The sequence below is a fragment of the Muntiacus reevesi genome, chromosome 22 (genome assembly GCF_963930625.1).
Source record: "Muntiacus reevesi chromosome 22, mMunRee1.1, whole genome shotgun sequence".
In the NCBI taxonomy this organism is placed as follows: domain Eukaryota; kingdom Metazoa; phylum Chordata; class Mammalia; order Artiodactyla; family Cervidae; genus Muntiacus; species Muntiacus reevesi.
The window spans coordinates 42,145,199-43,237,625 of NC_089270.1; the positions used below are offsets into that span (position 1 = coordinate 42,145,199).

At 40.8% G+C, this 1,092,427-nt stretch overlaps 14 protein-coding genes, 1 long non-coding RNA gene, 3 other non-coding genes and 5 pseudogenes across 36 annotated transcripts; 9 read left to right on the forward strand and 14 right to left on the reverse strand.

The window, feature by feature from the left end:
- Window positions 1-71,338: 71,338 nt before the first annotated feature.
- On the reverse strand, window positions 71,339-85,149 carry LOC136153036 (uncharacterized). The gene is made up of 4 exons (XR_010660321.1): window positions 79,768-85,149; window positions 78,065-78,177; window positions 75,214-75,325; window positions 71,339-71,387 (listed from the first exon to the last, which is right to left on the reverse strand). It is a non-coding gene; the product is annotated as an uncharacterized lncRNA (long non-coding RNA).
- Window positions 85,150-86,083: 934 nt separating this feature from the next.
- NOA1 (nitric oxide associated 1) lies at window positions 86,084-88,901 on the forward strand. Its single transcript, XM_065914676.1, is given in 6 exon segments — window positions 86,084-86,178; window positions 86,180-86,315; window positions 86,317-86,450; window positions 86,452-86,531; window positions 86,534-86,750; window positions 86,752-88,901. Coding segments are annotated over 6 exon segments (963 nt in total). The 3' UTR covers window positions 87,053-88,901.
- Window positions 88,902-102,353: 13,452 nt separating this feature from the next.
- On the reverse strand, window positions 102,354-127,001 carry REST (RE1 silencing transcription factor). Of its 2 annotated transcripts, none has more exons than XM_065913918.1 (4): window positions 126,662-127,001; window positions 119,967-120,870; window positions 114,821-114,904; window positions 102,354-108,061 (listed from the first exon to the last, which is right to left on the reverse strand). In XM_065913918.1, exons 2-4 carry the CDS (start codon window positions 120,859-120,861, stop codon window positions 105,936-105,938), a joined length of 3,105 nt encoding a protein of 1,034 aa, XP_065769990.1. In that variant the 5' UTR covers window positions 120,862-120,870; window positions 126,662-127,001; the 3' UTR covers window positions 102,354-105,935. The 2 variants fall into 2 exon arrangements, with proteins under 2 accessions (XP_065769990.1, XP_065769991.1); XM_065913919.1 differs by lacking the exon at window positions 126,662-127,001 and adding an exon at window positions 125,658-126,151.
- A 72,241-nt stretch (window positions 127,002-199,242) lies between these two features.
- SPINK2 (serine peptidase inhibitor Kazal type 2) lies at window positions 199,243-205,852 on the forward strand. The gene is made up of 4 exons (XM_065913877.1): window positions 199,243-199,297; window positions 200,098-200,141; window positions 204,245-204,354; window positions 205,720-205,852. The coding sequence occupies exons 1-4, from the start codon at window positions 199,243-199,245 to the stop codon at window positions 205,763-205,765; spliced, it is 255 nt and encodes an 84-aa protein (XP_065769949.1). The 3' UTR covers window positions 205,766-205,852.
- Window positions 205,853-222,192: 16,340 nt separating this feature from the next.
- Window positions 222,193-222,319, reverse strand: LOC136153091 (U6atac minor spliceosomal RNA). The gene has a single exon (XR_010660332.1). It is a non-coding gene; the product is annotated as a U6atac minor spliceosomal RNA (small nuclear RNA).
- A 54,991-nt stretch (window positions 222,320-277,310) lies between these two features.
- On the reverse strand, window positions 277,311-278,266 carry LOC136152845 (small ribosomal subunit protein uS5 pseudogene; annotated as a pseudogene).
- Window positions 278,267-294,756: 16,490 nt separating this feature from the next.
- On the forward strand, window positions 294,757-325,554 carry HOPX (HOP homeobox). Of its 3 annotated transcripts, none has more exons than XM_065914255.1 (3): window positions 294,757-294,880; window positions 316,776-316,935; window positions 324,747-325,554. In XM_065914255.1, exons 2-3 carry the CDS (start codon window positions 316,792-316,794, stop codon window positions 324,822-324,824), a joined length of 222 nt encoding a protein of 73 aa, XP_065770327.1. In that variant the 5' UTR covers window positions 294,757-294,880; window positions 316,776-316,791; the 3' UTR covers window positions 324,825-325,554. The 3 variants fall into 3 exon arrangements, with proteins under 3 accessions (XP_065770327.1, XP_065770328.1, XP_065770329.1); XM_065914256.1 differs by lacking the exon at window positions 294,757-294,880 and adding an exon at window positions 316,296-316,372; XM_065914257.1 differs by lacking the exon at window positions 294,757-294,880 and having other exon boundaries at window positions 316,383-316,935.
- Window positions 325,555-333,957: 8,403 nt separating this feature from the next.
- LOC136152977 (small ribosomal subunit protein uS17-like) lies at window positions 333,958-334,429 on the forward strand (annotated as a pseudogene).
- A 27,775-nt stretch (window positions 334,430-362,204) lies between these two features.
- Window positions 362,205-400,430, reverse strand: SPMAP2L (sperm microtubule associated protein 2 like). The gene is made up of 10 exons (XM_065914136.1): window positions 399,977-400,430; window positions 391,642-391,644; window positions 388,961-388,991; window positions 384,694-384,759; window positions 381,806-381,934; window positions 380,451-380,588; window positions 372,646-372,760; window positions 366,201-366,332; window positions 363,836-364,011; window positions 362,205-362,319 (listed from the first exon to the last, which is right to left on the reverse strand). Exons 1-10 carry the CDS (start codon window positions 400,428-400,430, stop codon window positions 362,205-362,207), a joined length of 1,359 nt encoding a protein of 452 aa, XP_065770208.1.
- LOC136153109 (U6 spliceosomal RNA) lies at window positions 392,716-392,822 on the forward strand. The gene has a single exon (XR_010660349.1). It is a non-coding gene; the product is annotated as a U6 spliceosomal RNA (small nuclear RNA).
- LOC136152951 (small ribosomal subunit protein uS17-like) lies at window positions 393,650-394,114 on the forward strand (annotated as a pseudogene).
- A 4,869-nt stretch (window positions 400,431-405,299) lies between the features above and the next one.
- ARL9 (ADP ribosylation factor like GTPase 9) lies at window positions 405,300-419,901 on the reverse strand. 2 transcript variants are annotated; one of them, XM_065914232.1, is made up of 4 exons: window positions 419,500-419,901; window positions 415,695-415,857; window positions 412,455-412,630; window positions 405,300-405,742 (listed from the first exon to the last, which is right to left on the reverse strand). In XM_065914232.1, the coding sequence occupies exons 1-4, from the start codon at window positions 419,899-419,901 to the stop codon at window positions 405,467-405,469; spliced, it is 1,017 nt and encodes a 338-aa protein (XP_065770304.1). In that variant the 3' UTR covers window positions 405,300-405,466. The 2 variants fall into 2 exon arrangements, with proteins under 2 accessions (XP_065770304.1, XP_065770305.1); XM_065914233.1 differs by lacking the exon at window positions 415,695-415,857 and having other exon boundaries at window positions 419,500-419,633.
- A 770-nt stretch (window positions 419,902-420,671) lies between these two features.
- Window positions 420,672-447,855, reverse strand: SRP72 (signal recognition particle 72). The gene is made up of 19 exons (XM_065914209.1): window positions 447,703-447,855; window positions 445,756-445,876; window positions 443,630-443,753; window positions 442,174-442,317; window positions 441,983-442,094; window positions 440,418-440,449; window positions 438,998-439,122; window positions 438,846-438,903; window positions 434,839-434,970; window positions 433,850-433,978; window positions 432,857-432,929; window positions 431,262-431,326; window positions 429,890-429,985; window positions 428,913-429,016; window positions 428,697-428,774; window positions 427,763-427,900; window positions 425,516-425,553; window positions 423,965-424,124; window positions 420,672-423,254 (listed from the first exon to the last, which is right to left on the reverse strand). The coding sequence occupies exons 1-19, from the start codon at window positions 447,809-447,811 to the stop codon at window positions 423,077-423,079; spliced, it is 2,016 nt and encodes a 671-aa protein (XP_065770281.1). The 5' UTR covers window positions 447,812-447,855; the 3' UTR covers window positions 420,672-423,076.
- Window positions 447,856-452,959: 5,104 nt separating this feature from the next.
- PAICS (phosphoribosylaminoimidazole carboxylase and phosphoribosylaminoimidazolesuccinocarboxamide synthase) lies at window positions 452,960-490,830 on the reverse strand. 2 transcript variants are annotated; one of them, XM_065914731.1, is made up of 16 exons: window positions 490,449-490,830; window positions 486,456-486,542; window positions 484,535-484,966; window positions 483,116-483,205; window positions 479,421-479,489; window positions 478,168-478,233; window positions 475,450-475,586; window positions 471,154-471,220; window positions 466,476-466,673; window positions 460,017-460,195; window positions 458,728-458,907; window positions 458,516-458,629; window positions 457,026-457,109; window positions 456,004-456,184; window positions 454,672-454,830; window positions 452,960-453,270 (listed from the first exon to the last, which is right to left on the reverse strand). In XM_065914731.1, the coding sequence occupies exons 1-16, from the start codon at window positions 490,828-490,830 to the stop codon at window positions 453,104-453,106; spliced, it is 2,592 nt and encodes an 863-aa protein (XP_065770803.1). In that variant the 3' UTR covers window positions 452,960-453,103. The 2 variants fall into 2 exon arrangements, with proteins under 2 accessions (XP_065770803.1, XP_065770804.1); XM_065914732.1 differs by lacking the exon at window positions 483,116-483,205.
- On the forward strand, window positions 471,880-507,295 carry PPAT (phosphoribosyl pyrophosphate amidotransferase). 2 transcript variants are annotated; one of them, XM_065914733.1, is made up of 11 exons: window positions 471,880-472,173; window positions 492,446-492,512; window positions 496,001-496,207; window positions 497,206-497,318; window positions 497,422-497,567; window positions 499,462-499,534; window positions 500,283-500,434; window positions 501,118-501,245; window positions 502,084-502,305; window positions 503,603-503,723; window positions 504,925-507,295. In XM_065914733.1, exons 1-11 carry the CDS (start codon window positions 472,046-472,048, stop codon window positions 505,188-505,190), a joined length of 1,623 nt encoding a protein of 540 aa, XP_065770805.1. In that variant the 5' UTR covers window positions 471,880-472,045; the 3' UTR covers window positions 505,191-507,295. The 2 variants fall into 2 exon arrangements, with proteins under 2 accessions (XP_065770805.1, XP_065770806.1); XM_065914734.1 differs by lacking the exon at window positions 471,880-472,173 and adding an exon at window positions 491,076-491,173.
- Window positions 507,296-515,323: 8,028 nt separating this feature from the next.
- Window positions 515,324-544,327, forward strand: AASDH (aminoadipate-semialdehyde dehydrogenase). Of its 7 annotated transcripts, none has more exons than XM_065914075.1 (15): window positions 515,324-515,727; window positions 518,219-518,493; window positions 518,586-518,706; window positions 523,240-523,559; window positions 526,386-526,578; window positions 531,469-531,710; window positions 532,034-532,140; window positions 532,680-532,852; window positions 533,278-533,470; window positions 534,079-534,194; window positions 535,190-535,985; window positions 539,914-540,077; window positions 541,280-541,402; window positions 541,936-542,067; window positions 543,842-544,327. In XM_065914075.1, exons 2-15 carry the CDS (start codon window positions 518,264-518,266, stop codon window positions 544,253-544,255), a joined length of 3,324 nt encoding a protein of 1,107 aa, XP_065770147.1. In that variant the 5' UTR covers window positions 515,324-515,727; window positions 518,219-518,263; the 3' UTR covers window positions 544,256-544,327. The 7 variants fall into 7 exon arrangements, with proteins under 7 accessions (XP_065770147.1, XP_065770146.1, XP_065770145.1 ...); XM_065914074.1 differs by lacking the exon at window positions 515,324-515,727 and adding an exon at window positions 515,871-516,008; XM_065914073.1 differs by lacking the exon at window positions 515,324-515,727 and adding an exon at window positions 515,986-516,272.
- Window positions 544,328-555,706: 11,379 nt separating this feature from the next.
- CRACD (capping protein inhibiting regulator of actin dynamics) lies at window positions 555,707-837,957 on the reverse strand. 4 transcript variants are annotated; one of them, XM_065914362.1, is made up of 11 exons: window positions 837,818-837,957; window positions 686,272-686,417; window positions 606,839-607,010; window positions 585,034-585,169; window positions 577,471-577,635; window positions 574,581-574,649; window positions 572,153-572,335; window positions 568,725-571,551; window positions 559,621-559,811; window positions 558,777-558,939; window positions 555,707-556,603 (listed from the first exon to the last, which is right to left on the reverse strand). In XM_065914362.1, the coding sequence occupies exons 4-11, from the start codon at window positions 585,151-585,153 to the stop codon at window positions 556,443-556,445; spliced, it is 3,879 nt and encodes a 1,292-aa protein (XP_065770434.1). In that variant the 5' UTR covers window positions 585,154-585,169; window positions 606,839-607,010; window positions 686,272-686,417; window positions 837,818-837,957; the 3' UTR covers window positions 555,707-556,442. The 4 variants fall into 4 exon arrangements, with proteins under 4 accessions (XP_065770434.1, XP_065770437.1, XP_065770436.1 ...); XM_065914365.1 differs by lacking the exon at window positions 585,034-585,169; XM_065914364.1 differs by lacking the exon at window positions 606,839-607,010 and having other exon boundaries at window positions 837,818-837,951.
- LOC136153097 (U4 spliceosomal RNA) lies at window positions 590,301-590,382 on the reverse strand (annotated as a pseudogene).
- Window positions 666,031-666,657, forward strand: LOC136153008 (large ribosomal subunit protein mL48 pseudogene; annotated as a pseudogene).
- Window positions 837,958-860,071: 22,114 nt separating the features above from the next.
- CEP135 (centrosomal protein 135) lies at window positions 860,072-937,758 on the reverse strand. 3 transcript variants are annotated; one of them, XM_065914583.1, is made up of 26 exons: window positions 937,545-937,758; window positions 933,543-933,699; window positions 931,848-932,038; window positions 930,736-930,903; window positions 928,250-928,391; window positions 926,165-926,249; window positions 922,502-922,630; window positions 920,053-920,268; window positions 917,187-917,252; window positions 913,293-913,431; window positions 909,392-909,615; window positions 900,401-900,553; window positions 899,290-899,442; window positions 894,051-894,128; window positions 886,423-886,574; window positions 883,036-883,151; window positions 882,808-882,962; window positions 882,281-882,336; window positions 880,053-880,221; window positions 879,095-879,205; window positions 878,628-878,813; window positions 870,132-870,341; window positions 869,094-869,296; window positions 867,737-867,841; window positions 865,759-865,869; window positions 860,072-861,742 (listed from the first exon to the last, which is right to left on the reverse strand). In XM_065914583.1, exons 2-25 carry the CDS (start codon window positions 933,653-933,655, stop codon window positions 865,770-865,772), a joined length of 3,420 nt encoding a protein of 1,139 aa, XP_065770655.1. In that variant the 5' UTR covers window positions 933,656-933,699; window positions 937,545-937,758; the 3' UTR covers window positions 860,072-861,742; window positions 865,759-865,769. The 3 variants fall into 3 exon arrangements, with proteins under 3 accessions (XP_065770655.1, XP_065770656.1, XP_065770657.1); XM_065914584.1 differs by lacking the exon at window positions 894,051-894,128; XM_065914585.1 differs by lacking the exon at window positions 937,545-937,758 and having other exon boundaries at window positions 931,848-932,030; window positions 933,543-933,659.
- Window positions 937,759-969,364: 31,606 nt separating this feature from the next.
- Window positions 969,365-1,022,578, reverse strand: EXOC1 (exocyst complex component 1). Of its 2 annotated transcripts, XM_065914683.1 has the most exons (19): window positions 1,022,415-1,022,578; window positions 1,017,762-1,017,895; window positions 1,014,182-1,014,312; window positions 1,010,245-1,010,404; window positions 1,005,415-1,005,602; window positions 1,003,386-1,003,613; window positions 1,003,043-1,003,175; window positions 1,002,353-1,002,462; window positions 997,461-997,610; window positions 990,864-990,969; window positions 986,724-986,768; window positions 985,238-985,401; window positions 984,567-984,674; window positions 983,117-983,193; window positions 982,371-982,599; window positions 978,673-978,856; window positions 976,276-976,475; window positions 973,914-974,108; window positions 969,365-971,468 (listed from the first exon to the last, which is right to left on the reverse strand). In XM_065914683.1, the coding sequence occupies exons 2-19, from the start codon at window positions 1,017,883-1,017,885 to the stop codon at window positions 971,316-971,318; spliced, it is 2,685 nt and encodes an 894-aa protein (XP_065770755.1). In that variant the 5' UTR covers window positions 1,017,886-1,017,895; window positions 1,022,415-1,022,578; the 3' UTR covers window positions 969,365-971,315. The 2 variants fall into 2 exon arrangements, with proteins under 2 accessions (XP_065770755.1, XP_065770756.1); XM_065914684.1 differs by lacking the exon at window positions 986,724-986,768.
- On the reverse strand, window positions 978,417-978,489 carry TRNAG-CCC (transfer RNA glycine (anticodon CCC)). Its single transcript has one exon. It is a non-coding gene; the product is annotated as a tRNA-Gly (tRNA).
- A 23,506-nt stretch (window positions 1,022,579-1,046,084) lies between the features above and the next one.
- EXOC1L (exocyst complex component 1 like) lies at window positions 1,046,085-1,062,624 on the reverse strand. The gene is made up of 3 exons (XM_065914259.1): window positions 1,062,504-1,062,624; window positions 1,052,089-1,052,219; window positions 1,046,085-1,046,351 (listed from the first exon to the last, which is right to left on the reverse strand). The coding sequence occupies exons 1-3, from the start codon at window positions 1,062,622-1,062,624 to the stop codon at window positions 1,046,085-1,046,087; spliced, it is 519 nt and encodes a 172-aa protein (XP_065770331.1).
- Between the last annotated feature and the right edge of the window lie 29,803 nt (window positions 1,062,625-1,092,427).

Below are 1,092,427 nucleotides of genomic sequence, written 5' to 3' on the forward strand. Positions count from 1 at the left end.
GGGAAGATTTCAACAGGTGGAAAATAGGGGAAGGACCATTATACACAGTGAAAACAGCAAGCTCAAAAAACACCTGAGGCTTCCCTACCTCCTTCTCAGTTTAGCCAGTTCCTTCCCTTCCTTTAGGTTTTTCTTTTACGAGAGAGCTGCCACACTCTATGTTCCTGGTCTACTCCTTAGGAGCCCTGTCTCTCTAATTGTCGACAGTACATTATTAAATAACGCACAGGGTCAAATGGATCGGATTTGTTGTTCAGTCGCTCAGTGGTGTCCACATCTTTGCGACCCCATGAACTACAGAATGCCAGGCTCCCCTCCCTGTCTTCCATTGTCTCCAAGTTTGCTCATACTCCAGTCCATTGGATCGATGATGCTCCAACCATCTCATTCTCTGTCATTCCCTCCTCTTGCCTTTAATCTTTCCCAGCTTGAGGGTCTTTTCTAATGAGTTGACTCTTCGAATCAGATGGACACAGTATTGGCACTTCAGCTACAACATCAGTCCTTCCAATGAATATTCAGGGTTGATTTCCTTTCGGATTGACTGGTTTGATCTCCTTGCTGTTCAAATGCAAAATCCCCCCACGAATCAAACTTAAGACACATTCATTTTCATTGATCCCAAAAGAGAAAGAAATGCAGGAGGGAAGGATGAAAAAGAAGAGAGAGTTGGGGTAGGGAGAAAAAAATTAAAGGAAGGAAAGGAAGGGAAAAAAAAACCTTTGTAGGCCTGGGGCAAACTTTTTCTTTCTTTCCTTCTTCCTTTGGCCGCTCTATGCGGTTTCCCCGGGTAGCTCTAACGGTAAAGAAGCTGTGATTTGGGAGACCTGGATTTGATCCCTGGGTCGGGAAGATCCCGTAGAGGAGGGCATGGCAACCCACTCCAGTATTCTTGCCTGGAGAATCCCATGGACAGAGGAGCCTGGCGAACACCAGTCTGTGGGGTCACAGAGAGTCGGACACAAGTGAGGCACTACCACTTTCACTTTCACACGGCCTGTAGACCTAGGAATCGAACCAGGCCCCTGGCTATGAAAGTGCCAGGTTCGAACCACTGGACGGTCAGGGAATTCCCTAAAGTTTTCTACCTTTATTCACTTAAAAAAAAATTTTTTTTTCACTAAAATCTAATTTGAGGTTATATGGATTTTGTATTCATTTTCTATTTTTATTTTTTATTTTATTTTTTTCCATTTATTTTTATTAGTTGGAGGCTAATTGCTTTACAATATTGTAGTGATTTTTGCCATACATTGACATGAATCAGCCATGGATTTACATATGTTCCCCATCCCGATCCCCCCTCCCGCCTCCCTCCCCATGCCATCCCTCTGGGTCTTCCCAGTGCACCAGCCCCGAGCACTTGTCTCATCATCCAACCTGGGCTGGTGATCTGTTTCACTATAGATAATATACGTGTTTCGATGCTGTTCTCTCAAAATATCCCACCCTCGCCTTCTCCCACAGAGTCCAAAAGTCTGTTCTGTACATCTGTGACTCTTTTTCTGTTTTGCATATAGGGTTATCATTACCATCTTTCTAAATTCCATATATATGCGTTAGTATACTGTATTGGTCTTTATCCTTCTGGCTTACTTCACTCCGTATAATGGGCTCCAGTTTCATCCATCTCATTAGAACTGATTCAAATGAATTCTTTTTAATGGCTGAGTAATATTCCATGGTGTATATGTTACCACAGCTTCCTTATCCATTCATCTGTTGATGGGCATCTAGGTTGCTTCCATGTCCTGGCTATTATAAACAGTACTGCGATGAACATTGGGGCACGTGTCTCTTTTTATATGGATTTTTTAGATGCTGTAGCCCTGGGAACAAATCTGGCCTGTTACAGCCCACAAAAATATAAACGTTTTCCCCTTTTTCATGTCCAAAAAAGACAAAAATGAAATATTTCTTTTTAAACTTACTAGATAAATGTCCTTCATTTCCTCAGTCTGACTGCTTACTGGAAATGTTTTATTAATTGGGAATTTATTCCAACATATTGTGATGCAAATAAATGAATGACAAATAGGCAGCTGCATTCATTTAAAATTAGCAGAGGTCCTTGTTTCAGAGATGTCATATTCAGAGTGACCCAAATCATCATGACGTGAAGGCCACAGGTCAAATTTAAGGCCAAATTTATAAATCAATAGGAACTCTCCTTGGGGGAAGCTGGTTCTGTAAACAAATTATTAATTGCTTTTCAAGAGGCTGTATTTTACTTTGCTGTATCCAAAATTTAAGATCTTTTGAAAAAAAAATAAAGACTTTGAACTGTGACTGAGTTATGTTTGTTTTGTTTTGTTTTTTTTATTTTTTTTGGCTGCGATTCACAGTATGTAGGATCTTAACTCCCTGATCAGGAATTGAACCAGCACAGAGTTCTAACCACTGGACCACCAGACAAATCCCTAAAATGCTTTTTATTCTGTTAAATTTTGAATCTAGTGCAGGTATTTCCTAAAACAATCATATATGTATTTTTTTCAGTTCAATATACCTGGCAGCCCTTGTTTCTTCTCTGCAGCTTCTTTTGCACTCTGTGGGGAAACCCACCAGTGTAGGCCTTGAGCCACACTGGCTTCAGGACTGTTGGTGTCTGGGGACTTCCCTGGTAGTTCAGTGGCTAAGACTCCACAGGCGATGCAGGCTCGACACCTGGTCAGGGAACTAAGATGTTACTTGCCGTGTGGCACAGCCAGAACCAAAAAAAAAAAAAAGAAAAGACTAATTAATGATGTTTGAAGACAGATTTAAGGCCAGGTCTGGCACTGTTGACAGCAACTTCATCTACCCTTGCTGCCAGTTGAGCACCAAACATTTGTTCTGGTTCTGGTAATCAGAATAGAGCCTTATCCATGACAGTATCTAAAAATGCTGAGAGAAGGGTAGGAGGTGAGCCGGGAGCTCTGGAAGAAGCTGGGCTCCTCCTGCTTCTCAGGGAGCCCAGATCACATTCTGTACCACTCTCCCCTTGTTCTTCTTCCCCTCAACTCCCTGGCCTCCTTGAACCCTGGCTGCTAGAACTTGCTGTTCTTTATCTAAAGACTATCCAGCACCTCTCTGTCCATGCAAGCTCATTCCCTCCCCTCCCTCCCTCCCCTCCAGATGGCCGCATTTTCTCAGCAGCCACATTCTTCAGAATTACAGCTCCTCCCTTTGTATCCAGTCCTACTGTCCTTCCCTGCTATTAGCACTTATTGCTAACATACATGCCATGGATTTTACTTATTTACCATTTATTGTTTATCTTTCCTTACTAAAACTGTTGCAGCAAAAACAAAAAAGAGTAGAGAGCCTTTGGCACATACCAGCCAAACATGTCTGCAAGAGTTAAATAATCTTGGCTATTCTTTAGGTGTTACTACTGACAAACACTTGTAGCTGGATTTGTCCTTCACAAAGCTAATACTATCTGATTCCACATAAATTATACTCTGCAGCTGACATTTTTCTCCCCCTACACTCTCTAGTAGGATTCTGCATCTCTTTTTTTGTTTTTCCATTTATTTTTATTAGTTGGAGGCCAATTATTTTACCATATTGTAGTGGTTTTTGCCATACATTGACATGAATCAGCCATGGATTTAGGATTCTGCATCTCAAAAGGAAGAAGTTCTTGGCCTATAACTTCAAGGATATCAGATCAGGTTACTGAGCCGCCTGACTCCAGTTTTTAGCTGTACACTTGTAGAAAAAAAAAAAAAAAAAAAAATATATATATATATATATATATACACACACACACACAAGACCTTCATGAGGATATAAAACCTCTCTGTATTCCCCAGGGGAGAGGGGCTCAGTTCTTGAGGTGCTAGCCTGCTGTGTATTCCTCTGTGCCAGGCAAAGATAGAGTCATTTTCCTATTTCCTCTGAATTCTGTCTCCATATTCTTTATTCAACACGGGTGTACAGGGGGTCAAGATTTTGGGAACAGAACTGAACGTCCAAAATAACAAAGAAATTAGTCCTTATCTCCAGTGCCTATAATGTGGTAGTTGTTCAACATGTGTTTCTTAAATTTACAGGATCCCAGCTTAGCGTCACAATCTCTCACAGTGGGGCCCCTCATACCCCCAGTTCAGCACCCATCACAGACTTCCCTCATGCTGAATGCTGACCCAGCTCTTTGTCCCTTAAAATATTTCCTTTCAATAGCTATTTGTTGAATGGGCAAAAAAATGCTCTTAGGTCACTGGTTCCTCTGCACTGCCTTCCTGTTGAAAGTCTCCATTCTTGCTTTTTTGCATATGGTACTCCTAGCTCACTCCTAGTTCCACACACCAGTTTTTCCTTGGATTTTCCTAGATGGAATTTAAGAGTCTGTTTGGGCCTCAAGGGTCCCTCTATTTGCCCCTGTTTTTGTTGTTGTTTGTTTGTTTGTGTTTTTGTTTTGTTGTTGTTGTTGTTTTGTTTTGTTTTGTTTCTCTTAGCTTTGTCACCATGCAGCTTGCAGGATCATAGTTTCCGGACCAGGGACTGAACCCAGGCTCTCAGCAGTGAAAGCATGGAGTCCTAACCACTAGACCACCAGGGAATTCCCTGCCCCTTTTTACATGTAAGCCACACCTCTCTCCCTGCACAGCCCTGCCCCTCCCCTGCATTCTATCTCTTTGCTCTGGCTTTCCCTATTGTCCTTCTTCCCAGAATTCTCCATGTCATGTGCAGGCCACAAAATGTCACAACTGAAAGAGATCTTAGGGATCCAAGCTCTGTTTTACAGAAGAAAACACTGGCCTGCAAGCATTTGACTTGTCGATGTTTGCTCACCTACTTAGGTCACAGCCAGAACTTGGACCCAGGGACACAGATTTCCACCTGGCCCAGTGCTCTTCCAATGTGCCTTAAACTCTAATCGCTGCCAGCAGCTCACCCTCACCTAAAACATCTTTTACAGCTTTTGGACCTGGTGGGCTACTATGTTCAGTGGATGTACAAACAATATATATCTGTGGTTAAAATACTCTTCAGATCCACGTTTCCTTAACTCTTGACCCTATTTTAAGGTTAAGATTGATTATCTCCTGGCAAGCGAAACCCTTCTTTTCCTCCATTGCTTTTAAAATACTCCAGCTACAGCGCTGACATTTTAACCTATAGAGCTGATTGTCAACTTAGGGGAAATGGGACTTGATTCAAAATACAACTTGTGGCAGTCTTCTCCTTCCTTCCAGAAAGAGGCAAAAGCCTCCAGAGTACCATGAGAGGTATACTGTTTTTTTGTTTGTTTGTTTGTTTGTTTTGTTTTGTTTTTTGAGAGGTATACTGTTGAACATAGTTTCATTCCTGTTTCTGACCTGACTAGGAGGACCTGAAGAGATAGGGAATTGTGTTCTTATTTCTGACACAGTCAGTAAAATTAAACTTGCAACAAAGTATATATCAACCCAGTCAAAGCTAACACACAGTGCTGCTTTTATAAATAAATATTTCTTCAAAGGACATTTCCTTATTTGTCTTCAAATAATCACTTTATCCACCAAAATGACTGAAAGTAAAACAGCTAACCATATAAGGTGCTAATGAGGACACTGAGAAACTAGAACTCTCATCTACTGATAATGAAAATGAAAACTGGTACAACTGATAGGATAGGGGATCCTCAGAGAAAGAGAACCAGGCATGGTTTTCTTGACATAAGAGAAACCAATTTGGCCTAAGTTTTTTGCATCTAAGTTGGCCCCATGCTTGCCTCAATAATCAGTGATCTTAAGGGAAGTTAGGGGAAGCAGGAACAAAGGGAAAGCAGTCAAGAAACAGTAGTTCAGAGATAAAACAGAGTTTTAGCTCCTGCCCCTTGGGGCTCCTTGTTGGCTGAGTGGTAAAGAATCCACCTGTCAATGTAGGAGCTGTGGGTTCAATACCAGGGTCAGGAAGATTCCCCTGGAGAAGGAAATGGCAACCCACTCCAGTCTTCTTGCCTGGAAAATCCCATAGACAGAGGAGCCTGGTGGGCTACAGTCCATGGGGTCACAAAGAATCAGACATGACTTAGAAACTAAACAATGAGGAATATATATAACACTCTGTTATGTATCTTTGAGTTCTGCAGGAACCAATTCCCCTACGCAGGTGGAGGATGAAATGATGGTTTTGACCTTTTCCAAATTCTATCAGCTAAAGCTTGGGCTCTGTCTGGCTTTGCCCCAATTCTATATGTAATTTCCTGCTCTAACCCCTTCAAGAATATGCATGTACACTTAGCTTAAAAGTTTCCCATTTTGCTGTTTGTGGAGACACTGCTTTGGAAAAGACCCCAGGTATTCTCCTTACTTACTGCAAGTAATAAATCCTTACTTCTCCCAAGCTTTGGTTTGTGTTTTTTGGTGCAACATCTCCCAAAACAACCATTTTGGAAAACAGTCTTGAAGTTTCTTATAGAGACATATAGAATATAATATAGGTATCCAATTCTAGATACTAACTGAGGAGAATTGAAAACTTATGCCATGCAAAAAAACCCTAGAGATTAGTGTCCAAAAAATGAAACAACCCTAAAACCCAACTGATGAAGGGATAAACAAATTTTAATACGTTCATACAGTAAAGTGTCCAGGAGTTAAAACGTTGCCTGTATAACCACCCTACACTGTTGGTGGGAATGTTAGTTGATGCAGCCACTGTGGAAAACAGTATGGAAACTCCTCAGAAAACTAAGAATAGAATTACTATATGATCCAGCAATCCCACTCTTGCACATACATCCAGACAAAACTCGAGTTCAAAAAGATGCAGGTACCCCTATGTTCATAGCAGCAATAGCCAAGACATGGAAGCGATCTAAAGGGTCCATCGACAGAGGGATGGATAAAGAAGATGTGGTACATGCATACAATGGAATACCACTCAGCCCTAAAAGAGAATAAAATAATGCCATTTACAGCAACACGAATGGATCTAGAGATTATCATACTAAATGAAGTCAGAAAGAGAAATTTAAAAGTGCCATAAGATATCCTTCGTACATGACATGAATGAACCTATCTGCAAACCAGAAACAGGCTCACAGACATAGAGAACAGACCTGCAGCTGCTAAGGGGGAGGAGACTGGGGAAGGGATGGAGTGGGAGACTGGGTTTAGCAGATGTAAGCTGTTATATATAGAATTGATAAACAGCAAGGTCATTCCTACTCTACAGCACAGGGAACTTTATTTAATATCCTATGATAAACCATAATGGGAAAAATATTTAAACATATATATATATCTACATGCATAACTGAATCACTTTCCTGTACAGCAAAAATTAACACAACATTGTAAATCAACTTCAATTTAAAAAACCACCACAACAAAAACTTTTCCTGTACTTTCTTGATTGAGGTCTTTTGAATTCAACTGACAAAAGACATATTAACAAAAGATAACATTCAATCATCATATTTTCATTAAGGTATATAGAGAGTGCACGGAAAAATTTGACATGAGGGGGAGTTAGAATTTCTATATGGAGGGCTTACACAACATCTTGATAGGGGAAGAAGAGGAACAGAAAGACACTAATGGGAAAATAAATGAGTTCTCAATTAGGAAAGGGGAGGAAGAAGGGAGCTTATCCAAAAACAAATGACATTTTGGAAAGATACATGTGCCTCAGGAGAATGGGTGGGAGATAGGATCGATTTGTGACAGTTTCTGTTTACTTGTGGTGTAAAGACTTGTCTTTGCTCGTGATAAGAGTCAGTCATCCCTGGTGGATTCCAGGGATGGCCTCTAGTGGAGGGGATTTATGACAATTGATTCTTAGTTCTGCTTTTAGGACTGTAGGAGATTTAACAAACTCAAATGTCTTTTGATAAAAATAATTTTTTATGTCACAGTGAGTGGGTGTTACTGACCCTTTCAATAATGAAACCAGAAACCAGGCAGGACCTGGTGGTACTCTTGGTACTGGAAACCTTTCTGTGTCCCCTGTTTCTTGTTTATAGGGAATAGGCTTCAGTTTCCATGAACTTCCCTGAATTCCAAAGGGCAGGTTCAAACAGTTGCTAATCAGGAAATGGAGTGGATGCAGAGACAAAGGAGGAGAAGTCTAGAAACAGTCGTGCAGCCTTGGGGCAGGGTCCTGGTTCCACTTCAAGGAATACACACAACAGTATCTTTAAACTCTTTATAGAATAAAACCCAACAAATGGATTATGTCAGAGAAGATCACCTGAGGCCAGATTAAAGAAACCAGAAAGGCTCATCAAGAAGATTACCTGAGACCAGATTAGAGGAGTGTAGGGCCTGCACACACCTTGATCTTGGCACAACTCCACCCTTGAACTACTGCTATAAAACTCCTTATTAAATCCTCCCAAGTTGGAACACAAGAGTTTTCAGAAGCAGAAGCCTGCTATGTTCCCCTTCGCCTGGCAATTCAAGAAAACTATTCTTTCCTACTTCATCCAAAACTCTGCCTCTGAGATTCAAGTCAGCACTGGGTACACAGAGACCAAGTCTTCAACAGCAACACCATGAAACCTTAACTGAATCAAGTGTATTGATCTGGACAAAAGCGAAATCTAAATTCCCATATTGTGCTCAGAAGACAGATTGTGTCCAGAAGAAGCTAGTTTGCAAGTAATCTAGAAAAGAGAAAAGTGAAGGGGGAAAAATTGGCTCTGTTTACTTAACACTGTGCAGAGTGTTGAGATACAATCTGACAGAGGTGCATAATCTAGGCTTAGGACAAGCGCAGTTGACTTAAGATTATCTACACATACACTTCTCGGCATGTGGGACCTTAGTTCCCCAACCAGATTGCACCTGGGCCCTCTGTGTTGGAAGCATGGAGTCTGAACCACTGGGTCATCAGGGAAGTCCCTAGACATAAAAATTATTTCTTCTGACATTAACCCCATGCTCACAAAGTGACTTAGTAGCTAATAACATACCACACTTTTTATACCATACTTTCTTTCTTTCTTTTTTTTTTTTGGCTGCATCAGGATATTTAGTTGCAGCATGGGAATTCCTACTTGAAGCATGTGGGATCTAGTTTCCTGACCAGGGATCGAATCTGGTCCCCTTGCATTGAGAGTGCAGATTCCTCCCACTGGACCACCAGGGAATTCCCAAATATTTTGTATTTTTAAAAACTTATAGACTACATTTTCTCACTTCTCAAGAAATCCTGCTGAGTATGCAGAATGATTATTGGGAAATCATGGCTGATAGGTTAAATAGGTTACTTAAAATCCAAATATTTTTAAGAGAAAAATATTAAATTATTTCCATTTTGTGTGTGTATATATATATATATGTTATATATATATATATAGTATTTGATGTGGGGGCATTTGAAGTTGATTGGTAGGATATAAGGAAGAGCCTTGAAAAACAAAAGTGCCTGAGGCCCCAGAAGCCTAGGCAGTTCTCCCAGAATTTCTTAGTAGTGACACAGGTTGTTTACATATGCTAGGGGAGAAAGAAGAAGCAAACTAAAATTGATTTTGAAAGGTTTCTATATTGAAACCATATTATCATCTCATTCTAAAATAACCCTAAAAATTGGATGGAGGGTGGGAAATACCAGGATTTTTTACTTTGCATGCTCCCAAGTTGTTCTAATTTGTCTCAAAAGGATGTGTACTTTTATAATACAGAAAACAAGAATTTTTTTAACAGATAGATAATTTCGTTGGCCTCTCTCTCTTTGCTTTTTGGCTGCTCTGGGTCTTCGCTGCTGTGCGCAGGCTTTCTCCCTTGCAGCAGCAAGGGCTGCTCTTCGCTGCGGTGCCCGGGCTTCTCCTTGCGGAGGCTTCTCTTGTGCACAGGCGCCAGGCACACAAGCCTCAGGAGCTGCAGCATGCCAGCCCAGTAGTCGTGGCTCGTGGCCTCTAGGCTAGTTGTGGTGCATGGGCTTAGTTGCTCCACAGCGTGTGGAATCTTTCCGCACCAGGGATCAAATCCATGTCCTCTGCATTGGCAGTCAGCTTCTTAACCACTGCACCACCAGGGAAGTTGGGAAAAGAAGCATTTTAAAAGTAAAATAAAACAACCTTGGAACTTCTTACAACAGAATGTTTGAGGGAGTGAAAATTTCCACAACTCTTTTGGAGAATAAGTTGGCACTGCCAAAATAAACACACATGTACACGTAAGCTCACAAGGCTTCTGACCCAACAAAACCTCCTACAGCGTACACTGATATACAAGAAGATTCAATCCAGTTTTTTTAGTAAAACTAGTGGTCAAAATGTTAACCAAGATTATTTTGTGGAATAGGCTTATGGCAGGGTACTTTCACTTTCTACAATATACATGCCTTTATTATGCAGCTTATAATGCTATATTTAAATTAGAGGACTCAAATTTGCTTATGAATTATTTCATCCATTTGACAATTATTCATTATTTATGATGTGTCTTTTGAATCTTCCCTCACCAATGCAAATAAGGAGATGACTAACTGAATACTTTCTTGTACCAGGGAATCTACATGATGCAGAGAGTCTAGGTAGAAGATTAAATGTTGTTGTTTAGTCATGTCTGACTGAACATGTCTATATCATGTCTAACTCTTTTCTGACCCCACAGACTGCAGCCCACCTGTCTCCTCTGTCCATGAGATTTCTCAGGCAAGAATACTGCCATTTCCTTCTCCAGGGGATCTTCCTGACTCAGGGATGAAACCTGCATCCCCTGAACTGGCAGGTAGATTCTTTACCACTGAGCCAGGGAAGCCCAGAAGATAAAATAGAGGATGCTATTTGAGGAGCTCCTTGATCACAATCATAAGAAACGCCTGCCACAGCAGTCGCTTCAGAAAAGAAACTAGTAGCTAGAGCTATTGCCTTTAACTGTCAACCATCACCCTCCAAGATCTAGAGACCTCAAACTGAGAATCATTAGAATTACCTCACCACTCACCCACCTTCCACAATGCAGAGTCCTAACCAGTATATGATCACAGCCTACCTTCCATATGATTATTTCAGTGAATATAAACTATCATCTTTGCTTTCTATATTTAGAAGCTATTAAATGAGTAACAGTCCCCAGCTTAAATAACCAACCCAGGACTTCTTCAAGCTTATTTTCACACGTAATATAAATCATAAATAGGTCACTACATCGTCACTTGGTAGTTTATGTAGACAGCTGTGGTGACATTGATAACTCAATGTCAAGTAAGAGTTGAGAAAAAAAAGAAACTATCAGTGATCAGGGATGTGGGACCAATACAGACTCACTTTGTTCTCACAACATCTCCTGTATAAAAAGCATTGATAAATATAATTCATATATGGGGACCCAGAAAATGGAGGCCACTGCAGCAGCTGGCCCCAGGTCACAAATCTAAACCTAAGCCAGGCTGCACTTCCAGAAAATGCCCCACTGTCGAGGAAACCTAACCTACGCCCATTACAATCCCCTAGCTCAGCTTTAGCTAGCTCACCTCACCCTGGAAAATAGGACCTGCTAAGTTTATAAGCTGAAGCTGCGGTACTGTGGCCGCCTGATGCCAAGAGCCAACTCGTTGGAAAAGACCCTGATGCTGGGAAAGACTGAGGGCAGGAGGAGTAGGGGACGGCAGAGGCCAAGATGGTTGGATGGCATCCCTGACTCAATGGACATGAGTTTGAGCAAACTCTAGGAGATGGTGAAGGATAGGGAAACCTGGCTTGCTGCAGTCCACAGGATCACAAAAGAGTCGGACATGACTTAACAACTGAACAACAAAAACAAGCTTATAAGGAAATGACTGACTTCCTAGGTCATCTTGCCCTCTTTTCTGTTTCCTCTTTGACGCTCTATAAACTCACTCTTGCCCAGACTCCCGCAGGAAGAGTGCTCTATTGTCTATGAGACAGTCCTCAATCCGTGGATGGCTTTCCCATGGGACATCAGGCTCATGACTAAATTGTATTATTTTTGTCATTTGATAGTATGGACTCCCAATTTACAACAGATTCAAAGGGAGTTTCCGTGTCTTGAGCCTGGTGAGTGCCATGGAGTTCAGAAATCTGACATTATCTATGACTGCGGCAATCAGCCCAGATGCCATCCCCCTGAGTCTACCAGGTCGGGGCCCAGAGGGTGTGGTGTGAGTATGAGAGCCCCAGGAAGCCCTGGACAGGTTTCCATCGCTAACCTCATTTCAAAGGCCTGGAATTCGTACCTGTATGCCGACAATTTTAAAGCACTGTTTATATAGAACTGTTTATTATAAAATTTTCAAACACCTCAAAGTAGAGAGACCATATCTGTAATTTAGTATGGCACAGCTTTTTTAAATTTGAAAACTCACTGAGTCATATGAGGAGGTTCATGACAAAAGGTAGCAAGAGAAAAATATACAGTTGGTGTGTAGTCCTAGCTCTGCTATAAATAAGCTCAGTTCAATTCAGTCACTCATTCATGTCTGACTCTTTCTGACCCCATGGACTGCAGCACACCAGGCCTCCCTGTCCATCACCAACTCCCAGAGCTTACTCAAACTCATGTCCATTGAGTCGGTGATGCCATCTAACCATCTCATCCTCTGTTGTCCCCGTCTCCTCCCACCCTCAATCTTTCCCAGCATCAGGGTCTTCTCCAATGAGTCAGTTCTTCACATCAGGTGGTCAAAGGATTGGAGCTTCAGCTTCAGTGTCAGTCCTTCCAATGAATATTCAGGACTGAGTTCCTTTAGGATGGACTGGTTTGAGCTCCTTGCTGTCCAAGGGACTCTCAAGAGTCTTCTCCGACACCACAGTTCAAAAGCATCAATTCTTCAGCACTCAACTTTCTTTATAGTCCAACTTTCACATTCATACATGGCTACTGGAAAAACTTCAGCTTTGACTAGATGAACCTTTGTTGGCAAAGTAATTTCTTTGCTTTTTAATATGCTGTCTGGGTTGGTCATAGCTTTTCTTCCAAGGATCAGCGTCTTTTAATTTCATGGCCACAGTCACCATCTGCAGTGATTTTGGAGCCCCCCAAAATGAAGTCTCTCACTGTTTCCATTGTTTCCCCTTCTATTCTATTTGCCATGAAGTGATGGGGCCAGATGCCATGATCTTAGTTTTTTGAATGTTGAGCTTTAGGCCAACTTTTTCACTCTCCTCTTTCACTTTCATCAAGAGACTCTTTAGTTCTTCTTCACTTTCTGCCATAAGGGTGGTGCCATCTGCATATCTGAGGTTATTGACATTTCTCCCTGCAATCTTGATTCCAGTTTGGGCTTCATCCAGCCTGGCATTTCTCATGATGTACTCTGCATATAAGTTAAATAAGCAGGGTGAAGATATACAGCCTTGACATACTCCTTTCCCAATTTGGAACCAGTCTGTTGTTCCATGTCCAGTTCTAACTGTTGCTTCTTGACCTGCATACAGATTTCTCAGGAGGCAGGCAATGTGGTCTGGTATTCCCATCTCTTTAAAAATTTTCCACAGTTTATTTTGATCCACATAGTCAAAGGCTTTGGCATAGTCAATAAAGCAGAAAATGTTTTTTTGAATCTCTCTTGCTTTTTCAATGATCCAGAGGATGTTGGCAATTTGAACTCTGGTTCCTCTGCCTTTTCTAAATCCAGTTGGAACATCTGGAAGTTCACGGTTCACATACTGTTGAAGTCTGGTTTGGAGGATTTTGAGAAAGCTAGTATTGAATGAGCAAGCTAGGATGAATAAGTTAATATTGAAAAAATCATGGTGACTTGTTCACCGAGACATAAAACCTGGAACCTGAAAGGTATGTGTGGGGACTTTCCAGACCTTGTAACCTATACTTTGATTAGAAAGTTCTGTCATTCACTCTATATACAAGCATTGGTGTGGTGTTAATTGCTCAGTTGTGTCCAACTCTTTGCAACTCCATGGACTCTAGCCCACCAGGCTCCTCTGTCCATGGAATTCTCCAGGCATGTATACTGGAGTGGGTTGCCTTTTTCTTCTCTAGGGGATCTCCCTAACCCAGGGGTTGAACCCAGGTCTCCTGCATTGCAGGCTGATTCTTTTTCTATCTGAGCCACCTGGGAAGCCAAGCCACTGCTATCTCTTTGCCTTAATATCCCTTGCCCATTCCTGCTCCTCTGCATTCCATTCTTCACCTAGAAGACTTATAAGGTCAACTTTAAAAAATCCAAATCAGTTCATCTGATCACATCATTCCTGTGCTAAAATCCCCTCCGAGCCTTCTCATTTCTTTTAGGGCAATGTTTGAGCTGCTTAACAAGTTCAGTAAGGAGCTGCCTGGCCTAGACTGCTACCTCTCCTGCCACCAGCTCCTTCACACTGGCCATTTCCAGTCTTAAACCATCTCCACATGCTGTTCCAACAACCTGGACGGTGCTTCTGGGCACCTATCCCCACTCCAACATGGACCCACTTGACTTGGGTGACTTGTTCTCATTTCAGGAATTTGCTTAGATGTCATGTCTTCCAGAAAAACTTCACCTGAACTACATCAAGTCCTACTATGCCTCTATGAGCTCTGTTAGCACCTGGTACTTGGATGTCATGGTCGTAAGCACCATTATTTAATTATGCATGGCAGCCAATGACATCCATTAATAATATGCCTAACCTAGCCTGGACAGGCTAACTGAAGGAGACAGTGACTCTGTAAACAGATAAGGGAGGGGATCCCCAAAGAGAACCAGGCATGGTTTTCTTGACATAAGAGAAATCATTTTTGGTATAAGCCATTTTGTGATCTAAGCCTGGCCACAATAACTGCCCTTGAACGGGTCTCAGTAATTCATGGTCTTAAGGGAAGTGAGTGAATGAAGGAACAAAGGAAACGCAGTCAGGAAACAACAGTTCTGCAATAAAACAGAACTCTAGTTCCTCCTCAGGGAGTGTACAAAGTAATCTGATACATACCTTTTGAGTTCTACAGGAACTAAGGACCCCACCCAGGTGGAGGATCAATTGATGATGTCAACCTTTTCCAACCTCGTTCCACTAAAGTTTGGACTCTCTCAGTTTTGCACCAATTCTAGACTGAAATCTCTCTTACTCAATTCTCCCTTCATGAATATACACATACCGCCCAAGCCCTTTCATGAGTATGCATGTACCCTTTGTTTAAAACTTCCACATTTTGCTGTTTGGGGAGACACTGCTTTGGGAAAGCTCTCTGGTGTTCTCCTTACTTGCTACAAGTAATGAATCTGTTGATGGAAAATTAATCAGTTGATCTAAGAAAGACACGGAAAATGTTATCTGAGCCAGATTGGAGGATTACAAGCTGGGAAGAGCATCTCAGCTCCAAGAACTATTGCATCCTTTAGAAGTAAAGGCACAGTTATATAAGCTTTTCTGAGACAGAGGGCTGGACGTCGAATGAGTCACTGTGGTAGGTCATATGACCCCTTACAACATCAGGAAAGAATGTTATCTTTTAAGGAGTCCTCTTCTTGATGCTAGAAGTTGCTCTTTAAGGTTGAGCAGGTACCCCTCCCCCTTTACAGGGGCAGGGAGGAGAGGAGGTTTGGTAATGCATAATGCAGATACACAATGCATGGTGCAGGGAGAGAGGACTCCAAAGGGCTGAGAAGATTTCTTGTTTAAACTTCTCCTGTTTTACCACAAAAATATGACTTTTATTTCACAAATCATTACTTCTTCCAATCTTTGGCTTGGTTACATCTTTTGGCTTGACACCCACCAAAAGGCAAACCCAGTTTTTGGGTAACAACTTTGTGGAGGAAATCCATCCAACAAGCCTCACATAGTTTTATATATGGGAAGGGGTTCCCTGAGGGAGGGGAACTGTCTCAATGACCTTTCAGGAATATTCAGATACTGACATTGATAGCCTGCCAGACTAACTTACCCTGTGGTCAGGTACCATCCATTTTTCTCACTCATAGAATGAGTGGTAAGCAGAGCGACTATTGGTCAGCACCAGGTTAGGCTGAGTTAACAAATGAGTAGGAACTAGGTAAACTTTTTTTTTGTTTTGACCGAATCATGCAGCACGTGGAATCTTAATTCCTTGACCAGGAATCAAACCTGTCCCCCCTGCATTGGAATCATGGAGTCTTAACCACTAAACCATCAGGGAAATCCTAGCATGATCACAGAAAGATCCCTGGGCAAAGACTGCCCCAAATTGGCCTTGGATACCAGAATAAGAATTTTTAAATTTATCCTGAAACCAAAGAACCATGTACTTAATGACCGGTATGATCATCATGCCTGTATGAAGTTCTGCTAAACACTTAGTTTTGAATGCAAGTTAAAATGCCCATAAAACAAGCCAGTGGAGAAGTCAAAGTAAAAGTTCTTTGTTTAGAGTTCAGGGAAGGGTCCTGGGCTGACAATGTAATTTTGGGAGTCATTTGCATCATTAAGAAGACATTTAAAGTCAGGAGGATAAACAGGAAGGGATGAAGGAAGGGAAAAGATGAGAGAAGAAATAGACCAACAGAGATTAATTGACCTGTTGTTGTTCATTGCCTAAGTCATGTCCAACTCTTTGTGACCCCATCGGACTGCAGCACGCCAGGCTTCCCTGTCCTTCACTGTACCCGGAGTTTGCTCAAACTCATGTCCATTGAATCAGTGACGCCATCCAACCATCTCATCTTCTGTTGCCTCCTTCTTCTGCTCTCAATCTTCCCCAGCATCAGGGTCTTTTTCAATGAGTTGGCTCTTCGCATCAGGTGGCCAGAGTACTGGAACTTCAGCATCAGTCCTTCCAATGAATATTTAGGGTTGATTTCCTTTAGGATTGACTGGTTTGATCTCCTTGCAGTCCAAGGGACTCTCAAGAGTCTTCTCTAGTACCTCAGTGTGAAAACAACAATTCTTCAGCCCTCAGCCTTCTTTATGGTCCAGCTCTCACATCTGGACATGCTGCTGCTAAGTCGCTTCAGTCGTGTCCGACTCTGTGTGATCCCGTAGACGGCAGCCTACCAGGATCCTCCATCCCTGGGATTCTCCAAGCAAGAACACTGGAGTGGGTTGTCTTTTCCTTCTCCAATGCACAAAAGTGAAAGTGAAGTCGCTCAGTCATGTCTGATTCTTAGCGACTCCATGGACTGCAGCCTACCGGGCTCCTCCGTCCATGGGATTTTCCAGGCAAGAGTACTGGGGTGGGTTGCTATTGCCTTATCCACATCCGGACATGACTACAGGCAAAACCATCACTTTGACATATGGACCTTTGTCTGCAAAGCAATGTCTCTGCTTTTTTATTACTTTGTCTGGGCTTGTCATAACTTTTCTTTCAAGGAGCAAGTGTCTTTTAACTTCATGGCTGCAGTCCCTGTCCACAGTGATTTTGGAGCCCAGGAAAATAAAGTCTGTCACTGTTTCAGCTTTTTCCCCATCTATTTGCCATGAAGTGATGGGACTAGGTGCCATGATCTTAGTTTCTTGAATGTTGAGTTTTAAGCCAGCTTTTTCACTCTCCTCTTTTATCCTCATCAAGAAGCTCTTTGGTTCCTCTTCACTTTCTGCTATTAGAGTGGTATCATTTGCATATCTGAGGCTATTGATATTTCTCCCAGCAATCTTGATTCCAGCTTGTGATTCATTCAGCCTGGCATTTCATATAATGTACTCTGCACAGAAGTTAAATAAGCAGGGTGACAATATACAATCTTGATGTACTCCTTTCCCAATTTTGAACCAGTTCATTGTTTCATGTCTGGTTCTGTTGCTTCTTGACCTGCATACAGGTTTCTTGGGAGACAGGTAAGGTAGTCTGGTATTCCTAGCGCTTTAAGAATTTTCCACAGTTTGTTGTGATACAATATCAAGCTGGAATGGAGGATGAAGAGGTAGCAAAAGGAGACTGGAGAGGGAACAGAGAACAAATGGAACAGTGTCAGAGAAACCAGAGGGCTGGACCAAATGCTGTTGAGAGGCTGTGTCAGATTAGGAGTAGAATGCATATACTAGATTTGGCCAGGGCTTTACAAAGGTCACTCAGGGGACTTCCTTGGTGATCCAATGGTTAGGAATCGGCGCTTCCACTGCAGGGAACATGGGTTGGATCCCTGGTCCAGGAACTAAGATTCTGCATGCTGCATGTTGCAGTCAAAAAAAAAAAAAAAATCACTTCATGTGAGTGATGAAGTCAGATGCCTGATTGAATCTGAATGGGTTGAAGGGTAAATGAAAGTTAAAGATGTGGAGATGTTAAAAGTAGAAAATTTATCATGCAGATGTACCTGAGACTTCTGGAAGAGATTTAGACTCCACAAACATTAACTACATTCCTAGAGGAATCCTGATGATTTCACCTACAAGTTTGGATGCCTAGTACACACACTACGGCGCTACAGTGTTGAAATACTGAGAGCAATACTTGAGGAAGTTTCCAATGTGGATTCTAGACCCTGACCACCTGGACTCCAATTCCAGTTATTTCACTAACTAGCTCAAAGACATTCCGCAATTGCCACAACTCTGAGTCTTATTCTCCTCATCTGTAAAAAAGGGTAGTTAGTAGACTCTGGTTCATGACTCCATTGTAGAGATAATATCTTGAATAAAGACCATGTCTGTCATCCTGTGCTTGAAATCTCTCAACTTGCACATAACTACCACAAGGAACAGAGGGAGGTCGAGATAAGATAAAGACTTGACTAGGGCTTTGTGCCATTATCTAGCTAGTTTCCCCAGTAGTGGCTTGTGTGTCGTCTATCTCCTGCTAATAGATCACTACTTAGGAAGAAAGGAGTGATATTTAATAATAAGTCAATCTGATCAAGTTCCTTCTTGTTTTAAATCTACCAGTATCTCTCCATAGTAAAGCGTGTCTGGTTTAAGATAGTTTCTATTCATATTCTTTTTTCAAATTTAATTTAATTTAATTTTTGGCTATGCTGGGTCTTCATTGCTGCTTGTGGGCTTTCTCCAGTTGCAGTGAACTCGGGGCTACTCTCATTGTGATATCTTCTCTTGTTGAGGAGTACAGGCTCTAGGCAGGCAGGCTTAGTAGTTTCGGCACATGGGCTTAGTTGCCCTGTGGCATGTGGAATCTTCCTGGACCAGGGATTGAACCCGTGTCCCTTACACTGGCAGGTGGATTCTTAACCACTGGGCCACAAGGGCAGTCCTATTCATATTCTTTTCACTCTTAAGTGTCCCCTGAGAAAAAGTCTTCCTCTGTTAATCCATTTGGGCTTCCCTGGTGACTCTGTGGTAAAGAACCCACCAGCCAATGCAGGAGACTTGGGTTTGATCCCTGGGTCCAGAATATCCGAAGCAGCAAACCACTCCAGTATTCTTGCCTGGGAAATCCCATGGACAGAGGAGCCTGGTGGGCTACAGTCCATGCGGTCGCAAAAGAGTAAGACATGACTTAGTGACTAAACAACAATAAATCCATTTAGTTCCTGCCTTTGAGATATCATTCCACTGAGTTTTAAGAATTCTCTGATCTAAAGTCTTGGTTCACAGAGTGTAGCCCATCAATCAGAAACACTGTCATCACCTGAGAGCTTAGTAAAAATGCAGAATCTGAAGCCCAACCCAGATCTAGTGAATCAGAATTGCATTTTGACAAGCTGTCTGTGCACATTAAAGTTTAAGAGGCACTGTTACAAAGGAGGTAAAAGGAACTTAGGAAGACTTCCAGGATCCAAGAATTTTTGCACTGAAGTAGGACAAATTAAAACTAAACGTACCATGTAAATGTTTTCCAAAATCAGGTGTACAAGTTCAAAATAAAACTTGTGACATTCTGTCTACTCATTCCAGTGACTTGCCACAGCTGAATGCTTAAACTCCTTTTTAAGTTTTCAACTTTTTTTGAGAGTTGGCCTTTCTTACTGATAAGCAGTACTTAAATAATGACAATGGAAAGGACACATTATTTTAGACTTGGCCCTGGGACAAAGTCATCTCTAAGAACATAAGTCAAATGGGAGAAGTCAAATGGCTTTCCTTGCCATAGCTTCTTTTTTATTTTCCCCTTCCAGAGTCAATGGTAGCCACTTTAAAAAATCTTCTTTTCCTATTTTCCTATTTCCTAAACGACTCAATTTTTACTGCTTGTGGACAACTCAGTGTTCTCTATGACAATTTGTTTCTTGTATTATTACACATAAGAATTTGATAATTTTAAAATGTCTTTTCTGTGAACTTCTTAGTTTCAAAGATTTTTTGTAAAGACATCTACTTGCAACTTTAGTCACCATGTTTGCAAGTATAGGTTGTCAATTTTAAATAATGTTAGGAGTGAGCTCAAAAAGACATTAAGAATTTTATGATGAGTGTAGCTTATATTACTTGGGCATATTTGAAACGTAATGAATTATGGAAGGCAGTGGGAACCCAAAGTACAACTTTATCCAGTATGACAGGCATCTAGTGTTTATCTTACTGGGAAATGGCCAACAACAGAAACCTGGAGAGTTAGGATCTGAAAAAGGAGCCTCTGGTCCTTGATTAGTTGTTGCGATATGATGGGCTTGATGCGATACGATCAGGACTTATTAAACTTTAAAAAATTTATAATCAGGTACTTTAAATAGTCTTAAATTTTCAGTTATTTCCCCCAAATCAGGATGAATTAAAGGTGAGCATTTTGTTCCATTATATCTAAAGTAATATATTGGAGGAGACTATTTTATGCCCATTCCTGTGAATGCCACTGTCCTGGTGTATTTACTGAGATGCTGTCCCAAACAAGCCAGTAATATTGACTCCCACTCTCATTCCCCTTTCTCCCTGTATGAGAAAGAACGTGATTTCAGGGTCTAGGGATCTGAGCTTAGATCCCAAGGTAGCTTAATGTTTCCTCATCTGTAAATTGGGCCTGATAATGTTCTAGGACTAAGAAGGATCTGTACAACCTTTGACCTATAATCATGAACCAATAAATGTTAGTTCCTTTCTCTGGCACTGCCTAAAACGTCTTAATCTTTCAAGAAAGATTGCTGGATATAGAAGGTAGAAATAGTTTATGGAAGCCCTTAGGGCACTAAGGTACTGTTATTGGCCTAGAAAGCATCCCTTCTCTCTCCACCTGCCCTCGGAATTCCCCAGTTACAGTCTTGCAATGTCAAGAATCACTTTGCCCACAGCAGAGGCAGTAAATCCACTGAAAATCTGAGATGAAACTGCTGCCGCAAACGGCATGTTTCACCCATGTGATGATGGGCATACATTTTAGAAACGAAAATAATATATATCAGTAAAAATGAACTTTAGAAGTTCCCTTCGCTCTCAGTATAGCTTTCAGCAGAGCCTGTGACCTCTGGCACTGTGGACACTACCGTTACTGAGGCCGTAGTCTCCACTGTTGTGGGCAGCCTCCCAGAGTAATTGACAGTGGCAGGGGTTAGGAGAGGAAGGAAGACTCCAAAACAGACATCAAAGGCAATTATCGCAAAACCCAGCTTGTAGTGAATGGAAGCAGTCACTCAGAATGTCATTTGGAAATAAATTCCCTGGGCAGATTAAATGTTTTGATAGTCACCAGAGTAAAAATATTACCCTGGAGTTTTGACCACATCTGCTTCCTGGGGTTGAATATTTCCTGATTTGCAAATGCATGCCTCCCTATACCTCAAGAGCTGTTTGATTAGATTTCCAAGGTAGTGACATCTGTTTTCCATTCCACAGTGAGTCCTTATACTCCTCTCTTGCTTGCAGCAGATACCAAGTACGTGCAAGGCATTGCTTCAGGTAAAAGACAATTTGACCACAGAGGTGGGCAGGCGGGCACATTAATTCAAACCAGAGATCTTAACACAAATTATCACCCTGTCTATTATTTTTGCCAATAAAGGCTCCAGGCCACCAGGAAAACTTCCTCTCCAGGTGGCTATAAAATCTGATAGATCTAATGTTTTGAAAACCCCCCAGAAAATTCAGCTCCCCTTATTTTCCTTATTTTAATATTGAGGAATAAATTCCAAATTTTTTTAGTATTTAATATGCTTATATTTTCATGTATATACTCTCAACTTCCTTTTTTTTTTTTTTTTTTCGGTAGTACTCCTACATATGCCTAAAATTGAGATCCCTGTCCCTTATTATAGGGCTTCCCTGGTGGCTCAGTGGTAAAGAATCTGCCTGCAGGAGATGTGGGTTCTCTGAAAACCAGACAAAACTGATAAAGCTTTTAGCAATGTTCATTAAGCAAAAAAAAGTGGGCCCAAATAAATAAAATCATAAATGAACGAAGTTATAGTCAACATTCAGCTCAGTTCAGTTGCTCAGTCGTGTCCAACTCTTTGCGACCGCATGAATCGCAGCACGCCAGGCCTCTCTGTCCATCACCAACTCCGGGAGTTTACTCAAACTCATGTCCATCGAGTCGGTGATGCCATCCAGCTATCTCATCCTCTGTCGTCCCCTTCTCCTCCTGCCCCCAATCCCTCCCAGCATCAGGGTCTTTTCCAATGAGTCAACTCTTCGCATGAGGTGGCCAATGTATTGGAGTTTCAGCTTCAGCATCAGTTCTTCCAATGAACACCCAGGACTGATCTCCTTTAGGATGGACTGGTTGGATCTCCTTGCAGTCCAAGGGACTCTCAAGAGTCTTCTCCAACACCACAGTTCAAAAGCATCAATTCTTCGGCGCTCAGCTTTCTTCACAGTCCAACTCTCACATCCATACATGACCACTGGAAAAACCATAGCCTTGACTAGATGGACCTTTGTTGGCAAAGGGATGTCTCTGCTTTTCAATATGCTGTCTAGGTTGGTCATAACTTTCCTTCCAAGGTGTAAGCTCCTTGGAAGTAAGATGAGTAAGATGCTCCAAGGAGTAGGCGTCTTTTAATTTCATGGCTGCAATCACCATCTGCAGTGATTTTGGAGATACATAAGTGGTTACTATGAACAATTAGAATCAATCAAATGGATAACCTAGAAGAAATGAATAAATTCCTAGAAATGTACAATTGTCTAAGATTCAGTCAGAAATTCAAAATGTGAATAGACTCATTACCTGTAATGAAACTGAATCAGTACTTTTTTTTTGAATCAGTAATTTTAAAAACTCCCAACAAGCAAAAGTCCAGTGCCAGACAGCTTCATAGGTGTATTCTATCAAACATCTAAAGAATAGTTAACATCCATCCTTCTCAAACTATTCCAAAAAATGAAGGGGAAGAAAGAAACCCAGAAAACCTCTTGAAATCATCCTGCAAGGCCAGCATGACCCTGATACCAAAACCAGACAAAGACAACACACAAAAAGAAAATAACAGGCTAATATCACTGATGAATGTAAGTGTAAAAATCCTCAGCAAAATATTAGTTAACCAAATTCAACAATACATGAAAAGAACTGTACACCTTCAAAAACATTCAAGTTATAGTTGGTTCACAATGTTGTATAGTTTCTGGTGTACAGCAACATGATTCAGTTATATATATATACATATATATTCTTTTTAATATTTTTCCATCACTGATTATTACAGGACATCGAATATAGTTCCCTGTGCTATGCAGTAGGACCCTGTTGCTTATCTATTTTATATATAGCAGTTCCCAAATTCTAATTTATCTCTCCCCCACCCCCTTTTCCTTTTGGTAACCGAAGTTTGTTTTCTACGTCTCTGAGTCTGTTTCTGTTTCATAAATAAGTTCATTTGTGTCATATTTTAGATTTCACACATAAGTGATATCATATGGTACTTGTATCTCTGACTTACTTCACTTAGTATTGATAATCTCTAAATCTATCCATGTTGTTGCAAATGGCATTATTTCATTCTTTTTAGGGCTGAGTAGTATTCCATTATATACATGTACCAAACCTTTTTTTTTCAGCTGTACCAGCAAGTTCTGGGGAACAGCATGGTGACAATAATGCTGTATTATGTATTTTTAAATTGCTGAAAGAGTAGATTTTAAATGTTTTCATCATACACATACGCAATTTATGATTACGTGAGGTGATGAATATGTTAACTAGCCTTATTGTGGTAATCATTTTACATACATTTTATGTATCAAATCATCATGTAGTACACTTAAACTTTAACAATGTTATATGTCAGCAATACCTCAATAAACCTGGAGAACAAAATAAGAAATGAGAAAAAATTCACTTCATAGACTTTATTTTTTTTCATAGGCTTTAAAGACATAAATTTTATTTAAATTTTTTAAAATATTAAAACAAAACCCAAAATTCTCCCAAGTCCCAATTCTGGCTATGCTTTCCTTAGTTAATGACCTTGGATAACTCTTAACTGCTCTGGGCCTTGATTTCTTCATTTATGAAACAGGAATAATAATTATACTTAACTCACAGCAGTTGTGAGAATTAAATTATATAATACCTGTAAAGGACTTAGGAAAATGCCTGGCACATAATCATAATAGTTTGTGATAATGAGGATGATGGTGAGGGAGGAGGAAGAGGAGGGTGAGAAGAAGGAGTAGAAAGTTTGTGTCAATGATGACTGCCTCTCCTGGGTTTAAATTCTTCTGTTTTTAAAAAAATATTTATTCATTTGGCTGTGCTGGGTCTTTAGCTGTGGCATGTGGGATCTAGTTTCCTCACCTGGGATCAAACCCAGGCCCTGGGGCTTCATTTGCCAGACCCACCATTAGAAAGTGAGGATGAAGATGAGGAGGGAGCTACAGCACTGAACAGCCACAGCTCTATTCCCATGGGCCCAGAACACACAGAGCTGGTGAAAAGGACGATGGCTGGCTTACGCCTGCCTGCACCAGCGGTTCCAGCCTGGGCTCCAGTCTGATATCAGATGCCCAGTGGGAAGATGTGGTGCAGAATGCCCTCCAAGCCCGGCAGGCTGCCCCCGTCTAGAAGTGACCACCCTAAAGGTTGCCTTATCTCCCTGCATTCCAGGCAAGGACGGAACAGCGCAGGACTGAACACACCCTGGTGGTCACATCCATCGTCATCCTCCCTGGCTCCCCTCCACATTGAGGCACATCAGACTTTTCAGATACTCACTTTATTCCGTTCTGAACATAGGGGAACATCGGCCCAAACCCAACCCACCTTAGCACGTATCACTCTGAGGAGAAGAAAGCACCCCATGTACACAGCCAAAAAAAAAGTCTGGCTTCCCTGGTGGCTCAGTCAGTAAAGAATCCATCTGCAATGTGGGGGACCTGGGTTCAATCCCTGGGTTGGGAAGATCCCCTAGAGAAGGGGACAGCTATCCACTCCAGCATTCTTGCCTGGAGAATCCCCATGGACAGAGGAGCCTGGCGGGCGCAGTCCATGGGGTGGCAAAGAGTGGGACATGACTGAGCGCAGCACAGCATAGTTAAAATGTCCATTCATTTCCACTAGATGGCAGCTGCTTATTAAAAGTCACTCAGTCGTGTCTGACTCTGCAACCCGGAGGCCAGAATACTGGAGTGGGTAGCCAGGGGATCTTCCCAACCCAGGAATCGAACCGGGGTTTCCTGCATTGCAGGCGGATTCTTTACCAGCTGAGCTACCAGGGAAACCCTAGATAGCAGTACACACCATCAAATACAGCTGAGCTCAACTAAACAAAGGACTGAGGGAGCTGTGAATTCCTTGTGGTCCGGTAGTCAGGCTTCCCTTGTGGCTCAGCTGGTAAAGAATCCACCTGCAATGCGGGAGACCAGGGTTCCATCCTAGTCCATGGGGTCGCAAAGAGTCGGACACGACTGAGTGACTGAGTGATTTTCACTTCATGTCACTGCCACAGGCTGGGCTCAACTCTTGATCAGGAGTAGGATAGGAGTCCACAAGTTGAGCGGCCAAAACAAAAAGCAAAAAAAAAAAAAAAAAAAAAAACCAGGACAGTTTTCATGCAGTTACTCAGTAGGCCTTGTCCCGCTTCTGTAATTATACTGAAATGGGACGGGAGCACATATATTATTTCAGAAGAGTGGACTTCCTACTTGGCCCGAGGAATCTTTTGTTTGATGTAGATTGTAAAAAAAAAAAAAAAAAGAAAAGAAGATTATTTTTTATCAGAGCGCCTATTCTAGACCCACATTCCTCCTCAGTTCCCATCTTCAGCTCTGGAGATTCTCCCATACTCCTATGCTCGGGCCTAGCCCCTTGTTACTGAAAGGATGGTTACTGCATCAGCAGCAAGAGCTTTAGCTGGAAGCCTGTAGAAACGCAGACTCTTAGGCCTTAGCTTGGACTTATTGTATCTAAGTGATCTGCATGCATATCAAAGTCTGAGAAGCACAGTTCTAGCCACACTGAACTTCTTAAAATTCTCTAAAGGAGTCATGAAGCCTTTGCACATGCTGGTCTTCTCAATGGGAAAGATCCTCTTCCCCATGTGCTAGGAAAATTGGCTTCTTATTTAGTCTTCTTATTTAATTAGTTAGTGAGGGAATGAGTAAGATGGTAAGTCCAGTTCAAGGAGGATAGAGGAGACTGGTAAACACATAGTCTATGGAAAAAAGATTACTGTATTAAGACTGAAAATTAAATACAACACTGCTTTTTATTGACACATTGTGCTTAGTCACTTAGTTGTGTCCAGCTCTTTGTGACCTCACGGACTGTAGCCCACCAGGCTCCTCTGTCCATGGGGATTCTCCAGGCAAGAATACTGGCACGGGTTGTCATGCCCTCCTCCAGGGGATCTTCCCAATCCAGGGATCAAACACAGGTCGTCTGCATTGCAGACAGATTCTTTACCATCTGAGCCACCAGGGAAGCCCAAGAATACTGGAGTGGGTAGTCTATCCCTTCTCCAGGGGATCTTCCTGACCAAGGAGTCGAACCAGGGTCTCCTGCATTACAGACAGATTCTTTACCAGCTGAGCTACCAGGGAAGCCCTATTGACACTACTATTACTACTACTATTGACACATTAGGCAAACAGTAACATTTAGCATAATCTTTTCTACCTGATAAAGTCATTTATAACAGATCCTCTACAAGCTAAGATTTAATTTTACAGACTCTAGGCTCTCAGTCAGTCAGTCAGTTCACTCGCTCAGTCATGTCTGACTCTTTGCGACCCCATGAACCGCAGCACACCAGGCCTCCCTGTCCATCACCAACTCCCGGAGTCCACCCAAACCCAAGTCTATCGAGTCGGTGATGCCATCCAACCATCTCATCCTCTGTCATCCCCTTCTCCTCCTGCCCTCAATCTTTCCCAGCATCAGGGTCTTTTTCAATGAGTCAGCTTTTCTCATCAGGTGGCCAAAATATTGGAGTTTCAGCTTCAACATCAGTCCTTCCAATGAACACCCAGGACTGATCTCCTTTAGGATGGACTGGCTGGATCTCCTTGCAGTCCAAGGGACTCTCAAGAGTCTTCTCCAACACCACAGTTCAAAAGCATCAATTCCGTGGTGCTCAGCTTTCTTTATAGTCCAGCTCTCACATCCATACATGACCACTGGAAAAACCATAGCCTTGACCAGACGAACCTTTGTTGGCAAAGTAATGTGTCTGCTTTTCAATATGCTGTCTAGGTTGGTCATAACTTTCCTTCCAAGGAGTAAGCGTCTTTTAATTTCATGGCTGCAATCACCATCTGCAGTGATTTTGGAGCCCAGAAAAATAGTCAGCCACTGTTTCCACTGTTTCCCCATCTATTTGCCATGAAGTGATGGGACCAGATGCCATGATCTTAGTTTTCTGAATGTTGAGCTTTAAGCCAACTTTTTCACTCTCCTCTTTCACTTTCATCAAGAGGCTTTTTAGTTCCTCTTCACTTTCTGCCATAAGGGTGGTGTCATCTGCATATCTGAGGTTATTGATATTTCTTTTGGCAATCTTGATTCCAGCTTGTGCTTCCTCCAGAGCCCAGCGTTTCTCATGATGTACTCTGCATATAAGTTAAACAAGCAGGGTGACAATATACAGCCTTGACATACTCCCTTTCCTAGTGATCAATGCAAAGAAATAGAGGAAAACAATAGAATGGGAAAAACTAGATATTTCTTCAAGAAAATTAGAGATACCAAGAGAACATTTTATGCAAAGATGGGCTCAATAAAGGACAGACATGGTAGGGACCTAACAGAAGCAGAAGATATTAAGAAGAGGTGGCAAGAATACACAGAACTGTACCAAAAAGATCTTCATGACCCAGATAATCACGATGGTGTGATCACTCACCTAGAGCCAGACATCCTGGAACGTGAAGTCAAGTGGGCCTTAGGAAGCATCACTACAAACAAAGCTAGTGGAGGTGATGGAATTCCAGTGGAGCTATTTCAAATCTTGAAAGATGATGCTGTGAAAGTGCTGCACTCAATATGCCAGCAAATTTGGAAAACTCAGCAGTGGCCGCAGGACTGGAAAAGGTCAGTTTTCATTCCAATCCCAAAGAATGCTCAGACTACCACACAATTGCACTCATCTCACACACTAGTAAAGTAATGCTCAAAATTCTCCAAGCCAGGTTTCAGCAATACATGAACTGTGAACTTGCAGATGTTCAGGCTGGTTTTAGAAAAGCAGAGAACCAGAGATCAAATTGCCAACATCCACTGGCTCATCGAAAAAGCAAGAGAGTTCCAGAAAAACATCTATTTCTGCTTTATTGACTATGCCAAAGCGTTTGACTGTGTGGATCACAATAAACTGTGGAAAATTCTTAAAGAGATGGGAATACCAGACCAGCTGACCTGCCTCTTGAGAAATCTGTATGCAGGTCAGGAAGCAACAGTTAGAACTGGACATGGAAGAACAGACTGGTTCCAAATAGGAAAAGGAGTATGTCAAGTCTATATATTGTCACTCTAGGCTCCACTGGGTACAGCCCCTAGAATTTGATGACCCTCTTCAGACTTCTTAGAGAATGCTCTAGTATGACTTTACAAAAGCACATAGTAATATTTTGCTTTATTTCCAAATTTGGGATAATTTTTCTTAAAAGTTTAAATTTGATGTTGCTGGAGAAAATTCTTAAGTTCCTTGGATGCAAGGAGATCAAACTAATCAGTCCTAAAGGAAATCAACAGTGAATATTCATTGGAAGGACTGATGCTGAAGCTGAAGCTCCAATACTTTGGCCACTTGATGTGAAGAGGCAACTTATTAAAAAAGACCCTGATGCTGGGAAAGATTGAGGGCAGGAGAAGGGGGTGACTGAAGATGAAATGGTTGAATGGCATCACCAACTCAATGGACATGAGTTTGAGCAAACTCTAGGAAATAGTAAAGGACAGGGAAGCCTGGCGTGCTGCAATCCACAGGGTCCCAAAGAGTCAGACATGACTTAGTGACTTAAAAACAACAGAGGCAATAGGAATACACATGCTAGGTTGCCAAAGTTCACTTAATACAGTAGAATTCTACTTATGTTAGTTTCAGAGTATGAAATGAATATCTATTACTTTCTAGAGCTGAATAGAAAGGAAGACAAGATCAAATTAGCCTTGTCCTTTACATCTTCCTGACCATTTTGGCCCTACTTACACGAAATATAAATTGGGAATACCATTTATTTCATTTGGCAATTGATCTTCAAAATATGGTCTTGGAGTCCAAATTATTTTTAACATTTTAAAAAATTACTGAAGATCCTAAAGAGTGTTTCCTGTTTTGTCTATCAGTATTTAATGTTATTAGAATTAAACTAAGAAATTTAGAAAATATTTATTAACTCACTTAAAATAATAATATTCATTACTTAAATAAACAATTTTTGTGAAAAGGAACTACATATTCCAAAACCCCACAAAGGTTTGGATTTGATTCAGGGGGAGCCAGTTAAAGTTTTCCACAGAGCCTCTGGTGCTTCTGCAACTTCTGATTAGATGAGATTTGATAACACGGTGGCCCAAGATGGGCCTAGGAGTGATCATATACATTTTGGCATTTATATAGCCTGATTTACTACACTGATTCAATTTTTATTTTTACTTTATTTTTAAAAAAAATATTTATTTATTTGGCTGTGCCAGCTCTTATCAGTAGCCTACATGATCTTCAGTTGTAGCAAGTGGGATCTAGTTATCTGACAAGGGCTTTAACCTGGGCCCCCTGAATTGGTAGTGCAGAATCTTAGGCGCTAGACCACCAGAGAAGTCCCTCATTAAATTAAAAAAAAATTTTTTTTAATTCTCTTGGGGACTTCCCTTGTAGTCCCATGATTAAGGCTCCACCTTCCAATTCAGAGGGTGCAGGTTCAATCCCTGGTCAGGGAACTAGGATCCCACATGCCACAGGAAATGTCCAAAAAGTTAAAAAAATAAAAAAGAAAGAGTTCTCTGATCCATAGGTCTTGTGTAATCAACTAAGAGTAGGTATACATTGATTGTGAACATTATTTGAACAGTTTCTTGCTGTTTTAACTGGGCTTTTTGTCACACTAAAATCACTATAATGTAAGCTCCTTGAGGGTGGGGGTTTTGATTCTGAAGTATGTTTTAGTCACTGCTAAATCTCATTCCTAGGACAGTTCACATGCAAATATTTTGTAAATATTTGTGGAATGAATGAATGAACGAAATGAATGTGATATTTCTAGGACTGTACTTCCTTCTGGATAGTATGGATGGTTTCATTCAAAAGTAATTATTTATCTTAAATTTTTCTTTTTTGTAATTTCCAAATGTGATATGCAGAGTATCTACTTTTAAAAAGGTTGGGGGAGGGACTCTAAATACACCTTTGTGGTAAGTCATAAGTGCTTGAGAATTCTTTTCAAAGATGTACAATTTACATTTACTGATAGTTTTAAAAAATTCTGAGAACCATGCATGTAATAAGCTAGCAAAAATGTTTTCAATAAATTCTCAGTTTTGACCCCTATCTCTCTGTTTTCCAGCTAACTAGAAGCATCTGTGATTTTTGAGATCTCTTTACATATTCTAGATACAAGTCCTTTGTTGGATATGTGGTTTGTAAATATTTTTGGCCAATCTGTAGTTTGTTTTTTCATTCTCTTTACAAGGTTTTTTGCAGAGCAAAATTTTTTACCTTTGATGAAGTCCAATTTATGTTTGTCTTTTCATGAACTATACCTTTGTGTCAAGTCTATGAACTCCTTGCTTAAGTTCTGAAGATTTTCTACGTATCTCTAAAATTTTAAAGTTTCACTTTTACATTTAAATTCACATTCCATTTTGAGTTAATTTTAGTGTAACAAGACTTCCTTTTTCTAAGCTTATGGATGCCTTTTAAAAGCCTCGTATCAATAATTAAATATAGACTGGATAATTTCCTGTGATAGGGTTTGTATATAAGATCTCTTGTTTGGTTGTAGCATGAGAAACAGTAAAAGTACCTTCATATTGCATAATTTCAGAAGATTCACCAGTACCTGTAATCAACAGAATACTAAATTTAAAAGCCCGACTTCCTAGAGGCATAGTCAACCAGGTGATTCAGGAGAAAAGGAAAATGTATTTAAATGAAGTGACCATATAATAGGACTAGAAAAAATTTTTATTTTGCCAAAATTGCCTAGACACTTTATCAAATGTTCAATCATTTGGAGCTGTGGAGATCTAGGTAGTAGGGAGTAACTAGAGGAGGACGAAAAACAAAGCCACAAGGATTAACCTCAGAACACATCTCCTATCTTGCTCTTGGTGTTACTGACACGCCAATGGCTACACTGACCATTTTTATTTGGCATGTTTGTCCAGGGGTCAGTAAACTACAGCCCACAGTCTAAACATGGCTTGCTGCCTGTTTTTATAAAGTTTTGCTGGAACACAGCCACGTCCCTTTGCTGACTCACCCTTAATCTGCCTGCTTTTGCACTACAATGGGAGAGGTGATCAGTTGTGACAGACTGCACGACCCACAGCCTAAAGTACTTATTCTCAGGCCCTTTACAGAAAAATTTTTGTTATTCTTATTCTCGGCTGACAAATGCTGATAGTTATGTGAAAAGCACCCTGGTATGAAATATTTCTAAGGTGTGATATTAACTGTTTGGAACAAAATAAGAAAGAGGCAGCAGCATGAATTTATAAGGAATCTACCCTGAGGGGTAAACGGTTTTCTGTTTGAAGCTGAAATTCCTCCTAACACAACTCTAAGCACTGTTCCTGAGTCTGTGCTCAGATATCAGTTTGTGTTCCTGAACGTCAAGGATGAAGATGTTTATAAGCAAGTGTCTATGTTATTAATATCTGGTAATAGAAATCCCACAAAGTTGAGAAAATATTTTGGTATGAAAGCAAAAAAAAAAAAAATATTTATGATCAAAATAAGTCATTTTAAGACCCTTGTCCAAAGAATTTACATTATATATCTCAGAAAAGTATAAACACATTTCAAATTTATGCTCTGGCCTCAACAGGACACCAGCCAGAGCTTTAGCCGAGCACCGTGCCTGGCACGCACTGTCTTCTTGTCCCGGTCTCTGAGGTTGCTGACATCACGGGGTGGGCATGTGATGGCACCAACCATTAGGCTGTGGTATGTCATCTGTAGAAGGACTGATGCTGAAGCTGAAGCTCCAGTACTTTGGCCACCTGATTCGAAGAACTCACTCATCAGAAAGACCCTGATGCTGGGAAAGATTGAAGGAGGGGAAGGGGACGACAGAGGATGACATCACTGATTCAATGGACAGGAGTCTGAGCAAGCTCCAGGAGATGGTGAAGGACAGAAAAGCCTGGCGTGCTGCAGTTCATGGGGTTGCAAAGAGTCAGACACGACTGAGCAACTGAGCAGCAACCACAAGCTCTACACCCAGCCTTTCAGACTCTGATGACAGAATTCTGCAGACCCCGCATCTGCTTTGCTAGCTGGCTTCTTGTGCCAATAGGATGTGTACGGGGGACACCCCAAGTCAGGGTGACAGAGGAGGGGCTCACTGTTTCTTCCAGTTCTGACCCAGCTTCCGCCCTTCACTGGCAGTGGCAGCTGGTTCCAGTCTCCAGCTTAATTTTAGAAATTACTGTATGCATTTGTGGAGTTCCCTGTGTGACCCCGTCCCCAACACCTACTCTAGAAAGCTTCTAGAGAGCCCTGACCTCCTTTGTAAAGTTCAGCCCCCAAACAGTTTCTGGGACACAGAAGATGCTGAAGAACCTGGGGGTGACTGTCACTCACAAGGTTATCCAGGGCTCTGACACCCTTCTTGTTTGCTGCAGGGACGGGGCCGCCTTAGTCGCTTTCTCCTACAGAAGCGGGTCGGCGGTGGGGAAGTGGGAAGCTACTAACCTCCCTCCTCCCTCCTCCCTCCTCCCTCCTCCCTCCTGCCCTTCCTTCTCAGCCCTCTGTCACGTGTCCAGCCCGAGGCCGCAGCCGCGCCGGGCGCAGGCGCTGGGTGCACCGGACCCAACCGCGGGCCAGCGGAGGGGATGGCGCGCGGGGGGATGGATGGCGCGTGCGGGGGGGGGGCGGGGATGGCGCGCGTGGGGGGGATGGATAGCGCGCTGGGGGGGGTGGCGCGCGTGGGGGGGGATGGCGCGCGTGGGGGGAATGGATGGCGCGCGTGGGGGGATGGCACGCGGGGGGATGGCGCGCGTGGGGGGATGGATGGCGCGCGTGGGGATGAATGGCGCGCGTGGGGGGATGGATGGCGCGCTGGGGGGGGGTGGCGCGCGGGGGGGGGATGGCGTGCTCTGGGGGATGGCGCGCGGGGGGATGGATGGCGTGCGCTGGGGGATGGCGCGCGGGGGGATGGATGGCGCGCGGGGGGATGGCGCGCGTGGGGCTGTGCTTGCTGCTGTTGTTCTTGGTCGGGGACTCGGCAGGTAATGGTCACCAGTGGGCTTGGCAGCCAAGGGAAGCGGAAGAGTTACCTGGGGGTGGGGGGTGGAGAGGGGGCCTCGTCGCTTCTCGGCCTTTTGACTGGGATCAAATGTAGAGGGGGGTCTCGCCAACGACTGCCCCTCCACGCACCCGTTACTGGCGGTTCCAGGCCCGCCCCGCGATTGTCTAAGGACACGAACTCGGGGGTGTGCGCGGGTGACATGTAGGAGCCACAGTGTTGTTGCTTGGGCTTTTCTACTGACCCTGCTGCCTGCGCTTTCTCCCTTAAAGCCGATTTTCTGGAGTCCAGGATCAGGGGTCGGGTTTTTATGTACCCGGGGCCCTACAGAACCTTGACAGGAGATGTACAGGAGTCAGGAATTGTGAATGCCAAGTGTGCCAGGCACTCTGGGGCTCATGAGAAAAGGGCCTCGAGCCAGCCAGACTTGACACCCACTTTAAAATGAAGTTAAAATGGTAACATCTAGTGGTAAACTTTGTATTTATTATTCTGAGCAACAAAGGAAAAAAATATCATGAATCTTTGAGTTATTTCTCTGACTTTTGGGTTCTTTTAGCCAGGAAAATTGATTTTTTATTTCTTAAATACTGTGAACGATGAGAGGGGAAATGGTCCCCTGATGATGGAGGGCCATGGAGCAAAGAGCAGGGATCCTGAGGCATTAGGGAAGCCCTGGGGGCAGTGGTCAGCGTCCTTCCTGCAGCCACTTTTGTGAATTAGCCGGTGCTCACATCTCTTGGCTGGCATACCTCTGAGGTAGGTGTCAGTCAGTACGGGCTGTGGGTTCATCTTCCTCTGGCTCTGAATGTCCTGCCGGATACAGGGATCCATTCTGCGGGGACTAAAGCTGCACTGAGTTCTGTCGCAGCTGAAGCTCCATCCTGTTCCTCTCGGAAGCCCCCCTCAAGGAACAGTAGGTGGGCCGCCGGACATGGCCTCTTCTGCTGTTGCTCCAAGGGTTGGGTAAGCATTCTCCCACTGAGGCTCAGGGGAGGTTTTCTCTGATCTCTAAGCTTCCACTGGCTCCTCAGGAAGCAGCTGGTGGGGGTGAGGGGAGAGGATCACCAACCCTGTGCATATATATATCTGAGGAAGGCGTGAGGGCCTCTTCTCTGACTTTTGTTATGTAGCTCCAAAGTCCTCTCTCAAGCAGACCTATTAGAGTGGTCAGTTATAGAACTGTACCAAACGTTTTCTGTGTGCCTGCTAAGAGAGGTGCCAGAATACAGCTGAATATACCTTCTAGTTCTTCAAAAGCTGGACATGGGAGAGAAAGGGAGAAGGTGCAGTTGTAGAAATTACAAGCTGGATTTAAAAAACCCCTTATGATGAAGAATTGACCTTAATAATATCCTTTTAAATGTCTGTTTTCTTCTTGTAGCCTCTTTGAATGCTCAATTTAGTCAACATTCAGAATATAGAACAGTAAGTAAGAAACCACTTCTACTTCTACTGACTAATACAATGAAGCCCACAAAGGTTGGGGTTGGAGACTGGTTTTCAGGTCTGACCTGCCTCTTTGGAAACAGTTGACTGAACCTTTAGAAACCAGATTATCAGGCAGGCTTTTTGATAACACTGTAAATTTTGGTTGAAAAAGGCTCAGTCCTTGGGACCTCCCTGGTGGTCCAGTAGCTAAGACTTAGAGTTCCCAATGCAGGGGGCCAGGGTTTGATTCCTGATCAGGGAAATGCATGCCGTAACTAAGAGGTTGCATGCCACAAACTAAAGATCCTACAAGATGCAACCTGGCACAACCAAATAAATAATTTTTTTTTTTCACTGTTCAAGCTTTATTTAGTTGGTGTAACACTTAGTTGGCTGCATTATTTATGTAATTTTTCCCTTTTACATTACAAGGCAGTGTACACTATCCTGATTCATACGTACATAAGATTCTTTAGAACAGTTATGCACGTGGCATGCAATACTGGATTTATACATTGGATCCCAGGATGTGATTCACTGGAGGGAAAAAGTTGGACTAGGCACCTTGGCTAAAGGAACCAGAGGTTATATAACACAGTAAATACACATCTGGTTTGAAGGGCAACTGCAGCATCTGCAACATGGGCAGTGGTACCTCTTGAGGAAGTTGAATTATTTGACAAACCAATTTAGGACCACACAAGGTAAGTGCCAGCCAGCATCAGGATACAGCTGCAAGGTTTTATGAACCATTCCTATTTCTAACATTAGGAAGTTGATTTTTGTTGCTGGTGTCTCCCTGAAGAATTTACAAATAAATAATTTTTAAAAAGAAAGGAAACAGCTCAGACCTTGGGAGCCTCAGCGCTTTGTTTCCTTTGATGATTCAGAAGGTTCTGGGCCTAATAATTATACGTTGTATTAGACATTTTATGTATATTAACAAATTAGATTGTGTGAAAGTAAAGGAAGACCAACTGAATAAGAACAAGAAAAAGGAATTATTCAACATGCACCCCAGTGTTCATTGCAGCACTATTTACAATAGCTAAGAATGGAAGCAATCTAAATGTCCATTGACAGATGAATGAAAAAATAAGATTACACACACACACACAGAGGAATATTGCTCAGCCATAAAAAAGAATAAAATAATGCCATTTGCAGCAATATGGATAGACATACAGATTATCATATTAAGTGAAGTAAGTCAGAGAAAGACAAATATCATGTGATATCATTTAAATGTGAATCCAAACTATGACACAAATTAACCTATCTATGAAACAGAAACAGACTCAGATATGGAGAACAGATTTGTGGTTGCCAAGTGGGTGGGGGAGGGAAAGATAAATTAGGAGTTTGGGGTTAACATATACACACTACTATATATGTAACAGATAAACAGAAGGACCTGCTATATAGCATGGGGAACTGTATTCAGTGTCTACTAGTGAGCTATAGTGGAAAAGAATCTAGAGAATTACTTTGCTGTACACTGAAACTAACATAACATTGTAAATAACTATACGTCAGTTATCTTAAGTTAATCAAAAAAAGAGCTAGTTATTCAGAGCTTGATGTAGCAAGTGAGTCAGTCATGTCACTTGTGTTTTAGCTGAGAGTCAAAGGCAGAGGAGTGGGAAGGCTTTATAATGGGAAAGAGGGAAGGTACTAGGTGTGCCCTGATTGAGGCTGTTGGCATGGGGAGGCTGGAGGTGGGACACTAAAGGCAGGCATAGTATGTGAATGGTTCAGAGGGCATATTTGGCTTTCTCTAATTGGGCCTAAGTTGGAAGCAGAGGTAGAATTTGGGGAAAATATCAGTGGTTAATCAAGTCTTGGCCGTTTGGGGCCAGCTGTTACATAGTGCACTGCTTGACTACTTGGGTGTCACAAGACATAGCTGTCTGATTTCTTACTAGTCTGATTCACAGCAGGTCGGCTCCCTGGACTGGCTATTCTCAACAATGGGCTGGTTTCCTGGCTAGCTTGCTAAGGTTTGGGGCCATAGTTCTGTTTTAATATCTGGTCTGACACTGTCCATTTTTCCATACGATCTCTGTTCTCACAATGACCTTGTAAAATAAATAGAGATGATTATTTTACATACGTGGATATTGACCTCAGTGGGTAAGGTAACTTTGAGTATTCATGTCAGTGCAGACCTTTTCCAGGAAACTTCCCACCCTGTTTTCTTCCTCCAAAGTAGACACAAATGCATTTTCTTTTTGTTTCCATTCACACTATACTGCATCATCATCATTACCATACTGGTGTAGGGGAGGAAAAAAATCTTCCCTCTACCCTTTTAAGTTCTCAGCTGGGGTCTATACAACAAAGGAGAGATTAACCAGAGAAAAATAAACAAATGTTTATTAACAAATGTATTGTGCATACACTTGGGAGTACTCAGAAATGAGTAACTCAAAGAGGTGGCTTAGAAATTTGCCTTATCTTGCATATTTAACAGGAAGCAATAAATTTGTGAAAGATACACCCAACTGAATGCAGAGTTTTAGCGAATAACCAGGAGAGATAAGAGGGCCTTCTTAAAATGAGCAATCCAAAGAAATAAAGGGAAACGAAAGAACAGGTAAGACTAGAGATTTCTTCAAGAAAATTAGAGCTATCAAGGAAATATTTCATGCAAGGATGGGGATGATAAAGGACAGAAATGGTAAGGACCTAACAAGCAGAGGAGATTAAGAAGAGGTAGCAAGAATACACAGAAGAACTATACCAAAAAAAATCTTAATGAACCAGATAACCACAATGGTGTGGTCACTCACCTAGAGCCAGACTGGAGTATGAGTGAGGTCAAGTGGGCCTTAGGAATCACTACTATGAACAAAGCTAGTGGAGGTGATGGAATTCCAGCTGTCCTAAACTATGATGCTATTAAAGTGCTGCACTCAATAGGTCAGCAAACTTGGAATACCCAGTCTTGGCCACAGTGTTTCCACAGGACTGGAAAAGGTCAGTTTTCATTCCAATCCCAAAGAAAGGCAATACCAAAGAATATTCCAACTACTGTACAATTGTCCTCATTTCAGATACTAACTAATAAGGTAATGCTCAAAATCCTTCAAGATTGGCTTCAGCAGTATATGAACCAATAACTTCCAGATGTACAAGTTGGGTTTAGAAAAGGTAGAGGATGCACCCTTTGATAGCTCAGCTGGTAGAGCGGAGGACTGTAGATGCGAAGCATAGAAAAGGTAGAGGAACCAGAGTTCAAATTGCCAACATTCGTTGGCTCATGGAGAAAGCAAGGGGGTTCCAGAAAACTTCTGCTTCATTGACTACACTAAAGCCTTTGACTGTGTGGATCACAACAAACCAAGGAAAATTCTTAAAGAGATGGTAGTTCCAGACCACCTTACCTGTCTCCTGAGAAACCTGTATATGGGTCAAGAAGCAACAGTTAGAACTGGAAATGGAACAACTGACTGGTTCCAAATTGGGAAAGGAGTACGTAAAGGCTATATATTGTTACCCTGCTTATTTAACTTATATGCAGAGTATATCATGTGGAATGGCGGGCTGGATGACTCACAAACTGTAATCAAGATTGCTGGGAAAATATCAGCAACTTCAGATATGAGATGATACCACTCCAATGTGAAGAGGAACTAAAGAGCCTTTTGATGAGGGTGAAGGAGGAATGTAAAAAAGCTAGCTTAAAACTCAACATTCAAAAAAAGTAAGATCATGGCATCTGGTCCCAGCTCTTCATGACAAATAGAAGGGGGGAAAGTGGAAGCAGTGACAGATTTTATTTCTTTATTAAAATCACTGTAGCTGGGGACTGCAGCCATGAAATGAAAAGATGCTTGTTCCTCTGAAGGAAGGCTATAACAAATCTAGCTAGCGTGTTAAAAGCAGAGGCATCACTTTGCCGACAAAGATCCATATAGTCAAACCTGTGGTTTTTCCAGTAGTCATGTACAGATGTGAGAGTCGGATCATAAAGAAAGCTGAGTGCCAAAGAATTGATGCTTTTAAATTGTGGTGCTGGAGAAGACTCTTGAGAGTCCCTTGAACAGCAAGGAGATCAAACCAGTAAATCCTAAAGGAAATCAGTTCTGAATATTCATTGGAAGGACTGTTGATGAACCTGAAGTTCCAATATTTTGGCTACCTGATGCAAAGAGCTAACTCATTGCAAAAGACCTTGATGCTGGGAAAGATTGAAGGCAAAAGGAGAATGAAGCAGCAGAGGATGAGATGGTTAGATAGCATCTTCGACTCAGTGGACATGAATTTAAGCAAGCTCTGGGAGACAGTGAAGGACAGAGGAGACCAGCATATAGTCCATGAGGTTGCAAAGAGTCAGACATAACTTAGGGACTGAATAACAACAACGTTTGTAGATAAATGACAGGACAAAGGAAAATGGTTTTAGGCTTTCAAGGGTGGCAAACAGTAGGAAGATAAATAATGGGAGGAAACTAATGGAATAAAATTTGTTTGCAGGTTCCTTAGGTGCCATTTCTGGGCTGATAAGAAACCAGAATCATTTCCAGTAAATGAGAATTTATATTCTGCCTTTAGGCAGAAAAGGGGAAGTCAAAACTGCATGTTGACTGCCTTTAGCTCCAAGTGATGTTTATGTCAAGGAGCCATGTTTTGGGGTGACATAGCCTGGGTTTCTTTAACAGTAAAGGATACCAATCAGTGTTCTAAATTCTTTATATAGAATCACTCACTTAATCTTTTACAGCACTAACAGTGGGTACCCTTATTATCTCTCTGGCCAAGGTCACATGGAAATGGTGCAACTGTAGTTCCAACCTAGGCATCTGACTCCAGATTCAGTGCTTTTAATTATCCCATCATAGCAATGAATTGTAATTGTCTGTCTCCCCCCAGTAAACTATATATTTTGTGATGTCTTATTGTTTGGTGCCCAATTTTCAGCACTTAATGGATACCCAATAATATTTTTGCTCAGGTGACTCAGTTTTTCTTGGGTTTGAATATCTTTCAGAAAATGGGGATAATAACAGTGAAAATTCACTCTGCCATCCTCCATTTAAGCAACTTACAAATGCCCCTCTCCTTTCTCTCTGAATAATTTCCACAGGAGACCAGTCACTGACTGGTTGTAGATTACTATCTTGTATGACTCCTCTCTTATAAAGCGGACTATTTCCCATCAGTGGAGTTATATTTTCACCAAGACTCAAGTGGCTGTGTTCACAAGCCTATTATGAGAGTTTCCAGTCTTATTTTAATTAAAAATGTAAAGACAGTATAAACATGATTATAAAGAAATAAAGCCATTTATATGAGAAGTGTGTCAAATACTTTTGAGACTTGCTAAAAGACAAATTCTAAAACAAAATAATTGCTCTTGAATTAGGTGTAGGTAAAACAATAGTGAGTAATCGGGGAATTGTTTTTTAATTGTACACTGCCTTGTTGTAACCATGTCTCTACATTCTTGCCATATTTAAAAGTGGGTTGTCTTACCCCCGGGAAACATGTAGACAGTCATTTTGATTGTCGTCACCAGGGAGTTGTTGCTGGCATTCAGTAGATAAAGAACAAAGACAATACTAAACATCTCACAACGCACACGACAACCTATCAGCAGAGAATTATCTGGCCCCAAATATGAGTGCAGTTGAGAAATCCCTTCTAAAAAAACCAAAACAAGAAATCATAGGTGATTTATTATGGGTATGATTTTTGCAGTGATAGCACATAGAACTCAATTCCTTGAAACATTAATAGGAAAAGTCTTATGTCTGGTGTCAGGTAGGATTAGATTCAGCTGCAAGTAACATGAATTCAAAATAATAGCTCACGGAGCTGCCATCAGGATGTGGCCTTTGTTGTCCCAGTCTGCAAAGGGGAGGGTTTCATGCACCCAGGAACAGGAGAGAGGAATGGACAAACGAGACTAAAAATTAGGGGAACCAGAGGACAGGCTCAATTTTCCTTTAAAGGAGGCCCTCAGAAGCTACTACACAATACTCCCATTTGTATCCAGTCAGCCTAATCTCGATCATGTAGGCATACCTAGCTGCAAGGGAAGTTCTCTTAGTGTAAATATTATTATCCCTAGCCATGTGCCTTGTCATTGTTTTACATCAAAAAGATTGGTGATCCTATTTTCTTTTATGTTTTAAGAGAAAATGCTTAGGGTATGTATTTTTTGTTATTGTTTCCCTGCTTTAATTGACTTTTTCAATAAAATGACCAATTACCAGTTGTCCCAATCTCATTGGAAAGAGACTGTGTAGTCTCCTGTGGAAGCTGTCCTGGAAGCCATCATCTTAGTGAGCCTTGAGCAGGAAGAACACATCAGGCTCCTAGAAGGAGATAGAAGGCTGAACAGAGGGTGGAAAGGGTCCAAAGTTTCTCTTTAGTTCAGAGTTTGGCCAATGCCCTATTCTGCTTAGGTCTCTATGAATCCACATAATATGAAGGAAATGGTATATTTCATTTATTCAGAGTACTAAACACTTATTCTGAAGTGAGCAAAGATGATCACTATTACTAAAACAAAACAAATACAGCAGATCATATATTCCACCTGCTATTAGAGTGAGCCTCTGCACGCTTTGGTGTGACCACTGCGACCAGTTCTAGTCCTGGTCCTGCTGGAGACTAGAGGTTATGAGCAAGACCTATTACCTCTCTGGCCTCAATTCCATTGAATCTGAGGGTTGAGTTCCACGACCCAACATCAGTTTGTTAGGGCTGCTGTAATAAAGCCACAAGCTGAGTGACTTGAACACCAGAGATGGGTTGTCTCACAGCTCTCAAGGCTGGATGTCCAAACTCAAGGTGTCGGCAGGGTTTGTTCCTTCTAAGGGCTGTGAAGGAGAATCTGTTCCACTCCTCTCTCCTAGTATCTGGTAGTCTCAGGCATTCCTTGGCTTGTAAATGGCATTCTCTTGGTGTCTTCACATGATTTTCCCTCTGTGTGTGACTCTGTTTCCAAACTTTCCCTTTTATAAGAACACCAGTCATATTAGATTAGGACCCACTCTCCTAAACTTATTTTAACATAATTTCCTATATAAAGGCCCTAATTCCACATAAGGTCACATTCTGAGGTTCTAGGGGTTAGGACTTTAACACATCTCTCTGGGTGAACACAGTTAAACCCATAACAACCCTGAACGTCTAATCCTGAACCTACTACTTACTTTCTTTAATGATGTTGTTCAAATGCCAGTATATTAAAAGTCCAGAGAGAAAGATTAGATTCCTGAGCATGTCTGGGTGTTATGCCAAGGGTTTAGGGGAATGGAACAGGCCGTTCTCATGTAGGTGGTAGTGAAGAGCAAATTATGAAGCTGGAGGATAGACAGTTAAGTACGTTTGGTGGCATGCCTTGGACTTTCATTTTAAAAATCAGCCATATTGAACCTTCCTTTGAGGTTCTTTTTCTTACATAGCAGATATTGATCCACTGCTTCAACACTGCATCTGATTTTTGTATTAGAAAAAAACATATTTTTGTATGGAAAAAGAAATCTTTTTGTAGGATATTTCCAGGAAATCTAGGAAAACTTAGGGCTTTGTCCTCCTCTAAACTGCTGTATGATGAGAATATCTCAAGTTATTCTCCAAGTTATTCTGTCTTCCTTTCTCTTTTCTAGCCAAACTGTGATCAGTATAAATTACCAGGATGTCCCAGGGACTTTAGCCCTGTGTGTGGAAGCGACATGTCCACTTATCCCACTGAGTGTGTTCTGTGCATGAAAATCAGGTAACAATTTTATAATATAAACTAGGCCCATTTTCTTTAGTTCTTCTCTTGCATTTTGATTACTTAGCAGGTTGTGACTCTTCTTGGACATAAGAATCAAATGTGACATAAGTAGCTCTGATTTAAGACTGACATTTAAAAAGACCCAGAATCTTTCAGTGTATTTTCTAGGTCAAGGTTAGAAAAAGGAGTGTGTGATTAATCAATTATAGATGAGATAATTAAGGAATGTACTATCCAGGGATGGGTAGTTTCCCAAAATTTATTTAGGCTTGTAGCAGTGGTGCTATTTGCAGCCCCATCACTCAAGTCTGTGCTGAGCACCAAGAAAGAAGACCTGGGTCTGTCATGCAGCGTCTATGGACAGTTCCAGGGTTATGATTCAGTGTGTTTTCAGAGGAATGAAAGAAGACAAGGAAGGAATGATAGCCATTTCTGGGTTTCGAGGCAGATAATGGAACTGAGGCGCTGCTATGTAAAAAACCCTAGCCCATTATCAATCCCACCCATCATGGCATAGCAGGAAGGGGAGCAGGGATGTCCCAGACCATCAAGAATGCTTTGTCCCTTAGGAGACAGGAGGGCAAAGTGGTGGGACTTAAGCGCACGTCCTCTCATGAAAACACCAAAATTACAACTAACTGCTGAACAACCACCGACAGAAAAAAGCTGGAGCCTACCAAAAAAGATATTCTACCTTCAAAGATAAAGAAGAAGTCACAACAAGATAGTAGTAGGTGTGCTTTCATGATATAATCAAATCTCATACCCTCCAAATGGGTGACCCACAAACTGGAAAATAGTTATATTGCAGAGGTTCTCCCGCAGGAGTAAGAGTATGAGCCTCATGTCAGGCTCTGCAGCCTGGGAAGTCCAGCATCGAGACGAGGAGATTCAAGAGCATTTGGCTTTGCAGGTCAGCAAGGCTTGCATGGAGGAGCTCCACAGGCCTGGAGGAACAGAAACTCCGCTCTTGGAGGGAACACACAAGGTTTCACATATACTGAGTCTTAGGGCAAAGCAGTGACTCCATAGGACCTGAACCCGACATACCTGTGGGTCTGGGATGGTTTCCTGGGGAGGCAGGGATCAGCTGTGGCTCACTGGCGGACAAGGACACTGGTGGCAGAGACTTTGTGAAGCATTCATTGGCATGAGCTCTCCTAGAAGTCTCCATTTTGGCAAAGATTCCTGGCCCCACCCAACAGCTGGCAGCCCCACCCATCAGCAGACAAGGTGCTTAAAGTTGTCCTGCACCAACATCTGCCTCTAAATACACCCCTTGACACAGCCTGTCTACCAGAGGGACAAGACCCAACTCCACCCACCAGTGGGTAGGGACCAGTTCTTCCCACTAGAAAGCCTGCACAAGCCCCTGAATCAACCTCATCTACCAGGGGACAGACATCAGAAGCAAGAAGAACTCCAGTTCTGCAACCTGAGGAACAGAGACCACAACACGGGTAGTTAGACAGAGTCACACAGGAGAGGAGTAGGTTTCAGATGCAGAAACCAGATGAAACCCCAGAGAAACAGCTAAGTGAGAGGTGGAGAGAGGCGATCTGCCTGAAAAAGGGTCAGGATAACGACAGTAAAGGTGACCCAGAATAACGACAGTAAAGGGGACCCAAGGTCTCAGAAAAAGAACGGAAGCACAGCTCAGAAGACATAAGAAATGCTTAACAGAGAGCTGGAAGATTTAAAGAACAAACAGAGATGAACGATACAATATGTGAAATGAAAAATACACTAGAAGGAATCAATAGCAGAATAAATGAGGCAGAAGAACAAATAAATGAGCTGGAAGACATACTGGTAGAAAACACTGCTGCAGAACAGAGTAAAGAAGAATGAAAAGAAATGAGACCGTCTAAGAGACCTCTGTGACAATATTAAATGCACCAATATTTTGCATTATAGGGGTCCTAGAAGGAGAAGAGAGAGAGAAAGGGCCTGAGAAAATACTTGAAGACATAATAACCAGAAATTTCCCTAACATGGGAAAGGAAACACTCATTTAAGTCCAGGAAGTGCAGAGAGCCCCATACTGGATAAACACAAGGGGGAATATGCCAAGACACATATAAATCAAACTAATAAAAATTAAAGACAGAGGAAATAAAGGAATAAAGAGAATAAACAAAAGGAGAAAAGCAACAAGTGACATACAAGGGTATCCCCATAAGATTATCAGTTGATTTTTTTTCAGCAAAAACTATGCAGGCCAGAAGGGAGTGTGTATTTAAAGTGATGAAAGGGGAAAACCTAGGACCAAGAATGTTCTACCCAGCAAGGCTCTTATTCAGATCTGACAGAGACACCAAAAGCTTTATAGATAAGCAAAAGCTAAGATAATTCAGTGCCACCAAACCAGTTTTACAACAAATACTAAAGGAACTTCTCTAGATGAGAAAGAAAAGGCCATGACCAGAAACAAGAAAATTACCAATGCAAAGCTCACCGGTAAAGGCAAAGACACAGTAAAGGTAGGAAATCATCTACACACAAACGTGAAGTTAAACAGCAACTGTGAGAGGAGAGTACAGAGGCAGGATACTGGAAATGCATTTGAAATTAAGAGACCAGCACCTTAAAACAATCTTGTATATATCTCTATTTATCTATGTATATAGACTGATATATAAAACCTCATATAAGCACAAACAAAAAATCTACAATAGATATACACACAGAAAAAAAAAAAATCCAAATACAACTCTAAAGAGAACAAAAGAGGGAGGGAAGAAAAAAGGCCAAAAAAAAAAAAAAAAACAAAACCAAAAGCAATTAACAAAATGGCAGTAAAACCATATATATAGATAACTGGCCACCTGATGCAAAGAACTGACTCATTGGAAAAGACCCTGATGCTCAGAAAGATTGAAAGTGGGAGGAGAAGGGAACAACAGAGGATGAGATGGTTGGATGGTATCACCACTTGATGGACATGAGTTTGAGTAAGCTCTGGGAGTTGATGATGGACAGGGAGGCCTAGCGTGCTGCAGTCCATGAGGTTGCAAAGAGTCAGACATGACTGAGTGACTGAACTGAACTGATAGATAATTAGCTTAAATGTAAATGGATTAAATGCTCCAACCATAAGACATAGACTGGTTGAATGGATTAAAAAAAAAGTGCCATATACATGCTGTCTACTAGAGACTCACTTCAGATACAAGAACACGTGCAGACTGTAAGGGAGGGTCTGGAAAAAGGTATTTCATACAAATGGAAAGCAAAGGAAAGCTAGAGTAGCAGCACTTATGTAAGACAAAATAGACTGTAAAATAAAGACTGTTAAAAGAGACAAAGAAGGACACTACATAATGATCAAGGGATCAATCCAAGAAGAAATTACAACTGTAAATATATATGTCTCCAACATACGAGCACCTCAATATATATGCTTACAGCCAGAAAAGGAGAAAAGGGAGTTGGAGAAAAGTTCCACCTACATTGTTGGTGGAAATGTAAATTGGTACAGCCACTATGGACTGTCCTCAAAAAACTAGAAATAGAACTACCATATGATCCAGTAATCCCATTCCTGGGCATATACCTGGAGAAAGCCATAATTTGAAAAGATACATTTAACCCTATGTTCACAGCAGCAACAGTCAAGACATGGAAGCAACCTAAATAGCCCATCAACAGAGGAATGGATAAAGAAGATGTGGTATATATTCAATACTACTCAGCCATAAAAAAAGAATGAAATAATGCCATTTGCAGCAAGTGGATGGACCGAGAGACACAGGAAAACAAATACAATGATATCACTTATATGTATAATCTTAAAAATGATACAAATGAACTTAGCTACAAAACAGAAACAGACTCACGGGCTTCAAAAACAAACTTATGGTTATCAAAAGGGATAGGTTGGGGGAGGGATAAATTAGGAGTGGGGGGTTAACATGCACACCACTATATATAAAATAGATAATTAACAAGACCTACTGCACAGCACAGGGAACTTCACTCAATATTCTGTAATAACCTCTATGGGAGAAATAATCTGAAAAAGAATGGATATATGCATATGTATTATTTTGTAATAACCTAAAAGGAAAAAGAACCACTTTGCTGTATACCTGAGACTAAAGCAACACCGTAAATTAGTTATACTCCAATATAAAATAAAAATTAAATAAAACAAGAATATATTTAATAGTTAAACTCTGTGGCAGAATATTGTGTTTTTTTAAAGTCAGAATGTATGTACAGGCAACCTACACACCCTGCACTATTAGCTGGAAAATAGGTCTTAATAACTCTATCTGGTAGAATGCTTAGTAATAAATATATTGCATCGATTCCCTTATTGTAAAACACCCGACCAGCTCATGTGACCATGCCTTCTCCTCCAGATATGCTGGTTTGTATTTCAGGGGTCCATTCTCTGACCTCAGTCTTAAGTGAGTTACCTAGGTCTTCTCAAGAGTGATTCCTTGGAAATGTTAACAGTTCCCTGTGCCCTAGGGTTAGGAGAAAAATAGCAGAGTTGGGCTTTCGCCCTTACTGTTTCCTAGATTTAGCTTTAAAAATGATTGTCACCCTGGAGAGAATATAATGTATAATGACATGGGTCTTTTTAATACAAATAGTGGGGCAGTTTCAATATGACAGATGATGTTTCAATATGGTGGCCCAGGGCAGGCTACCCCAAAGTGTGCCACAGTAGCATATTAAATATTTTTTTTTATTTGTGTATTAAAGTTCCTTAAGAAAAAGCCAATGCATGAGGGATGCTTTGACCCTTCTGTCTATCTCCCTGAAAGCAGGAAATTAATGTCATGTGAAAGATGCACTTCCTGCCTCTGAAGGTACACTCTTATATCAGAGATTGGGAATTTAAAGCTAAAAAGCCTGTATAAACAAACTTTGTTACTTTTTAAATTTACTACCCCAAGCCAAAACTCTGTACAGATTCTTCACTTATTAAGTACCCAAAGCCTAAGTTTCTTTGTCTTATCAATTCCTCACAAATGTATTGCTTTTTTTTGTCTAAAAAGAATAAAAGTTGCCTGTTTTGGTCACTTATTAGGTCCCATTTCCATCAGACCTCTGTGCACCCTGAATAAAAAATTTTCTTTTTCTCCTGTTAATCTGTCTTGTGTCCATTTTATTATTAGTCCAGCCACAAGAACTCAAGAGGGTAGAGGGGGAAATTTCTTTTACCCTGACAGTTGGTGAGCCAGGAGGATCCTGGCTGGAAGCCACTTCCCAACCTGAGGCTCCTGCAGCTGAGAGATCCTGGGCCCCCTGATAAAGACCAGCAGAAGGTAAGATTTCTTACCGCCTCAGCTTCCTGGATCTCTCCCTGCAAAGCCTGGTGGAAGGGGAAGTTGGCGAGAGTTCCTTATTTCCTCTCTAAATTTAGATTAGCAGGAGAAAATATTTGTCGAGTTAGCTCCTTGTATTTAGTAACTCTTGGAAGTTCCTTTCTTCTCAGAGATGGTCACTGCTTTTTGTCTCTGTCTGTTGTGTTGTCTGCCATAAGAAGGAAGAACCACAGGGCAGCCGGCAGCCACAGGCCCTGTGAGGCTGTTGTTTGAGCCGGTCTCACAGACTGGTGAGTTAATGGTTCTCACCAGACCTGCATCTACTTAAACAGACTTTCCTTTGAGTCTTCCATATAAAACCACATGAGATATGTTCTTCCATCTTGTTTTATGTTCTGAGAGCTCTGCCATTTGAAAGGTGTGTCTGGTGGCCAGTTGACTAGACTTGAGTTCTGAGACACAAAGTCAGCACTCTCTTTGTCTGGCCATACCAGCTCTCAGGGGAGTTGGTCATGGGGTCCCTATCCATAATGGGCTGTTGTTGTCTCATCTTTCATTGCCTTATTTTCTTAGACTATCCATGGGAGTAAACTTTTTAATCATGTGAGAGCTCTATCCTTGGAAACACGTTTTTATCTTTTGTTAAGCCATAAAAAAGGCTTACTGGTTTGAGTCTGTATTTGAAATTAATATAAAGTCCTACTCATCAACGGACAAAGGATCTTTTTAAAAAAAAAAACAACTTTATTTTTAATTGGAGGATAATTGCTTTACAGTATTGTGTTGGTCTCTGCCATACATTAATCAGCCATAGGTCAAAAGATCCTTTAAGCAGGCTGTATTTAAGAGGAAAAAAATTTGAAAGTTCTCATAGTAAATAACTGTTACATTGGTACTTATGGGAGGAAATTGAAAAGAAAAATAAACTATAATGGTGAGCCTTAGAGAGTCCCTTATTAAGATGAAAAAACAGAAATTAGACTTAAAAGTAAGATCCAACATAAATTCTAAAATGTCCACCTCCTCTACAATTCCTCAGGCCCTCCTAGGAATAACCAGGAAGTAGATTAGCTGGAAGCTTAATACAAACAATTATCAAGGGCTAATAGAAATAGGTGTTTTTTTTTGTCTTGCAAAACTACAAAATCAGAAATGCAACTGTAGAAACAAATCAAAACCCACTTGTTAAAAAAAAACAAACAAAAAAAACCCACTTGTTTTTACCATTCCCAAAAGCTTACCTGTTCCTCTTAAAATCCCTTTAGATATTATAGAAGATCACAATATTAGAGCAAAACTGTCCTGTACTTTAAAAATTATTTTAAAATAATAATTACCCTAAGACTTATAATAATAGATAAATATAATCCAAAACTCCTACAGGAAAACTGACCTTAAAAGGCCTTTCTTTGGCCTTAAAGGTTATAAATATTGTCATATCTTTGATATGTAAACACAGCCCACCTTGCCTGAGACAAAGCTTCGATTGGCTCAATTGGTGGAACCTGAAACCGAAAAAGAAGGAAAGATGCCTTTTAAAACACAAACTGCTGAAAGGATCTCTTGCCCAAATTCGAGTTAATCACACCCCTCTACAGCTGCTTGTCAAGGGCAAATACAGAGTTTAAGTCTTTCCCACAAATAATAAAAGATGTTAGCAGTCTCAGTGAGTGAATTTAATTTTCTAAATTCTTCGGTAATTTAATTTACACCCTTAGAGTTTGTTAAGTTAAATGATGGGAGGTCACTGGATATCTGTATCATTTCCAAAACAGAGATGTTGCAGCGTGTGGGATCTTCGTTGCACCATGCGATCTTTCGTTGCAGTGTACAGACTCTCCAGTTGCGGCACACGGGGCTCCCTAGTTGTGGTGTTTGGACTCCAGAGCATGCAGGCTCAGCAGCTGTGGGCTTGGTTACTCTGTGGCCTGTGGGATCTTAGTTCCCCTACCAGGGATTGAACCCATGTTCCCTGCATTGCAAGGAGGATTCTTAATCACTGGACCACCAGGGAGGTCCCTCTTGGGCTTTATTGACAAATTCATTTATTTCTAGAAATTATGAAATGTATTTATAAGTTTGCCAAGTCACAAAATACGGTTCACAGTTGTTTACTTCTTTATTCCCTCCAAAAATTTAGATTTCAAAGGATTAATAATTCTAATTAATATATGCAGTTAAAGGTCCCAGAAATGAAAAAAAAGTATTAAGTGTTTTGGGCTAAGAAAAGGTAAACAGGTGCCTTTGTTAAGGAAAAGGAAAGAGGTTTTGTCCTAAAGCTGGCTATTTCTAAATGGGAAAGAAAACAAGGGACAAATAAAATGAACATAGAAAATTGCAAAAGGTTTATGAAAAAATAATCTTAAGGAATTTTATGTGTGATCAGGACTAAGACTGGAGTGAGTTTAATTAAGTAAAGGAATATAAAAAGTAAACTGGTACAAAATTAAAACTTGGTGTTTATCTCTTTAAAATTTTCTTGTTCAAAAGTACAAAGTTCTCTTAGATTATTGGTCTAGTCTTAATAAGAAATTGTAAAAGAAAAAAAAAATTTCTTTACCTTTAATAGAAATCCAGATTCTATATTTTGTCTTTATCAGGTTTTTGATCACTTAGAAGACACCCACAAAAAAACTCCTAAGTCTTTTCAATATTAAAAGAACTAAAGTTTTTTTACAACTATTTAGCTTTCTTTATTTGCCAGGGACATGTTTATCACTGATTATATGGGTAGCTAAATATTGTTTCACAGTGACCAATGGTCCTATTTGACCATGTGTTTCAAAAACGTTTGATATTTTTGACAAATTCTGCAAATTCCAAATCAACTCTTATTGAACTGGAAATGACTTTGGGGTTTTCCACAGGGCACCTGGATACCTCAAAAATTTATTTTCTGTCCTTATAAAAGAGCTATTAAACTAATTAGGCTTCTTTTTTATGTTAAATTACATAGGAAACATTTATCAAGTAAATGATAAACCTTCTTAAGTTGTATGGATAAATGTTAACATAAATGTTCTAGAAAATAAATGAAATCCCTAAACTTTGGATATGTCATTATATGTAAGCCATAATTCTAGTTACTACCTTAAAATGATATGTCTTAGAGATAACCAAATCTTCTTATTCCATTATAATGAATCATATCTTCAATAGTGGACATTTTAAACTCATTTATCATTTACACACAGTTACTCTTTTACTTGGGGGCAGGAGGAGAAGGGGACGACAGAGGATGATATGGCTGGATGGCATCACCGACTCGATGGACATGAGTTTGAATAAACTCTGGGAGGTGGTGATGGACAGGGAGACCTGGCGTGCTGCAATTCATGGGGTCGCAAAGAGTCGGACACGACTGAGCAACTGAACTGAACTCTTTTACTCAGATGCTTCTACAAAGGCTTTCTGCAAATGTGTTTTATTTTTAGGGAAATTCATGGAAAGAAATCTAACAAATATTCTAGAATATAGGTGTCTGATGACTTTAAAATCATACCTGGATAAGAATTTACAGAACCCTAATGGAGAAATTGATGGCTTCAAAAATTTTTTAACAGAAGATCAAGTGGAACAAGAATTCACTACAAGATTAAATAAACTGAGGAAGATAATTATAATTTTTTAATATTTATTAAAATCTGAAACATTGCTGAGTTTTAAAAATGTTTTCTTCAGATTTAAGGAAAGTTTTTTGTCTTTTCTCTTAAGCTAACTATGACTTAGAGCAATTTGGTCCACTATACATTTGTAAGCAGCACTGAAACATTTCTTTTTCTCTACTGGATCCCTTCAGAAGTCAGAAACTCTCAGTGAGCATTCTTATTTTCTTGGCAATATAGTTATTTGCATAAGTTCAGTAAGAATCTGCTTTTTTTTAGAACACAATTGGAAACATTGATTGTAGTATCAAAGCTTTGACTGGAATGTCATATTGGAGAGAGACCTGCATAGACTCAGATATGATCAGAGCTTTGAGGAACTAAGGTTGACTTTATGGAGCCAATAAAGCCCTTTGGAAAAACAGCCTAGAATCTTACTTTCAGGTTTCCCAGCAGCTTTACCAGGTAAGGAAGGAAGGTCATTTCCTGGGACCTTTAGGAAACAGTGTACTTTGGAGACTTGTGTGAAGAGAGGAATTCACCCAAATCTATATCTATTGCAGACAAAGTCGGTTGGTGAATGCTTGGCTTGGCTTCTTATCCTTGAGAGCCTGTTAAAGATTCAATCTGAAGTTCCTCATAAAAAGTTCCTGCAAAGCAGATTTAAGAGAGTCTATGTGGTCAATCACTATTCTTGCTGTACTTATGTAAACAACCAGGCCAAGTTTATTGAATCTAGACCTATTTTATGAAAAAATTAGTCTGATTTGGCTATCTTTGGTAATAATTGTAGAAAGAAAATTATCTTTCAGCAGGAAACTATAATACACACTATAAAACAGACTTTAGTCCTACTCATGGTCTTTGAGGTTTTTGTTATTTACTACCGTAAGCAGAAACTGTTTATAGATTCTTTACTAGTTTTAAGCAGCCAAAGCCTAAGTTTCTTTGTCCTCTTTAATTCCTCACAAATGTATTGTTTGTCTAAAAAGTATAAAAACTCTCTGCTTTGGTCACTTATTAAGTCTCATTTCTATGAGACCTCCGTGCACAAGGATTAAAATTGTTTTTCTTCCTGGGAATCTGTCTTGGGTTCATTTAATTTTTAGTCTAGCCACAAGAACTCAGGACAGTTGGGGGGGGATTTAATAATAAATGTGTTTTTATGGTTGTTCAATTTGCAGGGATGATGGTCATGATATTAAAATAATCCGAAGTGGACCATGCTGATGGAGCAGTTCACAGAAGAGGAATTGGAGAAACCACCTTCCACTGCACACTAAATGAACTTCATTTCCTGCTTTTCTCTTTTCCTGTATTTCTTTGCATGAGATTTTCTGAGATGTGTTGTGTAAGAGGGCAGTGAGTGATAAAACAACTACAAAATCCTCATTTTTGGCTTTTATCCTTTTAGTTAAGCTTATTGCCCATATGACCTATGCATTGCTTTATTGAATTGGAATAAAATCAGCACTGTATTTAATCACCACTGTTTGCTATCGACTGTCCATTCTCACTCAGCAGCCTCATATGGACCTTTTCCTCTCAAGCAAGGGTGAATTTCACTAAGGGAGAAGTGGTCATTTTTGAGAAGGCAAGGTTTATTCTTCCACATTCTTCTAAATCTTGAAAGTACAATGTAGGTGTAGCTGGTACAGCATTCTGCACAGAGCAAATAATATGTATACTGGAGCTGACTTTAGCCAGAGTTGGTAAAGTCAAAAAGAACCACAAAGGTAAAAATACAAGATACAAAATACAAAAACATAATCTCCTTTCAGTACAATTTTCCTTCAGGGTTAATGCAGGAAATTGCTTTTCCCTTTCTTTGAGAGCGGTGATTCTGAGCCCTGGGTGAATTTTCCCCAGAGGACCTTTGGAACTATACAGGCATTTTGGGCGTCACAACTTGAATGGTAGATAATCCTGACATCTAGTGGGCAGAAGCCAGGGATGCTGCCAAACACATCCAGCTCCCACAACAAAGAAATTTTCAGTCCAAAATGTCAGTTGTTCAGTCGCTAACTTATGGCCGACTCTTTGCAACCCCATGGACTGCAGCACACCAGGCTTCCCTGTCCTTAGCTCCCAGAGTTTGCTCAAACTCATGCCCATTGAGTCGGTGATGCCATCCAATCATCTCATCCTTTGTCGTCCCCTTCTCTGGCCTTTGATCTTTCCCAGCATCAGGGCCTTTCCAATGAGTCACCTCTTCATGTCAGGTTACCAACCTATTGGAGCTTCAGCTTCAGCATTAGTCCTTCCAATGAGTATTCATGGTTGATTTCTTTTAGGATTGACTGGTTTGATCTTGTTGTCCAAGGGACTCTAAAGAGTCTTCTCCAGTACCGCAATTCGAAAGCATCAATTCTTTGGCACTCAGCTTTCTTTATGGTCCAGTTCTCACATCCATACATGACTACTGGAAAAACCATAGCTTTGACTAGAGGGACCTTTGTCAGTAAAATAATATCTCTGCTTTTCAATATGTTGTCTAGGTTTGTCATAGCTTTTCTTCCAAGGAGCAACTGTCTTTTAATTTCATGGCTGCAGTCACCATCTGCAGTGATTTTGGAGCCCAAGAAGATAAAGTCTGTCTGTTTCCATTGTTTCCCTATCTATTTGCCATGAAGTGATGGGACCAGATGCCATCATCTTAGTTTTATGAATGCTGAGATTTAAGCTAGCTTTTTCACTCTCCTCTTTCACCTTCATCAAGAGGCTCTTTAGTTCCTCTCCGCTTTCTGCCATAAGGGTGGTGTCATCTGCATATCTGAAGTTGTTGGTATTTCTCCCTGTGATCTTGATTCCAGCTCGTGTTTCATCCAGTGCAGTATTTTGCATGATGTACTTTGCATGTAAGTTAAATAAGCCGGGTGACAATATGCAGCCTGACATAGTTCTTTTCCAATTTGGAACCACTCAGTTGTTCCATGTCCAGTTCTGTTGCTTCTTGACCTGCATACAGATTTCTCAGGAGCCAGGTAAGATGGTCCCATAGTCCCATCTCTTGAAGAATTTTCCACAGTTTGTTGTGATCCACACAAAGGCTTTAGTGTAGTCAATGAGCAGAAGTAGATGTTTTTCTGAAATTCTCTTGCTTATTCCATGATCCAGTGGGTGTTGGCGATTTGATCTCAGGTTCCTCTGCCTTTTCTGAATCCAGCTTGAACATCTGGAAATTCTCAGTTCACATACTGTTGAAGCCTAGCTTGAAGGATTTTGAGCATGATCTTGTTAGCATGTGAAATGAGTGCAATTGTGCAGTAGTTTGAACATTCTTTGGCATTGCCCTTTTTTGGGATTGACCTTTTCCAGTCCTGTGGTGACTGCTGAATTTTCCAAATTTTCTGGCATATTGAGTGCAGCAGTTTCACAGCATCATCTTTCAGGATTTGAAATAGTTCAACTGGAATTCCATCACCTCCACTAGCTTTGTTCATAATGATGCTTCCTAAGGCCCACTTGATTTCAACACTCCAGGATGTCTGGCTGTAGGCGAGTGATCACACTATCATGGTTATCCATGTCATTAACACCTTTTTTTTTGTACAGTTCTGTATATTCTTGCTACCTCTTCTTAATCTCTTCTGCTTCTGTTAGGTCCTTGCCATTTCTGTCCTTTATTGAGCCCATCTTTGCATAACATGTCCCCTTGGTATCTCCGATTTTCTTGAAGAAATCTCTAGTCTTTCCCATTCTATTGTTTTCCTCTGTTTCTTTGTGTTTTTCACTTAAGAAGGCTTTCTTCTCTCCCTTGCTGCTCTCTGGAACTCTGCATTGAGTTGGGTATATCTTTCCCTTTCTTCTTTGTCTTTCCCTCCTCTTCTCTTCTCGGCTATTAGTAAGGCCTCCTCAGACAGTCACTTTGCCCTCTTGCATTTCTTTTTGTTTGGGATGGTTCTGGTCACTGGCTCCTGTACAATAGTGCTGAGGTAGAGACATCCTGTCTTCAAGTATGATGCAACATACATACAGATGCAGCAATAATAAAAGTGACCAAAAGTTAATTTAGAAAGATAGTGTTGTCCAGGTAGAGGATTTTGAGTCGAGTCTTGTGTTTAACTGAATTCTGAGGCCAGAAAATTGAGACATGAGGCATGAGGTGGCTGGGAGAGTATGTAGTAAAAAGAACATGGCTTTGGGGAGTGGGCTTAACTTGAATTTGAATTCCGATTCCAATATTTACTTGGGCTTCTGTTTCTTATCTGGAAAAGAAGGATAATGCTCAACTCATGGAGCTGCTGTGAGGAAACTGCTTAGCACAGCACTTGGTCCATGGACACTACTCAAATAGTAGCTACTGTTACTTCAAGTACCCCTCTTAGGAAGGACGAAACTGAGGCCCACAGAGGCAAGCCAACTTGCCAAAGGTTATAGAATACATACAAAACACGTATTTTTTGTGGCCTAGAAGCCTGGTCTCCAAATACCCAGACCTCTGTTTTTAATAGAATAGAGGCAATAAAGTAGGACGTTGTATAACATAAATGTGCCACAACTACATTATGTCTGTAGTTATTTTTGGCTTAAAAGTTTTATAAAAGTATAATAGAAAAAAAGTATAAAATTTTAGGAAAGCTAAAAATACACAGAAGTATATTTAAAGATGAAAGTCTTGCCCATAGCAGCCTCCAGAGGTGACCAATAACCTTTTGGAACACAGTCTCCCTACATATGTGGGTACATATAAAATCACACACATACAGAAATTCACCCTGTCTGTAAACTTACTTTTCTCCTTATATTTGGGTTTTTAACATCAATATATGTAGTTCTTTTAAAAGTTGCATAGAATTTTATTGTTGTGCCATAAGTTAGCCCTCTCTATTGATCTGTATTTATACTATTAGGAGTCTTGTGGCTGAAATTGGAGGAATCCCAACTCAAGCTAGCCTTACGTAAAGAAGAAATTGTCCCATTTAGTCATATTTGCAGAAGAGCTGGAGGGTAGAGGTGGCATTAGCCTCAGAGGGTGCCTAGTACCAGGGACTCTAATGCATTAAGACTCCTTGTCTCTTCATGTTCATCTTTGCTTATTTCAGCATAAACAACTTCATTCATAGACTAGCTTTACCCCCCTGAGTTGGAGGCAAAATTGGCAGCTCTAGATCCTATCCTAGCAACTTCCTAACCTGACAGGAAATGAGTCTTTTGTAACAACTCCAGGTGAAAAAAGCTGCTGGAGTCACAGCCCCATAGCCTTATTACTTAAAAAAAAAAAAAAAAAAAAAAAAGGCCTTTTCTGGGCCAAGACCCTGATTGGTTCATGTTGATCACACACCCACCATTTAGGCCCAATTGTGGTCACAGGAAATAAGGTGATATATGATTGGTTCAGCTGAGATGAGAGATTGGGTGCAACGTTCCCAGAGGAAAAATAGGGGAAAATTCAAGAAGAAAAAAATCAGTAGATGTTAACTATAATTGCTTATCTGTACTATTACAATTTCTAATGATAATAAATGTTTCAGAAAATATCCTTCTTAACATATTCTTGGCACTTAAATAGACATACACACGACGAAAATAGCTTTAAAAAATGTTTAGCGGCCATTTATGCTCATGTAGCATACAGTAATCATTTGGCTTGCCCAGCATTTCTCCCTTCTTCTGCTCCAAAAAGGCATTTTTTTCTAGCTCCAGCTGTCCTTCTTCAGTCCACTCCCAACTTCTGGTTGAATGGAACAACTACCTTCTTAGTCGATCCCATATCCTGTCCCTGGTGATAGGTTGAAGGGTGAGCACGTAGTTCAAATCAAACCAATAATGACCAGTAGTAATTTCCACTACCCTGGTCACAGAGGTTGGTCTGCAGTCTGTTTTTGACCATTCAGAGTCCTCCTCGGAGAACAGCCTTTTCCTTTTAGGTGGGGGGATGGACAGTCTGTCACTGGAAGCTGCTGGAAGCAGCGGTCCCTCACTACAAAGAAAGAGTGTGGTGGGAGAGCACGAGGCCAACATGCCATGGGGGGCAGAGACCAAAGGCCCACAGTCTCAGTGGGGCTCAGCTTTCTGGTTTGAGGCCTTCAGGTCCCTGGGGCACCTCGGTTGTCCACTTTGCCGTGGCTTATACTTGGTTGGTCAGCTTTTCCTTTGATTCTGTGAGCTGGCCTGCTGTCCATTCAATATTGCCTCCAACACCTTTTTTTTTTTTTGCTTATAGCAGTTTGAGTTGGGTTGTCATCATATAAACTCGGCTAATAAATTCAAACAATTCAGAAGTATGTGAAGTGAAAGAGTTTCCCTGTTTTAGTCCCATTCTCCTCTCCTGAGTAAACTAAACAATTATTTCCCACAACAACGATCATGGAAGACTTTTATATTCAGGAAAAAAAACTGATAATAATGGTATTTCAAAAAGAAACTCATATGTATAAACAGGTACTATAAGGGTTTTTGTGAAAGTATTGTTTTTATGACACTGAACTATCACTACTTCCGTGCTTTTCTGTACAAACTTCTATTGTTATAAAACACACGTATTCTATGAAGTTGCTTTTCTCCTTTTTCATGTCAATATATGCAGTTCCTTCTTTTTAAGAGCTGCATAGTATTCCATTATATTGTTGTCTCATAATTTATCTCTATGTTGATCTCTATTTGGATTGTTTCTGAGAATTCTCTTGATTCAAAGTTGAAAATTCCAACTGAAACTATTCTAAGCTAAAGACAGAATTATGTAATTGGTTCCTTAATATAGCAGAGGGACTTAGCACATGAGCGCAAAGTCAGGTATCTGTGTTCATTAGGCAAGTTACAAATTTAAGTCCATTTCCTCATCTGTACCGTGAGAATAGTAACGGTACTTACTTCACAGGGCTGCTATGAAGAGTAAATAAGATCATACACATAAGGCACTCAGAACACTTGAAAACACAAAACTATACCTTTAAGGGGAGAAGGCAATGGCACCCCCACTCCAGTACTCTTGCCTGGAAAATCCCATGGATGGAGGAGCCCAGTAGGCTGCAGTCCATGGGGTCGCTAAGAGTCGGACACGACTGAGCGACTTCACTTTCACACATTGGAGAAGGAAATGGCAACCCACTCCAGTGTTCTTGCCTGGAGAATCCCAGGGATGGGGGAGCCTGGTGGGCTGCCGTCTATGGGGTCACACAGAGTTGGACACGACTGAAGTGACTTAGCAGCATACATTTAAGGAAAGAGTAAAATCAGTAACCTGATTTTTGGCCCTATACCTGATCCTGTAACAATATATCATGGATGTTTTCCCAAGTCAGTACATTTAGATCTACTTCATTTTACTAAAAAGAACAGTATTATATTCTATTACATGGACATACAATGACCTATTTATGCAATTCTCGAGTGATGAACATTTCAATTACTTTTCATTTTCTACCATCACAGATAATGGTGCACACATATATGTCCTTTTTTATTTATGCAAGCACTCTGTAGGATAAATTAAAAAAAACGGAATCACTTGGTTAGAAAATAAAGATTTAAAATGTTGAAAGGGACTGAAAAGGTGTGCTTACCTACATATTCTCTGTGGTAAATTAGTGCCTGGTCTTCTTTTCATTTTGTGCAATGGAAGCAGTGCTGCCAAAATATGCTCAGTTGTACTGAAAACTCAGATTTGTATCCATCCTGTTAAAGAAGACTCTTTTTATACCTTCTTAAAAATGTTCTCATTATAAAAGTGATATGTAGTGATTATAATCACCCAAAGTAAGTGTAGAAAAAAACAGCCCACCAATCCATGGAAAGTTCTGAAATAGAAGCTGCTGGGGTACTTGCCAGTCTTACTAATCGTGTTATCTTTTGCGCTTGGGCAGTGCCTGGCACGGTGTGTGTTTATTTATGTCCATAGTTCTGGCTGTGCTGGGTCTTCCCTGCTGTGCAGCCTTTCTCTGGCTGTGGCGAGCGGGGGCTAGTATCTCATTGCGGGGCTCGGGCTTCTCACTGCAATGGCTTCCCTTGCTGCGGACACGGGCTCCAGTGTGTGCGGGCTTCAGTAGTTGTGGCATGTGGACTCAGTAGCTGCAGCCCCCGGGCTCGTGAGCACAGGCTCAACAGGTGTGGCTCCTGGCCCCAGCTGCTTCATGGCGTGTGGGATCTTCCCAGACCAGGGATTGAACCTGCATCTCCTGCACTGGCAGGCAGTTTCTTTACCAGCTGAGCCACCAGGGAAGCCCACAGTCCATATTTATTGATTAAAGGAAGAAAGAAAACAGCCCAGAAGGCCTCAAAAAATAATGACAACAGAATCACTAACCTCCCTGAATTCCTTCCTTCCACGCAAACAGGCAAAACACACAACCCACAGCTACAAAGGAAACAAAGTTTTGACTCTTGGCCAACAATGAATTTCCATTTTTTTCCTTCATTACTCTGAAAAGGGGAATGAGACCGAATGTCCAGATGATCTTGAACAATTCTTAGAGCATACCTCAAACCTGATTTAGTTTTTTTGTTAAGTATCCAGTTTACATCTGATCATTCTCTCAATTATGCCATTCATATTTGTAGATATCTATTACATGTGTTGAGCACAGAGGATACAGTGATGAATGAAGTACTGCCCTGTTCATGCAGAGCCTACAGGATCATACTCTTAAGTTTCTCTGAAAAGTAAACAACGCTCACTTCTGGAAACTGAAAGCCTGGTATCTGCTATAGACTGTGAATTCCATGAGGCTAGTACCCTTACTTGTCATGTTCTTTACTGTATTCCTAACTTGGCACACAGTAAGTGTTGGGTACATACTTGTGGGCTGGCTACTTTACATCAGTTCCATTCTGTTGCCTTCTCTATTCTATGGCCAGATTTAGGAAAGTAAGAGTATCTTGAACAGCAGGAGAATCTGAAATTCAGGCAGTAAAGCAGGTCAGACACAAATCACTCCCATTCAACCTTCAGGGACGGCCACTTCCTCACCAGGTGCTGGAGGTAACTCTCCTGGCCATGAGCCTTGATGTAGGCATCCTAGTTTACCAGAATAGTTGATCAACAGTATTTACTTTTAATTAATTAATTGGCTTCTAGTGATCTTAGATGTGGCATACATTGCACAGATTCTCTCTAGTTGGGGCATGCAGGTTCTCTAGTTATGGGGTGAGGGCTCTGAAGCAGAGGCTTCAGTAATTGCAGCAAGTGTGCTTAGTAGCTCCACAGCATGTGGGATCTTAGTTCCCAGACCAGGGACCAACTCGAGTACCCTGCATTGCAAGGCAGATTCTTAACCACTGGACAATCATGGAAATCCCAACAATACTAAGGAAGTACTTTGTTTTATTCATCATTTTTTTTAAGGTATACAGTTATTTTGACACACTTTTCTTCTTCTTCCTCTTGACTAAACCAAGCACTTTGTCTGTGAAGTCCAAATATAAAATACATACCCCTGGGACTTCCTGGTGGTCCCAGTGGTTAAGACTCTGTTCTTCCACTGCCAGGGGAACAGGTTTGATTCCTGGTCAGGGAAGTAAGATCTCGCATGCCGAGTGTGACAAAAAAAACTTGAAAAAAAAATGCTATCCTTTACATTTTAAATTTTGTAAGAAAAAAAAAAAGGCAACTCTTAATACTTTGGCATATTCAAAAGTTGATTTTCTTATTGTGGATAAGAGATCATATTTATATAACACTTAGGATAAAATTAGATTCAGTGGTTCTGTGGCTTTTTTTTTTCCTGCCTCCAAGTAAAATTAGGCTTTTTTACATGAAGGAAAAAAAATACAGAAGAAATACATCAAAATTTAGCAAAAAATTTTTACACAAATTTTTGAGGAGAATATTTATAATTATAATGTGCTATGCTAAGTCACTTCAGTCGTGTCCAACTCTTTATGACCCCATGGACTAGCCCACCGAACTCCTCTGTCCATGGGATTTTCCAGACAAGAATACTAGAGTGGGTTGCTATTTCCTTCTCCAAGGGATCTTTCTGACCCAAGGATTGAACCTGCACCTCTTATGTCTCCTGCATTTGGCAGGCAGGTTCTTTACCACTAACACCACCTGGGCAGTCCTTAATTATAATAAATATGCCTTTTAAATTTTTGCTGCTTTAAAAGAAGGATGATTACAATTTAAAAAGCCATAAGATGACAGGAAATCTTAATTGAAGCAACAAATTAAGAGCCAGAAATAGCCCACCAATGATCTTTTACAGACGTTTGCCAAATGTTCTCCCTTGTCATGGAACAATTCCTGGCCAGCGCTGAGACACAAGGGGGCAGTGGCTCCCTGGGAACCGCCAATTCCAGCAAATCCTGCCGCTCAGCCTGAAGCCAGCTGAGTGATGTCTCTCTAGAGCACTGCCACTGGCCTGGGAGAGTCACACTTGGCTTGCAAACTGCTCTTAAAGACTCAAGCTTTCATTTATTTATTTATTTTTAATTGGAGGATAATTGCTTTACAATAATGCTTTGATTCTTGGAAGATACTATTTCTGTGACTAACACTGAATGAATGGTCCAGTTGGAGCTAATTGGGGTCAAGGATCTAGGTGAATTAAAAACATGACAAATAAAAACAATTTTACCATCTGGAGAAGGAGTTAAGCACAGGCTTTCAGATCGCGGCTGGAAAAGCTGGAATTTGCAAAACTGCCAGAGGAGAAGGCTACATACAAGTTTGTCTGACTTGAGCAGAAAGCTCTGACCTGACAGGCCTAAGAGGCGACTGCTTTTCTATGGTGAGCAGGGTTATAAAAAAGCCACCAAGTTTTCCTTTCTAGGTTTTCTACCTCCCTGTCCCCCTCTGGTTCAATGATTTTCATCATAACTAAAATTCTGCCCGGGTGAACATATTCATTAATTCAGAAAATCCATAATATCAAATATTAACCTGTCCATTTACAGTTTCCAAACTCTTTCATACTTTATGCTTTCTTAAAATATTTATTTTTATCTTTTGGCTGCAAGGCAGATAGGATCTCAGTTTTCCAACTGAGGATTCACAGGGGATTCAACCTGTGTCCCCTTCACTGGAAGGCAAAGCCTTAACTACTGGACCACCAGGGAAATCTCTGTATAGCACTTTCACGTATGTTTTCACTTGCCATTTGAAACACTTTCACTTTTGACTCTTTTTCTTTCTTTTTTTTATTGGAAATAGATTCCATCATACTGACCAAAGCTAATATAAAAAATCAGTGAAGGACTTTCCTGGTAGTCCAGTGGCTAAGACTGTGTTCTCAATGCAGGGGGCCCAGGCTGGTTGGGGAACTGGAATCCACATGCTGCAACCAAGTTTGAAGATTCCTTGGCTGCGACTAAGATCCATCACAGTCAAATAAATAAATTGATACTAAGAAGAAGAACCAATGAGAGGTTGGGGATCCAGTGCGAAGGACACTGCATTGGTTTGGCAACACAGACTAAGCTGCAGGATAAAGGGTGTGACGTGGGCAGAATGGAAGTGTCAGAATCTGGATTATGGCATTCAGGGACAAATTTCTTTCTGAAGAGAAAGGGAAGGGTAGGGCAGCTCTGCAGAAGCATTTGCCATTCAAAGACTTTCAGGGGCACCCATGCATACGAAATTGTCAATGAATATTTGTGAGACAGATGACCCTAACTTGCAATGTGGTGTGTTAGTCTTTGCAGGAGTGAAGAAATCCTTTGTTTGCCATAGGGTTGATTTATTAGGAAAATTTGTCTCCTAAACTATGTCTTTTGATAAAGAGCAACAAGTCTAAGCCTAAGTGAGTAGGCAAAGGGTCTGCTTCTCCCAACACTCAGGGCCATCCCAGTCATCCCTCATCTCTTCTCTCCTTTCAATCACTGATGGGCCAGAGTCTGTCCTCCTTCCTGCTTCCTTTTTACAGATACACACAGTGCTCACTACCCCAGCAGCAATGCAGCTCAGCACTAGGCAGTGAAAACAAGTACCTCCTATCTTGCTCCCTGCAGGCTTATTCCTGGACACATTTTGTCTTGCTGGATGTGTCAGATTGGCTTTTGGTCTGATGTTTCTTAGTCCTACCCAGACAGGCCAAAAAGGGCTGATCCAGGTTTCAGTTCAGATCACTCCCGTTCTTCTCATTGAGTTCCCGGCCCAAGCTCAGCCAGCAATGAAGGCATACCAACTACTCCTGGGAGTAAAGCATCAATGAACCTTACATGCTAAATGGGGAGGGACTCGCTTAGGTGTGGCTAAGTGGTCAAGAGCAGCTGGTCTGCAGCTGAGGGGACTGAGGAACATAGGAGTGGACTGGAACTTGAGAGGATGCTTGGCCCAGTGCCAGGGCACAGTAGGGGCTCAATACATGTGGACTGAGGTGATGACTGAGGTTGGAAAGACAAAAGAAACACACAGTGAATACTGTTTCTCACCATGTAAGATGTCATCAAATACCACAATGAGACACAGTCACATTTATTAGGAGATTGTACTAGTTAGGATAAAGACTCTGCAACTGCAACAAGGACTTCCACAAACCTGGCTGAAAGAGGATAGAAGTTTATTTCTCTCTGATAAAACAACCATTTAGTCTACACTACCAAGACAGCACTAGTCTGAGAGGTCATTCAGAATCAATCCTTCTTCCACCACTGCTTAGGACTGTGGTTCCCAAGTTGTCCAAAAGAGCCTCAGTGAGCTCAGAGGATGCATCAACATTTTGAGGAAAACATGGTGACCCTCAGCATGTAATGTACACCACACAGACCACTAGCTCGAGATTCACAATCTCAACATCAGAGAGCACTGCCTCCTCTTGATAACATGAGATATCTCTGAATCTAGGTTTTCGGTGGCTGCCACGATAAAAAGCTGGAACTCTGAGAAAATCAGTATGCAACAGGGAATGGGGTAGTGCTGTCCAATCTGATGTGAAGGTTTGAGAGTTGTGGAGTGCCCTGTGGGTATACATATTCTATCACCAAGTGACTGCAGTTGTTAAAGTAAAATATTTACCTTTCAATGTATGCATATCACTTGTTACAAATAACAACTGAATGTTGGGAGACAATTCTCCATGAATCTCATGGTTTTGCATATATTGTAAACAAAGGCAGTGACTGGCTTTGATCCAGACTATCTTTTCAAAGATGCTTGTATAGGCAGCCCTTGAAAACACGGGGTTTAGGGGCGCCAACACCAATGGAGTCAAAAATTCACACGTAATTTTTGACTCCTCCAAAACTTAACAACCAGCAGGCTACTGCAGACCAGAAGCCATACAGATAACATACACAGTCGACTAAGAGATAATTTTATGTGTATTATATACTACATATATACTATTAATATTATACAATAGTATAATACTATTATAATAATAGTATTATTACACAAAATACATGTAAACTATATATACACTATATTATTGTACTCTTGAAATTAGATCAATACATTCTTTGCAGCCAAAGATGGAGAAGCTCTATACCATCAGTAAAAACAAGACCAGGAGCTGACTGTGGCTCAGACCATGAATTCTTTTTTTTAAAAATTTATTTATTTATTTTAATTGGAGGCTAATTACTTTACAATATTGTAGTGGTTTTTGCCAAACATCGACATGAATCAGCCATGGGTGCACATGTGTTCCCCAACCTGAACCCCCCTCACACCTCCCTCCCCATCACATCCCGCAGGGTCATCCCAGTGCACCAGCCCTGAGCACCCTGTCTCATGCATTGAAACTGGCCCGGCAGTCTGCTTCACACATGATAACATACACATTTCAATGCTACCCTCTCAAATCATCCCATCCTCGCCTTCTCCAACAGAGTCCAAAAGACTGTGGTTTACATCTGTGTCTCTCTTGCTGTCTTGCATACAGGGTTATCGTTACCATCTTTTTAAATTCCATATATATGTGTTAGTACATTGTACTAGTGTTTTTCTTTCTGACTTACTTCACTCTGTATAATAGGCTCCAGTTTCATCCATCTCATTAGAACTGATTCAAATGCATTCTTTTTAATGGCTGAGTAATATTCCATTGTGTATATGTACCACAGCTTTCTTATCCACTCATCTGCTGATGGGCATCTAGGTTGCTTCCATGTCCTGGCTATTATAAACAGTGCTGTGATGAACATTGGGGTGCACGTGTCTCTTTCAGATCTGGTTTCCTCGGTGTGTATGCCCAGAAGTGGGATTGCTGGGTCATATGGCAGTTCTATTTCCAGGTTTTTAAGGAATCTCCACACTGTTCTCCATAGTGGCTGTACAAGTTTGCATTCCCACCAACAGTGTAAGAGAGTTCCTTTTCCCCCACACCCTCTCCAGCATTTATTGCTTGCAGACTTTTTGATAGCAGTCATTCTGACTGGCCTGAGATGGTACCTCATTGTAGTTTTGATTTGCATTTCTCTGATAATGAGTGGTGTTGAGCATTTTTTCATGTGTTTGTTAGCCATCTGTATGTCTTCTTTGGAGAAATGTCTGTTTAGTTCTTAGACCCATTTTCTTTATTAGATTGTGTATTTTTCTGGAATTGAGCTGCAGGAGCTGCTTGTATATTTTTGAGATTAATTCTTTGTCAGTTGCTTCGTTTGCTATTATTTTCTCCCATTCTGAAGGCTGTCTTTTCACCTTGCTTATAGTTTCCTTTGTTGTGCAAAAGCTTTTAAGTTTAATTAGGTCCCATTTGTTTATTTTTGCTTTTATTTCCATTACTATGGGAGGTGGGCAATTGAGGATCCCGCTGTGATTTATGTCAGAGAGTGTTTGGCTTATATTTTTCTCTAGGAATTTTATAGTTTCTGGTCAGACCATGAATTCCTTATTGCAAAATTTGGACTTAAATTGAAGAAAGTAAGGAAAACCACTAGACCATTCAGGTACGATCTAAATCAAATCCCTTACGATAATACAGTGGAATTGACAAATAGATTCAAAGGATTAGATCTGGTAGAGTGCCTAAAGAACTATCAACGGAGGTTTGTAACATTGTATAGGAGGCAATGATCAAAACCATCCCCAAGAAGAAGAAATGCAAAAAGGCAAAATGGCTGTCTGAGGAGGTCTTACAAATATTTGAGAAAACAAGAGAAGTGAAAGGCAAAGGAAAAAAAGTAAAGATATATCAATCTGAATACAGAGTTCCAAAGAAAAGCAAGGAGAGACAAGAAAGATTTCCTAAGTGATCGATGCAAAGAAATAGAGAAAAACAATAGCATGGGAAAGACTAGAGATCTCTTCAAGAAAATCAGAGATACCAAGGGAACATTTCATGCAAAGATGGGCACAATAAAAGACAGAAATGGTATGAACCTAACAGAAGCAGAAGATATTAAGAGGTGGCAAGAATACACAGAAAAACTATATAAAAACATCTTAATGACCCAGATAACCACAGTGGTGTGATCACTCACCTAGAGCCAGGCATCTCAGAGTGCGAAGTCAGGTGGGCCTTAGGAAGAATCACTACAAACGAAGCTAGTAGAGGTTATGGAATTCCAGTTGAGCTATTTCAAATCCCAAAAGATGATGCTGTGAAACTGCTGCACTCAATATGCCAGCAAATTTGGAAAATTCAGCAGTGGCTAAAGGATTGGAAAAGGTCAGTTTTCATTCCAAACCCAAAGAAAGGCAATGCCAAAGAATGTTCAAATTACCACACAATTGCACTCATCTCACACGCTAGCAAAGTAACGCTCAAAATTCTCTAAGCTAGGCTTCAACAGTACGTGAACCAAGAACTTCCAGATGTTCAAGCTGGATTTAGAAAAGGCAGAGGAATCAGCAATATAATTGCCAATATGCATTGGATCCTAGAAAAAGCAAGAGAATTCCAGAAATACATCTACTTCTGTTTCATTGACTACACTAAAGTCTTTGACTGTGTGGCTCACAACAAACTGGAAAATTTTTCAAGAGATGGGAATACCAGACCACCTTTTCTACCTCCTGAGAAATCTGTATGCAGGTCAAGAAACAACAATTAGAACCAGACATGGAACAATTGAGTGGTCCCAAACTGGGAAAGGAGTACGTCAAGGTTGTATATTGTCACCCTGCTTATTTAACTTATATGCAAAGTACATCATGCAAAATACTGGACTGGATGACGAATAGCTGGAATCAAGATTGCTGGAGGAAATATCAATAACCTCAGATATGCAGATGACACCACCCTTATGGCAGAAAGCAAAGAGGAACTAAAGAGCCTCGAGATGAAACTGAAAGAGGAGAGTGAAAAAGCTGGCTTAAAACTCAACATGCAAAAACTGAGATCATGGTATCCAATCCCATTACTTCATGGCAAATAGATGGGGAAACAATGGAAAACATTGACAGACTTTATTTTCTTGGACTCAAAATCACTGCAGATGGTGACTGCAGCCATGAAATTAAAAGATGCTTGCTCCTTGGGAGAAAAGCTATGACCAACCTAGACAGTATATTAAAAAGCAGAGACATTACTTTAAAGAAAGGTCCATATAGTCAAAGCTATGGGTTTTTCCAGTGGTCATGTATGGATGTGAGAGTTGGACCATAAAGAAAGCTGAGCGCCGAAGAATTGATGCTTTTGAACTGTGGTGCTGGAGAAGACTCTTCAGAGTCCTGTGGACTGCAAGAAGATCTAACTGGTCAATCCTAAAAGAAATCGGTACAGAATATTCATTGGAAGGATTAATGCTGAAGCTGAAGCTCCAATACTTTGGCCACGTGATGCAAAGAACTGACTCATTGGAAAAGACTCTGATGCTGGGAAAGATTTAAGGCAGGAGGAGAAGGGAACAACAGAAGATGAGATGGTTGGATAGCATCACCGACTCAATGGACATGAGTTTGAGCAAACTCTGGAAGTTGGTGATGGACAGGGAAGCCTGGCATGCTGCAGTCCATGGGGTCGCAGGGTCGGACATGACTGAGCGACTGAACTGACTGACTGTACTCTTTTAATAAACTAGAGACTATTGATACTGATACCACAAGTTAATATCATCTGTTTACAAGATTAATTATCTATCAGCACCTATATCCATACTATATATATGAGATAAAACATTGTAGATACAATATGAATTACTAATTCTAGACATAACAAATGAAAAGATAACATGAAAAACAAATTCACATTTATATATTATATATTCACAGATCTAAAGACTCATGCACCGATAATGAAGCAGCAGCAATATGATTACTTTATGGTTAAGCTTAGTGTAACTGATATAATTGTTTCACAGTGGCCTAGCTTAGATACAGTGAATGAATCCTTATAGAACTTTTATGGCATACAATATTACAGTCATATTCATAATACAGTGTTGGAAACACTGTTACATTAAAAAAATCCACCTACCTATGACAACAGGCTGATACACAGATTCTCCAATTGGAAGGGAGAGAAACGCATACTGTATGATAATGCAATTCTTTGCAAGCAAATTTATAAAGCAGTAGGGAAACTAACACATTATTAATATTAAATGCCACTTATCTTATTTCTATATAAGGTAGGCTTTCCACTTCAACACAAGTCTTGCACATGACGTTCTATATGGTGAATCCTTAGGTGGTAATGATGGTGACACAACATCTCATACAGTTCTTGTAGTAGTTACTAGACTTTAATACAAGAACTCACACACATACATAACAGATAGGTTGATTAACTGCAGGACATGATGATTATCAACTATTCATTAAGTGGAAGTGGATCCTCACAAAGGTGTTTATCCTAGGTGTCTGATTCATATTGACTAGGCTGAGGAGGAGGAGGAGGAAGAGGGATTGGCTTTGCTGTCCCAGGCATGGGAGGGGAGGCAAGAGAGGCATGCACACTGGGTGTAACTTGATGGAAATACACCCTAATTTCTGACTTTTTTGCTTTTTTATTTTTCTATGACTGTTTCCATAAAGTATGAATCCGTCCTCCACTGTGTGCTTTAGTTCCAGCACCAGTAGCATAGAAAGGTCCACGTTGTAAAAGAAGTCAAAAGCAGTTTTTAATGATCAGAACTCTCGCCCTAGATAGTCTAATGTCAGTCTGTTTCCTGGCACTGCTTCTTCCTTCTTCCATGTCTTTTCCTCATTGTGTGGCACTGGTTCGGAAGCACTCTGTCGGAGTCATCTCTTGCTAATTCCTCTTGTATCGTGCGTGCCTATTAGCTCTTAAATTTCTCTAAGATCCCTATCTTGAAACCCTTCACCCCCACCTTTTTTGCCATTATCCAAAATGTCCTTCATGATTTCCTTGATTGGTTCTGTGTATATCCTGTGAAGTCATACACAACATATGGGCACAGTTTTCTCCAGCAAGAATTTATTGCTTTGGGCTTGACGGTCTTCACAGCTTTTCCTATGATGATGGCAACTTCAATCGTGTAGTCCTTCCAGACTTCCAGGACCTTTCCATGGAGTTCTCTCCCATAGCACTGCTAATCCTTTACATAGAGTACTACGTGTAATGAGCCATAATGGTCCCTATGACTCCCTGATCTAGAGGATGAATTAGAGATGTTGTATTTGGAGGCAGCAAGACCACTTCAACACCTTCAGTGTTGAATCCTTGGGGTTCCAGGTGGCCAGGGGTACTGTCCAATTAAAAGAAAGCTTTAAAAGGCAGTTCTTTACTTGCAATATAATTACTGACTTCAAGGACAAAGCATCAGTGGAACCAATCTAAGAAAAGGGTTCTCATTATCCAGGCATCCTTGTTGCAGTACAACGAAAACATTGGCAGCTGGTGTTTTATCTTTTCCCTTCAAGGCTTGTGGGTCAGCAGCTTTATAGATAAAGTGAAGTCACTCAGTCGTGTCCGACTCTTTGAAACCCCATAGACTGTAGCCTACCACGCTCCTCCGTCCATGGGATTTTCCAGGCAAGACTACTGGAGTGGGTTGCCATTTCCTTCTCCAGAGGATCTTCCCAACCCAGGGATCTTATAGATAAGGGCAGTCCTTATCCTAAACCCCACTGCATTTGTGCATAACAGGAGAGTTAGCCTATCCCTTCCTGAATTAAAAGTAGTACTCGCTTTCCTTCCTTACTAGTAAATGACCTTTGTGGCACTTCCCCCTCCCCCCGCCCCCCTCCACCAAGAATGGGGCTCTTTTTGTCTACATTAAAAACCTGTTTAGCCTGTTATTGTTCCTCCTCAGTGATTTTCTTAATGGTGCCTGGGAACTGATCTGCTGCTTCTTGGTCAGCAGAAGCTGCTGCTCCTGTTATCTTGACATGTTTTAAGTCAAACCCCTTTCTAAAATGATCAAATCAACCCTTGCTGGCATTAAGATCCTTCACTTTCCATTTAAGTCATCATATAATAATGACTGCTTTTTCTCAAATCATATTAGAAGGTATGCTTTTCTTATAGTAATTCTACACCCACATAAAAACTGCATTTTTGATATAAGATAAAAAGTTATTTCACAAAAGGTAAATTTTCATGCATGCTGGCATAGGTGTAATGATGTTTTCACACATTTGCTTTCATTTTTTTCTTTTTACAATGGTTTTTATGCTGGATTCATTTATCTTGAAATGGCTGGCAACTGCAGCTGCAGACCTCAATCTACAGTATACATCAAGCAATTCAGCTCTTCCTTGAAATGTCATGACTTTTCTCTGCTTCATGGGAGCATTTCTAGAATCACTAGTGGCACTTCATATTGGTCTCATGGTGTTATTCAAGGTCTACAGTATTGCATTAAACACAAAGAAGAATATACAAGAACTGCAAGAGATCACTTTTTACTGTGATATACAGTTTACTGGAAAGATGAAGTGCTCACCTGGAAATCATTAGTGTCTCATGGCATTTTAAGTGGATATCCCCAGAGGAAGAAATAGCAACCCACTCCAGTACTCTTGCCTGAAGAACAGTCCATGGGTTGCAAAAGAGTTGATCATGACTTAGGAACTAAACAGCAACAAACAATAAAACACACTTGAGCTTACCACAATATTAAGAGATCAATTATAATAGTACATGACATTTAATTGTATGCAGTTATGATTCAAAATTGCAGCTTTACATGTTTGTATGTAAATGGATCATGTACTGGATCAAGTACTGTCTATAAGTCATTGCACCAATTTTGGTAAATTTTAACTTCTTATAATAGATTACTATATATTTTATGGTAGAAAATGATCAAATAAACTAGTATCTAAATATATTTTATACATTCATGACATATCTTTCTTATTTTCAATATTTCTAGGTTACATGGCTAGTCTGTGATGTTTTCCAAATTGTTCCAAATCTCCAAATAATTTTCTAATGTGTTTATTGAAAATAATCCACATACGGGACTTCCCTGGCAGTCCAGTGATTAAGACTCCATGATGCCCACTGCAAGGGGCACAGGTTCAATCCCTGGTCAGAACTCATATGCCACGTGGTGTGGCAAAAAAAAAAAAAAAAATCCACATATAAGTGAAACCATGTAATTTAAACCTATGTCGCTTAAGGGTCAACTGTATATGACAATTTCTTATTTTGCTTCTTTGATAATTATACATACTTCACTCTGTAATCTTTCAATATCCAGCCCTATATCACTCTGCCTTGATCACGCTTTCCCAGTTATAAGCCTGACTTCTCACAATTGCCTATCAGACAAATGGTCTACAGTCAAGCTGTCTAACAGAGCAGTCACTAGCCACAGGTCATCACTGGGCACCTGAAATATGGCAATTCTGAAATGAATTATGTTGTTGGTATAAACTACACACTGGACTTCAAAGACATATCACATACACACAAAATATATAAAATCTCATTAATAATTTTTACATTGATTATATGTTGAAATTAAAATATTTTGGATTATCATGTCAAATAAAAATATTATTAAAATTATTTTCCTCTATCTTTTTTAGTTTAATATGGCTAATTAGAAAATTTTTAATTGCTTATGTAATTTACATTTTATTTCTACTGAGAAGCACTAGAAAATATACTCCATGAAAATATGCAATAGAGGACATAATAATTATTAAGAGCATTTCAGATTTTGAAGTATCTGTATATAAAGATGGGCTTCCCAGGCAGCACTAGTGGTAAAGAACCTGACTGCCAATGCAGGAGACTTAAGAGATAACAGTTCAATCCCTGGATCGGGAAGATCCCCTGGAGGAGAGCATGGCAATCCACTCCAGTATTCCTGCCAGAAGGGTTCCACGGATAGAGGAGCCTGGAGGGCTAAAAGTCCATAGGGTCACAAAGAGTCAGACACGACTGAAGCGACTTAGCATGAATGCATGCATATATAAAGATATAAGTCAAAAAGTAAACAAAGAAGAATTTCCAGTGAATTATTTATATCTAATATATAATTTTGGAAGTCAACTAAGAAATGAACAGCTGGTTAGTTGGAAAATGGAAAAACAGCATTTTTCCACAATAGTACTTTAAAAAAGTAAAATCACATCTGGATACTTTTATTTAAAAAAAGATCAGGTTTATTAGGAAAAGACTTGGATTAGTAAGTTTAAAAACAATAGTAAATCATAAAAGCTTGGTCAAAAACATCAAGTTCTCCCAGAGAGTCCAAAGTCAAGAAACAGAAAATGTGCTACATTCTGAGCCCACTTCCAGTCCATAGAAAACAACCCAAGATGAAACACTGGGAGCCAAAACAGTATGAGTGGCATTCTCAAATGCCTGCTTTGAATCCTTAGAGAACTCAGAATAGAACATAGAATATTATATTACAATAGAGCTAATAGAATATAACTGTTGTCTTAACAGGAAGAAATAAAGTGAGCTGTGTTCTCCTTGAAGACTAAACAGTATCATGTGCTCCAAAGGAAATATATGAGTTTCAGTAGATCTAGAAAGGACTATTGACAGGAAAGTCTATTAGAAACCAGCAAAATGAGGACCTCTGGTTATCAGAAAATATGAAGGAAGAGAAAAGTACTAGACTTATGAAAAATAAACACAATATTCCTACTTAGAGGCTCCTAACGCTCTTCAACAGGAGATTAAAGAGCCCAGTGCAAGGACACAGGGTCCATTTATAGGTTCAACAAACACTCACTGTCAGACACTACGTGTCAGGCACCATGCTCAGAGCTGAAAATACAAAGTCCTATTAAGACACATTCCCTGCCTCCGAGAAGTGAATAGTATAGTGAGTGATGTAGGCAAATATACCAATAATTACCATCTGGTGTACACATTCTGTCAGAATTTATTTAAGGAAAATATGCCATATAGTCACAGAGATAGGTCTAAATCAGGGGCTCAGAGAATAGCCTGCAGGCCAAATCTGCCTTCATCTGCCACCCACTTTTGTAAATAAAGTTTAATTGGTTTATGTACTGTCTATGGCTGCTTTTCACTACAATGGCAGGGTTGAATACACAACAGACACTGTAAGGTAAACAAAGACTAAAATATTTAATATCTGACCCTTCACAGAAAATGTTTGCCAATCTCTGATCTAAATCAAATTGGGGAGTCAGGTAAAGTATACTGAAGAAGACAAGATTCAATACTAAAGTTTTGCATAATAAGTGAGATTTACCTGAAAAAAGTAATAAGCACCCCTCTTCCTATTACCCATTTTTGAGGAGGCATGGGAAATAGGTTGCACAAGTTTCTTCACAGTGGCAGCTATTAGGTTCTTCCACTGTAAAATAAAGTTATTACTGTTGTGCAAAGTTTTATTCAGTTTGCCCATGGAAAGGTAAAGAGGCCTAAAATAACATGAAGAACTTAATTTTACCCTAGAGAACACAGAAAAGCTGAAGGCAGTTCTCTTCAGAAATACATGCATTAACAGTAAGTTCTCAGTCATAGAAACACAGCCAACGTTGGTTATCCGGTTTTCTCTTATCCCCGCAAGTGAAGCATGCTGCTCCTGAACTTCAAGCTATGAAAACACTCAGGTCAAAACTTAGGGTCTATCACCCACTGGAGCAAGACCTGGAGCAGCCAGATCTCAACTCTCTGCTTGGCTACATAGACAGAAGACCAGCTCTGGCTAAAGTGTGTTACAGTTTCTCTCCAAACCCATTTTCACCAAAACAGACTCCAAGATGCGTATTTGAGAGAATCAAAAGTCTGAGCTCTATCCCTCAATACAGTACACTAAAAGCAAAAGCCCTATTTTGGGGAGGAACTGAACTCATACTCTATTTTAATGATTAAAAAAAATTCACCCTAATCGCAGGGTACTTTAACAGCTATCTAAACATGAGAAAATCTAGATGTGTATCACATTTCATGAATGAATTTCTAGAATAAGACAAAAGGGAAATCATAGAATGCTCATCTATTTTTCTCTGTTTCTCTCTCTTTTTTAAAAAAGTTTTTGGCTAAGCTGTGCTGCATGCAGGATCTTATTTCCTTGACCAGGGTTTGAACCTGTGCCCTCTGAGGATTCTTAACCACTGGATCACCAGGGAAGTTCCTCATTCATTTTTTAAAAAATATTGTTGCCAGCCTTACAAAAAGATTCTCAAAAGAATTTTTTACTTTAAAATGTAATTTGAGTTCTAAACTATAATTTAATAACAAATTACATGTCAAAATTTTAGATGCATATATCACAAGCAAAAAGCCAGCAATATTTTATAATTAAATTTAGCTCAAAGTATCACTTAAACTTTTGACTAAAATTTACAATTCAAAGGAAAGCAGTTCAAGAAAGATACAAATACAAAGATAACTTTCACTAGTCTTATGCCTTGTTTGGAAATCCCATAGATCTTAGTTAATTAAAGACTCTTACTTGGGACACAATGATGTCCATCTGACACCACAATTTCCACAGAGTGTTCATATGCTGTTCAATATATTTATGTATTCCAATTCAGCAGCCATTAACAAAAATCTTGATTGCACTAAAATGTAAAATCAAAAGCATTGTGTACTTAGTAACCCTATAATAAGCTATAATTAAAGATTAACAATAAATTTCTTTTTGCATCTATACACACTCAGCCACAGTGAGAAGTTTCTTCACAGTGGCAGCTATTAGGTTCTTCCACTGTAAAATAAAGTTATTACTGTTGTGCAAAGTTTTATTCAGTTCAGTTCAGTTCAGTTGCTCAGTTGTGTCCCCATGGACTGCAACACGCCAGGCCTCCCTGTCCATCACCAACTCCTGGAGTTTACCCAAATTCATGTCCATTGAGTCTCCATGAGGCATCCAACCATCTCATCCTCTGTCATCCCCTTCTCCTCCTGCCCTCAATCTTTCCCAGCATCAGGGTCTTTTCAAATGAGTCAGTTCTTCCCATCGGGTGGCCAAAGTATTGGAGTTTCAGCTTCAGCATCAGTCCTTCCAATGAACACCCAGGACTGATCTCCTTTAGGATGGACCGGTTGGATCTCCTTGCAGTCCAAGGGACTCTCAAGAGTCTTCTCCAACACCACAGTTCAAAAGCATCGATTCTTTGGTGCTCAGCTTTCCTTATGGTCCAACTCTCACATCCATACATGACTACTGGAAAAACCACAGCTCTGACTATATGGACCTTTCCTTAAAGTAATGTCTCTGCTTTTTAATATGCTGTCTAGGTTGGTCATAGCTTTTCTTCCAAGGAGCAAGTGTCTTTTAATTTCATGGCTGCAGTCACCATCTGCAGTGATTTTGGAGTCCAAGAAAATAAAGTCCGTCACTGTTTCCATCATTTCCCCATCTAGTTGCATGAAGTGATGGGGACCAGATGCCATGATCTTAGTTTTCTGAATGTTGAGCTTTAAGCCAACTTTTTTACTCTCCTCTTTCACTTTCATCAAGAGGCTCTTTAGTCCTCCTTCACTTTCTGCCGTAAGGGTGGTATCATCTGAATATCTGAGGTTATTGATATTTCTCCCAGCAATCTTGATTCCAGCTTATGCTTTATTCAGCCCAGCTTTGAGTCTAGATACATATGCATTTTCTTATCAATCTTTTCCATTGATGAATATCAATTATGCCTTAGACAAAGATCATCAATGGAAAAGACTGATAAGGAAATGCATATGTGTCTAGACTCAATAAAACTTTCCACAAAAATAGTAACTTTACAGTGGAAGAACCTAACAGCTGCCACTTTGAAGTTAACATTACCAATGATGGGACATAATGACAACATGTGACTCCTGATATGATGTCCTGGGAAGCACACAATATGACCTCTAGATTTGTCCTGCCAAGAAATGGCATAAATTGAATATAATCATGAGGAAATTTTAGAAAAATCCAAATTGAAGGATAGTCTACCAAAAAAAAAGTCTATCCTTTCCAAAAATTTCAGTGTTTCAAGACATTCAAGATAAAAACAAGAGAAGGTTTTTTTTTGCATTTATGTGTGTTGCTCGGTCATGTCTCAGGACTATTTGGAACCCCACGTAGCCCACCAGGCTCCTCTGTCCATGGAATTTCCAAGGCAAGAATACTGCAGTGGGTTGCCATTTTCTACTCCAGGGGATCTTCCTGACCCAGAGATCCAATCCTGTCTCCTGCATTGGCAGGCAGATTCTACTGTGCCACCTGGGAAGTCCTTTTGCATTTATAATATTCTCTTAAGAGTTATAAACTAGTGTCACAGGCCACAAGGAAGTAAAAAGACTATGCCTTACAGAAAAAAGGCAAGGAGTTGAGGAGGATCAAGATGAGTGCAAGGCCTTGGTGGGAGCATTCATGGGTAGGTGGGCCTCTAAGGGAAACCAGACAATCCAGTAAGACTCCTCCAACAGCTTAACGAACAAACAGGTATGGTAATGTGATCCCAGGGAATCAGGCCCTGCGGAATCAGTATCTCTGCAGAGATACTTCACATCTCCAGACATGATCCACACTCTCCTGTGTACATATATTTAGAATCCTTTTTGGCAAACACATAGACTGTGCTGCCATTTTCTCTTGAGCAATCACAACCTACATGGACAATAAAAGTTATATCCATAAAAATCCACAAGGTCCTTGAAGTAGAAAGAACAGTGAAAGCTTAATTTAATCTTAATTTAATCTTAATTTAATCTTAACATAGACTCACTGAACATCAATTCTTGAATTTTATAAACTCCATTTGCAAAACTGCTCCATAGAAACCTACAACTAACCAAATTTCTAGTGCATAGTATATGCAGCTGAATAAAATCTTGGTATGTAAATTCAGCTGTCACCCTCCTAAATAATTCAAATGCCACTTTCAGATTATTCTGTATAAAGGCTTACATTTTAATTTCAACTTTCATAATATAAATCTAATGCTAACTGTGTAATTTTTTTTTTTTTTTTTTTTTACTACATAAGGCTACTATACTTCTCTGATCCATTAAGAATGAAAGAGCCATCAGGATCCAAGGGGCATCCATTTAATTCACAAAGATCATGATCTGTTAAGCCACTGAATAGGCAGTATATTGACTGCAACATAACTGGAGTTTCACCATGAAAGTTTTCTGATACTGCACTTGAAGTTGTTCTTTACCTTCCTTTATGACTATTTCCATAATATCAACATAAAGAGGACCAGAAAATAAAAGTAGATCACAAACTAATAGTAAGGTAATTGCTAAAACTCTCAATTGATTAAAATTACATTTTCTATTTTATTTCAGTATCAGCTGCTGAAATAACTCTTTCTTACATGAGATTTCTTAACCTGGCTTCATGAGGCATCACTGGTGAAGTAGCACCATCTCTTTCCCAATGGGTAGGTTTGGAGAGGTAAATTTATTCAAACTTCAGCAAATATCTTGGCTAAAATGAAACCAAAGAACATAAAAAAGGCAAATAATATTTTTCCATAAAAGTTTTGATGATTCCATTTAAACCAAAATTGACATTTTAAGTAGAAGATGGCATATCAATTGGCTAAATTAATCCACTTTACAAATATGGATACTCTTCAGAGTCAATAGCCATATTCCATAGACATTAAGTTTTATACTTCATCACTTTCTTAAAACAGAGGCAAAAATAGAACTCATATATCACAAGTAAATAAAAACTATACATATGCCAGGACTTTGCTGATGGTCCAGTGTTTAAGAATCCATCTGCAATCCAAGGGATGTGGGTTCAAACCCTGGTTGGGGAACTAGGACCCCACATGCTACAGAGCAACTAAACCCACACACTGCAACTACTGAGCACGTATGCTGCAACTAGAGAGTCCATGCACCACAGCAAAAGATACTGCATGATGAAACAAAGATCCCAAGGGCTGCAGCTAGGATCTGACGCAGCCAAATAAATAAACAAATAGTTTTTAAAATAAATAAAACAAAGACTGTTAGGCAATGATGGATACTACATAATAATCAAGGGATCAATCCAAAGAGACACTATAATTTTTCTATACATCTGTGTCTCTTTTTCTTTCTTGCGTAATTGCGTAATGGACACCACGGACTGTAGCCTGCAAGGCTCCTTTGTCCATGGGATTTCCCAGGCAAGAATATTGAAGTGTGTTGCCATTTCCTTCTCCAGGGGATCTTCCCAATCCAGGGATCGAACCCAGGTCTCCTGCATGGAAGGAGGATTCTTTACTGACTAAGCCACCAGGTCTTAGCTTTCTAAATTCATATGCACCCAACATAAAAGCTTTCTAAATTCATATGCACCCAACATAAAAGCACCTCAATATAGAAAGCAAATCCTAACAGTCACGAAATCAATAGTAATACAATAATAGTGGGGGACTTTTAACAATCCCCTTACATCAATGGACAGAAAATCAATAAGGAAACAAAGATCTTAATAGACATATTACACCATTGGGCTTAGTTGATATTTATAGTACATTACATCTGAAAGCAGCAGAATACACATTCTTCTCAAGTGCACATGGAACATTCTCCAGGATAGATCACAAGCTGGGCCACTTGGCCAGCCTAAGTAAATTTAAGAAAACTGAAATAATATCAAGCATCTTCTCTGACCACAATGCTATGAGATTAAAAATCAACTACAAGAAAAAAACTGTAAAAACACAAACTTATGGAGACCAAACCATATGTTACTAAACAATCAATGTATCACTGAACAAATCAAAGAAGTAAAATAAAAATGAATGAAAATGAAAACACAAGGATCCAAAACCCATGGGATACAGCAAAGACAGTTCTAAAAGGGAAGTGTATAGTAACACAATCTTGTTGTTGTCATACACAATTTTGTTGTTGTCGTTCAGTCACTCAGTTGAGTCCGACTCTTTGCAACCCCATGGACTGCAGCATGCCAGGCTTCGCTGTCCATCATCATCTCCCAGAGCTTGCTCAAACCCATATTCATTGAGTCAGTGATGCCATCCAATTATGATCCTCTGTCATCCCGTTCCCCACCTACCTTCAAACTTTCCCAGCATCAGTGTCTTTTCCAATGAGTCAGTTCTTCACATCAGGTGGCCAAAGTATTGGAGCTTCAGCTCCGGCATCAGTCCTTCCAATGAATATTCAGGAATTGATTTCTTTTAGGATGGACTGGGTGGATCTCCTTGCAGTCTGAGGGACTCTCAAGAGTCTTCTCCAACACCACAGCTCAAAAGCATCAGTTCTTCGGTACTCAGCCTTCTTTATGGTCCAACTCTCACATCCCATTAATGACTACTGGAAAAACCATAGCTTTGACTATATGGACCTTTGTCAGCAAAGTAATGTCTCTGCTTTTAATACAATCTTAACTTCAGGATATAGGGAAAATTTCAAATAAGGAACCTAACTTTACACCTAAAGTCACCAGAGAAAGAAGAACAAACAAAACCCAAACTTAGTAGAAGGAAAGAAATCACAAAGATCAGAGCAGAAACTCAATGTTATGTCACAGCCTGGATGGGAATGGAGTTTGGGGAAAATGCATACATGTATATGTATGGCTGAGTCCCTTCAATGTTCACCTGAATCTATCATAACATTGTTAATATGCTATACTCTAATACAAAATAAAAAGTTTATTTTTAAAAGATCAAGCAGAAATAAATGAAATAAAGACAGAAAAAAAAAAAGCAAAAATCAATGAAACTAAAACCCAGTTTTTTGAAAAGACAAAGGAAACTGATAAAGTTATTGCCATATTCAACAAGAAAAAAGGAAGAGGACTCAAATCAATAAAATTAGAAATGAAAAAGGAGACGTTACAAGGGACACCACAGAAATATAAAGGATCATAAGAGATTACTACAAGCAAGCCAATAAAATGGGCAATTTTATGAGCAATTTCTTAGAAAGGTACAATCTTCTGAGACTGAACCAGGAAGAAATAAAAAATATGAATACATCAATCACAAGTATAGAAATTGAAACTGTAATTTAAAAACTTCCAACAGACAAAAGTCCAGGAACATATGGCGTCATAGGTGAATTCTACCAAACATTTAGAGAATAGTTAACACCTATCCTTCCAAAACTATTCCAAAATATTTCAGAGGAAGGAACACTCCAAACTCATTCTATGAGACCACCATCTACTTGATACCAAAATCAGAGAAAGATACCACAAAAAAAAGAAAGAAAATTATAAGCCAATGTAACTGATGACCATTAGAAAATCCTAAACAAAATACTAGTAAACCAAATCCAACAATCTATTAAAAGGATCATACACCATGATTAAGTGGGATTTATCCCAGGGATGTAAGGATTTTTCAATATCCACAAATCAATTAGTGTGATTCACCACATTATAAGTTGAAAAAGATTAACAACCACCAAACGATCATCTCAATAGATGCAGAAAAAGCTTTTGACAAAATTCAACACCCATTTATGGTAATATACCCCCAGAAGTGGGCTTAGAGGGAACCTATCTCAACATAACAAAATCTGTAAATGACAAACCTATAGCTACCATCATACTGAACAGTGAAAAACTGAAAGCATTTCTTCTATGATCAGAAACAAGACAAGGATATCCACTCTTGCCACTTTTATTGAACACAGTTTTAGAAGTCCCAGCCACAGCAATCAGAGTATAGAAAGAAATAAAAGGAATCCAAATTGGGAAAGAAAAACTGTCACTGTTCGCAGATGGTTCTATACATAGAAAATCCTACAGATGCTACCAGAAAACTACTAGAGCTCATCAATGAATCTGGTAACGTTGTAGGATACAAAATTCATACACAGAAATCTCTTGCTTTTCTGTACACTAACAACAAAAGATCAGAAAGAGAAATTCAAGAAACAATCCCATTTATCATCACATCAAAAAGAGTAAACACACACAAGGAATAAATGTATCTAAGAAGGCAAAAGATTTATATCCCCAAAACTATAAAACATGGCAAAAGAAATGGAAGATGACACAAACATTTCCAATCCAAGAAAATCCTTGTTCTTGGATTGGAAGAATCAATTTGTCAAAATGACTATACTTCCCAAGGATATTTACAGATTCAACGAAATCTCTATCACATTACCGATGGCATTTTTCAGAAAATTAGAAAAAAAAATTTAAATTTGTCTGGAAACACACACACACACACACACACACACACACACACACCCAGATGAGTCAAAGCAATCATGAGAAAGAAAAAATGGAGCTGGAGGAGTCTGGCTCCTTGACTTCAGACTATACTACAAAGCTACAGTAGTCAAAACAGTATGGTACTGGCACAAAAAAACACAGAACAGGAGAGAAAGTCTGCTGGGCATATAAAAGCTATGTTTACACTACACCATAGTCTACTAAGCATTATTTCTAGAAAAAAAAATGTAGGAGCTTCCCTGGTGGCTCATTGGTAGAAAATCTGCCTGCCAAAACAGGAGATATGGGTTCAACTCCTAATCTGGGAAGATCCCACATGACATGAAGCAACTAAACCTGTGTACCACAACTACAGAGCCTGTGTTCTAGAGCCCAGGAGCTGTAACTCACACACCCTAAAGCCCATGCTCTGTACCAACAGAAGCCACTGCAATGAGATGTCCACATACCACTAGAGAGTAGTCCTTGTTCTACGCAACTAGAGAAAAGTCTGTAAAGCACTGAGGCCCAGCACAGCCAAAAATAAATAAAATAAATAAAATTTTAAAAATAAAAAAAACAATGCACTCACCTTAATTTAAAAATACATTTTTTTGTGAAGAAATGCTAACCATCATTACTGTGAGCTCACCATACTGTGAGCCTTCAACCACTCACAGTAGTAAAATCAAAGATCACTGATCAGAGATCACCATAAAAATCATAATGAAAAAGCCTGAAATATTGCAAGAATTGCCAAAATGTGACACAGAGACATGAAGTGAACAAATACAGTTTAAAAAATGGCATCAATAGAATTGCTCAATTCAGGGTTGTCATAAAGCTAAATCTATAAAGAATGTAATATTGTGAAGCATATAAAGAGGAGCAAAATTTTAAAAAGCATGCCTATAAATACTTGTCAGCCCAAGGTAAATTCAAATTTTCCTTTCTGGAACTTTCTTCCCAAATATTTTCCACCCAAAGTTAGTTAAATCCCCAGATGCTGAACCTACCCATATGGAGGGCCAACTGTACTTAGGAGTCATCCACTCATACATGGTAACTGAAGCTACGGAGAATGAATGAAATCATCCAGGAATAACGTGAACAGCAGAAGAGAATGAGAAAAAAAGTCACACAGGTGAGAATTAAATGAGAGAGATGTAGCAGATGGAAGAAAGGAGTTTTCACGGCAAAGTCATCAACAGTGTTGACTACCAAAGGGTTTACATAAGGTTTTAAAAATGTCCATTTTATTTATCAATTGAGATGTCACTCATTTTCTTAAAATACTGAAGAAAAAAGGAAATATTCAACATGTTTTCCCAAGAACAAGAGAGAGCTAATATTTCACATAAAAAGAAGCCAGCTGAAAAACAAGTGTCTAAAACCTGATAAGAGCACATCTAATAGTGATATCAAAGGACACAAGCAGGAATTTAATGAAGACTCAATGCTAGAGCAAATGTGATCACCAATCTAACGTTAACTCTTTTCCCACAGGATTATTATACATAGCTAATGAGAATATTAATTAACACAATCAACTACAGTGGTCGCTTGGAAGCATTTAGCAAAATGTTAATAATCTGTGTAACAAGTGTCCATTTTCTAACCTGAAATTCTATACCTAAAACTTTATCCTGCAGAATATACTTGTATTGAACAAAATGATATGTACAAGACTATTCATTACAGCACGTCTGAAGCGGAAAAAGACTGGAAATAACCCAACTATACATCAAGACATAACTTTAGTTATAGAATACAATCTACATGTCTGTGAAAAAAATTAGGATGCTCTCTACGTACTGATATGAAAATCTTTTGGAAATAGATATATAAAGCAAAAAATAAAAGTACAGAACAGTGTAAAGTTAATTTTGCTCTGTAAAAGCAGGAAAAATAGAATACTATTTGTATTTCCTTGAATATAAATGAAGCATCTGGAGAGCTAAGAATCGAAAATAGTGATTACCTACAGAGGAGCAGATGGTGGACAGGAAAGGAAGGTGGAAAAGAATAAGATCTCACAGTTAACATTTTCATGGTTTATGAACCACAAGAATATATGACCTCGAAAACTGAGCTAAAAAACGGTTTCAATTTTGAATGTAATGATTTCTAGACTCAAGGTGACAGAAATAAATAGTAAGAGTTTAAGCTTCTTCATCTATTTTTCTTCATGAAGCAACTGAGAGAATAAGGAGAAATGAAAGGGTTGAAAAAGGTAGAAGGAGCTAGAAGAAAACGACGTTTGAAACAGAAGCTGTAGAGAATGGAAGTGGGAGCTTTCAAAATACACTAGACATGACTAAGAATTCTACATATTAAAAGAAAAAAAAAGATACGTTGACCGTGTTCAGTAAAATATGTGCCTAGAACTGTGTCATCTGTGGAAAGAGTATATGTAAAAGTCATCTTTTAGGATAATTTACATAGGCACATGACATCATGAAGAAATGCCAAACCAGATCAGTCCCTGCTCCCCACCGCCCACTCCATTCTTTGTCCCCCGGTGTATTTCCAGAGCCAAGCACAGTGCCTGGCACAGGCTGAGGCTCAAAAATTCACCAGCTCAATAAATCCATTAACTTTGGCCTTAAGGGAAATCAAGAAAGCAGCCCTTTGCATCAAAGTCAGAACAGAGGAATCTGTCCTGTTTCTGTACGCTATTTTCAATACGCTAAGGGAGTGTCAGATTTACCGAGAAGCAGACAACCGAAAGAAGAGTCCCTCCAACCGAGATCATAAAGGCTACGTTTCCCGAACCCTCCACCTCTCAAAATCCCGGACTCCTTCCCAGCCTGGAGAATGTGGGTAAACGACTGGGGACGTGGTCCGACCGGCCCGGTAAAGTGAAAGAATGTTGGTCGCTCAGTCGCCTCCGACCGCAATGACTGTAGCCTGCCAGGCTCCTCTGTCCACGGAATTCTCCAGGCAATTCTCCGGAATACTGGAGCGGGTAGCCATGCCCTCCTCCAGAGGATATCCCTCACTCGGGAATCCAACCCGAGTCTCCTCCATTGAAGGTAGATTCTTTATCGCCTAAGCCACCAGGGAAGCCCAAAAGGTACCCTGGATCGGGAAGGAGGCCACAAATCCTTCATTCGTCCAGCTCCCCACGTTTCCCGCCTTAGATGGCTCGTCGCGGAGTGTTCTTAATGTTCACGTACCCTTGTGTGCGTCACACATACTGATTAACGGTTCACGACAAACTCTTAAAATCACAGACAGAATGGCTGAGCAACCACACACACAGGCAACGTCAGACCAGAGCACCTCAGCCTCAGGCATTCCCAGAATGCTCTTCGTCTTACGTTGGGGGCGGGAGCGGGGGGGCGGGAATATAAATTCTGCGCCTGCGCAAAGCGTAGTTACGGTTTCCTAACTGCTAGAAATTCTGCACATGCGCAAATTGTAGGCGGACGCTTCAAGCGGTTTACAGACAGGGATGATCGCTCCTGCACGCTCGGCCTCGGATATAGGCAATGAAAAGTTTTTGCTTTTTAGTCCTGTTACATAATGACACAAGGGATCCTTGGTGGCTCAGCCATACAGAATCCGCCTGCCATGCAGGAGACGCTGGTTTGATCCCTGGGTCGGGAAGATCCCATGGAGAAGGAAATGACTACCCACTCCAGTATTCTTGCCTGGAGAATCCCATGGACAGTGAAGCCTGGGGTCGCAAAGAGTCGGACACGACTGAAGCGACTGAGCGCGCACGCATAATGACCCATGGGGGGAGGGGAGCCAAGAAGATGTATTAATAAAAAGTTTGTGTTGTGGCTATAAGTCTGCGGCATTCGATTTTCAACCTTTATTTTTTTCTGTCTCTTAGTTCCAAAGACGAAAAACACGAAGATTTTAAAAATAAGATTTTTTACTAGCGGGTAGTGCCAGCGGCGGCGCGCTAAAGAAGCCTGAAAATGAACAAACCCTCACACTCGCAAGCCTATTTCACCAACACACTCTAGTCTTAAGTCCCGGATGTCTTTATCTCCGTTTCAGACGGGTTCTTGGGCCATAGAGCCTTCACCGAGAGAACTCGCGCGATTGGACGCGGGAGAAGTAGCTTCAGGGCGACGCTGACGAATGACAATCCTCAGGTCCTCCGGGCCGGTCCCCGTGGCTTCCCCAGCCTCAGTGCTCCTGCCCCAGGCGGCCCCGCCCCTTTGCCCTCTCCAGCATAGTGATGCTGCCCGCGCGCCTCGCGTGCGGACCGCTCTGCGGCTTCCTGCGGGGACCCACTCCCACTGGAGCGCGCCACGGCGTCCGGGAGACGCTCCTCCAGGAGAGCCGCGGCCGACTCCTCCTCCCGGCCCCCAGCGGGCCTGGGACGTGGCCTTCCTCGTGGCGCGACGGCGACTGGGGGTATCCCAAGAGGGGCTGACCTGGAGGAGAGTTTTCTGTTCCCCGAATGCGTCCAGGGATTCGGAGCCGTAACTGAACCTCCGAGACCAGCTGCGGGAGCTGCAGCGGCGGCGGGAGGAGGAGGCGCGACGGCGGCAGCGGCGAGGGGAGGAGAGGCGGCTGCAGAAGTTACGGGCCGGCCAGCAGGCGCTCCCGGACCGTGTGCCAGCACTGCCGAGTGCCGGTGCATCACCGGCGCGCCCTGCGCCTTCAGGTGAGCCAGGAACAGTTCCGGGGGTGGTGAGCGCCGCGCTGTGGCGGCCCGAGCCCGCCCTGGTGCTGTACAAGGTGGACCTGCTGGATCTGCCCGACGCCCTGCTGCTCCACCTGCCCGCCCTGGTGGGCCCCAAGCTGCTGATGGTGCTGGGAAGCATGGTGGCCCTTATGCCCCAGGACACTCCCGACTACCAGCAGCGACTCCAGGAGCGACTGTGGAATGACTATCGGCGCCGGGCTCCTGTCGCCCCGCGGCTACCGAATACCACAACATCTCAGCGGGGACCGGCCATGGGACGGGGAGGACAATGCGAATCTTCCGTCCAAGATCCGCAAGGTGCTCAGAGACGTGAGGCTCATCAGCGCCAAGATCGCGCTCCAGCGCTCCTGACGCTGCCGCGGCGACGTCTACCTGGTTGGTGCCACCAACGCTATCAAGTCCACTGTTTTCAATACGCTTCTGGAGTCCGATTACTGCATCGCCAAGGGCGCTGAGGCTATCGACAGGGCCACCACCTCCCCTTGGCCTGGTTAGCCGTGGGGCGCCCATCTCCTTCGTTTTCAGAAAAGTTGTAAGTCTGATCATGGTTCAGGCACCTCGTTCTGTATTCTTCAATGTCCATGCTTCCCTTTAAAAACATGCTCTCCCTACTTTGGTCACATTTCTCTTTCATATCAGCTTAGTGCTTGTAAATTCAGTATATGTTGTAGTAACTTTTCAGTAGAACTAATTAGAGTACTCTGATGTTCAAGCCACTGTTCTAAACACTGAACCAGGGGACATGATTCAGTGAACCAGGGGACAAAGCAGTGTCTGCTCTCCTGGAGGTTTCCCTTGTAGCTTTAGTCCTTTGTTTCTCCAGAACATCCTTCTTTTACTTTCTACTCCTCCTCCACTCCTGCCTTCCTTTTTATATCTTGAGTTTACTCATGAGAATGCTATACAGATTTTTATTATTATTTACTTATTTGGGGTTGTGCTGGGTCTTTGTTGCTGTGTGTGGGCTTTCTCTAGTTGCAGCCAATGGGGACTACTCCTCATTGCAGTGAGGGGGCTTCTCTTGTTGATTACAGGCTCTAGGCTAGGTGGGCTTCATGTTACCCCTCCCAGGCTCTCGAGCACTGGCTCAGTAGTTGTGGCGCACAGGCTTAGTTGCTCCACAGCATGTGAAATCTGCCCCGATGGAGGATGAAATCTATGTTCCCTGAATCGGCAGGTGGATTTTTATCCATTGTACCACCACAGAAGTCCCTACTATACAGATTTAACATTTGAATTCTTCACTAATGCAATATGATTTGTGGCTTTGTTGAGAAGAAACGTCAAATATGTGGCTTTAAGAAACATTTGTAATAATTGCAAAATAGGTGCTTTTAAGACCCTGTTTTTACTTACCAGTTTTATATTGGTTGGTAGATTTTTGTTGTAAAAAATAAGTTCCTTCTTTCTTTTGTAAGGGAAACCAGTCAGCTTGGTTTAGAGTTGTGGCTTCCAACTTTCTTCCTGTTTCGTTGGACAAGGTGGATACTATATATCAGAAGCACGTGGGTCATACGCTACTGAAGGTGAGGCAACACGCTTTGACGGTTGCATAGTTAGGTTATTAACACCCACTGTGGATAGTCCCACAGCCCTGATAAAAAGCCTTTGTTGGACAGAACCATCTATGTCACACCATCAGCTAGTTCTCTCTGACCTTGTTCACCTTGAGGATTTTGGCTATAAAGTGAGATGGGCTCTGATAAGAAAAGGGATGTTGGATTGGACTGATCCCAGGATACTGACAGAGCTGGGTTTTCTCTAGGTGACATTGTGCAATATGGTAGCCTTATGTGGCTAAATAGCCAACATGTGGCTATTTCAATAAGTTAATTAAAATTAAATAAACTTTAAAATTTAGTTCTTTACTTGAACTAGCCACTTTTCAACTGCCCAGTGGTCACATCATTTCAAAAAGTTGCGCTGGATAATGTGAGTGAGACGACATTGGATTTTCTCACAACGGGGTGATGCTACCGGCATGTAATGGTTGGAGGCCAGAGATGATGCTAAGCATAATGCATGCACAGGACAGCCCCTTACAACAGGGAATTATCTGGTCCACACGTGAGTGCTGAGCTTAGTAGCCCTTGTCTGGGTGGAAAAGCTCTCCTCCCAGGTTCTTAATCACAGACACTTAGAGGCTATCGTACATCTTCTCTCCTGCTTACTTGATCCTTCCTTTGACCTGTGAAGCAGTGTGTGAAAATCTCTCTGATCTTTCAGAAACAACAAAACTCTGTCCCGCTCCTTCCTCTTCTTTGCAATCACGCCGACTCCTGCTCCTCACCTCCCATCCTCTGCAGTCCCTGCCGTGGCCTTTCTGTGCCGCTGAAATGGTTCACGTTCACCAGAGGCGGGGCCGGTTTGTGGCTCTTTCAGCAGACCCGCGCATACACCGTCGGCTGGCCTGTAATGCATGACGGTTCAGCTCACTGGAGCTAGGCTGGGTTCACGTCCCGCTCTGCCCCCCACTCAGTGACGCTGGGTGACTTTGGGCAAGTCCTCTACCTCTGTCTGTTGTGACCACACCATGCGGTTGTGGAGAAGATCCAGTGCCCGGGCACCGTTGTCCCTGCCGTGTAAGTGTTCGTGGTGATGAGGAGGGGGCTGGGACAGAGCTCCTGCAAAAACACCAGCTGCATCCAACGCAGATGTGATTTACATTAGTGAATGCTCATACAACTATAAACAAGTCAAAACACACACCTGCCTTTCAACCAGGATAAAACCAACCTGACTGCAGAAACAAATGCTTCTTTCTCTCTGGACTACAAAAGTCAGAGTGAAATTAAGACTCCATTGCAATAACTGGCCTAAAGTTGATGCTCCAGACACATGTAGGATTTGAGGGGAGGGCTCCACCTTCATGCATCTGTGTAGTCTTCAGGGTCGACTCACTGATACTTCTCAAAGTGACACTTGGGTTTCTCTCCCCTCATCATACAGTTTCTTGGGCCGCTCTGTACCTCCGCCTTGCCTTCTGGTTTTCATTCATCTCTCAAGTCAAAGTCAGTCCTGCCTCCTAATCATCACTGAGATCAGGCTCACAGTCCAAACTGTAGCCTGCTTTCTGAGATTATGAGGTATTTCCTAGATTCCAGTTTTATTGTCTTCCTCCCACCCCCACCCCACTACAGCTGTAGTTCTCAACCAGGCTTGACTCTTCCCGCAAGGCAACGTTTGGCAAAGCCTGCAGACAGTTTTGGTTTTCACAGCCTGATGGACACCGAGTAGAAGCTGCTAGAAGTCATGCAGTGCACAGCACAGCCTCCTCTGACAAAAAGTTACTCGACCTCAGAGGTCAGTAGTGCTGAGGTTGACAAAACCTGCACTACACAAACTTTTCCAAAATACTAAGCAGGTCACAGTATTATTTTTTATTCTTTTCTCTTTCCTGCATATAATACCTTGTTAGTTCCACATTACTGAGAGAAATCTCAACTGATAGCCTCATCACTATTACACACACACACACACACACACACACACACCTAACATACTCTGCACAGTTAAACTACAGTTCTCTGAACTCATCATCCTTTTTCCAGATTTTGTGTCCGTACATGATTCTAACCCACAATACCTTTGCACCGAGTAATCTGTTTTTCAAAATTCTGCTCTTCATGTTTCCCTTGACCAAATCACGTTCATTACTCTCTTCACAACCATAGTACTTAATAGATGACTTTCATTGCTTTTCTTACCCTATAAATTATTTACTTCTACTTCTACCTTCTGATTCCCTGGGGGATCAGGGACCATATTGTACCATCTTTGTGTCCTTGGTACTAAACACAGAGAGATCTATTAATGCCTCCAATATATGGAAACACTTGTAAACACAGAGCTGAATCTTACCCATTTACCAGGTACCCTTCAATTCTAATGAGGCGGGTAGTAACTTCTGTCCAGCTAGGCCTGTAAGAACTGAGGTGTTTGGAAGGTTGTTGCCTTAATTGCCCAGTTACTATGTCTAAAACTTTATGGAGGGCTGTCAAAACAGTGTAAGCTAATAAAACAAGATTCTGCTGTCTGGAGGTGACCACCAGATGGATGCGATGGGGCCCTCATCACTGGGATCCATAGGCTTCATCCTGTCACAGAGCTCCTGGGCTTTTCATTTGATCTAGAAGTGATTGAGGGTTTTTTCCAATAGTTTAATGTTTAAAATGGTTTTATTCTTGATAACCTCTACAGTATTATCTTATTAGTGCCTTAATATTAGAGTTATCAGGGGTTTCATTTGAATTTCCAAATAACTTCATCTCCTCCCAATGGAAGGTTCCAATGGGTGAAGAAAGAATGGCAGGATTTCCTCCTTTTGTTGCTTAAGACATCACATTAGATGAAGGAGTTGAGGAATCTGAAGCAGTGGCTGACATCAAGTTCTCCTCTGCAGGTAATTTTATACCAAGCACTTTTCATAAGGGGAGTAATGTAGCCTTCCTGATGTTTTGGGCTTATCTGGTGGCTCAGACGGTAAACAAACTGCCTGCAGTGTGGGAGACCTGGGTCAGGAAGATCCCCTGGAGAAGGAACTGGCAACCCACTCCAGTATTCTTGCCTGGAGAATCCCATGGACAAAGGAGCCTGGTGGGTTACAGTCTATGTGGTTCCAAAGAGTTGGACATGACTGAGCAGCTCAAACACATACACACTGATGTTTAGCATATTTTTATAGTCCTGTATAAAAATATGTATTTTATGCATAAAAATATGCAAGTATATGCATGTATATGTTGCCTTAACCGACATTAACTAAAAATTTTAAGAAATACATGCTAGATTATTCGTAAGATGCAACCTACTCTGAAAATGAATCTGTACATTTTCACAAATGCATTGTATGCTTTAAAAAAAAATGGAGTGAGACAGCAGTAGCTTCCCTTAGGTCTCTATCTGGAGCTGTGTTTGGTGTTTTTAACAGGATGGTTTTAACAGGATGGTTGCCTACACCATCTGTATTCTGTCATGTGCCTACGTAGGTTGGGTAGCAGTAAGGCCAAAGTTTAAGGACTGCACCTCCGATGCTATACACCTCAAGGGACAGTTCTGACATTGTACAATCTGCAGAAAAAGAAAAAAAGCTGTATGAAGCTGACCTGTTCACATTGAACTATATAGAATGTACTGTGTACATCACATTGCATTTTATTAAATATCACTGTAATAAAGCCCCCTCACCCTTTTCAACCTACCAAGGACCATGCCTCTTTTTAATGAATTAAGTTTGTAAAGACATTTTTTTTAAAGTAGGGTATGTACATGTGTGTATCTGTGATTCAAACATACCTAAAAAGGAGTTCTGTTACATTCAGGATTCTCCTGAATGTAACATACATTTCTCCCACTAGTATTTGTTATTGAGACCAGATGGCATTTCTTATTTAGAATCTAAAGAGCAGCTTAGCAGTTGGCATAAGAGAAAATAGCAGAAATTCAGTGTCTCCAAAATACACTGGCTTAAATGAAAGAGAAATGAGTAAGTGGCTGTGCTTCAAGTAGTCAGCCAAGCACCCAACTGGGGAACACTCCATGGCTTCCGTCTCTGGGTCTAAGGTGGTTGCTCAGGTTGTCATCCTTACACAGCAATGAGAAGAGAGTGAAGAGCACTGCTGAAAAGAAGGGAAAAGGTGGAAGTTGCCCACATCAGAGTGCCCAGTGGGCAACAGTTCAATGGCCACCCCCCCCACCCCCCCCCCCCCCGCCATGGGGAAGCTGGAGGATGTAGATGGAAATGCAGAGTCAGATGTTTATTACTTAAGGGAAGAAACAGTGAAAGAAATCTGGAAAACAATAGAAGTTTCCCTTATGTAATCTAAAAGTGCCCAAAGATCTTAGAAAATGATTTATATCTTTTTGGTATCTAAGATCTATTCTGCAAGGATAAGAGCACTTCAGCTATTTTCTCAGCATTTGCCTGTAAACACTGTACATAAAACATTACACCAGTCAGAAGTCTGTGCCTTTATGTATGCTTGGTTGAGCAAGTGGCACTATAGCTGTGGACAATGAATTGGTGAGTCAGGTCCCAGGTCCCAGTGTTGAGATAAATGCTTGTGGAGTAGGCTGGCCTGAAATGCAGATCCATGAACTTCCTGTAGACTCAGGTTTACCATGAACTTAATAGTCCAGGTTCTCTGTCAACAGGTACACTCTAGCCCCCTTGTCACTAGGTCATTGTTGGATAAATGGTATTTTAAAATGAAACTGGTAAAAAATAAACTTCATAGATCTCACTTTCATTGTGTTTCAAAGTGAATACTATTGGCATACTGGGGCAGGTGTGCATCCTTGGGCAGGTGTGCATCCTTGGGGAATGTGCATCCTTCATCCCTAGATGCTAAATGCCATTAGCATGTAGCATAAACGCCCTGCCCCATTACTCACTGTGACACTGGTGAAACCCCCCCTGGCATTTCCAGACCCACCCTCTAGAGGGTGGTAGCTTCCCAAGTTGAGAAAATGATTTGATAGTTGATTTCTAGTTTACTTTGGAGAATGAAATACTGTTAAGTTTACAAGTTAAAATTGTGACCATTACATTTCTATGTACTGTTCATAGTTTGTAGCTTAGTTCCGAATCTAGACAAGAAGATAATATGGTAAATGTGCATTTTAGAAAAATACAGAACCCAAAAACTGATGCTGTTATTTACCTGAAAACTTACAGGCTTTTAGGCATTGACAAAGATTCCATTTTTAAATGTTCAGAGTTTACATCCTCAGGTTTCTCTTGCTTCTAATATTCAATGGTTATGGTTAGATTGAGGCATATCTAAAAATGTTCCAAGGTATCTTGCTAAGTTTCAAACCGTAAAATTTACTAGGTAAATTTGTTTTACTGGTTATATTAGTTAATCTCTTTGGGTCTTCATTTTCTCATCTATAAAATGAGGGAATGACACTAAATATTTCTCAATCCTTTTTATGATTCTCAGCAAAAACAGACAGGAAAGCCAAGAAAGGTTGGTTACAAGACCTCAGATGAAAAAGGCCCTCTGAGCATAGACAGTGGAGACTGATGCTAGGATTTGCTATTAATTTATAACACATTCAGGCAACCTAGTGCAGCCCAGAATGATAGCCCAGTTGCTGTATCCAATTAATCCAGTGGGGATTTGCTTTAAGAAAGTTGTTACTGTGTTGGCTTCTGAGCATCAGCCAGCTTCCTAATACTTCCTAATCCACTGATCTCAGGATGAAGACTGACTTCCTCTCTCTAATCATTTATACTGTGGCAGCACACAGGAATCAGGAGAGCAGATATTAATGGCAAGGTGTCAGGACAGCCCCTCATGTCCACAGAACAGGGTTTGTTCCAAGGGACTAGAAAATGATTAAGCAAATTTTATACGAGTTCGTTTACTTGGTTCTGCAGACTTGTGTTCAGCATGTCACCTCTTTTGTATTCATGACACCTTAGAAGTAAAAAATGTGCCATCAAAGAGCTTTTTGACTTCTCTGATATTAAATGCAGTTTTATCTTTTTAAAGTTCCATATCTTTCCTCCCTTCTGTAAAACAGCAGCATTTTCTTCAGTTTCTGAGACAAAGTGATGTTTTTAACACATTTTATTTTTCATCACCATAACCAGCAAGCCCTACCCATCAGTGGGGCTTTACTGCGTAGCTCCCCAGCGTCTAATTTGTCTCTGTAACTTGCAACACTTCCCGACAGCCGAGAAGCGCAGCACAGACGCATCCTGGGTGCTTGTGCTTGATCACTCACTCTCTGCAGGATGGAGATCACGCTGGTTTCCTGCAGATGACTTGACTTGGAGCTCCAGTGGGGCCAGACGTGGCAGACCTCTCACTGCTTCAGAGCAGGCACCCCGTGCTCCAGCTGAGGCGAGCTGTTTTGTAGACGGCCTCTGTTCATTTACCCTGGCTTCTCTCCCACCTGGCTGTCTTGTAGAGCAACAGCCATTTCCATTCTTTCTCAGACTGCTCCATCTTCTCTTGGCTGCTCTCCTCCGAGGGATTGTTTTCTCTCAAATGTCAGAGTAATGCTTAAACAATAAAAACAAGACTTCGGGCCCATGTGAGCCCAGCAGCACCTCTGCCTGCTCTTAATTATCTTTGTCCTGCTGTCTGTCCCACTGATGCCCTGCAGTAGGTGGGAACGGCTTGAGATTAGTATTTTAATATCATATAGGAATGATGCTTCACTTTGTCCCTTCATGTCAAAGACCACCAATATTTTCTCATTCAGAACAGAAGTTTCATGATCTGAATATTTTTAGGTCTAGACCATCCTTAAAAAACACAGGTCTTGGAGCCGCAGGTTCCTGTTTTTCAGAAGTTTCCTTTTGCTTCTCAAACAATTCTCAGAATTTACCTTCTGGCTGTTTAACCTGGTGGAAGCATTTCGCTGTAGTATTCTCACTGGTAGGTATAAGATGATGTTTAGTCAGATACTGTCAGTACCTCTGGCCAGAAACATTGGTAGAGCTGAGAAAACTGAGGCCAGACAGACAGACAGACACACACACACACACACACACATACACACACACACACACACGTGCTAGAGATGACATCATCAAGTGATTGTGAACATGAGAAATTGCCAAAATCCTTCCTAAGCTTTCAGTAAGTCCCTGGAAAGCAGCCAGCATGAATGAATGAATTAGGAAAAAGAGAGAACTTTTTTGTCTTGGCAGTTGGTTTTGCCTTCCCTAAAAAATAGCAAGACAGCAGAATTAAATTTGTTTAGTAGCACTGTCACTTTTCTTCCTATCCTGCCTAAAGGACAGAACCTCAGGACAGTTGTATTTGAGGCTATTCACAGTTACTACGATCATATGATAACCCATAGAGTGCCTATTTCTTTATAGTCTTTTAACACTACTAATAGATCTTATTTAAACATGTACAACGAGCCTGGCACTTTTAAGCACTTTACATTAACTGAATCCTTACAACCACCCCATCCTGGAGGTATTATTACCTGCATTAGATATTGCAACCTAAGGTTCATGTAATTAGCCCAGAATTAAGGAGTGATGGATTTGTGATTCCAAACAAACCCAAGTAGTTGTGCTCCTGCCCCTTGTGGGTTTAATTATACAGTAAAATTTCACTTTTTCCCCTTTTGATGTACAGTTCTCTGGATTTTAATATATGTATAAGCTCATTAACCAGCATAATCAAAATATGTAACAGTTCTAACAGCACCCAGTGTTATCACCACCACACAACAGTCCCTGTATATACTAGAAGCCATCTCAAATCTAAAGGCGAGAACTTTTCAACCTTAGGAGGGACACATCTCAGAAAAGCAGCCCATTTTGAAGATCTCAAAGGGTAACAATTTCCTTGGAAATTGTTAGTGCCACTTAGTTCTCCCTCTAGCTTCCTTTGAATCCTCCCATATACAATTCCAGCCTAAGAATACTCTAGAGCTAGCATGTGAGTGCGAGATGGGCTGCACCCTTGCTCACTTCGGCAGTGCTGTCCAAACTGTGTCCCACTGTGAATTCTGTGCCGTCTTACCATCTCAGATAGTTTTAAATCGAAAGTGCTTTCGTGACTGGCTGGGAATGTTTACACACTGCTAGTGAGCTTTGCCAAGTACCACGGACAGATCACAGCATGCGTGGAGAACCTGACCCACAATTCTGATTCACAGGAAATTTGCAATGCAAATACACAAAGAAATACACCAGTAAACTATCCTAAAAAAGAAACGGATTTTAAAAAACTAGTGGTTTCTATTTATTCACATGTCATATAGCTTCAAAAACAATTATTTAAAAAATTAATTTGGCCTTAAAATTGTTTAAAAATGGCCTTGCCTTTCTCCTTGAGCACTCATCCTGTTTCCTATTCCTTTTCATATCTTACTGACTTTCATTAAAAGGGGATCTTAGTTGCACACACATCTAGCCGGAAGAGATTTATCATTTTCTATCGTTCACTTTAAGGTTAAATATTCAACACAAGAAAAATTAGAGAAATGCTGACTACTTTCCTTTAAATATCAGATAGTATATTTTACCGAAATACTTGGTAAAGAAAATGTCTTTACTCTGACAGTAGCAGCAAATTACTGCTGTGTGGCATTCTTGGAGTGTGCTGTGAACACGCTTTTTAAGAAATTAAAAATGAAGAGAGCATTTAAAAAAAAAAAAGAAAGAAAATGTCTTTTTCACTGGATGAAAAAACTATTATGTAAATTTATTCCAAGATATAAGCACAAAATTTATAGCATGGGAACTTGGATGAGATTGCTCAACAAAAGAAAACAATGCTTAACAGTCCCATTTACTAACTCACTAACTCAGCATGGGTTCAGAAAGTTCTAGGTACAGTTGCTCATTTGTCAATTGGAAATGCTTCTTTTTAAACTACATTGGGGGCATAATTAGGTTTGTATCCACATTTGTTGCTGAGTAACTAACCACCCCAAAACAATGACTTTAAACAAGCTTTGCTCTGATTGTTGTTCAATCACTAAGTTGTTTCTCTTTGCAACTCCATGAACTGCAGCCTTCCAGACTTCCCTATTCTTCACTATGTCCTGGAGTTTGCTCAAATGACTGTCCATTGAGTCGGTGATGCCATCCAACCATCCCATCCACATCCGTTGCTGAGTGACTAACCACCCCCAAATTTAGTGACTTGAAACAAGCTTTGTTCCGATTCTTTGGACTGGCAGTTTAATCTGGGCTCAGATCAGTGCTTCTTAGGCTCTACGGGACATCCATTTGCAGACCTCACTCCATGTCAGGAACTTCAGCTGGGATGGCTGTTAGCAGCTGGGAAACCTGGGTCTTTTCCCACGGCTCACTCCACCTAGGATCTCATCCTCAGGGAGGCCAGTTCAAGCTCGTTCACAGGTGATGGTGTTCAGAAACAGCACGAGCAGAAGTTACAAGGCCTCTGGAGGCTGAAGCTCACCATCGCATAGCATCACTCTGCTGTGTTCCACTGGTCAGAGCAAGCTGCAGTGGCGGCAGGGACTCAGGCTGATGGGAAGGGCTGCCAAGAATCTGTAGCCATTTTTATCCATCACAAGGTTTCAGTATGTTCACCACCTTGAGGAAAATGCAGTATAACATGCTGACAGTCAATTACTAGGTAGGTTGATAAGAAGTCCAGGGTCCCTGAGGAGGAGAAAGGGGTCTGGGGCTCTCAGGGAGAGGACAAATGGGTTTTTTTCCCCACATTGCTTTGTCTTAGTGAATATAACAATGTGTCTTGCATCTTTTAATTTCATGGCTACAGTCACCATCTGCAGTGATTTTGGACCCCCAGAAATAAAGTCTGCCACTGTTTCCATTGTTCCCCCATCTATTTGCCATGAAGTGATGGGACCAGATGCCATGATCTTTGTTTTCTGAATGTTGAGTTTTAAGGCAACTTTTTCACTCTCCTCTTTCACTTTCATCAAGAGACTCTTTAGTTCCTCTTCACTTTCTGCCATAAGGGTGGTGTCATCTGCGTATCTGAGGTTATTGATATTTCTCCCAGCAATCTTGATTCCAGCTTGTGCTTCATCCAGCCCAGCATTTCTCTTGATGTACTCTGAATATAAGTTAGATAAGCATGCTGACAATATACAGCCTTGATGTACTCCTTTTCCTATTTGGAACCAGTCTGTTGTCCATGTCCATGCTACAGTATCAAAACAGTATGGTACTGGCACAAAAACAGAAACAGAACAGGAGAGAAGGCCTGCTGGGCATATAAAAGTTATGTTTAGCTTCTGGTTAGATATTATGAACTGGTTAGGTATTATGATAGAGGGAAAGCTGCTTAAAGAGTACCCTCTTTATCATGTTAATATAAATAACACATAAGTCGAAAACCTTCAGATTAGGCCAAAATCCTTTTCACCACCACACCTAGTTGCTCCATTTACCACAGCATCCATTTCCCCACATAATATTCTTCACTTAATCAGAAAAGCAGTGTGGCACAGACCTGCCACACTGCGCGACACTAGGCAATTTGCTTGTTTGCAGGAAGCAAAGTGGGAATACCAGCCTACTTCTTGGGGAAGCTGAGAGGACTGAGTTAATGCAACGTGCTCAGAAGAGTGCTTGGTACTCAGAAAAGGATTACTCCTGCATGTTCATGTGAGATCTCCAGTTCCATGCAAAATGTTTCCCAGTTATTTCCGGGTATCCCCAGGGGTGGCTCACACGGATCATGAATGAGGCTAGCCTACTCATATGTGAAGTCGGCCAGTCCCTTCCTCTCCAACAGCAGCTCCCTTTAGTGTGATTTCACACTCCTGCACACAGGCCACAGAGCAGAAACACGCACGCCTCAGCCCTCCACTGCTGCCACGACTGACCTGCAGAAAAATCATGTTCATCACTACCTCTGCCAAAGAGGCCACCTCAGCACCAACACGGCAGTGCAGATTCACGCCCTGGGCTCCCTCCAGTCCCTGGGTAATGCAATCCCTATAGCTGCCTCTGCTCCTGTTAACTGCAAGGCCCCATGCTTGCTACTAGGTAGGTAACCTTGTCTGCCTTACTCTCCATATATGTAAGATGTGCTGTATCACATCAGAAAAACCTCTGTTCTTCCATGCAGATAAAAATCCTGCTGGCATCCCCACACTAGTTCACTAAAAATGGCCAATTCCAGCTACTGTTGCAGCTCATGCTCAAGCAGGGACCTCTGTCTTAATTTGCAGCTGATAGCTCAGTTGGTCAAGAATCTGCCTGCAGTGCAGGAAACCCCGGTTCAACTCCTGGGTTGGGAAGATCAGCTGGAGAAGGGACAGGCTACCCACTCCAGTATTCCTAGGCTTTCCTTGTGGCTCAGCTGGTAAAGAATTCGTCTGCAATATGGGAGAACTGAGTTCCATCCCTGGGTTGGGAAGATCCCCTGGAGAAGGGCAAGGCTACCCAGTATTCTGGCCTGGAGAATTCACTTAGCTTAGAAGGGTATCCCCCACTACTGAATAGGTTAAAGTGAGTAACTCGGCACATGAAACAAGAACCCAGGTCTATGGGGGAAAAAGCTGTTCTTGATAGAGAATACCAGTTACAAGTTATGTAACTGATTTAAGCAAGAATCAGTAGATGCTATATAATCAATGGGTGTGTTGAAGAATAAGATAGTTTCACTATATCATCCCACAGAATTATAAAGGGAAAAAATAACTTTGCAGTGGAGAAATATGATGGACAACACCTTAATCAAATAATAGAAGTTAAAACACCGGTATCAGCAGCATGTGTCTTCTGATGTAACGTGCCAGTACTTACTATTCCTGCCAAGATGCATGACCTGCTCTGAAGCATGAGGAATCAATTACAATACTCCAGACAGCTGGCAGGCACTCCTCAAACTCTTAATGTTGTCAAGGACAAAAGCTGTGGAGTTGTTTCCAATGAAAGAAAACTGACAACCAAAGGTGATGAGGGATTAGGAGTGGGGAGGCTGTTAAAGGTTAGTATTTCATTGGGCACACTTTGAACATAGACTGTGGATTAAAGACTACACTAATCTTTAAAGATGGGATTACCTGGTAGTTCAAATGGTAGCCTGCCTGCAATATGGGAGACCTGGGTTTGATCCCTAGAGAAGGAAACGACAACCCACTCCAGTATTCTTACATGGAAATTCCCATGGACGGAAGAGCCTGGCAGGCTACAGTCCATGGGTCACAAAAAGTCGGACATGACTGAGTGACTTCACAATGTTTAAAGTCCTGAATTTCATCATTATGACGTAACTGTACAACAAGAGAATGCCCTAATCTTTAAGAGATACAAATTGAAGTATTCAGAGATGAAGAGGTATGCTTGCAACTTAATTTCTGGGGTTCCACTACATAATGTGTACATGCTAGAAGTATGACTGGTGGATCCCAAAGGGGTACACAGATTTCAGGGTATACCACTCTTGAAATTTCTTTTTAAGTCTGAACATTTCTCAAGCCACAGCTTCTTAACAAAATCTCTCTCAAGACTTGCTATTTCCTGCTACATTGCCTTTTTAATGCATTCAGAAAAATATCCTACTCTATGAACAGAGACTTCTGCATTATCAAAACCTTAAAATTACAACTACTACTGAATATTAATTAGATGAAATCAAGGAAACGTACACATACACGCCACAAAACACCACCCACACAATTATTCTTGGCCTGGGCAATTAACGACTATTTGCCCTTCTGAGGGCCAGATACAATTTTAGGTGCTTGAGCAAAGCAATGAACAGAAAAGCATTCTTATGAACACTACAACATAGTTCAGTAAAAATGTGGACACAAAAGCCCACATACCACTTTAACATTAAAACTCTACTATTTTACAAGACACATAAGACAAGTAGGTGGATTATACAACTTACTCAAGTCAAATAGAGGAAGGACTTTATATATGTAAGGATATTTACTCTCTTATCTAGTGGAAAAAGTCTTAACACTAAAACTACATGCCAAGCACTAGACTAAGTGCTCAGTAAGTATTCAACACTCAAACCCACTCTATGGATACAAGGTCCATATTACCCCATTTTCAGGATGAAGAAACAGGTTTAATAAAGTTAAAATTTATTTGCCCAATTACAATAATAAGGAAGAGAGGCCTATTGTGAACACAACTCTAACAAGGGCCACAGAGCACTTAATACAGTGAACATTAAAATCCTTTTAAAGATCAGTACATTGTTCTTACTATTATTAATAGCATCTTTGCCAACCTGCCTTTATGGAGCTGAAGATTAAGAGCCGTGAGGTAACATTGGAGGGGAGCTCATAATACTGTACCATTAACTCTACCTACAAATTAGGGTCAAGCTCTTAGTGAGACCACGGGCAGAATCCAAGAATGGCAAGAGGTTAAGGATAAACAAATGATACAAGTAAAAAATTAAAACAGGGTGAACCTCTGAGAAAGGAGTGGCAAAGGAGAGGAGAAACACACTTGTAACCAAATACACTGATAACTTAAAGGTAACAAACTAGGTCACACATCAATAACATTTATATATTCATGATAAATTCCCCATATATCCTTGCACCATGCAGAAAACTTTTGTACTTCTTGTTGATTCAACCATGCCAATAAAATAAATGCTTGAAAATTCATTTTTCTTTTTGCTGATAGAGTCTTACAGGAGGGTAAAGGTGAATTGCTCATCAATTCAACAAGAAAAATCCATTCTTTCCTGATTCACAATCTTATAGGTCACTTGATGCATCAAGACAAAATGCAATCCAGTTCTGATGTTTCTCCAACTTGTTCTCCCTCTTTCTAAAGGCCACAGAAATATCTAAGCCTTCAACATACAGCACAATTGTATATTTCCACTAACAAAGCAAACAGAATCTTACTAGAATATGGCTTATCAGTTTTTCATGGTTTTCGTACTCTTCTCAATTTCCATTGAATACAGGAAAATCCTTAAACTAGTGAACATTCAATGTAACTTCTAATTTTCTCTTCAGTACATCTTTTCCCAATTATGAGTCAAAATTAATATCAGGCTTGTGACCGTGACGGGGTTATTTACATTAAAACTATAAAAGGGATCTGTAGTTGGAAAGAAATTACTGTGGAAAACCTCCTGTAAATCGTCTGCAGGTTTTTTCTCCCTGACCTTCATCTCCACCTCCCAGAAAACAAATTATAGAAAGAAAGGCTTGAAACCACGACCACTAGGACTGTTAGCCCAAAGGACAATGTCTGCCACAATCTTTCCACTTACTGTGAGTTACTGTTACATTGGGTAAAAGATTTTGAAAATTTTTAATACACTTGTAATTTCAGCCAAATAAATTTGACTTACTTGATATACCAATAATAAACAAAGCCATGAAATGTTTTAAAACTTTATTTCAACATAACTATACTTACAGAAATAGGCATATTGGTTAATAGAATGCAATTTAACTTATCCTACACAATTTGAACCAAAAAACTTGATACATGGTTTGCTTTAAAAAAGAAAGAAAAAGGATTTGCAGTCTGTTTATTTTTATCTATTACAAATGTATATAAAAGATCTTCCATCAAATGCTGCTGAAGTAAACAGCATGAACCTTGAGAAATTAAACTTTGGTTTGTCTCTGAAAAATAACATGTATTGCACTGTAAAAATTAATAAAGTTGGTGCAACAAAACACTGTTGTAATGTCTCAATGCCAGTTCATAAAGTTCAATAACTAATGGATGTTGATGAAAATGCAGAGTCTATGTATACATGTGAAAATATAAAAGCCATCCAATCTAGTCTGAATTAAAACTAGCAGTCCAGTTCACCTACTGAGGTCAACAAGGAAACGCTGCACAGTAGCTATTTTTCTGATTTGTGCAAAAAAGAAAATGAAGTTTCTTCCCAAGCTTTTCAGTCTAGAACTGAAACTACAGGAAAGGTATTCTGTCCATTGTCAATATTCATGGGATGATATGCGATAACTCAAGCTTAAATCTGAATTAGCACTTACATGCAAAGTAGTCCCCAAAGTTAAAGACCACTTGACTTCAGAAGTCACTTCTCAAGTTACAGTAAAGTTACAATGGCCCTTCTTGGAAGACTAAAACACCCAGCCATAGTTGTAAGAAATCTTTCAAAAAATGCAGCCCTTTGTGAATGACACCTCAATTTATTTAAAAAAAATAAAATAAAAGAGGGGGGCAGCCCCACAGAAGCAGCTCTGAAAAGAGAAAAAATATATAACTTAATATATCTTAAAAACCAATGTGAATATAGGTTCAGAAGATAGTTAAAAGAGATATTTTTATAAGGCTACCTAGGATTAGGCTTATAACATATTCTAGTCTTTCAACTTTTGCTCTAGGACTAAATATCAATTTACAAATAACATGTTCACCTTTCATTCCTTTTATCAAAAGGGAAAATTCTAGCTTCAATCCTATCCAGTGGAGGGGAAACTGAGAAAACAAAAAGACTCAAAACAGCTCCACGTAAATATCACATTTTTTAAACGGAAGAACTCCCAACTAGACCAGAAGTTCTTATTACTAATACATTTTTCATTGAAACAATTTTTAATAAGTACAAATACATGGCATTAAGTTTCAGAACCTAATATAGGCCTGACAGTCAAGTCCTTGTTTTCTGGAAGAAAGGCCTCAAGTCCACTCAATTTCCAGTAACAATGTTTTCACAGATCACTTTAATCAAGGGTTCTAATTTCCTTCATATGTTCACTTTTGGCATTCTAGCCTTAAAACCTAGATAAGAAAATTAACCAAATTCTCCAGAAGTCAAATTTTTCTTTTTTGAATTATCAAAGACTCCATAGAACCTCTTTCCCAGACTGTGTTGGCAATTTGTAGTTAACATGAATTTTTTCACATGTGCTGTTAAAAGGTGACATACAAAATGTACCCATGAACATTCAAAACAGTTAGGTTTAACTAGCCTTATAATTTAAGTTTTAAAACATAAATATTTGCAGCTTGATCTTCCATTGACAATGATTGTCGGAGCTTAGAATTCAACATCATTCAACAAATCCCCATCATGCACACAAAACGCACACCAGTAACACACAACTTACTCATGTCTTGAGAAAGTCTTCTGCTTCTTTATATCTTTGGCCTCCCAGTCAATTCCAAGTTCAAATGTCTTTTAACAAACTTCAATCTATGATTTTTTATCAAGTTTCCCACCAATACTTCAATAGTTTTCCTAATCTTTCACGTTGCACTGCTGAACTCTGAAACCTTTCTCAGACATTATCAGACAAAAGAAAATAAATGAAATATAAAGTGGTAATTTCAGAATAGAATATGGGAGGGTTGAAATTATTCAAGGCTCCCTATGGGGATCATACTTTACTGAACTACGATGAGTAACTGTTAGCAATGAGAAAAATCCTTTGCTGGATTCTTTCATACTCTTTGGTGACTGGCCAAAGAATCTACCAGCAAAGTTTGGGAGTATATACTCTTCCATACAAAGTACCCTCATAGGAACACCAGAATAGCTGCAACTCATTTGAGGCCTCATCTATAGAAAAAGGCAGTCACAGGAACAGCCAGGACACCCACTAGTTGGTGGAGATCCCTGAGAAAGTGTGATTTTTTAAATCTGGACTGAACTTCAGTTTCACCAGCCTTTTCCACTGTGTTCACAGGAAGTAGCAGCTGGTCTACCAGCACTCATACTACCTTTCTCATCCTAGGTTTTCTGTATAATTGCTATGGCTTTGGAATCTCACAAACTGATATTGTGTGTAACTTGAAGGAGTAATTATCCCTCCTAGTTCCAGATTTGCAGTTTCCAAATAAAAATTACAGCTCTTTATTCAGCAAAGTGGACATAAACAACAACCATCTACGAATGAGGTTTTCCTCTAAGATACGATTTAACACTACACTTTAAGGAAGTAGATGTACTAAGACATGTCAAAAATTTACTTATGGTTGAAATTTGAGATAAATATCCATTCAACATAGACCTAGTGGTTTATTTATTCTAAAGTTCAAACTGAGAGCTATGATTTCACTACATCCATTTAAAATAAATAACATATGAAACGCAGACTCTGGCATATATATGAATTGAACCTGCATATTTCATTTGCTCAGAAATTTGCACACAATAATATTCTGCAAGACAGTTGCAGCAAGGGGAAAAAAAAACACCTGCCCTTTTGCAAACAAGATTAAAAGCATCCCTCCAAAGAGGAAAAAATAAAATGCAAATATATGTAAAAAGTGTTACTGTTCAACACAAATGCTAGTTCTAGGGAAAAAAATGTAACTGCATAGATTTTAAAAGTGCAATATCTTAAGCCATTAAAGCACCGAAACAAAAAAACACACCAAAATCAGTGTTTTTATGACAATTAACATATACACAAATAAGAAATACCTATTGATCAAAGCCCAGGAAGTAAATACCTGAACTGATAGAATATCAAATGCTGGCAGAATTTCTCTTCAAATTCAATGTATTTTCTCATCTTTAACACAATTTTAAAGTGCTAACTTTATATGAAGCAGGCAAATTCTTCAAGTAATTTGCTATTTAAGTAAGCCAATTTTTATAGGGCTAAACAAGGAATGAAGAATAAACTAAAGTGAAACAGGAAGACAGGAAAAAACTGACAAGTTATAACTGAACAAATTGATAGAATGCTCTAATACCACCTTGGCATCCTTGGTTCAGTTAAAGGCAAAAGATAAAAATATTTTTAAAAAGGTAACATGTTTAGATGACTGCTGGTTTAGTATACTAACTCCCTTGGATTTACTAAAATGTGTACATGAGTAGGTACACGGAGTCCTAAGAAAAAAAGGGTGCCACTTAAAAATCAAGATTGGGCAGTAATTAATTTTAAAAACAAAGGCTGTCTACTACTGCAAATGCATATAAAATGTCAGAGACCTCATCCACTAAGAACTGAAGCCTGGACCACAGTGTTATTACTCCTGCCCTTGAGCTGCCTTTTCAAGGAAGTACACATTGACCAGATGGCGATTGAGGTGTTTGCTGTAATCTTTTTCCTTTCGAAAAGAACGATCACAGAAGATACAAACGAAATCTCCCTCGGCCACTCTGGCAGCCAAGGCCTCCTTTCCATCTTTCCCACTGGTCTCCTGTGGGACTGGCCGAGCCCCGTTCAATCCAGAATCGTCACTGTCCTCTGACGTGTTGTCACTCAGGTCGCTTCCATCGTGACTGTGGATGCCTTCGTCTTCATCCATTTCCTGAGACTCACTTACTGCCACGGTGAGAGGAGGGGACGCCACAGCCGCTGTGGACACGGCTTGTTTTTCTAGCGGCAGAGCAGGAAGTGGTGGTGAAACTGGTTCTTCAACTGCCGCGTCTCTGCTGGGGAAATTCTCTGCTTTCTTCCCGTCAGTGTCCACCTCCATTTCACAGAGCATAGCTTCGGCCTGATGTTTATCCTCTGAAGTTTCACCCTCTGGCATATTCAAGTTTTGTTCAGAGGATGAAGTGTTGGCAGATGCCTTGATAACAGCAGCAAGACCAGCTAGACTCTTATCTGCCTCTTCTGCTCCCGCTTTTTGAAGAGGGGCTTCTTTCTTTCCTTTGCCTGCAGGGAACAAATTTTGGTCTTTTGATTCCTCCCCGTTTAAGTTTTCCTTTGGCAGGGGTGGTGATGGTGGGGAGAGATCCTGAGCACAGGCACTTTCTTTTAGACGCTGCGTGCCTTTAACAGGCACTAAGCCGACCTCAATGAGGACCTGCTCCTTAAGCGCCCTTTCACTCAGCATGCTGGACTTCTCCTTTCTATGATCTTTGCGAGGAGACCTTCTGGGGATTGGCTCCGTGGGAGGAGGAGGCTCTGTCTGAACAGGCCCCGTCTGAACCACCACCATCTCAGCATCCCCCACAGGGGGAGAGGGAGGGGCAGGAGGAGGCTCTGTCTGAACAGACCCCACCTGAGCAGGCTCTGGGGGAGGAGGACGAAGGGGAGGAGGAGGAAGGGGAGGAGGAGGCTCCATCTGAACAGGGGTCACCTGAACAGGCTCCATGGGAGGAGGAGGCTCCATCTGAACAGGGGTCACCTGAACAGGCTCCATGGGAGGAGGAGGCTCCATCTGAACAGGGGTCGCCTGAACAGGCTCCAGGGGAGGAGATGGCTCCATCTGAACAGGCCCCTTCTGGACAACCTCGACCTCAACACCCCGCACAGGAGGGGGAGGGGAAGGGGGAGGAGGAAGGGGCGGCTCCGTCTGAACACACCCCACCTGAGCAGACTCCATCTGAGTGGGCCTCCTCTGAGCAGGCTGGCTGCTCTTCTTACATGGTTTACTTCTCACAGTTTTCCTCTTGTTTTTCAAGCAAATGTTTTGCTTCTTATTCTCCTCTACTTTGCTGTCACCCTTTGGCACTTCCTGACTATTTTTGGATTTGCTTTCTGCCTTCTTTTTCTTTTTTGTCACAGGTTCCTCATCATTAACAGGCTCTTGTAAGGATTGGGCTTCAGCTTCCACCTTCCTTTTGCTTTTCTTGCTTCTGCAGCTCTTTTCTGAATTGTTTCCCGGGGACACATCCACTTCTTTAGCTTCCATGGCCGATTTGCGAGTTCTGGTGGTCACCTGGCTTGAGGCATTACTACAAGGCCGTTTCTCTTTTGAAACGTTCTCTTTCTTCTCCACTTTTACAGACCTCTCGTTTTTCTTCCCAGTCACATCCCCCTTTACTTTTGCCTGCTCTGTTTCTGGTTTCTCACTGGTGATTTTGTTATCAGGCAAGTCAGCCTCTCGCTTCTTGGTTTTCTTTAGTTTCACCTTTGAGACATCCATGGTTTTATTAGGACAAGTAGGATGCTTAGATTTGAAATGGTACTGCAGATTACACTTCTTGGAAGCTGCATAGTCACACACGGGGCAGTTGAACTGCCGTGGATTCACATGCAGCTCCACGTGTTTTTTGAAGTTACTTCTGTCTGCTGTTTTGTAGTCACAGTGCGGGCAGTTTAGAGGTTTGGGCCCGTTGTGAACCTGTCTTGCATGGCGGGTTACTTCATGCTGATTAGAGGCCACGTAGCTGCACTGGTCACACTTAAACGGCTTCTCACCTGAAGGCAGACGAGACATGTTACAGAAGGCACACGTTAGGAAGTGAATTCAAGATTATTCAAATATGCTCATCAAGAAGTGGAGAGAGATACAGATATATACATATAAATAAAACAAAACCACCGAAACTATTTCATGAAGACTTTATCATGCAACTTATATTTACCATATTTATTTGTATATCTTAACTCTGTCCTTTGACTGATTCTCATACCAAATGGAATAATTATCTCAATTAATCATCTTTTAAAAATTCATTAAGCTAATGCACTCAATCACTAGTAAAGAACATAGATTCATCAAGAAGTACACAATTACTGGCAAACTGATCTGGGCTTTTTTTTGGCTACCCCTTGGGGCTTGGGTTCTTTAATGTTAATTCGAGGACAAGAGCACTCAAAGAGATAAGGTAATTTTAAAGTTTTTATCTTTAGTTAAACATATAATGGAATAGAACACAAAATTCCCATACATTCATTTAAGATAAACCTTGGAATTTCAAGTATTTTACACTCTGCCACACTCCCAGACCTTCCCCGTGAAAGTTTTAAAACAATGCCTTGGTCTCAGGGAGCAAAAGGTGTTTTCTTTCTATTTAACCCTTTGTCCTTTATGGCAAGAGCTGAGTCAAACTTTTCCAGTGCTAGAGTTGCTATTCTACAGGAAAAGTGTAACAAGCTAAACATTTTTTCTTGATTTTCTCCCACCTTCTTCTAGACTGGGCAAAGGAACTAGGTAAATGAAAAGAGGCATACAAATAGATATGGCATATAAAATAAGAACAAGAAGTCATAACCACAGGCACATACAAGACCAGAAGCCTCCCGCCCACCCCCAAATTAAAGACATGAGATTTAACTCATTCTACCTGAATACATACCCATCTAGATCACAGTCTAGCAAATATTACCAAACGGTATCCAAACCCCACTGGTCCAATGGAATGCAGAGCAGAAAAACGGAAATTGACATTTATGAAAATTCATCTCTCAACATTCTCAAATTCACACCAAATCTTTTTTCATAAAGCAAAAGTATATGCAGACATTAATAAAACCACATAGATGGTAAGCTTTACCTGATGAAAAGGATGTCTGACGACAGGTCACAAAAACTTACTCAGGCATGGCAAACTGCAAACGCAGTTTATGACTATGTTCCCCTTGTCAGTGACCACATATTAGTCTACCGACAGACTTCTAACAACACGATGCCTTACTCTCTACTTGGTCCTATCTTGTCCTTTCCATTAAATGACTTAAATGGAGACAAACATCGACTTAACATATATAGACACAGAATGGGGAAAAGAAACGTGACATAACTGTTAAGAACTTGTTCTACAATAAGAAGACGTGGGGGGATCAAATATGGGGCTCTGTAACTTACCGTGAGTTCTTCAGCAAAGTACTGAAAACTCTCTAAGGCTCAACTTCCTCATTTGTAAAGTACTCTTAAGTGTTATAAGCTATAAATAATCCAATCCATTTCAAGCACTTAGTATAGGACAGATGGCCAAACAGTCAATACACATTACCTGTAATTCATGACTTTTGGAATGAACTGGTCTAAGTTATAGAATGGCTAAACAAAAGGGAAGATTTCATGTGCTTATCTTGCCTTACTATATAAACCCGGCCTTTGAGAATACAAACAGTTGATGAATGGAGTCAATCCCTTTAGGAAAATATTTGAGCTCATGAAAGAATTATAATGAAAATGTCATTTTATGGATTTCCGTGGTGGCTCCGTGGTAAAGAATCTGCCTGCCAACGCAGGAGACACGGGTTTGATCCCTGACCCAGGAAGATTCCACATGCTGAGAAGCAGCTAAGCCTGCGTGCCACAACTCCTGAAGCGTGTGCACCTGAGAACCCGTGCTCCCCAACAGGAGACACCATGACAGTGAGCAGCCCAAGAGAAGCCCCGGCTCACAACTGGAGGAAAGCCTGCACAGCAATGAAGACCCAGCACAGCCATAAATAAGTAAGTGTCATTTTATAAGCCGTAATGAATGAGGGTATTTACACAGCCTGCATCAAGGTGTAAGCCTTCATGTGTGACAGAGTCTGGGAATGGGAGTGCCTAGGATTCTGTTTAAAACTATGATGACATCATTTAACTGCTTCCTTCACTCCACCCCCATTTTTGCTTTACTGTCATTAAATCTTTATTGTATTGAAAAATCAATTCATCAAGTTCAGTTTATTAGTATCTAGCTGAATGAACATTCTTTTGCCCTGTACCAAGTTTTAACTTAATTCCCTTTTCCAGTTCTAGGAATATTTACTCATTCTTAATTTTACTTTTATGAATGTGTCATATATCTACTTTATTCTTCCTAAATAAATTACAGATGTAAGGCACATTCTTATCAAAAAGAGCCCAGAAAGAGTATAAAGGCAATTTCTAATTAAACAGTAATAGGGACATACTACTCAGCAATAAACAAAAAGTTCTGATAATGCAGCATGGAATGAATCTTAAAAACATTATACAAAAGTAAAAAAATATTAACAGAAATCAGTTATCAGTTGAGGGGAAACAGGGGAGTACTGACTGGAAACAGTAAAGAGGGAACTTTTCTAAGGGTAGTAGAAACATTTGGTGTCTTCACTTAGATGGCAGTCAAATAAGAAAACATATAAAGTCACTGACCTAAGATGTGTGCATTTTCATGTGTGTAAATTAGACTTAATAAAATGTTGTTTAAAAAATTTCAAAATGAACAGACCACCTGCCCAGGTGCTCGGGCCAGGTGCACTGGGAGGACCCAGGGGAATCGGGTGGGGGGGGGGGGGGGAGGTGGGAGGGGGGATCGGGATGGGGAATACATGTAACTCCATGGCTGATTCATGTCAATGTATGACAAAACCCACTGCAATGTTGTGAAGTAATTAGCCTCCAACTAATAAAAATAATTGAAAAAAAAATTTTAAAAAATAAAAATTTTCAAAATGAACTTCTATGTTAGGAGAATGGGGGAACTATGCAGGGTGATACATACAAAAATATAATGGCAAACATAAACTGAATGTATCACGATCTCTAAACTATTTAAGTGAGGATGCTTCAAAACCAGTCCTTACAAACACATATGAAACACAGAATAACAGCTGATTAGGTTAGTGTGTCTATGTATTTCACCACACCATTACTCTGATCCCTTCTTACTTTGGCCTCAGAAAACCTACCCGAATGGAAGTGCCACCCAAGGAAATAATCAATGTGGTTTTGTTTCATTAACTAATTTGTCATTTTAGCTAAAATGTACCAACTCAATGGACCCTAATCTCTTCCAGAAAAGAATCTAAGCACACACTTCTCTTCCCTAAAAGATGAACAGGGAAGTGAACGCCCAAGCTGACCTGTAAAGATCAGACTCCAGATCACAAAGAAAGCACCCAAGATGTTCACTCTATGCAACCCAGTTAGGAAGGCTACCTTCCCAGTTTGACCACATTTAGCCTCAATGATTCGCAATATAGGATCCACTGGAAATAATTCAGCACTAACTAGCCATGTTTGCTTCCTGTTCGTGACTCACAATTATTGGAGTCCAACGAAAGACGGCGGCTCTGCTCTCTGCCTACTCCGTGTTCCAATGCCATTACTCTGTAGCTTCCTGAGCTACTTTCTGAGCCACATTTCTGAGTATTCTGTAAACACTGCTGATGACTAAAAATGAGCGTGGGAAAATCTGAAGCCAAACCCTAGCTCTTCTAAATTGGAAGAATGACAAGTTAACCTTAAATAAAACATTTATCGTCTCAAAACCAGTGTCCTAATTTATAAACTGGGATATAAGTATTCTAGAGGTACTAAGATTTAAGATAACAAATTTCAATTTTTCAGTACCCAGCATGCATACAATAAATAGTAACTGCTACTCATTATTAACACTTTAAAAATATTTGCATTCGTGAAGCGTTCCATATTTTTTTTGAACTCTGTGGGAGAAGGTGAGGGTGGGATGTTTCGAAAGAACAGCATGTATATTATCTGTGGTGAAACAGACCACCAGCCCAGGTGGGAGGCATGAGTCAAGTGCTCGGGCCTGGTGGGCTGGGAAAACCCAGAGGAATCGGGTGGAGAGGGAGGTGGGATGGGGGACCGGGATGGGGAATACGTGTAACTCTATGGCTGATTCATATCAATGTATGACAAAACCCACTGAAAAATAAAAAAAAATTTAAAAAAAGAAAGAAAATACTCTATATGAGCTGTGTATATGGGTAACAGATAGAAATAAAATTCAAATTTACAAAAAAAAAATATTTGCTATATTACAATGGCAAGTAGTAAAAATCAACTTTTTATTTTTTTAAAAATACAGCAAAAGATAACAGTAGACAATGCAAAATCATTCAGGCAATCATTATTGTTTGGTGTAAAACAATAATATGTGTAACAACAATATCTCTGTAAAACAGAGATAAACATTTATACAGTGACTACAGTATTACTGATTCAATGAAAAACACAAGTGCGCTGTCATTCTGATCCAGTGACACTAATATAAGGTCAACCAGATGTTAAAAGCGAGACACTTACAGTCAGGCACTAGACCTAATTACCAGTGTGCATGTTATACACGGCACAGGGGAAGAGGAAAAACTAAAGATACCGTGAGAAAGCTAAGTTAGAACAAATCCAGAGGAGAGGACATTCCACAGAAAAAATGGTTGTATTTCTTTAAGGCTTTAATTTCCCCATTTGTAAAATGGGGACAATAACAGCACTTATTATCACAAGTGGAGAAGGAAATGGCAACCCACTCCAGCACTCTTGCCTGGAGAATTCCATGGATGGAGGAGCCTGGTGGGCTATACAATCCATGGGGTTGCAAAGAGTTGGACACGACTGAGCGACTTCCCTTTCTTTCTTTCTATAGTTCCTTTTGGAGAAGGAAATGGCAACACACTCCAGTGTTCTTGCCTGGAGAATCCCATGGATGGAGGGGCCTGGTGGACTGCAGTCTATGGGGTTGCAAAGAATTAGACCCAACTAAGCAACTAACACACACACACATATTATCACAAGACAGTTATGAAAATGGAAATGATCTAAGTCATAAAAAACTCTTTTATTTAAAGGCTACAGCACAAATATTAGTAGGATACGATGGCCTATCCTCAACAGATACCCACAGAAAGTGAAACCACAAAGCACCCAAAAGAAACAGGTTTCTGGTTAAGTGATTCAACTCAACAGTTAAGAAGACTGAGAAGGAACATTCAAAGTATAAAACTTGACAAGCATGTAAGGTCAAGAAGGGCCAGTAAGCATGCTGTGTGATCCCTCACAGTTGCTCAAATTAGAATTCATACTGTAATCGAGTCTTAATCACTGACTTAAAACAGCAATTCCCAACAGAAATAAAATGCAAGCAACAGAGGTAACTTTAAGTTGTCCAGCAGTCACATTACAAAGGCTAAAAAAAAAAAAAAACCCCAAAAAACAAGTAACAATATTTTTATTTATCACTTAACCCACTATATTTAGCATCATGCCAAAATGTAATCAATATTTTTAAAAGATTATTTTATATAATTTTCTTCATACTGTTTAAATTCAGGTATGCATCTCAATTCAAACCAGCCACATTTCACAAGCTCAGTAACCACATGTGGATAGTGGCTATCCAATTAGACGGCACAAACTATTATCCTAAGGTAAGGGAGTTCAGTCTATATACACTTTGGTACACAGCAAAATTTTGGCAGAATTCCCCCACGGGGCTATATATTCTAAATTTAGGAGAATACGCTGATCAGATGTGCTTGTTCACCAAGGGTCACTGTGACTAACACGAATTATCCACTCAAGACCACTATGCTAATATTGACCTAACCTTGCCATCTATCTATGTATTTTAATAATGGGGACCAATTATGGTTGGTGCTCTTGATAATTTCAGTCACTGGAGGGGATATAAATCTTCAACTTGCTATAGCCCTATATTTTATCTATTTTAAGTTAATAAATTGGGATCCTGGTTATCTACCATTCTTTAAAAGTTTGGCTTTTTATAAATCAGCCCTCAGAAGCCCTATCAACTCCCAAGAGAACAAATCCAAATTTCAGAAACTGTGCAGCTAAGAAGGAACCCCTGGAACCTGGTAACCACACCCTATGAAACTTGGTGTTACGCTCCGCTGGAGGGTAAGGGAGGCAAGTGCAGCTGGGTGGGAGTATGAAAAAGCAGAGGCGGTTCAAAAAGGATTAACCAGCCTTGGTCTATGTTCAACTTTTATTACATCATGGAACTTAAGTTCTGATGATAACTGAGGACCCTATGCCTGGACACAGTACACACATACATCTACATTCAGTTTCAGACATCCCACCTATGGACTCCCTGGTTAGGAATCTCCATTTAACACAGCTCTACCCTAGTAGACCACTAATTTTTAATTCTAATTTCAGAATTATGCTATAAGTAAACATTTAGATCCAGTTCCAAGTCTAGAAGAACTTTCTTATCATGGCAGTTTACTCAAAACGATAGATGGAAGCTTGGGACTGACACATATACATGAATCACTATGTATAAGACGGGTAACTAATGAGAACCTACTGTCACAGCACAGGGCACTCTCCTCAACCATCTGGGGCGACCCAGACGGGAAAGCAGTCTGAGAGTGGATGTGTACACCATGTGACTGAGTCACTCTGCTGCAGAGTGGCCACTAACACAGCCATGCAAAGCAACTATAATAAAACACATTTTTTTCAAGTTCCCACTTCTTACCAACCTGAATGAGTACGCATATGTCTGGTTAAATGAGTCTTCTGAGAACTTGAGTAAGGACAAAGTTCACATTTATACGGACGTTCACCTACAAAAATATAATGATTAGTGTTCAAATGATAAAATAATGCAAATACCATTCTTATCAACCATATACACATCATGCAGTACTGAGCATTTTTTAAACAAGGATTTTTTCCCCCTGTTCCTGGCAAAATGATCAATTTTGGACGGAGGGGCCTTTTATCATGTATTAGAAAGATCATTTAAAATACACATAACTACATTATTTCAGCTTTGCTAACAAGTATCATTGGCTTTCTGAATTCTCATAGCCCTTTTAATTTTCACAGTAATGCTACATGGTATTACATTAAATATTAAGAACTGAAAAACTATCTTGGATCAGGTTATCAGCAACATTTTAAAAATAGAATTATCCTTAAAAAAATTCACAACATTGTAAATCAGCTATATTTCGATGATATTCTTTTAAAAATCTACCCAAATTTTCTGATGCTATGACTTGGGTAAAACTACTATTTGAAATTGTAAGCTTTAAGCAGTAACATTTTTGAGTGAGGAAGCTATTGTTTCAAGCTAAAATTTTCAAGTGGTAGCCAGAACTTTTATAAAACAGTCAGGTCAGTGTTAAAGCGAATTATAATCATTAAGTGACAGGGACTGAGAGTAACTGAAGATGACAGGCCAGTAATTTACTAAATAATTCAAAGACTCAAAGGAAGGAAATACGTATTTTTTCGACACACGTTGTCAACCACAAAACATATTTTTTAAACAAAGCTTGATAGGGACTTCTCTGGCAGTCGAGTGGTTAGGACTCTACACCTCCAATGCAGAGGGCACGGTTTGGATCCCTGGATGAGGAACAAAGATCCTACATGCCACGGGGTGCAGCCAGAAAAATTAAAAAATAAATAAAAATAAAATCAGCTGTCTCTCAGGACGCAATGGAACATTACATTAAAAAAAAAAAAGGCTTGATAATTTGTTTTTATCTGTTCTTTGGCCACAAGATAATAATTATGACTCTGGACAAGCTTCTTTTTCTGTAAAAGTATCTTTACTTCCTAGAACTGTGAGAATTTAAATCAAGAAAATATATGCAGAGCATTTAATGCAGTGCCTGACACACAAAGCCCTCAATAAACATCAGTTATTATTTTGTAAGTTACAGTAATATTTGTCTCTAAAAAAATGGGATAAGGAAAAGAGTACAAAAAAAATAGAAAGCATTGATGAGTGTGAAATGTATCTATAATAACTATTCAGTTGTTATTAGTCAGTAGCTATAGATTAGTTGTAAATACATCATAGCAACAAAATGCATACTTTGACATGGAAGAATTTTAAGACAGCTTAAAAAATGTTGGATATATTTCTGTAAAGAAAACATATAAATGGCCAATAAAAACATGAAAAGATGCACAATATCATTAGCCATAAGAAAAATTCAGATCAAAACCACAGACATGAAGACATCACACCCAAAGAATGGCTACAATCAAAATGACAGATGTTAAGATATATTTGTTAGGAGAATTATTTGTGGAGAATTCAGAACCTCGGTACAGTATGGGTGGAACTGTAAAACAGTGCAGCCACTTTGGAAAACAATCTGTCAGTTACTCAAATGATTAAACATAATTACCATACGGTCTAGAGATTTCATTCCTAGGTGTATACTTACCCAAGAGAAATAAAAATATTACATCTACACAAAAACATATACATATTCATAACAGCATTACTCGTAACAGCCAAAACCTGGAAATAATCCAAATATTCATTAACTGATGAATGGATGAATAAAATATTGCTTATCTATACAACAGAATATTATTTGGCAATAAAAGGAAAACAAGTACTGTACATATGACATGAATAAACCTTGAAAATACACTAAGTGAAAGGTCACATATGAATCCATTTATATGAAATACTCAGAGTAGTTCAATCCACAGTGATTTGTATGGCTTATCAATTGTACATTAGTGAAGCTGTTACCAAAAAAAGTGAATGGAAGAAAAATTTAATACCCTTTCAGATTAACATGAAGGATCAACTAAGGATAATTTACTTTTAAAATTCTTCATAACAAATAGATTGATCCAGGTGTGTAATTCACCAAACCAGGCATAAATACTCTAGAAATGCTAGTAAGTTTTCAGTCATACATAAGGTAAAAATGTCATCTTTTAAAGTAGAATTTGTGTACTTCAATAAAAATTAATTTTTAAAAAAGTAGAAATTGTGAACTAGCTAAACAGCAAACCCACAAAATGAAAAATCTTTTGAGTGAAGAGTCAAATAAAAATCCTCAGCCGCTTACCATGATAATTACCTATAAAAAGAGATTCAGAACTTTGAATCTCAGCTGCATGTGACCCTGGGAACATCACTTCAGGCCTTTGGTAAACAAACACCCTGCTTCCTCAGCAAATTTTTCTGAAGATTAGCAGAGTAAAAGCACCTAACCCTTAGCACTCAGTAAAAGAACTTAAGAGACCCACTAAGGAACCTGAAAAGGTTCCCTAAGTGAGAAGTAAGAAACAAGTGATTCCTGTGGATCATTTCTATATTTCTGCTCATTAGCACTAGATACATTAATTTTTCCATAAATACAATTTTCATGCATGTATTTAAAAGCCAGAGGTACTCAGAATTTACATAATCAAAACAGTATCCTTCTATTTATACATCAACAAATTATTTTGAAATTTTTTTTAAACACCACAAATAATTATAATGAGGGTGATGGGGAAGGAAGCTTTTTAAAAGTATTAAGACACACTAAGTTTAACACTTAAAATGCAAAATGAGATATGTGTACCTATGGAAGTCATAATATTAGTGTGGAAATATCAATCTTACATTAAGGTGAGGAAAAGTTATTCAATAGATGATGAAGTATATAAAATACAGCCATTAAAATTAGTCACCTAATCATTTCATGATATGCAACAATGTTAAATCACTATGTTGTATATACTTCAAACTAATACTGTATGCTAATTATAACTCAATAAAAATAAAATTTCAAAACATTAAATTAGGCACCTAGACTGTAAGTAAATGACAAAAAACCACTGTAACAAAAAACATTTGAACTCCTCTGGTGGTCCAGTGGTTAAAAAGCCACCTGTCAATGCAGGGGACACAGGTCTGATCCCTGGTCTGGAAGATCCCAGATATCACGAGGCCATCAAGCCCCCCCGGAACCACAACCACTGAAGCCCATGAGCCAAGAGCCCGTGCTCTGCCAACAGAGAAGCCACTACAATGAGAAATCTGCAACTAGAGAGTAGCCCCTACTCTGAACTAGAGGAAGTTCCAGCATAGCAAGGAGGACCCAATGCAGCCAAAAATAAATAATTTTTTTTTAAGTTTCAAAAAATTCACATAAAAAATTGGAAATTTATACTAAAAGTAAAATTTTTCCAGATCTCTGCATCTTTCTCGTTTTTTAAATGTTAAGAACATTTAAAAATGTTCTTAAATCAACTTATTTAGATTTATCATTGAAAACAGTTTTAGATTTGGGGGAAATTTTTTAAATTGTTCAGTGTCTCAACAGTTTTTAAAGTATTAAAATATAACTGACACTATTAAAATCAAAATTTAGTACGACAAAGACCCTGGTAATATTCTTTATGATGACGTGTATGGTGGTTACGTAAGTGCTAAATCACTTCAGTTGAGTCTGACTCTAGCCCGCCAGGCTCCTCTGTCCATAGGATTCTCCAGGCAAGACTGTTGGAGTGGGTTACCATGCCCTCCTCCAAGGGATCTTCCTGACTCAGGGATCGAACCTGGGTCTCTTATGTCTCCTGTGCTGGCAGGTGGGTTCTTTACCACTAGCACCACCTGGGAAGCCTGGTTATGAGTATAGATTTGTAAATATTCACCATTATCAATAATACCTTTTTTAAAAAATTCATAGATGTGTACATGTAAAACTCATGCATTTTACCATATGTCAGTTACTACCTGAAAGCTCTACAGATTAAGGCCAATCCTAAATTAGGCCCCAAGGTTTCACAAAACTATTAAAGGAACATGAAGTATTTATGGAGGAAGTATATTTGCTATCTGGAACTTGTTTTATGATACTGTTGGTGAGGTTAGTTTAGTCTGTTTAATTAAAACTGTTAAGTGATTAATGGTGTAGGATTCCCAAGAAATTCTCCTGTCCTATGCCATGTAATTTTGAAATGTTTGTACCTTTTTTTTTTTAACTTTTGAAACAAAACGGTTTCAAAGCCTGGAGACAATTAATTACAGGTTAAAACAAATTCCAAGGAGACTGCAAAGTATTTTACTTGACCAGATTTTAAAGCTTTAAATTACACAGAAGCCATCTGTTGGAGCTTAGAAATCTTGCTGCAAATGTGTTTCTTGTAATGGAGTTTCACCTGCAAGCTTTCTTGTTTATGCCTACCACACTTCATCAATTCCTCTTCTCACTAAGACTCACTTTTAGCAAGGGGTTCAATCCTACAGAGTGAGAACTACTGCAAATAGGATGTGAAACAAACAGCATTCCACAGCTGTTTTCTCTGTTGACGGGAGGAGCAGAGTACTAGGTTATCTTATCTATGTTGTTCAGACAAGTAATCAGTCCTCAAAGGTACTAATTGACACCAAGAAAATGTAATGCAATTGTCAATAGTTACAAACATTGCTTTTACAAACTAAGACCCCTTAATTACAGATTTGAAAGATAATTTAAAAGTGAATAATTAAGGGGTGTTGGGGAGAAATGGCCAGCAACCCCTGAGAAGGGCTTCCTTTGGGGGTGAAGATGTGCTAAAATTGATTGTGGTGTTGGCTGCACAATTCTGTGAACATACTAAAGCCAATGCATTTTAACAGTAAACGGATGAACTGTGTCGAAGTAGAGTACATCTCAATAAAGTTGTTATTTGAGGTAGGAGTTGATATATGAGGTATGATTGCCAAATGTGATAAAATAATAATTTGTAACTGTTGAGTATAGGTGATGGGTACCTGTGGGTGCAGTGAGGCATTCTCTTTACTTCTGAGATGCTTGAAATTTTTCACATTTTTAAGACTGCTCCATTTTGGGGGGGTACAGTACACTTCATAAATGAGAAAGGTCCTCTTACCTGTATGAGTTCGAACATGCTGAACATAATTGTTTTTTCTGTCTGAAAAATAGTTGCATTTCCCACATGTGTAAACCTTCCTTGGAAAGTGGTTTCTCAGGTGCTTCCTCCAGTGATACTCGCTCACTGTGGTGTACGTGCATATGATGCACTTGTAGACGCGCTCATTGTCCCCGGCTCGGGTGTGATGTTTCAGGTGAGCAGTGTAGTGATCATAGCGATTGGTGTTGTAGCCACAGCGGTCACAGCGGATGGGGCCCTTGGAGAAATCGCCCTCTTCCCCAGGAGAAGAGCCGGATTCCCTGGCTTTTGCTTGCTTCTCTGCACTTTCCTCCACAAAAAATTTCTTGGCGCTATGAACTCGGATGTGATGCACAAACTGCTCTTCAGATTCGGCTTCGTACTGGCATGGTTTACAGCGGAAGGGTTTGGTCTTCAAGTTCTTGCACTTGTCCTCTGCTGCGGGTGTCTCCTGAGGAAGGTCTTTGTTGCAGCTGTACGTCTCTGAGGCAGCGGACGCCTCGAACACAGGCCGTGGCTGGACAACGCTGAGTTCCAAACTTTCCAGTTCCATCTTCTCCAGCCCACTGGGTTCGCCTTTCACCTCAGGAGACTCCTCAAGTCCTTCCCCGTCACTATCTGAGAAGTTGCTGTCCCCAACAGGCATCAATTCTGCCATCTGTCTTTCTTCACCAACCACATAATCACAGCAGCCGCCATTTACTTCCCCAGTTAAGGCCACGTTTGCCAACATGATGAGCTGAGGCGCAGCCAGTTCAGCTCGAGAGAGATCGGGCAAGTCGTACATGTCATTTGGCAAGGCCATGCCCATGGGGCCACTGCCCGTGAACAGCCCTCCTCCTCCGGAAGACTGCCCCATCACCTGGGTGGCCATGTCTGTGCTCTGCATTCAAATGAAACAAAACACATGGAAGCACCAGATTAAGCACAACGTGTACCGGTCTAAAACAAAACATCACCTAGTTCTTTGTAACTTAAAAAAATACACTTCCCCATATAATCTTTAAACTCAATCAGCTTCATTAACTATTGAAAATAAGCCTTTAAAATAGCTTTGTAATTCCAAATTCTCTTTATTGCAGTCATCAAAAAAATTTCTATGACTCCTATAGGAAATTCTATCAAGTATTTGACACATGGCATGTCTTCCCTCAAGCACTTTTACTTTCTGGTGGAAAAACTAAGTAACCTTCATTTTTAGAGCTACTTAAAATTATATTTTAAATTCTATACATGAATAGTAAACTGCTGTCCTCTTAACTCCCCCTTCAACAGTTTACCGGTCTAAATCAGAAAGGGGAAAAAATCCAAAAGCCAACTGTGCATAGATTAAAGTATGGTCTGCAAAGTAGAAGCTTGTAATAATTGGTCCGAGAATTAAATCTCATATGAACTCAACTATCTTCAAAGGAATAAACTACCATTGGCCCTTGAACAACAAGGGGCTAGGAGCACTAACTCCCTGGTGTAATCTAAAACCTGAGTGAAACTTCTGACTTCACAAAAACTTAACTACCAATGGCCTAATGTTGACCAGAAGCCTACTGATGACAGTTAACACATACTTGGTATGCTATATATATTACATACTGTATTATTACAATATAGTAAGCTAGAAAAAACAAGACATTAATAAAACCATAAGGAGGGCCAGGCCAGGCGGGGCTGGGCAAGAACAGGAGACCCAACTCTGACACCCATGATCGTGATCTTCCAGGTGATGCTTGAGACTCTCTGCACCTTCATTTATGGAGCACCTTCCAAAGTCAGGCCTTGGGATGCAGCCCCGCAATGATCAGCTCAGTCTCTGCCTTTGAAGGCTGACAGTCTAGTGGTTATACATCACCCTGGTAAGCCCCAACTCACCAAAATTGTGACAAAGGAGCTGGCAAGAACAGGGAGCTAGTCTTGAGGTTCTGGGAGTACTAAATCCTGTTTAATCTATGAAATGCAGTTAACACCTCAGCAGAACCTATTTCCCCAAATATAGGATGACCCTTCTGTTATTTACATATGTAAAAAATGCTAGAGACTTGAGAAAAATGCCCTCGAAGGTGCCACTGATGGCTAGTTAATAAGCCCTACAGTGACTGTCAATCCATTTCAGATACTTGTGGCAGCAAACAAGGCCGTTCACCTCTCCAAAACGGGAAAAATGAAGACAAGAACTTTACCTACTAAAATTATTTTCAATCTTTCCCCAAATAACAGTATTTCACAGGCCTTGAAAAACTTTGGTATCACAGCAAATGACACTTCAATTCCAACTGCTTTTATCGAAGAGGGAGAAAAACATATAAACCAGGAAGATGTAATATCTCAGACAGAAAGTCATCAAGTTTCTCTTAAAAATTTCCTTGAAATAACAAATATTACAGAAATCAAAAAGATACTTTCTTGGGATATTATTGAATGTCACCACTTGTAGAATGTCAACAAAAGATGTTTTGTGAGATGACAAATAGTAAAAATTTTCCAACATCAAAAAAAGGAAAATTGTAAGAAAAAATATATTTACAGTAATGTATTTACTGATACCATAAGTTTCTGGACACGTATGTAAGATACCCATATTGTCTTATACAATTAAAAATGTTGTTAAACATTACTAATGCTAGACATCAAAAATGAAAAGACAGAATGAAAAAGAAATTCGTATTTATTTATGGGTGTGACATTTATGCACTGATAACAAAGCAGCAACAATATGACTGCTTTATGATAGCTTAACGTGATCAATATGACTGCATCCTGATAGTCTAGCATGTGTGCAAATGACTGAATCTTTATAAAAACGTTATAGCAGACAGTACTACAGTCATATTCGTCACACAGCATTGGAAATGTCACATTAAAATAAACTACTTACCTGTGGCAACAGGCTGATACACAGTTTTACCAATTAGGAGAAAGGCATACTATATGGCGGTGTAATTTTTTGAAAGCACGGTTTAAAAAATCAGCAGGAAAACAGATAGTTAATTTTACATTAAATATCAATCACCTTCTATTAATGTAAGGGTAGGCTATCCACTTCAATACGAGTCTTGCACACTATGTTCTACAGAATGAACACTTAGGTGATAAAGATGACGACACAGGAACGTCTCAGGACTCTTGCCATAAAGTTACTAGATTTTTCACAATACAAACACAACTGCTAAGTTTATTAACTGTACAACATGATGATTATTTACTGTTCATTAAGTGGAAGTGGAGGATCACAAAGGCTTTCAACCTGTTCATCTTCATTCACACTGAGCAGTCTGCGAGGAGGAAGGGTTGGTCTTCTAAGGAGTGAAAGAGGTGCAGGGGGAGGTGGAGAAGGCAGGAGAGTCAGACTCATGCAGCTTGATGGAAATGCATCCCAAATTTTGTTTGACTTTTGTCCTTTTTCATTTCTCCCAGAATGTTCCTATATGATATCAATCCTTACACGGGTTTCACTATCTGTATCACAGAATGCTCCATGTTGTAAAAAAGTCATCATCTCCATCAAGTTATCTTCATTCTTCTGATTTGAATTTCTCTAAGACCCCTGTCCTAAAACTCTTCATCCTACCTTTTTTTTTTTTTTTTGGCTGTGAGATCCAGAATCTCATTCATAATTTCCTTGATTGGCTTTGTTGTAAATCCTGTGAAGTCATGCACAACACCTGGACAGAGTTTTCTCCAACAGGAATTTACTGCCTGGTGCTTGATGGTCTTCACAGCTTTTGCTATAAAAACAGCATCTTCAATGGTGTAATCCTTTCAGACTTTCATGACGTTCTATCAGGGTTCTCCTCCCATAGGATTGACATTTCCCATCTTTTTCATGTATCATGTCTAATGAGCTTAAAGATTCCCTGATCTAGAGGCAGAATCAGAGACAATTCTTTCTCAGGGAAAGTAGACCACTTCAGCATAATTACTGTTGAATTTGTGGGGTTCTGGGTGGTCAGGAGCACTGTCCAAAGCAACACTAAAGAACACTTCAGTATTCTTGCCTGGGAAATCTCATGTAGCTGACAGGCTACAGTCCACAGGGTCACAAAAGAGTAGGACACAACTTAGGGACAACAGCCCCTGCTCCCTACAACTAGAGAAAAGCCAGCACAGCAACAAAGACCAGCACAGCCAAAAATAAATAAGTAAACAACTTTTAAGTGAATTTTCAATTTGACATAAAAAGGTATTTCCCAAAACATGCAAGGTTTTCAGGCCTGCTGGTGGAGCTGCAGTAATGATTTCACCAATTTCCTTTTTCTTTAATTAAAAAAAATTATATGGATTCATTTATTTTGAGATGGTGGGCAACCTCAAGTGCAGACATCAATCTACACCAGTACACATCAAGCAATTCAACTTTTTCTTGTAACAACTTTGTTTCTAGGGAGCATTTCCAGTATCACAACTGGTACTATGGGTCCATGACGTTATTCAAGGTTTCTGGTATTGCACTAAACAGGATGAAAAATATGCTAGAACGCCAAGTGGTGACTTTTTACTGAAACACAATTTACTGAACAGAGTGCTGATTAGCCTCACCTAGCATTTTCAGCAGACACTTGCAACACTTGAGCTCAACAAAATTAACAAGAGGTGGCCACAAAATTATTACATTAGTACTGTATGTACTAGAGTTACTTTTACACAACTATGATTTAATAATGAGTCTCAATTTACATTTCTATGAATGGCACTAGTGCAGTAGCTTATGCGGTTGAGTACAAGAGTCTTGATAAATTTCAACCTTCTGTAAGATTTGTCAGTAGTAAATAATAGCAGACTAGTATTTACATATATTTTACATATTCATTTGTGTGATGATATTTTTTGATATTACTAGGCTGCAAGGTTGATTTGTTCATTTTTTCAAAATACTGCAAAGCTCAAAAACTTTACTATCCCTTGGAAAAAAAAAATCCACGTATAAGTGGACCACCACAATTCAAACATGTATTGTTCAAGGATCAACTATATTGTGAAAAGGTACTACTTAGGTCTTTTATTATTTGATCTGTTAAAAAGTAAAAGCAAACAAAAAAAGTAATCATCTTTTCTCCTGTAAGAAGAGTTTTGGTGTATTTACGACTCCACAAATCAAAGTAACTTTAAAATCCCCATATAAAATAAGTCAACTCATCTTCACAACCTGCAACTTTCTTGCACTGTGCTTGACCTGGCCCACTTGTAAAGCGGAGCCATTACAAGATCACCCTGAAACCTTGTTGGGGTTTTTATACACCGTCTTCTCACTTTACTTTCCAATCTAAAAGGTGTTATTCACGAATCAGGTGTTCTCTTACAAATCAGAAAAAGCAAAACAGGTGGCAAAGACTACAAAAAAAAAAAAAAATGCTAAACCCAAAATACAAACAGTAATCAGTTTCACCCAAGTGCATAAACACGAACACGTTGAGTCATAGGTACCAACGAAAGTCGGAATCAAATGCCATCACACAAAGCAAGGCTGTCCAAGGCCTTAACGAAACAGCCCAGGCGACTCGCAAGTCCTAATTCTCCCCCAACCCTAACTACCGTCCCCACACCACCCAGGAAGGCCGTCCGCGCACCGCCCGAAAGCCCAACGCGCCGCTCGGATCCTACGTGCTGCCTTCAGCGCCGGCCTCGGCCGCGGCATTCCTGACTGAAATAGGCATTCGGCCATTTTCTCAAAATACGTACCAAACACAAAGCAGCTCTTCGCAAACTCCGGCGCCCTCGCCTCGGCCCGCTCGCTGCACCACCGACGCTCCAGGTCGTCCTGAAGCGTCTCCTGGGCTCCCCACCACGGAAGACGCCAGGCGGGCAAACTCGGGGCGCCGTTGGGCCAGACCGAGTCTTCCCAGTCCAGGCTGCCCCCTCCCGGCCCGCGCGCCCCAGTCCGGGAAGAGTGAGCGAAGTTGCCGCGTCGTCGTCGTCCGGCTCCTCGCCCGCCCAGGGCTCGCCCTCCGCAGGGGGCCGGGAGCCTCCGCGGGCGCCCTCCCGAGGCGCCGGGCCCCGAGCGCCAGAGGGGGCCCCCTGCGCCCCGGAAGTCTCAGGCTCACTCCCCCACGGCGCCCCGCGGGACGCGCGCCCCGGCCCCGCCGACTGCGGCGGCCAGACGACCCCGCACGCAGGGCCTCGGCGGCCCGGCGGCCCGAGCGCAGAAATCGCTGTCCAGCCCCATTGGAGGAACCGCCCGGGTCCCGGGCTGACTCAACCCGCCCGGCCGCACTCAACGGCGCCTTCCGGCCAAAGGGAGAGGCCGCGGAGGGAGGACGACGCGAGGGCCGCCGGCAGGCGAGGGGCTGCGGCGGGACCCGGAGCAGGAGGAGCACCAGAGGAAGTTTCAGGACTAGGGCCCCAAGCAGCTCCGCTCCTGGCCTCAGGACAAGACATCCCCGCCGCCTGCGCCCGCGCGGACGCGGCGGCCCGGCCTCCACTGGGGAGGGGGCCCCGGCGCCGCGCCGCTCCCCACCGACGCCCCCGGCCCAGCCCCCCGGCGGCGACGATGTAACCCGATCCCGCCCGGCCGCCCGCCCCCGCCCGACGCGGCGCTCGCCGCCGCCCGAGCCACAGTATCTGCAAATCAGCCCTGGACAGCGCCTCGCTCCGCGTCCTTCCGCGCCCTCCCCTTCCCGCGGCCACGGCCGCCCGGCCGGCCCGCCGCCCCCACCCGGCCGTGTCTCAGACCGCGCCGCGCTTACCGGCCTTCCTGGGCGAGGAGGGGCGACGACCCGCGTCGCCGCTCCTTCACGGACTACTTTTCTTTGTTGCAGGAGTTTCGGGGGAGGGGAGGGAGGCGCTGGAAAAGTTGGCCGCTGGGCCCGTCGAGGCCCGCAAAGACCCAGTGGGGCTGCAGAGAGTGTTCAGGCCGCGGGCTCGCCTCCTGCGCTCCGGGCCGCCGCCGCCAGCCACAGCGGGCTCTGGGGCCCCAGGCCTCGGCGGCGCTTGCTCTGCTCCTGCGCCCTGAGCTCGCGGGAGCCGCACATTCCAGCACAGGAGGCTGCGCCGCGCACCCGACCCGCGCCGCCGCCGCCGCCGCCACTCCCGGGACACGCCCCCTCCGCGCCCGCGCGCGCCCGCCGGGCACGCCCCCTCCGCCGGCCTAAAGCGGAGCCGCCTGGCGCGCCCCGCCCCTGGGCGAAGTAGGCTGTCAGCCCCGGCTGCGCTGAGGGCGCGCTCGGGGTTAACCGCGCCCAGTTCTCCCAGTCTCTTACTTGGGCTCTTAGGTAGAAAAAGACGCGAGCCCCTCTTCAGTTGTTGATTTCCTTCATAAACTAACAACAGAAAGTTATTCCCAGCCCTGGAGCGCTGTTAAAAGTCTACAGACTTTGACCCTTCACTTTAGAAGCATTGTCACCCGCCCTTTCATGTCTAAAACGCTCAAAATTACCTTTCAGAATTTCTTGAAGACTCCACCCATAGCCACCCTTAAACAATTAAGCTTCGTATTAAGCTTCTTTGGGCGGGGGGGATTGCATATATATATATACATACAGAAAAGAAAAATCCTCGACATGTTAGTGAAGTGTAAGAAGAAAATGTTTCTGAAAGATCACGGACTTAAATTGTGAGAATGAGGTCAGTGGGACAAATCCCTAGACATGGAAAATAGCGGATCATTGCTGAACCGACAAAGCACCATTTCGGTATAGCAGTACAGAGGGTAGAGAAGGTGGTGAGGATGTGGAGGCTGCTTAGTGAGCAAGTTTTGGAGAGTAACCTGCTTTCACTTTTTTAAACTAGGGTAGCCATGCTTGATACCTGACAGAGCAATATGCTGCAGAGAGAGAATAGTTTCTGCACCCTCTTCTTTTTTGTTTTCACCAGAAATGCCTTATTAGTTTGCCTTGAAATCTAGTGGCCCTCTTTAAGCCCCTTAGTATGGAATTTAAGGCCCTGGTTAACCAGATCTAGATGAGTTGGACTATCACTAGTATTACAGTAAAGAGAGCAGCAAGTGCTGCGAAGCTTCAGAGTCGTTGTTCAGTCGCTAAGTCCTGTGTGATTCTCTGCAACCCCTTGGACTGTAGCACTCCAGGCTCCTCTGTCCTCCACTATCTCCCCGAGTTTGCTCAAATTCCTGTTCACTGAGTAAGTAATGCTATCTAACCATCTTATCCTCTGCCGCCCCCTTCTCTTTTTGCCTTCAGTCTTTCCCAGCATCAGGGTCTTTTCCAATGAGTTGGCTCTTCACATCAGGTGGCCAAAGTATTGGAGCTTCAACTTCAGCAACAGTCCATTTTGAATATTCAGGGTTGATCTCCTTTAGGCTTGACTGGTTTGATCCCCTTGCAGTCTAAGGGACTCTCAAGAGTCTTCTCTAGGACCAGAATTTGAAAGCATCAGTTCTTCAGTGCTCAACCTTCTTTATGGTCCAACTCTCACATCCATACATGACTACTGGAAAAACCATAGTCTAGACTATGTGGACCTTTGTTGGCAAAGTGATGTCTCTGCTTTTTAATATGCTGTCTCTGTGTGTGCTTAGTCACTCAGTCGTGTCCAGTTCTTTGCAAACCCATGAACTGTAGCCCACCAGGCTCCTCTGTCCATCGGATTCTCCAGGCAAGAATACTGGAGTTGGGTTGCCATTCCCTTCTCCAGAGAATCTTCCTGATCCTGATATCGAACCTGGGTCTCCTGAATTGCAAGCAGATTCTTTACTGTATGAGCTACAGGAAAGTTCATGTCTAGGTTTGTCATAACTTTCCTTCTAAGAAGCAAGCAAGCATCTTTTAATTTTATGGCTGCAGTCACCATCCACAGTGATTTGGGAGCCCAAGAAAACAAAGTTGGTGACGACTTCCACTTTTTCCCCCTCTGTTTACCATGAAGTGTGGGACCAGATGCCATGATCTTAGTTTTTTGAATGTTGAGTTTCGAGTCTGCTTTTTCACTCTCCTCTTTCACCCTCATGAAGAGATTCTTTAGTTCCTCTCCACTTTCTGCCATCAGAGTGGCATTATCTGCATATCTGAAGTTATTGATATTTCTCCCGACAATCTTGATTCCATCTTGTGAGTCATTCAGGCCAGCATTTCGCATGATGTACTCTGTATATAAGTTAAATAAGCAGGGTGACAATATACAGCCTTGTTGTACTCCTTTCCCAATTTGGAACCAGTCAGTTGTTCTAGTCCAATTCTAACTGTTGCTTCTTGACTCACATTCAGGTTTCTCAGGAGATAGGTAAGGTGGTCAGGTACTCCCATGTCTTTTAGAATTTTCCACAGTTTGTTGTTATCCACACAGGCAAGAATATCTAGAACTTCTCACGGTAGGTGATTATACAGTTGGGTTTTGGAGAATTAGAATTTCAACAAGTGGAAGATAATGGAAGGAACATTATATACGGTGAAAACAGCAAGCCTCAAAACCTATGTATTGAGGCCTCCCTAAATCTTTCTAGAGCTCCCTCATTTCCTTCTCTTTCAAGTCCCTTCACTTGTCTAGCTTATGAGAAAGCCTCCAGACTCCTTTCTCTCCTGGTCTACTCCTCATAGACCTGTTTCCCTAAATCTGGACAATATGTTATTATTTTTGCAGTGTCAGATGTAAGATGGCATGAAAACTCTAATGTGATTAACAAAGGTTTTGATTTTAGTATTAAATGCAAGCGCTCTCTATAAATCAAACTTAAAAAATATTCATTTTCATTGACTCAAAGAGAAAAAAGAAAGAAATATGGAAAGAATAGAAAAAGAGAAAGAAAAATTAAAGAGAGAGAGGAAGAAATGAAGCAAGGAAGGAGGAAAAGGGAAGAAAAAACTTTTGTAGGCGTGGTATGAAATTTTCAACATTTATTCTTTTTTAAATTTAAACTAAAATCTAACTTGGATTGCATGGCTTTTTTTGATGCTGTAGCCCAGGGAATAAATCTGGCCTTAATCAGCACTTCAAAGACGTAAACTTTTATTTCCTTTTTTCATGTCCAAAAGGGGAAAAGTGAAACATCTCTTTTTAAACTTACTAGATAAATGTCCTTCATTTCCTCAATCTGACTACTTAAGGGAAATGTTTTTTAATTGCAAATTTATTTCCATAAATTGTGGTGCAAATCAATGAATGGCAATGGACAGCTGCATTCATTTAAAATTAGCAGAGGCCCTTGTTCCAGAGATGTCATAATCAGAGTGACCCAAATCATCATGACATGAAGGCCACAGGTCAAATTCAAGGCCAAGTTACAAATCAATAGAACTCTCCCTAGGAGAAACTGTGCTGTGAACTGGAATTCTTTTCCAAGAGGCTGTATTTAACTTTGCTGCATCCAGAATTTAAGATCTTTTGCAAAATAAAGAACTTGGAAGGTGAATGAGTTCTGGTTTTCTCATTTTTAGACTATGGATTCTTTACCATATGTTTAATTCATCATTTAAAAATTTTAATTACCATTGTCTTTTAAAAATTAATTTCAATTAGAGTATAGTTTCTTTACAGTGATTCTATGTTCTGAGTAATATTTTTCTCTAGAGATTTATTTCACAGATTTGATTTAATATTGTTTTTGAGTTTCCATGTGCTTTTTCTTCCTAACCATGTTTTGTTTTTTTCTTTAGAAAAGAGCCTAATTTGACTGAACTTACATTTAATGTTACATTGAATTACAATAATCTGTTTTAAATGTCGCATTTTACTTAAAGTTGTCATTGTTTAAAAATCTGGGTGTAACATCTCCATCCTGATATTACTGGATTTCAAGTCTATTCTTGATGTCACCAGCGAAAGAGACAGCCAAAGAGATGGCTTTGGTTTGTCAGGGGCTTATGTTTGGGGGTCTTTTTCCCATTTTCCCTACATTTCCAATAGTACCTGTCACTGCTAGCACCTCCGGGAATCTCCTCCTGATATAACTGATCCTGTAGGGATCAAACTCTGACACTGAAATTTTTGCTTTCTGAGTCAGCACAATTTCTAGTCCTCATTTAGTTCACAGTGAACTTACAACATAACTTAAAATATTGCTCAAGGGCTTCCCTGGAGGTTCAGTGGTAAATAACATGCCTACCAATGCAGGAGATACGGGTTAGATCCCTGGTTCAGGAAGATTCCACATGCTGGTTGTGTGTGGAAGATTCCAGAAATAATCCCACGAACCACAACTACTGAAGCCTGTGTGCCTAGAACCTATGCTCCGTGACAAGACAAGCCAGTGCAGTGAGAATCCTGCCCACCACAACTGCAGAATAGCCCCGGTCACCGCAATGAGAGACCAGCCTGCACAGCAGCAAAGACCCAGCACAGCCAAAAGGAAATAAATAAAATTATTTTAAAAATATTGTTTTTTGCTCTCTACAACCTTATTCTGAAACTTTGGTGAAGGTTAAAAAAAAAGTTGTGATAGATTAAACACTGCACTGGCCAGATAGGCTAGAGAACTGTTTCTCCTTCCCTCTGTTACTTTGAGAAATCACTTCTCTTAGGATGGATAATCAGTAAAGTCCTACTGCACAGGCAACTATATTCAATATCTGAGATAATATAATGTAAAAGAACATGAAACAGAATACATATATATGTATAAATGAGTCATTGTTGTTCAGTAGAAATTATAAATCAACTATACTTCAATAACATTTTTTAAAAAAAATCATTTCTCTTGAGTTTTGTCTATAAAATGAAGCAGTTGCACTGGTGATATCTAAAATGCTCGCAGTTTAGAAATCTAAGGTGCTTTTTATTTTGTTAAGTTTCAAATCTCCTGTAGGTATTTTCTGGAAAAATTATATGGTTTTTTTTAGTTCAATCTACCCTAGTTTCTTCTCTGTAGCTTCATTTGTCCTCTGTGAGGAGACCCACCATTAGGCCTTCAGAATTGAAGACAGAGATTTAAGTCCTGCTCAAATATTGTTGACAGTACCTTCATGTACCCTTGCTGCCAGTTGGGCCCTAACGTCTTGTTCTGGTTCTGGTAACCAGAACACAGGGTTTCATCCATGACAGTATCTGCAACTTGAGTCACAGAGGTGTTCCCTAAATGCTGAGAGAGGGAAGGGAGTGAGTCGGGGAGCTCCAGAAGGAGCCGAGCTCCTCCGGCTCCTTGGAGCCCAGAACACACATTGCATTACTCTCCCCCATTCCTCTTCCACTCAAATTCCTGGCTTCCTTGAATCCTCACTACTTGAAATTACTGTTCCTTTTCTGAAAGACTGTCCAGTACCTCTCTGTCCATGCAAGCTCATTCCTTCCACTCCTGAGTCAGATGACATTTTCTCAGCGACCACACTCTTTAGAATTACAGCCCCTCCCCTTTGCACCCAAACCTATTGTCCTTCTCTGCTATTAGCGTTTATCACCAACAAACACACCTTGTATGTTATTTTTTAATTTTATTTACCATTTCATTGTTTATCTTTCCTTACTAGAACCAAAGTCCAGAAGAGCAGAGAGTTTGTTTTTTTTTTAAACTCCCTCCCATCTCCCTCCCCATCTCACCCCTCTAGGTTGATACAGATTCCCTGTTTGAGTTTCCTGAGACATACAGCAAATTCCTGTTGGCTCTCTATTTTACATATGGTAATGTAAGTTTCCATGTTACTCCTTCCATACATCTCAACCTCTCCTCCCCTCTCCCCATGTCCATAAGTCTATTCTCTATGTCTGTTTCTCCATTGTTGCCCTGTAAATAAATTCTTCGGTACCATTTTTCTAGATTCCATATATATGTGTTAGAATACGGTATTTATCTTTCTCTTTCTGACTCACTTCACTCTGTATAATAGATTCTAGATTCATCCCCCTCATTAGAACTGACTCAAATGCTTTCCTTTTTATGGCTGAGTAATATTCCATTCTGGAGAAGGCAATGACAACCTACTCCAGTACTCTTCCATGGAAAACCCCATGGATGGAGGACCCTGATAGGCTGCAGTCCATGCGGTCGCGAAGAGTCAGACACAACTGAGCGACTTCACTTTCACTTTTCACTTTCATGCATTGGAGAAGGAAATGGCAACCCACTCCAGTGTTCTTGCCTGGAGAATCCCAAGGACGGTGGAACCTGGTGGGCTGCCGTCTATGGGGTTGCACAGAGTCGGACACGACTGAAGTGACTTAGCAGCAACAGCAGCAGCAGCAATATTTCATTGTGTATATGTACCACAACTTCTTTATCCATTCATCTGTTGATGGACATCTAAGTTGCTTCCATGTTCTAGCTATTGTAAACAGTGCTGCAATGAACAATGGGATACATGTGTCTCTTTCAGTTTTGGTTTCCTCAGGGTATATGCCTAGGAGTGGGATTGCTGGGTCATATGGTGGTTTTATTCCTAATTTTTAAAGGAATCTCCATACCATCTTCCATAGTGGCTGTATCAGGTTACATTCCCACCAACAGTGAAATAGCATTCCCTTTTCTCCACATCCTCTCCAGCATTTATTGTTTGTAGACTTTTTGATGATGGCCATTCTGACAGGTGTGAGGGGATATCTCATTGTAGTTTTGATTTGTATTTCTCTAGTAATAAGCAATGTTGAGCATCTTTTCATGTATTTGTTAGCCATCTGTATGTCTTCTTTGGAGAAATGTCTATTTAGGTCTTTTTCCCACTTTTTGACTGTGTTGTTTGTTTTTTTGGCATTGAGTTGTATGAGCTGCTTGTATATTTTGGAAATTAATCCTTTGTCAGTTGTTTTGTTTGCTATTATTTTCTCCCATTCTGAGGGTTATCTTTTCACCTTGTGTAACATTTCCTTTGCTGTGCAAAAGCTTTTAAGATTAATTAAGTCCCACTTGTCTACTTTTGTTTGTATTTCCGTTACTCTAGGAGGTGGGTCATAGAGGATCTTGCTTTGATTTATGTCATCGAATGGTCTGCCTGTGTTTTCCTCTAAGAGTTTTATAGTTTCTGGTCATACATTTAGGTCTTTCATCCATTTTGAGTTTACCTTTTTGTATGGTGTTAGGAAGTGGTCTCATTCTTTTACATGTACCTGGCCAATTTTCCCAGCACTGTTTATTGAAGAGGCTGTCTTTGCCCCCATTGTATATTCTTGCTTCCTTTGTCAAAAATAAGGTACCCATAGGTGCATGGGTTTATTTCTAGACTTTCTATCTTGTTCTATTGGTCTATATTTCTGTTTTTGTGCCAGTACCATACTGTCTTAAAGACTGTAGCTTTGTAGTATAATCTGAAGTCAGGAAGGTTGATTCCTCCAGCTCCAATCTTATTTCTCAAAACTTCTTTGGCTATTCGGGGTCTTTTGTATTTCCATATGAATCGTGAAATTTTTTCTTCCAGTTTTGTGAAAAATGCCATTGGTAATTTGATAGGGATCACATTAAATCTGTAGCTTGCATTTGGTAGTACAGTCATTTTCACAATATTGATTCTTCCTACCCAGGAACATGGAATATCTAACCATCTGTTTATGTCATCTTTGATTTCTTTCATTAGTGTCTTATAATTTTCTGTGTACAGTTCTTTTGTCTCCTTAAGTAGGTTTATTCCTACATATTTAATTGTTTTTGTTGCAATAGTGAATGGGATTGATTCCTTAATTTCTCTTTCTGATTTTTCATTGTTAGTATATAGAAATGCAAATCATTTCTGTGTATTGATTTTGTATCCTGAAACTGCTAAATTCACTGATTAGCTCTAGTAATTTTCTGATACTATCTTTAGGTTTTTCTGTGTACAGTATCATGTCATCTGCAAACAATGAGAGCTTTATTTCTTCTTTTCTGATCTGGATTCCTTTTATTTCTTTTTCTTCTCTGATTACTATAGCTAGGACTTCCAAAACTATGTTGAATAATAGTGGTGAAAATGGATACCCTTGTCTTGTTCCTGATCTTAGGGGGAATGCTTCCAGTTTTTCACCATTGAGAATAATGTTTGCTGTAGGCTTATTGTATATGGCTTTTACTATGTTGAGGTAGGTTCCTTCTATGCCCATCTTTTGAAGAGTTTTAATCATAAATGGGTGAATTTTGTCAAAAGCTTTTTCTGCATCTATTGAAATTATCATGTGGTTTTTATCTTTCAATTTGTTAATATGGTGTATCACATTGATTGATTTGTGTATATTGAGTCCTTGCATCCCTGGAATAAACCCAACTTGATCATGGTGTATGAGCTTTTTGATGTGTTGCTGAATTCTGTTAGCTAAAAAAAATTTTTTTAATGCCAGGTTTGAGAGAGAGAGGCCTTGTGAAGGGGAAAGGATCAAGACTAGGCCTGTTTAAAAGAGACTTGCTGGCACTGAGGGGCCTGAGGGTGTCCTTTGACCTCTGCGAGGAGTCACATGAAAAATTAATGCAAAACTTCATGATGGAGTATGTCAGTGTTGTAAAGAAGTTCTTGAATGGTGTGTAAAATACATCAAGTACAAACCATTATCAAAACCTAAAAAATGAGATCAAGCCCTGAGCCTTTGGAGTGGGAGCATTGACTCCAAGACCCTAGAGTACCAGAGAATTAACCCTAAGGAGTATCAAATAATGAGAACTCACACAAAGGAAACCACTCAAATACAAGACCCTGCATCACCCAACCACCAGTAGCACCCTGTGCAGGACACCTCATCTAAACAATAAACAAAATAAAAATACAGACCCAATCATCAGCAGACAGGATTTCCACCTCACTCAGCCTTGCCCATCAGAGGAAAAACAAACAAACAAAAATTCAGCACAAATCTTACCCTATAGGAAGCTCACACAAACCACTGGGCCAATTTCAGGAGGGCAGAAACCAAAAGGAAGAAAGAATTCAACCTTCTTCAAGAAACGAATTCAACTTTCCTTGAAGCCTGGGAAAGGAGACCTCAAACACAATAACTTAAAAAAAAAAAATGAAAAGGCAGAGAAATACTGCACAAATGAAGGAACAAACTAGAAACACTGAAGTCCAAATAAATGAAGAGGAAATAGGCAAACTACCTGAAAAAGAATTAAGAATAATGACAGTAAAGATGATAAAAAAGACCTTGAAAAAAACAAAACGGAGAAAATGCAAGAATCAATTAACAAAGACCTAGAAGAATTAAAGGATAAGCATACAGAAACAAACAACACAATTACTGAAATTAAAAATACTCTCAGTTCAGCGCAGTCACTCAGTCGTGTCTGACTCTTTGTGACCCCATGAACCACAGCATGCCAGGCCTCCCTGTCCATCACCAACTCCCGGAGTCCACCCAAACCCATGTCCATTGTCCCGGTGATGCCATCCAACCATTTCATCCTCTGTCATCCCCTTCTCCACCTGCCCTCAATCTTTCCCAGCATCAGGGTCTTCTCAAATGAGTCAGCTCTTCAGATCAGGTGGCCAAAGTATTGGAGTTTCAGCTTCAACATCAGTCCCTCCAATGAACACCCAGAACTAATCTCCTTTAGGATAGACAGGTTGGATCTCCTTGCAGTCCAAGAGGCTCTCAAGAGTCTTCTCCAACACCACAGTTCAAAAACATCAATTCTTCTGTGCTCAGCTTTCTTTGTAGTCCAACTCTCACATCCATACATGACCACTGGAAAAACCATAACCTTGACTAGACGGACCTTTGTTGGTAAAGTAATGTCTCTGCTTTTTAATATGCTGTCTAGGTAGGAATCAATAGCAGAATATCTGAAACAGAAGAATGAATCAGTGACCTGAAAGACAAAATGGTGGAAATAACTTCTGAAGAGCAAAATAAAGTAAAAGAATGAAAAGAGCTGAGGACAGTCTCAGAGATCTCTGGGACCATATCAAATGCACCAACATTCAAATTATAGGGGTCCCAGAAGAAGAAGAGAAAAGGAAAAGGTATGAGAAAATTTTTGAAGAGATTATAGTTGAAAATTTCCCCAACATGGAAAAGGAAATAGTCAATCAAGTCCAAGAGGCACAAAGAGTCCCATACAGGATAAACCCAAGGAGAAACACACCAAGACACATACTAATCAAGCTAACAAAGACTAAACACAAAGAAAGGATATTAAAAGCAGCAAGGGAGAAGCAACAAGTAACATACAGGGAAACCCCAAATGCTTAACAGCTGATCTTTCATCAGAAGCTCTGCAGGCCAGAAGGGAATGGCAGGATATATTTAAAGTACTGAAAGGGAAAAATCTACAGCCAAGATTACTGTACCCAGCAAGGATCTCATTCACAATTGATGGAGAAATAAAAAGCTTTTCAGACGAGCAAAAGTTAAGAGAATTCAGTACCACCAAACCAGCTTTACAACAAATGTTAAAGGGACTTATACAGTCAAGAAATACAACAGAAGAAAAAAGATCTACATAATCAACCCCAATCAATTAAGAAAATGGCAATAAAAATATAAAAAGAAAATGGCAATAGTACCATATATATCAATAATTACTTTAAATGTAAATGGATTAAATGCTCCAACCAAAAGACACAGACTAGCTGAATGGATAAAAAACAAGACCCATATGTATGCTGTCTACAAGAAACCCACTTCAGATCTCATGACACATATAAACTGAAAGTGAGAAGATGGAAAAATACATTCCATGCAAATGGGAAGCAAAAGAAAGCTGGAGTAGCAATCCTTGTATCAGACAAAATAGACCTTAAAATAAAGAAGATTACGAGAGATAAGGAAGGACGCTACATAATGACCAAGGGATCAACCCAAGAGGAAGACATAACAATTGTAAATATCTACGCACCCAACATAGAAAGTGAAGTTGCTCAGTCATGTCCAGTTCTTTGCGACCCCATGAACTGTAGCCTACCAGGCTCCTCCGTCTATGGAATTTTCCAGGCAAGAGTACTGGAGTGGATTGCCATTTCCTTCTCCAGGGGATCTCCCTGACCCAGGGATTGAACCCGAATCTCCCGCATCACAGGCAGACGCTTTACCATCTGAGCCACCAGGAAAGCATGCACCCAACGTAGAAGCACCTTAATACATAAGACAAACACTCACAGACATAATAGGAGAAATTGACAGGAACACAATAATAGTAGGAAACTTTAACACCCCACTCACATCAATGGACAGATCATCATAACAGAAAATTATTAAGGAAACACAAGTCTTAAATGATGCATTAGATGAGATGGATCTCATTGATATCTTCAAGACATTCCATCCAAATGCAGAAGAATACACCTTCTTCTCAAGTGGACATGGAACATTCTCCAGGATAAATCACATCTTGGGTCACAAATCAAACCTCAGTGAATTTAAGAAAATTGAAATTGTATCAAGCATCTTCTCTAACCACAACGCTATGAGACTAGATATCAATTATAAGAAAAAAAGTGTGAGAAACACAAACACATGGACATTAAACAGCATGTTTCTAAAGAACCAACAGGTTACTGAAGAAATAAAAAAATTTATAGAAACAAATGACAATGAAAACACAACAACTCAAAACCAATGGGGTGCAGCAAAAGCAGTTCCTGCTATTTTGCATATTGTATTCCCGGCATACTCCTAGTTCCACACATTGCCTTGGTGGAATTGAAGAGTCTGTTTGAGCCTTAGGAGTGCCTCCATTTGCCTCTGTTTACATACAAGCCACACCTCTCTCCCTGCACAGCCCTGCCCCTCCCCTCATTTCATTTCTTTGCCCAGGCCCTCCCCATTGTCCTTTTTTCAAGAATTCTCCCTCCGGGTGATATACAAACCACAAAATGTCACAACCAAAAGAGATCTCAGGGGTCTAAGCTCTGTTTTATAGATGGAACGGCAGGCCTGCAAGCATTTGGCTTGTCTAGGTTTGCTCGCCTATTTGGAGCACGGCTGGAACTGAGACCCAGGGACAGAGATTTTCAACTGGTCCACTTATCTTTCTGTCTCAAACTCTCCAGTCTTCTTCTGTTTGTTGCTGGCCCCAGGAACATCCTTTTCTGAAAATTCCTCTGGACCTGATGAGCTACTTTGTTCAATGGCCCCACAGACAGGGTGTTTGAGGTAGGAAGTCTCTTCAAGCCACCTTTCCTTAACTCTTAAGGATACTTTTATGTTAAAATTATTTGTCTTTTGGCTAGGAGAAGCCTTTTTGACTTCTATAGCTTTTAAAATACTGAAGACATAGGATTGACATTTTAAAGTACAAAGCTCATCATTAGTTTAGGGGAAAGGGGATTTAACTCAAATATGCCGCTTCTTGAAGCCTTTCTCTTCCTTTGAGAAAGAGGTAGAAAGCTTCTGCTCTGCTCCTGGTGTGCCATAGCAAGTATACTTGGGCACACACTTTTTTTTCACATGTTCCTTTGACCTGACCCTGAGGACTGTGAAATAAGGTACTGTGTCGTATGTTCTTCACATGACCTTACTTGACAGTTAATGAAATCAAACATCTGATAAAATGTTGAACTCAGCTGAAGCTAAAACAAGGCACTGGTTTTATCAATAAGTATTTCTTTGATGAGTAATCTGTATGTTTTCCTTGCTTGTCTTCAAATTAACACTTAACCTTTCAGAATGGCTAGAAGTAAAACAGTGGACAATATAAAGTGCTGATGAAAATGTTGAGCCACTGGAGCTTCATTTATTAATGATGGCGATGCAAACTGGCCATACAACCATTTTGGAAAACAGTCTTGATGTTTCCTATAGAGACTTGAAGTATATAATCTGGATATCCTGTTCCAGAACAGAATTGAAATGTTATGTTATGCAAAGAGCTGGTAGGGAAGTGTCCAAAAACTGGGACTAGCCCAAATGTCCAACTGGTGAATAGATAAACAATTTTAATACACCCATACAATGAAATAAAGTGTCAGGGAATTAAAACTTTTCCTGTATTGCTTTAGAGATCGAAGGTGAAAGTTGCTGTGTCGTGTTGGACCCTTTGCAAGCCCATAGACTATCCAGTCCATGGAATTCTCCAGGCCAGAATATTGGAGTGGGTAACTTTTCCCTTCTCCAGGGGATCTTCCCAACCCAGGGATTGAGCAGGGCTCCCATATTGCAGGCAGATTCTTTACCAGCTGAGACACCAGGGAAGCCCCCTTCAGTGATTGGGATCTTTCAAATTCAACTGACAGAAGACAGGTTAACAAAAAATAACATTTAATCGCCATATTTTTGTTGAGGTATGGGTGCAGAGAAATGTGTGACTCAAGGGGCAATTAGAATTTGGGGCTTTATACCATCTTGATGGGCTTCCCTGTTGGCTCAGTTAGTAAAGAATCTGCCTGCAACGTCAGAGAGTCGGGTTCAGTGCCCGAGTAGGGAAGATCCCCAGGAGAAGGGAAAGGCTACCCACTCCATTATTCCTGCCCGGAGAAGTCCTTGGACAGAGGAGCCTGGTGGGCTACAGTCCATGGGGTCACAAAGAGTAGGACATGACTGAGCAGCTAACCCTTTTTTCATATCACCTTAATAAGGGAAGGGGAGGGAGAAAAAGATACTTAAGGGGAAACAAGTGAGTTCTCAATGAGGGAAGGGGAGGGAAAAAGGGGAAGCAAATTGACCTTTGGAAAGATAGATGGACCTGAGGAGAACAGACTGGAGATAAGATAGTTCTGGGATAATGTATGTGTTTACATGTAGTGTGGAGACTTCTCATTACCCATGATAAGCCTCAGTCATCCTTGGTGGATCCCACAGATGGCCGCTAGGGGAAGGGATTTGTGATCATTGAATTCTTCTTACTTCTGTTTTTAGGAAGATGAATAATTTCAGGAATTCAAATGTCTTCTGCTAAAAATAATTTTCAATAACAATGAAAACGAACTAGCTACTAATACAGGCAACTACATAGACGAATCTTAAAAGCATTATGCTAAGTGAAAGAAGCCAGATACAAAAGGCCTCTTTCTGTATGATTCCATTTATACAGCATTTTGGGAAAGGCTATAGAGCTAACACCCAAAAAAGATGTCCTTTTCATTATAGGGGACTGGAATGCAAAAGTAAGAAGTCAAGAAAGACCTGGAGTAACAGGGAAATTTGACCTTGGAGTACAGAATGAAGCAGGGCAAAGACTAATAGAGCTTTGCCAAGAGAACGCACTGGTCTTAGCAAACACTATCTTCCAACAACACAAAAGAAGACTCTACACATGGACATCAGCAGATGGTCAACACCGAAATCAGATTGATTATAGGTTCTTTGCAACTATAGATGGAGAAGTTCTATACAGTCAGCAAAAACAAGACCAGGAGCTGACTGTGGCTCAGATCATGAACTCCTTATTGCCAAATTCAAACTTAAACTGAAGAGAGTAGGGATAACCACTAGACCATTCAGGTGTGACCTAAATCAAATCTCTTATGAATATACAGTGGAAGTGAGAAATAGATTTAAGGGACTAGATCTGATAGACAGAGAGCCTGATGAACTATGAACGGAGGTTCGCAACATCGTACAGGAGACAGGGATCAAGACCATCCCCATGGAAAAGAAATGCAAAAAGGCAAAATGGTTGTCTGAAGAGGCCTTACAAATAGCTGTGAAATGAAGAGAAGCAAAAAGCAAAGGAGAAAAGGAAATATATTCCCATTTGAATGCAGACTTCCAAAGAATAGCCAGGAGAGATAAGAAAGACTTCCTCAGTGAACAATGCAAAAAAATAGAGAAAAACAACAGAATGGGAAAGACTAATCTCTTCAAGAAAATGAGAGATATCAAGGGAACATTTCATGCAAAGATGGGCACAATATAGGACAGAAATGGTATGGACCTAACAGAAGCAGAAGATATTAAGAAGAGGTGGCAAGAACACACTGAAGAACTATACAAAATAGATCTTCACGACCCAGATAATCACAGTGGTGTGATCACCAACCTAGAGTCAGACATCCTGGAATGCAAAGTCACGTGGGCCTTAGGAAGCATCATCACAAACAAAGCTAAGGGAGGTGATGGAATTCCAGTTGAGCTATTTCAAATCCTGAAAGATGACGCTGTGAAAGTGCTGAACCCAGTATGGAAAACTCAGCAGTGGCCACGGGACTGGAAGAGGTCAGTTTTCATTCCAATTCCAAAGAAAGGCAATGCCAAAGAGTGCTCAAATTAGCGTACAGTGGCACTCATCTCACACGCTAGTAAAGTAATGCTCAAAATTTTCCAAGCCAGGCTTCAACAGTATGTGAACCGTGAACTTCCAGATCTTCAAGCGGGATTTCAAAAAGGCAGAGGAACCAGAGATCAAATTGCCAACATCCATTGGATCATTGAAAAAGCAAGAGAGTTCCAGAAAAACATCTACTTCTGCTTTATTGACTATGCCAAAGTCTTTGACTGTGTGGATCACAACCAACTGTGGAAAATTCTGAAAGAGATGGGAATACCAGACCACCTCACCTGCTTCCTGAGAAATCTGTATGCAGGTCAGAAAGCAACAGTTAGAACTGAACATGGAACCTCAGACTAGTTCCAAATCTGGAAAGGAGTACGGTCAAGGTTGTATATTGTCACCCTGATGATTTAACTTATATGCAGAGTACATAATGAGAAACGTTGGGCTGGATGAAGCACAAGCTGGAATCAAGATTGCTGGGAGAAATATCAATAACCTCAGATATGCAGATGACACCACCCTTATGGCAGAAAGTGAAGAAGAACTAAAGAGCCTCTTGATGAAAGTGAAAGGTGAGAGTGAAAAAGTTGGCTTAAAGCTCAACATTCAGAAAACTAAGATCATGGCATCTGGTCCCATCACTTCATGGCAAATAGATGGGGAGACAGTGGAAACAGTGTCAGACTTTATTTTTCTGGGCTCCAAAATCACTGCAGATGGTGACTGCAGCCATGAAATTAAAAGACACTTGCTCCTTGGAAGAAAAGCTATGACCAACCTAAACAGCATATTAAAAAGCAGACATTACTTTGCCAAGAAAGTCTGTCTAGTCAAAGCCATGGTTTTTCCAGTGGTCATGTATGAATGTGAAAGTTGGACTGAAAAGAAGGCTGAGCTCCAAAGAATTGATGCTTTTGAACAGTGCTATTAGAGAAGACTCTTGATTGAAAAGATCCTGATGCTGGGAAAGATTGAAGGCAGGAAGAGAAGGGGATGACAGAGGATGAGACGGTTGGATGGCATCACTGACTCAATGGACATGAGTCTGAGTAAACTCAGGGAGTTTGCAATGGACAGGGAGGCCTGACATGCTGCAGTCCATGGGGTCGCAAAAAGTTGGACATGACTGAGCGACTGAACTGTAAGTGATAGAGATACAAAGGGGATTAGTGGTTGCCCGGAGCTGGTGGTGAGGGAAATGGGTTCACTATAAAAGGGTATAAGGGAATTTGGGGGATGATATAAGTGATCTTTATCTTGGCTGTGGTAATAGAACATAATTGTAAAAATTATTCAAAATTCATTGACATGAACATTTTCAAAGGGCAAATTTTACTAAATGCAAAGTATACCTCAGTAAACATGACCTGAAAAAATATAAACAATGGAAACTTTTTTTGTTGGGGTGTTTTGATTATTTGCATTATTTTGGTAAGCGTTCCAAATTTTTTCACAAAATGTTGTATCTGTGGATGTTGATTTTCCTCCTGAGAGTCTCTACCAATTTATATATAAATTCAATTCCTATGCTTTAAGCTGTTTTATTCAACAGGTATTTATTAAGCATTGTCTCTGTTTAAGGTAAAACATAGTACGGGGTGGAGGGCAAGTAAAGAAATATAAACTACAGACTTCCCTGGTGGTCCCGTGATTAAGAATCCACCTGCTAGGGGAAATGGGTTTGATCTCTAGTCCTAGAAGATCCCACATTCTGCGGAACAACTAAGCCCACGGAACACAACTACTGAGCTTGTACTCTAGAGAATGTGTTCCGCAACAAGACAAATCCATGCATCTCAGCGAAGAGTAGCCCCTGCTTGCCTCAACTAGAGGAAGCCATCTCACAGCAACAAAGATCCAGTTCATCCAAAAATAAATATATAAATAATTTTTTTAAAAAAGAAGTATAAACAAGGTTTTGACCTTCACCAAACTTATGATCTAGATGGGGAAATAAAACATATCCTGCTTCAGTAAAAGCATGAACAATAAGAGTTTTTAGAGTTTGGAGGAGAAATGACTTTTAGCTAGGCTAAGCTTCAAGGAAGAGAAAGAGTATTTATTTCAGGGAAGTAAGCAAGTCATGGACACAGCTTATAAACAGAAATTCCAGTCTAGAGATCAGTTACCTTAAGGTCATTCCTAATATGTCATCCAAGAAGAGAGAAGACTGGTCCTCTATTGAAAGATGAAGAGGCAGAAGAACGGATGCAGGGAAGTCAAGTAAACCAGAGTGGCAAGCCAGCTGGGGTTGGAGCAAATCAAGACTGAAGATAAAGTGTGTGGCATTAGTCTAGAACAGACACCATTTTAAGCATAAATTTGGCTTATTCCAAGGAAGTCTCAGAGCTTCCCTGGTGGCTCAGACAGCAAAGAAACTGCCCAAAACTCGGGACACCCAGGTTTGATCCCTGGGTCAGAAAGACCCCCTGGAGAAGGGAATGGCAACCCACTCCAGTATTCTTGCCTGAAGAATTCTATGAACAGAGGAATCTGGCGCGCTACAGTTCAGAGGGTCGCAAAGAGTGGAACATAATTGAGCAGCTGACACTGTCACTTTTCACCAGGAAGTCTTAAACAAGCAGTGATGAAGTCTCCCCGAAAGACAGAATCAGACCACTCTAATCCAATCACAGTTGTGAAGGTCACACCATGAAACTTTAACCAAATTCAGTATGCTGACTTGGGCAAAAATGATATCTAAATTCCTGTGTTGTGCTCAGAAAATAGAATATTTCCCTAAGAAGCTAGTCTGCATGTAACCTAGAAAAGAGGAAAACAAAGGGGGAAAATTTGGCACTGTTTACCTTACACTGTGCACAGAGCATTGAGACACAGAACTGGACAGGTAGAGAGGCATCACCTAAGTTTAGAACACGGATGTTCACTTGGATTTTTTGACTCAGAGTAGATGTGAAGATTATCTCTCCTGACATTAAGTCCACGCTCACAAAGTAACTCACAGCTCATTATATGTACTGCTTATACTTTGATTTCAAGTGACGCTGAAGCCGTTTAACAACTAGTAATCTAAGTCTTTCGTCACTTCCTCCTACCTTCCCCTAACATCTCCCACTGTACCTCTTCCTTTTCTTGACCCCACTCACTGGGTTCCAGGCACACATGCCTGGAACAGTGTTATCTGAGGGCCTTTGCAGATGTACTTAACTTAAGGATCTTGAAATGTGGAGATTATTCTGGATTATCTGATTGTGTCCTAAATCCACAGACAGATGCCCTTATAAGAGACACACAGAGGAGGAAACAGAGATAGCAGTATAAAGATGGAGAGAAATTGTAGTGATGTGGCCACAAGACCAGGAAGTGGGAACCACCAGAAACTGGAAGAAATGTGGAATGGATCCTCCCCTAGAAGCCTCCGAATGAGGTAGCATGGCTCTGCTGATACCTTGATTGTAGATTTCTGACCTCTAGAACTGTGAGAGAATAAATTTCTCTCCATTTCTGAGCCAGATCAGCCACCCCTACAAAAGCTTATGCTCCAAGCTTGAAAAATGAATTGCAAGACAAATTAACAATTACTGAATTAAAAGACTATCAATCATTTCAGTCAGTTGGGCATGTCCGACTCTTTGCAACCCCATGGACTGCAGCACGCCGGGCTTCCCTGTCCATCACCAACTCTCAGAGCTTATTCTAACTCATGTCCATAGAGTCAGTGATGCCATCCAACCGTCTCGTCCTTTGTCGTCCCCTTCTCCTCCCGCTTTGAATCTTTCCCGGCATCAGGGTCTTTTCAAATGAGTCAGTTCTTTATATCAGATGGCCAAAGGATTAGAGTTTCAGCTTCAGCATCAGTCCTTCCAATGGATATTCAGGACTGATTTCCTTTAGAATGGGCTGGTTGGATCTCCTCGCAGTCCAAGGGACTCTCCAGAATCTTCTCTAACACCACTGTTCAAAAGCATCAATTCTTTGGTGCTCAGCTTTCTTTATAGTCCAACTTTCACATCCATACATGACTACTGGAAAAGCCATGGCTTTGACTAGACAGACCTTTGTTGGCAAATTAATGTCTCTGCTTTTTAATATGCTGTATAGGTTGGCCATAACTTTTCTTTCAAGGAGCAAGTGTCCTTTAATTTCATGGCTGCAGTCACCATCTGCAGTGATATTGGAATCCAAAAAAAATAAAATAAAATCTGTCACTGTTTCCATTGTTTACTTTTTTACAGTATGAAAAGGCAAAAAGTTACTTATAATCAAGTATTTTTAAGAGAAAAAAATGCTAAATTATTACCTTTTTGTTTAATATGTATTTGATGTAGATGCATTTAAAGATGATTGACAGTAAGGTAGAGCCTTGCTTTTCAAAATACAATCATGTCTGAGGACTCAGAGGCCTAGGCAGGCCTTTCCCAGAATTTCTTAGGAGTGACATATACTGTTTACATGTGCTGGAGGAAAAAGAAGAAAAAAATCTAAAATTGATTTTTGACCACAAAAATCAAATTGACCACATTGTCATCTTGTTGCAAAGTAATTTCAGAAACTGGATCAGTTCAGTCGCTGAGTCGTGTCCGACTCTTTGTGACCCCATGAATTGCAGCACGCCAAGCCTCCCTGTCCATCACCAACTCCCAGAGTTTACTCAAACTCATGCCCATGGAGTTGGTGATGCCATCCAGCCATCTCATCCTCTGTCGTCCCCTTCTCCTCCTGCCCCCAATCCCTCCCAGCATCAGGGTCTTTTCCAATGAGTCAACTCTTCGCATGAAGTGGCCAAAGTATTGGAGTTTCAGCTTCAGCATTAGTCCTTCCAATGAACACCCAGGACTGATCTCCTTCAGGATGGACTGGTTGGATCTCCTTGTAGTCTGAGGGACTCTCAAGAGTCTTCTCCAACACCACAGTTCAGAAGCATCAATTCTTCAGCGCTCAGCTTTCCTCACAGTCCAACTCTCACATCCATACATGACCACTGGAAAAACCATAGCCTTGACCAGACAGACCTGTGTTGGCAAAGTAATGTCTCTGCTTTTTAATATGCACTCTAGGTTGGTCATAACTTTCTTTCCAAGGAGTAAGCGTCTTTTAATTTCATGGCTGCAATCACCATCTGCAGTGATTTTGGAGCCCCCAAAAATAAAGTCTGACACTGTTTCCACGATCTCCCCATCTATTTCCCATGAGGTGATGGGACCAGATGCCATGATCTTAGTTTTCTGAATGTTGAGCTTTAAGCCAACTTTTTCACTCTCCTCTTTCACTTTCATCAAGAGGCTCTTTAATTCTTCTTCACTTTCTGCCATAAGGGTGGTGTCATCTGCATATCTGAGGTTATTGATATTTCTCCCGGCAATCTTAATTCCATCTTGTGCTTCTTCCAGCCCAGCATTTCTCATGATGTAGTCTGCATATAAGTTAAATCATCAGGGTGACAATATACAGCCTTGACCGTACTCCTTTTCCTATTTGGAACCAGTCTGATGTTCCATGTTCAGTTCTAACTGATGCTTCCTGACCTGCATATAAGTTTCACAAGAGGCAGGTCAGCTGGTCTGGTATTCCTATCTCTTGAAGAATTTTCCACAGTTAATTGTGATCCACACAGTCAAAGACTTTGGCATAGTCAATAAAGCAGAAATAGATGTTTTTCTGGAACTCTCTTGCTTTTTCGATGATCCAGCAGATGTTGGCAATTTGATCTCTGTTTCCTCTGCCTTTTCTAAAACCAACTTGAACATCTGGAAGTTCTCAGTTGTCGTATTGCTGAAGCCTGGCTTGGAGAATTTTGAGGATTACTTTACTAGCGTGTGAGATGAGTGCAACTATGCGGTAGTTTGAGCACTCTTTGGGATTGCCTTTCTTAGGGATTGGAATGAAAATGGACCTTTTCCAGTCCTGTGGCCACTGCTGAGTTTTCCAAATTTCCTGGCATATTGAGTGCAGCACTTTCACAGCATCATCTTTCAGGATTTGAAATAGCTCAACTGGAATTCCATCACCTTACTAGATTTGTTCATAGTGATGCTTCCTAAGGCCCACTTGACTTCACATTCCAGGATGTCTGGCTCTAGGTGAGTGATCACACCACCGTGATTATCTGGGTTGTGAAGATCTATTTTGTATAGTTCTTTGGTGTATTCTTGCCACCTCTTCTTAATATCTTCTGCTTCTGTTAGGTCCATACCATTTCTATCCTTTATTGTGACCATCTTTGCATGAAATGTTCCCTTGGTATCTCTAATTTTCTTGAAGAGATCTCTAGTCTTTCCCATTCTGTTGTTTTCCTCTATTTCTTTGCATTGATCACTGAGGAAGGCTTTCTTATCTCTCCTGGCTATTCTTTGGAAGTCTGCATTCAAATGGGAATATATTTCCTTTTCTCCTTTGCTTTTTGCTTCTCTTCATTTCACAGCTATTTGTAAGGCCTCCTCAGACAATCATTTTGCCTTTTTGCATTTCTTTTCCATGGGGATGGTCTTGATCCCTGTCTCCTGTACGATGTTGCGAACCTCCGCCCATAGTTTATCAGGCTCTCTGTCTATCAGATCTAGTCCCTTAAATCTATTTCTCGCTTTCACTGTATAGTCATAAGAGATTTGATTTAGGTCATATCTGAATGGTCTAGTGGTTATCCCTACTCTCTTCAGTTTAAGTTTGAATTTGGCAATAAGGAGTTCATGATCTGAGCCACAGTCAGCTCCTGGTCTTGTTTTGGCTGACTGTATAGAGCTTCTCCATCTTTGGCTGCAAAGATTATAATCAATCTGATTTTGGTGTTGACCATCTGGTGATGTTCATGTGTAGAGTGTTCTCTTGTGTTGTTGGAAGAGGGTGTTTGCTAGGACCAGTGCGTTCTCTTGGCAAAACTCTATTAGCCTTTGCCCTGCTTCATTCCATACTCCAAGGCCAAATTAGGGGATAGGAAATGCCTCAATTTTCTACTTTAAATGTTCCCAAGTTGTTCCAACTCTTCTCAAAAGGATACGTACTTTTATAATTTAGAAAGCAAGAATTTTTATTTATTTATTTATTTTGAAAACAAGAATTTTTAAAGTAAAATAATCATGGACCGTTGTACAACACGATGTTTAGCGGAGTCAAAATTATTACAACTTTTTGGAGAGTAAGTTGACACTACCAAAATACATACACACAGAAACATTTTGACCAAACATAACCTCCTATAGCACATAGAGATATACAAGAACACCCAGTCCAGTGTTTTTAGAAAAACTAGTAGTCAAAGTATTAGCCAGGATTATTTTGTAAAGTGCACATGTAAGAGGAAATTTTCACCTCTAGTATGCATTTCTATATTATGCAGCTTATAATGCTATATTCAAATTATAGGGTTCAAGTTTGCTTCTAAATTGTTTCATTCACTAACAGTTGGTACTTACAGTGTGTTGGGTTTGCTCTTTTGTATCTTCCCTTGTTAATGTAAAACTAGGGTGAAAAAATAATTTTAATAAGGAGAGAAAATAAGGAGATGACTAACTAAATGTTTTCTGGGTACCAAGAAAGTGCAGAAAGACTGGGTAGAAGATAAAATAGAGGATGCTATTTCAAGAGTTCTTTGATCCTAAGCCCAAGGAATGCCTGCCACAACAGTCACTTTAAGAGAAACTAATAGCTAAAGCTAATGCCTTTAACTGTCAACCACTACTCTTCAAGATCCAGAGATTTCAGGCTGAAAGTCAATAGAATTACCTCACCACACATCCACTCTCCACAGTGCAAAGTACTAATCACTATATGATTATACTAACCACTATATGATCACAGCCTACCTTCCATATAGTTGTTTTAGTGAATGTAAACACTTCTCTTTGCTTTCTGTATTCCAAAACTATTAAATGAGTAACAGTCCCTAGCTTAAATAAAACAAATCCAGAACTTCTTCAAATTTATTCTAGCATGTAATTTAAATCATAAATAGGCAATTGTATAGTCACTCTTGGGGGGTTTATGCATGCAGCTGTGGTGACATTGATTACTTAATGTCTAGGAAGAGTTAGAAAAAAGAATGTTAAGTGACCAGGAAATGTGCTGTTGCAGAAAATGGGACCACTTCCAGAGCCCAAGAGTGGACTTTTTTCTGACACTCAAATGAATTGTCTGAGGAGACATGTGCTAATAAAGCCAGAGACTTTTCTGGGAAGGGGTGGCGAGCAGCAGAGTGAGGGAACCCAGGAGAAGTGCTCTGTCACGCGGCTCACCGTCTCAGGTTTATGGTGATGCCGTGAGTTTCCTGGTTATCTCTTGCCAGTTGTTCTGACTCAGGGTCTTTCCTGGTGGCACATGCATCTCTCAGCCAGGTTGCATTCCAGTGAGGATTTTGAGAGGTTGGTAAGATGCATGGACTGGTGTCTCCTCTCTCCTTTTGACCTTTCCTGACTCCTTCCGGTTGGTGGTAGCTTGTTAGTTCCATGTTCCTTACCAGGACCTCCTGTTGTAAGATAACTCCTGCAAGTAGTTGCTATCAGGCCTGGCCAGGGTGGGTGGTTTCGGTCAGTGGTTGCCCTAACACCAGCAGCCCAACGCAAGTCACAAATCTAAACTTAAGCCAGCCTGCACCTCCAGGAAATGCCCCACTGTCAACATACACCCATTACAATCCCCTAGCTCAGCTTCACCTAGCTCACCTTACCCTGGAAAATAGGACCTGCTAAGCTTATAAGGAAATGACTGACCTCCTAGGCTATCTTGCCCTGTTTCCTGTCTCCTCTTTGAAGCTCTATAAACTTGCTGTTGCTCAGATTCCCTCTGGAAGAGTGCTCTATTGTCTGTCTGTAAGACAGTGTACTCCTTGATTCATGGATGGTTTTGCCATGAATAAGGGACATCAAGTTCATGACTATGCTATTATTTTTGTCATTTGACAGTATGGACTCCCACTGTGCAGAAGATTCAAAGCGAGGTTCCATGTCTTGCCCCAGGTAAGTGCCGTGGAGTCCAGAAATCTAGCACCATCTATGACTGTGGCATTCAGTCCAGATACCACCTGTCTGAGGCTACCAGGTGGGGACCCAGAGGGCGCCGTGTGAGTGTGGGAGCCCCAGGAAGCTCTGGACCGGTTTCCATCGGTAAACTGATTTCAAATGCTCTGAATTCATACCTGTGCCCCAAAGGTTTTAAAGTATTGTTTCATAAAACCTCTTATTATCAATATTTTCAAACATCTCAAAGTAGAGAGAATAGGGTAATGAAGTTCATATATCCATCATTTAGTAAGGCACTGCTTTTTTAAAATTAAAGCTTGTTGAGTCACGAGGTCCATGAATAAAGGTAGCAAGAGAAAAATGCACAATTGGCTTGTAGTCCTAGCTCTGCTATGAAAAAGCTAGTATTGCATAATTCACAGTGCCTTGTTCACTGAGACATAAAACCTGGAACCTGAAAGGTATGTGCGGGGACTTTCCAGGCATTGCGTCCTATACTTCGATTCTAAAGTTCCGCTATCTACATCCATTAAGCCACCATTATCTGTTGCCTTAGCTAAAATCCCTTTGCCCATTCCTGCTCTTCTACATTCCATTCTTCATCTGGAGGCCTCAGAAATTCAACTTTTAAAAATGCAAATCAGATCATCTGATCAATGTCATTCCTGTGCTAAAATCCCCTCCCAGCTTTCTCATTTCTTTAGGGCAATGTTTGAACTGCTTAACAAGTTCAATAAGGAGCTGCCTGACCTGGGCTGCTATCTCTCCTGCCACCAACTCCTCCACACTGGCCACTTCCAGTCTCAGACCATTTCCATGTGTTGTTTCAACTACCTGGATGGTTCTTCTGGGCCTCAGTACCTACCCCGACTTCAACACAGACCCAGTCTGCTTGGGCAACTCATTTTCGTTTCAGGAAGTCCCTTAAATGTCACATCTCCCAGGAAGCCTTCACCTGAACTGCATCAAGTCCTATGAAGCCTCTGTGCGCTCTATTACCACCTGTTACTTGGATGTTGTGGCTCTAAACACTATTTTAATTGATTAGTTACTTGTGTATTAATTTAAAAAACTGATTTCCCTCACCAGACTCTAAATTCCATGTCAGTTTTACTGTTTTGGTCACCTTCATAAATCCAGAATCTCACACAGCACCTGGTACAGAATAGGCCTTCAAATAAATATCTGTGGCCAAATAACTAGTCCCTGCTAGGCTTTAGGTCCGGGTTTCATGGCTCAGATGATAAAGATTCAGCCTGTAATGCCGGAGACCCAGGTTCAATCCCTGGGTCACTAAGTTTTAGGGATAAAAGAAGCTCATAGCTTAGTGGGGAGGGAGAATTTCACGGAAAAATGACAATGCATTTCTAGAAGTGTTAAGATGGATGAAGAGGTGCGTGGCAGCAAACCAGGTCTGTTTAAGGAACATCTAACCCAGTTTGGTGGAGAAGGCAATGGCACCCCACTCCAGTCCTCTTGCCTGGAAAATCCCATGGACGGAGGAGCCTGGTGGGCTGCAATCCATGGGGTCGCAAAGAGTCAGACACGACTGAGTGACTTCACTTTCACTTTTCACTTTCATGCATTGGAGAAGGAAATGGCAACCCACTCCAGTGTTCTTGCCTGGAGAATCCCAGGGACAGGGGAACCTGGTGGGTTGCCGTCTATGGGGTCACACAGGGTCGGACACGACTGAAGTGACTTAGCAGCTGCAGCAGCAGCAACCCAGTCTGGGTCAAGATATGTTTACTGAAGGGGACAGTGACATCGTAGGGGAAATCGATTCCACAAGCCTCCTATAGAGTCCTATAAGTGGGGAGGGATGAGTAGGGGGAGGGAACTTTCTCAGTGACCTCTTAGAATATTCAGATGGTGACCTTTCCAGTTGATTCCCTTAGACTAATTTAGCCTGTAGGCAAGTGTCATCTCTCTTTTCCCACTCATAGAATGGATGATGAGCAGAGCAACTATGGATCAGCTCTAAATGGGGTTGGGTTGTAAATGGGTAGGAAGAACTGGGTAAGCCCTTTTTTAAAAATAGGGTAATGGGAATTATAATTAAGATTAGCTCCGTAATTTAAGGTCCAGAATGAAGGTATAACCTTCTTCCTTTTTGAGAATAATCACTGATAATTTGTCAACAAGTATAGGTCATCTTGAAATGGAAGTCCAAATAAAATGTGTGATTCACACCAAGAGAGAAGTTCTAGTATAATCATTGGCTGTCATTTTACGTAGTGTCTAATTTAGTTCTGTTTTATTAGTTCCTATAAATATGAATTTAATTACTAAAGTATTACATACTTCATAAATCATGTGTGTCTGCGTGCATGCTCAGTCATATCTGACTCTTTGTGACCCCATGGACTGTAGCCCACCAGGCTCCTCTGTCCATGGAATTATCCTGGCAAGCATACTGGAGTGGATGGCTGTTTCCTCCTCCATGGGATGTTCCTGACCCAGGGACTGAACCCACATCTCCTGCATCTCTTGCATTGGCAGGCAGATTCTTTACTGCTGAGCCATTGGGAAGCCACTTTATAAATGCTAGATTCTAATTATTTTGTGTTATTTACAACTAACCAGAAACAAATTCGTAGAAAGTGTCAAATATTTCAGTAACATACAATCTGAAAACTAAAATGTTATGTATTGCTGATACTCAAGAATAAGTAGTATCAATAGTCATATCACTTGAGGCTTTCTCCCAACCTCAATATAATATAACCTTTTAATATTATAAATAAAATAATACATATACAATATACATTTATAATATGTATATTAAAGGATAATTTCAGGATAGAAGGAAATAATTTTAGTTATAATACACATATACAATTTTCCCTTTATTTTTATTAGTTGGAGGCTAATTACTTCACAACATTGCAGTGGGTTTTGTCATACATTGACATGAATCAGCCCAAATGTCTGGTTCTTATTAATAACTTCTCAGTATTCCATTTATTAAAATTCTATAGCATTTCCCCCAAAATTAAAATTTGCATGCTGAGCTGAAATTGTCTCCATCATGTTGTAGAAATGAAATGTACTTATTTATCACTTTTATTCAGTTGCATCTCCTAGGAAGTTTCCAGCAAATTTGCTCAGATATACAACCCACCAAATACATTAAAAAATGAAACTGAATTTCTTGGAGAAACTCTCCTCAAAGTAGAGTTCTCGTAGAAAATCTTCCTTGCTGTGTGCAGGCTTTCTCTAGTTGCAGGGAGTGGGGTTACTCTTCCTTGCAGTATACAGGTTTCTCATTGTCGTGGCTTCTCTTGTTGCAGAGCATAGAGGCTAGGTGTGCAGGCTTCAGTGATTGCGGTACACGGCTTCAGCAGTTGTGGCACGTGGGTTTAGTTGCTCCACAGCATGTGGGAATCTTCCCTGACCAGGCATTGAACCCTTGTCCCCTGCATTTGTAGGTAGGACTATTATCCACCGAGCCACCAGGAAAATCCTGAGATGAGGGTTTGCTAGAATAAACTAAAGGACATTTGTTTGCATGTGCAGTTGCTTTCAGAATGGCCTTCAACATTCCTCTGGGACCTGGTTTGATCTGGAGAGGAAATTTTTTCCCCTTTAACCACTATAAATAAAAACTTATTTTTTAAAAAAATCACATTTTCTTTTCAGATTGACATATTTTGCAGAATTGTCTTAAGTGTTTAGGAGTTTCTTTAATGTTTTAGGAGTTTGGATTCTTATGTCTTTGCAAGGAGACAAAAATAGGGCTTTAAAGCAGGAGCAGGAGAATGACTAGGTCTGTTTGCAAAAGATCATTGTGGCTGACACGGGGAGTTGATTTTGGGAAGAGTAGTGGCCTGAGTGAGGTTTCATAGATAATGCACAAGAAGGTCAAATCACTCCTTGACTCAAAAGCCTTCATCTCAGAGTAAAACCAAAGGCCCTTCAGTGCTCAGTCCATTTCCCCATCTTCCTCCCTCCAGCATCTCCCGCCCTGTCCTTGAGGTCTTAACTAGGGCAGGAGTTTTACTGTTTTGTTCATTGCTATGGGGCCAGTGGGCTTCCCAGGGGGCCAAGTGGTAAAGAATCCTCCTGTAATGCAGGAGACACAGGTTCGATCCCTGGGTTGGGAAGATACCCTGGAGAAGGAAATGACAACCCACTCCAGTATTTTTGCCTGGGAAAACCCATGGACAGAGGAACCTGGCAAGCTACGGTCCACAGGGTCACAAAGAGTTCAATATGGCTTAGTGAGTGAACAACAAAAACAGGGCCAAAAGCTTAGCAGAGCTGCAAACAGCCATGTTGATCATACCGGTAATTGAGTAAATGGTTTTTTGGTTTTAATATAAATTGAAAAATTCTTAGCCTGGTCTCCAAGGCCTCTCTGGGGCAGTCACAGCCTCATCTTATCATCTTTGCCCAGGGATCTTGCTGTGACCTCACTGAACTTGCTTTGATTTTCTCAGTCTTAGAATTCCCTGTAATCTCAGCCTAGAAGAGTCTTAATGTCCTCTTTTCTCGGCCAACTCTTTTTCAAATTTCAAGTCTCAGCTGTTACGTGATTTCCCAAGAAGCGTTCCTTGCCACCTTTAGAGACACTAACAAACAACAAGCATCCAGTTTTTTGCCTTCTTATTGTTTATCAGAAATAATTTCTGTTTTATTTACAATGCAAGCATTTAAATTGCTTGAGACTTTACTTTTTTAGAATAGTTTAAGATTTACAGAAAAATTGAATTGATAGTACTGAGTTCCCATATACTTTCATCCCAACAATCTTCCCTGTTATATCTTATATTAAAAGGGCACATTTATTATAGCTAATGAGCCAAGACGCATTTGTTACCTTCAGTACATTAATATTAACTAAATCCTGTAGTTTATTCAGATGTCCTTAGTTTTTACCTCACGTCCTTTTTCTGTTTCAGAATCCCATCCAGGACACCATATTTCATTTACTCATTGTCATGTTTCCTAAGGTGATGACAATTTCTCAGACGTTCTTTATTTTTGATGTTTTCAGGTGTCCTGGTCCCAATATATTGCATTGTTTTTGTTTGCTTGTTTGTTTTACTTTTTGGCCACACTGCTCAGCATGTGGGATCTTAGTTCCCCAACCAGGCATTGAACCCACACACCCTGCACTGGAACCCCAGGGTCTTAACTGCTAGCCCAGCAGAGAAGTCCTTACTTTTAAGTATAATTTCTTAATAGTAATTTAATCCTCTTTGTGAAATTAGTATTAGTCTTCCCCCGTACACTTTAATCAAGTTTATGCCCATGTCTGACTTACAGCTGTGTCCCAGTGGCTAATACATAGTAGGCATTCAGTCTAAATTGCTGAATGAATACAGGATTTGCCTGTGAAACTGAAACCATTCACCTCAGATTGGGAACTGAACTCACATGCTGGGACTCGAACCAGGCCCAAACCCATAGACTTCCCATTGAGATCAGTCACTTGGCTCAGGACCTAAGGAAGCTCGGGTTATTGATGTCTCATCTCAGAAAGAATTCTCTGAGAGCCTAAGTGGAAGGTAAGAAGTGGATTTATTTAGAGAGGAACACACGCTACAGACAGTGTGGGCCATCACAGGGATGAGTGTGGCCTCAGAATGTGGCATGGTTAGCTTTTATGAGCTGGGTAATTTCATAGGGGACTTTCCTGGTGCCTCTGTGGTAAAGAATCCACCTGCCAATGCAGCAGACTCTGGTTCAGTTCCTGGGTTGGGGAGATCCCCTGGAGGAAGAAGTGGCAACCCACTCCAGTGTTCTTGCCTGCGAAGTTCCATGGACAGAGGAACCTGGTGGGCTATAGACCATGAGGTCGCAAAAGTTGAACACAACTTAGTGATTAAACAACAAGAACAAATTTCATAGGCTAATGAGTAGGAGGATTATTCCAACTATTTTGGGGACGGTTGCAGATTTATAGAAACTGGGCCACTTTTTGGTCTTTAATGGTTGGCCTGTGAACTGTCACGGTGCCTCTGGATGTCATTTAGCTTGCTGATGTGCTATAATGAGTATATACTGAGGATAAAACCAGTCAATCCTAAAGGAAATCAACCCTGAATATTCATTGGAAGAAATGATGCCAAAGTTCCATTCTTCTGGCCACCAGATGCAAAGAGCCAACACAATGGAAAAGACCCTGATACTGGGAAACGTTGAAGGCAAAAGGAGAAGGGGGTGACAGAGAATGAGATGATTAGGTGGTATCACCAACTCATTTCAGTTCAGTTCAGTTCAGTCGCTCAGTTGTGTTCAACTCTTTGTGACCCCAGGGATTGCAGCACGCCAGGCTTCTCTGTCCATCCCCAACTCCTGGAGCTTGCTCAAACTCATGTCTACAAGCCAGTGATGTCATCCAACCATCTCATCCTCTGTTGTCCCCTTCTCCTGCCTTTAATCTTTCCCAGCCTCAGGGTCTTTTCCAATGAGTCAGTTCTTCCCATCAGGTGGCCAAAGGATTGGAGTTTCAGCTTTAGCATTAGTCCTTAGAATGAATACTCAGGACTGATTTCCTTTATGATGGACTGGTTGGATCTCCTTGCAGTCCAAGGGACTCTCAAGAGTCTTTTCCAACATCACAGTTCAAAAGCATCAATTCTTCGGTGCTCAGCTTTCTTTATGGTCCAAATCTCACATCCATACATGAACCCTGGAAAAACCGTAGATAACTTTGACTAGATGAACCTGTGTTGGCAAAGTAATGTCTCTGCTTTTTAATATGCTGAATGGGTTTGTCATAGGTTTTCTTCCAAGAGGAAAGTGTCTTTTAATTTCATGGCTGCAGTGATTTTGGAGCCCAAGAAAAGAAAATCTGTCACTGTTTCTATTTTTTCCCCATTTATCTGCCATGAAGTGATGAGACTCAGGGGACATGAATTTGAGCAAACTCCAGGAGATAGTGAAGGACAGAGGAGACTGGCATGCTGCAATCCATGGGGTCACAAAGTGTCAGACAGGACTTAGAGACTGAATAACAGCAAAATTATTTTACTTGACAATATGTCTTTTTTTTCTGTCATGCAGCATGCAGCATGCAGTACTTTAGTTCTCTGACCAGGGATCAAACCCACACCCCCTGCAGTAGAAGCAAGGAATCCTAACCACTGGATCACCAGGGATGTCCCTACAATATGTCTTTTATTTTTCTCAACTTCTTTAGCTTTCATTTTCACCTGTGTATGGCCTCAATGCTGCTAATCCTTACTGAACATTGTAGAGCATATACAAGGAGCTGTAACTACAGTAATGTATTAAGAAAGAAAACCTCCTTTTGAGAGACCTACAATCTCCTCGAGAAGACTAGACATGTACATAAAACTAAACATTAATAAATAAAACATTGCGTAACCTGGAGAATGAATGATATAAATGTGAAGTTTTTACTAGGTCTCTGGGAGCAGAAAAATGAATGGGACTCAAGAGAGCAGGCTTTGAAAAAAAATCCAGATAAGGCTCAACCTTCAGAGTTCTAAGACCATTCTCTTCTGGTAATGGATATTCAGTTGTCCGCCCTAGAGCCTGAAAATCTCTATAGCACCTCTCCTAAATAAAAGCCATGTGTCAGTGATGTATGGTAGAAGAAATACGAGCTTTGGAAGAAAAATCCCAGTTCTGTTAATTTATTATAAACTGTGTGCTCAAGAAAAAAGTTTGTAAAGATTCTCACACTTAATAAAAATTATCTAAAACATGGAAATAAGGCAAAAAGAAGGCTGTGTATCTTTCTCATGTCACACTTCAGGTCTGTCTTACAGGCCTGCCCAAGGATGATTTAATTCTCTAGAGAAATGATCACTTTTGCCAGACTCTGGGAAATTACATGTTAACTTGTAGATTTTTGTCTGATAGACAAATGATTCCTCTCCAGCAAAAAATGGTATCTCCAAATGGCTACAGTCTTATTGCCTGTAGGACACTGACTAGTTGTGTCTTTCACCTTGCAAATTTATTTAGTATGTCTTTCCTGGCTGCGGTTGTTCTTCAGTCACCAAGTCGTGTCTGACTCTTTGCAACCTCACGGATTGCAGCACACCAGGCTTCCTTATCCTTTATCATCTCCCGGAATTTGCCCAAGTTCATGTCCCCCGAACTGATGATGCCATCCAACCATCTTATCCTCTGTCGCTTACTTCTCCTCCTGCCCTCAATATCTCCCAGCATCAGGGTGATTTTTTTCCAGTGAGTCAGCTCTTTGCATCAGGTGGTCAAAGTTCTGGAACTTCAGCATCAGTCATTCCGATGAGTATTCAGGGTTGATTTCCTTTAGGATTGTTTGATCTCCTTGAAGTCCAAAGGACTCTGAAGATTCTTCTCCAGCACCACAGTTCAAAAGCACCAATTCTTCTGCGCTTTGCCTTCTATATGGTTCAGCTCTCACATCTACACATGACTACTTGGAAAGACCATGCCTTCACTTTACGAACATTTGTTGGCAAAGTATGTCTTTGCTTTTTAACACACTGTCTAAGTTTATCATAGCTTTCCTGTCGAGAAACAGATGTCCTTCCTGGGTGACCTTATAAATCTCTGTTCTTCAAATGGTCTTTGGAACAGCTTTACTGTCTGCCAGTTCTCTTTGTATTGTTCAGTCGCTCAGTCATGTCCAGCTGTTTGTGACCCCGTGGACGCAGCACACCAGGCTTCCCTGTTGTTCACCAGTTCCCTTGTTTGTTAGTCATTCAGTCATGTCCAGCGCTCTGTGACTCTATGGACTGCAGCCCGCCAGGCTCCTCTGTCCATGGGATTCTCCAGGCAAGAATACTGGAGTGGGTTGCCATTTCCTTCTCCAGGGATCTTCCTGACCCACCAGTTCCCTTACTGGTAAGTTAAACCAATCTCTCACACACACACATATCTGAGAGCCATATTTTAACTTTGGGCAAGTAGTTAATAAATATTCTCCTTACTCCTTGGTTTCCTCTTTGTAGTCAACGTCATGTGGGAAAAGACATTTTCTTTGATAAAAGATTTGCTCAGTTTCCACAGCTTATGGGGTTTATTTTTTCTGCTTACACCGTACAATAAAGTTTAATATTGAACATATGAGTTTTATTTTATTTACTTACTTATTTGGCTGCACTGGGTCTTAGCTGAGACACATGATGTCTTTGATCTTTGATGTATGCAAGATCTTTAGCTGCAGCATGCGGGATCTAGTTCCCTGACAAGGGATCAGACCCAGGGCCCCTGCATTGGGAGTGTGGAATCCTGGCTACTGGGTCACCAGTGAAGTCCCAAACAAAGAAGTTTTAAAAGCTCATGAAACATGCCAGTAGAGAAGTCAAGAAAGTTCTAAGCTTAGAGTTCAGCAAAGAGGCCTGGGTTGACAATATAAGTTTGGGAATCATTTGCATCATCAAGAAGACATTTAAAGTCATGAGGATAAACAGGGATGAAGGAGTGGGGAAAAGAATGAGAGAAGAAATAAAGACCAGTACAGAATAGTTGATGTGATACAGTATCGAACTGGAACTCCAGTATTTAGAGACCCACAGAGAATGAAGAGGTAGCAAAGGGGACTGGAGAGGGAACAGAGATATCAGAGAACAAAACAGTACAGTGTCAGAGAAACCAGAGGGCTGGGTCAAATGCTGCTGAGAGGCTGTGTCAGATAAGGAGTCAGTTCAGTGGCTCAGTTGTGTCCGACTCCTTGCAACCCCATGGACTGCAGCTTGAAAGGCTTTTGTGTCCATCACCAACTTCCAGAGTTTGCTTGAACTCATGTCCATCAAGTTGGTGATGCCATCCAACCATCTCATCCTCTGTCATCCCCTTCTCTTCCTGTCTTCAATCTTTCCCAGCATCAGGGTCTTTTCCAATGAGTCAGCTCTTTGTATCAGGTGGCCAAAGGATTGGAATTTCAGCTTCAGCATCAGTCCTTCCAATGGACGTTCAGGACTAATTTCCTTTAGGACTGACTAGTTGGATCTCTTTGCAGATAAGGAGTAGAATGCATATATTAGATATGGCAAAATGGAAGACAGTCATGACTTAAAAACATCACAGTGTGGAGAGATGAAGACAGAAGTCTGGCTGGATTTGAATGGGTTGGACAGAAGTTAAAGACATGAGGCAGGGATTTCCTGGCAGTCCAGTGGTTAAGGCTTCATGCTTCCTTTTCAGGGGACACAGGTTTGATTTCTGAACTGGGAGCTAAGATCCTGTATGCTGTGTGGCACAGCCAAAAAAAAAAAAAAAAAAAAAAAAGGAAGACTACTTGAGACTTCTGGAAATGATTTAGACTCTACAAAACTTAATTATATCCCTGGCAAAATCCTGATGATTTCACCAATGTGAAGTCCAACAAAAATGGATGCCTGCTACATACCCCACTGTGCTATGCTATAGAATTAATGAGAGCATTGCTTGAGGAAGCATCAACTCAAGTGGAATGTGGGTTCTAGGCCCTGACGGCCTGGGCTCTAATCCCAGCCCTTTCACTAACTAGCTCAAGGACCCTGGACAATTACCACAACTCTGAGTCTCAGTTTCCTTGTCTATAAATGGGCGTGGAATGTAGCATCTACTTCATTAGGCTGTTGTAATGATAAAACGTATTGAGAATAAGCCTGCACATGGTAAGTACTGAATAAATGTTTGTTGTTGTTCAGTTGCTAAGTTGTGTCTGGCTCTTTTGCAACCCCATGGACTATAGCCCGTCAGGCTCCTCTGTCTATGGATTTCCCAGGCAAGAATACTGGAGGGGGTTGCCACCTTTATTATTATGTTTCCCAATAGCTAAAAAAGATTTATAAATACAAAGTATTAAATGTCATGATCAAAGCAGGCATTGGGGTTATGAGAGCTCAGAGGTTGCTTGGCCTAGTAAGGGCCCAAGAAAGATCCCCACTGCAGTGATTCTTGATCTATATATTCTTGATCTAGACTATATATCTGTATATATATGTATTTTTTTTCTCATAATGATCCTATGAGGATATACTGCAAAGATACCAAGGCTTAAAAAGAATCAGAGAAAAGATATTGCAGTTTGTTATGGAATCCAGAAATCTTTCTTAAATAATTTTTCTTGTATTTTAGAAAACTGTAAAGGCCTGGGAGTTTGTAGCTTTGAGATCACATTAATACATATCTTGAGCAAAGACTGTATCTTTTCTCCAACACTTGATGAAATTTCTTAGTTTGCACTTACCTGCCATGAGGGAGACAGACAGAGATGAAGACTTCGAGACAGACAGAGATGAAGACTTCGATACAGCCTTGTTGCAGTTTTCTGGCTACTTTCCCCAGTGGGTGTTTGTGTGTTGTTGCTATAGATTCCTACTTAACAAGAAAGGAATGATAGTAAACCAATCTAATCAAGTTTCTCCTTGTTTAAAACCTGCCAGTGTTTCTCCATGGTAAAGCCCTCAACAAGTCCTGGCTTAAGATCATTTCTACTAATTTTTTTTACTCTTAAATGTCCCCTTTTAAAAGTCTTCCATTTAGTCTCTTCTTTTGAAACATGGTCCCACTGAGTTTTAAGAATTCTGTGATCTTAAGTCTCACACAGAACATAGTTTATGGGCCAGCAATGCTGTTATCACCTGAAAGCTTGTTAAAAATGCAGAATCTGAAGCCCAACCCAGACCTACTGAATCAGAAATTGCATTTTGACAAGCTGTCTCTGCACATTAAAATTTAAGAGGCGCTGGTACAAAAGAGGTAAAAGGAACTTAAGAGAATTGCAGGAGAATTTTTCTGTGCAAAAATTCCAAGGTATTTTGCACAGAAGCAGGGCAAATTAAAACTAAATCTAACATTGAAATGTTTTCCAAAAGCAGATATTTGTCAAAATCAGATTTGCAAGTTCAAAATAGAATTTGTGGCATTTGATATACTCATACTAGTGACTTGCTACAGAGTTTAAGCTCCTTTTTAAGTATTTAGCTTTTTTCAGAGAGCTGGCCTTTCATATTGATAAGTAGGATTTAATGACAATGGAAGGGAAACATTATTTTAAACTGTCATGGGACAAAGCCATCTACAAGAACATGAGTCAAATAGAAATCAAATGGCTTCTCTTATCATATCTCCTTTTTTCCCCTCCCCAAATCAGTGGTTGCCACTTCAAAACATCTTTTTCTATTTCTAAAGAACTCATTGTTCTCTGCTTGTAGACAACCTAGCATTTTCTATGAGGATTTGTTCTTGTACTGTACTATACAATCAAGAGTTTGATAATTTTCCTTTCACATCTTCAGTTCAGTTCATTTCACTTCAGTTGCTCAGTCATGTCCGACTCTTTGCAGCCCCATGGACTGCAGCATGCCAGGTCTCCCTGTCTATCACCAACTTCCAGAGCTTGCTCAAACTCATATCCATCAAGTTGGTGAAGCCATCCAACCGTCTCATCCTCTGTCATCCCCTTCTCCTCCTGCCTTCAATATTTCCTAGCCCCAGGGTCTTTGCTAATGAGTCAGTTCTTCGCATCGGGTGGCCAAAGTACTGGAGTTTCAGTTTCAGCATCAGTCCTTCCGATGAATATTCAGGACTGATCTCCTTTAGGATGGACTGGTTGGATCTCCTTGCAGTCCAAGGGACTCTCAAGAGTCTTCTCCAACACCACAGTTCAAAAGCATCAATTCTTCAGCACTCAGCCTTCTTTATGGTTCAAGTCTCACTTCCATAAATGACTACTAGAAAAACCACAGCTTTGACTAGAGGGACCTATGGATCTTTGTTGGCAAAGTAATGTCTCTGCTTTTCACAATATTTTGGTTTTAAAGAATTGTTTGTATCCATTGCTACCTGCAACTCTGTCAGATTTGCAAGTACAATTCAGTTTCATTTATAGGAAGCAATATGTCAATTTTAAACAATTTTAGGGGTAGCCTCAGAAAGATGTTGAGAAGTTCATCATGGTGAGTTTAACTTCTGCTACTTGGGCATATTTGGAATGTGATGAACTATGGAAAGTAGTGGGAGCTCAAAGTACAACTCTGTCCATTATAGCTGGCATCTTCCTTTTTCTTACTGGGAAATGACCAACAGTGGAAACCTGGAGAGTTAGGATCTGAAAAAGGAGCCCCCGGTCCTTGATAATTGTAGAGTTGTGATGGACTAGGGATCAGGACACTATTAAGCTGTTAAAAATTTCATAGTGGGGCACTTTCTATTGTCTTAAAATTTCAGTTATTTCCCCCAAATCAGGATGCATTAAAGGTGAGTGTTTTGTTCTGGTATAACTAGATTATTTTACGCTCATCCTTGTGAAGTACCATTCTGGTGTCATTTACTGAGCATGCTATACCAAAGAAGCCAGCAATCTTGACTCCCACTCCCCTCTCTCCTTGTAGTATAAAGAACATGAATTTTAGAATCAAGAAATCTTAGTATAGACCCTAAGGGAGGCTCATTTTTCTCATTTGTGAGGTGGGATGATGTGTGTGTATATGTGTGTGCTCAGTCATGTCTGACTCTCTGTGACCCCATGGATGGTAGCCCGCCAGGCTCCTCTGTCCATAGGCATTCTCCAGGCAAGAATACTAGAGTGGGTTGCCATTTCCTACTCCAGGGTATCTTCGCAACCCAGGGATCAAACCCATGTCTCTTGTGTCTTCTGCATTGGCAGGCAGATTCTTTACCACCTGGAAGGCCCCAGACTGATAATACCTTCTAAATAAGGGAAAATTAAGATTGATCCATATACAGCCAACAGTCCATAATCATTACTCAGGAAATGTTAGTTCCTTTCTCTGGTAGAGCATAAAATATCTTAATCCTTCAAGAAAGATTGCTGGGTGTGGAAAGCTGAAATGGTTTATGAAAAATAGCCCCTAGGGCACTATTATCACTCTAAGGATGATCTCTTTTCTTTATCTGCCCTCTGAATACTCCAGATGCAGCCTTACAATATTAAAAATCACTTTGCCCACAGCTTGGGGAGCCAAAGGAGAGTTGAGATGAAACTGCAACCCAAAATCACGTGACAATGTGATTGTCATGAGCATACATTTTAAAGGAACATGAGCATATGTTTTAGAAAGGAAAATCATATAGTTCAGTGTAAGGACACCCTTGGAAGTTCCCTCTGCTCTCAGTATAGCCTTTAGCAGTGTCTGCAGCCTCCGGCACCATGGATACTGCCTCTACTGAGGCCATAGTCTCCATCGTTACGGGCAGCCTCCCATAGTAATTGATAGCGACAGGGCTGAGGAAAAGGAGAAAAGCCACAGAACAGACATCAAAGTCAATTATTGTAAAACTCAACTCGCTGGGAGTGGAAGTAGTCACTCAGAATGTCATTTTGAAAATAAATTCCCTAGACAGATTAAAAACTTTGAACGTCACCAAAGTAAAAAGGTGACCCAGGGCTTTCTATGAAAAAGATGTTTTGACCAAAAGCGTATTAGCATCTGCTTCTTGAGGTTGAGTATTTCCTGATTTGCAAATATGCTTCTTCCTGGTACCTCAAAAGCGGTTTGATTACATTTCCAAAGTAGTGACATCTGTTTTTCATTCCACAGCGACTTCATACATTCTTTCCTGCCAGCTTGCGGCAAATACTTATGTGGCACCTACTACCCGCAAAGCATTTCAGATAATGTGACAATTTGACCATAGAGGTGGAGCGTATCAATGCAAACAGAGATCTTACATTAATTAACACCGTGACAATTATTTTTGTCAGTAAGGCTCCAGGCCATCAGGAGAAATTCCTCTCTAGGTGGCCATAAAATCTGATAGATATTTTGAAGGTCCCAGAGAACTCAGCAACTTTATTTTCTTTGTGCTTAATATTGGGATATCCCTAATTCAAAAGGTCTCTCTCTCTCTCTCTTTTTTTTAAGCATTTTACATACTTAAATGTTAGTGTATATGCTTTCTTTTTCTGGTTAGGCACCTACGAGATCCCTATAAAGCTGAGATCTCTATATCTTATCATTTTGCAACTCCCATTTTTCATTTAACAATATATAGTTGACCCTTGAACAATGTGCAGATGAGCGGTACCGACCTTCTGGGCTGTCAAAATCCAATATAACTTAAAGATGGCCCTGTATCCAGGGTTCCATATCCATAGATTCAACCAAGCACGAAACATGTAGTACTGTACTACAAGTTTACTGAAAAATCCACATATACATGTTCTTTAAACCTGTGTTGTTCAAGGGTTAACTATACTCTAAAGATCTTTTCAAATCAATATCCAAATTTGTATGGATCGAACTTGGTTATCCTGCATTTCAGGTGGATTCCTTACCATCTGAGCCACCAGGGAAGCCCTACTACATATTACTAGCTAGAATGAAACATTCTATTATGTTACTTATCCAGCCTGCCCTTATTTCTGTTATGTTCTTCCACCATAATGCATGCAGAGAACTTGTTGGCTGGTCCCCAGGACTGAAATACTGCCTGGCACATAGAAGGAACTTCATAGATACTTGTTAAATGAATGACTGAATGAACAACAAAAATTTCACTATAAATGTGAAAACTACTTGAATTAAATTTTTACCATTTTACTTTGCTGAATGTGTGGTTTACTCCATTTTTAAAAAACATAGGAGACTTCCCTAGTGATCCAGTGGTTAGGGATTCTGTGCTGCCACAGTAAGGGGCATGGGTTCAATCCCTGGTTGGGGAACTAAGATCCCACATGCTGCATAGCATGGCCAAAAAATAAAGAAATAAATAAAACATGACATACATAGAAGATACACTCTCAAAAGCATAAAATATTTAAGTAATAAAAATTGGAGAAAAATTATTTTCACACTTGAGGAACATGGTTTAAAGAAATAACCTGAATATAAATTTGGAAAAGTAGAGAATTTGATTTTATATAAGTTGTTCTAAAAAGTTAACCAGAACAACCTGAAATCTAACTTTTTTTTTTCCAGGAAATTATGGTAAATCTTCCTAATGACTGAAATTCAAGGAACATCGAACACTTGAAATGACTAGAAGGATCATTAACTGAATTATAGACAAATGAAAAACATTAAACATCATAGATATAAGCTCCATTACTTATTCACTAACTCCTGCTCACTGATTGCCTGGAAACGTGAACTTCACTATGCCTGACTCACGATCCTTCTCTGAGTATAGGTTTTGTGGAGACATGGAGCTTACAGGCTGCAAGGGGCTGAAGTTCTTGCTTCTTGAGAATGTGTTTATGGATCTCTCTAAATGAGAAACAGAGAACGCATTCTTCTTTGTTCTTTGCCTGGAACAAATGAAGCTCAGAGCAGCATGCAAAAACCAGACAGAAAGTGGGACTCCACTGGGATAATAAGAACTCTGGATTATTCTGTGTTTGTTGATTGTCATCAAAGACATCTATGCATGGCTTCACAAAAAGAAAACAAAAAGGTAAGAGAAAAGTCCTTCAGAGATAAGAAAATTTCCCTTCATATTAACAAACATTTACTGTGGGTATTCTCAAGATGCTGTGAGGAATTCAAAGTCCATCACAAGATTGCTGCCCAGGGCCCCTGTCTTTGTAATCTCAGGGAAGATAAACATGAAAGCCATGCACAGCATAAAAGGAAAATGTGAGGTTCCTTGTTAAAATATGTTTAAGAATTTTAAAGTATAGTTATGAGAATTTCAATATAGTGACAGCAGAGCCTTAAATAAAGTTTGGGCTCTTCTAATCGCACAGGGCCTCATGTGATTACACTGGTCCCACATTTGGGAAGCTGTCTCTGGAGAAAATGACAAATCATTACAACAAAATAGAGCAAAATGAACTCTTGAGAAAGGCACAAGGTGCTGAGGAAATAAGAAAGGAAGAAGCCAGTAGGCACCCATGCTGCAGAAAGGGGTCAAAAGATGATACACAAACATGCCAACACTTCCTCTAAGGGCAGCGTTGGGGCAAAGAGGATAGCGTCGACTGGGGGGAAAAAAAAGCACAACCTAATAAAAGTTGAGAAATATGATTTACTCAGTGAACCTGCTTAGGACTTAAGCCCAGGAGACAGCTTGTCAATAGCTCTGAGGGACTGTTCTGAAGAGGTCAGGGAGAAGCCAGGACATAAAGAAATTTTTGCAAAAAAACAAAAGCCAGACAAACAAACAAAAACCCCAGGTAGTTGGAACATCAAAAGATTATTGGGTTTTTTTTTGTTAGTTAGTTTGTTTTAATCTTAGTTTGGTCATGCCTCATGAGGCATGTGGGATCCTAGTTACCTGACCAGGGATAAAACCCACACCCTGTGCAGTGGAGGTGTGGAACCTTTACCACTGGAAGGCCAGAGAAGTCTTAAGAGATTACTGTTAATTAAAGACAACGATAAGATGGTTAGATAGCATCACCAACGAATATAAATCCAAGCAAACTCCAGGAGATAGTGGAGGATAGAGGAGCCTGGAGTGCTGCAGTTCACGGGGTTGCAGAGTTGGGACATGACTTAGCCACAGAACAACAACAACAAAAGGAAAACCTGACATCTCAACTTAATAAGTTTAGCACTTTTCTATGCATGGAAGATGCAAGAGTATGGGCTCATTGAAATCGTTCCTTTGATATATACCAGGGTCAGCATCCTGCTTTACTTGATCCTGAAGCCCCTAAGGGGGATGGCTACAGTGACTGATGGTTTGACAGCCCCAACATCCTTTGTTTACTGATATAACAGGTGAAATTCTTCATCCACAGTTGGGAGCTGATACAGGAGGCTATTCTTATTTGTTTTCTGTACATCTGTATTATCTGAATCTTTTCACCACGAGTGTATTTATGTATTTGTAATTCAAATAAAAGAATTAACTAAAGAACCTAGGCTACAGCAAGGCTACTGTTTCTTTCTTTCTTCTTTCTTAATTGAAATGTAGTTGATTTATAATGTGCCAACAGCCACCGTTTCTTGTTGTTGTTGTTTTTTTTTTGCCACACCGCACAGCATGTGGTATCTTAGTTTCCTGACCAGGGATTGAAACCTCACCCCTTGCAGTGGAAGCTCGAAGTCTTAACAACTGGACCACCAGGGAAGTCCTAGCTTACTGTTTCTTAACAGTTATCTTAGTGGTCAGTAGGAAAAAAACCTTTGGTGTTAGTTCTCTATTTCTGCTCTAAGTCAAAACTTAAACGACAATAAATGCTAACTAGCTCAGACAATTTCAGGAATTTGGGAGAGATTTACCTGGTGCTTCTGGGTTGAAAGCTCTCACGAAGTTATAGTCAAAGTGTCCACTGGGCTGCATTGTCACCAGAAGTTTTCATAAGGCTAAAGAATTTGCTTAGAAGATGGCCCGCTCGTATGACTGGCCCAACTTGGTGCTGGCTGCTGGCAGAGGCATTGATTTGTTATCTACCCAAATGTCCTCATGACACGGCAATTGACATCCCCCAGAGCAAGTGACTCAAAAGAACAAGTCAAAACTGCAATGTGTTTTATGACCTAGACCAGGAATTGGCAAACTATAAGTGACCGATAAAGCTACTCTGCTACCTTCTTTGCAAATAAAGTTTTATTAGATCACAACTACAGTCATCATTTACTTACTGGTTGCATTCTTGCTACAGTGACAGCGTTGAGTAGTTACAATAGAAACCATATAGCCTGTAAAGTTTAAAATATTTACGATATTTGCTACCTTTTAGAAAAAAAGTCTGAGAACCTTTGACCTAGCCTTAGAAGTCATACACCATTATTTCCCTGGTATTCTATTGGTTACAGAGACAAACCCTGATAAGATGCTGGGGGACTATACAGTATGAACACCAGGAGGCAGAGATCACTGAGGACCGTCCTGAAGGCTAGCTGCCACACTTCCCATCCTGCAGACTCTCTAACATCTCTGTCACTGCACTGGCCACCTCATAGGGTAACTTTCTACTGGTTGGCTTCCCCCACTATGACACCAAAGCTCCTGGAGGCCTGGGCCTTGCACTGTTCCAGCTTTGGGCCTCACTGCTAGCACCATAGCACTTAATTTTTTAATTGGAAGATGATTGCTTCACAATGTTGTGTTGGTTTCTGCCCTACACCAGCGTGAATCGGTCATAAGTATATGTGTATACTTGAGCCCCCTCTTGAGCCCCTCCTCTAGCAACAGCTGCACTTTAAATATAAGAATAGCAAGAGCTCAAAAATGTTTGTGGGCTGCATGCATGGAAACTGGGAGTGTCAGGAAAGTTTGATCAGGCAGGGGGCATTTGAACAAATCTTGGAGGGATTTAATTTGATTCAGCAGAGAAAACAAGATGAAGGAAAGGAAGACAGATAAATAGAAGACATCAAAAAAATTAGATGGAAGCAGCGGGACAGCTATTGATTATTTCTCTGATGATTTATCATAACATGCTCTTCTCAAAAGCCTGTGCACTAGTTAGAATCCTTCTCACTGAAAATGGCAGAAGCCCAAGGGGAGGAGAGCCAGGGGAAGGTAGGGGTTCACCTGGGTCTCGGGCTGCCTTGGAACTGAAGTGCAATGTCACGGGAATCCCTTTCTCCACATTTCCCCTGCTTGTCTGTCTGTATATGGGTTATATGGCCTCTGGTTCAATATTATAGTGGGGTGGCTGGCCCAGGAATGACTCTTTTTCTCTAACGCTGAATAGAAAAATTCTAAGAAGGGATTCTGATTGGCCTGGGTGGAGTCACAGACCCACTCCGATGATGCTTGAGAGTTGGCAGAGGATGGGGATACTTAAGTTGGATCTGCCCACAAAAACCTCTGGCTTGAGTGAGAGTAGTGCTATCTCCCCTGAAGAAGCAGGGTGCTGTCACTAAAGGAAGAGGGGAGCACTGGGTGGGCAAAACAGTAACAACCACTCTAGTGGCTTCCATATCTTTTTGAGCCAGCAAGAAAAGGCATTTTATCATTGGAGAATCCCATGGACAGAAAGATTCTCCATTTTATCACTGGAGAATCCCATGGACAGAGGGTAGCACAGAGTCAGACATGACTGAAGTGACTTTGCACACACATGTATATAATACTTTGGGTTCCCTGGGAAGCAGATTCTGGATGGAGAGTTGATGCAGCTCATTTATTGGGGCTTTCTCTAAGATCAGTACTTTTGAAAGTACAAAGGACACAGGATTGGGCAGAGGAAAAAGTAGAACTTAGTGATGCTCCTGAAATCTAAGTGAAGCTTCAATTGATTATACAAAGAGTTCTGAAGTTGATTTATCAATAGCATCTCAAACTGTGGCAAGAGTGGGTTGACCAACCTTTCCAATTTACCCAGGATTGAGAGGTCTCCAAGGACAAAGGACATTCAATTTTAAAGTTCCAGGCAAGCCAGAATACTTCTAGGAGGATTGGGCCTTTGTACCTACCTCCCAAGTTGACCGGTCACTGGATGCAGGCTTTCCTTGGGGAGGGGCCTTAATCCTGGGTGACTCAGTTCCCTCAGCATCCCTGCTCAGGGGTTCGGTCATGTCCGACTGTTTGAGACTGCATGGACTGCAGCCAGTTAGGCTCCTCTGTCCATGGAATTTTTCTAGACAAGAATGCTGAAATTGCTGAAATGAGTTGCCATTTCCTACTGAAGGGGATCTCCCTGATCCAGGGATTGAACCCATGTCTGCTGCATTGGCAGGAGGATTCTTTACCACTGAGTCACCTATAAACTTGCCAAGGGCAATTTCTGGGGAAGGGTTAGATTTTGAGCAGTTAGTCAGCAGCAGGCAACATTCTTGGGAACTGGGGAGCGTGTGCTTAACCATAAATGGAAGAATCTGAGGAATACATCAGAGCAACTACTACAATATATAAAACTAAATAATGTTTCAGGAAAAATATCTACTCTTGCCATGAATGGTATATTCTGATATTTTCTAATCTAATCCATTACAAAATATACTGGCCCTCTAGTTCAGTCGCTCAGTCATGTCCGACTCTTTGCAACCCCATGGCCTACAGCACACCAGGCCTCCCTGTCCATCACCAACTCTCAGAGATTACTCAAACTCATGTCCATTGAGTCAGTGATGCCATCCAGCCGTCTCATCCTCTGTCGTCCCCTTCTCCTCCTGCCCTCAATCTTTCCCAGCATCAGGTACTTTTCAAATGAGTCAGCTCTTTGCATCAGGTGACCAATGTATTGAAGTTCCAGCTTCAGCATCAGTCTTTCCAATGAATGTTCAGGACTGATCTCCTTTAGGATGGACTGGTTGGGTCTCCTTGCAGTCCAAGGGACTCTCAAGAGTCTTCTCCAAGGGTGTGGAGAAAAGGGAACCCTCTTACACTGTTGGTGGGAATGCAAACTAGTACAGCTGCTATGGAGAACAGTGTGGAGATTCCTTAAAAAACTGGAAATAGAACTGCCATATGACCTAGCAATACCACTTCTGGGCATACACACTGAGGAAACCAGAATCGAAAGAGACACGTGCACCCCAATGTTCATCGCAGCACTGTTTATAATAGCCAGGACATGGAAGCAGCCTAGATGCCCATCAGCAGACGAATGGATAAGAAAGCTGTGGTACATATACACCATGGACTATTACTCAGCCATTAAAAAAATTCATTTGAATCAGTTCTAATGAGATGGATGAAACTGGAGTCCATTATACAGAGTGAAGTAAGCCAGAAAGATAAAGACTAATACAGTATACTAACACATATATATGGAATTTAGAAAGATGGTAATGATAACCCTATATGCAAAACAGAAAAAGAGACACAGATGTACAGAACAGAATTTTGGACTCTGTGGGAGAAGGAGAGGGTGGGATGTTTTCGAGAGAGCAGCATTGAAACATGTATATTATCTATGGTAAAACAGATCACCAGCCCAGGCTGGATGCATGAGACAAGTGCTTGGGCCTGGTGCACTGGGAAGACACAGAGGGATCGGGTGGAGAGGGAGGTGGGAGGGGGGATCCAGATGGGGAATACATGTAAATCCATGGCTGATTCATGTCAATGTATGGCAAAACCCACTACAATATTGTAAAGTAATTAGCCTCCAACTAATAAAAATAAATGGAAAAAAAAAAGAGTCTTCTCCAACACCATAGTTCAAAAGCATTAATTCCTCAGCACTCAGTTTTCTTTATAGTTCAACTCTCATATCCATACATGACCACTGGAAAAACCATAGCCTTGACTAGACGGACCTTTGTTGGCAAAGTAACGTCTCTGCTTTTTAATATGCTGTCTGTGTTGGTCATGACTTTTCTTCCAAGGAGAAAGCGTCTTTTAATTTCATGGCTGCAATCACCATCTGCAGTGATTTTGAAGCCCAAAATATAAAGTCTGCCACTGTTTCCACTGTTTCTCCATCTATTTGTCGTGAATTGTGGACCAGATGCTATGATCTTTGTTTTCTGAATGTTGAGCTTTACGCCAACTTTTTCACTCTCCTCTTTCACTTTCTTCTAGAGGCTCTTTAGTTCTTCTTCACTTTCTTCCACAAAGTCCCTCTGAACTAGCACTTCACAAAAGAAGATATTTAAGTGGCCAATAAACAGATGACAAAGTTCTCAACTTCATTAGTTATCAGAGAAATGCAAATTTAAAACCATAACGCAATAACACCATGTGCGTGCGCATGCGTGCTGCTGTTTCAGTCGTGGCCGACTCTTTGCCACCCTATAGACTGCAGCCCAGCTGGCTCCTCCGTCCATGGGATTCTCCAGGCGAGAATACTGGAATGGACTGCCATGCCCTCCTCCAGGGGATCTTCCCAACCAAGGGACTGAACCCGTGGTTCTTATGTCTCCCGCATTGGCAAGCAGCTTCTTTACCACTAGCACCGCCTGGGAAGCCCGCAGTACCGCTGTATGTCCTGCCAAATGGCTAAACTGAGGAAAACAATGCCAATTGTTAGCAAAGATATGGAGGAACTGTAATTTTCACATATTATGGGAGTATAAATTGGCATAAGGCAGAAACAACTATTTAGCATTATCTACTAAAGTTTAGCAAACATATACACTTCGACTCAGCAACTGAGCTCCAAGGTATAATACATACTGGACAGAAATGTACATATGGTCATGAGAAAATGTCCCAGAATGGCCATAGAGCTGAGGCAATTCATATTTTCCAAAGATGGCTATGAAAAACTTTTCTGTCACATATGCTTCCCTGTAACGTAACCTAGAGACTCTTCACTAGGAGAGGTAGGATTTGTGCCTCTTTTCTTTGAACCTAGGCAGGCTTGTGGCTCATTTGGAATGATAGAATGGTGTAGAGATGATGCTGTGTGACTTCCAAAGTTAAGTCAATGGAGGGCAGAAGAATATGTTCCCCAGTAGTGTGCCACTTGGCATTAGGATTCTTTGAGCTGAAGGCAGTTGAGAAAAAAGCAAACATAAGAAAACTCTCTGCCTTCCTCATACTTTGTACGACATAAATGTATAATGATGCCCTGTCTCTCTGCTCTGACAGGAAGAACAGAAGTTAATCATCAGAGACAATAGCAGACTCATAAGTCCAGCCCTTATCTTCCACTAGTTCCCCCATATATTTACCTCCCCACACTTTGCTGTCCTAGAAACGTAAAATTCTTTTCATTTGTCTTGTCACTTCCCTGAAAAGTTATTGCTTCTTGGTTAAGGCACTATACAAGTCCAAGTTCTCACTGCTCTTTGTGTTACTCATCATGGAGAGTTCCCACGCGTATGCGAAGCATATATGAATACACTTTTGTTTTTCTCTGTTTATCTGCTTTTATTTTTTTGTCAGTCTAATTTATAGAAATGGCAACCCACTCCAGTCTTCTTACCTGGGAAACTCCAGAGGAGCCTGGCGGGCTACAGTCTATGGGGCTGCAGAGAGTCGGACTTGACTGAACGCAAACACATGGAGTGTGGTGCAGGGGTAAAGAATCCACCTGCCAGCGCAGGAAATGCAAAAGATGAGGGTTTGATCCCCGAGTTGGAAAGATTCCCTGGAGTAGGAAATGACAGCTCATTCCAATATTCGTGCCTACAGAATCCCATGGACAGAGGAGCATGACCAGCTACAGTCCCTGCGATTGCAGAGTTGGACACAACTGAGTGCATACACTCAAAACCAATGAACCTAAGATGGGCAGAGGCAGATCAGTTATCCTGTCTTACAGTAGAAAAAGCCGCGGAGCGTCTTCCTTGTTCCTGGGGACACTCATGCTTGGAATGAGTGTTCTCACTCATGTTTTGAGCCTTTGTGTAAGAAGTCCATCTGCCCTGAGGCCACCAAGCTGTGAGGAAGTCAGAGGACCAGCAGAGTTCACACAGAGGTGACCCAAATGGGAGTAGTCAGTCCTAGCGTCCTTTTAGCCCAGGTGCCATATACATGCTGGTGCCCCTGCCAACTCACCCACAACCACTGCTTCTTTTCACCTGAAGGTCCAGACTTCACTGGAGCAGAGATCAGCCATCTCTACAGAACCCTTTACAAATCCCCTAACTCACAGAATCCTTGAGCATGGTAAAATGGCCATTCTTTTACATCATTATCTGTAATGGCCCCAAACCGAAAGCAACGCAGATGTTCATTAACAGTTGAACAGATAAATTGCAGTATATTCATATAGTGAAATAGTCTATGGGAATGAGAACTACTGATACGCACAACTACATGGATGAGTTTCACAAATACAAGGCTGAGCAAAAGAAGCACTGTACAAAAGAACACACACGGTAAGATTTTACTCCAATGAAACTCCAAGAAGACAAAATGTTATGTTTAGTGCTAGAAAGCAGGCTAGCGGTTAGCTTTGGAGACAGGCAGGGCCTGGGAGGGCCTGTGAGGAGGGTTTCTGTTCTTCAAGTCAGGCTGGCCATACTGGTGTGTCCATTCTATAAAAATTTATTGAATTCAACAGTTTTTAAATTTTTATGTTTTGATCACGCAGTGTGGCTTGTGAGATCCTAGTTCCCTGACCAGGGAGTGAACCTGGACCCTGGGCGGTGAGAGTACAGAGTCCTAACCTGGCCCCCCAGGTAGTTCCTGAGTTCGACATTTGTTTTTTTTCTGAAGTTCAACACTTACCAAAAAAAATTTTTTTTGCCACACCATGCTGTATGTGGGATCTTAGTTCCCCAACCAGGGACTGAACCTGGGCCCCCTGCAGCAGAAGCATAGAATCTTAACCACTGGATGGCCAGAGAAGTCCCTGGAATTCAACATTGTTTTGTGTGTTCACTTTTATTTTATACTTCAGTAACATTTTAAAAGATGCCAGCCATGATCCACAGATTGATCTCTCAACAGGCAAATGGATTACAACTCACAGTTGGGATTGTATGGGACAGTGGCTGGAGGTGATTTTTGCCTCAGATAGTCAGATGGGTATCTCAGATCAGCTGTTCGTGAATAAGCATCCTTAACATACAGCTTCCTGCATACCAGAACCAGCTGTAGGCTGCTGCTGCTGACAAAGCCTCCAGGCAAGACTATCCTTTTTCTTTCAGACCAGGATTGAACTGGAATGTGACCCAAAAGAAGGCAGAAATATCTTGGTGTTTTAAAAAGATGGACTCAAATATTTGACAACATGCAGCAGGTTAGGTTAACCTTACTGAAAAGTGTCTTTAGTACTCATTCTGTGCTCGCATTTTATGTGTACAACCTTATCTATCATCAGAACAAACCTATGAAGTAACTTAGTTACTGGGATTCTTTCTATTTTTAAAGGAGCGGGAATTAAGAACTGGAGAAGTTAACCAACCTACTGGAGTTCTCAGTATTTATAAATATCTAAGAATGAAGTCTGCCATATTACTGTATTTTTTGAGTTGCCTAAATACACGGGCAAACTTCACATTGAAGACTGGGAGGGATGGAAGTAGTCAGCCAAAAATAAAAGGAAGAGCTTACTGACACTGCTAAAGAGCCTTGGCCAAGGGCAAAGCTGGGTTCAGAACACATAAATCTGGGGTTTGAGTTTCATCTCTCTGTGACTCATCTTTGACTGAACAGAGTCACTTCAGTTTTTCCTTTTATATTATTGTGTTTGCTTTTCTCCTACAGGTCACTGTTTTTAGAGGAAGAATTGAGCTCTTTGCCCTTTTAGATCTTTGTTTGACTAGTTTGTTTGTATTATTCAGGTCTCTGGTCAAATGCTACCTCCTCAGAAAGCCCTGTCCTAAACACCTTGTCTAAAACACCCTCCTTGTCCCTCTCTTTCTCTTTTTCTTTTTTAAATTCTTTTTAGTTTTCTTCTAAGCAATTTTCAATACTTAAAACCATCATATACACTTATTTATTTCCTGTCTCCTCCACTATAATGTCAGCTTCTCGAGGACAAAGATTTATCTGCTTCGTTCATCCAAACCCGCAGTGCCTAGAACAGTGCCTGGAAGGAATGTAGCAGAAGCTCAGTTATTAATAATACAGGGGGAGGAAGGAAGGAAGAGAGGGAGGCAGGGAGGGACGTGTATAAAGACATTTGAGGACTTTGAAATGGTACTTGGTGACTAACACTGTATTGTACTACTATAGAGATAAACCTCCCAAAATCTCAGTAGCTTGACACAAAAAGCTTATTCCCCACTCACAAAATAGTCTAATGCAGATGTTTCTAGTTGGGATCCAGGCTGCTCCCACATTCCAAAGATGTCTCCCAATGTTGTCCTGGGAGTTACCTCCCCTCCTGTCAGCTGGGAGGGTCCAAGGGCATGGAGGACAATGCAGAGATGTTTAATGGGCCAGTCTTGGAAGTATTACATATTACTTTTGACTGTGTGTGTGTGTGTGTGTGTGTGTGTGTGTGTGTGCGCGCGCGCGCGTGTGTGTGTGTGTGTGTGTGTCTGTGTGCGCGCGTGCGCGCTCAGTTGTGTCCAACCCCATGGATTGTAGCCTGCCAGGCTCCTCTGTCCATGGAATTCTCCAGGCAAAGTGAGTTGTCATTCCTACTCCAGGGGATCTTCCCCACCCAGGGAACCCTAATCTCTTGCATCTCCTGCATTGGTAGGCGGATTCTTTACCATTAGCGCCACCTTCAGTTCAGTTCAGTTCAGTCGCTCAGGCGTGTCCGACTCGTTGCGACCCCATGAATCGCAGCACACCCGGCCTCCCTGTCCATCACCAACTCCCGGAGTTTACTCAAACTCATGCCCACCGAGTTGGTGATGCCATCCAACCATCTCATCCTCTGTCGCCCCCTTCTCCTCCTGCCCCCAATCCCTCCCAGCATCAGGGTCTTTTCCAATGAGTCAACTCTTCGCATGAGGTGGCCAAAGTATTGGAGTTTCAGCTTCAACATAAGTCCTTCCAATGAATATTCAGGATTGATCTCCTTTAGGATGGACTGGCTGAATCTCCTTGCAGTCCAAGGGACTCTCAAGAGTCTTTTCCAACATCACAGTTCAAAAGCATCAATTTTTCGGCGCTCAGTTTTCCTCACAGTCCAACTCTCACATCCATACATGACCACTGGAAAAACCATAGCCTTGACCAGACGGACCTTTGTTGGCAAAGTAATATCTCTGCTTTTTAATATGTTATCTAGGTTGGTCATAACTTTCCTTCCAAGGAGTAAGCGTCTTTTAATTTCATGGCTGCAATCACCATCTGCAGTGATTTTTGAAGCCCAAAAAAATAAAGTCTGACACTGTTTCCACTGTCTCCCCATCTATTTCCCATGAAGTGATGGGACCAGACGCCATGATCTTAGTTTTCTGAATGTTGAGCTTTAAGCCAACTTTTTCACTCTCCTCTTTCACTTTCATCAAGAGGCTTTTTAGTTCATCTCCACTTTCTGCCATAACCTTACTTGGATGCAATCTCAAAAACGACAGAATGATCTCTGTTCGTTTCCAAGGCAAACCATTCAATATCACAGTAATCCAAGTCTATGCCCTGACCAGTAATGCTGAAGAAGCTGAAGTTGAACAGTTCTGTGAAGACCTACAAGACCTTCTAGAACTAACATCCAAAAAAGATGTCCTTTTCATTATAGAGGACTGGAATGCAAAAGTAGGAAGTCAAGAAACACATGGAGTAACAGGCAAATTTGGCCTTGAAGTACAGAATGAAGCAGGGCAAAGGCTAATAGAGTTCTGCCAAGAGAACGCACTCGTCATAGCAAACACCCTCTTCCAACAACACAAGAGAAGACTCTATACCTGGACATCACCAGATGGTTGACACTGAAATCAGATTGATTATATTCTTTGCAGCCAAAGATGGAGTAGCTCTATACAGTCAGCAAAAACAAGACCAGGAGCTGACTGTGGCTCAGATCATGAACTCCTTATTGCTAAATTCAGACTGAAATTGAAGAAAGTGGAGAAAACCACTGGACCATTCAGGTATGACCTAAATCAAACCCTTTATGACTATGTAGCAGAAGTGAGAAATAGATGTAAGGGACTAGATCTGATAGACAGAGTGCCTAATGAACTATGGATGGAGGTTCATGCCATTGTACAGGAGACAGGAACCAAGACCAGTCCCAAGAAAAAGAAATGCAAGAAAGCAAAATGGCTGTCTGAGGAGGCCTTACAAAGAGCTGTGAAAAGAAGAGAAGTGAAAAGCAAAAGAGAAAAGGAAAGATACACCCATTTGAATGCAGAGTTCCAAAGAATAGCCAGGAGAGGTAAGAAAGCCTTCCTCAGTGATCAGTGCAAAGAAATAGAGGAAAACAATAGAATGGGAAAGACTAGAGATCTCTTCAAGAAAATTAGAGTTACCAAGGGAACATTTCATGCAAAGATAGGCTCCATAAAGGACAGAAATGGTAGGGACCTAACAGAAGCAGAAGATATTAAGAAGAGGTGGCAAGAATACACAGAAGAACTGTACAAAACAGATCTTCACAACCCAGATAATCACAAAGTTGTGGTCACTGACCTAGAGTCAGCCATCCTGGAATGTGAAGTCAAGTGGGCCTAGGAAGCATCATTATGAACAAAGTTAGTAAGGTGATGGAATTCCAGTTGAGCTATTTCAAATCCTGAAAGATAATGCTGTGGAAGTGCTGCACTCACCATGCCAACAAATTTGGAAAGCTCAGCAGTGGCCACATGACTGGAAAAGGTCAGTTTTCATTCCAATCCCTAAGAAAGGCAATGCTAAAGAATGCTCAAACTACCGCACAATTGCATTCATCTCACATGCTAGTAAAGTAATGCTCAAAATTCTCCAAGCCAGGCTTTAGCAATATGACAACCGAGAACTTGCAGACGTTCAAGCTGGCTTTAGAAAAGGCAGAGGAACCAGAGATCAAATGCCAACATCTGCTGGATCATCGAAAAAGCAAGAGAGTTCCAGAAAAACACCTATTTCTGCTTTATTGACTATGCCAAAGTCTTTGACTGTGTGGATCACAATAAACTGTGGAAAATTCTGAAAGAGATGGGAATACCAGACCAGCTGACCTGCCTCTTGAGAAATCTGTATGCAGGTCAGGAAGCAACAGTTAGAACTGGACATGGAACAACAGACTGGTTCCAAATAGGAAAAAGAGTACGTCAAGGCTGTATATTGTCACCCTGCTTATTTAACTTATATGCAGAGTACATCATGAGAAACACTGGGCTGGAGGAAGCACAAACTGGAATCAAGATTGCTGGAAGAAATATCAATAACCTCAGATATGCAGATGCCACTACCCTTATGGCAGAAAGTGAAGAACTAAAGAGACTCTTGATGAAAGTGAAAGAGGAGAGTGAAAAAGTTGGCTTAAAGCTCAACATTCAGAAAACTAAGATCATGGCATCTGGTCCCATCACATCATGGCAAATATATGGGGAAACAGTGGAAAGAGTGGCTGACTTTATTTTTCTGGGCTCCAAAATCACTGCAGATGGTGACTGCAGCCATGAAATTAAAAGACACTTACTCCTTGGAAGAAAAGTTATGACCTACATAAACAGCATACTAAAAAGCAGAGACATAACTTTGCCAACAAAGGTCTGACTAGTCAAGGCTATGGTTTTTCCAGTGGTCATGTATGGGTGTGAGAGTTGGATGGCAAAGAAAGCTGAGCACCAAAAAATTGATGCTTTCAAACCATGGTGTTGGAGAAGACTCTTGAGAGTTCCTTGGACTGCAATGAGATTCAACCAGTCCAGCCTAAAGATCAGTCCTGGGTGTTCATTGGAAGGACTGATGTTGAAGCTGAAACTCCAATACTTTGGCCACCTGATGCGGAGAGCTGACTCATTTGAAAAGACCCTGATGCTGGGAAAGAATGAGGGCAGGAGGAGAAGGGAATGACAGAGAATGAGATGGTTGGATGGCATCACCGACTCGATGGACGTGGGTTTGGGTGGATTCCAGGAGCTGGTGATGGACAGGGAGACCTGGCGTGCTGTGGTTCGTGGGGTCGCAAAGAGTTGGACACGACTGAGCAACTGAACTGAACTGATTGTGGTTTGCTCAGTCACTAAGTCATGTTCAGCTTTCCGATCCCCATGGACTGCAGCATGCAAGGCTTACCTATCCTTCACTATTCCCAGGAGCTTGCTCAAACTCATGTCCATCGCGTTGTTGATGCCATCCAGCCATCTCATCCTCTGTTGTCCTCTTCTCCTCCTGCTTTCAGTCTTTCCCAACATGAGGGACTTTTGCAATGAGTTGACTCTTTGCATCAGCTGGCCAAAGTATTCAGCTTCAGCATCAGTCCTTCCAGTGAATATTCAAGGTGGTTTCCAGATTTTATGAACACAAATATATAGTAATGAATGATTTTACTCTGAACTCTTTATTCATAGATATCTAACACAGACTAACTTATTCAACCACAGTGCAGAGATTAGCTAGCTGTTTACCAAACCCGCTTCCTTCTCCACCTACACACACACCTGAACTATATTTCTAAACCTTCCTTGTCCTTAGGTATGCCTAGTGGATGGGGTAAAAGGGGTCTTCCCAGGTGGTGCTGGAGAGGAGAGTGAAAAAGCTGGCTTAAAACTCAACATTTTTAGAGAAATGTTGAGAAACATGAAAACACTTGTACTTTATAAGAATTGAACTAAAATTCCAACCTCAACTACAAAGTATAAGTTTTTGAATCCTAGGAATTATATTTTGCAATATTGAATCTTTTGATTTCCTTTAGGATTAACTAGTTTTATCTCCTTGTTGTCCAAGGGACTCTCAAGAGTCTTCTACAGCACTGAAATTCAAAAGCATCAATTCTTCAGTGCTCAGCCTTCTTTATGGTCTAACCCTCATATCCATACATGACTATTGGAGAAACCATAGCTTTGGCTATAAGGACCTTTGTCAGCAAATTGATGTCTCTGATTTTTAATACAGTGTCTAGATTTGTCATCACTTTTCTTCCAAGGGGCAAGCATCTTTTCATTTCATGGCTGCAGTCACCATCCACAGTGATTTTGGAACCTAAGCAAATAAAGTCTGTCACTGTTTTTATTTTTTCCCCATCTATTTGCCATGAAGTGATGGGACCAGATGCCATGACCTTAGTTTTTCTGAATGTTGAGTTTTAAGCCAGCTTTTTCACTCTCCTCTCCAGCACCACCTGGGAAGACCCCTTTTACCCCATCCACTAGGCATACCTAAGGACAAGGAAGATTTGGAAATATAGTTCAGGTGTGTGTGTAGGTAGAGAAGGAAGTGGGTTTGGTAAACAGTTAGCTAATCTCTGCCACTGTGGTTGAAAGTTACTCTGTGTTAGATATCTATGAATAAAGAGTTCAGAGTAAAATCATTCATTACTGTATATTTGTGTTCATAAAATCTGGAAACCACTTATTTCAGAGAATTCCAAAGTTTCTATGATAAAACCATTCTTTATATTTGAGAACTGCCTTTTATATATTCTCTCGGGAGAGGAAAGAAAGGAGAAACTTGATTTTTGTAAAAATTCCATTTGTATCTGAATTGCTTTACAAGACTGTGAAATATTTACATATAAATTATAGGTTTGACTTGATTACAAAACCTGCCAGAATTCCATTCAAAGGTATGGTTTTTCTAATAGCATGGCTATAAACACTGCAATATGCATTTCTGAGGGTTTGAAATCTTACCTTCTAGAAAGGAATGGATATTTCTAAAATTTCTAAATTCTAAGTTAGGCCCAGGTAAAGCCTGGAGTTTTCATTCAGATTGTCTTACCATATGTTTCTTTTCTAATTTAATACTGCTTAAGACTAGAAGTTCCGGAAGAATGAGTTTCAGTCCATTGGTTAGAAGGGTAGAAAAGTGGTGATAGGAAAAAACCAGCATTTGCTGAGGCTTATTTGTCAGGACTGTGCAAGGCACTGTGCTCACACATTTGACTTCCTTTAATCCTCACATCAACACTGCAAGGAAGGTAGTGATCCCAGCTTTATCCGTGAGGATCCTTTGTCTCTGGGAGGCTAACTAACTCACCTGTGGTCCCCAGCCAGGAAAGGACAAAGCTTGGATGTGAGTTGAGGTCTATCTGGCACCAAAACCCAGATTCTTGAATAGAGCAGACTGGAAAAGAGAATGAAAATGAAGAACTTGGGAGCCAAGCTAGAGACCAACACTAAGGAGCTTTGAAATTTGATTCCTCAGTCTTTTCTTTCCTAAGAAATCCCTGGAGGTGATTTTTTTGACCGCCCCTCAAAGCACGCGGGATCTTAGCTCCCTGTTGCTTAGTTGCTAAGTTATGTCCGACTCTTTACGACCCTATAGATGGTAGACCACCAGTCTCCTCTGTTCATGGGATTTTCCAGGCAAGAATATTGGAGTGTGTTGCCATGTCCTCCTTCAGGGGATCTTCCCAATCCAGGGATCAAGTTGATCTAAATTCCCTGACCAGATCACACCTATGCCCCTGCATAAGAGTACAGACTCTTAACCACTGGACCACCAGGGAAGTCTCCACAGAGGTGCTTAATTCCCTTGTATTTGTTAGCCACTAGCTCTGTAGAAAGACTGAAGTCACATGTAAGGTTAGAGCTTCAGATCTTAGTACCGGTTCTCTGATGTTTCTGGTCACTTATTGAAATCCCTCTGCAGGGTTTTTTTTTTTTCCAAACCAGTTGTCTATGGGAGCAATCAAGTTCCAACCTAGCTCTTGACTGGGAAGGTATGGCCGCCTTGATCGCATCTCCATGGGAAAAATGAAACTGACAGATTAAGGGAGCAATTCCAAGAATAACTTTGGCACTCGACCTAAGACTGGAAAACAATTTTCCTTCTCCTTTGGGCAGTGAAAATGCCTCAAGAACAGTAAAATATGCAGGAGAATCAGGCTGAGGGCCGTTTTTCCTCTTCTCTTCTGCCAGGGTCCATGTCTGTAAAACAGATGAACTGCTTGCTACCTTCCTGAGTTTTTATTCAGCTGTTTATAGCAGACCTGTACATATGCGCATTGTAAAGTTAAAAATAAAGCCAAATAGCTAGACTTCAGAGTGGGAGAGACAAGAAAACACTTGCACTTTATAAGAATTAAACTAAGATTCCAACCTCAACTATATAAGGTAAGTTTTTTGAATCCTAAGAATTATATTTTGCAATATTGAGTGTATCATTTTTTGAAAAAGCCACATCTTTTGAATCTACTTGGGTTAACACTATTTTCAAATTATCTTTCTTACAGTCATTACACAGAATACAAAGAAGATAAAGAAACAACAGTGCTAAAATGTATCCCCTGTAGATGGATACATTCTCTGTGGAATCTTTTTACACAAGTGGAATATGGACTAAAGATTAAAGTGATGTACAAATGGTTATAATTCAAAGTGAAAGTGAAGTGAAGGCGTTAATCGCTCAGTCATGGATTGAACTCATGTCTCCAAAGAGTCACCTGGGAAGCTCAACCAATGGTTATATTCAAATGTATTCTAAAATACATGTAATTGTAGTAAGAGGTAAAGGAGTATGATGTATGTAATTTATAAATAGTTCAGGAAAAATAATTAATATTACGCATAATAAAGCATCCACATATATGTATTTATAGAGATAGTGAATTATGAAGCAAATGTAGGAAAATGATAAAAGTTGATAGATTCATTATAATGTACTGATTGCTACTGACTTGTTCACTTTAAAATAGTTAATTTTATACTATGTGAGTTTCACCTTAATGGGGGGAGAAATGGATCTGAGTGAAGGTATAAAGGGTGTCTAGAATTTTTCTGTGTTATTCTGCATTTCTGTATTATTCTGTATTTTCTGTAAGTATAAAATTATTTTTAAGAAAAAGTTAAAGAAACCTATAGAAACTATAGTAAGTAGCTCAACAGAGAGAATTTACTTTGGAAATTAAATTAGTTATAGCGATGTTGAAGGTCTGAAGAAAGCAAAGGGACGCCGAGGTAAGGGAGGTGAAGCCTGCAGGTAGCATGTTCTAGGAGGGACTGCCGAGAGCTACACGAGTTCAGAGCGCTGGAACAGTCTGAAATCAGCCGCTCCTACTGTCAGGGTAGAGGGGCGTGCGTGCGTGCGTGCTACGACTCTTCAGCCGTGTCCAGTCGTGGGACCCTGTGGACGGCAGCCCGCCAGGCTCCTGGGTCCAAGGATTCTGCAGGTAAAGACAAAGGGGGCGCTATGAGCCGAAGTCCGTCCTCCTCCTCCCGCCGTCAAGTCTCCCTCTCGTGCCCCTGGGCTCCCCCGGTAAAGAACCCACCTGTCAATGCAGGAGATGTGGCTTTGATCCCCAAGTCAAGAAGAGCGCCCGGAGAAGAGAATGGCAACCCACTGCAGTATTCTTGCCTGGAGAACCCCATGCGCAGGGAAGCCTGGCGGGCTCCTGTCCACGGGGTCACAGGGTGGGACGCGGCGGAGCGACTGACACAGCGCCCCCTACTGGAAGAACCTCACCGCGGCGGCTGACAGTGAAAGCTCCGCAGGAGGGTTTCAAAACCACAAACTTACAGGACCCAGGTATTTGGCAAGCAATCCTTCCTGGGTTTGACTTGACAGATATAAGTTTAGTAACAGGCACACTCCACACAGCGGAATTCTGAGACACATAAAAAACCCAGCTCAGAAGAAAATGCTATAAATACAAACACTCGCAGAGCCAATTCACATTAGTTACAGTATATTCTGTTAAGTGGCCACAAACACACCATTAGTGAATACTGAACCATTGTTGTAGAGAAAATGCAGGGTTAGCTTCCTATGAGGCTCTGTCCCAATATTTTTGTCAAACAGTGAATATATAACTTTGTTTTATGGCTGTTTATGTTTAAAAACACAGTGCTTAACACGTTTTTGGTTGATTAGTGTGTTAGTCGCTCAGTCGTGCCCGACTCTTTGCGATCCCATGACTGTAGCCCACCGCGCTCCTGGGTCCATGGGATTTTCCAGGCAAGGATACTGGAGTGGGTTGCCATTTCCTTCTCCAGGGGATCTCCCCAGCCCAGGGATCGAACCCGGGTCTTCTGTACTGCAGGCAGAGTCTTTATCGACTGAGCTACAAAGGAAGAGAGAACACCGAGTTAATGGTCAACAGTACTTTAACGCATGCCCAAGTAAAGCTCATTCGTCACGTGTATTTTCTCCTTAAGAGAAACTTAAGGAGGAATTCTTTCTTTTTAGATATTTATCTGTCTAAGGCCAGCCTGGGTCTGGCCTTGGGTCTTTGTCGCGGCGTGCAGGCTTCCTTCAGCTGTGGCGCTTGGGCTTCTCATTGCAGGGGCTTCTCCTGTTGCCAACTCGGGGCTTCCGTTCCCGGGAAGGAGAAGACGTGCACACACACAGCGGTGGGGAGGTAAACCCGGGGCCGACCGCCTTCTGCTGAACTCGGGCCTTAGTCCCCTCTCACCCGGGTAACCGCGGAGCCTAAGTCGTCTCCTCAAGGAAGAAGCCCTCATGCGGTTCCTCCGTGCATCAGACCCCACGCGCCATTGCTTCACCCTCGCAGCCCCCTCGCCGCATCCAGTGCACTCAGCTCCCCACTGAGCAATTTTCTCAAATGGCGCATCTGCCGCAGAGATCAAGACCAGCCTTCTGAGAGTGACTGAGAAGATTCTCCACGCTTTAGACCCTGGGCTCCGCTCCCGCCTCCTCCCACCTCCCCTTGCGCTCCGGCCTCGCTGACCCAGTGTCTGGGCTTTTGCCTGTCTGCTTACTGCTTGGGATGCTCTTCCCCATTTCTTTTTCCAGAAAGCCTTTTTAGGGTCCCCAAGTCTGAAATGGTTTTTCCTGGTACTTGGGGAATATCCCAGACATAGCACCTACCATAGAGTGGGTGTCCTGCTCCCCCACTGAGCTTCAAGCTCCTCGGGAACAGGGCTGCCCACTCTATGTCCTTTAGTCGCTCAGTCGTGTCCAACTCTTTTGCGACCCCATGGACTGTAGCCCGCCAGGCTCATCTATGCATGGGACTTCCCAGGCAAGAACGCTGAAATGAGTTGCATTGCCTACTCTATACATCTTAGAATTGTTAGTGGAACTTAAAAAACTCCTGGCATGCAGTAAGCCTTTATAAATATTTTCTGAATTAACCAGTGTGAGTGAGGACATTTTGCAAAATAACCACAGGAGTGAAGACAAAGAAGTCATTCATGAGGGCGAGGTGTGCCTTTTGGAGAATGTTGAAATTTCAGACATGCTTCATGCAAGGGGCAAAGCTTGGCTAGGCTTTTACATGCTGGCACTGGAGACTGGTTTTTGGAGATGGGTGTGCTTAGGAGGCTGGGGAGAAGGCTGAAAGGAGGAAGCTTAACCAGGGTGAGAGACAGTGGCTTTAAATAGGGAAGTTTCAAGAAAACAGGAAGTTTTTTTACTTTTTAACCACCTTGGTGAAGTGCATCTCAGTTATTAAGGTGTCAGAAAACTGTTGAAGGTGTGTAAGTGGCTACACTTCTTTGATGTATTGGGCTAGTCATTACAGAAATAGAAGATCATTGTCCAGAGATGTGTTAAACCAGCTGCTTCTAAAGGCACCACCTCTGCCTGTGTAAACACTCACCCTTGAGGGAAAGAACTGGAATGGCTCTCCTTTATTTGAGCCAGACTGCTTTAAAGTGGCTCAGACTGTCTAGCAGAGTAAGAAGGACCCGGAGAGTTGGCAGAGAAGGATTGGCCCAGGGCTAGGAGGCAATTGAACCCCCAGGAAGCCAAGATGCTCGAGGTGAATCTCCAGAGTTCCAGGACTTTATGTTCTTGTTGTTCAGTCGCTTGTCGTGTCTGACTTATTGTGACCCCACGGACTACAGCATGCTAGACTTCCCAGTCCTTCACTATCTCCTGGAGTTTGCTCAAACTCACGCCCATTGAGTCGATGATGCCACCCAACCATCTGTCGCCCCCTTCTCGTCCTGCCCTCTGTCTTTCCCAGCATCAGGGTCTTTTTTGATGGGTCTGCTCTTCGCTTCAGGTGGCCTCTTAAATGAAGAAAGGGAAGGGTGTGATGGCATCTTCATTGTTTGTTTAGAGCTTGTTTACTTCCCCGGGCTGGTTCTTTGATTTCTGAGCTTCAGAATATTTGCATAAGAATGTGATTCCCCAGGTGGGCTGATTTCCAGAATTGAAGGATTGACCTTTAACTCATCTGGGAATCTCAAAGGCCACTGAATGGACAGCAGACCTTAGTCAGAAGATGGGCTGGGTGGGGCCTGATGTGGGTCACTCTTGGAGGCTGAGGTTTTTAGGTTGATGAGATAAGGGAGGGTGAAATTTCTCCTTTGCACCGGCACCCCCTTCTCCCCCCCTGCACACTCCACCTTACTCCACACTCCCCAGGTGCTCTCCCTGAAAGGACAGAACCCTCCCCCCTCACAGTTGTCACCAAATGTAGACTTTTCCGAGGGGTCAGAGGGTTTTGGTTGTTCCTAGTCTGTGACTGTATACTGAAGCCAGATATTTTCCCTGAGTCTGGGGTAACCTTCTCACCAATCCCACGGGGCGTCCCCTCACTCAGCACCTCTTCAAAGAGGTGGTGTTGTCGCCTAGGTCACTGCAGTAGGTGCTGCTAGTGAAGCTGTTGGGGAAATTTTAGCATACAAATAGAAACCTTCATTTTGTTTCGATGAAGAATGTTCGGCTGCAGCCCACAGGCCTACAAGCCCAGTGCTTGCCCAGCTTCTAGACCAAAGGAAGAGCCTGCAGTCAGGGACGGAGATTCAGTGGTTTAATGAATGAGGAGGCTTATGTGGTTGAAGCAAAGTCTCAGAGCAACACCCCACGGTGTCTGGCAGACAGCAGGCAGGGCCTGGTAGGGTCTTGACTCCCAGGAGCAGGGGGAGGTTACCAGTTACCGGGGGAATTACATCAGGTTGACTCATCAGTTACCAGGGAAACCAGAAGAGGGGACTGTCCCTCATTGCCCCTTGGATAAGAACAAGGGGCCTGGGGCAAGTACGTACGAAGGTCAGTCATGTGAGTAGGGTGTTGGTGAAGCAGGCCCTGGTTGAGTCTGGGGGTGGGGTGGGACGGCGGATGTAGAGAGAGCAAGAGAACAGCCATCTTGGATAGCAAAATGCTTAAATGTAACTGTGAGGAAATTGGGGATCATATACATCTTTCCTGAGTTGGGCCTCATGTGAAGATTGCCCATCCATGCCAGTTTGCACTGCCTTCTCAGGTTATACCAAGAGGCATACAGGTTTCTTAGTAAGCAGTCTGGTGCCCCAAGGATGAAAGAACAAGGTGAACAAGAGGGGTCTTGGAATACAGAAACAGAAAAAATCAGACCCTCAACACCCTTCCCCAACATGTTGTAACCCTTGTGGGATTTTTGAGTCTTCCTGAGCAGTATGGCCTATCTCCCTTCTTACCCCACATAAGGAAAAGATGTTTACCTTACTCTTCGCCTGCCCAGTATACACACCTATCCAATCAGCAAATGACTCTCCAGACCCCTACCCTGCTCCTTGTCCCACCCACTATACTGGCAGCCAACACCCTCCCCCAATCTAATAAACTTGATTCTCCTTGCATTCTGCCTCCTGTCTGGAAATTCTTTTCCAACCTGCACACAGACCATGACACTATGACTCTGAGATCCTTGAACCTAGAGGCTGCGTCATATTTACTCCTCGAGCGGCCTGACAGCTGATATTCAATAAGCCTGTTGCTTTACTGGGAGGGAAGGTGCCCATGTTCTCTGGGCCACCTTCCCCCTAACACCTTTCCCTTTCCGCACAAATCATAGACTCACGTCTCCCTCTGCAAAACCAAAGCAAACAAGTGTCCCCATAATCCACTCTGCTCCTCATCCTACTTTTGCTCACTTGCCCCTAACGTCAGCCTTAGCCTCTGTTTTTTCTCTTTCTAGGAAAAAGACAGTGACCCAGTCCACGTCTCCTATTCCCCAACATTGTGAAGTCTGCTTTCAGCCTTCATCACTCATAGAAGCTGTCCTTGCTGCATTCATCAGTAGCCTCTTCACTGAGAAAGCAGCTGGGCCCCGTAGCGTCTCGTCACAGGCGCGGCTGTTGATTATTTCACCTTCACATGCTGCCGCCGTGGCCTCCCCAACAGCACTCGGTCCTGGATTTGCAAGGAGGTTCTCAGACCACTAAACCCCTACCCCTTGTCAGAGCTTCCTTTTAAGTCCCCCAAACATAGGAGTTGCTAACCCTCCCTTCCATCTAGAACCTTGCTCTTCAACGTGGTCTTTCTGGACAAGTAGGACTGGCTTCCTTGAGAGCCTGTCAGAAATGCAGAGTCTTAGGTCTACCCTGGACTTCCTGTATCAGAAGCTGCATTTTAATTCAGATCCCCACGTGACTCATCTGCCCATTAAGATTTAAGAGGTGCTGACCTATGGCAGCACTAAGAGAAATGTAATGCACACCACGTCTGTATTTTGAAATTTCTTGTAGCCACATTTAAAAACATGAAAAGAAACGTGTGAAATTGTCATCATGTAGTGTAATGGAACTCAATACATACAAACTGTTATAATTTCAATGTGTAACCCGTATAAGAATCATTGAAATGCTTTATACTCATTCGTTAAGTGTTTGAAATCCAGTGTGTATTTCACCCTTACGGCCCATCTCACGTCACACCAGTCACATTTCAAGTGTTCAGTAGCCACAGGACCAGTGGCTACAGTTTTAGAAAAGGCAGTTCTAGAGTTTAGTGTGCAGGTGAGATCTTAAAGTTACAGTGAAAAAATCTGTGGGCAAACTGCTTCAGCACTTATTAGTATTGTGATCTTGTGCAAATTATCCCTCTCTGGCTTCCTTTCCTCATCTTGTGAAACAGGAAACTGTGGAGATTGGTATCTGGGCTCTGTCACTTACCAGCTGTGCCTCAGTTTCCTCAATAAAATAGGGCTAAAAATGCTCTCCATCCTATGGGCTATGTTTTAGAGCTTAAAAGAATAAATACATAGAAATTCCTTACACCAATACCTGACCCACTGTAGGCATGACTGTCCACAAGTTATAATGTCAGTAAAGGACCTATTAACAGTAACAGTTATGAAGAGTTGGGTGACATAAAAAATGCCTGTATTAAAATGTTAAATAAAAGAAACAACACAAAATGGTTTTTATAATATGATCACACCTATATTAAAATGGACTTCCCTGGTGGCCCAGACAGTAAAATGTCTGCCTACAATGCGGGAGACCTGGGTTCAATCCCTGGGACAGGAAGATCTCCTGGAGAAGGAAATGGCAACTCACTCCAGTATTCTTGCCCGGAAAACCCATGGACGGAGGAGCCATAGGATCATAAAGAGTCGGACACGACTGAGCGACTTTTTTCACTTTCATATTAAAATCAAAGTAGCTTAAAATTATAGCTAGAAGAGAGAAATATTAATTTTGATTATGTTTGGGAGACAGAATATTTTTGGGGAGACAGTGATTTTTTTCTTTCTACTTTTCTAAATATGTATTGATTTTGTAATGAGAACAAAATTAACTATTTCTCAAACTGCTTACTAGTTGAACTAGTTGAGAGCATGGGGTTTGGAACAATACTCCCTGGGTTCCCCTGAGGGCACTGTGGTGAGTGAAATAAATCAGAGAAAGAGAGGCTACCTGATCTCACTTACATGTGGAATCTTAAAAAAAAAAAACAACTCAAAGAAATAAAGTTTGAAGGTTGCCAGGTGCTGTGTGGGTAAGGGAAATCAGGAGATGTTGGTCAAAGGGTATAAACTTCCAGTTATATTTAAGATGAACAAGTTCTGGGGATCTAATGTACAGCACGGTGACTATAATTAACAATACTGTATTTTGTACTTGAAAGTTGCTAACAGAGTAAATTTTAAATGCTCTCATCACACATATTATTTGTGATTATATGAGGTGATGGATGTGTTAACTAACTTTATTGTGGTAATATTTCACATACTCTATGTGTATCAGATCATTGTATACTTAAAGTTGCATGATGCTCTATGTGAATGTTATCTTAATAAATCTGGAAAACAAAGAGTAAGATATGAGGAAGAGGAGCTTCACTTCACAGATTTCAGAGAAGCAAATTTTATTTAAATCTTTAAAAATACTAGAGCAAACCCACAAATTTTCTGGAGTCTGATTCTGGCTATGCTTTCCCTAGCTTATGATCTTGGGTGACTTTTTAAACTGCTCTGTGCCTAGATTTCCCCATCTAGGAAATGGGAATAGTAATTATACTTAACTGATAAGAGTTGTGAAAAAAAAAAGAGTTGTCATGAGGATTAAATTATATAATAGCTATAAAGGGCTTAGGAAAATGCCTGGCACATAATCACAATGGTTTGATAAGGAAAATGAAGGAGGAGGGGGAGGAGGAGAAGGGAGATTAGGTTTGTGTTAGTGATCATCGCCTCCCTGGGTCTGGACCCTGATTAGCTGTTGGGGTTTGGGCATGTTTCTTAAATTCGCTAAGCCTTAGCTTTCTCATCTGTAAAAGGAATAACAATACAGGCAATATGCACAGATCACACAAAATTGATAAGGGGAGTACATAAGATCATTTGTGTATAGTGCCTGGATCACAATAAGCTCAATAATATTATTTCTAAAAAGTTAACACAAACTGGGGCAGCAATGTCTACTTTATAGGTTGCTGTGAAGATAAAACGGGAGCCCTTTGAAAACTATAAAAATGCAGCAGTAGTTCAATTCGTTTTCACTAGATGGCAGTAGACATCACCAAATTCAGCTGAGCTCACTAAACCAAGAGCTGAGGGAGAAAGGCTACTAGTCACTTTCCTTTGCACACTTACTTGGCCTCCTCCCACTTCTGGATGATGCGGGGATGGGGCTGGGGAGCATAACATATACTATTTCAAATGAGTGAATTCCGCGCTTGGGCTCAAGACTCCTTTTGCTGGATGTAGACTGTGTTTTCAAGACCAGACCCAGACTGAACCGGAGAGTATGTCACAGATCAACAGATATAAGAGGAAGAAAGAAACAGATCTGCCAATGTGCTGACTTTTGCCTCTTTGGCCAAATTATTTCTCTTCTCTAGACCTTTCATCAAGGTTTGCTAAAGTGCCACAAAAATTTGTATGTAGAATCAGTCAATATGTCAAACAAAGTGTCTCAAGGGAATAAAAAATCAGTAAATAAATGGTCCTCATACTAGATGAGGTACTGTTAGATGTCCTTGATGGCTGTGCCTCAGAGTAACCTTTCTTTTATTTGTTAGATTTCTTAAAATTTTCTTTTAATAAAAAAATGACATTTTAAATCTTTTAACACTTGTACATACTGTATTCGTTTGCTGGGGCTGCCCTAATAAAATACCACAGACCAGGCGGCTTAAACAACAGAAACATATTTTTTCAGCTTCCCAGAGGCTAGATGTCCAAGGTCAAGGTCTGTTTTCTTCTGATGCCCCTATCCTTGTCGTTCATATAGCTGTCTTCTGTGTCCTAGCATGGTTATCCTTCTGTGTTGTCTGTGTCCTAGTATCTTTTTATAAGGACACCAGTCATCTTGGGAGTCCACTCAGTGACCCTATTTTAACTTAATTACATCTCAAAATAAGGTCGCATTCTGAGGTACTGATGTTACATACCCAGGTACATAACGTTGGATGGGGAGGACGCAATTCAGCCCATAACTCGGGCACAGTTTGTTAAGAAGACTAGCAGTGGACTACTCCTACTCCATCCCTCCTGCTTCATTTTCCAATTTCTGGAAGAATCCAACTTGCATTTTTTTTTTTAGTATTTGTTTATTTGGCTGCACCAAGATCTTTAGCTGAGGCATGCGGGGATCTAGTTCCCTGACTAGGGTTTGCAACCGGGGCCCCTGCATTGGGATTGCAGAGTCTTAGCCACTGGACCATGAGGGAAGTCCTCCAATTTATACTCTTTTAGCTAATTATCTAAGTAGTTAGCTTCACACCTGTAAATAACATGTAAATAATGCCTCATTGTTTTTTCAGGTTTAGACTTCATCCCTTGATTTTTTTTTAAAAAATTATTTATTTATTTATCTTTGACTGACCTGCGTCTTCACTGCTGCTCCTGCACTTTCCCTAGTTGTGGCGAGCGGAGTCTACTCCTCTTTGTGGGGCTCAGACTTCCCACTGCAGTGGCTTCTCTTGTGGAGCTTGGACGTAAGCAGTTGTGGCCCGTGGGCTTTAGAGTGTGGGCTCAGTAGTTGTGGTCAGGGACTCTGTTGCTCCGAGGCATGTAGGAGCTTCCTGGATCAAGGATGGAACCGAGTCCCCTGCATTAGCAGGCAGATTCTCAACCACTGGACCACCAGGGAAGTCCCGATCCTTTGATTTTTACTATGAAAGATGTACCTCTTTCTCACCTCCCATCACTCCCACCACCCATATAGACTTCCTCTCTCCCCATTCTCCCAAAACAGTGAATCATAATTTTGGTGAGATCAATGATTGATATTTACATTATTGAACAACTTTGTTTTTCCAGAAGCCAATTATTTTTTATTTGTTAAGTTTTCTATGTACTTGTTGTACCTCAATCTCTAAACTTTACCCCTTTGATGTCAATCTCATCTCAATTACGGTAAGACACATATCTTATTCATCTGTGTCATCCTCTGGAATCCGCCTCCAGGGGCCTCTTACTTGTTCCATTCTGGGTTGGCTGAACCCTAGGACTGTCATACCGCTGCCTACTAATTCTCTTTGCTTCTCCTTTGGGCTGGAACTTCTGTTTCCTGGATTCTATGTCATCCTCTTCCTCTTCTTGGTCTACTTTCTTGCTGTAATGTCAGTTTAAAATTTCAAAGATTTACTTATTCAGAAAACTTTTTTTTTTTTTGGCAACACCATTTGGCATGCGGGATCTTAATACCCTGACCAGGGATTGAACCTGTGCCTTCTGCGTTGGGAGCATGGAGTCTTAACCACTGCACTACCGGGAAAGTCAGCAAACATTATTGAGCTTCTGTCAGGCACAGTGCTAGGCACTAGGAATACAGAAGAGAAATAGAAAACGTCACTGCTTATGGGCTGATGATGTCCAGCTCTGTAGCAACACAATGGCCAGTGTGATATGTGTTCAGGGCAGGTACCTGGTTAAGACTCTGCACTTCCACTGCAGGGAGTGCAGGTTCTATCCCTGATCAAGGAATGATGAGTCTTAATCACTGAACTGCCATAGAAGTCCCCATCGTTTTGTTTATGCATACTAGTGGTTTGTTTTATTCTGTGGATCATACTTTTAGGTAAGCTAAGGTCTCGACCCCCTAGAAATTCCTTTATTCATTTAACAAATATTTGTTGAGATGCACTCTTCTAGGAGATGGAAATATAGCATGAATCAAAAACGAATTACTGCCTTAAAGGAACTGACATGCTGCTGCTGCTGCTAAGTCACTTCAGTCGTGTCCGACTCTGTGTGACACCGTGCGACCCCACAGACGGAAGCCCACCAGGCTCCGCCGTCCCTGGGATTCTCCAGACAAGAACACTGGAGTGGGTTGCCATTTCCTTCTCCAATGCATGAAAGTAAAAAGTGAAAGTGAAGTCACTAGTCGTGTCCGACTCTTCGAGACCCCATGGACTGCAGCCCATCAGGCTCCTCCATCCATGGGATTTTCCAGGCAAGAGTACTGGAGTGGGGTGCCATTGCCTTCTCCGGAACTGACATGAGAGTGTCATAAATACTTTTTTTTTTTAAGTCAAGTTGAGATAAATTCTGTGGGAGAAGGAAAACAAGGCAGGCTCAGGAGAAGAGAAAGGAGAGGTACTATGGTTTTATAGGATGGTCAGGGAAGGCATTTCTGATACAGGGAAATTTGAGCTACAACAGAAGAAAGGGACGGAGACATGTAGGCAGAGGGAAAAGGTATTAATGACTCCAATAACCACGATGGTATGATCACTCACGTAGAGCCAGACATCCTGGAGTGTGAAGTCAAGTGGACCTTAGGAAGCATCACTGCAAACAAAGCTAGTGGATGTGATGGAATTCCAACTGAGCTATTTCAAATCCTAAAAGATGATGCTGTGAAAGTGTTGCATTCAATATGCCAGTAAATTTGGAAAATCCAGCAGTCACCACAGGACTGGAAAAGGTCAATCTCAAAGAAGGACAATGCCAAAGAATGTTCAAACTACCACACAATTTTGCACTCATTTCACATGCTAGTGAGATCATGCTCAAAATCCTTCAATCTAGGTTTCAACAGTATGTGAACCAAGAACTTTCAGATGTTCAGATTTAGAAAAGGTAGAGGAACCAGAGATCAAATTGCCAACATTCACTGGATCATAGAAAAAGCAAGAGAATTCCAGAAAAACATCTACTTCTGTTTATTGACTTCACAAGGCTTTGACTGTGTGGATCACAACAAACTGTGGAAAATTCTTAAAGAGATGGGACTATCAGACCACCTTTCCTGTCTCCTGTGAAACCTGTATGCAGGTCAAGAAGCAACAGTTAGACCTGGATATGGAACAATATACTAGTTCAAAATTGGGAAGGAGTACATCAAAGCTGTGTGTTGTCACCCTGCTTATTTAACTTAAATGCAGAGTACATCATGCGAAATGCCGGACTGGATGAATCACAAGCTGGAATCAAGATTGCTGGGAGAAATATCAATAACCTCAGATATGCAATGATACCACCTTTATGGCAGAAAGCAAAGAGTAACTAAAGAGCCTCTTGAATAAGGTGAAAGAGGAGAGTGAAAAAGCTGGCTTAAAATCAACAGTCAAAAAACTTAACATCATGGTATCTGGGCCCATCACTTCATGGCAAAGAGATGGGAAAACAATGGAAATAGTGACAAATTTTATTTTCTAGGGCTCCAAAATCAGCACAGATGGTGACTGCAGCCATGAAATTAAATGACACTTGCTCCTTGGAAGAAAAGCTATGACAAACCTAGACAGTTTATTAAAAAGCAGAGACATTACTTTGCTGACAAAGGTCTGTATAGCCAAAGCCATGGTTTTTCCAGTATTCATGTATGGATGTGAGAGTTGGACTATAAAGAAAGTTGAGCACTGAAGAATTGATGCTTTTGAACTGTGGTGTTGGAGAATATGCTTGAGCGTCCCTTGGACTGCAAGAAGGTCAAACCAGTCAGCTGTAAAGGAAATCAGTCCTGAATATTCATTGGAAGGACTGCTGCTGAAGCTGAAGTTCCAATACTGTGGCCACCTGATATGAAGGGCCAACTCATTGGAAAAGACCCTGATGCTGGGAAAGATTGAAAGCAGGAGGAGAAGGAGATGACAGAAGATGAGATGGTTGGATAGTCTCACCGATTCAATGAACATGAGTTTGAGCAAGCTCCAGGAGATGGTGAAGGACAGGGAAACCTGAGTGCTGCAGTCCATGGGGTCGCAAAGAGTTGGACACGACTGAGCGACTGAACAAGAACAAGGCAGAGGGAAAGGCAAGTGCAAAGTGCTTGGGTGAGCAGGAAGGCCAGTGGGGTCGGGAAGAGGGAGTCAGGGGAGAGCAGTAAGAGACCAGCAGAGGCCTTGGAGGCCACAGCGAGAAATTCTGTTTCTCTTCCTAAGACACTGGAGATGGAAAGATATTGCAGGGTTTTTGACATGATCCCCAGAAGACATGGAGGTTTCATGGGCCATTTATTCCCCAAGTCTGGCTTCACTCTCAGCCAAACTCATGAGCGCTGTCAACATCCTTGTCACCACTTTCTCACCTCATTCCTTCAACCCAGACCATTTGGGCTCTGGATGCCATCACTTCTCTGCAAAAGTTCTCATCAAGGTCACCCGGGACTATATCTCACCAAAGTTTGTGACAATGCTCAGTCCTCCTACTTCCCAACCTCACAGCAGCAACTGGCATGGTTGCAGCACTGCTCCACGATTCAGCAACCCCTGACTCTAGCCTGGTTTTCTTCCTCCTTTGCAGGCTTCTTCTCCATATCTGTCAAAGTTCTGCATACAGTAGTGCCCATGACTTTGACCTCTGACCTCTGCTGTACTCTTCCCCTGGGCTTAGGGTCCATGGTTTTCAATACTGTCGATAGGCTGATGACTTCTGAGTTTATATCTCTAGCTCCAAATTTGTAATTCCAAATGCTTCGTCCACATGTCCACTTGGAGTTCTAACAGGCATCTTCTCCACGTGTTCTTCCTCACAGAAATGGCATCACCACACAGCTACCTGTTCAGGACAAAATCCCAGGAAGCATCCTTGGTTCTTACCTTCATTCCAGTTCGTTCCGCTTCCAAAAGAAAACCCTGAATCTGACCACTTCTCAGCAGGCCCCTGTTACCCACTAACTCCAGTTGCCATCATCCCTTGCCCAGATTGCTGCACAAGTGAAGTTGCTCAGTTGTATCCGACTCTTTGCGACCCCTTGGACTTGTAGCCCACCAGGCTCCTCCGCCCATGGGATTTTCCAGGCAAGAATCCTGGAGTGGGTTGCCATTTCCTTCTCCAGATTACTGCACAAGCTGCCTGATTTCTCTCCCTGCCTCCACTCTTACCTATCCCCTTCATTCTTCATCCATTATCTTAAAAGATAAGTCATGTCAGGGCCACGACCTTGTCTAAAATCCTCCACTGCAATCAGAACAAATCCAAACCCCTTATCAGGAGCCTACAACACCGCGTGTGGTCAAGGCCTTGTGGTTCCAACTCCCTCTACGGCCCCCTCCCTCACCTAGGGTCCAGCTGAGCACAATGAGTTGGCTCCAGTCTCCAGGATTCTGCTCTTACTTTTCCTTGAGCCTGGAATATTTGTTCTCACGGTCTTCACCAGGCTTCTTTCTCACCCTTCAGCTTTCAGCTTAAATGCCACCTCGGTAAGGCCTTTCCTGATCTCCCAAAGTCTTCCCCTACCCCCACCGCTCTCTAGCACTTTCAGAAATTACTGTATTCACCTGTTGTGGAGTTCCCTGGGTAACCCCATCCCCAACACCTACACCAGAAAGCTTCTAGAGTGCGGGCACCTCCTTTGTTTTCAGCCCCACACACTGCCTGGTAGAGAGCGGATGCTGCAGAAACTGAGGTTGACTGACAGTCCGCTAGATCATCCGGGGCTCCAACGAGGTTCTCGTCTGCTGCAGGGAGGGATGGCCTCTTCAATCGCTTGCTCTCATCTAGGCAGCGCGAGGAGGCGGGGACTAGCAACCTCCCTTCTTCTGTCTTCCCCTCCCACGCGCCCCTTCTCGCCCCTCCCGCGCCCCGTCCGGCACCCCCCTTCCTCCCCGCCACCTGCCCTGCCCCTCCTGCATCCCGCCCAGTCGCGCGGGAGCCGCCCTGGTCGCGCGGACGCTGGAGCGCAGGGACCCGACGGCCGGCCGCGGAGGCACGATGGCGCTCAAGGCGCTGCGCTTGGTTTTGTTCCTGGTCTGGTGGGACTCGGCCGGTAACGCTCACCAGTCTCTCTGGTCCCCGGAGGACCAGCCCAGGAGTTACTGAGAGGGGGCCTTGCCCGCTACTGTCCCTCCCCGAGGCCTGGGGGCCTTTGTGCCCCTCCGCGCACCCGTTACTGGCGGTTCCGGCCCGCCCCGCAGTTGCCTAGGGACGCGAACTTGGGGATGTCCGGGGTTGGGGGTGGCGTTGTGGAGCCCAAGCCTTCTTTAGTTCCTGCTTGGGCTTCTTCCCAGGCTGCTCTTTCTCCCTTATGGTGGATTTTCTGAAACCCAAGGTTAGGAGTCAGGTTATGGACCGGGGGCCTTCCTTGCAGAACCTCAGCAGCAGGTGTACCAGGAATCAGGAATTGTGAATGCCAAGTGCGCCAAGCACCGTGGGGCTGGTGAGAAAGCGGCTTCAGTCCAGCCAGACCTGATGTCTATTTGAAGTGGAGTTAAAGTGATAACACCCGATGTCAAAATTTGCGCTTATTATCTCCACCACAGGGGAAAACAACCTCGTGAACGATTGAGTTACTTCTCTAACCTTTATTCGGTAGCTCCAGAGTTTCCCAAGCAATCCTATTAGGGTGGTCAGATACGGAACGGGTACCGAGTGTTTTCCGTGTGCCTGCTAGGAGAGGTGCCAGAACACAACTGAATCCACTTTTTTAGGAAGGGGTCAAAGAAGCTAGACATGTGAGGGAGAGGGAGGCATGTAGCCTGTCTAAATCACAAGCTGAATTTAAAAAACCCTTATGAATGAGCACTAACCTTAATCACATCCTTTAAAATGTCTGTCTCCTTTTTGCAGCCTCTTCCAATGCTCAGTTTGGTCAGCCTTCAGAATACAGCTCAGTAAGTAGGAAACCACTTGGATTGTTTCTCCTAATACAGTGAAGCCCGCAGTGGTTCGGGTGGGGGCTGGTTTTCAGGTCTGCCGCTTTTGAGACAGTTGACTGCTTCTTTAGAAACCAGATTCTCAGGCAGGCTTTTTGATACAGATCACAGTGTAAATTTTGGTTAAAAATTGCTCAGGCCTTGCAGGCTTCAGGGCTTTGTTTCCTTTTACTATCTCCTTTGATGATTTAGAAGGTCCTATGCCCAGTAGTTACATGTTGTACTAGATATTTTATGTATATTCTCAAATTAAGTTCTGTGGAGGCAAACAAAGGCCAACCAGACGAGAGCAAGCAAAAACTAGTTATCCAGAGCTTAATGTAGCAAGTGAGTCAGCCATGTCACTTGTGTTTTAGCTGAGATTCAAAGGCACAGAAGTGGGAAAGCTTTGTAATGGGGAAAAGGGAAGGCATCAGATGTGCCCTTATTGAGGCTGTTGGCATGGGGAGGCTGGAGGTGGGAAACTAAAGGCAGGCATCCTATGTGAATGGTTATGAGGGCATATTTGGATCAGCCATTCTGTATTTAAGTAGCTCACATATGACTCTCTGCTTTCTGTCTAACCATTCCCACAGCAGGTCAATTACTCACTGGTTAGAGACAGACCATCATCTTGTTTAACTACTCTCCTGTAAATCATAAGAGTTTGTTTCCCATGAGTGGAGCTGTATTCTTACCAAGACCCAAGTTATCTGTGTTCTCAAGCCTATTCCGCCAGCCACAGTCTTAATTTATAAAAAATGTAGAGACAGTATGAACATGAGTGTAAAAAAATGAAAATGTTTATATGGAAACTGTCAGATGCTTTTGAAAAACTTGCTAAAAGACAAATTCTAAAAAATTGAATTAGGTGTAGTAAAACAATAGTAAGTAATTGGGGAATTATTTTCTAACTGTATATTACCTTGCTGTGCCAGTGTCTTTAAATTGTCACCGTATTTTAAAAAGGGGACAGGTTTACCTCTCAGGACACAGAGTGTCATTTTGATTGTCATGACTAGGAAGTTGTAACTAGCCTCTAGTGGATAGAGAGCAGTGATGTTACTAAACACCCTACCATGGATGAGACAGCCTCACACAACAAATAATTAACTGGTCCAAAATACGAATGCAGTTGTGAAATCTCATTTAAAACAAAAGAAGAAATCATGGATGATTTATTATGGGTATGATTTTTTCAGTGACAGCACACAGAACTCTAATTAGTTGAAACATTTCGTAGGAAAAGTCTTATGTCTTGTGTCAGGATTAGATTCAGCTGCAGATAACAAGGACTCAAAATAACAGCTCACAGAACTGCCGTCTTAGGATATGGACTTTGTCATCCTGGTCTGTAAAGTGTAGAGTTCCATGCACCCAGGAGCTGGATGGAGGAATAGACAGAATAAAAATTGGGGAAGGCAGAGGACAAGCCCCTTAAAGGAGGTTCCTAGCAGGTGGTAAAGAATCGGTCTGCAATGCAGGAGACCCAGGTTCAATCTCTGGGTTGGGGATTGAAGGGAGACTCCCGGGCCTGGAGAATCTGGAGAATGGAAACCAACTCCAGTATTCTTGCCTGGAGAATTCCATGGACAGAGGAGCCTGGCGAGCTAGAGCCCATGGGGTTGAAAAGAGTCGGAACAACTGAATGACTAACGCAAACACAGAAGCAACTGTGCGCGGTAATTCCACTTGCATCCCATCGGCCTGGCCTTGATCGTGTGGTCGGTCATACCTAGCTGCAAGGAGGTTGTCTTAGTGTAGGTAGCATTACAGCTGGCCATGTGCCTCATTGGCTTTCCATCAAAAGATTGGCAATTTTATTTTCATTTATATGTTTTAAGAGAAAATGTTTAGGGTATGTTATAGTTTTTGTTACCGTTTCCCTACTTTAATCGACTTTTTCAATTAATTGACCAGTTACCAGTTGTCCCAATCTCATTGGAAAGAGACTGTCTAGTCTCCTCTGGAAGCTGTCCTGGAAGCCATCATCTTAGTGAGCCTTGAGCAGGAAGAACACATCAGGCTCCTAGAAGGAGATAGAAGGCTGAACAGAGGGTGGAAAGGGGCAAAAGTTTCTCTTTAGTTCAGAGTTTGGCCAATGCCCTCTTCTACTTAGGTCTCTATGAATCCATAGAATATGAAGGAAATGGTATATTTCATTTATTCAGAGTACTAAACACTTATTCTGAAGTGAGGAAAGACGATCACTATTACTAAAACAAAACAAATACAGCAGGTCATATATTCCACCTGTTCTTAGAGTGAGCCTCTGCACGCTTTGGTGTGACCACTGTGACCAGTTCTAGTCCTGGTCCTGCTGGAGACTAGAGGTTATGAGCAAGACCTATTACCTCTCTGGCCTCAATTCCATTGAATCTGAGGGTTGAGTTCCACGACCCAACATCAGTTTGTTAGGGCTGCTGTAATAAAGCCACAAGCTGAGTGACTTGAACACCGGAGATGGGTTGTCTCACAGCTCTCAAGGCTGGATGTCCAAACTCAAGGTGTCGGCAGGGTTTGTTCCTTCTAAGGGCTGTGAAGGAGAATCTGTTCCACTCCTCTCTCCCAGTATCTCGTAGCCTCAGGCATTCCTTGGCTTGTGAATGGCATTCTCTTGGTGTCTTCACATGATCTTGCCTCTGTGTGTGACTCTGTGTCCAAACTTTCCTTTTGTTTAAAAAAAAAAAATTTATTTATTTTTTGCACAGGCTTTCTCTAGCTGCAGCGAGCAGGGGCTGCTCTTCCTGTTGGTGCTTGGGCTTCTCATGACCGAGCGCAGGCTCTGGGCACGTGGGCTTCAGAGCTGCAGTACTTGGGCTCAGTAGTTGGGGCTCATGGGCTTAGTTGCCCTGCAGCATGTGGAATCCTCTCAGACCAGGGATCAAACCTGTGTCCCTGGATTCTGGATTAGCTGGATTCTAATCTGCTGCACCACCAGAGTGAAAAGAAAAGTTTTAGCTACCTCAGTCATGTCTGACCCTTTGTGATCCCATGGACTGTAGCCCACCAGGCTCCTCTGTCCATGGGATTCTCCAGGCAAGAATACTGGAGTGGGTTGCCATTCCCTTCTCCAGGAGATCTTCCCAAACCAGGGGTCAAACCCAGATCTCCTGTATTGCAGGTGGATTCTTTACCGTCTGAGCCACCAGGGAAGAATTCCTGAATGGGAATTTTACCACCAGGGTAGTCCCCCAATCTTCCCTTTTTATAACCACACCAGTCATATTGGATTAGGGTCTCTTCTCCTTACTTTTTACTTTAAGATAATTTCCCATATGAAGACCCTACTAATCCCATATAAGGTCATATTCTGAAGTGCTATGAGTTAGGACTTTAACATATCTTTCTGGGTGGATGCAGTTAAACCCATAACAAGCCCTGAGGTCTAATTCTGAACCTACTGCTTTCCTTAATGCTGTTGCTTAAATGCCAGTATCTTACAAGTCCAGACAAAAGATTACATTTCCGAGTGTGTCTAGGCATTATGCCACGGAATTAGGTGGAATGTGACAGGACATTCTCATGGAGTTGCTTGTGAAGAACCGATTATGAAGCTGGAGGATAGTAAAGTACGTTGGTGGCATATCTTGGACTTTAATTTAAAAATCAGCCAGTGTAGACCTTCTGCTGAGGTCCTTATTTTACATAGCAGGTATTGACCCATTGCTTCAACACTACATCTGATGCTTAGAAAAACCCGTGTGTGTGTGTGTGTGTGTGTGTGTGTGTGTGTGTAAAATAGAAATTTTTCTGTAGGATATTTCTAGAAAATATAGGGAAACTTGGGACTTTGCCCGAATTCTTCTCTGGTGGCTCAGATGGTGAAGAATCTACCTACAGTACAGGAGACCTGGGTTCAATCCTTGGGTCTGGAAGATCCGCTGGAGAAGGGAATAGCTATCCACTCCATTTTTCTTGCCTGGAGAATTCCATGGACAGAGGAGTCTGGTGGGCTACAGTCCATGGGTTCCCAAAGAGTCGGACATGACTGAGTGACTAATGGTGGAACTTTGCCCTCCTCTTATGATAAAAACGTCTCAAGTTATTCACCAATTTCTGTCTTCCTTTCTCTTTTTTAGCCAAACTGCCATCAGTATTCATTACCAGGATGTCCCCGGGACTTCAACCCTGTGTGTGGAAGTGATTTGTCCACTTATCCCAATGAGTGTACTCTGTGCATGAAAATCAGGTAGCAATTTTTCAATATAAACTAGGCACATATTCTTTAGTGTTTCTCTTGCATTTTGATGACTTAGGAAGTTGTGGCTCTTTTCTTGGACATAAGAATCGAATGTGACATAAGTAGCTCTGTTTTAAGACATATTTAAAAAGACACAGGATCAGGTCAAGGTTAGAAAAAGAGGTGTGTGATTAATCAGTTATAGACCAGATAATTAAGTGATGTTACTCTCCAGGGATGGGTAATTTCCCAAAATGAAAAATATATTTACAACTTCCCTGGTGGACCAGTGGTTAAAAATCCACCTGCCAGGGTGGGGGATAAGAGTTCCATCCCTGGTCCCGGAAGATCCCACTACTGAGGAGCAGCTAAGCTCGTGCACCACCGCCACTCAGCCCACGCTCGGGAGCCCGAGAGTCACAACTCCTGAGGCCTGTGCTGCAACCGCTGAAGCTTGGGTGCTTATACCTGAGCCCCACAATAGGAGACGTCACCCCAGTGAGAAGCCCAAGCACCCAACTCTGGAGCAGTCCCTGCTCTCTGCAACTAGAGAGAGCCTGTGTGCAGCGAAGACCCAGAGCAGCCAAAAAAATTTAGAAAAGAATATATTTAGTAGTTAAACTCTGTGCAATAGTAAATGTTCTGTTGAACTCAGGAGCCACGTACAGGTGACCTACACACCCTGCACTGCTGGTCAGAAAACCGGTCTTAGTAACTCTGCCTGTTAGAATGCTCACTAATAAGTGTGTTGTACTGACGCCCTCTGTGTAACACACCTGGCCAGCTTAGGTGACTGTGACTCCACCTCCAGACACACTGCTTGTATTTCAGGGGTTCAGTCTCTGAACTGAGTCTTCAGTAAATTACCAGGTCTTCTCAGAGTGATTCGTGGGGAATAGTTCCATGTGCCCTAAGGTTTGGGGGAAAATGGCAGAGTTGGGTTTTCACCTTCATTGTTTCCTAGATTTAGCTTTTTTAAAGAAATCATTTAATAATTTTAGGCTGTGCTGGGTCTTCGTTGCTGCTCAGGCTTTCCCTGATTGCAGCGTGCAGGCTTCTCATTGTAGAGGTTTCTCTTGTTGCAGAACCTGGGCTCCAGGGTGCAAGGGCTTCATTAGTTGTGGCTCCTGGGCTTAGAGCACGGACTCAGTTGCTCCGCAGCACGTGGGATCTTTCTGGATCAGTGATAGAACCCACGTCTCCTACACTGGCAGGCAGATTCTTTACCCCTCAGCCACCAGGGAAGGCCCTAGATTTAGCTTTAAAAATGATTGTCAACTGGGAAGGACTATAATGTATAATGACATGGGTCTTTTTAATACAACTTGTGGGACAGTTTCAATAAATGTGTTTTTATGATTGGTCAATTTTCAGGGAAGATGGTCGTGATATTAAAATAATCCGAAGTGGACCCTGCTGATGGAGCAGTTCACAGAAGAGAAATTGGAGAAACATCCCCGCATACTAGATGAATTTTATTTTTCCCATTTCTCTTTTCCTGTGTTTCTTTGTGTGAGATTTGTTAACCCACATTTTCTGAGATGAGATGTGGAAGAGAGCCATGGACAGTGATTGATAATTAAAGCAAACAAAAAAAGTCCTTGTTTCTTGGCATTTGCCCCTTGAGTTAAGCTTATCGCCCAGATTACTTATATGTTGCTTTATTTAGTTGGAATAAAATCAGCATTGTGTTCAGTTACCACTGTTCCCTGTTAAATATCCATTCTCACTCAGCCTCACAGGGCCCTTTTGCTCTCAGACGGAGGTGAATTTCACTAAGGGAGAAGTAGAGTCATTTTTGAGAGGTCAAGGATTAGTCTCCTTCCCCATTTTCCTGAATCTTTGATATAGAGTGTATGGTAATTGGTACAGTGTTGTGCATAGAGCAAATAATGTGAGATGCTGAAACTGACTCTAGCCTGAACAGGTAGAGTAAAAAAAAAAAAAATGCAATAAAAATACAAAATTTTAGAATTCCTTCCGATGCAGTTTTTCTTTCAAGTTAATGCAGGAACTTGCCCTTTTCCTTCTTCTAGAGCTGAGATTTTGAACCCTAGAGATGATGCGGGGGCTATGTCGAGAGGCATTTTTGGGATCACAATTTGTAGGGTGGGTGCTCCTGACTTCTAGCAGGTAGAAGCCAGGGATGCTACCAGACATTCCACAGTGAGCAGGACACCTCCCAACAACCAAGGAATTTTCAGTCCAGAATGTCAGTAGTGCTGAGGTTGAGACGTCCTGTCTTAAGAGTTGATGGATCATAAAAAATAGATGTTGAAATAATAAAAGTGACCAAAGGTTAATTTAGAAAGATATTGTTGTCCAGGCAGAGGATTTTGAGTCAAGTCCTAGGTTTAAGTACATTCTAGGGTCAGGAAACTGAGACAAGAGTCAAGAGGTGATGAGAGTGTGAAGAAAAGAACCTGGCTTTGGCAAGTGGACTAAATGTGAATTTGAATTCTGATTCCAACACTTACTTGGACTTCTGTTTTCTTATCTGGAAAAGAGGGATCATGTTCAAGTCATGGAGCTGCTATGAGAAAACTGCTTAGCCCAGCACTTGGTTCTATGGAAACTACTGAAATAGTAGCTACTGTCAGTTCAAGTATCCCTCTTAGGAGGTAGAAACTGAGGCCCACAAGAGGCAAGCCAACTTAGGTTATGAAGCAGTGTGGACTAAAAGCCTGGCCTCCAAATTCCCAGACCTCTGTTCTTATGTGGAATAGAGGCAATAAAGTGGGAAGTTGTATAATATAAATGTGCCACAATCACATTATGTCTGTAGCTATTTTTGGCTTAAAAGTTTCATAAAAGTAGTATGTGATTTTCAGAAAGTTAAAAATACACCGAAATATATTTTAAAAATGAAAGTCTTGCCCATACTAGCCTCTAGAGGTGACCAACATGAACCTTTTGGAACACCGTCTTCCTAAGTATGTGGGGAAACTTAAATGTCAAGAAGCCAAAGGGTCTTGGGGTGACACGTCATTGTTGACGGCGGACCCGCAGGCGGGACATGGCAGCAGCCTTCACTGCACCAGGGAGAAGGAGGCTACCGCTTACAGGGGAATTGATGGCAGGCTACCAGGGCAACGAGCCGCTGGGGCCACACAGGTAGCTACAGACTGGACCCTGTAATCAAGAGGGTTGGATAGTCCTGTGAGTGAAGCAGGGACTGGTTGAGCAGAGGATTACAGAGAGCAAGAGAACAGCCGTCCTGAGTGGCCTGCTCAAACATGCATCTTGAGAAATGTGGACCTCATCTTTTACTCCGCCCTTGCGTGCTCCCTAGGTAGCTATATTTATTAAAGACTGGTCAGGTAGATCTCCCTGGACCCTTCAGATCATCTCCATAGACTGGTTTAAAGTGCAAATCCCGTGAAAATACATGGGATAGATAGTTTCTACCATCTAGGTCTGAATTTGAGTTTAGTATGTTTCAAAGAATAAAAGTGGATTTAGAAATAAGAGTACCAAAAATAGAGCACAGATTATCTACATGTTAACATGTAGAAATGTGTTGTAACAATGATAAGAAATTTTGAGGTGCTATAATTAATAGCTTGATATTCAATAGACTTTTTGTTAAAATTGTTTTTTATACAGCATTATTTTGTATGTATGCATAATAATAGCCATTGGCAATCGCCAATAAATGGATTCTTTAAATGAACAAATTACATAATTCACATAGGCTGACTTTACAGAAGGAAGTTTTTGTTTGTTTTTAGGAAGTTTTATTTTTGTATGTTGAAAGTGATCATCAATTCATACACAATTTTTAAGTAATATACAAGAAGTAGATGAACTGTGGGGCACTTTTCCTATAGAATTAAAGTGATCTACAGATCAAAAATTTGAGAATTCTTTTTTTTGTGTGTGCTGGCTTCTCTAGGCATGTGGGCTTCAATAGTTGTGGCATGTGGGCCCAGCTGCCCTGTGGCGCATGGAATTTTCCTAGACCAAGAATCAAACCTATGTCCCCTACATTGCCAGGAGGAAGATTCTTAACCTGTGGACCAGCAGGAAAGTCCAAAAAGACTGAGAACTCTTTAGAAAATAAAGGATCAGATAAAGCAGCTAAAGATACAGTCAACTTCCTCCCAACTCATTCTAGATCTTGCCCAAACTGTCTCTGACACTGTCGCCCATGTTTATGTTGTGCGGTATATACATCTCGATGGCACAGACAGCAAACAAGATACAGAAGGAAAGGTGTTTGGAGCCACAGATGACCATTCTCAGCTCTTCCCTTAACGCCTTTGTTTCTTCAGTCTTCATAATTGGGGAGAAGCAGCATCTCTCTATGACATATAAAAATGTGACCAATCCCACGTGAAAACACATCTGAAATCACACCTGATGCATTTGCCGATGACTGGGTCATTTAGACTGCCAAATTACCATAGCTCCCACAGTCCATCTTTAGAGCAAGAAGTTTTATTTTTCTGTCTTGAAAATGAGATAATATTCAATTTAATGGGTCTAATAGTTGCATTCACTACAGAGTTCTTAGGGCTTCCCTGGTGGCTCAGATGGTAAAGAATCTGCCTGCAAGATGGAGACCTGGGTTTGATCCCTGGGTTGGGAAGATCCGCTGGAGAAAGGAATGGCTACCCACTCCAGTATTCTTGCCTGGGAAATCCCATAGACAGTGGAGCTTGGAGGGCTCCAATCCATGGGGTCACATAGAATCAGACTGAACAGCTTTCACTTTTCACTTTCACAGTATTCTTAATCCATAGAATTGAAATTACAGGCAAAATGTATGAGGTTTTATGACCTAAAGTGCTACCTTTTACATCTTAAATTAAAAAAAAAAATTTATTTATTTGACTGCACTGGATCTTAGTTGCAGCATGTGGGATCTAGTTCCCTGACCAGGGATCAAACTTGGGCCCCCTGCATTGAGAGCATGGAATCTTAGCCACTGGACCACCAGGGAAGTCCCTAAGTTTAATTTTTTAATTTTGTAAGAAAAAAAGGGAAATTGTGTGTCTTAGTACTCTAGCATATTCCAAAGTCTCTTTTCTTATTGTGGAGAAGAGATCATGTTTACAAAACATTTATGATAAAATTAGATTCAATGGTTCTGTGGCTTTTTTTTTCCTGTCCCCAAGCAAAATTAGTTTTCCTTAAATGGAGAAGGATTTAAAAAAACAAGGAAGAGATACATCAAAAGGTTAACAAAATTAAACAATTGTACACATTTATCTTCAGGGAATATATACTACTTTGATAACTATGATAAAATATGCCTTTTAAAAATTGATTTTTTAAAAGTAACATTATAGTTTAAGAAACCATGAGCAGAAGGGAAACCTTAGTTGAACCAACAAATTAAGAGCCAGAAATAGCCCACCAATAAATAATCTTTTGCAGACTTTGCCAAGTGTTCTCCCTGCCATGGAACAATTCCTGGCCAGCGCGGAGACACAGGGGGCAGTGGCTCCCTGGGAACCGCCACTTCCGGCAGATCCTGCCGCTCAGCCTGAAGCCAGCTGAGTGACGTCTCTCTAGAGCCTTGCCACTGGCCTGAGAGTCATATTTGACTCGCAAACCGCTTTCAAAGACTCATACTTTTAATTTTTAAAATTTATTTTTGATTGGAGGATAATTGCTTTACAACAATGCTTTGAGTCTTTGACACCATTTCTGTGACTAACGATGAATGGTCCAGTTGGAGCTAATGTGGAGTCAAGGACCTAGGTGAAATGATGACAAATAAAAACAGTTTTACCCTCTGAATAGGAGTTAGGCAAATGCTCTCAGACTGTGTCTGGAAAAGCTGGAATTTGAAAAGCTTCCAGAGGAGGAGGCTGCAAGCTTATCTGACTTGAACAAAAAACTCTGACCCGACAGGCCTCAGAGAAGACTGCTTTCCTGTGGTGGGCAGGTTTATGAAGAAGCCACCAACCTTTCTTCTCTAGGTTTTCTGCCTCCCTGTCCCCATCTGGTTCAATGTCTTTTATCTTGACTAAAATTTCTGCCCTAGCGAGTATATTTATTAAGTCAGAAAAATCCATAATATCCAATAATAGCTTGGCTATCTACAGTTTCCAAAGTCTTTCATACTTTATAAAACACGTTCAAGTATGTTTTTCACACACCGTTTGAAATGATTTGACTTTTCACTCCCCGCTTCAGTGAACTTTATCACTGGAGATATGGACTCCATCATACTGACCAAAGTTATTACCAAGAAAACAAAGAAAGTCTGGGGACCAAATGCCAAGCTCATCACATCGCATTTACCCTAGAGACTGAGCTTCAGGGTAAAGGGTGTGATGTGGGCAGAATGGAAGTGTCAGAATCTGGTTTATGAAGCTCAGGAATGAATTCCTTTCTGAAGAGGAAGGGAAGGGCAGGGCAATTCTGTAGAGGCATTTGCCACTCAAAGACTTTCATGGGCACCCATGCATGTAAAAACTGGCAATGACTATTCGTGAGACAGGTTACCCTAACTTACAATGTGGTGTGTTAGTCTTTCGAGGAGTGAAGAAATCCTTTGTTTGCCATAGGGTTGATTTATTAGGAGAACTTGTCTCCTAAACTATGTATTTTGATAAACTGCAACAAGTCTAAGTCATGTAGAATGTCACAAAATAAGCATTTGCTACATAGTTTTTACAATTGTGTGGTTTATATACTTAATCAATGCACATATGTTTGGAGGTTTTTTCCTATTTTTCTATCAATTTTATAATTTTTGTGACAGGAAATAGCATTGTGATTATAGGAAATCAGGGGTCAATTCATGATGTCTTCTCTTTTGATTGTCAACCAGGAATGATTTGATTGAAACTTAGAGGTTGTTGTGTTTCTATGCTTATGGTTTAGGAGAAAATCTGAAACAGGTTAAATGTCATGGTCAGCTAAAGGGCACAGCACATCTTTTGACTCTAAATTTGGGATTCTTTTTTTTCATCATTGTGCTCTGAAAATAGCTCATTCTGTTAAGAAAATGCTATCACCAGACCAGTTTTGCTTCATATTTCTGCAGTGGATTTGGTGGCTGCTGTTTTCCATTTTTGAACATAAAAAACAAAGGCTCAAAAAGCACTTGATATTTTCAGTGCTGATGAATGAGGAACTTCTTATTTAGACCCTGTTTGGAAAAAAGTTGATCTCTAAATAGGGGCTCTGCTGGTGGCCCAACAGTAAAGAATCCACCTGCTATGCAGGAGACCTGAGTTCTATTCCTGGGTCGGGAAGATCCCTTCGAGAAGGAAATGGCAATCCACTCCAGTATTCTTTTTTTTTTTTTTTTAGTTTGCTCCTTATTTATTTAATTTATTTATTTATTTAATTTTTCAGTGGGTTCCACTCCAGTATTCTTGCCTGGGAAATGCCATGGACAGAGGAGCCTGGTGGGCTACAGTCGATGGGGTTGCAAAAGAGTCGTATACGACTTACAAACTAATCAACAACAACAGAGTAGGTGGCAGCACTTGGGAAGTTTATTATTTGTTGAGCACCAAGGCTGTGCTTGATCCAGTAGGAAAACGACGTATGGTACAGTCTGCCTTCCATAAACCACCTTCTCAGGCTCTTTGGCTCATGTCATAGAGGCTAAAACAAGCAATAGACCAAAGGGTGTAATGTAAATCTTGGAAAGTTTTTGCTGTTAAATAGAAACCATATTAGCAGCAAAACAAATCAAAACACCTTGTATACATTTTTTACACTTAACCAAAATATTAGAGTTAATTATAGGTCTATAAAATGATGGTTTGCAAGGCTAGGATTAGTGACTTCTCTGCACCTTTTCAAACTGACTCTCTTTTGCAACAGAGCTCCCTTTCACTTTCTTCTGCTCTCTTTCTAAGGAGTCCCCAAAATGCATATCCCACTGGCCTTCAACAAAATGCCCGAACATCCACTTATTGTTGGTCATAATAAACTGCTCTCTTTCACATTCTTCTTTTAATGTGCAAATATCCCATTGAAAGGTAATATATTACATTCTTCATGCAGGGATGGCCAATTCTAGGCAAATCTGGCACATTCCCAGTCTATGGCATACGTGCATGCTTTCTTGGGGTGTCTGGACTTAAACCCTCAACACACTGCACCTGGCAGCCTCCCCAGACCCATCGAAGTTGGCACATGAGCTGAAACCTGTTTGGCATCCTTGTTCTAGCAGTGTAAATCGAGTGGGTTGATAATACAATATCTGCTTGGTAGGTTCTAGAAGCAGGAAAACTGTGGTTTATATGAGCGTGAGAGGAGCTATTAAAGTCAAGCTTATTCTGCATCACAACTTCACCCCAGGTTCTTTGTTCAATAGTATTTTAGTAGGAGAAATAAGACATTGGGGTGGCTGATCTACAAAATAAAACTTTGGGAAACATTTACTTTACAACAGTAGGATATTGTCAGACCTCCCTAAATGGGTAACCATCCGTCTCCCAACAGCTCATTCATCAAGCCTTGCACACAGATATTCTTTTGTTCCTAAGCCAAGTGAAGCCCACACATAGTGGGCCTGAAATTGTTAAATGGAAAATGTTGAGCAGTTACTCCCAAGGGGAGTTTGATAGTGTCACCCAGAAAAAAGCAATGAAGTCAATGTCTCCTGCCCACTGGGGAAGACGTTCTAGGTGTTGTGGTGTTGCTTGAACAACTTGAATTTGTTTTCTTCCTACCAAAAGTCAGTCCCTGTGGCCCCTGTCATATAAAAACAGAGCAAAAATCATACAGAGAGAAGTCCTTTCAAGAGCGTAGCAGCTGCAGCTGGCACATCACAGAAAGCACCTTGGAAATGAAGGAAGCTTATAATAAATAACAGCAACAGGAGTGAAGGCTGTGAAGGTCCATTCAGTTCTGTTCTCGGCCTGACATTTGACCTGGGACCAAATGTTCAGTGGCCAGCATAGAAGTCTTGCATTGTTCCTTCCAAAAAAGAATGATGCAGCCACTGAAGAGTACAATCAAAAAGTATAGACTACATTGACAGAAAAGGGGGGGCGTTGGGGGGTTCATAGTGGACCAAGGTAGAATTACGTAGAAGTTTCTGAGAGCTTTTAAACTATTTTGCCACGCTTGGGGATACAGATGAACATGGACATCCAAACACACCCCTCATTTTACATGGGATCCAGAAACGCTGTGAGAAAAAGGTGGAATCCAGTAGAGCTGCAGTTCAGACATGTAGAAATTGGATGTATGGACTGCGAGCCTAGAAGAACAGGCTGAGAAGAGAGACAGTAAGACCTTCTATAGAGCCAGCTGGACTGATGATTGGGCCTTGAGACTGTCCTCAGGAAGCAGTGTTCTAGGGGTGGCTGGGCTTAACCGCCTTGGCTTCCAGCTCCTTCAGGGACAAAATCTGCGCCCGGGAAGCGGGGGCCATGGTATAAAGGAAAGACAAGAAAGAGCCGTACTAGGAGCCACCAGTTCAGTCTTAGGAAACCTTTTCCCCTTGGTGGGATGCTATGAAATAATAGGACCCATTGAGACAGATGGAAGGCTTTTGCTGCAGGTCTGATTAAATGTGAGATGAACACACCTCTCAGCCCTTCGTGGACTTTTTAAACTTGGGTCACACTGTCACATATAACAAGTGTGAATATATATGTTTGTTTACATTTCTAACTCAACAATTTTGTGTTTAGTTCACCGCAAAGACTGGTTCACTCATTCTCAAATCATCTTTGTTTTTTAAAGAATTAAGTTAAAAAGAAACCAAGTTTAGTTACTATAGATCTGTAATTCTTAAACTCTAGCTGGCATCAGAATCACCTGGAGGACTTGTTAAAACAGGTTGCTGCAGCCCACCCCAGAATTTCTGATTCTATAGGTCTAGGGTGGGGTCTAGAATTTGTGTTTCTAGCAAGTTCTTTGGAGGTTCTGCTGGTTAGGGAGCATACTTAAGAATAATTGCTGTAGATAATTTTCTGGACCTGGTAGTCCTTAGCTGAAAATATTCTGGAGGCCAGATTGAAACAAGAGATAGCAGCCCCTTTCTTAACAAAGCGCATTCCTGGCCTGAAAACCCTTCTAAGATTTTCCAAGTGTTTTTACATCTAATAATAACAGATCTAAGAAGATGCCTTCTTATATCTTCTCTCGAATTCTTTGTTTGACCCAAATCCTTACAAAATCATATAGAATGGATATTTTCATTACTATTTCAACTTCAAACTTGATCACAGTAAATATGAACAAAGAACACTTGATATTTTTCCAATATCTGGTATTTGAAACTTGTTATCCAGGGCAACTCATTCCTGGCATCATAATTTTTTGGACTAAGAATATCCATTTGAACTTAGAATAAATGAAATTCATAATATTATGGAAACTGTGCCACAGTTTCTGACCCCTAAATCTAGATACATCGTCTGATGCATGGTCCAAGTACATGTTTTGAAAATATGGCAGAATGTTTAAAATTAGAACTCTCCAATAATATCCTGGACATATGATTGTCTTACATATGGTAGTTGCTCATTTATTCATTCTCTAATACATATTTATTGAGTCTTAGGTCAGGGGCGGGTCTAGGTGCTATGGATACAACAATAAATAACAACTAGACAGGTTTGTGTCACGGTTGAAGCACATTCTGGAGCCAGACTGCCTGGATTCAAATCCCAACTCTGTCACTTACTAGCTTGGCAAATTACTTAACTCCTTTGTGCCTCAGTGTCCTCATCCATAAAATGAGAATAAAAATGGCATCTATCTGATGAGAGATATGAGGGTTAAATGAGTTAACATTTGTAAAAAGCAGAGAACACTATCTGGTATATTATATATATATTTTATAAACATTGTCATAAATACACCTGTCTGTGTCTTAAGAAGCTCTTAGTACTAGGGCATAAAGAGTGACATGTTAAGAAATGAATACAATGTGATGTAATAAATGCTATAATGAAGGTATGAGTGAAGTGCTGGACTTTCTTTGCTGCCAAATGGATAAGAGTAGACTCTCTGGGCTCTGGACTGCATGTGCTTGCCATATCACTTCCCTCTCAACCATGCTGGAGAAAATCCAGCAAGTTTTTAATCTTCCTTTTTATAACTGCTGCTATGAAAACAACCATCATTATGCTAACATATAATTACCACAAGTAGTTTTCAAAAAACCTTCCTATCAAATGTAAATGATAGTGAAACTTGTTTAGGAGACCACTTGCTTGGACTTTATAGTGTGCAGAGGCAGTTTATGTGAAAATAGGATTAGGCACCTGTTTTGCAGTTTCTGCAGTTGAAACTTGGGTGGGGCACCAAGTGAATTAGATACGGCAGCAACTAGTAGAAGGAGGGTAGACAACTCATCCTGGTGTGCAAGAGACCCTGCTAGTTTTAATGGTGAAGGTCCCACTTCCCAGGAACCCCCTCAGTCTCAGGCAAGGGGTTAAAATCATCACAACCATATTTTAAATATAATTTTTATCTTAAAATTTATTTTTGGCTGTGCTGGGTCTCTGTTGCTATGTGGGCTTTTGTTCAGTTGCAGCAAGTGGGGGCTGCTCTTCACCAAGGTACACGGCTTCTCGTTGCAGTGGTTTCTCTTATTGCAGCTCGAGGGTTCCCGAGTACTGACTCAGCAGCTGTGCACATGGGCCTAGTCGCTCTGATGCATGTGGGGTCTGCCTAGGTCAGGGACCAAACCTGCGTCTCCTGCATCAGCAGGTGGATTCTTGAGCCACCAAGGCATCCTCATTACAACCATTTTAATAGGGGCTGGAAACTTTAAAAAGAAAATAGAAAACTATGATAATGTTACAATGGAATATTACTCAGCCATAAAAAAGAATGAAATAATGTCATTTGCAGCAACATTGATAGGCCTAGAAATCATCATACTAAGGGAAGTAAGCCAGACAGAGGAAGACCAATACCATGTGATATCACTTCTACGTGTCATCTAAAATATGTTAGGAATGAACTTAGTTATGAAACAGAGGCAGATTCACAGAGAAAACAAACTTGTGGTTACCAAAGGGGAAAGAGAGCGGAGGAAGGATAAATTAGCAGTTTGGGATTAGCAGATACAAACTATTGGGTTGGCCAAAACATTCAGAGATATTATGGAAAAACCTGAACGAACATTTTGGCCAACTCAATGCTATACGCAAAATAGATAACAAGGTCCTACTGTATAGCATAGAGAACTACATTCAATATCAAAAAATTATGAAAATTATGAAAAAGAATATATATACATATGCATCTACACATATGTATGTCACCCTGCTTATTTAACTTATATGCAGAGTACATCATGAGAAACGCTGGGCTTGAAGAAGCACAAGCTGGAATCAAGATTGCCGGGAGAAATATCAATAACCTCAGATATGCAGATGACACTACCCTTATGGCAGAAAGTGAAGAGGAACTAAAAAGCCTCTTGATGAAAGTGAAGGAGGAGAGTGAAAAAGTTGGCTTAAAGCTCAACATTCAGAAAACTAAGATCATGGCATCTGGTCCCATCACTTCATGGGAAATAGATGGGGACACAGTGGAAACAGTGTCAGACTTTATTTTTTTGGGCTTCAAAATCACTGCAGATGGTGATTGCAGCCATGAAGTTAACAGACACTTACTCCTTGGAAGGAAAGTTATGACCAACCTAGATAGCATATTTAAAAGTAGAGACATTATTTTGCCAACAAACGTTTGTCTAGTCAAGGCTGTGGTTTTTCCAGTGGTCATGTATGGATGTGAGAGTTGGACTGTGAAGAAAGCTGAGCGCCAAAGAATTGATGCTTTTGAACTGTGGTGTTGGAGAAGACTCTTGAGAGTCCCTTGGACTGCAAGGAGATCCAACCAGTCCATCCTAAAGGAGATCAGTCCTGGGTGTTCACTGGAAGGACTGATATTGAAGCTGAATACTTTGGCCACCTGATGCAAAGAGTTGACTCATTGAAAAAGACCCTAATGCTGTGAAGGATTGGGGGCAGGAGGAGAAGGGGACGACAGAGGATGAGATGGTTGGATGGCATCACCGACTCAAAGGACATGGGTTTGGGTGGACTCCAGGTGTTGGTGATGGACAGGGAGGCCTGGTGTGCTAAGACTCATGTGGTCACAAAGAGTCGGACACGACTGAGCGACTGAACTGAACTAATATACATACACATATGTATTTTTAATATATGTACATATGTTTATATACATATATGCAGCTGAATCACTTTGCTGTATACTACAAACTAATACAACATTGTCAATCAACTGTACTTCAATAAAAAATACAATGTTATATGTCAATTATATCTCAATTTCAAAAACAAATTAAAACCAGCATGTTGCAAAAGCACTATTTCAAGTTTCATACCAAAAAGGAAAGAAAGCAAGTAAAAGAAAATGCAACTACTGCATCCCTTGGATTGGGGATAGCTGAAAACCATAGTAGAAATCAACAGATATTTACTGACTTTCTATTGAGGGGAGATGAACATGTTCCTGTCATTGATAAGCTGCAATCTGATTTAAGGAACAAGAAATAAACCAGTATAAAGTTAAATCAAAATATAGTTACATGTCAGTTCAAGATAAGAGAAATGATCTTACAAAATGGTTAACAGCCCGTCCATTTTCTATTTTAGAGTTGCTATGGGAATGGAGTTCAGAGGAAAGGAAGAGCTCTCACTGGGAAACAGTTATAAAGTGGCCCTACTTCATGGTGGTTCACAAGAACTGGTGGGACTTTGAATCACAGCGGTGGTGTTGAAGAAGACTCTTGAGAGTCCCTTGGACTGCAAGGAGATCCAACCAGTCCATCCTAAAGGAAATCAGTCCTGAATATTCATTTGAAGGACTGATGATGAAGCTGAAACTCCAATACTTTGGCCACCTGATGTGAAGAACTGACTCTTTTGAAAAGACCCTGATGCTGGGAAAGATTGAGGGCAGGAGGAGAAGCAGAGGATGAGATCATTGGATGGTGTCACTGACTCAATGGTCATGAGTTTGGGTAAACTCCGGGAGTTGCTGACGGACAGGGAAGCCTGGTGTGCTGCAGTCCATGGGGTCACAAAGAGCTGGACACGACTGAGTGACTGAACTGAACTGAACTGAGCCGAGCTGAGTGATGGGAGGAGCCTATACAGGTGTTGGTACAGCACAGGTGATGCATAGGAGTGGGAGCAGCATTGGGCAAATCCAGGGGACAGGCAGCAGCGTCTTTAGAGGAGGTGAAGGAGAGAAGGGGGCATGCAGTCAGCTTAACACATATTCACACAAAGCTCTGCAGAAGCACACACTCTCTTAAGCTTGGGTTGGAAGACCATTTGTCAAAAGACCACTCTCTTTCCCTCGAGTGAAGAAATACTACCTTTCCTCCTAAATCTTTCCTTTATATTTTCTGTAGAAGGATTTCCAAAGTCTGTGTTTAAACCCTAAATACAGTGGCTGTCTTAGCTCTTTGCTTTGGTTAACTAGTGTTGGGGGACAAAGTTCTCTGAAACCTGCTGTGGGCTGCCTCCCAGCCTGAGGGCCTCAGGGGAATCCGCCTTCCTCCTCAGCAGCGGGCTGCCCCAGAGCACAGACAGCGGAAGCTCCCAGGCCTTCGTAAGTTTCAGGCCCCAAACCTAGCCATTACCATCTCTGCCTCATCCTTTGGGTTAAAACAGGCCACAGAGCCCCTGAGAATCAGCAACAGTGGTCTACATGGACATGAATGCCAGAGGCCTCGCTCCTCTGGGGCTACCAACGTGGCAGCCTGCCGGGCTCCTCCTGAGGCTTCTATTTCAAGGCTCTCCTGTCAAGTCTCTCTTTTACCACGATGCTTTACCTAACATCTAATTGTATGCACCTCTGCCTAGAGGAAGAAGGCAGCCAACCGTCTGTTTTCCGGGAGAACAGAACCTAAACAGGAAGTTAGGTCTGCAGAATCTTAAAAGGGACAGCTGTGTAAAGACTGACCCAGGCCCCGAGGCTGGGTGGGGGCCCAAGCCCAGGACAGAGGATCTGGAAAGGGAGCCCAGGGTTTGGATTTAAGACCTCAGGGCTGGCCAGCAGTCCGTGTGCTTCCGGCAGGAGCGCCGTGGGGTTCTTGTTCACATCTTCAGGGCGAGATACCGCAGGCAGAGAATTCCCCCGGGTCACCCGCAGCGCGCTGGCTGCCCGACTGCCGGACATCTGAGAGCTCCCCGGGTGAAGTCAGACTCCGGCAAGACGGGGGAGATTTGAGCCTAGGAGAGCTGTCCTGAATTCCTGGGTCTGTTGATGCCAAATGAATTTTATCCATGTATCATCCTGCGGTTTCATAGGATTATTGCCAATCACTCTCTGCACTGCTTTCCTTTATCTTTCTCCTCTCCCCTCCCCATCCCACACCCAGGCTCTTTTCTTCGAGACATCAGGTGCAGAGTTGAGGTGAATGAGCACTGATCTCAGAACGCTTTCGCATCGGCAGACTGTACAGAGCTCTCCTCTTTTGTAAAATTTGCTTCCCTCCATTCACACCGGCCACTCAGCCCTGCAGGCATTCCGCTCCTATGTGATGGATAAGTGCTGTTGAATATACATACCTCCTTGTACTAGATGGAGTGTTGTGTGTTTGTGCTTAAAATACTTAAGCAAGAAAGAGGACCCAGTTAAGCTTCTTCCCCCTTATTTATTTATTTATTCATTTGGTTGAACTGGGTCTTAGTTCCAGCATGCGGAATCTTTTTTAGTTGCCGAGTGAGGGATCTAGTCCCCTGACCAGAGATCTAACCTGGGCCCCCTGCGCTGGGAGCACAGATTCTTAGCTATTGGACCACCTGGGAAGTCCCTGTTTCCCCCTTTTGAGGAGCTTTGCAGATATCCTGCTCAATAACTTCTGCTCCCACCTCCTCAGCCAGAACCACCTGCTCCTGAAAACCTGAGAGGCTGGGAAAAGTAATAGACCACCCTTACTGAACTGAACATACTGATGCTTGCAGTAAAACAAATGTTCATCAGTGGGGAAGCAGGGGAAATGGCTGTGGGCAGACATCGGCTACCTCTGTCCCCTGTGGCAGAGATTGCCTGCTCTCTGGGGGCCCCGATGCAGGGACTGAGGCAAGGAAACAGGAAGGCTGGAGAGAGGAAGCTGGCTCAGCTCCATCTGGTCTGCATCTACCTCCTTAGGAGCTGTGATAATACAAGGCAACCACAAGGGAGGTTCTCTATAAATGTGCTGTCGCCCTAGAGGGAATATGGCCACCTCATCTTGGGATCAATGTAAAAAGAAGGGAAGTGTAGGAAATGTGTAGGGATAGACACCTTGTGAATATGAACTACAAGTAAGGGGGAGGCGGGTTTCCTTCACATCCTTTTCTTCCTTGCCATCTCTTGAAAAATATCCCCAGTGTTATTTTTCAATGAAAATGTTTGTCAAGTAAGTCCAAATTTAAAGATAACAAATTTTTGATGAATATTTTGTATTCACCACATAGACCCAAGTGAAGAAGGAAACACTTCAAAGTGCTAAACTAAAAAATAAATAACAAGAAAAACTCTCTCCAAGTTCATCTCAGCTGAGCTTCAGTCCCAGTTATTGAACAAGTGATATACCCCTTGCTGTAGCTTAGAAACAAATGAACAGTCATTGATTATAACTTTGGTGTTTTGGGGACTATCACTAAATTACACCGCTAGCTTTCCTGGGTCTCCAGCTTACAGACAGCAAATCTCAGAATTTTTAGACTTCATAACCACATGAGCCAATTCCTCACAAGAAATCTCCATGAAACTATCTGTACCTCTGCCTCTGTCTCTGGCTCTGACTCTGTCTTTACCTCTGTCTTATTTGTTCTGTCTCTGGAGAACTTTGACTAATACAGTGAGTGATCTTTGGGAACAATTACTGATGTTTCATTATCCTGGTTCTAAGATGCTAATCCCAGCAAGGCAGATTTCTCTTGATTTCTTTTCGATACTTTTTTCTGTCTAGACATTAGTGTGGATTTATTCTTACACACCTATTTATTCTTGTATCTGCAATTATCTCTTGAGCACAGAAAAGGGACATTTCACCCCCCAATTTTTCTCCCCCTGTGAAACCTGCAAGAGACGTCCCTGGGTGTCTACGTACTCATTGTATTTCAAGCTCTAGCACTAAGGCCCTGCTAACGCTATACTGTGCAGAAGGAAATGGCAACCTAAGAATACTCTGGTGTTCTTGCCTGGGAAATCCCATGAACAGAGGAGCCTGGCGGGCCACAGTCCATGGTGTCACAAGAGTCAGGCACAACTGAGCAACTAAACCACCACCAACCCTATACTGAGATGAACTAGTGACTGCCTTGTTTTCTTGATGTAGGGTCAACAAGCATTTCCTTGGCTCTTGGCAAAAACGTACTTTGTTGTTCAGTCTCTAAGTCTTGTCTGACTCTTTTCGACCCCGTGGACTGTAGCACACCAGGCTTCCCTGTCCTTCATCATCTCCCAGAATTTGCTCAAACTCATGTCCATTGAGTCGATGATGCCATCCAACCATCTCATCCTCTGTCATCCCCTTCTCCTGCTGCCCTCAATCTTTCCCAGCATCAGGATCTTTTCCAATGAGTTGGCTCTTGGTATCAGGTGGTCAACGTATTGGAGCTTCAGCTTCAGCATCAATCCTTCCAATGAATATTCAAGACTGATTTCCTTTAGGATTGACTGGTTTGATCTTGCTGTCCAAAGGACTCTAAAGAGTCTTCCCCAGCATCATTTCTTTGGTGTTCAGCCTTCTTTATGGTCCAGCTCTCACATCCATACATGAGTACTGGAAAAACCATAGCTTTGACTACACAGGCCTTTGTTGGCAAAGTGATGTCTTTGCTTTTTAAAAATTTTTTTTATTTTTCAAGTTTAATGTTTATTTTTCACAAGATAAATCATCCTTTAAAATACATTCCCCTACTTTGGAAAGCACACAAAAAAATTTGGTTAAATGCCACAAAGTAGGTAGGCAATACCTTAATCATATGCATGTTGTCAGGCCCAAGAGCCTCTTCCATCCTTGTCAAGAGGAGTGCTAACCTTCTCTCCTTTCATACAACACACGTCTCTGCTTTTTAATACACTGTGTAGGTTTCTCATAGCTTCTCTTCCAAGGAGCAGGTGTCTTTGAATTCCATGACTGCAGTGATTTTGGAGTCCAAGATAATAAAATCTGCCAGTGTTCCCACTTTTTCTCCATCTATTTGCCATGAAGTGATGGGACTGGATGCTATGATCCTAGTTAGGTTGAGAAATTGCCAGAGCCACTGGCAAGAAGGGTGAAGAGCAAAGAGGTGCTAAGTCTCCCAAAACACCAAAGTTACAATCAATGACTGTGGCATAGTTTCTAAGCTATAACAAGGGGTCCATCACTTGTTCACTAACTAGGACAGAAGCACAACTGAGGTGAACTTGGAGAGAAATAGATCTTCTTCACCCCATTTGAGAAGACCTAATGAAATAAGAGACGATGGGCTGCTCTGGCAGCCAATCCTTTTAGGAAATCTTGGGACACACCTTCATAACCTTGCCAGAATCATTACTAGCTCTTTGCTTTGAAAAGTGGGGGCTACTTCCTGTGGTAATTAGATTTAATTCAGCAGTACCTTCTCATCAGAAAACCCAAGCCTCCAAGTTTCTTTGGAAACCACACCATTCACTCAGTTCCAACAAGTCTGTCTCTTCTCATTGCTGTTGGCAATTGGGTGTCTAAGTCTAATTTCTTCAAGCCAACATGTATGTGTATGACAGTCTCATAATTACATAGTCCTCTGCATCACAAGGCCAGAAAGCAGTTTGGTGATTTGGCACATGCCCCAGGGTTTACTTCTATTTTTGTCCAATTCAGCTCTCTTCTTACTTAGAAAAGCACCAAATAATCCAAGACAGAAAACTGCTGCCAAGCAGGCCAGGATAATTCCCGTAATGTCAGTCACTACTGTGAGGAAGTGGGGGGAGGGGAAAACATCTCTATCCTCTTGCCACAGCCTTCCCAGGTCCAGAACTGAATCCGATTCATGCACAAGTACAGTAGGTCTGAGGCAAATCCCACAAAGAATCTGCACCCTAGGCGCCTCTGTTTTTTTTTCTCTATGCATGGAGTCCTTATCCCAATCTCCAGGTACCTTTTCCTCTCTTTTTCTCCACCTTATCACCTCTTAATTGTAGAAGGAAGGATAAAATCTGCCTTGGAGAGTCAGGGAAGCCTTTCACAGAGGAGGGAATGCTTGAACCAGGACATGAAGGGTGTGTGGGCATTGCCAGTTGCACATTGGGATGGGGTGGAGAGAAAAGAACACGCAAAGGCAGGAAGGTCTAGCATATTTGAAGAGTTACAAAGAGTTTGATACTCTCAGAGCATCAAATACAACAAGGAAGGATTTGTGAAAGTATGAAGCTGGTATAAGATACGGAAGTTTAGGTAGAGAAGGACTCTGTTATATTGTCCTAGATGAAGATCCATTGAAAGTTAGCAGAGAATTAACATCTAGAGCTGCTTTGGAGGCACTGTGCTACATGGTGAGGGTGGGCAGGAGCTGGGTCTGAAGTCAGGGAGACCAGTAAAGGAGGATAGTGTTCATCCAGGAGAGAAATGATGAAAATCTAGGGAAAAAGGGGGCAGTAACTATAGGAACAGATAGGGAAAGGTAAGTCTGAGAAAGATTTCAAGAGCTGATGATCAGGACTTGATTGTTTGATGCAGGATCTGTGGGAGAAGGGCTTCCCAGGTGGCGCTCCAGTATTCTTGCTTGGAGAATCCCATGGACAGAGGAGCCCAGCAGGCTGCAGTTCATAAGGTCACTTAGCACACACATGCTGTCAGAAAAAGGGAATCTTGGATGATCCCTAGTTCTCCGGTTTCAATGTCTGAGTAAATGTGTGACATCCATTGCGACTGGGAGAAATGAAGAGCACGTCTTCAGGGGAAGACAAGGATCTCAGCTTTGAATATGCTGAACTCCAGGAAATATTCACTGGACAGTTGGACACATAGGCTTGGAAGTTAGGAGAAGTTGGAATTGGAAATTCAAGCTGAGACCCATCTGCATATGGTTGGTAGTTATATAGGCTTGGAAGTAAGGAGAAGTTGGTATTGGAAATTCAAGCTGAGACCCATCTGCATTGGTTGGTAGTTAAAGACCTGGGAAAGAAAATTTACCCAGGGAGAATGAATAGCATCAAAAAGGAAAAAGGGCCAAGGAAGGAGCAACAACTGCAAGATGTAGGAGGTACATAGTAGAAAAGAAACCTACTAAAGCCTGAAAAGTGACTGGAGAGATAGGAAGAGAATTGAGGTGAGTGAGAGGTGACATGGAAACCAGGGAGATGAAGAAGATACATTCCCACCACGGAGGGGCTCACAATCCACTGGATCAGTTAGACAAAGAGGAAAATGCATCTCTGTGTTCAAGGAGGGTTACTCTGAGCCAAAGAGCTGGACGATCTAGGGGCTTCTTTCTTGTTTTTCCACTTTTGCACAACTCTTCTCCCAAGGCCTCTTTCTATAAAACTGGCAACTATGAAATTAGCTTATTATATATAATAATATAATTACATATAATGTAATTAGCAGGGTTGTTTTCTTAGATGAATGAAGTTATGTCTATAGGATTCTTTGAAGTCGTAAGGAAACAAGAGTATTCTCATTTTTCTTTCTCATTATATTTTCATCATCTGTAAAATTAATAGCTTTCAACATTTGTTACCTTCATTTCGTACTGAAAAACAAAACTAGATCTTAAATTTCTTGACCTCTAGATATAGCCTCTGAGAAACAAGTTTCAAATGACCACTATCATTCAGTCACCCATATCAAATGTGTTCAAATCATTTCTTCATATTAAACCAAACAATAAAATTTTAGCAAATATAATGCTAATGTATACATTTAAAATCTGAGAAATTCACACTATCATTTGAGTAGTTTTGTTTTTTAGCCTTAAGCTTCTCCAGTTCAGTTCAGTTCAGTCTCTCAGTCGTGTCTGACTCTTTGCGACCCCATGAATCGCAGCACGCCAGGCCTCCCTGTCCATCACAAACTCCCGGAGTTTACTCAAACTCATGCCCATCGAGTCAGTGATGCCATCCAGCCATCTCATCCTCTGTCGTCCCCTTTTCCTCCTGCCCCCAATCCCTCCCAGCATCAGGGTCTTTTCCAATGAGTCAACTCTTCGCATGAGGTGGCCAAAGTCCTGGAGTTTTAGCTGCAGCTTCTGTCAGACCTCTCCACCATGACCCGACCGTCTTGGGCGGCCCCACACGGCATGGCTTAGTTTCACTGAGTTAGACAAGGCTGTGGTCCTGTGATCAGATCGGCTAGTTTCTGTGACCTTAAGCTTCTAGGAATCATCTATTTTTAGAAAATGTTGCTACATGTTCAAAATGTTCTTCTTGCTTTTAATAAAGTGTTTAGTATTATCATTTGCTTGAGTTTATTCAATAATGTGTCAGGTCCTTCTAAGGAAATTTGGCCATTGCTCTAACACGTGGAGTTTAAAACCAAACGCCTGCCTTGTAAGGACAAGCCTGAGAAATATTCAGGAACGAGAGAGAGAGAGAGATACTTATAAGTATAGCTTCCCCAAACCCCATTTTCTACCCAAGTTTAATATGATGTAAGTAGGTATTTATAAAGCACTTATTATCATAACTCACTGGTCATTTATTTCTCTATATTTCAGTTTGCGTCATTTATGCTATTCAGAGATGCACTTAGTTTTCAAGTGCACTGTATTATTTATAAATGGTGATTTTACAATGGCATCATCACCTTCATTTGTAACCACTTATCGATAAGAAATTTCTATCAGGCCTTTCTGTGTAGAGCTATCACTATTATTCTTTACGTTTGGGAAAATTCAGGGCCTCAGTAACCCTCATTAAATGGTACTGAAGTTAGGGGGAAAAAAATCCTATGAATCTAGAGATGGGTGGGTGGAATTAGCCTCATTTTGAGAGGTTAAAGTATTTGGTGACAAATTTCACAGAGCAAAAGAAGTAATTTGAAGACACTTTGTGAAACACAAAATGTTCTGTACTTGTTGCAGCAGTGGTAGGCAGCTAGAATTGAGTTTTTACCCTGTTTTGAGTGTTTTGAAGAGTGTCTACCTTGTGTGTGTTCTCAGTTGTGTCTGACTCTTTGCAACTCCATGGATTGTAGCCCACCAGGCTCCTCTGTCCATGAAATTTTCCAGGCAAGAATACTGAAGTGAGTTGCCATTTCCTACTCCAGGATCTCTTCCCAACCCAGGGATCAAACCCGCATTTCTTATGTCTCCTGCATTGGCTGGCAAATTCTTTACCACTGAGCCACTTGGGGAGCCCAAGTACTTACTGAGCATTTATTAAATGAATGGGTGATAGAATGAATAGATACAAACTGTCTTCATATAGGCCTTGTGAATTGTGGGCCAGGAGGAGAAGGCCATTCTGAAGATGAAGATAATGGGCTTGGGAATGATGAGAGGGAGCTAACTGACACCAGACCTTGCACACAGGCTCAGTCACTGAGTCGTCTCTGACTCTTTGGGACCCCATGGACTGTAGCCCACCGAGCTCCTCTGTCCATGGGATTTTCCAGGCAACAGTACTGGAGTGGGTTGCCATTTCCTTCTCTAGGGGATCTTCCCCACCCAGGGATTCAACCCATGTCTCTTGCATCGCCTGCATTGGCAGGCCAGTTCTTTACCACTAGTGCCGCCTGGAAAACCCTTTGTAAAATGCAAAATCACTTGTTAGCAACATATATTATTTTTGGAAAATTGCTGGGTATTGCTTTTGGATAATTAGGAATTGGCCATTGGGTTAATGGAGATTAAATACTACCCTCTTGATCTCTGTTGCAAGGACATATTTTAGGTAAGATGGCCACACAGTGTAACAATTGCCTCAGTAATTCCCCTAGGCATTGGCCAAAATGGACTTGTCTTATACCAAATGCCATGTAAATTTATATTAGAACAAAATTTTAATTTAAATATAAATATGCCTCATTCTAGTACATTTACCTGTCATTCCAGTTCTATAGCTCTAGCTTAATATTTTCAATATATGTATAGGTATGTGTTTTTCTTATCTTTCTTTTTCATACTTGCAGAAGTTTAATGTAATTCCAGTTGGTGGTAGTGGTAAAGAACCCACCTGCCAGTGCATATTTGATCCCTGGACTGGAAGATCCCCTGGATGAGGAAATGGCAACCCACTACAGTATTCTTGCCTGGAAAATCCCATGGACAGAGGAGCCTGGCAGCTCATGGAGTCGCAAAAAGTTGTACACAACTGAAGCAACTTCACAGACACACACACACACACACACATGTGCGCGCGCGCTCTTTCATAAGCAGGTTGTTTAATTGAACTAACTCACTGTAATGGAGAAAGGCCTGACCTTTGGAGTTAAACATGGAAGGAGGAAAGAGAACCTGGACCATAATAACAGGCTTACACTTAGACTGCTAAGGGGATAAGAAGGTGATGTTATTTTGAGCTCAAACCTTAACTATATAAGCTGGTCCTAACATTTGAAATAAATACAATTTTAGAACTTTTTCCCCCTGTGAACTTATTTTTTCCTTTTTTAAAGTTACAGCTCTTTTTTTTTTTTTTTTTAATGTTCATTTATTTATTTAGCTGTGCTGAGTCTTACTTGCAGCATGTAGAATTTTTAGTTGCAGCACGTGAACTTAGTTGTATCATGGGAAATCTAGTTCCCCGGCATGATTCTTTTAAACTAAATTCCCCATGCAACAATATGCCAGCCAAGAGAGATTTTGACACCATCTACTTGTTTCCACCTTAGAGCTCCATGAACTGGTCATGTCTGATGAAAGTTGTAACAAGAGTCCTGAAGCTGAACTGAAATCAATAGCAGACCGTCTGGGATTTCTTTTAGGTGAGCTCATCCAGGCCCAGTCATGCTCTAGTCACAAAAGGAAACTCCCCTGTTTCCACTTGCTATCATCATCCTTTTTGTGCTGTAGCAGAGCTGCATGTAGGAGAGTGGGTGAGCTTTGTCTCTGGGCTTGTGCTGACACCTGAACTCTGCCAGCTCGTTTCATCCCGTCAGTCTCGCTGTTTCCTTCCTGTCTTTGGCACTGCTGGCTTTGTGTTCTGGTTTCATAGGCAATTGCTTCGTTAAGTTTGAAAAATTCGTGATGAAACATGTGATCACAACTATTATCTCTTTCATAGTGACATACAGGGTGTATTCTTTGCCTCCTGTCTGGTTCCCTGCTCTTTCCTACTTTTTTTTTTTTTCCTCTTATAGTATTTTTCTGTAGGTTTCTGTGCTAGTTTTTTTTTTTTCTTTATGTTATTCATCCTTGCAGGATATGAATTTTTCCTTGATGAGCTGTTTGCAGAAGGTTTGTGAAGGAGAAGGGTCAGACTAGCTGGAATTTTTCTTGATTTGGGGTTTTAAGTGAGTTTGTTTAGCTTTTGCTTCTCCTACGCAAAGATGAGCAGCTGTGGAGTTTTAATGACTCAAAGACTCTTCTCTGCTGCCACAGAGAGGGAGCGTCTCGAAAATGTGGCTAGTCTGTTCTTCAGGAAGCTCATCTTTGTCTTTTGATACCAAACAGGGTGCAGCGAAATTCTTGGTACCATCAGACACGTTTGCCCCAAAATTGCAAACAAGAGGGTTAGGTTTTGCTCCTTGATTTGGGGAAGGGCATCCAGCTCTTTCTGAGTTACACAGCCACTCTGTCCCCTTACTATAGGTCTTTTTCTCTTCTTGTTCCCACATGTCCTCTTGGTCTTCAGTGGTTCTGGCAGCCCTTCCAACCAATTTGGGACCTGAGGTTTTATGTATCTTCTACTTTCTAAGATAAAGAATTTAAAAATTAAATTTATTTATTATTTTTAAATGAAACAACAAAGATGAGTTGTTTAATGATAAAAGGTACAATTCACAAAGAAGATAGATCATAAACCATTAGACACCAAACGACAAAGAAACAAAGATACATAAAGCAAAAATCAGAAGAAATAGGGAAGAGAAAAAATACAATCATAGTGAGACATATTAACATTTCTCAGAAAAGGAATTTTGTGTCTTTGTTTCTCTATATCTTTGTTGCTTCTGGCTGATTTCAATGAAGAGAAGAAGAGAGATGCTACCTCTATACCACTATGTATAGCTCAAATCAGAAATTGAAATTTATGGGCTTTCGAGTCAGATAGACCTGCATTTGAATCTTGACTTCACTACTTGCCATGTGACAAGCTGTTTAACCTTCTTGCTCCTCAGTTTTCTCATCTCTAGTAGGACTTTCCGGAGCCATCTCTAAAACAACTATTGAGAGGGTTGAAAGGGGTGATGCCTTTAAAGCTCTCAGGACAAAGTTAGGTGCTCAGCAAAGAGTAGCTGTGACTACCAATTAGTGTCGTGACGGCAAACTGGAGTTCAGCAAGCTCTATGTAGCGGCTAGTCTACTGTTATTTGGGGAAAATATTCTCCTAAATTAATAGAATCAGATGGAAGAGATAAGGGTTTCCAAAAATGTGTTCTGCTGTAAACTATTTAGTTGCTAGGTATGACTCAAAAATCAAGGGAGGGGGTGGATTTCACGGACAAATACGCCTAAGAAATATCATGTACCGCAATCACCCCTTTCAAGATTCACAAGGCACATACCTCTATGATGATGTTGCCGTGGGCCCTGGGGAACGTAATATACATTCTCATGAGGCAAATTTATAGGAAAGAGCCTCTCCCACACACGCAGGTAAATGTCTCAAGTGAAGATGACCGAAGTGGCAACCCTCCTCCCACAGAGAGAAACTGCAGAACCTCAACCATTAAGTCTGAGAGTCCTGGGATAACAGAGGGACCTGCTCTTCAGAAGTACTCTCATTCCTTTGCTATTCTGGCCTAGCACTCACAGCATGCTGGGCACGTACACTCACTCATTGAATCTTCAACTGTTTGAAGAGGTTATTTGTTCCCTTTTACAGATGAGGAAAGAACTCTTGCCCAAAGAATAAGGAAAATGTACCCTCCAAGAAAATGAGAACTTGGGTGAGGAGAATTGTTGAATATGTCCCTTCTAGTATGTGTGCACATTTTATTTGTTTAATTTAATGTATTCATTTGTAAAGAAACCAGTGTGTATGTGGCTCACACTGGTGAATTACTGAAAGCCAATCCTATAAGAAGAACACAGGTCTCACTGACTTGGGAATCTAGAGCCCCAGGTCCCCACCCCTTAATGCGTTTTTAAAAATTATTTAGTTAATTTATTTTGGCTGTGCTGGGTCTTTGTTGCTGGGCAGGCTTTTCGGTAGTCTAAGGGTTACTCTCCAGTGGCGGCGTGCGGGCCCCTCATTTCGGTGACTTCTCTTGTGGAATACGGGCTCCAAGTGCACGGGCTTCAGTAGTTGGGCTATGTAGTTGCAGCTCCCGGCCTCCAGAGCACAGACTCAACATTGTGCTCAATGGACTTAGTTGCTCCAACGCGCGTGGGATCTTCCCGGGCCAGGGATCAAACCCATGTCTTCTGCATTGGCAGGCAGATTCTTTACCACTGAGCCACCGGGGAAGCCCTACCCTTGATGTTTTGCAACAAGGATGAAGAGCATCATATTAAAATGTGTGTGTGTGTGTGTGTGTGTGTGTGTGTGTGTGTGTTTGGGTAGGGCATCACAGTGCTCTTGAAACCATCGTCCTTGAAAGGGAAGAAGAGGAAGCAGGGCTGGACAGAGGGAGAAGCTGAGTTACGCTGCAGACCCAACAAAGGGCTTTAACCAACCCCACAGGTAGGTTCAGGTCCAAAATGGTTCTGCAGAGGAGCTCCAAGTCTGAGTGAGGGGTTGGGATTTTACACCCCTTTGTTGATCAGTTATTGTATGTGGCCTACTTCTGGAAAGAGATTGGCTTAGCAAGGCAGTTTTTACTCTAAGAGGCAGTCCTCAAAGAGGGCTGGCAGCTGAGAGCTGTCTTTTGGTCACATTTCCAGCGCCAGGAGCAAGGCCTTCATTCCAGAAGGAGACTCAGGGGGCGCGTTGCAGCACACACACAGGGAGCATTCTGAGACAGGGATTTTTATATATATATATTTATTTATTTGGTCGTGTCGGGTCTCAGTTATGGCAGTGGAGATCTGCTTTGCTTGGACTCTCCAGTCATGGCGGGCTCAGCAGTTGCTGTGTGTGGGCTTAGCTGCTCTCTGGACCACCAAGGAAGTCCTGAGACAGGAAGTTTTTATACGCAGAAGTAGACAGGCAAACCACCCCAGGAGTGAGCACTCTCCTTGTGGTTAGTCTGAGTGTTTATAGGAATAAATAGGCTTTTGGAGTTTGGGGCAGAGTTTTGAAGGAGAGTTTTGGAGATACGCACATCCTTGTCAACATTTCTTGTGGTCTTCTAGCGGTCATCCTAGACTGTGAAGTGTTGTCTTATGACTTTAATTTGTATTTTCTCACAAGTAATGATGTTGAACATCTTTTCATGAGCTTGTGTATCTTTCACGGCCACTTGTGTATCCTCCTTGGAGAAATGTGTGTTCAAATCTTGTGTTCACTTTTAAATTGAGACATTTATGTTTTGTTGTTGAGTTGAAGAATTCCATGTATATTCTAGATACAAGTTACTTATCAACTATACAATTTGCAAATATTTTCTCCCATTCTGTGTGTCTTCTTTTACTTTATTGGTAGTGTCCTGTGATTCATGAAAGCATTTTATTTTGAAGGAATTCAACTTATCTATTTTTTCATCATTTGTGTTCTTTCATGCCATATATTAAAAAAAGTATTAGAAAACTTTGGGTCGTGAAGATTTGCTCATTTTTTTTTTCTAAGAGCTTTATAGTTTCCGTCCTTACATTTAAGTCTTCCATCAATTTTGAATTAAAATTTGTATACTGAGTGATTTTGGGGTCCAACTTAATTCTTTTGCATGTGGAAATCTATTTGTTTCACCAGCATTTGTTGAAAAAACTATTCTATTCTCACTGAATTATCTGAGCATTCCTGTTGAAAATCAGTTGGTCACAAGTTCAAGGGGTTTTTTATGGACTCCCAATTCAATTCCATTGATCTATAGATCTATCTTTATGTTATTATTGCATTATCTAGATAACTGTAGCTTTGTAATAAATTTTTAGTTGGTTTTTTTTTTTTTTTTTTGGCTGAGCCCCATGACATATGAGATCTTAGTTCTCCAACCAGAAATTGAACCTGTGCACCCAGCATGAGATGTGCAGAGTCTTAACTGCTGGACCACCAGAGAAATCTCCATAATAAAATTTTAAATAAGTGAGCCTTCCCACTTTATTATCTTGCAAGGTTGTTTGGCTAGTTTGGGTTCCTTGAATTTCCATATGAATTTTAGGATAAGTTTGTCAGTTTCTACAAGAGAGTTAATATTCTGATAGGGGAATGCACTGAATCTACAGATCAATTTGGGAAATGTTGCCATATTCACGATATTAAATGCTGAGGTCTATAAATACAGATGTCCTTCCATTTATTTAGTCCTTCTTTATTTTATTTCAACAATGTTTTATAATTTTCAGTATACAGATCTTGTACCTTTTTTGTTAAACTTATTCCTGGATATTTTATCTTTTTTGGTGTTATTGTAAATGGAATTATTTTCCTAATTTCTTTTTTGGATTGGTCTTGCTAGTGTGTAGAAATACTATTGATTTTTGCATATTGATTTTGTATTCTACAACCTTGTTGATCTTGTTTATTGCTAATAGTACTATTTGTGAGTGTATCTGTTGTACTAAATAAAAGTAGTGAAACTAAACATCCTTGTTCCTGATCTTAGAGGGAAAGCTTTCATCATTAAATATGATGTTGGGCTTCCCCGGTGGTCCAGTGGCTAAGGCTTTGCCTGGCCATGCATGGGACACGGGTTCAGCCCCTGGTCTGGGAGGATCCCATATACTGCAGAGCAACTGAGTCCGTGTACAGGTACTGAGCCCAAAAGCCTCAACAAGAGAGGTCACCACAAGGTGAAGCCCATGCACTGCAACTAGAGAAAGGCTGCTTGCAGCAATGAAGACCCAGTGCAGCCAGAAATAATTAAAAGTCAATAAATCAATATGATGTTAGCTGTGAACTTTTTGTAAATATTCTTGAGTTACATAGCTTTTGACTGAAAGAAACAAAACACTCTAACTAAATTGATGAAACCACAAGGGATGTCACTGTGTCACTGTGGCATAAGTCATGAGTAAGGAGGAGTTCCAGTACAGTGTGGATGACATCCTCAAGAATTCAGGCTCTTTCCACTCTTTCAGTCCATTGCCCTTAGTTTCATCCTAAGGTTGATTTTGCTTAGAGTGGTAAGTTACCTGCTCAAGTCATCAGGGCTACAGTGCTTCCTTGTTGAGGAATACCTGGAGAGAGAGGTGGTACAAAAGAGGTTTGGGGGGTGTCCTGGGAGCCGTTAGGTATGAAGCATCAAGTTAAGCATGCAGGAGGGCACAGACCTCAGTGAGCACAGAATAGTCCCCTGATCCTGTGGTATCACTTGTCATCTTCCCAGCTGTGTAGACACTGAGTATCTTGTCTGGGACCTGGAACGTCGACTTTGGAACGCGGCAGAAAACTCACTAGAGACACAGTTGTTGGAGCTGTGTTTGTGTTTGCTGACTAGGGGCTTTCCCTTGTCAGTGGCAGGTTAAGCTCCTCATTCTTGAATAAGTGTTTTAAATTCAAGGATGCAGAGATGATGCTGATGGGGATTCTCTGTTCTTTAATCTTCCAACAGCTCACTCATTCACAGCTACACTTGACTGCGCACAGGATCTAAAACCAGGAAATGCCAGGTAGGGCTGCTTTATTCTCTAAGCGGAAAGGCCACTGCCAGAGCAGGGGGTCCCCAGGCCTGCGCTGTGTCCCACCTTTGCTGGGTGACAGGCACCTATGGCTTGCTTCAGTCACTGTCCTGCCCCCGACAGAGGCCACACCCTAGCCCAGGCTCCCACATACAGTCAAAGTGGATTAAAACCTATTTTATTTTCTGCTTCTGCACCCACCTGGGTCTCTGCACTGCTCATCACACAGTGGTCCTCATGTAGGTTTCATGAAACAATTCTACTCTATGACTGGTGGTTACTAGCGTGTCGCTGATCATCCTCACTCTTGGCCAGCCTATATGTCTAACTGTCCACTGTAGACTTCAGTTGAAAGTCTATCCCAGGGAGGCTTTCAAATTAATCCAGCAATACATGTAGACATACTAAGAACATGTGATAAATGCATAGGCACTGTCATTGAATACATCAACAGTCATTAAGGTATTTGCATTCAGTGGAGACAAAAGAATGGGCTTACTTTTATCAAGGTAGTGAGTGATGAAGGTATCATGGGAGTTGATACCTGAAAATTTTTCTCCATCTTTCAATCAGAGAAGAGGTAACCTTATCTCCATTTGAAGCAGTTGCAGGTGCTTGAAACCTCAGAGAAGAAAGCGTCATGGACACAGTATAATTGCCCTTGATAAGCCCTGGGTTCTGGACTTCATATGAAACCTGAAATTTGTAAGAAATCTTTTTAACTTGCTGGAAAAAAAAAGTCGTAGACAGGAACTGTCTTCATTTAAAATTTTGCCAACTTTGTTCACCATGGATTTTTTGCGTTAATTTTGATTTGTTAGAATATTGCATTAACATGTTATTGATACTGATTGCTGAGCTTTGGGGTGACCTCTTCCTTACTTCACTCTAACCCTGGCCCTGTCAACACCTTGCTTTATGAAGCTTTTTCTTTGGAGAGCTCATCTATTACGTTGTGAATAGAAATCAGTTTAAAAACTTTTCAGGAACATAGTTTATAAAAAAGGTATGACTCTTTTCTATTTTTTTTTCTTGGTCATGCCACATGGGAGCTTAGTTCCTCGACCAGGGATCGAACCTGTGCCCCCTGCATTGGAACCGTGACGTCTTAAGCACTGGACCGCCAGGGAAGTCCCCTCTTGGTGTTTTAAAGCCCACATTTGCAACCAAATGCCTTCAGTTCCATAGGGTGGGTCTTCAACTCCAGGGCTATCACTGCTTCTTCCCCAACTCTGAAACTTTGCCCAAGTCAATGGGCATTCTTTATTCTGAAGAGAAGTTTGTTTAACCCTGAGTGGGAATTAAATTCAAGTTATATGAAAACAAAACACTTTTGACTCCCTATTTGACTTTCATCCTGGCCCCTGGTATTTACTCAAAGTGCTTTTTTAACAAACTGGTCTGACAGAAACTGATACTGCAGGAAGTTGGAGATCAAAACAAACAATCATATTAAAAAAAAAAAAAAAAAAGGCACCTAGGTTTAGCCTTTGAAGAGCTGAACAGGCTCCTAGCAAGTAAACCCCATTTCTTTCCACTAAATCCACCCCCTTCCAAATCTTATCACTGAAAGTCAAGCCCTGGCCCTTAGTACCTGAACCCCCACCTGGGCTTTTTTTTTTTTTTTTTTATCACTGCAACAGTCTTTCATGCTTCAGGACCAAACACAAAGCTCCAGGGATGCGAGATTTCAACCTGCATCCCTCCCCCTTGATGGTCTGACAAGGGGCTTCACACTATCAGGGCGGAACAGAATGGTTGGCTGCCAGGACACTCCTTAGCTACTTGAGTGTTTGGGGCAGATGCATTGAATTCTCTCAAGCAACAGGCCAGCAGGAAAAAAAGACAGTAACATGATTGTACTTGTTCTTTCTTAAAAGCGAAATAAAAATGAAGTTCAGGTTCTGCTCAGAGATCCCCAAACTTCCCAGATACTCGGCTAAGTGTTCAACAGTGTCAAGCCTGACCAGCCCTACCATTTTCCCCTTTCTGCCCATAGCTCTCAGACTGTTTGGTATGCTGGTGCTGCCTGCAGGCCTGGGTACGGAGGACTCCCCGGACTATGTCTTAGTGTATCCCACTGCATGCGCCTCCAAACTGCCAACATTCTCCCTCTGGCTTGGTGTACAGCCTGGGTCTTTGGCCATTTCCATCCTGCATCCCCCAGAGCCCAAGCTGATTTGAGATACTGCAGGGGAGACCTTTGTAACTCACCCCAGGCTGGGTCTGGAACACACCATCCAGACCTCAGGACTGGCCTGAAGGATCAGGCTGCCTGGGGTTAGGCAGTGAAGCCTTGACGAGCACCAAACTGGCTCTTCCCCCAGAGGCAGAGCACGCTGCAGGCCTAGAAGCCAGGAGTTGAGTCCCTTTCAAGAGGTTGACCAGTTGGATCAACAGCTTCAAAGGAGGGAGTACAGGGGGCCTCTTCTGTACCTCCTCCAAGATAGCCCCAGGCTTTAAGTACTGGCTTTGTTACATACAAACCTGTTCAAATAGTAAAGTCATAGGGTTTTCTTGCCTCTCTTGCTAATGCAGGATCTTGGCCCTGTGCAAAGTTCTGCACCCTCCTCATCTTAAATAATTCTGGAGACCCACTGGGAGCGTCTCTTGGGTCCTTAGGATTAAGTCAGCTCAATTACAGTGTATGTCCCTGGGCTTTGACGCCAGGATTCTGCACTGTTCCCTGCACTACTGAAGTGCAGGGCAAGGCAGGGGGAGAGTACCTCGTCTTCCACTTTAAATTTTACTCTGTTTTTAGGGTATTTAAGAGCCATGGAGTAAGCCAATAAGTAGCCCCCCAAAGATATCCACATTAAATCTCTGGAATCTGTGAATGTTTTCTTATTGGGGGTAAAAAAGGTCTTTGCAGATGTGATTAAATTAAGAATTTTGAGAGGAGGTGTTCATCTTAGTGGGCCCTAACTGCAGCCATATGGGGCTTCCTAAGTGGTGCTAGTGGTAAAGAATACACTTGCCAATGCAGGAGACGCAGGAGACCCAGGTTCAGTTCCTGGGTCGGGAAGATCCCCTGGAGAAGGGCATGGCAACCCACTCCAGTATTCTTGCCTGGAGAATCCCATGGACAGTGGAGCCTGGAGGGCTACAGTCCATGGAGTCACAAAAGAGTCAGACACAAGTGACTTAGCACTCATGCACACATCCCTGTAAAATAAACACAACAGAGGAGAAGAGACAGACATAGAGAGGAGAGGGGGCATGGAGACAGATTTGGATTGAATAGGCCACAAGTTCAGAGGTGCCAGGGCAGCCATCCGAAGATGGAAGGGGCAGGAATGGATGGTCCCCTAAGGTCTCGGTGGGGGTGCAGTCCTGCTGACATCTTGATTTCAGACTTCTGGCCTCCAGAACTATGACACAAGAAATTTCTCTTATGTTCATCTACCCAGAAATGGTAATTTTAGCAGCAGTCTCAGGAAGCATTATGACCAATAGTCTTGCTTGTGTTTTTTCACCATCCCATAGAGCTTTTTATTTTCATTCAATTAGGTGAGTGTTCTTTAGCTTAAAGTACTTTCAGCTGTTGCTCCCATGGCTCTCAGACGTAAATATATAGAAATCCTGGGCCGAGACACCAAACTGAGTGGCAGTCACCAAACTCAACTTGACATCATGACTCTCTTCTGCACAAACTTGTTTTGTCTGGTTCCTTGCTCCTTTAGGAGGAGCCCTCTTCGAGGGGTTCCTCAGCCCTCATGCAGGCATGGAGATGTCGGATGGACCACTCCAGCAACTGATACGAATGGTGTGTGAAGAGCCTCATGATGGTCGGAGATTGAACTCAAACTGGAAAAAAACATGGATCCACAGGCTCACATACACACAGTGTAGACAACTTGTCTGCCAGGGTTCCTAACAGATTCAAATGCACGGGGAGAGCAGGGCCAGTTTTTCTTTTTAGAGATCATAAGATGAAATCCCATAATACACTGCCTCCCAATTGCTCTTCAGCTTCTTGAAACAGTCTTCTTTGTCTAAAACATTCTCTTCAACAAGATGTGAAGACTCTGTGAAAATCTGTTTTCTATTGATAATTTGTATTGCAATATATTCTTCACCTGGAAAACCAATTATCTCAGAATGCAGCAATTTTTAAATAATGGTACCTTGAGCCACCATTTATGATGATGTAATTTTGGGCGCTGCAGAAAATTCCAAAATAAAAGACTGTATTTAAAACAACGTGATGGGATCAATGAAACAGAGCAGAGAGCCGAGAAATAAAACCACACACCTACGGTCAATTAATCCTCAACAAAGGAGGCAAGAATATACAATGGAGAAAAGACAGTCTCTTCTGCAAGTGATGTTGGGAAAGCTGGACAGCCACATATAAATCACTGAAGTAAGAACCCTCCCTCACATCATTCACAAAAATAAACTCAAAATGGCTTATAGGGTTAAATGTAAGACATGACACCACACAACTCCTAGAAGAGACCCTCAGCAAAACATTCTCTGACATAAATTGTACCAATGTTTTCTGAAGTCAGTCTCCCAAGGCAAAAGAAATAAAAGCAAAAATAAACAAAAGGGGCCTAATCAAACTTACAAGCTTTTGCACAGCAAAGGAAATCATAAACAAGATGAAAAGACAATCCACAGAGTGGGAAAAAATACTAGCAAGCTATGTGATTGACAAGGGCTTAAGTTTCCAAAATACACAAACAGTTCATACAGCTCAATATAAAAAAAACCAAACAACCCAATCAAAACATGGGCAGAAGACCTAATAGACACTTCTTCAAAGAAGATATTCAGAGGACCAAGAGGTAAATGAAAAGATTGCTAATTATTAGAGAAATGCAAATCAAAACTACAATGATGTATTACCTCACACCAGTCAGAGTGGCCATCATCAAAAAGTCTACAAATAAAAAAATACTAGAGAGTGTGTGGAGAAAAGGCAACCCTCCTATACCGTTGAGGGAATGTAAGTTGGTGCAGCCACTACGGAGAACAGAATGGAGGCTCTTTAAAAAACTAAAAATAGACATTTCTCCAAAGAAGACATACAGATGGCTAACAAACACATGAAAAGATGCTCCACATCACTCATTATCAGAGAAATGCAAATCAAAACCACAATGAGGTACCATTACACGCCAGTCAGGATGGCTGCTATCCAAAAGTCTACAAGCAATAAATGCTGGAGAGGGTGTGGAGAAAAGGGAACCCTCTTACACTGTTGGTGGGAATGCAAACTAGTGCAGCCACTATGGAGAACAGAGTGGAGATTTCTTAAAAAACTGGAAATAGAACTGCCATATGACCCAGCAGTCCCACTTCTGGGCATACACACTGAGGAAACCAGATCTGAGAGACACGTGCACCCCAATGTTCATCGCAGCACTGTTTATAATAGCCAGGACATGGAAGCAACCTAGATGCCCATCAGCAGACGAATGGATAAGGAAGCTGTGGTACATATACACCTTGGAATATTACTCAGCCATTAAAAAGAATTCATTTCAATCAGTTCTAATGAGATGGATGAAACTGGAGCCCATTATACAGAGTGAAGTAAGCCAGAAAGATAAACACCAATACAGTATAATAACGCATATATATGGAATTTTAAAAGATGGTAACGATAACCCTGTATTCAGGACAGAAAAAGAGACACAGATGTATAGAACAGACTTTTGGACTCTGTGGGAGAAGGCGAGGGTGGGATGTTCTGAGAGAATAGCATTGAAACAAGTATACTATCAAGGGTGAAACAGATCACCAGCCCAGGTTGGATGCATGAGACGGGTGCTCAGGGCTGGTGCACTGGGAAGACCCAGAGGGATGGGATGGAGAGGGAGGTGGGAGGGGGGATTGGGATGGGGAACACATGTAAATCCATGGCTGATTCATGTCAATGTATGGCAAAAACCACTACAATATTGTAAAGTAATTAGCCTCCAACTTAAAAAAATAAAAATAAAAATAGAGTTGCCATATGGCCCAGCAATCCCACTCCTGGGCATATACCCAGGAAAAATGAAAGCTCTAACTTTAAAAGATACATGCATCCAATGTTCACATTAGCACTATTTACAGTAGCCAAGATACGGAAACAACTGAGGTCTCCATTGTCCGATGAATGGATAAAGAAAATGTGGGGGACTTCCCTGGTGGCTCAGTGGTTAAGATTTCATGCTTTCACTGCAGCAGGCTCAGGTTCAATCGCTGGTCAGGGAACTAAGATCTCACATGTTATGTGGTCAAAAAAAAAAAAGAATAAAAATGAAAATATAATATATCAACTAAAAAATTATATGGGAAAAGTAACAGATTTTTTAAAAGACATGGTGTATATTGCATATTGTCTACACACACACAAAATAGATTATTCAGCCATCAAAAAGAATGAAATAATGACATCTGCAGCACATGAATGGATCTAGAGATTATCATACTAGGTGAAATAAGTTAGAGAAAGACAAGTATCGTTTGATATTACTTAAAGCTAAAAAAATGATACAAATGAATTTATTTACAAAACAGAAACAGACTCACAGACATAGAAAATAAATTTATGGTTACCAAAATGGAAAGTGGGGTGGTAGAGATAATTTAAGAGTTTGGAATTAACATATACACACAATATATAAAATAGATAAACAGCAAGGTCTTAGTGTATAACCCAGGGAACAATATTCAATTGTAATTACAATAGTAATAGTAGAACAATAATAGAACAATAGTAATAACCTATAATGGAAAAAAATCTGAAAAAGAATATGTATACATATAAAGGATATACACATCCCTGAATCACTAGGCTGCACCCCTGAAACTAGCACATCACTGTAAATCAACTATGCTTCAATAAAAAATTAAAACAACGTAATTTTGTTTCATTTTGTTTTGACTGTGCCATGCCACCTGCTGGATCTTAGTTTTCTTTCTTTTTTTTTTTTTTTTAATTTTTTAAATTTATTTAGCTGCGTTGGGTCTTAGTTGCGGCATGTGGAATCTTTCATTGCCGCATACGGGCTCTTGAGTTTCAGCACTCAGGCTTAATTACCCTTCAGCATGTGGGATCTTAGTTTCCCGACCAGGGATCGAACCCCGGTCCCCTGCACTGCAAGGCGGATTCTTAACCACTGGACTTCCAGGGACGTCCTTGGATCTTAGTTTTCAACCAGGGGTTGAACCTGGGCCCAGCAGTGAAAGCAGTGAAAGTGAGCCCTAACCCCTGGACCACCAGGGAATTCCCAAAGCAATGTGATTGTGTTGAGCACCAAGCTAGTATAAACTTACTCTTAAAAATAATTAAAAAAAAAAAAAAACTGTCAGAAAAGTTGGTTTTGAATAGGTGATAGAGTCAAGTGAAGAAGTATAAGAGTGTAAATGTAGAAATTTCCTCTTGTTTCTGTCCTCTAGTTGCCCAGTCTGTCTCCTTACCATACTGTTTGCTTGTTCATAGGAAACGGAGGGGCAGTTTGTTTCTTATTATACTTCCAGAGATGTTTTCTGCACAAATGGCAGCATTCTACAAACACTTAAAAAACTCTCTAATTGAATGTATTTTATTCCAACTTAATTTATCCTTTGACATAAAGAATTGTGCACACCTCAGTTTTCATACACTGGACACATTTATGTTACCAGAACTGAGCTCAAGAACATGACTATCTGAACCTCACGGCCCCATCAATGTCCTTTCCGGTCACTGCATCCTTCAAGATTCCACTGTTTTGATTTTTAACAGTATACTTTTGCTGTCTTCATACTTTATACAAATAAGGCAACCTTAGCTTTTAACAACATAGGTTACTTTTGCAATCTGTATGCCTTATATAAATCAAATTATTCAATAAGAATAATTGTGCCTAGATTCTTTCAACATTTTGTTTGTGAGATTCTTCCATATTGACAGATATAACTATAACTTAGTCATTCTCACTGGTGTTTAATTGATATTCTAGTGTTACACACAGTGTTTTTTCAACTTGCTTTTGTTTTGTTTACAGTATATCTCTGAGAAATTTTTGTATCCATATAGTGAGTGCCCTTATTCTTTCTTTGTGTATTAGTAACTAACAACTTGCTTTTTACTTGTCCCCTAACATAGACATTAAGCAATAATTCATATTTAAAATTAATACACATGGTTCAATGGTTAAGAATTAGCCTTGCAATACAAGGGACACAATTTTGATCCCTGGTCTGGGAACTAAGATCCTGCATGCATGGAGCAACTAAGCCCTGATATCACAACTACTGAGCCTGCATGCTGTGGAGATCCTGCATAATACAGTGAAGATCCCGTGTGCTGCAAATAAATAAATAAAATAAAAAGAAATAGGATTGAACCAAGAAATTTCTATAAAAAAGTAATACTTGCTTCTAGTAAAACAATGACTAATTTCATAGGACTCTCAGTCTATTAGAGAAACCAGATTTAGCAAATGCCCCGTAGGAGGGGTCCGTGAGGGCAGAGAAGCAGGGTGAATGAATGACCTGCATGATGGGGGGACAAGTGGGTGGAAGGGGTGGTGCAGAGCCTGAAAAACGAGTTGGTCCTCACAATCCCACGACTAAACCATTATCCGGGACCAAATCCAAGGCCATTTGCTCTGCCAGCCAAATCTAATGGTTTTCAAGTTCTGCCATTGAAAAACTAGGAATAGAGAAATTTATTTAAGCTACCTCCAGCTAATGAATAAAAGTCAGAATTCTTCTGTAGTTGGGTCATAAATATTTCAGCAAGAATACGAAGTATAATTGTCCCAGGTAACACTGATAACATATTCTAATCCTTTGATATCTGTGTGGGAAACAACTGGGTAATTTAATAATGAGCTTATGCTTAAAGTGCAAAGAATTATTGTGGAATAAAATATTCATTTCTGAATTAGGTTGTCAGTTGCTCTCAAAGTACTTGCTCTTCAAATTAATTGACAATGAATGTGTTTAGAAAAACTTTTTTAGCACACACATTAACAGCTTGATTAAAATTAACTTTTATACATAAAATAAGCCCTAGTTCAGAGTCTTTCTCTTTCCAATTCATAGAAACATGGTTTGTGGGGCCTCCCTGGTGGTACAGTGGATAAGAATTTGCCTGCCCATCCAGGGGACATGGATTTGATCCCTGGTGCAGGAAGATGCCACATGCTATGAAGCACCTAAGCCCGAGCAGTGAGATTACTGAAGCTTGCACTCCTGGAGCCTGTGCTTTCCAACAGGAGAAGCCCGCATACCACAGGGAAGAGGAGCCCTGCTCGGTTCAGCTAGAGAAAACAGCAACGACGACCCAGTGCAACCAAAAGTAAATAAATAAAATAAATTATAAAAAAAGAAAAATCGTTTGCAATGTAATTCATTTTATCAAATAAAAATGAATTTGGAAAATACACTTTCACTCTCCCTTTGATAGAACATAGAAACATGGAGAGAAAAATCTTCCATCCCTATCTCCTTCCTACTCATAATCCTCACATTTGTTTGGAGCAAGTGATGATGATGTAGCAAAAAGGCTGAGACCCAGGCTTCTGACTCTAAGAGAATTCCTGGGTTTCATCACAGGCAGATTCTTTACCATCTGAGCCATCAGGGAAGCCCAATTCCTGGGTTTCAATAAACCCTTAATTCTACTCTCCAATATGGGAGTCAAATTATCCTGGCCCTGGGAGATTCAGGGCTCCAGTGCCCCTGTTTTGAAAGTTGGGCTGTGATTTCTTTATGCACTTAGGTAAACTCAGTAGATCTCCACGAGTAACTGAAACCCAGTTAGCTGATATGTCAGCTCCATAAAGAGACTATAATAAAATTCTATGTAAAAGCAATATTTGAATTCTTACCATCCTTCAGACTATTTCTAATTCTGAGATTCTGTCTCCTGTTTGTTGTTGCTGCCAACTCTTCCTATGAGTGTTGAAAATCCCATGAATGTGATGTGAGGTTTTGGTTGTAAACTCATCTTCAGGCAAAAATTATTTTTACTATGAATTTCTCATGAGCCCTGGATAATGGAAATGTCTTTACCGAGCAATTTCCTATTTGATTTGGTCAGACCCCAGAGAGTTTCAATGGTCCTAACCAGTTTTTATACTAATTTATTACCCTATATGCCTAGAGTTCCTGCAGCACATAGGAGGTATAAAGCCCAGGTCTTGGACTTTGATTTCTCACAAAAATACATATTTCTAACACCCAAAGTCATAAACAGAAGATAACTTGCCACATCTGCTTTCCCAGACCAGTGGGAAGAATTTTCTGGGTCATGATTTATGGAGAGAGCTGTTCTTTAACATTTCAAAGTTTATTCAGAGGCTAAAATACAGTTCCCCTACTCTACATGGGGAAAAGTCATCACATTTTCTTTTCTTTCTTTTTTTGTCATCACATTTTCTGTCCGCAACCTAGTTTCTAGAGTTTATAACTGAGCCTGAAATCCATCCAAAGTTTGGATAAAAAATAATGAGAAATAGTCAACTCAAAAGGAATATTTAAAAGGGCTTTATTTTGTTTTTAAATGTTAATTTTGAAGTGATATGTGAATTTGGGTTTGTTGGAGAGGCTGTTTCTCACTTTGTCTCCCTATAAATAACAACATGAGGTTATCTGTTACATATCATTTAAACATTCATGTTAAACATACATATTTAACATTCACATAGACAAGACCAGGGCAAATTTAGGGCGATTTGGGGTAAAATCATGATGTTCATAAATTGAGGGGCTCCTGAGCGTTGTTCAGGCAGAGATCAGGAAGCAGGGCACTGTGCTGAAGGAGAAAAAATGCCTTTAGTGCCAGGAAAGTCTAGCTTCCTGTCTCCAGTGCTTACTTGCTGCCTGACTTTGGGAGCATCACTTGACCTTTCTGAGCCTGTAACTTTTCTACAAAATGAGGCTGATGGTGACCACCTTTCTGTGTTAATTGTGTAAAGTATAATGGGCGCTATATTCTGCACACAATTAACTTACGTAAATTCAACAACTCTTGCCTTTTTCTCCTTTGCCCTCTCTTATGTAAACATCCTGAAATACCCTTCTTATCTGTAACTTTCATCATATAAGCAAGGTGTATGTTTCACATTGATACATGCATATTATTGTTAAGAGAGTATATACCTGACTATACGTATGCAGTATTTTCTGAGTGATAAGAAATTTTCAAGATTCACTTTGACCTGATGCAAATTTTACCCAGCATGCTTGCTGGATATGTCAGATTGACTTTCGGTCTGAAGTTTCTTAGTCTTAACCAGGCTGGCCAAAAAGGACTGATCCATGCTTTTCAGTTCAGATCACCCAAGTTTTTTTTGTTTTTTTTTTTACTATTATTACTTATTTTGGTTATGTTGAATCTTTGTTGCAGTACGTGGGCTTCTTTAGTTGCAACACACGGGCTTAGTTGCAGTGTGTGGGATCTTAGTTTCTCAGCCAGGGATCGAACGCAGGCCCCTTGCATTTGGAGCATAAAGGCTTATCCACTGGACCATCAGGGAAGTCCCCAGATCACCTAGGTTCTTATCACTGAGCTCCAGGTCCAAGCCCAGCCAGCAATGAAGGCAAACCAGTTACTCCTAGGAGTAAAGCATCAATGAAACTTCCAGACCTTACTTGCTAAATGGGGAGGGACTCAGTTAGGTGTGTCTAAACGGTCAAGAGCAGCTGGTCTGCAGCTGAGGGGACTGAGGAACACAGGAGTGGACTTGGACTTGAGAGGATGCTTGGCTCAGTGCCAAGGCATAGCATGGGCTCAATACTTGTGGACTGAGGTGATGACTGAGGCTGGAAAGACAAAAGAAACACACAGCGAATACTGTCTCTCACCATGTAAAAAGATGTCATCAAATACCACACTGAGACACAGTCACATTTATTAGGAGATTGTACTAGTTAGGATAAAGACTCTGCCACTGCAACAAGGACTTCCACAAACCTGGCTGAAAGAGGATAGAAGTCTATTTCTCTCTGATAAAACAACCATTTAGTCTACACTACCAAGATAGCACTAGTCTGAGAGGTCATTCAGAATCAATCCTCTTTCCACCACTGCTTAGGACTGTGGTTCCCAAGTTGTCCCAAAGAGCCTCAGTGAGCTCAGAGGATGCATCAACATTTTGAGGAAAACATGGTGACTCTCAGCATGTAACATACACTGCATAGACCACTAGCTCTAGATTCACAATCTCAACATCAGGTAGCACTGATTTCCTTCTGATGACATGAGATACTGCTGAATCTAGGTTTTTGGTGGTTGCTGTAATAAAAAACAGGAACTCCGAGAAAATCAGTGTGGAACAGAAGATGGGGTAGTGGTGTCCAATTTGATTCCAGGGTTTGAGGAGTTGTGCAGTGACCTGTAGGTGTACATATTCTATCACCACGTGATTGCAGTTGCTAAAGTAAAATATTTGTCTTTCAATGTATGCATATTACTTCTCACAAATGTCAGCTAAATGTTGGGAGACAATTCACCATGAATCTCTCATGGTTTTGCATATATTGTAAGCAGAGGCAGTGACTACCTTTGATCCAGACTATCTTTTCAAGGATGCTTGTATAACTAATAGGCTTGTAAGACAGAGAAAGTTACTCTCTCTGGAATGAAGAGTGGGTCTGCTTACTGTCTAGTATAATAGACATAACATCTCCCTTTAGGGCAAAGATCAGGCAGGCTTACTACCCATTATAAAAGATTCAAGTTGCCAAAGCTTGGTAACCTTAGATTCAGATTACCTCTCCTGTAACACAACCTGCTGGCTATGCAGGTGTCTCACTGCCCTCTGCACGTAGCTCCATGGAAACTGGGGCTCGGGAAATCAGAGCCAGTGGTGACATGCTGACTATTGCTGCCACACTCCTTGGTCTCTGACCCAAGCACCTCACATCTTCTGCCAACGTCCATGAAAGTGTGGCTGGCTAACTCATTAGTTTACAAATAGGATAAAATCTCAGACCCTTGACAGCTCTTGAACACTAAAGCGGCCAGCCTGCGTGTACTTATTACTTGTGTTGTTTGGACAAAACGATTTAAAAAAACAGAACTATTAGCTCTTTCTTTTGGCCCAGGGGCACCATAATAAAATTACTGAGACATTAAGAGTGCTATGAACTGGAAAGTCTGGGAACTTCTGGCTGAGGGCATTGTTCTCATCCATATGTGTAACAGTGAGACCTGTCACTTTCCAGCTGGCAGGGAGGGGATAGAAGAAAGTCCAGGGAAGAAATTTCTTTTTAAAAAGCAAACCAGGCCTGAGTTACACACATCTCTCCAGCTCCTGTTCCATTGGTGAACCTAGCCATAACGCCAGCTGCAATGGAGGCTGGGAAGTGGAATCTCTATACAGGTGTTCCTATGGTTGGTCTAAAATCTATGTCTATAGAAAGGGGAGGGGATGGATTTTTGGCAAACAACTAGCATTCTTCACTACAGAGATATTTCCCTATGGTTATGGTTGTTAGAAATAATCATGCAGGATGAGATTGAGATGTGTAAGCAATCTTGTAATATCTTCACTGTGAACTGGCTCTATATGGCTTTTATCTGAGAGGCATTTGCCTTGATAACCTCTGCATATTTCTTCCTTCCTTCCTTCCTTTCAGTTCAGTTCAGTTCACTCGCTCAGTCATGTCCGACTCTTTGTGACCCCATGAACCGCAGCACGCCGGGCCTCCCTGTCCATCACCAACTCCTGGAGTTTACTCAAACTCATGCCCATGGAGTCGGTGATGCCATCCAAACAGCTCATTCTCCGTCGTTCCCTTCTCCTGCTGCCCCCAATCTTTCCCAGCATCAGGGTCTTCTCAAATGAGTCAAATCTCTGCATTAGGTGGCCAAAGTATTGGAGTTTCAGCTTCACCCTCAGTCCCTCCAATGAACACCCAGGACTGATCTCCTTTAGGATGGACTGGTTGGATCTCCTTGCAGTCCAAGGGACTCTCAAGAATCTTCTCCAATACCACAGTTCAAAAGCATCAATCCTTCAGCGCTCAGCTTTCTTCACAGTCCAACTCTGTCATCCATACACGACCACTGGAAAAACCATAGCCTTGACTAGACGGACCTTTGTTGGCAAAGTAATGTCTCTGCTTTTTAATATGCTGTCTAGATTGGTCATAACCTTCCTTCCAAGGAGTAATCGTCTTTTAATTTCATGGCTGCAATCACCATCTGCAGTGATTTTGGAGCCCCCCCAAAATAATGTCTGTCACTGTTTCTACTGATTCCCCATTTATTTGCCATGAAGTGACAGGAGCAGATGCCATGATCTTAGTTTTCTGAATGTTGAGCTTTAAGCCAATTTTTTCACTCTCCTCTTTCACTTTCATCAAGAGGCTCTTTAGTTCTTCTTCACTGTCTGCCATAAGGATGGTGTCATCTGCATATATGAGGTTATTGATATTTCTCCCGGCAATCCTGATTCCAGCTTCTGCTTCCTCCAGCCCAGCGTTTCTTATGATGTTCTCTGCATCCTTCCTTTCAGGAGCTCACTAATGATTATCTTTTCATTGGCAGACTTGGACACTCTGCTTCTTGTCCTAGGTAGAAGGTCCTAGGATTGGCAACAGGTAGTTCCTGGTATACAGAAAATACTCAAAAAATGTGGGGGTTTTGATGAATTACCAGACTTCCCTTTAGCTCAGATGGTAAAGAATCTGGCTACAAGGCAGGAGACCTGGGTTTGATCCCTGGGTTGGGAAGATCCTCTGGAGAAGGAAATGGCAGCCCACTCCAGTATTCTTGCCTGGAGAATCCCAGGGGCAGAGGTGCCTGGCAGGTTACAGTTCATGGGGTTGCAAAGAGTTGGACTTGACTGAACAACTAATACTACCCTACTACTATAGTTGGGCTTGGAGCTCTTGGTGAAGGAGGAGCAGTGAGTGGGGAGGTGACACTGGACTCGCATTTACCTCATGGTGGAGGAGCCACATTTTGCACTGATTAGGCAGGGTAGATGAAAGCTTTGAAGATACACAGTTTGGGGGCCCTCTTTAAAAAAAAGAATATAAAATTAAGTATGTATCAAGAACACAAAATAAATATCTATTTAGAACAAGGAAAGAAATCCAAGAAATGTTCAAATGTAAAGAACCTAGCAAACACTACAAACATCAAATTGAAAAAAGCAAAATATTATTTTTATTCATTAGCCACCCAAAGTGCCCTTATAATGTTTGGGGATCATTTTTATATCTCACTAATTCTAAAAAATACACAAAATTAATCTGAAATTAACATATGCATGTGTGCTCAGTCGCTCAGTCGTGTCCAACTGTTTGCAACCCCATGAACTGTAGCCCACCAGGCTCCACTGTCCAGGACTTTTCCAGGCAAGAATACTGAAGTGGGTTGCCACTTCTTACTCCAGAGGATCTTCCTGACCCAGGGATCAAACCTGCATCTCCTACATTGGCAGGTGGATTCTTCAGCACTGCACCACTTAGGAAGCCCCAGTTAAGATGCAAAGAAGAGCGATTTAAAATTGCTTCTTGTACTGATCTCCATAAATACATAAATACATCTCCATAAATACATAATCAAATTATTTTTATATTATTTACATTGACTTAGTAAGGGACTTTTAATAAAGCAGCGCTTGTTTCTTCAGGACATTTTTCTGTGTCTGTGGTAATGTTCTGTTTGTTTTCATCAACCAAGAGACCTTGTCAGCACGAGAAGCATCAGATAGTCTAAGAGGTGATCAGATCTGATGTAGTAACCATGAGTATTCATACACAGTGGTACTTGCCATTGATAATACTGCTGCAGATATATGCCCTATAAACCTAGGAGTTGTAATCAATTCTGTTTTATGAGATTTCTATCAAGAATAAAAAATATATGATTCATTAATAATTGTGCATGCTGCATCATCAAGTATATTTCTGAAGCAGCAAACTTTTAAGTAGGTTTCAATGAGAACTGAGCCTTCCACTTAAAACTGTACACATCTGATGATTGGAAGACCTTTCTGAACTTTTTGGTCCCCTATTTTCTAAATCATATTTCTCCTCCATTACATCTACTTCTGGTGTGAGGTAACTTGAGGCACATTCATACCACTAGTTTGCCTTTGGCTCTGCATTTTTAAACAAATCTTTTGGCTATGCTACATGAAATGTGGGACCTTATTCCCCCACTAGGGATTGAACCCACACCCTGTTCATTGGAACCTCAAAGTTTTAACCACTGGACCTCCAGGGAAGTCCCTGTCATAGGCCAGATGAGTTGTCATGGTAGGATCAGTAGTATTCCTAGAAGTCATTTCTATACCAGGAGGCTTGGTAAGAACATAACCAAACATGGAAGTGACTACAAATCACAGAAATACATGCAAATCAATTCAAACTTCATGTATCCTCATCAAAACTTCTCTTTAGCCAGATACCAAAAGTGCCTACTGTCGCTCAGCGTTATCCAGTAGGAAAAGATTGATGGTGAGAAAGTCAGAGAGGAAAAACATAGAGGTCTTAAACCCCTGCTGTTAAAACATCCTATTTTCTAAACTTTACAAAGAAATGAGACTGCTGGAATACACTGTTAGGGCTGCTCAGTGGGTTTTGGATGGGCATGCACCAGTGAAGTTAACCTCTATGAGCTTCCCCTGGCTAGAGGTTATGAGTGACCATAAAGTACTCCATCTTAACAAATGCAATATCTTCAAAACCCAACTGTCATTTTGAATCACTTTATTAATATAATTTACAGAACTTTAATATTCATCACTATATTTGATCCTCAGAGCAGCCTTTAGGTTGCCAAAGCCAATATCAAATCTCTGGAAAGTAAAGTGTTTTACTCCAGGCAAGTGAAATCTCTTGGACTCTATACAGAGGTCTTTTAACTTCAGAATTCATGCTTTCTCTGTTGTGCATGCGTGTTCTCAATAGCTCAGTCATGTCCAATTCTTTGTGACCCCATGGACTGTAAGTCTGCCTGGTTCCTCTGTCCATGGGATTTCCCAGGCAAGAATACTGAAGTGAGTTGCCATTTCCTCCTCTAAGGGATCTTCCTGACCCAGGGATCCAATCTGCATCTCCTGCATCTCCTTTTTACTGTATCATTCTAGAAAGAACTCATGCAAGACATTTTTGCATGACATATATTAACTGCTCAATAAATATTCATGGGACAAATGAAAGAAAATAAAGAAGTCAAGCAGGAGCCAGGAATTCTTGGAGCAACCAAAGAAAGACAATCTTTGGTAGGAAGGAAAATGGGCCAGCATCCCACCTTTCCAGCTGGGACCGATAAATTTCCTATATCTCTTCCAGATGTCAATCTGTTTTCCGTGGCCCGCGGTCCGTGGCCAGTGTTACAGGGAACAAAACACAGATGATTCCTCCGTAAAGGGCTCTGGGTCCACATGCTCTCATAAAGCAGTTTCTGTTTTTCTGGGTTACAGGTTGGGGAGAGGGTTGGGTTTTCCTCTGTGGGTGCAGGTAGGTAGGGGTGGGGTAGGGGGAGCAGATGGGTGAACCTTTAATTAGGGTTAATTATAGTTTTAGCAAATAAGGAAAATGTGCCCAGATAGATTTTTGATGAATGTGTCATTCACCAGTCCAATTCCTTATTGCTTAACTTTCGCTGTTAATAGAGAGGCGGCAGGAAAGGAAATCGACACTGAATTTCAGGAGCAGCTGGCTTGATCTCTGTTCCAGATGTAGTGAGCCTGGTGATCCCTGCTCTGTGCTTTGTCAGACCTCAGACAGGAGGAGGCTTTTAGTGCTGAATTCTTACACCTCCAAAGTAGACAAAAGAATGAAAACTTATGGAAGTTGATTTACATCAAATTTGTTGATGATCAACATGGTCCAGACCTTTCTGGACCATGGTCTGGAATCTCATGGGTCTCTGAAATTTCTGAGAGTCCAATTCTTACCCTTTAGCAGGAGGACAGAGACGGGTTAATTTAAAACTGGGACCTAGTAATTTGGAGAGTTGAATCGTCAGGCGAGGGTCTCAGCCAAGGAGGTGAGGTCTGTCCAGAACCATTTCCATCTATGTTTAAACCTTCAAAGGCTTACTTACTCCCACTGAAATAAAAACCAGACTCCTTAATGTAGCCCACAGGACTTACATGTCCTGGCCTCTTATCTTTCTTCTACTCCCCGTCTTCAAGCCACACTGATGTCCCTTCTGGTCCTCACACATGTATTCCTTTTCTGTCTTGTAACTTTTACATATGTTGTTCCTCTGGCTTTTCACAGATTTGGCCTCTTACTATGTTTCCATCTCAGCTTAGAGTCACTTTCTCAGTATGGCCTTTTCAGACCACTTCACCTAAAGTAGGAGCATAAAAAAAAATAAAAATAAAGTAGCAGCATAGCTGCCCCCTCCTGCCACCCCTATACTGTTTTCTCTCCCGGTGCTTCTTAATCTCTTTCACTTTCATCAAGAGGCTTTTTAGTTCCTCTTCACTTTCTGCCATTATCTATAATTTTTTTTTTTCTTGGCCATGTCATGTGGCTTGTGAGGTCCCAGTTCCCTGACCAGAGATTGAACCCGAGGCCCAAGCAGTGAAAGTGCTGAGAAAACCCGGAGTTCCAGCCACTGGACCGCTAGAGAATTCTCTATAATGTTCTTGCTTATTTCGTTGTTTCCTTACTTATCTTCTGCTTCCTCCAGTAGACTGTAAGTTCCATGGAGGCAGGGGACTTACTTCTCTCACTCACCAGCAAATCTCAGCTGCCAACAGAGTGTCCAGGCCATGGGTGGCGCCCAGTATATATTAGTTGGCCAAAGATTGATTGAAAGAATTGTTTCCCTTTAGGGCACTAGTTGTTCTGCTGGTGGAAGGTTCATCTTAGCGCTCAGAGTGGTTTTTGAACTCTCAACACATTTTGTCGCCTTCCTGCCCTGGGCTAAGGCTTTCATCCACCTGAAGACCAAATGGAGTCTTGGCTTGGGTCTCTCTGAGGTCTCTCCCCGGTACACCCAGTGCTCTAAGGGAGCAGATGTTTTCACAGTGGGTGAAACAACCTGTTTCCCAAGGGTGTGCCCTCTCTCAATCGGACGGGAGGTGCCCTTAGAGCTTGCCAGGGCATGCTCCTCCAGCAATGCAGGCACTGTTCAAGCTCAACTGAATTCCATTAGCAAGGACGCTCGGAGCATCCACGGGAGATGACCAGTAAGCTTAGAAGATGCACATGCAAAAGCAAATGTCTTGCCTTGGGAGCCAATCTAGGGCTGGAGAGTCCACTATGAATGAAATCCCAACAGTTAAGGGCCAAGAGAGTGGGGGAAAAAAAAAACAGGAAAACTCCCAGTGACACATACATTTTCCATTGGAGCCGTTCCATTTGTGTTTGCGTCTCAGGGCCTTGCCATGAGGACTTTGCTTGCGTCAACCATCAAGAACATTCAGTTCAGGTAGAAAAGGAAGAGGAGAATGGAATGAAGACAGCAAAGCCATGGGCAAGGGAGAAGCACTGCTATGGAAGCACTTCCTGACTCTGGAGGGTGATGACCTCTGGAGTCTCCCTGGGGTCTCCTTTGGGCCTCTTGTCCTGGGGTTGTTGTTCAGTTGCTCAGCCGTGTCCGCCTCTTTGTGACCCATGGACCGCAGCACACCAGGCTTCCTTGTCCTTCACTACCTCCCAGAGTTTGCTCAAACTCTAGTCCATTGAGTCAGTGATGCCGTCCAACCATCTCATTCTCTGTCATCCCCTTCTCCTCTTGCCCTCAATCTTCCCCAGCATCAGGTGGCCAAAGTATTGGAGCTTCAGCTTCAGCATCAGTCCTTCCAATGAATATTAAGAGTCGATTTCCTTTAGGATTGACTGGTTTGATCTCCTTACTGTCCAAGGAACTCTGAAGAGTCTTCTCTAGCACCAGAGTTTTAAAGCATCAACTCTTTGGCGCTCAGCTTCCTTTATGGTCCAACTTTCACATCCATACATGACTACTGGAAAAACCATAGCTTTGACTATATGGAGCTTTGTCAGCAAAGTGATATCTCTGCTTTTTAATAAGCTGTCTAGGTTTGTCATAGCTTTTTTTCCAAGGAGCAAACGTCTTTTAATTTTGTGGCTGCGGTCACCATCTGCAGTGATTTTGGAGCCCAAGAAAATAAAACCTATCACTGCTTCCACTTCTTCCCCACTCCGGGAGAAGGGACTATATCACAGCAAGGAGGGCTGTGGCCTGATGCCCAGCAGCCCCTCTTCTACTACTCCCAGCTGTGCGCTCTGCTTTTTCTAGTGACCTTGGACAAGTCTCTTCCCCCTGAAACTAAGGTTCTTCTATTAAATGAGAAATTTAACTTTAAAAAATTGAAGTATAGTTGATTTATAATGTTATAAAGTTTTAAGTGATTCAACATAGTGATTCACAATTTTTAAAGACTATACTCCATTTATAGTTGTTATAAAATCTTGGCTGTATTTCCTGTGTTGTATCCTTGTATCTTATTTTATACATTGCAGCTTGATCCTCTTAATTCCATACCTCAATCTTGACCCTTCCTGCTTCCCTCTCCCCACTAGTAACCACTAATTTGTTCTCTATATGTGTGAGTCTGTTTCTTTTTGGTTATATTTGCCAGTTTCTTTCTTTTCTTTTTCTTTTTTAGGCTCCACATGCAAGTGATTACATACAGTATTTATCTTTCTCTGTCTGATCTAAGAGAAATTTAACATTTTTAAAAAGAAAATTTTTTGGCCTCTCTGCGAAGCTCGTGGGATCCTAGTTCCTTGACCAGGTATGGAAGCCACGCCCCCTGCACTGGCAGCATCAAATCTTAACCACTGGACCACTAGGAAAGTCTCAAAAATTGAACTTTAAAAGAAATACGATAAGATATACATTACATGAAATTTACCACTTTAACCATTTTTAAGTGTATATAGTTCAGTAGCATTAAATATAGTCATGTTATTGTGCAAACATCATTGCCATCCATCTCTAGAAAATTTTCATCTTCCCAATTGAAATTCATACAAGTTAGACAGTAGGTCATTCCGCTCTCTCCTTATCCCCTGACACTCACCATTCTACATTCTGTAGAATGTAGAAAGAAAAAATGAAAGTGAAAGTCACTCAGTCGTGTCTGACTCTTTACAACCCATGGACTATACAGTCCATAGAATTCTCCAGGCCAGAATACTGGAGTGGAGAAGATGTAGAAGAAGAAGCTATTCCCTTCTCCAGGGGATCTTCCCCACCCAGGGACCGAACCCAGGTCTCCCACATTGCAGGTGGATTCTTTACCAGTTGAGCCACCAGGGAATTCTGTCTTACTTGCCTATTCTAGGTACTTCTTATAAGTGGAAGCATGCAGTATTTGTTCTTTTGTGACTGACATTTCACTCAGCACAATATCCTCAAGGTTCACATGTTGTAGCATGTGTTAGAATTTTCTCTTAAGTCTAAATAATATTCTGCTGCATGTATAGACCACGTTTTGCTTATTCATTTATCCATTGATTGGGTTGCTTCTGCTTTTTGGATATTTCGAATAATGCTGCTATGAACATGGATGTGCAAGTATTTGTTTGTGTCCTTTCTTTCACTTTTTTTGGCTAAGTACTCAGAAGTGAAATTGCTCAATCATATGATAACTCCATGTTTAATTTTTTGAGGAACCACCAAACTGTTTTTCAAAGTGGTTGCACCATTTTACATTCCCATTAGTGATGCACAAGAGTGCCAGCAAAAAATTGAACTTTTATTAGACAGAGAATCCATTTTTCTGTGGAAATATTCCAGGATGTTCTATATGCAAAAGACATTAGAGTGGCATGCTCCAGAAGCATTGGGAGTGAGGAGCCCAATAACCCTAAAAGCATCTCTGTAGAATGAAATGAAAACTAGGTAAAATGTTCTCTGAGGCTCCTTCACTTGTCAAGTATCAATTAATCTACATTCACATGACATATTGAGCAGCCAATAAGCCTAAGGCCTATTTAATTTTCTTATACATTATCTGTTCCACAGGTAGCTCAATGAATTAAGAATCCACCTGCAATGAAGGAGATGCAGGAGACTATGGGTTTGATCCCTGGATCGGAAAGATCCCCTGGAGGAGGGCATGGAAATTCACTCTAGTGTTCTTGCTTGGGGAATCCCATGGACAGAAGAGCCTGGTAGCCTACAGTTCATGGGGTTCACAGAGAATTGGGCATAACTGAGCACACATGCATGTATCATGTTCCACAAAAGATTTGAGGAGATTTTCAAAAGCCCATACAATAAAGGAATGAAATACATAGCCAAGAGTATCAGGGCAGAGAAAGGTGGGAGTGATACTTTTAGGATATATGTGCAGACACTGCCTCTGCTCACCAGCTGTTTCAGTCTGAGCATTGTAGGTGAAGGAATATCAGAGAAATCCAGAGGGACATTGCTCAATGAACATGGGGAATCTCCAGAGAGGAAGGAAGACAAGATTGTTTATATTACATGTTCCTTCACCCAAAGCCACATTGCAAGACACAAAGAATAAAGAAAGAACCTATTTTGAGCAGAACAAAAGCCTGTGGAGGAAGCAGAGTTAGTGTTTCTAGGAATGAACGTTAAGTCATAAACCCAAGTTTTACATCCTAGCTCCACTACCTGCTAAGCCAGAGCAGAATACTGAACCTCTTTAAGCCTCCATTTTTGGGCTATAAATGAGGATGATGCTAGGGACTGTGGCGAGGATGAAGTGTGACAGTGCAAGTGCAGGCCTGGAAGAGCGGGCTATCAACACATGGTTGCTACTTTTCTGGGAATTATACTTCGGAGGTTCCATACCATGACTTTCTTTTCCTCCTTCTGTCCCCAGCGCTTAGCAGAGTGCTGCTAATAGCAGGTATGAATGGGTGCTTGTAGATTTGACATAGACCCTTCCCTATTTGTCATGCCCTGTGCCACACTCCCTCTGACATTGATGGGTGACAGGGCTGCAAAACATGAGGTCAGGCTAGTTAAAGGCGTTTCCCACGAGGAAACACCCAGAGACTAGATGCTCACGGAGTTTTATGAAATTCAAGCTATGAAACATACATGACCCAGGTCAAGGGCCTCTACTGTGCTTTCCATCATGCCCGCCCTCTTCAAAGGAATGCGTTTTGTTTGTTCCAATGAAAAATGTAAAATAATAAATTGGACCATAAATTAGGACAGGAGAGAGATCAGCCCAGAAAAGTTCATTTCAATTCAGCTACTGTTTATTGAATGTTTAACATTTATGACTCTTTGCTGGTCACTGTTGGATGTTTGAAGGTTAGCAAGAAAACGTCTCTTCTCTCAAAGCACATACTTTCTAATAAAAGGGTAGTGTATACATATGCTAGTATGAGAAACATGCCATAAAGATGATCAAATGAATGATATGGGAAATGAAAGAGGCAGAAATGACATTCAGTTGTAATTATCTGGTTATGCTTCTCAAGGGAGGTAACTTTTCAGATGGTCTTTGTATTTAGTACCATGGGGTAGGGGAGGAAGGTCGATTAGAGACAGGTAATGGGAGAAGCTGAACAGTGTAGATGCTTGGCAATCAGCGAGTCATCTATTTTAGGTGGACTGTAGAGTACACATAGAATATGTCTAGAAAGAGGGATTTAAGGGTCTTGAGGTTCAGATGAAGAAAAAGGAGAACAACTGAGAGATTTTTGAGTAGGGAAGTGGTAATGATCAGACTGGTAAAAGGGGAAAATTAAACTGGAAGTGTTAGGGGAAGCACGCTGATTGAAACCGCCCACCCTGGCCAGGCACCATAGTATGAGTTGCTTTACAACAGAGGTCCTGGTAAGGAACAGGAAACTAATAAGCCTCCACTAACCAGAAGAGTTTGGGAAAGGTCCAAAGGAGACACCACCTGTCTGACCACCTCCCAGAATCCTTCTCTCTGGCATCCATCTTGGCTGAACAAGGCGTGCACCACCAGGAAGGACTCTGAGTCAGATGATTGGCTAAAGACAACCTGGAAACTAATTCCATCACCGTAAAACCGGAAACTGCAAGCCATGTGACAGAGCTGTTCTCCTGGGTTCCCTTACCCTCCTGCTCTCCACCCGGGTGCCCTTTCCCAATAAAATCTCTTGCTTTGTCAGCACATGGTTCTCCTCGGACAATTCATTTCTGAGTGTTAGACAGGAGCCCAGTTTCGGGCCCTGGAAGGGGTCCCCTTTCCTGCAACAGAAGTGTTATGCAAAAGGGATTGAGGTGGAGAAAGACAGGAAGTGGGGGTGACTTAGGGAGCAGTTGAAGTGGGTCTGAGAAGAATTTACAAACGAGATGTTGGCTGCAGGAGTGGACAAGAGGGACCTATTGGAGAGGCTTTGCTGAGAGAGCTGCTACAGGATTTAAGAGTCAGTTTCCTTCTTTTACTTTGAGAGAAAATGAAGTTTGGGTGCTTCATCTTTCCCAATTCAGCTCTCACAAGCTCCCAGAAGCAAAGTGTGGACCTTGGGTCTGTTGGTTGGCAGAGGGGCTTGGAGAGCTGGAAGCATCTCTTATTCTCCCTGGTTCTCCATGTGCTTTACCCCAGCCTTGGAGCAAAGAGCTAGAAGGTCGAGCTATGAGAAGGAAGTTTCTCCATCCACTCTCCCTCTCCCCCCGCCAGGTTCTCAGTTCTGCTGGGACAGACTCACATCACAAGATGAGGCTTGGTAATGTTGCTTGTGGAAGTAAGGATGTGCATCTGTGGGATGTGATTATGACAAGATTATTAGCTTATGTCTTCCTAGCCTACTGTCCTTTCTCCCCTCCACACTCTCCATCAACTAAAGAGAGTTTTCTATTGCTTAGCTTCTCTCTCTTTCCTACTTTCTAAGGAGATTCTGTCTACTGATTCCATTTTTCTTGTGATACAGAAATAGGGAGAGAGAGGGACTTCCCCAGTGGTCCAGTGTTTAAGACCCTGCCCTTTCTATGCAAGGGGCCCAGGTTCAATCTCTGGTTGCAGAACTGAGATTCCACATGCTGCATCACTCGGCCAGAAGATAAAACTTAAGAAAAAGAACTAGGGAGAGAGAAACTAGATTGGACATTGGGGGAAAGGGGGAAAATTCTTGATGACTTGGTCCATTCCGAGGTTACCATTTGCTCTGTAAAATTCATGTCATGGGCTAAATGGACTTGATACTAAAGAATGAAGCCAGAAAATCAAGTCAAGCCATGTTATAAGGACCTAAGAGAGAAGGGAGGAGAGCATGATAACTCACTCCAGTATTCTTGCCTGGAGAATCCCATGAACAAAGGAGCCTGGAGGGCTACAGTCCATGAGATCACAAAGAGTTGGACACAACTGAAGAGACATTGCACACAGCAAGAGAGAAGTGGGGAAAAAAGAAAATAAAAAGTAGTTTGGGTTGGGTTTCAGGAAACATTTGTAGGGGAGACTTGATAAACAAAAGACTCAGAAAATATATTGCTGTATGGTACACATCTCTCTCTCTCTCTCTCTCTCTCTCTCTCTCTCTCTCTCTTTTTTAACCACATAGCAGCAGAATCTTCCCCAACCAGGGGTCACACCCACCACCCCCTGCATTGGGAGCATGGAGTCAACCACTGAACCACCAGGGAAGCTCTGGACTGAACCTCTGTTTATGCTATAATGTTGGAATTTGGGGTTTGGCTGCTCAAATGTGTTTTTAATGTTTTGTTTTCATGTCATACATGAAATACCATGTATGTCATGCATGTCATACCATGCTTAGACTAGTTAACATTGTATTCCAGCTTGTACTCAGGTTATAGAATAGCATGGTTAACAGAAATTCTGAAACCAAACCCTTGGATCTCAAATACTATTTCTGCCACAATAGCTGTGAGACCTTTGACAGGATACTTCATTCTCTGTGACTCAGTTGCTTTATTTGTAAAATGAGTTAACAAGAGGGTCTACTTCAGAGAGCTATTGTGAGCACTAAATAAGTTAATAGTCATAAAGCTCATGTAAAGCCTGGCTTGTAGTCAGTGCTATATAAGCATTAGTTATTATCAGTACAGGAAATTTTGAGGTCATGAGATTTTTCTGCCTTAGTTCAACCAAGATGGTGTAGGTGACTATCGGAGAAGAATTATTCTCAGTAAAACAGATGCTAACTTTGAGGAAAGAGTAAGTTTCTAGGCAGTTGTAACAGGCAGATTTCTAAAAGGAGCCCCAAAGATTCCCACCTCTGGGTTTTCATACCCTTGTGTAATCTAGTCCCCCTGAGTGTGGGCTGGACCTGGGGATGTGTCTGTAACTCACAGACTGTGGCGGGGATGGCAGGCTGTCACTCCTGTGATTAGGTTACAAGGGTTGTGACTTCAGTCTTCCTGGCAGACTCCCTTACTGGCTTGGATGATGCAAGCTGCCTTGGTGGAAAGGCCTTTATGGAAAAAAACTGAGTGAAGACTGTGGGCCAAGCAGCCTGTAAAGAATTAAGACCCTTTTTCCAATATCCCGTGAAGAACTGCCAATAACCACTGAGTCAGCTGGAAATAGATCCTGCCTCCGCTGAAACTTGACTATAGCTTTCGGAGAGACTCAAGCAGAGATCTCCGTTAAGCCATGTTCAGATGCCTAAGCCTAGAAATTGTGAGATAATTAAAGTGTGTTGCTTTAAACCATTACATGCTAGAGTCATCTGCTACACAGCAATAAACAACTAATTTTATCAATGTATCAGGAACTTGGGGACCAAATTAAAAGCAGAGACCCAGCTCTAGGATAGAAGGGGAGGGCTGGGGAGGGCTTGAGGATGAGAGTCATCATGGAAGAAGCACCTGTGGTCACACTGGAGCAATCACAGCCTGGCCTACGTAGGGAGGAAAGCGGCTCAGGCCAGCCCTGCAGGATGAGGTGGCTGAGGCTGTCCCAGGCCTTCCTGTTCAAGGGCCCATCAGCCTGGGAACACTTAGTTCTCATCTTGCATCACTGACCTCTTTGCAGCACTTGAGTGCATGCTCTTCTGGAAATGCCTCCTTATCTTTCTGACACTGCTCCATTCATTTGTTTAATCTTTCAGGCTATGAGCTGTACACTTCTACGCAATCTGGATACATGATGAACAAAGAGAAATGGCCTTCCCATAGTTGAAATTTCCTCTGGCTTTCCCATTTTAACTGCTCCTGTGTCTCCTTGTGTGGGGTGACTTTGGCTCGCTAGCCCTTAAAGTCTAGTGTTCTCCACGGCTCTGTCCTTGTCCCTCTTTTCTTTTCAACTACAGTCCCCCCGAATGACTCCAGGCTGTCTCTATCACCTGATGATCCTAGATGGGCATCTCTAGGTCAGAACTCTGAGGGCCTAACTGTACATCCAGCTTTAAATGCTACTAATAAACCACAGACACCTCAAGCTCAAAACGGCCAAAATGAAACTCATTTCCTCTACCCCTCCTCTCTCTTGTCCTGCCCAAACTTTCCCTTTCTCCAGCATTTCCTCTCCTAAATGACAGCATTGTCATCCACCCAAACAGAATAGAGGAGGCATCCAAATTCTTTTCTCCTAGCCTCTTTATTACTCCTCTAATCTCCCTAAGACTTGGAGATTCTACTTCCTAAATAACCCATTTCCCATTCTTCATCTCATGGGCCCATTTTAAGCTTGTGCCTCTTCTTTTTTCTTTTTTAAACCAGGTCTGATGTAGTAAACCTTACACTAATTTTCCTGTCTCTCTGCTCATCCCTTTGCTTTATCCTCCACACTGGTGCCCATATGATGTTTCTAATTGCTGGATTATAGGGAATTCCTTGGTGGTTCAGTGGTTAGGACTTGGTGCTTTCACTGCCGGGACTCAGGTTTGATCCCTGGCCAGGAATCTGAGATCCTGCAAGCCACAAGGTGTGGCAAAAAAAAAAAAAAAAAAAAAAACATTGCTGGACTCTATAGTTCTGGCTCACAGCCTATAATGGTTGCCCCTCCAGGCTTCCTGCCTGTTCACTTTTGCATGAAAGGCCCTCCCCAAATCTTGTCTACCAGATGCACTCCAAGTCATCCTTTAAGATGCAGTTTCAAACATTTCTTTGACTTCCTCAAGTGAAATTGACGTCCCCTGGCATGCGCGTTTGCATGCTCAGCTGCTCAGTCGTGTCTGACTCTTTGCCACCCCATGGACTGTAGCCCAGCAGACACCTCTGTTCGTGGAATTTCCTAGGCAAGACTCCGGGAGTGGGTTGCCATTCCTTCTCCAGGGATCTTACCGATTCAGGGATCAAACTCTCGTCTCCTGCATTGCCTCCTCTGCATGACCTTTATTATAACTCTTTTCAGATCTTATTCCTGTTCAGTTGCTGTATGTCAGTGTTTCCTGCTTGCCTGTGATCCCCTGTGTTTTCATCTTCAGTTTCAGCACTTGACCTTTACTGGGCATCCAGTGAAAGCCTGCTGAATAAATCAGTGAATGAATATATGAATCAGCTGGTCAGTGCAGGGCTCAGTTTGAATGTGGGGGGACCATCAGGCCCCGGTGTGGGGAGCTCTAGTAGGAGGGCAAGGCAGGTGGAGCTATGCCTTTTCATTCTCAGGGCCTGCAGCCCAGGCTTGAGTGCGTCACTTTGTACAGACACCTGCCACAAGGCTTCTACCTTAATGAAGCCAGTCCACGGGTATAAATCACATTAGTATTAGCCCCCTGAGGACCCTTTAAAATGCTTCTAAAGTGCAGGATATGTGCACAGACCCTTTCTCAACTTGGTTCATCTGGGTTTTTCTCCGGCATAGGAACAGATCCACTTCTTTATCTGAGAACCAAAATGAAGTAGTTGGCTCACACCCAGGGTACTGTTGAAAGACAACTGCTTACCACACTCATCATGGTGAGATGCTCTTTACCATGACAAGGAGGAGAAGGAGGAAACTGAACCAGACCAGCCGACTCTCACCTAATAGATCTCATTCTACTCAGAGATGTGTGTCCTTGGTAAGAATCACCTCGTCGCCTACTGCAGTCACCCATCCCCCAAGCCCACGTCTCGACTTCACCCCCCTGCCTACATCTGACTTCTTCTTACCAAGTCACCAGAGGCCCTGCTCTTCTCCAGAGCCACCCTCTGCTCAGGGGAGGTCAGTTTTCTTCCTGATCGCTGCTCCAAGCTCTGTCTGCTTAAGCCGTGCACTCTGACAGGATGCCTTCCGTGTTCCCCATCCTCCAATGCCACCAACAGGTCAAGGCCCTGCTTATTTCACCCTCTCCAAAGTGCGGGTCTCTCTGTGTCCATGCTGACTTCTTCCATTCCTGAGTTCCTGTCGCCCTTAGGGTCAGGATCAAGTACTTGAGTTCAGCCTTTAACTGTTGGACTATGGAACCTTCCCTGTGCCTGGGAGTTTTAGTCTACTAGTGAATATCTGTATCTCTTTGTAGAAGGGTATTTGACAAATCAAGAAGAGTAGGTAATTAGAAGGACTGAAAAAACTCAGTGTTGGCAAGACTGTGTAGCAACTGAAACTCTTAACACACTGCCAGCAGGAGGGAAAACTGGCAATATCTATTAAAGCTAAATATTTATATCTACTTTGACCCAGCAACTCCATTCCTGGGTACACACCCAAGGGAAACAAGTGCTTATGTCCACCAAAAGACATGTACAAGCATGTTTGTGCCAGCTTTATTCATAGAAACAAAAAACTGGAGACAATTCAAATACCTATCAACAGTACATCAGATAGTATTTTATACAATAGACTGTTACATAGCAATGAAATAAATAAACTTCTGCTATATGTAATGAAATGGGTGAATCTCATAGACATAATATTGAGCGAAAGAAGCCAAACATAAAAGAACATACACTGTATGATTCCACTTATATGATGTAAAGCACAGGCAAGATAATCTATGCTGTCTATACCCCTTTCAAAGAGTTATCTTTGCAGAGTTATGCTTGGGAAGTGACACAAGGGAAAGTTTGAGAGTTCTGAAAATACCTAAATATTGATTGGGGGAGGATTGCCCAAGTGTACATGCAAAGAGTTATCAAGTTATATATTTAACATTGGTATATTTCACTGTCTCCAAGTCATAAATCGATAATTTTATTTGGAAAAAAGAGTAGGTTGTGAATAGCTCTTGCTTTTGCTATCCAGCATTTTAAAAAATCCTTTTATTAAAAAAAATCCTTTTATTAAAGGAATTTAAACCTGACTTACCACTGGCCTTTACCTTCAGGAGATGTAGACAAGGCACATATAAATGTCACATGATCCAGGACTGGTCAATCAGAGTTTTTCACACCTTGGCCACAGTATTTGGTTCAGAGATGGACATGTGACTTAAACCAAAGTAATGAGATTAACTTCCACTGTATAATCATAAAGGATTTGATTTAGGTCATACCTGAATGGTCTATTGGTTTTCCCTACTTTCTTCAATTTAAGTCTGAATTTGGCAATAAGGAGTTCATGATCTGAGCCACAGTTAGCTCCCGGTCTTGTTTTTGCTGTCTGTATACAGTTTCTCCATCTTTGGCTGCAAAGAATCTAATCAATCTGATTTTGGTGTTGACCATCTGGTGATGTCCATGTGTAGAGTCTTCTCTTGTGTTGTTGGAAGATGGTGTTTGCTATGACCAGTGCGTTCTCTTGACAAAACTCTGTGAGCCTTTGCCCTGCTTCATTTTGTACTCCAAGGCCAAATTTGCCTATTACTCCAGGTATCTAACTTCCTACTTTTGTATTCCAGTCCCCTGTGATGAAAAAGATGAATTTTTTGGGTGTCAGTTCTAGAAGGTCTTGTATGTCTTCATAGAACTGTTCAACTTCAGCTTCTTCAGCATTACTGGTTGGGACATAGACTTGGATTACTGTGATATTGAATGGTTTGCCTTGGAAATGGATGGAAATCATTCTGTCATTTTTGAGATTGCACCCAAATACTGCATTTTGGACTCTTGTTGACTATGAGGGCTACTCCATTTCTTCTAAGGGATTCTTGCCCACAATAGTAGATATAATGGTCATCTGAATTAAATTCGCCCGTTCCAGTCCATTTTAGTTCACTGATTCCTAAAATGTCGATGCTCTCACTTGCCATCTCCTGTTTGACCACTTCCAATTTACCTTGATTCATGGACTTAACATTCCAGGTTCCTATGCAATATTGTTCCAGGTTCCTATGCAAGATTGCCAGGAGAAATATCAATAACCTCAGATATGCAGATGACACCACCCTTATGGCAGAAAGTGAAGAACTAAAGAGCCTCTTAATGAAAGTGAAAGAGGAGAGTGGAAAAGTTGGCTTAAAATTCAACATTCAAAAAACTAAGATCATGGCATTTGGTCCCATCACTTCATGGCAAATAGAAGGGGAAACAATGGAAACAGTGACAAGACTTTATTCTTCTGGGCTCCAAAACCACTGCAGATGGTGACTGCAGCCATGAAATTAAAAGATGTTGATCCTTGGAAGAAAAGCTATGACCAATCTAGAGAGCATGTTAAAAAGCAGAGATATTACTTTGCCAGCAAAGGTCCATCTAGACAAAGCTATGGTTTTTCCAGTAGTCATGTATGGATGTGAGAGTTGGACTATAAAGAAAGTTGAGCAATGAAGAATTAATACTTTTGAACTGTGGTGTTGGAGAAGACTCTTGAGAGTCCCTTGGACAGCAAGGAGATAAAACTAGTTCATCCTACAGGAAATCAGTCCTGAATATCCATTGGAAGGACTGATGCTGAAGCTGAAACTCCAATCCTTTGGTCACCTGATAGGAAGAACTGACCCATTTGAAAAGACCCTGACACTTGGAAAGACCGAAGGTGGGAGAAGGGGACAACAGAGGATGAGATGTTTGGATGTCATCACCAACTTGATGGACATGTGTTTGAGCAAGCTCTGGGAGTTGGTGATGGACAGGGGAGCCTGGAGTGCTGCAGTCTATGAGGTGGCAAAGAGTTGGACACGACTGAGTGACTGAACAGAGTGAGATTCAAGCCCGTAACTTGAAAGTTAATCCTAAGCTTATGTGTACATTTATGAGAAAGTGAGAGGTTCTATCGAAATATGTCAACTATCTGTTGTTAGATCTATCTCCTCAGAACAAAAAGAACAACAGCAAAAGAACTCCTAATCCTTCAAGTCCCCTTACTGAAACTGTTGCCTGACTCTGAGAAACAACTCCCTTCTATATCCATCCCTCACTTACCTGGAAGTTGTTGCCTCCCTGGTGAAGCAGAAAGGAGTAGAAAGAGTATGGTTCTGCCTTTGTCAGATATCTTCTGTACAGACTCACGGATCATATGACCACACTTTAGCTGCAAGAGAGTCTGGCACTGTAAGAGTTTGACTTAGTGGCCTTCATCACATCCCATTCCTATAGAAGAAGATGGCAACCCACTCCAGTATACTTGCCTGGGAAATCCTATGGACAGAGGAGCTTGGCTGGCTATAGATCACGGGATCACAAAGAGTGAGACACGCCTTAGCAACTGAACAACAACAACAACAACAACAACAATCACACACCCCTGGCCACCTCTAACCTCAGCTACAGCTACAGTGCACAGCCATCCTGGGAGAGCCCAGATACTATTCTCCTGACACCATCCCTCTTCCTGTATGAAGTCTTGTTCTTCAGTGTTCTTCCCCCTGGGCCTTCTCCAACACCCTGGGACCCTGCTTAGCCTACAGATAATAGTACCCCAAAGTACAGAGGTGTTAATGTCCTTCTTGACAACTTCCAACCACTGAAGGGCAGAAGCTAGTAGATAAATTCTCTCACCATTAGGTGAATGGCTGTAGGAGACCTTCTGTACTGTTCTCCTCTTGATAACACACTTTCCTTCTTGACATCTCACTCCTCAGGGGTCAGGTTTCAGGGGTCCCTCCTCAGTAAAATAGCTAGGCCAAGTCCTGCTGTCAGACTCTGACTTGGGAGGAACTCAAACTAAGACAAGAATTCATGGAACATCTGGGGAGCACCAACTGTTCTCAGACAGCAGTCTGCGGAGCTTTGTCTGTAATCTTAAGGTGAGGAAAAGTTTGGAGATGCAAGAGCCTATTGGAAAATCCCAAGTTAAAGCCTCAGTGGTTTGCAGAACCCTTGGGAGAGGCAGCAGTATCAGACCATCTTTGCCTCATCTTGGACTTTCAGTTCAGTTCAGTCACTCAGTCGTGTCCAACTCTTTGCAACCCCATGAATCACAGCACGCCAGGCCTCCCTGTCCATCACCAACTCCCGGAGTTTACTCAAACTCATGCCCATCGAGTCGGTGATGCCATCCAGCCATCTCATCCTTTGTCATCCCCTTCTCCTCCTGCCCCCAATCTTTCCCAGCATCAGGGTTGAGTCAACTCTTCACATGAGGTGGCCAGAGTATTGGAGTTTCAGCTTCAGCATCGGTCCTCCCAATGAACACCCAGGACTGATCTCCTTTAGGATGGACTGGTTGGATCTCCTTGCAGTCCAAGGGACTCTCAAGAGTGTTCTCCAACACCACAGTTCAAAAGCATCAATTTTTCGGTGCTCAGCTTTCTTTATGGTCCAACTCTCACATTCATACATGACTACTGGAAAAACCATAGCCTTGACTAGAGGGACCTTTGTTGGCAAAGTAATGTCTCTGCTTTTTAATATGCTGTCTAGGTTGGTCCTAACTTGGATTTTACTCCAGGTAATTTCCACTGTTATCTTATCTGGCTTATGTTAAAGCAGGTCATGCTGAGAGGATGGTTCCAGGCTTAAGTCCTTTGTGTAAATGGCAGTGACCTGTCGTAATTCTGCCGCTCTTCTGATGAGACGATGTGATTGTGTGGCTCTGATTTTTAAATAAGATTATGCCCTCTTTTCAGCCCTGATCTGTGACAAATCTGGCTGACATATATAAAGTTGAATAATTATTACTGTAGCCTGGTGGGCTACAGTTTATGGACTCGCAAGAGTTGATACAACTTAGTGATTAAACGACCACCACTGGAAGTTAGGAAGAGGCAAGGTAAGTCCTTCCCTAGAGCTGACACCTTGATTTCAGATGCTAGCCTCAGAACTATGAGACAATGGGTTTTTGTTGTTTTTAAGCCACATTTGTTGTAATTTTTACATCCACCATAGGAAACTAACATAGGGGGTCTAGATGGCTTGGATACACAAGGGCCTTCTCTGTGTGAATTCATCAAACTATATGTGATGTATGCAGTCTTCTATGTATATGGTACACTTCAATTAAAGTTTAAAAAAGAGGGGCTTCCCTGGTGGTCCAGTGGTTAAGAATCGACCTTGCAATGCAGGAGACAAGGGTTTGATCCCTTGTCAGGGAAGATCCCACAGGCTGAGGAGTAAGCCCAAGTGCCACAACTACTGTGCTCAAGAGCTGAAATTACTGAAGCCTGCATGCCCTAGAGCCCGTACTCCACCAAAAGAGAAGTCATTGCAATGAGAAGCCAACTCGCCACAACTAGAGAAAGCCCAGGATCAGCAAGGAAGACCTAGATCAGCCAAAAATAAAAATCAATTTAGAAAAATGTAAATAAAAAAGAAGAAAGGAAAGTAATTAAAGCATCTCACTTCCTTATCTGGGCCCACACCTGTGCTGTTGAGCGCTGCTGGAGAAAACCTGCCCACCTCAGCCAGGGGCGCCTAATCTCCGCAGAGCTCTTGTGCTGCCCGCCAACCCCTTCACACGTCCCTGGGGAAGGGCTTTCTCTTGCTCCCCATGAGGCTGCTTCAAAGTTCTCTTCTTAAAATTCATTCCACAAGAGGATCTCCTCCTCCACTCACATCAAATGACCCTGCTGGTAACTTGTCAATGAAAAAGGACACCTCTTAAAAGGCAACTCCCGAATACCCTGCTATTCCTCCTCCACACCTCACTGTTCCTCTTCTTTCCAGTTAAAAGGGAGGAGCTTTCCCTCCTCCTGCCAAGAATCATTCTGGTCTCCAGATCCCATCTCATCTCGCCTCTGAAAAGCTCATACTGTTTTGCAGTGTTCTCGTATTTGTAAATAAATCTGAAGAAGGAATTCATAGGGCCTGGACTCCATCTCAGGCCTGTCTGTGCTGATCATGCTAGGCCGCCTCTCCAATGGACTCTGAACTCTGTGCTTAGCGCCTGTGGGAATGACAATGGAAGGATAAGACCCCCTCTGGGCAGGGGAATCTTGAAGATCACATCCAGGTTAACAGAAAACAGACACTAATCACCCCTGCCTCCGGACAGTATCTATCTGAATGTAACCACAGGCTTATCGGTTGTTAACTGGTTGGAATATAACCACGGGCTTGTTGATTATTAACTGTTTGAACACATAACACGTGAATGATGGGGTTATTGTGATTGTACTTACCCTTCCTTTGTAAGCCTCAAGGGATTTGGGCTGGTGGGTTTGGACACGTACACATGGGGTATAAAAGATTTTCACAAATGCTGGCCGGGGTCCTTGGCTAAGAGGAGACTCTGCCTTGGACCCGCTGGTGTAATAAACTGCACTCCACTATCTGCATTGTCCTTCTGAGTGAGTTTGTTTCCCGGAAAGCATGGCTATAACAAATCCACACCTCCTTCGGCTAATAGCAAGGTCTCTCTCACCCCTTCTCCCTGCATGTCCTGGAGGTTCTGAAATGTGTTCCCTAGCAAGGTGTGCTTGGGGACGTTTTGAGAATCCCTCCATCTTCTCTCTGTCTTCATCTGTGTCATGTATTGACCTTTTGACCTGGTATTCCCTGTAGACCCCTCCCCTGCCCCACATTCAGGCAGCTAGGCATTTTGTTTTGTCGTCTCAGGGAAGGGGTGACACAGCAGAATGTGGATAACAAAAGAGGCTCATTTTAGGCTTTGGGGTTTCAAAATCGCAGACCTCAGAGCAAACACAATAAATTTAGGAAAAATATAAACAAGCCAAGTGACCTCTGCAGACTAGACAATGAAGAGTGCAGAGAGAGCAGCCAGCCGCACAGAGAGCTCAGAGCCAGCCTGGGGGCGGTGGGGGCTGCTGTGGAGGCTGCCCACACCCCGCTCCAGGACGGAATGACCCTTCCCCCAGCTTCCTGGAGTGCTGACACCGAGGCTCACACCCGAGTCCCTCCCCAGGTGTACAGAAGGCCGCTTTGCCCAGAGCGTGCCCCCTCCCTAGAGGCAACCGGAGATTCTTCTGTGTGGTTGAACAAAGGTCCAGCCCTCTTGCTTCAACTTAGAATAACTTTTCGAGGACATTCCATGTCCAAGCTTCCTGAGGAGCTGGTGGGGGCATCTGCAGCAACTGCACCGCAATTCAATCTCTCCCTCAGCCTGAACTTGGCTGCTGTTCCCCAGAGTTTCCCCATCCCCACGCCTTTCTAACTTCTTGTACTCAAACATGCATTCACCCAAATAAAGGCTCCAATGGGTCCTGCCCCCTCCTGGGAAGACACCTCTGAAAATTGAGGAACAGAATGAGTCTGGAGGAGCTCCTGGAGCCCCCGAGGCCCAGCCTAGTGCAGGAACATAGAGGGGTGACACTCGACCTGTGCTGGCTGAGAAAGCCTGAGTGGGTCTCTCACTTCCCACAGGCCTGGGCTTCTGCCGGAACAGTAAGGGATCGCTGACCTGCTCAGGAGGGTCCCAGATATGGCACCTGAGGAGGTGGGTGCCATGGGCCTGAGGAGGCCTCAGGGCTGGGGTCTGCAAGGATCCACACTGATGACCACATTTGAGTAAGGAGACCTCAGAAGGTGCTGCTATGATGGACAGCGATACGGAGAGCCCAGGATTCTGGCCCTTCACTTCCAAGTGTTGATACTGTATACACACTCCCTCTGAACTTCCTTAAGGAGAGAAAGTCAGCCTGGGGATGGGCAGAAATATAGTTTACATGGGCTATGAAATCATATTTGTCAAACCTTCATATGACCTCCAAGCCAAAAATAAAAAATTAAACATAGATTAGGGGAAATATCCAGCAAACAGGAAGAAAACAAAGGATTATTATTTTTTTATATATTTATTCTTATTTATTTATTTAGCTTCACTGGGTCTTAGTTATGGCAGGCGGGATCTTTAGTTATGACAGGCCAACACTTAGCTGCTTCGGGATCTAGCTCCCTTCCTAGCAATTGAATCCAGTTCCTCTGCACTGGGAACTCAGAGTCTTAGCCACCAAACCACCAGGGAAGTCCCAGGACTACTGTTTTTAATATAAACCATCCATATCGAGTCCACACTGATGGATGAGAAAAATACAAAGACCCCAAATGGGGGGAGGGTCTCTGTTATTTGCATATATTACCTTATTCAGCTATTACTTCAGTTATCTCTTAAGCAGGTGCTATGTTTTCTCTGCTTGAGGAATGTGACGGACAGGAGAGGATGACCATCACCCAGTGGTGGAATCAGGATTCAAACCAGGAGCCTGACTCTGTAGACACGGTCTTGATGCATATGTGGTATATATAAATATGTGTATATACATACATATTTGCAGTTAAAATATTTATGAAGACAATTACAAACATTAAAAATACCAATGAGATAATGTTACCTGAAAGGTGAATGCATGCACACAGTGATTTGTGATTTTCCGTATACATGCATCTCTGAAGAGGCTGTAATCATGATACGCATGATGGTGATCTTTTTTCTTATTTGTAGAAGTCCAAAAAAGTAAGTATCAATCATAAGCATAGGAGTGAAGTCATTTGTACACGGTTCAGGTGTCCACACTGGACCAGCTCCCTCTCCTTCCTACTCTACCACCCTGCTGCATCATGCCGGGCTATCATTGTTGGTGTCGTTGTTTGTCTCCCCAGACAGCACCATTGGTTCAAAAGGGAACTAGGGATCAGAGAGGTAAAGTGTTTTGGCCAAGGCAGCACAGCTGGGAAGAAGTCAAGCATGGACTTAAATCCAGGGTCCTCTAGATTTGACCCTAGTTTTTCTGACTTCTACTAAAGTTTCTATTTCCATTCCACTATTCTACTTCCTTATCTATCTAGGAATTGAAGCCTGTTTTTAAAATACACTTTTTATTTTGGAATAATTTTAGACCTATAGAAGAGTTTCAAAGATAGTATAAAGAATTATGTTTGGTCTTGTCCAGTTTACCCTAAAAGTTAACATCTTTCAAATTTAACTTTGTCAAAATTAAGGAATTGGTATTATTATTAACCAAACTCCAGACTTTATTCAGATTTCACCAGTTTTCTCGCCAATAATCTCTTTCTGTTCTAGGAACCAATCTGCATGTGTGCATGATAAGTCATGTCAGTCATGTCTGACTTTGTGACCTTACAGACAGTAGCCTGCCAGGCTCCTCTGGCCATGGGGATTCTGCAGGCAAGAATACTGCGGTGGGTTGCTCTGCCCTCCTCCAGGGGATCTTCCCAGCCCACAGATCTAAACTGCATGTCTTATGTCTCCTGTGTTGGCAGGCGGGTTCTTTACCGCTAGAACCGCCTGGGAAGCCAGGAACCAATCTAAGATACTGTATTTAGTTGAAATCCATTTTTCTTTCATACATTAAAAGCGTCAAAACCCACTCTTTAATTCCAGTGGAAAGCACTGTACAATTCTGGCTGTGGTTTTCCAAGTCTACTCAAACAGCTTTCAGATTTTTGAACATCTTTGGGGAACCTCTGACCATCATGAGGGCTTTGAGCAATGGAGTAATGATCACTCTCTGCTCTGTTGAAAACAGTTGTGGGAAGGGGTAGGGAGGCCAAGAAAGAAAACAGGGAAACTGGTAAAGAAGCTAAAGCAGTAATTCAGCAGAGAAATGCTGGTGGCCAGGATCAGGGGAGGGGTTGCGGAGGAGGGGGTTGAGGTTGGATAAGTGATGGTAGGTTTTATGTGTCAACTTGACTAGGCTACAGTCCCCAGTTATTCAATCAAACATTGATCTGGGGAACTTCCCTCATGGTCCAGGGGTTAATAATCTGCCTGCCAGTGCAGGGGACACGGGTTCGATCCCCAGTCCAGGAAGATCCCACGTGTCATGGGACAACTAAGCCCGTGTGCCACAGCTACTGAAGCACACGCACTCTCATGCCCGTGCACCACAATGAGAAGCCCGTGCACTGCAACCGGAGAACAGCTCCCACTCCCACAACTGGAGGACGCCCGAGAGCAGTAAACGAAGACCAGCACAGCTGAAATAGATAAATAAATAAATTTAATTTTTAAAAATTGTTAAAAAAAAAACCCCACTGATCTGGGTATAATTGATGTGATTATAACCCACCCACATAATTGATGTGATTAAGTTTCTAACTATTGTTCTGTTGCTAAGCCATGTCTGACTCTTTGTGACCTCATGGACTGTACCAGGCTTCCCTGTCCTTCACCATCTGCCAGAGTTTGCTCAAACTCACGTCCATTGTGTAAGTGATGCCATCCAATCATCTCATCCTCTGTCATCCCCTTCTCCTCCTGCCTTCTATCTTTCCAAGCATCAGGGTGTTTTCCAATGAGTCAGTTCTTCGAATCAGGTGGCCAAAGTATTGGAGCTTCAGCTTCAGCATCAGTCTTTGCAATGACTATTCAGGGTTGATTTCCTTTAGGATTGACTGGTTTGATCTCCTTGTAGTCCAAGGGACTCTCAACAGTCTTCTTTAACGCCACAGTTCAAAAGCATCAGTTCTTTGACACTCAGCCTTCTTTATGGTCCAACTCTCACATCCATACATGACTATTGGAAAAACCATAGCTTTAACTATCTGGACCTTTGTCAGAAAAATGATGTCTCTTCTTTTCGATACACTGTCTAGGTTAGTCATAGCTTTTCTTCCAAGAAGCAAGCTTTTAGTTGACTTTAAATTGGGGAAATCATCCTAGATTCAGGGTGGGCCTGATTCAATCAGCTGGAAAGCCTTCTGGGCGGAACTAAGGTTTCCTTGATGAAGAAGAAGTTCTGCCTGTGGACAGCACCTTTGGCTCATGCCTCGTCTTCTCCTGCCCTTCCTCATGGCCCACACCACAGATTTCAGACTCATCTAACCAGCCCTACAATCATTTAAGCCAGTTCCTGTCAATACATCTCCTACTGGTTCTGCTTCTCTTGTTGAACCATATATATAGATACAGATATTGAATACATTTTGTGATTTAGGTTGTTTTAAATATGAAACAAATTTCTAACGTGGAGCTGACAGGACTGGCTGGTGGACTGGAAGTGAGATGTGAGGAAGAAAGGAGTCAAGGATGATTCCAAAATTTTCACCCTGAGCAGCTAGAATGTGGCTTACTAGTCTCTTTCTAAGGTAGGAATCAATCAACTATGAAAATCATCCAAAGGAGTCCATTCAAATGACATGAAAAAAATGCCCATTTCCTCCCAAGGAAGCCCCTTTTGAGAGAGAGGGCGTCACAGGCAGGAATGGGCAGGAGAGCCTGGCCAGCCTTGAGGTGGGCAGGCTTCAATCCAAGGGGGGAAATAGGGACTAGAGTCCCCTTATGTTTCCTGCCACTCATCCAGAGATAGTATGGTTTTATCCTGATTCTGGAAGAGCAGATCTTTTCACTGTCCCCTGCTGTGAACCCTACCTCCCCCACTGGTGTGCACGGTGTGGAAACAAGTTAGCTAAACCCTGAGCCAAAAACAAGCCGGGAGGGCTGAATAGAGACTTTATGAGTGCATGCTGCTCTTTGCGCTTCTTGTTCCTGTGAAGGAACAGGGTGTGCTTGAGAGCAGAAAGGGACCTGGGTTTTTTATTTTGTTTTTTAAAAAATCTTTCTGGAAGGCAGAAAGGAAAAAGTGAAAAAGGAGAGCACAGCATTTGTTTGTCACTCGTTCTGCTCTGGTGAACACGGCGGTGGGGCCTCTGATCCCAACCTGGCCCTGGACAAAACTGAAGACATGAAAGGGGTGATTCCATAAGTCTGGCTGCTCAGAGAGACCCTGAGGCAGCAGAGCTGTGAGGTACCAGCCCACACACCAAGACCTCCATTTCTTCTGCCTTCCAGAACGCAAACAGCAAACTGGCAGTCCTGTTTCACCAAGCCTCCCCGGCACATCAGTCGTTCACAGAGAATGGGAACCTCCACCCCTGCGGGTCTGCGGTGAAAGCCTCAGTTTCTAGCCCAGTTGTTGCCAGTATAAACGTTTAAGGGGTTCTCCAGTAAATAAATCAATGGATTTCCCATGTGGCACAGTAGTAAAGAACCTGCCTGCCAATGCCGGAGACTCGAAAGACGCAGGTTCGATCCCTGGGTTGGGAAGATCCTCTGGAGAAGGAAATGGCAACCCACTCCAGTATTCTTGCCTGGAGAATTCCAGGGACAGAGGAGCCTGGAGGGTTATAGTCCATGGGGGTCACAAAGAGTCAGAGACGAGTATACACACACACACACACACACACTGATAAATAAATCAATAGAGCATCTTTCATCTGAAGGGGCCAGAGACTGTGCTTCTTCAGTCTCAGATAAACAGCCAATGATTTCATGCCAGGAAGCACTTTGTTAAACCAGCTGGCTTCCAGAACCTTCTTTCTTCCTCTCTCTCCATCTGCACTGGACCTGCAGTGAGAAATCAGGAGCAGATCCTCTGACCCAGAAAAGGATCAAGGTGTTTGCTTTTCCTATAAAAGCCAAGTCTGGAACTTCTCTGGTGGTCTGATGGTTAAGAATCCACCTTCCAATGCAAGGTACGTGGGTTTGATCCGTGGTTGGGGAACTAAGATCCTACATGTCTTGGAGCAACTAAGCCCATATCGCAACTAGAGAGTCCATGGCCATTAACAGAAGATCCTGTGTGCTGCAACTGAGACCCGATGCAGCCAAATAAATATTTTTTAAAAAGCCAAGTACTCAGGTTTCAGGTGCACTTTGAGTGATTTCTGCAGGGTCATTGCTTCCTCTCCATCTGAAAGTCTCATTGCTGACGGAAAATTGGATGAGATCCTAATTGCTCAGGTCTGTGCTGCAAAGAAAGTGAAGTATTTTTGTCCTACCTCCCTCTGCCCTTGATCGCTACAGGAAAGGGGGAAAGCCCCAAGGAGTCTGGTTTGGGGTAAAAACATGCACCGTACAAGATTTTCATGAAAATTAGACAACTTCGGCCAAGGGCTTGACAACTTGGAAGCTGCCAAGGGCTCTACAGATGAGATATACAGAAGTCTTGGCTGAAAACCGACTTAGATTGACAAGCCTAACGCAGACACGAGAAGCTTAAATGGCCTCTGCACTCTCTGGAGGGGCGGGGGGCAGGGGGTTTTAGCCAGACAAAGATGGGAATGGAATCTCCCAAAAGAAGACTAGAAGATTTCTCAGCCCAGCAAAAAGCTGAGGAGAGGGGACTGCGAGTGATGTAAGAGGATCTGTGTGGTTTTCCCGTTTCTAGTCTCCAGGGCTTTATGTGTATGAAGGACACACTCGGTGCCAAGGACGCGGCCCAGGGGCCTGTGGGAAACCAGCCCCGGGAGCCCCCGTCATCTCTGTCACAGTGCGCGGGGTGAAGGACATCCAGAGCGTGGGATCCCGGGAGCAGAGGGAATTTTGGCTTCTATATGGTGTTTCCAGACTAAATATTTCTTCCTTTCTGTTCATGAGGCTTCTTTGCTGATGATTCTGGCAATGCAAGCCAGCATAAGGACTGTGCTGACCATGTCTGTCCAGCTCTTTCCAGCTCTTTCCAGCAGTGCTTGGCAAAGGAAAACGAGGATGCAAAGTGTGAGAGCAAAACGCCTCAGAAACATGTAGAAGGGGCCGCTGCTGGGGAGGATGAGCACAGAGCTAATGTGCACTGACTGATGACCTGCTACGGGCCAGGCATTTTTCTAAGTATTGTTTATCATTAGCTCACTTGATCCTCAGTATAGTCCTATGAGGCAAGATAATTCTTGTCGCCACTTAATGCATGACGAAGCCAAGGCACAAAAAAGTAATTCTCCCAAGGTCACGAGGGTAAAGTCAGGCTTTGAACATAGATCACCTACCTGAATAATCTTCCATTAAATGGATATAACATATTTCCCTAGCTTGTCATCAGAAAATGAGGAAACAGTATGCCAAAAAGGGTAAGACACAGGGTGGACTATAAAGATGTAGCTAAAGAGGTACTAAAGATGTAGCATCACAGCTTAGAATGTAAAATGGTTTTGACTACTGTATCAGTAAGTTACTCTACAAATAACAGAATATCTATGGGGCTTCCCAGGTGGCGCTAGTGGCAAAGAACCCGCTCGCCCCTGCAGGAAACTTAAGAGATTCTGGTTTGATCCCAGGGACGGGAGATCCCCTGGAGTAGGGCATGGCAACCCACTCCTGTATTCTTGCCTGGAGAGTACCACAGACAGAGGAGCCTGGTGGGCTACAGCCCACGGAGTCAAGAAGAGTCAGATATGACTGAAGCGACTTGGCATGCACACACAGAATATCTAACCAAAATTAATTAAGCATAAGGACATTTATTCTTTCACATAGCAATAAACCTAGATTCAGTCCAACTTTATTTATTTTTTTTAAACCGGTTTCATTCACTTTATTATTCTCTTTATAAAATTATGCGGTGGCTACAGCTGGGGCCTGGGTCCTCTGCACGGAGACTCTGGTGTGGGTCTTCACAAGATGGTCAGTAAATTCCTGATATGGAGACTTGGTGAACACCGTCTCTTTCCAGAGGTCAGGGGTGAGATAACTGTAGGTCTTGGAAATGGCATCAAAAGTGGCCTTGGTGAAGTTGCCCAGGGTGGCGGTGCAGCCCCTGGCAGAAGTGTAGCAGTCGTCGAGGCCGGCCATCAGCAACAGCTTCTTGGGCACAGGGGCGGAGACGATGCCAGTGCCTCTGGGGGCAGGGATGAGGTGCCCCAGCATGGAGCCCCAGCGGCCAGTCACCTTGCAAGGAACCGTGTGGGGCTTGCCGATCTTGTTCCCCCAGTAGACTCTTCGCACGGGGACGATGGACAGCTTGGCCAGGATGATGGCCCCGCGGATGGCAGTGGCTACTTCCTTGGAGCACTTGACACCCAGACCGACGTGTCCGTTGCAATCCCCGATGGCAACAAATGCCTTGAACCTGGTCCGCTGGCCAGCACGGGTCTGCTTTTGCATGGGCATAATCTTCAAAACCTCATCCTTGAGGGACGCTCCCAGGAAAAAGTCAATAATCTCAGACTCCTTGATGGGCGAAGAGAAAAGGTAGATCTCCTCCAGGGACTTGATCTTCATATCCTTGACCAGGCGGCCCAGCTTGGTAACGGGGAGCCACTCCTTGTCCTCGACCTTGCCTCTGCGAGCTCTGCGGCCTCTGCCCCGGCCCGACCCCGGCCACGACCCCGGCCCCGACCCCGGCCACGACCCCGGCCCTGGACGCCACTACCGAAGCCTCCGCGGAAGCCACCGCGGCCTCCCATTCCAGGGTCCCCCGGGCCTCCGGGCCCTCCCGCAGCACCGGCATCATCCGCCATTTGGTGTTTTCACGAAGAAGAAGAAGAGAGCTCAGTCCAACTTTAAAGGACTGGATCAAAGATGTCTTCATGGATCTAGATATTTCCCATCTCTTGGCTCTGCCTTCCTGGGTATCTCAACCGTGTCTCCTCCTACTCACAAGATGGCTGCAGCGGTTCCAGGCACCACGTGTCAACCAGAATACATCCAGCAAAGAAGGAGCTTCCCATAAGGCTCTCAGCAGGTGTCCCAGGTCAGTGGTACTAAATTGGATCTCATGCCTGTGCCTTATGCTGCAGGAGAATCTGAGGATGTGAGTAGCTACAATTCACAGCTCTACTGAAGGACACGCACCCCCACCAAGTCAGGATGAGGTGGGGTAAGGGGTGTAGTGCCACTAATTCGACCAGCTACTTATTGTTTTTATATTTCACTCGTCTTTATCTCTAAGGTGTGGATACACGAAGAGCAAATCAAGGTCGTGACAACACTAACTGCTAAATCACGACCCAAAGCCAGCTCTAGTCGTGCTCCTGATCTGAGGCTGGGTTTAGATTTACGTAGCTCGAAACATCCACTTCCGACGCTTCTGTGTGTTTCCCTGAAGAGACGAAGCCAACAGTGTGACCCCGTGTCCCCATGGTGTCGTGGGTGGTGGCAGCCTAGAGTCCCTAATTTTAGTCCTACTTTTACCCACCCATTTAGAAAGAATCTATGTTTCTCTTTTATTCCTCAATCAAATATCTTCCTGCTCACTCCAAAGAGAGAGCTGAACAGTTAAACTGGATCATTTCCTCTTAACAGAATTTTTGTAAAAGTCCTAGAAGTGTCTCATGGCCACCAGAGAGATGTCAGCTGCGTGCAGCACCAGAGTGACAGGAACCCTGACTGTTAGAATTAAGTTCAGCTGCAACAGGGATGTTAAACATGGCCTAAATATGACTGCTGTGTATTTCTGTCTTGTGTAAAAGTCCTGATTTAGCATTTCAGGGCTAGTCAGAGGGTTCCACAGTGGGGCTAGCTAGGGCATGATTCTCTTACTTCATAGGGTAGATGTCCAGATTAAATTAGATCATTTATACAGTGTCTAGTATTGATACATCATAAACCTTCTTTTGTTTGATAATGAAAATAAAGGTAACTAATATTAACAATAAATTATGGAAAATTCTGAAAGAGATGGGAAAACCAGACCACCTGGCCTGCCTCTTGAGAAACTTGTATGCAGGTCAGGAAGCAACAATTAGAACTGGACACAGAACAACAGACTGGTTCCAAATAGAAAAAGGAGTAGGTCAAGGCTATATGTTGTCACCCTGCTTATTTAATTTATATGCAGAGTACATCATGAGAGACACTGGGCTTAAAGAAGCACAAGCTGGAATCAAGATTGCCGGGAGAAATATCAATAATCTCAGATATGCAGATGACACCACCCTTATGGCAGAAAGTGAAGAGGAACTAAAAAGCCTCTTGATGAAAGTGGAAGAGGAGAGTGAAAAAGTTGGCTTAAAGCTCAACACTCAGAAAACTAAGATCATGGCATCTGGTCCCATCACTTCATGGCAAATAGATGGGGAAACAGTGGAAAAAGGGTCACACTTTATTTTCGGGGGCTCCAAAATCACTGCAGATGGTGATGGCAGCCATGAAATTAAAAGATGCTTACTCCTTGGAAGGAAAGTTATGACCAACCTAGATAGCATATTAAAAAGCAGAGACATTACTTGGCTAACAAGTGTCCATCTGGTCAAGGCTATGGTTTTTCCAGTGGTCATATATGGATGTGAGAGTTGGACTGTGAAGAAAACTGAGCACTGAAAAATGGATGCTTTTGAACTGTGGTGTTGGAGAAGATTCTTGAGAGTCCCTTGGACTGCAAGGAGATCCAACCAGTCCATTCTAAAGGAAATCAGTCCTGGGTGTTCATTGGAGGGACTGAGGGTGAAGCTGAAACGCCAATACTTTGGCCACCTCATGCGGAGAGTTGATTCATTGAAAAAGACCCTGATGCTGAGAGGGACTGGGGACAGGAGGAGAAGGGGATGACAGAGGATGAGATGGCTGGATGGCATCATCAACTCGATGGACATGAGTTTGAGTAAACTCCAGGAGCTGGTGATGGACAGGGAGGCCTGGCGTGCTGCAATTCATGGGATCGCAAAGAGTTGGACACAACTGAGTGACTGAACTGAACTGAATATTAACTGAGCTTTATCTATTAATGTGTGTCAGTCCTGGGTAAGAGCTCTTTACATATTCACTCATTTAATCCTCACAACACCACTATGAGGAAAGGATTGTCATTATCGTCATCTTACAGATGAGGACACTGAGAGCTTTCTTGTTGCTCAGTTGCTAAGTCGTGTCTGACTCTGCGACCACATGGACTGCATCATGCCAGTCTCCCCTGTCCTTCACTATCTCCCAGAGTTTGCTCAAACTTATGTCCATTGAGTTTGTCATAGCTTTTCTTCCAAGGAGCAAGTTTCTTTTAATTTCACAGCTTCAGTAACTGTCCGCAGTGATTTTGGATTCCAAGATTAGGTGTCTTAATAAGATTGTGTCTTTAGTTAGTGCAGAGCTGAGAGGCGAACCTAGCTTGTGTGATTTCTGAGCTCGAGAGCATAACCACCCACCTGCACCACTGTACTCCATGTCACAGACCTCCCACCACCCCTCTCCCTCAGTCCTCTGGCTGTAAGACAGTCACAACAGGAAAAGTAAAGCATAAGCTAAGAGCTAATTGGTAACATGCGGCAGTAGGGGCTGAGTGCTGAATGCACGGTGTGATTCGAACAGGGAGAGGCTCCAATCCCTGGAGTGAGCAGGGAAGGCATCACAGGGGAGAGGGGCTGAGCTGGGCTGTGACAGATAGTGGAGGGTGAGCCGGGTGTGGGGGATGGAGTGGGTAAAGGCTTGGATGCCCAGGTGGCTCAGTGGTAAAGAACCTCTTCTGCAATGCAGGAGATTCAAGAGATACAGTTTCAACTCTTTAGTCGGGAAGATCCCCTGGAGAAAGAAATGGCAACCCACTCCAGTATTCTTGCTTGGAAAATTCCATGGACAGAGGAGTCTGGAGGGTTACAGTCTGTGGGGTCACAAAGAGTTGGACACGACAGAGAACGCACCACCACAGGCTTGGAGGTGGGGAAAGAAATAGCATGTTTAAGGAATAACAAGGAATCAGTCCTGGCTAAATCATAGGATTCTTACAGAGGAGTCCTGAGGAAGACATTTAGAAATGAAGATTGGAATTAGATTAAAAAGGAACTTGAATGTTGTTCTAGAAAGCTGAGCTGTGTTCAGTAGACCCTGGGTAGTCATTAGGGGGTTTTGAACAGTGAAATCACATGATGGAAGCAGTTTCTTGAGGAATAATGTGGTGGTGGAAGGGGTGACATGGAGCTTGGGAGACGGGCTAAGAGGCCCTCGAAATGGTCTGGACATGAGGTAATGTGAACTTGAAGTGTTAGCATAAGGTATGGGTGGAATGGAAAGGACATGAGAGGCATCGCTAGAGCAGAAATGAGGTGACTGGTGAGCTGGGAGCCAGGGAACACGAGGGGTTGGGAGTGACTGCAGTTTTTAAGGGTGAGTGATGGGAGCACTGTTATAAACAGAAGCTCTGACTCTGGCAGTCAGAGAGGAACCCCGTGTGCCATCCGTCCTCTGAGAGGTCTCTATCAGGGTACCTGGACCAGCCAGTTGTCTTCTCGTTCTTCTTCGCTGCAAAGTCCCACTTCCTCCAGAGAAGAATCTAGGGTAACAAGGGAGAGCATAGATTTAAGGTCAAAGATAGGAATTTAAATCTTCCCTGACTGTTACCAGCATGGGCACATTTCTTATGGCACATTTCTGTCACCTTGGACACATTTCTTCATTTCTCTGAGATTCAGTTCTTTTAAGTTAAGGATGATAACACATACTTGATAGGGTTTCAGGGGGTTTCAATAACACAAAGCAAGCCAGCTGGGGCAAGTGTAAAGAATCTGCCTGCCAAAGCTGGCAGTTTCAATCCTTGGGTCCAGAAGAGCCTCTGGAGTAGGAAATGGCAACCCACTCCAGTGTTCTTGTCTGGAGAATTCCACGGACAGAGGGGTTTGGTGGGCTACAGTCCACCAAGGGGTTGCAAAGAGTCAAACATGACTGAAGTGACTTAGCACGCACGCAAAACACTGTGAAGATTTTATAACTGAAAACCTAAACTAAGACTATATAATGAAACTGAGCACTAAATTGGGCTCTGAGTTATTCAGCAGCCAATGTGAAATGAGAAATAGGATGAATCTCCTAGTATTGATTATGAAAATAGGTCTAAATGATTATATCCACATGCTTAGGATTTGTGTGCAAGACACAAAGATGGTACCTTGATATGAATATGAGATGCCTCAGTTTATATTCTTGCTCATAAAGAAGTCCACATCATGTGCTATTCCACCTTAGTATCATATAATCAAAGTATCATATAATCAAAGTGAAGCATACTTTACTAAATATACTTCTGTCTAGTAAAAAGTCAGTCACAGTTTTAAAGTAAATGACTAAAGAAAAAAGCAAGGAAAAGGTATGTTTGATACCTCAGGAGAGGAGAATGTAATTTGGTAAATGTAATTTTGCTTCAATGGTCTGCCTAAGAGGAACATGCTGGTCTGAGTGGCATCTTGAATTATCTTAAACAAGATAATGTGCATGCCATTGGTTTCCCTTCACTCGAGTATAAGACCAGCCAATTACATGCAATCTTTCCTCACCAGAGAAATAACTGAGAACTTTGTAAATACTCCAGGGCATTATGTGTCTACCAGTCTTCAGGGAAACGCTGCCACATAAGATGTCTGGCACCCTTTCCTGCAGAAACTTCCTTGAATTAAGAATAAAGGTTGCTATTATTGTTTTTCGCATAGCACAAGACCGAAGTACTGGGGGCGGGTAAGTTTCTAATAGAGTCAGTGATCAAGAAGATGACAGTGTTATAGGACTAGAAGGAATACATTCCATATCTTTAGTAGTAGTATTACCATATGGCCTAAAGTTCCCAGATCTCACTACTCAGTAAGTACCAAAGAAATTGCTCTGGGATGCCCACCTGCTGACTCATATTCCAAAGCCTTTCCTTAAGATTTCCGGGCCTTACAGGGGAAGTCCTACAAACACTAATAACAAACCCACTCTCAGTGGGTATCTGCTAGTCACCCTCCTTGTTTGTTGGGCATGTGCCAAACCCTGCCTTTCCTGCTGCCCCTCTAATGACTGCAGAGCAAGGGGAAAGTGGGCATGTGGCTTCTGGGAAGAGAAGACAAGGATGTGGCCATGCGAATCTGCCCCTGCGCTTGCCCTGGACAAAGCTTTAGTTCCTGGAATGGCAGACCTCTGCGTCTACTCCTGACTTGTTACATCACCTTGCACAGGTCACCTTGGTGCCTTGGCTTCAATGTCCTTTACTAAAAATGGCAAGAATGTTCACATTTTACAAAGATGTAGTGGGTTCTGACTATTAATGATTGGATGGTATTTTGAAAACAACAAGTGCAAGGTAAGTGCTAGGTCAGGAAAGCCAAAGACTTGTGGCTTCCCTAATGAGACAGTGGGATGAGCCTTTTTTTTTTTTTTTTTTTGCTTTTTTGCTTTAGGCATACAAAGAAAATAAAATTTAAAATGTGTGTATAATATTGAGAGAGACCAATATCAAATCCCCGAAGTCAATAGATTATTCTTTCAGTCCGTTCAGTTGCTCAGTCATGTCCGACTCTGTGACCCCAGGGACTGCTGCACGCCAGGCTTCCCTGCCCATCGCCAACTCCTGGCGCTTCTTCAAACTCATGTCCATCGAGTTGATGATGCCATCCAGTTGTTTAAGCCTCCTTAAATAAATTAGGTTGCTGCATATGTGAAACCCAGGTTACAAAGAGGATAAAGTCGTGAAAAATTCTATGCCGTGTGAAGTTACATAATTAGGGGTATTAGGACGATAGAAAATTTGGGAGGGGATGAAATCCCATAGACAACATTTGATCTTTACATTTTAACAAAAAGGACATTAAATCCTAAAATATTCTAATGGCATTAACAGCCTTAATGAAAACCTTTCCTTAAAATTTAGAGGTTTTTAGGAGATGCAAGAATACTGGCGTGGGTTGTCACTCCCTTCTCCAGGGGATCTTCCTGACCCAGGGATCAGCCCTGGGTCTCCTGCACTATAGGCGGATTCTTTGTCCTTTGAGCACCATGCTGCTAATGGGTATGGCTTAATAGGCTACTCTGAAAATCAAATTTCTTGACTTTTAAACTAATTGTTCTAGATTTTAATTGTCTTTAGAAAAGAGTAGGGCACATAGGAGAAAAGATGATCTGATAACCTAGAAACATCTACTTCTCAGATTTCCCCAGAATCTGGGGGGCAGTTTTGTACACCCCCTAAAGTCAGCACTGTTGCTCTCCTTGACATTCTGCCCCTTTGCTAGAGAATGAAATGTGAAGGAGGTACTGTAGGCTGGCTTTGACACCTCTGGTTATACTCCTGTTTGTGTAATTCAGTAAATTCCTCACTGCAGAGTTCTTTTTTCTTTCTACTCCCAAAGGTGTCCTAAGTATGCAAAATTATTCCATCAGTTGCCTTGAACTTCCCTTGTGGCTCAGACAGTAAAGAACCTACCTCCAATGCAGGAGACCCGGGTTCGATCCTCAGGTTGGGAAGACCCCTGGAGAAAGGAATGGCTGCCCACTCCAGTGTTTCCGCCTGGAGAATCCCATGGACAGAGGAGCCTGGCGGGCTACCATCCATGGGGTCACAGAGTTGGACACGACTGAGTGACTAACACTTGCCTTGGACACAAGCTAGTTAGTTATCATTGTGCCAGAGTCTTGCATGCTGAATTTTCCAACTTTTGAAGACTTTATTTTCAGTTAGACCCTAGCACTAATTGTAATGATTCTTATTTCATTTGCAGTGAGGGTGAGAGGGCTGGAGTGGTGATGATGTTTGTACTTTAAATAACCCCCCGACATTGGGATTCTCCTAAAAAGGGTCACCTCCTGTCCTTAGCACTGACAGAATTCTGCTCTATTAATGAAAGACCATTTCCCCCAGTCATTTCTTTCCTTTCAGAGAAAGCCTGGATCCCTTTGACACCTTCATGTTCCAAATACTCCCTATCAGCCTGTGGCTTGTTTTCTACAATAGCGTCTTTGATTAAGGCCTTCTTCTATCAGGGCATTTGAATACACAATCCCCACCCCCCACCCCCACCACCCCGCCTCTCTTCTGTCATCCAAGTTCTTGCTTGATGCTTCTGGTCTCCAAGACAGCCCTCAGCCATCTGCCAGGGATTAAGATGCCTGTGAAATTCACCCTTGTGCTGCAAATGCCGCAAAGGAATCTTTTGAAAACATTGACTTCTGTTCCTTTTTCAGCCCTGAAACAGTAGTTACCAGGAGATATTCGGAACATGGCTACTAGGTAAGACACTCTGCAGACAATAGCTAAGGGGCAGCAAAGAAATTGAAGAAGCTTCATGATCCCTTATTTGTGCCTCCCAAGTGGTAGCTGCTAAAAGTGACTTCTGCAGAGAGGCATCTGCTTCTGCCATTTACACTTAATCAGATAATCATAGAGCTGGGAGAGCTCTTAATCTGCCATTTCACATTAGCCAGGGCCTGCAAGACTTTCTGCAGACTATTCCAGAATCTTCGAGTGCTGTCCTCACGCCTGTATCTGGAAAAGGAAAAACACCTGGGGAGACGAGACATCCACTCCTTCTGGGACCAGAGAATATAGTTTTTCTTACCCAATCCTCTTTTCTTCCTGAACAATCTTTGGGTGGATATCAACCCCAGTCCTCAAATACCATATAAGGTTGTTATCATTATCCTCATTTCACATATGGAGAAACAAATGTTCAAAGAGGTTAAATTACCAGCTTCACCAGTGGCTCAGGCGGTAAAGAATCAGCATGCAATGGGGCAGACCCAGGTTCGATCCCTGGTTTGGGAAGTTCTCCTGAAGAAGGGAATGGCAACCCATCCAGTATTCTTGCCTCCTGTGGACAGAGGAGCCTGGCGGGCTAGAGTCCCTGGGGTCTCAAAGAGTCAGACACAGCTGAGCAGACTAACATTTTGACACTTTAGCTGAAGTAAAAGAACGAGGGTCAAGTGACCATACCAGACTGCATAGGACTAGAGGGTTTTCTGGGACAAGGGATGCTGAGAGCTAAAACTAGCACAATGCTGGGAAAGGCAGGAAGATTGTTTGCCCAAGGTTTGAACCAGGTCTCTAGAGCCTTTCCCCTGAACCCTGAATCATCCTCAGCCTGAGCTCTGACCTTGGAACAGATGGGACACCTTGCAAAATGCAGAGTTCATTTCCCTTTGAGTCAGAGAACAAAGTCAGGGCTGTCAGATTTGGGAGATCAGCTTGGGACACCCAATTGCAGGCTCCTCTCAGAACCACTGGGATGATGAGTCCGGGAGCTCCCTCTGCAGAGAGGTGAAAGCCAGACACAAGAGCACGCACCAGCACTTAAATGCAATTCCTCACATCATGAGACACTTACAGGAGACCTCAAATCACTGCCCACTGCACAGCCAGGGCCTCATTACAGAAACCTCAGAGAAGGCCATGGAGGAGTCAGGTTTTTGCTGAAATGCACAGAGTAGGATTGAGCTGAATTAGTTTACAAAATCAGACCACAGCATATTTTTTTCAGGGATGGTCTACAGTCCCTTCCCTCTTTTCTCCCCCCACCCTCACCCCCAGGCTTTCTCTTTCAAGATGTCTCCATGGATGACAGCAGACTAAACAATGATTGACTAACACGTGGTGGAAGTGTTGCCGCTGGAGCCCAGTCCTGAGTGGGTGGTCCCCCTCACACACACTGTGTCAGGGGTTATCCTCTCATTGCTGGATCCTGGGAGGGTAGGCGGTCCCAGGCTACTGAGGGGGAGGACCAGGGAGTGGATACTTACCAAGGATAAAGGAGTGGCGGGTTTCAATGTTATAACAACTAGTAAAGCTGTGCATGGGTATTGAGTCTCCTCTGAGCCCTAAGTGGGGGAGCCGTACTCCCACTCTAGCTGCTGGGGGTCCCTGCTCTCCACCCACCTGCGCCTGACTCTGTCTCCTTGGGGGACAGAAGATTAAAATAGAAAGGGCCTGGAAGAGATCACCTAGTTGGACTCCCTGCTCACACAGGGCTGAGGCGGAGGAGGAGCCGAGCGCTGGCAACGCGGCCAGCCCGGGCGGCCACTGACGCCTCTGGGGTGGAGAGGAGGAGGCAGGAGGAGGAAGATCTGTAGTTTCTGGTCAAAACTCTCCCCTCCCTTCTGCTGACCCACAATTTTAGCCTGAATTATTTTCAACCCTTTTCCCTCCACTATATAAAACATGCAGATCTCTCTGTTTTGTTTTGTCTTCAAACATCATATTTTTGTTAGCTCTGTCCTCCTTTCTTCCTCCTCTCTGTTCCCAACTCAAATCATTCAGGGAAGTCAAGTGTCTTAAATAGACGGAGCTCAGAGCTGGGGGGGCCAGCGGAGAGGAGGAGGGGCCGCTCTTCCTCTCCTTCTTGGGGCTCTGCAAGTCGCTGTTAGGAGGCTGCAGCTCGGGCTCTGGGGCGCGTGGGCTTCAGTAGTTGCAGCCCATCGGCTCAAGAGCTGTGGCTCACGGGCTCACCGCAACTAGAGAAAAGCCCCAGCAGCAACCAAGACCCAGTGCAACCATCAATAAATAAATAGACGTATTTATTTTTTAAAAAAGAAGTGGCTGTAAAGATCATCCCACACAGTGGTCAGGAACGTGAGCTGTGCCTGGGTTGGACACCCGGTCAAGCAAGTTTTTCCCTAAGGGTTTTGCTTTTCTTTACTCCCCTCCCCACCACCTGCTTTCTAAAAGCACAGGGCCCATCCCTGAAATTTCAGTGGTGTGTGTGGGGACTCTTTCCTCACCCCATGTGTTAGGGGATTACAAGCAGGCTGAGGTGGCCCCAACCTGCAACATCTTCCCATTATTCACGGACCAGGAAGCCTCTCCAGTGAGGCTCCACCCTGAGAAAGTCGCCACGCTGCTTCTCTTGCAGCTCATGTCAGGGATGGTAGGTCCTCATGCTAAAGGAGTCAGGGGTGAAGCAAGGCATCTGGGCTGAAGAGATGCCCCCTCCATCCTCATTCCACAGACAGCGTGATGCTCCTCATTACCAAGGGCCTTCCCCCCTCTGACCATTAGCTGAATGGAACTTCAAAGGAAAACAAGGCCCCTGCCCTCCCCATTCACTAGACTCTGGATGAAACTAAATGGAATGAGAAGAAAAGGCATCACAGGCCACACCAGAGGGAGCAGCCTTACCCAGGCCACTTTGTTAATGGGTGCTCCTTACAGGCGGCAGCTGTCTCGCCCCCAGTCATCCGCTGACTCAGAGTTCCGTATGGACAACAGATGGATTAGGTAAGAGGATGGATTCCACACTGAGGATGGAATACCTATGGTTCACCGAGAGAATGACCTAATCACTACTAGGTATACAACAAACTACAACGAACAGAGTGTGGCTATGTTGTAACCGGCAGCCCCACTTCACCAGGGAAGCTGTGACACCCACTGATGGGAACAGCCGAGGGAGACACCTCCTACCCAGGCCAACTGGCACCCTCTTCTGGACCCAGCTTCTCTGTCGTAGGCAGATCATTTTCTGCCTCCCACGCTGCTCTGTTCTGCATCCTGGACAGGCTGGACCAGGAAGGGCATACAGGAGTCAGAACTTCCACATCACCTGTAGAGAATTCTCAGCCTCTCTGTCTACAAGTTCATACCCTGGGGGCAGAACTTCCAGCAAGTATGCTTTTGTATTCTAGTTACCCCCTCTTCCCCATCTGCTTCTGTATAAGTCAGATTTTGGCCTTGGGGAGGTTTGTATCCTTCACAGTGAATTTTCTTAAATGCTTTTGATAGTTTCCTGACTCCCAAGGAATGACCTCTCTCTGCAGTATTGCTCAGTTGCATGCACTCCCCATTCATAAGGGGATGCACCCAGTGATGTCTAGCTTTGGATCGGAAGAGAATAGCTGTTCAGATATCACTGCCTTCTATGTGTCTCTACCAAACACCTTTGTTTGTTGTAGTACTTGGGGGTTTTAGGCTCAAATACTTTATAGCCACCATGTGTGGGTTCCACAAAGAAGACTAAGGAAAATCTGGGCACCTGTTTTAAGTATTCGCAGTAGCTACTAATTGTTGATCATATACCATGTTCTAGGCACTATGCTACGATAATTTACCTCTATTATATCTGGTCTTTATGGCAAACCTGTGAGATAAGCATCATTATTCCCATTTTACAGCTGAGGAAACTAAGTCTGAGAGAAGTTACACAAATTTCCGTGGGTCACATGGATCGAAAGTGGCAGAGGTGGGGCTTGGATCCAAGTCTGTATGATTCAGAAGCCCATACTCTTTCCTTTCCACCATTTTTCCAGGCCCTTGGCAAAAATTTATTTTTTTTTTTTAACCAATTCCCAGACATCGTTCTTTCCTTGTAGAGCATAACATCTAGCTCACTTCATCCTTTATCCTAATTCTCTCTCTTTTTCTCCTTCTGCTAAGACAGCAAAAGAGATGACTTATTGTACGTTACATTCAGCCACAACTGGGAAGAGAACTAGCCCAGAGTGTCACAGGTCCAGGGCAAAGGACCAAAAGAGACGGCTTTGATGTGAACAAGGTGAGTCTCCCAAAGGTGGTCAAGGGGATCAGAATGGCCATAGATGTTCCAGATCCACTGAGAGAAGTTCTAGATAGTAGGCAATTCAACAATTTGTACCAGCATCCCTGGCCTCTGGCTTCTCTTGTTTCCGCTTTGGTGGCTTCCGCGGTGTACAAGTTTACTTGGACCTCTGCCTCATCTTTCTTTTGCGCTTTAGCCCGCACTTTCACTTTTTTCCTCCACTTCGCTCTGCTGTTTCTCAAAAGATGGCGCTACGGCTGAGAGCCAGCCTAATTCTCTTGATGTTGACAGCAGAGAATTCCTGAAGCTCACCACAGGGAAGAAGTCTAGAATAGCAAAGCAAGGGAAAGTAATTACCCATCTGCAGGTGTTAATTTGAAGTCTGTTAACCACCAGGAGAAAAAAAAACCATGTGAGAATTACTATATCAACCATATATTTCTAATTCACACATCCCAGGCAATAACTGCAGCTCTCAGGCAGAGGTAGGTGCAAACATGTGGGATTATGTTGTTCACCAAAATATAAAAAATATAATAGATAAGAGGAGGAGCAGGAAACTGAACCTTAAACCCCCATATCTTGTTTTGCAATCCTTTTTATAATTAGTTGCATTATTGACTTCTGTTTCTAATTCTATTGATTATTGTTTCTAAGAAGTCAACAGCTTCATCAACCCCATTTAACATAGGAGAAGATGAGAGGCTAATAGATTGTATGCTATTCCTTGGACATGCAGAAAATCAGTGGCCATATAAAGACCTAGGATCTAACTCTATAGAAAAAAACCACTGTGGTCAGCTACTTCCCTTAATTGTGGGTTGATGAAATAATTTTGATTCTGCTGAGAGCCAAAGCAAGATTTTCTCATTTAAAACATGTGCGTACATGCATGCTAAGTTGCTTCAGTTCTGTCTAACTCTTTGCGACCCTATGGACTGTAGCCCCACAGGCTCCTCTGTCCATGGGGATTCTCCAGGCAAGAATACTGGAGTGGGTTGCCATGCCGTCCTCCAGGGGATCTTTCCGACCCAGGGACTGAACCTGCATCTCTTTTTTTTTTTTTTTATCATTTAAAATATTTGTTTATTTTATTTTATTTTTTTTTCTTTCTTTTTTTTTATTTTTTATTTTTCAGTGGGTTTTGTCATACATTGACATGAATCAGCCATAGAGTTACACGAATTCCCCATCCTGGTCCCCCATCCCACCTCCCTCTCCACCCGATTCCTCTGGGTCTTCCCAGCCCACCAGGCCCGAGCACTTGACTCATGCCTCCCACCTGGGCTGGTGGTCTGTTTCACCACAGATAATATACATGCTGTTCTTTCGAAACATCCCACCCTCCCCTTCTCCCACAGAGTTCAAAAGTCTGTTCTGTACTTCTGCGTCTCTTCTTCTGCCCTGCATATAGGGCCATCGTTACCATCTTTCTAAATTCCGTATATATGTGTTAGTATACTGTAATGTTCTTTATCTTCCTGGCTTACTTCACTCTGTATAATGGGCTCCAGTTTCATCCATCTCATTAGAACTGATTCAAATGAATTCTTTTTAGTGGCTGAGTAATATTCCATGGTGTATATGTACCACAGCCTCCTTATCCATTCATCTGCTGATGGGCATCTAGGTTGCTTCCATGTCCTGGCTATTATAAACAGTGCTGCGGTGAACATTGGGGTGCACGTGTCTCTTTCAGATCTGGATTCCTCAGTGTGTATGCCCAGAAGTGGTATTGCTGGGTCATATGGCAGTTCTATTTCCAGTTTTTTAAGAAATCTCCACACTGTTTTCCATAGTGGCTGTACTAGTTTGCATTCCCACCAACAGTGTAAGAGGGTTCCCTTTTCTCCACACCCTCTCCAGCATTTATTGCTTGTAGACTTTTAGATAGCAGCCATTCTGACTGGCATGTAATGGTACCTCATTGTGGTTTTGATTTGCATTTCTCTGATAATGAGTGATGCTGAGCATCTTTTCATGTGTTTGTTAGCCATCTGTATGTCTTCTTTGGAGAAATGTCTGTTTATGAACCTGCATCTCTTATGTCTCCTCATTGGCAGGCGGGTTCTTTACCACTAGCACCACCTGGGAAGCCCCCACTTAAAACACACCTACACAAATTGAAAACCCAATTTTTGAGGCCTGGATGGTGCCTAAGCACTAAAGTCTTGAAGTTATTGTACTTCAAAGGACGTCTTAGATTGACAGAACTGTTGGTAGCACTTCTCTACTACATCTCTATTCACTGAACCCTGGTTTTGTTTAGATAACAGGGAAACTTGTCTGAGGAATATGGAACCTTTCCTCTGGGCTCATCAGATAAACTTTGATCAGTGTGATTCATTTCCTCTCTGCAGATAATGGATTTAGCCAATGTGGTGTTCATTTGATCCACTTCTCGGCAAGGAGACATAACTGGAAATCTGTTGATGGTTTCTGGATAGATCTTCCTCTCTGACAAAGAGAGAGATACTAAGGAGAAAGCCCACATATCCTCCTACCTGTCTTGTTGTTGTTTAGTCGCTAAGTCATGCCGGACTCTTTGCGACCCCATGGATCGCAGCACGCCAGGCTTCCCTGTCCTTTACCGTCTTCCAGAGTTTGCTCAAACTCATGTCCATTGAGTCAGTGATACCATCCAACCAGCTCATCCTCTGTTGCCCCCTTATCCTCCTGCCATCAGTCTTTCCCAGCATTTGGGTCTTTTTCAGTGAGTTGGCTCTTCACATCAGGTGGCTAAAGTACTGGAGCTTCAGCTTCATCTAAGGAAGAAATGTACCAAACTACTGCAGCAACCTTGCCACAAGAGGGGTGCTAACGCTGCCACTTGAAGGCTACAGAATGAAAAATAGAGAAAGTCTGGGTCTTAAGGACCTCATCATGCCACTGGACAAACTGAAACCACATGCCTCCAGAGCTCTTAACTGATGTAAAACTGCTCTATGGCTTCAGCCACTTTCAGTTGCATCTCCATGATACACTGGATAAAGAGAAACAGCTTGAAACCAATGCATTATACAAGAGCGAAAGAGATGTGTCTGGAGCAAGAGAAGACTCTGCTGAGGTCAGACTCTGTCTCTTGGGATGCACAGTCTTCAGAGGAATTTAGAAACTGAACAAGTAGCGCATATTTATTGAGCAAGCGCCTGCTTTGTGCCAAATACTGTACTGGGTGCTGGAGTTACAGGACTGGACAAGTAGGCAAGGTCATTAAGGTCAAGGAAATCACATTCTGGGAGACCCATGGTAAACAAGTAAACAAATAAGAATAGGTGAAAACATTCTTAGGCAACTTTCAAAATATTGCTTCAAATCAATCCTGAGTATCAAGCCAGATGCTGGAACCAGAGGTAGGGATTCAAATTCTACCTCTACCACTTGCTGTAACCTTGGGAAAGTCATTTAATTTTTTCTGAGTATCAGTTCCCTCATCTGTGAAATGATGATATTAAAAAACCTAACTCATAGAATTGTGAGGATTAAATAAGCAAGCAAACTCTCTGTAAACCATTTTGCCCAGATGCTGGCACATAGTCAGTTTCTCTAAATTCTAGATGATGATGATGATCACCTTCATTGTCACAAGAATTTGTGCCAGGCACTGTGGGTGTCAAAAGATGAACAAGACATAGACTGTATTCAAGAAACCTGGGAGGCGAGAATCCAGATTTGGCCACAGAACAGTCAGAAGTTAGGCAATGAATTAGGAGAAACAAAAGAATTCCTCTGGTAACCAGGGATGGGGTGGGCTAGGCTCCCTGTCTCTGCTTTTCTCCCACACATGTTTTATGACCATTAACCCCCTTTTCCGAGAGAGAAAGAAATATTCTGAATGATTGCTGCTCTTCTTTCACCTACAGCTGCAGTTCCCAGGAGAATCAAGTGGGCCTTTTCTTTCTCCAGTGAAGTGAAAAATATAGGTTGTGTTTATCTGGATGGTACTTACCAGTATGGGCTACATACCAGCAAATATACACAGATACTCTCATAAATGATCTCACCAAACCCTGTCTCCCTTCCTTCATCCTCTTAAAATCAAACCCACTTAACGTGTTTAGTGTCATGCAGTTGACTATTAACTCCTGTATCTAGCTGTAAAATCCAGATAAACACTGACTACCTGGGTCCCCACACCCACACACATACCCTCACCCTGATGGCCACACAAATCACAGAACATGTGCCCTGAAAGTGCATCTTCCCACAGCCTTGCTCACACACTGGTTATTTATTTGAGCTCTCATGGGGAATCCTGCAACTCTCAGCTAGGAATTTCATTAACAAAGGGAGAGGAGGGACAACTGGGAGGACAGTCTAGATGCAGAGGGAAAGAAATTAAAATCTCTTTCAAAGGGGACCTCACATTGTATCATCCTAGCCTGATCCTCCCTTATAACTGTTATTTGTACGTTCTGTGCCTGAAGAAAAAAAAACAAAAAAAACTTTTCATTGATTGGGCTGTTGCCCAGGTCTTTAGTTTGTCATCCAGTCCACGGAGCTGCAAATTCAACCTCACCAAGCTTTGAAATGAGGCAACATTTCACTGGAAGTCCATTCAAAATAAGGAGCTCAGGCCAAGGGTCCAGGATCCTGCAATTCTTCTTTTTCTCTCAGTGGCACCTCTCTCATCCAATCTTGGTGAAGAGTTCTCCTTTGCCAAGAAAGAGATCAGGGATAAGAAGGCAGTTCCATGAGACTCTCAGAAGTCACCGCCTGAATACCAAACCTGAATAACCAGGAGAGACGGAACTCTGGAACTCTCGGCTGTCCTCCTCCCGCCCACGCTGCAGGTTTTTCAGGTCCCTGCTTGAGCGTGCACTCACAGGCGTAAATAAACGTGCTATCCACAGCCTGCGTCAGCCAACCCAGCTATTTAAGCAGGCTGGCATCAGCTAACTCAGCATCCAAATCCAGGGCTTGCTTTTGCTGCTTCCACGTAAGTAACTTTCAGAGGTTTGCCTTTCGGGCAGAGGAATGAACTTGTGTAGAGACTGCACTGAAATGCTGTCGTGACCGTGTTTGCTAATCTGATGGGAAAAGTTAGAGGCAAAAGGGAGAATTAAAGAGCTGGCCCCAGACAGGGAGCCAGAGAATGCTGAGGGGTGTGAGGCATCAGACGTTTGCAACCCGGTCTGGGGGTGGAGGGGGATTTGGAGCTGGGGGGAGTCTGTGTTGACCTTTTGGCTAGCAGGTGAGATGTTTTTGTTTTTCTCTCCTATCTCTGAAAGACACAGTAAAAGCAGCGCTTGAAGGACTGTGCTCAATGCATATGAATTTCTATCCTTTAGAAGTCCATACTGCTATTCTACATCTTAGTCTAAAATCAGAAGTAGTATGATTTAAAAATATTTTTTGACCCAAAAGGAGTCAAAATTTCCAAAAGGGGAGGTGTCTCTGGGTTGATTAGAGGTGGCTCTGCTGAGAATCTGCAATGCTGTTTGTTGTTACTTCTGGTTCTCATAACCCTTATCAGTGATAACAGTGAAAACATTGATCTTGTTTAAGATGAAAATAAATATGCTCTGGGGCGTTGCAGAAATGTAACTTTGTGATATTTGAGCACCAGGTATCTAGGCAGATTGTTAAGTAAAGTGGAATAATAATTAAAAGGCACAACATACCACAAAGCTTAGGTGAGAGGATCTTAGATGAGGAATGCAAAAAAATTTCCATGAGGTAGCACTGACAGTCAACAGGGCCCTGGAGTGTGTTTAGTTCAGTAGGGTTAAGAATAACCAGAGTCCAGAAAACGAAACACAGGTACTAGGGATTGGGGAAGGAAAAAGTAGAGGGAGCAGATAGTAGGGGGTTTATAATTAGACATCATATTCATAAATGCATAGGACTAGAATAAGGAATGAAGCATGATGTGAATTCCATGTGTGTGTGTTAGTAGCTCAGTCGTGTCCAACTCTGTGCAACCCTATGGACTGTAGCCCACCAGACTCCTCTGTCCATGGAATTCTCCAGGCACAAATACTGCAGTGGGTTGCCATTCCCTTCTCCAGGGGATCTTTCCGATCCAGGGATCAAACCCGGAATTCCATAGTTCCTCCTTTTGGATCAAGGGTCTGGTGCTTAAAAATCTGGGGAAATCCAAGAGCTTTTTCCATGTAGTTCCCCTACCCTCTGCCCGCAACTCTCATCTGGATGCTCGTTTTCTGGATCCAGCAGTCCATGACCCTAAGTAAAGACTCAAGTACAAGGATATAAGAAGTCAAGCAAAAAATAGTACATACTGCATGGCACAAAATGACAAAATATGCAAGCTATTCTATAGTAACAGCAAGCAGCTCAGTGGTTACCTGAGTGGTTACCTCAAACAGTTACACAGATTAGGAGGGTTTGGGGATGATGGGTTTCACTGTTATGATTAGGCAACCATTTCTCACTTGTGAAAACTGATCAGATCGCACACTTTAAACGTGCAGTGTTAGAAGCCAGTTATACTCAACAAGCAATAATTTAACAATTCACCTTTTTTTAGATAACGAAAAGCATTTCTAAGAATCTGCCTATGCAACATAATGAAAATGAAAACCGAGTATTTTGGTAAAAAATTATCTCAGTAAATAAAGTGAAGGCCCGAACCATCAGGGTTGTGGACGTTTATAGAACTGGAAGGGCCCCAGAGATCATCTAAGGCAGTGGTTGTGCACCTGGAGAAAAGTACCTGGGATTGAGCCCCGCCCCAGCCTATTAAATCAGAACCCAGAAATGTGTGGTTCCAGTACGACTTTTTAAAGCTCTGCAGGTGATTCTCCTGTGCAGCTGGGATGGGAACCAGCGAGACCCAAGCCACTCATGAGATGCGTGGACAGGGCAGGGCCTGCCCTCGGCCACACGGCCCCCCATCACCATGTCCCAGGGGCCAGGGAGGACAGCGATAGGACCTCAGAGGATGGGGATCCCCAGACCACTGCTTCTGGGTCCTCAGCACCACACTTCCAACTTGAGCCAGGGAAGGGTATCCGGCGCGTTTCCCACAAATTCTTGGAACCCAGACATGTTCCCGATGGCAGGCGGGACGAATTAGTCAGAGCCTCAAAGGTGCATTATTTAAGGATTGTGCTAACGTGTGAGAAGGGATGTTTCAAAACTAAAGCTTCCTTTTGTTTCCTACATAATATCTAGTCTAAGCCAGGGGATTATAATTATTGAAGAGAATCAGGGCGGATGCACCAGGCACTCTGCTCTGGGGGACAGCCAAGTCGGTCTTTCAGGAGCTAGCCTGGGTTCTCAGCATTGGGATGAGTCTATTTGGCACCATGGGTCTTTTCATCATGATTCCCAGGTCAGCTCGGGCAGAAACATGAGTGGAGAGGAGTCTGTGGTTTCTGCTCTTCCTGGGGGCCCTCACCTTGGCACCTGTGTCCATGCAGGGGAGGCTGTGGGGCTGCCCTTGGGGCCACAGAGCCTCACCTGCTCTGCCTGGGCCACCTGCCATGTTTCGGGTGGTTTCTTCCATTTCTCCTCCAAGTCCAATAGTTTCTAGGGTCTCATCCCCTTAAGGCTTTGCTTACCCAGCTCTGGAAAACTAATTAAAGTTATAATGTTAATAGACAATGATTGTTTAATGAGTTATGTCCCTCTCTGGCATATTACATAGGTTCCAGCAAGATAACGCATCTGGGAGTTCTTTGAATATAATTACCACTGGGAGTAATCAGCAGAATCAAAGTTTTAGGCAAAATGTGCTGTGCGGGAGACCTGAGTTCGATCCCTGGGTTAGGAAGATCCCCTGGAGAAGGGAATGGCAACCCATTCCAGTATTCTTGCCTGAGAAATCCCATGGACAGAGGAGCCTGCCGGGCTACAGTCCATGGGGTCGCAAAAGAGTTGGACACGACTTGGCGGCTAAACCAACACCATCAACATAATCCCTATTACTCAGGATCCCAGGCAACTTGCTGGGGGAAATTATACCAAGATTGGGAGTTTTCAATAGAAGTCCTGCAGTCCCTTCCCCTATGGACCTTCTGACACATTGTGAGCCCTAAGAGATTTCTTTTTCTGAATGAGTCTATTCTTTGTTAAATGCATTCGTCCTCCTCAGAGACAGCTGCCTTTCATTTATCTTTCTGAGAAATGGAAAGTCACCACCAGGTCACTACAGTAGAGATTAAGAAGTCAATAAATTCTGCTCCCAGGGCTCTATAAATGCTACCTGCTTCCTTCTCAGGGCAGAAGGCTGGCCCTGGCAGAGCAACGTGCCCAGGCTTGGTGATAGGGGGCCTCCTCCCTTGGGGACCCTGTCCTGCAGCCTGGGTCCAGGGGTCCCCTTAGTTCCTGTGACTGACAGACTTTCTTTCATTTGGAAAGCTCGCTGCTGCCGCTCTTGTTGGCAAGTGGCAGCTCTACTAGGTAGGGCCAGCCTCTGAAGAGGGGTGTGGTCGGGGTGTTCTGAACCTCTCTCTGGGGAAGCAGAATCTGCCACATATAGGAGCCACACGGCAGAGTCCCGACTGGTGAGAACAGCCGTGAGTGCGGAGGGGAAAGGTGAGCATCGTCTGGGCCCCTGGGGACCAGGAGACTGCAGACCCAAGCTCTGGGGAAAGGATTAGACCGTTGCCAGCGGGTAGCACCCTCAGATTTGGTTTAATGCTGCTGATGAAGCCAAATGTTTCTTCTTCTTACCATGCAGAGTTTCACAAAAAAAAAAAAAAAAAAATTTTTTTAAATAAGTGACAGTTTTGCACCACTGATGAAATAGGGCTGTAAAACAATGACAAAATTTCTACCTTCTTGGGATGACATGTCTGAATATTTTCCCTTGATCTTTATTTCTAAATTCTCTCAGTGTGGAAAGGCTTACTTTTCTTGGATATACACATATATTTTAAGGCTGTGTCGTGATCTGTCACCCAGATCAGGTTTTGGATTTTGTTTACGGCTTACTCCAACTTGAAAAAGCCAGGTGAACACGGCTATGCCATGGTGAAATTGTTGGAGGGCTGGCCTGTGGCCCGGAGTGGTTTATGAAATGCTAACCTGCTTTTTAAAAATCAACACCTGAGGAGGGCCTCTGTGCTTCCACGAAGGGGGCACAGATTCAACCCCTGGTCAGGAACGAAGACCCTGCATTCCATGTGGTGCTGCACCCCCCAACCCCCAGGAAAACCCAGCAACTGAGGATCCCAAGGCAGCTGGACCACACCCATCCTGTCCACCGGCCTTGGGCATGAACAGGCTGGAGGCTGCGAAGGAAAGGGCCTGTCTCACGCGGGGGTTGCCCGCATCTGCCCTCTTCCTGGCCCAGCTCCCTTAGCCTCCCCTGCCTGCCGGGGACCTTGATGTGGCTTTAGGGTTTCAGTGCTGTTGATTCTGAACACAGGCAGGGTCTGGGGTGTATGAGTGCCTGACCAAGCGGGTGCAGATCAGGCTGTCCTTTTTCATGGCTGGGCAAGTGCCTTGATCTTTAGGTGATACAGTGAACACTCCTCCACAGACCTCCGGGGTAGACAGGTCCTCGCAGTGCAGACAGCCTAGCCTGGGAAGCAGAGCAGGAGTCTGGTGGTCAGGAACCACTTATATTTTCAGCTCTACTTTAGCTATCATGGAATTTTAAAGCGGGAGGGAAAAGCCTGAAACATCCGTTGTTCCAGTGGATTACTACTAGTGCCTCCTTTCATTCTCAAAAACACCTGACCTTGAGCAATATACTATCTGGTCACCTGTGACTACAGTATATGAAGGTACAAGAGAGTAGGGTGAGTTGCCCTGTATCTTGGGTTAGATGGAGGCTGAGCTGACTGTGAACCCAGGCCTCCCCATTCCTCGTTCCAGCCTCTCTGCCAAGTCACTCCCAATGATTCAGGTTGCCTGTGGGAAGCATTGTATCCGTCCTGCCTGGCCAGAGAGCTGGTTTATTTATATCGGCGCACCAAAAAGAAGTTCAAAATGAATGCTAGGGGTTCAAGGAAACTTGTGATCAACAAATCACAGTCAAGTTACTCTGATATTTGCTTTAGGCTCTTCTTAGCGCGTGGCCATGTTTAGGACATGATAGAAGCTCTTTTGAAAGTAGAGAAGTTGAGCTTCTCAGGTGGCACTAGGGGTAAAGAACCCACCTGCCAATGCAGGAGACTTAAGAGATTCAGTTTCGGTCCCTGGGTTGGGAAGATCCCCTGAAGAAGGGCAAGGCAACCCACTGCAGTATTCTTGCCTGGAGAATCCCATGGACAGAGGAGCCTGGAGGGCTACAGTCCACAAGATTGTAAAGAGTTGGACACAACCGAAGAGGCTTGGCACGCACATTACTTTTACCCGTCCTCATATAATTTCTTGTAATTTACTTCTGGTGGTTTTGATGAAAAGTGCTCAAACATAAAAATCCGGTCGGATCATTCATGAATGAACTATTCTATCTTTATATGTTAAAACAAAAACAAAGTCACATACAACGTAAGGCAGACACTGATCCCCTCTAATCTCTTCATGTACACTGGGCAGGAAACTAACGTCGGTCATTCCAGCTATTAGATCTAGATGGATCATGAAGGAAGCTTCCTGTAATTCTTAAAGGGCATGACAGATCTGTTTAGATAGTCTAGTTTTTGTTGATGTACTTTGGTTTCCTTCCTGTGTGCTTGCTCCCTGAGGAAATTTACATCAACGATTTTCCCTAGTGCTTATATTCCCTCTCTCCTTTCCAAATTTCTAGTCTACTGGTCCAGGAGTGAAATCTGTTTTTAAAAAAATCTTTAATTCAAGAATTTATGCCTGGAAGTGTCTATCACTTTATTATGTGTTCTTCACGCTCTTTGTGAATAGTAGAATAGCATCCTTTGGAGCTGACTAGAACTGAGGTTTATGAAGCATGTGTGAAGAAAGAGGGAGGTCTTCTCCTGCCTTCATTAGCCTGGTACCCAGTTCAGGATTCCACAGTTTAAAAGGAAAGAGTCTTACAAACTAGCTCAAAAGAAATAAGTCTATGAGAAGTGGCAAAAGGCCCCATGCTGTTTAACCTGGGTGAGAGGAGGCTAGACGGTCATTTGATGATGTACTGAAGAGCATGGGGTACATGGACATGGAAGTCAATGGCCAGCTACTCACCTTGCACTTCAGGGAGAAAAGTCAGCCCAGGAGGGCTGCGGCATGAAGGGTATGAGGTAAGCTGTGAAATATTCCCTCGCTATGCAGCAAATACATTGGAAAGAATCATACAGGCAAGCTCTGAAAGATGGGGCAGTCCAGCAATATTTTCGTCTTTGAAGTCTTTTTTTTTGTCTTTAAGCTCATGTCGAATTAACATATTCCTTAATTCAGAGTACACACAAGACTCTTCTTAGGTTTTATATCTCATTCTATTTCTTTTGCTCTCCCAGTCTCCCTCTTTCTTGCTCTCTCTTTTAACTCAACACCAACACCACGTTTTTATGGTCTACCTATGTTGCCAATTATATTTCTAATACTTCCAATGCATTATTTCTAACTCCATTTTAATAGTCTGCTACTTAATCCATTGGTTTATCTAATCCTCTAGTTTTAGACACTTCTTCTGCCTACAATTCTCACAAATGTTGCCATAATGAATACTGTCACAGGTATATTCAACCACCGTTTAGATCTGGTTGGTGGAAGACGGGAATGAAGTGGAGTGGGTTAGATGGCCTGTGTTTTCTCTAAGCAATATGGAATATTGAATCGCCCATACGAAATGGAGATACCTGATATTGTAAGTTCTAGTCTAGTATTTCACGGAGAAGGAAATGGCAGCCCACCCCAGTACTCTTGCTTGGAGACTCCTGTGGATGGAGGAGCCTGGTGGGCTGCTGTCCATGGGGTTGCACAGAGTTGGACTCGACTGAAGTGACTTGGCATGCATGCATGAATTGGAGAAGGAAATGGCAACCCACTCCAGTGTTCTTGCCTGGGGAATCCCAGGGATGGAGGAGTCTGGTGGGCTGGCGTCTATGGGGTCGCACAGAGTTGGACACAACTGGAGCGACTTAGCAGCAGCAGTATTCTAGTATTTCAAACATTTAGAAGATTCACTAAGTTTCTTTTATAAGACTTTAAAACCTGATTGAAATAATTTTCTAGAATTTAAAGAGCATGATCTTCAGCAATCACTCCTTCTCAATGTTATTGTTATTTTCTTAAACCTGAGTTGGCAGTTTTAGAAGCATTTCATTTCTTTGTATTGCTGACTGATTACTGGACAAACCAAATGAAATATTTTAAGAAATCTTATTAGGAATAAATCAGAGTGAAGTTTCTATGGTGTTTTGCTACATTAATGATCGCAAAACCTGATGTTGCCCAATGTTGTATCCTGAACCACTGAAAGCTGGATTAGAACCTTAACAATGGTATCTTATATCTATAACATGTTTATAATTTATAGTGATATTCATAAACTTAATCTGTCTCACTGAATCCTACAACAACCCTGTAAGACAGGTGGAGTAGGATTATAGCTTCAATTATAGATGAAGAAATGGAGGTTCAAAACAATTAAGTGAGTTGTCCAAAGTCACTTGGAGACTTAAGTGCTACTGCTGGAAGGAGCATGCATGTCTTCTGATGCTCCATCCAGGCTCTTTCTGCAAAATTATATCTGATGCTCAGAGAAAAGATCTACTGCAGGTTCAGAGCTAGCTTTCTGGTGTATCTGTCCTTTCCAATTATTTTGTGATGCTAATGGTTAGGCTAGAGCTGCACGCCCTCTGTTTATCCCATTAGCTGAACACCTGTTCATAAAAACCACTCAATGGGGGGAAAAATAAGGCCCATATAACTAAGTATCATGGCAACAAGCAGCATGCATGGTTGGACTTTGGCATAATTTGGAGCTCTACAAAGAAACCAGGTGTGTGTCATTTTATCCATTACTTAAAGTACAGTCATAAAATAAGAATGGTAGTTGGACCATAAAAAATAATAATTGATTCAAGTGTATGTGTGCAAAGAGATAATTCCATTCTATCAAAGAACCTTTCCAGCAAATGCACAAACAACCTGAGGAAGTTCCGCCTGCTTGCACTGGGCAGGTTTCAACAGCCTATGAGCCAGCAGCCTGAACATCTACTGATCATGCGTGCGTAGTCCCATGAAGGTGCCCAACCACTGTTCCTTACCAGGTAATTAGGACTCAGGCAGAAATACTATATAACCCAGAATACATTTTGAAAAACAATAAATCATGATGACACGTCACCAGAATTACAAATGAACAGTCCTCTTCAGAGTCAGGCACAGGAGTGAGATTATTTTCAGAAAGAAACTAATTTTTTAACATTCTAAAGTGACAGAATGGCCACAGAGAAATATGACAATTCTACTTTATTCTCAATTATCTATGCATGGTTTAGAGGGACCAAATTTTTAAAATACTAGACTGATTTCCATCATCAGCATTTAAAGTTTATGTTTATTTTTTTATTTGGCTGTGCTAGGTCTTAAGAGGTATCATAGTTGCAGCATGGGGAATCTAGTTCTGTGACCAGGGATGGAACCCAGACCCCTTGCATTGGGAGGGCAGAGTCTTGTCCACTGGACCACCAGGGAAGTCCCAACTTTTAAGTTTTTGGGCATTCTTCCTTTTCTATGCAACAAACACATGCACCTCAATACTGACTTAATATAATTAATGTTCTAAATAAAAGGTAATTAAGAAGCTTAATGGGTGACACAAAAACTAATATTAAAAATATACTCTAAAACATAAAAAGAATGTTAATCTGCCCTTTTGACTTATTTGTGCCATTTTTCTTCTCCACAAACTTCAGAAAATTGATCTTATGTTACTTGATTCTAAGTTTAGTAGTGCAAATTTCTCTTTATGTTTAATGGTTTTCTTTAGAAATACCATAACAGAAGTCTAATTTCTTCGTGTGTTAGAGCATCAGACATTTTTCAAAGAGAAGGTTTGATGATTCAGATTTCTGTACAAGTCTCATGCCTCCTGTGTTATCTGGTTTGAAAAGGCTTGGCTCTGTATCATGGAAATCCCTAGTACAAGCCATTTCATGTTATTTATGTTTGATCATATGACCAATCTCTGTTTGATATGTAACAGGTATTCACACTTACTAAGCTCTAGTACAACTCTGCTAACAATACCCAAAGCAGGCAGAAGCCCAAGCATTATTCACCCTATGAGATAAATTCTATTCTGTGTATTCAAACTGAAATAAAGAGGAAAGTTAGGAAATTTGAAGCTATAGTGTACCCTCTTACCTTTTAACCATAGAGCTGCAACAGTATGCTTTCTTGAAAGCCTAGCAGCCTCCTATTCAATACTTTGGGTAGGTATATGTGGTCTGTCCTCAAGATTCTAATAAGGCCTACACCTTGCTAATACATAATAGTAGCTCAGATTCCTAAATTCAAAGGAGAATTTTTACTATCCCACACCAAAGTGAGAAATTTAACATTTTACATGTAATGAGGGGACTAGATGTCCAGGTTTGCCTGGATATTTTTGATATATGCCTGTTGTTCTGGTGTAATTATTCAAGTATCCTTTTTACACTTAAATGTCACCACTCAAGTGAAGACAAATTATATGACCATGTTAATTTAACAGATAGACTGAATATTAAAAAAGCACCGTGGCTCAAAATGTTTCTTGGATCCCTTGGATGTCCTTTGAAGTAGAAACTAGGTACAAAGTGTTGAGTAGATCATGGACATGGCCTAGAGGGACACTGTACTCCCCTTTCTCAGACCTGTGACATCATTAAACTGCTGAGGAAGAATAACATGAAAATTCAAAACCCAGGCCATTCTCATCACCAGAATTTAAAAAGAGAAACGATCTCAGAGGTCATCTGACCCAATAACTTTACTTTTTCTGGCTGAAGAAATAATCATAACACTCTTGGAATTGTGTATGTTATTTTACAGCTTTCTAAGTTGCTTCATGAGCATGATATTCAGTAATTTCACTGGATCACAACCAGAGTAAGTAGGCAGGAAGGGAAGTTTTTATTCACATTTTACAGAGACGAGAACTAAATTTCAAATAAGTTAAAAGAAAAAATTCCCAAATCAAAAAAACCAAACCTCAGCCAAGGTAATGTAACTATTAAGTAGAGGTGTTAAAGTTGAAATCAGCTCTGACTTCTTGCTCAGTGATCTTTCCATTATTCCATACCAGTTTAGTATTTTCACTCATTCATGAGGATTTAACATGTATCTCCTACATATAATTCATCTGTTAAAGAAACACAAACATTCCCTCTTTAACTAAAGCTACATACTCGAAAGAACTTTATTTCTGCTTCTCTTTCCCTTTCCACCTACAAAGAGCTCTGGCCAGCAACTAAACTGTTCTTGTCTGACAGCACCACTTAGGGACTGGCTAAGGAAATGTGAGGCACAAAATCTTTTCTACCCCCTTCTTCCTTGTATCTTGGGCAAAAGGATGAGGAGGAGAGGACCATGCAACATAACCTCTGTCTTTTTCTTTACCATTCACATCATTAATCATATCCCAGATGACCTACTTTTCACATCAATCCTTCTCAACATTCCCCTCTTCTTTTTCTTCCTCTTTCCCCCTCCTTAGTTCATTTAGGACACACAGACAAAATGTAGCTCTAATTACTATGCCTTCATATCAAGACAAAGAAAAGCCGTAATTTTTGAGTGAAAATAAAGTTGAATCAACATGCGTTTGATCATAAGCCTTCACTGCACACTCAACAAAGTGTCAGGTACTATTCTGCATACTTCACATGCATCAAAGTTGTGCTATAAGCCTTTAATATTCTCAAAACTTTCCCTGCCAAACCCCTTTCATATCTGCACCAAAACCTCATCTCTCTAAGTCAAATTTTAATTAGCACTCCTTTTTTTAAGTGTTGTTTTCAAAATAAAGAAATGATCTCTTATTAAATTTCACTAGGATAATTCATCAGGATTATTTTCTATTCTTTTCTAGTTATGAATTATATAGCATTCCAGTTACACTCTCTTTTGTGGGTTAGCCTGGGATTCTATCTACTATCATTATAATACTATAGTTTATAGTATTATTTCTAGAGAAAAATTTCTGAATTCATAACAATCATAGTGGAAGTAAACCTTTGAAAAGCAACTTGCTTACAAAATGGAGATCTCCGCTAAGAAGATTGTGGAAATGGGATTGCCCTCTTTCATTTGCCAATTTCTTTCCAAGGAGGTACACTGAGTGCTCTACTTATTTCACAAAAGGAGTTTGAGGTTTTATTATTGATTTTCACTGTTTTCCCATGTTTCCACATACAAATCTTTGGATTAGAACATGAGTTGGGCTATCAGTGAAAAGAACTCAGTGTTCAGGCAAAGAATTTTATGTCCAGAGTTAATTAATGATTAATTCACTGCTGGAAGTCATTCACTTCCAACAGTTTTTCATATCTTGCTATTTTCTGTAAATGGCTATAGAAGGTCTGGACTGCTGAAGGATTTGTTCCAACAATAGTCTTAGGAGGTTCCTTAATCAAGTCAACAAAACTGTGTACATGTAGGGGTTAAAAATAGCAGCAATACTCATTAAGATCCAGCTGATCTGGTTGGAGCCAACCCATCTGACCCATTCTGTCAGATGCTGTAACTCTTCCTCGTTTGTATACTGTATTATTCATATAATGTCATCTTTCAATTACATCTGTACCAATTAAAGAAGAGCATATGGTGGGGGGAGCGTGGAAAGCTAGCCTGACTGGTGGTGCTGCTGGTATTAACTGAAATCACAACTAATCCATTTAGCTGGGTCAGAGTCATGTCTGGTCACCAGGGTTGAGAAGCGTGTCACAGGGAGGAAGCTCTGCTCTCAGACCAGCCCCACCCCACGGAAACCGGAGCAGACAGGGGACACAGCTCCACTCCTCCCTGGAGCACCACTCAGCTTGACCGCCCGCTTCTCGCGGGCGTTCCTGTCAAGGCGCTTCTATCTACCTGGCTGCTTGTACACAGAGTAAAGGCAGTGTAGTGGTTAAAAACATGGATGCAGAAATCACACTTTCTGCATTTTAATGCCTATTCTGCCACTCACTTGATTTGTGACTCGGAGAAAGTTATACACATCTCCTTGGGGAAAGTGTATAATTTCCATCAGTTTACACATGTATTAAGTGGAGACAATAAGAGTGTCTATCACATAGTATTACTGTTCTTCTACCAGTTAAATGAGTCAATATGTCTAAGACATTTAGGACTGTGCCTGGCACATAATAATTACTCAATACATATGTTGTTGTGAGGTTTCTGTATCTGATTCGAAAATAGGAATCAGCTCTGTGTTGTTTGGGGCAGTGAGAACCAAAAGGCATTATTAGGAGGCTAGAATGTTAATTTTTCCAGTGTTATGTTTTGGTTTTAAACATGGCAGGTCCTGATTATTGAAAACATAGAGCACTGTCTTCCTAACTTTTATCCTAAATCAAGTCATGCCAGATGACATTGGCTACATTCAGTTCAAAAGACACACAATGAGCACCTATTAAGTGGTAGGCACGCCTAATGAATGCTGGAGAGATGGAAATGTGTAAGAGATGACATAAACACCAAGGAAAGCCTATAATTTGGTGGGGAAGACAAGCCCATGAACAAATTATTTCAAAACGACTTCAATTTGGTCATTATTCTAACAGGCTAAGACAGACTCAAAAACCCTACTCACCAATTCATAGAATAATTGTTCCTGCTTATTAACTTCCTCACTACTCAACTTCTGTCCTAGTAATGCTTTCTCATTAGTAGATGAAAGTATAAGTTAAGGAGTGGTGGTGAGGAATGAGCAAAGAAACTAATATTTATGGAAAATATCAACAGCTAATTTCAAATCAATATACAATGTGTAGAACTGCTAATGAGAAAACCTGCCACCCCCATCTGGTTAGTATTGAGAAGTTCCATCTAGGAATATCTCTTAAGATGGAGCAATATATACAGCATTTGATTTTTTTTTTTTTTTAATTCTGATTTCAACCATTGTGCATTACCATTCCAGAAAGCTAAAAAAGGGACTGAAACTCAGAAAGAGTAAAACTTACGATTCTTATCAGTTTGCTACCCAGAAGATGCCCTACTGAACTATGGTTTTTAAAAAAACAATAGTACAGGGACTGGGGCTTCCTAGGTGGTGCTAGTGGTGAAGAACCCTCCTGCCAATGCGGGAGACACAAGAGACATGGCTTCTATCCTGGGTCAGGGAAGACCCCCTGGAGGAGGGGATGACAACCCACCCCAGTATTCTTTTTTTTTTTTTTAATTTTTAATTTTTCAGTGGTTTTTGTCATACATTGACATGAATCAGCCATAGAGTTACACGAATTCCCCATCCCGATCCCCCATCCCACCCCCCCTCCACCCGACTCCTCTGGGTCCTCCCAGTGCACCAGGCCCAAGCACTTGTCTCATGCATCCCACCTGGGCTGGTGATCTGTTTCACCACAGATAATATACACGCTGTTCTTTCGAAACATCCCACCCTCACCTTCTCCCACAGAGTTCAGAAGTCTGTTCTGTACTTCTGTGTCTCTTTTTCTGTTTTGCATATAGGGTTATCGTTACCATCTTTCTAAATTCCATATATATGTGTTAGTATGCTGTAATGTTCTTTATCTTTCTGGCTTACTTCACTCTGTATAATGGGCTCCAGTTTCATCCATCTCATTAGAACTGATTCAAATGAATTCTTTTTAACGGCTGAGTAATATTCCATGGTGTATATGTACCACAGCTTCCTTATCCATTCATCTGCTGATGGGCATCTAGGTTGCTTCCATTCCTGGCTATTATAAACAGTGCTGCGATGAACATTGGGGTGCACGTGTCTCTTTCAGATCTGGATTCCTCAGTGTGTATGCCCAGAAGTCCCACCCCAGTATTCTTACCTGGGAAATCCCATGGACAGAGGAGCCTGGCGGGCTACAGTCCATGGGGTGGCAAAGAATCGGACACAACTGAAGTGACTTAGCATGAAGACATGCATAAGGATTTCCCTGGTGGTTCAGTGGGTGGGACTCTGCACTCCCAAAGCAGAGGGCCTGGGTTCCATCCCTAGTCAGGGAACTAGATCCCACATGCTGCAACTAAAATCCCACATGCCATAAGGAACATCTGGCACAGCCAAATAAGTTAGTTACTTTAAAAAATAGTATTTTCCATAAGCAAACACTTTACAGTTTAGAAACACTTTCCTTACAACGATATCATATGAACTTTACAACAGAGCTGTGAACTAGACTCAGGTGTGCATTATTCTACCCCTTCTTTCCATGAAAGAAATGCAGGCTCAGCAAAGTGATATTTCAAACAATTAATGCCCAAGATTTCTAGTTATTTGACCATTTGACTACATTAACTCAAGTTTCAGTTTGCTTTTAATTCTGCTGGGTTTCCTGAAATAGAGGAGCTTCTAAGGCAAGAGGAAAGCAAGTCTAAAGAGGAGGATCTGGAAAGTACTAAGCCAAATTAGCAAATATCCAGAACCCAAATAAAAGTGTACATAGGATATACAGAACTTAAAGCAAGGCAGCATTTCATATTTTTAAGTCTTGGCTTAACTCCTAAGAGATATGCAACCCCAGAGCAGGGCTGAAACACTGAAAACTAAATCTGATGATACCTTCGCCTAACAAAACTTTGAGTAACGAGAGGTACTTTGGATGGTAGCATTGCTGGTGACCAGTTGGAATAAATGCATTCAAGCACTCAGCCTTCCTGCCCCATGGAGTCAAGTGCAGCATGTTTTGGGAGAATAAAGCGTGCTTGTCATTGTGAGCTGGCAGATGGTTCCATGTGTGCCCATAGCTGTTACACTGGATCAGAATTTAAGAGTTCAGATCTTCCCAGAAAAACTTGAATGTTTCCCCAAAATGTACTTCAAAGTGTGGAGTCAGAACAAAACTTGAAAGGGGGTGACTTCATTCTCTCTGTTGCCTTGGTGTAGATACTAGGGCTTTCCCAGGAGAGGTGAGGAATTCTGCAAGAGGGTTGGGCTGTGGCCACCAGTAAGGGAATGAGGCTGGAGAGACCTGTCAGTCAGAAATGGCCTGGCTGCCCCAGTTCCAGTTCTTCACTAAAGGGAAAGGCCATGACTATAACTGGAGCTCAAAGAGCCAAGTAGGTAATGTAATCATATCTTAGAATTTTTGTGACATCAAAAGAGTGTAAGAAGACTGCATTTTGGAAGTAGGCATCAATCTTGCTCATCACATCAAGAGCTGACGTTACAGCTATGGCCAGAATAAAAAGGAGAATTCTGAGTCTTCCTCTGACACTGTAGATAAGTTAGTTAACGTTTCTTGACCACAAAGTGAAGTCACTCAGTTGTGTCCGACTCTTTGCGACCCCATGGACAGTAGCCTGCACCAGGCTCCTCCGTCCATGGGATTTTCTAGGCAGGAGTACTGGAGTGGGTTGCCATTTCCTTCTCCATTTTGACCACAAAACAGGACCACTTCCATTCTGATTCTAAGAGAGGATTGTGAGCAAAACTGAAAGAACTAATAGGAACCCACTTTTAAACTGGAAGGCAGTACCCTCATGATCATGGTATTGCAGTTCAAACACTGAGCACATTAGTTGATCTCCCATGTTTATATCCTATTTTAAGCCCACAGCCAAATAATCTCTTTTATTCTTCCTGCCTATCCCTACCTCCTTTCTTCTTCCTTATTCAGTCGTTTTAAGTCCATCTCTGTTGTGTTGATCTGGAGACTTTGATATTTGCTTTAAGGGTGAGGTAACAATAAACTGACACGGCTAACACATTTTTTAAGTGCAGAGTCAAGTCCTGACTCCCAGGAGCTCTGTAGAAGGGAAGATAGAAACATTTTTAGCATTATACAGACAAAAGGTCTGCTGTAATTAGTTTTCCATCTATCTTTCCTATTGTTCTTGGTGACCAGTGGAAATAACGAGCTAGCCTGAAGACAGTCTAAACTCTCCAAAAATACCTCATATCTCCTTCTGGGCTCCAGCAGGAAACGCTCTTTTTATACACTACATACTAAACGTATGGAAACTTAGAGCATCAAGAAGTTAAGCAGGATGGAAACGTAAACAGCTTCAAGAAGGTTTAGATATTGTTCATGGACAAAAAAAAAACTAACCATTTTGGAAAAAAATTAAAAAGTTTGACAATGTAGAGCAAAGGAAATGGTGTCCACTGCTGGTAGCAGCACAGGTTTTCTTTTTTTTTTTTCATTTGCAGTTTTTTAAAACTAATCTTTATTGGAGTATTGTTGCTTTACAATGTTGTTGGTTTCTACCGTACAACAAAAAGAGTCAGCCATATATCCCCCCTTTTGTTTGGATTTTCTTCCCATTTAGGCCACCAGAGAGCACTGAGTCCCCTGTGCTATATGAGCCCCCTGTGTTATATTAGCTATATTAGCCCCCTGTGCTATATTAGCTATATTAGCCCCCTGTGCTATATTAGCTATGTGAGCCCCCTGTGCTATATTAGCCCCTTGTGCTGTATTAGCTATATTAGCTCCCTGTGCTATATGAGCCCCCTGCTCTTGTTAGTTATCTATTTTATACATGATATCAATAGTGTATGTATGAGAGGTATAGTATAGTTTTGTTCAACAATTTTGGAAAAGAAGTTGGTATAATGTTGGAAAGTTACTAGTCACACACCTTATGACCAGTTCCACTCCTAGAGAAATCCTCCTAAAAGTGCTTCAGAGAACATATACAAAAATGTTAAGGGACACCATGTTCATCATAGCAAAATACTGGAGACAACCCAAATATCCACCAACAGGAAAAGACATAAATACACTGTAGTATATTCACTAAATGGAAACAACTGAATATGAATGAACTTCTCTACATGCTAAGATATGAATGAATTTTGGAAACATGTTGATGGACAAAGCAATTCACAGAATTATATATAGTGTGCTATTGTTTTTATAAATCTCAATCTCAGGTTGGATCCCTGGTCTGGGAAGATCGCACAGCCGTGGAGCAGCTAAGCCCGTGGGCCACATCTGCTGGGTCCCAGCTCTAGAGCCTGTGCCCTGGAACAAGCGAAACCACCGCAGGGAGAAGCCCGTGCTCCGCAACAAAGAGGAGCTCGTGTTCACCACAACTAGAGAAAGCCCGTGCAAAGCAAAGAAGACCCAGCCCAGCCAAAAATAAATTTTAAAAAATTCTAGTCTGACACAGGAATCTGTTTTTCTATGAGGAAGGGGATATATGTATAGACTTAGTTGTGAAGCAGAAAGTTAACACAACATTGTAGAGCAATCTTACTCCAATTTTAAAAAAAAAGAAAAAGCTTGAAAGAAAAAAAATTTTTTTTTTAAGATTTATTTTAGTTTTTGGCTGTGGTGGGTTTTTGCTGCGGCATGAAGGCTTTCTCTAGCTGAGGTGAGCGGGGGCTGCTCTTCATCGTCTGCTCTGCCTTCTCATTCCGGCGGCTTGTCTTTTCATCCCGATGGCTTGTCTTGCAGCATGGGCTCAGTAGTTGTGGAACAGGCTTAGATGCTCCTTGGCACATGGGATCTTAGATTCTTAACACTGAATCACCAGGGAAGCCCAAGGATATGTTCTATTTGAAAAAGATTTTTAAAGGGTTTTATATTATTTCTGAATTTTTCAAAGCATAGTGAAATTTCTCGTAATAATTCATATGAAAGGTAAAGTGTATAGTGTAAAGGTAAAGGTATAGTGTAATGTCTAAATTTCTTCTCCAATGTGTATTTTTAGAAGTTATTCCTTTAAAACTACCTCAACCCACTGTCTGCTCAAGTGTTGAGATGATATACAGCAGCAGAGTTAGAAGGTACTTTAAAGCATCTTTACAGCATGAGAAATAAGAAGTCCTAAACGTTTATAGTTGATTTTAACGATTAAGTTGCAAAAGCTTGTGCGAGCCGAAATACTTTTCGTGTTTCTGCCATGCTGGCTTCCTACAGTGTGGTTTTGGTTCAGGAGGTCTGTAGTGGTCCTGGACGTTTCTACAGGTGATTGTAAGTCCCAGCACGCATGAGAACTACTGTTCTAAGCTTAAAGACATTAACCACCAGGTTCATATTTGAAGAACAAATGAAAACAAGAAAAGTCCTTTCCTTTAACACAGGCTTGTGTTAGCCTGAGGAAGCAGATCAATATTCTACCCCTGTGTGTCAATTTCTGAGAGACACTGGCAGCCGGGGCGATCCCCCCGGCGCTCCATCCGGAGTAGCTCAGTAAGTGAAAACTCTGCTTCCAAAGACCCACCACTTTCCTTGGAGAAATGGTGGCATGTTATTGTTTTCACTTAGGAAAATACAGAATGCTTCAGGCGCTCGTTGCTCCCAGAAAGTCCACAGTGAACATGGAGACACAGGCTAAAGTAACTTGGGAGATGACCCTGAAGAATGATCCTTCTGCTTCCTTTGTTTTGTCGGTTCACCATGGGACGGTTTATGAGGAGTATCTGCCACTGATCACTTTCTTTTTAAATGTATTTAATTGACTGTACTGGGTCTTAGTTGTAGCTTATGGGATCTAGTTCCCCAACCAGGAATTGAACCCAGGGCCCCTGCATTAGGAGTGAGGATTCTCAGCCACTGGACCACCAGAAAAGTCCAAGAAGTCCCATGCCACTGACAACCTTTTTCTCTTAGTTTGGTATTTGTGGCATTACAGAGAGGTCAGAATGGCTGGGAAGGGGAGAAGATGGTAAATGTGAGCCCAGAGAGATTTCTGCAGGTTCCAGCTAGTAACACTCTCCATGAGCTGGTCCATATAGGTAGATGCTTTAAAAATAAATAAATAAATAAATAAGTAAATGGCTATAGGATTAGGGGACAAAGGTAAAGCTGTAAGATTGGCACAAATGTCTCTCCAGGCATTGAAATTTATAAAAAAGCCAGCAGTTTTCATTTAACCTCGTGCAAATGTTTATGTATTGTCTTCTTGCAACCACAAAAGAAAACACAACCCCAGGACTCTTTGAATGTTTCATAAGATATTAATAACCACAGTAACGATACAACTTGTGCTGAGTAAAGTTTAAGAAGCTTTAAAATATTTTTAGTTCCTTTCATCTGACATTGTTTAGACTACCTTCAGAGATATTTTTTCGACCGCTTCCTTACTGGAAAGAGTTGAGAAGTTTTATAAGGCCAAGGTTACTCGGGTGATGTGATTTATAAATTTCCTTTGAAAGAAAGAGAGGGAAAGAAGAAATGGAGGAGCATCAGCAAACACATGTTAACCAAAGGGAGTTGACACAACGGAGACTGAGTTTTGTGGAATAAAAGGTAGAGATCTCCATTGTGGTTACATCTTCTATCCTCATTTCTAGAAATCAAGTTTGTTTGGTGTGCCTTAGAGAAGTAGGTACTTTCTAATGGTCCTCCCATAGCAACCAACCAAGTCCAATGCCCTCAGTAAGTAACTCAAGGAGTGCTTTAAAGCCAAGTGCACCTATCCATAAAACCTCATGCGAAGTCCTGTAACAGGGAGCCACAAAAATATAAGAGAAAATGCACCCGATTAATAACGTGTCACCTTTGAATATTATATTGGTTAAGAAACAAAAAGAGGAAAAGAGTACATGAGGAACAGTCCTTGAATCTGAGCTCAGTTTAGAAATCTGTGCGTTTGATGAACACTTCTGAAAGACCAGGGATTCTACAAAGAAGCCGCAAAAATTTTCCTGGAACAGCCACCATAACTGTGTCACTGGAAATAGTTGGATTCTTTCTAGGGCAAGGAATAAACTCAGAGGCAGCAGTTTCCTCTTGCCTCTGTTTTCTTTTCTTTTTTTTTCCAGGCAAAATGAGCAGTGGTGGGTGGTTCCATTGGGCAGCTTTGGCTGGAGCGGTTATCCTATGAGGTCAGTCAATGCCCATTCAAAAGAGCAACAAGCCCCTGCCTGATTTTTTCTGCCAAACTGAAGACAGGATGGCCTGTTGAGAAGGGTCTAGAAGAGCACAGTGCTGAAACAGAAGCCAAGGCTTTCCATTCCAGGATGCTGGGCACCAAGGTTCTTTCCAGCTTGGAAGTTCTGTGTCAAAGAAAGAGGGGGACAGGTACCAACAGGAGAAGAGGCATTTACAGCCTGGCTTAACCTCTTCCTGCCTCAGCACTGTGACAGGCATCACTGGGACAGATTTTAAAGTTGGGGAGCACAGAACTGCCTAAAAACACCGAGATTTCACTGTGACCTAACAACTGGCTTGACCCCAAGATCTCTCACAGTAGAATGATTTCTTGTCTCACCGGAAACCCTCTTCAAGTGACCAAGAGGAGACAGAAAAACATTTAGGGAGCCCAGGATGCAGGTCACAGCAGAAAAGTGTATCACAGCCTCGGGGACGTTATGCAGTCGGGTCAGTGGACTGCGGCTCACCCCCAGGCACTAACTACATCAAAATCCACTCAGGATCGTGCTGGCTGATTTTGCAATTGTTTGTTAAAACAACAAACCAAGGTGTTTCCCACACATGTGCTTGTCTTTTACTGTCAGTGCTGGCAAGTCCTGACCTGTCTGTCCCAAGTCCTCAGCCAAGAACTTGAACACTCTAACTTCCTATATCTCAATACATCTTAAACTGGGGGAAGGGGAGGGGTGCACATCTGCCATTTTTTAGCCCCATTTCAGAGGCTACTTAAGTATGAGACATGTAGCAGGAAGTCATGTTGCCTCAAATCTGCTAGAGCAATCCATACATGCATGCTAAGTTGCTGCCGCCGTGTCCGACTTTGTGACCGCATGGACTGCAGCCTGCCAGGCTCCTCTGTCCATGGGATTCTCCAGGCAAGAATACTTGAGTGGGTTGCCATGCCTTCCTCCAGAGGATCTTCCCTGACCCAGGGATTGAACCTGCATCTCTTATGTCTCCTGCATTGGCAAGTGGTTCTTCACCACTAACATCATCTGAGAAGCCCCTGCTAGAGCAATGTTTGACTCTAAAATAAGGAAATATAGAAGACCTTGAAGCTGGTCACAGACCTGTCCTCTTGACTTTGCAGTTATTTTTAATACAATCACAGGGGATGTCTGATTAAAAGATAGTTGCTGTAGATCCTCCTCAGCTGGGTTTGGACTCTGTCTTGGAAATCCTCATCTAGAGAGGTTCATAGTGAAGTGGACTCTACTGTACCCTGCCAGAACCATGTCCAGGCCACGCTGGGCCATGAACACCCGGTTGACAGGAGACTTCCTACTCACAGCTTTAGTTTGAAAAACCTAGGCTAAAGGGATGGAGGAGGTTGCAGATTGCAGGGTGACTCACACAAGCCCTCAGGTGTAAATATCTCCTGCCCTGAGTCCCTGGCCCTGGGAAGTGCAGGGTGAAGCGCTGCGGACCTATCTCCACTGTAAAAGGGAGAGATTAAAAGCGCCGCCCCCAGTTCTAAAACTTTGAAAAGTAACTTCTGTCCTCTGGGTCATTTCTCTGAAGGAGGTGTGGGGTGCACCGCCCTCCCTGGAGAGGCTGCAAAGTGCTAAACCGCTTTAGAGGCAGCAGGGCTTGCAAGGGTGAGGCGTCCCGCCGTGGACCCGGGCTGCCAGCCCAGCTGTCCGTCAGGACTGTCCCCAAGGCAGCTCCCTCTGCCCGGAGGAAGCGTTTGAAGGCGGTTTTTCAAAAATCACCGCCGCTCTTCCTCCACTCCTTCCTTAAAGCCTCAAGGCGGGGAGGGCGCGGCCGCCTCCTCCTCCCGCTGTCCCAGAGCGGGGGCCCCGGGGAAACCTGTTGTAAAAACTGGGGTCAGGAGGGAGGCCGAAGGACGCGCAGGTCTACCGGGGGACCCCCTGGGCGCGCCCCCCCAAGGGCCCCGCGCAGGCTCCAGGCACAGCCCCGCGGGCTGAGAGCACCCGAATCGCCGTCCCCCCTGCGCCCTGCCCACCGCCTCGCTCATCACCGCCGCTTCTCCCTCTCCAGCAGCCGCGCCGGGACCATGTCGACCGAGACCGCGAGCGGCCCCACTGAGGACCAGGTGGAGATCCTGGAGTACAACTTCAACAAGGTCAACAAGCACCCGGACCCCACCACGCTGTGCCTGATCGCCGCGGAGGCAGGCCTCTCCGAGGAGGAGACCCAGGTGAGCCCCGGCGCGCGCCCCGCGCGCCCGCACTGCCGCCCCTGGGGACAGCCTCGATCTCGGGAAGGTGAGGGCCTCCTCACCCTCGGCTCCCGCCTGGCCTTCTTCCCCCGGATCTGTCAGCGTTTCTGCCGCACCCCGGGAGCCCAGACCTGCATCGCTTCCCGCGCAGCATCCCTGCTTCTCGGCTCCACCCGCGCCGGGTCTGCCCTGCACCCCAGCAGGGTGGCTCCCGCAGGAGCTGCTTAGAAACCCCACGCCCACCCTCCCGTCTGCTTGATTTTCCTCTCTCCCCTACAGCCAGAGAAAGCACGCTCTCCTCCCGCCGGGCTGGGAGCCGCGTCTCTGGGCCCACGTTTGTCTCGTTTTCCCGGGTTTAGTTTCTCCTCTGGGCTCTGAGCGAAACCGTCCGGAGAGGCGCCGTGGGCGCCCACTGAGCCCGGCGTCCACGAATCCATTCCCAGCGGGAGTGTCAGAGCTGGACGGGATCCTAGTGATAAGCTCTAAATTCAGTCTTCGGGGTTGGTAAACGAGGAAGCAGGTTCAGAGGGAGGGAATTGTCATGATGGCCCAGGTCGTTATGCATGCTCTTTCCACCACATCTCGCTGCAGCTTCCGCTCAGCTGCAGACCTAAAATTGCAGGGAGTCAGGGAGATTTGGTTCTGATTTTTAAAAATTCCACGGCTCCAAGGAGATCTAGGATCTTCTTTTTCTGGAGTTTTATGACAAGGTAGACATCTAACATCACAACTGAAGGGAGTGAAGAAAGATGTCACTGTAAGTGCGTTGATTCATTTATTTTAAAATCTTCTGTATTATCCTGAAAATCGTTTAGGACAGAGAATGTAACACTGCCCAGGATTTTAACCACTAGGAGCTGGCTTGAAGGAGTACTGGCTTCTTCAACCGACTGGTTTTTTGTTTGTTTGTTTTTTAACCCTTGCCTAAACTCTGACTTCTGTTTTCCCTTTGGTCATGGAAAGACAATTAGTTATGCTTGATAATACCACTTGGAACTCCTCTAGCATCTCTCCCATGGGAACCCAAAGCACTTCACACCAGTAGTCTCAGGTCTAATGCAGAGACTTTCTTATTCTTGCCATTTTATAGACCAGGGCATCAGATATTTTTTCTCTCCTCACCATGAATCATACTTAGATGGAGCTCAAGAGCTTGTAAATGGGTGCTTCAGTGGATCCTAGAATCAAGACCCCAAGATACATCTTGGATCCCAAGTCCAAAATGATTTTTACTAACTAAGCCTTTGAATGTGGTGGGCTGCAGTCCATGGGGTTGTAAAGAGTTGGACTAACTTGGAGAATTTGCCTGTAGGAGATCCTCCCATTCCTAGGTCAAACAGAAAGTCAAACGTATCTTTTTAGAGAAGGAAACAGCTGTCTGGCTAACCAGAACCAGAACTTAATAGAAGGTGATTTAGTGTAACCCAAGTCTAACAGCTCCAGTTTCTGTGAACCACTCCCTCTTTCCCCAGGAGGCAGCCTGCTGAACTTTTGTCATTTAAAATCCCACGCTATATTTAGAAAAGAGGAGTGATCTCAGAGACAGTAACTCAACTTCTTAAAAAGAAAGCTGTGGATTCACTGTGGGCTCTGTGAAAGTGTTAGTCACTCAGTCATGTCCAAGCTCCTCTGTCTGTGGGATTTTCCAGGCAAGAATACTGGAGTGGGTCACCGTTCCCTTCTCCAGGGGATCTTCCCCACCCAGGGATTGAACCTGGGTCTCCCACATTGCAGGCAGATTCTTTATCATCTGAGTCAGATTCTCCCTTGGCAAGTTACTGTCATTCCCTTACCATAAAACAGAATAATTACGTTGACCTTTAGAAGAGATGATACTTGCCACCTATTGTTCCAGGTATTCTCTAAGTATTAAATCCTTTGTTTTCCACAACAATGCTTTGAAGTAGGTACTTTTTGCCCATGGCACAGATAAGGGAATGAGACACAGAAATAATTTGCTTAAGACCACAACTGGGAGGTGGCAGAGCTGGGATCTGTTCCCTGGCAGTCTGGCCCCCTGGCCTGGATGCTGAAACACCTTTCTGTTTTCTCCCCACAGAAGAGAAATGGAAACAACTGGGTGGGGTGGGAGGAAAGGACTGAAAATCCAATTTATGTTCTCTTTCTTCCTGAAAAAAAAAAAAACTATACCATAAATGACAGTCATCTCAGGCTGCATTCAGTCTTTCCTCAGGATATGCCTTATATGAGAGAACTGAACTGAAATCAGGTTTGAGGCAGGAAGAAAGAGAGGGCACCCTTCTGTAATCAAGGTCAGCCAGTTCAGGCCCCTACACAGCAGTTTCCTCCACCCTCGCAGGCAGCCCTTCTCCCATCTCACCTCTTCTTCCACCCTCAAATGGGCAAATGGTCGACCCAGCTCGGAAGTGAGCCTTGGCGGGGATGAGTCAGCCTCATAGCAGGGCCCTTCGCTTCCTTTTCCTGCCACAAGGCCAACACCTTCTTCCTCCCCGACATTGCCACAGCTCTGCTTTACCCCTCTGTCTTCTAGCACCAACCACAAGGAAGCATCTGAGACCCCAGAGCTCAGAGAGAGGCGAAATTTAGCAATTTCAGAGGAAGAGGCTTCCTAGGTGACCCTCTGTCGTCTCTTATCAGATTGGATCTCATCTTCCACTTCCCATCCTCCCCCCCCACCCACCGCCATCCCTTTAACCTCTTGCCAGCCCTCCCACCCCCATGGGCACTGGTGGGTGGAAGTGGTTTCCCTGAAGGGACCCTTTAAATAACTGATGGAGGCCAGTGTGTGCTGGGCCTGTGTATAGGCAGTGTCTGGTATCAATGCTTTCTCTGTTTCTTTTCTTTATTAATGTTGCCTTTTTCCATAAGAACAGGTCGTCAAAGCCAAGATAATATTTATTTCACATGTTTGCTCCCTTTATGCCTAATACCACCCACTTCCAGAATTGGATTCATATTCTTTTTCCTAGAACAAGGAATACTAGGAAAAGAAAAATAAGCATGCTATGCTACTGTGAGATATTAACAGTTAACTCAAGCTGATTCACACTGCTGATACTTTGGCAAGAGTAACAAGGACTAAAAGGTTAAACTGTCCCCTGACTGGGGACTCTGACACCTTTATGGCTGTCCCACTGTAGGACAATGTTCTCTACTTGGAGGGGACACCAGCAGGAACCCAGCATGACGTGAAGGATGCTCTAATGGGAATAACTTTTTAAGGTGCATTTGCTGGCATCCTTGTTGTTCAGTCATGTCTGACTCATTGGGACCCAAGGGACTGCAGCACACCAGGTTTCCCTGTCCTTCAGTAGGTCCCAAAGTTGGAGCAAGCTCCTGTCCATCGAGACCATGATGCTATCCAACCATCTCATCCTCTGCTGTGCCCTTCTCTTTTTGCCTTCAATCTTTCCCAACATCAGGGTCTTTTCTAATGAGTCAGTTCTTTGCATCAGATGGCCAAAGTACTAGAGCTTCAGCTTCAGTCCCAGAATGGATTTTTTTCTCATGACAGTAATTAGATTTCCCCTATATTTAAATTAGATAAACTTTACAGAATCCCAATCCCTGTGTCTTTTATTATTTTGAACTCAGTGTGAGAAGGGGCTGGGAACGCTCTCATCAGCCCCTTGGGAGGTTAGGATGATCTGCCATTTTCTATTATCACTGATTCAATCCCAGTGTAGTTGGCATTGGTTCTTAGATTGGTTTCCAGAATTTTTATCTCCTCTTAACATCCTGGGATTCTTCCCAGAACCCTGGTTTTAGTTGTTAGATGTTTCATCAGTGAAAAAAAAAAAAACCTTTAAAGGTCTCCTCCTAAAAAGAATGAAATGTTAGTTACTGGAGAAAAGGACAGGAACAATGTTATTTTGCCTTAACCCTTCTACATCACAGGGTCTAATTATCATCTGTTCCCTTGGAGTAAATAAATCTCCATCAGTGGGCGAGGCTAATGAGGGCATCCATTTATAAGCAAGCAAGGGATGAATGTCTTTCCCAGGGGATGACTGACCAAAACAAAGAAGAGGAGAAAAACCAGGTGGAAAATTAGTCTCAACATGAGTGAGATGTGATAAGATTTCACTCTGAAGGTGAAAAAAAGCAAGCAAGGTGTTTAATGCTTTTTGTTGCTGGTTTGCTAAATTATTATACATGTGTGTGATTTAAAATATATATCTTTAGAAAACAGCTGAGCTTTTCTTGAGCCTCCCTGACCTCCCAATGCTAGGGTTCAATTTATTAAGCATTTGGATGCCAACTCACCGATTCACAGATGTGGTCATTGCTGAAGTTATTTTCGGTAACTGTATATTAATATTCTGCTTCATTACTCATGTAAGAATTGGCTCTTCTGAATGAGTCCAGCTCAATCATTTTGTCCTAAATGAATCCTGATAGAAAATGAGCCTTTCTCCCTCCAAATTTTAATTAGTTGGTCTGTAAAACTCTGCCGTTTATTCAGCTCTAGTAACTGGAAATTCTGTTGAATCAGACCTTATAGCCGCAAAACCCCTGCAGAGGCCCCTCATTAATGAGACTGGAACCATACCGCTCTCACACCAGATTCCAGAGTTACTAAATACACGCATGGATCACCGAAGCGAATATGCCCATCTTTAGCAGTAGAACATGAGCTGCAGTGTGAAGTGGTGGTCGCTCATGTGTGTCTCTTTTTGAAGCCCACCAAGCTTCTCTGCCCATGGAGTTTTCCAGGCAAGAGTACTGGAGTATATAGCCATTGCCTTCTCTAGGGGATCTTCCCCACCCAGGGATTGAACCCCAGTCTCTGGCATTGCAGTCAGATTCTTTATCATCTGTGCCACCAGGGAAACCCAGAACATTGGTTAAGGCCACCAAAAATACATGAGTTCTCTATTCTCCTTAAGAAGGGAGACCCCCCAGGAGTGAAATACTGCATGCAGAAAGCAAGCCCTAAGAGAAGGTTTCCCTAAGAGCAATATGCTGCCACACCAACAGTACAAAGGTGTGTAAGACCGCAGATCTCAGTGACTGTGTTAATGACGTCAGTGTGTAGACTCTGTTGAACAGTTAGGGTGACATAGAGGCGTAGGCGTGGTCCCTTGCTCTTCAGCCAGCCGAGCCTTGGTGCAGACCCTCGACCATCCTGTCTTCTCGCTTCCCTCTAGCTCTCAGGCCTTGAGACACAGAAGCACTCCTTCCCCTGTGGTCCTTGCCCTTTCTTCTCATCTTGGGTGTATGCTGAAGTGCCCTTTGACTCCCTAGATCTCTGTAAAGATGAGGTCTCCCCCAGCGTGGCCCTGGAGCCCACCCTGTTTGTTGGGAGGCTGTGCTAAGTCAGAGATGTCTAAGTGTCCCCAGACACTCTCCACACCATCTCCATCAGCACGTCCCAGGTCTGGCGTCTGTCCCACAGCTGTGTTCTTTCTCACTGCTTCCTTTCTGTCCCCTCATCTACTGGCCCCTAGAATAGGTACATTTTAAGTTCATTTTATTTTTTAATAAATTTTTAGATTTATTTTTAATTTAATTTTTAAATTTATTAAATATAAATTTTTAAAATTTATTTTAATTTAATTTTTATTTGGCTGTATTGGGGCTTAGTTGCAATGCACAGACCCTCTAGTTGTGGTGCATGGCCTCAGTTGCTTCCAGGCATGTGGGATCTTAGTTCCCTGACCAGGGATCGAATCTGCATCCCATGCATTGCAAGGTGGATTCTTAACCACCAGACCACCAGGGAAGTCCCAGGAATAGGTAAGTGTTAGAAACCCTAACCAGGACAAAAGAAACTCCCTAAGCTTCCCTCTTCACTTAAAGTTGAGCTGACTGGCACTCTAAATTCCCCAAGTTCTCAGAGCCAGTTGATTAGAATCGAGCTTCCTGTTGGCAGGGCGCAGGACTGCAGAGCCCCCAGCGGTCACCTACTCAAGCCGTGAGGTGGAGAAACAGTGCGTCATGTTGTGTGAAAGGTTGGGAAGCACAGGAGAGTAAAGCCTAGAGGTTCCGTCCCTCCCATAGAGTCTTATCATCTCCCATGTAGATCAACGCTTGCTGCTTCTATGCCTTTACTCTTCCCTCTTCAATGCTGATTTCTTAAAAGTCCAGATCCCTTCTGACCAACCTTGTTCATACCCCAGACTCTTCCCCAGCATGGATCTCCTCATTTCCCCTTTGCAGAATTCCTCACCCCTCAGTGATATAATAATATACAAGCATGTTTTAGCTCAGTCGGTAAAGAATCTGCCTGCAGTACAGGAGACCTGGGTTCAATCCCTGGGTTGGGAAGATCCCCTGGAGAAGGAAATAGCAACCCACTTCAATATCCTTGCCTGGAAAATCTCATGGACAGAAGAGCCTGGTGGGCTGTAGTCCATGAGGTTGTAAAGAGTCGGGCACAACTGAGCGACTAACACTTACTTATGTTCAGTTGTGTCTGACTCTTTGTGACCCCATGGACTATAGCCCCTCCAGGCTCCTCTGTCCATTGAATTTTCCAGGCAAGAATACTGGAGTGAGTTGCCATTTCCTTCTCCAATGGTATAATCTCAATGGTGTAATAAAGGCATCTCTATATGTTGTAATTGATGCTTTTGAACTGTGGTGTTGGAGAAGACTCTTGACAGTCTCTTGGACTGCAAGGAGATCAAACCAGTCAATCCTAAATGAAATCAGTCCTGAATATTCATTGGAAGGACTGATTCTGAAACTGAAACTCTAATACTTTGACCACCTGATGTGAAAAACTGACTCATTGGAAAAGACCTTGATGCTGGGAAAAATTGAAGGTGGGAAGAGAAGGGGACAACAGAGGATGAGTTGGTTGGATAGCATCACTGACTCAATGGACATGAGTTTGAATAAGTTCCAGAAGTTGGTGATGGACAGGGAAACCTGGCATGCTGCAGTCCATGGGGTCAAAAAGAAACAGAAGCAACTAAGCGACTGAACTGAACTGACTGATATGTTGTAAGGCAGTTTTACAACATATGAAGAATGTTTTAGCCTTCACCTGGTACCATGTCTAGAACTATCCCATCTGGGGCTTTTCTAAATCCATGGTTAATTTTGTGAGGTATGAATATTTGGGTCACACAAATTTAGAAGATTTTGAGTAAACGGGAGTTCTACTCTATCTTTCCTCACTGCTCAGCGGCCCTGGAGCAGGAAAGACTGGGCCAGACCCCTCCATAGATTCCCCCAAAAGAAGTGCCCCAAGGTTGGCCAGTGCTTAGTTTTTCATTCATTTTATTCGACAAATGCTAATGAAGCACTGGTGGATGACTGAGGCCCTTGGGATCACCCCACATTGATGAGGTAAAGCAGCTATATAGATTTATCTGGGGCAACAAGGAGATGCTTTGATTTCTTTTATCATTCAACAAACTTTGATTAATCTCCGTTAAGCCCTTATGCGAGGGGCTAATAGTGATAAGCCAGATGCAGACTGCTCTTATCTTTTAGAATGAAATGTAGACTAAAAGCAAGTGAATGCACAAGTTAATGAATTCATTACAGATATTCAAAGTTCTGTGAAGGTAACCAAGTATTAAAATAGAGACTAAGGAGATGGCTAGAGAATCTACTTTAGATAAAATGGTCAGGGAAGGCTTCAGTGAGAAGGTTTTATTTAAGCATAGGAAATAGCATGTGCAAAGGGCCCGAGGCAGAAAGGTAAGGATCACAGTGAGAAGATCCAGACCCATGGGCTCATTCTTACTTTCCTTTTTTACAACTGGGTCACAGAAGCTCCTCTGAGAAAGGGAGAAAGGGAATGGACATTTTTCAATCGGTGACAAGTAATCTTGCACATTTCCCTCCTCCAGAAATGGTTCAAGCAGCGCCTGGCCCAGTGGCGGCGGTCTGAAGGCCTACCCTCTGAGTGCAGATCCGTCACAGACTGAGGAGGTGGTGGACGTTGGCGCTCCCCTTCATGAAGACCATCTGCTATTTCTCTTCTCAGCTTCATCAAGCTATTTTGGTTTTTCAGTAGCATTGTTGTGTCCCACTGTTCGCTGTCCTGCTATTTAACACAATGTTGTATTTTTTTAAATGTACATAACTAGAGAAGATAATAACAATTTTTCAGTGTGCAAGCACATAGGAAGCTATGTGCAGCAGCTTCTGTTTAAAGCAGAGGTGTGGCTGCAAATGGTGTGGCTGGCATTTCCTTTTGAGTCATGATGACAGATGGTGTTAAAAACCACCTAAGTTTCCTTTTGACCATCACCTCCCAGTAACAATTTACTGTTAACATCCATTTCAGAATGGTCAAGGCTTCTGTTGAAAAGACAACATGACCAAGAGAAAGACGTATTTCCTTCTAATTCCACTTCCCTAAGTCATTTTCCTTATGTTTCATTTAATACATTGAGTGAGAATACAGAGGGACTTTGAGTCATGTGGATTTCATAAAGCAGTTCCTTGGATTATAGCTGAATTAACTTGGAAAGCACTCAGGCTGGAAGACAGAAATTCCAACTGGCAAAAATCAAATAACTAAGGGGAAAAATCCACAAAAGTCTTGAATTCCCCTTATTTAAATACATTTGTCGATTTATTTTGCTAAACAACATGAACTGCTTTTTGTCTCTGAAATGATGTTCTAAATAAAACCTTAACATTTTGTGAAAATGCATTGAGTCCTCTGCAGATTTTTACCTGAATCATAAGCATATCAAAGGAGAGCAGAGTAGCTTAGCGTAGGAGCAGCCTGACAAAAGAGCTGTCATTTTCTAATCCTTGCTGTTCAAAGTGTGGCCCAGGACTGGCGTCATTAGCATGAGCTGCAAGCTTGTGAGAAAAGTGCATAATCTCAACTCCAATCCAGACCTACTGAATCAGAATCTGCATTTTCAACAAGCTCTCCAGGTGATGTACATGCACATGAAAGCTTGAGTAGCACTGATCGAAAAACTCTACAGTCAATTTGCATCCATTTTCTATTATACATGGCACATGAAACAGCTTAGCGGGGTCTATCAGTTAAGACTATGTTTGAGTGCATGGAACAGTAACTTAATTACAATGGATTAACCAAATAGGCTTTCTATATGTTTGTTTAATTGACTGTTTTTACGTAAGACATCAGTAGGTAAGGGTGACAAGAAACTGCAGTCATTTTATTTTCCTACTTTCCTATCTTTAGCATGCGACTTTTGTGTTCATGGAGACAAGATGGGTGCATTTTAAATAAAAAAGGAAAAAACAAAGGCAAACGCGAGGTAAGACTCTTCCCTTTAAAAGTTTCTGGAGGCCCCTACCTAGGGACTTGCACCTACATCTCATCGGCCAGAATTGGGTCACATGGTCACTCCCGACTGCAAGGGAGTCTGGGAAGGTGAGCATATGTAATTGGGCATCATGCTGCCTTAAGAAAAATTAGGGTTCTCTTGGTAAGGAGACGAAAGGGGAGGATGGATAGTGGAAAGACCACTAGCAGTATCTGCCAGCCCAGCCTAGAATGAGGCTGGCCTGCACGTCTGAACTCTTACCGACAATGGGGACACAGCCTTTTCAGTTCTTTAAAAAGAGCCCGGAATAAGAAACAATAACAGTCATTTGGAATACAAATGTTTACAAGATCCCATTGAACATCCTTGGCAAACTTCCTCGTCCTTTACCTGAAAGCATTTCTTCTCTAAACAATTCACAGTGAACCAGCGTCTGAGCAGAACAGCCTCGTCTGGCAGACTCCGCTACAGCCCCGTCGGTGGTAATCTGTCAGTACATGGCTCGATGCTGACATCATGTTCTGGAAAGAAAGAACGGAGATGCACAGGAATGTGTGTACTTCATAAACACCTGCATAGGGAGAGCATTCTTTACTGTTCAAAGTGCTTTCATAGTCACGAGCTAACAGGGAAAAAATGCACTGTTAGTATGATAGTAGGTGAAGCACACCCAGACAGGGCATGGAGATGTGCCCATGTCAGGCAATGAGAGAGGTCTCAGCCCCAGCTCAGAAGTCTATCAACACACTAGAGAAATGATTCAAGAACAAGCCATCCAGGATGAGAAGAGTTAACCAGCTGAGCAGAAAGCGCGCCTTTGGCTTGGAGTTGAGAAGCATGTTTATGATAGAGGATCACTTCCTGTGTTTATCTGGCCCAAGAGTCGAATCCTTGAATAGCAGGTGCTGGAAGGGAATGAGATCAGGCATCCTTTAACAAATTAATTACTCAATTAATATATGTATCTAACTAGGGTCAGGGTTTTTGTTTGTTCATTTCTTGCATTTGAAGTACTCCTTGATGATATCGTTGTCATGGTCCTTAACCACTGCACAACTGCAACCAACCACTATGCCAGGTGTTTCTGTTAGTGTTTCAGTGGTCTGCCCACTGCCCGCATTTCTTGTTGTCATCAGCCTTAAGGCTGATTTAGTGTTCGGCAAGTGGAGCAAGCCCGGCCTGTGCTTCTGATGGACAGGCTGTGAATTGGAGGTTTCATCCACCTCGGGGTGGATTGATTTTCCAGAGCAGCTCACAAAACTTGGGAAAAGTTTACTCCCTAGATTACCAGTTTATTATAAAGGCTGTAACTCAGCAAAAGTCAGATGGAAGAGATGCAGAGGGCAAGGCACGAGGGAAGAATGTGGAGTTCCCAGACTGGCTCTGGGCGCCACCCTCCCAGCACCTTCTCCTCTTTACCAAGCCAGGAGCTCTCTGAACCTTGCACTTTAGGGGCTTTTTACGGAGACTTCTGTATATAGGTGTGATTGATTAAATCATTAGCCAATCATGATTAAACTCAATCCCCAGCCCCGATCCCCTCCCTGGAGGTCAGCAGTGGGAGGGTCGGAGGGGGCTGAAATTTCCAGCTAACCACCTGCTTGATTCCCCGGTGACCAGTCCTCATCCTGTGGTTAGCTAAGGGCTTTCCAAAAATCACCTCCATAACACAAACTCAGGTGTGGTTGAAAGTGAAGTGAAACTCACTCAGTCATGTCTGATTCTTTGCAACTCTGTGGACTGTAGCCTGCCAGACTACTCTGTCCATTGGCTTCCCCAAGCAAGAATACTGGAGTGGGTTGCCATTTCCTTCTTCAGCAGATCTTCCTGACCTAGACATTGAACCCGGGTCTCCTGTATTGCAGGCAGATTCTTTACCATCTGAGCCACAAGGGAAGTCCTTGTTATTCATGACAAAGAGGTTCCTTTTGCCTTTCTCACTCTGGAGCTACTTCAGGAACTGGAGCTCTTTGAGGGCAAAAGACTAAATACTATTAAAAAAAAATAAGAAGACGTTCCCATTGCTCTTATCACTTAGGAAATTACAAGGGTTTTGGGAGCTGCGTGCCAGGAGCTAGATGAAGAGCAAACATATATATTACTTATTAACAATCATGAGATCACAATATCCTTAGAAAGATTCTTCCTAAGGGAGAATTTGCTCTTTTGTTTATGAAAACATCTTGATGAGTTGTGGGGGCCATAAAACATAAGCCTAGAAGGGAAGAAAATGAAGAATTCAGTGGCTGTGTACAAGAAAGCAGCAGAAACTTGGGGCTGTGTCCCATGGATGCTCAGGTGGGCGGCTAGCTGGGGCCCTCAGGCGCCGAGGGGAGCGACGGAGGAGCATGATCTGGGACAGAGCACAGCCTCCAGCAACATGCCCGCTGACCCAGCAGGCTGGTGGGGTGGGCTCAGGGACGTTTAAATGCCATTTTATATTAACACTGCACAGCGGCTACCTTTCCACCACTGATCTTTGTTATCCGTCACCTCGAGGACGGGGCTGTTGCACAAACTGGCCTTGCCTTGGCGATGCTTTGGTGGGTGGAGCGGGCAGGAACTGCTTGGGCCATGTCTGTGGCCCACGGTGGGCAGCAGAAGCACTTGTTGCGGTCTGCTGTCTTCCTGTGAAGGGGTAACAACACCCCTTTGCATCTGGGGAGCACCTCCCACTTCATGTGGTAGAGCAGTTAATCATAGCATCCCCATTTCCCTGCCCTACTCAGAGTTAGACACACGACCCAGGCCAGACAATCACAACACCATGTCCCTTCGCACCTGGGGACTGAACCAAGATACGGGCTTTGGGTCTAAGCTGGGCCAATTAACGTCCCTCACCAGAGTTTCCCCAGCTGGAATGGTAGGGGTAGTTCTCTACTGTCCTCGTGCTTAGAAAGTCGTGAGGGTGGAGGCCTGGGGTTGCAGGCAGCCATCGACCCAGCTTGGGAGAGAATGTCATGAGAGAATGAAGCCAGGCAGAGATGGAAATTAGAAAGAGAGAGACACAGAGAGTGAAAGAGCATCCCTGCCATCCTAGGTCTGTGAACTAGTGAATCCCCTTCTTGGTGTGTGTCTGCCATTTGCAACAGAAAGAATCCTAACTAATGGGAGAGTGAAAAAAGGAAGAGAGGAGTGCATAGAAGGAGGAATTCTGGCCACTAGTGTAACTATGAATCCAGAAGAAGCAGGAATTCAGACTAAAAGAAAGCCAGGAATACAGAGGCCAACAAACCCTAAAAATAACCGGACAGAACACCAGACAATTCTCAGTTGATGGGGACTTGAGAAAAAGGTTATTTTTGCATGTTAAAGGAAAAGATGACCACTGACAGGTAGATAATTTATGGACATTAAATACATACTTTTTGTAATTAAGTGCAAATGTTTGATCGATAAGATTTTGTTACCTTCTTGGGGACATTTGGCTACTCTCCCTCAACCCTGGCCATCTCCATGCAGCAGTCTTGTCCCACATATTCCACTTTCCACTAAAGGGTCATTTGAAAACCTCAACAAACTGTTTCAAACGTATCCCTGCCCAAACTCAATGCCAGAGTAACTAGCAATAACAACGGTAATAAGAAAAGTCATTTTAAAAACGCCATATTCTTGGACTTCCCTGGTGGTACAGTGGATAAGAATTTGCCTGATCCAGAAAGATCCCACGTGCCTTGGAGCAACTCAGCCTATGCACCACAACTCCTGGGCCCATGCACTGCAACTACTGAAGCCCGTCTGCCTAGAACCCGTGCTCCACAACGAGAAGCCCCTACAATGGGAAGCGTGTGCACTGCAACTAAAGAAAGACTGCTTGCAGCGACAGGGACCCAGTGCAACCCAAAGATAAATAAACAAATAATTTTTTAAAAACCCTTCATATTCTATTCCCATGATGGAAGTCCTAGGAGGTAGCGGGGTGCACAGAAGTCAGGCAAGGATACGGAACATGAGCCATGCTTTTATTGACAAGGCAGGAGAATAAGATTTCTTGGTCTTATGAAGCCCAGGGCTTTAATGGTGTGGTGTCTGTGAATAATTATAGGCATGAAGAAGTTAAGGTTTCTTCAGCTTCACCATCAGCTGTCATCTTACAAATGTTTGAGCACTGCTCCATTGGGGATGTACTCCTATAAACCTGAGTTTTCATGTGACTTCTTATAAGAGTTTACCACCTAAACTTAGAAAAATATGAGAAACATTGGACTTGAATCTCAATTTATGTAACGCATCCAACTACCGAAATACTCATGACTAACTGACTCACAATTCATGTGACTCATCCTTGGAGTTCCAGATGAGCAATGCAGAAGGATTTTCTTTCTCTTTCTTCTAGATGCAAGCTCCCTCTCCCCCTGCTTTTTATTTAAAAAAAAAAAAACAAAAACCTTGTACCTTGGAATTCGACACTGCCTAGGATCGAAGAAGGCAAGTTTCTGACGATAGTGATGCTGAGGATAAGAATCCTCAAGGCACAGCATAGGAATCATAATCCAGAAGCACAGAATCTTTTCAAGATACAGAATGTGTGTTCATGCACCAGGAGAGGAGTATGCACGTATATTTATGTCCCCTTTCTCCGGGGGAGAGCTGAGGCAGAGAACGCTGGTTGTCCCCTTAGGCCTTCTCTCTCTCTTTTTTTGAGTGCGTGCTGTTGGGTTTTTGTTTAGCTGGTTGTGTGTACACTAGCATGTCTCTCTTTCTTCCTGTAATTTTATCTGAGGAGAATGGCTCTCCAGCTAAAGACTAAATAGTGTCATTTCCCATGTAGTTAGATTTTTTAGCCAGCCTCCATCGAGCTCTGCTTCCTGGTATTCATGTATTTGCATAGGCCCTTCTCATACTGAACCAGGGCTGGTCTGTGTGGCCAGTTTAAAAAAAAGCAGAAATGATGTGTCACTGCTGAGATTAGTTTCTAAAAGATACTGCAGCTATTCTCTCTCTCTCTCTCTCCCTGCTTCTTGGATTAGTTGCTCTGGGGAAAGGCAGCTGCCATGTGGAACTGGGACCCCTGAAAACAGCCAGTTAGGATAGAGGTCTGCCAAGAACCCTATGAGTAGGCTTGAAAGTACATCCTCCAGCCCCTGTCTAGCCTTCAGATAACTGCAACCTCAGAACCGCAATCACCCAGCTACACTGCTCTTGAAATGGTTTGATGGGGTAAAGGTCTGTTGTTTTAATCTGCTAAGCTTTGGGATAATTTGTTATGCAGCAATAGATAACTAAAGCACTGCATGTGACCAACGAAGTGATGTGTGCTACTTCCAGGTAATGCTCCTACGAAGAGTAAGTGTTCTCTCTTGTCACTCTTTCCCACTTCCCATGATCAAGGATGTGAGTATCCCATGATCAAGGATGTGAGTGTCTCAGTAAGTGGAAAGGTGGCCCAGTGGTAAAGAATCTACCTGCCATCGCAGGAGATGCAAAAGATGCGTGTTTCATCCCTGGGTCAGGAAGATCTTCTCGAGTAGGAAACAGCAACCTACCCTAGTATCCTTGCCTGGAGAATCCCATGGACAGGGGAGCCTGGGGAGCTGCAGTCCATGGCGTCGCACAGAGTCGGACACAGCTGAGCACCATCCACACAAGGCATTGAGCTGTCTCAGCTCGTAGATGACAGCAACCCCTTAGGCTCAGGAGGGCAACAGAACAGAAAGAGCCCGGGCCTCAGGATTAGTCAGGAAATGCCAGGTTTAGCTGTGCTAGCAACCTCTGATCTCAGTGGCCTGAGATCTATGCTGTATTTCTCACATCCACAAATCTGAGGCAGTTCTGAGAAACTCTTCGGGATGGCTGTCCTTCATGTCAATAGTTCTCCCACAAATTTCAGGGGAAGGGAAAATAAGCACGAGAGCCTCGCATTGGCATCTAAATGCCTCGGTGACACACCTCACACTCATTCACATTGTTGTTGCTGTTGTTCACGAGCTAAGCTGTGTCCGACTCTTTGTGACCCTCGGGCTGCAGCGCGCTGGGCTTCCCTGTCCTTCTCCATCTCCCAGAGTTTGCTCAAACTCATGTCCGTTGAGCTGATGGTGCCATCCAACCATCTCATTCTCTGTCACATTTCACTGGCCAAAGCAAGCTGCATGACCACAACTAACCCCAAGCAGGCAGAGAAGCACATTCCTTCCTATTCCCAGTGGAAGAAGACTGGAAACACTTTTTCGTAGAACTAGCAACCACCAAAGTACTCAACACCATCAACTCACTACACCGACCCTGGAATTCTATGCAGGATGATAACTGGTAGAGAAATAAACTTACATATTGACTAAGTCACAGTGTTGGGGATCTCTTATTATAGAGCCTAGCTTTTATACTAAGCAATGAAGGCATATAGATTAATGAATGGACCTATATTTTAGTCAAGGCCACAGCTTCTGGCAGGAGGGACTTTCACAGCTATAAGTCTCTTCAGCGTCCAGTAACCTCTTCCTCTCCTTGATCCATTCTAATCCAAGAGGTAATAACTGTTATCATCCCCCATGTTTCACTTCCTTGTTGGTTCTCTTAATACCCCTGACATCCTTGTAGAGTCCTTTCATTCAGTTCAGTTCAGTAGCTCAGTCGTGTCCGACTCTTTGCGACCCCATGGACCGCAGCACGCAAGGCCTCCCTGTCCATCACCAACTCCCAGATCTTGCTCAAACTCACATCCTTCTCCTAATTACTTCTGATATCTATTTCCTGTCAGTACCCAAACCAATACAATACTCCTCCCTGGACTTATAGCTGTTAGTCAAAATAAGTGATGATGTAAGAAATGGGTAGATGTGAAAATCTCAGAAGGATGGTGATGATGTTTTAGATCAACAGTGAAATAAAAGAGCAAACAGAGATTAGCACCCAGATCTCATAGTGCACGGGAAATCTATCCCCTCTATTGGCATCATCAAGATGGTGAGAAGTCAAGTGGCATGTTAAATACTTGCAACTTTACATTAAAACTGTTCCAGCAAAAGCTATTTGACACACTTATTCAAAAATTAAAGCTTATCCCCAAATATCTCCATTATTCATTTCAAACATCACTGGCTTACCAACTTAATTCCTTAGCTGGAGTTCGACTGAGTTCAGCCAGGAAGCTTTGAATTAGAACTTGGAATTTGCCAGGTTTCTGTTTGAACAAGATTCAAGGCGCCTCCAAAAATTTCACAGGTCACAAAGAGTACAGCTCACAGCCTAACTCATCTGGGGTAAAAGAAGGAAAGAGAAAAAACAGTGAATGGAGAGAGTGTGTGTGAGAGAGAGTGATGGAGTGGGGGGCTAGGGGAAGAGAAGGAGGAAGGTTAACGAGAGAGGGAGGGAGTAAGGAATGAAACTGCCTATCAAATTCACAGTAAGAAAGGTGATTCCTCAAATGAGGAGCTGCCTCTTCCACATTAAAAAATCAAAATACCCTCAATTTGGAGTGCTCCGCAAGGCTAAACAACTAGGAGACCCAGCAGAGAATGCAGCTTTGCTGCCAGACACGTCAGCTTCCTGTGGAGGGATCTGCAGGGGCTGAAGGAAGAGACAGATCAAGGAAAATGACTTTCATCCATAAAGATGTCTGGGATATAAATTCCTCTAAGATCAAACAACACAGTGGAGAAGAAAATGAAAAATATGAGTCCTCATCCATTTATTAAAATATTCACTCTTTCTAATACAAAGCAAACAACGCCAACAAAATCATGCACATTTTGTCAGGATGCTTTAGGCTCCAAGTGAGTGAATATCCAACTGAAATTGTCTTATCAGGCTTTCTATTTTCTCATAGAAGAAAGGTAGGCCTTCGTTTTTTCAGGGAACGGGGAAGATGGCAGACATTCAGACTGAGCATGCGTGCCAAAAGCAACCAACCATCTTTAAAATAAGAACAGGGTCCTGCTTAGGGAAACTGGCAAGGAGAAGCTCCTGTGATACCACAAAAACATCGGTCTGGGCTTCAAGACACCCAAGGAGGCCATCGAGGGCAACTAATTGACAAGAAATGCCCTTTCACAGGTAATGTCTCCATCCGAGGGCAGGTTCTGTCTAGTAACCAAAATGAAGATGAAGAGGACCACTCTCTCATCCTCCCAGACTACCTCCACTACATCGGAAAGCATAACCGCTTTGAGAAGGGTCACAGGAACATGTCTGTGCACCTTTCCCCCTGTTTTAGGGGCGTCCAGATCAGGGACACTTTCACAGAGGGCAACTGCTGGCCCCCGAGCAAGACGGCGCCCTTCCACATGCACAAGATCACCAAGGCTGCAGGCACCAAGAAGCAGGTCCAGAAGTTCTGACACTGGACCCCCTGCCCACTTCTCCAAACAGAACAGTTATTTTCCCAGTCCAAAAAAAAAAAAAAAAAGAAAGAAAAAAAAGTAGGTGACTCTAGGTTTGGCTAATTCGACCACCTAACTAGGCCAGAGTGCTGTGTCCTCCTCTCTGAGTTTCTCTTCTCTTTCTCCTCATGGTTGCAAGATTACTGTTTCAGTTCCAAGCATCACCTCTCACATAACACCGTCCAGACACAGGAAAGGAAAGCCTTGGCTTTCTCTTCAAGTAGCACTCATTTTACTCTTCTAGAAAGAAAAAGCCTTCCCCAGAAGCCCCCAGCAGTCTTCCCCTCGCCCCTCATTGTCTGGAATTTGCACCACATGCCCACTCCACGCTTATAACTAGCAAAGATAAATCAACACTTAGAGCAGACTGGGGCCTAGCAGAAGCTCATTTACCATTTGCCAAATAAATGACAGGTGAATTGAACTGCCAAGGTTGCCTTAGACTAATTACAGTCTGTTTCCTAGAATTCATTTTCCTAGAACACGTTGTTAGGTGGCTGAAGAAAATTTGTATTTTCTTATCAAAGAGGAAGGAAGGGGCTCATCTAGTGGCTTAGTGGTAAAGAATCTGCCTGCCAATGAGGGGACATGGGTTCAATCCCTGGTCTGGGAAGATCCCACACGCCTCAGAGCAGCTAAGCCCACTCGCCACAACCACTGAGCCCATATACCGCAACTACTGAGCCTGCACCCCAGAGCCTGTGCTCCGTAAGAAGAGGAGCCTTTGCAATGAGAAACCCATGCACAGCCACTATTCATAGAGTAGGCTCTGCTAGCCGCAACTAGAGAAAAGCCGGTGCAGCAGTGAAGACCCAGCACAGACAAAAATAAATAAATAAAATTATTTTTAAAAGAAATGAGGCAGGAATGGATTTTGAGCAGTCAGCAAACAGCATGTGCCACATTAAGCCATTTATTTTTTTTTAATTAATTATTTCTTGGCTGTGCTGGATCTTCGTCGCTTTGGACGAGCATTCTCTAGTTGCAGCAAGCTGGGTCTGCTCTCCCCTGCTGCGCTCCAGCTTCTCATTGCAGAGATTTCTCCTGTTGTGGAGCACAGGCTCCAGGTGCTCGATCGTCAGTAGCTGCCGCACACAAGCTCAGTAGCTGAGGCTCACAGGCTCTAGAGTACAGGCTCCGTACTTGTGGCACATGGGTCTTATTGCTCTGTGGCATGTGGAATCTTCCTGGACCGGGGATTGAACCCATGTCCCCTGCACTGACATGCAGATTCTTATTCACTGTGCCACCAGAGAAGTCCAAGTCATTTCTTTTCTTTCTTCGTTTTTTTTTTTTTTGGTCAAATCAAGTGGCTTGTGGGATCTTAGTTCCTCTATCAGGGATTGAACTCAGGGCCCTGGCAGTGAAAGTGCCAGGTCCTAACTAGTGGACCACCAGGGAATTCCCACACCATTTCTTTTTTAAGCAGAGAAAAACAGCAACCCAAGAAAGAGGTTATTACTCTCTAATAGTTACTTTAGAAAAAAAACGTTCTTTGGATTTAAACAAATTGTTCATACAAGGGAGTAGTATCTTATTAGGGGAGAGGTTACCATGTTCTAGAGAGAAATGAACTTTTTTCTTCCCCAGCTGAGACATCAGTTCCTTTAGGATATTCTCTGCCCACACCGAAAGGTTGTTGCGGAACAATAAGACGCCGGGATTCTTGGCCTCTGGAGGGGACAAATTCAATCCGGGGCCAGAGATGAGGCTGGATTGCTCAGAGCTTTTGTGTAATAAAGTTTTATTAACGTATAAAGGAGATAGAGAAAGCTTCTAACATAGGCATCAGAAGGGGGCAGAAAGAGTACCCTCCTACTAGTTTTCAGCTGGATGGTATATAGTCACTCGCAGTCTGTTAGTGAAAGAAAGGAATGTCTTAAAACTCAGAATGGCACCAGGCCCCTCATCCATAAATTGCATTTTGCGATAATCCTGGCACCAGACAATTCATCCCAGGCCATAAAATGATTGATTTGAATCTTGTAGAAGGGCAGATTACCAAATAAATAGTTTCATTTACATAGATTAGGGGAACAATATCTGAGTATAACATACTGGTCTGTCAAGTAGGTTCTGAGCCGTTTGGCAGAACTTACAGAGTCTGGGGTAAATGCATAGCACATTAACATAGCTTAAGACAAACATTTCCATAAGAAAAATGTATTGGTTAACTCAAGGTTTTGAGAATAGTTAGCTTCAGGTGAAACCAGGTGTCATGGCAACACAGTATTTTAAGAGAAACCTCCTTTTAAATTTGTACAGAGAACGGAAAAAAATATGGCTAGTTTGTTTCCTCCTGCTGCTTAAGAGAGATAAAAATGTCTGGCACTTGCAGTCTATTTCCTCTGTTTGGAGACCCCTGGCCTTCCTGCCTGTTACCCTCTCAATGCCCAGTCTGGGTTAGGTGTCTTTCCCGTGTATTATCAAAAGCACTCTTTACCTCCCCACAGCATAGCACTTGCCACACCAGGTCGTACGTCACTGTCGTCCCCTGCTGTGGAGACTGTGTGTGTTCACTAAACTCTTTCCTTTGTTTTCCATGCGCTCAGCTATGTTTCCCAACCTCCCCTGCAGTCGGGTGTGGCCATCCGACTCAGTCTGGTCAATGTGGCATGGGTGAAGTGATGTTTGCACTTCCAGGCTTGGCCTTATCATGATAACTACCCATGCAGGCTCCTAAACTCTCTTTCGGATCTGCTGGCTGAATGGAGAGGATTCTGTAGACATAAAAGAATGTGGAAGGAGCCTTGGACCCAGAAAGACCACATGGAGCAGAACACCTGTCTTCATGCTTGAAGAATCCAGTTTTTTTGCATGTGTGCTAAGCCACTGAGAATTAGCTGTTTGTTTGTGTGCTTTTGTTAGTGAAGTCATCCCACCCTGACTAACACAGTTCCATATTAGAATGAAAACCTCTTGAGAATAGAAATTTCCTCTCTCTTTTCCACCAGGTATCCCTTGCTTTGGGTAGACTCTGGCAGTTGGTGATGGACAGGGAGGCCTGGTATGTTGTGGATCATGGGGTCGCAGAGTTGGACACGACTGAGCGACTGAACTGAACTGATTCATTGCTTTAGTATAGTGCCTATGGCACAACAGGCACTTAACGCATTTTTTTTCATTATACTGGGAAATATTTCACTCTTTGTCCTCTTCCTTTGTTCTTTGAAATAACCAACTCTCTGACTCTCCCTGGTTTAATCACGGCCACATAAAGGAATTCCTTCAACAGCAGCTTTTTACCCCAAGGAAGCAGAGATGACAAGTGGCTGACTTTTTTTTTTTTTTTTTTTTTTGCTGTTACTCTGCCCCCAATACCCCATTCTATTTCTGCTCCTCCTTCAAAATCTTAAACATTTTTTTAATGAAATAAATCTAACTGTCTCAACATTTGTCAAGTACCTGAGTGAGTGTTAGTCAATCAGTTGTGTCCAACTCTTTGTGACCCCACCGACTGTAGCCTGCCAGGCTCCTCTGTCCATGTAATTCTCCAGGCAAGAATACTGAAGCGGGTCACCATGCCCTCCTCCAGGGGATCTTCCCAACCCAGGAATCAAACCTAGGTCTTCTGCATTATAGGCAGATTCTTTACCATCTGAGCCACCAGGGAAGCGTCAAATACCTACTATGTTCCAAAATAGCTTTAACTTTGCAGTGATGTATCAGTAATTTTTGATATCTCCTTACAGCTCTACACTGAAACTAACAGTAAATCCTTTTAAAAGAGGACTGGAGTCACCTGTGTTGATTGTCCTCCCTGGCAATGAGGAAGTGAGGAAAGAAGCTGATTCTCATATGTAAACTCTGCATTGCGAAGATGACACCCGGGGGCAAAATGAAAGGCAGAAGCTTTCCCCCAATTTTTATGTGTTTATAAAGAATACTCAACAAAGCATTTAAGAATCAAAAAGATCAGTGTCAACAAGGTGCTCTGATGTACAATGAGTCAGAAATATTCTTGCTATTACCCCCAGCACACATTACATGCAAGTATTGCTGAACCTCTAACCAATGTTTTGGAGTAGTATTTGAAACACCAGTGATATCACCTGGGGTATCTTTTTAGAAAAATATTTGTTTATTTATTTGGCTGCGCTGGGTCTTAGTTGTGGCACACAGGATCTTCAGTCTTCGTTGCAGCATGCAAACTCTTTAGTTGCAGCACATGGGATCTAGTTCCCTGACCAGGGATCGAACCCATGCCCGCTGCATTGGGAGTACCAAGTCTTAACCACTGGACCACCAGGGAAATCCCTGGGGGTAACTCTTTAAAATTGCAGATTATGAATTTTTAATTAGCTTTCCTCCCAGTAAAGTTCGAGGGACATTGCTACTTAGCCTGTTTTAAAAAAAAAAAAATCACCCATTTTCAACACACAAACTGGAAACAACTTTAGCATCTCCCATTCTGTCAAATCCCTTTCCCTTTTATTAATAACTAGCTAATGTCCCTGCTAGGAAACCACCCCAAAATAGCTGCAGGATTTTCTTCCTGCTGCATTGGTTGGGGTGGGATAGTCACAGGTGCCCTCCATGGCCTCTGCGTATTATTCTTCTTTCATCACTCAACTGCAAAGCATGGCCAGTTCATATCCCACAGATCATGGCAAATTTATGCAACCAGGAACTTGGCTCAGGTTAAGGTATTTACTGATTTTCTTTTCATCTCAAAAACACCCACTGGAGTTCTCAATGTTAGTGAATGTGTCAAATGATACGGCCACCTCTGAAAAATTGTTTGATAGTATCCACTAAAGTTAAAACATATCTTCTGTTTAACTAAAGATAGTTAAACCTATTTTCTGAACCATTGGTGGGAAAGTTCTTTACCTCTAGCGCCACCTGGGAAGCCCCATAAATACTGTATCAGTTCAGTTCAGTCGCTCAGTTGTTTCTGACTCTTTGCAACCCCATGAACCACAGCATGCCAGGTCTCCCTGTCCATCACCAACTCCCGGAGTTTACTTAAACTCACGTCCATCGAGTCGGTGATGCCATCCAGCCATCTCATCCTCTGTTGTCCCCTTCTCCTCCTGTACTGTATAGATTGTTGCAAATACAATGTAAATGATATGTAAATAGCTGCTTACAAATGGCAAATTCAAGTTTTGCTTTTTGGAACTCTGGAATTTTTTCTCAAATATCTTTTGATCCATGGTTTGTTGATTCTGTGGATGTGGAACCCTGGGGTTCAGAGTTCTGACTATATTTACCCACTTCACCTACCACCAGGTGGGTTACTAGCTAAAACCTCATTGCCCTTCTGTAGCCAAATGTAGCTGTTGCTGATCCTTTCTTCATGTCTCTTTGAAATCTTCTTTCTTTTTTTTTTTTTTTTGCCCATTTCCATCTTTTTCACAAATTGGCTTCAGCTTCTAGTACCTTGATTGGTGGATTTAAACAGGGTCTATGACCAACCTAGACAGCATATTAAAAAGCAGAAACATTACTTTGTCAACAAAGGTCCATCTGGTCAAGGCTATGGTTTTTCCAGTGGTCATGTATGTATGTGAGAGTTGGACTCTGAAGAAAGCTGAGCTCCAAAGAATTGATGCTTTTGAACTGTGGTGTTGGAGAAGACTCTTGAGTCCCTTGGACTGCAAGGAGATCCAACCAGTCCATCCTAAAGGAGATCAGTCCTGGGTGTTCATTGGAGGGACTGATGCTGAAGCTGAAACTCCAATATTTTGGCCACCTCATGTGAAGAGCTGACTCATTTGAGAAGACCCTGATGCTGGGAAAGATTGAGGGCAGGAGAAGGAGGAGACAACAGAGGATAAGATGGTTGGATGGCATCACTGATTCAATGGACATGGGTTTGGGTGGACTCTGAGAGTTAGTGATGGACAGGGAGGCCTGGAGTGCTGCGGTTCATGGGATCGCGAAGAGCTGGACATGACTGAGTGACTGAACTGAACTGAACTGAACTTGTGGTTTGGGACACAGTCCACATAGGTTTGCCAAACAGAATGAATGTCGTACAAAAGCAGCTTGGTGAACTGCTGGCAATGGTGGGTTTAGGACACTAAAAGCTAAGGTTCTGGGAAGCCAAGATGAAGATGGTTAAATAAACTATTACAGTTAGATAAGAAATACAAAACAGAGCAAATAGGCCCATGAAAGTCCCCACATTTCTAGCTCCTTTCATCTTAGATTTTTGCTCAGAACTTCACAAACTATAAAATTCAGGTTTTTCAGGGCAAAAGCGCCAACCCATTTGGACAGAATTCAACTTTTGCTCCAAAGGGAACAAATGATTCTCTGCCCACAGTTGAGTCATAGCAAACTAATCCAAACTAAGAAAAAACTTCAAAGCATCAAATACCCCTCTTTAAATTACTGAACATTCTGAGTCACCCACGGAAAGGAAAATAATGGTGAATTAGGAGAAACTAAGGGACCTTCTTGACTTGGAGGAGGAGTCTGTCCTTGAGGACAAGCAGCTATCTTTGCTGATTAATGTTAATGGAAAGAAGATAGGGCATGAGAGTGGTCACTTCTTGAAGGAACCCAACTTGCTAAGAAGTCACAATGCTCTGGGCTTCTTACGTGGCTCAGTGGTGAAGAGTCTGCCTTCCAATGCAGGAGACACTGGAGACATGGGTTTGATCCCTGGGTGGGGAAGATCCCCTGGAGGAGGACATGGCAACCTACTCCAGTATTCTTGCCTAGGAGATCCCATGGACAGAGGAGCCTGACTGGCTACAGTCCACGGGGTCACAAAGAGTTGGATATGACTTGACGACAGAACATGCATGCATGTTTGATGCTCTAGGCTGGTGGTTCTCAACCTTGGCTGCATGTTGGATTTCATATGGTGCCCTAAAAACCACTGAGGTCTGGATTCTACCCTAGAGACTCTGATTTAATTGGTCTGGGCTGTGGCCTGAGCATCAAGATTTTTAAAATCTCCCACATGATTTCAATGTGCTGCCAAGGTTGAAAACCACTGACCTAAGTTCCAGAACCCAGCAGGGAACTTAGCAGGCTACCAAACATTCAGTAAATACTTGTTACCATTGGTCATAGTAATTTTAAAAAAGAATTTTTATTGAGATAAAATTCACATAACATAAAATTCACCATTTTTTAAAAATTTTATTTATTTTTAATTGGAGGGTAATGCTTTATAAAATTGAGTTGGTTTCTGCCATATATCAATAGTCACTATTTTAAAGTATTTAATTCATGGGATTTTAGTATACTCACAGAGTTGTGTGACCAGCACTATTATATAATATCAGAACATTTTCATCACTGTAGACTCTATTAACAGACAGCCCCTATTCCGCCTTCCTTAAAACCCCTGGCAACCATTTAATCTGTTTTTTCTCTTTATAAATTTACCTATTCTGGACATTTCACATAAATGGAATCATACAGTACGTGGCCTTGGTGTCCGGCTTTTTCAGTTAGTGTAATGTCGTCAGGGCTCATTCATGTTGTTGTATGTATCAGAGCTTCATTCCTTTCTATGACTTAATAACATTCCATGGGTATACATTCATCAGTTGATGGACATGTACATTATTTCCAATTAATATGGAAATTGCTGCTTCAATCATTCATGTACAAGTTTTTTTTTGTGTGTGTGTGAATGTATATTTTCGTTTCTCATGGGTGAATACGCAGTTAGACACGGCATGACTGAGTCACACGGTAAATCTGTATTTACCTTTTGGAGGAACTGCCAAACTGTGTCCACAGTGGCTGCACCATTTTATACGTCATCATGTGAGGATTCCAGTTTTTCCATATTGTTGGCAACATTTATTGTTCTCCATTTAAAATGACATATAGTGCCTATGAAGTGGTACTCATTGTGATTTTGATTTGCATTTTCCTGGTGACTAACTTGCTGAGCATTTTTCATAAACTTATCGGTCATTTGAATACCTTCTCTAGAGAAATGTCTGTCTAAATCCTTTGCCTATTTTTAAAATGGGTTATTTGTTTTTGTTTTTTAATTGTTGAGCTGTAAGAGCTTTTTATATATTTTGGCTGTTGGATCTTTATTCCATATATGGTTTTAGAAATATTTTCTCCTACTCTAAGGATTGTCTTTTCACTTTCTCAATAGTGTCCTCTGATGCATAAAAGTTTTTAGATGAAGTCCAATTTACCTATTTTTCTTTGATTACTTGTGTATTTGGTATCATATCTAAGTGACACTAATTTTGATAAATATAGCCATTTTTCTCTCTTTAGCTAGGGCAGGCAGCATCTGAGATGGCTCCAAATCCCGATGCTGGAGATTCATGCCCTTGTGGAATCCCCTACCCCTGACTGGGTTAGACCCCACGACAAAAGCGATGGGGTGTCACTTCCAAGATTGGGTGACAGAAAGACTGCTGCTTGCTCTGTTTTGCTCACTCTTACTCTGAGGGATCCTGCTGCCCTGTGGAGAGGCCCACACTCCAAGAACTGAGGGAGGTTTCCAGTCAACAGCCAGCCTGGAGCTAGGCACCCACCTAAGCTGCACCCAGATTCCAGACCCACAGAAACTGAGGTAACAAACGCTTATTATTTGAAGGCACTGAGTTGTAGGGTAGTTTATCACACAACAGTAGATAACTCATATGATGACTTTCCGCAAAGGCAACACAAGGAAAAACGATCAACTAGACTAAGGCCCTGGCAGCCAAGCGCTCTTGCCTCTGAAGTGCTCAGTCGCTTCAGCCACATCCGACTCTTTGTGACCCCATGGACTGAAGCCTGCCAGGCTCGTCTGTCCATGGGATTCTCCAGGCAAAAATACCGGAGTGGGTTGCCATTTCCTACCCCGGGGCATCTTCCCAACCCTGGGATTGGACCCACTTCTGTTGTATCTCCTGCATTGGCAGGAGGGTTCTTTACCACTAGCACAACCTGGCCACTGGAATTCAGGTGCTTAAGCAAATGGTATTCATTGAGCCAGCACAGCACAAGTTGTTTTATTTACTAAAGGGATTTCCAGCCATATATATGTACATATATATATATAATTTATATTTAATATAACATGCTCAGTCGCTCAGTCATGTCTAGCTCTTTGTGACCCCCATGGACTGTAGCCCACCAGGCAAGAATACTTGAGTGGGTTGCCATTTCCTTCTCCAGGGGATCTTCCCAACCCAGGGATCAAGCCTGTGCTTCCCATATTGGCACACGGATTCCTTACCACTGAACCACCTGGGAAGCCCTTAATATAACATACACTATATGTTATATTATATATTAATATATTAAATGTAAAGTAATATATTTATTAATGAATTAAGCATATGTTCATAATATATTAATGCACTGTGTATTAATATAATACATTAAATTTAATACAACATGTAAATAGATGTGCATATTAATATATGCTATGTAATAAAAATAAAATATAAATAACTAATTTTAGATCAGTAGTACCCATATTTCCAAAACACTCATTCAAAGCACCTCAACCAGTTTATCTCTTCCCATCTTCCTCTTACCCACAACTGTTTGCAGTACCTTCAAATTGGTATGAGGTTACAGAATACAAGTAGTCATAATATCTGTCTAAACACAAAAAGGTTAGGCAAATAACTTCATTATCCAAGTAATATGCAATATAAATAAAGGGACCATATAATACATTCCCAAGACAGTCTTGATTTCAAATCTCCTTTTTCATGTTAATCACATTAAGAAAACAGTTTGCCACATATATACCACAAGGTCAAACAGCAACCATTTAAAATCTATGCAAGTTTAAATAATTCAATTGCATCTCAATTAAATTACTCCATTTGCACCAATAATTGGGAGCTACAAGGGTTGAGTTAATGAAACAAGAATAGAGGTTTGGTAATTAATAAATCAGTCATAGACCATCTGCTTTTTTTTAAATTTGGCTTTCCCAGGTCTAAGTTGCAGCATGCAGAATCTTTAGTTGCCGCATGCGGGATCTAGTTCCCTGACCAGGGGTTGAACCCCAGCACCCCACAGTGGGAGCGCAAAGTTTTAACCACTGGACCACCAGGGAAGTCTCAGTCATAGATCATCTTCAAAAGCCCAGAAAGTTTCAAAATAGCAGCAACCTAAGAGTTCCTGTTTATGAACTTAACTGTGTCTAAACAAGGATATTAAGCAGAGAGAAAAGCCACAGCAGGGTCAGGTCTAACTCAGATCCCAGACAGAAGGGTTGTTTTGCTTCCAGGAGCTGAGCAGCTGGCCAGAGGAAAGCGAGAGAGAACCTTTGGTATTCCTGCCCTGGCCAATGCGGTCATTCTTTTCATCTTTTCTCATCAGGAGTCCGCTTTGTTGTCCAGTCCTGGTATAAAATATTTATTCCATAAAAGCACATAACTGTCTTGTCTGAAGATTATAAGGGGTCTTTTCCTTCACTTTCTGCTCCTTTGTCCATTGCACTCCTTGATGCTTGAGGATCATGGAGAACAATTAGAAAAGCAAAGCAAGGAATTAGAACCATCTGAGTCACTCAGTAAAATTAATTTACCTTTTTTAGAATCTGTGACTTATTAGAGGATATTAAAAAGCTTGGTGAGGTACACCCAAATCCCCCAAACACAGACTAAATGCAGCTCATTTCAATACAGTAAACATGGAGGGGATGGCCCCCAGGTGGCAGACACGGGGCTGGGCCCGGGGGTTAGGGATGAATGAGGCCTGGACCACTCTCACTGGACAGGCTGCTCAGCACCCAGCCTCCACATTTCATACAAATAGCCAATCATTATGTTGTACAACTGAAACTAATATAACTCTAGATGTCAGTTACATCTCAATAAAATTTCTTAAATTGATATAGTTGAAAAAAAAGTTAATGGCCTTGACAAGTTTCAGGGTTTTGAGGGGTAGGGGGCATGGAGAATTCCTTCAGCCCTAGGTGGTGGAAGCAGGAGAGGAGAAGAGTTTGGAGCAGAAAAGCACTTATTCCCCTTTGTCTATCATCACGGTACCTCCCAGGGGGAGGCACCCAGGGCCCTGGGACTCCAGCCCACACTGCCAAAACCCTGGGAAGCTAAATACCACTAAATATGCACAGCGGCAGGGGCTTCCGTGGTGACTCAGATGGTAATGAGTCTGCCTGCAGTGCAGGAGACCTGGGTTCGATTCCTGGGTCAGGAAGATACCCTGGCGAAGGGAATGGCAACCCACTCCAGTATTCTTGCCTAGAGAATTACATGGACAGAGGGCTACAGTCCGTGGGATCACAACGAGTCAGACACGACTGAGTGACTTCCACTTTCACACACAGCGGCAGGCTCCCTAAGGAGTTGATCAGAAAATGACTAAAGCTGTCATCAGACAACTCACAAAAAAGAAAGTGGATGTGTTCACACAATGCCCTTTCCGCAGATGCAGGGCCTACCAATGCTGGACAAAGTTACAAACCTTTGGGCTGGTTTCTGAGACCCCTTCCCCTTCCATTTCTCGCCCTAGTCTCCCGTGGTGGCGGGGGGGTGGGGGTGGGTGTTGCTGTGGTCTGTTCCTTCCTCCCTCTCACTTTCTTCCATCAAAAATTATTTGTCTGGTGTCTCATTCCTTCAGGGTTTGCTCTCTGCCAAGTATCAGGCAGACGTCATCTAAGAGCATCACCAAAGAGCACATTTACATTTTAAGACAGGCCTCTGGTGCCTCATCTTAGAGAAGTATTCGATGTGAGGTTGCTGGGGAAGCACTGTGGCGTTTAGGGGCAGGAAACGCAATGTAGTAAGGTTTCCACCCCTTCCCTCCCCCGCCATAGTAATATAGTTGTTACAATCACCATCCTCTTAATGATTTGGACTCAAGCCTTTCCATCTGATGAAAAACAGTTTTAAAAATCCACCTGATCTGGTGGACTGTGTTCAGAGGTATGCAGTGTCTGCAAAGGTGGCCAAAAATGTAATTGCTGGCAATGACTAGGAAGGGAAATCTTAGGGTTTAGTAGCCAGGATGTGACCATCACTGCCCCACAGAAGCAATTCAGAGCTTGCTTCAAAGTTGGGCAAGCTCAAAGGAAAAACAACCAGAGGTCGTCAGGAGCACACCTTCTCACTCCACAGGCGCTGGGGCGGACATAGGAAAACCAGTCACGCTATCAGACAGCCTAAAATACATTAACAGAGATGAGCCTCCATGCAAATAAAATATGTGGCCAAATAATATTTTCAAATATGGATTTCTTCCTTTTCGTCTCTGTAGGGCTCCTTTCCCTTCCTTCCATCACAGCGGGCTCTGGCCTCATTGCCTTGAGGAAGGGTTTCTCAGGGGAGAAAACATATAGTTTGAAAGTATTTTTGCTTCTTGTTCCAAAAACTTAATCGTTTAGAGAATCCTGGGGGTGGAGGACATTGCAGAAAAAATTAAGAAAGAGAATCCATGTCATCTCCAGACTGGAAGGTGTTTTTAACAGGTGGGAGTCAAGAGGAAAAAATGAGAGGTGGTGGATTCCAGGAGCAGAAAAGGTCTGTGCCTGCCTTTGCAGCAGGCTTCCCAGGTGGCGCTAGTGGTAAAGAATCTGCCTGGCCTCCATCCCTGAGTCAGGAAGATCCCCTGGAGGAGAGGCCTGGAGAGTCCCATGGATAGAGGAGCCTGGTGGGCTACAATCTACAGGGTCGCAAAGAGTCGGACACGACTGAAGCGACTTCGCACACAGCACTACTGTGTGTTACAGTCACGACTTTGCGCACAGTCACAACTCAGGCAAACAATCCCAGAGGGAAGACGGCTGTGTCGAGACAGACAGGATCAGAGGCAGCCCTGCCAAAGACTCCCACACGCCAGTCACAAGGGAAACCAGCGGAAAGCGGAAAGCCTTGTAAGGAGCTTGTGGAGAGAGATGACATGTCTAAGCAGTAACCTGCACGGGCCAAGGTCCAAAGGATCCTCCCCACCTCACCCCATCCCCACCACTCAGCGTCTTGGCATTCAGAGGTTCCTGGAACCCCAGAAAGATGGGTGGCTGTTTTTCCACCTTCTCAGCATAGTAAGGCTTGAGGTCAGAAAGCAAGCTGAGTTAGAATAAAGACCTGGGGTTGTGTTTGTTTCATAGACCTGAGTTTATGCCCAGGATTCAAGGCAGAGAAGGTGGTGAGTGGCCAGAGCGGGGAGTGGGTATGTGGTTCCAGGGCTGGAGGAGACTGAGGTCTGATTGTGAGAATGAGTGTGAATTCTCCAGCATTATGGAGTTTCTACTGCAGAGAAAGGGTTACAGAACTGGTTCTCCCCTGAGCAAAAGCTGTGTTCTGATGAAGTGAGATCGCTGATCAACAAGATACTGACAGAAAAGCACTTTGCTAAACACCTTCAAATATGTTTGCTGATACAGTGACTCCTGTAGTGAGAATTGCAAAGATACAGAGTTTTCTTACCAAATCAGTTGAAGAAGATTTGGAACTTATCCTATAAAGGGTAAAATTTGTTCCTCTGAATAGATTGATTCAATGTTCATAACAGTCACCCAAATGAGAAAGCTCCTTTTGGTAATGGGAGCAAGACATTCTATTGCTCTCATTTTGTTCTTAATCCTTATGCCCTTGCAAAATAAACAATGCACCTTTAGGCAAAGTAAACAAAGAACTGGAAGCATGTTTTAGCCTTGAGGATTCAAGATTTCCCTAAGGCTCAGCCATCTCTTTAACTGCCAATTTACCTCTTTTCTTTAATGAACATACTTTATTAACTGGGGGTCAGTTTTGCATTTTCAGATAAATTGATCAAAGTGCAGAGTTCCCATATACTTCCTCACCGCTACTCCCCACCCCCCCAATTTCTCCTGCTAAGTTCAGTCATGTCCAACTCTTTGCAACCCCAAGCACTGTAGCCTGCCAGGCTCCTCTGTCTATGGAATTCTCCAGGCAAGAATACTGGCATGGGTAGCCATTCCCTTCTCCAGGGGATCTCCCTGACCCAGGGATCAAACCCAGGTCTCCTGCATTGCAGGCAGATTGTTTACTGTCTGAGTCACCAGGGAAACCCAATATCTTTTATTAATGTGGTACAATTGTTACAACTGATGAGCCAGTACTGATACACTATTATTAAGTAAAGTCCACTGTTTAAATTAGGGTTCTGTGTTGTGTAGCCTACAGATTTTGACAAATACATAATAATACACATCCACTGTTACAATATCATGCAGAATAGCTTCATTCCCCTAAAAATCCCCTGTGCTCCATCAGTTTGTCCTTCCTCCCTTCCCCTCCCAAAACTGTCTACCACTCCAATTGACTTTTATCATTAACACAACTCTAGAGAAAATAAGGACCTCGTAAATGTCAGCACTATTTACATAGGTTTAAATTAAGTCCCCATCTTTGCCAGTAGGCAAGCTTGTATTTTGTCTATAGTTGAAATAACTGTACTATTTTGAATTCTAATTGTTTTCAGTCAACATTATTTCAGAGATCTATTGCCATGTGCAAGCAGAGTTCACATACTTATCATCTCTAATCTTGTCATAATTTTAAAGATGAATTATTTCATAGTTGCCACGATTTTGCAGGATTAATTGCCCTACAGTTTTTAGATGTTTGTTCAATTTCTAGCTCTTCTACATAAATACTTGCCATTGAATCAGTTTGATTCTTTACTCATGAACTAAATGAGGTCTTAATTTTTGTCCATATTTTACTCAAGGAACAAGCTTTTGTAGTTCTTTCATAGGTCAAGCTCATTTCCCAAAGGAATAGTGTATGAGGAGTTCATTCCTAGAGTACAAAAATCTGTAGCTATTGCAGCACATTTTTACTTTTATGCTCCTTTTAATTTTTAAGCACTATTTAAAATTTTTCCCACAGGGCTATCTCTTAATGTGTGCTAAGTCACTTCAGTCATGTCCAACTCTTTGCAAACCTATGGACTGTAGCCCGCCAAGCTCTCCTGTCCATGGGATTCTCCAGTCAAGGATACTGGAATGGGTTCCCATGCTCTCCTCTAGGGGATCTTTTCAACCCAAGGATCAAACCCACGTCTCATGTCTCCTGCATCGGCAAGAGGGTTCTTTGCCACTAGCGCTGCCTGGGAAGCCTTAATAGCATGGTATTAATTTGGTTGATGGCCTTATAAATACAATTTATCATATATAACTTTCATTCTGTAGTTTTTGACTTATAGCTGTATTTTCCAAGGCTTAGTTTTAGCAATATCCTGACTTGAATAGTATTTGATAGGATTTATAAAGCCTTTCAAATTATAGCAATAGCAAATGTCAGAATAGTCTCAAAGAGTCACACACCGCTGAGCAACTGAACATGCAGGCACGTCAGGATAACAATATAATTCATGCTAAAATGACAAATAGGATTCCAGATGTCTTCAAGTAACCATAGTTCTGCTGACGCTGAGGATGAAGAGGACTACAGCTTGCCAGCTAACAGGACTCTGCCAGGTGCTGGCAGCAAGAGAGAACAGTTCACAAGTCACTTCCTTAGGCAGCAAGGCAGTATTTCTATATCATACCACCATTGTTGGGACCTGGAGTTGATACAAAGATTTTTTTAAACTGAAGATTTAGCAGTTTTAAGATTTAAGTTTGAGATTCAGCAGATGCGGAAAGAAACCTTCTCAGAGCTTCCCTTATCTGACTAAAAACAGTAGCTTCTGGGAAATGAGGCTGCCATAAATCCCCTCTGTGGCTCTGAAGGCAGAAAGAGTACTGCACCTGCATAAACAAACATTATTACAAACGTCTTATCCCATTTGTTCTTCTAAAAATCCACATGTCTTTCCTAAGGAAACCCTTTCTCCTCCCTCCCTTGTTCCTGCTAAGTCTATAAACCTCTAATTTAAACCATTTAAAGAACTGCTTCTTTTGTTGGTTTTCATATGCAAACAAATAAACCCTTTTCTCTTGTTAATCTCTCTTGTGTTAATCTCTCTTTAATTCACAGGCTCACAGATGCTAAACCTCACAGAGTAGAGAAGTTTTTCCTTTCTAACATTTTAGATTCACAAGAATCAAATTTGCTTACCATGCAATTCTGCAGCTGAATGCAGCCATCTGAATTTCATATACGCCTTAAAAACATTAGAAGTCTGTTTTGTTCCTTTCAAGCTGCAACTCATTTTATCTGCTCACCAAAAAAACATTTTTGTGTGTGTGTGGAATGTAATCTTTTTAATGATTTTAAGAAAATTGATGTGTTACTTTTTTATTTTTTAAGAAAATTTACATTATACTAGTTTCAAGTTGTTGTTGTTCATTAAGTTCTGTCCCAGTCTTCCTGACTTCACGGAGTGCAGCACACCAGGCGCCTCTGTCCTCCACTATCTCCTGGAGTTTGCTCGGATTCATGTCCACTGAGTCGGTGATGCCATCCAACCATCTCATCCTCTGTCGTCCCCTTCTACTTTCGCCTTCAGTCTTTCCCAGCATCAGGGTCTTTTCCAAGGAGTCAGCTCTTCGAACCAGGTAGCTGAAATATTGGAGTTTCAGCTTCAGCATCAGTCCTTCCAATGAACACCCAGGACTGATCTCCTTTAGGATGAACTGGTTGGATCTCCTTGCCGCTCAAGGGACTCTCAGGAGTCTTCTCCAACACCACAGTTCAAAAGCATTAATTCTCTGGCACTCAGCCTTCTTTATGGTCCAACTGTTACATCCATACATGACTACCGGAAAAACCATAGCTTTGACTAACCCTATTAGTTGCAAGAGCACATATAATTATTTGATATTTGTATATATTGCAAAATGATCACAATATGTCTATTTAACATCTAAGGATTTTCTTTTTTTCAACATGAAAAACTTCCAAGGAACTAAACAACAGCAACTAATTTAAAGAGGCTTTGTCCTGGCTGTGTAAGAATCAGTCTGATTACTGGGCTATGATTTTCTTTTCCTTGAGAGTTACTTTGCAGAAATAGGAGGCAGGCTGTAGCTGTGGGCTGCCATTTTCCATGCAGTTCTTACAACTTGCTGCTGCAGGAAAAGGCTTTGAAACAGCCATTTTTCAGCTACCTTCTTACATTTGTTTCAGTAATATAGATGCTGAAGAACCCCAGCCTGCCAGCCTTGTCTGCGACTCTGAGGTGCTGCCTAAAACCATCACAATATTGTTAATCAGCTATACCCCAATACAGAGTAAAATGCTGGGAAAAAAAGAACCACTCCATGTGTATCAAACCTATGGAGATGAGTTTTCTTTTTTTTTTTTAACAAGGAAGTTATAGGAGTTTTTAAACATATTTTAGAGATTAATCAGATTAACCCCTTTACAGATATACAATTTACAAATATTTTCTTCCATTCTCTGCTGCTGCTAAGTCACTTCAGTCGTGTCTGACTCTGTGCGACCCCATCCCTGGGATTCTCCAGGCAAGAACACTGAGTGGGTTGCCATTTCCTTCTCCAATGCATGAAAGTGAAAAGTGAGAGTGAAGTCGCTCAGTCGTGTCCGACTCTTCGCCACCCCATGGACTGTAGCCTACCAGGCTCCTCCGTCCACGGGATTTTCCAGGCAAGAGGACTGGAGTGGGGTGCCATTGCCTTCTCCATCCATTCTCTAGATTGCCTTTTTACACAGCTGATTGTTTCTTTTGCTGTGTAGAAGCATTTGAGGCTGAGCTAGTCCCACTTGTTTATTTTTGTTTTATCTTTTTGGAATGAAAATTCATGCCTGGAAGGCTACAGTCCTTGGGGTCACAAAAAGCCGGACATGACTGAGCTATTAACACTTACATCTTACACTGCCTGGTGAACCCATACTATTTCTGTGATCTGTGTAATTTAGAGCCTTGCTACTGAAAGTGGTGGGGTTCTCACACTCAGGAGACAGCATGTGAGGAGATAAACTGTGTCTACCCCCTGCCAAGACCTTAGAATGTGACCATATTTGGAGGTAGGGTCTTTAAAGAGATACATTAAAATGAGGTTATTAGTGTCAGCCCTAATCCTATATGCCAGGTGCCCTTTTAAGGAGTTTGGACACAGACATGCAGAGAGGGCAGACGTGTGAAGGGACAGGGAGAAAGACGGCTGCTGTCTGTAAGGCAAGGAGTGAGGCCTCAGAAGAAACCAACCCTCTGATACCTTGATCTTGGACTTCTAGACTCCAGAACTGTGAGAAGGTAAATTTCTGTTGTCTAAGTCTCCAAGTCTGTGATTCTTTGTTATGGCAGTCCTCAAAAACTAATACGGAGCATTAACATCACCTGGGAGCATCTTAGACGTACTCATTTTCAAGCCCCAAGTCAGACATACCGAATCAGAATCTCTGGGAAGTGAAACCCCAAATCTGTGTTTTAGTAAGTCCTCCGAATGATACCTGTGCAGCCAAAGTTTAAGCAGTACTGATCCGGAGTAGTGTTTCTCAGGTTGTGCACCAGCCATCACCTGGGCGGCTTTGGTAAAAGAGCACTGCCTGGGCCTCACCATGGTGTTCTGGTTCAGCTGGGTGAGGGTCGAATGGGCAGCGGCCGCAAGGGCAGAGCCGGTTTAGATATTTTCTAAAGCTGCCCTGTTGACTCTAAGGGACAGCCTGGGCTGAGCTCTCCAGGTCTAGAGCCTGCTGACGTGGTCTGGAAACCTGCAGAAGAGAGGACTGAGTGTGGGTACTTTGGGTAAACTGAGGCAGCTTACTAACCTCCTAACATAAGAGGCCTCATCAGTAGTGTGTGATCTCAAGAGCAAGACGGATTCCTCCTCTAGAAATCATGACCCATCCCTCTTCTACCTGCAAATCCTCAGTTCCTCTCTATGACTTGGTGTGATGGTTAGTTTAATGTATCAACTTGACTGAGGTGTCCAGACCAAACATTATTTCTAGGTGTGTCTGTGAGGCTGTTTCCAGATGAGATTAACCATTTGAATTGGTGGACTCAGTATATGGCCCTCCTCCAGGTGGCTGAGCTTCATCCCATCCATTGGGGGTCTGAGTAGAACAAAAAAGCAGAAACGGGTGGAATTTGCCCCTTTTTCCCTTGCCTTGTTTCTAGAGCTCAGACATCTCAACTCATCATCTCAAGTCCCCAGACTGAGATTTATATCATCAGCTCCCCTGGGTCTCAGGCCTTCAGACTCCAACTGAATTACGCCACCAACTTGGCTGGGTCTCCAGCTTGCAGATGGAAGACCGTGGGTCTTCTCAGCCTCCATATCTTGTGAGCCAATTTCTCATGATAAACTCCATTTAGATAGATATGAAGAAAGAAGAAGGAAGGAAGGAACAAAGATAGGAAGAAAGAAAGATTTCTTTCTGCTTCTGTTTCTCTAGAAAAACTTGGACAAGCACAAACACCACGGAGTTAACAGCATCTTACTAGATGGGACCAGCCTGATACCAGGATTGAAAGGGGGAAATTCAGGGGTTCTGGACCTGGCGTTATTGCCCTTAGTCTTACATGGACTGGGAATATGCAAGGGTCCTTCAGAACAGCTTAAGGATGTATGTGGCCATTTCTCTGAGGGCTTAGTAAAGCTTATATTCTAAGCTTCCAGGATTCCTGTTTAGGATTTTATAAACTCTGAGGTGTAAATACCTGATTAGATTTGCTGAGCCCTTTCTTCCTGTGTTTGCATTTTAAAAAGGGATAAAGTCTTTAGGTCACGAGAAAACAATTTCTGGAGGTGAAATCATTTTATGTACTACCAAACTGGCAGGAGAAATGGGGGCTGGACTGGAAAATAATGCTACTAATGGTAACTATTACTGAATATTTCTGTCTGCCAATGCAGAAGATGTAAGAGATGTGAGTCCAATCCCTGGGTCAGGAAGATTCCCCGGAGATGGGCATGGCAACTTACTCCAGTGTTCTTGCCTGGAGAATTCCATGGACAGAGGAGCCCGGTGGGCTTTAGTCTGTGGGGTCACAAAGAGCTGGACACGACTGAAACGACTTAGCACTCACATGACTATACGTCGAGCACCTCATCCATCGTCTCATTTAATCCTCACAACAATGCTGGAAGTGAATCGGGAGAACTTGAACCTAAACCATCTGTACCCACACAGTCCACTGTCTGTATTAGCATGACTTTCACCACTGCCTCCAGTAACATGCTTTAGGAAACTCTTGCCCAGGGAGATAAAGCTACACACAATTTTTGCTACTGTCCTAAAAGTACTCTGTGGATCTTATCAGTTCTCAAAAGTTCCTTTAGAAAACTTGCCCTGCTGTGTCTGTTAAGCCCTTGCTCAGTCCTAAACCTATAAATCCCCCTATAAAAGCCCCAAACCTATAAATCCCCCACCACTACCCTCTCTTCACGAGATGCTGCTAAGACTCTTTTGAGGAAGGGATCGCCCTGATCTCAGCGAGCTACAAACTCAGCTTCGCTTTGTCCACCAGTTCCTTCGCGGTGCCCTGTGGAGCAGCATTTGACAGCACCATGCTTATACCCATTTTGCAAATTAGGAAATTGAGGCTTAGTTAATTTATCCAAAGATACAGAGCTAGTAAGTGGTGGGTCCAGGGTTCAAATCCTGCCATTCAGATTCTAGAAAGCACACTCTCAGTCACATCTACACCACCTCTCTTTACATTTGAAATCATGTAATACAGTCACTTATTCTTCCTCTACCAAGGATCAACCAAGAAAAACAAATACAAACTGAAAGAACATGTGCCCTCAGGCTCCTCTCCTCACTGCCTGGGCTGTGTCTCTGCTGACAAAGGTGGTCACAGGCCAGGACTTCCTCAGATAGGTTTCAGAACCCTTTGGAAGAAAGAGGGGAGAGTTAGGTAATGTGGGAAGCTCACTTTGTCAGTGACCAGCGCACTCCTCTGCCTCAATCCACGCAGCTTCACACTAGACAATAGTGTGCATGAGTGCATGCTCAGTCATGTCCGACTCTTTGAGACCCCAAGGACTGAGGCCCACAGGCTCCTCTGTCCACGGGATTTCCCAGGCAGGAGTACTGGAGTAGGTTGCCATTTCCTTCTCCAGAGGATCTTCCTGACCAGGCATCAAACCTACGTCTCCTGCATCTCCTGCATTGGCAGGAGGATTCTTTACCACTGTGCCATCTGGGAAGCCCCAACCTGACAATCATGGGTCACTTAAAAATCACAGAGGAGCCAGAACTTAAAATGTATGGCTCTCTGACCTACGCTATGCTTTAAACTTTGCTGAAGCCAGGACTGTGGTGCTATCCAAGCCCCCGGACACTCCTGCCTGCTGAGATCATTACAGAAAAAGCAGTGTGTTACCTGGGGCCTGTTATTGCTTTCCTTTGATGCCCATCTGCCTCAGCCACCCTTGCCCATTCAGAGAGCACTGCCTGCCCACCACCATCATGTCCCTGGCATCCCAGGGTGAACACACTCCCACTTCACACTGAAGACCAGCAGCTTCTTCCTGCTCCCCACCCCAGAGCCCACTTTCTCTGTCTCCAGCCTGCTGCCAGCCCTGTCTTGCAATGCAAAGTAGGAAGTCCAACGTCCTGGAAATTCCAGCAGACCACGCCTTGGCAAAGGAGACTAGGCAGGCAGATGCCTGCTGCAATGGGCGGGGAAGCTTTCCGACCTGGCGGCACCTCCCAGATGGAGATGAAAACCCAACACAAACTGTGGAAGAACGTGTGCCTTCGGGCTCCATCTCCTTACTGCCTGGGCCGCGTCTCTGCTGTTAAGAGCGGTCACAGGACAGGACCTTAGGAAGCAAGATCCTCTGGGGGAAGTTAGGAAGGTGGGGGGCTCAGCTTTGCCAGTGACCAGTGCACTCGTCTGCCTAAGTTCACGCAGCTTCTTACTGACCCACCAGGAGCCACTTAAGTTCAGGTCTGCTAAGGTTAGATCACATATGTCAACGAAAAGACTTACAACAGCTGGTTGAGGAGAAGTGTGTGCTCACTCACTTAGCAGACCCGAACCAAGGACCTGCTCACAAACTGTGGACATCAGCCCACTGCAATCAGCAACCCCTGTGGCCCTCCGCACCCACCACAGCTTCAGTCTCTTGCTCCACCGGCTTATTACCTGTTTGCTCTCTGTTGCTGAATAACAAATCAACCCCAAACAGGAACTTTAAACAATAACCATTTTCTTTTCTGATAATTCTGTGGATTGGCTGGGCAGTCTTTCTGTTGGTCTTGTGGGCTTGATCACGTGAATGTGTTCAGCAGAGGGCGAGCTGGACGCTGGGATGGGACCTCTCTTTCCAGGAAGTCTCTGAAGGTCTCTCGAGGGTTTCTCTTTACGCTGTTCTGGAGCAGTGATCTAAGAAGGCAAGAGCAGAAGCTATAAGTTTCGCTGGGGCCTTGGAAGTCACTTCTGCCACCTCTTGTCAATCTCAGCAAGTCACAGGGACCCTAGACTCAAGGCGTGGGGGAGTGGACTACACTTCCTGATAGGGGTATTGTGTTTTCACTGGGGGTACAACGAGGAAGTGACTCCATTATCAACAAAGACGCGGGAAGCTTTTTAATATTCACTATTAATAATGACTAAGCAGATAAAGCCTACTTACCATGTACTGGGTACTGGGCTAAGCACTTCACGGGAACCCAGTGATAAACATCTCCCAATGCTCCTGTTTCCATGTGGAGAAGGAGAATTCCCCAGAGAACTCCCTCATTTTGGCCTCACCCACCCCTATTTCCTCCTTCCCATGGGAGCAGTGACTCCTCTGTTGGTGAATCTAGAAGAAGGAGTGCGTTTCTTCTTCCTTGAGATCTCAGAGCCATAAGCAGTGTGCTCTGTCTGCTCTGGGGGCAACTGTGCCTGGAGGAGGGGTATTTAGAAATCCAGTTGGTTCACTAAAATCACTTTCTCCAAACAGCTTAATCGGTGGTAAAGGAGTTATGCTGAACTCCATCTGTCTGGGTTTCTCGACTGTTTCTGAACTACAGCAAGGAAAGGATGGGTGTAATTTATTGGAGATTTTCAAACCTCAACAGCACACACTCTTAGCTCCTTTTCATCGAGAAGTAATTTGTACAAGGTCGCGCAGCTAAGACTCTGTGAAGCCTCATTCCGGAACCAACCACTTTGAACAGAAACAGCACCGCCTTCACCCGCTCTCTCCTAGACTGCAGGGAGCCGTGTAACATTTATGCTCCCATTTTCCTTCCTTCAACCAAGTCCAGGTTAACAAACAAAAGTCAGCTTCTTCTCTGTTTCCACTTGTTCTTCACCTCTTAACAGTCAAGCAGTTGGAACCCAGAGATCAACAGAGGCATCCTGACCTTGGAAAATTCAGTTAGGGTTGACTCAAAACCCTTTCCCACCAGCAGTGTGTTGAAAGTTCTAAGTCTCACCCACTTCCCTGGATTTGGGGTAGGAACACCAGTTTATCTCATTTTACCTTACTTTAGTGGGTATTTCCACCAAATTATGAAATATCTTACCATCTTGTATATGCTATTTCTCCCCTACACCAGCCATGGAATACAGACAAATTACTTGACTTTCCCACTTACTTAGCCCTAAGACCAACCATGTGGGAGGCAAGCAGACCAGGCTGGCGGCGGGCAGTGTTGCGGGAGTTTTGTGCTGCTCAGGCCTCTCAAGCCTCTGTTGAGACCTGTAACTGTCCATCCTTGCTCCCCTTGGACATTCCACTTCATTATGTAAAACTTCAAGCATGTCTAATAGAAGAGAGAATGTTACAGTGAACCCTAAGCTTCCATCACTTAATTTCAACAATCACCGACTCACAACTCATCTATATGTCTCATCCACTCCCATTGGGATTATTGCAAAGCAGACTTTAGCTAGGGCATCCCAAGTGGCACTAGCGGGAAAGAACTCACCTGCCAATGCAGGAGACATAAGAGATGCGGGTTTGATCCTGGTTTGGAAAGCTCCCCTGCAGGAGGGCATGGAAATCCACTCCAGTATTCTTGCCTGGAGAATCCCATGGACAGAGGAGCCTAGTGGGTTGCAAGGAATTGAACATGACTGAATCAACCCAGCACACACACGCAAACTCTAGATACCACTTCATTCACAAATGTCTCAGCTTCCATCTCTAAAAGAACTGCTTTTAAAAGCATGACCAGGACTTCCCTGGTGGCCTCGTGATTAAGAATCTGCCTGCTAATGCAGGGCACACGGGTTCAAGCCCTGGTTTGGGAAAATTCCATCTGCCTCAGAGCAACTAAAGTTTATGCGCCATAACTACTGAAGCCTGTGGGCCCTAGAGTCCGTGCTCCGAAACAAGAGAAGCCAGCACAGGGAGAAGCCTGCATGCCACAGCTAGAGAGGAGCCCCCACTCGCCACAACTAGAGAGGAGCCCCCACTCGCCACAGCTAGAGAGGAGCCCCCACTCGCCACAGCTGGAGAAAGCCCACTCGCAGCAACAAAGACCCAGCACAGCTAAAACATAATATTTTTAAAAAAGCTTTTAGAAGCATAACCACCATATCAATACCCTCCTAAACATAATCAACAGCACTTCTCCAATACCAGCAAGTACCAAAGCAGGATTCCTCGCCTCCTGGTCCTACGTCTCAGCAACACCCAGTCCCAACCACAGCTAGCTGAGATGACTTGCACATGTGTATCTCTGGCAGCTCTCAGGTCTCTACGCTGCCATCCAGACCCAAGGATCACCTACCTGAACGCGGTGGACTGCCTCCCGGGCAGAGCAGGCTCAGTGACTACAGCCCACAGTACTTCTAGGAACTTACAAAGATGGTTTAGTTCTTTTTATATGAGAAGGAAAATATGAATTTTTAGTTTAAAAATAGTCAATATAAAATATAAAAAATATGTTCATCTTTATTTTAATATAGTCATAAAATATAATTTTAATATGGTTTAACTAAGCTTACCTAATGAGAACTTTAATTAAACCTGCATCTTAAAACCAGAGGAGTGAACCACGGAATATTATCAGAGGCAGAATAAAACAGTTTCAACCTTTATCCTGTGTCCTGAAAAATTTCAGGACTTTCTGAACTAGTGGCTTTAAAAAAAAAATCCTTTGATAGTTTTGGTAGACTATGAATAGTCTCATTGATGCCATTTTCCAAAATGGACAATATTAACTTACCCAAATTTCACAAATCTAATAATACTATTCTCCACTTTCTGCTAATAAGGAGCTGAAAATCACTCCAAGGCTTAACAGAGACAGTTAATACAACCATCTGGGAATAAAAGCTGCAGAACGGTGAACATTTGCAGCTGTAACACTTGACAGCTAAAAGGGGTGAGAAGACATTTGAAGCTTCTTAGAGAAATTATTATAACTTTTGGTAGTTAATCACAAGCCTCTGTATAATTCCTCAATAATCTTATTTAATAACTGCTTCTTTAAAGGATTTAGGAAACTTTCAATTTATACACAAACACAAAATAAAGACAGGCACACATATATATGAACATAAACACACACATATCCACTCCAGGGAGCAAATAAAAACAAATTCAGATTAAAGTATTGATACAAGTAACCAAGCAGAAAAGCGGCACAGACCAGCTGTCAATCTCCTGGGGTAGTGGTGGAGGTGATGATGGTAGCAGCTGTTATTTTTTGGTTTCCTGCTATGATTAGGCACGATGCCAGGAATTTTATTTGCTGAGGAGGCTCACCACATTTGAACATTACATTCATTAAGCGCTAAGATTCTTGTGTGCAAGTAAGTCAAAGGAGGAGACAGGTAAAAAGTGAACACAACTTAGGGCTTTAAAGACAGAACTGGAATTTGTGGCAAGACGCAATCTGCCTAAAAGTAGTTTGAATGTCACAGACTCTCACCTTTCTTACTGAATTTTCACAGATATCCTTGAATAGATGTTTCTTTATTTGCTGTTTGTCTTAAGGGTCATTTCCAGAAACTTCAATTTTTGTTTCACTTGGCTGTGCCAGGTCTTAGCTGTGGCATGCAGGATCTTCCATCTTCACTGAGGCACACAAACTCTTTAGTCGAAGCATGTGGGATCTAGTTCCCTGACCAGGGATGGAATCCAGGCCCCCTGCATTGGGAGCATGAAGTCTTGGCCACTGAACCACCAGGGAATTCCCCATATTTCATTTTAACCAATAAACCTAGCTTTTTTCCTTTTCTTTCTATCTAAAAAAACAAAAACAAACAAAAACCCCCCAAAATCAAACCAAAACAAAAAACAGCCAAAATTACTGCATGCTATTACCTCTCCATGACACCAGTTATTAGCTTAACATAAAGGCTTTAGAGATAGAGCTCAATCATCTGTAAAACTGGTTTCCAAACAAGCTTATTTTCATGCAAATCTAGATAGGCCATAAAAGTTAGTTTACTCCATAAAATACTAATCCATGGAGATAATAAAACAAATTAAATTAAAAAAATTCTGGGTGGATGCAGTTTGAAAATGCATTATAGTGCTTACCAAATGCCTAGTTTCTGTCACTCATGATAAATGACTCTGAGCATGAGAGAAGGAAGAGGCTGGTGGAGATGGAATCATTTAATCTATTTCCTGTGGAATCACGAGGCAGCACTGTTTTTGGGGGGGGGGGGGCAGCACTGTCTTCACCATTGGCTGCATGACATTTATGCTTCTGCAAAATGGAGACCAAAACACTCCACCACAGCAACCCCAAGAACCAAAAGACTCCATCACCTTATTCCCCAGAAGAATCAGTCCTCTTTTGAACTACAAAAGCTACCCAAGGCTCCCTTCTGCTTCGAGTTGTGATGATAAATAAATAGTAGTAAAATATAAAGTCTACTGGTTTAATCAAACATCTTGAGAAATGAAAAGCTATCATCCAGAATACTGCTTCATAACCTTTTCCAGGTCGTGAATTAGTTTCAGACTATGATAAGAACATGGATGTGGACTTCTCTGGTGGTCTGGTGATAAAGAACCCAACGACCAGTGCAGATGACATGGTCATTCCCTAGTCTGAGAAGGTTTCACATGCTGCCAGAGAAACTAAGCCCATACGCCACAATTACAGAGCCTGGGTGCTGCAGCTAGAGAAAGACCACAAGCAGCAAGAAGACCCAGCTCAAATAAAGAACCATGGGTGCTATTCCCAGCACACTGACATACGTGCAATTGTACATGAACTCATAGAAGATCTATGGACCCTGCAAAGGCTGTCTTCAGACTCTAGGTTAAAAAATTCTGATCCAGAGTAAGCAGAAATTACCAACTTCATCAATAACTTGATTTTAATATATAACTATATTTTTCTATAAAATGATACTTCAATTTGGAGCTGAAAGTTACAATTTGACTTATAACTCTATGGCAATATAATCTAGGCATATAAACTCTGGATCTCAATGTTCTCGCTTGTAAACTGAAGATGATAATAATTATCTCATAAGGTTACTGAATTTTCTTTTATATGTATCTAGTGCAGTACTTGCCACAAAAATATTGAATAAATGTTCACTTACTCATTCAAAAAAATATAGTAACCTGTTTCCTAAATTTCATCTACAGATTATAGAAAGCATTTTGACTTATCCACAAAGGCTTCACCGTTTTTCAGTGTTACTTCTTGGTAATGAGGGGGCAATGGAAAAATAACACGAAGAATGATTTCAGTCTTCAGGATTTATCTGAGAAGACAGTGAGATGAGACCGGCTACTGGAGAACATAGATCTCACCAGGAAAAGAAGAGCAAAACCAGCAAATATAAGAAGGTTTTGTTTCTTCAGGTCAGTCTGAGCAATGAGACCGCTAAGACATGCACGAGGAAAGAAGTAAGGATAGTAAGGCGGGCTATCATTTTCTCTTTAAAGCATGCTGGAGTCCCCAGACCTGCTAAAGACATGATTACAGATCACAGCAGCGTGTTCCCTGGAGGTCCTGTGTGTATTGAGGGGTGGGGGCTACAAACCAACAGCACCAGACTAGGGAACTGCGGCTTTCTGGTTTTAACGTGTAATAGGTTCTGCCAACTCCTGGATCCTCGGAGAACATTGTGTTTTCAAAGCAGCTGGCTTGACTTTAAAGACTTCTGGATCATAATATACAATATGCATAGGAGTCCTGAAATGGAAAAAAAGATTCGACTTGAAATAGGATGAAAGGGAAAGAGAACTAACACTCCTCAGGCATCCACTATATGTTAGGCACTGTGATATTATCCTGTTTTACACTTGATCTTAGCCAAAAGGCCGAGAAGTGATTTTTATCCCGTTTTGATTTTCATAAGCATCTCATAAAACAGGTATCATTGACCTCCACTATACAGGTAAGGAGATGAAGGCTCAGGCAAGTCGTAAGAATGACCTGTGGTCAAATCTAGATTTGTGTCAGATTCCAAAGCCTTTCCTCTTTCCATAGAAAGCAAATTCTGGAAATTCCTCAATAATTTGGCAATGTTAAAACAAAGCCAGATAGTTCACTAGTGAACTTGAAGAAATCATGTTATTTTGAAGTTTCCATCCTTAACCACCAAATAAGAATTTTGCTACCAGGATAGAATCTTGAGTACCTGATCTTACTCTTCCCTTTCCTTTGTCAATGTACGGAGAATGAGTGCCATTTCATATGATGTTTAACTTTTTTTTTTTAAAAAAAGAAAAAACCTATTGCAAAATTTTAAAATATTTTATTATATAACATTGAATATATTTCCTATTCCCTGAGCTCAAGACTACTACAACTTTTTCAGTTATGCTTTCTTGATGGTGCTAGAAAAAGGGGATCAAGTATTATCCCTTGAAGGTAATGAAATGAATTGAGGTTCAGGCAAGTTGAGAGGTCTTCTGAAAAAGGAACAGGAATTAGAGGCAAGTTTTTCTTTGTTTAATATATTTTCCGATTTATTTGAAATAGTTCATCCATGTACATGATGCAAAAACGTTCAAAAATTACAGAAGTCTATTTAGGGAAAAGTAAGTCTTCCTCCCATTCTAGCTCCCTAGGCCCCCAAAGTAACCACTGTTACCAGCTGATTATGTACTCCTCTGAGATAATATAAAGAATCTGCCTGCAATGAAGGAAACTGTAACAATTATGTTTCTGTCCTATAATTTGTTTTCCTTAACAATATAAGTATAGATGTGTGTGAGTCACTCAGGCCTGTCCCACTCATTGCCACCCCATGGACTGTAGCCCAACAGGCTCCTCTGTCCATGGAATTCTACAGGCAAGAATACTGGAGTGGGTAGCTATTCCCTTCTCCAGGAGATCCTCCTGACCCAGGGATCAACCCCAGGTCTCCTGCACTGCAGGCCCATTCTTTATCACCTGAGCCACCAGGGAAGTCCCAACAATAGAGACAGATTATTCCCCTAATAATATAGATAAACAATCCCATATCCATAATAACAGAGTTGTTTCCTAGGTCTAAAGCTCAATACTAGTCCCCTATTTAATTGAAGTCTTATCAACAATTCATTGTAAGAAGACCATAGATTTACCACAATAAATGTAACAAGTGAGATGATTTAAAAAATCTATTGTTTTCCTACAACTCATTTCACTGACCTTACTAGATCAGCTTTTCCCTCAATATCCCCAGGCTCTCCTGCCCCATCTTAGCCTTTAATTGACGTACCTTGCATTTGGGTTAGCTAGTTCTTGAACTCTGGGAGATATCTTGGAATGGAGAGCAGCATAAGATACTGGCCAGATGGCATCGCGGGGAGGTAAATAATCTTTATGAAGAGGCTTGGCCTTAGCTAGAGCTAGTATTCGAGAGCTAGGGTGGGCCAGCAAGGCAGCGTGGGAGACCTATAGTGGAAACAATGACAGAAAATTTTCACATCTCTCTTTCCAGGTATAGCCTTTATCGAGTCACCAGTATTTCTCTCCTGATTACTCTCCGAACTGGCCTCTCTGCTTCCCTTCTTGCCCCGTACAATCTAGCCTTTACACAGCAGTTACTGAGGGCGAGAAGGTGCATTTTAACAAGCGTATTCCATGAGCCAGAGAGTGTTTTCAGTGATCTGCCTGTATCATTCCCATGCAATCACCATAATAACTTGATGAGGGATGTACTTTCTAAGGCCCAAGTCAAATCATGTCACCCTCAGGGTTTAAACCTTCCAGCAGCTTTCCATTTTGCTAAGAATAACATTTAGGCTCCTTACTGTGGCCAAGAAGGCCCTACATGATCTGCCTGCTATTGTCCATGACCTCACCTTCCTTCCATCTCTCCCTTGATCACTAAGACCCCAGCCACACAGGCCCCTCTGGCCCAGCTCTTTCCATCTCAAGACCTTTGCACTTGCTAGTTATGCTTGAAACTTTCTTTCCCCATTCTTGTCATGCCTCCTCTTCATCATTCAAGTCTCTAGACTCAAACATCACATTCTCAAGAAGCTCTTCCCTGACTATCCAAGATATATCAGCCATTCTAATTACCCTCTTCCACAATACTTAATCTTCTTCCCAGAACTCACCAACACCTGCCTTAGCTCATTTATTTTATTGTTGGTGTGTTTATTGTCTGCTTCTCCCCACCAGAGTATAAGCTGCTTGGGAGATATACCTGTTTGCCCAAAACTAGACTAGATTCTGGTGCATAATTATTGCTGAATAAAGATATGTTGACTGACTGACTCATTGACTCCTTTCCGTCTTACTTTGGAAACCACATCTGCAGGAGGCCTTTCTATTATGTTGCTTTATTGATAAAATAGGAAAGATGACATATAGCTACTATTCTCTCTCTCAAGAATATGATTATCTGCAGTAGTTGCTCAGTCATGTTTGACTCTTTGTGACCCCATGGACTACAGCCCACCAGGCTACTCTGTCCATGGGACTTTCCAGGGAAGAATACTGGAGTGGGTTGCCATTTCCTTCTCCAGGGGATCTTCCTGACCCAGGGATCTAACCCTCATCTCCTGCGTCTCCTGCATTGGCAAGTGGAATCATTTTTTTAAAAGATTTTTTTTAAACTCCCAAACAATTCTAGCAACTAAAGACAGCTATAATCACATACCAAGGAAACTGAGAATCAAGTTTTGATTTGTCCAAAGGTCACAAGTCATTTTAGCAAACTCAAGTCACTCTCTCAAGGATTTTTTTTATTTCCTAGGGGATTTCCTAATAGAATTCCACATCTAATCCTCAGATTCCTATAATGATGAAATTGGTCTGACTTCCTTTGGCAACGTGATCATTAGCTATTTATTGAAAACTCGATTGGGATTAGAAGTCAAGTAGCCACTACAGTGAGTGGAGGGGAGTGTCCAGGAGGAAGAGTGAGGGAAACCACCAAAGGTGTTGGGCTCTGTGCTAAAGATAGCTCGATAAGGCTCTGCCTTATCGATTATCACAAGTCACAACAGACCTGAAACTGGGAACTATTATCTTGACAATCCCCTTGCTCACAATGCCATCACAGCTTTAGGACTTTGGCATGTGCTCTTCCCTTGACGAGAACATTCTCTTCTCTTCTCTTAGCTGACCCCTTCTCATTCAGCTCAAATAGTCCTTCATTCAAGAGGCTTTTCCTGATTACCATACACAAGAAGCATATTCTCTGCCCTCAGCCATAGTCACTCCTTTCTCATTTTCTTCATAGTACTTATCACTACTTGGCATCATCTTATCTGTTTACGTATTTCTTTTTCTCCCTCTTTTGTGTTCACTGGGCATGGTGTCTGGCACGCAGTAGAGATTCAAATCCTTATTAAATGAATAAGGCTCAAGAAGGTTATCACATCACAGAGCTAGCAGTAGTGAGGCAGGAACCTGAACCCAGCTCTTAATGACTCCCAAATCCATGATGCTCTTCATCTGCAACCCTCAACCTCTCTCCATATCTTGCAGCTAGGCCTTCCTTCCTGCCACAGACCACTCTTTCAAGGTTTCCTTATCCAATGACTTTGGTCTATGCCCTACAGAGGCAAAGTAACACCTGGGAATGAGCAGAAAGTGAACTAAAGGATGCCAAGGTAGTGATGGCTTACAGGATGAATGGGCTTTTCACTTCTTTCTCTTTCAAAGCACAGACCCTCTATCTTGATCCGTGGATGGGCAAGCTCCACAATTCTAGGAGCTGCAATAGCAGCCAGGGTAGAGGACAAAATCTTGGTTTCAATCTAGGGGAGAAAAAGAAAACAGTACTTATAAACATCAGACACTAAGTACTATCTAGGTCATAGTTACAAAGTAGCGTCTGATTGCTGGACCAGACTTCTTAGTACATTCAACAGAAGAGATGAGAATATTGTAGTAACCCATGATTATAGCCGAAAGCATCAATTTCCATCCTTCTGAAACTAGGTTGTATAGATTCAAACTCAGCTGTTCTGGAACCTACTGTTAAAGATGGGGAAGAACTGAACAACAACAATCCTAACAGTTACCATTAAAAAAGACGTAGGATGACATTCACAGAGGTAAAGGGACTTCTTACACTGTATCCATCCAAAGTCTCTGGTGGCAAGTAACCTCAGGTACTTGTAACAGTAACTTGACTTCTTTTGTGGGCTGTGTTATTTTTAAACTCTTAGACGATTTAGAATCAACTGTCAAATAGCTAAGAAAATACAACTCATAGAAATAACACTTTAACTTCAGAATAAGTATGCGCAAAAATTGATGAAGTTTGAACAGGGACTGTGGAATAGATATGGTACTACATCAGTGTTAAATTTCCTGATCTTGGTAACAGTACTGTAGTTCTAAAAGATAATATCCTATTGTTAGGAAACACAATAAAGCACTGAGGAAAAGGGGTATACGATGTCTGTAACTAACTTTCAAAAATGATTCAGGGAGGGCGTTCTCTGATGATCTAGTTAGGATTTGGCACCTTCAGTGCCGTGGCCCAGGTATGATCCCTGGTCAGGGAACTGAGATCCCAAAAGCTGTGCAGGGTGGCCGAAAAAGGAAAACATGTGAACTGAAAAGTGATTCCGGGAAAAAAATTAAATACACACACACACACCCTACACAGAGGACAGAGAACGACAAAGCCAATGGACTTTAATTTTTGCAGCTTGTCAGTAAATTTTAAGTTACTAAAAAACAAAAAATAAGCGTATATTAGAATAAAAAGTAGGCACACGTTTTAAGAGAATTTGGCCTGTAAGAATGATAACATTACAACTGCAATTAGCAGTGTATCATGGAGTAACTGACTTAGAAGGATGACATTCCGTTGAAATCTTAACTTTATGTGATTCTGAAACAGGCTGGGACCGGGACCCTTTATTGCAGTGCCTGTACCTCGACAAACGCCTCCTGGAGCAACAGAATACAAAGAAATTATAAGGGGACTAAAAGAACCACTTATGTGCACAGCTGGGGCAAATTATGACTAAGTAGAAGACACAAAAAGGCCAAAACTCAACTGCCACTTTGAGATACCAGGAGCAAAAGCAGGATGCTATGCATGATCCCTGCACGCAGCGCCACCAAGGGCGCTGGCAGACCACCTAAGCCACCCTTCCTGTCACCTACCTCTGTGCTCGGGCACTCAGCTGAGTCCAGCTCTCTGCAGTCCCGTGGTCTGTAGCCCACCAGGCTCCTCTGGCCATGGGATTCTTCAGGCAAGGATACTGGAGTGGGTTGCTGTTTCCTCCTTCAGGGGATCTTCCCAGCCCAGGGATTGAACCTATCTCTCCTGTACTGGCAGGTGGATTCTTTACCACCGAGCCCCTGGGAAACTTTATCCGCCCCTACCCTCACCCTGTTTAAGGGAGCAGCTCACCCCCCTCTCAGGAAGCAAGCAAGGGCACCTGTTACTTGTTTTCCAGATGAAGCCTTGCCTGAATTTTTCATCTGGCCTCTTATCCATTTGTTGATTAAAGAGTCCAAGAACCTGGGCCAGTATTAATGCTTACAACATTAAAAAACTTCAGAAAAACTTCAGGTTCACTGTATTTATAAGTTTAATGTCTTCTATTTTTAAATAACTATTTAATATTTGAGGTTTTATTAATGTAGATGGTTGACATAAAGTAACTTTAAAAGAAATCAAATTTAATATATTTAGGCTTCCCAGGTGGTGCAGTGGTAAAGAATCTGCCTGCCAATGCAGGAGACACAAGAGATGCAAGTTCGATCCCTGGGTTGGGAAGATCCCCTGGAGAAGGAAATGGCAACCCATTCCAGTATTCTTACCTGGAAAATTCCATCGACACAGGAGACTGGTGGGCTGCAGTCCATGGGGTGGCAAAGAGTCAGATACGATGGAGCAAGTAAGCATGTATAAATATATTTTAAACTATTTGAATGAATTTAATTAAGTGTGTATCAAATATTACTTAGGACTCTTAAAAGTTACTGTCAAAAACTTCTAGAATTATAAATAGAAAAATAAAACTACCAAACTAAACTTAAAAGCCTAAGAAATAGATTTTCTAATTTAAAATTAAAAAAATTGGCCATTAATTACTGAAGAGCATAACTTTGCACAATATTTTCTGCATACAAAAATCATGCTCAAGGATACCAAAAGACTCGTATCACTGGGTGTGGAAGTTTTTTTCTTAAGTGCCTATAAATTCTTTGCCACTTCTGTCATGGAGAGGTGAGGTTTGCAGCCCTGCCCCCTTGAATTTGGCCAGACTTGTACCTGTATCAATCAACAGAATATGCCTGCAGGGACATAATATGACTTCCAAGGCTAAATCATAAGAAAAACATGGAGCTTCTACCTGATTCTCCAGGAAGGCTCACCCTTGGAACATTACAATTTAGGATATTCCTTCTCAGAATACAGCTGTCATGCTGAGAGAGGTCTAAGCCACATGGAAAGGCCATACAAAGGTCACCCTGTAGACAGTCCCAGCTGAGTTTAACCTTCAAGGCATTCCAGCTGGGGGCACTACAAATAGTTTGTTGTAACGGACTCAATCAGAGATCAAATTGCGAGCTATCATTTCATGGAGAAAGCAAGGGAGTTCCAGGAAAACATCTGCTTTATTGACTACACTAAAGCCTTTGACTGTGTGGATCACATTAAACTGTGGAAAATTCTTCAAGAGATAGGAATACCAGACCACCTTACCTGTCTCCTGAGAAACCTGTATGTGGGTCAAGAACTGGACATGCAACAACCGATTGGTTCAAAACTGGGAAAGGAATACGCTGCTGCTGCTGCTAAGCCTCTTCAGTCGTGTCTGACTCTGCAACCCCACAGATGGCAGCTCACCAGGCTCCCCCATCCCTGGGATTCTCCAGGCAAGAACACTGGAGTGGGTTGCCATTTCCTTCTCCAGTGCATGAAAGTGAAAAGTGAAAGTGAAGTCTCTCAGTCGTGTCGACTCTTAGCGACCCCATGGACTGCAGCCTACCAGGCTCCTCCATCCATGGGATTTTCCAGGCAAGAGTACTGGAGTGGGGTGCCATTTCCTTCTCCAGTATATTGTTACCTTGCTTATTTAACTTCTATACAGGGTATATTATGTGAAATGCCTGGCTGGATGAATCGCAAGCTGGCATCAAGATTGCTAGGAGAAATATCAACACTCTTAGATATGCAGATGATACCACTCTAATGGGAGAAAGCGAAGGGGAACTAAAGAGCTTCTTGATGAAGGTGAAAGAGGAGAGTGAAAAAAATAGCTTAAAGGCAAACATTTCAAAAATGAAGATCATGGCATCTGGTCCTATCACTTCACGGCAAATAGATGGAGGAAAAGTTGGGCTCCACAATCACTGCAGATGGTGACTGCAGCCATGAAATTAAAAGGCGCTTGCTCCTTGGAAGAAAAGTTATGACAAACCTAGACAGCATATTAAAAAATAGAGATATCACTTGGCCAACAATGGTGCATATAGTCGAAGCTATGGTTTTTCCAGTAGTCATGAATGGCTGTGAGAGCTGGACCGTAAACAAGGTTGAGTGTTGAAGCACTGATGCTTTCAAATTGTGGTGTTGGAGAAGACTCGAGAGTCCCTTGGACTGCAAGGAGATCAAACCAGTCAACCCTAAAGGAAATCAACTCTGAATATTCATTAGAAGGACTGATGCTGAAGTTCTACATGCTTTGGCCACCTCATGCAAAGAGCCGACTCATTGGAAAAGACCCTGATGCTAGGAAAGACTGAAGGCGGGAGGAGAAGGGGACGACAGAGGATGGGATGGTCAGATGACATCACTGACCGTGAATCTGAGCAAACTCCAGGAGGACAGAGGTGCCTGTCGTACGTGGGGTCACAAATAGCTGGACGTGACTTAGCAACTGAATCACAACCATGGACTGAACGTTTATATCCACCCCCTCAACACCCCTCTAACCTCCAGCCAAGTTCATATGTTAAAATCCTAACCCCCAGTGCAATGGCACTAGAGGTGGGCCTTTGATAATTAGGTTCGGATGAGGTCATGAGGGTGGAACCTCCACCAAGAGACTAGTGTGCTTACGAGAAAAGGGAGGGAGATCAGAACTCTCTCTGCTTACATACAAAGCATAGGTCATGGGACACATATCGGGAGGATGGCTGTTACAACCCAGAAGAGGGTCCTCATTAAAAAAAGAATCTAAGGGCACCTTGATCTTGGATTACTCAGCTTCCAGAATTGTGAGAAAGAAACGTCTGTTGTTTAAGTCACCCAGTCTACGGTATTTTGTTCACAGCAGGCCAAGCAAGGCAGGTATGGAGCTTTCAGTGGATTTCAGCTCCCTACCATTTGAGACACCCAAGCCCGTTAGAAATCTCCCAGTTGAGGCTCCAGACATCACGGAGCAGAGACAAGTCACACCTGCTTCCCTGTCAGAGCTGCTGACTCAAAATCCTAGAGCAGAGTGGGCTTCCCTGGTGAGTCAGGGGTAAAGAATCTGTCTGCCAACACAGGACACAACTCGGCAACTAAAAAAAGTCTGAGCAGCAACGAAGACCCAGCACAGCCAAAAATAAATAAATTTTTAAAAATTTATTTTAAATCCTTGAGCATGACAAAATGACTGTTGTTTTAGATCACTATGCTTGGGTGTGGTTTGGTAGAAGGCAACAGAAAACCAGATCAGAACTTAAGGATGAGTGCTCTGTTCGGGCATACTGTGGTTCATTGCACTTTGCAAATACTGTCCTTTTTTTTTTTTAATTAAAGGTTTGCAGCAACTCTGCATCAAGCAAGTTTATAGGCACCATTCCCCCACCAGCATCTACTCACTTTGAATCTATCTATCAGATTTGGTTAATTCTCACATTTCAAACTTTTTCATTACTTCTATATTACGCTGATCTGTGATCAGTGATCTTTGACTTTACTATTGCAAAAAGATTATGACTTACTGAAGGTTCAGATTATGGTTAAGAATTTTTAGCAGTAAAATATTTTTTAATAAAGGTATATACATTGGTTTTTAGACATAATGCTATAGCATACTTAATAGACTACAGTAGTGTAAACATAACTTTTATATGCTCTGGGAAACAAAAATATTCACGTGACTTATCTTATTGCAATATTTGCATTATTGGGGTGGTCTAGAACTGAACCCAAAATATCTCCAAAGTATGCCTGTATTAGTTCTAGACTATCTGGAATTTGTTCTCTGAGCAGATTAGATTTAAAGCTATTAATGATCCTATTGCCAGGGGTCAAAAAAAAAGAAGAAAAAAAGACACCGGCAATCCATGGCATGTACTGATAGAACCGAAGCATGATTTGGGGAGCCAAGCAGGTGCTGACGGAAATCTTTCTAAGGAAATAAAGAAGTGTCTGGGGTGGATTTATCGCCCCTAAGTGCACTGGAGAAATGGAGAAAAGAATTATCAGCTCAGGGCTTTAAATTCCCACTTGAAGGTGTAGTTAAGAGACTGGAAAAGTTTTTGTGACTTACCCAAAATAAATCCTTATCTCCTATGATCACAGGACTGAAAATACTGAAAACCAAATTTGAAATCTACTTCTGTGAATAGTAAAGTTCAGTGCAAATTGAATTCCCAAACTTATACCATCTCCTATGTTAAAGTTAGGGCAATGACTGAGAAGGAATTGGACCTTGAAAATTGGAATTGGAAACATAAGGGCCCGTTCCAGTGAAGCTGGGTACCCGGGAGTATCCTACGCCTTCCTCCCTTGTCTGAAGAGGTGAGATTCCCTAGACGGGAGAACCTAAAATGGCCACTGAAGTATTTTCCAGGGAACTGCTGATTTGCCCCCTACTCTCTCTCATTTCTCCTAGATCTATGACCAGACCCAAGTCCCAGCTGCCATGACAGTCTTCCATAGACTTCTCATCAGCTCCCATAATTTCTTAAGGTTAATTTAACATAATACTCGTTGTGAATCCACTTCTCACATCAATCCTGACAGAAAAGTTCATTTGATGAGAGGGGAAAATAAACAGGAAGAAAAGAGAATATCCACCTAGAAATAAGAGGGGAGCACATCACAGGTACAATCAGGTTACAAAGTCTATAGAAACTGTTCCTTTCACACAGACCACTTACGCTTTTTGGAGGAACATAGTTTGGATTTGTGGCTTTGGCTCTTGAGAGTCGTAATATCCGAGGAGAAGGGTCAGAGAATTGAACAGAATCTCTTATTAAGTAATCACTGAAGGGTCTATAGGCAAATGGAACATGAAATATTATAATCACTGGAAGAACCATAACTCCATTCTTCATTGCTATAATTAACCGCCAATCAATTATATATATATTGCTTCTATCTCAGGAGCATCTTTTCCCAAAATCATTCATGCTATTTCTATTAGATTGGTATTTCTCAAAGTTGTTTCACTATGATCCACAGTACCAAGTACATTTTATATTATGATACAGTATATGTAAATTTGCATATCTGAAACTAAATGATCATGAAATGATGCTTTCCCTAGGCAATATATTCTGATTTTTAAAATTTCATTTGATTTCATTAAAAAAATAATTGGAATTGATTTCATGATCCACTGATGGGTTGAGACTTGCAGTTTAAAAAACACTTCACTGTCTACCAAAACCTCATATTAAAACCCTGAGATAAGAATTCCAGTCACTATCGAGAACCTTCTGTGGTAGACTTCTCTGCAGAGCAGTCTGAGAGTACTGGCCATAACTTCCAGCAACCTGGCCGATTATCACAGTGGTTTCCCTATGTATGCCTTTTCCAGAACAGAGATCTGTCAAGCAACAAACCTACAAACACAGTATGGAAAAAGTTTTTCTCAAATAAATACAATTACCCTCTAGGATTAGTCTGTTAGATTTAAAAGCTGAAATACTGTTAGCATATCATAGAATTTACCCTTTTGAAATGTACAATTCAGTGTTTTCTGGAACATTCACAAAATTGTGCCGTCATCACCACTACCTGAATTCAGGATGTTTTCAATGCTCTAAAGAGAAATCCCACAGCTATTAACAGTCCTTCCCCATGACTCCATTCATCATCCCTAGAACCAGTACTCAATTTTCTGTCTCTATGGATTTGCCTGTTCTAGACATTTCAAATAAATGAAATCACACAAATATGTTGCTTATTGTGTGTGGCTTACTCTACTCGGCATCTTTTCAAAAATCATGTATCAATTGTCGTTTCTTTTATGGCTGAATAATATCACGTTATATGGACTTGTCATATTTTGTTTATTCATGCATCCACTGATGAACATTTGAGTTGCTTCCACTTTCTGGCTATTTTAAAATGCTGCTGTGAATCACCATGTACAAGTTTCTGTGTGAACATGTTTTCAATTCTCTTTGGTGCATGCCTAAGAGTAGCATTGCTGATCATATGATAATTCTATGTTTAACATTTTGAGGACCTGGAAAACTATTTTCCACCCCTTTTACATTCCCACCAGCAATGTATGAGGGTTTCAACTTCTCCAATACAACTTATTTTATGTATATTAATTATTATTGACACTCCAGAGGTGTGAAGTAGAATCTCATGGTTTTTATGTGCATTTCCAAGATGATTAATGATATTTAACATTTCTCATGTGCTTTTTGGTTTATTGTATATTTTCTATGGAGAAATGTCTATTGAAGTCCCTTGCCTATTTTTTAAATTGGGTTGCCTTTTTTGTACAATTTTAAGAATTATTTATATATATATTGAATACTAGTCCCTTATATGATCTGCAAATATTTTCTCCCAAAGTATGAGTTATCTTCTCATTCCCTTGAGAGTGCCCTTTGACGCAAAGAAAGTTTTTGCTTTTGATGAAGTCCAATTTATTATATTTTTTTTGTCACATGTGTTTCTGGTGTCATATCTAAGAAGCCACTGCTTAGTTACAGAGATATATGCCTATGTTTTCTTCTAAGAGTTTTACATTTTTGCTCTTATATTTAGGTTAGGTCTGTGATTCATTTTGAATTAATTTTTATGCTTGGTGTGAAGTAGGGGTCATTTGCAAAAGAATGAAGTTGGACCCCTATTTCACACCAAACATACAAGGAATGAAAAACCCAGTTATCATGGGCTTCCCTGATAGCTCAGTTGGTAAAGAATCCTCCTGCAATGAAAGAGACCCTGGTTCAATTCCTGGGTTGGGAAGATCCCCTGGAGAAGGGAAAGGCTACCCACTCCGATATTCTTGGACTTGCCTTGTGGCTTAGCTAGTAAAGAATTCACCTGCAATGCAGGAGACCTGGGTTCAATCCCTCGGTTGGGAAGGTCCCCTGGAGAAGAGAAAGGTTGCCCACTCCAGTATTCTGGCCTAGAGAATTCCAGACTGTATAGTCCATGGGGTCACTAAGAGTCAGACACGACTGAGTGACTTAAAAAAAAAAACAAACCAGTTATCATAGCACCATTTGCTTAAACGACTATTCTTCTTCAATTAAATTTTCCTGGCATCCTTGTAAAAAATCAATTGATATAAACATAAAGGTTTATTTCTGGACTCTCAATTCTTTTCCATTGATCTGTATGTCTTTTGATCTTTCCATTGATCTATATCTTTATGCCAGTAACACACTGTTTTAATTATTGCAGATTTTTAGCAAGTTTTCAAATCAGAAGCTGTAAGTCTTCCAACTTTGCTTTTCTTTTCAAGACTGTTTATTTGCTACGCTAGGTTTCTTGCATTTATATATGAATTTTAGAATCAGCTTGTCAATTTCTACCCAAAAAAGATAGCTAGAATTTTAATATGTATTGAACTGAATCTATAGATCAATTTGGTGAGACTTGTCATCATAACAAAATCAAGACTTTCAATCTATGAACAAAGAATGTCTTTCCATGTATTTAAATTTTCAGTTTCTTTCAACAATGTTTGTCATTTTCTGTGTACATATATTATAATTCTTTTGTTAAGTTTATTACTAAGTATTTTGTTTCTATTTTTAATTATAGTAAAATACATACAATGTAAAATTTACCATCTTAATCATTTTAAAGTGTGTAATACAGTAGTGTTAAATGCATTCACATTGTTGTGAAACCAACCTCCAAAACAATTTTCATCTTGCAGATCTCTAAGTCCACTAAACGGCTCCTCATTCTTCCCACCACCTCGTCCCTCACAATCACCATCCTACCTTCTGCATATGAATTTGACTGCAGTTGGTACTGTGTATAAGTGGAGTCATATAGCATTTGTGCATGTGATTGGCATATTTCATTTAGTATAACATCCTCAAGGTTCATCCCTATTGTACCATGTGTCAGAATTTCCTTCCTTTTCAAGGCTGAGTAATATTCCATTGCATATATTATTATTATTCCATTGTATGTATGATTTTTGTATATTGATCTTGGATTCTGTGCCTCCTTAAATTCATTTATTCAACCCACTCCAGTATTCTGGCCTGGGAAATCCCATGGACAGAGGAGGTGGGCTACAGTCCATGGGATTGTGCATCAAACACAACTTAGTGACTACACCAATATTTTTACGTGGATTTCCTGAGATTTTCTATATATAAGATCATGTCATGTATGAGCAGAGAGAGTTCTACTTCTTCCTTTCCAACATGAATACCTTTTATTTCTTTTTCTTGCCTCATTGCTCTGACTTCAATCTGTAGTATGATGTTGAATGGCAGCTTCCCTGGTGGCTCAGTGGTAAAGAACCCACCTCCCAATGTAGGAGACATGGGTTCGATCCCTAGACTGGGAAGATACCCTGGAGTAGGAAACGACAACCGACTCCAGTATTCTTGCCTGGGAAATCCCAGGGCCAGATGAGTCCTAGCAGGCTACAGTCCACGGCGCTGCAAAAGGGTCAGACACAACTTGGTGAGTGAGCACACACACATGATGTTGAATAAAAATGGTAAGAGCTGATGTTCTTGTCTTACTCCTGATCTCAGGGTAAAAGCATTCAGTCTTTCACCATTAATTATGATGTTAGCTGTGGGTTTTTGTAGATGTCCTTTATCAAGTTGAAGAAATTCACTTTGATACCTAGTTTGTTGAGTATGATGTGTGTTAAACTTTAAGTTCTTTTTTTGAGTCTATTCAGGTAATCATGCTCAGTTCAGTTCAGTTCAGTCGCTCAGTCATGTCCGACTCTGTGACTCCATGGACTGCAGCATGCCAGGCTCCCTGTACATCACCGGAGCTTGCTGAAACTCATGTGCATCAAGTCGGTGATGCCATCTAACCATCTCATCTTCTGTCGTCCCCTTCTCCTCCTGCCTTTAACCTTTCCCAGCATCAGGATTTTTTCCAATGAGTCAGTTCTTCCCATCAGGTGGCCAAAGTATTGGAGTTTCAGCTTTAGCATCAGTCCTTCCAATGAATATTCAGGACTGATCTCCTTTAGGATGGACTGGTTTGATCTCCATGTAGTCCAAGGGACTCTCAAGGGTCTTCTCCAACATCACAGTTCAAAAGCATCAATTCTTTGGCATTCAGCTTTCTTTATAGTCTAGATCTCACATCCATACATGACCACTGGAAAAACCACAGCTTTGACTAGATGGACCTTTGTTGGGAAAGTAATGTCTCTGCTTTTTGATATACTGTCTAGGTTGGTCATAGCTTTTCTTCCAAGGGCAAGCATCTTTTAATTTCAAGGCTGCAGTCACCATCTGCAGTGATTTTGGAGCCCAAGAAAAGAAAGTGTCAGTTTCCATTGTTCTCCCATCTATTTGCCATGCAGTAATGGGACTAGATGCCATGATCTTAGTTTTTTGAATGTTGAGTTTTAGGCCAGCTTTTTCACTCTCCTCTTTCACTTTCATCAAGAGGCTCTTTAGATCCTCTTCACTTTATGCCATTAGGGTGGTATCATCTGTGTATCTGAAGTTATTGATATTTCTTCCAGCAATCTTGATTCCAGCTTGTGCTTCATCCAGCCCAGCGTTTCTCATGATGTACTCTGCGTATAAGTTAAATAAGCAGGGTGACAATATGCAACCTTGATGTACTCCTTTCCCAGTTTGGAACCAGTCGGTTGTTCCATGTTTGGTTATAACTGTTGCTTCTTGACCTGCATACAGATTTCTTAGGAGGCAGATAAGGTGGTCTGGTATTTCCATCTCTTGAAGGTTTTCTGTTCTATTTGGTTTACTACATTGATTTCAGAATGCTGAACTCAATATATTCTTGTATTCCTGGAATAAATACAACTTTGTCATGGTGTATAATTGTTTTTATATGTTGTTAGATTTATATTCCCAGTATTCTGGTGTGGACTGCTGCATGTATATCTGGACTTGGTTAGGTAGTATTTTGGTATGAACTGTTACATATATACTCATAAGAGATATCATCTGTCATTTTGTTCTCTTTGACCTTTCCTGGTTTTGGTGTCAGGTATAATAGGGATCTCATGACCTAGTTTTTGGAGGAAACTGAAGGACTGGTGTTCGTTCTTCTCTACACGTATCACTAAGTTTATCAATGAAGGCATCTGTTCCTGAGCTGTTCATAGGAAGTTTTTAAAAATTATTAATTAAATCTCTTTACTTATTATGAGTCTTTTGAAATTTTCTATTATTCAGTAAGTTTCAGTAGTTTGTCTTCCGAGGAATTTGTCTGTTTCATTTATGTTATCTAATCTGTTGACCTTATAATTGCTCAGAGTAGTAATCCCTTATAATCCTTTTTTATCTCTATAAGGTCAATAGTAGCAACTCTTCTTTTGCATACGATTCCTTAGAAAGGTCCCTTCTTTCTCTCATGATGGTTTAGTTACTAAGTTGTGTCTGACTCTTTGCAACCCCGTGGACCATAGCCCACCAGGCTCCTCTGTCCTTGGGATTTTCCAGGCAAGAATACTGGAGTGGGTTGCCATTTCCTTCTACAGGAGATCTTCCCCACCCAGGGATTGAACCTGGGTCTCCTGCATTGCAGGTGGATTCTTTGCCAACTGAGCCACCAGGGAAGCTCCTTTCTTTCATGATTTTAGTAATTTGAATCTTTTTGTCTTGATAAGTCTAGCCAAAGTGTTTTTGACATTGCTGTTGATCTTTTCAAAGAGCCAACGTTTGATTTTGTTGATTTTTTTCCATCTCCCTAGTTTCTATTTGTTTCTACTCTGATCTTTATTATTTCCTTCTATCTGCTACTTTTGAATTAGCTTGATTTTCATTTGTAATTTCTTAAGATGGAAGATTAAGTTATGGTATTCAATCTTTTATTTTTTAATGTAATCATTTATAACTAAAATTTCCCGCTAATAGCTATTTTAGCTATAAGTTGTGGTATATTGTGTTTTCATTTTTATTAATATCAAAGTGATTCATTCTTTGACCCATTGTTTTTGTTTAGGAAGGTATTTAATTTCACATATTTAAAATTTCCCTTCTGCTATTGGTTCCCAATTTCATTTCACTGTGGTCAGAGAACTGGTTTTGTATGAATTCAATTCTTCTCAAATTATTGACATTTGTTTTATGACCTAATATATGATCTATCCTAAAGAATATCTCATGTACACTTGAGAAGAATGTGTGTTCTGCTGTTATTGGGTATACTGTCCTATAAATGTCAGTTAGGTATTGTAGGTTAATATGAAACATCAAAAATGTCTCAAAAATTGGTGACAGATAAATATTCTTTTAGTTTATAGATTGAAATCTCTAACTACCAAATTTACATGTATATTTTAACTAAATTAACAGATTTTATTGAATGAATTGATAAATAAGCAAATTTTGTGGAGGAACTGGGCCACTTTTGCTGGATTTTATGATGGAAAAAGACTCAAGTGGTCCAGTTCAACCACTCCCTGAATGCAGGAATCTTTTTTAAAATCCACATAAAGTCATCATTTCTGTTTGTGCTTGAACATTTTCAGGGATTTGGGTGGAGATAGCAGTTGATTTCTCCAGATAAACACTTTCCCTACTGAATAGCTATCAGAAAGATTTCTGTACACTTAGGTGACACTGGCTGCTCTATAAATTCCTTGTTCTACTTTGAGTTCTAGAATCAACATTAAGTAACTTTGATTTTCCCTTCCTCCTTCAGATGCTGACCTTTTAAACACAGCTATCACCTTTTAAACACAGTTATCACTGTTTCCTTGGTGTCTTCTCTAAGTTAAACATATTATTTCTCCTAAGTATTATTCATATAACACTTTCCAGAAGACTCAACATCTTATTCATTCCCATCTGAATAGTCTCAAATTTATTGTCAGCTTCTTAAGGTATAACATCCATGAGTGGACATGTACACCTAATGTGCTCTGACTGAAGTAGTTCACGGCAGTAGTATCACACTCCTGTATGTGAACCTTGTACATATTCCACTAATACAACCTAACATTTCTTCCAATGACCTCATTACAATCATAGTTCTCATGTGGAAGATATCACCTAAGCTGTCTTTTAAAGTGAAAGTCGCTCAGTCGTGACTGACTTTTTGTGACCCCATGGACCGTAGCCTGCCAGGGTCCTCTGTCTATGGGATTCTCCAGGCCAGAATACCAGAGTGGGGAGCTGCTCCCTTCTCCAGGGGATCTTCACAACCCAGAGATCTTTTAAAGCCAAGTAGAAATCCAGCATTTAAAGCAAAAGGAAGAGCGTTTATAGTCACAGGGGCATAAGATAACATAAGAGAACTGCAAAAACCTGTAATGTTTCATTTGAATATTTTTGACGTCGCTGACAATGGTGAGTATGGTGTGAATTTCAGCTTCACTACAATTTGAGTCAAATGTAATTATCGATGATGATCTTCTGATTACCTATATTTGCTGTAAACTTTAGATTTTTCACTCTGATCCTTTGAAAACCAAGTGGACTTCTATTTTGTGAAATTGCGTATACTCAAATAAGAGCAATAATATTGTGACAGTCACCAAATCAGATGAGAATTTACAGAGATTCTCAAGGTACTCTACCTGTCTGTTAGGTACCCTCTCTTGTGTCTGTTGGGCTGTGCCAGCTTCTGGATCCTTTTGGAAGGTTGGTGAAACAGTGCAGGAGAGGGGATCTCCCAGATTACAGACTCTCTACCGCAGCTATAACAATATTGAACCCTGCAAGTTGTAGAAGAGAAAGTGAGTGAAACAGGCATGAATTTGAATGATCAAATCCAACCAGCCTAATAGTGTAATAGGAGCCCACAAAGAAGTAATAAATTCTACACATTTTCCAACCAATTCTATGAAGACAGCATTACCATAAACAAAGACACTACAAAAAGAACGACATTAGAAAAAAACTACAGATCAATATCTTATGAAGACAGACGCAAAGATTCTAAGATTTTGTTGGAACACAGGCACAATTGTTTACATATGTCTATAGGTGCCTTCTCAGAGTTGCAGCAGATAATTTATGGCCAATTTTACATCTGGCCCCTTCCAGCAAAAGTTTGCTGACTTTTAACTAAATTGGATATTGAAGGAGGTAGAGAAATGGCTACCTCAATTATCATATAAACCAAACTTCAAATAATGGTTATCTTCGCTTTTTTCTTTACTTTAACTTCCCTCATGCCTGTACCCATCCTCCCCACACCTTATCATCTTTCCTCAAAGTGCCAACTAGCAGAAAGTGCAGTCATTCAACAAACATCCAAAGAAAACAAATTTGCAAAGGGCATCAAAAGTCTTAACAACACTATTACTTTTAGATGCCCTACTTAACTCATTATAACCACGCCCATAGGTGCTATACAAAATTCATAGTTTCACAAATAAAATAAGTGTTATATATTGGACTATATATAGTATATAGTATATAACACAATATATATAGTATATAACACTATATATATAGTATATAACACAATAGCGTTATACATTGTACATGCATCTGCTCTGTTGCTTTAGTCACGCCCAACTCTTTGCGACTTTATGAACTGTAGCCTGTCAGGCTCCTCTGTCCAAGAGATTCTCCAGACAAGAATACTGGAGTGGGTTGCCATGCCCTTCAGGAGATCTTCTCGACCCAGGGATCGAACCCTCATCTCTTATGTCTCCTGCATTGGCAGCTGGGTTCTTTACCACTAGCACCACCTGGGAAGCCTGGTATATATCCTTGTATAACACCCTCATTTTATTAAAAAATCAAAATCATGATAAGCCAAGAAACTGTAAGATATAATACAAGTCTGCAGTAGCTAAATATTAGATGTTGCTCTGGAAAAGTTTTACTGTAGCATCAGATTGGAAATGGATATAGAATCCGTAATATTTAATAAATTTTGTGTTTCTGAAAACACACAACCTGGAAACACACAAATACTAACCTGTTAGGTACATATCGGTGGGAGACTTCCTTAGGCTGGGCAAGGCTCTCTAATCTTCGGGTCATTTGAGCTTTCAAAGCACTCTGGGAAACAGGGCGAATAGGATCTTGATTCCCCCAAAACAGTTTTCTGTTAAAAATCAGAAAAAAAAATGCTAAGAAAATTCACTGATAATTGACATCTTAGAAATGACTCTTGGTGGCTTCTCTACTGATTTTACTACACTTCAAGAATGGCTCTATTATAAAATTTTACAATTTCCAGGCATCAGGAGCTGATAAACTCGTTATGGAAGTTAACACAAGAACAAGGCTGTTTTATCTAGTGTCTTAAAAGGTGATGACCAAAAATGAATCTATTAGAGGCAGTTCTGTTTCTGCCATCATGTAATGGACACTGCAATTACAGTAAGATCATCATAAAATGGGCACACCACTTATCCACACTGTGGCCCCACTTTGGGTGAAGCACTGTACCAGATCTAATTGACTCCCATAGACCCCACCTCCAAATACCATCACACTGGGGCTTGGGATTTCAACATGTAAATTTTGGGGGGACACAAACATTCAGTCTATATCATCTGATAAAGTACTGGCATTCAAAAATACAAAGAACTATTAAAATTCAACAATAAAAAACAAACAACCCAATTAAAAAGTCAACAAAAGATGTGAACAGACACTTTAAAGAAGATGATACACGGATGGCAAATAATCGTATGTAATATGCTCAACATCAGGTCATTAGGGAATTGCAAATTAAAATAATGAGGCACCTCTGCACATTTATTAAAAGGGCTAAAACACAAAACACAGATAACACCACGCGCTGGTAAAGACGTGAAGCAACAGGAACTTCCATTCGTTGGTGGTAAGAGTGGTACAGATCATTTGAAGACAGTTCTGCAGTTTCTCACAAAGCTAAGGTCATATTCTTACCATATGATCCAGTCATTGTACTCCAAGGTATTTACCCAAATGACCTGAAAACCTTTATCTATACAAAAAGCTGCATATGACTATTTACAGCAGGTTTATTCATAATTGCACCAAGTCAGAGGCAACCAACATGTCCTTCAGTAAGTGAATAAACTTTGGTACATCCAGACTATGGAACATTACTCAATGCTAAAAAGAAATGTACTATTGCGACGAAAGGCCATGGAGGAACACTAAAGGCATTTTGCTAAGTGAAAGAAGCCTGTCTGAAAATTTACATATTGTACAATTCCAACACTACATAACATTCCAGAGAAGGTAAAATTATAGATACCGTTAAAAGATCAGTGGTTGCAAGGGGTTTGAAGAGAAGGGAAAGAGGGAGAGGGATCAACAGGTGGAGCACAGGTAATTTTTAGGGCAGTGAAACTATTCTGTAAAATAATATAGTGTGAATACACAACGTTACACATTTGTCAAGACTCAGAGAACTGTACAACACAGAAAGTAAACCCTAATGTAAACTATAGGCTTTCATTAATAATAATGCTCAATATTTGTTCATTAACTGTAACAAATGTACCACACTAATGCAAGTTAACAGACTTCCCTGGCGGCTCAGACAGTAAAGTGTCTGCCTACAATGTGGGAGACCTGGGTTCGATCCCTGGGTCAGGAAGACCCTCTGGAGAAGGAAATGGCAACCCACTCCAGTATTCTTGCCTGGAAAATCCCGTGGACAGAGGAGCCTGGTAGCCTACAATCCACGGGGTCACAAAGAGTCGGACACGACTGAGCGACTGAACTTTCACTTTTCTTTTTTTTTTTTTTTTTTTTTTTTTTTTTATTTTTTTTTTTTATTTTTTTTATTTTTTTTTTTAATATTATTTTATTAGTTGGAGGCCAATCACTTTACAACATTTCAGTGGGTTTTGTCATACATTGACATGAATCAGCCATATAGTTACATGTATTCCCCATCCCGATCCCCCCTCCCACCTCCCTCCCCACCCGACTCCTCAGGGTCCTCCCAGTGCACCAGGCCCGAGCACCTGACTCATGTATCCCACCTGGGCTGGTGGTCCGTTTCACCATAGATAATATACATGCTGTTCTTTCAAAACATCCCACCCTCACGTTCTCCCCCAGAGTTCAAAAGTCTGTTCTGTATTTCTGTATAACCCTATATGCAAAACAGAAAAAGAGACACAGAAATACTGAACTTTCACTTTTCAATGCAAGCTAATAATGTTAATAATAGGGGAAACTAGGGGAGGGGTGGTAATACAGAAACTTTCTCTGTACTTTAGGTTTTTTGTAAGTCTAAAACTGCTTTAAAAAATAAAATCCATTAATTTAGAAAATAAAACATCAATGGATAAGGGGAAAAAATCAGGCTTTGTTCAGAAACCAAAAAAGAAAAGGGGACATCCTGTGAAGGAGTGGAAAGCCAGTGGGTCCAGCCCGCTGGAGACCCCAGAGAACAGGTGTGCTCTTGGCAGAGGCCTAGAGACACAGGCCCAGATGTCAGAAGCTGCAAGTGTGAACTTGGAGGATGGACACAATTGTGTCCCATGTGTGTAGAATAATGCCCTGGGACAGTGATTCTCAAACCTGCCTGCCTGTTAGGATCACCTGGGGAGTCTTTAACACTCCTGAAGTCTAGACTGTGCCTCAGGCCAAGTGAGTCAAGATCTCTGGGGATGGAACCCAAGAATCAGTCAGCTTTTAAATTTTCCAGATGACTCCAGTGTGCAGATAAATTTGAGAATCATTGACCTAAGGTTCGCTTTCCTTGTGCTGACTCAGCTGAGGTGACAATACTGATTCACTGGTTCCAGTTGAGCACAGAGGTGCTAGGATGCAGAGTAAGTGGACAGGTGAAAATAATACTTCTTGAATGTAAGGAATAATCATCACAAACAAGACTACATAACATTACCTTACCTATCTGGGGCTCGCCATTGTTTCTTAGGCCTAGAAAGATCTTGAATCCTCTTCCTAGAAAAAGAACTAACAAATACCAGCAGATTAATTCAATGAGGATGCTTAACAAATATGTTTACATTAGATGTAATCAAACAAATCTCATCTGAGGGAGAAATAAAAACCAAGGTCCTATTATACGGAATTTGAAGAGTGCTAAAAAAAAAGCTAAAAGTATTCAATAATATTGTGAACCCCAAATTCTCACTTTTAAAATCATTAAAAATATACTATACAATAAAAGACAATAAATACACAATATGACCAAGAAGGTACTATCTCCAGAAGAATCCAAGTTAAATGTACACTTACTGGCAAAAACCCTCAATTTTCATAGTTAAGTAAATTTGTAAATGCTTGATAGCACTGGATGTTGAAGAGACTGTACAGGAAAATTTCCAACAGAATTTGTGGCTTCAGGTAAACTATGAAACAGGCAAAATATACTCTGGGTAGCACTCAACCTCCGCCCTGCCCTATTCTGCTCCTTGGACTTCCCTGACTGTTCTGAATCCACCTACAGCAGAGACAGTTTGTGGTCCCCAAGTATCCATGTATTCCTTTGCATTTTCCAGACTCCTTTGCAGCTATTTGCAGCTATGTGACTAACTATATCTATCCTCAGCAGAAGTTAATGAACAATAACAACAAATCTTTCCAAACATGAGATTGTGATGGTGGTTTGAGATAACCAAAAGATTCTTCAGCGGTTAAATGTTTGAGATCTGATATGTAATTGATGGACTTCCTAGGGGGCTCAGTGGTAAAGAGTCCATCTGCCAAGGCAGGAGATGCTGGAGACACAGGTTCAATCCCTCTGTGGGGAAGATCTCCCTCTGGAGAAGGAAAAGGCAATTCACTCCAGTATTCCTGCCTGAAAAATCCCACAGACAGAGCAGTCTGGTGGGCTACAATCCATGATGTTGCAGAGTTGGACATTACTGAGTGACTGAACACATACATATGTAACTGATGCAATGTACCCTGCCCCAAGTCATGTCTGCTATTGTCTGAAAATAATGAAGATACTGTCCACTGCCAGGGGGGAAAAAAAAACTACACCCTTACTCAATTAAAAAAAAATGATTTTGCCATGCAAGTACTGTTCGAACCCTGCTATGATGGCCCAAACCAACTTTCCAGGGAGGGTGGGTGGCTAGGTGGCGGAAAAAGCAAACTATAGTGCAGACAAAACATCTTCTTATACATGAATCTTTGCAGGCAATTTAGCTCCTGGCTCCATCATCACCTCTAAGCCAGGTTTTCCCTCTCTACCTTTTTTCACCATCTAAATAATTTTATTTTAATGCATCATTTTATATATCAGACTACTGACAGTTTCTCCATTATATTTATACAGATATTGTTACTTTAATTGGAAATTATCTCATTAACACCTGTTAATCCTGTGTGATCATTCACTTATTGTGTGTTGTGTAACCAAAGCTACTTCTTCAAGCTACATCTCTTCACCTTAATGCAGGCTTGCCCTCTCTCTCAAGTATTACATTACCTTACAGCATCTACTCGTGACCCTGTGCAGAAACAAAAGAATGTGGTGGAGGGATCTGAACTCTTGAAGGCAGATTTATTTTTTTAATGAGGATTACTTTGCTGTTACATGTCTTCATTGATAATTAATCTCCTGTAGTTTGCCAATAGCTAACAAAATTTTAGAAATTCTTACCTTAGGAGCAGAGCAATAAATATATGTTTATATAACAACAATTAGGAAACAATTTCATGTCTGAATTGATGGGGTAATTCAAATAATTCTTTCTTTCGGTCAGAATGCTCTTTTACACTTGACTATTTTGCTTATCCTAGGGTAGGAAATGGCAACCCACTCCAGTATTCTTGCCTGGAAAATTCCATGGACAGAGGTGCCTGGCAGGCTACAGTCCATGGGGATGCAAAGAGTTGGACATGACTGAGTGACTGAACACCCACGTATATTTTGCTTATACTAAATATTTCTTTTAAAACCATCAGGTACAGCACATTTGTGTAACAAGATTATTTAGAGAATTGGGACAGGCACAGATAATAGAGAACAAAATTTTCTCACAGAAACAAACCAAATTAACCAATCAAACGAAAGCAAGAAATAATATAACAAAAACAAAAACACTTAAAGAAATACTCTTCATAGTCTTTTTTTAAGTATAAAAACTTTCCAGATGTAAATGATTTCACCATCTATTTAGTAATAGGAGAGTCTGCTCACTTGGCATGCATTTATTTGAAGTAATTTGGTATTTTAAGTGGATATTCAGTAATACTCAGTAAAGGTTAGTTCTACCAGATTTGTTGCCTAGTCATCTTACAACTTTGGGAAAGTGACATGATTACTCTGAATTTCACTTTCTCTCAGAAAATCTAGTTGATTATATCCACCATATCAACTTCTCAGGATTCCTGTGAGAAAATAAAATTTAAACAGTAAAGTAGTACATAAAAATAAGGCAGCAGTGTTTAATGCCTAAAAGAGGTGAGGAAAAAACAACTAGACAATATAGTACTTAGGAAATGCAAACTAAGTCCAACCAATAACAATAAATGTAGATGGTAAACAATAACAATATGAATAATTACAACTCACTTTTTTTTTTTTTTTTAAATTTTTATTTTTCAGTGGGTTTTGTCATACATTGATATGAATCAGCCATAGAGTTACACGAATTCCCCATCCCGGTCCCCCATCCCACCTCCCTCTCCACCCGATTCCTCTGGATCTTCCCAGCCCAACAGGCCCGAGCACTTGACTCATGCCTCCCACCTGGGCTGGTGGTCTGTTTCACCACAGATAATATACATGCTGTTCTTTCGAAACATCCCGCCCTCCCCTTCTCCCACAGAGTTCAAAAGTCTGTTCTGTACTTCTGCGTCTCTTCTTCTGCCCTGCATATAGGGCCATCGTTACCATCTTTCTAAATTCCGTATATATCTGTTAGTATACTGTAATGTTCTTTATCTTTCTGGCTCACCTCACTCTGTATAATGGGCTCCAGTTTCATCCATCTCATTAGAACTGATTCAAATGAATTCTTTTTAACAGCTGAGTAATATTCCATGGTGTATATGTACCACAGCTTCCTTATCCATTCATCTGCTGATGGGCATCTAGGTTGCTTCCATGTCCTGGCTATTATAAACAGTGCTGCGATGAACATTGGGGTGCACGTGTCTCTTTCAGATCTGGATTCCTCAGTGTGTATACCCAGAAGTGGTATTGCTGGGTCATATGGCAGTTCTATTTCCACTTTTTTAAGAAATCTCCACACTGTTCTCCATAATGGCTGTACTAGTTTGCATTCCCACCAACAGTGTAAGAGGGTTCCCTTTTCTCCACACCCTCTCCAGCATTTATTGCTTGTAGACTTTTGGATAGCAGCCATCCTGACTGGCGTGTAATGGTACCTCATTGTGGTTTTGATTTGCATTTCTCTGATAATGAGTGATGTTGAGCATCTTTTCATGTGTTTGTTAGCCATCTGTATGTCTTCTTTGGAGAAATGTCTGTTTAGTTCTTTGGCCCATTTTTTGATTGGGTCATTTATTTTTCTGGAATTGAGGTGCAGGAGTTGCTTGTACTCACTTTTTAAAAGAGTGAAAAAATAAAATCTGGTATTATTTACTTCTCATCTATATAAGCCATTGATATGAACCTTTAGTATTTTCTCTTGAATGATTTTATTCTATTACCTCATCTAAGTATATCTTAACCAAATCAAGAATAAGCATCTGTTTTCAGGAGACATCTAGTTTGTACATTGCATGTACACACACACACATTTCTTTTTTTCCATAGAGGGCACTTTCTTGAAATTTCATTAGCGACTGAATTTTGAGTTAGAGGCAAGAGGAGATTGAGACGTACTAACGAGGAGCTTCACAAGGTCTATGACACGAGATGGTGAGTGCAGGATCCCAGGTGCCTTTAGGGCCCTGGACCTTTAGGTTCAGCCCTGTTAAGTGGCACGCACAGCCTGAGCGACAGGTAGAGCGAATCTAAGGGGAACGCTCCCACGCCTCTGTCCTAACCACTTTATCGCTCTTCTTTCCTCTTCCCAAGGGAGCTGCCCCTAGAAAAGGGCCTCATGACACAGGGAAAGAACACGAATCTCCTCAAAACCCCCAAGAGAGCCTTTCACTTCAAATGCCCCAGATTGAGTGCCCCGTTCAGCTAGTAAAGTCTGGGAAAACAGTGCTATGTCTATTCTCTTACCGTTTCCTTACAAAGTCACAAGGACCAGGATCTGCAAAAGGAAAAGGAAAAGCAAAAATAAGATTCAATAAGAATCAAAGATATTCCCGCACACCACAACTAAAACAGTCCACATGCCACAGCTAAAAAAGACAAGCATGCTGCAAAGATTCAAGATTCCCAAGCCGCAACTAAGACCCATAGCAGCCTAATAAGTAAGTTTTTAAAAAATCAAAGATATGATTAAAAATAGCCATTACAAATCAACAAACAAAGGGACTAGGAAAAATAACTATTTGGGGGAAAGGCCAAAGTGGCTCAGACGGTAAAGAATCCATTTGCAATGCAGGAGACCTGGGTTTGATCCCTGGGTTGGGAAGATCCCTGGAGAAGGAAATGGCAACCACTCCAGTCTTCTTGCCTGGAGAATCCCACAGACAGAGCAGCCTGGCGGGGCCCACGGGGTCGCAAGGGTCAGACACGACTGAGAATTTGAGCGCAACACATCTTGACAAAGTAAACCACAGGTAAATCAAACGGTTACATTTCTTCTTTTTAAAAAATTGACTTACAGTGAAAATAAAAGAATATCTACTTAATGACTGAATTTTAATCTGCTTTAAAGGTGATGAAAGATAGAGATGAAACATACAGTTTAAAATATTTAAAACTTAAAATGTGTGTCAAAAAATAAACCTTAGAAAACAAAAATTGGGAGAAATATGTAGTAACAAAATGATAAACTCTTAATATCTGAAGAGTATAAAAGTACAGATGAATAAGAAAAACACTAAAAAGGTGTCAAAAGTTAAATAGACAAAGGAGTTCAAAGAAGAGGAAGACATATGAAGGGCTAATGAACATAAAAAGTTCAAACTTGCTTGTAAACAAAACAATCCAAATAAAGAATGAGATTAAAAAAAAAAAAAAAACTATCATATTAGCAAAAAGTTGTTACAAAGGATAACAATGCTGGAAGGATCAGATGAATAAGTACTTCCATGCTTCTGGTGGATATTTAAATTAGTTCATTTTGTGAAAGATAATTTGGTGTATGAGTCAGCAATATTTACCTTCCTTAACCTAATTCTACTTCTAAAATAAAAGTACTTTAGAGTACTTTAGAAGTACGTACTCTTTAAAGTACTTTGGAAGCACTTCAGAGTACTTTCTTTAATCCTCTAAAGAAGTAAGTACAAGTGTGGGCAAAGACTTATGTACGAAAATGTTAATGGTGGTATCTTTAGCACCATTATCTAAAAAGCTGGATACACCTGTATTATCCAAAATGGATGAAATGGAAGCAAATTAAAATTCATGTTTAGAAATTCTTTTTTAATGTGGGCAAATATAGGCCTTATCCTAAGGCCTATCCTTTCTAATCATATATGGGGGCTCTGAAATAACATCTTCTACCGTCTGGAGTGCTCAGGGTAGAGGAAAGTGGGTGTGCTCTGACACCAGATAGACATGGCTCAAACCCCAGTTTTGTTACTTACTCAACTGTTCAATCTTGGGCAAATTAAATAATTAATGCTAAAAATTTTTAAATTAGGATTCTGCTTACATTTCTATAAGTAAAGGAAAAGTTTAAGTAACTATTAAGTTTGAGTAATTGTAAAGTTTAAGTAATTTACTGTCAAGGGCTCCAACTATGAAAAGTAATATTAATGCAATGAAAACCTGATTGTGAACATGTATTCACATTGATTTTCACTGATTTCTTTATGCCTTTATACCCTCCCCCTCATTTATAAAAGGATTTGAGATTGCTTACACAAACACATAATAGGATATTCTCTAAGATGAAAAATTCAGGAAAACAGGTAGAAAAAAGGTGGAGGAAGAAGGGAAATAAAAATACAAAACAAAGGAAGAATGTAAAATAAAGTCATGTACCATTATATCTGAACTTTAACCACTGAAAGCAAAAGCCATAAACTTTTCCTAATATGAAATCTGAAAGAAACTCCTCTTGTGAGGTCTCTCAATGGTTTTATGCACACATAAAATAAATTATAAGACTTGATAATGAAAAGATGAAGAAAATCTTATTTTCTTAGATTTTTCCTTCTTCAAATTTTATTTTTGATATATGTATTACATGAAACCAAGATACATTTTAAAAAATAAGAAGTTTTCAGTAAAGTTTCAAAATAACTGAATATAAGGCTAGATTTTGTTCCCAAAAATTATTTCTCAGAAAAGTGGTTACCTTACATGCAAGTCCTTGTAAGAACCCATCTTAGGAAGCACTTCCTCAATTACTTTATTTTCCCAACAAAGAAATGGCAAGCAAAAACACAGCAGCCCGAAATAACTTCAGTTAATGCTAGAATGGAATAATTATAGAGCTCTCCATGCAACTGAAGTTTAAATCTGTATTTTACAAAAGAGGGAAGAGGTAAAGAAATTTAATACAGATTTAATAATATTTTTGTGATATAATATTGTAATCTTAAGCATTGGATGTTGTTTTAAACAAACATCATTTTAAAAAGCAAAAAAGAAAGACAAAACACAAAGAATGAGGTGACTGTATTGTGAAGATAGAAGTACAGCTACAGAATGAAATTTTTAAGAGTTCTGTTACATTACATGAATGGGTTCCTAACAATAACCAGGAACAGCATCAAAGACAGATTCAAAAGGGACCAGTCTTATCCCTAATGCTGTGATGGAATCTAGGCAAAAACTGAAACTGGCTGCTGAAATGTGGATGGGAACTTTATCAAGGAGGGATGAAGCCAACCTCATCTGAACTCACTTGTCAACCTGAGAATCATCGCAAATGGGACAGCCTGACACCATGTGCCCCCACGTACCACCTATGAAAAGTTCTTGCTCAAAACAATGTAGTTTCAATCTAAGCAAGTCTGTCAATCTATATGCTTTGCAAGAAACAGAGGAGCTAGAAGAACAAGTTAAAGACATCTCAAAAAACAAATTAAATTCAGAATATGGGATATTTTAACCAATTTTTCTAACAAGTGTGTTTTAAAAAGGGAGAGAAGATTAGAGTTAGTGTTAAAAAGTAACAGAGAAGAGCCATGTGACCCTTTTTTGAGGCCTATTAGAATGAATCAGCTGTAAAAACAGTTTTGAGACGACTAAAAGTGAAAGTTAGTCGCTCAGTTGTTTGGACTCTTTGTGACCCCATAGACTGTAATCCACCAGGATCCTCTGTCCATGGGACTCTCCAGGCAACTATATTGGAGTGGGTTGCCATTCCCTTCTCCAGAGGATCTTTCCCACCCAGGGATCAAACCTAAGTCTCCTGCATTGCAAGCAGAGACAATTAAGAAAGTTTAAATATTTAACGGGTATTAAATGGTATTAAATAATGATTGTAGATTCAAAGTGCAAATAATGACATGATAGTTATGTTTTTTTAAAAAAGTCCTCAGTAATTAGAAGGGCATACAAGATACTATGGGCTAAATGAGAGGCTGTCTAGCATTTTCTTTAAACCAATTTGTCCTACAGGAGGCCCCAAAATGTGTATGTGTGTGCACATGTGCATGTGTGCACGCGTGTGTGTATAGTAGGAAGGGCTGGCAGGAGAATGCCTAGATGAAATGATTAGCAAAACAATAAATATTAAAACTAGATGGGGGTGTATTATAACATTCTCTATTTTGGGTGCATTTGAATATTTCTATAATAAAACTGTAGAGATAAAAATGATTTTTCTGGAAAAACTGTTAAATTAGTCAAGAGGTAACCATACTGGTATTAAGCATGCAAGTGAAAAAGTTGAATAAAACTGTTTTTCCATGCTCACTTCGGCAGCACATATACTAAAATTGGAACGATGCAGAGAAGATTAGCATGGCCCCTCTGCAAGGATGACATGCAAATTCGTGAAGCCTTCCATATTTTAAAAAAACAGTTTTTCCATGAAATATAACATTAGAAATAACTATTTCTAAATTATATCATTGATTTTAATGTTATTTTAATTTTATAGGTATAGCGAAGTTAACAAATTCTAAATAAACATTTGTCTATTCTGTCTTTCTCCCTAAACAATTATTTATTCAAATTGGCCAGAATTTTTTCAAATTTCCTTATATTCAAGAATCTATAGGAATCTCACTTTGGCAACACCTTGCTGTATCAAATTAAGCAGTTGTATTAACATCCAGACTCAGCATTTACAAGTGTCTGTAAGAGTGCTTAGTTCATGCATCTCATTTCACTAGAAAGGAAACACGCATCTATGACAAGACCAAAAGTAACTTCCAAATCTCTTACCTCCTAGTTTAGTGCTCTTTCCAATAGCATCAAGCTCCCTCTCCTGCTAAGGAAGTGTTCACATTGAAATCCCCAGAACGTGGCTGGAGCCATGATTCGGGCATAGCAGCGTTCAAGTAGCCATATTTTTTGGGGGGCGAGGGCAGGATTGCACGGATTCAATCCATCCTTGGGGCAGACCTTCCTGAGCACGACTCTAGTAACACTCCCCGTCCCTAAAATATTTCCCAGCTCCTTTTTCCTAGTACTTTTTTTCCCCATTCTTCTCTCCCAGGGATCCCCACTCTCACTCCAGTCTAGCCACTGAGATATTCCAGGCTTTGGATCGAACCAACAGGGCTTTGAATGCTGGTCCCACCACCACAGACCCACAGACTACCTAGTCTCAGATTCCTCCTCTGTAAACTGAGGACAAAAATACTTTGCAGAACCTTTTTTCAAGCGACCAGGAAGATGGCAGACATTCAGACTGGGCATGCCTACCAAACACAACCGATCATCTTCCAAAATAAGAAGAGGGTCCTGCTTAGAGAAACTGGCAAGGAGAAGGTCCCACAATACAACAAGAACATTGGTCTGGTCTTCAACACACCAAAGGAGGCCTGGGGGGCACTTATATGGAGAAGAAATGCCCTTTCTTTTCCAATGGTACCATCTCCATCCAAGCGTGGATCCTGTTCAGTGGCTAAGGTGAAGATGCAGAGGACCAGTGGCATCACTGAGATGACCTCCACTACCCAAAAGCACCAGCCGCTTCGCACCATAAGAATATGTCCATGCACCTTTCCTCCTGCTTTAGGGATGTCAAGATCCTCAACATTGTCACAGTGGGTGAATGCCGGCCTCTGAGAAAGACTGTGCTTCAACGTGGAGGTTGCCAAGGCTGCTGGCACCAAGATGCAATTTCAGAAGTTCTAAGACTGGACCCCTGCCTACTACTCCAAACAAAATAAAGTTATTTTCCCATTTAGGAAGAAAAAAAAAGTACTTTGCAGAGAGATACAAGAAAGACTTTCTTGGTGGCCCAGTAGCTAAGACTCCATGCTCTCAATGCAGGGAGCCAGGGTTTGAACCCTGGTCAGGGAACTAGATTCCATATGTGGCAACTAAAAAGCTTGCATGCAGCAATGTTAGCTCAACAGGTTAAGAATCTGCTTGCAATGCAGGAGACACAGGAGATGTGGGTTGGATCTCTGGATTGGGAAGATCCCCTGGAGACAGAAATGGCAACCCACTCCAGTACGCTTGCCTGGAAAACCCCATGAACAGAGGACCCTGGTGGGTTACAGTCCAAAGACTTGCAAAGAGTTGGACACGACTGAGTGACTAACTTTCACTGTCAGATCACGATGGGCCCTGGAGGAACCTCTTACTCTAAGGTCGACAGGAAGAAGCCCCGAAAGGATTCTGAGCAGGATGGTGAAAAGCACTCCCCTTTAAGAGATAATGAGAACGTTATTGCTGTACTCTGCCCTTTAGAGATCTGTATTTTATTCCATAGCACACAAACTACACTGCTCACGTTGCCACAAGCCAGCAAGTGGAACGAGCTGGCTGGTGCTCCAAACCATCTTCTGGGGAAGGCTGCCATCTGCTGGGAGGAGGCATGACCAAGGCTGTTCCCCGATGGGGGCACTCCTTACACCGGATTCCCTCCGTGTGTAGCAGGAAGCGTTTGTAACATGAAATCATAGCTCTTCTCCACCTTCCTCTACCGTCTTCTTAAGGAGACCATGTTTGAGCCGCTCAGCCTTCAGGTATGACCGGAACACCACTGATCTATCAAGGAAAGGCAGGGACCACCTCTCAGAACAGATCTAGGGGGGCAAGAGAGAGGCAAGCGGGAGCTTGAGAGGAAGAGGAAAGGTATCTGTGAGGAACAATTGTCATGGAGACAGGGACTTGGGAAGAGATGTGTCTCAAGAACATTTTAGCCTGCTTTGCTCTGTATGAGATGGTATAATCCCCTGGAAGATACTTCTGTAAAACCTACATTACTTCTCAGAGCTTTCTGAAGTAAAATTTGTGCTTGTTTTAGGTATATGATGGTTTTGAAGACTGGCCTTAAAGTAGTCAAGTTTTATGCTGGGTAAGACCATGTAAACAGACATTGGGATGTTCTTTGACATGACAGGTTAAGCTATATAATCGTTACTACTCTTCATTCTTCCTTGATCTTCTCTCAGGCACCGCTCCCTCGCACGGTGCTCCCCACTGCCTTAGCTCTGGGTCATGTGGGCAAGAGATGGGAGAGTATGGGAAAGGCTTTGGCTTGCCGGTGAGAAGGCAGAGGAGGAGGCCAAGCTCTTCTGTCTGATGCAACAACAACAAATACTGGGACCTCCATGCAAACTAGAGCTCAAAAATATCACCTCCCCAAGCCACCTATGAAGCTGTTTCCTCTTATACCCCTCAGTCTGTACTTTCGTGGTTTTTTTCTCTATTTTCAAATATATGCTTCATTTCACCTGATTTTATCTATGTTAAGACAGCATTAGCAACTGAGTAAGTACTAAAAGTTGGGTTTGTATAATTTAAAAAGACACATGTATTCCAATATTCATTGCAGCACTACTTATAATATTAACAGGACACGGAAGCAATCTAAATGTTCACCGACAGATGAACGGCTGAAGGAGATGTGGTGAATAGATACGATGGGTTATTACTCAGCCATAGAAAGGAATGAAACTGGGTCATTTGTAGTGATTCAAAGAGAGCATTTTTGACAGAGAGATCTGGTACATATTTATAAGGAGGTGACAAATAATTAAGAGAAGAGCAAGCTGACAGAAGAAAAAGCAAGTGAAACGATCGAGCAAGGAGCAAGCAGGCCCATGTGGCTGGAGGGCAGAGACGGTGGGGAGAGTGGTGGGACAGGAGGCTGGAGAGACAGTCAGATCAGGCCTTGTAGGCCTGCTTAGGACTTTCAACTACAAACTCTGTGACACGAGAAGCTCTCTGGAGAGCTGAGAGCAAACAATTTGCGTATAATTTATGTTCTAAGGGATCCCTGTGAATGCTACCTGAAGCATGAACTGGTGGGAATAGAGTGGGGGATGCATGAATGGGGCAAGAGTGGAGGTTACTGCAGCAGGTCAAGCAAGAGATGACAGTGGTTTACAAAGGTGGTGAAGGTTTGGATGTTAAGAATGGATATTGTCATGACATATTTCAAAATCAGGGTTTGCTAATGGCTTGGAGGCAAAGTGTGAAGGAAAATCAGGTGTCAAGAATGACTCCAGGTTTTTGACCTGAGCACCTGGATGAATGAATGGTGGTGTCATTTGCTGAAATGGGGAACAATGGAGGAAGATGAAGTTTGGGGGTAAAAGTAAGAGTTCAGTTATGGATATGTTAAATTTTACATTCCTATTAGATATTCAAGTAAGAATGTTAAAAGACAACTGGTTTTAAAACTCTGGAAAGAAAGAAATTGAGGCTGGAGATAATTTGGGAAGTTATCAGCATACAATTAAAGCTAAAAAGGATGACACTGCCCAGGGAACAAGGAAAGACTAAAGAATCTGAGAGCACCAAGCCATCACCCATTTCAACTGAGAGGCTGGGTAGAGAAAGATGATCTAGCAAACGAAATTGAGTCAGGAACAATCGATGAGGTGGGATAATGATGAAGGCAGTGGTATCCAGCAGTCAAACAAAGACCTCCAAGAAAAAAGGAGTGAAAGTATCAAACAAGTAAGATGAGGATGAAGAATCAGTCATTGAATTTGGCAAGCAGAGGTCATTGTGACCTCTACTAGAGCAACTTCAGCTAAGTAGAGGGGATAAAAGCTTAAGTAGGTTCTCAAGACAATGGGAAGAGAGAACATGGAAATAATAACTTGTAAACAACTATTTTGAGGATTTTTTTAGAGAAAAAGGAGTAGAGAGTAGGAGTGGTACCAGGAAGGATACACAAGGCTAAGGGGAGGTTTGGTTTCTTCAAGCTAGGAGTTATTGCTGCAAGTTCACATGCTGATAGGAATGATCCAGTTGAGAGTGAAATAAAATGATCCGGGAAAGAGAGGAGCCAAGGGCTTAAAGTTAGGTGGGATAGGATCTAACATAAAGGTTGAGAGAATGGCCTCTGGTAAGAACAAAGACGGTTTGTCTATTATTAACAAAAGAAGAGCCAGAGTATATGTGTATAGAACCTGGTAGTTTGGTAGGTTCCATGTTAGATAATGGATTGATTAGGGAAATGTAGTGAGATTGCCAGGCAGCACTGAAAGCACACTTGACGTTTACGGTCATGGATTTAAAGATCGGTCAACATAGTTCTTTGTTCTCTCTCTCTCTCTCTCTCTTTTTTTTCATCTTTTCAAGTGCAGACAAGAACTGGATTTAAATAATCAAGAAAGATACAGGAAGAGTCAACGAAGCCAATACTTGCAAGGAAGTGATTCCACTGGTAGACCATGGACTACAAAGTGAGAAAGGAGAGACAGAAAGACATAAGGTAGCGAGTGATATATAATGAACAGCTGATAGCATCAGTGGATGAGCGGTCCCTTGGAACAGTGGACAGTATTAGTGGATTAGCAGTCCCTTGGAACAGTGGACAGCATCAGTGGATTAGAGGTCCCTTGGAACAGTGGCCAGCATCAGTGGATTAGAGGTCCCTTGGAACAGTGGACAGCGTCAGTGGATTGGAGGTCCCTTGGAACAGTGGACAGCGTCAGCAGATTAGAGGTCCCTTGAAACAGTGGACAGCGTCAGTGGATTGGAGGTCCCTTGGAACAGTGGATAGCATCAGTGGATTAGAGGTCCCTTGGAACAGTGGACAGTGTCAGTGGATTGGAGGTCCCTTGGAATAGTGGACAACATCAGTGGATTAGAGGTCCCTTGGAACAGTGGACAGCATCAGTGGATTAGAGGTCCCTTGGAACAGTGGATAGCATCAGTGGATTAGCAGTTCCTTGGAACAGTGGACAGCATCAGTGGTCCCTTTGAAGCTGAAGAATTGAGAGGGTACAAAGAAGAGTAAGTGAACTGGAAAGATGGGAAGTGATTAGAAATGGGAAGTGCTTGAAATAGATATTTTGGAAATGGTACAGCAATTGACATTATCAAAGGCCAGTACAGTGGATGTCTAAGATGGGGTGAAAGATTCTGTCATTCAAGATGAAGAGGTCAAAGAACTAAGAAGCCAAGTGGATCACCTATATGGATACTGAAATCTCCATGCATGACAACAGGGATGGCAGTGGACAGAAAGGCAGTCAACTAGAGCAGTTTCAGTGGAGTGGATAAGAAAGATGCCTAACTACGCGGGCTGAGGAAAGAATTACAGGCAAGAAAAAGGAGCCAGTGAGTACAGACATCTCTTTTGACAAGCTCTGCAATGACTTGCAGAAAAATGGAGCTGATTGAAGGAGGAAGGTCTGAAGAAGACCTGAGGTTAAGCGTTACTTCAAGACAGAAGATTCTAGAGTGTATGTGTATGCTCATGGGTCTGATTCATTAGAAAGGGAGAAATTGATTCTGTAGGAGAGAGGGGAATAACTGCTGGAACAGAGTTCTTCAGGAGACAAGAGTGGAATCCAAAGCACATGTGGAAGATTTGCTTCTCATAGAAAGAGGTGTGACGCTTCCCTGAAGTTTGAGAAGAGACAGAATCCATGGATGCAGATTCATGTAGGCAATAGATTAGTGATAAGAAAATAAGGGAGTTAATGACATTGCTTCTATTTTCTCAAGTGTGAGGCAAAGTCTTCAGCTGTTTGGAGTCAAAGATGTGAAGGCTTGAGGAGATGTAAAGAAGATATTTAGATATCTTCTCACAGATTAGGGGAACTAATTTGCTAGGTGAATAAAATAGGCTTGCTAGGCAGTGCCAAGTGACCAGTTGAGATCTGTGGTCATGAAACTGAAATAAAAGCAGTCAGTAGGGCTGTGTGATTTTATACAGGAAGAGTCAGCTGCTCAGGCATAGGCAGAGGGTGGTTGATCGGGCTTAACGAGGGTTGAGGTTTTCCCAGGAGAAGTACGGTGAATGGCCAGAGAGCCAGTGTGGTGGTGGAAGATGTTGTGAGTAAGCAACTGAAATGGCAGACCATAGAATCAAGACTGATAAAGACAAGTCAAGGAGAACATGAGATAAAACACGGTCAGCCAAGGGACTGGAAGCCCAGCGTGGTTAAGGAATTGTTCTGGAGTCATCAATGAGAGGCCATACGTGAGGGGATGTTTATACCCCAAAATCCCATCAGCCCTGTTATCTTGTGAACCTGGTGAAGACTGAGCATATAGTAAACACTTAGTAAATGTACTCTTTGAATTTTGCTCAATAAGTGTTTTGTTACTATATCTTTAACAATATCATAGCATTCACTGAGTGCCACCATGTGACAATGACAAAAATGTCTTCCCTCCAAAGATCCCTCCCCTAGTTGAGATAGTGATATAATAAAAAATCTTAAGTGCTATAATAGTGCTATAATAGTTCAACGTGGCAACCCAGAGGACTGCAATGTCTAACTGCACAGAAGTCTTAAGAAGGGCTTCAAAAAGAAGTGGCAGTGATTAGGACAGCTAGCAAGTCACCACGTGGAGAGAGGGCAGAAAGAAGAGATTGTTTCATTAGCAAGGGTCTCAATTTCCTATCAGGGCTTCTTTAGGTCCAAAGACAGGAAACTGAAAAGCAGTAGGTAAATGACGTAAGTATCACCTTCCTTTAAATCAAAATGGGCCCTTGCAGACAAACCTTCCCATTAGCGCCCGCAGGTCTAGATGGGGTCGGGTTGCTCAGTGCCCCGGAGAGACCCCAACACCTACCGCTCAGGAAAGACGGCGGCAGCTGCGGCGGGAGTCTCATCAGCAGAGATGGGGAGAGCATCACGCCGGCTCTAGGAAGCAACTCGATTTCTTGAGGCTTGCGGGGCGCGCGGGGAACAGGGGGCCCCTGGGGCTTTCGGGGCTCGCGGGGCGCATGGGGCTCGTAGGGTGCATGGGGTTTGAGGGGCTTGCGGGACTCATAGGGTTGGTCGAGCTCATAGGGCTTGGGGTGACTGGGGATCTCGTCGGAGTCCGCATGCTCCTCGGACTCGCCTCGCGGGTGTTGCTCGCCGGCCTCGGAAAACCCCGCCTGCTCAGACGCCTCTGGCTGCTCGTTCGCGTCGAATATCCTGACGACAAGGGGCTTCTGGAGGGCTTCGGAGCGAGCCGCTGTTTCTGCCGCGCGGTGCCCAGCGGACGGCCCAGAAGGACCCGAAGACTCTTGGCTCTCCATTGGCGGCCCAGAAGCTCCCGCTGGTTGACTGCCGGACGCCGGTCACCTTCCGGAAGATGGAAGAGGACGCGCGCGGCCCGCGCCCAGCCCCAGCGAGCCCAACCCGCCTGCGGCCACCGCCCGACACGCCCCGGCCCCTGGGCCCCTCTCTGCGCGTTCTCCGGTTGCCGAGGGGACACGCCGAGCTGCTGGGGCCCGCCCGGGCTCCTCCCGGGGGAAATGAGAAGCAGCTGAAAAGGAGAGGAGGGGCGGGCTCCTGATTGGCTGTTCTTATCTCCTTGAAATCTGTTTCTGCGGTGTTAAGTCAGAACTGTGGTGTTAAAAAAGACTCTTGAGAGTCCGTTGGACTACAAGATCAAACCAGTCAATCCTAAAGGAAATCAGTTCTGACTATTCACTGGAAGGACTGATGCTGAAGCTCCAATACTTTGACCACCTGACGCGAAGAACTGACTCATTGGAAAAGACCCTGATGCTGGGAAAGATAGAAGGCAAGAGGAGAAGGGGACGAGAGAGGATAAGATGGTTGGATGGCATCACCGACTGGATGGACATGAGTTTGAGCAAGCTCTGGGAGTTTGTGATGGACAGGAAGCCTGGCGTGCTGCAGTTCATGAGGTCGCAGAATCAGGATAAGACTGAGCAACTGAACTGAACTGAAGTCTGTTTCAAAGCACATACACTTGCGTTTAGGATCATTATACCTGCTTAGAGAGTTAACCTCTTTACCCTTCTCTTAAAAAAACTATATTATTTTTCCAGTTTTATTGAGAAATAATTGATAAACATCCCTGTATAAGTTTAAAGTGTACAGCATGATGGTTTAATTTGCACGTATGGTGAAATGATTACCACAATAGATTTAGTTAACATCCATCATCTCATATTGATACAGTAAATAGAAGAAAATTCTCCTTGTGATGAAAATTCTGTACCAATTTACAATCCCACCAACAGTACCAAAGATCCCCTTTGCTCTATATCCAAGGCAGCATCTGTTGTCTCATCTTTTTGATGATGGCCATTCTACTAGACTTAAGGGGATCTAACTTTTCTGTATATTATTGTTGTTGTTCAGTTGCCAAGTTGTGTCCAACTCTTCGCCACCTGATGGACTGCAGCATGCCAGGCCTCCCTGTCCTCTGCATATCACACAGCAGTGTAAACTATATACTCATCATGTTGTACCTTCTATCCCTGGTACTAACTTATAACTGAAAGTTTGTATCTTTTGTCCACCTTCCTTGACCCACCCTGCCCCCGGCCACACCCCTCCATCCATGTAACCAAAATCTGATTTCTTTTTAGGAGTTTGTGTTTGTTTTGTTTAAATTCCACATATCAGTGAAATCATATAATATTTGCTTTTCTCTGCTTATTTCATTTAGCATAATGCTTCATGGCCCGTCCATGTTGCAAATGATAGAATTTCCTTTTTATGGCTAAATAATACTCCACTGTAACACTACAAATTCTTTTATCCATTTGCCCATCAGCGGACACTTAGGTTGTTTTATGTCTTTGCTACTATAAATAATGCTGCTAGGAACATGGTGGTGCAGATATCTTTTTGAGTTAGTATTTTCATTTCCTTCGGTTATAGTCTCAGAAGTGGAGTTGCTGAATTATATGGTAGTTCTATTTTAATTTTTTGAGAAGCCTCCATACTGTTTTTCACAGTGGCTGTACCAACTTACAATCCCACCAACAATACCAAAGATTCCCTTTGCTCTACATCCAAGGCAGCACTTGTTATCTCATCTTTTTGATGATGGCCATTCTACTAGGCTTGAGGGGATATCTCATTGCTTAACTGATATTTCCCTAATGATGAGTGATGTTGAGTCTATTTTCATGTACTTGTTATTTATAAAAGAACTTCTTTGAGAAAAAAAAGTCTGTTCAGGTCCTTTGTCCTTTATATTTTTCTGTAATGGAGTGTATGAGTTCTTTATATATTTTTAATATTAACCCTTTATCAGATATGTGGTTTACAAATATTTTCTCCAATCCATTGGTTGTTTTCTTATTTTGTTGACGGTTTCTTTTGCTATGTAGAGGCTTTTTAGTTTGATGTTGTTTGTGCTTTACGTATATTGCCCTCTTTATCCCTGGTAACTTTCATTACTCTGAAGTCTTCTCTGCTTTCTTTTGATTAGTGTTATATCTCTCTCCATTCATTTAATTTTAATCCATATGTCTCTATACTTAAAGTGAGTTTCTTGTAGGCAACATATGGCTGGATCTTTTTTTTAAATCCACCCTGACAATTTCTGTCTTTCAATTGGTGCATTTAGACCCTTGACCTACAAAGTGATTATAGATTTAGCTGGATTAATAGATACCATATTTTTATTGTTTTCTATTTGTCCTTGTTAATTGTTTCTCTTTTTGTCTTCCACTCTTTTTCTCCCTTTTGTGGTTTTGAGCATTTTACTTGATTTGATTTTCTCTTTTCTTGGCATATCGGTTATAATTTCCTTTATTTTTTCAGTGGTTGTCTTAGAGTTTGCAATATAAACCTAAGTCTACTTTAAAGAACACTATACCATTTCACAGGTAGTGTGAAAACCTTATGATGACTAAATCCTAATTCCTGACTCTCATTCCTTCTATCACTGCTGTCATAACATTTATACACACATATAAACATACATGGTCAAGTATAATGGTTGCTGTTATTATTTTGAAGAAACTGTAATCTGTTAGATCAATTAAGAATAATAAAAATAAGTTTTAATTTTATCCTCACTTATTGTTTTCCCAGTGTTCTTTTATATAGATCCAAATTTCTGAACTCTATTATTTTTCTTCTCTTTTAATCTTTCTTGCAATGCAGAAGTCCTGGCCATAAATTCCCTCAATTTTTGTCTCAGAAATTCTTTTTTCTTCACTTTTTAAAAAATTAATTAATTTATTTTTGGGTACACTGGCTCTTTGTTGCTGTGTGGGCTTGGCTCCAGTTGCAGCGAGTGGGGTTACACTATGGTTGCATTGCGCAGGCTTCTCATTGTGGTGGCTTCTCTAGCTGCAGGCTCGAGGGCACCCGGGCTTCAGTAGCTGCGGCTCCCGGGCTTTAGGGTACAGGCTCAGTAGTTGCGGCACACGGGTTCAGCTGCTCCATGGCCTGTGGGATCTTCCTGGATCAGGAACAGAACCCATGTCTCCTACACTGGCAGGGGGGTTCTTTACCACTGAGCCACCAGAGAAGCCCTCTCTTCACTTTTGAAGGATTTCACAGGGTACACAATTCTAGGCTGATGGTTCTTTCTCTCAATGCTATATCTATTCCACTCTCCCTGTTTCCATAGTTTCTAAGAAGTTTTATTTCTTATCTTTGATCCTTCATGGTAAGGTGTTTTTCCCTCTGACTACTTTCTGGGTTTTTAAATTTTCTTCATCTTTGATTTTCTGCAGCTTAAAAGCGATATGCCTATGTATAGTTTTGGGGGGGCATTTATCCTCCTTGATGTTCTCTGCACTTCTGAGATCTCTGGTTTGGTGTCTGACATTAATTTGGAGAAATTCTCAGTCATTGTTTCAAATATTTATTGTTCCTTTCTTTCCTCTTTCTGGTTTCCCATTAAACACATATTGCAACTTTTGTGGTTGTCCCACAGTCCTTGCATATTCTGTTCTGTTTTTCTAGTCCTTGCTCTCTTAGATTTTCAGTTTTGGAAGTTTCTACTGAGATATCCTCAAGCTCAGAGATTCTTTCCTTGGCCATGTCTAGTCTTTTCACAAGCCCATCGAACATTCTTCTTTTCTGTACAGTGCATGTTGTGCCTTTTAGTACATCTTGTAGCTTTTCCTGATAGCCAGGCATGATGTATTGGGTAAAAGGAACTTCTATAAACAGGCCTTTAGCAATGTGTTGGTGAGGTGGGGGAAGGGAGAATATTCTATAGTCTTATGATGAGGTCTCAGCCTTTTAGAGACTCCGTGCCTCTGGACTGCAGACTGAAGTCTTAGTTTTCTGCCTTCTTAGGTGGAACAGAATGACTGGAGTGGACTAGAGTTGGGTATCCTTTCCTCCAGGTCAGTCAGCCTCTGGTTACTCTTTGCTAATACCAGAGTGGGATTCCCAAGTGGCTCAGTGGTAAGGAATCTGCCTGCCATGCAGAAGGCTCAGGTTCAATCCCAGGTTGGGAAGATCCCCTGGAGAAGGGAATGGCAACTCACTTTAGTATTCTTGCCTGGAGAATCCCATGGACAGAGGCGCCTGGCGGGCTGCAGCCCATGGGTGGCCAAGAGTTGGACACAACTGAGTGACTAGCAGGCAGGCACTGGTCCCCATGGGGAGTTCCCATTATGATTCTCTGCTCCGGTAAGCCGTCATTCTCTGTATTCCGTTCGTCTCTCCAACGCTGATTTTTCAGTCTGTTCAGCTTTTAACTTGTTAGAATGGCCTCATGGCTTCCAAACTTCTTACATGCTGGACTGGAAACTGGAAGTCTTTAAAAAAAAAAAAAAGAAATTAGGACAAGACACTAAGGTTAAAAGTTGGATTTGTATCATATCTGTAGGTAAGCAGAGTTATCACTATTAAATATTTCTAGGAAAGATAAAGCTTATCTATATAAAAAAATAAAATATCAAGAAGTTGAAACACAAATCCCTACAGTGTTCTGTTAGTGGTAGTTTCTTAGAAAGAAGCCTTTCTTAAATCTTTCTGAATGCTGTTAATTTGTATTTCTATGTGACTTTGATAGTGTTTACTTTTCTTATTGCCCTATCCTGATTTCTTTTCCCACATTGTTAAATGGATCCACTTAAAGGAAAGACACCTGGATTTACTTGAAAAGAGAAAAGTTATTAGAATATTTTAATGTAAATCTCATTTCATTGAGAAACTACAAATGGGATGAATGCTTGCTAATTTTCACTTTAATTTTGTTGATTAAAAATCCAAATCCCTCCAAATACATTGTTTACCGATACTTTTAAAGTTCAAAATCTAAATAGAGATCCTTTTAATCACCTAACAGTCTCTTATGTGTGTATACGTGTCATGCACTGAGAAAGTAGGAGATGGCTTATTTTTTATTTGAGACTGGAAATTTTGGCTCCCAGCCTGCCGTGTCGCGTCCCCTGGTGGCATCCAGACCGCGAGTCTCGCGGGGGCTGTGCCGGTCACTCGTGTCTGCAGCCAGCTGTGCAATCAGGTCTCTGGCATCCTGCATGATGGACGGTATCTCTGAGCCGCTCTCAGTCACCTGGGTTCCGAACAAGAACATCTTCCTGTCATTTCCCACCTCAGATAATGCCAGAGCTTCATGGATATCTGTAATGTGATAGGCTGCTTCAAGATCCTTCACAAGAATGGAAAAAGAATTGAGAAAAAGTTGGTTATTTTGCAACATTTTTGGATAGATACATTTATTACTCTCAATGACCGCACCTCCGTGATAATATTGAGGATGTTGTAATCCCGTTACTAGGATCCTAAAGGCTGTTTGAATATAAAGATTTTCATCGGAATTATATCAGCATTTATGAGTTATTATCAAAAGAGTATTTTCTGCAACAAAGTTAAGTCAATATGATACCTTAATCAATTTCCTAACCAGTGCAATCCGCTTCTAGTTTGTTTTTCCATTTTTGTATGGATTTTCCCAAGATTTATTTTTTTAACTTTTTAAAATAAATTAATAATTTGTTCATTGTTGGCTGTGCTGGGTCTCTGTTGCTGCATGGGTGTCTCTCTAGTTGTGAGCGGGGGCTACTCTCCAGTTGCGGTACTTGGGCTTCTCATCGTGGTGGCTTCTTCTATTGCAGAGCACGGGCTCTAGGACTCGGGCTTCGGGAGTTGCAGCTGCCTGGCTCTAGCGCACCGGCTCAACAGTTGTGGCTTAGCGGCTCTGTGACATGTGGGATCTTGCCAGATCAGGGATCGAACCTGTGTCTCCTGCATTGGCAGGCAGATTCTTTTCCACCGAAGAATCAGGGAAGCCCTCCAAGGTTATTTTTAATTTGTCTTTATAATAGAAGCTTGGTTCATTAATTGGTTTTTGCCTATACAATATTTTATTGATTATAGCATTTGCCAAAGGTGAGTTTTCTTTTGCAAAAATTATTTCTGCTGAACAAAAAGTTTTACATCAAATTTGGGGGGATGGAGGGAGATAGAGAAGGGATCAGGGATGAATAAATTTAGAAAGTGGTGTAGTAGGTGAAGAAGGCTGAGAGGCAAGGGCCGGGTGGAGGGAAAGAGGATGAGATGGAGAATGGGGAAGGCTTAAAGGAGGAAAACCCATCTGAAGAGGCAGAGAGGGGAGAGATTAAAACGAGGAGACAAAAAGCATGTGTTCACGCTGCATGCTAAGATCAAAACATGTTTCTTTGCCTCTCACACATCAAGAATTATTTATGGCAAATAACCTCTGATATTCCCTCTCCTAAATACATATGCAGATTCAGTTACAGTTGTTAAGTCTTCTGCAAAAGTTCCAGCATTTTCACTCTTAACATTGAATTTGTAATTGGCTTTTTGTTTCATGGTGCTCTCCCAAAGCTTTAGGTCATCATCTGAAAAGAGTACAATATTGTCATTTTCTCTTGTACCAATATGAACCTATCAAATTCTTGTGAGTCTGTGAGGTTTTCTTCACGTGGTATCATTACCTTTTCTGCTTCTTCCACTTTATTGCCTATCTGAAACCTGAGTTCACTTAGTCTTAGAGCATGTAGTGAATTTTGCAATTGTGTTAATGAATCTAGTAACATGTGGACAATGTCTCAAGTTAAAGGAAATGCCACCAGTGGAATTGGAGAGGAAGAAAATAGAAGGGTTCTGGAAGGAAGGAGGGGCTCCTTGTAATGATAAAAGAATATCAGGGATAAATACCACGTGTACTCCACACTCACAAAATTGTGCCCTAATAGATGTCATCATTCAAAGAATAACGATAGTAAGATGACTTTTTTTTTTTAAGATGACTCTTAAAAAATGTTTATGTAATCACTTGAAACAACAAGTCATCTAAAAGCTTATGTTACTTTGATCAAGGAGTAATAACCAAGGTGACCTTAAACTAGAATGTGTGTTAGCTGCTCAGTCATGTCCACCTCTTTGTGACCCCAGAGACTGTGTCCCACCAAGCTCCTCTGTCCATGGGATTCTCCAGGCAAGAATACTGGAGTGGGTTGCTATTCCCTTCTCCAGGGGATCTTCCGGATCCAGGGATTGAACCCAGGTTTCCTGCATTGCAGGCAGATTCTTTACTGTCTGAGAATATCCAAACGTTTTATTATTAAATCCCAGTGAAAGTTATAAATTTGACACCAAATGGTCCTGTTTATTCAATTTGATGAAGAGATATAAACCACAAAGGAAAGTATCGATAAATTGGACTATTAAAAATGAAAACCTGTGTATTAAAAAGAGAACCATAACAAAGTAAAATGTTAACAATAGGTTGCTGCTGCTGCTGAGTCGCTTCAGTCGTGTCCGACTCTGTGCGACCCCATAGACGGCAGCCCACCAGGCTCCCCCGTCCCTGGGATTCTCCAGGCAAGAACACTGGAGTGGGTTGTCATTTCCTTCTCCAATGCATGAAAGTGAAAAGTGAAAGTGAAGTCGCTCAGTCGTGTCTGACTCTTAGCGACCCCATGGACCGCAGCCTACCAGCCTCCTCCGTCCATGGCATTTTCCAGGCAAGAGTACTGAAGTGGGGTGCCATTGCCTTCTCCGCAATAGGTTGCTAGAGGAGATATTTGTAATGCATGTAACAGAAATAGGACTATTTTTCCAAAAGATACGAAAGACTCCTACAACTCAAATGAGAAAAGATAAACACCCCAATAGGAATTTGGGGAAAGATATTAAAAGCTAATTCACAAATATGGAAATCTGCTTCAAAGAAATGAAACTAATTTGAAACTAATAACCAGTGAACATCTGAAAAAAATGTTCAGGCTCACTAGTAATTAAGGAAATGCAAATTAGAATAATAAGATAAAATTTCATTCTCATGAGACTGGCAAAAATGAAAGTTTGACAAACCAAGTATTAACAAGGGTGTAGCGCTATAAAAACTGTCATATACTGCTGGTAGGAAGAATAAATTGGTTCAATATCTTTGGAAAGCAACTTGGTAATACCTAGTAAAACTGAATATGTGAAAGAAAAGTGAAAGGTGCTCAGTCACGTCTGACTCTTTGCGACCCCAGGGACTATACAGTCCTTGGAATTCTCTGGGCCAGAATACTGGAGTGGGTAGTCTTTCCCTTCTCCAGGGGATCTTCCCAACCCAGGGATTGAACCCAGGTCTCCTGCATTACAGGCGGATTCTTTACCAGCTGAGCCACAAGGTACAAATCCCCAAACCCAGCAATTCCTCAAGCACTAGAGAACTGTTGGTACACATCTATGAAAAGACACATACACGAAGATTCACTATAGAACTCTTTACAACAATGAAAAATTGGAAATAACCCAAATGCCCAACAAGAAAATGGTAAAGTGGTGGTATATTCATGCAATGCAATACTATACAGCTCACTTACATTTACCATGATCTTCTAAATCTTCATAGTTTGTGTTACTTAAGATACTCACTAAAAAAAACAAAAAAACAAAAACTCCAAGCTTTTTTAAAAAATAATCTGCTGAACTAGCATTTATGCTGGACTTTAATATAGGCTCCTACTTTTAGATCATCATTATAATGATTTATTTTACTTCCATAAACATTCACTCATAGGAGTGGGAGAAAGAGTAGGAACCAAGCTCTCTTATGACTGATAAGCCTGGCAATTGAGAGAGAGGCTACAGCATTACAAGCACACTTCAGAGATACTGCAAATTGGGTTCCAGACGACTGTGATAAAGCGAGTCTGTGATAAATACTGTGATAAAGTGAATACCACAATAAAGTGAGTCACATGAAGTTTTTTTGTCTCTTGGTGCATAGAAAGGTTACTTTAGCACTACTGTAACCTATTAAGTGTGTGATAGCATTATGTCTAAAAATACATACATACCTTAATTAAAAAATACCTTATTGCTGAAAAATGCTAACCATCATCCAAGCCTTCAGCAAGTCATAATCTTTTTACAATAGTAACATCAAAGATCACTGATCAGAGATCATCATACCAAATATAATAATTCTAGAAGTTGGAAATATTGACAGAATTCCCGAAAGGCCACACAGAGACATAAAGTGAGAAAAAGCAGCTGGGAAAGCGGCACCTTTAGACCTGTCCCATGCAGGGTTGCCAGAAACCTTCAATTTGTAAAAATCCCAACATCTACAAAGCACAGCAAAGTGAAGTGCAATAAAATTAGGTGTGCCTGCACAATGCTATAGATGTCTAATGTTTTTTTAAATTTCTTTTTATTGTAGTAAGATACACATAACAAAAATTTCCATATTAGCCATTTTGAAGTGTACAGTTTGGTGTACAGTTAAGTAAATTCACATTATTGTACACCATCTTCAGAACTCTTCAACTTGTAAAACTGACACTCTGCACCCATTAAACTATAGCTTCCCATTTCTCCCTCCCCCAGCCCTTGGCAACTACTATTTTTTGTCTCTCTAATTTTAACTGCTCTGTGCTGAGTCGCTCAGTCGTGTCCGACTCTGTGACCCCATGGACTGTAGCCTGCCAGGCTCCTCTGTCCATGGGGATTCTCTAGGCAAGAATATTGGACTGGGTTGCCATGCCCTCCTCCAGGGGATCTTCCCAATCCAGGGATTGAACCCAGGTCTGCTACATTGCAGGTGGATTCTTTAACCATCTGAGCCACCAGGGAAGCCCTCAATTGCTCTAGGGGACCTCATAAAAGTGTAATCATACAGTATTTGTCCTTTTGTGACTGGCTTATTTCACTTAGCATAATGTCCTTAAAGTTCATCCATGGTGTAGCATGTGTCAGAATTTCCTGACACATTTAAGGCTGAATAATATCCACCGTACATATATACCACATTTTGTTTATCCATTCATGCATGGATGGACACTTGGGTTGCTTCTACCTTTTGGCTATTGGGAATAATTCTGCTATGAGCATTTGTGTGCAAACATCTGTCTGAGTTCCTGCTTTCAATTCTGTTGGTAATATATCCAGAAGTGGAACTCCTGGAGTATATGAAAATTCTATTTTTAATTTCTTAAGGAACTGCCATACTGTTTTTCATAGCGGCTGCACCATTTGACATCCCCACCAACACTGCACAAGGCTTCCATTTCTTCATGAGTGTTTAATACTTGAATGCATGTGTGTGAAATTCAGGTCAGGCTAGCTAATCGAAAACTACTTCTGTATACTGACACATAGTATGTGCGTGTGTGTATGTTAGTCAATTAGTCATGTCTCACTCTTTGCAACCCCATGGACTGTAGCCTGCCATGCTCCTCTATCCATGGGATTCTCCAGACAAGAATACTGGAATGGGTTGCCATTCCCTTCTCCAGGGGATCTTCCTGATCCAGGGATCAAACCCACGTCTCTCAGATTCTTTACCATCTGAACCACCAGGGAAGTCCATGATACATAGTAAGCACACACAGATTTTGTTGAAATCAATTCAACAGTCAGTAAATGTTTATTTAATTAAACTAAACAAATATTAGTTGAATTCGTACTAATTACAAGGGGGTATACTAGGTTTTACATAGGTGAATGCCAGTCTCTGTTCTGAAGGAATTTACAGCTGTGGGCTTTCCTGCTGGCTCAGACAGTAAAGAATCTGCCTACGATGCGGGAGACCTGGGTTCCGTCCCTGGGTTGGGAAGATCCCCTGGAGAACAGAATGGCAATCCACTCCAGTGTTCTTGCCTGGAGAATCCCATGGACATAGGAGCTTGGCAGGCTACAGGCTACAGGGTCGAAAAGTGTTCAGACACGACTGAGCGACTAACACTTTCACTTTTACTTGGTATCTGTGGGGGGATTGGTTGCAGGACCCTAGAAGTCATCAGAATCTGCTCAAGCCCCTTATATAAAATGGTGTCATTTTTGCAAATAACCTATGCACATCCTCCCTATACTTTAATCACCTCTAGACTACTTATAATATCTAATACAAGGCAAATGCTATGAAAATATTTGCCCACATGTGGCAAACAGGAGTTTTACTTTCTGGAACTTTATGGAATTTTTTTTCCCCCTGATCCACGGCTGGTTGAATCACAGATAAGGAGGGCTGACTGTATACTCCAGTAGACCTAATAGTACAAATTGAAATGAAAATACAGCATATTATTGAATATTTAGCTCTTAAAAGGAGACATTTCTTTGGGTCATCTGTAGAGATGTGGATGGACCCAAAGTCTGTCATACAGAGTAAAGTAAGTCAGAAAGAGAAAAACATCGTATATTAACACATACATGTGGAATCTGGAAAAATGGCACAGATGAATCTATTTCCAAGGCAGGAATAGAGACTCAGAGGGAGAAGATGACTTGTGGACATAGAGGGGGAAGGAGAGCAAGGGATGAACTGGGTGATTAGGACTGACGTATATACATCACCAGGCTTCCCAGGTGGCTCATTGGTAAAGAATCTACCTGCCAGTGCAGGAAACGTGGGTTCAGTCCCTGGGTGGGTACGATCCCCTGGAGAAGGACATGGCAACCTGCTCCAGTATTCTTGCCTGGGAAGTCCCATCAGAGGAGTCTGGCAGGCTACAACAGTGCATGGCGTAGCACAAGAGTAGGACATGATTTAGTGACTAAAGAATAACAAACATACACTACTATGTGCAAAATAGATAGCTAATGGGAACCCGCTATAAAGCATCGGAAGCTCAACTCAGCGCTCTGTGATGACCTAGAGGGGTGGGATGGGGGTGGGAGGGAGGCCCAAGAGGGAGGGCGTATCTGCGTATTAGGACTGATTCACTTCTGTTAGCAGAAACTAACACAGCATTGTAAAACAATTATACTCCAATTAAAAAAAAATAAAATTTTAAAAATAAATTAAAAAGATCAAATTCAAAAAGTAAACATTTCTATTTACTGCATTAATAAAAAATATATTGAGTACACTTTATATTTGCACAGATTTTTACCTGTTTGTTTGCAAACACAACCAGAGGAAGGACTGGGTTTGTTCCAATTAGTTGATGAAGGTATTTCTTGGCTTCAGGTAATCTTTTGTGGTCTGCTGAATCCACCACAAATACCAACAGCAAGCCCTTGGACAGGTACATTTCCCAATAGGAACGGAAAGGTTCGCTGCCGCCAACTACAAAGGAAAGCAAAGGAAGAAGACACGCACACACAGATCTCAGAAACATCCATCGAGGCAGCCAGGTAAGGCACATTTTGATAATTTCTGAACACTGGCAGGTCTTCTGATAAAAGACCACTGTGAGACTAGACCCAATTCTGAGAACAACCAGAGTGATGTTTCTGGGGAAATGATTGGTGGGGATATTTACCCTCCACAAGCAGTTCATTAAGTTCTGGAACACAAAGACCGGCATGGTGGTAATTTAGTCATGAAGTCGGGTCTGACTCTTGCGACCCCGCCTGCCAGACTCTTCTATCCATGGGATTTCCCAAGCAAGAATACTTGAGTGGGTTGCCATTTCCTTCTCCAGGGGATCTTTCCAACTCAGGGATCAAACTCAGGTGTCCTACATTGCAAATTTGCACCACAGTGGATGCCTTTCGATCTGTTATATAGAGCAGTCATGACAGCCTGTGCATGTCTATTGAGTATGGATCAGTAAACGGGAGTAGTCCACTGAAAGAATTCAGGGTGCTGGGTTTCTCTAAAATGTCTTAAATGGACTGATTTAAATGTCATTGGCTAGCCTCTCTTGCACAACTTTTTTCCTTTCTCAAAACCCCAAATCTAATTTCCTTTCTTTCATCTTGCACTGAAAGTTAATATGATCCTGTGGGTATTCAAAAATACTTGCCTCAGAAAAAAAATGTCTTTGGGTTATTTCGTTCTGCTGATGCTTCCCAGAAAAAACTTCTTGGAATCGTAATAATACAGACACAGTGAATTCAGTTTGTATTTTTCTCCTGGGACAGATGTTGACAAACGATGGCCCACAGTCTAAACCTGGCTCACTGCCTGTTTTTGTACTGCCCATGAACAAAAAATGGATTTTACATTTTTAAGCATTTGGGGGGAAAAAGAATACCATTTTATAATACATGAACATTATATCACAGTTGGATTTCAGTACAAGCCAAGTTGTGCAAGTTTGTTCACACAGGGTCTTGGCTTGCTTTTGCAGTATTGAGTAGCAGCACAGAGATCATGTGGCCACAGAGTCTATATGATCTACTCTCAAGCCCTTTGCAGAAAAAGTATGCAGACCACTGTTATGGGCACTTAACAAAAACATTTCAAAAACTAATAGGAAAGGGTCTTTATTTGCCTTTCCTTTGTTTTCCTTTGTACAGAGAGCCAGGCTGGTCATTCTTCAAAGTATTCTGTGTTTTAATTTTTTAAAAGAATGTAATCTAAGTAATTCATATAGCTTTAACGTACGAGCTTACACAGGCATGTTGTTTCCCATCTTTTTTGCCAACACCATGACATTTCACCTATAATAAGAATTGTTCTCTTTTAGTTATTAACTTCTTTTTTTAAAAAAAATATTAATTGGGGAGGGCGCAGGACTGGAAAAAAAGGTTATTCGTTTACTTTTTATTGTTGGCTGCATCAGGGCTCAGCTGTGGCGTGGGGATCTCCACTGTGCCGTACAGGCTACGCTCCAGCGGCCGAGCGAGGGCCCCAGAGCCTGGGCTGAGCAGTTGTGGCTCATGGGCCCTGTTGTCCCGCGGCATGGGGCTCTTACTTCCCCGACCGGGGATCAAACCCATATCTCCTGTATTGGAAGGTGGATTCTTAACCACTAGACCACCAGGGAAGTCCCTAGATATTAACTTCTAATTTAATGGTAAAATAGTTAGAGAACACGGTTCATATGATGCCTCTTTGAAAACTCCATTAAGACTTGCTGTATGGCCCAGGAAGTGGTCTGTGTTTGGTTACTGTTCCATGGGTATTTGAGAAGAATGTGGATTTTAACTTTTTGATGAAGCTAAAATTGTCTAATTGGACAATTTTATATTGTTCATTAGATCAAATTGATTGACTGTGTTCAAACATTATAGACTCTCTGAAGTTTTTTTCTGCCTAATTCCATTAATAATTGACAAACATATGTTGAAACTCCTCACTCCGACAGATCTGTCCATTGTCCCCCTTAATTGGAATCTTTTCTTTTTTCTTCCTATCTTCCTTTCTTTCTTTTTATTCTCTTTCCTTTCCTTCCCACCCCCCAACCTCTGCCCTTTTTCACTTTTTATATTCTGAGACTCTTTTCTTAGCCATCTGTTTCATTAAAAATATTATTTCTTCTATAGCTTCTGAGAAATTGAACTCTCTATTCCTAATAATGCTTTTATCAGAAAGATTTGCCTACAGCTTTAACAGTTTCTCTGCCCACCATTTTCTCTTCACAACTGGATGAAAGCAAAAATTCATAGCATTTTCCTTGCATACTGGAGGTAGGGGTACAGAAAATGCCTGGTCCTCTGGTTTGAGCATCCTGATGGGTGAGGAGACATTTCCTATCAGAGGATTATAGGGACAGGAGCAGATATGGAGCTTTATCAAGCATTGCCTTGGACAATGTTAGGTTTGAAAGGCTGATGAGATAGCCAGGTAGAGATGTCAGGTGACATTTGGGTATGTTTGGCTGGATAGATAAATTTGGGAGAGTGTAAAGAGAAGATAAGAGGATCTGATACAACTTTGGGAAACAGCAATGTTCTGAGAGGCAGTGACTCCAGAATTACTACGGAGTAGGGGCTTCTGGGTTGTGATCTGATTACAAGAGCATATATGTTGTGATCTGGTCATAACAGGTTTGTGAATATTTGCATTTTTGAGAAGGAAACACACTATATTTACCTAGATTGGATTTTTATTGGGGGGTAGTAAGGAGGAGGGAGGCTGTTAAAGGAGAGGGTGCTAAAGCCTTCCTCTCAACTCCCTTTTATCACCACCACTGAAAAAAGGAGAAAATAAAAAGAGCAGAAAGTGATTTTACCCATATTGCACCCTAGCATTCATCTACATATGCATTCTAACAGTCTAGGAAAATCTGACCCAGGGTTTCATTTCATAAGGACCTATCATCTGTTTCATATTCACTTTATCATTCATTTCACAAGGACCCATGTGATGTTGACAGTATCGCATCTGGCTTAACGTCTGACAATCATGTGGCTATATAAGCTATAAGCTACCCCCAGAACCACTGAGAAAGAGCGCTTACTCTCCAGGAACTCCATCTGGTGGTCCTGGGTGCTGATGCAAACTGCATTGAAACCTTGGGTGGGGGCCACACTGCGCTGGACTCGGTTTAAAGCAAGAAAGTGGAGAATACTGGTCTTTCCTGCCCCATCCAGGCCCAGCACTAGGATCTGCTTATTTTTCTCCTGTGAAACAAAAGATAAGGCAATAAAGCTATGCTATCAGGGTCTTGTTTTCTTGGCTTTGGGAAGTTCGCTTGCCACTATTTGTGAAATTGTAAACCAGAATAAAACTTTGCAAAAAAATTCAATAGGTCTAGAACAAACTGTACTAGTCAGTTTGTATTTTATATAATCAGTCATTACTTATGTGATATTAACTGCATACCCCCTCTTAATCTTCCAACTCCTGGTCAGTTTATCAGATAAATACTTCATGTATATCAGGACTTACAGGGGGTGCCATATTTTCTGGGCCAATTTTCACACTTCACTCGGCTTCCCCAGTTCACGTCCATTGGAGACTGCACGAGAATTCAACTTGTTATTTGGGGTCTTGGGACCTTCTTGGTTCATGTATTGACTCTGCCACTTGGCATGTAAGCATCTAAGGTCTCATGTTATTAATCTGTCTTGTCTCCCCAAATTGAATCATAGATTAAAAGTTCTTAGGGCAAGGTTACTCTCTTCTGTACTTTTTAATATAAGTATTATTAAAAAAAAAAAAATAATAATAATAATAATTTAAAAAATAAAAAAATATAAGTATTATTAAATAAAAAGGCAAAGACTATAAAAATTGTTAAACTAGTTCCAGTCATATTAAAATCTCATGCTAAAGCCTGATGAACTAGATGTAAACTTTAGGAAGAAGTATTCCACCAGCATACCAGCCTTAGAAATTTTTATGACAAGTGTTTGAGGGACAAGAAGGACAGACTGGTATGAAGAGAGAAACAGAAAGTTCAGAGTGCTTAGAAAGGTGGCTTTTAGTGTACAAACTTCAATGTAAACAGTAATAAATGAGCAACCCAGTCAGACTGTTCATAGGAATTCTATTTCTCAAACAGCTTACCAAAGAGGTTTCTCATATATGGAAGAAAAAAAAAAAACAAACTTGTACACATCTTCAAGAGCATTGGTTTAAAAATAAAAATCTTATACATGTCTGCTTGAACACCAAATGTTGACATTAGACATAGACTGCATGCTAAGTCATGCCAGTCATGTCTGACTCTTTGTGACCCTATGGACTGCAGCCCGCCAGGCTCCTCTGTCCATGGGATTCTCCAGACAAGAATACTGGAGTGGGTTGCCATTTCTTTCTCCAGGGGATCTTCCTGACCCAGGGATCGAACCCGGGTCTCCCACATTGCAGGTAGATTCTTTACCGTCTGAACCACCAGGGAAGCCTTAGACTTAGACTAGATTTCTGTTACAAAAAAGTGATCCTGAACACCACTATACATCTATCCCATGTCCCTCCTCTCTGTAATATAGAAGATCTGTGTAAAAATAAGGTGTTCTAAGGTCTGCTGTCATAGAGACTTATGTACAGGGAATCATCTATGAAACCTGTCTAGTGAGTGACAGAATTTTTAAAAGCGAATGTTTGTTACTGGAGTGAATTCTTGACGGCTCTTGAAGCAAATGCTACTTCCATAGGTGTTTCCTATATCCATCCCCACTTCTCCATTCTCTTCCATCTGCCTCTAAATGTTACAGGGTCATTCTCAGAGTCATGGTAAGGAAAAGGGACTAGATGCTGCTCTAAGGGGATGTCATTGGATGGTTTTAAATGAATGCTTTAAAGCAACGGTGACCAAGAAATGGCTGCAAGATGTAGACTGTGTCGCCCCACTATCTCCACCAATGGCCCCACACTCTGGCTACCCCAACATATTTTATCAGTTCCAAGATTTCTTTTTTCACATTTTAACATCTCTGAAATGAGGGCTTTACAATCTACAGTATGTCATATTTTGGCTGGAAGCATTTTTTTTTCCCCTTTCTCTGTGGTACCTAAAATAATGGCATCTTGGATCTTAAGAATTTTGTGAATAAAACCCCTTTCCTACTCCCTTTCCAATCACATCGCTGCCACTAACCTGACCCTATTTAGAAATCCTGTAGTCACTGATGCTTTACATTTTGCTTACTTTTTAGTCTAAGATACAAGCTTCTTCATGTTTATAATCTCTTAAGAAAAGTTGGGGTTACTGTAAACCAAGAGTTCAGACATGAAATGTGATTCAATACCACTGTTCCTTGTTAAAGGTTATTCCTCTAAGTGAATCTAGTCTGTTTTGTGTGTTCAGTCTCAAAGTTGTGCCCAACTCTTTGCAATCCCATGGACTGTAGCACACCAGACTTCCCTGTCCTTCGCTATCTCTGAGTTCGCTCTAACACGTCCATTGAGTTGGTGATGCTATATAACCATCTCATCCTATGCTGACTTCTTTTGCCTTCAATCTTTCCCAGCATCAGGGTCTTTTCCACTGAGTCGGCTCTTCACATCTGGTGGCTAAAGTAATGGAGCTTCAGCTTCAGCATCAATCCTTCCAACGAATATTCAGGGTTGATTTCCTTTAGGATTGACAGGTTTGATCTCCTTGCAGTCCAAGGGACTCTTAAAAGGCTTCTCCAGCACCACAGTTTGAAAGCATCAATTCTTTGGCTATTTTCACCAGAGATCAAATCTCTGTTAATAATTCATGTTGTTTAGAACCAGAAAGCAGCTCTGAGCCCAGGAACTCCAGGAGTACAGAGCCCACTAAGTTGAGCCAAATAATGCTTATTTTTTTCCTTCTCTCCCAATTTTTAAATTGTGGTAAAGTACACAACAAAAAAGGCTTCTCAGGTGGCGCTAGTAAGAAAGGACCCACCTGCCAATGTAGGAGATATAAGAGATGTGGGTTCCATCCCTGGGTCAGGAAGAGGCCCTGGAGAAGAGCATGGCAATCCACTCCAGTATTCTTGCCTGGAGAATAGAGGAGCCTGGCAGGAGACCATCCACGGATCACAGACAGTCGTACACAACACAAAATTTACCATCTTAACCATTTTTAAACCCAGAGTGATATCGACTTCATTCATAATACCGTGCAACCATTATCGCTACCCATAACTATTCAGCTTGTAAAACAAACTGTACTCATTAAACTCCTCACCCCCCCAGCCCCCAGGCCCCAACATTCTGCTCTTTTACTCTGATTTTGAACACGCTAGGTAAACCATTTAAGTAGAATCATACGTATCTGTCCTTTTATGACTACAAAGGCTGGTTTCTGAGGCCTCTCAGTTAAACCTTTGTGACCCTGTCTTCTGGGTGCTGGTGGTCTGAAAACAATGTAAGTAATAGTAACCTGAGCACCCACAGAAAAGGTCCAGGCAGTCCCCAAACACGTCCTGCACAAATTCAAGAAACCTACACCTTCACACACACACACACACACAAAACAGAAAAGACAGGAACAGAGAGAGCATGTGTGGTGGGGGTCTGGGGGCTAGTGTTCGGTGCTGGCCAGAGATGCGCCTGGAAAAAAGGCTGTTGCCAGCACCGCTGTGAACATCATCAAGGTGTCTTCTTCAACACTAGACCTGGACGCTGGGTCGGGGTTAGGGGTGAGTGGGCGAGCGGCTGGGGAGACGGGGTTTGTGATGGGTCGTTCGAAGCTTGGCACATTCCGATTCCACCTGCGGATACAAAGCCGGCAAACGAGACCGGATTCCTTCCCGCGCGTGCGCACCCGGGGTCTCGCACGTAACAGGGCCGGCGAAACCCTGGACAATGGCCTCGGGTGAGGGTCCGAGGCAGCGGTCTCTTACCAGCGGCGCCAGCGGGATTTTTATCAACGTGCTGTTGTCCTTGTCTTTCTCTTCTTTTTCCTTGAATTGCTGCTTCTCTTTCTCCGTCTCCCGCTCTTGCCTCTTTTCATCCTCATTTCTCTTACTTTTCTCCCCCTTCCTGTTCTCCTTTTCCTTAGTTTTCTCCTCCTTCCCCCCTTTTTTCTCCTTCCCGTTCTCCTTTTCCTTAATTTTCTCCTCCTTCCCCTTTTCTTTTTTCTCCTTCCCGTTCTTTTCCTTAATCTTCTCCTCCTCCCCCTTTTCCTTCTCCTTGACTTTCTCCTTCTCCACCTTCTTTCTGTTTTTCTCCTCCTTTCCTTTTTGCTGAGTTTTCTCTTTCTCTGGTTCCTTCCCCTTCTCCCTCCTCAATTTCCCCCTCTCCATCCCTACCCCCGGGTTTCCTTCCCTCCTCCCGCGCGCCCGCGCGCTGGAGCTGCCGGGCGGGGTCCCCGGCCGGGGGGGTCGCCGCTGTCGGGGCAGCGCCGCGGAGACGTAGGTCCACGTGCGAACAGCGCCCCGCGGTAACTGCCAGCCCCTCCCCACCCCAGGGCCCCGGGCTGCGGCGTGGGCATCTTGCGGTGTGGAGCTAGAGGGGCGAGCCCAGGCCAGGGGAGCCGGGAGACCCGGCCGCGGGAGCTGGGGAAGACCGTTGAAGCAGGAAAAGCGTCCCCAGGCACCGCTTCCTCGGAAGCGCGCGCCACGGCGAGATGCGCTCGGGCTGGGTAGGGTGTCCCGGAAAGGCCTTTCTCGTTCACCCATCTCAGCCTCTCACTTCCCCGGCCTCCTCCCAGCCCGTGTGTCTCCGACCAGAATGCTGGAGAAGGCACCCGAGTCCTGAGAGCCCCAGGCTTTCCCGCCTTCCCCTCATTAATAACAAGTCTGGAGGGTGAAGTTGGATATCTCCCCCCTCCTTACCCGTTCTGTTTAAGTCCACCAGCAACGTCTAAAGTCGCTATCCAGGAGGCTTAAGGAAAAAGGAATGTGACTGGTTCCCTTATTTCGCTTAAAAAAAATCGCTCTGGAGATTAGTCTGCCAGGATCACAGCTACTGGTAAAACCAGGCATTAAAACCACAACTAAAGAAAACTGTGGTTCCCAGTGATGGAATAAGTAGTAAATCAGAAGAGCCACGGGGCTCTACAAAGGGTGTGAGAAGTATAGAGATAGTCCTTTTTATTATTTTGATCAACGGCACTCTTCAGTATGGTCCACAACCTAACAAAACCATCTTAAAGTGGTAAGCCGACTTTCCTTCATCAGATCCAAGTTTCGAACAGGTTTAAAAGAAATCAACGAACAGGTTTCAGAAAGCTTGAGCGATGCAACAGTTCTTAAGTTGTTTTTAAGGTTAGCAGTTTCCGAAGTAGTCTTGGAAGTGCCATCCGCTAAGCCAGCGCCATTTGCGCAGCGGGAAGCCTGCCCAACAAAGCTCCTGAGTGATCCCCTTCTTCAAAGACAATAAAGGCGTCAGCTTTTTTTTCCCTCAAAAGCCAAAACTTAAAAATGTTTACTCTTCAATTTGGTTATGTACAGGTATCCACATGATGAATTTTCAGTGAAAACTTTGTTCTCTCAAGGCCTTAGTTTAACTTTCTGGCTTTGCAAGAAGGGGCAGGCAGAGGTAATTTTAGATGCTCAGTTTAAAAAATTCTTAGATATACTAGCAGGATGCCTCTGCAAAATGCCAATACCCCCAAACATCTTAATCCAATCCATACTCACTGCTACATTCTTTTATTTTAAAATGTGCCACAGTGAATGGATGTATCCATATTGGTTTTTTATAAATGTACACACACACACATATATACACAAAGTATATATGTCATGAGTTAAAGACCTGTCCAAAAGAAGAAATAATTACTAGGAAGTTAACATAGGTGTTTACACTTCATTTGACAATGACAATTTATTTGAACTGAGGTTCCAGTTGCTTAGTACTGATTGATGATAACAACAACTAGCAATTACAATGACTAAACAGAGAACTGAAAATTTCTCTGTTGTGCCTTGGGTCAAAATTTTCATTGATGGATAAATTTCACCAAAATTCTGTAACCTAAGAATTGATTATCCTTCACTACAGAAATTTAACAGAATCCTAAAATCATAAATTTACTAACAATTATTTTTGTAGTGGGCTTTATATTCAGAAGGAATAAATATCTGTCACTCTTACCAAAAGACTATTCTGAGAGCTCAGAAAGTATAATGCCATAATAAATCATTCATAGAAGAGGGTCTCTTGTTTAGATGCCACCAGATTATGTTAAACAGAAAGGCAGCACCACATTTCTTACTCTGGAAAAGGAGGAAAACTTTCAAAAAACCCTGTGAAGTTTTAGCAGGTACGTTTAAACACAGCAGCACTTCATTAACAAGGACAGAGCACTATGATCACAAGAAATACTCGTAAGTCTAAACTGAATGCTATCCTGGGCAGCACAAAATGAACATTAACTTGGGTAGGCATGCCAGTGTGTCTGCCTCACACCTGTTTAATAAGAAAGTGACCTGTAAGCAAGGCAAGAACAAAGTGACACTGATATCACGGGCTGACTTTCATTACTTTGAGAAGGGTGTGAATGGTCATGCCCCGCAACTAGAAAGAGGAGTCATCTGAGATCTATTAACTGGGCCAAACAGTTCTTTTAAGCTTTAATACGCCTATTCCTCAACTCTGGCATTGATTGCCTCTCTATGTTGGAAGTCAATGTTCATGCTCGATAGGGGCCATTTAAATCTTTCTGACTAAGAGGGTTCAAATCCATCTGACCTCAGAATACTGCGTCTAAGTGTCAACTTCTTGCAACATTGATGTATTTCTCTTGATATATTCAATAGTGCTAAATTAGCATAATGTTATAATTTAAAAATGACATGGGGGCATAAAGAAGTCCTACTTTATATCTGTGTACACATACTTTTCATTACCACATATATTTAGTAGCCCATATTCCAATATCACATGACAGAGAGAATTTACAGTCAGAATAATCAAGACATTTAATTTAGTTTTTTTGTGGCCACTCATGTAGTGAAGTGAAAACACCAGTGTATTAATAAGGTCCCTTTTATTACATGCTCTTTCTAAGCAGATATTTGGAATGCTCAGAAGACTCCACTTTCAGTCTCCTAAGGCTTTCTAAGACATAAAATGGGACTTGAAGGAACAAGTATCTTTGGACTCTGGTTGAAACAGAAGTAGTTTCTGTTTATATCCCAGGAAACGTAGGGTAACATGCCTTGTTTCTGAAACTGAAAACAATACCAGATCAGCACACAAAGAGAAAGGATGCAATGGATATCAAGGTGGGTTAAACGCCCAACTGTTCTGCATCCTCATCATCTGTGCGAAGCAAGGTGGTACAAGTAGGCCGTCTGACTAGGCAGAGTTTGAAGGAAGATGCTTTTCTGTTTGATGCACAACAAAACAATTTCATGAAAATGCAGGGATGGGAGAGGGAGCAGCTCTGTGCTTCTTGCTGTGTTACCTTTATTTACGTTCCTTGTGTCACTGAGGCTAGTTTAAAAACGGCCTGCAACAAGAATGTTCTAATCACCAGCCACCTTTCCCACCTTTCTTCTTTTTCTGTTGCTGTTTCTTTTTCGTTGCTGGAGCCCCAGCGGGTTTCTGGTGTCGTGGGGGTATGATGTTACTTGTAGATGTGGACGCTGTGGCCCCACTGCCAGGTCTTGGCGAGGTGGGCGGGCTGCTCACAGTTTTACTGGCATCCCTGAAATCATCAGATCAGGAAAGTGGTGGTCATTCATACACTCAACAAAGGAAACCACCCCTCACCATCTCCCGCATGTATTTTCTTTTTCTTTTGGCTGTGCCACACGGCATGCGAGATCTCGCTTCCCTGCTCAGGGGTCGAGCCCGTGCTCCCTGCAGGGGAAGGGTGGAGCCTTACCCACTGGACCATGGGGGAAGTCCCCACACACGTTTTCTTTTCAGCTGTGTTCCTCAACTCCCTGTCCAGTTTTCCTTGAATACCATTTTTACTGCTTTTTAATTTTAAAATTTAATAGATGGTACATGTCAAATTTTCGAAAGATTAGAAAAAAACTTTTAATGATCTATAATCCTACCATGTAGAAATAAACTCATTTAGTAACATTTTAAATTCTGCCTTCTAGTCAAATTATTTCTGTTTATCTAGATATTTGGTTACTTGAATTACTCGGTGTACTGAGTTTCTTTTTGAAGGTACTATAATCCCAATATTTGCAATACAATCCTACAATCCTAGTATTTACAATACAACCAAACCAGAAGCAACACAGTTTCTTTCCTCTACATAACCATATTATAAAACATTCTTTAAAGGCTATCGGACTATAACTCTCATACTGAAAATATATTTCAAAGATTTCTTACTAATGACCTTGAGTCGATCTCAGGAAGAAGCAACCTAAGCTCAACTGGGGAGCAGTGACTTACAGTTCGGAGGAACCTCCTGCAGTTGCTCCCTGGGTCCCTTTTCCAATCTGATCCTTCTTTTTACCCTTCTTCCTTCCTCGGTAGTAGGAACGTTCACGCATTGGTAACCATCTTTCTGGATCTGGGGTCACTTTTGGGTCATAATTCTTAGGCAGTTTTCCTGTATAACAATTAATTGATAAAAGAAATGAGAGATCTGTGCATAATGTTTTTGAAATAGTTTGTTTAAACACTGTGTCCAAACTTGGGACTAAACATTAAAACTGAAATAATAAACTTTTTATCTGAGAAAAGTTTTATTTATATAATCTAGTAGCAGAAGAGGCCTTATTTCTAAGCATAACACAAAATTCAGAAGCCCTAATAATATCTCATAGGTGTATCTGTATAAAAAGAATTTTTAATTCTCATTTAGTCAAAGATACTTTCAAAAGAAACAAAACAAGAAAACATTTGAATACTATGTAACTGAATTAATATTCTTAATATAGAATTAGTTTTTGATAATCAATAGGTAAATCATATATAGAAAATGGGCATAGCTGTAATTAGAGTAAGCCTGGAGAAATAAAAGTCATTAACCATGTAAAAGATGCTTGACCTCACTGATTAAAAATAAAAAGGACACGGGACTTCCCTGGTGTGGTTAGGATTCTGGGCTTTCACAGCCTCGGCCTGGGTCATGTTCAAGGAACTGAGTGAGATCCCACAGGCTATGCAGTATAGCCAAAAAAAAGAAAAAAATTTCAAGGATAAAATATTCTACGAAGAAGAACACCCAGTGCTGGTGAGACGGGAGACAAACGATACTGGCAGAAGGTGTATACCGGCGCGCACGGGCACAGCCCCTGGGGAAAGCAGTCTACCGGCAGCACCAGGACTGCACGGGGACCCATGCTGCCCCAGCCGAGCTAACGGGGAAGACGCGCCAGATTCAGGGAGGCTCCCTCTGTCCTCTGGAGAGCACGTGTGTGGCCCTGCTTCCAACAAACACCTGATTACTCTAACGCGACTCAGCTTTATGTACAGCACAGGAGAACAGAAAGGTAACGACTACTGGCTAAACCAGCCTCAATGCTAACCTTCCTCTACACCGTCAGTTTGATAAACAGCCAGTTTTCTTACACCAGTTTGATGGAGTTCTATGGTACTTGCAGCCAAAGGCACTCTACTGTATAAGAGCTTATTACTGTGTGTCGGGCACTGTTCTAAGAGCTTTTTGCATGCAGTATCTTATTTAATCCTATGAGGTGTGTACTATCGTATTTCATCTTACAGATGAAAAACTCAGGAAGCTATGTTAAGAACCTGTTCACAGTCACAGCAAAAGAGCAATGTTACTAGAGCAACAATTTGAATTCAGACAAACTTCAGAACTGGATTCTTTAAAGTTAGAAATTTAAATAAATGCAAGCCATAGTCAAGTCAAAACTCAGTTTCAAAGATATGAGAGGACAAGTTTATTTATATCTGAAGATTTCTATGTAAGGCTAACCTTGAGCTTTTATTTTATAGCTTTTTTAATCTAAAGATTAAAAAAAAAAGCCTTACCCTTCTTTTTTTTCTTCTTTTTTTTCAAATCTCCCTGTCTACAAAGAGAAGAAAAATCATTATCACTGTGATAAAATAATTACAGAGCATTAAGCATGAGCAAAAGACTGAGCTAGGTAATTTATCATAGTGTTTAAGATTTGGTGTCACCACACCAAAGCTAATGAAACAATTTGGATATTTATTCAGGTTAAATTTAATCAAGCTTCAAATACTGTAGTTTTTGGAAGGTGGTTTAGAAAATGGGTGACAACTGTTTTCATAGAAGAGATACAATTTACACTGGCACATATTAAATCTATGTAAAAAGAAATTTGTGCAAGCACAAAAATCTACAGTTCTGTGGTAAATCACTTTATATTTGGCAGAACTAGTAAACAGGTAATCTAAAATCTTTGCCAGAAGAATATGCACAAGTACCACACAAGCAAAGAATATTTCTGGGAGGATATGCAAGGTAAGTTAACATCAGTTGTGGCCTTGGGTGGGAAAAGGGCAGACAGGGATTTGTCTCTCTACAAATTATACTCCACAACCATATCTGCAATTTTCCAAAGAGTCTCTGCATTTCTCACTTCTTTGCTATTCCTCACATTTTGCCTATCTCATCCTCATCTTCCTCTAGAGTCAACACAGTCACCTCCTCCATGAAGCCTTCCCTGAATCCCAGTGTCCCCGGAGGGACTATTTCCTCTGGTGTACTCCTCTATGCCTGCATATGACAACACACGCAACCTTTATTTTCAGCTGCTGCTTCTTTCTTTCTTCTAGACTGAAGTTCTTTTGAGGGCAAGGACAATGATTTATTTTCTGTCAGCAACACAATATAACTTTAAAAGAAATTAAACCTTTGTATCGAAAAGTCAACATAAAGTACAAAAAAAAGCATTAATAATGCCTAGTGAAAGTACTATGCTGAAACTGAGTCAATGAACATTTTAGTAACTGCCTAAGGGAAAAGACAAAGAAGATTAAAGGATTATAAAAGAACTGTATGTTCTTACCCAGCCCTGTTTTGAAAAAGAAAAAAACCAAAAAACCTGAAAATATTTAAATAGGCATTGTATGAAAATCCCCCAAGATCTGGTTTGAATACATTATTTTGGAGTTCTTGATAAGGCTTGAAATTAGGACAATGATTAAAAGAAATTTGAAACAATATTATCACTGACACTCCAATTCCTTATTTAACTTTTAAGTTAAAAAGGAACAAGTACAGGGCTCATAATGAGGTCAATCACACACTGTTGCTGATACATATTTTCTTAAGTTATGAAAAATCAGAATTTAAGTCATTCAAAAAAGGAGAAAAGCCTGAAAATTTATGAAAGTCACAAAATCGGGAAAGTGATGTATCTCTTCCATTTTCTATTTATCCTGAGTCAAAAACAGAACCTTAAGGAAACATTTTATTTAGCAGGCCTCTGCTATTTTGAGATGACAATGCATGAGAACAAGGAAAGAACCAGAATTTGACTTCTTATAAATTACTGAAGCTGCCTAATGTTTCCTCCAAATCAGCAAAATGAACCTCATCTGAACTTTGGTTTAGAATTCTAAATGATGTATTAAATGTACATTAATAACCCACAGGTAAATAAACATTAAGTCGGGCACATCTAGTCAATGGAATACTATGCATGTGTTAGTTGCTCAGTCATGTCTGACTCTTTGTGACCCTGTGAACTGTAGCCCACCAGGCTCCTCTGTCCATGGAATTCTCCAGGCAAGAACACTGGAGTGAGCAGCCATCCCCTTCTTCAGGGGATCATCCCAACCCAAGGACTGAAACTGGGTCTCCTGCATTGCAGGCAAATTTTTTACCATCTGAGCCACCAGGGAAGGCCCAGTACTATGCACAAAAGAATAAAATATGTCTACATTGAGAACATGGAAAAATCTCTAAAACTTATTAAAGAAAGTTCAAAAACAGTTAAATACAATATAATCCTGTTTCTATAAAAAAAACAGAAAAGAATCCAATCCAAGAAAAGTATTCCTAGATCAGTTTTATGTGTAAACACAAAGAAAAAGATCTGGATGTATGCACACTAGATTAGTACTAGAGGTAAATTCTGGGTGGGGAAGGGGAACGGGTAACAAGGACAAAAAGCTGGGCACAGCAAAGGAGACAGGAAACAAAAGGGACTTAAACTTTATTCACATGGAATTTTTATAAGAATGCATTTTTTATCCCTCATATAACTTAAAGTTGCCATTAATAAATATTATAATAAAAAACATTACCCTTGCTCCTTTGGTTGATTGTCTCCAGCAACTTTCCCACCCTTCTTCCGAACATACGTAGCACCAGGAGAGTTCTCAAGAGCCTCAACATCTACTTTTAGAGACATGCTATCCGATGAGGGCAAGTGTTTACTAAGACTGTGACAGAACAAGAGTTCGTTCAGGAAGACAATATACATATACATTTATATTTTGCCAATGTATCTATGCCAATAGGAAAACAGTCTTTTTTGGGGGTTCCCTTCATCAAAAACACATTAAGTCTTCTATAGAATAATAAGTCAGCAGATCGTAAGGTCAATTAAAGGTACTATATTGTGAAAGGAGAACTTGGGAAAGGAGTTATAATCATCTACTCCTTAACTTGGTAATGTACTTCAAAGTGGTGGCTTAATAAAAACTCTGTTCCAAAATAGTTATCATGCTTATAAAACAGATCTGCTCACTGCAAAGGTTTAGACTTGTGGCTGCTCAGCACCCACCATCCCACGTTGGTTTTGGGACCACACCCATACTGGAGTAACAGACATGACCCAAACTCAGCCAATCAGGGCACTAAACCCTCTCTTACATCGGTAACTGAGACGGGCAAGTGAGCCAGGAGCATTCATCAGAATGATACCGCAGAATCATGTGCAACCACCCAACAAAATATGCTTTTTCTTCTTTATTTTTTTCCTACTCTACTTGAATCTGGAGAGATATAAGCTGCATCTTGTTGACTGCATTTTTGCTTATGGATCAAACTGTATCCTATTTGAATATCACTATATTTTTAGGTCACAGTGATCGATAAATTCTCATTTTTGCTTTTACTAGTTAGAGGAGGGGTTTTGTTTGTTGAAATTTATAACAAAAAGGCCCTGGTCAAAAGAGGTAAGGGAAGAGATCTGGTGCACTACTTGAGAGAGGTCTGGAATGATCAAAAGGATACGCTTTTGCCTTCTCAGGATCTACAAGTGAGTAAGCAGAAATAAGCTGCGCCAGGGTGTGAATATCTTTCGGATTTTGTCTAAAAGAAGAAATAAGAAAAAGTCGCTGAACAGTCCATAAAACTGGAGAAAGTAATATAAACAAGCAAAGTAACTCCCACATGTCAAATAAGAGCAATAAAACTTGGATTTCTACAATTCCACCCTTCGAAGCTTACTTCCATAGCTGTTCTAGGTCACTAATTGCCTCCTTCTTCCGCCCATATTTGAGTTTGAAGTTTGCAGCTTCCCTTATCAAGGACAAATGAGCAGTAGATTTGGGCTACAGGTTCAATAAAGAAAGAAAAAAAAAATTTAGGCTACATATCTAGCAAGTCAATGAAATTTTATTCACTAGATCTTTAAAATGGACCTATTCATTAAATTTCTCATCTTAAGTTTTATTGAATGCACGAAACAACAAACACATACACACACACACACACACAGTGGGACAGATAAATTAGTGCAAGTGAAGACCGATTTAAGAATTCGGGATACAATCCATCTCCATCTAAATTGTCTTGTTTACAACTGTAAGTATTACAGCATAATCAAATCTTAAAAGTTTTTCATTATAGTTCTCAAACATTAACATAATACTTCCTAGAACACTGATCTCTCTTCACTGCTAACAGTGCTAACAGTATTCATGTCACCTGTGTGTATGTACACCTGTGTGTGTAAGTTAGATACCGCCTATGCAGAGACCCATACTGGAAAAAACAAGGCTGTTCCTATTAGAGATACACAGTCATTGCATGTACTGCTGTTCTATCAGTTACTGCCATCCGTGGGCTCTACTTTAGTGGCTCTACCCTAGAGAGCCACTAAAGATGAGCTCTCACATGCAGTCATGTACAACTACTATTCTTATTTCTTGAGAGTACACACACAAACACACATACATACACTCAGGAAGGAGCTTCAGAAAATGTAACTCTGCTTTCAAAAAGATTTTTTATTTTACAGCCATTTCTTACTTCTAATAACTTTATTTGGACCTGCTATACTTAAAAACCGATAGTCTAATAGCCTTCCACTTTTTAAACACTGAGTTGAAATGTTTCAATTTGCCTTAAGTATGAAATCATTACTGCAACTTTTTATTCTTATGCAAAAATGCACCCTTATAACTGACACCCCATTTACTTACCTGATGGCTTTGATACCACTGGATGGCCTGTGTAAAGACTTCGATGGCACCATCAATATCCTCCTCATGGCTGTACATCGTCACTAATGCAGACACCTGCCCAGCCAAAGGCATAAATGAGTGAACAGAATTCCTCCATCTCTCTCAGAATAAACTTTTTGAAAACTAGTAACATTAAAGAAACAGCAAATAAAGGTTGCTAGGCTCTCTGCTAGTACTCATCCACTGTAAAAATTGCTAGCACATAACTAGAAACATCAAGAACACAGGGCTTTCCAAATACAAAGATGGTTACCTACAAAAAAAAAACACCTCCTCTAAGGCCAGTTGACAAATGGTTTGTTACCAGTCCGCAACAAGGTAAATACAGAAGTTGATAACAAGCACTTAGAAAATTAGTTTATATAGTGTAAGACAAGGCCAGGACATTCAAGACACGATCACGGAGATAAACGCACTAGCATGGCTAAACTCCCATGATAAGCCTTGTGAAACCAGCGAAAGCTAGCCTAGAGTCCTGGAGGGACAGCAAGGAGGCCTGTGAAGCTGGAGCGAAGTGAAAGGGGAAGCAGCAATAGGAGAGGAGGACAAAAAGGAGCACAAACAAAAAGCTGTATCATTGGGAAAAATCAGTAGAATTAATAAGCCTCTGGCTAGACTAATTAGAAAAAAGATAATAGAAACAAAACATCCTGCAGATGTTAAAGATTATTTTCAGCCACATATTATATTTGATTCTAACATAAAGTAATCACAGTCCAGTCTTAAAGTAAGAATCTTTAAGAGAAAACACTATTATAATACTATTATACATTTATTTGTTTACTATAAACAAGCTGTGCTGGAGAAACAGTCCCTATACAATAAATGCACATGCCACCACTACAGAATTAGTCTTTACTTTGAAACAGATGTGTTCACAGCTATACTAGTGATCTAAACCTGTGATGCTTGAATAATCAGAGAACTAACACCTAAATTTGTTGGTCACTATTACCAAACTGTTTTAACTCAAAAGAAATCAAAACTGAAGACATGATAAAATAATAGGCTAAGAAATGCCCTATATATGGTCTTAGATTATGTAAGGCTGGCTTTCAGTGGTAATACAAGGCCTAAATGGTTCCTGACACATTTGACTTAATAATAAATCAATGCTAAAGCAAAGCATAAAATGAAATTAAATTTATACCAGAAAACTATTATTTTAAATAGTACTTCTATATTATGAATATATATATAAAAGGCAGAAATTAAAAAAGAAAAAAGGCAGAAATTAAAGTGAAAACAAAGAAATATCAGATACACCCGTGAACTTAATATTAATTCCATTACTTTTTCAGTCTTTAAAATATTTTAGTTATAAACTCACCATGCCTGGTTTATGCTTTAATTCCTCTATGCTTCTCAATATCAAACATGCTTTGGAAATATTACCTTCAGAGAACAAAAACAAAATCAGCATCAATTGAAGAAAGCATCTCATGGAGAAAAAAAGAAAACAGAAAATTTAAGAGTCATATTTTCGAACATCTCTAAATACTCAAGCTTTGGGACCTTGGAAATAATGTATTCTATCAATATTTACTCAGTTTGCCAACAAAGGAAATTAAATCCTAAAGAAACAACATGCTTTGCTCACGCCCACAAAGTTAATGACAGAACTGCTATCTGAAAAGTCTCCCAACTCTCAGCCTGTTGAATTCTACTTCTCTCTTTTCAGAGGGTAACTTAAAGAGAGGAGTCCTTCCTTAAAGGCCTTGAAGCCGTTACTGTAGGTATGAGTGCAATGGACAGTCGTCCTACAGTGTTGAAGCACTAGTTTTCTATTCATTGCAACCTCAGTAAGTTAAGCTTTCCACAAAACAAAAACCATGACACACTCACTCTCAGTACTTAGTATGATAAATTATCCTCACAAAAATAAACTGAAAACTGGGTGAGAAAAGAAGATTAAAGAGGAAAGCAAGAAAAAGAAAAAAGAGAGGTGGGAAAAGGAAAAAGAAACAAAAGATTAAGATAAGAAATTTGAGAAAAGGGAAGCTGGTTTCAACCTGGTTTTCATTATTATTACCCCACTAAGAAACCTTTTTAGACATTTGCCAACTCCCATCCCCTCTACCCATGAAATTTTCATCCTAGCCATCATAATATCCAAAAGATTTTTTTTAATCCTCTGCTTCCACCAAACCAATCATCACCCCCTTGAGAATACACCTCCTGGTTTATGGCTGACACCAGAGCTGTCTGACAGCAGTCTGCCAGAATTTTCTGTGATGATGGTAACATCCTCCATCTGTGCAGTCCAACCAGCCACATGCTGGGTACAAAACTTATGAAATGTGGTCAACACAACTGAGGAACCTAATTTTAAACTTTGTCTAATTTTAAACTTAAACATGGATAGTGGCTACCAAATAGAGACAACACAGCTCTAGACACTCACTCAACATTGGTTCAAAATCATAAACAAAAAAACTACTAGCTTTAAGATGCAAAAATGTTAAGTTCTCATTAAATTTCCTTGCCTCTTTTCTACCAAAGATATGGGTTATAAAGTATAAAAGAAGAATAAAGGACGAAATAAGAAATTTTGAAAACTAGGATGCAAAGTCACACTTACTTCATGCAAACACTACCACGTGACAGACATAAACATTTCTATGTGAGACATACATATCCGGGAAATTTAAGTATAGAACAGACGAATTCTTTGCTTCTACAGACTTTCAAGGCATAGTTTGAGAAACATTCTAACAATTTAGGAATTAACCCAAGAAAAGGCCTACTAAACTCACTACTACATCTGGAGCTCCTACAATCTAGCTTTGTATTTGGAACATCACTATGCTTCACTATGATGCAAAAATTTTAAAAATCACATAGTCTACAACTACTTCAGAATCATTCCAACCATATATTTCTGTTAACATGATTATGTTGATCATGGTGAAATAATCACGCTACCTTGGGAAATTTTCAGCTGTGCCATGGTCAGCTTAATTTCAGCAGCATTTTCTGGATGCTGATCTGAATAGTCCTAAATAGTTGGGGGGAAAAATCACATTAATTTACACAATTAAGCGTATATATTCTAACCGCTTATTTCAGCCTTATTAAAAATTTAAATCTAGTTTTAAAATATTAAATTTCTGGTTTCAGAAAAAATGTTTAAATCTGAAAAAATTTTATTCGATACCCACTTGGCTTCAAAATTATGCTCTTGGCTTCAGAATTATTAAGTGCAATAACATCAAGTTTCTAAGAAGTCACCAACAGAAAAATAATATTACTATACAGATTTTCTTTTTAAGATACTAAAAAGAAAAAAATTATGACTCCTTACTCCTTATCCCTGGTTCAGCAACATTTCCCCTGAAGATGGTCCTAATTTTACACTGTCCAACTTTCCAATGTGGTCTACTCTCAGGAAATTCAATGTGATTTAACACTTCATTCTAGTTAATTGAAAATCAAGTCAGTATCCCTGTAACTGGTGCTCTGGATCGGGGCTTTAACTAGAGAATATGTTACTGGTATTTTAAACTTAAAACAAACCATTGTCTGTGTGTGTCAGCGGCTCAGTCGTGTCCGATTCTGTGCGACCCCATGGACTGCAGCCCACCGGGCTCCTTTGTCCATGGGATTCTCCAGGCAAGAATACTGGAGTGGGTTGACATTTCCTTCTCCATTAACAAATCATTAACTACTGTTAAGTTGATCTCCAAATAAAAAGTATTCTTCAGAGTTTATGGCAAACATTTACTAATGCAAACTTATATAAAGAAAGCTGCAGCCCCAGAATTAATTAAAGTGACACTCTGGCATGTATCTAGTGGTATATTATCAATACTTAATCATTTGCCCATGAAATGTATAAGGCTTACATTATTCTGACATGATGAAAATGAAACAAGGCTGCAGCCATCTGACAGCTCAGGAAAAGCTCAGTTCTTTTACCTGAAGCAGCTCTATCGCTTTTGTGTGCTGCTTTTCACGGCAGAGCTGGGCAGCTTGGATTAACACAGGAAGGAGACGCTCAGGACTTTGTGACTGTAAACTGGCAGATATTTTGCGACACTGTTCTGCCTGAAAAACAGTATTTCACACCCCACCCCACCATAAGCTGGTTAATTAAATCAAACATTAAGTCAATGACCAAAGGGAAAAGAAGCATAGGGGGGGTGGAAGGAAATCAGTTGAAACAAAATCGTAGGTGAAGAACCACTTAGGGCGAGAGAGGTGGTTTACAGTAGCCTCAATTTCTTCTTATAAAAAAAAGATTTCCATTTACTGAATATAAACTACAGGTTTTTAAAGCATTTAGGAAAAATAAGTCCTAAATATTCCTTTGGATGCTTAAATTCCAGAATTTTGTTTAAATGCACACACATATTAAGTGTCACCCTTGCTTCATTTGCAACAAAATGTACAGGTATTTCCTGCTAAACTATTTAAGAACAATATGACTCAGTTCTAAATAGTGAAAATGTTACTGCCGTCCAGTTCACTGAAACCCTGCTCTAGAAGAGTACAAATTCAGAACTTAACTAGAATTTACACACATGAGAGTTAGAATCGACCTCATTTATAGCTCAGGTGATTATGCACAAACTATAACGAAAGATGGCTCTTAAATTTATACTCATGACCAGCACCTTTGCTTTTTCCCTTTAATTCAGAGAAATCAGAAATAAGGTAATGAGAAAATTATCTCATTTACAGCTGTAAACAGTGTTTTCTTCTTAGAAGCCACCAACTGCACACCTTTACAAAGAATTGGGCAAATTACTTATTTATACAGTTAAAATCTATGATACATGACATTCTGAAGTATGCATGAATTAAAGACAAGAAATGAAAATACAGACTGGACTGATACACCCATTATAGATCATGTACCGTATTTCAAAAGGTTTAGTCAGGGGGACCAGAATTCTGTTACCTACCTGATTTGTGTACATAGCAAGTAAAGCTTTGTTAAATTCTATAGCTTGCAGTTGTTTCTTAGAAAGCTTAAACTCCACTCCTTCTGCATTGGTTAACTTCACCTTCTTCTTGGAGTCAAAGACATTTTGGTCCTGACAAAGAAAAGTTCACTCATCATTAACAGCAATCTTAAACTTCAACTCTTTCAACACTCCAAGGCCTTATTTTATGTTAACACAACAAGAGAGCTTGGAAGATAATATACCTGGTTGGGGTGCCTATGCTACTATGATGCATATAAATTTGGCTTGGGTTCTTGGTTTTATCTTTCCACTATTAACTGACTGTTTTTAGCTTTTTAATGAAAAGTACAGAGGGACTGCACAAATCTTACAGTGAAAATTAGGACTACAAAGATACCTAAATTTGTAATTTCTACAAATTGTCTTAAGAATTTAGATGACTGATGAGTAACCTAACTTACTCCTCTTTGACATACTGTCATACATAAACAAATGAAATGGTGTAAGAATGGAAGGAACTAAGTCACGTTCCACCCTGAGAAGGACAACCAGACATCTGAGTGTCTACTAGCATAGCATCCTAGCTTTGTTAAATATTTATTTGCAAATATGTTATCACTGTGCTTTTAAAACCAGGTTTTCTACTAAAGACTAAAAGGAGGCAAAGAAGAAATCTAAAATAAATTTTACTTTTTGAGTGTGAAGCTTCAATCCAATGTTAAATTATTTTAAACATACAGCAAGAAACATATAAATCCTTAAGAAACCATATTTCTAGTAGGTACTCTTATGTCACTATTTTAATACTTAAGTTCATCATGCATGCCACTGCCAGATTTCTCTTCAACTTTGCCATCATGGCACTTAATAAAATTTTATATTTTCTGAGGACTCCCACACCTTGATCATTAATAAATCTAGCCTTTTTTAAAACTAGCCAGCATGTATGTATCTTTTGCTCTCTCACTGTCCCCTCAAAAGTTATTTGCATATGCTTAGGCATGGGAAATGCTTAGCCTTCAAATCATATCCCTCCTTCAAGGCTCTGCTCAAATTAGCCAACTCAGAGATCTTTTTTCTCACCAAATACCACAGTTACAAAGTATCTGACTAGAAATTTAAATGTGCACAATTTTTTTCAATACTAGAATGAGATTTTTAATACTACACAATGATTAAGACCATGGTTCATATTTATTTTGCATTACCTAATGGATTCAGCAATATACTGAAGAAAAATTCAGAAATGTTGACTGAAGAAAAATTCAGTATATAAATATATTAGGTTGGTGCAAAAGTAATTTTGGTTTTGTATTATTGAACTTTGCTGTTTGATACTGAATAAACTCTTAAATAAATGCAGTTATGTTATACATCATTTTAATGCACATTTCTTGCTTTACAGTTTTTGCTAATGAATTATTACTTGCTGTTTATTTCATATGTACTGTAGACTATAGAAATGATGGTAAACAAAAGGCAAATTTGAGCAATTTTCTTATTCAAGTTCAAAATGAGTCATAGAGCAGCAGAGAGAACTCGCTATACTGACAACACATTCGGCCCAGGAACTGCTAATAAACATCCAGTGCACAGTGGTGGTTCAAGAAGTTTTGCAAGGAAGACGAGAGTCTTGAAGATGAGGAGCACAGTGGCAGGCCATTGGAGGCTGACAACGACCAAATAGAGGATCATTGAAACTGATGCTCTTACAACTGCACAAGAAGTTGCCCAAGAACTCAATGCCAACAATTCTATGGTTATTTGGCATTTAGAGCAAATTGCAAAGGTGGAAAATCTCAATAAGTGGGGGCCTCATGAGCTGACTGAAAATAAAAAAAATTGTCACTTTGAAGTGTTGTTTTCTCTTATTCTACACAACAACAAAGTATTTCTCTGATTGTGATATATAACGAAAAGTGAATTTTATACAACAACCAGCAATGACCAGCTCAGTGGCTGAACCAAGAAGCACCAAGCACTTCCCAAAGTCAAACTTACACCCAAAAAAGGGTCACAGTCACTGTTTGGCAGTCTGCTTCTGGTGTGATCCACTACAGCTCTTTGAATCCAAGTGAAACCATTACATCTGACAAGTATACTGAGCAAATTGATGAGATACATTGAAATCTGCAATGCCTGCGGCCAGCATTGGTCAACAGGAAGGGCTCAATTCTCCTCCATGTTAATGCCTGACCACATATTGTACAACCAATGCTTCCAAAGTTGAACAAATTGGGCTACAAAGTTTTGCCTCATCCATCATATTCATCTGACCCCTTGCCAACTGACTACCACTTCTTCAAAAATCTTGACCGCTTTTTGCAGGAAAACACTTCCACAAGCAGCAAGCAGGATGCAGAAAAAGCTTTCCAAGAATTCATCAAATCCCAAAGCATGAATTTTTATGCTCTAGGAATAAACAAACTTATTTCTCGTTGGCAAAAATGTGTTGACTGTAATGTTTCCTATTAATAAAGATGTGTTTGAGCCTAGTTACAAGGATTTAAAATTCAGGGTCTGAAAACGTAATTACTTTTGCACTAATCTAAACAGATTGAGATATTTAGTACTTCACACACACTCCTCCCCACTATTTATGTATCGGTTAAAAACAATTTGTCCTCACTAGCCTTTCAATTTGTTCATGAACATAAGCAGGTAGATCTTGCTGCTAAGAATCAAATGCCACCATCGATTTCTGGAAACCTACATCATGACAATGGCCTGCAACATCCTGTAAGTATTACCTTTCAATGCCACTATCCCACATCTGTGAACCCTCTGAATCTCTGCCAAATGAGGTGAGAGACACCATTCAAGGCTAGAAGGACAGCACTTTGTGGAGTCAGACTAGAATGTGAATCCAAGTTCTACCTCTTATTGGCTGTGATCTTATACAAGTCATTTAACTCCTTTTAGCCTCAGATTATACTTCTATAAATTGGAGACAAGTGCTATCACCTAAAGAGATAATTGTGAGGATGAAATAAGCTGGCGCTTGGAAAATCACACAGCCTACCAAAAGAAACTGACTGTTACTTTTCTCATTTTCTATTGGCTTGAATTTCAAATCTGAACTTGAAATATCTTCCCATTAAAACAATGTTCCAACAGGTGTTTATTCTGACTCACACAGTACTCATTAGGACTGTTTATATACACGCTTGTAATATTTTACTCAGGGCTTGGATTGAGGAGGGTGCTGGAGAAAGAGAAAACCTGCCCACGGCTCTTCTTCCTCAAAACAAAAGCCACCACAAAGACAAAAACTCTCCACAGAAAACTCGCATTCAGACATACTAGATGAAGGAATCAAAGTCTAAACAACTTACTTCTCTAACAAATATTCTCCATATAATAAGGAAAATATTATAGCTATATTAACATAATAATATAATCATATAGAATATGATAATTCTAATAAATAATGGGAAAAGGTAAAAATTTTAAAGTCCAGTGTATATAGCTACAAAATAGTTCTATTATTTGAACAAACCTTGCAGAATCATTATGAGAGTTAAATAACGCTCTCCATTGTGATTTTTGGGCTTCCCTGATAGTTCAGTTGGTAAAGAATCCACCTGCAATGCAGGAGATCCCGGTTCGATTCCTGGGTCAGGAAGATCCACTGGAGAAGGGACAAGCTACCCACTCCAGTATTCCTGGGCTTTCCTTGTGGCTCAGCTGTTAAAGAATCCACCTGCAATACGGGACACCTGGGTTCAATCCCTGCATTGGGAAGATCCCCTGGAGAAAGGAAAGGCTACCCATGCCAGTATTCTGGCCTGGAGAATTCCACAGACTATACAGTCCACGGGGTCACAAAGAGTAGGACACGACTGAGCGACTTTCACTGACTCACTCACTCACTCACTCACTCACTCACTGTGATTTTGCTGCAATTGGACTTCGTCATGGAAAAACCTATCCTAGAACAAGGCTGGGGTAATATGCTTCTAGTGTTAAGATATAAGTGTGGGGAAACCATGGATAGTCCATACCTTGTTAATTGTAATGATGTTATTTGCAATCACGGCTAGCAATGCCACATCTGTTGGTCTGTGAACAAAAAAGTAACAGTCAAAAAGGAAGATACCTTTAAAAAGAAACCTTATCCCCTATAAAAGACACTTCATTTTTATAATTCACTTACTTTAATTTTATTATCTGGTTGTAAAGTTGCAAAGCCTCCTCTGTACGACCCTGAAGCTGCAGAATATAGGCCATCTGCCCATGAATGATGGCCAGTTCTGCCTGGGGGTCTTCTTCAGTCCCATCCTAAGCAAAAGAAGAAAAAATTTTCCCCCATAAGTTCTCCAAATTGATCCACATATTCAAAAGACTATATAAACCGAAAGAAAATATATAATTTTCAGGAATTTTCCTATAGAGTCAGTTTGTTAACTTTAGGAATTGCCATCAAAACAGGGAAGCTTAAATGAGAATGACAAAAAGAAAGATTCTGGAAGAACATGGTAACAAGTTCAGGAATACTATTTATTGATCATTTCTATTCTTTAAAACCTAAGAATTAAAAAACAGTAAAAACCAGCATGCATGTTTAACCTTTTACAACAATACCCCTGAACTCTATGAACAGTTTTCTCATAGACACATTTTCAGAATGCTTTACTCTTAAATCTAATATAATTCTAATCCAAAGATTACAAAATTTCAACTAGTAATTATCACGTGTAAAGAGCTTCAAGAGCTGAAACTAACTCTGTAATTAAAGTAGCAAGTCTCTTAACTGATACCCGACTAATCTATATTTTCCATTCCTTTGGAGAAGCTGACTGATGCCCATACACAGTGAATCCTCAAGGATAGGAGGCTGCTCTTTTTTTGCCATATTTGGCATTCCTACTCTCACCTGGTAAGAATATGCTTACCAGGAGTGTCAGAAGCATTTGTTTCCAATTACATTATGCCATTGTGTTTGATAAGAAAATAATAAAACTTATGTATTATAGTAAGACACGAACTATGAGTGAGAAAAGAGACTGGCTTCAATGATTAACTATGCTGAATGCTCAGAAATATTTGACAAAGGTAAGTTCCTAAAGAAAATTACTATCTAATTAGGTATGAGCAAGCAAACAGTAAGAGATCAGTGAAAAATCAATTCTGTAATGAAAGTAATTCACGACTATCTTTAAAATACTATTACACTTAAAAAAACCCCTGGAGATCATGAGTGTAGAATTCTGTAAGAAATATGCCTGGAATTCCCACAAATAGACCCTTACTCAAAGACCTGAGCCCTACATCTAAAATAGGAGAACGAATTTATATTCATATGAATTTAAAATGAAATGCAAAATAAATAAATAAAATGAAACGCATAAGGCATATACAATTTTTGTATTATAATTTCTCACCCTAAGAGATTCCATCAAATAAGGGGTTTTGTTGATTTTATTCCATCAAATAAGATCCCAGAGGGTTTCTGTGATTCCTATTTAATGAACCAGCATCATTTCAAAAAGTCAGTAAATACTACAAAGAAGTCTACTACAAATTTATATTAGCCACAGTATAATATCTGGGTTTAACCACAGTGGAATACTTACAGAGTCTTCTGAAAATGAACGGCGGCAGAGATCTATAGGAAAAAATGTTTTTAAAATTAACATTGCTGGGTAACTCTCATTTCTTTCATGTTCCAACAAGCAAAAACAAAATTCTTAGGCAGAAGATTTAAGATAATTTTGATAACAAGCACATTTGAGATTTATCATTAACATCAAACATATTATATAAATATCAATCCTTGATTATTCTTGCTCTCTGGCATTTTCTTTCACTTGTAATCCCTGTGAAAAAATTTTTAAGGGAATTTAAAATCTATAAATGTAACAAATGTTGACTGCAAAAAATCAGTTATAGAAAAGTAGAAAGCCAATACTCCTGCCACCCAAAAGTAACTACTCTTTAGCATTTCAGCTATTGTTTTTAATGTAAATACACAGTTGCATTTTTAAATCAAAGTGGGATATTCTACTAGTTTGAAACCTCCCTTTCCCCATTAATATACTATGGACATCTTTATAACACAGATACATCTACATTTTTATTTTTAACATGAATACTGTTAATGACCACATGGTTATTCTAGTCTATGGTTATCTATTCTATGGTTATAATAAAACTAGCTAGTCCTCTAATAGGACAGAAATGCATGTTTCTTAATTTTTGTTCTTATGAACATTCATACAGAGATATATATATATATATATGAAGGTATCCAGTTTTTCCTTAAATTTCTGGAAATGAAACTCTTAGAGCAAAGGGTATGCAAATTTCAAAATCTGCTACACTGCCTCAAACTGCCCACTACAAAGCCTCTATTACTTTTACATTCAAACCTCAAACTATGTATGAAGGTGTCCTCCATATCACTTCAATCTAGGTATGATCCAGAAATCATAATTCTTACACGTAGTTTTTGCCTCATGGTGCTCTAACCTTGGCCCTTATTTTAACCATCAGTATTAATAAATCAGATGCTGTTTCATCTTTTTTTCCTTCCTATCATTCACTGCAATTCTACATCACTTTCATAGCTTCCAAAGAATATGTATGCAAAAGCAAGTCAAAATATTTCAGGAGTTGAGACCAGTCATAAGTTCTCTAATAAATTAGTTTCTTTTTCTCTTAATTAACAGCTTTCAAGCATATAGGTACTGTATATGGAAACATACTAAGTGGAGTGAAAACGTGCTTAAGTAGTGTTATCAATGAACAAATGTAGTGTATACTGAGGCACACACACAGGCATACCATACTGTTACTATACTTATGTACTTAATACCAATAATAATGATAACATTTACCAAATGTTTATCAACTCTGTTAACTTGCATTTACCATTCACAGCAACTTGCTCAAAAACCTACTACTCAAACTTGAGGTTTGGCGTGGTTGAATATGGACAAGAAGACTGGTTTAAGGATAAGAGACCATGAGAGAGAGACAGTCAGGATCCCAAGAGAAGGGCTAGAAGGAGTCTGAGAAACTTCCACTGCATCAATAATTTCTACTTAAAAACACCCCAGAAATCAAATGTAGGTTTTGGAAATACTTTGCAAAGTTATATGCATGTTATGTTTACACATAATTTTAACAAGTGTCCAACCTTCAGCTTTCTGCAGAATTCTCATTGCCTGGCTCAGCTGGCCTTGTCCTATGAGAGCACACGCAGTATTGTAGCATAGCTCGTGTGTGCCTTCTTGCAGACCCAAGTTCTCCTGCCACAGAGCAAAACACCAGTCACACACCAGACAGGAACAACGTTTCATGGCTGTGTGCGTATACAGAGATACTCACTGGAACCACTTTTTCCCAGTTGCTTTGAGCTGCAACAACGGCTGAAAGATTTGTTTTTCTCTCCTCATCATAATCATCTTGGGAGTTTCGGACAAGATCTCTATATACAGCCAGGCATTCATCATAGCGTTCTAACCGGTATAACTAAGAGATAAATAGCAGATCAAACATCAGAAAAAGACGAGTATTGTGTTGTATCCCTGACCCCGTATAAACCCTTTTTGGAACTGTTATATAAGAAACCTAATTCAATATAATGTGGGAAATTAACTGTTTTTCCTTTACAATTTTTCAATTAGTTCTGTATGCTACTAATACTTCCCCAAAGTTACTTGCAATGAATCTCTACTATACTGCATATTTGTAGGCATGATTCAGTGAGAAAAGCCATTGTATCAACTCCCATCTTGAGGTTAGGTAAGTGTCTAAGTGGGTTGTGAAAGAAAATCATTCTGCAGAAATCAACCTTGCTACCTAAGTCTGACTCAGCAATAAAAAAAAATCTTCCAGAAGATTACTAAGCCATAGTAAACAGGAACAAAATTAGATGTTAACAAAAGGGCTTACTATTTCTAGGGGTTCATTATACTTCATCTTCATTTCCCTTCCCCAGAAACCAACTATTGTATTAGGTAGTATCAAGTATACACAACATAATTCTTGCTTATTCTATTCAAGTTGTTTTCAAGGGCAGTGAGAACTGCCAATCTGGGTCAATTAGTCTACCATGTATGCAAAGATGGATACCCCTTATCAATACCAAAATTCAGGCATTCACCCTAAACTAACCCAGTTTACATGAAAAGTGTTTTATGGACCTATAATCCATAAATGCACCCAAATTTTTCTTTGTTAAACTAACACTACCTTTTAGGGACAATAGATAATTCAATACAACATTATTTGCCCTAAACTGACATTTTAAAAAATTTTAAGAGGGGTTTTTGCTAGTTCTAATATAACATTTCTGTTTTCTTATCATAAGTAACACTATTTTACATTAGGCTTATTTGTATGTCTCAAAACTCTTTGAAAATAAGGTATTTCCAGAGATTTCATGAATCATCTGAATTCATTCAAATTCTTATTCATCATGATTTTCTTCATTTTACACTTAGAATAAAATACCAGTTAAAAACTATAAAGACTACTTCAAAACTATAGTATATAAACTTACTGGCCTTCATCTTTCCAACTACAAAGTTCAAATTTCACAGGATAGTTTTTAATTTCCCAATTACCCTGAGGAAGTCATTTGTTCATAGAACACTATACATGCAGTTGCTCATATGAAGATCAAGAAGAGGAAACATGCTCAAACCTCAAGAACTGGTTTGGTGGCAAGTTTAATGGATCATCAGGATGGGCTGGGGTTCCTCATCCCCGCTCCCTGCTCTAGTCAGAATCTCGTTCACTCAGGATGACTGTCAAACAGGGATTTTAAAGCAGTAATTACCACTTGTCCATAAAGCTCCTTCAGTTTGTCTGTCTGCTGGTTGGCACCTTCTATTGTCTTCAAGGCATTCTCAATTCTGTTCAGCCTGTACTCACAGTATGCCTTCTCAAAGGAAAGAGAGTTACTGAAAAAGGAAAAACCAATATGTGATTATTGGCTAACACGGCAGAGCACCCGCTATAAGCCAGATACTGCTCTAAGCACACTCGATACATATTATTTAATCATTAATAAGATGACAAACGCTAGTGACTTGTCTAAAATCAGACAGCTCAAAAGTGATAGAAAATATTACATTCATTTCCTTAGGCTCTCTTGTTTTCATGGATATTCTTACTTGAATTACTGGCCTTTTGAAACAAATTTATAAGAATGAAATTCTGAATTAGCTAAAAACTTTTAGATATAAAGACAATCTCAACATTGTTTTAAATGGGTTGTTATATAAGTTTCTTAAATCTATTAATGAAATAATAAGCCATAAAATGCTGTTTTAACTTGTTAAAGAAGTAAATAATCAGCAAAGAAAAAGTAACTAGAAATCTTAAAGGAGCATAACACTTGTAACCAAACAACTGGTAAACACACAACTACAAAATCACTCCTTACACACACAGACTTAAGAATTCATCTACGTTAATGTCACAGATGAAACTCATTTGGAAGTTTCAACCATAATCCATGAGGAAGAACCAATATCAAGTAGATGGCAATATCCTTTATTCACTAGACTTAACAAAAAACTATTTGAAAACTTCCCCTCCTCACAAAATCACCCAAAATCAAAACACTGAATTTTAGTGTAAACATGTTAATTAGAGGAAAACAGTATACCTTTTATTGGGGCTCCTTTGATTACCCTTTTATTTTTAGTAAAGTCTAAAAAAATTTTTTTAATCTGTAATACATGCAGTTGGCCCCAGCGAAAAAACAAAAAGGTATTCACTGAAAGGTTTTACTTCCACTGTTATTCAAATCTACTGTGTTCCCCTCACCTCCTACAACTGACTATTTTTATTTACTGCTTCTGCATCAAGTGTTTGTCTTTGCAAACACACAAAAATACACACAGAAATTCTTATATCCTTTTCTCATACAAGACGAAGTATATAATATACTGTTGTGTACCTTATAAACATTAAAGAATAAATATGATACAACCTTCATTTCAATACACATTTCATTTGGGGCTTAGGCATAACTAAAGAAAAATGAAATTACAGTAACAATTCAGAATTTAAGTGCACATTTCATGAAGTGAAAAATGAAATAACAATAAAAGACTGCTGGACTTCCCTGGTGGTGCAGCGCCTAAGAAGCCACCTGCCAGTGCAGGAGGACACAGGCTTCACTGATCCCGCGTCCTGTAACCGAGACCCCACATGCGCTGCAACTACTGAAGCCCGCACACCCTCGAGCCCGCACGCTGCAACTACTGAAGCCTGTGTGCTTACAAACTGTGCTCTGCAAAAAGAGAAGCCAGCACAGGGGAAAGCCCACACACTGCAACAGAGAGTAGTCACTGCTGGCTCCAACTAGAGAAAGCTTGCACAGCAACCAGGATCCAGTGCAACCCTAAAATAATGATAAACAGTAACAAAATTTAAAAACTACTATATATTCTAAAGACTGCTAAAGAACTCTGAAAGATCTTGGCCTAGATCATACTCACCTAAACAGTTCTCAAAGGAGACAGATACAGAGGTCAGGCTAAGGCTGCCAAACCACCCTAGAGGCCTTGACTTACACATTCCTACCCTATGTGTTCTGCCCTCATCTGTCCCCCACCCCTTTTTTCAAATTAAACTTCTGCCGAATTGCTCTCCCTACATCCTTCAAGAACTCTTATGACTCTTGTTTATGGCCCATGCCCCTCCAGAGTTTCCCTTCTTCTTCCCTTCCCTTCAAAGGGAAGACAGGTGTAAAGAAAAGGCTTCTTAAGGCATGACAGAACAGAGGTTACTACTGCTCCTTCCAGTTTCAGAAACACCACTGGGAAGCAAGAGGAAAAAAGAGGAAAGGAAGGAAAAAGGTTAAAAAATCACTGAATAATGGTGGTGGGGGGGAACATGGAAATGGTTATAGCTGTGGTAAACGTGCATAAACAAACTAATTAAATCACTTACTTGGCAAACACTCTGGTGTGTGTGTTGATGACATTCAAGGCTTCCTTGAAACTTCCGTTCTGGATAAGGCAAACCACTTTACAGTGCAGGGCAGTAACGTCATCTTTGTTGATCTGCAGTACTAGAGAGCAATTTTAGGGAAGCAATTTTTAAATCCATTCGCTTTGCACATTTCCACCTAAGGAAGCTACAACACCAATTTTACTGCAGCAGAAATGATTAGTCAAAATATTTTTTAAACGGCTGATCTTTAAGTTAAGAAGTGACAATAAGGAGAGCTAGTTAGCCTTTCCAGTGACATAGCTTCTCAAGATGCATGTAAAAAAATGTACAGTGAAACAAAGAATGAAGCTATTTTCTATTGCTTTTTCATCTTGGGACGCATGCTATACCCTACATATTTCATTACTTCACAGGGAAAGAAAAAAGTTCACATAGAACTTAGCAGCAAATGACAGGTTTGATTATAAGTTTGTCACTAACTGCCTTGAGGTCTTGGGCAAGTCTTTTGACTGCCAAATGTCAACTTTCTGGTTGCAAAATGAGTATGAAAGCATTACCTATTTCACAAGGTTATTAAGAAAATTACATGAGAATACTCTGTATAAATAAATTGTGTTTGTTTGTATACTGTAAAATATACAATTTATTTTGCTGGCACTATTTCCAAACACCATTCAAAATTTCCCTTTTCGGCTAATATAACTAGAAAGAAATACAAGGAAGAATTCAGTTGGCTAAGTGTCAATGCTAAAGCACTGTTCAGTGTCAAAAGGATTAGGATCACTTCTCCTGCTTTTGGGCAACTATAGGAATTCAATTCTCAGTCTAAGAATCAGAGTATTTTCTATCAATTAAGAAAATATACACTGGAGAACAAACTGACAGCTCTTGCTGATTAAAGAATGCCTGCAAAATACTACAGTGATGATTAATATTGGTAGCAGGCCTAGCCAAAGGCCAAAGTTAATTCAAAACAAGTTTAAGAATCAAATAATTCTCATTAGTAGCTATTTTCCTCAATGTGTGAAATCACAAAAAGTGCATTGTGGGCACAATCACTTCTTTTCACATTAACTCAGCAACAGATTATTGAAAATTCATACTTGTATGTTACAGACATACCTTGGTCTGTTATTACTGCTTTCAACAGTCAAACCCTGTCCAGGTAATTACATTTCTAAACCGAACAAATGCAGGCAATATCTTCAGTAAAGAATTGAGAACGACAGAGAGCATTAAAAAGCATGGCTATATTACAGTTAGGTAGTAAATGATAAAAGAATATAATGAATTGAACGTCACATCGAAGACAGTTTACTCGAAAAACGAGAGTTACTGGACAAAAAACAGAATACACCTTTCTTTTTTTGCAACATTATTTCAAATGCTAGTGCTTTCACACACACATTTTCTTGTCTAGGGACGCTGGAGGGATTCTATCTGTGGCAATGACAGGCCTAACATCCAGATCCAACCCTTCCCTCTACCCTGAGTCTGTTCAGCTTCCACTTCGTCAGCACTAGTTTTCAAATTACGTGTGCAGGTTCCTCCCCCGCGCTGGGGCCCAAAACAAAAAGCTCCCTTAGCAATACTGTCTTGATCACTCCACTACAAGGAAAGCGAAAAGCAGGCAACGTGGAGTATTTGCGAAATAAGGCGTGAAAACAACGGAGTAAAATAAAAACAGTTTACAGGAGACGTTGGGAGCTGCGGTCTCTTTAAATCCCTCCCTCGCTTCTCGCGGGGGGAGCTAAGGGAAGTACACGTGGCTCTAAGCCACCCAGGACCCAGAGCTGGCCGGGCTGAACAAATGGACTGCGACCCGCGCCCGCTGGACGTTCCGGCCCTAGCGGCCGGCTGGGGTCTCCCCTTCCCGCATCTGCTCGGAGACGGTCGCAAGGGGGCTGCATCCTCCCACCCGCCCGGCTCTGCCCCGACACTTACTCTTGTTGACGGTTTTGAGAGCGCGAGTGAAGTCACCGTTCTGGCCATAACGGTTCACTTCACTCCAAAGCGCAGGCACCGAAACCCCCCCACTGCCGCCGCTCGCCATCTTGGAGGAGAGGCGAGCCGACCTCTGCCCCGGAAGAGGATCTCGGAGGTGGGAAAGCGGAGAAGGAAGCCGGTGGTTGCTAAGCGTTTCGGAGTTCGAAGCGTCCCTATCCCGGAGTCAGCGTCGAAGACAGCGGTCGTAGTTCTTGTAGCTAGAAATTTGCGGAGATAGAGTTGGTACACCTTATATAAAGCGGGTCTGGAGGAATGAGGCGTCGGACCCCAGGAGGAGGCTGAAAAGGATTCACAGAACAGATTCAGCTAAAAGCAGCGTGCGTTTCCGGGGCGACCGCTGTGGGCGGAGAAGTGTCCAGGTCTCTAAAGGCGGAGCGAGGCAGAAGTCTGTGGAAGATGAAAGGTCTATGGCGTGATAAAATGCCAACTAGAAACTGTAGGGAACCATTTGAAAGAGTAGGAGAGAAGCGGGGAGAGAGAGTGAGAGAGAGACGACTTCTTGCTGCCTGGGCATACTTCATAGAGGTATTGCTATTTGAAGGGGATCTTGAAAGGTGATTAGGAAAACGGGTTAGTTTTGGGTCAAGTTCACGCAGAGAAGCGAGTATGAGGAGACGCACGGAAGAAAAGAATCAAGTGCCAAACAATTTGGTGAAAACCTTTTGTCTATCCTTTGTTTTGCATTTTGAGAGCAGTTAGCAGTAAGACCCGAAGGGTAATGTGTTTTGAGGTGAGAATACCCAGGTTCAGTTCCTGGCTTTGTGACTCGCTAGATGTTTCGCTTGTGAACGTTAATAGTCAAGTCCCAGTTTTCCCGGCTGTAAAAATAGAGATAATAATCATTGTTCCAGGGATAAACGATACTTCATGCCTCCTGGCATCGTAAGCACTCAAGTAGACATGGGGGCGGGGTGGAGTTTTTGTAAGACTTTAAGATGTGTTTGAATGTCAGGACAGAATACTGTCGAATATTTTAATGTTTGTTATTTTTAAATTTTTTTGTTTATTCATATAAGACCTGTGGCAGGTCTTAGTTGTGGCGGGGTGGGGTCGTCCGGTGTTTTCGTGGCGGGTGTATGGGATCTAGTTCCCTGACCAGGATCAAACCCAACCCCCTGCACTGGGAGCTCCGAGTTTTTGCCACTGGATCACCAAGGGAAGACCTTGTTGGGTACTCTTGATGAGAATGACTGAACATTTTATTGAACGCTTAGCCTGCACTCATTTCTTGTCCCGATTCTACCGGTTCCTGCCACTGTCCTGCCCGCTCTTTACCAGCAATCTAGCTCATTCTTTTTCATCCTTCAGTATTTCTGTTATCTTATCCGGTCCTAGGTTAAAAGTTACCTCTTTTGTCTTTGCAAACTATGCAAGGTTCCTCATTACAGGCTCTAATGGAGTTCTCTACTTCTGAGCACTGCTCATTGTTTAAGGCCTCTCTCCAGATGGACTATATTTTTCTTGTTTACTGTAGCATCCCTAGTATCTAGCCCACATCCTGGCATATAGTTGGTACTCAACTTTTTAACTGAATGAGTTTTTGCTTATTTCTCCCCTGATCTGAGTTCCTTGTGAACAGAAACTGTGTCCAGCTCATGGCCACTGCTATCTTTACTGTACCACCTTGCTAGGTTAACAACTCTTCCCCAACTGTTTGAAGTTGTGAGAAGTTAAATGCAAAAAGCTCCACTGAAAGTAAGTTTTCATTGGCTTTCTGAGGACTACTGGGCTGAAGATGGCAGGGAGAAACTGTGAATGTCCCATGGCATGGCATGTTTTATTCAAGTCATATCATGCTTTGTGCTTATTTTCCTATTTTTAGAGATTAAATCAGCTGAAGGGATATCAAATTCAAGGTAATTTTCGTGGAACCAGTTCCACTCATTCTATCCTCTACAGTCAGCCAAATGAAATTTCTACATGATGCATTCATGTGCTAGGATGTACTTTACATACATTGACTCGTTTAATTCACATCATCACTTGAGATAGGTAGTATTAGTCCCACTTTACACATAAGGAAATGGGGGCACAAAAAATTTAAATAACTTGTTGAAGGTCACATCTCAACTGGATAACTGGATACAGTTAACTTTTTTTTTCTTATTTATTTACAGTTAACTTCTTAACCAATCTCCTTTAGTCCACATAACAGTAGAGAATGCTTTGAAACCTGTTGAACACATTATGTCATCTCCTGCTCAAACCTACCAATAGTTTTTCCTGTCACACTTCAGGGTGGCCCATAGACCCTAAGAGATCTAGTTTTCGTTTCCATCTACATTTCCTTCCACTCTTAACCCTTCCCTTGCCCACAGGGCTCCAGCAGTATCAGCATGTTTGCAGGTCCTCAAAAAGGCAAAGCTATTTTACTTTCTGTTCCTTTAGTCTGGGAAGCTACATCCCCGTATCTTTGCATAGCTTGCTCTTTACATCCTGCCCTGCTTGCCTCAAACACATCCCTCATACCCAGTCACCGCCCTCTTACCCTGGGTATTCTTCATGTGCACTTATGCCTCCTCGCACCTATCCGCTTTATCTTTTATGGCTATCCCAAAGAAAATGTAAATTTTGTGAGAGTGAAGGCCTTGTCTTTGTTACTTTCCTAGGGCCTAGGAAAAAATCAGGCAAAACATGTATTTCACACATGGATAAATGAATAAAGCTTCACACAAGAGCTTATCTTTGTCTTTTATTTGGATGCATTGTTTACATTTCAGAAGGCATTAAAGCAACAGTAATTTTAAGTGTGGCTTTATGATATAAACTAGTGAGTTATTTGGACACAATTTTTCTTCCTCTTTTTAACTACAAGCCCACAAAGTCTAAACATCCAAAGATGGCAAGCCAGGTAGGTTTGTATAAGTTACTTTTTAGAACATAGTTAAAATACTTTTAAACAAGTATTTACTCTAGCACTGATGAACTATACTATTGATATATATACTCTATTAAGAAACTAATGGTGAACATTATTATGACCCATTAATAAAGGTCAGTCCTGCACACCAGTCTCAATGTTTGACATTTTTATGTTCTGCACAAGGACAGAGCTTTTGCAAGGTGGGACAGAAGAGCTGAAATAGCGGCCAACAAATATAACAACTATTCAGAGACCTTAAGAATCCCAAGTTCAAAGATGTTCAGATCAAATCTTTTTAATTGCTCTTGTGATCTAATGTGATCTAACTTAAAATAGAAAACTAAGCAGGACATGATTTTTACAATTCCCTCCATTTCTAGCAGATAGCTAGGCATAGCACATCAGAGCATAAGGCAAATAAACTGTAAAACTATATTTTTTCCTCTTTGGGAATTTACAATCCAACAGAGAAAGTACTTGTAGTCATTGTAGCTAGAGGAAGGTTTATTAGGGAAGGTTTAAAGGAGACAGTGAAGATGAAGCCCTAGTAACTCTATTTTAATCACACACGAGGACATTCTAAGTCTGAAAACTATGAGAAAAGCAAGTTCCCTTGATAGGTTACATGAGTGATTCTTAACCTACAGACTATGGACAGATTTCAAGGGAGCCCAGGAACCAGTGGAACACACTGAGAAATTCTGTGCAATTTTCTAGACAGAGGATCAGCAGCATTCTTATTTTCAAAGGAGTCTATGTTGCAAAAGAAACATTTAAAAGTTTGTGTTTTAAGTCCTTGGACAATCTTCAAAAAGGTTAGGTTGAGAATGAAGATCTTCTAGACCAGGCTAATAACAGAATTTGACCCTTGCTTGAGATTTTTGTAGATGATGGGTAAACGGTAAATTCAAGACTTGGTGATGAGTTAAAAATGAAAGGTCAGAGAAAACCATCAAGGATAAAATTAAGCTTCTGATTTGGGACAGTGAGTATAGCCAGCTATAGGCTTGGAAGATGGGTCAAGTTTGGAACATTCAGAGGGAAATGGAAAACTGAAAATACAAGTCTACAGACATTCACTATAAAGATGATTATTCTAGCACTGTTTGTAAACAGTGGACTGAACAGCAGGAAATACCAATAATTAAGTAAAAAGTAATATATGAGGAATGATCAAGACTGAGGTTGGAACAATTTGGTGTCTAGCTCAAGAAAAGGAATAATCAGGTCAGTTATACCGTAAAGAGATCATGTTAAATAAGTGATAAGATGCTACCTTGTTAACAGTTGAGAGGAAAGTGAAAAAGCACAGACAGTGTAGGCCAGTGGCAAAAATTTTCAGGACTTCATCTGTAGTGGAGACTCAGCACTGGGGGCTGGTGGGTGGGTAGGAAGGGAGGGACACAGATTAATTGGTAAAAAACTGCCCTCTTTTCAAAGTGAACATATACATAAATTTTTACGTGCAAGCTTAAGGGCTATGTGGACACTTGGATAAAACTTTTAATGATCTGTAAAATTCCCAAGGCTGCATAATGTAATACTGACTTCCAAATATGGTTTATAGACTCATGATGAACTGTAATACTTTTCAGTAACAACTGCTCCCTTAGAGGTGCATTTTGCTCGGTATACTGCCCAGGCTTAATACTATGAACAAGAAAGAAACTAGTTATGGTTATTAACTGGGAGATTCCAATTTCCAAAAATGATGGTAGGCTGGGAATTGTTAGTCTGCCTATATATATTAGAATGAAAAGAATTTTATGACCTACAGAGCCTTATAAGATTTATTAAATCTTTCATTGGCAATGACAAAGGTAACTACTTTTTTCCCCATTGGAAACTGCCTTAACACTTAATGGAGAAGTTCTCAGAAGTTCTCTATATGGCTTCCTCAGTGCCCCTTCATCTTATTTATGTCTGTCTTAGCCCTAGCATCAATATTGGCTTTGGTCAAAAAAAAGCAACATCAAACCCAGACTTCATCTCTACCTGTAGGTAAATACAACATCATTTTCTGACATAGTGACTGCAAATAAAAAACCATGCCCTTAGAATTTTGTTAAGATCATACTGTGAAAAAGGCCTATATTGTGTTTAACCACCCTTTCTAAGATACAACAGTTTTACATTTCTAAAACTTATGGGCTGAGATGTAGAAAGTCAAGTAATAAGTTTAGAGCTCCGTAATAGGACATTATTAGCATTTAATAATTAATTATACTGTCTACCTAACAATGACCATATGTGGGTAACAGATTAATTTTGAATGTAATTTCACTACTTATAAAGAGACATTAATAAATATGTACACATTTTACTAATCCATGAATCGAGAAAAGCATTTATTCACTTACAAATTTTATTTTTCTCTCAATGATTTAAAATCTTTTCATCTTGGATTTTTTTGGGGGGGCAGCTAAACTAGAAAATTATAGTTTTCCTCCTAGAAAAATGCAGTGACCTTCTTTCTTATAAATTGGCCTCTCTGATTTTCTTGTCAGCCTGCTTCAAGGAAATCCATGTGTTTAATATACTTGCTCGCAGTCGAGCCCAGATCAGATGGTTATTTAATCCAAATATCTGAGCAGCAAACTGAGCTGATCCTTCTGGAGAAAGGATGGTTGGACAGCCAAGACCTATTGGTTCAGAAAAGATGCAACATTGAACTGTAAGTTAATAAAGTGAAAATACCACCTAGCAAACTATTTTATACTCTCAGAAACCCCACCAGCTACAGACAATAAAGCTACTATATTATCCTTTTCTAAAGTAGGATCTGTGGATGGAGTTTCCATCTTTACTATCTGGAGTGATAAAGTGATAAATAATATTCATCAGCTAGGAACAGGTATTTTATATATAACTATCACTCTTCTCATTGAATCTACTTGCAAAGAAATTTACCTTTTGCAAAGTTCTTTTCATATATACTACCCTTTAACTCCTTGGTAAAAGGCCAGCAGAAACAAAATAAGGCATGAGGCTAATTGGGTAGAATTATCTCTTCTTAGACAAACTTGAGGTACGTTGTTTTGGTAATTTTCTAGCTATTCCTTTTGTTTTTGCACTTGACTCATTCTAATAGTTTTAAGAAGCAATAAAAGTCAAATCCACAAAATAATTTTAAGAAATATTAGGTTATAACTTCAATACTAGTTCAGTATATCTGTAAGACAGTAGAGTAAGTAACTTCTTAGGGGGCCACGCGTTGCTCAGGCTGAGTTTTGGTTTTTCAGCTAAAGCCGTGGCGGCCTTGTTCTCATTGGAGGACAGCTGCTTCACAATGGCCCGTGAGTCTCCGCTGTGCCGCAGGGAGTCAGTCACACGGACACACGGTCTGCTTTTTCAGTCTCCCTCCCCCGTAGGTCGCCACAGACCACGGAGCAGCTTCCTGTGCTGCATAGCGGGTTCCCATTAGTCATCTGTCTTACACACAGCAGTGACATGTGTCAGTGCCAACCTCCAGTTCATCCCATACCCCCTTCTCTCCCTGGTAACCAAGTAAGTTCATCAGGCAGTTTCTTGAGGTGGTGCTATTATGTCATTAGAGTCAAGGACTAGATAGGTTACAGATCCAAAAGCTCCCATTTCCCTAAATACTCTGGGAATTTATCAGGCTCTTTGATTCTCATGATCCCCAATAAGAATAAAGTATAAATCACAAGGATATTTATTTTGTATTAATAACTCAAATTTATACAGACCCACTACTTACTATATAACTAATATCAGCCAAATTAATTTAAGAAAAGTCAGTCCCTTCGGGAACATGTCAGAGGACAGATGTGAATGTGGTATTATGGTTATGATTTTAAAATTAGTCTTTATCACTTAGAAAATAAGTATTTAAGTATAAAATGCCATCATGTCTCAGATCTGCTTTACATAATGCAGCAGGAGAGGACTACAGATGCAGCAAGATGTGAATTTCTGAAGCTGGGTAACAGGTATGTGAAATTTCATTACGTTATTCTCTCTACCATTGTGCATATTTGAAGCTTGTGAATTAAAGTTTTTGGAAGATTCAGTTATCTTACCACTGGGTAATCGAAGAGAAGACCACACATCCTGAGCTCCCCAGTCTGGAGTGAGAGGAGGACAGCTGATAACTGGATACGCAGTGTTACCAGACAACACCGGCCCTAAACCATTGCTTCTGCCTGCCACTGCCACAAACACAGTAGGAATGCCATCCCCTAGGTAAACGACAAACTGTAATTACACTAAGCTCTCAAAAGAGATTTCAAGATAGTTTTTAAAAAAAGGGGTCCCTGTGTAGTAACTCCCTGAGTTCCTTTAACAGGAGTCTCTAGATAAAGCACTGTATTAAGACACTATTATTAAATATATATTCAAAATACAAGGTTCATCCTGCCACTTACTGGATGTCAAGCTATGAAGTAGCAAGAATAGTTCTGACCATCTTTGAGATCTGTAGCCTTAAGGAGGTGTTAACACACGGGTTTGAGAGAGGGAATGTTCAAAGGGCCTGCTACCATTGCTGCTTTGGCTCACCGAAACAAAGAATGACGCCACCTGAGCCCGCGGGGTATGGGAGACTAGAGGTTGAGGGACACTTCTTAAGGAACTGAATTCAATAACAGAGTACCCAAATATTGAAGACTCTTCAATAAACTTTTTCTCACATCTCATAAACATCTTATTCTTTCATAAATTCGTAAGTTATTTGTTTCCTACAGCAGTCTACTTGGAATCCAAAATTTTATGTTTGCATTTTTCTGGAGAGAAAGAGATCTGGTTTTTATTAGCTTATTGTAGGGGTCTGACCTCCACCCACCTCCCAAAAAAAGCCCTTAAAAATTCAATAACTGTACTCCTATAGCAACTACCTTTAGAAGGAATATACAACCAATATTTTCTCCAGCTGAGAATCATTCCAGTCTATAGGGCTCCTTATTTTAGATGCTATCCCATCAAGACGTTTCTTTTATATACTAAATTCTGAAATTGTCCCTTCATTTCATGTTTGACTGTCTCCCAGGAAAGACCGACCATTAGAGATACCTGAGAGGACCTACAGCTTCAACCTCAGCCCTTTCTTCTGTAATTGATGTGAGGTCTATTTTCTGTTACAGGGTACTAGAAACAGTGCTTGAGGGTATTAGGTAAGGACTAATTCTAGTCTTCATTTTCCTCCCATGCTTGCATTTTCCATTTTTTCTCTCTGATCCATTTTTTTCTAAGCTCCTAGAGCACCTTAAAAATTCTGGAGGCAAACATCATGAAAGTTTAAAATTTTTTCCCTTGTAAATGCAGGAAATTATTTTTCAGCATTATTAGTCTAAATATAAAATTTTGGGGCAGAATCAGGAGAACTTCCTGAAATGCTCTATTTATTCAACATTTACCTTCATACTCAGCTTTAATCCTCAGAGTTTCATCTGGTCCTTTATGGGCAGAGGTGACCCTAAGTTCACATGGAATGCCAAAATTTCCACAAGCCTTCCTAATTTTTTCACAGTGATTAAGATCAGAGGTTGAGCCCATCAATACTATAACCCTGCACTGACTTTCTGGTTTCAGAAGCAACTGGAAAAGAAAAACATGAATACGCAAAAGAAGGCAAAGATAAGAATGGATAAATATGGGAATGAGTAAAGAACAGTTTACAATAAAATTACAACTTGACACAGTATTTCCGTTCTTAGGAGACCAAATTTAAGACAAGCAGAACAAAATGATAGAGGATTTATTTTTCAAAATAACCTCTCTATATAAAAGAAAGTGGCCTTCCTAATTAAGACCTAATGAGTAAGATTTTTAATCAGATAAATTATGTTTACTATTATAATAAAAAACAATTAATATTCAGGAAGCTGTAAAACAGTTCATCAAAGATTTTTAGTACACTCTTTAACACATTTTAAGCCAAGATAGAAGTCATGTTATATATCTTTGCAAGCTAGCTGTGTGGAATTCAAAATGCACGTTCCCATGGAAATGATGTTCTAAAAAGTAGTTATTACCCTTGGATAACCATAAACCCCATTCAGTTTCCATGGAATTATAGCAATAATAAAAATATAAACTTTAAAGTGACATTTTAATGTCACATGGAGTTCCAATTCTATACTCTTGCTAGGGACTCTGAGTAGCAACAGAAAGGTGAGTAGGAAATGTAAGGTTCCCCTGCAGGGGACAAGAAGGAAAGGATTCCAAGTTTCCCAGTAGTATTTGGGAGGTAGATTGGCCAGTTTCACGGCAGGGGGTTCCAGTGTCCCAGTGAGGACAGCTCAGCTGGGACATTTTTTTAAAGTGCTTCCTTCTTTAAAAGTCATTGGAAAAAAGAAAAGCAATGCACCCTCTCACTTTTTTTCTTTCTGAAGCAAAATTTTCTTGGAGAAAAATACATAAGACATGAAAGGTTTACCTCCACTCTTTCTGCAACCCACTCAAAATTCTTCTTTACCATCTGCAGCCCTTCAGGAGTTACTTCCTTGAGATCACGATATGACTAGAAAATAAGAAAGCTTAGAACATAAATACCAGACATGCATGAGCCCCCCACCCCAAACACCCAGCAACTACATCCGGCAAGCAGAGTGGGTTAATTTGAGCCACCATTATAGAGACTCATGACCTCTCACCCAATTCCCAGACCCAAGTCAGTTCAGAGAGCCAGAGTTTATTGACTGAAAAGGAGATTGGGTAAAGTATTCTACTAGTAATATTCTTCCTATCTGAAATGACTTGGTTTCTGAGTTTAGGGTACAGATTATGAAGTTTGCATAGCAAAAGATGTATCTGAAAAATATATCTGAGCCTACAAACTCATCTCTTGAATTAGACCAGAGAAGTTCAGATAGTGATGAATTCTTACAGTTTCATTCAAAGATAACTGCTTCCTACACGAGCAATTATTAGCTGCCCTGACAGTTCTTACATATTAAGTATAGAGAAGATCTTGCCCTAATTTTGTTTTTTCATAGGAGAGAGCAGAATTGGAGCTTAGTAAGAGCTGTAAGACCTGGGGAAGAGTTCCACGTCTACCACTTGCTCTTTTTTAGAGACTTTTATTTGTATTTGGGGGGGGGGGGGGCAGCAATTATTCCCAGGGCTTAAGTCGTCATTTCTTCAGGGCAACCCCCTCTTCTGGTTTAGGGACAACCTGTTCTTTTTCAGGAAGGATCATCTCAGTGTGGCAGGGAGAGCTCATGTATGGGATGATCTGACCGCTGTGCTCACCTGGATGTGCTCAATGACCAGAGAATCCACATCTAAGCTCTTAAGTTCAGCATTACCCTCTGCATTTTTGAGCATGTGCAGTAAAAATTCAGCACTCTTTCTGGGCCACTGACCCTGCGTCCAGCCCCACTGTTTGGCCCCGGCACACCTACCAACTCTACTATTGTAACGATGGATGGCACATATAGCTTCCATAAAGGGACATCTTTCAGACTGGTGGCTTTTCAGATATGCATACCCTGGGCATTTTCATGAGTGTTCTTAACATGAAGATTTGAACCCCTATATTTGCATGATTTTGTAGAGTTCTCTGGGTCAAGTGAATAGCAAACCATTTTTAGAGGTCACCTCAGGTCAGGCCACTTAGCAGAAAAGCCCTGTCACTTACTCTTGTTAATTGTGAAGATATCTATAACCTTAGAGTCTTAGTTTTCGATTAATCAAAAAAGTGTAATGTTTGCTCTGTGTGAGATAAATGATAAATTGGCTTCATAAATGTAAAGTATTATACCTATCCTTTTCTTCAGGATATATTAAACATAGAAGATATTTATCTTTAAAAATAAATAGCAATCAACAACTCGGGCTCATGTCATCAGAAACAGTTAAGTGCCTTTCTCTTCTATCCCATCCTGATCTTGCAAAGGATTAAAGAAAGCCTGAATCATTACCTACCTGTTTGTCTTTTTGCTGGGTTCGATCTCCTGATGGCCAGAGTCTCCAGGAATCATTATCAATAACATCAGCAAGAACAATTTCTCTGGTGGTTACATCGACACCAAATTCAATCTAGAAACAGCATATCAACAAAGAGTTTTTCAACACTATACAACTAAAGACATTTCTCAGTTATAATCTTTACTTTCAAATCTCCATTTTATTTGTACCTTCATATCAACTAGTGTACAGTTCTGGGGCAACCAGGATTTCTCCAGTATTTCAAAAATAGCCTGTGTAGCATGACTCATGATATCCACTTCAGTTTGTCCTATAACAAGTCCAGCAAAGCAAAAATTTGCAGCGATTAGCTGTTCCTCAGACCACTGTGGATCATTATTGGCATCATCCTGAGAAAAAAGTATAGGACTACAAGTAACTTAAACATAAAATATTTGAAATTTTCAGACAAACTGAGCATGATGCATTCCTCAGAAACATTCACTTTTGCTAAAGATTTAACTTTTGTTTAAATTACCATTTAATTCACAACAATCATTTTAAAATTGTCTATTTTCAATAGCTACTTTAAGATTCAGTATTTTGGAGTAACTTACTAAGTCATAAAGTACTTTTATTTGTTTTCTCTATATAAATAATTTAAATAGAAGTTTATGATTTTTATTTTTTCTTAATCAGTCAACAGAGATGGTAAGAAGACCAAAACACATTCTATTCCAACAAAATCCTTGCAGAATGCAACTTTCACAATCTCTTGACCTTACTTTCAGTAAGAATTTATACAAGACTATAAGTCTTCAAGAACGTTACTCAATAATTCAAGAGACTCATACAATGTAAAGAGATTAGTAAAAAAATAAAATACTTTCATTTTATTCTAAGTAGTGTCCCAACTGTACATGAAGTTTTTCTTTTATGGATTCTTGATTTGTATAATTATAATCATAAGACAAATGCTTTAAACTGTGCAGTTCACTGATGCACAATGACACTGCTTCTGAAATAGAAGAAATATGCTTAAAAGCATGAAAAGAGATGAAAAGAGAGCAGTTTCAGTAAAGAAAACCAATACAAATTCATAACAATTGACTCCTACATCTTTTGTTGTATGATTCTGCTTAAAAGACACATTAACAACAACTTTCTGTATTAGAATATAAAAAGATCCCTCATATTATTCTTCAACAGTAGATTTTAAAATTTACTGAATTATTCCTTTTCTCTTCTTCCTAATAACTGCTAATTTCAATTTACTCTTTTTATTCATCATCTTGTTCCAATGTAAGATAAATAGATTTTCAAAGACATTTTCTCCTAAATTTTTGAATTATCATTACTAACTGAAGTGTACATTCTCCATAAATATTTCTGGAATGATAATTTTAGTATCAAAAACTTAAATAGAAAAAAATAAAGCTTAAATAGTATTTAAATCTTTTGACTCTGTGATAGACTTGTTGCTCAGTTACAGTAAGACAGGGAAGTATAAAATAATTACCTTAAAAAACATCTCCACTTTAGGTGGGTAGAACTTATATCCTTCCTTAACACCAGGATTTCTTTTGAGAAAAGAACCAGTTGCTATTCTTCTACAAACCCATTCAATTGGAATCATTTCACACTTCGGTGCAACGAAAGCTGTCTCCCCACATTTTCTGGTGAAAGCAGTTTTGATACCTACATATTGATAACAAAAAGAAAAAAAAAGCATTAAAATTATATTTAAAAAGTTAGATCTGAGGCATAAAAAAACTCTACCCTTTATAAAAAAATAAAACAAAAACTCTGTGTAGGGAGGTGGGAGGGAGGTTCAAGAGAGAGGGGACATGCCAATACCAATGGCTGATTCATGTCGATATATGCCAGAAACAAACACAATATTGTAAAGCAATTATCCTCCAATTAAAAAAATCCTGCATAGCTAAATGCATTATCCTTAAACGGCACTATCAAAAATAAACATAATTTTTTAAAAACAGGCAGAAGTAGGAAAAAAATTTTAATATGGCTTTCTACTGCCTATCAAAATATTCAGGAATATTTCATTTTATGTTGCAAGGCAAATTATATACTGATTCTAAAAATCTGAGTTCCAGTGTCTCTTCATTCATTCTTTCAAAAAATATTTGAGTGTCTCCTCTACCACTGTGCACCTAACTGCACAAGGCATGTAAGTACCTAAATGGCACTCAATTATCTCTGAATCAGATCTGGTGGCAGGACTGTCACATTCATTGGTCCAGTATTATATGGGCCTTATAAAATACTAATTTATCACAATCAGATACAGCCCTAAATTTTGGACAGCTTTCTTCTCTTAATATTTAAAGCAAATAATCCTTGAAAAAGGCATTCAACAGGTACCAGCAGGAACACAGTGACCAATCTGCCTACGAGCAAAGAAAATATTTGTTCTTCCTCTCTTCTCTCTTTCTCAAACTGTTACTGGAAAACTAAGATAAACAGCTGCCTTGTGATGTTTGGACTGGGGCTAGTTTATGTGGTGGCCTTGGAAAATAACTTCTCTAATAACAGTTAAAATGTATCATAAGCCGTATGTTGCAGCAATTCCACATATACACAAAAAGACTGAAAGCAGGGACTCAAACAGGTATCTGACACCAGTGTTCACTACATTCACAGTGTTTTGGCTATTAACAGTAGCCAGAAGGGAGAAAAGGACCCAAGTGTCCAACAAGAGATGAGTGGAGTGGACAAAGTGTAGTTACACAGTGAATTACTGCTCAGTTGCAAAAAGGAGGACATTCTGATACATGCTACAACATGGATGATTCGTGAAAACATTATGCCAAGTGAAGTGAAGGTTAGAACTGTAATGCTACTTACAGGAGATACCTAAAGTAGGCAAATTCAGAGACAGAAAGTAGGACAGAGGTTACCGGGGGAGATTATTGTCTAATGGATCAGAGTTTCAGTCTGGAATGATGAAAAAGTTCTGGAAATTGACAGTGGCAAAGGGTTGCACAATACCATCAACATACTTAAACGCCAGTGAATTGTACACTTAGAAACAGTTAACTTGGTAAATTTTATGTGTGTATATTTTACCACAATTTGCACAACCCACCTTAGGTCAGGCACTATAAATTCGGTTTCTGTTTGCTTAATCCTCATGACACCTGATAAGGTGTGATGATCTTCCCAAGAAACAGGGGATGCCGGGAGCCAACACACGAGACCCTGCCCCTAACAAGGGCGAATCAGGTTATCAGGGGTTTTTTGAAAAGGCCAGCTCACGAGATCCCACCCATGACAAGGTCATGAGGAGAAAGCCTGATAGGCAAGGCAGATCAGGTTTTCAGGGATTTCGGAAAGCTGCCCCCGGCTCTCACCTTAAAGATGATCTCTGTCTTTCTGATGCCTGCCTCAATGGACTACTCCCTAATTTCTCTGACACAGGCAGGAAGGCCTTCCCCGATCTCTTCCCAAATAAGAATCAATTTAGAATTTTAATCAATAAGTTTCCCAGGTGGTGGTATTTTATGAAATTATTTAGGGTGAAAGGAGTGTTTTAATTTAAACTCCTTTGCTGGTAGTTTGTTAGCCAAATGCCTTTATGCCCTTGGTACTAATATGCATGATTGCTTATAATATCCTAATCATAAAATAGCATAAAGAACCTGATTATATAAAAGCCCTAATAGATATAGAGCCCTTTTAAGGGGTAAAGGAGTCCTATTAGAAAACATAAGAAAATTTATTCTATAGGTGGTTATTGGGTTGTGATTTACTTGCTGTGTTTTGCTTGCTGTATTTTTGCCTTTAATGTGCTAAGGTTGTGTTGTGGAGACCATTGTTAATATAGTTAAAGATCTAGGGAAATAAGAACTTAGCCCTAGTGTGGTAACAATGAGACGGTTGTTAATTGTCAGCCAGGAGTGCTAGGTAGAAGCTGCCTAACTGAAGCCGCAGAGTCTGTATGGGGTAAACTTCTTAGATAAACGCAACTGACAACTTTTGCAGAAAGATTAATTTTTGTATTAACAAGAATATAATTCTACTCTGTACTATTGCCCTATGAGACTACCTTTCAGTTAAGGTCACCATAGAAACAGAAAATAGGTTTACAATCACCTGACCTGCAAAACTGTTGATAGGCCCTAAGGCCAGAAGATAATGTACAGGACCCTCATAAACAAAGAAGTATGCAGAAAACACCCTGGTTTTGTGAAGAACAAGCTGATGTAATGTTAAACTATCTTCCCCTTAGAAATGTACTAATGTAGGGTATAAAAGCCACGGTAAAAAATAAAGCATTGCCAGACTCTTCCAGACTCTCTGCACCCCCGTCTGGTCATTCCCTCTCTCTCTCTCTCTCTCTCTCTCTCTCTCTTTCTCTCTCTCTCCCTCGCAGACTTGGCCCTATCAAGGCTAGTCTCACGTCTCTCTCTCTCTCGCCGACGCCGTTCATCCTGAGGGTACCCCCTGGATCCTGCCGAGGCTGGACCCCGGCAAGGGGACACTGAGGCACAGAACTTATGGAGGCCACAACTAGGCAAGGTAGGGCTTCCAACCCACAGTCTGAACTCTGCAGGCTGCCTTACGCTATGCTCTCCTGGAGGTGTTACTGTATCATCACACTAATGTGAATTAAAATACCTCCTGGAAACCTGCATGGGTTTAACATAACTATGCTCATCTTTAGGCTACAATATTAGCACCTCCAATCCCAATCTAAACCTCTAATAAGATCAAATTTTTATCATCAAAGGACTGAAGATCTTTGATCTTACACATATGTATGTATCCACAGCTGAAGGGAATCTACATTTATGGAAACCTTGCATCATGCTAAGTGTTTTACATGTTATCTCATTTAACCATACATAAAATTTTTGAACTAGCTGCTATCATTCACATTTTACAGTAAAAGAAGTAGAGGCTCACAGAAATAATTTAGTAAGTGAGGTCATGCTGCTAGTAAGTAACAGAGCCTGGACCTAAAATGCACTATCCAGTTCTGAAACCTGTACGATTTTCTTTGTATGCCCTCTGGGTTTGACCAGGAAGATTCAATTAAAATAGGGAAAAGAATAAACTATTCTATACTGTGCAGACAGGAACTCTGGGAAAGAATGTTAAAAGTGTATGTAAAATACTTAGGCCACTTTAATCTTTAACAAATGATTGGGCTCATAGGCAGTCAGGAATTTAAATCAATCCTTGACTTGAGGTGGTAACTACATAACTAGGTCTAAGAGCTCTTTTTACCCAGTAGTCATATTTGCTCATTGTCTACCAAGCTTTACAGACTAGTATCCAAATCTATTGCTTAAATATAAACAATAGTTACTGTAACTAAGAGGAAAGTCCTTCCCTGTATCTAAGGGAATCAAAACTACATAGAATCAACTTATGGTAGTCATACAAAAAAAACCTGCTTCTAAGAAAAAGGGATTCAGTTTAGACGGTATAATGATTGTTTCTAACACATACGCAAAAGAACTTCCCCCATTAATCTCAGTTGTTTACAAAATTCAAAACTCCTATCAAGACTACTAAGAAAATGTAGTAAAAGTGACTAAGTGACTAAGTAAACGTCACTTCACATTATGAATTACAACGTCCAAGTATGACAGCTAATCAGCCCAGCTAATCCTGGCACCATCCTTGTATTAAGGTTCCAAGCTCCCCAACTGTGGTTTAACTGTGAGACTGTTAGTCATATCACTATCACGTCTCAGTGTAACCACAGTGGGTTTCTGTGCAAGAAGGAACTGAAACATAAAAGGTTAACATTTGATTTTTAAGCACAGAGACTAAATCCAGGAACTTCAAAATTCCTGTATAAGTGTTATTTCACTATATAGCATGTACAGTGTTATTTCCTATATCTATACCTATTACTTGTGCAGTCTTTTATAGTTTGTTTATGAGTGACAAAGAGAAAACTAGAATCCTGATTTACTGATTCTCATTTTGGTGCTTTTCTCACTCAAATTTCCAGAAATACCTTAATTTGGAACATATCCATGGTTATAAAGAAAGCAGTTTTAAACAGACCACTGACAGTCAACTAGACATAGCATTTAACAATTAGCAAGTAAAAACTGCATAAATAAGGCTTAAAAGAACTCTTAATCTGTACCCTAAAACTAACAATGTTATGAATTTTTAAAACTTTTAGATTTGCCTTAATTTCACATTTAATTTGCCTCCATTTCAATATAATGGAGAAGGCAATGGCAACCCACTCCAGTACTCTTGCCTGGAAAATCCCACAGACGGGGGAACCTGGTAGGCTACAGTCCATGGGGTCACAGAAGAGTCAGACACGACTGAGCGACTTCACTTTCACTTTTCACTTTCATGCATTGGAGAAGGAAATGGCAGCCCACTCCAGTGTTCTTGCCTGGAGAATCCCAGGGATGGGGGAGCCTGGTGGGCTGCCGTCTACGGGGTCGCACAGAGTCGGACACGACTGAAGCGACCTAGCAGCAGCAGCACAGTGTATAAAACCCAGTATATAGCACCTTTCCACACTTTCTGTGAACCAAGTAACTTTCAGGTATGTTCAGCGTGCTAAACAGATAACTGCTGGAGTACTTCATTTGTGTGACAACTTTCCCAGCTGCATGCAGGCCTTTCAGAGTCACACTGCATCACCCTAATTCACTCTCCTGACGCCCTGGCAAGTACACTGAATAGGTGTCTTATTAAATAAGCAAAAAAAGAACTCGGGCCTGTACATAACTTCCACTGCTTTAATCCCATAGCTACATACTACTATGGGGACACAGAAGCTAGTTATATTGTTAACTTATAGTGTTAAGCAACTATAAAAATTTTTAACATGTTCGGAGAGGAGATAACTTGTGAGGTTAAAAAAGGATCAAAGGATCACTTATCTGTACTGCAAGAGGAACCTAATACTAATTTGATGCTCTCTCTAGAAATCTACTCAGTTACTGGAAAACCCCTACTCAAGGAGACCGTGAAGTAAAAATCCTGGGTTGCATTATTTAAGAACTGAGGGAAGTGCTTTAAAATTATGTAATATTTTTACCTTCAACGTATAGGCGATTTATGATATGGACGACAATTTAGGTTGGCAATTAAACATATTTTTTTGTCACAGTAATTAAAAATGGGAAATAGGGTACTCTGGAAAAGGCAAAAGTGCTCAAGCACATATTCTATACTGATGGAAAGAATTTAACTTAAATTACCTTGTTTCTTTCACTTCAATTGCCCTCCACAGAATGTTCTGATCTGGATTTCATCTTTCAAATAGATTTCACTATTGGAAACAGTCTTTACTCAGTTTTAGAGTAGGAGGTAACCCTGGGGATCTTGATCTAGTCCAAATCCCTCACGTGGGGAATGGCAGGATGAGGTGTGGTTGTAGTCCTCAATTACTTTTCAGGGCTTCCAAGTGGAAGAGGGATTTGAAATTCTGTATTACCTCCAAGGGGCAGAGCAAATTTATGCACACAGACTTTTAGGGATTAAATTCATCAATCAGAGCTGCCAAACACCAGAATATATTTCTTTCACAGGTTAAGTTCCTTAAGTTCCTTCATAGGTAAGCCTTTCCTAAGATGTCCTAGGAGAGGAAAGTTGCAGAGAAGATATACATGCCAGACAAAAACTGTAGCAAACTGTTGAAATTCCTCTTAACTAAATGATACTATTTAGTAATTCCAAACCAAGTTAAGTGTTACAGTAATATTTAAATTTCTGGTTTAATTTAAATAAGTGTAGCATATGAGGCATCCCCAAATATGTTGTTAATCGAAATAACCTCCTTAAAGAGATTGGAGTGGTGTGTGTGAAAGGCGAGTCACTTACCTGCTTCCTAAAACAACTGGAAAAAAAAAATCAACTGGCAATCAACATCTTATTAACCCAAACAATGTCATTTCCCAATAAAAAGAACCAGTAAGTATACGTGAGAGAGACCACAAAGAGGGAGGCTCTTGGGAGAGCCACTCACCTGCTTCCTGTAACAACTGAAAAATACAGCTGGTAATTTTATTTGAGATTGCAGCTTTTCCTTCAAGGTGATTCTTTCTGGCTGCATTTCCTGCTGTAATCTGGTCCTTGGACTGCAGGAGGACGTTTCCTGGACTGTCCAACAATTCATAGACTTCTTTTGTTTTACCCTCATAGAGTTTTTTACCAATCTTCAGTACTGTGGAAATAAAATGGAAACATCAGATCTCAGGAAATTTCGTGCAAAAGATAATTGAGAAGATTAAATTATCTAGAATGATGAATCAGTATGCATACAGAGCAATCAAATAATTTTAATAAAAAAAATTAACTCCTGCCTAGGTCTTTATGCCCTACAAAGTATTTTCAATGCACCATCACATTTCACCTGTACAATTTTGTCAAGAATTACAATTATGCAAATTATCATACAGATTAGGAAACTAAGTACCAAAAAAGATGCCACATAGTTAAGAAATGGCAGAGCCAGAAAAAACCTCGTCTCCTGATATCTAACGGTACGCTGTGCTCTTTCCACCCTCAATTTGTCTCTCACAGTAGAACTGAAGTAGAATCAGTTAAGATACATTAAAATTAATGGGCCAACTAGTAATTTCATATATATACACATAATAGAATTAACTAAAATAGCTTGCAGGAGGAAATGCTGTATTTTCCCCTACTTCTGTTTTCCATGGCAAGCAAATAGGCAAGTTCAGCCAGATGGTCTTCTTGATTTCAAGTCAATGTGCAAGAGGAGGCACCTCCATCCACTGCAGTCAACTGACCCGGAAGCACTTCTATTTTTCTACTCCTGCTTCTCTACCCTTGAACCCCCTTCCTCACTAACAGTTACAGAAAACTGTGAGAAGTGAGGGTAAGAGCATCCAACTGATGCAGGTCATCAGACATCAAGAAAAGTAGACTTTGGTCATTAGAAAGAATGATTTTGATGAAGATCAGGGATAACAGAAGTTTAAGAACTTAAAATTTCCAAGAGGAGAAACAACCACCCCTCATTCTTCCAGAACACTGGGTCATTCTCAGCACCTGCATTTTTCAGGGTCCATGTGCCAGGTACTAAGGATGCACCAGTAAACCACGTTCCTGCTCTCAGGTGGCCAGAGTCTGAGAGAAGCTGAAATTAACCATCATAGTAAGTACCATGTACACAGAGTACGGGATCACAGGTTCAGAGCAGGACCACTTAACCTAACCTCTGTCATCTAGAACAAAGTGAGGGTTAGGCTGAGATCTGAGGCACGGTCAAGGGGTAGGGAGCGGCAGTGAAAGGCCAGGGTGTGAGAGAGTGCATGGCAGAACTTCAGCATGTTTGCACCACTGCGTGTGTGTACACGCCTGCTGGGCAGAGAAGGGGGTGGGGGCAGCAGCTGAGAAGTCGAAGGAAAGGAAGGAGATAAACCTGAAGAAAGGGCAGAGGTCACATCAACAGGGAGTGAAGATAACCATTAAATGAGACAGTTACAACTCAGTTCAATGGCTGCATCTGCAGGGTACATAATTCAGAGGACGAATCCTCATCCTCTTATTGTAATGTCTTAATTCACTGACAAGGTTGAAAAGGTCCTTCCAAGATGTAGCACTAGCTTAGTGCTCCAAATTCAGATTTCTTTATTCCCCTCCTAGAACCCTAACTGCACTCAATATGCCAGCAAATTTGGAAAACTCAGCAGTGGCCACAGGACTGGAAAAGGTCAGTTTTCATTCCAATCCCTAAGAAAGGCAATGCCAAAGAATGCTCAAGTTACCACACAATTACTCATCTCACATGCTAGTAAAGTAATGCTCAAAATTCTCCAAGCCAGGCTTCAACAGTATGTGAACTGTGAAAATTCCAGATGTTCAGCTGGATTTAGAAAAGGCTGAGGAACTAGAGATCAAAGTGCCAACATCCGCTGGATCATTGAAAAAGCAAGAGAATTCCAGAAAAACATCAATTTCTGCTTCAATGACTATGCCAAAGCCTTTGACTGTGTGGATCACAACAAACTGTGGAAAATTCTTAAAGAGATGGGAATACCAGACCACCTGACCTGCCTCCTGAGAAATCTGTATGCAGGTCAGGAAGCAACAGTTAGAACTGGACATGGAACAACAGACTGGTTCCAAATCGGGAAAGGAGTACATCAAGGCTGTATATTGTCACCCTGCTTATTTAACTTATATGCAGAGTACATCATGAGTTCATCATGGGTGAAGTACAACCTGGAATCAAGATTGCTGGGAGAAACATCACTAACCTCAGATATGCAGATGACACCACCCTTATGGCAGAAAGTGAAGAAGAACTAAAGCGTCTCTTGATGAAAGTGAAAGGGGAGAGTGAAAAAGTTGGCTTAAAACTCAACATTCAGAAAACTAAGATCATGGCATCTGGTCCCATGACTTCATGGCAAACAGATGGGGAAGCAATGGAAACAGTGATAGACTTTATTTTGAGGGGCTCCAAAATCACTGCAGATAGTGACTGGAGTCTTGAAATTAAAAGACACTTGCTCCTTGGAAGAAAAGTTATGACCAACCTAGACAGCATATTAAAAGGCAGACGTGTTACTTTGCCAACAAAGGTCCATCTAGTCAAAGCTATGGTTTTTGCCAGTGGTCATGTATGGATGTGAGAGCTGGACTATAAAGAAAGCTGAGCACCAAAGAATTGATGCTTTTGAACTGTGGTGTTGGAGGACTCTTGAGAGTCCCTTGGACTGCAAGGAGATCCAACCAATCCATCCTAAAGGAAATCAATCCTGAATATTCATTGGAAGGACTGATGCTGAAGCTGAAACTCCTGATACTTTGGCCACCTGATGCGAAGAGGTGACTCATCTGAAAAGACCCTGATGCTGGGAAAGACTGAAGGCGGGAGGAGAAGGGGATGACAGAAGATGAGATGGTTGGATGGCATCACCGACTTGATCGACAGGAGTTTGAGTAACCTCCAGACGTTGGTGATGGACAGGGAGCTCTGGCATGCTGCAGTCCTTGGGGTCGCAAAGAGTCGGACACGCCTGAGCAACTGAACTGAACTGAGAACCTAACTTCTCTAAATCCTCCTCTCAGGCTTCCAACATGCTCCTCCGTAGGCCCTGAACACTGTTTCCTCCACTTCCATTCCACTACTCATCTCCTTCAGGTCTCACAGGCCATGCTGGTTGAGTTTAGACTTTATCCTGAGAACAACCACAAAGCTTAATTAACCACATCAGTAAAATGGCAGATGTCTGTTACAAAGACCATTATGACTGCTGTATGGAGAATGAGATGAGGCAGGGGTGGGTGGAAGAAAACTACCGATGGACAGACCAGTTAGGATGCTGTAGCAGCAAGCCAGGTGACAAATAACCTGGGCTAAAGAAAAAAATGTGGGATAAGTAAGACTCAAGCTATTTAAAAGGTAAAAGTTTTAATAACAATTGATTCAATATGGGCAACAGAAGGGAAAGTTGAGGATGGTGCCTAGGTTAGATAAAAGAAGTCTGTACCCAATGCTACTCCCTCTCAATTCAGTTGAATCTGCCTTTATTTATTTATGGCCATACCACTGTGGCTGGTGGAATCCTAGTTTGCCAAACTGCCCCCTGCAATGGAAGCATGGAGTTCTAACCACTGGGCCATTAGGGAATCCCCTGAATCATTATTTATTACCTACTTGCATCTCTATCCATTAATAGAAATAACGTAACATCATAGAAGACAATTGCTACCACTGTCAAAATGCTTGCTATAAATTCATAGATGAATTCAAAAGAGGCTGATGAGGACTGAGAATAATTCATGGAATTGAAATTTAAGAGTACTTTAAAGTACAGAACTTCCACAAAAGGTAAGAACATCTAGGATGGTGCTGTCCAATAAAGGTACCCACTAGCCACAGGTGCCTATGAAACATCTGAAATGTGGCTACTTCAAATCGAGAGGATGTAAATGTAAAATACACAGTGGATTTCAATATTTTTTTAAAAACTAGCAAAAATCACAATTTTTATATTGATTATGTGCTGAAATGGTACTACTTGGGATATAGTTTATCAGTAAAAATAGCACAAACTGTCTTTCCTAAGGATCCTAATCACGCATGGACAAAACAATTATATATAAATATGTAACATGATAAATGCACAGTGAAGCAAGAAATTTTTTGCCTGGTGGTTTTGGAACTCTCATTGGCATAAAATGGCTAAAAACAAACAAAATCTCGACAGGAAATAGAAAACTTTTCAGAAGGTTCAGTTATTAACTTTCTGAAACAGGTTATTATTAACCTAAAGGGAAAAGCAAGACTTTGGTTTCGGGAGTCAACATTAGATGTTCCTGCGTTTGTTTTGCAATACCTATTGATTGCAAACGCGAATTGCAGGTATCTCTCCAACTTCCGGCCATCTCTCGTTCCAATGACCCTTTGCGCCTTTTTCTCATTCCACGAGAAGTTCTGGATGTTACAAAAAGTTCGGAGGCCCGGGAGCGCTTTGTTTCCAACGCACCGCTCTGCAGCATCAGGGACACGTGCCCGCGCGTCCAGTGGCCTAGAGAGGCGCGCGCAGGAAGACGGGGCAGAGTCCCGGGGAAGGATGCCGTGGGGAGCCAGGGAGAGCGCACAGGCCAGCGTGAGAGAGGCGGAAAGACCGCGGAGTCCCAACTCCTGCGGACGCCAGTTAACTCACCTTCGACTGCCGCCATTGTCCGGAGTGGTCGGGGGGCTTCGGCCGCGCTGGGAAGGGACGCAGGACTCTGGAAAAGAAGCGCGATCAGAGAGGCTCACGGGGCGGGGAAGGGAGGCACCGCCCACAGACACGCCCCTGGCAGGGCCGCGTGACCCATAGCGCCCCCTCCGGGTCGCTTCGAACATCGCCGCGGCCACGGAACATCAGGGGTCCCTAACCTACCCAGAGGAACCCATCCCGGAGCAAGGCTTTCCGCTGCGCAGGCGCAGCGACGCGGCCCCCCACCCCCCCCCCCAACCCGCCCCGCGCGGGCGCAGTTCCTGGAAAGAGAAAAATGGCGCGCACTGGCGGCCCCTCCCCACTTTACTGCCGCTCGCTGACCGGGCCCCCTCCTCGCCAGAGAGAGTGGGTCAGAAGTTGGAGCATACCAAGTAGTGACGGCTCGGGGGAAAGCATATGAGGAGGGACAAACAAACTGTATATTCTCTGGGAGAGAAATGACATTAACTCCGTAAGTCCCACCACCTTCGTCTTGGGTGCTAGAAAATGACGGAGAGTTCCACGTGCAGAAAAATTATCCTCCCACAGGCCTCAGGGGGAGGGCTAGCTCCACCCCCACAGGGCCCGTGGCTCCGCCCCTCAGCCGCGGGGCCTCGCCCTCCGCCCTCGCTCATTGGCGGACCCGGAGGGGCGGGGCAGAGTGCCGGGGGGCCGACAAATCCCCTCACTGCGGAGAGAGCACGCGCCGCCGCAGTAGCGAGGGTCGAGCCGCTGCGAAGGGAGCGGCTGTCCCCGGCCCGAGCTAAGGAGGCTTCCAGGCCGAGCAGTCTACTGGTTGGTGCTCAGACCCCTGGCGCCGCGGCGGGTCCCACCACGTGTTTTCGGCGGCGACATGGAGCTGGAGGAGTTGGGGATCCGAGAGGAATGTGGCGTGTTCGGGTGCATCGCCTCAGGAGAGTGGCCCACGCAGCTAGACGTGCCGCATGTGATCACTCTGGGACTCGTGGGGCTGCAGCACCGGTGAGCGACTGGGTGAGGGGTGGGGATGGCGGCTCGTGTTCTCCTCCATCTGCCCGATCCGCTTCCCGCGGCCGGAGTTGGCGATCTCGCGGGCGCCTGAGAGCCAGGGGCCGGACCTCTTCTCTTACCTGGACTGGTACCTTCCTGTGGCATCCACCAGATTGCCAAGGCGTGCGCCGGGGCTCTCTTGTCTCCCTGGACTTCATCCTGTGCCCCGCCACCCTTAACGGTCTTTTAGGGGCTCTCCGCGCTCCCGTGCAGTGCACCCCTCCTGGATCTGACCGGATTGTAAGGTTCCAGTCGGCTGGACATGCCCAGTCGGGGTTCTTCCTCGTCTGCTTGCGCGTTTTGATCTCCCAGAGCGTGAAGCTGCTCTTGTGATAAAACTGTGTGGGGTGTTTGCTAGTCCTGGACCTACAACACTTTGAGGTTTCGCGGGGGAGCCTGCAACCACCACAAGCTTTTGTTTGCAAGAGCAGAGCTATTGGGCAGATGGTGTATTTGAACGAAGTCATAGCTATGGGAACGGAAGGATTCAAACCCGGGGAAGCTGAATCGGTTGATGGTCGAAAGGAACTACCGGTTCTAGATCTCATGAATTCCAACAGATAATAATCCAATCGTGGAGGAATAGTGCATGTGCAAAACATTCTTTGGTAAACATTTTAGATAATGAATGAAAAGATTAGTTGTAAGGAAATGCCAAAATAATTCCCTTCTTTAAAAGAGGGAGAGAATAGTTCCTGTATGACAAGATACACATTGACTTTGAAAAACTGATAGATCCTTTGAGTTAAAAAATAACTTTGCTTCTGTGATCTTTCCATTTCCTACTAACTGAACTGAGTTTTAATATAAACAGTTTTCTTAAGGGTAAAAAATAGAAACCTAAGTTTGACATCACTGAAAGTATTACAAAGTTTCCATAAGAGGATACCTCAACAACAATTTCTAGAACAGTTAAGGAACTTGGTGATAACACTTATCAGCAATACGGGAGAAATATGTATAAATGCATTCCAAATGATTAGCTTTCCCTCCACCAAATTTAAACTAGAAGTAGGCTTTTTGCATTTTTCAGAATCCAGAATAGTTGGGTTTGAGTTTCACATCTTGTATATTCTTGTTTACTAAACGCTGAGAGTAATTTAGAATTCTAGGATGAATCAAATATTTTTAATTTGAATTAATTTTGGATAATTGTGGGTTGACCATAATAGAGATCTTATTTTAAAATACATTTATGTTATTGAGAGGATTATGTATATAAGCCAAGGAAAAACTAAAAGCTACTCATATGGTACTCCATAACAACATGAGTTTATAACACTCTTCAGAGAAGTTATTTTGGATATCCTGTCATGGGAAGAGGTGTACAGACACAAGGGATCTTTAGAGTTGCCTGGTGGTCTGTGAGGAAGGTATGAAACTGACCTTGAGTTTTTTTTTTAACTATTTACTATTTTAGTTAACTCAGAAAGTTCATCCCCAAGATCTCCTGTTTGTGTGTGTAAAGAAAAGGAGGGTGATTTTTTTTTTATGAATAACTTTATTCCTAATTATATGCACTTTTCTACAATTGCTTCTAAGTGAAAGAATTAATGAGATTAGATAATATTGATACAGGCTAAGGGCAATAAAAATGTGATTACTACATGATGATAGAGAAAACTAAATGGATTCTATCAGGCTGCTTATTTGACAGAGCAAGTATTTGCTAAACTGTGGTGTTGACGATTGACCTTGTGATACTTTCAGTAACAGTGGCAAAAAACCCAGTAGCTTCTGAGAAGAAAGGTATTAGTGGAAAATCATTTAAATTTTCCTTATGTAGGCATAGGATCTGGAGAAGGCAATGGCACCCCACTCCAGTACTCTTGCCTGGAAAATCCCATGGATGGAGGAGCCTGGTAGGCTGCAGTCAGTGGGGTCGCTAAGAGTCAGACACGACTGAGCGACTTCACTTTCACTTTCATGCATTGAAGAAGGAAATGGCAACCCACTCCAGTGTTCTTGCCTGGAGAATCCCAGGGACAGAGGAGCCTGGTGGGCTGCCGTCTATGGGGTCACACAGAGTCGGACACGACTGAAGTGACTTAGCAGCAGCAGCAGGTATAGAATCATTAAGATTCTTTGAGAGCTCTGGTTCGTGCCCATAATCCTATCCAATTCACAATTTTAGATTAGCAAAAGTTCTCACACATTGGGGGAACTGATTCTAAGAATATGAAACTTCTTTATGTCTAGAAGATAAAATCTGCTGCTATAGGGGTGAAAGATTAAGAAATAATGTTTTTAAGAGAATGGATAACAACTACATGGTCCTCTTGTATAGCACAGGACACTATATTACATATCTTGTGATACCATAATGGAAAAGAATATGAAAAAGAATGTAATAAATATAGCTGAATCACTTTGCTGAACAGCAGAAATTAATCTAACATTGTAAGTCAACTATACTTCAATAAAATAAACTTTTCAAAAAATGTTTTCATTTGACAGTAGATCAAGGAATGTCAAAATTGGAAGCCTAGATGTGTTGTTATAATTTAATAGAAAGTTATATACAGTGTACATTGGCAGGTGGTGGTCTGTTGCAGAAGGCTCTGGAAACTGAAATGTACATCACTTTTGCATTGTTTTTGGTTCTCTCTCAGGCATAGATATTTAGTGTCAGGGATGACACAACCCCTGAAAGTTGTGGTGTTATGTATTTTATATATAAAAACAAATGGAATATCAATTACTGGACAGTCATGCACTGGATGCTTAATCCAGATGGGTTCATCCAGAAGTCCTTCTTTTTTAGTAGTCTGGCTATTTGCAGGTTTATACCATAGCTCTGTTTTCTGTCAGGGGGAATTTTCAGTGTTAAGCTAATTGGTTGTCCTCATCAGCTATAAAGCTGTGTGTGTTTGCTTGTTCATGCCACATAATTACAATCATCAAGTACTTTTTCAGACCTAAAAACATCAATGAGTTCTGAGGTTTGCAGAGTTGGGACAAACCATACACCCCATTGTAGATTAGAGATCTTTATCTTTAAACCACAGTCACAGTTTACGGAGACTAGAATGACATGGACATATTTGAAGATTCCATAAAAGGAATTACTAAAATTTCATACATTTATCACATGAATCAGCTAGTTAACCTTTCTTTGGTTAGGGGACGAAAATGCCCTTCAGTGAATTATCATTTTCCTGTGTTAGGAATTGAACCTTATAACCGGTAAATATTTTCATACCTTTTCTAAAAATTTATGACATTTACCTGATGAAGTTGGGTCATGTAGGGAGTCTCCTGACTGCAGAAATATTCTGAAGAATCTTTTGGTTCTGTTGTTCTTTGAGGAAACTGATTTGCAGCGGTCTCAGAAGCAGTTTTCTTAAGAGGTACAGATGCCGGTTCTGCAAAAAGTATATAACATATCACTAGAAAGGCACTTGGGAGGTAGAGGGGAGGGATGCACTCAGACAAACCTATGGACTTTGTTCCCAGTTGTCTTCATTTAGTTTGTTGGGAAACCCAGGAGTAGATTATCAGAGAACTTGCTTTGAATTGCCATATTAAGGCTGGGGTTAACTTTTTTTATTTTTATCTCTTAGAAATAATAGCCAAACAAGTTACATTCCGCTAGTGTTTTACATTCCCTTAGTTGGAAAAGTGCCTTATCCCCCAAAGGATCTTAGTAGTACCTTAGGTACTACTGCTTTGTCATTCTGGGTTGGGAACAGCCTCTTTCCCAAGTCTCTGAGTGTTGGGAACAGCCTCTTTCCCAAGCCTGAGTGTTGGGAACAGCCTCTTTAACAGAAGACTTGAAGTCTACCTGGTTTCCTAGTAGTAGTTTGATCTTGGGAAAGTCTCCGACTTTCTGACTGTTTCTCACCTGTTGGGCTATTGTATATTTTAAAGGTCTGGTGCACAAATTCAGTGCATTGGGAATGATACTTTTCGTGTGGTTAATCCTTAGCAGTTTACCTTTTCAGTTGCACATCCATTAAAAGGCATTGAGAGAAGGAAAACATGAGGCAACTCATCTGATTTGTAATTTATGTCAAAAAATGGAGGATAAAATTTTCAGCTTTCGTGAGATATAAGTTTTGTTGGGCAGGGTTGGGGAGAGTGGAGTTCTGCTCTTCTCTAATACTTTATTCGAAAAATACTTGTTGAGCTCTTCCTGTGTGTATGCAAGGCCCCGTGGTGGACACCAGGAATACTGTACTACACAAGGCTGATGTGGTCCCTGCCCCCACGGAGAGGCAGCAGAGCAACTGGTTCAACAGAGCCGACTTGTTCGTGCCTCCATGTCCTCCTCTGTAAATGGGGATAGTGGGATCACTTACCTCATAGAGTGGTGGTCGCGATTAAATGTATTGATAAGTAACGTGCTTAGAACACTACCTGGATATATGCATACCCTGTGGCCCTGCATCCCACTGCTGGGTATGTACTCAACAGAGATGTATACATGTGTTTATTGGAAGGCATGCACAGGAATTTGTAGAGCAACCTTGTTCTGAATAGCCCCAGTCTGGGAACATTGGATAGAGAAGGTAGAGGGATGTATGTTCCTATTATGGAATATTCTATGGCAGTAAAAAAGAACAGACTCCTGCTGCAAGTAAAATCGTGGATGACTCTCAAACAATGCTGTGTGAAAGAAGCTTGACATTACGAAATACATACCAAAGGAAAAGACCATTGTATGATTCTAATAATAAAACTAGTCTATGGTAGTGAACATTGATAACTTTTATGAGGGCTAACAGGCTTCCCAGGTGTGCTAGTGGTAAAGAACCCACCTGCCAACGCAGGAGACATAAGAGATGCAGGTTCGATGCCTGGGTTGGCGAGATCCCCTGGAGGATGGCATGGAAACCCACTCCAATATTCTTTCCTGGAAAATTCCATGGACAGAGGAGCCTGGCAGGCTGCAGTCTATAGGGTCCCATAGAGTCGGACACAACTGAAGCGACTTAGCATGCACGCATGGGGGCTAACAGGAGAATTAATGAAGTGAGGGGGTGCTTAGGGTGCTGGTAGTGTTTTATATCTTGAGTTGAGTGGTTGGTGCACAGGTGTCTTCACTTTGTAAAAACTGAGGTCTTCAACTATTATGTGAACTCAAAACAATTAGATCAATTATAAGTCTATAAAATGCTAAAGTTGTATTATCTTAGAGATCCAGAGAGATGCAGTCATTTGCTCCATGTTGAGTTTTAAGGGTAAAGAGAAACTGGACAAATTAGATTTTCTGTTTCTCAGACCAGTGCCTTTTCTCATTTTCTGTGTTTTTCTTTATGCTATACTACATTAGGTTGGGCTTCCCAGGTGGTGCTAGTGGTAAAGACATTGCCTGCCAATGCAGGAGATGTAAGAGACGTAGGTTTGATCCCTGGGTTAGGAAGATCCCCTGGAGGAGGGCATGGCAGTCCAGTCCAGTATCCTTGCTGGAGAATCCCATGGACAGAGGAGCCTGGCGGGCTACAGTCCGTAGGGTCACACAGAGTCAGACACGACTGAAGCCACTCAGCATGCACACACATTGTGAGTAACCTGTTACTTAGAGTGGGTCGGTTTGTAACGACAGCTTCATAGTTAGCTGGCTTCTCCATTTTTGTAGAATTACTAAAAAGTTATAGCCATTGTTAATTACCTTTGGAGAAAAGCAAAATTCAAAATTTACTAGTTTGTGGGGGGTTTCCTTTTACATCCTCGTATTCTAATGGCAATCACAGAAAAGTCTAAGTTAAAGGCGAACGATAAATAGATAGTTGTGCAGAAATCTGAGGTGGGAAAGTTTATGTTTACTTTGTTACTTTCACTCTTAATAAACTATGAAAGAAATAATTTTTCAGCATTCTTTACTCTCACACAGCTCATAAACAATAGTCTCTATTTGTCAAGGACAAGAATAAACATCTATCAGGAAAAAGCTACAGAAGTTTTAATCAATGTGGGAAAAGTCGGTATATCTCAGACTCTTACCATCTTCAAGTGCTTTTCTCTTGATGCTCAAAGTTCTTGGGTTTTTGGTATGATTTTCAAATAATTCTTAAACAAGAGAACATAGGAAAAGAGTCATTATATGACATCATCTAAAAGTGCATTAGTTTTCAAGCATTCAAGTATACTACAGTTAGAACATTTAAGTGATTGGACAGATGAAAGAGTTCAAGAATTAGGAATATTTTGGTACTAATCTTTCCTAAATCTTTAGGAAAGATTTGAAAAGAAATCCTTCACTTAATAGGTATGTGGTTTATAATAATTTGGGGAACCATTTGAACATAAAATAGTGTTAGGGATTTATTGTTGAAGAATTTTTTGCTAAGTTAAAGGCAAAGAGGAAAGTTTATAGAATTTTCACTTTAAAAAGTCTAATTCCAAGGTTACATGGTAACCTTGTTTCCATTTGACAGTTCTGAGAGATGGTTGTCTTAGGAGGCCATCACCTTCTTCATAAAATCTCATTTTTCTCTGAAGGTTGACATTTTTCTTTTGTAAAACTCTGTATTCTTAATTTAAAATTTTTGTATTTGGTATGACATTGTTTCCAGTCTCTTGTCTATTCCAAACTGCATTAATGTTCTGGCAATTTCCTCAAATATTTCTTTGTTTCTTGTGGCCCGTTCCAGTACTTGCTTAATTTTTTCATAAGGCCATATGTTTATAAGTGCCCTGACCGCCTTGTCACACCAGCGTTCTCCAGCCTGTGTCACTCACTGCTATAATCTGTAAATGACTTTTAGCATCTTCTAAAGGAATATGATTTCCTATGAATCAACATGATTCACAATTATTCAAACTTAGATACATCCTGTATTTCAGTATCATTCATTTAAAGCAAACTGGACTGACGTAAAGCATTGATAATTTCAATGTGAGGATCAAAATTTTTTTCATACATGCATATTCAAATATTTTAAAATAAGACAGACTAATCCCCAATATTAGTGAGAGTAATTTAGTTGCTTTTCATCAACAGGTATCCTTGATTGCATATTTATGAATACAGAGTGTCTCAGTATTTACAGATTTTTTTTTTTTTTTTTAGTAAGAAGTAGGAATAGACACTTCTTTACTCCCCTGCCATATACTCTACCAACTCAGGTATTCAATATAATGAGGCATTTGGGATCATACATAGTAGAGATCTTCCCTATAACTACTTCAAGTGGTATATATTAGACTTTAAAAATCAAAAGAACATTTAAAATTCAACAATTTAGATCCCTTACCTGACCCAGGGACGCCGTGTGCTGTGAGGCCGCCCACCTCATCTGAGGCATTACTTGCAGTGTCTTCCTCTGTCAGAAAACAGAGTAGTAATTTAAATGTTGTTCCCAGAACCCTGATGCTCTTCGGCAGGTGAAGACTGCACTGAAAACGTGGTCAGCCTGGATCAGTCAAAAATGTAACCTCAAAGCCAAGAGCATTTGCCATCTTGAACCAAATTTGAAGGTGGCCTTAGAGGATTCACCGCCAACACCACAGCGTTGGAAAGTAGTCTGCCTTAAAAGTCACAAGGCAGGAAGCTTGGTGTGAAAGGATGAAAGTGCTTTGTGACCTAATTTGTTTAACAACTTTCACTGTTACATTTTAATGCTGCCAAAGAGCTCTTACGGCTCTTTTTTTCATTCAGTCCTCATTGTAACTAAGAATAATCCTTACTGCAATACCTGTAAAGGAATAATAAGACTCTTAAGATTAGGTGGTTTTAGCAGTCTTCATATTGAGGTATTAAGCAGACAGTGATTAACATTTTAAGGAAATTAAATGCTTAGCGTGGTAAATATAACAGGAATTCGTCCTGGTGGACCAGTCTATGTTCAGATGTTTACAACCCCGCTGTTGGTAATTTGGGGAAAGCTGCTCCTCGTATGTGTATGTTGGATCGCTGTGTTGAAGTCTAGCAGTGTTATGGTGGTCTTCTTTTGTCTCAGCTGTATTTCCCTATACACTGGAACATTGTTTAAAAAGAATTCTATGTTATTAAGTATAGGTGTCTATATAGCTACTTGGAATGATTATTCTACAATTAGACAATGGTTTGTATTAGTAAACCTTGAGGCAAAAGTGTAGATGGAGGGCTGTAAGCATATTGCCGCAGTGGGTATGTGAAGATGTACAACAGGGTAAGACCTCATCTTCTTATGAAGGACATGTTTGACAAATAGATTCAAGGGATTAGATCTGATAGCCAGAGTGCCTCAAGAACAATGGGAGGAGGTTTCTAACATTGTACAGGAGGCTGGGATCAAACCTTCCCAAATAAAAAGAAATTTGCAAGAAGGCAAAATGGTAGTCTGAAGAGACCTTACAAATAGCTGAGAAAAGAAGAGAAGAGAAAGGCAGAGGAGAAAAGGAAAGATATGCCCATCTGAATGGACAGTTCCAAAGAATAGCAAGGAAGATAAGAAAGCCTTCACTTTGCAAAGAAACAGAGGAAAACAATGGAATGAGAAAGACTAGAGATCTCTTCAAGAAAATAAGAGATACCAAGATATCATTTCCTTTTACTTATTGTAATAGACAGAGCCTAAGTCTTCTATGATAATTCCCAGTGATTAGCTTCTTCATATTTCATTGGTCATACATTTTTTTAAGTGATAATTTACTCAAAGTAGCTAATTTTCTCCCAACTGGAATCAAATTGAATCTTATGTGTTACTCTTTTCAGCCCTCTGCTGGTCTTATCCTCTAAAAACATGACACCTTGGCTATGCGTGATGATCTTCTCTAAAAATACAGGAGCTTGAATCCACTGTACAACATAACACTAAACCAAAACCTCCAGGGGTTCTAAGTTGGAAACTAGTTATTCAGAATGTGGGGGTCCACAGCTTTAGCTGGATTTTTCCTTGAAATACAAAAAAAAAAAAAAAAAAAAAAGATGCTTAGTACACTTTTAAGATAGTAAAATGTTACTTTTGGGGAGATCAGTTTTATGACCAAGTGTGAATGTTAACAATATGGAGCAATGACAACTCCCATAACAATATTTATTAGTAAAATCTATAAAAACAAAATGGGCTTCCCTGGTGGCTGAGATGGTAAAGAATCTGTCTGCAATGAGAGAGACCTGGGTTCGATCCCTGGGTTGGGAAGATCCCCTGGAGGAGGGTATGACAACCCATTCTAGTATTCTTTCCTAGAGAATCCTCATGGACAGAGGAGCCTGGCAGGCTACAGTCCACGGGGTTGCAAAAAGTCAGACATGACTGAGAGCGACTAAGCACATAAAAACAAAATGAGCCGACCTCTAACTACTGACCTGATTTTTTCCTAAAGATAGATATCCATGTCTTTAAGCTTAACATAACAGTCTTCCAAGTAGTGGACTAGCAACTTGTGCATCACAAAGTATATATAAAAGTGTTTTCTTACATCTTTAGCTGCTGGGATCTATGAGGTTTTATACCTTTACTTTTATATTTATTTGGAAGTTTAAAATACCATTATTTCTAGAATGACTGTAAACATCCTGTTTCATATTTTCTAGATATATTCCATACTAACATGTAAGCATACCATTTTTTAAAACCTGTCAGTTTACATCTGGCTTAATATTTTCCCTTTACATAAAAGAAGTTATACTGAGATGTTGTATTTAAGTGAGTTCTCCAGAGGACTAACAAGTTTTAATCTTCTGAATTTTTTGAAAAATCTTTAAAAAATTTTTAAGATTTAAAAATCATAAAAAATATTCCAAAGTTTTTAAACTTTTTCATGAAACTCTTTCTTCCTTATTAAACACTGTATGTGGTGATCTGATTTTAACTTCAGTGACAAAGGGTCGTTGCAGTTACCCCTTTAGAGTCCTTAGGAGCACAGAGTTTCCTTTACCTTTGTTTCCCCACTAGTCAGCTGCACGTTCCTGTGTGGTTAGTCCCCGTAATTTCTCTCCATCTCCACCTGTCAGTGTTCTAGCCGCTGTCCTTCTCTCCCATTGAACTTTCAGTGTGCAGTTTGCCAAGACTGTGGGCACCTGGTTTCCGGATCAGAATTGGGTTTTAAACTTCTCGATGCTGCATGAAGCTTTGGGCTGAAAGCCCAGCACAAGGTCTATGACGGCTAGGCTTCTGCTTAGGAGCTTGGTCACCCCCCTGCCCTCAATTTTGGTTTGTCTAAAAGGCAAACTACCAGAGAGGAGACACACCCTAAGTGCCCTGCACCACAGGGCAGTGGTTCTCAAACTTCAACATGTGTTGGAATCACCTAGATACATATCGGACTGCTGGAACTCACCCCCAGTTTCTGGTTCTGGAGGGGGCCCAAGAATTTGCATTTTGAATGAGTTCCTAGATGATGCCGATGCTGCTATAAACAGCAACCACAGGGAACCTCACTGTCATTAATAATCTCCACCTTCCATTTCTGCATTTTGGAAATGTGAATATTATTCAACAATACTGTATAATGTTATAACATACTTGTATATGTTCTTATAACAGCATGTTAGATGTTGAGGCTGTTATATAATGTATATAATAGGTGTGTGTGTTCAGTCGTGTCCAACTCTTTGCAACACTATGGACTGGAGCCCACCAGGCTTCTCTGACTGTGAGATTTTTCAGGCAAGAATATTGGAGTCGGTTTCCCTGCCCTCCTCCAGGGAATCTTCTTGACCTAGGGATCAAACCGATGTCTTTTGCCTCTGCTGCACTGGCAGGTGGTTTCTTTAGCACTGAACCGCCTGGGAAGCCCAGTGTATATAAATACATTAAACCATGGTAATGCTGCAGGCCTCACCCTTATGACCTCATCTAAACCTAATTTTCTCCCAAAGACCCCATCTCCAAATGTAATAACAGTGGGGACTGGGGTTTCAACAGATGAGTTTGGGAGTGACACAGCTGAGTCTGTAGCAGCATCTTATAATAACATGCATTTCATTACATACACACACATAAAAACAAGAATGTTGTTTTACCTGTGCAAGGGCTTTGTCTCATATATGTCTCTCTTAGGTCTTCTGACATATTACTGACCAAGTCATCTTCAGCTGCATCTCTAGCAATAACTGTATGAACACAGTGGGATATATGGTGGTATGTTTTTTATTTACTTTTCGAACTGTATTTTAAGCTCTAATATAGTATTTTCCCTTTTAGAGTGAACTTGATACTAAAAACTGTGGTTTATTTTTCTGTAGTTAGATTCCCCATCGTTAAACATATTTTAGTCTTAGGTCTCTGTAAGCATCTGGTGTTACAAGTCTAACTAGGTCTTTACATAAAACTGACAAGATTATATTCACCTGCATCTCCAATAGTTGCTGTATGAACACAATCATGCCATTGCTTTTGGGCTACTTGATCACTAGTTCTTTTACATTTTAATTTCAATGGGGGAGATGTATAGTTCTCCAACAGACCAGTTCTTTCCTTGTCTACTAGTGAAACATTTTAGGACTTCTCACCACCATTTCCCAATCCTAACTCTTTGTCATTTCCCTCTCTTTCCCACTCATACTTTTAGGAATTAGGACTTCATTCATGTTGATGTATGGCAGAAACTATCATAATATTGCAAAGTAATTATCCTCTAATTAAGAATAAAAATTAAAAAAAAGAATTAAGACTGTATCATTTAAGGCTGATATTAAGATCTAGAAACATTGTGGCCACTCGAGGTCTTTAATAACATCTCGTCCATTCCACCATTTTACATAGCAAATCTGACAGAGGTACTCCTGAGTTCAGAGTTCCACAGAGACGGAGGTAGGACTTGTATTTCCCGACTCCTGGCCTAGAACTCATGCAGTTTATTTCATGCAGTCATGTCTTTGTGTATATTGCATCTCAACTCTTTAGGTTAAACTCATTTTGAAGAATTTTATGATGTGTCCTAGGAGAACTCACATTCTCACAGGTTTTATATTTTTCTGAGTTTTTCAATGCACTTTTTCTGTTTACTCACAATTTTACCACAACTGATAGGAAAATTTTTTTGAATTTCTGCCATCAAGAATTTTATTTTTACTTCTGTAAAATTGGTCTTCCTAAACTTCTAGAAATCCAATTTTCTTTTCTTGTTTTGTATAACTCTGTACCATTCTGTGTTCTGATCAAATTTGCATGAAATCTGTTTCATGATAAATTGAGCAGTTAGCTTGTTGAATCTCATTTAGTAAAGCCTATTTACCTTAGACTGCTGCTGCTAAGTCGCTTAAGTAGTGTCTGACTCTGTGCGACCCCATAGATGGCAGCCCACCAGGCTCCTCCGTCCATGGGATTTTCCAGGCAAGAATACTGGAGTGGGTTGCCATTGACCTTAGACTATATTCAGGTTATTGACATTTTTTTATATGGTAGCATGATGTTAAGATTACTTTTCTTTGCTTTCCTACCTGTCTGATCCTCTTCCATCTTTACATGGGCACATCCTATGGCTTGCTCTTCATCTTGGGATTCCTGTTGTGAGTTTTCTGTTTTCTTCTGTCCCAGTATAGCATCCAACTCAGTAAAAAATTTCATGCTTTTAGCCATGCCTAGGTCTCTAGCCATTCTTACAATCTTGTATTCATGTTTTAAGTTTTTGTACTTTGTTCTGCACTGCTTCCAATCTCTCTCTATTCCAAGTTTCTGAAGCTTGGCAGCAATTTGTTCAAATATCCTTTTATTTCTCATTGTTCCCTCTAGTTGTTGCTGTATTCCTTGATCAGACCAGATGCCTATTAGAGCCCTGACTTCTGGCACAGTCCAGTGTTTTCCTCCTTCATTTGCTACAGTTGGAATGACAGTTGGATTATTAGGGGGTTCCATTATTGCTGTAGAGTCACCTGTATTGGGTGGGGAGGGAAAGAGATATATGGGTTACATATATCAGACAAGATAAATAATTGGATGCAACATTACTAAAGACAGTAATTTTCTCTATGGGAGATGAAATAATGCAAATTACAGTGTAGCTTTTGTCTTAAACTACTTGGGAAATCAAAATACAGAACGTGAATCTGTTCCTTATTGTGATGGTGACTGACTTTAATAAAGTTGTTTTTTTAATTAGTTACATCTTGATCATCTTTCTTCTTTAGCATTTCTTTCTCTTCCATTCTGCTCCTTTAGTATGTGGGATTAATGTCAGTGTATAGTGAAAGTTGAATATATAATTTTGTAATATTTACTTCTTTAAAGCAATATAATTATGTATAAAACAGCTTGTTGAAGACAATTTTTCTGTTTAAGTGTGAGCAATTTATCTCCTCCCCATGCCTTTTCTGTATCTAATGATTTCCATTTGCTCCATGTCAGAATCTCCTGGTGAAGCCTTTATAAACCACTGCTCCCATCCTTCATCCCCAGATTGTGATTCTAGTGTGCAATTCAGGATTGAGAGCCAAAACTATTCATGAATGAAGGGCTTAGAGGAAGCACATTAATAATCGGTGCTTCTTAACTCTTTGTGAAAATAAAAGATGTCCCATTGGTTAAAGACCAAATGCCATTTTAAGTGAAGTATTATATCCTTTTAATGAAAAGAAGTGTGCCAGAAATTTCATAATGCATTAGGCAGAATGTCTCTACTTAGTTATAAATCCTTTAATAAATTTGTGTTAGATCTCTGCACAGTTTTGCAACTCATTTTATGATAATGGCATTTCTTGACATTATATTGGTTATTTAACAACCATATTATTTTACTCAGATTTCATGTTTAAGAAAAAGGTGATTTGGACCTCAGCATCTACAAAATTAGTCATTAAAAGAAAATACCGTAGTATTTACCTGGGTATGGAGGTGCTTTTATTTTGTGCTGTATTTAATGTCTTTGTTTTAAGATGTTTTTCATCTTAAATTAAATGTTAATTTAATTTTAAGATGTTCTTATTTAAAAATTTTTTAAAGATGTTTTAAATTTAAGATGTTTTTCATCTTAAATCAAGTGAGCACTTTTCCTCATTTGCATTAACTTTCAGTAAGAATTTATAAGCAAGAATGGGACTTATGTTGACTTTTTGGGTGAATAAAATCATCCTTGACTTCATTATGGATTTTATATTATTTACTTTCAAATGTAAAGTTCTGCTTTTCTTAGCTTCCAGGATAGCTGAAGGCTATATTAAGTACCACACTTACTATGTGTAATTTTGGCCATCAGCTTCCTTACTATATTTAAAGCATAAAGACTGGGGATTTGATGCTAATATTTCCAAAGTATTTCTACCAGGAAAAAAATCACCCATTTTCTCAGATTTGGTATCAGTCTTACTTTCCAATTTGATGTAGATCAGTTTCATTATATTTTTGAGCAGCCTGTACCATACCTACCTAGTTCCATTGGTCTGACTTGAGAAACCAAAAGTAAAGGATTTCCTGAGATGTCTTCCTTGTCTTCTGATGTAACTGACATTTTGCCTGGAAAGAGAGGATTCCTTTTAGAAATAAATGCCAAGAAAAATTAAAATTGGGTTAACAACTGATAACGCTAATAGTTTTAGTTGAATTTGATCATATGCATGAAGGATCATAGATTTATGATAGATTTTCTTTATAATAGTGGTATAATATGGTTTAAATATCTATGTATATAAAGAAAAATCTAATTTCCTACATTCTGTTGACATTTTGAGCATCCCCTAGAATTGAAGTTTCTGAGGATGGTTGCAGTTAATTTCAAGTTAAACTATGTCTTTAAAGTGAGATATTTTTTCATTTTTGTATTTTAGGTACCTCAACATAGTAGGCCCTTTAAGTGATACTAGTAATGTGAAAGAGAAATCCTGCAATGCGATAAAAGAACCCTGCCAACCTTAAAAGATGAAGATGTCCCTCCTTGATTATGTCATTTCCACATGTTTTTCTGCTGCTGCTAAGTCGCTTCAGTCGTGTCCGATTTCAGTCTTAGTGACCCCACGGACTGCAGCCCACCAGGCTCCTCCATCCATGGGATTTTCCAGGCAAGAGTACTAGAGTGGGGTGCCATTTCCTTCTCCAGGGAATTTTCCCAACCCAGGAATCAAATCCAGGTCTCCTGCATTGCAGGTAGATTCTTTACCGACTGAGCTACAAGGGAAGCCCATAATTATTCAAGTAGCATAGTTACATAAATTTAAAAGGGCTTCCCAGTTGGCACTCGTGGTAAAGCACCCACGTACCAGTAGAGGGGACCATAAGAGACATGGGTTCACTGCCTGGGTTGGGAAGATGCCCTGGAGGAGGGCATGGCAACCCACTCCAGTCCTCTTGCCTTGAGAATCCCATTGGACAGGGGAGCCTGGTGGGCTGCAGGCCATGGGGTCACAGAGTCAGGCACGACTGAAGCGGCTTAGCACAAAACGCATGACATAATTTTAAAAATTGTCATTTTAAAATTGAGTTTCACAATTATTTGAGGCTAAGTTGCAGTTAGGGAATGTTTTTGATTTAGTTGGGAATATGGAAAATAAAAATCTTAAATTACATAAGAACTCTCTTTAGAGAGAAGAAGAAAAGATACTGACATCCTCAGGTAATTTATCGACTGAGCTTGATGAGAACAGCAAGGAAAGGTAGGGTTTACTATTCTTTTATCTGCTTTAGGGCCTGCTTCTGTTTATTGAAAAGGTCTTAGAGCTGAACATACAAGTAGGAGCAAAAAAGAAATATCTCTCTCCACCTTCTTCAGGGAATTTTTTTCCCTCAGGTTGATCATTCCTAGCAAGAATCCCAAAATTGTATGCAAAGGACACACAGTGGAGATTTTAAATTGAAACCCTTAAATCATTATTCGTAATGCATTTGTATACAGTAAGAAAAGGGAAAGAGTGGAAATTGGTCACTGAAGGAATGTGATACAGCACCAGTAAGCCAAAGGTATTCTGAGATTGAGGATGATTATAGTTTTTAGAAGATGAAGCCTCTTAAGAGTCCTTTCCCAAGGCTTAGTCAGGCTACCTACTACCTAACAAAAGGGACCAGGTCCTCTGTCCTTGAAAGAGAACCCCTTGCATGACACAGGTTGATCCCAACAGTAGAAAACACACATCCACTTCTTTGCCTTCTTTTTGCCATACACCAATAAAAATTCTGCTGGTTCCACCATAGAAAAATCAGAAGATGTCATAAATGAATCAGAATTGGAGAAAGAAGGGCTGTCTAAGCCTTAGAAGGGCTTCCTTTGTGGCTCAACTGGTAAAAGAATCTGCCTGCAACGTGGGAGACCTGGGTTTGATCCCTGGGTTGGGAAGATTCCCTGGAGAAGGGAAAGGCTACCTACTCCAGTATTCTGGCTTAGAAAATTCCATGGACTGTATAGTCCATGGGGTTGCAAAGAGTTGGACATGACTGAGTGACTTTCATTCACTTTACTTAAAGCCTTAGAAAAGAAACTGTTTGACTATGTTAAAACTTTTGACTTTTGTTGGTTAAATAAAAAATCAGACAAAATTAATAAGGTGAAAGGAGGTCATGCAAATTTTTCTTAGACCTCAACTGACATGAACAGTCAGTTCATAAAATTGAGTAAATATATGTAAAATGTTCCACAGCACTTTTAATTAAACAAATGCAAAGTAAACAGTTATTGATTGCATATACTGTTGTATGTGTTATGTATGTATTTATTAGATTAGCGTAGTAAGTAAGTGTTAGTCACTAAGTTGTGTCCAACTCTTTGTGACCCCATGGACTGTAGCCCCCTAGGCGCCTCTGTCCATGGAATTCTCCAGGCAAGAACACTGGAGTGGGTTGCCATTTTCTTCTCCAGGGGATCTTCCCGATTGGGGATCGAACCCTGGTCTCCTGCATGGCAGGCAGATTCTTTACCACTGAGCTACCAGGGAAGCCCCAGATTAGCATACTCCATTATTTATTAAATCAGCAAAGTCTCTCCCCCGCCCCGGCCCCCTGTTCTATAAAAGGGACATTTCATTGTTAAAGCACAGTTCTTTTGGAAAGAAGTTACTTTAGTAATATGGTCCAAAGTAATCATACCCCACACCTTGACCGGAAATTGAGCTTCTGATAGCCTGTCCTACCGGGATAATTTTAAGTTGGATAAAAGAGAATTGGTTGTCGGAAGGCCCCTGGTGCCCCAGCGGCTAGGCCTTGGCTCTTCCACGGCCGGGGCCTGGGTTCAGTCCCTGCTTCGGGAACTCAGACCCCACCAGCTGTGCCGCAGGGAGGAGGTAGTTGATGATACCGCATGTGAGCGGGAAACGACAGGAGGTACCGCAGATTTTGACACAGCTGAACAACTCAGCACACACAACAGCACAGAGTTTGAACTGAACACCTCTGCCCTTAAAAATAGCAACTCCGGGACTTCCTGGTGGCCCAGTGGCTGGGGGACTGGGTTCTGCCCGTGGTCAGAGAACTAGATCCCGTCTGCCGAAACTAGGAGTTCACATGCTGCAATAAAAGATATTGAATGCAGCAAATAAGACCTGCTGCAGCCAAAATAAATGAATAGATATTTTTTTAAAAAATGAAAACTACTGCAGCTCACTGTCATCTCAAATGATGGTTAGTGTTTTGTAGCAAGGAAGTATTTTTTAATTAATGTATGTACAGTTTTTTAGACTACAGTATAGTGTGATATAAATTTTATATGCATTCAGTTCAGTTCAGTCTCTCAGTCATGTCTGACTCTTTGCACCTCCATGGACTGCAGCACGCCAGGCTTCCCTGTCCAAAAAGTTTGTATGACTTGGCTTTGTTAGGGTATTTGCTTTATTGCAGAGATCTAGAACCCAATGCACAATATCCTCAAGGTATATCAGTATTTAAAGCATTTAATTATAAATAATTGAACCTGCCAAATCTATTTGTTTTACTTTCTGTTAAAATGGAGATGTTCTTCCAAACTAGTAATGACATTTTTATCAGTTACTAGTATTTTAGTGCTTTTGTTTATAAATTTAGGAAAGTGGGAACATTAATACAGAGCAGAAAGTTCTGTCTTATTTTGGAGCTGGGAAAACAACAGTTGAGCAATACATATATATTTTTTTCAGTACTCATAAAATTAAGATTAAAAATACTCTCAGAACCCAATCCATTTTCCAAAAACCATATCAGACATGAGTAAGGAGCAGTTGGCATTAGCAGTTGGTACCATTTTAATGTCTTTGTTTTTTTATTTTACAGATTTTTTTAATGGTGGCATTATTTCAGTTATTTTTTAAAATTAATTTTTACCTTGTGCAAAATACCGTATACATACAGGTCAGTTGTTTTTCTCAACCTTGATATTTCAGGCTATATTTATCATATGGACTCAGAAGTCTGGTTCTCTTACAGTTTGTTAGGTAAAAACAAAAGAATGGTACTTTTTCTTTTTACCTTCGGTGGTCTCTGGGGCTGTACTTGGGCTCAGCGTTGCCAGGCACCTGTCATTTGCATCTTCCTCTGTTAATGGTGTGGCAGGTTCATACTGCAAGATGGCATCCAAATCATGAAAGAACTTCATAGTTTTAGAGCTGTCTCCAGAGTTGTGGGCATATTTAACTGTTCTGTATTCATATTTGAGATTTTTGTACTTTGCCCGGCACTGTTTCCAATCTCTGTATACTCCTAGTGCTCGCAGCCTTTTAGCAATGTAAATAAATATTCCTTTATTTCTCAGTGTTCCATAAAGTTGTTCTCGTATATTTTTTTCTGCCCAGACACTTAGCAAAGCTTTAACCTCTTCCTCAGTCCAGTGCTTTCCTGCTCCACTCTCCATGTTGAAAGTGACCTGGAAATGATTCACTATTTCTAGCCAAGGTTTTGTTTCCTAGGAAACCAGACGGCTGGTTGTCAATAAGCCGTGAAGAGCTGAAAGGATCTAGTTTAACTGGTTCGAGCTGCCCCAGGGGAGTAACTTGAGAAACTGCCAAATAAGCAGGCTTCCTCATTAAAGAAGCCTGGACCTAAAAGATCCCTAAGGTTACTCATTTCAGCTTTAAAGAGACAAAAGGGAAAGAAAACCTTTTTTGTGTTTGTTTATTTCTAATGTACTATATGATTGTTGATTTTTTGCTTGTTTGTTTTGGAAATGGTTGGCAGAGGTTCTTTCTACCGTAAAGGTTTGTGACTAAGGTTATTTTTTTTCCCTCTGATATGAATCACTTAGTTCTTCTGACATTGGTTAACTGAAGACCACATGATTTAACTAAATAAATTAATCTTAAGTCACAAATTATTCAGTTGTATAGGATGTATAGTATTATGCATGTCTGTTTTCAGCATAATAGTTCATAATATTTAATGCATTGGTGATTTAGCAAAATTACTTCACTTAATTTTCTAGATTTTTACTTTGCAGATGCATTTAATGTTGTAGTTTCTCTTGTTGTTAAAACGCCTGTTATAATTTTAGAAAAGATCCTTTCTACAGAATAAATCATATTAGTAATTGTTAATGTATATGTACATATATGGTTGAGATTTAATTTTTATTTCTACCCTGATACATATTCTTTGGAACAAAAATTTGTTAACAAACATCTAGTATTTATAACATTTGTTCAGAACTAATAAAAATTGTTAAGCTAAAATTGTTAAACTAAAAGTGGAGCGTTTAGTTTATCTTTTGAGTTTATACTCCACTGTGGTGCAGACCCTTTAAAGTCTTATCAGTGTGTTACCCTGCTGAGCTGGAAGCCTAGCTCTGGCCTTCTCTGTATCCTCACCTCATAGCACTAAGTCAGGAAATGAGATAGAGTGCCTGATCAGCTCAGGGCTTCTTGAAGCAGCATTTGTTTTCTGATGAAAAAAGAGGTAGTTATTTGTCAGAAGACATTTGGGAAGTGCAAAAAAGCAAAACAAAACAAAAACATTAATTTTTTGATTCCAGTACCCACAGACATTTTACCTGCTATTTTATTTGGGGCTTTACTTTATATCTACATACTCAACCTTATTTAGAGGTCACCTATTACAGAGGTTACAAGCACAAGGTCTGAAATCAGGTTGTCTGTGCCCTAATTTTGGCCATGCCACCATTCTCTGTGTGACACTGGATGAGTTAATTTTGTTTCTTTAGTGTTGTCTTTATCTGTAAAATGTGAACAGTAATCATAGTTACTACTTCGTTGGATTGTTTTGAAAGCCTAATAAATTGGATCATTCATGTACATGCTTAAGACAGTGCCTGGCTTATTAGGCATAACGCAGTCTCATCTGCTGCTCTAATCATTGTCAGCATCATGATGGAAGTGGCACTGCTGCTGGCAGCATTTAACGTGTTGTCAGACTGAGTTCGTGGTTGTTACTGAGAAAAGTATGTTCCATGAGATTCACTAAGAAATTTATCAATGGGGTAAATTTAACAGTTTGACACCTTTTTATATTTACAGGGGTCAGGAGAGTGCTGGTATTGTGACCAGTGATGGAAATTCGATACCAACATTCAAAACACACAAGGTATATTTAAACATTGAAAAGTGTTGATGATAAAGGTAACAATAGTCAGAAGACAGCTAGTATATGGGGGGGGGGGACTTTGAATAAAAATAATTTGTATGTAGAAGCATAGTTGATCCTTTAACAGTATAGGAACATATTTTGTATGTCATATGTATTATATATATTGTTCTACAATAAAGTAAGCTAGAGAAAAGAAAATATTATTAAAATCACAAGGAATAGAAATTATAGTACAGTATTGTCTTTGTTGATACAGTAAGCTTATGTTGACTTTTTATAATATAAGTTGTTGGTATCTATGTTAGTATAGTCTTAAGTTGGTACAGAACACTGTACATGGTATACATATTGCTAACATAGACCTCAAAAATGAAAAGATAATGTGAAAAAATTCCTGTTTAGGGGATAATAATTCATGCATTGATAACAAAGAAATAGCAATATGATTGCTTTTTGGTTGCCTAGCCTATACATAATAAGTGCATTGTTATAAAATATCATTACTTTATGGCAGTGTAAGGATGGGCTATCCACTTTAACACCAGTCTTGCACATAATCTTCTACACATTGACTGCTTAGGTGACGGTAATGGGACTGACACAAAAATGTTCATATGGTTTTTACCGTATAGTTATTGGATTTTCACACAAAGCCTCTCACACATCCAATAAGATAACTTTGTTAACTGTACAATATGATGATTAATGACTGTTCATTAAATTGAAGTGGATCGTCATAAAGTTCTTCATCCTAGTAGTCATTGTTCATAATGAGCAGGCTGAGGAGAGGTTGGTTTTCCCGTCTCGGGTGTGGAAGGAGATAGTGGGGTTGGGGGCGGGCATACTGCGTGTAACTTGACAGATACGTCGTAATTTCTGTCTCACCTACTTGCTTTTTTACTTCTCTAAAAATGTTTCTGTACGATACCAGTCCTTCTACCATTTGCTTTAGTTTAGTGGCCATAGAAAGGTCTATATTGTAAAATAAGTCACAAGCAGTCTTAAATAATCAGAACCCTTCTGCTGGACTGTCTGAAGTCAGTTTGTTTTCTGGCACTGCGTTCTTCCATATTTTCTTCCTTATCATCTGGCACTGGTTCAGGGCACTCATCTCCGTCAGTTATTTTTAATTTTTTGCCACATCCGCAGTCTCCTTTGTGACTTCCTTGATTAGTTCTACCGTGAATCCTGTGAAGTCACGCACAACCTCCGGACACAGTTTTCTCTGGCATGGATTCGTCGTCTCAGGCTTGATGGCTTTTACAGCTTTTTCAGTAACGACAATGGCATCGTCAGTGGTGTAATTCTTTCAGACTTTCATGCCGTTCTTTCTGTTGGGGTTGTCTTCATGGCACCGACAGTCCTTTCCATAGGACTGTAATGGGCCTTGAACGTCCTTATGATCCCCTGACAATCGGGGCTGAATTAGAGATGTCGTGTTTGGGAGCAAGCAGATCGCTTCGACCACTGGGCTTCAACACTGTTGAACTTATGGGGTTCTGAGTAGCCAAGGGCATTGCCCAATACCAAAAGAACTTTAAAAAGCAGTGCTTTACTGGCAGGGTACTTCCTGACTTCAGGAATGGTATCAATCAATCCAGAAAAAGAGTTCATGTTGTGCAGGCTTTATGGTTCAGTCATGAGTTAGAAGACTAGCAGCTGCTGTTTATCGTTTCCCTTCAAGGTTCAGGGGTTCGCAACTTGTAGATAAGGGCAGTCCTAATATAAACACTACTGCATTTGCATAAAACGGGAGAGTTAGTCCATCCTTTCTGGCCTTAAACCTTGATGTTTTTTAAGCCAAACCTCTCCCTAAAAATCTCCAGCCATCCTTCGCTGACATTTAATTCTCCAGCTTTAGATCCTTCACCTTCCTTTTGCATTGTCCTCATTTAAATAACTACACTTTTTCTCAAATCTTATTTAATAGGTATGCCTTTCTTATAGCAATCCTGAACCCACCTAAGAGCTGCGTTTTCAATATGAGATAAAAGAGTGTTTCACAAAAAGTACGAAGTGTTTGTGCCAGCTGGGATAGCTGCAACAATGGCTTCATGTGTTTTCCTTTCTTTCTTTTTTTTTTTTTTTTGCAATGGTCTTTATGCTGGATTCATGTATCTTGAAATGGAGGGCCACCACAGCTGTAGGCCACAGTCTACAGTAGACCTCAGGCGGTTCACCTTTTTCTTGTGAGGTCACGGCGTTGCTTCTTGAGAGCACTGCCAGTGTCACGAGTGTCGCTTTGTGTGAGTCCCAGGGTGTCACTCAGGGTTTCCAGTATCGCACTGAACACGAAGGAAAATACTCAGTAGCTGGGAGAGAGGCTTTTCACTGCAGTAAGCAACTTGATGTAGAGATGAGTGGTTCACCCAGAGGTGATTAACATTAGATGGCATACTTGCATTCAGGTGGATACTTGCAACACTTGAACTCCCCACAATATTAACAGGAGGTGACTCCAAAATAATTTCAGTAGTGCAATATGGACTACAGTTCATTTTATGCAATTACTTAATACTGCACCCTTATGCTTGTTTACATTTCTTGAAAAAGCAAATAGCACCACTTATGGTTTGTATTTTTTGTGTGCATAAGTTTTGATAAATGTTAACATTTTATAATAGATTTCTGTATATTTTTATGGTAGTAAATGATAAAATAGATTAGTATCTACAAATGTTTTATGCATCCATGACATATTCAGTTTCTTAAATTTTTTACTCTAGGCTACATGGCTCACTGTATTTTTTTATCATTGCTAATCTCCAAAATTTTTTTCTGATATATTTATTGGAAAAAAAATCCGTGAATAAGTGGACCTGTGCGGTCCAAGCCTGTATTGTTCATGGGTCAACTGTTTTTATTTGTTCTTCTACGGGCATTTCTCTCCCAGTGATAATTTGCTAGATTGACTCAGACAAGTTATCATTTATTTGAATACATTAACATACTTTGAATTTAAAATTATAATTTAGTTGATTATAGTTGGCAAATGTTAACCACAGTAATCTGTTCTTCAATGTTTTATCAAGAAGTATCTTATGAAACAGGTGACTCAGTAGGTAAAGAATCTGCCTGCAATGCAGGAGACTCGGGTTCAATCCCTGGGTCAGGAAGATCCACTGGAGAATGGGTTGGCTACCCACTCCAGTATTCTTGCCTGGAGAATTCCATGGACAGAAGAGCCTGGAGGGCTACAGTCCATGAGATGGCAAAAGAGTCAGACACGACTTAGTGACTAAACAACAATCTTATAAAACAAGCTTGATTAATTTTGTTATATGAATTCCACCTCAGATATATATTTTAATGCTTCACAGTTCTTACAATTAGGTTAGTCTTTTTTTTTTTTTAAGATTAGAATTCTGAAGCACAGAGAAATTAAGTGAACTGCATTTTCTAATTTGGAATTGTCTGAGCAGAAGCTTATGAAAGTGCTACTAGTGTTTTTTCCCCTAAGATGAGCTTTTATTTTGACTTTGAAGGGAATGGGTCTTGTAAATCACGTATTTACTGAAGACAATTTGAAGAAATTATATACTTCAAATCTTGGAATTGGACACACAAGGTATGCCACTACAGGAAACTGTGAATTAGAAAATTGCCAGCCCTTTGTTGTTGAAACACTTCATGGGAAAATAGCTGTGGCACATAATGGTGAATTAGTTAATGCTGCTCGCTTAAGGAAAAAGGTAAGGGTTTGTTTTTTTTTTTATGTTTTTTTCATGATTGTGATAAATTATTGTAAAGAAGTATGGAGGGTCTTGGTAAAGTGTATTATCTTGTTGTTGCCACCTGTTACCTAACTGCAAAGAACAACTATAACAGAATTACCCAGAGTACTTGTTCTCATTACAAATTCTAAGATATTCCCCCCAGAGTCTGGGGTGGGAATGAGGTCGCCTAATCTGCAGTATAATATGCCCCTCAAGTGGTTCTGATGCATTGCTTTGGAATGGTGATTTGGAAAATTGATTTAATTATTCTCAAAACTGTGTGCTATCCTCTTCTTAGGCTCTGGCATTGTCATTGTAATAATACAGTTTTTTGCTACCAAATGAAAACAAAATTTTTATTCAGTCAAAAATATAAGTATGAAGTAAACTATTTTAAAACTCAGTGTTTAGAGATCACCACCAACAGTTCAATTCCAGACAATACCTTGTTCGTTATTTCTAGACCTCACCCCTTACGCAGGCACTCGGCTCATCTCAGCACTTCTCACTGCATCCGGGCTGACCAGTGAGGCTGGGGCGCCACCATCACCGCGGGGCAAGCCGGTGGAAAGCCCCTACTGCATCATGCCACTCCTGGGGATGTGTCCTGTTTGTCAGGACTGGCCTGAGACAGTCAGAACCGCAGGCCCAAACCCTCCTGCTCTCTCCATCTGCCCCCCACCTACCCGCTGCAGGGTAAAACTTAGTTTTCAAAGGCTTTCCTGTATACCTCCTAAAGCACTTTTTTTTTTCCTGTTTGAAAAGCTTCAGAGACTTCCCATTGCCTCCAGCAGTAGATATACAGTATCTATTAGTATATTATTAGATCTACATCCGTACCATTGGTTAGAATGCAGGATTCTATAACATCATCTGCACAATATCTGAAATCTTTCTGTGATGGCAGGCTGTTGGGTGAAGGGAGAGTTGAAGCTTCCCCTCTAACGGCTGTGACTTTTCTCCTTTCCAAACAGCTTCTGCGTCATGGTATTGGTCTGTCAACAAGTTCTGATAGTGAAATGATCACCCAGCTACTGGCTTATACCCCTCCTCAGGAACAAGATGATACCCCAGACTGGGTAGCAAGGTAATTGTAAAAGTAGACTGACTTTGCAGCTGTGATAATGTGACCTTTGTCTTGCATGTGTTTATAATGAAGGTTATTCATTGAATTATTTAATTGATTCCAGGATTAAAAATTTAATGAAAGAAGCACCCACAGCATACTCTCTGCTTATAATGCACAAAGATGTGATTTATGCAGTCCGAGATCCCTATGGAAATCGTCCTCTATGCATTGGCCGTCTTATTCCTATTTCTGATATAAATGATAAAGGTAATGAACTTCAAAAGAAATATAATAATTTCATAATGTTTTTCCAAGCCATTGTCCTACTATAGCACACCCTGAAATGTTTAGGCATTAGGAACTTACTGAATAAAAAAGCTAGGTAAAAAGGAAAAAGTGGCACCTAGTTCTTCCCTCTTTTTTAGCCACTCCAGGTAGGACGTGGGATCTTAGTTCCCTGATCAGTAATTGGAGTCATACTTCTTGTATTGGAAGCACCGACTTTTTTTTTTTTTACAGTCTTATGAAATGTATTTCTTTTTTTTTTTTTTCTTTTTATTAGTTGGAGGCTAATTACTTCACAACATTTCAGTGGGTTTTGTCATACATTGACATGAATCAGCCATAGAGTTACACGTATTCCCCATCCCGATGCCCCCTTCCCCTTCCCTCTCCACCCGACTCCTCAGGGTCCTCCCAGTGCACCAGGCCCGAGCACTTGACTCATGCATCCAACCTGGGCTGGTGATCTGTTTCACCATAGATAATATACATGCTGTTCTTTCGAAACATCCCACCCTCACCTTCTCCCACAGAGTTCAAAAGTCTGTTCTGTACTTCTGTGTCTCTCTCTCTGTTTTGCATATAGGGTTATCATTACCATCTTTCTAAATTCCATATATATGTGTTAGAATGCTGTAATGTTCTTTATCTTTCTGGCTTACTTCACTCTGTATGATGGGCTCCAGTTTCATCCATCTCATTAGAACTGATTCAAATGAATTCTTTTTAACGGCTGAGTAATCTTCCATGGTATATATGTACCACAGCTTCCTTATCCATTCATCTGCTGATGGGCATCTAGGTTGCTTCCATGTCCTGGCTATTATAAACAGTGCTGCGATGAACATTGGGGTGCACGTGTCTCTTTCAGATCTGGTTTCCTCGGTGTGTATGCCCAGGAGTGGGATTGCTGGGTCATATGGCAGTTCTATTTCCAGTTTTTAAAGAAATCTCCACACTGTTTTCCATAGTGGCTGCTCTAGTTTGCATTCCCACCAACAGTGTAAGAGGGTTCCCTTTTCTCCACACCCTCTCCAGCATTTATTGCTTGCAGACTTTTAGATAGCAGCCATTCTGACTGGCATGTAATGGTACCTCATTGTGGTTTTGATTTGCATTTCTCTGATAATGAGTGATGTTAAGCATCTTTTCATGTGTTTGTTAGCCATCTGTGTGTCTTCTTTGGAGAAATGTCTGTTTAGTTCTTTGGCCCATTTTTTGATTGGGTCATTTATTTTTCTGGAATTGAGCTTCAGGAGTTGCTTGTATATTTTTGAGATTAATCCTTTGTTTCTTCATTTGCTATTATTTTCTCCCAATCTGAGGCTGTCTTTTCACCTTGCTTATAGTTTCCTTTGTAGTGCAAAAGCTTTTAAGTTTCATTAGGTCCCATTTGTTTTAGTTTTGCTTTTATTTCCAATATTCTGGGAGGTGGGTCATAGAGGATCTTGCTGGGAAGCACCGACTTTTAAACCACTGGACTGCCAGGGAAGTCTTGGCACTTAGTTTTTAAAGTACATTTCCTTGAGTATTTCTGAGGATGAGCCACTTTTAATATATTTAATGGGCATTCCTATTTTGTCCTGACTGAACGGCCTATTCATATCCTTTGCCCAGCTTTTTCATTTGCGCAATATGATTTCAGTGATTTTCTTTTTGACTTGTCAGATGTCTTATTCAAGCCAGGAAGTCATTTTGTTTGAAGGAAGCTTGCGATCTTATCTTTGGTGCTAGTCAGACGAGGAGTTCTTAAAGTCATAGTCATGGATAGTGTCTGAGAACTTTTGTTTATAAAATTGGTGTTTAACTGTTCTCCTGCAGTAGGTAGCCTCTTTTAAATTTCTTGAATTCAATAACTGAATTGTCTTGTGATTTACAGAAAAAAAACCATCAGAAACAGAAGGATGGGTGGTGTCTTCAGAATCTTGTAGCTTTTTATCTATCGGTGCAAGGTAAATTTTGTATCATTCAACATAACAACTTTTCCGTATCAATTAAAAAAATTTTTACATGAAAGTTTTGCTTCTGATGTCTGCAAGAACGCATGCTTTTAAATGCAGCTTCTTGTGTACATTGTGCTAAGCAGTTGCACTGACATTCATGTCATGGTTTAGTCACTAAGTCGTGTCTGACTTCTGTGAACCCATGGACTATAGTCCACCAGGCTTCTATGTCCTTGGGGTTTCCCAGGCAAGAATACTGGAGGGGATTGCCATTTCCTTCTCCAGGGCACCTTCCTAACCCAGGGATGGAACCCATGTCACCTGCATTAGCAGGCAGATTCTTTACCCCAGAACCACTAGGGAAACCCTGACGCTCCACTAGTACCTGCTCATCCTGGAACTGGGATCTTGTCTTCAAAATACCGTGAGACTTATTTTAGAAAGGAAGAAGCTCTGCAACAAGGAATAGTTATGAGCAAAAAAGTTTAAGCCTGGATAAAAATGTTCTCTTTAACCTTCATTCCATTACAAATCAACAAAATGCAGGACTTTTATTTTTTTAAATTCTAAATTCAAGTGTAGGGTAGCAGATTTATAGAAATTACTGTTGGAGGAATATTTTTTTTAAAGTCAATAGACTTTGTATTAAACTGAACCCTTTTTCCTTTATAAGGAAAGGGACTCTGTGCACTTTATAATAGATAATTAGCCTTAAGGACTGGTTTGCTTCAAGTCTCCTTTAACATTGTTTCCCAAGATATTACCGTGAAGTCTTGCCTGGAGAAATTGTGGAAATATCCAGACATAAAGTCCAAACTCTTGATATTATACCAAGGTCTGAAGGAAATGCAATGGCTTTCTGCATCTTTGAATATGTTTATTTTGCAAGACCAGATAGTATATTTGAAGGTGAGTAAAATATCTCTAACTATTGATGTAAATCTGTTATCTCACTGAAACAAGAAAGTACTTGGGCCCAAAGGCTTTGAAGGCACAGATAAATGTTGTGAAAAGATGACAGTTCCTCTGACTGTCAGATTTTTTTCCTTTTTGGGGTAAAGATTATGATTTTTAGCTATGTATTAAGGTTAATTTTTTTGATTAACTGATTAGCTTACTTACATGTATCTGGCTGCTTCGGGTCTGGGTTGTGGCACCTCGGGCCTTCATTATGTCACGTGGGACCTTTTGCTGTGGTGCGTGGACTCTCTCAGGGTAGCGCGCCGGCTTCAGTAGTTGCAGCAGCCTGGCTCTCTAGTTGTGGCAGGAAGGTTCCAGAGCACACGGGCTTAGCTGCTCTGCAGCATGTGGGATCTTCGTTCCCTGACCAGGGATTGAACCCTCGTCCCCTGAATTGCAAGTTGAATTCTTAACCACTGGACCACTAGGGAAATCCCAAGGTTAATTTTCTTTTTTTTTTTTAAAGAGTGAATTCCCCCTGATTTATGTGTTTCCACTTTAGTGTTTTTTTGTCTTGCTTTTCTTTTGGTACTCAATTCTATAGCGTTTGAACAAGCTAGTTTCTTACAATAATGATGTGCTGGGCTATATTATACTAAGTAAAAATCTGTTTCCTTTTCCAAATATTCTAGACCAGATGGTTTACACAGTAAGATACCGTTGTGGTCAGCAGCTGGCCATTGAAGCCCCCGTGGATGCAGACTTGGTTAGCACGGTCCCAGAATCCGCTACTCCTGCCGCTCTCGGTTACGCAGCAAAGGTATTTTCTCTTCCTTAACACACAGTGAATTGCTTATTTAGCACTGGGATTAGAAATCCATGTATATAAAGAGAAACTCATCAATTTATGAGTAAGGAAAAAGACAGTGTTTCTTTACAAGAGTTACTTATTTTCCAGCCTTTTCATTTAGTGGCACTGTTTTTTAGCAGATCCACAAAAAATTCACCCAAAGACTAGGAGAATGATCCCCTCATTTTAGAAAGGTATCATCATACTATATATATAGTTTAGTAGTAATATTTACTTATTATAAAGTACCCTCATAAGCCACTGGTTTCCTGCTGAGTATGGGTAATAATAAAGCTATTTTTTAAAATTTTGTATAATGTTCTTAGTACTATGCTTAACTGCGTTTTTCATAACCAAGTAGATTATATAATTATAGTGATTCTGGGGTGTAATACCCAACATTCATTGTGTTGGGAAGTTCAGTTTATAAACTTTCTAAAGAAATAATATGCATACAGTATGTGGATGTTTTTCATAGTGATTTATTTTTTGTCATATGTTCACATTCTTAGCATTTTCTTCCAAGATAGAGAAATAACAACACATAAGAAAGAAGCATTACAAATTCTAGTAAAATGAATTGCTTTTCCCACTAAGTAGAAGACTTTTGATCATTTTTCTCTTTGCCTTGTCTTCCCTACAGTTTAGTTAGTGAAGGAAAATTATAATCTGATGATGGAGAGCTCAGAATTATAACTGCGTTTAAAGTTTTTACACCCATGTTCTAATGGAAGCGTGACCTAGAGAAGACAGGGCCCTCGCTCTCCACGTGTGGCCGCTCACTGTCTGTTTGCTCCTTCTCTGGCAGTGTGGGCTCCCCTATGTGGAGGTGCTCTGTAAAAACCGGTACGTGGGAAGGACATTCATTCAGCCAAACATGAGGCTAAGGCAACTCGGCGTTGCGAAAAAATTTGGAGTACTGTCAGACAACTTTAAAGGAAAAAGAATTGTTCTTATAGACGATTCAATTGTGAGAGGCAATACCATCTCACCCATAATCAAGTTACTCAGAGAATCTGGTGCAAAAGAGGTAAGTAATATTAAAACACCTGTCCTATAAATTACAATATGATAAAGTCGGTAAAATTTTATGTTAAAGTTTTTACAAACCTAATTTAAAACTAACAAATCATAAAATAGAATACTTTTAAATTTGTGGGATATTGATTACTTTTTTATTAAGATGTAGAAGCAGTCCTACTGTAATAATTTGACACATTGGGTTATATTATCACATCGCAAAGCTTATTCTAACTAAATACTTCAATAATTCATATTACTAAATGAGATGTGTCATTTACTAATAGTTGATCAGATTTAGAAATAAAATCCATTGTGGAGAAAATGATATAGAAAGCAGTATGACAGTCTTAAGATAATTATGCTTAAGGTTTCTAGCCTTTTTTAATGACTACTTATGATTATGATAATCTCTTTGGAATTCTGTGAAAATCATGTAATGAAGACAAAGAAGTGTAAAGTTAGTTCAGCACCCATACTATAGTAAAAAAGGAATAAGACACAAATAAATACAAGAACTGGAAATAGCTGATATATCTACCAGCAGGAAATAATTTGGTAAATTGATACATCAGTGTGATGAAATACAATGCAACCATTAAAAACTATAAAGACTGCTAAACATGGGGAAATCTTTGCTCTTATAAGAAAGGGAAAAAGTAAATGTGGACACTGATTATAGCTTTGTAAATTTTCCTGACAAAAGTCAGAAAATAATGATAGATTTAGAAAAGTAGACAAATATAGCTATTTGTAATAGTAAGGTGTTTTTTTTTTTAATTATATCCTGGTAGGTGTTATTTTCTTTATACTAATAAAATGGTAAAATAAGAGGTAGGCAAAAGTTCCTTTCAAGTGTTAGAAGAGAAAAATGAAGGTGGTTCTAGGAATGTAATAAATGAGAAAGGAGAGATCAGAAGAAAGAAATATCCTTGTCAGTAGGTGACAGAAAGAAACAATGGGCAGCTCTGTATAAAGAACCCTTTACAAGTGGATAACATTTCAAAATTCTTGTCCAGGTCACTTTAGGGTCTAGAACAGGGCTGCTCAAGTAGGATTCTTGGTCATTCTTTAAGTTAATTCTAAAAGTAATTCTGACTGAACACATGGAGTTCTGTATATATATCACATGATTTTTTTCTACCTGTTATTTTGAAAGAAATTTTGTAGTATGCTTTACTGCCCATATGTTTTTAAAACATTCTGTAAAACAATTTTATGTTACATTTGCCAGTGACAGAATTTTGCATAATTGTTCTTCCAGTGAATGTCGAACTATTTAATGCATGAAATGATTTCTTTCCAAGGTACATATTCGCGTAGCTTCACCACCAATTAGATATCCATGCTTCATGGGAATAAACATACCAACAAAAGAAGAGCTTATTGCCAATAAACCAGAATTTGAGCATATTTCAGATTATCTAGGTAGGTATCAAAATTTCTATAAACTTTGATCTTTATTCATTTTTTAACAGAAAATCCAAGCTTATCAGTCTTTACACTTTTAATGAAAAATAGTGTTCGATATTTGTTAAACGAAGACGTTATGTATGCTGAGCAGACGAACGATAGTGAGTGCTGTGACAGAGAGCTAGGCCAGGTGAGCTTGGAGGAGAAGGAAGAAGGGCTTTCACAGCAGAGATTGCATATCAGTTCACATCTCCCAAAGCTCAGATCAGAAGAAAAACAAGTACTTTCACCACAGATTTCTAATAAAACTATTTGGATGTGGGTACAAATCAGAAGTGAAAAGCTTGTGTAGACGCATCATTAACAATGAGGTCAGAAGACTTGCAGATGGAGGTCATCCTGGGAAGACATTTACCTTTCAAATTCAGGTGAGGTATAAACTATAAACATCATCTACATGTTCATCCATGTGGTATGCCCACCACATTCACTGCTTTATGGCTGGTGTTTCTCTTAACTGGTCATGCCTGGTTGGGTCTGAACCTTACCAGCTAAGCATTTCCAACATTACCCAACTGATATATTGTGAACACTCACTTTGCCAGGACCGTATCTATATTATTGTAATAATATTACAAAAATGCTATAGTTAGTATTTCCCTTATCTGATAGATGAAAAATATAGACCTGGGAAAAGTAAATGACCTTGAGCTTAAATGTGAACCCAGATCTTCCTGACTTCAAAATCTATTATTCAAGAAAACTGACTCCTGAAGCCTTCTGAATCCATTTTAGACACAAATTCTCCAGTGCTATTTTAAATTATGTTATCCCTCAAATTCCAATTTAAAATTTTAAAAAATAATAAAGACCCTGTGTTTTACTGATGCTCCAGCCACCATCACCCCCCTCCTTTTTTTTCTAAGAGAGGCTAAAGGAGGGAATTCCCTAGCAGTCTAGTGACTAGGACTATGAGCGCTTACTGCTGAGGGCCCAGGTTCAATCCCTAGTCGAGGAACTAAGATCCCAGAAGCCATGCGGCCAATAAATTAGTAAATAATTGAAATTTTTAAAAAATAAATTAAAAAAAAGAGAGCGGCTAAAGGAGAAATTTTCATTCTGGCTTATGTTTTCCTGTTTGTAACTGTTGTCTGTTAGGCAGTTCTTCCGTTCCAAAGGAAGTGTCATGACCTTTTCCCCCTCTTTCCCCTTTTAGGAGCAAGCAGTGTTGTGTATCTGTCAGTAGAAGGACTGGTTTCATCTGTACAAGAAGGAATAACGTTGAAAAAACAGAGAGAGAAAAAGCAAGACATTATGGTTCAAGAAAATGGGAATGGTCTGGAATGTTTTGAAAACAATGGTCATTGTACAAAGGAAGATATTATGATTCAAGAAAATGGGAATGGTGTGGAATGTTTTGAAAAGAGTGATCATTGTACAGCTTGTCTGACTGGAAAATACCCTGTGGAATTGGAATGGTAGCTGCCAGGGGCAGACATGGTGTTTCAGGACACAGAAGTTGGTGAAGGAGTGGTAGTGGTTATACCTCCGTTTACTGTTACTAAGTTGGTACAGTGTGAAAAGCCACATGCTTGTGTTCTAAGTTATGAGATTTTTTTTTTTCTGAAAAGGATGCGGAATTGCTGTGATTTATTCAGTAATCCTGGATAAATACTTTGGTATTATCTAGGAATTTGGATGATCCTTTCAGTTTTATTCAGTACTGTTATCTTTTAGAGTTCAGATCATCAGCAGTAATGCAGCAGATAGGTGAATTTCTGTTTTAGAGAGGATTGCCAGGTATTACTCTCACAGTTCCTTAGGAAATTTTGTGGAATGTTTAAGAGTTATTGAAATTCACTTATGGAATATTTTCATAATTGAACATTGCTAATTGCATTTAATACAACAATATGTGTTTTGTTTTGTTTTTTTCACTCAAGCATTAGCTAGCTTGGTTAGAGAAGACACGTGGTTAAGTGTCATTTGCCAGGTCCATGCTTTAAAGAGTTTGCAAGAGGTTAGACTAAGGTGGTGTGATGCAAACAGGACATGTGAGTTCATTGTTCATTATATATCATACAATTAAATACATCAGATTCAATTAAATTTGAATCCATTATACCCCAGAGTTATCTATCACTAGCATTCTCTTTAAAAAAAAAAAAATACCTTTTGTGCCTCGCTTTCCTCACCTGTGTGATGAGGTGTTTATATTATTAAATTCAATAACTAGCAGTTATTTTGGTGGTTAGAGCCATCATTCCACCTCCCAATTTTAAGACAGTGAATTAGCTTTTGAAATGTTGGCTGTTGGCCTGCAGTCAAGATTTCAAAAGGGAGACATACAGCAGTGATCTGCCACCTGCTTTGAAATGCCCTGATGGTAAAAAGATGTCTGTGCAAAAAAATTTTCCTACATTTGACTAGCAAGTGTTAATATGATCCACACGACTTAGTGACCTTACGGTAGAAGCACAGGAAGTAACCTAGTACATTTGAAGTAGAAGATAAGCTTTTTTAGATTCTAACAAACGTTTTAGCCTTCCTTGGATTATATGCCTTTCAGTGAAGTGCTAGATCACTTGCAAACGTGTTTCCGATGAGACGATCAAGTAGAGACACCGCAGGGGCTGATTTCAAGGAACAAGGAGATGACAGCCTTTTCCAGTCAGTGTGCGCCTCTAATTCCAAGCATTAATTCATTAATTCACCACTTGCTCTACTTTATTAAGATCTAATGGATTAGATTTTTTTAAGTTTTTTTTGTTTGTTAACATCTGAGGTGACTTGCCTTCAGTCCTTGCTTATGTAAGATTTTTAAAACATAAACGTTTTTAGGTGCATACCTTGATGTGGTGTAGTGTCCATATCCACCTAGAATTATAATATTTATTAATAACCACAGTCTTTTTCTCTTCGTTCAGTATTTAGTCTCATATGCTGTGTCAGGGCAGGCCAGGAGAAACTGTTGACCGCTCTTTGAGCCCATATGCGGCAGGCAGCAGCGGTCACATAACCCTGTGGTGGGGACACAGCAAACCAGCATTTGAATATCGCCCTGGGACCACTTGTGCATGTAGCCTCTGGTCTTAAATGTATTCTTTGTGGCACCATAGAGGAGGCGAGACCTTCGGGTCGCTTTTGAACTAGCCTTACTTACATTTTTTACATTTGATTTTTTTAAATAAAACAAGAGACTCAGGGAAAGTACTAAACCAAAATCTCTGATTTGACTTTTGTGTTTTCCATAGTTTTTGGTTTTATTGAGGTGTTTTTAGAAAAAAAAATGGTACTGTGACACTTTAGTAATTTTACAGATTTCTGACTCTTTCTCCACCATGACCTTTTATTTCACAAGTTTCTAAAATGTGAATTACAGTTTTGTATCAGTGTAATCTCAAATGTTGTTTAGCTGCTTTAAATTTATATAGGTATGGTAAGCTGCAGAGAAAATGAGAAATATGTTTTCATGGAATCTATATTGTGAACTAAACTAAGCCTACTTTTTGTGACTTCCTTGTGATGCATTGGTGACAAATACATGTAATAAGTACATTAAAATATGTGCGTGTACTTTTTCTAAATAGAGATTTTTAGGTAATGCCTCATGGTGAGCAGCACATTGACAGTCATACCCAGGATCCGTTCTTGGCATCACCTAGTTATACCTTACTTCTCTGATTCAGGCATTTCAATAATAGGACATCTCTTATGAACAAGGCAAACTGTTGATGGAGCAGGAGGGATGAATAAAGTAATTAGAAATGAAGTGCTAAGTAAGCACTATAATAGTGGCCAAGTTCTGGGAAACACTAGCAAGAATAGGGAAGGTGTCACAGAAGAGGAGGCTTAGATTTTCTAACTGTGTGTGTTGTTGGGATGGAGTACTCTTTAAAATAAAAATAAAGTACATAAATGAACAAACTGTGGTACATCCAGACAATAGAATATTATTTGATCCTAAAAAGAAATGCGCTGTCATGCCATGAAAAGACATGGAGTGAACTTAAATGGCTATGACTAAGTGAAAGATGCCTGTCTGAAAAGAGTACATACTCTATGAGTCCACCTATATGACATTCTGGAGAAGGCAAAACTGTGGAGACAATGAAAAGATCAGTGGTTGCCAGGAGTTGGTGGGGAGAGAGGGAGGAATAGGTGAAGCACAGGGGAAGTTTTTAGGACAGTCAGACTATTTTCTGTATTACTGTGATGGTGAAAAATCGTCACTATATATTTGTCCAAACCTATAGAATATATCGGGTTCTCATATATTACTTTACTTTGCCAATAAAGGTTCATCAAGTCAAAGCTATGGTTTTTCCAGTAGACATGTATGGCTATGAGAGAACTATAAAGAAAGCTGAGCACCGAAGAATTGATGCTTTTGAGCTGTGGTGTTGGAGAAGACTCTTGAGAGTCCCTTGAACTGCAAGGAGATCAAACCAGTCCATCCTAGAGGAAATCAGTCCTGGGTGTTCATTGGAAGGACTGATGCTGAAGCTGAAATTCCAATACTTTGGCCACCTGATACGAAGAGCTGACTCATTTGAAAAGACCCTGATGCTGAGAAAGATTGAAGGCAGGAGGAGAAGGGGACGACAGAGGATGAGATGGTTGGATGGCATTACCGACTCAATGGATATGAGTTTGGGTAAATTCCGGGAGTTAGTGATGGACAGGGAAGCCTGGCATGCTGCAGTCCATGGGGTTGCAAAGAGTCGGACATGACTGAGTGACTGAACTGAACTGAATAGAGTATATGACACCAAGCCTAATGTAGACTAGAAAATTTGGGTGATAATGATGTATCAGTGTAGGTTCATCACCTGTAACAAATGGACCACTCAGGGTGGGGGCGGAAATTGGTAACAGTGAAGTTTATTATATGTGGGGGTAGGGGGCATATGGGGGGCTTCCCTGGTAGCTCAGCTGGTAAAGAATTCACCTGCAATGCAGGAGACCCCTGGGTTTGATCCCTGGGAAGATCCCCTGGAGGAGGGCATGGCAATCCACTCCAGTATTCTTGCATGGAGAATCCCTATAGACAGAGGAGCCTGGCGGGCTACAGCCCGTGGAGTTGCAAAGAGTTGGATACGGCTAAGCACAGCACAGGGGGCATATGGGAACTCTGTGCCTTCTGCTCAGTTTTGCTGTGAACCTAATACTGCTTTAAAAACAGTCTGTGTAAAAATAAAGATACCAGGGGACTTATCAGTCTTCAGTGGTTAAGACTCCGAGCTCCCACTGCAGCAGGCACAGGTTTAATCCCTGGCCAGGAAATATGATCCCACATGCCTTACAGCATGGCCAAAAAAAAAAAAAAAAATCACAAAATAAAAATAAAGACACCAGGGTCCTACCTCTAAAAAACAAAATAAAAATACATGCATATAGTTAAAGTGAAGAAAGCAGAGGCCATCTCCAGTCTTCTGTAGTGCTTCCCCAATTTAAATATTTTTTTCTGTATGTTTTAAATAATTAGCTCATACTACTTCTCACTGTACCAATTTTAGATATTATCTCTACTGCCCTGGAATCTAGCAAAGTGTGCTTTGACAGACTTAATCCACTTAATCATAATATCATTGCCTCTCAGAATCTTGCCCTAGAGCATCGGGTGAGTTTCTCATGCCTTTCTTGGGTTTCAAGTAGGTATAGTCAACTTCTCTAAGGAAAACAGCCCTCATGTTGATCAAAGAGAAAATCCAGACCCCTCAACAGTAGAACTGCACAGACACTTCAGAGTAAGCAGCAACATGCTATGTAAGCTTGTTTTTGTGTGCAGAAATTTTCTTCTCAGGTAGCTCAGTTGTTGGATGGCAGGAATCAATTCTTTTAACTGTTTTGGAATTTCTCACTGCACTTTGTCAAACTGAAAATGATGACACAAAGGAGGCCCAGGTTGGTCCTTGCACTCTTCCTCAATCATTGAAAATTGGCTTCACTGATGGATATGTTAGATGTGATGGTTAATTTTATGTTTCAGTTTGGCTAGGCTCTGGTGCCAAGTTGTTTGTTGAAACACCTGTCTAGGTATTTTTTAGATGTAATAAACATTTAAATCAGTAAACTGAGTAAAGCAGATTGCAGATTTTTAGTGTGGGTGGGCCTCATCCAGTCAGTTGAGGCCTTAAGAACAGACTGCAGTTTCCTGAATTAGAATTCTTGGGCCTGCACCCTAGAAACCCTGCCAGTTTCCAAGCTGTTTCAGGGCTGCAACATCAACTGTTAACCTGAATTTCTGGCCTGCCCTAGGTTTCAAACTTGCCAGCCCCCACAATTCTTTGAGCCTGTTTCTTAAGCTCCATTTACTCCATTGGTTCTGTTTCTCTAGAGAACTCTAGTGGGCTCACTCTTGCAAACAGCCAGACTTCCCTCATCCTTCTAGTTTTTTCAGTCGCCAGGCAAATATGCCGAGCCTGAGTGAACTCAACCACCTGCCAGTCTTTCCTCTGCCTTCGACTGGGCAGCTGCGCTCCCTTAGAGTAAATCACACAACACAGTCCCAACCATGTCATGGGCTATGATGCTACAGGAGCACCTAACAGTGACCTGACCTTGTCTCAGGGTAGGACCAAGGACTTTGGAAGTTTTTTGAAATAATTTTTATTTTCAGAAGAAACAGTGACATTGACAACAGAGATGAGTTGGGAAGTAGGTGAAGAGAAGCAGTGAAATGAGAATGTACCAATACATGTGCAAAGGATCAGCAAAATACTGGGGTATGTATTTGATTATTGGGAATGGGAGCCATGTAGTAGATAGAGAAGAATAGATACTCAGGAAACAGGTGCAAAACACATGAGTCTCTGCTGTCAGGAGGGATTAAATTAGGTCAGACTTGGAAACAATGCAGCTGCTATAGATTCCATGACAAGTGTTAAGTCACAGTTTGGGAACAGTCTAGGCTTGTGCCCCAACTGAGCGACACTTCAATTTCACTTTTCACTTTCATGCATTGGAGAAGGAAATGGCAACCCACTCCAGTGTTCTTGCCTGGAGAATCCCAGGGACGGGGGAGCCTAGTGGGTTGCCGTCTACGGGGTCGCACAGAGTCGGACACGACTGAAGTGACTTAGCAGCAGCAGGCTTGTGCCCTATTTAAAAGCTAAGAAGGTAACCTGTTACTGTTTCATGGCAGTGCACATGAGGTTCCTGGGTCAAAGACTACATTAAAGAATTTCATTACTCGTGGCCACAGCATCCTGTTTGATGGCTCCCCAAGCCTCCAAAGTGCCCCTGGGTGACCGAGGTAGACATAAATGGATGTCTGCACACAAAGTGGGTGGTGTTACAGGAAAGGAGTACTAAGTTGGAGGGGATTCATTCCTTTTACAATAAGTGGAGGCAAGCCTGCTACTTGGGGAAGACATTACCTCAGCTCTGAAGATTGACCACTCTGCAGCCTGTGCCTTGTGGTCTTTGCATACTTGGTAAGAATTTGCAGGGACACTCAGGGTCCATGGCCAATTGCTCCCAGCAGTATGCTAGGTTCATGGGATGGGGGTTGTAGGAGGATAGCTAAATTCTCATACAAAGTTTGACGAAAGGCAATGCTGAAGCTGTTTCCATAAGAGGAGTAACTGTTCATCGAGCCAGTGGGGGAGAAAAGGGGTTTTTAGCCTGTGACCCGGCCGAAGCACAGGTGTGGGAACTGGATAAGGGTTTGGCAGGCTCAGAAGACTTACTAGGGTCTTATTATAGCTGGATCTGACAGTACCAGGTGTGGGGACTGTGGAGCGTGGGATGAAGAAGCAGTGGTCAATTGTGAGAGTTTAGGCTAGAAAGATAATGAACTATCTCACTTGCCTTACTAGAGTCTGAATGCCATGTAGGCAATGAGAGACCACTGAAGCGTCTTAAGAATGCTGTGACTGCTCTGATGTGTGTTTTAGAGTGGTCACTCTAGATTACCAGGTAAAAATGGTATCTTGAACAGAGTCTTCTACATTTGCTTTCTCTTACAACCTCCTGAAAATGACAGTAAAGGGATTTTTTTAGGGTCACAAACTCAAGGATAGATGGTGATAATAAAATTCTGAAGCCAAAAACAAAGGGCTCAGATGATTTGGAAAAGCTCAGATATGCAGATGACACCACCCTTATGGCAGAAAGTAAGAAGAACTAAAGAGCCTCTTGATGAAAGTGAAAGACGAGAGTGAAAAAGTTGGCTTAAAGCTCAACATTCAGAAGACTAAGATCATGGCATCTGGTCCCATCACTTCATGGAAAATACATGGGGAAACAGTGGAAACAGTGTCAGACTTTATTTTTCTGGGCTCCAAAATCACTGCAGATGGTGACTGCAGCCATGAAATTAAAAGATGCTTACTCCTTGGAAGGAAAGTTATGGCCAACCTAGACAGCATATTAAAAAGCAAAGTCATTACTTTGCCAACAAAGGTCCGTCTAGTCAAGGCTATGGTTTTTCCAGTGGTCATGTATGGATGTGAAAGTTGGACTGTGAAGAAAGTTGAGTGCCGAAGAATTGATGCTTTTGAACTGTGGTGTTGGAGAAGACTCTTGAGAGTCCCTTGGGCTGCAAGGAGATCCAACCAGTTGATCCTAAAGGAGATCAGTCCTGGGTGTTCATTGGAAGGACTGATGTTGAAGCTGAAGCTCCAATACTTTGGCCACCTGATACGAAGAGCTGACTCATTTGAAAAGACCCTGATGCTAGGAAAGACTGAGGGCAGGAGGAGAAGGGGACGACAGAGGATGAGATGGTTGGATGGCATCACCAACTCAATGGACGTGAGTTTGGGTAAACTCTGGGAGTTGGTTATGGACAGGGAGGCCTGGCATGCTGCAATTCATGGGGTCGCAAAGAGTTTGACACGACTGAGCGACTGAACTGAACTGAAAGACTAAACCAGCAGGGAGCAAAGCCAGTAAGCAATCCTATTTACATCATTTTGTTTTAGTCTCTAGGTTATGTCCCAACTCTTTTGGGACTCCATGGACTGTAGCCCGCCAGGTTCCTCTGTCCATGGGATTTCCTAGGCAAGAATACTGCAGTGGGTTGCCATTTCCTTCTCTGGGGGATCTTTCTGACCCAGGGATTGAACCCTCCCTGCATTGGCAGGTGGATTTTTTTTTTTTTTAACCTGAGCCATCAGGGCCCCAAAAAGCTGAGAAACTGGCTTCTGCAAGTAAGGATAAAGAGGATAACTAAAAGAAAGGATTGGCAATTCCCTTGAGAGTGAATTATACCCTTATGATACCACCCATCAACCTAAAAGCCTAACTCTGAAAGCCCTTTTTGGGAGAGAGTAAAACAGAGAGTCCTTGTATTAGAGGACATCAGGCACTTGGAATAAAATTAAGAGAAAATTTTTATACTGAATTCTGAGACCTCCTCCCAAGCTCTGCAGCCCTTTTTTCTCACTTGGTTTTCAAAAAACTTATCCCACGGACTCAGAACTTCCAATCAGCTTTTAAATGTCCCACTTTTAAATAATCAAGTATTATCAACAGACACGTGTGGAAGCCTCCAACATGAGAGTCCAAAACCAACAGAAGGAGCAGAGACTGAAAGAGAAGAAAAACTCAAACAAGCTATCATTCGTGTCAGAATTAAATTATCCTGGCAGGTCGCAGTAGGAGAATTAAACTATCCTGCTGTTAGCCACGCAAGATTGGATGGGCTTAAGGGAAAAGCTGAACAAGAGCACTTGAAGTAAGAGAGCAAAAGTTAGCATTTTAAAGATGCAAATGGGCAGGGGAGGATATAGATTGTAGGCCCCTCCCTCTCTAGACGAATTCAGAACCTCTGGGAGTGGAGATTCAAGATTCTGGAATGTGTTATTTTAACATTAGCACAGGCGATTCTGATATGGCCAGCTGGGCAGTGGTCCAGAGACTGGGGACAGGAGGACAGAGGATCTAATTGCATCCAGCAGGGTAAAAAGAAGTTGGGTGGGGGTGGGTATCTAGGCTTCCTCTCCCCCACTCACTGGGTGGATAATGGTGTCAGTCCCAAACACAGAAGCAAAGATACACATCTGACACTGTTCCCCACCCCCCAACGCACACACACACCAGATAAAAGACCGGTGGTCCACGCTCATGGGCAAGTGGAGGCGCCTCTCACTTCGATGCTGCTACAGTTTCTCGCCACCAATGCCAAAGGACACGAGAGCACTGTGTTCTCAAGCCGTTATATCCTCATTTGTTGATGCCAGGCTGCTTCCTAGACAAAGTCCTTCCCCTAGACAAAACAAAACCAAAACCCTGATCATTTTGGAACTGGGCAAGTGCTCCAGAAAGCCAAACTCTTTGACAGCAGATGTTTGCAGCAATGTTAAGGATTTATTTGCAGGGTGCTAAGCAAAGGCATGGGAGACAGGTCTCAGATGCACCCCATCTTGGTCTTTGAGTTAGGCATGTTTTAAAGGGCAAGAACAAAGAAATTGGGATTAATCACCATCTTCTAACTTTTAAACAAATATTCATTTACTGACTCATTTGGCTGCATCTGGTCTTAGTTTCAGCAGGTGGGCTCTCTCACTGTGCACAGACTCTCTAGTTGTGGCGCACAGGCTTAGCTGCTCCGTGGCATGTGGGATCTTACTTCCCTGACCAGGGACAGAGCCCATTGCAAGACAGATTCTCAACCACTAGACACCAGGGAAGCCCCACCATTTCTTAATCTGGTTTTGTGGGTCAGGTTGTCTGCAGTTTACAATTCTTTGGCCAGGTGATACAGGTCTGTGAGCTCATCTTGTCCTAGAGAAACAATCTGAATTTGTATGTTACTGATGATATACCTACCTAACTACATGTATATATGTATGTATGTGTATATATGGATATGTATATATATCTGCAACAGCAATTTTAGTACATTAATGATGTTATCAAAAATAGCAATCTTAGGGCTTCCTTAGTGGATCAGATAGTAAAACGTCTGCCTGCAATGTGGGAAACCTGGGTTCATTCCCTGGTTCAGGAAGATTACCCTGGAGAAGGAAATGGCAACCCACTCCAGTACTCTTGCCTGGAAAATTCCATGGATGGAGGAGCCTGGTAGGCTACAGTCCATGGGATCGCAAAGAGTAGGACACGACTGAGCAACTTCACACACAGTCATCTGACTCTGGTTGATTAGTATTCAGTTAACCCAGGATTGATGTCAGAGGAGACAAGAAAGGGAATACAGTTATGGAGGGAGAGATTGATCATAAACTCAGTGAGGGAACTTGGTTTTAGAACTCGGTTTCCATTTCCTCTCTGCTACCAGCACAGTATCTTTTTTTTTTTTTTTTAAATCACCATTATTGTTCTTGACATTTTTCATAATTAACTTACATGCCTCCAACTCCTCTAAAAAAAGACTGCTATTCAGGAGCACAAGTAGCTTAAGTAACTTTCATGCCTCAGACTGTTTTAAGCCAAAATGTTCTTAGTTATCATTTAAGTGCACTTTTTCCAATTAAAATGCCAGCCTTATGACAAGGAATCCGTTTGCAGGCTTCATTGCTGCATAGTCCCCCACAGGGTAGGGCAAGTTATTATTTTTTAAAAAGTGCAATGGATGAAGTCCAGTCACTCATGTATTTCACAATGTTTTCATCGCTCTTAGCATCAATTCCAAACGATCTCTTTCTAGCCAGTCACATCGTGAACAAGGACCCAGTTGCTTCGAATTAAAGTTTCTCGCTCATAGTTTCCTGGCAAGTATGAAAGGGTTCGACTCCAACGGGGTCAACTCCAAAGTCCTCACAAACTCTGTCCAAAATCCAACGCGACTGGAGTGGAGATTTCAAACGAGAACAACCAGCAAAATGCCAACTCTTCCGGCCCTGGCCTCCGAAGCTCGGAGAGGGGGCGGGGCGGGGCAGAGCGACGCTGTCTGCTCCGGGTCGCCCGTGTGACGTCATCAAGGCGACGCGGAAGATTACGGGCGAAGCCGCGCCATTCAGCTCTCGGAAGGCTAGGCCAGATTTCAACCTTGGGAATTATTGATTTATTCGCTGTTTGTGACGCCTTGGGGTTGGACTGGCGGGAGAAGGTCCGGATGGGCTCAGATTTCCCCGCTATCCTTTCACCTCTAGGCCTTCTGAGTGGGTCTCAATAGGAGGCGGTATCCAGTGGGGACATGTGTGAGGGAGGAGAAGTACGGCGACATCTGGGGCTGCCTGCACACAGGTTTGCTTAGCTTACGGGCTGGCCACCGGTTGGCCTCGGATTTGAGTTAGTGGTGTGTGGCGGGATGGAGTGGTGCAAAGATTAAACCTGACCAGTGTGCTGTCTCCACTCACCCTGCGTTAGACTCTGCACCTTATTTCAAATGTAAGTTAGCTTTTCTTAATAGCATGATTTCGAAAAGCAATTGGAAAAACGTGTTGAAGGGTAAAAAGTAGATATTAATCGTAGTCGCTTCATGAACGTTAAGAAGCCGGTGGATACCGAAAAATAAAGTTTTTAGGTTATTTATTAGTATTTAAAATAACCAGTAATCTAGGAAGAGTCCCTCGGAGAAGGCAATGGCACTCCACTCCAGTACTCTACCAGGCTCCGCCGTCCATGGGGTAGCGAAGAGTCGAACACGACTAAGTGAGTTCACTTTCACTTTTCTGCATTGGAGAAGGAAATGACAACCCACTCCAGTGTTCTTGCCTGGAGAATCCCAGGGATGGGGTCGTACAAAGTCGGACACGACTGAAGTGACTTAGCAGCAGGAAGAGTCCCTAAGACCTCTCATGACTCAATAGCAGCCTCTACAGATTTGAAGTAGCAAGTATGTTAAAACTTAATGATCCCGTTACATATATAATACATTATATATATTACATATATAATTTACCAGATTTTCCACTTTTTTCCCCTTTCTTATGTGGTCCCAGAAATGTTTGGACATCCATTTAGTATTCTCTATTGAAACAAATGTATTTATGATTCAGTTAATGAAAACGAAAATCTTAGACAACAAGAATAGATTTTGCCTTAATTCTCTGACTGGAAAACTGGCAATTGAAAGTTTAAAAAACATACTAATTGTATAGATATGTATAGTGAATGTAATTTGTCATAAAAATGGCTTCTCAAAAAATAATTCGTTTTATCTTGTGCATCACAGAAAGAGCAAGTATTTGTAGAAAAGCTTATTAAAAATACTGCAAATACTAAAGTTATTTTATATTTAAAAGTTTGTATTTAGAAATCAGAGTATTTCCAAACCTTATGGGTGTCAGCTGTTATTCGTTTTGCTCTCTTTGAAGTGGAGAAAAGTCATTCAGTCCTGTCTGACTCTCTGTGACCCCATGGCCTATACAGTCCATGGAATTCTCCAGGCCAGAATAGTGGAATGGATAGCCTTTCCCTTCTCCAGAGGATCTTCCCAACCCAGGGATCGAACGGAGGGCTTCCGCATTGAGGACAGATTCTTTACTAGCTGAGCCACAAAGGAAGTCCCTTGCTCTCTTTAGGAATGTTTTATTTTCTCCAATTGATATTGATTAAATAATGTGGATGAATCAGCAGGGAAATAAGTTCAAATACTGACGGTTGTGAGGTTTTTGTTGCTGTTCAGTCATACCTAAGGTTTTTTTTTGATGAAATGCAGCTTCACGTTTTCTCTTTATGTGACCTGCATTGAGAAGCCCAAAGAACTTTGTATTGATATAATACTTTATTGAGTTGTAATATTATAGAGTCTAAATTTAAGTGAATTTATTGGCAATTTAAAAATCAAATTAGAGGCTATTCCCTGGCTGCCCAGTAGTTGGGGTTCTGTGCTCTCACTTCTGGGGCCCTGGGTTGGATCCTTGGTTGGGGAACTAAGATCCTGCAAAAAAAATACATCTATATGTGTGTGTGTGTGTATAATATATATGTTATAAATGTATATATTTCAAATTAGAGTATGAAGAGCTTAGTTCTTAACATTTCTTGACTTGCTGTGACCTTTGAAAAGTATTATATATTAATAATAATAATAAGCACAGTTTATATAGAGAGGACTAAAATTAGATAAATGTAAGGGTTTTTTTTTTTCCTCTTTTTTCTATCAGAGATTGGTTTTGTTTTCACCTTCGTTCAGTTCCTAAAAGCAGACTTCACTTGAATTAGCTTTCTCAAAGTTACCGTACAGGATTTTAATGATTTTAATCAACCTGTAACAAGAAAAATGAGAAAACTAAGCATATGGTACTTTGAATTTGGTTTTACTGGGTAATAATTTACTTATTTCTTTTCTACTTTGTGGTCTATTTTGAGAGAATTCTGCATTTCTACTAGTTTCATCCTCATCTGTGCATTCCCCTCTCATATTTGCGTCCACTTCTGACAGGGAATTAGGTTGACTGTATCAAAATTTCAACCCTGTTTTTCTCAGCAAAGTTACCATAGACAGTTCATAGTTCAGCAATTCTTTAATTGTGTCTTTGATATAGTCATTTTTATGAGGAGTGATTGTATAGAATTTTTTCTCTAAACAGCCCCCCCCCCCCCACCAACAAACTCCATGAAACTCCTTGTTCCCCTAACATGTCTTGATATAGGTGGAGTTCTCTGCTACCAGTGATGTTCAGATAAGCTTCAGTGAAATGACTCTTCAGGAATTGGTGCATCGGGCTGCCTCCCTTTATTCAGATGAAATAGCTGTGTGTTTTGATGAATGTAACAACCAGCCTCCAGTTTACTATACCTACAAGACTGTGATTAATGCTGCTTCAGCATTATCAAATTTTCTGCAGTTACACTGTGACTTTCAAGGCATCCGGGAAATTGGTCTCTACTGCCATCCTACAATAAACTTACCCTCTTGGATTTTAGGGTAAGATTTTTTTAGAACTGAAAATTTGGTATCTTAAAGTAAGATTATTTTCAACAGATATCCTGTGCTGACTCTGTCCTTTGTTTCTTTAGAATTCTCCAAGTCCCTGCTGCTTATGCGCCTGTTGATCCAGATTCACCGCCAGCATTATCATTTCATTTTATGAAAAAATGTAATCTGAAGTATATCCTTGTTGAAAAAGCGCATATAAGTGTAAGTGTGGCTATTTAAGTTTTTCTTTTAATGTGTTTTATTTACTTTTCAATTGAAGGGAGTCCCATCCCCATCTTGATTTCTAAATTCACTAACTCAGCAAAGCTTCTCAGTCTGAGCACTGTTGACGTTTTGGGTTGGGTAATTGTTTGTTGTGAGTAGAGTCCTTTGCATTATATGATATTTAGTAACCCCATGGTCTCACCTAACAGGTGTCAGTAGCACCCCTCAATTGTAACAACCAGACTTTTCTTTCAACTTTGCCAAATGTCTCCTGGAGGTACCCTCCACCCTCCATGCTCCTTTGAGAACCACTGCTCAATGACATGAACATATCTTCTGCCCTCACAATAATGAATTGTGCATTGCCTTTACTTTCTCTTTCCAAAGTTTCCAAAGGAAACTTTTATAATGCTTGATATGTATATATTTTTTTGGCCATGTGGTATGTGAGATCTTAGTTCCCTGACCAGAGGTTAAACCCTTACCTCCTGCACTGGAAGCATGGAGTCTCACCCCTGTACTGCCAGGGAAGTCCCAACACTTGATTCTTTTATCTTTGTATCTTTATGCCAACTTACAGTAGTCAGCAACGTTAAAGAACTGTATCCAAGCTTAGATTTTGAGAAAGAGATTGGCACTTAGGCCAGACCTTTCTGGAAAACTAAATATATTATTTCTAAAATTTTTAAGTGACTGCCAACCAGAGTCACTTCTAGTCAAGAAACACTGCCTTAGGTGCAAAATTGGTATTATATGTTAAGCAAGGGGCAGCCCATGTTTCATTATTATTTCCTCACTTATTGTTTATAAAATACTGTTTTACCATGGAAAAAAATTACAAAAAATATGTTCAATTTAGCCTATTATTACCATTTCCTATATTAATCATTTTATGTTTGAGAGTAACTTAAATGCCTTTCACCTATTTGTATATATATGCATTGTATCTGTAACATACATCAGTAAGACAATTCAAGAGCTTCAGGTATATGGGGGGCTTCCTATGGAATAATAGGTATTAGAATAGGGCCTTCAGAAAGAGACAATGAGTATTAATTTGGTAAATAAATATTTTCTGAATATGCATGTATGGTTATCTGACCACAGTTTTCTGTTCCTTAAATTGGTTATTTGTTTTAAGCAAAACTAAGGGCTTCCCTTACTGCAGCCATGAAATTAAAAGACATTCCTTGGAAGGAAAGTTATGACCAACCTAGATAGCATATTAAAAAGCAGAGACATTACTTTGCCAACAAAGGTCCGTCTGGTCAAAGCTATGGTTTTTCCAGTAGTCATGTATGGATGTGAGAGTTGGACTGTGAAGAAAGCTGAGCGCTGAAAAATTGATGCTTTTGAACTATGGTGTTGGAGAAGACGTACTCCAAGAAGATCCAACCAGTCCATCCTAAAGGAAATCAGTCCTGGGTGTTCACTGGAAGGACTGATGCTGAAGCTGAAAGTCCAGTACTTTGGCCACCTCATGCGAAGAGTTGACTCGTTGGAAAAGACCCTGATGCTGAGAGGGATTGGGGGCAGGAAGAGAAGGGGACGACAGAGGATGAGATGGCTGGATAGCATCACTGACTGGATGGGCATGAGTTTGAGTAAACTCTGGGAGTTTGTGATGGACAGGGAGGCCAGGCGTGCTGTGATTCATGGGGTCGCAAAGAGTTGGACATGACTGAGCGACTGAACTGAACTGAACTGAAGGGCTTCCCTGGTGGCTCAGCGGGAAAGAATCTACCTGCAGTGCAGGAGACTCAGGTTCGATCCCTGGGTCGGGACAATTCCTCTGGAGAAGGAAATGGCTACCCTCTCCTGTATTCTTGCCTGGAGAATTCTATGGACAGAGGAGCTACAGTCCATAGGGTCGCAAAAAGTCGGACATGACAGAAGGAACTGAGCATGCACGCACACACAAGCGAAACTAAAATGAGAATGTGAGGTTCAGTTTTTTAAACAACCTTGGTGAAAGTTTTTTAGATGAGGTGGTTGGGTGGAAGAATTAATTGTCAATATCAACCTAGTCTTTATAACTGCATATAGGAAGGAGTTGGATACATAGCAAACCCCATAAAAAGTACCTTGCTTCCTTTTCCATAATTTTCATGATGGTGTAAGTGTTCTTCTGTCACTTAACACAAGAGCAGTCAGAAGTATTTATTGAGCATCTACTGTATGCCCAGGATTTCCTAGAGTGGTAGTTCTCAGCTGGCCGTGATTTTACATGCCAAGAAACATTCTGGCATGTCGAGATATTTTTTATGATCATGATGGAAAGGGGATGGTACTAGCATCTAATGGGTAGAGGTCAGGGATTCTGCTCAAAGTCCGACAGTGTACAACCCCAACAAAGGTTCATCTGGTCCATAATGTCAGTAATGTTGAGATTGAGAAAGCCTGCACTAGAACAGGGTGTTTGGGAGGATATTAGTATGGGAAAGTAACTTAAGACAGGATTCTTACCTGGCAGTTGCTTATATAGTTGGAGAGAAAAGATTAGTACTTCCAAGGTCTACATAGTGTAATATCACCCTAAGCGAAGTATACAGAACTTAGTAGAGATAGCACTGTTTTAATAGAGAACAGTGTTTGAACTTGGTCTTAAGAATATGTGGGCCTTAATTTTTTTTTTTTTTTTTACATTATAGAACATTCTACACTCTACCTAATAAACACAAAACAAGTACAAACATAAAACACTGCTGGCTCTTGAGTTGTGACCTTTTACTCTCATTTATATTAATTTCTTTATTGTGAAAACTTGTTATACTTCATTAAGCTGCTATTTATCAACCTAAAAAGATATACTCAAGGGAAACTTCTGTTTTAATCTGTTTCCATCTACCAGATAACTGAGCCAAGAAATTCAGCAATCTTAGGCTCGCTCCCTGTCCAAAAAGTCACCAAGCTCTATTGATTCTTTGTTCATAGGCCCTTTCCATTCATTTCTGCTGCAACAGACTCTTCAGGCTGATATTCAGTTCAGCTCAGTCGCTTAGTTGTGTCCGACTCTTTGTGACCCCATGAACTGCAGCATGCCAGACCTCTCTGTCCATCACTAACTCCCGGAGTTTACCCAAACTCATGTCCGTGGAGTCAGTGATGCCATCCAACCATCTCATCCTCTGTCGTCCCCTTCTCCTTCTGCCCTCAATCTTTCTCAGCATCAGGATCTTTTCAAATGAGTCAGCTCTTCATATCAGGTGGCCAAAGTATTGGAATTTCAGCCTCAGCATCAGTCCTTCCAATGAACACCCAGGACTGATTTCCTCTGTCGTCCCCTTCTCCTTCTGCCCTCAATCTTTCTCAGCATCAGGATCTTTTCAAATGAGTCAGCTCTTCATATCAGGTGGCCAAAGTATTGGAATTTCAGCCTCAGCATCAGTCCTTCCAATGAACACCCAGGACTGATTTCCTCTGGGATGGACTAGTTGGATCTCCTTGCAATTCAAGGGACTCTCAAGAGTCTTCTCTAACACCATAGTTCAAAAGCATCAGTTTTTCGGCGCTCAGCTTTCTTTAGAGTCCAGCTCTCACATCCATACATGACCACTGGAAAAACCATAGCCTTGACTAGACAGACCTTTGTTGGCAAAGTAATGTCTCTGCTTTTTAATATGCTCTCTAGGTTGGTCATAACTTTCCTTCCAAGGAGTAAGCATATCTGAATTGTTATGGAAGGTTCATTAAAGGCACTCACTTATAGAATTGCATATCATTCTCTTCTTGACAAGCAAAGTCTAGTCTATGCTATTGCCACTTTCAGTTGGATCCTATCACAGATTAAGATCTAAACTCCTTGGTTTTGAGGATATTATTAAGGATTAGCAACTCATCTCTGGTCAACAGCACTGCTCATCTTCTCTCTCTCCCCCTTCTGCAGCTTATTGGAATGCTTACTGTTCTAATACCAACATTGTCAGATCAGATACTGTTTGTTGACTGTCTAAATACCCCTTTTCTTTATTTGGAGAATAGCTACTTATAACACAGACATTACATATGAAGAATCAATCTCCGACCTTCCAGGCAAGTTAAGTTTGGCCTTCTCTGTTTTCACTCACATTGGAAGCATATTTCATTAACACATCACATTGCACTGCAGTTGTGTGGTTTTATGTCTCTATGTTAAAGGTGAGTTTTAAAGTAAGGATAGCACTTTACTTTTGGAGATTTCTCATTTTTCTTTTTATTCCTGGATGAAGTGCCAGTGCAATTGACCCTTGAACAAATTGGGGATTAAGGGTACCGAATCCCGTTCAGTGGAAAATCTGCCTATAACTTTACAGCTGTAATTCCACATCCCCAGATTCATCTAACTCAGATGGAGTAGTACGTTATTAATGAAAAAAACTCAGATAAGTGGACCAGTGCAGTTCGAACCCATGTTCAAAGGTCCGTTGTACTTAAAAAAAAGGCCGTGCTAAATCAGTAAATGAATATTCAGTATTCTATAGAATAGTAAACTTAATATTCTTTATAATAGTAAACTATATAATAATAAACTTTGTTCCCCATTTAATACAGAAATTCAAGTCTTCCTATGAAGCATTATTGAACTATGATATGCTTACAGTAGAACATAATGACCTAATACTCTTCAGACTTCACTGGAAAAATGTCGAGGTGAGCCTGGTGCTAAATGATAGAAAAGAGAAATTTGAAAAAGGAAAAATGACAACAAGTATGAGTTCTGAGAGCAGCAGTGAAGAAAAGTCAGAAGAGCATGTGGATGCGAGGCTGAAGCATTGCTTGGCCTATGTCCTCCACACGTCAGGCACGACAGGGGTACCTAAGATTGTCAGAGTCCCTCATGCGTGTATAGTGCCAAACATCCAGCATTTTCGGTAAGTTCTGTTCTTAGAATCCTTCTTCAGAACTTGTAATTTAAAGGGAAAAATGAATTTTGAACCATCTGTTCTTTATAACTCTTGTTCCTATTGACAGTCCTAAGTAACCTGGGTCTCTTGTTTCAGCTATATCTGAACTTCAGTTCTCTGCAGAGTAGGGCTTCACCCATTTGATCCAGACCTGGAGCCAAATAGCAAGTGATATGTTTGGAAAATTTGCTTCTTAATTATTAATAAGAAGAGAGGAAACATTCCTAGCAGAGGTACTGGCAGAGGTATGGGAGAAAGGAGGAGTTTGACTTGCTAGAGTGCTTTGGGTCTGAGCTGAAGAGTAGGAGAGTTATGACCTCAGGGACAGGAGCCTCTGTTGGAGAAGTTTGAACTTAATCCAAAAGGTAATAAGGAACCATTAAAAAGTTTGCATTTCATCAAGTTAACTCCTGTAGCATTGTGGAGTTGATTTTACTGTTACAGCTGGGAGATGAGTAATCTCTATAAAGCTGAGATTCTCAACTTTTGAAGAAAGAAGAAAATAGAGGGGGAAGGGAACCAGACAGAGAGAAGTAGTCTTAGGAAATCGAAGGAGGAAACACACGTAGAACGAGAAACCTCATGAGACACATATGTAATTTTATGTCATTGTGAGTCTTATGTAATTAAAAAGTTTTTAGTAACTGCATTTAAAAAGTAAAAAGTGAAATTTTAAGAATAATGTTCAATATACCCCAAATATTATCATTTTAATATGTAATCAGTATAAAAATTATTAGTGAGGTATTTTACATTGTTTTTTGTACACTAGTTATTTTCAAGCTCTAGAGTGTATTTTATACTTTACACATCTCTGTATGGAGCAGCTACATTATTAGTGCTCAGTAGGCACAGGTGTCTAGTGGCTGCCATATTCTATGCACAGATCTAAAAGGAAGCAATGGTTAAATGCTGCAGAGGTGTCTGCTGTAATTGACATTTCTGGTCTTTAATGACTTTTTGCTTCTAATGCCCAGAGCTGAAGACTCAACAGGCTAGAGATAAGAAAATGAGGGATAAAGATATGGAAACAGCAAAAATAAGGTGTTATTTTCTGGAAACTAGTTTTAATAGAATTGAAAGAGCCATGGGAAGGTGTAGTTTTTTTTTTCCTTTGCTTTTAGATGGGAGAGCTGTAGGCTGGACATAAAGAATTGGTGGCGAGGATTGGTTTGGATAATCAAGTAGATGAAATATGGTAAAGGAGGAAGATACTATGAGATAGGAAGAGATGATATTTAAAGTATTGGGTGGATATACATCTTCTTTAGAAATGGTTAAAATTGGAGCTTATCTACATAACAGTAGGGGAAAGGGAGGGGAAGAAAAGGCTTCTATGGGAAATACAAATAGGTTTCTTTAGGAAAGACAGAAGGAGATAAACTGTGGTAATGTTGACCTCTGCACGTGAGAATAGTTTTCATCATCTTTGGGGCCATAAAAGTCCCTTGTAGAGGGTAGAGGGGGTTTATGGTAGGTTTACTCTTGGTGCACTTTCTGGGAGTAAAAGTCACCCTGAAGATGGAATTTATGGCAGTCTGATTCCCCAGAGGTTTCTGCTGTCAGTCAGGTAAGGAAAGTTCCAAGAAGGCTTCTTTCTGCATCTGTTGAATCCAAAATGTCTTCAGCTTGAAATAATTTTTGTACCAACTCTGGGGCTCCAAGTGGGTCCCCACAATACCATACTTTAAGATATTTTGAAGTTAAGGCAATTCCTAATTCTAGATAGAGTGAGTTTTTTGTTGCTAATTTTTTTTCTTGGCTGTGCCAAGTGACTTACAGGATTTTAGTTCCCCATCCAGGGATTGAGCCCAACCACAGCAGTGGAAGCACTGAGTCCTAACCTCTGGACTGCCAGAGAATTGCCAGTTTTTGTCTTTAAATTCAAGCAGTGTCTTTGTCTCATCACAGACCATCCATGCTCAGTAACAGCTTTACCGCATATATTTTGTTCTGCTCTTTGTTGAGATACTGAGAAAAAGTGCCAAATAATGAGAAAATGGAGTCAGAGGTCTCTATTGATCATCACTGAAGATGCGGTGTAGAGTAAGTCAAGATTCTCCCAGAAAAGCAGAACCAGGAGGATTTGTCAGGGATCTCTTACAAGGAATTTACTTATACCTGTAGAGGCTGGCTGTCAAGACTCAAGTCCGCTGGGGAGACAGTTAGAAAGGGTGATTGTGAATAGGCTGAACCCAGCAGGCACGTGCTTGTCCACAGGCAAGCCAGGAAAGAGAATCCAGGGGAGGGAGAGTAACTGCTGACCCCGCTGCTCTGTGGAGTCTCTTTCAGAGAAGGCCTGAACACACACTCTCTCTCTCTCTCTCTTTTTTTGCCCATGCCTTGTGGCATATGCAGGATCTTAGTTCTCTGACCAGGGATTGAACTCACGCCCTCTGCATTGGGAGCACAAAGTCTTAACTATTGGACTTCTAGCAGAGTCCCCTAAACACTCTCTTAAAGGCCTTCGACTGAGAAAAGCCAACCAATCCAGGATAACCTCCCTTTTGATTAAAGTCAGATGATTAGGAACCTTAATCATATCTACAAAATCCCTTCAAGTGGTGCCTAAGTGCATAAAATATATCATGGTAAAAAGTAGACATGGCTTAAAATGGTTTTTAACCCTTACATTTATAAAGAAGAGTTCTAGAATTAATAACACCATTTTGTTTAAGAGAGAAAAATAAATCTGGCCAGTATCTGGAAACTTAAGGATCATAAAAACTTTTTTAGGATATATGTTTACAAAATGTTAGGCATTTCTTATAATTACATTCTGTCTTTCCTTAGGGTGCTTTTTGAAGTCACTCATGAAGATGTTTTGTTTCTGGCTTCACCTCTGACCTTTGACCCTTCTGTGGTGGAAATATTTGTTGCTTTGTCAAGTGGCGCCTCTTTGCTTATTGTGCCAACTTCTGTCAAAGTGGTCCCATCAAAACTAGCTGCTGTTCTGTTTTCCCATCACAGAGTGACTATTTTACAGGTACATTTTATGAGCAAATAAGATGTTTTGTCTTTCATTGTTCAATATTGTGTGTTAGAATATATTTTGTATCTATAACCCTACGGTGGATTCATGGTAATATAGTTAGATTATCAAGGGCTGTCACCTAATGATGTCACTTTTTGTTTGAGAATGAAAAAAAATCAGTTCTGTTTATTTAATAGAAAATTCTTTTACTGTGCAATTTATACATATTATAATAACTAAAGGAACTCAACTTTTACTCAAACCTATTGAGATACACCTCTCCTTTCTTAAAGTTTTGAATTTATTTTTTTTCCCACTAAAAATTGGTTTAAGTAAGTTAAATTATAATTGACTTAGAAATTTAGATTTTCTGATTTTTACCTCAATATATTTATATTAACCTAAAAAAACAAATATTTTTTAAATTTGGCATTTTAAAAGATTTTAAAACTATATCTGAAAGTATGTGACTGGTACACTAGCCTTAAGATATTTCATTGTTAAGTGGTTAATTAATAGAATTATATGCAGATCATGATAAATCAAAAATTTTAAAAATGAGACTTGAGAGGACATTAAATTTCTTCCCCAGAGACAAAATTTGATGCTGACTTTCTTTTTGGGCAATATGTTTTTCATCCTATTAAAAAAAAATCATATATATAGATATAGATACATAAATGAAATCATTATAGCAATGTGACTTGCTGGGTATCACTGATATAAATTTTCTCATCTGTTGGTGAATTATTCTGTGAACCTGGGCAAGATTTTAATATAGCTTTTATTTTCCTATAAAATTCAAGGAGCATAATTTTTCAGGGAAGATATAATAAGTTCCTTAATAGATTTGAGTGATAGTTACTCAGAGAAAGGAAACTTCCCTTGCACGTCGTCACTATGTTATGCCTCTTAAAGTCTGATCCCCTTGCTTAATGTTTTAGCACAATCTCAGATAAATTTACTTTAGCACTGGTTTTTAACCTTTTTGGGATCATAGATCCTTCTGAGAAACGGATATATACTTACTAACTCTGTTCCCAAAATACAGCAGTTTTCACATATAACGTCCTTGTGATTTGATATAACTCACAGTATATACTTACTAGAAATATTATTAGCAGATCACTTTTGACTTTGTAAGGGCTCCTTGTACAGATTTTATTTACTAATAACCTTGTCCAAATCTAATTGGCTACTAAGCAAGGGTCTTAAAAGCTTTCAAAGAGAATATATGCTATTAAAGTTTTAAAAATTAAAAAAAAATACAATATCTTGAATTATTTTGGGGGAGAAAGGCCCCATAGTGAGATGGACTAAGTGTTTGAGGAAATTAAGAACCTCTTTATTTCAGGAGTAAGGAGTTTTCTCTTATGAAGGCTCAATATTTGGTTTCTCACAAACCTACAGTATATTTGGGCATTTTTTTGCATACTCTGGATAACAGTGTTACATTATTTCAATTTGGTGCCTTTTAAAAGTGAAACATTTTAGTTAGAGCAGAATCTTAGGTTTCTAGCTACCAAATTGTCAATATATGTTTTTCATTTTTACATGAATTTCTACTTAGACAATTTAGAAGAAACTGTAACATTTTCTAATCGCTTTTTCTGTCAATATGTGTTTTTCATTTTTACATGAATTTCTACTTAGACAATTTAGAAGAAACTGTAACATTTTCTAATCGCTTTTTCCCCCCTGTCATTTGCTAAGTCCTGTTTTCCTATGCCTATGACAATTGGTTGCAAAGGATATTGAGTTGCATTGTGCCACTAAATTCACAATTTCAGTTTATATGAATATCTGAAAAGTGTTGCTGCGCTTTACCTTGCTGGACATTGATAGTTGTGCATTCACTTACGGAGTTCAAAGTTGACATTATACTTCACACTAGAAATTAGGCCAGAATATTTCAGATTCACCTTATTGAAAGTGGAGAACAGAACCATTTGGCCATCATTTTTATATTTGGCTGTTCTGAGTCTATATTGCTGCCAGACTTTTCTCTGGTTGTGGCAAGTGGGGGCTACTCTAGTTGCGGTGCGTGGGCTTCTCATTGCAGTGGCTTCTCTCGTTGCAGAGCACGGGCCGTGGGGTGTGTGGGCTCGGCAGTTGCGGCTCCCAGGCTGTAGAACACAGGCCTGAGTTGTGGGCATGGGCCTAGTTGCCTTGCGGCGTGTAGGATATTCCTGGGTCATGAGCCACCAGGAAAGCCCTCAGCCATCCTTTTGACAGGAGGTTTTCCTTATGATAAGACTCTTGGTGGGACAATTAAGAGCTTGACTTAACAATAAGTACATGCTGGGATGTAGGGTCAAGCTACTACTTAAATATTTTGACATGCCATAACCTTAAATAACCTCCCTGAATTAAAATTCACATTGTCCTTTTAGCTTTTATTGAAAGAAGCCATTTAAAAATACTTACATGGAACCTGTGACTATGGCCAAGTGAGGAGACTGGCAAATCTTCTCCCCCAAAAAACAACTATAAAGTTGGACAAAATTGACAAAAATAGCCATTTCCACACTTGGAAATCAACTGTAGACATACAACTATCTGAGAAGTGGTTATGTTTTTAAAAACTGCTTGAGTTTTGCAGTAGAAATGGGAGTCTGTGGCCTGAAGTTTCAGTGGTGAGGAGGGCAAGCACATTGCTGGCTGACACTGAGGCTTCATGCGTGCACGTAAGAGATACAAAAAGGCCCGTGGAAAATACAGGCTGGATTAGACTTAAAAATAACTTAATTTTGAATAAAGAAGGAACAGTGCCAAGGAATTGATGCTTTTGAACTATGATGCTGGAGAAGACTCCTGAGAGTCTTTTGGACAGCAAGGAGATCAAACCAGTCAATCCTAATGGAAATCAACTCTGAATACTCATTGAAAGGACCGATGCTGAAGCTGGAAGCTCCAATACTTTGGCCACCATATGTGAAGAGCCAACTCGTTGGAAAAGACCCTGATGTTGGTACAGATTGAGGGCAAGAGAAGAAGGGGGCGACAGAGGATGAGATGGTTGGATGGTGTAACCAACTCAGTGGACTTGAACTTGGGAAAACTCCTGGAGATGGTGAGGGACAGGGAAGCCTGGCTTTCCGCAGTTCACAAAGAGTTGGACACAGCTTGGTCGGACACAACTTGCCTGAGTAACAACATCAGTCCATTCCCAGGTTCATCTGTATGGACAATCTGTCCAATCATTGGTTGACTTCTGAGCTATATAGACACAAGGTGACCCTAAGGAAGTAAGGCTTGAAAATAAGAATATGTATTTTATTATTTATTTTTTGGCTGTACCTCACAGTTTGTGGAATCTTAGTTCCCCACCCCCAGGGATTGAATCTGGGCCACAGCAATGAAAGCAGAGTCCTAACCACAGGACCTCCAGGGAATTCCTGAATCTGTATTTTAAAAGTCAACTAAGCTGCAACACTAGTGACCACATATCACAAGGGAGACAGAATTCACATTTAGCCTGGCAAGTTACAAACAAATAAGCAAACAAAAAATCCACGACAAAGCATTCCATAACAATAATATATGGTCAGTACATCAAGAAGTACATTGTTATATAAACAAGATGATATTTGCCTAAAATTAGAGGTTCCAAATTCATGAGGCAAAAATGGACAGAACTAAAAGGAAAAACAAATTGACTCAATAGTTTGAAATTTTAATACCCTACTTTCGGTAATTAAATGAAAAACTAGACAGAAATCAGTGCACATATAATAAAGAAGACTTGAGCATTCTCAACCAAATTCCATATGCAGAGCACTATACCAAATTCAGAGTACACATTCTTTTCAAGTAAATTATAAACATTTCCTAGGATAGAGTGTATGCTAGGCCATGAAACAAGTCTCAGGAAATGTAAAATGTGTTGATGGATAATTAGTCAATCTAAGAAAGAAATAGAGAATTTCATTTGAGCCAACTTGAGGATTATAGCCCAGGAGACAGTTTTTCAGAAAGATCTGAGGACTGTTCTGCCTGTTAGAAGTCAAAGCACAGTTACATACATTTTTGAGACAGAAAGTTATACATTGAAGTGACATATTGGTAGTTTGTTTACACAGTCCAGATCTGCATGTGTAGGACAAGTCAGCAGGTCATATCTGTTGTTTATATCCTGCCCAGTCTCCAGTATTTTGTCATAGCACCCTGAGTAGACTGAGACGAAAAAGAATGAACTATTGATACATATATCATGAATCACAAGGCATTTTCACTCAATATAGAATGAAAGGAGCCAGCTTATGATAATATTTGTTGTATGATTCCATTTTATAAAATTCTAAAAAATGTCAACTGACCGACCATAAGTGACAAAAAATAGATCAGCAGTTGACTGGAGGAGAGGTCCAGTTGGAGGGTAGAATTATAATGGTACATAGGTAATTTTAGCGCTGAAAGATATTTTCATTATCTGGATTGTGGTGATTGTTTCACCAACAATATATCTCAAAATTTGTACACTTTAAACATGTATAATTTATATGTCAGTATTATCTTAATAAAGTTCTTTTTTAAGGTCTTTACTCACTGTGCTGCTTAAGCACATTTTAAAAACACTTTATGTACTTTTTCTACATAGAAATAATGAAAGAGGAAATGTAAATTGATTTTATAGATTTTGTTGTTGTTATCTTTAAACCTTTTTGTCTATAAATTGCATAATGAAACAATACTGTGCTTAAGTTTTTTACTAAAGCAAAATTTATATCCACATTAAAAAGGTAATGCTGCTTCAGTAGTTTTCCAAATACAGTTTGCCATTTAGTGAACACAGCCTTAATTTCCATGTGAGCTCCCAATGTTAAACTTTGAACTAATTACTACAATTTTTTTTTTAAGTACTGAAGGGGAAAAAATAGTTTATTTTTGATGTATTTACAGGCAACGCCAACATTGCTTAGAAGATTTGGATCTCATCTCATCAAGTCAACTGTTTTATCCACCAGTACTTCTCTTCGCATATTGGCCCTTGGTGGTGAAGCATTTCCATCATTAACTGTTCTCAAAAGCTGGAGAGGAGTAGGCAATAAAACACAAATATTTAATATTTATGGTATCACAGAGGTATCAAGTTGGGCGACTTTCTACAGGATTCCAGAGAAGATTCTTAACTCTACTTTGAAGTACGGGTTTCAGTTACTACAAAGAGTAGAGAGAGGGTATTTTTCCAATATCTTAACACAAATAGTGTTCTCGATGGGCACTGGGGTCATTATTTTAGCAACACTATTTTATCTAGAATTCTATGTTGGAAATTCAGAAAACTGATACTACAGATTCTGCTAAAGCTTTTTGTAACTAAACAGATAACTTTTTCACCTAACCTTTTCCACTTGGCAGTCACTTTTTTTTTCTTCATTTGGTACAGTGTGACTTAAATGCATTGGTGAATATTCTATTCAAGTGAAAATTTTAAAATTTGGTTTGGGTTGTTGTGTTTTCATAGATGTGAATTGCCTGTACAACTGGGATTTCCACTGCTTGGAACAGTAGTTGAAGTCAGAGATACTAATGGTGTCACAATTCAAGAAGGCAATGGCCAAGTATTTTTAGGTTGTTTTACATTTGTTGATTGGGAATGATTTTTTTTTTTCCCAAGAAAAAAAATCTGTGTTAATTTTATTCTTTCCTCAGTTTTTCTTAAGTCTAATATTCTTTTCAGTGATGGTAATTTTTAATCTCATCCTCACAGTCAATGAAACATTTAATAAGTTACATGATTACTTTAGATAACTGTGTCTAATACTCTAAGGGAAGATAGAAAAGCAATTTAGGAACTGTAACTTGCTTTGTATTTCTTTTATAGCCTGAATTTTATTTAATTAGAATATTTAAATTTTTTAAATTATTTTTAAAATGTTCTTAATCACATATATATTTTTAGGAATAATTTTATCACTTTGCTTATTCTAAGGTTGTTATTGTATGTAATTTTATCCAATAACATTTAAAAGTGAGTCCCCAATTTTATATATATATATATATATAAAAACTTTTAAACTTAGTTAAGTGAGCTTTTGAAAATGTTCTGATTTCATGGTTTTAATTTTCCCTAAATATTTTTATTACATTGGTGTTTATATCTTGTGAAGGTGGCAGAAATAGAGTATGTTTTCTCGATGGCGAAATGACGGTGCCACTTGGCACAATGCGAGCCACAGGAGACCTTGTGACTGTGAAAGATGGAGAGATATTTTTCTTGGGACGAAAGGACAGTCAGATCAAACGTCATGGCAAGCGTCTTAACCTAGAACTTGTACAACAGGTAGAAATGTTTAAATATTAAATATCTATTACATACAGAGGTATTAGAGGCAGCCATAATTAATTTGCTTTGCCAGGGTTCTCTGTCAGTATTATTTAGACTTCAGACTTTTGTATTAATGATGAATTACAATAGAAGACATGGATAATTCATTGTATACTTTACTGTCATGTTGAAGAGAGCTTTCTTTTTAAATAAGTGACAAAATGGATTTTTATAACTGTGAAAGTAAATTTATTTTGCTCTGGGAGCTATTATTTTTGGAAAACATTAAGAACCCTGTGTGCTGGTAATAGTGATAGTAGGAAACAAGTTTTTAAAAATCTCTAGGGAATTCCAGAATTTAATTTGACTTGATTTCAGAGCATTTAGGAAGTTTATTTTTAAATGTCCTCATTGGCAGATTTGGATAATCTCTCTCATAGGTTGCTGAAGGTCTTCAACAAGTGGAGTCTTGTGCAGTTACATGGTATAACCAGGAAAAATTGATTTTGTTCATGGTGACTAAAAATGATTTAGTAAAGGATTACATCTTTGAAGAACTGCAGAAACATCTTCCAAGTCATGCAGTCCCAGATGAGCTTGTGTTAATTAATTCTCTGCCATTTACATCTCATGGTAAAATAATTTGAAGCTGCTTTGTTTCAATGCCAAATGATTGTAATTGTGTTCGTAACTAGTTTAAAGACCACTTAAATCCTTATTGTTGTAAGTAATACTAATATATATTGTGGTAGACCCTCTATTAAATACTTTGTAAAAGTAATTCATTTTATCTCAGAAAATCCTGTGAGTAGGTGGTATTATTCCCATTTTCTGATGTGAAAAATAAGGCTTAAGAGGTTAAGTAGTTTTCCCCCAATCACATTGCTAGTTAGAGCTGAAATTCTATTGAGAACTGTTTGACTTCAAAACATGTACTCTTAATCACCAAATTCTATTACTTTCCCAATTTTATCTTTAATATTTATTTCAAGATGTGGTAATTGCTTAGTAAATAGTACTATTTCTTTAACTCTTTAAATGAGATGAACATTAGCCCCTCCTTTCTTCTTATCTGATACTACATTCTGGGTAGCATGAGGCTGCTTTCTTTATTATTGATTATCTATGACAAACTCTCCTATAGGATTTCTAACCTTAACAATGAAAAATGTGTCTGCTGTGACTAATGAAGATATGAAGGGTTCAAGCTGAAATTTAAAAGTTTTTTTTTTTCTTTTAAGGCAAAGTTGATGTTTCTGAGTTAAATAAGATATATTTAAACTACATAAACTTGAAGTCTGAGTGTAAGCTCAATGGAAAAGAGGAACTTTGGGAAAAATTACACCATTTGTGGAAGGTACAACTTTTAAGATACAAATTTGTTGTTATAAAGAAGTCATTGTATATCTTCGGGGAATGTAGCATCCTAATAAGTCTGATAAAATTTTCTAAGAATGTTAACTGCTGTCCAGATGTTAAGTAGCATAGCTTTGTTTATTCACTTTGTATTAAAATAAAAGTTAGGTTCTGTAATGCAAGATTAGATTAAGCTCCCTGTATAGAGATTTATCGGAAGTTAGGTAGCAGTCATAAAAGGCACAAGTAGACAAAACTTCTCTTGACGTAAGTTTTCCCTGAGAAGGTAGTTGAGTACAGGTATATTTGTCCAAGTAGAGAAAATAGCCCAGTCTTGCTGTGCCACAGCCTGTGGTATAAAGGCTTTAACATCATTATTCCATGAGTTTCAATAATGTGTATGTTTCTGCTTAAGGGAATTTATATTATTCATACACACACACACACACACACATATATAAACAATCAAAAACTTTTTTGAAATATGTATATTTACCTTTGATTTATAGGTCAGTATAATTTTTCTTAAAATATGGAGTTTTTCTAAAAGAAAGATGTATTTGTATAGTCTTATCTGAAAAATAGAGGGTATCTAAATAAAAATATTACTCACTTCATTTTTAGATTCGTGGAAAATAATTCTGATATATATATGTGAAGTTAATGAAAATAACTATCCCTATATTATGGAAATATCAGATATTATTATCTTGTGGGTTTTATAATTAGTAAATCAGATGTTTTTATAATTTGATTTCCTATTGTATGGGTAGAAAAACTGCTCTAAAGGGAAGTATAATTTGCAGTCCTAGGGTAGGCTTGTCACACTGTTGGTAGGATGATGAGGGGCTCCTTTACTATATAGAAAATCATGTTAAAATTTATTTTGTGTGTTTTTTGTTCATCTCATTAATGTAAGCACTGTCACTTATGTTACTGTAAGTGCTGGTTTTAGGCCTTGAACTTCAATGTATTTCTCCCTTCTCCAATCTGTAGTCTGTTCTCAGTCTCTCAGAAGATGCTTTGAAGATTCCTGATGAGTCACTCTTCTTAAATAGTGGTGGAGATTCCTTGAAATCCATACGGCTCCTCGGTGAGATTGAAAACCTTGTTGGCACATCAGTACCTGGGCTTCTGGAAATTATTCTCAGCAGTTCTATTTTAGAGATTTACAATCACATCCTTCAAACAGTGTTTCCAGAGAAAGATCTGACACTTAGCAAGAATCATGCCATGAAAAGAAAATTCAGTGATGTTACTCAAGAGGAAACCAGTGGAAGATCTTTACATCAGGAATCTGTTGTGCCTTTAAATTGTGACAATGAGGTCAATGCTTTCATTGCACTGAGCAGAGGGAGTCAGATTTTGTCTCTGACGACTGATAGGTGTTTAACTAAGTTGGGACCCTGCCCTTCAGCGTATCCTTCTGATTTAATTTCACAGACTGACAGTCAAAATAGAGAGAGCCTAAATACTCCACCTCTTATTGGGAAGTCAGAAGATCCATCCTGCGTTGTAGAAGTTTCTGAAGAGGAGACACCTGTGATTAGGGCTGAGAAAGTGGAGTTTCGTGTGAGGTGGAGGTCAGACACAGGCAAATGTGTGGATGCCTCCCCTCTGGTTGTAATACCAGCTATTGATAAGTCATCTGCAACTGTGTACATTGGCTCCCATTCTCGTATAATGATGGCAGTTGACCTTTACTCTGGAAAATTGAAATGGGAACAGATTTTAGGAGACCGCATTGAATCCTCAGCATGTGTATCTAAGTGTGGAAACTTTATTGTAGTGGGTAAGTTTCTGTATTTGAGGTTTGTAGAGTTAAATGGAATTACCATATGAAAATACCAGTAGGGCCAAGTTAAATTTAAAAAACCTGTGTATAGTGGGTTTGGTTTCTGTCAAAGAATTATAATTACATGCTGATTCCCAGTGTGGGCCTTGGGTCAGAGTTTCTGGGTTTGAACCTAGCTCTAAGGCTATTACCCGCTCTGTGACCGTCAACAAGTTGTGGAACTCCCTAGAACTTCAGTTTTCTCATGAGTGTATGGGCATAATAAATAAAACATGGTGCTGCATCACAGATTATTCCCAAACTTCATGGTTTAGAACAATAAACATTGGTTATTTCACAGTTTGTGTGGATCAGGAAGTTAGAGGAGCTGCTGAAAGTTCTGGCGCAGGCTTTTTCCTGTGGCTGCAGCCCTGTGAAACTTGACGTAAGCTGGTGAAATCCGCTTCCAAGATGGCTTACTCACAGTGCGGCTAACACAAGACCAGTTCTTTGCTGAGTTTTGGCAGGAAGCTTCAGTTTCTTGCCCCATGGGCTTCTCTCTGAGTGACCCAAGAGAGTGAGTGAGGAAAAATGCAGCACTTTTAGTGTCTAAAGTTGTAAATGATCATTCATGCTTTTTTCTGTTATTAGAAGCACATCATTAGGTCTGGCCCACACTCAAAGGGAGGGGACTTGGCTCCACCTCTTGAAAGGATGAGTATCAATGAACTTGTGGATATATTTTAAAACTACCTCAATGATCATAGAGCTTCTGAGAGGATTAAATGTGATAATTGCTTGTGAATCCTTTAGTACATGCCTGGTGGTTCAGACAGTAAAGAATGTGCCTGTAATGCAAGGGACCTGGGTTCAATCCCTGGGTTGGAAAGATCTCCTGGGAAAGGAAATGCTGACCCACTCCAGTATTGCCTGGAAAATTCCATGGACAGAGGAGCCTGGTGGGCTACAGTCCATGGGATTGCAAAAGAACTGAGCGACTAACACTTTCTTTTTCAGGGCCGGACTGAGTGCTCATTGAGTGTTAGCTATGAACTGCTACTCCATTTCCTTAAGGTGCAGGTGACTTTTACTTTACAGAGATATGGGGGTTCAAGTATAATGTCTCCTTGACTATCACTCTCTTTTTACCCCTCCCCCAAACTACATTAAGTTTTACTTTAGTGCTCATGGACTCTATTTACCAAAGCTTTTCAGTCTAAATACTTAGGAATATATCTCCCTACTTAAGTTATCCTGGCTAGGATCTACTTGAATCTAAGTTTGATCCTTTCCTATTGAAAACCTGTATTTTGAGAATTTCGCTACAGGAAACTTTCGGTTATACATATGAATTTGAGTAATCCCTAGTCCATGAAAGTCAGGTCATCGAGGTTATTGTTTGCATCCCAAGTGTCTACCCAAAGCTTGTGGCGCATGGTGGTCACTTAGTCCTTTTTTTTTCTTTTTACAAATTTTCCAGATTTATTGAGATGTGATTGACATACGACGTTTTATTAGTTTAAGGTATACAATATAATGATTTGATGTGTGTATATTGCAAAACAATTACCACAATAAGTCTAGTTAGCCTACATCACCTGGTATAGTTACCGTTTTCTTTTCCTGGGATGGGAACTTTTAAGATTCACTCTCAGCAGTTTTCAAATATACAATTCAGTGTTGGTAACTATCACTTAGTACTTTTTTTCTTTTTTTTACTAATGTATGGATTATATTCAGTAGTATACAGTTCTGTATTTTGACAGATGCACACTATCATGTAACCACTACCACAATTAAGAGTCCATTGCTCCAAAAATTTCTGTTTCACTTTATAGTCATTCCTCCTATCCCTGCCACCAACCAGTGATCTGCTTTTTGTCCCTGCTTGCAGGATCTTAGTTCTCTGACCAGGGATCAAACCCATGCCCCCTGCAGTGGAAGCCCGAAGTCTTAACCACTAGACCATAAGGGAAGTCCCTTAACAGTGTCTTTTGAGGAGAAGTTCTTAATTTCAATGAAGTCTACTTTATAATTTCTTTTATGGATCCTGCTTTTGATGTCATATTCAGGAGATCTCTGCCTAACCCAAGGTCACAAAACATTTTCTTCTGGAGCCGAACTGAAAGAACTTTCTCATTACCCAGCTGTTCCTGGTGTAGTCCACTATATAGGACATTTCTCTTCATCTTCACTAAGCAGGCTGTCCTTTCCCTTCTGAGCAGTAACTGCCAGAAGAAAGCACAGCAGATACTCCGGAAATTGGGCCTCAAGTGGGCAGCAGTGGTTATAATCATAGGTAGAACCACCCAGAGTGTTGGGCCAATGCCTGGATTTCACTTCCCCTGACTTACATGCCCTCCAGAAACTTGAGTGACCTTCACTTTGTAGATTTTGACCACTCCCACTTCCAATTGGAGGGTTTTTTTTGGCCACAGCAAGTCAGAGACTCCTGCTCTGTCTTCTCATCCCAGCAGCAGTTTGGAAAAATCAGTCTACTATAGTTGTCAAGACAATAGGCTCTGGAGCTTGACTTCTTGAATTCAAATCCTTGCTCTGCCACTTACTACCTGAGTAGTTTTGCCCATAACTTGCCTATAACTTAACTCTCAGTGCTTCAGTTTTGTCCTCTATATAATGTGCATATAGTCACACTTCACTGTGAGGATTACATAAGATAATAGGAATAAAATTCTAACAGTAGTATCCTCCATAAGATTAAAGGTTAGTAAACATTTGTTGTTAAGTTCCTGAGTTGTATTCAACTCTTTGTGACCCCCATGGACTGTAGCATGCCAGGCTCCCCTGTCCTTCACTGTCACTTGGAGTTTGCTCAGATTCACGTCCATGAAGTTGGTGATGCCATCTAACCATCTCATCCTCTGCTATCCTTTTCTCCTTTTGCCTTCAATCTTTCCCAGCATCAGGGTCTTTTCCAGTGAGTCGGGTCTTCACATCAGGTGGCTAGAGTATTGGAGCTTCAGCATCAGTCCTTCCAGTGAATATTCATATTGTTAATTTTAGCATTTCTTTTTAAGATTTATTTATTTAAAAAAAAGACTTATTTATTTATTTGGCTGCACTGAGGCTCCCTTGCTGCACGCCAGCTCCCTCTAGTTGCAGTGAGCGGGGCCTGCTCTTGAGTGCGGTGTGCGGGCTGCATTGCGGTGGCTTCTCTTGGGCAGCACTGGCTCTTGGGCGCTGGGTCTTCTCCAGGCGGTTCCCAGGCTCTCGAGGCACCGGCTCAGTACCTGTGGCACATGGGCTTAGCTGCTCTGTGGTATTGAGATCCTCCTCAACCCGGTATGGAACCTGTGTCTCCTGCATTGGCAAGGAGATTCTTAACCTCTAGACCACCAGGGAGGCCCAGCATTTCTTTTTCTTTTGGCTGTGCCATGCGGCATGCAGGATCTCAGTTTCCTGAACCAGGGAGCAAACCTGCCCCCCCTGCGTTGGAAGCGCAGAATCTTAACCACTACTAGACTGCCAGGGAAGCCCCCAATATTAGCATTTATTGAACACTTTTTATGTACTGGGCATTTATCCTAATTATCACAATAACCCTGGATGTACTTGTATCCACATTCAGCAGAAAAATAATCTGAGGCCCAGCAATGCTAGATGATTTGCCCAAAGGATGGCCATGACAAGATCTGAATCCAGGTCTGCCACAGCCTCTTTCTGCTGCAGCATGCTCATGTTCATTGTTTTCTTGGTAGTGAAGCACTTCATAGTACCTTGAAAATGTAAGGTGTACTTACTGAAAAGGCTTTTTTACATAAGTGGTTACTGTTCGTTTTTGTCTTGCTGAAATGTAAATCTGAGCCAAACGTAGAGCCTAAGTACACATGAAGAGCATCGAATATATGTTGTCATGATTTAAGCCAAAGAATTATTTTCCAGTGACATATCTAAATCTCATCTTTAATATTTTGTTTGCCACCAGGCTGTTATAATGGGTTAGTTTATGTTCTGAAAAGTAATAGTGGAGAAAAATACTGGATGTTTACTACTGAGGATGCTGTCAAAAGTTCAGCAACGGTGGACCCAACCACAGGACTTCTTTACATTGGATCTCATGACCAGCATGCATATGCTTTGGATATATATGTAAGAATTCAGTTCGTCAGCTTTACACCCATAAGCATAAATAGAAGAGCTTGAAATTATCAGGTGGTGTTGACTAGGGGAACAGGTATTAACTATTTTCCAAGTTTGTGATCTGGGAAGATTAAGGGGTTAATTAACAGCCTTAATCTCTTAAGATATTTTTAACTTCCTTACCAAATTTTCACAGATTTGCTGCTCAGAGTTTTGAAATATAAAGAAGTTAGAATTTACCATCAACAATAGAAAGAAGAGAATCACAAAAATATCAATAAGATATTTTATATAAGGACCTGATTACATAAAATTTTAAAATTTAAGAATGATAAAATTAAAAAATTAAGGTGGGAAAAAATTTTGAAACAAATATGATGTAGTTAAAACTCATAAATGAAATTAAAAGCAAATATAAATCTATAAGAAAAATATAAAGGTCCAGATAGAAAAATATTCAACAAAGGATATAAATGGACAGGACCCTTAAGAAGAAATGACTAGTAAATGTATATAAGTATTTTGTATGTTTAAGAATCAAAGGAATGAAAATTTAAAACTTTAATGATAGAGAAGCAAATTAGCTTAGAGTGTAACATTAAATGCTGATGAGAATGATGGGAGGTAAGCTTTTGAGGAAGACAGTTTGACAGTTTGAATAGGTAACAATTTCATATCCTTTGACTCATGTAAAATTCTAGGAATCTATTGTGGCAAAATAATCAGAAACATGGACAAATGTAAGCACCAGAATATCTTATTTCCAAGTTGTTTATACTACCAAGAAATTAGTTACAAATAGGGCAGAGAGAGAATGTTTTATGTTCATATGGGATATGATCCATTAATGTAATATTTAACAAGTTTTACAGAATAAGTGAGCTAAATTATATACAAAGTGTATGGTATTCAGAATGATCTCAGGTATATTAAACTGTATGTGTGTGTGTGTGCCAAAAAGATCACAAGGCAAAAATGCTAAAATGTTAGTAGTAGTCTCTGGGTATTGCCTTTGCCTTCTTTTTATACTAACTTGATTCTCCGCAGTATGTATGTGTTACTTTTATACTAAAAATAAAAATTATATTAACTGGGTAGACACACATAACTTTAAAAGGGACAGGATATATTGATTTTGTGAATCACCCTCAGAAACCAATTAATTTGCTTTCTTTTTTGCTCTTTTTTAAATTTTACTTTCTTATTTACAGAAAAAGAAGTGTGTTTGGAAGCTGAAATGTGGAGGAACTGTTTTTTCTTCTCCTTGTTTGAGCCTGATTCCATATCACTTGTATTTTGCTACACTGGGAGGACTTTTACTGGCTGTAAATCCTGTAGGCATACAATAATATTTACTGATTTTATTACCTGTTTTTCTTTAATATTTTTTACTTTTGCTTGGAATTCTGAAAATTCGAAGTAGACCTCAAGTAGATATAATCCACACAGTACTGGATCAGAATTCACTAAAATGATTGACATGAAGTCTTAGAGCCTTGAGAAAAATCTTAAGTTCTGTGTTATGTCTTTTATCAATTTTTTAAATTGGCAGAAAGTTCTCAGTTCTATCAAGAACTTTGTGTCCATTCTAAGGAGAGAGTTTATGTGCTAGTTATTTCTTTCCTGGTTTTATTGCAGGTTTTTATCTCAGTTCTCATAAATAGCACTCATTAATTTTATAGCTGTGTATATGTACAGTAGCTTCATTTGTAATCAAGCTATAATATATAAACTTCACTTATAATAGTCAGCATGCTACTGTAGCCTTTTCTGATGTTACCTCTGGGAGGTTTATGGATTTGTTTTATAAAAGTAATTGATGAGTAGAATGATTTAAATGCTATGAATCACGTTTTGCCCATACCAGGCCACTGGGGACAGAGTTTGGAAACATTCCTGTGGAAAGCCACTCTTTTCTTCTCCACGGTGTTGCCTACAGTATATTTTTATTGGCTGTGTAGATGGAAATTTACTCTGCTTTACTCACTTTGGAGAACAGGTAAAAAATGTCTAGTTCTGTTTTACTTACCTTTCTCAAAGGCATAGTAGTCGATGACGACTAAAGTAAAATTTTATACAACATTTTTTGACCCATCGTGTTGAAAGCTAGTTCTGTTTTAATTGTTAGCCTTTTTAAAATTTTGAATGATGCTGTAATAGATTTAAAAGATTCTATCCAAACATTGTTTTAATGTTGCCATCCTTCTTGTCCGATGTTAAAAATGTTAACCAGTTTTTAGCCAACTTAATTATAACCTCTGTACAGGTTGTGAAAATTGAAATAAACCCCTGCTTTTTCTATGAAAACCAAAATCTGTTACAGAACCCAGTTTACTTTGTATGGAGTTTCCGTCGTCAGCCTCATGATCAGCAGGGTAGGCTCCTGATCTTTCGTTAGGATACTAATCTCTACTTCTTCACCCACAGTGACTGCGGCACAACTTCTGTGCTTTTGATTTGAGGGGTTGTTCTGTGGACTGGAGTGTACCAGCTCCAGCATAAGCTAGCCCACTGATGGCTGTGGTTGCTCCGGGTGCCTTTCATTCTGTTTTCGCCCCTCATACACTGGCAGTTTCTTTTGTTCTGTGTGACAGTTATTTTGTGATGAAATCTTTTTTTTTTTAAGTCTTTTCTTTAACTTTTAAAGTTGTTTTAAATTTTTGCCTGTGTTGGGTCTTCCTTTCTGTGTTCAGGCTTTCCCTCGTGGTGGTGAGCGGGACTGCTCTTTGCTGCAGTGCTGGCGTCTCTTCTCCAGGAGCACAGACTCTAGAGCACTCAGGCTTCCGTAGTTGCAGCCCAGGGGCTCAATAGTTGTGATCTGAGGGCTTTAGAGAACGGCCTCAGTAGTTGTGGTGCATGGACTTTAGTTGCGTGCGACATGTGGAATCTTCCTAGATCGGGGATCCGAGTCCATGTCGCCTGCATTGACAGGCAGAATCTCATCCACTGTACCCCCAGCGAAGTCCTGTGATGAAATCTTTTATTAAGTTCACTTAATATTTTTTATTTAGAAAGTAATTTGAATATATTCTCACCTTTAGATTTCTAAATAGTTAGAAGAGGCAAAGGTTCTTACTCATTTTTTTTTTCCTTCTCTGAATGAGCCAAAGAAAGATTAAAGTAATTTTGTCTAAGTCAGGAAGAAAATTGAGGTTACACACCATGTATCATGAATATACCCACTCTTTTTATTTTGCTGCTACTATGGATTTGTGAACATTACCTTAGACTTATGCCTCTTCTTCCTGTGTTTTTTAAAATATTGGCTGATGGGTAATCTGTAGTAGCTTTGAAATAAGCAAATAGTTGTGTAGACACACAACTCATAGCTCTTTGTTTAAAGCTTTAGTTCAACTTACTGCGCATAAACTTTTCCTCTCCGCTTACTTACCTCCTCCTTCCTACATGGGGAGACTAGAGTAAGATACAGGTTTTAATAAGATACACTGGGAACTCAGTGCAGTTTTATCTTTGAAGTCATTGCCTGAACATATTAGTAATGACTTTGGATGAGGTTTGAAATGAATTCATGTTATGCATAGTGGTGATTTGTGTAATAAGGGTACTGGTGTTTTTTATGTTAGATTTTATCACTGGGACAGAGGTCTAATCTGAGGGTGCTACTTTTCAGAGAAAGCTATTATTTTCTCTATGTATATTTACCATTCAGCAGCCTACATCTCTCACATTTTATTAAGAATTTCATAAAGCTTTAATCTACAGAATTGTTGAAATGAGATGAATGAATTATTTTTGCCTTTATCACCCTTCAGGTTTGGCAATTCTCTACCAATGAACCAATCTTTTCATCTCCATGTACCTCAGCATCAGAGCAAGAAATATTTTTTGGTTCTCATGACTGCTTTATCTACTGTTGTAGTATGAAAGGTCACCTCCAGTGGAAATTTGAAACTACTTCAAGAGTGTATTCAACGCCTTTTGTTTTCCGTAACCACAACCATACCAATGAAATGTTACTGGCAGCAGCATCTACTGATGGGAAACTGTGGATCTTGGAATCTAAGAGTGGACAGTTGCAAAGTGTGTATGAACTTCCTGGAGAAGTTTTCTCTTCTCCTGTGGTCTGGGAATCATTGCTTATTATTGGATGTAGAAATAATTATGTTTATTGTCTGGATTTATCAGGTGACAAAGGAAATGAAGTGCAGTCCTTAGAATATACCTGAGATATTTGAAAATATTTTATATTACTGAGCTTGTGGATAGACTTATATTAAAGATTATATTTTGTTTAAGAAGCTTGTCTATTACACTTTATTGGAAAACAACCATACTTTACTTCCTATAGGAGCAACAGATGCTTTTACAAGGAATTATAGAACAAAACACATCCTAATGCCTGTTATAATTATTAATTAAAGGAATATCGATGTTCTTCTAATTTCTATAGATACCCTACTTTGGTTTTTTTATAAAAGACCTCTGGGAATAAAGATCAAAATATACTTGGTGGGTTAAAAGCTTAGTCTGTGATGTAATTAACATTAACACTATTCACTCCTTTATACTGAGAATCATAACAAAATGTTGTCAAAGATAGGCTGTACTTATCAAATTAGTTTCCTTAATTTAGTATTTTTAAATGAACAAAGTACCAATGTAGAATAATATATATAGATCTGCTCTGTATTCTTTGAAGTTGATATACCTTCTTTTCTCAATTTTTGATATATGAACATTGACTAATATTTTTTACACCTGTATTTTTCAATTTATGAGATTTTACTACTGTAGCAGCTGTTTCTGTTGTCAGTAGTTTGAAGGTAGGGAGCACAGCAAAAGCCAGGAAAGAAGAAAACCTCGTATGCTTTTAAGTGTCGTGATTTCTTGTAACACTTCGGGCTGCTCTTTCCGTCCCGTGGTGCTTCGCTTGTACATACTCCATTTGCCTGGACCTGAGTTGCCTCCAGGTCCAGTACCTTCTCTGGAAGCCATGCCCTCTGTGCTTCCCCCTTCTCTTACGCCTGGGCTAGGCCTGTGATTTGCTTTAACCTAGAGAAGGCAGTGATGGTGATATTATGCCACTTTCTGAGCCTAAATTTTAAGATGTGGTAGCTTCTGCTTCTATAGCCATGGGAGCCGTGAGCAGCCACATCAGTCTGGCTCTCTACTGGAGAAGAAATGTAATGAGGGAGCCATGAGCTAAGACTACACTGAGAACCAAGGAAGCCAGTGAACAGTGACAGTCAATGATATGGCCCCCAGCATTCCAGCCAACTCCAGCTATACACTGTGTTGCTGACCTTTCCCCTAATTCTGCAGACAGCTGTAGAATCATTTCATTTGTTCATTCATTCACCAGTAGAATCTCAAATATCAAACATGCCAAAGTTCTTGGTGGCAAGCAATAGAAGCTAAATTTGGGCTATTTTCAGTAGAAAGTATTTATGTATTTTTATTGACATATAACTGATGTACAGTATTATATAAGTATTATATAGAAATTCACAGTTTTTAAATGCTATATGCCTTTAAAACATGGCTATGTTCCCTGTGTTATACAATATATCCTTGTAGCTTATTTATTCTATACACAATAGTTTGTACCTCTTAATCCCTTACCACTGTTTTGCCCTTCCTCCCTTCCCTCTCCCCACTGGTAACCACTAGTTTGTTCTCTATATTTGTGAGTCTGATTCTTTTATGTTAGATTTACTAGCTTGTTCTATTTTTTTAGATTCCATGTAAAAGTGATATCATACAAAATATTTATCTTTCTCTGACTCATTTCATTCAGCATAATGACCCTCCAAGTCTATCCATGTTTTGCAAATGGCAGAATTTTGTTCTTTTTATGGCTGAGTAGTATTCCATTGTATACATACACCACATCCTCTTAATCTGTTCATCTGTTGATGGACACTTAAATTGCTTCCATATCTTGGCAATTATATAATACTGATATGAACATTGGGATGCATATATTTTTTTGAACTAGTGGTTTTTTGTTTTTGTTTTTGTTTTCAGATATATATATCCAAGAGTGGTGGAATTGCTGAGTCATATGGTAGTTCTATTTTTAGCTTTTTTGAGATACTTCCATACTGTTTTCCACAGTGGCTACACCAATTTATGTTTCCCTCAACAGGGGATTCCCCGTTTCTCCACTTCCTCAATCTCATTGGTTGCTTCTGTTCTTTTTGATGATAACCATCCTGACCTGTGTGTTGTGATATCTCATTGTAGTCTGTATTTGTACTTCCCTGGTGATTAGTGATGTTGAGGATCATGAGCCTGTTGGTCATCTGCATTTCCTTTCTGGGAAAAATATCTGTTCAGGTTTTCTGCCCAGTTTTTAATCAGGTTTTTTTCTTTTGATGTTGAGTTGTATGAGTTATTTATATATGTTGGATATGACCACAAGTTGGTCATATCATTTGGAAATATTTTCTCCCATTCAGTAGGTTGTCATTTTGTTGATGGTTTCTTTTGCTATACGTAAGTTTTTAAGCTTAATTAGTTCCCATTTGTTTATTTTTGCTTTTATTTCCTTTGTTTTAGGAGACAGATTCAAAACAATATTGTTACAATATCTGTCAGAGTGTTCTGCCTATGTTTTCCTCTAGGAGTTTTAATGGTTTCAAGTCTTATATTTATGTCTTTAATCCATCTTGAATTAATTTGTGTATATAGTATTAGAAAATATTCTAATTTCATTTTTTCACATGTAGCTGTCTGGTTTTTGCAGCACCAGTTATTGAAGAGATTTTTTTCCCCTCCATTTAATATTCTTGCTTCCTTTGTCATAGATTAATTGACTGTAAATGTGTGGGTTTATTTCTGGGCTTTCTATTCTGTTCCATTGATGTTTTCTGCCAGTGCCATACTGTTTTGATTATTGTAGCTTTGTAGTATAGTTCGAAGTCAGGGCGCTTGATTTGACTAGATCTGTTCTTCTTTCTCAGGATATTTTAGCTGCTTAGGGTCTTTTGTGTTTCCATATGAATTTTAAAATTATCTGTGAAAAATGCCCTTGGTATTTGATAAAGACTGCATTGAATCTGTAGGTTTCCTTGGTAGTATGATCATTTTAACAGTATTAATTCTTCCGGCCCCTGAATATGGTATATTTTCCCATCTGTTTGTGTTGTCTTCAGTTTCTTTCATCAGTGCCTTATGGTTTTCCAAATACAGGTATATCACCCCAAGGAGGTTTATACCTAGGTATTTTGATCATTTTGATGCAATGGTAAATGGGATTATATACTTAATTCCTCTTTCTGATTATTCATTTTTAGTATATAGAGATGGAACTGATTTCTGTATGTTAATTTGTATCCTACAACTTTCCTAAATTCATTGATGAGCTCTGGTAGTATTCTGATGGTGTCTGGAATATTTTGTGTATAGTGTCATGTCGTCTGCAGTGACGGTCTTACTTCTTCCTTTGCAGATTGTTGCTGTTCAGTTGCTCAGTTGTGTCCAATTCTGTGACCTCATGGACTGCAGCACTCCAGGCTTCCCTGTCCTTCAGTGTCTCCCGGAGTTTGCTCAAATTCATGTCCATTGAATCAGTGATACTATCCAACCATCTTACTTTGCTTGTCCAGTTGCTGTGACTAGGACATCCAATACTGTGTTGATTCAAAGTACCTTGAGTGGGCATCCTTGTCTTGTTCTTGATCTTAGAGGAAATACTTTCAGCTTTTCACCTTTGAGTATGATGTTAGCTGTGTGTTTGTCATATATGGCTTTTATTATGTTGAGGTATGTTCCCTTTATACACACCTGGGGAGTTTTTATCATAAATGGATGTTGAATATTGTCAGAAGCTTTTCTGCATTTATTGAGGTGATCATACGGTTTTTATTCTTCAGTTTGTTAATGTAGTGTTATACTGATTGGTTTGCAAATACCTAAAAGTTCTTGCATCTTTGGGATAAATTCCTCTTAGTCATGTTTTATGACCCATTTAATGTATTGTTGGATTCAGCTTACTAGTATTTTGTTGAGGAATTTCTGCATCTGTCTTTATTAGTGATATTGGCCTATAATTTTCTTCTTCTTTTTTTCTGTATTATCTTTGGTTTTAGTATCACAGTGATGCTACCTTCCTAGAATGAGTTCAGATGCATTCCTTCTTCAATTTTTTGGGAATAGTTTGAGCAAGATAGGTGTTAATTCTTCTCTAAATGTTTTGTTGAATTTACTTGTGAAGCCATCTGATTCTGGACTTCTATTGGGAGTTATTAAATTGTTGATTAAGTTTCATTACTGGTAACTGATCTATTCATATTTTCTATTTCTTCCTGGTTCAGTCTTGGCAGATTGTACATTTCTAGGGATTTGTCCCTTTCTTCTGAGTTGTCCATTTTATTGGCATATAGTTTTCCATAGTAATCTCTTCTGATGTTTCACACTTCTGTGGTGGTATTTGTAACTTCTCCTTTTTCATTTCTGATTTTGTTGATTTGTGCTTTTTTCTTGATGAGTTCAAGTTAAAGGCTTATCAATTTTTAAAATATTTTCAAAGAAGCATTTTTTAGTTTCATTGATGATTTTATTGTTTTTAAAGTTTATTTGTGCTCTAGTCTTTCTGATACGTTTCCTTACACTAACTTTGGGTTTTGTTTGCTCTTTTTCTATTTAGCTGTAGCATTAGGTGCTTTGAGATTGTCCTCATTTCCTGAGGTCTTGTATCACCGTAAACTTCCCCCTTAGAACTGCTTTTGCTGTGTCGCATAGATCTTGGGTCATTGTTTTCATTTTCATTTGTCTCTGGGTATGCTCTTTTAACTCCTCTTTGCCTTCCTCAGTAATCCATTGGCTTTTTCAGTAGCGCGTTGTGTAGCCTCCATCATGTAGTGTCCTTTGTCTCCTCCGGCAATCTATTTTAACATCTGTTTTATCAGGTGTAAGTGTTGCTACTCTTTCTTATTATCTCTATTTGCATTCAATACCTTTTGCATCCCTTCACTTTCAGTATATGTATGCCTTTAAATCTGAGTCTCCTATAGGCAGGATTCTTTTTTTTATTCTGCCTTCAGCCACTTGATGTCTTTTGGAGCATTTAATCCATTTACATGGGAAGTAATTATTGCTATGTATGTTCTTATTGCCATTTTGTTAATTGTTTTGGGGTAGTTTTTGTAGGTTTTTTGTTGTTGTTCCTGTCTTCTTTTCTTATTTGATGACTATCTTTAATGTTTGGATTCCTTTTCTTTTGTGTATCTATTATAGATGTTTGGCTTGTAATTATCATGAGGTATTTATGTAGCAGTCTGTATTTAAGAAGATTGTTTTTAAGTTCTTGACCTCTTAATTTCAAATGCATTTTAAGAATCCTGTGTCTGTACTTTCCTCCCCTCACAGTTACTGTTTTTGATAACTTCTTTTTGTTGTTCAGTTTCTAAGTCCTGTCCAACTGTCTGCAACCCCATGAACTGCAGGACACCAGGCTTCCCTGTTCACCATCTCCCAGCACTTGCTCAAACTCACGTCCATTGAGTCAGTGATGCCATCCAGCCATCTCATCCTCTTATGCCCCCTTCTCCTCGTGCCCTCAATCTGTCCCAGCATCAGGGTCTTTTCTAGTGAGTCAGATCTACGCATGAGGTGGCCAAAGTATCGGAGCTTCAGCTTCAGCACCAGTCCTTCCATTGAACACCCAGGACTGATTTCCTTTAGGATGAGCTGGTTGAATCTCATTGCTGTCCAAGGGACTCTCAAGAGTCTTCTCCAACACCAGTATGAAAGCATCAATTCTTCAGCACTCAGCCTTCTTTATGGTCCAACTCTCACGCCCATACGTCCATATTCTTGCTTTTTTAACCTCCCTACTAGCTTTGTGCATGGGTGATTTCCTACCTTTACTGAATCTTTGCTTTTACCAATGAACTTTTTCATTTTGTAATTTTCATTTTTCTTGTTGTGGCCTTTTTTACTAAGAGAAATTCCTTTAATATTTCTTGTAAACCTGGTTTGGTAGTGCTGAACTCTTTTAGCTCTTGCTTGTCTGAAAAGATTTTGATCTTTCCATAAAATCTGAATGAGAGCCTTGCTGGATAGGGTATTCTTGGTTGTAGGCTTTCTTTTCATCACTTTAAATATGTTGCCCTTCTGGCCTACATAGTTTGTGATGAAAAGTCAACTGATAGCCCTTTATGAGTTCCGTTCTATGTTATTTGTTGTTTTTCCTTTGCTGGTTTTAATATTCTCTAATTTTTAACATTTAATTACAGTATTTTGGTGTGTTCTTCTTTGGGTTAATCCTATGTGGGACTCTGTACTTCTTGGACTTGGATGTCTGTTTCCTTTCCCAGATTAGGGAAGTTTTCAACTATTAATGTCTCAAATGTGTTCTCAGCCCCTTTCTCTCTCTCTTCTCCCCTGTAATGTGAATATTAGTGCATTTGATGTTGACCCAGAGGTCTCTTATATAGTCCTCATTTCTTCTTCTTTTTTTCTCTTCAGCATCAGTGATTTCCACTGCTGTGTCTTCCAGGTAACTGATCATTTATCTGTACCATTTAGTTTATGTTGATTCTTTTTAGTGTATTATTAATTTCAGTTATTCTTCATCTTTGCATATTCTTTATATTTTTAGTGAGTGTGAGTGATAGTTGCTCGGTCGTGTCTGACTATGGCCTCAGGACTGTAGCCCGCCAGGCTCCTCTGTCCATGGAATTCTCCAGGCAAGTATACTGGAGTGGGCTGCCATTTCCTTCTCCATTATATTTTCCAACTCTTTGCTAAAAACCTTTAACTTTCACTCTGTGTTCCCATTTTTTCCCTGGATTCTCTAATCATCTTTATGATCACTACCCTGAACTTTTTTTTCTTAGGTATTTGCCTTTCTCCACGTCACTTAGTTCTTCTTGTGGGGTGTTATCTTGTTCGTTCGTCTAGAACATGTTCCTCTTTTGCCTCATTTTGCCTAAGTTTCTGCTGGTACTTTATGTTTCTGGTAGGTTGGTTGTGTTTTCCAGCCTTAGAGCAGTGGTCTTCTGTAGGAGACATCCTATTGTCCCAGCAGTGCGCGCCCCTCTCATCGCCCAAGCTGTATGCTCTGGTGGCTCCCGCCGTGCGGGTCCTTCTGTTGTGCTGAGCAAGTTATGTGGGCTGTCTGGGAGGCTTGGTTAGCTCCTGGCCAGGTTAGTTGCTAAGCCCTGCCCTGTGCAGAGGGTACTGGCCCCTGGTTGGTAGGACCAGGCCAAGGGTAGCTGACTGTAGAACCCCAGGAGGCCCAGGGCTCGTGCTGGCTCATTGGTGGGTGGTCAGGGTCTAGAGGACTCCCGGGCTGTTGCCCACTCTATGGTGGGTGGTCAGGGTCTAGAAGACTCCCGGGCTGTTGCCCACTCTATGGTGGGTGAAGTCAAGTCCTGAGTTAGTGTTGGTCTACTGACAGGCAGAGGCAGGTCCTGGAGTCCACGTGCGAGGCCGGGGGTCCCAGAACTGTTTTCAGATCACTGCTGGGAAGGAGGGGGAGGGGAGGGGCTGTTCCTGACACAGTTGGGTACAAGGCCTCAGATATCCCAAAGCTTTTATTGGGTTGCTAGTGGGCAGGGGGCAAGGACCCAGGCCCATGTCATCCAGGACATGGCCTGGGCTGCTGGTGGGACTTCAGGCTACAGGATTGTGGCTGTCTTACATCTGGTGTCTGCCCTGGGTGAGGCTGGTCCAGAGGTTGGAGCTGGCTCCCTGAAGACCAGAGCCAGGCAGGGCTACATCTTGGGGCTAAAAACTAAAGGGAAGATTCCACAATGGTCTTGCCAACACCAGTGCGCATGTGGTAGAAGGAACTCCCAAGGATGGCTGCTGCCAGTGTCTGCGTCCCCAGGGTGAGCTGCAGCTGCCTCCTGCCTCCGAAAGACTCCACGATCAGCTGGTAGGTCTGACCTAGGTGTCTGTCAAATTCTCTCTTATGCCCTGAGACCCAGAGCATGTGAGATTTTATGTGTGCCCTTTAAGATGAATTCTCTATTTCCCCTGGCTTTCTGGGAGTCCTGAAAGTAAACCTCACTGACCTTCGAAGCTAAATACTCTGGGGCTTATCTTCCTGGTGCAGGACCCCTGGTCTGGGGACCCCAATGTGAGGCTCAGACCTCGAAGTCCTTTGGGAGAACCTTTCCGATATAATTATTCTCCCATTTGTGGGTCTTCTTTCCAAAGATATAGGACTTGACCATATCTCGAATATTACCATTTATCCATTTTGTTGTGGTTCATTGTGCTTAAGTTGTGTAAGAGCTTTTGGTAGGTTCCAGTGGTTATCATCAAATGTTGCTCTGGAAATATTTGGGATTTTGGTGTGCCTATGAAAGGAGATAAGCTCAGGGTCTTTCAAGATGCCTGACTGCCATGTTGGTCAGTCTCCTCCAGAGTGAATTTTTAAAAGAATATTAAGTCTCTTGCAGAATTATAGAGGGCTAGAGCTATACAGCCAGAAATAAGGAATGCCTAAAATCATCATATCATTTTGGGCAGAAGGCAGCTGCTGTCCTTGAAACTAAATGCTTACTTTATGGCTGACCCCACTAACAGCAGACACTGGCCCCTATCACTTCCAGACTTCCTCACAGTTCCCCTATCTTTTGGTCAGTTGCTCCCAATCCACAGTCCCTTCCAATTTGAGGTGAAACATGTTGTCACGCCCAGCAGAGTAGAGAAAAGCACCTAACAGGCATTCCAACCATAGTAGGAGGCGAGTGCCGCCCTCTGCCAAGACCCACAAGACGGAGACCTCCCCAAATACAGGAAGGGCATTGAGGGCATGGTCAGCCCAAAAGAACAACAAAACTTCTGCCAGGTTTCAGATCCATGCTGCTTCACCTTTGATGTATTCACCACCTGGAGCTGTTGCTAAACGCCTAGTCCAATTGAGAGGGAGGGGCTTGGTTGAGCCACACTGGGACCTAAGGCAAAAGGGAAAATGAGTAATACCCCGTATTTATTTAAAATTTTGACACTTGTTCATCATGGAATTTCCATTAATCTTAAAAAAAATATATTGCATTAAAATGGCACCGTTCTTGATTACCTTTTTGGCACCCAAGGCAAGCGCCTTGCTCACGTCACCCCATTTGCCCTTGTCTGGCCCCGCGAGCCAGTAGGGCTGGTCTGGGGCCCTAAGCTGTTTCTCACATGCTCTCAGCTTGCGCCCATGCTGCTGTTCCACGGCCCATACTTTAAGAGGATGTAAGATCATTTTGTCTGAGACACAGACCAATTCAAATTTAGGATTCAGATAAACATTTTATTTGTCCCCTACTCATTGAAGTGAAAAAGTGGAAGTGTTAGTTGCTCAGTTGTGTCTGACTCTTTGCAACCCCATGGACTGTAGCCCGCCAGGCTCTTCTGTCCATGGAATTCTCCAGGCAAGAATACTGGAGTGGGTAGCCATTCCCATCTCCAGGGGATCTTCCCAACTCAGGGATCAAACCCAGGTCTCCTGCATTGTAGGCAAATTTTTTTAACCATCTGAGTCACCAGGGAAGCCCATTTTATTTGTCCCCTACTCTATTTTTCTCCAAAAATATCTAATTAAAAATTAATAAGGTACCCTATAAAATGCCTTGAAATTTATTTTTCTTAACAAAAGCTATGCAAATATAAGCTCTCTGTAGATGGTCACTGAAATCAGTAAAAACTTCAAAAGGAAATTCCATCAGTGCCAAAGATCTTGTGGGTATTTTTTATTGAAAGGTCTTTTTCCTTCAATAATGGACATTTACATTAAAACTTTATACAACCAAAATCTCAAAATAATATTAAAATCACACTAAGGTATTTTCATTGTTAAGTCTACTTCATTTTATTGTTGATAAAAATATTGCAAGACACTTGTAATTCTAATGTTTCTGCTTTAAAATAAGCAATTAAAACTAAATGTCACAAGAAGAGACAATACATACTACAATTTGCTAATAACTGGCTAAAATGATAATAGTAACATGTATAAGAAACAATTGCACTTGAAAAAAAAGTAAACAAAAAACCTCTAGTTTTGTATATTTAAGTCTTATGAACAGAGGTTAATCATCTATAACCTTGCCAGAAGTGTATGTTTGTTTAAATTAAAAAAGAAAAAAAAAAGCTTGTGTATTTAACTAGCAATCATTCATTTCTTTTAAAAGTCTTGAATTCTCATATGCTTTACAGAATTTCCCCCATAGTTTGTTGATCAGAAAAGACTGCAACGCAACTAAAGAAAAATAACACTTCATTGGTATTTAGTGCAAATTTGGAGTAATTTTTACATGAAGTATTAAACATATAGCCTTTAGAAGCTGTTGGAAGTAAGTGCTATGACTGTCTTCTCCTCAGTATGCTCTTCTTTTAAAGATTTTGATGGAAAATTTTAAACTGAGGTATTTCTCCTCCTTTGCATGGGCTCAGTGGTAAGCCAGTACAGACTTATCTACCATTCTTTGTTAATGACCTGATTTCTTCGCCTGTTCTCTGCCATTACTGTGATTATTATTCAAAGCTGACAGCATGAAAGAAAAGGTCAATGCAGAAGAATTAATGTAGCACTATAATTCTAGGGCTCTAAGTGGAAAGATTCATATTAAAAAAGTGTTATATTTGTGAGGAAATCATCGAAGCTAACAAATGCCTACATATTTGATTTAGAAATGAACAGTGTGGAAAACGTGCAGTGGAATATTAACTGCGTCTCACAGCCATTAAGAAAATTAACGTCCCATTGATTCTTAACAGTTTGAAGGTCCACTATATATGGTAACTCCAACTTGCGAAAGTACAACTATCCACTTCACCACACATGCCAGGTACTACCATGAGGCTGTCATTGTTTCCAGAAAGAAAATGCCTTGTGTATGGTAAATATCTTTGCACTCATCCTTTCTTTAAGGTACATAATAGAATAACAGCACACTGTCAATGCATAAACATAAAGAAAATGATACTAAGACTAATAAAATGTGTTTTTGTAGGGTGTAATTCTTCCCCTGCTGCACTAAGCAAAGGATTTGTATTTAGATTTTGAAATCAGAATCGACGAAAAAGGGAATATGTCAACATCATGAAATGTAATGTACTAGCAATATGTGGGTTTCATGTAAAGCAAATTTAGGGAAATAAAAGTGAATACTTGTGGCTTTTAAATTGCCAAGCTCCCCCCACACCTTTTAAAAAAATCTTGTGTAGAATAACAAGGCCACTTAAAACTCTTGAGATGTTTTAATGCTATTGAACATTTGACTCTAAATATGAATTACTTGGCTATGGTAAAGAAAGAAATTCCCCACAGGAAGTCCTTAGTACAAAAGGCTTCAAATCTTGTCTTCCTGTTAACTTTCCCTAGCAACTTCAAAGATTTTCAGAGACATGTAATGTCAGTAGCCTCTTGTACTCCATAATAAACGGCTGGTTTGGAGGTTGTTTTATTATGTTTCTTGTTTCACTTTTGCTGCTTTGGGTGAAGTGAGCCTCTCCTTCGGAGTTTTCAAAAGGAGGTAGCACTAGAAGCAGTGTATCCTACACTTCTCACCCTTTGTGATATATCAGAAGTTATCTGAAGAATTTTTACCAGAATATACACAATCTGGCCCCATCCTTACAGCATCTGAGTAGGTCTGGGATAGAGTCTGAACTTGTTAAGAACAACTACACTAAATGGGGATTCTCAGAGACAGAGAATTTGTAGTTTAAAAAAAAAAAATCATTTATTATTTAAACATTTAAATAAAAATGTTCCCTAGGAGCCAGCTGGGCCAAATGGTTAACATGTCCCTAAGGAGAGTTCTGGTGTAACAGGGCCTGTAGCTCAACAACACAGTAGAAGAGTGAATGGACTCGCTATGTTACAGTTTCCGGTGGGGGCAAAACCTTGAGAAGCAGAGACGGGCACAGAATTGGAAACCAGACTTTTCACCTGCTGTTCCCGGTGACTGCATTCAGGAGAATGGGCATTCTTGTCCTTTCACTGTGACTTTAGAGAAGGGTAGAAATCCCCAAGCACAAGGTAAATAAATGGTTTAGAGGAAAGAAATTGGAGGAAAGAATCAAGAAAACTATTAATATTACAAAGGTTGGCAAAAGGACATGTTCTGAATGGTGTGTGGGTGTGTGTGTGTGTGTGGAAGGGCCATGGAACGGGTATGGCAGGCTCTTGTGAGGTCTTAGTCGAGAGATTTTACTTCATGTGGTCCCTCGGACGGAATTTTTTCTTCAAAACTAGGAGGAGCTCAAGGCACCAGGACCTAGGGTTGTGCAAATACACTCTTTACAAGGAACACCACCAGTTCAGTTTCTAAACATTATTTTAGAGCCTATAAAACATGCTTCTTTTCCCTAGTTTGGTTTTCTTTACCTCATATAAAAAATAAATAAATAAAAAGGGCAAGAGAAGAGCCAATGACTGCAATAAGAATGGGTAAGAGTCACTCTTTACTTAATAATCTGCGGACAGTCGCTCCAGGCCTTGGCTTTCCTTTTGGCCAAAGCCAGCCAGGCTGGCTCTGTTGACACGGGGGCAGCATCTGGGTTGGAGAACCTCTTTGTGACTTCTTTCACCAGTGGCGCTGGGGGAGCTGAATCAGAGATCTCCACTAGATTTTGAAGGAAAAGGAGAAAGGAACATAAGTCAGAGCCACATTTTTTTGATTTATCACAAGTATGAGATTAAGAAAGCAAACCCACTGAAGCACTGAGCATCCCTGGCAAGAAGAAATTAGGGGAAAAAACCTATGTGATCCTAACGGCTGCATACAGAATTACAGTGATCACAGTGCAGTCAATTTTAATTTCAGAGAATTTCTAGAAGCCCAGTTTTTTCTGTGCACAGAAGCTATGCCTGCACAATAACAGTAATAATAAGTAAGTTCTGTGATCCTAAGTCATGCAACCAGTCACTTTGATGAAGAAAAAGATTAAACCAGTAGTTTGAAGTTTGCACTCGTTAGCTGGTAAGGTTAAAAGCCACTTCCTCTACCCAGCATGCCCTGGGTCCCTCCTCCCTCCAAGACCCATGCATCCTGCCTGCTCTTGTGACTCAGACTTGTCTAACAAATTCCTTTGTCTCCTATCACTATTTATCAGACCTCAGAGGCTTTGTATGGTGAAGGCTCCCATCTTATCTTTGGGTCATATGTAGTGCCTATGGCAGTGGCCTTACAGGTATGCAGAACTCTGGAAATACTGATTAAAAAGACAAAACTTCAGAAGAAGGCTTGCTTTATTAAGCTGGAGCCAACTCTGAACTGCATGTACCCTTTGGCGTCTCCAAGAAATCAGGCAGACAAAGGTTGATCTCGTTGTTGACTTTGGAGCTTTCATCGTTCTGAAAGAATTCTCTCTTGAGCCTTATCAATACGATGTTTAGAATCCTTAATTCCTAGGTATAAGATCAAATGAAGTAAGCCCCTTGGAGGGTTCTTGAGAAAATGTTCCAATGTGGTTTTCAAATATAAAGTGTTTTTCCTCCACACCAAATAGTAAACATAGCTTTCCTCATGAGACCTGTCTACATTTCCAGATCTCAGCTAGCAGGTATTTCTTAAGGCATAAAAAAATCTTGGGTCTAGAGGGCGGGTGTCCTCTGAGGAACAGGGTTGCCTACTGGGGAAAACAGGGACCCTAACAGCCCCCGAGAGGAAGCGCTTTCAAACTCTCCATCCTCCAGGTGACTTGCAATAAGGAAACGGTCATAAACATTATCAGATCATTTTACCTTGTAACAGGATAAAGATTTTTTTTTTAACTTGCCCGTGTCTCTTACATGTCTTGAATTTGTATAAACACTGCTGTTGTTCATTAACATCGGGACTTAGAGCAGAACCGCTGTGCTCTCTTATGTCACAGCGGGGTCAGAACTTAGCTGTCTGAACTCACATCAGTGACAAGGGGCCAGCCCAGTTTTGCCCGGAGCATCTGAGCCACTTGGATCACCCTGATTCAGAGAAGCAGTTTCCATTTTCAGCCAGGGCAGAGCTGCAGGTAGGGGATTTCGCACACAGCTTTCTCACACTGGTCTTAAGCATGTGGAGTCAAAGCAAACAGGCTCCTGAATCCGCTTTTCAGCGCAGGCTTGATGTCAACTACTTGACTTTGAGACTATCAAAAAACACTGGCTCTATTTAAATTCTACCTAAAATTCACCCTTTCCCCACATCCTAATATAATCTTGTCTCTTCTTTTGTTTAGACGGTTCTTGTGGTATGCAGTCTTCCTTGCTACAGGAAGTCAAAAAACCTCATTTTGTTGGACCACAGGCAGTGGAGGTGGAGAAGGCTCATATCACCTTGTTAAAGGCTGAGGAACTTAACAAGCCACTTGATATCACATTGAGCTGAGCTGAAGCTGAAGCTGCTCAGTCGTGTCCGACTCTGCGACCCCATGGACGGTAGCCCCCCAGGCTCCTCGGTCCATGGGATTTTCCGGGCGTGAAAACTGGAGTGGGTTGCCATTTCCATCACATTGGTAGTCTGTAATTAGCCATGGGTGGGAGTATTTACACCACAGAAAAGGACAAATACTACAAATTACAGGTATCTCCAATCCCTGAAGACCTGGCTATTAAATGTGTATCATCACCCCACTGATAGTAGGTATGTTTCTAGTGATATTTATCCATGTCAAAGTTTATGAATGGGGTGGTGAGACAGCTTATGCTCTGAAATGCCTAAAATGCTGTGCTAGTTTTTACACTGGAGGAAACAAAACATGCTTGAAGGGAAAAAACCTTTAAGTACACTTAAGTAGAAATGGACCTGTTCTCTCTACCTGTCACTGATGTAGGAAGAGTGTTGGCCTTTCTGAGCTGTTCTCTGCGCTCAAGCCTGGACACTGGCGTCTCCGGCTTCTTCTCTTCTGGCTGAGCCGCGGGCTTGTGCAGGGAGCCAGGTCTGCTGACGCTGCTGCTTCCAGGCTGCGGGGTGACGCTGACCTGCATGGACAGAAAGTCAGGGGAAGCACGTGTTCATCCGAAAGACAGGGAAGGACGGACCGTGCAGGGCAAAGCCGCCTGGAGGTTTCCATCAGCTGGCCCCATCTTCTGCTCCCAGGGGAGGAGCCAGACTGCAGAGGGAGCGGTGTGTGCTCAACCCTGGGCCCCAGCTCGGCGCACATGTCCCAACGAGGGGCTGCTGCATGCTCTCCTGGAAGAGTCCCATCACACTGTACAGTCAGGGCCACAGAGCAAGGCTCCTCATCCTCTCGACCCACTGCTTAAAATAAAGTTATTTTCACATTTTTCATATAGCTGTTGTGTGTGAGGATTCTGCCAAATCATGTTAACCCAAGAGCATAAGGAAACCAAATCAACTTTCTAACTGAAAATACCTCTTTGGCTTAACAGTGGTCAACTGATTTACTGCTCTACTATCTAAGTATTTTCCACCATTCCTGGCCAGCCTTTTCTCGTTGCTGTTGTTTTAAATCCTGTGAACTAAAAGAAAGCCAAGCTTGGGAGTTCCCCGGCTCTCCAGGGGTTAGGACTTGGCACTTTCACTGCCAGGGCCTGAGTTTAATCCCTGGTCAGGGAACTAAGACCCCGCGAGCCTTGTGATGCTAAAAAATAAAAGAGCGAGCCGAGCTCAGAGTTAAAGCCGAAGACCAGGCTACTTACGTGCTCTCTGGAGAGCTTCTCTGCCTGTTTGGCCTCCCTGGCCTGCTTCCTCTCTTCCCGAGTTGCCTGCTGCTCCCGAAACCCCTTCTGTTTCTGCAGCGCCAGCGTGATCCACAGTGGCTGTGCGGTCTCAACCTTCTCCACAAGTTTGGAGCCATCTAAGGAGTGTCTGCTCTGAAGCATCGGCTTTTCTATGGGGAAAAAAAGACTGACTGTGATATACTGTAAGAAATACATATTTGATCTCTGTCCCTGTTTCTGGCACTGAATTCCTAAAACCCTTGCAATTTCCTAACTGATGAGAGCATAAAGGTCTCTTTTGTTTGGCTAAATGAGGTGATTCCTGGGAAGCATGTAAAGATGGAGTCTGGTTGGCAGTACCCATGTGATCAGAGGGTTAGAACTTTGAGTCCCACCCTCAAGCTCTGGGGAGGGGCAAGGGGCTGGAGGCTGAGTTCAGTCATCAATGGCTGATGACTTAATTGATCACAACTATGTAATGAAGCGTCCATAAAAACCCAAAAGGACTAGTCTGGAGAGCTTCTAAGCTGAGAACACATACAGATGCTGGAGAGTGACTAGCTCGGCAATTATGGAAGCTTTATGCCCATTTCCCATACCTTGCCCTCTTCATCTCTTCCATCTGAGTTATACTCTTTATATAAACTTGTGTGTGTGTGTGTGTGTGTGTGTCTGTGTGTGTGTGTGTGTGTACACAGAGGCTTCCCTGATGGCTCAGCGGGTGAAGAATCTGCCCACCAGTGCAGGAGACACGCAAGATGCAGGTTCGATCCCTGGGTCAGGAAAATCTGGAGATGGAAATGGCAACCCACTCCAGTCTTCTTGCTTGAAAAATCCCATGGACAGCAGAGCCTGGTGGGCTACCATCCAAAGGGTGGCAGAGAATCAGAAATGACTGAGCACATCACACATATAAACTTTAAACTGATAACCTAGTAAGTAAAATGTTTCCCTGAGTTATGTGAGACCCTCTAGCAAACTAAGCGAACAGTGTGGATTTGCAGCTGGCACCTAGTGTGGCGGCAGTCTGGTGGGACTGAGCCCACAACCTGTGGACTCGAATGATGTCTCCAGGAGGGACTCAGAACCGAGCTGAACTGACACCAGCTGGTGTCAGAGAATTGCTTGGCCATGTGGGACCCCACCCCCCACCACCCCACAACAGAAATCAGTCAAGACAAAAAGCAGGTTTGCACCGAAACTAACCGCTCACTCATCTCGGTCCCTCGTCCCCTAAAACTGTGACACATTCATCAGCCCAAGCAGCCGTCAGCTATCCCTTCTGGCGCACAGCGTGCAACGCCTGAGTGACTACCCTGGGTGGGGAAGCAGCATCTTCAACGGAAAAAACTGGAGCATTTCTCTTTCCTCAAAATGGAAGAAAAAACTGTCTCCACTGTCAAAACACACCTGGCCTACAGAGGACCCAGCTAGTTAGTTGACTGTTCTTTTTTTATTGCTTTTTAAAATTCATTTTTTCAGTGGAACCTCCTCCTCCCCCCACCCCAACCCCGCACCGTCCCCTGATGAAACAAGCGGACCCAACGCATGAAAGAGGAAAAGGGGTCTGCGCTGCTTAGAGGGGCTGCCAAGGGCACCAGGGCTCTGAGCAAGGCAGTGAGGAACGGCGGTTTGGGCCCACTGCCCTCACGTGATAGATGTGAGTACGTGGGTCCAAAGCCATCAAGGGCAGTGACCATGGTCACTGAGCGCACAGCTGAAGCCTGAGCCGAGGACTTCTGACTTCCAGTCTGCGCTCTCACCACGGTGGACCGTGCAAATCGGGGCAACAAGCTTCCCAGGTGGAGAGGATCGGAGGTTGAGTAACTGGGCTCTGGAATTGAGCAGACCTGAGTTTGACTTTATGTGACCCCAGAAAATCTACTTAACCTCTCCAAGCTTTCATTTTCTGATCCATAAACTAGAGCCAAGAATGGCACCGGCTTCATCAGGCTGATGTGATGATCAAAAGGGGTCCGGGGTGTGAAAACGTTTAAATCAGTGTTTGGCATACAGTAACTGCTCTACAAAAGTAAGTGTTCTTGGGCACTCTCTGCTGGTCCAGGGGTTGGGGCTCTGCACGTCCATTGCAGAGGGCACGGGTTTGATCCCTGTTCGGGGACCCTCACCCTGGGGAGCTAACAGACTGAGCCACAGACTGGGCATCCCGGTCCGAGTGTCTTTTGTGGAGGAGACAAGGCCCCTTGGCTGCCGGGAGGACCTCTGGGACAGACAGAGGGCTGCAGAAGCAGTGACCTACCCATGAGGACGGTGCATGCACGGGCTTGTCAACCAGCAAAGTGGAGAGAGCTCTGCCCTGGTGCCTGCCAGCCTGTTGAGCTGGGTGAACTCCTCGGCCTCACTCCACACCGCAGTTCGGCGTGTGACCTGGGCCAACAGTCCCCTGGGAAAAAGACTTAGTCCAGCTACTCAGAGACAGACTGGGGGCCCTGGGGTGTGATCTGGGTGGGGTCGTGGCCACTGTCAGCATGTGCTTGGGTGGCCCCCCAGAAGCCTGCCCCAGTTTTGCCTCCCAGCCTAGCAAGAATGCCCCACCCTCTCCTCACCCCAGTTCAGTGCTGGTTCTGGAGGAGACCATCCTGGGAGAAAAGTGCCACAGAGGCAGCCAGACTTCTGGTGGCAGCATATGACCATCTCAATTCCTGTAGCCACAGTCTCTCCACTCCACAGCCATACACTAGATCTGGGATGAACACAACGAGGAAGGGACAGAACCCTGGGCTGAATATGAGCAGAGCTCCTACATAGGTGTGTAGGTCCTCTGTGAATGCACGGGCTTTGTGTGTTTCAGCAATCTCCTCCTTTGGAGCAGGGCATGCACTCAAGGAGAACAGAGCCTGATTCGGCCTGACCCACAAGGCTACTCTAAGACTGGGGAGCAGACCTCCCTGCTGAAAGCGTGGCAAGAGCCACAGAGCAATGGGGAAGTCCCATCTCACACCCCGATTGGGCTCTAGATCACCCAGCACACCCCCTCCTCAAGGTGATGCTGGCCAGCACAACCTCAGGAAAAACGTGGCTGGCATCCGTATCAAGCCAGCCCTCATACCAAAGACACTGGACACACATAATCCATACAGGGATGCACCCATGCAAAAATACTCCAAGACCACAACAGATAATGTTTCTCCTAAACTCATAAAGTAAAATGAAAAGGCAGAGGAACTACTCCCAATTAAAAATGCAAGAGAAATTCCCTGAAATAATGAAACAGAGCTCACCAGTCTACCCAACCCCAGTTCAAAACAGTGGTAGTAAAAATGCTAACTGGATTAATAAAGATTACTAATAGAAATTCAGGCCACTGTAACAAGGAACTGGAAACTGTAAAGACGAACCAATCAAAAATAGATAACTCAATTGCTAGGATTAAAAAAAAAAAAAGCAATCTAAGAGCAATGTGAAGTGAAGTCACTCAGTCGTGTCTGACTCTTTGCAACCCCATGGACTGTAGCCCACCAGGCTCCTCCATCAGCTAAAAGACAAAGAATAAATAACCTGGAAGACAGAATAATGAAAACCACCCAATCAGAACACAAGACAGAAAAACAAATTAAAAAGCAAATGAAAGCAACATACAAGATATATGGTATATATAAAACTTGCAAGCCTGTGTATAATAAGGGTTCTAAAAAGGAGAAAAGAGAAAGAAGATTGAAAACGTATTTGAAAAAACGGTGGCTGAAAACTTCCCAAAGCTAAAGGAGGAAACAGGAATCCAGGTACAAGAAGCTTGGAAGGTCCCAAACAAAATGAATCTAAACAGAACCACAAGACATATCATAATTAAAATGGCAAAAGTTAAAGAGAGAATTCTAAAGGCAACAAGAGAAAAACAGTCATTTACAAGGGAATTCCAGTAAGGCCATGAGCTGATTTCTCTGCAGAAACTTTGGAGGCCAGAAGCGAGTGAAGTGATGTATCTAAAGTCTTGAAAGGTAAAAACTTGGAACTGAGAATACTCTACCCAATAAAATGATCATTTAGAATAGAAGGAGAGAGAAAAAATTTCTCAAACAAGCAAAAACTAAAAAGAATTCAGCAATAATAAACTTACTCTAATAGAAATACTGAAGTTTCTTCTCTAATTAGAAAAGAAGAATTTCTAGGAAAGGGAAAATCATGATAGGAAAGGCAAACCTATAGTAAGAACTGCAGATCACCTAAATAATCCAGTGTGCGCTCAGTTGTGTCCGACTCTTTGTGACCCTATGGAGCCCACCAGGCTCCTCTGTCCATGGGATTTCCCAGGCAAGAATACTGGAGCAGGTTGCCATTTCCTCCCCCAGCGATCTTCCGACCCAGAGATCAAACCCGAGTCTCTTGTATCTCCTTCACTGCAAGTGGATTCTTTACCACTGAGGCATCAGGGAAGCCCCCCAAATAATCCAGTACTTAGATCAACAAACAAACAAGAAAGTGTAAAAGCAATTATAATGATAATAAATAGTAAAAGGATAAGCAGGAAGATGTAAAATAGGACAGCAAAATCACAAAACATGAGGGAGGAGAGTATCAAACTAGATCTTTTAAAATGTATTTGAACTTGAATGACTATCAGTTTAAAGCAAGCAGATCTAGTCATTGGTCCACATACATGAACTCCATCATAATCACAAATCAAAAACATATAATAGATTCACAAAAACCAAAAATAAAGACTGAAGCATGTTACAAAAGAAAATCATCAAACTACAAAAGGAACAAAGAACTATAAAAATTACTGGAAAACAAGGATTAAAATGGTAATAAGTATATACTTATCAATAATTACTTTATGTTAAATGTCAAAGGACTAATGCTTTCATTACAGGGAGCACGGGTTTGATCCCTGGTCAGGGAACTAAGACCCTGTATGACATGCAGCATAGCCAAAAAAAATAGGGAAAAAAAGGACAATCCAATTAAAAAATGGACCTGAGAACTTTCTCGATGGTCCAGTAGTTGAGAATCCACCTGCCAATGCAAAGGACGTGGGTTTGATCCCTGGTCCGGGAAAATCCTCCATGCTGCGCAGCAAGTAAGTCCACGCACCACAACCACTGAGTCCGAGCTCTAGAGCCCCCCGAACCAGAACCGCTGAAGCCCACAACCCACAGCCCAGGCTGCGCGGCAAAAGCAGCCGCCGCAGCGAGAAGCCTGCGAACAGCGATGAGAAGCAGGCCCTGCTCACCACCACTAGAGAAAGCCCACATGCAGCAGCAAAGACCCAGCGCGGCCGCAAGTAAATGTTTCCTGAAAAACCGACCTACATAGATATTTTCCCAAAGAAGATACACAAATTGCTAACAGGCACATGAAAAGATATTCAGCATTGCTAATTATTAGTGAAATGCAAATCAAAACCACAAGGAGACACCACCTCACACAGGTCAGAATGGTTGTCATCAAAAAGTCTATAGATAATAAATCCTGGAGATGATATGGAAAAAGAAGAACCCTCCTACACTGTTGGTGGAAATGTAAATTGGTGTAATCACTGTGGAGAACTTTACAAAGAACACTATGGAGGTTCTTTAAAAAACTAAAAATAGAACTACCACATGATCCAGCAATTCTACTCCTGGGTCTATATGTGGAGAAAATGAAAACTAACTTAAAAAGATACAGGCACCTCAGTGTTCATAGCAGCATTATTTATAATAGTCCAGATGTGGGAGCAACCGAAGTGCCTGTCAACAGATAACTGACTTAGGAAGATGTGGAGTGTGTATATATTGTATGTTTATATATGGGCTCACACAATACACACACATGTATACACAGGTGTCCCAGGTGGTGCTAGTGGTAAAGAACCCACCTGCCAATCAGGAGATGTGAGAGATGCTGGTTCTATGCCTGTGTCACGAAGATTCCCTGGAGGAAGGCATGGCAACCCACTCCAGCATCCTTGCCTGGAGAACCCCTTGGACAGAGAAGCCTGGCGGGCTACGGTCCATAGGGTTGCAAAGAGTCGGACACAACTGAAGCGACTTAGCACGAATATGTACACACACATACATATATATACACACACTACATCTTCTTGGTTTCCTGGACTGGCATGTTGATCAGCAGTGTAAAGACCATATCTCCCTACTGGCTTCTGTTTGTCCTATGGAAGAGCAGCCACAGTGGAATATTACTCAGTCATAAGAACAAATGAAATGTTGCCTTTTGCAGTAACATGGATGGACCTACAGAATATTATGCTTAGCGAAAAAAGTCAGAGAAAGACAAATACTATGTGATATGCATAATCTAAAAAAAAAACAAAAACGCAATGACTATACAAAAAAGAAACAGATTCACAGACACAGAAAACAAATTTATGGTTCCCAAAGGGGAGAGGGAGGAGGGAGGGATAAATCAGATCAGAAGTAAAAAACTAACAGATACAAACTTCTATATAGAAAATATGCAAAAAAAAAAAAAAAAGCAACAAGGATCTACTGAACAGCACAGGGAATTGTACCCAATATCCTGGAATAACCTATAATGGAATAGAATCTGCAAACAAAATACACAAAAAATGAATCACTATGCTATACACCTTAGACTGGCACCATACTGTATACCAAGTACACTTCAATTTTTAAAAAAAATGGAAAATACAGACAGACTCAAGGGAAGCTGGAAGCCCTGTGATGTGATGCAGGGAGAGACCTTCCACTCGAGTCCTCACTCACCCTGATCATTTGTACTGAGGCTCTGCAGTTCAGTGAGCTTATGACATATCATATCTTCTTTGAGCCAAATGATCTCTTATGAAATGGACAGGTGGTGTAATGAAATTCCAGCAAACAAACAGATTAAACATACTACTGATAATGCAAGCATAAGAACACAGCAAAGCTGTCATGTTCTTTGCCCGAGACTCCGTGAAGAAATCAGATCTGACAAGAAGTTGGCCCAATAAAATAAAAATCTGCACCATGATTTGAAATGTGCATTTACATCCACTGTTGTTTCAGTGAATCTCACCCTCAGTACATGTGGTGCTCCATGGGTTTTAGCTAAGGATGGTACTATATATATACAATTAACAAATAAATTGGAGGTCCAGGCTTAACACTTTTATCCTGATAGGTGTTCAGCTAAAGAATTTGGTCAGCCCAGGCCTGGAGTTGTAGTGTAAAACCCCAACAGGCTCAGGTAGAGACCATCATGCGGTCCTTGCTCTCACACTTCTTTTCTACCAAATAAAGAAAAATTCAATTAGCAGAGACTGTCAGCCCAGAATCTCAATACTGAGAAAGAAAACAGGGGCAGCAACAGGTTTTGGTAAAAATTAGAAGAATCTCTCTAAGAGCAGCAGAAAACAGGGCGTTGTTTCTCTGGGAGAAGATAAGAGAATAAGAGAGCGGGTCAGCGGTGAGAGAAGCTCTGATGATACCACACAAGGGAACAACACAAAAGCTAAAGTCAAAACTGAAAACAGTGGTTCTGCTTCAAGACGGTGACGTAGGAAGATCCTGAACTCCACTCCTCCCATAGACAACCATGTTTATAGTCACATACAGAACAAGTCCTTCTGAAAAGAGATCCAGAAACTAGCTGACTGACTCCAGCACATCAGGGGAACAGAAACAAAAACCAATCATAGAACTGGGTCAGAGAGACGGAGACACAATCTCACCATAAACCCCATCCCCGGGTACAGTGCTCCACAACCAGGAGGGAGCTCTCTCTCTCTCTCTCTGAGAAGCAAAGGATTTGGACCCTCACTTCTGGACGTCAACTTTTAAGGCTTCAATCTCAGTGACCGGCCCTCAAAACACCTAGTTCTGAAAACCAGTGGGGCTTATGTCCACAAGATCCACAAGACCATAGGGAATCGAAGGCACAGCTCTTAACAGGCTTGCGGGGACTTACTGCAGCTAACCCTTACAGCCCAGTCCAGAGATAAGACAACAACAACAAAAAATGTGAAAATGGGCTCCACTTCGGCAGGACTAACAGAAACCAATAGGGAGATATGATCTGGTGCTGCTAATCAATGTGCCAGTCCAGGGAGCCAAGGAAAGCTTGGTTAAAAAGGACGATAGGGTCTTCCGTAAGGCAAGTAACCAAACCAATGTCCCTGAGGGAGTTCTTTTCTCTGCAAAACCCACCCCAAATCTAAACAATTACCTAAACCTTCCCTAGAAAAACCTGAGGAGCAAATTTTGGGCTATGACCCACACCTGACCACCTACTCTACAAAACCAAAAAGAAAAATCAGATGAAGTTTCTTGGGGCCCCAAAGTCAAACCAAGGGATCACCACACTGCCCCAAACATCCAGTATGAAGAAACACGAGGGGCAGCCAGGAGTAAGGGTTGCCCTAAAATTTCCTTACCAGAGGGCTTCACAGTAGCAAGCTGGTGGGCTGGGGTGCATATGCAGGGCCTTGTGCATAAACAAAGTCGATTATGCACACTGCACCTCCTTGGGGGGCGAGTGAAAAGTCCCCTAAGGTCCCACCTCCTTAGTTTCTGTCGCTACTGCCCAGAAACAGAGCGCACACACTGGGGCAGGAATCAGTCTTTATCGTCACTCTACAGGCCCCTCATAAAGATTAATGACACCTGCTTCCTAGTGGCTCAGACAGTAAAGAATCTGCCTGTAATGCAGAGACCCAGGTTGGATCCCAAGGTTGGGAAGACCCCCTGGAGAAGCATACGGCTACCAACTCCAGTATTCTTGCCTGGAGAATCCCATAGACAGAGGAGCCTGGTGGGCCACAGTCCATGGGGTCACACAGAGCTGGACAGGACTAAGCGACTAACACTTTCACGGTCAACCTAAAGTGTATCCGTCTGTGCAGCACCTAACTTACTACTTGTCTAAGTAAGGGTCACTAATGGGTGTGAGCTGCAGACACACAGGTCAGTCCACATTTCCAAAACTGTAAAGACAAGTGCAGAGCCCCACTCTGACTCAGGAGTCGGGGCCCTTGGGAAAAGGGGCGCCGGCCTCCATTTGAGGGAAGTGCTCCAACAACAGCTGCAGGGGCTACCTCCGGCCCTGGGCAGTTCTGCCTTTAGCTGCGACTCAGGAGGATGGACAGAGGCAGAGCTTTGCGATCTACAGCTACGCACCTTTCCTCCCCGCCTCGGGCGTTGGGGCAGGCTTCTCTTGCCCAGCGGATGGAGCCGGGGAGGCCGGTTTCCTCTCGGTTTCCACCTCTTCCTCCTTCTCCCGCTTCTGCTCCTTTCTCTCCTCAGGCGGCGGGGGCAAGGGCGGCCAGCCGCTGTCCCGGCCCTCCTTGCACCGCTCGCTGGGCTCCGGCTCGGGCTTCCCCGCCCGGCGAGTCAGCAGCTCCACCAAGTAGGGCCTGCTCACCTTGGAGAGCGGGGAGGATGGTGGGGTCTGGCCCGCGGGCTTGGGGGCCAGGGCTGGCTTCTGGGCCAGGGGCAACCTGCTGGCTGCCTTGTCCTGCTCCGGAGCCGGGGGCTGGCTGCCGGCCAGGGGGGGGCCGGGCTGGGCCGCAGGAGGAGGGAGGCTGGGAGGGCTTTCGGAGGAGTCCTTCCAGGGGGCCTGCGTTGGCTTCCTCTCGGCGGGGAGCAAGGGGCCAGGCCTGGGGGCTGCGGCCTCCGTCTCCGGCTCTCCGTGTGCGCTCCCCGGGGCCGCCGGCGCCCCGTCGGCACCGTCCTCTGCGCTGCTGTGCCTTTTCTTCTTCTTCTGTTCTGCTTGTTGGTCGCAGTGGAAGCGCAGGGAGTAGTTGGTCCTTCTCAGTTTTATTCCGAAAAGGGACGCTTTGTCCTCCCCAGCTGGCATCGCGGGCTCTGGCCTTCCTGCTCCGTCTGCGGTCTGGCCGTCTGAAGTGGTCCCGGGCTCCCCCTGGGCCACTGCTTTCTGTGGCGGGTAAGGGAGGCCCGGGACGAGGAAAGATGGAAGGTCTTTGGCAAACTTGCACCCCTCTGTGGTGGCCGTTGGCTCCTGGTGCGCCCTGGGTTTCTCTGCAGCTTTCAGGGCCTCTTTAGTAGCAGCAGCAGCGGGCTGGGCCACCGGCTCTTCGCCGGAATCCAGCGCGCATCTCTTCCTGACGCTCTCCCCTTCCGCGCTGGGTCTGGAGCCCTCCCCGCCCCCATCGGAGAACTTCTGCCAGGCAGGCTTAATGGAGAACTTGGCATTTACGGGCGGGGTCCTCCGGAGGTTTCCCCGGGAATCACACCGGCCCCTGGGCGTGAGCTCATCCCCGGCCCGAGCCTGCTCTCTCTCGCCCCGCTGGTCACTCTCTGAGCCCTTCAGGATTCGGGAGCGAATGGAAGCCCATTCAGCGAGCGCGGCCGCGCTGCTCGGAGACTCCGGTGGGGGCCTGGTCTTCGCACTGCCTGCCCGGGGTTCCCCCGGGGCTCGGGCTGCGTTCTCCAGGGCCGGGACATCCACCGGCTTCTTTTCTTCCGACAAGCCCAGGAGAGACCTGCACGCAGTGTCCTTGATCTGGCTCAGGTTGACGGCCGGGCCGCAGAGCTGGGCTCCGGTGACCAGGATGGCCGTGTGGGGGATGCTCAGGGTCGAGGGCAGGGCGTGGGAGGCCGGGCTGGCTTTGGGGGCCTTGGGCTCCTGGGGAGCTGAGGTGAGCCCCTCATCTTTCATGGGCTTCACCGGGCTCAGATTGACTTTGGGGAAGAGAATTTGTTTCCCTCCCGAGGACACCTGGAAAGTGTAAGGTCTGGGCATGGTCTGCCGCTCATCCACCTCCTGCCATCTGAGTTCCTCCACCTTTCTGTCTGTCTCTGGAGCGGCAGCTTCCTTCTCTCCTGGCGCCAGCATCTCTTCCCGGGGGGCCTCTGGCTTCTGGGGAGGCTGCATGTTGATTACTTCCCTCATTTCCTGCCGGCCACTACCGCGATCCCCAGGAACGTCCCCCTGCTTTCCGGGCTGCTCCCCCGATGTCTCCATGGCCTCTTGGCTCTGCTTCACCCAGATACTCGGTTTCTCGGAGTTTTCTCTCGGCTTCTCGAGTTTCGGGTGTTCTTGCTCTTCTGCTTTCTCTGCTAAGTCGCTCTGAAACGGGCTCCTCAAGCCGCTTTTGTAGTCCAGCTGCAGCTGATTCTCCTCTTCCACCCTCGGTGCTTCCTGAAGCTTCTTCTCCACTTCCTGCCTCCTCTTGGCCTCCAAGTCTTCTCGCTTCTTCAGTTCTTCCCTCTTCCTCACCTCCTCCTCCTCCCGCCACCTCTGGGCCTCCAGTTCCTCCTGCCTCCTGAGCTCCTCCTGCCTCCTGAGCTCCTCCTGCCTCCTGAGCTCCTCCTGCCTCCTAAGCTCCTCCATCCGTTTTTCCTCCTCCAGCTCCCGCTGCCTTTCTTCCTCTTCCAGCCGCTGCCTCTCAGCTGCCCGCTGCCCCTGCTCCTCCAGTCTTCGGAGTTCCTCCAACTCTCTTTCCTCCTCCTCCTGCCGCAGCTTCTCGGCCTCCTGCTGGCTCCGAGCCTCCTCCTCCTCTTGCACCAAGCATCTCCCCAGGTGCTGCGCCTCTTCCTCCAGGCCCACAGGCTCCTCGGCCTCTGGGAGTCCTCCTTCCTCCTCCTCCCTCTGCTCTGGGTCCTGGGAGCCCGGCTCGTCCAGGCTCCGCGTCTCTTCTTCGAGCTGCCTCTTCTCTGCCTCTAGCTGTATTTCTCTTTCCTCTCCCTCCTCCTCCTCCTCCTCCTCCACCAAGAGTTCCTGCCTTCTGTTCTCCTCCCAAAGCCTCCGCTCCAGAGCCTGGAGCCTCTGCTCTTCCAGGCGTCGCCTCTCCGCAGCTTCGGCCTTTTGCCGTTTGCACTTGGCCTCGAGTTCTAGCCAGTATTCTTCCTGGCGTCGCTTCTCTTCCTCTGAGTCCAGCGGCTCTGGCTCCCTTTCATGCCAGATTGGCTTGTCCTCTCCTGGGTGTCCATTCTGGTCCAGGGACAGCTGATGCGGGAGGCCACCGTGCTCGTTCTGTCGATCCTAACATGGGTAAGGGAGACAGAATTAGCTTTCCCTCTGCACAGGCCACCTTTATTTACAATCCCATGCACCGATGTGGGTGGCCCTCCTAGTCGTGAAAGAGGGACCACGTTCCCACCACAGACACAGGTCACCTCAGGCAGGGAAGAGCTTCAACCGTTGGGTCTCCTCGCTCTATGTCATCCTCAAATTCTTTTTTTTAACACACATGTGTCATCATAGGAAAACCAGTAGCCCAGCATAGGGAGGCGAGGAAAAATAAGATTAGCACTTCATCAATGTCCCCTGAAACTTATGACTCAGAAGTCTAATCAAACTGAAGAACCTTTGACTCAGCCCGTGGCTCAGGACAGTGAACCATCTGTCTGCTGCAAAGCAAAATGTCTGGAGCCCCTCGGAAGGGAGCCTGTCTCTCTGAGGTCCACCAGCCACTGATGCGGAGCAACAGGTCAGGAAGGGTGGTGGAAAGGAAATGGGCCCATTCACCCTTGTGCCGGCAACAGAGCCACATCCCTGACAGGGAGAGACTAAGTCCCTCCCATAGGCCCCTCTTAGCCCACCGCACTAGGCAGCACCAGGATGTCTGCCAGGCCAGACATACCCCGACAAGTCGCCTGTGCTTCCTGGACACCCTCTTGTTTTTTGGCTTAATGGACAGTTTGTGCTTGGCGGCACTGTTATCCAGTCGAGCGATGGCCAGGGGGATGGCATCCAGGTTGACACTTTCGATGGTGCTGGCGGAAGAAAGGTGCCTTTTGGGCCGGGATGGTTTAGCCGGAGCAACCTGCAGTGGAGATTGAAAAGATGAAGTCAGTCCAGCTGAGAGAAGAGCCTGCAGGGAATCCGGCATGGCGGCCCTTGTCAGAGTCTGCTCCTGGCCCAGCCTGGCCCAGGAGATGCTGCCAGGCGCGGGGGTCTCATGGGCACAGTGAAGTGAGCACTGCGTTTAGAACCAAAAGACACTCAGCATGTGTTTCACCAGTGATATCCGTATTAACTGGTAAAGGCCATTTAATCTCTCAGGGACTGATTTTCCTGCTGTGAGTGACATGTGGGTTAGATTAGATCAGGGGTCAGTAAGTCAGAGGCAGGGGTCCCGTCTGGGTAAAGTCTTGCTGGTACACAGCAACACCATCGACCGTGGCTGCTTTTGTACCACAAAGGAAGAGCAGAACAAAGGGGAGTCTGGTAGTGGCAACCTTACGGCCATGAGGCCTAAAATAAGCAGTAGTTTGCTAAGCCCTGGACAAGCTCATCTCTATGCTAAGAACACTGTAACTCTAAGCGCCTTCCATTGCCACAGACGTGTACACACCTCAGCTCTTACTTTAGCCCCTTTGGCACAGGGAACGTATCTTTGTTTTCACCTTTGTATCAATCCTCTTTATGCCCAAGTAGCAAATCTCACTTGTTAAGTGGTCAATAAATATTTATTGAAAGGAGGAACAATAACTTCTCCACCTAGGGCATAAGATTTGTTATCGGCAAAAATGCTTTAGCACAATCGCGCCAGAGTCACAGAGCACCGATGCATTGAAAGCGAAAAAGAGGAGACCCCAGGTGAAGGGCAGTTCTTCAAAGGATGAACTGCAGAATCACTTGCAGCTCTGTAACACGGGTATGGTCACTTAACAACCATAACCTGAGACCAATTGTAAACATTTAAGCAGGTCAGAGAGACCCAGGCTCAGAGGCCAGGCTGAGTCGAAACCAGGCCGGTAACTTCAGAGAATTCACAGGGAGGCAGGGAGGCCAGGGTGCTGGCCATACCAGGCAGGGAGCACGCACAGCCCCACGTTTCTCCTCCGCAGCATCCGTGGAGGCCAGGGTTCACCTGTTTGGCTGTGTGCTGTAAAGTGCAAAGTCGGTGGGTTTAGCCAATGGCTTTGCTTTTTGCAATTACCCTCCATATTTATGCACAAAGATAAAAGACAGCTAGCTCCAAGAGCAAAGTAAATGCTCGGTAAATAATAATTTATGACAAGAAGCATGGAAGGAAGGAAAAATAATTCGTCATTGGTCTCCTAAGACTTTATTTATTTATGGTTATCTTTATGATAGGCGTCAAATTCTAAACCTGTGTTGAAGAGATAGGAATTAAACATTTATTTCCATCCCCTAATGAATGCATGAGTAAAGGGAGTTAGAGCCAAATGTGATAGACGGAAGACACAGATGAAGCATTTGAAGCTGAGATTTAAATGCAGTGTTTTAAGTCTAGTTATTCAGGCTGGGCCTCTGCATCTGGGTGCGGGGACTGTCTTGAGCCACCCCCTGACCTGGGGACAGTCCCCTGTTGATCACGTGATCGCCACAGGGCTCCTCAGGCTCCTGTAGGCAATGTCCCAGGTTTCAGTGGAATGCAGAAAAGTTAAAAACCAGAAATACACATAAGTAAACACATAAGTAAAGAAATGCTATGGTCTTTTCTGGGCATCTCTAAGAAGAAGGAGGGGCTTCCCAGGTGGCTGAATGGTAAAGAATCGCCTGCCACTGCAGGAGACGTGGATTCCATCCCCTGGCCGGGAAGATCCCCTAGAGGAGGAAGTGGCAACCCCCTCCAGCATTCTTCCCTAGGAAATCTCACGGACAGAGGAGCCTGGCAGACTACAGCCCATGGGCTCGCAAAAGAGTTGGACACGACTTAGCGACTAAACAACAACAAATAGAAGGATACTCTTTCCCTTACAGACTCTTCACCTTCAGGTATTCTTGAATGTCTTTTTCAATGGCTTACCAGTGTCTTGAAGCATTAATGCACGATGCTCTTAGGAAAACTACCGACACCCGAGACTCCAAACAGACTTGGCGAGAGTGTGGCGGTTTTTCAGAGTAGGGTTCAGGTCCAGCCATTGCATTGCCATGGAAACAGATGCCAACATCTACCACTGGTTGCATTTTGAAGGGATTTAAAGTAATGGATGAAGGCAGCATTTATGAATGGAAAAATGAGGCAGCAGCTCACCCAACAAAAAGAAAAACAGAAGTTAAAGTAAGGAAGTTACACACACAAGTTCAAATCACATCACCTTCTCTTCCATCTCACTTCTGGCTCCGGGCCGATTCAGAGGACTTGGAGAACTTGGCGTCTCACTGGACTGGAACGGCAGAGAGAGTGCTCAAGTCACACGGGGTCACAGGAAGTCCTGGGCAAACACAACCGGCGTCTGTGCGGAGGGCCACCCCCTCTGAGCAGAGCGCGCTGGCAGGTTCATGGTGTCCAGATTCCACCAGGGCTCCAGAGGCTCAGTACTCACTCCCCTCTCCCTCAAGCTCAACTCATTTCCCATCTGGGTGGGTGGGCTCCAACCTCAGTCCCTGATGTGCTTCCCCACTGCTGAGAGAATCGGGCACTGCCCTGTCGCCAGCGAGGCAGAACTCTGACCCCACAGCTTTCAGCCTGGCTGGCTGCCTTCCACCCCCTTCACCTGCCAGAACTCTTCTCCATGAAAAAAAAAGGGGGTCCTTCCAGGGGCACACACAGGCCTGGGCTGAGGAGGTGGGTGGCCAGAGGAGGCGAGAAAACTTTGGAGGAAGGGCGGGAGGGAGAGAGGAAAAGAGAGAAAGAAGAGGAGGAAAAAGCCTAATGATTCCCGTCTCAGTCGCCTTGCAGGTCCTGGGTACATGCACATCATGTCACGTGTGCCAGCTAAACCTTGCCTCCTATCACCTATGTTTACAAAAGGGTCTCATTGCCCCTTCTGGACCCAGAACATCAGCTTGCCCTACCTCAGTCCATTTTCTGCACCACACTTAGAAGCATCTTTAGAAACATAAATCAGATTGTATCACTGCCCTGCTGAAAATTACTCAGAGCGGAACTTCCCTGGCAGTCCAGTGGTTAAGACTTCACACTTTCAATGTAGGGGCATATGGGTTCAACCCCTGGTCAGGCAACTAAGGTCCTACATGCCTCAAGGCACAGTCAAAAGGTAATATAAGATACTAAGATAAAAATAATAAAAAATAAATTCAAAAATTTCTCAGCAGTTTCCTATCACTTTCCAAACAATTCCCCCCTTCTCTTGGGGTCTAAATGACCCAGCATCTATCCTGTGATCCACAGCCACCCTTCACCCTCAGGCACATGGGCCTGCTTTCTGTGCCTCCTGCAGGACAAACAGTTCCATCTCTGGGTGTCTGTACTTGTTCTTCCCTGTTCCAAGAGCACCCTCCACCCCTACCAGGCCTGATCAGGGCCATCTGACCTCCTTATTTAAAGAAGCAAACCCCTCTCCAACCACATTGCTCACTTTTGTATCACCGTTTTATTTTCTAGGCAGCATTTTTATTAGTCCGAAATTATGCTATCTATTTGTTGAGCTGTTTGTTGTGTGACGCTCCTCTCATGAGAATGTAAATTGCACCAAGGCAGTCCTGTGTTTACACTGTGATCCCCCAGCTGGGGGAGCACCTACTGAACGAACGACCCACCTTGTCCCCCAGACCACTGTGTCCTGAGCTTATCAGGTCTTCAGTGACAGGGAAGATCTGGTCCATAGGAATCCCTCAATCAAGGCTGATGGCTGATGTTGCAGGCCAGCCCTCAAGAGACTGGAGACGAGGATTGTTGGACCAGCAAGAGAGAGGGACCCTGTGCCTGCTTCACCTACCACCCAGAGGTATGGGCGCTGGGAGCCATCGGGGCCGGGCCCAGGCAGAGACAGACAACAAAGGAGATTGTCATCTTTCATCCCTTTCCTTTTGTGCTACAACTTGTAGAGCACTTATCTTTCTTACTATTATTATAATGCATTAGCTGATAACTAGTATGACTTCTTCCAGGGGCATTTTAGTAACCCCCAACCTCATTTCAGGCACTGTGGTAGGCACAGCACAAAGAATGCTTTCTTGTAAGCATGGGAAGACTCGGAGCCTCAGCTAAGAACCATCTATCTCCCTACTGGTAGGACTGTTTCTCCTTTTCCCATAAGAGGCCCGAAGGCACTCCTGCTGCTGCTAAAGAGACTCTTATTTCAGGATCTGCTCAGAGTGTTTCTTTCAAAGTGTCCAAAGAATAGACTTCTCTGGGGGTACAGTGCATAGGAATCTGCCCACCCATACAGGGCACACGGGTTTGATCCCTGCTCTGGGAAGATCCCATATGCTGTGGGCTAACCCGCACACCCCCAAGTCCTCAGCCTGAGCCTCAGAGCCCACGATCCACAGCTCCTGAGCCTGCGTGCTGCAACTACGGAAGGCTTCGTGCCTACAACCCGAGCTACACAACGGGAGAAGCCGCCACACTGCAACCAAGGGTAGCCCACGCTCCCACTGCCAGAGAAAGCCCCGGCACGGCGACAAAGCCCCGGCACAACCATAACTGAATCTAAAAAAATAAGAAGAGGCAAAACTTAGACAGGATAGTGCTGGGTCAGCGTGACTTTCCACACCAAGTAAACTGCAAGCTGGCCTGTTTGATATATTCTACGCCTGCGCAGCACCTACTTCATTCTTTCCTCATTTCAAGTCAGTCCAGTTCCACAAGTAATTATTCAGTGCTCCTAAGGAAGCAGTGATGGTATCCTGGGGAGACAGATGTGTAAGATCCAGCCTGTCCTCAAGGAGCCCAACAGTTTGGAGATGGAGAGAAGACAGTTATAAGGCCACAGATGCGGAGTGCAGACATGGGAGAAACACTCGGGATGCACAGTGACGGCAGGGAGGACAGTGCAGCTCGGGCGGGGGCAGCCCGGGTCTCCGAGAGTAAGTGGAAGACCCTGGGAAGAGGGGTGCAACGGGCACTCTCCCTTGCCTCCCCCTCTTCCAAGCTGGCCCCCCTGCAGCTCAAGGCACTTGTGCCGGAGGGGCTGGGCGACTCCCCACCCTGCAGACCCCGGGGTTGCTGACGCTCCTGCCCACTGCCCAGCCTCCTCCCGGGCTTGTGAGCAATCGAGTCATTCCCCGGAGGAGCTTTACTTTGTTCTCGGTGTCTGAGAGGATGACGTCTTGCTGAGTCACGACTTCCACAGGACTGGTGAGGAACGGGTCCTCTTCGAAGCGAGCCTCGCCACTGTCTGCCTTCTTCATGGGAATGGCGTCGGGTGGCAGCTGCCCAAACCTGATGTTTTTGCCCAACTGTCGCTGGAGAGAAATGAAAGAAAGACGTCCTGAAGCAGCGAAGCGGTCCACAGTAACCCCAGTCAGGTTCCCCAGCACAGCGAGCAGGCGCTGAGGCCCATTCTCTACACGCCTGGTTTCTAGACTAGCCACCAAGCCAGAAGCCCCGGACGCAGTCCTGTAATGCCTCAGTCTCCTTCCCAGGGTTTCTTTTTCTTTCCCACCTTTGAGCCATCAGCCTTTTCATCCAGCCATCTCTTTCATGGAGATGCCAACATTTCCAAGGGGGGTAGAGAGATCATATTTCTGATCAAAAAAGTTGAGTATGACAGAAATTTTTTGATTTTTGTCAAAAAAATCAAAAGTCTTTCAAAGGCACAAAAGTACTTGAAAGGTACAAAAATTATATAGAAAATAGTTTCATGAGCTGCCAGAACCACTGTGGGAAATCAAGACTGCTGTGGTTGCACAAATGGAGGAACCCTCCAGCCCCTTTTGGACATATTCCCCTTGAATATTTATTTCATCTACCTTCCTCACCAGCCCCTAACTTAAACATCCGGTTTGGGTTACAGTGGGTACCATGGCCAAGGGGAAGAAGGCGCCAGGCCAATAAGTCTTTCCATGATTGATGCTAAATACACGGAAAAGATGAAAGCAATCTTGTCCTGCCACTAGGATGTCCTCATTGCCTTGCTGCAGCTACCCACTGTGACCCACAGGCCAGAAGGGACCCAGTGCGTCAGAGGAGGAGGCTGGAGTAAGGGCCAGAGAGAGACCGATCGCTGGTGGGAGGGAGCTGAACGGATGGTGGGAGGAGGGTAAAGGACAAAAATTAGGAAGAAAAATAGTATTTAGAATTAAAGAAAAGCTGGATTAAAACGGGAATTATTTTCCCTGAAGAAAAATATATAAACACAATAGTTTTTAATAAGAGGCAAAATATTTAATGGGCTTGATACATTAGATATAAAATATTTAATATGTACAGAAAATGAGTGACATTGAGGAAGGAAAAGAGGTAAGCTGTGGTCATCTGAGAAGACTGTAATGAATTGAATATATTGTAGAAATTACTTCCTTTATCTGCAGCGGGGTTCTCAAGCTCGGCACGACTGACATTTGAGGCCAGATAATTCTTTGTTGTGGGGAGCTCTCCTGTGCATCACAGGGTGTTTAGCATCACCCCTGCCCTCTTTGGACACCAGACAACAGCAGCAACACCTGTTCATTTCTGCCTGGACAACCAAAAACTGCCTCCAGGTGTTGTCCAATGTCCCCTGGTGGGGAAGATCGCCTCGGGCTGAGAATTACTGCTCTAGACCTAGGTCTTTTATGATTCAAAAGAAAAAAAAAAACAACCAGAATACATTATCTGATCTTTATCTTTAATGTGGCTAATATTTAATCCCACAAAGCTGCAAAAAGTCTTAGCAATCACATTATCTGAACCCCTCGTTTTACAAAAAAAGTCAAGGTCCAGTGACTGGCCCAAGCTCATGGAATGAATGAGTGGTACCAAAGGGACCTGAATCCACGTCTTCTAAAATATATTCAGTGCTGTTTTCATGGTGCTCCACTGGTTCTCATAAATTTACACTGTGCTTCCCTTTTCTTACTGGGACAGAAAGAGAGGATCCGGCATTTTTACCACCTTACTGAAGGTGGCCTCCCTTGAGGAAAATGCCCATTCTCTCTTTGAACTCAAGAGTATCAAGTCCACCTTCACCCAGCTCCCCCTCAGCTTTACGTGGCGGACGGTGAAATTGCAGAGACATGAAAGAGACAAACCCCAGGTCCCCTCCCTGCACCCCGGGAACCCCAGCATGCCAAGTCAGGAGCACAGAGAGACAAGGACTCGGATTTGATCTGCTGTATCTCAGCCTGAACCCGGCGCCCCCTGACACCACGGGGAGGGAACACACATCAAAAGCCCAAGTTCAGCCAGTGAAGTACAGCTTGAACAGCCTAAAGGGGTTTCAGGGAGGAGAAGGCTGCAAAAGGGTGTCTTCTACAATGAGTTTAGCAGGAAGCGGCAGTTAGTGTCTACTCTAAGCAGATCAATAAGCAGGCACAGTTAGAACAGCCGATGGTGTTAGACATGAGGACATGGTGTAACAAAGCCACAGGCCCTGTGGCACTCTTGCTGCCGTGTGGGAGATGGATGGGTGCCTCGGCAGGAGTGGCAGGAAGAGCTCCTGCATCCTAGTCACAGTCTGGGCAGGGCTTCCCTCTGGGACTCCCAGCCCAGCCTTTGGTTGACCAGTTATCTGGTCATCTGGTCACCTGGTTATCTCTTCTTTATGTGTGCTGGTAAAGAGCTAAAAACTTTTTTCCAATCACCCTAGAATGAGACCTCCTGTGTCAGGGTCTGCCATCTACCAATGTTCTTGAATATCTAAGATGAGGGTATTTCTTCTACTCAGAATGGAAAGAATAATTCTTTAATGAGTTCCCAAGGAGAACTAAGCTTAATACATCAACGCTCTTTTGTTAGGATTTTGGCCACCATCACAAAAAGAATGAATGTGCTGATTTTTTTGTTTTTGTTAGAGCCCTTTTTATAACACTGATGTCAAGTTCACATTGCTTATATTTAAATAAACTCCGAAGATGCGATGTTTATCGTGGCTACCAGACAAAAATGAAAGAGAAAACGGGGGAAATACATCAGATGCAATAAGAACAGGTGAAATAAGGTGTGTGGGACAAAGCTGGGGAAATGGAGAGCATGACGTTAACAAAGAAGGTTGAGAGTTAAAGAGGGAAATTGAGAGGAGGGTGGAGGGGGCAGACAGGAGGCCCAGGGAGGAGAAGCTGCAGCCGTGGGCAGGTACAACAGCCAAAGGGGGCGGGATGGGGGAGGCTGGAAAGGAGGGAGAGGGAGAGGCAGGGAGGGAATGAGAATGTGTGTGTATCTGGGGGCTGGTTTATGTCGCGGGCATGTTCATCCTGGCAAAAGAAACACAATGCTGTTGCCTTCGAGAATGACAATGAGCATCTCCGTAAAGCAGCTGATTTAAAATTCCTCTGGAGAAAACAAATTCAGGCTGCTGGTTAGGGAGCTTGGGAGGAGGGCGAGGGAAGGAGGAGGGGAGGACCCAGGTCGTGCAAAAAGTGACGGCCGCCATCCAGGGACAGGAAGGCAGCCTCTCCGTCCAGACAAAGGACTGTCCTCGCAGACGCACCCTGCCGTGGCCACAGGCCAGGTCAGGGCTGCAGGGCCACGGCCATGGTGACTGAGCCTCAGGCTCTCAAGGCCCAGGCTCTTGCACCTGATCTGTGGTTCCTGCTCCAAATGTTCCCCTCAACTGACTCAGAGGGGACGGGGCTGCTGGACACATCATCTGATTTATTGACAACTAAAAGATGACCGCCGAGACCTATCTGCCATCTCAGATGTCGAACGAAGTGAACAGGGATAAACATGGTTTTTTGGTGACTTCTTCCGCCCACTGCTCAGGCACCGTCATGGGAAGACACAAGCAGTCACTCGAAACCAGACCGTTAAGATGAGCTTGCCCGTAAGCTTTCAGGGAAATAAACTATCACCACACCTTCCATCTATACATAGATGTATTTTAATAGATATGTATATTTTTACATACCCATGGATTCTTTATATGCACAGAGATAATAACCAGAGGGGAGAGTGGAACCTCTGTGCCTAAACTGAGTCCATGTTACTTGTGGCAATGAATGGATTCACTGTTAGACTGGAATGTGAGCTAAAGGGGCGATATTTTATTCATTCAAATTTGGCCATTTGGCTGTAAAATGGAATGCTGGGGAATGATATTATAGGAATGCACATCTATATTTATGAGGCTCTATTCCTATGGTGTAGAAATTCCAAGCACATCATATTCTGTAGTTCTCAACACTGCCAATTTAGATTTCCCCAGATTTTTCATAGCCATCCTTCATACTACGGCTATAAGAACAAGGCAAAGAGAAAATAAAATCACTGTCTTCTCAAGCGAACTCCAGATACTCCCATAGTTAAAATGAATTTAAGAGAATAAGCCAAATCAAACGCACACAGATTTAAAGACATCTGCTCTGTGCAGAAGTGGTGAAGAGCAGGTATTTATTCTTTGTGTCCTTGACAGCTGCATGAGGTGCTCAAATCCTCAAAAGTAAGACACTTTGGCATTTTAAAGTGAAATCCAGCCTGGCAGGAGATAGCAGCTACTGAAGACGGACATTCTCCCTCCTGAGCTAAACAGTCTGTGGACTAATAGACTAAGCATTTTCGGACAAAGCTCTGGTATTATTCTAAACATCACCTGTGGGCTTCGACTGTGATATTCCTATCATCAGTAGGTGCATACATACTTCACAGCCTGGTTTGCTCTGAAATAAACAGGCACCTCCCTGATATGTGCTCTGGGAACATCAAGGTCATTCTAGTCCAATGAGTTGCAGTGCAAAGCTTACAAAGCCACTCCATGCTCTAGCAGATGAACAGTGATTTTCTATAAATGGCAGATTTTAAGAACTGGAGGGGCTCTTCAGATCATCCATTACACGCATCCTCTTGTTTTTCAGATGAGGAATATGAGCATCAGAGAGCTTTAATGATTTGCCCTGAGGCCACAAAGCCAGGTGATGGCAGAGGCCTGTTAGGCATTTTTTATTTCACTTACTGGCCATAGAACAACTGACTGGTATGTATAGGGTTCTCAAAAAGGACATCACTGTCATTTCTGTCCCTTATGACTATCCTGTATATTAAAATTTGTTCTATGCACATGCATTATCTTTATACTCAGGGGAAAAAAGGTAATTTTTCTTTTAAAGGTTCAATTGCTTGCTACAGAAATTTTGGCAGGTGGTAGGTTCACATTGTTCAGGAAAGAGTAGGCTTCTTTATGCTGCATTCAGTCATTCTGTACTCAGCAGACGGATACTAACCATCACTGGTACAACCTAGGACAGTTCTGGCTGAGGTCACTATATGTGGACACTAGGGGGCAACCTTTCCAAATTCAGGCGCAGCTCTGGTTTCCATGGGCTGGGAAGTTTCTTGAGCCAGAAAAAAAAAAAACACGTTTTTTGGTGTGTTTTTTTTTTTTTTTTTAATGGCATTCCAGTAGAAATCTCATTTCAAAAGAATGTCTTAATAATGGTGGCAAATTAGCTTGCTAGGACATTTACTGTCAAATAGGTGCTATCCACTACTTCTCTCTCTCTTTCTAAAATAAACATACACACATACACAAAGACAATTCCAGACATAAAAAACATACATGCGTCTGACATAAATAAACACCCTCATTCCATGCTGGAGTCTACGAGGGGGTGGTCTTTTATGCTGCTTACTAAGCATCAATACCAGCATAACGTTTTTATGGGAAAATGCAAAGCATTCATGCAAGTTAATAAGTTAACTACTATTTCTACGACTTACCAGGAACATACTGCTTAGTCGACTGAAAAATAAAGCAGAGTCTTTTGGGGGTGACACAGTGATATATTATGGCACTCCAAAAATCACATTTGCTATGATAAGGGTCCCCATTTCCCTCCTTGAAAAGCAAAAGTCTCTTATTACATTGTTTCAAAACATAGCATTAGAGCTGTAAGGAAGCTTGTGCATATCCATGCAGCAGAAGCAAAATTAAGGCAGACCTCGTGTGAGTAGATGTGGTCCAGAGGAGAGCATTCAATTAGACAGCTATTCTGTTTCCCTCACATTTCTCCTCCAGCATTAACAGAAACTGCTGCTTCAGAGAAGTTGTTTTACACTTATTAACTATGAAATCAGATTCTTTAAAACTTCTGCCTTACATCATTAATACAAACAACAGGCATTCACATATTTCTACTGAGTGTCTATATTTTCAATATTGCAGAATTATCTATTTTTTACAACTCCAAATCCACTTAGTGGAGTGATGCTGATATGTGCTGGTATTACAAAGACGCTACCATTTAAGACAACAGACTATTCCCTAATTTTTAAAGAACTCCTTGAAAGCCCTTGTGAAATACAGTTGGTTTGCAGACTGAGATCTGCAGGTCACTCCCCTCAGAAAGGGGCTATCAGGAGGGTTCATTACTTGTTAGGAATAATATTCCAGGAGCCGGAAACTTCAAGAAGGAAAGGTAAGGGGGGGGGGGGGGTCAAGGTTTTCCTCGGCCATCACTGCCCTTTTTCTTCTCCAGCTGAAGAGAAGTGACTGAGGCTGCCTTTCCTTTCTGAGTCCATAAAACGTGTAGCTGCACGGCCAGCAAGAACCAAGAATGGGAGCTAGTCAAGATGTGCTGGAATCTGAAGGAAGGGCCTAGGTGAGTTCCGAGGGCAGGACTGTGGCCCTGGGCAGCACGGGGGTAGGTATAAACATCTAGGCAAGTCTGGGTGTGGTTCCAGGGTGTTGGCTATTTCCCAGCTGCCATACGCTATATTTAGCTGAGTACCTGTGGAATATGTAACCAAACACAGGTCACAAAATACATAGCTTAATATTCAGTAGAAAGAAGAATATTTCAAGCAAGTAGAAAATTCTGAGTACCATGCTTCATCATGTCAATAGCTACTCAAGCCAGCTGTCTCCTTTATTATTTTTTTGCTTGGTTCATTCATTCATTTGTTCCTTCACTGTTGCAGACATAGAAAGAGATGGAAAGCAGCATACCAGAGTCCCCTGTACAGTCTAGATCGCCTCCAAGCAGCCCAAGCTCAGAGAAGCGCTTGCTTAGGCACTTCTGCCGGGTGACTGAGTACTGAGCACTCAGGCAAACCTAGGTTGTCGGATCCCAGGGGTCTTCGCTCCCCTTGCTTTTCCTGGATTTTCCGTTATTTCAATCTCATTGACTGAAGAATTATTTTATCTTCATTATTAAAGGAGTTACCACCTATCAGTTTTAGGGAGGAAGATTGCCCACCTCTGCAGCGCAAATAGGAGGGAAGCGGAAGAGCTTTGCAGCGTCCCTCTGGGACAGGGCGGCTCGGGGGAGCCAGGGCCAGAAACACAGCAGAATCCGTGAAAGCCCTTCATGGCCAAGCGCAGAGCCTCGGAGAGGGTGCCTGCTGCGCGTGCCTGCAGCCTGACAGCCAGCCCCGTGCTCAGGGGTCACGGCCGACACTCGGGGTAAGGAGTGCTCTCCTCCCGCCCAAGTTCTGCAGCTTCTCTAGGGCACCTGTCCTCATTAAGTCCAGTTAAAAATGAGGGAGCAACTTGAGAGAAAAGGAGAGGGGGTGTTCTGAAGGTGGGTACCACTTGACAATGAACCTCTCATGGGTGCACAGAAGCTTCCAGGGAACTAAGCCAGGTTTCAGAAAGCAAACATTCTCACCGGGAGTGACCCCTGGACTTCCCAATCCATGACTCAAGGCCAAGCCAGGGACATTCCCCACTTCCCTCCGTGGCCGCCCCCCTCCCCCTTCCTATGCCTCTGACCTTCAAGCTGTCTTACCTGAAGAGTTTTGACTTTGCCCAGGATGTTGTCCTGTGACATTGCTTGAACTGTCTGCTCACTTTCTGCTCCCCCATCAGGGATAAAAATACTGTCATGGGAAAATGCTCGGGTTCCCATAGAATAGTTGAAGGACCTGGAATGCAAATCATGTGCTTCATTTTATTAGGATGATAAGACTTCTTTTGGCAATTCCATCTCCTGTTCCTCCTGATTCAGGGGACTCCACCCACATCCCCAGTCTCACTCAGAAAGTGCTTCCAGCCTGCTGTCCTCTTCTGCGAGGGGTCAGCCAAGTAGCCGGGCAGACGGAAGTGTCCCTTGGGAATAAGAGGGCATGTCTCCTACATAGCCTGTTTTAGAGCCGCTCACTGGGAGAACTCAGCGTGCTTGCTACCTGTTTGTGGAGGACCCGGGACAGAAAGCGCTGCAGAAATTTAGCTGCAGGAGCCTTTCTCCTGATGACCTGTCAAGTCTTGTCAAGCAGTCCTTTTTAAGCAACATGAAGATCTCGAAGTGTGAGGCAAGAATTTCTCTCTCTCAGATTGTAATCCATTGGGAAGAAAAATACATACATCTAAAACAAAGACTTGATGAGGACTGGAACTGCTGATGGACACTATCGGAATAAAGAGCCTCTCTGTGGAGACTCCTCAGGAATTCAGAGGGGTGGGGGCACACGTGCTAAGGAGACTCTAAACGGGCGCCATGCATCGGGCAGCGTATCAGTGGTAGGTTCCTAACAATAAGAACGCTTCATGTGGCTGATTCATGTCAATGTATGACAAAACCCACTGAAATGTTGTAAAGTGATTGGCCTCCAACTAATAAAATAATATTAAAAAAAAAAAAAAAAAAAAAAAAAGAACGCTTCAGTTGAAAAGGCTGGACTTCGGAGGAATTCTAGACTTCTACTCTGACTGTGAGGTATAGGTTGGGTGAACTGCAGGAAGAGGGGGCAGCAGACACCAACTGTTCCTCACTTGATACGGGAAATTAAGCTATTTCTGGGAAGGAATACACAGGGACAGAATCACTCTCTGTAAGGCAAGACAGGCACACGTCCGCGACGCCAGGCACACGGGCAGCTATCCCAAGGCTGAGAGCTCGACTTCTCCCTCTCCCCTCCCCACAGAAAGGGGTCCCATCGGGAGGTTTTATCAGTGATCAAGGGCAGAAAAGAAGAGCCAGTACTGGGGTCTCTGGCTGGTACCTCTGAGCTGAATTACAGAAATGCAGCAGGCAGGGTCCCGATCAAGTTTCTTGGGAAGATTGAGTACCAAATTATATCATCAAATTGGCCAAATTACCAGCAGCATGGTAACAAAGCATACGAAGTTTAGAGACAAAGACTTGGACATAAGCCTTCTGGCTGTGTGATAATAAAAACAGTAATAACCACCAATTGTGACTTTGACGAAAATACTGTGCCGAAAGCTTTACTTTAGTGATCTCATCACCAACTTATTGTTGCAAATAAAACTCAAGGGGTAAACAGCCTTAGAGGGTAGCGTTAGCGATAAAGAACCGGCCTGGGAAAGAAAGCAGGAGACACAAAAGACGCAGGTTCTACCCCTGGGTCGGAAGATCCCCTGGAGGAGGAAATGGCAACCCACTCCAGTATTCTTGCCTGGAGAATCCCATGGACGGAGGAGCCTGGAGGGCTACAGTCCATGGGGTCACAAACAGCTGGACATGACTGAAGTAACTTAGTACACAAGTAGGCAGTCACCTAAATAGAAGCTGTAGCATGAGAAACAGCATTCAGAACAGCTGAACACAACCCCAGACCAGGCAGCTGAAGTGTTTCAAAGTGGCAGAAGGGATCTAGTATTCCTTCCCATGAGTGAGATAGAGTCTGGGTGGAGCAGTGGGAGAGGAATACAGGATGCCAATGTCATGGGGGCTGGAATATGGGAAGGCTGGAGACGCTAAACAGCTGGAATAATGGGTGAGTCTTCAGCTACACAGCACAGGACACTGAGGAGGAGCAACCCACTTTATGAAATACGAGGCATTGTTTTAGCATATGAATATCAGAGGGAATTAAATGCGTCATTATGTCCTCGTTCCTCAGAAACTTTGTGACCTGTGCTACCAAATGAACTTCCAAACTCACCCAACAATGCTAGGAATTAAAATTTCATTCAAAGTTATGGAGTCAAACCTTTTAATATCCTGTCTGAACTTTCTCAGATTCCCTGGCTAGGATTCAGATGAAAGAAGAGGTAACGAACTTCACTTTCTACACAATGTTTTTACAAATGGCTTATGTACACACATAGGCTCTCAGATACTCTTACAAACACATATATGCACAAGCCCACTTTAGATGCTTAATAAACGTTTACTAATGTCTCACAGTTGTATGCACATAATAGGCCGACACTGGAAGGCCACGTCCTCTTCCAGTTTCCAAGTCAATCTTCTGGCTGAATCATGACATTTTCTTTAAAGATTTTTTTTTTTTTTTAATGTGGACCATTTTTAAAGTCTTTATTGAATTTGTTGCAATATTGTTTCTGTTTAATGTTTTGGCTTTTCGGCCTTGAGGCAGGTGGGATCTTAGCCTCTGACCAGGGGTGAACACGCACTCCCTACATTGGAAGGCAAGTCAACCACTGGTCAGCCAGGGAAGTCCTTGAATCATGAAGTTTAACTCTCAGCTCAAATTCTTTCTTTTCCAGAAAAACTAAGAACCAACAGTTTCCTGCTTTTCTGTGTGTGTCCCAAATGTTCCTTGCTGCTAGCCAGGATTTAATGTCCCCACATTCTCCACTTCTAGGTTATCTTACTGAAAAATAGAGAAAATGAACAGTACTAGGAGTAGTAGTAATAATTATAAACTAGTGTAATCAAAGTGGTGATATTAACACTGGCTAAATTTTATTGGGCACTTGCTATGTCCCCTCCATATGTGATAACTTCTTTAATATACCATCTCAATCCTTGTGATATACACTATTTAAACCTTAAGTGGTAGGAACTATTATTGAGCCCATTTACAGATGAGGAAACTGAGGCTTGAAGACAGTGAGCGACTCGCCATAAATTAAATGACTGTACATGTGTGAACCTGTTTCTGGCCTGTGTTCTCCTGGTCTATTTGTCTGTTTTTATAGCAACAGTCCCACGCTGTCTTAGTTACTATAGCTTTTTCCTTCCCCCCGAAGTTATTTACTTTTTATTTTTGGTTGCTCTGGGCCTTCACTGCTCTGTGTGGGCTTTCTCTAGTTGTGGCGAGCGGACGCTACTCTTCATCGCAGTGTGCAGGCTTCTCACTTCAGGGGCTTCTCCCAAGGGCTCCCGGGCACGTGGGTTTCAGTAGCTGTGGCACAAAAGGGCTTAGCTGCTCGACAGCATCTGGGATCTTCCCAGACCAGGGGTCGAACGAGTGTCTCCTGCACCAGCATGTGGATGCTTACCCACTGCACCGCCAGGGAAGTCTTACAGCTGTTTTATAAGTCTTGATATCTAGCAGTTTATGTTCTTCAGCTTTGATTTTTTCCCCAGGTGCCTATACTTATCTCTGCATTTCTACATAAACTTACATAAACACACACACACACACACACACACACACACACACACACACACACACACACACCCCCTCTTAACACTCCTAGGATTGCTTCTCTGGTGGCACTGGATCTGTAAATAAACTTTGAGGATAACTAGTATCTTTACAACACTCATTCTTTTCATCCATGAACACTGGCTATCCCTTCATTTATTTAGATCCTCTTTACTTTCTCTCAATAAAGTTTTGTAGTTTTCTGTATAGAGGTCTTTTATATATTTTCATAGATCTAGTCCTACATATTTGATGTTTCTGAATCTACTGTAAATGGTATAGGTTAAAATGTTTATTTTTCTAATCATTTATTGGCAGAGTATTTAAGTATCACTTGGTTATTGATTATTGACATCATAATTAGGCTTAACTAAATTTATTTATTAATCATAATAATGTGATTGTTGGTTCTTTTGGATTTTCTATGTATACAGTCATTTTATCTGTGACAAAAGACAGCTTTATTTGTTCATTTTCTTTCTTTCTCCTTTTTTGGTCGCTTGTTCTCTGACTGGGGATTAAACCTGGGCCCCTTTCTGTGGAAGTAGAGAATCCACCACTGGGAATTACCCAATTCGTTCATTTTTCAATCTCACTCTCCCTTCCTTCCTTCCATACTGCAATAAGCTACGATCTTCATAGAAACTTAAACAGAAGGGGTGATGGTAGACTTTGTCATGTTCCCAAGCTGACCAAAAAAGTGTTCAATATTTTTCCATAAATTATGATGTTAGGTAGGCTTCTCAGAAGACGCCAGTGGTAAACAATCCACCTGCCAGTGCAGGAGACATAAGAGAGGTGGGTTTGATCCCTGGATTGGGAAGACCCCTTGGAGGAGGGCATGGCAACACACTCCAGTGTTCTTGCCTGGAGAATCCCCATGGACAGAGGAGCCGGTGTGCTATGGTCCTTTGGGTAGCAAGGAGTCAGACATGACTGAAGCGATTGTGCTGTAGAATTTCTGTTATATTTCTGTTTCTTTGAAAAGGTAGGCAATGTGTCTCTTACAACTGATTTTAAGATTTTCCTTTGTCTTTGGTTTTCTCAGTTATTGTCTGTTGTGGCTAGTTGTGAATGTCTTCTGATTTATCTAGCTCAGGGTACATAATACTCCTTAAACCCATGGCTTGGCGTCTTTCATCAGTTTGGGAAAATTCTCAGCCATTATTTCTTCGAATATTGCTTCTGCCCCATTTTTCCCTATCCTTTTCTGATTCTGCAATGTTAGACCTTTACAATATAAGTCATGTCTTTCATGTTATTTTCTGTATTCATCATTCTTTTGAATCAATATGATTCAGTCTGGATTTTTCTACTGACCTAACTTTCAGCTCATTAATGTTCCCTTTAGCGGTGTCCAGTCTGCTGTGAAAACTACCTACTGAGTTCTTACTATCAGTAGCATTTTTCAGACCTAGAATTTCCATTTGATTCTTTTAAATAGATTCCAGTTGTCTGATGAAATTATCCATCTTGTCAACTATTTTATTGACTATGGTAATCACAATTATTTGAAAAGCTCTGTCTGAAAAAGCAATATTTTAGTCCCTTTGGGGTTTCTTTTTTTTTTTTTTTTTTTGCTGCACAGTATGCAAGATCTTAGTTCCCAAACCAGGAATCAAACCTGGGCCCTCTGAGGTAGAAGTGGCGTCCTAACCACTAGATCACCAAAACAGTCCCTTTTTTTTTTTTTTTTTTTTTTTTTCTTTTTTATTTAGCAATAATCGCGCCTCGGATAAACCTCATTGGCTACGATACTGCCACTGCGCAAAGCTAAAACAGTCCCTTTTTAAGGAAAAATATTTATTTTTATTTATTTGCCTTGGGTCTATTTCTATTATCTTGTTTTCCTCAGCCTGTTTCTTAAATGCCTGGTAATTTTTATTGAATTCAACACAAATGCATGAAAAATTGTAAAGGCTGGGTTCTCTCCTTCCAAAGACAATTTGCAGGTTCCTCTAGCAAGCAGTCGGAGAAGGTAACGGCAACCCACTCCAGTACTCTTGCCTGGAAAATCCCATGGACAGAGGAGCCTCGTAGGCTGCAGTCCATGGGGTCGCTAAGAGTTGGACATGACTGACTGACTTCACTTTCACTTTTCACTTTCACGCATTGGAGAAGGAAATGGCAACCCCCTCCAGTGTTCTTGCCTGGAGAATCCCAGGGACGGGGGAGCCTGGTGGGCTGCCGTCTATGGGGTCGCACAGAGTCGGACACGACTGAAGCGACTTAGCAGCAGCAGCTAGCAAGCAGTAAAGGATTAGATCACATCAATCCAATCAGGATGATCACAGTGATCAGCAACCTTTGTAAGGCTCAGGCTATGTCTGCTTTGTCCTTGCTTCTAGCATGTAGGCCTCCTGGAGTCTCAAATAAAAACCTGGGTTATTATATGTAAAATAGATGACCAGTGCAAGCTCAATGCATGAAGCAGGGCACTCAAAGCCAGTGCTCTGGGACAACCCAGAGGGATGGGGTGGGGAGGGAGGTGGGAGGGGGGTTCAAGATGGGGGAACACACGTACACCCATGGCTGATTCATGTTGAAGTATGGCAAAAACCACCACAATATTGTAAAGTAATTATCCTTCAATTAAAATAATTAATAAAAAAAACCCACATGGGTTATTTCCTAAAAGTTCTTCTCCTGGGTAGGTTGGTGAGTCTTGAAACTGTGTACAAGCCCCTGTGTCCTTGTCTTCTGAAGTAAAATGCTGATTCAAGAGTTAATGACTGGGGCCTCTCCTGGTGGCACAGTGGACAAGAATCCACCTGTCAAGGCAGGAGACAGAGTTTCGATCCCTGGTCCAGGAAGATTCCACACATCACAGAGCAACTAAGCCCTTGGATCACAACTACTGAGCCCAAACTTTAGAGCCCGCAAGTTGCAACCGCTGAGCCCATGTGCCGCGACTACCGAAGCCCATGCCTAGGGCCTGCAAGAAGAGAAGCCATTGCAATAAGCCCGCGCACTTCAATGAAGAACAGCCCCCACTCACTGCAATTAAAGAAAGGCTCCGCAAATCAACAAAGACCCACCACAATCAAAAATAAAAATAAATCATAAAAATTATTTTAAAAAGAGAAAAAATTGAGTAAAATTATATTTTAAAAGAGTTAATGACTGGGATATGTGAAGATGTAGAAACAAAGAACAACTATTGGACTAGGAAACTGATAACAATTTAGACTAAAATTCTGCCACATAGCAGAATCATCGAACCTACAGTTCCTTGAAAGATACAGATAAAAGGTCTGACACACATTCCTAAGTTGATTTTTACAGGAAGCAGACCCCCTCCAGATGAAAGCTGCTGACCACAAGAACATAGATCCCAGACTGGTTGAAACCAGAAGGCTGGTGAAGCTTGAAACTTCACCTTGATGGCAACCAATCTGAGAACTCCACAAGCTGATCACTCCTGAACACTATAAAACTTCTCACTACCCCCTCTAGGGTGGGTCACACAGTCTTAAGAGCATTAGCCCACTGTGGTCCCCTTTGCCTGGCAAAACAATAAAAGCTACTCTTTTCTACATCACCCAAAACCCTGTCTCCATGTTTCTATGTGGCACCAGCGAACAGAGGCTGAGTTTTGGCAACAATCTCAAACTACAATTTTTGTCTTTCTGGCACCAAAGATTGCCAAAAATTCTGCTGTTTTTCAGCCTTCATTCTTGTGCAGCTTTACCAGCAAATGCCTCAAAAGGAAAACTGTTACTTAGATTTAGATTTCATTCTGGGCTTCTCTTCTCGGGGAATTCAGTCCCTCAAGTCTTGGCTGTCCTGGCAGTCTCAAACTCTAATTTTTGTGCTCCCAGCCCCATGAGTTTGCCTACAGCTCTTCTGCCTCCTCCTCCTCTTGGTGGCCACCCTGAACATTTTTGGTCTCTTGGCCTGTACCCAAGAGTCAACGAATGCCCACTGGAGAGAAGCAATATGCAGAAAGCATGGCTCAACTCAGTGGATCTCCCTTCTCTCCAGGATCTCATTGCTCAAGTCTGGTGCGCCAGCAGCAATCTGACACCTTCAAACAGACGTCCCTGTTAGAATATTTTATTTGTATTTTCAGTTGTTCTCGGTGAGAGCACTGATTTGTTATAAGCTACTTCATCACAGCCAGAAGTGAAACTATTCTTTTAATATTTATTAAGTTTCTACACACGTCAGAATCTATTTTTTGATATGGCCATTGCTGTTATGAGAATTACTTTTTCCTGTTACACAAATTAGTTTATTTTGCCTTTTAGTGTGATACTTCCAAAATTTAACTTGAGGATAAACACAGAAGCAGCTGTGACATAAAAGGAAACCGTCACTTGGCAATGCCCTGAGTACTCCAGGGCCGGTATCCAGCCTCCTAGAACACAGGCAGGAAGACAATACCTACTTCTCAAAGTGATGAAAAACATTCGTACCTTTCTCTTATGTCTGTTTTTGTGCCTTTTTTTAAAGCCCTGAGAAGAATGGCAGAGGAGAACGGTCACTGATTTATTAGTAACACTAAGGAACACTCTCTTCTAGATAATTCACTTTACATAACACAAGTTAACATTACATCCTCGGCAATTTGTGTAACTTTAGATCTTTGGTAATCATGGTTACCAATTTGGTCTCCAAACAACTCTACAATGCAGATTATTTTCTTTTCTCTGAAGAGGAAGCTGACACAAAGAGGGTGGGTAAGAATGTTGCCCGAAGTTCCAGATTTTGAGACAGGGCTGGAATGGAAACTGAATAGCCCACGTGCGGAGAGCTCAGCTTGAAACTATGTTCTAATGAACAAAGAGCTTGGTGGGACCTCTGTCCTTAACCAGCTGGGAACTATGAATTACGTGATTAGGAGGTGGAGGGGCAATTTACCACAAATTGCACCTTAGCCAAGTTCATCTGGACTTCTTTATTCTTGACGTTTACAGATCTTTCACGATTGATTGCAAAGTAGCCCAGTTCTCCCCCTTCTGTTTATTAAGAGTGAGCCAAGAGGTGAGGGGTCTCTGCGCCTCTGTGCTGCAACTTACGCTCGGAGTATCTGTTCAGAGGGAAGAAATGGGACCTGCCGTGTGGCAGACTTCTCTTGTGATGCTTAGAATACCTAGGAGTCTCTTGATCAACTGTGAGATGTATAAAGACCTCTAAAACTCCCCAGATTTTTAACTTCTAACTGAAAGATGATCAATACAGACATTTAACAGTCATTTTAATTTAAGCAAGACCTGAAGTCAAATGTAAAGCACATGTGGGAAAAGCAAACTCTAGAAGGACAGGAAGAGAGGCCCATTTGGGCAATTTAGAACAACACTGGGCCCTGAGGAGTCGTTTTCCTAAGCTTAGAGAAGAACCACTGAGCCGTGACTTACAGATGAACACAAAAATGGTCCCTTTGGACTTAGAGGTCCAAAGAGCAGAGAAGTTCCTGGGGCCTTATGGAAAGAAAGGACTCACAACTCTCATCTCCAGATCTCTGTTCTGGTTTTTGTTGTTGTTGTCATTGATAATATTGCTATTTGCAGAGAGATTGGGATTCCAAACATCTATCAGAAGCTTCTAATCAGCTTATGGAGACCACTGTTCATCTTCTCAACTGCCTTACTGACTCCTTTGGTTATCCTTCCAAAGGCAGAGACAGTAGAATGGTCTGAGGCTACTCTTTGGGCTTTAACAATCAGTTTTTTTAAAAAACTATTCATTTATTTATTTGGCTGTGTCAGGTCAGTTGAATCACGCAGGTTCTTTCCAGCATACGGACTCTCCAGTTGCAGTGCACGAGGATTTCAGTAGTGGCGGAGTGCAGGCTTAGTTGCTCCATGGCATGTGGGATCTTAGCTCTCCGACTGGGCATCAAACTCATGTCCCCTGCATTGCAAGGCAACTTTTTATACACTGCAGTACCAGGGAGGTCCCAACAATCACTTTCAATAACTAACTCCAGTACTGCACTCTCTTCTACCCACCTGTCTCCTGCTACACTAGTGGACCCCAATGTGCTGTTTAGTCGCTAAGTTGTGTCAGGCTCTTCTGCAACCCCATGGACTGCAGCCCGCCAGGCTCCTCTGTCCATGGGATTCTCCAGGCAAGAACACTGGAGTGGGTTGCCATTTCCTTCTCCAAAGCATGAAAGTGAAAAGTGAAAGTGAAGTCGCTCAGTCGTGTCCGACTCTTCACGACCCCATGGAGTGCAGCCTACCAGGCTCCTCTGTCCATGGGATTTCCCAGGCAAGGACACTGGAGTGGGTTGTCATTTCCTTCTCCAGGGGATCTTCTTGATCCACGGATTGAACTGGCGTTTCCTGCACTGGCAGGCGGATTTTTTTTACCACTGAGCCGCCAGGGACGCTTACTACTTGGACTGATACTCCAGTGGATCCTACTACGTGACTAGTCCATTGTCCCCACAGATTTGACACAAACAAAAGCAAACTCATCAGGCGTTTCCCACAAAATTCCAATCTTTCCTATTTCTTTGTTACTAGCATCCCTTAGGTTCTGTGCTATAATATTTTGTAAGTGAAGCCAGATCCAGGTTAGGGGAAAGGTATTATACCAAAGGCCTTAATGAGTAAACATTATCTGCCCTTTCACAGGGAGAAATCCTTCAAAAACAATATCGAAATCAATGAGTAAGACTGCAAATCTGAGCTCCCGGACCCATTTAAACCTGCACTGGAGTCTGCTTGCCACAGGCCTCCTCGGCTGTGCCTGGGGCCCTGGAGAGCTCCCTGCCCCGTCTCCAGCGGGCCCCTCATGGAGACCAGCACCAGGAGAGAGCCGCACACCCAGGGCGGCAGCCGTCCCCGCCAGCCAGCAGCCTCTGCTGCCTCCGTGGTCACCAAGGCCAGGACTTGTCCTTTTGGACAAAGAAGCTGAGGCCCCGAACGTGAAGAGAGAGGCTTTACCAAGACAGAACTGAAGGACTTCCCTGGTGGCCCAGTGGCTAGGCCTCGTGCTCCCCACACAGGGGGTCTGGATTTGACTCTGCTCGGGGAACTAGATCCCACACGCTGCAATGACAAGAACCCAAATGCTGCAAGGAACATCAAAGATCCTTTGTGCCGCAGCTAAGATTCATTGCAGCCAAATACATTTCTTTTTAAAAAGAACTGAAACCAGGAGGAACAGTGACCACAATGCTCACTAGCCCTTAAACTGCCCTTAGCAGATCTCTGCTTATTTCCTGTAAGATGACCGACATCTGTAAATGATCGCCAACTGCAGTCTCCTCCAGTTCCACCTCCTCTCAAACCTGACACTCATCTTTAAGCAGTTAATTTGCCAGCTCAGAAACCTCTAGTGGTTCCTTTTTGCCAAATTCTACCAGATGAAGCTGCAGTGGTTGCCTGGCACTTAAGGCTCTTCACGATGGCATTTAGGTACCCTAAAGCACTCTGGCTTTCTGAAGCAGAGGCCCTGCAATGCAGGGATTTAGTACTCAGACTGAAGCCAATGTGTCTCCTTATGAAACCTGGTTCTCCCACTTACAGCTGTGTGGCCTTGGGCATGTCACTAAACCTCCAGGTCATCGGTTTCCTTATCCGTAAATAAGGATGATAATATGACCTACTTCATGCAGCTTAGGGCTTCCCTGGTGGTTTAGATGGTAAAGAATCCGCCTGCAATGCAGGAGACCTAGGTTCAATCCCTGGGTTGGGAAGATCTCGTGGAGAAGGGAGAGGCTACCCACTCCAGTATTCTGGCCTGGAGAATTCCATGGACAGAGGAGCCTGGTGGGCTGCAGTCCATGAGTTCACAAAGAATCAGACACGACTGAGTGACTAGCGTAGCACATGGAGCTTATTTAGGATTAAATGAGCTACCACAGGTAAAAACCTTAGAGTAACGTGTTTACATAAATATTACCTCTTATTATCAAGTGTTACCCTACTCAAACATCCAGAAACGCAAACCCAACCGTTTAGTCCCCCAGACACCCTCTGCTGGCTCCATCACTGCAGAGGCCCTTCCTCCCCGTGGGCTGACTGCCCACTGCCAATCTCTCCGTGCAGGTCCTACTTATCCTTCAAGGTCCAACAGCATCTTATCAATCCCACACAGGCTCGCCTGTTTTGCTGGAAGAAGGGGACCTTTTCTCCCTCAGAAAGCCCTATGCACGCACTTCTCGTTACATACATGTTTATGTTGTGGTTACTAAAATCATGCCTTAAATGAGAAGGAAAACAAAAGTGCTTTCGCATTGTAAGATGTATCATCATATTTTCACTACAGCACTTGGAGTTGCATGAGGGCAGGGATCATAACTGTTATCTTTGTTTCTCCCGTGAAAGTGTCAAAGTGTTAGTCGCTCAGTCATGTCCAACTCTTTGCGACCCCATGGACTATAAGCCCTGCCAGGATCCTCTGTCCATGGAATTCTCCAGGCAAGAATACTGAAGTGAGTAGCCATTCCCTTCTCCAGCAGATCTTGCTGACCCAGGGATCGAACCTGGGTCTCCTGCATTGTGGGTGGACTTTTCACCATCTGAGCCACCAGAGAAGCCCATGCCAAGGAAGTTCACGATAGGGAAGCCCAGCTTCTCCCACAGCCCTTTACAAAATGAAGGCTGTATGTTTTTTCAGTGGATGCGTAAAGGATCAACAGTATACTGGAGTTCATCAGATGGGTTTTCAATGGGGAGGTCACTGAGGGAGTGAGAGTCCTGAGAAGGCAAAAAGTGGGCACAGTCAGGATGATCAGCATTTTCAAAGGTTCCTTCTAGGCCTCCGTCTCAACTCAAACCAGCAAACTGCTTCTGGCTGTTTCCCATCTCTCTCTCACCAAGTTCTCCAGGTTTAATTCTGTGTCAGGTACAGTTCTTAGCTGCAAGTAAGAGAAACCAACTTTGTCTCACTCAACCAAGAGAAAAGCTGCTAGGCTTTCCCTCGTGGTCCAGGGGTTAAGAACCCACCTGCCAACGCACGGGACGTGGGTTTGATCCCTGGACCGGGAAGATTCTATAGTCCGAGGGGCAGCTAAGCCCGAGTGCCACAACTACCCAAGCCTTAGTGCCTAGATCCTGCGCTCTGCAACGAGAGAAGTCACGGCAATGAGAAGCCCGTGCATCACAATGAAGAGCAGCCCCCGCCTGCCGTAACCAGAGAAAGCCTGTGTGCAGCAGTGAAGGTGCAGCCATAGATACATAAATAATCTAAAAAAGAAATTTCTGAGATGAAAACGGAAATATATATTTTAAGCAACTTCTATTTTCCTATTTTTTCAATTTTAAAAATATTTAAAGAGTCATTTTTAAACTCATTGTCCGAAATTTAGAGTTCTAGAGCCCATGCTCCACAGCAAGAGAAGAGCTTCTGCCCACAGCAACGAAGACCTAGGGTGGCCAGAAATTAAAATAATGATAATAAACAAACTAATTAGGAAAAGAAAAGCTACTAGATGAACAGTGAGGGCTCAAAGGACAACGAAAGTTAGAGTGAGAGCCTGGAGAAAGACAGGGGTGAAGAGAACTCTGGAGGTCAAGGCGTCAGGAACCACAGCCGCTGGAACACAGCGCTCAAAGAGCCCCGTCACAGACTGCTCTCCGGGCTGTGTCTTTACTTCCTGGATCCACCTGCCCAGTCAAAGCCCTAGAGACAAAGGCTCATTGGCCAGGCTGGGTCACATGTTCAGGCCAGGCTTCAGCAGGAGGGCAAGTAGAAGATCCGGGCCTTTTGGCTTCTGTCCTAGGAAGCAGGCACCAACTTCTGCCAGAAGGGCACACAGCAGAACTGATTCCCTGAAAGGAAACCTGGGTGCTTGGAGAAGGAGAACCAGAAGCTAACGGCCGCATGACCCAGACCAGCCACCACTATGCTCTGGGATCCCCTTCTGATGCTCGTCTCCCACTCAGCCCGTCCGCACAGACCAGTCATCTGAACAGCTAGCTCTCTGGTGCTCGGATTCCACTTGTCCTCCAAGAGGCTGTCTTTCTTCTCAGGGGCACAGGCTGTGGCCTGAGAGCAAAGGATGCCACACCCCATGCTCCTGGATGTCCACACCTATCTGCAGTGCCCTATGCCCATGCCTAGCTGCAGAAGAGGCAGAGATCAGATAGAGGGTGTGTGATGGGTCTGTGGCCTGGAGCTTAAGCCCTAGAATGGAACAGTAGAGAGAGAAGGTGAGAAGGAAAATAAAACAAAGTTATCCCTGAGACATACTATTGCATCCCTCACCCACAGGCAGTGAGTGCTAAGGAGCACCGGAGGGCCATCTCCATTTTAAGCTGTGTTGTCTAGAACTACTGCTTCCAGTGGGGTCTGGTGTGAAAGGAACAATGAAAAGGGAGGGAAAGTTTGCTGGTGGAGGTGTTTTGGGGAAAAGTCTCCTCATGAATAAAATGTGACACAAGACAGCGATGATCTCCTTTTTTGTTCCTGGTTTGTGTCATCTGCAGGTGACAGCTGGAACAGAGGCAGCCACATTGGAGCCCTGAGGAAATAAGCCTGGGGATAGCCATGCTCCCTGAAAATGCCAGAGAAGAAAAGGAATCAGACTGGATCTTGATTATGTTGTTAGGTTGCTTCATCAATGGTCCTTGGAACATGGAAAGTCTTCTAGACTATCAGGAATCAGATAATGCATTTCATTACCATTGCAGAAAGATACCTGTAGATGGGTTTTCTGTTAACTCATAATGCCTGATACAGTCTTCTGGCCACTACTCTGAACTCTGGTCACATCTAAGACCCACTGACATCATCTAACCTTGGAGTAAGAGCCTACAGAGGGGAATTCTCCCCACCCAAAAAAGGAGAAGGCTCTCCGCAGCTGCACGGTTAACACATGTCTCAGGCCAGCCCTCCTACTTCTCCTTTGTCATTTTTGGACAAGCATCATGTAATTTGGGACCATAGATATTGGGTAATCACCATGGCAATGATTAGGGATTCACTTCAGGAATAAGGAAACATAATTATAGTCCAATTGCAGCTTGTTTCCATGACAACAGGGGCAATTGTAATTGATCAGCACTTTTCTTCCTAAACAGAGCCGTGAGTCTCATTTAAATGAAATGCCGAAGAGCAATTAACTATCATCATCAAACAAACTGGAGTTGCTGCAAGAGACTGAAGTCAGATTACATTTTGTGTGACATCTTGGAGACTCATCCTGGACTCTGACCTTCTATGAAAATACACAGTTCTCAATAGGCTAAAGGGTACCGAATCAGCTATAATTACAAGAGAAACAGGATATGTCATAAAAAATTCAAGGAAGAGGAAGACAGTTTGGAGTCTTAAAGCAGACACTGAGAACTGGAAGTCGAAGGATCATCTACTCCAGCCTCCAGGCTCAGTCCCTGGTCTATGTCACGTAGGACGATCAGTCATCCAGCCTGCCTCGGACTTTCTGTAGGGACTCCTCAGCCTCCCATGCACCCTGCAGGTGCCCCACCTGGAGTGAGGTCTTTCCATAAACCTCTCTAGCCATCGTGGCAATCGGTTTAGTCTTGGTCTATGCTTTGGAAATAGAAAACTAGTTATCAACATCCTCTTTGTCTCAGTAGTAATATCACCCTGCATTTGGAAAGTACTTCTTTATACCAAATAGTGTCAGGTCCCATGAATTTTTAAAATAATTTTATTTCATTTATTTTTGGCTGTGCTGAGTCTTCATTGCTGCTTGGGCTTTTCTCTAGTTGCAGTGAGCAGGGGCTAGGCTTCGTTGTGGTGCTCAGGCTTCTTCCTGCAGTGGCTTCTCCTCTTGGGGAGCACAGGGTCTAGGCACATGGGCTTCAGCAATTGCAGTGCATGGGCTCAGGAGCTGCAGTTCACAGGCTTAGTTGCTCAGCGGCAAGTGTGATCCTCCCAGACCAGGGATCAAACCCATGTCTCGTGCATTGGCAGACACATTCTTTACCACTGAGCCACCAGGGAAGCCCCCACATGCATTTTTTGTCCTCAGAATTATGCTGGAAGACAGCATATCCATTTAACAGATCAAGAGGCTGGCTTGGTAAAGGTCACACAGCTCTGAAAACACCTGGATTCACAAGAGGATCCTGGCTTCCAATCTTCTGCCCTTCCACATTTTGTATCTCTAATAATTACTCAAACTGATCACCAACCTCCTTTCTCCTAGACTTACTCAGCCCAGGTCTGTTAGTTCTCCTGCTTAGTGCTAATTTTCATACATTTAATGCTTTTGCACCTCTTCTCCACTCTGTTCAATTTTAGCACATCCCAGGTTCTCATGGATAGAGGAGAAATGATAAAGTAAACTAGTCTTTTCTGACTTCATCTTTTGAAAAGCAGCAAGGCCAAGGAACTGACGCACACACGGTAATCAGAGAGCCTGGGCTTCACTGTAATTTCATTGGTGACATGCTGTCTCACTGCACCAACCGTGTAATTTTCCTTTTCCAGCAGGTCAAAGGGACAGAGATCCTCTTCATCACGGTGGGAAGCCGAAGGATGAATTAAGAGAATACTGACTGGTACAGTGAGTGGGAAGAGTCAGTATGGTAAAAAGGGGAGGATTCATGTATTCATTCATTCAATGAATAATTATTGAATGCCTGTTATGTGCTAGGCACAGTGCTGGAGGCTGGAAATAGGATGAAAGGTAAGGTGTGCAGGCCTACGTTTATGGAAAAGTAAAGAAAGCTGTGAGAACAAAGGCAGGGGGTCCTGGTCTAGGCTCAGGGGGCCAGAGAAAGCTTGCTCCCTGGAGGAAGGTGCATTTGTGCAGAAAACTGCAGGATGAAGAGGAATTAGATGAGGAAGGAGGTAGAGGTAGGGGGGTGGGGTTTTCCAGACAAAAGAATTACCATGTGCAAAATCAGCCGAGTCATATGGTAACTCTATGTTTAACAATTTGGAGGAGCTGTCCAAGTGTTTTCCAAAGTGGCTGCATCATTTTACATCATCAGCAATGTAGGAGGGTTCCCATTTCCCACATCCTTACCAAAACTTACTACTGTCTGTCTTTTTTATTACAGTCTTTCTAGTGGGTGTGATCAGGCCAGAACCTGTGCTGGGGAAGAGGACTCAGAAGGAAACGGAGATTATAAGGGCAGAGATCCTGCCTAGGCAGTGAGGGGCTCAAGCCACATACTGGCTACCCCAGTCCTGGGGTCCAATGCAGGGAAGATGAGCCCCCGTGGCCGGGTGGAGGGCCAGTCAGAGGGACTTAACAGGAGGGCTTTGGGAAGCCTGGACTTTTTCTTAGGAGTAGTGGGCACACTGAAATAGAAAACCCTAATCTTTTTTCTTTTCTCCCCCAAATTTAAATTTTTTATTTTGTATTCGGGTTTAGCCAATTAACAATGTTGTGGTACTTCCAGGGGAACAGTGAAGGGACTCAGCCATGCATTATCCATTCTCCCTCAGTACTCCCTCCCGTCCAGGCTGGCACACAGCACCGAGCAGATCTCCACGCGCCATGCATGGGTCTTTGCTGGTTACCCATTTTAAATATAGCAGCGTGTACACGACCTTCCCGGACCACCACCCAACTATCCCCTCCCCCAAGCCCCCTCCAACCCCACCCCCACAACCTTAAATTTGTTTTCTCAGTCTGTGAATCTCTTTCTGTTCTGTAAGTAAGTTCATTTGTATCATTTTTTAGATCCCACATAAAAGGGATGCCATATGATATTTTCCCTTCTCTAACTTACTTCACTTAGTATGACACTCTCTAGGTCCAAACAGAGAGTTGCTGCAAATTGCATTATTTCATTCTTTTCATGGCTGAGTAATGTGCCACCGCATATATGTACCATGTCTTCTGTATCTATTCCTCTGTCGATGGACATTTAGAAAACCTGAATCTTGTATTCCGAAATCTTGCTCAACTCTATTAGTTGAATGGTTTTCTTGTGGATTCCTCGGGATTTTCTATATATAAGAGCATGGCATCTGCAGATAGATGGCTTTATTTCTTCCTTTCCAAAATTAAAGCTTCTATTTCTTGCCTAACTGTCCTAGTTATAACCTACAGTAAGTACAGTGTTAAAAAGTGATTCTTTTCTTTTTCCTGATCTCAAGGGAAACACATTTTTTCACCATTAAGCATAATATTAGCTGTGGATTTTCATCACTGTCCTTTATCAAGTTGAAGAAATTCCTTTCCACTCCCAGTTTTGAGTGTTTTTTTTATCATGTAAGGGTGTTGGATTTTGTCAAATGCTTTCATCTCCATTAGCTGAGATGTCGTGGTTTGTGTCCTTTATTTTGTTAATGTAGTGTATTATATTGATTGATTTTTGCATATAAAACTAACTTTGTATTTCTGGCTTAAATTCCATTAGGTCATGGCATATAATCCTTTCTATTTGTTGTTGGATGCAGTTTGCTAGTATTTTGTTTCAGATTTTTATGTCTTGATTCCTTAGAGATATTGGTCTATAATTTTCTTTTTCTGTGATGTCTTCGCCTGGATTTGGTTTTAAGGTAACAGTGGCCTCACAGAATGAGCTGGAAAGTTTACTCCTATTTGCCACATTCGTCCTCCCGTGGAAGCCTCTGCTTATGCCATTTCTGACTGGAAACATCCGTGCGTGTCTCTCAGCCACTCCAAGTGCTGTCCCTTGCTGGCAGACAGCTCCAGGCCTCCTTATTCCCGAGCCCCTTCCTGTCCTGCTCCAGCCCCGGGGGGCTCCCCCTCCAGGGAGCCCCTTCAGTCCTTAGCATGCTCACAGCGGGCACTCACTGTCAAGAGCCGCAGCTGCCTGTGATACAGTCAACGCCAGGTGCTAAGCAGAAACTGGAGGCAGGACAAGCACTGTCCCCGTAAGTCGAAGAACCCCTGTCAGGCAGCTGAGGACCAAAGGATGTCCGAGCTCAGTGACCCAGGGCCGGCAGGACAACCCGGGCCACGTGACTAGCTCCCTAGTCCAGCGGCAGCAGGACAGAGAGGCCGGGACTGGATGGTTTCGCGTGCACTCGTTGTTTGAGTCCCGCCTCAGAGGCTTACCAGCAAGTCATTCTCTAGCTCTAGCTTTCTCATCTTTGAAATGGGAGGGATAATGTCAATCTTAGAGAGTCATGGGAAATATTACATGAATTCACCTATGTAAAACACATTTGTATTAAGTTTAACACGTGGTAACTTTAATATACACCAATGGATATTCTCTGGGGTGGGGGGGAAGTGTGTGGTTAAAGGAATCTTGGAAATGCTGCAAATGACATCTCTCTTCTTGGAAATTCCCAGGGAACAATGGTATAGTGAAAGCTCTGAAAAGTCCTATGTAAAGAATTCCATTTAATTCGTTTTGGTCCAGGATTTCCCAGACCTTTTTGTCAAAATGACCCTCTCCCCCTTTTGAAATTTAAAATCTATTTAGCACACTTTGGGAAACACGGCATTAGCTGTCTTTAGTTAATAAAGGAAGTCATATTAAATTGTTAAAAACTGATCATGTTTTACTGTTTTGCTTTTCCCATTGGCATGTACAATTTAAAAGTAGCAGCCTAGGAGAAATAAAAGCTTCTAAGCTAGAGAAAGAACAGAATGCTTTAAGACCCAAAGGAAATGAGAAATTTCAGGCAGAAGGAGCAGATCAATAATGAGCTATTTTTGGCCATGGAGACATTTCTAGAATTACAGATTTTTGGAGTTCGACAGCATGTTAAAGTTCAGCTCCTTTAAATTCCTACCCGGTGCAGAAATTGCCCTTCATCAGTCCCAATCCCCCTGGCATACACCCAGCCTCTCCATTTTTAAACAGCTCTAGTAATTATGAAATTCTCCTTCACACTGGGCTGAAGTCTGCCTCCTTGGAGCCTCCACCTGAGATCATGTTCACAGAATTTTGAGTTTTGTATTTTAGTACCAGCCGCCCGTTTTGGAGATTAACAAATAAAATACACTACATATATATATATATACTTTTTGAATCCTACACAACATAAAGGAGCCTATCTGTTAATTGAGCAGTGAACTGAAAATAAGCATCATCAGAAGCAGCATTTTTCATCTTCTCCTACTGTAAATAGGGCAAATAATCAGAAGTTCAGCTATACTGTAGATGATGCATGTAATATTTACTTCATGGGTGGAATTATTTTTCAGTTGGAAATTTCTGGGGCTTCCCTGGTAGTACAGTGGATAAGAATATACCTCCCAACACAGGGGCGAGTTCAATCCCTGGTCTGGGAAGATTCTACATGCCTCGGAGCAACTAAGGCCATGTGCCACACCTCCGGAAGCCCGAGTACCTAGAGCTTGTGGTCTGCAACAAGGGAAGTCTTGCAGGGAGACACTCGTGTGCCCCACAACAGGCCAGCCCTGCTGGCCACCCCCAGAGAAGGCCGGCCTGCAGCAGGGGAGACCCAGAGCCGCAATACGTATGTAAATAATTTAATATTGAAAAAAGGAAATTTCTGAGAAGAAAACAGGAATATATCTATTTTAAGGAACTTCTATTTTCCTGTTCTTTTAATTTTAAAAATATTTAAAGAGCCATTTTAAAGCTCACTGTCCAAAATTTATCCTTCTAACTTCCTGTATCACACAAATGTGTTAAACAATTAAAATACAGCATACGTTTCATAAATATAGGTTTATTAAGAACAACAGGTAACATTACATATATTTACTGGAAATGGAGCTGTCAGATCCAATGTAGATTTCCCCAAGGCTTTGTAAAACTTTAAACCTTAAGGAAAAAACCTAAGGGTAACTGGAATGCCAATTAAGTGGGATGAGAACCAGAGTCTAGGGTCTTCTGAGTCGAATATAGTTCAACAAGAAATCAGAGACTTGACAGAGCTATAAAAAGGATCAGCTCTATTTTCACAGGACAGTCCTTCTAAAGGAGAACTTTCCAGATGCACTCAGATTTTGCATTAATCCGCTACTCGGTCGAATTTCAGTATCTACCTCATTCTGATGTGTAAAGCAGAAAGTTTCAGAGTCTTACTTTGCAAAGGAAGAAACTGAAGTAAAATCAAAACTGATTCACGCTGAACAATACTCAGTTCTCCGTCAGTGCTGACATGCCAACAGTTGGGTCTAGTTTGGTGCTAGCTGTGTTCTCTTTCACTGAGGTCGTTTCCTTTGGTCAGTAATTTCCTTACTACAGACAATGGAAAATAAATACGGGCCTGTGGAGAAAAGGAGTCGGCATTACTTGGAACTAACAAATGCTGTCGTGGGCACTGTAAAGCTTAATGTGGATGGCCTGCTTCAGGATTCTGGAATCTGGGCTCAACTGCAGTTGACAACACTATACTCACAGACAGGCCACTGAGGATGTTTTTGTCTTTGTCCTTGAAACACAATAAGAATATCACAGATTACATCATCTATGCCATCAACACGGACTTAATGCATTGCCAAGCATTCACAGGAAACATTTTGAGAGCCTAAGATGAGGCTGAAGAAAACCCGCTCCCTGACTTCACAGAACTGACAGGTGAGTGAGTGAGACAGACAAGCCCATCAATAATGTCCAGAGAAAGTGACAAGCTCTTTGCTGGAGCCAGGCTCCCGATGCTGCGGGAATGCTGTCAAGGGCAGACAAACCAGAACTGGTAGTGGGAAAGGCCTTCTCAGAGGAGCTGACTGCAGAGCTGTCAGGAGCAGAGCTTAACCATCTCTGACTCTGGCTTCAATTCCCAGCACTCAGGTGAGAAAGTACTGCCTGACCCTGCGTGTCTAAGTTCTTGACACTGTCACAGCCAGATGGAGTGAGGGAGAGAGGAGACAGCAGAGACAGGAGGGGAGAGAAGGAGAGAGAGAAGGAGGGAGTAGAGATGGGGAGAGAGAGAGTGGAGGAGAGAAAAGAGACGGGGAGGGAGAGAGGAGGAGGAGAGGCGGAAGGGGTGGAGGAGAGCCGAGAAGAGGGGAGACAGGTGGAGAGAGAACAAGGAGCAGAAACTCATCGGAGGTGGGTTCTGGAAGCTGCAAGAGATGGCCAGGGGAGGGTGGCGTCTGTGCCCCAGCAGTCTATGTACTCTACGTGGGTGTGAAACCTCCTCCCCGCCAGGCAGCGGGACAGGGGACACAGTCTCCTTCAAGCCAAGGAAGCTTGCTGAGCTGAGGCAGTGAGCCGCCCCTTTCCTCCAGGGCGAGGGCAGCCAGAGGAAGGCTTAGACTCCGGGGCTCTCCCGGCAAGTGAGACCCGTGTGCCAGCTCCCCGAGGTGGCTGCGTAGAGCTAGCGCCCCGTGCACCCCGATCCTCCACCTTCCGGAGGTGGAACCCGGGCCGAGGTCGCCCTGCCTCCCTTGGGACTCCACTCCCCACCCCGAACTCCGTGGAAGGTCTGGGGGCAAAAAGCGTGAGTGATTACCTCAGACTGTCCTCCAGGGTCTCCTCGTCGGAAGAGAAGGTCCCATTGCTGACACTTGGGGGAGAGCGGCACTTGCGCCCCGCAGACGCCTCCTGGGACACCGACGTGCCTTTCTTTCTCCTTTTGCCGAACAACTTCTTAAAAGGCTGGAATTTGCCTCCTTTCTTCTTGTCTGTGGATTACAAGATAAACACGCTGCAGCTGGACAAGGCTGCACCTCTGAGCCTAGAGCGAATTATGACCGGGGCTGCGAGCCGGGGCAAAGGGCGGCCGTCGGAGCCAACAGCCACCTGGCCGGGCGCCAGCATGGTCCTCGGGCAGCGGGACCGCACAGCGGCGGGGGGCCGCGCCCCGGGCAGGGCCTTCTCCCCGCGGGCACCACCAAGGGCTGCCCAGCTTCATGCTGGCCGGCAGGGCATCCCCTGCATGTGCCACACCATGCTGGTGCCTGCTTTCTTTAACAAAGCAGATGGCCAGGGCCTCTTTCCCTGGGAGATGCTGAGAAAAACACCTAAGTTAGACAGGTGGTTAAAAGGTTTGAGATAGATAGATAGATAGATAGAGAGATAGAGATAGAAAGACACACATATAACTTGAGATATATATATATATATATCATCTTCCATGAGAATCCCTCTTTCAGCCTTTATTAGGTAATAGAAGATAACTGCTAACTCTTGGCATAAGCTTTGCCCCCAATTCCCTCCATCCCCATATATTTGCAGTTTATTCCTCTTGTCTCCTTTTAAGACATACTATGAAGAGCCCCAGAGGAGCTGTTATGAACATCTTTCCATACGTTATTAGACCCAGTCAGGACCCAGGCTTACTGCCAGCACTTTCTACAGATATTTTAGGTAATACCTTTCAGTTCTGCGCCTTCATATACAAATTCATCTAAATTACCCCACTCCTACCCCAGAGGAGAAAGTGTAAATCAACCTCAACTAGGAGAAGCTTCCTCTCAGATCTTTCCTTTCAAACGCTTAAAGAGTCATTTATCCAGAGGTCAATCTTTTTTTTTTTAATTATTTAACCCTTGCTATGTATGACTGCTGGCTCAGCAGCATACAATCAGCCTGCAATGCAGGAGACACAGGAGATGCAGGTTCGCTCTCTGGGTCGGGAAGATCCCCTAGAGAAGTGGCAACCACTCAGTATTCTTGCCTGGAGAATCCCATGGACAGAGGAGTCTGGTGCGCTATAGTCCACGGGGTCGCAAAGAGTCGGACACGACTGAATGACTAAGCATGCACATATCTGACACACGTATGACTGCTGTGAGAACTTCACAGATACTACCTCAGTTATCCTCAAAACTACCGAGGAAGTAGATACTGCAAACATCTCTGTTTTCTGGATGAGAAACCTGAGCCCAGAGAGATGAAATTACTTGTCTGTGTCCTGGGAAACTTATCTTGGAAGCTGGAGTCAGGAGCTTTGAGGGGAAAGGAGAGATGAACGCTCATCATATGTATGGAAAAGTACCTGCACAACACACACAGGACTGAGCCCCCATCTGGGTGTCAAGTCCCCAGATCTCTGCTGTCCCGAGATCTGGCTATCAAAACGAGGCTAATGATGTTCAAGATGGTCATCTCGTCTCCTCTCGTGATCTGCAGTTCTGGCCTTACTAAGAGTTCACAGAAAGTCTGATGTGAGGAGGAAGTGGTTTAAACTACTTTGCCCTAAGCAGTGGTGAGAGAAAGTGAGGACGCATAAAGAATAATTACCAATTACAAGAAGATAACAGTCTGGGATCCTTAGTATAGATGCAAACACACCTTCCAACTTCATCGGAAATAACATATTGTATCCCCCTTAAGAGGAAAGGAGATTGATAACACAGCAAATAAGGCACTGCGTTAGGCATGCAGTCCTCAGAAAGAGTTAAATTATCCAAAAGACAAGGAAATGTGCAATATAACTGAGATCACATTATTTAAAAATGGCAAAAACAAACAAAAAAAATTGGAGGGTTTAATTTCAAAATGTTTTCAGTGATTATTTATTCAGGCATACAGGTCAGAGATTTTCACAAAACCTACTTTTGGTTTCCATCAGTAAAGTCTCCAATGGTTAATGTTAAAAATTATAATCAGTAGATTTTGAAGACCATCACAGAACATTAGGTTAAGTGTGAGAAGAATTGACTTCACGTGTTTTCCTCGGTGGTCCAGCGGTTAAGAATCCACCTTCCAATGCAGGGGATTCCAGGGGGATCCCTTGTTAGGGAACTAAGATCCCACATGCTGCTGGTAGGCTAAGCCCACACACTGCAACTGGGGAGAAGCCTGAGACGCAACAAAAGATCCCGTGTGCTACAATTAAGACCCAAGGCAGCCGAGAATAAATATTTTTTAAAAAGATTTGACTCTATATAAAATGAGTCAATTAAAAAATTTAAACAAATAACATCCTGTACGGTGCTGCAAGTATTATTACATTACTACATAACTGGTCTTTGGCACTGCCTGATGAAATAAATGAGTGCAGTACTTTCTCCATGATCATCCAAGGTTCAAAACATGTAACTGACATCACATCTGATTCCTAGGTTGACGGCAGTAGTAAATGGTCAAATAGCAACTTAAGCTACATTTCATTTATTTAGGAGATAAAATTCTCCTTTTATATCAATTGCTTCTCTTCCCACTGTAGAAATACCTAACCCCAAGTTTTCTAATTGGAAATATTCTAAAAGACCATAGTAAAGTTCTAAAAATATCAGTTATGATGACATCATTACCCTCAGCCTGGGTCCACAAATAAAGCTTTTAAGCTAAGTAGAGAATTTTAGACTGTTAGAATTCACTGATAAGAAAAAAGTCATCCCTTGCTCTAAAGTTAAGGTGGATTTGGTGGGGTTCAACTGAGCTGGAACCAAGGGAGTTATCTATAATTAAAGGCAAATTAAATGACAGTTTCTTGAATGGCTATTTAACTGATGGGTGACTCGGTCTACATGGTCAGGCAAGAAGGCTGATAAGGGCCTTTGTAATGCCCCAGTGTCTTGAATGGTGCCAGCCACCATGTAAAATACAGGCTGCACTGATCATATCGATGGGGAGGACAGAAAGTGAACAGTCTGGGAGAGGACACCTGGCTGTGGAAGCCTTCGCTCGGAGAACTTGGCGGGCTTCAGCAGCACACAAAGGCCCCCTCCTGGGGACTTGTTCTGCAGAGCTGGCTGCTTAAGGACTGTAAACCAACCAGCCTGGCACGGTGTGCTGCATGTTATATGGCCAATCCCTTGGCATGAGCCCACACACATCATCGGGCAAGACGTATCAAAGTCCAGATGTCAGACGGCACCCTGCTCGTGAATTACTCCGCAAAGGCTGTTTCATCACTGCCTTACTTACTACCGGGAAGGTAAAAGAACAGGAAAACCTACCTGAACTCTGCAACCAATAACCATTCCTCTTACCACGAAAAAAAAAAAAAAGATTCTAAATCCTAGGAACACCAATCTTTCTTCAGAGGAGGAATCATAACACAGAAGCTTTCATTAGAAGTCTGCTTCAAAGTCTTAGTGTTTACTGACATCTCAATTATTAAACAAAATTTCCCCCGTCCCCATTTTCACAATTAATTAATGTTCTTGTTGGAAATATCTTTACATTTTAAATAAAATTCAAAAGTTTACTTTTATGATTATTTTATTATTGACTGTGGCAGTTAACTAATTTTCCAAGATTAACTTTAGAAAAAAAACTTAGTAATTGCAACTAACATTAGGCCCATCCAGTATTCAGACAGCAAACTGTGACCAAGCAACCTTAATATTATCGTTGTTCAGTCACTCAGTGGTGTCCGACTCTTTGCGACTCCATGAACCGCAGCATGCCAGGCTTCCCTGTCCTTCACCATCTCCCGGAGCGTGCTCAAACTTATGTCCACTGAGTCAGTGATGCCATCCAACCATCTCATCCTCTGTCATCCCCTTCTCCTCCTGCCCTCAATCTTTCCCACCATCAGGGTCTTTTCTAATGAGTTGGCTCTTTGCATCAGGTGGCCAAAGTATTGAAGTTTCATCTTCACCATCAGTCCTTCCAATAAATATTCAGGACTGATTTCCTTTAGGATTGACTGATTTGATCTCCTTGCATGCCGAGGGACTCTCAAGAGTCTTCTCTATCACCACAGTTCAAAAGCATCAATGCTTCAGCACTCAGCCTTCTTTATAGTCCAACCCTTACATTCATACATGAAACTACTAGAAACTACACAGTTTTGACTATATGGACTTTTGTTAGCAAAGTAATGTCTTTGCTTTTTAATATGCTGTCTAGGTGTGAACAGTATGAAAAAGCATTCTGAATAGGGAATACAATTTTATAAATCAGGTAAGGAGTTATACTCTTATTTACTTGACTCCCCAGTTTTATTCTCAATGTTTAGGTCTAAGATCTTCCATATCAAAAAGGCGAGTACCTATATTTTATAAAGAATTTTCAATTCTATGCCACAACAACCATCATGAAAACTTGAGCATATGTCTGTACATATCCTTCAATAAACTATTTTATGATCAATTTATGATTTGGCAGCTGTATCAACAGTCTGTCTCCACAGAATTAACTGGATTAAGTGAGTGGTCATCATTAGCACCTATTTTCTTGACAAATAATGCCAATTGTTATTATAAATATTTTTGTACAGATGGGCCTAAAAAATCAAAGAAATTTTCACAATGTAGCAAAACAGACAACTTCTGCAATGCTAATATGAAGCAGTAGGACATAGCAAAATATTCTTTAACAGAATATTTAGGATGGCATTTTACAACTTTACAACAGAAATTTACTCTTGTTGGGTGGTTAGGGCAGTGGGGAAAGGAGAGTAAGAAGAAGAAATAAGTATTATTTCTACTAAATTTGTTTTCTCTTACTGACTGCGACTCTAGTTAGGGGTTAAGCGTGTGGGCCCCAGAGATGAGAGTGCGTGTAATTGGCCTGAATCCTGATCCCCTGTCTTTCTAGCTATGAAACATCTGCTTACCAGCCTCTGTGGATATTTACCATCTTAAAATGACTGAGTTTATAGGAGAAAAAGCAGCGGGTATCACATTTTCTTAATATTTCAGCATTTTTCTGCCATAATTTTTCACATGAAAGAACCTATATCTGCATACACACTGCTTCAGGGATCACAATAATTTTCATTCTTTAAGTACTGAATTGAATTAATTTACTTTCATCATCTAATAATTACTTCAGGGGATTTTTTTTCATTTAAAAAAGTGCTCACTATCTATTATTTCATGGATATAATTACATACCATTTGATGGCTACATCAGTATAATTGCTAGTTTATATAGAAGACTCCAAAAATTAAAAATCACTGGGCAAGTCAAGCAAATCTGATTCATTTTTCCGTTTGTCATGAGGATGCAACTCTTACATTTTCATTTCTAAACCTAAAATAATAAAAGCATACAATTTCTCTGCATTAGACTGATATAACACCATTCCAAATGAGAAACAGAATTTCCTCTTAGTTCATTTAGAACATCATGTGTTAGTCTGGAGTTTCTCAGATTGTGCTCTGTGGGTCAGTACCAGGTTCTTATTCAAAGACCAGTCCATTTGAGAATCCATGTAAAACAAAGTTAAACTTGTTTCTTCACTATGGGACCTTTCAGAGTTTTTACTATGCTGATACCAAGTACTGTGCTCCACAAGAGCAATGCTGCCCAAACTTGACTTTCTGAACATCCATCATGACTAGTGCTCCTCTGAACACTCGGAAACAACGTCTTCATTATCTCTTTCAAATGTCTTGTAGTTCCTTTAGGTACCATATTCTTATACACTCTAAAATTTCTCCCCTAAATTGAATAAGAACCTGAGCACTGCTCAGTAAACAGGAGTTTACTAGAGTGTAGCTCTAGTGATCTTTTTTTAACTAAACAGCTTCTTCTCAAAAGTATTCTGATGTTCCAGAATTAAGAAAAGCACTGCAGGATTCCTCTTAAATTAGTGAAATTACAGGATTCAGGCAGTTGCTGTATACCGTGTCCTAACACAACGCCTGACACAAAGCAGACACTCGATATACAGATCGACTGTTCCATTAGTCAGATGTGCTCTAGAAATGAGACGTCTTCAGACTGTACAGAGGCATGTCAAAACCCCACGGGTGTGCGTGACAGCACTTCACAATCAAATGCGGTGTTTCTGGAAAACATTTATATTCATCTTAGTGTTAATAAATGAATTTTGCACCAAGCTGATGAAGAACCTTTGGGAGTTTGAAAGTACAGACAGGAGGTGGTGATCTCTTTGGGCAGTACAGTCAGTCTCACAATCACGCTTGTTTTGAAAATGCAAATTTATTCCAATGTGACTGATATCTTATCCGCGACCAGTGGCAGATGAGTGCTTGGGAAATTGCACTCTGTTGAAATGAGGTGTGTAGGAACACACAAAAGCTCCACACACATACACCTCAAACGTCTACCACGTCCCCCAGATTGCCACCTGTGCTTTGAGATAAACCCACGCACGTGTGGTGTTGCAGCTTTCTGTCTCCCTTCCACAGCCTCACAGCAACTCACAAGGGGCAGCCCTCCAATACTCCAATCCCCAAGAAAACTCTAGGTCTTTTTCAAGGTAGAGTACCATATATATTACAGTATTGCTTTATTTCATGACCATTTAACATGTGTAAAACTGTGCTACCATTTTTTTTTATTAGTGCCTACCCTTTTAAATATGTCATGGATAATTTTTTGTGTTCTGCCGCTCTCCCATTTTCCAATGAGTCCCTGGTTTTCCCTTTGTGATTCAGCATAGCTCACTGATTTTTAGCAACACATATGTCACATGATAGTAGAACTCACTCTACATACTAAGGAAAACATACTGAAATAGGTTTGTACTGTACTTTCTAGATCTACACAAGGACCAACCCAAGAAAATGTAACTTCTTGGCTGCTTTCTCGGGTCCTTTGTTTCTCAAAACCAATTTTTAATTTTCCCAGTTTTTCCCATTGGACTCTCAGAACCTCCTTTTACAGATTTCACAATAATTCACAAGAGAAACTAAATAATATTGAGAAATGGTTACAGAGGCAGACATAATTTTTAATGTGAAGTCTCAGTGTTTGGCCACATTTCTCCCACATACTAGAAGACGTGTGGGTGGTGGTTCTTTTCACTGCCAATTTCTGTCATTTGAGTTTCACAGGGTGCTGTGAATCAACGCCCAACTCTGAGAGGGAAATACTGGTTGGGGAGCTGCCTGCTACCTTGCTCTGGAATTTAGTGCAGCAGCAAACCACCTCAACAAAGGATACCTCTACTCAAAGGTTGAAGACCTTAAATTCATTTCAATTCAACACATGCTAACTAAACACCCAACACCTGTAGGATCTGCATGGGGCCTGACTGGCAGCACTAATGAGTGAAGACAGTTTTAGGGACATCTGAGGCTGTATCAGTCAGGGTTTAATCAGAGAAACAGAACCAGCAGGAGGTGTTTTTACACAGGCATGCATGAGCGTGTGCATGCATACGTGTGTGTGTGCATGTAAGATCCATTAAGAGATTATTTGCAAAAAATTGGCTTATGCCAGATGGGGGCTGGCAAAGCAAGTTTGAACCCATGAGGCAAGTCCTTAGGAAGGGCAGGCTCGAATCTGCTGCTGGTTCACAGGTGGAATTTCTTTTCTCAGAGAAGCCTCAGCTCTTTTTAAGGTCTTTCAATGTATAGAATCAGGCCCACCCGAATTATACTGAATAATCTCCCTTGCTTAAAGTCAACTGATTATGGACTTTAATTACATACAAAATATCTTCACAGCAACCAGCACGCTGGCTGCTACGGACCACGCAGAAGCGTGGCTGTGAGGAGCTACCCCTTGCCCAAAGTCAGGGGCAGCGACGGAGAGCGCCAGGCTGTGATGGCGCAGGAGAGGCCGAGAGGAGCTACCCCACGTCCGAGGTCAGGGGCGGCGGCCAAGAGGAGTTACCCCACGTCCGAGGTCAGGGACAGCTGCTAAGACTAGTTACCCCATGTTCAAGGTCAGGGGTGGCAGCTGAGAAGAGCAACCCCACAACCAAGGTAAGGAGCAGCGGCTGCGCTTTGCTGGAGCAGCCGTGAAGAGATACCCCATGTCCAGGGTAAGAGAAACCCAAGTAAGACAGTGGTGTTGCGAGAGGGCATCAGAGGGCAGACACACTGAAACCATAATCACAGAAACTAGCCAATCTGATCACATGGACCACAGCTTTGTCTAACTCAGTGAAACTAAGCCATGCCGTGTGGAGCCACCCAAGATTGACGGGCCATGGTGGAGAGGTCTTACAGAATGTGGCCCACTGGAGAATGGAATGGCAAACCACTTCAGTATTCTTGCCTTGAGAACCCCGTGAACAGTGTGAAAAGGCAAAATGATAGGATACTGAAAGAGGAACTCCCCAGGTTGGTAGGTGCCCAATATGCTACTGGAGATCAATGAAGAAATAATTTCAGAAAGAATGAAGGGATGGAGCCGAAGCAAAAACAATACACAGTTGTGGATCTGACTGGCGATAGAAGCAAGGTCCGATGCTGTAAAGAGCAACATTGCATAGGAACCGGGAAGGTTAGGTCCATGAAGCAAGGCAAATTGGAAGTGGTCAAACAGGAGATGGCAAGAGTGAATGTCAACATTCTAGGAATCAGCAAACTAAAGTGGACTGGAATGGGTGAATTTAGCTCGGATGACCATTATATCTACTACTGTGGGCAGGAATCCCTTAGAAGAAATAGAGTAGCCATCATGGTCAACAAGAGTCTGAAATGCAGTACTTAGATGCAATCTCAAAAAAGACAGAATGATCTCTGTTCGTTTCTGGGGCAAACCATTCAGTATTACAGTAATCCAAGCCTATGCCCCAACCAGTAACACTGAGGAAACTGAAGTTGAACAGTTCTATGAAGACCTACAAGACCTTTTAGAACTAACACCAAAAAAGATGTCCTTTTCATTATAGGGGACTGGAATGCAAAAGTATGAAGTCAAGAAACACCTGGAGTAACAGGCAAATTTGGCCTTGGAGTATGGAATGAAGAAGGGCAAAGATTAATAGAGTTTTGCCAAGAGAACCCACTGGTCATAGCAAATACCCTCTTCCAACAACACAAGAAAAGACTCTACACGTGGACATCACCAGGTGGTCAACACCAAAATCAGACTGATTATATTCTTTGCAGCCAAAGATGAAGAAGCTCTATACAGTCAGCAAAAACAAGACCGGGAACTAACTGTGGTTCAGATCATGAAATCCATACTGCCAAATTCAGACTGAAATTGAAGAAAGTGGGGAAAACCACTAGACTGTTCAGGTATGACCTAAATTAAATCCCTTATGATTATACAGTGGAAGTGAGAAATAGATTTAAGGGGCTAGATCTGATAGACAGAGTGCCTGATGAACTATGGACGGAGGTTTGTAACACTGTACAGGAGACAGGGATCAAGACCATCCCCATGGAAAAGAAATCCAAAAGGGCAAAATGGTTGTCTGAGGAGGCCTTACAAATAGTTGTGAAAGAAAGAGAAGTGAAAAGCAAAGGAGAAAAGGAAAAATATTCCCATTTGAATGCAGAGTTCCAAAGAATAGCAAGGAGAGATAAGAAAGCCTTCCTCAGCAATCAATGCAAAGAAATAAGAGGAAAACAACAGAATGGGAAAGACTAGAGAGCTCTTCAAGGAAATTAGAGATACCAAGGGAACATTTCATGCAAAGATGGGTTCGATAAAGGACAGAAATGATATGGACCTAACAGAAGCAGAAGATATTAAGAAGAGGTGGCAAGAATACACAGAAGAACTGTGCAAAAAAGATCTTCACAACCCAGATAATCATGTTGGTGTGATCACGCACCTAGAGCCAGACATCCTGGAATGTGAAGTTAAGTGGGCCTTAGAAAACATCACTATGAACAAAACTAGTGGAGGTGACGAAATTCCAGTTGAGCTATTTCAAACCCTGAAAGATGATGCTGTGAAAGTGCTGCACTCAATATGCCAGCAAATTTGGAAAACTCAGCAGTGGCCATGGGACTGGAAAAGGTCAGTTTTCATTCCAATCCCAAAGAAAGGCAATGCTAAAGAATGCTCAAAATACCGTACAATTGCACTCATCTCACACACTAATAAAGTAATGCTCAAAATTCTCCAAGCCAGGCTTCAGCAATATGTGAACCATGAACTTCCAGATGTTCAAGCTGGTTTTAGAAAAGGCTGAGGAACCAGAGGTCAAATTGCCAACATCTGCTGGATCATCGAAAAAGCAAAAGAGTTCCAGAAAAACATCTATTTCTGCTTTATTGACTATGCCAAAGCCTTTGACTGTGTGAATCACAATAAACTATGGAAAATTCTGAAAGAGATGGGAATACCAAACCACCTGACCTGCTTCTTGAGAAATCTGTATGAAGTCAGTAAGCAACAGTTAGAACTGGACATGGAACAACAGACTGGTTCCAAATAGGAAAAGGAATATGTCAAGGCTGTATATTGTCACCCTGCTTATTTAACTGATATGCAGAGTACATCATGAGAAACGCTGGGCTGGAAGAAGCACAAGCTGGAATCAAGACTGCCGGGAGAAATATCAATAACCTCAGATATGCAGATGACACAACTCTTATGGCAGAAAGTGAAGAGGAACTACAAAGCCTCTTGATGAAAGTGAAAGAGGAGAGTGAAAAAGTTGGCTTAGAGCTCAACATTCAGAAAACTAAGATCATGGCATCTGGTCCCATCACCTCATGGAAAATAGATGGGGAGACAGTGGAAACAGTGTCAGACTTAATTTTTTTTGGCTCCAAACTCACTGCAGATGGTGGTTGCAGCCATGAAATTAAAAGACGCTTATTCCTTGGAAAGAAAGTTATGACCAACCTAGATAGCATATTAAAAAGCAGAGACATTACTTTGTCAACAAAGGTCCGTCTAGTCAAGGCTATGGTTTTTCCAGTGGTCATATATGGATGTGAGAGTTGGACTGTGAAGAAAACTGAGCACTGAAAAATTGATGCTTTTGAACTGTGGTGTTGGAGAAGACTCTTGAGAGTCCCTTGGACTGCAAGGAGATCCAACCAGTCGATCCTAAAGGAGATCAGTCCTGGGTGTTCATTGGAAGGACTGATGCTGAAGCTGGAACTCCAATACTTTGGCCACCTCATGCGAAGAGTTGACTCATTGGAAAAGACCCTGATGCTGGGATGGATTGGGGGCAGGAGGAGAAGGGGACGACAGAGGATGAGATGACTGGATGACATCACCAACTTGATGGACATGAGTCTGAGTAAAGTCCGGGAGTTGGTGATGGACAGGGAGACCTGGCGTGCTGCGATTCATGGGGTCGCAAAGAGTCAGACACGACTGAGCGACTGAACTGAACTGAACTGAAATATGTTTGATTAAATAACTGGAGAGTACACCCTAGCCAAGTTGACACAGCAACAAAATGATCATCACACTCCACCCTTTGTCAACTTGGCTCTCATGCACACTCACACCACACTTCATTTCCAAATAAAGCCAATAACAAAGTCATACTTTCACCCACATGATACAACTATCCTACATACATCTGAAAACACCCATTCTGCAAAAGAAGATCAAAGTCCTTGGGCAATGCTCACACTTCTCTGTAACTTATATACTGAGATATAAAGTGAAAAGTGAAAGTGTTAGTCACTCAGTTGTGTCTAACTCTTCACAGCCCCATGGACTGCAGCCCACTAAGCTCTTCTGTCTATGGAATTCTCCAGGCAAGAACACTGGGGTGGGTTGCCATTCCCTTCTCCAGGGGATCTTCCTGACCCAGGGATCGAATCTGGGTCTCCTGCATTGCAGGCAGACTCTTTACTGTCTTAGCCAACAGGGAAGCCCCATGGAGATATAAAGTTATTATTAAAACATCTTACCTTCGATGATCAGGAGATAGGAAAACATATTTTGTTACTACACAGAGAAACATATTCATAACAAAATAAGGAAGAAGTACCCATAACTAGTATGGGTTGTTTCTCCAACAGTCATGTGGTGTAGCTGGTCTTCAGAGCTATCTTCTTTTTTTTTTAATATTTATTTTTAATTGATTGATGATTGGTTTACAATATCGGTTTGATCATAGCTATCTTCTTCCACTACCCATTGCTTCTGCCCTCGGCAAGGACCTCAGCTGGTTGTGGTTCTTTGCCTGGTGAGTTGATTCATACCTGAAGAACCTGGTCCATTAGCTGTTCCAAACTGGATTGTTGTAGTTTTTGATTACCCCACAGGATGTGGGAATATAATATACCCTAAGGGATCTCCAGGAGTCCAGACATACTCTTCCTCCCCACCATGATACAGTAGAAGCAATTTTCCCTTGATAATCAGTCAATCACTTCACCCATATAGTAACTCTCTTCCTCGGCCACTGAATGAGAAGCAGGAGGAACCCGCAGGGACCACATGAATCCCAACAATTCACTATGTTGTCTCCTGGAATCACTGCTGTTTCTACTGGTGGAAGTATTCCTCCTACTGTAACTAAGAACTCCAGACAAGCAGAACCTGAGGTCAAGAGGACAGGAAGAAAAATTTTCCTAGTGGATCACAGAAAATGAAGCCACTCCCATTTCCACTCATTGATTCCTGGACCAGCGAAGCCTGGCTATGAGAGAGACATTAGTACATATTGGACACTGACATAGAACATATATCATAACCTAGAAGACACTGTCCCAGCCCCACAAGGTATCACTATGTCACTGGCACCATATAACTGAGTCTTCAAAGGCCACTGCAGTATATCAAGCCAGCAGCCACAGGATGATGGGGAGCAGAGACAAGACCAGTGAATTCCACAAGCCGGGGCCTCTCAAGTTCCTTGATTAAACATGATATTGTGGGTTGTAGCCCGCCAGGCTCTTCTGTCCATGGGGATCCTCCAGGCAAGAATACTGCAGTGGGTTGCCACGCCCTCCTCCAGGGGATCTTCCCAGACCAGGGACTGAACTCAGGTCTTCCACATTGCAGGCGGATTTTTTACCACCTAAGACACCAGAGAAGCCCCAAACTACCATGATAGCAGATAAGACAGTCTGTAAGTGCATGAATGATAGTTTTGACAGAAGCACCACAGGCAAAGAAGGCAGATTTTTTTCCAGAATGTCTGTTCTAGTAAGAATAAAGTGCTGCTCTTTGCGTGATGGTAGTGGGTCCTCTGTGCCTACCTAGGGTAGTGAAAGTGAAAGTCACTCAGTCATGTCTGACTCTTTGTGACCCTATGGATTATACGGTCCATGGAATTCTCCAGGCCAGAACACTGGAGTGGGTAGCCTTTCCTTTCTCCAGGGAATCTTTCCAACCCAGGGATCGAACCCATGTCTCTCACATTGCAGGCAGATTCTTTACCAGCTGAGCCACAAGGGAAGCACCTAGGGGTAAAACTACTCTGATATAATTTCTGAAAACAGAAAAAAATACTGTTTTAAAAGATTTTCAAGTGGAATTACATGGTCTGTGTCAGTACTTCAGGCTGTGTCAGACAGTCCTGTCAGGTGATTCTTCTTTGATCTGAACCCCTTCCTTTGCACCAGGTTTATTTCTTTTGACTCTGTTCTGTTCTCCCTGGAGAGCACTTTGTGGGGATGAGGCGGTCCTCTGAGCATCACTGCCCTCCCGGCAGGTTTCTCATACCTAGGCTAAACCTTGGACCATAGCTCAGACAGGTAATAGATTCACTCTGGCAATGTCCTATTCCAGAGAGAAAAAAAAGACACCACCACTGTGTTTTATAGAAACTTTACATTAGTTCATGCACCAGATACTGGTAGAATAAATGACAACCCAATCCTGAGAGTCCAAGGGAAGGTGATTTAAATTTCCTCCGGTGTCTGAGATGTATTATCTCTTTAATAATCCCTGGGTTCACGTGATGTGGAAGTTGGAGAGAAACCTCAAAGGTGTCCTTTGTCCTGTTATGGTTGGGCATCATTTTGTAAGGTAATCTAGGTCCAGGGGTCACAAGCACCTTAGAAATGCAAATGTTTCCCACATAACTCACTTTCTACAGCCTTCCAGGAGAGTCACAGGAGCTCTACTGTGAACACAAAGGTCATTCCTGAACCAGAAATGTTATGGCTCAGATTTTAATACCTAAACACAGCCCTCTGGGCAAATACTGCTGCTTTTTGGTTTGTTTGTTTTAGCATCACCAAGTCTAACAGTGGCTAAACCTGTGATTTTTTTTGTGTGTGTGTACTATTTCCCAGTGATAAGGAGAGATGCTCTTCATCTCAAGAGTTTATGTAAATGTGGGGAAACAAGCCCCCCAATCTTGAAGATCTGGGTTTATTTGGTCACTGCTGCCATTTTCTAGCTTCTTGGGACCTCAGTTTCCACATCTGCAAAATGAAGTGCCTAAGCTCTATACGAAGGTCCCTCCCTGTTTTAAAATTCTAAGAATCATTTCTTTAAAATGTTAGTGAACTTCAGATTTCAGGGGCTTCCCTGGTGGTCCAGTGGTTAAGACTCTGCCTTTCAATGCAAGGGACACCAGTTCGATCCCTGGTCTGGGAAGATACTACATGCTGCAGAGCAACTAAGCCCATGTGCCATAACTGCTGAGCCCATGCTTCAGAGCCTGCACTCGGCAACAAAAGCTACCACAGTGAGAAGCCCAGGCACCACAACAAAGAGCAGCCCCCACACAAACTAGAGAAAGCCCGCGTGTCGCAGTGAAGACCCAGCACAGCTGAAAATAAAATAAATAAATAAATCTTTTTAAAAAAAATGTTGGTGAAGTTAGAATATATTCTGGCTGATAAAACCTCAAACTCTTTTCATAAGTTATCTGTTAATTATATTCATTATATTTTCTCCATTCCTGGTTTGTCTCCTAATTACACTGGTTTTGTTATCACCATACTTATTTTGCAAAATTAAGGACCTGTAGGGTTTGGAAGAAGCAATAAAATAGTCTGCAAGTCGGCAAAGAGAGCCAAGTCACTCCATTTCTTTGTGTCAGAATCCAGGTTCCCAGTCCTAGGAATGCCATTTCTGATGGAGAAGAAACAGTGTCACAATCCTAGAACCTGAATCCCCAACCCCATAACCCCACTGCCATCCTGGGTCTGACTCAGTGAGGTTTCCTAAGAAAAGTGACTAATGTGAGCCTCAGCTCTGGGCAAAACATGGGGACCTGCCTTCAGACACACTTCTGAGATTTCAGGGATTACATTAGGCACCTAGGGTTCCTGTTAAGTTCTGAAGGACAAAGTCAGGTGGGTCCCAGACAACCTCAGGTTTATGGGCCAATGATACAAATGGAGACAGCTTTAGTTGCTGACCAATTCTACTGCAGTATATTGCAAAAGACCCTGATGCTGGGAAAGAATGAGAGCAGGAAGAGAAGGAGGAGACAGAGGATGAGAAGGTTGGATGGCATCACCAGCTCAATGGACATGAATTTGAGCAAACTCTGGGAGATGGTGAAGGACAGGGAAGCCTGGCATGCTGCAGTCCATGGGGTCACAAAAAGTCAGACACGACTGAGCAACTGAACAACAATATTCAGATTCTGCTAGACTTGCATTTGCCTGTCTGCTTTTCTTAGCTGTATATTAAGGAATGCACACCCTATCAGGATTCTTACTGTACTTAACAATCCTACAACTTTATGTCCTATCTACCAACTCAGCCCATCTATGGAGGAGTAGTGTTATTCTGTCTAGCACAGGCCTTTGCTACCTCTGCAAGAGTCCCTTTTCCATTGTGATGAGTGCAGATCTGGGACACTGATTGATCAACCATATTGACTGCAGTCCTACTGGGTACAGAGCACGAAGCTGGCACTGGCATACCACAGGAATTCTTGAGTTCCTGACACCAGCTAATAGGAACTTAAAATTTAGGAGGAGAATAAGTTGTTTTTTCAAAACTCAAGAAGTTTTCAAGATTCTGGTCTCCTATGAGAAAAAGGTAGAGACTTGCTAGAAGAAAACATCCTGGTAATGGTTTGTAGGGCTCTCTCTACTGGGCTTTCCTGGTGGCTCAGATGGTGAAGAATCTGCCTACAATGCAGGAGACCCAAGTTTGATCCTTGAGTCGGGAAGATCCCCTGGAGAAGAGAATGGCAACCCACTCAAGTATTCTTGCCTGGAAAATTCCATGGATAGAGGAACCTGGTGGGCTTCTGTCCATGGGGTTGCAAAGAGTCAGATATGATTGAGCGACTTAACACTACCCTACTTGATGATCCAAAGGTTTTATTGACAGTGGTGATGGTGGTATGTGTGTACCATGGGTGAGCTGAAAAGAAGACACAAAGTCTTCCCGCAAGGCCTGGTGATGCTAGGGAAGTTTGGACGAAGGGAATCCTAAGGCCAGTGTCCTGTACATAGTGAGTGATAGCCCACTTAATAGTAGACCCCGCATTCTGTTTAGTAGAATTCAGAATCCTTTAAAACTAAGTAGAAAAGAAGAGAAGAAAATGGAATGGAACACAAAACAGGATGAGTACGATTTCAGAAAACTCTTGTTTCTAGTTTATATATGTGTGTTTATGTCTGTGGGTATACACAACTTTATGCACACATATGTTCTGATATAAGATGTGCTTCTTGCTCCAGATCAAGTCAAAAATACTTGAGAAATGCTAATAAAAAAGTTAACACACTTCCCAGTAAGCCAGGCACGCATTTCAATGCAAGAGTCAACAACTGTTTGTCAACACAAGCCATTGCATATGTGGTAGGCACGCTGGCTAAATGAGAGAAAGTAATACATTCAAAAACAAGCTAAGAGCTGCCAAAGCAATAAGCTCCCTGACACTGCCAAAGCCAAAGCTGATGTTCATACTACACTCTACTTTGGCTTTGATCATTCTATAAAATCTTCCACTGCTGAACTAAAAAAGGAAGAAAGCTTCATTAAACTTGCGCCTTTGTGGCTGCTGAGCTGGGTTTTGGAGCATAACTTAAAAACTTCTAATTTGGGAAACAACTTTTAAAAAGGTATTATGCCCCACCTTTTGTACCTTCTCTATCCTCAATATAAAATTTCATGCAGGAAATCCAATCTGCTAGCACAAGATTCATTTCTGCTGAATTACATCACTTTATTTTTCAAATGCCTTTCTCAGGACAATTTCAAGGAGCTGGGAGTGACAATTAAGTCACTACTTGAGAAGTTAGCTGAATAAGGTCAGATGCCAAGTGAGTGAAGACATCAGGTCTCTTGCCTCTGAGCCTGATGTCCAGCCATCTAGCCAGGGAGGCGCTCTGACCAGAAGACAGACCACTGAGGAATATCCTACTCCTCTCCATCACTTTTCCCAGGATTCCCTTCCTAGACTGGTATCCAAAGTACTGATGAAGCACTAGGATATTAGGCAAAAGAATGAAGGGGATCATTCTGGAACTGCTGAACAGAAGTACTGCATTAGACTCCTTCACAAGTCATGTGGGAAATTTCAGAATTTATCACTAACCCCCAGAACCACACAGGTGCAGATATCAATGGATTCAAGGAATCTTTAGATACTCTTAATGCTAAATTCCCAGTGGTTACAGAGGACCCTTAAAAGAATATTTCAAAATATGATTGTAAGGAAATGAAGTTGCTAGCAGAGGGGTAAATTTTTTTTTTTTTACCATAAAGAATAAAACTTGTAAACTTTGGCTATGTGCCAGGCTTGAAGTTTTATATGTAATATCTCACAACCACTCAGTAAGTTATTATTTTTCACATTTATAGGTGAGGTAACTGAGGCTCAGAGAGGTGAAATGATTTTTCCAGTGTTATATGGCTAATAAGTGGCAGTGCTGAGATTCAAACCAAGTCTGTCTAATTCCAAATACCATGATCTCAACCATCTTTGCTGCATTCCAAATGTGCATCTTGGTGATACTTCTTGCTGAACACTCCCTCTACAGGAGGCAGATGAGCTCTGAAGTAAGATCCTGAGTCTGAGTCTCAATTCACTTACTTACTAGAAATAAGACTCTGGGCAAGCTTCCCAGTCTCCTAAGTTTCTGTTCTCTTGTTTATAAACCATGAATAATAATAATACAAAAATTATTGATTTTTAAGAGTTAAATACTGCATATAAATCACTTAGCAGAATGTGAGCATATAGTTAAGTACTCAAAAAAAATCAGGAATTATAGTGATAGTATTAAGAAATTCATTGAACTGATGAATGGATATGTCATGACCTTTAAGTACCATTTCTTAGTTACTACTTAAAAAAGAAAAAAGATGAGGAAGAGAAAGGAGAAGAGTGGGAAATAAGGGTGCAAAATGGGAGAAAGAAGAAAATAAGGAGGAAAAAGGAATGTAATGATATATTTAATGAGAAAAAAATTTAATTTTAGATATTTTTCAGAGTATTTCAGACTTATTCAGAAGATGTAAATGAGGCTTCTTGATCCTATCTCACCCCAATCCCAGAACATATTTAATCTCACTGGCACGTGGTAGGGTTCCAGATAGCGAGAAAGTAATGCTAACCCTCTTTCCAGTTGCCTACAGTTCTAGACAAACATATAAACAAGTAATGTTTGCAATGTATCAGCTACACAGGCAATAAGAGACACATGCACAATTTAGAGTTCAAATAACCATGAGATGAGGCATTCTCTTTTTTTCAAGGAGGGCTAGAGATCAGAGCTGCTGCTGCTGCTGCTGCTAAGTCGCGTCAGTCGTGTCCGACTCTGTGCGACCCCATAGATGGCAGCCCACCAGGCTCCTCTGTCCCTGGGATTCTCCAGGTAAGAACGCTGGAGTGGGCTGCCATGTCCTTCTCCCAGAAACCAACCTACATCCTAATAATTACACTAACTCCAGGTTGCTGCCAGGCTCTGGGGTAAAAGGCGAATAGACACGTTCCAAGAGGAATCCTCCCCCTCCCTCCAACACAATCCAAGAGGACTTTGTGGAAATGGAGGCTTTAGCAGACTCTGAAAGACAACTGTCAAGGTAGGGACCTGGTGTTTTTGGCAAAATTGAGTGTCTCAGTCACTAACTCAGTCAAGGCACTGAGCCTTGACTACATTTTAATTCTAAAAATCCATGCTGCTGTTCCCTCTCCAAACAGACTGCAAGCTCCATGAGCGCAGGGCCCTGTGCTTCCTTGCATCTAATGGTGGTGGAAGAATGAGGTCCTTAATAAATATTTCCTGGCTGAGCTATACTTCTAGCTCCCTGAAACAGAGCAGATTAATTATCCAAAGTTTAAAACACAGTCTTGCATGTATGTATGAACAACACCAGGCCCCTCAAATGTGCATTTTGCCTAGTAAGACATCAGCTCTCAGGACGAATTATTTCAATAAATATCTTTCTAATAACCTGAGTGAAAAACCTCTGTGAAAACAAATTGCACTGGGGTGCCCTCTGCGATGCTTCTGACTTTTGAGTGAGAGACAATCATGCTCCTGGTCTGTCTGCAAGAAGAGGCTGCATGAGGACCAGCAGCTGAGTACCCTCTAATGTGACCCCACAGCCCTGCTGGCACTTGGATGATTAATTCCACATCTGGGGCTACTGGGATGTTTTATTCATTTACTTAGGTATGGTGCCTAAGTACCATTTGCGGGGGGTGCCTACAGAATTATCCTCAGCCTCACAGAATCCACTCCCCCATTTTATTTATCATGAGAAAATACTGTGAGATGCTGTAAGTGTGAGGCATCTGATGCAAAATCCCCTCCCGAATTTCACAACAGAACTCTCTGGTGAGTTCCTCTCCCAGTTAGGAACTGGAAGGCTCCCAACTCCAGAGAGAGAGGAGAGAAGCTGAGATCCATTATGTAACTCTGCTGCTGCTGCTGCTGCTAAGTTGTTTCAGCCATGTTCAACTCTGTGCGACCCCATAGACGGCAGCCCACCAGGCTCCCTCATCCCTGAGATTCTCCAGGCAAGAACACTGGAGTGGGTTGCCATTTCCTTCTCCAATGCATGAAAGTGAAAAGTGAAAGTGAAGTCACTCAGTCATGTCTGCCTCTTAGCGACCCCATGGACTGCAGCCTACCAGGCTCCTCCATCCATGGGATTTTCCAGGCAAGAGTACTGGAGTGGGGTGCCATTGCCTTCTCCATATGTAACTCTGGAAAACCAAAATGGACTTTTCTTTAAATGTCCGAGTTACCATTATCTCCCACTCAACACCTACCAGATCACACACCTGGAAAAGTGGCAGATACATTATTGCTCGCTCGCCAACACAGAATAAAGCCAGGTGAGAAAAGGCCACGAAGACAGTGCTTCATCAGACAGTATGGACCCAGCAAGGGAAACTTGAGAGTGTCAGAAGGTACTGACTCCATCTGGGTCTCGACTCTCAGCTACTGAGACGGAAAGAGAGGACTAGTTTGAAAAATGGTCTCAAGTCACAGTGGTTTTCAGCCTTTCCCACAAGCCCCATGGCAGGCGATGGTCACAGAGCACAAAGCCTGGATTATGAGTAACTACCTGACCTAGCGATAATGCACTGTGTCCTCTCCTATGCAACAAAGTTTATTCAAATGAAGGCAAGTAGGATGATTTGCAGAGAGCTAAGTAGGATGATTTGAGAGGGCTAACTAGGAATGCACTTGAACTCTTTTGAGAACTCAGGTCCCTTATAAAAATCACAGAGTGCTTAGGGGATACACCACTGTAGAAAATTGCTGCCATGGAGGCCATGCTCTGATGCCAGTAAGGGTTGACACTGGTTGCCTATTTTTTCCCATTTCCCAATTTCAGAGGGCAAATCCAGGCCCTTTTCTTCACATTCCACACACTTACCTTCTGGACTAACTAAAGCCAGCAGTTTCCCAATCAAACAAATGAGATTCTCCCAGCCAGCAAGTTATTCCAGTCAGAGACACTGCAATATGAGGGGGATGCATGGTGTGTTAGGACGAGACCTTCCACAGCTCAACTCAGGTTAGGTCCAGGTACCGCTGGGGTGGCTTCTGACATGGTTCTAATTCCAGTAAGGAGAAAACTGCCGATGGAGTGTTCAACTCAGGATTCTGCCCGACAGTTACTCCAGGAAACCCTTGTGTGAAACAGCGGAACTGTCCTCTGCTACTGTGTCCGCTTTAGTTATTTCTACAACTAACTTCACTTAGATTCACTCCCACACATGGCCCCCAAGAAAGGGGTGTGTGTGTATGTGTGTATATATATATATATATATATATATATAAATCTTTTCATTAAAATAAGGGAGTTGAGGACTTCCCTGGCGGTCTAGCAGTAACACTCTGCACTCCCAATGCAGGGGGTGCAGGTTTGACCCTTGGTCAGGGAACAGAGATCTCACATGCTGGGCAGTGTGGCCAAAAATAAATAAAATAAAGTAAGGGAGTTGAGAGGAAAGAGATTAGATATTTTAGTTCCATTCAGCATTTCCTAGTGTTAGAAGACAGGAAAGTAGATATCAAGGAAGTTTCATTTCTCATATGTCTGGCAAAATAAAGATTTTCTGAGCATTGCAGACACGAGATGTGCCTGGACATCACAGCTGTATCTACCCGCAGGTTTCTGCCAATCCTCCTCTCCTAGAGCATCTACCTAGAGCAAATACCAGACATGGCCTCTAAGCAAAACAGACAGATGTGTCATGTGAGAAATACATTCAGAGTCTATCTTTTGCCTGAATCTTATTTAAAAGAAGAGAGAGGGAAAAAAGGAAGTTACATGTATGCTAATATACCAATGACCTTAAGTACAAATTACTTGCTACCTCAACCAAACATTGGAAGTTTGATTTTTACTTTACTTCCACATAGGGCAATAGGAGAGTGAGTGAGTGAGAAAGATTACAGGTAGCGAGGTACCATTAGTTATTCTGCTCTTGTATCTGACTTCAGGAAACACTTCGTCCCAGTCAAAGCAATGACTCATCTGCCGCTGCCAACGTCACAATAGGAGCCTGATTTGTGGCAGCAGAGCAAACAGCAAACACTCCTGAGAAGAAAAGCTCCGCTCCAGCATTTCTGAAAGATTGATTAAAGTCAGTGCAGAAGATGGAAAAACACCATCACCCTTTCACATGAAAGAGGGATGACCACAACACAACGTGATAGTTCAGAAAATCTGCACAAACATTTCTGCATCTGTTTGTGGTTGCTGCTGTTTTGTCTTATTTTGTTTTTTGGCATGTAATGAAATATAATATTATAGAAATCAGGCCCAAGGAGATCTGGGGAGAAGCTGAAATTACACTATATGAATATTCTAAAGAAATGATGAAACTGCTAGCCACTATATACTAGTGATAATTGGTAGAGTTCTTAAATTTAGATTTATATCCTAATCCACCCAACAATTACTATTGCCTATCCACTATGAAAAATTCTCTACAGCAAGGATTAAGGTATCACCTGCATAAGACAGGAAATGATATGCTACATGGGAAGGAACTGGTTATTTCAAGGTGGGAATGATCATTTCTAGATAAGGAAGGCTTTCTGGTAGAAGGGGACAATGAACTGATCTTAAAGGCTGAATAAAAATGTGCAATGTTCAGAAATGAGGGAGAAGTTTTTATGAATAACGAGCACAGAGATGAGGTGAGAAAGTGTAGGGAGTCCAGCAGCAGTGAATAGTAATTCAGGCAGTCAGAGGCAGAGGAGAGGCAAGGAGGAGACCTACCAGACCTGCAGAGCAGATTCGTGGAAGGTCATGACCCAGGCTAAACACATGGACATGTGGGAAATGGGTTCAGCCTTCACAAGCTGTAAGCAGGAGTTAAATAAAAGCTTTCACAATTAGAGCAGACAGGACAGCGACAGGGCTGGGACAGCCCCCTTCTGGGCCCTTTCGCTGCTGCAAAGGACTGAATGGATCGACAGGAGGAGTCAGGACGGCGAGGGTGTGCGGAGAAGCAGGACTGAGGTCAGGTGTGTAAGAGGTTACCATTTACCAACGAGCACAGGGCATTTCATAATCTCGGCAACTAATACAACCGACCAAGGTATGCTAACCGGATTTCAGTTCTAAGGTTAAGTTAACAAATAAAAGAGAGACAAATAAATATATAAATGCATGCCTTAAGCTTCCTTAAGCTTCTACTTTTCAGATCTGTGGACTGGATCTCTACTTGGGCATCCCATAGATACCTCAAACTCAGCAGGTCTAAAACTAACCCCATCGTATTCTTTCCTAAACATGTAACATCTTATGACCACTTAAGGGAATGGTGTCACAAACTCCTCAGGCACTCACGCCATGATCTGGGAATCATTACCAGGCCTAGAAGAGCATTGTTGGCACATGAACCACCTTCCCAGTTTGGGTGAATCATCATTGAGTGAATTTTGATGGGAGCCAGGGCTACTCTCTCTCTCACACTGTGTGTCTGCCTCCAGGACCTTCTAAAATTTCCAGAACAAATCAAACATAAGGTAGTCCTGAATCTCAGGGACTCTTGCATTTTTCCTGTAAGACTATCTTCCTATCCCCTGACTTTCTGATCACCTTCCATAACACTTTAGGGATACAGTTGAAATAGTCAAACATGTTCTTCAAATACATTAGTTTAATTATGCCTATATTAAATTAAGTAATATATTAATCTGGAAATACTCTATTATTCAACTCTGACATTTTATAAATCAATAAATAAAACAATAAATTGTTTTTGATAATTTTTCTTTAAGAATTCTCACTATTTCTCTTCCCACTGTTTCTGAAACTCAGTAATATGTTGGTCTTACTGGAATATTCTCCAGTTTCCTTAATTTTTTTTTCCTCACCATTGGTCATCCTTTTTTTTATCTTTCTGGAAATTTCTGCAGCTTCATCTTCCAAACCTTTTACTGAACGATCTACTTCATAAATGATTAATTTCCAAGAATTCTTTCTTATTCTCTGAATGAATAGGTTCCTACTCTTTTTTTTCCACATAGACTGTGTCTTTCTCTTATATCTTTGAGGATTTAACTGTTTTCTTTGAAGTTTTCTTCTGCTCCCTGCATTGCTCTGATGTCTTTGAGTTCTCTTTTCCTGTTTCTTCACTCTGGTCTCTGTCTTTCATGCTGGATACTTTAATCAAAGGTTGAGTGACTCTTAGCTATCTACTCATATTTAATAATGAAGCATGAAAAAGCTGTTTTGAAGCTGGCATATGAACTGGTAGACTTCACGATAATGTATTTGAGCAAAACGCCAGGTTAATTTTTTTTTACTACATAGAGTATTAGTTAGGTTATAGGCTAAGTTGCCACAACAAAGCGGTCCCCAAATACAGTGGCTCACACACGTTGAGAGTTTACTTCTGTCTCCTTTAACATTTCATAGTCGATGGCCGGTCCGGGCTGCTGCTGCTCTTTCTATTCTGCCGCTCCGCTGTCTCCTGGGGTCTTGTCCTTCCCTTATCGGCACCACAACCACAGCCCACCCTAGAAGGGAAGAAGGGAAAGGGGAGCACGAAGCAGGGGCTCCTCACAGGGCTCAGAAAAGTTTAGTCGGCGGTCACACCTCACTGCAAGGGAGCCTGGGAAATGTAGTTGCAGCCTAGGCAGCCATGTGCCTTGCCAAAACTTGCAGGTATTCTATTAGTAAAAAGGATAGAAGGGAAAAGAGATAGGGGCGGGGGCATTAGAGCCTTCTCCAAATTATGGACTCCCAAATGTCAGGATCTCGCTAGAGGTGGATTGTCCAACCTCCTCCCTTGCAACATCCAGGCTGCTGGCATCCACTCTCAAGTGTTCCTCATGCCACCTCCTCTGTGCCTTATATCTGCGTCTGGCAGTCTTTTGGTTTACTTCTTCCAGAGGATAACCTTCTTGCTTTATGTGAGGAGGGGAAGGAGGGAAGGTCTGGCTTCCTGTCCGAGGGGAATGGGATGGGGATCTGGGGTGCAATGACTCCTTGGACAGACTTTCTTCTAAATCCCCTACTTCTCAGCCTTCTACCCCACCCGTCTCCTGTGGTCGCCAGTGCCTTTATTTTTTCAGGTGTTTTTTGAATGCCTATATTGCAGGAACTTGTTTGACTTTCCTTACCATTCTTACCATCCTTCTGTCACTTTTCAGTCTTTAAAAATTCTAGTTCAAGGTTACATATATCTCTCCTAGTGTCATCAAAGGTGAATCTGAATTTCTGTTTCTTGTTCACTTTATTATTTTGGGGAACTGAAAAAGGGGAAAGATGTGAAAATGGCTTTCCTTCTCCATCTTGAAACTGGAAATAGTTTTTTCATCTGTACATGATATTATCACTGGAAATTTTATCCCAAGCCACAAATATCCATTTGCTATTTTAAAATAAGAAGAGTTTTATTTTTCCATTCATCCTGTGGGTGTATACTCATGATCTCCACAAAGTAACCACTAATTGTATTTCATACTAAAGTGATCTTTAAAAGGCTTATTTGCAATGATATCCAAGACTTGCAGTTGCAAAGTCATTCCATCCCTGCCCCCAAATACTTATTAAATCTATATTGAATTTCTTTGTTTCCTTGGTCAAATGACCTCTATAAGCATACAAACCAGCAGTGACATAGGTAGTTCTGGGCTATTGTGTCTTTCCTAAACAGTTCTTTGTAGCCCAAAATAAAGTAATTGACAGAGTGCTCTACGATGGAAAAGGTTTTAAAGACCTTAATATAAGGTCTTTATATCTTATATCTTTATCCTGAAAGATAATTTCCAGGAACAAAACTTTAAACGAAAACTTTATAATTTGGCATGTCTTTTACTTTCCTATTTTCACTTATGTTAGATTATGTACATGGTACACGCTCTTCAACTTCCTTCTCTGGCTAGCTCGTGCTCATTCTTCGAGGCTCATTCAGGTGTCAGCTCCTACAAGAAGCCCATCCTGACTGCCTCCTGGAACTCTTCCAAAGGCTGATCAAGTGCTGCCCCTGTGTTTCTGTATTACTCAGTGCTTCCCTAAATAGCATTTACTATACTGTAGTCCCTGGTTTATTTGTCATTTTCCTCCACTAAACTGTGAGCTTCTGGAGGACAAGGTCCAGATCTTATTTAATCTTCACATTCCGAGCGCCTATAAACCATGCCTGGAACATAGCACTTGCTGGTTATACATTCACTTATTGAAGGAATAAAAGAAATCCTGCCTTCTAACTGGGATAAAAGTCCCTCGATGAAATGAAGGGCAGAGGAGTCAGGAAGGATCATTCACTTTGGTTATTTCCATTTACTCATTCCCTCAATGGCTCAGTATTATCTGAGACAAGCATAGAAAACATCTTCTATAAGACTCAATTCAATGACATTTCAGGAAGAGAAACTCACCTTGGAGAATAAAGCCACTGGATTGCTGGTCAGATAAAACAATGCATAAATGTAGGCTTTGAGTATCTGTCTTAGTCAAGGCCCTTTGGCTGCAATGGGCTGGTTAAAGTTGGTGGGGGGTGGAATTTACGGACTCAGAAAACACAGAAGCCCTGTAATGTGCAGCCATACTAGAGAGAAGAGCCGTAGAGGACAGGAAAACTTCATGAGCACCTTGGGTTATAGCCTTCCCTTTTCCATATGCCAACCAGGTACCGGGAAGAAAACAGCAGCTGCCCTAGTGTGGATTCTGACTCCCAGGCTGAAGAGCTGACGGCACGGTTTGAGCTTCCCCACTGCCTTCATCCACTGCAGCTGCCATGACAGCGGCCCATCCGTCACGTGGGACGGCTCCCAAGTCACAGGGGATGCAGGCGGACTTACAGATGTACTGATGGGACTCACGGTGGCGGAAGGGCAGTATCAGAGTAAGTTTCTGAGGAAGACAGGAATGGGCTGGAGGAAAGCAGACACAACCTAGGAATCTTCTTTTAAACGGTCAGGCAGAGTATTGGTGGCTTCAGGCGTCTTTGCCTCTTTGCGACTCCATGGACTGCAGCCTGCCAGGTTACTCTGTCCATGGGGTTTCCCAGGCAAGAATACTAGAGTCTGTGGCCACTTCCTTCTCCGGGGAATCTTCCCAGCCCAGGGATCGAAGCTGGGTCTCCCACATTGCAGGCAGACTCTTTACCATCTGAGCTACCAGGGAAGACCAACGATCATGCACCTTAGCTAAATGCAAGAGCACCTCTGTGACTAAGCCTAACCACCGACCCCCTGCTTAAAGTCGTGGTTGATCTCCAAGGACCAAGCAAGCCAGGAGAGAGGCAAACCGGGCAAAATGTAAAGCACATATGCTCAGCAAGACTGTGTTGATTTTTGTGCAGTTTATTGACTCCTTCAGGGACTCTTTCTCCGGGGTCACTCCCCCACTTCAGTCTGTATTAGTTGCTCCCTCCCCAACCACCCTGTGTTTTGGGAGATCTTTGCCATATCTCTCCCAGGATATTTATCATCTGCATCCTTGTCAATCTTCCCCACTTCTTGAGGTTGGGGATGATACCATGTATTTTTTAGTATGAACAAGGGTATACTTTTTTTTTTAATTGGAGGATAATTGCTTTACAATGTTGTGGTGGTCTCTGCCGTACATCAACATGAATCAGTCATAATTAAATATGTATTCCTCCTCCCTTGAGCCTCCCTCCCCCCAAGGGTATACTTTTAATAAATGAATATTATGCCATAAGCTCTGTAATCTTGGAGCCTACTATACACCTGGGTCATGTTAAAACAATGAGCAATTTAAAAAATCAGGAATGAAATTAAAACATCTGGAAATTAATTGCTTTTTAAAAGTTCTATATAGATTTAATACTTTCACCTGATTTCATACATTAGTATCAGCAGGGCAGATATCCATATGTTCATCTTCCAGAAGTCTGTAAGTTCGGAGGTAATTATAAGACAAAACTTTATTATGGTCAGTCTTCAACACATAGGAGACTAGTGCAGAGAGTCTGGCTGGAGTTCATGACAAAGCTGAGGACTAATCGACTCTGATGGTGGCTGATTTTGTTTTCACAATAGTCGATTTAAGCTGACAATAACCACCCTATTTCTAGATTTAGAGACTTTTTTTTCCAGGTGCAGAGATGACCTGAATTTGCTGCAGGTTTAGTTCTGCTTAAATGCATCTAGATGGCATGTAGGCCATTACTCGTCTCAGCTAAACTTGGAGAAAAGGGAGATTCTTTGATGTTGATGTTTTACATAAAGGTTCATTTCCATATCTGTAAATTGAGCACAGGGTCATCCTTCTCCCAAGGCCACAGTGAAGGGATAAATAAGATGATGTCAGTTCACCACAGTGCCTGCCTAGGACATTGCAGGTTCTTGGTCCATGTTTATGGATCTGAATCAATTTAATTAAATAAGAATTCAAGTCCAAAGATGCTTCTTTTTCTTTTTTTTTTTCCCTCACGGAAGGCAACTTTTCTTATAAAGAATTTCTTTCTCAGAGGATTGTCGTAGAGAAAACAAAGTTTTGATGAAACCGTGGGGAATAAAAAGTCTGAAAAACAGAAGATCTGGATGTTGTTCCCTGCTTCCTCTAAGCTGCTCCAGTTGCTCCAGCCCCACTCAATTCTCTTCTGCTGAGAAACCCGAGGTCTTCATCGTGTTATTTCTTCTCTGCTTCAGGAGGTGAGGGGAAGCCAAAGGGGGAGTCAGGAAGCATGTCAGAAGGTGTCTTTTCTTCCCTTGCCTGCTGGAGCATCAAATCAGAAACCCACGGTTCCCTCTGGACAGCTCTGGCACCACGGGGCCACAGCCAAGTCAGTCTGACATGGTAGAGATGGATTCAGAAGAGGCCATGAGCCCTCCGGGGTCCCAGGACACAGAATGAATCAAAGACAGCACTGAAGTGCGAAGCAGAATTCCAGTCACCCCTACCTAAAGTACTTGTCACATTTTGCCTATCCACCATCAGCACCCTTGTCTAAGTCACTCTCATTTTTGCTCGAATCACTGCAAGTCATTTACATGCTCACCGACCCCAGGCCTTTCAAACTTTCATAGTAGTCAGAGGATCTTTTAACAAAGTAGGTCAGAGAGGGGCCAGAATCTGCACTGCTGGCTCACCAGCTCCGGCCTTGCTCGCCTCTCTAGATGCATTTTTGCTCACTCCCCTGGGGCACACTGCTAAAATCCTTCCAGTCGCCTCCTTTCCTTGGGTCTTTGCCTCCTCGGTAAACACTCGTCCCCTAACTTGCCTCAGCGTCTCCTACTCCTCTTTTGGTTTCAGCTGAACTGCCCACTGCCTCAATAGCACTTCAGCAGACCCCCTGCTTGTGTTTCACGCACCCTGCACTGTTCCTTCACAACATTCATGGCAACTTACAATTTTATATTCGTTTCATGATTATTTGTTTCATGTCCACTGTCACCTGCAGAGGAAAAGCTCCTGAGGGCAGACAGTCTGTTTCACGAACCACTGTGTAGGCAGGACCCAACATTCTGCTTGACTCATTGGTAAGTGTGTGTGCTTATTACTCACTCGTGTCCAGCTCTTTGTGACCCCATGGACCATATCCCGCCAGGCTCCTCTGTCCATGGTGATTCTCTGGACAAGAATACTGGAGTGGGTTGCCATGACCTCTTCCAGGGGATCTTCCCAACCTAGGGATCGAATCCAGGTCTCCTGTATTGCAGGTGGATTCATTACCAACTGAGCCACCAGGGAAGCCCAGTTAAGTAAGTTGAAAGCAAAAAGGTGTATGTTAAGCACCCACTCTTTTGTTGGGGATGTCCTTTGGAGTAGTACTGAAACCTTCCCTAAGAGCTATATTATATATATTATCTACAGGAAGAATCTTCATAGACAAGGGTTCCTTTTCACAAAATTTCTACCAAGACATTATTTTCAACCCACCACGGTTCCATATGATGAATTATTTTCAATCACAGCCACATTTAACCAGTGTTTAGTATCAGTTTGAAGTGCTGGATTACCTGACAAAAGCTTTGCACGAGTTCATGGAACTCAATCTGGGGCTCCATGTGACTCAGTTTCCCTATCAGTAAAAGGAGTGGGTTTAAAGAAACTGCCCTCTGAAACTCTAGTTAAAAGTCAGACTTATAAACAAGATATTATGACTATCTTGTTATTTCTGGAAAACATGAGAACAGGCAGCTCACAAGATAAATAAAAATGGCCAAGAGTAACCAAAAAAAAGTTAATTAAAAAAAAATGAAGCACCACCTTTGCTGATCAGATTAGCCAAAGTGAAAAATAATAAGACTCTTGTGTAGCATTTCCTTTTTCAAAAAAATAATTTTCATCACTGTACAGTATTTGAAGTGGCTATCTGGCACTATGTACAAAACGTCTTAAAAACATATGTTGCTGTTCAGTCGCTCAGTCACGTCCAACTCTTTGCAACCCCATGGACTGCAGCACGCCAGGCTTTCCTGTCGTTCACCCTCTCCCAGAGCCCGAGCAAACTCACGTCCATCGAGTTGGTGATGCCATCCAGCCATCTCGTCCTCTGTCGTCCCCTTCTCCTCCTGCCCTCCATCTCTACCAGCATCAGGGTGGCAGATTATAATTTCCAAAGATGGCCACAACAACTAGCGCCTTATCCCCTTATGCTCGTCCCACAATGTGGTCCTGACGCTGCTCTGTTGAGAGGTGGGAGTCTACGTGTCCTCCCCAACCTGCATGGGCCTCTGCAGTGGAAGTGATGCCGCGTGGGTTCCAAGGCCAAGTCAGAAAAGACCACATTGCTTCTACCAGTGCTCTAGGGGCACACAAGCCTTTGGAGCCCGAAGCTGCCATGTGAGAGGCCTAGCTACCCTGAAGAGACAGGCTAGAGATGACACGCAGATGGAGAAGAAACCTGGGGGGTTCCAGCTGTTCCCACCCCAGCGATGAAACTCCTCCCCACCCAGCACCGCACAGCTGAGTAAAAGCCTTCAGAAGAGTCCAGCCTCCCCAGCTAACGTCAAATGGAAGAGAAATAAGCCACCCTAACTGAACCCCGTCCAGACTGCAGATTCATGAGTAAAATTAATGATGCTTCAAGTACTAAGTTTTGGGTAGTTTGTTATATAGCACTAAATAATTAAAACATTATATATATTGCTAGGTTAAAAGATATCTGTATTCATACATATACAATATATAGATAGAGTTCTGGAGTCGTTATATAGTACTAGATAACTAGAATATTATATATTATATATATGCTAATATATTATACTATAATATATATGCTGCATTTAAAGATATCTATATAATTTATACATCTGTATTTACATATCAGTCTATCTATCTATATATAGGTGTATACAGATAGATATCTTTTAACCTAACAATTTCAATTCTAGGAATTTATGTTCAGAACATACTTAGAAAATATGCAAAAATGACTCTGTAGCATTATTCATAAAATGAAATGTTTTGAAACAATCTAAAATGTTCAGCAATAGGCAAATGATTAAATATATATTTCTCCATATTCATATGATCAGTTACTAAGCAGCCAACAAAAAGGTGATGATATGAAGCTGCGGTTGCTGACAAGATAGTGAGTCATGAATCAAAAATTATAATTAATCAAATTCTTTGTGCCTAGGGTCCATTTTTCTTACCAGTTTTTTATAGGAACTTATGTGCAAATAAATGGACCTTGGGTGTGAAAAACTAGATTAATCATATCCATCAGTTGCTCATGCCTTTTTTTTATTCACACAAAGATATTAAAGGATATTTGCGTGTACCCTCACCAGCAACTAACCCTCCCTCCCTCCTTCACTCTCTTTCTCTCTCTCTCGTGGGTAGAAAACAGTCCCATTTTTTATATATCTAGGATATAAACGTCTTGTCATAAGTTGCAAATATTTTTCCTGTCTGTTCTTAAACTGTATTCATGGCATGTTTTGTAGCACAGATGTTATCATATGGTCAGATTTTACATGGTCAAACCTCTCAATCGTTTCCTTTATCGTTGCTTAGACCTTTGTTTTAACAGCTAAAGACACTGTTAATGATTAGCATTAGTGAGTGCCAGAGCCGCTGAGCAGACTCACCTGGACAGGCCTGTCCTTCCTGCCCTGAGCACTGAAGTCTGACCTCCAGTTAATACTTCGCTGCCACTGTTCGGGGAGCCTATACTTCTGTGATCCTGGGATCTAGACAAGTGGTTTGTCTGATACTTTTGTTCAAAAAAGAGCAATTCCATTCCTCAGTGAACTAAGCCTTACTGATGGGGATGTGAGCTGGTATTTAATGTGCCTCTAGCACTACAAAGCATGCTAATATATTTCTTGTTCCTCCAAGGAAACAAAAATAACCTTCAAAATAATCTTTCCATAGGTATTTCATAAGATGCAAGTTTCTAAGTTCTACAGTTTTTCCTAAACAGAATCTCTCAATGGTTTATGCAAACCCAGGCAGCTCCAGCTTCAGATATCTTATCAGCTTTTGATGAAAGCCGTGACTTGACAAATACCCTAAGATTTATTGCTTTACGGCATCTGGCTAGATATGAGTTCATGAGATTTTATAATTCTTCCTCGAGTCCCATTGTATTTTTTAAAGCACATAATCTTGTGTTTTATAGTGAAAATAGTGTTAGGCATTTTAATTCTTTTAAAATCCACAATATGAAGACACCTTAAAATTCACTTTTATTATAAGTCTACAAATGTCAATGAATTGTTGAAAACATGATCTAAAACAAAATAGGGTGTTATCCTCTGAATAAGATAGGAAGGTGGGGCAGAAGGCAGTATGTGCTTAATTCCCTATTAATGCTTGGGGAAAATCAGAGAGCTCCCTTGGCTTTAACTATACCACTATGGTAGTTTCTGAGTCTATATTTTCAGTTGTAATCATCCACCTAAATTCTAATTGTCCACCAAAACTTTTCCACTTGTCATGTCATATACAATGAAGTCAAGTAAAACCACATCAGCCTACCATTTCCCAACTTCTGTCAGTGGTACCACCAATACTTGAAATCCTGCAGTCACCTTAGCCCTTTTGTTTACCCAATCAAATCCTGTTGACTTTTTAACCATTTATTCATTCAATAGACACTGACTATACACCTACTCCCTTCTATTGTAGTAAAATATTATTACTGTTGTTTAGTCTTTGAGTTGTGTCGACTCTTTTGCAGCCCCATGGACTGTAGTCTGCCAGGTTCCTCTGTTCATGGGATTTCCTAGGCAAGAATACTGGAGTGGGTTGCCACGAACCAGGGGATCTTCCTGACTCAGGGATCGAACCTGCATCTCCTGCACTGGTAGACGGGTTCTTTACCACTGAGTCATCAGGGAAAACCCATTTTAAGCCACTACACACCTATTAACATTTGCTAAAATCAAAAGGACTGAATGCATGGATTACTGACAAGGATGTGGAGGAAATGTTATTCATATACTGCTAGTGGGAATGCAACTTCAGAAAAACACTTCGGCAGTTTCTTTCAAAGTTAACCATACATCTATCATACGATCAGCCATTTCACTCCTGGGAATTTCCCCAAGAGAAATACCAAAGAGAATGAAAACATGCAAAGAGTATTCTGTTATACTAAAATACTCATTCATCAAAGCCCCAAGTGGGAAACTACCTAAATGTCCATCAGTAGATGAATGGATAAACAAACTGCGGCAGAGCCATACAATGAAACACTAGCAGGTAATGAAAAGGGATGAACCATTTATACACGTTATACACAGATGAGTCTGAGTTATTCAGAATAATTATGCTGAATTAACAAGTCAGAGAACAAACATGCTGTATGGCTCCATCATATAAAACTCTTAAAAATATAAACTAATACATGACAGAAAGTAGATCAGTGGTTACCTGGGGTGGGGGTAGGCGAACAGGAACAGGCATGGAGGAAGGGGTTATGCCTCTGCTGTTGGAGGTGGGTTGTTTTCATTTTTGTCCATATTTATAAACTTACCCAGACTGCCATAAACATTATCAAAAATTATCAAACTTATCAAAAATGCCAAAACAGTCTTAATTCACCTGTAGTGTTCTTTTATGATGCAAAGTGTATATTCAGTAAATGTTCTTTAGTGAATTAGACTGGAGGATTAACTGTATAGCTGCCTGAATGTAAAGTGTGAAAAACTAAATTGCTGGGCCAAAGAACAGTCAGATTTTAACAATTTTTATACAGTGGCAAATTTTACTCCAAAAAGATGCCAACTGTTAAGTGAGTTTATATTTATTTTTTTGTACCATAATTTATCCATACATAACTACTGCTGATCTGTTGATGAAAATATTCAGTCTTTTTTTTAATATGCAATTATTTTTCTACTGTCCTGTATGCAGGACAAGAAGTAACAGCGAGAACTGGACATGGAACAACAGACTGGTTCAAAGCTAGGAAAAGAGTACGCCAAGGCTGTATATTGTCACCCTGCTCATTTACCTTACATGCAGAGTACATCATGCGAAATGCTGGGTTGGATGAAGCTCAAGCTGGAATCAAGATTTCTAGGAAAAATATCAATAGCCTCAGATATGCAGATGACACCACCCTTATGGCAGGAAGCGAAGAGGAACTAAAGAGCCTCTTGATGGAGGTGAAAGAGGAGAGTGAAAAAGCTGGCCTAAAACTCAACAGTCAAAAAACTAAGATCATAGCATCTGGTCCCATCACTTCATGGCAAATAGATGGAGGAACAATAAAAACAGTGAGAGACTTTATTTTCTTGGGCTCCAAAATCACTGCAGATGGTGACTGCAGCCATGAAATTTAAAGACGCTCCTTGAAAGAAAAGCTATGACAAATCTATACAGTGTATTGAAAAGCAGAGACATCACTTTGCTGACAAAGGTCCGTATAGTCAAAGCTATAGTTTTTCCAGTAGTCATGTATGGATATGAGAGTTGGACCATAAAGAAGGCTGAGTGCCAGAGAACTGATGCTTTCGAACTGTGGTACTGGAGAAGACTCTTCAAGAAGACTCTTCAATACTGGACAGCCAGATCAAACCAGTCAATCCTAAGGGAAATCAACCCTGACTATTCATTGGAAAGACTAGTGCTGAAGTTGAAGCTCCAATACTTTGACCACCTGATGTGAAGAGCCGACTCATTGGAAAAGAGCCTGATGCTGGTAAAGTTTGAGGGCAAAAGGAGAAGGGGACAACAGAGGATGAGATGGCTGGATGGCATCACTGACTCAATAGACATGAGTTGAGCAAACTCTGGGAGTTGGTGATGGACAGGGAGGCCTGGCCTGCTGTAGTCCATGGGGTCACAAAGAGTCGGACACGACTTAGTAACTGAACAATAACAATAATCTATCAATGAATTTGACTTTTTTATTGTTTATTTGCTTATTAGCCATTGTCACTCCTTCTTCTAGCTCTTTTTGTACCAAATTTGTATAGCACACAATTAACACTCTAATATATTTTTATTTGTATTGAATCATTTGGCATTTTATCACCTTACCATACAATGTGGGTATACATGTTGATGTTGTCTTTGTGTAGCTTGTGTAGAGGCTTGACAGGGCCTCTTATTAGTTGCTGCTGCTGGCCTTACAATCCAAGCATGCAATGTTATTGTTCACTAATTGTTTTCCCATGTGTATATAGAACATATTTTTATTTTTTCTTTTCTTTCATGTATATTTTTTATGTAGATTTTAAATTAACGGATACAGTGCTCAGTGCTCAGTCACCTTACTCATGTCCGACTCTTGCGACCCCGTGGACCATAGCCTGCCAGGCTCCTCTGTCCATGGGGTTTTCCAGGCAACAACACTGGAGTGGATTGCCATTTCCTCCTCCAGGGGTTCTTCCCAACCCAGGGATCAAACCCATGTCTCCTGTGTCTCCTTCATTGCAAGAGGATTCTTTACCACTGAGCCACCAGTTAAGTCCCTAACTGATACAGGGACCATATTAGTTATACATTACCAATGTAAAGGAAGCTTATGTAACTTAGTTATATGTAACTAGTGGGTGCTCTGAGTCAAAGCATAAAAGATTATCAAAGGACAGAATAGAGTGTTGGTCTGATATGATTCCAACTATGGTTCTGCAGCACTATTTTTAAGGGATTTAGAGCACATTCCTTTAACTACAGCTTTCTCCTGTACAAAATATGTGCAAACTCAGGATAAGGACATAAACTTCGCAGAACATCATAAATAAGACACCAGAATGGCCACCGGGAACCCAGGACAGCGCCCCTATTCACAGATCTCCCTCAAGTGGCCTATTCATTCTATCCACTCAGCGAGTTCTTGAGTCCTACTGGGTGCTGACAACATAAGAGTGATCAAACTAGACCATGTTCCTGACCCCAGAAAAGTTAAGGTCTACTGTGGAGAAGAGAAAAAGAGACAATTATAATATAGTCTGGTATGTGCTATATAGCAGGGAACTATAGAATGACATCAGAATATGTCCAAGGGGTACCTTGATAAATAGATGCATAAGAGATTCCATTCTACCTTTTAATGGATATATTATGAAATCCTTAAGTACTTAGTGGCGCTTTATTATTATATTGGATCATCTGTAATTTAGCAAACAACAGGTTCTTTCAAAATTAAATTATATTTAAGTATAATAAACATATAGAAAGCACTCCTATCTTAAGTATACAGCATGATGAGCCTTGGCGAACTGATACAATCGTGTAATCAGCCCCCAGAAGAAGAAATCAAACAGTGCCAGCATCCAGAAGTCTTCTCCATGCTCCCTAAACGGGCTTCTAACAGAACAGACTGGTTTTTCCTGAACTTTTAAATGAAATCATGTAGCACAGATTCTTCTGTGTCTGGCTTTGTGTCCAGTTGTGGATTGCGCATTATCACCGCTGTTTTGTATTCCCTGTGTGAATCCACAGATTTATCTCAACATATGTTGACAGACTGTTGGGTAATTTTTATGTTAGGGCTATTATTAGCATTGCTCCTACGACATTCTAAAACATATCTTCTAGTTAACATATGTATGCATTTCTACTCAAGATTCACTTAGGACTGGAGTTGGTGGATCCTACAGTGTGTGTACATTCAGTTTTAGAAAAAGGCAACAGGAGCTTTTAATATCACAGAATAGGCAGAAATAGAACTTTCAGATTTGCTTGGAATTAACAAGTAATTTGAATAGTTGCTATTTGTTGAGCACCTCCTGTTAGCCACGCATTGTGCTACATGTTTTTTTTTACTTTTGCCTCATAACCTCAGGAAAACATTTCTGCTATAAGATTAAATAAAAAGCCAGAATATAAAACTGTGTGTGTGTGTGTATATATATATGTATACACACACAGAATATAAAACCGTGTGTTTGTGTATATATATATATACACAATATATTCAGAACTATGTTAAAATATCATGGTATACAGGAAAACAACCTGGAAGTAAAATAAATTAGCAACATAAGAATAATTGTCTTTATTAAGTGGAAGATCTATTAACAATTTTTTTCTACTTTTTTATATTTTCTAGGACTACCAGCCATATAAAATTTCAGATAAGTTTTGATCTGAGTCCACAGCATACCTAACTGAAGACAGTATGGTGTTCAGAAGCTACAATATTCTCCAGTCTGCAAGGAACCTAGTGAAAGCTGAATGACTAACAGAGAATTCTATGTCACACACTTAGCATATGCTTCTTAAATGTTCTTATATTTTGTTGCAAAGTCTTGGACTCACACAAAAAAAATCACAATTAGAAGAGGTGTTTTCAAATACCTTTAGCTCTGCAAGTGGTTTTTTTTTTTTTTTTTTAACATTTTATATGGAAAGCTAATACTTAAAAGTGAGGGACTTGGAGCATTTGGTAGAAGCCTTGGAAACCAGAGCCCACTTGCTTAGCTCTCTAAGGTAGATGGTCCTAAGCGTCTTCAATTCAATCCATTCATTTTCTAAAGAAAAAAAAAAAAAAGCCAAAACAAGACCATAAAACAAGATAGCTGCAGATCTTTTGACTTGGGAGTCTAATATTTTCCAACCCATCATGGACTTCCCTGGTAGCTCAGCTGATAAAGAATCTACCTCCAATGCAAGAAACCCTGGTCCAATTCCTGGGTCAGGAAGATCCACTGGAGAAAGGATAGGCTACCCACTCACTCCAGTATTCTTGGGTTTCCCTGGTGGTTCAGTTGGTAAAGAATCCGCCTGCAACATGAAGACCTGGGTTTGACCCCTGGGTTGGGAAGATCCCCTGGAGAAGGGAAAGGCTACCCACTCCAGTATTCTGGCCTGGAGAATTTCATAGACTATATAGTCCATGAGGCCACAAAGAGTCGGACACAACTGAGCGACTTAAGATTGCATTTCAAGTTGACTCTACACTCTCCAATTATAGAAGCAATATCTTACATCTCCATGTCTCCCATCCAGGCCAGCAAAGACAGACGGCAGTACTGAGACCATCTTTTCTAATCAAACAATTTATATACACTTGTTATTCAATTGGAAAAGGCCAGACAGATCACCACCCAAGGTGAAATATATACAAAAAAGTTTACACATGCTTTTTATAAAGAAACTAGGGACCATTTCAGTCTCCAAACCTAATCTGCTCACTGGCACCAAGGACATTTCCCAACACCAATAAGAGGAAGATTAAGAAGTTAAACAATAAATCAGCTGGGGTTATGTAACGGACTTAAAATCAACAGCAGGAAGAAGACCTATATTGAAGAAACTCCTACCAGCCTAGAGCAATTAATGTGGTGAACAGATGGGAAGGGAAGTGGACTATTTTCAAGCTTTAAAAGGAAGATAAAAGACACAAAGAAATAATAAGCAGTAAGCCCCACAGTGCAGGGGCAAACATGAGGGCATGCCTTTCTTTGTTGTCCAAGAAATATTTTCATTGCTATATTGATTTTTATTACTATATTGGCTCCAAGTTTTATCCTGTCACTTGTTGCTCCCTCAATAAAGGAAGTGAGTGCTGGAGAGAGGAAATAACACAGCTGGAGAGAAAGCGCACAGCAGAGGTATCCAAGGAAGAAGTGGGCTGAAGAGGAGCTCCTGAATGTTGGTCCATGCCTTTCCCTAGCTAAGTTTATGAAAGGGCAAGCTTCTCTTTATTTAGCAAATAGCATACTGTTCTTTTAGAACTGAAGTTTATAATAATGTGGCATTTGTATTAACAAAGAAGCATCAGCATACAGGTTCAATAAAGTTGTACTGTGGATTCTTAAAATTGTGTTTGAGCTGTTTCTGCACTGGTGATCCACACACAGCACAGCATCTGGCAACAAAGGCAGGTGCCCGAGGCTTGATTCATGGACGTGCAACAGTGGCCAGCTCAGGACAGGCGCTCAGCAACAGAAGTTGATTATCTTGGTTTGTTTCAATACAGTGCCTAATGTTGGAGGAGGACACCATCACTGCAGTGACTGGAGTTAGAGAAGAAGGCAGAATGTCAGTCTTAGAGGAACCAGAATGCCATGAGAGCTCCACGGTAGGGCCCCAACACCGAAACCAAGTACACAGTGAACATCGAACCAGCAGCAAGGCTGACTCGGTGCTCCTTATACATCCACGTCTAACTGGACACTGAGAAACTTCATGAGCAGTCAGAACACTTGCTTTTCATGGTCACGATTTTAACTCACAAGACCTTTAAGATGCATTTCCAAGAATAAATTTTATCTAAAAAAATGGAGGTTTCTCTGTATTACACAGTAATATCTCAAAGAATTGTTTTAAAACAATCTTGAATCACTTCCTAAAGGCCCAGGAGAGATTGCGGAGTCTCCAACATGAGGCTCCTGCCACTCTAACCTGTCATCCTGCCTCAGCTTCAAATGACAAAGATAAAAGTCCTAAATATTGGTACCCAATAAAGCATGCTAAGTCTAGCTATAAGATTTTTTCTTTATAAGAATTTAACTACCCCAAGACTCAAAATCAAATATAATACAGAGAATAACAGGGAACTGGGGAAAGAGAAAAATAGAAGAGAGAAATAAAAGAGAGGTAAAGAAAAGGGTCCAGGGAAGCAGAGGGAAGGGGCTTCCCTTATTGCGCTAGTGGTAAAGAATCTACTGCAATGCAGGAGACGTAAGACACATGGGTTTGATCCCTGGGTCCGGAAGATCCCCTGGAGAAGGGCATGGCAACCCACTCCAGTATTCTTGTCTGGAGACGCTCTATGGCCTGAGGAGCTTGGCGGGCTACAGCTGATAGGGTTGCAGAGTCAGACACAAACTGAAGCCACTCAGCACACACACACAGGCAGAGAGAAATGGAGGCAAAAGAAAAGACAATCTGGCATAGCAGGGGAAGATGCAATCAAGAGGGCTATTCAAAAAACTACAATGTTGAGAGACGATCACAAATGAAGAGCTATTTACCTATTTCCCTTAAAAAAAAATAAGGGTGTGAAGAGCCTACTGTTTAGACAGAGAGACATGGCCTAGCACTTGTATCCTCTGACACCCAACTCTCCCTAGATCTGATACCAGTTGATCACACCTGGCACCCAGCTCCAGGCAAAGGAAGCAGTTATATCACCTGCTGCCAAGCAGTGCTGGAGAAGTGGGACTTAATCCAAAGCAAATTTGCAGTAAAACAGCACTAGCAGCTAAGTAAGTGAAAGGTTTAGCCAACACAATAGAAAAGAGTTGGATAAAAAAAGACCGGAGTAGAATAAGTTAAATCACATTATTTACAGATGATGAAGAAAGCTGAGTGCCAAAGAATTGATGCTTTTGAATTGTGGTGTTGGAGAAGACACTGGAGAGTCCCTTGGACTGCAAGGAGATCCAACCAATCCATCCTAAAGGAGGTCAGTCCTGGGTGTTCACTGGAAGGACTGATGCTGAAGCTGAAACTCCAATACTTTGGCCACCTCATGCGAAGAGTTGACTCATTGGAAAAGACCCTAATGCTGGGAAGGATTGAGGGCAGGAGGAGAAGGGGATGACAGAGGATGAGATGACTGAGTGGCATCACCGACTCGATGGACACGGGTTTGGGTGGACTCCGGGAGTTGGTGAGGGACAGGGAGGCCTGGCATGTTGTGGTTTATGGGGTCGCAAAGAGTCGGACACGACTCAGCGACTGAACTGAGCTGAACTGATGATGAAAAATGCAAGAAAAGCAATTGAAAACTACTAAAACAGAAGAGAATGTCTAAGTCTGATGGAGTAAGGTTCAATGAGAACACAGAGCAGATATAATGGATGAAAAGTTCTCAACAACAAAAATAATTTAATAAGAATGTTAAGGGATTGAAAAAGGAAAATGTCAAGATGTTTCCAAGGGCCAGACAAGTGATCAAACAGAAAGGCGTACCATGCTCATGGGCAAGAAAACCTGACATCATGAAGACATCATTCTTCTTAACTTAACCTACAAGTCAAAGGCAATACCAATAAAAAAGAATAATGAGCAATGCTCTGAGAAAGAAGACTAACAAGGGGAAACTAGTTCTACCAGATAATAAGATGTTTTATAGACCTTCAATAATTAAGTATGCAGAGTACAACATGTGAAATGCCAGGCTGGGATTAATCACAAGCAGGAATCAAGATTGCCAGAGAAATATCAACAATCTCAAATATGCAGATGACACCACTCTAGTAGCAAAAAGTAGAGGAACTAACACTAACACTAAAAAGCCTCTTGATGAGGGTAAAAGAGGAGAGTGAAAAAGCTGGCTTGAAACTCAACACTCAAGAAACTATAAGATCATGGCATCTGATCCCATCACTTCATGGCAAATAGAAGAGGAAAAAGTAAAGCAGTGACAGATTTTATTTTCCTGGGCTCCCAAATCACTGCGGATGGTGACTGCAGCCATGAAATTAAAAGACACTTGCTCTTTGGAAGGAAAGCTATGACAGACCTAGACAGTATATTGTCTAAAGTATAAAGCAGAAACATCACTTGGACCCCAACAGGGGTCCATACAGTCAAAGTTATGGTTTTTCCAGTAGTCATGTATGGATATGAGAGCTGGCCTATAAAGAAGGCTGAGCACCAAAGAATTAATGCTTTCAAATTGTGGTGCTGGACAAGATTCTCTAGAGTCTCTCCAACTGCAAGATCATCAAACCAGTCACTCCGAAAGGAAATCAACCCAGAATATTCATTGGAAGGATTGATGCTAAAGCTGAAACTCCAATACTTTGGTCACCTGATTCGAAGAGCTGAGTCACTGGAAAAGACCCTGATGCTGGGAAAGATTGAAGGCAAGAGGAGAACGGGGTGGAAGAGGATGAGAAGGTTAGATAGCATCAATGACTCAATGAATATGAATTTGAGCAAACTCTGGGAGATAGTGGAGGACAGAGGCGTTTGACATGCTACAGTCCATGAGGACACGACTTGGCGACTTAACAACAAGAATCATTAAGACAGTATGAACTGACTGCATGGGGACTTCTTTGGAGGTCCAGTAGTTAAGACTTCACCTTCCAATGCAAACGGTATAGGTTTGCCGTTTGGTTGGGGAGCTAAGATCCCACATGCCTCGTGGCCAAAAAACTGAAACATAAAACAGAAGCAGTATTGTGACAAATTTAATAAAGTCTTTTAACATGGTGGACATAGAAAAAAAAAAACTTAAAAAAATGAAAAGACTGCATGAATACACAGATCAATAGAACAGAATAGAAACTCATAAAATAGACCCAAATACATTTGGGAATTCAATATTTAATACACGTGGCATCTTAAATCAGAGGGGAAAGATAGCTTATTCTGTAAATGTTGTTGGAATTACTGGATAGTCAACTGGAAAAGGACAAAGCTAGAACCATACTCACACTACTCACTAAAAAAACCTCCGAATGGGGCAAAGATTAAAACATTAAAAAATGAAACAGTAAAAGTACTGGACGCGACGAGAAAAGAGACAACCTGGTGGTATCTGCCTCTGCTGGAAGGACACACCACCTATGAAACAGTTTTGGGAAAAAAATCTAATCTAAATCTGATAGCGCTTTGAAAAAACTACTAACTTAACAAAAAACACAGAGGACTGAGGAACATTTAAACTCCACTGTAGGGATGCAATCAGCAAAACCAGGCTGTGGGAGACTCTCCAGGATAGCCAATGAGGCAAAACTCCACTGAAAACAGTAAGAGTCGTGTGTCTGGCAACCATATTTGTTATAAGGTATAAAAAGATATAGAATAGAATCTTAAAAAAACCTCTAGAGAGAGTCACATAAAACTAAGAACAGTGATACCTTGGGGAGGGAGAAAATAACATGAGAAATGGGATGGGAAGAAGAATCCACTTTATAGTTTTCAAACTTTGGTGTTTTTGACATATGTAAATTCATTACCTATTTTAAAATTAAAAGAAATTAAAAATCCAATGAACTTAAAGAGAAAGAAAAAGCCTCAGCTCTTAACCATGTAACGATCATGATAAAAACTCCTGAGTAAGAAGCCCCTGTAGCCGTTAACAGCAGACAAGAAAAAATAAACACCTGAACAAGAGACTGTGCCTTGCTTTTCTCAATGAAGTACTGCAATAGTTTCCAAATTCATTCTCCTGACTGATTTTGGGCCTTCTAGTCCATACTACATGTGACTGTCAGAAGAATCTTCTAAAATGCGGATCTGATCGTGTTTAAAAACTTTCAGTATCTCTCTTTCCCTACAGGATCAAGTTCAGCTCCCAAGCATGGCACAACATTGACATCTTTCATAATCTAGCCTTAACCTACTCCCTTTCCAGAGGTCTGCCCCATCCCTCCTCACTACAGACCCTCAACAGCAGCACACTGGATTATTGGCTATATTCTGAACACATCAAGCACATTTTTCTTGGTCGTGGTTATCCATCTGCCTTCCCTTCTGGGTATTATTTATTTTCTATATACCCTTTGAGACCCAGCTAAAATGCTACATCCTTTAAGAAGTCTGCCCTCGCTTTCTCCAGGCAGGAGTTCCCCTTCCACTAATCTCCCCCTTTCACTAGGCTCACAGAGTCCTTTGTTCAAACCTCTAATACAGCATATGTCACAGCATGCCGTAATTATTGTTTCTTCTAGTCGGTATTTAATAAATGAATAATAATGCCTTACAGCCAATCCAACTCCTTCTTCAAGGGTTGTAAGCTCAAAGAACAAATTTTTTTAAAAAAATCAAAAGCCACGCTTGCAAAAAAAAAATGACTAGGCCACCAAAATGAATTTATCAGCCCATCCTCACTGCAGATGGTCCTGAAATCAACATCCTATATTATTCATACAGCATACCAAGAACTGAAGCGAGGCTTGGGTCCCTCCTCCAACAGGCTCTGGCAGACTATGCACTCCTTCAAAGAAACGCAAGTTTCTCTTAGGCACAAAAACTGAAACGCCACTGTCTCATTTCTTAGGGAGCAGAGTGAAGTGCAAAGAGCTCGTTTAGATGAGAGCCAAAAATTGGTCACAAGAGCAGAGACTGGAAATCACAAGTTGTCCTAATGAGACTCCTGAGCTGATCTCCTAGAAACCAAAGAAAGCCTGCAACCTGAGTACTTTTCTCTAGCATGTTCAGGATATTTGAGATTCAGAGAAAGTAAATATTCGGCTTCAGAAATACACCTGAGTGGTAATAAAGACACAGGTGTGGCTGCTAGGGTTGAGGAGGCCCTTCTGACAGGCGCCTGCCAACCACAGCCAAGGGAGGGCTTCTGAAAGCTTCTACTCCTCCTTTTCTTTGACTCAAATACAATCCTTTGGTCTCCTTTCTCATATTTCTTACAACCGAATTTCCCCAATTCATTTCCTTATTTTACCTCCTTGCATTAAGCCTCAGTGCACCTAATAATCATTTTATCTGTTTCACAAATTATGTTGGATCTCTAACAACACCTTTTAAGGTCTTGCCAAGCACCACGTTTGGGCGCTGACCTAAATCACTACTATCTACCTGCATTTACTTATGTATCAGTGACCCTGAAATCACAGGACTTGAGCTGGAAGGCCACCTAATGACCCGATCCCCACAGTGTACAGTCAGTAAACAGGTGAATTTGCTCCTCCAAGGTCGCATTAGTTAACTGCAGAATCTCGACCATAATCTGGTCTCCTAATACCCAGCTGACCATTATTTCTATCGCATCAAGCTATCTTCATCTGTTCCATTTTATTTCCTTAATCTTAGATATTATATTCAAATTTCTGTTTCATAACAAACTTTGATCAAGCCCACCGGAATCTTCAAATGAAGGAGTCTCCTGACACTAGAAACATCTTCCTGAATTATATTCATACTCCTCTGTAACAGGAAGTAGAAGTGGTGGGCAAGAGGAGAACTAGGGTTGGGGAAAGACCCATGTTATTCAGCTTTAATTGGAGGAACTCATCTTCAATTCACCCACCAGTTAGAAGGTGCTGAGACAATCTGACATTATCAATTCTTTCACAAGATCTTGTATTCATAAGTTGTATTCAGGGCAATGAAAGTCAAAAGGCAGGCAGGCTCCACTGCAACTACTTGGCCAAAGAGCAGGTTATCGTTGTCCACTCGCTCAGTCATGTCCAACTCTTTGCGACCCCATAGACTGCAGCATGCCAGGTTTCCCTGACCTTCACCTTCTCCTGGAGCGTGCTCAAACACATCTCCATTGAGTTGGTGATGCCATCCACCCATCTCGTCCTCTTTCATACCCTTCTCCTCCTGTCTTTCCCAGCATCAGTGTCTTTTCCAATAGAAGACAGTAGATTTAAATGCCCTGTAGTATAGCCCAAGGGGCTTCCCCAGTGGCTCCGTGGTAAAGAATCCGCCTGCAATGCTGGAGACACAGGAAATGTAAGTTTGATCCCTGGATCAGGATGATACCCTGGAGGAAGGCATGGCAACCCACTCCAGTATCCATGCCAGGAAAATTCCATGAAGTCCATAGGGTCACAAAGAGTCAGACAAGACTGCAGTGACCGAGCACACACACACAACCCAAAATAAATAAAAGGAACAAAATCAATATAAAATAAATAATACTTCTGAGAGGCTTCCTGCAATCACCCAAAAGTCTTCAGGGCACAAATTATTCGTAGCTATTGTCAGAAGAAAATTTTTGCATATTCAAGTAGACATCTGTTATGAGCTGAATGGTGTCCCCTACAGAAAAGATATGTTGAATCCTAACCCCTAGTGCCTTAGAATGTGACCTTATTTAGAGAGAAGGTCTTTACAGAAGTAATCAAGTTAAAATGAGGTCTGTGGGGTGGGCCCTCATCCTATGACTGGCGTCCTTATAAAGAGGGAAGGTTTGGACAGAGATGCACATAGAGGAAAGATGCTGTGAAGATGCAGAGAGAACATCACGTACAAGCCAAGGAACACCTAAAGTACCAGAAGCTTCGAGAGAGGAATAAACGTATCCTCTCTGACAACACTCTGCCAACACCTTGATTTTGGACTTCTAGCCTCCAGGACACAGAGAACAGAACAATCAATTTCTGCTATTTAAGCCAGCCAGTCTATGATAATTTGTTATGGAAGCCCTAGGAAATAATACAACATTTTATGACCAAGGCCAAGTGCCAACAAATTAATGCTTTCAAACTGTAGTGTTGGAGAAGATTCTTGAGAGTCTCTTGGACTGTAAGGAGATCCAACCAGTCAATCCTAAAGGAAATCAATCCTGAACATTCATTGGAAGGACTGATGCTGAAGCTGAAGCTCCAATACTTTGGCCACCTGATGTGAAGAGCCAACTCATTGGAAAAGACCTTGATGCTGGGAATGATTGAGGGCAGAAGGAGAAGGACAACAGAGGATGAGATGGTTGGATGGCATCACCGACTCAATGGACATGAGTCTGAGCAAACTCTGGGAAATAGTGAAGGACAAGGAAGCCTGCTGTGCTGCAGTTCATGGGGTCACAAACAATTGGACATGAGTGAGCGATTAACAACGACAAGGTTTCCAAGGACCACCTGCCAATGCTGGCAGGAATCAACTTCAGGTTGGCAGAGGAATGTTAACAGAGGTATACTGCTCAGCTTACTGCACAAAATAAATCCAAGGGTTTTTCCACTTTATAATATGCAATTCACATATTTATGCAAAGGCAAATTTTAACTAATACTTCTCTGTAAATATCACACAGCTACTTTTGCCAAACTAGAGTACAGAAAGTGGCCTCACTCATACACACAGTATATTCCTATATTTGGCCTTGAATAGATTGGAAGTTTCCACAGTTGCTGGGACAATGATTCCAACGGTTCCTGTCAGTTTAGGAGACTAGATCGGAACAGCTGCATTTTCAATACACATCATTGTCTTTAAAAGATGCTCAGAGTGAATTACAATTAAATTACAGAGCTGTCAAAAAGGGTTATAATTATAGCATTTATTCACTACATTTACAAGGCCAGACATACACAAAAGGAATTGAAAGCTGAAGAGAAACACACAAAACCCACTGCACATTCCTTACCTCAGCAGGAAATCGGGGTGAGGGGAGAGGGGAAGACGAGGCAGTTATCATGCAAAGAGACCATTTACTGAGACAACAATGCTTCCTGCTTCCAGAGGGGCTTCGTTCCAGGAGTCGCAGGCATTTTAAGACATCTGGTGGCAAAGGCATCTCTCTTGTACAATTGTAAAAAGGAGGGCAGCAAGGTTTGCCGTGACTCACCCCCAGTTACAGACAAGTAAAGGGAGGAGCTGGGACCTGAACCAAACGGGAGGCGACGCCCACCAGTGGGCTGCACGGGGAAATCACAGTCAGGGCAGCCGGACCTGACCCCTGGCTTTGCACTCGTCTAGAGGAGGATATTAATTTATCCAACAATTACTTATCTATCATGCAGCTTGGAGAGCCTTGAAAATGGCCTTTCACTTCTGCCATAACAGCACAAGGTAGAAGAGGAAGAAAACCCTCAGCTGCCATTTATGCTAGTCAATTCCGCTACTAATCAATAACGCACTCAGAACCACTGGGAAATGGTACAGTCACTTAGTCACGGTCAACCTCAGCGTCCGGAAGACAAACAGAGGTAGTAATGCTTATGCCATGAGCAAACTCCTTGAATACACAAAAGCACTGCAAACTAGAACACCTTGCATGGTTTCAATCCTGCAATGAACAGATATCTCTCGCTCTCTCTGTGTGTGAGACCTTGCATGTAGACTTGTTTCTCAAGACCTCATGGCTGGTTGAGAGGAGACACATAGATAAAGCAAAACAAGGCAATACACACACAGAACTTGAAAACTACAAACTCAGTCATGTAAACAAGTTCAGAGCAAGGAGAAAGTTAACTGATTCTTACCAACCTGCTTCTCACTCTTTTCTGAATATAATCACACGATGGTGGAGTTTCTTAGTACCTTCAGGTTTTCTTCTGTGTTCTAAAATTTTATTTCAATTGGTCATTCAACAGACCCTGCTTTTCCACCAGTCAGTGGTATTTCCATTACACATAAAACCCCAGTCCCATCCTCCAACTTAAATGCTTGCTTGGTGGCAGTGAAATGACTCACTGGGGAAAAGAGAAAACATCTCTAACAGTGCTACCGACAAAAAAAATCTATGACTTTACAAGAGTTCTTCTCTGAATTAAGATGATGATAGCAAAGACATGACCTTATCATGCTATCTTGGGCCCAGGATAGGAGAATAACTTCTCACTTATTGATCATATAATTATTTTCCTGTTCAGCACAAATACAGAACCACAGTTCTTAACATGCCACGGGCAGCCACTGGCATATGATCAAAACTGACTGCCGATACAGAAACCATTTGCAATTCATGTCAGATTTTGTGTCTAACTTCTTAACGAACTAATTATGTCATATAACATTTAGAGCTCTGGTGTTAACATGTGATGGGCAGAATGATCTCAGAGATGAGGGAGATGGAGACTGACAGCTATAGCTGTCCCCCAGTTTCTACTCTCCCTTTCTCCAACAAGGGTAAACTCCACGACTTTCAGTGAAGTGTCTGGCCATCCACTCTGAAGTCTGTGGCTAAGGTAAGGCTGATGGGATGTAGGAAACTCCCAGGATGTGTGCTAAAAGGAAGGCACAGGCCGTTTTCCTCCCCGTCCTCCACTCTGGTGCCAAGAACGTGCACACGGTAGGAAACGATCCTGGACCACCTTGGTGAGGAACACACACTAAGGATGGCCAAGTAACAGGGGAGAAGGAATTTAGGTCCCCAGATGTTCTTATGGAGCAGGGCCACCATACTGTCCTGGGCCATCTACCCCCGAGCTTTTACAAGAGAAAGAAATACGTTCCCATCATATTCCTGTTATTTGGTGTCTTGGTCTTCATGGTCAAGTTCACATCCTAACTGGTAAAATAAGCACATATCAATTCACACTCCCCTAGAAATCCAATTCCTTTATCAGAAACAAAACAATATGGAAGAGTAAAAAGAAGTTCTGCTTTTGATTAAAAAGCAAAGAAAATATTCTTCTAGTCTGCCTTACAAACTTGTAATGGCAGGAACAGCATATTCCTGTAAATTTTGAATTGGCCTAGAGAAAAGATGAGCAAGAACCTATGCACACATATTGTACATTTTTGTTTATCAGTCAGTTCAGTTGCTTAGTCGTGTCTGACTCTTCGCGACCCCATGGACTGCAGCATCCCAGGCCTCCCTGTCCATCACCAACTCCCAGAGCTCAGTCAACCTCATGTTCATAGAGTCGGTGATGCCATCCAACCATCTCATCCTCTGTTGTCCCCTTTTCTTCCCGCCTTCAATCTTTCCCAGCATCAAGGTCTTTTCCGATGAGTCAGTTCTTTGCATCAGGTGGCCAAAGCATTGGAGTTTCAGCTTCAGCATCAGTCCTTACAATGAACACCCAGGACTGATCTCCTTTAGGATGGACTGGTTGGATCTCCTTGCAGTCCAAGGGACTCTCAAGAGTCTTCTCCAACACCACAGTTCAAAAGCATCAATTCTTCGGCACTCAGCTTTCTTTACAGTCCAACTCTCACATCCATATATGACCACTGGAAAAACCATAGCTTTGACTAGACCTTCCTTTGTTGGCAAATCTTTGTTTATAAATCTGTTCCTATACAATATCTCTAAGTTCATAAGTAAAACACCAAGAAACAGGAGTACCGAAATCTGTTCCAAAATCATAGAGCCTGAATTTCTGCCATCAGAAATGGCAAACAAATCAGAAATAGGTCTAAGGATCCAAGCAAGCAAATACAGAATATTTTTTTTTTCTTTAATGAGTACTGGAGTTTTAGTTTCCAGTCCTCTCTCCAACACATTCACACATTCATGCTCACACATACACACGCTCACACACATACACATACACAGCGTCCAGAGTTTGTAGTGTTTACACAGATTATAAAAATGCTTAGAAAAGTTCATGGGGGCTTAATTTGTTTTAGATGATTTTCCCCTGTCCCATTCCTGGGTATGACTACAATTTGAATACCAGGCTGGATGGTCTGGTGGTAACTCACCACAGCCCTTCTGCTGCTCTATTATTTCTTCATGGGAGGAACATATGCAGGGTTTTAAAAGGCCAATATAAATAGATCCCAACTTCCATAACTCTTTCTGGTATATGCATTATTTATTTTTGGTGGGTGGGAAAACAAAGGGAAACTAACTTCCTTTTAATGTGTCAAAATCCAGTTTAAAAAAACCCTCTCAAGGGACTTTCATGATGGGCCAGTGATTAAGACTCCATACTCCCAATGTGGGGGCCCCAGGTTCCATACCTGGTCAGGGAACTAGATCCTACATGTTGCAATTAAGAGTTCACATGCCAAACTACAATTTCTGTACAACTAAAGCTTATACATGCTGCAACTAAGACCTGATACAGCTAAAAAAAAAACAAAAAACCCAACCCTCTCAAGAACATGACTCCATTTGTCCTTCTCTTCTCTCACCTCAGTCCTCACCCTTCCCCGGCTTACTCTCAAGCGAATCTAGCCATAAATTATAAAATACTATAGAGAGTATAACAATTCAACTTTGTCTTTTTTTTTTAAATTTTATTTTATTAGTTGGAGGCCAATTCATCTTTCTCTTTTTATATTTCATTCATTTTCTTTTCTTTGTTTAAACATATACTATCTTAAGAGTGAGGCTGAAAACCCCTCCAACTTAGAACAGAAAGATGGAAGAGTCTAATGGATCTGTTTGCCTATTCTTAGTAGATAGATCCCAATAACAAATGACTTTTATTCATAAGAAAAGGAATTTTGAAAATAAGTGAGCAAAACCAACTAGCAAAAAGGGCAAAGAGTTATATCCTAGAGTACAAATCCACTAAGTACTGAAGCCAAGGGATTTGGATCTTTGTGTGGGGCTTCCCAGGTGGCGCTAGTGGTAAAGAAAGCTCTGGCCAATGCAGGAGACACAGGAGACGCGAGTGTGACCCCTGGGTCAGGGAGATTCCCTGGAGGAGGAAATGGCAATTCACTCCAGTCTTCTTGTCTGGGAAATCCCAGACAGAGGAGCCTAGAGGGCTGCAGGCCATGGGCCACACAGAGTGGGACACAAGTGAGCACGCACGCACGCGGGAACGATGGAGAAGGACACTGCGCCCTGGGCACGCGATCGGATAGGATCATGCAGGCCATGGCCGGCATGGGGATGCCCCGCCAGGCACACTGGCGCGGAATGCAATCCAGCCTGCACCCCACTCCCCAAGCACTGGGCTTGGTGCCCCAGCACAGGGCCGTGTCTGCAGGAAGGGCAGTCTTTCTGAAATATCCGCAAGGTGTCAGATGGGCTTCCATCCGCCCATCTACAGGGCAGCAGAAAATGCCGCCCCGATGTACGCCACTTCACCTTAAGGATTACAGTGTGCTGAAGGCAACTGAGAAGCAGCAGATGGGAGGAAAGCTCTCTGTCTTCCTCCTGTTTGCCGAAAGTGAAAGTGTTGGCCACTCAGGCAAGTCCGACTCTTCCAAACCCTAGGCTCCTCTGTCCATGGGACTCTCCAGGCAAGAATACTGGAGGGGGTTGCCATGCCCTCCTCCAGGGGATCTTCCCAACCCAGGGATCGAATCTGGGACTCAAACATGGCAGGCAGATTCTTTACCATCTAGGCCACCAGGGAAGCCCCTCTATTTGCCTAAAGCAGGACATAAATTTACAAAGGTGTCCTCCCTCTAACTCTCTACCACAAAGAATAAGGGTAGACTTGTTCTTTAGCCCTGTGTCCACCCAGAGATGGCTCCAGAAGATTCTACATAACAACTCTCACTAACTAGTTCTTACTCATTATCCATTAGTTACCCATATATTTGCTTTCTATCAATTTTCTGCCCCTAGAAACTCAAAGTCCTTTTCCTTTGTCTCATCACTTCTCTGAAAACGTACTGTTCCCTTGCTAAGATGCTATATAAGCCCAAGCTCTAACCACTCCTTGGAACTATCCATCTCTGGGTATGCCCATGTGTAAGTGTTTTCCAGATGTTAATAAACATTTGTTTCTTTTCCGCTTGTTAACATGTCCTTGTCAGTACAAGCTACGGGGTCCCAGATGGAGAATCAAGAGGGCAGTAGGAAAGAGAATGCGTTTCCTCCCCCACAACACCTGTCCTTCTCAAAGAACAGTTTTGTTCCAAGGATGAGCAGACCCATAGCCCCATGTGGATATTAAGTACTAAACGAACTCAGAAAAGGAAAGGAGGCAGAATGGGGGTACTATCTATGTGCCCTCTCTCGGTAATAGCAGACCTCTGTTCAGGGATGGGGCTAAGGTGAGCAGAGCCAGCCTCGTGGGCCTGCACCCTGCAGTTCCAAAAGGCCCCCACTTGTTCTGATGCTTTGACTTAAAATTCTTAATTTTTGAACAAGGGGCCCACGTTTTTGTTTAGCACTGGACAACAAAATTTATGGGTCATCCTTAAGGTGAGGATGGCCTGGGGAAAATGCTGAGGAGTTAGGAAGAACTCAAGGCTCTAGCCTCTGGTAGCACAGCACAATACATGATTCTGGCCTTGGGAGTGAGGGGACGAAGGGACGGCAAGAAGCCATGACCAGATCCGCCTGTGATGTGTGGGCTAATTAATTATCAGGGAGGAGTCGGGGTCCGTCGTGGCAAAGAGGAGACTTAAGGAGTAGTACCAGGGGTGAGAAGCTTAGGATAGTTACCTCTGTAATCCAGTCTCTCCCCCAGCAAGCATGAGTATATCCCGAGGATTCGAGTCCCTCAGACGATTACCCTCCAGGTACCAAATAACACAGGGCTTCCCCGGTGGCGCAGAGGTAAAGGATCTGCCTGCCAACGCAGGAGATGCAGGAGACACAGGTTTGATCCCTGGGTTGGGAAGATCCCCTGGAGGAGGAAATGGCAGCCCACTGCACTATTCTTGCCAGGATAATCCCATGGACAGAGGAGCCTGGAAGGCTACAGCTGTGGAGTTGCCGGAGGTGGACACGACTGAGCGCACACGCACGCACGAGCTAACACAAATGCTCCTGGCACTGCTGGTCCTTTCCATTCGCACGAGGCTGTCGCCAGCACCATCAGCAGGAGGGGAGAAGCGAAGGGAAATGTCTTTTCTGGCTGGTTTGATCGCAGACACTGCTACTCCCGTCTTTAATTACGTGAAAATATAGGATTTGCTTGTCACACTTGTCTGTCTTTGAGCTCCCTTCTTGTTCACCTTTCAGCATTTCTACCCTTCTCTTTTAACTCTATTTATAACGTGCAACATTACCAAAGCTAATTTTCTATAGGAAACGTTTCAGGAAACTTCAATAAGATTGTATGGATCCCCTCTCTAATTCAGCAATTAGACAAGGTGATTAAGGTGAAGCATACTCTCATTGTGAAAATAAAATCTTTTTGAACTTTCAAATTGATGGCACAAATGAGGTTTTAAGACTTAGCCTACTATTATCTGTAGGTGAAAGAATTACAGGTAATTTTTATCATCTTTTTAAATTTTTTTCAAAGCATTTTCTAATGATATTTTACTTTTATGATTAGAAAAATAAAAATTATTTCAAAAGATTTAACCTAAGTGAAAACTATTTCCACCTACTTAAGAAATATCTTTTTCCATATAAATTGCTAATATCCTAGTTAAAAATCAGTTAGCTATTCAGCAAAGCTGGTTCCTTAAGGAGTTCTACTTGGCAAAATTTTGACAGCTTGGTTCAAATTATTGCATTCTTTGCAAGAGCCTTATAAGAATGTCACTTAATTTTCCAAATTCTGGATTTGAGAAACATGGGGTGGTGAGGAAGAAAGTAAAAATCACTTGCAATCCAATCAATTGAAAGAAAGCATATAAAACAAAAAGTAAAATATTCCCCCATCCCTGTTTTCCTACACAGAAACAGACTTACCTACAATCGCACCTTTTAAAAAATAAAAGAGGGATTATCATATTTCTACTCTTTCACATACACATCTGCACTGAGCAATACATATATATGTACCTTGTCCTTTTTATTGGCTATCTGAACCATAATTTATTTAGTCAATTTTCCTATTGCCAAGTAACAGGTTTTTTCCAATTTCTTGTAATTGAATTATGGCTTCAATGAACATCTATATACACGTATTTTTATATACAGTGATATTACTTCTGCAAAATTCTTAAGAGTGCTATTCTTCAATTAAAGATAAGTTATTCTAAATCTTAATAAAAGCTATCAAATTAGCCTCTTAAAAGGTTGAACAATTATACTCTCATAGTGTAAGTACCTCCTTTGCATGTCCTTTATTCCATTTAAACTTATCCATTTTTTTCAATTGTTCTTAATCTGATTCCAGAAAAAAGGTTTTCATTCATAACTCCAGAGCACCTTTCCATATATTTTTGGCCATTTCTGTAACTTCTGTAAACGTGTTTAGATCCACTGTCTATGAATGTTTTACTGTCTTTTTCCTATTGTTCACTCACACTTACATACTTACTGTCCAGTCCTCTCTTGGATGCTTGCTGAAATCACTCCTTCACAATACCCAATACCAACTCTGCCCTGAGTTTAAGGAGACACCACCATCTAAGGACATTCCAGCTTCTAGTGTTTTCATACCATAGAACAAAGGAATCAAAGACATCTATTCACTATTAGTGATCAAAAGTCTAAAGCTTAACAGTGCGTTGGAAATGCTCAAATACCAAGAGAAACAGCATCACACCACAGGACACACAGCCATGAAGTTATTTCTTCACTTGAATAATTTCATGTTCACACACCACAGTAAGAATCACAGCACACTTCATCACACTGGGAGCAGCTTAAAGAGACAAAGCCATCTACTCTCAAATTTTTAAACAATGACATAGAACATTCTCATCATTAGTCATAAAAATATCTCAAAGCTTAAAAAATCTAAAATAAAATGCACCAAGAATGACAAGAATTTGGTTAGAATGGGGAGTTTGAAGGATATTTTTCTCCTCTTCAAATTCTTTAAATGGCATTTTAATTTCATCATTTAAAAGTAAATCATAATCCTGAACTTAGAGTGGTGAGGGTTACACAATTCCATGAACATACTGAAAAACACAGAATTGTACAAGTTAAAAAGGTAAATTTTATGTGTGTATAATATCTCAATGAAGTTGTTTTTGTATAAGTAGAATTTTAAAGTTAAAATGTCACACTGGGTTTGCAGTGAATCTAAAACTGCTGTATAAAATATATTTAAAACAAAAAACCTTGAGTACTCTGTTCTCATTAATTTTATGTTGAAAATTCTAGAAGATGGTAGGACACATAAAAGCTACAGTGCGATAGACCTCTTTGTAACCCCTTGTTCTTTATAATAATATCTGATGAGCAAGTGGAGTGGCTTCTTAGAGAATCAGTGAAAAGACTGTCAGCATATTCAAAAACATCTGGGTGACTTTTATCCTAAGGCAACTTATAGATCCTGCAGAGAGTGGCCCTTGCTCCCATTATGCTTATTAGAAGTTAACTGTGTATACTGGAAGAAAGGCTCACAGAATCTTGAAGGCATTAGCCCTTGTGGCCCCCTTTGCCGGGCAAAGCAATAAAACTATTCTGTTTTACCCCTACCCTCAAAAACATTGAGAGAGAGAGAGCCATTCTTTCTCTTTCTACTCTGGCTGAACTTCTGGGCTACCAGCTGATGATTAATGAAAATTTCACTGTGTAGAAATATTTCATAGGAAAAAAACATAAGTTTTAGGTTAATTAAAAAGCAGAAGAAAATAAATTAATTCTATTTATCACTAGCATAATGTAATGAATGAGAGCACTTCTGAGGGATGGCTATTCTTTTAGAACATCCTAAATGAATGCGTAGCCCAGTCAATAAGGAAACTGCCTGCAATTCAGGAAACCTGGCTTTGCTTCCTGGGTCGAGAAGATCCCCTAGAGAAGGAAATAGCAATCCACTTCAGTATTCTTGCTGGAGAATCCCATAGACAGAGGAGCCTGGCAGGCTACAGTCCATGGGGTTGCAAGAGTCAAACACGACTAAGCGACTGAAACACTACCACCAATGAATGCTAAGCCAGAAAGAAAGGAGAACTTGCAACAAATATTGCATCCAAGATGCTAATCAAGAAGCTGGAGTAATCATCAAGATACAAGTGAAACTGTTTCATTCTAATGAACTTGATAAAAATAGACTTCTGCATGTTTTAAAGTTTCTACTTTTAACATTTTAACATTATTTAAACATAATAACAAAAATAAAATCCATTTTTATTCCCAGATCAAGCACGGGAACAAAAGGATATTTCCATGTTACGGTTGACTGGTCTCTGGAAAGAGCCACTACCCCTATCTTGGGAGTCTAAAAGTTAGAAACTTCACTTAACTTTCATTGACATGAAATCTGTTCTTGGAAGTTCAGAGGAAAGAATACTTCCTTCTGGAAGGAAACATGAGAAGTGCTTAGTGAACAAGGGATAAGTTCCACCAGTATTGGTTAGACTTCAAACTAAGGGCAGAAAGAAATGTGAGGTTCTCTCTAACCAAGCCTGTCCCTCATTTTCAAATGAACATACCATCAAAAGTGTTTAAAGACTTAAACGATGTTTGCCACAGAAGCTCAGCATTTCTTCTACTTTCAGTCTGCCACCTTGACATTTCTGTGGGAAGAACCTTATTCCAAGGCTGTTTTTTCAGATCATCTTCCCAAGACAGTGTATCTTAGGGGAAGCATCTTCATCTAGAAATAACTTCCTTTAGGATCTGTTTTGTCTGCTATGCCTCACTCTGTGGGGACTGACCTCCCCAAAATGCCACTCTGCTTTGGAAGAGCCGAGAAGGGGCCCACCAAAACACAGACTAAATCCTGGAATTTGATAAAGTACAAGGGAATCCGCTTGATGCGTGAAAAATGTAGGAAACTTGACTAAACCTAAGTGATCTATTCCCAATCCAAATCAGGAAAGGAGTACGTCAAGGCTGGTATATGCAGAGTACATCATGTGAAATGCCGGGCTGGATTAAGCACAAGCTGGAATCAAGTTTGCTGGGAGAAATATCAATAACCTCAGATATGCAGATGACAAAACTCATGGCAGAAAGCGAAGAACTAAAGAGCCTCTTGATGAAAGTGAAAGAGGAGAGTGAAAAAGTTGGCTTAAAACTCAACATTCAGAAAACTAAAATCATGGCATCTGATCCCATCACTTCATGGCAAACAGATGGGAAAACAATGGAAACAGTGGCTGACTTTATTTTTCTGGGCTCCAAAATCACTGCAGATAGTGATTTCAGCCGTGAAATTAAAAGATGCTTACTCCTTGGAAGGAAAGTTATGACCAACCAGACAGCATATTAAAGAGCAGAGACATTACTTTGCCAACAAAGGTCCAGCTAGTCAAGGCTATGGTTTTTCCAGTAGTCATGCATGGATGTGAGAGTTGGACTATAAAGAAAGCTGAGCGCCGAAGAACTGATGCTTTTGGACTTTGGTGTTGGAGAAGACTCTTGAGAGTCCCTTGGACTGCAAGGAGATCCAACCAGTCAATTCTCAAGGAAATCAGGAAATCAGTCCTGAATATTCATTGGAAGGATTGATGCTGAAGCTGAAACTCCAGTACTTGACCACCTGATGCAAAGAGCTGACTCTTCAGAAAAGACCCTGATGCTGGGAAAGATTGAAGGTGGGAGGAGAAGGGGAAGACAGGATGAGATGGTTGGATGGCATCACTGACTCGATGGATATGAGCTTCGAGTAAGCTCCGGGAGTGATGAACAGGGAAGCCTGGCGTGCTGCAGTCCATGGTGTTGCGAAGAGTCACACACGACTGAGTGACTGAACGGAAAGTGATCTATGGCTGCTCAGGTTTTTCTACGTTTGAATTGCCAATCAGCAGCATGAAAATTAGCACGCTAAGGTAACTCTTTGGCCTCATTTTAAAGTACATTATTTTCTCTATGCCATTTATTTCCCCCTTCAACTTTAAGGACAACAGTCTTCTGTGTTTTTTTTTTTTTTAAGTCAACATGGGAAACAGACAAATGGTCTCTTTCCATCCTGTGGACAATAAAGCCATGGCTCCAAGAAAAAAAAAATGATACATGTGAAGTGACGTAGAGTGCAGTGCCTGGCACACAGTAGGTAATCAAAGCAACTCCAACAAGAACAGAATAAGAGCTCTTTTTATGATGGTTTCATGGATCTGCTTTTTCACAGGTACTAAGCAGTTCAACAAATACTTTCTTTTTTTCTCCTTCCTATTCCTGTATTGGGCTTCCCTCGTGGCTCAGTTGGTAATGAATCTGCTTGCAACACAGAAGACCCAGGTTTGATCCCTGGGTCGGGAAGGTCCCCTGGAGAAGGAAATGGCAACCCACTCCAGTGTTCTTGCCTGGAGAATCCCATGGACAGAGGAGTCTGGCAGGCTACAGTCCCTGGGGTCACAAGAGTTGGATGCTACTTAGCAACTAAACCACTACCATTCCTGTATTAAATACCACCCATACCTTGTCCACGAACAGAGAAATATCTTGCTGTGTTACAGAAGTGTAGGAATGAGATCATTGCAGGTCTGTTTCTTTCCCAATTAAAGGCTAGAGTCAAAGGCCAACAATAGTATAAATTCCCTAAGGAGAAATTGCCTTCTCTCAACTTTCTATCGAGGTTCAAGGTCAATGGGCTGCACAATTTCTCACATCTCAAGGAAATAATAGCTTAAAACAGATAGGAGGTATACTGCCATTATCTATATGGTAGTATATATGCTTTTTTCCTAATCCAAAAATAGAACCTGGTTTATTTGGGGTTCAGATAACAGAAACTTGAGAAACCAATGCTTTTGGGACCTTCCCAACTCAGGGATTGAACCTGAGTGAGTCTGCTGCATTATAGGTAGATTCTTTACCATCTGAGCCACACAGGGAAGCCCCTTTTATACTCCAGTTAACAACAAATAACTGTAGAACTGTGTAGATGAATCACATAGCAAAGTGAAACTGTGATTTCTAGTGATGAAAGATAAGAAATAATGTTGTTGGCCGCCAAGGATGAACGGAGCACTAGGAAAGGTGCTGTGTCTGAAGAAGGACACCATTTTTAAGCAAGCCTTATCCCTCTTGGGGTTCAGGACTTCAGGAGAGAATCCCCTCTGTGCTGCAGGTGGCATTCTGTTGACCACCAGTAGGCACTACAGATCAAAGCCCACGCATGGCATTGGAAGATACAAGCATCTAGCTAAGCCAGAAGAGCCCAAAAAGAAGAAGGGAAAAGTGGAAGTGAGACCCATTATTCTGGGACAGATTATGAATGTGGGGCTTTAAACATTCACCTGATTGCATATGACACGGCCCTGACAGAGAGTTATGCCCAGTATGTTTACAACCTCGGCAATCATCTCTCCGTTAAAGTCGAGGAAAGTTATGCGATGCCCACCAAAACCATGGAGGTGTTGCAGCTTCAGGACCAAGGCAACAAAATATTACTGGACTCAGTTCTTACCACCCATGAGCGAGAGGCTCAGATCAGTGGTTTGAGTGCTATGTTTGCAGAGATTTTCTTGGAAATAATCCAAAGCAATCTTCCTGAGGGAGTCAAACTGTCAGTGAGGGAGCACGCTGAAGAAGACTTCAAGGAAAGGTTCAAAGCTTGGCCAGAACTGGAAGAACTTTAGCCAAGTTGAACTAGCTCATTGCAGACCCTTTCATGCCTTTCAGCACTGATGATATTGAGTGGCAAGGGGAAGAGCTTCCTGGGTGGCCAGAGTTGAGCAGGAGACCCTGACCCTCAACATCATGAGTACCCATCTCCACTGCCAGGAGTGTCTCCACTCCTTGCTTACCAATTATCACCACTTTTCTTTGAGCCAACCCTGGGTATCCTCCATCTAATAAAAAGCTGCTGCTGATGGGGAAAAAAAAAAGAAATAATGTTGTCAACTGAGTCACCTGATCAAGAAAAATAAAATACATGTCCTAAAGATTTTTTTTTTACCCTATACAATAAGGAAATAGGGAGATCTCATAGACTTTGTATTTCCCTAGAGATGTAGTAAAAGCTTCACAGTCTGAGTCACAGAAAGGTACTCTCAGGACAGGCTTTCACAAACACACTAAAGCCATGTTGGCCCAAGGGTGTGTGTTGAGGAGGAAAAGGAAGGGACGTTCAGTGCAGGCATCACGCAGAATGTTTTCCAAAGTTCTCTCTTGCCCTGGTTTAGATTTCTATTTTCTCAAAAAGAAAAATATATAAACATCTCAATACGCTATTTTCAACCTAACTGATTTTTTTAAAGGGAGAGAAAACTGCTCTGGATAAAATAAAACGAAAACATTGAACAACCCAGGACATGAACCAGCAAGGATCGACTAGTATACACATATCATTTTTCTCTCTGCCAAGGAAGGTAGGGTAAATCCAATTGTTGGTAGTTTCCATGTAATTCATTTGAAGGAATTTTGAGGGGGAAAAAAGAGAGGAAATGGAAGTTGAAAATCAAAATGTTCTGATTACCAGTAACAAAAACAGATGTATTTTAGGGTTCATTCAACGCACTATATTATAATGCTTCCGAGGCGGCAGTAATTGTAAACAATCTGCCTGCCAATGCAGGAGACGCAAGAGGCACAGGTTCAATCCCTGGGTCAGGAGGATCCCCTGGACTAGGAAGTGGCAACCCATTCCAGTATTATTGCCTGGAAAATCCCATGGACAGAGGAGCCTGGTGGGCTACCGTCTGTGGGGTCCCAAAGAGTCAGACATGACTTAGTGGCTAAGCTGAGCAAAGCAGGCTGAAGGAAGAGGTTAAGTAAACATTATCCCTATCAGTATCAAAATTTTTAAACATTAAAGCATTTTGAACAGAAACTTTACCTTTAATAAATAATACATTGTGTGGAATATAAATTAAAGTCTTGATGTCTCAGGGCTATTACTATTAACCTCAGATGCAATAACTTGAAGAGAAACTAAAGTAGACAGGATGGTCTGTCTCTATCAATGGCCCTTCTGCCTTAAAACATTTTTGTGCCTATTTCAAAATAAGTTTTCTGCCTCCCTCTTTCACGAGTTTAACTGTCTCTTCTTATCAGGTTGTGTGTGTGTGAGTCACTTAGCTGTGTCCAAATCGTTACAACCCCATGGGCTGTAGCCCACCAGGCTCCTCTGTCCATTGGATTTCTCAGGCAAGAATACTGAAGTGGCTTGCCATGCCCTCCTCCAGGGGATCTTCCTGACACAGGGATCGAACCCACGTCTCTTATGTTTCCTGCACTGGCAGATGGGTTCTTGACCACTAGGGCCACCTGGGAAGCCCTCTTACTAGGTTGCTGCGGCTGCTTGTGCCTGTGAGATAGGAAATTAGATCATCCAGCATGATAAGACTGTATGCAGAGAGAATCACTAGGTGCTGAGCGAAAGGCTAGGAAGGTCCCCCAGGAGTTTAGAGGATGAATGGCTCTGGATCTGCTGCCTTTGCTTTGCTCACTTACATCTGGGTGTCTCTCTGTGTCCCACACAGTTGAGGTTATTGTATGGATTATTTGTAGTTAAATCCATTAAAAACAATAGGGAAGAGATGGCTTCTGTCTCTTTAATTTGCAACTCAGAGTCGCCACTTGGTACCATACCTGAAACATTAGCACCCAGAGGCTCAGTATGGACATTCTGTGTAAGTGTAAGTTCCTCCATGGCCAAGGTTTTGTTAAATGTTACTGAAATAGAAAGTATAGCATACAGACTATGAGCACAAAGTTTACGACACTGGAAAAAAACAGTGGCCCACACTTATATTACCAATTCTGTTCTGTGTCTTCCACTTCAGTGAAAGAAAACACATTACCGTTCGTCATGTTGATGCATATGATATGTAATAAAATGGAAGAGATGGAGGAGACAAAGTAATACCTGCAATAAAACCCTGAAATTATTATTGCATTTCACAGTCCACAAAACTGCACATTCAGTGAATTACAGTCTCCATCAAACTGCTGACCCCTGCCCCTAGGGAGAAATTTACTGTATTCCTCATACCTGAAAAGGAAAGGCAGGATTAGCTCAGGGATGTTTTCTCTTTTAGTAGTAATAAAGTCAATGTTTATTCTGGGTAAAACGACATAATTTCCAAACTATGCATAAGAAAAATATATCTTGCCAAATATACAACTTTCTCACATCTCATCTCTTCTATTTCAAAAGCTCATGAATACCCAAGATTTGTTATTATAAGATCTGCTATTATAAGTCTAATTTCTCATAATATTTTTAGGATAAGAGAATAGGTTTAAAAAACATCATCATCATCTTCTTTTATTCCTGTATTATTTCCCAGGTAATTCAGAAGTGTTTACCTTGTAGAGATTATTTATTAGAGAAAAAATTTTCCTGGCTTGACAAACTAAGGCAAAAATCATTTTTTGAAATGCTTGCATTTATATAAGGTTAATTTTTATCCTCCTACTTTCCCAGCTATAACACATTTCCATTTTAAGTTCTGTTTCTTTAGAAAAATTAAGTTCCATGAGTTTTTCTAGCTTATGCCCACAGGTTCCTTTGGCAACTATCTCTCTACTTGGTATAAGTAATCAACTATGTACGTGCTCAGTCGCTTCAGTCACGTCTGACTCTTTGAGACCCATCAGAGACTGTAGCCCACCAGGCTCGTCTCTCCATGGGATTCTACAGACAAGAATACTGGAGTGGGCTGCAACGCCCTCCTCCAGGGGATCCTCCCAACCCAGGGACTGAACCCGCATCTTCTGTGTCTCCTGAATTGCAGGTGGATTCTCTACCCACTGAGCTACTTGGGAAGCCCAAGTAATCACCTAAATTGTCTTAGTATCAAAATGTCTTTTATATCTTTTTACCTTTATTAAACTTTTTCAAATTCCAATCACATTTTTGAAGCATTCATTTCTCTGCGCTTCCATAAAATTCCAACTTTGGATCTTTGTTATTTGTATAGTTTTTATCAGCTGTTTCTGATAACATTCTGTCATGAAGCATTTGCACACCTTTCCCCTGTATATTAAAGCCATGTTGTGATTATACCCCCTTCTATGCCTTGAAGCTCCCACATCACAGTGGCTGCGTTAAGCAAGTTAAACATCCTCCCTACTTTTACATCCCAGTATGAAGTGTTTTCTTAAAACTCAAAATACACTTTTCATGACCCACGTTGCTCACAAAAAATCTCAGGTAGAAAGATGAAACTGAATGTTTTTCTTACACCTTTCCTCAACACTACAACACGAATCTCTAAAGTTATTACTTCCATCCCTCTCTTATGGTTACTGAATTTATTGATAAAACAATCAGTCTCAACTTAAATGTCATCTCTCTACCGAGACTAGTCCAGATGTATCCAAGCTGGTTAAACCACAAGAGGAAGTCAAACCACTTTCAGAGGACTACTTCTATCCCCCATGGTTTTACTTTTCATTGTGATTATCTTTAAAACATAAGCTATAATATTAACAGTTCTTTATTCAACTTTGATTCCTTTTATGCACCTCTTAGCTGCTTCTTCAGCTTCATGACTCTGTTAATGGTAGCCTTACATTCCACCATCACTGAACAACTGGATGTTCTGAAGCTTCACTACTTTCTTCTTTGGTATACTGTCCATATTGCTATAAAGGACACAATATTGCTTTTGAGTGCAATTTCCTAGGACTGACTTACAAAAGTCCTCTGTTAGATAGACCTGGAATCAGATACATGTTTTCCTTCATAGGCTCTATTGGTATACTGCAAAGCATAATCTACCCAACCTAATGTTAGGACAGGATTGGGAAAATGTATCAATATAGTTGACACATGCAAATGTGTTTCTCATCCTGTTATGCCTACCCATACTGACTTTTACAGTGCTCACAATGGTATATTTTTCCATTTAATCCAAGTCCTCTACTACTTACTGAATGCCCATGAAGCCCACAAAATGGAACTACACAAATTCGGGAAAGAAAAGAGGCATAAGTCATATTCTGTCCTCAGAAAATTCATAATCTCAACAGAGGCAGGATAGAGAATGCTCCAATTGGAATACAAAAATGACAAAACTTGTCTTCCTAATCTTCTAAGGAAAACATAGTAGCCTGTGAGAATTCTTTGATTTAGTAATTGCCAATTTGGTTATTTGCAAGTGATTGCAAGTGATTCCTTGCAATTCCTTAAGTGATTCCTTAAGATTATGTATGCAACAGTGGGTATACAACAACATATGCAATTTAGTTGAAGAATGATTCTCATAACTTAATATCAACATCAGAATCTCAATATACTTTTGTTGTTCTCTATTGATAGTGCATATGTTGTTGTTGTTGTTGCTTTTGATGGAATACTTTGGTATAACTGTAGTAAAATGAACACTTTGGGAATGAAGAAAATCTCTACACATCTCCTTTGAAAATCTCAACATACCACACTCTTTCTCTTTTCTCATACACTCCTCCCTTGTCAGCTTTTTCAAACATAATGTCCTCAGAATGAATCATCCTACAGGAAGGGACTAACTTTGCAACCATTTTACTTGGTGATCAACAAACATTATGACAATAAGCCAAATTACATGTGCGGGCTGGGGAAAAGATTAACGAGACAATGTCCTTGCCTTGGAGGAACTTGGTGTCTTATGAGACAATGCTGTCTGTGTGGGCTGAAGGGAGGCTGATATTAATCAGTTTTACACTGTTCCCTCCTAATGCCTGATAATGTAATTCTGTATGAAGTTTCAAAGATCTTTCATGCCTGTATTTTGTAAGAAAAGTCCAGTTTTTTTGACACTAGGGAAATCATTCTAGTTATGTGAAATCAAGTAGCTTCCTTAGGTAACCTGATTTCCTTTGCACAGGACAATTGTTTATGGGTTTACTCCCCACAAAGTCTTTTAAAACACACCACATTTCAGACTTCAATTCATAATTCTATCCTTCGGTCAGCTTTTTTTTTCTCCATCTCTAGTTTGATTTTTAAAAACATCTGGCTGGGGTATAGTTGCCTAACAATGCTATATTAGTTTCTGTTGTACAGAAAAGTGAATCAGCTTATGTTCACCTATATCCCCTCTTCTTTGGATTTCCTCCCCATTGAGGTCACCATAGAAACCACAGAGCGCTGAGCAGAGTTCCCTGTGTCATACGGCAGGTTCTCATCAACTATCTATTTTATATACAGCATCAACATGTATATATGTCAACCTCCCGATTCATCTCACCTCCACGTTCCCCACTGGTGTCCATGCTTCTTCTCCACATCTGTGTCTCTGTCTACTTTGCAAACAGGTTCATCTGTACCAGTTTTCTAGATTCTACATATATACATTAATATACGATATTTGCTTTTCTCCTTCTGACTTACTTCACTTTGTAATACAGTCTCGAGGTCCATTTACATCTCTGCAAATGGCACAACTTCATTCCCTTTTATGACTGAGTAATATTCCATTGTATATTTCTAGTCTTCCTCATAGTCAGCCTCTTCCCACAAGTCTTCACACCTTACCAAGCTTCTCATGTACCATGTTTCTGGTTTACCATTTGCATCACGCCCTACTTAGTGACGATAACACTGGATAGATGTTACTGACGTCTCTGGGGCAGTGGGTAAGACATGGTTAAAAACAAGACTACCGAAACAGTATAGCTTCCTGTACAGAGAATAATCAGGTTCACATTTGTAAACAGTTTAAAAGGTCATGGAAAACTCTGAAGGGAAAAATAATCCTAGTGGACAGTTCTATCACAAAATTTGTCTGATGTACTGTGAAGACAAGGGCTATACACCTGGGACTGTGAGAGAAGAGTTTAGGCAGATTTGGGTGTAGGATGGCTGTCAGTGATTTTCACTGTCATAACTGCTGATGTTACCATACACAGAGTTCACAGTTTATCCGTGATTGTGTACTGCAGATGTGAACTTGTTTTGCACCACAACTCAGAGTTCACTTTCCTTTAGAAATAATGATAGAGGTGGCGGTGGGTATTCCATCCAGTCCTCTGTCGAGGAATGAAAGGTTTATTCCCCTAACTGCCGCAGACACAGGAACCCCAGAGACGGTGACCTTTTAGTCTCCAGAACCTGTGAATTTGCTACTTTCTGTGCACTGGAACTTTGCAGAGGTGATTAAATTAAGGGCATTGGGACGTGAAGAGTGTCCCATGGGAAGGATTTTCCAGGTGGGCCCAATGCAAACACAAGTACCTTTATAAGCAGGAGGAAGGAGTGTCAGGGGTCATAGGAAGAGATGTGATGACAGAAGCAGACATCAGAGAGGGAGAGAGACTGGAACATGAGACTGAAGGCAAGCAGAATATGCCACCCTAAAATATGCCCTCTGGGCACAGCTGCTTACTTTGAGTTAAAGTCACTTGGGAAAGAGCCAGTGCAAAAAGGGCACTTTGACCTTCGCGTGTCGCCCTTAAAAACGGGAAATAAGTCTCCCATGTGAAAGGTATCCTCCCTGGGGGATAGAAGGCATCCTTCTCACCAGACATGGGGAATTCAGGACCAAGAAGGCTGTGCAAAGAAAACTTGTTACTTCTTCACTAATTTACTACCCCAAGCCCAAACCTCTTTGTTTTGCCAAGGTTGCACAAATTTATTGTTCCTTGGTCTAAGAGGTATAAAAACTTCCTACTTGGGTGATTTGAGTTTCATATTTTCATGTATATATGGGACCCCCATATATACAAAATTAAATTTGCTTTTCTCCTGTTAATCTATCATAGCTTCCCAGGTGGTGCTGGTAGTAAAGAACCCACCTGCCAATGCAGGAGACAGAAGAGATGCAGGTTCGATTCCTGGGTCGGGAAGATCCCCTGGAGAAGGAAATGGCAACCCACTCCAGTGTTCTTGCCTGGAGAATCCCATGGACAGAGGAACTAGGTGGGCTACAATTCATGGGGTCGTAAATAGTCGAACATGACTGAGTGACTCAACAACAGTCTTTCATATGGCAATTTAATTATTAGGTTAGCCAAAGAACCTAGAAGGGAAAAACAGAAAAACTTTCCATCCTTATACTACATTGCCAGCTCTGAAGATGGAAGAAGGGGCCTTGAGTCAAAGAAGACAGACATCTCTAAAAGCGAGAAAAGGCAAGGAAAGTGATTCTCCTATCAAGCTTACAGAAGGAACACAGCCTCACTGCCTCATTTTAGACTCTGAAGCTAAAACTCCTCAATGCTTACAACGTGAGAAGTCCCACGGTAAGAATCCTGTTTAAAACTTTGTTAGAATTTCCCAAAAGTTTTTAACCATAGACGTTTTAAGAATTCTTTTTTAAACATTCTTCAGAATAGTTGTTCATGAAACATACTTTGGGAAACACTGGTATAAGGATTTATGCTATGGATTACGGTATCTGGAAAGGATGTAGACATTCTTGGATACATTTATCGAGATGGAAATTCCATCCACTGACTCCATTTAGTGAATTATTACCGAGAATCTGTGATGGTTTTATGTTGAGACGGCTATTGGGATGAGAGAAGAGGGAATGATGAGGGAAGAGGAGATGAGATATATATAAAGACATAAAGAAAATATCACTGACTCCACAAGAAATATTATTTAGTAGGAGGTATGTCGGACATGACTGAGCGACTGAACTGAATTGATGAGATATTTACCAAAAGATCATAAACCAGGTAGAAAATGTTAGGTTTTGAGTGTGTATGGGTGGATGAAGGGACCATAGTGCTGTGGATGTTTGGAGGAAGAAAAAAAACAATTCTGGGAAGAATGGAAGGTGTCAGAAAATGAATTATGAAAGACCTGGCATTTGGATTTGAAGTCTTTTAAGCACAGCTTTCCTGGAACTCTCTTGCTTTCTCGATGATCCAGCAGATGTTGGCAATTTGATCTCTGGTTCCTCTGCCTTTTCTAAAACCAGCTTGAACATCTGGAAGTTCACGGTTCACATATCGTTAAACCCTGGCTTGGAGAATTTTGAGCATTCCTTTACTAGCGTGTGAGATGAGTGCAATTGTGCGGTAGCTTGAGCATTCTTTGGCATTGCCTTTCTATGGGATTGGAATGAAAACTGACCTTTTCCAGTCCTGTGGCCACTGCTGAGTTTTCCAGATTTGCTGGCATATTGAGTGCAGCACTTTCACAGCATCATCTTTCAGGATTTGAAATAGCTCAACTGGAATTCCCATCACCTCCACTTGCTTTGTTCACAGTGATGCTTTCTAAGGCCCACTTGACTTCACATTCCAGGATGTCTGGCTCTAGGTGAGTAATCATACCATCGTGATTATCTGGGTTGTGAAGATCTTTTTTGTACAGTTCTGTGTATTCTTGCCACCTCTTCTTAATATCTTCTGCTTCTGTTAGGTCCATACCATTTCTGTCCTTTATCGAACCCATCTTTGCCTGAAATGTTCCCTTGGTATCTCTAATTTTCTTGAAGAGATCTCTAGTCTTTCCCATTCTGCTGTTTTCCTCTATTTCTTTGCATCTATTTCTGCTTTATTGACTATGCCAAAGCCTTTGACTGTGTGGATCACAATAAACTGTGGAAAATTCTAAAAGAGATGGGAATACCAGACCACCTGACCTGCCTCTTGAGAAACCTGTATGCAGGTCAGGAAGCAAGAGTTAGAACTGGATCTGGAACAACAGACTGGTTCCAAATAGGAAAAAGAGTACGTCAACGCTATATATTGTCACCCTGCTTATTTAACTTATGTGCAGAGTACACGATGAGAAACACTGGGCTGGAAGAAGCACAAGCTGGAATCAAGATTGCCGGGAGAAATATCAATAACCTCAGATATCCATATGACACCACCCTCATGGCAGAAAGTGAAGAGGAATGAAAGAGCCTCTTGATGAAAGTGAAAGAGGAGAGTGAAAAAGTTGGCTTAAAGCTCAACATTCAGAAAACTAAGATCATGGCATCCAGTCCCATCACTTCATGCCAAATAGATGGGGAAACAGTGGAAAAAGTGGCAGACTTTATTTTTTTGGGCTCCAAAATCACTACAGATGGTGATTGCAGCCATGAAATTAAAAGACGCTTACTCCTTGGAAGGAAAGTTATGACCAACCTAGATAGCATATTAAAAAGCAGAGATTACTTTGCCAACAAAGGTCCGTCTAGTCAAGGCTGTGGTTTTTCCAGTAGTCATGTATGGATGTGAGAGCTGGACTGTGAAGAAAGCTGAGTGCCAAAGAATTGATGCTTTTGAACTGTGGTGTTGGAGAAGACTCTTGAGAGTCCCTTGGACTGCAAGGAGATCCAACCAGTCCATCCTAAAGGAGATAAGTCCTGGGTGTTCATTGGAAGGACTGATGCTGAAGCTGAAATTCCAATACTTTGGCCACCTCATGCGAAGAGTTGATTCATTGGAAAAGACCCTGATGCTGGGAGGGATTGGGGGCAGGAGGAGAGGGGACGACAGAGGATGAGATGGCTGGATGGCATCACCAACCTGATGGACATGAGTTTGGGTGAACTCCTGGAGTTGGTGATGGACAGGGAGGCCTGGTGTGCTGCATTTCATGGGGTTGCAAAGAGTCAGACACGACTGAGTGATTGAACTGAACTGAACTGAAGCACAGCTAGGCTGATGACTGGAAAAGCGAGAGAAAAGGGAAGTTTGGGTGAGCAACCTTACCTGTAACAAGTGGTGCCCAACTCAAGAATCACATAAGGGACTTTCCTGGTGGTCCAGTGGTAAAGAATCTGCCTTCCAGTGTAGGGAACACAGGTTTGGTCCAGGAAGATTCCACATGCCGCAGGACAACTAAGCCTGTGTGTGCTGCAACTACTGAGGCCTTGCTCTAGAGTCTGTGCTCGGCAACATTCGAGAAGCCACTGCAGTGAGCTCACAGAGCGGCTAGAGAAAGCGCACGCACAGCAACAAAGACCCAGTGCAACCAAAGATAAATAAATATTTTTAAAAAGGAACTCTGTGGGGCAGGCAGGACGAGCTTTGCTAAGTGACATCCTCATCTGTGTAATCATCAGAATTATAAATTGGGGTTCCAGTCCTAGGAAAATTCTTAAGTTCCACAAAACACTGAAATTTATCATAGATAAATGAAAATAAAATGATAGAGGCTCTTAAAATACATGAATATATATAACCAAATAATAAATGCTCCTTTTAGGTAAATGCTCCTTTTGGGGGTATTTTTCTGCGTGGAAAGGACTTTCCGAGGTTTCTTAAAATATATTAAAAACTTAAAACGTAAAAACTGTCAAGTTTAGACTAAAGATGCTCTTCTGGTAAATCTTCTGGTGGCTCTCTTCACTATTCCCTGGGCCTTGAAACTTCTAAATTTCAGTTTAGGGATGTCCCTGGTAGTCCAGTGTTTAAGACTGCCCTCTCACTGTCAAGGACCTGGGTTCGATCCCCGGTCAGGGAAATAAGATCCCACAACCCACATGGTGTAGCAAAAAATAGATAAATTTAAAAAACTTCAGGGTTAGAGTCTGCTGTGTCAAAAAGTGTCGATGTCAACTCTGTGTGCAAGGAAGACTCTGCTTTAATAGTAAAGGGCAGAAGAGGAGCACCTCTGTGCTGATGTTTGCTTCCTGTTTGGTGTGGATTCTGGGCTTCCCTGGTGGCTCAGACAGTGAAGAATCCACCTGCAATGTGGGAGGCCTGGGTTCGATCCCTGGGTTGGGAAGATCTCCTGGAGGAGGGCATGGCAGCCCACTCCAGTATTCTTGCCTGGAGAATCCCATGGACAGAGAAGCCTGGCGGGCTACAGTCCATGGGGTCGCAAAGAGCCGGACACGACTGAGTGACTAAGCACAGCATTAGGCTCTTTAGGAGCAGAAAGTCTCTCCCCTTGGGTCTCTGCAAGTCTCCACTCCAGAGCAGTGCAGGCATTCTCTGGGCGTGTTTGCCGCGATGGTGAAAGGATCACTGGAGTGAAATCTTGGCTCCAACTCAAACTCGTTTAGGAAATGAAATTTTGAATATTTAATATTTCAATAAGGAAAAGGAAAATGAAAGCAGGTTGCATTTTAGGGGTGAGGAAGTCAACAGACTTTCTTTTTTTTGGTGGGAGAGGGGCTTTAACCCCTAGAAGAAACCAGCTTTGTCACTTTCTGGAAAGGCACCTGGACTGTCGCAGTTGTTGTTTAGTCACTCAGCCGCATCCGACGCTTTGTGACCCCATGGACTATAGCCCGAGAGGCTCCTCTATCCATGGAATTCTCCAGACAAGAATACTGGAGTGATTTGCCATTTCCTTCTACAGGGATCTTCCCAATCTAGGGATTGAACTCGTGCCTCTTGGCAGGTGAATTCTTTACCACTGAGCCACCAGGGAAGCCCATACTTAATCCCAGGACTTGATCCAAAGCTTGGCAAATCAAGCAGAATCACTTGCTTCATTTTAAATTTCATTAAAGAAAGAAAAGGGAAGGATTAGAGGATCACCTCCCAAGAAACATTCAGGCAGGTCTGACCTCAGGAGACTGGGCACCCCCCTTGTTTGTCTGGCAAACACCTTCTCATCTTTCAAGACAGCTCCAGTGACACCTCCAGGAGGCCCGCTGGCTGCCTTTGGCAGTTGCTGACTCTGCCCCATGTGCTTCCAGGCACTTTGTGCAAAATTCGCTCAAATATCACTAACTGTATTTTATCCAGTTATCTGTTTACATATCTGAATTCAATTCAATAAATTTCTGCTAGGGCAATGCTATCAATAGAATCAAAGGCTTAAAGGCAGGAAGGACTCTGGCCTTTGGAAGCTACTTCCTACTATGAGAGATGGACAAATACACAGCTGCTTACGTCCTCTGTAACAGTAGAACAGGAAACAAAAGAGACAAAATAAGAAGGGAGTGATCAGGAACTCCTGGGTGACAGGGTCTCATTTCACATCCTTAGCACTTAAAATATGCTTGTTCCTTGGAAGAAAGCTATGACAAACCTAGAGAGTATATTAAAAAGCAGAGACATGAAAAGATGCTCAACATCACTCATCATCAGAGAAATGCAAATCAAAACCACAATGAGGTACCATTACACGCCAGTCAGGATGGCTGCTATCCAAAAGTCTACAAGCAATAAATGCTGGAGAGGGTGTGGAGAAAAGGGAACCCTCTTACACTGTTGGTGGGAATGCAAACTAGTACAGCCACTATGGAAAACAGTGTGGAGATTTCTTAAAAAACTGGAAATAGAACTGCCATATGACCCAGCAATACCACTTCTGGGCATACACACTGAGGAATCCAGATCTGAAAGAGACACGTGCACCCCAATGTTCATCGCAGCACTGTTTATAATAGCCAGGACATGGAAGCAACCTAGATGCCCATCAGCAGATGAATGGATAAGGAAGCTGTGGTACATATACACCATGGAATATTACTCAGCCGTTAAAAAGAATTCATTTGAATCAGTTCTAATGAGATGGATGAAACTGGAGCCCATTATACAGAGTGAAGTAAGTCAGAAAGATAAAGAACATTACAGTATACTAACACATATATACGGAATTTAGATAGATGGTGGCGATAACCCTATATGCAAAACAGAAAAAGAGACACAGAAATACAGAACAGACTTTTGAACTCTGGGGGAGAACGTGAGGGTGGGATGTTTTGAAAGAACAGCATGTATATTATCTATGGTGAAACGGACCACCAGCCCAGGTGGGATACATGAGTCAGGTGCTCGGGCCTGGTGCACTGGGAGGACCCTGAGGAGTCGGGTGGGGAGGGAGGTGGGAGGGGGGATCGGGATGGGGAATACATGTAACTATATGGCTGATTCATGTCAATGTATGACAAAACCCACTGAAATGTTGTAAAGTGATTGGCCTCCAACTAATAAAATAATATTAAAAAAAAAAAAAATAAAATAAAAAAAATAAAAAGCAGAGACATCACTTTGCCAACAAAGGTTCGTATAGTCAAAGCCATGACTTTTCCAGCAGTCATGTACGGATATGAGCGTTGGACCATAAAGAAGGCTGAGTGCCAAAGAATTGATGCTTTTGAATTGTGGTGCTGGAAAAGACTCTTGAGAGTCCCCTGGACAGCAAGGAGATCAAACCAATCCATTCAAAAGGAAATCAATCCTGAATATTCATTAGAAGGACAGATACTGAAGCTGAAGCTCCAAAACTTTGGCCACCTGATGTGAAGAGCCCACTCACTGGAAAAAACCCTGATGCTGGGAAAGACTGAGGGCAGGAGAAGAGGGTGACAGAGGATGAGATGGTTGGATGGCATCATCAACTCAATGGACATGAGTTCGAGAAAGCTCCAGGAGATGGTGAAGAACAGGGAAGCCTGGCGTGCTGCAGTCCACAGGGTCATGAAGAGTTGAACTGAGAACAACAACAAAAGTCCTTAGCACAGGGTCTGGTGCGTAACAAGCTCCTTAGAGGTAAATGGAGGGAGGGAGACGGGGAGAGAGGAGAGAAGGAGGGAGGGCGGGAGAGAAGGGAGCGGGAATCAACAAAAATGCTCCACCCCAGCCCTGTCATTGCTGGACCCTATCAAATCCATCAGCTACTCTAAAGTGGAATTTTCAGGCTCCCGGAAGAGATATTTCAGAGCAGGCAGTCAATGATTCAATCTCACCTAGCACATAAAACAGTACATGATAATCACCATTGGTGCAGATGAGTCATCATTTGTCCCATATTTAACTGTCATCCCACAGAACACATTAGTTGTTACTGGTTAGTTAGTTGTTACTAGTTAGACCCCAGGGGGTCTACAGAAAAGAAACTTTCATTCACTAAACCACTAGCACTACATCAATTTCTTTCTTGGATTCCGCATTATTAGACCAGCAGGCTCTTTTGCTCCCACAAAAGGATTTAGCTAGGATTTTCGTCCCCTTAGAACCTTGTCTGCCATCGGTTCCCCATTTCTCTGCCAGCTTCATCTGTGCAGCTCATCTTGGATTACGTCCGGCAGATGGAGAGAGGCATCCTATTTCAAGCCTCTGCTGTCTGCATCCCAGAGCCCTCTTGGGCAGCCTCTATTTCATCAGGGAGGGAAGGGAGGAGGGAGGATGAGCAACCTCCCTAAGAGAGGAGAGTGTAAAGTATTTCTCAAATTTTCGTCTTCAACAGTGAGTATCATTTTACTCCCTGGGGGGAGACTATGCTTTGTTGTTCAGGCCAGCAATATAATCTCTAGTATCCTGATGCCAAAATATCAATTACAGGTTCATTTGGATAATGGGATAAATTGGTGTCCAGACTGCTACACAAGACATAAACTGGAGATGTTGCTGGAAGGAACTGAGAGTCAAGATAGATGTGAATAAGGTAAAGTCCAATTCTTCATATCCTTGCAAAGTCAGTAACTTCATTCTCAACTGTTACTTGTCTCATAAGCTCACCAGCAACCAAGGAGAAGTAGATATTCCCGAAGAGGTCTTCTTAGGTCCTAATCAGAAATTTTAATTTTCCCAGAGCATTTCAGTTATCCAAGGGCAATGCTACGAGCAGACTGAAAGAAATAAATGACTTGTAACAGAAAACAAATGTTTCACCAGACACAGAAAGAATATTGCATGATTCCCTTTATATGAAATAGCTAGAACAGGTAAACCCCCAGAGCCTGGTGGCTCAGATGGCAAAATATCTGCCTGCAACGCAGGAGACCTGGATTCAATCCCTGCATTGAGAAGATCCCCTAGAGAAGGGAATGGCCACCTACTCCAGTATTCTTGTCTGGAGAATCCTGTGGACAGAGGAGCCTGGCGGGCTACAGTCCATGGGGTTGCAAAGAGCCATTTCCAGTGTTTGTCATCCTTTAGTCTTTCTTATAGAAACTCCAGTGTTTTGCCATAATGTCTGTTTCAGGGAAGTACTTTTAACCATTGCCCCCTGATCTGCCTGGTCCTTCATCATCATCACCATCAGCAGCAGCAGCAGCAAGAGCGACTGCCCAGCCACAGTTACCTGTGTGGCTGGAGAATCTCGAGCGGAGCGGGCGCCCATGCTCACGAGCCCTCTGCCCCCTCCCAGAGCTGTGTGACCAAGCTGCGCTCTGGGGAGTGGCCTTCTGTGGTGGTGACGTCAAAGGCCAGGGGTCATTTCCGCTTAGTATTAAAATATGAAGACACTGCTCTTTCCACACACTCTCAGGATCATAGATCATCAATTTTAACAAAGAGCAGAAGCATCTTTGGAAGAAAGGCAGTTTTTCCCCACTTCTTTTTGACACTAAGAAGAACATATGCTTCCACACACAGATCCAAAGCAGTCAGCTGTTAAGTGGAAAGAAAAGTCCCAGAATGCAGGGGGAATAAAAATACTGAGTTTTATTAGACCAGCAGGTCTTTTTACCTCAGTAAAAAGAAGGGAATTTGAAAAGAAACTTGTAGACTATGTAACAACAACAAAACCACTAATGATCATATTTGGGAAGAGCAGGTTTGGGACTGCCCCGTCTTACCCCACACCTTCCTTCCTGGGGCCTCACCCCATGCAGTTAGGGCCGTAGATTATCAGGCCTCCCAAACGCTCACCCAACCAATTTTCTAAACCACTCAGGTGGTCTCTTGTTGATCTAGCTCTGACCTTTCCACTTTTGACCTTATGACTTCTTTTTTCAACCAAGGCTTGGTCCCCTCTCCTAGACTTACTGCTTAGCCTTGAACATTTGATTTCCTAGATCATGGTTTAGACATTCCTCTGGGACCCATACCTCTGAGGACTTCATGTATTCAGCCTGGCCAGGGGATGCTGAAACCAAGTCCCCCCGAAACTGAGTTTCTCTGCTGAGTTTATGATTAACCCCTTTATCCAAAACTTTGCTTCTTTTCCTGAACCTGTTCCCCTGAAGACTGAGGAGTATCAAAGAAAAGGGGAAACCCTAAAAAAGTCCCTGTGTACCTGTTCTTTGAAGTAAAAGGCTTTTGCTTTGGTCTCCCAGGCCTCCCTTGAGTCTCTAAAGGCTGACTCAAGAGTTAAGGAAAAGGAAATGTGAAGATATAGAAACAAAGAGCTGTTGGGCCAGGAAATTGCTAATAATTTAGCATATAAATCTGACACATTGCAGAATCATCAGACTGAAGGGTCCCTGAAAGATACAGATAAAGGCCTGATATACGTTCCTAGGTTATTTTTACAGGAAACTCCAGATGGAAACTGACCACAAGAACATAGACCCCAGACCAGTTGAAACCAAAAGGCTAATCAAGCTTGATGCCAACCAATGAAACTCCACCTTGATGCCAACCAATCCGAGAATTGTGCACTGATCACATACCCTGGGTCCCCTCCTTCATGCTGCTTTTGAAATACCTTCTGAAAAGCTACCAGGGAGTTCAGGTCTTTCGACTATGAGCTGCCTGTTCTTGCTTGGTGCCCTACGATAAATGCTGTATTTCCCTTCATGAGAACCTGGTGTGAGGAGATGTGCTTTACTGCACATGGATGAGTGGGCCAAGTTTGGTTCCGTAACAATGTCACTGCTCACTGTGACCCACGGAAAAGCGTTCAGTTCAGTTTTGCTGCATCCTTCTTTTTCTTGCCTGTTTCTTTTTCTTTTCCCTTAGTCTTAAGACTGAGCATAAACAAGGTTCTAGAGTTGATTTCAGGCTTACCAATGGCTAGATAAGCTTTACGTCAAGAAGAAATGCTTAAATGTAATGAGAAAGCAAAATATATTAAATGCTTTCAAAATCCCTTAATTTTATTGCAATATGCCAACTGACTCAGAGAGTCGTGTTTTTTTTTTTTTTCCTATGTTGTGTGAGAAAAAAAACATGTGGTCCTGTCACAAAATGTTCTACAAGCCACAGAAATTGTAGCAATATTTTCCTGGAAAAAAATCCTGAAGGAGGGGAAAAGCATCTGTTTCCTATGTTTACCATGCTATGGAATGAAATGCAAAATGGGGAGTGGTCTACGGAGGGGCACCTATTTTCCTTTTGACAGGAAGCTGAGGTAGAGTGTTAATTGTGAGTACCTTGGGGTTAAGCAGCACGGATGAGGACCACAATGTTGTGTATACGTGTGTAATTCCTGCCCTGGACCTGGGCAGGGCTCTGTCACCTCCATCCTTCCGTCACTGTCACAGCACGATAAAACCACACTGATAAAAGCACTGATATGTCCATGATAAAAATAACACGGACCAGGCTCTTCTGCTTACTGACTCTGACCTTGGCCAAGTCATTTAAGCTTTCTGAGCCTGTTTCTCTACTTGCAAGATGGGGATAATAATGACTCTTACATATTATTTAAGGTGCTGTTTTGGTTGAATGTGTCCCCTCAAAGGATGTATTGAATTCCTAACCCCCAGTACCTCAGAATGTGAACTTATTTGGAAATAAGGTGAATGTTGATGTCATAGTTAAGATGGCGTCAAACTAGAGCAGTACCCAGTCTTTTTGGCACCAGGGACTGGTTTCATAGAAGACAATTTTTCCATGAACCATGGTGGGTGGGGAGGATGGTTTCAGGATTGATTCAGGCACATTGCATTTATTGTGTACTTTAATTCCAGTATTATTATTACATCATGTCTACCTCAGATCATCAAACATTGGATCCCAGAGGTTGTGGACGCCTGGGTTAGACTCTTAATGTAATATGTCAGAATTCCTTAAAAAGAAAGGACCACCAAGGGAAGATACAAACATTTGGGGAGTAAGTCACATGACTACAGAGGCAGAGACTGGAGTGATGCAGTTCAGGCCAAGGAACGCCAGCTAATGCCTGCCACCACCGTGACATCCTCCCATCCCATGGGAGGGAGCGTGACCCTACCTTAATTTGGGACTTCCGCAGAACTGCAAGACAATACATTTCTGTTGTTTTAAGCCGCCCAGTTTGTGGTCTTTTGTTACAGCAACACTCAGAAACTGATACAGTGGTGGAGGTACAGTTTACTTATTGTGCATGTGTGTATTTTAATTGCAGAGGAAATAGAACAAAATACTTAGAATAAACCAGAGAGACAAGAAGACAAGGTAACTTTCCTTATGTATCTAAACCAAGGAAATGACATTATTTCCTCTAGAGCTGACATTGCTCCTCTCTCTCCCACCCACTCTACTCCAGCTCACAGCCCTCCTGGCTTTGTTTGGGACATCACCATGTCCCCTTGTTAGGAGCTTTGTATTAGCTCCTTCTCCACTTGGAACACACCAGGGCTAACCCTGGAATTCCTGTCTTTCCTCAATAAGGCAGGTCCTGCCACCTCACTTGACCCTGAAATCTATCTTCCCACCCACCCAGCATACGTCCACTTCCCCTTACCTGGCTCTGCTTTTTCTTTTCCCGTGTTCTTTCTGGCTTCTAACATCCTGACTGCTTTTAGCTTATTTCTCTACTGTGTACATTATTTACTATTTCTCTCCATGGTAGAACAAGCTACATGAGGGCAGGGATCTTCACCTGCTTCATTCATGACGGGGATTAGCATCTACAATAGGACCTAATTCATAAGAGGTACTCCACAAAGATTTTGTTCATCCACTATTTATCTTTAATTAGCCACTTTATCATTATAGAAACTGTACATGTCATCAAAACCATTAGAAAAAATCATGAACTTCGAGTTCCTTCCATTCAATAATATCTCCCCAATCAAGGTAAAACAAAATGGTTTTCATCTGCTTTTAAGTGATTCCCTAAGGAATCCTGTCTCTTGAGAAAAAATGTCATGGTAGGAATAATACTCACTTTCCAAGGTTTGGTGTGTGCATTAAACAACACTGAATATAATGGTTATTGTAACAAATAATACAGGTAGTTGCTGTTTTCTCATCTTTGATCTTGTCTTTAACTTCCACCCTTTCCTCCAAGTTTCAAAAAGTAAGTGACAGATACCTGCAGTTGAAAGAACAGTATGATGCTGTGTTTACTGGGGGACAGGTGTGAAACGCCTTCCACTCCAGGCACTCAGGACAAAGCTCTCAATCTACAGTACCAAGCTCAACAGACCAATTGCACCATGAGACACAAGGCCGCTAACTTATTCCAAGGAATTTTATAACAGCAGCAAATAGTAGTAATTAACAATAAGCAATAACAGTTTTATTTTTATATTATACTCTCCAATTGGCAAAGCATTTTCATATGAAATTTTCTCTTATAGATAAAAGAACTGGAGCTCTGAGAATTTAAATGACTTGTCCAAATTTACACAGATGGCACATAAAGAACTGAGAATTAAATCTAGAACTAGAAGACCATCAATGACAAGGATCTTTTAACTTGATATTTAGTGAAATGCACACCATCCACGTCAAGTCCCACTCACAATAAACAAAACATTCTTCAGTATTTTCTCTGCGAGCTACCTCTTTCCCCATCCTCTAAACAAACGACTCACCTCTCTGAATAGCTACACGTCCTTGTAGATAGCGCTCCTCCAAAATTTTCTTCTTCTTGTGAAAAGAAGAATTTATCCTCAGTGGTAAGTGTGCCCAGAAATAGGGTACATTGTTGAGAAAGCCTGGGAATCACTGCTCTTGTGAACTGTTGAGAAAAAAAAAAATCATGAGCTTTATATCTTCATTTCTCTCCAAAGACATCTTTAAAATGAATCTCTTGAAGATGGCGGAGGAACAGGACGGGGAGACCACTTTCTCCCCCACAAATTCATCGAAAGAACAATTGAACGCAGAGCAAACTTCACAAAACTTCTGATCGCTAGCAGAGGACATCAGGCGCCCAGAAAAGCAGTCCATTGTCTTCAAAAGGAGGAAGGACAAAATATTAAAGATAAAAAGAGAGACAAAAGAGCTAAGGACGGAGATCCATCCCGGGAAGGGAGTCTTCATAGAGGAAGTTTCCAAACACCAGGAAACCCTCACACTGGCGGGTCTGGGGGAAGTTTTCGAATCTCAGAGGGCAACCTAACTGGGAGGAAAAATAAATAAAACCCACAGATTACATGCCTAAAAGCAACTCCCAGCAGAAAAGTACCCCAGACGCCCGCATCCGCCACCAGCAAGTGGGGATGTAACGGAGAGGAGCGGGCGGCATTGCTCAGGGTAAGGACCGGGCCTGAGTGCCCTGAGGACAATCGGAGGGAGCTTTTGTGAGTTACCAACTTAAACTGTGGGACAGCAAGAGAGAGAGAGAAAATTAACCAGCCGAACAAGTTCGCAGAACAAAGGGTCTGAACAAGTCCAGAGAAGAGCTTGCAGGCTGCGGACAGGCCCAGCCCCTCCGCAGGCAGGAGGCAGGGGGAAGGGGAAAGGGGCAGGCTCGGCCCCAAGGACCGCATCCCCTACTGCACTGCAAACGGGCCTCCAGTTTCTAATCAAAGACCTCCTGAGATTCTGGATGGTCAACTTCCGCCCGGGAGGGCGCGGGCAGGGACTGGGGCTGGCGGAGGGGAGAAGGCGTGCTGCACCCGGGGAGAGTGCGCCCGTCAAGCCCCTGGCTGCCTGAGCCGCTGGGACGGGGAAGGCACAAAACGCAGGCGCGGCTTTGTGTTCCGCGCTTTTGTGGATCACCCGAGGGCTGGAACCGCGCGCAGAGCAGGGCCCGCTCCATATAGAGCAGCCAGGAGCCTGAGCAGCGTAGACGGCGAAAGCAGCGCCAGCCCCTCCCCGCAGCGCGACGGAACTAGCAACCTGAACAAGAGACCACCTCCGCCCGCCTGTGTCAGGGCGTAAATTAGGCACGGAAGAGACCGGCAAACAGAAGCCAAATAAACAAAGGGAACCGCTTCAGAAGGGACGGTGCAACAGATTAAAATCCCTGTAGATAACACGGACTACACAGGAAGGGGCCTGTAGACATCGAGAAGTGTAAGCTGGAACGAGGAGCTATCTGAAACTGAGCCGAACCCACACTGACCGCAACAGCTCCAGAGAAATTCCTAGATATATTTTTACCTTTATTTTTCTTTTCTTTTCTTTTTTATTTTTTATCTTTTATTTTCTTTTAAAATTCCCTATTACTGCCCCATTACTCCTTAACTTTCATTTTCATATATTGTTACGACTTTTTTAATTAGGAAAAATTTTTTCTTGGTTTTTTCTTCTTTTTTTTTCTTTTTCTCTTATTTTCTTTTAAAGTCCTCTATTACTTCTCTACTACTCCTTAATTTTCATTTTCATTTCACTATAACCTTGCAAAAAAAAAAAAGAGAAGCCCTATTTTTAAACCGAACTTCATATATATTTCTAAAATTTTTTGTGTTTTTGTTTTTAATATTGTATTTTTAAGAGTCTAACCTCTACTCTAGATTTTTAATCTTTGTTTTTCAGTATGTGACATAAATTTTGGACATTTAAGAATCCAATATTCAGTTCCCATTTTTACTCACGAGTGTGTTGATTACTCTCTCCCACTTTTGACTCTACGATTTCTACCTCAGATCACCTCTATTTCCTTCCTTCCCCTTCTCTCCCCAATCCAATTCTGTGAATCTCTGTGGGTGTCTGGGCTACGGAGAACACTTAGGGCACAGACTACTGCATAGATCTGTTTCTCTCCTCTTGAGTCCCCGTTTTTCTCCTCCTGCTCATCTCTACCTCCCTCCTCCCTCTCCTCTTCTTCATGTAACTCTGTGAACCTCTCTGGGCGTCCCTCATGGTGGAGAAACTTTCCACCATTAACCTAGAAGTCTTATTATCAGTCCTGTATAGTTGGAGAAGTCCTGAGACTACTGGAAGAATAAGACTGAAATCCAGAGGCAGGAGACTTAAGCCCAAAACCTGAGAACACAGAAAACTCCCGACTACATGGAACTTTAAGTAATAAGAGACCATCCAAAAGCCTCCATACCTACACTGAAACCAGCCACCACCCAAGAGCCAGTAAGTTTCAGAGCAAGACATACCACGCAAATTCTCCAGCAATGCACGAACATAGCCCTGAGCGTCAACTTACAGGCTGCCCAAAGTCACACCTAACACATAGACCCATCTCAAAACTCATTACTGGCCACTCCATTGCACTCCAGAGAGAAGAAATCCAGTTCCACGCACCAGAACACCAACACAAGCTTCCCTAACCAGGAAACCTTGACAAGCCAATCGTCCAGCCCCACCCACTGGGTGAAACCTCCACAATAAAAAGGAACCACAGACCTCCAGAATATAGAAAGCCCACTCCAGACACAGCAATCTAAACAAGATGAAAAGGCAGAGAAATACCCAACAGGTAAAGGAACATGAAAAATGCCCACTAAGTCAAACAAAAGAGGAGGAGATAGGGAATCTACCTGAAAAAGAATTTAGAATAATGATAATAAAAATGATCCAAAATCTTGAAAACAAAATGGAGTTACAGATAAATAGCCTGGAGACAAAGATTGAAAAGATGCAAGAAATGTTTAATAAAGACCTAGAAGAAATAAAAAAGAGCCAATTAAAAATGAATAATGCAATAATTGAGATCAAAAACACTCTGGAGGGAACCAAGAGTAGAATAACGGAGACAGAAGACAGGATAAGTGAGGTAGAAGATAAAATGGTGAAAGAAATGAAGCAGAGAAGAAAAAAGAAAAAAGAATCAAAAGAAATGAGGACAACCTCAGGGACCTCTGGGACAATGTGAAACGCCCCAACATTCGAATCATAGGAGTCCCAGAAGAAGAAGACAAAAAGAAAGGCCATGAGAAGACACTCGAGGAGATAATAGCTGAAAACTTCCCCAAAATGGGGAAGGAAGTAGCCACCCAAGTCCAAGAAGCCCAGAGAGTCCCAAACAGGATAAACCCAAGGCGAAACACCCCAAGACACATATTAATCAAATTAACAAAGATCAAACACAAAGAACAAATATTAAAAGCAGCAAGGGAGAAACAACAAATAACACACAAAGGGATTCCCATAAGGATAACAGCTGATCTATCAATAGAAACCCTCCAGGCCAGAAGGAAATGGCAGGACATACTCAAAGTAATGAAAGAGAATAACCTACAACCTAGATTACTGTTCCCAGCAAGGATCTCATTCAGATATGAAGGAGAATTCAAAAGCTTTACAGACAAGCAAAAGCTGAGAGAATTCAGCACCACCAAACCAGCTCTTCAACAAATGCTAAAGGATCTTCTCTAGACAGGAAACACAGAAAGGTTGTATAAACGTGAACCCAAAACAACAAAGTAAATGGCAACGGGACCATACCTATCAATAATTACCTTAAATGTAAATGGGTTGAATGCGCCAACCAAAAGACAAAGATTGGCTGAATGGATACAAAAACAAGACCCCTATATATGCTGTCTATAAGAGACCCACCTCAAAACAAGAGACACATACAGACTAAAAGTGAAGGGCTGGAAAAAAATATTTCACGCAAATGGAGACCAAAAGAAAGCAGGAGTCGCAATACTCATATCAGATAAAATAGACTTTCAAATAAAGGATGTGAAAAGAGACAAAGAAGGACACTACATAATGATCAAAGGAGCAATCCAAGAAGAAGATATAACAATTATAAATATATATGCACCCAACATAGGAGCACCGCAATATGTAAGGCAAACGCTAACGAGTCGCTAACGAGTATGAAAGAGGAAATTAATAGTAACACAATAATAGTGGGAGACTTTAATACCCCACTCACAACTATGGATAGATCAACTAAACAGAAAATTAACAAGGAAACACAAACTTTAAATGACACAATGAACCAGCTAGACCTAATTGATAGCTATAGGACATTTCACCTCAAAACAATCAACTTCACCTTTTTCTCAAGTGCACACGGAACCTTCTCCAGAATAGATCACATCCTGGGCCATAAATCTAGTCTTGGTAAATTCAAAAAAATTGAAATCATTCCAGTGATCTTTTTTGACCACAGTGCAGTAAGATTAGATCTCAATTACAGGAAAAAAAATTGCTAAAAATTCAAACATATGGAGGCTAAATAGCACACTTCTGAACAACCAACAAATCATAGAAGAAATCAAAAAGAAATCAAAATATGCATAGAAATGAGTGAAAATGAAAACACAACAACCCAAAACCTATGGGACACTGTAAAAGCAGTGCTAAGGCAAACATTCATAGCATTACAGCCTTATCTCAAGAAACAAGAAAAAAGTCAAATAAATAAACTAACTCCACGCCTAAAGCAATTAGAGAAGGAAGAAATGAAGAATCCCAGGGTTAGTAGAAGGAAAAAAATCTTAAAAATTAGGGCAGAAATAATTGCAAAAGAAACTAAAGAGACCATAGCAAAAATCAACAAAGCTAAAAGCTGGTTTTTTGAAAAAATAAACAAAATTGACAAACCATTAGCAAGACTCACTAAGAAACAAAGGGAGAAGAACCAAATTAACAAAATTAGAAATGAAAATGGAGAGATCACAACAGACAACACTGAAATACAAAGGATCATAAGAGACTACTACCAGCAGCTCTATGCCAATAAAATGGACAACTTGGAAGAAATGGACAAATTCTTAGAAAAGTATAACTTTCCAAAACTGAACCAGGAAGAAATAGAAGGTCTTAACAGACCCATCACAAGCAAGGAAATCGAAACTGTAATCAGAAATCTCCCAGCAAACAAAAGCCCAGGACCTGATGGCTTCACAGCTGAATTCTATCAAAAATTTAGAGAAGAGCTAACACCTATCTTACTCAAACCCTTCCAGAAAATTGCAGAAGAAGGTAAACTTCCAAACTCATTCTATGAGGCCACCATCACCCTAATTCCAAAACCAGACAAAGATGCCACAAAAAAAAACTACAGGCCAATATCACTGATGAACACAGATGCAAAAATCCTTAACAAAATTCTAGCATACAGAATCCAACAACATATTAAAAAAATTGTTGGTCATACACCATGACCAAGTGGGCTTTATCCCAGGAATGCAAGGATTCCTTAATATCTGCAAATCAATCAATGTAATAATACACCATATTAACAAATTGAAAGATAAAAACCATATGATTATCTCAATAGATGCAGAGAAAGCCTTTGACAAAATTCAACACCCATTTATGATTAAAACTCTCCAGAAAGCAGGAACATACCTCAACATAATAAATGCTATATATGAAAAACCTACAACAAGCATTACCCTCAATGGTGAAAAATTGAAAGCATTTCCCCTAAAATCAGGAACAAGACAAGGGTGCCCACTCTCACCACTACTATTCAACATAGTTTTGGAAGTGTTGGCCACAGCAGTCAGAGCAGAAAAAGAAGTAAAAGGAATCCAGATAGGAAAAGAAGAAGTGAAACTCTTGCTGTTTGCAGATGACATGATCCTCTACATAGAAAACCCTAAAGACTCTACCAGAAAATTACTAGAGCTAATCAACGAATATAGTAAAGTTCCAGGATATAAAATTAACACACAGAAATCCCCTGCATTCCTATACACTAACAATGAGAAAACAGTAAGAGAAATTAAGGAAACAATACCGTTCACCATTGCAACAAAAAGAATAAAATACTTAGGAGTATATCTACCTGAAGAAACAAAAGACCTATACACAGAAAACTATAAAACACTGATGAAAGAAATCAAAGAGGACACAAACAGAAGGAGAAATAAACCGCATTCACGGATTGGAAGAATTAATGTTGTCAAAATGGCTATACTACCCAAAGCAATCTATAGATTCAATGCAATCCCTATCAAGCTACCAACGGTATTTTTCACAGAACTAGAACAAATAATTTCACAATTTGTGTGGAAATACAAAAAACCTTTAATAACCAAAGCAATCTTGAGAAAGAAGAATGGAACTGGAGGAATCAACCTGCCTGACTTCAGGCTCTACTACAAAGCCACAGTCATCAAGATAGTATGGTACTGGCACAAAGACAGAAATATAGATCAATGGAACAGAATAGAAAGCCCAGAGATAAATCCATCAACCTATGGACACCTTATCTTCAACAAAGGAGGCAAGGATATACAATGGAAAAAAAGACAACCTCTGGGAAAACTGGTCAACCACTTGTAAAAGAATGAAACTAGAACACTTTCTAACACCATACACAAAAATAAACTCAAAATGGATTAAAGATCTAAATGTAAGACCAGAAACTATAAAACCCCTAGAGGAGAACATAGGCAAAACACTCCCCGACATAAATCACAGCAGGATCCTCTATGACCCACCTCCCAGAATATTGGAAATAAAAGCAAAAATAAACAAATGGGACCTAATGAAACTTAAAAGCTTTTGCACAACAAAGGAAACTATAAGCAAGGTGAAAAGACAACCCTCAGATTGGGAGAAAATAATAGCAAACGAAGCAACAGACAAAGGATTAATCTCAAAAATATACAAGCAACTCCTGCAGCTCAATTCCAGAAAAATAAATGACCCAATCAAAAAGTGGGCCAAAGAACTAAACAGATATTTCTCCAAAGAAGACATACAGATGGCTAACAAACACATGAAAAGATGCTCAACATCACTCATTATCAGAGAAATGCAAATCAAAACCACAAAGGTACCATTATACGCCAGTCAGGATGGCTGCTCTCCAAAAGTCTACAAGCAATAAATGCTGGAGAGGGTGTGGAGAAAAGGGAACCCTCTTACACTGTTGGTGGGAATGCAAACTAGTACAGCTGCTATGGAGAACAGTGTGGAGATTCCTTAAAAAACTGGAAATAGAACTGCCATATGACCGAGAAAACCAGATCTGAAAGAGACACATGCACCCCAATGTTCATCTCAGCCAGGACATGGAAGCAACCTAGATGCCCATCAGCAGACAAATGGATAAGGAAGCTGTGGTACATATACACCATGGAATATTACTCAGCCATTAAAAAGAATTCTTTTGAATCAGTTCTAATGAGATGGATGAAACTGGAGCCCATTATACAGAGTGAAGTAAGCCAGAAAGATAAAGAACATTACAGCATACTAACACATATATATGGAATTTAGAAAGATGGTAACGATAACCCTATATGCAAAACAGAAAAAGAGACACAGATGTACAGAACAGACTTTTGGACTCTGTGGGAGAAGGTGAGGGTGGGATGCTTCGAGAGAACAGCATCAAAACATGTATATTATCTATGGTGAAACAGATCACCAGCCCAGGTTGGATGCATGAGACAAGTCTCGGGCCTGGTGCACTGGCAAGACCCAGAGGGATCGGGTAGAGAGGGAGGTGGGAGGGGGGATCGGGATGGGGAATACGTGTAACTCCATGGCTGATTCATGTCAATGTATGACAAAACCCACTACAATACTGTAAAGTAATTAGCCTCCAACTAATAAAAATAAATGAAAAAAAAAGATAAATAAATAAAATAAAATGAATCTCTTTTCCATTCCCTGGCAGAAGTCATTACAAAAGAGGCTTTTATTGTTTGTTTTCTTTTTCTTGAGGTTTCCAATTAGGTTTAGTGATATTAAATTTGCATTCTTTAGCCTATATTTATTCTAGGGCCTTAAAAACACTTATTACAAACTGTTTCCACTTTCGAAGAGGCTGAAAGGATCATGTTCATGAATATTGAGGCTCCCATCCTTTTATACACAGAATTCTCATGTTTATTTTTCATGGTAATTCAGCTAAAATTCAAGGAGCTAGAAGACACAAATTCAGTCTAGTAAAGACAGTAATCATTAGATTATTTCCTTCCCTAGAAATAATGAGGGCACCTTTTTATTCAAATACCAACCACAGTGTTAACTAGGTTAATGGGCTCCCTGTGGGTAGGGCACACACAATCCCTTTAAATACACTGGAATGGAAATGACTTAATGACTGGAGATGTTAACTGGAAAGGGGGTAGGAAATGGCCAGGAACAACTCCAGATTCATATATGCCCTTCACAAACCCCAGGAAAAGACAACGCTCTGGGGCAATGACACAGAAAGAAATCATTTCAATTCTCAGGAATGACAGAGGCCATTGGGAGGAGTTCCCAGTGTGGGCTTAGAGAAGAATTCCCAGTTATGGCTAAGATGGAAAGCTTGTATCAGACCAACTTTCACTGAAACAACTAGAAAAGCTAGACAGAATTATTTTTAAAGGCTATTGGAAGGTACTGGAGTACCACCAAGGCAGACAGGACATGAGAGGCCAAGAACTTAGGGAGAAGGTAAATAAAAATGAGGGCAGTCATCATACTACTTTTCCTCTCTGATTTTTTTTTTTTTTACTTATTTATTTATTTTACTTATTATTTTGTGCTGGGTCTTCGTTGCTGGCGATTTCTCTAGTTGCCGTGAGAAGGGGCCAATCCAGCTGCAGATCACAGGCTCTAGAGCGTGTGGGCTCCTGTAGCTGCAGCACATGGGCTCAACAGCTGAGGTTCCTGGGCTCCAGAGCACTGACTCAATCGTTGTGGCACATGAGCTTAGTTGCCCTGGAGCATGTGGGATATTCCGGGATCAGGGATCAAACCCGTGTCTTCTGCATCGGCTGGAGGATTCTTTACCACTGAGCCACCAGGGAAGCCCCTGAAATCTACTGATCTTTAAGAGGCACAGGACAAAACCGCTGAGAAGTCAAGCAGAAAGCAGCTGCTCGTAGACAACATGAAGTGAGGAGGCCTTTTAACAGGCTCACAAGGTGGAGGAGATCCCAAAGTAAAGGGGAGTCCAGAGAAGCCAGCTCCACATTCTGTCTCTCTAAGCACTTGCTCATCGATAGACAATGTAAACCAAGCAGAAAACAGCAGCCAAGAGGCTGGGGAGCTAAACAGCGCATTTGATAGTTCGATGATGCTGGAGGAATGAAAAGTAGAGTTCAGGGACCACTGATGAAGGAAAAGCCCAGGTAAATACCCCATGCTTTCAGTTAGAATGTCTTAAAGGGCTGCATCCTAGAATGACGGCCTTAAAAATACAACTGAAGCCTCCAATCAGCTCAGTCCCTCATCAGATGGAAGAGGTCTGCGTTACTCCAACTGCCTATCAGAAGCAAGTGGAAGCCTCTGGAGAACGATACCATCATCCATAGTATCTATGACTTTTTATACATGTGTGTATTTAGTCACTCAGTCATGTCTGACTCTTTGCGACCCTATGGACTGTAGCCTGCCAGGCTCCTCTGTCCATGGAATTCTCCAGGCAAGAATACTGGAGTGGGTTGCCATTGACCCCTCGAGGGGATCTTCCCCACCCAGGGATTGAACCAGAGTCTACTGTGTCTTCTGCACTGCAGGTGGATTCTTTACCTGCTGGGCCATTATGTATCAGAGAAGCTTATATATAATGTCCTGCAGTCATTCAACAATTACTAGGAAACAATTTCTCTTTCAAGAAAAAAAGAGACAGTGAAAACTGCACTCAACAACTGTGATTACATAGTGCTTAAAGAACACATATTAACATTTATGGAAATTAACCACATGTGGATCACAAAAGTTTCAAGAAATTTCAACAAATGGGAATAACAGAGTACTTTTCTGAACCTATTATTTTGAAGTAATATAGATTCACAGGAAATTACAAAATAATATAATTTTTTAAATTAAAATAAAATTTACATTCGGTAAAACACTGGTTTTAACTGTATAGTATGATACATTTTGATAAAGAAATCCAATTGTGCAATAACCAACAAAATAAAAATACAGAAGCTTTCCATCATTCCAGAAAGTTCCGTCAGGTGCCTTTTAATCAATCTCCCACATCACAAAGGCAAGCACTGTTCTCATTGTTATTACCAAAGATTAGTTTTGCCTGTTTTTGAGCTTTTAAAAAATAAAGGGCCCATATAGTATGTCAGTCAGTCAGTCAGTTCAGTCACTCAGTCATGTCCGACTCTTTGCGACCCCATGAATCGCAGCACGCCAGGCCTGCCTGTCCATCACCAACTCCCAGAGTTTACTCAAACTCATGTCCATCAAACCAGTGATGCCATCTAACCATCTCGTCCTCTGCCGTGCCCTTCTCCTCCTGCCCTCAATCTTTCCCAGCATCAGGGTCTTTTCAAATGAGTCAGCTCTTCGCATCAGGTGGCCAAAGTGTTGGAGTGTCAGCTTTAACATCAGTCCTTCCAATGAACACCCAGGACTGATCTCCTTTAGGATGGACTGGCTGGATCTCCTTGCAGTCCAAGGGACTCTCAAGAGTCTCCTCCAACACCACAGTTTAAAAGCATCAATTCTTCAGCACTCAGCTTTCTTTATAGTCCAACTCTCACATCCATACATGACCCCTGGAAAAACCATAGCCTTGACTAGATGGACCTTTGCTGACAAAGTAATGTCTCTGCTTTTTGATATGCTGTCTAGGTTGGACATAACTTTCTTTCCAAGGAGTAACTGTCTTTCAATTTCATGGCTGAAATCACCACCTGCAGTGATTTTGGAGCCCCAAAAATAAAGTCAGCCACTGTTTCTACTGTTTCCCCATCTATTTGCCATGAAGTGATGGAACTGGATGCCACGATCTTAGTTTTCTGAATGTTGAGTTTTAAGCCAACTTTTTCACTCTCCTCTTTCACTTTCATCAATAGGCTCTTTAGTTCCTTTTCACTTTCTGCCATAAGGGTGGTGTCATCTCATATCTGAGGTTATTGATATTTCTCCTGGCAATTTTGACTCCAGCTTGTGCTTCTTCCAGCCCAGCGTTTCTCATGGTGTACTCTGCATATAACTTAAATAAGCAGGGTGACAATATACATCCTTGATGTACTCCTTTTCCTATTTGGAACCAGTCTGTTGTTCCATGTCCAGTTCTAACTGTTACTTCCTGGCCTGCATACAGGTTTCTCAAGAGGCAGGTCAGGTGGTCTGGTATTCCCATCTCTTTCAGAATTTTCCACAGTTTATTGTGATACACACAGTCGAAGGCTTTGATATAGTCAATAAAGCAAAAAAGATGTCCTTTTCATTATAGGGGACTGGAATACAAAAGTAGAAAGTCAATAAACACCTGGAGTAACAGGCAAATTTGGCCTTGGAGTATAGAATGAAGCAGGGCAAAGGCTAATAGAGTTTTGTCAAGAGAACGCACTGATCATAGCAAACACCTTCCAACAACACAAGAGAAGACTCTACACATGGACATCACGAGATGGCCAACACCGAAATCAGATTGATTATATTCTTTGCAGCCAAAGATGAAGAAGCTCTATACAATCAGCAAAAACAAGACCGGGAGCTGACTGTGGCTCAGATCATGAACTCCTTATTGCCAAATTCAGACTAAAATTGAATAAAGTGGGGAAAACCACTAGACCATTCAGGTATGACCTAAATCAAATCCCATATGATTATACAGTGGAAGTGAGAAATAGATTTAAGGGACTAGATCTGATAGACAGAGTGCCTGATGAACTATGGACAGAGATTCGTGAGAATGTACAGGAGACAGGGATCAAGACCATCCCCATGGAAAAGAAATGCAAAAAGGCAAAATGGGTGTCTTGAGGAGGCCTTACAAATAGCTGTGAAAAGAAGAGAAGCAAAAAGCAAAGGAGAAAAGGAAAGATATACCCATTTGAAGCAGAGTTCCAAAGAATAGCAAGGAGAGATAAGAAAGCCTTCCTCAGCGATCAATGCAAAGAAATAGAGGAAAACAATAGCGTAGGAAAGACTATAGTTCTTTTCAAGAAAATTAGAGATACCCAGGGAACATTTCATGCAAAGATGGGTTCGATAAAGGACAGGAATGGCAGGGACCTAACAGAGGCAGCAGATATTAAGAAGAGGTGGCAAGAATACACAGAAGAACTGAACGAAAAAGATCTTCATGACCCAGAAATCAGGATGGTGTGATCACTCACCTAGAGCCAGACATCCTGGAATGCAAAGTCAAGTGGGCCTTAGGAAGCATCACTATGAACAAAGCTAGTGGAGGTGATGGGATTCCAGTTGAGCTATTTCAAATCCTAAAAGATGATGCTATGAAAGTGCTGCACTCAATATGCCAGCAAATTTGGAAAACTCAGCAGTGGCCACAGGACTGGATAAGGTCAGTTTTCATTTCAATCCCAAAGAAAGGCAATGCCAAAGAACACTCAAACTACCACACAGTTGCACTCATCTCACACACTAGTAAAGCAATGCTCAAAATTCTCCAAGCCAGGCTTCAGCAGTATGTGAAGCATGAACTTCCAGATGTTCAAGCTGGTTTTAAAAAAGGCAGAGGAACCAGAGATCAAATTGCCAACATTCTCTGGATCATCGAAAAAGCAAGAGAGTTGCAGAAAAACATATAGTATGTACTGGCTTTATTTACTCAGCATAATGTGTCTGAGATTCACCTACACTGTTGAGTGTATCAATAGTTCACCCTTCTTTATTACTAAACAATAAGTCCATTGTATGAAAATATCATAACTTTTTAATATATTCCCTCATAAATGGGTACTTGGCTGTTTCCATTTTGGGGCTACTATGACTAAAGCTATTATATTCTTACATGTTTCTTTATGAATAAATATTTTCATTCCTGTTGGGTAAATACCTAGGAATGGAAATGCTAGGTTATAGAGTTGGTGCATGTAACCTTATAAGAAACTGCCAAACATTTTCCCCAAATAGCTGCATCATTTTATACTCCCATCAGTAACACATGAGAGTTCCAGTTTACACAGACTCATCAACACTTGATGTTGGCAGACTTTTAGTTTGTGCCATTCCATTGTGAGGTTGTGATATGCATTTCTTTGGTGGCTAATCATAGCTTTTTGCATATTTTTCTACACAGTGTCTGTTCAAGTCTTTAGTCCAATATTTTCAAATTGTGATTTTTTAAAAATTACTTATAGGAGTTCATTTTATATTGATGCCAGTCTTTTGTCAGATATATGTAATTGTTTATATTTTCTCTGAGCCTGTGGCTTGCCTTTTCAATTTCTAACAGTCTTTTGACGAGCACAAGTTTTTAATGTTGATAAATCCTAATTTATCTTTTTTTTCTTTACATTAGTGCTTCTGGCATCCTTTAAGAAATCTTTCCCTATTCAAAGGCTAAAAGATATTCACCTACTTTTTTTCCAAGAAGTTTTATAGTTTTAGCTTTATGTTTATGCCTATGATCTACCTCAAAATAATTTTTGTTTGTGGTCTAAGGAAGGAGTATGTGGTTCGTTCCCCCCCAACTTATTCCCACATTTGTTGGAAAGACTTTCCTTTTCTCATTAAACTGTCATAACATGTTCGTCGAAGATTAATGGACATACATTAACGCAAAAGTAGTGGTCACTCAGCCGTGTCCGACTCTGTGACACCATGCAGTGGAGCCCACCAGGCTCCTTTGTCCGTGGAATTCTCCAGGCGATAATACTGACGTGGGTTGCCATGCCCTTCTCCAGGGGGTCGAACTCTGGTCTCTCGCATTGCAGGTAGATTCTTTACCATTCAAACTACCTGGGAAGCCCGACATACATTACAGCACGTTTTCAATGTTTCACGTTTTCTTTAGTCAATCCTAAAGGAAATAAATCCTGAATATTCACTGGAAGGACCAATGCTGAAGCTGAAGCTCCAATACTTTGGCCAACTGATACAAAGAGATGACTCTTTAGAAGAGACCCTGATGCTGGGAAAGATTGAAGGCAGGAGGAGAAGGGGATGACAGAGGAAGAGATGGTTGGATGGCATCACCGACTCAATGGACATGAGTTTTAGCAAGCTCCATGAGAGAGTGAAGGATAGGGAAGCCTGGCGTGCTGCAGTCCATGGGGTTGCAAAGAGTCGAACACGACTGAGCTACTGAGCAACAACAGCATATTTTCAATTAAGCTGGAAATCAACACAAAAATGTTAACCAGAGAATTCTCAAATGTTTGAAAATGAAGCAGTACACATCTAAACAGCACAGGTCAAAGAAGAAATCATAAGAGTAATTAGAAAAAATTTAACTAAAGTAATAAAAAATGATGAAAAATAAAAAATAGTGAAGCTAAGCTATATTTTAAAAGAAGGTTAGAAATCAATCATTTATATATCCATGTCAAAGAATTAGAAAAAGAACAAAGAAATAAATCCAAGGAAAGAAAGAGGAAATAAACAATAAGAAAAAAAGATTAATGAACTAGACAGAAAACAATTAAGAGCAGAGAAAAATCAACAAAGGCAAAAAAGTTGGTTCTTTGAAAAAGATTAGTAACATTAAACCTTCAGCTGGTCCTCAAAAAGCAGAGTCAAAGCCTTTCACCTCAACCCTATGACCTAAAAATCTTCTCCCTACCACACTGATTTCAGACAGATTAAGTCCTATTTCCCTATTGTTGGTCCCAAAGATACAGGGTCTACTTTGCCTGCAAGACTTTTGTGTTCATTCCTTACAGAGAAACAAATAGAGAAAAACAGAAATAAACACAAGGAGGTTCCAGAATTTCTAATATGAACTCTCTGTCAGCAACTCTGTGAAGTTAAAACAACGGTGGCCTGATGAAACCTCAGCTTCCAAGATATGAAACCATCAATACGAGTATTTGAAACACTGCTTTACATCCATGATCATTAAGAGTGAGCTTCATTCTAAGTGCCTTAAAAAGGCCATGAACAATAATATAAAGCCAGTGTGATTAGCAAGAAATTTTACAATTAAGTCTACAAAATGTGAATACAAATCTATTTTCCCCTGGTACTAAGGCACTATGATACTCAATATAATACTAGTAATAATTATGTTCAAACAAAAGATAAGTCACACATCATCTGTGAAATATTTGTTCCTCCTCTGTATAAAATGATTTTATAAATGACACACAAAAATCAACCAACAGTATTAATAACTTTCTGATAAATAATGCACAGGTAAAAACTGGCAATAAATCAAATTCATTTCTTAGTCAATAGTTAAAATCTGGGTGAAGAGTTGAGAAAATATTTAAAACTTACTTGTGATGCAAAATGGATCATACTATTGATGAAAACATAGAAAATACTGTCTCAATAATGAAATCTATAAAGAACTACTTTTTGGTGAGCCACTAAAGAAAGAAAGGCAGAAGAAATATACATTCTAATAATAAATGACTTCTTTAATCAAAAAAACAATCATTTTATGAAGAGCCTGTACAAATTGATGGAGTAAAGAAAGGAGTCCAGGAAAAGATAACAGCAGCTGTGAAAGGCATTCATTGCATCCTTCAGAGGCAAGCTACTACAGAAGAGAAGCTGACTCCAGAAAAGCACCAAGTGCTATAGAACGTCACTGGCATAGTTAATTTAGCAGAGTTGTTGTGAAACCTCGTCATAACATGGAACTGAGCATGAAAATCTTTTATACCACACAGCGGTTCCTTGGTTATTTCACACCACCACACCAAGACTTGTCAAATCTCAATTTGACTTATACTTGTTCTTTTACAAGTAGACATGTGATCTAAAATATCCTGACTGCTCCAGTGAAAGCAACTGTCAACTGTTTGCTTCAAAAGATATGTTTTTGGTGAAAAAACAAAAAGACAACCTGCTTTTTTTTTTTTTCCCAAAAATTTTTCTAAATAGTGATCCAGGTTGTAAGCTAGTTGCTATTTAATTTTCTGATACAGCTGGGGCTTTAACAATAAGTGGTAAACAATTACTTTTCAAGGAAACTGACTCTGAAAAGAATATTTTGAAAATGGGTGTTTGGAGAGTTTTCCATCAGGTGATTTTTGTTGTTGCTGAAAACGATGAAAGTCATCACCTTCAGGAGTCATTGTTGAATCCTCTTTCTCACACTTCCCACAATTGTCCCAAACCTAATTTTTCTCTCCTGACAACTACCTGGTAACACTTTTAAAATACATCAAGACCACAAGCACTCTCATCAGCGATGACGCTCCCAGGCTAGCCCTGACTACTGTCATCTCACTCCCAGATTCCAGCAGCAGCTTCCTGTTGACCTGCCCGTATGTACTTCCCCAATTCCTTCACTACACCACTGCCCACAGCAGCCAGTCACCCTCACTCTTCTGCTCAAAACCATCTGACGGTTTCTCACACGTCTCTGAGTAAAAGCCAAATTCCCTACAATGGTCTACAAAGTCCCTACATGATTGGACCATTACGCCTACCTCCAGCCTCGATGGACCTATGCCCCAAAGAGGCCAGGCGCATGTGGCCTCGGGTTTTGCACTGGTCGCTCCCTTTGCCTGGAATATTTCCCCAGATATCCTCCCTCACCTCCTCCAGATTGTTACTGAAATATCACTTTCCCACGTGGCCTCCCATAGTCCCCATCTAAAACAGGAACTGTTCCCAACACCTCTCATCCCCTTTCACTGCTTTGCTTTTTTCTTTAACTTTTATCATCATCCAACAAATTTTAATTACACTTGCTTATCTGTCATTGTCCATCTCCCTTTCTCACTGAATGAGGGGAGGAATTCTGTCTATTTTGTGTTCAGTGTTCTAGCTCCAAGGTCTGTAACAATGCCTAGCAATCATACTTGAATATGTGAATACCTGATGAGGAAAGAATAAGGAGTTTATAGAAATCTTCATATCTGCACACTTTAAAAACTTGGAAACAGCATTTTCTAAATCTTCCAAATGAATCTTAATGAATTTTGAACTCTTTCTTAGAAATATAAAAATGCAATATGCTTTATAAGGATAATTGAGTGGCATGGGAAAAATAACAATTACTAGCTGAACTGAAACAAAAACTTTGGTATTGTTGGTGAAAGCAATTGAAAAAATATATATTTTGATTTAGTAAGTGCAGCCAATGATGTCATTCTTCTATTTGGATCAATTCCTCTTTATGAATTACCTTTTTTGGCTATTAAAACTCAGCTATCAAAATAAAATGAACAACCACACCATTAAATGTATCACACAGTGTTACATCAAAACAAAGCAAAAAATGATATATACTCAATTACTGTGCTCTCACAAAGCAAAGGGAATTTTTCTGAAATGGTAATCAATAAAACATCTACTTCTGCTTCACTGACTACACGAAAGCCTACGACTGTGTGGATCACAACAAACAGTGGAAAACTCTTCAAAAGATGGGAATACCAGACCACCTTACCTGCCTCTGAGAAACCTGTATGCAGGTCAAGAAGCAATAGTTAGAATCAGACAGAGAACAATGGACTGGTTCAAAACTGGGAAAAGAGTAGGTCAAGGCTATATATTGTCACCTTGCTTATTTAACTTATATGCAGAGTGAATGTGAAAGTGAAGTTGCTTAGTCATGTCCGACTCTTTGCGACCCTGTGGACTGTAGCCCACCATCCATGGGATTCTCCAGGCAACAATACTGGGGTGGGTTGTCATTTCCTTCTACAGGGGATCTTCCCAACCCAGGGATTGAACTTGGGTTTCCCACAGTGGAGGCAGACGCTTTAACCTCTGAGCCACCAGGGAAGATATACAGAGTACATCATGTGAAATGCCAGGCTGGATAAAGTACAAGCTGAAATCAAGATTGCCAGGAAAAATACCAATAACTTCAGATATGCAGATGATCCCATCCTCACGGTAGAAAGCAAGGAGGAACTAAAGAGCCTCTTGATAAGGGTGAAAGAGGAGAGTGAAAAAGCTGGCTTGAAACTCAACATTCAAAAAACTAAGATCATGGCATCTGGTCCCAGCACTTCACAGCAAATAGATGGGGAAAAGTGGAAACAATGATAGGTTTATTTTCCTGAGCTCTAAAAATCACTGTGGATGGTAACTGCAGTCATAAAGTCAGAAGACATTTTCTCCTTCAAAGGAAAGCTATGACAAACCCAGACAGTGTATTAAAAAGCAGAGACATTACTTTGTCAACAAGGTCTGTAGAACCAAAGCTATGGTTTTTCCAGTAGTCAGGTACGTATGTGAGAGTTGGACCATAAACAAGGTTAAACACCAAAGAACTGATGCTTTCAAACTGTGGTGTTGGAAGAAGACTCTTAAGAGTCCCATGGACTGTAAGGAGATCAAACCAGTCAATCCTGAAGGAAATCAACCCTGAATATTAATTGGATGGACTGATGGTAAAGCTGAAGCTCCAACACTTTGGCCATCTGATGCAAAGAGTTGACTCAATGGAAAAGACCTTAATGCTGAGAAAGACTGAAGGGAAAAGAAGAAGGGGGTAGCAGAGGATGAGATGGTTAGACAGCATCACTGACTCAATGGACATAAATTTGAGCAAACTCAAGGAGTTAATGGAGGACAGAGGAGCCTGGCATGCTGTAGTCCACGGGGTCATAAAGAATTGAACACAACTTAGTGACTGAACAAGAATGACTTGGCCTCTGTCCTCCTCTACACCTCTGGCTCTCACTACCACCAAAATGATTCCAACTCTACAAGGTTTATGTTCCAGCCTCACCTAATTTCTGGTAATTTCTCATGCACGACTCCTGATTCTGGACCCCTCTGCATGGATCTAGGGCTGCCAGGTAAAATGCAGGATGCCCAGTTAAATTTGAACTTCAGATAAACAATAAATAATTTGTACAGTGCAATACTGAGGTCTCTGGCATTTTATCTGGCAACCCTGTGCCATGGAAACCCACAATGAGGGCACCTAACTCAGGCTGAATTGGAAATGCTTCCCCAGAAAGGTAATGCTTGAGATAATACTTGTCTTCCACTTCCTTTTCTTACTGTGTCTAACTCTTAACAGGATAAAATACTGATAACAATCTAATATTAATAATCTTGGAGGAGATCTTCATCTACAAGTTTTTAGAATAAAAGTACTGTGAGGAACTTTAAGGTAATATAGTATTATATTGTATTTGTCAGGATTCATTTAGTTGCATGTAACAGAAACTGACTTAGGCAAAAAAAACTGTAGCTATTATAATTAAAATCTATTATAATTATACTTACAAAATTTACACAGAATTTTTGGAATAATTATACAGACTGGCTGCAGAAAAAAAGTTTAAAACTTGAACCTACAGACCATTTCTCATATCTGCTTCTCTGTTTGTTTCTACTATCTGTTTTTCTCTCTACAGTTCATTTTTTTCCTGGTACTGTGTCTATATGGCAGGCAGAAGACGGGTCATGCCACATACTTCAGATCTCTTCTGTTTAATAGTTCAGCCCAGACTAAGGTTAAAACCTCTTAATTCCAGTGGACTCTGATTGGGCCCAACTGGGATCCAGTATGATCTGCTATAATCTGAAAGACAAAGTCACAGTGTGTAAAAATGGGTGCCAGGGAGTCATTCCTGGAGAATGGAGGCCAGGGATTTGTAATTCACAAAGAATAAGGAGTTGAAGGCACTGGTATTTGGGCAAATACCACAGAAGTGCACCTAGCACATACATCCAAGTGTGGGCTACACGAAACACTCACATCTACCACCATCATTCTTTCCATCACCACCTACTACCGTGACCCCCACCACCTCCACCACCACTTTCACAAGGTGCATATCCTTCTCTCAGCCTCCACTCTTGCAATCAAGAAGGTAATGCTTTCCTGGATTCAAGGAAGAGGTAAGGCAACTAAAGACTGGGGTCTTTGTTACTGTATATGCTTTCCTAATGTATCCTGGAAGTCAGTCTGCCCAACACAACTATCACAAAAGGACAGAAAAAAAGTGTCCAGAATCTTTGCTTTCAAAATCAGCAGGACATCAAGAGGCTGTAAGTAAATGGTTCACAGTATTTAATCTTCTAAAATAAATTCAAATAAAAAGAAAATAAATTCTAATAAATTCAAATACTTATCCCTTTCTTTAAATTTTGGTTCAAGTTTGCTACAATAAGACTAAAAAACAAACACAACATCTCTCTCATTCACACTCTAAAAGCAAACATACATACAAACACACACACACCAGTCAACTTGCAAAGCCATTTTCTGGGCAACAGGGATCAAGAATCATTATTAATATCAATTTCCTCAGGAAAACAGTGAAAGTAGAGGATAGCAGCAAAAAAGGCAGTCCTTAAAAATTTTTGCTTTCTCTTAACTTTTTATCCTTCTGTTAGTGATAACTGAGAGCTAGGTTTAAATAAAATCACTGAGCAGGACTGTCTAGAAGGCCTGTCATAACCCACAGATGCTGAAATGAGCTCATCCTCTCCCTTAAAGAACCCCCCTCCTTCTGGGCACTCAAGGATCCAAGCGCTGACCAGCAAAGGCAACCCCTGCTCCTCAGTCCTTTGAAGACTCACTCCAGCCTTATGATGTTTATCATTTTCATGAGTCATTTGAGATGGCATTTACTATACAACATTAACTCAACATTATGAGTGAAACGTTGCTCATTCTAAAGAAGTCACTCACTTTACGTATAGCTGCTTCTCATTATTTCTAGTAGGTGTTTTCTATAAACTTAACATGGACACTGAATTAATGAACACTAAACCACTGCTCCTAGTGGAAATATAGGGTTAGGTTCCTGAGAGCCCAGTTCATAACACGTCCAGCAATCAATACATGCCTATCATTTTAGGTGGGTGTCTGTTTAAAGATACCTTATTTAGTATATATTGACTCATTGACATTAAACTCAGGCCAACAGCCTACAACTCATGATTGAATTAAGTTTACCTAACACACACGTTTCGTCATAAAGTACATTGCAGTCTTCCTGCATTTCAGTAATACTAAATAGCACACTGGCATCATGCGGGGTTAAGTAGCAAAATCACCTCCGCCACCAACAAAAAACCCACAAATATGAGAAAACAGCAATAAGTAGACTGCGAAAAGGACACTTGTTTACACAACGAGAGCAGGAACAATAAGGTCAATCACGGCCTTGTTTGACCTTGGCTGGGAATGTGTATGTTGGAAAACTCAAATTTTTTTGCCACTCTGTGTATGCCTGCAAAGGACGACTCAAGTGTCACAAGTACTGGTTTTAGGGTTACAAATAAATTTTAACTTGTAGGCAAACTGTCAAATAGAGAATCCAAGAATAATGAGGACTGACTGCACGTATGGTTCCAAGTCTGATATCTGGTTTTCCTCTCTTAAATTTCTTCCCATTTAGACAAAGGGGGTCTGGTGAAGCGCCAAGTAAATTTCATGATCCCCAAGCAAGGTTTTAACTGACTGGAATTAGTTTCCTGGAAGCTCACTTACTGTGGAGATGGAAATTTACATCTTTGGGGGAGGTTTTTGGCCATGGCATCCAAGATCTTTCCTGACCAGGAGCCGAACCTATGCCTGGTGCAGCGGAAGTGAGGAGTATTAACCACTGGACTGCCACGTAAGTCCCGACAACTTATCTTTCATCCCAAGCTGAAAACTTAGGTTTCAACCCTCAACCCATCTCTATTCACTGTCTTACTCACATCCTCAGGGGGAACCCTGGAGAACCCATGAAATGTGACCAGTTTGCAAATTCCTACACCTGGATGTTTTCAGACACAAGAACAAAATCAGCCATAATGAGGCCATGTATGTTTGATACCATACTCCAGGGACTGCCTGTGATCCTTCACTGGACCCAGAGTATGTATTTCCAGGTAAACTCCTTTGAACAAGCTGAGAAGTGGAAATTTTCCTTCTTCCAGGCCATGCATAGAATGTTTCACAGCCCCTAACTGGCTGTGGGGTCTGCCCCCCAAAAACACAAGTGCTAAGGATCACTTTCCTGCATTTCAAGCTCTCATCCAACAGTCAGTACAGCAGGGTGTCAGACCACAACTCCAAGATTCATTTATTTCTGCAAGTCACGATGCCTATGACCTGCCACTTGAGAGCGGATTGTGACACAAACAGCAGCTGAATGAATATCTTGGAAGGTTTCTGCCCAGACTGGGAACTGTGCCACTGGTTCTGGCCAGGTAGAATTAGGTTTGTCTGAGTGGCTTCAGCTTTGCAGGCAGATGCAACACAGTCATCTGGAGCAGTGTCTTCTCAGCCCGTTATCAGCAGCAACTGGCAAGAAAAGCCACCAGTTTTGGTGGCTCTCAGCAGACAGCAGGTCCTGAGGAGTGATACTATCCTCCTTTTCCTCCTCTAAGGCCCCTGCCCTGACAGGAGGGGCAGTAGGAATAATCTGAACTTCAGGCCAGGAGAGTAACAATCCAGTCTTCGCTAGATGTGAAATTATATTGTGAAGTTCAGACAAAGGGTATCAGTGACCTTCCCCTTCTCCTCCACCTCCATGCAGTAGCAGGAGGAGAACAGAAATTCTGCTCCTTCATCTCTCGTGTTACTCAACAAAACTTCTGGGAACTCACAGGTACAGAAGCTACATGTAAGTAAAGCTGTGTGGTATAAATGAGGACAATCTAAAGCCATCAGCACGTGTAAACATTGTCACAGATGCTCTGTTCATAAGAGTCAGGCTCAAGGGTTGGAATCCACCCTCTTCCCCTCCCAGATCTTATAATTTTCTAGAATTCCCCTGCATAGAAAACAGGTGGCTAAACTATAAGTTTCGGTGACCTGTAAGGTTGCTGCTACTATTGACTTTAACTAATAGTCTTCTTTTCACTGTTAACTTCAGAGGCAAGTGGTCTGTATTCTTTGTGTATCTCAGCATTGTTTTCTTAACCCCCCAAAACCACTCCTGATCACACTGTTCTACTCAAACTGCACAGTGACCCCTGAGTCCCACACAAGTCTGTGCTCAATCCACACCCATCTCAACACTCACCACCCTCCCATCCACAGCTGCTAGTATATGATGCTGCCTACTGGACATCACTATTTGAATTTGTCTGTTTCTTTAGGCTCCTTGAAAATTGTCTCCCCGATTGCTTTTAACCCTCTACATACTCTTCCCCTTCCACTGATAAATCTTCGAAGTGAAGAAAATATTACACAGTTTTTCTAACACCTGTAATTTTACCTTTTCATTTCTGTCATTCTCCATGCCTGATTAGTTTTCTTTTTAAATCTTATTTGTTTCCTTCCCTGATGCCTCTTTAATCTGTTCTCCATTAATCCAGGCTGTCATCTACTCATGCCTGACTTGCTCTATATCTCTGCTCTGCTCTAAACACTGCTGTCAGATTTCAGGAAAATATGCTTGCATTGTTACTTCCTTTCTACAAAACATGCAATGACTCTCTATTATTTATTTCAGAATAAATTTCTAGCTGAGTCTGGCATTCAAGACTCCTCACCCCAAAACCTGGCCCCGCTTAACCTATCCACTCCAGTTTCTATTACTTAACATCTACCATCCCCCATCACAAATTGCCTGCTCTGGTCAAATCAATGTCCCTGCATCCCACAAACATCCAGGATGAGTCTCAACTCTAAGCCTCTCCTAGTTTCAACAAGCATCAGAGAAAAACCCTTTGTTTTCCTGGACTTGCATTTTACATTCCCTCTACCAGTGTGACTCATGATCACCATTCCCCACAGAGCTAGAGCACACATATATCCCCCAACAAGGAGCCCACCATCTTCAAGGCTAACTGGAGTCTACCACAAAGGATTAGTTCACTCAAACCGGAATGCATGTGATAGGGAGTGTCAGGCCAAGCGATGAAGTGGCAAGCCAGGCGATGCCATGATCTTCTGCGTTTGTAAAGCTGGCGTCAGGAGCTTATTCTATTAGAAGGAGGAGGAGGAAGAACAGGGAAAAGGAAGGTGTTCTGTTCTGCCACTTGGTGAAAGTACAAACCGAACCTGAGCATCACACCCTGAATTTATTTAATTCTTTGCAGGAAAGTACCTCAACAGATAAATACCTCTGCTGGTTGTTTGAAATACAGATGAGTAAACTAATCTGTTTCTTTATTTACAGTTTCTAAAAGGTAACTGTTCAAAAGCACATCTTAGGCAATAAACTGCATCTCTCTGATATTTGGTTGGAGAATAAATGACTATTTACTTCCTATATTCTTAAAGGAAATTTTAGGGTTCAGGCATGAGAGGATAGACTTAGTATAGGATCATGAACTGGTTCACCTCTTCACCAGTTATCAAAGGTACGGTTCTGAGAGAGATGGTCAGTGATCCTTCTGAGACCATGTAGCCCTGCTTAAGCTAATGCTAAGCAGCTGTGGTTCCTTACCGATGATAAAAATGATTTAGACTTTAGACATAATTCTAAAACAGCAATCAAGTGTGTATCCTTCTTGAAGGCTCTCCAGAATTGCCAATTCTCCTTTCATCTTGTAAAGTACTTTTTGTCTCAACTTGTTTCCTTTGATGAGATTTGAGAACACAGTAGAGAATCTTCCCTGATTTAGCTACAAAGAAACTTTCTCCAGTTAGCTTGCTCTCCAGAAACAGGAATAGACTTCCCCTGATACACCCACACTCCTGCCCTGATGAATCTCACCAGCTTCAGTAATGACTTTACTGTGGCATTAACGTAGGTAGTATTAAACCCCCCAAAATATGATTTTACATATTGCTTTGTAACATCCATCTCTGTTCTATAGGTAGGTTCTACATATTGGCTTGTAGAAGGCCATTGTGGAAATGTTGATGGTCTTTTCTTATAAAAACCATATGATAAATTGGCATTAGGCTCTCAGGCTGGTTCTCGTGATTAATTATCCACATCACTGCAGTAGTGTCAGAGGGATCTCAAGTCCTGTGTTCCTAAATCCCCTTGATCTAAAGGAAGGTGGGTAAGGAAGATGGGTAAGGATGGTTCCAGCTTCTTCTGTCTTTCCAAGGAATCTTTGTATTTATCATATATGTGTATGTCCTCAACTCTTTTGCTCTTTCTTTCCCTTAACACAAAAATTAGATATAACACACACACACACAAAAATTAGATATAACACAGTCTTACATGTTTCTATTTTCCCTTAATAACTGAGGCTACTGCATCAGTACCATGTAGACAAGTGTGTTTATTTTTAGTAGCTTTATGGATACTATGGCTTACTAAAAAAATTAAAATAATTTACAGAGGTATTAATAATAAAATAAACTTGAAATTACACCACAAAACATAAATCTAGACACTAAAAAATTATCCACAATCCCACTCACTAAGCTATGTTGGTTTAGTTCTTTTAAGATAGTGTTTTTAAAGTCTGGATGGATTGTTCATACTAGAATAACCTCGGTGCCTGGCAAATAGGCAGGTTTCAGGGTCCCATCCCACACTTCTTAGACTTTGGGAGCATGGGGCCTTAGCACTGCAAGATTTAGAGTTCAAGCTTGAAAATTTGCTCTGCCTTTAAAAAAGTTTTAACTACCTGTCAAGGAGCTTAAAATCTGCTAGAAAGTTTAGAATCGGAAAATAATCAGGCAAAGCTTCTATTTGACAGTCCAGGGAGGCAAGAGGAATACCTGAGGCAGTTGGAATGTCCTGACCTAGACGGCAGTATTAATGCCTCCAAGGTCAGTTCAGTTCACTTCAGTCACTCAGTAACGTCTGACTCTGCAACTCCATGGAGGCAGCACGCCAGGCTTGGTGCAGTGTCCATCACCAACACCCGGAGCTTACTCAAACCCATGTCCTTCAAGTCGGTGATGTCATCCAACCATGTCCTCCTCTATTGTCTCCTACTCCTCCTGCCTTCAATCCTTCCCAGCATCAGGTCTTTTCTAAGGAGTCAGTTCTTCGCAGCAGGTAGCCAAAGTACTGGAGTTTCAGCTTCAGCAACAGTCCTTCCAACGAATACTCAGGATTGATTTCCCTTAGGATTGACTGGTTTGTTCTCCCTGCAGTCCAAGGGACTTTCAAGAGTCTCCTCCAACACCACAGTTTAAAAGCATCAGTTCTTCAGCACTCAGCTTTCTTTATAGTCGAACTCTCACATCCATACATGACTACTGGAAAAAACCATAGCTTTGACTAGATGGACCGTTGTCAGCAAACTAATATCTCTGCTTATTAATATGCTTTCTAGATTTTTCATAGCTTTTCTTCCAAGGAGCAAGTGTCTTTTAATTTCATGGCTGCAGTCACCATGTGCAGCAATTTTGGAGCCCAAGAAAATGAAATCTGTCACTTTTTCCATTGTTTCCCCATCTATTTGCCATGAAGTGATCCAACTGGATGCCATGATCTCTGCTTTTTGAATGTCGAGTTTTAAGCCAGCTTTTTCACTCTCCTCTTTCACTTTCATCAAGAGGCTCTTTAGTTCCTCTTCACTTTCTGCCATAAGGGTGGTGTCATCTGCATATCTGAAGCTATTGATATTTCTCCCAGCAATCTTGATTCCAGCCTGTGCTTCATCCAGTCCAGTGTTTCTCATGATGTACTCTGCATATAAGTTAAATAAGCAGAGTGACAATATAAAGCTTTGACATACTCCTTTCTCAGTGCTGAACCAGTCCATTGTTCCATGTCCAATTCTAACTGTTGCTTCTCAGGAGGCAGGTAAGGTGGTTTGGTAATTCCATATCTTTAATAATTTTCCAAAAAAAAAAAAAGAATTTTCCACAGTTTGTTGTGATCCACACAGTCAAAGGCTTTGGCATAGCCAATAAAGCAGAAATTGATGTTTTTCTGGAATTCTGTTGCTTTTTCTATGATCCAGTGGATGTTGGCAATTTGATTTCTGGTTCCTCTGCCTTTTCTAAATCCAACTTGAACACCTGAAAGTACTTGGTTCACATACTGCTAAAGCCTCACTTGGAGAACTTTGAGCATTACTTTGCTAGCGTGTGAGATGAGTGCAATTGTGTGGTAGTTTGAACCCTCTTTGGCATTGCCTTACTTTGCAATTGGAATGAACACTGACCTTTTCCAGTCCTGTGGCCACTGCTGAGTTTTCCAAATTTGCTGGCTATTGAGTGCAGCACATTCACAGCATCATCTTTTAGGATTTGAAATAGCTCAACTGGAATTCCACCACCTCCATTAGGTTTATTAGTAGTGATGCTTCCCAAGACCCACTCGACTTCGAATTGCAGGATGTCTTGCTCTAGGTGAATGACCACACTATCGTGGTTATTTGGGTCATTAAGATATTTTTTGTATAGTTCTTCTGTGTATTCTTGCCACCACTTCTTAATATCTTCTCCTTCTGTTAGGTCCATACCGTTTCTGACCTTTATTGTACCCATCTTTGCATGAAGTGTTCCTTTGGTATCTCTAATTTTCTTGAAGAGATCTCTAGTCTTTCCCATTCTATTGTTTTCCTCTTTTCTTTGCACTGATCACTTAGGAAGCCTTTTTTATCTCTCCTTGCTATTCTTTGGAACTCTGCATTCAGATGGATATATCTTTCCTTTTCTCCTTTGCCTTTAGCTTCTCTTCTTTTCTCAGCTATTTGTAAGGCCTCCGCTGACAACCATTTTGCCTTTTTGCATTTCTTTTTCTTGGGGATGGTTTTGATCACTGCCTCCTCTACAATGTCATGAACCTCCATCCATAGTTCTTCAGGCACTCTATCAGATCTAATCCCTTGAATCTATTTGTCACTTCCACTGTATAATCGTAAAGGATTTGATTTAGGTCATACCTGAATGGTCTAGTGGTTTTTCCTATTTCTTTCAATTTAAGTGTGAATTTTGCAATAAGGAGTTCTTGATCTGAGCTACAGTCAGCTCCCGGTCTTGTTTTTCCTGGACTGTATAGAGCTTTACCATCTTCAGCTGCAAAGAATATAATCAATCTGATTTCGGTATTGACCATCTGGTGATGTCCACGTGTACAGTCTTCTCTTGTGTTGTTGGAAGAGGGTGTTTGCTATGACCAGTGGATTCTCTTTGCAAAATTCTATTAGCCTTTGCCCTGCATTATTTTGTACTCCAAGGCCAAACTTACCTGTTACTCCAGGTATCTCTTGACTTCCTACTTTTGCATTCCAGTCCATGATAAAAAGTAGCCTCCAAGGTAGCTACTCCTATTATCTATATTTTGCAGAGGAAGAAACTCCAGCTTAGAATAATCAAGCGGCTTGCTCAGCATCACACCATGAGTGGGAGAATTGAGATGTGAGCCTGGACAGTATAACTCTAAGGCAGGAACTGCCAAACTTTTTCTGTAAATGAAAACTACATGTTTTAGGCTCTGGGGCCAGATGGTCCCCAGTGGTCAACTCTGCTGTTTTAGAGACAAGCCATCCACAGCAGACACTTTAATGAATGGGCGTGTCTGTGTTCCAATAATTTAACCGGCCAAAAACAGGCTCCTGCTCTAAGACAGATAGCCTATTGCGCTTCCTCATGCAGCCAGTCTGATATATTGTGCATCTTCTCCGTGTGAGGTAAACGCAGCCACACACGAGGCTGCAAAGTAAATAAAATGAATCTCAGTCCTCCAAAAGCTCCAAGATGAGAAAAAGATCATGCACCTTTGAGTAAAACATTTAACCTCCATCAATGGGCTTTCCTAGTAGTTCAGTTGGTAAAGAATCTGCCTGCAGTGCAGGAGACCCGGGTCCAGTCCTGGGGTTGGAAGATCCCCTGCAGATGGAAATGGAAACCCACTCTAGTACTCTTGCCTGGAGGATTCCAAGGACAGAAGAGCCTGTCAGGCTACAGTCCATGGGATAGCAAAGAGTTGGACACAACTATGTGACTAACTTTCACTTTCACTTCCATCAATGACTCCATTTTAAAATACAAATATTGATAATATTTCCTCGTACAACACTGATGTTGTAAAGACTGATGAGACAGTTTACATTTTCCGATTTACTCAACTGAATGACTTTTTCTTATGTTAAATTGATTCATGCTCTTCAGCAGTCTAAAAGGAGATGAGTAATAAACCAATCTATCCTTTGCTCACGTAGGAAGGAGTCCCCTTATGTGCGCAAACTAACGATTTTGTCTAGTTTAACTGCAACACTATTTTTAGGATGCCCTTTTAAAATTTATAATATATATAATTTTCTACTGGGACCAAATAGTTTTTAAACTTTTATTTCCTAACACAATGGAAAAGAACAGGAACAAAAAAATCAGTGTAATTCAGAAACACTTCGATATGTAGTCAACAAGTTACACATCCACAATATCCTCCTGTTACTCAGATTTTCTGAGTTATAAAAGACCTTTGCGTGTACTTCACAGGCAATCTGACACTCAAGGAGTTTCTGTAAAAACAGGCAAAAAGTCAGCCATTTACTCTTGGGGGTAAAGAAGATCATTTCTAAATGGCTCAAAAAAGCATACACTCAGAAATAAAAAGGGAGGAAATACTGATACATTCAACAATGTGGATGAATCTCAAAAGCATTATGCTGAGCGAAAGGAACTGAACTCAAAAAGCTGAGCATTGTATCGAGTTGAGCAAAATCTCATTCGGGTTTTTCTATAAGATGGTACAGAAAACCCTGAACAAACATTTTGGCCAACCCAACATGATACCCCTTACATGACACGGGAAAGGGCAAGACAATATATATTTCAGATCAGTGGTTGCCAGGTTTGGAATAAGAGGAGGGGACTAATGAAAAGGGAGAAGAGGGGCCTTTTGGAGTAATGGAAACGTTCTCTACTGATTGTGATGTGGTCACACTGTTCAAAGCGCACCTGAAAAGGGCTGAAGTTCACTGTGTATAAACTAGACCTCAGTAAACCTGTACAAAACTGCTACGGAGAGCTCCTCGGGCAAAGATAAATGGGGACTAGGTCTAAAAGGTTCCAATAAACTGTTCTTCAAGTTAAATTCTGAACGGGAGCCAATACTGTGATCTAATACTGAGATTTCGGTCAGAGGCACTTCATCTGTTTCCTCTCAAAGACTGTTGGGGGGCAACTCAGGGGCAGGCCAATCTCTGAAAGCGAATGGGAGGAAGGAGAAACAGCTTGGGCATCTGGGAGGTCCTGGCCCAGACGGCAGTTTCTGGCCATTCTTCCCAGATTCCTGAGAAGTTCTTGATCCAGCGTGTTAAGGAAGCTGAGGTAGATCATATCACCTCCTGCTGGGTTCCGTCCCACCCTTATCTCCCTCTCCAACAGCCCAGGAAAAAGAAAAGTGCCAACTGCAGACACCTGGGAAGTCACATCACTGCTCTCAGTGGTGTTTCTAGGACCAGTTCCTGAAGGAGCACCCAAGAGGGTGTCTCCCAAGCATGGGATACAACAGCAAACAAGACCGAAGGCCCTGCTGTCCTGGAGCTTAGGTTCTGAAGGATGGCAAACAGCACACACGTATTTTTTTTTTTCAAACAGCACACATGTATTAAATGCTTGCTGTGTGCCAGGTGCCACAGGGGCTGACCTTGAATTCATACGACCATGGAGTGCAGAGGCAATTATTAGCATGTTCATTTAAAATTTAGGAACCTGAAGCCCTGCAAGCCATGTAATTAATCCAAAGATGCGCAGCTAGAAGGTGGCAGAATCTGGGCTGAAACCCAGGCGGACTCACTCCCTAAGTCCATGCCCTTAGTAGCTACACTGCCTCTCTGAGTGGTGGACAGTCAGCAGAAATGTTGTCCTTAGAGGGTTCCAGAATGTCAGTGCTAGATGCCTTATGAAATATCGATAAACATCAAAACTTTCCCACTTATATAGAAACACTGTTACCTCATAAGATAAAAGGTCAAATATTACTGACAATTTACCAAAAAATGAAAGGCTAATTAACATATATAGAGAAAGATGATAACCTTTCAATCAAAGAAATAAACAATTAAATGAGATTTAACATTTTGCTTAGGAGACTGCCCTGGCAGTCCAGTGATTGAGACTCTGTGCTTCCAATTCACGTTTGATCCCTGGTCAGGAAATTAAGATCCCACAAACCACATGGCCAAAAAAAGAAAAAAATAGATTTTGCTTATTAAATTAATAAGCAAAGAGTTCACATAGAGACAGCTAAGATGAATGCACTGCTAATGGAAATGTAAATTAATACAGTTTGGAAGGCAGTTTGCATTTTGAACCATATTCATTTCTCTCAATCAGGTTTTCAGTTTTATGACTTCAGGAAATAACCCAAAGCATGGGAGAAGTTACGTGGAGCAGAGATGCTTGTTGCAGAAAGTGGAGTTTATAAATTTATAACAATATTTATTATTTATATGACGTATTCAATTTGGCAAACCATAAAAGTAAAAAATAAAACCTACACAACTCTGATCCCTAACTGTGCTTTTCAATAAAGTAGGTTATCTGTAGTTTCGTCTGCCCCAGTTAGGGTGTGGTTAACATCAGCCAAAACAATGCATAAGTAGAAGTATGTCAAAACACAAAGTATCAATAGTTCAAAAAGGAAGACATTTCAGTTGCCGGAAATGGGAAGAATCTGGTGGGCATATGTGATAAAGTCAGTCCTGGACCCCAAATCACATCAATCTGTGTGGCTCTCTTTCTTTCTTTTATCCACAAATGCCAGAGGAAAACAGAAAGGCTTACCCATTGCTTAAACATGCAAATGTATGCAAATGCAAAGTGTTATTTTAGTCCTTCCCGTTAGAATCACTTTCATTAAGTGATCTTCCTATAAAAACAAACATCTCGTGCTGTTACCCCTGCAAATCCAAAGACTGAGAACTAGTTATTACAAATATCAGGAATAAGGAACACTTCTCAGCTAGTTATTTTCTTGATACACAATACTTTTTTTTAGACTACAGATCTTATTTAGGCTGAGGACTGTGTCTGTAGTTATCTTCCTCTATCCAGATCCTCCAGGTAAAGCCTCTGTCTCCAGTCCTTTATCTTCGTCTACATCTTCCCTCTGCACTAGTGAACACCGCAGGATGTAATGAGTCATGAGTACATCTGCACAAGAGACGCAGGTCTAGTTCATGAACTGCAGGAAGATCAAATGGCAGAAGCACAGGGGGCGAAGGTCAGTGTCAATGCAGCGCCACAGGCAGGTAGAGGTGAACAGACTAGAAAGGTTATGTAACAGGTGCGTGTATGCGCGTCAAGTCATTTCATTTTATGGTACCTGGAAAAGGTAGGCATCAACTGTCCTCATTTCACTCGGAAAAAAACAAAGCCTCCCAAGGTTTAAGTAGCTTGCCCAGAGTCACACAGCTGACAAAGGGCAAAAGCAGAATTCAGACCTGGATTCAGTGCAGTTTCTATCTGATGTCCTTAATGATCTATCACGCAAGCACTTGTCTCCTATAGAAAGGGGACATATGTTCTGTAGAGTTTGCTCATATTAATACAAACTTTATATAAGTAACCTGGTTTGAAAAGCAGGTAGCAAGATAGTATGAAACTTTTCCCAATGCAAAATATGGGATGGTTAAAAATATCAAAACACGAGAGTGACTTAGCTGTGAGTTTTCTTGTATGGCTGCTTTCGCTAGATTTTCTATAATAAACAAGCCTTCATTTCTATGCAAAGGTAAAGTCCAATAAAAACTAATTTTAATAGTCTACTATTTTTTTAAGTCAAGATAAGAGCACAGGTGCTATGCAGCAGTTCACCCAGGAGGTTGGAGGTAACAGTGGTGATGACAGCATTTGGACAGCGTGACTACATTCAGAAGGATTTTGTGCAGCTTTACTAAAGAAATGCTCTTCCAAGAACTAGCAGAAAATGTACGAGTGACAGGAGAGTAAATGCTAGAATCTTTTTTCTCCTCTGCGAGTATTAATGATAATTTCCCTTCTTTTTTCATGATAATTCCATAACAGGACTTTAAGATTAATTCTTCTCACCCAGAGGGGTGAGCTACCACAGCATAAGAAAGTATTATAGTAACTGCTATCACATAACATATAACATGCAGCTACTTCTGCATACTGGAGGTGAGCAGGGGTCTACAGAAAAAATGACCTTGGGCTGCATGTGAACAAAGAGTCAGATTTTTACCTACTGGGGAAACAAGAAAGGAGAAGAGAAAAGCGCATTTAAAAGTTCAGAGGAACAGGGTACAAGCTTTATTTCTCTAGAATTCAAATGACATTACTGAAAATGAAGTGATGCTCTAAAATCTATCCTGATCGGCTATACTCTAAAATAAAAAGGTTGTAAAAATAAAATAAAACCTGTCCTGAAATAGTCCTCTACTTTTCATCAATATGTGAATTTAGAATTCAGCCAAAACCCTTAAAAAGCTGACTGATGGCGGTGCCAGCTCAGAGAAATCACCCTGATGGATGTGGCACTTTGCTACATTCTTCCCTGTCCTGTTGAGACATCATCACAAAGGTAACAGCCAACCATAAAGATAACCCTGTTAAAACAAATATCAAATGGACAAGCTGTAGGTCTTCTGAAGAGCTTTATCCTTTTCTACAAACCACTAATAAAACAATTGCCAATTGAGCCGAAATGATTACAACTCCTCAAAATGTCCTTTTTTTGAGAATAACAGACAGAATGCAAACATGGTCTACTTTACCCAAGAAGGCAAGAACTTACTGGATGATCTTTGGTCTTTCTTTTGAAGAAGTTATGAAAAAAAGTTCATTTATTTATAGGGTGGACTTTCAGGCAAAAGCACAACTTTAGCAAACTCAGAGAACCCAAAAGTCGGCCGCCTTCTCAGAAAGCTACGCCTGATCCACACCTTTAGAAGAACTTATTTATACTGTAGGAACCACGGAGACAACACAGAGAAAGAGCGTATGGGAGTTCTACGTGACCTGTGGAAGAGAGGTTCTTGCCACTAGGTGTCAGCAATCCAGTTTAAGAGACCTCTGTATACATAGTCGCTTCGGGACTGTAAGAATGCATGTGTGTGTCTTTATTTATAATTTACCTCATTCCATAGGGACTTGGGGTGGCTTTCAGCAAGTACATGTGTAACCAAGTAACAGTAAAATATTAATAGACATTTTAAAGTCCAGACAGGGAGAACATAAGTGAGAACAGAAATTCCAGACCTCTGAAATGAAAGACACAAATATATGGGCTATAATTATACTCCAAGTTCGACTCTGGGACTCCAGGGAGTCAAAATTAAAGAAGAGGCACAATTAGTCACATCATTTTCACAAGCAGAAAGAAGGAGGCTGACACCACTTCAGGAAAGCAAAATTCTCCTAGCATGAAATTTTAAAAGGAAATTCTCAAATGGAACGCTCTTTGGGGAGGGTTGTGGGGGGTGGGGGGGGGGGAGTGAATTGAGACAATAGACATTGCCCTCAAAACTTCTGTAATAAATGGAGTAACTAATTTTATTTACTTCCTGTATCATCCTTTGATTAAAAATAAACACAGCACAGAACATTAAAACTCAGCTCTGTGAAGGGAATTCTTTAAGTGACCAAGTTGATTTTGCTCAGCAGTGTTATTTATGAGCAAAATGAATGACAAGACTCAGGAGTTCAAAAAAAGTAGATGGATGACATTCTTTCCTATCAGTCTTTCAGAGAATAGAACTTGTCCATCCATTCATTTGTCCATTCATTTCTTAAGCTTCTCCAAGATGCTGAAAATCAAGCTAATTGTGTGGATTGAAAGGCACAGTAAGACACATTCTCAATTCTTGAAGAACTCATGGTTTGGTAAATTCTGATTTCTAAAAATATTTCTTTTTTGTCAGAGACCTTATTCTCCACAAGTGTTGCTTATAACTCATGGCAACTTGGAAAGGATGATACATAGAACAGTATTTACCATGCTTCACTGAAAGCATTAAAAAAAACAACTACATAATTTCAAGGCAATGCAAATAGACATCTAGTCAAACTGTAATGAAAGAATCAGAGAATTTGTAGCTTAATTTAAGGTTAAAGGATACAGTGTTGATGGTTTATTTTAAAAACATTAAAATACTATTTTCCTACAGAAGTCTCATAGAATTAATTTTTTAAATAGGATGTTTTGATTCAATAATAGTGACGACTAATCATTATATGCCAGTAAGTATATTTGCTAATCAGCTAAAATTTAATCTCCAAATATTCAAAGATTAAAATAAGAGCAAAGATTTTTAAAAGTCACTTACTACATGTGATTTCACATTGTCTTTTACTGTTTTCTCCGCAAGGCTTATAATGTTCACTCATTCATTCAACAAATATTTATTAAGAACTTATTGTTTCTAGGCACTGTTCTTGGCACTGAATCATGGCTATGAAATCAGTGCCCTTATGGAGAGAGAGAGAGAAAGAGTGTGTGTGTGTGCGCACGCGCGCTCAGTCATGTCTGACTCTTTGTGACCTCATGGACTATAGCCCGCAAGGCTCCTTTGTCCATGGAATCCTCCAGGCAAGAAAACAGGAGTGGGCAGTCATTCCCTTCTCCAGGGGATCTTCCTGACCCGGGGACTGAACCCAGGTCTCCCGCACTGCAGGCAGTCTTTACCGTCTGAGCCACGAGAGAAACCCACATGGGGAGCATTGTTATTGTTCAGTCGCTAAGTGCGTCTGACTCTTTGGGACCCCATGAACTACAGCACACCAGGCTTCTTTGCCCATCATTATCTCCCTGAGTTTGCTCAAACTCATGTCCACTGAGTCAGTGACATACAACCATCTCATCCTCTGTCACCCATTTCTCCTCAATTATCCCCAGCTTCAGGGTCTTTTCCACTGAGTCAGCTCTTCACATAAGGTGACCAAAGTACTGGAACTTCAGCTTCAGCATCAGTCCTTCCAATGAACATTCAAGGTTCATTTCCTTTAGAAGAGCATACATTAAAAAAAAAATTTGGCCACATTCTGTGGCATGTGAGATCCTAGTTCCCCAACCAGGGATCGAACCTGTGCCCCTGAATTGGAAGGTAGAGTTTTAACCACTGGACTGCCAGCCAAGTCCCACAGAGAGTATACATTCCAGCAGATAATGATATACATCAGGCAAAGTTCCCCACAATAAGCCAAGAGATAAAGATATTATTACTATTTCCATTTCACAGATTAGAAAATTAAGGCAGGTTAAGGTTAAATATGAAGCTGATACAGTGAATACACGGTAGAGCAGGGATTTAAGCTCAAGTAATCGGGTCCCAGAGCCCATGTCCCTAAGCACTACCGTGACTGTCCCTAACTGCAGCATCCAGGAAATACCTGTTGGGTGAACCAACAGAAGAGAGGAGGACAGAAAGGTCAGGGGAGAAGTCAGGAAGAATGCTATAAAGATTAATCATATCCTTACATTTTTGCAGAAAACCTTAATGGTCACAAAGTACTTTCAAATGAAACATTACTGAAGCTTCATGACCATTCTGTGAGATGTGTATCCTGACCCTCTTTACTCAGAGAAGACAGAGCCTGCCCCCAGGTCACATGGTTGCTAAATGGCAACACCAGGTCTCCTGGGCTCTTTCTAATGCAAGGAAAGCTTCCCAAGGGAAGAGATGTTGAGCTGTGCCTTTAAGCGAACTAGTAGGATTTTAATGTCATACTTTGGTTTACTAGGCAAATAGTAAGAACTCAAGAAATATATAAGCCAAATATATTTATTTCTATAGGTTCACAAATCAGAATGCTGATATGAAAGGCAGCTTGGAATGGAGAGAATTCTCAGGTCCTTAGAGGTCAATGGACGGGTCCATCTAGTTATCACAGTTAACATCCTTTTAAATTTTGTTTATGTGTTTAGTCGCTTAGTCATGTCCAACTCTTTAGCTGACTCTGTAGCCTGCCAGGCTCCTCTGTCCATGGAATTTTCCAGGCAAGAATATTGAAGTTGGTTGCCATTTCCTTCTCCAGGGGATCTTCCCGACTCAGGGATTGAGCCACGTCTCCTGTGTCTCCTGAATTGCAGGCAGATTCTTTACCCACTGAGTCATGGGGGAAGCCTTATAATTCCTTGGAAATATACTCTACTTAGGAGAATAACTATCAGTATAATGTAACATTAATTATTATGCAGCACTGTTCTCAAAAAGAACACACCAAATATTTCAGTCAACAACTTGTGCCCATTCTCAAATTTCCTAGAATGAGAATGCCTTAAAAACTAGATTCCCAGGCTTGAAGCCTGGCTCACACCTGCCAGCTATGTGGACCTTGGCCTCAATTTCCACATCTGTAAAACAGGAGTAATCAACAAAAGCTATCTGATAGGAAAATTATAGGGACTAATGAGTTAATATGGATAAGTAACTGGCAAATAGCTTCAGTAAATGTTTGCCAACATGGTATGCTGCACTACTGATTCCAAATACTCAGTTCCCTGGTTCCGCAGGTGTTCACAGGATGCCCTGTCATCTCCATTGGTTCCATGTGGTTCATAGGATCCTTGAAGAGGATTTTTATCCCCAACCCACTGAGGAAGGGCTTGTCCATGTGGCTTGCCTTGGCCACAAGCCTGTTAGTAGACCCAACACAGATAATGTCTGATCAGAACTTTTAATGGGCAATGTACATTTCCACTGGCTCTTCTTCTGCCATAAGCAGCACATCACGTCCCAGAGAGAGCTGCTCCTTCGGCCTGGACCACAGCATGAAAAGACACAGGGATCAGGAGCAGATTCAATGGCCATCTGCCAAAGACACGCAATGTGGGCAAGAAATAACCCTCTGTTCTTGACGACCACTGAAGTTTGGGGTTATTTGTTATCAAAGAACTGCTGACTAAAACAGTCATTATTATTGGATTAAATCTCTATTTTAACTAAAAAAAAAAAAAATTAGCTTTGAAAAACTTAGAAAAATCAATACGTAAAAATCCTAAATCTTTACAACAGATCTGAATGAGTCTGATTGTTACAAAAATCTCAGGAAAGTGGGTAACTGGGTTCCTGGTCTTTACCATGGCTTGTCGTCCCTTCTCCTAGTAACCATGTCCCCTGACCAAACTGTATGGGTAATGACCAGCATCTCTGCTGAGTTCAGTTTACTATTCTACATATACTACAGGACATCTTTCTTGGGAGCTATGAGTTACACAGTGGAAGTTGGGAGACTGGCTTTCAAAGGCCTCTCTTATAAGCTTCTGTGGACTTGGAGAACAATGTGGGTTTTTTTGTTTTAAAGGTAAGAGAACCCCCTGGTGCAGATTTCATCATGGTCTATTCATAGATCCTCACTGATTTTCCCATCTTGGCCATTTGTAGTTTTGGAAAAATTAGCTTCTAAAAATCATTTTATTCTCTTATATTAACAGTGGCACTTAATCTTCTTCTCCATACCTCAAAAAGGATGCATTTCCTCTTTTAGGCAATTGCACTGTGTTCATTTCTGGTGGCCTTGAGTACTGAACCACTGTTTCTTTCTTCTAACACAATGCTGCGCTTGGGCACAAGCTACTCTTCTCCTAAGCCTGGAATCTACTCGGGTAAAGAAGACAACAAGCAAGTTAAGAAGCAATGGAGACTTCCTTGGAAGTCCAATGGCTAGGACTTCACCTCCCAATGCAGGGGGTGTGGATTCCATCCCTAGGCAGGGAGTTAAGACCCTACACACTTTGTGGTCAAAAAACCAAAACATAAAATAAAAACAATACTGTAACAAATTCAACAAAGACTTCAAAAATGGTCCATATTAAAAAAAAAAATCAACAAAACCCTTAGGAAAAAAAGAAGCAAATACCTTCAGATCATGTAAGGTGCTATGAAGAAAAGAGGGTGTTTTAACAGTGTAGTGACGTGTGGGCCAGGATAAACTTTGTGATAATCCAGGAAGACCCATCTCAGGAGGGGACAATTAAGGTGAGACCTGAAGGCTAAGGAAAGTGTAGCTGTGTGAAGGGCATGAAGACACGTGTTCAGGCGAGGCCTTGAGGTAGAAAAGAGCTTTCAAGGTTAAAGAAACTGAAAGAAGGGGGTGTTTCCCTTGCTGTCCACATTTCAGTCGGAGAAAGAGGAACGCGAGATGGAGCTGAAAAACAAAGCAGAAGCCAGAGACTGCAGAGCTTCACGAGACTGGCTTTTATTCTGGAAGAATAAGAAGACACTGCAGGGTTTTAAGCACAGAAGTGAGCTGGTCTGATCTGCAGTGATACAAGGTGTGTGGGGAAGGACTTGAGTGAAGCAAGAGTGAGGGTGGGGAAGCCAAGGGAGAGGCTGCTGTAAACGTCCAAGAGGAAGGAGAGAGTGAGCCCAGAGGGGCTGCAAAGAAGAGGGGAGGCAAGACGCATATCTGGGAGGTAAACATATGAAACTTGCTGACAGTCTGAAGCTGCATGTGATGGGGAAGACAGCAAAGCCCAAAGGCTGAGATCTGTGTTTCTCGGCCCGAGAAAGGGAGAAGATGGCAATGCGACTGCATGAGATGGAGATGCTTAGGGGAGGAAGCCATTGGGCTTATGTCTTATGGAAGTCGAGAATTGCACTCTAAACTTAAAATTTAAGATGCCCGTGAGATACCCAACTGGAAAAGCCAGACAGACAACTGGACAGACAGGGATGAAACTCAAGAGAGCAGATCTAAGTAAGCAATAAATTTGGGAGGGGTTACCTACAGGCAAGGCCTTCCCTTGTAGCTCAGTCAGTAAAGAAGCTGCCTGCAGTGCAGGAGACCTGGATTCGATCCCTGGGTTGGGAAGATCCCCTGGAGAAGCAAATGGCAACCCACTCCAGTATCCTTGCCTGGAAAATCTCATGGACAGAGGAGCCTGATGGGCTGTAGTCCATAGGGTCGCTAAGAGTCAGGCACGACTGAGTGACTAACACTTAATTACAGTTACCTACAGGAAGGGAGGGCATTTCCATGGAAGCGTGGCCTAGGCTGGGGAGACTATGCCAGAAAGTAAAGAAGTAGTAAAAGAGGGTGACCTGTGAAAAAGATAGAAGCCAGCTTGCAGTGATTCTCACTCGCCAAAATGTCTTAGTTATTACCAGAAGAAAAGATTAATTGTATGATGTAGAACTTCAGCAGTCACCACCTTAATCAAGTGTTCAGCGGCAGTAGCAGTAATAAGACAAATCAAAAGAATCTGTCACTGGATAGGATGCAATGAGAAGAACACAGCAGACCATCTTCTGTGATGCTCCTGGAAAGATATCTAATTGAATCTAATCAGGAGAAAAAACGGACAATCATAAACTGAGAGATAGTCAACAAAATTACCTGCCTGCTATTTGCAAAAGTATCAAGGCCATAAGAGTCAAGGAGAGATAGGAACGGCTCCAGACTAGAGACCAGAGAAATATACCAGCTATGCACAGTGTGTGTTCTAATGTGGATCCCTTCATCATAAAGGACAGCGCTAGTTGCTCAGTCATGTTGACTCTTTGTGACCCCATGGACTGTAGCCCACCAGGCTCCTCTGTCTATGAGATATTCTAGGCAAGAATACTGGAGTGGGTTGCCATTTCCTTCTCCAGGGGATCTTCTCCACCCAGGGATCAAACCTCGGTCTCCCACATTGCAGGAAGATTCTTTACTGTCCCAACCACCAGGGAAGTCTAAAGGACATGCATCTGACACTTAGTGCAACCGTTTATGGGGTTTGTAGATTGGATGGTCACAATGCAATTGAGTAAGTTTCCTGATTTTATTGGCTACATTATGGATGCATCCAAGAATATCCTTCTTTGTAGAACACATAAATATTCTGGGACATTAGGTTATCATGTTGGCAAATTATCCTCAAATGCTTCAAGAAAAAATGGTTATTTGTACTGTACCTGCAAGTTTCCTGTAAGTTTGAGATTTTTTTTTAAACGAGTTCTAATAATTTATCTACATACCAGAGTGTACAAATTAAAAGTCTGACCGATACCAGGTATTTGTGAGAATATGAAGTAACGGGAACCCTCAATCAGAGCTAATGATAATGAAACCAGAACAATTTGAGAAAACTGTTTGAGTTCAGAAAACTGAAGATACATGTCATATATGACTCAGCAACTGCATTGCTAGAGAATTTCTTGAATATGAACACCACAATGTTAATGACAGCACTGTTTTTAAAACTTAAAAACTGAAAATAACTTAAATATCCATCATAATAAAATAGATCAGTACGTTAGTTATATACTTATATAGTGGAATACCATACAGCAACGAAAAGGAATGAGTTAGAGCAACACTCATCAACAAGGATGATTCTCACAGACAGTGTTAAATGAAAGAGCAAAATACAGCCATTTTTAATAGTCCAAAATAGACAGAACTAATCTATATTGCTTAGGCAGTAAAACACAAGAAAATGATTATAACACATGTCAAGAGAGTGGAGGCAGGGAGGGAATAAGCTGTGATGGGGAAGATGAGAGTCAGTTTCTATATGTTGGCAATGTTCCATTTCTTGCCATTGGTGTGGTGATTCCATTGGAGCTCATTTTATTATGGTTTGTTAAATGTATATATGTATGATTTGTTCCCTTTCTGGATATATGTAATAGTTAACAATTTAAAAATCGTTAAAAACAATTGCTTACATTTAGTGAATGCTTATTACGTGTCAGCTACTAATGAGCACATTTACATGTTTTATCTTACTTAAATTTTCCCAGTCTATAAGGTAGGTACTATTACTATCCTCATCATTCTACATATGTTCAAACTGAAGCTTAGTGAGTTATCCAGCATCAACACTGACAAACATGGACATAAGGCTGACTTGGAGCTTTGCAAATTTAACCACTAAGTTGTGCTTTTTAAGCACTGCTTTGATTTTTCTCTATTTTTTGATATATGTTCTTAGAATTTGGGTTCATGAGGGATTTCTCTGTAAGTTTCCACAGTATTTAGAACAGTGCTTTAAAACTGAGGTTTGATTAAGGACTGTTGACTGGCTGAGTAATTTGTTATTTCTAATAGAGCTCTAACTATTGTGTAATGCGCTGAGATACTGTTTAGTCCTTCCATCAATGCTGAGAGCCTGAGCTTTAAAATAAAAGGCACAAGTCTTTAAAACTTTACTTAAACTAGAAAAGCATTTATATTAAAGCAAAAGGCAAGAGGTTTACATGAGTTTGACAGCAAGAATGCATGTAAGTACATTAATGCACTCTCAAAGAGACCAACAGGCTTGAGACAGGATTCCATATATAGCCCATATGAAGGAATTATGTGCAACCATAAAAATTCAAACTCACTCTGAAAACCAGTTTTTTATTGGACAAAGTTCTACTGAGCCAATTTCACTATATTATATTTTGAAAAGAAATCATACTTTCTGATTTTCTTTACTGGTTCTGGATTTATGTAATGTCTTTCTCCTTAAAAAACTCCACATTTTGTTTAGCTGAAACATTATCCCACATACTTTTCAGGGCTTAGTTACATTTCCAAGTATAAAATTTACAAATAAACAAATACAGAACATTTAAAAGAAACTTTAAAAGGCAAAGCCCAGAAAGGAATCTTTTTTTTTTTCCCTATTTGAAAGAGTTACCAATCTCAAGTTGTAGAATTCAAGAAGTTTAAGAACTGTATCTTTCTTTTCAAAAGGCAAGAACCTTGCACTGAATCTGCAGTACAGTCCAGCAATCAGTTTTAAGATGACAGAAAATACAGTTGTGGTGGCAGGGACCGGGAAGGAGAGCTGGCAGTCCCAGAATTGGAAAAGAGGAGAAAAAGACTGCTATGGGTCTTGTGCTTCATTCTTATCATGGATAGAAAATATGTGTTTAAATTTATCTATAAAAATCCAAGGATAAATGTTATTACAATTGAAATAAAAATTTTAACTTATTAAAGTTAACTCAGCAAAAGATAAAGAAAATCAAAGGAAAACATGAAATCACAATAAATAGAAGACATTAAAAATGCAATGGATAAAAACAAATATAAAAGATGCTCAGTATCATTAGCCATTAGGGAAATTCAAACCAAACATGCAATGAGATAACACTTCACATCAATTAGAATGTTGTATTAGTTTGCTAGGGCTGCCTTAACATACCACAGACTGCAGAGTTTAAACAACAGAAAACTATTTTCTCATAGTTGTGAAAGCTAAAAGTCCAAGATCAAGGCATCAGCAGGTTTAGGTTCTCCTGAGGTCTCCTTTGGATTGCAAACGGCCAACTCCCTGTGTCCTTAGACAGCCTTTTCTCTGTGTTTGTTCATGGTATCCTGGTATCCCTTTCTCTTCTTATAAGGACATCAATGCTATTGGATTAGGATCACACCCTTAAGACCTCGTTTAACCTTAATTACCTCTTTAAAAGCTGTATCATTAACACAGTCACTGTGTGGGCTTAGGGGCCAATACACAAATGGCAGGGGAAAAGGAAGCAATTCAGTACATAGGAGTTGTCTATAGAAGAAGGCAATGGCACCCCACTCCAGTACTCTTGCCTGGAAAATCCCATGGACAGAGGAGCCTCGTAGGCTGCAGTCCATGGGGTCACTAAGAGTCGGACACGACTAAGCGACTTCACATTCACTTTTCACTTTCATGCATTGGAGAAGGAAATGGCAACCCACTCCAGTGTTCTTGCCTGGAGAATTCCAGGGATGGCGGAGCCTGGTGGGCTGCTGTCTATGGGGTCGCACAGAGTCGGACACAACTGAAGCGACTTAGCAGCAGCAGCAGCAGTTGTCTATAATCAAAACGTCAGGAAATAAGAGTTGGTGAAGAAATTATAACCTGTAAACATTGCCAGTGGGAGTGTAAAATGGTGTAACCACTTTGGAAAACAGTCGGTTAGTTTTTCAAAAGCTTAAACACAGGGTTACCACATTATCCAGCAACGCCACTCCCAGCATATACTCAAGATGAAGGCATAGTTACACGACAACTTGCACATGAATGTTCACAGCACGATCATTATAATGGGCAAATTATAATTTATAATTATAATAGCCCAAAGGAAACAGCCAAATGCTTATCAACTGATGGATGGATAAATAAAACGTGAAATATCCACATAGTGGAATATTATTGAGAATAAAAAAGGAATGAATTATTGACACAGATTACAACACAGATGAACTCTGAAAATACTATGTTAAAAGAACTCAGTGACAAGAGCCCTCATATAACATGATCTCATTTATATAAAATGTCCAGAATAGGCAAATCTATAACAGAGACAGAAGGTGGATTAGTGGTTGCCTAGGGTTAGCACAGTTCTGTCAAAAGAATGCACTGGTCACAGCAAACACCCTTTTTCCAACACAACAGACAACTCTACACATGGACATCACCAAATGGTCAACACCAAAATCAGACTGATTATATTCTTTGCAGCCGAAGACAGAGAAGTTCTATAGAGCCAGCAAAAACCAGACCTGGAGCTGACTGTGGTTCAGTTCATCAACTCCTTATTGTAAAATTCAGCCTTAAAATGAAGAATCTAGGGAAAAACCACTGGGCCATTCATGTTTGACCTAAATCAAATCCCTTATGATTATACCATGGAAGTGACAAACAGATTCAAGGGATTAGATCTGATAAACAGAGTGTCTGAAGAACTGTGGGCAGAGGTTCATAACACTGTACAGAAGGTGGTGACCAAAATCAACCCAAATAAAAAGAAATGCAAGAAGGCAAAGTGGTTGTCTGAGGAGGCTTTATGAATAGTTGAGGAAATAAGAGAAGTGAAAAGCAAGGGAGAAAAGGAAAGAGATATACAACTTAATGCTGAGTTCCAGAGAACAGCAATGAGGGATAAGAAGGCCTTCTTCAATGAACAATGTAAAGAAATAGAGGAAAACAACAGAATGGGGAAAACTAGAGATCTCTTCAAGAAAGCTAGAGAGATCAAGGGGACATTTCATGCAAGGTTGGGCACAATAAAGGACAGGAACAGTAAGAACCTAACAGAAGCAGAAGATATTAAGAAGAGGTGGCAAGAATACACAGAAGAACTATACAAGAAAGATCTCCATGACCCGGATAACCACGATGCTGTGGTCACTCACTTAGATTCAGACATCCTGAGGTGTGAAGTCAAGGAGGCCTTAAGAAGCATTACTACTAACAAAGCTGGTAGAGGTGATGGAATTCCAGATGAGCTATTTCAAATCATAGAAGATGATGCTGTGAAAGTGCTGCACTCAATAGGTCAGCAAATTTGGAAAACTTAGCAGTGGCCACAGGACTGGAAAAGGTCAGTTTCATTACAATCCCAAAGGGCAATGCCAAAGACAGTTCAGACTACCATACAACTGTGCTCATTTTGCTTGCTAGTAAGGTTATGCTCAAAATCCTTTAAGCTAGGCCTCAGCAGTATGTGAACCGAGAAATTCCAGATGTACAAGCTGGGTTTAGAAAAGGCAGAGGAACCAGAGATCAAACTGCCATTATTCACTGGGTCACAGAGAAAGCAAGGGAATTCCAGAAAAACACCTACTTCTGCTTCATTGACTATGCTAAAGCCTTTGACTGTGTGGATCACAACAAACTGTGGAAAACTCTTTAAGAGATGAGACTATCAGACCACCTACCGGTCTCCTGAGAATTCTGTATGAGGGTCAAGAAGCAACAATTAGAACCTTACATGGAACAACTGACTGGTTCAATACTGGGAAAGAAGTATGACAAGGTTGTATATTGTCACTCTGCTTATTTAATTTCTGTGCAGAGTACATCATGGGAAATATCAGGTTGGATGAATCACAAGCTAGAATCAAGATTGCTGAGAGAAATATCAACAACTTCAGATATGCAGATGATATCACAATAATGGCAGAAAGTGAAGAGAACTAAATAGCCTCTTGATGAGGGTGAAACATAGAACTGGAAGAGATTAAAAATAAGAGAACTGCATGTAAGCTTTACACTTAAAATGCTGCAAATATACACAAAATGGACAATTTTCAAGAAAAATATGCATTACCAAAGTTCATTGAAAAAGAGGTAGAACAAATAATTTAATAACCATGAAAGAAATACATAAACACCACAAGTACAGTCAAAACCACTAACTCTTCTTGGAACAGAGGAGCTTCCTAATTCTCTAGCATACAGTTAAAACCCTCGTTTTCATTACCATCATCCCTTCCCAGGATCACCACAGCAGCTTTCCAACTGGTATCCTCTCTATCTAACAGCTGAGATTTTCACCAATCAAGAAATCTGATCATACCACTTCGCTGCTTAAAATCCTTTAAAAACTACTCATCAATCTTGGGACGAGAATCCAAAGTTCTGAACATATTCTAAGAGGTTCTGTCAGTTCTGATCTCCGGGAAGCATTTTAGCCTTATGTCTCAGCTCTCCTCTTCCTCCACTTTTGCTCAAGTCCTACTGAACATTTTTCCTTTTTTTCAGAAGCACCATGCTCTTCCTCACCTTCAGGTCTTCCCACAGGCCCCTCCATCTCTCAAGGACACTCTCCTCTCCACTCCACTACTCTTTAGAATGGACATTCTTACTTAAATGTCAGTTTAAATGCTACTTTCTCTAGAAAGTGTTTTTCAATTTCCCCAAATATGGGATAGACGCTCCTCCTATTTTCTCCTTATCCCCTAAATACTATAGCATTTATAACATTGTGTTTTAATACCCTGTTTTCTTAACCCTATTCCTCAACAGACTACAAGCTCCAAGACAGCAGAGATTTTATCATCTTGTTCAACACTTAATCCCCAGTAACTAATAGCATTCCAGGCACATAATAGAAATTCAATATAAAAAAAAAAAGAAATTCAACATAAATTTATTGAGAGAATGAATGTAATTGAACATTGATATGAAAGATTTTTAAAAATTCATAATAAAACTGTAGGTCCAGTTCATCTATGAATACAGATGAAAATCTGAAATAGAGCATTATCAAATCAAATCCAGCAGTCTGACAAAGAATATTATATCATGGTCAAGATGCATTTACTCTAAGACTAGAAGGATGATTCAACATTAGGAAACCTAAGAAGAAAAATGACATAATTCTTTGGATAGATAATACAGAACGTTTGGTAAATATCAAAATTCATTATGATGACCATTCGGTAATTTTAAATAGATATTTAATTTGATATAAAGCATTTATTATAAAAGAACAGAAATTCAATCTTAATGATAAATCAGTAGAGACAAAAATGACTGAGACTGGAGGTCTGTGAAAACTGATATTATTGTTTTGAACACTGCAGCTGAAAGGCAGTAAGGCAAAAAAGAAAGACACAATTAAAATACTGGAGGAGAGACAATTATCATTATTTCAGTTTATGACTATCTACCTTAGGACTATTGAGAACTAATTGGAAATTTTAATACGTTTTCCAGTTACAAGATAACAACTTTCCCACACTAGCTAACTAGAAAGTATAATGAAGGAGGAAAAAGGTACCAATCATGAAAGCAACAACAAAAAAATAAAATTCCTGAGAATAAACTTAACAAAAAAAGTACAAAATTTAAATGAAGAAAAATTCTCCAAACTAATTCCTCATTTATTAACTTAAGTCCAACCAAGTCAATGAAATTTTTATGCCTGGAATTGGATACTATAATCTAAAATTCTCTTAATAAAATAAGTGATTGATAATATGTAAAAAAAATTGTGAAAAAGAAATTCAGTGAAAAAGAGCTTGTTTATTAGACAGTAAAATGAAATACAATGTTGAAATGTAAATAATGTGATACCAAAACAGGAATATCAAAAATAATCAGGACCAAGCTGGAAAGTATATAAATACATCTAAAATCACTGGAATTCAATAAGGTTACATACGGACTTTTAAATTAGTGTGGAAAGAGCAACACAATATTGTAAAGCAATTATCCTCCAATTAAAAATAAATTAAAAAATTTTTTAAAGTTGAAAGAAAAAAATCTTAAAGAATCAGGAGTTGTTTTCCCCAAGGTATAGGACTGCTGAAACTTTTACCTTCAATGTCATTTATTTACGTGTTTGTCTATTTCATAACTCAAGTATCAAAAGGAAAAGAGACTTTATCACTGAAAGATATTTGTACTTGACTATATGGAAGAATCCATAGTGAAAACAAACTTCAAAATGACTTTTCTGGCTTAATATGGACCCACTGATAAATAGAAGCCATTGACAATTTAATTAGCAATTTTCTTCAAGTCATCAGTAGACTTTTCAGAGAAGAATTATTATATATACTGCCCTAATTTTGAAGTCCAGTAAAATTATGCTTATTATTGGAGCACTAATAATCAAAGCTTTTTGAAATCTGCTGAGAAAAATAGAAGCTATCTTCAGGAAAGGATGAGAATCAGAAATCATCAAATGTATTTCCTCTGTTGATTGAAAGAGAGATAAATTATTTACAGTTTTCTAGGTCAAAGGGTTTGAAATTAGAAGAGGACTTTCTTCTAGTCTTAGATAGCGTCAAACCTTCTCAAATCTCATGTTTCAGACTCCTCTGATAATGGATGATAAACTGTCCTTTACACGCAGGGAGTTGAAGTGCAGTCACATGGCACAGGTTAGTTAATAAAGCCTGAATTCAGAATCAGAGACTGAAGTGTGAGTGATTTAATATCACTCTTTCATCAGTCTATCTCCAAAACCAACGAGTCAAACCTTTAGATCATAATCTCAGAGAAAGTCATGTATATATATACATATATCTGAAACAACTCTTTAAATCCACATTCCATTTTTCTCACTGTTTAAAGTGCTATCTGAACTGTGGCCATGATGAAGTATAAGGGACTGGATTTTTCTTCTCAGCTTAAAACAGCCAAGAATTGGACAAAATATATGAGGCAGTGTTCTTCAGACACTAGATAGCAGTCAGCACAGGACAGCAATCCCCAGGAGAAAAGAAATGAGAGGGGGCAGCCCCCCAATTGCCCTAATTTACTGAGTGGAGAGAACGTACAGCCCGCAGTGCAGGAGGACATGACCAGGAGCAGCCCGGGATCTCTCTGAGCTGGGGAAAGAAGAGTTGAGAGTTAGGAAAACCAAGTCACCTAGAATTCAGGGACAGGGTAGTAATCAGGCAAGGGCTATGGAGAGAGAAGTCCAGGGATCCGCAGATTACCCCGAGTCTTTCGCTGAGGACTGACTGGCACATGCATGTGGACAAACCCCCTGAACCACGGATTAGAGGGCACGGCAAGCGGAGTTCACACCAGCAGATGGAAAGGCCTTCTGACGGACCGGCAGGAGGACAGTCCTCGGAAGGGCGCTGTCTGAGCCGTGGGGACGACTGAACCCTAGGATACAGGCTGTTCCGAGCTCACCCAACAAAGGCCAACACGAAGATCTGAACATGTCAGCTATTTCTCAGAAGATCAAACTGCTCCCCAGTTAGCTAGTTCAGTATAAAGTCCAAAACTACTCTAAAGAATTAAAAAGGCCAACACCCAACAACATAAAAATCACAATGTCCAGCATCCAATAAAGATTTCCAGACCTAGGATGAAGCAAAAAATATGACCGACAATGAGACAAAAAAAATCAATCAAGAGAAACAGACCCAGAAATGACATGGACAAGAAACTTAGTAGTCAAAGGAGCTAACATGTTAGCAGTCTGAGGATTTATTGATCTGAGTCGGAACATATCTGAGTCTTGAACATATACTCAATATGTTCAAGAAGATACAGTCATGTATGAGAATGATAAATAAGATATATAAATAAGACCAAATCAAATTTCTAGAGATGAAAAATACACTGAATGGGATCAACAATAGACAAGATAGTATAGAAGAAAAGATTAGAAAATGTGAAGGCACAGTGATAAAAAATTCTCCAAAATTAAATATAGAGCTCAAAATTACTTTAATAAAGGAAACAAAAAGACCAACAACAAGCTGCGGGAAACAGCAGTGCCCGAACATAAGTGTAACTGGAGTTTCGGAGGGAGAGAATAAAGGTAAAAAGAAAAAAAAAATTTTTTAAGGAGTGTTATAATTTTTTTTCATTTATTTTTATTAGTTGGAGGCTAATTAACTTACAATATTGTAGTGGTTTTCGCCATACATTGACATGAATCAGCCATGGATTTACATGTGTTCCCCATCCCGATCCCCCCTCCCACCTCCCTCCCCATCCCATCCCTCTGGGTCTTCCCAGTGCACCAGGCCCGAGCACTTGTCTCATGCATCCCACCTGGGCTGGTGATCTGTTTCACCCTTGATAGTATACTTGTTTCAATGCTATTCTCTTAGAACATCCCACCCTCGCAGAGGAGAGAAAATTTATTTGAAGAATAATGGTGACAATTTTTCCCATTTTCTAAAAACTATAAATTCAGATTCAGTAAGCTAAACAAATCCTCAAGTAGAAAAAATATGAAGAGAACCATACCAAAATAAAACAAAACCAAATTATTGAAAACCACTGGTTAAGAGGAAAATATTAAAAAGAAAAAATATATATAATATACACAAAAGAATGGCCTTACCAGATGGCGCTCAGTCAGTCAGTTCAGTCAGTTCAGTTGCTCACTACTGTCCAACTCTTTGTCCCCATGAATTGCAGCACACTAGACCTCCCTGTCCATCACCAACTCCCAGAGCTTACTCAAACTCATGTCCATTGAGTTGGTGATGCCATCCAACCATCTCATCCTCTGTTGTCCCCTTCTCTTCTCACCTTCAATCTTTCCCAGCATCAGGGTCTTTTCAAATGAGTCAGTTCTTCACATCAGGTGGCCAAGTATTAGAGTTTCAGCTTCAATATCAGTCCTTCCAATAAATATTCAGGACTGATTTCCTTTAGGATGGACTGGTTGGATCTCTTTGCAGTTCAAGGGACTCTCAAGAGTCTTCTCCAACACCACAGTTCAAAAGCATCAATTTTTCAGTGCTCAGCTTTCTTCACAGTCCAACTCTCACATCCATACATGACTACTGGAAAAACCTTAGCCTTGACTAGACAGACCTTTTTGGTAAAGTAATGTCTCTGCTTTTTAATATGCTGTCTAGGTTGGTCATAGCTTTCCTTCCAAGGAGTAAGCATCTTTTAATTTCATGGCTGCAACCACCATCTGCAGTGATTTTGGAGCCCAAAAACATAAAGTCAGCCACTGTTTCCCCATCTATTTGCCATGAAGTGATGGGACCAGATGCCATGATCTTAGTTTTCTGAATGTTGAGTTTTAAGCCAACTTCTTCACTCTCCTCTTCCACTTTTATCAAGAGGCTCCTTAGTTCTTCTTCACTTTCTGCCATAAAGGTAGTGTCATCTGCATATATGAGGTTATTGATATTTCTCCTGGCAATCTTGATTCCAGCTTGTGCTTCCTCCAGCCCAGCATTTCTCATAATATACTCTGCATATAAATTAAATAAGCAGGTGACAATATACAGCCTTGACATACTCCTTTTCCTATTTGGAACCAGTCTGTTGTTCCATGTCCAGCTCTAGCTGTTGCTTTCTGACCTGCATACAGATTTCTCAGGAGATAGGTAAGATAGTCTGGTATTCCCATCTCTTTAAGAACTGTCCACAGTTTGTTTTGATCCACACAGTCAAAGGCTTTGGCATAGTCAATGAAGCAGAAATTGATGTTTTTCTGGAATTCTCTTGCTTTTTCTATGATCCAACAGATGTTGGCACTTTGATCTCTGGTTTCTCTGCCTTTTCTAAATCCAGCTTGAACATCTGAAGTTCACGGTTCATGGACTGTTGGAGCCTGGCTTGGAGAATTTTGAGCATTACTTTACTAGCGTGTGAGATGAGTGCAATTGTGCGGTAGTTTGAGCATTTTTGGCATTGCCTTTCTTTGGGATTGGAACGAAAACTGACCTTTTCCAGTCCTGTGGCCACTACTGAGCTTTCCAAATTTGCTGGCATATTGAATGCAGCACTTTCACACAATCTTTTAGGACTGAAATAGCATCATCTTTCAGGATTTGAAATAGCTCAACTGGAATTCCATCACTTCCACTAGCTTTGTTCGTAGTGATGCTTCCTAAGGCTCGCTTGACTTTGCATTCTAGGATGTCTGGCTCTAGGTGAGTGATCATACCATTGTGATAATCTGAGTCGTGAAGATCTTTTTTGTACAGTTCTTCTGTGTATTCTTGCCACCTGTTCTTAAAATCTTCTGCTTCTGTTAGGTCCATACCATTTCTGTCCTTTATTGTGCCCATCTTTGCATGAAATGTTCCCTTGGTATCTCTAGTTTTCTTGAAGAGATCTCTAGTCTTTCCCATTCTATTGTTTTCTTCTATTTCTTTACACTGATCACTGAGGAAGGCTTTCTTATCTCTCCTTGCTAATCTTTGAAACTCTGCATTCAAATGGGTATATCTTTCCTTTTCTCCTTTGCTTTTCACTTCTCTTCTTTTTACAGCTATTTGTAAGGCCTCCTCAGACAGCCATTTTGCTTTTCTGCATTTCTTTTTCTTGGGGATGGTCTTGATCCCTGATTCCTGTATAATGTCCCAAACCTTCATCTATAGTTTTTCAGGCACTCTGTCTATCAGATCTAATCCCTTGAATCTACACGGTGGCGCTAGTGGTAAAGAATTTGCCTGCCAACGTAGGAGATGCAAGAGACACAGGTTCAATCCCTGGATCTGGAAGATCCCCCGACAGAGGAAATGGCAACCCACTCCAGCATTCTTGCCTGGAAAATTCCACAGACAGAGGAGCCTGGTGGGCAGGCAAGCTACAGTCCACAGGATCGCAAAGACTGAGACATGATTGATCACGTGAGTGCACATACACACAGAAGAATAAAGAATGATAATGGATTTCAATAGAGGCTAGATAAGAGTAATATTATATTTGTAAAGTCTGAAAGAAAATACCACCCTTCTAATGTAGAATTACTTTGCCAATACTTTGGCCACTTCATGCAAAGAACTGACTCATTAGAAAAGACCCTGATGCTGGGAAAGATTGAAGGCAAGAGGAGAAGGGGACAACAGAGGATGAGATGGTTGGATGGCATCACCAACTCGATGGACATGGGTTTGAGCAAGCTGCAGGTGAGGGCCAGGGAAGCCTGGCGTGCTGCAGTCCATGTGGTTGCAAAGAGTCGGACACAACTGAGTGACTGAACTGAACTTAATGTAGAATTCTATATCCAGTGAAAATATCTTTCAAAAATAAAAGTGAAATAAAATGCATCGCCAGCAGAACAGCACTCCAAGGAAGTTTAAGTAGAATAAAAGTTATACCAGATGAAAATCTGAAGGTACACAAAAGCATAAAAAGTACCAAAAACAGTAAATATGTTAGTAAACACAAGTATTTGTTTTTCTCAAATTTAAAGTATTTTTAAAAGATAATTAAATGCCTAAAGTAAAAATAACAATGAATTACACGGCTTAGAACAGCAAATCATGTTGAAGTAAAATGTATGGTAACAACATACAAGAGTAAGTAGGAGGAAACAGAAGCATACTATTTTAAGATTCTTATAGTATATGTGAGGTGATATATTATTACTTGGCTACACAATAAATCCTAGAGTGACCACAAAAATATAACTGATAAACCAATAAGTAAAGATAATTAGAATCATAAAAATACTCAATCCTGCTAAAAAACAAAAAAACTTAAGGCTAAAAGAAGGCAGAAAAAGAAGAAATGAGGGCAAAGAACAAATGAGACAAAGGAAAAACAAGTAGATAGTTTTATGGTAACTTTAATTACAGTAATCGAAACAGCATAGTATTGGCACAAATATATATATATATATAATATCAATGGAGCAGAATATAAAGTACAAAAATAAACCCACACACCTATGATCAATTAATGTATGACAAAGGAGCCAAGAATATACAATGGAAAAAAGATAGTCTCTTTAGTAAGTGGTGTTGGGAAAACTGGATGGCTACATGTAAATCAATGAAATTAGGACACTACCTCATAACATTTAAAAAAACAAACTCGAAATAGTTTAAAGATTTAAATATAAGGCATGACACCATAAAACTCCTAGAAGAGAACATAGACAAAACATTCTCTGACATAAATCACAGCAGTATGTTCTTAGACTAGTCTCTCAAGGCAAAAGAAATAAAAGCAAAATAGACAAATAGAACCTAATCACAATCAAAAGCTTTTGTTGTGCAAAAGAAATCACCAATGAAATGAAAAGACACCCTATGGAATGGGAGAAAATATTTGCAAAAGATGTGACCAACAAGGGGTTAACATCCAAAATATACGTAAATCTCACACAACTCAGTATCAGAAAACCAAACAACCCAGTCAAAAACGTGCACAAGACCTAAATATATATTTCTCCAAAGAATACACACAGATGGCAGACAGGCTCATGAAAAGATGCTCAGCATCACTAATTCTAAACCACAGTGAGTGAGGTACCACCTCACAATGATCAGAATGGCTACCATCAAAAGGTCTACATATTATAAATGCTGGAGAAGTGTGGAGGGAAAAAGAACTCTACTACACTGTGGGAACATAAAGCAATGGAACTGGTAAATCTCTACCCAGATTGATGAGATAAAAACCGTGACAGAAGACATAAATTATCAATATCAGGAATGAGAAAAGAGACATCACTACATAGCTTAAAAACATTAATAGAAGGCAAGGAAAAATTCAATAAAAGGGACGAATTCCATAAAGATATAAGCTACAATAACTTTTTTGGAAATAAATAGATAACTTGAAAATCCCAATAGCTATTAAAGAAACTGAATTTTTAAAGACATTTCCACAAAAAGAATGGTAGACTCAGCTGTCTTCACTTATTCTTTTTCTTTCAGTTTTGTTGCAATATATATAATTGACATATAGCATTGCATAAATTCAAGGTACAGAACATAATGATTTCACTTACATTATTAGATGATTTATTATAATAATTTTAACCAACAACTATCATCTTACTTAAATGCAAAAAAAAAAAAATAGAAAAGGAAAGAAAAATTTTTAAAAGACATTTTTTTTCTTATGATGAGAACTTTTAGGATCTATTCTTTTAGCAACTTAACACTTATTAATTCCACCTATCATTTAAAGAAGACATAACATTAATCTACAAAACTTTTTCAGAAAATAAAAGATGAAAGAACACTCCCCAATTCATTCCATGAGGCCAACATTACACTGACCCCAAAACCAAAGACACTAAAAGCAAGAAACAAAAACAAACAAAAACACCCTATCTATCTACCCCCTTCATGAATGTATACACAAAAATACCTGACAAATAAAATCTAACAATATATAAACAGGTAAATACAAAGGCCAAGTGGATTTCACTTCAGTAATCCAAAGCTTCAACAATCAAAAATCAATTTATTTTACCATGTCAACAGATTAAAACAGAAAAAATACATGACAATTTCAATATAGACAAAATAGTTAACAAAATCTACATTCACCCATGATAAAAGCTTTCGGCATACTAGAAACAGAAGAACAAAGAACATTTATGAAATATCTACAGCAAACAAGATACCTAATGGTGAAAGACTGAATTTTCTCCCCCTAAGATCATGAACAAAGCAAGGATGTCTGCTCTCACCAGTTCTACAGAACACTATCAAGAAAATAACAGCCAGTTCAATAAAGCAAGAAAGAGAAATGGCATACAGTTTGAAAATGAACAGTAAGATAGTCTTTATTTGTAGATGACATTATATTCATAGAAAATCGTAAGAAATATATTAAAAATATAGCACTAATAAGTATGCATAGTAATATTACATGATGCAAAATCAATGCAGAAAAAATTAGGGCTTCCCTGGGGACTCATTGGTAAAGAATCTGCCTGCCACTGTGGGAGACATGGGTTCCATCCTTGGTCTGAGAAGATCCCACATGCCACAGAGCAACTAAGCCCACGTGTCACAACCACTGAGCCTGTGTTCCAGAGCCCAGGAAGGGCAATTACTTGAGCTCCCCGTTCCCTAGAGTCTGTACCCACAAAAGAGAATCCATTGTAATGAGGAACCCACGCACTGTAACAAGAAGCAGCCTCTGCTCACAGCAACTGGAGAAAAGCCCAAGGAGCAACGATGACCTAGCACAGCCAGAAATAAATAAATAAATAAAATTTTAAAAGTACAGAAAAACTGTGTTTCTAGATATTAGCAACCTACAATTTGAAAATCAGTACCATTAACAGTATTAAAAGAATATTAAAATGGGGAAAATGTGACAGAGATACACAAGATATACACTGAAAGCTCTAAAACACTAAAACACTACTGAGAGAAATTAAAGATGACCTAACAAAATACAGTATTTATTCAGGCTCATGGACTGGAAGACTCAATATTGGTAAAATATCCATTTTCACCTAAATTGATCTAGTGATTTAACATGACCCCAATCATAACTTCAAATCCTTGCAAACAATTTTTTTTTTGGTAGAAAAGAGAAACAGATTCTAAAATGTCTACAGAAAGAGAGGACTCAGAAGAGCAAAAAAACAATTTTGAAAAAGAACAAAGTTGGAGGTGCATTTTCAAGACTTATTATAAAGCTACACTAGTCACAACAAAGTGATATTGGTGTAAAAACAAACTAACAAAGAATGTAACAGAATAGAGAATTCATCAATAAACACATACATATATGCCAACTGATTTCAACAAAAGTATGAGGGCAAATCTTGCATAAGAAAAAAAATAATAAACCTTGCTCAATCCTTATCTCACATCATAAACTAAAGTTAACATGAAACGGATGACAGACCTAATGTAGAATCTAAAACTAAAACCTATAGAAGAAAATATCTTGGATTAGGCAAATATTTCTCAACAGGACACAAGCTATAAAACAAATAATACAGGGGACTTCATCAAAACTGACAACTTCTGCTCTTCAAAAGACATTTAAGAAGATGAAAAGGCAAGCCATAAAGTGGGAGAAAATGCTTGTAAAATACCTATCCAATGAAATACTTATATCCAGAATACACACTTTTAGAATTCAACAACAGGAAAGCCTGTTTAAGAAAACAGGTCAACAATTTGAATAGATACTTTACCAAAGAGGATATACAGATGGCAAATAAGCACATGAAACCTCATTCAATGTTCAATGCACAAAGTCATTATTCAAATGCAAATTAGAACCGCAGATAGATACTATATATACTAGAACAGCTAAAATTAAAAAGACTGACAATAGCAACTATTGCTGAGGATGTGGAGCAACTGGACCGCTCAAATACTGCTAGTGAGAATGCAAAACGGTACAGCCACTTCGGAAAACAGTTTATCAGCTTACAAGCTTAAACGTGTACGTACAAAACAATCCAGCCATTTCATTCCTACACATTGTTATCCACGAGAAATGAAAGCATACATCCAAACAAAGACTGGCATGTGAATGTTCATGGCAGCTTTATTTTAAATTTCCATCAGTGGAAAAATAAAACTGTACACCCAAACTAGAGAATATTGGGCTTCCTAGGTGTCACTAGTGGTAAAGAACCCATCTGCCAATGCAGAAGTAACAGAGTAAGATTCGAACCCTGGGTCGGGAAGATCCCCTAGAGAAGGGCATGGCAACCCACTCCAGTATTCTTGGCTGAAGAATCAAATGGACAGAGGAGCCTGGCCAGTTCCAGTCCATAGGGTCGCAAAGAGTCGGACACGACTGAAGTGACTTAGAACACACGTGCACACACACAAAAACACTACTCAGCAATAAAAAGAAACAAATTATTGATACACACGATGTGGTTGAATCTAAATTATTATGTTGAGAGGGAAAAAAGTTAGACCAAAAAAAGGGGGGCACATATAGTATAATTTGATTTACATAAAATTCAAATTAATTCATCATGACAGAAAGCATGTAAGTTGTCTGGAAAAGAGATGGAAGGAAGGATGAGTTTCAGGGGATCATGAATATTCTTTGCAGGATGAAATATTCCTGATTGTGGTGACAGTTTCCTCATAAGTTCCCTGAGAGGAGAATACAGTTCAGATGAATTCGTATGTCAAATCCCATCAAACTGCACACTTTAAATATGAAATTGCACACTTTAAATATGTGCCATTTATCTTATGCCAAACTCACCTCAATAATACTGTTAAAACACAAATACCCTGAGCATTCAACTGTTCACTGTTCCTTCAACAAATGATTTCACATTTCTTCAATCCCAACCCACTCAATACCTTTTTAAATGGCATTGGCATCCATCCACGAAACACTATTTAGATAGACCCTGTTTTCCTTTACTAGAAAGTGAAGGGGTCAGGAGATAACAGAGCAGACACTTGATCAACACTAAAGGGGAGAGTGGAGGGGTGCTGCCAGTGGACACTGGTTATTTCCTTGTTCCTTTTCATTCACCTGAGGCTCCCTGATCTGGAATTGCTCTGAAGCTCTCAAAGTTGACCTGTCCTTCTTTGCCAAATAACACACCGTTCTAAGAAACTGCCTGAAGGGTCACACGGTTTTTTAGCAAAAACATAAGTCAGCTTGTGTTTTGTTGATGTGATACATGCCATACCAAAAAAAAGGAACAAAAAAACCTGTGTGACGAGTCTATAAATATATATATATATTTTTTTTAAATAATGAGTTTAAGGAAAAGATCTAGAAACTAGCAATCAAAATGATCAAGGAGAACTGAGAGTGTAAAATTTATGCTTGGATAAAACTAAGGTATTCTGAGTGGGAAGTTGATAAAAATCTGCAAGCTATGGAAGTCATGGTCAGAATGAATACTGATGGCTTCATCACATCTCAAAACAGAAGTCCGGTTTCCAATGAAGAAGAAAGCCCCTCTCCTTTATCCCACTTCCCTCTCAAAAGAAAGGTAGAAGGTGGTAACAGAAACTCATTTCATCTTAAATAATAAACTACTAAAAAACCGCGTGAATCTGTTCTATCTGAACCACAGACAGAGTTCAGCTCTACCATCTTCATGCAGTCAGGCTTCCCTGACCATCCTGGGACCCGCTGACGTCCCTTCTCCCCTGATCTCTGATTGAGGCAGAATTCCTTATTTGCGTCACGCGGTTTAGCATGGGCGGTTGTCCATTTTCTTACCTAGTATAGAGGGATTTCTTCTACTGTTCTCCTCAAGTTTCCAGCTTTGCCTGTACTATTGGAACTTCTGCCCTTAGTTCTGCTCTCTTAGGAAAGTAATGAGGCGGGAGTTTTCACTTTACCATTTCTCATATTCCCTCCCCTCAGGGGACATAAGCCACCTGACTGGGGAGAAGGCAACGCTTGGGCTGACGGCTTCCGGCTGGCCGCTTTCTCAGAGCCTCTTGTGCACCAGCGGAGCACCTCCTCCTCCGGAAGGGAGCACGAGTCTCCAGCTGCTGTGCCTCCGAGTGAAGTCCACACGTGGAACTGGGAGGAGGGAGGAATGCTGTGGCCCCTGGGTCCCAGGCATATTCCTCACTCCAGTGTGATGAGGTCAGCTGATGAGATATTTTAACCCCCGTCACCAACAGGAGTGGATAAGAGGTATGACTAATTAGCACCACCACCATTAAAATGCCTTTCTTCCCTTCATCTGACTGTCAAAATGTCTACCCTTTAAGGCTGACCTCTTATTCACGGAGTTTTTTGCAATTCCTGAGGTCCCAATTAATCACTTCCTAATCTTTGCCCCAAACTACTATTTTTATGCTCCTACTACAAGATTTATTTTGCCTGGCATTCTAGTAAGTTGTATATATCTCTTTGAACACTTAAGGTATAAGCTCCTTCAGAAAGGGGACTAAATCATATTTATCTTTGTATCAATCAATTCAGTTTAATTTTATACACATTTAATCTGGATCACCTTTGTAATTACCTGTATACTGTTTGTTTTCAGACAGACTGTAAATTCAAAGAGGCAGTCAATTCTTGTTAACTGCTATATCTCTTCCACTGGCACTGCTCTGTAAATATTTGTTGAATTGAATTAATTTTCTCTCACATGTTTGGAATCATGCCTAATAAATATTTGTTGGCTGAATGGTTGATTATTTGACGGGGGGGCGGGGGGTGAGATGAGACAGATGAATCTAAAATCAAAGTGTCATCTTTTAACATTTCAGAACAAATGAAATCAAAATATCAACAACGAACATGCACTTCCTTTGAAAATAGTATTAAAATGATGAAAATTATCCCTTTGCCCACACCACACATTGTGCCTTGGAGTTTTCATACCTATAAATCATTAACCTATTACAGGTACTCAATACAAAGGTAAAATCCTTGCCTCATCACTGATTGTTCTCATCTATAAATGACCAGTATTTAATGAAATAAAGATTTTTCACATTGCAGGTATAAGAAAATGTCAGAAACAGAATCCAACCCATCTAACAGAGTTCTGAAATAGTGACTCAGCAGAAGAGTGCGAGCTACAAGGGCAAGCAGACCTCCAACAGCTTTCTGCTGTGTTGCTACTGCAAAACCGTTCAGTACTGGCGCTCTCTACTATCCAAAACCAACGGATGTTGGCTCCTCTTGGACATATAGAGGTCTCTTGATTTTTCTCCAATAGCTCAGTAACACTATAGTATTTATTTTGGATGTTAAGATGCTCAAATTTAGATGTATTAGTCAATTGATTTAAAAAGGGAAGAGAGAAAATAAAACTCAAGAAAGTGCCTAATAGCTTAGGTATGTACTTAGTAAGTGACTACTGACCATCCAGTCTTGTGTTGGGTCCTCTGGGAAGAAAATGTCTGTCCTCTAGAAGCCCACCGGATAGGTGACTTATGCAGAAGCCATTCTATAACTTCTCAACATTATACATGAAGTAGACTATAAGGAAGTGTGAGCATCTATGGTACAACCAATCAGATCAGAGGAGAAGGTAAGAGGGGTGTTTCATTGATAAGCTGAGTCTTGAAAGAAAAGGAGGATTTAAACAGGCAGAGGTGAATGCAGGAAAGGAGGCAGATCCCCAGAGTTACACACTACCTGCAAGGAGAATACTTTCAAAAGTCCATGTTGAAGCTGATCTTGCTCAGAGCAGGTAACAGTCTTTGACAGATCTGGGTTACAAAAATCAAACCGGATTAAGACTCTCCTGATCAGCTTCTGAGTGGGTCCCAGTTTTAGAAAAGCCCCTGAAATTGCTGCATCACTAAGGCCAGGAAAAGGGTACCCCACAGTTGATACATACCTAATAGAGCATTTATCATGACCATCAGATGATTACCATTTTTCTGAAGCTTTTCTGGAAGATGTCAACTACCGGTAAACTGGGTACCCCTGGGTGACTAGCTAAACTTGTTCCCATCTATCTACAGCTAAACTTGTTCCCATGAAGTGGTTTCTAATTTGTGGGAAATATGGAATCATTCCAAGGATTCCAGTAAATTCATATAAGCACCAGGTTCATGGTTTGAACACCATTTTCCAAACATCACATAGACTGAATGTTTCACACAAACATATTGTCATTTTTCCAATGTATACGATTACTCTTGTCTTTAATCTTTAAAATATATTTTAAAATATAATTGAATTCATAGCCAGTTTATTCACTGTATCACCTAAGATTACTAAAAGTTTTTGAATGTTAAAGAAGTTTTCCACATACTTACGTGGAAAAAGGTCCAAAATGAGCTAAGTTAGAAAGGCAAAGTAACTATCTATCTATATATACATATACATATATATATATATATATATATATATACACACATTTTGCAAAAGAAATGTTTATTATATATACTACTTTAACATGTTAATGAAGGTACATGTTCATAGAAAATTTTAGAAAATATAAACTACAGTATTAACTTTTGGTGGTGGTTTCGTTGCTAAGTCATGTCCGACTCTTGTTGATCCCATGGACTGCAGCCTGCCAGGCTCCTCTGTCCATGGGATCTTCCAGGCAAGAATACTGGAATGGGTTGCCATTTTCTTCTCCAGTGGATCTTCCAGACCCAGGGATCAAGCCCGGGTCTCCTGCACTGCAGGCAGATTTTTTACCAACTGAGCTACCACAGAGGTAGTTTTGGGAGATGGAATATATAGGTGTGTTTTCACTGTCTATAAGTTTCTGCATTTTAAACTGTTATAATGAGAATGTATTATTTTTGTAATATGAAAAAGCACTAAATATTTTAAAATATTGTTTTATTCAATAAAGTAAGAAGTCCTGCTTGAAAAAGTTTGGAAGAGCGTCTTCCTGAATTTATTAAATTCATAATCTCCTGGGATTGCTGCTCACAGAGGCAGAAAACTCCACTCTACTCAACTCCAACTCAACTCCACTCTACGCAAGTACAACTCAAACTCAAAGGACTGCACTGAAATCTTTACTGTATCCAGTTTCATGTCTGTCACTATGTTTGGGGTGGAGACTAAACTAGGGGCAATAAGCCACCACTCGTGCCTAAGTATGATTTCAGGACCATTTTTAGATGACTCTTGATCACCAGACAACCGCTGGCTCTCACTAGAAAAAGGCATGCGAGAAAGGGAAAGTGAAGTTGCTAAGTTCTGTCCGACTCTTCTCGACGCCATGGACTATAGCCTACCAGGCTTCTCTGTCCATGGGATTTTCCAGGCAAGAGAATTGGAGTGGGTTGCCAGTTCTGTCTCCAGGGGATCTTCCTGACCCAGGGATCGAACCTGGGCCTCCTGCATTGCAGGCAGACGCTTTACCCTCTAAGTCACCAGGGAAGTCCAGGCATGAGGGAAGGCAGCGACAATTTATTAATCATCTGCAACATGTCAGGCAAGTGTTCTGTAACACATTAGGTCAGCTCATTAAATAACTTTGCAAAATATTAGAGCACCTATTTGAAGATGAGGAAAGTAAGGCTTGGAGGGGGTGAGTAACTTGGACCAGTCTATCAGGCCGGACCAGTAAGTTGGACTTGTCTATTAGGTTATACCATGCGGAAGCCCAAGCAGGAGATAAAATCTTTCATTCTATTACCAGATTTAATTTACGAGTTTAAATTCATGGTGGGGTTTAAATTCATACTACAGTGCAGACAAAAAGGCATGAAGATGCATTTCATTTGCGCACTGCTTTATGACTCACAAAGCACTTTTTATGCACCACTTTATTTTATCGCTACAACAAAGAAACCTACGGGGCAGTTAGACAAGCATTACCATCTCCCTTTTACAAAGGAAGAAATGAAGCTCAGAAACTGACAAATGGTTGATCTTTGTCCTGAAAGTAGAGGTGGAAAGGGGGAGAAAGAGACGGACAGGGAGGGGGAGGACAGAGGGGGAAAGAAAGAAACACACAGGAGGTAAAGAAGGAGGAGCTAAGTAGGTGACACTGATATTCAACCAACATTTACTGAGGATCTGCAACGGCCCTGCCCAGGAGAGACACGATGCGAGTCACATATGTAATCTCAAATCACCTAGCACCCACACTGAAATAAAACAGATGAGACTAAAATGTATGATCAAAACACCACCATTTTAACATGTAACCAGCATAAAAGTGATTACTGAGATAGTCCACCATTCCTTCTCTGCAGTAAATCTTTCAAACCCAGTGCAGATTTTACACCGGCAGCACAGCGCCCATTCCACGTGTTTCACAGCCACATGTGACTAGTGGTTACCATACTGAACGGCACAAGTCTAAACTGTGACAGGAGCTTAGGATGATCTCATTAATCCTCACAGCTAAGATGAGCTAACAGGCTCAGACACAGCTAGATGTGGAAAATTCCAACCCTGTTCTGCGCTCTGAATTCTAGGTCTTTTTCACTGGTGGGAAGGTCGTTGCCATTAATACCTAGGATGCGTTTTGACAACATACGTCAAGACTCATATTGAAATCTTGGAAATAACCTAACATCTAAAACATGGGAATGCAACTGTTTCTTCACTTTCTTCCTCCCTATGTGCTAGTCCGGAGCTACCTCTAGGTAAAGGGTTGTGTCTTATTCACCATTACACACTCATGGCACATGGTAGACAATAAAATTTTCCAAATCAATTATGCATAATATGGTAATTAGTCCATGAAGATAATATCAGGCAGCCATGAAAAGTTACATTTATGAAATATTGGCCAATACTTATTATGCTTTTAAAAAGAATTCTAAATAGTATAAACAGTATAGTTATAAGATAAGAACAATAGAAAAATATTAAGAGGTAATAAAGGCAGTTATCCACTCAGCTTATTCAGTTCAACCCTAGTACTAGTATATAACATATGCCAGGCACATACATGTCATTAGCAAGAATATAGTTCATTTTCATTTGAAACCTTAAATTTCACCTTTTTTTGAAACCTTAAAAGTGTTCCAAATGAACACATTACTACTCTTATGACAGAATCATTTACAACAATATTACAAAATGACAGAAAGTATGATAAGGACAGAACACTGGACATGATAACAGTACAGATGCCGGGTCTTCCCATGGAGAGAACCAGAGTCAAGTATGGGAAAGTGTCAGATTTCAACTAGTCGACTGAAAAAATATTTACTGAGCTAATAAGCACAGCACTAGAGGTCAGAGATGGAATCAGAGTAAGAAGAACACTAGAACTTAAAGACATCACTGGACAATGAGTCCTATGGAAAGAGGTATAGAAAAGAGGTTCATCATCCAGACTGGCGAGGTGGGCAGAGGTGCCAGGGGAAGGCTTGAGCTAGTGTGTTTTTTCAAAGAGGGAAGGTGATGCCAAAGTCTGAACATTTTCTGCAAGAAATTTTTAGCTTTGTATTTTTACTCTGATAACATTCTTTAAAATTAGGTAAGTGCATACTGAATCACCGGGATGCCTATTTGATAACTGAGCATGCAACCAAGGGTGAGAGTGAAGTTTGCGTCTGTAAAGTGTTAAGGGGCCCTGGCCACCTGAGTTCAATTACATGCTAAGCCTCTGAAGAGTTTTAAATAAAAGTGACACGATCCCAATTATATCTTTAAGAGATGATTCATATGAATATGTAGAGAATGGATTATGCAGATGGGAAGAGCAGCAGTAGAAACCCCAATTAGGGAGTTTTTAGTATACTCCAGAATAATGATTGTTGAGACTAGAGGGGCTGGAATTGAGATTGGAGAAACAGGATTCGGACATGATTGGGGTTTAGTTTCTTTAAAAGGAAAGCATAAGTCTGAACTCAGACTTAAGGGATGAATAGGAGTGGGCAGCAGAAGTGTTGAAAGAGGACAGAGGAAAGAGCAATTCCTAGAGGTGAGGGAGACAGAGTCCATTCAAAACACTGAAAGAAGGTCAGTTGTTCGGGATCATAACAGTGAGTGGAGAAGTGGGGTAAGAGATGAAGCTCTGGAGGCAGGAGTAGGGTCAGAGGTGGCCACATTAAAAAGTGTGAACTTCATCCTAAGAGCAGTGAGGTCACGAATGGTTCGAAGCAGAGAAGTGACATAATCTTTTCAAGAAACATGTGCATGAGAAGTGTCTATGAGATTTAGTAACAAGGAGATGGTGACCTGACTAAGCCAGCTTCATGAGGGCGGAGTGCAAGTCAAGCTGGTTGAAAGTCAATTTTGTCTCAGGCAGACAAAAAGACAAGTACTATGCAATTGTTGAATATTATACACTAACCAACTAGTGGATGAGAAAATTAAATAGTATACAAAGTCTTTTTTTAACTCCAAGCTACCTGGAAGTCCTTAATTCTGATGGATGATAAGATAGATATAGATAGATTAGATAGACAAACAGATATATAAATAAAATAGATACAGAAAGATAGGAAGGGAAGATTGATGCTTTTTTCCTTTCCATTATGATTAATTATAGGATATTAAATATAGTTCCCTGTACACTACAGTAGGGTCCTTGTTGTTTATCCATTCTATACCTAAGAGTTAGTGTGCATCTGTTAATCCCAAACACCCAATCCATCCCTCTCTTACCCCCTGCCCCTTGGCAAACATAAGTCTGTTCTCTATGTTCATCAGTCCGCCTCTTAGATACGTTCATCTGTGCCATATTTTAGTTTCCACATATACGTAATATCATATGGTATTTGTCTTTCTCTTTCTGACTTACTTCACTTAGTATGATAATCCGTAGGTCCATCCATATTGCTGCAAATGGCATTATTTCATTCTTTTTATGGCTGAGTAGTATTCCATTGTGAGTGTATGTTTGTGTGTGTGTATATATACCACATCTTCTTTACCCATTCATCTATCAGTGGACATTTAGGCTGCTTCCATGTCTTAGGTTATTATAAACGGTGCTTCCATAAACATTGGGGTGCAGGTATCTTCTGGATATATACCCAGAAGTGGGACTGCTGGGATCATATGATAGTTCTATTTTTAGTTTTTTGAGGAACCTCCATACTGTTCTCCATAATGTCTTTACCAATTTACATTCCCACCAACAGTATAAAGGGGGGGGTTTCCCTTTTTTCCACACCCTCTTCAGTATTTATTATCTGTAGACTTTTAAATGATAGCTATTCTGATTGGTGTGAGGTGGTACCTCATAAAATTTCATCTGCATTTCTCTAATAATTAGTGATGATGATCATCTTTACATGTGCTTATTTGCCAGTTGTATGTCTACTTTGGAGAAGTGTCATCTGTCCATTTTTTGATCAGGTTGTCTGGATCCACTGAGTTTTGATTTTAAAAAATTTAGGGTAGTTTTTTAATTAATTTTTTTTTAAATTTAGGGTAATTTTAAGATGATTTTAAACCAAGATCAGAATAAGGATTGGTTGTTAACAATGGGAAATTAACCAAATAATAATTGAATATATTAAGATATCTATATTCTTTTAAATTTTGTTCTATATAATTTTCTTACATGTATTATATAATTGCTACTTCATAGCAAATAGAAGTGAGAATGATGGAAGCAGTGACACATTTCCTCTTCTTAGGCTCTAAAATCCCTGTGGATGGTGACTGCAGACATGAAATTAGAAGATGACTGCTTCTTGGCAGGAAAGCTATGACAAACCTGGACAGTGTGTTAAAAAGCAAAGACATCACTTTGCTGACAAAGGTCCATATAGTCAAAGCTATGGTCTTTCCAGTAGTCAGGTATGGATGTGAGAGTTGGACCATAAAGAAGGCTGAGTACTGAAGAATTGATGCTTTCGAACTGTGGTGCTGGAGAAGACCCTTGAGAGTCCCTTGGACTGCAAAGAGATCAAACCAGTCAATTGTAAAGAAAATCAATCCTGAATATTCACTGGAGGGACGGATGCTGTGGCTGAAGTTCCAATATTTTGGTTACCTGATGCAAACTGTTCATTGGAAAAGGCCCTGATGCTGGGAAAAACTGAAGGTAGAAGAAGAAGGCAACACAGGGTGAGAAGGTTGGATGGCATCACCGATTCAGTGGCCATGAACTTGGGCAAACTCCGGGAGATGGCGAGGGACAGGGAAGCCTGGTGTGCTGCAGTCCATGGGGTCGTGAAGAGTTCAGGCGACTGAACAACAACATTATATTATTATTTTTAGTCACTGGAGATTTAGGGTTTTAAATAACTTTATGGTCATAATATTCCCGAAAAAACACAACTTATGTAAATATATCCTCTTGGAATCACTTGTCTACAGGACCATCCCACTTTATTTATTTATTTATTTATTTATTTTGGGGGCAATTTTTAAAAAATTTTATTTTATTAGTTGGAGGCTAATTACTTCACAACATTTCAGTGGGTTTTGTCATACATTGATATGAATCAGCCATTGAGTTACACGTATTCCCCATCCCGATCCCCCCTCCCACCTCCCTCTCCACCCGACTCCTCTGGGTCTTCCCAGGGCACCAGGCCCGAGCACTTGTCTCATCCATCCAACCTGGGCTGGTGATCTGTTTCACCATAGATAATATGCACCTTCTCCCACAGAGTTCAAAAGTCTGTTCTGTACTTCTGTGTCTCTTTTTCTGTTTTGCATATAGGGCCATCGTTACCATCTTTCTAAATTCCATATATATGTGTTAGTATGCTGTAATGTTCTTTATCTTTCTGGCTTACTTCACTCTGTATAATGGGCTCCAGTTTCATCCATCTCATTAGAACTGATTCAAATGAATTCTTTTTAACAGCTGAGTAATATTCCATGGTGTATATGTACCACAGCTTCCTTATCCATTCATCTGCTGATGGGCATCTAGGTTGCTTCCATGTCCTGGCTATTATAAACAGTGCTGCAATGAACATTGGGGTGCACGTGTCTCTTTCAGATCTGGTTTCCTCAGTGTGTATGCCCTGAAGTGGGATTGCTGGGTCATATGGCAGTTCTATTTCCAGTTTTTTAAGAAATCTCCACACTGTTCTCCATAGTGGCTGTACTAGTTTGCATTCCCACCAACAGTGTAAGAGGGTTCCCTTTCCTCCACACCCTCTCCAGCATGTATTGCTTGTAGACTTTTGGATAGCAGCCGTCCTGACTGGCGTGTAATGGTACCTCATTGTGGTTTTGATTTGCATTTCTCTGATAATGAGTGATGTTGAGCATCTTTTCATGTGTTTGTTAGCCATCTGTATGTCTTCTTTGGAGAAATGTCTGTTTAGTTCTTTGGCCCATTTTTTGATTGGGTCATTTATTTTTCTGGAATTGAGCTTCAGGAGTTCCTTGTATATTTTTGAGATTAATCCTTTGTCTGTTGCTTCATTTGCTATTATTTTCTCCCAATCTGAGGGCTGTCTTTTCACCTTACTTATAGTTTCCTTTGTAGTGCAGAAGCTTTTAAGTTTCATTAGGTCCCATTTGTTAATTTTTGCTTTTATTTCCAATATTCTGGGAGGTGGGTCATAGAGAATCTTGCTGTGATTTATGTCGAAGAGTGTTTTGCCTATGTTCTCCTCTAGGAGTTTTATAGTTTCTGGTCTTACATTTAGATTTTAATCCATTTTGAGTTTATTTTTGTGTATGGTGTTAGAAAGTGTTCTAGTTTCATTCTTTTACAAGTGGTTGACCAGTTTTCCCAGCACCACTTGTTAAAGAGATTGTCTTTTTTCCATTGTATATCCTTGCCTCCCTTGTCGAAGATAAGGTGTCCATAGGTTGATGGATTTATCTCTGGGCTTTCTATTCTGTTCCATTGATCTATATTTCTGTCTTTGTGCCAGTACCATACTGTCTTGATGACTGTGGCTTTGTAGTAGAGTCTGAAGTCAGGCAGGTTGATTCCTCCAGTTCCATTCTTCTTTCTCAAGATTACTTTGGCTATTCGAGGTTTTTTGTATTTCCATACAAATTGTGAAATTATTTGTTCTAGTTCTGTGAAAAATACCGTTGGTAGCTTGATAGGGATTGCATTGAATCTATAGATTGCTTTGGGTAGAATAGCCATTTTGACAATATTGATTCTTCCAATCCATGAACACGGTATGTTTCTCCATCTGTTTGTGTCCTCTTTGATTTCTTTCATCAGTGTTTTATAGTTTTCTACGTATAAGGACCATCCCACTTTAAAGTCACAGTCACCCTCAAGATGCAACTCCATAGCAGATCCCTTCAGAGCATCTTCCATAAACATCAAGGTTAGTGATTTGTTTTCTCTTTGTCCTTCTGGAGCACAGTACATGTACTTCTATCACTTTATTGGTTTTGTCTGTCTCTTATAGGCAGAGATGCCTTCTTAATCATCCTTATATCCCCAAAACCCAGCACAGTGCCTGACGTGCAGTGTTCAATAAACACTCACTAAATTGCTGAATCACTGCCTTCCAGTTTGGACCGTGTAGCCACACTGAGGCACCAGCACCCGCCTGGTGGCAGCAGCCCCCCAGTGCAGCAGAGCAGGGAGGACGTGAACAGTTACGGAGAACTGCTCCTACCAGCCTAGAACATCAGCAGCCCAAAGCCAGTGCCACAATCTAGAGGGGTGGGATGCGGAGGGAGGTGGGAAGGGGGTTCAAGAGGGAGTGGACATGTGTCTACCGATGTTAATGTATGAAAAAAATTCACAATATTGTAATTATCTTCTAATTAAAAAATTTTTTTTAAAATCTGTAAAGTAACAGTAAACCTACATATACTCCAAATTCCCCACTTTCTCTTCACCTCTTCCCCCACCTAAATATCTAATAAATTCATACAACAAAAAGCCAGTTCATAAAAAGTTTTATGCTTATCTGTTTTCTCAAAATTAATCAGGTACTTGTGACGAACATCATAAGAAAAAAGTTTTATAAGTAAGTAAAATAATCCAACAGTACAGCTAGGATTTTTTTTAACAGATTCCTAAAATAACTATGCTTGGTGTGTCTTCTACTGAAAAATAAATGCTAGTTCAAAAAATTTTATCTCTGAAATACTCTTCTTGACTCAAATAACAGTAGTCAATATAGACAAGTTTATTATTTAAGTATCTTTAGCACTTGTCCAATTATCACAGAATATGGTCTTTGATTTTTTTTAACATAGAAGAGAACATTTTACATGGAAGGTTCAGGAACTTAAGAAATATTTTTACTTATATCTTATTTCAACTATTGCTTTTATCCATCTACTTCATACAAATAAAAGTTGAAACACCTTCATCATTGCCTTTCCAGTTTTGCCTCTCGCAACAGCAGAAAACAATCCAGTCAACCTTGTCAAGAAGCATTTATGGGGACAGGATGAAAGATCTGCCCAGTAAACAAATTAATTACAATACCAGGCACCAATTCTATGCCACTGAAGAATTCCAGAACCAGCAGTGACTAAGGATTCCTTTTACACACAAGGAGAGAGAAACAGGAAGTCTGCTGTATCGTGATAAAAGCTCTGTGATCAGTGTTCTCAGGGGTCTGCAGGTCATGTCTTGCAGACTATTTTATACTCTATGAAAAGCAGTAAATTAAAGTCATTATTATTTTACAGACTCTCAGTCTAGCCTGTTTGAGTTAAAATCATTCCTTGATTTGTCTACATTTTAAGAAGCCTGTGTTTTTCCAGCATTACAGTGCACCTGCTTACACACACACAAACACATACACACCAGTAGATATTGATAAGATGGGACATCATGAGAACCATCTCATTTTGCTCAAATTCTCCTGACTGCCTGTACTTCAGTCACTCCTCCACTACAAGAAAACACCAGAGAGAAAGCAGTAACATTTCCTCTTCCACCATTGCAATACCAAGGAGCCTGTAACAGAAGTGTCCCTTTGTGCAAACAAAGCCTACAGGCAGCTACAATCTGTGCTGCCTTGGAGCTGCCTTTGGCTCTCTGGAGCAAGGCTGAGATGCACTGAGGCTTTCCAGATTGAAGGTCACAACGGTGTGTTGAATAACAAGGTTTCTGCAGAAATTGTTAAAGACGACTTTAATCCCAAAAAACTGCACATGGCTCAGAGACAACTGAGACACACTAACAGAAGACACCCAGTGAATGATGAGAGTGCTTCATAAAACCAGCCAGTCACACCAGATACCTATCCTACGAGACCCTACGTTAGCAGGTGCTATTCAAGAGGGAAGGCGCCTGATCACAGGCAGAAACGGTCCATCATCCATTCATTTCCCAAAATACTGTGCTGGCCTCTGCCTCCAAAGACACCAACCACTTTTCACATTAAATATTAGGGTGAAGAAAGTAAGAGAAAGGAATTACAGAAAACATAATTTCAGTAAAAAAAAAAGAATTCTATTCTTTTGAAATTGGGAAATTCAGGTGTCCAGCTTCTATGGACTCTCCTAAAAATAAAAATCCACTCCTAGTGTCTTCACTCTACAAGGTCATTTTTTTAATTTGAAGTTCTTGTTCTCACGACATTGCAGAACTTTTTGTGATATAAGTGGGGGCAAACCAGTTGTTTTTCATGAGAATAAAAAACAAAAACCCTTAGACTCTAGTTTGCTTCTGCTACTGTGTAGCCTTTAGGAAGTCATCTAAACCTGCCCACATCCCAAGCTTCCCTGTACATACATAATATGGCAGAGGTGGAGCACAACCTAGGATCTGATATAAGCAGCGTTTCGTAGAGATAACTCGGCTTTACAAGTTCAAGAACCCAATAAAATTGTATATAAAAATGTTTGTTTGAGCATTTTTCCAGGGCTAGTATCCGCTTTCATCAGATTTTCAAAATAGTCTGAGACTTGAAGTTGGCAAAGAATCACTGGTAGGGGGGATCGGGATGGGGAACACTGTAAATCCATGACTGATTCATGTCAATGTATGGCAAAAACCACTACAATATTGTAAAGTAACTAGCCTCCAACAAATAAAAATAAATGGAAAAAACAAACAAACAAAAAAAGACAGTTTCTAAGCAAAATATTGTAAACCGAAGTCTGCAATTCCATGATTCTTCTATAACAGAGCAGGTAAAACTGGAAGAGAAGCAAGTCATCCAGAAAACAGACTACAAATTTTCATCCTTAGAAAATGGAAAAACTAGAAACGGTGCTCACTGTCTGTTGACGATACTAAGGGATCTGGGAGAGACAAAGGGGTGTCTCAGCGGGTTTGAAGAGACTGGTATCTCCTCTCCATCCTCAGCGGAAGACTTAGGCTTGCGTCAAAACGGACATGGAAAGAAGCAATGATGACACCAAGCGCCCAGATCTTGGTTTTTAAATACCATTCCTTCACTACAGAGGGAGGACCCCTTGAAGAAATGACTGAGTTCTAGTCTGGGAAAGTGTGAAGCCGCCCTGAGCAAGGCCTCATGCTTGCCCTTGTCTTGTTAGGCAAGGAAGAGCTGAGAGGCCAATGGATCATGTTATTAATAAGAGCTGATAAAAGCTGGTGTAAAGGGGATCTCACTGGCCAAATTTGAGCAATATGAGCATCTAAACAATGACAGTAAAACATTATAAACATTAAAATTTTTAATTTCATGAGCATAAAATGATGAAATAAAAAGAGGACATGCAATCAGAGCATATCAAATAGAAAAATAAGGAAAGTAAAGAATGCCAACTAACAAATGTAGAGAAAAAAATATTTTAGAAAAATCACCATTTTGCAACTCTCATGTAATAACTGATTTAGGCACAGATCATCAATGAATGTAAAAATCACTGGATAATTAGATAGTCACATGTTCTCAAATTACGACCCAACATACTCCTTAACATGAAGGTTTCCATTTTCTGATTCTAGATTTTAATAATAAATACAGCATTGCATATTCTAATTAAGCAGTAGCCCAGTTAATGAAATTAATTTTACTGAACATCTGTGAACTTATCAGTTTTCAAAGAATTAGAACGTATCAATTAACACATAATCAGTATCATCTGATAATTATTTGAGGATTCGGAAGGCACTCCTATATCTTTCTGTGCCTCTTTATTATCAGTATGAATATAAAAGATAAAAGGATCACTGCTCAGAAAGAGGTCTCCAAGAACACACTGGGATTGTCAAGGCGGCTGCTGTCCTGTACTGCCTTCCAGTAGCCATTGGTTCCACTTAGGGATAACACAGTCCACAACTGTTCTCCTCCCCTCTCCTACACTTTACAGAAATGAAAAGTAACTCTTTCTCACCCCAAGGTAGAGCAAGACAACATGGAAAATTCTACAGAATAAATGAGCATGTTTTATCGACAAGTGGTAAGAGAGAAAACAAAAGGAAGAGAGGGGATGTTGGTGGATTAAGAGACTCAAGAAATAAATCAACCAAATGCAACACAAGACTCTTATTTGGACCCTGACTCAAACAAACCAACTATAAAATCCATTTATGGGACCTGCTTGGTGGTACAGTGGGTGGGAATCCGCCCGCCAGTGAGCGGACATGGGTTCAATCCCTGGCCCCAGAAGAGCCTGTGGCCCACCACTACTGAGCCCACACTCAGCTGCTGAAACTGCTGTGCCTAGATCCCATGCTCCGCAACAAGAGTCACTACCATGAGAAGCCTGTGCACAACGAAAAGCAGTCCCCGCTCACCGCAACTGGAGAAAGCCCAAGCGCAGCAACGAAGACAAAAATAAATAATAAAATACACTTATGAAATAGGAAAATTTGAACACTGCTAGCTATTTCCAAAGCCTTTGACTGTGTGGATCACAATAAACTGTGGAAAATTCTGAAAGAGATGGGAATACCAGACCACCTGACCTGCCTCTTGAGAAACCTGTATGCAGGTCAGGAAGCAACAGTTAGAACTGGACATGGAACAAGAGACTGGTTCCAAATAGGGAAAGGAGTACATCAAGGCTGTACATTGTCACCCTGCTTATTTAACTTATGTGCAGAGTACATCATGAGAAACGCTGGGCTGGAAGAAGCACAAGCTGGAATCAAGACTGCCAGGAGAAATATCAATAATCTAAGATATGCAGATGACACCACCCTTATGGCAGAAAGTGAAGAAGAATTAAAAATCCTCTTGAGGAAAGTGAAAGAGGAGAGTGGAAAAGTTGGCTTAAAGCTCAACATTCAGAAAACTAAGATCATGGCATCTGGTTCCATCACTTCATGGGAAATAGATGGGGAGACAGTGGAAACAGTGTCAGACTTTATTTTTTTGGGCTCCAAAATCACTGCAGATGATGATTGCAGCCATGAAATTAAAAGACGCTTACTCCTTGGAAGGAAAGTTATGACCAAACCTATATAGCATATTAAAAAGCAGAGACATTAATTTGCCAACAAAGGTCCCTCTAGTCAAGACTACGGTTTTTCCAGTGGTCATGTATGGATGTGAGAGTTGGACTGTGAAGAAAGCTGAGTGTTAAAAAATTGATGTTTTGAACTGTGGTGTTGGAGAAGACTCTTGATCGTCCCTTGGTCTGCAAGGAGATCCAACCAGTCCATCCTAAAGAAGGTCAGTCCTGGGTGTTCATTGGAAGGACTGATGCTGAAGCTGAAACTCCAGTACTTTGGCCACCTCACGTGAAGAGTTGACTCATTGGAAAAAACCCTGATGCTGGGAGGGATTGGGGGCAGGAGGAAAAGGGGATGACAGAGGATGAGATGGCTGGATGGCATCACCAACTCGATGGACATGAGTTTGAGTAAAGTCCGGGAGTTGGTGATGGACAGGGAGGCCTGGCGTGCTGCGATTCATGGGGTTGCAAAGACTCGGACATGACTGAGCAACTGAACTGAACTGAGCTATTTGATATCAACTTAATTAATTTTAATGTGATTTTTAACAGAGTCCTTTTTGGATAATACTGTTGCTAAACCTTGGCCTCTGTACATCAGGGCTGAATAGAAATGTGGAGAAAAGAGTTTAGGAGAAGTAGAAAAGAGTAGCTTTTATTGCTTTGCCAGGCAAAGGGGGCTAACGCCCCTAAGACTGTGTGATTCACCCTGGAGGGGGTAGTAAGGTGTTTTATAGTGTTCAAGGAGCAGGGCGTGATCAGTTCATAGACAACTCTCAGATTGGTTGGCATCAAGGTGGAGTTTCAAGCTTCATCAGTCTTCTGGTTTCAAGCATTCTAGGGTCTATATTCTTGTGGTCACAGTTTTCATCTGGAGGGGGCCTGCTTCCCATAAAAACAACTCACAACTCAGGAATGTGTGTCAGGCCTTTATCTATATCTTTCAGGCAACTGGGGGTTTGGTGATTCTGCAATGTAGGAATTACAGTCTAAATTGTTACCAGTTCCCCAGCCCAACAGCTATTCTGTGTTTCTACACCTTCACATTTTCCAATTGTTAAGTCTTAGTCAGAAATTTACTTCAAAAGACGGGGACACAGAGCCTTGTATACTGTTTCAATAGATACTGAAAAACTTGTCTGAAATTTGCTTTAAAATAGCCCAGTGAGGGTGGTAGGGGGCAGATACAGAGGAAACAAGAGTGGTCACGTGTTGACAATTGTCAAATCTGGGAGATGGGTTTGCAAGGGTTCACTGTACCATTTTCCCCTCTACTTTTGTATATGTTTGGAGATTTCCATCATTAAGAATTTTTTTTTTAAGTAAGGAAGCCCTACTAGTTATAGATGAAGGACAGAGAAGCCTGGATTGCTAGAGTTCATAGGGTTGCAAAGAATCAGACACAACTGAGCCACTGAACAACAACAACAATGAACAAAATGTCTCCAGTTCGGATGTGCTCAGATTCTGGATTAACGGTATGGTGGTTTAGTTGCTCAGTCGTGTCCACCTCTTTGCAATGCCATGGACTGTAGCCCACCAGGTTCCTCTGTCCATGGGATTTTCCAGGCAAGAATACTGGCATGGGTTGCCATTCCCTTCTCCATGGGATCTTCCCCACCCAGGGATTAAACCTGGGTCTCCTGCATTGCAGGTGGATTCTTTACCAACAGAGCCATTAGGGAAGCTTGATTTTATTTCAGTAACCATTTACTGAATGTCTGTCAGGTTCTGGCATTCCTAGAACTAAGTGATACCCAATGGTTCTTTTAAGTACCACTGAGGATGTAGTGGTTAATAGTGTGGTATCTGAAGTCAAATGGCCCAGACTAGAATTCCAGGTCTTCTACCTACTGTGTAATATGGAGAAAATTGCTTAAATCTCTCTGTGTCTCAGTTTATAAAATGGGAATAATAAAAGCCTCCCTGGTGTCTCAGATGGTAAAGAATCTGCCTGCAATGCAGGAGACCTGGGTTCAATCCCTGGGTGGGGAAGATCCCCTGGAGAAGGAAATGACAACCCACTCCAGTACTCTTCCTGCAGAATTCCATGAACAGAGGAGCCTGGTGGGCTGCAGTCCATGGAGTCACAGAGAGTCGGACATGACTGGGAGACTCAGTTTCACCATGCCTCAGTTTTCTCATTTATACAATGGAAATAATAAGAGCACCTACATCTACTTCTGTCTCATTGACTACGCTAAAGCCTCTAACTATGCGGATAACAACAAACTGTGGAATATTATTAAAGAGATGGGAATACCAGACCGCCTCACCTATCTCCTGAGAAACACGTACGCAGGTCAAGAAGCAACAGTCAGAACCAGACATGGAACAACAGACAGGCTCCAAATTGGGAAAGGAGTACATCAAGATTGTATGTTGTCACCTTGTTTATTTAACTTATATGCAGAGTACATCATGTGAAAAGGCAGGCTGGATGACTCACAAGCTGGAATCAAGATTGCAGGGAGAAAAATATCAACAACCTCAGATATCAAATGATACCACTCTAAAGGCAGAAAGTGTAGAGGAACTAAAGAGCCTCTTGATAAGGGTAAATGAGGAGAGTGGAAAAGCTGGCTTAAAACTCAATATTAAAAAAACTAAGATCAAGCTATATGGTCCTATCACTTCATGGCAAATGGAAGGAGAAAAAGTGGAAGCAGTGAGAAATTTTATTTTCTTGGGCTCCAAAATCACAGTGGATGTGACTGCCACCATGAAATTAAAAGACGCTTACTCCTTGAGAGGAAAGCAATGACAAGTCTAGACAGCACATTAAAAGGCAGAGACATCACTTTGCTGACAACAGTCTGTACAGTCAAAGCTACAGTTGTGACGTAAGAGTTGGACCATAAAGAAGGCTGAGCGCCGAACTGTGGTGCTGGAGGGCTCTTGAGAGCCCCTTGGATGACAAGGAGATGAAACCAGTCCATCCTGAAGGAAATCAACCCTGAACATTCACTGAAAGGACTGATGCCAAAGCTAAAGCTCCAACACTTGGGCCACCTGATGTGAAGAGCAGACTCACTAGAAAAGACCCTGATGCTGAAAAAGACTGAGGGCAGGAGGAGAACGGGGCAACAGAGGATGGCTGGATGACATTTCAGACTCAGTGGACACGAATTTGAGCAAGCTCCGGGAGATGGTGCAGGACAGGGAAGCCTGGCATGCTATAGTCCATGGGGTTGCAGAGAGTCAGGCATGACTTAGTGACTCAACAACAACACGAGCATCTACTTCAGCAAAACCCAAATGAAGTACTTAGAACAGTGCCTCACACATAGCAAGCACTCCACAAATATTAACTATTATTAGCATCCACCAGTTGATCATATTAAAGTAAATCTAGGACTTTCCTGTGGTCCAGGGGCTAAAAATCTGCCTACCAATGTAGGGGACACAGGTTCCATTCCTGGTCCAAGAGGCTCTCACATGCTCTGGGGCAACTAAGCCCTGCAGCCTAGAGCCCGTGCTCTGAAATAACCAAACCACCGCAACTAAAGAGTAGCCCCACTCACCGCAACCAGAGAAAGCCCACGTGCAGCAGCGAAGACCCAATGCAGCCAAAAATCCATAAATTAAAAAAAAAATCACACTGAAAAAGCAAATCTATGACTTCTAACTCCACTGCCATTGAAAATCTCATATAAAACATTGTCTTACTTTGATAGCTATTAAGAACTTTCATACCATTCCAGATTTCTTAATACTTAGTGGATTTGGCATTTGGTGGTGATACGTCTATGCTTGTAACAGTTTGAGGGAACATTATGTTCCTTCATATTAATTAAAAACAAACAAAAAAAAAATCAAGATGCAGAATAGTGAGAAGTCACTCCAGCTGCCCTTCTGTGAACCAATTTATTTGGAAACACACTTTGTCCTCAGGCAAAACATCACTGATATTCCTGTGCGGATACGAGGTCAGAAGGGCATAAGCAGGGCTGGAGAATGCAAGTCGAGTTGATTCACCAATAACATTTCCTACTGTTGAGATTCTGAAATGTAACAAAGCTAAAGCTTAATAAAAAAGGACGACCTCCTGCCTCTTGCCTGACAGCAAGCATCTGGAGAAACTGCTGATGTTACTGGGAATGAGGGATGAAGATGGGGAGGGCAGATAGTGGGATACTGCAGGCAGTGGGATACAAGTGAATTTAGGACACAGGTCGGGCTCCACCTGAAGAGAATATGTAATTCACGTTCATCAACGTCAAAGTGTTAGTCACGCAGTCATGTCTGACTCTTTGCGACCCCAGATTGTAGCCCACCAGGCTCCTCTATCCATGGAATTCTCCAGGTAAGAATACAGGAGTGGGTAGCCATTCCCTTCTCCAGGGGATCTTCCCAGCCCAGGGATTGCACCCAGGTCCCCTGCATCACAGGCAAATTCTTTACCATCTGAGCCATCAGTGTAGGTTACGATAAACGGAAACACACAAGAGAAATCAAATCAATTTAAGACTCTGATTAACTGGTATCCAAAGCTCAGGGCAGCAGGAGTGGTCTGCTCCAGTACAGACAGTAAGGGAATATGATGTCTGTAGAGAACTTAAAAACGTGGATAAACTGACTAAACTCAGTGTGAGTTTTATTACCATCATGCGCTGGAGATTTAAAACAGTGTTAGTGACAAAACAGTCCTCCCTGCCAAAATCCTTTTTTTTAAAAGGATAGACTTTTACAATTTTATTTATTTTGGCTGTGCTAGGTCCTCACTGCTGCGCTCGGGACTTCTCCAGTTGCAGCGAGCAGGGACTACTCTCTAGTTGGGGTGCTTGGGCTTCTCCTTGTGGTGGCTTCTCGTGTTGCAGAGAATGGGCTCTGGGGCGAGGGAGCTCAGTAGTTGGGGTACATGGGCTTTCTTGTCCCACAGCACATGAGATCCTCCCAGATCAGGGATGGAACCTGCGTTTCCTGCATTGGCAGGTGGATTCCTAACCACCAGACCACCAGGGAAGTCCTCTGCCAAAATCTTTGGTTAGTCTAAATTCTAAATTACTACTACAGTCACTGTCAAGTTTTAATAATACATCTGTAAGCTTCAAATTAGCACATTTCTAATTTTGTAACTTAAACATTTATTCTCCATGGTAGGCAAATGCCCATTTATATACCCGAAGAAGCAGATTCAGCTACAAAGTTTCATTTTTGGAATAATTTGCAATGGTTCAGAATTGTTCAGTCTGGCTTCACAGTTTATGTAATAACCCCTGTCATGTCACATATTTCTGCACTGAAATGGCAGATTCAAAAAAACAATAGTCCAGTGACTGTCATATGAAGAAACAGAGTTTTAGTTTCTTCATATCTGTCATTTAGGTGACCATTTGACATTTTTAGTTTGCATTTAAAACAGTAAGACTTGAAAGATGCAATATTTCTGTTTGGTATGCATAAAGGTTGGGCTTCCTAGGTGGCACAGTGGTAAAGAACCCGCCTGCCAATGTAGGAGACGGACGTTCAATCTCTAGGTCAGTAAGATACCATGGAGTAGGAATTAGAAACACACTCCAGTATTCTTGCCTGGAAAATTCCATGGACAGAGGAGCCTGGCGGGCTACAGTCCGTGAGGTTGCAGAGTCAGACACGACTGAGTGACTAAGCATACAAAGTTTGTTTTATATAGAAAATATTTTAATGAATGTAAATAATCTCTATAATTGGAATTTATTATTGTTTAAAAATGGTTTTATAAAACTAAGAATACACTAATTCTTTTTTAAATTTATTTATTTTAATCAGGAGGATAATTACTTTATAATACTGTTATGGTTTTTACCATATGTCAATATGAATTGGCCATAGGTATATATGTGTTTAATGAAATGATTATTTACTGATATTACAATGATTATTATATATCATATATAATGACTATCTCTGATATTAACTGGTAACAAAAATAATTATGCCCTATGGATTAAATTAAAAATTGATGTGTCCTAGGTTAAATAAAGTCAGCATAATACTGTCTTTGATCCTCTTCTTTTCTATGATTAATCACCTAGAAGTATTAAAAAACCCAAGACCTTGAGGATAAGTATCAGAACTAGTAGTGCTGACTGGTCATGTTCTAGCTGTCAACGCAAAAACAGACAAATCTCTGTTATTTTGTGACATTCTCACATATAAATGATTTTTGGTTTTTTAAAAAATTATTTATCTAGTTGTCTTTGGCCGCACTGGGTCTTCACTGCTGCAGACTCATCTCTACCTGCGGCGAGCAGGGGCTATTCTGCAGTTGTTGAGCCCGGGCTTGTCCGTGCAGCGGCATCTCGTGGAGCACAGACCCTCGGGCCGCGGGCTTCAGGAGTTCCAGCACGTGGGCTCAGCAGCTCTAGCGCACAGGTTCAACAGCTGTGGTGCACGGGCTTAGGTGCTCCACAGCATGTGGGGTCCTCCCAGGTCAGGGATTGAACTCATGCCTCCTGCTTTAGCAGGCAGCTTCCACCAAGCCACCAGGGAAGCCCTATAAACGTTTATTAAAAGGGCAGGACAACTCAAATCAGATAAATAACTGTCTTTCACAAAAGAAATAGGAAATAAGACCCAAATTACTAATCGCTGGCATTAATGCTACGAATCATGACTCACATATGAATATTTGCAACCATTCTGGTTACTGTGGCATACTATCTACCTTATTTTCACATCAGATTTTAAGATCCTTCAGGGAAGAGATGAGAGGCTGAAGCTTTATAATCAGAGTTGAAAGGACACTGGATTAGTAGGTAATGAGAAGCTACTCAAGATTTTTAAGCAGTGACATTATATATTATGAGACTGAACCCATTGTACCGTGTGAATTAATGTGAAGAAGGCTAAGATTTTCTAAAGTTATTTGATTGACAGCTTACTAATATAGAACAATTTGATAACTTCTTAGACGATTAAATTATGGTTTCCTACCCTACTTGTGGTTAATTTTTTGGTCTTAAAATTATTGTGAATCAGTCCTTCAAACAGCAAATATTATTTAAATATTTGCTCTGTGTCTGGCACTGTGCTTGCTGGTGGTGGTTGTGTTTCAAAAACATATAGAACCAGAGTCTCTGCTATTCAACAGAATGGTAAATATAAACAATTGATTATGAAAATGTGACCAGTGAGATAGTAGAGATACATACAAAGTGCAAAAAGAATTAGCTCATAGTAAGTTCTAAACCTCAACTACTTTGAAATCTTGACATCAAGACAGAATTCTGACATGTAGATAATATAACTGTGAAAATTGATTTTGCACAGACTTTTTCTTCACATTCAAGCAGTGTTAAAATGTTGAATAGTTTCATCTTCATGAAACCCATTTAATAAATGATGTCTACTTAATTAACTCATCACAACATTCTGAAATCACAATGTTTTAGACAAATGCGCACAATAAAAACGGCAGATTAAAGTGGAGTCAGCTATAGGATAACAAAAACAGGGCATTATCTGGATGCCTGTGCTTTGGAGAAGGGCACAGACAGCAATGCCATTAACAAATTCTGGAACAGAATGAGCAGATATGGATGAGCAGCTCACAAGTTTATTTTCAGACATAATGAGTTTGAGATGCCCATGGGACAACAATAGGCAAATGTCCAGCAGAAGTTGTAAAATCAGGTCTGGAGTCATATGAGAGGTGGGGCTTGCTGACACAGGTTCAGAAGTCATCAGTTGAGAGATGGAATTGCAATCACCAGGCTGGATGAGACTGGCTACAGGGAGTATGGCAAGTGGAAGAGAAAAGACTAATAATGGAACTTGATTATATATGGTCTCATATTATTCCTCACAATTTTACTTAGTCATGAAAAAGCATAAACTTTCCTAAACTACAGGTCCCTATCTTTTACTTCTTTTATCCAGAGTAGATGTTAATAGCAGAAAACAACAAAATTCTATAAACCAATTATCCTTCAATTTTAAAAAATAAGTAAAATCAGATTTAAAAAAAAAAAGAGCATAAATTCTCAGACAGACAGGCCTAACTCTGCCACTAGGAGCTCGGAGATCATGGGCAAGTTTCATAATCTCCCTGGGCCTCAGTTTCCTTATCTGTATAATAGGTCACTGTAACCACCATTATGGTTTTTGTGAGAATCAGACGAGATGATGCATGTAAAGTGTTTCGCTCAGGGTCTGGCACAGAGAAAGTACTCAATACAAGTTAGCTACTATAATGGTGGCCATGACGAATCCTCCACAGAACTTACAACAACTCCGGCCACATGAGAGGAACTTAATAAATACTGGCTGTACTGTTCTATGTTTTTAACATCTACTTTAATTTCTCAATGAATTGCTCATATAAAGAGTATTTTGTTGATTTGAGTAAAGCATAATTCACTATATAATAAAAATATAGACTGAATGACCACAGGGAATTATATTCAGTATTCTGTAATAAACCATAACAGAAAAGAATAAGAAAAAGAATATATATATATATACATATATATGTATCTGAATCACTTTGCTCTACACCAGAAATTAGCACAACATTGCAAACCAACTGTATTTCAATTAAAATATATAGAGAGACTGTATAATTAAATGCACACAATTATTTAAAGAACTTATTTGAGAAGTTACTGCATTTAAAGAAACTGCATTCTTACATCTTTCCCTGTTAGTATTAATAACAACCTGCTGCCTCTGATCCTTCCCAACTTTAAACATCTCAAGAATCCATGAACAAAAATAAAACAAAACCCTAAGCTTCCTAATCATCCACTACAATAAAGGATGAAAATGTTAAGGCAGAAATAAACAAGGTATCTTTAAAACTTCCACAGTTTATGGCTCCATTACTCCACTTATCAAACTGTACCATAGTTAGTCATATGTGAGTGTGTTTCCTCCCCATAGATTTGTAGGTACCTTGAAGTCAAAATGTGTTGTTTTCATTACTGTATCTTAGGACCCAAATCAATATTCAGCATGCAGTAGTGATCTGAATGAATGAATACATGAATGAACAAACAAACAAAAGAAACCAGGAGCATGCAGGACAGCAAAAAGGATAATTTGGATTGTACAAATAAGGAGGCAGGGCCAGATGATCTCTGCAGTCCCTTCTGGTCCAGCTGATGATAAGCCTATGGTTGATGAATCTTTTTAATAATGGCATTTCATATGTCCACTGTCATTGATGATGAAACTCCGTCAGTTGAAACGAAACAAATGATACAGAAGAAAGGCTTTGTTTTAGTTGCTGCTGTTTTTATGAAAAAACAATCTTAAAAATAAAAAGCCCAGTCACTTGAAAAAAGCCTAAAAGAACAGTGCTCTGGCACATATTTTTTAATTGCTTACATTTCCTTACAATAAGGAGGTTAAAAAAGATAGGGCAGAGTTTTGACAAACTTGGTGATGAGGACTAAAATAGATGCAGCAGAGCCTGTGAATATCTCGGCCTTTTAAGAAATCTACTGTAAAGCAAAGATCCCTTCCCATGTCCTATATCACTACTGGGCAGCACAGAGTGGAATTCGAAGGACCTGGGATTGAATTACAGCTCCATTACTTACTCTGACCTTGTAAAATGATGACAAGAATGTCTTCCCCATAGATATGAAGACAATGACGCTCACACTGGTTGTCTACAGGGTCCATCCAGTCACGTCTAGGCTCTAGATAAAATTGCTCCCATTTATTTTCTTCTTACAAAAGTCCCTTCTTCCATGTACTATTTGATGCCAGAACATCAGTGCAGTCTTCCTGAGTCAAGAGCAGAAGTCATGTCATTCATGCAACTGGATGAGATCTATATACCCCAGGAGAAAGAAAATGTATTCAGATCTCTGATAGGACAGAAGGGGTACAACTTATCACCTTCTGCACCAGAGAAGATGACTAAGCTTGTTGGTTAAAGCAATTATTCAGGAGTGCAGGCGGCAGAAAACAAGGAGCAGCCAACACCTAACACTGGCTGGCAAGGAGACAGATTAGCTGATGTTTTTGATTCTGAAAATGGGTCACTGTATCCCCAGCAGTAACCTCAGAATTCTAATGACTGCAGAACTCAAAGAATGCTGACCAGAGGACAGAGCAGTGGGGATGAAAACAATAAACTTTGGTGGCTCTGTCTACATTAGTATCACATAATTTACAAAGTGTGAAATCATTTTATTTCTAGCAAGCATGGAAGGTCCCGAAATAGTATTCTGAGTTCTCACTTCCTCATCCCTCTTAAAATTACAAACTGGTGATAGTAACACACAGCAACAGGCTAGGAAGTCCACGACCTGGGCTGGATTCCTGGTTTATGCCTCATTACTTTTTATTTCCTCAGTATTAGTTAGATGAGCTTGGGCCACCTACCTCTGAAGGATCCTCCAACACTAAAATGCCAAGTTTAGGAGTGCTTCGATTTGTAAACAAACTTTAGTTTTATTTTATTGGCAACACCAATCTTATATTTCTAGAATTTATTTTTAATTTAATCTTATATTCAATTTAATTACATTTTAATCTATCTTATATTTCTAGCTTTACCATTATCTCACTGAAAAAATATAGGAGCATATATATGACCCTATTTTTTCCAATAAGAACAGCAATTATTAACTAAGACCTAGAGGTAAAGATGATTTGTCCAAAAGCCGCCCTAATTATCTGGGACTTAGAAATGCAGTCATTTTTAAAAAGGCAAAACAAATAGGTCCAGGGTTAAACAGTGAAATAGAGCTGTTCTTAAAATTCTTGTAACTCTCAAACATTTGGTTATGAAATGGGCCCTGGCACCTCTGACACAGGTATGAACAATGCTCAGTGCATTACGGGGCAGGCAAAGAGTAGAACCCTCTGATCCATCAAGCCTCAATTCAAATGCCACTCTCCTTTCAGGACCTCGGCGCATCCCACCCTTCCCCATTAGAATTACTGTAAATCCAACTCCACTGATCTTCCACAGCACTTTTTCTCAGTAACTTTTATAGCACATACAGCTTTCTTCCTGGATTACAAATGCATGTTTTATCTCCTTTAAGTTCATCATATTGCCATAATAATAAACACTTGTAAAATCAATGATTCTCCAGATAAATGGCTCTCAATGTTTTTTAACTATTAACAGAATGTACAGAAATATTTTACATTGTGACCCAGTTCAGTTCAGTTCAGTCGCTCAGTTGTATCCAACTCTTTGCGACTCCATGAACCGCAGCATGCCAGGCCTCCCTGTCCATCACCAACTCCCGGAGTCCACCCAAACCCATGTGCATTGAGTCGGTGATGCCATCCAACCATCTCATCCTCTGTCGTCCCCTTCTCCTCCTGCCCTCAATCTTTCCCAGCATCAGGGTCTTTTCAAATGAGTCAGTTCTTCACACAGGTGGCCAAAGTACTGGAGTTTCAGCTTCAGCATCAGTCCTTCCAATGAGCACCCAGGACTGATCTCCTTTAGGATGGACTGGTTGGATCTCCTTGCAGTCCAAGGGACTCTCAAGAGTCTTCTCCAACACCCCAGTTCAAAAGCATCAATTCCTTGGTGCTCAGCTTTCTTTATAGTCCTCTCACATCTATACATGACTACTGGAAAACCCACAGCCTTGACTAGACAGACCTTTGTTGACAAAGTAATGTCTCTGCTTTTTAATATGCTGTCTAGGTTGGTCATAACTTTGCTTACAAGGATCAAGTGTTTTTTAATTGCATGGCTGCAATCACCATCTGCAGTGATCTTGGAGACCAAAAAAAATAATAATAATAATAAAGTCAGCCACTGTTTCCACTGTTTCCCCATCTATTTGCCATGAAGTGATGGGACCAGATGCCATGATCTTAGTTTTCTGAATGTTGAACTTTAAGCCAACTTTTTCACTCTCCTCTTTCACTTGCATCAAGAGGCTCTTTAGTTCTTCTTCACTTTCTGCCATAAGGGTGGGGTCATCTGCATATCTGAGGTTATTGATATTTCTCCCAGCAATCTTGACTCCAGCTTGTGCTTCTTCCAGCCCAGCATTTCTCATGATATAGTCTGCATGTAAGTTAAATAAGCAGGGTGACAATATACAGCCTTGAGATACTCCTTTCCCTATTTGGAACCAGTCTGTTGTTCCATGTTTAGTTCTAACTGTTGCTTCCTGACCTGCCTGGTCAGGATTCTCAAGAGGCAGGTCAGGTGGTCTGGTATTCCCATCTCTTTCAGAATTTTTCACAGTTTATTGTGATCCACACAGTCAAAACCTTTGGCATAGTCAATGGAGCAGAAATAGGTGTCTTTCTGGAACTCTCTTGCTTTTTCAATAATCCAGCAGATGTTGGCACTTTGATCTCTGGTTCCTCTGCCTTTTCTAAAACCAGCATGAACATCTGGAAGTTCACAGTTCACGTATTGCTGAAGCCTGGCTTGGAGAATTTTGAGCATTACTTTACTAGTGTGTGAGATGAGTGCAATTGTGTGGTAGTTTGAGCATTCTTTGGCATTGCCTCTCTTTGGGATTGGAATGAAAACTGACCTTTTCCAGTCTTGTGGCCACTGCTGAGTTTTCCAAATTTGCTGACATATTGAGTGCAACACTTTCACAGCATCATCTTTTAGGATTTGAAATGGCTCAACTGGAATTCTATCACCTCCACTAGCTTTGTTTGTAGTGATGTTTCCTGAGGCGTACTTGACTTCACATTCCAGGATGCCTGGCTCCAGGTGATCACACCATCATGATTATCTGGGTCATGAAGAGCTTTTTTATACAGTTCTTCTGTGTATTCTTGCCATCTCTTCTTAATATCTTCTGCTTCTGTTAGGTCCATACCATTTCTGTCCTTTATTGAGCCCATCTTTGCATGAAATGTTCCCTTGGTATCTCTAATTTTCTTGAAGAGATCTTTAGTCTTTCCCATTCTATTGCTTTCCTCTATTTCTTTGCATTGATCATTGAGGAAGGCTTTCTTATCTCTCTTGCTATTCTTGTATATAAATGAAACAAGTGTTTCACAAATACTTGCCCTAATCAAGTTAAGATATATTCTGATATTCTCTATTCTTTTCTATTTTAGTTTATTTCATTCTTTTTAATAATGGTAGCAATTGACTATATTGCTATTTATGAAACTCTGATGAATCTCACCCTACAGTTTGAAAATTAGTGCTCTAGGAGAGTTATTAAAAATGAAAATATGTTTAAAGGAAGATCCATTTTAGTGAATGAATACCCAAAAGCCATTCACAATTTACTTCTTGCCTTCCTACAGACGGTGAAAAGCTAAATGCTTACCCTCCCAGGCTCCCCTGCAGCTATGCACAGCCATGACCCATTTCTGGTAAACGAAGTGTACACACGGTCATTGGAGGACTTTACAACCGTTTTTAAAAGGGGCCAGATTCTCCTGCCATGCCCCTCAGTCCTTCTTCCCCTTTTTCTTGTCTAAAACATGAAGATAACACATGGAGGTGTGATGGGTACCTACTCATAGGCTCAAGAACAAGACTACAAGGAGTGGAAGAAAAGGAACCCAAGTCCACTGTGATATCACCAAGCCATCAGATCAGCCACGGGGTGTCCACTGCAAACATTTTATCATGTGAGATGAATAACATCCTTACTTACTTAAGCACTGTTAGGATTTTGGTTATTTACAGTTGAACATATTCCAAAATGATCCTATACTCAATAAACATTTCTGGCCTCAATGATCCTCCATGGGAGGTAAATTTTTTTTTTAAAGAGAAGGGTATCTTTTCTGAAACTTTTTATGGAGGGCCTCCAACATTTTACTTATACAAGCAAGGCTTTGGATATCTCCAGTATGGAAAATGCTGACAGTGATCAGTTCATAGAAAAGAATTCTGTTTAGTAAAAAGTTAGATTGTGTATTAATTTCATCCCTAGGCACAGTACCAGTCACTGAACACACCACAAAGAACAGAACTCTAAGAACCTTACAACCTGGTACAAGAAGCAGAGATAACAGGTCTGTACAATATTACGAGATAAATGCTGTGAAGGTGCCACCAGGGCCCTGGGAAGGCACCAAGATGAGACAGAAAGGGTTCATGTGCCTTTCAAAGTGTCACAGACATAAAAACTAGCAAATTTGCTCAAGTGTCTTAGCAACTTCACTTCTCCTCTAAAAATGCATTGAAAAGGATTACTTATGATGGAATAATGCAGAGAAATATCTTCCCATGATGATCCCTTCCCTTCTATGATCCTTCCCCAAAAATGTCCCATGGAAAAGAACTTCATTTTTATTCAATTAAATCTCCAAACAGCTTTTCGTAAACTAGGAAAAAGACTTACTGCCTGTCATCTCACATCACACTTACTTTGCATTTGTCATTTAAACTGGTGCCACTGTGGCTGTCCAGTGTTCTATTTTAGCACTTTGAAAGGGTCAACAACCAAAGATAACTGATATTTTTATTCATCATCACTCACTAAAACAATAGACAGCAGACTGACCAGAACAGTGAGACCATAAATGTTGTCAAATAGAAAAGATAAAGATAAAAACTTAAAACAACACATACTAACACACAGAAATCCCTTGCATTCCTATATACCAACAATGAAAAAACAGAAAGAGAAATTAAGGAAACAATACCATTCACCATTGCAACAAAGAGAATAAAATAGTTAGGAGTATATCTACCTAAAGAAACAAAAGACCTATACATAGAAAACAACAAAACATTGATGAAAGAAATCAAAGAGGACACAAACAGATGGAGAAACATACTGTGTTCATGGATTGGAAGAATCAATATTGTCAAAATGGCTATTCTACCCAAAGCAATCTATAGATTCAATGCAATCCCTATCAAGCTACCAACGGTATTTTTCACAGAACTAGAACAAATAATTTCACAATTTGTATGGAAATACAAAAAACCTCAAATAGCCAAAGTAATCTTGAGAAAGAAGAATGGAACTGGAGGAATCAACCTGCCTGATTTCAGGCTCTACTACAAAGCCACAGTCATCAAGACAGTATGGTACTGGCACAAAGACAGAAATATAGATCAATGGAACAGAATAGAAAGCCCAGAGATAAATCCACGAACCTATGGACACCTTATCTTTGACAAAGGAGGCAAGGATATACAATGGAAAAAAGACAATCTCTTTAACAAGTGGTGCTGGGAAAACTGGTCAACCACTTGTAAAAGAATGAAACTAGAACACTTTCTAACACCATACACAAAAATAAACTCAAAATGGATTAAAGATCTAAATGTAAGACCAGAGACTATAAAACTCCTAGAGGAGAACATAGGCAAAACACTCTCCGATATAAATCACAGCAAGATCCTCTATGTCCCACCTCCCAGCATTGGAAATAAAAGCAAAAATAAACAAATGGGACCTAATGAAAATTAAAAGCTTTTGCACAACAAAGGAAACTATAAGTAAGGTGAAAAGACAGCCCTCAGATTGGGAGAAAATAATAGCAAATGAGGAAACAGACAAAGGATTAATCTCAAAAATATACAAGCAACTCCTGAAGCTCAATTCCAGAAAAATAAATGACCCAACAAAAAATGGGCCAAAGAGCTAAACAGACATTTCTCCAAAGAAGACATACAGATGGCTAACAAACACATGAAAAGATGCTCAGCATCACTCATTACCAGAGAAATGCAAATCAAAACCACAATGAGGTACCATTACACGCCAGTCAGGATGGCTGCTATCCAAAAGTCTACAAGCAATAAATGCTGGAGAGGGTGTGGAGAAAAGGGAACCCTCTTACACTGTTGGTGGGAATGCAAACTAGTACAGCCACTATGGAAAACAGTGTGGAGATTGCTTAAAAAACTGGAAATAGAACTGCCATATGACCCAGCAATCCCACTTCAGGGCATACACACTGAGGAAACCAGATCTGAAAGAGACACGTGCACCCCAATGTTCATCGCAGCACTGTTTATAATAGCCAGGACATGGAAGCAACCTAGATGCCCATCAGCAGACGAATGGATAAGGAAGCTGTGGTACATATACACCATGGAATATTACTCAGCCGTTAAAAAGAATTCATTTGAATCAGTTCTAATGAGATGGATGAAACTGGAGCCCATTATACAGAGTGAAGTAAGCCAGAAAGATAAAGAACATTACAGCATACTAACACATATATACGGAATTTAGAAAGATGGTAATGATAACCCTATATGCAAAACAGAAAAAGAGACACAAAAGTACAGAACAGACTTTTGAACTCTGTGGGAGAAGGTGAGGGTGGGATGTTTAGAAAGAACAGCATGTATATTATCTATGGTGAAACAGACCACCAGCCCAGGTGGGAGGCATGAGTCAAGTGCTCGGGCCTGGTGGGCTGGGAAGACCCAGAGGAATCGGGTGGAGAGGGAGGTGGGATGGGGGACCGGGATGGGGAATACGTGTAACTCTATGGCTGATTCATATCAATGTATGACAAAACCCACTGAAAAATAAAAAAATAAATTAAAAAAAAAAATAAAGAAAGAAAGAAAGAAAGAAAGTGTAAAAAAAAAAAAAAAAAAAAAAAAAAAACCACATACTACAAACAAGGATTTTTATTACCACAGTGACTTACTGAATTAAATCAAGCTATTAGAGCAAAGTCCACATTAAGATCTCAGTGACCTCAATACCATGGTTTCAATGTTGCAATCAGACTTGGAACCGGTAGACAGACAGACCTGCTGAAGTCTATCTAGGATTTTTTTTTTTTTTTGGTCTTAGACCCAACACCTTTACTCACACATTTTCAAAATTAGTAATTGAGTCTAATTACTGAGTCTGAAGCTAACCTAAAAAACCAGTAACTCAATACAAAAAAACACTATGACTAATCCCCAGCCAGTCAGAAGAAACCGGTGTGAGAGAAAGTATGTGATGCGCTCAGTCATGTCCAATTCTTTGCCAGGCTCCTCTGTCCATGTTATTGCCATTTCCTTTTCCAGGAGTGAGAATAAGGATCGTGTCAAACACAAATTTCAAGCAATATGGCTTAGATGCAAGTTCTGTTAGATCATGAGTGTCTTTTTTTCTGAAAGAAAACAAAAAGTTCTGAAGAAGGTTTAGGAAAGAAGGACAATTGGCAAATTGTCACGTGCACACCACCAGTGTCTCCTCTAACTATAAATTCTCCAGCTGCTTTTTAACACTCTTGTGTTAAGGCTGCCGTTCAGAACCATAAAAAATTCATTTCTTAGGACAAACTGAATATTTTAAACTTTTAAAATAACTTACATTTGGGGTGTTAGTTTCCACTTTTATTCACCTGTTTAAGATTTTCTCTGTACCTCCAATATTTCGCAATGTCACCCCAGGAAGCTTCAGGGTGGGCTGACCAGCATCTATGGTGCTGAGTGCTCAAAAGGCCTTCCAGTATGAAAACTCATGGCCTCCAGTACTGTCTGGGAAACTGTTCTGAAATATTTCTTTGATGACACTCTCGCTTCCATTTCTCCCTCTTTATGGATTTCCTGTGATTGGGATGTTGGGCCTCCAGTATGGATATTCTTTCATTTTCTATCCATCTTTTTTCTCTACTTTCTGGGAGCTTTCTTTGATATTATCTTTCAAGCCTTTTAATTATATTTAAAATTTTACCTATAGGTATTTTAACTTCATCTTTTTCATATTTAATTTTGAAATACTTAATTTTAAATTCATATGAGTTGAAAAATTTTAGAGTTCATACATACCTTTCACTCCGCTTTCCCTAATGTCCACAATGTATACCAACACAGTACAATTAGCAAACCCAGAAAATTAACATTGACATCCACTAAACCACTGACCTCATTCAAGTTTCACAGTCTTTTCCCTAATGACTCTTCTCGGTCCCAGGATCCTATCCAGAATCCCACATTATAGCTACTTGGCTCCTCTCATCTGTGACAGGGCCTCAGTCTCTCCTTGTCTTTCATGATCTTGACACTTGGGATGAGTATCAGTCAACAGTATTTTGCATACATAACCTCTCAATTTGAGTTTGATATTTTCTCATGATGGGATCAAGGGTGTGCATTTTTGACAAAAACAGGCAGAAGTGATGCCGTGTCCTTCAGAGCGCACTGTGCTAAGGGTACTGATGCACTGCACTTTTGATGGTGCTCATCTTTTTTTTTTTTTGGCTGTTCTGGGTCTTCGTTGCTTAGCATGCAGGCTTTTCTCTAGCTGTGGAGAGTGGGGGCTACTCTCTAGTTAACGGTGTTCTGGCTTCTCCTGGTAGCGGCTCGTCTTTCTCTGGAGCATGGACTCTAGGGGGCGCGGGCTCGTGAGCTGCGGCCCCCGGACTCCCAGGCTCCCGGGCGCGGGCTCGGTAGTTGTGGTGCGCAGGCTTAGCTGTCCGAGGTATGTGGGATCTTCCTGGACCAGGGACTGAACCCCTGTCTCCTGAGCTGGCAGGTGATTCTTTACCACTGACGCACCAGGGATGCCCAATGCTCTTCAAATATCATGTCCGTTGCCTCCAATCGAAGTCCACATACACGATTGGCAAGTTTCACGAACTGTCTCTGGTGCCACCCACTATTATCTTAAGTTGCATAGCCTGAGTGAGAAAACAGAGCTTGGCCTTAAATATGCCTTGTGCTTTTTCAGCAAATACAGTACCTGTGCTTTCCCACAAGGACAACCACCACAGCTCAATGGTGTCCATTAAATATTCTCAGGTTCTTGCACAACTCAAATGAGATCTGATTATTAAAGACCAAGCTATTATAGAGGAACCAAGAAAAAGGAGGAAAAAAGAAAAATGATTTCTCTTACTGTACCGATAAGCCAGCCTGCTATTTGCTTTAGGAATCTATGTGACCTGCTCTGACTATAAAACAGCTCTCTTAGGGCTAATGAGAAAATTGCCACACAGCTAACACTGAAAAGGTTTGCCGACTGGAATAAATAAATCAAATTTGCCAGTCTAGGAACTTTCCAAATATACTATTCAGGATGACAGTGTCAGAAAGGTTGAGAAAGTATAGATCTCCCTCAATAAGAATAAGTGCTTTTAAATACCAGAAGTCTCCAGATTTTTGTCTTATAATTCCGTACAGTAGGATTCACTCTTGGGGCATGAACTTCATGTCTCCTCTCACTGTGCTTTTGGCTGTTTATGGTTCATAATTCTGAGGATCCCATGGGCCTTTCCCAACTCTTGCAGGAGTCTAAAGGACAGAAAGCGTTTGGCTTGAAGATGTGTGATTTCTAAGGGTTTGGCCTGGGGACAAATGAGATGAGACAGAGCTTTAAAAAGACAAGAAGCCAGACTTGCAGGAACAGTCAGTCGCTGCATCCAGGCTCCCAACTGGGAGATCAGAAAGGATGCGACCGAGAAAAACATCCTAAGCGCCATTTCACCCCAGGCTGCAAGTCATTTAAGAGAGACCAAGGTCTAACATAATAACTTCCACATACACCCAGCGACTTTCCAGGGTTTTAATGAGGACAAGAGCTTGGGGATGGAAAAAAGATTCTGAAGGAAGTCAGATGTCACAAGAAGGATTACTTGGAAGCACTTGCCCAAAGTTCAGGAAGAAAGAATTAGATTTTCTGGGGATAGATTTGCAGAGTATCAGGAGTGGAAAGAAGAGAGCAGGATCAGATGTAATATACATCCAACAGACATCATAGATACTCCACATTTAGAACTGGATTCTAGTTAATATTCAGACTCAATAAACTTTGACAGAAGACAAATGAATTAATGGTCAGAAAGGATGCTGTCTCTTCACAACCTAGGTTTGCTGTATGAAAGGTATCAGATGATAGTAATGATAATAAATAATTAATAATCAACACTTCACATAAAGTTTATTATGTTGGAGGCAAGCTCTAAACCTATAAACTCACTTTTATTATCCACGAAACACTCACACAACCATATGAAATAGGTCCTTTAATGACAGTTTAGTAGGTTCTATTATTTTATTAGAAATGAGAACAGATTTAAGTGTGCACTTTGCTCCTAGCACATGAAACAACTCAGGCTTACTGTTTCAGTTATTTTTACTTTATCAGAAGTCTAAATAACTAGATGCTCTCAATAACTACCCTAAAGAGTCCTTTGAAAGATCAGTAATACTTCAGGCAAATATCTTCCATTTTATAGCAAAAGACATAACTTGGGAACAGGTAGTTTTATTTAGTTAGTTTCAATGTTCTCACTCGGCATTCTTGCAACATCATTGTTGCTCTCTGCCTTTAGTGAAAACACAGAACTCAAAGAGTACATTCCACTGAGAACTCCAAGTTACCAAGGCTGTGAGCAAAGTGAAGACTTGCAATTGCTAAGTGAACAATGCAAAGAGAATTTCTTCTTTCTTTTGATAGTGAATTAAGGATAACATAGAAGAATTATAGCTATTGATTGGTGTAAGAATTATGGACAAGCCTACAAAAAGGTAGAGATGTCTCTTCTTTTCTTCTAGCCTGGGCAATGCTGAGTTTACAAAAGACAAAGAATAAAAAATCTAAAAGCAAGATTTCTACTTGAACATGGACTCTCACAACTTAGACTTGGCCAGCAGTTCTGTTGTTCTTTAAGGACTAATGCAATGAAATGATTAGTCCATACGGAATCCATATTTGTCTTGTGCACATAAAAGTAATCATTTAGGGGGAGAGGAACACAAAACTGTTTCTTCTTCTTAGTGTACCCTCATTCTGAGTTCTTCAAACCAGAATCTAGGAAGGAAAGGCCCAGTGAAGACCTACTCAGAGGTCTCCCGCTCTAAGTTAGTTAACACTTGCTTCTAGACTAGGAGTGGCCCATCCTATCGTGGTCCAGACCCTCTTGGGTTTGAGTTTAGCCAGCCAGCCAGCTGTGCTCAAACCCTCAGCATGGCTCAGATGCCCCATGCTAGGAGCTGCCTGATTAGGAACCTAGTGATCTAGTGCTCCTCCTCCCAACGGCTAGTTCTTTTTTTCTTTTTAAATCTTTTTCTACTCCTCTGCTTATCCCATTGCCATATGCTTTAAGCCATGAATGTATATCTTTAATACAGTCCAACCGGTATTGCTCTCTTCCTCAAGAATGCAATGCAGGGCAAGGCTGAGAAAAAAATGGAGGAGTCCAATTAGAGAGAGCTTTGCCTCCGGGGAGTTAGGTAACATGAACTTCTTTAAGACTCTGACCTTTTAATCATCCACTTATTCCACAAATAGTTACTGAGTTCCAACCATCAGTCAGGCACCCTGCTAAAAGCTAGGGATAGAATGGTGGTGAGTGAGCAGAAACACATGCAGGGCCTGACTTCATGACACTAAAGAACAGACAGGGGAAAAGACCTTCATAAACAGTCAACCACATAAATGTAAACCTGCAACTGTGGTGAGTGCTATGAGAGGCGCAAGCCTTGAGCGCATAAAGGAGAAATGTGTTCTAGTAGAAATGTTCCGGAAGGCTTGCCTGAGGAAGTGAAGGCTGGAGCTGAGGGCTGCAGGCAGAGAGAACCGACAGCCCTGCTGAGGAAGGGGCTTGCTGGGCAAGTGTGAAGCCGAAAGCAAGACCCATGGCTGGAGGAAAGACAATGAGGGATCCCAGAGAGCTGGAAAAGGCAGGAAGGGCCCGACCCAACAGACTGAGCTAAGCGGCTCTGACCTTCCAGCCAGCAATGGGAAACCAAGAGGGTTTTCAACAGGAGGTGATGACTCGGGTCTGCAGAAAATTCAGATCCAACAAAATCCCACATATAAGCCTCACACACTCACCAATTAAACTCTTCAGCTCTGGACTCTGTTCACAACACCACCAAAAAGGTCATCCATCCAAATACATGATGTGACTGCTTGGTATGATAGAAAGAACAGTCGACTAGGAGTTTTGTCTGTTTGGGGACAGTGACCTAGACACAGCATTTCTCTGGGATGTCCCTTAGTTTCTGTCTTTTTTAACAGGGAGGTGGGCACTGGACTATCCAGTCCATTCTGGTTCTGGGACTCTGATTAGAAAAAGGAAAAAAAAAAGATACACTTTAAAAAACTCAAGTGGTCAATAAACGTGAAAAGGATGCTAATAAGCATACATAGTTAGAGAAATTAAACTGTGTTCTATCAGCACAAAATCACTGCTGGCAAGGATGTGGAACAACAGGAACTTATACTATTAAATAGCAGTGTAAATTGGCATAACCACTTGGCAGAGCAAACTCGGCGGTATCTGGAAAAGACTGAAAATGTACACAACCCATGACTTAGCAATTCCACCCACAGATACCAGCCCTAAATAAACTTTCACACATGGAAAGTCATGTACAAGGAAATATATATAAGGATAGTTATAGCAGTATCATTCTCTAAAAAAGTAGAAAGAGCCTAAATCTCAGCTAGAGAGATGCAGTATATTCACAAACAGGAAAACTATAGCAGTGGACATGAATGAGGCAGAGCAACGCATTCAGTTTACACTAACAAGGATAAATCTCATGAACAAAACTGAGTGGAACAAAGGATACAGTTGACATGAGATCTTTATATAATGCTTAATATATATATATATATATGATACTAAATACTGTTTAAAATTATATAGTGATATATTCATTTTTTATAAAAGTACAAAATTACATGGAAAATCAAGTCACCTTTGGAGAACGGAGAGAAATATGATCACAGAAAGAGCTCTAAGTCCTTTTGTAAAATTTTCACAGCTTCAAGTGAGTGATGGATACATAAGATAATTACAGTAAATTCCCCTTATACAGGCTTCCACAGTGGCTCACTGGTGAAGAATTCGCCTGCAATGAAGGAGATGTGGGTTCAACCCCTGGGTCAGGAAGATCCCCTGGAGAAGGGAGAGGCTACCACTCCAGTATTCTTGTCTGGGGAATTCCATGGACAGAGAAGCCTGGTGGGCCCACATATAAACCTTCAAGTTATGAACTTTCAAAGATGCAAACACGCACCTGTATGCCAGCTGCTGTACTGTACTACTGTACTCTCCAAGGTTCTGTACCATAAGATTAAAAATTGTGCTGTTTTTAATATATTATCTGTGTGAAAAGTATTATAAACCTATTACAGTGCAGTACTATAGTCAATTGTGTTAATTGGGTACCTACACTATCTTTGTTGAAGTTCAAACAATTTGGACTTATAAACGTGCTCCAGAAAGGAACTCGTTTGTATGTACGTGACTCACAGTATTATGTTATCTTTATGCCTTTTTGTGTATAGAAAATATGTTTAACAACAACACAAGGGGGACAAAAGGGGGGGGAGAAAAACTTCTTTTCTAAATCAAATGTGTCAAAACAGCAGAACCTTATTACTTATATACAGACACAGCCTTGAGAAGAAAAGGAGTTGGGCCCAGCTTTGAACCAGGAAGGGAGAGACTTGGGCATGGATGTGCCCATAGCTAACCATGCCCCGCTGAGGACAGCCTCGAAGCACTCCAGGTGGTAGTTGCCTCACCTGGAAAAAATGAGGTTGCAAGAGATGATGCCTAAGGTCCTTCGTTTCTAGATCTAAAATCTCATGGCTTTCCACTCTACTCGCCCCCCTCCCCCATCTCAGCGGGGGCTCTGGCAACTGGCGACAGAGGAACAAAGCGCTGATTTCCCCACTCAGATCATCTGTGCTCTAGACTAAGGTTTTCAAACTTGCATGTACTTTTTTATCTATAAGATCATACATTTTTATTCTCTTCCTCACACCTGACATGTGTATGAGTCGGATAGAGCTGCTCAAACAGAGTACTACAGACTGGGTGGCTTGAACAACGGAAATTTATCTTCTCACAGTTTTGGAGGCTGGAAGTCCAAGATTAAAACAGGCCTGGTTGCTTCTGAAGGTCTCTCCCTTTGGCTTGTAGACGGTGCCTTTTCCCTGTGTCTTCATTGTCTCTGTGTATATCTGTGTTCAACTTTGCTCTTCCTAGGAGGATACCAATCATTACTTTGCCGACAAAGGTCCATCTAGTAAAAGCTATGGTGTTTCCAGGAGTCATGTATGGATGTGAGAGTTGGACTGCAAAGAAAGCTGAGCACTGAAGAATTGATGCTTTTGAACTGTGGTGTTGGAGAAGACTCTTGAGAGTCCCTTGGACTGCAGAGATCAAATCAGTCAATCCTAAAGGAAATCAGTCCTGAATACTCATTGGAATGACTGATGCTGAAGCTGAAGCTCCAATACTGTGGCCACCTGATGTGAAGAACTGACTCATTTGAAAAGACCCTGATGCTGGGAAAGATTGAAGGCAGGAGGAGAAGGGGACAACAGAGGATGAGATGGTTGGATGGTATCGCCGATTTGATGGACATGAGTTTGAAAAAGCTCTGGTAGCTGGTGAAGGACAGGGAAGGCTGGCGTGCTGCGGTTCATGGGGTCGCAAAGAGTCGGAAACAACTGAGTGACTGAACTGAACTGAATCATACTGGATTAGGGCCCACCCTCATTTCAGCTTAATTATCTCTATAAAGACTTTATCTCCAAATAGTCACATTCTGAGATACTAGGGGTCAGGACTCCAACATGTGAATTTCAGTGGGGGACATAACTCAGCCCATAACAACAAGAAAGATATAAATCTTCCTAATGATAGGTTTGTGGAAAGAAATAGCAAAAATTTACTAACTTGCCACTAATTTAAATTTGCTATCTACTATTAACTGGTATAACTGTAACTGTTTATTTCTTGTCACTAAAATGTCACACATTTTCATAATTAACCTGGAGACGATTTTTACATAGGACTCCTTTGGCTCATAATTGAGTAAATCAGTTATGAGATTTAGCTATTTGTGACATGCAGGCAAGGTTAGTTCTGACATTAAAATTGAAAAACTCTATCTTTGGGGACTTCCCTAGCAGTCCAGAGGTTAAGACTACACTTCCAATGCAGGGGGCAAGGGTTCGATCCCTGGTCAGGGAACCAAGACCCACATACTGTATGGTGTAGCCAAAAAGAAAAAGAAAAAAACTATGTCTTTTAAGAAAAGCTCATTCATTTCCTAGAAATAATTTGGTTGGAAAAACACCACCCAACTGGTTTCCAAGAACTAACATCTGGTGCCAGAAATGACATACACATGTGATTTCTCCAGTGTATTATTTCCAGGCTCTTCTAATGGAGAGACGTGACCACTTCACAGGCCACAGCAGCACACACGGCGTTATACGACGTGCAGCTGGCCAGTCTGTCCCACTCCAGTGTCCTGCTCACTTAATGTAGCCCAGTGAGTGACAAGCTGAACTCTGCTGGCTTGGCCTGCAGAAGTCTCAGTGTCTGCTAACCCACACAGAGCCTCCTTTCTCGAGCCTGTAGTCACAGGAAAGAGAGCCAGGTCTCATTAGGGTAAGCCCATCAAAGGACACTGGGAGTCATGGAAACTGGCCATTTCACAACAGTTGATACGCCAAAACCTTAAATGGCCAGTGTGGGCAGCTGACGGACACTATTCCTTAAGCTACAGACATGTCTGTTTTTCATTTGGGGAAACTGTGGTTTTGGCCAAGTCATAGTTTATATCAAAGACAGGTGAGTACATCATCAAAACATGTCCTCCAAGAGCAGATATTTAAAAGATTCAACTTCATCTGGAAAAATAAGAAGCCAGAGGAAACAGAGAACATCAGATTAATGTCAGATTCTGGTCCTAATAATGATACTTGAATAAAGTAGTCACTAGTAGACAATAGAAATCCAACAGACCCAAAGTCTTCCATGTGACAATAATGGTACCTATAGTACTCGTGAAAGATGAAGGTCCAAGTTCTCAAAACAGACTTTGATGATTCAGACAGAGGCCCACAGCTACCTATATGTTCACGTGAAACTAAACAGCTACCTGTTCCTCAGTGAATGGTCACCAGATCTATACAAATGCTGTTTCTAACATAATTAACAGGGTGGAAATTTCAGCAGAAAGTAAACGCTGTTTACCTCAGTAAAGAATAGCTAATGGTGGCAGCATCAAGTTTAAACGTGCAGGTCGCCTGGGAAACAAGTTGTAGACCCCTGGGAATTATCCTGTTGATACCTTAAGTTCTCACTGCTGTTAAGTGGAAGAAGTGTTAATTATACCAGATATTTAAAATGAAGCAACAATGCTCTAAACCTGTGACAACTGAAATTATTCTTAAAGTGGGTCAGAATAAGCCTCAGTAATTAATAGTTTTTAAAGCTGACCACATTTTGTACAACTCTGTAAGACCATAATAATATTTACTTACATTGTTACCAAAGCAGTATAGGCATATGCATACATAAAGAGTTAACACTATTGAACTTATATCATCATATGTGAAAATTAAAACCGTCAAAAACTTTTCAAAGTTTCATATACGAAAACATGAAAAATCCGGCAGATTTTACAACCTGTCCATAGCAAAATCTATCACACCGCTCCAGAGAAAACCCTTGAGTCCTTACTGTTTTTCACATTAGGCTTTAGATGCCAGATAATTTTACTTCAATTTCAAAGAAACTGTACTATGCATTCTACATATGCTGCAGTAAAACATTTGTCAAGTAAATGTGCAAAGCTAGCTTAAGCACCAGAACTTCAAACCAGAAAGTCTGAATTCACTGGATATGCCAAAGGGCACTTTGAAAATATTTTAAAGAAGCAGCAAAAACCAGCAAGGCCCTTACAGTTTTAAAGACTAAACATACATATAAGTGTTTTCATTTTAGGGTTCTTTTTTGGATTTTTTTCATTTTACGGTTCTTGAGGAGAAATTTAAGTGTTGGTTTATAGAATGCTAACAAATGAGGGGAGATTAGGTCAAACAGATAATTCTTTAAAATAACTGCCAACTAAAAATCAGACCAAAAATGAAAACTCTACTTCTCTAAAATTAACAGCAGCAATCCCTCCATCCAATTCTCTGTCACTTCATTTTTTTTTACCTCCAAATATCTCTAACAATTTTTGACCTCTCTGTATTCACAGGCCATTGATCCCATGCCTTTTTCACCATCATTCACTCTTTCTTGTCTTTAGATTTCTCTAAGTCAGTTTTGATCCGTGGTCTAGCATAACCATCCTTGCATACATCTTTACCTCGCTAGCCCTTTTTCTTATTTCATCCTATTCATCTGTCGAAACACCAAACCCAGTGAAACTCAATCCTCACCTCTTCTGTAACTGTCCCTGTGCTTTTGAACATGGCTAGAGAAATACAGTCAACTAGAATGACTGGTCAAACTTTCAATTCACAGTCATGAACCTCAAGCAGCAGAGTTCCTGGTGCGGTCAGACAATCCAAACATAGCACCACACCACTCACTCTTCCCCTGTCTGGAGCAACCATTCCATACCTTCCCCCTCTGTCCAACTCCAACAGGGTCTCCCCACACCATCACTCTCAGCTGACGGAACAGAGGCACCAGAGGAGAACTTCCACAAGCTCTCCCCACTGCACCAGCTTACCTGCCTGGAGCTGGGCCCGTGAATGGTATTCTCTCTTCCTTCCTATTACTGTGGATGACGTGTCCATTTCCCTAAGACCAAGCCCTCCACTCTACGCACTAGGACGCACCTGCTCTCATCCACCCGCTGGGAGGCCAATTCTCCCCGTTCTCCTACACCATGAAATTTCCACTTTACTTGGACATCCACTGGCACATAATGAGCACATAAACAAACATACTGCATTTTCCACCTTAAATAGCTTTCTTGACTTTTGTTTTCCTTTATAGCTTTGGTTCCATTTCCCTGTTCCACACGAGAGTAAACTCAAAGCGTTGCCTCTATTTGCTGTCTTCAGTTCAACTCCTTTTTTCTCTTAAACCTATTCCAAACAATGTCGCAATCACCGTTCCACTAAGCTGCTCTTGTCAGTGTCACCAACAGCCTCCATACCTTCAAATCAGTGAACCCAATGGTCAATTCGCAGTCCTCATCATCCTTGACCTCTCAGCAGCCTTGGAGACAGTGGGTCGTCTCTCCTTTCTTAAAACACTGTCTCCTCTAGACTTCAGAACTCCATCATCACTGTCTCACCGGAGACTTTCTCAGTCTCCACTGAGACCTCCTCATATCCCAAGCCTTTAAATATTAAACTGTTTGAGAGCTCAGTCCTTGAAACTCTTCTTTTGTAATTTATACTCATTTTCCGGGTTCCTTCATCCAGCCTCATAGCTTAAATACCAGCTATACACTGGTGCTTCTCAGATGTATATTTCCGCCCAGATCTCTTCCCCTGCGAGTCTCATGTCTTCCTCTTATTTTGTCAATAACTGAGCCTTTGGTCTTCCCCTCCAAAGATGTTCCTTCTGCAACCTTCCTCGTCTCAATAAGCAGCAACTCTGTCCTTCCAGTGGCTCACACGGAAAACTCTGGTGTTACCCTTGACTCTTCTCTTCTACCTCCCACATCCAAAACATCATCAATCCTGTTCCTTCTACCTCTGAAAAGTATGAGATATGTGAAAACAAATTTAAAACATGCCCACTTCTCATGCTGCATCGCCATCACCATCATACCCCCAAGACGAACGAGAGCCCCTCACCCGGTCTCCCTGCCCCTCACTGCTGCTCTCCACACAGATGTCAGAGTGAGCCGGGAAGTCAGGTTCTAGCCCTCTCTGTCAGAACCCACCAACGACTCTCCACCCCTCTGAGGAAAAGGCAAAAGCCTCTGCAGCGACCCTGGAGGCAGCAGGCACGAGGGTCGGGCTCCGTCGTCCCCCACTGCTCTTCCCCTCACCTACTCCCTTCCGTCACACGGGCTTGTTCCCTGAACACGGCAGGCACTCTCCCACCTCAGAGCCTCGCCACAGGCCCCGTCCTCGGCTTGGCTCATGCTTTCCCATTACACCCGCACACTACCACCTCAGTTTCTTCAGGGTTTAGCTCAAAAGCCACCTTCTGAGTGAGGCCTCCCGAACCATTCTCCTTAACGATTACAGCACTCTCTCTCCTCTTTCCCTGGTTTTTCTCTATGGAGGTCATTTCACCACTGCAGTACTGACAGTACTGATAAATTACATGTTCTAGATTTTTAGTTTATTTTCTGTTTCTTTCACTAAAATGTAAGTGCAGGAAAGCAGAGATTCTTGTACATAGTTATACCGTCAGAGTATGGAAGAGTTCCTGGCATATTATAGGGTATTTACTGAGTGAGTGAAGGAATGAATGAATTTGTATTATCTGATTTAAACTATATATTATATTGTTTTTAATTTTAATGTTGTCTAATTTATCAATATTCTTCTTCATTATCTACACATTTTAATGTCTTATTCAGAAATCAAATATAATTTTATGCCATTTCTTTAAAAGGAAACAGTATGGATCATAAAGGAGAGAATCGGCAAGTTGCTTTACTTTTTCCTGACTAAAGACAACATAAATAAAGCTAAGAGACAGATGGAAAGAAGATCCAAAATATACAGACTTCCTTAAAGCTGTAAAGGAAAAAAAAAAAAAGGCAAAAACTGAAATATGGACTACACTAATGATGAGGTAATTCACAGAAAGGAGGCTCAACAGGTCAATAATTCTAAGATGCTCAGCCAAACTGCTGATCAGAAAATGCAGACTGAAACAGCCATGAAATGCTGTTTTTTTAAATAATTTTTTTGATGGGAATCATTTTTTTTTAAAGTCTTCATTGAATTTGTCACAGTATTGCTTCTGTTCTGTTTTCCTTTTTTTGGTCACAAGGCATGTGGGTCTTAGCTCCCTGACTAGGGATTGAACTCATACCCACTGCACTGGAAAGCAAAGTCTTAACCACTGGACTGAAACGAAAGTCTCCATGAAATACCATTTTATACTCATGAAATGAGTAAAAACTGAGTTATCTGCCAACAGTAAGTGGTGGTAAAGATGTAGATAAATCATAACTCTTCTTGTTTTTCTGGTGGATGTATACATTCAAACACAAAATATACTTATTTTATTTTATTATAAGAAACGCAATTTTTAAGGTTTCTGGTAGATAATTTTGTGAACTAAATATAGATAAATGTACATGGAGTTGTGGAATACACATAAATGAATACATGTTAAGTCACCATATACATTCTTTCTACATTTTCCTATGCTTACATTTCCAACTAAAAGACTGCAATAGCCAGTGGAGTCAAGTCATAAACATTATTATGACTTGTTAGGGAAGAAAGAGAAAGCTCCTTGAGACTCAGGAATTCAAAAGAAACAAGCAGTTATTGGAAGAAAAGGTATACGTAAACCAACCCAGCTTTCAATGCATTTCAAACAGTTTTCTTTCAAATACAATTTCAAAATCCCTCAGATATTGAGTAAAACTGCAAGCTATATTTCCAACACTGGACTCGGTAACTACTAGTTGAATTCAACTAAAATTTAAGAAAACCTTTTCATGCTAGGCAATCAATTTCACCTTGCAAGGACTCAAATTCAGTCTTCCAAATGATATAGTTTCAAGGTGTCTTTATTCAAATCAAATTATTATGACAGCTAGTGTCCCAATCTGAGGCCTAGGAACTGCCAGCCATAGTTCATACATTACTGGCAGGGAAATAGAGGCCGCCTGGGAAGGAAGGACCTTAGTGTTTCCACCAGGGGAAAAAAAAGGGCATCAGCATTTTCTTCCAACCAATCACTATCTAAAATGCTGTTGGGCCAGCGGGCCTCTGGGTACCTAACCTCTTGAAGCATATACAAGGTCTTTAGGATTCCGATATGGTCACTTTGGCAGAACAAGAGTATCAAAAACACTCAAAAGATAAGGCATCACTTTGGCATGAAACCTGGCACGGGAATTCCTATTCAGGGCTTCCAGTGGAAGGACTCAGCTTCCTGTGGAGAAAGAAACCACATTTAAGGGAAGGGAAGGTAGCCTGGTTGCAGGACACACGAGGCCAGGCTCTTTATGCCGAAGGTACTCTAGAGGGCCACTCTGGATATAACAATCTCTTTTATTTGTAAAGTGGAATAATTATTTTCATCACACGATAAAGACCTCAGAAACCTCATGTGAAAATAATAAGACAAAAATGTAAATTAAAATAGTGTCATGAACCTGCAGAGCACTTTCTCAACACAGTCACTCTCTGAGTTCCAAACGTACTCCCAAATACCCACAGGCAGGTACGACTGACTTATGTCACATCAGAAAGTGAGGGAAGGAATGAACATTTATATAAAATTAGAGGCTAGCGCTATCTCCCAGTGCCTGATACACAGCAGACACTCCACCAAAGCTGATTTAACACTACAAAGAGTTAGCCACCTCTGAAAGACGAAAAAGGACAAAGAAAATCAGGTAAACTGTCCGTAGTAAAACAAGCACAGAAACTATAACAGAATCCTTACGTACTCAAACCCCACCAGTCTGAATCCAAAACACTGGGTAATTCATCAACGCCAGTGCTGTCCACCAGCAACATGACCAACAGATACATTTTTTTATATTTGGGTCTACTTTCTTTTTTTAATGTGTTTTTAAATTTTATATATATATTTTTTATTTTATATATTTATATTTTTAATTTTTATATATATTTTTATTGAAGTATAGACAATTTACAGTGTTTTTAAATTTTATATATATTTTTTATTTTATATATTTATATTTTTAATTTTTCTATATATTTTTATTGAAGTATAGATAATTTACAATGTTTTTAAATTTCATATATTTTTTATTTTATATATTTATATTTTTAATTTTTATATATATTTTTATTGAAGTATAGACAATTTACAGTGTTTTTAAATTTTATATTTTTTAATATATTTATATTTTTAATTTTTATATATATTTTTATTGAACTATAGACAATTTACAGTGTCATATTAGTTTCAGGCATAGAGCACAGTGATTCAGGTGGCTCAGATGGTAAAGAATTTGCCTGCAATGCAGGAGACCTGGGTTTGATCCCTGGGTCAGAAAGATCCCCTGGAGGAGGGAATGGCTAACCACTCCAGTATTCTTGCCTGGAGAATTTCAAGGACAGAGGAGCCTGGCAGGCTGCAGCAGTTCATGAGGTCACAAAAAGTTGGACACGACTGAGCGACTAACACTTTCACATACACATAAACATATATTCTTTTTCAGATTCTTTTCCCTTATACAGTGAAGTTGCTCAGTCGTGTCCAACTCTTTGCAATCCCATGGACTGTAGCCTACCAGGCTCCTGCATCGAAGGAATTTTCCAGGCAAGAGTACTGGAGTGGGTTGCCATTTCCTTCTTTTCCTTTATAGGTTACAAAATATTGAGTATAGTTCCCTGTGCTATACAGGAGGTCCTAGTTGGTTATCTATTTTCTCTACAGTAGTGTATATATACTTTAATCCTAATTTACCCCTCCCCAACCCCTTTCCCCGTTGGTCACCACAGGCTTGTTTTCTACGCCTGTGGGTCTATTTCTGTTTTGTAAACAAGTTCATTTGTACACAGATGCAATTTTTAATCTTCTAGTGGTGGTTTAGTGGCTAAGTTGTGTCTGACTCTTGCAACCCCATGGACTGCAGCCTGCCAGGTTCCTCTGTCCATAGGACTGCCCAGGCAAGAACACTGGAGTGGGTTGCCATTTCCTTCTCCAGGGGATCTTCCTGACTCAGGAACTGAACCCAGGTCTACTGCACTGTAGGCAGATTCTTAACTGATAGAGCCATAAGGGAATCCCAATCTTCTAGCATTTGCATTAAAAAAGTAAAAATTTATTTTAATCGCATATTTTATAAACCCAGGATGTTAAAATAATATCAATTCATTGTATAATCAATATAAAAAGTAATGGAAATGTTTGCTTTTTTTCATACTAAGTCTTGGAGTCCAGTGTGCTTTACACTTAGAGAACATTTTGGTTCAGACTAGCCACATTTAGTGCTCGAGAGTCACCTGTGGCTGGCAGTCCTGGTGCTGGGACAGCCCAGGTCTACCCCACACCGATTCCCACAAGCAGAGAGGCTGGTCCTCAGGGCCCAGGGCCGGCCGGCGCCCTCCACCGCACAGCTGGTGGTACGGAGGCCGTGTCCTGGAGACCCCATGCTCCCTTCTTTCCCGGGGGCAGGTGCCTCTCACCTGAAAACCTCCCTCCTTAGTGATTCCTTTCCTGACCCCACAGTAACACTCCACCCTACCCCAGTCACTCTCCTTCACCACATCCTCTTTATTTTTCGTTCATGGCACAGATACTGACTACACTGTCTGTTCATTTATTTGTTCACTGTTTATTGCCCATCTCCCTACACTAAAATTTAAGCTCCGTGACGGCAGAGCCTTTTCCACATCGTTCATCACTGTTTCCAGAGCTGGGAGCAGTGCCCGACACACAGAAAATATTCAAAAAATATTTGGTGCACTCATCAATTGCTATAGCCAAAAGGTACAAATTCTCCTTCTACCAACTAGGTAATGCGTTTACCAGAGAAACAATGTCACATGGAAGTCAGTTTCCCAGACTAGCCCACCAAAGTCTACTTAACCCCTAATGTAACCAAAACCTAGGAGAAAGTGACAGTGCAGATGAGAATGCCAGCAAGCGGTTTAGTGAAAAGCAGAAGTTCCTCCAACGAACGGTGCACTTTACTTCCCCAGGTCCTAGTAAGTTCCATGGGACTCATCGGGCCTTCAATACGAATGAATGAATCCATTCTAAAGAGAAACAGAAATCAATTCCAACCACACTATGGGTTACATCATCATGGGTATGTTATCCTGGGAGTCCAACCAACAATTGCAACACTCTGTAAAAAGTACGTTGTAAGTGGCTTTCCCAATCCCTTGGTTTGGATAAGGTCCTTGTGCTATACATGTCTGTATTAGAAAAGACTGCTCTGGCGTCATCAGACAGAAATTCAACCCAAACTACCTTAAGGAGAGAAGGGACATTTGTTATAAAGATTCTCATGGAGAACTCTAACCAGAAGCCTAAACACTGCAAAATAATTCTCCCCGTCTCTGGTACCCACACCTCTGAGTATCAGACTCATTTCCTCCCATTCTCTTCCTGGGGCGTCCTCCCCTCGTTCAGGTCTTATGGTGACCCTAAATGCTTTCACATTCCTGCTTAGACATCCAGAAATCCCTTGGTCTTCTTGCCTCTGATCCATTTCCAAAGTTCCTGGGGAAGAAAAGGTATTGGCCCAATTTGAAAGGTGCTCATCTTTGAAACTATCAACAATGACAACAGCATTGGTTCAACTTTAATAACCATGTGGATGGTTGGATATAAACAGTGATTCCTACAAAAAGAGTGCCAGGCATCAAACCCACTGCAGTCCATTACAGCTTCTCTAAATCCTGCATTTCCCCATTCAATATATTCATCACACCCAAGTATAACTATTGATTTAAAGTTTACCTTTCAGGTTATGCTATAAGCTCAAGTAAGGTGGACTATGTCGGTCTCTCTTGGTCTCTATCTCTTCACCAAGAGTAGTTTCTGGCACATGGATATCCTCCAATATATTTCTGCTAAATAAACTATTTTAAAATGAAATTTTAAGGTGCAGACATATAGCAAATGATAAACTCCTCATTAAGAACTTTTCATACAAATTAATAATACACTGAAACTCTATCAGCGCATGAAATAAATCCTCTTCCTTTATAAACAGACACCTGGAGCAGTTCGATTGGGAACCCGGTGTTGGAGCCCATAAAATCCTTTAATACCCTCACCAAAACCACTCCTGTCTGAATGACTCCTGCACACACAGGTAGGCTGCTACAGGAAGCAGTGCCCATAGGCGGCAACTTAACAGTGGATATTCTATCAAGAAAAGTGATAGGGCTCAGGGAAAAAAATCTGCAAAGTGAACCCTCAGGTAACAAAAGCAGCAAGAAAACAGTGAGGGAGAGGGAAGCATCGTGTTTACAGCTTCACAAAACGGAGGATAAGCAGCCCTGTGTCTGGAGCAATACAAGCTCCTTTCACTTAGAAAGTGACCCAATTTAGCTGGCACACAAAATCCTACTTCAGCGTGAAGGTATGAACGCTTCAAGACATGCTCACTTGTACTCCCAGACCTTGGTAGGGCATTCTAAATGTTGTACTTGACCAGTGATACTAAGTATTAATTCATGTACTACTCAAAACTAAAGGAAAATATCTCTAATTTGTAAAAAGGCTGAGGTATACTACTCTAAAACAATAAAAAAACTCTCCAGAATTTGGTCTCTGAGATTTATCCACATAGGTAAACTCCAATGAAAAACTAGGTAACAAGTCCTATTTGCATAACCCTCATGGAGCACTCCCACACGCCACATATGGTTTGAGCAAAGGCTCAAACGGAAGAAGTAACTTGGGGTGAATCGGTTTGGCTAAAAATCACTAAAACAATAATGGCCAAGGCCTTTGATATTAAATCTATTGCTCTTTTTTTTTTTCCTTCCAGTTTCATTGAGATATAACTGACATACAGCACTGTCTAAGTTTAAGGTGCACAGTATAAATATTTGACTTAAGGATATCATGAAATGTTTACCTCAGTAAGTTTAGTGAACATTCATCACCTTATACAGATACAACATAAAGAAATTTTTAAAAAATAAATTTTTCTTTTTGTCGAGAACTCAGGATTTACTCTCTTAACTTTCATATGTAACATACAGAGTGCTAGTATGTATTTATCATGCTGAAGTGACTTAGCAGCAGCAGCAGAGCATACCCCTAGTATGTATTATCTTGTAACCGGCAGTTGTACTTTTACCTGCCTTCATCCTATTTCCCCTTCCCCCATGCCACTATTCTTTCTACTGCCTCAAAAATCACAGGTAAATTTTGGTAAAGTGAGTATTTCTTAAATTTACAACTGCAAACTATTCAGGCTGCATAACCAGCATGTATAAATGCTAACAAAATCCCAACTCTCCTGTCACACTGGCAATGTGACATTGAACAAGATACTTATTTAGCTTCTTTTGAGCTTTAGCTTCCTCATCCATAGAATGGGTATAATAATGTCAACTGCACAGGGTTATCACAACTGTTGAGAAGGAGGGCCTTAGATTCAATGAGGAACAAACAGGATTCCTTTCTCTTGGAAGAGTGAACAGTCTGTAAGTAAGACACAGATACTAACAAATTACTTCAATAATAATGATGAGAGGGATCAAATATGAGCTGAAGTTCATGAAAAGGATCAATGCCCAAATTGCCAGTCATTCTTCCAAAAGAAAAAAATGAGAGAGTGCATTTCTGTGGAGTAGGGGGAGCTATTAGCGAATTCCTGAGGTGGAGGAGAGAACAGAAGGTCAAAGAGTGGAGTATAGTAGGCGTCTTCTTCAAATGTGCCTGCCTGAGGACAGAAGGGACGTGTTCAGAGTGGTTCTGGAATCAAAACCCCACAGACAGTCAGGCCCCATGGCATGAAGGGGGCTAGGCCAATTCACCCACCGGGCCACCAGTAACAACAGTGGAGAAAGTTAGAAGAAACTCACTGGGCCGCGACAGGAGAGCACTGTGGGCAGACAGTTCTGAACACCACGGAAATCAGGTGAAGTCTGAGAAGAGAAAGAAACGAGAGGGGTGCTGGGCTGGGCTCACGGGGTACTGGAGTGTGTGACCCACAGCGCCCTCTTCTGAGTCTTGTCCTGCAGGAAACAGAAACACCAGTACACCCCAGGATGGGCCAAGGGGTCTCTGTACACAGAATTCCAGACTGTGTGTTACACGTGAGCAACAGGACGCAACTCCAACAGAGAAAGAAGGACTGGGGTATTTCTTAACACTCACCACCATCCACCCCTCCCACCCCTCCCCACCAGCAGCCCCGCTCACACACGCTCCCCCCGCCCATCCCCTGCTCCCTGCCAGCCGCTCCCTTGCAAAGTTCAGGGCTGCTGGGGTCAGGCCTATTTAATACCTCTTTTCTTAGGCTTCCAGGGGCAAAAAAAATGGCTGCTTCCTTTTTGTAAGTGAAAGGTCACATCTGCATCTGCAAAGAAAGCCATTCCTCTAACTAGTTTGCTTGTCTGAGCAAATAAGAAATTTGCGGAGAGCTACCAAGGGTAAACAGTAATACGCTTGGAAAGATGAAGATTAGGACTTAGGAGGGAAATCACGTTTAAAACTGAGAAAAGCACAAACAAAAGGGAAACTACATCATGAAATAAATACATAATGTTTAAAATAAAAGAAAAACCCTTGCCTCCAGAATCTACGCTTTAGCCTGGTGTACCTCACTCAGTCATATCTAAGAACTGCCGGTGCAAACTCCTTTTATTCTCCCCGCTCCTTTTCTATTCTATTGACACGGTGGTGGGCAAACGAAAGCAAGGAGGCCAAGTTCAGCCCACGGCTTGCTTGTGTGTGGCCCAGGAGCTAAGAATGTTTTTTATGTTTTTAAGGGTTCTAACAAACAAATAAAAGCAAAGTAGAATATTTAACAGAGACTGCATGTGGCCTGGGAAACCTAAAATATTTACTTTCCGCTCCATCCCAGGAAAAGGCTGCCCCAGGTACAGCTGTAGACTCCTGGTGGCCAGCAGAGCAGAGACGTTCCTGGGGTCACACAGCCGTTCAGCGGGAGAATTTCCACAAGAAACCCTGGTCCAAGTCCCAGGCACCCTCCCAACCACCACACGCGAGAGCTGATATGACTGTCAGCCAAACACAGACCTGAGTAATTCCCACTTGAAAATAAAAAGGGGCGACACTAAGGTTTCCAAGAGAACCACATAAATAAACGCTAAAATAAAGATTCCACTCCTGTTTTTTAAAAACTCCTGGTTGAAGGATGTGAAAGTGGCAGGAAATATTTAGTGAGGGGCAACACACATCCCCCAGACTTGCCCCTTCTACACTCACCTTTTCCCCCTGAAATCTAAGCTCTGTCACCTGGATAAGAATGTCTGTAGAGAAGCTATGCCAGGAAATAGGATTTGCTCTTGGCCAAAGCACCAGCTTTCCACTCAGACCTACCCATACTTGCCCATAAACCCAAACTGTGAAGCTTTGTGACAATCACAACAGCCTGCAGTGAGGGCTGTGGCCCAAGAGATTTACACGAGGCTTAAGTGTTAATTCAGGTCAACATGTCTTTCTTTTAACATATCAGATGGTTTCCTATGTAATCCATTTACCTAACCTTTGATGAAGTTATGTGTAATGATCAAAACTCATCTTGAAATGTCCAAGAAAAATTCACATGATAACAACCCCTGCATAAATCTTTCTATACTAACCAGACTATTTTCTGGTCTACCTCTCTGTCCTGAATGGCCATTCATAAACAACTCCTCTTGGGGGCAGATATTTAATATCATTCACTGAGAAAGGATGGTGATAATATATCTGTCTTTCTAAATCAAAACACATCCCCAGTCATCTCATCAGACATTTCTCAGTGCCTGTGGCCTCCTTCTGTCCTGGAGCTGAGCAGAGCTGACCCTGATGGTAACAATATTATGAACATCATCATAAATATCCCAAAAGGCAAGAAGCCAGAACAAGAGGATAAATGCAAATTTCATATTGAGTATTGTTTTCGAGTGTAAAAGTAGATTCTAGAAATCTAGTCCAGTTTTTTTTTTTCCACAAAGATACTAGGTCATAATCATAAATAACAGAATCCAAGTATTATATAATATCTTAACTGAGTGTTCCTTCCATGTCCTTTTAAGAAAATATTAAAACTTTGAGGGAAAAAAAAAAAGAAGGAAAGACGAAGGGAAGGAAGAAGGAATAAGTAGGTGGGATACAAAGAAAAATTCTCAGCCCATTGCAGTTCCTGACTTTTCAGTCCAATGTAGTTCCATGGCTCTTAAATTCTCAAGTATTTTTATTATTTGTGTTAATTTCACTGGTCTTTGCAGATGAAGCAAACTCAAGGTCCCAATAACATGTACTTTCACACTGCACATAGCAAGTTTCTTGGTCTTCTATTTACATAGCCATCTAAATCCCTCTTCCTCTTATCTCCCTGTTTACTAGATTCATTCATAGGTCCTTATGGATTCTAGTAAGCACATTTTTAACCAATAGCCAATTTTGAAGAAAATTAATAATGAATCTAGGGTGGTTACAGATCCTCCTTACAATAATGAAACAGAAAAATCTCAAATTGTTTCTCTATTCTAAATGGAGCCTATTTACTAAATTAAATGCAGGTGTATTCAGAGTATGATCTGCCATGCATGAGCTTACTGTGTATTTGTTTATGCGTTTACTCACCCAGCTCAGCTTAGCCTGTTAATTCATAGCTGATTTCTCACTTTTTCTACTAAGGAGAAAGAACTCCTTTGGAGAGCCTCTTTTCTTTACAAAATGAATAACTGTGCACTGTTACTGATTTATTTTTCAGGTTATATTCATAACAAACTGTAAAAAACATTTTCATCCTGGAAACACTTCAGGGTACAACATCCTTTCTAATAACAAAGAATGGAAGAAAGGAATCTCTTCCACTTCTGAAAAAGATTTGGTCTCATTTGCCTTTGGTTGGTAACTCAGAACCACTTCCACAGTTAATTACAAGAAAGAAAAAATGTTCTGACCTCCTTATAACTGCCTCCAGCATCCATCTTTGGCTTTAAGTGTAGAAAGCAGGAGAATGCAGAATCTGTGGGAATGCGTGGCCTTTGTGTCTCTAATTTTGAGCATCTGTCTTTTATCTGTAATTTTTTTTCCTGTATCTTTCCATCCCTGTGTCTTTCTCCGACTTGCTTATTCCTCTTGTTACTATTTTCTACTCTTCTTTTCCCCCAAACTTCCTGTTCCACTTCTGCTGACAAGCCATCACATAGAAAAAACAATACATTTATAATTTTTTCCCAAATATATTGAATAGAATATGACGTCTCTGTTCTCAGTATACTGAATAGAATATGATGTCTCTGTTCTTGGAAGCACTGAGAAAAACTTCTGGTTTTTATCAAATCATAAAAGCCTACCCCATAAGCTCTATCTATTCCTATCTCTATGTTTGAAACTCTTGGCTCTTTTCCTCTAAATTCCATCCTTTCTTCAAAGTTCATCATCATTTATCCAGTTGCTTAAGCCAGAAACCTATAAGGCATCTTTGATTACTATTTTCCTCACATCTAATTTCATTTTTTAAGTTGATATATAGTTGATTTACCATGTGGTGTTGGTTTCAGGCATACAGCAAAGTGATTTGGTTAATATACATAAATATATATATATATATATATATATTTTCAGATCCTTTCCCCATTATAGGTTATTATAAAATATTGAGTACAGTTTCACGTACTATACAGAAGGTCCCTGTTGTGTATTCATTTGCTATATAGTAATGCCTCACATCCCATTTTAAATCCATCAGCAGATCCTGCAGCCTCTATACCCAAAACACACCCCAAATCTATCCACCTCACTGCATGCCCTCACCACCCTCTGGGAGAAGATACCACAGTCCCTCGCTTGGACCTCTACAGTCGCCTCCTACTTAGTATCTCTGGTTCTGCTCCTGCCTTCCTCAAATTCATTCTTCCCAGTGTCCACAGTGAAATTCTTCAACAGAAACAAGCACATGGCCCTCCTTTGCTTAAAAGCCTCCTCCTGTTTACCACTGCAATTAGCATTCAATCCAAAACCATCCAGAACCCCATAGGTGCATGTGATCTAGGATCCCCACCAACTCTTCTTATCTCATCATCTGTTCCTCAAACAAATGAAGCTCCTTGCTACTGGCGGCCCCTCTGACTAGAGGGCCCAGATGTCACAGGGCTGCTTCCTTCTCGTCATTCAGGTCTCAGCTAAAACCACCACTTCAAGCAGCCTACAGGCCAACAATCTAAAACAATCTCCCAAGATGTTCTAGCATACCACCTTACATTAAAGTTCTGCAAAACCATTATCAAATATTTCTTCTCAAATAGATTTTTTGCCTTGTTCTTCCACCAGCATATAAGCACTTTAAGAGCAGAAAACTGGTCAATCTTGTCCACTACTGTATGCCTTGGACCTACAGAGGTTCCAGGAATTAAGTAAGATCTCAATAAACCTTTTTTTCAACTTTTCTATATTTTTATACAATTTTTAAAGATTACTTTCCATTTAGTTATTACAAAATATTGGCAATATTTCCCATGTTGTACAATACATCCTTGAATCTTATCTTACACCCAACAGTTTGTGTTTCCCATCCCCAACCCCTATATTGCAACCTCAACCCCAAACCACTAGTTTGTTCTCTATATCGGCCAGTCCACTTCTTTTTTGCTATATTCGCTAGCTTGTTATACTTTTCAGAATCCACACGTAAGTGCTACCATACAGTATTCGTTTTCCTCTGACCTGTTTCACTTGGCATAATGCCCAAGTCCATCCACTTTTTTGCTGCAAATGGCAACATTTTGTTCTTTTCTGTGGCTGAGCAGTATCTCATTGTGTTTGTGAGTGCCTGTGTGTAGGTCACATCTCCTTTATTCATTCATCTGTTGATGGACACTTAGGTTGCTTCCATATCTTAAGTGACTGTAAACAGTGCTGCTATGAAGCTCAGCTGGTAAAGAATCCACCTGCAATGTGGGAGACCCAGGTTCAATCCCTGGGTTGGGAAGATCCCCTGGAGAAGGGAAAGGCTACCCACTCCAGGGTTCTGGCCTGTATAGTCCATGGGGTCGCAGAGAGTCAGACATGACTGAGTGACTTTCATTCACTCACTCACGCATGAACACCAGTGCATGTATCTTTTCAAACTAGTGTTGCTGTTTCTTTCAGATACATGCCCAGGGTGGAAGTGCTGGATCATATGACAATTTAGGTTGTTTTTCGTGTGAAACCTCCCCACTGTTTTCTACAGTGGCTGCTCCAATTTGCATTCCCACTGACAATGTAGACGAGTTCCCTTTCCTCCACATTCTTGTTATTTGCGTTCTTTTTGAAGATGGCCATTCGGACAGGCTGTGAGGTGCCAGCTCACTGTGGTTTTGATGTTCATCTCCCCGATGATTAGCAATGATGTGTATCCTTCCATGTGCCTGCTGGACGTCTCCATTTCCTCTCTGGAAAAAAATGCCTATCCAGGTCTTCACCCCGTTTTTCAATTGAGTTATCTGGTTTTTGATGCTGAGTTGTGTGAGTTATTTACATACATTGGGTATCAACTCCTTATCTGTCACATCATTTGCAAATATTTTCTCCCTTCAGTAGGTTGTCTTTTCATCTTGTTTATGGTTTCCTTTGCTGTACAAAAGCTTTTAAGTTTAATTAGGTCCCATTTGTTTATTTTTGCTTTTATTCCCTTTACTTTGGGAGATGGCTCCACAAAAATTCTGCTGCATTTGTGTCAGAGTATTCTGCTCTTGTTTCCCTCTAGGAGTTATATGGTATCCAATCTTACATTTAGGTCTTTAATCCATTTTGAGTTTATTTTTGTATATGGTGTTGGAAAATGTTCTAATTTCATTCTTTTAAACGTAGTTGTCCAGTTTTCCCAGTATCAATTATTGAATGTGTTAGGTAGTTAGAATAGGGAAAAGGAGTCCACAATGGCGGTGGCTAAATGACCTGGAAGGGAAAAGCCCGCGAAAATAGAACAGTGTGACAAGACAAAAATCGAGGCGCGTACACTCGCCTGACAAATGAATGAATAAAAATTCACACGGTCCTCCAAAGCCCTCCCTTACCACTCTAGCCTGAAATGGTATTTTTCCTTTATGACTTCAGAGCGTTCATTTGACTCTTCATGTTTTGCTGCATCTTTAAACTGATGTCTTCAACTAATACATTATTTAACTTTTCATGATGTCACCATTATCAACCACAAATATTAATTAACTTAGATATTAAATAGGTACCTCCTCTAGTTGAATGAATAGAGGCAGGAAACAAAAAATACTTTGGTCAGGAAATTAATTAGCCCTTTTGCCTGAGCATTTTACCACAAGAGATCTTTGGATTTCTGGCAGTCCTGCTATACAGGTGCTCAGATCATTAAAAATAAAACTATATGTGATACATTCTCCATACACCATCCAGATGGGTCTTCAGCAAAATAGTAGAAAGTATTAAATGGTGTGGATATGAAAGAACTTAAACAGAAGACATCATGCAGGTGTTTAATTTGATCTATGATAACAAGATAACTGGGGCAAGAGAAAACAAATGCACAGATCTAATACAGCTTGAGAAATGAGACATTCTCAGAATTTTGTTTTTAGAGAGGTGCTGCTGCTCTAAACATATCATTTATCTTTGTTAATAAAGGTCTGGTGTCCTGGTTGCTGCTCATAAAAGGGTGGATGCCTTTAAAGGTAATAAATATCTTAAGTCTTGTCACCTTGACTTTGCCACTGAAACTATCCGTTGATGAGAGAGGGGCCTTTATTGTGTAACTCTATCTTCTAGAAAACTGACCTAACTAATGAGTTGGCAGGCTACCACCACCTACCACAGCGTGTGCCACACTCCAGCTCAGACGGGGTTCCACAGAACTGGGAGCCACTCTCTAGTTTATAAGCAGGGACTATCTGACAAACAAGACTTCTGTAATCACCCATGCAGTACCATGCATGTATGTTATAATATGACTGTAAAAAACTGAAGATGTATATAGGGCTTCTTAGGCAGAGGTGACAGCTGACCTCTGGATGCATGTCATGACACGCCCTGAAGACGAGGGAAAATCTGGTGCAATTTAATATCTGATCCAGCACATGTGGTTGCTTACAAATAATGTAAGATGATTTGTGGAAATCCAACTTTGAATTGTTTAAGCCACCTCTGAAAACATATATATAGTATCTTATGGGCCAGAACCCATGATCATATACCCAGCAAATGCTGCTATTATGAAATTATTTCTTCCAGTTTTTTTTTACCACCATACCTTTCAACATCGTTTCAAAAGGTAATTTAAAATATTCAATACTCAGCTAATAACACAAGAGCCATGAGAAAACAGTGCTTCCGAGTGACAGTTTTCCTTATGCTGTCTGGTACACCCCCACTCATCTCACTCTTCCAGTTCTCAGGTTCTCAACATTCAAATTATTAAACTGCTCAAATGGAAAACCAACTTCTGTCTTGCCTTACGTCACTGAGGAAAAGACAAGTGTGTTACTGCACAAAGTCAAGGCTTTTTCATTTTTTAAAGAGGAGAAAGAGAATTAAAAGAAAAAGTTACTAGGGGCACATGAGAAATAAGTTTGGTTTGGACCCAGACACAAAAAAAGTTTTAAGCAGCTACCTAACAAGCCATGTCTATTCCTACTTTATCTGAAAGTGGCTGTGTGTGGGGGGGGACAGTGTGATAATTCAAATATGAAGTAATCAAAATCTTTTTTGTGAGTCTTCCTTCCACAAATAAAGTCAGAAAGGAGACATCTCTGCATATAGACCGTCCGTCGATGGTAACCTTCAGTATACGCTGTGCGCTGAAAAGTCTATTCAGCCTCGCTCTGAAGTTGTTTTGGGAAAGCCTCCAGCGCCTGGTGACTGGGCCGGCATGGTGCCTTTAAACGGCTTCCCTGCCCTGGCAAGACACGCTGGACTCCAGATAAAAGGAGCCTTCTACCACCAGCCAAGTGTCTGCAGACTTCGTTTCCTGCACAGCCCGGCTTCACCTGCCTTGTGTTTCTCGCTCCATTCCCCGGCCCTGCTGTGCCTCTGAGAGCTCCATCTGCGGATTCTTCCCCCGTAACTAAAATAACCCAGTCTGTCCCAGGGCCCTCTCAGCCACCCTGCTGTCTCACCTTCTTGGTCGAATGCGTTCCATTAATTGCACCCAGGGTCAACTCGCTCTGCCAACCAAGCTAAAAGACACGTTTTTCCTATGGACTTCAGCAAATAACCCCCTCCAGGCCAATCCTTGTGGCCCAAATGAGAGCCAGACATAAGCACTCAAAGGAAAAAGAAACTTGGGGTCTGTTATCAAAAAAAGGAACCAAATGGTATCCCTGTCTGTGTTCTCTCCTAAAAAACTAGTAACAACAACAACAAACAGTAACAATTTAGTCAAATGGGCAATACTAGGTTTTTAATCTGGATGTTAAATTAAGTACAAACACAGACAATGACAAACTAATTCACTCTAATGGTCTGATACAATCATCACAGGCTTTTCTTCCATTTTATTTTGAGTTATGAAAAGAATAGAGCAAAAATATTAAGGGAAATTCTAAAAAAGGAAAAAAGAAACCTACCGATAATTCCACAACCATGAAACACCAACTATTCCTTTTCAGTTTTTTCCAGTATACACGTTCATTTTTGGACCAGACCTTTCCATAGGTTGATGCCTTTGTGTATTTCTTACCCACTTTTCATCTGGCAAATTCCCACTCTTCCCCCTTCAAACCAGCTCATGTACAATATCCTCCCAAAATATCTTCAGGCAAAGGATCTGCTGGGCTTGTCAGACCTCACAGCATCCTCCTCCTATCTCTGCTGAAGCACTGTCCCTGCTGAATTCATCTAACCCTGTAGAATCCATCTGTTTTCATGACTAGAGGAGAGGCCTCCCACAGTCCCCTTCATATCCCAGGACCTAGCCTGCCACTTGCAGGTTGTATGTGAAGAGAACGAACGAAACAACTGCAATCATGTTGCACATAGAAGCTGGATTCAGCTCTGTCAGCTTCATGTTGTATCATAAACATTGTCCAGTTCCCATCTCTAGCAACAGCTAGAAGGAAGAAGGAAACTGACTGTATCACGGTCTCCAATAAGAAGCTACTCCATTGTTCAGTCACTCAGTCGTGTCGGACTCTTTGCCACCCATGGACTTCCCTGTCTTTTACTACTTCCTGGAGTTTGCTCAAATTCTTGTCCTTTGAGTCACTGATGTCATCCAACCATCTCATCCTTTGTTGCTCCCTTCTCCTCCTGCCCTCAATCTTCCCCAGTATCAGGGTCTTGTGCAAGAAGTTACCAGGAAACTATGAAAGGACAAATGAGCCTTTTCTGATGTGATAGGTAGCATGAAATCCCCTGGGAACAAGCCAAGTTCCATTATACACACTTGCAGACACACACATACACGCCACACCGGCAGGATCGGACAGGGGCCCGTAGCACATGCAGAGCAGACCCCACTTGTGTTCTTTTGGACTTAGAGACAAAACCACACCCATTGTTGACACACACTTCAGATGCACCCTTAGAGAAGTGGCGTGATATTGTTGAGGAAGAGCTGGATTTAGACGCTAGAAAACTAAGTCCAAATTATTAGCAATAGGATCTAATACATCCATAAATAAAATATCCTGGCACTCTGCTAGATGCTGGAAGTTCAGTGATGAGAGACAGAGCTACCATTCACAGGGCTGCCAGGCTGCTAAAGGAAGCAGACGGCAAACAGGCAACAGCGTTCATGTGATTGGCACCACGGTGGGGAAACAGCGCTAAGAAGCATGTCAGCAGGTCAGAGAAAAGTCTCCTGAAGGAAGCAAGTCCTGCAAGAATTCAGCAGAGGAAAGGGGCAGGGAGGTACGCAGCAGGCAGGGAAGTGTCTTTCCAGGAAGCAGGAATGACATGTATAAATGCCCAGAGGCATCTATAAAATAGGAATCTGAATACCTAAGCCCTGCACAGAGCAATTTCGAGGTTCAGATTAGATACTGATGTGGAAGGATAGATTCCTTTGTGAATGGTACTTATTAATAAGATTATAAAATTGTAGTGTTGTGATTTTTTTAATAACATAGAGAATTGGAAAAAATAAATCTAAATTTAAAAGAACATAAAAGAGAGTAGGTTGTTCTACACTGGTATTTCTCAAACCTTTTGTCATTATCACCTCCCTCCCTTTATTAGCCTGCTAGGGCTGCCAAAACAAAGCGTAGACTGAATGACTTAAACAACAGAAATTTATTTTCTCACGGTTCTGTAGGCTAGAAGTCCCAGATCCAGGTGTCAGCGGGGTCTTCTTCTGAGGCTTCCCTCCCTGGCCTGGAGATTGCCATCATCTCCCTGTCTTCACACAGTCCTTCCTCCATGCTCGACTTTGTAATAACCTCTTCTTCTTATAAGGACACCAGTCATGTTGGATTAGAGCCCATCCTAATGAATTCATTTTACCTTAGTTACCGCTACAAAGCCCTATCTCCCAACTAGTCACATCCTGAGGTACAAGGGATTAGAACTTCAACACATCAATTTGAGGGAGAAGCACCCTCCAAGGAACCTTTTAAGATATTTTCTTCCCTAATCACTCCCCTCACTCACAAAATGTAAATACCTGTTTATATACTCTGGCCCTTTGGAGGGCCACATACCATTGTTATAGCCAAGATTTCAGCCACTCCAAGAACCAATTTTGGTGCCCTTAAAGGCAGTATCCTCCCTATTGAGAATTCATACTCCCCCTTAAAAACAAGCAGATCAAGGTCCAGCTAAAGAGCATGAGATGGTAAGTAATTCTGAACTAAAATAACTTGTAACCTCAATGTGGCTACATGAATGATTTTCACTTTTTTGTTAATACTTAGTTCTGAGTTTCATATATTTTTCATGATTAGGTCACTGTCTCTTTGTTCAGGAAACCAAGCAAACTATCCTTATTATCTATCTGTTCACTCATCTCCCACTAGCCAGTGACCTTCCCAAAGATCTTAGTAATCTGATGCAGCACAGTAAATGTCAACAGAACAAATCTAAACTCTAGAGACCTGTTCAAGCACAGAACTGCTTACTAGTTGTTTGTAACAGCTCTGTTGAGAAAGGTCTCGTGCCCTGCCACCACCCCCTCAAAAGATCCTCATTTGGGTGAAATCAAGACAAATGAACAAGGACATTAACTGTGAAGGAAGTCCTCAACAAGTAGACCAGGGGACATGGGGCTAGTACTGAAGAAGGGAAACCCCTTTCCAGCGCATTGTGTGAATACAAGTCTTAGGGTTTATTTCTTTAACAGCCTCCGAGGATTAAAACATCACCTTCGCTACCAGGCCACCCGCAGCTGCGAACCCCAGAAGCATCTAGGACAGCCTGTCCTCTGAGTGCTTCCCACAAGGTTAATTTCACCTTGCTGTAATCAAAACTGTTAGAGGAGACTTCCCTGGTGATCCAGTGGTGAAGACTCTGTGCTTCCACTGCAGGGGGTGATCCCTGGTCAGGAAACTATGATTCTTCTGCTTGCCGCGCGGTGCGGCCAAAAAATTACAAACACACAAAAACTGAGAGAGACAGGTTGGTTCATTTTTTATACATTGAAATTCAGGTCATATCGCAGCCACATGAAGATAGAGAAATTCATCAAGGAGTGCTGGGAGGCGATGGGGGTACTGAAAGAAAGAGAGAAAAAGAAGGGGGAAAAGCAGGGAAGAGGAGAGCCAGATAGAAAGAGGAAGAAGACAAAGGCAGAGTGGTAGAGAAGGGAGGAACACTTGAAATGAACAGTGTAAAAAATTCTGCCAGCTCCCCAGTCAAAGAGCATCTATACTATGGGGGATGGGGCAAGGAAATGTGAGTTGGCACTGAAATTCTAATGCTTAAAGGTCAGTATTTTGCAAATAGCAGGGCCCCTAAATGGAAGCTGACTCCAGCTGGTGCTCAACTAAAGAAACGAGTAAAAAAATGGCTGTGATGAACCAATGAAAACTAGTACTCGACCTCCAATGCTGCACCTTCCTGAGGACTGTCAAGGGTAACTGCTCCTGTGTTTGTTCTGTGCGTCTCCCATTGGCTTTATTACCTTATCCGATAAGAGATGATGCCACTGTATACAACTCAAATGCCCCTTTTTACTATGTGAGTATTAAAAGGAGAAGAGGAAAGTGATATTAATCAAGACAGCGTGACACTGACATAGGACAGACATACTGAACAAGGGTGCAGAATGCACAACCCAGAGGTAAACCCTCACACTTATGGTCAATGAACCTTCAACAAGGGCGTCAAGACAACCCAATGGGAGACAGAAAGGACAGTTCCACATCCACATGCAAAAGAATGAACTTAGAGTCCCGCCTTACACAAAAATGGACTAAACTGGATCCAAGGCTTAAAATATAAGGGCTAAAATCACAAAGTTCTTAGAAGAAACTACAGGAACAAATCTTCATGACCACTTATTAGGCAATAGTTTCTTATATTTAACATAAAAAGCGCAAATATAAAATAAAAAATAAATTGAACTATGTCACAATGTAAAACTTTTGTGGTTCAAAGGACACTATCAAGAAAGTGAGAAGAAAAAAAAGAAAGTGAGAAGATCACCCACAGAACAAGAAAATATGTGCAAACATATATCTAAAATATAAAAAGAACTCTTACAAAATGATTTTTAGAAAACCAACCCAACATAAACTTGACAAAGAATCTCAACAGACACTCTTCCAAAGAATATATACAAATGGTCCATAAACATACAAAAGAAGCTCTACCTCATTAGGCATCAGGGAGATGAAAGTCAAAATCATACTGAGATACTACTTCATAGCCCTAAGACAGTTATAATCCAAAACATTCATAATAAGATAAGTATTGCAAGGACACAGAGAAACTAGAACCTTCACACACTGCTGCTGGGGATGTAAACTGTGGCAACCACCTTGGAAAAGCCTGGCCGTTTCTCAAAATATTAAACGTGAATTACCACATGATCTGGCAATTCTACTCCTAGAAATACATCCAAGAGACTGAACACATATATCCACTCAAAAACCTGCATGCAAATGTTCATTTATAAAAAGTATAATATAAATTATTTACCCAATAGAAAAACTTATATATATATTTATATATAAATTACATACAAATTATTATATTATAAATATCTATATAATTTATATTTATAAAATTATATATGTATAATTATATAAATATAAATTATATATACATATATATAAACATATATATTTATGAAAACGAAAGTATAAACAAGCATAATTTATGTCTCTTGAGCTTTCCAGGTGGCTCAGTGGTACAGAATCCGCCTGCCAGTGCAGGAGATGTGGGTTCAATCTCTGGGTTGGGAAGATCCCCTGGAGGAGGAAATGACAATCCACTCCAGTATCCTGGCCTGGGAAATTCCATGGACAGAGGAGCCTGGCGGGCTACAGTCCATGAGTTGCAAAGAGTCGGACAGGACTTAACAACTAAACAACATACTATGAACCTTAGCCAGAGTTCATACTTTATCTGGACCCAGATATTCCAATTTGAAACTTTTATATGAATTAAAGAAATACATAAATACAACCTCCACTAATAGTAATTGTTACCATCACAACATATTAAGGTAGAGAAAAACAACCCAGATCTTCTATTGACAAGGTAAATACAATTTTAGACAGAAGAGCAAAGGTAAATACAAGAGGACTGACCCTTCATTACTGTTACCAGGGAAACTCTAGTATTTCTCTGACCTTGAAGCAAGAAACTGTCTATCTGAAAAGATACCAGTCACAGCGGGCACACATCACTGTCAACAGTATCTTTCTTACGAAGAAGCAGTTTTCACTTTTCCTGGGTTATCCTAAGTTTATCCTAGTGTAAAAACTTTAGGGGAAGAGAAGTCTTACCAAATAAGTTACATGATTCTTAGAAACCATTGGTACAAATAGGGTTTTTTAGCTAGCTATTTTAATCCAGACACTAACATGAGAGGGATCCAACTTTAAAACCTCACAAGGTCTTTTTACAAGGTAATAAAGACTGGCACAATGTCACACAGCCCACGTCAGACAACGCATGCAACTTCTGTGAGCAGGGACTCGTCAGGGAAACCGCCAAGCGAAAGGACGGTTCTCCTCTCCCTGGGAGCCCAAAGGGACACCTGCCCGTGGGGGTGCCTTGCATGCATGCACACACGCATGTGTGCTCACACACACACACATCCACACAGCCCCTAGGCGGCTCTCCTCCGTATTTACCCAGCAGGTTCCGCTCTGCAACAGAGGCAATAAACGTGCAGATGAGGATGGGGGACTGGAAGCTAATAGCACTTTACCCCCCATCACCACCACCTCAACTGCAGCACCCAGATACTGTCCTGCGAATCATGCTAGAGAATCTCAAAGAGGAAGAGGGTAATGTGAGGAGACAGGTCAGGAAGGAAGTGGCAGGTGGTGTTAGACCCTGAAAATGGGCCAGGGCCCAGACAAGGCGGGGGAAGCGGAAGGGGCTGCAGGCAGAGCACACGTGTAGAAAGCATGGAGCTGACGGGGACCAGGGGCGGCCCAGGGCGGGTGCTGGAGGCTGAGCGGAGGGTCCGGCAGGAGAGCAAGTAGTGGCGGAGGCCCTGGAATGGAAATGGAGCTGGAGCCGGAAAGCAGGCAGCTGGAGGTGCCACGCTAGTGACTTGTCGCCGATTTCTCTTGCGTAGCTTAAGGGAATCACTGTCAGGTCCTGAACATCTGAGTCTCAACTTCCTTATCTATAAAGTGACAGTTGAGGATTAGAAGGCAGCTATTAACTAACAATAATTAACGTAAGTCGCTCACCCATTATAAGCAGAGCTGCGTGCTGCACTTGTACACACACCGTCATGTTAATTAAGCCCCTGCTAGTCTCAACCTGCTATGACTCTTGGAAAGAGTCTGCCTCTCTAATTGATTCTAATTCCTCCTTTGATATGAGGAGGTATATTCTCTCTTTATATTCTGGTATATTCTCTCTTTGGAGTAGGAGAGGAGAAAACAGAAGACATAGCCTCTTTGTTGCTCCAGTTGTATTCGGGCCGTTTTCGACACAGGCTCATTCGTTATTAGGGTATAGGGTCCCCCATCCATTATTCCTCCTCTGACATAAAGTGTTCCCTGGTGGAAGATATCTGAGGTTAGAACAGAACAAAAGCTAATGAGCACATTAAACGTAGGAGGTCTCTAAATCAATGCATCATTTTTCCCCTTGATACTCAGAAACAGAGAAAGACACAGGGCTTCCTTCCCAGGCCACGATCAGAAAGCTCACTAGTTGATCATCCTAAATCTCCCTCATAGCCAAGTTCTGCACATAGGAGAACCCTGGGACTTGGTCAATGGATCTATTCTCTTCTCCTGACAGACTCTTCCTGGGGATTGCCCCCATGTTACCAAATGGTGGTGGTGTCCAGATGCTCCCCGCTCAAAAGCCAAAAAACAGGCCAGACTGGTGGAAAGGAAAGTTTATTTCAGATGTCAGCAACTGGGCGGGGGGGAGGGTGGTGGGCGTCTGTCCAAAGGCCCACTCCCTCCCCCGGCCCCGCCGTGGGCAAGAGGTTTTATAGCCAGATGGAGGGAGCTACATGCAGAAACAGCACAGTCAGCTCTGACAGTCATCTGCAAAGTGGGCATCGATGGTGTGACCAGCATCATCTTGCTTGTTTTACGTACAGTTCATCTTCACTTCCAGGTCCACGTGTTCCCGTTTCTTTGAAACCAACTCTCAGAACTGTGGCCGCTTATGTCATGGGTATAGCCTGGCCACCATGGAGTTAAATTTTCCCACCTGGGGTTTCACAGGATATGGCTCAGAATATTCCCGACAGTCCTTGAGAAAGGACTAAAGGTCCCTAACTGTGCTTAATGACTACATTACGATCATTTAGTCTCCTTGGACTGTTTTCCTCGGTTTCCACATTTCTCACTTCTCTCATTAAATTTACCCTTTGACTAAAGTTTTCCAGAGACAAGGCAGGCAGAGGACAAGGTGGGGGGCAGAGGCCACAGGGCCCTGCTCCATTTCAGCCATGCTCATGACTTAAGCTTCATCTCCAAACTGAAGGCTCTCAATCTTAAACCATCATAGAAAGTAACAGATCCCAGTCGGCAGTACCATAAAGGCTCGTGTCAAGCAGTTCCAGAGGCAGTCACCTGGAGCTCTGGGAAGCCTCCTGCATCTTACTCACGTCCTCCACCCATGGCCCAACAACCGCAGCAGGCCCCCAGCCTTGAAGCCAGCCCGCGATGACTTCAGTTGTCTTCAAGGGTGAAGAATCACTTCTGACGTCTGTGACCAGACACAGATGGCAAAAAAGGGCGCTGCAATTTTTTGGCTGTAATTTAAACTTTTGGTGAATCTGTAATATGGAGACGAGAGTAAGAAGCCAGAAAGAATGAGATAAGGAATTTGTGGAAAATTTAAAAGTGGAGACTTGAGGCTGCACTTATGGAAAACCTGTGAGTGAGTGAAGAAATAAAGATAGAATGGCATCTCAAAGAGGAGGTAAGTCTCGAGAATTTGGTTTTAAAACACTGTTTTACATTGTAAGTCGGACCTAAGGATATTGTATTAAGTAGGGAAAGAATCAGTGAGGAAAAGGAGATAATCTGAAACCAAAGTTTCTGAGAAGATGGAGGTAATAAGGTCAAGAGAACAAACACAAAGCTTGCCTCTGGAAAAAGCCAAGTTTCTCCTCCAGAACACTAAGGAAGAGGACCCGGGGTAATGATTAAGGGAGAGACGTATATGCAAGCACCCTGTGATGTGTACTGACCCCTCTGACATTAGTTATTATACTGTGCATGCCCAGTCACTTCAGTCGTGGCCAACTCTTTGCGAACCTACAGACTGTAGCTCGCCAGGCTCTTTTGTCCATGGGATTCTCCAGGCCAGAATACTGGAGAGGGTTGCCATGTCCTCCTCCAGGGGATCTTCCCAACCCAGGGGCTGAACCCACATCTCTTAACGTTTTCCGCATTGGCAGGCGGGTCCTTCACCACTAGTGTAGTTTTCACCAAATGCCAACAGAGCAGGCATTCAAAACATGTTTGGTAAAAAACAAACAAAAACACACCAAAAAGTCTGTTAAAATAACTGAGATCTAGGCACTTCCCTGATTGTCCAGTGGTTAAGAACTCACCTCGCAATGCAGGGACTTGGGTTTGATCCCCGGTCTGGAAGATCGCACATGCAACCAAGTCTGCGAACCATAACTACTGAGCCCCTGGGATCCAGACAACTAGCAAGACTGTGAGTCACAGCTACTGAAGCCCGCACGCCACAACTAGAGAATTCATGCCCTTCAACAAAGACCCTGAATTACGCAACTGAGAAAGACCCAACGCAGCCAAATAAATATTTTTTTAAAATAGCAGATCTACAGGAAAATTTAGTGAGATAGTTATGAGTTTTGAAATGTTTAGAAAAACAGAAGAAAAGCAAGTTCACGATGAATTTTCTGAAAAAAGCATGAGGTTAAGTCATCCAAATTGAAGGCGTTGGGCTTCCCTGGTGGCTCAGATGGTAAAGAATCCACCTGCAATGCTGGAGACCTGGGTTCATTTCCTGGGTTGGGAAGATCCCCTAGAGAAGGGAATGGTAGCCAATTCTAGTATTCTGGCTTGGAGGATTTCATGGACAGAGGAGCCTGGTGGGCTACAATCTATGGGGTCACAGAGTGGGAAACACCTGAATGACTTTCACTTTCACCTTGATATGTACAGAAAAGGTTTGCAATAACTGCTTTTAAAATGTGTAAAGTAGTCAAGGGCAATAAAATAAGTGACTGAAGTTTTTAATTATTATTTTATTGCAAACCTTTTCAGTTCAGTTCAGTTCAGTTGCTCAGTCATGTCTGACTCTTCGCGACCTGGCAACACGCCAGGCCTCCCTGTCCATCATGAACTCCCAGAGCTTACTCAAACTCACGTCCATCGAGTCGGTGATGCTGTCCAACCATCTCATCCTTTTGTCATCCCCTTCTCCTCCCATCTTCAATCTTTACCAGCATCAGGGGCTTTACAAATGAGTCAGTTCTTCACATCAGAAGGCCAAAGTATTGGAGTTTCAGCTTCAACATCAGTCCTTCCAATGAATATTCAGGACTGATTTCCTTTAGGATGGACTGGTTGGATCTCCTTGCAGTTCAAGGGACTCTCAAGAGTCTTCTCCAACACCACAGTTCAAAAGCATCAATTCTTTGGCACTCAGTTTTCTTTATAGTCCAACTCTCACATCCATACATGACTACTGGAAAAACCAAAGCTTTGACTAGATGGATCTTGGCTGGCAAAGTAATGTCTCTGACAAATAGTGATGGTCAGTCAAGGGCTGACAATATGAATGTGTTACAGAACAGAGAAGAGGGCTGGAGGCAGACAGAAGTGCTCCGGGAGTGCCACGGCTGGGGCTGGGGGTCTTTTCAGGTCCCAGGAGGGGAGTACCAGTACATAGTGACATGCTTGCCCACGGAGGCCAGGCTGGGCATGAGAGGGGGTAAAACTAGGAGACCGATGCACTGGACAATCAGAACAGGGTTAAAAAGAGGAAAAACTCAGAATGAAGGCAATAAAGAAAGATTACCTCTCAGGGGAAATGATGGGACTGAAAGGTGAGAAGATCATGGTCAGAGAAGAGGCTTCATCCACAAGGTTCAGAGCAACAAGTGCACAGAGCCCTACGAGAGGGTGAGCTCAATGTTCCATCCTGAACCCAGGTGTCTCTACCCTTTAAATTGCACAAAGATGTGTAGAAGTACACAAAATAAGATCCACTGAGGCCAGGGTCCGAAAGTTTCAATCTACTCAGAACGAGCAAGTCCTTATTTACTTCTTCTCTTGTTGCAAGTTTGGTGGGTGGTTTGGAATTTATATTAAATAATTCTTAGCTCTGGGACAGATGCTAACACATTACTGCAACCTAAGGAAGGAGGCCAAAAAATACTTCAGGACTCTACAACCTGAGGCTAGGGACTGAAACGGCTCATTTCTTTTACATTGAAACATTACTCGATGCAGTAAAACTCCCAAATATCCTCTAAGGAAATAGTTGTTTCCTTATTACCTTTTTAATGATACTGGCTCTCTAACCAATCAAAAACAAATACTCTACTTGGAGAAACTATTTATAAATAAGACGGCATAAAAACAAAGTCATACATATAAAGGTACAAACACATTTATACACATAAAAAATTCAATAACCTTCAAATTATTCTAGCAAAGCAGTTTTATGATGTTTCATAAAACTTTTTTAAAAAATAAAGGTTCAACTGCATCTAAGAACAACTCTTGTAATCTTACAAAAAGACAAAAAGTGTCACCCCCGAATTCTATACTGGTGAAACTATCTGTGCAGTACTGGGGACATGAAATTCTTGAGAACTGAGGCAGCACCTTGGGAGTGGAAAGACAACACGATTATTGGATATACAGATATATCTGTTCCTGCTTTGACATTAACCTATATGTCAATGCTAGTTCTATACTTGGAGCTGATCTCATGAATAAAAGTGGGCTCTTCTATGCACCCCTCTTCTCAATTAAAGATGGAACTATTCATGGTTAGCATCTGTGCATCTCCACAGAGACATGTCAGGAGACATCACTAATTCTAAACTTCTTAATAACCAAACTATTTGTTTTATTTCGATTTTACTTACTAGACTTAAAGACACAGGATCACATACTGAAACCTTATGCCATCTCCTCATACTGTTTCTCCATCTATCACACTGTAAGGACAATGTCCTGAAAATATGTATTGCAAGTTTTTTGTTACCGACTCAGCCTCACATACCACCCCAAAGTCTTTGTCAGACCAAGAGAATCAGTAAGAACACAACTGTGTTTTCTTCTCCTTGTCCTATGTATGAGTTTGGGGAGAGTAATAAAGGCAATTTTGCTTCATTTTAACAATGAAAACCATAAGTGTTACCACTATAAGCTTCAGGTGGTAAACAAACAAGGACAGTTCCAGTCAAAAAGGCTGATTGCTTGAGAAAGTTGGAGACAGCAGTTGCAAACAGATTTATAATTTAAAAACTCTTGTAGGTGGAAATGTAATGGATAAACCTGTCTCCAAAAGAAATAACCAGAGTTATTTCTGGTTACTCACTGAACTGGTGGGGAGATTTTCTCTCACTAACCTGAGACACTAGGACAAATGTACAATTACTAGATTTGGTACAAAAGCAATGATGGTTTTTGCATTGCTGAAATGTTCCATTTGATGTTGGAATACATTCTAAACAAATGCGATTATGTTACACATCATTTTAATGCACACTTCTCACTTTTTATTTTTTTGCTAATGACTTTGCTCAGGGGTTGGACCAAGAAGCTCCACAGCACTTCCCAAAGCCAAGCTTGCACCGAAAAATTGTCATGGTCACTGTCTGGTGGTCTGCTATGGTCTGATCCACTACAGCTTTCTGAATCTCAGGGAAACCATTACATCTGAGAAGCGAGCTCAGCAAATCGATGAGATGCACTCAAAACTGCAGCACCTGCAGCTGGCACTGGTCAATAGAAAGGACCCAATTCTCCGCAACAATGCCCAGCTTCACACTGCACAACCAACACTTCAAAAGTTGAAAGAATTGAGCTACAAAGTCCCACCTCATCCACCATATTCACCTGACCTCTCGCCAACCAACTACCACTTCTTCAAGCATCTCGACAACTTTTTGCAGGGAAAACACTTCCACAACTAGCAGGAGGCAGACAATGCTTTCCAAGAATTCATCGAATCCTAAAGCATGAATTTTTATGCTACAGAAATAAACAAACTTATTTCTCATTGGCAAAAGTGTGTTGACTTTAATGGTTCCTATTTTGATTAATAAAGATGTTTGAGCCTAGTTATTATAATTTTAAATTCTCAGTGCAAAACTGCAGTTACTTCTGTACCAAGCTAACAGCACAGAAGGAGATATTACAGGGAAAAGCAGGTGAACACTATGGTCAGAATATTACTGCTGAATCAAAGTGGATGAAAATATGTAAGAAAACCAAAACATGGGGTTACCAGCAAAGGTTTGGGAAGAAACATGGAGGAAACGTATATGAATGACCAATAGCCAACTCCACTCTGTGTCAAATGCCCTGGCTATAAAAAGCCTACATTTCTCAGTATTCACTTGTGGCTTTGGTCATGAATGGCTTCCCAGAAGAACTGGAAACTGGTTCCCAAACTCTCAGGGAACTGAACACAGACTATGAGGCAGAGACTTCATCTTGTCTTCTCCTGGAAGCCTTCATCGAACAGCATCAATATTACCATCTACTTGAATAGCTGAGTTTGTGTCTGCCGCTTGCTTTTTAATCCTCTTTCACATACCATGTATCAACTTTTACAATTAAGAGAACATGCAAACACCATCAAGAAAGTGAAAAGACAACCTTAGAATAAGAGAAAATAGTTACAAAATGTTGCATCTGATAAGTGATTGATATCCAGAATATATAAAGAATTCCTAAACTCAACAATAAATTAAAACAAACATCTCGATTCCAAAATAGGCAAACGAGGTACTTTCCTGGCAGTCCAGCAGTTAAGATTCAGCACTTCCACTGTAAAGGGCATAGGTCTGATCTCTGGTTGAGGAATTAAGATCTTGCAAGCCATAAGGCATGGCCTAAATAAATAAATATATAATTTTTAATGGGCAAAAGTAAGAGGGGTTCTGGGGAAGATGGCAGAGAATTGGTCTCCCCATCTAGAAAACAACTACACTGCCAGAATCTGTGAGACATAAATATCTGGAATTCTGGTCTGTTGAAGGCTTGCAATTTCCAGGGGAAGACCTAAACTGTAAATTATGGTTAATTTAAGTCAATTTCCACTCTGAGCACCATGGCAGTTATCACTCCCCCCAGCCACATGGCAGACAGCTGTGTATGGTTTCTGGAGCAGCTTGTACACAACCTGAGAGGCAGGGTGAGCAAAAAAGACTCTGTCCTCCAAGTACTCGAGAGCTGTGCTACGGTGGCTGACAGCTGCTCCTGAGCAAAGAAGTGAAAACAAAGAGGCTGGCAGTCAGCGTCATCTCTCTCCCCATTGTTGCAGGTCCGCTCCCTGAGGCTGAAATGAAATTATGGGAATGTATAAGGCCAGTGCCCTTTCCCCCACTCCCCTGCCACTTTTCACTTTTTCTCCTCTGGGGAGCCAGATATTGAAGACTACAACATTCTAAAACAACTGCATATACGGGAAAAATAAGAAAGTGGCCATATATATTCTGGGAAAGGTTCAGAAAGGACCTCAGAAGATACTGAGTTTACACTTCAGGCTAATTCTCAGCACAGGGACTGCCTACAGAAAACAGAAAATCCTGGAGAAGGGGGAGAATCTGATTTCCAGGGTTAGATTCAAATGTCCAACCTTCAACAAAAAAACATGGCTTACAAAGAAACAGGAAAGCAAGGTCCATTCAGAGGAAAAAATAAATTACTAGCATAGCAACGGTCCCTGAAAAAGACCTAATGGCAGATATACTAGACAAAGACTCTAAAACTAACTTAAGATGCTCAAGAAACTAAAGGAAGATATGGAGAAAGCCAAGAAAATGATGCGTGAACAAAATGGAAATATCAATAAATATGCATCATGGAAATCCTAGAGTGAGAAGATAAAGGGACAGGAAGAATATTTGAAGAAATAATGACTGAAACTACCCAAATCTGATGAAGAATATGAATAGGATAAAAGACATCAATATAAAAATCCAAAATGTTCAATGAATTTGAAGTAAGTTGAACTACGATAAACCTAGACAGCGTATTAAAAAGCAAAGACATCAGTTTGATACTCAAAGCTATAGTCTTTCCAGTAGTCACATGTGGACATGAGAGTTGAGCCATAAAGAAAGCTGAGTGCTCAAGAATTGATGCTTTCAAACTGTGGTGCTAGAGAAGACTCTTGAGAGTCCTTTGGAGTGCCAGGAGATCCAACCAGTCAATCCTAAAGGAAATCAACCCTGAATACTTACTGGAAGAAATGACGCTGAAGCTCCAATACTTTGGCCACCTGAACAGCCAACTCATTGGAAAAGACCCTAATGCTGGGAAAGACTGAAGACAAAAGGAGAAGAGGGTAGCAGAGGATAAGATGGCTGGAGAGCATCACTGATTCAGTGAACATGAACTTGGACAAACTCCTGCAGACAGTGAGGGACAGGGCGGCCTGACATACTGCAGTCCATAGGGTTGCAAAGAGTTGGACCCAACCCCGTGACTGAACAACAACAAGATGAACTCAGAGGCGTATTATAATCAAACTTTCAAAAGACAAACAGAAAAACATTAAAGTATCAAGAGAGAAGCAAAGGATCACATACATGGGATCCTCAATAAAATTTCCAGCAGACTTCTCATGGGAAACTTTGGAGGCCAGAAGCAGGGGACTGGTATATTCAATACACTAAAACAAAAACACTTCAACCAGGAATCCAATATCCACCAAAACTGTCCTTCAAAAGTGAGGGAGAAATTAAGACATCCCTAGATAAATAAAAGTTGAGGGAGTTCATGACCACTAGACCCAACCTGCAAGAAATGCTTAAAAGAGTCCTACAAGGTGAAATGGAAGGACCCTAGAGAGTAACTTAAAGCCATATGGAGAAATAAAGATCTCAATAAAGGTAACCATATAGGCAATTATAAAATCTAGTATTACTGTAACAGTGGTTTGTAACTATACTTTTTGTTTGCTTTCTATTGGGTTAACCAAAAAGTTTGTTTTGAAACAAATAAGTAAATAGAAGCAGTAATCAAGAATTTCCCAACAAAGAAAAAGTCCTGTACCTGATAGCTTCACTGGTGAATTCTATCAAACATATAAAGAAGAACTAATGCCACTCCTTCTCAAACTTTTCCAAAAAATTTAAAAGGAGGGATCACTTCCCTAACTTATTCTGTGAGGTCAACATAACCCGTACCAAAGCCAGAAAAAGACTCCACAAGAAAACTACAGACCAGTAACTCTTAGGAACAGTGATGCAAAAATCCTCAACAAACTACCAGCAGACAGAATCCAGTAGCATATTAAAAGAACTGTACACTATGACCAAGTGGGATTCATTTCTAGAATTCAAGAATGATTCAACATACGAAGCTTAATCAATGTAACATGCCATATCAAAAAAAAGAAGAAGAAAGGAAAAAACTATGAGGTCATCTCAGTTGAAGGAGAAAAAAATACTTGACAAAATACAACACCCTTTCATAATAAAAAAAAAAACAAAACACTTAACAAAATAAAAATAGAAGAGAGGAAAACTATCTAAACATAATAAAATTTATATATTAAAAAACCACAGCAAACATCACACTCAAAGGTGAAGACTGAAAATTTTCCCCCTAATATCAGCAACAAGGCAGGAATGTCTGCTTTTACCATTTCTATTCAACTGGATTCACTTCTATTCACTTCTAGTTCTCATGGAACTTCTAGCCAGAGTATGAGGCAAGAAAAAGGAAAAAATAAATAAATAAAAGGCATCCAAATTGGAAAAAAAGATGTAAAATTATCTCTTCGGGGGACTTCTTTGGTAGTCCGGTGGTTAAGACTCCAAGCTCCCAATGTACGGGGCCCAGGTTCAATCCCTGGTTAGGAAACTAGATCCCACAAGCCACAAGTAAGAGTTCAGACACTGCAACTAAAAGATCGTGTGTGCCGCAACTAAGACCTGGTATAGCCAAATAAATAAACAAAAATATTCTTTTAATTATCTCTTTTTGTAAATGATATGATCTTAGACGTAGAAGACCCTTTAAAATCCCACCCTAAAAGCTACTAGAACTAATAAATGAATTGAGCAAAGTCACAGGATACAAAGTCAGAACACAAAAATCAGTTGTATTTCTATACACATTTATGAAGACAATATGAAGAGGAAATTAAAAAACAACTCCATTTACAATAGTATCAAAAAGAATAAAATACAATTAACTAAGGAAGTGTAGACTTGTACCATGAAATCTATAAAACACCTGCAAGAAATTAAAGATATAAAATGAATGGAAATACATCCCAAGTTCATGGATAAGAAGACTTGATATTGTTAAGATATCAATACTACTCAAAGTTATCCACAGACTCAGTGCAACTTCTATCAAAATTCCAACAAAATTTGTTGGCAGGCATAGAAAATTCATACTAAAATTCATGTCTCTAGGAACTCCAAATAGCCAAAAAGATCTTGAAAAAGAAGAACAAAATTGGGAGATTCACAATTCTTGATTTCAAAATTTACTACAAAGTTATAGTAGTCCAAAAAGTATAGTATTGGCACAAAGACAGACAAACAGACCAATGGAATACAATAGAAAGCTCAGAGATAAACTCTTGTATATAGGGGCAAGAGATTTTTGACAAGGGCACTAAGAACATTCAATGAGAAAAGAACAGAAGACCATTGGGAAAACTTGATATCCATATGTAGAAAAATGAAGTTGGACCCTTATCTAACACCATATACAAAAACTAACTCAAAATTAATCAAGGAACAAAATGTTAAGACATAAAACAATAAAACTCTTAGAAGAAAACATAGGACAACAGCTTCACAATATTGGATTTGGCAGTGATTTCTTGGATATGACACCAATGACATAGGTAAGAAAAGAAAAAACAGACAAATTAGACTTCATGAAAATGTTTTAAATTTTGTGCATCAAAAGACACTATCCACTCAGTAACAGGCAACCATGGAATGGAAGAAAATATTTGCAAATCATGTATCTGATAAGGGACTGATGGTCAGAATATACAGAGAACTCCCAAAACTCAACAACAGAAAAGCAAACAATCTGATTCAAAAGTGGGCAAGTTCAGTTCAGTTCACTCGCTCAGGCATGTCCGGCTCTTTGCAAACCCATGGACTACAGCACGCCAGGCCTCCCTGTCCATCACCAACTCTCCGAGTTTACCCAAACTCATGTCCATCGAGTCAGTGATGCCATCCAACCATCTCATCCTCTGTCATCCCCTTCTCCTCCCATCTCCAATCTTTCCCAGCATCAGGATCTTTTCAAATGAGTCAGTTTTTCACATCAGATGGACAAAGTACTGGAGTTTCAGCTTCTGCATCAGTCCTTCCAATGAACATTCAGGACTGATTTCCTTTAGGATGGACTGGCTGGATCTCCTTGATGCCCAAAACACCACAGTTCAAAAGTATCAATTCTTCGGCTCTCAGCTTTCTTTATAGTCCAACTCTCACATCCATACATGACTACTGGAAAAACCATAGCTTTGACTAGACGGACCTTTGTTGGCAAAGTAATGTCTCTGCTTTTTAATATGCTATCTAGGTTGGTCATAGCTTTTCTACCAAGAAGCAAGCATCAAAAGTGGGCAAAGGACTTGAAAAAAATATTTTTCCAAAGAAGATACAGGAATGGCCAATAAGCACTTGATCAAGTGTTCAACATAACTAATCATTAGGGAAATGCAAATCAAATCCACAGTGAGATTCACTTTACACCTGTCAGAATGGCTATTGTGAAAAAATAAAAGACAACAAGTGTTGGTGAAGATGTAGAGAAATTGGAACCCTTGTTCACTATAGCTAGGGGTGTAAAATGGCATAGCCACAGTGTAAAACAATAAAATTGTTCCTCAAGAAAGTTAAAAATAGAATTACCATGTGATCCAGCAGTTCGTTTCTGAGTATATACCCAAAAGAATTGAAAGTAGGTTCTCAAAGAGGTATTTGTACACCCATGCTCACAGTAGCATTATTTACAATAGCTAAAACATGGAAGGAACCCAAGTTTTCATTGACAAATGAATGAATAAACAAGATGTGGCATATATATACAATGGAATATTAATTGTTATAACACGCAATCACCAGTGAAGCTGTGGAGAAACTGAAACCCTTGTACATTGTGGGTGGGAATTTAAAATGGTATAGTTAGAGGAAGATAAATATCATGTGGCATTGTTTACATGTGGAATCTAAAAAATTAGTACAAATGAACATATTTACAAAACAGAAATACAGTCACAGATGGAGAAAACAAACAGGGTTATTACCAAGAGGAAATAGGGGGAGGATAAACTGAGAGATTCCGGCTGACATACACACTCAGTTCAGTTCAGTTGCTCAGTCATGTCCGACTCTTTGCAACCCCATGAATTGCAACACGCACGCCAGGCCTCCCTGTCCATCTATATATAAAATAACCAATAAGAACCTACTGTATAGACTGGGAACTCTAATCAATACTCTGTAATGACCTATATGGAAACAGAATCTAAAGGGTGGACATATGTGTATGTATAACTAATTCACTGTGCTCTAGAGCAGAAACAAATACAACACTATAGACCAACTACACTCCAATAAAAATTAAAAATAAAATAAAGTGGTATAGTAAGTACGTAAGGAAGTGTTAGTCGCTTCAGTCGTGTCCGACTCTTTGTGACCCTATGGGCTGTAGCCCTCCAGGCTCCTCTCTCCATGGGATTTCCCAGGCAAGAATACTGGAGTGGGTTGCCATTTCCTTCTCCAGCAGACCTTCCCAACCCAGGGATCAAAGCCGGGTCTCCTGTACTGCAGGCAGATTCTTTACCATCTGAGCCACCAGGAATACAACATTGTAAATCAACAATATTCCAAAAAATTAATTAAAAATAAAATGTTATAGTCCCTATGAAAAACAATTTGGCAGGTCCTCAAAAAAAAAACAAAGAACTACCATACAATCCAGCAATTCCACTCCTACCTACATATCCAAAAGAATAGAAACCAGGGACTCAAGCAGATTATTATGTAACAATGTTCATAGAAGCATTATTCACAATAACCAAAAGGTGGAAACAGCCCAAATGTCCATCAACAGATGAATAAATTTTACATACATTTTATACACACTCACAGGCACATAGTGGAATCTTCTTTAGCCATAAAAAGGAATGAAGATCTGATATATGCTACAACATAATGAACCTTGAAAACATAATTCTAAGTGAAGTAAGTCGGCCGTGAAAGGACAGACATTGTGTGATCCCACTTCTGTGAGGTACCTAGAATTCACAGAGAGTTCAGAGACAGAAAGTAGAACAGAGGTTACCAGGAGAAAGGGGGGATGAGGAGTTATTGTTTACCAGATACAGAGTTTCTATTTGGAATGTGAAAAAGTTCTGGATGTGGATAATAGTAACGGTTGCATAACATTCTGAATGTATGTAATGCCAGTAAACTGCACATTTAAAAATGGTAAATTCTGTTGTAAATATTTTACCATAATAAAGATACTTTTAACATTGGAGGGAAAAAAATAGAATATTGAAAATTAATGTAATATAATGAGCAAATCAAATATATACATGACCTATGAGTACAATGTCCAAATAGAATTTCCTTTCTTCTTTCCCTCCTTTCCTTCCTTCCTCTTTCTTCAGCTATACCAAACAACTAAACATTCTAAGGAAGAAAGATTCATAGGGAAGTATAATGAGAATTTAATTTTAAAAAGATAAATCATATTACAAGGGACTGGCAGAATGAGGTAATCCAGAGCAGGGATTATAAACAATCAGCGGGCAGAACCGAAGACCAGGAGATATTTCTACTTTCAGTAAAAGAAAATGAGGAAAAGACAAAAATGTGCAAGTCCCAAATGTGTAAGTCATTTAGTTCTAGAACAACTCGTTGCAATTATCTTAAGGATAAGATGAGTTAAATAATTCAGGTGGGGCCAGTCTCACTGGCTGTGAACCACGAGGCAGACAAGCAACGCCCTGGATTCCACGCCAGCAGAGCCCAGGGACCACATCTTACACCATCCCTGAAGGTGCGGTTTATCCCTCCAGCGCCCCAACACTGTAGAGTTCAAAGCTCTATGTGACCACAGGGGAAAAGGAGTGGGTGGGACGAACTGAGGGACTGGGATTGACATGTACACGCTATTGATGACATGTACGATACGGATAACTAACGAGAACCTACATTACAGCGCAGGGAACTCTACTCAATCCCCTGCGGTGACCTAACGGGAGGGAATCCACAGACAGAGAGGATGCGTGTACACGTATCGCTGACTCACTCTGCTCGACAGCAGAGACTAACACAATACTGTAACGCGACTATGCTCGAGTAAAATTAAAAAAAAAAACTATGTGAATGGTCCTCAACACATGGTAAATCCAGACTTCCCAACCTCATGGTTCATGTTCAAGAGCAAGACAGTCATAAGCACCCTCGTCTGCAGATTATCGCTCAGCTGTTTCACATCTTCAAGAAAAAGGTTTAGGGTCCAAGAAGAATGTTTGCATTCTTCTGCCTTTCACTTGATTCAACAAAAATCATCTATAAAACACACTTGAAGACCTCAGGAAAGACCCAGTTTATTAAGTAAGGATTCTTTAAATAAAAAATCATAACGCCACTGTTATGATTATAACTGGCAGAAATGGTCTCCTAAGATGCATTCCAACTCTAATTAAAACAGAGCTTTCCCAGGGCTCTTACTTAATTTTAATTTATATTAAAATAGAAGAGTCATTCGATATATTGAACAGCCATCCTAAATCTAGTGGCTTAAATGCCAAGCATCTTCCCTTTCCCTAAGCCACAAGCTTGGAGATAGATAAAGGGCTGAGGGATAACATTCGGGATTACCCACCCACACAACAGGCATTTCTCCAGAACATGAAGAAAACTATTTCCTAAAATGAGATTATGCTGTGCTTAGTCGAGCTTTTTCAAAGATGCAATGCTAAACAGAGTCTACCCGTCAACAGCCATACTGGTGGACCTAAATGAAACTGTAAGAACAACATCTATTTGGAAACTGACTTTAATCAATGTTAAAGAGCTATAACTTTTCACTTAATTATACTGATGATTTGAGATCTGGAAGAAATTCCATATTGTTCCAAGGCTTCTTCCACTTCATTCAAAGTTCTCTAGGTTTCTCTGTCTAGAAACTTCTCACTCCACGCACTCAGCATGACTTTCTTCTTAGCACTTATCACAACCTGACACTGTTATATACATATTTGTGTAGTGTTTCTTGTCCTTCTCTCCCACCAGGATGTCTCTGCAGTTCAGGGGCCCTGGCCGTGTGTTTGCTCTCATATTCCAGCACCAACAATAGGACCTGGCACAGACCAAACCCTCGGAAGCGCTGTCTTTGATTACTGTTTGACTGGTAATTCTCGCTCTATGCTTTTATTTGTTGTTGTTGTTGTTCAACTGCTAAGTCGTGTATGACTCTTTGAGACCCCATGGACTGCGGCACGCCAGGCTTCCCTGTTCTTCACCATCTCCCAGAGTTTGTTCAAACTCATGTGCATTGAGGTGGTGATGCCATCCAACCATCCCATCCTCTGTCGCCCCCTTCTCCTCCTGCCTTTAATGCTTCCCAGCATCAGGGTCTTTTCCAAAGAGTCGGCTCTTTGCATCAGGTGGCCAAAGTATTACACGAGATTATTTGAGGCTCAGAGGAGTAAAGTGACTCGCCTGTGGTCACTAGGCTAGAGGGAAAGTTGGCTTTAGAACCAAGTTTAACTGCCAGTCATTCTCCCAAAGTAGATCCAATTATGCCACTCCCTGCTTTTGATAGCTCCCTGTTGCTTGAAAAATGTCAGTACTCTTTGGCCTCTCAAATCTCTCCAGATGTTGCCTGATCCACATGTCTGGTCTGGTCTCCTGCCATTCCCCTCTATGACTGAATGCTCCTGCCGCCTCCATGTCATGGCTTCATGCTTGTTGTATCTTTGCTCATTCTGTTCCCGACCCCTGGAATACCTTTCCACCCCTCTCCATCTGCCAAAATTCTACCCCTCCTTCAAGACCCAGCTCCTATATCACTTCCTCTGTAAGCTACCTCCTTATCTTTCTTCATTCTGTCCTCCTTCACCAGAACAGTCACCCCTTCATCAGAGTCCCCACAGCACTGGGATGTTCTCTCACAGCTCATTTTACATTCTTGCCTTTCTTCTCTGCTAGACCGAATTCTTCACATTTATATTCACTAGCATCTCCACAGGACCTGGCGTGAACAGCTGGGTCAGGGAAAGGAGGAGGAACACAGGGGACGTATGCTACCCTTCCATGTCCAGTGTGACGGTCAACATGACAACAAGTCTTCTGGCATACCAAGCGACGGTCCCAACGACCCAAATTTTAGAAAAATCAGTTACTGCTAGAGATGGGACATGACATCAAATACGACTCGTGAAATCAACTAGAGACTTGTAGGACATAAATCATCGGTGTGTTCATTCATTCTGCAGCAATGCTACATTCTTTTCTCAAGCTAGAAACTACAACAAAAGTCCTCATTCGAGTGACCTGTACTCCCTCCGCCTTTGTTCTTTTCATGCTGTGTCCACGGTGCCTAGTCCCCAGCGCCCAGCCCATGGGGCGCGACACTCAACACACGTCTGCTGACATGAGATAAACTGAGTTTATACAGTGACTCAGGATGCACAGACTGCGGGTGGTTATGAGACTTTTCATTAAACTTCATACTGCAGGACATAGTTATCTGTTTTTGGCCTACTCCAAGGTAACCATTCAAAGGTCGCTATCCTGTTTTGATTCTCTCGTACTTACCATCTACCTGGGTTGTTTGTAACAGACAAAAACCACAGGAAAATGATAATCTGGAATTACTTTTACAAACCACCTTTCTGGAAGTAATTGCGTATCTTCTCTCAAACTCCAGAACGCCCCTATTAAAAGGGTAAGCTCATGCACATTACTACCTAGTATGGATGAGCAGAGTAATTGAAGTGTCAGAGGTGGCCTGACAAAGTTGTTGTTAGCAAGTTGTCACTGATACAAACTGATAGTGACTTACAACTCTGAGTGGGCTGGGGCGGGGTGGGGGAGAACAGATCTGAAGCTGCATAATGTAAACTTCTTTAAGATGTTCATCAGAGTTGCTATGTTGATTAGGAAAATAAAAATCTCAACTAAAAATAACAAATTGGGGTTTTTTCCTTTTTTTTTTTCCTGTAATTTTTATTGGAGTATATTGGTTTATAATGTTGCATGCATTTCAGGCATACAGCAAAGTGAATCTGTTACACAAATACAGACGCCCACTCTTTTTTAAGATTCTCTTCCCTATAGGCCATTACAGAGTATTGAGTAGAGGTCCCTGTGTTAAGTAGGTCCTTATTAGCGATATATTTTATATATAATAATGTGTACATGTCAATCTCAACCTTCCAATTTTCCCCCAGGTTTCTTCCTTTCTATCTTTGCCAGCTAAAGACTATTATGTCATAAAACTGACAGAAAGCCCCGATGGGAGGCCACAGCCTTAACACCACCCAATCCTGGCTATTTCTTGTTCGATTGGAATATCAGGCACATCCATAATTGAGAGAGGGAATATAGCCCTAAAAGCTTGCTACTTTGTCCACAAGGGTCATTCAAAACTATCTGAAAAATTCACAATAAAGTACCCATTTGACTGATCACCATATCTTCTTTATCCCAGAGTTACAACTGTTAATGTGTAATTTAATGTGTTTTTCTCAGAACTAAATAAAGCTATATGGCCTCTGATCTATATACGAAGGTAAAATAAAGCCTAAATATCAGCATTATAAACAAAACAAAGCCCCCCTCCTACACACACAGACACAGACACACACACACACAGACACACACAGGCACACAGACACAGACACACACACAGACACACACAGGCACACAGACACAGACACACACACAGACACAAACACACAGAGACACACACACACACACACAGAGACACACACACAGACACACACACACAGACACATACACACAGAGACACACACACAGACACACACACACAGAGACACACAGACACACACACACACAGAGACACACACACAGACACACACAGAGACACACACAGACACACACACACACACACACACACACAGACACACACAGACACACACACACAGAGACACACACACACACACACACACACACACAGACACACACACAGACACACACACAGACACACACACACAGACACATACACACACAGACACACACAGACACACACACACAGAGACACACAGACACACACACACACAGAGACACACACACAGACACACACACACAGAGACACACACAGACACACACACACACACACACACACACAGACACACACAGACACACACACACAGAGACACACACACACACACACACACACACACCTGGCATAATACCCAAACATGCAATGACTCAGGCATAGACCTTGCAACATATGATAACTGTCAGGCACTAAATGGTCTTTCAGTGGTTCAAAGAGTTCCCATCTTCCTGAACACCTAACCTATTAACAGGGAGAGGTTACAGGCAATGGAAAGAACTCAGCTCAGTTACTTAACCTCTGAACTTGGGCTTCTCATCTGTAAAATGAAGGGCTAGTCTAGAACACCACCACCCAACAGAAACATAATGCAAGCCACATTGGTAGCTTTTATAGTAAACACAAAACACAAAATTTTCCAGTAAACACATTTTCAAAAAAAAAAAAGGTAAAATTAACTTTAATAATGCTTAAGTTAATCTGATATAGTTAAAACATTGTTTCAACATGTTAAAATATTTTTAAAATATCAATGACACATTGCACTTTTTTTTCATACCAAGTGTTTGAAATCTGGTGTGTATTTTATACTTAGGGCTCCTCCCAATTTGGACAGACCACATTTCACATGCTTTAATAGCCCAAGGGACCAGTGACTGTACAAGACAGCACTCATCTAGATGATCTCAGATATTTCACTTGACACTAGATGTAATTTTAACAAAGGGCATAAGAGATTTATAGATAAAGTATGCTTAGAAAAACTATAAAGTGTCCTCCTGGATATTCTCAGTCTATTCATTCCCATTCAAAATGGTGTTTTGCTTTTTTAACTTTTATTTTTTAACTCAAATGGGGTTAGATCTGCAAACGACTGAGCAGGTGGTCTGTTCTACTGTCAGCCTTACCCTCTTCTCACTGAGTCACCGTCCTACAAACTTACAAGGAAGCTGACAGCATTCACGACAATGTACAACTGCTGACTGAATGAGACTTCCAAAACCTCAGACCTAGAAAAAACAACTGTTAAAGATGGGAGTTCAACAGAAATGACAAAGAAAATGATGCGGCCACCTCGTTATCATCCACATATTAAGACGATGCTAGGAAACACCAAAGTACACACGCTTCTGTGGTCGTTTCTCTACTTACTCAACATCCACTGAGGAAGAGCCCTGCTGCTCCTCCCACACTGTCCTGCTTATTAGTCCCTTTGTGATCAGCGACCTGCCTTCGCCAGATGGCTAGTCCGGGTTAAGAGCACAACATGAGATCAGAGAACAAAGCAAAGCCAACTGGCCTTCCCAGGAATTGAACCTGTGACCCTGACCTCATTAACTCTAGAAAACAGTTAACCCATCACAAACATGCCCAGGCAGCTGCATCTTAAACAGTGCCAGGCAAGCCCACAGCATCTGCCACAATGATACCGTGGAAGAGAAAAAGTCACTCTACATTTACTAAGAACTTTTCAAAATGAAGAAAAGACAAATGCAGTCATTGAGGGCAGCTGGAATTCATCAGCAGTGTGTGACCAGCTCGGCGGAATTCATCACAAGCCTCCCTAAGAGTATCAGCTGTGGCCCTGGCCTGAGACCACGGCTTTGACAAAGGGGTCCTCACGCTTCCTCTGCCAACAACAGTGGTCTTGGGGCCGTGGGCTTTCCTTTTTATTTCTCCCCAGCGGGGGAACCTGTGGATTAACAATTGCACATACGAATTTTCACAGATTATTTATTGAATTCAGCTTATCTCAGATTTAAACAATAACTGAGTTTCCCTGTTGCCCCACCCCCGACCCCACATGCTCCCCACAATTACACATATGAATTTTCACAGATTATTTATTGAATTCGGCTTATCTCAGATCTAAACAATAACTGAGTTTCTCTGCTGCCCCCCCCCACCCCACATGCTCCCCTTCTCCCCCTTAGTCCCAGCCAACCCCTCTCCAGGGGAGTGGAGTGAGGCCAGTGGACCTCTGGGTCGGGTATTCCTACCCTCCCTAGTAAAAAGTCTTTTCTTTTTTCTTTTTTTGCAAGTGTTCCCTCCTATCCTGTTACTGAGAATACTTCTTCTTAGCAGCTGGTATCTGCTCTAAATTCTAACAACCTGTCCCTAGTGAGCTGAATGCTTACTTCCAATTTAAATATTTCCCAAAGTGTTTCAGGGGTGCAGCTTCTGTATCTTTTCTTCAAAGCCACATTTTTAAAATAGTACCAGCTTCGGAAGTATCTTTATTAAAATTTCCATGCAAACTTCAAAGTATGCTGTTTCAAAAACTCTACAAACATCTGGAAGAGCTGGTGAAGATTTTAAAATTGGATTGAATAATTATTTCTGCATTTCATTTTTGACACTTTATACAGAATCACCTTTCCACATGCAAACTCAATATAAAAGCTGTTATATATGATTGTTCTATTTGCTTTCTTAAATATTTCTGATAACATGTGACCAAAGTATTCAATGCACTTCCCAGGTGGTTCAGTGGTAAATAATCCACCTGCCAATGCAGGAGACGCAGGAGATGCAGGTTCAATCCCTGAATCAGGAAGATCCCCTGCAGAAGGAAATGGCAACCCACTACAGTATTCTTGCCTGGAGAATCCCATGGAAAGAGAAGCCTGGCGGACTACATTCCACGAGGTCACGAAGACTCGGACGCAGCCGAGCAGACACACACACACACATGAGGCATTCAACATCTCTTAGAGGCGTTTACTCAGGTTTTCACTTCCACAAAGTTACTAAGATTATTCTTAAATTTATGGATTAAGAGTTTGCAACCATGCACTTCTCATGTAACTGGAAATAATACATATATGTAGGTCCAAATTTGCATATGTGTCTGCCTCAAAGGCACTAGCGTAAGTACACATCTAAATTGATTTTCCTTTTTTTATCCCTAAGAATGTTCAGATCAAGAATAATAATAGTACAAAATGTAACCAGAACCCAATTTGCTTGCCTGAACATAAAAAAATTAGCAAAAAAAATAGCTAGAATGTTTCTTGATGCTTACAAAAACTATACCAATCCACTAAGAGTCAAGAGTTAGACAAAAGGTATAAGTTAATAAAATAAGCATAAAATATAAGCTTATGACAATTATACACAATTTCATTAGAAGCAAAAGGAATTTTTGAGGGTTCGTCTAGGGATAAAATCTGATGTCCAACAATAATTGAAACAATATACTCACTTTAATCTTAACAGAAAATGATGGTTGAGGAAAATATGTGGTTTCACAAAACCAGGAAATTGCTGTTCTTTGTCCAAAATATCATCATGATCTATACAAACTCTGATTTTAAAAACCTGTCAGTTTTGAAAACACCAACCTTAATTCAAAAAGCAAACTAGTTAAACATACCAGTGAAAGTTTAAAGCTCCATGCACATGGAAGCCATATTGCAAAGGCAGGAGTGTATTTATATACCTTTAAGCACCTTGTAATTATCTTATTTATAAGATACAATCCTATGCATCCAACCAGACAACAAAAGAGACTGAATCTGTCAGGCATAAATGGCAAAGAAACAGTGAGATCTGCCTTTCCATTGTCATGTGAATTATCTATTTGTGTTTCTAAGTACTATTTATAAAATATACTTCCTTAATTCTTTCTCGCAATATTTTTAAAAGAGGGGAAAAGTTCCAGGACCACCAAAAAGATTAAAATATTACTAAAATTTTAAGAAACATTTGCAAGGAACTGAAATACAAAAACAAAAAAATTAATAGTACAGTTAGTGGTGGTTTCTTACAAGCACTTTACAAAATAAGTACTTCAACTGCCTGGTGAGTTTGAAACAAATCAATATACTATAAAGTACTCTTTGTAGCTCTTAAGTCTTCATTTTGTGCCTTAACAAAAGCAGACATTCATTTGTAATGAAGTCTTTTTATAGTTACACAGCTATTTCATGTCTCTTCCAAAGATATATTAATACCTTTGGGTGTTCAATAAAACTGACCAATTAATTGACTCTATCATAAAAACCTGAGAAGCTATTCCAAAATGTTTACATCAAAGACCAGCCAAAGTCAAAATGAAATACTGATCTATGCAGTATGCTTTCTTACTTACTAACTTGAAAATTTTCTTCAAATGAGTCATTTCAAAGGAAACTGCAAAAGATGTACCACAACAGGTAAGTTCTCATATTGCCATTCAAATTTATCCAAGGGAAGGAATAATACATCTTCAGAAATCACTGGGAGAGCCTGAGAACAGAGGGTTGGGGCTGGAAGAGCAGAGAGCTTTGGGGTCAAAAAGAACTCTGAATTCTTGCCTCATCTCTCACTAACTTTATGACCTTGGGCAAGTTCATAAAACCTCTTTGAGTCTTAATTTCAATTATCAAATGGAAACAGAAGACCTTCTTACAAGGCTGTTACAAGCACTAAATTAGATAACGTACAAAAATAGACTGCTTAGCACAGTATCTAGACAGTAATAAATACTCAATATACGGTTATAATTACTAAGAAATGTTTAAGAATCTGTTTTCAGTGTAATTTAACATTCAAATTTCAGAAGATGCTGTAAATAATTAGAAGGAAAAATATAAAGGTTCAAAAAAGATTTGTCTTTAACGCACTCATTAACCTGATTATCCTTAACATTAGTGCTTTTCAAACTGCAGGTCCTGGAGCATTAATGAGATGTGAAATCATTTAGTGTATCTCAACCAGCATTTCTAAATAAAACAGAATGAAAAATATAAAAATGCATTGCACACATAGGAAGTCTAAGCATTGATTAATGACTTTTTTACTTAAACACATTTGTAATGTATCTGTATACCAGATGGCAGAGTAAAACATTTCTTATTGTGAAAAAAAAAAAAGTTTAAAAGCCACTGCTTCATTACAATAATGAGAATAAAAATAATCAGCTGACACCGAATTCTTAGTTTCTACTAGACATTGTGCTAAGCATTATGCTAAGCTTTGTGCTAAGCACATTATTTAATGTGATCCTGCCCCCAATCCTATAAGGCAGGTAGGTACTGCTACTTACACCATTTAACAGGTGACAAAACTGAGACTTAGATGAAGTCACCTGCCAAAGATGCAGAGCTAACAAGTGGTAAACCCAGCGTTCAAATTCAGTCACCTGTCTCCAGAATTTTCCCACTCAACCATTCCACTTAGTGGGTGGTAAGATATAATTTTTCCTTATGTAAAAGTTAAGCAAGAGGTAGACTTTTTCATGAGGTCTAATTCAAGAGAGATGTTGTGGAGGTGCAGCGTAACAGGCAGAAGACAACATGATTCAGAGATGAAAACACCAGGCAGAAGGGGACAGAGGTCCCCTTCTGTCCCTGGCACTATTGCTTCAGTGGTGAGGAGCTGGCAAGTCATTTAATCTCGCCGTGTCTGGATTTCCTCACCTACAAAACAGTAATGATAGTATCTGTCCTGCCTCCCACAGGCCATTGTGAGAAAGTATTTGTACATATAACGAGTGAAATGTTCTACTGTGCTACTCAGTCATATAAGATGATCATTAACATGACCCAAGGGGCCCCGGTCCTCACAGAAACATACATCACACATGATCAAAACAGGAAAGTGACCAGGCCTTTATGAACTGTGTGTGCAAACAGCCCATACAGTTCTTGGCACACAACAGGCCTTCAGTAAATGTTCATTAAACTAAAAGAAGTAAACCAATTCAATCTGTATGCATATTTTATCTATTTGCATTTTATTTTTCATTAATTCATTCTTTCTTCAACTATTTATTGAACACCTAGTATGTACCAGACCGTCCCTTACCATGGAGAATTTCTTTTTTTTTTTGGCCATGTCTCACTGCTTACAGATTCTCAAGTTCCCTGGCCAGGGACTGAACTTGTGCCCCTGCTGTGGAAGCACCAAGTCTTAACCACTGGACCACCAGGGAAGTCCCCCACCCTGGAGAATTTCATATTAATTTCAATTAATTTTCCTGAAACTGTGTAAGGGAAAATTGTAAAATACAACTTCCTCACCTAGCAATAATAATAACTTAACATTTATTACAGTGCTTTATAGCTTGCAAAGAACTATATGGAAGCTTTCTTTTTTAAATTTTATTTTTAATTGAAGGATAATTGCTTTACAATGTTGTGCAGTTTTCTGCTGTGCAACAATGGTGAATCAGACATAAGTATACTTACATCCCCTCCCTCGGTGGAAGCTTTGGTTTCTCACACCAACTGCCTAAGTATGTCAAGTCAGTATTATCTTTCCAACTCCAAATTCAGCGCTAAGTGACTGCTAAGTCTTTAGAGTGAAAGTTTCTCCATTTCAAAGGTGACTGTAAATATAGGGGTTTGGAGGAAACTATGTTTTAATACTGGAAAAGGGCAATCTAGTAGCCTTGATTTTCTTCCCTTCACATATCTGAGTTGAAGTAATGAAACCAACCATATCACTTACGTAAGATGCATTTTTCAAAAATGTTCCTTAAAAAAAACCTGCCTTTGAAATTTTTTTTCTTACAGGCTAATTTTCTGTTGAATATATTCAACCAGGATTCAGTTTTCTCATAGAATAAAGGAGGGAGTGGTGGAAGCATCTTTCCTTTGTTGATTTTTTAAAATTACTCAAAATTGACTGCTGTTTTCAGATTCCTGAGTCACATTACAATGCCAAATAATTGTTAGCCATTTTGTATATAATTCAACAACTACTACAGGTGATTTTTACAGAAGAATGATGATTTAATGACAACTTGATGAACTGAAAATTTGCTACAGGATATTGACTAAGAACCTTTTACTGAAATTGCCTTATCCTTTGTATTCTAACCACTCCCTCTCCATCAACACCACCCCCCCTCACACACGCACTCCCTCACCTACACCAGATCAGTTTCCGGGCTATTATTCTTAAAACCATATTAAAATTTCACAACACATGTTCATAGTTACTAGGTTTTCAGCCCCCTGCCACCCCGCCCATCCACTGAATCCATGTGTCTTTAAACATTTTTTTTGTCTCTTAAAATGTAGAATTCAGAAAACGATTACGATGCCTCTATTCTGAGAACACCTCAAACGTAACCCTCTGCCCTTCTGTTTACTGATAAGCAGGAATAAAAGCCATTCCCCACCCACCGTCCCCGTAGGGTTAGGAGGTCCAATCTCGCCACTACAGAGCTCTGCAAGAAAGATCGGTTACAGAACCAGGAAAACCATCGCAAGAACCCGGGGGAGAAGATAAGGAAAACACATTTTTACATCACTGGCAGCGTGCGGTCTCCCGGCTCCAGCCCTAGCAAACAGGGAAAACCTTTGTCTTGCCTCAGCCATCAAACTGGTGGCTCATCAGAATTGGGACAACAAGAGTTAGTGCGAAATGGCTCGGCAGAGGTTAAACAAAGCGATGCAGCCGGGGGGTGCGGGCGGTGGGAGGCAGGGCTGAGCCCGGTCAGCGCCCGAGGTCCCAGACGGCGAGGTCTCGCTGTGACCCCCGCCACAGCCGGGACCGAGCCGGCGACCCCAGGACCGGAGGCCGTCGCGGGAAGGACAGAGGGAACGTAAAGGTCCCACGCTTTCGGCAAGTTCCCGGGGGCGCAGCCCGTCCGCAGGTTCCTCGCGTGGGATCCAGAGCCGCGCACACCACGCGCCGGGCGCCTCGGGAGGGTCCGCGCCGCACGCGCGGGGACACCGCCCCGAAGTCCACGGCCCGCCCAGCCGAGCCCGCTAACCCAGGGCAGGGGCAAGGTCGGGGATCCCGGGCCGCCGCGGGGGCCTGGCCCGGGGGTCGCCGGCGAACCGGAGAAGCCCGCCCGCTGCACCCATTGTCTGGCTCCGGCCGCGGGCCGGGAGGGCGCTCACCTGACGTCCCGGCCGGGAGCCGGGGCTGGGAAAGTGGCTAGAGGGCGATGGCGATCCCGCGCGGGCGGCGGGCGCCGGTGCAATGCCCGCGGCGCGCCCGCGGCACCAGCAGCCTCCGCAGCAGCGCCGGCAGCGCACCCGCCTCTCAGGCGGCCACGGCCTCCATTGCTGTCCCCGCCGCCGCCGCCGCGCGGCACTGCGAGCCCGGCCCCGCGCGGCGCGGTCACATGCTCCGCCCGCGCCTCGGGCGCTCGGACCCGCGCCCGCCGCGGCCCCGCCCGGCTTCGCCCCTGGACCGCCGGGCCCTGCCGCGGGCCCTGGGGAGCCCGGTTTCCTTTCGAGCCCTCCGGGAAAGAAGCCGCGGGACGGCTCCCTTCCCCTGGGGGTGGTGGTGCCCAGAAATCGGAGCTGATCGCGGGCAAGGGCGTGGGATTGGTCAGTGTCCTCTCCACCACCGCCGGGGATGGCCCGGCTGCCCTGTGGGGTCTGAGGTGACTGTGGTGGGCTCACAGGGAGGCCTACGTGGGATGAGAACTCGGGACCGGCAGTCAGCACCCTCCACGGGGTGCAAATCCGGCTCCCGGTACCGGGATGAGCTAGAGACTGGGGGAGCGACCTGGACTCCCGAGGGAGTTTTCCCCTGCAGAGCCCCGACCGTGAGAAATGGCATGGGGACTCCTGAAAGCCAAACAAGTTGAAAGATAACACACAAAAGTAGAAAGACTCGAAATTGCTTTGCTGAGTGGCTGTACATCTGAACAGTGTGACGCTGACATTGGGTGTTATTGTTCCCAGACAGAATGAAATGAAACATTGACTTTGATATTTTAAGAAAACTATCTTTTCCTTTTGTGGCTTAACGGGAAACACTGAGACTTTTTTTTCCCCGTATGCTTTGCTATGACTATTTCGATGGAACTTGGAAATCTGTTTCTGGTGATCTTTTCCTTCACAATGCATGCAGAGATGCCAAAAACAATTTTGTATCACTATTAATAAAGAAATTGAAAACAGGGCAAAAAATAAATCCTCTGTGACAAAAGATGCAGAAGATGAGGAGTAAGGCGAACAGGTGCTCAATCTTGAGTCAGATGTCCCAGTGCCAAAAACAGGACTACTAATTTTAATATGGGTGCCTGACTTAAAGGAGCAGCTTTGACAGTGGAAAAATCTACTGCATACTGCCTGATCCAAATGGGTTTTTCTAGATGAACATTTTAATTAACTACCAGAATAGGTTGTGTATTTTTGTAAATATAGATATCATTGTTCAGTATTTTCATATTCTAAGTGATGTCTGCTGCTGCTGTTTCTCCAGCCGTGTTCAACTCTGTGCGACCCCATAGACGGCAGCCCACCAGCCTCCTCTGTCGATTCTCCAGGCAAGAATACTGGAGTGGGTTGCCATTTCCTTCTCCCAAATGATGTCTGCTTTATTCCAAATAAGCACAAGGAAGAGTTTTGTGAAGGCTTCAGCAGGTTCTCCTTGATTTGATCTAGTAGCACTAGAAGCTCTCAGAAGCCAAAAATCAAGTCTGTGTAGAACATATAACTGGGGTCTTTTTCTTGACATATTATAATCTTGCCAAGGACATGAATACACATGCTATAAAAATTCAAATTTACATAAATCAAGTGTAGGTCTAATGTCTTTTAACTTTGCAGAACAAGGAACACCAGATTATACATTCATAAATTATTGAAAGCGTTCTAGAGAATTTATACTAATATTAGAGCTTTCTTAGCACTAATGGATTTTGTGTCTCATAGGCCTCAGAAATCAGAAGCTATCAGGCACCACTTTTGATGGGTGCTGTATTTTTCCCTCACTTTTCAAACACACTGCTTCCTAATTACTACATTCAGGGTTATAGTAACAGTGGAACATCAAACAGGGTTATCAGTCTGCTGTTCCACTTTTGACATGTGACACGTGGATTTTCATAATGCGATACAAAATAAAGATGCAGAACACTAAGAATTTTAAAAATACTTAACCATTTATTTAACTGCTATATTAGAGATTATAGATTAAAGAATATGAGAAAGATATTATATAGTTAAACCCATAGTTCTCAGTTCAGTTAAGCTGCTCAGCCGTGTCCGACTCCTTGCAACCCCGTGGACTGCAGCACGCCAGGCCTCCCTGTCCATCACCAACTCCCGGAGTTTACTCAAACTCATGTCCATCGAGTCGGTGATGCCATCCAACCATCTCATCCTCTGTCGTCCCCTTCTCCTCCTGCCTTCAATCTTTCCCAGCATCAGAGGTTTTCCAAGAAGTCAGTTCTTTGCATCAGGTGGCCAAAGTACTGGAGTTTCAGCTTCAGCATCAGTCTTTCCAGTGAACACCGAGGACTGATCTCCTTTAGGATGGACTGGTTGGATCTCCTTGCAGTCCAAGGGACTCTCGAGAGTCTTCTCCCGCCCCGCACCACCATAGTTCTCGGCTGCAGGTAATTTTTCCTCCGGGAACGTCCGGCAGTCTCTGGAGACGTGTTGGTCGTCACGACTGGCTCACAGGCGCTGCTACTGCCACCTAGTGGTTAGAGGCCAGAGGTGCTTCTGAACGTCCTACGATGCACAGAACAACCTTCCGCAGCCCAGAGTTCTCTGGTGAAATGTCAGCAGTGCCAAGATTGAAAACCCCGAGGTAGACCATGGACTTCCAGGGCCTCAAGATTTCATATTCCGTCATTTCTGTTTTAGCCTCCATATTCCTGTATGTTTACATAGAATTTTCTTACTGCTCAAGAAATGAGTACAATAGTCAAATCTTTCACTCAGAGACCAATGAAATGAATGGGAGAAAAAGCAACTGTGCAAATAAAATTTATACAGGTAACAAATAAAGATAGGAAAAAGCTAAACTAATAGAAATATTGTGGTGTAGAAAGTGTCTCGCATACCAACTGGGAAACCAGGCCCCGGAAGGAAGAGCCCTGGGGCTCTCCATCACCTAAAAGAATACCCTAATTATCTGTGTAACGGAATAGAATCATATATTCTATTATGCTGATTGGGGAAGGACCACAAGCCTATTGATAAGTGTCCACTGTTAACTACCTAGGTTTAAAGCATATGACTCACGGGTTGACTAAGATTGTATCTTTCTTTTTCCTTTGTTCAGACTAGTTTCAGGGAATTTGGGGAGGTGGTTTTGGGCACATATGCTTAGGGTGTATAAGGTTTTCACAAAAACTGGTTGGGGTCCTTAGCTAAGAGGAGAGACTGCCTTGGACCCGCCGGTGTAATAAACTGTACTCTACTAAAAAAAAGAAAGAAAAGAAAGAAAGAGTCTTGATTGTCCCTGACAACTTCTTCAGAACCTTGTCATCTTCCCAACAGCCCGTTGTTCTGAAAGTTTCCATCACTCAAGCATAAGGTTAATAATTCCCTCCTGACCACTCCAGGTCAAGGGCTGTTGTGAATATTTCAGGGTTCAGAGGGACATATTTAAAGGACTCAAAGGGCAGGCAGTGACTCTTGGGATGGGGTGAGACTTAGAAAACGCCTATCCTATCAATAGTTGCTCAGTTGCCAAGTCGTGTCCAACTCTTTGTTATGGTACTGACTCTGTTCTGTGCATGGGTTTGTGAGTAATTCACTTAATTTCAGACTTTTCCACAAGTGTGTAAAACTGAGGATAATTGTTGCATGTTACACATCTTCCATCAAAATTACAAAGTTATTCCTGTGACAAACCTTAATGGAAAAGAATATGAAAAAGAGGACTTCCCTAGTGCCAATGGCTAAGACTCTTCGATTCCAATGCAGGGAGCCCCAGTTCAATCCCTGATCAGGGAACTCAATCTCACATGCCCCAACTAAGAGTTCCCATGCCACACCTAAAGACCTTGGATACCACTACTAAGATCCAGAGCAGCCAAATAAATAAATATTTTAAAAAGAATATGAAAAAGAATGTATATATATGTATATGACTGAATCACTTTGCTATAGAACAAAAATCAACACAGCATTATAAATAAATTATATTTCAGAGACTTCGCTGGTGGTCCAGCAGTTAAGACTCTGCATTGCCAGTGCAGGGTGCAGAGGTTTGATCCCTGGTTGGGGAACTAAGTATATTTCAATAAAATAAAAAGTAAATTACAAAGTTATAATGATCTCAAAAACTAATGACAAAGTATAATAGGCAAATACTAATAAAAAGAAAGCACATGAAGACAACTGAATATTAATAGTTCTAGCAAAACAATGAAGCTAGACCACTGTCTCTCACCATATACAAAAATTAATTCAAAATATAGATCTAAAAGTAGGAGCCAAAAGTATAAAGCTGCTCAAACAAAGCTTAGGGAGTAATCTTCACCTCCCTGGGTTAGAGAATGGTTTCTTAGATAAAACACCAATAGCACAGACAAAAAGGAAAAAATAAAACTAGACTACATCAAAATGTAAAGCTTTTTTTAAGTTTTTTAAAAAATTTTTTGAAGCAAATAATATCAAGAGAGTGAAAATATGGCCCTTAAGGTGGCAAAGTAAAAAGATTTCCTCTGCTGTCTGAAAGCAGAGCGTTCTTAGGAAAGCTTACATATGCCACAGTGGTGTAAAGCAAAGCAGCACATACCTTAGGACACATCTTGCTAATGGATGCACAGAATAAATCAAGATAAAGGAGTTAAACAACAAAGTCCTACTGTATAGCACAGAAAACGCTATTCACTATGCTATGATAAGCTATAATGGGAGAGTATATTAAAGGAGAATGTATATATATTAACATGTATAACTGAGCAATTTTCTATGCAGCAGTTATTAACACATTGTAAACCAACTATACTTCAGTGAAAAAGATAAAGGACAGATAATCACAGGAACAGTTCAAACTCATGCAGCTTGATGCCAAGATACAGCAAGTAGTTGCTGGGGAAGGAACTTGGCGGTGCCACGCGCACTGCTTGGAATGCACATCTTTTCCATAACAGCGGTAAAAAAACACGGAATGTTATTTTTACCTTTGCCTTTTTTTGTAAAGGTGAAAATCCTCTTTGGATTTCTTTCAGTCACCAAAAGCAAGTACCGATACAATGAAGTGGCATAAATCAAACTTGAAAATCAGGGGATACATGTATTTGCAAATTATATATGTATCAGATAAGGGACCTGTATGCAGAATATATAAAGAGCTTGTACAATTCAATAGTTTAAAAGATAAATACCTCAATTTTTAAATGGGTAAGGGACCTCAGACAATTCTCTGACAAAAATATAAGCAAACAGCCAGTAAGCACGTGAAAACATGCTCAGTGTTGTTAACCATCAGGGAAATGCTCATCAAAACCACGATAAAATGCCACTTTATACCACCAGATAGCAATAATAAAAAAGATAATAACAGTTGTTGGTGAGGATGTAGAAACACTGGAACCGCCAGACATCACTGGTGTTATATAAAATGGTTTAGCCACTTTGGGAAATAGTTGGCAGTTCTGAAATATGTTAAATGTGAAGGTTGCCTGTGACCCAGAAATTCCACTCCCAGGTACACTCCGAAGAGAAATGAAGGTATATAATCACACAAAATGTGAATTTTGTAGTAGTATTACTTAGAATGGCCAAAGTGGAAATGATCGAAATGTCTGTCAACTAATGAATGGATTAAACAAAAGGTGTTATTAGCCATACAAAGGAATACTTGGCAATAAAAATGAAGTACGAATACACGCTACTACACAGATGAACCTTAAAATCATTATGCTAAATGAAAGAAGCTAGGTATAAAAGACCACATGCTATGATTCCATTTATATCAAATGTCCATCCAGACGGGCAAACCTATAGAGACAGAGGTAGATCATGGTTGGTGGGAATGAGAGGGGAGAATGGAGAGTCATTCAATAGATGTGATGTTTCTAAAATTAATGATGGTAATGACTGTACAATGCTGTGAGTATACTAAAAAATCATCAAATCTTACAATTTAAATAGGTGGACTTTACGGAGATATATATATATTATATCTCAATAAAGCTGTTCAAAAAGAGAAGCAAGAGTAACTAACAACATTAATATCTGACAAAAGAGATTATAAGGTGAAAAGTATCAACAGAAAACAACACTCTTGAAAATTTATGTATCTAACAATAGAAATTTTAAATTCTTTAAAAACTGAAAAAAAAGGAAAAGTTAGTAATCTACAGTGATAGTGGGAGAGTTTTAAACCTTTCTTAGAAATTGACATATCACATAGACGAAGATGTGTGTGTGGTAAGTCACTTCAGTCATGTCCAACTCTGTGCGACCCTATGGACTGTAGCCCGCCAGGCTCCTCTGTCCATGGGATTCTCCAGGCAAGAGTACTGGACTGGGTTGCCATGCCCTCCTCCACGGGATCTTCCCCACCCAGGGATCGAACCCACGTCTCTCTGTCTCCTGCATTGGCAGGTCGGTTCCTTACCACTAGTGCCACCTGGCAAGCTTGATATAAAATATATCAAGAAAGGTGTACCCAACGAACAGAAAATATGCTTTCTGCGCAAAACCATTTGGCACAGTCAGAAAAATGTACCAAATTTTAGCACTGCCCCACAAAATCTCAATAAATTTCAAAAAACAAAATCCATGTAGGCCACATTCTGTGATTAAAATTCAATAAATTAGAAATCCGTAACAAAATCCAATGTGAAAATTTTTAAACTTCCTTTTAAATAATTCATGTTAAAAATAGAGTGATCATGCTTTCTGGTTCACCCAAAACAGTCCTAGCTTACACTTACTGTCTGGACATAATATGTATATTTCACTGTAAAAGTATCCCAATTTGGATGGTGAATCATATAATAATTGCAGTTAATGAATAATCCTTAACTGAGGTTGGAATCTATTTAGAAAGCAATAACAAAAAGAAATGGCAAAATACCTTGAGGGGTATAGCTCAGGGTTCTTAGAAGAAATTTAAGAAAGATTAAAAGTACACTAAGTATATAACTCCAGGATGAAAAACAAATAAAAGCAAAGAAAGCAGAAAGATGGAAGGTGTGAGAGCAAGAGTTAATGAAATGAAAAACAAATCAAACAGTAGATTTGATCAGTAAAAAAAAAAAAAATTGATTTTTAGGAAAAAGTCAATCAGTGAAGAGATATACAAAAAATAGGCATTTCACAAAAAAAGAGAAATAATTACTGTATGGATTTTTAAAAATATAGATGAAACAGATTTTTCCAGAAAAAATCTGAATTTCTAAAACCAATTTGAGAAGGGGGAGAACATCAGAATAGCTGAATTTTTTTTTAGAAAAATAGATAAGTATTTGTAGGAGAAATTAAAAAGGTGGCCCAGTGTTTTCTGGGCTGGATAAAGCACAGTTTGGAATCAGGATCGCCAGGAGAAATATCAATAACCTCAAATGTGCAGATGACACCACCCTTAGGACAGGAGGTGAAGAATAACTAAAGAGCCTCTTGATGAAAGTGAAAGAGGAGAGTGAAAAAGTTGGCTTAAAGCTCAACATTCAGAAAAGTAAGATCATGGCATCTGGTCCCATCACTTCACGGCAAATAGAGTGGGAAACAGTGACAGACTTTATTTTTTGGGCTTCAAAATCACTGCAGATGGTGACTGCAGCCATGAAATTAAAAGACGCTTACTCCTTGGAAGGAAAGTTATGACCAACCTAGATAGCACATTAAAAAGCAGAGACATTACTTTGCCAACAAAGGTCCGTCTGGTCAAAACTATGGTTTTTTCAGTAGTCATATATGCATGTGAGAGTTGGATCATAAAGAAAGCTGAGCTCCAAAGAATTGATGCCTTTAAACTGTGGTGTTGGAGAAGACTCCTGTGAGTCCCCTGGACAGCAAGGAGATCCAACCAGTCCATCCTAAAAGAAATCAGTCCTGAATGTTCATTGGAAGGACTGATACTGAAGTTGAAACTCCAGTACTTTGGCCACCTGATGCAAAGAACTGACTCATTTGAAAAGATCCTGATTCTGGGAAAGTCTGAAGGCGGGAGGAGAGGGGACGACAGAGGATGAGACGGTTGGATGACATTACTGACTCAACGGACATGAGTTTGAGTAAACTCCGGGAGTTGTTGATGGACAGGGAGGACTGGCATACTGCAGTCCATGGGGTCACAAAGAGTCCGACACAACTGAGCAACTGAATTGAACTGAATGTCTTCTTCTAAAAAAGATATCTACCCAGGTGATTTCATGAGTCAGTTCTAACAAATTTTCAGGGAGCCAACAGTTGCCGTGTAATCCAGAAGTTTCCAGGGCATGGGAAAAAGGCAATATCATTACCCCTTCTAGGAAGCTAGAATAACTATGACCTCAGAGCCAGACATTGCTGCTTTCACACAAAAGATGACTATAAGCCAGATAAAAAATCCACATTAAATACTAGAAAATTAAGACCAGCAGTGCATTAAAAGTAATACTACAGTTCTGGAAATGGATAGTGGTGATAGGTCTACAACATTGTGACTGTACTTAATGCCTCTGAAAATGCCACTTAAAAATTGTTACTATGGTACATTTCCTGTATATCTTTCCAGAATAAAAAAAATAGGATTACAAGTGTTGGAGACAATTCTCTATAGAGCTGTCATTTCTGCATGTCTGTTTTCACTGAGGCACAGACAGCTTTTGTTCTGAACAGTCTTTCCAAGGATGCTTGGATAGGTTGAATGGTAGAAACATTGTCACCCCAGAGCACAGGGCAGCTTTGTTCTCCATCCAATATGAGGAAGATTGGGCTGCCTGGGGACTCAGTGGTAAAGAATCTGTCTGCCCACGCAGGAGACATGTTTGATCCTCAGGTCAGGAAGATCTCCTGGAGAAGCGAATGGCAACCCACTCCAGTATTCTTGTCTGGGAAATCCTACGGACAGAGGGGCCTGGTGGAAACAGTCCATGGGGTTGCAAAGGACTGAGCAACTAAACAGCTATGTGAGGAAGATAACATCTTCTTCCAGGACAAAGGTTGACAGGTTTGCTTGAAGCCCCCAAACTCCCACTTCTCCGCTGGGATATTGTCCACTGCATGTGCAATAGCCATCTAGGTCTGCCTGCATGCTTCCTGGGGGTTTTAGGCACACGAGGGTTTGGTATAAACCTCATGCCGCCTGCTGTGCATGAATAAAGACCTTTGTCCCTGACCCAGGAGTCTCGTGCCGTCTGCTGACACTCGGAGAACTTGTGATAGGCCCCGTCCCAGGCTGCGAGCAGGACAGAGTCTCCGACCACTCACAGTTCTCCAGTTTGGGCAACAGATGGATGGGAGCTGGGATTTCCCTGGGGACCCATTGGAAGAATCCGCCATCCAATGCAGGGGATGCGGGTTTGTTGGGGAACATAGATCCTACATGCAGCCAAAACAGAAAAAATTTTAAAAAAGGATAGCTTACAGACTTGGCCCTCCGAAGAGACAGGGTGAAGTCAGGGGACAGGAGAGATGGCACAGGAGCTGATGAAGGGGAATGCTCTCACCCAAGTGTTGGGTGAGTGAGTGAGTGAAAGTCGCTCAGTCGTGTCCAGCTCCTTGTGACCCCATGGACTGTACAGTCTTTGGAACTCTCTAGGCTACAATGCTGGAGTGGGTAGCCTTTCCCTTCTCCAGGGGATCTTCCCAACCCGGGGATCAAACCCAGGTCTCCCACACTGCAGGCGGATCTTTACCAGCTGAGCCACAAGGGAAGCCCCAAGTGCTGGGTGGAGGGAAGGAAATGGGAGTCCTGAATTGCCCTACCGATTAATACTTAGAAGGTGCACAATGATTGGTGGGATTGAAACAAGTCGTGGGACGGTATTCTCATCCTCAGTTGGGACAAGAAAGAGATGTCTTTGTGACAACGGGTCGGCAAGCCCTGTGGCCCAGTCCAAAGCCAGTACATTGTAGCTGCTGGAATAAATGCTGTTAGTGGCAAGAACACAGAGCTTTGGTTCAGCCTCTTGAAGTCAGAAGTCAGTGCAAAGCTTCACCTACTGGGGATGTCGATTGAAAAAAAAGTTCAACCTAAAATTTGGGAATTATGTTTTATTTGATGGACAAAACTGAGGACTTACGCCCAGAAGGCAGCCTCTTAACTTGTAGGGATTGCCCCACAGAGGTAAGAGAAGTGCCACGATATATAAATTTTAGCAACAAAAAGCGGGTAGTTGGAACATCAAAAGGTTCCTATTAATTAAGGAAAACCTGATGTAAGTGAATAAATTTAGTGCTTTTCTGTGTATGGAGAGATGCAGGAGACTGGGCTCACTGGAATTATTCCTTTGATATACATCTCAGCTCTCTAGGGCCAGCATCCTGCTTTTGTCCATCCTGAATCCCCTGAGGGTGCACAGTCCAGGGCAAATACAGTGGCAGATGGCTTGATGGCCATGACATCCTTTGCTTAATGTCACGTGGCACGAGACATTCCTTGTCCACAGGGAGGAGCTGCTCTCTCCCTCTGCTCCCTCTGATCCCCCCCCTGCCCCCACCCTGCCCTTTTTCCTGACCTCAGGGAGGTCCTGATACTCTAAGAAACCAAATTATTGGGTCACGGTCTCATGGTCCCCAAGAAGGACTGAAGGCCATACGCACTCTGCGCAAATATACCCAGGAACTTCAGGGAGTGAAGGGACTCACATTTCTCTAGCTTCTTTGAATATAGGCACCCAAGTCACCATCCTATCTGGTCCAGTGACGCTTAGGTTTAACTGATGGGATTTGGGCCGGGATCTCAATGGGGAAGAGAAGCTCATTTGACCTTATGGGTAGAACTAATTCAGTGTGCTGCTGTTGCTTGTACATCTGAATGACTAGTAGGAACTGAGATGCTCTATGCTTATACTGCCAACCTATAAGTGTCAAGGGCTTCCCTGGTGGCTCAGACGGTAAAGAATCTGCCTGCAATGCGGGACACCTGGGTTCTATCCCTGGGTTGAGAAGATCTCCTGGAGCAGGGAATGGCTACCCACTCTAGTATTCTGGCCTGGAGAATTCCATGGACAGAGGAGCCTGTCAGGCTATAGCCCACAGGGTCGCAAAGAGTTGGACATGACTGAGCGAGTAACACTTTCGCTTGTAAGGGTCCTTGAAGATTATCCCAATCATAAAAGTGCAGGAAATAAAGACATGCTTATGATATGAGTTCCCTATCATTTATCACAGTGGGTGAACCAGGATTTAGCATGGGTGCCTTTACCCTCTGATTTCAAAGTTTTCACAAGTCAGAAGCCTCTATTTTAAGGTCCTTGACTATCATACACACCAGTAGGTGGCTGATAAATTCAGAGGCTTGCTTTCTAAGTGAAGTTTCTTGGACTTAAATGTGCAGATTCACAACCCTCTATTTCTCTGGCCCTTCAGGAAAACGTGCTGTGTGTCTGCTCCACTTCCCCACTCCCTGCAGCCAAAAAGGAGATTTCGCTCCTTGGACTTTGGGGGAACTAGAGACAGTATGTGCTTCACTTGGGCATTCTATTTGGCCCTTTATATCAGCTAACCCACAAGTCAGCATTTTTTGAGTGAGGCCCAAACCAATAGCAATGAATGCTCTCTTTGTCCCCTACAAAGAGGCTACATTGCAGCCTGGCAACAAAAATCATACGGTCTGCCTGCATCGAGAAACTGCAGTGGCTGGCAGTCTGGCCTGCTGCTGTGCCTGTCATCCCCGTCCACGTGCTGTGAAAGCAGGAAAACTCGCCCACTCCTGAAGCAGTTATTTTGCTATGCCTAATGGCATTGATGGCAGCTCCCAGGCATGAACTCTGCCTTGTACACGTAGGAACACACAGACGAGCACAATCTCTTAAAACTGAGATTGATACAAATTCATATGCTTCTCCTGACAGCTGAGTGGCCTTGGGTTATGCCATGTACAGCTCTCAAGTCTACCACAACCCAGGGACAGAGGCCACGGTTCTCAACCAAACAAATGTGATCCAAATCCAGGTTAATAACAGTCCCCAGATGGGAGTGGCTTGTGGTCTTTGGGCTGTTTGTATGTAGCGGAGAGAGAGCCATGGCCTCTCCATTAGGGACGAGCGTTGGTTTTTTGCTCCTCCATTGCCCCATTTGCAATGACACTAGAGATTAGCCAGTCAAAATTGCAGGATTCATAATGGATAACAGAATGACTTTAGACTACATCCTCCATCTCTTAAGTAACACCCTCTGCTCCCTATAGTAGTTAACAGTTAGCTGTGTCTGGGATCCTGGGAGGCATGATTGAGGTCAGCACTGCTGGTTAGCCTCTTTCTTCCGCTTTTGGAATCTTATTGATATTAGCCTTAATTAATGCTATCTGAGGCACATTGAGCAGGTTTGGTCCCAGGGTCTGTTGGGCAGTTTAAGCAGGTGGTCAATGGAGTGGCATACTCAAGTTTGGCCAAGAATATATAGGGTCAAGGGATAGAATACCCTGGGAGAGGAAACTTGCCATGGACCCGTGTGTCCCTCTGCATTCTTATTGAGGGTGGCCTTGATTGATCTTCACCCAGGCCATTTCTCAGCACTGTGTTTACAGCAACCTTGGGGGCTGAAGTGATGTATCTTTCTGGAACAAAGAACAGGCTTACCAATTGCTTGCTATAAAAGAGACGGGATAACTAAGTTCAGTGTGGTCCTAAGTTTTCCTTGGTATCCTGCTCCTATAAAAGAGAGAGGTTAAGTTCAGTGTTCCCAAACTGCCTGTTTAGCATCCATCTGAGACCCCATGGACTGCAGCATGCGACGTCTCCCTGTCCATCACCAGCTCCCAGAGTTCGCTCAAACCCATGTCTATCGAGTCAGTGATGTCATCCAAACATCTCATCCTCTGTCGTCCCCTTCTCCTCCTGCCCCCAATCCCTCCCAGCATCAGGGTCTTTTCCAATGAATCAGCTCTTCTCATGAGGTGGCCAAAGTATTGGAGTTTCAGCTTCAACATCAGTCCTTCCAATGAACACCCAGGACTGATCTCCTTTAGGATCGACTGGTTGGATCTCCTTGAGGTCCAAAGGACTCTCAAGAGTCTTCTTCAACACCACACTCCAAAAGCATCAATTCTTTGGTGCTCAACTTTCTTTATAGCCCAACTCTCATATCCATACATGACTATTGGAAACACCATAGCCTTGACTAGACAGACCTTTGTTGACAAAGTAATGTCTCTGCTTTATAAAATGCTATCTAGGTTGGTCATAACTTTCCTTCCAAGGAGTAAGCGTCTTTTAATTTCATGGCTGCAATCACCATCTTCAGTGATTTTGAGAACCCCAAAAAATAAAGTCTGTCACTGTTTCCACTGTTTCCCAAATTATTTGCCATGAAGTGATGGGACTGGATGCCATGATCTTAGTTTTCTGAATGTTAAGCTTTAAGCCAACTTCTTCACTCTCCTCTTTCACTTTCATCAAGAGGCTCTTTAGTTCTTCTTCACTTTCTGCCTTGGGTGGTGTCATCTGCATATCTGAGGTTATTCATATTTCTCCCGGCAACCTTGATTCCAGCTTGTGCTTCTTCCAGCCCAGCATTTCTCATAATGTACTCTGCATATAAATTAAATAAGCAGGGTGACAATATACAGCCTTGACATACTCCTTTTCCTATTTGGAACCAGTCTGTTGTTCCATGTCCAGTTCTAACTGTTGTTTCCTGACCTGCATACAGATTTCTCAAGAGACAGGTCAGGTGGTCTGGTATTCCCATCTCTTGAAGAATTTTCCACAGCTTATTGTGATTCAGACAGTCAATGGCTTTGGTATAGTCAATAAAGCAAAAATAGATGATTTTCTGGACTCTCTTGCTTTTTTGATGATCCAGTGGATGTTGGCAATTTGATCTCTGGTTCCTCTGCCCTTTCTAAAACCAGCTTGAACATCAGGAAGTTCATGGTTCACATATCGTTGAACCCTGGCTTGGAGAATTTTGATCATTACTTTGCTAGCGTGTGAGATGAGTGCAACTGTGCGGTAGTTTGAGCATTCTTTGGCAATTTCTGCATCTAGGAAACACTAATAGGTTAACTTACTAGCTTGCAACTGAGGCCTCCCTGATGGCTCAGATGGTAAAGAATCTGCCTGCAATGCAGGAGACCTGGGTTTGTTCCCTAGGTTGGGAAGATCCCCTAGAGAAGGGAATGGCTACCCACTCCAGCATTCTTGCCTGGAAACTCCATGAACAGAAGAGTCTGACGGGCTACAGTTCATCAGGTCACAAAGAGTTTGACATGACTGAGTGACTCACACACACACACACATTCACTTGAAACTAAGGTAGAATAAAATACCAACCTTTACATAGTATTTGACTGTCCATCAATCTCTTTAACACAAGTTGTTCTCATTGAGTTCTATATTCTTGTACCAAATTTCAGCATTTTAAATTTTCATGAGTTAAATGCTTGCTTATTTGAGAACAGTTTTATTTTGTGATTAACATAATTAAAATAACAGGTTTTCCTCTAATTACTCATACCTTGGGATTGGAATGAAAACTGACCTTTTCCAGTCCTGTGGTCACTGCTCAGTTTTCCAAATTTGCTGGCATAATGAGTGCAGCACTTTCACAGCATCATCTTTCAGGATTTGAAATAGCTCAACTGGAATTCCATCACCTCCACTAGCTTTGTTCATAGTGATGCTTCCTAAGGCCCACTTGACTTCACATTCCAGGATGTCTGGCTCTAGGTGAGTGATCACACCTTTGTGATTATCTGGGTCATGAAGACCTTTTTTGTACAGCTCTTCTGTGTATTCTTGCCACATCTTCTTAATAGCTTCTGCTTCTGTTAGGTCCATACCATTTCTGTCCTTTATCGAACCCATCTTTGCATGAAATGTTCCCTTGGTATCTCTAATTTTCTTGAAGAGATCTCTAGTCTTTCCCATTCTGTTGTTTTCCTCTATTTCTTTGCGTTGATCGCTGAGGAAGGCTTTCTTATCTCTCCTTGCTATTCTTTGGAACTGTGCATTCAAATGGGAATATCTTTCCTTTTCTCCTTTGCTTTTCACTTCTCTTCTTTTCACAGCTATTTGTAAGGCCTTCTCAGACAGCCACTTTGCTTTTTGGCATTTCTTTTTCTTGGGGATGATCTTGATCCCTGTCTCCTGTACAATGTCACGAACCTCCATCCATAGTTCATCAGGCACTGTATCAGATCTAGTCCCTTAAATCTATTTCTCACTTCTACTGTATAATCATAAGGGATTTGATTTAGGTCATACCTGAATGGTCTAGTGGTTTTCCCCACTTTCTTAAATTTCAGTCTGAATTTGGCAATAAGGAGTTCATGATCTGAGCCACAGTCAGCTCCCAGTCTTGTTTTTGCTGACTGTATAGAGCTTCTCATCTTTGGCTGCAAAGAATATAATCGATCTGATTTTGGTGTCAACCATCTGGTGATGTCCAGGTGTAGAGTCTTGTCTTGTGTTGTTGGAAGAGGGTGTTTGCTATGACCAGTGTGTTCTCTTGGCAGAATTCTATTAGCCTTTACCCTGCTTCATTCCGTACTCCAAGGCCAAATTTGCCTGTTACTCCAGGTGTTTCTTGACTTCCTATTTTGCATTCCAGTCCCCTATAAGGAAAAGGACATCTTTTTTGGGTGTTAGTTTTAGAAGGTCTTGTAGGTCTTCATAGAACTGTTCAACTTCAGTTTCTTCAGGATTACTGGTCGGGGCATAGACTTGGATTACTGTGATATTGAATGGTTTACCTTGGAAACGAACAGAGATCATTCTGTCCTTTTTGAGATTGTATCCAAGTACTGCATTTCGAACTCTTTTGTTGACTAAGATGGCTACTCCATTTCTTCTAAGGGATTCCTGCCCACAGTAGTAGATATAATGGTCATCTGAGTTAAATTCACCCATTCCAGCCCATTTTAGTTCTCTGATTCCTAGAATGTTGATGTTCACTCTTGTTATCTCCTGCTTGACCACTTCCAATTTGCCTTGATTCATGGACCTAACATTCCAGGTTCCTATGCTGCTGCTGCTGCTAAGTCACTTCAGTCGTGTTCAACTCCTTTTGATCCCATAGACGGCAGTCCACCAGGCTCCCCCGTCCCTGGGATTCTCCAGGCAAGAACACTTGAGTGGGTTGCCATTTCCTTCTCCAGTGTGTGAAAGTGAAAAGTGAAAGTGAAGTTGCTCGGTCGTGTCTGACTCTTAGCGACCCCATGGACTGCAGCATACCAGGCTCCTCCATCCATGGGATTGTCCAGGCAAGAGTACTGGAGTGGGGTGCCATTGCCTTCTCCGCCAGGTTCCTATACTTTACACTAGTAAAGTAATGTTACTTAAAATTCTCCAAGCCAGGCTTCAGCAATATGTGAACCATGAACTTCCAGATGTTCAAGCTGGATTTAGAAAAGGCAGAGGAACCAGAGATCAAATTGCCAACATCTGCTGGATCATCAAAAAAGCAAGAGAGCCCAGAAAAACATCTATTTCTGCTTTATTGACTATGCCAAAGCCTTTGACTGTGTGGATCACAATAAACTATGGAAAATTCTTCAAGAGATGGGAATACCAGACCACCGAACCTGCCTCTTGAGAAACATATATGCAGGTCAGGGAGCAACAGTTAGAACTGGACATGGAACAACAGACTGGTTCCAAATAGGAAAAGGAGTATGTCAAGGTTGTATTTTGTCACCCTGCTTATTTAATTTATATGCAGAGTACATCATGAGAAATGCTGGGCTGCACAAGCTGGAGTCAAGTTTGCCAGGAAAAATATCAATAACCCCAGATATGCAGATGACACCACCTTTATGGCAGAAAGTGAAGAAGAACTAAAGAGCCTCTTGATGAAAGTGAAAGAAGGGAGTGAAGAAGTTGGCTTAAAGCTCAACATTCAGAAAACTAAGATCATGGCATCCAGTCCCATCACTTCATGCCAAATAGATGGGGAAACAGTGGCTGACTTCATTTTTCTGGGCTCCAAAATCACTGAAGATGGTGATTGCAGCCATGAAATTAAAAGACGCTTACTCCTTGGAAGGAAAGTTATGACCAACCTAGATAGCATATTATAAAGCGGAGACATTACTTTGCCAACAAAGGTCCGTCTAGTCAAGGCTATAGTTTTTCCAGTGGTCATGTATGGATGTGGGAGTTGGGCTATAAAGAAAGCTGAGCACCAAAGAATTGATGTTTTTGAACTGTGATATTGGAGAAGACTCTTGAGAGTCCCTTGGACTGCAAGGAGATCCAACCAGTCCATCCTGAAGGAGATCAGTCCTGGGTGTTCATTGGAAGGACTGATGCTGAAGCTGAAACTCCAATACTTTGGCCACCTCATGAGAAGAGCTGACTCGTTTGAAAAGACCCTGATGCTGGGAAAGATTGAGGGCTGGAAGAGAAGGGGATGACAGAGGATGAGATGTTTGGATGGCATCACCGATGCGATAGACATGGGTTTGAGTGAACTCTGGGTGTTGGTGATGGACAGGGAGGCCTGGCGTGCTGCAGTTCATGGGGTCGCAAAGAGTTGGACACGACTGAGCGACTGAACTGAACTGAACTGAACTCACACTTTAGCTGTGTCCCACAATTTTTAGTGGTTTATTACATGATTATCAGTCTAAATTATTTTAGCACAGGCAAGACTTGCCCATGGGTACTTAAATCATAGTGAGAAGAAAAGAATAAAATGAGAATAAAAAGAATATATGGTGGTTGTGGGAATTAAATGATTTAATATATGTAAAACTCTCTTAAGAAAGTGCCTGGTTAAAATAAATTTCTTTATAAGTTGTGTATTGTTAATCATTTTGGTAGTTGCTTTTTAAAAATTTTTTTTTTTGAAGGATAATTGTTTTACAGAATTTTGTTGTTTTCTCTCAAACCTCAACATGAGTCAGCCATAGGTATACATATATTCCCTCCCTTGTGAAACTCCCTCTCATCTCCCTCCCCATCCCACCCCTCTAGATTGATACAGAACCCCCTGTTTGCGTTTCCTGAGCCATACAGCAAATTCCCGTTGGCTATCTATTTTAAATACGGTAATGTAAGTTTCCAGGTTACTCTTCCCATACCTCTCACCCTCTCGTCCCATCTCCCCATGTCCACAAGTCTGTTCTCTATGTCTGTTTCTCCATTGCTGCCCTGTAAATAAGTTCTTCAGTACCTGTTTCTAGATTTTGAATATATGTGTTAGAACATGATATTTATCTTTCTCTTTCTGACTCACTTCCCTGTGTAATAGGTACTAGGTTCATCCACCTCACCAGAACTGACTCAAATGCTTTCCTTTTTATGGCTGAGTAATATTCCATTGTGTATATGTACCACAGCTTCTTTATCCATTCATCTGTTGATGGACATCTAGGTTGCTTCCATGTTCTAGTTATTGTAAACATTGCTGCAATGAACAATTGGATACATGTGTTTTTTTCAGTTTTGGTTTCCTCAGGGTATATGCCTAGGAGTGGGATTGTTGGGTCATATGGTGATTTTATTCCTAGTTTTTTAAGGAATCTTCATACCATCTTCCATAGTGGCTGTATCAATTTACATTCCCACCAACAGTGCAAGAGCATTCTGTTTTCTACACACCCTCTCCAGCATTTATTGTTTGTAGGCTTTTTGATGATAGCCAGACCTGTGTGAGGTGATATCTCACTGTGCTTTTGATTTGCATTTCTCTAATAATGAGCGACGTTGAGCATCTTTTCATGTGTTTGTTAGCCATCTGTATGTCTTCTTTGGAGAAATGTCTGTTTAGGTCTTTTTCCCACTTTTTGATTGGTTGTTTGTTTTTCTGGCATTGAGTTACATGAGTTGCTTGTATATTTTGGAAATTAATCCTTTGTCAGTTGTTTCATTTGCTATTATTTTCTCCCACTCTGAGGATTGTCTTTTCACCTTGCATATAGTTTCTTTTGCTGTGAAAAGCTTTTAAGTTTAATCAGGTCCCACTTGTTTACTTTTGTTTTTATTTCTGTTACTCTAGGAGGTGGGTCATAGAGGATCTTGCTTTGATTTCTGTCATTGAGTGTTCTGCCTATGTTTTCCTCTAAGAGTTTTATCGTTTCTGGTTTTACATTTATGTCTTTAATCCATTTTATCTTTGTGTATTGTGTTAGGAAGCATTCTAATTTCATTCTTTTCCATGTAGCTGTCCTGTTTTCCCAGCACCGTTTGTTGACAAGGCTGTCTTTGCCCCATTGTATATTCTTGACTTCTTTGTTAAAAATAAGATACCCATAGGTGCACAGGTTTATTTCTGGGCTTTCTATCTTGTTCCATTGGTCTATATTTCTGTTTTTGTGGATAGTTGCTCTTAAGACACATATTTGTGTTATCCTTTCTCGCTGATTTCTGAAATATTGAGATTTGCATTTTCTCCTAACAAGTATTTTGCCTCTTTTGTTCCCTTCTTCTCTTTCTCTCCTATCCAGAACATTGGTGTTATACACATTCTAGAATTTTTAGCCTTCATTTTTATATATTTTCTTTTCTTGTCCCTCTTCCTTTTATTAGTAAAATAAGGCTTTACCAAGTTATTTGATTATCTTTAATTCTCACATCTCTTGCAACATATTCTGTATGTACTTTTCTAATTCATTACTTCCTCCAAAAGTTTTTGAATGTTGATCTTCACTCGACAAACTTTCTGAGACTTTATATGACTAAGAACATCTTTATTACACCTTCAGATTTGAATGGTAGCACAGTTAGCTATAAAATAATAGGTTCCAAAAAAAAAAAAATAGGTTCACAATTCATTTCTTTATATATTCTAAAAATACTATGTTGCTTGTTTCCAGGGTAGTTATTGAGAAGTTTGATGTTATCTCAGTCTGTTTGAATTGCTAAAATAATTTACCAATAATTCATCATTGGTAAACAATAGAAATTTCTCAAGAAGTCCAAGATAAGGGTGCCAGCATGGTTAGGTTCTGGTGAGAGCTCTTTTCTGGTTACAGACTGCTGACTGACATACTGTCTCCTCATGTGGCATGGAGGCAAGAGAGCTTTTAGGAGTTCCTTTTACAAGGGCACTAATCCCATTCGTGAAGGCCCTATCCTCATGACCTAATTACCTCCCAAATGTCCCCCCCCCCCCACCACTATCATCCCATTGAGGAATAGGGTTTCCACACAGGAATCCTGGGGGATATGTTCAGCCCCTAACAGATGTAAATCTGATCTTAATCCTTTTTAGGTGACGTGTGGTTTTCTCTGAAACTTTCAAAATTCTTCTGTCTTCAGTATTGTATCTAAATGTGGGTTTTCCCTTCTCTACTTGGCTTTCTCTGAGCTCTTTGAAGACCTCAAACTGTGTCGCTAATTTGGGGACATTTATTTCCATTCTTTCTTAGGGGTTCAAAATAATGTAAAATAATTTAACTATTTTCTACATTTCTTTCTATTTTTCATTTCTAAGGCTCATTATTACCTGTATGTTGGCACTCCTGTACATACACTCCATAATGGTCTTTTTACATTTTTGATGTCTTTTTCTGATACCTTCTGGAAGAATCCTCAATCTTACCTTCAAGTGCACTATTTTAAAGCTTTATTTATGCCCAATCCTTCCTCAAAGAAAAATAGTAATATCAGATAACAAAATGTAACAGAAAAGCACTAATGGAAATATTAGGTATGACAAAGTTCATAGTGAAATAAAGAACACATGGGGATTGTTGGTGCCTTGACAAGAATGGTTTGACTGGAGCAATGGGAATAAAGTGATTAAAATAGGTCAAGAAGGAAAAGTGGGATGGAATTATTACAGAAGACTCTTTTCAAGGAATTTTTGCTATAAAGAGTACAAAAAATGGAATGGTAGGGTTCCCAAGGGATTTAGAATGAGAGATTAAAACTGAGAGGTACGTATACAAGTGGGAAAAAGCCAACAGAGCAAAAATGACAAGGAATGTGGGCTTAATTGCGGGAGTCTTTCGAGTAGCAGAAGGAATGAACACTGGTCACAACTAGACGGAATAGCTAGAGGATTGAGATGGTCCATGGACGTAACAGGAGAGGAGGAAGTTATATGGACACAGTGAAAAAGAAACAAGCTGAGAGTGAGATGGAAGGAGGATAGAAGGTCTGAGCAAAGAGGAGAAGGTGTGCAATACTTGTTGGGGAAAAAAAAAGGTGTGAATTGGTCAGGAAAATGTTTTAAGTATTCTTACAGGGTGTTGTGGGCCCTTGATTTTCAGGGCCATATTTCAAGTGAAAAGAGTCAGCATCCTTGTTTTTTTCTCCAGGCATTTTCAGCAACTTAGGTACAGGTGCAGAGTAGTTGAAGTAATTTCACATACACAAGATTTGAGTTTTCAGTTCACAGGGACAAGGGAATTGAGAGTATATGCAAGGAAAATAATGCCTATGCTATATAAAGAGGAAAGCGAGCGATGGACTTGTAGATGAGGGATAGGTGACAGAATCAACTGTCACAAGATTCTGTTAAGTGTCAAAGAATTGTCAGGATAGACATAATAAACAGAGTTACCTAGAAAGAGGAGGAAGTAGGATGCTAACAGTTAAGAGTTTTGGAGGTAATGACAAGATCTAGAGCTGTTTTCAAACTATGGGTTGAGTCCCATTAATGAGTCATGAAGTCAATATGGTGGGTCAGTTTCTCAATTAACATTTTTAAATCCTGGCCACACATGAGAGTCATCTAGAGAAACTAAAGCTTAAAAAAGGAGCTCAACACCTCACTCACAGAGATTCTGACTTACTTGGGCTGATGCGGGATTCAGAAATTAGTCTTTTTATTAGAAAACTTCAGGTAACTCCAATATGCAAGCCTGGTTAATAACCACTGTTCCAAGAAGATATTGACATAAAGACTGAGGGTAGAAGTAATGGAGTTAAGACCGTAAGCCTGGAACTAAAATTTTCTAAGATGAAAAAAGAGAGGGGTGTGAGATCAGATGTCTGATAGGTTGTAATAAGGTGAGGTAGCAGATGGCATATTCAATGATAATTAATGTAGTCAACAAACAGTATATACAAGAGAGAAAACTGTACACATACACACAAAGCCTGTTAACCATTTTGTAGACGGATTTCAAACAGAAACTTTGACTTCATTTCTTATATTTTGAACTAAGTGGAAATAAATGTAACTCAGCTTAAAAAAAAAGGGCCTGCAAATCTGAGTTCAGAAATTTCTCCAAATCCCAACATGATAAAATTTGATTTGAATAAATAAATTGTATTTAACTTTAGAATTATGAATATTGCTATCATTATAAAAAATTATTTGTAAGAAAGAGAAAATAAATTGACTGGAAAGTTTATTGGAAAATCTATGTCAAGCTCCATAATTTAAAAATTTTTAAGACAAATTAAAACATCTATAAAATACATTCAGTATTTTAAGATAAAACTACTTAAAAAACTGTAATATCATGGTTATGAAAATAACAATTATGACAAGCTATACATTTTTAATTATAGAAAACATTAAAAATAAAATAGTCAATAAAATATGTCTTGCTGTTGTTTTGGGGAAAACGGGGACAAATATTTAAATATTATTTACATATATTTATTTAAAAATTTTTCATATGACATTGTAAATAGTCCCATTTCTATTTTAGTTTGGTGTAATACATGAATTCACACAGAGGAGATGGAATATATAAAATTACATAGATGGCAGAAAAGCCACATCACTCTCCAACACATATTGAATTATTGCAAAGGGCATAATCCAAACATATAAGGAATATTAATTTCAGAAAAAGAGCACTGCTCGCCCCTAGGTACACACAAACATTTACAAGTTTCACTTTATTAAACCAGAGGAAGAAATAAAATGTATCATAAATAATTGGTCTTCCATTTTTTTATGTTAGTTTTTAAGTTCTTTTTTAATCATAATGAAATCTATTAAGAACAGGATTTTCTTCAAATGTGTATGGTTCAAACACGATTCACTTTTGTATGACAATCTCTTTTTTACTTATGTTCTTATATTAGTACCTGTATATATATAAATTCTTAAAGTTACAACTTTGAAATTGATTGTAAAAAGTTGCTTTCTATTTAATATGCCACAATAGGTCAGTGTTTACATGTTATTCTGGAAGACTGATAATTACAACACACAGATTTAGAAGCAGAAATCTGAGGATTATTGAATGTATATTGGAATCTTAACAAAATGTTTTACTGTATTTACCCCATATCCTTTTGCACTCAAAGTTTTAGATTAGTACAGTGAGGAATTTTATTTAACGAAAAATATCCCAAATTTCTGTTCTATTGTTATATAAAATTCTAAACACAGCTTTTAATTTTGATAGCATTTGTATTACATGAAGAGTCCATCTGATAGCCAAAATAGTATAATATTGTATGTAATATATGAATGTATCTTTGCCATCATAGTTCTTCTAGTTGGTAATAGCAAATTATATATGATAACCATTATTTTATCAAGACCTCTGCTATTATAAGAATAGACCTGAATATAATTCCCTCAATGACAGACAGCAAATTGGCAAACAATTAATATTACATTTAGAAGAAAAAAGTTAAAAATGACAGCCTAGCATCAAAGCAGGTTTTGTGAATTCATCCTTTGTGAATGTATTAAAAATATGGGTTATAAACACAGACACAGAAACCAAATACACTTTAAAAACAAGTACTGTAAGAATATTTACACACACATATTATGGCTCACTAAGAAAAAGATTATTAAAACATAATGTGAACAATAAATTAATTCACAGTATAAACACACTTTGAGGAGTAATTTAAGTCAGGAATAATAAAAATACAGATATAACATCAGTTAGCACTATGAATATATATTCTGTTCTGTCATACATATAAAAATTTACACATAGTACAGCTCTTTTAAACCAAATTTTTTACAAAAATATTCAGTGATTTAAATAAAAGATGACAGAGGTAGGATCTGTGTCAATGTTCATGATTTTCAGGAACAAGTAATTCAAATATTTCATTACTGTTTGTCCTTTCCAACTCACGGAAAGCCATCATTCTGAAAAAGGGGGGGAGAGGAAAGATGGGTTAAGAAAAAAATGATAAAATTAGTATACTCATGAAAAACTGAAATTCAGTAATGTTTTAACTTAAATTACAGTCTCTAATAAAAACTTGCCCACAATCAAGTTATATTTAATAGTTAAGAAGTATTGTTCTCTATTTTAAAAGATATTCTTCTTAAATTACAAAAGCATGTCAAAGTATGAGTACTGAAAGAATGATACGCAGTGAAACTAATGTGGTCACAGAATGTTAATTGAGAAAAATCACTCAAAACAAGAGCTAATATGATGTCTAGGTTTAAAATTACAAACAAGTACTGTAAATTATGTTGTCTGAGTCTTAAGACAGCATGTTTTAGGGAGAGTCAAATATTTTTACAAATATTTTAGAATTTCCCCCCAGAACAAAACAAAAAACTGATAAAAACTTATTGTGAAGATAATTTCTATTAGAATTATATACGTATGTCTATGCATGTGTGCATATTTAATACAAATCAAATATAAGAAAGAAGTATATACAAAAATGCTAATTGCTTATTTTCTCTGAGTTATAGTATTAAACATGTACATCTGAGTTCACAGCAGCATTTTCGCAACAGCCAGAAGGCAGAAGCAGCCCAAGTGATGAGCAGATAAACAAAGTGTGTTATATATGTAGAATGGAATACTATTCAGCCTCAAAAAGGAAGGGAATTCTAAAACATACTCCCAACTTGGATTAAATTTGAAAACACTATAGTAAATGAAATAAGTCAGTCACAAAAAGAAAAATACATAAGGTACAAACAGTAGTCACATTCAGAGACAGAAATTGTAACAGTGGTTGCCAGAGGCTGGGGGAAGGGAAGGCTGGGAAGTCATTTAATGAGTACAGTTTCACTTGGGAAAGATAAAAAAAGTTCTGGAGATCGATGGTGGAGTTGATTTGTGCACAAGAGTGTCAATGTACTAACTGCCAGAGAAATGTATACTTAAAAATGGTCAAAATGATAAATTTGATCTTATGTACATTTACTTCAATAAAAAAATGTAAAAAAAAAGTGATTTTGGTTTTCTTTATACTTTTATATTTTCTCAGTGAGCATTTTTTTAGACATAATAATCAAAACAGTAAAAGCAAAACTGGATTATATAGTTAAGGAAATTATAAACATGGCTTAATATGAATATTTCTATTCATTTATGTGTATTATGGGGAAACCCCTTAAAATTAGCTTTGGTGACAACATTAGACAATATGAATGGAAATGTGTTAGCAATTAACAACATCACTAGGATACTTTGGGAATTTGTTAATGGTTGCAGATGTTTTCTGAACTACATCTACTAGAACAGAAAATGGAAAAAGTTTGGCAGGTATTCAAAAAGTTAAACATAGAGTTACCTTATGACCCAGCAAATCCAGGTACTCCCAAAGATATGAAAACTGACTAAAACACTCTTGTACACAAATGCTCACAGTAGCATTATTCAGAATAGCTAAGAGGTAAAAACAACCTGTGTGTCCATCAACTGATGAATGGAAAACAAAATGTAGAATAAACGCAAATGAATATTATTTGGGGATGAAAGGAATAAAGTTCTGATATAGGCTACACCACAGATGAACCTTGAAGACATTACCCTAAATGAAATAAGACCGATGCAAAAGATAAATACTGTATAAATTCACTTAGATGAAAACCTGGAATAGGCTAATTTTTAGATATAGAAAGTAGATTAGAAGTTATCCGGGGCAGGGGAAGTGAAAATGGGACTGGAGAGTTACTGCTTAATCAATAAAGAGTTTCTATTTGGGGTGATAAAAAAATTTTTTTTTATCTGATGATTGTATAACATTGTGAATTTACTGCCACTGAGTTGCACACTTTACAAAATAGTTAAGAAGGGAAAGTTCATGTTATTTATATTTTATCATAAGCTAAAAAAAAGTTTTCTAATTCATCCCAGCTTTAGAGATTGCTGGTATCCACTATGTTCTAGATCAGTGGTTCTAAGTATAGTGTGGAGACCCCTGGAGTGAAACCTCTTTTCGTAAAACTAGGGAATTACTTGCTTTTTCATTCTTATCGTCTCATGAGTGTACAGATAAATTTTCCAGAGGCTACATGATGTGGAAGGCCAGTTAGTAAGAAATTTTTCAGATCTCTGGGCCCCAGGGTCTCTATCACAATACTCAATTCTGCCACTACAGAACAGCAATCTTAGACAACATGCAAACAATTGGGTATGGCTCTGGTCCAGTAAAGCTTAATTTACAAGAATAGCCAGTGGGGTGAATTTGGCCCTAGTTTACCATCCCTTGATCTAAAATGCAGCTGTGACTCAAGCACAAAAAAATGTTTGTGACACAACTGCCAAGAGGATTTATAATGAAAAGCTGGAGCTCCATCTAATCACATTCAAATTAATGCAGCGGCTTAGAAGTTTTAAGGACACAGTGATTGCAGCCAGCACTGGGAAGTGGTCCTCAATATGAAAGAAGAAAACACATGTTTTAATCAAATAAATAAACGCAAAAGCACAGCAATCTGAAGTCAGTTAAAAGAAGGCCTCACAAACACTGATAAATCTGGGGTATCAGTATATTAAAGACTAGAACATAGTTAATGTTTTTATGTTCTTAATGTTCCTGAGTCACTAAGGAAACAATTATTTTCTATATATTTCTACTGAAAGAGGCCAAAAAATAAATAATTTTTAAAAGGACTGAGGATTGACTTTACTATTTCTTCAAGATAAGACTTGACTACCTACCTTTCAAACTCTGGATCTGACCCATTCATTCCCATGTCCAATGTATGAGCACATCACCTTGACTGTTCCTCAAATATACTCCAGCTCTTTACAATCACTTTGGAAAACTGACTTGCCAAAACTACTCAAGCTTGAACATATGTGTGTCCAGTGTGACCTAACAATTTCATGCCTAAGAGTATACCCCAAAGAAATGTATGGTATCTGTTCACCAACATAAGGTACTAGAATGCTCATCATGTTTCTATCTATAATAGCCCAAACTGAAAATGATCAAATGCTCATCAAAAATAGAACGAGTAAATGGACTGTGGTAAGTTCGCATAATGGAATATTATACAAGACTGAACCATCTACAAGTACACAGCAGTATAAATGAATCTCACAAAAGTACTGTTGAGGAAAAAAAGTCAGAAATATACTTCATTTATAAAATGTCCAGAACAGAGAAAAGGCATTTATGCTTTGAATAACCAAAACAGTTACTTTCAGAGCAGGGATCACAACCAGAAGTGAAGTGCAAGTTGCTCAGTCATGTCCGACTCTTTGTGACCCCATGGACAGTCCGTGAAATTCTTCAGGCCACAATACCGGAGTGGGTAGCCATTCCCTTCTCCAGGGGATCTTCCCAACCCAGGGATCGAACCCAGGTCTCCTGCATTGCAGGCATGGGTTGTTTACTGTCTGAGCCAATTATGACCAGAAGGAAGCCCAAAAGAGAGGTTATATTTTGTTTCTTGATCTGAGTGCAGGTTGCATAGGTGTGTACAATCTGTAAAAATTCACTCAGCTGTAGATACTATGACACAGCACTTTTCTGTGTGTATTTCTGTATGTATACTATAATTTACTTAAAAAAATCTGTCCTGGCTTTCAATATTAAATAATATTTTCTGTCTTTGTCTATACTTTCACTATCTGTTATTTGTACCTTGAGTCTGGGACCTTATCAAATATTACTCTGTGAGATTTCATATTGTCCTTTAATTTTTAAATTAAAGTATAACATACATACAATAAGATGCATGGATTATAAATGTTCAGTTCAATGAGACTTTATAATGGTATACACCCATGTAACCATCACCACCACAATACTCCTTCCAATATACAACATTCCATTACTTCCAAAAGTTCTTGACTACCTTTCTAGGCAATCTCTTCCCCACCGACTCAGAAAACAACTCTTGCAATTTTTATAACCAGAGATTATTAGTAGTTTTGCTTGTACTTGGTGCTATATAAGTACCTTTCTGATAATCAGTTTATATGTTCAGGAGAATGCAAAGGAGACCTCATAGTAGAACTAAGGGGTGGTGTGCGAAGACCATGCCGACGCATCTCTTGAATTGCTCGTTCTCTGTCAGTAAAGACAAACAAGAGATTATAACAAAAAGTGGTATACAAATAAAAGGCTCTGTTACTGCTATTGGTTATGTAATTTCTATTCAATTAATCTGTATTTCCACTAAATTTAAATCATATGTCTTTATATAATTTTTAAGTTGTGGATAAAAGATTTCAATTAAAGGAATATGTACTTAAAGAGATTGTTCAAAGCTCCTCTGAATACAGATTTTTCAAAGCTGAATGGATCCCCTCTCTGCTCCTAGTTCTCCCACTTCGTGCACGTAAATCTAGTCCTCTTCCTTCTTCCTGTATCAAAATGCCCAAATGTTAGAAGTAAAATCATGTTTTCTTTCATGCTTTCCTTCCCCATGTCTGGGTCTGTCCCACAAAGCATAGTGACTACGTTGCCACCTCTACTGTGGGCTGTTCAGAGTGCCTGGATTAGACTTTCTGATTTGAACTTTTCAGGATCTAGGATTTCTACCTCGATAGGCGCTTCATAAACTTTTTTTCCTTATAATCCCCTAAAATTTATTTTTAGATGTCCCCTTAGATGTCCTACCCTCTGTCAAATTTTAATACCCAGATACACTGCTAATGTTCTGTGGCCCATTGTAACACCTAAGGTTTTTTGCCATTCCCTCTTCCTCCAAGAACCCATATTGTCCCCTGTGGTAATGATATTGCCTCTTTAAGAACGCATGGTCTAGCTGGATGGTAAAGAGAAGGAAAGACACAGATTCATGGGTAGATGTTTCCTTGGGGACCATGGGCAAGAAAAAGGAGAGGAATTTAGGGGGTCTCTAACCCAAGGAAATAAAGAGCTTGGTTTAGGACCCTTGAATTGAAGAGAATTTCAACTGTCATTAATAAATGAAAATCATCATATACATTCAGTTTAGCACGCTCAGAAACGTGATCTTCTAAAGTACAAGAAATTAACATTGCTTTCATGACAAAGATGCAATCTCAGGCTTCATCTCTTTGAAATAATAAATATTCATTTCCTAGCAAATTTCATCTATAATCTAAATTGCATATGACTTAAAAATTTTTGATGCAAATGGATTAAGAGTAAGATTAGAGAACCCAGAAAGCTGACCTAAATAAGCAATCTGACCACTATTTGAGAATGAAATCTGAGATATGCTGATGTCTATGGTATTAATATGGTAGAAAAGAATAATGGAAGAAAAGTTAACTTGACAAATTGATTCACAAATTAGATTTGGATTTTAACTGTTAAACCAGGTCTCATTTCTATTTGTAACACTTGGAGATTAAAATTTTCAACATAATAAAGCTAATGAACTGAAATATAAGTGAGTGTGAAAATTACTAGCCTGTAAGGAATATATCGTAAAAATTAAGAACACAGGGTTTACAGTTAGATTTTAGTCTTGGCTCTGCTATTTACTATTGTGTGACGTCACTTTCTAATAATAATATAGGCACAATACTAGACAGTTAAAGGATACATACATAGTATATGGCATATATTTGTTAACTGCCCTTATGATCACACTTGCATCATAATTTGTATTAGAATTTCCTGTTGGCTCATGAAGCTCTGGCTCTTGCAGCATCCTCACTCCTTTGCTGATCCCCTACTACATCCTTTGAAATAATGTCCTGACTTTGCCCAGAGGAACGCTATAGCAAATATTATTTATACAATACTCGCTACTCTGCTGTTTTATTATGGCAATATTATATTATACAACGCATGTTGCCATTTTAGAAAAAATTACCAAAGGAATTTATCTTCCATGTTAATGCCAAGAAAAGTTTGCTATTTATAAGCCATATAAAAGCCTTTTTGGAGTAGAATAGGGAATAAATAAAAACACTGTCCGATGTTAAAAATATTTTCTTACCGTTCATATCTTTCAGTTGAAATCTGCCTTTTCAGAACATCAAGATCTGTTTGTAATTGTGCCATTTTAGCCCGGAGCATGGTGTTTTCCCGGCCTTGACTATTTCTTAAAAATAAATTTTAAAAAATCAAATAAGTAAGTAATAGATACTCTGTTTAGAGTCAAGTACTATGGAATTTTGTTTCTGTTATTAATAAAAACAAATGGAGGTGACATATAAGGATAGAAAGAGACTTTTCAACAATAACTTCATAATCGTCAGGATTTCCATCACGAAGTTTTCTTTTCCATTAATCTCATTTATTTAACAAACATTTACTGAGCTTCTAATATGTGCTAGGCACTCCAGCAACGCTGGAGATGCAAATTTGAAACAACATGAATTGTAACACTGAAATGTAAAGTATTTTTATTGGCTCTTTCTTGACTCCTACCTCGGGAAGAGTAATATTTCAGACTCCTTTTAAAAGTTAATTACTGGGACTTCTCTGGTGGTGCAGTGGCTACGAATCCGCCTGCCAATGCAGGAGACGTGGGTTCAATCCCTGGCCCAGGAAGATCCCACATGTCACGGAGCAACTAAGCCTGTGTGCCGCAACCACTGAGCCGACGCTCTAGCGCCCACGTGCTACACTAACGCAGCCCGCGCACCGCACCGCGAGCCTGCGCTCGCAGAGACCACAGAGGTAAGCCCAGGCACCGCAAGGGGGCGCAGCCCTGCTGGCCACAACTAGAGGAAGCCTGCACAAAGGACTGAAGACTCAGCACAGCCAGAAATGAGTAAGTAAATAAAATTAATTAATTATTCTACTTGTACTATCTATCCTGGCTTTCACTCCCTCTTCCAAAAATATGTCCAAACTTCTCCATCCTAAAAAGGCACCATCATCAATCTCCTAAAAAGTAATCCATGTACTTATGAGGGTCAAATTTCACGCTTTTCAAAGTTTTTTTCCTAATCCATAGCATGAAACACAGCCAACTCTCCCCATTCTGAAATGCTCTCCCTTTCTCTGATTTTCTTCTTTGTTCCTCAACCGTAGACATTTTTCTAAAGATCACTCATTCACTTTCATGGGTACCATTACTGTAGTGAAAATATACATATTACATCTCCAAACATGAAGTTTCTTCTGAATTTCCAACAGGAGCTGCTACATAACCAAAATATTTTGGTTGTTACCACTGTTCCAACTCCCAGCCTCCTCTCCCCAAAAATTGAAAAACAAATTTTTCTTGTTCCTCCAGTATTTTTCTATCATTTTCTTTATGTTACAAGTCTACAAAAAACTATTCATATTGAAAAATTATTTGTGACAGACTATTTCCCTCACATAAGTTGATTTATGACACTTACAGTTTGCTTTCTGAAAGGGTCAACTTCTCTTTAAGTAGCTGAATTTCTGTATCCTTCTCATGGGAAGTTAAATGGGAATGAAATTCTTTATCTCTATTTGTCGCCAACAATGATTCAAGGTTTTTAATTGTATGTCTCTCACTCGACAGTTGTTTTTTTAACAGCTCTGACTCTGATTTTATATTTTCTAATTCCATTGCAACCTACAAGAACAAAGTAAGATACAATTTTAGAGTTACTCTGAAATATTATCTGGAGAGCTATACACACATCAGTTGCTTTATTCTGGGTACTGATTAAAGATTCTAAAATACTTATTAAGTATAATAAAAACATCTTATTTTCACAATAATCTTTGTTATTTCTAGTTAGGATTTATTTTGACCATAAGACCTATCCAACCCTCAAATAATTTTCTATGTGTTCTTTTGTCAAGAAAGGGTAATTAACATAAAACTCTTAAATGTGACCACTTTATCAGCCAGGAGGCCCTTCTGGTTTATTAAGTATATATATTCTGATTACACAGACAAACCAGCTTTGAAGCTTCTCTGTCTCTGAAAATAAAGTTACTACTAAATGAGTGAAAATGGAAACACTCATGTTTAAGAATACATATTGGGTTGTTTAAAGTAATGCTTCAGTTTAGGAATGGAAAGTTCCAGCTTACTCAACTTTCAAATTAGAGTAAAATTTTTATCAGGAAAAATATTCCACTTAGAGAGGAATAAGCTGCTCAATTCTTCACATAAGTCTTAAACAGAGAAAATACACTGGGATATGTTTCTATTCTATAATTAGAAGACTCATGTTCTAAGTACCCATCTGCTTCAAAATAGCACCTAACTTCATTATCATATTTGCCAAAGAAATCTTGGGAATGAATCTAATAGTCAAATCTAGTTGTCAAACTCCTATAGTCAGAAGTCACTGCTCTAAAGGGGAACAAATATATTGGGTAGTGAATTGTAAAGTAAAACAATTAGAGTAGGGCTAAATAAAATAGTATACTACAAGACAATCTTCTTAAGTTCTCACCCTCTCAAATTCAAGATTTTTGGAATTCAATTGTTGGGTCATAATATCTTTGCCTGAATCAAGCTTAATGCAGAGTTCTCTAAGAGATGACAAATCGTTCAACACGGCTGCTTTCTCATCCTCTTGGTGTCTCAGCTCTTCTTCTAACCTAGAGACAGCTTTGGCCATCGACGAGATCTGAGATTCATAAGCATGATGAGCATTCATGTGCTGAAAACAGAAAAGAAGTAAGTGCAAAATTAAAGTCACCCAATAACTTTAAAGGTTTGAGTCTGCATAGCTACAGTGCCACTTTATAAAACTGTAAGAGCAAATTTTTGCAATTTAAAAAACTTTGCAATTTTAAGGTATACTCAGGAAGTTCTCTATTTAAAGATGGCCTATATAAAGATTAAAAAATAAATTATGCATAATTATTAATCATGGTAACTATCTCATATATATCTAGAAGATGCAAAGATGAAAATTATTGTTTTAGGATTGTGAACATAGGGATCTCTGAAGTTAAATTTTTCCTTTATAAACTCTCTTTGTTAAAACAATGATGGAAGTGAAAGAGAAGAATCAAAGAGTTGGCTTAAAACTCAACATTCAGAAAACTAAGATCATGGCATCTGGTCCCATCACTTCATAGCAAATAGACTGGGAAACAATGGCAACTGTGACAGACTTTATTTTTTTTTTTTTCAGACTTTATTTTTTTTAACTCCAAATTCACTGCAGATGGTGATTGCAGCCATGAAATTAAAAGATGCCTACTCCTTGGAAGAAAAGTTATGACCAATCTAGATAGCATGTTAAAAAGCAGAGACATTACTTTGCTAACAAAGGTCTGTCTAGTCAAAGCTATGGTTTTGCCAGTAGTCATGTATGGATGTGAGAGTTGGGCTATAAAGAAAGCTGAGCACCAAAGAATTGATGCTTTTGAACTGTGGTGTTGGAGACGACTCTTGAGAGTCCCTTGGACTGCAAGGAGATCCAACCAGTCCATCCTAGAGGAAATCAGTCCTGAATGTTCATTGGAAGGACTGATACTGAAGCTGAAACTCCAATACTTTGGCCACCTGATGCGAAGAACTGACTCATTTTAAAAGCCCCTGATGCTGGGAAAGATTGAAGGTGGGAGGAGAAGGGGAGGACAGAGGATGAGATGGTTGGATGGCATCATCGACTCAATGGACATGAGTTTGAGTAGGTTCCGGGAGCTGGTGATGGACATGGAGCCCTGGCATGCTGCAGTCCATGGGGTCACAAAGAGTCGGAGACAACTGAGTGACTGAGCTGAACTGATCAATAACATATATACTTAGCACTCCTCAATTGCCTTGAGTTAAATTTTGAATTTCAAAAATGGAATGTGCTTTAAAATTACATACCTAAAGTCATAATTAAATTTAAACTAATAATAATATATAACTTTATGAGTTTAATAACTGAAATAATGATAAAAATTTGAAATAAGACCCTTTTTCCTAGAATGATCCATATTTAAAATGGAGTAATAATTAAATAAATTAGTTAATTATTACAATAAATGAATAATAAATAAAATAAATGAGTAATAAAAATAAATATAAAACTCTACTTCTAGAATTTAGGAAGAATTCCACATTTGAAAATTAAATTATTACACAAGATTTACTGAAATCATCAACATTAAAAATCTAATGCAGTGATGTGAAGATTTAATATATTTCGACAGTTTCAGAAAAATATTTGGATTTTCCAAATATTAATGAATTAGTCAAATTTCCCCAAATATACATAAGGCAATTTCATATACCACATAAGATAGGAACAATGACAAAGAACAGAAGAGCTAAAGAATAACTTCTGAGAATTAGGAGGTTGAGAAACACTGCTTTAGTTACATACTCATAAGAGAAAAGCATAGAAATAGTGTATTAGATTCCTAGGACTGCTGTAACAAACTGCTGCAAATTACTGGATGGCTTAAAACAACAGAAATTTATTCCCACACAATTTTGGAGGTTACAACTCTGAAATGCAGATGTTGGCAGAATTGGCTTCTGGAGGTTCTGAGGAACCATCTATTCCAAGCCTTTCTCCAAACTCCTATGACTGCTGGCAATCCTCGGTGTTCTTGCCTTGCAGACACACCACTTCGATCTCTGCCTTCATCTTCAATTAGCACTCTCCCTCGCGTATTCCGTGTCCAGAGTTCTCTTGTCTCATAAAAATACCAGTCATTGGGTTATGGCCTGCCCTAGTCCAGTATGGCCTCATCTCAAATTGACTACACCTGCAAAGGCCCTAGTTCCAAAAACGACACATTCACAGCTACTGGTGGTTAGGATTTTAATATATTTGGAGGGGACATAATTCTAGCAATTCTCTGGCTTGTCCAAATTCACAAGTCCTTCCCATGTGCAAAATACATTCATTCTATCTATCCCAACATTTCTAGCATCAACTCTTAAGTCCAAAATCTTATCTAAATCAGAACAGGTAAGATTCTGGGAATGGTCCATCCTGGGGCAAAACTCCTCTCCCTTCATGATCTGTGATGCTAGAAAACAAACTGCTGCTGCTGAGTCGCTTCAGTCGTGTCCGACTCTGTGCAACCCCATAGACGGCAGCCCACCAGGCTCCGCTGTCCCTGGGATTCTCCAGGCAAGAACACTGGAGTGGGCTGCCATTCCTTCTCCAATGCATGAAAGTGAAAAGAGAAAGAGAAGTCGCTCAGTCGTGTCTGACTCTGTGCGACCCCATAGATGGCAGCCCACCAGGCTCCGCTGTCCCTGGGATTCTCCAGGCAAGAACACTGGAGTGGACTGCCATTTCCTTCTTCAATAGAAAACAAACTACCTCCCTCTAAAATACAATGGTGGAGCAGAAATAAAATAGTCTCATTCAGAAAGGGAGAAAACAGAAGGAATCGAAGGAGTAAGTAGGTCCAGAATAAGTCTGCACTCAAGCAGGGCAAATTTCATTAGATTTCAAGGGTCTAAATGAATGATCTCTATCTTGATGCTCAGTCCTTTGGGCCTGCGAGGGCAGCCACACCTCTTGGCCACATGGCAGTGGTGCTGCCTTACAGAGTCCAGCAGGAAGCAGTCCAGTCCCCTGGGCCTACGCCCTCTGGGCTGGTGGCAATGCCACAGCCCCACCAGCTTTTGAGCAGCCCTGCTGGTCTCCCAGGCACTCTCAGAGATATTCTTCCCTTTTCCTGAAGGAGAACATAGGTTCGTAACTCAGTTCAGTTCAGTTCACTTCAGTCGCTCAGTTGTGTCTGACTCTTTGCCACCCCATGGACTGCAGCACACCAGGCCTCCATGTCCATCATCAACTCCAAGAGTTCACCCAAACTCACGTCCATTGAGCTGGTGATGCCATCCAACCATCTCATCCTCTGTCGACCCCTTCTCTTCCCACCTTCAATCTTTCCCAACATCAGGGTCTTTTCAAATGAGTTAGCTCTTTGCATCAGGAGGCCAAAGTATTGGAATTTCAGCTTCAACATCAGTCCTTACAATGAACACTCAGGACTGATCTCCTTTACGACAGACTGGTTGGATCTCCTTGCAGCCCAAGGGACTCTCAAGAGTCTTCTCCAATAGTACAGTTCAAAAGCATCAATTCTTCGACGCTCAGTTTTCTTTCGAGTCCAACTCTCACATCCATACATGACCACTGGAAAAACCATAGCCTTGACAAGACAGGCCTTTGCTGGCAAAGTAATGTCTCTGCTTTTTGATATGCTGTCTAGGTTGGTCATAATTTTCCTTCCAAGGAGTAAACGTCTTTTAATTTCCTTGTTGCAGTCACTATCTGTAGTGATTTTGGAGCCCAGAAAAATAAAGTCAGCCCACTGTTTCCATTGTTTTCCCATCTATTTGCCATGAAGTGATGGGACCAGATGCCATGATCTTAGTTTTCTGATTGTTGAGTTTTAAGCCAACTTTTTCTCTCTCCTCTTTCACTTTCATCAAGGGCTCTTGGTTCTTCTACCCTTCCTGCCATAAGGGTGGTATCATCTACATATCTGAGGTTATTGATATTTCTCCTGGCAATCTTGATTCCAGCTTGTGCTTCCTCAAGCCCAGCGTTTCTCATGATATACTCTGCATATAGGATGGGGAATACGTGTAACTCTATGGCTGATTCATATCAATGTATGACAAAACCCAGTGGAAAAAAAAAAAATCAGATTAAAAAAAAAAAAGTTAAATAAGTACAGTGACAATATATAGCTTTGAAATACTCCTTTTCCTATTTGGAACCAGTCTGTTGTTCCATGTCCTGTTCTAACTGTTGCTTCTTGACCTGCATACAGATTTCTCAAGAGCCAGGTCAGGTGGTCTGGTATTTCCATCTCTTTCAGAATTTTTCACAGTTTATTGTGATCCACACAGTCAAAGGCTTTGGCATAGTCAATAAAGCAGAAATAGATATTTTTCTGGAACTCTCTTGCTTTTTCGATGATCCAGCGGATGTTGGCAATTTGATCTCTGGTTCCTCTGCCTTTTCGAAAACCAGCTTGAACATCTGGAAGTTCTCGGTTCACGTATTGTTGAAGCCTGGCTTGGAGCATGTGAGATGAGTACAATTGTGCACTAGTTTGAGCATTCTTTATGACACTGCATCTCTTTGGGAATGGAATGAAAACTGACCTTTTCTAGTCCTGTGGCCACTGCTGAGTTTTCCAAATTTGCTGGCATATTTAGTACAGCACTTTCACAGCATCATCTTTCAAGATTTGAAATAACTCAACTGAAATTTCATCATCTCCACTAGCTTTGTTTGTAGTGATACTTCGTAAGGCCCACTTGACTTCACATTCCAGGATGTCTGGCTCTAGGTGAGTGATCACACCATGTGATTATCTGGGTCATGAAGATCTTTTTTTGTACAATTCTTCTGTGTATTCTTGCCACCTCTTCTTAATATCTTCTGCTTCGGTTAGGTCCACACCATTTCTGTTCTTTATTGAGCCCATCTTTGCATGAAATGTTCCCTTGGTATCTCTAATTTTCTTGAAGAGATCTCTAGTCTTTCTATTGTTTTCCTCTATTTCTTTGCACTGATTGCTGCGGAAGGCTTTCTTATCTCTCCTGGCTATTCTTTGGAACTCTACTGACCTGTTTCTTCTTTTAAGATCCAAGAAGTTCAGCCTTCCTTTCAATCATCCTATTTCTGTCCCTTTCAGCCCAAGCTGGCAGTGTTTCTGCCAAGGTGACTGGATGGATCTATGCGTCACTCACCTAATTGCTTCACCAAGAGGTTGTCTAGCCACAGTCTTGGTACTGCCTCCAGAATACCCTATCTGTACAGGATAGAACTTTTCCAAATCATTGAGTCCCGGCTCCTCTCTTGCTTAGCAATTCCTTCCTCAATTTGTCTCTTTCCTTCACATCTTACTATAAACAGCAGGAAAAATCAGGCTGCACCTTTCATACTTCCCTTGGAAATTTCCTCAACTAAATATTCAAGTTCATCACTTTTAAGTTCTACTTTCCTAAGAGCAGACCATAGTTCAGCCAAGCCCTCTGCCATTTTCTAAGAATCTCCTTTCCTCCAATATCCAAAAACATTCCTCAACTGCATCTGAGACCGCAGTGGAAGAAACATTCTTATTTCTGGACAATTTCCATTCATAATGATTTACATATTTTGTAAATAATAGAAGTTATATCTATAGCTTTCCTGTTTTTCTGAGTCCTCACCTTTAATGTCTACCTTTCTACAAACAATCTTTTCAAGGTAATCAAGGCTTTTCCATCAGTCACTCAAAACCCTTCCAGAATGTGTCCGTTACCTAATTCCAAAGGCCCTTCTCCGGTTTGTTAGAGCAGCACCCCACCTCCTGGTACCACAGTCTGTGTTTGTTCCCTAATGCTGCCATGACAAGTACCACAGACTAGCCAGCTTAAACACAGAAACGCATGCCCTCACAGTTCCGGGGTCTCATGTCTGAAATCTAGGTGTCAGCAGGATCGGTTCCTTCTAGAGGTTCTGTGGGAGACCCTCTCCAGCTACGGTGACTGCTGGCAGTCTGTGGGGTCCCTCGCATTGGCAGACACTTCATTCAATCTCTGCCTCTGTCATCATGTGGCGTTCTCCCCTGGGCCTTCTGTGTCTGAGTCGCCCTTATTCTATAAGGACACCAGTTACCAGACGAGGGTCCACCCTACCCAGCAGGACCTCATTTTAACTTGATTACATCTGCACAGACACCATCTCCAAACAAAAGTCACATTCACAGGTTCTCAGAGCTAGGACCTAAATATATTTGGTGTATGGAGGGGTGGGGGGGGTGCATAATTCTACAGACTACGAGTAATCAATCAGTTCAGTTCAGTTCAGTTCAGTTCAGTTCAGTCGTGTCCAACTCTTTACGATCCCATGGACTGCAGCACGCCAGGCCTCCCTGTCCATCACAAACTCCCGGAGCTTACTCAAACTCATGCTCATCAAGTCAGTGATGCCACCCAGCTATCTCATCCTCTGTCATCCCCTTCTCCTCCTGCCCCCAATCCCTCCCAGCATCAGGGTCTTTTCCCATGAGGTGGCCAACTCTTCCCATGAGGTGGCCAAAGTATTGGAGTTCCAGCTTCAGCATCAATCCTTCCAATGAACACCCAGGACTGATCTCCTTTAGGATGGACTGGTTGGATCTCCTTGCAGTCTAAGGGACTCTCAAGAGTCTTCTCCAACACCACAGTTCAAAAGCATCAATTCTTCGGTGCTCAGCTATCTTCACAGTCCAACTCTCACATCCATACATGACCACTGGAAAAATCATAGCCTTGACCAAACGGACCTTTGTTGGCAAAATAATGTCTCTGTTTTTTAATATGCTATCTAGGTTGGTCATAACTTTCCTTCCAAGGAGTAAGCGTCTTTTAATTTCATGGCTGCAGTCACCATCTGCAGTGATTTTGGAGCCCAAAAACCTAAATATATTTGGTGTTTGGGGGGTGCATAATTCTACAGACTATGAGTAATCAATACTATCTTCTAAAAAATGAAGACCAACTACAATACTCCAACAACAAAATGAAAGGAGAACCAATAACCATGAGTTCTACATCAAACTAACTTAGTAAGGATTCCTATGTTTTAACTCAACTCAAATTTTACCAAGTGATTGCTATTAGACTCTATGGGAAAAGTTTGTTTAAATCCACATGCAAAAGAATAAAATTGGAATCTTATCTTATTTCATATATAAAAATTAACTCAAAATGGACCAAATACCTCAACATAAGAGCTGAAACTATAAAACTTATAGGAAAAAAAAAGGAAAAAGCTTTGTGATGTTGGATTTAGCAATAATTTCTTAGATATGACACCAAAAATACAGGCAAAAAGAAACAAATTGGACTTCATCAAAATTTAAAACTTCTCTGCATTAAGGATAAGATTGAGTGACAATGTAAGCCACGATATGGAAGAAAGTATTCACAAGTCATATATCTAATAAAGGAGAAATATTTAGAATATAAAAACAACTCCTAAAACTGAACAACAAAAAACAACTTGATTTTAAAAAAATAGGCAAAGCATTTAAATAGACATTTCTTAAAAAATATATACAAATGGCCAATTAGCACAAAAAGTATGCTCAATGTCACTAATCATTAAGAAAATACAAGTCAAAACCAAAATGAAATACCACTTCACTCCCCCTGGGAAGGCTATTATTAAAAACAAACAAACCACACACACACAAACACACACACACACAGAGAAAATAACAAGAATTGGCAGAGATGTGGAGAAACCAGAACCCTAACATTGCAGGTAGAGATGTAAAATGGTACAGACCCTGTGAAAGTCTGTATGGTGGTTACACTAAAAATCAAACACAAAATCATAATATGACCTAGTAATTCAACGCCCAGGTGTATCTTAAAGAACAGGAACCAACCACCTGAATAGATATTGTACGCCCATGTTCATAGCAGCATTATTCTCAATAGCCAAAGATGGAAATAAACCAAATGTTTATTGACAAATCAATGGATAAACAAAATGTGGTATATACAAAAAAGGGGATATTATTCAGCCTTAAAAAGAAATGAAATTCTGACACATGCCACAACATGGGTGAACCTTGAGATTTAAGTGAACGTTAGCGCTAAATGAAATAGCCAAAGTCACAGGAAAGTAGAATGGTGGTTGTCAGTGGCTGGGGGAAGTGAGTGGGAAGTTAGTATTCAGTGGGTACAGAGTTTTAGGTGGAGAAGATGAAAACGTTCTGAAGAAGGACGGTGGTACCCTTAAAATGGTAGATTTGATGTTATGCGTATTTTACTGTAATAGAAAAGTAACGGAGCTCTCCTAAGCAAATTATCGGAGAAGGCAATGACACCCCACTCCAGTACTCTAAGAATAAATGACAAAAGATTACTGTTCAATTTGATTTTACCAACGTTTAAACCTCATTTTGATAAAGTGCCTTTGAATGTTTTCTGTTTTACTAAATTATGTCTGCACAAGAAAATACTAGATTATGTCTGAACACATTACCTCCTGGATTTCCTTTTCCAGCAGCTCCACTCTCTCTCGAAGGTGTCTCCTCTCTGTGTCTATGGAAAGAAGTTCCAGTCGGACTGAGCTGCTTTCTCCCTCAGCTTGATGGGCTTTGACTTCCCAGTCTTCAGCGCGGTTATGAAGCATCTGAAATCTATCTAACAAATCTTGATTTTCTTTTTCCTGGTTTAATCACAGTTAAATTGTTTCTAAATTAGTAATGGTCACTCACTGAACACCCACGTCATAAACATACAACACATTGGGATTTTGCTTTAATTTAGGAAGCATAAGCTATTTGTGCAGATACTATACTAAATAAGACATGTAAGAAAATGCACAAGGACAACAGGCAAGATCTCCACTTTCATATGTTAATATCTAATAGAGGACAGAGAATAAAGAAACATGAAAGTGTTAAACCAAAGTCAGTCTGAACTTTACCCTAAGCAATGTTCCCTCACCTTGGCAGCCATTAAGCTCTCCCATCGTGACACTTCGGTTATGTAATTATGAACTCTGCTCTTCATTTCTTCTTTTTCTTGCACCGCTGATTCTAATTCCAATGAAATTTGCTACAAATCACAAAATTGAAGACAGGTATAAAATGAACGTAGCACCTAATGAGTTCTACTTACGTTTAAGCAGCTCTTTCTGAATTTGGGGACTAAGAGAGAGTAGGAAAAAAGGAAAACTGTTCCTAAGTATTATTTTCACATGTGTTTTTGACTGATCGTGACTTTTTAACCAATTATTACCATATATCTCCCACAGTATAACTGACCACATATCTGGTACTTAAACTAAGGGCTAACTATGCTTAGGGATTAATATTTTCAAAAATTTATATATCAGCAATGTGCTCTATAATGAATAATTTTAAAAATGTAAAATATTTAAAATAAGAAAATCACTGGTTTTCTTGGTATGATCCTTTAAAAACTAGTACAAACAAAGCCAATATCTTTCAGTATTTGCCATTCTAAAATATTCATTAATTAGCTTATGGGTTGGTAATCTCTAGGCCACTGGAAGTAAGTACAAATAATTAAAATTTATCATGGGTCTTTAAAACACAGCAACCTTGCCTTGGGAGTGACACTGAGGTCCTCCTGCAGTAGGCTGACAACGGTTTCTGCCAGAGAGAACACCATGCCCCCAGCTTCAGGATTCCTTGCAACAATGGCTACAATGGCGTCTGATGGTTTATTACTGCTACAATATACAGCAGTATTCTAAGCCACATTTTAAAATACCTTTATAAACAATATTCTCCCTAAAGAGTTATTTTTTTGTTGCTCATATTTATATAATTAAAATTTAGAAGACATAATATTTAGAGCTTTAAAATTTAGCAAACATTGAATATATTGTAAAACTGTGCATTATGAAACTACCAAAGTTTATGTACTGTGCTCATACCTGGTTTTCTCTTGCCATTGTAGCCAGATCATCCTGTAATCTTCTGTTTTCCTTAAAAGACATTTCTTTAGATCTTCCTACTTCATCAAGTTCTTTGTGAGCTGCATCAAGTTGGCGCCGAAGGCTGCTTATCTCACGGTCCCGATTAATCAATGTTTCCTTTAGGTGGCTGTTACATGAGTGGGGTAGCAATAACAAAGAAAGATTTTTGGAAAATTTAGTTCATTTAAAAGGAAACTATTTTACTCTGAATTAAATATACTAAGAATGCAAGAAACTACAACTATGCAACCTATGGACTGGGATAAAATATTTGTAAATGATACAACTGACAAGGGCATAATTTCCAAAATCTACAAACAGCTCATACAACTCAATAACAACAACCAAAAATCAAGTAACCCAATCGAAACATGGGCAGAAAACCTAAATAGACATTTCTCCAAAGAAGTACAGCTGACCAATAGGCACACGAAAAGAGGCTCAACATCACTAATTATTAGAGAAACACAAATCAAAACTAAAACGAGGTACCACCTCACACCAGTCAGAATCGGCCATCATTAAAAAGTCTACAAATAATAAAAGTGGAGAGTGTGTGGAGAAAAGAGAATTCTCTCACACTGTTGTTGGGAATCTAAAGTGGTACAACCACTATTGAAAATAGCATGGAGGTTCCTCGAAAACACTAAAGAGTTATCATATGATCCAGTAGTCTTACTCCTGGGCGTACACCCAGACAAAACTACAATTTGAAAAGATACATGCACCTCTCTGTTCAAAGCAGCACTGTTTACAACAGCCAAGACATGGGAGCAGCCTAACTCTCCACAGACAGGTGAACAGACAAAAAACATATGGTGTGTGTATATATACACACACACACACACACAATAGAATACTACTCAGCAATTTAAAAAATGAAATAATGCCATTTGCAGCAACATGGATGGACCTGGAGATTATGATACTAAGGGAAACAAGTCAGAAAGAGACAGACAAATATCATGTGATATCACCTCCATGTGGAATCTAAAGTATGACACCAATGAACATATTTATGAAACAGAGACAAACTCACAGACATGGAGAACAGACTGGTAGTTGCTGTAAGTGGGAGGAGGTAGGAAGGGAAGGACTGGGAACTTGGGAGTAACAGTTGCAAATGAATGTACAAAGAATGGATAAACAGCAAGATCCTACTGTGTAACACAGGGAACTATATTCAATATCCTACAGTAAACCATAATGGAAAAGAACATGATAAAGAACATACATATAGAACTGAATCACTTTCCTGTACAGCAGAAATTAACACAAAACACTGTAAATCAACTATACTTCAATAAAACAGAAAAAGAAATGACAACTACTGCATTAAGACACTGATTAATTAGGTGACGAAGACACTTTAGATCTCCACCAATCATTATGTGAAAACAAAGTCTTAAAATATATTTATCATTATAAAATTAAAGTAAAAACAGAAGATTTTCAAGTGTTAGTAGAACATAAATGATTCAATTGGTAAATATTGGTTAATGTTTTAAGTCCTTCCTATTATATAACATGTTGCTGTTGCTGTGGTTGCTGAGTCATGTCTGACTCTTTGTGACCCTATGGACTATAGCCTGACAGGCTCTTCTATCCATGAGATTCTCCAGGCAAGAATACTAGAGTGGGATGCTATTTCCTTCTCCAGGGCATCTTCCTGACCCATGGATTGAACCTGTGTCTCCTGCATTGCAGGCAGATTCTTTACTGCTGAGCCACCACGGAGGCCCATATAATACGTAAGGGTATATAAAAGAAATACAAGTAGTGCTGTTTTTCTTGAAGTAGAAAGACTAGATACAAAATGTAAAATCTTGCAACAGTATTTAAAAAGGTTTAGATGTGGAATAAATTCAGTACTAGCTGCTGAGGTAATCTAAGTTTTGATGATTAGGGCCTGCACAGTTTAACTGCAGTAGAACTAAGGAGTAAGCAGGTATGTAAAGGAATAACTAATGAGACATAACTGTTTAGATGTCGATGACAGAGGAAGGGAGAAAGTTAGAGGATAACAATTTCCATGTAAGAGATTGAGAAAATGATATCTGCCACTGACAAAAACAGGAAAAGTGAAAAAAGAAATTTTCCTATTGCCAGACTTCTATCCAAATAGATAATGCTGCATTCACTAAAAATTTCTTAAAAAGCTGGATGCCATTCCATCAATTACTTACTTCAGAGAAGATTCATACTCTGAGACTGTTATCTTCATCTGAGTAATAGTTTTTTCCTACAGAAATTATAAAAATATATCAGATTCTAGACCATTCATGTAGAAGTATCTCCAGTTGAATTCTAAAATTTATCACATTTATATAGTTTAAATTCAATCATATAACATGTTATAAAAGAAGCCTCTACGTAAAGATATTTCTATGTACCAATTTTATTTCACATATTGGTATATTTCTACCGACTCTAAGAATCTGAATTGTTCCTTGAGTTTGCTGTAATCCTATATGATAAAATTGTATTCTAGAAATAGAACTTTTAAAAATTCAAATTATTGGGATAAAATGAAATTTAAACATATTAGAAAGATGGCTCTGGGTCTTGGGAACTCGCACATGGTTCTTATGAAATAAGAACTGTATATCTCGTAAAGCAATTATCCTTCAATTAAAAAAAATGCACATATGAAACAGAATAAAATAAGATTTTCTGTTCAGATGGCAGATAATATTACTTAATAGTCACATACTTTACTAGCTAGGTTTTCATGTAAGTTTGCAATCTTTTCTGTCTTCTCATCCACAGTCTCCTGAAGGATATCTTTTTCTTTATCAATAACACCAATGGTCTTTTTCATTACATGAGCCTCTTCATTCTGTGAAGTCATCCTGAGGTGTAGTTTACCTATAAATGAAAAGAAATGTTTCTTAGACAAAGTAAATTAGGATCAGCAAAAACAAAATTTAAGAACACTTACCTAATTTTTCCTCCAGTATTTTAACTTGTGCTTGGGCTGAGTCAAGTTCACTTCTTTTCATGTTAAGTCGGTGCTGATAATCCTCAAGTGACCGCTGTAGTTGCTCATTTACTAGCCTAAAGAGTCAGCAGACAAAAATAAAGGGGATTCTTTATCTCTGGTGGAAATAACTTTTAAAAAATGAAAGATCTTAAAAAATAATTTGCTTATTTTAAAAGCTTCTTTAATTTCTTATTTTAAAGCTCTTTGAATTAATCAATGGCATTATATTATATATATTTGTCTTTTCTTCAAAATATTCCATCTTCCTAAAAAATAATACAGTATAAAAATAAAATGAATTGTATGTAATTTTTCTAGAGGCTTCCTTGTAGTTTTAAAGCTTTTCTCAGTTTTCTACCATCAACTCTCTTTCTCTTAAAACCTATTTCCAATAGTCAAGGCAAAGTCCTGTTTTTATAGAATGGCCTCATCCTTCAAGATTCTGACCATGCCGACCAGTGAGCTTTTAATTCTGCTTTCTATTCTGAATATTCCGAATACCAGACCATCTTACCTGTCTTCTGAGAAATCTGCAGGCAGGTCAAGAAGCAACAGTTAGAACCAGACATGGAACAAGAGGCTGGTTCAAAATTGGGAAAGGAGTACATCAAGGCTGTATATTGTCACCCTACTTATTTAACTTAAAGGAAGAGTATATCATGCGAAATGCTGAGCTAGATGACTCACAAGCTGGAATTAAGATTGCCAGGAGAAATATCAACAACTTCAGATATGCAGATGATACCATCCTAATGGCAGAAAGTGAAGAGGAACTAAAGAGACCCTTCATAAAGGTGAAAGAGGAGAGTGAAAAAGCTGGCTTAACACTCAACATTCAAAAAAGATGATCATGGCATTCAGTCCCATAAGTTCATGGCAAATAGGTGAGGAAACAATGGAAACAGTGAAACTTTCTTTTCTTGGGCTCCAAAATCACTGGACTGCAGCCATGAAATTAAAAGACACTTGATCCTTGGAAGAAAAGCTATGATAAAGCTAGACAGCGTATTAAAAAGCAGAGACATCACCTTGCTGACAAAGGCCTGTAGAGACAAAGCTATGGTTTTTCCAGTAGTCATGTACAGATGTGAGAGTTGGACCACAAAAGAGGGCTGAGTGCCCAGGAATTGATGCTTTTGAACTGTGGTGTGGGAGAAGACTCTTGCTTGTCCTTTGGACTGCAAGGAGATCCAACCAGTCAATTCTAAAGGAAAACAACCCTGAATATTCATTGGAAGGACTGATGTTGAAGCAGAAGCTCCAATACTTCGGCCACCTGATGTGAAGAGCTGACTCACTGGAAAAGACCCTGATGCTGGGAAAGACTGGGGGCAGGAGGAGAAGGGGACGACAGAGAATGAGACGGTTGGATGGCATCACCAAATCAATGGACGTGAGTCTGAGCAAGGACAGGGAAGCCTGGCGTGATGCAGTCCACGGGGCTGCAAAGACTTGGACACACTTGAGCAACAACAACGTCTGAACACAGACATGAGCCAGGGTGGGAGAGGCCATCCCACTGAGGCTGCTTTCCATCTTAGGAGGTACACAGTGTGGCAAGGAAACAAGAGGGGCAGAAAGAAGCTTCCACCTGAGTTCTTCCCAAATAGTATTCCTTAATTAGACACACACAGCGAGCTCTTGGTCTTATTACACTGTTTGTTCTGATTTTGTGTAATAAGTGTTTCCTAAATCTGGCCACTGTTCTCCAAGCTCACTGCCACTGTTTGACTCCTGGTCCACTGCCTCCAGCATTCTCCATCAGTCTCTTAAGGCTCCGAATACACCTTCCCTATTTTTGCCATAGTTCAGGTCCTAACAGGAATGTTACTCATGTCACTCCCTTGGTTAAAAATTTCTGTTTATTCTCCATGTTTATACAGTAAAATCCATTCACTCTTAGTTAGCATACTATGTTCTTTATAACCTGAGTCCAACCTGTAGATACAGTCTACCTGGGCCATACTGACCTCCTTACCATTTTTTAGACAGCACCTTTTAGACTCTGTAATAAATATTCTGATTTTAGATTTCTTTGAAAGAAGATGAGACTAACAATGACACAGGTAGCAAGAATTTCAGCAGTTCTACACTACAGAGTACAAATACTGGGCTGACCAAAACAGTTAGGGTTTTTCATAAGACATCACAGGAAAACCCCAAGGAACTTTTTGGTCAACCCAATAATATGAAGTACAGGCATATCTTGGAGATATTGTAGATTTGGCTCCAGACCACCCCAGTAAAGAGAATATGGCAATAAAGTGAGTCACATGGATTTTTGGTTTCTCAGGGCATATAAAAGTTATGTTTAAGACTCACAAACACAGAAAACAAAACTATAGCCACCAAAGGAAAAGAGGGAGGGGTAAATTTGGAGTTTGGGATTAGCAGGTAAAAACTAGTATATTTAAAATAGGTAAACAACAAGGGCCTACAAACTAGTATGTAAAAAATAGATAAACAACAAGGTCCTATAGCACAGAGAACTATATTCAATATCTTATAATAAACCATAACAGAAAGGAATATGAAATATATATGTGTATATATAAATATATATATACTAAATCACTTTATTGTACACTGAATCACTTTGCTGTATACCAGAAAATAACACAGCATTGTAAATCAACTATACTTCAGTAGAAAATAAAATTAAAATTCAAAGCCATTAAAAAATAAGTAAATAAAAACAAAAGTTGTGTTTGGATTATACTGTAGTCTGTTAAGTGTGCAACAGCATTATATCTGAAAAAACAATGCACATACCTTAATTAAAAAAAACTTTACTTCTAAAAAATAATGACCATGGTCTGGGCCTTCAGTGAACTGCTGTCAAAGCTCGCTGAAGACAGATCATCATAACAAATATAATGAGTTGGAAATATTGAAAGAATTACCAAAACGTGACACAGAAACTCAAAGTGAGCTAATGCTGTTGGAAATATGCCATCAATACACTGGCTTGACACAGAACTGCCAAAAAACTTCAATTTGTAAAAAACACAACTTTGGTAAAGAGCAATAAATTGAAGCACAATAAGACAAAGTGTGCCTGTATCTGTTAGGGAGATGTTTGAAGGAGGCAGATGCAAAAATCTGCCTGCAACCATATCAATCTATGAGTCTTTAAACGTACAGGTACTCAAAACCTACCCAGATTCACACAGTAAATAAAAACCTCCCGAGCTCAGCCCCTCAGTCCCTACTGTACAAAGCCTCCCACAGTTATTCTGTCATAAGGGCAGCTTTTCAAAGACTTAGCCCAAAACACCACTGCTACGAACCATAAATAGCCACAAGCTCATTCTCAGAAGTGAAATCAAACTTCAGTAAACTTACCTAAGGGAGTTCATCTCTGTTTTCTGATGAGATGAGTCACCAGCCACATGGCTAAGTTTTTGAGCTTGGAATTTTGCTTTTTTCTCTAAAGACTCCATTGTTTCTTTCATTATAAATATTTTAGACTTTAATTCACATTTTTCGTTTTCAAGCTATAATTTTAAAAATTAATAGGGATATGTCTCAGTTTCTTTTCCTTAAGTACTCTTTAATAATATTTCTGGAAGAAAACTAAGGAAATAAATTAGACTTATTTAAAAATACATTAAAAGTCATGTGTACACTTTAGGTTCTAGATGTAAATGCAGGTAAACACATTTATCTCTCCTCTTCAATATCACTGAAACCAAAGAAAAGAGGAAAGGCAAAAAAGGAAGGGAAGAATATGTCCATAACAGCAAAGAAGCAGGAAGGGAAAACACCAGCAGAAAAAATTTTCTAAAAAAAGTAGGCAGTTCTGAATTGAAGAAAAATCAGGACAGAAAATACTATCACTAAAACACAAAATGGACAAGACGTGTATAAAGAAAGTGAACATTTTCCTAAAGAGCACAAAACACAGTCTGACTTAATGTAGACACACCGTGTTTCTCAAGGGGAACACAGTATTGAAGATGAATTAAAATTTCCTAATATAATTGTAAATCCCATGAAATTTCAGTAAGAGTCCTAACAAAATCTTTTTAAACTAGATAAGTGACTTATATTTCATTCTGAAATTTATTTAGGAGAAAAGAAAGTTAAGAAAAAAACAGTAAAAACTGGGGGGGTGGTTAAGAATGCAGCTAGACTTGCTTTAGGAGATATCAAAATAAATTTAAAAGCCACTGTAATTAAAACAGTATGAATTTCACATGTGGACAAGCAAACATATCCCTGATGTAAATTTCAAAAGGTAGCATTTTAAGAAAGTGGGAAAAGAATAAACTCTTTAAAAACTAGAGTTGGGACAGCCACTCATTGGACACAAAAAATAAGCTAGATTTCTATTTCATTTTATATACAAAAATAAATTCTAGATGTAATAATGATCCATCTATAAAACTCAAAACCAAGAAATACTAGTGATAAATTTAAGTCTTCCAGTTAAGAAGGCAGACTGACCACACACATTTTTATCTCCTCTTCCTCTAGAAACAGCGCTAAAATGACAGTAAAGGTTAAATATTATACTCTTAAGGACAAAGAGAACAGGAAAGAAAACAAGGGTGAACCGGTGACTTCAGTAACTTGTAGGAATAGTCACTGCAAAACTGTTTACAATAGCCAAGACATGGAAGCAACCTACATTCCCACTGATAGAGGAATAAAGAAGATTTGGTACACATAAGCAATGGAGTATTACTCAGCCACTAAAAAGAATGAACGAATGCCATTTGCAACAACATGGATGGACCGAGAGAGTGTCATACTAAGTAAGTCAGACAGAGGAGAAATATCGTATGATTTCTCTTATATGTGGAATCTAAAAAGAAATGATACAAATGAATTTACTTATAAAACACAAAGAGACTTGCAGACTAAGAAAATAAACTTATGGCTGCCAGGGTGAAGGGATAGTTAGGGAGTTTGGGAAGGTCATGTACATGTTGCTATATTCAAAATGGATAACCAACAAGGACCTATTGTATAGACATGCGACTCTCCTCAATGCTCTGTGCCAGCCTGGACGGGAGGGGGATTTGGGAGAGAATGGATACGTGTATACATACGACTGAGTCCTTTCCTGTTCACTGGAACGACTACAACACTGTTAATCAGGTATACCCCAATACAAAACAAAAAGTTTAAAGTCTGAAGGAAAAAAAAACCTATGAAAGACAAAGAGTAGATACAGAATAGTGGCTCAGAGTGGGGAAAAAAATACAATCTAAAGCAGTTTCTGAACTTAGGAACTAATGATGTTGACACTAAATAATTCTGTTTCGGGGGGCTGTCCTGTGCATTGTAGGCTGTTTAGCAGTTATCTCTGCCCTCTGCTTACTAGATTCAAGTACTTTTGCCCCTTAATTGTGACAGACAAAATCCTCCAGGTATTGCCAAATTCTCTTAGGAGGCAGAAGTGACCCCAGTTGGTGTCACTGACCTACAATGACCATGGTCAGGAACACCAACGAGCGGCCAGCCGACTGCACTGAAGCCGAGCACATGAGGCCACGCGGTGGGGCGGGGAGGTCCCCACACGGGCGTTCCAGGTACTCCGCGTGACGCTCTCTAGGCCCATCCACGCTGCTGCACATGGCACTGTTCATTCTTGTTAACCGCTGAGTAACATTCCACCGTATGTGTGTGCCACATCTTCTTTATTCCTCTATCAGTTATCTCTTTCTACAAAGTTCTCTTGGACATCAAAAATACATAAAAAAATCAATAGAAGGGCTAAAAGATAAAGTTGGGTCAATCTCCCAGAAAGTGAGAAAAAAGTCAAAGAGAAAATAAAGAAAAGGGATAAGAACATCAGATCTTTTTAGGAAGTCAAAAACCAACTAATAATAGTTTCAGAAAGAGAAAATAGAATAGTAGAGTAAATTACCAAAGAAATGAAAACAGGAGATAAAGAGAGAAAACCCTAAAACTTTTCAGAAATAAAAACACGTCATGTACAAAGGACTCAGTGACAGAATAGCATCAGACATCTCAAGGAAAGCTGAAGACAAATGAGGACAGTATTCAAAATTTTTAGTGAAAACAATTCTCCAATTGAGACTGGCATATGCCTAAGCCAGATCATAAATCTGAACGTTGAATAAAGACATTTTCAAACAAATAGACTACCAACAAAATTTCCTCCCATGTATTCTCTTTCAGGAAACTGCTGGAGAAGGTACTGTGCCAGAAGAAGGAACAAACCGAGAGAGAAGAAAACATGAGGTTCAGTGTAGGAGGGGCAGACAGGGAAAGTCTCATGAGGACAGCTATGGAGAGACACAGTCCATAGGAAGCAGGAAGATGGAAAGCTCAATAAGGAAGGTCTTTAGGGGGGAAAGGACCAGAACTGATAGGTTTGAAAACAAAAATTACTGAAAGGCATGTGGCAGAAATAAAGTCCGTGATAAAAATCAACAATGAACAACAGAAAAGTAACAAAACACAAAATGAAACAAAAGCCATGAATAACTCTAGGAAAGTGGTCTACAAGAAAAAAGGCAAGAGTAATACTGTTCCACTTGGCTGACTCATAAACCATGGTAAGTCTTAGCAATATAGACAGTAACTATCAAAGAGAGTAAAACATCTAATTAAACTATGTTAACGTAATGGGGGAAGAAAAGGGGAGGGCTAAGCGATCAACTACCATCCTGGAGACTCACTAAATAATCTTAAATCCATAAGTAGCACAAGCAGTTATTTAGAAACAGGGAGGTAAACACCAGGAAAAGAAGTTAAGCCTCTGTGGATGGTAATCTGTGAGATAGGGAAGTGAGAAGGGAAAAAAAATTGCACTAAAAGTTCCACATTCTTATATTACAAACAAAAGTACATGCAAGGTATGAAGATTAAAAACAGGAATCACCTGGCTTAAAAAACACTGCCTGAGCCTCTGACACTACTGTGAGCAGTCTCCAGTTACACCCCTCACCCCTGCCCACGGAAACAGTTATCCTGGGTCTCGTGTTTCTCATTTCCTGCCTGCCTTAGCACACCACAGCTGCATGAATCTCCAAACAGCATACAGTTTATGTGACCATGTTCTGAAACTCTACATAAAAAGAATCATACTGCATGTTTTCTTTCTTCTTCTTCTGAGAAATAATTTACTTCTGGCTGTACTGCATCTTTGTTGCTGTGTGGGCTCTTCTCTAGCTGTGGAGAGTGGGGGCTGCTCTCCAGTTGGGGTGCTTGGGCTTCTCTTGCTGCAGGGCGTGGGCTCCAGGGCACGTCGGGCTTTAGTAGCTGCAGCACACGGGCTCAGCAGTTGTTGTTCTGGGCTCTGGAGCAAGGCTCAAACACTTGGCGGCACACAGGTATAGCTGCTCCGCAGCACTGCGATCTTCCCAGATCAGGAGTCAACCTGATCTTCTGCAATGGCCGGCAGGTTCTTTACCCCTGAGCCACCAAGGAAGCCCCTGCACGCTCTCTTCAACGTATCTGCACGATTCACGCATGCTGACGTCTGTACCCACCGCTGTTCACTTTTGCTGCTCTGTAATGCCCCACTGTATGACTTACCACTCTTTATCTATGTTCCTCACAACTGACACCTAGATGTTTTCTATTTTCTGTCAGTGAGCGAACATTTTAGGTTTTCTGAGCCTGACAGTCCATTGCCACTACTGTACTGTAACACAAAAACAGCTGTAGACAACGTATTAACAAATGAGCATTGCTGTGTTCCAATAAAAACTTTATTGCAAAAACAGTCTGGAGGCCGGATTTAGTCTGGGGGCCATAGTTTATTGACTTTGATTCAGGGTTCAATGGATTTGTTGACTAATAAGAGTAATCTATTGGCCAACCTAGAACAATGCCAAATTATTCTTCAAAGAGGTACCAGTTGGCACTCCCAGAAGCTTCACATACTCACTAATAAAACTAGCTACAATTTGTTAATTTATGATGACTTGAAAGATGTGAAATGGTTTTGCTTTGGTTTTAGCTGGCATTTCCTCTATTTTTGAGGTAGAACATCTTTTTATATTTATTAACCATTCATAATTTCTTCTATTGCTAAGTGTTAATTCACAACTTCTGTCACTTTTTTTAGGTTAAACGTACAGCACATTGTTCTCCCAATTAGTGGCTGTCTTTTCAACTTACAGCTATTTGATGAAGCTACTCCTGTCAATGCGGTCCTATTTGTCTATGTTTTCTTTAAAGGAATAAACCTGTTTGTGTCTTGTTTAGGAGCACACACTCTGGAATGAGACACCTGCTAGCTGTGTGATCTTGGGCAAGCCTCCCCTCTGCCTCACTTTCCTCATTTGTGAAATAGGGATAATATTAGCACTTACTGCTTGTAGTTGTTGTGAGAATTAAAATTATATGTATATGAATATATATAAAATGTTGAGAAAATTACCTGACACATAGTAAATGCTGTATAAATGACTGCTATTGTTATTTTGCTAAGGTAAAAACGATTTTCTCTTGTATTTTCTTTTAAAATTTGGAGTTATTTCTTGAACACAAGGATGCAAGTAACCCTGAACTGATTTTTGGGTCTGGCATATATTTTAGGTAGGATCCAATTTCTTTTTTACATAGATATATATGAACAGTCAATTGTCCCAGAAACAAGTGAAGTGAAGTGAAAGTGGCTCAGGTGTGTCCGACTCTTTGCAGGTCCATGGAATCTTCCAGGCCAGAATACTGGACTGGGTAGCCATTCCCTTCTCCAAGGGATCTTCTGAACCCAGGGATCGAACCCAGGTCTCCCACATTGCAGGTGGATTCTTTACGGGCTGAGCCACCAAGGAAGCCCATCCCAGAAACAGTGTTACTGAATAACTCTCTCTTATCCTATTGATCTGAGTCCTCTATATATCAAATTTCTATAATTTGTGGGTTTGCTTTCTACGGTTTTATCAGTCTTAATCCCTGAGCACTACCACCCTATTTTAAATACTAACTCTAAAGCCTTCATATCTAGTAGGACAAATTCCACAGTGTATTCTTCTTTAAAATTTCTTTGACTCCTGATTCTCTGCTTCCATGTAAATTTTTAAATCTATTGTCAATTTTCACACACACGCACACACATCATGTTCTTTGGATTTCAGATGAAACTACATCAATTCTACAGATGAATCTGGGGAGGATTTGCATTTTTTTTACAAACATGATATCTGTCACCTTTTTAATAAACCTGATACATCACTCCATAAGATCTTAATGTCTTAATAAAGTTATAAAATATTTTCTATTAGGATCCTTCAAAATTATACACAGGCATCTTGTATTATTTCTTGCTATAAAAATGGTATGGATTTTCTTTCTATCTATATTGCATGGGATTTGTCATGCTACTGTAATTCACTGTGCATTCTGAATTGGAGGATTTCTGTTTTTCCCATAATACCTAGAAAAGTATCAGTTATTATGTCATGAAATACAGCCTCTCCCATATTCTATTATAATCTCCTAGAATTCTGACTAAACAAATGTTGGACACTTTCACTTTATTCTCTAAGGCTTTAAACTTAGTTTATATTTTCTATATCCTACTCTCTTTTCAATGACTTCTAGTACTTCAGATATATTTTCCAGTTTATTAAGTCATGCTTTTGGATTCTGGGCAGGCTAGAGTAATAGGGACCCTTAATAACTAAAAATTTAGGCGAAATACATGGAACAATGGTTTTCAAGACACTGGGCATCAAGCAGTGATGTACAGTGGCCCCTAAGAGGCATGAGATAAATGAGACGAGCCCGATCACTGCTCCAGCTTGTCGCTGGAAGAATTTCTAGGTGTGACACAGGAAAAGGAATCCAGCTGGACTTGGTGGTCCCCCTGAATTCAGACTACGGGCCTGAGAGTCAAGGGAGGCCAGAGTAGTTAGAATTTGTAGGGCAGATACTAGAGGGGAAACAGCACAGGGCGAGAGCTCCAGAGATCTACACACGGTGCCCCCGAGTCTCAGCTGAGCAGAAGCTCAGCACACTAAAAGCTACCCAGGGCCAGGGAAAGAGCCATCAACACATCAGAGGGAACTACTGAGGGCTCAGGCCAAGTCAGGAAGAGTTTCTTTCCCATCAGTCATTGAAAACCTCGTAATTCATGGGGCAACAGACAGCGAGTGTACCCAAAAAGATGTGGTCTCAGCAGTAAAACAAAACTAGTCCAAAACTAAATGCTCCTCTAGTCCCACTTAAAAGCAAAACCAAAAAGGATCAAGTTACTCCCATCTGACCTAACCGTATCCTAGAACAAACTTCAAGAGTGTTTCTAGGAATATAAGCTCTCCAGCAACCAAAAAAATAAAATAGACAATGTCTGACATCCAATCTAAAATTACGGGGAATGCAAAGCAGGAAAATACAACCTAAGTGGAAGAGGAGAAAAAATCAACTGGCCCAAGGTCGACTGAAACAGATGACAGAATTAGTAGATGAATAAAAACAGTGAAGACATGGAGAAGGAAACTAGCCAAAAGAAAACACAGTAAAAAAAAAAAAAAAAAAAAGACTATCAAAACACTTACCAATTTGTTAAAAAACCCTATCTTTAGCGAGAGCAATAAGGAATGAAAAGGAATTTCACTTTTACTCTAAGGCTATATTACATTATTTTTTGTTTAAAAAAACAAAAGAGCAAACAACTATCATAGCTAACACTTAATGAAAGCTTATGATATGGCAGTGAATATTCTAGGTTCTTGATGTGTATTAATTCATTTAATTTTCACAAAAACTCTAAGAAATAAGTTTGAGTACCATTTCTATCTTACAAACAAAGAAACTTACAGATAAAAAGTTTAAGAAATTTGCCTACAGAATACAGATGACAGAGATGTATTGATATGAACCCATGTAGTCAATCTTCAGAGTACACACTCCTAGTCAGTCACCGATACACAGCTTCTCTAAAATATTATTTTGTAATTTTAAAAACATAGAGTACATTAAAATATAATTGAAATACTCATTCATACAACAAAATATACCACAAATCCAGTTTGATAAATTACCTGGTGATTAACACATGTCAAATGCTCAATAGTTTTCTCTAATTCTGATTTTCCAAAAATACTCATTTCCTGGAGATGCTGTAAGAGAATTTTATAGACGATGTTCACTCATATCAGATAATAAAACAAAATTTTCAAAAATAAGCAATGCAATTCTACAGTACTATTTTGTCTTTTTATAACATAGAAAGGCTTTAGAAAGAAAATCACTAGAAATTTTACAAAAATGATGCTTTCGGTTGAAAACAAAAACAAGAGTTCTTCATCTTTTACACTCTACCTCCATGTGTGACTGTGACAGAAGACTCAGACTGATATGGGTTCATTTATAAAAATTTACACAGATCAATCCATTAGCACAACCATAAAGGAAAAACCCAGCAGATTAAGTAAGCCCAGAAGTATGCCCTCATGAGAGGAGACGTAGGAGGAACAACAGACGGGCTCAGGAAGACACAGAAAACAGAATACTACAGGGTGATGCAAGAGTTCAAAGTATCAAGAGTGAGCTGGTCAATAATATAAACACAAGTGTTGTTATTTTTGGTTATATTAACTTATCTGACTCTTGTTGATGCTAAGTCCAGGACAAATGATACATTGGTGCTCTGTGAGAATTTTTCATGCCAATTCTTACTTCCATCCATGTTATTCATTAAAAATGGGCTTCCCTGGTGGCTTAAATTGTAAAGAATCTATCTGCCTACAATGCAAGAGAACCTGATCTCTGGATCGGGAAGATCCCTGGGAAAGAAATGACAATCCACTCCAGTATCTTTGCCAGGAGAATTACATGGACAGAGGAGCCTGGCGGGCTCCAGTCCATGGGATCACAAAGAGTTGGACACGACTGACACTTTCACTACTATTCATTAAAAATAAGTTAAGACGTCTGATGTTTTGATTATATATTTCATTGAAGAAGTCACTCTACTGTGGGCCTTTTATTTACTAAATCATTCAGCCAGTACCGAGTACATATCATATACCAAGCATCAAGTAAACTGTGAGGAATACAGTAAAACAGATAAAGTCTCTGATGTCACAGACAGTATAGTCTAGTAAAGATAAACCTTAAACAAGATGTTAAAATAAAATTCATGAATATTTTGCTAGGAAAAGGAACGTGAACGCAACATATTGGAAGGCAATCAGGGATCCAGAGTCCACTTCCTGTGTAAGGAAATGACGTTTAACCTGGCTCTAAAGGATGAATAGAAATCAGCCAGGTGAGGAGACTGAAAGGGATAAAGGAGTTTTCAATAGCCTATGTTAAAGACAGGGGCATGAGAAAGTCCATTAAGCCTGGAGTTGAGAAAATGAGGGGTGGGGAGTGGGGAGGGCTAAGCCTGACCATGATGTAGCAAGGGCCAATCACGGAAGTCCCTGAGAATAGTTAATGGATTTTAAAACATGAAGTGAAGTAAGCAGATTTACATCTTTGAACAATGACTCTGACTTCAGTGTAAAATACAGATTTCAGAGGCCACTGATACACTAGTGCAGTTGAGAGAATTGGCCAGAATAGGATGGTAGCAGGGGAATAGAAACAAGCAAAGTGGTGCAAAGAAACCATTGTGAGCTCAGGAGCCAGAGTCTTTGTGACTTCATTAGCTGGGTAATCTTGGGCAAATCATTATTACTATTTTTTATTAAGGTATAGTTAATTCACAATATAAAATAGGTCTTAGGTATACAACATAATAGTTCACAGTTTTTAAAGATTTACTCCATTTATGATCATAAAATACCAGCTATCTTTGCTGTGCTGTACAATATATTCTTGTAGCTTGTTTATTTTATACAAACTCATCAGTACCTTTAAAAAAAATTTTTTTTTAATGTTTTATTTGGCCACATCACAGCATTTAGAATCCTAGATCCCAGACCAGGGATCGAATCCACACCCGCTGTTTTGAAAGTGCAGTCTTAGCCACTGGACAAGCAGGGAAATCTAATTCCCTACCCCATCTTGCCCCTCCCCCCACCCCTCTCCCCACCAGCAACCACTAGTTTGTTCTCTGTGAGTCTGAGTCTTTCAGACTAGCTTGTTTCATTTTTTAGATTCCACATGTAAGTGATAACATACAGTATTTGTTTGCTTCATTCACTAGCTTGTTTCATTTTTCAGATTGCATATGTAAGTGATAACATATAGTATTTGCTTTCCTCTGACTTATCTCACTAAGCATAAGGCCTTCCAAGTCCACCCGTGTTGTTGCAAATGGCAAAATTTAATTCTTTTTTATGGTCAAGTGGTACTCCATTGAATATACATACTACAGCTTCCTTATTCATTCACTGATGGACACTTCAGTTGCTTTTATATATTGGGAACTATAAATAACGCTGCTATGAACATATATCTTTCAAATTACTGTTTTTATCTTCTTCAGGCATATACCCAGGAGTAGAATTGCTGGATCATATAATATTATAGATCTACTTTTAGGTTTTTGAGGAATCTTCAAACTGTTTTCCACAGTAGCTACATGAATTTACAATACCAATAGTGCACAAGCATTCCCTTTTCTCTACATCCTTGTCAACATTTGCTATTTGTGGTCTCTGATAACAGCCACTCCGACAGGTATAAGGTAATACCTCATTGTGGTTTTGAGTTTCATTTCTCTGATGATTAGCGATGTTGAGCATCTTTTCATGTGTCTGTTGGTTCAGCAAATTATTTAAACTCACTGTAACCCAGATAGCACATCTGTAGGCACTGCCAACTGAAAAGGCAACTGTGAACATTTATTGTCAAAGCCCTTGTAAAACGCACTAAGAACAGAGTTTCCCACATGGAAAGGGCATAACACGTGTTAACTATTATTAGGGGTCGCATCAGTAGGACTTTGTGATTAAATGAGAGATAGGAGTTTTCAGGGAGAGAGGACTCAGTGACGATGCCTGGGTTCAAAAACTGGCTGGGCAGTGAAATAACAGGAAACTAGTAGAGGAGACTTAATGACTGAGCAGATTAGTTGAGTTTTTATGTAAAAAACCTGTTGTAAACTCATAAATCCTGCCTCCTGTAATCCAGAAAGAGTCTGGTAATATGAATGTCACTCTTTCTGAGTTTTTGGTACTACTGTACTTTTTTATCCTACTTTTACATTCCTTAGTCATTTCAACAGATATGAAAAGGATAAATCAGTAGCTTGTACTAAAAGTTGCCATATTACACAGAAGTTTTCCATTTGGTAACTGTGACACTTATTTTTATTAAAAAAGCACTTTGTGGAAGGCAATTTTCCAGAAGATCCAAATTAAAAGTACTCTGTTGGGGCAAAACTTTAACTGAAAATCCATGACATAAAGACCACCTTTATAATACTTAAAAGTTCTTATTCTTAACTTTAGGTACTAATTTCTAAACATTAATTCAATAATATTTATTGTAAGTAAACTATGGACTCCATAATAGTAACAATAATAGTTAACATTGAGTACTTTTAATGTACTGAGCACTGTTAAGTACTTTATGTATGTTAACATTTTGGAGAGATTATGAAATAAAATACAGCCCAGAGATATGACACCAAAAGCACAAACAAAAGAAAAAAATAAATTGGAATTCACCAAAAGTTTAAAATATCTGTGCTTCAAATAACAATACTAAAAAAATGAGAAGACAACCCACAGAATGAGGGAGGGAAAATATTTGCAAATGATATATCTGACAAGGGGCTTGTATTGAAAATATATAAAAGTATTCTTCCAACTAAGTAAGATAATCCAATTTTAAAAAATGAGCAATGGATCTGAATAGACATTTCTCTAAAGAAGATATACAAGTGGCTAAATAAACATGTGAAAATAAACACTTTAGTCATCCGGGAAATGCAAATCAAAATTTAAAAGGATACTGCTTCTACCAGCATGATGATAACAAAAAAGACAGATAGTAACAAATATTGGTAAGGATGCAGAGAAATTAGAACTCTAACCCCTGCTAGTGGGACTAAAAATGGCACAGACACTTTGGAAAAACAGCTTGGCAGTTGCTCAAATGATTAAAGTTGACTCTAGGTATCATATGACTCTAGGTATACATCTAAGGCAAAAGAAAACATACCCACACAAAAAATTGTATACAAATGTTCACAGCACCATTATTTGTCTGGAGGTTCTAGCAGGGGAGCGCAGCTACTCGTATACCCTTGACTGAAGACCGGTCCTCCTCTATCGGGGATGGTCGTCCTCTTCGACCGAGTGCGCAGCTTCGGGAGGGACGCACATGGAGCGGTGAGGGAGGAAGGGGACACCCGCCTAGCCAGCCAGATCAGCCGAATCAACCCTGGCGATCAATGGGGTGACAGATGTCGCAACCAGATCGCCCTCACATCCAGCACCATTATTTGTAACAGCCGAAGAGCAGAAACCACCCCAATGATAAAGAAAATGTCACCTATCCATACAATGGAATGTTACCCCATAATATAAAGTAATAAAGTACTGATACATATGACCTAATAGATGGATCTTGAAAACATTATGCTAAGTTAGAGAAGCCAGACAAAAACAAAAAAACACATACTGAATTGTTCAATTTATATGAAATGTTCAGAGTAGGTAAATCTAGAAATAGAATGTAGTGGTTGTCTAGGCCTGAGGAGGATGGGAGATGTTAAGAGTGATTGCTAATCGGTACAAGAGTTTCTTTTTGACATAATGAACATGCTCTATAAGTGATTGTGGGGATGGCTGAGTAAGTCTGTGGATATACTAAAAACTAATGAATTATACACTTTAAATGGGTAAATTATATGGTATGTGAATATCTCAATGAAGCTTTTTTTTAAGGGAAAAAAAAAATCTCCCTCCATATGAGGGACTAACTATTGAGATCAGAATTGGTTCTTTTCTATAAAGAAAGAGCTAATAAATGTTTTAGGCTTTGTGGACCATACAGTTTTCACTGCAATTACTCAGCTCTGCCACTGCAGCACATAAATAAATGAGCATTCCCACTAGTATTATCAACAATGAAATCTGAATTTCACAATTTTCATGTCATGAAATGTTCTTCTTTCGATTTTTTTCAATGATTTTAACATGTAAAAACCATTCTTAGCACGTTGGCCACATAAAAACAGTGTTCTGGATTTGGCTCATGGGCCATGGTTTGCCAACTCCTGATCTAGATTCAAAATAGTCATATCACAGGAAAACATAAAAATGACCTCCTTTTTCTCAATAAATTACCTTTTAAAAATAAGTCAATCTAATTACTTACTTTTAACTTGTCTTTTAAAGCTTCCTTTTCTGCCATAACCCTTCTTAAGTCAGATAACGCAAGTTCCTTCTCCTTTTCTATGAGACTGACAGTATTATGGGAGACTGCAGTTTCGGTAGAGTCTTGTCTGAGTGCAGATAATTCTTCCTGAGCCTTAAAGTAGGAAAAGATATAAATTAAAAAACACTGGATCAATGTATGACAAAACCCATTGAAAAAAAAAATAACTAAATAAAATTTAAAAAAATAAAAATAAAAAAATAAAAAACACTGGATATGCTCCCATTTAAAAAAAGGAGAACTAAACATATGCTACTTTTGCTCTCTTCCCAAATACCACCAAAATGAGAGTAAAAGGATTCAAGCAATAACAGTAATAATTAAAACAAAAAGACAAGAAGATGGAGAGAAGTGCCAACCACAAAATTTTGAAAGCCAAATAGCAGATGGACAACTACTAATTAAGCAAGCAGACCCAAGAAAGCTGAAATCTAAGCCAACTGCAGGAAAAGCCCAGAAAGTAGATCAATATGTACTGCAGAATCCCCAAAAAACTCCAAAAGTAATAAAAGCTCCTTCAACTTGGCCTTTTAACTCTATATTTTTCTCTTCCTCTCAAAATAGCAACAGGATTTCATGGGAGATTGGTATGAGAACAAATTGTGGTGATAAACATGATGCTTTGCTCAGACTCACTTTGCCTTCTGACAACTGAGGCTTGTAACTGGTCCAACCTAGTGAATTTCCCCTCCCTATCCCTCAAAGCTAAGTCCTTAATATTCAATGTATCCAATTAGTGCTACCCACTGGAAGATACACATAACCCAACGTGATTGAATCCCAAGCAAACACTTGACTCAGAGTCAGGCTAAGACCCATTCAGTAGTTTGAGAAATAGGGAATTATCCCAAAGTGACCTGACCCATAGATAGGCTAGAAAAGAGGAAAAATAAATATGAAAAAACAATAGAAAATTCTGCTTTGGGCACAGGATGATAGTAGAAACTACTAACTATGAAGGAATATCCCTAAAATCCATATACTACAGTAATATAAAGGATATATACTGGTTCCATTATAGTTAACTGGTGTTACATAATCAATATCTTACTTCATTATATAAGACACTTAGTTTATCTCTTTCTGCTGTCAATAATTTAACATTGGACTGTATATCCACCATGTGCTTTTCAAATCTTTCTAGCATACGCTGAAGTTCGTCTCTTTCTCTTGTGACGAGATGGATATCTGAGTTGCAATCACCCTGAAACATAATTCAAGACAGAAGTTATCATTTCAAGACAATATTATTTCAAGGTAATTCAAGACAGAATTATCACCACATGGTTGGCACAAGGATGGTGATGATGAGACTGACTGAAAGATGCTAATAGACAAAAAGAACACAACTTCCTTTAATGTAATTAAGGAACATAATTATTAATCTATAAGGAGAGCAGGAGAGAGAATGCTGGCAATACTGGGGCAAATTTCCAGGCCTTCGAGTGCCCAGCAAGAGACCCAGCTGCCACTGATCCTACTTGATTAGACCCCATCAGATGCTTCAAGTATCACTCTTTCCCAGTTGTTTATACTGCTGTTGTAACTCAAGTATATCCCCACACCGGAACCATGCAGTATCTGGGAACATGCAAGGCATGCAAATTTTGAGGTATATCCCAGACCTACTCAATCAGAAACTATGGGGGCAGGGCCCAGTAACTGGTTTATCAAGCTCTCCAAGTGATTCTGATTCATTTGGAGCTGGGAATCACTAGTTCATAGCCCTCTCCACGGGAGGAATCAAGCGGGTATGTGAATACCTGCTAACCTGCTCACCCAGCACAAGTAACTTAACAGCCTAGCACATTCCTCAGTGTTTTCTGAGACTAAATCCAAGATCAATTTCCCAGGCATACCAGGCCCCAACTGTCCCAGCACCAAACCTGTGTGAGCTCTATTTTTTCTGCAATCAGATAAATACAAATATTTCTACCAGACGGTGTACATTAGGATATTCACTGAATAAGCAAGTACTTCCAACATTCCTAAAACAAAATTATACCTATTACTTCAGTAAACTTAAAAAAAAAACCCATTAACTTCATAGTTATTGTAGAAAATGAATATGGTAAATGTACACTTGGGGTCTATGGCATATTAATGTTCAAGTACTATATGCAGAAGCTCCAGATAGTGACAATCTGGTATTTTGCTACATTGGAAAGCATCCTGATCTATGTTATTCAATATCTACTATTCACATACCATGTCCAAAGTACACTTGGTAAATGGTAAATATCCATGAAGTATCCTTCACCTGCCACTTGGAAATAAGTTATCCTCTTGGTTAAGCAAGAAAAGTCAAGGGAAAATGAATGAGATTAGCTATCTGGACACTTTGAAGGACAAAATGCATCTGTATTACAGGATAAAAGCAATTAGGGTGAGGACTTAATTAGCATTTAAATAACGATAAAAGAAAACCTATGACGTAACCATATTTAAATAAAAATATTTTTATAGAAAGGAGGTGGTATGCCTAGATTTTAGAAAAGGAGAGTTCAACGAATAAGGATTTGACAGTCTGTTTTTCATTATTATCTAGGTCTTAGCTTGAACACCACTCTCTGCAAGGAGTCCTTCCAGATTCTCCAATCTAATTTAGATCTCCCTCTATATACTCTCATAGCATTCTGAATATTTCCTGTATTCTTTCCTCATTAATACTTACTATAAATGAGATTATAAAGTTATTTACACAACTGGGTGTTTAATGTGTCTTTATCACTAAAACCAGAGATCAAATTGCCAACATCCACTGGGTCATAGGAAGAGCAAGAGAATTAAAAAAAAAAAGAATCTGCTTCACTGACTGTGCTAAAGCCTTTTACTGTATGGATCACATGGATCACAACAAACTGTGGAAAATGCTTAAAGAGATGGGAGTACCAGACACCTTACCTGTCTACTGAGAAACCTGTATGCAGGTCAGGAAGCAACAGTTAGAACTGGAGATGGAACAACGGATTGGTTCAAAATTGGGAAAGGTGTACATCAAGTTTGTATATTCTCACCCTGCTTATTTAACTTATATGCAGAGTACGTCATGCAAAATACCTGAATAGGTGACTCACAAGCTGGAATCAAGACTGCCAGGAGAAATATCAACAACCTCAGATATGCAGATGTTACCATCCTAATGGCAGAAAGTGAAGAGGAACTAAAGAGCCCCTTTATGACGGTGAAAGAGGAAAGTGAAAAAGCTGGCTTAAAACTCAACATTCAATAAACTAAGATCATGGCATCTGGTCCCATCACTTTATAGCAAATAGATGCAGAGAAAGTGGAAAGAGTGACAGATTTTATTTTCTTGGGCTCCAAAATCAATGTGAATGGTGATTGCAGCCATGAAATTAAAAGATGTTTGCTCCTTGGAAGAAAAGCTATGACAAACCTAGACAGAGTACTACAAAGGGAGATATCACTTCTCTGACAAAGGTCTGTATAGTCAAAGCCACAGTTTCCAGTAGTCATGTACAGATGTGAGAGTTGGACCAATAAGGGGGCTGAGAGCCCAGGAATCGATGCTTTCAAACTGTGATGCTGGAGAAGACTCTTGAGAATCCCCTGGACAGCAAGGAGATCCAACCACTCAATCCTAAAGGAAATCAACCCTGAATAATCACTGGAAGGACTGATGCTGAAGCTGAAGCTCCAATACTTTGGCCACCTGGTGTGAAGAGCAAACTCATTGGAAAAGACCCTGATGCCGGGAAAGACAGAAGGCAGGAGGAGAAGGGGACGACAGAAGACGAGATGGCTGGATGGCATCACTGACTCAACAGACATGAGTTTGAGAAAGCTCAAGAAGATGGTGAAGGACAGGGAAGGCTGGTGTGCTGCAGTCCATGGGGCTGCAGAGAGTCAGACGTGACTTACAGACTGAACCACCACCAACACTAAAACGCAAGTGCCCTCAGAGACACAGGAGGTCCTTCCCACCACACCTTCAGTACTTAGCATGTAATTCTAAAATGAATGAATTCCCCACTTCGCTAAATGTGTCTTGTATGTATGTATGAGTGTTAATAATTCCCTTTTATCACTCTATTTTTCCTAAATACACATGCACACATACACAAACTCATGTACACATACCCACAATGCTAGACTGAGACTAGGAAACAGGTCTTCTTTATCTTGTATCCTGGATGCCACATTCATAGCATGCTCTCAGTACACATCTACTGAATTAAACCTAACTTTCTATCTACACCTGATGTGCTTGGAGAAGGAAACGGCAACCCACTCTAGTATTCCTGCCTGGAGAATCCCAGGGACGGAGAAGCCTGGTGGGCTGCTGTCTATGGGGTCGCACAGAGTTGGACATGACTGAAGCGACTTAGCAGCAGCAGCAGATGTGCTTTAAACCAGCAAATAATAAAGAAATAAAACATTTACTAGGAATTAGATGTTATGTTAGACCCTTATACAATTATGTCATGTAATCTTCATAAGAGGTTGTACATACATTCCTCACTTTGCAAATGAGGAAGCCAGGGCTCCATGAGTTAGGTAACTTGTCTAAGGTCACAAAGCCAGTGTCTGGAGTTGAAGCTTCTAATAAGGTTTCCAACTCCAAAGCATTTCCCATTACACTATACCCAAAACTCACATTTGGAAATCTGGTGAGTACAAGGTCAAAGAGACCAGTGCTGTCCCCACATAGACAACAGAGAACGATAACCCTATATGCAAAACAGAAAAAGAGACACAGATGTACAGAACAGGCTTTTAGACTCTGTGGGAGAAGGCGAGGGTGGGATGTCCTAAGAGAAGAGCACTGAAACAAGTATACTATCAAGGGTGAAACAGATCACCAGCCAAGGTTGGATGCATGAGACAAGCGCTCAGGGCTGGTGCACTGGGAAGACCCAGAGGGATGGGATGGAGAGGGAGGTGGGAGGGGGGATCGGGATGGGGAACACATGTAAATCCATGGCTGATTCATGTCAATGTATGGCAAAAACCACTACAATACTGTAAAGTAATTAGCCTCCAACTAATAAAAATAAATGAAAAAAAATTACCAATACAAAAAAAAGGTCAGTATTTTTTCTGAGTTGCAGCAATCCCAGGAAACTCTGCCCAACAATTTGCTATAAAAAGCAGGGGTTGAAAACACAGCCTGTACCAAATCGAGCTTGAGAGAGGTCTATGCTGTCTGCCAACAACTGTTTCTAAACAAGCTTAAAACACCCAGTTTTAGACTGGAATTTACTCCTTAGTTCACAGCACTCACAACTGTCTTACACTCCACCAATTTCACTCATGTACATCACCCATTATTCCCTACCATGCCTGAAATTCACTACTGGGACTCTAAAATGCTACCAAGGTCCCAGCTTTCTAAACTTTACAAAATGAATCATGTCAGGTATCATTAGAACATTTCAAGAAACTAAATAAGATGAAGGGGGGAAGGCCCCTCCTAATTTTACCAGTAACTTACCCGTATCTCAACTTGCCTTTCAACCATGAATTCACACCAAGCAAACAAATCCAATATTTAAAAGTATTGAGACACTTACCCACTCAGTTCTACTTAATAAGTTGATTAAACTAATCAACATTTTTGAAGAAGACTGTCCCACACAATGAAGGTGATCAATTCAGTGATTTCTTTTTCTTGACTCCTAAGTATATATGGAGCTTAAAAAACAACTCAGGACACATAAATTAACTTACACTGTATGTTACCACCAATTCATTGTGCTCTTATCAGATAACAAAGCACAGTGGTTAAACTAACACTCTAAATCAAATTCAGTCATGAGCCAACGAGGTTAAAAAACAATCTAATCAGAAAATGTCTCAAAATCATCTGGCAGTAGGCAGAAGATCTTCAAGAAAAAGATGACAGAGTTGGTAAATGCAGCCAAGTCTAAAATCAAATGTCCTGAGCTTTAATGACTGTACTTCCAACTTCTCTAATTTTATCCAGTATGTAGATAATGCGAGGGTCATAGAAGCCTCCAGGAATCCTCTAACTCCAACGTTTAAAAGAAAGAAGAATCTGGACACTGTAAAAGCAGTGCTAAGGGGAAGGTTCATAGCATTACAGGCTTACCTCAAGAAACAAGTCAAATAAATAACCTAACTCTACACCTAAAGCAACTAGAGAAGGAAGAAATGAACCCCAGGGTTAGCAGAAGGAAAGAAATCTTAAAAATTAGGGCAGAAATAAAAGCAAAAGAAACAAAAGAGACCATAGAAAAAATCAACAAAACTAAAGGCTGGTTTTTTGAAAAGGTAAACCAAATTGACAAACCGTTAGCCAGATTCATCAAGAAACAAAGGGAGAAGAACCAAATCAACAAAATTAGAAATGAAAATGGAGAGATCACAACAGACAACACTGAAATACAAAGGATCATAGGAGACTACTACCAGCAGCTATATGCCAATAAAATGGACAACTTGGAAGAAATGGACAAATTCTTAGAGAAGTATAACTTTCCAAAACTGAACCAGGAAGAAATAGAAGGTCTTAACAGACCCATCACAAGCACGGAAATTGAAACTGTAATCAGAAATCTTCCAGCAAACAAAAGCCCAGGACCAGATCGCTTCACAGCTGAATTCTACCAAAAATTTAGAGAAGAACTAACACCTATCTTACTCAAACTCTTCCAGAAAATTGCAGAAGAAGGCAAACTTCCAAACTCATTCTATGAGGCCACCATCACCCTAATTCCAAAACCAGACAAAGATGCCACAAAAAAAGAAAACTACAGGCCAATATCACTGAGGAACATAGATGCAAAAATCCTTAACAAAATTCTAGCAAACAGAATCCAACAGCATATTAAAAAGATCATACATCATGACCAAGTGGGCTTTATCCCAGGAATGCAAGGATTCTTTAATATCTGCAAATCAATCAATGTAATACACCACATTAACAAATTGAAAGATAAAAACCACATGATTATCTCAATAGATGCAGAAAGAGCCTTTGACAAAATTCAACATCCATTTATGATAAAAATTCTCCAAGAAGCAGGAATAGAAGGAACATACCTCAACATACAAGCTATATATGACAAACCCACAGCAAACATTATCCTCAATGGTGAAAATTGAAAGCATTTCCCTTAAAGTCAGGAACAAGACAAGGGTGCCCACTCTCACCATTACTATTCAACATAGTTTTGGAAGTTTTGGCCACAGCAATCAGAGGAGAAAAAGAAATAAAAGCAATTCAGATAGGAAAAGAAGAGGTAAAACTCTCACTGTTTGCACATGACATGATCCTCTACATAGAAAACCCTAAAGACTCTACCATAAAATTATTAGAGCTAATCAAAAATACAGTAATGTTGCAGGATATAAAATTAAAACACAGAAATCCCTTGCATTCCTATACACTAACAATGAGAAAAGAGAAAGAAATTATACCACTCACCATTGCAACAAAAGGAATAAAATACATAGGAGTATATCTGCCTAAAGAAACGAAAGACCTATATATAGAAAACTATAAAACACTGATGAAAGATATCAAAGAGGACACAAACAGATGGAGAAATATACTGTGTTCATGGATTGGAAGAATCAGTATTGTGAAAATGAGTATACTACCCAAAGCAATCTATAGATTCAATGCAATCCCTATCAAGCTACCAATGGTATTTTTCACAGAACTAGAACAAATAATTTCACAATTTGTATGGAAATTCAAGAAACCTCGAATAGCCAAAGCAATCTTGAGAAAGAAGAATGGAACTGGAGGAATCAACCTGCCTGACTTCAGGCTCTACTACAAAGTCACAGTCATCAAGAAATTATGGTACTGGCACAAAGACAGAAATACAGATCAATGGAACAGAATAGAAAGCCCAGAGATAAATCCACATACCTATGGACACCTTATCTTCGACAAAGGAGGCAAGGGTATACAATGGAAAAAAGACAACCTCTTTAACAAATGGTGCTGGGAAAACTGGTCAACCACTTGTAAAAGAATGAAACTAGAACACTTTCTAACACCATACACAAAAATAAACTCAAAATGGATTAAAGATCTAAATGTAAGACCAGAAACTATAAAACTCCTAGAGGAGAACATAGGCAAAACACTCACCAACATAAATCTCAGCAAGATCCTCTATGACTCACCTCCCAGAATATTGGAAATAAAAGCAAAAATAAACAAATGGGACCTAATGAAACTTAAAAGCTTCTGCACTACAAAGGAATCTATAAGCAAAGTAAAAAGACACACTTCAGAATGGGAGAAAACAATAGCAAATGAAGAAACAGAAAAAGGATTAATCTCAAAAATATACAAGCAACTCCTGCAACTCAATTCCAGAAAAATAAATAACCCAATCAAAAAATGGGCCAAAGATCTAAACAGACATTTCTCCAAAGAAGACATACAGATGGCTAACAAACACATGAAAAGATGCTCAACATCACTCATTATCAGAGAAATGCAATCAAAACCACAATGAGGTACACGCCAGTCAGAATGGCTGCTATCCAAAAGGGGTACACGCCAGTCAGAATGGCTGCTATCCAAAAGTCTACAAGCAATAAATGCTGGAGAGGGTGTGGAGAAAAGGGAACCCTCTTACACTGTTGGTGGGAATGCAAACTAGTACAGCCACTATGGAGAACAGTGTGGAGATTCCTTAAAAAACTGGAAATAGAACTGCCATATGACCCAGCAATCCCACTCCTGGGCATACACACCGAGGAAACTAGATCTGAAAGAGATACATGCACCCCAATGTTCATCACAGCACTGTTTATAATAGCCAGGACATGGAAGCAACCTAGATGCCTATCAGCAGACCAATGGATAAGAAAGCTATGGTACATATATACAATGGAATATTACTCAGCCATTAAAAAGAATTCATTTGAATCAGTTCTAATGAGATGGATGAAACTGGAGTCCATTATACAGAGTGAAGTAAGCCAGAAAGATAAAGACCAATACAGTATACTAACGCATATATATGGAATTTACAAACATGGTAATGATAACCCTACATGCAGGACAGAAAAAGAGACACAGATGTATAGAACAGACTTTTGGACTCTGTGGGAGAAGGCGAGGGTGGGATGATCTGAGAATAGCATTGAAACATGTATATTATCAAGTGTGAAACAGATCGCCAGCCAAGGTTGGATGCATGAGACAAGTGCTCGGGGCTGGTGCACTGGGAAGACCCAGAGGGATGGGATGGGGAGGGAGGTGGGAGGGGGGGTCAGGATGGGGAACACATGTAAATCCATGGCTGATTCAGGTCAATGTATGGCAAGAAACACTACAATATTGTAAGGTAATTAGCCTCCAACTAATAAAAATAAATGAAAAAAGAAAGAAAGAAAAACCTAAAGAACCCAAATGATAGTCATAAAATTTTGAAAATAATTAAGACCTAAAATGAGGACATGTTTTTATTCTCATGTTTTTATTCATCATCGTTAACCTTATACATCTTTAGACCGTCAAGTTGCAAGCGTGATTGTAGTGGACAAAGGGGATGATCTGTCCAGTGCTCACCGCCATTTTTTACCCCTTCCTGTTGCACAGTTTTCATAGAAGATGCCTGGTCTGTACAATGTGGCCTGCCTTTCTGACTGGTCCAAGAATGGGAATGGCCTGAAGCCACATAGCCTGCCATGGAGACAAAGCCATTCTACTTAAAGAGAGAAAATGCAGATGATACCAAAAGTAAAGATTAGAGAGAGAGGAAGTGTCCAGCAGCATGAGTTCCTGGATCCAGTTTCTGGAAGCTCAGATGCCCCTGCACGCTTCCCAGATATATAATGAGCTATTCAATCTCCCTTAATTTCCAGGAATCAGTACCTTACACTTTGTTCTTAAGTAGTTTTCCTAATTAATGCAGTGTTCCTAAAGTCACAGACTACATAAAGGTCACAGAAGACTACAAGAATGAAAATTAAGAAAGACTTCTTAAAAATAAGTATGAATAACATTACATTATTACAACAATAAACCAAAAGTTTGCTCATAAAGCTCTTTTTTGCCTTATCAAACACTCTCACAAGGAGATATTACCTTTTCTAGTGTTTTAAATACTGGAATTTTTTCACATGTAGAATGACTTCTAGAGCAAGATCTTCGCTGTATTATATGCTGGAGTTTTTCTAGTTCTTTCTTATAAAAATCTCGTTCATCTTCTATACCTTTTAGAAACGTATCTAAACGAGAAGGTGACTTGTCTCGTCGTTTTATTCCATGTTCTAGTCTCATCCTCTCAATTTCCACAGTAAGTTCTCTTTCTGCAAATTAAAGTGATAAAATCTTAAAACAATGTTGCATATAAAATGTATAATCAGCCAAATAAACTATAACAATAATTTTTACAATGAAAGCTACTAAAAATCATTAGCTGTTTTGCATATCACCTACAACTGCCAAATATCAAAGAGGTAAATGCTGAAAGGAAAAGATTAAAAAAAAAATTATATTAAAAGTTTAAATAAAATCCAATAAGTCAAGTCCTGCTTTTGTCATATACAAGTCTGGGTACTACTGAGTACTACACAGTGAGCAATAAATTATCACATGGTACTTACTCTCTGATGACCTGAGAATGCACTAAAAGAAAATTTACCTGTTAAAACTGGTTATAATATGCGTGACTTTAACATGAAGCTTAAATTTAACATAGTATACACAGAACAACTAGTCTTTCCTCACACACACACAATTATTAACTTTTACCATAGAAATGACCTTTTCAGGAGTCAAAAGTAGCCTGTGCATGCATGCATGCTAAGTCGCTTCAGTCGTGTCTGACTCTAGGCGACCCCATGGACTGTATGTAGCCCACCAGGCTCCTCTGTCCATGGGATTCTCCAGACAAGAATCCTGGAGTGGGTAGCCATGCCCTCCTCCAGGGGATCTTACCAACCCAGGGATGGAACCCCCATCATTCATGTCTCCTGCACTGGCAGGCAGGTACTTCACCTCTAGGACCACCTGGGAAGCCAAAAGTTGCCTAATATTGGCAATTTTATATAGTTCAATCTAATTTAACTGATGTTCTTTACAATTCAAAAGCATGAAGTGATTTTCAAGACATATTCCAATTCACTTACCATCTTCTTTCATTCATTTGAAAGATAATTACTGAGCATTTACTGTAGGTCCAGCATGAGCTAAGAATACAGTATGAAAAACATGTCCAAGGTCAAATAATTGTTCTAATTGTAGCAGGACAAGAGTCACAAAAGAACAGTATGCAATACAATCCAGAGGATGAATAGCAGAATTCATTCTAAGGAGTGACCAGAGAGGTTAAGAAAGCAAGAGAGCTGAAGGAATGGCCAAATGCCTTAAACGGTAAGTCAAATAAACAGACGAATGAAAAGCATCCACTGTATTTAGCACAATGGAGGTGACTGGAGGTGACTGGTGACCTTAACGAGAGCAGTTGTATTGGTGAAGTAAGAGGACAGAAGCAAACTGGAGTGGACTGAGGTGCTAAATGAAGAAGGAAATGGCAACCCACCCCAGTATTCTTGCGTGGAGAATTCCGTGGACAGAGGAGCCTGGTGGGCTGCCGTCTATGGGGTCACACAGAGTCAGACACGACTGAAGCAACTTAGCAGCAGCAGCAGCAGAGGTGCTAAAGGATAGAAGGTGATCAAGCAGAAAAGCAGGGATGAATGACTTTTCAAGATGTAAAAGCTATAATAAGGAGGAAAGAGTAGCTGGATAGGGATGGGTCACAGTTTTTGCTTTAGAATGGGAAAAGGGAAAAGCATGTTTGAATACCAATGGGGAAAAAACAGTACAAAGGCTAACGTTATCAAAAAGAGATAATATGTAGCATTTTAAAGTGAGAGAGACTGGAACCTAGAGAACAGATGGAGGCAGTGGCCCATCATAAAAGCCAAGTGGCTCCACTCTAACAGGGAAGGTAAGGATGGACAGGTTCAAGATCTGGGGACAGGAAACGTGGAATGCCTCCCTGATGGCTTCTGTTCTTTTAGGAAAACTGGAGGTAAGATCATCTACTCAGAATGGGTTTACTGAGAATGAAAAACACTTGAATATGTTCCCGCAGAATGGGAGATCAAGGAGTAACGAATATAGAGTAAGATCTCCATACCTCACTGAAGGGGGCACTGTGGTTCGGGGCCATGTAACTTCCAGTGCTATAGCTACAGTCTGGGGCACACGCTTGCTCCTAGGAAGAAAAGTTATGACCAACCTAGACAGCATATTAAAAAGCAGAGACATTACTTTGCCAACAAAGGTCCATTTAGTCAAAGCTATGGCTTTTCCAGTAGTTATGTATGGGTGTGAGAGTTGGACTAAAAAGAAAGCTGAGTGTCGAAGAACTGATGCTTTTGAACTGTGGTGTTGGAGAAGACTCTTGAGCGTCCCTTGGACTGCAAGGAGATCCAACCAGTCCATCCTAAAGGCGATCAGTACTGAATATTCATTGGAAGGACGAATGCTGAAGCTGAAACTCCTACTTTGGCCACCTGATGCGAAGAGCTGACTAATTGGAAAAGCCCCTGATGCTGGGAAAGATTGAAGGTGGGAGAAGAAGGGGACGGCAGAGGATGAGATGGCTGGATGGCACCACTGACTCAATGGACCTAAGTCTGAGTAAGCTCTGGGAGCTGGAGTGGACAGGGAGGCCTGGTGTGCTGCAGTCCATGGGGTCGCAAAGAGTAGGAGACAACTGAGCGACTGAACTGAACTCAACTGGGGCACAGGCAAGCAGCACTTAGCTGCTCACAAGTAAATGTTTTAGCTGATCCACGGCTGGATTTTGGGTAGGAGGATGCATTCAAAACACAAAGAAACAAGGGAGTTTCAGGTATCTGAGAGATTATGCTGAAACGGCAAGATAGAGATAGCATGAAAGGAAGTAAAATTGCAAACTTTCATATGTAGGCCTAAGCACTTTAACAATATATGAACTCATTTAATCCTCATAACAACCTTTTGGGTTAGGTGCCATCTTAACCACAGAGATAAGGAAACTGAAGCAACATTAAGGAACATGCTCAAGTCAAACAGCTGGTTAAGCAGACAAGGGGTCAGATAGATTATCCCCATGGACACTGAGGAGCCTAGGGTACAGCATCTTCTTAAAATAGCACGCTGGCTTTCCTTCACTTCCTCAGACACATGGTTTGATGGCACCAGGATTCTGCACTTGCCATCCCCTCTGCCTGGAAGATTGCCCCAGATTGTCATATGGCTTGGTGTCCAGCACTAAGCCCTTTGATCAGATGATCTCTAGCATACCCTCCCATTTTATTTAATACCCTTACCATCTGAAATTAATTCCTTCACTTATGTGCTACCAGTTTGTCTCCCTAGCTAGATTAAAGCTTCCACAAGAGCAGTGGGCCTGTGTATCTTGTTTACCTTTATACATCCCAGCACTACAGGCTCATAAACATTTGTCAAATGAATGAATGAATGAATTCTTACATGTTCCTTAAACCAATTCATTTAGGATAAGGTACCTGGCAGAAAGTTAGCCTATTTCAAGTATGTAAGTGTGTGCATGTGTGCATGTGTGTGTGTGTGTGTGTGTGTGTGTGTGTGTGTGTGTGTACCTGAAGGTGATAAAACTGCATTTACTTAAAAAGATTCTGTACTTCAATTTCCTACTATTTCATCATGGTCTTCCTCATCGTCTTAACTCTATTATTCTGTGTCTCAAAGAAAGATAAAATTTTCATTGGAAAATATTCAACTGGGGTTCCCTGTACCAACTAGTCAGAATATAAAAGGTTCCTGTAAGGTCCTTGAGGGAGAGAGATTTTCTACTATATCTCAGTGCCTAGTCTGGTTTCTGATACACCGCAAACACTCAACAAATATTTATTGAATGAATGAATGAAAAAGAAACATCATCTACTACTAAAAATAAAACATTAAGAGGAAATCACACTTCTTAAGTTATTAACATTTTATATTTTACCTGTAACTGCAAAACTTTCAATTTTTTTGTTAAGTCTCTGCTTTTCTTGTTCAAGCTGATGAACAACAGTTTCCAGGTCTGATTTTATAAGGAGTTCATCATTCAGCCTCTCCTTTTCTTTATGACATAAGCTTAATTCCTGAAAATTTTAACACTAAAATTAAGATTTCTAGAAACTTTACAAAACATAAAAGCACACTTATTTAAAAGTAATTCACATACACACACTTTTAGTCAGTCAAATATATACCATTTCAATTAAAGTTAATTCCCAATTGAGGCTAAAAGCATCACAAAACCCAAACTCACCAATGCTCCCTTCTAAAGTAGTAGAATTATTGGATTTTATTTTCTTTTAATTTGTTTAGCATATTGTCTTTCAAAAAAGTGAATATGGCTTGCTTAATAAAAAATTTTAAAGCATTTTTATGTTTAAAGAAAAGCGAAAGTAAAGACGGTGCTCTGAGACCACCACGGGTATACGTTAAGTGCAGACGGTGCTCTGAGACCACCACGGGCATACGTAAGCGCAGACGGTGCTCTGAGACCACCACGGGTATACGTTAAGTGCAGACAGTGCTCTGAGACCACCACGGGTATACGTAAGCGCAGACGGTGCTCTGAGACCACCACGGGCATATGTAAGTGAAGACAGTGCTCTGAGACCACCACGGGCATATGTAAGTACGGGGTTATTCTCAGTTTCACCTACACAATGGGGGTAAGACCAGCACCCGGACACCGAGGAGTCATCTATGATGATTCATCTACAGATCCATCTATGGGTGATTCTATGAGTGTGAAACACTCTGTACAGTGTCTAACACATGGCAAGTACTTAATAAATGTTAGCTAATAATACTGTTAGCCTTTATCTTAAAAATACATAAAATGTGATACCAATGGAAAAAATAAGACAGGTCAGAAAGTAGCTACATCTTGCTGTCAGGCAACAATATTGAAACTTGGTCACAGTTCTGAGACAATATTATAAATCACATACAACTGCAAACAGTGTGCATTACAAACAGCAGTGAACAAACAGCAAAATTCCCTGTCCTCACGGAGCTTACACTATAGTGAAAACATCATCAAAACATCTACTTTACGTTTCCTGACTTCATGGGACACTTTTATGTATCTATGAAACTCAAAAGTGGACAACATCTAGCAGGTTTAGCTAATTATTCAGTGCTCAGCTGAACTGACTACCTGATAAAGTAGTTGGATAAAACAGAAAGTCATTGTGATACGCTGTTCATAATGAACATAACATAGTGAAAAAGCAGTTAAGTATCTGAACACCTACTATGAGCCAGTGTATCACAAAAGGCTTCACTTTTTAATTTGCCTCATGACTGCCACAGAGTATTACTACTAGACTGTAAAAAGAGTGTAGTAATGAGAAAACTTGGAAGGTAGTATTAGTCTTTGTTTCCAACATTAATGGAGACTCATCCAATTTAGCAGGCTATTAAAAAAGTCTCAATAATCTATCAGGTGACCACCTAGGAATTTCTACTTGTATGCAAGACATTCTTTCTGCCAGTTCTAGGCTATAAGAATATATCTAGGTTAGGCTACATCCAGGTTTATGCTGGGATGATTACTAGTTGTCTCATTTGAAGACCATCAGAATGAACAATATGACTAGTAAGATGGTTTGTACTTCTAAGCAAATAATTAAAAGAAAACTGAATTCTTTTTAATAAAGGTCAACAATTTTATCAAGTAATTATCAGTTTTTACTTTTAATATTAGTAAAATGACGAGTCATGAAGTCATTTAGCTAATATAAAATTCCTAACAGGCTTTCCAAATTTGAGTGTAACTTGCTACCTATTATATATGAGATTAAAGAATTATACAAATATACATACTGACTGAAATAATTCAGAGAAAGACAAATATCATATGGTATCACTTATATATGGAATCTAAAAAATGGGTACAAATGAATTTATCTACAAAACAGATATACAGTTATAGATGCATCAAACAAACCGACGGTTAGCCGGGGGTAAGCAGGGAGAGGACGTAAAGTGGAGACTGGGCGTGACATGTACATACTGATGTGTGTAAACCAGGCAGTGAGTGAGGACCCCTGTATGTACACACTGCTGTATGTAAACCAGGCAGTGAGTGAGGACCCCAGTATGTACACACTGCTGTATGTAAACCAGGAAGTGAGTGAGGACCCCCTGTATGTACACACTGCTGTATGTAAACCAGGAAGTGAGGACCCCCTGTATGTACACACTGCTGTATGTAAAGCAGGAAGTGAGTGAGGACCCCTGTATGTGCACACTGCTGTATGTAAAGCAGGAAGTGAGTGAGGACCCCTGTATGTACACACTGCTGTATGTAAACCAGGCAGTGAGTGAGGACCCCTGTATGTACACACTGCTGTATGTAAACCAGGAAGTTAGTGAGGACCCCCTGTATGTACACACTGCTGTATGTAAACCAGGCAGTGAGTGAGGACCCCTGTATGTACACACTGCTGTATGTAAAGCAGGAAGTGAGTGAGGACCCCTGTATGTACACACTGCTGTATGTAAACCAGGCAGTGAGTGAGGACCCCTGTATGTACACACTGCTGTATGTAAACCAGGAAGTTAGTGAGGACCCCCTGTATGTGCACACTGCTATATGTAAAATATGAAATTAATAAGGAACCCCTGTATATACATACTGCTATATATAAAACACGAAATTAATAAGGACCCCCTGTATATACACACTGCTATATGTAAAACAGGAAATTAATAAGGACCCCCTGTATATACACACTGCTATACGTAAAACAGGAAATTAATAAGGACACCCTGTAAATACATACTGCTATACGTAAAATAGGAAATTAACAAGGACCCCCTGTATATACACACTGCTATACGTAAAATAGGAAATTAACAAGGACCCCCTGTATATACACACTGCTATATGTAAAATAGGAAATTAACAAGGACGCCCTGTATATACACACTGCTATATGTAAAACAGGAAATTAATAAGGACGCCCTGTATATACACACTGCTATATGTAAAATAGGAAATTAATAACGACCCCCTGTATATACACACTGCTATATGTAAAATAGGAAATTAATAAGGACCCCCTGTATATACACATTGCTATATGTAAAATAGGAAATTAATAAGGACCCCCTGTAAATACACACTGCTATATGTAAAATAGGAAATTAATAACGACCCCCTGTATAGCTCAAGGAACTCTACTGAATACTCTGTAATGGCCTCTATACATAAAAGAATCTGTAAAAAAGAGTTAATATATGTATATTATAACTGACTCACTTTGCTGTGTATCTAAAACTAACACAACATTGTAAATCAACTCTATTACAATAAACTTTTTTTAATTTCTAGAAATATAAATAATATAAATATAATAATATAAAAATAAATAATAAAAATAATATAAAAAACCAAAAATATAATACAATGGGATATTACTGGCCGTAAAAAAGAAGCAATGATACATGCTATGATATGCATGAACATTGAAAACAATGGGTTAAGTGTAAATCACACATAAAAGGTTTACATGTTGTACAATTTCATTTACATAGAATATCTAGAATAGGCAAATTATAGATTACAGAGACAGAAAGCAGATTAGCGGCTGTCAGAGGTTGAGCAGAGGAAAATGAGGACTGACTGCTAATGGGTACGAGGTTTCTTTTTGGAGTGATTAAAATGTTCTGGAATCAGTAGTGATGGCTGCACTACTTTGTATCTATACCAAAACCGCTGTACACTTAAAACAGTAAATATGATAGATAAATTATATTTAGCAAAAAAATGCAAAATAAAACATAAAATTTTTCTTAATGAAAATTCTAGCAATTCAATACAAAACCTACTCACCAGTTGAAGTTTTCCCATTGTTTCTTCAAGATTCCGCATTTCAGAGAGGTTTTTTTTAATCTCTTTCTAGGAATAAAAAGCTTATTAGGTACATACCTAAAAGTCAAGAATACTTAACGCTAGGTGACAGTGAAGATGAGGCCAAGTCATTTTTGAGTAATTCACGTTCCCTGCCATCAGTGACAGCCAAAGCTTCAACCAGCTCTAGGCCTCAGTTTCCATGAAGAGGACGCAAAGTTTAGCTTTCTCTTTGATTTCTTGTATCCTGAATGCTTATAGGGACCTATTTGTAACATGTGCAACAAGAGAGCCACTTGAAAATCTGTCTGTGTACTTGTGTACAAGGACTTTTCTCAAGCCTTGATGATAAGGATTCCTCTTACGGCCCTGTCACTTCCTGACTTTCCTACCCTATTTGCTCTTCCACCACCCACTACTATCAACCTGGGCTTGTGCGCAGCGCTCAGCTGTGTCCAGCTCTTGGCTACCCCAAGGACTGCAGCCCGCCACGCTCCTCTGTCCATGGAATTCTCCAGGCAAGAATACTGGAGGGGGTGCCATGCCCTCATCCAGGAGACGATCAACCTGGACCCTCTAAATGGCAACTAAGAGTGCTGAATGTCAAGGTTAAAATATTATGACCTAACAGGAATCTTTTACTCAGCCAAGTTGTCATTCTCAACTACTGCCCATGTGACATGTGAAACTGTTCAGTATGTTGTGCACACATGAGAGAATATGCAAAGAAAGTAGAAAAGGAGAGCAATGAGATACAGAAATACTGCAAAGAAACCAAAGTCACAAAAGCAAAATTAAAACTGCACTAATCGAGACTTCCCTGGTGGTTCAATGGCTAAGACTCCATGCTCCGAACACAGGGGGCCCAGGTTTGATCCCTGGTCAGGGAACTTGATCCCACATGCCAACTAAAACTGGTAAAATAAACAATTTTTAAAAATTGCACTAATTATGTTTTCTTCATTTTCAAGGTTGTTTGGCTATTCTGGGTCCCTTGAGATCCATATGAATTTTTGGATTTTTTCCTATTTTTGTAAAAAAAAAATCCCTGGGATTTGGAGAGGGATCACACTGAATCTGCAGATTATTTTGGGTAGTGGGGACATTCAAACAATAAAGTCTTCCAATCCATGAACATAGGATATCTTTCCATTTATTTCTGTCTCTAAATTCTTTCAGCAGTGTTTTATAGTTTTCAGTATATAAGTCTTTTGCCTCCTTGGTTAAGTTTATCCCTAAGATCTTTGTTCTTTTTGACGCTATTGTAAACAGGATTATTTTCTTAATTTTCTTTTTGGATTTTAATACAGAAATGCACCCAGATTCCTATGCCATGATTTTGTATCCTGCAAGTGTGCTGAATTTATTAGTTCTGTTTTTTTTTTTTTTTTAATTGGCGTCTTTAGGGTTTTCTGCACATAGTATCTCATCTGGAAACAAAATTTTACTTCTTTATTTCCAATTTGAATGCCTTTTACTTCTTTTTCTCGCCTAATTCCTCTGGCCAAGACTTCCAGTACCATGTTGAACAGAAGTAGAGAGAATGGACATCCTAATCTTGTTTCTCATCTTAGAGGAAAAGGTTTCAGTCTTTCACCACTGGGTATGATGTTAGCTGTGGGCTTTTCATATATGGCCTTTATTATGTTGACATAGTTTCTTTCTATTCTATTAATTAATGGTGATGACACTGTATAAGATTAAGTCATTTTAGTTTGATGTAAAGTAGTGACCTTAAAACTATTAATAGGTTATACTCATACTTGGGATAATATAAAGATTATCCAAGTATTATGCAAAATTATCATATACGTACAGTTTTACAAAATCAATATCTGGATTCTTAATTTGCAAATATCTTTCTTAAAAATTATCTACCTGAAAACCTGTGGTCTAGGTATCATGTGAATTCTTCTTTCCCATCTACCCTCCCACAATTGTCTTTTGCCCACTTTTCAAAAAAAAGGCAAGCTTCTAATTTCATACTATAATATCTCTACATATAAAAAACTTCTGAAGTACCAGACAACACCTGAAATGTTGGGGCCTTTTATTAAGATGCTATTTTCTCCCATTATATCTTACTAAAAGATGTATTTTCAGTACAATTTTACTTCTTTATCTGATAAGTACTAACATTTGTGCTACATCTGTCACTTTGATCCATTGACTACTAATAATTATAATGATAACACTTTTTACAGGAAAATGCTAACATTCTGAACCTTACAGTCACAGGACATTTTTAAATTAAAAAAATTTCAATTCATGTATGTTTTTAATTGCACAGACATTTGATAGTTATCATAAAAAGATATTCAAGCATAAAATATGTTACAATAAGATACAATTTTGTAGGGATTTCAAGAAGGGTCATTTGGATTCTACTGGCTATATTTATAAGAACAATATGACAATTTTAAGAGCTCAATGTTTACAACTGATTAGAAATTACATCCTTTGCATCTATTTAAAGATGAAAAATGTTAGCTACCAACTTAAAAATGTGCAAGGACATACATAATTTCAAAAAATACCTTTAAAGGGTTCATGAGCACATAATGACCTAGAGGACAAACTTCAGAAGCCTGCTCATAATGCAGAGAAAGGACAGATGAAAATCTTGAGTGAAAAGAGGAAGGAATCTGGAGAATTGCCATAAGAATAGATGTGCTTCAGAAAGACACCCGAACAACTGGAGAAAGTGCAAACATTTAGAGCATGTAAATAACACTTTAGAAAAACTTGAATTACAAAACAAACCAAAAGACCTGGATGGGATATCAAAAGAGTTCAAGCTCACGCCACTCCAGGAGAATTAACGAGCGCCCCCAGAGCCCAGACGTACCTTTGCTTCCTCAAGTTCTTTGTCGGCAGTCTTAAGCACTTCTTCTTTATGTCTTTCCAACTGCTGTGCTAACTGGTCTATTTCAGTTAATTCCTGGCAGAGTTTTTCATTTTTGTTACTTAAATTAACAACTTCAGATGTTACTGTCTCCTTGGTTTCCATAAGCTCTTGTATATGCTTTTCCAGGTCTTTATTAGCTTGCTGAAGAAAGTCAACCTAAATGGAATTTGTAATTCATAAGTCAATAAATTGGAAAATTGTCAAATACTAAACTTTCAAAATACTTCAAAATACTGTGTTTTTTAAAATACTGAAACTTAAAACTCCAGCTATTTTACATTTTCAAATTTATAGTTTTGATCTGTAAAACTGCTGATGAATGGTTTCGTAAAAATATATATATGTCTTCAGTTTTCAAGCATGGAAGGAAAGGATAAGTAAGAAATTTGTGTGAACCTTTTTCCAATATAGAGCTCTAAATATATGACAAGATTACCACTATGATGATATTAGTCTGGAGTGCGGTCCCATACAGTAGCCACTAGCATCTGCATATGGCTGCTAAGCACTTAAAATGTGGCTAGTCCTGAGGTGTGCTATAAATACAAAGAGGAGTCCAAAGACTCAGTACAAAAAAATAGTACAATATGCCAAAGATATTTGACAACACTGACTACATGTTGAAATGATGACATTTTGGATATATTTAAGTAGATACATTATTAAAATTAATTTCACTTGTTCCAGAGGTGTGCTATAAATACAAAGAGGAGTCCAAGGACTTAGTACAAAAAAATAGTACAATATGCCAATGATATTTGACAACACCGACTACATGTTGAAATGATAACATTTTGGACATATTTAAGTAGATACATTATTAAAATTAATTTCACTTGTTTTGTTTTTACTTTTTTTAATCAGACTACTAGGAAATTCTAAATGACATATGTGGCTCATACCCTATTTCTACTGAACAGCACTGCTCAAGACCTATGCTAATATTTGGGACTTAATCTACTCTGGCTGCAGTCCAGGCAGCAGTGATATCTAAATTTCTAAAGATCCTATGGAAACAACCTGATGTCCTTGACAGATGAATGGATAAAGATGATGTAGTGTGTGTGTGTGTGTGTGTGTGTGTGTGCACAACAGAGTATTATTCAGCCATAAAAAGAAGGGAATAAAGTCATTTACAGACACATGGCGGACCTAGAGATTATCATACTAAATGAAGTCAGAAAAAAGACAAATACCAGGTGATATCACTTATGTGTAGAATAAAAAAAATACAAATGAACTTACTTACAAAACAGAAACAGACTTGAAGACACAGAAAACAAATTTATGGGTACCAAAGGGGAGAGGGGATTGGGGAGGGATAAATTAGGAGTTTGGGATCAGCAGATACAAACTGTTGTATATAAAATAAACAAGGTCCTACCATATAGCACAGGGAACTATATTCAATAACATGTAATAAAACATAATGGAAGGACTTCCCTAGTGGTCCAGTAGTTAGGAATCCAGCTGCCAAAGCAGGGGACGCTAGCTCAACCCTCATCCAGAAACTAGGATCCCACAGGCCATGGGGCAACTAAGCCTGAAAAATGCAACTCCAGAGCCCGCCCGCTGCAACTGCTAAAGACTGGCCACTGGAGCTCAAGCTTGGCAAGAAGAGAAGCCGCCTCCGCAAGACGCCTGTGCGCTGCCCAGAGTCACCCCGGCTGTCAGAACCAAAGCCCACGTGCAGCACAGGAGACCCAGCGCAGTTAAAAACGAAGAGACACAACGGAAAAGAATATGAAAAACAACACTGATACAATACGGATAACTGAGTCACTTGCTGCACGCCAGAGAGTAACACACAGTGACTCAGCTGTGCTTCAGTTAAAAAAAATTTCTAAAGGCCATTTGTCATGTTTCACGAAATCTCTTGTTCTTTCACTCTTAGGTCAAACGCGTGGCAAGGCAAACTACTACGTAGTTAAATAAAAACTATGTTTACTTTTTATATTTATTTTTAAAAATAATATTTGTAATATTATAAAAGAAATAAAAATTTTGAAAATGGAGAAAATCATAAAGAAGACTATCTCACCACACAAAGATAAACCTTTATTAGTGTATTTTGGCATAGTTCTAGTGTTTTCTCTCTCTGAATGTATATACACAATTTTTAAAGCAAATTGAGGATTACTTTTTACCTATAGTTTATTCTCTTCTTTTAAACACCTAATACTGTGGTATATCAATTCCTACACCTCATTAAATATAAAAACAGGATTTTTCAACAGCTGTACCCAATTTTGGATACTCTGACTCTATGACATTTTTTCTGCTGTAGATAATACCCAAATAAAAAACCCTTCCACCTTTACAAACCCAAAGACTGTTAAAAACACTTACAACTTTATACGCTCAGTGAAATAATCATAAAAGTCGTTACCTGAATATTTAAATGAGCAATAAGCTTTTCATTGGCTTTATTTCTAGTCTCCAGAGAAAGGATATCAGAGGAGCGACCCCCATCCAATGCAATCGACAGTCGTTCTATCTCTCGTTCTCTAAGTTCAATCTGAAAACATAAAGTTGTGCTATCATTTTTAAAGATATGGTTTTGAACTGAAATGATTAACACTGCACAAATGTTTATTTGAATACACTTCCATTTTTCCTATGTCCCACAATGTACACAAAAGATTAACATTCATATATGTTACTGACACATAAATGGTATTATGAGATCCATTTACACAGAGCAAAAATATACACAGAAAATCTCAACCTAAGAATTGTCAACACAGGTTTCATAAGTATTTTTATTGAAGAGAGTCTTTCTAATTTTACGTTTTGTTTTTTCCCTCCTCTAAGATTAGGCAATGTTTATACAAAAAGAAACTAAGTCCTGGAACTGAGTTTGAACTACTTCAGTGCCTGGTGAAATAAATGGGAGATAAACAAATGAATATAAAACAAAAAGGAAAGTGATTTGCTATTGAAACTCATTATTAAAAAGGATATAAGGCCGGAATGAATTTGCTTTACTATCTATTACGTAGAAAAAAACAGACATACAATCAAAAACATCACTACCAACCATGAATTCACATGCAAGAATCTAGAAAAACACACACAGTTTCAAACTTTGGTTTTCTTTTCAAAAAAAAAATTGAAAACAAAAACCAAGTATTCAATTTAACAAACAATTATTGAGCATAGTTCTAAATATACAAAGATGAATAAAACATGATCCCTTACTTTCAGGAACACACAGCTTTACAGGAAAAGCAATAAAGTAAACCAATAATTGCTTTAATATGTTGTTCAATGATACAATAATAGAAATAGGTATATAGTACCAAAGTAGTCAAGGGAACAAGTAAGTACAAAAAAAGTTATAAAATATGCTAGGCAGAGAAGAAAGGAAGGATATTCCAGGCAGTGACAAAGAAGCACAGGCAACATGCTATGTTTAAAGGAGCAGAAGTGACTCAGTGTGACTGAATTACAACATGAAAGGGGAATTAACAGTTGGAGATGAGGCCAAAGAATTAGGCAGGAACTAATTATGATAAGCTCTGTATACTTCACTAGGGAGAAATATTACTCAGGACTAAAGGGTGAATGCGATAAGAAGAGGACCAGAAGCAAGGAGACCTACTGTAGGAACATATGAGAGATGATTAGAGCCTAAGAAACAGTGGGTCAGGACAGAACAGAATACGTAAGTTTAAGAACTGATAGAACTTGGCAAGTGGTATGTGACAGGTAGAAAATGAGACGTATAAAGACTACAGAATGCTGGCTTGGGTGGATGCTGAAGCTTCCAACCAAAGTTGAGAATATAGGAGGAGAAACGAATGTGAGACAGAAGCTGAAAGTTCAGCACTAGGCATACGTGAACACACAGCTTTCATCCAAATGGAAATGCCAGTGTCAAGCTGGGCATATCAGAACGGAACTCAGCAGAGAAGTGTCAGCCTGAGAGGCTGGGGAGTCATCAATATTCAGGTAATGAACTAAGAGAGTGGATGAGACTATCTGAGAAAACATGGAGAGGAGAAGTCAAAGAATCCTGGGGACTGGTGATATTTTAGGGAGGTGGCAGACAAAAGAGCAAAGACGATATTATAAGAGGCTAAAAAAAAGGCAAGAAAAGGAAAACAAAAAGAAAATGAAGCCACAGAAGAGTTTCAAAGAGAAATGATCAATAATGTCAAATACTGCAGAGTGAGTCAGGAAAATGAAGACTTAAAGTATCCTTCCGGATGCGGCAACTAATGTCAATGGTAACAGTAACTAGACCAACTTATACAGTGGGGGACAGAGGCCAACAGGAGGTTAAGAAGTGAACAGGAAGTGAAGAAGTAGAGAAAGAAGAATAAGACACCCTCTAGACCAGCTCAGACGGTAAAGCATCTGTCTGCAATGCAGGAGACCCGGGTTCGATCCCTGGGTTGGGAAGATCCCCTGGAGAAGGAAATGGCAGCCCACTCCAGTATTCTTGCCTGGGAAATCCCAAGGACTGTGGAGCCTGGTAGGCTACCATCCGTGGGGTCGCAAAGAATCGGACACGACTGAGCGACTTCACTTTCCCTTCAGAGAAGTAGGTATGAGGGAGAAGAAGGCCTTAGTTAGCAAGAGGGGAAAGGTAATTAAAAGATTTTTTAAGGGGTATTAGTGATGATGATAAAAGCATCTCCTCACAGTACTGAAAAAATGTATAGCCATTAAAATGGCCATATAAGTTTGTTAAAGAATAACTGATTAAAGCAATATCCTAAGAAGAGAGGGAATGGGGCCAAGTGCACAAAACAGGAAGAATACCATTCTACCCATTAAGTCTTAAGGAGAACCTATGAATATTGCTCATTTGAAAGGCAGAGATAGGAAAATGAAAAAGAAGCTGATGTGCTGAGAAGGAGGGTGTTACAGGCCATGGAAAGAGCTTGAAGAGAACTGTAAAATCTGGAATATATGCTGAGAACAGAGCAAACTCCCACCAAAAAAAAAAAAAACTGATAGAGCAGACTCAATCAAGACTGATAACCACATGAAATTGGTGATTTCAATCAGAATGGTCAGGCTATTTTCTTCAAACGCCTCAGCCACCTCATGAAGACAATAAAGACTGGTCAGTTTATGTTCATAAAGTACTTAGAAAAAAAATGTGATGAAAGAATGACTGAATATAAATAGAAAAATATCAATTAATATTCATCTCATATGCATATTTGATATGTTCAACATCTCTCCATAAAGTAAGTTTTTTGGATGACATTACTACAATTCCTTTTAACTCCATTTATCCAAGTGATCCTCAAAGTACTTTATAAACTTAACACTTATACCAATACATAGGCTACATCTATATTGGTATGTGCAGATTTCTTCACTCCAAAAAGCGTAGTTATGTGCAGAATATGAAAAACATGTTACCTGATTTAAACTTCAGTAAGCATATTAAGAAAGAAAGCCTATAATTACCCAAATCAGAATTTAGCCAAGACACAAAAAGAAAGTATAAAAGAACAAAGGTTGTTCAAAGTTTTCATGTAACCCCGAATCTATTCACTCCCTTGCTTCTTTAGAAAACCGTCTTATGGAGTACTGATGCTTATAGAGAAAGTTTTCATGTAACCCTGAATCTGTTCACTCCCTTGCTTCTTTACGGAGCACCAGTGCTTAGAGAGAAAACATTCAACAAGCATGGCCACTCGGAAGAGTAACTTTCAAAGACATACTCAAAATGATAAAATCTACAGAAAAGGTAAAACAAGTTTTTAAAAATACTATTATAAAGCATAATACACTTCAATAAAATACCTCTTGAGATGGAAACAGTTAATATGGTTATAATATTTGGGGAGATAGATGATTCACCTTAAAAAAAAACAAACTACTATTCACCTCAATGCATAGTGCAGGGAATGGACTGAAGGCTCTGAAGCCATCTAAGCCAATCCACCTATTAATTCTATTAACGAATTTACTAAAAAGAAAAGCTGTATTAAAAACTCAGGTATCAGAAATATTAAACATAACCCAATTCTATTTACAGTCACAGTGCACTCACCTCAATCCCAACTAGATAAATAAAAAATCCTACCTGCTTGTTATAATCTCTCAGTCCACTTTCCATCATTGCTAACTTCTCTTGTAACTGGCAGACTTCCTGTTGAAGTTCTTGAATTCTGAAACATATTTATAAGTAATGTCAATATATTTTTGATAAGAAATACAAAATTACAAAAGGGAAATTAGATGCCTTCTTTTAAAAACCCTCAACTTTTTGTTTCTCAGTGAGGTAGGAGGTGCTGGGCCAAAGGGTTCCCAGGCCACAGCACACAGTACATCATCTTAGAGGTTTAATTTTATAAGAACAGATACAAAACTGAATGGTAAATAATCTGAAACTCAGAATCATTATGTCTCCTACTGCATTTTGATCCTTAAGACAAATTCTTCTGGGTACTGTTGCCAATTCTTAGGTTCAGGGAACTAAGCATCAAGTCTAAAACTCACAATACTATTAAGTGAAATAAGGGACTATATGTTTTCTGACCCCACATGACCCTGTATTTTCTAATGAACTATCTTGCAATCTTAGAGAGAAGAAAAATACTGAGAAATACCAATTTTCCAGGTAACTACAACAAAAAAAAAACCTACTCTTTCCTGGAACTTGTTAATTCCAAGAGAATCAAGATTTGTCTAAATCATCTGAATTGTATGAATGCCTAAATGTACTGTACTACATCAAACTTTGCCAAGCATTAACAAAACAGGACATAATCACTTTCATACTGGAAAAATGAAGCCTGAAGCCAGGTTTAATTTTGAGAGAGATTTTCCATGGGGTCGGCACAGCCCCACTGAACACTGCGTGTACCTGCTGCTAGTACTACCAGAGCCAACACCGCCCACTGACCTAGGAGCAGGAGCGCAGCACGCACGCAACCGCACCCACACACGCATGCGTGACTGAACACAGTGCATGTGCAAAGTGAAACAAGGAAGATAATCAAGAGACTGATGCTACCTACGATGGCTTGACAGAAGAGAAGAATGCTAAGGCAAAGAAAGAGACAGGAAAGATACACATGTTGTTGTTCAGTTACTAAGCTGTGTCCAACTCTTTGCGACCCCATGGACTGCAGCATCCCAGGCCTCACTGTTCCTCACCATCTCCCAGAATTTGCCCAAGTTCATGTCCATTGAATCAAATACATACGGAGCCCTCTAAAACTCGGTAAATAATACTAACATATTGTCTAAGTCCTAATTTATAAGTGCCAGAAAAACACAAAATATTTCATGGGTAAAGTCAAGTAAGTGTATAAATACAGGTACATAATATTGTGTGAGAATAACTGAGCTGAAGACCCTAATTAGTCCCCCAACCAATGTCCTTTTTTTTAATTGCTATATAGGTTAATAATAAAGTAGAAAACTCTCTCACATTGTCTACATGATCTACAAGTAAAAAGCCAGCTGCATTAGCCATTCCCACTAGTGTGTTCTGCACTTAAACTGCTTCTGCAGCCGAGACCTGAGAGGCTGTCACTCACGCTCTCCTCCTCCTCTGCACCTTCTGAGACGTTCTTAATGGCATTCTGTGTATTTCCCCTTGTCTCACTTTCTTACCGGGTTGTAAGTTTCTCAAAAGTTGCATCTTTACATCCCGAGAACACTTACATAGCCTTTTCCAAAGAGTTTATTGAAATTATAATTAAAATAGAATTTACACCTAATTCCAAGTTAAGGAAACACCAATACACAGAGCTAGAGAATCATGAAGCAAGACTTTCACAGCCAGTTACAAGTCTACTCATGCTACTGGCATCTGAGAAAAATCTGAAGTAACAGAGAGTCTGTAGAAGATTTACTTGGGTGATAAAGCTGAATGTCCAAGCAACTCTACTGAAATAGGCTCTAGGTGGCACTAAATTGTTTTAAAGCAAATATGGACAGAAACCTCACATATATGATTTACTTGAAATCAAATTTCAAAACAAGTGAAAACCTTCAATATTCAGAATATATTCAGAAAGCATTTACTGGATGCTTATGCAAAGTTCTATGCTACACACCAGAGAGAGGCTAGTTAAGAAGACAAAACCGTACCATCAAGAAACTTAGGGCTAACCAAGTGATGAGGTAACTAAAGCCAACAGAGGATTCTTTAATGCACCTGTCATCAGCCACGTGCAGGAGGTCTGCGATGTAAGGGTCATCCGGCTGAGGAACCGGATATGAACTGATTTCAGAGGGAGGGACCGGTTCATCAATCTGCATGCGCTGGCGCCTGAAAGCAATATTTCTTTTCTTGCCACCTAAAAAAAAAAGCAAATGTGTATTTCAAAAAACTGAAAACAAAACACTGTCTTAGAATTAAATAGTTCAGAAGGCTAGTCTTTTTGTCATAAACTATGTCTCTGGGTCTTATTACATAAGAGCCAGGTCAAATGTTTTCTCCCTTACATATAAATACCTACCTGATCTTTAATTGAACAACTCATTTCTGCAAACCTCAACAAGACATGGTTAGAAAGCAACCTTTATTTTCTGCATGCTTGGTATATATGCCCAGATTTAATCTGTCCCTTCATGAGATGGGGACCAAACTCTGGCAAGACTAAAAGCTGAGTGTGCCTTGTGGTACATAACAGAGCTCAAGAAGTCATCACCAGCAGAAAACTGTCAAATAAGAAGCTTCAAGGCAATGATAACTAAAATAAACATGTTTATTAAGCAAGGCCAAAGGAGCAGATAACTGAAACTTTAACAATCAAAATCAGTATATAGCAGAATATGTATCCTGAATTAACGGGGAATTTTCTTAATTATCCTTAAAACCAGCAGGAGTAATCTCTTTTGATGGCTACATATATCCCATCTTGGTCCAAACCACAAGGATAATTCACCTTTTCCAGTACCTGGCCAAGATTAGACACATACTTGAAAAACTAACTGGCCCTCACAAAGAACAAACACAAACCACGACTCTGTCTTCCTCAGAATCCTAACAAGTTTTCTATACTCCTACCCTCTTGTTTTGAGGATGAAGAAACCAGGTCAAGAGTATTTAGGTGACCAGCTTGTAGTTACACACCCGAACATGCAAACCACTTTCTTCTTCCCTCATCTCCTGGTTTTCCTCCTCGGCTGGTCCTTCTCAGTTTCTCTCAGAGACCCTCTTCTTCCATCTGTGCCTTAAAAGACAATTTCCTAGGGTCTGTCTTTGGTTCTCCTCTCTTTCCAATCTACATAATCTCACTAGTAACTCCTACCATATTCAAAGCTTCAGTTCTCAGGATATTCCAATGATTTCCAAATGTGACTCTCCATCTAGGACCATATTTCTGAGGACAGATCTACATATTCCACTGCATACTAGGAGTTTCAATGTGAATGCCCCGTGGATATAACATACTCAACAAACCCTTTGTAGATGGTGGACTTCTGTTCTGTTTTCCATATTCCCTATCTTAAGAAATAGTACCAGGACATCCTTGGTGGTCTTGGGGTTAAGACTAGGGGCGCAGGTTTGATCCCTGGTTAAGGAACTAACATCCCACATGCCCCATGGTGCAGCCAAAAAAAAAAAGAAATAGTATTAATATCCTCATTCATCCACTCATTCACTTCAAACAGAAATTTGGAAATTCCTCTACATCCCAAGTTTACTAAATTTATCCATCCCTAAATTTTAGAGATTACACCTCTAAATCACCCTCGATCTAGGCCCACTCTTTTCTCAGAAAATCTAATTATCCTCCTTTTTAGTTTTCTTAATCTTTTAGTTTCTTCTGAGATGTTCCCCCACATTTCGGCATCTCTTCTGCCCTTGGCTCATGGTCCTCGCTCTCCCAGCTTATTTTCTGCCACGGATTCCTCCCTGATCCTGGCCTCCCAGTTTGCAATTCTTCAGTTCTTAGAGTCTCCTCTTCACTCAGCTCCAGGCACAGAGTAACATGATTAGGCCTGGACTGTGTTACCAGACAGAACTGAGCCAGCTTCCAGATCTTCAGCTCTCTTCTGAGGCAGCCTTCACTCTGACCAAATTACTGCTGGTCCTCACCGTGTTCTTTAATCCCTCAGTCTCTACCAAGTCTCATAATTCAGCACCTCCCTTCCCCTCATTTACTTCCGTGACCTTAATCTCATGGTTCAGACACCTCCATGGTCTGGTTACTACTACAGGGGGTTCTTCCATCAACTTTGAGCCTGGACAACCACTAACGCTGCATATGCCCCATCATTTCTTTTTCCTTCTCTGATAACTACTGAGCATTAGGCTAAGAAGACTAAAATAAACTAAGAAATAACAAAGTATATCATTTTCAAAGTCTTTAGAGTATGAATTATTTTTATAATTAATGATGATAATAATAATAGAAAAAAGAATTCAAATTAATAATGAAAGAAAACCCTAGGCACTGAGGATAGACTCCTTACACCTAAGAAGTTTACTGTTATATAAGTTTCTAAGCACATGCATAGAATATAAGCTGGGTCTCCAGAAATCAATTTTAAAGGTTTTGTGACTATCCAAATACATTTTTTCAAATACTAAAGTCTAAAGCATGAATACCCAAAGTCCCATTTCAGTCAACAGTTTTAACATCTTTAAAAGATTAGATGTATATAATTTGTTTTGAGAGGGAACAGATTCACCTGGAGTTTGAACTACAGCTTGCAAATTCTTTTCTTGAAGCTGTTGAATTTTTTCATTCTTAGCTTTACTTTCTTTCTCCATAAGTTTGAGTTTATGAACATATTGATTATTTAGAAATTTCAGATCAGCTGTTTCACGTGCGCACTTTTTCAACGTGGTTTTCAACTCTTAAAATGAAAAAGATTTAAAGAGCATTTTATACATCAAGAAGTTCTCCCATTTCATAAAACAAAAAAATCACAATAATTTGAAAGGCTCCACCTGATTCTTATATGCTTTGTTAGAAGGTTGTAACTTTTCTACCACGATTAACAAAACTGCAAATAAGTCACTAAGCACAAAAAGGAATTGTATTTTTCTTCTGTGATGAGACTAATATGAGCTTTTGATCCAGTAAATTGGATATGAAGCTAAGGGATTATCAATTCATGCCAAGTATTAGCCAGGGCTTTCTACTAAATACAAGAAGATTTTATAATAAGTTAGCCACATAATTTACCCTTTGCCTAGTACCTCTGAAATCATTCTATCTTCCAGATCAAAAACAGGGTATAAAAGAATCAGAACAAAAGACACACAACTTTTTCTCAGAAACACAGAAGTTGTTACAAGAAAATTTTTCTTCAGTACCAGCATTTAATATTTTCTACAGCAACTTTTGGGCTTCCCAGATGCCACAGTTGGTAAAGAATCTGCCTGCCAATGCAGGAGACACAAGAGACGCGGGTTCAATCCCTGGGTTGGGAAGATCCCCTGGTGAAGTAAAAGGCAACCCACTCCAGTATTCTTGCCTGGAAAATTCCATGGACAGAGGAGATTGGTGGGTTACAGTTCACAGGTTCACAAAGAGTCAAACACAACTGAGCGCACACCACCACCATTACAGCAATTTTAATTCTAAAAATTTAATCCACATTCAGTGAAGATGAATATAGTTGTGGAATGCAAATTTATTTTTCTTTTGGAAACTCTTCAACACACCCTACAATATTTCAGGAACTATCAGTAGGAAGACTACCACATTTTCTAATCCAATAGTTTTAAAGGTAGAGTAGGATTTCCCACATATAAAATGAAAAGGGCAAAAATTTCAAAAGTCACAAAAATTTACCTTTAATATGTTGACCTGATTGTTCTCTCAGTTTCATTAATTCCAGGTATAATTCATTATTTTCTTTACTCAACCTTGCATTTTCAAGTTTATAAGGTTCCAATACAAAATCAAAATTGGCACTCTCTTTTTCAGCTTTCACAGCAGATAATTTTGATTTCCGAAGACTTTCTGTCGTATGAACTAGATCACTAATATTAAAGAATGGAAAATGCCAATACAAGGAAACATTCTATTAACTTTTAATAACTAAAAACAGACTTCTAAAAGGACTTAAATGTTAATACTAACATGCTATCAAATTGAAAATCAAACATACAAAAACAAACACTAGAGGTCTTTCAAGGTACTAGGAAGGTCTCAAAACTTTCCTGTCGTAATAAAGTCATAAAACATATACACATAGGCAGAACCATCTTTAAACCTGGTCTCACTCACCCCCCATGTCTAATTAGCCACCTGATCCTGTGGAATCTGTGAACCTTACTTGGTCATTTAACATTTACTGAATGCCTGCTACATGCTAAGTGTAAGGGATGCAACAAACACGGATCAGTTACCTGCCTCTAAGAACACAGATGAACAGAATATTCACTACATCAACATTTACTGGGCAGGGAACATGGTAAGGAACCCACTGACATGGAGCTTATATCCTACTAACAATTTGTCAAAAGTTACGGTACTATGTGATAAACTCAATAAATATTTCAGTGCCGACCTTGTGTTCAGCCTGTCCTAGGTATGGCGGTGAAACAGTCAGTCTCTAGTTTCTTGGAAGTCTGCATTCTAATGGGAAGGTAAAACAAATTTCCAACAACAATAACAGCTAAGGTAACGTACAGTATATGTGACAGAGAGCTGCAGGCCATATAGCTAACTGAGCATAAAGACAAAGCAGGAAGGAGAGGAGAAAGAGGCTTTACAGGCAGACAGAACAGCACATGGAGAGACCAAGGGCGAGAGCGAACATGTTTTCAGGAGCTTAGGTGGTTGGTGCAGGGAAGATGAAGGGAACGTAAAATCACTGGGGAAAATGTGTGTCAGTTTCTTGGAAAGTTAAACATACTCCCACCCTATAATTCTGAATTGCTGACCTAGAACTTGACCATGAAGGATTCTGGAGGCCATACTAGAGACCACAAAGTATCTTTCATCCACTCTCTTCTCTTCATCATTATCACTTATAGTCCTACTGCAAAAACTTCCTAGACCATTTCTCTGCTCTAGTCTCAAATCACAGTAATAAGATTTATGTGGAAAAGAATAAAAATCACAAAGAATCTTTCAGCTAAATTGACATGTTCACAGCTAAAGTCATGATCAACCACCTTAGATCGGCATTATAAATGCGTAGCAATTAGAGACCAGTGACTAACATAATATCATATCAACTGTATTTCAATAAAATAAAAACCAGTGAATAGAGCAGCTACAGAACTCCTAACTAGATCAGAAAATCACATTAAAAACTGTACTTTTACTCACAGACAAAACCCTCAGAAACATTTACTCTAAACAGTATAGAGTGCACGGTGACCCTGGAGTTTTGTGACGTGGAGAAGAGAGAAGCTTCAGACGATTCAAGGACTTTAAAAGTCTACCCATTTCTGTACTAAAGCACAAAGCTCAACAAGCAACTAGATAAATGGGATTCAGGGTCACACAAGTTTGCAGTAGTGTTTCCATCTTTACCTGAAAAGTTTTTCCACCAAAGGTAAACAGTCCACTGTCAAAGTCTGGCGGTATCCCAACTGATCCAATCTTTTCCTAATATTAAGATACTTTCTTTCTGCAGCTGTAGTCATCTTGTGTTCCAAACTAGATTTATTCACTTCCAAAAATTAAAATCCTATAAGAAAAGAGTGAAACATCATTCTATTATCAGTTATTATTGTTTAATGTTTTAAAAAGATTCTTTTAATGTGAAACAATTATTTTTTTGTTTCTTTTCAGGCAGACAGCTCTCTAGAATATTTAGATTGCTTTAAATCCAAAGCTAATGATATCCATGTTGCTGCATTAAAATAAATATCCCCTCATAAACTTAATACACAGAAGTTAAAACAATAAAACCTCTAGAAAAAAGAAAGAATATTTTTCCAAGCCTGAGACAGGCAGAGAATACTTAGAGAAGCCTCTTCTAAGTTTTTCTTTTAAATATAAAAGAGAAACTTGATAAATTGTATTTCTTCAAATTAAAAATGTCTGCATCAAAATATATCCTTTTATTTGACAAAACAAAAACTTAGAAGAGTAGGAGAAACATATTCATAATATCTAACAAAGGATTTGTATATAAAATACAGAAAGAACCCTTACAATTCAATAATAAATATAACCCAATAAGAAATGCAAGGTTAAGATTTGCAAAAGATATCTGAATGAGAACAATCATATGAAAAGATGCTTAACACCACTAAACATCAGAGAAATACAAATTAAAACCACAATGAAATATAATTTTGTCCATACTAGAATGGCTAAAATTAAAGGTACAATACTAAATGTCTTCAAGGACTTGGAGTAACAGGAATTTTTACACTGCTACAGGAGTGTGAAATCACTGTGGAAAAAGTCTGTGGGAGCGAGGCTCAAGAGGGACAGGATATATAAGTCCTCATAACTGATTAACGCTGTTGTACAGCAAAAGCCAACACAAACTGTAAAGCAATTATCCCCCAATTAAAAATAAATTAAAAAGTGTGGCAGTTTCTTATAACGTTAAACATACTTCTAGCCTATGACTGTGTAATTCTACTCCAAGGTATTTACTCAAGAAAATGAAAATAAACATCTATAAAGAGACTCTACAAGAATATTTGAAGCATCTTTATTCATAATAGCTTCAAACTGGAAACAAACTATACAGAAGAAGGATAAGGACACTATACTTAAACAATGTAATATCACTCAAGAATAAAACAGAACTGGTACCTGTCAACAGTATGGATGAATTTAAAAACATCTGAGCAATAGAAGCCATGATTATACGAAGTTCAAAACAGGCAAAATTAAACTATGTACATAGAAATCATAACAGCTGTCACCTAGGGTGATGGGGGTAGTTGGAGCCTGACTGGAAGGGCATGAGGGAGTTTTCTTAGGTAATGAAAATATTGTGGTAATGGGGACAGACATCACACCAATGTATACATTTATCAAAGCTTTTCAAATAGCATATGTAAAGTTTACTGAGATTAAAAAAGAAAGACCCCAACATGTAAGTATCTCTGGACATCTTTTTATCCTTGTCTTTTAAAATACCTATGAATATATCATCTATCAAACTGCCCTAAAATGGGAGTTATCCAAAGATCACTTCTTTAAAAAAAACATGCTCTCTTTTCTAACCTTTGCCAGGTAAATGTGGTCCTAGTACTCATATTTCTAAATCAAACAAAAACTTTGTTTTACATCTGTATTGCTTTTCACAATTTATATAAAACATGCATGGATATGAATATATGCAAAATTGGATCCTCACAACTACTATGAGGGAAAAAGGGTCAAGGACACCCTCCACATTCAAAGATGAGGAAAGGCTGCCTAGAGACAGGAACTTTTTCTAAATCACAAGGTCACCAAGCAGGTGGGCAGTCAGGTCTCCTGAGTCCTGACCCAGCGCTCAGGTTTCTGCATTATGCCGCCTCAACGTACTAGATGACTCCTAAGTGAGTACTACTCCTTGATAACTTACTAGGTGACTCCTAAGTGAGGACTACTCCTTGATAACTTACTAGGTGACTCCTAAGTGAGTACTACTCCTTGATAACTTACTAGGTGACTCCTAAGTGAGTACTACTCCTTGATAACTTACTAGGTGACTCCTAAGTGAGTACTACTCCTTGATAACTTACTAGGTGACTCCTAAGTGAGGACTACTCCTCGATAACTTACTAGGTGACTCCTAAGTGAGGACTACTCCTCGATAACTTACTAGGTGACTCCTAAGTGAGTACTACTCCTTGATAACTTACTAGGTGACTCCTAAGTGAGGACTACTCCTCGATAACTTACTAGGTGACTCCTAAGTGAGGACTACTCCTCGATAACTTACTAGGTGACTCCTAAGTGAGGACTACTCCTCGATAACTTACTAGGTGACTCCTAAGTGAGGACTACTCCTCGATAACTTACTAGGTGACTCCTAAGTGAGGACTACTCCTCGATAACTTACTAGGTGACTCCTAAGTGAGGACTACTCCTCGATAACTTACTAGGTGACTCCTAAGTGAGGACTACTCCTTGATAACTTACTAGGTGACTCCTAAGTGAGGACTACTCCTTGATAACTTACTAGGTGACTCCTAAGTGAGGACTACTCCTCGATAACTTACTAGGTGACTCCTAAGTGAGGACTACTCCTCGATAACTTACTAGGTGACTCCTAAGTGAGTACTACTCCTCGATAACTTACTAGGTGACTCCTAAGTGAGGACTACTCCTTGATAACTTACTAGGTGACTCCTAAGTGAGTACTACTCCTTGATAACTTACTAGATGACTCCTAAGTGAGGACTACTCCTTGATAACTCCTTCCTACAAATCTCTCCCTCTCCACATTCTTGTTAGCCTCTTCTCTGAATGACGTCCCCATTCTATGCTAGGTTCTTTCTAGGTTCCTTCCACAAGAGGGACTTGACTGATGCAGGTGTTCTAGAAAAAGTCCTGAAGAAGTCAGAAGTGCACCTGTCAGAACAAGAACCAGCAGGGCCTCACAATTCAAACATGCCTCCTTTTCGTCTGGTATCAACTTTGGTTACCCAGAAAGAATACATCCTCACATCCTTCTGAGAGACAATATGAGTAAGTATTAAAAAAGAAAAATCATCAACACATACGACAGATGAAAAAGATTAAAATCCTCCCAGGAAGGACAAAAACACATGTATTAGACTTTCCCCACCCATGCATGGGTTGCTGTCCACCACCAACACAACGCGCCCGTCTACATCATCCGAACACTGCGGCCATACTGAAAGTTTTCCAGCAGAACAACATAAAAGGTAAGGTTTGGAGGTCCTCCACGCGTACGTGTTTGGAACCACCCACTTCCTTAACTTTAGGGAGCTCACGTCTGAAAGCCAGCGCATCTTATTTTTACAAAAGTATCCTGTGCATGTGTGTGTGTGTGTGTATAAAATTTCCTGTGTACATAATATATATGCACAAGGGTTAGAAAAACAAAGACACCCCAAACCATCATTAACTAGGTTATCTCGCGAATCCTCCCTCACTGAACTAAAAACAGTAGAGAGTGGAAGAGGGGATGTTTACTAAGGTGCCGGACAAAGGTTAATAAATGACTCGTCCTAGGCTTTGGGGCACTTTTGTTTTACAAAGAGCCTGTATGATTCTTATACGAAAGGGTATTTTAACTTTTAAATCAACCCATCAGTCGGTAGGAGGCGGATCTGCTGGAACCGCACAGACGCGCGGCGAGCGGGGCCGGAGGAACCGGGAGCCCTGGCAACCCCAGGCCGACCTCCGGGCCGCAGTTCCGCGGTCGGGCGCTGAAGGGAAGGGGGTGTCCGCGGCGAGGCGACAGGGCTCCGCGCCCCGCCCGCCCGGGGCCCGCTTCCTCCCGAGGCCGCGCGGCCTCCCTCCCGGCAGCTGCCGGGCCCGGCCCGCGGGGACGGCCCTGGAGGCGGAGGCGCCGCCCTGCCCAGCCCTCCCGCCCCGCGCCGCGCTCACCCGCAGCCCCGGCCGCCGCTCCTTCCGCCTGCGGTCGCATCTCCCCTCGCGCCTCGCCTCCCTCGCTGGCTCCTTCCGCCCAGACACCGGCTCCGGCGCTGGGACAGTTTGAAAATGGCGCGGAGAGACGATCAGGGCCGGCGCGGAGGAGGTGCCGCGGTTGCCTCGGTAACGGGAGCGGCCGACGTTTCGCCGCGCGCAGCGGGGACGCGCCCGACCGGGATGGCGGCGCTGGGCCCCGGTGCCCGGAAACGCAACGGCCCGCACGGCGCGGGGCCGCGGCGCCCCCTGGCGGCCGGCGAGCCCCTAACCTCAGTGGCTGCCGGCGGTAGGAGTCCTCCAAGTCGATCGCGCGCCTTGCTTGACCTTCTCGGCGCGGGGTCAAAATCCCGCCCAGCCCTGGTCCCTGCCGCGGATTAGCCTTCACCCGTTCGGGGTACGCCTTCGCCTGATCTCCAACGACAGGCGCAATTGCAACTTTCCGTGTCAGCCCCCTAACACAGTTAACTGTTGCTCCCACACCCACGCCCAGATGTGTAGACCCTTATGATATACTCAGCCCGCTATGATGATATAACATCATGATGTTTTGATCTCGTGAGTTACAACTCAACCCGTCAAAACATAATTATTTGTTTGTATGTCTCTCCCTGCCGTCCCCAGTTGTGAATTCCTGAAGTCAGAGATTATTTTACTCAGTTATGTCTCTCTGGCACTAACCGCAATAAACATTTGTGAATGGAATTAAATCCAAATCAACTCGGTTTAGAGAGCTTGTTCATAAACAGAAAACACATGGTCAAATTGTAGAATTCTATTTCTCGCGTGAAAACTTCTAGATGATCAGAGACGAGCTCATTTCCTCCTTTCTGATGACTGCTCTGGCAAGTAGGACTTTCATTCTGAAAAGGTATTGTCTTTGCATGTTACCTGACTGCTTTGTGTGTTGTGAATACTTTGTACCCATTCATGTATTGTTTTAGCCGTTTCCGTTGTGTCTTGTCTGCCTTCCATCATGCTTTAAAAGTTGTTTTGTGGCATTTCTAAGAGGAAGTGAGTTAGGTTCTGTAGATGGCTTTTGTAGTCTTGAAGATGTACCTTTAAATACATTTTTTTTCCTGAACAACAGATCTTTTTTTTAAATCACAGCAAAATGACTATGCAGTGGCCATCCAGTCCAGATAACTCTGTCCGAAATGCATAGCAGTTAGAAAATGTAAGAATCAAAGTCAAAGAAATTTTAAAAAGTAAGTGGGATACTGAAGTTATAGGCCAGTTTTGCTCCAGGTAACATGGAAGACCAGAGCAAGTTCACTGTTGGACTGAGGTCACACCCAGTGCACACCCGGTGCACACCCAAAGTTGTTGCTGTTTGCCAGCCAGGTCCTAGGCTTTAGGGGAGCAGCAGGGCTAGGGAAGCAGAAGGAAGTAGGAACTGAGCTTGCTCTGGGCTCTCCCCAAATCACCAGGGGACGGGAGCCCTGAATTGGGGGTCAATCCTGGTAGGCCTACCCTCAAAATTGATAATTAGGAGGAGGTAGAGCTAGATGGGACCTGAATTGCAGGCAGATTCTTTGCCATCTGAGCCACCAGGGAAGCCCATGAATACTGGAGTGGGTAGCCTGTCCCTTCTCTGGGGAAACTTCCTGACCCATGAATCCAGAAGGGGTCAGTCTCCTGCATTGCAGGTGGACTCTTTACCAGCTGAGCTACCAGGGAAGCCCCAGAGAAGAAGAACCTTTCACTGAAAATGAGCTTGCAAACCAAAAACAATCAAGAAATCTGATGCTAACAAAGCCAACACAATAAAACATCAGAACATGAATTCTTGGGTTTCCCTGGTAGCTCAGTGGTGAAGAATCTGCCTGCCAGGGCAGGAGACGTGGTTCAGTCCCCGATCCAGGGAGATTCCACACACCCCAGAGCAGCTAAGCCCACGCGCGACAACCGCTGAGCCTGTGCTCGGGAGCCTGGGAGATGCAACCACTGAGCCCGTGTGCCTGGCTGTTGAAGCCTGCGTGTCCTGGAGCCTGTGCTCCCCAGAAGGAGAAGCCACCTCAGCGAGAAGCGCAAACAGCAGCTAGAGAGCAGCCCTCACTCGCCGCAACTAGAGAAAAGTCTGCGCGGCAGCAAAGACCCAGCATAGCCAACAATAAACAAATAAAAATTCAAAAACCCATGAATTCTCTCTAGACGGAAGAGGCTGATGAAGCTTTAAAAATGCATATGTGTAAGGTGATCTGGATCAAAGTTTTGCAACGTTGGCGTTTTGGACATTTTGGACTGAATAATTCTTTGTTTTAGAGGGCCTGTCCTAGGCGCCGTAGAAATGTTGAGTAGCATTCCTGGCTTCCGTCCACGAGATGCCAGTACCACCCACCAAGTTGTGACAATCAAAGATCTCTCCAGATACTGCCGACTGTTCCCTGGGAGGCAAAAACCACTCCCGGTTGAGAGCCACTGTCTAGATAGACAGAAGAAGTAACTTCCATTAGAAAGAACAAGAATTGTTAAAGGAAACAAGAACAGATGCATATGAGAGGGAACCAGTCAGAAAATCTGGAAATTAAAATTATAGTCATCAAAAACTTTACATTATTAAGTGGAATGAAATGTAGATTATAGTTAAAAGAATCAGAGAATTTACCTAGAACCCATTTCTTTGCAGACAAGTACATTTAGAACACAATTAAGAAATACAAATACTAGCTTGAGAGACTCTAAAGAGGCACAGAAGGGAATAGCAGCTATGGCAGGCAGACCTCTCCTCCAAAGATGTCCACACCCAAATTTCTGGTACCTATGAATATGTTCTATTACTTGGCAAGGGGGAATTTACAGATGTAATTAAGGTCGTTAAAAGCCTAAGAATAGGCAGATTGTCCTGAATTTTTCAGGTGGGCCCAATGTATTTGCACAACCCCTTAAAGCAAACAGGTGTGAATAGGACTTGACAGCTGCTGGGGGTCTGAGGATGGTGGGTGCATGCGATGAGTGCGGGGGTCCCAGGAGAGCTGAAGGAGGCTAACAGCCCGCAGGGACCCGTGAGCCTCAGCCCCAGGAACGGGGAGCTGAATGCCTGCCGACAACTGGGATGGACGAGGAAGCAGATCTCTTCCTCTATTTTCTTACCTCCAGGTAAAAACTCAAGACTGCTGACACCTTGCTTTTGACAACAGAGCTCGCTTGGACTTCCGACCTACAGAACTATGAGATAATAAATTTGCATTGTCTTAAGCTGCTATGTTTATGTGACTTGTTACTGTAGGAAGAGAAAAAACAACTCAGCAGAGAAGCAAGATTTGAAGAGATAATAGCTAAGAATCTTCCAGAACTGAATCAAGGTACACATCTTCAGATGAAAAATTTGCATCATTCTAGTTAAAGATGGAAGATTAAACGTATCCATTAACTTTAACCTCTCTCCCTTCTTCCCTCCCTCATTGCTTCCTTCTCTCTATCCCTCCCTCCTTCATCCTTCTAGAATGATGATAAAGGAATTTTAAAGATACTTTTTAAAAGGCTTTAGAACGAACAGAACAGCAGTGGAGACGAGATCAATAAAGTTTCGGGGCTGGCAAGCAGATGGGCAGCAGGAAACTGACTTCTCAGCCTTGAAAATTTTGAATCCCAACCAGCAGTGGGGAAAGTGAAGAAGCCACCTAACTATTCTGCAGAAACCTCAAAGGCCCAGGGTCTGGTGGCACCAGGTACCCTGCTGGAGCTAACAGCAGCACAGCTGTTTTTGGTAGAATGCTTCCAGCTGTCTTGCTCCCTAGACCGTCCGGAGCTGCTTTTGTGTGGTTTCACCTCCTCCTGGAGCAGACGCTTTGCCTCCTGACCTTTCTTACTTCATTACCGTTCTGCCAGCAGGACAGATCAGTTGCAGGCTAAGCAAACTCTGTGTGTAAAACAAACAGGCGTTATTCATACTGGACATCAGCAAGTTATTTACTGACTGTGAGCCTCTCCAAGTAGTAAGGAGAAAGATGGCTGAGAAAACTTCTAGACATGGGATGCACACGCTTGGTGTGTGTGGCTCTTGCTGGCTTGGTGTGTGGGGTGTGGAAGTAGGGATTTCCTTAGACTCTGGGCTTTGACATTGATTCTATTAAGTCCATTTTGTCCCTTCCATACTTTTACTCCCTGTATTAGCTTCCTCAGCTGCCGTTATGTGCATGCGAGCGTGCTAAGTCACTTCAGTCGTGTCTGACTTTTTGCAACTCTATGGATTGTAGCTCACCGGGCTCCTCTGCCCGTGAGATTCTCCAGACAAGAATACTCGATGAGTTGCCACGCTCTCCTCCAGGGGATCTTCCCTACCCAGGGATCGAACCCACGTCTCCTGTGTCTCCTGCATCGGCAGGCGGTTTCTTTATCATCAGCACCACCTGGGAAGCCCATGGCTGCCCTCATACACGATCACAAACTAGCTGACTTACCACAACAGTAATGCAGCCTCTCAGGGGTCTGGAGAGCAGATGTCTGAAATCAGCATGTTGTCAGGGCTGTGTGTGCTCCCTCTAGAGGTTCTGGAGGGGAGTCCTTCCCTCGCTCGTGCAGTTCATGGTGGCTGTTGGCATTCTCTGGCTTCCTTGGTTTGTGACAACCTCACTCGCATTTCTGCCTCCACTTTTTCTTCTCTGTATCTTCCAATCTCCCGCATGTCTTTTTTTTTTTTAAGAAGATTTAAAAATTTTTTGATGTGGATTTTTAAAAGATTTTAAAAGATTTTTAAAGTCTTTATCAAATTTGTTACAATATTATTTCTGTTTTCTGTTTTGGTTTTTTGGCCCTGAGGCATGTGGGCCTCAGCCAGGGCCAGGGCTCGAACCTGCACTCCTTGCGTTGGAAGGCTCAGTTTTAACCACTGGACCATCAGGGAAATCCTCTGTTAGTTTTGTCACTCAGTCGTGTCCGACTCTTTGCCACCCCATGGACTGCAGCTTGCCAGGCTTCCCTGTCTATCACCAACTCCCATGAGGTTGCTCAAACTCATGTCCATCAAGTCGGTGATGCCATCCAACCATCTCATCCTCTGCTGTCCCCTTCTCCTCATGCCTTCAGTCTTTCCCAGCATCAGGGTCTTTTCAAATGAGTCAGTTCTTCACATCAGGTGACCAAAGTTTCAGCTTTGGAGTTTCAGCTTCATCGTCAGTCCTTCCAATGAATATTCAGGACTGATTTCCTTTAGGACGAACTGGTTGGGTCTCCTTGCAGTCCAAGGGACTCTCAAAGTCTTCTCCAACACCACAATTCAAAAGCATCAATTCTTCGGCATCAATTCTTTATGGTCCAACTCTCACATGCATACATGACTACTGGAAAAACCATAGCTTTGACTAGATAGAACTTCATCGGCAAAGTAATGTCTGTCCTTTTTAATATGCTGTCTATGTTAGTCATGGCTTTTCTTCCAAGGAGAAAGCATCTTTTAATTTCATGGCTGCAGTCACCATGGGCAGTGATTTTGGAGCCCAGAAAAATAAAGTCTGTCGCTGTTTCCATTGTTTCCCCATGTATTTGTCATGAAGTGATGGGACTGGATGCCAAGATCTTAGTTTTTTGAATGTTGAGTTTTATTTATTTATTTTTTTTTTATTTTTTTATTTTTTTTTATTTATTTTTTTTTTTAAATATTATTTTATTAGTTGGAGGCCAATCACTTTACAACATTTCAGTGGGTTTTGTCATACATTGACATGAATCAGCCATATAGTTACACGTATTCCCCATCCCGATCCCCCCCCCCACCTCCCTCCCCACCCGACTCCCCAGGGTCCTCCCAGTGCACCAGGCCCGAGCACCTGACTCATGTATCCCACCTGGGCTGGTGGTCCGTTTCACCATAGATAATATACATGAATGTTGAGTTTTAAACCAGTTTTTTCACCTTTCGCTTTCATCAAGAGGCTCTTTAGTTCTTCTTTGCTTTCTGCCATAAGGGTGGTATTTATAAAGACACTTATCACTGGATTTAGGACCCACCCAGATAATCCAGGTAATCTTTTCACCTCAAGGTCTTTAACTTAATTACATCTACTAAGATCCTTTTTCCAAATAAGGTAACATTTTCTTGTTCTGGAGATTAGGATGTGGACATATCTCTTGGGGGGGTGGGGCAGCAACAATTCACCCCACCACATTCCCCTAGTTTTTGACATTTTTATTTAGTCTGGGTAAGCAGGAAGACAAAAGACTGTGTCATATAGCCTATAGAGCCTTACACTTGCATAAAGGTTTTTCATTTTTTGTATCCTTTTTTTCCATCTTCGCTCCCTCTTTGTTTCACTGAAAAGCTGAGAGCTTTCCACCTTTGCTTATTTGTTTAGTTATGGCTGAAGTAAGAGAGAGTTGGAGGGGGCAGTCTAGGTAAAAGTGAAAGAATTCAATGAAGTATAAAAGCATTTTCCTACCATCCCTGTAAAGCAAACTAGAGCAGCCCAGCAAAATACTAAATAGCCTCTCATCCAAAGTGAAATAATAAAGCCAGCCTCTAGGGAAAATATCACATATTATCAAATACGTATTTTTAAACACTAGATCATATTCTGAGTGACTTCATGCTAAGTTCCCAAGAGGTTAAAGGAAATTGCATCTGACTGAGTGAACAGCAGAATCTCATCTTCCATCTCAGTCTCCCCTGGGTAGCATAATGTTTTGTAAAATAGTGGGCAAAACTGCCAGATTATTCAAATTGTGTTTTTCCTTTCTTCTTATTTTTATAGTTCTTTGCTGAGAGCATTTCAATGAATTTAAATGAGTGCTTGGTGATAGAACTCTATGTAGTGTTATGGGTTGAATTAGGTCCTCCCCAAAATTCATATGTTGAAGTCCAAGCCCCTCAGAGTGTGATCTTATTTGGAAATAGAGTCATTGCAGGTGTCACTGATTAAGATGAAGCCACCTTGGTATAGGATGGACCCCTAATTCAGTATGCCTGGTGTACTGATGAAAAAAAATACACTATGTGAAGAGAAACAGACACATGCAGAGAAAAGACAATATGAAGGCACAAGAAGCAGGCTTTCCTGGTGGCTCAGGGGTGGAGAATCCACCTGCCAGTGCAGGAAACACTGGCGGCGTGGGCTTGATCCCTGTGTCAGGGAGATCCCTGGGAGAAGAGCATGGTCACCCGCTCCAGCATGCTTGCCTGGGAAGCCCCATGGACAGAGGAGCCTGGTGGGCTGCAGTCCATGGGCTTACACAGGGTGGGACACAATGAGTGACCGAGCACCACCACACCTGAAGCACTAACGCCGATTTAACTGGGGTCAGGATTGTCACGCAGAGGCAGAAAATGCGAATTAGCTATTAGGTTACTGGGCTGAAGAAGAGTTCACAGTTCAGAATCAGGTAAAATAGATGAGAGTATCTGGAATTCAGATCCCCACCACAATCAATGCTGGGTACGTCATCCCTCCAGCCACACTAGCTTAAACAGTCTTGAGCCGGTGCTCCCATCTGAGAAACCACTTCTCAAAAAAGGAGGGAACATCTGGGAATTAGAAATGACTGTCTGTGCTTGATTGCTTCTTTAAATCCAGTATGCAGGTTAACGCTGTGGGTCCTCCTTGCCTTGGACTTCCTGGGAAAAATATGTTCTTCACTCTCAAGAGAAACTTAGATGAGGCCTGTCGTTTCAACACATTCTTAGTGTATGTCTCCTGTATTTCTGGCTCCCATGACCAACCAAGTTTTTAGAGACTTCAGACATCCTAAAGATGGACACTTCTGTTTGCATTGACGCTCTGCCTCTTCTACCATAGTAGCCTTATCTATAGCCTTGCTTGCTTTAGAAAATACTTGAATAAGAAACACTGCTTGGAGAAGGAAATGGCAACCCACTCCAGTACTCTTGCCTGGAAAATCCCATGGACGGAGGAGCCAATCCATGGGGTCGCAAAGAGTCGGACATGACTGAGCTACTAAAAAAAAAGAAAGAAAGAAACACTGCTGCTGAAGCAGCTTATTAAAATAAGAAAAAAAGAAAAGTAACTTCCACAAGTCAGGAATTAATCTTTAAAGCACTTTCAAATGAATAGATGGTTTTTCTATTTTTGCTGTTTGGGCTACCAGCTTTTGGGGACTCTCAGAATTTACTGTCCCAGTTCAAACATTTCTATTAGAAAGCAGGCTGCTAGCTCTGGCGGCTTCCCCCCAAAGTCCATAGTTTAGCTAGTGCAGAATGAATGTCTGCTTTGAATCAAAGCAGCTGGTGTCAGGGGCTCATTGTGTTGGCAGCGAACCCCAGAAAGAAAATCTTTTTCCATTCTCCCCATCTCTGATGCTTCATGGGGTATCAAGAGTCTTGGCTGTTTGCATTCCCTTTTAGAGAAAAGGCCCACTGCCTTTCTCTATCTGGTTTGGAACTTCCCCTTCCTGGCGCATTTCTGGACTGCATGCATATGCATAGCTACTTATTAATCTGTGAAACCTAATCACTTACCCACTGTGACATCTGGGAGAGGCTAGCGTTTGTTTTAAAGAAGCATTGTTTTGAAGTAAGTCAGAAAAAGAAAGACAAATACCCTAGAATGCCACGTATATGAGAACTCTAAACTATGATCCAAATGAATCTGTCTGTGAAAGAGAAGTAGAGTCAAGATCATAGAGAATAGACTGGTGGTTTCCAAGGAGGAAGTGGGTGAGAGAGGGGAGAAGTAGGAGTTTGGGATTAGAAGATGAGGACTGGTAAATATAGAATGAATGGACAATAGAGTCCTACTGTATAGCACAGGGAACTGTATTCAATATCCTGTGATAAACCATAATGGAAAAGAATATGAGAAAGAATATATGTGTGTGACTGAGTTACTTTGCTGTACAACAGTAATTAACACATTGTGGTTCAACTATACTTTGATAATAAATGAAGTATAAAAAAGAAGCATTGATGATCCAGTGGTTAAGACTCTGTCCTTCCAACGCAGAGGGTAAGGGTTGGATTCCTGGTCAGGGAACTAAAGATCCCATATGCTGCACAGTGAGGCCAAAAAATTGAAAAACACAAAATTTAAGGGACTTCCCTGGTGTTCCATTGGCTAAGACTTTGCACTCCCAATGCAGGGGCCCAGGGTTCAATTCCTGGTCAGAGAACTAGATTCCACATGTGGCTTCATGCTGAAACTAAGGGTTCACATGCCGCGTGCTGCAATGAAGACCTGGCACGGCCAAATAAATATTTTTTTTTTTTTTAAGAAGCATTGTTTCTTTAAGAGGGTAATTTCTATCTGGATTTTGAAGAGAGTGTGATTATACGCCCCCATCCCTTGCCTTTCACTTTTTATTTATTTATTTATTTTTCCTCTCACTTTTTAATAAAAGACAAAATCAGATCTTGAAGCTGTTGGGTCATGGTTCTTCAGAATGCTTCTACCCTGGGGGCATTTCTGGTTCTAGTTCCGGCTTCTCCATCTAGTCTTGGAGTTGCTTGAAGCAGTCTGTTTCACAGACACTTCTTACTGAAGATTCTGAGGATGACTGACACATTCTTGGTTTTTCAAGTAATCATTCATGTCACTTCCCCAAACTCTGGAGTTTAAATTCCTCCCTCTGGGCTGGTTCTGGAGATGAATCTCTTCTGACACAGTTTGGATTTAGGAGTCTTTTGAGGCTCGATTCAGACAGTCTGAGGTGCGGCCCTGACAAACTATTCCGTATGAATGTGGAAAGTGGAAAGTGTTACCAAGCGGAAACACATTTCCTGGGGTATTTAAACTCTCATCCTGACTCAGCCATGAAAAAGAATGCAATCATGCCATTTTCAGCAACATGGACGGACCTAGAGATTATCACAGTAAGTGAAGTAAGTCAGAGACAAACACTCCCTAATATCACTTACATGCAGGATCTAAAAAATAGTAAAAATGAATTTATTTACATAGCAGAAACAGACTCACAGACATAGAAAGGAAACTTCCGGTTACCAAAGAGGAAAGGTGGGGGGGGGGATAAATTGGGAGCATAGGATTGGTAGATGCTAACTACCATATATAAAATAAACAGCAGGGTTTATTGTGTAACACAGGGAACTATATTCAATATCTTGTAACAAACTATAGTGCAAAAGAATTAGGGAAATGTGGATTCATATATATATAAAAACAGATAACTTTGGTGTATACCTGAAGCTAACAAAATATTGTAAATCAACTATATTTCCATTAAAACAAAACAAAGCCAAAGCTCTCACCCTGCCACCTTTCTGAGTGGGAGGCTGGCAGAGAGGTGCTGTAATGCTGGATAGTCATTTGGCCAGAATGAAATTTCCAGAGAGTGCTTGCCAGTGCTTAAAACCAAAATCCCTGGACACTGCAAAATTAGAGAATCCGGTGAATTTAGCACAGAATATCCATTCTTGCTCCAGTGTACCCCCAAATACTCTCTATCTTAATGTTAAAACAAAGCAAAGCAAAGCAAAAATCTGAAGCCCAGACCAAAGGTGATTTTCATGTGGAACCAGGAGAGTGGTGGGATGCTGTAGGGAATAAGGGGCGAGCTGTGCGGTGAGCCGCCTGTGACCAGGTCACTCAGGACTGGGGCTCAGGGCCCTTTACCTGAAGGTGGAGCCCATCTCTTCCCACCTGGGTGAGGCCGTCCTCTGCTCCACTTGGGATCAACCATGAGGATGTCCTACAGAGCCTAGAGGACATATATGTTCAGGTGTCCATTATAAGCATCTTTTCACTATTACACATATTTTAAACACCCTTCCTGTCTTAGTGCCACGAGTGGCCCAGCTCCATCCATTCTGAATGGAAAAGCAGACACTGCCAGTAATTTCCTTAGGCTTCCCTTCCTCTCCGTCCATATGGAATTCCTCCTACCCTTCCTGTCCATTTCACTGTTGTGGATGGATTTCAGAGCTTGAATTTTATCCAATATACAGTGGAGAATTATTCAACATGTTTTAAACTGAAAATTGCAAGATGAAATTAGTCTGGGGAAAGTGAATCTGAGTAGTAGAAAAATTGAAGGGTGAATGGTGCAGAGAACAATATTATCGAGGACAAGAGGTTATTTTAATGATGAGATTAAGGCCTGAGGCAAAAGTGAGAAATACTACAAAGAAAGAGTGGGCAGGGCACAGTGAGGGGTCAGCCTCTCGAAGATAAGTAGTGGAAGGAATCCAGGCAAATATTAAGGTTTTGAGTTTCAGAACCTGAAGAATGTGCTGTTGTGCAGCCCCCTGGGTGCAGAGTCAGGAGGCCACCTTGAAATGTGATGGGGGGCTTCCTTGGTGGTCTAGTGGTTAAGAATCTGCCTTGCAATGCAAGGGACACAGTTTAGATTCCCTGGTCTGGGAAGATCCCAAATGTTGTGGGGCAACAAACAAGGCCGGTGCGCCACAACCTCTGAGCCCGTGAGCTGCAACAGCAGAAGCCACTGCAATGAGGAGTAGCCTTGACTCGCCTCATCTAAAGTCCTCATGCAGCAAGGACATACCACAGCCAAGAAAAATAAATAAAATAAAATCAATAAATCTTTTAGAAAAAGAAAAAGAAATGTGTTGGGGCAGGAAAGAGGTAAGAGGTGGATAGTAAGTGTGGTCTGGGAGGTAAGAGGCTCAATGTATTGCAAAAAATGTCCGGGCATGGCACAATAAGGAAGATGCTTGGTCTTTGTCCTCAGTCCTGGAACAGGACATCTAAAATTCTTAGAGCTTCTTGAGTGACAGGGTAACAGGAGCAACTTTGTTTGAATGAGATGACTCCAGCAGGACCCTCCATAGCTGCAGGATGGGGCTGGCCACCAGAACGGCCAAGACTTGATTAGACGCTTGGAATTTTCAGCCCCACCCCTAGTCTCTAAAAGTGAGAGAGGGGCTGGAGAGTGACTTAGCCACCAAGAGCCAGCGATTTAGGCAATCTTGCCTGTCTACTGGAAATCTGTAGCAACCCAACACTTCGGGAATCAGAAGGCCTCTAGGTTGGTGAACACACCAGGAACAGGAAGGGTGGAGTTCCTGGAGAGGCCTCGGGCTCTCCCTGCCCCTTCCCTCCTTCCTTGCCATCTTTCCCATTTTGGCTGTTCCTGAAGTGTATCCTTGCTAATGAACTGGTATAGTAAGGAATGTGTCTTCCTGAGTTCTGTTCTAATAAATTGTCTAACCTGAGGGGGTTATGGGAACCCCCAATTTATAGCTAGTCAGTGTGCGGGCCCCAAAACTTGTGACAGGCATCTGAAGTAGGACTGTCATGTAGGACTGAGACCTTAACCTGTGGAGTCTGTACTAACTCTGAGTAGTTAATGTCAGAATTGACATTGAATTTTGGACCAGTTGGTGTCCAGAGAGTTGGAGATGTGGTTTTGGAAAAGATACCATGCATTTGGATGTTAGGAGGAGAAAAAAAACCCAAAAAACAAAGTTGCATTTTAAACAAAGTTGTTTAAAATGTTGTGAGTAAAGATAACTCACCAGGAAAGAGTTGGCTGTATGCAGGTAACATTAGGGAGAAATCTAGAAGTAAACTGAGGCTTCTCTTTCAGGTTTCTGCTCTATATGTTCGAAATATGTTCATTATATCTGGATGTTGCTGACTCTAACGTTGTCATGGATTATTCTGTTTCCCCTTTTAGACTGTGGGCTCCTGACAGTATACAGAAGACTAACGGGTTCTTCTTCGCGTCCGTAACTCAGGCAGAGTGTCTGGCACTTAATGAGAGATCAGGAAGTATGAATTGAATTGAACAGAACTGAATGGAACTGGGTGAACCTGGCCTCGATACAAGTCCAGCATTTAGCACGGCTGCCTCCTTTCAGGGACTGGCCCGAAGATGGGGCTAAAAAATATCAGCATTACTGCCAACGAGTTCAGGTCCTTTTGTTTAAGCAGCAGGGACTTAATTTTCCTGTTGCCACAAGTGTAGGTTTGGCTGGCAATCTGATCATTTACTGGCAGTTAAGGATAATGGTACTTAACAAGAAATGTCAATAACCTTAGATATGCACATGATACCACCCTTCTGGCAAAAAGCGAAGAGGAACTAAAGAGCCTCTTGATGAAGGTGAAAGAGGAGAGTGAAAAAGCTGGCTTAAAAGTCAGCATTCAAAAAATGAAGATTATGGCATCCAGTCCCATCACTTCATGGCACATAGTTGGGAAAACAATGGAAACAGTGAGAGACTTTAATTTTCTGGTCTCCAAAATCACTGCACATGGTGACTGCAGCCATAAAATTAAAAGACGCTTGCTCCTTGGAAGAAAAGTTATGACCAAACTAGACAGCATATTAAAAAGCAGAGATATTACTTTGCTGACAAAGGTCCATATAGTCAAAGCTATGGTTTTTCCAGTAGACATGTATGAATGTGAGTGTTGGATCACAAAGAAAGCTGAGTGCCGAAGAATTGATGCTTTTGAACTGTGGTGTTGGAGAACACACTTGAGAGTTCCTTGGACTGCAAGGAGATTAAACCAGTCAATCCTAAAGGAAATCAGTCCTGAATATTCATTGGAAGGACTGATGCTGAAGATCCAATACTTTGGCCACCTGATGCAAAGAACTGACTCATTAGAAAAGACCCTGATGCTGGGAAAGACTGAAACCAGGAGGAGAAGTGGGCAACAGAGGGTGAGATGGTTGGATGGCATCACTGACTCGATGGATATGAGTGTGAGTAAACTCCAGGAGTTGGTGATGGACAGGGAGGCCTTGGGTTCTGCAGTCCATGGGATCACAGAGTCCGACACGACTGAGCGACTGAACTGAACTGAAGGATAATGGTTACAATAGTTCCAGTCTGTCTGGAGACTTGCAGTGAGCCTCTGTAGTGACTTAGCTACAAAATGTTAAGAAAAGCTATTCTTTAGCAGCAGAGACCCTGGGAAAATTACTGTCAAGAAGGGTGAGCCCCTTTTAAAGGCATGATGCTGAAGCATCTTGATGATGGAATACTTTATTTTATGTATCTATAAAGACATCAGAATGCTCATTTCATAATGTTAATGCAAGGGGCTACTTCTTTTAATCCCCTTTTGTAGATATGCATCAAGCAACAAAGGTTTACTCTATAGCATAGGGAACTATAGTCAATATCTTGTAATAACCTATGATGGAAAATAATTTAAAAAATAGTAAATGTGTATTTGTATAACTGAATCACCTTGCTGTGAACCTGAAACATTGTAAGTCAACTACAATAAAAAATATATATATACTTAAAAATTCCCTTTTGGAGTCAGTAAGAGTAAAGATAAAAGTGGGGCTCTGCATGAATAAAAAGACTGATAAACATTATATATTTTGAAAATATTCTACATACTCTAACTTTCAAAAGAATCTTCGATAGTTCTATGGCCAAAAGACAAAGGATAAGCTGGGGGAAATGTTACAACTATTTCCATAGATCTAATATATAAAAAACTCCTATAAATTGATAGTAAAATGACTAACATGATAGACTATATCAGCAAAACAATTTTTAAATGGGAAAGGTATGAAAATTCAATTGCTCAAGTGGTTCTTTAATCATGTGACAAGAGAGACTCACTGAAAGTAAGAGATATAAATTAAACCAATAGACATGTGAAGGATGAGTAGGTAGCTAAATGAAAGATGCAGTAAGACAAGTGAAGAGGCTAATAAACTAGTAACCATTGGGTATTGAGTGCTTGCTAGGTTCTGTTCTAAGTGCTATGCATGCTTTACAGGTATTATTTTATTTAATCACCATAATAACCCAATAATATAGGAAGTATTGATATCCACCTTTTACAGACAAGATTAAATAATTTACTAGAAATCACAATGTAAGTGATAAAGTCTTGACTTCAACTCCAGAAGTTAAAACAACTCTGAATTTGGCAGACTATCAAGGAAGAGAACTCTATAGGATAATGGCTAGAAAGAGAATATTCAGATGATGATCAGTTAAACTTGGTGGATATATAGAATTGTCAGGGTCCTAAAATCTCAACAGACCAACTTTCTAAATCAGATGCAAATTTCTTCTGCAAATCCTTCAACAGATGGCCATCGCAGCTGCCACCTGACTATTTCCAATGACAAGAGGACTCACGACTTTTCAAAGCAGCTCATTGTGTTGCTGAAATCTCTGTTAGAAAAAGTCTTCTTTATATGATGCTAAAATATGCCTCTTCTTGTATGTGAGCAGTCAAAAGGAAGTGAATCTCCAGTTATCTGTGGGATGACCTACCAGCGTACTCAGATTCTTCCACCTTTGCTCACATGATATGGTTTCCAAGTCCATCACTTCTCCTGCTATCTCCTTTTGATTAGAAATACTCTAGTTTCTCAGTTTTCTTATTGAAGTGTACCCAGAAATGATTGAATCAGATTAGGACTGAGGCCAGGGATATATCTGTCTCCTTTGCTATATCTGCACAGTACTTTCAACCTATTACAATGTGTCCTAGTATCACTGAGTCACAGTCTCCAGTGAAGAACCATGCATGAGCCTCTTTCTACAGCTGGTTGGTTTTTAATATCTATATTTATTTATATTATCCTGAATGCAAATATGGGGTTTCTGGAGCGGAGATCAGTTTTTATTGCATCAGTTGCTCTCTTTGCCCAGGGTAAGCTGAATGGAGTCAGATGCTCCCTATATGTTCCCAACTCTGTACTGCAGGAGAGTACAGAGTCTCTATCCCAGTAAGAATCTCAGAATTTATATATGAGAGGAAGAGCTCCCTTCTTCATCTCACGAGACAGGGAGGGAAAGCTCTTCTGCCTAATTAACACTAATTTCCTTGGGAAGATAAGGGAAAGGTCCGGTGCTCTTACCTTCTGGAATTTAAATAGATGTCTCTGGGGGAAGGAAGACAAGTGAAGCCTCTCTGGTCTACAGGTCCTGACTCCAGATTTTTCCCCCATTTGAAATGTAAACACATACCTCCAGGGAGGTAAATCTTTCCAGAGTCGTCTCACTATCTATTCTGTCATAGTCATAACTTAACTTCCAATGCTTGTTAAGCCCAGGTTCTGGTAAAACTTGCTTGGAAAGTCCTAACTGTGCAGAAACGTGAAATACTCACTTGCTGACTTGGACTCCAAATCTGTCTCTCTTTCTCTCTGTCTCTTTGTCACTCTGTCACCTCTCATGGCTTCCAGGGATTCAGCCTGAGGACCAATCAATATGGGCTTCCCTGGAGGCTCAGAAAGTAAAGAATCTGCCTTCAGTACAGGGGACCAGGGTTTGACCCCTGGGTTAGGAAGATCTCCTGGAGAATGGAACGGCAACCCACTCTCGGATTCTTGCCTGGGAAATTCCATGGACAGGGGAGACTGGTGGGCTATTAGTTTGTGGGGTCACAAAGAGTCAAACATGACTGAGTGACTAACACTTTCACTTTTCACCAGTCAACATGCATTTGACTAAGGGTCAGAATGCCTGACTAAGAAGTGGTTAGGTAGTAAAAGCATTTCGTGGTCTTGCTTGACAAAATGAAGTGAAGTGAAGTGAAGTCGCTCAGTCGTGTCTGACTCTTTGCTACATGGACTGTAGCCTACAAGGCTCCTCTGTCCATGGAATTCTCCAGGCAATACTGGAGTGGGTTGCCATTTCCTTCTCCAAGGGACCTTCCAGACCTAGGGATTGAACCCGGGTCTCCCGCGTTGCAGACAGACGCTTTACCGTCTGAGACACCAGGGAAGCCCACTTAACAAAACACCTACAGTATTTTGTACAGTAGCGAGGATAGTTTAACAGAGCAGCCAGTCCTGGTGTGGTTTGCAGTTCCATGGAGCCATCCAGGACCCGACGGCTGTCATGCTCCCATTCTTGCTTCTCCGGAGGTGACTTTCATCCGGGACCTTTTGCCCCCTGGTCACAAGATGGCTGCCGCAAGTCTAAGAAACGGGTCTGCATGTATCAGCGCCCAAAGCCAGAAGTGAGGGCAGCGACAGGGGTTTCATGACAAGGCTTTTTCCTCATAGGCCTCTTTCTCATCACAGAGAAATGTCTCCCGGCAGCGACTGGTGGGGTTTCCTTTATGGGCCAGAACCGGGTTCCAGGCCCAAGCCCAGAGCCGTCTCTGGCAAAGAAACGTGAGTCGGTTGTGACTTGGTCTCGCACCAAGCTAGGGTTCTATGAACAAGTGTTAGAAGTGATCTATGAATTTTTGGAGAACTCGCTCCATCTCAAATCAAGAGAGCAAAGACATAAATTTGTGCCCCCTGAACAAAGGAGAGAACCCTCAGTTAAGGCTTCCCTCTCAGACGTTGTGGAAATTTTTCCACACAAGGGCTTCCCTGGTGGCTCAGACAGTAAAGCGTCTGCCTGCAGTGCAGGAGACCCAGGTTCGATCCCTGGGTCGGGAAGATCCCCTGGAGAAGGAAATGGCAGCCCACTCCAGTACGCTTGCCTGGAGAATTCCATGGAGCCTTGTAGGCTACAGTCCATAGGGTCGCAAAGAGTTGGACACGACTGAGCGACTTCCCTTCACTTCACTTCCACACAAGATGTGAGATCTTGGGAAAAAAAAAAAAAAAAGATTTGAGATCTTGGTTACTGTACCAGGTCCTGTGGATTGGGTTGCTTGGCATCCACTCCAGGCTCCTGACATGTCCAAGAGGCTGGAAAGCTGAGGGTTGTGTTTCCAGGACTGCCTTCAGCCGTGGTCACGCCGTCATGCAGTTATGTGAGACGCGCCTTAGGAAGCGGATGAAGGAGGAAGAGCGTGGAGTGGAGGCACCCACTTGGCTGGATGGGCGGTGGGGGAGGCAGCTCCAGGCACTGCTGGCAGTCCTGCCGTCCAGTCGCTCAGGCATGTCTGACTCTGTGCGACCCCGTGGACTGCAGTTCACCTGGCGTCCCTGTCCTTCACCACCTCCTGGAGTCTGCTCAAACTCATGTCCTTTGTGTCGGTGATGTCATCCAACAATCTCATCCTCTGTCGTCCCTTTCTCCTGCCTTCAATCTTTCCCAGCATCAGGGTCTTTTCCAATGAATCTTCATATCAGATGGCCAAAGTATTGGAGCTTCAGCTTCAGCATCAGTCCTTCCAAAGAATATTCAAGATTGATTTCTTTTAGGATTGCCTGACCATGAAGGAGATGTGATCTTGGGAATGGGAGCTGTTTATAGAAGCTTTTCCTAGAAGCTGTTCTTCCAACCTTTGCATAAAATTTTGTAAGTGTCTTACAACCTGGTTTTAAGTCCATTTCCATTGAAATGAGATCTAGACGGCTTTCCCCGGCCTGCAACTAAACCCTAACAGAAAAAGGTCCTGTCTCGGAAGGTCTGCAGGAAGACTAGGAGTCTTGTGCTGAGGGAAGCTGGGGCTGCTGCCAGTCCAGGGCCAGAGAAAGGAGTAAGAGACCAGTGAGATGCATTGACTCCTGGCAGGCGAGCTGCAGGTGACAGACACTCAGGGAAGGGAGGAGTGTCTCCAACAAAGAGTCAGGTCTAAATACCTGAGAGCAGACGCTGGCGCCCAGAAATGCTGATCAGATAAGAACGTCCCAGCCTCTTCCCTCCTCTCCCTTCTTAGCAGTTTGGGAAGAGGAGGAGTTGAAGTGGGCCTGGAAAAAGAGAAAGCAAGGGTCACTTCTCCTTCTTTCTCTGCCCACATTGAGCCCATGCTCGAAAGAGTGAGAACACTGACTTCTGAGCCATGTTCCGGGCTCTGCTTATGACAGGGAACGGCCAGAGGCATTTCAGTGACTGCCCAAGGACTTATTCCACTTCACAGACACCAAAAAAGTCATGGGTTCTGCCTCAGGTATTATCCAGGGGCAAGAAGAAGACCTGGGTGTGAGGAAATAACGCATATTTTGAGCCCTTTGGAGCAAACTATATACTTCTTATCTAAACCTCTGATATAAATAAGCATGGCGACTTCTTTTGGCCTTTTTTCCCTCAAAGCCAGGAAAAATCATGTGAAGAGGAAGTTACTCATTCACAGAGAACCTGCCTTACCTCACTCTTCCTAACTCACCAAAATTGGGTGATAGTGAACAGAACTTTCAGGAATATCCTCTACAGAGATTTAGGGCCTCAAAGAAGCGTTACTGTTGTTGTTCAGTTGCTAAGTCCTGTCCAACTCTTTGCGGCCCCATGGACTGCAGCATGCCAGGCTTTCCTATCCTTTACTGTCTCTTGGAGTTTACTCAAACTCATGGCTTCCCTGGTAGCTCAGATGATAAAGAATCCATTTGCAATGCAGGAGACTGTAGTTCAATTCTTGGGTGGGGAAGATCCTCTGGAGAGGGATAAGGTACCCACTCCAGTAATCCTGGGCTTCCCTGGTGGCTCAGATGGAAAAGAATCCACCTGCAATGCTGGAGATCTGGGTTTGATCCCTGGGTTGGGAAGATCCCCAGGAGAGGGGAATGGCTACCCACTCCAGTATTCTGACCTGGAGAACCGCATGGACTACATAGTCCATGGGGTCGCAAAGAGTCAAACACCACTGAGCAACTTTCACTTTCACGTTCACGTCCATTGAGTTAACGATGCCATCCAACCATCTCATCCTCTTCGCTCCCTTCTCCTCTGTCCCCTTCTCCTTTTCCTCCTGTCCTCATTCTTTCCCAGCATCAAGGTCTTTTCCAATGAGTTGGTTCTTTGCATTAAGTGGCCAAAGTGTTGGAGTTTCAGCTTCAGCATCAGTGTTTCCAATGAACATTCAGGGTTGATTTCCTTTAGGATTGACTGATTGAATCTCTTTGCTGTCCAAGGAACTCTCAAAAGTCTTCTTTAGCAACACTGTTCGAAAGCATCAATTCTTCAGTGCTCAGATTTCCTTTGATGTATAAAAATGTTCAAGGGAAAAAATGCTCAAGGAGAGTCTTAGAAATCAATGGAAGCCAAACCAGTGATATTTTAAGGAATACCCTTAAGTCTCCAGTTAATGAAATGCCCAGTCAAAATCAACCATGCTCTCTCTCTCAGTCTCTCAGCGCACATGCGTTGATTTCACTGGGAGGACCAAGTCCTGGGGGGCTACTCTGTGGGTCTGATCTGATACATTAATTATTTCTGTGCACAGAGCTCCCATAGGGAGCTGAATCATAATTGATTTTTAGACTTACTTAGCAGGACTGCGAATTTAACTCACATCACACCTCAGAAGTTTGGAGCAAGTGTGGTCCCTTGTTAACTAGTCCGGCCTTCTTCCCCCATCCCTACCTGCTGGTAAGGAGTTAAATCTAACCGAGTAATTGGAGAAGGCAATGGCACCCCGCTCCAGTACTCTTGCCTGGAAAATCCCATGGATGGAGGAGCCTGGTAGGCTGCAGTCCATGGGGTCGCTAAGAGTCGGACACGACTAAGCGACTTCACTTTCACTTTTCACTTTCACTCATTGAAGGAAATGGCAACCCACTTCTGTGTTCTTGCCTGGAGAATCCCAGGGACAGGGGAGTCTGGTGGGCTGCCATCTATGGGGTTGCACAGAGTTGGACACGATTGAAGTGACTTAGCAGCAGCAGCAACCGAGTGATTGAAATATATTTCATGAGGGATGTTAGAATGTTCTGGAACGTAAGTCTGTCAGACTTCTCACCCGGGGCTCTGCGATGGGAACAGGATGTGTGCGTGTGGGGGTGGAAGGCCGCCTGGCCTCGCAGCTGAGGGAAGACTGTGCTCCACGGGAGCCTCTTCTAGGCCTGCCTGGCTGTTCCTGGTGTCTCTGGCACTGCAGCTGACGCCTGGGTCTGGTGTGATGTCTGGGTCTCTTTCTGTTCCTAGTGGGCCCTCTCTGACTCTCTCTGCCTCCTCAGGGCTTCTCCCAAAACAACCTGTTCCTCTGACTTCTGGCTGTGACTCCCACCTCATCCCAGCCCTTCCTACAGGCCCTCACCCACCTCACTGGCACAGGGGATCCCCACCAGATTCTCAGAGTCTCGGTCACTGGACCCAGTGAAGAGAGTATAGGCGATTCTAAAGTTAAACCTTATGACCTCCCTCTGTCTGGTCATGCTGGACCCTCTAGGGTTGATATGAAGCAGCCTAGAATGAAGCCTCTTCTCAGAGTCTCAAATGGGGAGTGGAGATAAGAACTTCCTTCCACCTTAGATGTCTTCCCCAATTTCATATCACGTGCCCAGGCTGTGTCTGGCAGCTCTGTTCCTCTGTTGCTCTTTCCTTCCCATAGTCCTGGGGCTGAAGATTAATGGCTTTCCTCTCTGTTCTTCTGTAACACACCTCACTTCCACTCCAGGAGAGAAATGACTGAGCCATGTCATCTAGGCTTAGTATCGAATGAATGGAGGATGAAGGCAGATAAAAGAATTTAGAAAATCCCCTCCCAATATAATAGCCTGGCTTTTAAACTATTGTTTAGCTGCACAATCTTATTTTGAAGGTTGTGCACGCACGCTAAGTCGCTTCAGTTGTGTCTGACTCTTTGCGACCCTGTGCTCTTCTGTCCGTGGGATTCTCCAGGCAAGAATATTGGAGTGGGTTGCCATTTCCTTCTCCAGGGGATCGTCCCGATGCAGGGATCGAACAGGCCTCTCTTACGTCTCCTGCACTAGTTGGTGGGTTTTTTATCACTAGTGCCACCTGGGACTCCCTTTAAGGTCAGAAACTGAGTGTTAATTATATCTTTCTCTTTGCATTACATGTAAATTGCTTAGAGCAGTGCCTAGTGCCCGGTAAGCAATCAATATTCTCATTCTGTAATAGATCTTTTAGTATCCTGAGACTGGTTGATGTCTTTGGCCAACACATAGAAGAATATGTGCTAAGAAAAGCAAAAGAGAAAAATTTTGTTGATAATGTCTAAGATATTAACCTTATTAACATTTCATTTTACCATATTTCAAAATTATCAACTAGTATATGCATGTAGAGGAATTCAAAATATATAGGAGATTACAAATAGAAAAGTCCCAATAAAAATTTTAAAATTTCATTTGTTCTGTTCTGCTATTTACATTTTTCTCTAAAAACAATGACTGTAAGCATTTTGGCTGGGTATTTTTACTTGCCCATCTCTACCATTACACAATAAGTTTTTCATCTTGTCTTTGTAGCCCCACAGGTCATTAGCATTTGATGAATGAATAAATGATTGAATAATGAACTACCAGATAATATAAGTAAATGAAATATCTTTAAAATGTATTGTTATGTAAACTTGTTAAGATGCTACTTTAGTTGCTTTTTGGACGTTCTTCATAGGGTTACATGTGATTCAAATATAACAGCGATTTAATTATGATGCTTTGTCTACAGTTTTCTTTTAAATGCTTCCCATGATGCTTCAGGAACCTTCTACTGAGTAACAGAATGAGAAGTTTGGATTGATGACAAGGCAATTCATCAAGGTTTTTTTGTTTTTACGTGACTATCTGATCTCGTAGCAGTAATGCCCAGAATTTTCACAGCTTATTTTACTTTCGATGTATTATAAAGCACAGTCAATACATACTCTGCTATCTAATGTGCTCAAGTAAAATGAACTGCGCTGATTGATCATTTGGACTTGTCAATGTTTTAAAAATTAGTAATATAATTCTAAATTCTAAATTAAAAAAGACATAACTTTGGCAGTCTGATTAAAATGAAGGAAGAGACAAACCAACCTAGTGAATAGATTACTGGTATTATGAGTAAGAAACAGGACCCAGTTCATATCTAGTTTTCAGGTTCAGTGAATGAGGTTCTTTCCCAGGTCATTTAGCAGAATTTGAAGATGTCTAAGATATTAACCTTATTAACATTTCTTAGAAGGCTGGTTGAGGCTCGAAGCCTTCTTCTCTGCTTTGCCTCACAGGATTTTGAAAGGCTAATGAAACAACATTAGCAAGTTTCTAAGGACTTTGTGGGTAATGGCTTCACAAAGGCCTTGATAGACTTCCTCTATCCTGGGAAAACGCGCGTGCACCTGCCTGGTGGGTGACTGGGTCGGGGTGAGGAATGTACCCCTGTAAGGTGTTGTCATCTTTCGGCCCAAGGATGTTGCTCCATTTCATCCACTCACCCTGGAGAGCAGAGTCTGATTGCTCAACCACTACTCAGAAATGCATCGTCGATTCATTTCTTCTTAAAATTGAATGCTTATTAGCACCATGCTAAACATTTTAGAAACATCATCTGATTTAAACCTTACAATGAACCTATGAGAGAAACACTACTCTTTTCCTTTTTACAAATTAGGATCCTGAGGCACAGAACTAACTTACCTGCACAAGATCAGACAGCCCGAGTGAGGCAGGGTGTGAGGCCTGTTCTAACTTCAGAGTCTGAGCTCTTAGCTCAGCGTTACACTGTTAACTGATCTTCAAGGGTGCTGCCCAGTGGGTGGGTGGCAGTAACTCAGTGATGCATGTCTCAATTCCTTGACTTTATCAGACTACAGATACATCTAACTCCTCTGAGCTATTATAACACTGTCTGTATCATTCATTTGGCAAATATTTATTGTCTTATACAGTTAATTTGATTCTGTGTATAAACATATTTTAGTCTGCATTAATTGGGGATATTTGGTTGCAAGCTACAGAAACTAACTTCAAATAACTTAAGGGCTCCCTACTACTCCCCGACTGCAATATGGGAAGAATATCGGGTGATTCACAAAATCAGAAGAAAAGAGAACCACTTGATCTTGGGAAGATCAGAAACAAGGGCAATTTTGGAGATCTTTATAGAAGACATTTATGGGTGTTCTCTTTTGGTGTGAAACAGGGATGATTTAACTCTAAGTACCTTCATTCAAGCAGTGTCGCCTGCCCAAGATTCACACTCCTGGCAGAGATGGAGAGTCTGATTGGCCCAGTTAGACCAATCATCTGCCTAATCTTTGCAGAGCATGGGGACTGTGATGGATAATCTTACAGGATCCAAATGATCCTACTGTGATATGGGAAGAGACACAATCCATGTCTAGATTATTGTGATTAATTTTATATCCCCTGATGCAATATTATAATTTTTCAGGCAGAAAGACAATCTATGGTACAAAGACAAGGCTAAGAGGCAGGAAATTATTAAGACAAAGGACCCAGAGAATAAGCAGAGAAATCACAATTCTTAGAATGATGATGCCCTAGGAAGAGGCACATAATTTCAGCCTCCATCAGTAAAAGTTAAAGTATTCATCTATTATACTCTTTTAGCTGTTCCTCTGCTCTCTTCTACTTACAGAACTGTTCCCTGTGATAAATTTTATGGTTTGAGCAATCTTACAGCAGATTATTCCTCCTGAATATACAAATATGGAAATGAATTTTTATGAACACAAGTTAGATGTAGTTCATTTCATTTATATCTGTAGCTAAATAAACTTGGCTTTAAAAAAGCTAAGTAAAATTATAATGAGTGAATTTTAATACAAACCACTTCAAGATTTTTTTTTTTTTTTTCAAATTTAAATTTAGGTTGGGCCTACAAACTGCCTTAGGAAAGCAGGTGGTGTTTTGGATTAAATTTTGTATTATTCCACTACTTAGAAATCCTTTTAGAAAGTTCTCTTTCCCTAAGTGCTACAGTATTGACTGGTCAACCTGACCTCAAAGTAGTTGCAGAGGATCAATGTTGGCGTAGCTACAGCTTGGCAAAGACTGGGAGGTAAGATAAGAGCTGTTGGTCCAGAAAAACAACCCACGATAAAGGGTTCTTTTAAACTATAGCAAATGCATATATTCTAACAAAACAATACAAAATTTCTTCCAAACAACTCTCAGATCTTTCTGCACATATTTTAAAATCATCTGCAAAACCATAAGGATCATGGTTGTGTAATGAAAATTAAATAGAAACCTCTAAAGATTAATAGTAACATATGGATAATCATTAAAGAAATTACATTCAATACCCTAAATTTTCAAACAATTGCACCTACTCTGTTTATATACATATTTTTTGACATGCTTGCATGTTTTAATACAAATATATCATTCCATGTTTTACCTTTCTCTTTGATGGCTCTGGTAATCCTACTTCATGATCACAGCAGCCATGGCTCTCATCTCCTATCACAACATACCAAGAAGGAAGAAGATATAGAGGCTAAAGACCCTGTATGTCTTATGAACTTTCTTTTTTTTTCAGGATGGACAATCTCTTTCGAGATCTCTTAGCAGACTTCCTCCTAGAGCTCACTGACTAGAGCTGGGTTTACACAAATATATACTCCTCAATCAAACATAGGCAAAGGAGAGCTGGATTGTCATGGCCTGCTGAGACCAGGCAAGCATGCTGCCCATTATGGTTTGGGAGGCTTGTAAGAACCTGGGCCCCATCTTCAGAGATTCATATTTATTTGGCTAGAGTAGGGTGCAGATATCAGGAGTTTTAAACATTTCCACAACTCTAATATGCAGCAGGTCGGGATCCAAGAGTCTATGCCAGCTTTGGTTTTTCACTTTTGTCTGGCCTGTTCCTACTCTGTAAAAAGCAGAGCTCTGTTAGCAGGAGGAGCAGGCAGACCCCACAGCTCACAGTGTCTACCAGAGGAGCTGACAGTAGATCAGGTAAACAGCCTCCCTAACAGATCATATCTGAAATCTACAGAAGACATTGTTTATTTAGGCCCTTCATGAACTTAATTCATCAATCTTTATAGAACGCATACCACTGTGAAGACGCTGTATATGTATAAGGTAAAAACTGGGAGTAGAGTATACTTTATCTTGTAAGTCCAATTTCCTTGTAACAACCTTCACTCAGCACCTAGAATGAGATCCACATTTAGTTACATTAGGTGCTAGGTTCAAGCAGAGAACAGAGATTCTGCCCTAATGCAACTTACTTTCAAGAATACAGTTGTGCTCTAAACATTGAAGAGAATAGTAAAGAAATACATGCAATGGTTTCCTCCTTCCATGAGTTAACAATTCAAGGCTGCCTGTTCACTTTCTACTGTTTAAACTCAATATTTAAGTATGTACATGTTCTAGACAGATATTGTTACACAAAATAATCCTAGTCATAAAGGCTGCAGGCTTAAATATAGGGGAGATATACTAAAGAAGTAGAAAGACAAACATATTTCATATTATAGTTAAGTGCCATGAAGGAAAAGAATAGGCTCTTATGAGAGAGTTACAGGGCAACATAATTGAAATGAAAGGAGATCCAGAAAGGCTAACTGTTTAAAGTGAGATGGAGACAAATTTAAATTCAGATTAAAGCACATTCCTTCAATTTCTTAATTTCTTTTCCACTACCTTCTCCTCCAGCTGACTATGCTGGAACTTCTTGAAAGACTCACTATCTTGCCAGTGAAATTGATTGAGATGCTATCTCAGAGAAGCTGCTTTCTCAAGATATTTTGGGCAAGACATGTGCTCATAGACTGTTTGTTTTGCTTGCTATATTCTCCATTGTTTCTTATCACCTGATTTCCCTTTTTTTTCATATATTCATTCCCCCTTTTCATCCGCCCCACTGTCTTTTGTCTTCCTCTTTTCAAAAGATGAATTACTCCTAAATGCACTTAGTACTCGGAGAAGGCAATGGCACCCCACTCCAGTACACTTGCCTGGAAAATCCCATGGATGGAGGAGACTGGTAGGCTGCAGTCGATGGGGTCGCTGAGTCGGACACGACTGAGCAACTTCACTTTCACTTTTCACTTTCACGCACTGGAGAAGGAATGAATTACTCCTAAATGCACTTAGTACTCGGAGAAGGCAATGGCAACCCACTCCAGTATTCTTGCCTGGAAAATCCCTTGGACAGAGAAGCCTGGTAGGCTGCAGCCCATGGGGTTGCAAAGAGATGGACACAACTCAGCACCTATGCATACCAGCATACCATATCATGGTGCTGCTAAATATTAAAAGTTGAGAACTCTTAAAGCCACAAGCACACATGTGAGCTGTCTTCCAAAAGACAAAACAACAACAAAACCCCCAAATTATATTAATTTGTTCAAGGTATGAATGATGTAGCCTACACCATTGTAATCGACTATGCCAAAGTCTTTGACTGTGTGGATAACAATAAACTGTGGAAAATTCTGAAAGAGATGGGAATACCAGACACCTGAACTGCCTCTTGAGAAATCTGTATGCAGATCAGGAAGCAACAGTTAGAACTGAACATGGAACAACAGACTGGTTCCAAGTAGGAAAAGGAGTATGTCAAGGCTGTGTATTGTCACGCTGCTTATTTAACTTATATGCAGAGTACATCATGAGAAATGCTGGGCTGGATGAAGCACAAGCTGTAATGAAGATTGCTGGGAGAAATATCAGCAACCTCAGATATATGCAATGACACCACCCTTGTGGCAGAAAGCAGGGAGGGACTAAAGAGCCTCTTGATATAGAAACGAATGAAAATGAAAACACAACAACCCAAAACTTATGGGACACTGTAAAAGCAGTGCTAAGGGGAAGGTTCATAGCAACACAAGCTTACCTCAAGAAACAAGAAAAAAATCAAATAAATAAACTAACTCTACACCTAAAGCAACAAGAGAAGGGAGAAATGAAGAAACCCAGGGTTAGTAGAAAGAAAGAAATCTTAAAAATTTGGGCAGAAATAAATGCAAAAGAAACAAAAGAGACCATAGCAAAAATCAACAAAGCTAAAAGCTTGTTTTTTAAAAAGGTAAACCAAATTGACAAACCGTTAGCCAAATTCATCAAGAAACAAAGGAAGAAGAATCAAATCAACAAAATTAGAAATGAAAATGGAGAGATCACAACAGACAACACTGAAATACAAAGGATCATAAGAGACTACTACCAGCAGCTATATGCCAATAAAATGGACAACTTCGAAGAAATGGACAAATTCTTAGAGGAGTATAACTTTCCAAAACTGAACCAAGAAGAAACAGAAAATCTTAACAGACCCATCACAAGCACAGAAATCGAAACTGTAATCAGAAATCTCCCAGCAAACAAAAGCCCAGGACCAGATGGCTTCACAGCTGAATTCTACCAAAAATCTAGAGAAGAACTAACACCTATCTTACTCAAACTCTTCCAGAAAATTGCAGAAGAAGGTAAACTTCCAAACTCATTCTATGAGGCCACCATCACCCTAATTCCAAAACCAGACAAAGATGCCACAAAAAAAGAAAACTACAGGCCAATATCACTGATGAACATAGATGCAAAAATCCTTAACAAAATTCTAGCAAACAGAATCCAACAGCATATTAAAAAGATCATACATCATGACCAAGTGGGCTTTATCCCAGGAATGCAAGGATTCTTTAATATCTGCAAATCAATCAATGTAATACAATACATTAACAAATTGAAAGATAAGAACCATATGATTATCTCAATAGATGCAGAGAAAGCCTTTGACAAAATTTAATATCCATTTATGATAAAAACTCTCCAGAAAGCAGGAATAGAAGGAACATGCCTCAACATAATAAAAGCTATATATGACAAACCCACAGCAAACATTACCTTCAATGGTGAAAAATTGAAAGCACTTCCCCTAAAGTCAGGAACACGACAAGGGTGCCCACTCTCACCACTACTATTCAACATAGTTTTGGAAGTTTTGGCCACAGCAATCAGAGGAGAAAAAGAAATAAAAGGAATCCAGAAAGGAAAAGAAGAAGTAAAACTCTCACTGTTTGCAGATGACATGATCCTCTACATAGAAAACCCTAAAGACTCTACCAGAAAGTTATTAGAGCTAATCAATGAATATAGTAAAGTTGCAGGATATAAAAATTAACACACAGAAATCCCTTGCATTCCTATACACTAACAATGAGAAAACAGAAAGAGAAATTAGGGAAATAATACCACTCACCATTGCAACAAAAAGAATAAAATACTTAGGAGTACATCTAACTAAAGAAATAAAAGACCTATACATAGAAAACTATAAAACACTGATGAAAGAAATTGAAGAGGACACAGATGGAGAAATATACTGTGTTCAGGGATTGGAAGAATCAATATTATGAAAATGAGTATATTACTGAAAGCAATCTATAGATTCAATGCAATCCCTACCAAGCTACCAATGGTATTTTTCACAGAACTAGAACAAATAATTTCACAATTTGTAGGAAATACAAAAAACCTCGAATAGCCAAAGCAATCTTGAGAAAGAAGAATGGAACTGGAGGAATCAACCTGCCTGACTTGAGGCTCTACTACAAAGTCACAGTCATCAAGACAGTATGGTACTGGCACAAAGACAGAAATATAGGTCAATGGAACAGAATAGAAAGCCCAGAGATAAATCCACATACCTATGGACACCTTATCTTCGACAAAGAGGGCAAGAATATACAATGGAAAAAAGACAACCTCTTTAACAAGTGGTGCTGGGAAAACTGGTCAACCACTTGTAAAAGAATGAAACTAGAACACTTTCTAACACCATACACAAAAATAAACTAAAAATGGATTAAAGATCTAAATGTGAGACCAGAAACTATAAAATTCCTAGAGGAGAACATAGGCAAAACACTCTCTGATATAAATCACAGCAAGATCCTCTATGACCCACCTCCCAGAATATTGGAAATAAAAGCAAAAACAAACAAACGGGACCTGGTGAAACTTAAAAGCTTTTGCACAACAAAGGAAACTATGAGCAAGGTGAAAAGACAGCCTTCAGAATGGGAGAAAATAATAGCAAATGAAGAAACAGACAAAGGATTAATCTCAAAAATACACAAGCAACTCCTGAAGCTCAATTCCAGAAAAATAAATGACCCAATCAAAAAATGGGCTAAAGAACTAAACAGACATTTCTCCAAAGAAGACATACAGATGGCTAACAAACACATGAAAAGATGCTCAGCATCACTCATTATCAGAGAAATGCAAATCAAAACCACAGTGAGGTACCATTACACGCCAGTCAGGATGGCTGCTATCCAAAAGTCTACAAGCAATAAATGCTGGAGAGGGTGTGGAGAAAAGGGAACCCTCTTACACTGTTGGTGGGAATGCAAACTAGTACAGCCACTATGGAGAACAGTGTGGAGATTCCTTAAAAAACTGGAAATAGAACTGCCATATGACCCAGCAATCCCACTCCTGGGCACACACACTGAGGAAACCAGATCTGAAAGAGACACGTGCACCCCAGTGTTCATTGCAGCACTGTTTATAATAGCCAGGACATGGAAGCAACCTAGATGCCCATCAGCAGATGAATGGATAAGGAAGCTGTGGTACATATACACCATGGAATATTACTCAGTCATTAAAAAGAATACATTTGAATCAGTTCTAATGAGATGGATGAAACTGGAGCCCATCATACAGAGTGAAGCCAGAAAGATACAGACCAATACAGTATACTAATGCATATATATGGAATTTAGAAAGATGGTAACGATTACCCTATATGCAAGACAGAAAAAGAGACACAGATGTATAGAACAGACTTTTGGACTCTAAGGGAGAAGGTGAGGGTGGGATGATCTGAGAGAATAGCATTGAAACATGTATATTATCAAGTGTGAAACAGATCGCCAGTCCAGATTGGATGCATGAGACAAGTGCTCGGGGCTGGTGCACTGGGAAGACCCAGAGGGATGGGATGGGGAGGGAGGTGGGAGGGGGGTTCAGGATGGGGAACACATGTAAATCAATGGCTGATTCATGTCAATGTATGACAAAAACCACTACAATATTGTAATTAGCCTCCAACTAATAAAAATAAATGGAAAAAAAAAAACTATTTGCCTTTCCCCTTTGATAACCATTAAAAAAAAAAAAAAAGAGCCTCTTGATGAAAGTGAAAGAGGAGAGTGAAAAAGTTGGCTTAAAGCTCAACATTCAGAAAACTAAGATCATGGCATCCAGTCCCATCACTTCACAGCAAATAGATGGGGAACAGTGGAAACAGTGGCAGACTTTAGTTTTTTGGTTCCACACTCACTGCACATGGTGACTGCAGCCATGAAATTAAAAGATGCTTGCTCCTTGGAAGGAAAGTTATGACCAATCTAGACAGCATATTAAAAAGCAGAGACATTACTTTGTCAACAAAGGTCTGTCTAGTCAAGGCTATGTTATTTCCAGTGGTCATGTATGGATGTGAGAGTTGGACTGTGAAGAAAGCTGAGCGCTGAAGAATTGATGCTTTTGAACTGTGGTGTTGGAGAAGACTTTTGAGAATCCCTTGGACTGCAAGGAGATCCAATCAGTCCATCCTAAAGTAGATCAGTCCTAACTGTTCATTGTGAGGACTAATGTTGAAGCTGAAACTCCAATCCTTTGGACACTCTGGCAAAGAACTGACTCATTGGAGACGGCTCTGATGCTGGAAAAGACTGAGGGTGGGAGGAGAAGTGGGAAACAGAGGATGAGATGGTTGGATGATATCACCAACTCAATGGACATGAGTTTGAGTAAACTCCAGGAGTTGGCAATGGACAGGGAGGCCTGGTGTGCTGCAGTCCATGGGGTCGCAGAGTCAGACATGACTGAGCGACTGAATTTAACTGACAGCACTGTAAAACTTTGCAATTTCAGCTGTGGGTTATAGGCCTGTAGCATTGATATTACCTGGGATCTTGCTAAAAATGCAGAGTCTTAGATCACACAAAACCTGCATTTCAACAAGATTCCTGGTTGTTTCATATGTACATTAAAGTTGGGGACTTGCAGATGCAAAGGATCCCAGAACATAGTTATGAGAATTAATAATCTTACTTCTTAGACACCATTGTATATTTAACCTTCCTGGCATAGCCATTTTTGCGTTCTCAGCACTTTTTCATTTCTTTATATTCTCCAAGTTATCATATGTTGTTCTTTTCTCATTCCATCTGTAGCACAAAATATTACATATCTCTAAGATCTAGAAAATTGTAGCTGATCAGAGTCATCCACTGCCTCTTCTTTCTTCATTCAAAATATCTTATTTAATTTTGAAAAGCTGTATTAAACTGTTAGTTTCTAATTCCTTAGAATAAACAGATACTAACACAAATATAAACTGAGACATATTAATTAACCAATGTATATCTTTAATAGGAATCACGTACATCTTACTTTCTCAAAATTTCTATCCAGTTATTTGGATAATTTTGTTATGTGAGGTGCTTACTTTTTTGGATTCTTTTCTAAGAAGTATTTTGCTATCTGCCTTTTCTTTAAATAATAGCCATACCACCTCAGGTAAAATTAACCTTGGTCTGTTAACAGAAACATTAGACAGCGTTTGGTCTTTAGATGTTTAAATATATTTATATCTGTAACATTCTTGAGAGGGGGGTCACTGATGTGTTGAATATCAGCTCTGAAAATACCTGGCTTGAACCTCGAGCAATCCAACCAACCTTGGATCTTCTTTGTCTCCAGATCATCTACAAATGTTAAGGTTTTTTCCTATGTCAATAAAGAATATACACACATACATATGAGTTTGATTTTGTTTTTAAATTAAACATTGAGCTAATATAAAATAAGATTTATAAGGTATGTGTAAGGTATAAAGTATCATAGTACGATGAAATCCATGTAGCCACTGCCCATTTTAAGTAAAATAACATACCTTTAAAATCCTGCCCCTGCTAGATACCATAATCTTCCCTTCCTGCTCCCTAATCACTCTAGAATTTTATGATCATTTCCTTGCTATTTCTCAGTTATACCACACTTGTAACTCTAAATACTGTTTATTTTGAACTTTTATATTAATAGAATCATATGATATATATTCCATGACTGACTTTTTTTTAAAACCTGACATTATTTTCCTGGTATTTATCTGCAGTATTTTTTGTAAATAAAATTCACTAATTCTCACTACTCTATTGGCAAATACTGAATATACCTTAATTTATCCATCTACTACTAATGGAAAGTTGGATTATTTGCAATTTTTTGCTATTAAAACTGTACTGAGGGACTTTCCTAGCGGCCCAGCGGCTAAGAATCCGCCTTCCAATGTGGGAATGCAGGTTGATCCCTAGCCCAGGAACTGGGATCCCATATGCCATGGGACCTGAGCCTGAGCGCCACAACTAGAGAGAAGCCCATAGGCTGCAGTGAGGATCCTGACGTAACCAAAAGTAAAATAAATGTCAAAAAAGTGAAGCCGCTGTCCTGACAGCGTCTTTGTGTTTATGCATTAAGGACACGAGTCTCTTTATGGCAGTGATTCAGTCCTCACTGAGTACCACTGACTATGTTTTATGATAAATGACATGTAATAATTCTTCTATATTGATTTTATAAGGACTTGCTTTCATAAAAACGACAGCACATGATAAATTTAAGAATAATATTAACACATTTCAACTTTTTGGAAAATGTATTTCAGACTGTTACACAGAATCACATGATCCTCAAAATTCAAGTTTACAACTGATCTTCACAAAAGCCTTATCCATATACACATTAGTTATTCAGAAGGAAAAATTTGATAACAGTATTTTAGTAGTTACATGATTTGTAACCAATACTGAATTACTGAAAGCTGAAGAACTCTCAATGAATTATATATTGGATAACCACTCTCAAATACAAGAAGCAAGACAATAAAGGAAAATTTTCTGTTCAGTCATAGAAAAATGATAAAGGCATTTATGATGAGATAAATGCTTCAAGTTAGTACAGAACCTACTGGGCAAATAAAACTGCCACATTGGTTGGTAGTTTTGCTCTTGAATATATGTGGTATGGTATTATCCATTTTGGAGAAGAAAATGGCAACCCACTCCAGTATTCTTGCATGGAAAATTCCATGGACAGAGGAACCTGGTGGGCTACAGTCCATGGGGTTGCAAAGAGTCAGAACACAACTGAGCATGCACACATTACCCAATTATCTGACATTAAGTAATACGTAAAATTTCAAGTCTGAGTTCTCAAAATGGTTGCTTAGTATTTTTGAATAGTGTCTGGTGTACTCAGAGTGTTTCTTTTCATTTATCTTTTCTTCTTTTATAAAGTTTAGTGGGACTGTGCAATGCTGGAGCAATAGTCCAGAATGTCCTGAATAGTGAATTCCATTGTAACACCAGATCCAGGATAACAGCGAGCTATCAAACCTTCAAAATGCTTGTACTGGCGAATGAATTCATCCTGCATGGAGTGCCACACCACCTACAAAATGAAAATGAGAGTCGCTAAACTACAAGTGGAAACAATACATAACAAGAATGTAGAAATACTGTCAAGACATATTATAAGCATTTAGGATAGCATAATTCACTTTCACACATTGGAGAAGGAAATGGCAACCCACTCCAGTGTTCTTGCCTTGAGAATCCCAGGGACAGGGGAGCCTGGTGGGCTGCCGGCTATGGGGTCGCACAGGGTCGGACACGACTGAAGTGACTTAGCAGCAGGATAGCATAATAGTTAATCACTGTGGATGGTGACTGCAGCCATGAAATTAAAAGATGCTTGCTCCTTGGAAGAAAAGTTATGACAAACCTAGACAACATATTAAATAGCAAAAACTTCACTTTGCTGACAAAGGTCTGTAGAGTCAAAACTATGGTTTTTCCAGTAGTCATGTACAGATGTGAGACTTGGACCATAAAGAGGGCTGAGTGCCAAAAAACTGATGCATTTGAACGTGCTGGAGAAGATTCTTGAGTCCCTTGGACTGCAAGGAGATCCAACCAGTCAGTCCTAAAGGAAATCAACCCTGAATATTCACTGGAAGGACTGATGCTGAAGTTAAAGCTCCAATATTTTGGACACCTGATGTGAAGAGCCGACTCACTGAAAAAGACCCTGATGCTGGGAAAGATTGAGGGTGGGAAGAGAAGAAGGTGGCAGAGGATGAGATGGTTAGGTAACATCATCGACTCAATGGACATGAATTTGAGCAAACTCTGGGCAGTCCATGGGGTCGCAAAGAGTCGGACACGACTGAGCGACGGAACTGAACTGGGAGAGAGTGAAGGACAGGGAAGCCTGATGTGCTACAGTCCATAGGGTCACAGAGTCACGTCTGAGCAACTGAACAACAACAGTTAGAATGTACATCCTGAAGCAAGATTCGTAACTCGCGTGACCTTGAGTATGTTACACCACTCTTCTTTGCCTCAAGGCCCTTATCTGTAAACTGGGTAGTGATAATACCTTCCTCACAGGTTCAAATGAGATTAAATGAGTGAATGTATGTAAAGTGCTCAGAACAGTGTTCGACACAGTAATGTTTATTACATTTTAGCTGTTATTATATCTGTTCCAATACCCAACACAGATGTGGCTATGCACTACTATGTATGAAATAAGACTAAGGATTAAATGAAACTTCACAGCAGATGAAAGTTTAATTTATCTAAAATTAAGGATGCAAAACACTTCTTGATGACATGGAGGATACCAAGATGAGTCAGACTAATCATGAGCAATCAAAGGAATCTATAATCTAGAAGTGGAAACTAAACTGCTGACAGATATAAGCAGAAATCAATACAACACTGTAAATCAACTATACTTCAGTCAAGAAAAAGTAAACAAATGAACAGTCCCATCAGAAAATAAATCTTAGACAACTATCAAGGCAGAACCTGACACACACACTGACACGGTAGCGCTGTCAATAGGCTACATTTACTCGACTTATTCCCTATCAGCACAGTGCAAAGTGCTTTATGTACGTATTATTCTATTTAAGTCTCATGACAACCTGGTGAGGGTGGGTACTATGAACGAACACCACTTCTATCTGCCAGTTCAAAGAGTGCCTTCTTCGAGGATTTTTCCTTGTAAATCCTAAATGTCACAAACCTTAAATTCCTAATAGTCAGCTTAAGACTATTTTACTAAACAGCTTTATTTACACTTTTTGCTTCTCATCTTTGGGCTCACAGTATTTCTTCCAATGGGAATGCCACTTCTATTTTATCTGTTAAGTTAGTATCTGACTTCCAGAGACTAACATCAATGCTTTCCTTCATGAAGCCTTCCATGATGCTAAAATCAAGAGTAATTCTTACTCATCTCTAACTGAGGTTTAAACCTGACTCTTTCATACATTAGCTATGGGATCGTGGTCACATTACTCTACCTCTCCAAGCTCTGATTTTCACATGTATAAAATGGCAATGGCAATAATATTAGTGCCCACCTAGAGAGTACTGGTATTATTTCTGCTTTTCAAATAAGGAAACTGAGGCTCAGAGAGGTGAACTAACTTGTTCCAAACCAGGCAGTTCTACCTGGAGGCAGATTATGAACCCATATCCAGGCTCCCATGCTCAGAATCACTTCACATTCCATCCCCTCACTACCCTCCAAACTAAAACAAAACACAGAAAGTAATGAAAAACCCATCCCCAAACAAAAGCAAAACAACTTAATGTCTCAAAATGATACAACAGAAATATAAAATACACAGAGATAGCCATATAAACTTGTATAAATATTGCTTTCTTCCTCTCAATTTACTAATCTTATCTGCATTTTATATGGCGTTTTCCTCCTGCACTAAAATTAGAAAATGTATAGCATTTTTAGAGGAATATTTAGGGGAAAATATATATATATAAGGATGTGCAATCTAGGTAGGTTAAGAGAACTAAAGCATACCTGAAGTAAGTTCTCCTCTTCACATAAATGTTTATCAACCTTCTTGTAGAGGTTATCAAGACCTTTTTTCACTTCTTTTCCAGGATACTCTTTAATAACTTTTCGGAGTTCTTGCTTGTTAAACGCAAGTTGATAGCTCACTTCCTCCTCTCTTATACCCTGTGCTACCCGAGCTTCCACACCTTCAAAGAAATGCTTCAAGGAAATGAAAAGAAACAACAGCTAAGAACGGCTCTCACTACCACTTAAATTAAAAAAAAAAAAAAATCTGATTATAAAATAGTATATATCCACTGTGTAAAAATCAGTGTGTGAAAATATAAAGGATAAAATAATAATCAGCTATTATCACACTACTCAAAGATAAGCACTGCCAAAAGACTAGAATTCCCTCTAGTCTTTTGATGTGTGAGTATGAAAATGAGATTAATTTTGTATGCTATATTTTTCATTTAATACTTTATGTTTTTCCCAAAGTATAAATTTTAATGGTTGCATCATGTTCCATCCAATGACTATATTATGTTTATTCATTCCTCCAGTATTAAATATTTAATATTTTTTACTTTTTCTCTTGAAGTTGGCAAAATCTATTCACCAAAAACAAAATCTGTTATAAATACAGCTATAAATAACTTTCATACATAGGTATTTACCCACATTACTGATGACTGTCCAGCATAAATTTCTAGGACTATAATTCCTCAGTTGAGGAGTGTAATTGTTAGGTATTCTGAAGATTCTTCATATACACAAATTGCTTCCCTGAAAAGTTCAATTACTTTATATTTCTGTCAGCAGTATATGACACTATTTTATCTTATCATGCTATCATCAGCATTATCATAATTAAAAAAAAATTTTTGTCATTTTGAAAAGTGAAAAAGGGGGACTTTCCTGGCAGTCCAGTGGTTAAGACTCTGCCCTTCCAATGCAGATGGCATGGACTGGCTCCCTGGTGGATGGACAGGGAGGGGGAACTAAGATCCCACATGCCAAGTGGTGTAGCCAAAAATAAAAGGTAAGAAAGGTTTATTTGTCATTTTATTTCAATATTCTTCAGCTAGAAATGAAGTTTATCTGCTTTTCATATGCTCAGTAAGCATATTCAGAACCCATACCCATTTATATATTGGGATCTTAGTGTTTTCCTGATTGATTTTAAAAAGATCTTTTATATTAAGTATACTGACTGTTGTGCTGTTATAAATATTCTTCTCAGGTTGCCTTTTAAGTGTAATTGGTTTTTTAACATGCATATTGGGAAGTCTTTACTTGAGCACAACATGATTTAATACTGACAAGTCAAATCCCCTCTCTACTATTCTCTAAAATTTTCTTAGCAATTATTTATTTATTCTTCATTAAATTATTACATTTTTAATAATAATTTTCTAGACAAATCTGTTCTGGATGTTTAAAATTTTTTTCTACACAGATTTTAATTTTTTTATTTATTTTTCTACACAGATTTTTAATTGGTTATTATAACATATAGGAAACAAATTGCTTTTTGATATATATATATCTTGACTAGGTTAAAAAACCTACTTTACTTCACCAGATGAAATAACCCCCACACGTCACACACAGGTGATTGTAATCCCGAGGGCTTCCCAGGTGGCGCAGTCACAAAGACTCCGCCTGCCAGCAGGAGACACAAGAGGCCCGGATCTGACCCCTGGGTTGGTAAGATTCCCTGGAGAAGGAAATGGCAGTCCATTCCAGTATGATTCTCTTTTTATATATCTTTATGTTTCGGTCTTACTGCACTGGCTAGAGCTTCTCTAACAATGTTAAATAATAAAGGATTTATCAATGTTTCTGCTCTAAATTTGATTTCAAAGGAAGTTCCTTTATGTTGCAGTTACGCATCATGCAGGCTTTAGGTCTGAGACAGACCCTTTACCCTAAAGGAATATCTGCCTGTTCTTCAGTTTACAAGGCACTGGTTCTGCATTTGAATTGCTGACAACAGATAGACAATTTTTATTTGACTCTAACTTCAAAACCTGGATGACTAATCACACTGTGGACATAATTTGTTAGAAGGGTCCATTGAAGCTTCTACTATGTTGCAAAGTTCTCTAAAACTACCATTTCTCATGTTTAAGGGTCAGATTTGCTCTGGGGAATGACAAGTCAAGAACGGAAGGATAAAGAAAAGGCAATGAATAAAACAATTTTTTATTTTCTTTTTATCTTAAACATCTAGCAGTGTCTGAGCAGCTTCAGTATCTCAGTCCATCCTTCCTTATCCTCCTGCACCAATGAATGAGCAAACTTAAATGTCTGTTGTGTTACTCACATCTAAACACAGGTTCAAAACCAGGAAAAATATACTGAATGAAAATATGCTTACATTTAGTTTTTCAAGAGGTTGTCCTAAAGAGTATATGACATAAGACTGAAGGTGATCTGTGTATTTTTGTTTGGCTTCTTTTTTTTCAGCTTCTAGACATGAGATTTTCAAACGAGAAAGTGTTGCAAAAATATGGTGGAAGTTTTCCATCATGACGACATCCCTGGGGGTCTTCTGGCTTTCATTTGCTACTTTCTCCACTAAAACAAAAATGGAAAAAATGTAACAATGACCTGGTATGAATATGAACACATTTAGCTATGGAAAAATTACATGATTTTTTTCATTTATAACTTTAAGAAGTAAGCACATTTCTGGACTTAATCAAATAAAACATACTGTATTGAAGGATCTACCTAAACCTAAATAAAAAATCATTCTAAAAGTCATATATATATATGGCTAAATTTGGATTCCTATTTCACATCTTTTAGCCAAATAAATTCTAAATTGTTCAAGTGCTTAAAATGTCAAAGGCAAATAAATGAATGCAATTGTAAGTACTAAGAAAAATAAACCTAATTAAAGAAATAATTCTGTGGTAGTATGAACTTTCTAAGAATGGCCCAAAACTTAGAAGTCATAAAGAGAAAGATGAATAAACTTAACATATAATTTGGAAGCTCTTACACAGTAAAACATACCATAAGCAAAACTAATTTATATCCTTCTAGGTTAACAAAGGATAACAAGACTGATAATACCGAGAAATACTGGGTCTCGAGGCAGATGTGATAGAAACTTTCACCAAACGCTCAAAGGACCAAACAGGTATAATCTTTCTGTGTGGTTATTTGGCAGAAACTCAACAGACACAAAACTTCTGACCCAGTAATTATTTCTAATAATTGATCCTAGGGAAATTATTGGACAATATACAGAAATATACAGAAAACTGGAAACAAACCAAATGCCTGTTAACAGAAGATCTGCTAAGTAAACAGTGACAGATGGAACTCTATGTAATCATCAGAAGTGACTACGGTTATCTGTATCAGGAGACAAGGACAGACACTAGAATCACAGAGTCTAGCAGGTTCCAAACAGGGTGTAAGGCGTGAGAAACATTTTAAATTACAGAACACACAATATGTGCATATATGTCAGGGAGAGAGATATACTGAAAAGTTCACACAGGTAAAAATTAAATGTTACCTTTGTATGATGAGATTACAAATTACCTTTACTTTCTTCTTGATTTTTAAAGTCAGTTTGCTGATTTTGGGGGGTATGTAATGAGCATATACTACTTTACAATCAGACAAAGCAAGCTACTTTGAATTTTAAAAGAAATATCAACCATATAAACATTCAATCATGTACTTTATCATCTTTCCCCTAAACCTGTTTCCACCAAAAATGTATTATCTGTAACTGTTGAGATAATTCTACTTTTGTCATTTTTTTTAGTTTTAAAAATTCCTGAATTGATGCAGTCAGATCATTTATTTCAAATTAAACACATCCACAGTTTCTGTAACTTAACTGTGTGATCTGACATAGGAAGATGATGAATTACACTATTTTAGCATTAATTTGGGCTTCCCCGGTGGCTCAGCTGGTAAAGAATCGGCCTGCAATGCAGGAGACCCAGATTCAATAACTGGCTCGGGAAGATCCCCTGGAGAAAGCATAGGCTACCCACTCCAGTATTCTTGACCTTCCCTGGTGGCTCAGATGGTAAAGAAACCACCTGCAATGTGGGAGGCCTAGGTTTGATCCCGGGGTTGGGAAGATCCCCTGGCTGATTGCATGGCAACCCGTGCCAGTATTCTTGCCTGGAGTATCCCATGGACAGAGGAGCCTGGTGGGCTACAGTCCATGGTGTTGCAAAGAGTCGGACATGACTGACTGACTAAGCACACACACATACAGACATCACTGTTGATCAGCTCAAGAAGACTCTTGCTAAAATGTGAATGTAATCCACAAGGTCATTTTTGTGTTTAAAAAATGAATTTCAACTTTGCATACTGATAGCCCATATGAACCCTAAAATATAAGTAGTTCCTGGTAAATACAAAAGGGTTTTACACACTGTTTTTCAAATTTAAGAAATCTTTATTATTATCATTATTTTTAATATATATATATTTTTTATTTACTTGTGCCAGGTCTTCATTGCTTCATGTAGGATCTAGTTCCCTGACCAGGGATTGAACCCAGGTTCTCCACATTGGGAGTGTGGAGTCTTAGCCACTGGACCACCAGAGAAGTCCCAAATTTAAGAAATCTTTAATTTCAGAAAACTTAAAAAAGACTATAGACTATGGAAAATAATGAACACATCTGTCCCCAAACTTCTAACTTAATCAGAAATAATGAAAACCGACCAAAAATACCAGAAATAAGGAAAACCACCACCAAAAACTTCTTCATAATGTAACAAAAGTTTACCATTAACAAATACTCCTCTGATAAGTTTAGTATATGCTTTATCTAGATCTCCACGACGCTCAGCATTTTTAAAGATTGATTCTGCGAGTCCAGCAAATTCTTCAAATTCAGCAACAAATGGGAGAATTCCTACTTTACTCTTCTTTGAGATCTTTACTTCTTCCATTTGCCTTATTTGGTTACTCTAAAGTTAGGCAGAAAGCAAGGGAGAAAAATAGCTAAGCAACTTAGAAACAACATACAATTAAAAGTAAATATATATACCACAAAGGCATGATGTAATTTAATACCTAGAACATTTTGGACATTTTCTAATCAAAGATTAACACAATATGGATAACTAAGAAAAACTATTTCTAGAGATTAAAAAGTACATATATATTATTTAAGAAACTAAAATCAAGGAAAAAAATCCAAATTATTCAAACCAAAATGCACTCAAAGCTTGTGAACCTCAGGTCTTTGTTAAAAGTAAAAACAACCAATGAACACTTCTATCATTTATAAAAGGTAAGTATATAATGATTGCCCACTTTGGGGCAGAGCAGATACCAGAGCACACACAGGATCTCTCAAGATTATTTCTGGTTGGTGTCTATATAATCAAGTTGAGAACCACAACCATTTACAAATCTCATCAGACTAAAATTTGTTTGGATAGAGAACTTCTATGTTTTGGGGGTATGAGCACAGAGGAGAACAGGTACTTCTACTGTGGATTTGCATTATATAGTTTTCCATGTACCTATTAGTCATTTACTCTAAGTCAGTATAGCAAAGTACTTCTGTAAGATGGATACAAAGTAACAAATAGACATATAGACAGAATATAGACACTTTGGTTCAAAATAATCAATTATGATTCTGTGTACTTCTAGGGGATCTAGTTCTATTCCCAGTAAGAAGTACATTGCCAAAGTGTTGAATCATTTTCAACTCCTACCTAAAATTTCATTGTGCTGAGATTCTGGGGGTATAACCTGAAAACCATATGACATGTAGAGATTAGAAAAGTAACCGTTCTTTTGTTCAATATAGTATTGGAAGTCCTAGACATAGCAATCAGACAGGAAAAATAAATAAAAGGAATCCAAATTGGACAAATAATTCTAAAACCTGTATGGAAACACAAAAGATCGTAATGCCAAAGCAAGCTCAAGAAAGAAGAACAAAATCAGAGGTATTATGCTCCCTGATTTCAAACTATACTACAAAGTTACAGTCATCAAACAACATGGTACTGGTACAAAAACAGACATGTACATTAACAGAACAGAGCGCCCAGGAATAAACCCATCCTTATACGGTTAATTAATCTATGACAAAGAAGGCAAGACTATACAATGAGGCAGAGACACCCAGATCATACCATTTTCAAAGGTTAAAGGGTACAAAACCACTTCACTATAGTGTGAGGAATCCTGAAAAGCAAAGTAAATGCAGGTAAGAAGTGTACTGGAGTGCAGTGTCCAGCTTGGTAGTGCTTGATATGTTTCTAATTTTATCCCTAGTTCTTGGCAGGCTAATCTTTTTAGCCCTGTTCCATGAAGAACACTTTGGGCTTGGCCACCAGATGAAAGTACTAAACTCAGATACCATCTATTCCACTTTCTGCAGTTGTCTGACATTCATTCTTTGGCTCAATACACAGAGAACCATTCACTACTTTTTCAAGGTATGCTTTAGGTCCAGATCTTGTCCCAAGTACCAAAACATGTAACACTTACTGAGCACACACAACTGACGACACTGTGAAAAGACTTGATTTAAATTAAGAAACAGATTGATGATAACCAACAGAAGGAACCATCCTTCTCCCTTTAGTGACAAAAGGTCCATCTTTTAGAAATACATGCAATTTAGAGAAAAAACATGACTTTATACCTTTGTCTAGGTTAATTTTACTAAATTTCTTCACTTCCCAGTTTTGAGAGGAACACGAACATTCTTCAGCAAACTATTACTAATTACCACTATTGTTCCCTGGTGACTCAGATGGTAAAGCATCTGCCTACAATGTGGGAAACCTGGGTTTGATCCCTGGGTTGGGATGATCCCCCGGAGAAGGAAATGGCAACCCAGTCCAGTACTCTTGCCTGGAAAATCCCATGGACGGAGGAGCATGGTAGGCTACAGTCCATGGGGTCGCAAAGAGTCGGACACGACTAAGCGACTTTACTTTCACTTTCATTACTGTCATCATCATCATCATCATCATCATCACCATTACAAGCAATTAGTTACAAGCTCTTATTCTGTACCAGGCAATGTGCTAAGCACTTCATTTGAACCCATGTCTACATCTCCCTGACACTATTATATCTTACACTTCTAACAATTACATTCAACTGGATTGAGAGGTATTATATTAAAGTTTTATATACTAGTTTTATTCACTGATAAAAGCAAGAAAATCTTCATATTCTAAAAACGTACAGTGTTCTCATGGTTAATGTTCTAGCTATTCTTATTCTATGTCACATGGGACTCATTATCTTAGACTTTAGTAATTCTTTATTTTCTATTTGGCAATCAGCTTACAATCAGACCTTACAGGTTTATCATCACTTCTGAAGAAAGCTGGGCAGGGAAGAGGATAAGTGGCCAAATTTCATAATATTTCAAATGCCAGTGCAATCATTTGGTGGGAAAGGAGTGTTAACAAGTCTGTTGAGGTGACATTTACATTTCTACGGATGGCTTTTAAACTTTCAGAAATCAGTAAGTATTATTTTTAAAAAGTATAAAAGATGAAGTGGATCTTAATTACCCTTAATATTTTTACTATTCTCTCATTATTCTATGGGCTTCCCTGGTGGCTCAGCCGGTAAAGAATCTGCCTGCAAAGCGAGAGACCTGGGTTCGATCCCTGGGTTGGGAAGATCCCCTGGAGGGAATGGCTACCCACTCCAGTATTCTTGCCTGGATAATTCCATGGACAGAGGAGTCTGGCAAACTACAGACCATGGGGTCACAAAGACTCAAACATGACTGAGCGACTTTCACTCACTCATTAATCTATGGCTATTCAAGCACTGGATTTAACTTAGAGGTTACACAGAAGAATAATTCAGATGATAAATACCTATTTTTACATATTAATACTAAATATATTAATAAAATGAAACTCTTTTTAGAACCTGGCCTAATCCTGTTCATATCTATGAGCTTACCAAAACCTAACAGAGAAAATAAAGTTAACGATTTTTTTCCCTATTAGAAGGAGAAAAATGATAACTACCAAAAGTTGTCATAAGAACAATTTATTCTTAAAGCAATATGATTAAAGCTATTAAACTGAAAAAAATACTTTAACAATTAAAATAACCCAAATATTAATTATCCTATTGTGATATATTAAAAGAAGAAAAACAATAAATTCAAGTTTCAGTTGCTTCATTAAATCTATGGTCACTAATTGGTCACCTGGGATTTCAGTTACTTAGTGGATCTCAGGTGTAATCGCTGCTGCCTCTGTGTCAGCCACTCCAGGACTGGCCATGGTTCACAGTGTAGACGGGACACAACTTGGCACTAGCCTGCTCCTGGACACTGCAGCCAATACCCTGCTGCAAGGCGTGGGGATAGGAACAGTAGGTCCCCTGGTGGGAAGCCGGAAGTCTTTGAAACACACACACACAGATACTCTGCAGTGGTTAAGAGTTCTAAGTTACTGAAAAAAAAAATACCCAACTTACAATACATTTGTCAAAGTTCCTTTTGACAGTCACCAAAACATTTCCCAGTGTAGTGCTCAGAAAAGAAGCGGGGTCCACGTTCTGTGCAGTCCACACATGGTGACTCATTTTGACTAGCATGTAAAGGGAGTTAAAGCTATCGATTTTGTCTCCTAATGCAATCAAGTTGTTCAGTTCTGGCTCAATGCAGCGAAATATTTTAATCATCATTTGGCGGATCATATCTTTCCTGTTCAGAAATACAAAACAGAATAGTTAGTACAAGCTTCAGGTGTATTCACCTTTAACTTTAATCCACTCAGTATACACAAATGACTAAAATTTGATATATCAACTAACACTGTCCAAATAGTTAATTATACTAGAGTGGTTTCCAACATAAACATATTTTTTTGAGGTTGCATTTTTATCACTCAAAATAACGTTCTTTGTAGAACTGGGTTCTGAAATGTGCTCTGTGATTTCTGAGAAATACACTACAATTAAAATGCTACTTCCTACCAGCAAATATCAAAATTGACTGCATTTGCGTGATTACAGGAGCAAAGAAAAGCCGAAGAGCCATAAAGGGGACCAAGTTTACTTCACTGAGAAGTTCTGTAACACACTGGGCACACAGATCGGTGCTCTGAGTGTTGTCAGCTATGCACAGTAATCTGGACTCCTCACTGGGCAGCATTCCTTCCTGCTCAATTGAAAGTTTACTTTTTTTTCACAATAAACAACAGATAGTAACAAACACATACTCAGATGAAACAGGCAGCGGTGTGCCAGCATTATGTTGCCGTGACAAAGTTCCTCCATCTGTGTCCTCTGCTTCAGTCTGCAAAAATTATTCAGGTACTTTACATAATAAAAGACTAACAAATTGACTAGTTTAGTTTATATAGCAATAGCCTACTCAGTCTTAAAATTCTTAGGAGAGAATGTATGATGAGAAATAATGATTTTTAAAGGTAATATTAACAATGAAATTATATAATTTAACATGTTGCTTCAGAATGTTCAGGAGAAGCTTTGTTTTCAGATTTTATCTGAGAATGAGAAGTTGTGTTTGCTTGTGAGCACATTTGGGGGGGTGGGGCGGGAGAGAAAGGTAGAGGAGACTCAGAGGGAGTGCAGGAACGAGGGGACAATTTAATAAAAAGCTGAAAACATCTAGGGACATGTTCAAGGGAGAATTTTGAAAATTAAGATCATTCTAATAAAATTAACATTCTAATAAAACTTGAGCATAAAAAATGCTGTCAGAAGTTCTTACAGAAACTAACAAATTTACTAGCAATACCATCTACAAGAACAAATCCCCTAACCATCTGAAAGACTTAATTTCTGTCATTTGAGCACTGTTTTTATATGTTAGTTCTTTTAAAGATCATCTTAATTAAAAAAAAAAAAAACTCGACTGCATTGTGCTTTTAAGTTCTTTAAAATACTCTAGCAAATGTCTCATTTTATTTTCTTACATTTATGCCACCAGAGAGCCAGGTTCAATAGGCATTATTATACCCATTACATAGATGAGGAAAAATAGGGATTAAATAATTAGTTTATGGTCTCATAGTAAGAAAGCCATAAGAAAGATTCTGATTTGAGGCCTCAGCATTTTTCTCTTGCTTGCTTTCATTTATTTTTTAAGACCATGGGGGCTTCCCTGGTGGCTCAGCAGGAAAGAAATCTGCCTGCCAATGCAGGAGCCACGGGTTCAATTCCTGGGTTGGGAAGATCCCCTGGTGAAGGAACTGGCAATCCACTCTAGTATTCTTGCCTGGGAAATCCCATGGAGAGAGAAACCTGGTGGGCTACAGTCCACGGGGTTGCAAAGAGTCAGACACGACTTAGTGACTAAATAACAACAAATATACATTAAAACATCATTTTTTAATTTTTAATTCTATTTTTCTTGATCACTAAAACAATAAATTTACTTTTAAAAAATATTTTTTGCCAAGTAAACTCAGACATTTCCCCCAATCATCAATTTGGAGAATGTTTAGGCCTAAGATAGTCTAGAATGTTAGATTAGATGCCCAAACCCTATCCTTTTTTTAATTATCTTATATGATAAAAATTATTTAAAAAATCCTTACAATGTAAATTCTTTCTGTTCTGATATTGAAATTATGACAACATACTGATTAGGCTAATTATGATACAGGTCATAAATATGAGCTAGTAAATAAATGTCACCCATACCGCAGTTCCAGGCATACTCTGATGCTGCTGTAGCTTGAAAAATTTACTTATGAAGTCTTGTTCTGCCAGACACAGGGGCTCCAGTTCACTCAGTACCTGTTCAAAGATCTGAAGAAAACCAAAATGATTCTACAAAGAACTGAACAAAACGCTTAAAATAACGTTCCACATTTAATCACTTTTCTGCAGCAACCAGGGAAGCTTTATCTATAATCTTAACAGAATCCCCCAAACAAATACTTCCAAGATTGACAGGACAATGCAGTGTTAATGAGGCATAACAGGGTTAGAACATACCTAAAACAAAACTGACAACAATTACTCACTTGGAATCTGGAAAGAGGAACATAGTGATAAAACTTTATTTAAACAATTTAGCTTCATAAAAGTTGTTTCCTCTTTATAGTCACTCAAATAACTGGATTGACAATGCAAGCTCTTTATGATTTATAACAAATTTTAATAAAGCTGTTATGTCATTTAATTGATGGGTCACATTTCAGTTGCCATTTGACCAGTATTTTTTTTTTAGATTCAGAAATGGAAAAGTAAGACATGGTTAATTAAAAGAGTCAATAGAGCCCAAATCTTTGAACACAATTAAAGCAATAACAAACTGGTGCTAGAAAACTGACAGTAATGTTTAAGAAACATGCGTCATTTTATTTTACCTTATCAAATCTGGCTCTGTCGGCGACATCGAGATCAGAGGCCGACATGTTTCCCATGTCCAGCAAGGAAGATGACTGAGACCGGCGGTTCCCGGAGCTCTGAACACTGAGCTTATTTAGACTGGAAGTAGATCCGGTTAATTTCCCGGAACTCCCGTGAAGACCTGGGAAATGATAAACCTTTAAAAGCTGTGACCTTCGCGAATAAAAGGTTCATGGCATACATCAGGGCTCCCTTCTGCTGTCCTGCTCTTCTGGGGCTCATATGGGTTAGGGAACAGCTCTGCCACATGAAGAGGATGTAGACTGTCTTCCTCTTTCATTAAGATTTGTGTTCTACTTCTGAACCTATGTAAAGATAAGTGAAATCATACAGAATCACAGAATAAGACTGAAAGGGATCTTAGCGATCACACTGTGCCCTGCCCAGTCTCATCACAGTTGTCTGATGATTTTTCAAAAGTAGATTAGGAGTTCTTTTCCACTCAGAAGACATGACTATGGATGAAAGTCACTGACCCCCTAGAATACTGGCTAACATAATGATTGTATTTCTAGAAAAAAACTGCCATATTCCAATATTATTTGCCTCTACATTAAATCAACATATTAGGCTGAACCATATGAAACTACCAACACTCAATTATTCTTGTCCTACTAAAAACATCAATTACACATGACTCAACTTAATACATTCCTGAACTCAGGCACTCTTGTTTTTTCAGCAAGTGAATTGATTAAAGTTCTTTTAAAAACTAAACAAAATGAAAAGAAAAAACAAAAAACAAAGCCCTGAATATTTGTTGTATTTAAAATACAACTACCATAACACATACATAGTTAACTATATTAATATGGGACATCTGAGTTTAGGTATAAACACAGGTATCTATCATAGCTATGAGGAAAAATGAGAACAATATGTCTGGACAATATCTTACATACATCAAACTATTAAAGGATTCTATTTTTACAAGAAAATGTGATGTTTTTATTCAGAATTAAATTTAAACAGTAAAACATTTTTATTCTTCTTGACTATTTCTCAGCTAAACCTGTATTATTTGCTGATGGTCAGAAGGGACAAATAATAAAATAAGTGATAAAAAATATGATATACAAATAAAATAAAAAAACAACAAATATGATATACAGTTAGTTAGAGACAAACTTTGGTTTCATTATGCAAAATCTGACCATACGTACAAGAAATTTTATAGTTTCTAAACACAGCCTGAAAACAAAAGTATAATGGTTAAGACTTTTTATAAGTTTCTGACTACCCACCATACATGTTTAACCATACCACATATTTCTTGGATGTAGTCATACCACTTCCTTTCTGTTGGTTTTCTTTCTGGCCAAAACCTGGCAACCCAGAGCAATCAATATTTCTGGTGTAGCTTTTTTCAGGATAAATAACTAGTTTCTAGACATTAAACAAACATGCATTGAGAATACCTACGAATACACTAAGCATACTCACTCTCTGCTTCCTGTTTGACAGCACTTTCTTTTCGAGGCAGTGTAGCTGTGATGGATTAGGTTGCAAGCATCAAAGACAAAGACAAGTTAATAAACTGCAATTTGCACAAACCATGCACAAGAGGAAGTTAAAGCTCTAGTTTAAAAGACACATGCAAAGAACCATGAGCATCAAGTAACGAGAGATGCAACATATGTTTAGTTGGTCAGCTACTGCTTGAGAAATTACATGACAGAAAAACTTTACTAGTCTTTTAATGTACTATTTTATGCAAATATTCAGGTAAAAATATCTACATTTGTAAACCTCCCCCACACTTTTAAATGATGCTTTTAAGTCTCCTAAGCTGATGTACTTAAATTTAAAGACTATACTTCCAAGTTCTGATTTCTGAAGAAAACAGAGTTCAAGTAAATAATTTAATACAGTGAAAATTTAATAGAATGAAGTTGCACATTTATACATTAAATGCATTAACAATCCTGTATTCACTGAAAGCTCTTGGAAGGAATCTCCACTGTACTAAATAATTTTATACTCCCTCTGATAAAAAAATTATGAGTGGAGTTTTAAAACCATTTTAGAAATAATAAGCTAAACTGTTTAGTGACTTAACTGGCTCTGTGAACATTGAGAATAAAACATATGTATCAAAATACTAATTATTGGGAGATGGGTAGGTAGAAGGGTAAAGTTGAGAGAACAGGTCTAATGTAGGAACTGGAGCTCTTTCAGGGTCATTTGGTATTTCCTTTATCTAAAACCTCTCTTTAGTATTTGTTAGATCAATTGTAGAGATCATTTTGTGAAACATTCTAAACCCAAATGAGAATCTAATCTGAAAGGCAAAGAAAGAAATTATAGAATAAAACAGAAAATTAATGAACATAACTCTAGAAATATTTGAGAAATAGAAAACAAGGTGTCAACTCCTGCCAAACAGGGATAGTGATAGTTGCTATTGCTAGGCAAAAGCTGGAGTATAAACTACTAATTTGCCACATCAAAAACATGTCAATCTTCCTAGCCTTGTCTGCCTGAAGTTTAAAGGAATATGAAATGATAAGGCTGGACACACAGCAACCAGGAGCGGGGGATGCACTGGAGCTACTAGCTTGTCAATCTGAACAGTACCTGCTGGTGGTCTTAAGGTGTCACTCTACTAAGTTCACCAGTTTCAGAGCAAAGCCTAATTCTGCATATATTTTTCTTTTTTTAAAGTAGTTAATAAATACTACTAGTGCCCTATTTGGGCTCATAAAAAAGTCTATATTATTTATCAGCAAGAAGTAACAATATTCTGGTAAATTTTAAATATCCTTAAACAGTTCCTGCTAGAGTATAAGCACCAAGAGGGTAGGGTCTTTGCTCATTGCTGCATTCTCAGTATCGAGCAGCGATTATCATATAATAGGTAATTAATAAACATTTACTGAATGAATCTTCCACTCAGGACTGAATGTAGTCTTGTGTTCAAGACTCCCTTTGGAGTCAACAAGATTTCTTAATTTCAGTGGAGAAACACTGAAAAAAATGTGTTTGGCATATCATTTTTTAAGTTTTGGATTACTAAAGATAAGGAAGTTATTATGTAAATGGACTCAACTAATATTTGTGTGTCTTATCTTAGTAGAAAAATTTAAAAAATGGGCAATTTAAAAAATTATTACTAAGTATCCTTTGCCTGTCTTTTCATTAAGTACATCTGAGGAATACAGAAGAAAACCAAAACACCAAAGTATCAATCTCGGGGGACAATCCCACACCTCTGAGAGTACCAGGGTAACCTTCTGACCTTAGAAAGGCAAAGGTTTTATAAAAACCTTACCACACAGAAAAAGTACTTTGCTGGCATTGTAAAAGTATTTTAAATTATCTAAACTAAGTAGATGTTAAAGACTTGAGTAAAGAATGGTTCAAAAAGAGAGAATTCCCCTGAATCTCTATGACTATACACAATTTCCTTTTGTAAAAGACATTCAATCTGACTTTCTATTCTTTCTCTTTTTTTTTTTTTTTTTTATCGCCCGCAGCTGACTTTCTATTCTTATTAGTATCTCGGATGCAGTATTTTCAGACCAAGGAAAAAACAAAACAAATTTAAAATTTTATTCATAATTACTTAATTTTGATCCATTGAAAAATTATCTTCCCCAAATTTTAGGTTTCTCTTTTAACTGTAATTACTATTAAGAACTGATTTAAACATAATTTGAATCCTTGAAAAGGCATCTTTAAAAAGTTTACATTCTACCTATTTAGAATTTCTGAAGTCATTTGTATTTAACTTGAAATTTATTTTTAAATGTTGACCAACAAGCTACATTTTCAAAGATGAACAAAATAGCTTTTATCCTCTGAATTCTGTTTATTATTTAGTTTTTCTTTTCTTGTAACTGATAACATCAAAGTAATAGAAACTATAATTTTTTGGTTACTCTATTTCTTACTACTTAAAAGATACATATAAGAGATGTAATTTTAACCCTGTTTTAAAAGTATCTTCTAAACTTGTCTTAGGTTAATTAAAAATTTTTTAACAAGATAATATAAGAACTTCAAGATTAAGAAAAAAATTAAGGTTTTAGGTTAATGCAATGATACCATTAAGATAGTATTGTACTTGATTTAAATTATATTCCAATTATGTCATTTATCTCAATGAGAATCTTAAGCTTGATAAATTAATATTATGATAGTGGCATTAATAACCTCCCAAGGAGGTAGTTTTAGAAAGATTTCCCTTTTACTGAAGTAACAAGTGATGACAAATATACTAAATGAAAACATTAAACATGTAACTGTATTAATATGTTGTTTACTAAAAAGAAAAACTGATTTAACATATCCATGGTGAAACATTAACAAGGATATAAACACACCGTTTAAGAACAAGTAACCTTTAGGATGAGTTAGCATTTCTGTTTCCAAAAGCCTATTGTCCCAATATTTTTATCAGTATCTTTACCAAAGTGTAATACACAGATTCAAACCATTTAAAAAATCTGAACTAGTATCACCAATATATTAGTGTTGTATTAAAAAAAAAAAAACAACCACAAACCAGTGAATCACAAAATAATTACCCACTACTAAAGATAGTCTTCTTTGTCCTAAAGAAAAGAATGGAAAGACGAGCTATCAATTTCAATCAGGGCACAGGCTCCTTTCAACAAGCAAATGCTACACTCACCGTTCTAAAGGGGAGCTATGCAGACACAGAGGACACACTGTAGCCATTTAAGGCCAGGTTCTGACTCCGACAGGCACAGAACTCCATCCAAAAAGTCCAGAGATGGGTACATGCAAGAGCAGAATGTGGCCTCGGCAAATCATTTCCTTGCAACTTGATACTTTCACTGGTTATCCTTTTAAATCAAGTTTTTTGTTTATTTAACATATTTAGAAGCAACAAAAACCCCTCTTGTTTCAAAAATAACTCTTTGGAAAAATAAAGTATGATTACAGGAGAAATTTTGGTGACATTTTTATAGCCCCTTCACAGGGGAGAAAACACTTAGCAACTTTCTTTTTGATTCAAAATAGCCAGTGACAAGTAAGAAGCCAGGAATCAGGTCACTTCCCTGTGGAGTGCAATGACTTAAGAGATCACAGACTTGCCTCCAACTGTTACAAAAGGTCTTTTAGGAAATCAGAAACTGAACTTCCAACATCTGTCTCTTAATCTAGTACTTTCTCTCCAGACTGCACTTCATTCTCTGGCCAACTGCTGCTGCTGTGACTATACACAGCTGTCCCTGGTATCTGTGCAGGGTTGGTTCCAGCACCAGTCGTGGACACCAAAATCCATGGATGCTCAAGTCCCATGGTTGGTCCTCCGTATTTACGGGTTCCGCGTCTGCGGATATGAGATGCACTGTACTTTTATCAGACATGGCATGTATATACAATTGCTGTCAAGTTCACATACTGCAGAATTTTAATTAGTAAAAATAAGGATTTAGAGACATACTTGTTCCATGAAAAACCTATAAATCAAACCAATGCATTAGATTTATTCTTTTACTAATTCTATTGTATCTCCTTCCACCTTGCCTAAAAAGTCTTAAAATTATGTGTCACAGATAAAATAATTTTTAAGAGAAGAGAAAACAAGGGGACGGAGGTGCCTAAGCTTACCAAACTTCTTGCTTTCTTTAGTTGTGCCAGTCATCTTGATCTTTGCAACTTCAAAGAAATCTTTAATTTCTCTCTCATAGAGTCGTGATAAATAATCCATGTAATTCTTAAAAGTGAAAACACATACTCATTAATAAAACAAATATAACAATTTCCATTTCTCAATCCTCCCATATCCTTTGTGCTTGTTTTGAATTTTGTGGTCTTAAAATATTTGATGCATTTCATAGGACACAAGAAGGCTATTTTCCATCTTTTAAAAAAACTGAACTGGCATCATAATATTAACAATTTGTAAAAATATGAAGTTGAATAATCACACTCACATTTTCACTTTTATACATTCAGTTCAGTTCAGTTGCTCAGTCATGTACGACTCTTTGCAACCCCATGGACTGCAGCACGCCAGGCTTCCCTGTCCATCACCAACTCCCGAAGCCTGCTCAAACTCATGTCCATTGAGTTGGTGATGCCATCCAGCCATCTCATCTTCTGTTGTCCCCTTCTCCTCCAGTCTTCAATCTTTCCCAGCATCAGGATCTTTTCAAATGAGTCACTTCTACGCATCAGGTGGCCAAAGTATTGGAGTTTCAGCTTCAATATCAGTCGTTTCAATGAACACCCAGGACTTATCTCCTTCAGGATGGACTGGCTGGATCTCCTTGCTGTACGAGGGACTCTCAAGAGTCTTCTCCAACACCACAGTTCAAAAGCATCAATTCTTCGGTGCTCAGCTTTCTTTATAGTCCAACTCTCATACCCATACATAACTACTGGAAAAGCCATAGCCTTGACTAAATGGACCTTTGTTGGCAAAGTAATGTCTCAGTTTTTTAATATGCTGTCTAGGTTGGTCATAGCTTTTCTCCCAAGGAGCAAGCCTCTTTTAATTTCATGGCTGTAATCACCACCTGCAGTGATTTTGGAGCCCCCCAAAATAAAGTCTCTCACTGTTTCCATTGTCTCCCCATCTATTTGCCACGAAGTGATGGGACTGGATGCCATGATCTTAGTTTTCTGAATGTTGAGTTTTAAGCCAACTTTTTCACTCTCCTCTTTCACTTTCATCAAGAGGCTCTTTAGTTCTTGTGGTGTCATCTGCTTATCTGAGGTTTTTGATATTTCTCCTGACAATCCTGATTCCAGTTTGTGCTTCATGCAGCCCAGCATTTCAAATGATGTACTCTGCATATAAGTTAAATAAGCAGGGTGACAGTATACAACCTTGACATACTCCTTTCCCGATTTGGAACCAGTCTGCTGCTCCATGTTCAGTTCTAACTGTTGCTTCCTGACCTGCATACAGATTTCTCGAGAGGCAAATAAGGTGGTCTGCTATTCCTATCTCTTGAAGAATTTTTCACAGTTTGTGGTAATCCACACAGTCAAAGGCTTTGGCGTAGTCAATAAAGCAGCAGTAGATGTTTTTCTGGAACTCTCTTGCTTTTTCAATGATCCGATGGCAATTTACACATTACCTTTCATGTATTTTAAACATAGCTGCATTCATACGATACTGGGTGTTTGGGTCAGCACAATCACGCTTTTCCAGTGTCATATGCTAATGACTGCACAGTATTATGCTCTGCTGATGTTCACAATTTAGTAAACCAACCTCCTAACACAGACTACATAAGTGGTTTCGATGTTTTGCTGTGATAGACAATGTTACAATAAGCTTTTCATCTCTAATGAACTGCTTCCTTGGAATAATTTCCTAAGGGTAAAATTACAGTGCCAAAGAATAAGGGAATCTTTTAACTCCTCTTCCATAATGCCATGCTGTTTCAAAAATTATTATACCAATAGACAGGATCAATGACACTGAAGCAGGACACTGAGTTTTACCATACCTTGCCAGCATGGGGTATTAAATTAGCCCCAAATAGGTTACTCTCATAAGAATTTAATTACTACATCTTACAGTTTTCATAATCAAATGATTTATTTTTAAAAAACAAAATTTATTCTAGTTCAAATGAAAACATCTATTATTTAATATGCAAACTCATTCCCTCATCATCTATGCTTACTATCATACAAAAATATTTTATACCCTTACGAAAGATTCAACAGTGGGAGACCATGTATTTTTCCAAATCCTATGTTAAATGCCTTATGTAGAGTTTCACTAAATTTAAATAAATTCACAGCAGAAAAACTCCTATGCCTAGTTATTCTTTTAAATTTATCATGAAACCTACACTTCAATTTCAAACACATCCAGTTTTAGAACAGTTTACTTTGCTTTAAACATCAGATGTAACTTTCAAAGGTATATCACTTAAATTATTTGTATACTGACTCATAGTTCATTATTGATTTTTTAAGTTATTTTATAAATATATAAAAATATATTAGATATATTTATATATATTTATATATTTTATAGATAGATATGTCCTTATAAAAAATTTTTGGATGAAACATAATATAGAGCCTTCTTTTATCCAATTTGTATGCCACATACATTTCCCACAGATTCTCCGTAAGGAAAGTTAAATAGGAAATTTTTTCCTGTGATCTTTGTGTGTAATTTTAAAAGCAAATCTAAAGTTAAACAGACACGAAAATTATTCCTATTTCATTGAGCTATTTCACTTTTCAGCGTCTCATTCTTTGAATTTTAAATTGTCACAAGAACACTGATCACTGGAAATCAATGTAAATGACTGACCAACTTATAATTCATAAAATCTTCATTAGATTTCTACTCAACTCACTCAATATAACAGACTGCATTCCAATACCCAAATTAAGTGCACACTACTATACCCAAGCAATTTAAACAGTCTCAAAACAGCTATTTTGCTATTTTTAAAACAGTGATTTGAGCAGACTACCGAAAATCACCTTCTTTTTCAATACAATTCAAATGACTGAACACCTCCCCACAGGTTCTCAACAGAACCCACAGGTGGGGAAGCCCACAGACAGGCGTGACTCCCAGCTCATTCACTTAGTGAATTCAGAGAGAAGTTTCTCACTGGAAGTATTTTTCTTAGCACCCTGTATATAGCACCTAACTTAAAATCCAACTATCTTGAGTTTAAATACTGTTATCTCAGGCAGTATTTCCAACTTTATTTTGTGCTCACTTTAGAGTCTTACAGATAACACCATGTTTTATTTTCTATATTTACAAATATAGGACTGAGGCTGAGAGACGATGTGTGAGCAGTCTTAAAGACTGTCGGCCTCAAGGGGTATTAGGAGAGGAAAGATTATTCCTACCTAAACAAGGATAGGCCATCTCCCTGCTCAACTGCTCTACATGCATAACTCAGAGCCCCAGCTAGGCAGAAGGGATTGTGGGCGGCCGAGCTTATTACATGCCCAATGCACCTCTATTTTCCTTAGGCTCTAATTACATACACCCCAAATCAGGGGTTTGCTTAGATTCAGCCATAAGTAGAGCTGGGGCAGGGCCTACTTATTCTTTTCCCTAAAGAAATGAAGACAAGCTTTTCCTGGTCCTGCTAAAAAGTGTGAGCTGGGTACAAATAACCAAGTACAAAGGTGAGTGCTAAGTCACTTCAATCAGGTTCAACTCTTTGCAACCCTATGGACTATAGCTCACCAGGCTCCTCTGTCCATGGAATTCTCCAGGCAAGAATACTGGAGTGGGTTGCCATTTCCTTCTCCAGGGAATCTTCCTGAACCAGAGAATAAAGCTGAATCTCCTATGTCTCCTGCATTGGCAGGCGGATTCTTTACCACTAGCACACACTGCCTGGGAAGTATGAAGTACAAATAGTATCTGGATTTAATTATTATTTCTTACCAAAGAAACACTGATTTGCCAGGTTCCTTTTTTCATTCCTTTCCTTCCATTTCCTTTCATTCCTTTCTTTGTCATATTAATAAGATTCCTATTTTTGAAAACACTTGAGCAACCAAATTAGATTATCAGGCATAAAACTGCATGGTCTGTCACAAGTTTAAGCACAAGATAAAATAAGATTCTTTGGAAATAAGATAATTTCATTTAAAAAAGCACATTAATATTGTCAATTGAAAATATACCATGAGCAGAGAATGATTCCATACTTCAGCACTAGACTGGCTACTGTCTTGCTTCTTCACTTTAAATTACATTCATGAAGCTACATATATATAAAGATATGGCAATAATACTCACTGAGAACACAGTCAGGCAAAAAGCTTATTGATTATTTTACTCATTTGAATATTCACTAGGGGACAAAGCACTTGTTGGCACAAAACTCTTAAGATGTAACAATATTTAATCATTCAAAATACAGTATTAATCCTCTTAAAACTTCAGAAGGCAAAGATTCCAGTCATGCAAATATTCTTCTGTAAGCTATCTCCAAATCAGAATTCTGCTGACTCAAAACAAATCAGAATACAACACAACAGTAGAGTCCTGAGCCCAAGGGTTCCTGCTACAATGGCCGTTTACTAAATGAGAGCATGTCATTCTGCTACTCAAAGCCCATCAACACCCCTCCCTCATCTCTCTGCAAGTAAAAACCAAATTCTCAACACTGGTGCCCAGTCCCTTCCAGATCTGCCCTGCCCCGCCCCCCACCGCACCTCCCACGCCCGCCCTCCCATCCTGAACCTGACTCGCGGTGCTCCCACCACCACGGCCTGGTTGCTCCTCCAGTGCTCCAGGTTGCTCTTGCCTTGGGGCACTTGTGCTGTGCTGGGAAAGCTTTCCTCGGAAATTCCCACTGCGCACCCCTGCTTATCTTTAAAATTTGTGCTCAAATGTTGCCTTCTCTGACCATCCTTTTTGAAACCGCAACCTTTCTGATGTCCTAGCATTCCCTGCTTTATTTTCTCTAGAGCTCTCAGCAGTACCTTCCAGCAGACTATGAAGTTGACTTTTGTGTTGGTCCTTCTCCACTGGAATATGTACTCTGAACAGGCAAGTGTTCGCCTGTCTCCTTCAGCGCCGTTCTCTTTCGTGCATACAACAGTGTCAGCACACAGCAGATGCTCAGCGCGTTTGCTAAGGGAACGTGTGAATGGCTCTTTCTTGTCCAGCTGTGGCCATCCGTGTGTGTGTGTGCTCAGCCACTCAGTCGTGTCCCACTCTGTGACCCCACGGACTGTGGCCACCAGGCTCCTCTCTCCACGGGATTCTCCAGGCAATGGTACTGCAGTCGGTTGCCATTTCCTTCTCCAGGGGATCTTTCCAACCCAGGGATCAAGCCTGCATTTTCTACATTGACAGGTGGATTTTTTTTATCATTGCGCCACCTGGGAAGCCCAAGTGGTATTTATCACTGTTTTAATCTCTACGTCTCACAAGTCTGGCACCATCCTGTCCCTTGTTTTGGGATTCTCTCTTGTGACTTATAATCTCTATTCCTACTATCATCTTCTTCGTCCAAGATTTCATTTCAGCTCATTATTGTATTAGGTTCTTAGTTTCCCCTATCAAGTCTCTTCCTATGTCTGAAGAATGCTGCTAGGACTCACGACTCAGATTTTTCAACCTAACTTCTCACTCCTCTAGAATATGGAATTTCAGCTTCAGTCAGGCTGGCCTTCTTAAAGTCCCGGGAAAAGAGTCAAGTCCAATGTTTCCTATGAAGTTTTCTCCTGTGGCTACAGGTCATGAATTTCCTTTCTCTAACATGCTATACATTTAAACTCATATCCAGTTCAGCACTTAACTCTGGCCGGCTGTTTTAAGGATAATTGCTCTTCCCGGGCAGACCTGACGCTCTCTGGAAGTAGGAGCATGTGTGGGAGCCACTTCTTATTCTTACAAACGGATTAGTGAGTACAAAAGAGGCACACAGTGAAAATCTGGTGAGTGACAAAGAGATGTACCGATAATCCAATTTTTCCAGCTAGTGTGTCCCACAATCAAGAACAGAAATACCCATGTTTCTGTGTGCCTGGAACAGTGGAATGTTTGCTTAATAAAGAGGCACACTGCATGTGCCTAAAAGAACAGATTACAGATTCTTATAAAGCAAATGCCTCATTGAAAATATAACTTCATACTCTCCAGTTTTTATATTGCACAAAAGCAACTCAGGAAATAATTATTTAACTAAACTAAATGATGCTTCAAGCTACGGTATGGCCTAATACTATATTGAAGTTCAAAATTTAGCTATTCTCCATCTAAGTAAATAAATGTTCTCCAGACTTTTAGACTCTGTGGGAGAAGGCGAGGGTGGGATGTTCAGAGAGAACAGCATTGAAACAAGTATACTATCAAGGGTGAAACAGATCACCAGCCCAGGCTGGATGCATGAGACGGGTGCTCAGGGCTGGTGCACTGGGAAGACCCAGAGGGATGGGATGGAGAGGGAGGTGGGAGGGGGGATCGGGATGGGGAACACATGTAAATCCATGGCTGATTCATGTCAATGTATCGCAAAAACCACTACAATACTGTAAAGTAATTAGCCTCCAACGAATAAAAATAAATGAAAAAGAAAAAAATGTTCTCCTTAGCTAATGAGCACTAAGAAATTCAACTACTTGCTGCTTTTTTAAGAATATACAATAGTGCTTCAAATGTCACTTGCGGAACTGAACACACGACCTCTCGATTCTAAAAGATAATGCTCTATACTCAGTGAGTAACTGACGTCAAATCCATACCTTTGTTAGTCCCTCATATTTTCGATAATCCGTACTCTTTAGCCACTCCATCAGCTTGGCATATCGGAGTAAGTCTCTATGAAACGGATGATGATTAGGTAAAGTCAGTTCAATAGAGTGCTGAGCAAGAGTTGAACTCTGATCATGACCCTAGAGTGAATAAATAAGTACATAAATATCACTGACAGTATAAAGAAACATTGTTGTAACTAAATATCGTTAATAATGATCAAGCACGGCCAAGCAAAAACAACAGAACATAGAAATATAAGAACTGAGTACTTACTTGTCTTTTTTTAATCATCCTGTGTATACAAACTGAACACCACCACCATAAAATAGTCATAAACACACAAGAATGACTCTCTGATAAATCGACTCATTTTATCTTTTAGAGTAGTTGAGAATGAATATTTTAATCAACTTTACCTCTCCCATAACATTTTATAATTGACTAAGCAAATAAATATCATGATATAAACTGTTACTAAGAAACACACACCGAACAGGGGAAGTCATTCAAAACAAATTGTCTCCATCTATGATATCTCCATTAGAGTCTACGATATTTAAACAGCAGGTGAAAATGCACAGGACACAGAATGTCAGAACTAGGAAGGACTGCAGATGACTGCTTCCTGGGCTTTCCAGGACAGTGCTCAGTGCTCAGTTGCTGGATCATATCCTATTCTTTGCCAACCCAATAGATTGTCTGTAGCCTGCCGGGCTCCTCTGTCCATGGGAGTTCCCAGCAAGAGTACTGGTGTAGGTTGCCATTTCCTCCTCCAGGGGATCTTCCCCACCCAGGGACTGAACCTATGTCTTCTGCACTGCAGGCGGATTCTTTACCACTGAGCCACCTGGGAAGCCCTTTCCAGGATAACCCCTAATAATAATGTAATTTTAATTTTTCCATTAATTTTCTACAGAAGCAACTATATAATTTTGTTTTTAATCCTTGACATCACTTATATAAATGAGTAATTTTCAATCAGCCTGAGGCAGACGATGCATCCTGACTTTTGTTCTGGAGTATATGGATCCAATAGATCAGCTGACCCAACGGAACAAACTGAAATTCAAAGGGTTAAGCGATCCACACAGGTCACACAGGCAGAAGGCTAGAATCTGAACCTCAGCCATGTGAGTCTCACTTCTGTTTTCTTTTAAAAACATGCCAAACAAAATCTAACCAGACTCAAAAACTGCTGAAGGTCATTACAAACATTACATTTCAGAAATGTTTACCACATCAGAAGGATGACTGAGATTCCACTGAATCACAGATATTAGATACTGTACACAGAGAGAGATTAGTTTTAAGTCTGCTAATGTCTCCAAATTGTGCTTTAATTAAGTTACACTAACTAAAAGGAAGGAGTATTTGACAAAACTTGTTATTGCTAATAAATGTTTTTCAAGTATTTTGCCCTTATTAATAATAATATTAGATATATTTCCATTATCCTTCCTCATTAATTTTTTCAATAATTCAAGACTCAAAATCATGGTTTATGTTCTTCTATAGCTGTTTACTCAGGTCACTGCATGTTAAGTTATATTATTTAATGTCAGGAAAGCTCTTCAATTAAAAACCTTCATCTCTCCTGCAAAACGGAAGAACCAACATTTATAGAGAATTTTACGGTTTACAAAGCTCTTCTACATATATTGCTATTCAAAACTTTCTACTGTAAGTAGCATTTTCAGATCATCATCATGTGAAAATTCACTGATATAAAAACATTATTACCTTCAGACTATTAAGATATATTAAATATTGTTAATGTTAACAAAGATTTTAAGAGAAACTGGTTTCAAAATATATAGGAAGGAGGAAAATCAAATACTTAAATTGCTTAATTCAATCAATAATATAGATAACTATCATATCTAGAATTCAATTGTGCTAAGAATTTTACTCTATATACTTAAAAAAATTAAGACATTGTTTAAAGTTTCTTATTAGAGATAAATAAATTAGTAATGATAACTGAAAACCTTTTGAAAAGGGCTGGCCATTCTAGATGCCTTTAAGAACACCATGATTCATGAGAAGAGGTCAAAATATCAACATTAACAGGAGTTTTGGAAGAAGCTGATTCTAACCCTCATGAATGACTTTGAGGGGTATAAGACTCCAGTATAGGAAGTAACTATAGATGTGGTAGAAAGCAGAACTAGAATTAGAAGTGGAGTCTAAAGATGTGACTGAAGTGTTATAATCTCATTTAACAGATATTTAATGGATGAGAAGTTGCTTCTTACAGATGAACAAAGAAACTGGTCTCTTGAAAGAGAATCTACTCCTGATGAAGATGCTGTGAAGGCTACTGAAATGACAACAAAGGATTTAGACTATAATTAATACATAAACTAAGTTGATAAAACAAGTGGCAGGATTTGAGAAGACTGACTCCAATTTTGAAAGAAGTTCTACTGTGGGTAAAATGCTATCAAACAGCATTGCATGCTACAGAGAAATTGTCTGAGAAAGGAAAAGTTGATCATTACAGCAAACTTCACTCTTGTCTTATTTTTAAAAATTGCCATAGCTACCCCAATCTTCAGCAATCACTGCCTTGGTCCCCCAGCACCTTCAACATCGAGGAAAGACCCTCCACCAGCAAAAAGATGATGACTCAGATGGTAGGCTCAGACGGTGGTTAGCAATTTTTAGTAATGAAGTATTTTTAAAATAAATGTGTACATTCTTCTGTTAGACATAATGCTATTGCACACAATAGGCTACAATACTGTGTAAACATACCTTTTTTATGCACTGGGAAACCAAAAAACTTGTTTGACTTGCTTTACTGACACATTCACTTCATTGTGGTGTCCCTAAGGTAGCCCGTATACACTGCTGTAGAGTTTTAAGTACATTACTTTTACCACATCCTCACAAGCATCTTGAGGGTAGCAGCCATTTCTTACTCTTACATATGGAGGACAGTGAGTCCTGTCACACAATGTGACATACAGATCAGACACACAATCAAAATCTGATGATGAATAAAGACATGCAACCCAGTGCGGTAATCAAATCTTCCCAGTGTGTCCCACAACCAGGAACAGAAATCCCCTTGTTTCCCAACTCTTTGCTAGGTGACACGAAGTATTAAATTTAACACACAGAAAATCTCTTTTCTGTACTTGGGACACTGTCTTTCATCTTCTTCAGCACATTCCAGGTTGCTGCAACATTCTGGTTTTTAACATGCATTACTCACATGTAACAATGCATATTAGATTTTCAGAACTGGGATGCATTAATTTTAAACAAAGCGATTAGTTTATAAGGCAAGGAAGCAAAATCACAAATAATAGCATGTTATAACAAACAATTAAGGGTGGAGAAAGGATTATCATTTACTGACTGGTATGTTCCATACCATCTACAAATGTGGACTACACCCTGACAACAGGATAATTTTAAAAAATTGTGTAAAAATAGATATTATTGAAATAATAGTGTAAGAAAAATGTGCATTAGTATTTCGTATGTGATTCCTAGGTTTACTTTTTTCCTGAAGCTTTTCAAGTCAAGTGGAATGTTAAGAGAGTCTTCCCCTGGTTCCCCCTTGCACGGTTAGTTAGCTGGTCTTCCTTTACTCCCATGGTACCACCATAACATACACCCTCCCTCAGTCTGTCTGTCTCCCTTCTCTAGATTGTGAGCAACTAGAGGAAAGAATCAGCTTCTCATCTATTCCAGTGAAATGTCTGGAATGCATCTTTAATCACTTGGCAAATGACTTCCAAATAAAGGAGTGAGTGAGTGAATGAAAGAACGACAGAAAGAAAGGCAAGCAGAATGAGATTAAATGCCTTTTGGAGAAAGAAAGGCAAGCAGAATGAGATTAAATGCCTTTTGGATCTAAATAAACTTTCTGTTATGGGACATTAAAAAAACTGCCACAAATATGGTTAACAGGTAGCTCAAATCAGTAAATTATAACTATAAAGATTCTGCTGCTATTAAGCTTAGTAAACTTTACAGGGGGAAAAAAAAAGAATCGGAGAAGCTGGAGCCAAAGTTGATGTACTCACAGGCACGGAAAGAAAGTAGGACCTGTTATAGAGTTGAAGGAGGGCCTGAGTAAACTAATCAGAAATAAAATAGAGTAAATACAATTGTTTCAGAATACTACAAAGTGAAAACAAAATAAGAACCTAGAATATCAAGTCAGCATTTCGTGATGAACAAATTTCACTCAACTTTTTTTTTGGCCCCAAATTCCTATTAAAGAGATGGTAAATACACAAAATCTAATTTATGACACCTAATTTATTCAAGAAATATTAAGTCTAATTTATTATTTATTAAATAAAACAACTTCTAGTCAAACCCCTCTAAGGTATACTTAATAGTAACATTTATATCATTGCCACAACCTTAATTATAACACCCTTTCCACATAAAAATAGAGATAAAGATTTTCTATAAGATTAAATCAACTAGAATTTACAATTGAGTTAGTCATTTTTCTCATATTTATAAGTATATGGAGCCAATGAAATACTGAAAACATGGTATCAAGTCCCTGTTCTCACTTGAAAATATTGAAAAATAAAACAGGCCAAACATTAAACACGTAACAAGTTTGGACTTATTTTTAAAAACAAGATTGTCTAAACGGGGTATATGTAACATGCAAGCATAATTATTTAAAACTTAGGGAATTTTGGCTAAAAGGAACTGTCTTCATAGGAGACCACTGAGGCCCCCAAAACATCTACGAGCAAATACACACATATCTAAAAATATTAAAATCAAATAAATATATAAAGGAACATATTGTGCTCCCGATTAAATACATTAAAATTTTTTTCTGTGACAATTTCATTTCAAGCTACAGGAACATGACACTATTATAACATAAAATTACCTGTTGAACAAAAACATTGTTGAGGTGACTGGCCAGTCTCCGGGCAAAATTCTCTCGCAAATCACTGAAACGCTGCTGCTGCTGTTCCACTGCCAGAAGCATGTCATGGCCTGAAATTGTGACAGCTTATTCAATGGGTTAGAGCTCCCAGATGTCTAACGAGTGCATTTATAACAGAAGCCGTATTTCAGTTCTGAAGAACTCAACCTTTTACTGGTTTATGCGTGTGTTTATAAAAGAAAGGTAAGGGGGAAAAACAGTATAACTCAGCGATCCTCATGCTGCGGTCTTGCCTCAGCCTCACCTGGGAACGGTCAGAAACATGGATTCTAAGGCCTCAGAGCAGACCTACTGCTTCTGCGGTGGCCCCTAGCCGTGATCCCGATGCAAGCTCAAGTTTAGGAACCGCTGGTCTAGCAAAGCCTTACGGCATCTACTTTGTGCTAGGTCCTGTGAACAGCGCTGAAGAAAAATGCTGGTGTTAACGTAGAGTCACTGATGGTCAATCAGAAGGTACTGAAATGAAGAAGTTCTTCGTGCCAGTATAAATTATGTTTGAGAGTAAGTGAAACTTGTTTCAATAGCTAATAATCTAACCCCAAACCACCTGCCTCATGGACTTCTTGTCAAAAGCTTTACACTAAGTCAGAAGCTTAGTCCCAGGTTCTTGGGCAGATTTTATGGTCATACCTGGTCGAAGAGCTACATTCATGCACTGCAGCAGGGCATCTGCAGCATTGGTGCAGGCCTCAATGCCCCTGGAAGAAGAAAGATCTCCTTCCTGAAGTGCCTTTATATGACCTTTGGCCAGGTCCATGTGGTTCTGGAATGTAAATAAACACACCATTTGTCTGTGCACTCTTAGGAAGTTTACAGGTAAGATGCTATGCAATCCTATTACTATGTGTTTGAAACTTCAGTATTTTTAAATCTTGCTCTCCTAAGGAAATTAGAAAATATTTGCAAATGGGCTTTAGAGATCATTAGTTTTTTTTTTTTTTTTTAATTGTTAGTAGTTTATAACCATGCTTACCACAAGGAACTCTATCTCAGACAGGAGTTTTACGTTATTAGTGTTACTGAGATGAATGAGGTGGTTGCTTTCGGAGATCTGATCCATCTGTTCTTTTACACTTTGGAGCATTTCCTCATAACTGCTCAGTTTCAATTCAATCTGATCCACCTCCTTGAGAGCCTCATCCAGTAACTTCATTAGGATGTTGACTTGCTTTTCAGAGGCCATGATAGATTGGATGTTGGCCTACACAGTTAAAAAGAGAAGTAATACTTCATATTCTTCAAATGAAATATCCATAAATCTCTTTGACAGCAAAGTGACTCAGCAGCAGCGGCAACAAAGGCTGACATACACATCCACACGTCTACTTTAATTGGCTGCTTTGTGTTTACACTCCACTTTTTCACATAGTATTTCAGGGAAGCACACGTCCCCTTACATGGAGGTTAGGGACCAGATCTCAATACCGCATATTTAGGGCATGCGCCATGATGTATCATCAGCAATGGTGGACTCTCATTAGTGGCGTTAGGTTATACCATCTCTGACACTGCTTCCAGCTCTATCAACTATAGACATTTTCTATAATCTGCAACATTTATGTAAAACCCTAAACAAAAGCATAATAATCACCTATGCTAATACCTTAGTTAAGAGGGTAGCAGTAGCATGCCAGTCTTTAACAGATACATGGAACTAATTTATAACTGTAGCATGATTTGTACTAATAGGATGTGGAAGAGCCTATTGCCATAAGATAGCTCCTTCTACAATATTCTTTCTTTTCTCTTTCATTTGCAACTACTTTTTTTTCCCAGACAAAGTAGCAACAAACCACAGACCCCTTATTAATATTTTCTAAAGACTCTATTGATTCTGAATTCCCTGAAATATGGAAGCTTTCAAATCCAAAATTAAACTGCAAAGTAATATGATGACTTGGAACACAGATGCAACATTAACTAGAAAATACAAACCACAAAGCCACATTAAGAAGGCAGATAACATGATATGAGGAAAAAATTTGGAAAAAGAACTAAAATAATATCATTGTATGGGTGATGCTAAAATTTCACATGTTATTTTATATACTATTCATAATAACTCCCTTGTAGGTGCAGCCCAACTGTAAAGCAGCAGAGCTCTGACCCACTGAATCTTAAGCAGCAGAGCTGTGACTTGAACTGATCCAGGACAATTTTCACTTCAACATCTTGACGTCTCTTCTAGGCTTTACTTCCAGAGAGTTTTACAAACTTGTAAGCTTGGGCTATTGGTGTCATCTCTGGTCCTCAGTCCAACCTTACTACTTCTGTACCTTTCACGTATAAAATGCCAACACTCTTTTAAGTCTTAAAAACATTCCTTATTCTCAGAGTTTTTCTTAAATTCATACTTTGCCTAACAAAACGACACCCCCCTCACAAAACACTCTCATTTTAGATTTTTCTCATAAGACAGGTGCTACTTGTAGCTTTTTACTTCCTAAAGATGTACATGTAGGTACAAGCTCATATATGTGCATACAAATAAACAGCATCTATTCCACAGCAGTTCAGAGGAGTCGTCAAACATCCTTTTGCCCTGGCTCTCCTGTTTTCACTACACTATTTTGCTCTCTTTGGGTAAAGGATTCACTTCTTTCAGCTCACTCTCTCTCCTTCTAACTTGTACCTATTTTTCTCCCCCCAAACCACAAAAATGTTATTCTCTTGCCCTGAACTATTCTGAAGTGTTTCAGAGGCTGGGGGAATCAACCCAGGGTAGTTTGAGGTTGGCTACTTTCTACTTCCATCACTTCATATCAAGAACCTCCCCAAATCCAGAACCTCAGCCAACTGCCTTCACTGGCCTAATAGGAATGGTTCTGTCTCTGGACCAAGAACAGTGAAAGACAGACGGAGGCAGCTGGTAATGCACTTCTAGGGAAAGACAGCAATGATCCCACCGTCTAGGCTCAAAGGCAGCGGCAGCAGAATATGAACATCACCAGTCTCCTCAGCTTACCACACATCACTAGTCACACGTTACAAGAAAGGCTTACCCCATCTAACACCTGCAGCTCTCTGGACAACCTTTCTGCAAATGCCTCGGCATTGGAAATTGCATATTCACAGCCTTCCATCATTATCTCAATATCCTGCTCTTCTCTTGCATTTAACTCTTGGTATTCATCCACTGCCTCTTCGTCACCTCCTGTCACACTCTGATTTTCTCCACTTGGAACAGATTCTTAAAAGAGGGTAAAAATTAAAAATAAAGTAGTAAAAAACTAGGAAGGACAACAGCATTGTACTTATAGGTAAGGTCAGTTATAAGCACAGGTCACATTTAGTGGCTGAAAAATAGGAAAAAAATGATTCAAAATATATGAAAAAAAAACTTATTTTTATGAAGAACCGCATATGTTAACATAATGTCTATTATAACAAAAGCATGCAGTCTAATTTATTGACTTGGGTTAAAATAGGCCTTAGTCACACTTTCCCAAAACATAATTAAACTATAAAACAAATATAAAACCGGAAACGAAACACGTGTACAAGCCTAACCTTTTTTTTTTTCCCTACCTGAGATAACTGTTGCTCTAATACAATATGCTTATGAATTCAGGACACATGAGAAACAATTTGCTTTCCTTTTTTTTCCAGGTAACACCTTCTTCTGTTATTTTTGTTCTTTTTGTCTTTGTTATGTTTTGTGTTTTCCTCCAAATAACTTTCAATTGAAATTTTAAAAATGCATCTGCAATTCATAATTTATTTTGGGCAATGAAAATATTAACTGAACTTTCCATTTCTCTCTGTAAAAACTTTTCACATGTGTTTATAAAATTTCTAAGGATCAGCTAATAGAAACTTTCTCAATATCTGTATAGTAAGAACAACATCATGGCTGTGTAAAACTACAAAAATTTCAGCTGTCTTCCTGCTTCAAAACAGAAGACCAGGAGGTCAGAACTGAAATGCTTTCTAGATAAATGTTTCAGTTCACTTTCTGGAAAGAACAGACTCAGCATATGGGATTTTACATTAATCTTGAGATCGAGAGATAAAATGAAAAAAATAATTTTACCCTTAAATAAACCTCGAAACAAAGTTACTGATTTTCAACAATTCACAGGACACGATTTAAAACACAAATTCCAAGTGTTTTAGATATTCCTTATTTTGCATGAAAATGAGAATCTACATTCAGCATAACTTGACGTATGTTAACTTGTCCTTGAACAAAACACACCTAATTCAAAGTAACAAATGATTTACTCTTAAGAATGCTAATTAGGCAGGTTTAGATAACACGCCAGAAAAACAGGAGGGGCTAAAACTTTCGGCACAGGCAATTACAGACTGCAGTACACAAACGCAAGCCCCTTAGAGCGGCGTCTCCCAGCTCCCAGCCCTTTCCAAGTCACTCTGGAAATGTTCAAGTGTTTTGTGTGCAGCTTTTAGCCACTAGGGGGCAGGGGACGCCCAGATCATTCTGCACAGCTCCTCACACAAGTAAAACATTTAAAATAAACAAATATTTTAAATGATCATAATTGTTTCAGAAGTATTTTCTCTTCCATAAAACAGTTCTTTGGAAGTCAATAATGAATACTATCATTAATTTTTATTAGCATATGGATTTTGTTGTAATGCATTTTTCCCTGCACACAATTTCATAAAATATGCAACCAACAGTAAAGAACAATTGCAAGTAATAAAAATATATGGAATAGAATAAGAAGAAAAGGTGTTACGCACCTTCTGTAACTTTAGGCAGTTCTGGAGAGTAAAAAGGTATGAAAAAAGCAGAGGAAAGTAAGCAAAGAATATTAGCTGGGTAGAAATGTACACAGGTTTAAATATTAAAAATACTACCCACATCTCATTTGAACTTCATGCTAAATTAAAGCTTAAAAGACAATGTCAAATACAACTACCAATTGGAAATATTCATAAGAAGCTAAATTTCCAGAGTTCATTTTTCTTATTAATTTTCTGACAGTGACTAAAAATACATTTATCTTTCTATTTTCTCTTAGTAACATACAGTACTGCCGAGACCGTGGAGGAGAAAACTGGAAAACAGATTACTTCCTGGGGATTATTTTTAGGTCAGTTGTGACTCATGCATTTAGTCTAGTTATTTTCACTCAAGACCCAAAACCTTTACCCAGACATTCCCTCACAAAGGATTAGTCATAAAACTTTGTTAGAAAGGACAAGATGGAAGCAGTTTAAAAAAACACACAAGATATCAGTTCAAGCTGGCTTTTAAGAATTCAAGTCAAAGATATAAAAAAATCTGGCTGTAAGAATGAAAAAGAAAAGGCCAAACAAAATCTTCTAACTTAACCTGTTAACAAAGCCCTGTTTTAAAAATATTATTCTACCAAGAAGCCCCAGTTACTAGCATGAACATTCAGTTGTCACCAATGAAAACTACTAAAGCTGTTACTGCAATGAACAGTCTTACTTGAATGATTATTTAGCTCTTAAAAGGAAATGGTGATAATTTCTCATTTGTTTTCTAACATAACCCAAAGTTAAGACACTTAAAAAAAAAAAAATTAGTGGCCATTATTTTAAAATCCAGTAAAACATTAAACTAGTTTATAGTCATTAATAAAACTACTATATAAACTCCATTAAATCAAAGCAGTAGCTACTGATATATAGAAAGTGATTTTCAAAATGAGATACTTAAGGATCTTAGTATTCTTAAAATTGATCTCAATTAGGTTAATGTTTATAAAAATGTCTACACCTTTGCTTAAGGCTCTGAAAAATTAAATGTCTTTTCTTTTTTTAAAGTTGGTCACCTTATTCTCAAAATACAGCAATACTCTTTTTATTGATTTTGGTGCTATTCCTCAATGAGGTAAATACAGGTAGGGTATGTATTTTCCCATATTGTTAACTGAACAAAATATACTGGTTTAAAATACATTTTAGGCAATAAGTAACAACTTGAAATATATAATATTTGAAAATGGAACAGAAAGCTTATGGATCATTCACTGATCAGAATGTTCAATCCTGAAATGCTGAAAAAGAAAAAAAAATTAAACAGCTCAGCTGGTAAAGAATCTGCCTGCATTGCCAGAGATCCCGGTTTGATTCCTGAGTCAGCAAGATCTGCTGGAGAAGGGACAGGCTACCCACTTCAGTATTCTTGGGCTTCCTTGGTGGCTCAGCTAGTAAAGAATCTGCCTGCAATATGGGAGACCTGGGTTTGATCCCTGCGTTGGGAAGATCCCCTGGAGAAGGGAATGGCTACCCACTCCAGTATTCTGGTCTGGAGAATTCCATGGACTGTATGGTCCATGCCGTTGCAAAGAGCTGGACACGACTGAATGACTTTCACTTTCACTCAGAGCACATTAAGCTATTATTCAAGGCATGGAAAATCACCACAAATTCCTTAAAGGTCACCAGAGGCTAACGCTGGCAAGATGGCAGCCCCGAGATCTCGGACAAGAGGCCAGCCCCAACGCAGGGAGGAGTGCAGGGCCCCCGCCGGTTCCAAGCCTCAAGCCCGAAAGCTGTAACGGGCACACTAATTAACAAGTGATGGACAAGAATGCTACATTTAAGGAGAGAAAGACAGGCGGCCGAGCAGCAAAGGAATTAAGTAAAACAAAATGGAGAAAGGACAGAGGCCAGCAGCTAAGCCAAACAACAGTCTGAAGCACCTGAAGTTGACATTTTTAGAGGTCAGAATGGTTGAATATTGGCAATTTCAGATGTTTCAACTTGACAGAACAGAAGCCTCTATTTTTAAGTACTAATATACAACTTAGGACAAATCTTTGTAACATATAACTTAGGACAAATCTACTTATTTTCTTCCCCTTAGTAAAGAGGGGCTACAACTCTGTTCACCTGCTGTTACTTCCATTACTTTCCTTGAGATCAGGAATACAACAAATTGTATCTGCAAGGCACACAGAACCATCTTCTCACAACATGTGTGCCCTTATAAAAGAAATTTTAAAGATACAGAAAAAAAACCTCATTGTACATTTTCAATAACAGTAGAGTTTTTGTCTTATAACACACAATAATCCCTAGTGATATTCCTGAAGATGTATGATCTAAAATACCTTAATTTTCTTCATGTCTAAGGACTTTACCCTATATAAAAGAATAATAATCACTAATATACAATTGAGTACTTACACAGCTTTGGCACTGTTCTCATCATGTTCATATATTAAGTAATTTAATCCTAATACTCTTATGGAGTTGATACTATTATCTCTGTTTCTGAGATAAGAGAAATTGAAACAAAGAGTAAACCAAGGTCACAAAACTACAGTAAGGGACAAAATCAAGATTTGAATCCAGGCAGTCTGACTCCAGACTTGTATTCTTAAATACTATACCTATACACTACACAAAAATACAGCTATAAAGATATTCATCTCAGAGTTGTTTAAAATAAGCAAAGATTGTAAAATTTTAAAAAAGTGACTAGTTAAAAAATATCCAATACATTGTATATCCAATACAATGGAATACTATGGTGCCATTAAAAATACTGTTCAGTAAATGTTTAATAACATGGAAAATGTTCATGACACATTATATGAAAAAGAATGGGAGGTAACAATGTAAATTTATTTAAAAACAAGTATTTAAATATGCATAGAAAAAAAGACCAGAAGAACATTTAACAAAATGTTAACCGTAGTTGTATTTCAGGATTAAGTTTATTAAGTGACTGAATCAATTTTCTATAACAAATAAGCATCACTTCTGCATAAGGAAAATTATTTTTTAAAAAAGATATTTCAGAGTTTTAATTACTTTGAAGAATGCCAAATTATATATTCACTTACAGATATACTTTATTTTACATATACATTTTTATTTAACTTTACCTTCCAGAAGCTGTGAGCTAACATTGACAAAATCAATTTTCTTCCGAAGATATCGCTGATTCAATTTCCAAATGCATGAAATAAATGCATTCTTTTCAGCAGTGCTGCTGGCAACCCATTTATATATTTTTTCAAAATGTAAATCAAATTCAGGATTTTCCTGCAATAAAAATACACAATAGATACCTATAATTCAATAAAACAAAAAGAAGCTGAAGCTGTTGTTGGAAACAAAAATCACCATTAAAAATCAACTAAGTAACTTGTAGAAAATGGTTCAGAAAATTCAACTTATAGCAAAAATTTATTTGCCTCCCAAAAGAAGCTGAATTAAAAACAACATAGTTGGCAGTTTCCCTTCTGTATCCCTTAGGTCTACACGTGAAAGCACAGGATGCCTCCTGAACGGCGTGTGTCTCAGCTCCCTAATTTATAAGATGACAGTGGTGTTGAGCTTTGATTTTTCTTTTTAAATTGCCTTTTGGGGTTTCAGAGTTACACTTTTTCTTTAATAATGTGCTATTATTCATAACTGTGATTTGACACTAATTCCTTATAACATATGAGAAAAAATACAATCTATATCCGAGTGTGGTTTCCAAGAACACATGAGGTGGAAAGCAGGGACTGCTCCTATTTTCAATTCTGAAAACACAGAATAATTAAGAGTGTTTCAAAAGTAAAAAGTACTGGTGGCCTTATTTTAATGAAAAAGAAGTCCAATTGATGTGAGAGAACTGCAGAAGAATTATTACAGAAATAATTTCATGCCTTGATATTTTCCCTTGAATGCAGAACTACTTGATTACTATATAAAAAATGAAAACACATAGATGTATATTTTTCTTCACATCTAAGGAGTTAAAAAATAGTCTCAAATGTTTTTAATGTTCTGCAGAAGGCTAATCATACATTCCATTAGTTTAAAGTGTTGTTCAGGGGGGTAAAATATAAATAAAAACCACAAACATGGAAGAAAAGTGATACCAGACTTTTACTATGAAGATCTGAGATAATTTAATGATTAAGACTTGACATATTACAGTAGGATGGTTGTATTAATTAATTTATAGCTCAATAAGCAGAACTAAAATGACGAGAGATTAAAAACTTTCATTTACAATGAAAAAGTAATTGTAATAAATTGTTGCAGTCACTATGAAAAACAGTATGGAGGTTCCTCAAAAGACTAAAAACAGAGTTGCCATATGATCTAGCAATCCCATTCCTGGGCATGTATAGGACAAAACTATAATCTGAAAAGATACATGCATCCCAAAGTTCTCTGCAGCACTACCTACAATAGTCAAGACACAGAGACAACCTAAATGTCCACCAACAAATGAGTGGATAAAGATGATATGGTACATATATACACTGAAATACTACTCAGCCACAGCAAAGAATGAGACAATGCCATTTACAACAAATGGATGCAACTAGAGATGGTCATACTAAGTGAAGAAAGTCAGAGAAGGACAAATACAATGTGTCACTTATATATGGAATACAAAACATGACACAAATGAACTTATCTGCAAAAGAGAAAGAGACTCACAGACACAGAACAAACTTGGGGTTGCCAAGGGGGAGGAAAAGTGGGGGAGGGACATGTTGGGAGTCTGGGATTAGCAGATGCAAACTATATATATATATATAGAGAGAGAGAGAGAGAATGAATAAACAAGGTCCAACTGTATAGCACAGGGAACTATATTCAATATCCTGTGATAAACTATAATGGAAAAGAATATGAGAAAGAATGTATGTACATGTCTAACTGAATCCCTTTGCTGTAGAGCAGAAATTAACACAATATTGTAAATCAACCGTGCTTCAGTAAAATACACTTTAAAAAAAAGGTAATTGCATTAGTATCTATAAAGAAATCTAACAGTCTTGGCAACCAACACGAAACTTGATGGGAAATGATCTCTTCCCTGGGAATATTTCCCATAATGCCATAAAAGAAGCTGAGTGCTCCAGCAGCAACACTCACACAGATCAATGTGTGATGCTAAATGGCTGTTAGGCTGTGTATAAAACTTTTATGTTTTATATCCATATATAGCATACACATACGAAGGTGCTTGCATAAAATGAAAAAAAAAATCCATTAAGCAAGTCAGCAATGAGGTGTCAGCTGAGGAACGTATTCAAATAAGCATTCAGCAATGTTAGTGAATTACACAAGTCAATGGGCTTATGAAATGTAAAACTATTGAAGAGAAGAAAGCTTTTATTTATTTTATTTTATTTTATTTTATTAGTTGGAGGCCAATTACTTCACAGAGAAGAAAGCTTTTTAATAAAGGTGAGTTTCTAAAAAGCCCTTAAAGTATTTTGTCTTAAACAGAAAATCTTTCCTCTTGATGCTTCCCATAACAGAAATTATTATATAATGCAAAGTGTTGTTAAAAATCTCATTTGCATGTTCTTTCCAAATACATACACATGCACCCACACTCAAAGCACCTGTCAGACACCGTTTTCCACATTCCACATTTTTTTATTTTATTTTTTTTATTTTTTTATCACATTCCACATTTTTTAAAAAATTGGGTGCTTTGTAGGAATCAACAAAGGCCCAGTTTCCCTAAAATATTTAAAGAAAAGGCATTCTCTCCACTTTGAAAGAAATCACAACTCTACAGATATGCAGGACTCTCCTAAATTTGTTTTTGTTTCTTTAAAAAATTTCTGTTTGCACTGGACTCAACTGCTTGTCATTCTGTCCAGGCTTTTAGATCCTCAGAGGTCTGAATCAGGGTCAGCCTAAAACCAGACTTGTATTTTATCAGACTGCTCTACAAAGGTAGAGCTTTTCACTTCTCTGTGCCTTTGGAATCAATGTAAAGGCTTGAAGAGCTCACTCGAAGGGCACCTGCAGTTCCAGTACTGTAAGCCTTGCTTACAGCCCCATCCACAGTACGGAGGATATGCTGCAAAGCACCTCCGGAAGGGCCCGTGGCTGCAGTGGAAGATGAGGGCAGGCTTAGAGAGGCTGAGGAGGAGCAGGCACATGCTTTAACCTGAAGAGCTCTACTTGATTTCTTTTTTTTTAATTTAAGGGGTACAGCTGTGAAAAGCCTTGAACTGTCAGGAATAAAGGGGCTCCTTTATCATGATTATATTATTCAACCTTCTTGGAATTTGAGAGTGACTTCAGCGAAAGGTGTAATATCTTATTTCTTTAATATCTTACATTTTATTCTTTCTGGAGAAGGAAATGGCAGCCCACTTCAGTATTGTTGCCTGGAAAATCCTATGGACAGAGGAGCCTGGTGGGCTACAGTCCGTGGGGTCGCAGAAGAGTTGGGCATGACTTAGTGACTTAACAACAACAACTGCACTCTTTAAAGTCCTTAGAATAAGGGGTGTAACTCAGTGCCATCACGAGCCACAATGTTCAAACCACAGCTTCACAGGGCCAGCTCAGCTGCCTCAGCTGATGATTCTGCATTAACTTGTGAGGGCTACCTGAGGAAGATTCACTTTGATTATACTTCATGTGATTTTTTTTTTCTTTTTTTAGGTGATTTTGAAAAAGGTTTTACCAAAACAATGATTTTTTTAAAAACTCACACTACAAACCACCTTAAAATCCATACTAATTCATGGATTCTATACTAAGTATTCCTAATCTAAACAAAGAAATGTACAGTCAAGGTTATTTTGCTCTAATTATGTAGCTTATGAACAAACATAACTGCAGCTCAAAAAAACCCACAAACAATGAAATAAGCTTACATATTTACTTATTTTCAGTAGCCTGAGACTGAGAAGTGGGAGAATGGAAGGCTGGACCATACACTGTAGTCTAATTCAAGGTTAGGTGGTGAACCACTGGGTCACAAAATAAGTTTAGGTCATCTTAGAAGTCAATATACTGTGTTCTAAAATGAAAGACATGTCAGAGAAAAAAAGAAAAGCATACTTTAATAGCATCCTTGGCATCTACCACAGCCAGGTCTCGAAGGGCCCAAGCAATCTGCCTTTTGTAGAAATCTCCTTTATCAGATTTCTTGACTTTGACCACCTTCACCTGTACAGGGCGTTCAGTTGTCACTGTTGAATAAAACATACACTTTCATTAGAGACTTTGTTCACTTCCTCATTCTTCATTCATTCATTCATTGCAAACAGCTGTCAAATGCCTGGTGGTGTCTAGTCGCTAAGCGGTCTCTCACTCTCTGCGACCCTCATGGGCTGTAGCCTGCCAGGCTCCTCTGACCATGGGATGTCCTGGCAAGAATACTTGAGTAGGTTGCCATTTCTTTCTCCAGGGGATCTTCCTGATGCAGGGATTGAATCCGTGTCTCCTGCATTGGCAGGCAGATTCTTGACTGCCACCACATGGTACTAAAGCAGGAGTAGTATTTCATAACAAATGCTATGACTGAGGAATACACAGATTACTAAAAGAAGAATCTAAATCAGACTATAGGGTCAGAGGGAGATTCCTTAAGGAGTAAAACTCTTAAAAGTCAACAATAAGAAAAAATATTCTGATTAAAAAAAGGGCCAAAGACCTTGACAGACATCCAGCCAAAGAAAATATACAGATGGTACATAAACATATGAAAAGATGCTCCACATCATTTCTCATGGGGAAAATGAAAATTAAAACAATAGGGAGATACCACTACACACCTACTGTTGCTTAGTCACTAAGTCGTGTCTGACTCTATGTGACCCCACAGCCCGTGGCCCATCAGGCTCCTCTGTCCATGGGATTTCCCAGGCAAGAATACTGGAGTGGGAGGTCATTTCCTTCTTAGAATGGCCAAAATCCAGAGCACTGACAAGACCAAACACTTGTCAGGATGTACAGCAACATGTACTGTCACTCACTGATGGTGGGAACTGAAAATGGTATAGTCGCTTTGGAAGACAGATTGGCAATTTCCTAACAAAACTAAATATACTCATACCATACAGTCTAGCAATCATGTCCCATAGTATTTACCAAAAGAATCTGAAAACATGTCCACACAAAAACCTGCACACGGATGTTTATAGCTGCTTTACTCAAAACTGACAACTTGGAAGCAACCGAGATGTCCTTCAGTAGGTGAATGGATAAGTAAATTGTGGTATATCCGGACAATGGAATGTCATGTGGTGCTAAAAACGAGTAAGCTGTAAGCCATGAAAACCAGTGGCGGTAACTTAAATGCATATTACTAGATGAAAGAAACCAGTCTGAGAACGCTACATACTATTTGATTCCAATTACTATTTGGTCTTCTGGAAAAGGCCAAACTATAGGGACAGTAAAAAGATCAGTGGTCACCAGGAACTGGGGAAGAGATGAACATGCAGAGCAGAGACAATTTTTAGGGCAGTGACAATACTCTATGACATTATAATGACAGATATATGTCATTATCCATTTGTCCAAACCAACACCAAGACTGAACCCTAAGGTAAACTATGGACTTCGGGTGATTATAATTTGTTAATGTACGTTTATTCTTGGTAACAAATGTACCACTGTGGTGAGTGGTAGACAAAAGCTATGCATGTAAGGGTAAAGGTATAAATGGGAATTTTTTGTACCTTTCTCTCAATATTCTTGTAAACCTAAAACTGCTCTAAAAAAATAATAAAGTCTTAAAATGTATTAATGCTAACAGGAATTATCATTTATGATAGTATAAAAAATCTAGGAATAAATAAATACCTAGGAGTAAATACAACACATGTGCAAAAGCCTTTAAAATTATAAAACTTACTGAAAGTCTTTTAAACTATAATCCTTGTTGAAAGGCATTAAAGAAGACCAAGAGAACCACACCATATGCATGAACAAGAAGATTTTATATAAAAATGGATGTTCTCTCCAAAGTGAACTATAGATTCCAAAACAATTCCAATAAAAATCCTAACAAAATTTGGAACATGACAGGTTGATTATAAAATTTAGATAAAACAACAAAATACCCACAAGACAACATAAAACCCAAATATGAGAAAGGGCCCAGAAAAAAACAAACACTCATCACTACAAACATGGACACAGGTAAATCAAAGACTGAAATATGAAAGGTAAAATTATAAAACTTGTAGACGGTAATACAGGAGAATCCTTTTAAGAGCTTCCCTGGTGGCTTAGACGGTAAAGAATCCGCCTGCAATGCAGGTGACCTGGGTTTCATCCTTCGGTAGAGAAGATCCCCTGGAGAAGAGAGGGGCAACCCATTCCAGTATTCTCGCCTGGAGAATCCCATGGACAGAGGAGCCTAGTGAGTTACAATGCACGGGGTCACAAACAGTCAGACACGACCGAGCGACTCACACACGACATGACACATGACAGGGGAGGGAAGGACATCTTAAACAAGAGACAAAAAGGCCGTAAGTGGTCAGATAAACGATCAGACTGACTAATCTGATTTCATTAAAATTATAAATGTCATCAAAAGGCATCTTAAAACGTGAAACCACAAGCCACAAACCAGGATGCATATAACCAACAAATTAGCACCCACATTATATAAAGACCTCAAAGAATCAACCAACCGAAAAGGACAACCAACACAGTAGAAAAATGAACAGAAGGCTTAAACAGGCAAATTTAGGAAATAAATGACTGACAAATTCATGAACAGAGACGTAATCTCATTTTTATTTAGGGAAATACAGTTTAAAACCACAATGAGATTCTATTTCACACTCGCCAGATTGGAAACAATTGACAGTCTGTTAAAACCCAGTGTCAAAACCAAGTTTAGACTAAGATGTGGAGAACCCGAAATACACACTGCCTGTGGAAGTACAATCAGTACAACTACTTTTGAAAATTATTTGTTATAGTGTTGAACATTCACATGCCCGTGACCCAGCAATCTCATACTTAGCTATCTACCCCAGAAAATTCTTGCCTATACACTGGCAGACAAGGACAAACATGTTTTGTTGCCTGAATAGCAAAACCTGGAGACAAATCTCCTGGTCATCACTTGTAGGATGGGTAGCTGTACTCTCAGAATAGAACACTACATAGCAATGGAAATAAAAGACTTATAGCCATGGGAGAAAAACAGAGGTAACACTCACTAACATGAACCTACTGATGAGTGGAAGTCACAAATGAACACATGTGTTACAATTCAACTTATGCTCAGTTTAAAGCAAATCTGACAATATATTATTTGAGATTACAAACATATATGGCAAAATGATAAAGAAAAGCAAGGAAATAGTAAATCAAAACTCAAAATACTCGTTACCTCTTAATGAGGGAGGGAAGGGAATGGGGGCAGGGTACACAAGCGACTTCAAAGGTAACGGTAATATTCCTTTTATTCTGGGTGATGGCTACACAAGTGTTCACACCTTTATAAGTTATGGAAGTGCTTTTGTATCTTTTTAAGATTTAATTAAAGACAACTGAAAAAAATGAATTTGCTGGCCCAATAGTTTTTCCAATCATAGAGACAATGAGAATATTTTATAAACAACCAGAAATGTCTCCAAGGAATAAAAGAAATCTTTCCTTATTAAATACTCACCCGTGGCACAAAGAAAACAGTTCTTTTTCTTTTTTCCTGCCTTGCAGACATTGACAATACTCAGCAGGCGTTCGTCATTTGGAGTAAAAATGTCTCTTTGTAGTGCATGCTTGATTGCTGTCATCTTTACTCAGCTGAAAAATTCAAAGTATAGATATTACACTCGTCAAAATCATTCTTTTTATATTGTTCCATTTAGGATTAGGAAAAGACCTTATTTATGGTTAATAAGCATGGGGGAGTAATTTCATACATTTGTACACTAACATCATAAAGATAAGACACTGTGTGCTTGGAAAAAAAATTAGAGAACCGGTATTATCAAACTCTAAGATCTTTGGAAGTGCTCACCAAATATTAAATATTTTTTTAAAAGATTTAAGGAAAATTAAAAGGCCCATTCCCAATATTTAAATATAAATTTCCTATATAAATAACTTTTACAACTCAACAACAAAAAAACAAATAACCCAATTAAAAACTGAGCAAAGGATTTGGGATACATCTCTCCAAGAAGACATATGAATGGTTAAAAATGACATGGAAAGATGCTCAACATCATTAGCCATTAGGGAATCATAAATTAAAACAATGAGATACCTACCAATTTACACCTGCTAGGATGGCTAAAATTAGAAAGACAAGTGTTGGTAAGGGAACTCTCATATACTCCTGGTGACTGTAAAATACTGCGGCTGCTCTGGAAAATAATTTGGTGGTTCCTCAAATAGTTAAATGTGAATTTACCACATGACCCAGCAATTCCACTCCTAGGTCTATACTCAAGAGAACTGAAAATGTCTGTCCACACAAAAACATGCCCATAAACATCCACTGCAGCATTATTCACAATAGCCAAAAGTGGAAACATCTCAAATGTCCTGGGGAACAACAAAATGAAATATATCCACACAGTGGCATATTATTTGGCCATAAAAAGGAGCAAAGTACTGATACATACTACTGATACACAGATGAATCCTAAAGACATTATGTTAAGTGAAAGAAATCAGTTGCAAAGGGCCACATATTTCATGATTCCATTTATATGAAATGTCCAGAGTAGACAAATCCACACAGACAGACTGATTTCTGGTTGCCAGGGGTGGGGGTCAAGCAGGCATAAGGAGTGACTGCTAATGTGTAAGGGGCTTCTTTTGGGGATAATGAATATGTCCTTCAATTAGTATTGATGGATGTATAAAACTGTGAATATACTGAAAACCACTGAATTATATACTCAAAAAGGGTGAATTTTATGGTATATTAATTATATCTTTAAAAAGTTGTTGTTAGAAAACAGTTTTCCACTCGTCTTCCTTTTCTCATCTAATTCAGTGTCTTTTTTCAAATATCAACTTAAATATTTTCTATTTTATTTGTTAAATGTACTAAATACATATTTGTGTGTGTGTTTGTGTATTACTATTTCCAATGCAGGTGTATAGTATTTAATACATGTGAGCTGGCTTAGGAAATTAGCTTCTACTTCTAACACTGCTTCTGTGGGAAAATGAAGGAATTATGAGTTTTAAATAAGTGACTTTAAATGTATTTTTATAATACAATGACTCTTTTGAAAACTTCTCTATTTTACTCAATCTATAACATTTCTATCTCTGCTCCAACTCAAAAAAATTGCTTTTCTCAGAAAAACCACATCTTCCCACTTCCATCCCTATTCCCCCTCATCTCAGCCTCCAGTCTTCTGATCTCCCCTTCCATCCTGTTCTCTTAGACCATCTGGCCTCTCCAAGCTTAATTTCCTTTCCAGTCTAGCCTGGAGGCAGTGTTTATTTCCATACACCCACACCATTCCTTTCAATGATCTTGCTCCATTTGTAGGCCAGTTCACCCTGCTCATCAATCTCCATAAACTGTCTTTTTTCTCTTCTTCTCCTGGGCTACCATCTAGCACTTAAGAAGGTCTCATACCCATGCCCACTGTACTCATTACAACTTTTAAATCCAATCAATGCTAAACTTTCAGTGCCGCTCAGCAATTCCTAACACTTCCTTTGATGATCCCTCCTCCTACTCCATCGGTGTTGCAAATCCTTCTTTTTCTCCTTCAACCCCCAACTCTGTCAATCTACTCCCTCTCTGCAGATGACTTCACCATCTACCCAGGAGAGAATATAAAACCATGAAGAGCAAGTTTCCCCAACTGCTTTCTTCTCCATCTTTCTACATTCCATTTTAACCTCCATGGCACCCATTATAAAATGTCTACGTTACTATCTCTTCACATGTTCTAGATCCTACACATATGCTAAAAGCTCAACTCTATCCTTTGCCGAAGCCACCCTGAATACTGGTCAGTTTGCTTTTCTATCTCCAGGCTCTTGTTCATGAAATTTCTTTTTTCTCAAATTCTTTTCTCCCTGGGAAATTCCAATTCATCCTGCTAAAATATGACCTCTTTTGTGAAACAGTCACACACGCAAAAAAAAAAAAAAAAAATCCCTTTCCTACTTCTCTAACATTTCCCCTCTACTCTGCTAGCACAGCACTTACAAACCATATTGTCTAGTTAGTTGTATTCTTTTCCCCATTAAGAACATTTCCTCGCAGGCAAGGCCTGTGTCTTATTCATCCTTATATTCCTAGAACTTGGCAAAGACATAGCAGACAGTTAATAAATTCACCAAAATAAAGGTACCAAATAACCTGACAGCTAAAGCATTTTGCTAATTTTCCTTCATCTACACATAATTTACCCACTCCAGTACTCTTGCCTGGAAAATCCCATGGATGGAGGAGCCCCGGTAGGCTATAGTCCATGGGTTCCCAAGAGTCGGACACGACTGAGCGACTTCACTTCACTTTACTTCACACATTAATTTATCTTTTCTGGTCCTACTGCCAACGTACAATCCAGGTTCACACCAACTACATCTATTTAACACCACAGCATCTGGTTTCCTCTTTGTAAGCTTCCATAACCCCAAAACCCTCGGCAAATAATATTAAAACATACCTTTCATCATAATATGCCCTTGCTCAACACTTTCCTAATGCTCCCAAAGACAAAACTTTCACTCCAAGCCTGCTGATCATTCCAGCCTTTAAATCTTTGCTTAGGAGATTTTCTATGCAGAGGGTATCATCTACCCAAATCCTAACTACATTCCATAATTTACATGAACTTGATTCAACACAGACAATCCTAAAGGAAATCAGTCCTGAATGTTCAGTGGAAGGGCTGATGCTAAGCTGAAACTCCAATACTTTGGCCATCCGATGCAAAGAACTCCTTGAGAAAGACCCTAATGCTGGGAAAAGTTGAAGGGAGAAGAGTATGACAGAGGATGAGATGGTTGGATGGCATCACTGACTTGATGGAGATAAGTCTGAGCAAGCTCTGGGAGTTGGTGATGGACAGCGAATCCTGGCATGCTGCAGTCCATGGCGGTCACAGAGCTGAACAGGACTGAGCGAATAAACTGAACTGATTCAATACAGACCTTAATCCAAATTGATCTCTCAACTGCTATACCACTTACTGCATTTGTTAAACACCCAGCACTTACTGTCCAACTGGTTCATAAAGTCACAAGTTCCTGGATCTCAAGAACCCTCTTCAAGGGGCGGGGGGATGGCTGGGGGAGGAGGTGTTTTAGCAGTTTCATGTTCCTTCTTAGTAGGTACTAAACAAATACCTCTTGAGGAAATCTCAGCTGAATTATAAAAACTGGTTAAATGAATGAGTGACTATTAGTGATCAGCATCTATCACCCAGCCCCTCTTTGGTAAAAAGCAAGGACTGACAGTATGGTAAATCGTAAAAACAACAGAGGAACTAGGCACAGTTGATAAAGGAGCTAGGCAGAATGAAAAGCACTAGACGTTCAGCAAACACTGATGCCTACTAAGTGTCAGGCAAAATTCTAGGTTACCATGGTGAATATGACAGACATATCCACGAAGACAGGAAGATTCTTGCCTTCCACGGCATCTACCTTATAAAGACGGCGTGAGTAACTCTCCAGTGTTTATAGTACTTTTTCTGTTAAGTCAGTGAATAAATCATTAGACGTTCTTTAGAATTATTTACCAGGTAGGGAGTCAGCCACAATACTCTATGTCGGTTCTTGTTTCCTTAAATGCAGCCGGATCACTATAGGATGTGACAACTTGCAACTAGCAGTGTCACGTGAGTGAGTGTGTGTGGCAGTACCCTGTCTGCTATCCAGACACTTTAGTACATGGAGTCCTGAAGAGAACACGCCACTGCATGGCAACAGGGAAAGGCACTTAGGAGACTTAGAAGAAAATGAGGATTTGGACAAAGAAGGGGAGGGTACTGCCACGCCCTCCTCTCCTGGTCCAAGCCAAAGAACAAACTGTTCAAGACCGTTTCTTACGATGAAATCTGATTTTCATGGGCGGAACCGGAAAAGGATGTCAGGGCTGCCCTCCCAGCCCCCCAGGATAACAAGGGGTAACGGGATCCTCCCACCGGCCTCTCCGCCTTAGCCAGAAAGGCTGGGAAGAGAAGGGGGCCTTGACGGCGGAAGAAGCAGTACCCAGCCCCCGGCGCTGAGCCAGCAGCGGGACTGAGGAGCCGCCTCAGACCTGGGCGTCCACCCCTCCTCCGTTCATTTGTCCGCCGCCGCCAGGAACGCCCGGCAGCCGCGGCCGAAGGCTTACCGCAAGGCCGGACCGAGCCCGGCTGTGCCGAGGCGGGTCCTCCAAGACGGAAACCGGACAGGACTGTGGCGGCCACCGTTACTAGGGTGAACCCCTCAGTTAAGCAGTGAACTGGAAGCAGCCGTCCGGCCACCACTTCCCATATCCGGGGACGTGACACACCTCCCCGCCGGAAGTCGGTTGTGTTGAGACGGAAGCAGTCGCGGCTGTGGCCTTTGGCGAGGGGGTGGGGTCAGGTCTCCCCGGAGGGGCGTGTCTACGACAGGCCGGGGCGGGCCTTGTCGCTGGAGAATGACTCCCGACCTGGGGGATTTGGAGTGCGTATTCCTTTCTCTAGAAGACTTATTTATTCAGCCATTTTCAACAGTTCACTTAAGAAGAGATCTGATCAAATGTTTTCTTTTTTGCACGCGTAAAGTTCATTAAATCTAGATCAGTTCAGCCGCTCAGTCGGTCCCTATGGACTTTGCGACCCCATGGACTGCTGCCACCAGGCTTCCCTGTCCATCACCAACTCCCATGAGCTTGCGCAAACGCATGTCTTTCGAGTCGGTGATGCCATCCAACCATCACATCCTCTGTCATCCCCTTCTTCTCCTGCCTTCAATGTCTCCCAGCATCAGGGCCTTTTCCAGTGAGTCAGTTCTTCGCATCAGGTGCCAAAGTACTGGAGTTTCAGCTTTAACATCAGTCCTTCCAGTGAACATTCAGGACTGATTTCCTTTAGGTGCGATCTCCTTGCAGTTCAAGGGACTCTCAAGAGTCTTCTCCAACACCACAGTTCAAAAGCATCAATTCCTCAGCACTCAGCTTTCTTTATAGTCCAACTCTCACATCCAAACATGACCACTGGAAAAACCATAGCCTTGATGAGAGGGATCTTTGTTGGCAAAGCAATGTCTCTGCTTTTTAATATGCTGTTTAGGTTGGTCATAATTTTCCTTCCAAGGAGTAAGCATCATTTAATTTCATGGCTGCAGTCACCATCTGCAGTGATTTTGGAGCCCCCCAAAGTAAAGTCGGCCACTGTTTCCACTGTTTCCCCATCTATTTGCCATCAAGTGATGGGACTGGATGCCATGATCTTAGTTTTCTGAATGTTGAGCTTTACGCCAGCTTTTTAATTCTCCTCTTTCACTTTCATCAAGAGCCTCTTTAGTTCTTCACTTTCTGCCATAAGGGTGGTGTCATCTGCATATCTGAGGTTATTGATATTTCTCCTGGCAATCTTGATTCCAGCTTGTGCTTCATCCAGCCTGGTGTTTCACATGATATACTCTGCATATAAGTTAAATAAGCAGGGTGACAATCTACAGCCTTGACACACTCCTTTCCCAACTTGGAACCAGTCTGTTGTTCTATGTCCTGTTCTAACTGTTGCTTCTTGACCTGTATACAGATTTTCAGAAGTCAGGTAACATGGTCTGGTATTCCCATCTCTCGAAGAATTTTCCAGTTTGTTGTGATCCACACAGTCAAAGGCTTTGGTGTAGTCAATAAAGCAGAAGTAGATGTTTTTTTTCAAACTCTCTTGCTTTAAATCTAAATCTAGATACTTGCAGATTATAGCATGGAGAGTTTAAATGAGTTAAATCAGAATGGGGGAGGGGGAAGGAGGTATCTTGCTGGGGCCAAGATACCAGCACTTTTTTCTTCTTCTTTCTCTCTTAATTTTTTTAGGCCCCACAGTATGCAGGATCTTCCTTCTCCAATCAGGAAAGGAACCTGTACCCCCTGGAGTGGAAGCATGGAGTCTTAACCACTGGGCCACCAGGCAAGTCCCCACCAGCGCATTTAATATCTTTCAGGAAGAGTCTCATATGCTGTAGAGATCCATTGATGTAGTGATGTTGACATTTTAAAATTGGTGTGTAGAGCAGCTTCTTGAGGATCATCTGGAAGTTCTTTAGAAAATGCAGCTCTCAGGCTTACTTCAGATCTACTGAATGGTAATCTGTGTCTTAACAGGATGACGCCTATGCATGTGTAAGTTTAGGAAGCACAGATAATGCCAATGTTGTTGGTTGCAAGGCAAGTTATTTATGTAGTTCATATTCCTAGCACGTGTTTTATGCCAGGTACTCTGATGGAGGTGTGGAGGTGATCTGATATGACTCTTACCCTGAAGAGGTTCATGGTATGATAGGGCCAAATAAGATATACATATAAATATATATAAAATAAGACAAAATAAATGACCAAGGAGAGATACAGGCCAGATAAATGTGTTGGTATTTCAAAGGAGTGATTTCTTCACTTCAGCTCAGTACCATCCTTTGCAAGGGTTCTGCAGGAACCCTTTGGTGCAAGCATTTGTTTATTTGAGAAACAGAGACACCTAAGTGCCAGGGATTGGAGATACAAAGTCGGGGATCCCGCTGAGAAGGGGGTCTGTCTCTCCCACTGTCATTGGAGAGACAGAATTAAATAGATGGATAAATTACAGTCTAGTGTGGTAAACCAAACCATAAAAGTAGAAAAAAAAAAAGATGAAACACCATGGAAATGCAAAAGAGTGTGTAACTCACTCTTTCAAGATGGGTTCACTGAGAAAGGGACAAAATGAGATATGCAAGGTATCTTTCAGTGTGTATCTGAAGATATAATTTGGTGGAAAAGTCTGCAGAAATAGTAGGGACCTGTTTGCTACTGAGATCAATATTCTCTGGTCAATACTACTTGAAATACTTTTCAGTTTCATTGAATGACTTCCCTTTTAAGAGCAGGATCTGATCTTTAAAAAGGCCTCTTGGGTCCTTCCTGTTCAGGCCCAGAACACTTACTCTGTGATCACTCTTTATAGGACAATTGCATGTGCTATTTTGTCCTATTATTATTATTATTTTAACTTGTATGTTTACAGCTCTCTTCAGAGTTGGGAAGTGAATTGCCATTTCTTACTTCCTCTCCTGGAGTCCTCTCCAAGTGGAGGCACAGTATTTTATCTGGGGTTTTGATCCCAGGCAACAAGAGTGAGAGATGAGGGAGGGGAAGTAAAACAAGGAAGAGAGAGAGGCGGTGTAAGGATGTTTGTTCAGTTGGTCGCCACCATGTCTGTTTTCTTGATCCTTTAGTACCTTCTGGAAAAGTCATGAGGTAAGTCTCAAAACTGTCCACTGAAACCAAGAGTGGGAGAAGCATTTATCTGTCAGTTCTGGTCTACCTTTGATCAAACATGAAGGCCCCTAGCCATTAAGTACTCCACACTTCTCAAATGCACGGTTGTGAAGATTAGGCTGATTCCCGAGGCAGAGAAGTCCTGAGGCAGGAAGGAGGAGGAGATGCGCTGCCATGGTGTACTTGTCCACAGTTCATCGGACTGTTTAGAGCAGGTTGCTGCAGCAGTGGTTGGAATGAGAGGCTGAAGGATTTGAAACGGTGACAGAAGATACACAGATGGTGTCCATTTCAGTCCAGTCTTTGTACCATTCATATCTGCTTGGCCATTTGTTAAGTCCAGTCCTTTACAGTCCCCTTCAAGGTGAGGGACACCTGCAACCTCTGCAAAGACTTAATATAAGAGAGTTGGTGGAATAAGCTTCAATCCTTGCTGCTTCACTGATGCCAAGACTGTACTTGTTCTCATGAGCTCCCTGCTCTACTCCCCATCCTTACCTCCCTTCACCCTTAGCCAGCACATCACCTGATGTGAAGCAACTGGAACCTTCAGCCTTTGTTTTCCTCCCTCTTGTTGGGCCATGATTGTGTGATTGCCTGTTCAACTTATCCCAAGTGAAGTCACTCAGTCGTGTCTGACTCTTTGCGACTCCATGGACTATAGCCTACTAGGCTCCTCCCTCCATGGGATTCTCCAGGCAAGCATACTGGAGTGGGTTGCCATTTCCTTCTCCAGGGGATGTTCCTGACTCAGGGATTGAACCCAGGTCTCCTGCACTGCAGGCAGACGCTTTAACCTCTGAGACACCAGGAAAGCCCCTTAGCCTCTGTTGAATTCTTTGGATTCCAGACTTACCCTCCCCACTGCTATTGTATAACAACAATCCCAGATCCTTTGCTAGTCACAGTCGATTACTCCCACCAGCAGTCACGCCTCCGTTGCTGGCTGGACTACTATCATGAGAAACTCAAAGCAACCAAATGATAGGGAGTTTCAAGTTCAGTGAAGCCTCCTCCACCCAACCCCTCGTGCTTGTGTTGGTGTTCAATTGCTAAGTCGTGTCCAACTGTTTTGTGAGTCTTTTGCAAACTGTAGCCCACCAGGCTCCTCTGTCCATGGGATTTCCCTGGCAAGAATACTAGAATGAGTCGCCATTTCCTTCTCCAGGGGATCTTACTGACCCGGGATCAAACCCACGTCTCCTGCATTGGCAGGAGAATTCTTTACCACTGAGCCACCAGGGAAGCCCCCACCCAACCCCTGGAGAGCTAATTAATATAATCCAGCAAAGCCTGGATTTGAGAGGCAGGAAACACAAATTCCGTGAGTCACTGGGAGTGATGATAAAATGGGCCAATCCTGCTCCCATTCCGGGCTTTCCAGAGCTATGTCTTTAGCTATGTCTTTATTGGTTGATTGGAGGCATTTACCACATCAGAAGCTGGCTGCTTCTGAGTGATGAGGGATATGACCATATCAGTGGAGTCTATGGTCATGCGTGTATTGTCACTTTTTGTTATGGCTGTAAAATATATTCCTCGGTTAGGGTAACAATCAGGAGTGCTATCATCCTGGTGATTGTGAATGTTGGCAGAGTCGCTTCAGGCAAGAAAGACAAACCTAGGAGACTCTGAATGTTTGTACATCAGGCCACTTCTCTCTAAAAACATGCGATGAAGCATACTGCCCTGAGCTCTGCCAACTGGCAAGATTTCCCTTCACCTTTGTTCTTTAAAGCCATCCCTGAGTGGGGCTTTGCACAACCACAGTTCAGTTTTTCCTACACACCAGCACATCTGTGAACCACACTTAAACTTTTCATTCTGAGATGGGGAGTTGTAGCGAGCCCCAGGAGGGCAGAGGAGTACGTTGAAGAAGAGGCGCCAGTGCTATGGAAGTTCCCTGGAAGTCTGAGTCACCCTTTCGTGTAATTGACTTGTGTCTTCTGGACTTCTCGGGCTCAGCCCTACACTGTTCATATTCTTCAACCAATTGCGACTGCACTCATGCACTTATGACTTCGTGGATCTGATAACATCCAGCTCATGATAGACAGCGCTAGTGTTCCCAGTGGGGAATGGTTTTCTGGCTCAAGCATGGCCTTGCAGAATACTCAGGTTCTGTGCTGCAGCTCTCTTACTGGGAGCTTTCCAGAAATTTCACACAGGGCTCTTATCCATCACAGATCCCTCAAGTACCATTAGATCTGCAGGAACAAATAGTCTGAGCATTAGTCAACGTGCATCATGGCCCTTCTGGGCAACATAGCCAGCTGATAGGTACTTTAGTTTTACAATAAGTTTGTTTCAACATCCTTACTTCTGGGAAACATATTCTGGTGGCTCTTTTGTCTCACATAATAAATTCATTCTAACACTCCCACTCCCCTGAGTCTTCTGATTCCTTTCTCAATACTCATTCAGAGTTGTTCTAACATCTCATTTAGCACAGGCCATTAGCATAGCCAAGCTTTAAGGAGTCATGAAGGGATTGTATTAGGACTGAGTCCAGGCATCCTTGTCAAACTTTAAATCCACAATCACAAGTAAATGGCCCCATGTCATAAATTCTCTCCTACCTAGCCTTAAAACTTGACTCCTGTGTTTTAACACTCTAAATATTTACTCTTGTATATAATCCCCTGGTTTCTATTGGTTATGTTAGACAGCTTTGCAGGTCTTTATCTATAGCTCAGTGATTCTCAATGGGGTGATTTTGATGCCCAAGGGACAGTTGGTACTGTCTGGAAACATTTTTGATTGTCATTACTGAGAGAGTTCTACTAACATCTAATGAGTAGAGGCCAGGGATGCTGCTAAACACCTACAATACACAGGACAGCCTCCACAACAAAGAATTATCCAGCCCCAAATGTCACTAGTACTGAGATTGAATAATTCTGGTCTGATTCTCCCTGGAGCAGGGGTTGCAATCCCCAAGTAGGTTGTGCTGAGATCTGACACTGGTTACAGGCTTGAAGCAGTGGCAGTTGGGAGGATATTGGGGAAAATAAGGTCATATATAAGACACTTGCCTCAGATATACTCTTTGCAGTATTTCTTGGCAAGGAGAGGCTGCTTTCCTTTATCAAAAGAAAGGAGACTGTTGACAGGATGACAAAAAAATCTGAGCTTTTAAGATTATAAGACATGGGCACACAAATATCGCCATTCTAGATCTCAAGACCTCATTGTTTTCCTACCAGGGCTGTAGTTTTGACATGGGTGATATCTCAACGCTGTGCATTTAGACTGCTTTGCAGCTCTGCTACCCTTAGGATTATATAGTGTAACTGGTTTTTAGCACAGTCTGCTTGCTGGTTACTGTGCCCTAGAGGCTTCTGGCTTTCACAATGGGCCAAGATTTTATTGTTAGCCCTATCATTCAGAGAAGGCACTGACAGCCCACTCCAGTACTCTTGCCTGGAAAATCCTATGGGCAGAGGAGCCTGGTGGGCTGCTATCCATGGGGTCTCAAAGAGTCTGACACGACTGAGCGACTTCACTTTCACTTTTCACTTTCATGAATTGGAGAAGGAAATGGCAGCCCACTCCAGTGTTCTTGCCTGGAGAATCCCAGGGATGGTGGAGCCTGGTGGGCTGCTGTCTATGGGGTCGCACAGAGTCAGACATGACTGAAGCGACTTAGCAGCAGCAGCCCTATCACTGTTAGCCCATACACTATCATTGCTTCCACAATGCTCAAGTATCATAGCCACTGTGTAATTCAATGCTTCATTTTCTGTCTGCTCTTCATTCTAATCTACTATAGTAAAGTCCTGGTAATTAGCTTTGCTACTACTGTATGCCAGGAGTTGGCACCACTTGCAACTTATCAACAACCACTTAACCACCAGCAGGGGTCCTTATTGTCTTGTGATCAGTGTTGTAAGATCTGCCTCCAAAATCTCTTACTGAGGCTTTGCTTTTTGAAGTCATTTTTGATGCCCGGGGCTCCCCTGAAAGTGAAAGTGAAAGTCGCTCAGTCGTGTCTGACTCTTTGAGACCCCATAGACTATATAGTCCATAGAATTCTCCTGACCAGAATACTGGAGTGAGTACCCTTCCCTTCTCCAGGGGATCTTCCCAACCCAGGGATCAAACCCAGGTGTCCCGCTTTGCAGGCGGATTCTTTACCAGCTGAGCCACAGGGAAGCTCTCCCCTGAAAGCAGAGCCCCAAACAAAGGCTTATGTGTTGGTGGTTGGTTTGAGAATATGAGTCCAGGGAATAGAATAAGGGGCTCAGAGGAAACAAAATAAAGAAGGCACAAAAAGCCAATACAAGGATTCATTATTGAGTTAACAAATGCCATATGTTGATTGATACTGTGGAACTTTCTGAGAATCCTTATGAAACGTGTCTCAGAATTCTCTACTAAAGTGAAGAAGAACAAAGAGGAAGCATTTATTCATTGGCTCCTGTCTGCCATTGGTCAGAAGCACCGCATGCTTCTAACTGCACATGTGTATGGAGGGCTAGTTTCTGTAGTATCCCACATTAGAGGCAGGAAGGGAGGGAAGGAAGGTGTTGGATATAATAGTGCTCTTGAGAGATGATCTTCAGATTGATGTCTGCACAAAATTGATCACTGCAGCAACACCTGGACTATGGTGAGGCTGAAAGGATTTAAAATGATATAACACTGAAAAAAAAATGATATGCAGAAGATTTCTAAACACAGTTTCTCCCTGAGTTTTCTCCATTTGAGTTAACGTTATCTCTGTCATCTCAGCTGCTCAGGCCAGTCCTTGACTCCTGTCTTCCACTCACATTCTACATCCGATCTCTCAAGAAATCTTCGGGGTTCTACATTGAGAGTATTTCCAGAATCTGACCACTGCCTACCATCTCCATTGGTACTCTTTCCTTGATTATTGCCAAGATCTTGTCTCTCCTGAATTACTGCTGCTCTCTCTACCGTGTCTTCCTAACACAGCTACTAGAGGGACCCTTTTAAAAACATGAGCCATATAATGTTACCCCTTGCTCAGAATCCTCAAATTTCTTACAATGACCTATGAAATCCTGCACAATCTCCCCCTTTCCCCACTCACCAGGACTTCATTTTCTACCACTCTCCTTGGGTACTCTTCTCTAGCTCCTTAGACCTCCTTGTTGTTCCTTGAAAAGTCCAGGCAATGGGAGGGGAGTGTGGGGAACAATGGATACATGTATGTGTATGGCTGAAGCTATGCCTGAAACTATCACAACATTGTTATTCAGCTACAAAATAAGAAATTTTTAAAATAAATAAAATAAAAAGTTTAAAAAAGTTCAGGCAAACTGATCCTTTGTTCTTGCTTTTCCCTTGCATGGAAATTTTACCATTAAATATATGCACGGCTCACTACTGTATCCCTTTCATGTCACTGCTTAAGGTTACCTCAACAAAGCCTTCCATGAAGGCCCTGTTTAAAATAGTGCCTCAATCTAACATTCGTATCTTCCATTTTTCCTTAGTATTTCTTTGTGGCTCTTATTACATCCTGAAATACTATGGTATTACATCAGATATATACATGTTATTTGCTGATTTGTCTACTTGTTCTTTCCCTTTCTCCAGAATGAAATTTTATGAAGACAAGGATTTATGTCTCATTTGCTGATATATTTCCAGTGCCTAGTACTCATATCAACTCACTTACTATATTCTATGTAGTATTATATGTAGTTTACATGTTCAGTTCGGTTCAGTTTAGTCGCTCAGTCATGTCCTACTCTTTGTGACTCCATGGACAGCAGCACACCAGGCCTCCCTGTCCATCACCAACTCCCGGAGTTTACATTTCATGTCCATTGAGCCAGTGATGCCATCCAACCATCACATCCTCTGTCATCCCTTTCTCCTCCCACCTTCAATCTTTCCCAACATCAGGGTCTTTTCAAATGAGTCAGCTCTTCAGATCAGGTGGCCAAACTATTGGAGTTTCAGCTTCAGCATCAGTCCTTCCAGTGAACACTCAGGACTGATTTCCTTTAGGATGGACTGGTTGGATTTCCTTGCAGTCCAAGGGATTCTCAAGAGTCTTCTGCAACACCGCAGTTCAAAAGCATCAATTTTTCGGCGCTCAGCTTTCTTCATAGTCCAACTCTCACATCCGTACATGAACACTGGAAAAACAATAGCCTTGACTAGACGGACCTTTGTTGGCAAAGTAATGTTTCTGCTTTTTAATATGCTGTCTAGGTTGGTCATAACTTTCCTTCCAAGGAATAAGCGTCTTTTAATTTCATGGCTGCAGTCACCATCTGCAGTGATCTTGGAGCCCAGAAAAATAAAGTCAGTCACTGTTTCCACTGTTTCCCCATTTTTTGCCATCAAGTGGTGGGACCAGATGCCATGATCTTAATTTTCTGAATGTTGAGCTTTAAGCAAACTTTTTCACTCCCCTCTTGCACTTTCATCAAGAGGCTCTTTAGTTTTTCTTCACTTTCTGCCATAAGGGTGGTGTCTGGCTTATTAATATTTCTCCTGGCAATCCTGATTCCAGCTTGTGCTTCCTCCAGCCCAGCATTTCTCATGATGTACTCTGCATAAAAGTTAAATAAGCAGGATAACAATATACAGCCTTGATGTAATCCTTTTCCTATTTGGAATCAATCTATTTTTCCATATCCAGTTCTAACTGTTGCTTCCTGACCTGCATACAGATTTCTCAGAAGATAGGTCAGGTGGTCTGTTACTCCCATCTCTGTCAGAATTTTCCATAGTTTATTGTGATCCACACAGTCAACGGCTTCGGCATAGTCAATAAAGCAAAAATAGATGTTTTTCTGGAACTCTCTTGCTTTTTCGATGATCCAGTAGATGTTGGCAATTTGATCTCTGGTTCCTCTGCCTTTTCTAAAACCAGCTTGAACATCTGGAAGCTCACGGTTCACATATTGTTGAAGCCTGGCTTGGAGAATTTTGAACATTACTTTACTAGCGTGTGAGATAAGTGCAAGAGAACTCACTGGTCATAACAAACACACTCTTCCAACAACACTTGAGAATACTCTACACATGGACATCACCAGATGGCCAACACTGAAATCAGATTGATTAAATTCTTTGGAGCCAAAGATGGATAAGCTCTCTACAGTCAGCAAAAAGCAAGACTGGGAGCTGACCGTGACTCAGATCATGAACTCCTTATTGCCAAATTCAGACTTAAATTGAAGAAAGCAGAGAAAATCACTAGTCCATTCAGGTATGACCTAAATCAAATCCCTTATAATTATACAGTGGAAGTGAGAAATAGATTTAAGGGACTAGATCTGATAGACAGAGTGCCTGATGAACCATGAGCGGAGGTTTGTGACATTGTACAGGAGACAGGGATCAAGACCATCTCCTAGAAAAAGAAATGCAAGAAAGCAAAATGGCTGTCTGAGGAGGCCTTACAAATAGCTGTGAAAAGAAGAGAAGTGAAAAGCAAAGGAGAAAAGGAAAGATATATCCATTTGAATGCAGAGAGTTCCGAAGAATAGCCAGGAGAGATAAGAAAGCCTTCCTCAGGGATCAGTGCAAAGAAATAGAGGAAAACAACAGAATGAGACAGACTAGAGATCTCTTGAAGAAAATTAGAGATATCAAGGGAACATTTCATGCAAAGATGGGCTCAATAAAGGACAGAAATGGTATGGACCTAACCAAAGCAGAAGATATTAAGAAGCAGTGGCAAGAATACACAGAAGAACTGTACAAAAAAGATCTTCACAACCCAGTTAATCATGATGGTGTGATCATTCACCAAGAGCCAGATAGCCTGGAATGTGAAGTCAAGTGGGCCTTAGGAAGAATCACTACGAACAAAGCCAGTGGAGATGATGGAATTCCAGTTGGGCTATTTGGTGCTGTGAACGTGCTGCACTCAATATGCCAGCAAATTTGGAAAACTCAGCAGTGGCCACAGGACTAGAAAAGGTCAGTTTTCATTCCAATCCCAAAGATAGGCAATCCCAAAGACTGCTCAAACTACCACACAATTGCACTCATCTCACTTTACATGTAATAACTACTAATAATTAATGAGGTAGGAATCTTTCTTATCCTTATTTTAAAGATTAGAAAATGAAGACAAAGTTTAATTATTTAGCCCAAGGACACATAGTAATATTTCAGTAAATATTCATATTCTCCTCATATTACTCTTCATATGAATATGAATATTATTCATATTCTTTTCATATTGCTATAGTCCTCTGCATAAAGTAGACTTGGGAAGCAGCATGAGATAGTGGAAAGTATATGGTCACTGGGGTCATGCAGACCTGGGTTTCAATCTGGTCTTTATTAGTTCAATGACAACAGGCAAATAACTCTTCTGAGCTTTAATTTACGATCTGTAAGTTTAAGATAATAATCACCATCTTTTGGAACTGTTCTACAATTTGCTGAGATATATTTCATGTAAAACTCTCGCACTTTACTCGGCACATAACAAATGGTAGTTACATGCAGGTTGTTTAGAAAATTAAATTGGGTAGATTTATGTTCTCAAAAGACGTAAAATAGTCCCTCAGGCCCTGAGGTCCTGCTTCCCTTTCATAGGCCAAAGGCCACATATAGTAACATGATCATGTAGGATGCAATCTTGTATTTGCATAGCATGAAATAAACTTTTCGTTGTTAATGAGTTCCAAGGGAAAAGTTTTTTTATAAATGACCAAGAGTAGCAAATATTTTTTATAAGTTTGTTTTCTTTTTTTGAAAAGTATTTATTTATTTGGCAGCACCTGGTCTTAGTTATAGCATGCAGAAACGTCAATCTTTGTTGTAGCATGCAGGTTCTAGTTCCCTGACCAGGGATGGAGCCTGGGACCCCTGTATGGGAACACAGCAGAGTCTTGGCCACTGCACTCCTAGGGAAGTCTCTGAGAAAAGTGAGTATTGATATTTGAACAGTATAGGCAAAATTACCTAATAATATTGGCAGAAACTTAATCGTTTCCTCAGAGAAATCACTCTCAATATCTGCACCAGTAAAGCAGAGGTATGAAGCTTGTGGAGACTTGATTTCAGAGCCCTCAGAGTAACCCACACTCATTTCACCCCTTTTGGTGGGAGAGGGGGAGCCCCTTTTTCTCAGGTTGTGAGCCCCGAGGAAGAAGGAAAGACATGTCCTGCTAAATCCAGGACTCTGCCTGGTGAAGTACAAATGGGTGAGCTTTGTGGACTTTGGTGGAAAACTCCGTAGATCTCACAGAAGCAGGTTGAGGGATAATACACTTTTGCAGTCCTAACTGACCCTTAATTTGAGTTATTGACTTTGGGTATTAGGTCAAGGAGTCTTTATACATTTGAAGAAATCATATGGGTTTATGTAATTTCATTTTTTTCTTCTTCCTAATTTTGGGGACTTTTTATTATGTCTGTTACTTTGATATTTCTCTTTTCTATTTCTTAGCTTTGTTTTCTTATAGCTTATTATGCACATACCTGTCTAATGAAGGAAGAACAATTTTTCAGAGATGTCAGATCATTGGTATTAACACAAAGAATACCAAGAAAATTATTTTGGGGCAATGAGGATTCTAGCACTCCACTTTCCAGATTCTTTCTTTATCAATGGCCTCAACGGTGACAGCGTGAGAGAAGAGCTTCTGCTGGAACACACAAAAAGCAGTCAGTGCTTGTTTTTTTTTTTTTTTTTTAATTAGAAACAGATGTAATTATCCCCACAGGATACTTCCCACTTCTTTACAGCCTTGCAGAAGGAAGTCAGGTAGACACTAAATGAGGATGGTAGGTATCTGTATTGCTATTCATTAAATAAATACTAAAATAGGTATTAACCAGATATAGATGCACATTTGAACAAGATAGAAAAATAATAAAAAAGGCATACAAATACCATAAGGAAGGCAGAAGTTGGCTTGCAGAATCACATTGTATCATGAAGCTTTTTTTTATGCAGTTGCCTTATTCAATGTATGTATTATAGGGTGATATTAAAATAAAAGGCACAGGGCTAAGCTCCCTATTTACATTCACAGAGATTCTCTCAGAAGTGCAGAGATATCTCTCACCTCATTTGGAATCTCTTCTGGGAATTGACCACTTTTATGGACAAAAATACACCACATGTTTTGGCTTGAAGTAGAGGTTAATGATGCTCAGGGTGACTTCGTTAATACTCAGGTCAGGTCCTGGACACAATATTTCTCTCCTCTCTGCACTTGAGGAATTTAGCAGCAATGCTGTTGGCAAGCCTAGACATGCACCCTACAAGTGTAAGCAAATCAAGATAAATACTAAATAGCTTGACTGTGTTTGTTTTTATGGAAAATCAATGTTTAAACACCAGTCAGTAAGTAACTTTCTGATAAGTGGCATTTAGACTGTACAAAGATAAGGTTTGTTGGTGTTATTGTTACTTAGTGACAAGCAGTATAGATAAGTAATTTGTACCAATGATGAAGGTCTTTGAGTGTCAAGGGCTTTCTAGGAGAGTCCCCAAGATTATTTCTCCCCCTAGAATTGTGCATTAACTCTGGTACTTCTGCAATAAGCCTGTTACCTGTTTTTCTCTAGAATCTTCAGGCAAAATATTAAAACTTGCAAAACTGAAACTCGCTCAACAATAAATCCTCATTTTCCCTCTCCCAGTCCCTGACAATCACCACGCTACTTGCAGTGAAGTTTTCTTTAAGTAGGATTTTAGGGGTAGAGAATGAGATGATTAAAAGATATTACATAAGATTCTTAAAAATTGTTTTTAAGCATCCCTATAGTATCTGGGAAATAATGAATTTATAATTGCTTGGCTCAAATTTCCCCAAGAAGGGACAAATGGTTGCTCTTGGCTCATGAATAAGCTTTTCTTAGAGGTTGTGGGAAAAAAATTAGTCTGTGTTCCATCAGTACTGGGCTCTGCTTATCCCCAGGTTGCAAGCTTGTAAGCTTCTCCCACAACCAGACTTCATGGTCAACGAGTCAGTGGGCTTATAGGATCATAGACACATTTGCTACTTGCTTAAAAGTTCTCTTTCTTACAAAAAAAAAAAAAACTGGTCTGCTAAACACCTCATCTTTATATTTATAAGACATCTATTAGGGCAGGTACTATAGTATGTGCTACAAGGGACTGAAAGGTGAAAGTTTTATATATATATATATATATATATATGTTTGTATATCTATCTATCTTTAGGTTATTTCCCATTGTAGTTTATTACAAGATTTTGAGTAGATTCCCCTGTGCCATACAGTAAATTCTTGTTCCTAATCTATTTTATGCACAGTAGCTTGTTTCTGTTAATCCCATACTCCTGATTTATTCCTCCTCTTCTCCCTTTTCCCTTTGGTAACCATAAATTTTTTCTATGTCTGAGTTTGTTTCTGTTTTGTACATAGATTCATTTGTATTATTTTTTCAGATGACACATACAACTGATATAGTATTTGTCTTTCTTTGTCTAATTTACTTAGTATAGTATTCTCTAGGTCCATCTACGTTGCTGCAAATGGCAATATTTCATTCTCTTTTATGGTTGACTAGTAAATATACAATTGAGGACCTTGGAATGAAAGCGGGTGACTGTGGACATAGCCCCTCTGTGGGGCTGTCAACTCCTTGCCTATGCAATACCTTGATATGAATTTTAAAGAAGCATGCCTTTTTTAAAGTTAAAAAAAGTTGGTAGTATATTATTACACAACCTGAATAACTCCCCCTAAGGGAGATTTCCAGAGCCCAGGCAGACAGCCAAACTCCCAGCTCCATCTAGTTGAGGAGACAAAGTCAGAGGACTCAAGACTCCTGAGAGTAGCAGGAGAGCAAGAAAAGCAACGTGAGGAGTTTGTTGTTAACAGACTGAGTTGTTGGTCTCTATCATTCCCTTGTGTTCCTAATACACATTCACATCCTTGATAAGACTTCACGGTGCATGGAATCTACTTCCCTGCACTTTGCCTGTGGACTTGGTGTAGTGTAGTGACTTATTTTGACCAGTGGGTTGTTAGTGAACCTGATGTGGACAGATGTTTGAAGTAGGCTTGCACGGTTGGATTTGCCCTTTGTGTTCCTGTGTTTGACCATTAAGAATGAAGAATTTGAGTAGTAACTGGTTAAAGGTGGAAGAGAGATGTGGAGCAAACCTGAATTCAATCTGAAGCTTGGAGCCTAGCCCAGCCCAATCCAGCCCAGCTCAGTCTAGATCAACCATATTCCAGCAAACTTAAAGATACATGAGCAAGAGCTAAAAGCTTGTTGTTTATAAGCCACTCAGAGTTGTTTGTTACATGGCATTTTGTGAAAATAGGCAGCTGATACAAAGAAATGCTCAGACTGTAGTCAAGTGGGAGTGTGGACAATTGCTAGAGTGTATGCTAGTTCACTGGTACTCTCCATGAGTGCAGACAGGAGTTCACGAAGGAGGGAGCTCTCCCCAGCCATTCCACAACTGAGTGACCTCAGATTATGGATTTCACCTGTAAATTGTCATCTCAGTTAATTTTTTCAAGGTTTATCTTTTAGTTATGATCCTCCTGTGTGGTATACAACCTGAATGCCTGCATGCGTGATTCTGCCAGTATTGGCAACTAGGTGCTAGGAATTTCAAACTGCAGTAGCTTAGGTAAAAGAGGAATAAAGAAAAATAAAAGACAGAGTCTAGAGAATTAAAGACATTTTGGCTTGAAGATGAATTAAACTTTAAAAGAATAGGGAAAAAAAAGAGAAGGCAAATGCAGAGAGAGAAGAAACATAACATAATGGTGATGTGATCCAATTTTCAGTAAGTACCTAAAGAGGCGGCAAGCAACCCAGAGGAGATACCCTACGTCCAAGGTCAGTAGTGGCAGCCTTGAGTAGGTAACCCATGTCTAAGGTAAGGAGCCGCAGCTGCGCGATGCTAGAGCAGCCATGAAGAGACACCCCACGTCCAAGGTGAGAGAAATCCCAGTAAGACAGTAGGCACTGAGAGAGGGCTTCTGAGGGCAGACAGACTGAAACAACAATCACAGAATACTAACCAATCTAATCACATGGACCATAGCCTTGTCTAACTCAGTGAAGCTAAGCCACGCCGTGTGGGGCCACCCAAGATGGAGGGGTCATGGTGGAGAGTTCTGACAAAATGTGGTCCACTGGAAAAGGGAATGGCAAACCACTTTAGTATTCTTGCCTTGAGAACTCCATGAACAGTATGAAAAGGCAAAAAGATAGGACACTGAAAGATGAACTCCCCAGGTCGGTAGGTGCCCGATATGCTACTGGAGATCAGTAGAGAAATAACTCCAGAAAAAAATGAAGGGATGGAACCAAAGCAAAAACAACACCCAGTTGTGGATGTGACTGGTGATAGAAGCGAGGTTCAATGCTGTAAAGAGCAATATTGCAGAGAAAATTGGAATGTTAGGTCCATGAATCAAGGCAAATTGAAAGTGGTCAAACAGGAGATGGCAAGAGTGAACGTTTAGGAACGTTTAGTGATATTCTAGGAATCAGAGAACTAAAATGGGCTGGAATGGGTGAATTTAACTCATATGACCATTATATCTACTACTGTGGGCAAGAATCCCTTAGAAGAAATGGGGGGAGTAGCCATCAGAGTCAACAAAAGAGTCCAAAGTGCCGTACTTGGGTGCAGTCTCAAAAACGACAGAATGATCTCTGTTCGTTTCCAAGGCAAACCATTTAATATCACGGTAATCCAAGTCTATGCCTCGATCAGCAATGCTGAAGAAGCTGAAATTGAATGGTTCTAGGAAGACCTATTGGAGAAGGAAATGGCAACCCACTCCAGTGTTCTTGCCTGGAGAATCCCGGGGACGTGGGAACCTGGTGGGCTGCCGTCCATGGGGTCACACAGAGTCGGACACGACTGAAGCGACTTAGCAGGAGCAGCAGCAGCAGCATGAAGACCTACAAGACCTTTGAGAACTAACACCCAAAAAAGATGTCCTTTTCATTAGAGGGGACTGAAATGCAAGAGTAGGAAGTCAAGAAACACCTGGAGCAACAGGCACATTTGGCCTTGGAATACAGAATGAAGCTGGGCAAAGGCTAACAGAGTTCTGCCAAGAGAATGCACTGGTCATAGCAAACACCCTCTTCCAACAACACAAGAGAAGACTCTACACATGGACATCACCAGATGGTTGACACTGAAATCAGATTGATTATATTCTTTGGAGCCAAAGATGGATATGCCTTCCACAGTCAGCAAAAACAAGACTATGGCTCAGATCATGAACTTCTTATTGCCAAATTCAGACTTAAAATGAAGATAGCAGGGGAAACCTCTAGTCCATTCAGATATAACCTAAATCAAATCCCTTATAATTATACAGTGGAGGTGAGAAATAGATTTAAGGGACTAGATCTGATAGAGTGCCTGATGAACCATGAGCAGAGGTTCGTGACATTGTATAGGAGACAGGGATCAAGACCATCCCCAAGAAAAAGAAATGCAAAAAAGTAAAAGGACTGTCTGAGGAGGCCTTACAAATAGCTGTGAAAAGACAAGAAGCGAAAAGCAAAGGAGGAAAGGAAAGATATACCCATTTGAATTCAGAGTTCCAAAGAATAGCAAGGAGAGATAAGAAAGCCTTCCTCAGTGATCAGTGCAAAGAAATAGAGGAAAACAATAGAATGGGAAAGACTAGAGATCTCTTTTGAAAAAATTAGAGATACCAAGGGAAAATTTCATGCAGAGATGGGCTCAATAAAGGACAGATATGGTATGGACCTAACCAAAGCAGAAGATAGTAAGAGGAGGTAGCAAGAATACACAGAAGAATTGTACAAAAAAGATCTTCACAACCCAGTTAATCATGATGGTGTGATCACTCAACTAGAGCCAGATATCCTGGAAGGTGAAGTCAAGTGGGCCTTAGGAAGCATCACTACGAACAAAGCTACTGGAGGTGATGGAATTCCAGTTGAGCTATTTCAAATCCTAAAAGGTGATGCTGTGAACGTGCTGCACTCAATATGCCAGCAAATTTGGAAAACTTAGCAGTGGCCACAGGACTAGAAAAGGTCAGTTTTCATTCCAATCCCAAAGAAAGGCAATCCCAAAGAATGCTCAAACTACCACACAGTTGCACTCATCTCACATGCTAGTAAAGTAATGCTCAAAATTCTCCAAGCCAGGCTTCAGCAATATGTGAACTGTGAACTTCCAGATGTTCAAACTGGTTTTAGAAAAGGCAGAGTAACCAGAGATCAAATTGCCAACATTCACTGGATCTTTGAAGAAGTAAGAGAGTTCCAGAAAAGCATCTATTTCTGCTTCATTGACTATGCCAAAGCCTTTGACTGTGTGGATCACAATAAACTGTGGAAAATTCTTCAAGAGATGGGAATACCAGACCACCTGATTTGCCTCTTGAGAAACCTGTATGCAGGTCAGGAAGCAAAAGTTAGAACTGGACATGGAAAAACAGATTGATTCCAAATAGGAAAAGGAATACATCAAGGCTGTATATTGTCACCCTGCTTATTTAACTTTTATGCAGAGTACATCCAGAGAAATCCTGGGCTGGAGGGTGCCCAAGCTGGAATCAAGATTGCCAGGAGAAATATCAATAACCTCAGATATGCAGATGACACCACCCTTATGGCAGAAAGTGAAGAAGAACTAAAGAGCCTCTTGATGAAAGTGAAAGAGGAGAGAGAAAAAGTTTGCTTAAAGCTCAACATTCAGAAAATTAAGATCATGGCATCTGGTCCCATCACTTGATGGCAAAAAATGGGGGAACAGTGGAAACAGTGGCTGACTTTATTTTTCTGGGCTCCAAGATCACTGCAGATGGTGACTGCAGCCATGAAATTAAAAGACACTTACTCCTTGGAAGGAAAGTTATGACCAACCTAGACAGCATATTAAAAAGCAAGAGACATTACTTTGCCAACAAAGGTCCATCTAGTCAAGGCTATAGTTTTTTCAGTGGTCATGTACGGATGTGAGAGTTGGACTGTGAAGAAAGCTGAGCGTCGAAGAATTGATGCTTTTGAACTGTAGTGTTGCAGAAGACTCTTGAGAATTCCTTGGACTGCAAGGAGATCCAACCAGCCCATCCTAAAGGAGATCAGTCCTGAGTGTTCATTGGAAGGACTGATGCTGAAGCTGAAACTCCAATTCTTTGGCCACCTGATGTGAAGAGCTGACTCATTTGAAAAGACCCTAATGCTGGGAAAGATTGACGACAAGAGGAGAAGGGAACAACAAAGGATGAGATGGTTGGATGGCATCACAGACTAAATGGAGATGAGTTTGAGCAGGCTTAGGGAGCTGATGATGGACAGGGAGGCCTGGTGTGTTGTGGTCCTCGGGTCACGAAGAGTTGGACACAACTGAGCAACTGAACTGAAACTGAACTGAACTGAACCTAAGAAGTTATTCTTTAGTTTTTCATGTCAAGAAAATAAGTACACAAATCTTTAGTGCCTCCAGTGTATAATCCAAACATAAGACTGTTTTTAGTCTCTCTTTAAAGAGATCATTAAAGAGATCACTCCAATATGGGAAGTGATCACTTTTGTTGACTACATTCTGAACTTTTAACCTCAATGTAAACAAATGAGCTACATTGATAGTTTTTTGTTAATTGGAGAGGGCAAAGCAAGACTTGGCATAGGATGGAGAGTTTTCAAACATATTATCTATCATTTGAACTGTCTACTTTGATAAAAGGCATTTTTAACTGTTGTCCTAACTATAGGGCATTTCCCATTTTAAACACAACTAAACAGGTGAGTTGGTTTCAGGGAGTGAGATGCAGCTGACTCATTTCCCCCCAGTTTGGTACTGTCTCTGTATGATGACTTTCTTTATCTTTTAGTTATTTCACAGAAAGCAACTCAAATAGGTCTTGATTTAAAAAAAAAAAATTAATCTTACACAGCCATTGCAAAGATAGTAGAGAGAACTTCCATATACTCATTGCCCATTTTTTTCCCAAAGTTAACATCTTGCATAACCATGGCCAATTTTCAAAACTAAGACATGTACTTTAGTTTAATATCACTAAATTACAGATCTGATTTAGCTTTCTTCAATTTTCCCACCAACAACATTTTTCTGTTGCAGTTTCCAATCCAGGACCCCACACTGCATTTAGTTGTCATGTCCCCTTAGGTGTCTTCCAGTCAGCTCCTCAGTGTTATGGGTTGAATTGTGCCCCAGACTCCCCCCAACCTGCTGCCCCCTTCTTCAATTCATGTGTTGAAGTTCCAACCCCCAGTATGTCAGAAAGTGACTTACTTGGAGATAAACTCTTCATAAGTGAAGTCACTCAGTCATGTCCGACTCATTGTGACCCCATGGACTGTAGCCTACCAGGGTCCTCTGTCCATGGGATTCTCCAGGCAAGAATACTGGAGTGGGTTGCCATTCCCTTCTCCAGGGGGTCTTCCCAACCCAGGGATCGAACCCAGGTCTCCGGGACTGCGGGCAGACGCTTTACCATCTGAGCCACCAGGGAAGCCCAAACTCTTCATAGAGGTAATCAAATTAAAATGAGGTCATTAATGTGGGCTCTAACCCAATATGAATGTTATCTTCATAAAAAGAGGAAATTTGGATGGGACGTGCAAAGAGGGATGATCATGTGAAGACACCAGGAGAAGACAGCTATCTACAAGCCAAAGAGAGGTGCCTGGGACTGATCCTTTCTTCACAGCTCTCCATATAATTGAAAAAGTCAAATAAGGCAAGAAATTGTACAAAATGGGGTCTCAAAAGAGTCTGACACAAATGAGCAGCAACTAACACTTTCACTCTCATACATACCTTAAATTTTTTCCCTTTGTTTTCCTTCCCTTTACCTGACTCAGAGAGCTGATCTTATTTTATAAACTTTTCATTTTTATTTACTGTATTGTAATTATTTTTTCTTTTTACCTTTGACCCCCTTCACCCATTTCTTTCACTATCAGCAACTCCACACCACTGGCAACCATCAGTCTATTTTCTATATCTTCTTTCTTCCTTTTTTAAGATTCCACCTATAAGAGAGATCAGCTGGTATCTGTCTTTCTGTGTCTGATTTATTTCACTGAGAATAATCCCCTTGAGAACCATCCATGTTGTAGCAAATGGCAAGGTTTCATCTCTTTTTTAACGTGAATAATATTCTACATGTGTGTGTGTGTGTGTGCATGTATGTTGCATTTTCTTTATCCATTCATTTATTGATAGTTATTTTCATGTCTTGACTATTACAAATAATGCTGCAGGGAACATGGGGGTATATATATCTTTTTGTGATTGTGTTTTCATTTTCTGGGTATTTAAATGTCCAGAAGTGGAATTGCTGGATCATATGTTGGTTATATTTTTAGCTTTTTGAGAAACTTCCATGATGTTTGTACCAGTTTACATTCCCACCAACAGGGCATGAGGGTTACCTTTTCTTCACATCCTCCTCAACACTTGCTATTTCTTGTCTTTTTGGTAGTCATTCTAACTGGTGGGAAGTGACATCTCATTTTGGTTTTGATTTATGTGGTTAATCATTTTCTTCTTTTTTTTTTTTTTCTGAATTTGACTGATAGCTAGGAGTTTTCCCCACTCTTAGTTTATAAAAAAAATTCACCCATGTTTTCTTCTAGTAGACTTAAAGTAGTTCTTTTTTTCTAACAGTTTTATTGATGTGTAATTCACACACCATACAACTCACCCATTTAAAGTGTATAACTGGATTTTTTTTAGCATATGACATTGTTATTTCTAAAAACTAAAGTATAACACTAAATTAGCCATTTCAATCATTTTAAAACATATAATTCAGCAACATTAACTACATTTACAATGTTGTATACCATTACCACCATCTCTCTCCAAAACTTTTTCATCATCACAAAAAGAAACGCTGTAACTGTTCAGCAGTAATGTCCCATTCCTTCTTCCTCCCAGCCCCTGACAATCTCTAATCTACTTTCTGTCTTTAATTTTGCCCATTCTTGGTATTTCATATAAGTGGAATCATGTAATATTTGTCATTTTGTGACAGGCTTATTTCACTTCACATATTTTCAGTGTTCATCCATGTTGTATGGCAAAATAATATTCCACTGTATGAGTATACCACATTTTGTTTATCCATTCATTTGTTGATGCATACTTGGGCTGCTTTCATCTTCTGGCTACTGTGAATAATGCTGCAATGAACATTGGTGTACAGACATCTATTCAAATCCCTACTTTCAATACCTCTGAGTATATACCTAGGAAGAAAATTGCTGGGTTGTTGAGTAATTGTGTGTTTTGCTTTTTGAGGAAAAGGCAAATTGTTTTCCACCATGGCTATAGCATTTTACATTACCACAAGCAATGAAAGAGGATTTCATTTTCTCCTCACCTTTCTCAACACTTCTTGTTTTCTGTGTGTATTTTTTTTTAATAGCCATTCTAGTAGTAGTGAAGTGGTATCTCATTTTGGTTTTTATTTACATTTCTCTAATGAATAATAATGCTGAGTTTCTTTTCTTGTGCTTATTGTACAACCTCTTTGCAGAAATGTCTATTAGAGTTTCCTGTCTATTTTTAAATTGGGTTATTTGTTACTGAGTTGTAGGAGTTCTTTGTATTAGATCCTTATCAGATATATAATTGCTAAATATTTCCTTTCATTCTATAGGTTTGTTTTTCACTTTCTTAATAATGTTCTTTAATGCAAAAGGAACTCTGTTGAAGTCCAATTTATCTGTTTTCCTTTGTTGTTCTTCATTTCAATGTCATAAAATCCATTGCCAAATCCAAGGTTCTAAAGTTTTACTCCTATGTTTTCTTCTAGAAGTTTTATGCTCTCATGTTTTACAGTCAAATCTTTAATCCATTTTAGGGATGTCTACAGTGTGAGATAGGAGTTTAGTTTCTTTCTTTTGCATGTAGATATCTAGTTTTGCCCCAGCACCATTTGTTGAAGAGATTTTTTTTTTTCTCCTTTGAGTGAACTTGATACCCTAGTCAAAATTCAGTTGACCATAGATGTAAGAGTTTTTCTGAACTCTCAATTCTATTCCATTGGTCTAAATATCTGTCCTTATGCCAGTACTATAGTGCTTTGATCACTGTACCTTTGTAGCAAGTTTTGAAACTGGGAGAGATAAGTCCTTTAACTTTGTACTTCTTTACAAGATTGTTTGAATATGTTGAGCCCCTTGTATTGAGCCCCTCAAATATGAATTTGAGGATTGACTTTTCCATTTCTGCAAAAAAAAAATCATTGGAATTTTTATAGGAATTATACTGATCTGCAGGTTGTTTTGAGTAGTATTGACATTTTGACAATATTAAATCTTCCTATCCATGAACATGGAATGCATTTCTACTTATTTTGGTCTTTCAAGATACTTCTTGATACCCTTTCGAAGAATACTAATTTAGGCAAAACCATCTAACTCCTTCCAAAGTTACCAAAGAACACACAGGCAAGAGTCCCAAATATTAAATGACTGCATTAAAGCACATTTCACGGCAATTCTCAAAGCATCACTTTATTTTCATATAAATAATAGTCACCGATAAAGGGAAAAAACAAAATCATGACTATCAATATTTACTTAGGGAACCATTTTCCTAGAACACGGATGAAGGAACATAGTATATGTGTTCAGAGTGGCAGAGGACACAGGGACAAGCACACTAGATTGAAGGCATAAAAGCATATTCTCATAAGAACCAAGCAATCCTTGTTGTTGGAGGACCAAATGGAATCATCATTAATGTAAGTAGAATCAAAGTTCACGATCTGTAAGTCCTTCTTGAGGTATGCATGATTCAGTTTGTTTACAGTCCGAGCAAAGGCATATTTTGAAGCACAGCTATATGCTTCCAAACTGTATACTTTCTTGAAGTGCAGATCAAAGAATGGATTGTCCTAGAAGAAAAAGAGAGCCAAGATTTTGTTTGTAGCTAAGAAAGTAGCTAGATTTCCTGGATTCTCTCATATTCTTTTGTATGCTTATTTATTGTAGGATATCAAACATATTTCAAAAATCTAGAAATGAGCTTTCCAAAGCTACCTGGTTCAAACATATTGCTTCTAAAAAGAATAACAATAAGAAAGATCATTTTGAAGCATCTTTGATTTTTCAATATGCAAATAAAGCATGTGTTAGAATGTGTAGTTATCAAATCTTCCCAGGGTAGTGCATTGGAAAGGATGGAGGGGATGGAGAAGAATAAACCCACTTAGCAGACTTCCACAGGGGAGAAAAGGAGAAACCTTTTCTCAACTAGCAAGTTGGTCCTTTTTGCTATTTCAGTGGTAGAAGGGGGAAATACAGAATCAGCATCTGGCATACATGCATGCATACTCGCTAAGTCTCTAACTTTCCAGGTGGCGCTACTGGTAAAGAGCTCGCCTGTGAATGCAGGAGATGTAAGAGACGCGGTTCTATCCCTGGGTCAGGAAGATTTTCTGGAGCAGGAAATGGCAACCCACTCCAGTATTCTTGCCTGGAGAATCCCATGGATGGAGGAGCCTGGCAGTCTATAGCCCATAGCATTGCACAGAGTTGGAAACAACTGGAGCAACTTAGCAGACAGACAGCAGGTAGGCAGGTTGCCAACTTGCTGGCTTTGAAGCTAATAGCAAGGAATTACTTTTAAAGTTAATGACAATGATCATTAAATCATTTGGCTGAAACTGACAATTTGACACTGGCTAATTGGATTGAGTTAGGTTCTGTACTTCTAGTGGAGATGTTTTGGGAAAAAGTAGGCATCAAATCTGATCTAGGTCTACATGATAAAATAATAATAACTGCTACTGTAACTAGTAGTAGTAACAACAATGCCTTGCATTTATGAAATGCTTTTTCAATTTACAAAATGTTTTAAAATTCATTATCTGCCTAACTTCTAAGTCTCCTTGAGGGCAGAGTTTTTGAATCATTTATCTTGTGTTCTTGATGCTTATCCATGGCAACAATGAAATTCTCAACGAACACGTGTTGAACTGAGCTGAAAGTGAAGTGAAAGTGAAGTTCTCTCAGTCATGTCCGACTCTTTGGGACCCCATACATTCCATGGGATTCTCCAGGCCAGAATACTAGATTGGGTAACCGTCCGCTTCTCCAGGGTATCTTCCCAACCCAGGGATTGAACCCAGGTCTTGCACATTGCAGGTGAATTCTTTACTAATTGAGCCACAAGGGAAAAAGGGAAATGGAGGTAAACATTGTCCTAAATGATAAGGAGGCAGAGAGAGACAAAACCAAACAACAACATTTTTGTTACTATATAGTGTGCAAAGTTTATAAACAACTTATATATTGCAATTTTTTTTAAATAGGAAAATTTTTGCAGCAGGCAGGAAAAAGAACAAGGGTTTTAAAGTTAGATCACTGTTTTGACTCTGATATAACCACGGGCAAGATCCTTATCAGATTTGGCCTTCCCTTTTAGATAGGGTTGCTATGAAGTTTACATGAGGTTAATCATATAAACTGTGACACTAGAATGGAGCTTAATGAGCTTAATGAATGATAGTTCCTTTTCCCAGATCTGCCCCCAGAGATTATGATACTGGTGGTAATACCACCTTGCTTTGCACTATTATAATTTTTAAAAAACAAAGCAATATTTAAAGAATGTACAAGAGTGATGTGATTTTTAAGCACATTTCCCCAACTCACACCTTGCAAAATGTTTCCTAACTGTCATAATTGCCAGTTGAAAGACACTTGTGCAGAGAATCTCAATGAAAGGAAATCACACCCATTCTATCACCAGATACTAATCACACTTCTTAGGTAGTTTCCTCACAGAACCATTTGCTCCTTGTCATGTAGAAAATATGCTTTATGTTTTTTAAATACTTGGAGAGGATTAAGTTTTTCCATTAGCCTAATAACTGAAGCCTAAGCAGGCATGAACATAGACTACACGTCTGTCCATCCCTCCCTTGTCTTCCCTGCTTCCCTGCTTCCATCCTTCCTCTCTCCCTCTTCTCCTTTCTCTCTCTTTCTTTCTTTTGATAGAGCTAAAAGGGAATCTCTTAGGTCATTCTGTAATCTCTTGTTTACAATAGATTATAACATAATGTACTGTAACTGTGAATGATAGTTTCCAGAGGGTTAAAGCCCAGGCCACACATGTAGTTATTGGCAGAGCCAAGGTGAATACCAAGCTTTCAATCAGCCCAGCCCCATTTCTTGCTACATCATCCTCTCTCCTGTTGCACCACAACAGTCTCCAAGTCCCCCATCATTTTTATTTCTGCAATATAAATTGACTTCAGTATCAATTCCATTCCATTTTAAAGCTGACAACTTTCTGGCTTGAAACAGCTCTCTTTAAAACTGTATCATTGCTGTTGAGAAAAATATAATAAATGCTGACTCCTGAGGATTCAATTACAAGAGGGAAGAGAACTGGAAATTCCCAGAACAATTGAGATATTTTTACTTCATCCACAGGAAAGAAGTATTTAAAAGAACTGCACTTGGATATTACAGGTTTTCTTCTGACAGTTTAATATTTTAGGTCTTAAAGTGATGAGAAAACTAGAAATACTCAAATTCTCTTGTGTATCTATCTAGTTCACTATGAAAGATCATGATCTTCAAATGTGAAAGGGAAGAATCAACAACATAGAGATGAAATTAAATGCCAGAAAGGTAAGGATAAAATAGAGCAGAATTAGCTGCTTCCAGTGTATCTGAGTTGACAGGCTTGATTAATACGTTCTTGGGCACTGACCAAGCTTGTAGAAAATAATTATGACATCAGTAAATATTTGAGAACTTACAACAAAAGAAGAAAATGAAAAAAAAAAATGGGAATGGTTAATCCCTAAAACTACATATTAATGAAATTGACATTGATTTCTGATAAAATTCAATGCAATATAGAACTTTTAGCAAATATATAAAAGTATAAAGAAGATAATAATTTAAAAATTATAATAATCTTATCACACAGAGATAATTATTGCTAAAGTACTGGTTAGTTTCATATATGCATATACACACATCTATATATTTTTGTGTTAAAATCTGAGATTCAGCTTTCAAGTTTTTGATACTATGATAGATTAAATATGTAAAATAAGATAATACTATAGAAAAGTTTTGTATCAGGTAACTTTTACAAACATATTAAATGATGAACAATTGTGTTCTGAGGTATTTTTTTGGAAACATGACTTTTAATGGCCATGTAATGTTCCAGCATATTGACATGCCAAAAATATTTATTTCCTAAAGTGTTGAATGTTGAGGCAGAATGTCTTGCCAGAAAAAATGCTATGTGATTACTTAGGAAAGAAAGTAATGAAATCCAGCATACTTTCACCAAGAAGTCCTGTCAAATATACCAAATTTTAAAAACAGGATTCCTGGAAGATAACAGCAGATAACATATATTGATTTCAGTAAAGATCTTAAGAGTAAAATTTAGATATTCACACTAGATAAGGCAGAATTAAGTGCTTGTGTCCATCTAACTTACCACTTATCATCAGAGCCTAGCAAGACCTAATATACCATAAATTCTCAGTGAATGAACAAATATACAAATTTGTATAAATGGTAAACAACAAGTCCAAAGAAGATGAATTAATAGATTTGGAGGTAAAATCTACTTCCATCACTAAAGTAGTTCTTTAACTTTGGGCAAGTCAATTTATCTCTTTATGTCTCAAGTTCCTCATCTATAGATCAGGAATAATGCTAGAATCTAATTCATGGGTTGTGACAATTATATGAAATTATGTCTAGAAAGAGCTTTTTTGGTCGCTGTCATCTCATAACCGTTTACTAAGTGTGAGATGGTAGCATATAGCAGTACTACTAGTAATGGTAATAACAGTAGTAGTCGTGATAACCTATCAGTTACCCAAAAGTATACTTAGGTCTGCCTGCTTCATCATTTTTATTATTGACTTGAATGAAGTGCTAAATGCTGTTCACATTAAATCTGCCCCATACTACTGTGAATGTTAACGAATCAAAATATTAGAAGATTTATAGGTGGGAACAATAGCCCAAACTAAAGAGTATGACATTGAACAGGATGAGCTTAAATTCTAATTCATCCAATGATAACAGGAGTATTTGAGTCCCTAATACCTGTTAGGCAGAAGGCTACAATAAAAGATGAAAAGTAAGAGTTGCAGTTTTTTATTCAGAGGGAAGACAGAGTAAGCCAACAATTGCAGTTTGTTGGATTATTTACATCCATAATGCAATGGATTGTAGGGCTGGGGGACATGAGTAGGACTTTACTTCAAGGAGAATCTGAGAATGGGGTGACGGATGGAGATGACTGGGACTCTAAGCCCCGAGAGTCAGGAGTTAAGTACTTTCACTGTATAAAGTTTTAGGGAGAATGACCAGAGATAAAGGAGCCAGATGATCAAGGGCCTTATTTACATTTTATCCTATGTACATAGAGGGTATGGCAGATCAGGTTAAAAGGCAATTCATGCCCAAAAGATCCGAGGGCTCAGTTGAGTGTTTAGTAGAAATAGGAATTCAGATCAAAGAAATTATAAACAGGTCACACTAACTCTAAAGTATTGCATTTAATTCTGGAGAAACTGAAGCATTTCAGAGGAGAGAAAATAGCATAGTGGAAGGAGTTGTAGCAACGTCACTGCATAAAATAACAACAGTGCTATTCCCTCTTAGTGTTTGTATGGTCCTGTCATATTATCTTATTTAATCTTCATATGAACATCATTTAAAGAATGAACGGTTACATTTAACCCAGAAAAGAGAAAACGTTAGGGAACCTTATAATTGTCTTTAAATATTGGAAAGGCTGCTATGTGAAAGGAGGGTTTGGTTTGTTCTGATTGTACCAAATGGCAAAACTAGAACTGATGGGTGGATGTCACAGTGAAGCAGATTTTGGTTAAAGATAAGTCGGAGGGACTTCTTCCCTGGTGGTCCAGTGGCTAAGACTCCATGCTCCCAATAGACGGGGCCTGGGTTCCATCCCTGATCAGGGAGCTGGATCCCACATGCTGCACCTAAGACCTGGAACAGCCAAATAAATAAATACAAAGAAATAATAAAACCCAAGTAGGACATGTAAAGATAAAGGAGGGCAATTCAGAAGCAGAATGGACTGCTTCATGTGCTAATGAGTTTTCCATCAGTAGAGGTTAAGGAGAGGCTGGGAAAACCACTTTACAGTGGTCACGAGAGAGATCACACACTCTTTCTCTACTTTCAATACTGAGGCTGCAGGATTTCCTAGAGTTATCAGTCCTTCTGGAGGATCAAGCGGCTAACCGGCAGTAAAATCTGAGGAAGGTGAGGAAAGGAATTCCCACAACTTGTGGAGGAAGTTGGGATGGGGAGAGAGTGGTGTGAAAGTGTCAGACATTTAAAATTTCAGAACAGGCTAGAAGATTTTGTTTTACCTGTTAAGAAGCACTTGGGAAAGACGCTTTTAAATCTAATAGACAAAGTTCAAATTTAAACTCATAGAAACAGAAAAAACAAACCAGTAGATCATCCCAGTAGATTAAACCATACTCCTTAAGAGCAATATGTTATCTTAACACCCAGTATACGTCAAAAATGTATGAAGTAGGATATTGACCACCAAGATCTCCAGCATGTTGATTCCATAGCTCCCTTACAAAACATAACACTTACTGTATCTGCTTCTTTTCCATCGATCATCTGCAGGTCATTCAAAGACCACTTTTTGGTTACTTCATATTTTTCATCTAAACCTATTCTGTAGTGTTTCACCATAATTATTTTTACTTCTTCATTTTTGGTCACTGTAGGACAGAAAAAGACTTTGTTTACATAGACTCTTGCAAGATAATAAGTTATTCACCAAGTCATAGTTTTCTGTATTTATGTATCTCCTTTTCATATAATGAACTTGAACATACATTATATCTGCACCCTAGTTGTGAACACTGAGGTATCTGAAGCCTCATGAATGTTCCCTCAAATTTGCTCTCTGTTCTATCAGTGTGTTAACTTTATTTTTGCTACAGTTGTGGTCACATACAGCCGCGGTAATGTCTGTCAGATAGAACACCGAGCTCTATGCTTTCAGCTCTCAGCTTTGTGGTGGAGGATGGGGTTCAACTCAGGGCAGGAAATAAGAGGCTTGGCGTGAGCATACAGTCAGTGCCAAAGTGTTTACCAGAACAAGTTGGAGTTTTAACTTATGACAATATAGGAAAATGAGGTCAGGAAAGTAAACCATTCCGCTCACCCAGCAACCAACTGTGGAAGAGAGGGCATGCAAATAATATCATGCACACTTTCTTTTAAAGTTGCTGTGAGATTTTGGATATAGGACTGCTTGCAACACAGCTTTTACTAACATATTTGTTTTTGTTTGAGGTTTTTAATCTTCTCCAGAGTGTATCTAAATGTCTAGTATTTAAAATGCACTACTGAGACAAAAACTTTAGTACTATATTCTGAAGTGTATGGGGAAAAGCATTGCTTATTTTATGTGAACGACACAAGGGAAGTAATTTTCTGGCCTTAAAATCATTGAGTTTGGTCTCATACCAACACACTAGAAGAATCGGCATTTGATGTTAGAACTCCCGAATTGAAAGTTCTCAATGAGTTATCAAGGGAGTATTTCCTAGGTATCCACAATTTGCCAGATAGAACTGTTACGATTGCCAGTGGGGGTAAATGATTGCCTGCCCTCTGGCAACTTATGGTTTTGTTGAAGAGAAAAGGCTAACAGACATGTCACATAAAATATATGTTATGAAGGCACACAATTATATCATAGAGGAGTGGCAGTGGGAATCGACTATCTTAAGCTTTCAAGATGGTTGATGTCACCTGGAGTGTTGCAGGCTGGTTCTGTCTCCTCAGAGTGAGACTGGAATTTGTCTTTGAGGAAGACTGTCTTTTGGTTCTAGAAAGTATCACTTTGGCATGGCTTCCTAGTTATGAAGATGAAAACAGCGTATTACAATATAGTCACAGTAATAGAGCAGCAATTTGGAACAGACTATATGCTCAACAGGAGTTCTTAGAAGAAAGAGGATTGGAAAAGTTAAGGAAAGAATTATGGAAGAGATAGAGTTGGAGATGGAGCTTTTAAATTAGTCCGGTTTCAGAAAGGCAGGGATGATACTGAAGGCATTTCTAGGAGGAGGACAGCATAACAAACTGAGAGGACAATTGACCCTGAACTTCACCAGGTAGGATTAGAGACAGTGGATTGTAATGATTGACTGGTGTTAGGACATGATGAAGGATAAGGTTAACCGGGTTATGAAAATGTTCTGCAAAGTTACAGAAACCACTGTGGACTTGTGGTGTTGAGTCCCCACTCTGGTGGGAAGAATGGGAGTCTGGCCTGGACACTGGGGGTTCTAGAGTTGGGGCTGGTGAAGAGATTAGTTATCCCCTGAAGGTGCAGGTGATACTGAAATTAAGGCAACCAGTTAAGCTTTGAGTTCACAATGGACCTGAACTCAGTCTCCTAGAGAAGGGAGTCTGAGCAGGTTGACAAATCTAAGGGGGCCCTGTGTCAGGAGTTCAGTGAAAGGTCATACAGTAACACACATTCAGTAAGTCTCTTTGCTTCTTGAGCAAGAGACGAATACAGTGGCACCTCATTAGAGGAGTATATTTCTGGAATCAGTGATGCCCAAGAACACTGAAGAAGAAAGGAAAGAGGAACTGGAGGTCCATAGAAGAGGCAGTAAATCTTAGTGGGCTCTGGCATTAGACATTCTGGATTCAAATCATGACATCACTTCTTACACTGTGGTCTGAGCATATTACTTAATCATAGAGAAATTAAACCTCAGCTGTCTCATGTTGTAAAGTGGACATCAGAGTGATACAAACTCACAGGGTGTAAAGATTAAAGTATGTAAATGATATAGGATAGTGCCTAGTTTATAGTCATTGTTTTTGTCTTTGTTTTGTTTCATTAGGTTGTTGGATTCTAGGCATAAGACGCGAGCAGTAAAAATAGAAGTAGCAAATCTAAATAAGATTTTGAATGAGACATTGACAACACTTGATGGAAATAACACTGGATGGAAACCAAAACACAAAAGTGTGGAGGGTGGACTGGTTGGGCAGAATAGTGAGTTTAGTTTTTGACTGTATGTCATAAACTGTCTGGGAGGAGATGGAGATATGGAGATGGGGATAGTTAGGAATGGAGATATAGACTTAGGACTTTTCTGTGTAGTCAGTTTTCCAAGACTAGGTTTACAGGGAAAAAAGCAAAAGAAAAAGGTGAGATGGAGTAGAGGGGGGAAAAAAAGGTGCCAGCAGAGAGATCTAAGAAGGAGCCATCAAAAAAGAGACAAGCCCAACAGTGTGATGCTACAGAAATGAAAAGGACAGAGAATTTCAAAGATTTGGAGACAATCCCATGAAGCCACTTTGTTGGGTAAAAAGCAGAGTTCAGTCCTGGCACTCAGTCTGACTTGGGGAAGATCATTGATTTCTTCCCTGAGGGCAATTCCTCTATAACGGGGAGCATAGAAGACAGCTTGCAGAAGGCTCTTTCATGGACTGGCTAACCCTGAGTGCCTACTGTGTACCAGTTTCTATGTTATGTAGGGTTTAGAACAAGAAATAGGAAGAGAATAAAGACTATGATTTAGAACACATATTCCAAGAGTTTGGAAGGGGAGGGATTGCATATTTTGAGGACAAAGGAGTGACTGAGGGGCATGTCCTGAGGGGACCTAGAGTGGAAGGTGTTAAGTGGAAGGTTTTAACCCTGGGTAAGAAAACCTTGGAAGGAAAGTTATGACCAACCTAGATAGCATATTAAAAAGCAGAGACATTACTTTGCCAACAAAGGTCCGTCTGGTCAAGGCTATGATTTTTCCAATGGTCATGTATGGATGTGAGAGTTGGATGGTGAAGAAAGCTGAGTGCCGAAAAATTGATGCTTTTGAACTATGGTGTTGGAGAAGACTCTTGAGAGTCCCTTGTACTACAAGGAGATTCAACCAGTCCATCCTAAAGGAGATCAGTCCTGGGTGTTTACTGGAAGGACTGATGCTGAAGTTGAAACTCCAATAATTTGGCCACCTCATGCGAAGTGTTGACTTGTTGGAAAAGGCTGTGATGCTGGGAGGGATTGGGGGCAGGAGGAGAAGGGGACAACAGAGGATGAGATGGCTGGATGGCATCATCGACTCGATGGGCATGAGTTTGAGTAAACTCCAGGAGTTTGTGATGGACAGGGAGGCCTGGTGTGCTGCAATTCATGGGGTTGCAAAGAGTTGGACACGACTGAGCGACTGAACTGAACTGAACTGAAGAAAACTGACTCAGTCTGTGAGTCTCCTGAAATTGTATGCAAAACTTGGTGGATTTCTGCTCGTGTGCACTTATCCAGCCCTAAAAGAGATCTACTTCCACCGGTCTAGATGTTAGCTTTGGGAAGAGAAAAGAAAGAGAGGAGAAAAGAAGCCATTTGGTTGGTGGGTTGACGTGGAGGCACGGTAGCCTCTGTCATACTTGCTAAGGACAAGCTCTCAGAGGTGTTTGCTTCCACTAGAAGGCAGTTGTCTGTCCAGACAAAGGCTCTACCTCAGAATCAAATGATGACACTCTTGTTCTGACTAGCTGTCTCACTGGCTGCTTAGGAAGTGGGAGAGGATGGGGATGGGGAGAAATAACTGGATACTGTATAAAAATGTCATTTGAAGCAAATTCATGGTCTCATCAACCTGTTAGGATAACCAGCTCATTAACTGCAGACCCACTGATTTATTTCATTAATTTGATAACTATCTGAGTACCCCTTTTGTACAAAGTCCTGGGCTAGGCATTGAAAAAATGTATTCCTCTATGGCACCATTCATGTTCCTACTGAGACTACAGAGTGTGGGGCTTCAGAAAGAAAACACATGACTACTGTCCTGTGAATGAGGAATGAACAGGTCTTATAGGACCATGGGGAAGGGATAGCTGCATCCCACTGGGTCTGAGAGAGCTTCCAGACAGGTTTTCTGAGTTGTAAAGGGCCGTGGGAGTTAGCAGAATGAATAAAGTGGTACGGGGAGTTCTGAAACAGCATGCGCACAGAAGCATAAGTAACTTGAATCTTCTAGTCCTCACAGGCATTTACCATTGTTGACATGACGTGTAGGGCGAATAGGTGATGGGAAACGGGGAAGGCAGGACCTGGTTCCTGAATGGTCTAGGATGCTAGGCTAAGGAGTTCAAATATTATCCTGAAAGTTATTTATGTGGGAAGATTTACAGGGGAGTGTGTTGTCACTAAAGGACTTTAAGTAAACAGTCAAGCTGAACTTTACATTTTAGAAAGTTTTCTTCAGCAGTTGTATAAAGCAGGGATCTAATGCTTGATGATGTGAGGTTGGATCTGATGTCATAATAAGAGAAATAACATGCACAATAAATATAATGTGCTTGAATTATCCCTAAATCATTCCCCTTTTGCTCCGGTCCATGGAAAACTAGTCTTCCATGAAATGACCCCTGGTGACAAAAAGGTTGGGGACCGCTGCAAGGATGGGTGGAAGGGAGGGAGTGAAGAAAGAGATAAGAAGGTAGTATCTACTAGTTATCAAGTTTTCTTACATCAGTGATCACTGTCCCACTAACTACAAAGGAAGAAAACAGCAATCATGCTTTAAAGTTAACTTTTTGATACAATGATGCAGCACAGAGACAGTACATCCTCCTTGATTTGGCAAAACAATCTCCTCTGTAGTCCTGGAGGTTCCAAGAATTGTCTTTAGCCAAGAGTTGAAGTCTGCTCAGGCTGGAGTGGACCCAACTCCTCATCTCCATGTTGAGCTCTGCTGCCAGCTAAAATTAAGTGGCCATATCCACATTAATGCAGTGGCAAAGTGGCAACCTCTCACATGGTCTTAAAGCAGAAATGTGTTTGTATAGTTAGAATGTTGCACAGTTGGTTTTGGTGACATCAGATGTATTACTGCCCAATTATGATTTAGTGATAGCTATAGATCCAGGGAATTTCAGAATGAACCTACTCCAATGTCATTATTTTAGTTAGCATTTTCAGAATAACCATCTTAACCTCATGCTAACCATTGATTTTCACTTTTAATTTTGTAATAAACATTGTTGTTAATAATTGCCTATATTATCATAGTAAAATAGTCACTCATGGTAAAAGTGTCATTCAGGAGGCTAAGTGGAAAGAAATTGGCCAATGATCCAATATAATCTGGCAGATAAGAGGGAAAAAAGCAACTTGTAAGTAAGCTGCACAGAAATATTTTAAACATATAAACTACCATCATTTCATAATCCTAGAGTTATATAACTGCTTTCATCATTGAGATTAAGTAATAGGGGGAAATTACCCTGAGATAGTAAAGACAAGAAGCCTCACTGAAAATGTTTCAATGTATTAGTTATGTCTTGGGATTGTTGAGAATGTTATTATTGATTTAATCAAAAGGTAGCTTTCAAATAATTTATCTAGAAATATTTTAATCGGATTGATTTTGGGGTAATCCTGGGTACTACAGATTTAATGTTTGTTCCCTCTAATTCCTATGTTGAGATCTAACCCTCAAGTCAGGTTTATGGTATTAGGAGGTGGGGTCTTTGGGAGGTATTATCGGGATTAACACCCTTGTAAAAAGACCCCAAAGAGCTCTCTTGCCCTTTCTGCCCTGCAAGGTCACAGGGAGGAAACAGTGGTCTATGAGGACAAAGATCCATACTAGACACTGAATCTGCCAGCACCATGGTCTTGGATTTCCCAGCCTCCAGGAATATGAGAAATTAATGTTTGTGCTTCATAAAACACCTAGTCTCTAGTATTTTGTTTATTTTTCCTGTTAACATTCTTATTTGACATTTATTGTTAATATTATAAATGATTTGACAAAATTATTCAATTCTCTGATGCACAGAGAAGTTCTTTTTTGGCATCAAAATGTAATATGTATGGAGAATTTATGTATATTATTTTCATAATTCTAGCAAATACTGTTTATTTTCAAATTAATTATCTATGGAGAATAATTTTCAAAATATATGTGAATACTGAAAAAATAATCTGTATTGCAATATGTATATAATTTATTTATAAACTATATAACATAAATATACATCTATATATTTACTATATATTTTATTTTTATTGTAAATATTTATTTACAGTATATACTATATTTCTACATCTCAGCATATGTTTTCACAATACATTTTTTCTATATATTTTAACAATATAACCCTACCTTTTATTTATTTGGAATATAATTTATCAAGTTTGCTTTTTTGCTAGTTAGGACTTAAGAAGAGAGCATCAGCTCCCTGCTCTGTGAGGACCTAAGGGGCGGGATGAGGGGTGGGAGGGAGGTCACGAGGGAGGGGATACATGTATCCTTACGGCTGGTTCACATCTTTACAGCAGAAACCAATGCAACATTGTAAAGTAATTATCCTCTAATTAAAAATAAATTTTTTAAAAAGAGAGAACACTATGTGTGAATGTTGTTGTTTAACTGTGTGTCCAATTCTTTTGTGACCCTGTGAACTGTAGCCTGCCAGGCTTGTCTGTCCATGGATTTTCCCAAGAATACTGGAGGGAGTTGCCATTTCCTCCTTCAGGGGATCTTCCCAACCCAGGGATCGAACCTATCTTCTACATTTGCACGTGGGTCCTATAGATCTGAGCCACCAGGAAAGCCCATGTGCAAATATAGGTGTTATTGAATATTAACTGAATATTAAATTGAATAAGTAATAGTGTTGCCCCCTATTTCATAGCTGGCAGGTGGGCAAAGTTGAGTCATCTCACTCTAGCTCTGTCTGACTCCTAGCATTCCAAGGTCTAGCCCACCATGCGATACTACTTCCCATCCAATTATGGCTAATGCTTTTTATGCCATTTCAAGCCTTTCAGAATTTCCTTAATTCATTTGCATTCTCATCATTGCACAAGTGACCTGTCTCTTTTTGTTCCCGTACATAATAGAGCCCCTCCCTCCTTCATAAGAAGATGTTGCTTTTAACTCCAAGGATATGACATTCTGAGTTAGGTGAAGCCAATTCCAAGGGAAAATGACCATGCAAACCCTGAGGTGCCATGAAATTCCCAAGGTAAGTACTAGCAAACTACAGAGAGGGAGATGGAATTTGTAATGTTTGTCTTTTGACCTTGACGAAGTCAAGTATCCAGGTAACAGTAAATTGCAATCACCTGGTTGGGAGACCCCTGCAAAAGACAGACTCAGATCAGATAAACAGAAAGTGTAACTTAAACTTATCTTTTTTTTTTTTTTGACAATAGTAAAATTTTTGTTTTTATTATAGAAACATATTCAAATCATTGTACTGATTCTTGAAATGTCATTAATGAATATCATAACTACATATTTTCTGCCTTGTAATTTGTTTCCTGACTTTTCATGTAGTACAAGAGGGATGTGAATGAATTACTTTTCCATGTCTTATGATTGTGCTATACAGAATAATGTGACTGTCTATAATAAATGTAAAACACAAAGGTTTTCTTTTTGTATTATACTGTACTTGTTTCAATAGCCTTTGCTTCAGGTTTAGTGCAATAGAAATATTTGAATGGAATCAGATAAAATAGTACTGAACTAATTTCTTTATTCTATACCATAAGATCTCTTTTAAGGTCTTCAGTTCAGTTCAGTAGCTCAGTTGTGTCCGACTCTTTGCGATCCCATGAACCACAGTACGCCAGGCCTCCCTGTTCATCACCAACTCCCGGAGTCTCCCAAACCCATGTCCATTGAGTTGGTGATGCCATTCAACCATCTCATCCTCTGTCGTCCCCTTCTCCTCCTGCCTAAACTTATTTTCTCTAATCTGAGAAATGTATAATGGGATTTAATGACTCTAGACTCTTGGCTCTCACAAATTTAGAACTGCTGGATTAGAGGCTATAAAGAGGAAATCATAACTATGTGTCTCTCTACTCCCAGAAGGTGGCCAACTTTCAAAATCTTGAGTTATCTGCCTCCACAATTGAGATATGACCTGTTTGATTCCTCTCAATGGAGATATTTTCTGAGTAAAGCACAGCCAAAGGTTTAGAACTAGCAAGCATCACTCTGACTTTATTTTAAATTACTGTTCTGTCTAAATGCATTTGAGATGGTCATAAAGAGATGCTACATTTGGAAAAGTGCTCTCAAATTGATGGATGTGATACAGAGGAGAGTCATGAAACTGGTGAATGAAAATGAATTTTAATGTTAATTTTTACCTGGAATATCACAATACCATCTCCTCTTCCTCACCTCTGAGACAATCTTGTTTTTCCCTTACTTCTTACATAAGAGAATCATTGAATTTTACTAATGAAAATGATCACTTACTTTATTTGATCACTTTCCAGGTGAAAACTGTGACCCCTAAAGAGGTTTCATTCACACATGTTAACAATGCCAACACCTTTTAACCAATCTTGATTAAAAGGATTCATGTCATTTATGAAAAAAGACAGCAGGTGACCCCAGCCCACGGTGTCTTTCTCAGAACTTGAGGATATTGGGGGAAAAAAATTACATCCATTTCCAAAAATTTAATTCTAGGATTGTTTCTTTTCCCATGCCAGATTGAACAAGTTTAGCTAATTATATTGTTGGAGGGGGGCATTAAGATATATCTAGTAAATTAGATTTAAATAATTCCTGGTAAATACATAAACATTATTATGATTGCTTTATTTTCATAAGATTTAAAACAATGTGTGTATATACTAATATTACGTGATGAGTAATTAACTTCATAAAGAATTACAATAGGAATAAAATTAACTATTAAATTTTAATGTTGAAATAAGCATTTTCTCTAATACATTAAGTCAAAATATTTTAAGATATAGTGATCTGATGGTTTGAATATAATGCAGTTTCTAAAATTTTTTCATTTGATCTTTTTCTATAATTTGATTTTCTTTTTCCCGGACTGAGGAAGTTTTGTACCTTGCTGATATGCCAAGCCTCACACTTTTTATTTGGCAAAATATACTAGGTAAAGTATAAGATAAATCTTATTATTCTTATTATTAAGTAAATATTAGTATACCTGTTAGGAATTACAGGATTTTAAAGAGTTCTTAGCACTTTCTTTAAAGTTGTTCTACTTCTCTTACTCTCTCTTGACAACTTTTGCAAGTTCTTTTAAGCAAAGTATCAGGAAGGGACGTATAATAGACTTTCTGAAAAGGTTGAACTGTGTGCCTTAAAAAGCAAAGTGTACAAGGAAAGTTAGATTTTCTAACCTCTTTCCTTAAACCCCTGAAAACTATTAAAAATCATGGATTATAAAAAGAAAATGCTGTATATTAAATTCAATAGTGGCACAAACATTTCTGTCTAAGTTCAGCACAATAATTACAGGTTAGGTAAATCATAATTAAGTGAAAAAGTTTATACCTACCTTTGGACAATTTTCATGAATGTTTAAAACATGAGGAAAAATATTTTAGTTGAATAGAGAACATTTCCTTAAAGTTCCATCTTCATGAACTAATTTCTACTATTAAAATATTGTTTCTGTGAGCATACTATGAGAAAGAATTTTTAAAAGATCATTTCTCTTTTCAAAATAAGCCACCAGGAAGTCTAAATAAACCTCAGAAGAAAATCTTAGGTCTTTTTTTTCTTTCCCAGTATGAAAAGAGAGAACGCCAGTTTTCCAGGCTGGTTGGAAATAGAGCTGTATAACTCAGTTATCCAATATGTTTAAAAATATACAGAGAGCTTTCTGTTGAATTTTTAAAAATGAGCTCGTACACAAATAAAACTGTTTGTCATGCAAGTGAATTGAATAAAAGATTTGGAGACTGATCAGATCGGAAAAAGCACATGCCCAGTTTCATTTCTGAACAATTAACCAAAATATTAATACAATACATTTTGTCTTCCATTTTAGCACTTACAAAAATGCTGTAAAATCCAGATTCTTTATCTTGGCATAATTAAATTCCATCACAAGAAGATACATGTGCTGTTACTGCGTAAAAAGTAAACATCCCCAAATGCCCCTCTGTCACCTAAGCCTCTCAGGGTTATTTACGTTTTGAAATGATAGCAGAAAGAACAGATTACCTGATACACAGAGGTAATACCTGTCCTGGACCGAGAACTCTATTTCAATAAACTCGCACAGATTCTGTGAGAGTGGCTTAAACAGTTTCTTCTCCAAGTCCTCCTTTACCAATGATGACATCTCCTCCAGTTCCACTTGGCCTGAGGTCTTGGCTCCAGCTCACTGTCTTTTCTCCTTCTGCTGCCTAGATTTCTTATTTTGGTTTGCAGCTCCTCGGTGAGTCCTGCCCACCTCCCAGCCCTCACTCTCAACTTCTAGCTCCTGGCCAGACCCAGGCTCTTGAGAGCACTCGTCGCGGTCAGACCCCTCGCTGCGGTATCTGCCCAGTGGCGGCGGCGGCAGCAGGAGCCGCTCCACCGTCACTCTCCAGCCTCCAGGCTCAAGGAGGCTGCTCTCTGGAGCTCTCCTGTGGTTTGTTGATGGGCAACATATTTATGAACACCAGCAGATACACTTGTGGAGTTCCCTGGTCTCCCTAGCCTAGTAACCCTCTTCCCCTGCACTCGTCTCTGCAGGGGAAGACCACTCCTTCAGTGTGATTCCATTATATAAATCAGCTGTCTGGCTCTATTGATTGGGATCATCTTCCATTAAGAACTTTGCTATCATCCGTGAGAGAAAAAGCCTCTGTGCTCGCTCCTGACACTTCCAACAAGTCTTTTCCCTCCTCTCTTTCCCCTTCTGCAATTCATCCAGACCTTTGTTTCAGGAGAGTCACCATCAATTCCTGGGTCCAAATTATTTTTAAAATGGGCTCCCTATAACGTTATTCACTTCATTACTCCCAAAGAAGAATTCCCTAGGTGCCTACTGGGGCAAAACATGGTATCCGTTTCTTGGTAGGCTGGAAGTCCTATCCTTGAGAAGCTTGTAATTTAATAAGAGGTGAGCACACCAAATAATTGTCATAAATATGTAAAAGTGATAAATGGTGCAAGAGGAAAGGGAATATAGAAAAGATATTTTTACCTGGAGAATATCAGAGACTGCTATGGGTAGAAGATCTGGAGAGGGAAGTATTTAAATGGAGGAACATACTCTGTGGGAAGAATGTTGTGAAGCTGTGTTCAAGTAGATACAACCCAGTGGGGACACAGGGAGGCGAATTACTCAGAAGAAAAGACTTCCTTGCCTATTAGACTCATAGCTTAAGGAACTTTTGTGTTAACTGAGGAACTGTAGCTTGGATTCTAAAAGACCCACAAGAGTGGACCCTAATTTCTAAGTCTGTGAACTGTCCAGATCTATTTTATTCTTATGACTCATTTTCGTAGACCAAGGAGCTCTTTTTCTTTTAATTTTCAGTTTTGGACTCTTGCTTCAATCACTTCCCAACACAGGCATTAAAATTTTTACATAATCTTGCAACCACAGAATTATTTATCTGCTGAAGAAATCAGGGAGTAAGTGCCTATCTGTCCATAAGGAACAGGATCGCAGTGTTCACGTGATATCAGGGCTAAGGTAACCCATTGGTTTCTGGAACTACAGGCCTGAACTAGTGGGGAGAAAACTGACGAAAGTTCTGCTCTTCTCAGGGCTGCTCTGTGGGTGCCTGAGGAGGTCGTGGTAAACACCAGGGATACAGGCTGGGCCCTAACTCTGTCTTCATATGATTCACGTCCCAAAGCCCTTTCGCTTCAGCAAAATGTCATGGTTTTGTCCATCCTCATACAAGTAGGTCTTGGAGTAGCCTTCAGGAGAGGAGGCAAAATACTGTTAATTGGCAGGAATAAATGTCAGACTCTGTGTGTTGGTTTTTGCAATATATGTCATTTAACCTTTCAAGAAAGCTAAGAGAGGTGTGATTGTCCCCGTGTTTTCCTCTTAGGAAGCGGAGTACTCTGTGGAAGCATGGTAGCCCTCCTCAAAGCTTGATGAGGAAGATGATGCACCTCTGTCTCATACTTATTTATTGCTTCTATCTTTAGTAAGAATATCTTTAGTAGTAAAATGTTATTGCAACTAAATCTGCATTCATATACCTTGAACTTGATACCTTTCTGTGTGTGATTATATACCAGATTGGAAAGTACCAATCTTTTATGTTATATTTCTTAAACTTTTATTTGAAGGAATGAGGACCATGTTGGTACTAAAATATTTAACCTTTTTACACACAAAAATTCTATTGCTGTACCATACTATGTTTTATTTAATCCAGCAAATATTTGCTCTTTAATCAAGGTATTGCTTGGTAATTCTAGTTTAGGAACATTGTATGTGTGTGTGCATGTGTGTGTATATGAGTTTGTGCAGTGGATGGAGTGTTTATGTCCCCAGATTCATATGCTGAAACTCTGACCCCCAGTGTGATGGTACTAGGAGGTACTAGGTATTAGGAAGTGAGGTCTTTGGGAGGTGATTCAGTCGTGAGAGTGGATCTCTCATTAATTTGATTCGTGTCCTTAAAGAAGAGACCCCAGAGGGCTCCCTCGCCCTTTCCTGTGATGCAGGAAAAGAACCAGGAAGCATTTCCTCACCAGACACTGAATCTGTTGGCTTGAACTTAAACTTCCCAGCCTCCAGAACTATGAGAAATAAATTTCTGTTTAAGCCGTTCAATATGTGGTATAGTTATGGCAGCCTACACAGGCTAAATGAGTGTGTGTGTGTGTGTGTGTGTGTGTGTGTGTACGCGCTTTGACGACTTAGGATAGATTCTAAATGGATGTACTTTGCAAGATGTTTTCTTTTGTTTCTCTTTGCTTTTTTCTGGCTGTGGATACCCAATATAGTCCCCTAACTCTGACTATTGTGAGCGTTACTAGAGCGCAAAGCTCTGTCCCTGAGAGGAAAAGAAATGCTGTTCCTTCCTTTCATGCCTGCTCTCCCCTGACCTCTTGCCATCTGTGATGAGGACTCTCGGAGGGTCTCGGTGCCTCAGACTTGGGTTTATCACTAACATTGCAGAATGTGTAAGAATAGGAAGCCTTTGGCAGTTCACAACCGGTGCCAGAGTCTTCATTAGGAGAGGGCTTCTCTGACTCAGCCAGAGAGGGAGTACATTTCTTGCTCGGAATACTCTAGTGTCATTTTATAAAGCATTGGATTTACAGAGGCAGTTTGCTTTTAGAAGTGAAAAAGAAGTTCTAAAAGTACCCTGTGAAAAAAATTTTCTTTTGACAAGATATACATACAAATCCACTTTCAGGAAAGAGTTTGTATTTTCATACAATTTCACAAACATTTAAAGAAAGATGAAAAAGGGAAGGTTTGTATTTTCTTCCATAGGCTATAGGATAACATGAGAAACCAGTTTTTATTTTGTTTAAATTTGGTTCCATGAAACACATGATTTATGTTCATAAAAAGACTACTTTAATGTCAGAGGTAGTGAATATAATAAAATTATTTTTTTAGAGAATGGCCTGTTTTGTGAGTGCTAAAATAGATACAGCAGTTAGATGCTTCCAAAGAATTTATTTTTTTTTTTAATTTTGGAGATAAAGGAATTTCAAATTAGTTAACAGAGAGAAAGTCACATTTACTTGATATCCAACTAATAATAGCAACTTCATAATAAGAGCTGCCATATAGTGGTTACTAGGGCTTCCTAGATGGGACTGGTGGTAAAGAACCTGCCTGCCAATGCAGAAGACATAAGAGACACAGTTTTGATCCCTGGGTTGGGAAGATCCCCTGAAGGAGGACATGGCAACTCACTCCAGTATTCTTGCCTGGAGAATTCCAGGGACAGAGAAGCCTGGTGGGCTATGGTCCATAGCGTCCCAAAGAGTTGGACACGACTGAAGCGACTTAGCACACATGCATATTGATTATTTATTCAGTGTCAGGCTCTATTCTAAGAGCTTTACAGATACTAGCTTATGTAATCTTCCCACCAGTCCTATGAGGTAGGTATTACTGTTATTCAAATTTTACATTTAAGAAAGCTTTCATGCAAGTAACCGCTTACCTGCCTCATATCACATTTTAATGAGACTAGATTTGAATGGCTACAATTGTGCTCAAGATTCATCCTCTGAACTATGGGATCATGCTGCCTTGTTCTGATTTGACCATGAGCAGTATTTTATTTTATTTATTTATTTATTTTTTCCATGAGCAGTATTTTAAAACTTTGCTACAAAGGTGTAGATCTATCTTTCAGGACATTTAATCTATAAATAAAAGTACCATTTTCTTGTCTCAGCCTTTTTTCCAGCTGCCTTATCATTTTTAGACTTTTTAATTTAGCCTGTGTGCACAAAGATGTTAGGACTAGTAAGGATGAGCTCCTCTCATAGTAGGTGCTTAATAAATGTCTCTTAAATGAATTAAAATGCAGGATCTCTGGTGGCTCAGTGGTAAAGAATCTGCCTGCAATGCAGGAGCTGCAGGAGACTTGGGTTTGATCCCTGGGTCAGGAAGATACTCTGGAGGAGGGCATGGCAATTCACTCCAGTGTTCTTGCCTGGAGAATCCCATGGACAGAGGAGCCTGGTAGACTTTTGGGATTTTAGTTCCCTGATCAGGGATTGAACTGCACCCCTGACAATGAAAGCGCCAGTCCTAACCACTGGACTACCAGGGAATTTCCGTAATCCTTGGTCTTTTATTGTTCAGCCATCCTTAATCTAAAGTTAGTAACTGCTGTTTTGTAACTGTTCTCTGTTCAAACAGCCAGTGTGGTTTCTGTCTCCAGACTGGATACTGGCTGATGAAAAAGTCCATCAGTTTCCTCTCTGAAATTTTATGTAAGGATTCTAAGGAAAAAAGATCATTCTTTCCTTACAGAATCGAGAGCTGTAAGCATAAAGTAAGCTTGAGGCAATGCAGAGAAGCTATTTTGAGTTAAAAACACACACACACACACACAAAAGATGAAGTCATGCATAGAGATAAATATATGTGAGAGACAAGCAAAGATGGAGAGAATTCTGATGAAGTCATTTGACTTCTTAGAACCAGCCTTGCCTGAAGACAGTTTTCCAGTCCTATTATCAGTAAATTCCTTTGATTTTTCTTAAGCAAGTTTGAATTAGATTTCTGTCTCTTGAAATTGAAAGAACACTAATTATTTTAGAAAGTAGTTTTACCACTTAAGAAGTAAGCACTCATTCATTCATTCATTTTTTGGTTTTAACAGTATCTTTAATTTTTAAAAGGATCACTTATTTAACTCTTGTTCACAGTCTCCCAAAGGCAGACTTGGAAGGAGTCTGCTGTGGGCCCTTCTTCACTGAAGGGGGATTGTGGCATGCATTGCAGTTTTCACCTCAGAGACACACCTACCTTAGTCTGAGAACCTTCCTTAGTGACCACCATAAATGACACACAATCATATATTGGAGCTGTCCAACTCCAACAAAGTTCAAGAGTCAAAAGAGGGGATGTGTTAACCTGATCACTTAACAAACCTTTACAGTATCTCTGCATTTTATGTATGGAGGATCATGGTGGATGTTAGGGACACAAAACTAAGTAAACTCCTACATTTTACAGGAGACTGTATTAACTGCATGCTTTATTTTCTGTATTCTTTTGGTTTGACATCTGGGGCCTTGCTGACCCTAGAAGGGCCACACCCCCATCACCTTCCTTATCAGATTCTCATACTCTGGGCCACCTGTCACAATCATTTGAGGCCATATACCAGACATCTAAGGACAGCTCTCAGCATTAGTCACTCAGTCATGTCCAGTGTGACCCCATGGGCTAGCCCGCCAGGCTCCTCTGTCCATGGAATTCTTCAGGTGAGAATACTGGGATGGGTTGCCATTTCCTTCTTCAGGGGATCTTCTCGACCCAGGGATCAAACCCAGGTCTTCTGCACTGCAGGCAGATTTTTTTACCGTCTGAGCCACCAGAAATAGCTGCTAGCCCCAGCACCTGCTGAAAGTAATCAAGCCAGCCAATCTTAAGCCTGCTTACCCTATTTACTTCCTTCCTGTGGAAACTACAATAAACATCCCAGCTCATGGTTTTTCCCTCCCCCTCTGCCTCCTGACAGAGCTCGGTGCTTCTCTGAATGGCCCCCTGTGGCCGGGCATGGCATGACCCCTCCTCTTGAGATCTGTGAATATTACAAACCGTCTCTTTGGTGGCAATTATCTCCTGACCTGCTGATCTTACTGAACCTCCAAAGTCCTATTTCTACACTATATTTTAAAACAGACACCATATTAGGGGAATTTTTAAAAATGTTCCCAGTCTTAATCATTGGAAAAGAGGCCATGCCCACCTAGACACCACTGTATCCTCATCAGTAACTCAGTTACTGTTAGATATTTATCCCCCTGGATTTCCAAGCAGTGTTCATCTCACATCGCCTATATTAATTGCTTCTATCTGAGTTCTACCAACTCCACTCTACTTCAGGCTCTTAACTGACCATCACCTAGTCTCACTTTTCTGATCACCCGCTTCATCTTTCCTCCTTTCAGGCTTTTGTTCATGGTCAGTTCAAATGGCACCAGACCCACAAAGCCTCTCTTGACCTTCTCAACTAGGTGTAGGCCTTCCCTTTTATGAACCGCCACACTGACTTTTTTCAAGTTTAATCACATACTTAACCTCTTGTTCTAGTCATCTGAGTCCTTGTTTTAGCTCTCTATCAGACTGCGAACCCCTTGAAGGAGAGAGCCATGACCACCTCTGTATTCTTAGCTCCTGGGCTTCCCCAGTAGCTCAGTGGTAAAGAATCCACCTGCAATGCAGGAGCCACAGGAAAAGTGAGTTCTACCCCTGGGTCAGGAAGATCCCCTGGAAGAGGAAATGGCAACCCACTCCAGCATTCTTGCCTGAAAAATCCCATGGACAGAGGAGCCTAATGGGCTACAGTCCGAAGGGTCACAAAGAGTCAGACACTACTGAATACACATTCTTAGCTCCCAGCACAGTGCCTGGTAGCGGGTGCTCCGTATTGTTGAGTGCATAGAAGAATTTGTTGTTGTTATTCAGTCCCTAAGTCATGTCCAGCGCTTTGCCACCCCATGGACTGCAGTATAGAAAAATAGTGGGCTATAAATTCCTTGAAGTCAGGGACCATGTTTTACCTCTCTTTGTTTATCTTGGAATACCTGCCACAAGATCTTGCCTATAGTTGATGTATAAATAGTGAGTTGAGTAAGCTGGTAAGGGATGTGGAATAGGTTGTACTAATAGTCCCATTTGAAGGATAACAAAACTGAGACTTAGGGAGGTTAATACTCTTCCCAAGGTCACCAAGTTAGTGTGAAGTAGTGTAGCTGGATTAGAACCAGGCACTTTGCCACCTACTGCACCAGAACTTCTCACTACCTACCATCACAGTAATAGCTGGCACTCCTGAGTCATTCTTACATCCTAGGAGTCAAGGATGTCCTTTCATGGGGCAAGATCTCATTCTCTATTAGATATGTTTTTGTGGATTGAATGTTTATGTTGCCCCAAAATTCTGATGTTAAATCCTACTAGGAGGTAGGGCCTTTGGGAGGTAATTGGGTCGTGAGAGAAGAATCCTCATAATTGGATTAGTGACTTTATAAAAAGAGGCTACAGGGAAACCTGGTGTGCTGTAGTCCATGAGGTTGCAAAGAGTAGGACATGACTGAGCAACTGAACTGAACAGCTAGCTTACTCTCTTTCCATCATTTGAGGACACAGGAGAAGTCACTTGTCTCTAACCCAGATAAGGGCTCTCACTAGAACAGACCATGCTGACACCTTGATCTCAGACTTCCAGCCTCCAGAATGATGAGAGTTAAATGCTTGTTGATAAGCCACCTAATTTGTGGCATTTTGTTATAATGGCCCCAATTGACAATGACATGTGTACTTGAAATCCTCTTGATTTTCATAAGATTAGAACTGTATCATGAGCTTTATTGACAACAGATATTTTGATATGTCTCCATTATCAATCTAGTAAAAAGTGAAGACTTAGAAGAGCATTTCTGCTTAAGATGAGGAATTGGCAGTTATGAGGAATTTAGCATTATTTTCTTGAGAACAACATATTGTAAGTTGATCTGAATCTTTTTGATTTCCCAGAATTTTGACTGGCTGGGTTTATTCCATACCTGCCCCCCCTCCAAGCTTGGCAATATCTCATGAGCTATTGATAAATTATTAAGCTCTGAAGCAAACTGAAGTGCCAGGATTAACCATAAAGCTGTGTATTCATCAGGGTCTAGTCAAGAGGCAGAAAACACACAATGGGTTATTTTGATGGCAAAAAATGTAATATGAACAACTGTTGACTAGATGTAAAGGATCTTTACCTGGAAAGATAAAGGAAGCACTCAGCATCATGGATGCAGCAGGGAAGCAATGGCTACCCTAGGACTAGGGGAACAAAGTGAAGAATTTGAAATTATTAAAAACCTAGAAACTTAGAGGAGACGCCCCCTGGAGCTAGAAGTCAGGTCTCTGAGGAGGGGTGCTCTTAGACTTGTGTGTTGAAAAGTGTACCTGGGGTTGTTTTTAATCGGGTATGGTAAGACATGCAGACAGAAATGATTTTCATGCAGGAGGAAGTTTATGCTTATAGATGTCTGGGAAGAGACAGCACAATGTCCTATGCAGGGCCACATAGGGAAGCATCAGTGTGGGCTAGGAGACAGGAGGAAGAGGAGAAGGCCTGGGCACAAGCTTTTATTGCGATCTCTTTAGGAAAGGCAAGGCAGGGCACTTTAAACAGTTTAGGATTGAGTAGTTTGAATAATTTATTCAGGCCCTGGGCTATAGGAGTGGTTCCTAACTATCAAGTACTGGCTCTGGAGTGATTTGGGGCAGGGGGAATATCGGCTCGGGTGTGAGAGTTTGATAAAGGAGGGTCTTCGGGTATGGACTCTGGGTTGGTTGCTTTGCATGTAAAAGTATGTTGATGGCAAGTTGCTTGCCATCTCTAGAAATTAGCTAATGCTGGGAAGAGCAGTCCTCTGGGGTCTGCAAGCCCCTCACCCCAGTGTTAAAGCATCATAAAATATAAAAAATAAAAATAATGATTAATACAACTGGGCTGACTATGGAAAATAATATGGAGGTTCCTTAAAAAATTAAAAACAGAGTTGCCACATGATTCCGTGATCCCACTCCTGGATGTATATCCAGAGAAAACTAATTCAAAAAGATATATGTACCTCAAATAGCAGCCCTATTACAATTGCCAAGATATAGAAACAACCTGAATGTCCATGAATGGACAAAGAAGAGGTGTGTACATCTCAGAACACAACGGAATACTACTCAGCCATAGAAAGAACAAATGATGCCATTTATAGCAGCCTGGGTGAGCCTAGAGATAATCGTACTGAGTGAAGGAAGTCAGACAACATATATCATATCACTTATCTGTGGAATCTAAAATAGAACAGAAATGAGCTTATTTATGAAGCAGAAACATTCTCACCAATACGGAAAGCAAACTTACCGTAACCTAAGGAGAAGGGGGGAGATGGATGAATTAGGAGTTAGGGATTAGCACATACAAACTACCATGTATAAAAAGATAACAAAGTCCTACTGTATAGTGCAGGGAATTATAATCAATATCCTACAATAAACCATAATGGAAAAGAATATGAATGAGAATACATATAACCGAATCATTTTTCTGTATACCAGAAACAAGTACAACATTGTAAATCAACTGTACTTCCAAAAAACACACATCTCCATCAAAAAAATAATACAGTGTATAATTTAATGGTAAAAAAAATATAGCTGGGCTGGTATTTCTGAGTTCCAAGGGCCTCAAGCTGCTTTTCTGAGCTATAAACCTCCTCCCTCCTTTGGGGTCAGAGAGGGTAGCTAACATATACCTCTCAAAGAGGAGAGACTTTCTGCCCTATTCACTGAACTTAATAACAATTCAGAGACTCTATAGTAGAAGTGGTTGCTTATGTATTCTAGATATCCTAAAAGAATATACACACCCAGCTCCTTACCTCACTTGAAGACTTACTCTTCTAGATTCTAGGTCCATTACTAAATATCATATGTCTGTGGATAACAAAGATGTGAAACTACTTTTTAAACTGGAGACAAAAGTGGGGGCCTGTGATGAGCATTATAGTCACTTTCTATCTCCTCTGTTTCCTCTGTCCCCCCACATCATTGCCTCTCCACTAGGAGATCTCAGGGGAAAAAAAAAAAAAGCAAAAGCAGAAAACATTTACCCACAATAATTGCCAGCTGACATTGAGGAAGGATATTTTTAATTTCTAGAATTTTGCTTCTCCAGAATTTGAACTCTTATGATATGAGTTGGCTGAAAAACAGGGCCCAAGACAAAGCATTCATGTGAACGTTTTATTGTGGGGCAGGGTTGGGGGAGGCTGGTGCAATCCTCGGATGGCAAGAGTGAGGGAAAAGGGTGTGTGAGGCAGAGAGGGAGGGTGGATCATTACTGCCCTGGTCACAGGCTTCAAAAGTAAACAGCTGGAACTATGGCCCCATTAGCTGTCTTCACGTGGGCCCTTTGGAGCCCCTGGATGTTGAAGCAGTTCTTTGTGAGAAAGAAGTGAATTTATCTGTTGGTTTCCTCCTTATGGCTCTCATCGGTCAAAATTTGCCCCATTTTTGTTGTGTTCCTTGACCCCATTGGACATCCAATGGGAAATTTGTATCCCATGCTTCGCAGCCCAGAGCCTCTGTAAGTCTGTTAAAGCTGCTATGGCTCTGCTATGATGGAAGTCACGCTAGCCTCCAGTCTTCTACTTAAAACGATATGACTTCAGCCGTGCTTGGAGGAGAGGCAATGGTGGCCGGGGCAGGTGGCAGGTGGCCAGATCTTTCAAGTGACAAGTGGCAAAGAGACCATGTGAGGATGCACATAAATTGCATCTGATGTAGAAAGTAGTGTGGTTGTTCAGTCACTAAGCTGCGTCTGACTTCTTGTGACCCCATGGACTGCAGCACGTCAGGCTTCCCTGTCCTTCGCTATCTCCTGGAATTTGCTCAAATTAATGTGCTATTAATTTGCTATTAATGAGTCAGAGATGCTATCTAACTATCTCATCTTCTGCCACCTTCTTCTCCTTTTGCCTTCAATCTGGGTCTTTTCCAGTGAGTCAGTTCTTCCCATCAGATGGCCAAACTATTGGAGCTTCAGTTTCAGCATTGGCCCTTCTAGTGAATATTCAGGGTTGATTTCCTTTAGGATTGACTGGTTTGGTCTCCTTGTTGTCCAAGGGACTCCCAAGAGTCTTCTCCAGCATCATGATTTGAAAGCATCAATTCTTTGGCACTCAGCCTTCTTTATGGTCCAACTCTCACATCCTTACATGACTACTGGAAAAACCATAGCTTTGACTGTATGAACCTTTGTTGGCAAACTGATGTCTCTGCTTTTTAATATGCCATCTAGGTTTGTCAAATCTTTTCTTCCAAGGAGCAAACATCTTTTAATTCCATGGCTGCCGTCACCGTGTGTTCTGATTTTGGAGCCCAAGAAAATAAAATCTGTCACTGTTTCCACTTTTCCATCTATTAATGGTAAGGAGTAAATCAGAGGTTGGAAATATTTATAAATACAAATGAAAGTAGTTGGAGAGATGAAAAGTTCTAGGACCATATGTCTGGAACATGGATTTATAGAGCATGCGAGACAGAGGTCTCTATCAACACATGGAGCAAGTGTGTGTTGTGCTAGGGGAAGGGGCATGGAGGGGCAGGGCAGCCTGCCTCAGGAGATGGGAGACCCAGTCCCACTGCCCCCTCTTCCCTTAGCTGTGGCATTATCTTGAATTTGTTTCTTCCCTCTGAACCTCTGTTGCCTTATTTAAGAAATGAAAGAGAATCAAAGCTGACACTTTTCACTTCTAAGATATATGTTTCAGAGAAACCATTTTGCAGGAGTAATTTACACGTACAGTCTTCTCAAATTTTGCTATATAAAAATGAGGAATTATAGTTAAGAGCATCACCAGACAGAAGCTCATTTTTAACTTAATACATGTGCTAATGGATCTGACAATGAGCTACTGCCCTGGGCAGTCAGCCAATCTGACTCTAGGCCTGACTCTGTCAGCAGAAAGCTATCAGTTCAGTTCAGTTCAGTCATTCAGTTGTGTCTGACTCTTTGTGACCCCATGAACTGCAGCATGCCAGGCCTCGCTGTCTATCACCAACTCCCAGAGTTTACTCAAACTCATGTCCATTGAGTCAGTGATACCATCTAACCATCTCATCCGCTATTGTCCCCTTCTCCTCCTGCCTTCAATCTTTCCCAACATCAGGGTCTTTTCAAATGAGTCAACTCTTCACATCAGGTGGCCAAAATACTGGAGTTTCAACTTTAACATCAGTCCTTCCAATGAATACTCAGGACCAATATTCCTTAGGATGGACTGGTTGGATCTCCTTGCAGTCCAACGGATTCTCAAGAGTCTTCTCCAACACCACAGTTCAAAAGCACCAATTCCTCTGGGCTCAGCCCTCTTTATAGTCCAAATCTCACATCCATACATGACCACTGGAAAAACCATAGCCTTGACTAGATGAACTTTTGTTGACAAAGTAATGTCTCTGCTTTTTAATATGCTATCTACGTTGGTCATAACTTTCCCTCCAAGGAGTAAACGTCTTTTAATTTCATGGCTGCAATCATCATCTGCAGTGATTTTGGTGCCCCCCAAAATAAAGTCAGCCACTGTTTCCACTGTTCCCCCATCTATTTGCCATGAAGTGATGGGACCAGATGCTATGATCTTAGTTTTCTGAATGTTGAGTTTTAAGCCAACTTTTTCACTCTCCTCTTTCACTTTCATCAAGAGGCTTTTTAGTTCCTCTTCACTTTCTGCCATTAGGGTGGTGTCATCTGCATATCTGAGGTTATTGATATTTCCCCCAGCAATCTTGATTCCAGCTTGTGCTTCCTCCAGCCCAGTGTTTCTCAAGATGTACTCTGCATATAACTTAAATAAGCAGGGAGACAATATACAGTCTTGACATACTCCTTTTCCTATTTGGAACCATTCTGTTGTTCCATGTCCAGTTCTAATTGCTGCTTCCTGACCTGCATACAGGTTTCTCAAGAGGCAGGTCAGGTGGTCTGGTATTCCCATTTCTTGAAGAATTTTCCACAGTTTATTGTGATCCACACAGTCAAAGGCTTTGGCATAGTCAATGAAGCAGAAATAGATGCTTTTCTGGAACTCTCTTGCTTTTTCGATGATCCAGCGGATGTTGGCAATTTGATCTCTGGTTCCTCTGCCTTTTCTAAAACCAGCTTGAACATCTGGAAGTTCACGGTTCACATATTGCTGAAGCCTGGCTTGGAAAACTTTGAGCATTATTACTTTATTAGTGTGTGAGATGAGTGCAATTGTGCAGTAGTTTGAGCATTCTTTGGGATTGCCTTTCTTTGGGATTGGAATGAAAACTGACCTTTTCCAGGCCTGTGGCCACTGCTGAGTTTGCCAAATTTGCTGACAAAGCTATAAAGTAAAGTAAAGTCGCTCAGTCGTGTCTGAATCTTTGCGACCCCATAGACTGTAGCCTACCAGGCTCCTCCCTCCGTGGGATTCTCCAAGCAAGAGTACTGGAGTGGGTTGCCATTTCCTTCTCTAGGGGATCTTCCCAACCCAGGGATCGAACCCGGGACTCCTGCATTGTGGACAGACGCTTTAGCCTCTGAGCCACTGGGGAAGCTCAAAGCTATAAGATCACCATAATCAGTAGACATTTGCCTGTGGGCTTCATCAAAGCACATGCTCTGGTCTCCCATCACCTTGGTCAGAGTCCCAGTGTTAGCACTAACTACCTGTGTGACTTCGGGCGTGTTACTGAACTTCTCTTACTGTTTTCGCTTCTCTGTTTAGTGGGGCTGCCATGAGCAAATGCCCATGAAATGTGTGACATAAGTGTACACATTCAAGGGTTTCTTTAGTATTTCCTTAATTGTAAAAAGAAGAAGTTAGATCTGTAGGTCCCTGGGACACATTCCACTTTAACATTCCATGACTCCATACTCTGATTCATTATTTAGTCACTCCAAATGCTTAATGAGCATTTATTACATAAGCAGTCTGGGCCACCTTGCCTTCAGGCCCATCCAACCTGGTTGAAGCAGTCACATAAGATTAGAAACCACACACAATAATTTACACTACTGTAACAAGGAGTGTTACCTTAAAATCATAATACATTTTATTTATAGAGTTCTAAGACTGATGACCTATCAAATACATTATTCTGGGGAAAGGCAATTTTGTCAGTGTTGGAGGACATGCTTACGACAGGTCTTTACAGTTCTTTAAAAAATTATTTTAAACATACCCATTAGTATGTGTTCAACTTATAACTGATGGATTATTGTTGGAAGAAGTGTCCACATGGAGTTTTATTCTAAAGTCTGAATGAAGCCTGGTAAATTATGTATCATTGCTTAGTGTAGCTACTCTTTTTAATTATATCATTTTTCTAATGAAAAAACTAATATTAAAATTAATATTAAACAGGTGATTTGAGTTTAATTGAAGTAGAAATGCTTTCTGTTTCCATAAAGGTCACCATGGTTAAGTTTTAGACTCAGTACCAAAAAAGGATGATTTTTTTTAATCAACAGCAAAGCCTTTCTGGCTATTCAGAACAACACTGAAAGCATGATTAAAAAAACCCTGTTCAGTTTGAATTATGAGGATAGAGGAGTAAATTTGGAAATGTATGGTACTTCAAATGTGTGTTTGGATTAGGAAAAAAGTCACTTTTAACAAATAATGCTAAGAAAAACAGGGAAATCTATCGTATTATTGTACATTCAATAAAACATGCAGAAAAATAATTTAAGAAGGCTTAAGTCAAGACTCCCAGAAGTTTATTTTAAGATATTCAGGAAGATGCTATTATAAGGTACCATGTGTTGTGATGGGCTTCCCGATAGCTCAGTAGATAAAGAATCTGCCTGTAATGCAGGAAATGCAAGAGATCCAGGTTTGATCCCTGGGCTGGGAAGATCCCCTGGAGGAGGTAATGGCAACCCACTCCAGTATTCTTGCCTGAAAAATCCCAGGAGCCTGGTGGAGTCCAAAGGGTCTCAAAGAGTCGGCCATAACTGAATACTGAGCACTGTGCTGCGATGATGAGATGCTGAGCTTTGATCTAGAACATGTTGGTTCAACTCTTTAATCTGCTACTCACTGTTTTAGATCACCTCGGTCAAGGACTCTACTCTCTCTGTGATTTGGTTGTCTGTATAATTGAAGGATTAAAACTTTTTTTCAAATTAGTTAGGATTGTTGTTTAAAGTATTATCAAAATTTTACATGTACATAGTTTAAAGATAAATAGTTTCACAAAGCTTGTCTGAAAACAGCATCCCTTCCCCCACCACTTGCCATCTTCAAAGGAAAATACTTCCAACTTCTATTTCTTCTAATACTTGCCCCTGTGTCTCTATGTTATACACTTAAATTTCTCATTTTTAAAATTGTGGTAAAATATACATGAAATTTTAACCATTTTAAACATACAGTTAAATGGAATTAAGTATTGTTGTGCAATCATTATCAGTACCCATCTACAGAATTTTTTTCATCATCCCAAACTGAAACTCTGTACCCATTACAGTGTAAGCTTCCTTGACCCCCAGTCCTTAGTAAAATCTCCATTCTGCTTTCCATCTCTACATATTTGACCATTCTGGGAACTTCATGTAAGTGGAACCATACAATATTTGTCCTTTAGTGGCTGGCTTCTTTTACTCGGTATCATGTCCTCAAGGTTTATCCCTGCTGTAGTACATGTCAGAATTTTCTTCCTTTTTAAGGTTGAATAATATTTCATTGTTTGTATATACAATGTTTTGTTTGTCCATTCATCTGTCAGTATACATTTGGGTTGCTTCCACCTTTTTGTTATTGTGAATAATATTGCTATGAACATGAGTATACAAATATCTGGTTTAGGTCCTGTTCTCAATTCTTTGAGTATAAATGTGAAAGTGGAATTGCTGGATCATATGTGTTAAGTGGTAACACTTAAATTTAATTTTCTTTGAGGACCTAACAGCCTGTTTTTCATAGTGGCTGGACCACTTAACATTGCTACCAGCAATGCACAAGAATTCCAATTTCTCCACATCCTTACTTGTTCTTCCTTTCTTTTTAAAAAATATTAGAAGTGTTACCAATTTGTGTGTTGTCCTTGTGTGGGACTATACTGATCTCTATACCATTCCAGTTTAATAAATGTACTGCTGACATGAGCACTTTGTATGTTTTTGCTTTCTACTTTCTGGAAGAGTTCCTTAATTTTATCTTCTAGCCCTTCTACTGAGCTTTAATTTCTGCTACTATACATGTAATTTCCAAGAACTTTTGGTCAATGGTATCAAACATTCATGTTTCTTTTTCAAAAGAACTTTTAATTTTTTTTTAACATTGCTTTTTTTTAGAAGACTTTATTTTTTAGAGCAGATTTAAGTTTACAACAAAACGGAGAGGGAAGTACTGAGATTTTCCATATACTCCCTGCCCTTACACATCAACACTACCAGAGTGGTACTTGGTATAACCAAGGATAATCCTACATTGACATCATAATCACCCAAAGTCCATAATTTACATTATGGCTCCCTCGTGGTGGTGTACACCCTATGTTTGGACTAATGCTAAAGGACAAATCCCATCACTGTAATATTGTCCAAAGTATTTCCACAGTCCTCAAAATCCTTTGTTTTCTGCTTATTCATTTCCCCTCCCATCCACCATTACTCCTGGAAACCACTGAAACCTTCATAGTTTCATCTTTTTTAGAATGTCATATATTAACAGTTGGAATCACAGAGCCTTTTCAGATTGGCTTCTTTCACTTAGTATTATGCATTTTATGATCACTCCTTATCTCTATGTCTTTCCATGGCTTGACAGCTCACTTCTTTTTGGCACTGAATAGCATTCAATTGTCTGGATGTATGACAGTTTTATCTATTCACCTACTGAAGGACATCACAGTTGATTCCAAATTTTGGAAAGGTCTTTTTGTCCATTTTTAAATTGAGTTGGTCTTTTTCTTATTGTTGATCTTTAAGAGTTTTCATACATTTTGCATAGCAGTTCTTTATCAGATGTGTCTTTTGCAAGTATTTTCTTGCAGTCTGTGGCTTGTCTTCTCATTCTCTAGGTATTGTCTTTCACAGAGCAGAAGTTTTTAATCTTAATGAAGTCCAGATGATCAATTCTTTCTTTCACGGTTTTTGTCTTTGATGTTGTATCTAAAGAGACATCCCTGTATCCAAGGTCACTTAGGTTCTCTCCTATGTTGTCTTCTAAATTTTATAGTTTAGTGTTTTACATTTAGGTTATGATCCATTTTGAGTTAGTTTTTGTGAAAGGTGTAAGGTCTGTGTCTATACTCCTTTTTTGCATGTGGATGTGTAGTTGTGCCAGCACCACCTGTTGAGGTGACTATCTTTGCTCCATTAGACCATCTTTACTCCTTTTTCAGAGATCAGCTGACTGTATTTATAGGGGTCTATTTTTAGGCTCTCTATTCTGATCCACTGATCTTTTTGCTCATTCTTTCATCAATACCTTACTGTCTTGATTACTAAGTAAATTTATAGTAAGTCTTGAAGTTGGATAGTACCTTGTTCTTTTTCTTGGGTGAAATAAATTTTCCTCTCTGTCTGAGCACTTTAATTACATCTATTTAAGGCATTATTTTGCCTCCATGGTGTCTTTTTTTTCCAAGTTGGCTCGCCCCAACCACTTCCTTTCTTTTAGTTTCTGTCTTTTGTGCCACAGACTTTCCTTTGGTGAACTGGTGATCCTTGGTCATCTGCTCATATTTAAGGGCTCTGAGCAGATTGGAAGCTCTGGGTTTCTTGACTATGAGATTCACCGAAGGATGACCTGGCCGGAAAAATTTGTCGAATCTATAGATATTATTTTGGACTACTCAGGTTCTCTAGAGAAACATTTTCCAATTTTCTGCTTCAAAGATATAGCCCTGGTTCCCTTCAACTGGAGCTCATTCAGAAAAAACACTGGGGAGGGGTGTGTGTAGGGTGTCGTCAACATTCAGTATACATCCTATGAACACTTCTGCGTACTGAAGTACTCTCCACTGGGCTGAGCATCCCCTAGTCCAGAAACTCTGTTTTCTATCTCCACAGAGTAAACTTCCAGAATTTGGATGGGGTGGTGGAGAAACACTTGATCTGCTGCATCAAATGGGAGAGAGGGGTCTGAGGGTCTAATTGCTTCTTAAACAGAAATCAAGTCATTCCCCCAATTGTCCTACATTTGCCCCTATTTCAGAGGCACTTGGTGCTGCCAACCTTGATCTGGATCTTCCTGGGATTCTGTAATGGAACTGGATTGCTTCTCAGCTTTCCCTCTGCAGCTTCAGGATTTAGGTCTCAGTGAGCTATCTGAGTCAATTACCATTCATTCACTGTTTTCAGGCTTGCAGTATTTTGTTGCTATGCTTCTTCTCCCATCCTTTTTATCTTGTGTATCTTCACACAATCTTTTTACTGTCATTTTGGAAGAATTTGGAAGGAAGGAAATTAAATATATAATATGTGCTTGATCTTCCGTTTTTCTCCAGTATGCTAATGTATCTTTTAGTTCTAACAGTCTGTGAGTCTAAGATAGATGATAGATTGTAAAGAATCTAATCTCAATTATGCAAGGCTGTGCTGCACAGAATGTAGATTTTCCTAACTACTGGGGCTTCCTCTACTAGCTGCTCACTTGCTTGGTTGCCTACGGTCATAGCACATGGCGCAGAAGGTATGGTGAAATCCCCAATAACCTGCTTTACAACTTCTTTTCTGGCAAAAAAGACTACAGAAAGGAAAATATTAAGGGTCATGACTGAAAGTGAGGATTTACTGCTTTACATTATTTATGGTTTCTTAGCTTACAGTTAGAGATATTTTAATGTTTTAAAATCATATTTCTTTGAGGGAATTACCCTGGCAGTCCAGTGGTTTGGACTCTGCATTCTCTTTGTCGAGGGCCCAGTTCAATCCCTGGTTGGGGAACTAAGATCTTACAAACCAAAATAATCTTGCCCACCCACAAATTAATTTTCTTTCAGTTGATAATAAGCAAAGCAATGTATCATTTCAAGATGTTGTGTTTGTTAAAAATACTTGCATGTGTATCATATGATTAGATCAATCACATGAGGCATGTTCAAATAAAGAAACTGAGGCATGAAAACCAGTCAGATAACCTCCTTAAGTATATATAGCTAAAGAGGATCTTTTTGGAAGAGGGTCAGAAAAATCAGTTTTCTCTTTCATCTAAGTCTACTTGGTAGTGATAAGAGGGTGTTCATTCTCTTGGAGCAGTCCAGTTTATGGAGGAGATTTGGCAGCAGAACTGTTACCATCTGTAACTGCTGTTTATCTAGTATCTACTAGGTGCTTGTATGAGTGCATGCTAAGCTGCTTCGGTCATGTCCAATTCTTTGTGCCCCTGTGGACCATAGCCCTCCAGGCTCCTCTGTCCAGGGGATTCTTCAGGCGAGAATACTGGAGTGGGTTGCCATGCCCTCCTCCAGGGGATCTTCCTAATACAGGAATTGAACCCGTGTCTCTTACATTTCCTGCATTGGCAGGTGGGTTCTTTACCGCTAGCACCACCTGGGAAGCCCATTAAGTGCTTGGCTGTGTGCAAATACTTCACATGTTGTCTCATGAATCTTCATGGTGGTCTTCTTTCTTTTCAGACAGGAAACTGAGACCCAGACAGGTTAAAAACTTGTTGAGGTACACACAACTTATACTTGCAGGAACTGGTCTTTTTGACTTGAAAGCTTGGGCTCTTACTTCGCACAGCTTCCTCCACGGCACACAGGTGAGAAGCTCAGTCTAGTGGCCAACTGGAGGAAAATGAGTGATTACAATACTGTTTGCTAGGGGCTGCAGTGGGGTTACAGTATGGTGTTATGAGGGCCAGTGGGACTTCTTGGAGGAAGTCATCAAATCAGAGGCCTGATGGGACAGCAGGAGCTAGCCAGGGAAGAAAGGGCAAAAGAGCATTTCAGGTTGAGTGGGCCAAAAGACATTCTTGTACCTGGGGGATGTCAGAGTAACTGAGCAAGGGCCATGGCTGGAGATGGAGAGATGGACTTGGTAAAGAGAGGAGAGCCTAGAGGGAAGTGTGGGGGGCAGGTAGAAAGAGACTTGGAAGTCTATGGAGGGAAGTTAGGTGTTTATCCTCAGGCCATTAGGAACATTAAAGGTTTTTAGCAAAGGAGGGACATATATAAAAATTTGCATTTTATAAAGACCATTCTGGTAACTGCAGGAAGAACGGATGTAAGAGGGACTGGAAAGGGGCAGGAGTCGAGAATGATTTTCAGATCTTTTCCTCGGACGAGTGGACAGAGTGGTGCCATTCACTGAGTCAAGGATCGGCCTCAGGATAAAAGTCTACTGCAGTATCTAGGGGTGTGATCTGATCCATTAGATCTGATTTTGCACAAAAATTCAGTGAATGTTTAGAACTAACTGGACAGACCTATGTTCATAACCATGATCTATATCAGGTTCAGAATCAGTTTAAATCTTAAGAAATTTGGGTATCTTTGTACCTATCCCCATATATTCTCCCATTTAAAAAAAATCTTGATTGTGTTTACTGCTTTTTTAAAAATTAAGTTGAATTATACAAGCAACAATGGCTTTCATATATTTACTGTTTTACATAAGTTTCCATCTAAAAACAGAATACCAACATGGGATTTAAAAAATATGTGTTTATATTGTCAAATTTGCGGTTTTTCTAGGTACTGTACTAAAAATGTACAAAATTGAAGGAGTAGTGGAATTATACAACTTTTAAAAACTGGTATGATGGCATGGTAAAGAAAATGTTACACAATGTAATATACTTGCTTATTGATTCCTTCCTCTAATATTTATGATCTTTAGAAAATGTTACTGTTGGTTGTACTTGGCATTATGTAGAACATACAATATTAAAAATAATAAAATTACAGAGCTGGAGAGAAATTTAGATAATTCAGTTCTCTCATTTTAGGATAATGGACATAGAAAATCCCTACAGCTGAGGAGTCTGAGCAAAAGAATGTCCACTCCTTTGGTTAGTGGTACAAAAATCACTGTGTCCTTTGACACTCAAACTATTATAGGAAAGGAAACTGACAACTTGAATCTTCATGCTCTTTCATTGCAATGGAAAATGGAAAAAAAAATACAGTTTTGTGGAGAGGATTTGTATTGTCTCTTAAATACATCATTGAATCTTAACATTTGTTTTTAGATGCAATAAAACTTCTCCACAGCTTTGTTGGGAAAACAATAATATGAATCTTCATATTAAAGGTGCCAATAGCATATATATTTGTAGGATATTGGCTTGTAAAATATGAAATGGAAACCAATTAATAAAGGCTAAAGTGCGCCCATGAAATTGTTACTATTAAACATTTGTGGAGCTTAAAGTGTTTGCAAAATATTTGTCATTTGCATAACCAGTTTCCATACTTTCTAATAATGAAATGTCTTCTTGGAAGTTATAAAAATTTTAAAGCAGTTTTAAGAGCTACATAAGAGCTACATATTTCATATACACTTAACAACATTGTATATTCTAAACAGTCTATATTACTGTTATGGCAAAAGAAGAGAATAAAAAATTATGTTTCCCTCAGTGACAAAGCGAAGTAGGTAAAAAAGTTTATTCAAATAAACTTTTGACTGATAAAATATTGTTTCTAACATGTTCAGTGACTGGTCTCAGACAACATAACACTCTTCATTATTAGAAATTATAAAGCACTGTAGACATTCTTTAATAAATGCAATGTAATATTTAGTGTATCTGATGCATCATATATGGTATAGGCTAGAGTCTGTGTATGAGAAAATAGAAAATATATATTTTGGTTTCTATCCCTGGTTCTTGGCACAGTGCTCCCCAAACCCTTGTGAATTCCTAAGGGACAAGAGCACTAGAAGCATCTTTTAATCTATTGAATCTGTGGGCTCTTGGATGAGGGCTCTTGGATGACTCTTGGATGAGGGCTGGTCACCAGAAAGAATCACATCATACTTAGAAGCTTGAAATTTTCAAGCCGGCTCCCAACTTCTCCAGAGAGGAGAGAGGGGATGAAAATGGAGTTAATAATTCATTGTGCCTACTGGAGGAAGCTTCCATAACCCCAGTCGCAGCATTTGGAGAGCTTCCAGATGAATGAACACCTACGGAAGGGTGAAGCCTTCCCTCGTGGTTCAGACAGTAAAGAATCCAGCTGCAAAGCAGGAGACCTGGGATGGATCCCCGGGTCGGGAAGATCCCCTGGAGGAGGGCGTGGCAGCCCGCTCCAGTATTCTTGCCTGGAGCATCCCCACGGCCAGAGGAGGCTGGCGGCCTATAGAGCACCGGGTCGCCAAGTGTTGGAAGTGCCCTGGCGATTGAACCAAAACGAGAGCAGGAAACCCGACAGAGAGGCGGGGCCAAAGGCGAGCCCGCCCCCGCCGCCTGTTGAGGGGCGCCGAGCGCGCAGGTCGCGGGGACGGTGAGTCTGAAGGCCCCCGTGGCCGTGGCCGGGGATCCGAGACCCTCGGACTCGTCCCGGCCGCGCCCGGCGGGGGCCAGGGGAAGGCTCCCGCGGGCGGCCAACATCCTGGAGCACGTCTACGGACTGATCCGGTGCATGCAAAGGGAAGAGCCGCCCAGGTGCCTGCCTCAGCGGCCAGGGCCGCCTCTCCCACGGGGTTTCCCCTGGCGTGCTGGTTCCGAAAAGGCGCCGGACCGGGGGCGAGCCAGCCGTCTCAGAGAGGCCAGGCCCCTTCTTCGCTGGCAATTCCTTCTCTCCTGGGAACCCTGTCTAGGCGCCGCTGACCCATCCCAGTTTCTTTAGTTAGGTACGAAAAAAGATGTCAGTTTGGTTTCCAAAATGAGGAGAAGCAAAGCAAGAGTCTAGTATTTCTTTGTTTGCCTCTGGAGAACGCAAGAATTGGTCCCTGGAATTTAAATGATGCTCCAAGTATGGTGTGTGGTTGCGGGAACTCTGCTGCTTGAGGAAGACTGGTTTCATAGTTGGGGCCACACAGTGTAGGCGAGAGAGAGGGGTTTGTGTTTGGTTTGGTTTTTCTGACACTAGGTGAAAACCATCTATTGAGGACCTCCCAGAGAAATAAAAATCAGCTGATGTTGAGGTTGCACCTTTCCCCCTCTTTGAAGAGAAAGAGGAAAGTTATTCTTGCTTGATTTTGAACTTGGAGAAAATGTCAGATAAAATGGATTTCACCTAGAAGTGAAATCTTTAGATTGCCTTTAAGTAATGCTTGGGCAAAAATCTCACTCCTGGGTGTGCAGCTGTGCAGGGCCTTGGCTTGCACCTAGGCAATGAGAGGCCTGGTGTGGTCACCTCTGAAGAGACAACAGCAGCAATAACATTGTGATGTTTATTGAGCATATGCTATGTGCAATTCTAAGTGACTTGCATATACTATTTAATACCAAGCTCTTTTGAGCGCTTTAATGTATTATTATTTAGTTTTGATGAGTATATGAAGTAGCTGCTGTTGTTATAGTCCCATTTTACAGATGAGGAAATGAAAACAGGAGTTTTTCAAGTGGGTAAATGCCCTGGTTCTCCAGCTGCTATGAGTATAGGCTCCTAACAGTTCACAGTTGAACCTCCTTTCAAGAATTGCCTTCACTGATGGAGGCTGCCTTGCCAGGAAAAGCCCCAGTGGTTACACCCCAAGACTTTTGGTGATGGCCTGGAGCTAAGGATTGCTAGGAGGGCGCCTGCCTGCTCCAAGGGGGACGGCTTGGCAGTGCATTCATGGTCTACAGCTGCCTACGGGATCAGGCTGGGGTAGGCTACAGCTGGGCCCACATCTTTGCTTCTTGCCTTTTGCTGTCCTGGTTGCCCCATTTCCTTACAGTTTTCACCTGAAAACCTCCCATCATTACACACAAGAGTCTTTGTCTCAGGTTAAGATTCACAGAAACACACCCTGAGACAACTGCTCCATTCTGCAGTAGGCACACTTGGGTTCGGTTGCAGACCACAGCAATATATCAAATATCACAATAAACTGATTCACCTGAAATTTTTTTGTTTCCCTGTTCATAAGAAGTTATGTTTACACTATACTGTAGTCTGTTAAGTGTGCAGAAGCAGTATGTCCAAAATAATGTACATACCTTAATTAAAAAGTACTTTAACGCTAAAAATTGCTGACCTTCACCTGAGCCTTCAGCAAGTCATAATCTTTTTGCTGATTGACTTACTCAATGCAGGGCTGCTACAGCCTTCAATTTGTTTGTAAAAAAAAAAAGGAAACCAACAGTATCTGTGATGTACAATAAAATGAATTATGCCTGTACTGGGTTGTGACGTTTTCAGGGTTTTATTCTTAATTTCCTAGCGGGAATTCTATAGAAATACAATCCATCAGTTTTAAGCATGTATCTATCAGATGACTTTCTCTTCTGGCTAATATATAAAGAGATATATAAAGGAAGTTATGCTGCTAAAAATGTTACTTTATTTGCATAAAGGGAAATAATAATATGGCTTCTCTTAGGTGCTGTTTGGCCAGGAAAACACTATTCCTACCAGGAATGGAGGTGGCCAGAGTAGGTGATAAATGAGTATTCATTGATTTCTTGTCGACGAACCTGATTATGAGAAGGAAATATGTTAATACTGTTTTTAACAGCTTCATGGGGGTATAATTGACATAGTGAAAGAGTATATTTTGATAAGTTGTTTTATGCATATGCCCACAAACCCTCACCACAATCAAAATAAAGAAAATGTACATCACTCTTCAGAGTTTCTTCAGCCTCTTTCTGGTTCCAGGCAACCACTGCTTTTGTTTTAGTAACATAAGGTTGAAGAAAACCTCAGAGGTCATGAGCTTCAGTTGCTCAGTAGTTGGGCATGCCTGAGCACAGGCAGCCGGGATTTCCACCGGGTAATAGAAGAGGGAAGTTGACATATCTAGGGCCAGCCAGCCTTCCATCTGCATGTAATAAAGAAGATGGATACAAAGCTGGACACCGATGACAACTTTGGCATCAAGGCAGAGATCCCATGTGTGTGCCAAATTTTGATGAGTTTCAGGCAAACTTTGGGATAGCCCGGGGTTTTGTTACAATTAAAGGAGGCCACTCCCTCCTGTGAGGGAGTGATGCCATCCTTGAAATGCACAGCCTTGTATGTGAATAAGAGCATTCGAATAAACCTTTCCACCCAAACTCAGAACGCCCAGTCTGGTACTGGAAAAGGAATCTCCTGGGGGGAGGGACAACTGATTTCTGCCCTTCAAGTTCATGCCCTCTTGGTTCTCTTACTGGCTGCAGCTGGGTGCGGGAGACAGACTTTCCCATTTTAACCCTTTGGCTCAAGTTTGCTCCCTCATGGTCCAGCCCAGACATGTTTAGAATGTTCTCAGGCACTGCTGAAAGCTCTGGCAAAAGCAGCAGAGATAACAGTGAGAGCAGCAGTTCTCGATAATCTGGCTTTTAAAACCTAGTTTTCTATCTTTGCTTTATGAGCCTTTCTCCCATACCTGGAAATCCCCTTTTATGATTCCTCAAAGTTCAAGCCAAACCCAGCTAACTGCTAACTCCTTCCACCTCTCACGTCTTTGCTCCTTTTCTGGTAGATTCTTACAGCACAGCAACTGATGGTTAGTTTCATAATCTAGCCCTTGATCTTAGCAATCTAGATCTCAACGGTCTAGATCATTGCCGTCCAATAGAAATATAATGCAAGCCACAGATATGAGTCACATATTTAATTTTAAATTTCCAGTGGCCTCATTTTAAAAAAGGAGAGAGGGAAACAAGTGAAATTATTTTGTAGTAATATATTTTCAACTCAGTGTCTCCAAAATCTCATTTCAATAGGTAATCTATATTAAAATTACAGTGACATATTTTACATTGTTTTATACTAAATCTTTGAAATCCAGTGAGTACTTATAGTTCATCTCCATTTGTGTGAACTGTATTTACATACTGAACATTGCAAGTCTAGCTATAGCATCATGGCCTGGATTCACAATTAGCTGAATGTTCTGTAGAAAAGAGATGTAGAATATGAGTTTTCTTTTGAACACATTGAGTTTGGGGTGTAAGCTTTTGGAAATGCAATTCTAGAATAGCAAGGCAGCACCTTTCAACTTCATTTGTCAGAGCAACATGTACCACCCCCATAGTAAGTTCCCAATTCCATCCTGTCTTTTAAACCCATTACTTAGAATTTTCTCCTCATCTTAACTTGCACGAATGTATGTTCTACTCCAGTTAGTTCATCTCTACATTATTCTCCATTAAGTAAGTACTTGATATATATGTATACCCTTTTCTATTTACTTACACCCATGGATAGAGGAACCTGGCATGCTACAGTCCACGAGGTCGCAAAGATTCAGACACAACTTCGCGACTCATCAATAATAAACTTATTTTATCTCTCCTTCAGGTACCTTGAAAAGAGCTGAGCAGAAGAATGGGCACCATTTTACTTGAACATAAAATACCATTCAGCCAATGAACTGTTATTCAGCATGAGCAATTATTCTAAACATAACTTGGTTAGTATTTCTTAACTTCATGCTAATTAATAGCTATCTAGTTTTAAGAATGGGCTGCCCTGGTGGCTTATTGGTAAAGAATCCATCTGCCAGTGTAGGAGATGTGGGTTCAGTCCCTGTTTCAGGGAGATCCCTGGAGAAGGAAATGGCAACCCACTCCAGTATTCTTGCCTGGGAAATCCCATGGACAGAGGGGCCTGGTGAGTTACAGTCCAGGGTCACAAAGAGTCAGACACGACTTAGTGACTAAACAACAAGTTTTAAGAATAGCAAAACCTGTAATATCTCAAAATTTTTTTCTAATTGTAAAAGTGATGAATGAGAATGACATTCTGGTTAAAGAAATTTTTTTAAAAGTGGTAATGAGCAATATCTCAAAGATATAAAAGAAATGGACACTTTTATTTGTTGATGGTGGTAATGTAAATTTCTACAGGGATTTTGGAGGACAGTTTGGCAATATGCTTTGCAATTCAAAATATGCATACCTTTGTCTCTGCCATTCCAATTTTCAAAATTTATGCCACAGGAATACTTGGATAAGTGCACAGATTTGTGTGTGCAGTAATGTTGATCCTATTATTGTTTGTATTTTTTTAAAAAGGAAACAATTTTCTTTTCAACAACTATTTATTGGACATTGTAGAAGGTGTGCGTGCTCAGTCGCTTCAGTTGTGTCTGACTCTGCAACCCCATGGACTGTAGCCCACCAGGCTCCTCTGTCCATGGGATTCTCCAGGCAAGCATACTGGAGTGGTTTGCCATTCCCTTCTCCAGGGGATCATCTTAGAAGTTAGCCTTCAGTCAGGAACACTATTTTGAAACTGAATTCTCTAGATGAAAAGGAAACAACTACTCGTGTATAGTTTCACAGCTAGCGCATGTGACTGCTATTCACTGAGTTGATGTGAGAGTAAGCTACACTCATTGGGTCCCTCGTACTCAGAACAGGAAATATCACTGCATCATGCAAACAACTCTCAATTTGCCTTAATGGTCCTGTAATCAAATTTGTCTATCAATATAACATGACCAGTGAATCCACACTGAGAGCTTCAGTTGTTTTAAGTAAATCTGTTTCTTTATTTCAATAAAATGTCTGTGCAAAGTTAGAAGTCAGTATTACGTAAATGTAACACTCTGTTACCCAGGCTATAAATCCTTTCCAAATTTTTAGAAGAACTTGTGTCCATGGTGACAGATCAATGTAAATACACTTTGTTTTACAGAGCAAAGATTTGGAAAAGCTGAAAACGTTGTTCATTCAATCTAAGCAGAGAAGCCCAGAAAATCTCAGAGAGGTAAAAAGATAAAAAAAGTTTTTTTTTCTGATATATGATTATGCCAATAACACTTTTCTTCTATCATTTTAAGCAAATATAAGTTAACACTATAAAAGAACCAGGCCAAATTATTTGTCTTATTTTTCTACTTTCTTAATTCTTGCCTTAATTTTAGAGTTTTAGAAAACAAAATGGGTTTAAATAAAGTTGGCTGTAATATTCATATTTTCTTTTGGTCTAGTGAAATAGTCTTTAATTTATGTCATATATTAATTAAATAAATATTAATCATTGAGTTACTATTATGTGTTATATTTGAGGTATGTGTTTGAGATTCTTGATTTTAAATATAAATAAATTTATTTAAACATATTAAAGTGCTTTCTGTAATTTTAATTTACTAATATTTGAACAAACATCAAAGCAAGCCATTATGTAGACATGAATTTTTGTCCATAAGAATCTAGGTGGAGCTTCTCTACTTCTGTTAAGAGTTTAATATACTTTTTGTAGTATAGGTAAATTGGATTTACATTTGTTGTTTTTAAGCCTCTAAAGAACATTTTATAAACCTGCTATAAAGTAAAAAGAAGTATTGATTTTTAGGCATTTTAAGATATAAAGCAGTTCAGAGTATCCTAAAAAATAAAGTGTTGTATTACAAATACTCATTATCTTTGGCATCAGACATTTCTGACAGTGTTTTACGTGCTTATGCCATTGCCTTGAATCCACCTATACCATTTTAGTCTGGGAGGATTTAACACTACTATGTATCATAGCCATGTAAGTTCCTATAACTACAAGCTGGAATTCTTGTCTGGTTACAGACAGTCCTTAACAGTGAATTTACAACTTGGAAGAAGTAGTATAAATAAACATGATTTAAGTTAAATTTATCTTTCTCATAGAATCTAAATTGAAATACAGAATTGTGTTCCTGAAGGTGTAAAAGTAGATATTTACTCACTCTTCATGACTCATGTGAAATTTTAGTTTGGAAAACTTGGACATTCAAACTGTGTGGGTGAAAAGCAATAACTGGATACTGATGACTTGTTTTTATTTTGGGTTTCAGTTACCTGAGATTTAGACCCATTTATTTGAATTACAGTATTGCTGAGTATACCCCCTGTGTTTTGCTGAAGCTAAAATTTTTTTAAAAAACTTTTTATGTTGATAATTTTGGGCTTACAGAAGAGTTGCAGAGATGGTACAGATGGTTCTAATAATACTCTCTATGCAGTCTCCGAATATGTTAACATCTCATATAGCCATGGAACAGTGACCAAAACTAAGAATTAAGATTAGTTTAACAAATACTGTAAACTAAACTACAGACTGTTTGGATTTCCCCAGTATTTCCACTGTCCTTTTTCTGTTCCTGGATTCAAGTCAGGAGCCAGTGGTGCTTTTAGTTTTCATGTCTCCTCCTTGTTGCAGTTGCTGAGTCATGTCCAACTCTTAGCAGCCCCATGGGCTGCAGCACGCCAGGCTTCCCTGTCCGTCACCATCTCCCGGAGTTTGCTCAGATTTATGTCCATTGAGTCCGTGATGCCATCCAACCATCTCGTCCTCTGTCACCCCCTTCTCCACCTGCCTTCAATCTTTCCCAGCATCAGGGTCTTTTCCAGTGAGTCAGCTCTTTGCCTCAGGTGGTCAAAGTATTGGGGCTTCAGTTTCAGCATCAGTCCTTTCAATGAATATGCAGGACTGATTTCCTTTAGAATTGACTGGTTTGATCTCCTTGCTGTCCAAAGGACTCTCAAGAGTCTTCTTCAGCACTGTAATTCAAAAGCATCAATTCTTCAGCACTCAGTCTTCTTCATAGTCCAACTCTCATATTTGTACATGACTACGGGAAAAACCATAGCTTTGACTATACGGACCTTTGTTGGCAAAGATGTCTCTGCTTTTTAATACACAGTCTAGATTTGTCATAGCTTTCCTTCCAAGGAGTAAGCATCTTTTAATATCATGGCTGCGGTCACCATCTACAGTGATTTTGGAGCCCAAGGAAATAATGTCTGTCATTGTTTCTACTTTTTTCCCATCTATTTGCCATGAAGTGATGGGATCAGATACCATGATCTTAGTTTTTTGAATGTTGAGTTTTAAGCCAGCTTTGTCATTGTCCTCTTTCACCTTCATCAACACCCTCTTT

Excerpts from the sequence above, each read along its gene's own strand:
- ARL9 (XM_065914232.1), bottom strand. The coding sequence starts at position 419,901 with ATGGAGAGGGGGAAATTGAGGAGGGAGAAGGGGAAGGAACCAGAGAAA. Across the intron at positions 415,858-419,499 it reads AAATCCCGCTGGCGCCGCTG|GAGAAAAATAAGCAGATCCT; the intron begins GTAAGAGACCGC and ends TTTGTTTCACAG. Across the intron at positions 412,631-415,694 it reads CCAGATGGAGTTCCTGGAGA|TTGGCGGCAGCGAACCTTTC; the intron begins GTAAGCGCTCTT and ends TTTCCTTTGTAG.
- AASDH (XM_065914075.1), top strand. The coding sequence starts at position 518,264 with ATGACTCTTCAGGAATTGGTGCATCGGGCTGCCTCCCTTTATTCAGAT. Across the intron at positions 526,579-531,468 it reads ACAGAGTGACTATTTTACAG|GCAACGCCAACATTGCTTAG; the intron begins GTACATTTTATG and ends ATGTATTTACAG. Across the intron at positions 540,078-541,279 it reads CATATGCTTTGGATATATAT|AAAAAGAAGTGTGTTTGGAA; the intron begins GTAAGAATTCAG and ends TCTTATTTACAG.
- SPMAP2L (XM_065914136.1), bottom strand. The coding sequence starts at position 400,430 with ATGGAGAGCCAAGAGTCTTCGGGTCCTTCTGGGCCGTCCGCTGGGCAC. Across the intron at positions 381,935-384,693 it reads CAATGGCGAGCCCCAGATAG|AAAACTGTTTTGGGGGAATC; the intron begins GTAAGGTAATGT and ends GATTTTTAACAG. Across the intron at positions 364,012-366,200 it reads GTGAAAAGCCCATTCATCCT|GTCTCCCACGCTGCCTTGCT; the intron begins GTAAGCCATCAC and ends TTTCCACTATAG.
- EXOC1L (XM_065914259.1), bottom strand. The coding sequence starts at position 1,062,624 with ATGTCATCATTGGTAAAGGAGGACTTGGAGAAGAAACTGTTTAAGCCA. Across the intron at positions 1,052,220-1,062,503 it reads GTATTACCTCTGTGTATCAG|TGACCAAAAATGAAGAAGTA; the intron begins GTAATCTGTTCT and ends TCTGTCCTACAG. Across the intron at positions 1,046,352-1,052,088 it reads ATGGAAAAGAAGCAGATACA|GACAATCCATTCTTTGATCT; the intron begins GTAAGTGTTATG and ends TTTTTCTTCTAG.
- SPINK2 (XM_065913877.1), top strand. The coding sequence starts at position 199,243 with ATGGCGCTCAAGGCGCTGCGCTTGGTTTTGTTCCTGGTCTGGTGGGAC. Across the intron at positions 200,142-204,244 it reads AGCCTTCAGAATACAGCTCA|CCAAACTGCCATCAGTATTC; the intron begins GTAAGTAGGAAA and ends TCTCTTTTTTAG. Across the intron at positions 204,355-205,719 it reads ACTCTGTGCATGAAAATCAG|GGAAGATGGTCGTGATATTA; the intron begins GTAGCAATTTTT and ends GTCAATTTTCAG.
- PAICS (XM_065914731.1), bottom strand. The coding sequence starts at position 490,830 with ATGGAGAGTGGAGCAGGAAAGCACTGGACTGAGGAAGAGGTTAAAGCT. Across the intron at positions 478,234-479,420 it reads ACACGGCGTCCCTGGGTCAG|AATTATTTGAAAATCATACC; the intron begins GTAAGGGATCTA and ends CTCTTGTTTAAG. Across the intron at positions 453,271-454,671 it reads TTCTCTTCGATTACCCAGTG|GTCTTGGCTGTCCAACCATC; the intron begins GTAAGATAACTG and ends CTGAACCAATAG.
- SRP72 (XM_065914209.1), bottom strand. The coding sequence starts at position 447,811 with ATGGCGAGCGGCGGCAGTGGGGGGGTTTCGGTGCCTGCGCTTTGGAGT. Across the intron at positions 442,318-443,629 it reads AGGAGCTTTATGGACAAGTG|TTATACCGGTTAGAACGCTA; the intron begins GTAATTACTGCT and ends TTTATCTCTTAG. Across the intron at positions 423,255-423,964 it reads GCAGGAGGTTCCTCCGAACT|GGATGCCAGTAAAACTGTGA; the intron begins GTAAGTCACTGC and ends TGATGATTTCAG.
- CEP135 (XM_065914583.1), bottom strand. The coding sequence starts at position 933,655 with ATGACTACAGCTGCAGAAAGAAAGTATCTTAATATTAGGAAAAGATTG. Across the intron at positions 928,392-930,735 it reads AGCTGTAGTTCAAACTCCAG|GTGGCAAGAAAAGAAATATT; the intron begins GTGAATCTGTTC and ends TTTTTTTTTTAG. Across the intron at positions 882,963-883,035 it reads AATACTGGAGGAAAAATTAG|GTAAACTACACCTCAGGATG; the intron begins GTAAGTGTTCTT and ends TTTCATTTATAG.
- REST (XM_065913918.1), bottom strand. The coding sequence starts at position 120,861 with ATGGCCACCCAGGTGATGGGGCAGTCTTCCGGAGGAGGAGGGCTGTTC. Across the intron at positions 114,905-119,966 it reads GCATGTTCGAACTCATACAG|GTGAACGTCCGTATAAATGT; the intron begins GTAAGAGGACCT and ends ATATTTTTGTAG. Across the intron at positions 108,062-114,820 it reads ACATATGCGTACTCATTCAG|GTGAGAAGCCGTTTAAGTGT; the intron begins GTTGGTAAGAAG and ends GTCTGCCTTCAG.
- EXOC1 (XM_065914683.1), bottom strand. The coding sequence starts at position 1,017,885 with ATGACAGCAATCAAGCATGCACTACAAAGAGACATTTTTACTCCAAAT. Across the intron at positions 1,014,313-1,017,761 it reads CTGTTTTCTTTGTGCCACGG|TGACAACTGAACGCCCTGTA; the intron begins GTGAGTATTTAA and ends TTTATTCAACAG. Across the intron at positions 974,109-976,275 it reads AACCTCTTGAAAAACTAAAT|CATTTCTTTGAAGGTGTGGA; the intron begins GTAAGCATATTT and ends ATTTCCTTGAAG.
- CRACD (XM_065914362.1), bottom strand. The coding sequence starts at position 585,153 with ATGGGAACCCGAGCATTTTCCCATGACAGTATTTTTATCCCTGATGGG. Across the intron at positions 572,336-574,580 it reads GAAGTGAGATGGAAGAGAAG|GTTGCTCCGGCTAAACCATC; the intron begins GTGATGTGATTT and ends TCTCCACTGCAG. Across the intron at positions 556,604-558,776 it reads TCTTCCTACATCAGTGACAG|TGGAGATCTCTGATTCAGCT; the intron begins GTAGAGAGAACA and ends TTCAAAATCTAG.
- PPAT (XM_065914733.1), top strand. The coding sequence starts at position 472,046 with ATGGAGCTGGAGGAGTTGGGGATCCGAGAGGAATGTGGCGTGTTCGGG. Across the intron at positions 472,174-492,445 it reads CTCGTGGGGCTGCAGCACCG|GGGTCAGGAGAGTGCTGGTA; the intron begins GTGAGCGACTGG and ends TTATATTTACAG. Across the intron at positions 500,435-501,117 it reads ACCAGATAGTATATTTGAAG|ACCAGATGGTTTACACAGTA; the intron begins GTGAGTAAAATA and ends CAAATATTCTAG.
- HOPX (XM_065914255.1), top strand. The coding sequence starts at position 316,792 with ATGTCGACCGAGACCGCGAGCGGCCCCACTGAGGACCAGGTGGAGATC. Across the intron at positions 316,936-324,746 it reads TCTCCGAGGAGGAGACCCAG|AAATGGTTCAAGCAGCGCCT; the intron begins GTGAGCCCCGGC and ends TCCCTCCTCCAG.